Below are 961,933 nucleotides of genomic sequence, written 5' to 3'. Positions count from 1 at the left end.
ACTATCATCCTAATTCGGTAAAACAAATTTAAGATTTAATTAACATTTTGTTAACAACATATTACATTTCATTTGCCGTCGCAGTTCAGTTTTTTTACAGGTGAGTTGATTTCACCTGCTTATAAGAGAAAAAAAAAACGTTTTTAATATACTTAACCTAACTTAACCTAAACATATAACGCATTAATCGTGGCAATAGAAGATTGTAACGATTTTTGCCTGAAATTATTAATGATTGTATTTGACATTTGTTCCAATGTTTCAACATTGGATATTCTATGTAACTCATTGGTACTATACCAGGGAGGAAGCCTCAGAATCATTTTCAAAATTTTATTTTGAATTCTCTGCAGAGCTTTCTTCCTGGTATTACAACAGCTAGTCCATATTGGTACAGCATACAACATGGCTGGCCTGAAAATTTGTTTGAATATCAACAGCTTGTTCTTAAGACAAAGTTTTGATTTTCTATTAATAAGGGGATAGAGACATTTTACATATTTATTACATTTGGCTTGAATGCCCTCAATGTGATTTTTGAAAGTTAAATTCTTATCTAGCATGAGCCCTAGATACTTAACTTCATCTGACCAATTTATTGGAACCCCTCTCATCCTGACAACATGTCTACTTGAAGGTTTCAAATAAAGAGCTTTTGGTTTATGTGGGAATATTATTAGTTGAGTTTTGGAAGCATTAGGAGAAATCTTCCATTTCTGCAACTATGAAGACAAAATATCCAAACTTTTTTGCAATCGACTACAGATGACACGCAGGCTTCGTCCTTTGGCGGAGAGGCCTGTGTCATCCGCAAATAAAGATTTTTGACATCCCTGAGGTAACTCAGGTAAGTCAGATGTGAAAATATTGTATAATATTGGTCCCAAAATGCTGCCTTGAGGAACACCAGCTCTTACAGGAAGTCTTTCAGATCTGGAGTTTTGATAATTAACCTGAAGTGTACGATTTGACAGATAACTTTGAATTATTCTAACAATGTATGTTGGAAAATTAAAGTTTTTTAATTTTACAATCAAACCTTCATGCCAAACACTGTCGAATGCTTTTTCTATGTCTAGAAGAGCAAGACCAGTAGAATAGCCTTCAGATTTGTTGGAACGGATCAAATTTGATACACGTAAAAGTTGATGAGTGGTCGAATGTCCATGGCGGAATCCGAACTGTTCATTGGCAAAAATTGAATTTTCGTTGATGTGGGCCATCATTCTGTTCAAAATAACCTTTTCAAAAAGTTTACTGATGGAGGAAAGCAAACTGATTGGACGATAGCTAGAAGCTTCTGCAGGATTTTTGTCTGGTTTTAAAATTGGAACAACCTTAGCATTTTTCCATTTGTCAGGAAAATATGCTAATTGAAAACATTTGTTCAATATATCAACTAAAAATGATAAGCTACTTTCTGGAAGTTTCTTGATGAGGATGTAGAAAATTCCATCATCGCCAGGAGCTTTCATGTTTTTGAATTTTTTAATAATAGTTCTCACTTCTTCCAAATCAGTCTCCCAGGCATTTTCAAAAACGTTCTCTTGATTGAGAATATTTTCGAACTCCTGAGTAACTTCATTTTCAATTGGACTAGTAAGTCCTAAATTAAAATTGTGCGCATTTTCAAACTGCATAGCAAGTTTTTGAGCTTTTTCGCAATTAGTTAGTAATAATTTGTTTTCCTCTTTCAATGCCGGTATTGGCTTCTGAGGTTTTTTCAAGAATTTCGATAATTTCCAAAAGGGCTTAGAGCCAGGGTCCATTTGAGAAATTTTATTTTCAAAATTTTTGTTTCTTAATTGAGCAAAACGTTTCTTGATTTCTTTCTGCAAATCCTGCCATATAATTTTCATAACAGGATCGCGAGTGCGTTGAAATTGCCTTCTCCTCATGTTTTTAAGACGGATCAAGAGTTTAAGATCATCGTCTATAATCACGGATTCAAATTTTACTTCACATTTTGGAATTGCAATGCTCCGGGCTTCAACAATGGAATTTGTTAAAGTTTCAAGAGCATTGTCAATATCAAGTTTAGTTTCTAAAGAAATGTTAACATCAAGATTGGAGTCAACATACGTTTTGTATATATTCCAGTCAGCTCGTAAATAATTGAAAGTGGAGCTGATAGGATTGAGAATCGCTTCATGCGATATTTGAAATGTAACAGGGACATGATCAGAATCAAAATCAGCATGAGTAATCATTTGGCTACAAAGATGACTAGAGTCGGTTAAGACCAAATCAATCGTAGATGGATTTCTAGAAGAGGAGAAACATGTGGGGCTATCAGGGTATTGAATTGAGAAATATCCTGAAGAGCACTCATCAAATAAAATTCTGCCGTTGGAATTACTTTGAGAATTATTCCATGACCGATGTTTGGCATTAAAGTCACCAATGACAAAAAATTTTGACTTATTGCGAGTCAATTTACGCAAGTCAGTTTGGAGCAAATTAACTTGCTGCCCAGAGCATTGAAAAGGCAAATAGGCAGCTATGAAAGTATATTTACCAAACTGTGTTTCAACAGAAACACCTAAAGTTTCAAAAACTTTAGTTTCAAATGATGAAAACAGTTGATGTTTTATACGCCTATGAATGATGATTGCAACTCCCCCACATGCCCCATCAAGTCGATCATTACGATAAACAAAAAAGTTAGGATCTCTTTTGAGTTTAGATCCAGGTTTTAAATACGTTTCGGTAATAACTGCTATATGCACGTTATTAACCGTAAGAAAATTAAACAGCTCGTCCTCTTTACCATTCAGAGAACGAGCATTCCAATATAAAATATTTAAATTATTATTTGGATCCATTAGAAAAACGTAATCCAATAACAATTTGATTTGTAAATTTTACACCTACTTGGACTGCTTCAGTCATAGTGGTGGCTTTGAACATTGCATCAATCATTAGATTCAATTGTTCAGTTAGAAAATTAAAATCAGAGGCAGACATGTCATGTGATTTCCCATTGGAATTTCCGGTAGACGAAGAAGCGGAGTTACCTGTGGCGGTAGGATTTTTTCCATTTGATTTGAAACAAGTAGAATGGGTACCCATGGTTCGAAATGGGAGGAGTTCGAATTTCCTGCTACGATATCGGCAAAGGATTTACAGTGGGTAGATACATTCGAAATAGAAAGATTCGAACGGCTACCCGACGGAATAAAATTAGTTTGTGAATGAGCATGATTATGATCTTCCTGATGGGTATGATTCATGATCAAGCGATCGTTAACTGAAAAATGAGCATTGTTCGATACTCTACCAGGCAAATTCCGGAAACGACCGTTATCGTAACGGATATTATCTTTCATCTGCCTGGCACGAGCCTCAATGACCTTTTTGCGTGAAGGACAATTCCAAAAATTGGACTTATGGTTAGCCCCGCAATTACAACATATGAATTTGGTGGTATCTTCCTTCACTGGACAGACGTCTTTGGCGTGAGAAGAACCTCCGCAAATCATGCATTTAGCATCCATGCGACAATTTTTTGTACCATGACCCCACTTTTGGCACCGACGGCACTGAGTGGGGTTCTGGTAATTTCCTCCAGGTTTCTGGAAATGTTCCCATGTCACACGGACATCAAACAAAAGTTAAGCCCCTGGACTGTCGTCCCTGCTGCCCCTAAGGGATGATGGCATGGAAGTGCTGGAGTAATGCGCCAATTCGAAACGCGTTGGACTCAGTGTAAGTTTTGAGCTCTCGTACTTTCTGCGCCAAACGAGATTCGGACGATGATGAATCGGTACCAGAACCTAAACCGGTGCAATTCTCGAGTCAGCTTTACAGCCATTGTGATATTGGGCGGTATGAATAAAAAGCGTTGAACTTTACTACATGTAACATCTACTCAAAAACAAAATCCGAAAAGTTAAATACACTTTTGGTATGAATAGAAAACATGTAGAACCTACTACTTTCTACTACCTACCTACGGAAATGCATGGAATCTAATCGATTACGCGACAATTTGCACAAATTCATGAAGGTGCTGTAATTTGACAACATTTGTAGTGTAATTTTGCGATTAGTCTGGTATTCTCTTTATGTGTATGATTTTATGATGATTTTACATCAATGAATTTTCTGAATGTGTATCGGTCTTCACCAACGCCAGTATTTGACGAATTTTTTGAATTTTAACTTAAAATCTATGAAGAAATCTTGAGATTACAGCTATCAAACTAGGAACCACAAATTTCCTAGCACCAGTATTGAGATTCTGGTGATATTGCGGTAGAATTTTGAGGCTTCCCGTGTGTTTTCCAGCATGTTGAATTCCGATGATTCTAAGTGTTTCTGTGATACTCTCGTTATTTCGGTGGGCTTCCTTGGAATTTCTAGAATGTAGAGATTTTTCTGGGAATTGTAGTGACTCCGATGGTAGTCGTTAGAATTCAATGAGGATCTCCCCTAAAAGACCAGGGTTTTCTTTAAGATAACATATTAAAATTATTATCGATTTCACAAAAAAAAAACCCATTGGAATCTAGAAAATATTTACCGACATTCAAAAGGTTTATTTTGAAGCTTTTGCTTTGAAATTCCAACAGAACTAGAGATCAACGGTATCCTAAAGGTTTTCACAATAATTCCAAATATTGATTTTCAGAATTCCAAATATTCACACAATATTTTGCAGGAATCCCACCAAAATCTCAAGGACTCTTACAGAAATACCGTCTCAATGATACCCACAAAATTCCAAGAAATTATTAATCGGAATCCCATTTCCACCCGAATTCTCGAGTTTTTACCAGATTTCTAATATTTCCGCAATATTCCTCATGTAGAGTATGGTAAACTGTTGAGTTGGAAATAAGAGTGTAACTGGAGAGATATGTAGAAAAGCGGGGTAGAGAGATAGGAGAGTCGGAACCGGAGGGGACTTGGTGTTGTGTATTGTAAGCGGACGGTTGTGGAAAATAAACGAGTAGAAATCTAAAGTGTTTTGTGAATTGGTTTGGAGTGTTGGCGTTAATCCGAAAGGTAAGACTCTACATTTTGGCGCACCGTCGGTAGGATATGATTCCGCAAGCTATAAAATTATAATTACGATTATAATAAAAAAAAATTGCAGCAGCGAAAAAAAAAACATAACCAAAGAACAAATGTTTAATGCGAGTCCGGTTTTGTACCGAAGCGCACCAATACCAGTCTGTATGCTGTGAAATTAGCGAGTCCGGTCTTGCACCGAAGCGCACTAGCACCATTTGCAAATGTGATTTAAAAAAAGCGAGTCCGGCTCAGTACCGAAGCGCACCAATACTGTTCAGCGAGTCCGGGTTTTGTACCGAAGCGCAGAGACATATGGGCGCTGCCATAGTAAACGCGTCGAGCGACGCGTCCGCGTGTGCGAGCCCGCAAAGCAGAATATCAACAACAGGAAATCCTTTGATCGCATCGCGTTCGCGGACGCAGACGCGTTACTATGGCCTCACCGTATGACAATAGTATAGTCAGCGAGTCCGGCCTTGTACCGAAGCGCACCACTACAAATCAGCCCAGCCCATACACTGGGAGCAAATATGAGTCCGGTACACACACCCAAGCGCACCATTACAATCTTAGCTCACCAGCTTATCTTTGGCTTGCAAAAAAGAGAAAAAAAAAAAAAACACCAGAAAAAAAAGTTTTGAAATTCCATGTCTTGATTTGTTTTTTTTTTAATGTGTTTTATTACGTATTATTCTCAATGAGTTTTAAATATCTAACGGTATTGACGTCCTTCCTGATTGTTAAATCATCGGCATGTTAACGATTTCAATTTAATTCACGATTATTTCAAACTTCCTAGACCTCACGCTGAATATTAAAGTAATGATATATGTTCATAAACTAGGTCGATCGTTTCTTTCGGTGTACCTATCGAACTGTCATCTGTTTACAGAACGATGAACATAAACATTGAGTGTCGGTTTTGTTTTTATCTGCTGGTGTTAAGTTTGCTCATAACCGTCGTCTACGTGAAACTATTGAAGTAAATTGCAAAGAACTTAAGAAAATCAAGTGCTATAATTACATTCTTATGACCAACATTTACAGATGGTTTTCGAAGGAAAGCAGTTATCGTTTGAACCTTTCAATGATAAGGTCGACACCCACGATTTAAGGCGCGAGTGGGAGGAGTGGCACAGAGCTTTCGAGTTGACACTGGAGCTACGGAATCTCGAGTCGCAACATGAGAAACTCGTTCTGTTGCTAGCTAGCGGCGGAAGAGGTCTACAGCGTATATTTTATAACCTGAGGCCGTCGTCGGATGAAATCTACCCCGGACCTGTGAAAGTGCCATTGATGCCTGTTGAAGTTCCCGAGTACGATAACGCCATAAAGAGGCTAAATAAGTTCTTTATTGGCAAACGGAATGAACGGATTGAGTTGGAAGTGTTCCGTTCGATGAAACAGACAGGTGATGAAACTTTTAATCAATTTCTGTTGAGGCTTCGTGGACAAGCAGCGAGATGCGATTTTTCCGACCGAGAAGAAAAAGAGGTACTTCAACAAATCACCATGGGCGCACAGGATGAAAGAGTGCGCGACAAGGGGCTTGAGGATGTTATGGACCTCGACGAATTGATCAATTACGCCATCAATCGTGAAATCCTCATGAAGCAAAAAGGAAAATCGAAGCTACTTGGAGATGAGCAACCGGGATCATCAGTAGCTGCAGTGCATCAGAACTGGAATAAGCGGCAAAATTATAACGATGCGAACCAGGTCAAACATCGTAGAAATTTGGAGGTCGAGAACCGACAAACCGTTGGTAAACGGGATCAGTCCGAATGCGGCCGATGCGGATCATCAAACCACAAGACCGAATCTCCAACCTGTTACGCCCGGAATGCACGTTGCAATGGGTGCGGAAGACTTGGGCACTACATGAGGAAATGTCGGTACCTTGGTCGGAACGTGACCAGACAACGCGCTGGCTCCGATACTCGATACAGACGAGGTCGCCCGAATGCTGATCTGAATGCTGTTAACCGTTACGAAGAGTGGACGAAGGAAACAAAACCGCTAACTGATGAGGAGCCGAGACCAAAGGTAGTGTGTTATAAATAAATTAAAAAAAAAATGTGAATAATAATGATGGGTTGGATTTCTGATGAATAAATCAAACCGAATATTTTGAGAATTTTATTTAATAAGAACGTATATGTCCATATAGCTCACTGTTCTCTTATTTGTCCTAGGTTAAAACTCTAATTGAACCGGATGTTTGTAGTAATGGAATGGTAGAGTGTTCGATAGACAATTACCCGGTGACTTTCTTAGTTGATTCGGGATCAGCAATTAACGCTGTTACGGAGGAGGTATGGAACAGTCTCGTTAGAAATAATGCAACTGTATACAAAACAAAACTACAATGCAATCGAACATTTACGGCATACGCGAGCCAACAACCGTTACGAGTAAGAGCTATGTTCGAAGCATGGATTTCAGTTAATGATTCGAAACCCAGCTGTTACGCAGAGTTTTTTGTGATAGAAGGAGCAACCAAGTCACTCCTGAGCAAAACTACCGCCGAACTATTGAAAATACTCAACATTGGTCTCGATGTGAACAATGTTGATGTGTCGACCGAACATTTTCCCAAATTTCCCAACGTACTTGTAAAGCTGTCCATTGATAAGTCGATTGTTCCTCGGAAAATTGCTTACCTTAAAGTACCCGAAGCACTGAAAGAGAAAGTGGATATGAAGATTATGGATATGTTGCGTTCTGACGTGATTGAACCAGCCAACGGTCCAGCGGAATGGATTTCACCTATGGTCGTTGTGCCAAAAGGCAAGGACGACATCCGGCTCTGTATAAATATGAGACACCCCAACAAAGCGATTCAGCGCGAGCATTTTCCATTACCGATTATCGAAACATTTTTAAATAAATTGCGGGGTGCTACGTATTTTTCGAAGCTCGATATAACGTCAGCATATCATCACGTGGAGCTGCATCCAGAGTCACGAAGCATCACTACGTTTATGACGGATAGAGGTCTAATGCGGTTTAAAAGGCTGATGTTTGGCATAAACTGTGCCCCTGAGATCTTTCAGCGGATCATGACTCAGATGCTTGCAGGTACGTTTTTATGTTCCTTATGCTTTTAAGGGGTTGGGTTAAATTACATGATATACAATACTCTGTTTTAACTCAGGTGTTGAAGGGGTAATCGTTTACATTGACGACATTGTCGTATTTGGTAGAAATCAGCAGGAGCATGATGAACGACTGCGACAGGTCCTGGAGATTCTTGAGAAAAACAACGCTAAACTCAACAGAGACAAGTGTGTATTTGGCGTGGGTGAGCTCGAAATCCTTGGTTTCAAGGTGAGTGCTGCGGGTATCAGTCCAACGGAAGAGAAAATTGAAGCTATCAAGAACTTCAGAAAACCTGAAAGCAAGGAGGAAGTTAGAAGTTTTCTGGGGCTTGTAAACTTCGTAGGTCATTTTATCCCTCATCTTTCGACTAGAACAGAACCCTTACGTCAGTTTATTCGTGGTGATGCTACTGTCTTTGGCGAGGAGCAAACAAAGGCATTTGATGACCTGCGATGTGAACTGGCTAACAGCGTAAGAAAACTAGGCTACTTTGATTCGGCTGATGAGACCGAATTATACGTAGATGCGTCTCCCGTTGGCCTCGGGGCTGTGCTGGTACAGCGATATCGAGGTTCCCCCAGAATCATTTGCTTCGCGTCAAAGGGTTTAACTGCGGCCGAACGTGTGTATCCTCAAACACAACGTGAAGCGCTAGCAGTTGTATGGGCCGTCGAGAAATTTTACTTGTACCTCTTCGGTCTACGCTTCACCATATTCACGGACCATAAAACGCTTGAGTTCATTTACGGAAACAAGCACGTAGAAGGGAAAAGAGCTCTTTCGAGGGCCGAAGGCTGGGCTCTGCGCCTTCAACCGTTTGATTTTGAGGTTAAACACATTGCAGGGCTGATGAACATATCTGATCCGTTATCCAGATTGTGCTCCCAAATAGATGCTCCGTTTGACGATAACGCTGATCATTACCTATTCGCCGTCGGAGAAGGACCCACGGCAATATCGCTCGAGGAAATTAGAGACGAAACTAAACGGGACGAAATATTGATCGCAGTCAAACTGGCACTTGAATCTGGAAATTGGCACCCTGATTTATTCCGCTTCCAGGCATTTTCTAAGGAGTTGGGGATTTCCAATGGTATAATTATTCGGAATGAAAGAATTGTACTTCCGAAAAAACTTCGTTCCAGGGCTCTGGATATTGCTCATAGGGGCCATCCCGGAATAGTAGCCATGCGTAGAAATTTGAGGGAAAAGGTGTGGTGGCCGTGTATGGACCGTGACGTTATCGAGAAAATTGAGGAGTGTGCTGGCTGCGCAGCTGTCAGAAGTCAAATGCCACCCGAACCGATGTTCAGAAAGGAAATGCCGGATCGTGCTTGGCAGCAGATAGCTATCGACTTCTTTTCGGCGAAAGAATGTGCTACGTTTTTAGTAGTCATTGATTATTATAGCAGATTTTTGCAAGTCGTCGAAATGAAAAGTACAACGGCTACTAAAACAGTTGATGCATTGGAAGCAATTTTCTTGGATCACACGTACCCGGAGTGTATACGCAGCGACAACGGCCCGCCATTTTCGAGTGAAGAATTTGCTAATTACTGTTCGATTAAAAACATCAAGCTCGTTCGCACAATACCGTACTGGCCCCAAATGAACGGGCTCGTAGAAAGGGTGAATCAGGGTATTCTTCGTGCACTCAGGATCGCTAAAGCGACTAACACGGATTGGCGAAAAGCATTGAAGGAGCATGTGTACATCTATAATACGACTCCTCATTCGGTTACTGAGAAAGCACCGATGGAACTTCTAACAGGACGTCCGGTAAAAGATCTACTACCGTCCTTGCGAACGGACCCAGCTTGGAACCGCGACGAAAGCGTGCGTGATAAAGATGCCATTAGGAAAATGCAGGGTAAAATCTATGCTGATCAGCGTCGACATGCCAAAACCTCCAAGATAGAAGTAGGAGATGAAGTGATGATCAAAAACTTCAATAGCGGAAAACTGGAGCCTACTTTCAGACTGGAAAAATTTAAAGTCGTCAGTAAGTCTGGAAACGACACTACCGTTAAAGGCGAAGACGGGGTCACGTTGCGTCGCTCTGTTACCCATCTTAGGAAATGGCCCAAATCACCATCTGCATCATTTCAACAAACTTCATCAGAACTAACGCCGGCCTCTCCATCATCGCTCACATCATCTAATCAAGGAGTGGACGGAACATCTTTACACGGATGCTCAAATGAAGGAAAGCGGAAGAATGGTAATGCACATGGGGAACAAGCCACGCCTGCAAAACGTCCCATGAGGAACAAAAAAGTGCCTAAAAGATATGTACAAGTTATCAATACAGTCGAATGATTTTTTTTTTTTTTTTGAGTAGGAGAGGGATGTAGAGTATGGTAAACTGTTGAGTTGGAAATAAGAGTGTAACTGGAGAGATATGTAGAAAAGCGGGGTAGAGAGATAGGAGAGTCGGAACCGGAGGGGACTTGGTGTTGTGTATTGTAAGCGGACGGTTGTGGAAAATAAACGAGTAGAAATCTAAAGTGTTTTGTGAATTGGTTTGGAGTGTTGGCGTTAATCCGAAAGGTAAGACTCTACACCTCAAATGGCTTTTTTTCTCAGAACTATCATTAAAATCCGACATACCTATCGGAATCCCACAGTTCCTACAGGAATTCCAAGCGAAATCTGAGAACCTAAGATTTAAGAATTCACATGTAAAATTCAGAACAGAATCTGAATTCCCACCAAAAGTTCGAAAGTTGTAGAAAGGAAAATGACACAAACATGTTCCACTCGTGTTCCACACGTGCAAAAATGGTCAATTGGCAAAGAAAGCTCTTAGTTAATAACTATGGAAGAACCCATAAGAACACTTATTTGAGGAGCAGGCTTTGTCCCAGTTGGGACGTAACACCAGAAAGAAGAAGAAGAACTCGGCTATCTGGAACTGATTTGGAGGTATGTTACAGAACATATTCTTAAACAAGCCGATTTTTATTGAGGAGGCTAGAAGCAAAAGGGTGTAAGCGATAATACACTGATAAAAATCCACGCGCTCGATCTGTGTGTTTAAAATTATGGATCGATTCATGAACGTCCATATCGATTTGCTATGATTTTCTTGCAAACTTCGTGTGTGTTACACATTAAATTCCTTTGTTTTGCTTCATGGATTGATTCATCAACCGACAACAGGGATTCCATATTTTTTTCCACATAAGTTCCCGAAGCTTTCTTTTCAGATTCGTATGTGTCAACCTATGGACGCATAGATCATCACTCCAACACGGATTCAGTGTGTTTTGCTTATGGTTATCTTGTGTCATAATCATCATGTTCAAGTTGGTCGATTCATTGATATGCGCAACGAGATTGTTATGATGAAATCCATGAGCTATGCTATCGATTTCCATGTTCAAAGCTTCTAAATTGATTGTGATCAATCCATGGGATGCATAGTGAACTGAATTGCGGTTGGATCTCGTGTCGAACGACAGTCATCATCATGCTTCCAAAGAGAAGAAGCAAATTTTGAAGCTGAAAGTGTTAGATGAAAATTTGTGAATTCGATTTTTCTTTTATTAGTGAAGTTGACCGATATACGAGAAATCTACCTTTCTATAAGAAAACATTGATTATAATGTATAGTTTAGTAGAAAAATCGGATTCCACTAACAGATTTTCCTGGCTTTCAGTTTCGAAAAAAATGGAATATGCTTATCCCTGGCTTCCCAAATTATGGATTTGCGGCGCCACGCTTGTTGCTGACTCACGGGTTTGAAAAAAAATCAAGAGAGCTTGCGACAAGCAGCGGAGCCTGGAATCCATATTTTGGGGAGCAAAAGTTTTTCTACCAAATTTCTTCTTTCAGTCCCATGACATTTATGTTCTATCACACATTACTATCTAAAGCTACTACATTTCGAATTCAATAAGCAAATCAGTTGGTTTTCATGATTTAATATTTGGAAATTCATGTTTGTTTCACATGACAACCTAATGTTGATACGCATGTTATTATACCGTGAAATCAATGATGAAATTCATATGGCTACCACACTCAAATCATGTGGTTTTCCTCATTGCGCAAATCACACGACCTTGACGTGTAGATTTTTCTCAGTGTAACCTAATTTTGAGATAATCGACAATAAAGTTTTTTCAATTCATATACAAATTGTATGGGAGCCAAAAAAAGCCAATCTCCTACGATTTATGTTATGTTTTCCATTGAACGGAAAAGTCACCTAAAAATACCATCGGAATGCTTGCAAACTGTTGTTTTTTTTGCTGTGCTTAGCACGAAACCAAACAAAATATCACTTACACAACTTTGCATTTGTTCCCCTCAATTATAATAGAAAAAATATATCAGTCACCATCTTCGGGACATGGTTTGTAGTAGATCTATTTTAAGAGGCTTAGTCTATGTTTCAATGCAAGTCTATTTTTAACGGAAGGTCTTGAAAGTCTCTATTTTGAGCAAAATGATCTCTAAAGTCAAATTCTTCTTTATTCTGCTTGCAAGGAAATTCTGCTTAAAGAGGTTCTAGAGAGACCTTCAGAGAAGATTACGTGATTTTTTTATCAAGTTCATCAGGAATTTTTTTTCAGATTCTCCGAGGGAAAAATTCAGGAATTCTTCTAGAGATTTCTACAAATATCTCTTTAGGTACTCTTCTGGGATCTCCTTCAGCAATCTATCTATTGATTCCAGCACCAATCGGCTTACGCCTCCCGAAAAATCAATGGTGTTTTAAGGGATGTTTAGAGGAATGTCTACGTAATTCACTCCAGGAAATCCTGGAGCTAAAACGTTTTTCTTCTCTATTTGGATTTCCCCAGTTGTAACTATAAGAGGTCTTGCAAAGTTTCGTACAGGAGTTTGTTTAAGAATAAAAATAACATTCTACAGTTCATAAAGAAATTTATTTGGGAATTTTTCCTTTGAGATCTAAGAGAATTCCTAAGCCAGTTTCTCCGGTTTCTCTTTCAGGAGTATGCATCCATTAAAAATTGCTCCAAAAATTATCCAAGGATTATCCGAGGAAATATATTTAATGCTCTTCCAGGAATTCCTCTTCAAATTTGACCTGGGATTCCTCATGAAGCTCCTTCAGAAATTTCTCTAAAGATTTCTCCAACATTCAAGTAAAATCTCCATGGCTTCTGAGGTTCCACACCAGCTAATATTACAGTAAATATTCCAGTAATTCCAATCATCTAAGAAATTTATCTACCAAATCGAACAATACTTCAATAGCCTCTTTTCAAAGATTTCATCAGATGTTACTTTGGGATTTTCTTCTGAAATATGCAACAATTTTTTAAAAGTTTCATGAACAATTCTAATACATCATTTTGTAGAGATATTCCTGGAAAATGACAGCGGAAATTCTTTGGGAAATTTCTCTAAGAACTTCGAGAATAATTCCTAAAGTAATCTTAGGAACAATCTCTGGAGTAATTCCTGAATTAATTCTCTTGTTGAAATCTGAACGATAATTTTAAAGGAAATTCTAGAAAAACGTTTGAGAAAATACTGTTTGAAATCTAAAATATGTTGCAATTGAAATCTTGGTGAAAGATTTGAGAAAACGATGGTAAAAACGATACTTATGATTTTCTTTGAAAATTTCTGAAAGGATCTTTGAAGAAATTGATGCCGGAATCTCTGAGGTAACTTCTATGATTATTTTGAAACAATTCCACTTTGAACTTTTAAAGGTATCTTTTTGGAATCCTTTGGAACTTCGCGAAAATCACAAAATAAACTCCTTAAGAAATCTTTGGAACCCTACCGGAGTAAGTAATATTCATAGTTAATAAGTTTTATCTATATAAAAACCTGACTTAATCCACCGATGGTGAGACTGAACCCTTCTTACATTTCCATACAGGTATGAGATAATTATTATTCATCATTCATTTGGAACCTTGTACCAGTACAGTGGGGATTCGCTCGTTGGGGTTCCGCTACATGGAATGTCTCGATGGTTGGATGTTCGCTGGTTGGAAAATATTCCAACTAAAAGCACTCAAATGTCAACAGAAAATGTCAAACTGACTTTGACGTCTGAGTTTCGTCGCTTTGAAGTCTCCATATATAGAACAAATGCGTATGTATATGTGCGTTTTGTGGCGATTTGCTGTCCAGATGCGTTCGTGTGGAGCATTTTTACCAGCTGTCAGTCTTTCCTACTAACGGGTCGGATTCGCTAGATGGAAGGCAGTCGTGTTCCAACCAGCGAATCCCCGGTGTATAACAAAACTTTAGGATGTTGTGACTATGTTCTATCTGCCCTAATAGTTTAATGGTTTGCGAAAAAGTCCAGGAAACTGCACGTCAAAAGGCGGATATCGAACTTTATTAGTTTTCATACGCTTATTATCATAGTTTAAGAGGGTCTATAAACCCATGTTGCCATCCTGTAAAATAATATCGAGAAATGAAAAATTGATGTCCTAAAATGATTTTGCCAGCGATTTTTTTAAGATTTATGTGCAGGTTTAAATTAAAAAAAGGGGAATTTTAGAGATTTTTGAAAATAATGATTTTTATCTCTGTAATTTATAATTCGATTGCAATATGGTTGTGAATGGGCGCGGTAAATGGCTGGGCATGGCGTACCATTGGTACCTCGCGTACCTGCAGGAATAAAATAGACCCCTTTGTGCGGTCCTTAGCCTCTTGCCCAGCAACTCCTATCCCTACCTCCTCGTGGTACTGGCCGGGGTACGAGTAACCTTGGGGAAGATCGGGTAACCAACCCCCGGTGGGAACTTTGGTCGTATGCTGACAGGGAAGGGGGGGGTTTGCTTTTGCAAACCTGGAGCGTCTGTACTCCACGTTAGGAGCGGCTCACAACAGCGTCTGTTCCCCATGTCAGGGGCGGCTGATCATCGTCCGAGTGCCAGAGAAGGACTCTAAGCTAAACTGCGCACTATGGTCCTCCGAACATTTAGGGGGAATGGTCCTCCGGAAATCTAGGGGGTTGGTGTCAGGCCCTGCGAGCCAGCCGTAAAAACACATCAGCACAGGAACGTCAACGAGAGAATACAGACCGGAACAATCGGCAAAGACCACAGCGACGAAAATGGACTAGCGATTGGAAACTCGGTACGTGGAACTGCAAATCTCTCAACTTCATTGGAAGTACTCGCATACTCTCCGATGTACTGAAGACCCGCGGTTTCGACATCGTAGCGCTGCAGGAGGTATGCTGGACAGGAGCATTGGTGCGAACGTTTAGAGGTAATCATACCATCTACCAGAGCTGCGGCAACACACGCGAGCTGGGAACAGCTTTTATAGTGATGGGTGATATGCAAAGGCGCGTGATCGGGTGGTGGCCGATCAATGAACGAATGTGCAAGTTAAGAATCAAAGGCCGATTCTTTAACTTCAGCATAATCAACGTGCATAGCCCACACTCCGGAAGCACTGATGATGACAAGGACGCATTTTACGCGCAGCTCGAACGCGAGTACGACCGCTGCCCAAGCCACGACGTCAAGATCATCATAGGAGATTTGAATGCTCAGGTTGGCCAGGAGGAGGAGTTCAGACCGACGATTGGAAAGTTCAGCGCCCACCGGCTGACGAACGAGAACGGCCTACGACTGATAGATTTTGCCGCCTCCAAGAACATGGCCATTCGTAGCACCTATTTCCAGCACAGCCTCCCGTATCGGTACACCTGGAGATCACCTCAGCAGACAGAATCGCAAATCGACCACGTTTTGATCGATGGACGGCACTTCTCCGACATAACCGACGTCAGAACCTATCGTGGCGCCAACATTGACTCCGACCACTACCTGGTGATGGTGAAACTGCGCCCAAAACTATCCGTCATCAACAATGTACGGTAGCGACGCCCGCCCCGGTACAATCTCGAGCGGCTGAAACAACCGGATGTCGCCAATGCGTACGCGCAGCATCTTGAGGCAGCGTTGCCGGATGAGGGCGAGCTCGATAGGGCCCCTCTTGAGGACTGCTGGAGGACAGTCAAAGCAGCCATTAACGACGCTGCCGAAAGCGTTGTCGGATATGTGGAACGGAGCTCAAGAAACGATTGGTTCGACGAGGAGTGCCAAGAGGTTTTAGAGGAGAAGAATGCAGCGCGGGCTGCAATGCTGCAGCATGGTACGCGGCAAAACGTGGAACGATACAGACTGAAGCGGAAACAGCAAACCCGCCTATTCCGGGACAAAAAGCGCCGCCTGGAAGAGGTGGAGTGCCAAGAGATGGAGTTGCTGTACCGTTCTCAAGAAACGCGGAAGTTCTATCAGAAGCTCAACACATCCCGCAAAGGTTTCGTGCCGCGAGCTGAGATGTGCCGGGATAAGGATGGGAGCATCTTGACGGACGGACGCGTGGTGATCGAAAGGTGGAAGCAGCACTACGATGAACACCTGAATGGCGCAGAGAACACAGGCACAGAAGGTCAGGACAGCGAAGGCGATGGCTACGTCAGCACAGCGGATAGCGGAAATCAACCAGCTCCCACGATGGGGGAAGTTAAGGATGCCATTCAACAGCTCAAGAACAACAAAGCCGCTGGCAAGGATGGTATCGGAGCCGAACTTATCAAGATGGGCCCGGACAGGTTGGCCGCTTGTCTGCATCGGCTGATAGTCAGAATCTGGGAAACGGAACAGCTACCGGAGGAGTGGAAGCAAGGCGTTATATGCCCTATCTACAAAAAGGGCGACAAACTGGAGTGTGAAAATTATCGTGCAATCACCATCCTAAACGCCGCCTATAAAGTGCTATCCCAGATTCTCTTCCGTCGTCTATCACCTATAGCAAACGAGTTCGTGGGAAGTTATCAGGCAGGTTTCATCGACGGCCGCTCGACAACGGACCAGATCTTTTCCGTGCGGCAAATCCTCCAGAAATGCCGTGAGTACCAGGTCCCTACGCACCATTTGTTCATCGATTTCAAGGCGGCATACGATAGTATCGACCGCATAGAGCTATGGAAAATCATGGACGAGAACAGCTTTCCCGGGAAGCTCACAAGATTGATCAGAGCAACGATGGACGGTGTGCAAAACTGCGTGAAGATCTCGGGCGAACACTCCAGTTCGTTCGAGTCTCGGCGGGGACTACGACAGGGCGATGGACTTTCGTGCCTGTTGTTCAATATTGCGCTTGAAGGTGTCATGCGGAGAGCCGGACTTAACAGTCGAGGTACGATTTTCACGAGATCCGGACAATTTGTTTGCTTCGCGGACGACATGGATATTATTGGGAGAAAATTTGAAACGGTGGCAGATTTGTTCACCCGCCTGAAACGCGAATCAACAAGAGTCGGGCTAATGGTGAATGCGTCGAAAACAAAGTACATGCTGGTTGGCGGAACTGAGCGCGACAGGACCCGCCTAGGAAGCAGTGTTACGATAGACGGGGATACCTTCGAGGTGGTGGACGAGTTCGTCTACCTCGGATCCTTGTTGACGGCTGACAACAATGTTAGTCGGGAAATACGAAGGCGCATCATCAGCGGAAGTCGTGCCTACTATGGGCTCCAGAAGAAACTGCGGTCAAGAAAGATTCACCCCCGCACCAAATGCACGATGTACAAAACGCTCATAAGACCGGTAGTTCTCTATGGGCATGAGGCGTGGACTATGCTCGAGGAGGACTTGCAAGCTCTTGGGGTTTTCGAACGCCGAGTGCTAAGGACGATCTTCGGCGGCGTGCAGGAGAACGGCGTGTGGCGGCGAAGGATGAGCCACGAGCTCGCTCAACTCTACGGCGAACCCAGTATCGTGAAGGTAGCTAAAGCTGGAAGGATACGCTGGGCAGGGCATGTTGCAAGAATGCCGGACAACAACCCTGTAAAGATGGTGTTCGCCACGAATCCGGTCGGAACAAGAAGGCGTGGGGCGCAGCGAGCTAGGTGGATTGATCAGGTACACCAGGACCTGGAGAGCGTGGGTCACAGGCGAGGATGGAGAGAAGCGGCCATGAACCGAGGGAATTGGCGAAATATTGTTGGCGAGGCTTTATCAAGATAATTGATGTAAAGCCAAATAAGTAAAGTAAGTATGGTTGTGAATGATATCCGAGCTTTCAATTGACGAAAAAAGAGCCTAAATTGGATTAAAAATAGCTGAGAAATTGATCAAAATGTAAAAAAATGAATATTTCAGAGAAATTTTTTTTCCAGTACTTTAAAAAATTCTTCCAATGATATCTCTGAAACTAGTAATCCGATTTCAATGAAAATTTGAAGGCTTATGATTGAATGTCAGAGCTTTCATTAACCGATAAAAGAACTTAAATCGGTTCAAAAATGGCTGAGATATCGATCAAAATGCAGACAGTTGAAAATATTAGAATATGCTTTTTCTAGTACTTCACGATACTGTTTGAATCATAACTCTGTAACGAAATGTCCGATCGCAATGAAATTCAATAGCGTTCTATGGGAATGTTGTAGCTTTCTTTTAGAGCTAAAAGTGTTTAAATCGGCTGACAAACGGCTGAGATAATTGAGTGACATTTTTTGTAACACACACACACATACACACACACATACGCACACACATACACACACACATACACACACACGGACATGTGCTCAGTTTGTCGAGCTCTATCGATTGGTATATGAGACTTGGCCCTCCGGGCCTCGGATCAAAAGTCGGTTTTTCAAGCGATCTTTATACCCTTCTTATGGTTGTAAGAAGGGTAAAAAGAGGAATTTTAGAGATTTTTTGGATAAAATCGATTTTTATCTCTGTAACTTTACGTTCGATTGCAGCATGTTTATGAATGATGTCAAAGCTTTCAATCGATGGAAAAAGAGCTCAAATCGGATCAAAAATAGCTGAGAAATTGATCAAAATGTAAAAAATTGAATATTCTAAAATAAACTTATTTATTTCCAGTACTTTACAAAATTCTTCTATTGATATCTCTGTAACAAATAATCCGATTTCAATGAAAATTTGAAGGGTTATGAATGAATGTTAGAGCTTCCATAAGTCGATAAAAGAACTCGAATCGGTTCAAAAATGGCTGAGAAATTGATCAAAATGCAAACAGTTGAAAGTAATAAAATATGCTTTTTCTAGTACTTCACGATACTGTTTGAATCATAACTCTGTAACGAAATGTCCGATCGCAATGAAATTCAATAGCGTTCTATGGGAATGTTGTAGCTTTCATTTAGAGCAGTGATTCCCAAAGTGGGCGAATTCGCCCCCTGGGGGGCGATTTTTGGGACGAAGGGGGCGAAAATTTTAGAAACAGAATTTGGGGGGCGAAAAATCCAGTAAAGGGGGCGAAAAGTCTAGTATGGGAGAAATTGAAAAATGACTCATAACGTTCGGAGGACACACGATTTGATAGAAATTTATGCTAATGCTTCTGAAGGACAATCAATTTCATTCTAAATTATTTCTTGTTTTACCTTAGGTCGAATATACCTCTGATATAAGCATGGCCATTTTAATTTATTCTAGATAACACTTGATGATTGGCAAAAGAAAATATTTGTGTTATGCATTCAGATTTTTTTCATATCATATGAGTTTTAAGAATTTTAGGTTTTCGCAAGATCAGAATGATTTCAAGATACGGAGAGCATTGATAACACACATTTACACCGTCTCCATACATTTAGCTGCACAGACTGTAACTTAACACTAGACAACGGGCAAGCATGCTCCAGTGGCACAACCGCGAAACATTTTTGGCAAATAGTGTCAATGGCTGAAGCGGGAATCGAACCCACACCCCATGACACGATGCGATCACTGCTTGACGATACTATCCACTGGACACAAAGCCCACAATACTAAATCTGTATAAAAAAGTGAAAAAGTTTTGTATGCCATGAGTTGGCTTGAGAACGGATCAATGGATTCGAAACACATTCACTGTTGCATTTGTTCTGGACTTTAAAGTAATCGTCCGAAGAAAAAGTTTAATAAAATCTCTAGAATAGTCGGAAAACGTAAGAAAACTAAACTGTAAATTTGCTTAGGAAATTTTATGACTTGATGGCAAGACGAAGTTTTCCAGGATCACTAGTATTTAACATAAAGATTTTTTTAATATTTCTATTGTTAGCATCCAGTTTTTCACAGAGAAAAATATGTTGTACCCTTTTTTTGTTATTTAGGTTGCACTTTTTCTTACCATTCTTACTTCTTATGGTACAAATATTTTAATTAACAAATCTCTGAAAATTTGGTTGACAAAATCAGGTTCCAACGATGAATTAAAGCCATTTTGTGGAGTGTATATGTTTTCCACAGCAAATATGTTTGATATTTTTAACACTTTTGTAGTAATATACGAGTAAACTTGATAATTTGATCGACTTCCGTACGCCTTTTCTAAAATATTGATCAAATGTTTAGTACAGTGTATAGATTAATTCAAATATATGAACTTGTATATGAACCATTCATCAGGGGGGCGATTCCAAAAAATATTGGCCTCGAGGGGGCGAAAGTCGAAAAAGTTTGGGAAACACTGATTTAGAGCTAAAAGTGTTTAAATCGGTTGACAAACAGCTGAGATAATTGAGTGACATTTTTTGTAACACACACACACATACACACACACATACACACACACATACACGGCTTGTGATGCATCGATGCCGAGAAAGTTGGAGCCTAGGAACCGAAGGCGCCCAGCGTACTGGTGGAATGAGACGCTTAGTACCCTCCGTGCTGCATGCTTCCGAGCCAGAAGACGCGTCCAGAGAGCAAGAACCGAAGTAGAGAGGGAGGAACGGAGAATCGCTTTCCGTGAAGCTAGAGCTGCTTTCAAACAGAGATTAAGCGGAGCAAGTCCAGCTGTTACAAGGAGCTATGTCGAGAAGCCGAAGAAATCCCTTGGGGCAACGCCTACCGTATTGTGATGGCGAAGTTTAAGGGTCCGGCGACACCAGTCGAAACATGTCCAGACAAGTTGAGGATTATCGTGGAAGGTCTGTTTTCGCATCATGACCCAACAGTGTGGCCGCCTACGCCATACGAAGACGAGGAAGAAGAACCCGGAGGTGTGCGAATCTCTAATGAAGAGCTACTAGCAGTGGCGAAGGGCCTGAAGGTGAAGAAAGCTCCTGGTCCGGATGGAATCCCCAATGTAGCACTAAAAACCGCGATATTGGCGTTCCCGGATTTGTTCAGGACGACGCTGCAGAAACTCTTGAATGAAGGCTGTTTCCCAGACAGTTGGAAGGTTCAGAAGCTGGTGTTGGTGCCAAAACCAGGGAAGCCACCAGGGGACCCAGCATCGTATAGACCTATATGTTTGCTGGACACACTTGGTAAGCTCCTGGAAAGGATCATCCTTAACAGGCTGACACAATGCACAGAGAGCGAGAGTGGCTTATCGAAGAGACAATTCGGATTCCGGAAAGGGGTCTCGACGGTGGATGCAATCCGGACAGTTGTGCAGAATGCGGAGAAGGCATCCAAACAGAAGAGGAGAGGCAATCGGTTCTGCGCCGTAGTGACGATTGACGTCAAAAATGCTTTCAACAGCGCCAGCTGGGAGGCTATAGCCTTAGCACTGCATAGAATGCGAGTTCCTGGCTACTTGTGCAGTATGCTAAAAAGCTATTTCCAAAACAGAATCCTGGTATATGAAACGGAGTTGGGTCAAAAGTCGATCAGGATCACGGCAGGAGTGCCACAAGGCTCAATCCTTGGTCCAACGCTTTGGAACGCGATGTACGATGGAGTATTAATGCTGGAGCTACCTAACGGAGTGGAAATCGTTGGATTCGCAGATGATGTCGTTCTAACGGTGACTGGCGAGACGTTGGAAGAGGTCAAAATGCTGACGACGGAAGCGATTGACACGATTGAAGCGTGGATGACCGGAGCAAAACTGCAGCTGGCTCATCATAAGACGGAGCTAGTGCTGGTTAGCAACCTCAAAGCTGTTCAGAGGGTTGAAATCAACATCGGTAGACAAGACATTTCATCAAAACGTGCTTTGAAGCATCTGGGGGTGATGGTAGATGACCGTCTAAACTTCAACGCTCACGTGGACTACGCCTGCGAAAAGGCGTCGAAGGCGGTCAACACGATAGCGAGGATCATGCCGAACGTCGGAGGACCGAGAAGTAGTAAAAGGCGTCTCCTAGCGAGTGTAGCGGTGTCTATTCTCAGGTATGGAGTCCCAGTTTGGGCCGCAGCGGTAAAAACCAAGCGTAATCGGAGGATGTTGAACAGCACATTCCGACTCATGGCCATACGAGTAGCGAGCGCCTATAGGACGATTTCATCGGAGGCAGTATGCGTTATCGCTGGCATGATGCCCATCTGCATCACCCTGGCCGAGGACGTGGACTGTTATGAGCGAAGAGGCACCAGAAATGTGAGAAGGATCGTCAGAACGGACTCGTTGGCTAAGTGGCAGCAAGAGTGGAACAACGCGGAGAAGGGAAGGTGGACTTACCGTCTAATTCCAAATGTGTCACTGTGGGTTAATAGGAAGCATGGAGAAGTGAACTTCCATCTGACGCAGTTTCTGTCCGGACACGGCTGTTTCCGGAAGTATCTGCATCGGTTCGGACATGCTTCTTCACCTTGTTGCCCGGAGTGCGAGAATGTGGAGGAAACACCGGAGCACGTAGTCTTCGAATGTCCTAGGTTCGAAGAAGTGAGGAGGGACATGCGACGAGTCACTGTCGATAACGTTGTCGAAGAGATGTGCCGAGAAGAAAGCATTTGGAACGCTGTCGATAGCACGGTATCGAGAATTATGTCCGAGCTTCAGAGGAAGTGGCGTAGCGACCAACGATCTGCTAGCTAGAGTGAACGCACGAAAAGGAAGAATGGCTGCTCGGTTTCGGGAGACATTCCTTTGCCGGGGAACTCTCTGACGGAGTAGGCTAGATCCACCGTCGGGGACTAGCTGAGTAGACGCGGCGTTGCACCGGTCCCGGGTCGTAGGAGCACCAGTGTACCGGACGATAGGCTTCACCGGAATCGCTGGACTGACTTCGGCACCCTACCGGTCGTCCTGTAAAAAAGTGAAGATCATCAGTAGCAGCAGCAGCAGGAGAATCGGTCTCGGGAGAACTTCCATCGCCGGGGAATTCTTCGTCGGTGTAGGCTAGGTTCACTGCCGGGGACTAGTTGAGTAGACGTGTCATAGCGCCGGTTTTAGGGTCGTCGGGGCACCAGTGAACCGGAAGCTAGGCTCCACCGGAATCGCTGGACTGACTTCGGCACCCTTCCGGTTGGCTCGAAACGTAGAAAAAGAAGAATCGGTCTCGGGAGAATTTTCACCGCCGGGGAATTCTTCGTCGGTGTAGACTAGGTCCACCGTCGGGGACTAGTCGAGTAGAGTACGTCGGGACGCTGGTAATGGGTAGTCGAGGCGCCTACGAACCGGAAGTTATGCTCAACCGGAATCGTTGGACCGACCTCGGCATCCTACCAGCTGAACAAAGAAAAGGAGAAGGTCGTCGTAACTGTGTGAGTACGCGCCCTGAATGAGTGCAGAGTAGTGTACAAACTGGAGCCGAAGGGCTCAGAATGTTGCATGTAGGTATTAATAAATTGACGGGTCGCCAATGGGCGAAAATAGGTACTAATAAATTACTAACGTGAGGAGCCGAAGGGCTCAGGATGAGGCACAACGTTGAACGGTTTTAAAACTGCTAACAGGAGCCGAAGGGCTCAGGAGCCAAAGGGCTCAGGAGCCAAAGGGCTCAGGAGCCGAAGGGCTCAGGAGCCGAAGGGCTCAGCATGTAGAGTAACAAATTGAAGAGGTGCGCTCAGCACGTTAGCCTCCCCTCCGAAGTAATACTGGAAGGTGGTTCCGGAGGGTTATGGTACTAAACCTAGGAGAGTGTTTTTAGTGGGGAAGGCACTTTGTGGATCCCACACCGCGCCAAAAATTACACTGGCATGAGCATGAACATATACAGGCCAGTCTATGAAGATTTTTAAACTCCTAGTTGCATGAAAAAAAAAAAAAACACACATACACACACACATACACACACGGACATGTGCTCAGTTCGTCGAGCTCTATCGATTGGTATATGAGACTTGGCCCTCCGGGCCTCGGATCAAAAGTCGGTTTTTCAAGCGATCTTTATACCCTTCTTATGGTTGTAAGAAGGGTAAAAAGAGGAAATTTAGAGATTTTTTTGGATAAAATCGATTTTTATCTCTGTAACTTTACGTTCGATTGCAGCATGTTTATGAATGATGTCAAAGCTTTCAATCGATGGAAAAAGAGCTCAAATCGGATCAAAAATAGCTGAGAAATTGATCAAAATGTAAAAAATTGAATATTCTAAAATAAACTTATTTATTTCCAGTACTTTACAAAATTCTTCTATTGATATCTCTGTAACAAATAATCCGATTTCAATGAAAATTTGAAGGGTTATGAATGAATGTTAGAGCTTCCATAAGTCGATAAAAGAACTCGAATCGGTTCAAAAATGGCTGAGAAATTGATCAAAATGCAAACAGTTGAAAGTAATAAAATATGCTTTTTCTAGTACTTCACGATACTGTTTGAATCATAACTCTGTAACGAAATGTCCGATCGCAATGAAATTCAATAGCGTTCTATGGGAATGTTGTAGCTTTCATTTAGAGCTAAAAGTGTTTAAATCGGTTGACAAACAGCTGAGATAATTGAGTGACATTTTTTGTAACACACACACACACATACACACACACGGACATGTGCTCAGTTCGTCGAGCTCTATCGATTGGTATATGAGACTTGGCCCTCCGGGCCTCGGATCAAAAGTCGGTTTTTCAAGCGATCTTTATACCCTTCTTATGGTTGTAAGAAGGGTAATAAAAATGGAGTGGTGTTTGTATGTCACGAAATGGCTTGAGAACGGTCCAACGGATTGCCGCAAGATTTTCACTGTTGCACTCCTCAAGGGATGCGACGTGTTCGTGCGAAGAAAAAATTCAGGAAAGTCGCCGGATTAATCGGGAAAACGGGAGAAGACTAAGGTGTAATTTATAAGGGGGATTTCTTGACGTTTTCCAACAGCCTACTTGATGGCAAAACGAAGTTTGCCGGGACCACTAGTTTTTTATAAAAATTTAAACGCACAGAAGGCCTTAGAATTTTACCGCAATTTTAATGATCCTAAATACTGGTCTCAAAAATGCTAGGAATAATGCGGTTCCTGGTTTGATGCCAAAATTCGTTGAACACTGACGTTGGCGAAGACCGAAAACCGCCCAGAAAATTTTTTGATGTAAAATCATCAGTATCAGCACATTCATGAATTTGTACAAATTGTCGCGTAATCGGTTAGTTTCCATGCTCGAATAATAGCTATGCCGATAAATATGCGACAAATTTGGCTTTCCTTTTATGTGCATGGTTTCACGAGGATTCTATCAACATCAAACTGGCATCAACGATAAGCCCTGCTATAAGGCAATCCTAGAGTGCCTGTAAACAAGAGTGACGTCAACTTCCAGTTTTGACAGGTCTCCTGCTCGATTGGAACGCGGATTTGTATGAAAATGACAATTCGCCGCTGTTCCAATTTTGACATTGACGCCACTCTTATCTAGATCCACTCTGGGCAATCTGAGACAGCTGCGATCGACTGGTTTTTTGTTTATCATGAGCTTTTGACGTTTCGCGATCGGAGTGACCGTTCGATTACAAAGGAAAATTTTAAGCCCTGATAACACTCGCATGTTTTGTTTACCCTTCCGTTTCGGTTGCATGCACACTTTTAGCTGTCAGTCCTATCACGGAAAGTCCTCATGGATAGCCTTATCAAAATATGCCTCTATTCAACTCAGAAGTGAGAACGCTGAACAGATTGATCACAGAACATTATTTCTAACCATACTGGTCGAGTATCATGTGGATCAAATACCGAGAGGTACTGTGAAATATGCGATCAACTTAACACCTCTGAAAACATAATTCTTATTCAGAGTGGATTTAAATAAGAGTGGCGAAAATATCAAAGGCGAGTAATTGTAATTTGACTCTAATGGCGTTTTCGTTTATTGCTAGGGATGAACCTAGTTTCGCCCTGGACCGCACTAACAGCTGTCAAAACGTTTTTTTATTGGGTCGGGTCGAACCCGGATCCGCCCCAGGTTTGACCCAAACACTACGAGGTTCGTTCTGCCGATTTTTTGCGATCCAACCTGAGCGGGATTTAACTGTCAAAAATTGATGATTTACATTTTTATAATTATCAAAATTAACGACAAAAAATGTTTACGAAAACATTCAGCATTATTCATTGCATCCATATTAGGACTTTATATTGTAATTTTGCACTCAAAGAAGTGAAATTTCATGAAACCGTGTGGCTGATAGTTCGAATGTAGGTATGACATATTCGATTTGACTCGAACCTGGATCCGTTTTCGTTCGTTTATTGCGAGTCGGGTCAGCTCTGACCTCAGGTTCAAAACCGAAAACGCTAAAGTGTATCAGAATAGAGAAGAACTATAGAATGTCTCGATGATAAATACAACATAGAGACGACAACCACGCAGTAAATTTCCTGACCAATAAAAATGACATCTCGCTCGCTTAAGCGATATTTGATGTATACATCTGCACGACGATGTACGTGTCAAATGTACATCTCATTTATCCGAACGAAGTTTAAACTGCGTGTTTGGGAGTAAGCCCACCCACTCTAGCTACTTCATTGGTAAATTGATAAAACCTCTCCTAGGAATATTTCTCTCCTCCCATAGAGCAAGTGAAGTAATGACGTCATCATTATGATCGTCATCTAATTTGGATATTTTACTCCTCAGTAGGCTCTAACTCTTAAGGCAGGACGGTAGGAGAAGAGCCAAACGGATTTTAAAGTGTTTTATGTTATGTTAGCTGTAGAAAACTGTTTGTAAAATACTTGTAAATATATGTGGACTGTAGTTAGTAATAAATGTGAATGTTGTGAATAATATATATTAAGTATCGGACTATTTGTGTATTATTGTGGACAAAAGAGGAAGTTTTGGACCCCAAAAAGAAACGGAATGGCCTTAAACCCTGGTCAGCCAAGTCAATTTATGGAAGTGCAATAAATTACCCCCTATTCGATGTTGGGAAGGGTCCGGTAACCCAACACTGCGAAATGATGATCCCATGTGCTTTAAGGTAATCGAGTTCAGTTCACCTTCGAGCGTCGGGGTCCCTCAAGGGGCTCCGCAGCTTGTAGGTTGAAGCGCCCATCTAGCGAATAGGGAGGCGTGGGTTGGATCCCCACCGGAGCACGTGGTTTCTTTTCGCAGTTTCAATTTCAATTTGTACATTTGACATGTGTTTCGTCCTATAGATGTAAACTTCAAAACGTCAACCAACTCCGGTCAGGTCGGGTGGACTGCGTTTCGGATGAATGGAATAAACACAACTGATTCTACTAGTCACTTCTCTTTAACAAATATCAGAAAATTTGACTTAGACAAATCTTCATGCAAAATCGAGTAATGGAAGACTTAAGGTGAAGATGAGTCGAAGCCAAAGGCCATGGCCCCGGGCCCCCACATATTAGAGGCCCCCACAAATCTCGACAAAAATATTTAAAGTTAAACTTCCACGAATGATTAGAATCAGTGAATCAAATTGTCATCAAAACATATGAAAAACAAATAACAAAGCAAGCTTGCTCACAACCGTTTGTTCCAAATGTTGCGGATAAGGAAATAATCAAAAGCAAAATTGTCATGACAATCACAGAGCGCAAAATTGTTGCAAACTTTTCAACTCACGATTCATCAGTTATTTTAAACACAAAACCAAATTTGTTTTAAGGATGCTGATCGATAATGTGTCAAAGTTTACCAAAACAGAGAAAGTTCTCGAAAATTGCAATGCGAAACCCAGAAAATCGCTGCGCACATAGTGATCGATCATTGTCATATTCTGTTCAAGTTGTGATAAACTGATGTTGCGAATTAAGGGGTCTATTTTGTAATTCGAGCGAATACACGTGACTCGTCTGTAGTCATTGTCGATCAAAGTAAGCTTGCATATTTCAGATGTCATCCGTCGACTCACATAGTAATCCAGTCACATAGAGTGACAACTATCGATAAACTCGAGTGACAGAGCCAAGTCGAGCGAAATTTTCGGTCGACAATAACTCCAGTCGAGTCGTTTTTGATCGACTCGACTTATAAAATAAGGCCCTAAAACTGTTGCAACAAGAATAGGAGATGATTATGTCGTTGTTGCTGCGAGTTCGGTGACAATTGATTCATGATTAGAATCAATGCAATAGTGCATACTATTCGGAATCGCATTATATGATTTTAAAGATTCATGTTTTTTTTTTCAATTAATCCGGAACAATGGGCAGAATCTTTGGAAATGAATCTATTATGTAAAATTACTTGAAATAAATATTCAAGCATTCAGAATTTTTTCTTTACGAGAAACAAGAAAATCGAAAAAGATTCAAAAACGATTTGGATAAACAAGTGGAGTACCATCCTTTTGCTTAAATTCTTGACGATTTTCTAACATGACTTTTCCAACTATAACTAAAGCTTTCTCAACGATTTTCAAGACTATAATGCAATATCTGCAGATCAAGTAACAGGACTTAATTATTAAATTATTAATTTTTAAAATAACTCTATCGATCACATTGCAGACCTGGTAGTGTTTAAGTGCCTTGAATATAGGAACTTCAGAGAACTCTAGCTTGAAAAAATGGGCCACAAAGAGACCAGACAGGAGCCAAAAAGAAACCGAAATGGATCAAACAGGAACCAGAAAAACAAAATGTAACCTAAAATGAACTAGAAAAAACGGAATCAGGCAAGACATTTCTCTTTTTTCTTGTAATTCTTCATTACGACATTACGACAGTACTGCTCGTATTCCTGTATGTATTTTTGCATATTTTTTCTAGGAATTTCGTGAGAATTTAGGTATTTTTCAAGATATTTAATGATAATTCCGAAGATTAAGTTATTATTTCCTATGGAATTCCTCCAAGAATTTTTCTAAGGTAGCTCTGTAAGAATTTTGTTTCGGATACCTCAAGAACATTTGAACAAGGATAACTATAGAAATAACGCAGGAATTTATCCAAAGAAGAATTTTTGGGAGTATTGGTAGAGGAATCTCTAGCAAAAAAAAAAATTCTAGAGGGATCGCAGTATAATTCCTTGAAAGTATTTCAGATACTTCAGAATTTCTTGAAGTTTTGTTCACGAGACTTGTGAGAACCTACTGAAAAGCTGCTTGCCTTTGATTTTTCTCTGGAGCCCTTTGAATTTTGCATCAGGATTCATTGCAATCCTAATGAGGGAAAAAGAGATTCTAGAGAACATTTTGATTAAAATAGAGACCTTAGAGATTTTCCATTAGAAATAGAAACTATTAAGAGACTTCCATAAAAATAAAGACCCACTCATAAAATATTAGTAGATGAATAACAGTTTATTTAGCTGAAATATGTTTGAGAGTGGATGGTTCAACTCTTATTTCGTGTAAATGTTTGTTGGGAAGTCTTTAGAAAAAGACCTGCTACCAGCCCTACAGCAATTTATTCAACTCAAAACTGTTAAATACATCTGTTTGTTCAACAACATTAATAGAATAATCATAATTTGAATTAAAATCATCATCAAACGAAATTTGTTGATGACGAATAAGTCCCAAAAAACATTGAATTTAACCTGTAAACATAAAAATCTACTAAAATATAACCTACATTAATTTAAATTTCAAATTGATTTACCTTCATAGGGGATTTGATGCATTTTGTAACGTTATAAAATAGTTTGACTGGTAATGAAAATCTTTTAAAAACATTTCAAATATCTAGTGTATGCTAAGGCATCAAAATGTTTTTTTTTTTCTGGGAAAAGGGCCCCTGGACACCCACATTTGTAAATCCGGCCCTGACTGTGATATTGAATCATAACATCATTATTAATGTTAACAGCACGTTTAATATGAAATATTTTACCCACCTCAACCACACAGCAGTTCCGCCACTTGTTCCGGTGTTTTGGAGAACACCACTTCCGGTTGTTCGTACCCGCTGCTCGGATCATGAATCCGCTCGTATATCTGCTTGTAGATGGCAACGATCACGTTGAAGGAACGTTTCTGCACGGTTGCCCGATGGTTGCCACTCAGCAGCAGATTGACCTGTGGCAGCAGTAGTATTTCCGGCATCTCCAGAAAGCTGTCCAGCTTTGACTGTTTTGGAGAAAATGATAATTTAGAAGGTGGAAATGTCGTGAATGAGTGTAATTACCATAAACATTTGCAGATGGCGTTGCTCGATGTGGGCGGCACTGCTTTGAAGTACGGTATAAATCGGACCAAGATTCAGGTTGGCCACCAATGATGATGCTTGCTCCGATGTCAACGTGTCCAGTTGGGCATCGGATTGAGCATGAAGCCGTTCCAAACGATCTTCCATGTACTCGTAAATGGTGAGAACGCTTTCAATTTGGTACAATGAGTTTAGCAAGTAAACTGCCATGTCCGTGGTTGGGAGATGCGATGCGGATTCCTGAATCGATTGCAGCAGAGGATCGATCACGCAGGTTACAATTTTCAGGATGTCGGATTGACTACCCTCGACCATGCTGGCCACCGAGAGGATTTCTTTTAGCAAATTTAGGAGCTTGGCAACACTTGGGGATGGGACGAGATCAGTTTGAGGGGGCTCCAATCCTAGCTTGTGCTCATTCGGCCCTTGAAGCAGTTGCTTCACCTGGAAAGTTAGCGAACTTAGATATGAGCTCTCGGAATGTGACTGCAGATCAGCGATGCACTGTTCAAGTTGTCCACCTTTAACAACCTAAAATTTTCATATTTAAGTAATTAAACACCATAGTTGGGAATCTATCTTACATTGTTAATCATGTTTTGATAAAATCTTATCAAGTTGGAGATCGAGTACAGAACGATGGTGTCCTTCTCAGTATTCAGAATCATTTCAACGCGGACTCTCAAGGGATGGCACACCCCATCGGAAATGTTGGTCATCGCCAGCTGTGTCTGCTCGGTAATGTCCTTATCGCACATTTTGACCAACATCAGAAGGTTTTCCCTCTCTACAGGCAAAATTTGATGGATATAAGCGAACATATCGCCAACGTAACGTTTTGGGTCATGAGCTAGCATTTCAATGGGTTTGGCATTTGGGCTGCCGACCGTGAGCGCGTCGATGAAACTCCGAACTACGACCGACCTTCTTGCCGTGGAATATTCGTCGATCACGTATTTGAACAAAACGGGTCGTTCCTGTAGCCGTGCCATTGCCTGGATGACCAGCATTCCGATCTCGTTGGCATCGACATTGCGGCAGTGACTTTGGGTCCATCGATAGAGCCGCTCCAGGGCAGCTTCCTGGTGCAAGGTCATCTCCTCCATGATATCGAGGGCGGCCGTTTGGTATCCGCTTTGAAGCAAAGTTTTACAATCGGAATGGATCATCTGAACGTGATCGAGTACGTTGAAGAACTCGGCCGTTATGGGATCGTCACGTGTTACCCCGTACAGGGTTTGATGTTCGGCCACCGAAAGCTGGAAACGCGAAAGGAATCCGGAAGCGATCCGTTGCTGCAGTAGGAGTTTATTGTTCTCCTCCTGGAGCGTGTTGGCCTGTTGGATCAGCTCCTTCTGTTGCGCTTCGGTATTGCTCAGCTGTGCTTTCATGCCCTCGACTGATTGACCAATGGCAGCGATATCCGCACAGATGTCATCCAGGGCAAGCTTCACTTCCCGGAATGATGATAAGAAGTTCTGGATTGAGACAAAATTTGACGACATGTTATTTACATAACCTTTGAAAACCAGAATTATTATTTCCGAAAAGACCCTACTTAGTCGTAAGTCAAAAGTTACTACTTCAGGTAAAACTGCTTAAAACATTTGCGGTTCTGGTTTGGATTTATTCTGGTATTTCGCAGAAGTTCTGTTGATACAATTAACAATATTGATATTTTTGAAGCCACACTGATAAAAATCCACACGCTCGATCTGTGTGTTTAAAATTATGGATCGATTCATGAACGTCCATATCGATTTGCTATGATTTTCTTGCAAACTTCGTGTGTGTTACATATTAAATTCCTTTGTTTTGCTTCATGGATTGATTCATCAACCGACAACAGGGATTCCATATTTTTTCCACATAAGTTCCCGAAGCTTTCTCTTCAGATTCGTATGTGTCAACCTATGGACGCATAGATCATCACTCCAACACGGATTCAGTGTGTTTTGCTTATGGTTATCTTGTGTCATAATCATCATGTTCAAGTTGGTCGATTCATTGATATGCGCAATGAGATTGTTATGATGAAATCCATGAGCTATGCTATCGATTTCCATGTTCAAAGCTTCTAAATTGTTTGTGATCAACCCATGGGATGCATAGTGAACTGAATTGCGGTTGGACCTCGTGTCGAACGACAGTCATCATCATGCTTCCAAAGAGAAGAAGCAAATTTTGAAGCTGAAAGTGTTAGATGAAAATTTGTGAATTCGATTTTTCTTTTATTAGTGAAGTTGACCGATATACGAGAATTCTAACTTTCTATAAGAAAACATTGATTATAATGTATAGTTTAGTAGAAAAATCGGATTCCACTAACAGATTTTCCTGGCTTTCAGTTTCGAAAAAATGGAATATGCTTATCCCTGGCTTCTCAAATTATGGATTTGCGGCGCCCCGCTTGTTGCTGGCTCACGGGTTTTAAAAAAACTCAAGAGAGCTTGCGACAAGCAGAGGAGCCTCGGATCCATACTTTGGGGAGCAAAAGTTCTTCTACCAAATTTCTTCTTTCAGTCCCATGACATTTATGTTCTATCACACATGACTATCTAAAGCTACTACATTTCGAATTCAATTAGCAAATCAGTTGGTTTTCATGATTTAATATTAGGAAATTCATGTTTGTTTCGCATGACAACCTAATGTTGATACACATGTTATTATACCGTGAAATCGATGATGAAATCCATATGGCTACTACACTCAAATCATGTGGTTTTCCTCTTTGCGCAAATCTATAAGTAAAACACACGACCTTGACGTGTAGATTTTTCTCAGTGCAATATGTATATAATCAAGCATAATTCTTCAATCCGACGTATCTGCAAAAATAAACAAATCGAGATTTGCTTTGCATGGGCTTGACAAACGCGTAATCTACATATTGAGCCTACAAAACTACTCCTATGTACACTTTACTCAGTGTTTTAATTTGGCTACATACACCCTACGTGGGGCCCAGATAGCCGTAGCGGTAAACGCGCAGCTATTCAGCAAGACCAAGCTGAGGGTCGTGGGTTCGAATCCCACCAGTCGAGGATCTTTTCGGGTTGGAAATTTTCTCGACTTCCCAGGGCATAGAGTATCTTCGTACTTGCCACATGATATACGCATGCAAAAATGGTCACTGGCATAGTAAGCTCTCAGTTAATAACTGTGGAAGTGCTCATAAGAACACTAAACTGAGAAGCAGGCTCTGTCCCAGTAGGGACGTAACGCCAGAAAGAAGAAGAAGAAGAACCCTACGTTTCTAGAGCGACTCAACTGTCAACATTTTTCATTCTAGCACATACACCGTACATATGCTCATAGTAAAGCGACCTATATGCAAAATCAATACATAAAATTTTAATCAGCAGATACGTCACACTGTTTGGGAATCACTAAACATGTTGGAAATCGAGAAATTCGGATTTCCACAGCTGCAGCTTGCTGACGCGTCGGCAAACTGATGTGGAACACCATCAAGATTCGGTTCTAGACAATATTTCTTACCAAATTTCTCACGAGAACTGTTCTCCATCTACTTTTCTTATTCACGGCTCCATCAGGTGCTCATGTTAGTTAAGATGAAATTGGAAACATTCGGAAACCAATATTCGTTGTATAGTTGAACGTAAAAACCAGGCATTGCATTTCATCTCATCATTTGATCATCTGAGAAAGATATGGATCGAATAATGCAATATCATCTTAGAGCTCTTTGATCGATCTTTGATCAATATCTTTGACTCATTTGATGCTCGATGAAATCTTTCAAACACAGTAATCCATGCGGTTATGGAAAACTATTTTGACAATGCCACCGTTTGGCAATGGCTTTGAAGGGCAAACGGCAAACGAAAGTAAGTGGAAATAACACATTTTTAAGAAAAGCAGTTCTTTATTTATATTTCTTTTAGGTTTTCCAGCATGTTACAACATTGAACACAGGATACGGGTAGCACCAAAGTTGCGCGTTCTACTTAAAATTAAATGGAAGCCAGTTCCAGGGCCCCTCAGCTGGACATTCTATATATATATATATATATATATATATTTTTTAAACTTTATTCTTTTTGGTTCGTTTTTTTTAGATTGATTGAATCTATGTTCTAATAAAATATTATTAAAAAGTCCAAATCTGCAATATCATATTTGCTTATATCTCTTGCATACATGCCAATAAACTTGTAAGGCTCTGGAAAACTATTCCAGTATTTAGAGTAACGGAATGGAGGAGTATTTTAAGCACTGCTTGGCAAATTAATTCACTAAGTTTGTTTAAAAAATTCCGGTAAATTTTCACTGGAATCTCATCAGCTGAACACTTTGGTAGCCTAAATTACCAAAAATTAAAATTTCACAGATTCCGGTTTATTCCTTCATTTGCAATACTCATAAGACCCGACGTGGTCATAAATTACGCGGCTATAATTCGTACGTTAGCACAAACCCCATGAAGTAGAAGTCCTCATTTGACCCGTTTTACAGAAAGCACAATATAAGTGTTCACTTCTCTTTATAACGAAAACAGCCATCATAGAGAGGTTAACATCACAATTTAATTTAGCTGTATTCCAGTTCTTTATTTCACTATTTTAGGCTTTGAAATTCGTTAGCATTTACAAGGCATCATTTTATCTATGGCAAAGTTAGTCAGAAGAATAACACTTACAACAAATTACTGTATTGAATAATTATGCCTCAGTTAATTGATTTGCATAGTAAAGAGTTGTCAAGATAATCTCTAGATGTATATGATTGAAAGATGCAATCCTTCCAATGCGCTCTTGGATTGAAGATAATATCTTTCCACCATATAAAGATGATCTCTTCGATCAGATTAGATTGTAATGCCTGGTAAAAACTAACTTTATTAAGTTTTATGGGAATTTGCAAACCGGTGTATGTGCAACTACAAAACAATACTGGTGTATATGACGTGACGCATGTGAAAAACGAACTGTCAAACCGACGCATCAAGCAAGGTGTATGCATCAATCAAGGTATGATATCGACGAACCATCAAGGTGTATGTGAGCAGCATAAAGCAAAAGGGTTTATTCGATAATTTTACCAGTTTTTCAATCTAATTCAAAACAAATCCGAATTGTTTAATAGTGGTTAGAAACAGTGTTCTTTTTTTCAACTTATAGTAGATACAGTAATAGAAAAAATGCAAAACATTTTAAATAGGATTTAAAATGCTTTACAATATATTGCATTGCATTTTTCTCGAATCCTTCCGAATGAGAGTTACGCCTATTTGAAAAATCATGCTTGATATTATTACACTGAGAACAGCGTTGCGGTTGAAAATACTATATCAGAGGGTTAAATTAAATACACAACGCCACTTGATTTGTGCAGACTAAATTTGCATTTATTTAGAATATTTTGTGCATTCAATTTTACCATGGCACCATTTGTATAGTAAAAATTACTATATCATGGTTAAAAACTTGCAGCGGACCAGAATCGAACCGAGGATCTGGCGATTGTCAAGCGCGAACGCTAGCCGCTCGGCAATCGACGCGGTTGGATTGAGAGGGAAAAAAACGCAAATAAAAAGCGTTCATGATACCTCAATCGTGGTTGGAATAGTATATTTAAAAACACGTTCATGGTTCTCATTACTGCAACGCTTGTTTCAGTGTAAAAAGGGTCATCCTGAATTAGTAGCATGCTATCTAAATAATGCAATAAATGATATTCCGTACATATATTCCTCACGAACACCATTGAAAGTGAATATAGAACTCCTGGCCTGTCCAAATTGTACACGCAAAAAAATTGTGCGGTAAAAACTATCATTTTAGGGGGTTAACTTAAGCGCTCGCACCGGCAATTTTCAGCAGACCAGAAATGCGCTTGATTTTACCATGTCTGTAGTCGAAATCAGATTGTTGTAAATTATTTCTGTCAAATGTACCAGTAATGTGGTGGGATCAGTGTTGACCAGACTCATTTCCCCGAAATTCGAATTGTGAAGCCTTGAACTGTTATAACTGTGCGTTGTATTCCTGAGATGGAGGGGGAGGTGGTTGGGCTTGAGTGTTGCACATGGGATCCGACAGTTTCGATCTCGGTGGGCCGCAATTCAAGTTTCGGTGAAATGATTCGCACTCACTCACTCACTCATTTCATTTCACCGAAACTTGAATTGTGGCTCTCTGGGATCAAAATTGATCGATTTTGTGTGCAGTACTCAAGCGTAACCATCTGCTTTTCTATCTTAGGAGGATAGAGCATGGTTGTAGTAGTTCGTGGCTTCGTAGTTCGGAAAATGTTATTTTCGGGGAAATGAGTCTGAGCAACACTGGGTGGGATGTACCGTAATCATAGTGAATTGGTTATTGGTCTGAATTTCCATAGTAGTTTTAAGAATGGGCGTAGTCAGCTAAAATAGTTATTTTACCCACAGAAGTTTTTCCCGTGTATGCATAACCAAGCAACATACGTTACCCTATTGCATCTTGCTAAAAGTACCCAATAGAAGAGTGCATGGTGACGTCACGAAAAATTCTCCTTCTCTGTCCCTCTTTCATCACGCTCAATTGACTGTCCTGCTCTTTGACACTCACTGCTGGAATTGTTTAGATTTTTTTTATATGTAGTTGACATTCACTGCTGGAATTGTTGACATTTTTTTTATATGGAGTTTCGAGGTTAGGTCAAGCGTGCAACGATCTATCTATTTCACCCCACATTCTCCCACTGATGTTTACATTCATATTGGACCAAAAATTACAAACTTTCTACGACCGCTACACCCAGTGAATCGTCCTCGGCGATCCCCGACGAATCTCATACCTCATTGATGGCCAAACTTCTTCGCTCGATCTGGCTTCGCAGATTTCGCCTCGATTGCAGCGTATTTTCCGTATAAAACTGCGACAGATCCGCCAGAGCATCCAACGTTTCCCGGTCCGATTCGATTCGCGTTTCCAGAATCTTGTTCAGCCGTTTCTGGATGTAATCTTCCTTCTGCGCGTCCTCCATCATTATTGCACTTTCAATTAACTAAATTGGTGAATTTAATTTCAAAACTGTTCTCAAACTTACGAATCTTAAAAATTTTGTAGCATTTGCTGTCGTGTAATTTTACGAATAAAAACGTAAATAAAGGCATATCTCATTTTGACAGTCAGCTGATGCAGAGATGGATTCTGCAAATGAACATCACGCGACCGAAACCGAGGGGTACGCAAACATGTTTGTGCGCTTAAATCCAGTGCAGTCAAAGCGCGCCAAAGTTCGCAGTTCAAATTCAAATCGGAAATCTAACACCTTTAACGGCCTCTAGACGACCACGATATTGACAATATACTTATTGTCAACACTTTCCCTCAATATTTTCAGCTAGTTTGGTTCGCGTCAGCCACAAAACTAGTCATTTTTTTATGATGCCGATTCGAACACCCAACGAGAACAAAACAAGCCTCACTTCGGCTGCTATCGACTGCCGAGATCAAACTGAGACGGGAAACGAGGAGAAAAATTGAAACACAGATCAAACTTTCTTGATTTCACCTCAATATTTTCATATATATATTATTTATATATTTTTGTTTCTGGATGGTTCTTGTAGAAATTTTCTCCAAAACTGTTGTAGTTTATGATCCGTAAAACTTGGGAATATGATCCAAGCTGTATCAGTGATAAATAAGGGGTCATTTTTGTAAATCGAGCAGATTCATGTGTCTCGTCTGTAATCACTGTCGATCAAAGTAAGTATGCGTATTTCAGATGTCCCCTGTCGACTGCCATAGTAATCCAGTCACATAGAGTGACAACCGTCGAAAAACTCGAGTAACAGAGCCATGTCGAGCGTATTTTCTGATTAATTCTGAGTGACTCCAGTCGAGTCATTTTGGTCGAATCGACTTATAAAATGAGGCCCTAAATCATTTCTTCTCGCTTCAATGGTAAGATAAAAGTCACGGCATAATAATTAACAAAGCAGGCTCTTTACTGATGTAAATACCAAGTTTGATTGTAAATATGTGACGTCACTCCTATCGTACCATATACCTTCAGGACCACTAGAGAGTGATTCCAAGCAACAGCACCAAAATTTGGTAAATTTTTTAATTCATTTTTTTCTATTGAGCTGAAACTTTGCACAGTTTTCCAGTTCCATCTAAATCGTCATTTTCCGATATCAAATCTTCAAGTTGAGTCACGACTAACTTTTCAAAAGGGTGTACACCGGGGATTCGCTGGTTGGAACACGACTGCCTTCCATCTAGCGAATCCGACCCGTTAGTAGGAAAGACTGACAGCTGGTGAAAATGCTCCACACGAACGCATCTGGACAGCAAATCGCCACAAAACGCACATATACATACGCATTTGTTCTATATATGCAGACATCAAAGCGACGATACTCAGACGTCAAAGTCAGTTTGACATTTTCTGTTGACATTTGAGTGCTTTTAGTTGGAATATTTTCCAACCAGCGAACATCCAACCATCGAGTCATTCCATGTAGCGGAACCCCAACGAGCGAATCCCCACTGTATGTGAAAATGGTTCAAAAATATTCAAAAAGCTGCACAGCAAAAACGGTTCGTTCGATTGTTAGACAACTAAAGAAACAAAGTTAGACAACTAAATAAAGATTCCAAAAAAATACACACAGTAAAAAAAAAAAATTTGCATTAAAAAACATAATTTTTGACACAAAATCTCAAAACCCTATCGGAATACCAACGTAATTTTTTGAGGGAAAACGGTCCATTATATTAGCTATCTACCATAAAAATTTGGTGATGGTAAACCAATAAACAAAAAAGTTATAACATTTCAAACATGTCACAATTTTCACATTTTGTAGAAAAAAATTTTTTTTTCGGTGTAAATTATAACGGGAACCGCAGTTTGTTGCTGATTTTATTGTTAAGGGCCTTGCGTGAATTAAACAAGTCGTTTTCATGTATTCATTAGTATTATGTATATTATATGTATAAACATTATGTATATGTATAAATATTATATGTATATGTATATATGTATAAATTAAAATGAATTAACAGATTACACGAAAATAAAATTTTTTTTTACCAGGATATTTTTTTTAGAGTATGATCGATGAGTTTCTAAATGTTATACATAAACTTTAAAAGTTTTGGATTTGGGTATGCGTTATGAGATCATGAAAACATTTTATTAATACTTATTTATTTATTTATTGTTTTTCAATTTTTTTACAATATCGAACACTTTTGCATCATTATCAGTACAGTTCGAGTATAGTTTTGCTTTAATTTTATTTTCTGACAATGGAATGAAACAGTGAAATTTTTGGGTTCCTTGGATCGTTTTCGCGTTATTATATTGCTCGCTGAGCTCTGATGCCGTTAATTCGTACTCTTCAGTAGTAGTAAAACAAAATGATAATTTTGTTAAATCTTCTTCTTTTCTGCGATTCGCCCAATCAAATAGTTCTTTTGCAGTTTTAATTGGATGCTCACGTTCTTTGGCTAAACTTGCTCTTGTGGCCATGCGCTTTATGGTTCCTCCAATAGCATCACAAGGACCTTTGCCATGTGACGTAGCAAAGAAATGCCATTCGGCATCAATTCCGTACTTTGATTTAAATTGACATAGGCTCGAAAAATTCTTACGGTTTTTGTACTGCGATGCTGCTCCATCAGACATGAAATATATCTTTCTGATTTCTTTATCCTTATCAACGCGTAAAAAGTTAATCATTTTGGCAATGAACAAATTTACAGATACTGAGTCGTGTCTTAAATCTTCGGAAATTACAATAAAACTAAAATGTTCAATTTGCGTACTTCCATTGAAATAAATAACGAATGGATGAATTGTAGCTTGTTGTACGTTCCAGTGATGGGACTGCACTTCATCTTGCAATACAAAGCTATAGTTTTCAGAAAAATCGCAAATGACTAAAAATTCACCATCTTGTAATGTATTTTTCGTATTTTTTAAAAAGCGGGATTGCTCTGTTTTAATAAAGTCGTGAGGAATTAAACTTTCTAATTTCAAGCAAAAAAATGACACAAACTCATCTACAGGTTTTACAATAGTTTCTAGGTCACACCTATCCGTGGTCACCCATTGCTCAAATTATAACTGATCAATATAATTTTTTTCAAACTCAGCGAATAAAGTATTTTCCAATGATGAAGAATCTGGACAATCCGAACAAGATCGTAGATAGCAATTTGATGTTGTATTTTCACACGAAAGACTACCAGTTAACATTTTAATATCCTTTGATAAATTGATTCTTTTCAAACTATGTAAGATTAGGTTAATATTTTCGTGTGTTGTGCACACACAAACATTATGTGTTCCTGAATTGGATAGAAGCTTGCATTGCCTTGGACGAAGGTTTGCAAATGAGGAAAAACCTACCTTAATATTTTCGTTAATTTCCTTGAAGCGTGTATACGCTTCTTTTAAAATAGTCATCATTAATCGTTTTTGGATTGCTTGACGCTTTCCATCTTTTTTTACAGATACATAATCTTTTTGGCCAGGCATAGCTCTACTTACTTCATCGTCTTCAAAATATTGAATTATTTTTTCTTTTGTCTCATCTGTTAATGAAGTACTCGACCTAGCATTTTTGGTTGCAAGACAGTTATTTTTGAATTGTTTTGCCTCTTTTGCTGTATTTTTATTGGTTTTGAACTCATCAATGGCGTCTTGAATAGACCACGAGTTGGCAGCATCGACAAAATCAATAATTTTTCTTTCCTTGTCGTGGCTAGATTCGAGAACCTTTCCTTCATATTCATAATTACCTCATCGTAGTCTGTATTTTCCACATCCTCAGGTCCTAATTTGAAGAGGTTTCTTCGTACAGCTTCGTTGATTTCACGGTATTTTTTCTCGGGATAATTGACGTAACCCATCTTCGTCCATTTAATCGGAGTCACTTTTATTCCAGCTATCCCTTCGTTGAAGCGTTCGATGTTGACCTTCTGGATGCACTCATCTTCTGATTGATTTGTTGAAACAGATGTCGCTGATGGTACCGTGGCAAGACTATCTGCACTTGGTACTTCTGGTAACTCCTCAGTTGTTGTCGGTGCATCTAGTAATTCCTCAGTTGTTGTTGTTTTCGAACTTCCTGCAACCTGATCCACCGATGATGTACAGATTGCCCGTTTGTCAACGTTTAAACGGCAGGACGTACAAATGCGTAAATTTGTATTCAATGTAGACATTGGAGCATAACCAGCCGCTTTCAGTTTATCTATGGTGCTCTCGGTGAGATTTCGTAGCTCTTTCGAACACTTTTTTTCTGCAAACGGCCTGCAACAGTTGAGAAAGCGACTACTCATGTTGCTCGTTAGATTTTAATAAACAAAATCACTTTTAAGTTTTTACTGACTAGTTTGGTGTCGTTTGCTTGACTGAAGAAAAATTTTACAATTAAATCTTTTATAACCATAGTGGTAGTATATTTTTAGCTTTTTCGTGAGTATGTTCATGGTATGTACCTATAATGTTTTTGATGTTGTTGAAGTTACTCGCTTTCTCCCAAATATGATTAAAAAAGTCTATTCTCTACCAAGGCGGGTCTATACCCAGGTGTAATCAGATTTTAACTTTGTGGAGAAGACCAGCGCCGAGAAAACCGACCTGCTTTACGTATACTAGATCACCTGGGTATAGACCCGCCTTGTTCTCTACGAGGTAAACTTTTTGCAGGTAAACTAGTCGTATACCTGTATAGAAAACTTTTTTTGTTGCTTTTGTCTTCAATATTAGATTTCTTATAGGTTTCTTTTATCAAAAGGTTGTAACCTTACACATGACCGTCACTGTTGTGTCGCGTGAGTACCTATGGAACTCAAGGTCTACCACAATAAATGAGAGCAAAAATTATCTTACCATGTTCAAAACCTCATCACACTCACAACAGAACAACACAACACATCTTCCGATCAGCTATATTTGACCATAGTTGATCATGATCTCCGTCTCCTCTGGACTTCAACACCACTGACTGATCTGTGTAGAGGTAAGGGAGAGCACAGCATCCGAGCCCGATTCTTGTTTGGGTGTCACCACACAGCCAACAGATAACCGAACTATTGTCTAGCTACGCTCATATATGGTCTTGAACCGCAGTGTCTCGATCAGTAGCCAGTTAATCCCAAAGCAGGCAAGTCCTACACACCAAATTTTCGGTTTATCTTCCAGCAATTTCGTTTACTGAAACCGATTCAGCAATAAATCCTTTTGCTGATGTACAGCATTTTTGAAATTGTTTACTGGAATTCAGCAATCTGACTTGTCACACCATCAGATTTACTGAATTTCAGTAACTTATATGACAAATGATTGATAACCAGCAATAGGTTTAAAATTTTGCCGTAAATCAGTAAACATAATTACTGAACTCCAGTAAAAGTTGTACTTGTCACAGTCGATAGCAACCACAAAAACAACCGAAATTTTGTTGTCTCCTACTGGTTCCATTTGCCAATCTGCAGTTTGTTGGTTTATGGAAATCGTATAATCTATTAGCCGTACATCTCTCACAATATTTGAGTAAGTACTATATTGAGTAGAGAACTAAATATTGCAAATTAACGCAAGTGTTTATTTCTTTTCTAGGATGATAACAAAACCGGAACGGAAAATCAGTCTCTTCCTTTCGGTTGCAAAAGCAGGAAAATATTGTTTAATTTCTATGTGTAGAAATAAATGTGTTGGGCATGAAACAAAGTTGCATATTTATAATTTTAATAGTGAACTTTACCGAAACTATACATCAACCAGATCCTAGTGACTCAAAATTGCTAAAAAGCAGTAAAAATCCCACTAAAGCAACAAACAACCAAGTGCTGATTATTCAGCAAGTGAAAATGTGCTTTGCTGGATGATCAGTAAAACAGCTGTCATTTTTACGCGAATTCGCTTTGCTGAAAGATCCAGCAAATTTCATTTTGCTGGATCGATTGCTGAATTTACAGCACAAAAAAAATCAGCAAAAATTTGCTGGTTTACAGCAATAAAATTTTGGTGTGTAGGCAAAGTCTTACAATTACCATTGCGCCTGACTGGCATCTTGTGACCTTTAGTGAGTGCGTATTAAGTGATTCTGTGGTGAGAACATACCGAAAAACGGGCTGGAAGGTAAAACTCGCTGATGAAGTTCTGCAGTAGGATACATAAGTGCTTAATTTTTACAGCCGCCTAAATGCCCAGAACACCCAAGTTAGCTGCATGTCGATGCATGCCATGATGGAGTAGTTCGGATACGTTTTGAGATCGGTAAGCGTGGAAGAAATTAATTCTATGGCATATCCCGAATTGTGCTTCTAAGCCGAGACTTATGTGCTCCCCTCCTCAACTACCTCTATTCAGGCCTTTCTTTTCAACCCCTAAATCGATGGTGGTGGTGGCCATCAGCCTGGCTCAGTGCTTGGGCATCCCAGACGGTCATAGTGGGCTTTGTCGCGGAGTGGTTGCTGTCCTACCGGCAATACGGTTTGTCCGGACAAGCTCCTGGTTCTACGGTCGCCGAGGGATACACCGAATACTGACGCTCACTTCACCTAGGTTTAAGTACACATCCTAACCGTAAGTAATAAAACCATCACTAATTTTACTATGTTAAATTTATGCTTTGATTTTGCCATGGAATGACTCGTAATGATTTCAGCGGGTTTCCCTGTATTCGAACCCGGTAGTAAGGTTGATTGGTTCATGGGTTTAGGAACCAATGTCTCTGCTTCTCCTTTCTACCATCTTTGTCTCCGTCTCATGCGACCTTTCCCCTGGGGAGGTGACAAGGTTTCAACACTATTGAGAGAATTTTTCTTCAGTTACGTACAATAAAAAATATGACACTATCAAGACTTTAGATCACAACACTGGATCGCGTCTAACTTTCTAATAGATGCTATAATAGTTATGAATAATTAAATAAAATATCATGAAAACAACTTGTTAACCTCATGTGGTACCCTTAACAAAAAATTCAGCAACAAACTGCGGTCCTAAAAAAATTAACAATGAAAAAAAAAATTCACTAAGTGTCAAATTTGTGAAATATTTGAAATGTCATAACTTTTTTGTTTATTGGCTTACCATGGTAGATAGCTAATATAATGGACCGTTTTCCCTCAAAAAATTACGTTGGTATTCCGATAGGGTTTTGAGATATTTGAGTTTTTGTGACAAAAATAATGTTTTTTAATGCAAAAAAAAAAATTTTTACTGTGTGTATTTTTTTTTGGAATCTTTATTTAGTTGTCTAACAATCGAATGAACCGTTTTTGCTGTGCAGCTTTTTGAATATTTTTGAGTCGTGACTCAACTTGAAGATTTGATATCGGAAAATGACGATTTAGATGGAACTGAAAAACTGTGCAAAGTTTCAGATATTTTTGAAATGGTCGATCAGAATCGACTTGCATGCCTCCGTGGAATCCCTCTAGATAATTTTTTTTCGCAAATTTGTTTGAGGTGGATAGGAATGATGTCGTCAAGTAGCTGTCAGTTTTCGGAATATGTTACCTTCTAAATATCTACAGTATACATAATAGTGACAGATTTATGCATCTTTTATTTTCAGCCTATCCCACTGCCGTGAATCGCAAGTCAGTCCCATCTGCATTGTCGTCAAAATCGAGTTGAGCACTGATGAAATAATATGATTTGTTCGGGAAAAGTAGGAAAAAGCAGCAAGTCAAATTGTCCCATAATGAAAAGTAATCGCATATCAGTCCCACTATAGACTTTTGCACCATGGAACACAAAATTGTAACTTGTTTTGATCATCTTTATATTTTTCTCGGAAAGATATCATAGTGAAATGCAAGTTGTGAAAGTTTAATTAAGATTGGAACATGTTCCAATCCTCTGGAATTTTTTGAATATTTGTATGGAAAACTAGTTTGGAAACTTCACAGTATATTTTCTCAATGCCTACTTTTTACAGATGGGACTGACTTGCGATTCACGGCAGCCCAGTGATTTAAGATCTTTTGTAGCCTACTACATCTCTCCTGTGTTTTATAAAAAGATAAAGTGTATGCATAATTAAATATTGTTGTTTGGCAAAAATAATAATACAAATATTTGAGTTTTCTCTTCTCAAACTTTGAACGAGAATAATATCTACCTCAAAAATAAAACTTATTTTATATAGAAGACTTCTTGAACTTTCGTTCAAAACTTCTTAGCGGTTTTCAGAACTTTCAAAAGCATCAAGCATAGTGTCCTGGTATTCTACACTAATTGCAAATTAAATCCTGAGCGGTACACAACTTCCCAAGTAACCACAAGCATTATAACATTGCACGTATTCTACTGCATATCAACAACATTGATGTAACATTGCCTTTATTCGACATATTTCAAGAGCTGTCAAGCAATATAGCATTAACTCCACATTACAACTGTATCAATGCACTAATATCACTTTATAAATTGCACTGCTGCACTAACGTTAGTTTATAAATTGCTTCATTGCTTTATCGTCATTTTGCATTAGTGCAACTGTAAAAGGGCCCTTTTCCACTTTTAAACTACTTTAATGGTAGGCTTACGGCACTGAAGCTACATTATATATGCAATGATATAATGCTCCATGGTTACTTGGGTTGTTTTCACCGTAATTTCCAGCACACTTCTCTCTTTTTTACGATCGCAAACCTTAAGGGGGCAGGATCCGTCATTGATTTCGGAATTTTCAAAAGCAGTTTATTCGTTCAAAATCAAGAATGTTTACAGGAAAATGTGTTCACTGTATTCTATTCCCCAACCGAAACACAGTGAACACATTTTCATCGAATAATTTTCAGTTTTGAACAGAAAAACTGCTTTTGAAGATTCGATGATGACGATGATTACGATGACGGAGCGTTGATCGTTAAGTTTCACATCCAGGATAAATGCAGTGGAGGCAGCGGAGCGCACTTAGGGTTTATTCACAAATTTCATAACGCCAAAAATAGCCATTTTCGACACCCACCCACCCCTTCGTAACGCTTTTTGTATGAATATTTTACAGATTTTGTAACATATGAAATGAATATTTTACAAAATTTGTAACACCACGAGGACACACACCCACCCCTTTTAGCGTTATGAAATTTGTGAATGGACTCTTAGAGATTCACCGAAACACATCAGTGTTGCTAGACAAATCCCTATATATGGCTGCCGACTCATTTCAATGCCCCCACTGACTTCTCCAGTTTTGCCATCCCAACTAACATTCGCTCATTAAGCAAACACTATTATGGCAGTTTTCTTCAGAATCATGTTTAATAACATCTTAATAATTTTCATGCATAGCTAAATATATGTTGCAAATTTCAGTTTGTTCTCATGCACATATTTGAAACATCGAAATATGGTCGCTTCGATTTCGTGACTGTGCTACCAAGACATCGTCCAGCTTAGCACGCAGTTCAATATGTTGATGCCGCAAAGTCCAAAAATTTTCTCGCGTTGCAGCAATTTCACTGGATAATCTTAAAATTTCTACATTGTTCCTTATCAAACAATCAACCATAATATTATCAATGGAAGTGTAGTCGTGTGGAGCCTACTGGATACCATTTCCTATCCACTCAGTGTTTGCCGCATCCATGGGCGTAAATAGCCATCAGACTTGAGGGGGGCCACGGCCCCTTCTCATGAGAGACAAAAGTCGTAAAGGATCTATATAACTTAATAATGCTTGTTTCGATAATATTTGTGAACCGATTATAGTAGCGCAATTTCATACAGAGGCAGATCAAACCCTGAAAATCGTCCCAAACCGATTTATCAACTTTCTTAGTTACGAAATGTCACTTTTATGGAAAAATAGTAAACGTATTTAAAAATCTTTTTTTTTTCGTTTTATATTGCCAAGATGACGTATTCAACCCAATCTAATAGATCTTGAACAGAATACAAGGATTTAAAAGCAGACTATAATCAGGATTTACCTTTCCAATTCGATTTAAACTAGAATTTTTGGAAATTTATAAAACAAGATAAAGATTTATATGTATCAGTTCAATTAAGGTTCAAGATCAATGTGAAATTCTAACCTCTTGAAGCCGACAACTAAAAAAACCCAAGCCTTTGAAAAAAAAAACGCTTGCTAGTTTGAAAATATGGATTATTGTTGCTCAGTATTTTTGTAGCGAACGATTCATTTCTCTAAACCTCTCGAAACCAAAATTTGAGCATAGGATTGAATAATACCTTTTTTGTTAGAGTTAAAAACTTTAAATCCTAAAACTGCTTGGCTACCGTATCATATTGAAGAATTGAAGGTTTTTTTTGTATTCCAAAAAAAGCTGTCCTCAGCAAATTCGTACCATAACAGTTGTTTGAAGAAAGCAGGATGGAAGGTATTTTGCTCATGAATTTATTAATATCCAATCAGACTAAGGTAGGACAATAGTTCGACATTAGTGGTGTAATCAAAATTTTCATAAAAACAATAGCAGTTGAAAAGAAATTACTATACAGTAAGCCTTCAAAATATTTGCTATAATTTCGCTGATTGTCTTGAATGAAATTTTGCTTCACCTGTGGTGCAAAAGTTCGCTGGCCGAAACACAAAATACCGACACCTTTACGACAGACATACTTTATACCAGCCATATACTTATGTTTACAGATGTGAAATGTTGGTGACTTTTATCGCACGATCGGACCAATTTCGCTAATTTTGAAGATAATATATGAATTTGGGGTAATTTGTAAATTTCTCTGCGAGCTTACATGGGTCGAACTATTGCCCCGCTGATTAGAACTTTTGCCACACTATGGGCCAATAAATGATTCCAAGCAATTATGTAGTAACTAATACACCTCACAGTATCCTTATAATGCCTAATTTATTATTAATTTCCATGCAATAAAAGTTTGACCAAAAAATATATTTTTCCAAATCTCAATCGATTCTTATGATATTTGTAGTGAAAGTCTCTTACTCGACCACTGTGGCATTTATAAGCATTGATTTGAATTGAGCTAGAAATCTTAAAAAGAAAATCTGGTCCACTCTAACTTTTGTTCCACTCTCTTTAGTAATGTTCAATTTTGAGCTACTAAAAATCGAAAAATAAATCCGATCGGCCTTAAAACACAGAGAACAGACGTTCATCTTTGATCGTCAGCGTGTGTAAAGCTTTTTACTGGACATTTCAAAGTATGTCGTTATGCTCCTGTTACGCGGCGCTGTCATCAGAATATAGGAGTTTCAATTTTGCCGCTTTTTACACTTTGGCGTTAGTGTCACCATCAAAAATTGCCACTTGTCGCTAACGTTGCTTAGTGTGCCAATGTATGTTGACGTTCACTAGTGCCATCGTGTGGTCGAAACGAGTTTGTATGTCGCGCTGTCTGCGTTGGCGGCGCTGATGATTGACTTTAACCTTTACACATGATTTTAATGGAATTTTGTTCGAGCCTCCATGTCTGTTCTCAGTGCTTAAAACATGAATGTACGACTGCGAAATACATATTTTGCTGAAAAATAGATGAGCTCATGCTTGAAAACAATTAGTTTTTATACAGTAGATTGACAAAGATGTAAGTAAAGCACGGAATACTCAAGTAGACTTGTTTGATGCTTCAGAGATGCTGTATTTAGAAAAAAATAACACATCCTAATGAAAAAAGAGAACACCCGGCACCGTAAAATGTCAAAAAAGTGGACTTGGAATTTCATTAACTATCGTTCTTGCTTGACCCAATCTCACCCCAATTTTCAATGTTTTAGACATCGTACAGAAAAAAATGATTTTTTTATGGGAAAATCAAACAGATTCCGGAAAATACCTGTGATGTATAATGAAAAGACTTTCAACATTCTACTAATACAACGATAGAGGCTAGAGTACATGCGTGATACTTTGTACAGGAGAAATTTAATGTTGTAAATTTTATCTAGTTTCAACATGCAAGTTCATTGATGTAGTATACAAAAACTACTATTTCTAAAAATGTATAATGTTATGAATTATGTGTAATAATATGTTCCCTAACATATGAATTATTATTTTAGTAATATCAGCGTTATTAGCTGAAATATTTCACAAAACATATTTTTCCGTTTTGACCCAATCTCACCCCCTAGACCCATTGTCACCCCCATCGACGGTACTAATGTTTACCTTATACATCTTAGGTAGTAAAAAGAAGAGCACAAAAGGTGCACACAGTGAGAAATTAAAATAAGGGCTACTCACTGTCAGGGGTTGCAATTCTAACACCCCTGCTCAACCACTGAAGTTAGCCAGCCCAATGCTAGCACAATGCTTACGAAACACTGCAACAAGAAGACTCTTCGTCATCATGTCTGCCTGCTGATCTACTGTTGTTACAAACTGAAGTACGATCATCTTCTGCCGTACCAGGTGTCGGAGATAATGGAACTTAACGTCCACATGTTTAAGGCGTCCGAAATCTTTAGATTCTTCAGCAATGCGCATCGAAGACTGATTGTCCTCGAAAAATACGACTGGCTCTCCAGGATCATACCCAAAATCACGAATCAATCTCACTAGCCATTGCTCGTGACAAGCCGCTACACAAAGTGCCGCCAGTTCCGCTTCAGTTGATGAGAGAGACACAGTTTGTTGCTTTCGTGTAATCCACGCCGTAGTGCAACCAATTACTTTAAAAATAGCACCGCTTACAGAACGCCTGTCTGCAACATCATTGGCCCAGTCTGCATCACAAAACACTTCCATCGTTACAGCACTCTGGTTCCTACGGTAAATTAAGCCCACATCTAACGACCCCTTTACGTAGCGCAGTCACGGTGCTCCAATTACCGTTATTATCAAATAAAATATACCATTCAAACGGCAGTCAGCAGTTGATTCCTGACGTTGTTCTGCACCTCTGGGCCGATTTTTAAAAAAATCCTTAGGCAGAATTTTGAGTTACGCCCTTTTGAAGTTTATATGATAGAAATCACACGAAATATGCCACTTTAACTTGTTTAAACAAAGAAATTATAATAAAATTTTGTAGTTTTAATTTTTTATATGGTTTTAGATATTAAAAAATACATTTTTCTAAAAATTCTCGACCGACATTTGAAAAGGGCCAATGCTTTGTTTGCTAATAAGCCAATACACGAAAAATGATATCTACCAAATTAACGCCTGTTAGTGATTCTAGGAAATTGTCCAAAGCATTCAAATTTGTATGAAAAATTCTTGGACAGGATATGCAGATACGCCCTCTTGAAATGTATGGAAAGAATATGGAATATGGGATATGGTGGATTCTGCTCCATCTGTAATCAGCGATTAGCTAGGTGCATACATAATCATTACACTTTTGCGGTTGTTCTTATTTCATTCAATTTAGCAAGTTGTATAGAAGGAATGATTCAAATTGTATTCAAATGTAACGCAGAACCTCTCTCTTTCCTCTCCCACGTTACAGCTTTTGTATGGAAAATGTATGAACCGTAACACTACCGAACTTTCTCGTTACGTAACATTTGAACGATTCCAAATTTACACGTACACATGTTGTCTATACTGACATTGAAAAAGGACCAAAGTATAATTGAAATATACACATTTCAATATGTATTGAAAGGTCGCTGAACAATGACCCCAACTAACAATTTTAGCGCTATAAGCCAAGTTTATTTGCCTTGTGCTGTATAACAGTTGAATTGAAGCAGCGAACGCAGCAAAAAATGAAAGCTGTCAAAAATAGAACGATTAGCGTTAATACAGCTGTAACGCAAACGTTTTGCAGCTACAAATCTTAGCTGAATAAATTTCATCAGTTATCGCTTTTGCAGCTTTCACTAAGCTGTAACTCAATACCTTAAAGGATAGCAACCTAATGATATGGAATAAAACTAGCCATCATCAATCCGGCTGCTTCTATACAATATGATTTGTTATGCTGCTCAATATATATTTAAGAAGCGCTTTGTCGTTAGTTACACAGCAAGCATACAGCAGTATGCTGTAAAACAACAACTTGTGACGCATCTACTCAGCTTGTTGGATGTAAACATTGTGTTTGACGTTTCACACCCTTTTACAGCTTGATGAAGTGGTGTAAGCGTGGCTATGGCATCTTTTACGATCATTATAAAATATTGTGTGAACCGTTTTCGATGTAGAACAAAACGGTGTGTTTTCTTTGCCTTTCGATATAGACTGTGGTGGCAACAAGGACAGCGTCGAGACTTGTGGATGCAGAGATCGTGAGTTCGATTCCAAGCGGTGGCAGGTAACGTTGGGAACATTAAATTCAGATACTAATGATATGAATTCTGGAAGCTGTGAAACAGCTTGAAAATAATATTTAATCGATAATACAGCGAAGCTATATAATAATTATTCAACAGTTGCAAAATGGTTGAGAAAGCGCCTTCCGAAGATTTTACACAGCTACTTGTCGTGTAACTGTCGAGATAGAGCAATGATCGATATGAATAAGAGCTGCCAACACAGCTTAAAAGTAGCTGAGTAGATTCGCCAGATTTGTTGGTAAAAGGATCGCATAGAAGCTTTCGTTCGTATGTACAGCGCCTTTACTCAGCATAAAGCCGTATAAAGAAGGCCTAGAGAATGTTTACATTTGCACTAAATGTTAGTTGGGACTGTATCAAAGTTGACCGGAACACTCGAACATCACTTATCTTTATCTATATTATACATTCATACATACATACTTCTATTCTAATCTGTTCTATTCTATTCAATTATACTCTACTTAAATTTATTCTACTCTGATCAACCCTACTTGTTCTTATACATATTTTTACAAATAGACACTGTAAAAATTACCAACTGCGCGCAAAAGATTTGAACGGTACTCTTTCGATATTTGTACGGCTTTTTAGCGCTCCCAGCTCTGTAAAAAATGCTATGCACAGATTCTGACTCCTAATGCGTGCTTCTCAAATGATCCATAAAAATGAAGATTTGAATTATTATTTCACAGTAAGTCCAAATAAGGGTTTCAACTTATATATGATAGTTTTTATGTATTTTAAGGAACTCAAGCTTTTTGTATTAAATGCTTTTCATTTGAGCTGGATCCTCGTTTTTTAAGGTAATTTGAACAAGTTTGTCGAGAGCTGGGAAGAGCAGAGTCTGACAAAATCTTCGAAATATCATATTACCATGTTTAATGTAAAAGACTTCTGCAATGCAACTGGTCGAGGACTAGGCTGACATAATGAGCTGGCGTCGGATAACGCTGTGCATAACGCTGTTTCACAGACCTGTCTGCGCTATAAAGTCGAACAAACATCGAAAGTGTATCGTTCAATTCTTTTGCGCGCAGTTTTTGATTACAACATTGGCATTTGTAAAAATATGTATAAGAACAAGTAGGGTGGATCAGAATAGAATAAATTTAAGTAGAGTAAAATTGAATAGAATAGAACAGATTAGAATAGAAAATAATTAAATAGAATTGAATAGAATATAGAATATAGAATCATGTAGATACAGATATGTAATGTTCGAATGTTGCGATCAAGTTCAGCTATATTGATGTGTATATATTTCAATTATACTTTGGCCCTTTTATAATGTCAATCTAGACAATATGTGTACGTGTAAATTTTGTGCAACTTGCTAAATTGAATGAAATAAGAACAACCGCAGAGGTGTAATGATTATGTATACACCTAACCGTTGATTATAGATGAAACGGAATTCACCATGCAATATTCTTTCCATACACTTCAAAAGGGCGTATCTGTATATCCTGTCCAAGAATTATTCATTCATATTTGAATGCTTTGGACAATTTCCTAAAATCACTATCAGGCGTTAGATTGTTAGATATAATTGTTCGTGTATTGGTTGATAAGTAATAACTTAACATAGCATTGGCCCTTTCCAAACGTCGGTAGAATTTTTTTTATGAAAATGTTTTTCAATATATAAAACCAGATAAAAAATCAAAACTACATTTTTTGTATAATCTCTTTGTTTAAACAAGTAAAAATGGCATATTTTCAGTGATTTCCATCATATAAACTTCAAAAGGGCGTAACTCAAAATTCTGTCTAAGGATTTTTTTTAAAATCGGCCCAGAGGTGCAGAACAACGTTAGGAATCAACTGCTGACTGCCGTTTGAATGGTATATTTTATTTGATAATAACGGTAATTGGAGCATCGTGGCAGTACTCTCTTCAAGTAAGCCCAATGAAGATCCGTCGTGCAGCTTTGATACTGGCTAAAACAGTTGACAGATGCTGCTAAATCTGGCCTGGTTGTTGTCGCTGCGTAGGTTAAACATCCAATTAGCTCTCTGTATGGATGTGTGGTTCTGTCAATTTCTGCACCATACTGTAGCTTTAGCCGGTTTCCCATGGGTGTGGAAATCGGCTTACAATCGTCCATCTTGAACCGTTTCAGCATGTCTACAAGATATTGCTTCTGGCTTATACGCATCACACCACTCTTCACATCACGGTCAATGCGCAATCCGAGGAAACACCTGATTTCCCCACCGTCTGTCATCTCGAACTCACTAGCTAAACAGCGCTTCACAGTTTTCACAAGCTTCAAGGACGAACCAGCAATCACTATGTCATCGACATATATCAGCATAAAAACGATTCCTTTATCCGACTTCCACACGTATAAACACTGGTCATTCCGGCTTCTCTCAAACTTCAGTCGTGTTTCTACAAAGTTGTGGAACCGCTGGTTCCAAGCTCGTGAAGCCTGCTTTAGTCCGTAGAGGCACTTTTTCAGTTGACACACCAGATTCTCACCAGCTTCATACCCTTCCGGCTGCACCAAGAAGATTTCCTCTGTTAGCTCGCCATTCAGGAAGGCCGTATTCACGTCCATCTGATGAACAATCATATCAAGCGTGTGCTAGAATAAGGGCGTCAGTCACATGATCGATTTCTCTCCATCGATCCTCTCTTCTGTGATTAAAGGTGACAAGATGCGGGTTTGCAGGCATTTTTTCACTTCAGACCGCTTGACAGCGATGCAATCTTGCGTCCCGGGGTGGAAAAACCCGCGTCTTGTCACCTTTATTAACAGAAGAGAGGATCGATGAAGAGAAATCGATCATGCGACTTACGCCCTTATTCTACCACACGCTTGATATTCTCCTGATTGGCAATCGCTAATACTGTCCGCAATGTATCCAACTTAGCGACTGGTGAATAAGTTTCACCATAGTCGAAACCTCTTCGTTGACTGAAACCATGTGCAACCAGACGAGCCTTATAACGGTCAGGTTTCCCATCAACGTCTCGCTTGACCCGGAATACCCATTTACAGGTGACTGGAGTACGATTCTTGGGTAACTTTGTCAATACCCAAGTGTTGGTCTTCCGGAGCGATGCTATCTCATCCTCTTTAGCCAGTCCGGTCTTTCCCGTGCTTCCGCTAAGGAATTTGGAACCTCGTCGACGAACCCCATGGCATTCAAGGCATATGCAGCGTATTCCATTTCAAAATCGTCATGCCATTTCGGCGGGCATCGTTGACGCTGTTGTCTTGGCTCATCCAGACGTACTTCGCTTGCTTCATCCTGTGCTTCTAGTTCAACATCACTACTTGCTCGAAAACTGTCAAACTCGTCATCCGAATCGTCCAACATTTCATCGTCAGTAGCCAATCGTTCTTCCAATGACTTTTCAGGAACCGGGAATTGAAATACATCACTTGAACACAATCCTTTTTCTTCAGCACTACTTCCATCAACTTCAACGAAATCAACATCCCGTGCATGGACAATTCGTTGCGCTTTGGCATTCCACACACGATAGCCGTTATGAGCATAGCCTACGAAAATTCCCTTCCATGCTTTGGAATCCATCTTCTTCCGGAGATCTTTCGGTATATGCACATATGCACTGCAACCGAACGTCAGTGCTGTAAAACGGTGAACAGAGTCTGTTCATGCACACCAGAAAAATGCAACAGCATCGGTGGTTCATTTTGTGTGATTGCGTGCTTGCTTTCTTTGCTCACGATCGCCCGAACACATATACTGTAAAGGGCATCGCATCATTTTATTTTGACATGCAATCACGCGTCCGATTCCTTTTGATATTTCTACAATAACACCACATATCGGTCAATTTTCTCAATACTGTCGTATATTAGTTTGTAATCTATCTATTATAATCATAATCCATCCAATTATTCACAAAATTAGCTATCAAAAGAAAAAAGAACGGCTGTGAGCAGACTCTGCTCATCCCGCAATCACGCTCTTTTTACATTTGTTTTGTTCTGGTTCTCCGATGCAAGAATCTGTGACCAAATCGGTCGCTGTTGGTTCGTGAGCGTGTGAGCGTGGATCCAGCTTAATATTGGTTCATTTTGCGTAAACGGCATGATTCTTTCCACCACTGCCGAACGTACGTAAGTTCGAAATATTCGGCTTCTTGCTTTCCCACAACTCGAATGGAGTAATACCAGTATCAATCGCACTTGACGGGCTACGGTTCACGAGGTAAGCCGCCGTCTGAATAGCCTGACCCCTAAATCGCTTGCTGATTCCCGAAATTAACATCATTGCTCGAGCTTTCTCAACGAGTGTGCGGTTCATCCGCTCGGCCCCCCCGTTCTGCTCGGGAGTGTATGGTACAGTCCAATTCACTTCAATGCCTTTCTTCTTACAGAACCGCTCGAACTCTTTGCAACGGTATTCACCGCCGTTATCACAACGCAGCCGGCTTATCTTCTTTCCGAACTTAGCTGTCACTAATGCTTCGAAGTTTCGGAATTGTTCAAACACTTCAGCCTTTGATTCAATCAAGTAAACCATCGTAAAGTGCGACCAGTCGTCTATGAATGTCACAAAATATTTAACTCCGTTTAGACCGACTGGTGTTACTGGTCCACATACGTCCGAGTGGATTACTTCAATCACTCGCGACGACCTTTTCGATTCACGCACAGGGAACGGTTTTCGCGTTTGCTTCCCCCAAAACGCACGGCTCACACATGACAACTCTTGGCGTTCAAATGTCCGTATCGACGGTGCCACAGTTCCATGGTTTTCGGTACACGATCACACGTTAGCAATGATTCACTTTTGCCTCGATTAGTTTTCCAAAAATCTAGCTGGTATAACTTTCCAGCACGCATTCCAGATGCAACAACCTCAGATCGATGGTAAATTTTTACTTTTCCACCTTCGTACACAACACGCATACCTGCTTCGCCTATATGCATAACGGAAAATAGATTGCAACGAAGTTCTGACACAAACAAAACGTTTTGAACAGTGCATATACTATCTTTACCACCCACACGCGAAACAACTTTCACAGTGCCGGAATACTTGGCAGTAATCGATTCGCCATCCTTGGCAATAGCAATTTCTATCGGATCGCTCAACGGCCTCAGGTCTTCTAGAAGTGATTTATCGTTCACAAGGTGATCGGAACATCCAGAGTCAATATACCATCGTATTCGACTGGACTCATTCCGTCGCTCATCTCCCCTGCTCACGCCGACAAAACACACACCACTTTCACCAGCCATATGAGCTTTCGATTTGGTATCTCGCCAAATTTCTTCTTCTTCTTGAATGGACATTCTGATAGGATGTGACCTTCTTTCTTACACCCAAAACACTTAATCTTTGCCTTCCTCTGAGACTGCTTCGATCCGGCGAAAGCCGTTTCATCGTTCTTCAGAACACTCAAATCAGCACCTTTTCGCTTCGTCTCTTCATCAAGCAGCCTGCACTTAACAAATTCCAGAGATAATTTTTCCTCTGGCGTCGTTTCCAGCGCCGTTACCACTGTCGAGAACGATGATCCAAGCGTTAATAGAAGGTGGCAAACGACATCGAGTTCATCTAAATCAGCACCGGTCGAATGGTATTCCCGGACTAGTTTGTCAAACTGCAAGAAGTGCTCCTGCAAGGAACCACTTTCGAACCGCATAGTCAGCATCCTCCGCTTAAGGTGCATTCGACTGGCAATACTGCGTCGTTCGAAAACCCGCCGCAGTGCATCCCAAATATCTTTGGGATACAGCTTATCCTGGATATACTCGAGCTGTGAGTCATGGATTCGGGATACCAGGAGTGATTTACATTTCCGATCGAGTTTTGCTCGCTTCTCTCGCTCGACTTCCTTCTGTTTCTTCACATCCTGGCTATCACCCACCACCTCCTTCAAGGATTCCACCTCATTAGCTAGCGTTCTGACACACTCCTGAAGTTCGTGTTCCTCTAATAGGATTTCCATTCGGAATTTCCACGCGGAATAATTCGTGCCATCAAACAGTGGCAAAAACATCCTTTCCGACTTTTCTTCCATCGCGCAAACCACTTCGACCGATACTACGTGAAACGCACTGGGACCAAAACCTGAAATAGTTTCGGATGGACACAAGAACACGGAACAAATCACGGATTTACGGAACTCAATAAAACGTGTCGATATGTATTCAGGGTTATCTTATAATACTAATGTTTACCTTATACATCTTAGGTAGTAAAAAGAAGAGCACAAAAGGTGCACACTGTGAGAAATTAAAATAAGGGCTACTCACTGTCAGGGGTTGCAATTCTAACAGCCTTAATTGTATCTTGAAATTTTTATTATCTTCCAATGTTTCTCAACGTACAGATATTAAACGTTTCTTTGACCCGATGTAGAGTTCATCTAACAGGTTAACGTTTATAATAAAGTTCAAATTATAAATGTAACTTGAATATTTATTAACTTCTTATTTCAACACATTGCAAGCTTATCCAATTTTTTAGTTTCATGGTCAATAAAAAATGAATGTAAATGAAGATGGTACCGTTTTGATTCATATTACGGACAGCTTCAAATTCCGGACACTCTACTTTGTATGGGAAACATTTCACGCGAAATGTTTCAATTTTTGCTGTTCAAAAGTTCTCAATTTCAAGGCTCGTTTTAGTAAACTTTTTCCATAAATATATTTGAAAATTTATAATGCCCAACTACCTTAGATGTCTCTTTGGTGGTTTAACGATTTCGATTGATAATTTGAATAAGAATCATGAAAAGGCTACACATTTTGATTTATTTAGAATTATTGAAGTTGCGGAAGCGTATTCTTCACCGACCGTTCGAAAGTAAAGGACTTCCGACGCTCGATAGCGCTAAGGAATCATACAGAATGATTTATTTTGTATGCTCTATGCTGGGTTATATTTCCCCGAGTCCTTAAGTGTCCGTAATATGAACCAAAACGGTATGTACCTACACCAATGATAATATGGTCCCATAAGGATTGATGTTTTTTAACCCAATTATTAAAAAATCAAATAGAGGTACCCCTTCTTGCATAAAGAAGTCTTAGAAATTTGCATTACGAAAAGATGGGATCGAACTCAGATTTGATTTGATACGCTGCACTATGGAGACCGAAAATGAACAACCATGCGTCCCCACGGGCTTGTTTCAAAGCGTGCCACCCTAGTTCACCGCAATTTATTCGAGCCTTCACCTCCCACAGAGGGATGCAAATGCAAGAGGGCTGTAGAAATTATTCAATATTCTGCCACCCACTTTCCCATGTTCTAACATCGATAGACGGGAAACTTTCGGGAGATGAAAAGAATGTCACCCTCACCACGTTAGAATTCTCAGGTTAGAATGTAGAAGAACTTGCTAACTGCGAGAGCGGAAGATGTGTGCTTTGCTTTCGTTAGAAATTTCGTTGCGGATTTTTCCCTCGTTTTCTCACTCTCTTCGCTGCATGTGGAAATCTCGAGCGAGCACGTGCTCGGATTGTATCGTAACAAAGCTCCCCTGCGTTGTACTCAGCCGGTGTGAGTGTGAAAGAGACAATCGTATGAACGTTTTGATTCTGATCCAAGAAAGCTTTGGTTTCGGTAAAAAATGTCGTTCTTTACGGGAGAGTTGGAAAGCTTTGTGAGAGAGAGAGCCCGAGAGAGCGCAATTTGCCGAGTCAGCTGTTCACGATTGGGGCATCCCGCGGATGTTTGGAGCCGAGTGAGGATCTTTCATTTTTGGGGGCAAGCCAATGCGGTGTCGAATTTCGTGTCCTAGGTTCAGTTGGTGTCGCACTGGATGTCCGAAAGGTTCAAACGTTGTGTTCGCTGCCGTTCGGGACGTGGATCTCTCGTGACGTTTGTTTCGGTTGTTGGCGCGAATTGTTCCCTACCTATTGAAGCTTATAGGTAATGGTGCTCGGGCCGGTATCTCAAGTGTTGGCATTGCGTGTGGTTGTGGATGATCTAGTGGGATATAGCCAAGCCCTAGTTTGGTCGGATTTTGGAATTACCCCTTCGAGTGATAGCTTTGGACAACGCACGTGACTTGTCGGGGCTATTTTTACACATTCACTACCACGGCCACTAATGATGATTACTCTTGCATGACAATGGAACCGTACGTCACCACCAGCACCTAGAGTCTCGATTTCCTTCGGCATTTGGCGTCGTTTGTTTCGACCCAAGTGAAGATAACCACCCAGGATACTTGTCCACCGTAGAAGTGGTAGTGCCTACGGGAGGACACGCTTGCAAGGGGCAAAGAATCAGCAGCAGCAGCACAAAAAAAGGTGGTGGTTAATTTTAAGTGCTTCTCCGCGGAAGAAAACAGCATGGCGCACTTTGAGTGAAAACGAGTGTTTTTGTTGACAGTGACAACAACTATAAAACTATAGGTAGTGTCGTCGTGTTAGACCGGTTCATTTGTTTGGTTTTTGATTTCTGGCGCAATGTGAAGTGTCAGGCACATGGTGCCCTGTCAGACCGTTAGTGTGTTCAGTCGTTTTCCAATGCAGCCCACAGACGCTCAGACGGTTTGACCAACATTGACAACCGTTTGACCGACTGTCAAAGTTCGGTGCAACAACACTATATTTCTTCGCATGTTTTGAATGATCTGATTTTTCCGAATTCTGTGGTTGTGGGGGAATAATTCTACGATTTTTGAGCAATAATCGTAGTAAGAAAGAGCAGAACTTTCAAAATTTAAGTTCCGGAGGGAATGGATATTGATGAGGAATTCTATTAAAAACTCGAACGAAGTATTCCAGCAAATTCTGAAATTATAAGTGGTCTCTAGTAATGCTACTTTGGAGTCAGTCAGGAATCCATGGGTTATTCTAGGCATTCTTCCAGACATTGATTTTAAGATCCTCTACAAATTATTCAGAATATCATCCACTGATTCCTTCAACGATCAAACCAAAAAAATCCTCAAGTGATTTCTGCAGTAATTCTTCCGAGTTTACTCTTGGCTGGCTCCAAGAATTCCTCCAAAGATCACTACAAAAATTTCTCCAAAGGTTTCTTCAAGAATTCCTCTAGAAGCTGGTTCCAAGGAATCCATCACGTATTATTCAGCAATCACATCACGAATTCTTTTAGAAACTTCTCCAGGGATTCCTAAAGAAATGTATCACAAGAAATTCCCCCAGATATTTCACCAGGACTTTCGTCCTCCTAGGATTCCTCCTTAAATTCCACTAGACGTTACATCAGAAATTTCACCAGGAATTGCCTCAGCGATTCTTTCATGTAATTTTTCTACAGATTTCTTCGGGATTGCATTCAAAAACTCCCCTAGGAATTTCTTCAGTTCAAGAATTCCGCAAAAACATCCTCCAAAGATTGATTTAAGAATTCCTCCAACGAAACTTTGGGAATTCGCAAACTGATTCTATCGGGATTTTTTTCCTACGATTCCACCAGGAAGTCATCTAGAAATTCTTAAAAAGATTGCTCAAGAAATCCCATCCAAGGAATTACACAATTCTTCCACTAGTGATTCTTCTAGTAAATTTCCTGAAAATTCCTCCACAGATTCCTCCTGAAAATCCTTCAGAAGTTAATCCAAACATTCTTCCAGGGATTTCTACACGATTTTATCTAAAAATTCCTACAGAAATACATAAAAATTACTCCAGGAATTCTTATAGTGATTCTACGAAGAATTTCTCCAAGGATTCCACCCGGAACCCTCTAGGAATTTCACAAGAAAAAAGAACTTCCGCGTCCTCGGGAATCCACCAGAAATTAATTTAGATATTCCTCTTGCAATTTTTTTAAAGGTTCCTTCTGCTTATCCTCCGGGAATCTTCCTGGGGAATCTTCAAAATATTTTTTTTTATAAATTCCTTCAGTGTTTCCTTCAAAGATTCTTTCTGGTATCCCTGAAAACACCCTACGAGGTATTTGTTCACTTATTCCAGTATTTTTGCAGGTATTTTTCAAGGAATCGTTTAGGAACTTCTTCAGAGATATATTAAGGAATTTCACCTAAGAATTCTTTGAGAATTTCTCCAGTGATATCTTTGTAAATTTTTTAAGGATTTCTCAAGAAATTGCTCCATGGATTTAACCGAAAATTTAAAAAAATCTTATGAACTCTTTGGAAATTTTTTAGCTAATCCCCTGGAGGAATTTTTCATAACCCTGAATAAATTTCATGCATGGAGTAAACGGGTGGTATTCCCAGTGTTTACTCTCGAAATATTTTGGCGAAATTCCTTAAAAAACTCCTCACTCGAAAAATTACTGGTGAAATAAAAAGAGAAACTGGTGAAGTCTCTGGAGGAAATACTGGTGAAAGCTTTCTAGGAAATTGTAGTCGAATCCCTTGAGAAATTTTTACGGGATCTTTAGAGAACATCTTGGCGGAATGCTTGGACTTTTTTTCGAATGTTTTGGAACATCCTCTGGAGGACTTTTTGAATTCCCGGTAAAAAAAAAACTGGAAAAAATATTGGCGGAGTTTCTGAAAGAATTTCTAGTGATGACCAGCTAAAATCCTTGGAAGTTTTCTGTAGGGATTATGCCAGATGAAATCCATGGAAGAACCTCTGGTGGAATCCTCTGGGAAATCCCTGGAGGATTTATGTAAGAGATTTTTAGATTTTTAGTCCTCAGAGAAAATCCTAGCGTACTTCAGGAAGGAATTCCTGGTGGATTACCGAAATGAATTCTTGGAGGAATTCCTGAAAGATTTGGGTTTTCAATTCCGTTGAAAAATTCCGGAAGGAATCTCGGTGTTGAAATCGCCTAAGAAATTCCGGGAGGACTAGCTTGAAGAGTTCCCCAGAGAAACCCCTGGAAGAAAATTCTGGTAGAATCCCATGATAAATTCTTGGAATAATCCGTAGTAAACAGCCTGATAGAACCCATAGTAACTCTAGAGAAATTCACGAAGAATAGATAGAATCCCTGACAGAACTTTTGATGGAGTTCTAAAATGTGTTCATGATGGAATCACAGGACGATTTCATAATAAAATTTTAGAAATTTTAGTCCATGGAAGAACTTCTGATGGAATCCTTGCGGAAACTCCTAATAAATTCTACAGAAGAATCCCTGATGAAATCCCTAGAGAAACTTTTGGTGGAATCCTTGAAAGAACTTCTGATGTATCTCTGGACGAATTCCTTATGGAATCCCTACGAAAGTCTTGATAGAAATCCTGTGGTAATCCCAGGTAGAATCTCTGAAGGAACTTCTTATAAAAAAACCTGGAGGAACTTTTGGTAAAATCCATAGAAAAAATACTGATGTAATCCCTAGAGGAACTCCTGATGTAATACCTGGAGGAATCTCTGACGGGATCCCTAAAGGACCTTCTGATGAAATCTCTGGACTCCTGATGCCTGGCGGAATCCTTATGAATTCCTAGAAATTCCTTGTGGAACCCCTGATATAATCTCTAGAAGAATACCAGGTACAATCTTCGAAAGAACTCCTTTTGGAATCACTAGAAGAACTTCTGAAAGTATCCCTGATGGAATTCCTGGAGGAACTTCTGGTGTAATTCCCAGCAAAACCTCTGATGTAATCCCTTGAGGAACTCCTATTGGAGTCCTTGGGGGAACTCCTGATGGAATCCCTACACGAACTTCTGTGGAAAGACTTAGTGGTGAAATCCTTAGAAAAACTTTTGAAGGAACTCCTGATGTAATCTTTTGAGGAACGCCTGATATAATATCTGGAAGAATTCCAGGTAGAATCACTGAAGGAACTCCTGGTGGAATCTCTACAGAAACTTCTGATGGAATTGCTAGGGGAACTCCTGATGGAATCACTGGAGGAGTTCTAGTGAAATCCATGAAGGAACTTCTGATGGATCCCTGGAGGAATGCAAGATGGAATCCCTGAAGGAACTCCAGATGGAATTTCTGAAAGAACCTCTGTAAGAATTTTTCAGGTTTCAGGTAGAATCCCTAAAAGAACTCCTGATGAAATCATTGAAGGAACTCCAGATGGAATCCTTAGAGGAACTTCTTAAAGAACCCCTGTAAGAATTTCAGGTGGAATCTCTGAAGGAACATTTGATGGAATCCCTGGAGGAACTCTTGATGGAATCCCTTGAGGAACTTCTGTATAAATCCCTAGAAGAACTCCTGTGGAAAGGCTTATGGGAACTCTCAATGGAATCCCTAGAGACTTTTGATGAAATTGCAAGAGGAACTCCTGATGGAATCTCTAGAGAAGTTCCAGGTAGAATCCTTGAAGGTGCTTCTTATGGAATCCCCGGAAAATTTCTAGTTGGAATCCATGAAGGAAGTTCTGATGGAAACTCTAAAGGAACTTCTTAAAGAATCTCTACTAATGGGAGGGATTAGTTAGAGGGATTACTACAATAGATCAAATATTGGTCGCAGTGGTTTATGTTCCGAACAGAAAAAAAAATGGAAGGGATGAGGGATCTACTAATGTAATCCATACAAGGGATCTACTTATGCAATCCATAGAAGAACTTCTGATATAATCTCTGGAGGAACTCCTATTGGACTATCAGGAAGAACTTCCAATGGAATCCCTGCAGGAACTCCTGAAGGAATCCCTGAAGAAATTCCTAATTGAATCTCCTGATGAAATCCCTTAAGAAACTCCTGATGAAATCCCTAAAAGAATTCCTGAGGGCTATTCCTGATGGAATCCCTAGACAAACTTCTGGTAGAATTTATGGAGCAATTCCAGGTGGAATATCTAAAGGAACTGCTAATGAAATCCCTGGAGGAACTTTTGATGAAATCCCTAAAAGAACTCCTGATGTAATGTAATCCCCAGAATAACTCCTGATGTAATCCCTAGGAGAACTTCTGATATGATTCCTGGAGGAAGTTTAGGTGGAGTCTATGAAGGAATTTGTCACGTAATCTTTAGAGGAACTCGTGATGAAATCCCAATAGGAACTCTTAATGAAATTTCTGTAGGAATTCCTGATATGATGCAGGAATGTCTGATGGAATCTGTGGAGGAACTTTTTATGAAATCCCTAATAGAAATTCTGATGCTTTACCTTGAGGAAGTCCAGATACAATATCTAGAGAAAATCCTGGCGAAAGAAGAAACTTCTAATGCAATCTCTAGAGGAACTCTTGATGTAATCCCTTTGGGAACCCCTAAACCCCCCTCTAGAAGAAATCCTGATGGAATTCTTTGAGGAACTTCTGATGTAGTCTTTCGAGGAACTCCTGATATAAAATCTGGAGAAATTCCAGGTGGAATCTCTGAGGGAGCTATTGATGGAATCCCTGAAGGAACTACTGATTGAAGCCTTAGAGGAATTCCTTAAGATATTCTTGAAGAAATTCCTGGTGGAATCATTGGAGGAACTCCAAATGTAAACCCTAGGAGCTTTCCTAATGATCTCCCTAGAGGAACTCCTGATAGACTTCTTGGAGAAATTCCAGGAGGAAACTCTGATCGAATTGCTAGAGGAACTCCTGATGGAATTCCTGGAGGAGATCCATTTGGAATCTTTGAAGGAACTTCTGATGGAATCCCTGGAGGAATTCTAGATGAAACCCATGAAAGAACTCCTGAGAAAAACTTCTGATGAAATTCCCAGAAGAACTCTTGATGGAATCGCTTTCTGGTTCCTGGTGGAATCGCTGAAATCTTATAATTATTTCATCTGGAAACTTTTAAAGTTTTCTTGATGGAATCCATGGAAGAAATTTTAAAGGAATCCCTAGAGGATCTCCTGATGGAATTTCGTGAAGCATTCCAGGTGAACTTTGGAAGGAATCCTTACAGGAATCCCTAGTTAAATCACTAGACAGAATCTTGATTAAATTTCTGGAGGAACATCTGGACCGATGAGGGAATTTTGGTACAATTCCTAAAGAAATTCCTGCAACATTACCTGGAAAATTTTCTGGTGAATTATTTATTTAGTTATCAATCAATCTGATAAAACCTCGCTAACGATGTTATGCCAATTTACTCGGTCCATGGCTGTGTTTCTCCAACTTCGATTTTGGCCCACGTTCTCCAGATCTTGTTGCACCTGATCAAGCCACCTCGCTCGGAGCACACCCGCCTTCTTGTGCCAACCGGAATTTTCTGGTGAAGTTACTGATGGATTTTTTTGTAGGAATTCTTGGTACAACCCCTGGAGAAATTCGTTGATGAACTTTGATGGAAACACAAAACACAGTAACTGTTTTAGATACAATCTGAGGAGCACCGTGCGATACACTCAAATAAAACGTTCAAATAACCTTTATGCAACTAATCAACCAAAAGCGACAAATATCATCTCCACAAACCAGCCTACCGTTTTGACTCATATTCCGAACACTTAAGGCCAACAGTGACTTCAAATGCATCTGATTGGCGAAAATTGGCTGATATTTGTGTGAATTTTAATTTCTTCGCAAAGTCTAACTGTTAGCTGTTGGGTGTACTAATAATAATGTTGATTTATTTAGTTTTAGTATTGTTTTTACGTAAAAGAATGGAACAACAATTTGATTCAAATGCCGAACACTGTATTTATTCTGTCTCATATTCCGAACACCTTGATTCAAATTCCGAACAGCACGAATAAATCGTACTCAAATAAATAATTTCGCAAATAAATTTATCTGAGCTTGTTCTACTGGTCTCGAACTAGAGAATCATCACTACTCCCGCGGTAAAAATTGTATTGGAAACGTGAAAATTTAATTGCAATTGACTGCCATTTCCTTGTTTTTCGGTGACATATTTCAACGAAACATTTCAACCAAATCGCCATACAAAAACCGAGTGTTCGGAATATGAGTCTGTTCGGAATTTGAGACAAAACGGTACTTAAACACGCGTTGTTTTCAGCCTACTACATCTCATACTGAATGGGAATTGCTTTTGCCACCGCCGCCGTCTAGTACTAACTGCATAGAGTGCTCTTCAGAATCTTTCTGGATCAAGTGTCGTTCCCCTTTACTCAACATCAAGTCATGTAGATGAAGAAAAAACCTGCATCTGGCGAGTCCTCTTGCGTCACTGGAATAAATAACATCTCCTAGACCCAGTCGAGGAAGACGAAGAAAAAGAAGAAGAAAGTGCAAGTGCTGACCTCGGAACGGCATTTCCATTATCCCGAATGAAGTAACGGCGAAAGTGCAATGCAGGTCTCGGGAAAATTGCTTGGATTCGTTTCAGAACTGGCGGTGTGAAAAATTGAACCGTGACAGCTCCGGCTGTGTGTGTGAATGTTTTTTCTTCCGCCCGCGGGAGGTGTTTGTTTATTGTTCGAAAACTGTGTGGATTAACTGTTATTTCGGCTGCTAATGAAAACAACGATAAATCGGGAATCCAGCCGAGCGGGAGAGAGTGCAAATCTTCGAGTGGTCCATCCAAGCCATCCAGAAGGGGGCGCTGAAAGAGCAGATGTGAGTGTTTTCTGACGGTAGCCTAGATCGATGTCGGGTTTCATGTTCCCAAGGGTAGCCTGATAAAAATTTTATTGAAATATAGAAGTGGGAAGGCCATTAACATACATCTACTCCAAATCCGTGTTATTGGGGATCAGCTTATAACGTTTCAAGGTAAAAATGTTTAGAAAGTCTCTTCAACGTTAATAATGCAGAATAGACCTAAAAGAAATAAAAAAAGTAGAACTGAAAGCTGGATCCAAACTCAAGAGATCCAAACTTTTTTGTTTATCGTAATGATTGACTGGATGAAACATGTGGTGGAGTTGCTATCATCATTTATATGCGTATAAAATCATTTTTTTGTCATTTGAATCCAGTTTTTTGTTTCTGCAGCTTTGGATGTTTCTTTTGAAGCCTATGCCTTTTCAATGCACTGGGCAGCAAGTTAATTTGATTTAAAATGACTTGCGGTAATTGACTCGCAAAAAGTCTTTTTTTTTTGTCATTGGTGTCTTTCATGCAAAACATCGTTCATGGAATAATTCGGAAAGTAATTCCAATGGCAGAATTTTATTTGATGAGTGATATTTCTCAATTCAATACCCCGAAAGCCCAACTTGTTCTCCTCTTCTAGAAACCCTTCTACGATCGATTTGTCCCTGTTGCATTTCAAATATCCCATGAAGCGATCCTCAATCCTATCAGTTTCACTTTCATATATTTGCGAGCCGACTCAAAATACATATGAAACATACATCGATAGAATCTCGATGTTGACATTTCTTTGAAAACAAAACTTGATTATAACAATGATTTCGAAACTTCAACAAATTCTATATTTGAAGCAAGGGGCATTGCTATACCAAAATGTGAAGTGAAATTCTATACCGTGATTATAGACTCTGTTCCGTTTTTGAAAAGGTGAGGAAAAGGCAATTTCAACGCATTTGCATTCTGATATCAGGAAAATATATGGCAGGATCTTCAAAAAGAAATTAAAACACGGTTTGCTCAACTAAAAACCAAAAACTTAGAAAATAAAATTTTTCAATTAAAGCTCTTTTGAAAATTATTTAAAATTTTGAAAAATCTCAGTAGTCAATTCCGGTATTGGAAGAGGAAAACGAATTATTACTAACTTATTGCGATGCAGCTTGAACGGTTGTATGGTATTCGAAAAAGTTCAGCTATTAAATTAAACCCAAATTTCTATTCGGGTAGAGAGTGCTCTGTCAGGAGGCCGTATTGTTGTAAAAATATTAACGGACACGATTTGGAACTATATGGCAATATGGTGCTGCTGGGGATTTTCGCTTATGACTCGAATCAGTTTTATTACACGTGCGCATACCGACCGAGCAGATGGGGTAATTCCGTTTTGCCAATCTATTATTAGGCGGCGGGGTAATAACCGAGTTCATTGTCGAATCTGTACTAGATGGATTGGTGATCGCATTTCTCTCAGTATCACGCAGTTTTATTACACTGTCTTTATTTTATCTAAATTTTAATGCTATTTCATATATCAATATTTTTAAATTTTCATTACGTTATATCAAAGCGGTAATTTAAGGACGATATATGTAAATATGTGTGTAAAATCCTATAATAAAGGCCCAGATAGCCGTAACTGTAAACGCGCAGCTATTTAGCCTATGACCATGCTGAGGGTCGTGGGTTCGGTTCCCACTGGTCCAGGATCTTTTCGTAAAAGAAAATTTTCTCGATTCCCAGGGCATAGAGTATCTTCGTACCTGCCTCACGATATACGCATGCAAAAATCAATCGGTCAATCGGCAAAGAAAGCTCTCAGTTAATAACTGTGGAAGTGCTCATAAGAACACTAATCTGAGAAGCAGGCTTTGTCCCAGTTGTGACGTAACGCCAGAAAGAAGAAGAAGAAGAAGTTAGGTTAAGTTAATTGAAAATATTGTTTTTCCAGGAATTTCTTCAGGAATACCTACAATGCATGATGCTATCATGAGTTTCGCCAGAAATTCCGAGTTTCCCTGAAAAAATTTCTGAGAGGAATTTAACGTCCCGCCCTTTCATTTTAAGAATTTGTATAATAACTCGCCCAGATATGTTTCCAGGAATTTCTCCCATTATGGCTCAAGGCATCTTTTTCAGAAGTTGTTGCTTACATTGCTTCTGAGATTTTTAAAACTATTGTTCCGAAATTAAATAATGATTTTATGGATTTTTTTAAACTTTTTAGGTATCATACTCTATCGTTTCTGACAAGATCTGCTCCAGGAATAACTCCCAGTTTTTTTTTCCGGTTATTTCTCCCAGAATTTGACCACAATTTGCTTCATAAAAAATCCCTACCTGTGTTGATTCGAAGTGTATGCTTCGAAACCCGGATACCGGCCTTAAATCACCCAAAACATTTTTTATTCAGACAACTTTTATGAATGAAGAATGTAGAAGACATCTTAATTATGGATTTAAGGGAAAAAAATATCGGAATTTGGTCCAAAAACACCGTGCCAGTGTCCGGCTTTCGAAGCACTCGGCAATTCGATGCAGCACAGTATATTTTGTCAAGGTATGATTCCTTCACACTTTCTTTCATGAATTTGCAGCAGGATTTGTTGATAATATTTTTTCATGATTTCTCCAGGAGTTTCCCTCGAGATGTCTTGGAAGTGTATAAGATTGGTTTTGGGTTTTAATCCATTCAACGTCCAGGAATTTCTTACGGAATTTGTCCAAGTTTTCAGGTCGGAAATCCTCTGTAAGATTCTTCGAGGCTCTCGAAAAAAATAATCTTCTGGGCTTAACAGATTCTCCCAGGATTTGTTCTAGAGATCCTAGATTCCGTTTTCTCAAAAAAATACTCCAGAATATTTCCGAGGATTATTCCAGAGATGACTCCAGGGATTTTCTCAGACAATCCAAAATCAGAAAGGCAGATCTTACCAGGTATCTAGAGAAACAGAAAGTGAAGTCCATAGAACTAATTGATCAAGTTTTCAGTTCAATCGAAAACCAAATTGAAATTCACCATCTATGTACTCTTGAAAATTTACAGTGTGGCTTCGATTCATTTGATTGTAAAATGAGATCATAAATTTCATACTCGGTTTTCACGTTTAGTAACAAAACGACATAAGTAAGATTTCCAGCTTTCGCAACTTGGACCCTAGTTTACCACTTTGTTATATGGACAATGTGATAATAAGTCTTCGAGCTGTTTAGTGAAATACCTATAAATAAATGAAAACCGAATTTAACCATTTAATTCCTGTTTGTATCCTTTGACAGTATTCCGACCTCATATGTAAGGCCGTCTTCAGTGTCGTGTACCAGACTCAACTTTGAGACAAAGCGACTTAACCACGAATCAAAAGAAAACGCTACTTGTGTCGATTCTACACTGGTACAAAAACGTCGTAAGTAATTGAATAAAATAATAGGATAGAAGCACAATAGTCTTCTCCTGTTTTCCTGATTTTTCCAATGATTTTCCCGAACTTTTTACTCGCATCCCTTGTCGAATGCAACAGTGAAAAACTTACATCATTCCGTTAATCTGTTCTCAAGTTATTTCGTGGCATACAAGCACCACTTCATTTTTATTTCACCACTTCATTTAGATATAGTAACACCTTATGAAGAAGTATATTTTTTGGAATGCCATGCTCTAATAATTCGCCCCCTCCTTAACGGAGATAAAGGTTTCCGATAGTCCAATCAAGTTATTGTTCTCTTTCTGACTTTCCATCCCCACTGGCACTTTGCCTGCCTCTTTCCTCTATTATCATTAAAATTTCAATCGGTAGAAGAACGTTGTGGAATTCATACGAATAGTGTGAAATATGTTGTTATTTCGAGGAAGCTGATGTTGTTTTTCCAAGAAAGTCGAGAAATTTCTCGACATGAAAATATAATAGGCTTCAATATCTCAAAAGGTCTGCTTTTAGTGGTAATTAAGCAATAATTTATTGTAACTGCTTTTGTTAGCAACACCTTTTAAGATGAAACATCTCGGAATCCAAAGATGGCCGACACAATGGCTGAATTGTGACCCTACTCACGTTTTCAAAGGCACTCAACTAGAGGAATAGTTGGCAAACGTTTCTGATCTTCTTATTTTAAGCTTTCTGCTAGTGCACTAAGCCAATAAAAAGTGCACTGTTGTTGGATGCTTTCTTCGCGAGATTTGTGCCTTGCATTGATTTGTATTCAAGTCTTTCTATACGGTGGAAAGCACTCTCCTAAATCATCCTCTTCCCAATAGTAAGATTGCATTGTTTGGGAGAAGTCGAATGCGATGCTCAGTTTCGTAGAAATATGTAGTTTAGAAATACAGGTACGTCCTTTTGAAATGTGGTTGTTGTTATGTCGGAATCAATCACGATGACATCGTTTTCCTTTTCAATAATCAATAAAATAATGAACAACTAATCTCATAAAACAATTGTATTGTTTCACATCGATCGATTAACAACGTTGAGAAATATTTCCGTTTCTAATTACCAAGCGTTTGGATTTTTGTTTTCCTTTGAGAACTTTTCCAATTTTCTCCTTTTGCATTCTCTGTTTAGCTTTCAATAATTTCAGTTCTGCCTTCTCCTTGTTCTCTTGCTCAATAGCTTTACTTTCTTCTCTAGCAACCTTTCGTTTCAGTTTCTCTTCTTGAGGGTCTTCTGCTGATGATTCATGATGAAGATAGGGTCCTAAATTTTTTAATGAAATCTTGTTTTTATTTAATAAGACGAAAGAGTATGTTCTTGCAACCACTTTAGCAATTTTTCCTGTTTAAATAACGGTTAATAACATTTAAAATTATATTACAAAAATAGGTTCAAATTTGTACCTTGACACTTTAGATCATGTTTGACATTCACTGAGTCGGCAAAAACGCCACAGGGGCTCATCTTTTTAACATTGGGGTTGTTCCTATTTGACATTTCGGAAGGGACACGGAAAATAAAATACACCCAAAATTTGAGTTTAAACCAAAGGGTGTGACAAAATCCCAGAAATCCGAAAAAATGTTTTTTGGCCGTACACCAACGAACATCATACAAAAATTGAGTAAACATGTGATTCTGGCCTAAACTTAATCGTTTGGTACTAAAATTAGGACAGGACGATGTAGCAGCTTTATTTGAACAACAACAACAATGAGAGCTGTTTCATATGTCATTATGTTTTATTCACCTTAGACTTCATTGGCTTCAAGGCCTAATTCAGCTGTCGACCCGTAATCAAACTACAGAATACTTTGGCTTCATCAGTTGGTGACAATATAATATGTTTTAGAGAGTAAAGACCATATTTTTTCCACTTATTTTCCTTGATGGAGAATCGCGAATAACTAATTAAAATGGCCTATTTTAATATTTAAATAATACTGTTTTGGATTAAACTCGATATAATTCGGAAATGGCTACTTTTAGAGAAATTATCAATATACTCATTATGGTTCAGAATAATTTCAAGATTCTTATTTTATCATCAGAACGTATTAATTTTGACAAAAAAAAATCAAAATTTTGAAAATCGGCCAAAAGTTCTTAGAAAAACTTTTTTATTGAAAATGTCTCCATCATGAAACTTTGTCCCAAACATTTGTTTACGATCAAGATTCTAGGGTAAAAATTAAATAAAAAAAAAAAAAAATAAAAATGGGGTTTTTGTGTAATTTAAAATTAAAGTTTTGTTTTTGATTTTTTTTAAGAAAATAAATAAAATATTTTTTCAGTGCATATTTTTTTCTTATAGTCCAAACGGTTCTCTACAACTCCTTCATAGAACACTTTTCTCTAAAATCAACAGATTCGGAGTTAGAGTTTTTTTTAAATAAGTTGCATGCAAACATTGATAGGCCATTTTCAAAAGTTATTCTTGAGTCAAAATGATCAATTTTTCTATGGAAAACACTTATTCTATCATACGAAAAACATGTGCAAAATTTAATCCAAATCGAAGACTATCGAGCACGATTTTTATTTTTTTCGGCTCATTCTGGATGGAATTCGTTTTTTGCACTAGCGCTGATCATAAACTCTGGAGTCCGAAGAGCGATTTTCGGGCGAAATTGTTATAACCTTATTCGTCCTGAAAAGTATTAGATCATGAAATTAAAATAAACTGAAAAACGATGAGATCACCTACCAGGTATGTTGTTTGTCAAACGGTTCTAGCAGTGATTGGCATCCAGATATTCCTTCAAGCTGTCTAGTAGCCAAGTTTTCGCAATTGGATTCCCTCGGTTCTGCATATCGAAAATCCACTCCTTTATTTCGTTTTCCTCTTCAGGTAGTAACGTTGTGTCTGGACCAGCATGTATTTGATCCAGATTCTTCAGCAAATCAGCAATTGAGCAAATTTGTACTACAACCTCCTGTAAACAGTTTTAAAATCATTGAGTTTGTTTTGGTTTTTGCCAGTTTCTCGAGGAGGGGCGGAAATAACGTTATATGATGTTTCGTCAGGATCGGTAATTAGAATCGTTTGAAAACGTGCTTTAGTTTTCGCCACCCTATAAAAGTAGATTAAAACTGATTCATATAGGTAGTTGAAGAAATCTATTTGTGTCTTTTTCTGATGTATGTCTCATTAAAACTATTTAATATTTACAGATGAAATAATTAACTGAATATGTTTTCCTTGCCTTCTACAATTGAGGGTTTTGAACGGAAAAAGTCGGGTATAATTTTAACAACCTTTTTATATTCATTTATTTGGAGGTAGAGAACATTGATTTAATTAGTAGCTTTTGGGAACTTAGAATCTCTTATATTAGTTTAAAAAGATAGTAGTTTTATTGTATTACAATTCAGAATAAGAATTTGTTTAATCAGGGGGGTGAAAACTAGGAAGGGGTGAAGATTAATATTTTTGCCTAACATTAAATTTCAATCATTAAATTTTGAAGCTCTTAATGCTTTTTTCCTTGTTAATCTGCTTTCTGGACAATATTGCACAGATGTGCAGTTAAAGAGTTAAAGACATTGCAGAATCTAGTAACAACCTTGTGCTAATGAAATTTGCAGCAATAATGTTCGAAGTACTAGTTGGTGGAAAATTTCACACGTATCGATAAGGATAATTCTTCAATTTGCCAAAGCGTCCTTTCACACAACTCAATATTATCCTATCTGTAATAAATCTTCCTTATACGAACCGGAGCAGTAATTGAATATCTTCAATGTATGTATTCGAATAGTTATGAATGCCACAAAAGGTTCCATTTTCCCTCTTTGCTCTTTGAATGTGATTTGCTATCTAGATCTCATCAGTACATACCTACCCCATTCCAGTATAACTGAGCGCCATTCATCATAGGCAACCATTTATATGGCAATCGAAAGACTGCTTGAAAAATGGGCACTGTAAAAAAATTCTTCATTATGGTTTGAAGAATGAGTTTTCATTATGGGATGATAAGTTTGCACTTACATTCCAGTACTGGAACATTTATCAAAATTTCTCCATAGTAATTTCTATATAAACCTGTCAGTGTGCCACCTTCAAATCACCTCCTAGAAAGCTGAAAATTTCACAGAACACTATTTTTAAGGTTAGGATGGTAAGAATCATATGGGAGATTGGACTTTTAAACTTTTTTAAATTTTGAATCGCCCTATTGTTCCTATCTGACATTTAGGAAGGGACACGGAAAACAAAATATACCCAAAATTTGAGTTTAAACCAAATTTAAACCAAATCTCAAAAACCGTAAAACAATAATGTTTTTGGATTCAAACCAACGAAAATCATTTAAGAAATGAGTAAACATGGGTTTCTGGTCTAAACCTGAGCGTTTGGTACTAAAATTGGGACAGGGCTTTAGGACCCTATTGATTCCGTGATGGATATTATATGCTGCATAAACTATTTGTAAATTCCAAGAGATTTTCAAGTCAGGTACAACAGTCCAAAACCGTTCAACATCAATTAAGTTTTTTATACCGTGCAAAGATTTTGTTTTGATTTTGATATCCTGCTTGAATAATCCACATTTTCATAGCTTCGTTGTCGGACTTGAAAAAGCACCAAAAGAGCAAAAGTCAACATTCAGATAAATCCTGCTCGACAGAATTTCCCATCCAACTCTCGATAGAGCTCTCAGCTTTGCTCATTACCATCAATAAACGCAAATTCGACAAATTGATGTAGGGGGGATGGGGTTGAACTTTTCTAATCTGCCGGTATACACATTTAGATTTCGTGCCCGATTACTCGATTCAATTTATTTTCATCGGCACCTGGCGATCTAATTAGCATTATGGTGAGTGAGATTCCATACCGATGTTTGGCACTAATTTGGATTATTCGGGGATGGTTTTGCTTTTTTCCGATAAAATAAAACTTGATTGACCTTATCACGATTGTGTCTCTAGCAGGAGTTTTAATCGAAAAAAAATGAGAATATCTATCACTTTCGCTCCGTGTAACAATCACGATCCACAGCACATCATGTGAGTCTTTTTATCATCTACCGCTACAGCACTGATTATATCGGGGGGATAACAGTACATGATGCAACCTATCTAAAGCTCCAAACTTGGGTACACTATTGATATAGGATGTTCTGGAATTATTGAAAAACACCTACTCCAAATGGTAAATAAGCGATTGAAATGAGTTTCTCTTTGGGCTCTCGTTAGCTGCTCTTGTTTATCAAGCTTGTTACAACTTACGAATCATGGCCTATCATGGAATGATACAGATGGGATTTTTTTTCCTTCGCTTACTTAAATCGTACTTCAAAATCAAATGAGAACGGATTCTGCAATGCCGGGTCTGTAGGCAATCCATGAGAACTTTCCGCGACAGGACTGACAGCGAAAAATGGGCATGTAACCGAAACTGACGGGTAAACAAAACATGCGAGTGTTATCCAGGGCAAAATTAAGAAGGTGATGTATTCCGAAAACTGACAGCTACTTGACAACATCATTCCTATCCACCTCGAACAAATTTGCGAAAAAAATGGTCTAGTGATCCGGAAGATATATGGTACGATAGGAGTGACGTCACATGTTTACAATCAATATCAAACTTGATATTTACATCAGTAAAGAGCCTGCCTTGTTAATTTTTATGCCGTGATCCAGGGCTTATCATTTTCCTTTGTAATCGAACGTGCACTTTGATCGCGAAACGTCAAAAGCTCATGGTAAACAAAAAACCAACTGATCGCAGCTGTCTCATGGATTGCAAAGTCTCTAGTCGCGTTTGCTTTTTCATTATCATACAAATCCTTGTCATTGCTGATGTGCTGACTTCTGTTTAAAGCGAAGTATGCACTTCGACAGAAAAGTAATCGCCTATCTCGGTGCGTGGGAAATTTCTTGCAAGAAATGGTCAAGAAAAGCATTTTTCTTTGATCGCAGTACGCAGTTGAAAAGAAATATCAATTCAAATGGAGCTCACTGTAGAAAATTTCTTGACTATTTCTTGGGAAGAAATTTTTACTTTTGAGCGGAACAACATACCTAGCTTAAGTAGGTGCATACCATAAATTATCCTTTCATTTTTTCATAACGCAGAAGATGGACGTGACCGGCAATGGAAGTTTCCATGTATTTCTATGTATGCCTTTTTTAAAGCTATTCCTTCAAAAACAGTTTTCCTTAAGTATCTTGAAGCAACTGTTAGTCAAGATTTAGTGGAGCTGTATAAAATTGAAATGTGCACAAGATTGAGTCTTCCAATAATTTCTTGGAATTTTTGCATACGGCATCTATGCTTGGTATTTTAAACTTACACACTTCAATTATTTCATCAACCTCAGCAAAACGAATCGTAGAGAATTCCGGTACTAATTTTACAGAGATTTCAGCAATCCAATTTTTTTTACTAAGATCTCGGTGAATGTTGCCGAAATTCGATTAATAAATACCGATATATGAGATGATTTTCGGCAAACCCATTTACCGAGGTGGATTAATGAATTCAAGTGTGTTTTTGTTCTTATAACAGACACTTTCATAAGTTATAAAAAAATAGATTAAATAATTTATCAATTACTTATAGTACTACAATTTACTCGATACATCCATGAATTTCATGGAACACAGTCTTTCAGATCTTCAACTGATCAACTGGTGCATAAACTGCAACTAGGATGAATGCAGGACACCTCTGTACTCTTGGGGGCTTCGACTTCAATTTTCTCGACTTCCCAGGGTATAAGGGTTCTTGCCATATGATATTCAAATTCAAGAAAAAATAATTGGCAAAGAAATCTCTCAGTTTATTAAGTATCGTGTTGAATCTTCTGTTTGGTAATATATTTCAATGGAACAATGAAATGTATAATTTCTGAAACGTTGAACCCATTCGAAAAATATTAGAGTGTCACTAATTGCTTTAATAGCTTTTTATGAGCGTGTATGACATGCACGTCGAGCTGTCAACGAAGAACAAAAAAAACCTTCTAATTGAGTTTTTGTACCAATTTTATTTGTCGTCTGAGTTTCTGTGTGAAAAGAGTATTTCACGAAACATGATAATGGATAAAATAGACTGTTTTCAAGTCGTCCGTGAGAGAGCGCACCGTAAGTCATGAGAACAAAAGAATTAATGGCTCGTACAGAGGCTCACGCGTGCTATAAAACGTTGGACTTTTACTGTGCGCGCTGTTTTCAAGTTGCCCGTGAGAGAGGGAAGGCGAGACAACACCAACACATGGCGCACAGTAAGTCAACAAAAGAATGTATGGCACGTACAAAGGCTCACAGCATAGGCCAGGGGAAGTGGATGAACTTGTCATTCATTTTTCTGTCAAATCTCATACAAAATCTACTTTTTCTCTGACAGAAATTCACTCTAGGTGAACCACTTCCCCTGGCCTATTGTTTTACTTCTGCGCAATGTTTATATTTACATTCTAGTGCAGATGCTTGTTTATCCGAAAGGCAGACGTTCCGCAGGCGTTTATAATTGTAGGTCAAGGAGTTTTGCTAAGAATTTCAAGAAAGTGTTTCCTCAAGAAGTAAAATTTCCTTCAGATATTGTTTCGGAAATTCTTTTTACTAATGCCATTTCAACCCTTTTCTAGATGTGCTCCTGAAGTTCTCGCACGAATTCTCCTGGCGTTCCTGCGGAAATTCTTTAAGGAGAAGTTTTAAGGATTCCTCGGGAATTAGTCCAGAAGTTCATTCGAGAGCCCTACCATGGATGCTGCAGGTTCCTGAAGTTCTTTCAGGGATTATTACGGGAGTTCCCTCCAGAATTTTACTAGGACTTCATCTAGCGGTTCATTCAAGAGTTCCTTCGTGGATGCTCCTAGGAGTTTCTTCAGGGATTTAATTCATCAGTTCTTCCAAGGATTTTCCTACTAGTTCATCCAGGGATTTCTCGAGAAGTTTCTCCAGGAGCGCTTCCAGGAACTCCTATAGTAGTTCTTTCGTGGATTCCTTCAGGAATCTTGGGATTTCTTCAAGATATCTTCCAGAAGTTCTTCTAAGACTCAGGGAGTATCTTTAGGATTCTTTCAGAGATTACTCCAGATGTTTTCCACCAATCCCTACAGGGATTTTTCCAGGGATTCGTTCAGGGATTCCTCCAGGTCTCCAGGAGTTTGTTCCAGAGAAATGCCTGTACGGATTGCTCCAGTTCTTTTTTTTCAAGGAATTCCTTCAGAAGTTCCAGCCGAAATTCTTTCAGTAGGGCTGATAGCGACTTAAGCCTGATGGTTTGCTGCTTAAAAGTAATTTCCTGGCCTATCTTGATGCATGGGAAATTCTTTGACCTTGTAGTACTTGAGGACGGCGAGTTTGACCTTCATCCTCCTCCGTCCGCCACAAAATTCTTCATTAAACTGTGTTTTCGATCACGCAATAAGGCTCTCTCAGCCTTCTCCTCCCAGCAACTAAAAGCCCTAAAAGCCATTGGTAACCATGTGTGTAGCTCGTTGTTTCTGAGCATTTGAATGGATTTACACGTTATTTAACAACTCCATGGTGAAGAAAGGATCATTCTCTACCTGCCTGTGGTGTTGGTTTGGATGCTAATTCATTCGTTTGCTCAGAAACAACGAGCTACGCACGTGGTTACCAATGGCTTTTAAGGCGTTATTTCAGATTATGCGAGATTTATGAGAAATTCCAGTTATAATTCGTATGAAATATTACGGCAAAACTCTTCTCTTTCGGGAAATATTCTGAGCAGTCATTGATATGGGAATGGCTATTAGATTTGTTTTTCAAACATTCTATCCAGAATCTTTTAGTGGTTTCCTCTAGTTATTATGCTTTGAAGTTTTTCCTGGAATCCATAAGTTATACTATGGTTTCCACCACAAGTTTTTCCTGTGATTTTTATCAATAATTTCTCCAGAAATTTATCCGCAGATTCAACCAGAAATCACTCCGTGGAACATTCTTCAGGCATACATTCAGGTGGATTTTTTTCAAGGATTCCTCTAGAGCTTCCTCTTCAAATTTTTGTGAATTTCCTCCACTGATACCTTCAAAGATCTGTCAAAAAAAGCCTCAAGGAATTTCTTCAGTAATTCTTCAGAGCTAACTCCAAGGCTGCCTGCTAGAATTCCTCCAGAGATTGTTATAACAATTTTTTTCAAAAATTTCTTCAGAAATTCTCTAGAAGTTAGTCTTAAGGATTCCATTACGCGTTACCCAGGAATCAAATCACGAATTCTTTCAGATACTACTTCTCAAGGGATTTCTCAAGAAATTCTCCCAAGGATTTCACCAGGACTTTTTTAAGGGCTTGCTCCTAGGACTCCTCCTTAAATACCACAAAGAGTTACTTCAGAAAATCCACCAGGAATTTCTTCAGCGATTCTTTCTAGTAATTTTCCAAAAGATTTCTCCAGGGATCTATACAAATACTTCCCAAGAGATTTCTCCAGTGGTTCATCCAATGCTTTCTTCAAGAATTCCACCAAAGATTTATTTAAGAATTCCTCCAGGGAAACTTCAGGCATGTCTATTTCACAATTTATCCAAGGATTCATCAAGTTCCTCCAGGGATTCCACTAGTAAGCCTTCAAAGATTTCAAGAGAAATACAAAATAATACACAAGAATTCATCACAACTTCATATCAGAAGGAATTTTTTTAGAGATTCCACTTGCAATTTTTTTAGAGGATCCTCCAGGATCCTTCGATATTTCTCTAGGGAATAAATTCTTCTATAAATTCCACCAGTATTTCCTCCAAAGATTCTTCCTTGTATCTCTAAAAGAACCCTTCGAGACATTCGTCTTGGGATTTCTGCAGGAATTACTATAATTACTAGGATTCCGAAAGGAATATATCCATCAATTCCGTACAGTATTTCTTAGAGGATTTTTTTTCAAGGAATCTACCAGAATCTTTCAGAAACTCCTTCAGGGATTGCATTAAAAATTCTTCCAGAAATAAATTAAGGAATCTCTCTAGAAAATTCTCTAGAAATTTCTCCAATGATTTTTTTGGTGATACCTCCTAGGAATTCTAAAAAAAGTTCTCCATGGATTTTTTTTTCAGAAATTAAAAAACATATTTTAGGTCCACTTTATGGATTCATCCTGAAGGCATTCAGAGAAATGTGTTGTTTGATCCTCTGAGTAAATATCAGTTAACTCTCTGGAGGATTTTTTGATAATCCTGAAGCACAATCCTAGTAACACCTATGAAGTATTTTATGGTTGAACTTCTGGCGAAACTTTGGTAAATTTTTTTGGTGGTAATTCTAGCGAAACTCTGGTGATATTCCCAGTGTTAGCTCTAGAAGAACTCCTTGTGAAATTCCTTGAAAAACATCTCTCGTGAAAAAATTACGGGTGATATAATTAGGAAAAATACTGTTGAAGTACCTGAAGAAATTACTAGTGGAATCTTTATAGGAAATTGTGGTCAAATCGCATAGCGAATATCCTATTGGATCATTTGAGTTCATCTTGGCAGCATTCACGAAGAAACCTCTGGTGAAATTTCCAGTGGAATCCCTGAAGGAATTCCTGTTTTGAATCCCAAATTACACGTAAAACTATTATAATAAATTTCTGGTAAAATCGCTGGAGGATTTTCTGAAAACTCCCAAGAATCCCTGGAGTTATTCCACGAGAAATTCCTTGAAATATCCGGAGGAATCTTTTGAGGGTTTTCGGGATCGCTTCCTTAAGGAAATCCTGGAGGAATCCTTTGAGAAATTCCGGAAGGAATCTCTTGAGCAATTCCGGTAATGAAATCCTTACAAGAAATTTCTGATAAAATCCCGCGACGAATTCCTGATAGTCCTCTAGAATCGTTGGATATATTGCGGGAGAAGTTCCTTGAGGATTGATTCATTGAGAAATTTGGGGAGGTATCCCTTGATTTATTCCGGGAGGAATCCTTTCAGGAATTCCGGAAGGAATCCGTTAAGAAATTCCAGGTGGATTACCTTGAAGAGTTCTTGGATGAATCTCTTGAAGCATTTTCTAGAAGTTCGGGTAGAATCCCCTAATGAATTTCGAAAATAATTCATAATAAATTCCCTGACGGAACCCAGAATAACCCTAGAGGGATTCCTGAAGGAGCCTTTAGAAGAATTCCTGAAAGAATCCCTGACAGAACTTCTGATTGAATCCCAGGAGGATTTTATAATAAACTCTTAGAAGTATTTCTAATCGAATCCATGAAAGAACTTCCGATGGAATCTCTGCAGAAACTCCCAATGAAATATATTGAAGAACTCCTTCGGATGGAATCCTTGGAAAAACTTGAGTAATTCCTGATGGAATCATTAGAGAAACTCTTGATAGAATCCCAGAAGGAATCCCAGAAGGAATTCCAGGTGGAATGTCTAAAAAATGGTAATAAAACCCTAAATAAAATGCTAATAAATCCCTTGGGAACTCCAATTGAAAGACAATGTTGGTCAAACCGTTTGAGCGTCTATGAGGTGCATAAAATGAACCCGCCTTGGTTCAAACCGCTTTTCGCGATTAGTGTCTTTCGAACTGTCAAATAATATCACGCTCAAATTGAATACTATAGGTTAAATATAGAAGAGGTTAAATATAGAAGAGTGCATGATGACGTAACGAAAAATTCATCACGCTCAATTGAGGACAGCTCTTTGACATTCACTGCTGGAATTGTTGACATTTTTTTAAAGATTGGACTCGGAAAAAATGAGACACTTGTGACACTTTGGGTGTAACTTTTTTATCGCGTGGGCCAAAATAAATTAAATTTTGGATAATACTAGTTTAGCGTGTTATGTTTATGTGTGCAAAATTGCGATCTGTCAAGTAGATTTCAAGATGCGTTCGTAACAAGTAGAGCTACGCCAGCAAATCTTGGTTAGTCGCACAGATAGATCGGTAAAAGGCTTGGTATACACCATTCCACCGTGTCCTGCGTTGTGAAAATGTTCCAGGAGACGAAGACCATTGAGCGGTGCGCTGGAAGCGGCTGAAAACCGAAAACGAAATACCCAGAGAAGGCGTGGAAGATAAGGCAGAACTTTAAGAATAGCCCGAACCTTTCCACCCAAGACGTGGCCAAAAAGGTCAATTCGTCGAGGTGGTTCGTCCAGCAGACCATGAGGCGGGCTGGGCTACGCGTTTTGATGGCTAGGAAGGCTGGCGCCAGACTGACAAGCAAAACACGGTGGCCAAATTGTGTGTGCGGTACCAAGTCATATTCGACGAGGCGGACACCAAACAAATCCCCAGCCTTGAGTTTCTTATCGGTACGTCCCGCATGGAGGTTCCGGTAAAGTTCCGAAAGAGAAAGATGGACAAACTCGCGAAGAAGTGCCTCTTGTGGCAAGGCGATCTGCGAGTGCGGACGGTATAACAAGCCGTTCGTTACAACCGGCACCTTAAACGGGCAGATTTATCGAGAGGAATGCTTGCAGAAGGGCTTGCTGCCCTTCCTCCGCTCTCACCGTGGTCCCACGCTGTTCTGGCCGGATCACGCCAAGCCTGTAATGTTTTTTCCGAGTGCAGTCTTTATACGAAGCTTAGAGGTTATGTTAGGCGTGTAACGATCTATATGGTACACTGACAAACAAATCATGCATACTGAAAGAAATACGAAAAATAATAAAATTTCAGCATTTTTTTTTTCATGAGGGCCTATCTGCATTAATCGATATCTCTTGATCGTTGCTCTCTTTGCGTTATCGCAGAAAACTGATTATCTTTTCGTAAAATATGTTTGTGCTGTAAGACGAAGAATCACTTATCTTGCTCCATTAACAAGAAATATTACAGATTTATTTAATTAAGCGAAGTTTTTAGCGAGAGGATCGATGAAGAGAAATCGCTTTTGTCAGTTGGACCCTATTGAAGTAACAGTGCAGATTTTATCTTCACATTCATAAGTTATTCAACATATCAACTCTAGCTACCAGAAAACGTATTATTTTACAGTTTTTTTTTTGTTGAAGAAACTTGATAGAGCTGTAGTTTTGTGTTTATGTTTATCTTATTTTAACTACTTAACTTTACCTTTTACCTTCCATTGTAACTTTACTACTCAGTGCAAGCGTTCCAATGTTCGTCTCAACAAGCGAACGTCCAAAATAAAGTAAAATGGGATTCCACGTTTTAAATGATGTGCGTAGGTTGAGATGAAAATGAAGATGAAGAAAGCTTTATCTACACTATATTAATTTCCTTCTCGCCACAAATTTTCGACTGCTCGATTGAATTCATTCAAGTTTTACCTTTACTGAGTAAATTGACGTAAGAGAAGCTACGTTCGTTTCCTTTCATCGTGTCACTTCTTCTTCGTCCTATTTCTTCGTAGTTGATAATTCGAGTGCAACTTAATTTAGTCATCCATCCAGTTCAAGAATTCACCCACAACGTTTCCGTCCCGGGAGGGACTCACTCTTCCGGAGATGTGGCCCGCTTGCATCGATACTTCCTCAAAGTCCACAGACGAGAGGCACGGAATAACGTCTTGTGGAGAAAGTTTTGCCAGGTTCTCCATCTCATGGCATATTGATCGCTCTTGTCGCTTTGATTCTACGCTCCGATACCATTCTGAACACCTTTCGATTTCATCTGCATCGTTGGATTGTTTGTTCACTGTTGGAAAATCAATTTCGAGTTGTAAAGAAACTTGGGCCGTAAAAAAGGAAAATTTCAAGTACCCGCTAAGACCTGTTAAATGCTCACACCATCATTCTGTGTCAGCATTAACCGCTAACGAGTCTGAAAATTCCGTTATCCGTAATGACTTTATGATGCTAAAATTTTTGTAGGCGATACCGATTCCCGATCAGTGGATTACAACAGAAATGTTACAAGTTTACTTTTATGTTTCATAGCACGTATATTTTTTGAATATACAAAAAATCTTGTTGTATAAGATTTCCTCCACATCAAGCAAAGATCGAGTAAAATATGTTATACTTAAAAATATAATTTAAATCTACTAACGAGTCAAAGTTGTAACGTATTTTGCACAAAACGTATTAACCAAGTAACAAAATCTGTTACAATTCTGTTGAAATCCACTGCTCGGTTTACCTCAGAGCGTGCTGAAAACGTTCCTTTTGTCTCTCACGGGTTCTCCCTTAAGTCACCCTAACAATGGGCAGGCCACCCAACAGAGCAATAGCTGCGGAATATGACCCAATAAAAATCCCACAACATGGTTCTCTACAATTTTACGGCGAGGTCTGTTTGCCATTCGGTCGGTTCCGCCGAAGGCTGCACACAAAAGATTCTACGTTCCATGGTGCAAAATCCAACCGAGTCGGAACTGCACCGGAAAGAATGGAATAATGCTTGACCGACCGACAGAGACGACATTGAAATGAATTTTATATTTCCGTTGTATTGCATTTTGCATGTTCCTAAAATATTTTGAAAATTTTAGAACTTTAGATCACTATGCAAGCCAATATGTATTTTTGAATAAGATAGAAAATTGTTACATCGACTTGATGCAATATTTTATTGTGTTAATTTAAATAGTACACTTTTACAAACTCGAGTCGAAGTAAAAACAATGGCATAACCATGTTTACAGGTTCGTTTCTTTTTGAAGCTTGCATACAATTTTTCATGCAAAATAAAAAACAATTCAAAATCAAACGACACGATTAAAAAATTTATCCCTTCTTTAATTTACATCAGGTATACCCCCTCAGTGCACTATTCCCTAGTTCACTAGTTTTTTTTTTGCAAAGCTGATGAAAAACGATGACCGACGGCGGCAAATTTGTGGGTGGACGCTGTTGGCTGACATGCTCACGAATTCCGTTCGAGATCTCTTTGCTACTATTCGGTCATGGTCAGCCATGTGTGAGACTCCAGTATCATCGGTGATGGTAAAAGGCCTATTAATAGAGGAGAAGATTTCCACTTCGCTCCGACAGAATGATAGTTTAATTAATGGATCATGGAGGTGGTAGTTCAGCATTTTTTGCTGGGGAAGTTACCCGAATAGAACAAAAATTGTAAATAGACCATACATGCCAGTGTAAGAGCACTATTTCTTACAATATATTGCCATATATTACAATATATAGCATAGAAATCATGATTAGGCTGGCCGCACGTCCCGTATTTACCGGGACCGTAACCTTCACGGGTTGTGCCGTCATTTTGTTGAAAATGCTCCATTTGTCACGTAATTTTGGAAACGAAGAACTCTATCGACAATAGTACGGTCCCATTTACATTAGTGAGTTTTATGCTAACAATTCACGACATATTAATTGGCATAAAGAGGCCCCTATACGACATCGATATATTTAAGGATTTATGTTACTTTTCAATATATTAATATCGGCTGAGTAAATTCCATAGTTATCCGAAATTCTGCTTCAAAATTGAGACTGATTTTCCGAAAGTTGAGAAGACTAAAACACTTTTTGATGTCATTGTTAGAAAGCTTGGGATAAAAATTCTTCATTAATATCACTCAAATAATCATAACTGATAAGATTGGCATTTGATAAACCTCAAAGCCCCTAGATTGAGTTACGTTAAAAATCATCGTAAAATGAAATCATTTTTCTCTTAGTTTTTATAAAGTATGATGAAGCCAGCCCTAGGCCATAAGGCTTTCCCATTTTAAACATTTTTTATTTCGTTTCCGCTTCAAAGCCAACTTTAGGCCTTTTACTTGGCCTTTTAAAGCTGTAAAGCCGTTCTAAGTTTTAAGCCATTTTAAAGCCGTTTTAAGCCTCTGAGCCTGTTATAAGCGATTTCTTCATCATCGCGTTTTTAGCCATTCTTAGCCGTTTTAAGCATATTTAAGCGATTTTAAGCCATTCTAAGACGTTTGGGGGCCCAGATAGCCGTAGCGGTAAACGCGCAGCTATTCAGCAAGACCAAGCTGAGGGTCGTGGGTTCGAATCCCACCGGTCGAGGATCTTTTCGGGTTGGAAATTTTCTCGACTTCCCAGGGCATAGAGTATTTTCGTACCTGCCACACTAGACTGGCCCTTAAACAAAAAAGTTGTAAAACTTAACGGGGCACCCCCTAGATATGAGCCTTAGGGTAAGAAAAACGCTCTCTCAAAATTTCAATTCAATTGGTTGCTCCACCAGCTGGCGCAATCGTTATGAAGTTTGTATGGGATATTCGTCTCAAATATATTGAAAATTGACCCTATGTCATTGTTTCGTTCCGTATACTAATTGTTCGCGTTCAAATAAGCCCAGAATGACAAATACACTAGTTGATACCCTAATAAACATAATTGCAGAAGGTTGTATCTGGATTTAATCTCATTTTCATTACTTTTTCAGTTGTTGAAAGTTAGGCTTAGATCAGCACTCCCGTACAGTCACTTATATGCATGCGACATGTGCCCCAGCTCGCCCAGCGTCATAGGTGGCTATGATGCGCTTAGTGGTTACCTCCAAGCTATGTTGAAGAAATACAAGCAGTATTGCATGATTAGACTGGCCCACCTTAGTATGGGAGGAAAATAAAGTTGTATAATTCCACGGGGCACCAGCCAGGATTATTCTTTAGGGTTAGAGGAAGACTTCCTGAAAGTTTCAGCTCATTTGGTCGTTCCATGAGCTGGCGCAATTGAATTGAAGTTAATATGGGATTTTCAGCTCCAACATATAGGAAACAGCACATCATCTACTGTTTGAGTTAGGAAAATTGTTGATCGCGTTCAATTGAACCCAGAATGTCAAAAACACTACTTGATACTATAGCAAACAATATTGTAGAAGCTTGTATGATGATTAAAATTGATAAAGTTGGTGTTTTAACTATCTGAAGTAGATTTGCAATATTGCTTAGTATTCCTTCAACTTGGTGGTAGCCACTAAGCGCATCATAGCCACCTATGACGCTGGGCGAGCTGCGGCACAAGGTGCATGCACATGTGTGATTGTACGGGAGTGCTGATCTAAGCCTAACTTTCAACAACTGAAAGAGTAATGAAAATGAGCTTAAATCCAGATACAACCTTCGGCAACTATGTTCATTAGCGTATCAACTAGTGAATTTGTCATTCTGGGCTCAATTGAACGCGATTAACTAGTGTACGAGACGAAACAGTGACATAGGGTCAATTTTCAATATATTTGAGACGAATATTCCATACAAACTTTGAATTGAATGCGCCAGCTGGGAGAGCAACCAAATGAGTTGAAATTTTGAGAGAGCTTTTTTCTTACCCTAAGGCACATATCTAGGGGGTGCCCCGTTGAATTTTACAACTTTTTTGTTTAAGGGCCAGTCTATTGCATGATATACTTCAGATGGTTAAAACACCAACTTTATTCATTTTGATCGTGGTACAATCTTCTACAATATTCTTCGCTATTATATCAAGTAGTGTTTTTGACATTCTGGGTCCAATTGAACGCGATCATCAATTTTCCTGAACCAAACAGTAGATGATGTGCTGTTGCTCATATGTTTGAGCTGAAAATCCTATATTAACTTTAATTCAAATGCGCCAGCTCATGGAACGACCAAATGAGCTGAATTTTTCAGAAAGGCTTCCTCTAACCCCAAGAAATAATCCTGGGGGTGCCCCGTGGAATCATACAACTTTATTTTTCTCCCATACTAAGCTGGGCCAGTCTACTGCCACACGATATACGCATGCAAAAATGGTCATTGGCAAAGTAAGCTCTCAGTTAATAACTGTGGAAGTGCTCATAAGAACACTAAGCTGAGAAGCAGGCTCTGTCCCAGTGGGGACGTAACGCCATAAAGAAGAAGAAGAAGACGTTTTAAACACTGTTAAAGCTTTACAGTTTTAAACCATTTTGAGTCGTTTTAAGTCGTTGTAAGCCCTTTTAAGCCACTTTAAACATTTTATAGCTTCAAAGTCTTATGCCTTTTAAAGAAATTTTAAGCAGTTTCAAGCCATTTAAGTCATTCTAAGCTATTTTAAATTGTTTTAAGCCGTTTTAAGCCGTTTTTAGCCATTTAAGCCATTTTAATCCATTTTAAGCCGCTCTAAGACGTTTTAGGCAGTTTCAAGCCATTTAAGCGTTTAAGGGCCGATTTCTTCACCTTCGCTTAAGCCGTAAACCACGTTTACCCATACGACTAAACCAGGTTTAAGGCCTAAGCGGTGGTGAAGAAACCGCTTATAAGCTGTTTTCAGTCAGCCGTTCTAATTAATTTCAAGCCACTTATGGTGGTAAGCTCCATCGAAGTTACGACGCCAATCGCGTATTAACTTCGATGGAGCTTACCACTATTAGTAGCCTTTTGAAGCTTCAAAGTTCTAAGCCGTTTTAAGTCATTTAAGCCATTTTAAGCTGTTTTAAGATATTTTAAGCCATGTTAAGCCATTTTAAGTTGTTTTAAGCCATTTTACACACTTAAAATAAATTGCAGTATCCTGTGAAATAAACCACCGAATTCGAACTGTAAACAACAAACATACAGATTTTCCTGTGAAATCTATTATTTTACCGAAAAAATCCGTGAAATCGACTGTTTTACCGGAGAAAATCAGCGAGATCTACTATTTCACCGGAAAAATCCGTGGAACAAACAAAATTATTTTACTGTAACCCTGTGAAATACTATCGAACAGTTCGGTAACAGCATTATTTTCACCGAACTTCTGTGAAATTGTGTGACAGCCGCTCTGGCAGGCTTGAGCTTCCTTTTGTTTCAGTTTTCGAACACCTTTATCAAGCAGTGAAAGCTGGCTTAGTAGTAGCAAGCCTGCTTCCCGATCGGAAGGTCGGGAGTTCGATTCCCAGTCGAACCATTTTCTTGTTTTTCTTTATGATTTTGTTCACTCATTTTACAGATTGTTCGGTGATTTTTCACCGAAGCTTCAGCTGTTGGACTACAATGAAATTTCACCGTAATCCGTTATTTTTTAAGTGTGTAAGCCATTTTAAGCCGTTTTAAGTCATTTAAGGGCCGATTTCTACACCTTCGCTCAAGCCTTTAACCACGTTTACCCATACGATTAAACCAGGTTTAAGGCCTAAGCGGTGGTGAAGAAACCGCTTATAAGCCTTTTTAATCCGTTTTAACAAATTTTAAGCCATGTTAAGCCATTTGGCAGGGTTAAGCTATTTAAAGCCATTTAAAAGCCGTTTTAAGTCATTTTAAGCTATTTTAAGACGTTTTAGGCAGTTTTAAATCATTTTAAGCTATTTTCAGCCGTGTTAAACCGTTTCAAGATATTTTAGGCTATTCTTAGGCATCATAAGCTGTTTTAAGCCGTTCTTAGACGTATTTTGCGGTGTTCAGCCATTTATAAGCCGTTTTCAGTCTTTTGAAGTCGTTTTAGACAGCCATTTTAAGCCAATTTTAGACGTTTAAAGCCGATTCTAACTGTGAAAGAGTCATGAAAATCCGTCGTTCCGTGCCTGAGCCATTTAGTGACAACCAAACACCATTCCATTTTCAGTATATATATAATATAGATAAGAACGGAATCTAAAAGAGATGTTCTTAATTTTTGTGCTCGAAGCTGTTAAATTAGCGCTGCTGTTATAAAACAAGATTGTTGCGATTTATATCCACGTCTTTTATTTTTGGTATATTTCGTGGCCTTTCCTGGATTTACGCGATAATGTTTTTCCGCAAAATTCTTGGCTTAAGATTTGTTCCGTTTTTAACTTGTTAGCTTCTGGTCAGCCTATCATGATCAAATGCACTGATAGAAATACCATGAAATGGAACGTTTTGAACCATACAGCGGAAGGTAATTTAAGGTTTTACAATGGGTTGTATCGGTCTTTGAGTATACTAACAATTCAAAAGTGACTTTTTGATACCACTTTTTTTATAGAAATCGATACCTTCTTACACGGAGCCACAAATCAACCCAACTTTGACTTCTTTTGATGTAATGCGGCCCTTCCGTAGGGGTCCGATTGATTTTGCTGACGGATTCGCGCGTATTTTCGTTGCCGGAGAATTTTTTTCCCCTGTTTTGGAGCGCCTTGCTGGGTAGTGCTTTATGAAGCCCAAGCACCCGACCAACCAGTCTTCATAATTCTTTATAGATCTTTAACCAACGATGGCGATCGCTAACGGTTCAAAACGAATCTATTTCGATCGCTATCGAAAATCACTGACTGGTTGATCGGGCAGGACAGTTCGGTTTTGCGTCGTCCGATTGATTTTGCTGACGGATTCGCGCGTGTTTTCGTCGCCGGAGTTTTTTTTCCCTGTTTTGGAGCGTCTTGCTGGGTAGGTATTTGGGAAGGCCAGGGTTGCCAGTAGATTTTGGAAAATGTCTGGCGAGTTCAAAATAAAAAGTCTTGCAAAATCTGGTAGACATCATTCTGCAGATATGCTCATAGATCGGAATTTCGACGGTATCAAAAACTGTATACAACATAGGATAATTATATAAATTCACTTCAGCATTGAAACTTGAGCATAGCCTATTTTAAATGCATAAGGGTGTATTGGAAAACATTCTAGTATTACAGCTATGCTGCTTATCAAATAAGCCTTTAATGTTTGATGTCCTGGCACTAAGATTCTTATGAGTGTAAAAAAATAAAGCCAAACCAAAACGATGAATCCATTAGAAAGTTTCGCCATGCCATACGTCTGTTTTCAAAAATCTACATCAATTTTATAAATGAGAACTGCGCTCTAGTAGAGTTTAAAATACTACCGTAAATTCTTCAATGAAAAGGACTATTTAAGAAAAATCAGATTTAAATGCTGAAATAACATTCCAAAATAATCAAAGTCACTAGGACAACCCTTATACTAGCAGCAATTTTTTTTTACCACCAAACAATATTTGAATCGCGATTGCTTTTTTTGTTTTTCAAAGTTTTATGTCATTTTTTCGCCAGTTTTAAAAATATCTTCTTTTTTAAGAGTATTTGTTGATATTGATAATTGATTATTAATCGATTACTACTTTTGAACAAATCCAATATTACTTGGGTAACCGATGTTTTTCATATACATCTCCTTTGGCCATTTTGTTCTTACTCAATTTATCAAATAAACAAAATATGGCTGAACAATGTAAGGTATTAAGAAGTTTCTCTCAGGAAATCATAAACATCGGTTGAGTCATTTTGAAGAAAATTGAATATTATAAAATTATTTTTTTCGAAGTTTTTATGATCTTTATACGGCAATAGCGGAACCAAATACATGAATACTCATTACCTACTCAAAAATGTCTCCATTAATTTGCTTCATTTTTTCACAACGGGCTCTCATAAAACTATTGTTTTGAAAAGTAAGAAATCGAACATAAGAAAAATTCTAAAGCCTGCTATATTAACGTGGATTATGCCTACGTGTTTGTCTGTAAAGTCAGGCTGGATTTGAAAAAGTCTTGCAAAATGAGTAGTTTGTCTTTTTGTCTGTTCTTCAATTAAAAGTCTTGCAGTGCCAGATTAATTTGGCATAATGGCAACCCTGGGGAAGGCCCAAGCAAGACGGTTTGTTTTCGGGACGCCAAGAAGTTTTGCTGTCAGTGTCAGTTTTGTGTTCAGTCGAGAATGGATTACCAACTTGTGAGTTCGTTTCATGCTTATGATAACACATTTTTTCTTGAAAGCGTAACTTTTATGTAATATTAAAACAAACTTTGTATGGTTCGTCACTATAAGTGTCGGCATTATGCTTTTTTCTTATACAACTACAATATACATATATTTTTCTCATTTTGACATTATTAAAAATTATCTCTTGAATTGTACGACATTGTGAATATTGACTTCTACCATATCGAGACAAAATGCACAGTAATACTCATATGTAATTTTCAAACAAGCTATGTATGGTTCGTCACTACAAGTGTCGGCATTATTCCTGTTTCATTTAAGTTAAAATATATACATGCAATTTTCAGTTTTCGTCATTAATAAAAACGTCTTTTGAATTGTTCGACATTATAGATGTTGACGTATTTTTTTCCAAAAACTTCTCGAGACAAAAATACAAAACTAGCTTTAAATACAAGTCGTATAATTCCCCCTTGTCCATGGATCGCATCACCGGCCAGAGGTGACTCCCAGATCTTTTCCTCCCTCACTAATAAACACCCTTCCCGTGGTGATTGTGGAGATGCAGAGGTATTCTCGGTCTCTAGAAGCAACAATCATTACACCCTAACATTCCTTCCCCATCCCAACTGACTGTAAGGACTTGGCCGGCGCCGTTATTGATCAATAATATTAGATATGCTAAAATTGCACTTCGAGAGTAAGCGGAAACTCCCATCCCTTATTCATTTGGATCGTAGTGCAATTCTTACCAGTTCTTCTTCTTCTTCTTCTCCTCTGATGGCGAGACTTTTGTGAGTCTATACTGCCAAGTGTTGTCAAATCATGAAGCATATGATTAGGGCATCTCCATCGTCCCTTAAATTTACTTAATGCGATCGAAATCTCTATCAATCTTTTTTTCGGTTAATTAATAGATTGTACCGATCCAATTTAGTCGGTAAACTACTGTAGTTGTACTGTCAAAGAGAAAAATCGCTCTGTTTGGTGTTAGTTATTATATTGTTATGTTATTTTTTTGAACGAATTTTGAAATTTCTCGATAGTTATTAGCGCCGGCTTGGTCAAGTAATGTTTCTATGTTATCGTGTTCAGTTAGTATTTTGTATTGCATTCTTGATTGTGAATATTTTGTGCAGTGTAGTAAGACATGGCTGGAGTCCTCTTTAACCCCACAGATATCGCATTTGTCGTCTTGTGTTAATTTCCATAAATACAGTTTTTCTTTTGATAAGGTATGGAATGTTCTTAATCTCCCAATTGTAACTATTTGTATTGTATCCAGTTCAAGTTTATCAAACCACGGTTTGAAGGTAGGTTTTGGCATAAGATTGTAATGTTTAACTCCTTTTTCTGTCGAAGTTGTGATGTATTCTTGTGTCCATTCTTCTAGTGTTTCTATTTTCGCTAAATTAATTGTGTCCTTGAGTGGTATTCTTGTGTGAATCATCTGTTCGTTAGTACATCCTTCTTTAGAGAGGGTGTCTGCTATTTCATTTCCTATTATACCTTTATGAGCTGGTACCCATTGAAAGTTTATAGTTTTCTTAGTTTTGTTTATTTTATTTCTAATATCCGTTATAATGAAGTTATCATCAGTGTTTTTATTTTTTATACTTATCAGTGCAGATTTTGAATCTGAGCAAATCTTACCAGTTCCGATCAATCACGGAGTAGCAACCATTGACATGTACAGTCAGTCTATGCTATGCTATGCTATGTAATGCGGCCCTTCCGTAGGATAACCCAAATTTGGGTAAACTGACATATGGCTATCGTTAGGAAGTTCTCCTTTGACAGCAAAAAAAGCTACCCAGCGTTAGTCTCTGTAGTGGGTTAAAACAACTTAATATTAGATAAACTTGAAAGAACCCAAATTTGGCATATTCCATTGAACTTCGACGATGGGTCGGTGCGTCTCTCTCTCTATTTTTGACAACATTGCTGTTGCGAGAGAGGGAAAACAACCCAACCGTCGGTAGAAACTAAATGCAGTTTACCCAAATTTGAGTTTAATGAACTTATTTTTTGGGTAATTTGATTTCTCCGTGTATGTATATTGTTGGTGTCCATTTTTATATATAGTTTGGTTTGATTTGTTTTCATTCACAACACTTTTTTAAAATTTATGTAAGGGATTATTAGAGTATGTTTAAGAAAAAAACTATTAATTGAACTTTAACACTTCGCAAAAGAAAAAAAATAAATGAGCATAAGCATTGATGACCGTACGGTTCGTAGTTGCTACTCCGTGAATGACAAGAATCATCGAAATTGTACAGGTAACCAACAGATGTAGCTTGGGAGTAGCATACCATCTTCAATGTACATTTTCGAGAACTCTGAAATTAGTAATGTCAATAACGGTGCCGTTATAGGGGCCCAGATAGCCGTAGCAGTAAACTCGCAGCTATTCAGTATGACCATGCTGAGGGTCGTGGGTTCAAATTCCGCTGGTCGAGGATCTTTTCGTAAAGGAAATTTTCTCGATTCCCAGGGCATAGAGTATCTTCGTACCTGCCACACGATATACACATGCAAAAATGGTCAATCGGCAAAGAAAACTCTCAGTTAATAACTGTGGAAGTGCTCATAAGAACACTAATCTGAGAAGCAGGCTTTGTCCCAGTTGGGACGTTACGCCATAAAGAAGAAGAAGAATAACGGCACCGGCCACGTCCCTACGGTCATCGGGGAAGAGAAGGAATGTTAGTGTGACATCCATTGGTACTAAAGACCGAGTATACCTCTGCATCTTCATGGTTGCCACGGGAAGGAGTTTTGTTAGTGGGAAGGCTTCAAATCTACATGATCAGGATTCACCTTGGTAAGTGATGCGATTCATGTAACCTCTGTTTAAAAAGTCATCTATCAATGCGTCGACATCTTAAACATCGAACTATTCAAAGGTTTGAATCTCGAAATTTTATAAAACATGAATAAGTCAACACTTAAAGTGACGAAATATTCATAGTTTGTTCAACAAATTCATAAAAAAATACATGTTATGATACAAATGTGTTATTACAAGCATGAAACGAGCTCACCAATTGGTAATCCATCCTCGACTGAACAGTTATAATCGCAGCGTCAACACGTATAAGCAGGAATATAAAATAACTCCGATGGCGCGCGAATGAAGTGCTAACTGAAAAAAAAAACACTCCGAGCGCACTAAAATGAATCTAACTGCTTGGGTCTTCGTAAAGCACTCCTTTCGCAAAAAAAAAAAAAAAAATACTTAAAATCACAAGTAAGGCACACAAATACCGTTTTGAATCATATTACGGACACTTTGAAGCGTGAGCCACCTAAAAGCATATATATTAAATCAATGTTTACGATTCCTCAGCGTTATCATGCTATCAGGACACTTACCTTTCGAATTGTAGGTGAAGATTTAAACTTCAATAAATTTAAATAATTAGAAATGTGTGTCCTCTTCACGATTCTTATTACGGACACGACCTCACTTTTGCTCCTTATTCCGGACGCTTTGATTTAAATTCCGGACTGATCGTAAAAAGCTAAAATGGAAAATTCAAATCGTTGAATAAACACTACCAGCCATAAGAAAAACGTCAAAACTAGTTGAGCATTGTAAATTTTCATGGATGCTATGGACAAATCATATTAAAACGAGTCTCCAAATTGGGAACTTTTGAACGACAAATTTTGAAACATTTCAATTGAAACCTTTTCCATACAAAGTTGAGTGTCCGGAATTTGAAGGTGTCCGGAATTTGAATCAGAACGGTACCTTTAAATTATAATATGTTGCTTGTCTTGACAGATTGGTCTATTCTATTTCGTCTGCGACCAACAGACTTCTTCAGTGTCGAGTGCTCGACTTGAAGACGACATCCGTTTAACGATACATTAACTGTACAGTATACAGACTCTATTAAATTTTACACACGGCTGATTGAGATGAAATAGAACTATCGTCGTGCATTTGCACCTCAAGTTTTAGTTTTTTGAGGGGACATCAACCCGACCAGTGGATTATAATATTTTTGTAACAGATTTTGCCACTTAGCGCGTTTTTTTTCTATCAAAATATGTTATAATTTTGACTGATTAGTAGTAAAAATAACAAAAATTATATGTAACACAATTTCCTCTACAATAAACAACTCATTATGTTTCAAATCAAACAAAATTATAACTCATTTTGTTATTTTCCATAACTGAACTATAACAAAATTTGTTATAAGCAATAACCTCTAAATATTTATAGCGAATATTGTTATAATTATGTGATGGCCGATTTTGTTTAAGTTATGTTATAATTTCCTCCATCAACTCAAAGACTTCATACAAAAATTAAACTAAATTTGTTATTTGTAACTAATTTTGATATGATTGTGCTATAATTTTGTTGTAATCCAGTGGTCGGGAATTCATTACGTGACACTTACATTGACAAATTCTGAAACCTTTATACATTTTGTAACGTTATTTGTTTGGAATATCACAAATTTTCTTATGAGCCGAAAAAATTGTGCTTACCCCCACCCTCCCGTGCCTAAAATGTGAAGGCTTGGAAGTTGTAAAAATAAAGCAGACTCCACAGATGAAAAACAAAATCAAATCTTGCGTAACATATTGCATACAAGATCTATACTGAAGCCAACCTGTCATTTTCAAAACGAATGGGAAAATGTGGTGAAGTAACATTTTTTAACTATGAGTATTACAGTACATTAAAGCTATTTTAAATTATTTAATATACTCCGGATATTAGGCCCAACACTGATAAACATCATCATCACCGTTATCGGAAGAAGCAAAAACGTTTCGGGATCATCCAAGTGGAATCATTCAGAACTGGTGGTAAAAGTTTTCGATTTAATTGGCCACTCCATCGTTGAAACATACTTTTATCTGATTTCGTTGCTTCCTGCTTTGGATTCCCCACTGTTAGGTTGAAACAAAATCCTATCTTTATTGTACCAACAATTGACTACAAATTTGGTTTCATTGTAGAGAGAAGCACTTTAAGTTGGCGGAAGGAATTATTGAAACAAAATATGTTGTTTTAAATTAAAAAACAATTTGTTTTTAAGTAACTTTTGGAGCTTATGTGTTTTTTTTTCGAAATGTTAGAAAGCTAGAATCAGCTACAAGCACTTGGCAAACTTTTTGCTGTCTTGGTAGTGTCATTCTCAAAACAGACCCAAGCCGTTCCCATAGGGGACGTTAGCCACAAGGAAGGACGTTTTCAAGTAATACTGCTCCATATGGTATGCCCTCTTCAACATCTAATCCAATTTCTCTCGCCGTTCCCTTACGGTACCTATCCATCTAGTATTCATTGCTTTCTTCTCCATGCTCCCTCTTACTTCGAGCAAAATAGACCGATATGCCGATAAACAAACTCAAAATATAATTATCACGGTGTATACCTTTGTATGTAAAAAAAGGTATAATTATCTTGCATGTAAAAACGAACTTCAAAACATCAAACGCATATATAAGGTAATGTGACACCACAAAAATTGTGATAATTGAAAACGGATCATAGCTCTCTTGACAGTTTATACATGTGCGTACGGGAATGATCAACTTTTCCCCACTGATACATTACACCCCGAATTACGGTACTTTAGTATGTGTTTTTTTTTAGAATATCGTATCGAAATCCTCAAACAAATCGATGAAATTAAATAGCTTGATAAATATATGCAAAAAAAGTTGAAGAAATAGTGACAGGATTTCCCGAACCTATAATAAAATATAGATTGTACCCCGTTTGGCATAACGTCGTTTGGCATAATGATTTACTTAGAATGAATATCGGCATTTTTGAAAGTTTTACCGAGATCAACACCACCGAGCCCATAGCAAAAATTTTTGGCAGGTTCTCAATAAGCGTGGTGTTCGTTCAGATATTTTTCAAAAATGTTGTGGCATTAGAGAGCATTACTAAACAGAACTCGTGACGGGTCTGGTGGAAGATTTCTTCGAAATCATAATTTTCTCTATATCCCAGACAACTTTATGCCAAACGGCTTTATGTCAAACGACTTTATGCCAAATGACCTACCATGATTTTATTCAATGTCTATAACCATTCCTCTGTTTAAAATGTTCATAGGTAGAGGGTAAGCTAGTTGATTGGACGATCGCTTCGGCAGAATTTTTTCCCGGTTTCAAAATCGCGAACGCGGTGGCGGTAGTGAGCAAACGTCGAACTCGAACAAAAGCGACGCGAGCGCCACGAGTGGCCCGTCATCCAAATACCAAATATTATAGTTGGGCGCTACTCTGCTGAGCTATGAAAATAATCAGAGTGTTACGTTTGTTTGTCAGTGATATTACATTTCATTCATGGTACAAAACATTGCCGCATGTATGCTAAATGCATGATCCTCACTCTAAGGACATCTGTCCTGTGAAGGAAGATACCAAAAAGTTTGAATGTGCAAATTGCGGGGGCAGCCATAAGTTTAACTTTTGGGAATGCCCTTCCCGCAATCGTTGAGGCTCGTACCAGGTTGATGAGCAGTGACGTTTTTGGTAGCCTGAGTTCCCCAGGTAGAATTTACAACAATTTCCATTTTTATGTTAACGATCGCTTGCTTAATAATCATACTTCTTCTTCTTCTTGGCATTACGTCTTTACTAGGACAGAGTCGGCTTCTCAGCTTAGTGTTCTTACGAGCACTTCCACAGGTATTAACCGAGAGCTCTCTTTGTCAAAATTGCCATTTTCGCATTTGTATATCGTGTGGCAAGTACGATGATACTCTGTCCAGGGAAGTCAAGGAAATTTCCATTACGAAAAGATTCTGGTCCGACCGGGAATCAAACCCAGACACCAGAACAGCAATAATCGAATAAAATTCTTTAATGTTTAAAAAAATGGATCCATCACTTAATATGCGTTCATTTTTTATTCTCTCGACACTCTTTCCCGATGCGATAGTATTTTCTTTCCAACCATAATCCAATTCTCTTCGACGCGCACATGATCATTTCCCTCACGAGAAAGTCAATTATTCAGACGATAAATCTATCAGTTTTCCACCCGCCAACTGCTCCCACCGGTTTTCCACTGCCCCGCCGTCGAATATCGATTACATATCGCGACGCCGTATGATACACCCCAACCTCGTCCACGTGGGCCAGATGTATAATTTGTGTTTACTGCTTCGGGTTGTATATTTTTAGAGAATCCCCCCCATTGCGGTCCGGCGGTCAATGGTTCCCTGTGCCTTGCCCTCCCTGCTGTGGCCATCTGTAGTTCGCGGACACAATGATGACGACGTTGGCCATCAATGGCTGCTAGCTGGTCTGACCCGAATCCTTCCGTTAACCACCCCGAACAAACACACACGTTGGAGGCTTCAGGGTAACTCTGAACCGTGGAAAAGTGCTCAACAATCGACAACTATTTATCCAATATTCATAATATGGTACTACTTCGGTGGTTCTTCATCTTTCTACCGTGGCGTCCCAACCGGGTAAGAGTCTGTTTCTCAGCTTAGTGTTCTTGAGAGCACTTCCACAGTTGTTAATTGAGAGCTCTGTTTGCCGATGGACTATTTTTGCATGTGCATATCGTGTGGTTGGTACGAAGTCGAAAAATTTTCCATTACGAAAAGATCCTCGCCCGGTGTCTTGTCGAATAGCTGCGCGCTTACTGCTACGGCTATTTGGGGCCCCACTTCGGTGCCTTATCCCGGACTTCTTTCAGACCGACCCCTGATCTGGGTTGTGTCAATTTTACTTAGAAAACTTTTCCGTTGATTGTTGGTTGGTTGGTGGCTCGCCCCCTCCCCATCTTCCTCCCCTTTTTGATCAGAGGTCAGAAACTGGCGGTGGAAAATTGATTTTCAATTAGACAATGAGTGCAGTCTCGGGCCGAGAATCAATCGATTTGCTCACTAACTGCTCTAAGATTGCGTTGTATTGTCGGTCCACTGGTGCTGCAGTGTAGTCTGGCCGTAATTGGCAATTCGATCGATGGGTTGGTGTTCTCAGGCTTCGATTGTTTCAAGGGCGAGACATGGATCGAATGATAAGTTGACTTAGCGATTTAGACTGGCAGTTCGGGTAAAGGTCATGGCATCGCATTATAGAAAGCAAACGGTTTGTAAGTAATCAGTTCATCAAGCCTTTGTCAATCTTTTTCTTTTATCTTCTGAGAATATTTCATGCCATAAACTAGGTCTTCAAATTTACAAGCATATTTTCAATTTGTTTTGTCAGTTCCGTAAAATAATTTGTAATTGAAATCGAATAACTACAACTCTGTATTTCATGACTTAGTGCTGATTCGTAATATAAAGCCTTCTAAAATTATTACATATTTTGCAAAAGATGTTCGTTTCAATTCATCGTTCAAATATCGGATCATGTTGATTTTACTAAAATTATCTACTTATTTTCACAATGGTCTAATTATCTCTACTCTGCTCTGATCTATACTGCTGTACTCTGCTCTTCTTCGCTCTACTCTGTTCATATCTGCTACTGCTCTATAATACTGTAGAGCGGTTCCACAGAAAATGACGACTTTTTTCCCAAATTTCATTTTTATATTTTTTGATTTGGATGAAATTTTGCACATGCTTTCTTTATGCCCAAAAATGCCTTTTTGCATCGTCGGCTCGCCATTTTGACTCTAGCCTTACTTTTGAGAAGGGCCTAAGAAAAAAATCCTTAATAATTTTTAAAAAATTATAACTTAGAAACGGTTTGTCCGATCAGTTTGGTGCCTTCCGCAAAGTTTTAGGTTATTGTTGGGACTATCTGGAAAAAAATATACACTGTAAAAAAATGTTGTAAGTTTTTATATATCGAAAATAAAGCTTAAAAATCAATTTTCTCAAAAATTGTATTTTTGATTTTTTTTATTTTTTTATATGTTAAAGTAGACAAAAAATGAAGTCTTTTGCACAGTGGGTCAAGATGGAGAAATCATGGACAAAAAAGTTATGATTTTTTAAAAAAGGTTGATTTTTCAATATGGTCTAAATAAACTTTTTGAATGATTTTCGACCAGATTTTATTAAAGTACGCAATGTTCAACAAAAAAGGTACAGTGGGATTCCGTTTTTGGCATGCTCCGATTTTGGCACCCCCCGATTTTGACAACAAAATGGATCCGTTTTTGGCAACATTTTTCAATACCATTAAAATTTGTAAATTTTTGTAAATATTATCGTGTCTGTTGCTTTAGTCACTTGAATAGCATGTCAACTCCACACCGATTACATTCCAGATTTCCATTTTCGTCGATGTTTTTCCAAATCTCACCAACTACTAAGGACTCGCGTACGCGCTTATTTACTTCAGAATGGTCATTGGTCATACATGAGCAACGTTTCATGAGACCAATAATCTCCACCAGTATCTCAACTTAAGACCATTCTTTTTTCATAGGCATTCATATTGAATGACCAGCCCACTTGAGTCTGCCAGTAAGTGATACAATAAAAAAACACTGTTCTTTAGATTTGGAACAGCTTGCTCGAACAAAGCACCAGCACCGACATAAGAGCAACGAAAAATCTATGACTCACACAGAGTTACAATCATAAATTTTGTCTCGCTGTCTTTATTATTATGGATTTATATACATTGCGTATGTAAAAACACACCGCAATAACAAATACAAATATGTACAGCAAAATGTCGTGTATCATAACTTTTTTTTTTTTTTTGACTTACGGAGATGAACCAGCCTAGGGCTGAAAATCTCCTTAATAAAGCTATACAGTAATACCTCGATATAACGTAACTCGATTTTTATTTTCGTTACGTTATATCGAGGTTACGTTATATCGAATCAAAATTTTTTTTCTGAATTTCGTTCATCATGTATTGTTTGGTGAGAAAATGGGTCTCGCATTGATATTATTGAACTAGCAGGTAATTTCAGTTTATCTCACTTTTTTTTTAAATATTTTTCCGTATGACATTTTCTTATATTTTTCTTTTTGTTTTATTTTTTACTTTTACCTTTTTATTTCAGTATTCCCTAATGAAATGTATTCAGGAAAAACCTTTGGAGGAATCCTTGAACACTCGGAGAAACTATACAATAAATTCATAAATGAGATCTTTCAGAAATCTTTAAAAATATTAATGTTGAGCAATCCATGAACATTTCTAGCAAGCAGTTATGGAATTTCAAGAATTTTGTTATGAGGAACTCGTGGTAAAACTTTTAGAGCAAATCTTTTTGTAATTTCTGGACAGAATTTTGGAATGAATGTCCCAAGAATTCTTTGAAAAATGTTTTTTTTTAGAATTCATGAAGAAATCACTAGAAAACTGTCAAAAACAAGAACTATCTTCGAGTAATTTTTCATGCGAAAGTTTCTGAACGAATACGTTGTGAATTTTCAGTAGTATTTTAGGAGAGATTTCTGGAAGATCTCCGGAGGAGGATGCTCAGTTTTTGGAATCCCTGAATATATTTTTGTAATAAAAAAAAATCCATAGAAAAATTTCTAGACTTATCGTCTTCAAGAATTACTTGAAGAACCCAATGAAATCATTGGAATCTTTCTTTAGAAATTCGTGTTGGAGTCAATGAAAGATTTCATTTCACATAGAATCCTTAAAGAACCTAAAGTAGTATATAGAATGGTTTCTGCATAAATATTTGTAAAAAGTTCTGCAGAAAATCATAATTAAATTGGTGGAGAAATGCCAAAAAAATTGTTCTTCAGGTTTTTGGACGAATACCTGTACGTTTTTTTAAATAATTTGTAGAGCATTCCAAGAATTATAACTGGATTGTTCTTTTAAAAGGCCGCTGGAAGAATTCATGAAAAAATGCTGAAATAATTTATAAATTTCTAGACTCCGGAAAAGTATGAGGTATCATATGTGGAATTCTTTGTAGAATGCATAGTTGAATCCACTTTGTATCCTGGAGAAATAACACATTAATATCTGGAGGGTCAACTTGTAGAATTTCTGGAATATCCGTGTCGGAATTATTTTAAGAATTGGTTTTAAGTTTATACATGAATACCAGGACAGTTTAAGATAAGCCCATGAAGCAATTATTGTCGGAATATCTGGAGGCATCCTCAGAATCCGTCGAGAAATTTCGATATCGATTTATGACTGTATTCAGTGATAGTAAACGCTTGAATTGCTTTGATTTAGTATTGGTTGGTGTTTGAATCTTGAAAAATGTTTATAGCAGTTCATAAACCATGTTTTTGATAAAAATTGTAAAAATAAATGGGGTCAAAAAAAAAGTTACGTTATATCGAGGTAAAAATTACGTTATATCGAGTTACGTTATAAAGAGCTTACGTTATATCGAGGTTACGTTATATCGAGGTATTACTGTAATAATAATAACTTTTTTTTAAATTTCATTAAATAACATGAAAAATACAGTCCAAACTACAATTTATTTTCAATAACAGCATTGAAGCCTGCGATGAATACGACTGAGAGTGTTTTTACTTTTTGTCTGTGGTATTGGTGTGTATATTGATCTTTCTGCATCAACTATTTAAAGCTACGTTCTCTCTTTTCTATAGACTCTATAAGGCGTTAGATTTGTTAAGAGACGATCCAGAATTCTGTACAAGATTGTTAATCAAGGATACAAGTCTCAACATCATCAAAATGTTCCTTACGAGCTGAGTCTATGCGTTTCCTAACTGTACCCTGGAGAATCCTTAAGGGATTCGTCGTTCTTGTGGGACTTTTCAGAAATTTTAACGAATTCATGAGGATATCTGCAGATTCCATGTGGACACTGAGAGCTTCTTGAGGGATCGTTAGAGCGTATAACTGGTTATGGAGGATTATGTCCAAAATCTGGTGATTCCTAATAAACTCTAGGGCGTCTTGTAAATTTTAAGCGGGATAATGTGAATTTCTAGTAGTATTTCTAATATTTTCGGCGAACGCCTGAGGGTTTTGAAAAGGTTCCCAGAGCAATTTGAGGTGTGCTAGTGGTAGCCTAATAATAATAAAACTGCCGTTTTGCAATACCCAGCGCTTTTGATTTGCAAACAAGTCTTTAAAAGAAAACATTTTTGTTTTCGTTTTCTCTCATAGTTTAAAAAAAAAGGTACAGTACTTCAATAAAAGTCACTTATACGATTATTGGTTTTACAAGGCCCTCTTATACAAAAATTATGCGTTGAGGCGTAAAAACGCGACCAGAAAATCGTTTGCCAGATTTAATATTACGGAGTTATAGAAACAATCCTTCGGGAAAATTCTTCGTAGTGAACCTTTTCGAAGTCTCAACGCCTTATGATTCCATAAAAATGATGTTTTAACATTGTAATGATGCTTTCAAAACCAATAGTTGAAAAATAAAATTTGAAATATGGGTTCCGATTTTGGCACGGTTCCGTTTTTGGCAACTGAAAATTTCAACTTTGTTGCCAAAAACGGAATCCCACTGTATATGAGAAAATTTTGCTAATTGCTACCGAAACATTTGAAAAGTTTATTATGACCATTTTCAACAAATTCACCTTTTTTTTTTAAATCATAACTTTTTTGTCCATGATTTCTCCATCTTGACCCACTGTGCAAAAGACTTCATTTTTTGTCTACTTCAACATATAAAAAAATGAAAAAAATCAAAAACACGATTTTTGAGAAAATTGATTTTTAAGCTTCATTTTCGATATATAAAAAATTACAACATTTTTTTTACAGTGTATATTTTTTTCCAGATAGTCCCAACAATAACCTAAAACTTTGCGGAAGACACCAAACCGATCGGACAAACCGTTTTTAAGTTATATTATAATGAAAATTGAAAATTATATCATACTTTTGTATTAAAATCGCTGTATCTTTAAAACGGTAAAAGTTAGCCTGATTTTTCCGTATACCTTTTTTGTTGTAAATTTTGCGTACTTTCATAAAATCGAGTTGAAAAATATTTAAAAAGTTGATTATGACCATTTTCAAAAATTCACCTTTTTCAAAAAATCATAACTTTTTTGTCTATGATTTCTCCATCTTGACCCACTGTGCAAAAGACTCCATTTTTTTCTACTTTAAAATATAACAAAAATAAAAAAAATCAAGAAAACGATTTTTGTGAAAATGGATTTTTAAGCTTTATTTTCCAAATAAAAAAAAATTATAAATTTTTTTTTACTGTGTATATTTTTTCCAGATAGTTCCAACAATAACCTAAAACTTTGCGGAAGACACCAAACCGATCAGACAAATAGTATCTGAGTTTTAATTTTTTGAAAATTGTTAAGGCTTTTTTTCTTAGGCTCTTCTCAAAAGTAACGCTAGGGTAAAAATGGCGAGCCGATGATGCAAATAGGCATTTTTGGGTATAAAGAAAGCATATGCCAAATTTCAGCCAAATCAAAAAATACAAAAGTAAACCGACATTCGAATTCAAATGGAACCGCTCTGTATTATAAGCTACTTAGCATTTCCCTACTCTTTTCTACTCCTCTCTTCTCTTCTTCTTCTTCTTCTGGGCATTACGTCCTCACTGAGACAGTTATTTTATTCAATTTCAATTTCATATCCAAATGCACGAACTTTTCTCTTCACATTACTCATAAGGTCCTGTACACCACTTGGACCAACTTTGTTTTGCATGGCCGTCCTTTTTTTCTTCATACCTTCCTCCGATTTCACTTCCTTAGGATGCTTCTAAAATGCGTGCCTCATGATGGCCCAGTACTTTTCAATTGGCCACAGTTCCGGTACGTTCGGGAAATTGAGGTGCTTCGGCACGAAATTGACCTTCTTAGCCTTGTACCACTCACTCCAAAAGCTCTTTCGAGTAATGGCACACGGTCTGATCGGGCCTGAAAATCGTAGGACCATCGTGTGACCTCAGAAGAGGAAGTAGACGCTTTAAGAAGCATTCATTTAGGTACACCTGCCCAATAACCATTCCAGTTGCCATGAATGGGGTGCTCCGCTTTCCACACGATAATTTATTTTTTATTTTTGGCAAACTTTGACATTTTCTGTTTTTTAACGTTCTCAGAGACATGGAAGTGACGGTTAAAGTGCACCAACGACTCTCCGTTGTGAACAACATTCGGTACCGACGCCCGCCACGGTACAATCTGGAACGACTCAAGCTACCCGAAGTCGCAACTGAATACGCGCAAAGCCTTGAGGCAGCGTTGCCGGAAGAGGGAGAGCTCACCGAAGGCCCTCTTGGGGACTGCTGGAGTAGTCTCAAAGCAGCCATTAACAACGCAGCGGAAGGTGCCATTGGGTTCGTGTAAGGAAATCGACGGAACGGTTGGTTCGACGAGCAGTGTCAGACGGTTTTGGACGAGAAGAATGCAGCGCGGGCGATGATGCTGCAGCAAGGCACCCGTCAAAACGTGGAGCGATACAAACAGAAGCGAAGACAGCAAACCCATCTATTCTGGGATAAAAAGCGCCGCCTGGAAGAGTTGGAGTGCGAAGAGATGGAGCAGCTGTATCGTTCTCAAGAAACACGTGAGTTCTACAAAAAACTCAATGCATCCCGCAAAGGCTTTGTGCCGCGAGCCGAAATGTGCCGGGATAAGGATGGAAGTATCTTGACGGACGAACGTGAGGTGATCGAAAGGTGGAAGCAGCACTACGATGAACATCTAAATGGCGCAGAGGAGAAAGATCAGGACAGCAGGAGGAAGGGTTTCATCAGTACCGCGGATGAGGGAGACGTGCCAACTCCCACAATAGGCGAAGTTAAGGATGCTATCAAACAGCTCAAAAACAACAAAGCAGCTGGAAAGGATGGTATTGGACCGGAACTTATTAAAATGGGCCCGGACAGGTTGGCCACTTGTCTGCACCGACTGATAGCTAGGATCTGGGATACAGCTACCGGAGGAGTGGAACCCGAGGAGGAAAGCCCAATATACAAAAAGGGTGACAAGTTAGAATGTGAGAACTATCGAGCGATCACCATTCTTAACGCAGTCTAAAAAGTGCTTTCCCAGATCATCTTCCGCCGTCTAACGCCACTTGCAAGCAGACTTGTGGGAAGTTTTGTGGACGGGTGATCGACGACAGACCATATCTTTATGTTGCGGCAGATCTTCCAAAAGTGTCGCGAATATCAAGTCCCTACGCACCACCTATTCATCGATTTCAAAGCGGCCTATGATACCATCGACCGCGAAGAGCTATGGACGAGAATGGTCTTCCCGGGAAACTGACTAGACTGATCAAAGCAACGATGGATAGTGTACAGTGCTGTGTGAAGATATCGGGTGCATTACCGGACCCGTTTGAAACACGCAAAGGACTTCGACAAGGCGATGGTCTTTCCTGCCTCCTGTTCAATATTGCGCTAGAAGGTGTTATGAAACGGGCGGGCTTCAACATGCGGGGCACGATCTTCAATAAATCCAGCCAGTTCATCTGCTTTGCTGACGACGTGGACATTGTCGAAAGAACGTTCCAGGTAGTTTCTGAACAGTATACCAGGCTGAAACGTGAAGCAGATCGGGTTGGATTGAAGGTAAATACGTCGAAGACGAAATAACTGCTGGCTGGAGGAACCGAGCGCGATAGAGCTCGCATTGGCAGACACGTGATGATCGACGGGGATGAATTCGAGGTGGTGGACGAATTTGTCTACCTCGAATCATTGATAGCGTCGGATAATAACTGCAGCAGAGAAATTCGAAGACGCATCATTGCCGGAAGTCGTGCTTACTATGGACTCCACAAGACCTTGCGGTCTGGTAAACTTCACTTCCGTACTAAGTGTACCATGTACAAGACGCTGATAAGACCGGTAGTCCTCTACGGGCATGAGACGTGGACAACGCTCGAAGAGGACCTGCAAGCGCTAGGAGTTTTTGAACGACGTGTGCTTAGGACGATCTTCGGCGGAGTATGTGGGAACGGCGTGTGGAGGAGAAGAATGAACCACGAGCTTGCGCAACTCTACGGTGAACCCAGTATCCAGAAAGTCGCCAAAGCTGGAAGGGTACGATGGGCGGGACACGTTGTGAGAATGCCGGACAACAATCTCGCAAAAATGGTGTTCACCTCAAATCCGGCCGGTACAAGACGAAGGGGAGCGCAACGAGCTAGGTGGTTTGACCAAGTGGAGCAGGATCTTGGAAGTGTGGAGCGATCGAGGAATTGGAGGTTAACAGCCATGGACCGAGTTAGTTGGCGTAACATTGTGGCGTAGGTCATGTCTTGAAGGACGTAGAGCCAGCAAAAGTAAAGTAAAAGTAAGGGACATGGAATTTGTGATGACCATTGAAAAACGGAAGTCTGCATTTACATACGTCTCATCATCCATAACGAGGCAATGTGGTTTCGTCAACATCTGGGTTTAGAGTTGCCGTATATGTGTTTTACCTACCGTTCATTGCGATTAGGCGCCTTTTGAACTTTATACGTATGTAGTCCTTCACGTTTTTTCGCATCTTGCACGAAAGTTTTGGATAGATTCAGTTTCTTTACCACATCTCGAACTGAACTGTTGGGATTCCACTTGAAAGCTTGAACTACCCGTTTGTGATCCTTAACGCTTTACGGAGATCATTTTTTGATACTTTTTTCATTCCAATCGATGGTCAAACGTTCGTGGTACCGATTTAAAACACGAGATACCGTAGAATGTGCCATTCCCAGCTTTCTGCTGATGGCACGATGAGATAGATCTGGATTTTGAAGGTTCGTGCGCAAAATTTCTTTGTGCCACTGCTGTTCTTTCGACTCTATCTTCACAACGATTTTACATTTGCTAGTGATACTGAAACAGCGTAAACAAATACACATTGAACAAATTACACCCAAAATTGTACAGTCAACTCTCCCTAACTCGATATTAAAGGACCATCGAGTAATAGGTATCGAGTTACAGAACACAAAACCAGTGCAACTGCGATCCAAGGGATAATCGAGTTAGCCATGAAAACCGACTTTTACTATGGTTCTCTAACTCGATATCGAGTAAGGGAGAGTTAACTGTAATAGATAATACCCAACGGGCAAAAACTTATAGCCATTTGAAAGTGGTGCAATTTGGTTCCGTACACCCTTTAGTTCAATCCACTTTTCTGAATCCTACACTGAAAATAATCCTCACGTCAAATGGCAACGTGAATTAACGTGTAAAACTTGTAATGCTGTTAAGGTTTGATTTTGGTGCGACATACAATTTCTACATGTTTTACAATAGGGCGATATTCCAAACTGAAAAGGCAATAGATGGCTCTTTTTCAATGGTAGTAAAAACGAAATCATGAAGCAAAGAAAGCACCACGGAAGATGAACTAAACACAAAAAGTTATGTATTCACTTTACACTTGATTTCTAATCACTACTTTTTTGATTCAGTTTCCTAATAAGCCATTTTACGAGACGTTTCGGAACAGCTGATCGCCGCGACGGCGTCAATTGACAGGAGACCTGGGATTAAATTACAGCTTGAATTTTAACAATGCCTCATCTTACCAAACGGGGACATGGAGAAAATGACAGAAAAGAGATCCAAAAATGTTCGTTACTGCAACATTACACATAGTTATTGTATCAGCTACCTCTTTGTTACCTATATTGCACATAAAAAGGCACTTTTGTGATAAGAAATATTTTAATAATTTGTCTCCATTTATGTTTTCGCCTGGATGAAAAGCTACGCTAGAAATGCGTACAGTCATCAACCATCATCATCGCGAAAACTGACGGTGATGATTGAAAAATCCCAGGTCTCCTGTCATATGACCTGCTTCGTAAAATGGCTCATTGCAAGCAATTTACGATTTTAATTATTTTCCATACGTTTTGACAGTTCTCCGACTACCATTCTTCCATGCGCTTGTGTTGAAAGTTTGAGAAATTTGAGAATCCAGCGTAGCGCGATCACACGGTGCCCCGATAGACCGTTATTATGCAAAAAAAATGTCCATCAAATCTGAGCACAGGGCTCGATTTCTGAGGTCATTCTGCACCTCTGGGCCAATTTTTAAAAAAATCCCTAGGAGGAATCTCGAGAAATCTTGGTTTGAAGTTTTTGACTTAAAAATTCAATATAGGGTAGGTGTACCAGTTATGACCATAGTGGTTCCCTATTTCGCCATACGTGATTATTTGAGAATTTACACATTTCGAAATTTTTTATGTGTTTCAGCAGTGAGACTTAGGATATATCTTGATGTTAAAACATTCGAAAATATTAAAATCGTGAATATTACCAAAACTTTACATATGGCCAAAAAGGGAACCACTATGGTCATAACTGGTACACTTTCCCTAATCCTTAATAAAATTTTGCATTAGCACTGAAAAAACCTACAAAAACAATTAAAAAAGTTGGCCAAACTGTTCTCAACTAGCATATAACTGTTACCATTGTTATAATTAGAAATATTTACTGACTTAACATACCAGAGTGGCTTAAGTATGTTTTTACATGGCTTAATCCAGTTAGCTTAGTTCAATAGAATGAAATCTAAGCAATAAATTCTTATAGGGTAGGTGTACCAATTATGGATGCAATAGGTCAACTGTTTGAATACAAATCAGATTTTAACCACGTTTCTAAAACGTATGCATGACTTTTTGATGTTAATTACTAGTTTGAGGCCTTGCGAATCAGATGAATTGAGCCGTTTTGGCACTAAATTGGCTTAAAGCTTTTAAAAAATGGTTTTAAATAGCCTTGTCTTTGTACCAATTATGGCAATAGTGTTCCTAGCATTCGACATAAAAGTGTGCCAATTATGGACTATCGAATATTTGCACGAAAGGATCTCAAATGCCATCCAGAGCGAATGATAATGCAACGCTAATAAGTAATGAAGTGATTGCTTAGAAAATTTTCCAGAAATTTTGTCTAAAATAGATTTTAAATCAATTTATTGCAATGGGTTCATGGGAGAAAATTAATTTTCGAAAAGGAGTCGAAATGTAGTTTAAATGCAAATTATGATACAAAACAGCATTAATGATCTCACATTACCTCTCCAGTGCCTGATTTTAACGAAAATAAGAGGGAAAATTCAAAAATGGAGTGTCGCTGAAAACCCTTCTCTACCATGAAATTAGCATCTTCCGCTTGCGAACGTTTTCGAACGTGTGATTTAAAAATCTTAGTAATTGGGTACAAAACACGCAGATAATGCCTTACCAAACCGTCCCGTCGTGGAAGTAACCCGTGAAATATCTTTACTTCCTTTATTTCACTGATCAAAAAATGTAAACAAACCGCCTCCTGAGTATTGCCATAATTGGGCTCTCATACACTCTTTGTACCAGTTATCGACATAGTGGAAATAACACGATTTCTAACTTAAAACAGAAGATTTGATTGCATACCAGCTACATTTATTCATTTGTTCTCACTAGGCATCATACATTCAACGGTTGAAGCAGTTTTTCCGGATGAAAACATACATTTCGTAACGGGTGTCCCTTAGCAAACTGCTAAGAAGGTGACATAAATGTGAGGCAAAATTTTCAAATGTTCATTTTTCGAAGCTTATTGCACGAATGTTCTTTTCAAGGTTTAGTTGCCATCAAAAACAAATAGTTTTATCATTTCTGTGAATATTAGCCGTTATATTCTAGTGAAACAATAAGAAAAATCTCTTTTTGTTCCCACTATTGCCATAATTGGTGCTATAGCCATAATTGGTACCTCTACCCTATACAGTTGATATTACGTTCGATAAACGTGAAACATTCAATGCTGAGTATAAGTAATTTACAGCTTATTTTTAGACTTTCACACTAAGTGACTAGCCCACCAAAGTCTGCCGTATTTATTTTCCTTAAAAAAATTGTTTCTACTACTTACTACTTACTACTCTTGATGTTTACGTCTAGTTTTCCGCCGAGTTTTGCCCTCACCATTCTGTGTAAAAATATCCTTTTCAATACTCCAGCCACAACAGGATTATAACTACACGGGAAACATGATTGTCATATGTCACAAGTGTTCGAAAATTAACAAAGTCTTTAACAACTTCAGACAAATCCTCAATGAGTATTTAATACTTTAGATCAGCATCACCAGGAATTCCACTCTATACACCTGCAACAATCTTTGTTTTATTTTTTATTTTCGGAATTCATCGTCAATCTATATATTGTTTTCTAGATCACGATCGACTCAGTAACGAAATTCCAGCTGCTGCAGGTAATATCAAAGGCTTAAAACATAAAGCTGATAGGCCGGCAAATACAATGAAGTGTAAGAATTGTAGACGAGGAGCCTATTTTTTTTTTTTTTGAAAATTACATGGAATGGAAGGAGATGAGTTTCAGAATTTACTGTTCAATATTGCGTTTTGTCGCATATACTCCTCGATTTTGCAGACGATGACTTTATTGAAATCTCGCTAAACATTACTAAAGGACCTATGTACAAATGAGAGATTCTCTCCTCTCTCGCTCTCTTTCGATTATAACAGTGGAATACTAAAGCTTTAGGGAAGTTTTTCACTATAGATCGAAAGGCAGTATCCTTGACTAGCGGTTCATACAAAAAACGCAACAGAATAGGTTAATGTGACTCAGTTATTGATTAAAGAGAAAGTAAACAAAGAGAGCCTCTCAATGTTAGATAGGTCCTTTAGTAAAGTTTCGCGAGAAATCGTCCGCAGTGCAGTAAAGCAGAGTTTCACTATTTTAAAGGTGGACAACTAGGATAAGCTTGTCATATCATGTACTCTATCCAAACGTATATAATTGCATGTAGACAAAGAAGGATGTTCAGATTTGTTGGTGCTGAAGCAGTGCTTGATGGAGATGTACAGTTGTGTTCAGAATAATAGTAGTGTAAGCTGATTTCCATACAAAATGCTCAAATTTGGCATTCTGTTACTTTCTTTCCATAGGAGCAATCGGCATGAAATTTTGGCAGTAAACTACAAATATATATAATTTCATTACCACATAATTTGTTAATTTTCACAATACCGGTTAAAAAGTTAAGCACCAGGCGAAATCGTTCAAAATAATAGTAGTTTTCATTATTTATATATCTGCTGTATTTTGAGTTTTTGAATTTTTCTAAATTTAAAGTCGATTGCTCATAGGGAAACGAAATAACAGCATGCCAAAGTTGAGTATTTTGTATGAAAATCGGCTTTCACTACTATTATTCTGAATACACTTATGACGTATGATAATAATGATAACACACGTGTACTAGCTGTGAATATCTCCTCTTATGGATTATGTAAGCAGCTTAGGGACCAACTTGCAAGGGGAAATAACATTTCTACACTGTTGCTTGATAAAGGCTTATCTGATTTCATAGATCAATTATTTCGTTAACAACTTCGGCAAAACACCTCGCGACCCTTTATCGCAGAACACTGAAAAGTGTTTCGAAAACTAACTCATTTTTCAATAAAAATGCAAACAGAACAACGATGAATGCAAGCATGCCATTTTGAATCACCATAGTCAATTTGCCCTGTATAAAATGCTTATTATTGGCTTTAAAAGCACATTTATTTGAGAACAGGTGCGAAAACTATTGTGTGAATAAAATAGGCAAACTTCAGTGAGCTGGTCATTTAGTGAGAATGCCGGAAGAAAAAGTTACATCATTCAGGTGGAGGTCAGCGGCTCCGTGAAAGACATTCGTGTATGTTCATGTGTATTGTACCAAATCATTCCAGATTTGAAACAAATGATTGATACTAGTTCTAAATCGACTATACAAGTATAAAAACTATAGAAATCTGTGAAAAAAAAATCTTAAGCCACTCTGGTAAGTTTAGTTAGTTGTTAATGTCTAATTATAACAACGGTAACAATTTTATACTAGTTGAGAACAGTTTGGCCAACTTTTTGAGCGTTTTTGTAGTTTTTTTTCAGTGCTATTGCAAAATTTTAATGAGGATTATATTGAAATTTGGATCTAAAACTTCAAATCAAGAAGTCTCGAGATTCCTTCTAGGGATTTTTTTTAAAAATTAGTTCAGAGGTGCAAAATAACCTCAGAAATCGAGCCCTGTGCTCAGAATTGATGGACAATTTTTTTGCGTAATAACGGTCTGTCGGGGCACCGTGGATCAGTGAGCGAAATACAAACATCAGTGTCGCCGCTCGGAGGCCGGAAAGAGAAACTCAATGTTCGAAAGGTTGTTGTCTGTAATTTTTGCCGCTGGCGCCAACTGTTAGTGTTTGAGAACAAAATAAACAGTCGTTACCCTATTGTGATATCAATGACTAGTAGAACTAGTTTGCCTAACATGACATTTAAGTCCTACATATTCCATCCACGCGTGACATTTTATTAACATGTTATTTTTTAGGAAATCGTGCGCCCGTAGTATCAGAAAATCAAGAAATGGCTATTAAATTCTACAGGAAACTTTTCAAATATTTGTAAATAAACGTGTTTTACATTTGAATTCGTATTGCTGATAGCGACTGGTTTTACACCATCAATTTATGTGTTTTACAATTAGTGAAAATTCACGTGTGAAACACATTGTTCGAGCGTGTAGAATGTTTTCAGTGTATTTCAAAATCAATACCTAGTTTTAATATGGTCAGCCATTTTACGATTTGAAATTATAGGTCTACTTTATACTACTTAGCTGTATTGTGTTCATATTTGCTCTACTCTACTCTTCTCTATTCTGTTCAGCTCCAATGTATCGTACTCTACTCTATTCTACTATGCTGCAGTCTACACTGTCATAAATAATTGATTCGATTCTGCTCTTATCTGATGTTTGATTAGCTTAATTCTGACCTATTCGCTACTATGGTGTGTTTTATCCTACTTTACTTTGCTTTCCTCTGTTCTGCCTTGCTCTACTCTGTACTTCTTTGCACAGCTAATTTCTGCGCTATCCTGTTCTACTCTTTTGTATTCCACTCTGTTCTTCCTTACTCGTCTTTAATGTGCTCTAGTCTGCTTCGCTCCACACTATTCTGCTCTATCCCTCATTATTTGGCTTTTTATATTCTGCGCTACTCTGTTCTACTCTAATCGTGGTAATAGAAGAATGCGATTTTTGTCTAAAATCATTAATAATTTTATTCGACATTTGTTCTAATGTTTCAACTTTGGTTATTACTTGTAACTCATTAGCACCGTTTCGACTCATATTCCGAACAGTTAAGGCCAACAGTGATTTTAAATGCATCTAATAGTCATACGTTAGCTGATATTTGTGAAAATTTTAATTTCTTTTAAAAGTCTAACTGTTAGCTGTAGGATGTGAAAAAGTTCATTTGTTTAGTATTGTTTTTAGTTGAAAGTATGTCTGTCTGTCTCATATTCCAAACAGCATGAATAAATCGTATCAAATGAATAATTCTCAAACAAATTTATCTGCCAAACACTGTCGAATGCTTTTTCTATGTCTAGTAGAGTAGCCTTCAGATTTGAATGAATCAAATTTGTTACACGTAAAAGTTGATGAGTGGTCGAATGTCCGAACTGTTCATTGGCAAAAATTGAATTTTCGTTGATGTGGACCATAATTCTGTTAAAAATGACCTTTTCAAAAAGTTTACTGATGGAGCAAAGCAAACTGATTGGACGATAGCTAGAAGCTTCTGCATGATTGTTGTCTGGTTTTAAAATTGGTACTACCTTAGCGTTTTTCCATTTGTCAGGAAAATATGCCATTTGAAAACATTTGTTAATTATATCAACTAAGAATGATAAGCTACTTTCTGGAAGTTTCTTGATGAGGATGTAGAAAATTCCATCATCGCCAGGAGCTTTCATATTTTTGAATTTTTTAATAATAGTTCTCACTTCTTCCAAATCAGTCTCCCAGGCATTTTCGAAAACGTTCTCTTGATTGAGAATATTTTCGAACTCCTGAGTAACTTCATTTTCAATTGGACTAGTAAGTCCTAAATTAAAATTGTGCGCACTTTCAAACTGCATAGCAAGTTTTTGAGCTTTTTCGCAATTAGTTAGTAATAATTTGTTTTCCTCTTTCAATGCCGGTATAGGCTTCTGAGGTTTTTTCAAGATTTTAGATAATTTCCAAAAGGGCTTAGAGCCAGGGTCCAATTGAGAAATTTTATTTTCAAAATTTTTGTTTCTTAATTGAGCAAAACGCTTTTTGATTTCTTTCTGCAAATCCTGCCATATAATTTTCATAGCAGGATCGCGAGTGCGTTGAAATTGCCTTCTCCTCACGTTTTAAGACGGATCAAGAGTTTAAGATCATCGTCTATAATCACGGATTCAAATTTTACTTCACATTTTGGAATTGCAATGCTTCTGGCTTCAACAATGGAATTTGTTAAAGTTTCAAGAGCATTGTCAATATCAAGTTTAGTTTCTAAAGAAATGTTAACATCAAGATTAGAGTCAACATACGTTTTATATATATTCCAGTCGGCTCGTAAATAATTGAAAGTGGAGCTGATAGGATGGAGAATCGCTTCATGCGATATTTGAAATGTAACAGGGACATGATCAGAATCAAAATCAGCATGAGTAACTAATTGGCTACAAAGATGACTAGAATCGGTTAAGACCAAGTCAATCGTAGATGGGTTTCTAGAAGAGGAAAAACATGTAGGGCTATCAGGATATTGAATTGAGAAATATCCTGAAGAGCACTCATCAAATAAAATTCTGCCGTTGAAATTACTTTGAGATTTATTGCATGACCGATGTTGGAATTAAAGTCTCCAATGACAAAATTTTTTGACTTATCAGGCAGCTATGAAAGTATATTTACCAAGCTGTGTTTCAATTGAAATATCTAAAGTTTCAAAAACTTAAGTCTCAAATAAAGAAAACAGTTGATGTTTTATACGCCAATGAATGATGAATGATGGGGGAGCCACATGCCCCAAGTCGATCATTAAACAAAAATATTAGGATCTCTTTTGAGTTTAGATCCAGGTTTTAAATACGTTTCAGTAATATCTGCTATATGCACGTTATTAGCAGTTAGAAAATTGAATAGCTCGTCCTCTTTACCATTCAAAGAACCATTCAAAGAATTTAAATATTTAAAATTGGAATAAAATATATAAATTATTATTTATTAGATCCATTAGAAAAACGAAATCCAATAACAATTTGATTAGTAAATTTAACACCGACTTGGACTGCTTCAGTCATAGTGGCTTTGAACATTGCATCAATCATTAGATTCAATTGTTCAGTTGGAAAATTAAAATCAGAGGCAGACATATCAATTGAAGTGGGTACATTATCTGATGATTTTCCGTTAGAATTTTCGGTAGAGGAAAAGGAGGAGTAGAAGTTTCCTAATGGCGGCAGGGTTTTTTTTTCATTTGATTTGAAACAATAAGAACGGGTACTCATAGTATGAAAAGGGGAGGAGTTCAAATTACCTGCTACGATATCGGCAAAGGATTTTTCTTGGGTAGGTACATTCGAAATTAAAAGATTCGAACGGCTACCCGACGGATTAAAATTAGTTTGCGAATGAGCATGATTACAATCTTCCTGATGGGTATGATTCCTAATCAAGCGATCGTGAACTGAAAAATAAGCATTGTTAGATACTCTACCAGGGAAATTCCGGAAACGACCGTTATCGTAACGGGTATTATCTTTCATTTGCCTGACACGAGCCTCGACAGCTCTCTTGCGCGAAGGGAAAGCCCAAAATATGGACTTATGATTTCCCTTGCAATTGGCGCATATGAACTTATCGGTATCTTCCTTCACTGGACAGACGTCCTCAGCGTGAGAATGACCTCCGCAAATCATGCATTTTGCATCCATGTGGCAATGTTTTGTTCCATGACCCCACGTCTGGCACCGACGGCACTGAGTGGGGTTCTGGTAATTTCCTCCAGGTTTCTGGAAATGTTCCGACGTCACACGGACATCGAACATAAGTCTAGCTTTTTCTAAAGCTTTAATATTATTTAGATCTTTTTTGTTAAAGTGAACTTAATAATATTCTTGAGAAAGCCCTTTCCGAACAATGCCAGATTGGGTTCTCTTTTTCATAATGATTACTTGGACTGGGGAAAATCCAAGTAAATCATTTATTCTATTTTTGATTTCTTCAGGTGACTTACAGTCACTTGAAAGACCTTTCAAGATGACTTTGAACAAACAAAATCCACAGTTTTGTCGTCAAAAGTAAAAAAATTGTACTTCTTCTCTTCAAGATGTTTGAGAAGAAGTTCGCGATCTTTAAGAATTTCCGGCAAAACGTGACAGTCTCCTCTCTTTGCGATTTGGAAGGAAACCTTGATTCCCCTAATGAAGTTCAAGATCTCCTGCCTAAATCCCCCAAATTCGGAACAACTGACCACGATAGGTGGCACTCTTTGCTTCCTCACTTGAATCAAAGAGCCTGGGCTAGAGGCTGCTTCGATTTGGTGTTCGGAAAATTTGTCTAGATCACTGATTGCTCATTTCGATGCAATTATCAACATTATCCAATTCACCCTTGGAAGAAAGCGCGCATTTCGGAGACACGTCCTTTCTTCCATTTTTGCTACGTTTAGTGACAATTTTAAATCCTACTTTCTTTTAAGGATTGTATTTAGAGATGAAAAACGAAGTTTTTTTCCTTTTTTAATTTGTTGTGCCTTTAGTGCCTCTACCATTGGCGCAGACGCCCATATATAAAGCCCAATTAATGAAATCATTTTTTTTTCACATTTCTCCACAGATCGGTCGTTGCCCACCAGAAGTACCAGAAAAGGCGTAGTGTCGTGAATTTTGAGCTCGAGAAAAAGCTCACTAATTGAGCACATCGCTTTCACCCACCATCCACTAGCTAACCTTTTCATCGCTAGGAATCCTTGAAGTGTTGGTGCAAGGGCAATAATTATTCGAATAGATTTCGAAGCAAATAGTTCACCGGAAGTCCTATGCTATAAAGAGAGCCATTTCCCAAGTGGCTCATTACCGTGCTAGTGATTAAGTGTCGAATTGAGAAAATCGGGAAAATTTTTGTCTGGTAACCTTTCGATCGTCCTCTTGCTGCCAATTACGGCCCAGATCCAATTTGTGGCAGAGAAAAGGTCAGTGATTACTCGGAAAGCAATATCCTCAGTGAACCAGCAGCCAAGTGAGTTACTAAATTCCGAGTGTTGGTTTATTCGCCATGTGAAAATGGCCCTCGGCCATTTGGGGAAATTGAATCCTATCGGCGGTGGTGCTTTCAACGTAGTTCGCGGGCCCCTGCAGAAGTGAGAGTTGGAAGCATCTAGTGAAACAAAGTGTGGCTGCGGATTCGATCCCCCCGGCCACCTAGGGCCGCGGGTGGATTAGTAGGGGAAACGCGAATCGGCCCAACCACGCCGCCTTCCAGCAGCAATAGTAGTAGCAATAGTTGTAATAGTGTTAGAGATAGCAGTGGAAGTGGTGGTGGTGGTGGTGGTGCGGCAGGCGAAAAAGAGAAAGCGGCTGGTTCCGCAGAAATAGTGGAATGCGGTAGAAGTGTTGCCGGAAGTAGCTACGGACCTATTATGGAAGAGTCAACCATCTTTGAGGTGGTGGACCGGGATAGTTTGCAGGCGAGGATGGCGCTTCCGCCGCGGTATCGCTTCCGGGATCTGCTACTCGGCGATTTCGCGTTTAATGACGACGGCGAAAGGTAAGTGAGATTGGTTTGCTTTAAAATATGGACGGGAAGGGTGAGATCATGTTTTAATTACGGGAGTAGCCGATGGGGATTAGGGGAGTGTTTGCACAAGGGAAAGTAGTCAATCATGGGAGATTGGAGCTTATTGAAATCCGGCTTTTGAACATTGGCGTAGGAATCGGGAGGGCTAAGGGGGGCCATTATTATAAATAATCTATTATCTTTCGTTGTTCATCTATTGTTTCGATCTATTTCAACATTTGGTGTCTCTTTTTTCCTCCGCAAGACGCTTTCTTGAGGAACTTCGTACAAAAATGGTTTCATACTCTGAAAAGCAACACTTTATAGAATTTAAGAGAAGTTTTGAAAAAAAAAAATGTGAAATTCTTATACGTATGGTTCCTGATTTCTAAAAGTCCATAAGAAAGTCATCCATACATTTTTCTAAATAATTCAAAACTTTCCTCCAAAATGTGAATTCATTAAAATCTTTCATTACCATTACCCTATACCATTGGACGTCTTTGGTAATGTTCTTTAAAAACACCGCCAATATTTTCGCTTTGAACCTCGACAGCTCTACCACAACTACATAAACTAGTCCCTTTAAAAAAATGGAACTTCTGCAAGAAGGCAAAAAACGGTTTCTACATCAATCTGTTCGCTAAATTATCATGGACATTTGGAATTCTTTCAAAACATTTTCTAAGCTGTACAAATACAAATACTTTCAGTAAACATTTCGTCCGTTTTAACGCCAATCATGGGTCATTATAAAAGACGAAAAAAAAACAATATTTTTTGTTTTGAATCCTACACATCTTACTTAAGCTTTTCCAATAGGCACATCGTCAACAATATCGTCAAAAAGTTTGAGAAATTGTACGGTAAATTCTTGAATTTATCTACAGGAATCTAGTATTTTTTTTTGCAAATTCGGTTTAAGCTTAAATTATTTACAACAAATTTCTTTTATTAGTTCCCTCCATTTTTTATATGTGTAGGGATCTGATATAAATGGGATTTGATTGATAATTTGTAGAGTAATTTGTAAAGAAATCCTTAAAAAAATATTGAGTTATTCCTGGAGTAGGTTTTGAAACTAGAGAATTGGTAGGTTTGTAAATGTTGCAAGAATCTCGGAGCAATTTCTAGAACCTATATGAATACCTGATGGAGTTTATGGAGATTTTTTTTAAGAATTTCAAGATAGAATGGCTAGTGTTGTTAAAAGATAAGCTCTGGAAAATACTTGGACGAATTTCTGGAAATTTAAGGAAGAATCTCAATGGAAAAGTTGGAAAAACTTTGGTTAACTCTCCGAAAAAAAATGATAAATGAATCGTTTGCTTGGTGATAATTGAAGACAATTTTAGTGAGACTTCTAGAATTTCTTGTTACTATTTTTGGAGAATCCCTCAGTTATTCCGTAAAATTCCAGAAATTCCAATCCAAATCCAATCCCAAATCCAATCCAAATCCCATCCAATCCAAATCCAAATCCAATCCAATCATCCAATCCAATCCAAATCCAATCCAATCAAATCCAATCCAAATCCAATCCAAATCCAATCCAAATCCAATCCAAATCCACCAAATCCAATCAAATCCAATCCAAATCCAATCCAAATCCATCAAATCCAATCCAAATCCAATCCAAATCCAATCCAAATCCAATCCAAATCCCAATCCAAATCCCAATCCAAATCCAATCCAAATCCAACAAATCAATCCAAATCCAATCCAAATCCAATCCAAATCCAATCCAAATCCAATCCAAATCCAATCCAAATCCAATCCAAATCCAATCCAATCCAAATCCAATCCAATCCAATCCAAATCCAATCCAAATCCAATCCAAATCCAATCCAAATCCAATCCAAATCCAATCCAAATCCAATCCAATCCAATCCAATCCAAATCCAATCCAAATCCAATCCAAATCCAATCCCAAATCCAATCGAATCCAATCCAAATCCAATCCAAATCCAATCCAATCCAATCCAAATCCAATCCAAATCCAATCCAAATCCAATCCAAATCCAATCCAAATCCAATCCAAATCCAATCCAAATCCAATCCAAATCCAATCCAAATCCAATCCAAATCCAATCCAAATCCAATCCAAATCCAATCCAAATCCAATCCAAATCCAATCCAAATCCAATCCAAATCCAATCCAAATCCAATCCAAATCCAATCCAAATCCAATCCAAATCCAATCCAAATCCAATCCAAATCCAATCCAAATCCAATCCAAATCCAATCCAAATCCAATCCAAATCCAATCCAAATCCAATCCAAATCCAATCCAAATCCAATCCAATCCAATCCAAATCCAATCCAAATCCAATCCAAATCCAATCCAAATCCAATCCAAATCCAATCCAAATCCAATCCAAATCCAATCCAAAATCCAATCCCAAATCCAATCCAAATCCAATCCAAATCCAATCCAAATCCAATCCAAATCCAATCCAAATCCAATCCAATCCAAATCCAATCCAAATCCAATCAAATCCAATCCAAATCCAATCCAAATCCAATCCAAATCCAATCCAAATCCAATCCAAATCCAATCCAAATCAATCCAAATCCAATCCAAATCCAATCCAAATCCAATCCAAATTCCAATCCAAATCCAATCCAAATCCAATCCAAATCCAATCCAAATCCAATCCAAATCCAATCCAAATCCAAATCCAAATCCAATCCAAATCCCAATCCAATCCAAATCCAAATCAATCCAAATCCAATCCAAATCCAATCCAAATCCAATCCAAATCCAATCCAAATCCAATCCAAATCCAATCCAAATCCAATCCAAAATCCCAATCCAAATCCCAACCAATCCAATCCAAATCCAATCCAAATCCAATCCAAATCCAATCCAAATCCAATCCAAATCCAATCCAATCCATCCAAATCCAATCCAAATCCAATCCAAATCCACCAAATCCAATCCAAATCCAATCCAAATCCAATCCAAATCCAATCCAAATCCAATCCAAATCCAATCCAAATCCAATCCAAATCCAATCCAATCCAAATCCAATCCAAATCCAATCCAAATCCAATCCAAATCCAATCCAAATCCAATCCAAATCCAATCCAAATCCAATCCAAATCCAATCCAAATCCAATCAAATCCAATCCAAATCCAATCCAAATCCAATCCAAATCCAATCCAAATCCAATCCAAATCCAATCCAAATCCAATCCAAATCCAATCCAAATCCAATCCAATCCAAATCCAATCCAAATCCAATCCAAATCCAATCCAAATCCAATCCAAATCCAATCCAAATCCAATCCAAATCCAATCCAAATCCAATCCAAATCCAATCCAAATCCAATCCAAATCCAATCCAAATCCAATCCAAATCCAATCCAAATCCAATCCAAATCCAATCCAAATCCAATCCAAATCCAATCCAAAATCCAATCCAAAATCCAATCCAAATCCAATCCAAATCCAATCCAAATCCAATCCAAATCCAATCCAAATCCAATCCAAATCCAATCCAAATCCAATCCAAATCCAATCCAAATCCAATCCAAATCCAATCCAAATCCAATCCAAATCCAATCCAAATCCAATCCAAATCCAATCCAAATCCAATCCAAATCCAATTCCAAATCCAATCCAATCCAATCCAAATCCAATCCAAATCCAATCCAAATCCAATCCAAATCCAATCCAAATCCAATCCAAATCCAATCCAAATCCAATCCAAATCCAATCCAAATCCAATCCAAATCCAATCCAAATCCAATCCAAATCCAATCCAAATCCAATCCAAATCCAATCCAAATCCAATCCAAAATCCAATCCAAATCCAATCCAAATCCAATCCAAATCCAATCCAAATCCAATCCAAATCCAATCCAAATCCAATCCAAATCCAATCCAATCCAATCCAATCCAATCCAAATCCAATCCAAATCCAATCCAAATCCAATCCAAATCCAATCCAAATCCAATCCAAATCCAATCCAAATCCAATCCAAATCCAATCCAAATCCAATCCAAATCCAATCCAAATCCAATCCAAATCCAATCCAAATCCAATCCAAATCCAATCCAAATCCAATCCAAATCCAATCCAAATCCAATCCAAATCCAATCCAAATCCAATCCAAATCCAATCCAAATCCAATCCAAATCCAATCCAAATCCAATCCAAATCCAATCCAAATCCAATCCAAATCCAATCCAAATCCAATCCAAATCCAATCCAAATCCAATCCAAATCCAATCCAAATCCAATCCAAATCCAATCCAAACCATCCAATCCAATCCAAATCCAATCCAAATCCAATCCAAATCCAATCCAATCCAAATCCAATCCAAATCCAATCCAAATCCAATCCAAATCCAATCCAAATCCAATCCAAATCCAATCCAAATCCAATCCAAATCCAATCCAAATCCAATCCAAATCCAATCCAAATCCAATCCAAATCCAATCCAAATCCAATCCAAATCCAATCCAAATCCAATCCAAATCCAATCCAAATCCAATCCAAATCCAATCCAAATCCAATCCAAATCCAATCCAAATCCAATCCAAATCCAATCCAAATCCAATCCAAATCCAATCCAAATCCAATCCAAATCCAATCCAAATCCAATCCAAATCCAATTCCAAATCCAATCCAAATCCAATCCAAATCCAATCCAAATCCAATCCAAATCCAATCCAAATCCAATCCAAATCCAATCCAATCAATCCAAATCCATCCAATCCAATCCAAATCCAATCCAAATCCAATCCAAATCATCCAATCCAATCCAAATCCAATCCAAATCCAATCCAAATCCAATCCAAATCCAATCCAAATCCAATCCAAATCCAAATCCAAATCCAATCCAAATCCAAATCCAAATCCAATCCAAATCCAATCCAAATCCAATCCAAATCCAATCCAAATCCAATCCAAATCCAATCCAAATCCAATCCAAATCCAATCCAAATCCAATCCAAATCCAATCCAAATCCAATCCAAATCCAATCCAAATCCAATCCAAATCCAATCCAAATCCAATCCAAATCCAATCCAAATCCAATCCAAATCCAATCCAAATCCAATCCAAATCCAATCCAAATCCAATCCAAATCCAATCCAAATCCAATCCAAATCCAATCCAAATCCAATCCAAATCCAATCCAAATCCAATCCAAATCCAATCCAAATCCAATCCAAATCCAATCCAAATCCAATCCAAATCCAATCCAAATCCAATCCAAATCCAATCCAAATCCAATCCAAATCCAATCCAAATCCAATCCAAATCCAATCCAAATCCAATCCAAATCCAATCCAAATCCAATCCAAATCCAATCCAAATCCAATCCAAATCCAATCCAAATCCCAATCCAAATCCAATCCAAATCCAATCCAAATCCAATCCAAATCCAATCCAAATCCAATCCAAATCCAATCCAAATCCAATCCAAATCCAATCCAAATCCAATCCAAATCCAATCCAAATCCAATCCAAATCCAATCCAAATCCAATCCAAATCCAATCCAAATCCAATCCAAATCCAATCCAAATCCAATCCAAATCCAATCCAAATCCAATCCAAATCCAATCCAAATCCAATCCAAATCCAATCCAAATCCAATCCAAATCCAATCCAAATCCAATCCAAATCCAATCCAAATCCAATCCAAATCCAATCCAAATCCAATCCAAATCCAATCCAAATCCAATCCAAATCCAATCCAAATCCAATCCAAATCCAATCCAAATCCAATCCAAATCCAATCCAAATCCAATCCAAATCCAATCCAAATCCAATCCAAATCCAATCCAAATCCAATCCAAATCCAATCCAAATCCAATCCAAATCCAATCCAAATCCAATCCAAATCCAATCCAAATCCAATCCAAAATCCAATCCAAATCCCAATCCAAATCCAATCCAAATCCAATCCAAATCCAATCCAAATCCAATCCAAATCCAATCCAAATCCAATCCAAATCCAATCAAATCCAATCCAAATCCAATCCAAATCCAATCCAAATCCAATCCAAATCCAATCCAAATCCAATCCAAATCCAATCCAATCCAAATCCATCAAATCCAATCCAAATCCAATCCAAATCCAATCCAAATCCAATCCAAATCCAATCCAAATCCAATCCAAATCCAATCCAAATCCAATCCAAATCCAATCCAAATCCAATCCAAATCCAATCCAAATCCAATCCAAATCCAATCCAAATCCAATCCAAATCCAATCCAAATCCAATCCAAATCCAATCCAAATCCAATCCAAATCCAATCCAAATCCAATCCAAATCCAATCCAAATCCAATCCAAATCCAATCCAAATCCAATCCAAATCCAATCCAAATCCAATCCAAATCCAAATCCAATCCAAATCCAATCCAAATCCAATCCAAATCCAATCCAAATCCAATCCAAATCCAATCCAAATCCAATCCAAATCCAATCCAAATCCAATCCAAATCCAATCCAATCCAAATCCAAATCCAATCCAATCCAATCCAAATCAATGCCAAAAATCCAATCCAAATCCAATCCAAATTCCAATCCAAATCCAATCCAAATCCAATCCAAATCCAATCCAAATCCCAATCCAAATCCAATCCAAATCCAATCCAAATCCAATCCAAATCCAATCCAAATCCAATCCAAATCCAATCCAAAATCCAATCGCAAATCCAATCCAAATCCAATCCAAATCCAATCCAAATCCAATCCAAATCCAATCCAAATCCAATCCAAATCCAATCCAAATCCATCCAATCCAAATCCAAATCCAAATCCAAATCCAATCCAAATCCAAATCCAAATCAATCCAAATCCAATCCAAATCCAATCCAAATCCAATCCAAATCCAATCCAAATCCAATCCAAATCCAATCCAAATCCAATCTCAAATCCAATCCAAATCCAATCCAAATCCAATCCAAATCCAATCCAAATCCAATCCAATCCAATCCAAATCCAATCCAAATCCAATCCAAATCCAATCCAAATCCAATCCAAATCCAATCCAAATCCAATCCAAATCCAATCAAATCCAATCCAAATCCAATCCAAATCCAATCCAAATCCAATCCAAATCCAATCCAAATCCAATCCAAATCCAATCCAAATCCAATCCAAATCCAATCCAAATCCAATCCAAATCCAATCCAAATCCAATCCAAATCCAATCCAAATCCAATCCAAATCCAATCCAAATCCATCCAAATCCAATCCAAATCCAATCCAAATCCAATCCAAATCCAATCCAAATCCAATCCAAATCCAATCCAAATCCAATCCAAATCCAATCCAAATCCAATCCAAATCCAATCCAAATCCAATCCAAATCCAATCCAAATCCAATCCAAATCCAATCCAATCCAAATCCAATCCAAATCCAATCCAAATCCAATCCAAATCCAATCCAAATCCAATCCAAATCCCAATCCAAATCCAATCCAAATCCAATCCAAATCCAATCCAAATCCAATCCAAATCCAATCCAAATCCAATCCAAATCCAATCCAATCCAAATCCAATCCAAATCCAATCCAATCCAATCAAATCCAATCCAAATCCAATCCAAATCCAATCCAAATCCAATCCAAATCCAATCCAAAATCCAATCCAAATCCAATCCAAATCCAATCCAAATCCAATCCAAATCCAATCCAAATCCAATCCAAATCCAATCCAAATCCAATCCAAATCCAATCCAAATCCAATCCAAATCCAATCCAAATCCAATCCAAATCCAATCCAAATCCAATCCAAATCCAATCCAAATCCAATCCAAATCCAATCCAAATCCAATCCAAATCCAATCCAAATCCAATCCAAATCCAATCCAAATCCAATCCAAATCCAATCCAATCCAATCCAAATCCAATCCAAATCCAATCCAAATCCAATCCAAATCCAATCCAAATCCAATCCAAATCCAATCCAAATCCAATCCAAATCCAATCCAAATCCAATCCAAATCCAATCCAAATCCAATCCAAAATCCAATCCAAATCCAATCCAAATCCAATCCAAATCCAATCCAAAATCCAATCCAAATCCAATCCAAAATCCAATCCAAATCCAATCCAAATCCAATCCAATCCAAATCCAATCCAAATCCAATCCAAATCCAATCCAAATCCAATCCAAATCCAATCCAAATCCAATCCAAATCCAATCCAAATCCAAATCCAATCCAATCCAAATCCAATCCAAATCCAATCCAAATCCAATCCAAATCCAATCCAAATCCAAATCCAAATCCAATCCAAATCCAATCCAAATCCAATCCAAATCCAATCCAAATCCAATCCAAATCCAATCCAAATCCAATCCAAATCCAATCCAAATCCAATCCAAATCCAATCCAAATCCAATCCAAATCCAATCCAAATCCAATCCAAATCCAATCCAAATCCAATCCAAATCCAATCCAAATCCAATCCAAATCCAATCCAAATCCAATCCAAATCCAATCCAAATCCAATCCAAATCCAATCCCAAATCAATCCAAAATCCAATCCAAATCCAATCCAAATCCAATCCAAATCCAATCCAAAATCCAATCCAAATCATCCAAATCCAATCAAATCCAATCCAAATCCAATCCAAATCCAATCCAAATCCAATCCAAATCAATCCAAATCCCAAAATCCAATCCCAATCCAAATCCAATCCAAATCCAATCCAAATCCAATCAATCCATCCAAATCCAATCAATCCAATCCAAATCCAATCCAAATCCAATCCAAATCCAATCAAATCCAATCAAATCCAATCCAAAATCCAATCCAAATCCAATCCAAATCCAATCCAAATCCAATCCAAATCCAATCCAAATCCAATCCCAAATCCAATCACCAAATCCAAATCCAAATCCAATCCAAATCCAATCCAAAATCCAATTCCAAATCCAATCCAAATCCAATCCAAAATCCAATCCAAATCCAATCCAAATCCAATCCAAATCCAATCAAATCCAATCCAAATCCAATCCAAATCCAATCCAAATCCAAATCCAATCCAATCCACAATCCAATCCAAATCCAATCCAAATCCAATCCAAATCCAATCCAAATCCAATCCAAATCCAATCCAAAATCCAATCCAAATCCAATCCAAATCCAATCCAAATCCAATCCAAATCCAATCCAATAATCCATCCAAATTCCAATCCAAATCCAATCCAATCCAAAATCCAACCAAAATCCAATCCAAATCCAATCCAAATCCAATCCAAATCCAATCCAAATCCAATCCAAATCCAATCCAAATCCAATCCAAATCCAATCCAAATCCAATCCAAATCCAATCCAAATCCAATCCAAATCCAATCCAAATCCAATCCAAAATCCAATCCAAATCCAATCCAATTCCAAATCCAATCCAAATCCAATCCAAATCCAATCCAAATCCAATCCAAATCCAATCCAAATCCAATCCAAATCCAATCCAAATCCAATCCAAATCCATCCAAATCCAATCCAAATCCAATCCAAATCCAATCCAATCCAATCCAATCCAAATCCAATCCAAATCCAATCCAAATCCAATCCAAATCCAATCCAAATCCAATCCAAATCCAATCCAAATCCAATCCAAATCCAATCCAAATCCAATCCAAATCCAATCCAAATCCAATCCAAATCCAATCCAAATCCAATCCAAATCCAATCCAAATCCAATCCAAATCCAATCCAAATCCAATCCAAATCCAATCCAAATCCAATCCAAATCCAATCCAAATCCAATCCAAATCCAATCCAAATCCAATCCAAATCCAATCCAATCCAAATCCAATCCAAATCCAATCCAATCCAATCCAAATCCAATCCAAATCCAATCCAATCCAATCCAAAATCCAAATCCAAATCCAATCCAAATCCAATCCAAATCCAATCCAAATCCAATCCAAATCCAATCCAAATCCAATCCAAATCCAATCCAAATCCAATCCAATCCAAATCCAATCCAAATCCAATCCAAATCCAATCCAAATCCAATCCAAATCCAATCCAAATCCAATCCAAATCCAAATCCAATCCAAATCCAATCCAAATCCAATCCAAATCCAATCCAATCCAATCCAAATCCAATCCAAATCCAATCCAAATCCAATCCAAATCCAATCCAAATCCAATCCAATCCAAATCCAATCCAAATCCAATCCAAATCCAATCCAAATCCAATCCAATCCAATCCAATCCAAATCCAATCCAAATCCAATCCCAAATCCAATCCAAATCCAATCCAAATCCAATCCAAATCCAATCCAAATCCAATCCAAATCCAATCCAAATCCAATCCAAATCCAATCCAAATCCAATCCAAATCCAATCCAAATCCAATCCAAATCCAATCCCAATCCAATCCAAATCCAATCCAAATCCAATCCAAATCCAATCCAATCCAACCAAATCCAATCCAAATCCAATCCAAATCCCAATCCAATCCATCCAAATCCAATCCAATCCAATCCAAATCCAATCCAAATCCAATCCAAATCCAATCCAAATCCAATCCAAAATCCAATCCAAATCCAATCCAAATCCAATCCAAATCCAATCCAAATCCAATCCAAATCCAATCCAAATCCAATCCAAATCCAATCCAAATCCAATCCAAATCCAATTCAAATCCAATCCAAATCCAATCCAAATCCAATCCAAATCCAATCCAAATCCAATCCAAATCCAATCAAATTCCAATCCAAATCCAATCCAAATCCAATCCAAATCCAATCCAAATCCAATCCAAATCCAATCCAAATCCAATCCAAATCCAATCCAAATCCAATCAAATCCAATCCAAATCCAATCCAAATCCAATCCAAATCCAATCCAAATCCAATCCAAATCCAATCCAAATCCAATTCCAAATCCATCCAAATCAATCCAAATCCAATCCAAATCCAATCCAAATCCAATCCAAATCCAATCCAAATCCAATCCAAATCCAATCCAAATCCAATCCAAATCCAAATTCCAAATCCAATCCAATCCAAATTCCAAATCCATCCAGATCAATCCAAATCCAATCCAAATCCAATCCAAATCTCAATCCAAATCCAATCCAAATCCAATCCAATCCAATCCAAATCCAATCCAAATCCAATCCAATCCATCCAATCCATCCAAATCAATCCAAATCCAATCCAAATCCAATCCAAATCCAATCCAAATCCAATCCAAATCCAATCCAAATCCAATCCAAATCCAATCCAAATCCCAATCCAAATCCAATCCAAATCCAATCCAAATCCAATCCCAAATCCAATCCAAATCCAATCCAAATCCAATCCAATCCAATCCAAATCAATCCAATCCATCCAAATCCAATCCAAATCCAATCCAAATCCAATCCAAAATCCAATCCAAATCCAATCCAATCCAAATCCAAATTCCAATCCAAATCCAATCCAAATCCAAATCCAAATCCAATCCAAATCCAATCCAATCCAATCCAAATCCAATCCAAATCCAATCCAATCCAATTCCAATCCAATCCAAATCCAATCCAAATCCAATCCAAATCCAATCCAAATCCAATCCAAATCCAATCCAAATTCCAATCCAAATCCAATCCAAATCCAATCCAAATCCAATCCAAATCCAATCCAAATCCAATCCAAATCCAATCCAAATCAATCCAAATCCAATCAAATCCAATCAATCCAATCCAAATCCAATCCAAATCAATCCAAATCCAATCCAAATCCAATCCAAATCCCAATCCAAATCCAATCCAAATCCAATCCAAATCCAATCCAAATCCAATCCCAATCCAATCAAATCCAATCCAAATCCAATCCAAATCCAATCCAAATCCAATCCAAATCCAATCCCAAATCCAATCCAAATCCAATCCAAATCCAATCCAAATCCAATCCAAATCCAATCCAAATCCAATCCAAATTCCAATCCAAATCCATCCAAATCCAATCAAATCCAATCCAAATCCAATCCAAATCCAATCCAAATCCAATCCAAATCCAATCCAAATCCAATCCAATCCAATCCAATCCAAATCCAATCCAAATCCAATCCAAATCCAATCCAAATCCAATCCAAATCCAATCCCAAATCCAATCCAAATCCAATCCAAACAATCCAAATCCAATCCAATCCAATCCAAATCCAATCCAAATCCAATCCAAATCCAATCCAAAATCCAATCCAAATCCAATCCAAATCCAATCCAAATCCAATCCAAATCCAATCCAAATCCAATCCAAATCCAATCCAAATCCAATCCAAATCCAATCCAAATCCAATCCAAATCCAATCCAAATCCAATCCAAATCCAATCAAATCCAATCCAAATCCAATCCAAATCCAATCCAAATCCAATCCAAATCCAATCAAATCCAATCCAAATCCAATCCAAATCCATCAAATCCAACCAATCCAATCCAAATCCAATCCAAATCCAATCCAAATCCAATCCAAATCCAATCCAAATCCAATCCAAATCCCAATCCAAATCCAATCCAAATCCAATCCAATCAATCCAATCCAATCCAAATCCAATCCAAATCCAATCCAAATCCAATCCAAAATCCAATCCAAATCCAATCCAAATCAATCCAAATCCAAATCCAATCCAAATCCAATCCAAATCCAATCCAAATCCAATCCAAATCCAATCCAAATCCAAATTCCAAATCCAATCCAAATCCAATCCAAATCCCAATTCCAACCAAATCAAATCCAATCCAAATCCAATCCAAATCCAATCCAAATCCAAATCCAATCCAATCCAAATCCAATCCAAATCCAATCAAATCCATCCAAATCCAATCCAAATCCAATCCCAAATCCAATCCAAATCCAATCCAAATCCAATCCAAATCCAATCCAAATCCAATCCAAATCCAATCCAAATCCAATCAAACAATCCAAATCCAATTCCAATCCAATCCACCAAATCCAATCCAAATCCAAATCCAATCCAAATCCAATCCAAATCAATCAAATCCAATCCAAATCCAATCCAAATCCAATCAAATCCAATCAAATCAATCCAATCCAAATCCAATCCAAATCCAATCCAAATCCAATCCAAATCCAATCAAATCCAATCCAAATCCAATCCAAATCAATCCAAATCCAATCCAATCCAATCCAAATCCATCCAAATCCAATCCAAATCCAGTCTAAATCCACTTTTCAATTCTACATTTCCTTATGTATCTTTAAATCTTCTTTTAATGTAAGTTCCTTCACATTTGTTTTAAAGCAAGGATTTTCAAGACTCTCGTCCCACTCGAGGGCAGTGCAATCCACTCTTAAATGACCGCTCGTTTGCTCCTTCATTTGGAAGTTGTTGCTCGGAAAACGACTCCGTAAATCACGCTTCAATTTAAATCCTAATCAAGTTCATCCGATCTACACACCCGTTTCTTGCGAGGTAGAGCAGAGGTCTCTTAGAAATGCTGTTAATCACTTGCTAGCTTGCTACGAAAGAAATGTAACAAACTCTACATGAGACTACAGCTCCGCTATTCAGCAGGGATGCAGCTCTTGCAGTTCGATGCCGGGCGCTTTGATGCCATAACTTCTTCATCCGCCCAAGCATAGAAACTATACAATAACCACCCCCCATTTTTCCCTCTCTGTACCATCAATAGAAATTGCCGTTAAAAGCTAATGTTTACAAACGACTCTGGAAAACTCGTTGTAAGGCTGCTGTGCTATGTGTGAAATGTGCTCCCAACTCCCACACCTCTCGTAAGTGTGGTCTGCCTTCGGAGTATGCCGCGATGCACAGTGGGCAAAATCCGAACCATAGTCGTATTTATTTCATAGCGCTAAACTTGAAGGGTGCAAAGAATTTTTTTCATGCAAAATACTTCGAGAATTCAAATTGTGATTCATTTCAGGAAAAGTTTGAAGCATAGAGGAGGGCAAGCTGTTTGGGTGAAAGCTAGAAGCTTCTGCAAGATTTCTTAAAACAAAAATTGTCCAATTGAGAAATTTTATTTTCATAACTGTTGGTTCTTCATTTGAAAAAAAAAAACGGTTTTTATTTTCTTTCTGCAGATCTTGCCATATAAGTTTAATAGCAGGATCGCAAGGGCGTTGAAATTGCCTTCTCCTCTCGTTTTCAAGACGAATCATCAATTTAAGATCATCGTTTATTATCACGGATTCGAATTTTATGTAAATGAAACACAATCAGAATCAAAATCAGCATGAGTAACCAGTTGGCTGCAAAGGGGACTAGATAGACTGCTTCATGTATGTTATTAGCTGTTAGAAAATTCAACACCTCGTCCTCTTTAACAAGCAAAAAACGTGTGTTCCAATTCAAATTTTTCTTATACAATTTTTATTAATTGACATATTTTGAATCCAGTGTCCGATTTTGTGTTGCATTTTGTCCACGGTGCGGTGGTAGCTTGGCTTCAAAAGCTGTTTTTTTTCAGCCACATTGCATTTTCAGCGTTGAACATGTTTTTCCCAGGACTTTCCCGTTTTCTCTCAAATCCGCTCTACATGTATACCTATGCCGAGGCGGTAACTTGTCGTGTAGAGTAAAGTGGGGTAAAAGTGTTTTTGTTTTATTACTTCTAGCTCAATTCAACGCAAATATTATAAATGTCATGGTGGTTCCGTGCAAAATTATGGAAAACGATTGAGATTTGAAAAAGTTATGGCTATTTGTGAGTTTTGATAGCGAAAATTTTAATTTTTTAGTCGAGCTTCCATTACACGGAACAACATTTTTCGTTTTTGTTTTATGTAAGGGCGTTGCTAGACTCGTCATAAGGTTGTTTTGAGGTGTAGTAGTTTTTGAATAAAAGTATAAATTCGAATCCACAGTGTCATATTTTTCTGGAAGTATTCAATATTCATCTAAAGTCATAATTTTGCCCTACCTTACCCTATTCCATTTGTGCTTTTATTTGCGACAAATGTTATGCCACGAGTGAATATAAGTTGCTGTTGCTGCTGCTGCCCTTGCCCGGTACAAAGTGATCTCAGCTAATCTCAAGAGCCAACAGCAGCACATCAGTTTCGCTGAAAATTGCCTCCACCCGTCATCTGTTTCAAAACCAAAGTGACACGGATGGATGGAGTTCTTTTTGCCGACGGAGTCGGGCCGGGAGGCCATCAATCAGTTACTCATTCCGTTGCCGTTTAGATCTCAGGCAGGATTCGGAACCCGACCAGTGGATTACAACAAATTTGTATCATAATTAGATCATACATAAAACTTATCATCGCCAGGAGCTTACATATTTTGTAGTTTTACTAAAAGTTCACAATTTTTCCCAATCGGTCCCCTAGGAATTGTCGAAACTGTTCTCTTGATTGAGAATGCTTTTGAAATCCTGCGTGATTTGATTTTAAATTGGACTAGTGAGTCCGTAATTGAAATTATGCACGCTTTCAAACTGCATAGTGAGTTTTTAAGCTTTTTAACAATTAGTAATAATTTGTTTCCCTCTTTCAATGTCAGAATTGTATTTTGAGTTTTTTTTTGTTAATTTTAGATAATTTCCAAAAGTAAGATATAATGATGATAGACCTTGAGCTACTGAACAACTTTGCCGAAGACGTCATCTTTTCAAGTGGTAAGGATCCTGGGATATCCGCAAAACAAAAGTTTCATGCTCAATAGCACCGCCTAGTGGCAAAATCTCGAATCTCTTGGCTATAATAATGATAGACCTTGAGCTACTGAACAACTTTTCCGAAGACGTCATCTTCCTAAGTAGTCAGGATCCTGAGATATCCGCAAAACAAAAGTATCATGCTCACTAGCGCCGCCTAGTGGCAAAATCTCGAATCTCTTGGCTAGAACAATGATAGTCCTCCAGCAACTGAACAACTTTGCCGAAGATGCCATCTTCTTAAGTGGACAGGATCCTGAGATATCCGCAAAACAAAAGTATCATGCTCACTAGCACCGCCTAGTGCCAAAATCTCGAATCTCTTGGCTATAATAATGATAGCCCTTGAGCTACTGAACAACTTTTCCGAAGACGTCATCTTCCTAAGTAGTCAGGATCCTGAGATATCCGCAAATCAAAAGTATCATGCTCACTAGTGGCAAAATCTCGAATCTCTTGGCTAGGATAATGATAGTCCTCGAGCTACTGAACAACTTTTCCCAAGATGCCATCATTCTAAGTGGTCAGGATCCTGAGATATCCGCAGTTATTATTATTATTTTTATTATTATTTTTTTAGAAAATCTAGCCAGACATGAGTTAAACCAGCTTAGGACTGGAGAAGTCTACGATAAAGAAAAAAAAAAAAAACAATCAAGGAATTTCACTAGAATTGTTGATGTTTTTTTTTAAGATTTCAACTAAGCATTTCTCTAAGGATTCCTTAAGCAATTATTCCAGAGATTCCTGCTATGACTTCTTCACAAAGTCCTGCTTAATTTATTGGAGAAATTTTCCAAAGTTTTTCAACGGAAGTTCTTAAAGAATTTGCCAGTTTTACAGAGATGTCTCCAGGAAATTTTCAAGGATTTTTCAATACATTACTTGAAAATTCCTTTGAAAAGCCCGAAAAGTATTGCTAAAACAAATCTTAAAGTAATCTCTGATAGAAAACTCTTGATGGACTTTTGCGAGGATCTCTGAAAATCTTCCTAACATCAGAGAGGTTTTTCTGGATGAATTTATAAGATAAGTATTGAAAAAATCCAATGAATCCCTAGATCAAATCCTGTAGGGTTTCCTAAAAACATTCCATGAAAAACATTAAACAGAATCCTTATAGAAATATTTGTAGAAATAGCTGGAATAATTGCTGTAGAATTGTGTAACTCCTCAATTGATGAAGAATTTGAAATATATTTCCTGAAAACATCCATCGAATAATTTTGAGGATTTTTTTTTGTAGTAGAACCATTATCGAATTTCTTCGAAAACTCAAAAACAGAAACCCTTGAGGAGTTTTTTTAAGAACTCTTGTTGGAATCTTTCTGCTTCAGTGAAAAAAATCTGTAATGTAAATTAAATACTTGCATTTTAGGATATATTTAAATAATAACGGTGGAAATTCCTGATTAGGTTTATCGAATCAAAGAGAAGCAAAATAGTCACTTTAAAGACTTTGCATTAAAATAAAGACCAAGTCTCTAAAAAAAAAAACTTTCTGCCACAACTGCTGTATGCGTTTTCAAGACTTGTTTGCAAGGATTGCTTCAGAAACTAAAAAAGGAATTTGCTCAAAGTACAATACTACGGGAATTTCTTTTGGAATTCTTTGGTTTGACGATCTTTATGAATTTCGTTCGAGACACCTGAGAGTGGATCTGGATTTTTTTAGTTTGACTCCAGAAACAACCTCAGAGATTCCTGTATTCATTTTTCAGGAATACTCCCAAAGGTAATTCCACAAATTTTTCAAGAAAACCCAAGGAAACTCCAAATAAAATTCCGAAATAAATTCCAAAGAAAATTTTGAAGGAAAGGAAAGTCCGAAGGAATTCAAAGGATATTCAGAAAAAATCCAAAGAAAACTCCGAAGGAAATTCCAAAGAAAACTCTTAAGGAAATTACATATTAAATTCCGAAGGAAAGTCCAAAGTAAATTCCAAATGAAAATCCTAAGGAAAATTCGAAGAAAATTTAAAATGAAATTCCGAAGAAAATTACAAAACTTTCAAAGGCAATTCCAAAGGATACTCCACAGGAAATTCCGGAAGAAATTCCGAAGAAAATTCCAAATACAGTACCAAGCTCCTAAAAAAATCCAAAGGAAATTCCTAATGCTATTTCAAATAAAAATCTAGAAGAAATTTCAAAGAAAGATCCAAAGGTATTTCCAAAGGAAATTCCGAAAGATACTCAAGCTTAAATTTGCAGGGAAACTCCTAGGGAAATTTCGAAGGAAACTCCCAAGCATACTCCGAAAAACACACAAACAACTCCAAAGGAAGCACAAAAGAATCCAAAGGAAATTCCAAAGAAATTTCTCGAAGGAATTTTCCGAAGGAAATTTCGAATCAAATTCTGAAGTAAATCTCAAAGGAAATTCCAAAAGAAATTCCAAAGAAAATTACAAGTATTCCGAATGGAATTTCAAAGGAAACTCTACAGGAAATTCCGAAGAAAATTACAGAGAAAATTCTGAAGAAAATTCCAAAAATATTCCAAGCTACAAGAAATTCCAAAGAAAATTTCACAAATAATTACGAATTTAATTCCAAATAAAATTCTGTATATAATTCCAAAGGAAGTTCCAAAGTAAATTACGAAGCAAAACTTAAGAAAGAAAATTCAGAAAATAAAATTCCGAAGTAAGTTCCGAAGGAAACTTCTAACGATATACCGAAGGATACTCCAAAGGCAATTCCTAAAGAAAATTATAAAGGAAATCCCGAAAGAAATTCAAATAAAAAAAAAATCCAAATGAAATTGCGAAGGAAGCTCCAAGGTAAATTCCAAATGGATTTCAAAGGAAATTCCGAATGAAACTTTAGAGGAAAAGTTGAAGGAAATTTCAAAGGAAATTCCGAAGAAAATTACAAAAGAAACTCCGAAGAAAACTACAAAAAATCCAAACGGAATTCCAAAGGAAACCACAGAAAATTGCGGAAAAAATTCCAAAGAAAATTCTGAAGAAATTTCCAAGCTCCAAAAGAAATTCCGTAGAAAATTTCACAAGAAATACCGAATGTAATTCTAAATAAAATTCCAAAGGAAATTCCGAATGAAACTCCACAGTAAATTCCGAAGGAAACTCCAAAGGAAATTCCGAAAGAAACTAAGTAGATATAGAAAAAATCCAGTGGAGATTCCGAATGAATTCTTAAGGAATTTCCGAAGAAACTTCTCGAAGGAACTTACCGAAAGAGTTTCCCAAAGGAACTTCTTGAAACAACTTCCCGAAAAAAATTCCGCAGGAAATTCCATGACAACATACAAAAGAGATTCCGAAGAAAATTACAAAGAAAATTCCGAAGGAAACTTCAAAAGAAATTCCGAAGGAAATTCCAATGGAAATGCCGAATGAAACTCCAAGAAATTCCAAAGAAAATTTCAAAGGAAGTTCCGAAAAAAAATAAAAAAAATTCCAAATGAAATTCCGAAGGAAACTCCACGGAAAATTCTGCAGAAAATTCCAAGCTCCAAAAGAAACTCCAAAGAAAATTCCACAAAAAATTCTGAATGTTATTCTAAATAAAATTTTAAAGAAAGCTGCAAAGGTAATTCTGAAAGAATCTCCAAAGTAAATTCCGAAAGAAGCTTGTAAGGAAACTCCGAAGGAATTACAAAAAAATCCAAAGAAGACTACGAAGGAATTCCAAATGAATTTCCAAAGCAACTTATCAAAGGAATTTTCCGAATGAACGTCCTGAAACAATTTCCCGAAAAGAATTCCCGAAGGAAATTCCGAAGAAAATTGCAAAGGGAATCCTGAAGAAATTTTTAAATGAAATTCCGAATGAAACTTCAAAAGAAATTTCGAAGGAAATTCTGAAGAAAATTCCAAATGAAATTCCGAAGGAAACTCCATAGGAAATTCTGTAAAAAATTCTGAAAAAAATTGCAGAGGAAAATTCCAAGGTTCTGGAGAAATTCCCAAAAACATTCCGAATGTACTTCCAAAAGATATTCCGAGTAAAATTCCTAAGGAAGCTCCTGTGGTAATTCAAAGGAATGGCTTTGGGAAAATGAAAATGAGAACTTATATTCGTGGAAAATCGAGGGAAAATTTCTAAATGTCATTAAGTTACTGAACAACTTTGTGCAAGACACCAACCTTTCAAATCATCAGAATCTAGAAATATCGTATAAATAAGGTGACATTCTTATCCCTCAAAGTTTTTTTTTTTGCAAATCAGAAAAAGCGCCCCTACCAACCAAGCTCTCAACTGAAAGGATGATCCTCAACTCCTAAAGATAGATCGTAATGAGTATTTAAATTTCGCCGGAGACAGTACTGTGCCACTTAAGACATACGAGATATTCAACAACACCCCGAAATTGATGATATGCCATGGGTTTCCTATGAGCTAAGCGTTTCCTATAACGCAGATTACTATACCTTTAAGAACTTTTCATGAAATTCATTAATGAGATCTTATAAGATTTTTTCTGAACTTTCAAAATAGAACGAATATTTTGTTGAACACTCGTTGACGAATTTATCTAACAAATAAAATTGGGAGACCTTATTGTATATCAAAATTTATTATAGGTAATCTGAAAGCTTTTTTATCATTAAAATCGGTTGACCCGTTCGGAAGCCATTTCGTGACATACAAACAACACTCCATTTTTATTTATATAGAAGATTTTGTTAAAAAGTGCCTACTGAGTAACAAAATCGGTTAAATTTCTGTTCTAATCCACTGCTCGGGAAAGCGTGCGGTCTGAACTTTGCCCGTTGTTGACTTTTGCTGGTGTTGTTTGGTTCCGATTGTGTTTTCGTACCGGAGGTATCTTCCGGAATTTATCCTGGGATGATCCATTGTCGTAGTTGTCGGGGAACTCGAAGGCGATGATGATGACGATGTGATAAGCTGAGGAGGAAGCGTCGTTGGCTGGCATTTTAATGAGACCTCGGCGCTGGCTGAGACATTAATGTGCCAATTAATTTAAGCAAAACCATGCCGGCCGGGAGTAGGTGGAAGGCCGTGGAAATCGAGGCCCGGTGTGGATTCGACGATGATACGGCTATAAATCTCCGCGTAAGTAACTATCGAAACTGAAATCAAGCAGTTTTGTGCCTGTAATCATACTGCAGCTTAGCCACATCGTTAGATATATTTTTGGGCCGGAACTTTTGGCAAACATCATTAACTAATTGATGGACAGAAGTTTTGATAAAAGCTATTAAAAGGTGCTATAGAGTACCAGCAGGCTCTTCGATTCAAATAAATCAATCGATGGCAGTATTTCTGAATTTACTGGATTAAAGCTCCATTGGAATCAAGGTTGCTGACCGATTAAACGGTGGTGGACGTCTATCAAAGGAAGATACCAAAAAGTTTGTATGCGTGAATTGTGGGGGTAACCATAAGACTAACTTTTAGGATTGCCCTTCGCGCAAACGAATAATTGAAGCTGGTTCCAGGCAGATGAACGGCAACGTAGCTGGAATTCTCCAGGTAGAATATTCAACAATACTCATTTTTCAGTTAACGATCGCGTGCTTAATAATCATACACATCAGGTAAATTATAATCATGCTCATTCGCAAACTAATTTTAATCCGTCGGGTAGCCGTTCGAGTCTTTTCAATGTGAAGGGAAATTCCCGAGATAATTCCTATGTTAATGTTGTCACAGGTGATTTCAGTTCCTCTCCGTTTCTTAATACGGGTAACCGTTTGAATTGTTTCAAATCAAATGGAAGCCCTTATGCTGCTGCAGAACTTTTATTCCGTCTCTTCATGAACGGGAAATACCAACGGAAAATCATCAGAAATCGTATCTAGTAACATGTCACCCTCTGATTTTGATTTTCGATTTGAACAATTGAATCAAATGATTGATGCAATACTTAAATCCACCACTATGGCTGAAGCAGTCCAAGCTGATGTGCAATTTACTAGTAAAATTGCTTTTGGGCTCAATTGAACCCTGGCGCTAAGTTAAAAAAAAAACTCAGAAGCCATTCCTGGCATTTAAAGAAGGAACTAACTAATTTAGAAAAAGCTTGTTGATTTATACAATAAATCTAAAGTTTATTCTACTGGTTTTGCTCTTCAAGACATAGAAAAACTATTAGACAGTTTTTGGCATGAAAGCTTGATTGAAAAATTAAAAAAAAAACTCTTATTTTCCAACATACATTGTTAGAATAATCCAAAGTTATCTGTCAAATCGTACAGGTTAATTATCAGAACTCCAAGTCTGAAAGACTTCCTGTAAGAGCTGGTGTTGGTCAAGGCAGCATTTTGGGGCCAATATTATACAATATTTTTACATCTGATTTACCTGAGACACCTCAGGAATGTCAAAAATCTTAATTTGCAAATGACACAGGCCTTTCCGCTAAAAGACAAAGCATGCGTGTCATCTGAAGTAGATTGCAAAAAAGTTTGGATATGTTTTCTTCACACTTGCAAACTACCTAGTCGGAAGAAATGAATCTAATTAAATTAGTGCATTTGTTTCATCCCCATAATGCTTTGATCTGAGCTTTTCGCAAATCGCTCTTAAAGTCTTTTAGGATGGCTTGAAACTCAAACCCAACTATCTATTTCATCTTTTTCTCAACCATTGCAGTCGAACTTCCCATTCACGAAATTACCATGTTTCTGCTGGAGAGAAAACCATTCTATCAAAGATGGGTTGCGTTTCAAAGCAGGATCCTCTTCCAACACATCCAACACAACACATGTACCCGTATGCATCCAATCCTTCGCATTATGCTACGGCACGGATTCCAGCTAGATATATGCAGGGTACATCACTTTGCACTCTAATCCGTAATCCTTATCATCATCTTCCGCGCCCCGTACTATCATATCAAGCAATAATCAACAGTTCCGACTCTTGGCATCGAAGTATCAACAGGCGGCACATTTTCCTACAGCAATTCGCATTTGCCTTGCAAAAGTAGGTAAGACTGTGCAAGCAGTCGTGGTAAATCCACAGACAAACAAACCAAGACGGCGCTAGTATAACACAGTGTACTCTGTGCTTGTTTGCCTTTGGCGACTTTCAATGGATACCGATCTATTTTTTTCGTCGGTGGTCTTTTTCGTGCAGAAATTGCAAAAAGCTTAACCCTGCCTAGTTTGGGTAGTGGCCACGGTTAGGATAGCTCAGATCAATCCTCAGCACAAAATCAATCTTTGCAGACTCAAGCAAAGTGGCCTTCAAGAATTTTACATTCGTAAGGAAAACTTCTATCTAGGTTACCTTGTGGACCCAGTTTTTGCTACCTCCAGTAAATATGAAATGGCAAACTTGCGTGCATGAGTGCTCGATAATAAAGCAATGCTGCTACACTCATTTTTGAGTTAACACCGGGAACTATATATTGAATTGGTTGCGACCATATTTCATGGATACACTCCGTCCAGTTGACGCGATATGCGTCTGGTGTGAAACGTCAAACACAAAGGAAAAAGAAATTTCTTCAGTATTGCGTCGGTTTGTCTGTGATGGAACCGGCCACAGTTCAGACTAGAGGAGGTTCACTCCTGGCCTTGCCATCAACGTGCAGTAAGCGAACATAACGAATAATATCACCGAGGGGTAGAGATTACTCAAATGTAAATGTATGTTAATGTTTGCCGGGGAGTAGTTTGCCTTTGGTTTTCATGAGCTTGTAAGAAATTTATGCTAGAATTCAACGGTTGTCAAATTTGGGGTGAAGGTCAATGGTAATAATGTTTGGTTGAATCCAGGAGAAGAGCTCGACTCATGAAATTATTTCAGAATCTACTTTTAAGCTAAGCAGAATCATTTCAATTGCTATTAAAGTAAAATCGTTCTTGTTACATTGGATTATCACAATTATTATTATTTTGACATGAAGTATCTTACATAATGTATTTCGTGCTTTTCTGCCATTGGAATATTTCTTTAGATTCCTGGGCCTTCCGTAGCCGAGTGGTTAGAGTCCGCGGCTACAAAGCAATGCCATGCTGAAGGTGTCTGGGTTCGATACCGGGTCGGTCCAGAATCTTTTCGTAATGGAAATTTCCATGACATCCCTGGGCACAATCGTACCTGCCACACGATATACGAATGCGAAAATGGCAAAAAATATCTAATTGCTCTTCTAGAAATTTTACCAGGCATTTGGCCAAAGATTCCTTCAAGGATTCATTAAGAAATTCATCCATTTTTTGGGGATTCTTTTCAAGAATCTTTCCTGACGGAACAGGAAATCTTCCAAGAATTCCTCTAAAAAACTCCTTTGGGAATCATACAATGATTTCTCAAGGAATTCTTCAAGAGATTTCACCAGAAGCTTGTCCGAAGCTTTCTCGCGGACTTCTTCCGAAGATTGCTTCAATGATTCATCCCGGGAGTCCACCCAGAATTCTAACAAGAATTCTTCCAGACATTTAGAAAATCCTGCAGTGTTTCCTCCATGGGTGATTTCTCCAGGAAATGTTTCAGGAGTTCATCCAGAATTTCCTGTAGTAATTTCATCCAGAATTCTTTCCACAATTCCTCTTGAAATTCCTCCAGGAATTATTTCAGACATTCCTCTAGGATTTTCTCCTGGGATTGCTCCAGGAATTACTCCAGGGATTTGTTACCGTTGGGGCATGAAATCCGAAGTCATTATGCCGAATAAAAATAAGAACCTATTATATGTTTAATTTGTGAGTTAGATAAGAGTGTTAGTCACTTAAAACTATATTGAGCATGAGCATGAGCATAGATGACCGTACAATTTGTAGTTGTCCCTCCGTGATTGACCAGAGCAATCGAAGTTGCACAGAGATTTAATGAATGGGGCTTGGGATTAGTTTTCCATTCTTAAGGTGCATGTCCTTACGGTCATCGAGAAAGGGAAGGAATGTTAGTTAGACAACCATTGTTACTAGGGACCGACGAATCGTCTGCATCTGCACAGTTGTACGAATGAAAAAAAAATGTTAAAATTTCCCCTAGAAGAGCAATTAAACCAAACCAATTTCTATTTGTTAACTGAACTGCGATAGAAGGCTGTTGTTTTTGGTAAAGTTGTACGATTAATCTCACGATGCAAAAGAGCTATCAAGCCAATGTTCTTAGCAAAATTGTTCAGTAGGTTCAGGACTACAGTGATCCCTCCATGAGTCGATGTTCCATGACTCGATATCGACTCATGGAACCATACTGGAAACAAAATTTCATGGTTACTATGATGGTCCCTTCAAACAGCTTTCCAAAGGATTGCTGTTCCATGACTCGATATTTCTATGAGTCGATGGTCCCTTCAATATCGACTCATGGAGGTTTCACTGTATTTGTTATTACGATATTCTGTAATTCGGTTACATAGTCCTGAATCTAGCAAGCTCGTGGTGCTAGTGAGAATTGAAAATTGCAAACTTTTACATCTGCCAATGCAGAGCAGGCTTTGTCCCAATGAGGACGTAATGTCAAGAAGAAGAAGCAAAAAATTTAATTTAGTTCTAAATTACTATTTATTCTCAAATATGGTTTCCTACAATTAAGTTTATATTAAAAGCTACAGTTTGTCTCTTCACATTTTGATTTACAGGCAAATATCTGAAGAAAATAGGGTTTTGCCTAGCGTTTTTTTTGTTTCCTGTAAAAGAAATTTTGAGTGTTTGATCTTGGGCACTTTTGCATATCTCAAGAAAACCAAACTACCCTAAGAATATCTGCCCTGTTTATACACAACTTAGTAGAATCAGTTCCAGTGTAGGATGAAATATTAATTTTTGATCACACTCAAAATTTCTTTTACAGGAAAAAAAAAACGCTAGGCAAAACCCTATTTTCTTCAGATATTTGCCTGTAAATCAAAATTTGAAGACACAAACTGTAGCTTTCAATATAAACTTAATTGTAGGAAACCATGTTGAGATATCACTTCCAAGTGAGTTATTCACAATTTTAAATTATTTAATTTGCTAATTTTTGACGCCCTATATAAAAATCGTTCAAAACCGATTGATCAACTTACTTAAAAATCTATAATAAATAAACTTATTTAAAAATCTATTTTTTCGTTTCATATTGTCAAGATGACGTATTTAAGCCAATCTTCTAGATCTTGAATAGAATACAAGGATTTAAAAGCAGACTATAATCAGGATTTACTTTTCCAATTCCATTTGAACTAGATTTTTTGCAAAGTTTTTAACAAGATAAAGATTTATTTGTATCAGTTCAATTAAGGTTCAAGATCAATGTGAAATTCAAACCTATTAAAGCCGACAAGTCAAAAAAAAAAAACCCTAGCCTTTGAAAAAAAAATAAAAAAGAACGCTAGTTAGTTTGATAATATGGATTATTGTTGCTCAACATTTCTGTAGTGAACTTTGAATTTCTCTAAACCTCTCGAAACAAAATTTTGATCATTGTAGAATTGAATAATACTTTTTTTGTTAGAGTTAAAAACTTTTGATCCTGCTGCTTGACTTCCATCACATTGAAGGATTGAATGTTTTTTTTGTATTCAAATGAAGCTGTCGTCAGAAAATTCGTACGACAACAGTTGTTTGAAGAAAACAGGATGGAAGGTATTTTGCTCATGGATTTATTAATATACAATCAGAGTAAGGTAGGGCAAAATACCATATAGTCAACCTTCAACATATTTACAATAATTTCGCTGATTGTCTTAAACGAACTGTTTGCTGGATGAAACACAAAATACCGACACTTTAACGACAGACATACTTTATACCAGCCATAAACTTAACTTACAGATAAATACACACTAATTCTTCATTAAAAAAAATGTCCAAAGCCCAAAAAAGCAGTTTTTTGCAAAAACTAAGTGAAAATGTAAAAGAATGGTGACTTTTTTCGCACGATCAGGCAAATTAAGCTAAACTTGAAGATAATATGTAAATTTGGGATAATTTGTAAATTTATCTGCGAGCTTATATGGGTCGAACTTTTCCCCGCTGATTCGAACTTTTTCCACACTATGGAAAAAGTCATTAATCTAGAAACAAGTTTTATCTATTTCTCTTACAAATAGCGCAACGTCTTCTAATTACAGAAATTTTACATGAATGCATATATATTTAATACGAAAAAACATCTCTGAACCGATTTGATACGGGGACGGACCTGGTGTAGCGGCTAGAACACACGCCGAGTACCTGGGATCCAATGTCATCTCGGAGATAATCACTTATAACATAAAAAGTTATAGTGGCGACTTAATTTGGAAGTGAAGTAAAGCTGTCGGTCTGGAGATAAACTAGCCCAGGGTTAAAAATCTCGTTAACACAGACAAAAAAAAAAGAATTGATGTAATGTTCACATAACCTACGTAAGACGCCAAAAATGTTGCGTAAGAAAAATTAATAAAAAAAATCATATTACACTTATAAAAGAATTAAAAGCGTATCTAAAAACAATCTTCAGTATGAAAAATGTTTTACCTTTGTTCTTCAGAAACAAATAGTAACAGGGTCTTATTTTCATTCTAAAAACTTCAGAAAATTTGTGTCAATATAACATTGCAAAAAATTGTTGCGACATCTACGACTTTACACGGTTAGATGTTGTTTTTTGTACGAATCCGCCACTATTTTACTATACGTAAAAGAATTTCAATGTTCATAATTTTGCTGTCACATTTGAATGCAACTGCTTCACTGTCGTCTACTTACCAGCAGTTCATATCTGCTCCCGACGTCTCAGAGACAAATTTATCGAACGACTCACAAATTTGAATATGAAACATTTAAAAGTTCGCGAAAAAAGTATACAAACTAAACTTCACCTGCTGCACCATTGTTTGTTTTTGGATTTTTTTTTTTTGTTTGAACTTTACCATAACTCTTATACACAAACATTTCCCAGTAACAACGATTCGTTGTTTTAAAATAATCAAAGCTTTTGGTTTTCTTATTAGCAACACCACTACAAATGGATCAAGCCAGTTCTGCTAATTCTAAAACACGGGGGCAAACCCATGATTTGAGGGGGGCCAGGCCCCCCCCTGGCCCCTCCCTATTTACGCCAATGGGAATCCCTGGACAAATTTCTACATATTTCACTACAAAACTAATAGAGAAACCCTGAAAACCCCAGATGAAAAATGAAAAAAAAAAAAAAATGAAAGTGCTCCTGGGGGTATTCCAGGCGAAATTGCTAGACGAATTTCCCTTTACTCTTGGCGGATTGTTAAAGGAATTCCTTGAAATGTTATTGGAGGAATTTTAGAGGCTTTTCTGAGTTAAACCTAGAGGAATCTTTGAAGGCATTCCTGGGGGAACGTCTGGAAGACACCTTGGAAGAACTCTGGGCCAAAATTCGACCAAATGTCATTCGATGAAATGTCATAGCCTGGTAACGGATGCTTCTGGAAAAAATTATTGGTGCAAAGAGTTCTCAAAAATCACGAAAAAGAATACTATTCGTTAGGATTTTAGGACATTTAGTCGAAAGACATTTGGTTGAATGACATTTGGTCAAAAGTACATTTGGTCGAATGGAGGCTTGGTCAAATGACTTTAGAGCATTTCGTCGAAAGATTATTTAGTAATGGCTGACCGAAAAATAGATTGGTTCAACAATTATAAAACCAAACTAGAATTTTTATTCAATGGGTGATCTTTATTTGGGGCAACATATGTTTCATCAGAAGTGAATAAAGAATTACAACGTGGTTGGAGCATGTACTAGCGTCCATATATGATATCTAATTTAATCTAATCTAAGCGCTTGCACAGCCAATATTGAAGAACATCCTGGAAGTACTGGAATTTCTTCTAGTATTTTCTTGTCAACATTCATGTTTTCAGAATATCGGTGATATTACACAAATATTAAAATGGCAGACTTGGTCTTGAAGATAACTCAAAAGTTCACGGCGTTCAGATTATCCACTTATGAATAATATGGTACACGTAAATGTTTGAATTGTTTTGAGGAAGAAACGGGGACAACCGTACCAACCGTCTCATTTCAGGGGGAAAGTTCAAATCATTGGGAGTGGCGTTGCTAAGAATGTTAATGCACACTCCATTGTTGAGGGTGCTCTTCTTTCAGGGATGGGATACAGCAATTCCTCCCTTATGGCCTAGGCTAAAGCGCCGTTGCTCGCTCTCTGAAACGAGAAGAAAATATTAAGGTTGACTCCCCTGCCCCTCTTTTATTTGCAGAACGTTTCAAATCATATAAATATCAACAAATCGTTTATAGAATACAACCACTACGATAGCTTGAAAACTAAAATTTTGTTAGGTCAGGGCATTAAAGACCATAAATATTCAAATATGCATTCAGTCAGAGAGGACCAAGTAAAAATCTTGAGTACCGGCGAAAATATACTGGTCCAATGAGCGGGTTCCAGGATATTCCAAACAGACACCATATAACTACCAAAAACTTTCATCAGACTCTGAAATAGCCTAAAAAAATAAATAATCATTCATTTCGTTGCTTTTTGACATTCGATCCGCTCTGTCTGTACAGAAATCGTTGCAGTTTCTGATTAATTACCCAAATATGATAAATCGACAGAAATCAAAATCTAATGCATCGAACAATGTAAAATTTATAAATGGATGAGAAGAAAAATCATTCAATGCATAAAAAATCTGACAAATTACTTGGAATGTTTTGTATTTTCTCGTATGCCTCAGTTGTTTTCGCTGCCATGGTTAAAATCTGAAAGAGACTCGCGAAGAGTAAAAATTTCAACGTCATATGCAGCCCAGATTCAGCTGTCACGATACGTCAAATGCAGCCCATCGTTTTTATGGCTGAAAAAGTGAAAAGTATTGTATTCAAAATAAACTATTATTAAAAACCTCAGTCAGTGGAGCAGTTTTTTCTAAGATGCTGATAAATCTAAACACAAGACTTGTTATTTATAATGTCTGCTACGTTTGCTGGCATGAAATTTCACTCAAAATGCCGTTTATGCTCCAGTGTGATGCCAACGCAATAGTTTTTTGGTGAGATGGTCATGTGAGAGCTTGAACGGCTTGCGCAAGATTGATGTAAACACTGAGTGGAATAAGAAAAAAACTCAGCAATCGCAGAAAAAGAAGACCGTCTCCTCGAGTCTCGTCTCAGGTTAAAATTACTTTGGCATACTTCTCTCGATTTTTATTGATTTTCCAGAGTAAATTTGTTACATGTCAAACTGAAACGAAGCTAAAGTAATTTTGCATCTAATGACAGAATAAGTAGTTTTGTACATACTTGGTCCACTCTAACTTAATGCCGAACAATTGTAGAAATAACCATATCCACTTTTGTTGTCGATTTCACCAGAATCCTACCGCTTATTTCTGCACACCTGGCTACGTCCTTCCTGAGACGAGACTCGCGAAGACGGTCTTCTTTTTCTGTGATTGCTGAGTTTTTTTCTTATTCCACTTTGTGTTTATACTAATTATGCGCATGCTGTTCAAAACCTCACATGAACCTCTCAGCAAAAAATGATTGAGTTTGCATCACATCGAATCATAAATAGCCGTTTGAGTGAAATATCACGCCAGCAAACGTAGCAGACATTAGAAATAATTAATCTTCTGCTTAGATTTATCTGCAACTTTGGAAAAAACTGCTCCACCGACTGAGGTTTTTAATAACAGTTTACTTTGAACACAATACTTTTCACTTTTTCAGCCATAAAAACGGTGGGCTGCATTTGACGTTTTGTGAGAGGGGAATCTGGGCTGCATATCACGAGTCTCTCTCAGCGTCCTTCCAAGCGCATCATGCCTAATAATAGTTCATTCATTTACTTGAAAAAGCGCTCGGAACCAAAACAGCTTTCATAAATTAAGGAGGTTTTAAAAATTGGCGAAATAATAATGAACATAAAAATATCAAAACTTAGAATTTTAGTCAGAATCATTTCAATTTCAGAATATTCCAAAATTGCAATCCGAAAAATCTGACGGAAGCTTTGCAGCTGTAAAATTTTTCACACCCGTAAACAAACGCGGCACACTTCGATCTCTACTGAAATGATAGAGACAGTCTGTAAAGAGTTGAATTCGAGAAGGATTGTTTGGAAAGCATTTCCATTATAATTAGTTGATAGACGGTTTGAAACTTAGCGGATAGGAACACTGAAATTTGTTAGTAGATATGCAGTAATGTTAAGCTATAATATTCAAATAAATCTACACGGAGCCACAAATCAACCCAACTTTAACTTCTTTTGACGCAATTCAGCCCTTCCGTGGGATAACCCAAATTTGAGTTGGGTCGGTGCGTCTCTCTCTGTTTTTGACAACATTGCTGTTGCGAGAGAGGCAAAACAACCCAACCGTGGGTAAAAACTAAATGCAGTTTATCCAAATTTGAGTAAAAAGAACTTATTTTTGGGTAGTCTGATTTCTCCGTGTAATTAGTTTGAGCTGATTAACATAAAACGGCCTTTCGATCTGCTACAAGAAATCAGTGTCGTGATCTCAACAACTAGCGTCCATATATGATATGATAAATTATTCTTAAACTTAGACTTTTTATTTTATACAATTTTGTAGAAGTTTAAAAATAATTGTGTATATTTATTGCTCAACATTGGATCCTTATGTTGAATTTATTATTCATTCAAAATATCATCATTCTTTGTAAAAAATCCTCCTCAGTATGTTCGTCACTCATTTATTGGAATGTCAAACATGGTGGAATTTATTATTCCACCATTTTTGATATTCTTTTTACTTGTACACCGTGTCCAGTATATTCTCATACAAATTCGAGATAACATTACTTTGCGCTTGTTTAACTGACATCATTGGTGATAATATTTTTTGAAAGTGGTTATAATACTGATTCATTACAGGAAATATTTTGGAAATATTTCAATTATAAACTTATTTTATTAGCGTAAGAATTTACGAACAATATTTCCAGCGGCACGCTCATAGGCAGAGCCCTATTTCGATCTGCAGTTATCGCACATATATTTATCAAATTTTATCAATATTTATCTATTCAAAACGCAATATGATTAACTTAAAGTTTCTGAAACTTTTTTGTGAATTCTCTGATTTTCACTTTGTAAACCAGACCAATATGAACAAAAATTCATTTTAAGTGCAAAACACGATTTCAATGGACATTTCATCACTTATCATAGCAATTATTTTTTCTTATTCATAAAACAAGCTATTCTACGTTAGTATAATACTACCAGACTACAATGAAATACTACAACATTGGATTATTCTACATTCAGTAAAGTTAAACCAAAGAAAAGAAAAAGTATATGAGAATATATTGGACACGGTGTATGTAGGATAAAAGGGAAAACTTTGATATCCTTGGGCCCTTGGCTTTTACAAAACGATTTTGATGAAGTGCATTAAAAGTATTACCTGTAGGATACGTTTCCACACTATGGGTTATTAATTATTGTTATGGTTGTGACCAGTTGAATCATATTCCAAAGGTAAATATGTTGCTTTGATAACGGAGTCGCTGACTTCGATTGATAGTAATTGGATAATTGAACAAACAAAAATAGTCAAACAAGGGAATTATGTTTATCATGTATATCGCGTGATGTTAGACAAGTCAACTTAAATGGTAAAAATTGATGTGCTTCCATTTGAGATTAGTTCCTCACGATTCTCTGACCCGTGAAATAAGTCTGAATGAGAAGAATGACATCTGGTAACATCTGGGTGATCGATTGAAATCCAAAAACATCGCTCGTCACATATTGAAGCCTTGAAGTTTGTCCAAGAAATACCAGTACAATGCAATGCAAGTTTCTTGCACTCTGTCATGTTCTAGCATACCGTGCACCCCCGTTAATTTGAACGGTACCTCATGCAAACCATCGGGGTTCGTTTTCAATTTGAACATCTAGTTACCCTAGAATCGCGTTTCTGGTAACCTCTTTCACTGTTTTGTTTTGTTTTTGCGTTCCGTTCCACAGCGTTCCATTTCACATTACTCCGTTCCATGAGCTAAATGACGTTTGAACCATTTTTAATCTCTGAACGATGTGCAAATTAGCGGGGTACAAATTAGAAAGTGTTCAGATTAAATGCGGTCAAACCCCCCCGTTGGTATTCAACGTCCAGTAATAGTACCTACCATACATGTCATAATCTGTTCAATTTTTCAACTGGCACTCTGTTAAATAATCATAAAAAACCCTATTCGTCTAAATTTTCGACTAAAAATCGTTTCAACAAATTTCGTCTAATAGACATTTGATCGAAAAGAATTTAATTGCTCCAAGAAGCATATGATATTTGGTTGAAAGGATTTTTAATCGGAAATTAATTCGAATAGGGATTTTCAGATTATTTTACAGAGTGTCATTTTGACATTAATATACAGAGATTGAGTCGTTGAAAAGGGGAAACCATGTTTGGTAAGTGCTATTGCTGGATAAAATGTAAAAATCTGCATTGGTGTACTGGTATGTTATGATCAATCTTCAAGCCTTCAATATGCGACTGTCGATATTTTGATATTCCAGTTGATCATTCAAACTCTCCCAACCTTGCGTTGTTCACGTTATTTGAAGTCATTTTTATCGTTCAAGCTTCTCTGTAAGTCGAATGAATCGCAACGAGCTGTTCTCAAATGGAAGCAAGTCAACTTTTGTCGATCCACAGGATTAACACTATTCTCTTGTTTGATTAATTGCGATTGAATTAGTTATCAACCTATTATCAATTGTAGTCATCGACTCCATTATTAAAGCCACATTTTTGCCAAAGGAATGTAATTTAGCTGGAAGTAACAATCGCTTCCTCATGGCCATCAAAATTGATCCTTTTATTCTATGAATAAAAATGCATTATAGACAGACACTTTAAGATGACAACATTTTTCAATAGCCAACTGTATCAGGTCTGGTCCCCGCATTCCGAATTCTTACCCACGGTCGTACGCTGTAAAGGCTGGTTTGCTATTGTGGCGCTTATATTAAATCCACATCCAGCGGCGGCGGTAACGCGCAGAAGATATGCGCGCAATTCAAACGCAACGTCAAAATTCAAGTAGGCTTGGATTTTTTCGTCGTTCAAGGACACAAATGTTTCAAATTTGCTAAATCTAAAACATTTGGTGATTTTCATTACTACTGCGACCGTATATCGACATTTTCAGATAATCGCATTACGTGGATTTATCTTGCAGAGCACAATACTGACAAGGAAAGGAATAGCCTATATCGATGCGTGGAAAATTACTTTCCAGAAATGGTTCGGAAAATCACAATTTCTCATCGTAATTGGCTGTTTTTCATCACGCCAATCTTGTGGAGTTCGGAATCGAAGTGGGCAAACGGGAGCCCCACGAAGAACTTAAAATTTCACTCTGATGTTACTATAGGAGTGAGTCGTCGAAGTTGTTCCATGCCTACTAGATCGTTTGATGTGCGATTCAATGCTACATTATTCTAATAGGCTTTTGATTGTCGCCCATCATAACAGGTTTAGAAGCCAAGATCCATAACAATGTTTATTCAGTGCCACACATCCTCCCTCTTCTCCGAAATGAAAATGTTTGAAGTGATTGAAGACTCAACATTTTGTTTAATCCCACATGTTTAATAAAACTTGGTCTGGGATCTTAAAACATCTCTATTCTATTATTCAAAGGTTTCCATGCATGAAAACCGTCATGACTATATAAAAAAAGGCATTCAAAAATCAAATGTCCTACGTCATCGCGAATGCTTCTAAGAGTTTAGGATATATCTTCCACATAGCTAAAAACTTCACCTTTATATATTGTCTCAAGTCTCTCAAATGTTTACTTGTGCATGCGACTTAGGAATATTCTTCCGCTGTATGGTACCCACTAAATCAGAACGGCGTTCAAAATATTGATTGGCTGAATGACTTTTCCATTCATTAGATCCGGCAAGCGAATTCTACGCTACAACAGTATCTAAGACGAACTAATTTTGGACAAAATATTGCTGTCAATGAACTGCAATGCGTGTTCAACAGAGCAGCATCTGCGTTTGACTTTCATCTTGCTAAACATACAATCCGCAATACTCACTCAAAAATTTTGTTTGACTTTACTTGTTTAGTATATACCTTGTTCTATTTTATTCTATACTAGTGGTCCCGGCAAACTTTTGTCTTGCCATCAAGTAGGCTGTAGTAAAACACCATGCCATCCCCTATACAAAATGACACATCAGTCTTATCCTGATTTCCTGAGTTTTCCGGAGACTTTCTCTAACTTTCTCTTCGCATGAACATGTCACATCCCTTGTCAAATTCAACAGTAAAAAAGCAAGTCAATTCGTGATCCGTTCTCAAGTTATTTCATGACATATAAACACCACTCCATTTTTATTCATATTGCTGTAAAATACCATACATCATTGGGCTTACATTTTTTTTATCCTTACATTAACGACCGCCAGTCACGCACGCTTGTGAGTATCGCTTTTGCTAGGAACAAATATGCGACCACCAGTTGCCCTTGCAACATCAATAACACTTGCTAAGAACAAATTTGCGACCACCAGTCGTAATAGCAAGTGAACACCACCATTGCTTATAACACATATGCGACCACCAGTCGTGTTAGCAACACCAACAACACTTGCTAGAAACAAATTTGCGACCACCAGTCGTGATAGCAAGTGAACACCACCATTGCTTAGAACAAATATGTGACCACCAGTCACGCTAGCAACATCAATAATACTTGCTAAGAACAAATTTGTGACCACCAGTCAAGGTGGCAAGTGAACACCACCATTGCTTATAACACATATACGACCACCAGTCGTGCTAGCAGCATCAATAAAACTTGCTAAGAACAAATTAACGGCCACCAGCCACGTTAAGAACTTATTTTCGTTGCAACCACCAGTCGGGTTAAGGGCATATTTTTTATTGCAACCACCAGTCACTTAAGGACATATTTTTTAAATCGCTACCATCAGTCGCGTTAAGAACATTTATTCATAGCAACCTCCAAACTTAATTTATTTTTAAATAAAATTACTATTTTTTGAGGATTGTTGCATTTCAACAGCCAGTGTATAGTAGTATTATTAGTAGAAAAGTCTTTTATTTGCCTCAAAACAATAGTCATATGATACATGGTGCTAATTAGAAAAAGTACATTAGGTAATAGTCACCTCAATCGTACCGATAATCGATGCAACTTTTTTTTTTCACCGAATCAGACAGCTTTATATTCAAGCTGTTAGGTGAGATATTACTGTATACGCAATGTACTGAAGCAAGAGTTAAAGACAACAATCTTTCAGACTCACCAACATTCAATTTTCATTCGATTCATTTCAATTTTATAGAAATATAATCACAAAAAGTAAACAAATAATTTCCTTTGAAATAGTAAATACGAAGGGATTTGTAATTGTGCGGACCTTTCGGACATATTCCGTCCTGCGGTAACCGCATAGATCTATCGCAGCACACATGCTACAAAAGATTTTCAAAATGCTACGAAACATATCAAATTTATTTACAAATTCGGCACGGACATATCCAATCGACTCCTTTGGAAAAATAATTCTGCTCTAGAATTCTCTTTCCATTAAGCTTACCTTTTTTTTCAATAAACCAATGCTATAAAATAAGTTCCCGTTTTTGGCAGAATGTTTAATTTGTATCTGAGGTGAATTTGCCCTAGGGTTTTTAAAATGAATATCATTTTTAATTGATTAAATTGTTCTTAAATAGTGTATGTACTTTTGTCAAACATGTATATTCGACTGTTTCAATCAAATCAATCTGTTTGATTTTTTTTTCAAGCACAACAAAAGAAAACCCTTCGAAAGCACTCTTGCGCAACTGAAACTGTTGAAAAGATGCTGGTTTAAAGCAAGAAATACTGGTTCAACGTGTAGTGCAGCGGTTAAATAATTTTCTCACCTTGTCTCCTCAGTCAGCCGTAGTATTTTTTAACTGTTCTCAGAAAACAATAATTTTCCCTACTTACAGAAATTCTTTTTTTTCAAATCTTTCTCAGGCTGTAAATTCACTCCACAAACACTGACTTTCACACGCGGTGTCGGAACAAACACATTTTCCTGTGGACACTCCCGTTTGCTAACAAATCCAGGCTCTCGAGGAACACGAAAATTAGTTTTAAATTCTGGCAGGTTCGCCAAATGTGGAGTTCGGAATCGGAGTGGGCAAACGGGAGCCCCACGAAGAACTTGACATTTCACTCTGATGTTACTATAGGAGTGAGTCGTCGAAGTTGTTCCATGCCTACTAGATCGTTTGATGTGCGATTCAATGCTACATTATTCTAATAGGCTTTTGATTGTCGCCCATCAGAACAGGTTTAGAAGCCAAGATCCATAACAATGTTTATTCAGTGCCACACAAATCTGTCATGAAACGGCTTACTTTCCTGCACTGAAGTATGCAGTGCGGGAATAGACATTACGCAACTAAAATCAGTGCTGTAAACGCTTCTTCATTACGCAACTGTTTTGAGTTGCGTTATGAATCATTAATGCTCAGCAGTTTCGTTTTCAGCTTGACAAAAACGACATTAAGAGGATTGGATTTTTCCTATCTTTTATGATTATTAAGCTGTAAATAAAAGTTCCGAGCACTCGCTTTGGAAGTTTCCATTGGATAAAGATCAGCAGTTATATATAAAGAACGATGACATTTTGAAAAGATAATTAATTCAACAATGCTTAATATTACAATAACTGAGTGACGAGAATATTGGGCATGATATTTTTTTCTTCAAAGAATGATGATATTTTGAAATAATAATAAATTAATCAGACTATTGTGTTCCCAACGTTGAGCAATAAATATACACAATTATTTTTGAACTTTTGCAAATTTGGCTAGCATAAAGCGTTTCGTCTTCCAATTCAAAAATGGTTGAAGAATAATAACATTTTCAAGAATAGTTCATCCTATGTAGACAGTAGTAGATATACTATTAACGTTGTAAAGCGTAGGTAATAATTATAATGTAAATAGATTCGTTATTGACTTCTGATGAAAAGTATATTTACCAAAAGAAACTTAGGACCATCTATTGAGCAAAAACTCTAGTTCGGTTCCATATCTGTTGAATTGAACGAGTTTTCGTTGAACCGTTATTTGTCAACGAAAGTTCTAGTTATTCAACCAAACGTCCATTCGACCAAATGTCCCTTCGACAAAATGTACATTCGACCAAATGTCCTAAAGCCAATAATTATCATGTAGATAGGTTCGCTATTAACTTCTGATGAAAATTAGGTTTTCCTAAAATAAACTTGAATCATCCATTGTGCAATAAAGTGTAAAGTTCAGTTTTATAGCTGTTAAACCGAACGATTTTTCGATCAACATTTACTAAATAATCTTTCGATGAAATGTTGTAGTCATTCGACCAAATGTCAATTCGACCAAACGTCATTCATTTCGACCAAATGTCCTAAAGCGAAACTTGAGAAACTTTTCCTAAAAGAGCTATGACGGAAGGTCCCACTTACCCCGGACTCTCACCTGCCCCGGGGTACCTTCCATTGATTTGAATGAATTGATGATCTGGGAAATTTCTTTTGAGTAGAAAAAATGCACAGGAAAATTATTTTCAAATATTTATTTCAGATGATATATTTTACATAAAAAAACATTATAGTTTCCTACAGAACCCGATAGATTTTTCGTGTGCTTCATTTACCCTCTCGAGTTCCTGTCGCAGACGATCACTGTCCTCTTTCATGAGCCTATCCCTAGACTTCAACAGGAATGCGTAGTCGATCTGTTCCGCTCTGTCCAAAAGGCGCACCAGTCGAAGCACCAAGAGATGTGTGTGACAAAGTATCAACTCATAGCTTCCCCGATTATCCTTCCGAGCCGTGCGGCCCTTGATTTGTGTTTCTTCCTTTTCGTCAATCGAAAAGAATGTCTGAATGATATGAATTCCTCCGTTTTTCTCCACCGAAAGCGAAGATTTGTAGTCCACGCCGCGTCCCATTTCACGAGTCGCTAGGGTAACAGTTCGACTAAGACCCGCTTCCGCAATGCAGCGATCTCTGACTCTTGGCTCCGTATTGTTGGTGATTACGTTCAGTCGATCCAATTGCGATTTAAACTCATGCTTGAATTGAGTTATTTCCGTTTCAGTGTCGAAAAACACAATCACGGACCTATGGGCATTGATGATTGCGTTGACTCGAGTGAATATTGCTTTTCTCCAGTCGATCGGCTTCTGGTGACATTGGAAATTTTTCGAAGGATTGAACTTAAGATTGGAACAACCGAAGAACGAAGGCATTATGGAGCTTTGTGTAATTTGGTAATGGTTTTCGATGGCATCTTTTTCGAAGGCAGTCAATTCCTTCAGTGTGCCGCTGACACCTAAAATAAGCGGAAATTTTTCCGGAATCTTTGAGTATGAAAAAGAAGCAATACTCAAATTCAAATAACCAAAATTATTAACACCATTTACATATTGAACAAAGTTTTTTTCTCGCAATTTGAAGTACACGAATGTGTTATGGTATCCTAAGCAACAATTTGTTCGAAATATGCCATGATCATCTTTATGTGTAATGCAGCCGTTTCGATCTATGCGGAAACTTTGAATCCAGTCATCGTGTTTTGTTCGGTTCTTAATAAGAATGGCCGTTTCAATCATTTGTTGGAGGTGAGCTGACAGTAATGATTCATTCGTATGTAGAACTTCGGTAACGTCGGATGCAATGTTCAAAAACTTATAACGGTTCGGTCGCTGTTGCAGAGATCTGAACATTTTCACCTCGGGGTCGTCGGAAGCATTTATGAACGATTGGATGTCTTTTTCCACCTGCCAATCATTTCTGTGTACCAAATGCCAAATTTGTAGCTGAATCTTTCCTAGACCACGAACTGGTGCCACAAATAGGGGATTGAAACTGTTACCGTAGAATTTGTCCATGAAAAAGACGTCAACCTCGTCAATCAATAGCACAGTGTTGTTCAATTTCGAAGCAAAAGTTCTGAATGTTTGGGTTTCGTCTGGAATTCCAATGCTTTTGCTGACATATTTGGTTGCCTTTGCATACAGTTTATGCATTTCAGTCCATGCTACATCATCAAATGTTTGATAGTAAATTTTTGAATCGACTGAAAATGTTTTAAACAAATCTTCGAAATCGTTGTAATCACGATTGGCTAAATAGCGGCTGTAGCATACCACAACCACATCATGATCGAACAAGGCAAGCATGGCTGCGACTAGACCCAGGACCACTGATTTTCCCTGACCGGTCAATATCTGTGCCAAATGTTTTTGCACGCCGGTGATACCCTCATCAATACTCAAAAGCCTCAAAATGCTGAGTATTTGGATCGTGTGAGGCTTAAGATGTTTTCCTGAGTTTGCCACATCTTTGGAAATTTTGATCGACCACACTGCTCCCAATCCAGCGAGAACTTCCGGAAGAGTTGTCTGTTTGAATTCGGCAGTCCATTTGGTGTTAAGTAACGGTTTGGCTTTGCTCCGAACATCTCCAACAATTGTTCGTATTTTATCGGTTGTGCTCAACTTGTTGCAATCCACCATGTATTTCAGAAACTGGTCATTATATCGATCAAATGATGTTCTTAGAAGCTCCTCTTTGAAAACCATATTGTGTTGCTCAAACAATTCCACGGCTTTGTCAATTCCAATGGAGTTCTGATTGCGGATATACCAGAACGATTCCTTGATCAGTTCTACCCGTTTGGTGAAGTCCTCCAGAGTAGTGCTGTCGTTGATAACGCTAATAAACGGTTTCACAGATTCTTCGTAGTACTTCTCAAAGTCGACGTAGTCGGATTGTTCCTTGAGGTATAGGAGAGAGCTTCTGACGGCATTGATCAGAAGAACGGTGGCAATCAATTGATCTGTGGCAGACAGTTCACTTTCGTTGGCCCATGTTTGCTTTCGTCCTATCTTTTCGATGTTATTTAGCAGTGTCTTTACCACTTCGACTTGATAGTGATCTGGTACTTCATCATTTCCATATGTTGCTACGAACCTGTCATTTTGTCCTCCTTGAACCTGGTAGCACTCATTGTCAGTATTGCGGTATGCATTTTCAACTCTCTTGATTATTTTACTTTGTAGTAATTTATTTTTTCTACAGCGTGTTTGGATTCGTACGTACCATACAAATGGCATATCTTCCATGTCCGTAAACAGATCGTTATATGCTCGGAAGAATTTGATCACTTCTTCTGGGCTGACATCTTTGTCCAACACTTGAGAAACTATATTTGAAAGAAGATTTTTGATTTCGTCAACTTCAAGTTTCAGATGGTTGCCCTCCAGTTTGCGTGTCAACTTGGGCAGGACTTCGTTGAAACGTTCCCAGTAATGCTTGAACACATCCAACAGATCTCGATACCGAGACAATGACATTTTGACGCTGAGAAATTCTGGTCCAATGAACGATATCTGCTTCCGGAGTATTTCCATATCCATTGCGCTGTTTCCCAGTCCTGTTTGTTCGACCTGTGCCACGAACTCCAATGTATTGTGTGCAACCATGCGTACAGATTCCTGGGATTCGTGGCGTGATGCATTCGATGAAACATAGCTATGGAACACTTCCAACACGGCCGAGTACACTTCAATTCGTTGAGTATTTCCTTGGAACATGTGCATCATCGTTGCATCTACTAGGCAGAGCCAAATGCGTAGGTCGTCATGAACGAGTTGCGAAACATTGAAGATTTTGATCTGGCACTCGTAAAAGAACTCCCCTCTCACGGTGATCTTTCCCGGTTCGAAATGATTTGCCATTTTTACAAGCATTTGAAGCTGTTTAATAAAACATTTGGCAAATAATGACGCCACATTGGCGCTTTCTTGTAAGGGCGTAATCTTCCACATGTTTTCAAATGTTAATATTTTTTTAATGCTAAGCTCCGCTTCGACGCGATTGGCCATTTCTAGCATACTTTTGCACACATGGAAGTAGACGTTGTTCACCAACGGAAGAGATTGACAATAATCCTTGGGTTTGATTTCCATGAAGGATTTGAAGAAATTCATTTCAATTGTAGGTAACGCTTCTTTGAACTCACTTTCACTCAGAGCACATTCTAAATCACTGAACAACTTGACATCGTTTTTTGTTAGTAGTAAGCAGCTATGTGGTTCTAATTTGGCAATGTTCTGTTTGAGGTATGAAGTGCACGTTTCCATTATGATGGTCTTATGGTTCTTGATCACTGTTGTCAATGATTCACCGAAGAAGTTCTTTTTCATCAAGCCTTGAATCCAACTTTTGCCCCGTTCAACTAAGCTTCGTTCTTCTAGTTTATGGGTCTGCTTCGCATATTGCGTCAACACAGCCTTCAGTTGGGTATGCTGTATGATTTCATTGGAGTTAATTTCATCCGAAAATTTGATGCTTATTTTGAAATTATACTCGTCAGCAATTCTCCACAATTCCAACAAACATTTGGCACTGTTTGGATCCACTGCGCCTGCGACTGCCAGATCATGTAGCACTGATTTTATAGTTCCTACGGTGTCGGTTGTTTGTTTAACCAGCTGATCGAATAACACATTGTCGATTTTCAGGTTTGCTAGTAACAGTTCCTTCGAGGCTTCAAAATCACTCATATCATCCAACTCCGGGATGTGTTCGATGGACACCTGAGCTACGTAATCGGACCCAATGGTCACTAAACATCCGTCTCCGTGTAATTTCCAGTATGTGTCTCCGCATCGAAGCTTGGCGGAATACGGCAAACCACCGGCATCGGGGTTTCGCAGCTTGATATACTGGTCCTCAGTGGAATTGGTTAGTTTCTTGCACTGCTTCAAGGTCGGGTTCGCTGGCTGTTTTGAAACGCTTCCGCTCGGTTTTGAGTTGTTCCGTTCGCCGTACGGAAAGTGAATTGCACGATAGAACTTTGGAGGATTATCGCGAACCGTCATCATGGCTGTCTTGCTGGAAAAGAAAGAAAGTAAAACATTCAAACGTTATTTTTGGTTAGTTTTAAAAAATGTGCTGGATGATCAAGGATTTTCCTGCACACTAATGTGCAAAGGATGAAACCCGTTGAGCAATAAAGCCATCCGGATTTCAAAGAATATGCAACTTTTCCACTTCAAACTTTATAAATACCTTGATCACTGAATTGTTATTACCGCTGATAACTTATCTAGCCACTCAACTGCAAATCGGCAAACGTTTGTACTATTCTTGCTGCACTAGTTGTAAATTAACACATTACAATTATATGATGTCTTCCAACGACTGATTCTTTTATGCTGATTTACCACCTCTTTGTGCTATGCTTTGGTACAAATGATCCTTACCGTCGACGCATACACGTTGGGTACCAAATCGAACGCACACTGACCTGATCGTACCTACGGGTAGCTGTTTATGGATGGCAGTGAACGAAGGAAGACACAAAAGAGAGACTAGTAGGAAACAAAACAAAAATTTCCAGATGCGGCTTGCATCTGGCTCTCTCACAAACACACACGCAGACACTTAGGCTGATGGCATACTGCTGGAGTAGTTAAGGGATAACAGGAGAGAAAAGAGTCAAAGCTCTCTCAATGCAAACTCATATGTGAAAAACGCGCGTTGCTGGTATGCTGAGGGCGATACGTTTTGATTATTTCATTACTTTCTCCAGATGATCACTACTACAGAACATCCTTCACTGTTCTATAAATGTGGCGGAAGAACCCCTAACAGACTATCGTCGGTTGTCGCACTTATACAGTCGACTCTCTACAACTCGATATTCTATAACTCGATGGATTTTTCGGTCCCTTCAAATTTTCATACAAGTCGATATTTCTATAACTCGATATCTCCATTAGTCGATGTCACGTGAGAGGTAAATTTCTCTCCATAGCTCGATATCTATTTTAAAATCATTCTTATTTGGAGAAACTTGAGCTTGTTTAAAGGTGAATAAATAGGGTACAGAGCTACTTGGGCACTTCCATGATTCACTTTGGCATGGTTTTTTTTCGGCCGAATTGTCTGAAATTTTGCACTAAGAAGTACTTTGGTAAGACGCATATTGTGACCAAATATGAGCACAGTAGCTTTCAAAAAACCACATTGCCGAAGTAAATACAAAGTACCAAGAATAGAATCCGGCTCCCTACTTCAAAGTTGTAATAAAAGTTGAAAAATATGAAAATGAAGTCAGTAAAAACGAATTCCATGTCAAATCTGTCAGTCACGGAACTGGACCATGTTCGATTTGCAGTAAATTTTGCACATGTTTTTGGTATGGTACAATAAGTGTTTTCCATAGAAAAATCGATCATTCTGACTCAAGAATAACTTTTGAGAATGGCCTTTACATTTTTGCATGCATCTTATTTCAAAAATTCTAACTCCGCTACTGTTGATTTTAGAGAAAAATGTTCTATGAAGAAGTTGTAGTGAACCGTTTGGGTTACAAGAAAAAAATTTACCTGCACCAAAAAAATATTCTATGTTTTTTTCATGAAAAAATCAGAAATAAAACTTAAATTTTAAATTACACAAAAACACAATTTTAATATTTTTTAAATTTTCACCATAGAATTTTGATCGTAAACAGATGCTTGGTCCAAAGTTTCATGATGGAGAAATTTTTAATCAAAAAGTTACTCTAAGCACAACTTTTGGTCGATTTTCAAAATTTGTTTTTTTTTGTGGAAATAAATACGTTTTGATGATACAATAAGAATCTTGAAATTATTCTAAAACATAATGATTATCTGGATTACTTACTTCTAGCCATTTTTAAATTATATCAGGTTTAATGCAAAAAATAAAACTTAAATATTTAAATAGGCTATTTTTATTAGATATTCGCGATTCTTCATAAATAATAACACGTTTTCGAGAGTAAAGACCATATTTCTTTCCACTTTCTTATTTTTCTAGAATCGCGAATAACTAATTAAAATGGCCTATTCTATCATTTAGCTCATATTTTTTATTAAACTTTAGATAATTCGTAAATGGCTACTTCTAGAGAAGTGATCAAGATTATCATCATGGTTGAGAATAATTTCAAGATTCTTATAGTATCGTCAGAACGTAGAGATTTTTAAATAAAATCAAAATCGGCCAAAAGTTGTTTTTGAAAAACCTTTTTTCTTAATAGTTTCTTCATTATGAAACTTTGTCCCATGCATCGGTTTACTATCAAGATTCTGTGATGAAAGTTTGAAAAATATTAAAAAAGAGGTTTTTGTGTAATTTAAAATTTAAATTTTATTCTTGAATTTTTAATGGAAATAAATCAGATATTTTTTCAATGTATATTATTTTCTTATAGTCTTAACGGTTCAGTACAACTTCTCCATAGAACATTTTTCACTAGAATCAACATTTTCTGAGTTATGCATGTGAAAATGTATAAGCCATTTTCAAAAGTTTTCTTCTATTCAAAATAATCGATTTTTCTATGGAAACCACTTAGAAAAAACATGTGCAAAATTTAATCCAAATCAAAGATTATCGATCACTATTATTATATTTTTCGACTCATTTTGGATGGATTTCGTCTAAAATTAACGCGATTTTTCGAGCATTTCGAAAAAAGTTTTCAAATAATTGTAGTAAAATGCTATCAACAGAATCATATTGCTTTCTTACACAAGTTGGCATATATCTATTGGAAGTACATAAATTTGTTCCTTCGATTTTGTGATTTTTTGTGTCGATTTATTCTATAACTCGATAATAGAGTCCTAAAGCCATGTCCGAATTTTAGTACCAAAGGCTTTAGTTTACGTCAGAAACACATGTTTACTTAATTTTTGAATGCTCTTCGTTGGTTTGTGCCCAAAATAGGAATAACCCCAATGTTAAAAAAGTTGGGCCTCTGTTGCGTTTTTGTAGACTAAGTGAACGTCAAATGTGATCAGAAGTGTCAAGGTTAAAATTTGGCCCCATTTTTTAAATTAAAATTTAAATATGATGTAGCCGGTTTTTAGGCGGAAAAATTTGCCAAAGTAGTAGCAAGAACACGGTTTTTCGCGTTATTCAATAAAAACAAGTTTTTATCGAACATTTTTGGTCTCTATTCTATAAGTCGATGGTCCCTTGAATATTGAGTTATGGAGAGTCGACTGTAGCTTTAAATGAGATATTTTTTTCTTAAAACGCAGGTGATTTTTATTCGTCGATCCATCGCTCTATTCTATCCTACATGTTGTAAGAATCACCATCTTCTTGTTTGAGGTGGATTTAACTTTCGATCAAAACCTATTCGTTCGAAACCATGGCCCACTTTATTTTGCTGGCGAAAACGTGATTGCAAGAATGTTTTCGATCGAAACAGCATTCGATTATAAGCAACAATATGGGTGAATAATATTTTTCACGTTCACATCCGAGCTCTCTTTTAATTTTGCATTCTGATACTTACTGATCGCATTGCAAAGGTCTTTCAATATATTTAATAGAAGAATTATGAATGTTAATGATACGTCCACCGAATCTTCATTATCTCTATTTGATAGAACAAATTATGAGGTGTGTTCTCAAACAGTTCAGAGGCGCATCCACGTTCGAAACCATGGGTAGAACAAACGTTGGCAATGGATCATCAAAATAACCAAAACGACCGCTATTGAAAGCATAGATAGCGCCACCGTAGCCTTGTGTGTTTGACAGAACAGTAATGCTGTCACAAGGTTAAATCCCATATACAGTGGCGCCTTTGTTTTGATGCGGTGAGCACTGACAAAAACTACATTCAATAATCCATTGTGCACCGTGAAGCCAAGAAAAATTGTGTTCTGGACTGGAAATGAATCATTGAAGGTAGTTTTTGTTAGCGATCACCGCATCAAACCAAAGGCGCCACTGTATATGGGATTTAGTATTGTGACAACATTGCTGTTCTGTCATGCTTTCCATAGCAGCCGTTTTGGTTATTTTAATGATCCATTGAAAGGTAATATACTTAAGGTGCTCAAAAGCCGTTAGGGGACTTTTTGGTTGGATGAGTTGAGTTGAGGAAATTCTACTTTTTTCAAGCGTTCTAACGATGTTTTCAGGTGATTTTTCGCTCAAAAGAAAATAACATAATTCTTAGCAGACTGGCTTGTTTTTTGACTCCCACACAATTTGTTTATTTGTCTTCTCATTTTTATACCAGTTGTTACAACAAGACTAATAAAGCTTATTATCTTTACATGGCTGGTGGCGACTGAGTGTCTTCAAGATAAGAAATTGGAGACTTCTTTCCAGAAAATAAAACAGACAAAAAGGGACCAAACAGGAATCAAGAAAACAAAACGAAACCTAATAAGAGATAAGAACTCAATTCTTCATAGCATTAGAGCAGACATTTCTCTAAGATCTAAGGTTTGTTTTTTTGAGAATTCCGCTTTAGTAATACTTATCTACTGCATGTTTTTTTCATAATTTCTCTAGAAAATTAATCAGAAATTTATTCAGGAATCTACCTACATGTGCAGATATTACTCTGAAAATTTTTGAAGGAGTTTATTTAGATTCTTTTCCCTCAGAAAATTTCATGAATTCATCTAGGGAATTTGTCCACGAATTTTGTATAGGGTACTACAAGAACTCAACCTGGATTTTCTCAAAGAGAACCTCAGAAATGGAATTTATCCAAATATTATTTCATAAATCATCTGAATTCCTCCAAAAATTCATTGAGAAATTTCCCAAGAAAGTCCTAATTCCTCTAAGATTTTATCTAGTGATTCAGCCATCGAGTTGCCCTGGTGCATCCTTCAAGAGTCCCGGTCAAACGTCTTATTAACTGAGAGCCAAAGTTGCCATTTTCTCATTTGTATATCGTGTGGCAGGTACGATGATACACTATGCCCAGGGAAGTCAAGGAAATTTCCATTACGAAAAGATCCTGGACCGACCGGGAATCGAACCCAGGCACCTTCAGCATGGCTTTGCTTTCTAGCCGCGGACTCTAACCACTCGGCTAAGGAAGGCCTCCCAGCCTTAGGTACATTCACATGATAGGGCTTTCGAGTGAGAAGGATCATATTAAATTATCTTTTGAGCTATTCTTGTTATCGACCTTCAGGTAGAGGAAAAAAGCAAATATTAAATAAATTGGTACGATTTCATTCCATAGATACAAACATGATATTACACCATTTGATACTATCCAAACAAAGCTACGTGCCCAACCGTAAAAATGCTTATCTACAATACAATTAAATATTGTAATTATCTGCAACTACTGTCTGAGATTATTAATTATTATTTTCTGCCTTTCTTGAATTTACTTTTGAAAATTTGAATTTGCCAATACAGACTAATCTATATAAATAAAAATGGAATGGTGTTTGTATGTCACGCAATGGCTTACGAACGGGTCAACGGATTTAAATGATTCTTTCTCCGTTTCGTTCGCCAAGGTTTCCGACGTGTTTGTGTATATAAAAATCCCAAGATATTCACCAGGAAAATCAGAAAATCGAGAGTAAACGGAACTGTCATTTTGTATGGAACGATCTATAGCGTTTTTGAACAGCCTACTTGATGGCAAGACGAAGTTTGCCGGGACCACTATACTGAATAAAAGTGTATCAATGTACATCTAGATAAACGATCTAACGATCACATTGCCAGATGAACAGGAAATAGATGAGGGAGGACTCTCGTAGGTCCCAGTTACCAATACAAATGAATAAAATACCACAGACAAACAGACGTAACACTCTAATTATTTTCATCGCACAGCAGAATAGCGCCCACTTCTAATATTTGCTAGTTGGCCGACGGGCCTCTAGCGGCGCTCGCATCACTTTTGTTCGAGTTTGACGTTTGCTCACTACCGCCACCTAGTTCACGATTGGCCAAATAAAGTATTTTTAGCATTGGGCTAAAATTGGGCTAGCTGTTACGTCTGTTTGTCTGTGAGAATACTGTACCCAATAGCTTTGTAAGTTTGTTGAAATATAGCATTCGATCGGAAAGGAACACTTTCTCGCGTGGGCCAGTCGTGAGCCGAAACATCCGAAGTTCCCTTAAGTCCGGTCTTCCACAGTCGCGTTAAAATTCTCTATCGCTTCCGAGATCAGCGAGTTCAGGCAAGCGCCACCGTCCGCCGAATATCTTCCCGTGAACAACTACTGTAAAGTTGATGAATTTCAATCATTTTAAAATATTCGAAAGTTTTTTCGTTTAAAATTAACAAAGTTCAAATTATTGATGGGCATGATAGCCATTATAATTATGGGTCTTAGGACATTTGGTCGAAATTACATTTGGTCGAATGGACATTTGATCGAATGGACGTTTCGTCGAATTACTAGAACATTTCGTCGAAATATTATTTATTAATGGTGAATCGAAAAATCGTTCGGTTCAACATATATAAAATCGAACTAATGCACAATTGATGATCTTAAATATATCTTGGGAAAACACATCAGAAATCAATAACAACATGATAATTGTTTTCAACGCTTATATGACGTGGTTAGTATATGTGCTAGTGTCTATATAGGATAAACTTTTCTTCATTCGAAAATTTCATATCGCTGAAAATGGTCATTTTTGACACCCAACCGCCCCCTCGTAACGGGTTTTGAATGAACATTCAACCATTTTTTATGAGCCGTAACATCATGAGCGGGTGGGTGAGCTTCAGCATTATAAAATTTGTGCATGAGTCCTTATTGCGTCTATTTATTGCTCAACATATGGAACATAATGATCTGTTGAATTTATTATTCTTTTGAATTACCATCATTCTTTGAATAAAAAAATCCTCCTAAATATTCTCGTCGCTCAGTTATTCGAATTTTGAACATTGTTGAATTTATTATTCTTTCAAAATGCCATTGTTCTTTACATATAACCAAAGACGAAATCACAACTGCTGATCTTTTTCTTTATATTAATCAATTTGAGTGCTTGGAACCTTTCAATTTTTACAGCGTGATCGTGAGTAAGAAATTGGACCCAGACCTGATACAGTTGGCCATAGAATAATTTGGACATCATGAAGAGTCTGCATATAAAAGGGCCAATTTTGATGGCCGAAATACATAAAAATCCTGTAAATGAGAAGTTTTCCTACTCTTGGAGAATTATTAAACAAGAAAATTGTGTTATCCTATGTATAGCGTAAGGTGAGTAGAGTTGACTTTGGTGACGAAACTTGACTTACTTCCATTTGAGACGGGGTTGGTGGTCTAATAGCTACCGCTTCTGCCTCATAAGCAGAAGGTCATGGGTTCACGTTTCCTCGTACTTTGTAGTTGTATCTTTCACTTGGTTCTATCTACCACTCTTAATATATCAGTTGATGTATCTATCACAGTTCATAGCATTTGCTAGAACCCGAGACGGACAGAAATAAACCGTTTTCCTACGCTTCCATTCGTTCATCATTATAGCATGCCTTTCCTTACGCCTGATACATAGGCAGTCTGCTAACCAAACCAGCAAGCCTCTCTGCCATGAAAATTACCCCACCCTTTTACCCTTCCCGCATGAACTGGCGCTGACGCAGTGGTATATACGGTCAACCGTGGGAGCCAGTTGAATGCATCATCAATTCCTTCCCCTTCCCCTCATTGGTCTGCATTCTGACGTGGCAGGCCCCATTGTTGCCTAAAAATAGAAGATCACCAGCACTTATACACTGAGGGTGCCTGTTAATCCCAAGCAGTCATCTGGTTGGTTCCTTGTGTAAGTGCAGTTGATCTGGCGATACTGGAGTAGCAACCACGGGCGGCCAATTAAGCTCAAGCTCAAGTTCAAGTTCATATTCATATGATGCAGTGGAGTAGCCAGAAATTTCTAGGAACTTTAGGGGTCTTGAGAAGAAAAAATAAATATTTGACCGTCATACACAAAAAAAACCTTTTTCGAACCTTCCTTTTCTTACCTACGTCCAAAACTGCTAAACGATTAATATTGTATATTTCAATACTAAATTATATCGAAATTATTCATAAAAACTGAAAAACAAGAATATCAAAAAATATATTTCGGATAATCGAGTCTGAAATTCCGGATAATCGAATCACCTGATAATCGAGTCCGACCTGTAGTATTATTTTTCCGCTATTGGATGTTCTATGGTTTGGTTGATCGATGTACAAGTTTGTTTTAAAAGCAGCTCCACTTATTTTGCGACATTTTACCGTGTACAATAGTAGACAACATAACTTATTTAGTTAAAATTATGTGAAGTGATATTTAGTACATAAAAAAGGAGGAGAGCGTCTATGCTGGTTGTGAATTACGAAAAAATCTCAAAACTAAAAGCAATGCTCTTTGTTGGTTCATGTTCGGCTCAACGAATCTTATTTTAAATATAGAATAATAGAACATGCAATTAAACTAGCGTGTGACTACTAGTATTGATTACTCTAGAATTCTTTGGCCGTTTACCCTGGGATTCTTCCTTAAATCACTTATGAATCCTTCAAAACCTCTTTGGGATTGTTTTGCAAATCTTGAGATTATTTCTGATTCTTCTCTAAGTTCTTCTGGAAATCACAGAATCCTTCCAGATATCGCTTTTGGATTAATAAAAAAAAATCGTTGCCATTCCGGTACTACCTCTGAGATTCTTTCGGATATCCCTTTGTGATTCTTCTGGACATCTTTTTGAATTTTTTGCAGAAATCTGTATGTGATTTTGCGTCTATCTCCTTAAGGATTACTTTTGAAATCCTGGAAATTAAATTCTTCGAAATTCTTGAAGATTCTTTCAGATATACTATGGAAGATTCTACCAAAAATCCTGATGCAATGCTTCTGGACATTTTCAGAGGATTTAGCTAAAAAATGTACTACAACTCTGCTAGAAATTCTTCGGGAATAACTCCGAAAAGAACTCTGGATTTTTTTCCGGAAATACTTTTAGGATTCTTATGAGAATACCTCTGGTATTCTTCCGGTGATCACCTAAGATGCTTTCGGGAATTCTTTTAGACTACTTTCGAGGATGCTTCCGAAAATGTTTTTTATACTTTTCTAGAAATGCCACTGAGATTTTCACGTCAATCCTTGAACTTCTGGGACTCTTCCAAAAATCTTGTAGGAACATTTCCGGATATCTTTCTAAGAGACATTTGGAAGTTCCTTAACATAATTTTTGGAAGTATTCCAAAGAGATTTCTGGAAGAATTCCATTGGAATTTACAAAAGAATCCTAAAGGAAATTGCGAAAGAATCACAAGAATTTGAACGGAAAAAAAATGAAGTGGTTTTTTCAATTATAGTCTCAGGCGTTTGTCCGGTAGTATTCCAGTTGAATCGGAATAATCTAAGGCATGTTTCTGAAAGAATCTCAGGGGCTTATTCGAAGAAGTTTCGAGGAGATTAACGGAAGAACTACTGAAGGATTTCGGGTAAAATATCAGAAAGATTAAAATAATAATTTCGGATGGATTTCCAGAAGAAATCCCGAGGAATTCTGTAAGAATTCCTGAACCCAGAAGAAACCCAGATTTTTTAAATAGATTTCATTCCACTGGAAAGCAATCATAAAATGGTTTTCGGCCGAATTCCAGGGAAATTTTACGGAAGAACCCTAAAAGTATTTCCATAATAACCCAAGAGGGGTTTCCGGGGTAATCCAATAAGAAGTCCCTAGGAGGTTTTTGGAAGAATCACAAAGCGATCAGGGAAGTAACTACATATCATAATTTCAGAAGAGTTTCTGAAAGAATGTCAGTGGATTTTCAGGAAGTCATCTAGCACCACAATTAATATATTAACATATTTGTTACATATGACATATATACGTAACTTACATGAATGATGAGCAATGCCCAATACATAATTACAAATTGCGGCAAGCTGAGTGATTTGTACGCCATCCGGTTTGGGGGTGAATCGACGGTTTCGAAGTGGATTCAAAACAATTATAGGAGCGCGTGTGGAAAATAAGTATGAACTGCGCAGAATACATCAGACCGAATTACCATTGTTGCGCACTTCTAGGAGCATTTTTTTGTTAATAATATTTTTTGACATAATTTTCCACGCAACGTGTGATAGTAATAGAGCGACAATGATCATCAGTTGATTTTCCCCTACAGATTACTTTTCAATCGCAATTGTTATATCTCTCCGTGTACGCGTTCGGGAAATGAATCTGGTCATGGTGCAACAAACGCGCTACATTCGATGAATCTCATGCAACGAAAAATGTTGGCGCTAACCGTCATTCACTCATCAAAGCCATTTTGGTGAATATAACAACACAGCTGTTGGACGATCTTTTGCTTCCTCGTTCTTCGTACATTCTTTCCCAGAAATTCACGATTTGACCGGACACGAGCACGAGATTCGGCCAATTTCCCTACCCGAACCAAACAAAAGATGCAAAACTATGCGCTTGGCCGTTTAGGTGGGTACTTTTTCTCTTTATCTTTCGTTTGCCTGCAATGCAAGTGGACAGGGCACATTTTTCTGCCTGGCCCTAGCCTGAGAGCAATGATAGTGACGTGCTTATTTGCGCTGCATAAGCAAAGCAGGAGAGTAAAAGAGAGAACTAGTGGTACGTATCTATGATCTGCGCCGCCTGAGTCAATTCAGAACCTTGGGCTGAGAGCGCTGAGAACACGGAGCAGTAAACTGTGCTTGCTTGTGTGGCGCGGCGCGTAAAGGAAGACACGTACGTCAAGCGTTATAATAAAGCCGAGATACGAACGGAAGAGAATAGGAAAAAAAATACGGGTTCGGTCTCTTTTATCACAATTCTGCATCTCTTGACGGACTATGTTGTCAGGTTGGCCGACGACGCTGCAGAATCGTTCACCGTTCTGTGGCGTAGTTGGTTAACGCGCCCAGTCTAGCATATGGGGAGTCGTGGGATCGAAGCCGACCAGAACGATGCCATTTTTTCACAATTTTATACCTCAATTTGTTCAAATTAACTCTTGTGTCTACTCAGATTTTTTTTTTTCAACAGTTTTTGCTTCACGTGTCTTAACAAAATCAGAAGACAATCTTGCAAATACTTTTGGTCATACCTTTTTGGCAGAAAGTATGTGCAATACACGGATTACCAGCTTCTAACTCACGGCTTCAATCTTAAGACACCAAACAGCAAACACTTATCAGATGGCGACTAGATCTTGAGGAGTACGATTACAAAACCAAGTACAGACTGGACAAACAGAACTCTGTCGCAGATACTTTACGGATAATAGAGAATTCGTACCAATGACCATGAGGCCTATCAATGCTAATTCAAGCCAAATAATTCTTCAAATAAGTTCAAATGAAGAGGAAATAATTAGAAGATTAAGTTGCTGGTAAGGATGGTATCGGAGCTGATCTCATCAAGGTGGGCCCGGAGAGGCTGGCCATTTGTATGCACCAGGATAATCAGAATCTGGGAAACAGAACAGGTCCGGTGGAGTGAAACGAAGGGATAATACGCTCAATCTACAAGAAAGGCGACAAGTTAGATTGTGAGAGCTTTCGAGCGATCACCATTATAAAAGCGGCCTACAAAGTATTATCTGTCACCTGTAGTAAACAAGTTCGTGGGACGTTATCAAGCCGGCTTCGTTGACGGCCGATCGACAATGGACCAGATCTTTACTGTACGGTAAGTCCTCCAAAAATATCGTGAGTACCAGGTTCCAACGCATCACCTTTTCATCGATTTTAAGGCGGCATACGATAGTATCGACCGCGTGGAGCTATGGAAAATCATGGTCGAGAACAGCTTTCCCGGGAAACTCACGAGACTGATAAGAGCAACGAGGGAAGGGGTTCAAACTTGTGTGAACGTTTCTGGCGAACATTCCAGTTCGTTTGAATCTCGCCGAGGACTCTGACAAGGTGATGGATTTTCGTGCCTGTTGTACAATATCGCACTAGAAGGTTTTATGCGAAGAGCCGGGCTCAGCAGCTGGGATACGATTTTTACGAGATCCAGTCAATTTGTTTGCTTCGCGGATGATATGGACATTGTCGGCCGAACATTTGAAAAAGTGGCAGACCTGTACACCCACCTGAAACGCAACAACCAAAACGTGGTATTAATTTGATTGCCATAAGAGATCGAGACAGAATATAAAAAAAAAATACTACTGAAACTTCCTAACCATATCGAAATTATTTGTTTGCAGATTAATTATTAGATTTTATTCTTTTTTTATTCCAGGAGTAAATTTTAGATATCATTGTCAGAACTTTTATCTCTTATTTCTATCAAATGCACTGGTGGAAAACGTGGAAGCTTCCATAACAAAATTGAGATTCATATTGCCAACTATTTACCAGATGCATTGCTGGACGCGTCTGCTTGAATGGCGCATGCACTATTTTCCTGGAATTAAACGCTAAAGAGTGCCCAGCAAAACTTCGAGTCATTAGTTTATCAGAAAATCCATTTATTTCCAACCAACTGACCTATAGCTACTGACTGACAATGACGGCACTCTTGCTTCAGATCTTACGTCTCCTCCTTGGGAAAAAAAGCAATTAACTCATCGAGATTGAGCCATTTGTGTCCTGCTGCTGCCCGCTGGTGTAGATGGCTTGAAGACGACACAAGGGTTGCGCCAATAAATGACAGCAGCAGCAGCAGCAGCAGAATTTAAAGCTTTGCGTCCATTAAAATTTAATCCGAGCGGCTCCACATTCTGCCAGTGCACCATGGTCCCGATGGCAGATTTACGCGAAAAGATGAATTTAGAGCTTCAAGCATTAAAGAAAATGTAACAAATATGTAAAATGTCTTTATCTACTCATCAATAGAAAATCAAATCTTTGTTTTAAGAATAAGCTTTTAATCTTAAAACTAATTTTCTGGCCAGCCATGTTGTGTTCTGAAGCAATATGGACTAGCTGTTGTAATACCAGGAAGAAAGCTCTGCAGAGAATTCAAAATAAAATTTTGAAAATGGTTCTTAAGCTACCTCCTTGGTATAGTACCAATGAGTTCCAGAGAATATTCAATGCTAAAACATTGGATCAAATATCAAATAAAATAAATAATAACATTAGCGAGATGGATCAACTAGGTCCGAGCTCTAAAGACAGCAAAAAAAAAAAAAAAAAAATAATACCAATGCTACGGCAAATGAAATGTAATAAGTTGTTAACAAAATGTTAATAAAAGCTAATTTTTTTACCTATCATCCTAGATAGTGTTATCTAACACAGAACACCGAGATATAAGAAATGCATGTAATGTTTGTAATGATATTAATAAAGAATTAAGAAAATAAAAAAAACAACACAAATAACTTTGTAGAAGGCAGTTTTTGTCTAAAGTTTCATTCTAAATCTTCAAATGCATCTTTTCGCGTAAATATGCTTTTTGGACCACAGTGCAGAGGAAAGATTGCTTTTCCCTACAGAACGGAACAGCATCGGGGCTTCCGAGAGGTGTCGGTTACGCATCAATCGAACACTTCAAGTAAATGTTTGCTTCCGGTTGGCTGGTTAAACATGGTTTTTAATTAACTTCTGATAGCCTTCGGGTTGACGGGCTGTGGCGCAAAGACAGATGTTGTCCAGCTTTTGGTCACGACCCCTTTAAATGCGTTTGAGTTGATAAATTACTATTTCAAACATGACTTCTTTTTGCATTACGTCCTCACTGGGACAATGCTTGCTTCTCAGCTTAGTGTTCAATGAGCACTTCCACAGTTATTAGCTAAGAACTTTCTTTGCCAAAGTTGCCATTTTCGCTTTCGTATATCGTGAGGCAGGTACGATGATACTCTATGCCCAGGGAAATTGAGGAAATTTCCATTATGAAAAGATCCTTGATGGACCGGGAATCGAACCCAGACACCTTCAGCAGGGCTTTGCTTTATAGCCGTGGACTCTAACTACTCGGCTAAGGAAGGCCCTTCATGCATGACACAGGTAGGAAAAAATATTGCCTGGCAATGGCAAGCTTTTCCATTCAAATGGTATAACACGAGGGCATGCTTTGACATTGGTTTGTATGAAATAAGTGCCAAAAGGGGAAAAACTGACTTTGTTCGACAAAACAACTAAGTAATATATGAATATGGAATTTTACGAACAAACCAATGGCAGAAGTTCGGTAAAATAAGTATTGCACAATAAACAATTCTCATTGAAGATTGTAAACTTCTAAGCAATAATAAAATGAGTTGTAATAACGAAGTTTAACATTCAACAGAGTTTCAAGTGTTATTCAGAATCTATCTATATAAATAGAAATTGAATGGTGTTTGTATGTCACGAATTTGCTCAAGAACAGGCCAACGGATTTTCTTGGTTATTTCACGGTTGAAATTGTAAAGGGTAGCGACGTGACGTGGCGTTTTTAAACAGCCTACTTGATGGCTAGTCGAAGTTTGCCCGGACCACTAGTAGCAAATAAATAATAAATTTTATAGAATAGCACATTTTGTTTTCTCGTAAAAGTCTTGAAAATATCTAAGTTGATTCTGATTTGTTTCTGTTTTGTTTTTGATTCGACATTCTTCTTTACCCGGGAAATGAGAAGAAAAGAGAAGCCTTTTAGTGTGAGGACCTCCAGGAACATGTTTGCAAACCGCTGATTCAAGCACCCACCTATGTTGGTGTACAAATTGATGGATAATGTTTCAACCCCACTTTCTAGCAGGAAACAACCAGTTGGCAGTGAATAGAGGGAGTTCCGATTCCGGACCTGATTGCTGGACGTCTCACACGGACTGGTAGAGATAAGTTTCACACTCCACTTGGGGCAAAAGGATAAAATTAAACTTCAGATGAAGCACGATAAGATGGTCTCGCTCTCCGTTGAGCTTGAAAGAACTTTAAACTTGCAACAATGCTTTTGTTATATGAAGGAGATGTATGTAGGGTGCAGAACCACTTGGGCATTTCCATGATTCACTTTGACATGGGGGGTTTATCGCGGCAGAAGCTTTGCAATAAAGAGTGCTTCAGTACGACGCAAACTGTGGCCAAATTTGAGTTCTGCAGCTTTCAAAAAACCCCACTGCCGAAGTAAATCAAAAGTGCCAAGAATAGGATCCGGCTCCCTATTGGATCTCGATTTCAGGTTAAAAAATGGGAGTTAAATCGAAAGACAGGAATGTTCGTAGGGCATGAAGCTTCATCTAATACCTTTTTTTTTCCTTTTGAAAAAAAAAAATAAAAAAATATGGTCCACCAAAAAACTTACCATAATACTCTCAGGATCATGAATTTAGCAATCGTTTTGCTAAATTTGTAACTAGAACACTTCAATAGAATTATAGATTGTCATATGAATCCTAGTCCTTAAGAAAGCTTTGTCTTGATGAATGTTTTGCTGCGAAGTAATAAATAAAATAATGAAAATAATAAAGTGTAATGAGATAAAAGGTCGTTGTTGGCAGTATGAATGAAAAAGTGACAATATATTTTGGCAAACATATTAAAACGGTAATGTGACATGCGTACGAAACACACACACACACACATAGCCGTAGTAGTAGCATTTTCCTCTTTTATTTTACTCCAGGCTCGTTAGTATCAGATGTTTCAGAGGTAACAATGCACTGTGTTTTATTAACATAAAGTACACAAATTTGTATGAAAAAACTCGTTACAAATCATTTTTGTTTATAACTTTTTTCTTAAATTTTTAACATTTTTCATGTCTCTTACAAAGTTGTTAAACATCTTAAAACGCGTTTTTTTGCTGAACATTGTACCTCTCTATCTCTTAAAGTAAAAGAATTATCAGTCGAATTCGTTTTAATAAGGCTTATTTGTTTGATCGTAAAAACCCATGCAAAGACGCTAATAGACAAAAGTTTTTATCAACTGCCGAAAGGGGAGATATGGTACTTACATGATTTGTAAGAGTTGTCTGCGCCATTTTGCGCCTGAACTATCCCTTGAAAAAAGAGTAATTCACGAATAACTTTGTTACTTCAAAAGATAGGGTGATGATATGTTCAGCAAAAACGCGGCTTTTATTATGACAAATAACTTTGTAGAAAACACAAAAAATGTTAAAAATCTTGGAATAAAGTTATGATAAATAATATGATTTTTAGGGGCCATTCACATACAACGGCATATATCTCAAAAAGTATAAGAGATAGAAAAATCGTGTCTTCGACAAAGTTGTTTCAAATTGCCAATCCTACAACTTTGCCAAAGACACTATATGTCTATCTAAATGTTTTGAAAAAATAGTTTTTCTATCTCACTTCTAGGTGTATTGATCACAAAACGTTTTTCGTCAAAAGATGCGCTTTAATATACCAAGAAACTTCTCCGAACAAACTATATCGCTAAAATCAACGGTTTCGGCGCTATTCATGAAGCGTATGAAATCGAGACACAGTGCAATGGTAGCTGAATAGCAGCTATTTTGGCGTAAATTCTGGTTATTCAGCGTATTTCAAGTGAATAAACTGTTATTCAGCTTCCAGTGTTGGGTCTTACTAATATAATGTCCATGAATATGATAATATTTTGCCATAATAAAAACCACTGAGGGTTCAGAAGGATTCTCAAGGCATTTTCATATTATTCCCAGAGGACTGTTGAAGGTTTAACACAGAATTCCAATAGGAATCCAACTGGATTCCCTAAAGGATATCCAGAGGATTCCCATAGAATTTCGATTGAAATTTTCTCAAGATGTTCATACATAGAAACCACAAGGGATTCCCATAAGATCCTTGCGATTCCCGCAGCATTGCTAAACAACTCCCACAGAATTCCTAAGGGTTTCGCACAAAGCTCGCTGAAAATTCTTGCCTGATTCTTATGGGATTCTTACATGATTTCCAAAGTATGTCCACATCATTCTTTGAGGAATTATAATTGTTTGTCATTTAACCGGGATCGGACCCTCTCAAACATTAACAAAAGTTCCAGGATTCCTGGAAGATTTCCAATATATTTCTTATGTATTCCCGTATCTGCACAGTATTCCAACATAACTCTCATAACATTCTCACAGTATTGCCACTGAAAGCCCAGGATTCTCACAAGAATCCTAGAATTACCATTTAACCATTCCCACTGAAATTACAGAATCCTCACAGGAACACGAGAATCCTCACTGATCCACACTGAATTCTTTAAATCCACAATAGAAATCCAGGATCTATAACGTAATCCCTGGATCCATACTATAAACTCAAAATCCCCACTGATATCCCAATATTGAAACTGAAATCCTAGGATGCACACTGGAAATCCAGGACCAATACTGGAATTCCAGAATCCACACTGGAAACCGAGAATTCACGCCAGAGTCCTAGGGTTCAAACTTGAATACCATGGAAACCAAGGATCCATGTTCAAATCCCAGGATCCATACTGTAATCGCAAGATCCACACTGGAATTCCAAAATACACACTGAAATCTCAAGATCCTTACTGAAGTCACAGGTTTCACACTGCAATCTTAAGATCTTCACTAAAATCTCTGGTTCCACACCAGATTTCGCAACGACCCACGTTGCGATTCCAGGATCCAAACTAGAATACCAGGACTCACACTGTAATCCCAATATCCACATTAAAAGTCTAGGATCCACAATAAAGTAACACATTTTACACTAGAGTCCCGGGATCCACACTGAAACCCTTGGATCCATACTGAAACATCAGCATCCACATTGCACTTTAAGGATCTACATTGGGTTCCCAGCATCCACACTGGAATCTCAGAATCCATACTGGATTTCAATTTACCACATTGGAAATCCAGTATCCACATTAGAATACCAAAAACTAATAGATTTAATCTACACTGAAATTACAGGTCCACACTGAAATCCCAAAATCCACACTGGAATCGCAGTACCCAAACTTTAACAGCAGGAATTCGCTTTAGATACCCAGGATCCATGCAGGAATCCAAGGATCCACACTGGAATCCCATGATCTACGCTACAATCTGAAAATTCACACTGGAATCCCAGAATCAACATTGGAATCTCAACATCCACACTGGATTCCCAAGATCCATACTGAAATCTTAGAATCCATACTTGAATATAAGTATCCATACTGGAATCCAGAGATCTACACTGAAATCCAAGCATTCGCACTGGAATCTCAGGGTTTTGAAATCCCAGGATCCACACTGGAATACCAGATTTTACACTGGAATACTAGAAACCCAAAATTCACACTGGAATACCATACTGAAATACTGAAATCCCAATATCCACACTGAAATACCAAGAGTCACACTGTCACCCTACGATCCACATCATAGTCCCAGTATCCACTCTGAAATCCTACGATCTACACTACAATCCCTGGATTCTCGCTGAAATAGAGGGGTCCACACTGTATTACCAGAAGCATACTGAAGTTCTGGAAACCACACTGATAACGATCCATACTACAATTCCAGGATTAGTAATTAGTAAGGATCCACTGAAATACCAGGATATTCACTGGAGTTCCACGATTCACATTAGAATCCAAGTTTCACAAATAAATTCTGCAATCCCAGAATCCACACTGAAATTCTTTGATCTACACTACAATTTGAAGATTCAAACTGAAATACCGGAATCCACACTAATATGCTACGATCAATTACAATAATCCTAGAATCCACACTGAAATACCAGGATCCACATTTGAGCCTACACTGGAATTTTAGGATCTACACTGGAATCCTGTGAGCGACATCGAAATTCTGCGAAACACTACAATCCCAGGATCCCTTACCGAAATACAAGTATCCACACTGGAATCCTAGACTCCATTCAGAAACTTTCTGCAATCTCTCAGGATTCTCTGATTTGGAAACCACGCTTATTGCAGCAGAAGACAAGCGTGGTAATGCCGACAATAGCCGCTTGTGTCAGCTAAAAAAAATAAGAAATTTTTCATGCTTAAGCGAAGTATGCACTTCAACAGAAAAGTAATCGCCTATCTCGATGCGTGGGAAATTTCTTGCGCAGCCTAGTGGAAGAAATCTAAATTTAAAAAAAAAAATCTGTCAGACAGCTTTTTCATAACTTTATCGTATCTTCGTTTCCATCTGTAGCGATTTTCTTGCAATTTTGTCTAAACCATCAACTGTTATCATAAAAGTAACTGATCTCAAATGGTTACTGAGATTACAAACCATTAAGAATTACATAAAGACAAGAGGGCCATTTCGAGCCTACGGATTTATCAGCTGAACTTTCCATAGTATCAAGTTTTGCTGTTCCTAACACACGATTTCGAAACCAATTATGACAATGCTTGTGTAGTGTTCGGAACAGGCAGAAGCCAATCTAATGGCTGGATCAGCCGAATTGAACCAGGAGCAATTCCAGCACAATCTCATCGCTCAAAACACTTTACAAGACTGACTTGTCATTTCATCTTACTCCGCATTTCACATTTCCCATTTCTCATTCTACATTCCTCATTCCTCATACTCTCTCATATTCCCCGGAGAGGGTAAATCAACCTCTCCGGGGAATCGATTTATCCTCTCGGGGGAATTGCTTCCCCCTCTTGGGGGAGTTGCTTAACCCTCTCGGGAGAATTACTTTACCCTCTCGGGAGAATTGATTTACCCTCTCGGGGAACTGCTTTACACTATCTGGGGGGAATAACTGTACTCTCTCAGAGGAATTACTTTACCCACTTGGGGTAATTAATTTACCCTCTCGGGGGAATTACTTAACCCTCTCGAGAGAATTGCTTTACCCTATCGGGAAATTTACTTAACTCTCTCGGGGAACTGATTTACCCTCTCGGGGAAAATGCTTTAAATTCTCGGGGAAGTTACTTAACCCTCTCGAAGGAATTACTTCACCCGGTCGGGGGAATTGATTTACCCTCTCGGAGGAATTACTTAATCCTCTCGGAGGAATTACTTTACCCTTTTGGGGGAATTGATTTACCCTTTCGAAAAGTTTTCGGCCTGAGGCGGGAATCGAACCCACGCTCCTTAGCACGATGCGGCTAAATGCCTCGGTGACACTAACCGCACGGCTACGAAGCCATACGACTTTTCTTTCTCGGGAAACTGATTTACCCTCTTGGCTGAGTTGCTTTACCCTCTCAGGGGAATTATTTTACCCTCTCGAAGGAATAACTTCACCCTCTGGGAGGAATTGCTTTACCTTCACTCTGAGAGGAATTGATTTAATATCTCAGGAGAGTTCATGCATTGCCTTGGTGTATTTGGCCACATAACAATTCATAGCATAACATAACGAACATAAATTCACTTATTACAGCAACAAAACCAAATCTTAAAAATACGTACATCCTAACCTCATAACTCCATCAAAGCAATCCACAGAATATCAACAACCACTTCCAACACAGAATTTCATCCGTATAGCACCGAAAATATGACGTCACTATTTCTACTATTCCAATACTAACTCAAATGATTCCAATATCAACCTCTTTTTTCCATAAAGGCCGGTTTGCTACTGACAAGAAAAGGAATCGCCTATCTCGATGCGTGGAAAATTTCTCCCAAGAAATGGTCAAGAAAATCACTTTTTTCTGATCGCAGTACGCAGTTGAGAAGAAATGTCACTTCAAAGGGGGCTCTCTGTAGGAAATTTCTTGACCCTTTCAGTCAAGGAATTTCTTTACTTTTCTTGAGCGAAACAGACATGCCTATGTTTATAGTCTAAAATATCCAACTTTTTTTCTGTTGTATTAATTTTCAGTGCGAAAAGGATGTGTAAAGCATAAAAACTTGAAACTCATACGTTGTTTGTTTTTCGATTCTCTCAAATTACAGAAACCATCTCTACAAAGCATAAAATCACACCAAGTGTTTATCAATTTGCACCACCCAAAATAATTGAAAAGCTCCACAGTGCGATGCGTCGGGACGCGTCTATCGTGTGTGCACAATCATCGCGATCGTTGAGCGCAGTGATGTCAGAGTTGCTATCTGTAAAATCATAGCATTCAATGTGGATTGATCACAAAAATCATTAAAATTTTATTAAATCAGTGATCTTGTGATGGAAAACTATTTGCAAAATGATAAGTTTTTATAATATGCAGCAAATGTTCCGAAAACAAGCATATAACAATTGCAAGAAAAATCTGTCACCAATCACCGGGCAACACCGTCATCCCTTGCAAACATAAACCGTACCGATGCATAACATAAATATGCGATAAATCCAATAAAAAACAGAGAAATTCCGTTACCCTTCATTAAATTGTAATGTTTTGGTGTTGATATGTACGATTGAACAGTTGATTTTGGTTTCCAATACTCGTCAATCTACTAAATTTCCCATGTGTTTACATAAAAATATGCTTAACAAAAATGTTGTATTTTTTGTTTGTTTGTTTTGAAAATATACATGGAAAGGCGACACTACTACTATTACATCAATGATGATTCTAATGATTCTTTGAGTTACACGCCGCTTCACCTTAACACTGGAATGCCAAACACTACAGAAAACACTTCAATTCACACCGCTTGCGCACCTATAAATATTTGTTTTCCTTATCCAGCATCCGACTCAAATTAAACAAAAAAAAAATCAGCATCGATTGTCTTCTGTTTCTAGGCCGAGTCTTTAAATGTTTATGATCGGAACACATCCACCAACTATGCCATTGTAGTGTCCGGAGAGAAGAACCGGCTCAAGCCAATCAAATGGCTGGATCAGCCGAATTGCACCAGCAGCAATTCCAGCACAACTTCATCGCACGAAACACTTTACAAGACTGATGTGTCATTTGTCTCTTCCCGGTTGCTTAGTTTTTCATTGTTATTGGAATTATGCAGAGCTACTTGGACACTTCCATGATTCACTTTGGCATTGGGAGTTTTTCTCGGCCGAATTCTCTGAAACTCTGCAATAAGAAGCGTTTTAATACGACGCATATTGTGGTCAAATATGAGCTTTGTAGCTTTCATAAAACCTCACTGCCGAAGTGAATCAAAAGTGCCAAGAATAGGATCCGGCTCCTATATGCTTTGCTGCTTATTTGATATCTTCTTTAGTACCCCTCTCAATCCCTACAGTTTGCTGCCAGCTTTTAACTGTGGAAGTGGGTCGAAAGATATTTAGTCGAATGGCATTTTTGACCGAAAGACATTAGATCGTGTGGACAGCCGATTGGGAATCAACATCGATGCATGGGCAGATAATCAAATGGACAAACTGTTGACATATTGGTCTTTAGATAAGATAAAGTATGTAAAGTATGTTTTTCTCAGTGTCCACTTAATGGACAGGTAGGGAGTCGGATACTATTCTTGACACTTATGATTCACTTCGGCAGTGGGGTATATGCGTCGTATTGAAGTGTTTCTTATTGCAAAGTTTCAGGCAATTCGGCCGGGAAAAAATCCTCATACCAAAGTAGCTCTGCACCCTTCAAATAATCATAAAAAAAACTATTATTGCCTATCTTTCAATTCGGAAGTTCGACCATTTATTCATATGGAAATCTGTTCCTTCGGCCAAACATCATTATGACAAATTTATTTCGGTCATTTGTAACAAATTCGTTAGAATGCGTTTTGAACACTAAGCTCTAAGGTACGCTCTGTTCCTATGGGGATGATAATAAAACGAGAAGATAACGATGTTGGTGTGGTGTCAGAAGTAATTTCTCATATTCCTCAGTCTTGTATGCATTAAACATTTCCTTTGACATGTGTCGAAAGATGGACGAAATTTGCAACCGCAAATGTCAGTACATCAATTTATCTCAGTATATAAAAGACGGTTCATTGACAATTTTTTTTTCTCGCTAAGAAAGGAGATTGTTAACGAACAATGTCAGCATTCCGACAGTAATTTCCGTTTATCAATCTTTGATGAGACGGCAGTGTTTGCACTCCAAAATGATGAAAAATGACACCCGCATGGGAAACCTACTCCACATTCGCACTTCCGGTGCTGTCATGATGATTCATGGTGGTGCACTTTTGTTTTGCTCTAATCCTCACGACCATCGCAATCATTCGTATCCGTGTGTTCGTTTCAATTTGAAAGTGTCGAGGACCAGATTTGACGTCGAATTGACATTCTCAGGCAACGAACTCGAGACCTGAAATGGGTCTCGTATTCGCACATATACAGTGTCCCATCAATTATGAAACATTTTCGACGAATAGGAGCTTAAGCCACGGCGAAATTTCGTAGAAATCAAATGACCTGTAAGCAGGGTAAATATTGGCACATTTACAGAGAAACTAATGCTTGAGAGCGGTGAAACTATTGGGGGTAGTAGGTGCAAATGTCAGCTCTCCCTGTTATTTTTTATGTTTACCATAAAATAAAACATTGAGAATGACACAGTGAATTGTAACTCTAATTTCCAGCGCTGTTTAAGGATTGAATCCTGAAAAAATCGAGAGTATCTCTAACTTATCGCTCTCTCTAAAAATCATGATCAGCAACATATTATAAGAACCTGTTTATTATCTTCTTCTACGGCTCTGATTAAATCGGGGCGATAATAGTGCATGATAAACAAGCAGCAAGAAGATGCTTTATGACTCTTGAAGTCGAGAAAATTTGCGTCGCGAAAAGATCGTCGACCGGCGGGATTCGAACCCTCAGTGCTGAATAGTTGCGCGTTTACCGCTGCATCTATATGGCCTCCTCCTTATTGTTTGGTAATTCGTACAATACTCCGTGCGTTTTACACCACGTTCCCTGCTCTCGATACGAATGGTCCCAATCGCAACCAGAATGTAAAGTGCTGATGCTGATTTGGCATCGTTCCGTTACGGAAGCTCGTTTCAGAGTTGTTTGCAGAGTGCCAAGTTCATGACACACGCTAATGGATCACCCCCGTATAAAAATTGCGTTCGTTTCACACAAAATCGGGACCCCTACCGTGCACGATTATGACATTTGAGTAGAGATTGACATCATAAATTTAAAGTGATCTATTATTTTTGAAATGAACTTTCTCAGACCGATTTCAAGATTTTAAGATTCCGGAAGTTCTGTTATGGTGTGACACTGACACAACTTTTTTTGTGCACTGTATTAAGCGTGCCGGATTTAAAACTATGTGGTAGCTGAGCACTATTCTCGTCGCATCAGATTATCTGCAACTGCAATGGAATTGTCGGAAATGCAATTCACGTCATTGCCGAGAGCGCCTGAAAATACAAAATGCGATGGCCATTGACCGTGCCATTAGACGTGGGGCACAAATTACGTAACGTCAAACATTTCAGCCAAGTTAAAGAGCATTCAAAGAAGGCAAATAGAGTTTCGTTCTACTTCGTCGTAAGCGCTATTTTTCGTCGTATCAAACTTAAAATGTTGCACTACGGAGGATATTGCAACTTAACTGCAACATAAATTAATTTTCCAAGAGTAATTTTGTGAAAGTTGTTATGGTTCGTACACTTGTACACCAAAAATGCGATAAAACGAATGTATTTCGATAAATAACTTCACAACTTGTGTGACCTACTTCGCCGGACACAGGGGACGGACCTGGTGTAGTGGTTAGAACACTCGCCTCTCACGCCGAGGACCTGGGATCGAATCCCATCCCCGACATAGTCACTTATGACGTAAAAAGTTATAGTGACGACTTCCTTCGGAAGGGAAGTAAAGCCGTTGGTCCCGAGATGAACTAGCCCAGGGCTAAAAATCTCGTTAATAAAGTCAAATCAATCAATCAATCAATTCGCCGGACACTTACTTTCACTACGGAAAACCTTCGTACTTCTTCACTGAAGAATTTTGTTCCAATTGCACGCCGTAAAAGTTCTATAATTCATGATTTTTTATGATAATGTAAACAAAGTTCAATCCGTCGTACCTACTGAGAAAAAAAAGCTTGTGCGCATCAATGAGTGCGAGATTTCTTTGAATGTGTTGTTTTCGCTGAACTGTGAGCAAATGTCACGATTGGTCGGTCAAAAGGATTTGTGTTTATATGTTTGAGCTGAATTTTAATGGCGAACAATAATTTTTAAAGGAAATTAATATATTTCATCATGCTGCAGGAATGGAGGAAGATGGCCGTAGATGTATATATTCTAGTAAAGCATTTTATAATAGCCTTGAAATGTTGTATTTTGACCACTCACTATATCACAGTGAGCCGTAAGTTGTGAGACGAATTTGAAAACTGATTGCGACAGAATTGAAAACGATGCGACGAATTGAGAAAACGGCAAGATGCAATTTCATTGCATTATTTCCAAAAAGACGATCAAGATTTATCAAAATCTTATTGTACAATGCGAAAGCCGTTTTGGTAAATAATTGTTTGGCAACGGTTTGTATCAGCATCATTCACTGCAACGCCGGAAAATTGCAGGTTCTCATTGATCAAAGCTTCATACGATGGATACTAGCACATCACCTCTGTGTCTTGAGTTCAATTCTCACTAATCGGTAAATTGATAACAATAACCACTCCGTTTCCTTGAAGCATAGCGTAATTTGTGCACGATTTTTCCGCCAACGGTGCTATCTACATTTTCTGTGAATAGCTTTTGTATAGAACTGTTGGAGATCAATAGTTTCGCGAAAATAATCTCTATGACAATGAAGGACGTATTGTCGTCGCTCGGTTGCAACGGAAATGGAAATGGTCGCAAAATGATAAAGACTGAATCCCGTCAGATTAGGAAAATTGAAAAATCTGCATTTTCTACTGGTGGAGAGGTCACAAGTGGAGTGCGGTGCTTCTCAAAATTCGAATGTGTAATCGTTCTGTTTGGTTCTGCTATGACAGGTTTCTTCGTAGCACAGTATACGCTGTATTTGAATACGTTTTTCGTTGTGGTTATGGTATGGAGCATTATAAATATGTATAACAATGTTAAAAAGATAAACATACATTTTCGTCGTTGTCTCCTTTAGCTTAGACTATTTTCCATGTTCTAGCTGTCAGTGGAGCACCAGCAGTGTTCGTATTAGTTGTACAATTAGCAAAACGAAACTTTTAAAAATGATCAGAGGAGATTAATAGTCAGAAATGTATGGTGAGTAAAGCGAGATATTGAAAGCAGATGCATTTTTTGGTTATTTTGATGATTTCCTAATTTATTAATTCTTAAATAAACTTTTAGTAACATTTTGTTAACAACATATTGCATTTCATTTACCGTAGCAGTTCAGAATTCTTTTAAGTCCTCTGCAGAGCTTTCTTTCTGGTATTACAACAGCTAGCCTATATTGGTACAGCATACAACATAGCTGGCCTAAAAAATTGTGTGAAGATCAAAAGCTTGTTCTTAAGACGAAGTTTTAATTTTCTGTTAATGAGACATTTTACATACTTGTTCCATTAGGCTCAATGCCCTCAATGAGATTTTTAAAAGTTAAATTTTTATTCAGCATGAGCCCCAACTACTTAACTTTATCTGACAATTTTATTGGAACCCTTCTCATCGTGGCAACATGTCTACTTGAAGGATTCAAATGAACGGCTTTTGAATATGTGGGAATATTATTAGTTGAGTTTTGGAAGCATTAAGAGAAATCTTCCATGTTTGTAAGTATGAAGAAAAAATATCCTGTGTCATCGGCAAATTTCGATTTTTGACATCCCTAAGGTAACTCAGGTAAGTCAGATGTGAAAATATTGTATAATATTGGTTTCAAAATGCTGCCTTGAGGAACACCAGCTCTTACAGGAAGTCTTCCAGACCTGGAGTTCTGATGTACGATTTGACAGATAATTTTGGATTATTCTAACAATGTATGTTAGAAATTTAAAGTTTTCATTTTTACAATCAAGCCTGTCGAATGCTTTTTCTATATCTAGAAGAGTGAGACCAAATTTTTTGGAACGAGTCAAATTTGTTACACGTAAAAATTGATTGTGTCTCAGCTGTATTTTCAAAGAACCTCAAGACTTTGTTAGATCTTGCGTACGAATGTAATCCTAAATAAGCTTTCCTTCTCGTGTGCTTTGGAAAAACTCATCAAACCCATTTATAATCCACCAACCGCTCAAACAAATCAACGGCTAGCCCATAACAAGGCTTCCGGTGCCCAGGGCTCGCCCAAATAGGAACACAAACACGGAAACGATGCAATCGTCCCATTCGTTTGGCGAAATTGGCAAGACGACATGATGAGGATGATAATGATCCACCAAAATTGCGTTTATGACGGGGGAAATGGAGTAAAATGCGCCATTCGTGTATGTATGGGACATGCATGTCAGAAAAGTAAAGTATCGACATTTTGAAATATCAGTCTAATTTTGAATTTAACCATTGCTTTCACCTTTGCGTTTAAACTATATTCTTGTAATCACTTTCTTTAGTAGTTTTTTAGGTAGAATTTTCAGTATTTTCAATTTTGGCTAATAGTATGTATTTCTGGATAACTCTTGAACCTCAATAGAGCATTTTTTTTTTAATATTTGAAAATTGTTCATAAAACCTCTGGGAACGAACCGATTTTGTCCAGTCAAAAAAAAAAAAAAATATTTCCTTAAAATATATGGCAAGGCCTACTCGTACAATATTTATATTGACATATGTATGTCAAATGGAAGCCACAAATCGATATATGAGAAATGGTGGAACTGAGAAGAAATCTGTTTTTCTTATTGAAAATAACGTTGATCAATAAATGCAACCAGAACCAGTTTCGGCCACATTTCTCAATTCGATTTCTAAATAGGCCAATCACATTGCTTTCTAATACGAGTGGCCAAATGAGGAATACCCTTTCCAAATAATGTGTACAGCAGTAACATTTTAAGGAAAATATGTTGATTATGCAATAGCTTTTGAAAAAAACCAAGCGAATAAATGAATTTAACTCTGTCATGTAAGTATGTTCTACTAATCACAAAATACTTCTCGATGGTTTCTTTTGTTAAACAACCTTTAATCCTCTTGTGGAAAACAATGTACAACATAGTGGTTTCATTCTTGGCCATATGAAATGCGGAAAAATTTAAAATTTTACATAGCTTTGAATGCTTTGATATAAACATATAATTAATATCGTGCTACTTCAACATACAGAACGATTAAAAGTTTGAAATAATTCACGTTTTACGAACTAAGTTCCCTCGTTTTACGCACTGATACAATTTACGAACCAATTCGATTTACGAACCCCCGATCTAGTTCGTAAATTGAGGATACTTAATAATTAATTATTACTTATACAGACATCAGTGTATAAGTGCTGGTGTTCTTCTAGTTTTAGGCAAGAATGGTGCCTGCCACATCATAATGTAGGGTTTACAATGTAGACCAATGAGAGGAATGGAGAGAATTGATGATGCTTCAAGTTGGCTCCAACAGTAGACCGGATATACCCCTGCATCTGCGCCAGTTTATGCTGGAAGGTGTAGGGGTGGTTAATTTATGCCAGCGTGCTATAATGATGGAATAATTGAAGCGTAGGGAAACGGGTTTTTCCGTCTCTGGTTTAAGCAATTGTATCATATATCAACCGTGATAAATTAAAAGTGGACGATAGAAGCAAGTGAAAGATACAACTACAAAGTACGAGGAAAGGGATGGGCCTGGAATTGAATCCATGATCTTCTGCTTATGAAGCAGAAGCGGTAGCCATTGGACCACCAATCCCCTCCTCATTTGAAATGCAAGATTTTCATCAAAAACAACAAGTGGAGCATCATGAATTGTTAAATTATATGTAAACAATAACCACCCTATTCTGACACGAATGCACCCCTCTGGTGTAAAGTGTCTTAAATTATTAAAAAAAAGCGAACATGAAACTTTTGTTTTGCGGATATCTCAGGAGCCAGACCACTTAGAAAAATGGCGTCTTAGACAACACTATCATCCTAATTTGGTAAAACAAATTTAAGATTTAATTACCATTTTGCTAACAACATATTACATTTCATTTGCCGTAGCAGTTCAGTTTTTTTACAGGTGAGTTGATTTCACCTGCTTATAAGAGAAAAAAAAAAAACGTTTTTAATATACTTAACCTAACTTAACCTAAACATATAACGCATTAATTGTGGCAATAGAAGATTGTAACGATTTTTGCCTGAAATTATCAATGATTGTATTTGACATTTGTTCCAATGTTTCAACATTGGATATTCTATGTAACTCATTGGTACTATACCAGGGAGGAAGCCTCAGAACCATTTTCAAAATTTTATTTTGAATTCTCTGCAGAGCGTTCTTCCTGGTATTACAACAGCTAGTCCATATTGGTACAGCATACAACATGGCTGGCCTGAAAATTTGTTTGAATATCAAAGGCTTGTTCTTAAGACAAAGTTTTGATTTTCTATTAATAAGGGGATAGAGACATTTTACATATTTATTACATTTGGCTTGAATGCCCTCAATGTGATTTTTGAAAGTTAAATTCTTATCTAGCATGAGCCCTAGATACTTAACTTCATCTGACCAATTTATTGGAGCCCCTCTCATCGTGACAACATGTCTACTTGAAGGTTTCAAATAAAGAGCTTTTTGTTTATGTGGGAATATTATTAGTTGAGTTTTGGAAGCATTAGGAGAAATCTTCCATTTTTGCAAGTATGAAGAAAAAATATCCAAACTTTTTTGCAATCGACTACAGCTGACACGCAGGCTTCGTCCTTTGGCGGAGAGGCCTGTGTCATCCGCAAACAAAGATTTTTGACATCCCTGTGGTAACTCAGGTAAGTCAGATGTGAAGATATTGTATAATATTGGTCCCAAAATGCTGCCTTGAGGAACACCAGCTCTTACAGGAAGTCTTTCAGATCTGGAGTTCTGATAATTAACCTGAAGTGTACGATTTGACAGATAACTTTGAATTATTCTAACAATGTATGTTGGAAAATTAAAGTTTTTTAATTTTACAATCAAACCTTCATGCCAAACACTGTCGAATGCTTTTTCTATGTCTAGAAGAGCAAGACCAGTAGAATATCCTTCAGATTTGTTGGAACGGATCAAATTTGTTACACGTAAAAGTTGATGAGTGGTCGAATGTCCATGGCGGAATCCGAACTGTTCATTGGCAAAAATTGAATATTCGTTGATGTGGGTCATCATTCTGTTCAAAATAACCTTTTCAAAAAGTTAACTGGTGGAGGAAAGCAAACTGATTGGACGATAGCTAGAAGCTTCTGCAGGATTTTTGTCTGGTTTTAAAATTGGAACAACCTTAGCATTTTTCCATTTGTCAGGAAAATATGCTAATTGAAAACATTTGTTAAATATATCAACTAAAAATGATAAGCTACTTTCTGGAAGTTTCTTGATGAGGATGTAGAAAATTCCATCGTCGCCAGGAGCTTTCATGTTTTTGAATTTTTTAATAATAGTTCTCACTTCTTCCAAATCAGTCTCCCAGGCATTTTCGAAAACGTTCTCTTGATTGAGAATATTTTCGAACCCCTGAGTAACTTGATTTTCAATTGGACTAGTAAGTCCTAAATTAAAATTGTGCGCACTTTCAAACTGCATAGCAAGTTTTTGAGCTTTTTCGCAATTAGTTAGTAATAATTTGTTTTCCTCTTTCAATGCCGGTATTGGCTTCTGAGGTTTTTTCAAGATTTTAGATAATTTCCAATAAGGCTTAGAGCCAGGGTCCAATTGAGAAATTTTATTTTCAAAATTTTTGTTTCTTAATTGAGCAAAACGTTTCTTGATTTCTTTCTGCAAATCCTGCCATATGATTTTCATAGCAGGATCGCGAGTGCGTTGAAATTGCCTTCTCCTCACGTTTTTAAGACGGATCAAGAGTTTAAGATCATCGTCTATAATCACGGATTCAAATTTTACTTCACATTTTGGAATTGCAATGCTCCGGGCTTCAACAATAGAATTTGTTAAAGTTTCAAGAGCATTGTCAATATCAAGTTTAGTTTCTAAAGAAATATTGACATCAAGATTAGAGTCAACATACGTTTTATATATATTCCAGTCGGCTCGTAAATAATTGAAAGTGGAGCTGATAGGATTGAGAATCGCTTCTTGGGATATTTGAAATGTAACAGGGACATGATCAGAATCAAAATCAGCATGAGTAATCAGTTGGCTACAAAGATGACTAGAGTCGGTTAAGACCAAATCAATCGTAGATGGATTTCTAGAAGAGGAAAAACATGTGGGGCTATCAGGGTATTGAATTGAGAAATATCCTGAAGAGCACTCATCAAATAAAATTCTGCCGTTGGAATTACTTTGAGAATTATTCCATGACCGATGTTTGGCATTAAAGTCACCAATGACAAAAAATTTTGACTTATTGCGAGTCAATTTACGCAAGTCAGTTTGGAGCAAATTAACTTGCTGTCCAGAGCATTGAAAAGGCAAATAGGCAGCTATGAAAGTATATTTACCAAACTGTGTTTCAACAGAAACACCTAAAGTTTCAAAAACTTTAGTTTCAAATGATGAAAACAGTTGATGTTTTATACGCCTATGAATGATGATTGCAACTCCCCCACATGCCCCATCAAGTCGATCATTACGATAGACAAAAAAGTTAGGATCTCTTTTGAGTTTAGATCCAGGTTTTAAATACGTTTCGGTCTTCTTCTTTCTGGCGTTACGTCCCCACGGGACAGAGCCTGCTTCTCAGCTTAGTGTTCTTATGAGCACTTCCACAGTTATTAACTGAGAGCTTACTATGCCAATGACCATTTTTGCATGCGTATATCGTGTGGCAGGTACGATGATACTTTATGCCCTGGGAAGTCGAGAAAATTTCCAACCCGAAAAGATCCTCGACCGGTGGGATTCGAACCCACGACCCTCAGCATGGTCTTGCTGAATAGCTGCGCGTTTACCGCTACGGCTATCTGGGCCCCACACGTTTCGGTAATAACTGCTATATGCACGTTATTAACCGTAAGAAAATTAAACAGCTCGTCCTCTTTACCATTCAGAGAACGAGCATTCCAATTTAAAATATTTAAATTATTATTTGGATCCATTAGAAAAACGTAATCCAATAACAATTTGATTTGTAAATTTTACACCAACTTGGACTGCTTCAGTCATAGTGGTGGCTTTGAACATTGCATCAATCATTAGATTCAATTGTTCAGTTAGAAAATTAAAATCAGAGGCAGACATGTCATGTGATTTCCCATTGGAATTTCCGGTAGACGAAGATGCGGAGTTACCTGTGGCGGTAGGGTTTTTTCCATTTGATTTGAAACAAGTAGAATGGGTACCCATGGATCGAACAGGGGAGGAGTTCGAATTTCCTGCTACGATATCGGCAAAGGATTTACCGTGGGTAGATACATTCGAAGTTGAAAGATTCGAACGGCTACCCGACGGATTAAAATTAATTTGTGAATGAGCATGATTATGATCTTCCTGATGGGTATGATTCATGATCAAGCGATCGTTAACTGAAAAATGAGCATTCTTCGATACTCTACCAGGCAAATTCCGGAAACGACCGTTATCGTAACGGATATTATCTTTCATCTGCCTGGCACGAGCCTCAATGACCCTTTTGCGTGAAGGACAATTCCAAAAATTGGACTTATGGTTAGCCCCGCAATTACAGCATATGAATTTGGTGGTATCTTCCTTCATTGGACAGACGTCTTTGGCGTGAGAAGAACCTCCGCAAATCATGCATTTAGCATCCATGCGACAATTTTTTGTACCATGACCCCACTTTTGGCACCGACGGCACTGAGTGGGGTTCTGGTAATTTCCTCCAGGTTTCTGGAAATGTTCCCATGTCACACGGACATCAAACAAAAGTTTTGCTTTTTCTAAAGCTTTAATATTATTTAGTTCTTTTTTGTTAAAGTGAACTAAATTAAATTCTTGAGAAAGCCCTTTCCGAACAATGCCAGATTGGGTTCTCTTTTTCATAATGATTACTTGGACTGGGAAAAATCCAAGTATATCATTTATTCCATTTTTGATCTCTTCAGGTGATTTATAGTCACTTGAGAGACCTTTCAAGACAACTTTGAACAAACGTTCAGTTTTGTCGTCATAAGTAAAAAATTTGTGCTTCTTCTCTTCAAGATGTTTGACAAGAAGTTCACGATCTTTAAGAGTTTCCGGCAAAACGCGACTGTCTCCTTTCTTTGCGATTTGGAAGGAAACCATGATTCCCCTAATGGAGTTCAAGATCTCCTGCCTAAATCCCCCAAATTCGGAACAACTGACCACGATAGGCGGCACTCTTTGCTTCCTCACTTGAATCAAAGAGCCTGGGCTAGAGGCTGCTTCGATTTGGTGTTCGGAAAATTTGTCTAGAGCATCAAACTGATTGCTCATTTCGATACAATTATTCATTTCACCCTTGGAAGAAACTTCGCATTCCGGGGAAGCGTCCTTTCTTCCATTCTTGCCGCGTGTAGTGATAGTTTTAAAACCCACTTTTTTGGAAGGAAGTAGTGAATTCAGAGATTCACCCTTCCTTTTGTTAGTTGTTGATACCATGTTTAGTTAATAAACGAGAAAGACGTGACCTTCGAGAGGTTTTTTCCCTAGACGGTGTCCAAGAAGGATTACCACCGCTAGCTTTCGCCAACGGGTCCAACGAAAAATCGAAGGCACGGGTCCAAACAAGGATCGTAAAGGGATCAATAGTAGAAAAAATAGTACTGAAAAGTACTGTTTATGTAGCACTGAAAAGTACTGTTTTATTGCTTTAGGTAGTTTTTAAGAAAACGTCCAAGAGCAGAGAGAATTCGTGTACGCACAGCACGAAGGTACGATGCGCACTGAGCTACTGACTAATTAATTGCCGAAGATTCCATGTTTCTAAAGGCTGGTCTACAATGATGTGAGCGGCAACGCGGTGCGGCAGGATTTGACAGATAACTCATACATTTTCTGTCAAAACCTGCCGCGCCGCGTTGCCGCTCACATCATTGTAGCTCAGCCTTAAGTCTCAGGATCCTGAGATATCTGCAAGTTGCATGTTCACTAGCGCCGCCTAGTGGCAAAATTATGAATTAACTAGCTCGAACAATGATTGCCCTTGAGTTTATGCACATCTTTGCTGAAGACGCCATTTTTCTAAATGGACAGACTCCTGACGAATTCCATGTCAAATCGGTCAGCCATAGAAGTCGATCTTCGATTTGCAGGAAATTTTGCACATGTTTTTGGTATGATACAATAAGGGTTTACCATAGAAAAATAAATCATTTTGTCTCGGGAATAACTTATGAAAATGGCCTGTACATTTTTGCATGCAACTTATTTGAAAAATTATAACTCCGAAACTGTTGATTTTAGAGTAAAATGTTCTACGAAGAAGTTGTAGTGAACCGTTTGGCCCACAAGAAAAAAATGTACACTAAAAAAATATTTTATGTTTTTTCATGAAAAAAAAAAATCAAAAATATAGCTTAAATTTTAAATTACACAACACTCTATTTTATATATTTTTTTTTATTTTCGCCACAGAATCTTGATAGAAAACAGATGTTTGGAACAAAGTTTCATGATGGAAAAAATTTTAATAATTTTTTTTAAGAATATTTTTTGGTCGATTTTCAAAATAATGATTTTTTGTAAAAATTAATACGATCTGATGATACAATAAGAATCTTGAATTGATTCTTAACCATAATGATTATAAGAATAATTTCTCTAGAAGTAGCCATTATCGAATTATATCGAGTTAAAAACTATTATTTAAATATTAAGATAGGCCATTGTCATTGGTTATTCACGATTCTCCTTCAATAATTATACGTTTTCGATAGTAAAGACCTTATTCCTTTCCACTTATTTATTTTCCTTGGTGGACAATCGCGAATAACTAATGAAAATGGCCTATTTTAATATTCAAATAATATTTTTTTTTCATTGAACTCGATATAATTTGAAAATAACTACTTCTAGAGAAATCCTTATGATCGTTATGGTTCAAAATAATTTCAAGATTTTTATTGTTTCGTCAAAACGTATAAACTTTGACAAAAAATGTATGTTTTTTATATATATTTTTTTTCTTGTAGTCCAAACGGTTCACTACAACTTCTTCATAAAACATTTTTCTCTAAAATCAATAGCTTCGAAGTTAGAATTTTTCAAATTAGTTGCCTGCAAAAAAATATAGGCCATTGCCATATGTTATTATTGAGTCAAAATGATCATTTTTCATGGAAAACACTTATTCGATATCTGCAAAACAAAAGTAAAAGTTTCATGCTAGAGTGTCCATTTCACGGCCATTTTGCTTGTCCCGGATTCGATGATGCTTGACCCGGGAAATCCTGAAATCCCGAGATTTCAGAGATTTTCAAGAGAACTGGTATTTTTGTTTAAATGGAAGTCATTTAAAATTATTCAACTTTAAAAAGTTTTTACAATTGAATTTAAGAAGAAAGATATATTGTCGAGATAAACAGTTGACACATAATTTTATATCGATGGAATTGCTAAACAAAACTCAAAGCTTACCTTGATTAATCACGAAATTGTTGGAGAAGTTTACGAGAACTCGAATTATAATTTAAAGTTCATTTAAGGTGTAGATAAATCGAAGCCAAAGTTAAAATTTTCAAGAGCACGGATCTGGAGAACCAAACATCCGCTTAAGCTGAAAATTTAATCAATTGGTTACTAGCTGATGGTGACCAATCGATTAGGTTTTCAGCTCAAATGGATGTTTGGTTCTCCAGATCCGTGCTCTTGAAAATTTGAACTTTGGCTTCGATTCGTCTTCACCTTAAGTCAATTTGATCCAAAAGATTTGAAAAACGTTTTGGAAACATTGAAGGTACTGTAGTGGATGATGCTTAAAGTTAATTATTGAAAATTAGGAATTGTGGTCTAATTTCAGATCGGCTTTCTCAGTCTGAAACGGTCTATATTGTAAAGAAACGTGATAAAAGACCTTTGCAACTAGACTGATAAAAATATGTTTTACTCATTTGGTAATTTCGTTTTTTAATTAAAATAATTTTAATGGGTTCTATTCCTTCATACATTTTTTTCTATCGAATTATGTTTCAGTCTGAGAAAAAAAGTCATTGTTTTGCATTCAAATTTATAGGTTTCCATCAAATTTTTCCATTCACCCCGGGAATGCCGGTATTTCCAAGATGGCCAAGACGAGACGGCATAATTTATATCCCGGGAAACGGGAAATCCCGAAATTTATCAAATTCCGGGATTTTTTTGTCCCGGGATGGGCACTCTGTTACATGTTCAACAGAGCCACCTAGCGGTCAAATCTCATATTAAATGCGGCAGGGGAAAACGGGGTAAAACCGACACCCAAAGCTTTTTAATGAAATCTGTATACCTACTTTCGCTTGTTAAACTAGAAGATATTGAAATCGATATATTTCAAAATTCAAATAATTTCAAAACTTGGGGATTGCAGTGAAGTTGGAGCGATTGATTTTTTCATGTTTTAAGCATATATATATACAAAAATTTTCAAGATTGTCCACTGACAGTATTCGACCAGACCGCAAACTTGGTTTTACTGAATAGCTGCGTTTTATCTGTGGCGGTTTCCGAGGGTTAATAGAGAAGTTCATTAACACAATTAACACAATTTAAATTGGAAGATCCCAAAACTTAAATTCATAAAACTATGAATATGGGGCCTTCCTGACCCGAGTGGTTAGAGTCCGCGGCTACAAAGCAAATCCATGCTGAAGGTGTCTTGGTTCGATTCTCGATCCAGGGTTTTTTCGTTATGAAAATTTTCTTGGGTTTCTGGGCATAAAGATATCATCGTACTTGCCACACGATAAACGAATGCGAAAATGGCAAGTTTAGCAAAGAAAGCTCTCAGTTTATAACTGTGGAAGTGCTCATTGAACACTAAGCTAAGAAACAGACTCTGTCCCAATGAGGACGTAATGCCCGTAACGAGAACCTTCCTGCATGGTTTCGCTTTAAAGCTTAGCATTTTGTCATTCAGAATTTCTTATCTCGAGAATTGTGCATTATTTATCAAACTGCAAGCAATCTGACACATTTCAAATCCAATTCCTTAAAAGCATTCGTATGCTTTCACGACCGTTTTTATCAATCGGTGCATTCTACTCTACCCAGGCTCTTCCCCACAGATTTCTATCTTTCTTCCGAGAATTGAATTAATCCAGCACAGCGACAAATTTGATAACAATACAAGCGTCTTGGATGAGCATTGATTTCCTCGTTTCCGTCTTTCGATACATATCTGCTTGCTGGGTTTGTTCTTTGTAATTGAAGAATATAGATTTTGGGGATGAGTGATTGAGATTGTGTGATTGTATTCTTCAATAACGGGGGGCAAATGGCTCTGAGCGTACCAGTTAAGTGAGAATGCTAACGGAGTATGAGACCGATTTGGATTTTTTTGCACAAATAGCCCACTTTTGAAGTACTTACACAGAATATTCTTTTTTTAATACAGAAAAAGCTTCTGAGGAATATCCAAAAATGTTTGCAGTACAATTCTGAATCAAGATATTTTTAAATTATGAAATAGTGATCTTCTTTTTCTTAGCATTAAACGTCCTCACTGGAACAGAACCAGTTTCACAGCTTAGTGTTCTTATGAGCACTTTCACAGATATTAACTGAGAGCTTTCTTTGCAAAGTTGCCATTTTCGCATTCGTATATCGTGTGGCAAGTACGTTGCTACTCTATGCCCAGGGAAGTCAAGGAAATTTCCTTTTACGAAAAGATCCTGGGAACCGAACCCAGACACTTTCAGCATGGCTTTGCTTTGTAGCCGCGAACTAGTGATATTGTCTTCAAAACTGGTGTTCTCGAAATCTGTCAGATGCATTTTGCGCCTACTTCCCCTATGCTGCATAAGGATGGGTCAAAATGGAGCACAAGTGCCAATAGATATGAATGGATGAAACGGCTGGAATGTGTGTTATTCTTACGATGAAGAGTGAAACGACGATGTCGACGTCGTATTCTACCGAAGGATTGGCACAGAGAAGCATTTCCTTACGTTGACAATATATATCTTAACGAACGAGGTATGATTCAATAATGTTTGTCTTACGGGAAAACATTATCTACATCCAAAATCCACATTTGGTTCTCACGTGAAACTAAGGTATAGAATTTCGATACGAAACAGTTGAAATTTATTTTCTTTGCTCTCTGATAACAATTGAAGAAGCGAATAAAATATTGGAAGAACATTAACACAACGAAATACTCAAACATGGATTTTTCATTTTCCCCATTTATAAGTGCAGAAAGTATCGCTTATTGCATTACAAGTCAACTCAATTTCTCCCTATAGGGAGTAATTGAGATGACCTGTAATGCAAGAAGCGTTACTGACGATATCGATTATCTCATTTGAATGATTAGGCGGATCAAAAAGTCTCATTAGGACGCTTTGTTCTCAAATTTGGAATACGCTTTAAAAACTGCCCTATTGTCAATTCAAATTAATACGCTTACCTTCCACTGGCATTTCAATTAGTTGAAGTGCTTCGTCGTCATTATTAAATAATTAATTCATGAGCACGGAAGCGTTTACCAGCGTAGTGTTAAAGGTGGGTGTGAAGGTATGTCCTTTGTGGTTTTTAAATCCAATGGCACGACGCCCCACATGAATCAAACTCGTCCAGTTGATTTCCCCAAGCAGTTGAGGGTGAGGGAGTATTGTTCTATATTGCTGAATGAGCAAATGAAATGAAAATCTTTTGACAATTGACTCGTTACATGCTGACTGGCGCCTGCCTCATAAATATCGATATTATATAATTGTGGATAGTCATTATCAGGCGTCGTCCGACAGCCATCGATCTCAATGTTTGCTACCAATCGATTATCATTCGCTTTGTTCGCACCTCTCCGGTGGTAATTACACCGGGTAATAGATTACGGCACGTTCAAGCTGTTGTTACAGTAGGGTGGCTCAGATATTTCAAAAATACTGGAAATCTTACTTCCCTTAGTTTTTTTTATGCAATCTTAATGAAAAAAAATGTAGTTCTGTCTAGTTTTCATCTAATTCAGTGGTGAAAAAAACGATGAAGGGTTTTTAGAAATTCTATGGATCCGTAAGGAAAATGTTTTACATATGGTAGAACTTTTATGTAAGTACAAACTTATTATCTTACAATCGTATCTTACTCTTCAAGTCATAGGAAAACTTCTAACGAGTTCATCTGGAAACCCTTCAGGGATTTTTCTAGCTTTTCCTGAGATTATTTCAAACCCTCCTCTAAATCTCACTGAAATTCTTCCAGGAATCCCTCAGTGATTCTTTCGTATATTATGTATATCTTTGGAATCCACCTTAGATTCGTTCGGTACTCCTTTCGAAATCCTTTCGATTATATGTCTGAAATTGTTCCGGAAATCCTTCTGTCGTTCTTCCAGAAATTCATCTGGAATTGTTCCGATCGGAAATCCTACTGGGATTCATCTTGAAATTTCTGTGGGATTCTTAAAGTGATCCTTGTCCCGGGGAATTTCCGAAAATCCTCATGGTATACTTCGGAAAATTTACCTGGCTTTATTCCAAAAATCCTTCTGAGATTCTTCCGGAATTCCACTGACATTATTTTGGAAATTTTCCGGATAATTGTTTTATTTATACCTCTGATATTTTCCAGAAATCGTTCTGATTCTATAGTAAATCTCCCTGGAAGTCTTTCGGAAATCTTTTTCGAATTATTATGGAAATCCTTCCAGCATTCTCCAGTAGTTGTTTGCTGCATTTCTTCCGAAAATGTTTCAAGAATACGTTCGTAAATCTTTCTGGTATTCTATGATTTTTTTTTTGAGATTTTTCCGGAAATACTTCGGGGATTTTTTCAGAAATCCCTCGGAAATTCTTCCGAAAATCTTTTTTAAATTACTATATCAATCACTTTGATATTTTCATAGAAGTGCTTCTGTAATACTTCGGTAAATGCCAATGGTATTCTTCTGGAGATCCCCTTTAAATTCTAACGGAAATCACTCTGAAACTGTAACATTCAAAAATTTACTTTTCATTATTTGAGTATCTTTCGGAAATTCTTCTGAAATTCTTCCAGCAATTCGTTTGGAATACTTACGGAAATCCTGTTAGAATTCTTCAGAATCTCCCTGATGTTTTTCCAAAAACCCCTCTAGAATTGTTTGACGAGGTTGGTGGTCTAAGGGCTACCGCTTCTGCTTCATATGCAGAGGGTCATGGGTTCATTCCCAGGCCCATCCATTTCCTCGTACTTTTTTAGTTGATTATTTCAATTTCTTCTATATTCCACTCTCAATCTATCACACTCAAACCCTATTCGTTCATAGCAAACGCTAGAACCAGAGACGGGCAAGAAACCGTTTCCCTACGCTTCCACTCAATCATTATTATAGCACGCCTTTGCTTACGCCTGATACATAGGCAGTCTGCAAATCAAAGAGCAAACCTCTCTGCCTTTCTCCCAAACCATACACTCCCGCATTAACTGGCGTAGTAACAGTGGTATATACGGTCTACTGTGGGAGCCAGTTTAATGCATCATCACTTCCTCACCCTTTTCCCCATTGGTCTGCATTTTGACGTGACAGGCGCCATTGTTGCCTAAAAATAGAAGATCGACAGCACTTATACACTGAGGGTGTCTGTTAGTCCCAAGCGGTCATTCGATTGGTTCCTTGTGTAAGTGTAGCGGATCTGACAATACTGGAGTAGCAACCACGGGCTGCCAATCAAGCTCAAGCTCAAGCTCAAATCCCTCTAGAATTGTTTGGAAATCGGTTCTGGCACTCTTCTAAAAAGCCTCTTTTATTTTAATTCTTGCTAAAATCATTGCAGACATCTGTAATCTGTTATTGGCGTTGCAGTCAGTGTAAATCAAAAGCTGATTCGTTTCAATTGTCCGACGTTTCGATGTATTTAACACCTTTTTCAAGGATTCTAAAATATAAACATTTAGGTACATAAATATCAATTGGTCAAGGAATTTTACAAGTCTTACAGAAACAATAGCTTTTTCGGTGGCTCTAACTGTCGAGCAGTGGTCATTACACATTTAAACATTCAAACAAAACTTCCTACAAACATTACAGAAAACATTAATCATTTATACTAAGTCAAAATATTCTAAATAATATAATTACTGGCACAATAAACTCTTAGTTATAAAACACTGATTCTAATTTAGTTTTCTTTGTCGTAAATCTACTTGTCCAACTGTCGTTTCGTTCTTAATTGACTATACTATGTTGTATGCAAGCCGGCTTTGGATAAAATCATCGATAAGCAATTAAAGCTTAACCATTATCCAAGGTCACTGAGACAAAGGTTAATCAATCAAAAAAGTAGACGGGATCGAGATTTGCCTGAAATACCTACAACTGAAGTATTGTACAAACCTTTAGTTCATGTTGAACATTTAACCAGTCGTTTGAAAACGCTATTTAAGAAAGACTATCCAAACATCGTTTTGGCAACACGGAATGAACGGACCGTAGGATCTTTTTTCACCAATGCCAAGGACGTCATCCCACCTCTCATGAAAACAAATGTTATATAGGCCTTTTCATGTGACAGATCCGTCTATGCATTTGTTTACATCTGTGGAGGACCGGTGCTAACACGGGCCTGTCATTTTCATAGGAGAACTGTCAAAGAGCTTCCGGATCAGCTGATTTGAAATGTCATTTGAAAAGGCCTATACAGAGTTCTATGCAACAGCTGTGATGCGAGCTACGTTGGACTCACTACCACAACTCTAAAACAACGTCTTTCCAACCACCAATCAGACGTAAACAAATTGGAAAAGATGACAGAACGCAATCCTGAAAGTCCGACAACATCATATGATCTTGCTCACTTGAAGGAGAAAACTGCCTTACTCCAACATTGCATAGAGAAGGATCATAGGTTCGCATTCGACAAAGTCAAAATACTTGACCAACATCGTCGCTCCTCTGCATTACCCATATTGGAAGTTTGCCATATAGTCAACACTGATCATACGGTAAACAAACAATCAGATGTTGACTGTTTATCTTCACAGTATGCTGGTGTCATACACACAATTAAAACCCAAAGAAGAGAACACAACGACACAGAGAGAGATGAACGCCATTTGTTTGCAGAAGACCGAGAACAACCAACACACAACCAAACTTGAAAGCCGGCTTGCATACAACATAGTATAATTAATTTAGAACGAAACGACAGTTGGACAAGTAGATTTACGACAAAGAAACCTAAATTAGAATCAGTGTTTTACAACTAAGAGTTTATTGTGCCAGTAATTATATTATTTAGAATATTTTGACTCAGTATAAATGATTAATGTTTTCTGTAATGTTTGTAGGAAGTTTTGTTTGAATGTTTAAATGTGTAATGACCACTGCTCGACAGTTAGAGCCACCTAACGAAAAAGCTATTGTTTCTGTAAGACTTGTAAAATTCCTTGACCAATTGATATTTATGTACCTAAATGTTTATATTTTAGAATAGTTGAAAAAGGTGTTAAATACATCGAAACGTCGGACAATTGAAACGAATCAGCTTTTGATTTACACTGACTGCAACGCCAATAACAGATTACTGCCAGTTCCCTCAGTCGATAGCATTCCTCCGATTCCAGACATCTTCTTGATATTACTTCAAATATTGGCCTAGAGTACTTCCGGAAATACTACTGTGGTTCTTGAGAAAATTCATCTAAGACTGCTCCGAAAACTATTCGAGAAAGTTTTCGGAAATCTCTCTCGAATTCTTGAAACAATCCATATAGGATTCTTCCGAAAATTCTTCGGAAAGTTTTTTGGATTCCTTTTTTAATTGAAGGAATCCCTTAGGAAATCTTCCAGAAAGCCCTCTGGGCTTCTTAAAGAAATTCCTCATATATTCTCCCGTATATCCCCCTGAGATTCTTTCGGATTTTTTTCTAAGACTCTTCTTAGAATTTGCTGTGGAATATTTACGAATATTATTTTTGAAATTCACCGGAAATCGTTCTGGGATTCTGCCGGATATCTCTTCTGAATTCTACCGAAAATACTTTTGGGCTTACAATCTTACAGCAATTCATCCGGATATCTTCGAGAATTCTTCCAAAATGATTTCTGGAAGATTTCCAGCTAGTTTTACCGGAAAAAAATCGAGAAGGGTTTTAAAAAGAACCCTAGTGGCATTTTCAGAAAAATCTTAGACAAGCCTGATAATACCAACATAGTTTTTGAAAGAGTCCCAGAAGACGAATCCCTAAATGATACATATCGGGAAAATCTCAGAACGGTTTTCAGATGAATACCCGACGTTTCTCTAGAAGAACACCAGAAAAATTTCCGGAAGAATCTCCGATGTATTTCTTGCAGAATTCCAGAAGGATTTCCGGAAGAATCCTAACGAGATTTGTGGAAGTATTTCATCGAGATTTCCGGAAGAATTTTTGGAAGTATACGAAAGAGTCACAAAGGGATGTTCAGAAACATCTCAGAAAGGTTTCAGGAAGAAACCATGTAGTAGTTCCAGAAAGATTTTCGAAAGAATCATCGAAAAATAACCTGAAGAATTTTAGCCAGATTTCTGGGAGAATCCTACAGAGATTACCGGAAAAATCCCAGACGGTTGTACGGAAGAATCCTAAAAAAATATTCCGAACGATTTCAACATGATTCCAGAATAATTGAAGAAGAATTACAGAAGACTTTTCTTTAAAATCTCCGAGCTTCCCACAAGGATTTTTTTTTAAATACCGGAAAAATTTTCGAAAGAATCTTCGAAAGTCATCTTTCAGAATTCTAGCAGGATTTTCGGAAAAACTCCAGAGGATAATTTCTAGAAGGATATCAGCCAGAAGAATCTCAAAAGTAATTCCGGAAGATTTTTGACATTCCCACAAAGATTTTTTGGATTGTCTGAAGAATTCTCGAGAAATATCCGGAAGCATTCCAGCAGAATTTCTTAAAGGATCCTAGAAACATCATCGGAAGAATCCCAGAGGCATTTTCTTAAGAAACATTGGGGTACTTCCGTAAAAATTTTAGAAACATTTTCTGAAGAATCGCAGTTATTCGGAGGAATTTCAGAATTGTACATCAATAATTTCTGAAGGAAGAATAATAGGTTTCAATAGTAGTTTACGGAACATGTTGCAGTTTATTTCATCCTTATCCCTGAGTTTTCTAGGATATAGAAGGAGGATATAGATATTCAGCCATTTCATGAAAACCGATCTAGTGGGTCACCGAATTCCGTTCCTTATCCGAAATAAGGATACACGTGTTTTTGGATTTTTTATTAGGGTGACCATTTCCAATATAGGGTGACCAGAAAAATCACAATTTTGCCAAATTTTTATTAAAAAAAAAATCATAACTTTTGAAGCGCTTGATCGATTTTCAATTTTGACAAAAAAGCTATAGATTTTGACGTTTCGAGAAAAATTTTCACAAAAATTGTTTCTTTTTTCATGAAAAAAATCAATAATTTCCGTTTTTTTTTGTGTTTTGAAGGCCTTGGGATCAAAGGGCCTATTGCTGTTCTCACTTTTTCTTGAAAATTCAGCAAATTTTACGTTTACTGTCAAATTTTCAGCGATGCATGTTTTTTAGTTTTTGAGGTATACTTTTTTGAAAATAAAAAATCAGTAATTTTTCATCGGCACTACAGTGTGTGTGTCCCAGCGGAATAGATTTCTAATTTAACAAAAAAAAATCATAACTTTTGAACAGTTCAACCGATTTCCAATCTTTTTTCATGGAATGAAAGCTTAAGTTTTCAAGTTTTCAGGAAAAATATAAAACTCCGAAAAAACATTGAAAAATATTAAAAACTGTAGTTTTTTAGGAAACGTTTCATGTTAAAAATAAAATTCAGAGTTTTGTTTTTTTTTCTGAAAAGTTTAAATCTGAAGCTTTCATTCCATAAAAAAAGATTGGAAAACGGATGAGCTGTTCAAAAGTTATGATTTTTTTTAAATTAAATTTTTTTTCCGCTGAGACCTACAGTGTGTGCCAATTAAAAATTATTGATTTTTTATTTTCAAACAAATATATCTCACAAATATACATCGCTGAAAATTTGACAGTAAAATAACACAATCTGAACTTTCAAGAAAAAGTGAGAACAGCAATAGCCCTTTGGTTCCGAGGCCATCAGCACACGAAAAAACGGAAATTATTGTTTTTTTTATGTAAAAAAAACAAAGTTTGCGAAATTTCATATTCTTTTTCAAAGTCAAAATCTTTAGCTTTTATTTCGTCAAAGAAAATTGAAAATTGGTCAAGCGGTTCAAAGGTTATGATTTTTTTTTAAATAAAAATTATGCAAAATCACGATTTTTCTGGCAATCTTATTTTGGAAATGGTCATCCTAATAAAAAAAATACGAAAACAAGTGTATCTTTATTTCGGATAAGGAACAAAATAGCAAATTTTCACGGAATTCGGTGACCCACTAGATCGGTTTTTCATGTATGTATGTATGTATATATTTTTGATAGTTTATTACCTGCATAATATTGCATCCAATTTTCAAATTAGTTATATAAAAAAATATGTGGATCCGTAACAGTTCTCATTTCTTCTTACAATTAAACGACATTTTCAATAGAATGAGATCAATTTCTATTTGTTTATATACTACGAAGAATTCTAAATCAATTAGATTAAATTTGTTTTTTTAGTCAACATTTGTACACGGAAACCTGTTGCAAAAATGCAGGTGCTTCTTAAAAAAACTTTTACATCAACTGTTGGAGTTTAGAAATCAAAACATAAAACATTACCGAACCTCAAAAGAATAAAAATGATCATTTCAAATCGAGCGCCAGTTTTCCGTGCGCGCGCGCTTTCTGCGAAGCTGTCAAAACAGACTTTTGTGCCATCCTTCTTTCGGATCAAAACTCAACAACCCAGCACGATCCATCTCGGGATGGATTGGTGAGCTGTCTGGTTGTTGCAGATGATCACTTATCGTGTAGCGCGACATCATCATTGCCACCAAGATTGCAACTCACCAGAAAACGATAGGTTGAATTAACAACAGCCGTCAGCTCTTACAGGAAGCCTTTCAGACTTGGAGTTATGATAATTAACCTGAAGTGTACGATTTGTCAAATAATTTTTTTAACAATGCTCGAAAACTTATTCAAACAGACTCAAGTCAAAAAAGTATACAAACTTACTTTATCGATTCTACGTGTTTGACCAACTCGATTTTTCACTTTTAGAACGTTTACTTTCAGGATTTACAAAACGACGAAAGTAAGATTTTCAACTTTCGCTACCTAACCAGTACTTTCGCCGCTCCGCTGTATGGAGAGACAAAGTGGCTTAACCACGAATCGAAACAAAACACTACTTGAGTCGATTTTACACTGGTACAAAAACGTCGAAAGTAACTGAATAAATCGGCTAATCATTTTGTAATAAAAAAAATTGTGGGTAATAACAGGAACTCCCTAGTTTTTCAACGCGAGCTTATCGTATGCCAATTTTAAGCAATGTTCACGGCGAAATTTTTTTAAAAAGGTGATTCATTTTAAAACAATTGTAGAAGACAGGTTGTGACTCTTCTGAATTAATTTTCTCAAAACCGTATGGAAGTTATTTACGTCGATTTGAAAAAGTAATCGAGAATGTATGATGGAAAATTGAAGTTTTTAAATTTTACAATCAAGCTTTTATGCCAAACACTGCCAAATGCTTTATCTATGTCTGCAAAATCAAGACCTGTAGAATAGCCCTCAGATTTGTTGGAACAAATCAAATTTGTCTAATAATTTAACAGAACTCTATTTTCACCATAAAGGTTGTAAGGAAGATGTGAGAATTGCGATTTTCAATCTTTTTTGTTTCATGAATCACCCTACCGTACAGCCCAGGCACCTTAGTCTTAGATGTCTTAATCGCGCTCAGTCGAGTCGCGTTTCTCACGCGATAAGATAAATTATCGCGGTGGCATGGTTGTTATGAAGCTATCTCCGGTCAAACAGCTTTCCTCCGGGTACGTTATCTTCGCGCCTCAATTGCCCTCATAAAGAACTGACTGCGAGTTGTCAAATCTGGTTTGACGAATCGGTTAAAGTTTGATTATCGCGCGTGCGGTGGTCCATTCCATTGGAAGGTTATAAAAATATCCATGCAATAAAGTCAGTTGCTGGTCAAGTTTCGATCGAGTTTGAAGCGGTTCAATCGAAGTGTCTCTCGGTTGTGTTTTGTAGTGATATGATAGCAGCGGGAAAACGAGACTATGATGATCACCTGCATAGTCACGGCCATGATCACCATCATGACAGGTTAGTTGAGAATTGAGATCGATACTTACAGCTGTTTTCTTGGCTGACGTACTGACTGGGACAGAGCCTACTTCTCAGCTTAGTGTCCTTATGAGTACTGACATAGTTCTTGACTGGGAGCTTCCTTGACTGTTTGACCTTAACTTCAATTATTGTGAGAGTAGTTACGTCTCCTTTATCCGCACATCAGCATCATCATTACTCTTGCTGCTTTGATGTTACGCCTCTGCGCCATTCAGGTATTCATCGTAGTGTTGCTTCCACCTTTCAATCATCTTGCGTTCCTCCGTGCTTATCCTGGCACGCGGAGCAATGTCTTTGAGGGATGCGTTGAGTTTCATGTAAGACTTACGCGTTTGATGAGAACGATATAGCTGCTGCATCTCTTCGCACTCCAATTTTTCCACATTTTGACCGGTACCTTGCTGCAGCATCATTGTCCGCGCTGTTTTTCTTCTCGTTTGAACCCGTGAAGTCAGCTTCTGCGGCATTTCTAATGACTGCTTTAACACTATTCTAGCACAGCTTGAGGGGCTTCGATGAACTGAATTTGGGTAGCTTGAGTCGTTCCAGGTTGTACGCGTTGCTCGAGCTGTTTTTCTGTCGATGAATCGATGGCGAAGGACAGCTACAACAGAATTGGTCTTTTCAACTTATATTCTATTTTTGATGAAATCCAGTCACCACCGTTGAGTTTACCCGTTCAACCGTTTTGCAGCCTAATTTAATTTGTCGAACCTACTACCACCATCCTATCTCGCAGGAAGAATCAAATCGGAAAAGTCTCTGATTGACGGTTTTGCCGAGACGAAATCATCGTCCGCTTTCCCTCTAATTAATTGCATTTCTCAAAACCGAACAAAATTGGCAGTGGGTGCCCTTCGCGAAATTGGAACCTTTGGCTGCTTCACTAGAGCGCTAAGTGGATGTCGAGAGCGGCGGCAGGTTGGTATCGTTGTATGTAACTCAATAGGCGTGTTATTATACGACAATGGGATTCAATTAGGGGCGCCGCGCAGAGAGGTAGCAGCGAGTCAAGTGCCAATCTTGGGAACCTTTCTTTCTAGAGGCAGACTGCACAAGATGGTATAAACGGTTGACGGTGACTATGTTTATTCACATAATGTCATTTAATTTATTCTTCACTGTAATAACTTTCATGAACATTTAATGTCAACCCATTTTCTTTGAATGATCTGAATTCACAACTTCCTTCCAAAAAAGTGGGATTTAAAACTGTCACTAAACGTGGCAAGAATAGAAGAAAGGACGTTTCTCCGGAATGCGAACTTTCTTCGAATAATGTTGATAATTTCATCGAAATGAGGAATCAGTTCGATGCTCTAGACAAATTTTCCGGACGCCAAATCGAAGCAGACTCTAGCCCATAATCTTTGATTCAAGTGAGGAAACAAAGAGTGCCGCCTATCGTGATCAGTTGTTCCGAATTTGGGGGATTTAGGCAGGAGATCTTGAACTCCATTAGGGGAATCAAGGTTTCCCTTCCAAATCGCAAGGAAAGGAGACTGTCGCGTATTGCCGGAAACTCTTGAAGCTCGCGAACTTCTTCTCAAACTTCTTGAAGAGAAGAAGCACAATTATGAAATATTGCACCTAATCTGGCATTCGTAGGAAAGGGTTTTCTCAAGAATATTATTCAGTTCACTTTAACAAAAATGATATGAATAATATTGAAGCTTCAGAAAAAGAAAGAATAAGGTCGATGTCCGTCTGACATGGGAATATTTCCAGAAACCTGGAGGAAATTTTCAGAACCCCTATTAGTGCCGTCGGTGCGAAAATTGGGGTCATGGTACAAAACATAGCCTCATGGATGGTAAATGCATGATTTGCGGAGGTTCTTCTCACGCTAAGGACGTCTGTCCTGTGAAGGATGATACCGCAAAGTTTCTATGCGCGAATTGCGGAGGCCATCATAAATCAAACCTTTGGGATAGCCCTTCGAGTAGGCGAGTCGTCGAGGCTCGTGCCAGGCAGATGAACGGTCATGTTTTTCGTTTCCGGAATTCCCTTGGTAGAGTATTGAGCAATGCTCACTTTTCAGTTAACGATCGCTTGATTAACCTCTCTACCGACAATTTCATTTTTTACCGCAAAAAAAAAAATCAAATCACGTGTTTCTCAACATTTTCGCACTATTTTTTCACAAGTTCTCAACTCTTCTAGTTTATGAATCCGTGTCGATATTAATAATTGGTGATCTGGTTTTGAAAATATTCTTAGGGGGCCGACATTCTCAATATAAAATGTCTTTGGCGGCCATTTTGTTTTTGATCAATTTATCAATAAAATAAAATATGGGTTGTTCAAAGCTAGGGAACAAGGAGCTATTTTGAAAAAAAATCTAACAAATCGGTTAAGTATTCTTGGAGAAATCTGAAAATTGCGATATGATGTTTTATGAAGTTTTCAAAATTTTTGTTTGGTCAGCGTGGTACCACAAACCTAAATGGTCATTACTCAAAGACGGCTGCACTAAATTTCTTCATTTTTTTCAAAACATACTCTCATTAATGTATTGTTCCGAAGGTTTACTATCCAAATTTGCGTGAGTTATTTTTACGCGTCGGTCGTTCAAGGGATTTAAAAAATTTCTCCGGATCCAGATGAGCAATGACCAAAACCGATACAGAATCTATAAATAGAAGAGTTTTTTTTACAACTTGTGAAAAAATGGTGCATAAGTGTTGAGAAACAAAAAAATCATCGTGTTTAATATATTTTTGTACTTTAAAAAAATGAAGCTGCCGGTAGAGGGGTTAAGAATCATACCCATCAGAAAGATTATAATCATGCTCATTCACAAACTAATTTTATTCCGTCGGGTAGCCGTTCGAATATTTTAATTTTGAATGGATCTACCCAAGGAAAATTTTATGCCGATATCGTAGCAGGTAATTTTAACTCCTACCGTTTTTCATACTACTAATACTAATACTACTACTACTAATTGTTTCAAATCAAATGAAAAAACACTGCTACAACGGGATACTTCTGTTCCGCCCATGGGCGTAGCCAGGATTTCCGACAGGGAGGGGCAAGCGACGTTCAAACTTCATTTACGAATTTTACGCAAAAACGATTCCTGACCAGTGAACATCAGAGTTGCAACTAGCGATGGGCGATTTTGAATCGATGTTCCGAAAATCGATTTTTTTGTTCCGATTAATCGATTTTTTGAATCGATGTTTGGAGCACTCAAAATCGAGTGAATCGATTTGCTTCATTCGATTTTTTGTTTCGATTCAAAATAATGTAATTGATTCGAATTTTTAATTGAATTGACATAGTGTTGAACCAGCCTTGAAGTGTTTAATCATTAATTTTGAATTTCAAACGTCATTGAATCGGAGGAATTTAACAATATATGCAATTTCATTTGGTCTTATTTTGAAAGCTTGTTTTTGTAAATTTCCATATGAGTTTGACATTCGAATCGATTCAAAAACATCGATTCGAATTATTCGATTCAATCGGTGAATCGATTCGAAATGTTCAATTTGAATCGATTCAGTAACATCGATGTTCTGGTCAAATTTGCCCATCGCTAGTTGCAACAGATTCTGTTACTCAGTTTGCGAGTTTTTTCTAAGAATATATGTTATAATGTTGGCTAGTTAGTAGTAAAAAAAAGAAAAATTATAACACAATTTGCTCTATATTAAACAAAACTGAAACAAAATGTGTTATAATTTAAACAAAAGTGTTACTCATTATGTTTCAACTCAAACAAAAATATACAGTTAAACCTCCATGAGCCGATGTTCCATTATTCGATATCGACTCATGGAACCATACTAGAAACAAAATTTCATGGTTACTATGATGGTCCCTTGAAACAGCTTTCCAAAGGATTTCTTCTTCTTCTTCTTTCTGGCGTTACGTCCCAACTGGGACAAAGCCTGCTTCTCAGCTTAGTTTTCTTGTGAGCACTTCCACAGTTATTAACTGAGAGCTTTCTATGCCAATTGACCATTTTTGCATGTGTATATCGTGTGGCAGGTACGAAGATACTCTATGCCCTGGGATGTCGAGAAAATGTCCAACCCGAAAAGATCCTCGACCGGTGGGATTCGAACCCACGACCCTCAGCTTGGTCTAGCTGAATAGCTGCGCGTTTACCGCTACGGCTATCTGGGCCCCAAAAAAGGATTCCTGTTCCTTGAATCGATATTTCTATGAGTCGACGGTCCCTTCAATATCGACTCATGGAGGTTTCACTGTAACTCATTTTGTTATTTTTCATAACTTATTATAGCAAAACTTGTTATAAGCCTTTGCTCTCTTGTCGGGACGATACTCTTTTGCATGAAACGTTAAATGATAAAGGACAACCATATTCTTTTTCATTCACAGTTACAAAAGTGGAATTAAACTCGTCTTAGTTCGATTTGGTTTCTGAGTAACATGCGCATCATAAAATTGGAAAATTTGCTATCATACATCTCACCAACATTTGTTCCAAAACTAATTTAAGAATTTCTGCAGTCATCCCATATTAAATTTTCGAAGTATTTCTTTAACAAATACGTCTAAAATTTGCCAAGAAAATGTCTCGGAATCCCTGTAGAAATTTCTTCAGGATTTGATTTCAATTTTCCTCTGGTTCTATTGTCTGTAAAAAACAAAACTTCAAAAATACAAGTCCAGTCAATGTTTGTTTCAGGAATAAATTAAAGATTGCTCTAGCAATTTATTTGAAGTCTTACCAATTTTGGTTCCTTAGGATATTGTCAAGATATTTTAAAGGTACTACCCCTATTATTTTAACTGGGATTTTGCTATACATGTTGCACAATTCTATCAAGGATTCTTGTACCAAATTTTCTAAATGATATTTTTCAGAATTTTCAATGATTCCTCCAAAAGTTTTTTCATGTATATGTATCTCTAAAAAAACTGTAAAATTCCTGCATAGATACATATAAAAGCTACTATGTATGCAGCCATTCCATAAAAAAAACCGAACTAGTGGGTCATCGAATTCCGTGAAAATTTGCTATTTTGTTCCTTATCCGAAATAAGGACACACGAGTTTTTTGATTTTTTGATTAGGGTGACCATTTCCGAAATAGGGTGACCAGAAAAATCTCGACTTTTGAACCGCTTGACCGATTTTCAATTTTCTTGGACGAAATGAAAGCTAAAGGTTTTGACTTTTCAAGAAAAATATAAAATTTCACAAAAAATAGGTTTTTACATGACAAGAAAATCAAAAAAATCAGTTTTTTCGTGTTTTGAAGGCCTTGGGACATTTTTTCTAGAAAGTTCATAAAATTTTACGTTTACTGTCAAATTTTTGGCGATATATGTTTTTTGGTTTTTGAGACAGCGTATTAGATTTTTTTATTTAAAAAAACATAACCCTGAAAAAAAATTACATGGAAAAATATGAAAAAAAAACAAGAAATTTTTATATTGTTTCATGTAAACACCAATAGCCTCTCTTGTTTCGAGACCTTCAAAACACAAATAAACGAAAATCTTTGATTTTATTTAACTTTTCGTGAAGTTTTATATATTTTTTGAAAAAACTGAAAGACAATTGAAAATCGGTCTAGCGGAAGAAGAGTTACGATTTAAAAAAAAAAAATGCAAAGTCTCGATTTTTTATGGTCACCCTATTTCCGAAATGGTCACCCCAATCAAAAAATACAAAAATACGTGTATTCTTACTTCGGATAAGGAACATAAAAGCAAATTTTCACGGAATTCGGTGATCCACTAGATCGGTTTTTCATGGGATGGCTGTATGTGAATATTTTTTTAGAAACCACTAACAGTTATTTTCTCATGTGCTCTTCTCAACATTCCTGTAGGCATAATTAAAAAGATTCGTCCAGCATTTCATACGTAGATTTCAATATGACATTTCCCAAGAATTCCTGAAAAATTCACCCTAAAGTCTGGAATTTCTTCTAAAAAAAGTTCAGATATTCTCTCAGGAAGTTCTCCAAGGATTTATCCAGGATCTTTTCTAAAAATAACTTTTTCAGAAATTCCTGAAATTCAGAGAGTAATATCTTGAGAAATGCTTTTGCAGATTAATATTTGGTAGTGTTCTTAGAGATATGTATGAATAAATTATAATTATAAAAATAAAACCCGAAGGAAGCATTGAATGAAGTCCTGAAAAAAGCCTTTAGCTATATACTTTGAAGAAGTCCTGTGTCAATAGTTGGAGTAATTCTGAAACAAATATTATAGGGAAATCATTTGCAAAATCACTTGGAAGAATATACAGGGAAAATTTATAAACATTTTTCCAATTATCTGAAGAAATTTGCAAACTTCGTTGCGCAATTAGCATTTCTATAGAAAATGCTTGGAAATGTTCTAAGTGGAATTCCTGCTTCGGTGAGAATTCTTTATTGATTTCAGAAACATAAATGGAATTTCTGGAAGTGGTTCCAAAAAATTTCTTGAAGGAGATCTCAGAGATTAACAAAAACTAACTTTTTGTAGGACGCAGGTTAGAGAAGAACTTCATGGAGTCGTTGAAGGTAGAATCCAGAGAGAGATATAGTTATTATGATCAATTTCTATAAGAATATATGGAGGGATTACTACTGATAACTGACAAAAATGTTACAGAAATTCAAGTTACTTCCAAGAACATTTTTGGAAAAAAAAAATTCCTTGGAAATTCCTTGAACAGTCTTAAAAAAAGGAAATAGCAGATAGTTAAAAGGAATCCCATGATGATTTTCTGGCGAATATGATTTTATTTTATTTAATTATTTTCGAGTCTATCTATATCTAAATTTTTCAAGTAATTTCTAGTCTAATTCAATTCAATATTACTTCCATTGTGAACTGTTGATAAAGTGTTCTTATTATATCGGGTAAGATCTACGACAGAAGTCTGATTTTGAACCGAATTCCTAGAGTTATTCATAAAGTTTTTGGATTTTTTTTATTTTGATTTTTTTTTGTCAGCCAAGGGGAAGCCCTCCCCTGCCCCTCTCTGGCAACGCCCAAGACTCTTTGTCTACCGAGAATCCTAATGGAAAATCATCACATAATGAACCTACTCCAAGTAATATGTCTGCCTCTGATTTTAATTTTCTAACTGAACAATTGAATCTAATGATTGATGCAATGTTCAAGGCTACCACTATGACTGAATCAGTCTAAGTTGGTGTGAAATTTACTAATCAAATTGTTATTGGGTTACGTTTGTCTAATGGATCCAATAAATAATAATTTGAATATATTAAATTGGAATGCTCGTTCCTTGAATGGTAAAGAGGACGAGCTGTTTAATTTTCTTACAGCTAATTACGTGCATATAGCAGTTATTACTGAAACATATTTAAAACCTGGATCCAAACTTAAAAAAGATCCTAACTTTTTCGTCTATTGTAATGATCGGCTTGATTGGGCATCTGGGGGAGTTGCAATCATCATTCATTGGCGTATAAAATATCAGCTGTTTTCGTCATTTGAAACTAAAGTTTTTGAAACTTGAGGTGTTTCAGTTGAAACACAGCTTGGAAAATATACCTTCATAGCTGCCTATTTGCCTTTTCAATGCTCTGGACAGCAAGTGAATTTGCTCCAAACTGATTTCTCAATCCTATCAGCTCCACTTTCAATTATTTTCGAGCCGACTGGAATATATATGAAACGTATGTTGACTCTAATCTTGATGGTAACATTTCTTTAGAAACTAAACTTGATATTGACAATGCTCTTGAAACTTTAACAAATTCCATTGTTGAAGCCAGGAGCATTGCAATTCCAAAATGTGAAGTAAAATTTGAATCCGTGATTATAGACGATGATCTTAAACTCTTGATCCACCTTAAAAACGGTAGGAGAAGGCAATTTCAACGCACTAGCGATCCTGCTCTGAAAATTATATGGCAGGATTTGCAGAAAGAAATCAAGAAACGTTTTTCACATTTAAGAAACAAACATTTTGCAAATTAGATTTTTCAATTGGACCCTGGCTCTAAGCCCTTTTGGAAATTATCTAAAATTTTGAAAAAAAAACCTCAGAAGCCAATACCGGCATTGAAAGAGGAAAACAAATTATTACTAACAATTTGCGAAAAAGTTCAAAAACTTGCTATGCAATTTGAAAGCGCGCACAATTTTCATTTAGGACTTACTAGTCCAATTGAAAATCAAGTTACTGAGGACTTCGAAAATATTCTAAACCATGAGAATTCGAAAATTCCTGGGAGACTGATTTGGAAGAAGTGAGAACCATTATTCAAAAATTCCAAAATATGAAAGCTCCTGGCGGTGATGGAATTTTCTACATCCTCATCGAGAAACTTCAAGAAAGTAGCTTATCATTTTTAGTTGATATATTTAACAAATGTTTTCAGTTGGCTTATTTTCCTGACATATGGAAAAATGCTAAGGTTGTACTAATTTCAAAACCAGACAAAAATCCTGCAGAAGCTTCTAGCTATCGTCCAATCAGTTTGCTTTCCTCCATCAGTAAACTTTTTGAAAACGTAATTTTGAACAGAATTATGGCCCACATCAACGAAATTTCAATGTTTGCCAATGAACAGTTCGGATTCCGTAATGGTCATTCGACCTCTCATCAAATTTTACGTGAAACAAATTTGATCCGTTCCAACAAATCTGAAGACCATTCTACTGCTCTTTCTCTTCTAGACATAGAATAAGCATTCGACAGTGGCTTGATTGTAAAAAAAAAAAACTTTAATTTTCCAATGTACATTGTTAGAATAACCCAAAGTTATCTGTCAAATCGTACTCTTCAGATTAATTATCAGAAATACTGCATGTGAGAGCTGGTGTTCCCCAAGGCAGCATTTTGGGACCAATATTATACAATATTTTCACATCTGACTTACCTGTGTTACCTCAGGGATGTCAAAAATCTTTGTTTGCGAATGACACAGGCCTCTGAAACGCAATTGAAGGTTTTGTGAATTTACTTTTACGCGCCATTTAAAAACTAATGAAACAAATGTATACCTACAACACAAAATCCATTCACGGGTCGCAACCATCACATCATTTTAGGATGCAATTGCTCGTAAACCAGCACGCCATTCCCAATCATTTCACAAATCACTAAATTCCATTAAAATTCCTATTCAATTCACCAGCGGGAAACGAATGAGAACCTGAGTACGTATGAAGTACGAAATGGGTGATTCACGTATGATTGCATGTCGATGCACAACCATCATCATGCATCGTAGAGCCTGGTTGGATTCGGTAAAGCTCTACTGGATTTTGCTTCCACTTCACCGCACAACAGGCTTCCCATATATTGGGCACCGAACATTCCAATTAAGTTGTAAAAGATGTCATTTCGGTAGTGCTCTTTAAACTTACGGTGACATTCTGAACGATTCATGGTTTTCTACAATCTTCGGTACAAGTGACGTACTTTACATTGAATCTATGACATTTGGTCGAAAGACATTTGGTCGAATGACATTTAGTCGAATGACGTTTGGTCGAATGGACATTTGGTCGAAAAGGTTTAGTTGCAACAGAATGCATTTGATATTTGGTCGAACCGACATTTCGTGGAAAGGATAGTGGTCGAATCTAAATAGTGTTGAAACAAAGTTTTATGTTCAGTCTGGCTATCGTCGAGAGTAGCATTTTGTCACTAATAAAAGAGTGATTGAATAATCGAAACAGTATCAGCCATTTAACGAACAATCTCTATGCGATTAGTAAAATTTTATTTTTCGATTTGATGGACGCTCTTTCATCTTACGTTTTTAATGTTTCGTGCTGCATTTTAGTTCAGCGTTCAGCTTCAAGCTGATCCTAAATGGAAGCAATCCAAATTTGTCTCCTCAGACAATTCGTCTTTCCTTACCCGATACATAGAGTCAGCACAATTTTCATTTTTAATTATTCAAATCTTCTAATGCAAACTCTGTTATTCACCCGAGGTCATCAACACTGTCAGCAAAGCCATATATTTGCTTGAGGAATGTCACAATAAGACAATCGGCCATAAGTCGAGTTACCGACACCTGACATTCACTTCGTCATAAAGGTTTTTCTTGAAGAATTTTTTTAATTCTGATTTTCTCATTCAAAAATCTTACCCACGTCCGTAAGCTGCAAGACCAGGAATTCAAAGCAAGATCCCGAGCACTCTCTCTGAATTCTTCCATCAGATGAAGATCAGCAGTTCATTACGTAGAACGATGACATTTCAAATGAAGAATAAATAATGAACACATTATGTTCACATCGTTGAGTAATAAAATAAAAACTTGTTAAGCTGGTTTTCAAAGAATAGTGATATTTTCAAAGAATAATAAATTCACTAGAGCGAAATATTTTAGTCAATGTACAAAAAAATGACTTCCAAAATGTTCATTTGAATAATCATCGAAATCCTAGATTTTGGCATAACTTCAAATTACAAATCAAAAGATGTATGAAATGTGTATAACACTACATAAAATGTCCCATTTTTTTTATTCAATTACAGTTAATGATTCAGATTATTCAAAAGAATACGTTATCTTACCAACTTTGCGAAATCTAGAGAACAATAATCAATTTTATGAATCTATCTTTCAATAAACCATTTGAAAATAAGCTTTCAATCAAATTTCCATTCAGCCAAATGTCCATTCGACCAAATGTCCTTTCGACCAAATGTACTTTCGACCAAATGTACTTTCGACCAAATGTCATTCGACCAAACGTCATTCGACCAAATGTCATTCGACGAAATGTCCTAAAGCCCTTTACATTCCATCTTTTGGCTTATCTGTAGAAAATGATTGATTTCTTCTACATGGCTTGAAACTTTCATTAGATTCTTATGGGTTTGAAAAGATTAAAAAAAAATCAGACAACAATGTCTCTAGTCTTTTCATATCTTGGGAGAACATCGACCCTTTCGAATCAAGAAACGTCCTGCCGCTAAATCATGACCCATCGCAATCTTACTTTGGTTGGTGGTAAAATGGCACCGAGTGCTTTCTCAGTATGTCCCACAAATTGAAGGTTGTAAGATGGATGAATGGTGGTAGTAAAATTGTGATTTTTTTTTTTCTGAAGAACTCACTAAGAGGACAAAAAAGATGCACTGCATCCAAAATTCAGGACAAAGCCACCAACGGGACCGGGACAACCATCTGAAAGAAAACCGGTCGGTGGTAGTATGGAAGGACTGTATCGGAAAAAGTTTAAAAAACTAAAAGCTCTCGACCTCCAAGGTAAATGAATCTTTTTGTCCCGGGTTTTCTGGTAATTGTTTACAATTACAAATCGTTTGATAATGCAATAAAATTCCTGAAAAATAAGTTTAGCTCAGAATAAACCAAGATGTATCCACCCTCTAAAAATGAGATTTGATCAAAAAGAGATTCACTAAACATATTTTAGCGAATTAACATTTTATAACGTTGAAGTTTTTACGATGATTAAATATGTTTCCTACTTAACTTCCGTCACATTCCTCAGTAGATGGTACCAGCAGCACAAGGGAATAGAAACTGCACGGCCTGATGCCTCTGCACATAAATGTCATGTAAGCCGGAATTCCTTTGACATCGCCTGAAATTGCAGCACTTCGTTCGGAGCACCCGTGCTTGTAAGGACGATTCTGGTTTTATTTCGAACAACCGACATGGTGGGCTTCAACTACACAGGTCTTCCATTACGGCTGACTCGAACCTGTTAACTAGATTGACAATGACTTTTGGGCTGGAATCCTTAGAAAATTGTCTATTGAAAATAATATCTTAGATCAAGATCTATTGTTACACTTTTTTGTTCAACCGTCAAAAAAAAAAATAATTGAGCTGACCTCAACCCTTCTTCACGGTTAACCGAGCAATTCCCCAAAGATATTTGCTCTCGTTTCTCACAAGGTAAATCAATACTTACGTAAGCCAAAATTTCTTCGATCTCCCACTTCAACCGGTATCGATTTTCCTCCAACAGATACTCGATACACAAGCGAAGACAACGCCGATTTATGGGAGTGTTGGAAGAAACAATCCCTCATCGGCCAAATCATGGGCGGAGCAAGCTATTTTAAAAGTTCATTCACGAAATGTGCTCAAAACAATCACAACACACAACTTCTAAAGAAATCGATAGAGAAATTCTGTAAAAAAATGCTAAAAGAATGTTTAGAATTTTTCTCAGCAATAACGCTTAAAGCGATAACGCTTAATACATATCGACTCAAAGATGTTCTAGTACAAGCTTGAACTCAAAACTTGAAGAAACAAGTGTTCATTAGCCTATTTGTATGTAAATGTTGGCCATAAACCTTCGAGAAATCAATAGTTACGCTTGTAGATTTGAAAATCTGAACTCAAAGGAATTTTAGGATAACCTTAAATAGTCGTTGAGCTCAAAACTCGATAAACCTAACTATATGAGCCTATGTGGATATTATCCTAAATTGCAGGGTTCTTAAAGGTCACTCGTAGCGCTTCTAGATCCGATGACTTGCACACTCCGAAAAAATCATGCGATTTTACGTCTTTTGGATGCACATAAAAGAAGCGAGCCAAATGACGTGAATTTGTGTCTTATTTTTAATACGATGGTGTCTGATTCGGGAAATGTCAATCATAGCGGCATCGTTTTCATGTCCTTCATCATGTAAAGTTACATGTTTCTTTCAATACATCTTTCAGAACCCATTCTTACGTCATTTCATCGCTTACATCATGTGTCATTTAGTCATAATGTGAATTACGTCCGGAGTGTTTTTAATTATTTTTAAGAGTGCGAACTCAAGTAGTTCTTGAATAACATTGAAGAATTGTTGAACTTCAATGGTGGTAGAGATAAATTTTTTAAGCCCGTATAGATGTTAGCCGTATATCAGCCCGTATTGTTCCCCTGGCTACGCCCACATACCGAAAGGATGTCGAACAAAAAAAAAAAAATGGAGAAAGGTGCGTGCCATTGAGAGTAACGACTGGTAAATATTTGCCACCTTTTTCATTGTGCGGCTCATATTTCCATTGGCTAGAATCCCCATTCTGGTGTTTATGGTGGCACGTGGGGAAAGGGTGAAAAGCAAACCAATTAAGTAGAACCCATCAGAGAGGCAGAAAACAGAGCAGAGCATTAGTAGATCTTGGAATGTTTCTTCTAAACCTTTTCAGGAGATTTCCGAATCAATTGAAAGGCATTTGAAATTTTGACATGAAGCAAGTTGAGCAATGCAAATTCGAGTAATGGATGTAGCTTCATACGATAAATGAAACTGATGTTAAAAATACCCATAGTGTTTCCATGTCTAGTTTATAATCTTTGTATACCCAAGGTCTGTTGTTTTAGAGGATTTCGATCAGCTGTTGAAAACTCGTTTTCCATCCGATCCGGATTGTTTCAATTCCGGATTTGTTGAGATTAAAAGCTGATAATATACGATGTACCAATAGTATCTCGCATAACTTTTCAGTGAGAGATTCTCTCCTCTTTCGCTCTCTTTCGATTACAACAGTACAATACTAAAACTTGTGAGAAGTTTTCCACTATGTATCGAATAAAAAACGCAACAGAAGATGTTAATGCTGCTCAGCCATTGATTAAAATGAAAGCAGACAAAGAGAGCCTCTCGATGTTAGATCGGTCATTTAAAAAAGCTACACGAGAAGTTATTTTACTTTTTAACGGGTTGTATGCTTTTTGACCCGGCAAACTTCGTGGCAAGGAAGTAGGCTGTTGTAAATCGTCATGTAAACCCTCATACAAAATAACTCATTAGTATTTGCCCGATTATTCCGGAGACTTTTCCAAACTTTTCAATCGCACTATCACTTTGCACTTGTCGAGTGCAACTTTGACAAAATTACATCAATCCGTTCATCCGTTCTCAAGCCATTTTGTGACGATTGTACCCCGTTTGGCATAAGGTCGTTTGGCATAAGCCCGTTTGGCATAAAATCTTTTGGCATAATGTTCGTTTGGCATAATGGCCGTTTGGCATAATGATTGACTTAAAATAAATATCGGCATTTTTTAAACTTTTACCGAGATCAATACCACTGAGCCCATAGCAAAAAATTTTGGTAGGTTCTAAACAATCGTGGTGTTCGTTCAGAGATTATTCTAGCTAAGAATTTCAAAAATTGTAGTTACATTAGAGAGCATTACTAAATAAAACATGTGACGGGTCTCTACATCTCAGAACATAGAGTATCTTTGAGCTTGTTGCGATATACATATTTGAAAACAGTAAACTGGCAAAGAATGTTTGCAGTTATTCATCAAGGGAACGCTCATAGAATATTTCGCTGCAGATCAAGCTCTATCCCAGTTTGAACGTAACACTCAATAAAAATTACTTGATAAAAAAAATGGATTTTTTTTTGCAAAATATCAAAAGCTTTAATCCAAAATTTATGAATAACTTAATGCAAAAATAGCCTATAAACGAGAGCAGATTATTTTTCGCTTAAAATGTTTAAGGCTCTAACGCATAAAAATCTTTTCACAGCATATCTCAAACGAACAGCACATCTTTAAAAGAGAAAATTTGTGGCAAAACTTTTCAACGGTTCAATATAAATCCTAATTTTGGAAGTGTACATCAAAAACACCGTCTATTATCGAAAGAAGGGAAAATTTGTTATTGAAATAATATTTTTTTCCAGCATATCTCAGAAGGAGATCACGCTTTTTTCCTAAAAACGTATATGTTGAATAGTGGCAGGTTCTAAAATAATTATTATTATAACAACACATCTGGCAAGAATTGATAGAACAGCAAAATATAAAAATGGTTAAACATTTAGCTTTACCAAATGATAAAATTTAAAACAGTATAAATATAAGGAACAGCCTATTTTTAAAAGAAGGCAAAATTTACAATCAAACCAATAGAAGAATGGACGCCAAAAATTATTGCGGCAATGACTGGTTCCCCCCGAAAAGTGGTGACGCGAAAGAACGATAAACAGTCAAAAGAAGAAAGTATTCTGTCATTCTCGGCTATACACATGTTGGCAAAAATGCTGAGGACGGTAAAACTCGAAAGAACTGCCAATTAAATAAAGAAGGGTGCATACTAGATGGTCAGTTCGTTCACCACCCTGAAATGTATGAAGTTACGACAATTATGAGTGCTAAAAATTTTCCGGGGAAATGGGCTTGTCGGGGAAACGGGATATTCGGGGAAACGACACTCGGGGACCGACATTCGGGGAAAAGTATCACAACACATCGAAGTAACTGCGGTAATCGATTTCTCTTTTCGCTGATAATGTGAGAAGATCAATGTTATCGATTGCCGCCCTTTTGTCAGTTGGAACAAAATAATACTTAAAAAATATAGCTCCAAAGAACAGCCTATGCATAAAAGAAAGAGAAATTTATTGAAATTTTTAATCAACAGTTTTCATACCTTTAATTATAGTTACATCATATTAAAAAAATAGAACAATTAAAAGAAGGGTAAATTTGTGCTAAATATATAAAAATCTTCAGTGTAAAATTTGTTCCAATAGCAAAACTCAAAAAAAGGATGAATATTAGAAAGAAGGGTTATTTCTGGATAAATAATAAAATACTATGATGAATGAAATGTTGACTTTAAAGTTTTGAATTTTTTTTTTCAGTGTAGAAAATGTGTTTTTATTTTTTCAATATTTTTTTCTCAAACTTCAGGAAATTTCACGACAGTCCCCCATACAACACTTTTTTGTAGGTCTTACCGCTTTCGAGTTATACGGGTTTATAAAAAAAAAGTTATAAAAAACCTTGACCCTTTCCAAATGTTAGTCTAGATCTATTTTGAAAAAACAAAGCATGCAAAGTATCTTAGTTTCACATAGTTTTCACACCCAGAAAGTTTCATTGAATTCTGAAGGGGTGCTGCCAATCCCTTTGTCGAGTTGGCGTGAAATCCGTCAAGGGTAAAACACTGATAAATGTGTAAGCCTCTTAAAATATTAGTAAGAATTTGTCACCTTAAATAGTAAAATGTTATTTCGTCCTAATTCCCCTTTCTGCCTAACGACCCTTTCGGCCTAATGGTCTTCAGCCTTACGAAATTTGGCATAACGGCCTTCTCCCATTTATATGTAATAGCAATGGCTATCTACCAATTATCATAATTGAGCGCTAGTTTACTGTACGATTGAAATAACAGTCGGTGACCCCATTGTCGGAAAATTAACTCCAGGCTTCTGGATAAGCTCCCATTTCATTTCTTCAGATAACATAAATTTAGCTTTTTCCAACTTTGTAGTATTGTTTAGATATAAATGGCTAAAATTAACTCAATAAAGTTAATAAATCTTCGATTTAAGTTATTGAAAATGATCTATTCGACAATTACCATTACAATACTTTTCCATTGTAATTTCTTGGATAAGGGAAAATCCAAGCACTTAGATCGTTTTTCTCTTTGATCTCTTCAAGTACTTATAATGAATTGAGAAACCTTCCAGTTTAAGCACCGTAAATTAAAATAATGTGCCTCTTCTCTTCAAGATGTTTGAGAAGTAGTTTGTGAACTTTAAGTCTGCTTTCTTCAAAATTTGGAAGGATACCTTGATTTCTCTAATGGAGCCCGAGATCGCATGCGAATTCGAAAACTCTGACCACCATTGTTGGCGCCTTTTGCTTCCTCACTTAAATCGAAGACCCTGAACTAGAGGCTGTAAGGATTTTTTGCTCGATAAAAATGTCTTAAAAATAATGTGATATCTTTGAGGAGTTCAACAGAATTTTCAGTTTGTGCCAATCAATATAATTTAAGTTTGAGCTTGACTAGCCGTCTGTGGTTCTAATATTGCCACGTCAGCGGTACATACACATTGAAACAACAACCCTCAGTGTATAAGTGCTTATTGTCTTCTATTTTTAGGCAATAATAGCGTCTGTCACGTTAGAAAACAGACCATTCACCTTACTGAAGGGGTGGAGGAAACGATGTTGCATTAAACTTTGCCCACTGCAGATCACCCAGTCAACATTTTGGTTGATATAATTTTTGTTATACATCATTCTATATAAATCAATTGAATCGTATAGAATGCACGAAAAGGCTAAATACATACCAAAGTGGAGGCTTTATGCGTACTTCCCGAGCAGAAGAAAATAACTTTTTTTTTTCAATTTTTTTATTAGTATCATTCCAAACATTACATTCATTTCTTATATCTAGGTGTTCTGTGTTTTTAGACAACACTGAACACCTAGATATAAGAAATGAATGTAATGTTTGGAATGATACTAATAAAGAAATTGAAAAAAAAGTTATTTTGTTCTGCTCGGGAAGTACGCATAAAGCCTCCACTTTGGTATGTATTTAGCCTTTTCGTGCATTCTATACGATTCAATTGATTTATATAGAATGATGTATAACAAAAATTGAGAAGAAAATAACTACTGAATACCAAATTGAGGTATTCCATACCAGATAATTTCCAATACTACATACCTGAATAAGGTATGAATTAGCCCTGCATAAGAGGTAAAATACCTCAAATAATATCTCAAGCATATTCTACGAACACCAAACTGATAACTAGATCAGGTATTGTAATACCTCAATAATACTTGATGGATTTTCATATAAAAATGAAATTTTTCAATTGTAGTTCAATACCTCCAGCAGACCTCAATAGCTGTTTAATACCTCAATGAAGTATTTTTAATTGTTTTAAAGATTTTTTTCAATACCATTATAATACCAAATTGAGGTATTGATAACTGAACAATACCTAATTTTGGTATGATACCAAAAAATGGTATGCATAAGTTATTGGGGAGTTATTTGTTCCTCCTCGGGTTGGCACGACTTTTTCAGATTTTCTGCGATCCGAAATACGATGTCACAAAATTTGGATGAAAATTAAAAAAAAAAAAGTTTCGAACAAGCCTCGAACTCGGGACTTCTGGACTAGTAATCCGACGCCTTACCACTGTACCACTGAGGGTTACATAACATACAAGTGATTATTTGCCAATATTAATGCATGTTTCATGTTCAGGGACACTTGCTTTGTTGTTCTATGAAGCCCATCGTCAGCAGATAGCAAGTATTGGTGGCAATTTTTGCTAAGTTATTGCGACTGCATATGATGATTTCTGGATTGATATATGATCTGTCAGTTGATACAACTTAACGCGATTCTACGTTGCAGTATTTACGACATGTTTTGTTGTCAACACAGATTGTCGTTTATGAATCGTATTGGAGATTTATATACAACTTTTGTTGACATTGATAACGTTTAATCTGGTATGTTATGCGATTCTGATTTTGGACAAACGAATATGTGATTTCGGATGCACATTCTTATACGATACGTGGTTCACTGGACATTGAGTCCACTGCATTTGCGCAAGGTAATACGAATTACTAGGTTTTGAGAGAGTTCGATACAGGTTTGCCTTTTGGTGTAGCGGATTGTCAATGTATCATGCGTAAGGAAATAGAACAAAGCAATGGTGAAAAATCTAATGTGAGGGGAACGGCTTCTTTTATTCTATTTCTGGTTATTAACCCCTCTACCGGAAGCTTCATTTTTTACCGCAAAATTCAAATTCAAATCGTTATAACTTTTTTGTTTTTCAATATTTTTGCACCATTTTTTTCACAAGCTCTCAAAAAACTCTTCTAGTTTTAGGATCTGTGTCGATATTGATCTTTGGTCATCTGGTTTTGTAGATATTCCAAAATTCCTTGGGGGACCGACCCGTAACTAGAACCCCCCGTTGATTTCTCAGGCTACAGAATTTCAATCGTATTCGGATATTCACTTTTCGGAACAATACATTAATGAGAGTATGTTGTGAAAAAATGAAGCAATTTGGTGCAGCCGTCTTTAAGTAATGGCCATTTAGGTTTCTGGAACCACGCTGGCCAAATAAAGATCTTAAAAACTTCAAAAAACATCATATCGTAATTTTCATATATCTCCAAGAATACTGAACCGATTTGTATGATTTTTGCAGAGAAGCTCCTTATTACCTGGCATTATATAGCGCACATTTTATTTTTTTGATAAATTGATCAAAAACAAAATGGCCGCCAGAGACATTTTGTATGGAAAATGTCGGTCCCCCAAGCAACATCGGAATATCTTTAAAACCAGATGACCAATAATAAATATCGACACGGATTTCGAAACTGGAAGAGCTTTTTGAGAACTTGTGAAAAAATGGTGCAAAAATATTGAAAAATAAAAAAGTTATAACGATTTGAATTTGAATTTTGCGGTAAAAAATGAAGCTGCCGGTAGAGGGGTTAAGATTGCTATGAACTTTTTTGTAAAATAAATAGAGTGAAAAATAATAAGGTATACACATATTACAATGAAAAGATCGGGTCTGAAATAGAACCCATAATATTCTACTTACAACGCAAAAATGATCCGTTAGTTTTGATTAATATGATACAATACAAAAAATTGGGTGACAAAACGTCGAAATACAAAATGTCGAAAGGGCAAAAAGTCGGCAGGACAAAATTTCGAAAGAAAAGAAAAACAATATGAGTTACGTCAAACAAAACGTCGACTCATTCTTTTAATGAGGAGAACAAAGCAAATCTATAAAAATGTATCGTAAAATCCAAATACTAATCAATGTTTTGAGCAGTTAAAGCAGTGAAAAAACAGTACTGGACAGAATAAAAAAACATACAGACCACATTTTATGAAGAATGGGTGGAACTTGGCATTTTATGGTCTGATTGACCTTAAATTTTCACCATAGCTCAGAAATAACACGAATTTCACTTAGCTTGAAAATTGTGATAGTTGAAACACAAAATTTTGAATTTTTATATTTAAGAATTATTTTTAATTCAAAACTTTAGTTTTTGTCAAAATTGAAGAAATTGAAGAAAGATTTGCGATAATTAAAATTTTGTTCATGAAAAGCTCTGAATTTATATCATAGCAAGATTTGAAATAACTTTTAATCTACGGTTATTTTAGATTAATCTGATCACTAGAAGCTGAGATCTATGCCTTCAAAAGCAGCGTCCATTTATTACATAACGCTAATATTTAAAATTTCAACCTACTCCCCCTCCCCCTAGAGCGTTACGTAATTTGTGGACGGTGCTAAACTTGTCCATTTTATATGGATAAAATATAAACTTGTAACTACATCATTCTGTCCAGTGCTGCATATTCATTTTCAATGTTAGCATCGTGATATTGTAATTTTGACCTTGTGCGAAAGAGATGATTAAAAAAACAATTGAAAATAATCAAAACTTATCGACGGAGTGACCATAACTCGCTAATGATCAAAATTCTAGTTATTTTTTTATTGAGTTTAGTTTTAGAAATACAATGTTTGTGTAGGTTCTTAATCTATTTCTTTTTACATTTATCTCTTAGCAATTAGAGCAGTTGACAACTGTCATTTATGCATTTTTAAACTATATTCAAAAAACTACCGAAATGCTTTGCAAACACTTTTCCATTATTCCATCTCATTTCTCTTAACTCTTTTTTAAACACATACAAATTAGGTTCTGAAACTGCTAGATTGTGAAATACAACCCGAATTGTCAGCAAGAGCGCAGATTTTTCTTTTTTAGAGTTCAAACTTATATTGCATGATAACAGTTGTTCAATATCTCTACACTTTATACCTAGGCGACCTCGAACGATCTGGCTGCACCATTCCCAAACTTTTTTTTGAGGCTGGGCAATCTTTTAGCCTATGCTTATTGCTATCACGGTGACCACATCTTTTACAAATATCATCGCTACGAATGCCGTAGGCGCACAATTTACTGTTGTTTGGTATTAAGTCATATACAAAACAAAAAACTTTTGCACGATCCTGGGTAGGGATGAAACTGTAGTCAAAGTTTTTCCAAACTGTTGGCCAATCAACGTCTACCAAATTCTCAATTCTAGGCGTACAATTATTTCTATCCACCAAACAAGCATACAAAACTTTAGTGCTTGGTAGATCAAACCTCGTTTTTAGTTCATATGCTTCTTCTAACCAAAACCTAGCATTTTTCGTGAGCCTCTGGGGCATCGAAAAATTTAAAAGGTAGGATTCTTCATGATTGTCGCCTGCATTATCAAGATTATTTAATATGTTTCTAATAAAAAGTGCTTTAATTTTTGACTCTGGGTCCACTAACTGCAGCCCACCTTTTTCATATTCTAAATATAATTGATTTCTTTCTACCTTAAAAATATGCCCGGACCATAAAAATTTTCCACAAGCTGATTTCAATTGAGCTAAATGTCGATTTAAAGGAGGAAAAACTTGAGCAACATACCAAACTTTCGACAAAATAAAGTATTCACTACCCAACACCTTTCGTACAAATTCAGGTTTCTTACTGAGTGCCTTTGCTATGTCAGCTTTATATTATTAATCACGGTATCACAATTATTTACAATTGTTTTATACCAGCTTCTATGGAAATTTATTCCAAGAATTTTAAGTGCATCAACTTCTTTAACCAATTGAGATCCAAATCGAGCCTGATTAAATCTCATAAAGGCTGATTTGGAAAAATTTATTTTAATCCTAGCATATTTTGAGAAATTTTCAAATATCATTAAAACCAAATCAAAATCATCATCATTTCTCACAACAATGTTGAAGTCATCAGCATACACTATCACTTTAATAAATTTATCATAAATCCAGAATTCTGTCAAATTTGCAGATAATTGTCGAATAAGAGGTTCTACGTACAACCCAAACAAAATCATACAAAGAGGACATCCTTGTCGCACAAAAGTACTTATTTTTATTTCATCTGTCAAAAATCCATTGACTTGTACTCTAGATGAGTCCACTTCATAAATATGTTTAATGCACATTATCAGTTGTTGTGGAAAATTGAACTTTTCCAACACTCTCCACAAATAATTATGATCCATTCGATCAAAGGCTTTGTTCAGATCGATACTCAGAATACTCCCTTTAAACCTTTTTGTTTCACATGAACGCGTCAAGATTCTTCGTAAATCCTTCAAGTTATTTATGCATGATGAGTTATTTAAACAAGCTGTTTGTCCCGGTCCTAACAATTTATCAAGTATTTTCATGATTCTAGTGGCAATTATCTTCATTAAAAGCTTATAGTCACAATTAAGCAACGAAATCGGACGATAGTCATCCAACGTAGTCGATCGAGTTCCTTTTTTTGGTATTAAATTATTACCCCATCTGAGAAGCCTTTATGAGGCTAAGGGCTCCCGAAAGATAAGAATTGAAAAGTCTGATCATATCGTCTTTCACACAATTGAAATTCTTGGAGTAGAACTCGTATGAGAGGCCATCTGGGCCCGGTGTACGCTTTTTAGCACAATCTGCAAGTACTTTTTTCAATTCCTCTTCGGATATTTCTTCAACAAGGCTCTGACTATCTTCGGTAGATATTTTCTGTGTAATAAAATTAATCGGATCATTGGAGGCATAGGATGTTATGTTCAAATTAGTGTCGTTAAACCGCAAACTGAAATATTCAAAAGCAATATTTTTGAGCTTCATTGGATCGACAATCACCGTGTTATCTTGTTTCAATTTCAAAAATCTACTGGAATCATTATATTTAATTTGAGAGGCAATTTGAAAAACATTTATTATCTCTCCTTGTAAATAGGAAGTCTCATTCATACAATTTGACAAATGTTTAAGCCGATCATGTTCAATTTCAATAATTCTAGATTTAATTATCTTGATATCTAGCCAAGTTTCCTCACCCCTCTGTTTTTTATGCATCCATTCATACAGTTTACCGTTAAAATAATGCTTTTCCTCTCGAATTTTTGAATTTAGCTCCCAGCTTTTTGTTTTAAAGAACTGCTTAGTTTTACTTTTAAAAATTTCCTTCCACCATCGGTCGATGTCATCATTATGGATTTGCCGTAATTTCCACTCTGTACAAGCAACGGAATACTGCTCGGATGTATTTTCGTTGTTCAAAATCGAGCTATTTATCTTCCAAAAACCTCTTCCCTTAGGTATAACGTCGGTTTGGTTCACCCTAATTTTCATCAAAATTCCGCAGTGGTCAGAAAAAGCCACTGGAACCGTACGAAAATCGCTAATATTACTGATAAAAGAAGCATGGGTATAAAATCTGTCAATCCGCGAAGCTGAATTGTTTCTGTGAAACGTGAATTCGTTTTTTCTCAGCGATAGCGCAACATCTTTCCATCCACACATATCTACTAACTGCCTCAGGCCCGTGCAATAATTTTTTGTCTCACCCACACAATCGGGGGGCGGACCTGGTGTAGTGGTTAGAACACTCGCCTCTCACGCCGAGGACCTGGGATCGAATCCCATCCCCGACATAGTCACTTATGACGTAAAAAGTTATAGTGACGACTTCCTTCGGAAGGGAAGTAAAGCCGTTGGTCCCGAGATGAACTAGCCCAGGGCTAAAAATATCGTTAATAAAGTCAAACCAACCAACAATCGAATCCATTCAATATGCAGTTCAAATCTCCGCCCACAACATTCGTGGAGGCACCTGGTTTGTTAAGATGTACAGTCAGATCATTCAAAAATAAGGAGTCTCGTTCTTTCTTGCGATTTGTTCCCGAATATGCATAAACGTTTACATTATTAACATTATTAACTACTATTGATGTTATTCTATTACCGATATCAAGCAATGGCTGCGCTATATCGAAAGAAGCTCTCACAAGTATAGCAGTTCCGGAACCGTTTTCATCAACGTTAACAACCGCACGGGGGGGCCCAGATAGCCGTAGCGGTAAACGCGCAGCTATTCAGCAAGACCAAGCTGAGGGTCGTGGGTTCGAATCCCACCGGTCGAGGATCTTTTCGGGTTGGAAATTTTCTCGACTTCCCAGGGCATAGAGTATCATCGTACCTGCCACACGATATTACGCATGCAAAAATGGTCATTGGCATGGTAAGCTCTCAGTTAATAACTGTGGAAGTGCTCATAAGAACACTAAGCTGAGAAGCAGGCTCTGTCCCAGTAGGGACGTAACGCCAGAAAGAAGAAGAAGAAGAACAACCGCACGATGAGACGGAACAAAGGAAAAGTTCGCGTATCGCACTTCTTGTAGAAACAAGATATCGATATCATTGACATTAATAAAATCTCTCAGCAAAAACTTATTGACAGTTGTCGTACTGCTATTCAAATTAATGCTACCTACATTGAGAATAAAGTTTACGTTGTCTTTCAAATACTTTTATCACTCATTGATTCACTAGAAATTTCCCCAACTCTTCCTCATTCGTCCCTTCGACTGGATCCTCTTTACTTGCTTCCTCACCTGACAGAGAAAGTTTTATCTGCTTCGTTTTGCTCCGGGTAATGCGGTCGAGCGCATCGCTCACGTTACCGATCGTGTTGCTCGATTTGATCTGCTGCTCCAAGTCTGTGTTTGAGTTGTCCGAGTCAGACAACTGATTTGTATTCTGCCCTTTGTTTCTTGCTTTGTGCCCCCTTTTTGATGAACTCTTTCCGCTTCCCTTCGCTTGCTCTTTTACCACCGACCCGGCGTCTCCATCTCCATCGACGATCGCTTTTTCCCCTCTCGCTACTTGTGATGTACGGTTGCTCTCCTGCTCCACATCGGCACGCAAGTTCATTCGCTGACCTTGAACGACACCCATCTCGGTGCTTTTGAGTGTACCCAGGTTCTCTCCAGACTGCTCAGTTGAATGCGTGTTAGTGCCAGACGAAACTGGCTGCTGGTCCATTGTATCAGCACTACCGCCAACAACGTCAACGGCGTCAATAGCTGATTTAGTTGTCGTAGTGGGACTTGTAACAATAGTTACCCCTTTCTGCATAGTTGGCTTGCTCCAACGATTACCATTAGCCACGATCCCGCTGTATGATGGTTGACTGGCATTCGCCATTCTCTAGTTTACAGATCTCTTCTGTGGACACTCAGCTTTTAAGTGCTCTGCACTACCACACTGATAGCACTTGTTCACCAAACCTTCGTAGAATACACGTGCTTTCATATTCCGAACGTAAAGCAACGTAGGAATCTCGACTTTGTCCTTTAACTCTAGGTAGACATCTCGCACAGATGTCCAAATAGGATAACCTGTTTCTTCACCATATTTTTCTCTCACCATTCGAACAATTTTACCGTATTTTCCGAGAACGGCCGCGATTTCACGGTCTTCGATTTCCGGAGGAAGATTAAACAATCTCACATAACGCACAATGGCGTTTGCCGGGGAAAGTTTCACTGTTGCACTTTGATACTTGCTGTATGCGAATTCCATAGTATCCGAGAGATTCCTAAGCGTATTCCTCATATCCTCCTCGGTCTTGAATTTGATGATGACCGAGACGTCGCACACTATGTCTGAATCAGACGATTATAAAAATCGAATGTACATCGGGTTTTTTCTCGCTTGAGATCAGTATTTGGTCTATATTTTCATAATCGGAAGGTTTTAAAATATTCTATCGGGGATTTTTTTTTCCATACATTTTCTATGGGCTGAAATGCGTGAAAAAAACGGGATTTCCGTGGGTTTTAGTATGAAAAATAGCTAAAAAGTGAAAAAAATAAAAATTTCACCGATGGAATATTTTAAAACTTTCCGATTGTGAAAATATAACTCAAATGCTGAGCTCTAGCGAGAAAAAACCTGATGTACATTCGATTTTCATAATCGTCTGGTTCAGACATAGCGAGCGTCGTTCTTGTCCTTGTACATAAACAAAAGTTTTTCACTTTTCAGTCCCATTCTTGTCTTCATGAAACCGAAAATGTCAACATCCGATGGATCTGGACTACCTCTCTTGAAGCGCAACCGCAATGAGTTAGCTCTTAACTCAACATCAGCCATTTCTACAATTCTGTTTTCACTTATCCACTTCAAACCAGAAACCTATACAACAATTCAGCTGAGCTGAAAAACGTGCTCGCTGGAAGCGTGCTCGATATTTCTCACCGCGCGCTATTGATTTGCGTCCGTTCTATACCGAGTCACCGCACAAACTGAATTCGATGCATTTTTTTCATCAACTTGTTGAAAGAATGAGTGTATTTTGAAAGAATAAATAATACACTAATAATATCAACAGATACCCGACTATGGGTAAATAAAAAAATTATATCACATTATGTTATTATGATATAAAGATTTTATCGAACATAGGTTGTTACAATTTTTATGCAGGGTATTGTTAAAATAACTAAATTTATATCAAAAATGAATATGAATTGTATCATAAATATAACAAAATGTGTTCAAAATCTATCAAAAACATATCAAACCTAGTTATAATGTTTGATACAATGCATCAAAATTGTACTACTATGTTATATATGTTTTTTATCGGTTGTAGGACATTTCCCAGGAAGTCAAACCCCAGAACGACATTCCCCAGAGTGACGTTGCCCAGAAACCCATTCCCCAGAATGGGACATTTCCCAGAAATACATTCTTCAGAATGAAATGGCTGTATTTTTTCTAAAAAGTTGAGACCATAAGCTTTCATTCCATAAAAAAGATTGGAAATCGGTTGAGCTGTTCAAAAGTTATGATTTTTTTTAAACATTACAAATCTAATGCGCTGAGATCTACAGTGTGTGCCGATGAAAAATGACTGATTTTTTATTTTCAAAAAAATATATTTCAAAAACTATAAAACATACATCGCTAAAAATTTGACAGTTAACGTTAAATTTTCTGATTTTTTAAGAAAAAATGAGAGCAGCAAAGCCCCTTTGGTCCCGAGGCCTTCAAAACACCGAAAAACCGAAAATAGTGAGTTTTTTCATGTAAAAAACACAATTTTTGTGAAATTTTATATTTTTCCCGAAAAGTCAAAATCTTTAGCCTTCATTTCGTCCAAAAAGATTGAAAATCGGTCAAACGGTTCAAAAGTTATAATTTTTTAAAAAATTTTTAAAAATTTTGCAAAATCGCGATTTTTCTTGTCACCCTATTTCGGAAATGGTCACCCTAATCAAAAAATCAAAAAATACGTGTATCCTTATTTCGGATAAGGAACAAAATAGCAAATTTTCACGGAATTCGGAAACCCACTAGATCGGTTTTTCATGGAATGGCTGAATATATAAAAATTGTCCAAACGGTTCGAATCACAGTTCCGACCTGTATTTGATTAGTTTCTAGAATTTTCGTTTTGAAGATTATCCAGTCAATTAATGAAAGACTGCAACAAACCGAAAGTCCAGTCGTTAAAAAAACAATACGAAAATGTTTTACCAATGAAAACTACAATTAGGTTTTGCTCGAATTTTCCAGTTAAATACGTTCACTATTAACCATTTAACTGATTTCTAACACCCCAAAAATTACTATTTTTTTATCTGGGGAATGTCCCATTCTAGGGAATGGTTTTCTGGGGAATGTTCCATTCTGGGGAATAGCGTTCTAGGGAATGTCGTTCTGGGGAACGTCATTCTGGGAAATGTCTTTCAATCTTTTTTATCAATTATATAAACATTCTATTAGGACATGATATTCTAACAGTGTATAACAAAATTATATCATAATAAGATATGTATATCATTTTCTCATAAAATTTTATTATATTTTTGTTATATGCCTCTAGTCGGGTAGCTCAACCAGTAGCAAATTCAATTCACCTTTAAACAATTACTGCATTGAATTTTAAGAATATACTCAACTGGAACATATTCACAAAAATAATACAACACATTTTAGCTTATTGAGGTAGAACTATTCTTTTTTAATACAACAAATTGAGCTAAGGCATAATGCTTACGCTCTAAATATACAAACATTCTGTTGAATCTGGTGAAAAAGATTTTGTTTGCCCATGAAAACGAAAAGTGTGCACTGCTTTTGATATTCCATCCCTCTGCCATTAAGTGAGTCCAGAGGTGCGGCGAAATAAAACTCAGCGAGAATGAGATTTGTTTAAAACGAAATTCTGTAAACATATTTTTTGCAATTTTCCATCGTAATAGGCTGTTTTTCATCACGCCAATCTGTCATGAAACAACCTACTCTCCTGTACTGAAGAATGCAGCAGTGCGAGAATAGTCATTACGCAACTGAAACCAGTGCTGTAATGATTCATTACGAAACGCTTTCTCATTACGCAACTGTTTTGAGCTGCGTAATGAATCATAGCACAACAATTTTTCAGAAATTGTAAAATAATGGTGAATGCATTCCGATACAATTTCTGATACTAATCCTCAAGTGGTCTTCTACGAAATTGCAAAAAAAGGTTGTACGTAACTCGTTGCAAAACTCGATTTTTACAGCACTCGTCGCAATTATACTACTCGGGAAGCCTCCTAGGACAAATTTACGACTCGTGCTGTGAAAATCATCATTCTGCAACTTGTTCCGTAAACCACTATTATCATTTTACTTATATCTTCGGCTTCTTTTTTTAATCTCTTCTCTGCTTACTTTGATGAACATTGTAAATTTGGCTGTTTCCAACGTCGTTCGCATTGCAACCATTTTTGTCTTTGGCAACGTTATAGTCATCTTCGCTTGAAAAAATACTGCTTTCGACGTTTTGTCTCTTTCGATGTTTTGGGACTCGACGTTTTGGCATTCGACGTTTTGGGTTTCGACGTCTTGTCTTTCGACTTTTTGTCCCTAAGCCAATACAAAAACCGATTTGTTTCGTGAAATATGAATTTACGAACAACATGCTAAGTCAAAAGTAAATTTTCTAAAACATACTCCCCATGGAGTAGTTATCTTGCTTGTGAACAGCTCAGTGTACAAAAATACGACAAGAACTGACCTTTGATTGTCTCTTCTGCCTCTTTTTCAGGTAAGCAAATTGACATACACCGTGGAAATTTCACGCACCGGTAAGTTTTCCTCAGAGATCAAACACCAAAAAGTTTCGCAATTCAATTATTGCCGGACTTTGCTGTCCGTCCATCGCATCGCATCACCTTTCGTGTCTCGTGAATCTTCGCAACAAACTTAGCTATCTCTCAGCGCAATCGATAAAAGTTAAATCTTCCTGGTTCCTACCAGTGCACAGTGGGGAAAAATCGGACCCTAACAGGGACATGACCAGAATCAAAATCAGCGTGAGTAACCAGTTGGCTACAAAGGTGACTAGAGTCGGTTAAAAGCAAATCAATCGGAGAAGGGTTTCTAGAAGAGGAAAAACAAGTAGGGCTATCAGGGTATTGAATTTAGAAATATCCTTGAAGAGCACCCATCACATAAAATTCTGCCGTTTGATTTGCTTTGCGAATTATTCCATGAGCGATGTTTTGCATCAAAATCGCCGATGACAAAAAATTGGACTTATTGTCTGTTAATTTCCGCAAGTCAGTTAGAACCAAATTAACTTGCTACCCAGAGCATTGAAATGGCGAATAGGCAGCTATGAAAGTATATTTACCGAGCTGTGTTTCATTAGAAACACCTAAAGTTTCAAAACCTTTAGTTTTAAATGACAAAAATTTGATGTTCCATACACCTATGAATGATGATTGCAACAAAATTACGGCTTCTTAAAGTTGCAGTTTTGAGCCCGTTTTTGCCCACTATGCTGCGTGTCTTCATTGTGCGAACTCTCATTCAATGCAGAAATTACACTCCGCCCAGCCACGTTAATAAATGATGGCGTTTATATTGAATCGTTAAACGTGTTTTCGCTCGGGATGGAATATGGACCGTAAAGTTTATGAATGTCATATGAGAGGAAGATGAAAGCACGTTTGTTCCTATAGGATGTGGAATAATGCTTTTTAATATAAGAAGTTGAGGAATGTCTTCGGATTACGATCAGATTTAAATCGGGAATCCATTATTTGTCCATCGAATTGGTAGTCCATACCAAAATCGTCCATTCAAATCCCATCAAATTGCTTAAATGATAATCCGATAAAAGTCACGTTCCATCAATTTAGTGCTTTGCTTGATCAACCGAATATGTGCATGACATGGTTTCCGATTTTTCCTTTTCAGATTCGGTTCAATGTTTTTGAAGGTCGAGATTCTTGTAGCTGTATAAAGATGAAAATTTGTGGCGCACTGACTTCAATCCAATCCACTTGTTGTGCTTCTATGTGGTACAGGACAGTCATCATCATTTCAGACCGATGAGAGAACACGTTATGGATGAGTAGAAATGAAGGGAACGTGTTATCAAGCGTTACACTGGAAGCATTTTAAGGACAAATGAAGGAGTCGTGGTCGTTGAAGTCGCTGGGGACCGCATTTTTGTGTCTTTGTGTGTTTTTGAATTGTGGGAACGTGTTAAGTATGTTTGAAGTTTTGCACTTTTTGGAGCAAACAGAAGCAATTTTGCAATTTTCACAGTTTATGTTGCCACCTATTGAGAACATACATTTTTGATCGCAAACTGTTTGGAAGTTACGACCTTTAAACAAGTTTAAAACCATTTTTGAACCAGAAAAACTCCTATGTCAAAACGTTGAACTTAAAGTTTGAAAAAAAAACAAGAACATTTGATGAGATAATTTTTTTGGTAAACCCATTTCGCCTCTAAACGTTTCGCATATAGACGTTTGGTATAATGGACGTTTCGCATAAAACAGTTTCATACAAGAACAGGTAGCATTTCAAGGAAGGATTATAGTTCCTTTTTATGTCAAACGTTTGTTATGTGATACGTCCATCCATAAAATAATATGAAACATTTTTATGCGAACCTTCCTAACACCTCAATATTCGTTTCACGTCGCGTTGTTGGCCAATGTCCGGATAAGATACTAATTTAGAAAGCTAAAAACTATTCTAGTCTTTGTTTGATTGTGACTCGTCCATCAGGATGATATCTTCCACCGTTTGAGTAGCAGAAGAAAAAAGAAACCACAAATTCACCTCAGACACTTTGTTTCTATTTTTAGCCACCTTTATAGTCGGTCTCCGTTAATTAATGCCGCGTCACGCAATCAAGCTCACTGTTTCTTTTGGGCTTGGTATGCTCATCATTTAATATTGGAGTAATCCTGGAAAAAAGCGTTGAGCGTTGGTACAAGCCCATAACCATAAAGAGGTTCTTTATTGAAATGTCACAATTATTTCCATTTTTTGTTTGTAATGAATCAATCTAATTGAGCGCTTGTAACAAGCGAAGAAAATACTAAATGTGTTGTATCTTAACGTGATCATTAACCATTGCATGTATTTTCATGTAATGATCATACCGTTAATAGACTTCTTCTGAGTTAAAAAAATTGTGAATGGACGAATTAGTCATTTATGCTACGCTTCTATTTTATAATGGCCAAACTTAATTACACGGTTACTGACCACTATTTGTGCTTACTGCATTTTTGTAAGTAAAAACATCGTCAGAATCGTGAGATATACATAGTTATGAACAGAGTGTAATCAATAAGCTTGCATTTGGAATACCATCAGAGTAATATATATATACAGCTGAATGAAACATGATTGTGATTTTAGTTATGCTACTGGCCGAAGAGTGGCGCTTTTGTTCTATGAGTTGATTTATCCAAGAGGAGATGTTTGAATCTTAGATACAGTAAAAGCTCAGCCATGATTTATAGCAGGTGAAGAGAAACGGAAGTGGGCGTGAGAGATTTTCTGGAAAGTAGAAGAGCTACACTTTCAATTACGGTGCAAAATGTACATAAAATCATAAAAACATAAAATCATAAAATCATAAAATCATAAAATCATAAAATCATAAAATCATAAAATCATAAAATCATAAAATCATAAAATCATAAAATCATAAATAAAATCATAAAATCATAAAATCATAAAATCATAAAATCATAAAATCATAAATCATAAATCATAAAATCATAAATCATAAAATCATAAAATCATAAAATCATAAAATCATAAAATCATAAATCATAAAATCATAAAATCATAAATCATAAAATCATAAAATCATAAAATCATAAAATCATAAAATCATAAAATCATAAAATCATAAAATCATAAAATCATAAAATCATAAATCATAAAATCATAAATCATAAAATCATAAAATCATAAAATCATAAAATCATAAAATCATAAAATCATAAAATCATAAAATCATAAAATCATAAAATCATAAAATCATAAAATCATAAAATCATAAAATCATAAAATCATAAAATCATAAAATCATAAAATCATAAAATCATAAAATCATAAAATCATAAATCATAAATCATAAAATCATAAAATCATAAAATCATAAAATCATAAAATCATAAATCATAAAATCATAAAATTCATAAAATCATAAAATCATAAAATCATAAAATCATAAAATCATAAAATCATAAAATCATAAAATCGTAAAATCGTAAAATCATAAAATCATAAAATCATAAAATCATAAAATCATAAAATCATAAAATCATAAAATCGTAAAATCGTAAAATCGTAAAATCGTAAAATCGTAAAATCATAAAATCATAAAATCATAAAAACATAAAATCATAAAATCATAAAATCATAAACACATAAAAACATAAAATCATAAAAAAACATAAAATCATAAAAACATAAAATCATAAAAATCATATAATCATAAAATTCAGAATTCAGATAAAATTCAGAAATTCAGAAATTCAGAAATTCAGAAATTCAGAAATTCAGAAATTCAGAAATTCAGAAATTCAGAAATTCAGAAATTCAGAAATTCAGAAATTCAGAAATTCAGAAATTCAGAAATTCAGAAATTCAGAAATCAGAAATTCAGAAATTCAGAAATTCAGAAATTCAGAAATTCAGAAATTCAGAAATTCAGAAATTCAGAAATTCAGAAATTCAGAAATTCAGAAATTCAGAAATTCAGAAATTCAGAAATTCAGAAATTCAGAAATTCAGAAATTCAGAAATTCAGAAATTCAGAAATTCAGAAATTCAGAAATTCAGAAATTCAGAAATTCAGAAATTCAGAAATTCAGAAATTCAGAAATTCAGAAATTGGAAAATCGGCAATACGAAAAAAAATACTGCTTTTATTGATTGTCATCGTTATATGTAAAATTATGATGAGCACATATTATTTCTGGTAAGGGCTGCTAACCCCAATGATCTGTGTAACATAAAATCTCTTTTCTCTCCGCATTCGAAATGTATCATTTTTCAATCTCGAAAATTCTGCTATTCACTTCATATTTCACATCAAAACCAGATCTCTGCATCCAAGTATGGGATTGTTTGCAGTCTTGATTGATGGACTTAGTATCAGAGAAAGAGCGAAGTAAGTGTGCTAGACCATTGCCGGAGTCGTCGCATTTTTTATGAGCTTTAACCGAGGGCCATCCGTCGCCTGTCTGGGCCACAGGAATCGAATTCCATTTTCAATGATTTATTACGATGAAGATACATATGACAAGTTCAGACTCGGTGTCTGTTCGGTCCGACGTTTGGATCATATTGGCGGAAACATGTGGTCTCAGTTTTTGAGTGACTGTAGGAGCCTTAACGGTGAGTGCCTTGTGTGGAGATTGCGTTTTCTTTGTTGACGTACTGCTTGCCTTGTGTAATGGGAGAGATATCCTGGATGCGGGAGAACTACACTAGAAGCACGTGACTGAAAGTTTCTCGAGGATTGTTTATGAAACGATGACGCAAGGGGGTCAGAGTGGAGCTCCGCATGGAATGCAACAGCATTTGTTTACAGCCAATTATGAGAGAGGTTGTCTGATTGAGAGTAAGTTGAGTCATTCTCTGAGTTTTGAAGGTTCATTTTGATTTGAGTTGAAAATAGAAACCTTAGCCGATGATAGTTAAAAAAAAAATAATAATAAAATAAAAAATCATGATATTCGCTGAAGTAAACATAAGTTTGCCTTGGTAGCAGTGTTACGATAGACGGGGATACGTTCGAGGTGGTCGACGAGGTCATCTACCTCGGATCCTTGCTTGGATACGGAGGTGCATCATCAATGGAAAAAACTATCTTAAAGGACATTCCAGAATGTTGAAAAGAAATCAGTGAAGCTGTAGAGGAATAGTAAAACCAAATTAAAGAGCATGTAAAAATAAACGTTATCCAGTATAATAGAAGTAAATGTATGAAAATTTAAAGTTACCATGAAGAGTTAAAGAAAGTTAAAAAAATCAACAAAAAAATTGAAAATGGAAACATAAATATAAAAAACTAGATATAGAATAAGATTTGTAAAATTGTATCTTACCTAGCTCAAAAACAATTTCAGTGCTTATCATCCTTAAGTAATTGTAACCCAGGGATCTCAAATGAACTGTACTCTCCGAGTGCTCCTGCCGCATGAAGCACTCTGAGTGCTCCCAACAAATCCTTCGCCCTCTGCGTTGCGATGTTAGCCACATGATAGGATTGCCCTCCACCCAAAACTCCCTCTCGCCCCTCTTTTTAGACTAGGCAGCGCACCCTTCCCTTGGGCAGACTTCGCAGCCTGGGACTGCTGGATATATAGTGTTGCTGCTGCGCGGGCTTCAGAAAAACCAGTTGTTCCAAGTTGACCAAATCTGCCCCTTTGCCAAGTCAGTCAGTTTCGGTACGGCTTGGCGTTTGGCGGCGAGTTGCATTTCTTTGCGTGTGTTCTTTGGCGTTCCCGGTTCTTGGATTGCTGTTTTAGACTTCTGCTACTGGTGGGAGCGGCAGAAGTTGTGTGAAAAGTGCGTTCACAGCAAGAAATATATTCATATTGGTCGACGTAATTTGGGCGCTAAGTGTCAATATCGGACGTAAGGATATTTCGGTCAAATCGTAATTGGATTCGTCGACGAAAATCCCAAGAAACTCTTTTCAAGTAACAATTCAAAACTCGTAGCAAACTAAACTTACTTTCTGTAGAGTGTTGAGATGACCTAAAGGTATCGGGCCCGACTTTCACTCGCAAGATCAGAGTTCAAATCCCGGTCGAACGCTTACATCGTTTTTGTTAATTTTCAAACCGGTTCTATCGATTTTTGAACCCCGAATTTCAGCAGTCACTGGTTGCTTTCATACGTTCTAAAGATGTAATTGTACATCATATTTGCAACAGAACTGAGAAGCATCTAAAATTTCGCGAGATTATGATATTTTTTTTGCAGTGTTAGGCTGGAATCTTGGAAATTTCGGTTTGTGAAGGGTTTGACCAACGTCTAGCAGAATAGCAGTGATTGGGATTTGACAATCTGCCCGGGAGGTGGAGGTGGTGATAAGCAAATGGGATTACGCCTCCGCCAAGGGCAGGGCTGCTTCCGAAGAAAGTGATTGAAAAGAAGAAAGTGAAGGGAAAATTTCTCTTGTTTTGCGTGAGGGAAAATGGGTGGTACCGGCTGATGATGGAATGTGGCCAAAGTGAAAAAGTGGATAATTGAGAGTGATATAGTGATGGGGAAGTTTCCGGAGGATTGGGGATGAGTGAGCGATGGGTTATCAAGCTGAGGGTCACAACGAACGACGAAATAGATGCAGCTTCGGAGTGCGTAGAAAATAACAAAGAACCTGAGCAGCTGGAGTTCAGATGTGAGGGACGGGAACTAATTGGTGCTAAGCTGGAGTGGATTAATTTACCCTCTTCCCTGTAAGCGGATCATCGTGGGAGGAATTTCTCGGAAATCGTAAGGAAACAACATCTTTAATTAAAGCACCAATCAGCGGAGCGAAAATTCATACATATTCCTGGCGAAAAAAATGAGCTACGAATTGATTTCTACCGTGTCGTGAATCACCTCTTTTCTCGGAAGGTTAAACTCTTTCAGGTATTTTATTTCCTACAAATAGTGATTGCGGATTCGATTCAAGCATTCTTTGTGGAAAGGAAAGGAAAAACTCGTTAATGTTTATATAACCATCAGAAGAGAATTGTTTGGTGTGGGATGGAAGTTTCTCATCATCTCTTGGGACGTCGGGTCGATAGAGCTGGGCGATATCAACTTTAAGGCTTAAAATTTTAAGTTGATAAATGTAGATCCTCAAACATTACTCCACGTCATGTAAATGCTAAGTGAAATTGTTTTTGTTTGGTTATAAAGGTAAGAACGTCCACAATTTAAGTAAGGATAAATATCGCACAGCCCTAGGGTAACGGTAGCAACGAAGAATACTTGCAGCTGATTTTGCGCTACCAGTAGGGAACGGAGATAATAAGGGTATGCAATATGCAGTAGTACGAAAATTTGGTAGGATAAATAGAATAGCTGCTACGCACTGAAATATCTGAGCAAAACAGTCAAAGTGTCACCCCTACCATGATTTTATATAACCGAAGGTACCAAATTTTGACGAAATTCCAACTGAAATGTTGAACATAATGATTTGTACAATGTAATGTACCGTTTTGACTCATATTCCGAACACTTAAGGCCAACAGTGACTTCAAATGCATTTGATAGACTCAAATAACTTGATATTTGTAAATATTTTAATTTCTTCACAAAGTTGTTAGCTGTTGGGTTTGCTGATGAAATAGTTTATTTAAACTTGTTTGATATTGTTTTTACATAAAGATACCCCTCATTTCACGCGTTTTAGAGTTATTCAAGATTTACTGACGGCAGAAATGTGACTTTCGTGTTTTTTTTTGCAGATTATCATACAAATTTGATCAAATTTTCAATACCAATGAAAATCCAATGGCGCATCGTATTTCACATATTACTGTTGATAAGTTTCGTACAAGAGCTGACCGCTGTAAGAATATAACAGTTATCTATTTCGGTTCATGTTAAGCGTTCAACAAGTCAAATGTATTATGCTAAACGTTCGCATGTGAAATATATTTATTCGAAAAGGGTCACATTCGCCATTTTCGCATTATTCCTTATACTTTGGAACTAATTTTACAGCTTCTGTACAGCATAGAGGACAGAGGCTTAAGCAATATTTCTGCAAAACTTAAATTTGAAAAATTAAATTGAAATTAAATGTTATAAATGCGATTTATATGCGAAGCCAATCAAAAATTTCAACTGTTTTGGTTGACCTTTGATAATGTTATGAGGGATTATGCAGCATGTAGTGAGTGCAATGAAAAGAAATAATTATCTGAAGAGCTAAACACCGTCCACTAAATAATAAAACCAGTATTACGGAAATTATATGTGAAAAAAAGTGCACCACTCGGTTTCCTTAGATTTATGAAAACATTTGTTGAAAAATTGATAATATTTGTATGATATTCTGCAAAAAAAAAAATTGCATTTCTGCCCGCAGTAAATTATTAATAACTTCAAATCGCATTGAATTAGCTGTATGATGTCGTTGGCAAAGTTTTTCAATAAGTAAAGAATTATACCAGCGTAGAATTTGATTCCCACTTTTGAATATATAAAAAAAGGTAATAAAAATCATAGTTTTCCAACATTTAAAAAATCAGTGTGCAAAACATTTAGTGAATGTTTTTTTTTTCAGATTGTTTGGACCCCAGGAGATCTACGAAAAATATCAAAACTATGAGTTTTCCGAAATTTTGCTGAATTTGGACTGTTTGTTTGACATAGTAACTCATGATTTTTTTTTTCAAAAATTTCAACTAAGCAAGCTGAAAATGTCATTTCTCTAAGTTCTCCTCATATAAAAGTTTGATTGTAACATCCTTAGCTACCATTCTGAGGTTGAGCCCCCAGCGAAAATTTGGGACACCCTATTGAGAAAGTGAAGTGAAGTGAAGTAAAGTGAACTAACTTTCCAATATAAATTTCTTTTGTATGAATTTCTGTACTACTTCTATTCGCATAACGTTTCCCTGTATATAGAAAATCTAATGGAATATGTGACAAAGCTTCAGTGTTAATTTCAATTTTATTTTTATATCTGTAATGTTCAGTAAGAATTTTCTAAAAAAATATTCAAAAAATCCCTTAAAATCTTGTGATATGGTAATTTTTGATAAGATACGAAAAGCAAAAGAGTTTGTGATATAATCTTTGGAAAAATTTCAGAAAAGTTAGTTAGCAGCACCTTTAGTATTCCTGAAATAATTTTTATAAGGGGTTAACCTCTGTAGAAAACATAAAGTTATTCGTGTTCGATCTAAGAGATTTATTATCAAAATAAATTTTCAAAGTATAATTAATTCATGATAATATATCACATGATAATATATATGATTTACTCTTGGTAATAGTTGTTATTAAGCTTGAGCTTGAGCTTTCTTTTCACAGCAAGAGTATTCGTCCAATAACTCCTGTGGCAAAAAAACGTGGAAATAGCCAAGTCGCATACTAGTAAGTGATGAAATTCACTAATGTTTTGTTTATATTTTGAGAAAATTCACAAAAAAACTTACACTATAATTGGATTTAACTTTCAGCCTATCGGTATAATTTTGGTCTGAAATCTAACCTAGTCTTTATACTGAAAAAATATCTTTGTTTGACCATAACTTTATGAATAATAAACCGATTTAGAATCTTTTCACATTCTTTGAAGCTAATTTATTTGTTTTTAAACGGTGTAAACAGAATATTTAATATAACTTCTTCAATCAAATTTTCAATTTTCGATCTAAATATCATTCTTCGTTATCTAAAATCCTTCTGAACACGTTTTAGGCAATGATTCAGTTTCATTTGCGAATTTAGTTAATTTCTATTCATGAATATCCCTTTTCTTTTATTTTTTTCAAGCCTCTTCTGGTTACTAATTTTGGGCAACAACAAAAATTTGAGTTATCACAATACTTTTAAAAATGTTATTTTTACATATTTATTTTTTTTCAGCAACATTCTTTATTTTCGGTATTAATTTGGCGAATTTCGGTAAAACTTTCACTGAGATATCGGTATGCGTTTACCGAGTCTCGGTAACGTTCGCCGAGATCTCAGCAAAAAATATGGATTGCCGAAATCAAGGTAAAATAAGTACCGAGATTCGGCATTGAAAATTACCGAATTCTCAGCTATTGAGTTCTCGGCGAAATATTTTACTGAGGTTGGTGAAATAATTTAAGTGTGTACGATGTTTTTGATTGCACATAAAAGGAAAAATATTTAAAACATTTTTCAAAAATACAGAAAAGTTCCAAAAGCCATATTTTTTTTTCCTATATGCATATCATGGTCCAAGGCTTAAGCCAAAAATTATCATTTTTATATCCAAGCAATAAAAAATACACGAAATTTCAATGTGTACCCAGTTGATATTTGAAAACTTATCACAATATCTATTTTTACTATTCGTATGAAACTTGTCATAATATCTATTTTTACTATTCGTATGATATTCATTTAATATTTTAAGAGCAAACGTTTTTTTTAACAGAAAGCAAATAGTTTATTGTTCAATCATGATAAATTTTGATGTTAAAATCAAAGAATTAAAATTACCACTATTTTGATTTACTTATGAATAACTTATTTAGTTATTATTTTGCTATCAATATTTAAATAATAACATATTTCGTTATTCACAGTTGCCTATATTTTTGTTATTATTTTGTTATAACATTGGCAAAATATCATATTATTTAGTTTTTATTCCATACAATCTTAATTATTATTTTTGTTATCTAACTCTTTTTTCAAACAAACAAAGAACAAATTTTGCTATTCAAACATTCTATTTTAGTGGTAAATTTTGTTATTCATTTGCCATTTTCCTCTACCCGGGTTCTAAAGGCAAGGTTTGGTATTAGAGGGTTGAAAATTGTTTTGACATAGTTCTTCAACAAAAACTGCTCAAAACATGAACTTTTAATAAAAATTTGCCACATTTTCCCTATTGGCCCATAGTTTAAGTAAAAATGTAATTTCTGAATATCTAATAACCGGTTTCTTCACCACCGCTTAGGCCTTAAACCTGGTTTACGGCTTAAGCGAAGGTGAAGAAATCGGCGCTAAGTCAAAACATTTCTTTAAGTAAATATGTTGTATACAAAGTTTAAAAACAGCTAAATTAGCTTCAGAAGCATGTAAAAATATCTAAAATCGGTTGAGTATTCATGAAGTTATGGTCAAGCAAAGATGATTTTTTCAGTTTTATGAGAAAAAAATCTGTTAAAGAATACTTTCAACTCAGATTAGTTTTAATTGAAGACAAATTTTATGTACTGCAAAATTTTCATAAAATAAAATTTGAAGAAAATGATACTTGAAGCTTTGAAATTGGTTAAAATGTATAACAAAAATATGAAGACTTGACTGAAAGTCATAATCTTTTATTTACATATCCTATAACATATTGAAGTCGCTTGCGCCACTTCTAAGTCTAATATTTTTGACTCGTACTTTGAGGTTCTTTTTTTAAGTTATTTAAGTTCAAATGAGCTCAAGAATCTTCGGTTGTGAGAACTTTCGAAAAAAAAAAATAAGTCGAACCCTAGTAATGCCTAGGCGAGAGCGCATCAACGTTCATAAATCCGTCATCGTAATCATTGTCATCGACGGATTTCACGTCAACTCGACACGCGATTGGCAGCACCCCTTCAGAATTCAATGAAACATTCTGGATGTCAAAAGTATGTGAAACTAAGATACTTTGCATATTTTGTTTTTTTTTTTTCAAAATCGATCTGGACTAACATTTGGAAAGGGTCAAAGTTTTTTTTTACTTTTTTTTTATAAACCCGTATAACTCAAAAACGATAAGATCTACAAAAAGGTGTTGTATGGGCGACTGTCGTGAAATTTCCTGACGTTTTGAAGCTTAGCTTAGCTTAGCTTAGACTGACTACACATATCAATGGTTGCTATTCCGTGATTGACCGAAGTCAGTGAAAATGCACAAAGAATCAACTAGAAGTTCGGCTGGGATTGGCCATAATCTTCTTCAGTGTGCATAATTCAGTGCCTCTATTTATACAGGGTCAATAACGGCGCCGGCCACGTCCTTGCAGTCAGGTGGGATTGGGGGAAGGAATGTTAGTGTGTAACCTTTGCTTTTTGGAGACCGTGTTTGCCTCTGCATCTCCACAAAGGTTACTGGGAGGAATGTTTGTTAATGGGGAGGATCGTTGGGTCATAGGATTCACTTTGATAAGCGATTAGACCATGATAAACAATGATTTGTGAGATATATACATGCTTATACGTAAATATAATATTTTCATTTGATATGAACAATTTCTATGTAGAGGAAAATTATGCCGACACTTGAGGTGACGAACCATTCAAAGTTTGTTGAACAAATACCTAAATGTAACATTCCTACAGCTGTCAGGACGAAAGCATGTGTTATTATATTTTACTCATTTGAAAAGAAACAAAAAACTCGATTGGTTGGGACATCATAGAACACTCTTATTCTTATGCCGACACTTACAGTGGCGAACCATCCAAAGTTTGTTGAATAAAGTGAACCTTTCGCAAGTCTACACTTGTAGTGTCGAACCATTCAAAGTTTTTTTAATTACAAAAATAAAGGTATATAAGAGGTGTTCTGAAAAAAAATGTTAAACATAAATAAATCATGAATCAGAGTTTGTGTCGACACTCACAGTGACGAACCATCCATAGTTTGTTGAAAAATCATATTTACATCCCACCATTGTAACGATTGAATGTGCAGTCATACATATTTTATAGATTAGAAATAGTAGCATGAAACGAGCTCACCAATTGATCCGTTATCCTTGACTGAGCAGCCACAATCCACTTTCGGCTTCACTCGTTTGCTCGGCTATAAAAAAGCACTCAGGAAAAAAAATAAGCGCGCGACCCAAAAAGAATAAAAAAAAACTGTTCGGGCTTTCTTGACGCACTGCCCAGGAGCAAGCGTCAAGGTCGAAGGATCAAACAGAACTCATGAAATTTCCTGACGTTTTGAAAAACAAAAATTGAAAAATAAAAACACATTTTCTACACTGAAAAAAAAAATGATTCAAAACTTTAAAGTCGATTTAAAAAAAACGGCCAAATTTTGATCATCCTCAAGCAAAAAGTTTCGTAATTAAATTTACTAAAAGTCGTCCATACATTGCAAATTGGGCCTATTTTAGAGAAAAAAGTTTTTCTAACATCGATTTTTTTAAGTCCAAAATGATTTTTTTTAAAGTCCAAAAGGAATTTTTTATTTTATTTTTATTTCGCTTTAAATAGTGTAGTATGATCATATTTCCAAATGATAAATGAGTTTTTATCACAAAATAGATCATATTTGTTTTATTGGGAGTAGTTAAAAGAAATAAAACGGAATTATACAGAGTTTTTTTTTTAATTTAATTCAATTGATCTCGCACCAAACCGCTTATGAGAAAATCAACTCCGTCTAACAATCCGATTTATTTTTTTATGGTTGGAAAGATATCACAATAATATTTAATGGAGACGGACCTGGTGTAGTGGTCAGAACACTCGCCTCTCACGCCGAGGACCTGGGATCGAATCCCATCCTCGAAATAATCACTAAAAATTTCAGTGACGACTTCCTTCGGAAGGGAAGTAAAGCCGTTGGTCCCGAGATGAACTAGCCCAGGGCTAAAAATCTCGTTAATAAAGATAGAAAAAAAAAATAATATTTAATTTCTTATTTGATCAAAGCCAATCTTAACAGGCGTCTGGAAAGCGTCAATATTATGCTTATGAAAAAAGTCGTGGTTTGTTTTTATTTTTATTATTGCTATATATCCTAAAACGTAGTATCTACACATGAATACTTACATTATTTTTGGGCTTTACTGAATAAATTGAATATTTTTGGTTCATCCTCTGAATTGGTATACCGTTTGGCTGCAATTCGTGTATCACTAGTAGGCACAAAACAATGATATTTTTGGGTACCAGGGACAGTTTTAACCTTATCAAAAAATTCCACCAATTCCTCTGACATTTGTTCATTAGATATATAACAGAAATTTAATTTGGTGATACATGTTTCAGTTTGTTTCACTGCCCAGTCGAATAGTTCTCGCGGAGTTGCGATTGTGTTTCCATAGTATTTTGCAAAACTTGCTTTTTTTGCCATTCGCTTGAGAGTGCCATCAATAGCGTCACAGGGGCCTTTGCCGTGGGATGTGGCAAAAAAGTGCCACTCTGCTTCCAATCCATGTATTTTCTTGCAATTACATAAGCTGGCAATTTTTTTTCTATTTTTATAATGAGCTGCAGCTCCATCTGACTAAAAAATAACTTTTGATTAGTTTAACAAAATTTATCAATTTTGAAATAAATAGCTGAACTGCTACTGTGTCATGGGTCTGATATTATAATAAAACTAACACTTTCCAATTTATTATCTTTTCCATGGTAAATCTAGAATTGGTGTATCGTTGCTTGGGAATTATTCCAGTGATATCCTTGAGCAGCGTTATAATTTTCAGAAAAGTCGCTAATTACCAGTATTTAACCTTGTTTTAAGGAGTCTTTTTTGTTTCGTAGAAAAGCAGACTGTTATTTGCAAATAAAATCATGAGTTATGAGCTTATCAACTTTTTTTTAGGTAGATAACAATACAAACATATGCATTATTTCTTATTCATCTAGCGTTTAACGCAGGTAAGTTTAGTAAGTTTTTTTTTCACAAAACTTTTTCTAGAAGAGAATTTAATGGGGTATGGATAAGGTTGTTACTTTTCAATGTTTGCAATACTGCTGTGATACCTTTCAAACCATAAAAATCCGTCGGATTGTTAGACGGAGTTGATTTTCTCATAGACAGAGGCGAAGTCCATTGATTGCCTGCATTTAAAAAACATAATCACTGTATAATTCTGTTTTTTTAACAATTCTCAATAAAAAAACAATAAATTTTCTGATTCAAACACATTTATCACTTGAAAACACAATCAAAAAAATATAAAATAAAATCTTTGAAAAAATAAATTTCAGTTAAAAATTGAAAAATTTGAAGTTAGAAAAACTTTTTTCCCTAAAATATGCCCAATTTGCAATGTATGGACGACTTTTAGTAAATTTAATTACGAAACTTTTTGCTTAAGGATGATCAAAATTTGAAATGGCCGTTTTATTTAAATCGATTTTAATGTTTTGAATTTTTTCATTGTAGAAAACGTGTTTTTACTTTTTCAATATTTTTTTCTAAAACTTCAGAAAATTTCACGACAGTCCCCCATACAACACTTTTTTGTAGGTCTTACCGTTTTTGAGTTATACGGGTTTATAAAAAAAGCAAAAAAAAACTTTGGGTCTTAAAAAATTCGATGTTAGAAAAACTTTTTTCCCTAAAATATGCCCAATTTGCAATGTATGGACGAATCTTAGTAAATTTAATTACGAAACTTTTTGCTTAAGGATGATCAAAATCTGAAATAGCCGTTATTTTACATCAACTTTAAAGTTTTGAATATTTTTTTTCAGTGTAGAAAATGTTTTTTTTTAATATTTTTCTCTAAAACGTCAGGAAATTTCACGACAGTCCCCCATACAACACTTTTTTGTAGGTCTTATCGTTTTGTAGGTCTTATCGTCTTGACAACACATCGTTTTTTTTTTTCTCAATTTGCCGAAACGAAATAAAAATTAAATAGGGGAAGAGCACTAATTTTCGTCCTACTATAATTCTGTGCCGATTTTCGGGTTTTCCTCAAAGTAGGCCAAAATCGTAATGATAAGTCGAAAATTGGTGCTCTTTCTCTACATAAATTTCACCTTCTGGGATTTCAAGGAATTCTGCAGAATTTTGTTTCAAATATCATTTGACGAAACATTCTCGAAATATCGCATACCCTTACCCGTTGGAAGAACCGGGAGGAAAGACTCTGGTGGACCGTGGGAGTCGTCCAAGTTTTTGCCATATTTTAGACGGAGAAACAATGAGATGAACGACGACACATTTGGTTGCGAAAAAACCTGGGACCAGCGTAGATATCGTCCACCGTCAGCTTGTGTAAATACCTTCATTTGTATGTCCTGACGACGAGGACGAAATTTGGTCCATACTTTGTGCCGTCCCGAGTGGGTGAGAGTGGAAACTTTGTTTGTTTTGTCGATAGTCGGGGGAGATTGTTTGGGCAAGAGGAACGGCGGAACAGGTTGCCGTAGGTTCATTTGCTGGATGCGGCGATGCTGCTGTATTTTAGTAAGGCTCCCTGTGGTAGGTGTAAGTGCTGCTTGGAAATTGCCTTCGAGTTAAATTTCATCCAAAGTAGAATTTGAAATAATCTCGCTAAGTAGTATTCTAGTGATTTTGTGAAAAATGTCTGAGATTTTGTGATCAAGATTTTTAAATTTATTAATATTTCAAGAAGTGGTGTACGCACAGATATACAGCCAGATTCCCACTGATGAATAATTTCGCAACTTACCATGGCATTGAGTATCTTATCGTCCTTTCCTTGTACCTATCTCATATCTAAAAGAACATTTCAAGTCATGTTACGAACATTGTTCAATAATTTAAATTAAAATGAAATTGGACTAATGAAGAAATAAGAAAAAGATGAACATGCTCACCAGAATCAATATGTCCATCTGTTGATGCGAGTAACTGATACGGTATGAGACTGGAAGTGGTTGTCAAAATCCGTGTATCTATCAAAAGACAGGCAATAAGAGAGCAATTGAAAGACGGGGATGAACCAGCCTCGGGCTGAATTTCCCCATAATAAAGGTTCAATCAATCAGCAATTGAAAGGTAATTCTCTTAATTAGAGACTTCGGATTGACTCAGTAACATTCAGGAGTTGAACCCTGTCCATGATTCTAATAAATTCGTGTCAAGTTTGAGCGAAAAAAGCGAAAGCAATATTAATTAAACTTTCACTCAACTTTCTAACTAGATCATCACGTATAAAACTTAACTTCATCGTCAGCGAAACGCTATCAGAGCAAAATTAAATCTGTGCTCGTTAATCGCCTCAGCTTTAGGAAATCTTTAGGGATGGAACGCACTTCGCCTGGTAAACTTGTTCCTAGCAAAGACCGCAAACTGTCAATCTCGATGGAAACTGCCACTCTTAGCCACGATTCTAGCTTCTGAGTTTTCATAAACACTATCACAATCGTTCAAAGTGAGTGGGTTATTTAGAGCATCTTCTTCTAGACATCGCTACAGAGAGGATAGCCGCCCTCCTCAGCTTAGTGTTGTTACCGGTTTGATTATTTTATTAGTTATATCTCGTGCACAGTAAACTTAAATGAGAAACGTTCAATTTGTTTCATTTAAACAGCAGTACTTGTACGTTTTCTAGAGGAACACTTTGGAAGACCTGATTCATGAAGCAATTTCCGAATAGAATTGTTGAAAGATTTTCTTGAAATACTACTAGAAGGATATCTGTCTCAATTTCTGAGTGATTTGCATTGTAAGAAATACAGTTCAATTAAATTTTGCTTCATTTTTTACGTTCAGTTACAGTACAGTCTTCATTCAGATTGTATCATACAACGATAATTGTATGTTTATCGAACAACGTTGACATATAACTTTACTCAAATTAATTTTTCATTACCGTTTTAAACCTTATATTCATCAGATTACAGACACTTAAGGCCTCAGTAAACTTTAACTCATCAAATAAGTTATAAACAAATCTATACGATTCCTAAGCGTTATCAAGCACTTCCGCATATCTAAACGTTTATACAACCAATATTCAAAATCATTCCAGGAAAACTGGAATACCTTCTAGCATTTGAATTTATTTGAAATTTAATTGATTAGATCAATTATGGGAATAGTAAAATTAGATCGCAATGTATGTCGTTTAACGTAATTTTTGGAAGATCAGATCATGCCGCTTTCAAGGATTACGAAGAGTACAATAGAACAGATATTTTCCAAAGTCCTTATGATGTATTACATTACATTCTCTCCTTTGTACCACTTGCATATGTAAAGGATGCCTAATGGAATTTGCACTTCATAATAACACGAAATCCTATCCGCTGCTGGCTCGCAAGTATTATTTTCATCTCATAGAAAATTCCTCATTATTCAAGTATTCGCCCTGCACGTTGTATTGTTTGCGGTCATTGTCACTGTCATTGAAAGCGCGCCACATCGGCGGTGTCCACAATAATGACGCAGTGCCATCGGATACGCTAGGCGGGATGAGAAAAAGTGGGAGGAAAGAAACCATTCCATTTCACTAAATTTGCTCCCTTATGTTCGTGAAATATGGTAGTTCTTATTGTGCAATAAATTTGGTTCACGCACTATGGGCCAGAAATTAAAATTTCGGGACAAAAGTCCAAGAATCTATTTTTTATAAAAATAACTATAGCGATGAGTAAAATGAAAACCGCCCAAGTAGCACGCGAAACATTTTCCAACTTACCTGCTTCTAGCTCGGTTGCATATCAATATCAAGGCTCGTAAAGTTTCATTGCCGCTCCAATGAACATGCATTTCACTCCTTGTTTTTTGATTCATCATTTTTGAAACGACTAGATTTGCTTCAAATGCCATTTACAAATAGCAATAAAGTCATTTTTATCAAGATGTTTTAGCAACTTTTCATACAAACTCTTGAAACTTCTCCCAAAATGCCGGTTCTAATGTTATTTTTTTTTTTTTTTTTTTTTTTTTTTTTTTTTTTTTTTTTTTTTAAGGCACTCCGTGCTCGTGGCCACTACTGTGCCGGAATCAGTTGATCGGTAGCTTCTTTATCGATACAGATCTATTTTTAACCTATTTATATTTACATCAACTTTCACTCTCTCCTACTCTTTCACTCTCACACCGAGCAGGTAGAAGAGAGCTCTGCTGTTAGTGAGGCTAGCTGCCTGCGAAGAGGGTCAGTTTGTCTCAGTCACCATCTGATACTGACGGAGGATGAATGTGCTCCCCAAAGCACGCTCCTCCGTGCGGTGTCTTCTGGTGGCTGGACGGGTTTTATTGTGGAGGGGCTGGGAATTGAATCCATGACCTTCCGCTTATGAAGCGAAAGCGTAACCTCAAGGCTACGGACCCCCCTGTTCTAATGTTATGTTTCAAATTATTTTCATTCGATGCTTCGCAACTTGCATTCAATTTTCGTTCTCATACCCACAACTCAAGAAGATTCATCACAGTTACGACAAAGTTGCACTAAACTACGTGTATGACAGCTAGAAGTTTGTTTGTTTCAATCCAGTTGCAATATGGTCGAGTTGCACCTTACGTATCATCTAACAACGAAAGCATAGTCTAGCAACAGTTTGTTTGTTTAAAAGGCGTTTCTCTTGTGTTGCGCGGAAGTTTTTGCGAAAAGTTTAGATTATTTCAGGCATGGCTTAATTTTGCCAGCAATGAACTTGTATTCCGAAGGATGCATTAAAGTTATACGCAACAAGCTTTGATTGATGGGCCATGGGGTCGCTTTTATAGTGCATCAGCGAAGCAATTGTTCGAAGAGCTTGGTGGAGTAGTGAGTAGAGGAAAAGATTGGTGAACTTGAAATCGGAAGTTCAATTCTCGTTCTAAGTTTTGTTTTATTTTTTTTTAATTTTGGGTATTTTGCAACAAAAAAGCAATTTCGATATAACTTAAACATGTTGCAAACAGACTCTGCCTCTTGCGCTTTTTGCGTTGCTATTCAGTGCAATTGTAAGTCATATTTTCAATACTTGACAACTCTGATTAGTTTCAAGAGATAATTTTATTCTTGAGTTGAAACAAACTGTGCTGCTTGGGCGAATATATTTCCTACGATTTAAAACCAACTAGAGTTTGTATCCTTTGATAACTATTGATCTAAAAAAATATAAAAGAATTCTCGTAAACTTCAAAATTGCAGCCAGGAAAATTGGTGAGATTAGTATGTTGTTGTTAAAAGAACGTAAGTGGTTAAGATATATAAACTGTAAGACTCGGTACAAATAAATCACAGTCATTCAATTCGTTGAAATCAAATAAGGTATTAGAAATTCTGCTTGATTTATTTTGATTTAAATTCAAGCATATACAAAAATACGATTTGCAAATAAGAATTTCCTGCATACAATAAAACATTGCTGTCCAAAAGCTTATGTTTCACCACATCAAGTAAGACCTCTACTGTAGCTTAAGTATTGCTGACCATATTGTTTCGAGAGTGAATATGATCGAAACGTATTAAACAGTTTTGAATTGTAAGCCTTCTAAAAAACATTGTATCTACACGTATGTATTTCATATAATTTTTGTTCCATTTTCTTGACAATAATTAGTTGAAGATTATGTACAGCAAAAGCAATGTGTTATTAAATTTCAATCGTGGCAATAATGAATGAAATAGAAATATACTGTAAAATATTCTTTAAAAAAATATGATTTTACGTTCACATTTTTCAAGGATTTTGTTCTAAGAAGCTTCTTACTGTATCTTCAAAATACTTTGAATTGTTTTTTCTATCTTTAAAATTTGACTTTGTATGTTGAATTGTGAAACATAAGCGAATTTCAATGAAAATGCCTCATTTAACATAGAGTATGGTGGGGCAAAAGTTCGACCTTAGTGGTATAATCAAAGCTTCCATGAAAATAATAGCAGATGAAACAAAACATATTGGCTATAACTTTGCTGAACAAACTTGTGTCAAAATATTTACCCATTTTTAGTTATAACAGTTTCAAAATTGATTGTCTTAAAAAAAAATCTAGTGTGGGGCAAAAGTTCGTTGGCTAAAACACAAAATATCAATACTTCTATGACAGGCATACTTTATAGCAGCCGTAAACTTATGTTTGCCGAAAAATACACACTAAAATACAACTAAATGTAAAATTTTTGTGACATTTTTCGCACGATCAGGCAAATTTCACTAAATTTAAAGATAATATGTAGATTTCAGGAAATTTGAAAAATTTTCCGTGGGTTTGTACATGGGTCGAACTTTTGCCCCGCAGATTCGAACTTTTGCCCCGCTATGGGTTAAAAATTGATTCCAACTATTTATGGAAAAACTAATACACGTCAAAGCATCCTTATGATAGGCCTAGAAACGCCCTTACATAAAATATTGAAAAATATTTTATCTTCATTTGGTTCCATGTATCGAAAGTTTGACCAAATATTACAATATTTACGTCGAAAAACAACAAATAGCCATAACTTTTCCAAATCTCAATCAATTTTTATGATATTTGGAGTGAAAGTCTCTTACTTGAATAGCATTCGAACCACCATGACATTTCTAAGTTTTGATTTGATTTGAGCTAGAAATCTTAAAAAGAAACTCTTGCCCCACTCGAACTTTTGCCCCACTTTACTCTATTATACCTGAAATTTATAATCCTTTAAAATATTCTCAATCCAATTCAAAATGCTTCTTAGTCGTCCTATACAATACTTTTACACGTATAAGTTGATCTTACGCTAAGGATGATTTTTGTTCATTATAAAAGTTCTTGTTATTTCGTCGCCAAAATTTTGAATTCTGGCCCATAGTGCACAGCAAAGGCTAAAGAAAACGGCGTCGGAAGGTTGCGGAACCTTTCACTGGTAGGGTGCCGGTACCAATGGTTGTAATGTACCAGTAGATTGGACTATGGAATAAAACGTACATTTTTCGATAAAAACGAAATGTGCTAGTTTTGGTGGATAGATCGCATCTAGTTTAGTCGATTTGCCAAATTTCAGCTTTTTATCTTATCAAAAAGTCATATAAATAATTAAGTTTACGTAAAAAATTGGCTCCCTTCCACCAATAGTAGCCGTCGTGTTCCAGTATTGGATCAACGAATGGAAGCAATTTTTAAAATGGATGTATAAAAATGAAGAAAAGCCCTAGAGATGATCCTCATGCTTCATTCGAAAGATATTAATTGCTGTTCCGAGGGAATATTAAACCTTTGTAAAAATTTACCATTTTGTTTAAAATTCCTTGTATCATTCCCAAACGTCTACTACTGGAGCACTAGCGCAACTATTAGAACACGTGTACCAATAGTGGCTCAAGCGATTTTATGTTAAAATATTAGTTTTATCACTCTTTTTATATTTTTTCCATTTAGTATAGGTTGAAATCTTTCTGTTGACACCAAAATATCTCTGTTAGGACTTTTCGTTATTTTGTTATGATTTTTTATAGCTTAGGTAGGCTACTAATGGCATCGGCACCCCAAATGATTCGGTGATAGACTGTGCTGAGTGTTCTTGTGGATTAAAGACGTATCGTCGTGCGGGGTGACATTGGTTCATAAGGATGACTTTGGGCCAAGATTTTTACAGCAAACTAAAACCAGAATAATGAAAATAATGTGGCAAGCTTCAAGAATACGTTATGAATAGCCACTGGATGGTCAAGGATTAGTTTTTTGCCTCCCGTGCTAGTCAAGAGATGCATCGAAAAGGGCGGTCAAAGTCAAACCTAGGACCAATGTCACCCCGCACGGCGGTAGTTGATGACATACTAATTTCTTTATCCTTTGATCAGTGATGTGTCTTCGGTATAGAGCTATCTCATTGATGAGAGATTCACATTCAAGTGCCGTAATGTTGCACAACTTTGGAAAGCCAACATTTTAGAAATATTAAGGTCTTCGTTGTATTGTGAATTCATTCAACGAAACAATAAACCCAGCAGAATCCCATTCACAACACGTGCGACCCATTTCACAGAAATTTTGGATTAATTGCGAAAAGTTGATTTTCTGTACATGTACATTCGGTGATCCAGTGAAACGTGATGAGGATGATAAGTTCAGCTGTTCCATACCTTGATAATGCTTTTGCACCAGACTGGACAGCCAAGTGCACCGTTATGTATAACAATGACAATGTAACTGTTGTTGCATGTATACTGAATGCACCTACAGCTACTAGTACCGTCGTTGGGGGTGAGAATGGGTCAAAAGGGGGTTTGTACGATTTATTTATTGAATAACTGTTGCAATTTAACTTCATTAAACTTCAAATCTGGTGCATAACAACTGTTCAAAAAATCAAAGAAAAATATTTATTCACAGCGGCACCACAACTGAATGAAAAATGACTCAATCTCACCCCATAGAAGGGGTGACATTGGGTCACTGTAATTGAAATAACTTGTTTTTGAGAATATGATAGCAAAACCATTCACAGCTGAAAAATATTGATAGAGTACGATGCAAACAAGATGAAAAGATATCTAAGATGTTTCACAGGTATGATAAACCCACTTAAAAGAACGATTATACTAAAAAATTTAAGATCTATGAGAAAAAATATGTAAATCCAACATTTATCGTCAAATTCACATAAATTTTCTTGTTTTTTCCTTCAAATTGAACGTCTCATCGCCATTGCCATAAAGCCTATTCAGTTTCCCCATAGGTGTACTGAAACAGTGATTATTTTAAACTTCGCAAATAGTTAAATTTTGGTGCGACATTCCACGATCACTAAAATTCAGGCAGATGTTGACGTCATAATCCCAATATTTCAGCGATTTAACTTATTTGTACTTCCGTGAGATGTTTCTATAATATGAAAATACTGATAAATAATTATATTTAAAAAGAAAAAACTATAAGGGTACATCCCTATGGGGTTGTACAAACTGGTGACGTAGGACCACGACGGTTTATGTAACTGATTTTGATGTCGTTCTTGTTGCTCGTTTTGACTTCATACTGTTTTCAGTGCTCGAAACTTTCGTAAATATTTATGCATATAACGATTTGCAGTCAACTGTACGTTTAATCATGTCCCAAATATACTTTATATTTATCCGAAGAACGTGAGTTCGTTTTGTATGAACATTATAATTTGGACAATCATTCGTCATACTTATCTATGAGGATGTGAAATTCCACTTCAGGTTGTATGATCATTTTGATATTATATTATGAAATATATGATAGTATTTGAAAGAACAGTAGTTTCTCAATGTTCACTATGCTAAACTAAATAGCGAATATTTAATAGTAATGTGTCTTTAATGTGTAATGAGAAATTATTCAAGGATTGTAATGAAAGCTCCGGTCATCGCTTTGTTGGTCTTATGGTTTGAGAGAAATATTATTCATTGCTTGGCAATGTGAAAAATATAGTCGGAAATATTATTTTGTTAACTCTTTTACGCACATTTGGTGGCCCTGGTGGCTTTGTTAGCTCGGATGTTGTCATAGATGAATCGCACTGCAGGATGTTATCAGTTGATTGCCATGGTTAAACGGAGAATCCTCAACAAAAGTGTTTACATTTGAATAAATTCTGGATGGCATACATCAGCAACAGGTAGTGGATCACACGGCTGAAGTCGAAATCTGGAAATGTAGCTCAATTTTGAAATCTTGAGTCGAAATCTAGAAGCGCGGGTTAATCTAGGGCGATTTCACAAACCAGACGCTGATCAACAGCTCAGCAGGCTTCTGGCTGCGAGGTGCTACTCGCTAAGCAGGTTCAGATGAATTCTTACCAGCTCGAAAGCGAAAATGGAATGAAACCGAATCCGGCGAAGGAAGCATGTTTTAAACCCTTAGATTAGCAGATGATGCTCCTCCCTTTCGTGCTCTTCTCTTCTAGTCGACCAATCTGGGAAATGGGTATGTGCCAATAATTAGTTGGGCTTAGAATTACTTGAAAATTTCCGAAAATGATAATGCGTTCAAAATTGGTCGATCATGAATAGTTGACATTTACTAAATTTTCAATAGTTAGCTATAGATTATCAATAGTTTCTTTAGTATGAAGGTAAATTTATGATCCATGGATGTCAAAATGATGAAAATTGTTCAATGAGAATTTGTTTTCAAAAGCATTCTAAATATGTCGCAATTTTGTTACATGTGATCATTTTCATAATTTAAGTATTCCCATAAAATATGGAAAATTAAAGACGCTGTCCTAAATGCCACTCTATTTTGCAATCGTTGTGAAATGTTGAGCACTTACCCCGACGACACTGCAGCAGCATCCGCGAATTCAGTCACAAATTGTCGTGTCATCAATTATCATGACAAATTAAACTTTGTATGAAGCTGTGAGATTGGTTGAGGAATATAAGATGTAATAAAGTCGGAAATATTATTCTTGTAACTCTTTTCACACATTTGATGGCTCTGAAAAGGGCCGATGGTTTTCTTAGCTTCGATGCTGTCACAGATGAACAGCACGCACACAGGAACGGGTAGTGGATCACCGGGCATAAGTCGAAATCTGGAAACGATGCTCACTTTTGAAACCTTGAGCGATTTCACTAGTTCGACACTCTATCAGCAGCTCCTCGGATCAACAACTCAGGGGGCTTCTAGTATCTGGTTCCTAACGGGCGTGCTTCTTTACTGCTCTACCACCGACGCATGATCACGAGTCGAAATCTGGAAGCGCAGGCCAAACGCTCTGCCAGCGATGAAAATGGCGGCGGCGATGACGATGGCTGAGGCGCTTCTCCAAGCGGCATACTGCTTCTCTCGAAAGCGAAATTGGAATGAAATCGAATCCGGCGAAGGAAGCATGTTTTAAACCCTTAGATTAGCAGATGATGCTCCTTCCTTTCGTGCTCTTCTCTTTCTAGTCGACCACTCTGGGAAATGGGTATGTTCCAATAATGAGTTGGGCTTAGAATTACTTGAAAATTGCGGAAAATAATAATGCGTGAGAAATTGGTCGAACATAAATAGTTGGAAGGATTGATATTCACTGAATATTCAATAGTTAGATAATGACACTTAATAGTTTTCTTTATCATGACGGTAAATTTCTGATCCATGGGTATCAAAATGATGAAAATTGTTCAATGAGAAGTTCTTTTCAAAAGCATTCTAAATTTGATAGCCCTGACAAGGGCCGATGGCTTTCTTAGCCTCGATGCGGGCACAGATAAATAGCACTGCGGGATTGATCAGTTGATTGCCATGGTCCGTGGATGGCGCACAACAGCAACGGGTAGTGGATCACCGGGTACAAGGCGAAATCTGGAAACGATGCTCACTCTTGGAATCTTGAGCGATTTCATAAGTCCGACGCTTCATTCGCTGATCTTTTCGCTTCGGATCAGCAACTCTAGGGGCTTCTGGTATTTGGCTCCTAACGGGCTTGCTTCTTGACCACCGATGCTGAATTTATCACGTGTCGAAATCTGGGAGCGCGGATAAATTTGCGGCAGCGATGACGATGGCTTGGACGCAGTAGTCCGCCGCTCGGAGAAGCGCCCATGCCATCGTCATCGCCGCCGCAAATCAGTTTTGCGTCTTCCTCTTCCGACGACACAAATTGGACTGTGATGCGGGTGCAAAAGCAAAGCGATAATGACTCGCCCGATCGTGTTCACAGTCCGACCGCAAAAAGAAGACTGAGGGAAGAAACAGGGACCCTTTTGCTTTTATAGTGGGAAGCAATACCGTCGAAAAATGCTCGAACGTGATTGGTTGGATAAGAAAGGGGTCAACATTTATCAAATTTTCAATAGTTAAACAACAAAATTCACTTATCGGATATATTACTAACGATGCGTAGATACATTTCTGATCGAATGATACTAAAATCGTAATAATTGGTTCATAAACAACTAAGCTATTAACGTTCAAAATCTCCCCTAATTTCGTTACATGTCTCATTTTCCGTACTTTTAAAGTGCACCCCAATATAGAAAACAAAGACGTAGTCCTACGTCAAAAAAATACCAGAAGAACTTTTTTTCAACCGAAAGAGATCGTGAAATCTTGCTGAACTTTACTAAAGCACCTATGTAACAATAAGAGATTCTCACCTCTCTCGCTCTCTTTCGATTTTAATAGTGAAATACATTTCCCCAAATCAACGCTATTTTTTCAGCGACAGCGACAAATCGCCGCGATTTTGTTATGGAAGATTCAAATATGACGTCCCTTCCTCTTCTGTTACACTTTTTCCAATACCTAATACATGCACTGTCACCCTTTCATAGATCCCCCCTCCCTCGAATGATAAACGTCATATATGGCTAACCCCTTATTGTATCGCTGCAAGCACTCTTACATGGAACCACCTAGACTGACGTGACGAAAATCGCTGCGAAATCACGTTGCTGTTGTTTAGACACGCTCATAAAACTTCGCATGCATCGAATAATAGCAAAATCGCGTCTATTGTTTGTCGCTGACGTCGCCGTAAAAAATCGCTCTGAATTGGAGGAGCCTTGAAGCATTTGGGAAGCTTTTGACTATAGAACGGAAGACATTTTTTTGGCTAGCGCTTTACCCAAAAAAAAAAACGCAACGTCCTTTTGAAAAGTCACACGAGAAACCTTCTCATTCTGATTATATTGTGCAATTTCTATACGCAGCACTTCGTGGTAAACCAAAAAATACTTGTCACCATGTATTTTGTCTTACTGCCTTTAGGTATCTCCAATCAATCATTGTTAAGCTCGTGGGTATAACAGTTGACTGTGAGTATTTCTCGCTAAGACCGGCCCACTATTTATACTTCGTCTTTCAACGTGTTCAAACTTATGCTGGTTGCGAATACCATGAAAATTAAGTTTTTCCGACTAAATTTAATATGGCCGTCAAATATTGTTAATATTGCAAATGGAACTCCAATTCTCTTCCAAAACCATGGGCCGTATGAATAAAATGTAGTAAAGTTGAGTTTACTACATTCTCGGTAGTAAACGCTATATGTGGAACACGAGTGGAACATGTTTGTGTCATTTTCCTTTCTACACCTTTCGAACATACTACAAACAACGCATTGCTATGAATAAAGGTAGCATTTACTACAAAGCTACTGGTAGTTAGCTTCAGAGGTTGCTACACATGCTTTGAGATTGCGGAATTGAATGGAATAATTTACTTTTGAGTAAAAATCATGGGAAAACGATATGAGTTTTGATATTTCGGAAGGTATTTTGAGTTTTGCTTAGGAATTCTGAGGTTACGAAAACATTCGCCCCGCCAATGCTGAGATTCCGGAAAGATTACCGGCAGTAGCAATTTGTAATATCCGTGTGAATTCTGGCATTACGATAATTATGTTATTTTCTAGGAATTTTAGGATGTCGGTAGGAATTGAGATATTTATAATGTAATTTGGAATTTTACTTGTAAACTCTGACATCTCAGATTTCCTTTTGAATTCCGGAATTCCTGTAGGAACTTTGGGATTCCGATAGGGATGTCGGATTTTTTATGATAATTCTGGAAGTTTAAATACCATTCTAGGAATATTGCGGAAATATTAGGTATCTGGTAAAAATTCTAGAATTGGGTCTGGGAATGGGATTCCGAATATTAATCTCTTGGAATTCTGTGGGTATCTTTGAGACGGTATTTCTGTAAGAATCTATGAGATTGCGGTGGGATTCCTGCGAATTATTGTGTGAATATTTGTAATTCTGAAAATCAATCGTAATTATTGTAAAAACCTTTAAGATTCCGTTGATCTCCAGTTCCGTTGGAATTTCAAAGCAAAGCTTTAATATAAACGATTTGATTTTTGTGAAATCGACAAGAATTTTGATAATTTCAAAGGGAACCCTGGTGTTTTAGGGGAGATCCTCATTGAATTCTAACGACTACCAATGGAATCACTACAATTCCCATAAAAATCTCGACATTCTAAGTTCTAGACATTACAAGGATACTATCAGAAACCCCACCAAAATAACGAGAATATCGCAGAAACACTTAGAACTTCCGGAATTCAACATGCTGTTAAGAAAACACACGGGGAGCATCAAAATTCTACCGCAATTTCACCAGAATCTCAGTACTGGTGCTAGAACATATGTGGTTCCAAATTTGATAGCTGTTATCTCAAGATATCTTCATAGATGTTAAGCTAGTATTTAAAAAATCATCAATCACTGGCGTTGGCGAAGGCCGAAAACCACCCAGAAAATTCTTTGATGTACCATCATCATAAAATCATAGACATAAAGAGAATACCAGACTAATCGCAAAATTACACTACAAATTTTGTCAAATAACAGCACCTTCATGATTTGTGCAAATTGTCGCGTAATCGATTAGATTCCATGCATTTTCTTCATATGCATGATTGTATTAATTTTAGGCGTCACTCTGAATAGATTGTTCTTTACGTGCAGAATCACTCTGCACTCTGAATTTAAATTTCTTAACGTGCATCTTCAGTCACTGCTCATGTTCGAAAGTAGTAAGTACTACATGTTCGAAAAGTTTTTTATTCATACCAAAAGTGTAGTAAACTTTGTGGATTTTGTTTTTGAGTAGATGCTACATGTAGTAAAGTTCAAAGTTTTTTATTCATATCACCCCATGTTATTATGATGGAGTTGTCGAAGAAATTTCTGAGTTATGGCAGTTTGAGTGAGCTAAGAATTGTCAAAACTCATGGGCTCCACAAAAACTGTTTTAATTATAACTACCGAGGGGTCCATCAATTTGACCAATCGAATGCAGTTTCTTTACTTACTCGACAGGAGCTTTCGAATAACCATAAACTTGAACATTTTGAAAGACCAAGTATAAATAGTGGGCCGGTCTCAACGAGAATTACTCTGTATTAAATTTATCATCTTCTGCAATCCATTCTTAAGTACACCACACTTACGTTCACAGGAAAGTTCGGATCAAACTAAACGGTAACATTTTCTACTTTCATAAGTTACATCTTTATAGAGTTTACTGAGTTTCTTTCATCTTTCAACACTGACTAAATTTTTCAAAAAGGAGCTCATTATTTAGCAGCTATGAGCACTACCACAAGTACTTCCTGAGTTATTGTAGACAAACGGATCAGCAAGAAAAAAACGTTGTAGAGGAAGCAAAAAAACCTCAGCGATAATAAAGAGCTTCAGCTGATGGGCCTTCCACTGTCGACAGCTCGCAGTGCTTTCTGACGCAAAAGAACGGACGGCAATGTCGAAAGAAGCACAATTTAAAACACGAACTGAGTTTTCGCGTGCTTTGCGTGAGAAATCGCGATGCTTTGAAATAAATGGGAATACAGCCTGACTAGAATTGGATAACAAGATTAAAACACATATCTATCAATAGCAGTTGAAAATATCAGCTCTTGATATCAATGTGGCTATTAGTATAGGGTAATTTTTTGAATAGTCAAGGGTTATTTTTTACAAGCATCGAATTGTTGATTTTTATTGTTTAGATGAGTAAGGCCAGTAGAATAGCCTTCAGATTTGTTGGAACGAATCAAATTTGATACACGTTAAACTTGATGAGTGGTTGAATGTCCATGGCCGAATCCGAACTGTTCATTGGCAAAAAATGAATTTTCGTTGATGTGGAGCATCATTCTGTTCTAAATACCTTATCTTCCAAATCAGTCGCCCTGGAATTGTCGAAAACGTTTTCTTGTTTGATACAGCCTTCGAAATCCTTAGTAACTTGATTTTCAACTTTATCCATTATGATCTTGTTTCTTAGGTCTGGTCGGGAAAGAACCATCCGGTTTTCTCTTATTCTTCACCGACAAACTATTCTTCACAATCGAATTTACTGTTCCCAACAAACTGCAAACCGGAAATATGATTGCAAAGTTTTCCAAACTAAAAAGAAATCTGTTGTTCACAAGAAAGTAACTTCGGGCATACATTTTCAAACAAAAAGCAGATACTGAATCGAATAGTTCCACAGTGTCGATGTCCCCCGTGAGTGCTGTTCATTGGATTTCGTTCAGCAGGGAGATGTGATTGTCATAGCATTGAATGAATCAACCCGGCTTATCACGTCTGCTGAAATACTACCATCAAAAAAGTTTCCAGAACCACCCGCAGAGTAGTCATCCTGCACGTTTCGCCGAAAGAAAACTCAAGGAACAAACTTTTCCCATGATTTGGTTATTCGTTTGATCTATCAATGGGGGAGTTGTTTAGCCTGGTGGTTGAATTTGCGGCTACAAAGCCATAACGAAGGTGTCTGGGTTCGATTCCCGGTCAGTCCAGTATCTTTTCGTAATAGAAATTTCTTTAACTTCCCTGGGCGTATAAAGTATCTTCGTACCTGCCATTCGAATGCAAAAATGGCAACTTTGACTTCTTTCAGTTAATAATAGTGTTAAAGCTAATAGGAACACTAAGCTGAGAAGCAGATTCTATCCCAGTGGGGACGTAACGCCAAGAAGAAGAAGAATTTCTTGGCCAACGCTTATCAGGCGAGACTTCGAAAGTGAAAGTTAAAGAAAGAAAATTATTTTGATGTGGCAGAATTGATTACTTTGAAATTTCCCCAGTCAAACTTTGCCCTCCTAAATTTGGAACGAGAAAGTCAAAGGATTTGCTTCAATGAACGTGTTTGTCTTGAGGGGTATAAACTTTTTCGCAACTCGACTAACTACTGCTGGATGTTTAAGGTCTTAAACAAGCAGGCAAATTTCCCCCGCAAGGTCAAAGGAAACGTGTTGAGAAAATTTATTCCTATCTGATGAGTTTATGGCTACCGTGGGCTGAATTATGCGGGATAATATTTTCCACACGGAGTGCTGACTTCTGACATGTTATTAGATAACAACATAATATTCAGCTCTCTGTGCAGAACTCGTTGACAATATCTTCATGCTACGGTTTGCGGTGCTCGAGTGCAAAAGAGATGAATGGCGTCTATTAATCATTTTTTCTTTTCTGGCGCAGATGAAATATTGTCTGTTTTTACTTTTCAGTAGCACCGATAACCGAATGTGAGTGTAGAAAATCAGTAGTACTCAAGTAACTGAAAGCGTTGCATCAATCTTTCTGTTCAAAATAGGCTTGAACAAATCTCAAAACCAGGAGCGATGTGTTAGTGCGAGCAAATACTTGTTCATTCTTCTTCTTCTTGACATTGTGTCCTCACTGGGACAGAGCTTACTTCTCAGCTTAGTGTTCAATGAGCACTTCCACAATAGGGTCCTAAAATTTTGAATGAAATCTTGTTTTAATTTAATAAGACGAAAGAGCATGTTCTTGCAACCACTTTAGCAATTTTCCCTGTTCAAATAACGGTAATATCAAATTCAAAATTTAACTTTAAAAATAGGTTCAATTTTAAACCTCGACACTTTAGATCATGTTTGACATTCACTGAGTCGGCAAAAACGCCACATAGGCTCATTTTTTTAACACTGGGGTTGTTCTTATTTGACATTTCGGAAGGGATGCGGAAAACAAAATATACCCAAAATTTAAGTTTAAACCAAGGGGTGTCACAGAATCTCAAAAAATCATAAAAAAAGTTTTTTAACTGTAAACCAACGAAAAGCATTCGAAAATTGTGTAAACATGTGTTTTTGGCCTAAAATCAACCGTTTGGTACTAAAATTAGGACAGGGCTTTAGGACCCTATTATTAACTGGAGCTCTCTTTGTCAAACTTGCCATTTTCGCATTCGTATATTGTGTGGCAGGCACGATGATACTATATGCCCAGGGAAGTGAAGGAAATTTCCATTACGAAAAGATCCTAAACCGATCGGGCATCGAACCCAGACACCTTCAGGGTGGTTTTGTTTTGTAGCTGCGGACTCTAACTAGTAGGCTAAGGAAGTCCCCATGTCTCAACCCACCGGTCCCGAACTTTGTTCGACGTTAAAGTTAAAAAAATCTTCAACCCCTCTGGGAAGAACCCTGCTCTTCAGCATTTTCTATTTACGGCCAAAACAATTGAATTCCCAAATCAATAGAACAATGTGCCTTTACGCAACCAAATCGACGGATTCGACGTCGGCTGCCTTGCCGGCGTCGTCGTCTTTGTTCGTTGCCAAAACCTTTTCCGCAGTAGTACCGATGATGCCGGGGCCGAGGCGAGGCTTATAATAATTCCTTTCCTGCGAGAGAGATAAATTTGGACTACACAGCAAAAAATAAATTGTAATATCACGTCCATTTAACTGCACATCAGTTCCGTCGCAAACACGATGTATTTTTTCAATTAATAACTCCAGTAGGCGTCTGCTGAAAATTAGTTTCTAGAAATCGAATGAACAGAACAGTTACAAATGTTCAACCGGGATTTGAACTCTAGTCTAGCGAGTAAGAACTACATCTTATGTCTCTCGGTTAATTGACTACGCCGAGGAAAGTGAGTTCAATTTGCTACAAGTTTTGGGTTGCTTCGCGAAAAGATATCTGGGCATTTTTGTTGATCGATTCAGATAAAGTTTTTAGTGGAATTTTATTGTTAAATGGATGTTCGATTTTTGATTAACAGCTAAAAATGATGTTAACCAATATAAAATGATTTTTTGCTGTGTACAGATTTTTTTCCCTATCTGATCTCTTGGTGCTCCTTTTTGTTGGCAACGAGTCTGGAGATAACTTAGTTTTGGATTCTGCTCGTAATCTGTTCGAATGCTTCATGCGGATGTGTGCAATCTCTGGAGGGCCAAGGATACCGGCTGGAGCCACCAACTTTGGGGGTTGAGATCTTCCGATTAAAGCTTTTGCAAAAGCAAATGAAAAATGTCTTTAGGTTTGTAAGAGATCTGTTTTCGATTGAAAAGATATTATCGGGAATGTTTAAAAGAATCATTACTGTAATCGGCGTAATAAGCTTCGTATTACAGTCGGGTCTCCTATTAAACGCATTCCTATAACGTGCACTCCTATTACGCTCCCTCCTATAAGACACACCAGGACGTTATAGGAGACCCAGGGCTTATGGGATTTCATCACTTTGGGGGTGTCGTTGAATATCTCGTATGCCAAAAGAGATAGTACAGTACTGTCTTCGGCGAAGTTTCAGTACTAAGTACGATCTACCTTTAGGAGTTGAGGATCATCCTTTTAGTTGAGAACTTGGCCGGTAGGGGCGCTTTTTTTGATTTGCACTATATGAACCATGAGGGATAAGAATGCAAAATTTTGTAACATATGATATCTCTGAATCCTGATGTTTTTGAAGGTTGGTGTCTTCGGAAGAGTTGTTCAGTAGCTCAAGGGCTGACATGTGGTGGTCATTCTGATACGGAATTCCACCACCAGGCGGCGCTAGTGGGCATGGAATTTTTGTTTTGCGCATAGCTCAGTTGCCTGACCACTTAGAAAGATGGCGTCTTCGGCAAAGTTGCTCAGTATCACAAGGGCTAACATTATTTGAGCCGAAAGTTTCGAAATTTTGCCACTAGGTGGCGCTAGTGAGCCAAGAATTTTTGTTTTGCGCATAGCTCAGTAGCCCGACCACTTAGAAAGATGGCGTCTTCGGCAAAGTTGCTCAGTATCACAAGGGCTAACATTATTTGAGCCGAAAGTTTCGAAATTTTGCCACTAGGTGGCGCTAGTGAGCCAAGAATTTTTGTTTTGCGCATAGCTCAGTAGCCTGACCACTTAGAAAGATGGCGTCTTCGGCAAAGTTGCTCAGTATCACAAGGGCTAACATTATTCGAGCCGAAAGTTTCGAAATTTTGCCACTAGGCGGCGCTAGTGAGCCAAGAATTTTTGTTTTGCGCATAACTCAGTAGTCCGACCACTTAGAAAGATGGCGTCTTCGGCAAAGTTGCTCAGTAACACAAGGGCTAACATTATTTGAGCCGAAAGTTTCAAAATTTTGTCACTAGGCGGCGCTAGTGAGCCAAGAATTTTTGTTTTGCGCATAACTCAGTAGTCCGACCACTTAGAAAGATGGCGTCTTCGGCAAAGTTGCTCAGTATCACAAGGGCTAACATTATTTGAACCGAAAGTTTCAAAATTTTGCCACTAGACGGCGCTAGTGAGCAAGGATTTTGTTTTTGCGCATAGCTTAGTAGCCTGACCAAAGTTGTTCAGTATGACACTAGGCTATCGATTTTTCTCGCATTGTCACGTTTAAGTTAAGGTGCCTGGAGAAAAATATATACATTATTTACTCGGATAAAAGTATGGCTAGTATCCTAGTATTTTCGACGGATTGGGAGAATTTTTGATCAATAATTTGATATGAGAATGAGTGAGGATCCGTTTACTACTCAAATATGTGATCGTTCGCTTTTCATGTGAACCAGAGAAAAAAATATGTATGTTTATTTTTATTTCGTCATTGCATGAACTTCATTTCTTGAATATTTTCCAAGGTATGGATTGGATAGAAATGAAGTTAGGTTCGAATGTCAGTCATTACTAATACTCACTAGCGCCGCCTAGTGGCAAAATTTCGAAACTTTTGGCTCAAATAATGTTAGCCCTTGTGATACTGAACAACTTTGTCGAAGACGCCATCTTTCTAAGTGGTCAGACTACTGAGCTATCCACGAAATAAAAATTCCATGCTCACTAGCGCCACCTAGTGGAAAAATTTCGAAACTTTCGACTCTAATAATGTTAGCCCTTGTGATACTGAGCAACTTTGCCGAAGACGCCATCTTTCTAAGTGGTCGGGCTACTGAGCTATGTGCAAAACAAAAATTCCTTGTTCACTAGCGCCGCCTAGTGGCAAAATTTCGAAACATTCGGCTCAAGTTATGTTAGCCCTTGTGATACTAAGCAACTTTGCCGAAGACGCCATCTTTCTAAGTGGTCAGACTACTGAGCTATCCACGAAATAAAAATTCCTTGCTCACTAGCGCCACCTAGTGGCAAAATTTCGAATCTTTCGACTCAATTAATGTTAGCCCTTGTGATACTGAGCAACTTTGCCGAAGACGCCATCTTTCTAAGTGGTCAGACTACTGAGCTATGCGCAAAACAAAAATTCTTTGCTCACTAGCGCCGCCTAGTGGCAAAATTTTGAAACTTTCGACTCAAATAATGTTAGCCCTTGTGATACTGAGCAACTTTGCCGAAGACGCCATCTTTCTAAGTGGTCGGGCTACTGAGCTATGTGCAAAACAAAAATTCCTTGTTCACTAGCGCCGCCTAGTGGCAAAACTTCGAAACTTTCGGCTCAAATAATGTTAGCCCTTGTGATACTGAGCAACTTTGCCGAAGACGCCATCTTTCTAAGTGGTCAGACTACTGAGCTATCCACGAAATAAAAATTCCTTGCTCACTAGCGCCACCTAGTGGAAAAATTTCGAAACTTTCGACTCAAATAATGTTAGCCCTTGTGATACTGAGCAACTTTGCCGAAGACGCCATCTTTCTAAGTGGTCAGACTACTGAGCTATGCGCAAAACAAAAATTCCTTGTTCACTAGCGCCGCCTAGTGGCAAAATTTCGAAACTTTCGGCTCAAGTAATGTTAGCCCTTGTAATACAGAGCAACTTTGCCGAAGACGCCAACTTTCTAAGTGGTCAGACTACTGAGCTATCCACGAAATAAAAATTCCTTGCTCACTAGCGCCGCCTAGTGGCAAAATTTCGAAACTTTCGGCTCAAATAATATTAGCCTTTGTGATACTGAGCAACTTTGCCGATGACGCTATCTTTCTAAGTGGTCGGGCTACTGAGCTATGCGCAAAACAAAAATTCTTTGCTCACTAGCGCCGCCTAGTGGCAAAATTTCGAAACTTTCGGCTCAAATTATGTTAGTCCTTGTGATACTGAGCAACTTTGCCGAAGACGCCAACTTTCTAAGTGGTCAGACTACTGAGCTATCCACGAAATAAAAATTCCTTGCTCACTAGCGCCACCTAGTGGCAAAATTTCGAAACTTTCGACTCAAATAATGTTAGCCCTTGTGATACTGAGCAACTTTGCCGAAGACGCCATCTTTCTAAGTGGTCAGACTACTGAGCTATGCGCAAAACAAAAATTCCTTGTTCACTAGCGCCGCCTAGTGGCAAAATTTCGAAACTTTCGGCTCAAGTAATGTTAGCCCTTGTAATACAGAGCAACTTTGCCGAAGACGCCAACTTTCTAAGTGGTCAGACTACTGAGCTATCCACGAAATAAAAATTCCTTGCTCACTAGCGCCGCCTAGTGGCAAAATTTCGAAACTTTCGGCTCAAATAATATTAGCCTTTGTGATACTGAGCAACTTTGCCGATGACGCTATCTTTCTAAGTGGTCGGGCTACTGAGCTATGCGCAAAACAAAAATTCTTTGCTCACTAGCGCCGCCTAGTGGCAAAATTTCGAAACTTTCGGCTCAAATTATGTTAGTCCTTGTGATACTGAGCAACTTTGCCGAAGACGCCAACTTTCTAAGTGGTCAGACTACTGAGCTATCCACGAAATAAAAATTCCTTGCTCACTAGCGCCACCTAGTGGCAAAATTTCGAAACTTTCGACTCAAATAATGTTAGCCCTTGTGATACTGAGCAACTTTGCCGAAGACGCCATCTTTCTAAGTGGTCAGACTACTGAGCTATGCGCAAAACAAAAATTCCTTGCTCACTAGCGCCGCCTAGTGGCAAAATTTCGAAACTTTCGGCTCAAGTAATGTTAGCCCTTGTAATACAGAGCAACTTTGCCGAAGACGCCAACTTTCTAAGTGGTCAGACTACTGAGCTATCCACGAAATAAAAATTCCTTGCTCACTAGCGCCGCCTAGTGGCAAAATTTCGAAACTTTTGGCTCAAATAATGTTAGCCCTTGTGATACAGAGCAACTTTGCCGAAGACGCCATCTTTCTAAGTGGTCAGGCAACTGAGCTATGCGCAAAACAAAAATTCTATGCCCACTAACGCCGCCTGGTGGCGTAATTCCGTATCAGAATGACCACCACATGTTAGCCCTTGAGCTACTGAACAACTCTTCCGAAGACACCAACCTTCCAAAACATCAGGATTCAGAGATATCATATGTTACAAAATTTTGCATTCTTATCCCTCATGGTTCATATAGTGCATATCAGAAAAAGCGCCCCTACCGGCCAAGTTCTCAACTAAAAGGATGATCCTCAACTCCTAAAGGTAGATCGTACTTAGTACTGAAACTTCGCCGAAGACAGTACTGTACTATCTCTTTTGGCATACGAGATATTCAAAGACACCCCCAAAGTGATGAAATCCCATAAGCCCTGGGTCTCCTATAACGTAGATTCCTATTACGCCCCCCAACCATGTGTCTAATAGGAGACCTGACTGTACTTCTTCTTCTTCTTCTTCTTCTTCTTCTTCTTCTTCTTCTTCTTCTTCTTCTTCTTGGCATAACGACCTTTCCGGAACGAAGCCTGCTTCTCAGCTTAGTGCTAATATTAGCACTTTCACAGTTATTAACTGAGAGCTTTCTTTGTCAAAGTTGCCATTTTCGCATTCGTATATCATGTTGCAGGTATGATGATACTCTATGTCCAGAGAAGTTAAGGAAATTTCCATTACGAACAGATCCTGGACCGACCGGGATTCGAACCCAGGCACCTTCAACATAGCTTATTGCTTTGTAGCTGCGGACTCTAATCACTCGGCTAAGGAAGGCCCCAATACATCTATTATTTGTTTAAAATTTAAAGAAAGGTCATTGGGGTGAGCATATTGAGAAAAAAAAAATGCTCCAAGACTTGTCCCCCTATTAAATTAAATGTGAGATACAAAATTCAAACGATGAATGAATTATTTTGATTTGTTTTCCATTGTTCTTCGTACGCTTGCAAATCTACTGCACTGTGACCTCCATTTATGATTTTTAAAGTTATATTACGTGAATGAAATTTGTTTGCACCTGAGGCTATGCAGCGTTCTTTAAGCACGGCTCTTCAAGGTAACTATATCCTTCATGTTGATCTAATTAATGTTTTCTTATACTCACAAGCTTAATGTTAAGTTTTTCAGATTTATAGATATCACAGTGATCATGTGGACATTTATCATTGCAATTCATAGTCACGTGAGACTAAACATCTTTACTTACAACTATTATGTTTTGAGTCAAACGTCTATCTAAGATTATTCAAGATGTCATTTAGATAAAGGACTTCAGATTTACACGCGTAACTATTCTGACGTTGATAAATAAAGTTCACCTCCCAGTAAATGTCTCCCAGTTTCGAGCTCAACGGTTGTTTGCGGTTATCTAAAAACTTCTTTGACTAGAAGCCTTTGAATGTACGGGCAAAACCAGAGTTAAGAGGTTTATATGTGGAGTTCATACTCTGATGTTCTAATTTCAATCAAAGAGCTCAGTAAAGAACAGGCCTGTAACCAATAATTTCTTGAAGATAAATAAGTATTAGAGTGCTTCAAAAAATCGTTTTTGCTCCACACCGCCCATTCGATTCTAGATCAAATTCTGAGTATCCTCCCAAAATTTGAGCTCATTCGGATGAAAACTGAGACTGCACAAGCCCTTTAAAGTTTATATGGGAATTACTATGAGAAAAGCAAGCAATTCATTGATTCGGTCATAGTGTTTGCCCATTCACATTTATTTGGAGATTTGAGCTACGTTGATACTGTAAAATAAAATAATCAGCTACAACTTTGCCGAAGACCGTTTTTAAATCGGACGCCCCAGAAATTAGTTATTGACTTTTTTATGAGTAGTAAAACTTTGGTTATAATAATAGGGCTGTTCCGCAGGCATCACTGTATATATGAGGTAAAACATAATAGCCATGATTGGTGCGTGCTATCTTTCGCGCCACATGCAGCAATGTTTCCTGATCAGAAGTTAAATGAGCACTGTTGAAGAATTTGTGACTGGATGTAAATCAATAACTAATAACTGAGACGTCTGATTTGAAACCGGTCTTCGGCAAAATGGTAGCTTATTATTGTATCTCACAGTATCAACGTAGCTCAAATCTCCAAGAGTACATGGGCAAACACTATGACCGATTCAATGAATTGCTTGCTTTTCTCATAGTAATTCCCATATAAACTTTAAAGGGCTTGTCTCAGTTTTCATCCGAATGAGCTCAAATTTTGGAAGGACATTCAGAATTAGATCTAAAATCGAATGAGCGGTGTAGAGCAAAAACGATTTTTTGAACCACTCTAATAAATACAAATGATGTACAATCAGTGGGCTTAATTATGTGAAACTAAAATTTAGTTACCAGCATCGCTGTCAGGTTATCAATTGAACCCCTTTGTGTAACTTGCGATCGTATCACTACCACCGTAGATAAGTTCGCCGTCTCCAAGCCTCTAGTTTGCTCTATTCGTTGATTTTTTGCACACTTTTATGAGCCTTGTCGTATTGCTTCCGTAGGTTTCACATAGCTATCTAGTGTCTTCTTATAATTTATCCTGAAGTCTGCCTCATTGTTTTCATCATTTTGATATTAGTTTGCAGTAAAAATAGTGGCCCAAAGTTGTCCTCGCTTTTGGGTTTTTCAATTTGGAATTCACCTGGTTGTCCAATTTCATCCTCATACTTCTTCCTTAATTCCACCTTAATTCTTCCAAACTTTCAATTCTGCAAACATCACACGATTTTATCTCTTCAGGTACTTAAATATAACAGTCTTTTCAAATTCCGGTAGTTCTTTTCAGAGATCACCAGGCCAATGAAAATCTACAAGAAATCTGTGTCAGTTTTTGGACTTTCAAATATATCAGGCCAAAATCATAATAATGAGTTGAAAATTGGATGCTCTTCCCCTATTCATACTGGAATGGTTGCTATGCAGTAATCTATATAAATAAAAATGGAATGGTGTTTGTATGTCACGCAATGGCTTGAGAATGGGCTATCGGATTTTGAAAATTATTCCATAGTTATGTTCCTGACGTGTTCGGACGTGTTTGTGTATATAAAAAGCAAAGAATATTTAACGGGAAAGTTAAGAAAACAGGAGTGAACGGAACATCAATTTTGAACGGGGCGTTTCATGGCGTTTTTCAACAGCCTACTTGATGGCAAGATGAAGTTTGCCGGGACTACTAGTTTTACATAATTATTATAGCAACAGGGTAGCTAACTGTGCATTAAGCGGAGTTCAAATATTGTTGAGTTGCTTCGATTTCAACACCCCCTCCCAGTTGTTTCATTATAATCCTACTTCATACAGCTACAAATAGAGAAGCAAACAACGACTTCGTGAGGATGTTGCTTCTGGGTTGTAATGTAAATCAGCTTGAACTCACCATCGGCAATCGGCCTCGTTTCCTCTCGCTCTGCCATCGCAATTGCTCCTTGGTTGTCTTCATAGAGCGGTACTGGAAACAGTAGAGCATCTTGTTGAAGATCGGCCATCAATCCTGTGGTAACTCACTATTCTGGAACTTTGGAAGTCTAATACTCTTCTCTAGTCCCGGAAATCAAGTGAACAACTTCCATCAACCAACTCACTAATCGTCTACCCTCGTGCTTCATCGCCTTCTCTACCCAAAGTGTCACAGTACACTCTTAACGCAGTCAATATGCGTTCTATATTACCTTTATTATTAAGGTATTCCATCCAATCACCAAGGAGTATATATGATTGTAAGGTAGAACCACTTACATAGCCCGAGGGCACCACAAATCCGGTTGGCCAAATCGTTTCGTTCATGCAGGAACGCATGGCAACCTAGTCGGTTTCGGTATACGACATCGCCACAGTTGAATGTTTCTTCGATGACCAGGCGACAGTGTTTCCGTGCACCTGCAGTAGAAATCCAGAAACGCATTTCCGGTCGCATGTGCATGGACGCATGGAAGTCGAAGTCCACGTAAGCAGCAACCGTTGGTTCTTTCGGTTTTCTTCTGTAGGCTAATCCTAACTTCTTCATTGCTTGCAGTTAGCGTATGACTCGCTTCATATGCTTCCAATGTTCTTCACTGGCAGCATCCTGGAAACTCGCCAAATATCCAACGACGAATCACAAGTGTGCTCCAGATACTCTCATTTTCCGACTTCTCGCTTCAACTGCAGTCCGTTATCTTGAATTTCTGTATTAGTTTGGCCTTCACACGTCGATGTCGGCGATCGGCGTATACACAGTAGTATGGGACAAAATTTAGATTCTCGCTCCAGTCCACTTTTTGGTTTGCATTTTGGTCCTATATGCTATATTTTAGCGCCAGCCGTTCAAAGTTTGTATGGGATTTACTATGGAAAAAACTTACTTTTGCAATGAAATATCGCCAGAGGTCACCCATTGACCTCTATAAAAATTCCGAACACAGACCTCGATAGGTATTTTTACAATGAAGAGTATTGCCAAGGATCGCGAAACAATCTGACACTTGTGAAAAAAAGTTACTCAATGAAAACCTGTTGGCAAGGCGATGTTGATTAACACATAAAGAAATAACAATAATAACAAAATCGGGCAAAATTTCCGAATCGCCTATGTTCAATATCTTTTTTCGCAAGCATCGGATTGCTTTTCGGTCTTCGACAATGTTGTTCATCGTAGGAATACCTATTATCGAGATCTGTGTTCAGAATTTTTATAGAGGACAATGGGCGACCTCTGTCGGTTTTTCTTTGCAAAAGTAAGTTTTCCCATAGTAAATCCCATATAAAATTTGAAGGGCTGGCGCTAAAATATAGTTTCACTAATCGAGCTGAAATTTTGCACAATTGTTATGGGACCTAAATGCAATCCAAAATGTGGACTGGAGCGAGAATCTAAATTTTTCATATAACCGTGTCCCAGGATAATACACAGTGGTATATTCGTAGGCCCCAATGTATAAGCAATAATCGTGCTCCGATCGCACGAAACCCGTCAGGAATTCGTTGAAGAGGCTGTTCCAGCACTTGGGCGACTGCTTTAGACCATAAAGTGCACGATGCAGCTAGCACACTTCATTGAGCTTCCCGTTCAGAAATTTGGTCTTGACATCTAGCTACCTAGCCTTATAGCGTGCAGGACGCCCATCAGCAACAAAAAGGGCATTGTACATAAGAAAATCAGATAGCAAACTGGTCTCCTGCACGCCCGACTTCACCAGTAGTTTCGTTCCTTTCTGGTTGTGCTGGGAGTGCGGTTGCGCCTTCCTCGTCGTGGTCTTCCACTTCTGTAGCAGAATTTTCTACGAGGTCTTGAGCATCAACGTCCTCATCGTCGATGTCACGAGCATCATGTCGAGCTTCTCCAACTGTTTAATTCACCGACTGCTCTCTAATTCCCCTCTCTTGCTCGGGAACCGGAATTATTAATCGTTCGTTGCACTCTGTTGGTGTTTTGAAAGGAAAAGCTGTATCGTTGCAGCGGTCCACAAACTTTTTCCACTTTTCATGATCCCAGAGACACACACTTTCGTTTGGTTGGATCCAGCTTATCGCAATCATGACCAATTCTCCCCAAAGGTACTTCAGTACACCCGATTCGGTTGAACCGTTTTGCAATACCATTTCGCTGCGGGTGTACACGACCGTTGACTCCACTTGATTGCTTTATGTTTTCTAGTAGGCTAGCAGCTTTGTAATTTAACCATCGCCATCGCTTTGTCTAATTCGAAATAATCGAACATTCCTCTTCGGCAGGTACATGACTCCCAAGTGCGTATTCGCGACTACGAAACAAAAAGAGATTTACAAAGCACTCGCACTTATGGAAAACCTCCTAAGGAACTGTCACCGTGTGCGTGAAAAAAAAGCAAAAAATATATGTCTCCTTGTTTTTCTCACAGACAACCGAAGAAAACATCAGCAGCTTCGTAGTCCCGAATGGACCAATGCACGAGTTCACTAATTTGACGTTTGAGCGGTGCCGAATTCACTCGTTTCCATGGTCACGTAAAAACACGGCACCGCTCAAACGTCAAATAGTGAACTCGTGCATCGTTCATAGGGTAGGTGTTCCCTTAGTTGTGGGTTTTCCTATAGTTGCGATAGTGCCGTTTTCACTGATTTTATTATTGTACATCCACTTGAATATTGGATTATCCCGGCTATTTATAAGACTGCTCGAAACAGTCGTCGGGAATCAAGGGGCATCTCAATGTATGTCATCCATATCGAACAATGTGGCCGATGTTGTTGAAACACATAATTATGATAACTATACATACCTTACGCACGATAAACTATTGCCATTTATTGTATTGTTTCAATAAATGTGTATTTTGAGCGTTAGAAACACTTATCACAGGTTGACTTATGTTTAGTGAAAAATTCTTTTATAAATATTCCATCAGACCACCCCTCAACTTCCAAGAGTGAAACCAGTGAAACCGGCAGCTGAGTGTCAACAACAGCTTTTTTGGAAATCTGACTCGACGCCCACTCTGCTGTCCTTGTTGCTCTACTTGAAAGAGTAGGACTGCGCGCGAAAATCTTCTCGCTCGTTGTTGCTGCCAAATCTGACAGCGACTGTTTCACCGAGCGTTTGAAACGATGACTGTTTCAAACGGTCGTGAACAGTTAGGAACTGAACGGTCAATACATAAGCCACAGAACCGACACAGCCAATCGACGTATTAGCTGGTTGATACACGGAATAGTTGAAAAGAGCATTCAAACTGCTTTAAAACTGTTCTTGCTTGTACCAATAGTTGCGGTAAAGTGTTCCTATGGGGCTGTCCATTTATTACGTAAGACATTTTTCGGGGTTTTTCAACCCCCCCTCCCCCCATGGTAAAATTTTTTGTTTGAAAATTAAAAATAATTTGTATGGCACGTAAGAAATCTCAGACCCCCCCTCCCCCCATAAACCCTTACGTAATTAATGAACCGCCCCTATAGTGGAGGATCCCATAACAAAACCACGGATACCGCAACTATAGGAACACAAATTAAAAACCGGATTCTCTTCTGAAAAGCTTTTGTTCCTCCACTAGAAGGCGTGCTTTGACGGTCTCAAGCTTCAGTTGGTCATCCGAATTTCCGAAATGCCGTAGTATCCACATCGTAGCTAGTTGACAACGAAATACACAGCTTGCTCACCTGGTTGGGCTCCGTTCCGTAACCGTGGTACCAGCGTTCTTCTGCTGTCTTCCAAGGTCATCAAACCGACGGAAATGGTCCGCAAGGATGGTTCCTTCCTCGATTCGCAACAACGCCATCGACCACTGGATATAAGATTGGGCGGCAAAACCTTTTTTTGACGTAGGTATTTGCCTGCGACGTCCACAACTCTTTTGCAATTTGCTTGTGGTGATTATACTCCAGATGGCAGCTCATATAATTGATAGAAGACATCAAATAATGAGAGTTCAGAATCGCTTTAAAGATCATTGATTACACTTGTAGATCTGTATATTTTAAAATCAAAGATGCTGTTGAGTAACCTTAAACAGTTTTTGAACTGAAAATTTGACAATGTATTTCCATGAGCCTTCATGAGTTTGAATATTGATCAGTATTATTCATAACCGTTGAGGGAACATTGGTTACGCTTGTACATCTGAAAGCCTCTCCTGCACATCTAGAACTAGCGTAACTCCTTACGCATGCGAATCTCCAAACAGATGGATAGCCAAATTGATGGATAAGTCAGTGTACTCAAGTGTTGGTATAAAGTGACTCAATAAGCCCTTAATAGTATCATAAACCTCCGAAAGACCAACGGATAAACTTGTAGATCTGAAGGCCTATACTTCAAGCAACTCTTGTATAACCTTAAACAATCATTGTCTTGTTTAGTAAAATTTCATTTGGAAGTCTAACCTAAAAACACAATTTCTAAAAGAACTCAAAGCCTTTCAGTGTGACCAGTAATTCACAAAGAAGCCAAAAGCAACATGCAATCGGAAACATAAAAAGCAACAACTGTGAGCAGGAAAAAAGTCAGCTTCACAAAGCGGAAGCATTGTCCTCTTTACCGAGGCGAACGTTTACAACACCCACAGACAGACCACGACCACCGACTGAAGGGAGGAAATGCTTACTATTTTGCATCTCGACTGTGTCCTTTCCGAGTAAACGACTTCTAGTATTTTTTTACTTTCCGCCATAAACGGATATTTTCGTACCGTCCGAGCAATTGTTTCAGTATGGTCAGTTCATTTGTGTCCCGGTCCAAATGGCTCTTTGTTCTTATTGTGATAAGCGGGAGAGTAATGTCTCGAATTGGTTCAAAACCATCATATAGCTGTGGTGTACGCCGTCGAAAAAAGGTTAGAAAGCTTACACGCACAAAAGTGCCACTAGAGCAATACGCCGTAAAACCGTATGGTCGCCGCGAAGTGATTTTTGCCTTTTCGGTAGGTGAATGTTAGGGTGTTTCAAAATTTTACATTGTCGGAAAACTTGTTTTCTTTTTTATTAACGAGATTTTTAGCCCTGGACTAGTTCATCTCAGGACCGTCGACTTAACTTTTTCGAAGGAAGTCGCCACCATAGCATAAATGTCAAGTGACTATATTTACACATTTCATTACCATAAGAACAGTGTTTTCCCTAATTTCCATCATTTCATAGGTAAATAAATATATTAGCGTATGATACTCACTTTTGATGCTTTAAAACAAGAATGAACTGAAATAAGCATTGTTATATAGTAAATGATTTTTTGCAATTTCTCATCGTAATAGGCTGTTTTCCATCACGCCAATCTGTCATGAAACGGCCTACTTTCCTGCACTGAAGTATGCAGTGCAGGAGTAGTCATTACGCAACTGAAACCAGTGCTGTAATGTTTCATTACGCAACGCTTTCTCATTACGCAACTGTATTGAGTTGCGTAATGAATCATTGCACAACCATTTTTCGGAAATTATAAAATAGTGATGAATGCATTCCGATATAATTTCTGATACCCTCAAGTGGTCTTCTACAAAATTGCAAAAAATGTTGTACGTAACTCGTTGCAGAACTCGATTTTTACAACACTCATCGTTATTATCCTACTCGGCAAGCCTTGTAGGATATATTCACGACTCGTGCTGTAAAAACCATCATTCTGCAACTTGTTCCGTAAACTACTATTTCCGGATAGTTTGGACTTTAAGGAACACGCAAAATAACATCACTAAGGGCCGATTTCTTCACCTTCGCTCAAGCCGTAAACCACTTTTACCCATACGATTAAACCAGGTTTAAGGCCTAAGCGGTGGTGAAGAAACTGCTTATAAATTTTGCTAAACTACATTTTTTTTATACTGGTCATGTGAAAAACTACATTTTTCAGAAATCTCGACTAGGCATATTCCCCAAAGAACAATCATCTTGAATGGCATTGTCCCATGTTATTGGAATTCGGGGTAATGGGGTAGAATCTTGAACTTGTGCCCTCAAGTTTTCTGGGAGAGTGTAATTTCGGAACACCCTAGTATATATGCAACCTGAGTGTATCGAATTAGCCACGGAGCAAAGTCACGGTTGTTGGTTTGTTCTTGGTCATGGTGACCCTCTACAATCTTCTGTTACCTACGTGGATTCAGACATATACATACATATAACCCAAAATGGGTGCAGCCTTCCTTAGTCGAGTGGTTTGAGTCCGCGGCTACAAAGCAAAGCTATGATGAAGGTGTCTGTGTTCAATTTCCGATCGGTCTAGGATCAGTGGAAATTTCTTTGACTTCCCTAGGCATAGAGTATCATCGTATCTGTTGAAGTGCTCATAAGAACACTAAGCTGAGAAGCAGGCTCTGTCCCAGTGAAGACGAAATGCCAAGAAGAAGAGAAGAAGAATTGTGGGTGAAAAAGCACATTCCGACCCATGTGGTGTTTTAGATTGGCTCTCATGGATTCGATGCCTGCGAGGAGATGATTACAATTTTGGTTTGCAACAGTGCGTTGCGGTATGGTTTCCAGCAGAGTTTGAGTAATGAGAAAATGTACAGGGGTATGGGTAAGAAGTTGAACGTAATTTTCAGTTGACTGAGAATTTGATAAACCATCGATAACAGCAGTTGAAAAGCTGTTTGTTTGTCTTCTTTCTCTTGAAGTTAGCGATTTGCTACTGCTACTGACAATACATAATTCTAATGACTGGTTTTTTACCTTAATTACAACTTTTCCGTACTTTCTCTGTCAGTTAACATTCATCATCATAATATGCCCTCTTGTAACCGAGGTTAAATCCTCATTAGCATACGGTTACGCTATGCAATACCTCATCAAATTACCGTGCACGCCACGCTTTGATTGCGGCACTTTCTAGATTAACAGAAATGAGCATGCTCGACAAATGCTCGACAAAGGACAGCAGGAATATATTCCCCGGCACGAGTAGCAGGTACTCATTGGGCTAACCGGAAGAAGAGAATGATCATTATGATAAATTGCCTCACTGTAAATGAAGCTTTCGTAGCTACACAGACCTTCTTGAGCAATCTAATGTGGTGAATTTCAAGAAAATATCTTCAAAGGACTTCGACAGATTTGGTAAATAAGTGTAAAATAATTTTAAAAATGCATTATTTCAGCACTAAACCATTTAATTTCAACTACAAATTTCTATTTATTAGGAACTACTCGCTTTTCCACCTCAACTGTAAGGTAGTCTTCAGTGACGTTTATTAGACTATCCCTGTGTAGTTTTGATCAGTCCATGAAACAAGACTTCCATGAAATACCAGTTCATTTACGTTCAATGTGCAAAGCTTATTTTCCTTTTTTCGATTCTACTCCATTACCCCGAATTTGGTTACCCCGAATGTTGATTTTTCTTTTTGCGGTGGATTCTCTTTTCTTCGGCTCTCACTGCCCGGTACCGCTCTCTGCTCCGTCGGGTACCGGCCAAAAGCACACGGCTACTGGCGACATTCTTCACGGTTGTCACTATCTGGCACTCTTCATCGAACCAGTCGTTTCGTCGTTGACCAGTGCCAATCACTTCCCGCGCCGTTGTTGTCACAGCTTCGTGGATAGGGACCCACAGGCTGTTGACATCTCCAGATACGTTGATTCTTCCCAAATGCTCTAGCGGTACTGTGCAGCTACCCCATTAGTCGACAAGCGGATATTGAAGCGCAGCGTTTTGCTAGTTCTAGATCTCGTGACGGTGGATAATCGCGCTTAATTTTCAGCTTCAACGAGATAATGATCTGAGTCGATATAAGATCATCGAAAGCTCCTGACATACATGATATCTGAGAAATGTCGCCCATCAACCAGCACGTGGTTTTTTTGGGAGCATGTATCACCACTCGGGTTTCACCAGGTGTATATACGGATATTCTTGCGTGCGAAGTAAGTACTGCTGTGTGCCATCCTTCTAGCAGCAGCGAAGGTAACAAGCCACATTCCTTGGTTACGGAATGTAGGCTTTCCGTTCCAATGACGGGTCGAAAGAAGTCTTCTTTCACGATCTGCGCATGTGCGTCGGCGATGACCATCTTCACAACTAGTTTTGGGCTGAAACGAGACTCGCGGAGACGTGATTGCTGAGTTTTTTCTTATTCCACTCTGTGTTTTCATCAATCATGCGCCAGCCGTTCAAACCCTCACATGAACATCTCAGCAAAAAATCATTGTGTTTCTATCACACCGAAGCATAAATATCCTTTTGAGTGAAATTCTATGCCAGCAAACGTAGTAGACAATGAAAATAACTAGTCCTGTGTTTAGATTTATCAACATCTTTGGAAAAACTGCTCCGTCGTCTGAGGTTTTTTATCAACAGTTTCTTTTTAAGATTTCTGATATGTCCAGACCAGCTCATTGTTGAGTCGATTGTTAGTCCCAAAAATACATATTCTTGCACTTCTTCAACATTGACGCCATGCACTGTCAGAGGTAAGCGAGGAGGAGTTCTTCGCCTTTGGCGAATGAACTTGCATTTTTTTTTCTTCAGATTTAGAGACAGCTTATTAGCGCAGAAGTAATCATACAACAAATTACGATCATGATCCATTTGTTGTTGAATATTACGAATTGAACATCATTTTAGAAAAAATGAAGTGTCATTAGCAAATAAGCAGATTTTCCCTTTAAGCTTCAGCTCGCAGATATTGTTGATGAACAATAAGAACAACAATGGGCCGAGATTACTGCCTTGGAGAACCGCTGAGCTAATGGTACGAATCTCACTGATAGAATTTTCGATTGATACGAACTGCTGCCGATTGGTGAGATAGTTTTCCAAAGAAGCAGAGGCGATTGAGTTTTAAAATGTATTTCAGTAAAAACATTATCCACCTTATAATGTAATACCCAATACTGGACGCAATCTTCAAGTGTCTCGAAGTTATTATATTTGTTGCTCATTGAACATTTTTAGTTTCTTCGTTTTAATCCCTTGTTGTCAGTTTTAAACATTTTGAATCAACACAAAGTAAGTCAGAAATAAGTCCAACTTGAAACTTAACGATTATAACATTTCTAATAAAACCTCGACTTGTTTTGCGATGAAAGCCAAAATTCGTGAATTTCTTGGCTTCCGGGAAATTTCGAATTTCCATTGTGTCCAACGATGTTGTTCTTAATGATAGATCTTGTTTTTACAGATTTGTATCACGATATTTTAGTTTTTTAATGATGTCCAGAGCAGGGACAAAATCCGTTTACTTGTACACTATTTTTGATACATACATAAAGGCGTTTAAGTGAAATGGTGACTGACTGTTGAACGCTGAAACCCCCTATTACGCAATGAAAATATATATTCTCATTGCCCATTACGCCCACCGCAATATATTAGCTGGCAGTCCGTCGAGCAAAAAAAAAAGTGTGCCAGACCCTTTTCTGAAGACATACTGATGCGTAAAAATCAGACTAAAATGAGATGCATAGTTCATAATCCTACAAGCAAGCATCTTTTCCAGTATTTTGTCTAAAACTGATAAGCAGGAGATAGTTAGATAGTTTTTCAGTTCTGTAGGGTCCCCAGATATGAAGATTGGTATCACTTTCGCCACTTTTAAGAACTCATGAAAGTTACCAGTACCGTAATTTCGTGTGAAATTGATCATTTCTCACGGTTTTTCTGATCCGTTTTCTATTTTGTTGATAATTTCAAACATCTGAATGCAGTTAAACAAGTACGACATTGAACCTCATTGGCTCATATACAAATATTTTCTAACAAATGTGTTTTTAATGCTAAAAATCATCTCTGAAATTCAAAATCGACGAATTCAATTTTGGGGTGAAATCATGTCGGGACCCGGCGGTTTTTCTCTCTTTCAAATCATTTATCAGCGTGACTGTTTCATAAGGTGTTGAATAGAGAAATATTGATGACGGAGGGCTAGTTATTGTTTTGAAACGGTCAGAGTCTCTCGCACTGGGAATTGTTGTTGCTAACCGAGTTGCAATATTGCAGAAAAAACGCGTTGAATGCAGAACTAATCAACCCTTAATCGGGCAGTTAATCTCCGTCTTTCCAGATTCGATTAGGGGTATCATTATTGCGTTTGTTACCATCTACTTCATTGACTACTTTCCACGCATTACCTTGAGAAACCTTTTCAATGATAGTATAGTAGTAGTTATGTTTAGCAAATTTTATTTTCTACCAAAACTATTTTGAAACATGGTCTAATAGATCGAAAGTATGTTGATCATTAGAGTGAATTTTATGTCGCCTAAATAGACGATCTTTTATACTGATTAGTTTCCAAAGTTCTAATGGACAGTGCCCTTTCACATTTTGATAATAAACATAGTAATTTCACGGCCGCGGACAGACAAAACTGTAGAACGAATGACAGCTAATGTGATAACAAAGACTGCTCACAGGGCTGTTAAATGTCATGAATTTCACGTGATTTTGACATTTAAATAATGCTAATATCATCGCTCCTAGTGGAAAAAGTCATAGGAAAATGTTTTTCCCGGTGACCTTTTCCAAATTACTATCGGTTGCCAATATTTGCTGATGCGATATTTCGCATGCAAAAGTGCTATAGGCATTTTAATTTTTCCAAAAATTTTGGCATTCAATAGTACTGACTGCTCAACTAGGTGCGACAAATTGCTTGTGCAGCGTGGGGGGAGATCAGTGCGGGAAAAGTTCGCATCACGAAGCAGTTCACGAGTGTATTCCAACGCATAACAAACATCACAGACTCGGGAACTGGCTAGGTGTGAGTAAGTCCGCACCCGTCTGCTCGGGAGAACATGTCAAAAGAAGTAGCAACAAGCTCGGGAACGTTTACTCGCGAGTAACCGAGCAATGTGTGATTTATTAGGGTTTAGACAGTCAAACTAATTGTATAACCATCAAATCGACAGTAAACTACTAGTTTGCAGTCAGAAACCCTTGGAAATTATAAATCTCGAAGGGGAAGTAGCTTTTTTCCCAAAAGCACAATATGACTCTGAACAGCTCCGAACACGTTCGCGAATCACTTTTAGCTTCGGTTATTCAGGAGCACGACAGATGCGAGTGAACCAGCGCTCTGACGCTCGGGAGCGTTTGGTTTTGTTTTTGTTCCAGTTCAGAAGAAATGATCGTTACTTTCCATCACTGGGGGAGATAACACGTCCAGCCCAGGGCTGGAAAGTATCAATGTAAATAGAGAGTATCGTGCGAATTTTACTTAAATGCTTCCCTCACTGTCATCGGACGGTGGAAGAATGACAGAGATTTTTTTTTCAAATTCTCTTTCATTTTTCCGTCGCTATGGCTTGTGACGGAATCGTGAACTTGATAACTTGATTTATTAGGCATGATTGTTATTTATATCGCTGGAAGCATTGAAAGATATCCACTTAACTTATCAAACACATTTACTTCCTGTAATTCTCCAAAATGGGATAGAAATTTTAATAAGAAAACAACATTAAAATTACTCTCGTGAGAGCTTCATCATTGCAACGTGACAGTAAGAAGACTCGTTCCGTCAGTTTCGCAAGTCGGTCATGATATTTAACAGCCTTGGCCTTGATTTGATTAATGTAGAGATCACTGTTGGGTGGGAAATGACTGGAAAATGCGTACCATTGGTACTTCGCGTACCTGCAGGTATAAAATGGATCCCATTTGTGGTCCTTAGCCTCTTGTCCAGTAACTCCTATCCCTACCTCCCCGTGGTGCCGCCTGGGGTACGAGTAACCGATCTTCCGGGTATCCAACCCTGGTGGGACCTTGGTCGTATGCTGACAGGGAAGGGGGGCTCCTCTCTTCTGAGGGTGTAGCTTATCAGAGCGTCTGTTCTCCATGTTAGGGGCGGCTGTTCATCGTCCTAGTGCCAGCGTGGGACTCTAAACAGTGCTGTGCACGATGATCCTCCGGCGAGACAGGGGGTTGGTGCAGGCCTTACAAGCCAGCCGTCAAAATCATCAGTACAGGAAGCATACAATGTAAATTCGGACCGGAACAATCGGCATAGACCCAGGCATCGAAAACGGACTAATGATTGGAAACTCGGATCATGGAACTGTCAGTCTCTCAATTTCTTGGGAATTCTTTCCGAATTATTGAGGGTCCGCAAGTTCGACATCGTAGCGCTGCAGGAGGTTTGCTGGAAAGGGTCGACGGTACATACGTATAGGGATGGTTCTACCATCTACCAGAGCTGCGGCAATAGACATGAGCTGGGCACAGCTTTTATCGTGATGGGCGAAAAGCAGAGGCGCGTGATTGGGTGGTGGCCAATCGACAACAGAATGTGCAAGTTGAGGATCAAAGGCCGTTTCTTCAATATCAGCATAATCAACGTGCACATCCCTCATCTAGCAAGTGACGATAACGATAAGGACGCTTTCTACGCGCAGCTGGAACGTGAATACGACGGCTGCCCAAGCCATGATGTCAAAATATTTATCGGAGATCTCAACGCTCAGGTTGGCCAGGAGGAGGAATTTAGACCGATTATAGGGAAGTTCAGCGCTCACCAGCTTACGAACGAAAACGGCCTTAGACTGATTGATTTCGCCGCCTCCAAATCATGGCCAGTACCTACTTCCAGCACAGCCTCCCGTATCGTTACACCTGGAGATCACCCCAACAAACTGAATCGCAAATCGACCACGTTTTGATTGATGGAAGACACTTCTCGGACATTATCGACGTCAGAACTTATCGCGGCGCAAACATCGATTCGGGCCACTACCTAGTGACGGTTAAAGTGCGCCAACGACTCTCCGTTGTGAACAACATTCGGTACCGACGCCCGCCACGGTACAATCTGGAACGACTCAAGCTACCCGAAGTCGCAACTGATTACGCGCAAAGCCTTGAAGCAGCGTTGCTGGAAGAGGGAGAGCTCAGCGAAGCCTCTCTTGAGGACTGCTGGAGTAGTCTCAAAGCAGCCATAAACAACGCAGTGGAAGGTGCCATTGGGTTCGTGGAAACAAATCGACGGAACGGTTGGTTCGACGAAGAGTGTCAGACGATTTTGGACGAGAAAAATGCAGCGCGGGCGATGATGCTGCGCAAGGCACTCGTCAAAACGTGGAACGATACAAACAGAAGCGAAGACAGCAAACCCATCTATTCCGGGATAAAAAACGCCGCCTGGAAGCGTTGGAGTGCGAAGAGATGGAGCAGCTGTATCGATCTTAAGAAACACGAAAGTTCAACAAGAAACAAAATGCATCCCGCAAAGGCTTTGTGTGCCGTGAGCCGAAATGTGCCGGGATAAGTATGGAGGTATCTTGACGGACGAACGTGAGGTGATTGAAAGGTGGAAGCAGCACTACGATGAACACCTAAACGGCGCAGAGGAGGAAGATAAAGACAGCAGGAGGAATGGCTTCATCAGTACGGCGGATGAGGGAGACGTACCGTAAATTCGGGTGAAATTGATCAGTAGGGTGAAATTGATCACTGTGTCACTCGATTTTATTTCTTTCTAATGGAGCACAAATATCAATGTAACCCACAGTGAATGAACGTTGTTTGTCGTAAGTATGTCCAAATTGTGTGTTGTGAAGTTTTTTGCGTTCAAAAATGTTCATTTCTATGAAAATAATGTAAAATTTCAAAATCTTGTACGGTGCAGTATTGACAAACATCAATAAACTTCTAGTTCTAGACAAGGATTTGGACATGGTGTCATCCTGAAAGTTTGTTAGGATACTTAAGATATATCCCTAAACTAGATTTCATATTCAAAACTCGTACCAATTCATTGATTTGGTCAAAATAATGAAATTTCTGTTAGATATCAGGAAATTCCTTAGGAAATTGCATACATTTAGGCGTTTTCTGCGTTATTCTTGAAATTTAAACATGCATTATTCCTATAAAAATTGTATTGTTAACAATTTGGCAAGCATATTCGGATTCAGGGAGCTCAAATTCATTATGTAGAGTTGTTTTGAAAACTAACAATAATCGCATTGATAAGTGATCAATTTCACCCCGAAATGAGATTTCCCGATTTTTTATTTTAGACATATTTTTTGGCACTAAAATTACATTTGTTAGAAAATGTCGGTACTTGAGTCAATGAGGCTCACCTTCATACTTGTTTTTCTGCATTTAGTTTTTTGGCATTGTCAACATTATAGAAATCAGACAAGAAAAACCGTGAAAAGTGATCAATTTCACCCGAAATTACGGTACCAATTCCCACAATAGGTGAAGCTAAGGATGCTATCAAACAGCTCAAGAACAACAAAGCAGCTGGAAAGGATGGTATTGGAGCGGAACTTATTAAAATAGGCCCGGACAGGTTAGCCACTTGTCTGCACCGATTGATAGCCAGGATCTGGGATACAGAACAGCTACCAGAGGAGTGGAAGGAGGGAATAATATACCCAATATACAAAAAGGGTGACAAGTTAGAATGTGAGAACTATCGAGCGATCACCATTCTTAATGCAGCCTATAAAGTGCTTTCCCAGATCATCTTCCGCCGTCTATCGCCACTGGCAAGCAGATTTGTGGGAAGTTATCAAGCCGGTTTTGTGGACGGGCGATCGACGACAGACCAAATCTTTATGTTGCGGCAGATCCTCCAAAAGTGTCGCGAATATCAAGTCCCTACGCACCATCTATTCATCGATTTCAAAGCGGCCTATGATACCATCGACCGCGAAGAGCTATGGAAGATTATGGACGAGAATGGTTTTCCCGGGAAACTGACTACACTGATCAAAGCAACGATGGATAGTGTACAGTGCTGTGTGAAGATATCGGGTGCATTATCGGACCCGTTTGAAACACGCAAAGGACTTCGACAAGGCGATGGTCTTTCCTGCCTCCTGTTCAGGGCTGGAAAGCGTCAATGTAATTACAGGGTGTCGCACGACTTCTACGTAGTTGCTTACCTCACTGTCATCGAACGGCGAGACAATGACAGAGATTTTCTCTAAACTCTCTTTCATTTTTCCGTCACTACGGCCTGTGACGGAATCGTAAATTTGACTATTTCTAGTTAATTATCTGGTATAATTGTTGTTTATACCGTTGAAATCAAGGAAGGATATCCACTTAACGTTTCAAACACATTTACTTTCCGAAATTCTCCAAAATGAGGTACACATTTCAATAGCAAAACAAAATTAAAATTGCTCTCGTGAGAGCTCTGTCATTGCGACTTGATGAAGTGAACATATGAAATATAGTTTCGACTTGCGACAGTGAGAAGACTCGTTTCGTCAGTGTCGCAAGCCGGTCATGATACTTAACAGCCCTGCTCCTGTTCAATATTGCGCTAGAAGGTGTTATGAAACGGGCGGGCTTCAACATGCGGGGCACGATCTTCAATAAATCCAGCCAGTTCATTTGTTTCGCTGACGACGTGGATATTGTCGGAAGAACGATCCAGGTGGTTGCTGAACAGTATACCAAGCTGAAACGTGAAGCAGATCGAGTTTGATTGAAGGTAAATACGTCGAAGACGAAATATCTGCTGGCTGGAGGAACCGAGCGCGATAGAGCTCGCATTGGCAGACGCGTGACGATCGACGGGGATGAGTTCGAGGTGGTGGATGAATTTGTCTACCTCGGATCATTGATAACGTCGGATAACAACTGCAGCAGAGAAATTCGAAGTCGTGCTTACTATGGACTCCACAAGACCTTGCGGTCTGGTAAACTTCACTTTCGTACAAAATGTACCATGTACAAGACGCTAATAAGACTGGTAGTCCTCTACGGGCATGAAACGTGGACAATGCTCGAAGAGGACCTGCAAGCGCTAGGAGTTTTTGAACGACGTGTGCTTAGGACGATCTTCTGCGGAGTTTGTGAGAACGGCATATGGAGGTGAAGAATGAACCACGAGCTTGCGCAACTCTACGGTGAACCCAGTATCAAGAAAGTCGCCAAAGCTGGAAGGGTATGATGGGCGGGACACGTTGTGAGAACGTCGGACAACAATCCCGCAAAAATGGTGTTCAACTCAAATCCGGCCGGTACAAGACAAGAGAAACTGGAGGTCAGCAGCCATGGATCGAATTAGTTGGCGTAAAATTGTGGCGCAGGTCATGTCTTGAAGGACGTAGAGCCAGCAAAAGCAAAAGCAAAAGCAAGAGATCACTGTTGAATAAACGATTGATTCGTATTTCCAATTATTGCGAGAATTTTGTTTAGCTACGAATTGAGTAGTTCGGATGCACCAGTGTTGAATCCTTAAATGAAGTGTTGGCGATGGGATCCACCGCTCGGATTTCACGTTCACAGTTTTGAAACAGCATAATTTCAAGATAGCTGTCAAGTTCACGCCGTCATTTCGCAGCTCACGATCTAGGATCCCACGCTCGGGTTCTTTCAAAGTTCTCACGTCTCTAGACTTCCAAATCGTTGTACTTTATTCAAATCATGACCCTTGAAAAATATTTCATCGATAAAAGTAAGTTTTGTGCTCGCTGTACAATTGGAGCCAAAAAGTTTACATCAAAGTACCGTTTTGTCTCAAATTCCGAACAGAATACTCCGTTTTTGTATGGCAACTAGGTTGAAATATTTCGCTGAAATATGTCGTGAAATTACCAGGAAATGGCAGTCAATTGCAATTCAATTTTAACGTCTTCCAATATATTTTATACCTCAGGAATAGTGATGATTCTCTTGTTCGAGACCACTAGAACTACCCAGTAAACACAAACTCGTATACGATAGCGCATAAGAGTACAATTGTGGAGGCGATATACGTACATGCGCCATTAGACTGCATGCAAAATGTACGTATATCGCCTCCTCATTTGTACTCTTATATCGTATCATTTACGATCGTGTGTTTACTGGGTAGCTCAGATAAATTTGTTTGCGAAATTATTCATTTGAATACGATTTACTCGTGCTGTTCGGAATTTGAATCAAGGTGTTCGGAATAAGAGACAGAATGAACACAGTGTTCGGCATTTGAATCAAAATGTTGTTGCATACTTTTATGTAACAACAATACTAAACAAGTTTGAATAAACATTTTTATCGACACACCCAAAGGCTTTGTGAAAAAATTGGGGTAGGTAATGTCTGTTACATTACCGCGGGGTTCACGTAGAACTACTATGGACTCTCTTTTGTTCATGTTAAATAGTGTCTGAAAACCCTCCCCCTGTTGATTATCGACAATAAACTATTGAAAATATGCGTCAATCGAACGTCAAAACGGACGGAACGTTCAGACAGCGACAAAACACGCAATCGAAAATAGCGCGAAAGCATTAACCAATCGCGTGCGAGTATCATACGGAGCGACGAGGCAACAAAGCGAGAACCCCACCACTCGCCAGCGGTGAATGAAACTGGAGCAAATAAAACCAGTGGTTGTTTTGCTCCCAGCTCATTCACAAAACGAACGGCGTCACGGACAGATCATCTGGAGCAGCAAGGAAGAGCGCGTGAAAGCCACAGCAGTGTGCGAGTAGCGAACGGAGCGACAAAGCAACAAGGCGAGAACCCCACCACTCGCCATCGGTGAACGAAACTGGAGCAAACAAAACCAGTGGTTGTTCTGCTCCCAGCTCATTCATAAATCGAACGGCGTAACGAACGGATCTAGCAGCGGAGCAGCAAGGAAGAGCGCGTGAAAGCCACAGCAGTGTGCGAGTAGCGAACAAAGCAAAGAGTTGTTAAGAATGATTTCACTTAACAGAGTTGTTGATAAATATTCCTTTTAATAAGAGTTGTTTTGAAAAAGTTCACTTTTAGCAGAATTTTCTTCGGAAAATTACTGCTTTACCAAAGAGTTGTTAATGAAATTCCTGCAGCAAAGGGTCGAGTTTCTCCCCACGAATATTTCCGGCCAGGACCAGTCATGGAGGACAATCCATCCCGAGCACTACGGCTCCCGCGGCCACTACCGGCGACAATCGGACATTTCGACATAATCTGCAGAGTACTTGTTCAGATATACACTTTCGTTGGTGATTCTCCGTATCATGGGAACCAACTGATAACATCCCGTAGTGCTATTCATCTGTAACAGCATCCAAGCTCAATCGGCCCTTTTCAGCGCCAACATACGTTCATAAAAGAGTTTATTGAATAATATTTCCTGATTTATCTATAATGATCTAAATCTCCCGGTAAAATACCAAACCTGAATTGGTTCACATAATTTACCCCACATAATCACATGAATTTGAGAATTTACCGTGTACGCTGCTACAGCGCCTTCAGACCGTAATAACATCATAGTGCTTAGCATTGTATTTTATTTCCAATATCGTCGTTGATTTATCATAATGGAGGAACACTTCCTAAATTCTCAAGTACGGAAATTGGAAAATGTATTAAAATTGCGGCAGATTTTAAATACTGTTCAATAAACTGTTTCTTGACCATTTGTAATGAGCAACTATTGATCTGAATTGATTTTTCTACATGTTGTCTATTGCATTGATCTGGAAAATAGGCTATATGAAATTGATGTCTTGGCAAGGGATGTACAAGATGAGCATTATGCTGTTAGTGCATCCCGACGGCACTGCAGCAGCGTTCTCGGAGATTCTATGACACTACCCCGAACGCCACTACCCCGAATGCCACTACCCCGAACGCCACTACCCCGAAAGCCATTACCCCGAATGGGTCATTACCCCGAACGCCACTACCCCGAATGGGTCACTACCCCGAACGCCATTACCCCGAATGGATAAAATTTTGAGACATATTCTAGTTAGAGAGTGGGGAGATAATTGTACGATTCCTTTTGAGTATTTCACGAGTTTGGCTCAAAAATGTATTTTTCAAATATTAGAAGATAAAAAAGCAGCTAGTTGTTCAGCAAATAATTTTTACACACTAAGTTTTATCCTCTAATTTTGGGAAGATTCACACAGCCACATTGCAATGCTCTGAAGAACGGCCTGTTTCGAAAAGAAGGGTGAATTTATTATGAGAAGGATAGCTATAATATGTACAAAATTAGGTTGTAGTAAAGACTCTTATTGGACGTCGGTTGCCACTTCTTTTACTCATTTTATAGGTGTCGGGCATTAAGATTAAGATCTTCTTAAAGATTTTGTTTCGTATACGATGGTAATGGAAGTTCACCCTGAGATAGTCGCTGCAAAAGTTGTTCTATGGAACCCGCCTAAAAAACAACCTAATAGACGACCGTTCCGCTATCGCACTTGTACACTTGTACATGTTAGAAAAATCGGCGGCCTCTGATTGACGCTATAGTAAGAACTTTTGTTGATTTGTGGGATCATTAATTTGAATTTCTGTGAGATAACCACAAAAAAATATTTTTTTGATTCAAGATAATGAAGTGGTGGTAAATCCATAAGAGACCTGTCTGTTTTAATACAAGAAGAAAAAAGAAAGGGAAAATTTCTGATTAGAATTATAGCAGGAATCACTTTAGTGAGTGCCTTCAAGATATATTCCTTTATAAAAAGCTATTCTATATGGAAATATTAGTGACTAGCTTATCCAACAAAAACGTGAATGAACTGCCTATTTAAAAAAGAAGGGCAAATTTCTGGTGAAATGTTTGAAGCTATGACGTGAATGATCACTGTAACAACGTGATGCTATGACACAACCTATATTCATAAAAAAGAAAAATATTTGTTCAAAAACAAAATTGAAATATGAGCACCACCAACAAGTCCAAATATCGGTGATTACGCATCTGTTAAGCAACACCATATTGAGGGTTATGGATTCGAATTCCTTTCAGTCAATAAAAGGCTTATTTTAGTAAAGCCCATTCACAAATTTCGTAACGCTGAAGGGAGCAAAAAAGTGTGTGGGTGGTTGTCCTCAAAATGTTACAGCCCATTCACGATATGTAGAATTTCCATACAAAAAAAGTACGAGGGGGTGGGTAGGTGTTAAAAATGGCAATTGTTGGCGAAATGAAATTTGTGAATGAACCCTTGAATTGCGAAGGTGCCCACTGAGCTAATAAACAGGCACTGTCTCAGAAAGAATGAGAAGAATATAGTTGCCATCAAGATATTTCGAAAGAATATATATATGATGAACATTTTACCGACGAATTTTACGTGCCATTAATTACCAGCCTTCATTAGAGACGCATTTTTGCACGCAAAACAAGATACTGTACTGTATCTCATACTATTCGGGGTAATGGCTCATTCGGGGTAGTGGCGTTCGGGGTAATGACCCATTCGGGGTAATTGCTTTCGGGGTAGTGACCCATTCGGGGTAGTGGCGTTCGGGGTAGTGGCGTTCAGGGTAATGGCGTTCGGGGTAATGGGATGGAGCCTTCTCGGAACATCCTCAAATTGTCGTATTGTAGATTATTCGTGATCAGATATTGTATGACGCTACGATATGAATTAAGAGATATTAGCAAGTATGTGGTAAGCACATTAGGAAATATTACTAACTATACTGTGTTTATCACGAGAAGTTCTTACTAGCTCGAAAGTGTAAATGAAATGAACCGAACCCTGTTGTTGTTACGGAGGGATTTTAACCCGAAGGTCATTCGTCACTTAAATGAACCGAATCTGTCGAAGATAGTATGTTTTACATAATTTGAATTGCAGACGATGCTCCTCCCTTTCGTATTTTTAGCCTTCTTCTGATTGACCAATCTAGGATAAGGTACATGAAGTTGATGTCTTGGTTAGGGATTTACATATCTTGGAAAATTCACATGCACGTTCGTATGGACAGTAAAAATATCAACATTATTTAATAGCTTACAATAAATTAAAATCACGCATGTTTTGTTTTCGTGCAAATTTTAAATATTTCTGATCAATGTTCAATGTGCTCTGATTTATATACTATGACATTTGCAATAGACTAACATGTAGAAAAATTTCAGATCAATAGTTGCTCATTACAATTGGTCAAGAAACAGTTTATTGAACAGTATTTAAAATCTGTCACAATTTTAATACATTTTCCAATTCCCGTACTCGAGAATTTAGGAAGTGTTCCTCCATTATGATAAATCAACGACGCTGTTAAAAAAACCATACAATGCTAAGCACTATGATGTTATTACGGTCTGACGGCGCTGCAGCGGTAAATTCTCAAATTCATGTAATTATGTGGGGTAAATTATGTGAACCAAATCAAGTTTTGTAGAATACCGCGATATTTAGATCATTATAGATAAATCAGTAAATATCATCCAATAAACCCTTTTATGAACGTATGTTGGCGCTGAAAAGGGCCGATTGAGCTTGGATGCTGTCACAGATGAATAGCACTACGGGATGTTATCAGTTGGTTGCCATGATAAAACGAAGAATCACCAACGAAAGAGTATATCTGAACAAGTACTCTGCTTATACGACAAACCAGCTGAATATTTCATGGGTGCACAACAGCAACAGGGTAGCGGCTCACAGGGATTTGGTTGAAATCTGGAAACGTAGCTCAATCTTGAAATCTTGAGCGATTTCATAAGCCAGACGCTCGATAAGCAGCTCCTCGGATCAGCCACTCAGGGGGCTCTGGTATTGGTGCATAGCGGGCTTGTTTCTTGACTGCACTACCGATGCGGAGTTTACCGCGAGTCGAAATCTAGAAGCGCGGATCGGTCAACCTAGAAATCTTGAGCGATTTCTCAAACCAGATGCTGGATTGGCAGCTTGAAGATTAACAGCTCAGCAGGTTTCTAGCAGTGAAAAACTTCTCGCTAAGCAAGTTCGGAGGAGCTCTTACCAGCTCGAAAGCGGAATTGGAATGAAAATGAATCCAACGAAGGCAGCTTGTTTTATAACCTTGGAATAGCAGATGATGCTTCTCCCTTTTGTGCTGTTCGTTTTCTGATCGACCAATATGGGAAATGGGTATGTGCCAATAATGTGTTGGGCTTAGAATTACTTGAAAATTGCGGAGAATGCTAATGTGTGAGAAATTGGTCGAACATGAATTGCTGGAAGGGTAGACATTCCCTAAATATTCAATACGAGCTATTGATAATCAATAGTTTTCTTTATTTTGAAGGTAAATTTCTGATCCATAAGTGCCAAAATTATTACAATTGTTCAATGAGAATGTCTTTTCAAAAGCATTCTTAATATGTCGCAATTTTATTAGGGAGACTTACGGCTTCGGCACCATTCGACTATTATCGGCAACCAAATTTCAAACGCCGAATACACAGTATTTTTCTATCAAAACACATCAGTGGAAACATTCAGTCTGCCCGCTTCCCGCTGGCGAGATTTCCGAGACTAAATAAACGATATCGCCGGAGATGTCAAAAATTCAAATGAGCACGCCTCAAAATGCGACTGATTTGGAGCTGCCGAATAGATTCACCAGCAGTTGTTATGGGAAAGTTGCCGAAGAGAGTGGGGCTGCCGACAATAGTCACACCGACAAGGTATGTTCGCAGAGTTGTAATAACGTTTCCAAAAGCATTTTGACAAGTCTGTCGGTGTGAATCGATAGAGGATTGAGCAACGCATAAATGTAAATAGACAAACACGGAATTTGTCTGCTAATGTCCGAGAAAATTCCAAAAGAAGCACGGCATCTGCTTAAGTTGCCGAGAATACGTAAGTTCCCCTACATGTGATAATTTTGCTAATCAAAGTGTTCCCATAAAATATGGAACATCAAAGACGCTGTTGGAAATGCCACTCTATTTTACAATCGTTGTGAAATGTTGAGCACTCACCCCGACGGCACTGCAGCAGCGCCCGCGATTACAGTCTCAAATTGTTGAGTCATAAATTATTCATGACAAAGTGAAGCTGTGAAATTGATTTAGGAATATAAGAAGTCATAAATAAAGTCGGAAATGTTTCTCTTTCAACTCTTTTGCACTAGTTTGATGGCCCTGAAAAGGGCCGATGGCTTTGTTAGCTTTGATGCTTTTACAGATAAATAACACTGCGGGATGTTATCAGTTGATTGCCATGGTCAAACGGGGAATCCTCAACTCAAATGTATAAATTTGAGCAAGTTATTTGCTTATACGACGAACCGAAAGTTTCGTGGCGTGGATGGCGCACAACAGTAACACCGGGCTTAAGTCGAAATCTGAAGATGGCTGCGGTGATGATGGCTGGGTGAACGCAAACAAGCGGTGAACCACGAAGCGAGAATGTTTCGCCCGACCGTGTTCACAGTTCGACCGCCAATTCTCCTGTGGACTGCTTCCTCTTCTTCTTCTTCTTCTTCTTCTTCTTGGCGGCGGCAGCGGTGATGACTTTGGCTTTGGACGGCATCTTCTCTCGCTCGCTCGACAGTTTGATTTGAGCGAAGCAAGACAAACGGGGAGGTCCTTCGCTATCGATGTCTGTGCCTGAGAAGCACGCCCGGTCAGAGCAAGCCGACCTGCTGCCTACTGAGATGCGATCCAAGCGAAGAGTGAAAAGCATCTTTTCTCTAGCACCCCATATTTATAGATTTGGTTGAAATCAACGTTCTCTTTTAAAACAGTTATTAAACTATTTGAACATGTATGTGGGATTTAGTACGTAACCGAAATGAACCTTTGATGTTTTGTCTTTCGATTGAGGTGCTAATCAAGGTATTTCGTTGATCCAGCAAAAAGTTATAAACGTTCAAAATACTTCATGCCAATGTAACGCTCTTGGTTTTTTTTTTTTTTTTTTTATGCAAACTGACTAACTTTGATAAATTATATCTCAGTTATTTATGGACCGATTTGAATGAAGTTATCACAGAATATCAGACATAACTTTAATTTTAACATATATTTTTGAGTGATTTTTCGAATCACACGTTGAAAAGCAGTAACGGTTTGACTAAAATGAATTTTTTTACGATTTTTTTTATAATTGACATAACTAAACATATTTAAGGAATAGCTTCATGGTATCTTCAGCAAAGTTGTAGATTTTGACGAGATGAATAAGTTTGCTGAAGACAGTTTTTGTGTAGGGCTATCAGATTTTGAGATAAAAAGTTTTGAGTTTTTCGTCGAAAATTACACTTTAGTCAAACCGTTATTACTTATAAACTCGTGATTGGAAAAATTATTCAAAAATATATGTTAAAATTCAAGATTTATCTGATGCTCTGTGAAAGTTTCATTCGTATCGGTCCATAAATAACTGAGATCTAACTTACCAATGTTGGTCATTTTGTATGGAAAATCGAAAAAGTTGCAAATGCATGTGAATAAGTTGGGGCCTTCCTTAGCCGAATGGTTAGAGTCCGCGGCTACAAAGCAAAGCCATGCTGAAGGTGTCTGATTCCCGGTCGGTCCAGGATCTTTTCGTAATGGAAATTTTTTTGACTTCCCTGGGCATAGAGTATAATCGTACTTGCCATACGATATACGAATGCAAAAATGGAAACTTTGGCAAAGAAAGCTCTCAGTTAATAACTGTGGAAGTGTCATAAGAACACTAAGCTGAGAAGCAGGCTCTGTCCCAGTGAGCACGTCAATGCCAAGAAGAAAAAGAAGAAGAATAAGAAGATGTGAATAAGTTCTCTGTTTATTCGACAAACCAGCTGAATATTTCATGAGTGCACAACAGCAACAGGGTAGCGGATCACAGGGATTTAGTTGAAATCTGGAAACGTAGCTCAATCTTGAAATCTTGAGCGATTTCACAAACTAGATTCTGGATTAACAGCTCAGCAGGATTCTAGAAGCGAGGTACTTCTCGCTAAGCAAGTTCGGAGGAGCTCTTACCAGCTCGAAAGCGAAAATGGAATGAAACTGAATTCGACGAAGGCAGCATGTTTTATAACCTTAGAATAGCAGATGATGCTGCTCCCTTTTGTGCTCTTCGCTTTTTGATCGACCAATCTGGGAAATGGGTATGTGCCAATAATGTGTTGGGCTTGGAATTACTTAAAAATTGCGGAGAATGCTAATACGTGAGAATTTGGTCGAACATGAATTGTTGGAATGATTGACATTCCCTAAATATTCAATACGAGCTATTGATAATCAATAGTTTTCTTTATTATTAAGGTAAATTTCTGATCCATGGGTGCCAAAATTATTACAATTGTTCAATGAGAATGTCTTTTCAAAAGCATTCCAAATATGTCGCAATTTTGTTACATGTGATAATTTTCCTAATCAAAGTGTTCCCATAAAATATGGAACATAAAAGGCGCTGTTGGAAATGCCACTCTATTTTGCAATCGTTGTGAAATGTTGAGCACTCACCCCGACGGCACTGCAGCAGCGTCTGCGAGTACAATCTCAAATTGTTGAGTCATAAATTATTCATGACAAATGAAATTTTGTATGTAGCTGTGAAATTTATTTAGGAATATAAGAAGTCGTAAATATTTTTTTTTAAACTCTTTTCCACAAATTTGATGGCCCTGAAAAGGGCCGATGTCTTTGTTAGCTAAATTTGAGCAAGTAATTTGCTTATACGACGAACCAGCTGAATGTTTCGTTGCTGGAAACGTTGCTCACTCTTGAAATCTAGAGCGATCACATTAGTCCGACGCTCGATTAGCAGCTCCTCGGACCAGCAACTCAGGGGGCTTCTGGTATTTGTTCCTAACGGGATTGCTTCTTGACCACCAATGCTGATTTTATCACGAGTCGAAATCTTGAAGCGCGGGTCAACAGCTCCTTGGCCGATGAAATTTGCGGCGGCGATGACGATGGCTGGGTGAACGCAAACAAGCGGTGAACCACAAAGCGAGAATGGCTCGCCCGACCGTGTTCACAGTTCGACCGCAAGCGGACTGCTTCCTCTTCTTCTTCTTGGCGGTGGCAGCGGTGATGGCTTTAGCTTCGGACGGCATCTTCTCTCGCTCGCTCAACAGTTTGATTTGAGCGAAGCAAGACAAACGGGGGCGTCCTTCGCTATCGATGTCTGTGCCTGAGAAGCACGCCCGGTCAGCCGATCTGTCGCTTGCTGAGATGCGAGCCAATCGGAGAATGAAAAGCAAATGACGTCAAATTTTCTCTAGCCACCCCTATTTATAGATTTGCTTGAAATCAATGTTCTCTTTTAAAACAGTTATTAAACTATTTGAACAGGTATTTGGGATTCAGTAAGTAAACGACATGAAGCTTTGATGTCTTGTCTTTCGATTGAGGTGCTAATCAAGAAATTTCGTTAAGCCAGCGAAAAGTTATAAACGTTTAAAATATTTCATGCCAACGTAACGCTCTTGGTTTTGAAATTCCAATTTCACTCCTGTATAGAGAAGAAAGACGTAGTTCTACGTCAAAATTACCATTTTCACAAATATCATCTAATTTATGCCTATCAGATGCTTTTGAAGTCACTGTTGGCCTTAAATGTCCGGAATGTGAGTCAAAACGGACGTCTAATGTCTAATGTCTAGTGTCTTAGAATTATTTCAGTACAATTTGCGTGAATACATCGTTTCAGCTCTTTCATAATGGTATTATACATTAGCCAGTATCTCTTGCGGATCTCATCCTTCTTCCAAATCCAATATCGTTCAATTTCAATTATCCAAATGCGTACCTATGTCGTTTCCAAAATGCAAAATAGGTATTGAAATCTCTGGTGCTTTTTATTCCTTTCTCAGTCCATGTCAACGCTACTTATCAGGATACGAATGGTGGTATTATAGCTAGACATCTTTCAGTAGACTCGAGTGATTTAGACCGGTAGACCACATTAGTTGATGAAACGTGTTTCTATGAAATATTCAATCAGTACATATGAATATTGAAGCTCATGGAACCAGGCGAATTTGTTTTATCACAAATTCATAGAAGTTTGACATCAGCAAACTCTATCAAATGTCGACCTTTCCAACACACCAACCCGACGGTAGCAGTTGTCCGTTGTCACTTTGCGGAATTATGTGCCTATCGGGAATCACGATAGTAATCCCCATCGCGACTGTCTCCACCATGTTTTGGGTATGAATACAATACGAGCACATGGATGGGGTCGTACCACAGGCGACATTTGCATATTCGAAATTGAATTCAACACAAAGGGACGGATTCGGGAAGCGCCGGAATGTTACAGTGCCATGAGGATAAATCCATCAACCGTTCGGCCGGGATTGTAATTCATCAAGTGTTACACGTTGTTCGCCAAAAAGCTAATTGAATTCAGCGAACAAACTAAACTTTCATCATCATCGAAGTTTGTGCAGTGCCGCGTCGTGTACGACAAGGTGATAAGCTAACGCGGTAGATTTGTAGCGGTGAGGGGCGAACGGGAAACAGAAACTCAATTTAAAGTTGCTCAGCACCTTTCGCAGAAATTCCAACTAATCTTCGAAGTTTCTGGATCCAGATTCTCGAGCTCACAGGTCAGCTGATGCAATCTCTGCCTCAAATATTGATTTGGCAATGATTGACTGTGGACCATTGGCGTAGCTAGGATTTTTTTTCTGGAGGGGGCCTAGGGGGGCCTAGAAAATACTTGTTTCACAGAAGTAATGTCGGTCACAATAATCACGATTTTCCCAAATTTCGTAGTTTTACCAGAATTGTATTGATTTTATTTGTTTATTATTTTGTCTCATTTCACGGCACATCAGCGATATTTGTAAATTTCAATCTTCGCTACTGGATTCTTTTTGTAATCCAATCAAAAATTCTTCAAGCATTCTAGCAAAAAAAAAACTCACAACGATTGTCCTTTGTGGTACTTCCACGAACTATTCAGGTATTCAACCGTGTGCTTTGAAGAGATTCCTTCTTGGAGAAGAAATTCCTTCCTCAATTATTTTCGTACTTTTCAGTGCTTTTCCCAAGAATTCCTTTACCGGTTTCCACTGAGCTCATACTGGGATTCTCACGAAAAATCATTCCTAGACTTATTGATCATTACAAAATTTCTCTATCAAATAGCTAAAAAATAAAAAAAAAACACTTGAAGAATTTCACCACAGAATGCATTAAAAATTCTTTTAATAAATTCTCCTGGAAGGCCCTCTACATACTTATTACATATAAATTCCAATTGTTAGTCAAAAGTATCCTCCAGTTGTCCATTAAAAATTTGATTAGGATGTTCAGGAATAACTGAGAATTTCATCCAAAAAATAGTACAAAAAATTCTATGACTCTCACTAAAAATTTCTTCAAGATCAAAAAGCAAGGATTCATTCCACGAATTCTTCAGACAGTTCATCAACAGTTCTTCCCACTTTGCTTTCGTAGTTCTTCCTAAATGTCTCTGCAGGATTGTTAAAAAAAAACCGCAGTAAAAATTATCCGGACTTTCTGCAAAACAATCAAATGATTGTTCCAGGTGTTGCTCTAAGTATTCCTCGTAATATTTCACAGGAATTTCATGAGCAATTGTAAAAAAATACAATTGAGAAATTTTTATTCATGATTTGTCAGAGAAATTCTTCGCATTTATCTGCATTATTTTCGCATTTTTTTGAGTTTCCCTAAGATTCTTCTGAAAAAATTCACCAGAGATTCATCTGAATATTTTCCAGAGATTTTTTTTGTTTAAACCGCACTAACGATGCTTTTCGGAATTTTTGAAGAAATTTTTCATCAGATTTACTAATATTTTACAATTTATTCTTGAACTTTTTAAAAATTTCTCTACAAATTCCATCAAATATTCTTGCTCTTTTGAATAAACATTATTCGGAAAAAAAATACAGAATTTCGGTCGTAAAATTCAAGAATTGACAATGTACCCCATAGAAAAGTTAAGTGGTCCTTGTAGGATTTACTACAACAAACCTTGTTTTTTTTCCTTGTCTCCTATAATAGAAAATTATTGGTGTTTTTACTGAAAGCATCTGTAACTTAAACCTTAGATAAAATTTTGTATCAACTCCGAAGTTTTATGATACTCTGGTGAACATATTGATGTAGAATTTTTCCGACGTTCAGAGTTTCAAAACAAACTTTTTTTGAAGGGTCTATTATTCTGTAATACTGTAGGAGTTTAACGCGAAAACATTGCCAGTATGTTTTCAGATCATAACCGTACGTATAAAAATTCAAAACTCCTATAATTCACCATTTTTTAAATTCTTTAAAATATTGCATTTTTTGGAGTATGGACAGATTTTTGTACGAAGTTCCTCAAAGCGTCATGCGAAGGAAGGAGAAACAATAGCAGGTTGAAAGGTTGAACCATGTAGAGCAATAGATGGTTAATGGTAAAATGAAAGTCAAGTGATTATTTATCTTATTTCTAGAGGTAAATTACAGGATAGTTAAAACCTCTCTAATTAATTGACAAATAAAATAAATTTCTCAAGAAGTTGCATCAGAATCTTCTTTAGAAATTATTCTGGAAAATATCCTTCCTTGATTTCCGATTTTCTAGAATTCTGCCAGCGAGCCTATAGAAATTCCGCCCTAGTGGATTTTGCTAATAATTGATAACATTATTTCCGAAGAAGTGTTTTAAGGAAGATCAATAGAAATTTCTTTACTCTTCTGCTTCTCAGTTATTTTGCTACTTATTTCTCTACAGATTCCTGTACCGCTATGCCAATTTCGGAAGCAAAACTTTTTCTGGGGTTTTCAACAAATTTCCTTTGAAGAATTCGCAGGCAAGCGACATCTAAAAACCTTTTTTTTCAATTCTAGAAAAATCCGGGGATTTGAAGAGAAATTTCTCGAAAAAGAAAACCTAGAAGAGCGGTTCCACAGAAAATGACGACTTTTTTCCCAAATTTCATTTTTATATATTTTTATTTGGATGAAATTTTGCACATGCTTTCTTTATGCCCAAAAATGCCTTTTTGCATCATCGGCTCGCCATTTTGACTCTAGCCTTACTTTTGAGAAGGGCCTAAGAAAAAAATCCTTAATAATTTTCAAAAAATTATAACTTAGAAACGGTTTGTCCGATCAGTTTGGTGCCTTCCGCAAAGTTTTAGGTTATTGTTGGGACTATCTGGAAAAAAATATACACTGTAAAAAAAATGTTGTAATTTTTTATATATCGAAAATAAAGCTTAAAAATCAATTGTCTCAAAAATCGTATTTTTGATTTTTTTTTGATTTTTTTATATGTTAAAGTAGACAAAAAATGAAGTCTTTTGCAGGTCAAGATGGAGAAATCATGGACAAAAAAGTTATGATTTTTTGAAAAAATGAGAATTTTTGAAAATGGTCATAATAAACTTTTTAAATATTTTTAAACGCAATTTTATGAAAGTACGCAAAATTTACAACAAAAAAGGTATATGGAAAATCAGGCTAACTTTTACCGTTTTAAAGATACAGCGATTTTAATACAAAATTATGATATGATTTTCAATTTTCGGTCATTATAATATAACTTAGAAACGGTTTGTCCGATCAGTTTGGAGTCTTCCGCAAAGTTTTAGGTTGGGACTATCTGGAAAAAAAATATGCACTGTAAAAAAATATGTTGTAATTTTTTATACATCGAAAATAAAGCTTAAAAATTAGTTTTCTCAAAAATCGTATTTCTGATTTTTGTATTTTTTATATGTTAAAGTAGACAAAAAATGAAGTCTTTTGCACGGTGGGTCAAGATGGAGAAATCATGGACAAAAAAGTTATGATTTTTTTAAAATGGTTGATTTTTCAATATGGTCTAAATACACTTTTTGAATGCTTTTCGACCCGATTTTATGAAAGTACGACAATTTTCAACAAAAAAGGTATATGAGAAAATTTTGCTAATTGCTACCGAAACATTTGAAAAGTTTATTATGACCATTTTCATCAAATTCACCTTTTTTAAAAAAAAGTCATAACTTTTTTGTCCATTATTTCTCCATCTTGACCCACCGTGCAAAAGACTTCATTTTTTTGTCTACTTTAACATATAAAAAAATAAAAAAAAAATCAAAAATACGATTTTTGAGAAAATTGATTTTTAAGCTTTATTTTCGATTTATAAAAAAATACAACATTTATTTTACAGTGTATATTTTTTCCAGATAGTCCCAACAATAACCTAAAACTTTGCGGAAGACACCAAACTGATAGGACAAAACCGTTTCTAAGTTATATTATAATGACCGAAAATTGAAAATTATATCATAATTTTGTATTGAAATCGCTGTACCTTTAAAACGGTAAAAGTTAGCCTGATTTTTCTGAATACCTATTTTGTTGTAAATTATGCGTACTTTCATAAAATCGAGTTGAAAAATATTTAAAAATTTATTATGACCATTTTCAAAAATTCTCTTTTTTTCAAAAAATCATAAATTTTTTGTCCATGATTTCTCCATCTTGACCCACTGTGCAAAAGACTAAATTTTTTGTCTACTTTAAAATATAAAATATAAAAAAAAAAACAAGAAAACAATTTTTGTAAAAATGGTTTTTTAAACTTTATTTTCGAAATAAAAAAAATAACAATTTTTTTTTTACTGTGTATATTTTTTTCCAGATAGTTCCAACAATAACCTAAAACTTTGCGGAAGACACCAAACCGATCAGACAAATAGTTTCTGAGTTTTAATTTTTTGAAAATTGTTAAGGCTTTTTTTCTTAGGCCCTTCTCAAAAGTAACGCTAGGGTAAAAATGGCGAACCGATGATGCAAAAGGGCATTTTTGGGTATAAAGAAAGCATATGCCAAATTTCAGCCAAATCAAAAAATACAAAAGTAAACCGACATTCGAATTGGGTCCTAAAATTTTTAATAAAATCTTGTTTTTATTTAACAACCCAAAAGAGCATGTTACTTCAACTACTTTAGCATTTTTTCCCGCTCAAATAACGACTATATCATATATAAATTTTAATTTAAAAATTGGGTCCATAAATGAACCTTGACACTTGAGATCATGTTTGACGTTCGCTTAGTCGACAAAAACACCACAGGGGTTTTAGTTTCAACACTGGGGTTGTTCCTATCTGACATTTCGGAAGGGACACGGAAAACAAAATACACCCAAAATTTGAGTTTAAGCCAAGGGGTGTGACAAAATCTAAAAAAATGTTTTTTCGACTTGAACCAACGGAAAACATTAGAAAATTGAGTAAACATGTGTTTTTGGCTTAAACTTAAGCGTTTGGCACTAAAATCGGGACAGGGCTTTAGGACCCTATTCAAATTGAACCGCTCAGAAGAATGTTTGACGCATTTTTTTATGTATTTTGGAAATATTTGTTAAAGACTTTTATGAACTTTGCGGAAGAATTTGTAATAAAATTTTTGGAAAAAATATTTAAAGGGATTCGCAAAAGAATTTCTAGTAGAACAATCAGCAAAATATCTCAGTATTAGATTTGACAGAATCAACTTTTTGAGGAATTGCGAGAAAAAACTGAACTTGTGAAAGATTTAGTAACATTTTTTAGGTAAATCCGGGAACATATTCCGAAATCAATTTCCTAATGAAAAATAGACAAACAACCCGATGAGGAAAGAATATCTCGCAATAACTTATGCATTCCATATTTTGGTACCATACAATAATTAGGTATTGTTCAGTTTCCAATACCTCGTTTTGGTTTTATGAAGGTATTTAAAAACAAATGTTTCAAATAATTAAAAATACTTCATTTTGGTATTCGAAAGATATTGAGGACTGCTGGAGGTGACCTATTATTGAAAAAAAAATCACTTTTATATGAAAATCCATCAAGTATCATTTAGGTATTAGAATACCTGATCTAATTATCAGCTTGGCATTTGTAGAATATGAAGAGGGTATTATTTGAGGTATTTTATCTCTTATGCAGGGTTCATTCATACTCCATTCAGGTTGTAAGTATTGAAAATTATCTGATATGGAATACGTCAATTTGGTATTCAGTAGTTATTTTCTTCTGCTCGGTAAGGAATGAATGTCAACAAGGAGGAATTCACTATGAAAATATGAATAAGTCTTACAATATTATTTGACTTATTTACAAGACATTTTCAAAAGTTCTGAAGCCACCCTTCAATATTCCTTGAGGGATTTGATTATACTAAAATTCTGTAAAGAATATCGAAGTTATTTAAAAAATTCTACAAATCTGTTGGAAATTAATCAAATTAAAATTTATGAAGTAATAAGTTTTCTTGGAAAAACATAGTTTAAGAGATAATTGTGTTACATCTTTTCACATCATCTAAAGAAAACTTGGATACACCAAAATTCCATGAAAGTTATGTCTTAATTTTCAACAAGAATTTTCGCTATGTATTGTTTTAGAAATTCCTTTAGAAATTCTGTCTATATTTTTCAATTATTTTTTTCGGACACTTTACGAGTTGGAGTTAATGTATGGATTTCTTTAGAGAATTCTCATTACCGGATACCTCGAGCAGGGTATCCTCCAAAAACATAATAAATCAGAATGCAGGGAACATGCTGCTTTATGCTGAAACAGTATTGATTGGATTTGGAACAAATTTTGGGAATCGAATTTCCAGGATATTGACGCTTTTATTGTCGGAAAATTGCTCTTATCGCATACAACAAAAAGTTATTTCTAACAGTAACCATTCGTTCGACAGCAACGGACAGAACCACCACGCTGCTGTTATGTGAGACAAGCGAGGTGTCCTCACTTCAGTTGTTCAACATAAGAAAACGTAACTACTGAAGAGATTTTTGTCAATAATCATGACTCTTGTTATTGACAAAAATCTCTTCAGTAGTTACATTGATTCAGAAGATTCTGCTACGTGTTGATTTGTTGTGTTTTTTTTATTATTATCAAAAATTCTGGGGGGGGGGGGCCTGGATGATTCTGGAGGGGGCCAGGCCCCCCTGGCCCCCCTTGTTCCTACGCCAATGCTGTGGACCGAATAAGAGAGTTGATGAACTTTCTTGGTAAGAGAAAAGAAAAACCGAGTCCTTCTTCTTCTTTATTGCGTCCTCACTGGGACAGGGACTGCTTCTCAGCTTGGTGTTCTTATGAGCACTTTCATAGTTTTTAGCTGAGAGCTTTCTTTGCCTAAGTTGTCATTTCCACGAATTTCCATTGCGAAAAGATCCTGGACCGACCGAGATTCGAACCCAGACACCTTCAGCATGGCTTTGCTTTGTAGCCGCGGACTCAAACCGCTCGGCTATGGAAGGCCCCCGAGTGCTTCGTTCGTTTTTTTCACAACAGTACCTACAGGGATGATGGATTGCGAAAAATCGCCAATAGTTAGACGCTCTGATACGGTAAATGCACCAGTATACGCCACTCCAGATTGTATACGGTTTGACGAAGCAAACAGACATAAACCGTTTGGTGCTCTTAGAATCGCTTCACATGAAAAAAAGGAATAGTCAAACGGTAAAGAAATCCCTCAGTTAACATTGTGAAAGTGGTCATAAGTACACTCAACTGATAACTAGGCTATGTTCCAGTTGGGATATAACACCAGAAATAAGAACAAGAACAAGATGAATTCGAAGTTTTCGGTCAACATATTTACAGTGTTTTGAATGATCAAAAATATGTTTTTTCACGATAACGATTACTAGTATGCCTACCATAACATGAAAAATAAAATGAATTTACTACATTGCAATATTTGGGGTTATAATTCGCTCGTTAATCACAGCGAGTCTGGCACCCACAAAGATTTGCAATGCTAGGGCATATTCGAGGGCCACTTTCCTGCGAATATTATGGAAACGATTAGACCCTCCCAACTACTTTTTCGCGAATGAATTATTCATGAAGTGTTATGGGTTGTGGGTTTGCTTTGGAGTGGAAAAAGTTCTAGTTAGAGCTATAACCATAGCGAAACTCGATCTGATATGACCGAAATGAGTTCTACAGTTTATTGTCAAGCTTGGGTAGATGGCGAATGAAGCAAACTTAGCATAGACGTTTTAGGCTTTACAATAGCATGACAAGTGTCAATACAGCAACAAGTTAGAAAAGCAAAGAGAGTTAATAATATTAATGATATTAGGTAGGGCAAAGTGTATGAGAGCGTGTAATGGTTTTTGTTCGGATCGTAGAAAAAACTCCTTTGACATCAATATTTAAATTGAAAGAATGAAATGAATATTTGAATTTTTATATTCTATCTTTTAATACCGCCCTCAATGCTTATCCTTGGACAGATATTTGTTTTGCTCCAAAGTTTCAGCATTTGATATTCTATGTAATGTCATTAAGATCAAAAATTTGTTTTCAAGGCATAGTTTTCATGTCCTGTTTATAAGTACATAGATATAATTTAAATACTTGTTATATTTGGCTTCAGTACACTTCAATGTGACTTTTGATAGTTCATATACAGCCATTCCATGAAAAACCGATCTAGTGGATCTCCGAATTCCGTGAAAATTTGCTATTTTGTTCCTTATCCGAAATAAGGATACACGTATTTTTGGATTTTTTGATTAGGGTGACCATTTCCAAAATAGGGTGACCAGAAAAATCGCGATTTTGCAAAATTTTTATTTTTAAAAAATTTATAACTTTTGAACCGTTTGACCGATTTTCAATCTTTTTTGGCGAAATGAAGGCTAAAGATTTTGACGTATCAGGAAAAATATAAAATTTCACAAAAATTGTGTTTTTTTTACAAATTTTACGTTTACTGTCAAGTTTTCAGCGATGTATGTTTTTTAGTTTTTGAGATATATTTTTTTGAAAATAAAAAATCAGTATTTTTTATCGGCACACACTGTAGGTCTCAGCGCATTAGATTTGTAATGTTTAAAAAAAAATATAACTTTTGAACAGCTTAACCGATTTACAATCTTTTTGTATGGAATGAAAGCTTAAAATTTCAACTATTCAGACAAAATTGAAAAATCTGATAAAAATATGTTTAAACGTGAAAAAATTTAAAAATTTCTAGTTTTTTGTAGAAATTTTCATATATTTTTATGTAAAATTTTTTTTTTTCAAAGTTTTCTATTTTTTTTCTATTTTTTTCTGAAAAATTGAGACCTTAAGCTTTGATTCCATTAAAAAAGATTGGTTGAGGTGTTCAAAAGTTATGATATTTTTTAAACATTACAAATCTAATGCGCTGAGATCTACAGTGTGTGCCGATGAAAAATGACTGATTTTTTATTTTCAAAAAAATATATCTCAAAAACTAAAAAAAACATACATCGCTGAAAATTGGACAGTATACGTAAAATTTTCTGAACTTTCAAGAAAAAATGAGAACAGCGATAGCCCTTTTGGTCCCGAGGCCTTCAAAACACGAAAAAACGGAAACTATTGAGTTTTTTCATGTAAAAAAACACAATTTTTGTCAAATTTTATATTTTTCCTGAAAAGTAATAATCTTTAGCCTCCATTTCGTCCAAAAAGATTGAAAATCGGTCGAATGGTTCAAAAGTAATAATTATTTTAAAAATAAAAATTTTGCAAAATCGCGATTTTTCTGGTCACCCTATTTTGGAAATGGTCACCCTAATAAAAAAATCCAAAAATACGTGTATCATTATTTTTGATAAGGAACAAAATAGCAAGTTTTTACGGAATTCGGAGACCCACTAGATCGATTTTTCATGGAATGGCTATAAAGAGTTTAGGATGAGGGATCATTATAAGTTGAGTTTTGAATGCATTGGGCGAAATTATCCATTTTAGTATGCATAAAAAAGAATACATTGGTACATTTTGTGGCAATCTACCAACGAAGACACGCAAGCTTCGTCCTTTGGCTGAGAGCCGTGGATCATCCGCAAAAAATATTTTTGGCAGATGGGCCTCCCTTAGCCGAGTGGTTGGAGTCCGTGGCTATAAAGCAAAGCTATGCTGACGGTGTCTGTGTTCGATTCCCGGTCGGTCCAGGATCTTTTGGATTTGGAAATTTCCTTGACTTCCCTGGGCATAAAGTATCATCGTACCTGCCACACGATATACGAATGCAAAAATGGCAACTTTGGCAAAGAACGCTCTCAGTTAATAACTGTGGAGGTGCTCATAGGAACACTAAATAGAGAAGCAAGCTCTGTCCCAGTGCGGACGTAATGCCAAGAAGAAGAAAAACTCCACTCCTACCCGATCAGTGGATTACAACAAAATTGTTGCAAATAACAAATTTTGTTTCATTATTGTTAGAAGCACTTGGAGTTGATGGAGCAAATTATAACATTATTAAAACAAAATCAGTAATAATAACAAAAGCTGTTGCAAATTATGTAATTTGTTATAAACAATAAAATCAATCGCCTATAACAAATTTTGTTATAATTCAGTTATGGAAAATATTAAAATGAGTTATGTATTTGTTTGATTTGAACCAAAAAAAAGCTAAATTTTTGTTTAAATCATAACAAATTTTGCTTAGATTTTATTTAGTGTAGAGGAAATTGTGTTATAGTTTTTGTTATATTAACTACTAACAGCTAAAATTATAACATATTTTGTTATAAAAAAGTTCTAACTGAGTAACAAAATCTGTTACAACTCAGTTGTAATCCACTGGTCGGGTAAACTTCAAGAAATAATTTGAAAAAGATATGTTTAAACTTCTTTAAAGCCTTTTCTTTGGTTTTAGACTAGCTAATCCCAACCTCCTCAGAGACTCAGAAGTGCAACTTTAACGATGCATATCTTTCTAGTGTTCGAAGCGATTTTCAAACACTTCAAGACTGATATTCATCTTTGGGTTTTTGAAATAGATGCGTCTACCCAAAGTCATTAAGCAAAAGGCACTTCCTAGTTTTTTGAAAAACAAATTATTTCCACAAATTTTTCGACATGAAGTCAAACAAGCGACTATAGTAAATATGTTTGAGGAGAAATTAAAATCTTTGATTACACACAAAATTTCTTGAACCCAAAATATTACGAAAAATCCTATATTTTGGACCCGTTTGCCAGTAGCTCAAAATTTAATGTGATGACTTACAGTTTTTTCAATCAGAAATTTATTGTGAAGGACAAGTGAACATTTTTAAGTAAAAAACTTAATTTCCGATAACACTCAAAATTTACTTTACCCAGAAAACCACACAAAAAACGTATTTCTTGAGCTTTTTCGTCTGTAAATTAAAATTAAAGGCTATGATATGTAGTTTTTTCATCATAAATTTACTTGTAGATGTCAAGTGATTACTGAAGAGTAGAAAAAAAACATATTTGACTACACTGAAAATTGTTTTTATCCACAAAACAACATAAACAACTTATTTCCCGAGTTTGTTCGTCTGTAAATAAAAACTCAATTTTATGACATGTAGTTTTTTCGGCCTGAATTTAGTCAACTGAACATGTAGTTTTTTCGGCCTTTTGGAAGTCAACTGAACATTTTTAGCAGAAATTTAAATTTTTGATTACATTCAAAATTTCTTTTACCTAAAATACTACGAAAACTCCTATTTTTTGGACCCTTTTGCCTGTAACTCAATATTCAAAGCGATGACATATAGTTTTCTCGACGTTAAATTGATTGTTAAAGTCGAGTGAACATGTTTGAGTAAAAAATTAAATTTCCGATAACACTTGAAATTTATTTTACCTAGAAACCACACGAAACATGTATTCATTGAGCTTTTATGTCTGTACATTAATGTTGAGGGCTATGACATGTAATTTTTCGACACGAATCAGTTTGAAGAGGTCAAGTGAATATTGTAGAATAGAAAGATATATTTTTGATTACACTCAAAATTGTTTTTACTTACAAAACAACATAAATAACTTATTTCCAGAGTTTTTTCATCTGTAAATAAAAACTGAAGGATATGATATGTAGTTTTTTCGGCATGAATTTACTTGGAGAAATCAACTGAACATTTTTGAATGGAAATTAAAATTTTTGATTTCACTCAAAATTTCTAAAACATTACGAAAATCCCTATTTTTTGGACCCGTTTGCCTGTAACTCAAAATTCTAAGCGATGACATACAGTTTTTTCGACGTTAAATTGATTGTAAAAGTCAAGTGAACATGTTTTTTTTTTAATTTCGATAACACTCAAAACTTATTTTACCCATAGAGCAACGAAAAACGTATTTCTGAGCTTTTTTGTCTGTAAATTAAAATTGAAGGCTATGACATGTAGTTTTTTCGACACAAATTAACTTGTTTAGGTCAAGTAAAAACTGAAAAGTTGCAAAATAAATTTTTGACTACACTCAAAAATATTTTTACCTACAAAACAACATAAACAACTTATTTCCCGAGTTTGTTCGTCTGTAAATCGAAACTCAAGGCTATGACATGTAGTTTTTTTTTGGCATGAATTTACTTGTAGAAGTAAAGTGAACAAATTTGTGCAGAAATTGATTTTTTTCATTACTCTCAAAAAAAAAATTACCTAAAATATAAGGAAACTTCTATTTTAAAGACCCGTTTGCCTGTAACACAAAATTCAATGTTAAATTGATTGTGAGAGTCAAGTGAACATGTTTGATTAAAAAAAATATATTGGCTTTTCAGTCTTGACAAAATTAAAAACTGTTATTTTATTTTGTCCAACGGTTCGGTTCGTTTCCTGAGGAAGGTCCCAAACGGACCGAAACGTTGGACAACATTAAATAACAGTTTTTAATTTTGTCAAGACTGAAAATCCAATATATCATCAACAAGGAACTACAGTCGAACTACCAACGATAAAAAATATATATCCGACTACACTCAAAATTTATTTCACCCAACAACACAAAAACGGATTTTCCCTAGCATTTTTTTGCCTGTAAATTATTTGTGTAGAAAAAGAAAGTTTTGATTGCACTTTAAAATTTTACCTAGAAAACTAAATAAAAACGTATTCCCATAGCTAGATCGTTTGTAAATCAACATTGAAGGTAAATTTTGAGTGTCATCAAAAATTTCTATTTCTGCTCAAACATGTTCACGTGATTTCTCAAAGATATTGCTTGCCGAAAAAAACTTCACGTCAAGGCCTTGTGTTTTTAATTACAGACAAACGAAATCAGGACATAAGTTTTTTTGTGTTGTTTCTAGGTTAAAAACAATTTTGAGTGTAGTCATTTTTTTCTACTCAAACACATTCACTTGACTTCTACAAGTAGATTTATGCCGAGGAAACTACATATCATAGTCTTCAGTTTTGATTCACAGACATAAAAGCTCAGGAACGTTCTTGTGTGGTTGTCTGGGTAAAATATTTTTTTAGTGTTATCGGAAATTGATTTTTTATTTAAACATGTTAACTTGATTTTCACAATAAATTTCATGTCGAAAAAACTATATGTCATCGCTTTGAATTTTGTGTTACAGGCAAACGGGTCCAAAAAATAAGGTTTTTCGTAATATTCTAGTTGAAAGAAAAATGGTGTTTAATCTAAAATTTCAATTTCTGCTCAAACATGTTCACTACAGTCATTCAAACAAATAAATGTCGTAAAAACTACATGTTATCGCTTTAAATTTTGTTTTATTGTTGAATTTGTTGACAAAATGCGTTTTTCAAAAAACTAGGAAGTGCCTTTTGCTTAAAAACTTTGGGCAGACGCATCTATTTCAGAAATGCAAAATCAGAAATGCAAGTATCAATCTTGAATAGTGTCCGGATCCATTGCTGAAAAAATTTTGAAAATCGCTACGAAAGCGACATATACACTACCCACCATAAGTATGGAATCGCATAATTCAGTACTGCAACACCCCAGTTGAATATTGCAGCACCCCGAAAAGTTTAGCATCACCCGTAAACTATAACACTAATATCGCAATATCTTGGAAACCTTACTTTCTAGAAAGCTGCGGTCTTCAGCAAAGTTGTTCAGATGCCTTACGGCGTTCATCAGCTTAAATTTTTAATGCGCCATTTTGCCGCTACGTGGCGCTAGTGTGCATGTAATTTGGTCATATTCTAGCAGGCTCTAGCTCATGAACCTGACCAGTTAGAATGTTCGTATCTTCAGCAAAGTTGTTCAGAAGCTTAAAAGCAATTTCAGGCAGCACTGATTGGTTAGCAATTTTGCCGCTACGTGGCGCTAGTGTGTATGTCATTTGATCATATTCTAGCAGGATTTAGCTCATGAACCTGATTACTTAGAATGTTCGTGTCTTCAGCAAAGTTGTTCAGAAGCTTAAAAGAAATTTGAGGCAGCACTGATTGGTTAGCAATTTTGCAGCTACGTGGCGCTAGTGTGTATGTCATTTGATCATATTCTAGCAGGATTTAGCTCATGAACCTGATTACTTAGAATGTTCGTGTCTTCAGCAAAGTTGTTCAGAAGCTTAAAACAAATTTGAGGCAGCACTGATTGGTTAGTAATTTTGCCGCTATGTGGTGCTAGTGTACAGCTGAGAGAGGAGACAGCTCAACGACAGTTGGCATGTTTTCTTGCCTTCTTAGACTTCTTCCTTTAGTTCTTGGGTTGTGCACAACGGTCTAATGATCGTATGATGGTCAAAATCATTCACTTTTTGTTGTTCACTATGAAAAAGGTATGAATAAAAAAATCAATAGCAGTTTGCCAACACACGACTATATTTAAGTATTCATATGTTTAAAATGTGCAGTCATCGAAAAACACCTAGAAAGTTTAATTACCTATACCTAATTTTTGACGGTATTTTACGCTTTTCTCTTCAAATGTGTGGTTTTCCAGTCTCTCAGATGTGCAGGTAGATTTGGTTATATTTTCGCGGGCTCTAGCACATGATCTTGAACACCTAGAATGTTCGTATCTTCAGCAAATATTTAGAAGAAGGCATTTTCTACGAACCTGTTTACTTAGACAAAATTCAAAACATTATGGAATATAATACAGTGAGGACCCGATTTTGTCAGCCCCTCGATGAAATTTAGGCTGACAAAATGGGGAACCTGACAAAATCGGGTCATTTTATTATGTTCCTGTTTTACAAATTTCGACGTGTTAATGATTGCTTGTGAACCGCATCGAAAACTTGAATGGACTTTTAAGAGTTCATTTAAAAATTACGTAACGCAAAATTTATCAATTTTAGACCCCCTTTCACCTCTACGTAACAACTTTTGTATAGAAAATTTAAATTTTTGTATGACCCGTAACACTATGTAAGACCCCCTATTATACATTACACTCTTTTTGCATGAAACATAACACTATACAAGATACCCACCGTATTTTTCATAGTAAGCTAAGTAAAGTCCCTAACACGTCTTATTTCAGTGTTGAGTGACGCGTTCATTTAAAGTCTTGCAGATTTACCTATTGGAAAAATTCCAAAGATTCGATTCGTTGTGGTCCCTTTGATCGGCAATTTTGCTTTGTCCAGTAAGACAAAAGGAATCAACCTGAGTTCCTAGTTATACATGTTCGATGAATTATCTAAGAATTTCTCACAGAACACAGAAATTCCTAAAGAGGTTCATAATAAAATTCCTCTTGATTTAGAAACTCCTTCGAAATAGCATGAATAATTGCCTCGAAGCTCTTCTTGGAATTCATTTAAGTATAATTCAAAGAATGTTTCATACGGAGTTTTCACATAATTTTTCCTAAACATTGTTTTAAAACTCAATGTTTGGAAATGGAATGTATGTAAAAATATTTCTTACTGTATGAAAACCAAGAAATTTTCTTTAGTTTTCATGGATTTATTTTTGCTGGGTTTTTAGTGCAGAAGTATTCATAAATTACATAACATGAAGTTGTGAATAAATCTCATAAATTATTCCTATGCATAAGGGATGATTTAATGCTTCAAAATGATTTTGGTGTAATTCCTAGTCAAGTTCCTGAAAATCTCGAGAGCAAGTCTATCTCGAGACATACTGAAGATAAAAATGGAATGAATTCAACAAAGACTAAAAGAAGATAATTATTGAAGTAATTACTTGAAAAATAAAAATATTCTATTAGAATTTGAGTGAAGTTTGTGGTCGAGTTCAAGTTCAAGCAAAAATAAATTTGAATTTAGACGCAAAACTGTTTCGGTGTACCCACTATGTTTCTGGAACAATTTATGAAATTATTGCTTGGGAATTAAAACAACAGGAATCCATAGATTAATTTTTGAAATAGTATTGAGAGAAATTCTCGGAGGAATTCATGAATGAACCTACACACATGTTTTTTTTTGTCATAAACTCGGCTGTATGAATCCCGTTTTTTAATTTTAAGCATGATTTAACTAGCGAATTGCCAAGTTGCTTAGTAACGAAACACAGTTTTATGATACTTGAGATCGCTGTACATAACTCGTTTAATGTTTGGCATATTAAATTGAGTTTTTATGGAAGAATTTTTAGAATTACCTCCAGAAAACACCTTTAAATTTTGTTGAGGAATCTCTGGAGAAATTCGAGGTACAGCCAGGAACGATTTATAGAATAATTTCAGAAATAATTGGAGAAACACGTTGGAGAAATATCTGGAGGATTATGAATGATATCTCGAGTGGAATTTCTGTGGGAAATACGAGGAGTTTTATCCGATTACTTCAATGATAATATTCTGCTGAAAATAAATTTGGTGGAACCTTTTTGAGTTTCCCAACATATTTGATAAACCCTTCCAATAATTTATGGCAAGAAGTTTTTCAAAAGGCTGATTGTTTGGTATACTCCATAAGTTTTCCAATCTATCATCATGTAACAGTTATATAAATATGAGTGCTGGAGACAAGAAACAAACACATGATTAATTCCCATAATATTGTTTTTAGCATCGTCCAAAGGGGAGGATGCATTCCCATTGCCCCCTCTGGCTACGCCCATGCGTGCATGACATTAAACATCATCATCAATTTTAATGAAAATGTGGTAAAACATGGCGAAAACAATTTTTTGATCAATTTAAAACAAGCTGACAAAATCGGGTCAAAACGCTGACAAAATCGGGGGTAGACAAAATCGGGGGCAGACAAAATCGGGGGCTGACAAAATCGGGGGCTGACAAAATCGGGTCTGTACTGTATAATTGTTTACGATGTGTTAAAAAATTCAAAATTTGACATTTTTTGTTGAAATCGGCTATATTTAATGCCTTAAGGATCGTACACAGTTTAATTTAAAGTTATTTCCAACATTCAGTTCAAATTTCGGATCCATCATTTCGCTAAAAGCAGAGCCACCGTCGTCAAAATTGCTAACCAATCACTGCTGTTTCACATTGCTTTCAAGCTTCTGAACAACTTTGCTGAAGATACGAACATTCTAAGTGGTCATGTTCATGAGCTAGAGCCGTCTAAAATATGATCAAATGACACACACACTAGCGCCACGTAGCGGCAAAATTGCTAACCAATCAGTGCTGCCTCAGATTGCTTTTAAGCTTCTGAACAACTTTGCTGGATACACGAACATTCTAAGTGGTCAGGTTCATGAGGTAGAGCCGTCTAAAATATGACCAATTTACATGCACACTAGCGCCATGTAGCGGCAAAATGGCGCATTAAAAATTTCAGCTGATGAACGCCGTAAGGCATCTGAACAACTTTGCTGAAGACCGCAGCTTTCTAGAAAGTAAGGTTTCCAAGATATTGCGTCATTAGTGTAACGGCTTACGGGTGATGCTAAACTTTTTGGTGGGTGCTGCAATATTCAATTTAGGTGTTGCAATACTAGATGATGCGATTCCATACTTATGGCGGATAGTGTATATGCAAGATCAAAGTTGCACTTCCAACTGTTTTTGCACCCTTGGTAGAAGAAGAGTTAATACAGAATACAGAAAGACTACCCTGAATTATGCATTCGTTTGTTTTTTAGGGGGTGAACCCAAACTTATACACGGGAGTATATATTGAAACTCCTCTTACCGTGACAACATCTCTACTAACTAGGAGGATTACAATAATCAGTTTTTTATGCATGTGGTAATATCATAAATTTAGTTTTAAAAGCATGCAAATGTTTTTTTTCAATTAACTACAGATGAAACCTCAAATTTGTTTTGTAAAGGTATGTTAAAATCAAGATTGCCATCAATGTAAGCTTCTTGGAACTGTTAAGATTGATAATCGATTCGTGGGAAATTTGAACTTTAAAAGGGACATGATCTGAATCAACGTCAGCGTGAGTAACTAGTTCTTTACAAAGCAGACTAGAGTCGGTTGAGTTCAACTCCTATGCATTTAAGAGGAAAATCAAGTGAGGACATCAGGGTATTGAATTGAGAAATATCCTGAAAAGCACTCGTCAAACAGGATCCTGCCGGTAGAGTTTCAACTTTATTACGCATGTTACATATTATGTTTCACGAATTCCCCGATTCGTTAGATTTGATTATCATAAAAAAAAAACAAATACTACTACTAGTTACTGTTTCCACTATTTGGGCTCCATAGAAAGAATATATTTTCTACAGCACATAGCCACAAAAAGGGACATGACCTGATCTTATTACAGCCGGTCTCACGTGCCCTGGAACTGGAGCAGAAATAATTCTCACAGTTGCCCATCTTGTGCCGGTTCATCAAAGCTGAACGACGACCACCCGTGGGAGGAAGCAAGCCTCGGCAATGTACATAACCCATATAGTGGCACATATCATAGAGTGCACCCCACATCGTAATGATTGCTTTCATGCTGCTGCTGTGCGGTAGGTGTCCTCTTTTATCCATTTGTTGTTTCCAAGTTGATGACACTGTTAGTCTTCCTATAATGATGATGCTACAACTCTCGTTTGGCACTACTGGAACACTGACCGGGTCATGGAAGGTTCACCTTCACCATTTTGCTTCCGGATCGAAGACCGGAATGAAAAAAAAATGATGAATTGCGACCATTATTCTCCAGATATGATTACACTCGTCTCGATAAAATTAAAATCCAAACCCCTTGCTGGTTCAGAAACATTAATTCTTAACAATCGCAGTAGATCAAATTGTTCTCCCAAAATGTGCCAATTCAGAGCGAACGGGCACATTTTATGGCTATTTGGATCCCGCCGATGCTTACTATTCAGAATGATTTATTGCCTAGATTTTATATTCTGGGAACGACCGCGGCCCCAGTCAAACGCAGGATTTTCATCCCTCCTGGAGGGATCCACCAATTGGTATACAAATCAGGCAGCAAATTTTACCTCACCTTGTTTGTCAGCATGATATTTTACTGTAAACAAATAATCTTTGCGAGAGGGTGGAACCCACGAGTCACGTGAGATGACTTTGAAGTTTTGTATCACGTTGAAGGAGGTGGATTTCCACAACGTTGTGGGGATAAAGCGTGCATGAGTCATGTTCATGACAATGAAAAGTAAAGTAAGAGGTTTGTTTTTCCTCGTTATTACAAAGTTGTTGTTTTAACAAGTTAAAATAGTTGAAATATGATGGAAAACACTAACAATGTGTGCGTATAGTTAAATTAAGGTTTTATGACCGAATACTACTAGTAATATAAAAAAAAATCAACAGCTAACCGAGTTTCAGTGAAGGAGAGTGGCAGCATGACCTGATCTAGCTCTATCATTTCGGAAAACAATCCATAGTAATGGTAGGAGCAAGACTGTCGTGAATAATAATAATAAGAACACACCAAGCCGTTCCCATAGGGGACATTTGCCACAAGGAAGGACGTTTCAAGTACAGGTCGGACTCGATTATCCGGAGTATCGATTTTTTTTCACTCCGGATAATCGAATCACTAAGAGAACAATTGAAATCTTTGACAAAAGAACTTAATTATTATCTTTTTTCGTTATTTTATATATATGATGCCGTGGCGTAGCCAGAAATTTTTTCTAGGAACAGAAGTGGTCTTTACAAGAAAAACAAATTTTTGACCAGTATACACAAAAAATCACTTTTTCAAACCCCCATTTTCTTAAATACGTTCTAAACTGCAAAACCATTAATATTGTATATTGCAATACCAAATTATCTTAGGTTTATGCATAAAAATTGAAAAACAAGAACATCAATAAACAAATTCCGATTATCGAGTCTAAAATTCCGGATAATCGAATCCCGGATAATCGAGTATGCCCTTTTCAACATCTAATCCAATTTCTTTCGCCGTTCCCTTACGGTACCTATCGATCTAGTATTCATTGCTCTCTTCTCCATGCTCCCTCTTACTTCGAGCAAAATAGACCGATATGCCGGTAAACAAAATCAAAAGTGAATAATACAGTTGAGTCAAAATCGTGCAACTAAGAAGCATGGACCGATGCACAAGTTCACTAATCTGACGTTTGAGCGGTGCCAAATTTACTCGTTGCCATGGTCACGTAAATAACACGGCACCGCTCAAACGTCAACGGGTGAACTCGTACACTGGTCCATTGAGGGTGCTCGTCCAGTCTGAAACAGGCGAGATATCAAACGAATGTCAAGTTTTGAATGAGAATCTCAACATTAAACATTAAACTCATAAAAGATAATCCTGTTCCATAACTTACAAAACGTCATAAGGGCCTTCGACCTTTGTCCAAAAATATCAGTTCTGTAATAAGGCAATCCATGAGACAGCTGCGATCAGCTGTTTTTTTTGTTTACCTTGTGCCTTTGACGTTTCGCGATCGGAGTGACTTTCGATTACAAAGGAAAATGTAAAGCTCCGATAACACTCGCATGATTTGTTTACTCTTTCATTTCGGTTGCATTCACACTTTTAGCTGTCAGTCCTATCACGAAAAGTCCTCATGGATAGCCTTATAACGAATGTTTGGCCTTCAAGAACAAAACAACGATTTAGGTTGGATGATTCAGATGGATTTATTAGCCGTTGGTACGATAGAACAAAGTCCACCAAAAGAGAAAGAAAGCTTCGGAGGAGCTTCTCTAATGATCTGTGTTGGATTCAGCTGGGTAGAAAATGAAAAAAAAAACTCAGAATTGTATTGTCAGCTGGGTAGAAAAACCCAAGTAACCACAAGCATTAAGGTATTACCGTATTTTAACTTTAATTCAACGAGTGCAATGCATCATTGCTTTTATTCTGCAATATGCGTGCAGTAATGCTTTAATTCCATTTTATGAATGCAATGTAGCATTGTTTTATTGTAGCAATGAAATGTGCATTAATGGGTGATATACGGTCACCATTCAATGCTTCATTGCATCATCTTACTCAATGCTTCATCACAACAAAAATGGCAAGATTTCATTGCTCTATTTATCGTCAATCCTTCCCTCACTCAGGCAAATAGGATAAAGAAATACTTAAATATCCCTTATGAAAATTCGCCACAAGAAATCTTGTTGAAATTCGTAGATTTGTCTTACGAGAAACCAGAATTTGAAAACAAAAAAATAAGCAACAACCTGGAATTGAACCAAAAACCTTACGATTGATAGGGACGTACGTACACCACACGGCTATCGATGATTCAATATGCCGAGATGCTAAAACAATACATAAAACGTGAATATTTAGCCCCACACAATGAAAACAAAACAAAATCTCAACAGCAAAATAGCGACAGCCGTGGTAAACTTGGAAGTGCAACAGTCGTGTCCACTTACTTATTGCGCACTTCACCCCAAATTGGACTATCGCAAAAATTATAGAGTGCAAAAGAGTGTGATAAATAAGGGTGCACGCGTGCATCGGATCATCAAAACGTTCCTTGAACCACAAGGAATAAGTGCACTAAAAACACCATCATGATTTGACGTAACCCTGAGCTGCTTCCACACTTTCAAGGAGCTTACACACTTGGGACGGTCCAACTTGGAGTGAAATCGACAGTATTTATCACTGGCAACGAAAGGGCGCTACTTGAAGTTGCACAATTTTCCCGGCCAAGACATGCAGCATTCATGGTCCGGAGGATAGGCGCGGCGAGTCATCGAAAACATCACACAATCAATTTAGGTTCAAATCCCACCATAGGAAGTAAACAAAATACACATATGAATCATACCAAAAAAAGCAACACTGACCTGACATCCAACGAACAAAAAAAATTTTGTTTGTTTCTATTTTTGATCCTTTCCTTCATGCATTAAATACACTTTGGCTAAAGCTTTTATACGGTACAGGCCGTAACTATACTTTAGCAATTGCTAACATAGAGCTAGGAAATGTAGCCGTATTTACACTTTAATAGCGCCCTTTTCCACTTTAATACTGCATTAATGAGACATGTAATGCAGTATGACTTTATAAGCCATATTTTATAGAAGCATATAAAGTGATATTGATGCAACTATATACAGCTGTACGGTTACTTGGGAAAATACTCCGATTTGTTCCATTTCAACAAATAAAAAAAAACTCAGAATTGTATCGTCAATTGCTGAAAAATGTTTCCATATAACCTGCTTAGGAAGTTATGAGAGGAAATTTGATCTTCTGACATTCTTAAAAAACACACTGTTGGCCAGTTGAGAGGGCGTTCGAACTCGAGTGGTCTAAAATCATTCCAGCCCAAAAACAAGTAATATCATGATAAATTTAAAAAACATCAGCATTCAAATCCTATCATCATGACAACATTGTTTAGTGTAAACGTTATTTATTGTAACATGACGCTGTGAACATACCCATACCTGACCTGGACTTTGACGAACGATCATTTCCTCACATTTTTGATCATCGGAGTTGGAGACTAGTGTTGACCTGAACCGTGATACATAGGGTCGTCTAAAGTATGCGCTCGTTATTGACTTTATCGCTAAACTGTATAACTTTTTGACAGAATTATAAATAAATAAATTAATCATGCAAACTAATCGTTTCAACCGTAGCACATCCACCCATATGAATTAATCCTTCCACAACTCAGAATTTCAGCATTGAAAAATGAGTGAAAAATAGAGTGTCCTTATAATTATTTTCTTCAGTGCATTTGATGTGTATTGTGGTGTAAATATGTAGTAAGGAGCACCCCCATTGCTTTTTCCACTTCTAATATGAACAATTATAAATTTGACCCCGCTAATTTGTGCATCGTTCAAATGAAAATCTAAATGGTTCGAACGTCATTTAGCTCATGGAACGCAATAAAGTGAAATAGAACATTGAGAAAAGGGACGCAGAATCAAATCAAAACAGCCAATAAAGTGACCATAAACACGTTGTTAAGTTGTGCGTAGGGTAACTAGCAGTTCAAATGGATTGCATGTGATATCGTTCATATAAATAGTACATGGTATCCTAGAGCGCTTTTTGTACGTTTTAAAAATAAAACCAAGATGATCGACGTACCGTGATTGAGTGATATCAAATCTTGTTTAGTGCCATATCAAGCACTACACTTTTCATTTTAGAGGAATTATTAGAGAATGTAAAGAAAAAACTTGACAAATTTAAACGATTCACTTTTTGCAAAAGATAAAAGAATATACTAAAAATCACTTGTAAGGCGAGCAGATACCGTTAAACTCTAATATGTTCACTTGTTTTTTAATTATGAATCGTGGTTTACGGCCAACCAGCCGAGTGGATGTTTAACAACTACCGAAATGCTAAACATTTCATATAATTTGCAATTGGATTAGATGGACAAATTGATTTGACGATTTGTGAAAAAGTTACACGTCTTCTCAGTGAGAATCGAACTCACGACTCCCCGATCGCTAGTTGGGGCGCGTTACCACTACGCCATGAGAGGACTCATGAACGCAGAAGTTAACCTGAATTCGATTTCAGCTCAATAATCACGTGGTCCTTTTTCGCAAAGTGCACCTCTTTCGGAAGAATTAGATGCCCATCCAAACACAACGCTTTCTATATATATCCAATGCCTAGCCCGAGAGCGCATTGTTTTTTAGGTATAGGAATAGCACACTACACTAGCCAGCAACTGCGCTGGCTGAGGTTTCTATTGTGTGGGCTTCCAATGGGTCGCGACGTTCTCAAACGACCGGTTACGGAACATGAGTCCGTTGCTCGATAAATACTTGTTTTTTAATTATGAATCGTCCAGCCGAGTGGAAGTTTAACAACTACCGAAAAGCTAAACATTACATATAATTTGCAATTAGATTAATCTTCACATCATTTTGTCCATTTAATCCAATTGCAAATTATATGTAATGTTTAGCTTTTCGGTAGTTTCTAATATGTTGGTAATCTTGTGACATATAGCAGTATTGCATCTGCAACTTCTTTTGCTTGGCATTAACGTCCGTACTGAGACAGGGCCTGCTTCTCAACTTAGTGTTCTTATGACCACTTCCACAGTTATTAACTGAGACCTTTTTTGCCAAAGTTGCCATTTTCGCATTCGTATATCATGTGGCAGGCACGATGATACTCTATGCCCAGCGAAGCCAAAGACATTTCCATTACGAAAAGATCCTGGACCGACCGGGAATCGAACCCAGACACCTTCAGCATGGCTTTGCTTTGTAGCCGCGGACTCTAACCACTCGGCTAAGGAAGGAAACTTACAGACTTTTTCATGTGCCTTTTTGTCACAAGATAAGGAACATATTAGACTGTCTATGTTTGTATGGTCGACGTAGCCGCCAGCACTATTATTGCAGAGAAAATGCGTTTTCGTTCGAATAATCTGTGAATTTGCTGTAGATTGAAGTTCAAAAGTTGACTGTGGAAGACTTTTTGAATAATTTCTTACTTTTGTTATCTGCAAACGCATACGTCATTTTATCCGACCAATCAGTGAGTTTGATGAACGATTATATGGATCAATTGACGTAAACACCAGGTCACTTTAATAGCAACCTGGTTGGTTTTGGTCGTATTAGAGCTTACGTCGACTATGCATATATGGGCAATAGAGTTTTACGATATTTGCTCGCCTTACTAGTGATTTCTAGTATTTTCTTTTGCAAAAAGTGAAGTGAAGTGTCAAAATAAATTCTCGATTACTTTTTCAAATCGACGTAAGTATCTTCCATACGGTGTTGAGAAAATTAATGAAGAAGAATCACAACCTTTTAAAACCGTTTTAAAATGAATAACATTTTTAAAAAATTTTCGCCGTGTACATCGCTTAAATGTTGCATACAATCAGCTAGCGTTCAAAAACTAGATAGTTTCTATTATTTGACATAAAAATAATTATAACAAAATGATAAGCCGTTTCATTCAGTTACTTTCGACGTTTTCTACCAGTGTTAAATCGGGTCAAGTAGTGTTTTGTTTTGATTCGTGGTTAAGGCACTTTGTATCTCCATACTACGGAGCGGTAAAAGTAGCGGTTGGGTTGAGAAAGTTGAAATTCTTACCTACGCCGTTTTGTAATTCGGAATTAAATGTTCTAAAAGTGAAAAATCTAGTTGGGTAAGAGCGGAACGTGTGGAATTTCGTCTGCGAAACACGTAGGCATGAGCATGAGCATGAATATGATTGACCGCACGCAGTTGCTACTCCGTTATTGCAAGAACAGCTGTACTTACACAGGGAACCAACAGATGCTACTCAGGATCAATAGCATCTTCAATGTGTAAGTACTGGTGTCTCATTATTATAACAAACAATACCGGCGCCGGCTGCATCCGAATGCATGTCAATTTGGGAATGAGAGGTTGTTGTTGTTGTTTGAGAGGGACTTTAACCCGAAGGTCATTCGTCCCTTTGGGAATGAGAGGGAAATATTGACGTGTTACTTGCTTTATAGAAGCCGAGGAGTCCTCTGCACCTCCACAAGAAAACACTGGGAGTTTGGATATGGGAAAGGATTCGTTTTGGTAAACGATAAATATATAATTTTAAATGAATACGTGAACATATACATGGATGATCGATACCGATAGTGCGGTCTTTTTATTCACCCGCACACTTTGTTTTCGTTATTTTTATTTTTTTTTTTTTCGAAAAACGCGAACCGGACAAAATTGATCCGGATTCCGTCATTCCGTCGCTCGCCCTCAGAGGAGCATGCAACAGATTCAACGGATCAAACACTACTCTCGTCTGCGAAACACGTAGGATCGATAAAGTAAGTTTGTTCAATTTTCTGACTTGAGACTATTCGAATAAGTTTTCGAGAATTAGTGTTTTTTTCTATTACGTGGTTTGCATTACCCAGGTGCATGTGACTATCAGATGCTGACCTTACCCACCTGACAACTTAGGTATACGAACGTGGACGAGCCTATTTGCGCTCGTAAAATGCTGGATAGGTTTTTTTTTATTTAAAAAGTTCTGAACATTGTATAAATATCTTTATAAAATATTAAGATTATGCGGTATACTTCATTCAAAGTATACCATGAGTTTGCATTGAATTCTTTATTTTTTTTCAAAACTCTTACTTAGACATAATGAATCTATTAAACTACAAAGGATATTAGCCTGATATTCCAGGAATACTCTAATAGAAGTGTTTACTATTAAATGATGTACAACCTATCAGAAACGGTAAGTTTTTCGATTATTTAGGTGGTCAATCGCCCATAGTGTTTTGACTTGAGTTTATTTTGTGTAAATCATTCCTATTGCTTCGAATAAGTATATAATCTACGGAATCACCTAAGAAGTTTGTATCACTTCATTGGTTTGTTCTTCAAAATTCTATGTTATTTCATTTTTGGTATTTCGTGGAGGAACGGGGCTTACGTTAACGGAACTGTCGTAAATGCGACCCTGGTAGCTACTCTAAACCAGCCTCGTCAACCCTTTACCTCCCTTAATAGGTTTTGAGCATTGGTAAAACGACTCAAAAAAGCATACCCCATATACCGTTGTTTCTGAAGAGATTTTTAAATTTTTACCATTCATGGAACCGTTCACGTCTGTAGTTTTCATATGGTCGGCGTTAAGTCAGAGTGGACTAAGTACAAAACTTGGAAAATAGGATTATTCTTTTATTAGATGCGAAATTACCCTACTTCCATTTCACTTTGATTAGATTCATTAAATGTTGTAAACTGCGAGAGATATGTAACAAAGTTTTTTGGATGATCAATAAAAATCCATAAAAGTATGCAGTCAGAGCGGACCAAATGCTTATAACCATAACAGCGGAAATGATCAGCGCGCTGAGGAATGCGAGGAAATGAAATACATTTCGAGACATTTGTCAGATTTTCCGACACCGAATGATTCTTCTACTTATCCATCAATAGAAATTTATAAATATTACTTAATTCGATGCATTCGATTTTGATTTTTGACCATTTAATATATTTGGATGGGTGGTCAGAAATTGCAACAATTTCTGTGCAGATAGAGCGGACCAAGTGTCAAAAAGCAATAAACTGATTGAATATTGCATTTTTTGAGTCGTTTTCAGAGTTTGATAAAAGTTTTTGGTAGTTCTGTGGTGCCTGTATGGAATGTCCTAGAACCCGCGTATTGAACCAGTATATTTTGGCCGGTTCTCAAAATTTTCACTTGGTCCACTCTGACTGAACGCATATTTGAATATATCTGATCTTCAATGCCCTGACCCTGCAATACTATAATTTGAAAGCTTTCGTAATGCCACTGATTGTGGGAATAAAGGTATGGATTATTAAAGAATTAACGATACTGATGTCGAAGGATCTTGATCTTGATAATCTGTTTTTCTTATAGATATGCACCCAGTTTGCAAGCATTATATGATTGTAATTTTCCTAGAAATTGTTCAGTCAGAGTGAACCAAATCACTAAACGGTGGTCTTCAGTTCAGTCAGAGTGGACCAAGTACACATAGCCCATCAAAAAATCGTTCTATTAGAGGTTAGGATTATGTTTTTTCATGATTATCACTTCACAATATATTGTTTGAAAGCAACACAAAGATGTATAGAAATAATGAATCAAACCTTTAACAAGTGAAAAAATTACAAAGCGTTAAACTTTAAGCCCATTTTTCTCAAAATATTTAAAATTTCACTAAGTCAGAGTGGACGACTTAACGCCGACCATATGTCATACAGAATATGATATTGGCCACATGGCTTCGGAGTCATTCTGGAGTGTAGTCGGATAATGATCTACTGACAAAATGCTTTAGAAGCGTAGACTTGGAAATGTAATTCTCCATGACTGGCTTTGGAAAAATTTGTTGAAATATCAATTTCTGCACCGGTTTAATCTATATGCTGATAATGGACCACTATGGACAATAGATTGTATGCCAACCGGCTGGACAATAGTTTCGCTTTGCCGATCGTCTACTGTCCACACATGACATGCGTAAACGAAAGAGCGGGGATAGGTTTGGATTTTTTGACAATTTGTATATATTTATTTTTATCTATCGCTATCACTCCATGTATTGTAAATATGATACCGACCAAATTGAATTGAATAAATTGTCATTTGGATATCGATCCGAAGAATACGTTAATAAGGTATATTAAAATTGATGTCAGACCTCAACAAATTTAACGATCATTGACACACGAACTGGATTCCGATTAATCCGAGGTACATTCAATTTTCATAATCTGCTGGACATAGCGTGCTGTGTGTTAACGCTTGTAACATTCGCTGATACATTCTCAACCTGATCAAGAAACAGAGGGAATATTTTCCATTTTCTTTGCTATATGTGCAACCCAAGTGGTGTTCGATGATCCAATAGATTAGAATCAAGTTGTTTTGCATTACCAAAAAATATGAAAGTTATTACCAATTTAATGCAAAACATAAATCATCCAAATGGCTCGAAAACCGTTGTAGTCTGTGAAAGTTGCTACTCTTTAATGCTCTCTCGCCACATACCAATCAAGAGAGTGAATGGCAGCACTCATAGGGCTCTCCGATTGCGATGTATCAACCACAAACTGTAATGGTTCACGAACTGTTACACTCTCCGAATTTGATTCGATCAGCTTATTCGGATCGAAATCCAAACACTGTTTCATGATTTAACGAAGACATTTTTGGTCACTTTGGTCGCATTTTGGAAGTTTTCCGGACACCTGTTACTCTTGGGTAGAAAAAAAGGCTTGAGACATCAATTTCCAAGATTTTTCTAATCAAGAATGTTGGAGACCAATTCCATTTTGGCTGCATTGTCCACATTACGGGAGTTTTCCGGATACCTTTCCTAAGAAAAGTTGGATCGGTTATGAAAGAAGTCTTGCGACATATCAATCAGTCTTCCGGGCACCTGGTTCCGTCGGGAAAGTGTCCATTAACGGACCAGTTATAAAAATTTGCTTGAGACATATCACTCTGGTTAGGGGCTTTCCTTAGCCGAGTGGTTAGAGTCCGCGGCTACAAAGTAATGCCATGCTGAAGGTGTCTGGCTTCAAATCCCGGTCGGTCCAAGATCTTTTCGTAATGGAAATTTCCTTGACTTCCCTGGGCATAGAGTATCATCGTACATGTTACATGACATACGAATGCAAAAATGACAAAGAAAGCTCTCATTTAATAACTATGGAAGTGGTCATAAGAACACTTAGCTGAGAAGCAGGCTCTGTCCCAGTGAGGACGTAAATGTCAAGAAGAAGAATATCACTCTGGTTTCCTCAGGAAAGTGGCCATAAACGGAACAGCAATAAAAAACACGGCAATTTTGAAGAAAACAAAAATCGAGTGTGTTTGAGACTATTGCAAGTATTTTTAGTTTAGTTGCCACATTCCGAAGGTCTTCCGGTCTCCTGAGTTCCTCGGAAGAATAACCATATACAGATTAACTATGAATCAAGGCTCGCAACACATCAGTTTTCAAGGGGGGTGACCCATTTCGCATAAAAACGTTTCGCGTAAGAGTAATTCGCATAAAGCAGTTTCATATACGAACAGCATTTTAAAGAAGGCATATGATTCTGATTATGCCAAACATCCGTATGCAAAACGTCTTTAAGCGAAATGTCCCTTCCCCGTTTTCAAGATTTTATGGATTGAGTATACTGCTGGCTGTTTCAAACATTACAGATGTCTTTAAGGAAATCGGTTCTCTTGAAAAAGTAGCCACAAACGGAACAATGATGAAAGATGATCAACTATCTTGAAAAAAAAACAAAAAAAAAAAATGTTGAGCTTTTTTGGTCTTAATTGTTACGATCTATAAGTCCCACGGGCACCTCTGGATTGTGACTATAAGCGGATCAGTTATAACACTGTCTTAAAAATTTTATAAATCAAGTATGGTGAGACCTTTTTGGTAGCATTGACCGTATTCCGAATGTCTTGCAGCCAATTGATTTCCATCGAAGAATTGTCATGAAAATAGGAATGTTCTTGCAACATATATGTCTTCAGGTTTTTTTTGAATCAATACAATATCATTTGTTTTCGAATATATAAATTAAAGTGATTAAAACCGTAGTTTTTTGGCAAATTTCTAATCACTTTTTCGTGGCATGACTCATATGTTTCTATTTATTCGTACAATATCACTAGCTGTGCCACAGATCGCCCCATAGCATCCGTTCTAAAGGTAGAAGTTCACAGTAAGGTACATTTTTGTCAAATCCACTTCGACAAGTCGTTCAAAACAAGCGGAAGGAAATCAAACCAACATTCAAGCATCGGTTTCCGAATCGGAAGGCTCTGTTGAAAGCGACATTTAGGTTGACACCATTTCTCCTACCACAACAAAAATGAAACATACACCCAATAGGTACTCTTTCGAATCGCTTCGAATTTTTCCGAAACGGGATATGCTGTAGTGCAAGAAGGAGCCATTTCCGTCATGGTCTTATTTTTCGTTCAATGCACAGCAGTGCCATTTTGCAGCATTCTGTTCACTTCAGTTTCAGCGCTTTAAATTCACACCATAAATGGGTAATGTCAAGCTTGTTCGAATCGATTTAAGTAATCTTCAAACCATGCTTCAAGACGTAGTACCAAGTACCTTTTAGTTCGATTAGCTATTCATTAGACCCTGCTTAGCCCTACAGAGGGTTAGTAGTAGCAGCACGCTCCTTTTGGTCTTCCATTGCCCTCCATAGCAGGGTTGCCCAACCTTTTCCAATAGCGGGCCAAATATTAAAAACAATATTAAGTTGAAATAATTCGCTTCGGAATATTCGAACATCAAGTTGAAAGAACAGCAACATGGCCGGTTATAAAAACGGTATTCAAGATGTAAGTTGGAAATGCCTGCCCTATGACCAGGGACGAAAATTTCATATCGAAGAATGGCCATAAATTTTGGCTTCCTATCGCTCGTTTGCCCCATCATGGTCACAGCTGCTGCGTGCTATCGGGATGGACTGCATCGGCTGCAATACCCCGACCGGGCCAGAAAACGTGCACGTGAGTGTCTTTCTCAATTACGTCGCCGGGGGCGGTGCTACGCCACTTGGATGGCTTGGGGGGGGAGTGAAGTCTTTGTCATGAGACAGTTCGGAAAGTTGTTCCATGAGATGCACCGAAAGCTGACGGCGCTATAAATTAGGAACTTCTTGTTGCTCTCTGGACTTGTTCTTTTGTGTGGGTGATCGGGTGACAGTTGGGAGACTATTTATCGTTTTAAATGAAATCAAATGGCGAACATAAATTGGGATCTATGTTTGGCTTTTGTTAACATTCTTTGACACACTTTCTCGACACAGTTGATAATTTGTTTCATAAAGTTTTCCAAGCGTGTTCATATTTCTATCCCAACTGGCGAACAACATAGGTTTTACATTTTCTGAACAGCTTATATTTGCATTTCATCAAATGAGTTTCTTCTAGTCAAAGTATACCGCTTTCAGAGAGCGCATTGAAACCCAGCAAATCCAAAGCACATTCCGCCTTTTGAAAGGCTTTGCGGAAATTCCAACAAAACGAGCAAAAGTTCTTTGGCTGCTTGATTCTAGTTGGCAGCATTCCAAGAAGACGACGACAAATGACATCCAGCCAGCTTATGGTCTTTGCTGGAAAACAATGACGATGCTACCGCCGTCAATGACGATAGCGATGATGGCGAAGAAAATCCAATAGCTGGAGAAACTGGTGAAATCCAAATCTTCGTACTATGCGCAGCTAAACGAATAGGAGGAGAAGCAATGACAGTCATAATATTCACACTTATAATCATCGGATAACAAGTTGTGGAAATTGAGTTGGAAGATGCTTTGTGGGTGGTTCAATCAATTTGCTGGATTCTGTTGGGATGAAAATGGGAAATAGTGTTTGAACTGAGTTAAATGTGCTGCAATTCTTCATACTTCGGTTTATAGAAGTTTGCAGATGCTCTTTGGATTCAAACAAATATAGTGCTAATCCATTGTGTGTGAACGTGGATCGAAACAACAGCTTTCGTGATCATTAAATTATTATATGCAAACAGTTCAAGTTTCATCACTATGTATAAGAAAAATAAACATTAACGAAATTCTGATTATGTTGTCAATAATTTTCCTCAAACTTCCTTTTAAATATATATCTTTAAAAAGTTTCTTTAATTTGTTTTCCTCACTCAAGAGCACTCTGTGTTATCCCGCTTAAGAATTAATGCTTTTGAATTTTTCTCCTGTTGAACTTTTTCTCTATTCGGTTTTTAAGCTTCAAGAATTGTTTTTTGAAGTTCCTCGCAGATTGCTCAATTTCTTCTTCTTCTTTCTGGCGTTACGTCCCCACTGGGACAGAGCCTGCTTCTCAGCTTAGTGTTCTTATGAGCACTTCCACAGTTATTAACTGAGAGCTTACTATGCCAATGACCATTTTTGCATGTGTATATCGTGTGGCAGGTACGATGATACTTTATGCCCTGGGAAGTCGAGAAAATTTCCAACCCGAAAAGATCCTCAACCGGTGGGATTCGAACCCACGACCTTCAGCTTGGTCTTGCTGAATAGCTGCGCGTTTACCGCTACGGCTATCTGGGCCCCATTATTTGCATGTTATTTAATTTCCTATGACTTGTTTAAAGAGCTTCTCTGAAACATCTTTCCAGTTTTCTGCTAATGAAGTAAGAATATAACGAAGGTGTATAATTATGAACAAAATTCAATGAAGATTCGATTTTCAGGCAATTGATGTTTGCACTATTCCGTTGAAAAAATAAAATATTTGAAATAAATTTCCAAATTTCCTCTATTGGTAAATAAAAAACCGAATTTAGTACTATACCATTTAATTCTACTAGAGTTTGAACGAAATACTGAATTCATCCAGAACAAACACCTGGATGAATATTTGGAGGAATACCTGGAGTAATCTCTGGAGGAACTCTTGGAGGAATACCTGAAAAAATTGCTGGTGGAATTCCTTAAGGAAGTATTGGAGAAATTCCTGAAGGAACTCCTGGAAGAAAATCTGGAGGAGCTTCGGAAGTAATGTTTGGAGAAACTCCGAGACGAATTCCTGAAGGAACTTCTGTTTGAATTTCTGAACGAACTCCTGGAGAAATATTTAGAGCGATTCATGAAGAAATATTTGGAGGAATACCTGGAGGATTTTATGAAGGAACTCCTGGAGGAATTCATGAAAGAACACATGGAGAAATTCCCGGGAGAAATTGAAGGAACTCTTGGAGGAAATGCTGAAGAAACACCTGGAGCAATTTCTGCAGGAACTCTTGGATGAAATCCTAAAGTAACCCCCGGAGATATTCCTGAAGGAATTCCTCGAAGATCTCTTGAATGAATTCCTGGAGGAATATTTGGAGGAATTCCTGAAGGAATATTCGGAGGAATGCCTGGATGAACTCCTAGAGTAATCCCTGGACCAACTCCTAAAGTAATCTATGGAAAATCTCCTGGAGGAATTCCTTAAGGAAGTATTGGAGGTATTCCTGAAGCAACTCCTGGAAGAATATCTGGAGGAACTTCGAAAGTAATCCCTGGAGAAACTCCGGCGCCGTATAGCTACTTTAGTCAAAGGAATGCCTTGAGAAACTCCTGGAGGAATCTCTGAAAATAAATCCTGGAGAAATTCTTTAAAAAACTATTGGAGGAATTCCTGAAGGAGTTCCTGGAAGACTACATGGAGAAACTTCGGAAGTAATCCCTGGAGAAACTCCTGGACGAATTTCTGAAGGTTTTTCTGGAAGGATCCCATAAGGAACTCCTGGAGGAATTCCAGAAGGAACTCCTAGAGGAATTTCTGAAGGAGCACTTGGAGTTATTCAGGAAAAAACCCCTGGAAGAATTCCTGAACGACATCCTGGAGGAATTCCTGAACGATTACCTGGAGGAATATTTTGTGAAATTCCTGGAGGAATATTTGGAGGAATACCTGGAAGAATTCTTGAAGGATCTCCTGGAGAAATTCCTGGGGAAATTCTTGAAGGATCAATTCCCTGGAGCATCTCGTAAATTGCTACCAGGAAAAATTCCTGGAAGATCTCTTTAGAAATCTCTAGCGGAAGAACTCCTGGAGGAATTTCTGAAAAAGCTCCTGGAGGAATTCCTGAAGAAACTACTAGAAGAATTCTGAACGAAATCTTGGAGGAAATCCTGAATGAACACCTGGAGGAATATTTGGAAGAATTCTGGAGGAATGTTTGGAGGAGTTTCCGAAGGAGCTCCTGGGGGAATATTTGGAGTAATTCCTAAAGGAATATTTGAAGGAAGACCAAGAAGAATTCCCGAATGAATATTTAGAGATCCTGAAGGAATGCTAGAGAAAACTCCTGAAGGATCTCCTTGAGAAATTTCTGAAAGAACCACTGGAGGAATAATTTGAGGAATTCCTGGATGATTATTTGCAGGAACACCTGACCAAACCCCTGGAGTAATCGCTAAATAATTTCCTTGCAAAAGCTCGTATAGTAATCCCTGGAAAAACTCCTGGAGGAATTCCTGGAAAACTCTTGAAGAAATTCCTGGAGAAATATTCGGAGGAATACCTGGAAGAGGCCTTCCTTTGCCGAGTGGTTAGAGTCCGCGGCTACAAAGCATAGCCATGCTGAAGATGTCTGGGTTCGATTCCCGGTCGGTCCAGAATCTTTTTGTAATGGAAATTTCCTTGACTTCCCTGGGCATAGAGTATAATCGTACCTGCCACGCGATATACGAATGCGAAAATGGCAACTTTGGCAAAGAAAGCTCTCAGTTAATAATTGTGGAAGTATTCATTAGAACATTGAGCTGAGAAGAAGGCTCTGCCCCAGTGAGGACGTTAATGCCAAGAAGAAGAAGAAGAAGAAGAACCTGGAGGAATTCGTGGAGTAATCGCTTGAGAAACTCTTGAAAGAATCCCTGGAAAATTTCTTAGGGAACTCCTGGAGGAATATTCGGAGGAAATCTTGGAGAAATATTTGGAGGAATACCTGGAGGAACACCTTGAGGTATCCCTAGAGAAACTCCTGGAGTAATTATTTTAAGAACTACTTGAGAAATATATGGAGGAATTCCTAGAACATTACTTGTAGTAATCCCTTAACAAACTCCTTAAGGGAAATCTGGAGGAACTCCTGGAGTAATGTCAGGAGAAACTCCTGAAAAAATTCCAGGAGGGATTGTTTAAGGAACTCCTAAAAAATTCTGACGATACTCCTGAAGGAATCCTGAAGACACTACTGGGGGAATCCTTAATGGAACTCCTGGAGCAATTCCTGAACGAACTCCTGGGAAATATTTGGAAAAATTCCCGCATGAGCTTCTAGACAAATTCCTGAATGAACTCCTAGAGGAATTCTTTAAGGAACTTTTGGAAGAATTTCTGAAGAGCCTCCTGGATGAAATCCTGAAGGAATCTCTGAAATAGTACCTTCAGAAATTTTATGAAAAATCCTTCAAGAATCCCTGGAGGGATTCGACGAAGAACTTCTGGACGAATTCATAAATGAACTTCGGTAGGAATACCTAAAATAACACCTGGAGGAACTCCTGTGGGAGTTTTAAACTCTGTTAGCCTCAATCACATCACTGTTAGTCTCACATCAGCATTATCAGAGATCGAGACGATCGTGTTAGTTTGCGTGGGCGGGATAAAAAGGGCTTAACAGCAACGTTTCTGAAAAAAGGCTCAAGTCCTCTTGGGCCCTTTTCAAATGTTTGTCCAGAAATAAAAACAAATCTGACACCTTTGCTTCACATAGTCCAATCCAATTGCGTGCGTAGTAGTGCAATATTGACAACATTTTCTTTGTTTGCTGTGAGAACTGTCACAACATTGCTTTTGTTTGCTGTGAGAATGAAAATATAAACGGAATTGCTGCCGAGCATTCACTTCCTTGTTGGACTGACGTTAAACGAAAGTTCGAATGATATCAACCAAACATCGACAAGTTTTCATTCTGAGGAAATCGACTTGTGTAAGATTGATTGTGCGTTGGTATTCGTGGCAGTTTGCTTGTGGACCTCTATTGCTACCAAGGTAATGATGGTAATGCACAGAGATCTCTCAACTACATACACATGACAAAGAATATGGAGAGGGATTCGCGATAAGGGCCTATCTGACAAATCAAAAACAATGAGAAAATAACCAATGAAATTCTCATGTGCAATTTTGAATCCGAATTGGAGAAAATATACTCAAACTTTAACCTTTACACTTTAATACACATTTCATAAACCTAGTTTTAAAATCCTCATCAATACCACACACATCTCCTACAATTTCCCTAGCTATTTCGCACTTAAAAAAATATTATAAGGTTTCGCCTTAAACGCACTCAAGGATGCCAGTATCGCCCAATGTTATGAGCCTGTAATCGATATTATTTTCAGTGTCGCCTATTACTTTTGCACCGTGTTTACATTCTGGTTTCAATTAAGCCTGCCATGTACGCCTTGTTTATTTTTTGTTTGCAGTGTCGGCGTTAACTCTCGCCGTGTTTTGATTTAGATTTCAGATGCGCCCATCACTTTGATAAACAAAAACACAGGAGTAATCAATAAAGTGTGTGGTTTTGCATGAGGTGAAGTTTCGTCTTCTACAAATTTGCGTTTTTTGAAAAGTTCAAGTGCAGTGAATAGACAATCAAGCTACAATTTCACCGTTATAGTTTCTTAAATTGTGTACATTTTGTCAGTTTCGCCTAATTCGCGAATCTTTCTAGATATGCTGCTACCGGAGAGTCTCAAATAGGGTTTTGTTATACTCCGTCCTAAGCGCTATTATTCGTCGTACCAAACTTAAAATGTTCCACTACGGTGGATATTCCAACTTATTTGCAACATGGATTCATTTTCCAAGTGTATTTTTGTGAAAGCTGTCATGGTTTGTACACTTGTACACCATAAATGCAATAAAACTACTGTATTTCGATAAATAACTTCAGTTCAATTATCCACTTATGCACTTTTTCACCGATATCGCATGGACGAACACGATTTGAGAGAAATGATTAGCGATCGATTGAGTCACACCACTTACCAACACAAGTTTCTTCCCGCCCCCGTGGGTGACTTACTTCGCCGGGCACCTATTTTCACTTTGGAAAACTTTCGTACTTCTTCACTGAAAGATTTCATTCCAATCACACGCCGTAAAACATCAATAAATCACCAAATTTTATGAGATTTTCTCAACGACCGCGTATAATTGAGAATGTAAACAAAGTTAAATCAGAGAATGTAAACAAAGTTAAAGTCGTACTGAGAAAAAAAAGCTTGTGCGCATCAATGTGTGCGCGATGCTCGACGTAAAAATACGGTTCCTTTGATTGTGTTGTTTTCGCAGCACTGTGAGGAAATACCATAATTGAACGGTCAAAAGGAATTGTGTTCATATGTTTGGGCTGAATTTTGATGACCAACAATGAATTTTAAAGGAAAATAGTATATTCCAACATGCTGAAGGAATGGAGGGAAATGCCCGTAGATCTATATACTCTGGTAAAACATTTTATCATAGCGTTGATATGTTGTATTTTGACCACTGAATATATCACAGTAAGCCGTAAATTGTGAGAGGTGTTTGAAATTCAATAATAATTCAAAATATATGACTTGTCAGAGTTTTGCCTTCAGTTTCGGCTTCTGGGGCTATAAATTTAGTTGTTAACGTTATTTTCAATATTATCCACCCTTACCCCAAATAGAATTAAACAAAATATCTCTCAAAACATTTTTTCAATCATGCTTAAAACTTTCTGATAACAAAATACAGTATATCCAGCAGTTAGTGTCAGTACATGTTTTAAAAACATAAAACTTGCTACATTTCCATTACATATTAGATAAAAAATTATAGGCGATATCCAGAAATCTGATCAATGTGTTACGGTACATGACAGATCTTCCATATTAGTATCCTTAGACGATTTTCTGGAATAATTCTCAGGAGAATCATAGAAGGATGTTTTTACAACATTCTGCAATTACTTAAAAAACATTAAAGAGAAAAACATCTTAATTACTTGCAATTAATGATCATTTTTCTTTGCAAAAATATTTCCATGAAAATCCTGGGTACAATAAAACGTTTTTAATAAAATTTCTGGAGGATTTTCTATGATATACATTAAAGAATGTACAGCACTACTGACAAGTCGAAAAAATTTCCAACCCGAAAAAATCCGGGATTCGAATTCGGACCGACAACAATACATCAGACAAATCAAGTTTAATGCTGCATTGACACCCATTGACCCATATTAACTGGAGTGACACGTATCTGACTGTCTTGATTGCTCTGGAAATGACTAACTCCTCAAGTCAACCCAGGCAATTATGGTTAGTAGTGATGATCTATTCAAATACATATAATTCTATTCTGCTCCTGACGCTAATGATAACTTGAATTAACTATTGACACGCAGATCTCTATTGGCGTTTAAAGTAGAGCTGTGTTTGCAATGAGCATAATAAATTTGATATCCGATAGTATGGATTCCGAAGGCAGATAATACATATGATGCATTAAGATTCTGTGTCTTGAAATAACATGAGTAGAGTCTATCTAGTTTGTGAAACAGTTTTAAACGAGTGAGACGATAATTTGAAATTATTATAAAGGTTAAAGTGTTCGTTCGAATTCCCATACAAACTTTAAATGGCTTGTGCAGTCTCAGTATCTATACGAATGAGATTAAATTTTGGGTGTGCATTCAGAATATAAACGATAATCATAAACAGAACATATTCAATCGAAATCGAAAATTACGATTATTGCACTTGCACTTTATGAGAGCTGCATCTGACATGTTCGACAAACAACAAGCCATCCACTTTACCCCTTTTTAAAATACAAACCATAATAGAAAGACAAGGAATATTTATAGAGCTTTCCTCCATGTGCATATTAAATGAATAAAACTTTATTGATATACTATTTCGCTACATTGCACAATCGTTTATAAAGGGTCATACGTGACCATAAAACTCCATTGCCTTTATCAGACAACAATTTGCCTGCCATCCGTTGCATTATTACACTTAAAATGTAGCTTTCATCGCCTGTACAGCGCAAACAACATTCATCCGCTCCGTTGGACCCCAGCACTCAATTGGAATACATAAATAAAGAAGATACGCCAGGCAGCCGAAACAGCTTCAATATTTGGTCCTTCTACACCGCCGACGAAATCGAGAGGGATTCGCGATTAGGGCCTATCTGACAAATCAATAACAATGAGAAAATAACCAATGAAATTCTTATGAGCAATTTTTAATCCCAATTGGAGAAAATATTCTCAAACTTTAACCTTTCCACTTTAATACACATTTCATAAACCTAGTTTTAAAATCCTCATCAATACCACACACATCTCCTACAATTTCCCTAGCTATTTCGTACTAAAAAAATATTATAAGGTTTCGCTTTAAACGCACTCAAGGATGCCAGTATCGCCCAATGTTATGAGCCTGTAATCGATATTATTTTCAGTGTCGCCTATTACTTTGCGCCGTGTTTACATTCTGGTTTCAATTAAGCCCGCCATGTACTCCTTGTTTATTTTTTGTTTGCAGTGTCGCCGTTTACTCTCGCCGTGTTTTGATTTCGATTTCAGATGCGCCCATCACTTTGATAAACAAAAACACAGGCGTAATCAATAAAGTGTGTGGTTTGGCATCAGGTGAAGTTTCGTCTTCTACAAATTTGCGTTTTTTGAATAGTTAAATTATCGATAGGGGAAAAGTTCAAGTGCAGTGAATAGACAATCGAGCTACAATTTCAACGCTATATTTTCTTAAATTGTGTACATTTTGTCAGTTACGCCTGATTCGCGAATCTTTCTAGAAATATTCACCATCAACGAAAACCGAACGTCACAGGCAAAACCATATGCATACATATGTGCACTCATTGTTTGCCCGATTAGCTCCGTATTTCGCACCACGCACCGGTTCCAGTTTGGCACCATTAATTTTGCAGTGCTGTTTTCGAACGTGCGTAGGCCAACGTGTCTAGTGCCAAATTAGGGCGGTTCCAATTCAAAAACATCCAAAGCTGCGTTCTCATACCTCTGTTTTACGTTCTTTTTTATATAAATAGAGCTCCGTTAAATTTCCATCCATTCTGGTGAAGATTTAAAGGTGGCTCAGAGACGTTGAATGTTTATCTTCTTCTCCTTTTCGGCATTACGTCCTCACAGAGCCTGCTTCTCAGCTTAGTGTTCAATGAGCACTTGCACAGTTATTGACTAAGAGCTTCCTTTGCCAAAGATCCAATAGGCGACCCTGGCTGAGGGCAGGTTGTGCATTTTTAACGTGGTACTCAAATAGTGAAAAAATGTGGAAATATCAAAGTAAAATCGACGAAAAATACATATCCGAACGTAGAAAAGAGCAAAGTCGCGAGTGCAAGTTAAATTTCAGTTGGAAAATGGATTAAAAGGTAATAATTTAGAATTTAAAAAAGTGGAATTGATGTGAATAAAAATGATTGGCGACAGCATGCGCGGGGGAAGCGATTAGTGTATGAGTGAACGCGGTCTCAGTAGTAGTGGTAGTAAAAGGTAGGACGGGTGGATGTGGTGTGGTGAGAGAGGTGAACGTGTGGAGAATTTTTGCTTGCGAGTCTTACCCACACCAACTGATTAAAATGATCTTTCGGAAGCGGGAAAGAGAAGCGGGTATGAACAAGATGACGGTACGATTAGAAAACTGGGCATGTACAGTGGTGTTCAATTGGAGTGTTGCAAATTTAATACAGTGCCCGTTCGATTTTGGCAACTCTACCGTTCGATCTTCATTTGGAGAAGCCCAGCAAGCGGGTACAGTTTTCGCATAGCAGAAGTGTGTTTTTTTTTGTTTTTTTTTTGGCTTTCGGTTCGTCGGAATGGAAGTTTTTTTCGGTTTTCGGGCAGTGCAGTTTGAGAAGCCCAACAAGTGGATTTGATTTTCGTATCGCTTTGTCGGAGGAGTGGAAATTTTTTTTTCTCAGTTTTTGAACAGTTTCGCATGAATGATATTTTATAGCTAACGGTGAAACAGTTCGACGACATCGTTGCGACGACCAGCTTAAAAATACTACAAGGATAAAAAAAAACCGGTGAGATCTTTTCATGATGACTTGTATCACTTGATTATATTTCCAATGTTATATGCATTTTGGGTTGGGTAGGACCATCAGGGCACCCGATTGAAGCGAGATAGATAGGAAGAGTGAAACTGTCAACTTCCTATCGCTAACATTTCGTGGAAAAAGGGCGGGCTCTTCTTCCCATCTATTGGGTCTTTCTGACAAGCAAGGGCTTGATTGTACGACTGTTCGTGTGAACTTACTTTTGGAAGGAGATTCTTTTTCCTTGCGGGTTTCGCGTAAGTGTCTCTGCTTATGGGTCCGCCATTCGTTTTTGGCCCTTCAGACAGGAGTATGATTGAATACGAATAGTCATACAATCTTGAACAAATTGTTTTGTTAGAAAAGGCCATTGCTACCGGTGGATACCTTGCTACAATAGATGGCAGCCTATATCATCATCATCATCAAGAGCTTTTTTTGCCAAAGTTGTCATTTTCGCATTCGTTTATCGTGTGGCAAGTACGAATTTACCCTATGCCTTTGGAAGTCAAAGAAATTTTCATTACGAAGAGATCCTGGTTGGCCGGGAATTGGACCACCTTCAGCATGGCTTTGATTTGTAGCCGTGGACAATAACAGGCTAAGGAAGGCGTTGAATGTTTATATGAAAATTTAATGAAAAATAAACAAACCAAAATAATACTCTTAACACTGGTAGAACTGACATATCTATGATGATGGTAATATGAATTATATCAACATTTTTTAAGCCTTAATGAAGAATATTACAGAGGAAAAAAAACACTTCCGTTAAATTCAATTACCCTTCTCAGCCCTTTCGTTTTTTATGGTTTGGAGAATGAGTTTCCGCTTTGAGATGGTTAATTTTTACTTACACTTGTACTAACATTTGTATTTTCAATTTTCAAAATGTTCCATTGTAATGTTCATACAGTGAGGACCCGATTTTGTCAGCCCCTCGATGAATTTTAGGCTAACAAAATGGGGAACCTGACAAAATCGGGTCATTTTATTTTGTTCCTGTTTTTCAAATTTTGACGTGTTACATGGTTACATGGACTTTTAAGAGGGCGATGAACATGGGCGTAGCCAGTTTTTTTATCAGCGGCTCCCCCTCCCTTATATTGGCAATATCGATTTATAACACTTAATAAAAGGCATTGCCATTGCCCCCTTTGGCTACGCCCATGCGTGAATGACATCAAACATCATCATCAATTTTAATGTAAACATTACGATAACAATTTTTTGACAAATTAAAAATAGGCTGACAAAATCGGGTCAAAAAGCTGAAAAAATTGGGGGTAGACAAAATCGGGGGCAGACAAAATCAGGGGCTGACAAAATCGGATCAGTACTGTATTAATTTACTTTGCCTTTGAGCCACCTCTAAATCGCTTACTGTAAAAGAATTCACAACACACTATACTTATCATTAAGAATATAAAAAAGATATGAGAGTTTGAATTCTCAAACTTTTTTGAAATTTGAACCACCCTAGTGCCACATTTTTCAACGAAAACAATGCGGCATCCTCGGTTGGTAATTGTAATCGACGGCAGCGATGAGACCACCTTCATAGCCGCAATTTTGGCCCTTTGTGATGATGACGCCACGACGATGGAGCTCTCCGAGGGCTCGTAAATCTCATCGTATTCGGGAAATTTCTCCACTACCAAAATGGGTTTTCGGTGTTTTGTTCAAGATAAAATCAATACGCATAACAGCTTCTTTTTGGCGTTACCTCCCTACCGTTATGGAGTCTGTTTCTCAATTTGAAGTTCTATGAATACTACGGTGGTTCAAAATATCGTTTTTTCTCCACACTGCTTATCTGATTCTAATTCAGATTCTGAGTGTATAGGTCGGACTCGATTATCCGGAGTATCGATTTTTTGTTACTTCGGAAAATCGAATCACTAAGAAAAAAATTGAAATCTTCGATAAAAGAACTTAAGTATTATCTTTTTATTGTTTTTGTTCATTCATATGATGCGGTAGTGTAGCCAGAAATTATTTCTAGGAACAGTAGAGATCTTTACAAGAAAACAAAATTTCGACCAGCATACACAAAAAACCGCCTTTTCAAACCCCCCTTTTATTAAATACTTTCAAAACTGCAAAACCATTCATATTGTATATTGCAAGGAAATTTTCTCGATTCCCAGTGCATAGATTATCTTCGTACCTGCCACACGATATACACATGCAAAAATGGTCAATCGGCAGAGAAAGCTCTTAGTTAATAACTGTGAAAGTGCTCATAAGAACACTAATCTGAGAAGCAGGCTTTGTCCCAGTTGGGACGTAACGCAAGAAAAAAAAAAATCTCTTAAAAGTCGCCAAAGGCGAAGAGCACAACATACACTGTGGAAAACGCATAATGCGAAACCATAAAGGTGAATATTTAATTTAAATTACAACGTATTAATAATCCTACTCTTATTTAGCCTCAGGCTTGAGCATTGGCGTAGCTAAGATTTTTTTCTGGAGGGGGCCTAGCCAAGATTTGTTTCATGGAAGTAATCTACCAATAATCACAATTTTCACAAATTTCGTAGTTTCAACAAATTTTTACTTATTTTATTTGTTTGTTATTTTGTCTCATTTCGCTTTGAAGAGATTCCGCTGAGAATTACTACTGGAATTTCTTCATGAATTATTTTCGTACTTTTCAGTGCTTTCTCCAAGGACTCCTTTACCAGTTTTCACTGAGTTTGTCCTTCCCACGAAAAATCATATCCAGACTTTCTGATCTCTCCAGAAATTTTTTCGAAGAATCTCTATCGACTTGCTTAAAAACATTCTTGAGGAATTCCACCAGAAAAGTCTAGGAGTCTCACCAAAAATGTCTTCAAGATCATCAAGCAAACTTTTCAGAAACTTTATTAACAGTTTACTCCGACATTAATTTTGAAGTGCTTCCTAAAGTTTCTCTACATGATTGTTTGTAAAAAATCGTAGCAAAAATTATACAGACTTCCTGCGAAAAAATATATTGACTCTTCCAGGTGTTACTGTAAAGATTCCTCTCAATATTCCACAAAAAATAACATGAATTCAATTGGGAAAATGTTATTCATGATTTCTCAGACAAGTTCTCCGCAGATCTATCTGTATTTTTTCACAGATAATTATTTTTTAGATTTCTCTTAAGTCAGCGAGCAACATCTTGCCTTCCTTCAAAACGCTTTTGATTGTTTTTAATGCCTAATTATGAAATGTTTAAAAAATTCTAACATTCCTATAAAGTTTCTAGCGGAATACGTTCGACTGTTCCTTCAAAAACTCTTCCTCAAAAATACTCAAACATTTCTCGAGTAATTTTTTCAGGGATTTCTTAGAAAATTATATTATTGATTCCCTTAAATTCTTCCGAAAAATTTACCTAACATTCATCCTAGCATTTCCCAGATTTTTTTTTCTTTGAATCGCGATAACGAATCTTTTGGGATTTTTCAAAAAGAAATTTGTCGCTAGATTTTGTAATTCATTCTTGTACTTCTTAAAAAAATTCTCCAGAAGTTCCATCAAGTATTTTTTACGGTGTTATAAATAACTCCATTTTTTCGATTAATCTTCTCAGGATTCTTCCATAAATTACTTTTAAAAAATTATCCACTCTTTAGTTTTTGTTTAAAAAATTACTCCAGGAATACGTCAATATTTTTTGGGGATTACTTTATAAATTCCTCTACGAATCACTTTATATCAAATTTCTAAAGATACACATACAAAAGAAGGTTTAAAAGAACGTTGTTGGTATTTTTTTTAAATTCAGCTATATTCAAGCTATTCGGAAAAAAATTCTTATTTTCCTGTCATCTAATTCAAGAAATTAACCATAGAATTTTAGAAACTTGTTGATAATGTACCTCACAGAAAAGCTTAAGTGGTCCTTGTAGGATTAACTACAAAAAATCTTGTTCTTTTTTCTTCGTCTTTTATAACAGAAAATGATGGTTGTTAAAAAGGATGGAATTTTTACTGAAAGTATTTGTAGCTAAAATCTTAGGTAATATATTTTATGAACTCCGAAGTTTAATGATACTATGGTGAACATATTGATGTAGAACTCATTTTTTCCCACCTTTAGAAATTCCAAACAAACTTTTTTGAAGGGTCTATTGTCGATTATTTTGAAGTTCTGTAGAAGTTTAACACGAAAATAAAATACGATGTATTATGGTAAAATTTGTAATGTGAGATTTTGATGGGTTTTAATCTTAAAAAATTGTTAAGGAATTCCTGATGGACTTTCAGGAATCAGGAACCATACGTATAAGGATTCTGCAATTCTTTAATAACTCCTATAATTTGCCTTCCTTTAAATTCAGAAAGCAACACTTTTTGGGGTTTGGTAAGATTTTTGTACGATGTTTCGAAGCGTCAAAGGAGATACAACAAAATGTTAAAACAATTAGGGCAATGGCACAATAAAATATAATTCATAACCTTTTCATTAGAAGTAAATTACAGAATAGTTAAAACCTCTCCAATTAGTTTACAAATAATACAAATTTGATTATACTGAAATTCTATTAAGAACATCGAAAAGTTTTTTGCAAAGTTTTGTTCTAATTGTGTTGGAAATAAAGCAAATAGTTTATGAAATAATAATTTTCCTGGGAAAAATATTCAAGCAGTTTAAGCAATAAATTTATCCATGCAAAAATACAAAAAAAAAATACCGTAAAATGGGGTGTTAAGGGATGAAAATAAAATTCTACTTAAAATTCGAGCAACTTCTAGTATGCCAATAATTGAACAAAATACAGTCCTACCATTCTCCCGGTGTGTATATCAAAAGCCAATTACAATGAAGACGATCCTATGGCAGATTTCTGAGATAATCATAAAAATGTGTGATTTTTGACGAAAACGTAAAATGGGGTGTTAAGGAATTTGAGCTTTGTATATAAAACTATATTTTGCCAACAGCAAAAAAATATTATTTTGATCAACATCGTTGATGTGTCCCTTCAACTCTAAAGGTTTTGTTAAATCTAAAGATGATATTACTTCAATATAATTCAAGTTGGAACGCCTGAAAATGATCATCATTTTATTTTAACTGCTAAATCTCTCATACCTATTGATTCTATTTTCAAGCAAGCTATCAGTGCATCGCACAATTGTCTTGAAAAGATTTTTATACTTATATGCAGTATTTGTATACTAGAACAGTGCAGAGCAATCTTGTCATGACTTGTCAAAAGATGGATAATTTCAACAAGCTTTAAGTGTGAATAGGGTAAGTGTCCAATTTGCCTTTTAAATAAAGCACCAAACCAAATAACGGATTTGCATGTAACACACAGTGGCATGATCGGGAAAAATCCTAACGAAAAGTTTCCAATACAGAGCGGAATCGCTCACACTATACCGCACACTATATATTTTCCAAAAAAAAACTCGGAAATAACCTTATACTATAATTGTTTATCTAGGACCTAGGTAATACTTAAAAGAATTTGATGGAATATTGACCGTTTAGACTGATTTTGAGATTTATTGGCGTAATTTAGGTCAAACCTGTTTAGATGTGCTCGGGTGAAAGCTGTGTAAGTTTATGCTCCGTTCAAATTAAAATTATGTGAGTTAAGTTATTATGTCCAAAATTTATTTGTATTTGCAGTGTAAATAATGTTGTTAGCCGTTCAATCAATGTTTGTCCAAACCCACTTGACTTCAAAACAAATCAATGATGTAAGTAGTATTAATTAATGTTTCGGACTTGACAAGACAAATAGTATATATTTTTGTAAATTGTAGTTTGCCCTGAAGATGAGCAAATAAATGCTCGAAACGTCGGCTTTAATCAAAACGATTGTTTATTAATGTAACCCGTGGACCGAAATTACGCCAATAAAACTCAAAACTTAAAAGAATTAATAGCTCCAAAACCATTTCAAATAAAATAATCATTCCTATATGCAAACTTTTTTGCAATTTGATGGAAAAACTTATGAAAATATTATCATAAAAAACCATATTCACATTAATCAGTTTTTATTTAGATTCTCCTACCAATTTTACCAAATTGTAAATAAGTCATTTTTGGAGATATTTAGTGACTTACTAAATAGATCCTTTAACTTTACATTGTAGTTCAACTTGACGGAACAACTCAAAACTATATTGAAATATAATACGGCATAAATTTAATGAGTTTAGTTACTTAGAAAAGTTAGAATAGATAATTCCTTAACACCCCTCCTATTTTCAAAACGAGACTTTTTTCATAAAAGTTTCTGAAAATCGAAACCCAGACATAATTTTATGAAGTTTTTGTCTGTACTATGATCTCAATTAAAATTCCTTATCTTCTACCTCACTCGCGAATTTTTCTCAAATATATTTCATGGTTTTGTAGATAAATGTATATAGCCCATAACATTAGAACAAAAATATTTTGAAAGGTTTTTAAATTCTAGAAACCACAATACTTCATATTAACAGACAGCTCCTATTACAGAATGCAGTTCACAGTCCTCTGAACAAATCGAGCATTTCAGATGACTTATATATCGATTTTCAAGGTTTCTGTGATTTGTCGAACTTGATTGAGAAGTTCAATCCCTTAAAACCCCACGAGTCCTTAACACCCCATTTTACGGTAATCAAAATCAATGAGAGAGCTTATTGCTGGAATAAAACACTATGGTCGATTTTGTTACATTTTTTCACACAAGGTTAAACTTCTGACATTCATCTGACGAAAACTTGGCCATGTCGAAATTCCTTGAATATTAAGCTAACAAAAAATATCGCTATGTTTTGTCTGAGAAATTCCTTTAGTAATTTGGTAACTTTTTTCAACTGTTTTTTCGGACATTATGCGAGTTGAAGTTAATGTATTTGTGTGTGAATTCTCATAAGGGAAATCATCATCACCGGACAGCTCGAATAGGGTTTCCTCTAAAAACATGAGAAATCAGAATGAAGTGAATATTTAATTATTATTTATTACAATTCTTCAAACATTAGACATATAAAAATCAAATATGCTGCTGATGATTAAGCTTTCCGGTGTCGTGCTATTCACCAAAGTCAGAACCACCTCGCTGATGCTGTGTAAGACAAGCGAGGTTTTCTCACTATAGTTGAACAACATAAAATAACGTAACTACTAAAGCGATTTTTATCAATAACACGAGTCCTACGCCAATGGGCTTGAGACTGAAGAAAGGCAGCCGATTATGTCGGAGAAACGCAAGGTCACCTGCACCATTGCTCCGGGTAGCACAAGAAGGGCACAATACCGAAGAGGGCGGCCTGGTACTCCACAGGCTCCGTTTGCCCCCCAAACCATTCATTCATAGGCACGGTAAGCTTAAAGCCGTATGAATTAGGAGTCACCTGTGAGGTGGACTTTTACAACCGAAACAGGCAGTCCGTAGTGTTAATTCTTAGCCAATTGAAACAACCGCTTACGACACTACGCGGCTATCTAGGCTGATCGGGAAAAGGAAGTTAACATTGATGATTAACTCTTGACGTGCCCCAAACAGCCTACAAGTCGCCCCAAACAGTAATACCTAGTTGAACTTTCGGAAGAGTCGTCGAAAGGTTTCTGGAACAATTTATAGGAAAACATATGGTGTAAACGTTGGAAAAAAAATCCTCAAATTTAAGTAGCAACTTTTTCGCACAGGAAAAACAATTCTAGAATGCAATCATAAAAAAATGGATGAAGCTAGATGATGCTACTTTAAGAGAAATTGCGGTCCAAAAATAAAAAAAAAAAAATCAGGGAGATTCTTTAAAAAATGCTTGCTAAGAATTTAAAATACATTTCTGGAAGAAACTTCTAGGTATGTTCAAGAATTATTTCAATGATATTTAAGGGAAACTTTGAAATAAAATATAATAAAATAGCTAAGAGAAAACGCTACATGAGTTATTTGGAGAACTTCTTGCAGTAATGTCTGGAATAAATCCTGAACGAATTCATGAACAACTACCTGAAAAAAGGACGAATTTTAAAGCGGTAGCCAATAACCTCAGAAATTCTCGCAAGCTTCAAAGATAAATACTAGCGAAAAATTCTCACAGAAATCTCTGAAATAAACTTAACCTTAGTAAAAACCTTGGGTCTTTTTCGACCCATTTCAAAATTCAAATCAATGTAACTTTTGATTAAAATAACCTAGCAATTTGAAATTTTCTGACAATTTTTTTTGTAAGAATTTTTATTTATTCGGAAACAAAAGCTTTGAACGACACCTTTGGGAGCTTCCATAGAAAAAACTTACAAATTGTGACTTAGTCGTTTTCGACCCGAAAATTCAAACAGCTCGCCAAAATCAATGTGTTGAACGAATTGAGTTCTGTTGGGCTTAAATGAAAGGCACACATGTCTTGTTTCAGAAACCCTCCCGGAGATTCGGATTTGGTTTCTTTGGTCACCGGGAACCTGCTACTTCTGAAAAATGTCCCTTTAGAGGACCAGAATAACCATCCATTCATTCTTTTGGCAACACAAATCCAAACTTAAAATAACGTGAAGAATTGGGCACAATTCATTTGGTTTTGGGGCATAAATCTGAGTATATTCATCGAATTATCCAGATTGGCCAGCTTCCGGGACTCCAGGAATCGGTTCCCCATGGACCGTACTGGACAGAATTTTTCAGGGAATGTGCACCGGTAATTGGTTCCTTATTACGGAAAAATGTTATGCCAAAATATCCATCAACCGAATAGTGCCGATGTGAATCACATATACGAAACTGGGATGGAAACTTACTTTTCGGATGTTCGGGACCCGGGTATGAATAACTAAGCGATTTGAGAATCTCTAATCACAGTAAGGCTCTCAAAAGGGACTTTTTTCAGATGTAGCAGGTGGCCATAGTGACCAAATCCGGATCTCCGAGAGGGTTTATGTTACTAGACATGTATGTCTTTATTTAAGCCCAACTAAATTCGGTTCCGAGCTGTTTGAATTTTCGGGTCGAATACGACCCTAAGTCACAATTTGTAAGGTTAAAAAAATTAAAATAATTTGTGGAAAAATTCCTAGACTACTTCGAAAAACCTGTGAATTTCATTTCGGGGAAAAGGGTTGAAGGTCTCATCAGGGAAAAACCCCTTGGAATATTCCTCGATTGAAACCTGTTAGAATTTTTGAAGGTTTTCTGAAAAAAAAATCAAGAATTGTCCATCTATATAGTGAGCTTGAGCTTGAGCTTGAGCTAGATTGGCCGCCCGTGGATGCTACTCCAGTATCGCCAGATCAGCTGCACTTACACAAGGAACCAACCGAATGACTGCTTGAGACTAACAGACACCCTCAGTGTATAAGTGCTGGTGATCTTCTATTTTTTTAGGCTATAATGGCGCCTGCCACGTCAGAATGCAGACCAATGAGGGGAAGGGGGAGGAATTGATGATGCATTGAACTGGCTCCCACGTAGACCGTATATTCCACTGCATCTACGCCAGTTCATGCGGTAGTGTATGGATTGGGGGAAAGGCATGGCAGAGAGGTTTGCTTTTGTGGTTAGCAGACTGCCTATGTATCAGGCGTAAGAAAGGCGTGCGCGTGGAAGTAGGAAGCAGTGCTGTAAAAATTCAGCCGAATGATACCCGATCAGTGCGAAAACGAACAAAAACAAACTCCGCTAGCAAGAAGCCAATCTGACTTCGAGTGCGAATGCGACGAGAAAGAGAGTGGGTGCAACACACGCACACATTCAGTTTCACCCACTGTTGGTGTCATTTCAAAATTCAGTTTCACCTAGAGGCACTGAAATTGAAAATTGAATATAAAAAATTACAAATGAATTTTATATTACTGGTTTAAGAAAACGGCAATGTGATGCCTCCAGTTGATGAATTGAGATTGTCTTTTAATAAAAAAATACAACTTTTGCAATTTGCGGATGTTTTGTGGGGTATTCTGACGGAAATGATTTTTTTCACTAGTGAAATTGAATTTGAATGTCAGTAGTGGATGAGAATTAGTGTAGCAAAAGTAATTGAAAAACTGAATGCACGTTCTACCAGATTCGTGCATCTATTGTCAAACAAACATTCACACAAAGAAGAATTCAACGATGACGGAGCCTACTGAGGATCGGCGTTGTTGACTGTATATTGAAATATGCAGACACTGGTAGGAAGCATTAGGGAAACGGTTTCTTGTCCGTCTCTGGTTCTAGCGTTTGCTATGAACGAATAGTTTGAGTGTGATATATTTAGAATGGAAGATAGAAGCAAGTGAGAGATATACAACTACAAAGTACGAGGAAAGGGACGGGCCTGGGATTGAACCCATGACCTTCTGCATATGAAGCAGAAGCGGTAGCCATCAGACCACCAACCCCGTCTATCAAGAGTTGTCCATCTACAGTATCGGACATATAAAATGCACCAAAGCCGTTTTCCCATACAAAATGGTCAACTTCAGAGAGCTATATCTCCGCCTTTTCTAAACCGATTTTTCTCATTTTTTCTGTGACTAACTACAAATTTCCTCAACTTTCGAAAACTGTTTTAAAAGTTGTGCGAAAACTATTGATTCAAAAGTTACAGATAGATTGAATTTTGACATAAAAAATGCACCAAGACACAAAGTGATGTAGCAGAAAAACTACGTGTCGTAGCATCTTTGTGTCTTAAGCGCATTTGTTCATTGCGTGATAAGGATCAAATGCGCTGAAGACACCGAAAGGATACGAAGCATAGTTTGTCTGATACATTACTTTTCGTGTTGGTGCATTTTTTATGTCAAAATTCGACCTATCTGTAATTTTTAAACCAATAATTTTCACAAATTTTTTTCAGTAGTTATCAAAAATTGAGGTAATTTGTAGTTCGTCACAGAAAAAATGAGAAAAATCGGTTGAGAAACGGCAGAGATATAGCTCTCTGAAGTTGACCATTTTGTATGGAAAAACGGGTTTGGTGAATTTTATATGTCCGATACTGTATATAGTTACGTAAAACTGATTGAACAGCGTAGCAAAAATGACATTTTTGAGGATCAAGTTATGTGTCTATAGTAGATTTGGGGTTGGTGAATCTGATGCTGTTCTCAGAAATGCTGCAGGTCGCCAAAGTTGTATTTAACAATGGTTTCAGTAATGTTTACATGAAATTTAAGGTATGATTCATAAAACTTCTTAACGATCTAATCCACCAAGTATGCAAAATATGACTTTAACTTTCATTTCAGATATAATTTGTTTTAACTTTCACGATTAAATTTAGATTAAATCGACTTTTTAAACATGCTTGAAGTCTTCATACAAAATTCTTCGTTTCTCATATATGGCATAATACTTTTGTAAACCATCAGAAAACAACTTTTGGTCATCGATTTGATTGTTTAACATATGAAGTTTGAATTCAGTGACAAATTCTGCTATAAATTCCCATACAAGCAGACAAACTTGCATACAAGTCGCCTGTAATCGTCAAATTCGGCATGTTCAACAGAAAATCTCAAAAACTAGACTGGCTATGATATTTTTGAAAACGGCAATTGATTCAGCAACCCAAAATTGAGTTAATAGCGGTGTTTTGGTACTTGAGACAAAACATGTTCTGCAGTGTTATTACTAGCTCTACTGAATAGTTTTTTCGTCCAATTTAAGAAATTAATAGAAAATATTCTGGTGACATTGCTCAGAATAGTCTATGTAATTTATATATGGAAGCACTGGGAAAAGTTTCCTGTAGTTGCTAATTGAGGTTCTCAAAGAATTCCTGTAATAATTTCAAATTCTTGGAATCTCTTTCGTATTTTTGAACAAAATTTTAATTAAAGATTGATGGTGAAATCTATGACATAATATCAAATAAATTACAATTACATTCTTGATGAGTTATTGTTGTTCTTTTGATGATATACTTGGATGAATGGTGGTAAAAAAAACCAGAAACATTCATAGCTTTCAGATTTTTGGAGGTCAACAAACTTGGGTGAATTGATAGATCAGACTCAACATATTTAAAATAAGATCCTGAGGCTACATAAATATCTTTCCCAGGGTCACACCAAGCTATAATGAATCTTATCAACATCAGCAAACTCATTTTTATGTTGATCCCTAGACTGTGGGAGCAAAAAGCCATTGTCCCCCGGGGCCCTCGGCTCACTGTAGATTTAAAGTCTAATAAATTGTCAGTTTCCTACAATTTTTCATGCTACGAGAAATCTCTACAGGCCTCAACCTTAGGAACGTGGAAACGGGTCCGTACCGCACCTACCGCACCCCCCTAGCTCGGCTACTACATCCATTCCCCTACTTTGTGTTTTTTGCAGAGCTTCTAATACTTGTGGGAATCTCAAAAGCTTATTTTCTACATCTGATGTAATGATCAGCTTAATTACCAATATTACAAATAATGTAATAAAATCTCCATAGAAATTGAGGCGCTTGGCCCTGTTTTGGTTTATGTCCGTTGGAGTCTTTAGATTATATATTCACGTTATAACGTTTTGGGAAAGATGAAGAGGTTTTGTTCCTCTTCGAGAGAAATTTCTATAAAAATCATTCAAAGGGGTTTTCCCTTTTCCAAATTTTTGTTAAATAAAAAAATAAACAATTTCATGATATCTAAGTTTTCCTGCAGATTTCCAGAAGTTTTCTAGTTTATTAATAGAGCACCAATATCAATGTACATGCTAAATGCTTGTTGTTTGTATTAACTATTGTCCAATTTAGTGTTGTTATGTTTTTTGTGCTATAAAATGTTTATTCCTATAAAATTAATGTAAAATTGAGAATCATGTTCGGTGTGGTGTAAACAGACAATCGTAAACTTCTAGTTCAAAACAAAGATTTGAATTTCTGTTAGGTATTTTAACTGATATTTTTTTTTTTTGCTATTAAATAAGTTCTGATTACTAGGATACGCCCTGGGAAGAAAAGAGTTTCCAGATCATCGACCCTCAGGATTAGAACCCGTCACCCTCAGTATTGTCCTGCTATGTGTCTACCGCTGCGGCTACTTGAGCTCTGCATAACATACTTGTGGTAATTTTCCGCACCATTTAACCCCGAATGAATCATGACCGTATCTTTGGAATAGTCTTATGCCAATTCACCAACACAACGGCTCCCGTTTGTCTTCTCGGTTGGTCGCCCTCAATAAGATTTCCAAATTTCTACGAGCTTCCGAGAAGGTTCAGAACAATGAAAAGGGACATCACACAGTGACGAAGGGTCTTAACCTACAACATTCATTCTCAGCTTCCGTCATTCAGCTGCTCATTTGTAATTCGCTGTTCTGCTATCCGTCTTCACCACTTTCTGGTAGAATTGGATTGTCAGCTGGGGGTACTTTTTGGTGGACAGTTTTTGAAACTTGATGTATCACATCGTTAGCGCTAGTGGTGTGAAAAATCAGAGCGGTTCGCTAATTTATTGTCTTTTGTCAACTTTCTGCGGCTGTATTTTACCACTGGAATGAGGCGAAAAGACACTCATTCTGAAATGAGTATTCGCCACTTGAAGGCGAATAACGTTAAGCCGTTTAAAATCGTTGGAAAAAGGAACAACCTTACGTAGAACATAATCATTTGCGAACTCAAGCCTATTTCTGTAAATCCCTTTTCAAAAAACTTTACTCCAAAAAATTCTTTGAATTCTCGTGTGTTTGTAAACCCATAAGATATAGTATTTTCAAATCTCATAAACCAGAAAGTCTTTCTCTTGGGTTAATCTGCTTTCCTTCATTCGATCCATTTTTGTTTTGGTTGAAAACTTCTCGTCCAACTGTGTCAACTCGGTTAGAGCTTTAATCGATTGTAAACAGACAGATTATGTGTGTGTACCAGCACCAACCAGTACATGCCATTGGAATGAAATGGAATGGCGATGTGTCCTGAATAAGTTTTCTCATTTCGTTAGAAGTTTTCGAAATGGTTTCGGTTCAACGCGCACCATAACACCAACTCGGTGAACTCCGCCACTAGCTACCTCTGTGTGAAACTTGCCAGCACCAAGAGCAGAGTTGAGCACGGAATTATGAAAGTTCTTACCCGCCATGGTGCAATTGGTACAATACGCTTGGAATCGGGACAAGTGTGAAGTTAAAATCGTTTTCGAGGAAATGACACCGAAAGGAAGCGGATTAAGTGAGAACACACAACATGTTTCCGTGCTTTCGCTTTGTGGGACTGTAATCGATTTCAGATTCTGGAATGTTGCTTAACACTCCGGCGGCTGTGACCCAAAATCAGTAGGAACGGTATTTTCAACTCGCTATATCTCAGTGAGTTTTCATTCGATTTCTAATCTTTTTTCACGTATCAATTTTCCCAGGTATCAAGATTACTGCAAAATGTTGAGAACTCAAATTTGTACAGTATTATAATCTTGAGAACTGAAAAACCCGAGGCAAGTCTTAAAAAAATGCTGTTTTTTGCAAATAACTTTCTTTTTATCGCGAAGATCTACACATATTTTTTGCTTAAAATAAGCACAATCTTATAAGATATTAGAATTTGAAAACTTTTTGGTAATTTATCTTGAAAAGAACCACACAATCTTCACAAATTTACGTATAATACAGATAAAATGCTTATTTTGTTTGTAACTTGAAATTTATCGCGATGACCAATACATATTATCACCTGTAAATGTACATAAGTATATAAAGAACAACTTTGCTAAACGATGTTGTAAGTTTAACTTTCAATAAACTACAAAATTTTCACTAAAATACGTATAATACAAAGAAAATTCTCATATTTGTTTGTAACTTGAAATTTCTCGAGATGACCAATACATATTATCACCTTCAAGTGTACATATGTATTTAGTGAGCAACTTTCCAGAACAATGTTGTAAGTTTAATTTTCAAGAAACTACAAAATTTTCACTAAAATACGTATAAAACAGAGAAAATGCTCATTTTTGTTTGTAACTTGAAATTCCTCGTGATAACCAATACATATTATCACTTTCAAATGTACACATGTATATAATGAACTACTTTGCAGAACAATGTTGTAAGTTTAACTTTTAAGACACTACAAAATTTTCCTAAAAATACGTATAATACAAAGAAAATACACATTTTTGTTTGTAACTTGAAATTTCTCGAGATGACGAATACATGTTATCACCTTCAAATGTACATATGTATTTAATGAACAACTTTTCAGAACAAATTTCATGAAACTACCAAATTTTCCTAAAAATACGTGTACTAAAGAAAAAATATTATTTTTGTTCGTCACTTGAAGGTTTTAGCGATGACCAATACATATTATACATTTCTAATGTACATGTGTATTTAGTGAACAACTTTGCTGAAAAATATTGTAAATTTAACATTCAAGAAACTAAATGCGTTAAATACAGAAAAAAAAATCTTGTTTGTAATTTGAAATTTCTCGCGATTGGTTATTATCACCTTCAAATGTACATATGTATTTGATGAACAACATTCAAGAACAATGTTGTAAGTTAAGAACTCAAGAAACTACAAAAATACGTATTATACAAAAAAAAAATACATATTTTGTTTGTAACTTGAAATTTTCCGCGATGATAATATGGATTTTATCACTTTCAAATGTATATACAGTATTTAATGAACAACTTTCAAGAACAATGTTGTAAATTTAACATTCAAGAAACAGCAGATTTTTTCCAAAAATACGTATATACAGGAAAAATACTCATATATGTTTGTAACTTGAAATTTCACGCGATGACCAAATCATATTATCACTTTCAAATATACATATGTATTTAGTGAGCAACTTTCCGGAACAATGTTGTAAGTTTAACATTCAAAAGACTACAAAGTTTTCACTTAAGTGTTAAAGATACAGAAAAAATACTTATATTGGTTGTAACTTGAAATTTCTCGAGATGACCAATCCATATTATTACCTTCAAGTGTACATATGGTTTTGGTGAGCAATTTTCCAGAACAATCTTGTAATTTTAACATTCAAGATACTACATTTTTTTCCCAAAAAATTCGTATAATACAAAAAGCATACTCATTTTTGTTTGTAACATGAAATTTCTCGCAATGACCTCCACATATTATCAAATTTTAATGTACCGTCGGACGGGGCTACTTTTGATTCCAGGGGCTACTTTGGACACTCACCTTTTGTATTTATTAGCAGCGTAAATATTAATCTGAGCAATTTTGTGTCTTCAGCACTTTTATTAACCAATATATGCTCTACCACTAGGCATGATTTTTTCTTGGAACAACATCAACAATAACAGGATAAACAAGAAAACATTTCAAAAAAGCCCGAATAAATATTCACAAGGTATAAAACATTGGCTATACAAACATTGTTTGAATTTTACCCATGTCTTGGAAACTTATTGGGAGCATCACAAAACTATCGAATCGTCATGTTTCATTATAATCTTGTGATTTGTTTTGCTTAAAATTGTTGTTTTATTAAAATAATTGATCAAAGGTCTTATTTTTGCGACTTTTATTTTATTATAATGTTTTGGTTTGTGTATTTTACAACATCAAAAATATAAAATAAATGTTTGTAAAAGTGAATAAACATAAAACACATATATTTCAATACGTACCAATGCCAAATTCACAACATAATCTCTAAAAAACTATTTTTCGTCATATTTTACATGAATTTGTAGTACAGAACAGTTGCATCCTTCAAATGCCTAAATTAAACTAATCTTAAGCCAGCTCTTAACTGCTAAGAAGCTAAAACCATATTACAAAAGCATATTTACTTCTTTACGATCTTGCTGAACTTTACTTCATAGATTGCCTTTTTAATGAAAATTACTTACTGGTATTAAATTAGTTACCGGTATTAATGTGATCCTTCAACATATCGTTCATATAACAGAAGAGAATTGAAAAAAAAGAGTTTTTGTACATAACTCATTCATCATCGCAGTACCTAGTAGTTACGTCGTTCGTTTATGTCAACTTGAAAATCGAGCACTCGTAACTGATAGTTCCAATTTAAGAGGAAGTTGAAAATTTAAGTTTCATACTGCAAATTGAGAATAGTGAATGGCATGTTTCGTTGAAATTTGTTATATATGTGTAATTGATTCTAGCTTTGCAATTTTCTACATTAAATTTATCAATGAAAAATGTTCCATAACATCACAGTGGACGACAATCTATGAATCAGTTTGAAAGTTATAAGGAAAAATCATTTCATTAGCAAATTGTGAAAATGTCCAAAGTAGCCCCTTTTTTGTCATGAAGGACACACTTTTTTCGCTATTCAAGCATTTTTGTTTGTTCTTGATGGGTTTGCCTCATATTTTGCACATTTGTTACGTACATATACAACTTAAATATAGACAAAAATTATCAACATCTATCCATAATTCTAAGAGTTACAAATCCTCAAAGTTAAAGAATGTGGAAATAATGTCAAAAGAAGCCCCGTTTGACGGTACATATGTTTGAAGTGTATGTATTCAGCGATATCAAGATACGAAATATTGAGCAAGGGAGAAATGACTTGAACTTGTATTGGTCATCGCGAGAAATTATAAGTTATAAACACAACAAATTTTTTCTCTGTATTATACGTAGTCTTAAAAAAATATTGAATATTTTTGAAAGTTATTCACACAACATATGTATCGGCCTCCAAAAAAAAAAATGTTTCATTCCAGAATATTTTTTCTGTATTTCACGTATTTTTGGAAAAATATTGCAGTTTCTTGGAAGTTAAAATAACATCAATGTTATTGAAAGTCTTTTACGACATACCAATGTATTTTTGGAAAGTTTTTATCACACACCAATATATTTTTGAAGGTGATATTATGTGTTGATTATCGCAAGATATTTCAAATTAAAATTTAAAGTCACATTGAAGAAAAGTATATTTATATTATACGTAGATATTAAAGATAATATTTTAGTTTAATGAAAGGTAAATTGACAACATTGTTTGAACAATAGTTCACTAAATACATATGGAGTTAATTATATGTATTGGTTATCGCGATAAATTTCAAGTTACTGTAAAGAAGAGTATTTTTTCTGTTTCATACGTATTTATGGAAAAATATAGTAGTTTCTTAAGAATCAAACTAACAACATTGCTCTAGAAAGGTTTTCACTCAAAACATATGAAAATATAAAGTTGATGATATGTATTAGTTATTGTGAGAAATTTCAAGTTACAAGCCAGGGAGAGTATTTTTTCTGTATTATACGTATTTTTGGAAAAAAAATCATCAGGGTTTAACTTGCAGCATTATTCATAAAAGTTCACTAAATGCGTAAGTACATTTCTCTAAAAAATTCTTTATAAATTATGATCTCGCTTTAAAAGCCATTGGTAACCAAATGAGTAGCTTGTAATCACTAAGAAAACAAATGAATTTACACGCTATTCAATGTTCAATGTTACGATGAAGAGAAGATCATCCTCTATCTCTCAGTGATAATAGTTGCTCGTTCATTTGCTTAGAAACAAGGAGCTACACACTCGATTACCATTGGTTTTTTGGGCGAGATCACAAGTCTACGAGATTTTAAGGTTATAACATGCATTGGTCAAGAAATTGGGCTAGACATTTGAAGTTACAAATAAAGAGGGTATTGTTTTGATATTATAGTTTTTTTTTAAGGAAAAAAACTAAAAACATTGTTCTGAAGAGATGTTCACTAAATACATATACACATTTATATGTGTTTTTTATTGTGAAAAAATCCAAGTAATAAACAATATGAGTACCGTAAAACGAGGTATCTTTGATAATGCGGGTAACTTTGATAGTGCGTTACCCACTACATACTAAACCAAATATCATAATTAATTTTAATCGGTTAAGTAAAACGAATGCAAAACTAAAGAAAATTAGTATGACACTTCATGTAAGAGCTGTTTTTATTCGAATTGAGAATTTTAGAAATTGAAACGATTTTAGCATTTTCGAAACGCTCACAAACAATCACAATTTGATGTAGTTTTGAATAGTTGGTCACTTATCTTTGACAGCCTAGTTATCATAGAACTTGAATATGGTCTCAAATCTCTTAGCGAATATCATTTTCACAAACTGGGACCATTTTTGTAATCTTAGTCAGAAATTTCTATATATCGTTAAACGCCTAGAAGTTTGTAATGCCCTATAAATGTTACGTAATTCATTCAATTTTGTTCGATTATCAAGGTTACCCCAAAACAGAAATTTTGTAGTTTTTTGAAAGTTAAACTTACAAAATTGTTCTGGAAAGTTGCTCACTAAATACATATGTACATTTGAAGGTGATAATATGTATTGGTCATCGCGAGAAATTTTAAGTTACAAACAAAAATGTGTATTTTCTTTGTTTTATACGTATTTTTGAGAAAATTTTGTAGTGTCTTGAAAGTTAAACTTACAACATTGTTCCGCAAAGTTGCTCAGTAAATACATATGTACATTTGAAGGTGATAATATGTATTGATCATCTCGAGAAATTTCAAGTTACAAACAAAAATGTGTATTTTCTTTGTTTTTTTTTTTTTTTTTTTTAAATCTTTATTTGAGTGTATTTTAACGCACGAGGGCTAGTTCTACACTTATATTTTCTTTGTTTTATACGTAGTTTTGGGACAATTTTGTAGTTTCTTGAAAGTTAAACTTACAACATTGTTCTGCAAAGTTGTTCTTTATATACATATGTACATTTGAAAGTAATCATATGTATTGGTTATCACTAGAAATTTGAAGTTACAAACAAAAATGTGTATTTTCTTTGTATTGTACGTAGTTTTGGGAAAATTTTGTAGTTTTTTGAAAGTTTAAATTACAAAATTGTTCTGCAAAGTTGCTTACTAAATACATATGTACATTTGAAGGTGATAATATGTATTGGTCATCACGAGAAATTTTAAGTTACAAACAAAAATGTGTATTTTATTTGTATTATACGTAGTTTTGGAAAAATTTTGTAGTGTCTTGAAAGTTAAACTTACAACATTGTTCTGCAAAGTTGCTCTTTATATACATATGTACATTTGAAAGTAATAATATGTATTGGTTATCACGAGAAATTTCAAGTTACAAACAAAAATGTGCATTTTCTTTGAATTATACGTAGTTTTGGGAAAATTTTGTAGTCTTTTGAAAGTTTAAATAACAAAATTTTTCTGCAAAGTTGCTCACTAAATACATATGTACATTTGAAGGTGAGAATATGTATTGATCATCGCGAGAAATTTCAAGTTACAAACAAATATGAGCATTTTCTCTGTATTATACGTATTTTAGTGAAAATTTTGTAGTGTCTTGAAAGTTAAACTTACAACATTGTTCTGCAAAGTTGTTTATTATATACATATGTACATTTGAAAGTGATAATATGTATTGGTTATCACGAGAAATTTCAAGTTACAAACAAAAATGAGTATTTTCTCTGTTTTATACGTATTGTAGTGAAAATTTTGTAGTGTCTTGAAAGTTAAACTTACAAAAATGTTCTGGAAAGTTGCTCACTAAATACATATGTACATTTGAAGGTGATAATATGTGTTGGTCATCGCGAGAAATTTCAAGTTACAAACAAATATGAGTATTTTCTTTGTATTATACGTATTTTAGTGAACATTTTGTAGTTTCTTGAAAGTTAAACTTACAACATCGTTTAGCAAAGTTGTTCTTTATATACTTATGTACATTTACAGGTGATAATATGTATTGGTCATCGCGATAAATTTCAAGTTACAAACAAAATAAGCATTTTATCTGTATTATACGTAAATTTGTGAAGATTGTGTGGTTCTTTTCAAGATAAATTACCAAAAAGTTTTCACATTCTAATATCTTATAATATTGTGCTCATTTTAAGCAAAAAATATGTGTAGATATTCGCGATAAAAAGAAAGTTATTTGCAAAAAACAGCATTTTTTTAAGACTTGCCTCGGGTTTTTCAGTTCTCAAGATTATAATACTGTACAAATTTGAGTTCTCAACGTTTTGCAGTAATCTTGATACCTGGGAAAATTGATACGTGAAAAAAGATTAGAAATCGAATGAAAACTCACTGAGATATAGCGAGTTGAAAATACCGTTCCTACTAATTTTGGGTCACAGCACTTCGTGTAAGTGAAAGTAGTCATAGCTGCCGGAGTGTTAAGCAAGGCAAGCTTGTCGTTTGACACGTGTGCTTCCCACATTAACCCCTGAATGCCCAGGATGATCTTACTTTATTAGAAATGGTAAAACTTGTTTTAGTGTAGTGGTGTCGGGAATGGCCCATTTCGCATAAGGACATTTCACCTAACTCAAATCGATTCAAATAATCTATAAATCGAACGAAAAAAATATAATTTGGGAACATCTATTCCAAATCGTTCATGCACATTAATCCTCCTTAAGAAAATTATACCTAAACCTAGACGGTTAATACTAAGCTTTAGCATTTTTAGTATGATTAAATTGTTCTGGTTATTTTGGGGGTTAATTTTATGATACACAATCAACCGTTACGGTAGATGACAAACAGTTTAGAAATGGCTTTAAAATAGCTTTTTCATTCATCAATTTATTGCTAAATCGATGCGAAACGGTTGCGGCTACAGAAAAACACATCTATTTCAAACATTAATACTGTCCGCCGAACTCCGTCTACTTATAAACCGATCAAGCTCAATCGTGCAACAGACTCGCCGGAATATGTATGAATCACTCCGCCGCATCACAGTCGGCAGCAAACCGTAAAACCGATTTGAATATCACCATTTGCTTCCACTTCTTTTTTCTTCACATACACGCACTTGACACACAGGCGACGACCACTTTGTGCAGGTGCCCCGTCTGGAGGAGGACACCCCCGCACCCTCTTCGATTGAGGCAATCGACGACGGGTGAATTTAACCAGTGATGTTATGAAAGAAATGGCAAGAGGTTTTTGCGACGGTAAGAAAATGACAATGCTCCATAGAATTTCGGAAACTGCTCCACCATAAATGAAGTTAATAATTATTACAAATAGTATATGCTCCATAAATAACATCAGTATCGGTTTCTTTATTTGAGTGAAAAATTGTTTCTGGTTATGAGCGAAAAATTGTATCACTAAATAATTCCAAAATATACCATTAATGTGAAAGTTTGCTCCATAAAAAACAGAAAATGTACTTATAGTTTATGTTTTTAATAGTCGATACCATTTTTATCCATAATAATCAAAATGCATCATAAATTTGTTCAATTACTACAGTACTAACATACACATCAAACATACTTCATAAAAATATCATTTTTTATTTATAGCTATTAATTTGCAACTTTTTCATTAACTGCAAAACTAATGTACCTTCACACATAGAATTAATCGCAGATTTCTATGGAATTTGACTGAATTTTAAACAGCAGAACTTTCTGTGAACTGTTCGGTGAATTTGTATTTCATCAAACGGATCGCAAAGCTCATGTCACAATGTCAAAACTACCGAATAGTTTGATGACAACCGTTTGTGCTGAAAATTCAACTAACTGGTCACTCGCTGGTGGTGACCAATCGATCAAATTTGCAGCGCGAACGGTTTTCAGGTTCTCTAGATTTGTGCTCTTGAAAATTCGAGGTTTGTCTTCGATTCGTCTTCACCTTAAGGGATGCTTGATATCGTACGCCAACTAGATTGCAGTAAGCCGCGTGCGCGAGCGGTTGTGTTTTATTTCTTCTGTCACATTGTTTCGGCTAATAGAATCTCAAATCGGCTGATGTAAGTTAATATTTCAACGATTGATTATACCTACAATTTTTTGAAATGTTTTGAATTTCTGGAATTTGTGAAAATGAAAGAGACGTGAACATTTTTTTAACACGAAACTGTTTCTCTTCTACGTTTTTCCTATTGTTCGGTTTCACGTTTGAAATAATCAAATGTAGTTTGTGAACTTTTGAAAATTGTGTTTGTAAGTTCCTGGAGTCGCAGTATTTGGATCAGGAGTATACTGGACGTTGACCGACAGACAAGTACGGATTATGCAACTGACTGCAGGCGTTTGGTGAGTCCGTTCCTTTATAACGAAACCCGGATTTTTTCAGATTTGATCTTCGTGTTTTTCTTTTTTGTTTATTCGGATTTGGAGATTTACCCGTTTCAGCCGGTCGCTTGTCGCGGAATTGGTCATGCGTTGTAGGTGCTCAAAAGTTTATTTTTTACCTTCTTTTATTTTGCGCGTATCGGTCGGAATGTCCCAGTAAACACGAACTCGTATAAGATAGCGCATAAGAGTACAAATGTGGAGGCGATATACGTACATGCACCATAAGGATCCATGCAAGATGTATGTATATCGCCTCCACATTTGTACTCTTATATCCCATCATATACGATGGTGTGTTCACTGGGGTGTTTTTTATCTATCAATATTGTTTTTCTTTTTTTTTGTTTGTTCATGTTTGCAACAATTGGGATCAATTCTGCTTTTTAACTGATTAACAAGATTAACAGAAAATTACCACCTTTCAACAAGAAACAAAATTTTTCATAAAATAAATAAAAGTAAATAAAATATTTTATCTCTTTTGATTGCCGGCAATTAAAAGATTAAATACTTAAAACCCAATTGAACACCACATGTTCTGGGTCCAGCGCTAGCTTTTCAGGCGAATCCTGACATAATACTCCTCCCAATCCCCAACTCCATAGCACTTATGAGGGCGTCGCTGAGTGTTTTTGTAACTCCTTCTGCTGTTCTACACGGAGACGGGATTCTACTCAATTTTTAGTTTGATTCATCGCAATTCCATAGTTGAGCCCAATTACTTAATATTGGCTAAATTTCCAAGGTCCCCACTAGGTAGTATCCCAAGCAGCACACATTGTTACAAGTAAGTAACAGCAACGACTACTCAACATGTTCAATAGCTACAATAGGAAACATTGTAACATGGATAAATACTGCTATGTAACCGAAAAAGCGAAAAAAGTCGAGCCTTATGTAACTTGTTGGTCGTTACATAAGAAGTTTGCTGGCGACGGAAATGCAATTTGTTGGTTACGCATAAATTTTCCTGCGACAAAATAATAGAAAAGGCGTTGAGTTTATTGTTTCATTCTGACAGTTTTGAAACCGAACAACCATTTTAAAATTGAATGTCAACAAAAGTTGAACGTATGATCTTCGAACGCGTAATTATGCACAAGTGCATATTAAATTTAACATGCAGATTTAAATTTGTGGTGAAATCAATCATTTTACTTGCTCAAAATTGACGCGCTCATGAAATATCTTATAATTTTATATTGAATTATACATGATACCTGGATTGCTTACGTAATATGCCATTGTAATTGCCATACAAAATGGAAATAAACACTGTTCCTCAAATCAGCAGTGTTTCCCATTTGTATTTTATAGTTTGTGATTCTGAAATCGCGTTTTTTCGTGTCCCGCTGTTGGATTTTATTGATTGCCTATCATTAACCGCCATTTGTTTTTCTCTTGCTGCAGATACTCTTCCGAATATCTGTTTGAAGACAGCCAATCTAAAATGATGACGACTATTAAAAAGTTGTTAGGGCATGCTCACAAATTTCATAATGCTGAAAGGGGTGGGTGGGTTTCCTCGAAATATTACAGCTCATACACAATTCGTAGAATATTCATATAAAAAGCATTATATACAGGGGGTGGGTGGGTGTTAAAACTGGCCATTTTCGGCCTTATGAAATTTGTGAATGAACCCTTAGAGAGGCTGGATATTATGAATCCAACAATTTTAATTAATTACTGGAAAAATATCAATGAAAACAATACTTTTGTCATGTAGTGTTGACCACTGTCAGCAAGTTACTCGTTTGTTACACATAAGTTACCCAGAAATATTATGTTATTTTGAAACTGATGTGTAACTAATCTAATCTAATCTAATCTAATCTAAGCGCTTGCACAACCACTAAACACTTCAACATTTGTCAACAAATTTACGTAGCTAGTAAAATTAAATTCATTTCAGTACTCATTTCATTTCATTCAATCTATTTCGGAAGGATCTCACTCATTATACTGATGCTTCTAAATTCCTAATTCCTGTAAGGTACTTCAGCTGCCGTTCCTTCTAGCCGGTGCACACGTTGCGCTCGGCCTCTGCAATTTCACTCGCTCAACACTTGTTTCATTGCATAAAAAGCGTCAAAGAATATTGATCTTAGAGATTATGTATAACATCCACTATTGTCACTTCACTAACTTTATTCTTCAAATCATTAGCCGGGTGGCATAGCGCCATCAGCCGTTTCAGTGCCTCTCCGGACGAAAATCGCGAAACAGAGGTAAAAGCGACAGAAAATTTTAAACACACCTACTCGCGCGCACGGCTTGCAGCGATCTCCCCTGAAACTGATGTGTAACCACGGTAAAAAGAAGCAAGGTATTATACTCCGAAAAATGACATTTGGCAGTGACGTCATTCCTATCGCAAACTCGAACGAGTGCAAAAGAAAGCAAGGCCTGTTCTCCTTTACTATCCTCATGGCCTCATGCTTGACGATAGGAATGACGACACATGTTTTGATGAAAAATCGTTGTTTACAGGTGGGAATAGCCTACCTTGTTGTGTCTACCGTGATGTGTAACTATACTGAAACTTCCAATAAATTACACTGCCGTCAATAGGGGAAGGGGTATTAAAATGAACACCTAAAGGATATCGTCTTGCTTCTAATGGGAAAAACGATGAATTTGCGATAAATCATCAAATAATGTACAAAAATCCCCTATGTCAATTGACTGGAACATTACAAAAGTATGAAAATTAAATGCTCCATCCAAGAGAGGTTTGTGAAATGCTCAAATAGCTCGAAAGAAGGTAAATTCAAGCGCGTGCGTGAATGCAATGGACAATGGGAAACCACGTAGAAGCTCTTATATGGACTTTAGCAAGGCATTTGATCGCATAGACATAACAATGCTACTTTTTAAACTACAAAGAATTGAAATCGAGCCAGGACTGCTGAAATGGATTGAATCGTATCAAACTGACCGCCAACAAATAAAAAAAATTCAAAGGAAACACATCAAAACCAATTCAAGTCACTTCGGGTGTCCCTCAAGGCTCTCATTTGGGACCTCTTCTTTTTATTATGCATGTAAACAACATTTCCTTCATTTTCAATAAATTCAAAGTGTTAATTTATGCCAATGACATGAAGCTCTACCTGGAAATAAGAAATGAAGAAGACATCAATATATTCAGCAATGAAATAGGAAAATTCTACACATGATGGAAAAAAAGCATATTAGAACTGAATGTAAAAAAAACCAACCTAATATCATTTAGTAATAAAAGAACAACACCACGCATTTCAATTTCATAAGGAAATCAAAATGTGGAAAAATGTGAAAGAGTTAGGGACTTAGGAGTAATCTTAGACTCTAAGCTTACTTTCGTAGACCACTACAATACAATTCACAGGGCTAATACCATGCTTGGGTTCAAAATTAAAACCTTATATATTGCATATGTAAGATCAATCATGGAATACTGCAGCATTGTATGGTGTCCTTTCTCAATCACACACGAAGAAAGATTAGAATCTGTACAAAAACAATTTCTACTATATGCTCTTCGTAAATTAGGTTGGACATCATTTCCACTTCCATCCTACAAATCACGCTGCATACTTATTGACATACAAACTTTGAAAGAGCGTCGTAAAATCGCAAGCGTTTCATATGTAAATTATATCGTTTCGCAACGAATTAATACAGAAATCTTATCAAAATTAAATTTATACGTTCCTTCTAGGCAACTACGAAATCTTAACTTATTCTTGACAAATCATTATCGAACAAATTATGCCAAAAACGGGCCTCTAAATCAAATGATGGCCATTTACAATCAACATTGCGAAACTATTGACTTGATCATGTCTCGGCAAAATCTATTTTTTTCAAATCCATTAGAAATCGCAACACATAAAATAAAACAAAATGAAATTAACATTACTTGCACTACACTTTCTTTTTCAATATTTTTTATGAATTTCATAATTTTAGTATTAAGTATACGTCGGTTGACGAATATAAACAAATAAACAATAAGTTATAATTGACAGTCATTATTATTACTATGAATAAAAATGTGTCAATGCCTTCATTGCCGTGAATCGCAAGTCAGTCCCATCTGCATTTTTGCCAAAATTGAGTTGAGTTCAGTTTTCAATATATTTTCCAATCCCCTTTCAGCTGCACTAATGAGAAAAAAAAAAGATTTATTCGGAAAAAATGAGAAAAACAGCAAGTCAAATTGTCCCATAATGAAAAGTTATCGCATATCAGTCCCACTACAGATTTCCGTAAAACATAAAAATGAACCGTGTTTTGATCATCTTTATATTTTTCACGGAAGGATATCGTAGTAAAAAGCAACTTGTAAAAGTTTCAAAACGATTTGAACATGTTCCAATCCTCTGGAATTTTTTGAATATTGTAAATTTTGCACCCTATCGGACGCGACGATATTTAGCATCGCCGGTGAAACTGTCGCCAAAATCGTCGCCAGCCAAGCAACCGCTGTGAATTTGACGTTTCACCAGTCCTACCCACGGTGTACTAAAATTAATTTGTTAATTTGTTAATTTTTATGCCGTGAGTCATACCAATACAAAGACAAATCACCTCCTTTGATTTATTTTCTGTCATATGACGTTTCACCAGTCTTGCCAACACAAAGGCAAAGCACCTCCTTTGATTGGTTTGCTGGCGACGATTTTTTCAATCTGTTCGAAAGTTGACGGTGCGTTTTGTTGTGAATGAAACAGACAATATTTGCATGGAAAACGAGTTTGGAAACTTCACAGCCCATTTTCTCAATGCCTACTTTTTACAGATGGGACTGACTTGCAGTTCACATAATTATGAAAAAAAAAAAACTTTTCCTTGAGTTGTATTCATATAATTTATCGTAATTTATAATTAAGTACTAAACATCATTGAAAGAGATTCTCATTTGCTAGTAATACAAATCACAATTTTTAGCTAAGCTTTCATGGCAGTTTCATAAAAAAGCTCTCTTGGAAAAAATAGTTTAATTGTATGTAATGGAAATAGTTTCTCGTTGTTTTTTAAGCATATTTTGATTTAGAAGAAGAGGAAGTGATCTGCTAAAAGAATAAAGCACCAAAGAGTTCCAGGATACTAATCAAAACAAAGGTTCTCCAAATTCTTAAGTGAAAGTTATTATTTTTCACGAAAAATTGATGTTTCTCATAATGACACTAGTGATTATTTAGTTCCATTATAAGTTACAATAACTTCACTGTAAAGCAACCAGATTACATTTTATAAAAAAATGTGTTGAAAACTTTAAAAGTTTCAATTGTAAGTACCGTTTTGTCTCAAATTCCAAACAGACTCATATTCCGAACATTCGGGTTTTGTATGGTGATGATGTTAAAATGTTTTGCTGAAATATATCATCAAATTACCAAGAAATCGCAGTCAATTACAATTCAATTTAATCATCTTCCAATCTATTTTAAACATCAGGAGTAGTGATGAATCTCTAGTTCAAGACCAGTAAAACTAGCTCAGATAAATTTATTAGCGAAATTATTCACTTGATTTTGACTTATACGTGCTGGTCGGAATTTGAATCAAGGTGTTCGGAATATGAGACAGGATGAACACAGTGTTCGGCATTTGCATCAAAATGTTGTTCCGTACTTTCACGTAAAAATAATACTAAACAAATTTAAATAAATATTTTCATCGGTACACTCAACAGCTAACAGTAAGACATGCATAATGTATGTATGTATGCTCACCAGGTGCTTTTGAAGTAACTGTTGGCCTTAAGTGTTCGGAATATGAGTCAAAACGGTATTTATGCAACGGTCGACAAATCAAGTAGACGACTAGTCAAAATATTACGTGTAACAGAAATTTTTCTTTTTATGAGTTGGAATATAAGAGCGATTCTTTTTGAATTCGAATGTCGGTTTACTTTTGTATTTTTTTGATTTGGATGAAATTTTGCACATGCTATCTTTATGCCCAAAAATGCCTTTTTGCATCATTGGCTCGCCATTTTGACTCTAGCCTTACTTTTGAGAAGGGCCTAAGAAAAAAATCCTTAATAATTTTCAAAAAATTATAACTTAGAAACGGTTTGTCCGATCTGTTTGGTGCCTTCCGCAAAGTTTTAGGTTATTGTTGGGACTATCTGGAAAAAAATATACACTGTAAAAAAAAATGTTGTAATTTTTTATATATGGAAAATAAAGCTTAAAATCAATTTTCTCAAAAATCGTATTGTTGATTTTTTTATTTTTTTATATGTTAAAGTAGACAAAAAATGAAGTCTTTTGCACAGTGGGTCAAGATGGAGAAATCATGGACAAAAAAGTTATGATTTTTTGAAAATAGGTGAATTTTTGAAAATGGTCATAGTAAACTTTTTAAATATTTTTCAACTCGATTTTATTAAAGTACGCAAAATTTACAACAAAAAAGGTATACGGAAAAATCAGGCTAACTTTTACCGTTTTAAAGATACAGCGATTTTAATACAAATTTATGATATAATTTTCAATTTTCGGTCATTATAATATAACTTAGAAAAGGTTTGTCCGATCAGTTTGGAGTCTTCCGCAAAAATTTAGGTTATTGTTGGGACTATCTGGAAAAAAAATATACACTGTAAAAAAAAATGTTGTAATTTTTTATGTATCGAAAATAAAGCTTAAAAATCAATTTTCTCAAAAATCGTATTTTTGATTTTTTTTTTATGTTTTTATATGTCAAAGTAGACAAAAAATGAAGTCTTTTGCACAGTGGGTCAAGATGGAGAAATCATGGACAAAAAAGTTATGATTTTTTAAAAGAGGTGAATTTGTTGAAAATGGTCATAATAAACTTTTCAAATGTTTCGGTAGCAATTAGCAAAATTTTCTCATATACCTTTTTTGTTGAAAATTTTGCGTACTTTCATAAAATTGGGTCAAAAAGCATTCAAAAAGTTTATTTAGACCATATTGAAAAATCAACCTTTTTTAAAAAAATCATAACTTTTTTGTCCATGATTTCTCCATCTTGACCCACTGTGCAAAAGACTTCATTTTTTGTCTACTTTAACATATAAAAAAAAAATCAACAATACCATTTTTGAGAAAATTGATTTTTAAGCTTTATTGTCGATATATAAAAAATTACAACATTTTTTTTTAGAGTTTATATTTTCTTCCAGATAGTCCCAACAAAAACCTAAAACTTTGCGGAAGGCACCAAACTGATCGGACAAACCGTTTCTAAGTTATAATTTTTTGAAAATTATTAAGGATTTTTTTCTTACGCCCTTCTCAAAAGTAAGGCTAGAATCAAAATGGCGAGCCGATGATGCAAAAAGGCATTTTTGGGCATAAAGAAAGCATGTGCAAAATTTCATCCAAATCAAAAAATATAAAAATGAAATTTGGGAAAAAAATCATTTTCTGTGGAACCGCTCATAAGCTTCACTGTATGACTTACAATACGGCTTGAATTGAACAAAACCGGACCACGTGGTATATTGACAATACTGAATCATATTTTAAAGTAAGTATATGTTAAAATTATAATTATAAATCAGGGATAACTTTCATGTGTAGACTTTAGTCTAAACGAACCGTAACGTCGCGGTGTAGATAATCAGTTGGGAGAATGTGATCATTTCTGTACCCACAAGTATGGATCAATGCACGAGTTCATTATTTGACGTTTGAGCGGTGTCGTGTTATTTAAATATGTGGTCATGGTAACCAGTGAATTTGGCATCGCTCAAACGTCAAATTGATGAACTCGTGCATTGGTCCATAGTCTGTCAAAGAAGGTATGATTCGATTTTTATGATCTAAATTTCTGCAATGCCGCATTGTCTGATAGCGGCTCTTGATTTTACTATATTTGGTTCGACATTGAAAATATTTGTACAATGAAAAAGAAAACAGATTTTTAGGAAATGTTTGATGAACTGTTGAAGGTTTTATTTCCAAACATTTGACTTTTTCCAAGGCCATATAAAGACATTTTTTAAATAAATTGTTTTATTAATTTCAGATTTGCTTTCTGAGCTCAGTTTCAGTCTCTGTTCTTTTCGTAAACAGGTTGCCAATTTTAAAGAAAATTGCCTACACTGAGACGTTTAATGTGGTATATTCTTCGATTTGCAAAAATTAATTCAAAAATCATAACATACAGTAATCATAAAGAACGCGTAACAATTTCAATGACAATCTGCTTGACTTTAATATATTTTATGGAGCTTAATTCACAAACTTTGGGTACATTTGTGTTATGGTGCATTTGAAAACTATGTACTTGATCAATTTGATACATTAGGTCAGAACATTCGTTCTTATACAGCTACCACTAAACCACAGTATTGAACAACACATTTGCAACTTTTTAAAATTTCTGTATAAATCTATGAACATTTGTAGGTTAGATCTCAGTAAGTTATGAACTGATTTGAATGATTTTTTTTACAGTTCGTCAGATTTAACTGGAATTTCGAAATATATTTTCGAGTTGATTTTTTTTTTCAATCACGAGTTCAAGACAAATAACGTTTTGACCAATGTAAAATTTTTGACAAACAAATGTAAAGAAATTATCAAAAAAAATTAAAGGCCACAAACATTGTCATGAACAAACTTGTTATGTCGTCTAAATCTAAAACTTGCTCAAGATAGCAGGAAGCTATACTATAAGCTAATTTTTCAATTCTTAAAGCAATATCAATCATTGAAATTTGTTGAAAAAATACTTTAGTTTAACCATTATTGCTCTTGAGCTAGTTTTGTAGGATGTCTTGTGAAAAATTCATTCAAATCGGCCATAAAAAAATCAGATCAAACCCTTTGAATTCGCCATTTTGTATTTAAAATCGACAAAGTTGCAAATGTTTGTATGGAGTAATCTCATTTATGTATTGAAAATCTTATGTAAATTATAATGATGATTAACTACTTTTATCACGGAGCAGCTTTCGATTTCCCATGGAGCATTTTCATTTTCTTATTGTTGCATTACCTAGGCTGCCAGAAAAAATTCGCAATGCATACTGCCGTGCAACATCTGATGCTCGATCGTCATCGTTCCTCGTCGGGCGTCGCATTGGTCAGTGGGGGCGGTAAAGAGACCCGCCAATGTTGGAGCCATGCAATCGAACGACAATCATTAGTGCTGCTTCGTCGGGTTCAGATTCGTCGTCAACGTCGTCTCGTGCTAATTGGTGTGATAGGTGGCTTATAGAAGGTGTTTGGCTCACACAGAAAAAAATCGGTGCTGTGAAGTGATTACTAATTACGGGGGCTAAAATGGAAGAAAGTGTGGAAAGTGTGGCGACCACCGGGCTGGAGGAGAAGGAAGCCGTGGTGAGGGTCGTGGGCAAGTGGAAGGGCAAAATGAGCAAATTTCGCATCAGCTACAGTGCTTTGGGTATGTCTGAGGAAACGTCCAATTGTTCGCCGAACGGAAGTTGGAAGGCAATGCGTAATGTTAATTTTCCCCCAGAAACGTACGACGGAACGACACCGAGTGCGGGAGGCAACTGTGGCAGCAGTTATGGAGGAGGTCCCAACGGAGGTTCCCGGAGGGGGTCCAAGTTCTTCCAGAGGCCCCGCTCGATGTCCGCCTGGAGCGATATCAGCCGCAGCAGCATGCGTTTGGATGAGAGGTAATTGTTTTTTATATCACTAGAAAAAATTGGATGTTACACTTAAACGTTCTACGAAGTCCTATTTTTATTACCATAACCATTTTTTACGGAAGTTCGTAAATTGAGATAGAACGATTCAATGGAAAACTGAGTATCGGAATGATAATTTCGTGCAAATTATGCGATTTGTTTTGAGCTCTTGCTTTGTATTTACACTTCATATATTATGGTAATACATATTCATAGACATACCTGCCATAAACTCCAGGAAACTGAGGAATATAATTTTCAGATCCAAAAGCATAATATACGCTTTTGACAATCTTTACATATGAAAAATTGAGAATAATGAGTTGATCAGAGTATTAGAGTAGCTTTAGGTATTACTGGTCGGACACGATTAACCGGTGACTCGTTTATCCGGAATTTTAGACTCGATTAATCGGAGAATATATTTTGATAATCTTTTCCAGTTTTTATGCATACATTTTGAGATAATTTAGTACTGCAATATACAATGTGAATGGTTTAGCAGTTTTAGACGTACACTTCAGTGCAAAAAATTGGGTTAACCCCCTTAAAAAATATACAAAAGTGTTCTGTCCACATCTCTGCGATTATATATCCAATCGAAACTCTGTATGGTGTATTTGACCGGAAATGAGTTATTATTGCTTCGTTTGTATTCCTTCAAAAACATTGTTTGAATTTTGTACACCAGATTTTTCTTTAAGTTGTGACATTTAAAAAAACACACTGAAAAATCATATCTAATTTCCTCAGCATTGGATCATCCAAAATTTTAGATCAAAGTGTCATTAGGGTTTATTCACAAATTTCATAACGCTAAAAATGGCCATTTTCGATACCCACCCACCCCCTCGTAACACATTTTGTATGAATATTTTATAAATTTTATATGAGCCGTAACATCACGAGGACACCCACCCACCCCCTTTAGCGTTATGAAATTTGTGAATGGGCCCTTAGAATCGTAATCTTATATTCTTTGAAGACCACTCAATGAACAGACAGTCAATGAAACAGTCATTCAAGTCATCGTGCAAAAGTTTGGGTTCACCTGAACTTACTTAAAACACGAACATTTTGTGAAAGCTCAAACCAACCATGTATGCGCCACTATTGGCGTTCGAAAAATCTATAAACTATTCAAATTGGTTGAAAAATTGCCGAGATATTGACAAAATGGTTTACGTGTGGCTCAGATGAACCCAAACTTTTGCACTATGATTTGAATGACTGTTCCTGTTCGTGCATACCACGAAGCTAAGCTATACGCCACCTATATGTGAGCAACACCACCACATCAAGTCGGCACACCCCTGTTCATCGAGTGACATAAACGCCCAAAACGTAGGTGAAGCTCATCATGGCGAACAACCTTCTTCCGGGACACCTAATATAAAAGGGGAATAGCAAAGCGACATCGGTCTCTTTCTCGCCGTGAAGCACCATCTCGACGCCATCACCGCAAGTGGATCAGAACGCCATACAAGAAGCAAAGTTTTGTGCAATCTTAAACAAAAATGTGAAATTGAACTTGATGAATTTGAAACTATTAGTGAAGTAATCATAAGCGTAATAAATTAGTTATTAGCATTTGGACAGTAAATAAAATAGTGTTTAGCAAACCAAAAAGTGTGATCCTGAATTAAATCAGCTATTCTAAATCAAGAAACTACTGTGGCAATACTTTCTGGGAAGATCCGTTTCCGTTACTGCTCGCTGTGCTCTCGACAGTTCCATTGAAAAGTATTCAATTTTCAGATTTTTCCGCCAAAATTTCATTAGTGCTCTTCAAAGAATATAAGATTACGATTCTAATGACTCTTTGATTGAAATTTGTAGTCGATCTAATGCTGAGGAATTAGCGAAGTTCTACCAGTGTGTTTAAAAAAAAATTCGCAGCTTTAAGAAAAATTTAGCTTAGCTTAGCTTAGCTTAGACTGACTACACATATCAATGGTTGCTATTCCGTGATTGACCGAAGTCAGTGAAAATGCACAAAGAATCAACTAGAAGTTCGGCTGGGATTGGCCATTATCTTCTTCAGTGTGCATAATTCAGTACCTCTATTTATACAGGGTCAATAACGGCGCCGGCCACGTCCTTGCAGTCAGGTGGGATTGGGGGAAGGAATGTTAGTGTGTAACCTTTGCTTTTTGGAGACCGTGTTTGCCTCTGCATCTCCACAAAGGTTACTGGGAGGGATGTTTGTTAATGGGGAGGATCGTTGGGTCATAGGATTCACTTTGATAAGCGATTAGACCATGATAAACAATGATTTGTGAGATATATACATGCTTATACGTAAATATAATATTTTCTTTTGATATGAACAATTTCTATGTAGAGGAAAATTATGCCGACACTTGAGGTGACGAACCATTCAAAGTTTGTTGAACAAATACCTAAATGTAACATTCCTACAGCTGTCAGGACGAAAGCATGTGTTATTATATTTTACTCATTTGAAAAGAAACAAAAAACTCGATTGGTTGGGACATCATAGAACACTCTTATTCTTATGCCGACACTTACAGTGGCGAACCATCCAAAGTTTGTTGAATAAAGTGAACCTTTCGCAAGTCTACACTTGTAGTGTCGAACCATTCAATGTTTTTTTAATTACAAAAATAAAGGTATATAAGAGGTGTTCTGAAAGAAAATGTTAAACATAAATAAATCATAAATCAGAGTTTGTGTCGACACTCACATTGACGAACCATCCATAGTTTGTTGAAAAATCATACAGTGATCCCTCCATGAGTCGATGTTCCATGACTCGATATCGACTCATGGAACCATACTGGAAACAAAATTTCATGGTTACTATGATGGTCCCTTCAAACAGCTTTCCAAAGGATTGCTGTTCCATGACTCGATATTTCCATGAGTCGATGGTCCCTTCAATATCGACTCATGGAGGTTTCACTGTATTTACATCCCACCATTGTAACGATTGAATGTGCAGTCATACATATTTTATAGAATAGAAATAGTAACATGAAACGAGCTCACCAATTGATCCGTTATCCTTGACGGAGCAGCCACAATCCACTTTCGGCTTCACTCGTTTGATCGGCTATAAAAAAGCACTCAGGAAAAAAAAAAAAATAAGCGCGCGACCCAAAAAGAATATATATAAAAAAAAAAAAAACTGTTCGGGCTTTCTTGACGCACTGCCCAGGAGCAAGCGTCAAGGTCGAAGGATCAAACAGAACTAACCGATCGCGGCACTTTTTCAGTTACTCCAACCGAACTCACCGATCACGCCACTTTTTCACTTACTAGACCGACGCGCGACATGTTTGATCCTGCCCTCGTCGCTCGCCCCGGCAAAAGCCCGCAGCTTTAAGAAAAATTTAGCATGGAAAATTAAAAAAAAATGTTTTTGGAAAAATAGATACGTATGAATAACTCATTGCCTTTTGAATGTGCTATAGAGAGTTTCAATTGGATGAGTTATCACAGAGATATGGGCAAAACACTTTTGTATGTTTTTAAGGGGATGAACCCAAACTTTTGCACGGGAGTGTAGTTAATAAAGGTTTGAAAAAGCGGTATTTTGTGAATGCTGGCCAAAATTTTTTTTTTTCTTCTCAAGACCCCTAACGTTCAAAGAAATAATTTCTGGCTACGTCACTGCATCATATAAAGAAAATAACAAGATAATACTTAAGTTCTTTCATCGTAGATTATTATTTTTAAAACAGTTGTATGAGCTTAAAATTTCCTCGTTCATTTTCTCCATGCCTATTTTTTACCGATGAGACTGACTTGCAATTCACGACAGTATGTTGTTACTTCCGTAATATTAACAGAATTTCTTTTGCATCAAACAAATGTTTGAACTGCTGTCAGATCTTAGTCAAACAGTGTATTAAATACTTAATTGAAGTAGAGAAAGATTATTGATGTGTATGTAAAGTAATTAAAGTAATCCAAGCATAATATTTCTACCTTTAATAATTTATAAAATCGCAAAATTTCTTGTTTTTCAATATTTTTGCACAATTTTTACAAAATCCATTAGCACAATTTAAGGAAAGCAAAGTTTTTTAATAAGTTTTTTTGTACATATATTTCATTCACTGTAAAATATATCCCTAATAACAAAATAAAAATCGTATTTGTATGTATGTAGGTATGTAGGTAGCCACCAATCCTTGCTTGAGTCTTGCTCTGCATGCGGCTCCACTCAACAGTAAGGTCAAATTTTATTACCAATCTGCATTCAACATATCGCTGTATGAAGGGCCAAAAGGGGGGTGGCGGACCCGTAAGTAGAAACACTTACGCGAAACCCGCGGGAAATAGAGAATCTCCTTCCAGCCATATGATCCAACAGATTGAGTATTAGAATTTGCAATACTTGTCGAGCTTTCCACGGAAAGGTTTGTTTGAAGAAGGGCGCGTCAAATCTTTTACAACTGTTGGAGAGAAAAGTACTAGACGCGAACGTCTAACACTTTTCCTCCTGACTCCGATTGGCACTCCACTTCATTGTCCAGTTGTAAATTCAATGATGCCCTGATGCTCCCTCCCTCCCCAAAACATGATAAACTCAATTATAGTGATATGTTATATAGTAGATAAGATTATAATATATATAATAATATGATAATAAAATATGAAAATAAAATGGTAGTAACAATAAAATATGACGCAGTAAAACAGCATCTGAATGCATGCAGTATTATATCGGCCGACATATATTTTTCTGTTGAATATTTGTCCTACTGATGATATTAGGCTGTTCGAGGGAAGAATGATAAAAATAACCAAAACCTACTACATCGTCCATCTGTGACTTCTCTGATGCCCTAATGCACCCTCTCAATACCCAGCATATAATAAATGAAATAATTATAATAAAATATCTATATAAATAAAAATGGAGTGGTGTTTGTATGTCACGAAATAACTTGAGAACAGGACATCCGATTTGCACAATTCTTTCACTGTTGTCTTCTTGAAGGGCTCCGACGTGTTCGTGTGATGAAAACGTTTAGGAAAGTTATCGGAAAATTTGCTAAAACGGGGGAGTACTAATATATCATTTTGTATAGGAGATACCATGACATTTTTCAACAGCCTACTTGATGATTTGATGTCAAGACGAAGTTTGCCGGGACCACTAGTATATAATAGAATATATAGTTGTACATGATATGAATACAGATGTTTAAAAAATTCCATTCTTTTATTGTGATGAATTGAACCTCGTTAGGTAGTCTCCAAAATAAGGACGTATTACAATTTCCGGAATAGAACGACATGCTGAAATATTAATAGCAGTGATTATGTTAGTATCTCCGATGACTCCATGATGCTTCTGAAAATTATGCCAATATTGACTGCGATTGGCACTCCACTTCATTGTAAAACTGCAACTTCATTGATACCCTGATGCTCCCTCCCTTTCCCGTATATGTTATATCCGTAACAGTGAAATGTTGTATATGCTATAAAATATAATAATATTCAAAAAGCTGCACAGCAAAAACGGTTCGTTAGATTGTTAGACAACTAAAGAAACAAAGTTAGACAACTAAATAAAGATTCCAAAAAAAATACACACAGTAAAAAAAAATTTTTTTTTGCATTAAAAAACAATTTTTGACACAAAAACTCAAATATTTCAAAACCTTATCGGAATACCAACGTAATTTTTTGAGGGAAAACGGTCCATTATATTAGCTATCTACCATAAAAATTTGGTGATGGTAAGCCAATAAACAAAAAAGTTATGACATTTCAAACATGTCACAATTTTCACATTTAGTAGAAAAAAAAAAAAAAAAATTCGGTGTAAATTATTACGGGAACCGCAGTTTGTTGCTGATTTTATTGTTAAGGGCCTTGCGTGAATTAAACAAGTCGTTTTCATGTATTCATTAGTATTATGTATATTATATGTATAAATATTATGTATATGTATAAATATTATATGTATATGTATGTATGTATAAATTAAAATGAATTAACAGATTACAAGAAAATAATTTTTTTTTTACCAGGATATTTTTTTTAGAGTATGATCGATGAGTTACTAAATGTTATATATAAACTTTAAAAGTTTTGGATTTGGGTATGCGTTATGAGATCATGAAAACATTTTATTAATACTTATTTATTTATTTATTGTTATTCAATTTTTTTACAATATCGAACACTTTTGCATCATTATCAGTACAGTTCGAGTAAAGTTTTGCTTTAATTTTATTTTCTGACAATGGAATGAAACAGTGAAAGTTTTGGGTTCCTTGGATCGTTTTCGCGTTATTATATTGCTCGCTGAGCTCTGATGCCGTTAATTCGTACTCTTCAGTAGTAGTAAAACAAAATGATAATTTTGTTAAATCTTCTTCTTTTCTGCGATGCGCCCAATCAAATACAGTACTGACCCGATTTTGTCAGCCCCCGATTTTGTCTGCCCCCGATTTTGTGTACCCCCGATTTTGTCAGCTTTTTGACCCAATTTTGTCAGCCTATTTTAAATTTATCAAAAAATTGTAATCGTCGTGTTTTACCACGTTTACATTAAAGTTAATGATGATGTTTGATGTCATGCACGCATGGGCGTAGCCAGAGGAGGCAATGGCAATGCCTTTTATTAAAAGTGAATAAAATTGATATTATGAATATAATGGAGGGGGAGCCCCTGATAAAAAACTGGCTAAGCCCATGTCCATTGCCCTCTTAAAAGTCCATGTAACCATGTAACACGTCAAAATTTGAAAAACAGGAACAAAATAATATGACCCGATTTTGTCAGGTTCCCCATTTTGTCAGCCTAAAATTCATCGAGGGGCTGATAAAATCGGGTCCTTACTGTAGTTCTTTTGCAGTTTTAATTGGATGCTCACGTTCTTTGGCTAAACTTGCTCTTGTGGCCATGCGCTTTATGGTTCCTCCAATAGCATCACAAGGACCTTTGCCATGTGACGTAGCAAAGAAATGCCATTCTGCATCAATTCCGTACTTTGATTTAAATTGACATAGGCTCGAAAAATTCTTACGGTTTTTGTACTGCGATGCTGCTCCATCAGACATGAAATATATCTTTCCGATTTCTTTATCCTTATCAACGCGTAAAAAGTTAATCATTTTGGCAATGAACAAATTTACAGATACTGAGTCGTGTCTTAAATCTTCGGAAATTACAATAAAACTAAAATGTTCAATTTGCGTACTTCCATTGAAATAAATAACGAATGGATGAATTGTAGCTTGTTGTACGTTCCAGTGATGGGACTGCACTTCATCTTGCAATACAAAGCTATAGTTTTCAGAAAAATCGCAAATGACTAAAAATTCACCATCTTGTAATGTATTTTTCGTATTTTTTAAAAAGCGGGATTGCTCTGTTTTAATAAAGTCGTGAGGAATTAAACTTTCTAATTTCAAGCAAAAAAATGACACAAACTCATCTACAGGTTTTACAATAGTTTCTAGGTCACACCTATCCGTGGTCACCCATTGCTCAAATGATAACTGATCAATATAATTTTCTTCAAACTCAGCGAATAAAGTATTTTCCAATGATGAAGAATCTGGACAATCCGAACAAGATCGTAGATAGCAATTTGATGTTGTATTTTCACACAAAAGACTACCAGTTAACATTTTAATATCCTTTGATAAATTTTCTTTTTCTGCAAACGGCCTGCAACAGTTGAGAAAGCGACTACTTATGTTGCTCGTTAGATTTTAATAAACAAAATCACTTTTAAGTTTTACTGACTAGTTTGGTGTCGTTTGCTTGACTGAAGAAAAATTTTACAATTAAATCTTTTATAACCATAGTGGTAGTATATTTTTAGCTTTTTCGTGAGTATGTTCATGGTGTGTACCTATCATGTTTTTGATGTTGTTGAAGTTACTCGCTTTCTCCCAAATATGATTAACAAAGTCTATTCTCTACCAAGGCGGGTCTATACCCAGGTGTAATCAGATTTTAACTTTGTGGAGAAAACCAACGCCGAGAAAACCGACCTGCTTTACGTATACTAGATCACCTGGGTATAGACCCGCCTTGTTCTCTACGAGGTAAACTTTTTGCAGGTAAACTAGTCGTATACCTGTATAGAAAACTTTTTTTGTAGCTTTTGTCTTCAATATTAGATTTCTTATAGGTTTCTTTTATCAAAAGGTTTCAACACTATTGAGAGAATTTTTCTTCAGTTACGTACAATAAAAAATATGACACTATCCAGACTTTAGATCACAACACTGGATCGCGTCTAACTTTCTAATAGATGCTATAATAGTTATGAATAATTAAATAAAATATCATGAAAACAACTTGTTAACCTCATGTGATACCCTTAACAAAAAATTCAGCAACAAACTGCGGTCCTAAAAAAATTAACAATGAAAAAAAAGTGTCAAATTTGTGAAATATTTGAAATGTCTTAACTTTTTTGTTTATTGGCTTACCATCACCAAATTTTTATGGTAGACAGCTTATATAATGGATCGTTTTCCCTCAAAAAATTACGTTGGTATTCCGATAGGGTTTTGAGATATTTGAGTTTTTGTGACAAAAATGATGTTTTTTAATGCAAAAAAAATTTTTTTTTACTGTGTGTATTTTTTTTGGAATCTTTATATAGTTGTCTAACTTTGTTTCTTTAGTTGTCTAACAATCGAACGAACCTGTGCAGCTTTTTGAATATTTTTGAACCATTTTCACATACACCCTTTTGAAAAGTTAGTCGTGACTCAACTTGAAGATTTGATATCGGAAAATGACGATTTAGATGGAACAGAGAAACTGTGCAAAGTTTCAGATATTTTTGAAATGGTCGATCAAAATCGACTTGCATGCCTCCGTGGAATCCCTCTATAGTATTAAGATATGAAAACGATATATCTAACAAAATTCCATGATATACAGTAGAACACGACCCAATGAAATATAACAAAACATAAGTGTTGTATCGTCAATTGTCGTTGTGTAACGTTCTTTTTATCGCGCTGCCTTTAACTGCTGATTTATTCGTTACGACGCTAAAGAATTTCTATGTTTTGATATATGTTGTGAAGTTTCTGTGCGCTCATCTTCTGTACTGCATCATTTACTGATTTGGACGTTGGGAAGCTGGAAATCTTCAGAAAACCCGTGGGTATAATTGCTGGAGCCAAGGTGCACAACAATGGACGACAAGTGCAAGAAATGTTTCGCAGACATCGACACCATGGAGCATCTCTATACTGTGTGCGAAGGAAAATGTGCCGGGAAGTTTCATGCATCTTGCGTTGGTGTTAGTGAAGATCAGCTTTGTGCGCTATCCAAAAACATAATTTGGATATGCGACAGCTGCATGGTCGATTTTTGTAGAGCAAGAGATGATATGTCGGGATCGTGTAACACTCCTTCCCCCGCTGGAACCTCGATCAACGCTGAACTGGAAGAGATGAAATCGCAAATAGCAAGTTTGACCAGTGCGGTAGCCAAATTGAATCTTTCCATTGCGCCGTTTGAGTCTGCAAAACAACACTCAACTCCAATCACATCGCCGAAGCTAGTGAACAATGCAAGTGTGTGTATGAGCGACTGCACGACTGGACTCAATTCAAATGATTCTTTCTCGTTACTCCTAACAAACATCGATACACGCGTCACTGAGAATGATACTGTTTGTTTAGTGTCTGAATCTCTTTGCGTGCCTAGACCCGAATGCATGACGGTGACAAAATTGGTTCCTAGTTGGAAAAGATGCGAGGATTTAGATTTCATTTCCTTCAAAGTTGTTTTGCACGAAAAATGGAAGCAATCAGCTTTGAATGCAATCAGCTGGCCACGTGGATTGAAATTTCGGGAGTTCACTCGAAGAAGCAACTCGCCTTGGAAACCATCAGCGAGTATAAATGCAAGTGTATAGGCAATGTACCGAAAATATTTGCACTTTTGCAAAATAGTAAATTGTAGTTGTCTGTTAAGAGTCGTAAATTGTTTTGTAGAACTTCTGTTTTAGTATATTCGGTTTCTTTTTTTGTTTTTGGATGTAATTGAAGCCATTGATTGGAAACGTAAATTGAGATAGTTAAATTGTGAATAAAGTTATCTGCGTAATATGTGTTTGATTATGTATTGTAAAATGTGATATATTAATTTAAGCATATACAGTCTGTACAGTAAACTGAAGACGGTGAAATAAAAATAAAATAATAATATATTTATATATTGACACAGCCCACGTACGATCTCAATCAAGAATGGATTTGCTCGGCTCAATCTGTCTGTGTTGCACTACGAGATTCTCTGTAAAGAATGTTTATGAGGTAAGAACACGATCAAATTTGAAGCCAGGTTTGTTGAGTGAAAATTACAATCTATATACTCTGGAGACAAAGCCTGTAAATGTTAAAAGTTATTTTTCTCGAAATATCTGGTTTGATTTGATATGAGGACTGTGGCAAACTTAATTAAAACCAAAAAAAAATATTTAACCAATTTATATGCACACTCCAAGCAATGATCAAGAATAAGTCAAACGTGTAAAAAAAAAAACTTTTTAAACCTGTGCTACATCAATCAAAAAGAGCTTAAACAATTTGATTTCGTCAATTTAATAGAACCAAACTAGGGATAAAAAACTGAGCAATTGACAGACCGTTAATCTCAAATTAATTCATTTAACATAAAGGGATATCAGTCTACTGTTCTACATTTTCGGTGCATTGACACGGATTGGACCAAGCATAATTATCAAAAAGCTGGTAAATATTTAGGAGAAAATATTTTGTTCTTTTATGGATGTTGGAAATTGAGAGATACCATTAACGTGACATCAAAAAATCATGTGGCGAACCTTATGGAACAGGTTGGTGTATCTTTTGGTCAAACATGAAATAATAAATTGAAGTTACGTTAACTAATGATACACTTATTCTGCAGCATGTTCTACAATGACGTTTAAATGAAGGCAATTGCGCAGTTCGGAAAATTTACAGGGCATTTATTTGTCAGAATTTATTTTGCCACAGTCTTAAACAAAGTATAATGACAGACAAACAGACGTAATATTCATCTATGGTCAATGCTAAAATCCGTGTGTTTGGTCGATAGGCCAACATATGCTGGTAGTATGTAAATGTCAAATACAAACATAAACGATGCGGGTAATGCGAGTGGTGAACTAACCATCTGCCATAATTTGAATCTACCGTTGAAAATGTGCCCGATAGACAATGAGAGTGTGGCGTTGTGGTTTGTGTGTGGTAGAATTGAACATAAATTATTAAAATATATTATAACGGATAATATAATACAATACATAACACTACACTGTATAGCATAATATAACACTGTATAACACAAAATAATGTAATAAAATATAATTAAAAACAAGCAGACGTAACATCTAGAACAATTGTCAATTCAAAACCTAGTCACGAATATACTACTGCCCAATGCTAAAACAGAAATGTTGTTTGAGCGTCGCAGGCTTGCTTCCGAATGATTCTGTGAATCAAAACTATTATTTCTCTGTTGCATTTGCTTATGAATCTCAAGTGTTTCTGCGAGGATAAATTTCAGAAAATTACTGAACAATAGAGATAAAAATAATAATAAAAAAAATCATTTAATTGAATTTCAAATACATAAAAAAAATCTGGAAACCATGTAAAACTGAAAGTGTAACAACGTATGGTAAAATTAGCTACAAGCATACTTGCATACTAAATATAAACAATTTAATATAAGACCATATGAATTAGAAAAAAAAAACACAAAATTATATTTAATATACGAGTCAATTATGCACTCCCTCTCAATACATGTTACATAATATGAATTGATCAATATAGTTAAACATAATAATCTAATGAATTGTTACTATTGATAAACAAACTTGAAAAAAAAACTACTTCAGCAACTAAATGGGCTTGAAAACAGCAGAATTTGCAATCTCAATCATCGTCGTGAAAACGTATAGACGACTGCTGAAATCACGATGTTTGGCCAAAAGAGGGACCAGATTGCTATAGTGTGAAAACATGAATTGTGAATAAAAAAAATGTGACCGCAGTGGATTACTTAATTAGCTCCTAATATATATTTGAACTGATTGTCAATAGATGGTCCATGTTTTGCTGAAATGATGTGAGATACTGAGCTACTTTATCTAAAATAAAAAAATCCGTAACGTACATGTAAATAACAATTGAAATTACATTTAGGTTTTCACCAGTGACTAAATAACGAAAGCAAAAGTGATAAAATCATCGAAAGTTTTGGTTCGTTTGTTCCAAAGTGATAAAGTTGCCAAGATGTACATAATAATACAATATATCAATGTATTGGAAACTGTGAACGTGTATAACCCGATGTGGTGTATTTATATATGAATATATGATGTGGTGTATTTATATATGTTATATATATCATTGTGTATAACCATCTCTACGTAGTCTTAAAGGTTTTTTTTTAATTTATGCATAGAATTATGCAGTTACTAATACAACTGCGCGATGTTACGGCCCATACAAAAATTTAATAATATTCATACAAAAAGCGTTACTAGGGGGTGGGTGGGTGTTTAAAATGGCCAATTTCAGCGTTATGAAATAAATGAATGAGCTCAAACGTCAAAATCCTATATTAAATCAAAACGGTGCAGCACCCTATACCGTACCAACACTCTTCAATTACAGGATCGGCGCTCGGCACCCCTACACTGAACCAAGAAATATCATAGAAAATATTAAAAACGTCACATACTCTTACGACAATTGAAATCCGATTCACATTATATGTGTCCATTGACATTCATGTAAGAAACACATAAATCTCATCATGATACTCCATAATATTCAACTATCAACACTATGAAACGTATATGAACAAAAGTCATGTATTCAATCCAATGAATGCTATGGGATTGGCAGATGTGAAAATTAAGTCATTGTACTATAGCGATATCTTCGTAATGGCGAATTTGAATCTCAAAGAATCATCGTGGAGGGTTTGGAAGAAAATTTTAGTCCAACGCGACGTGAATCACAGAATTATGTTTGGGATAATCAAAGAGTAAGTAAAAAACGTTATTTAAATATTTATAAACGAAAATAATAAATGTGAATTTATTCTTTTGGACTTGAATTTACAGAAAACATCAACTTTATTCCTAGCTGATGTCAACGGAACAAGGTCGGAAAGAACAAACCAACCAGAAGAATTCAGAGCTAATAGAATCGGTTATCCAATATAATCCAATGTAACATCGCTTATTCACACAAATGCCAATAATGTATCAAATAAACAGATTTTTCAAAATTATAATAACATTGTTCATCAATTCTACTGAAAAAATCTGAAAAAGAATCATCTCAAACTCATTTTAATGTTTAATAAGAATCACTAACAAAACCAATAATTTTCATCTGAAATTCACATAAAACTCATTGACAAAATCCAATGGTTCGTATGATGAATTTGCATCAAATGTATGTGATTTATCAGATGAATTTAATTAAAAAGAAATCGTACATGTTTATGTGATAAATTGATGAGCGTTATGTGAAAAGCTAGATGGAAAAAAACTATATGTGTTTTCAGATAAATCTGATATGATTCCTTGGTTCAGTGTACTATGAACATTTACACTTCAATACTGTTACATGTTCAACAAACGTGCGCGTAAGAGTGAAACAACTTTTTCGTGTTATGTGTATTAGTAATTACGGTACGGCAGAAAGCCGGGCCGACCGCGAAACAACACTATGAATCCGGGCACTGAATTCAGCATACTTCGATATACACACACTTGGGTTTATTCTACGAGTGGCGTGAGGTGACAATTGTCGGTGTCGTATAGCGAGGTGACAATTCTCGACTCGAGTGAAGTGACTCTCCATTTGATTTGCACGGCGAGTCACTCTACTCGAGTCGAGAATTGTCACCTCGCTATACGACACCGACAATTGTCACCTCACGCCACTCGTAGAATTAACCCAACTGCCCCTCTAAGCCTACTTGTCCCATGTTGTATGTAATCCATATGAAGTGCGGGACAAATATGTGTAGAACGGTAGCACAGTACATCACACTGAAAAGACGCACAAATTGATCGCTCTCACATTCACAATGATCTGCCTGTCAGTTTTGCAACCCCCATCCCAAATTTCAATAACCACAATGAATCAACCTGAAACGCTACGAAGGATGGAAAAATTACTTGCGCACATCGGTGTAGATTGGAACAAACTCACCGGATTTTTCTGCAATCTGATCAGCATGTCCATCAGTCATCGTTCCGTTCCTCTCATATGGACAAAGAAGTACATAATTCTAATGGTGCGTCGTTCACTCTTTCACACACCCACACGTTTATACGCTTTCGGATGCCGTTCGGCAGTCTGCACTTCACACAAACAACGGGTACACAAAAATTGAAGCATTTTTTTCAACTATTCAGCCACGTTTTTAAAAATGCACGGATTCAATTACAACGAAAGCCCAGTCAAAGTATGCTAAAGAAGACACATAGTATTCCTCCCGAAAAATCACACATATTTCTGTCAATGCTTTGATTAAAACATGAGACGAATGCCTGCACTTGCGGAACCTAAAAAAAAGAAACGACTGCTCGCGACGGCGTTCCAAGCCGAACTGAACAAAATAAAAAAAATAAAAATCGTATTTGCTCAAAAATGTTTTCATCTAAAACGATTGTTTCCTATTTCTGATGATACTTATGAAAGTGAAAAATAATGTACATTTTTTTTTAAATTTCGACATCCAATTCAGTCATTGAAAGTTGTGTAAAACTACACTATATAAACCATATAAATACTCTCAGAAAGTTCTAGCTCATATAACAGCTTAGTCTTTACCGGCTATAAACTACAGTACCGTCAAACGGGGTAACTTGTAATAGGGGTGAAACTTGCAACACATCGACATGCATCCGAATTGACGTTTCCTGTAGCATTGATCAAATTTATTTTATTTTATTACACTACGCATTGACTTTAAGTACGAAACAAAAGATTTTTGCAAGGACTTGAGTATTGTTTTTATTATTGTTGGTTCGCTGTAAGCGAAAATTGTAATTCACGTTTTATCGTATGGAAACAAAACTAAAAATCGTTCCTAGTACCCCACAAACGGCAGCAATATGTAATTCGAGGTATTAGATATCAGTTACAGTATTTGTTAGTTTACAGACAGACTGGACGAAGGTTTAATTTTACGTCAATAAAATTATTAAAATCAAAAACGTTTCTGACTACCCATATTTGCAACAACAATGTTTATCTCAATTGCTTAATATTTCTTGCTGCTTGCCATGAATACAACATGAAACAAATGAAACTATTTGCACACGGATAAAATTGTACCTCAACCAATCAATTACACGTTAGATACTCAATATTAAAACAAAATACATGAACCGCATTATTGTTAGGATCATTTATTTTTGAATCGGGAAAAACGTGGATAATTAAATAAAATGCATCATAGGTCTGTCATTGTAAACTTTTTGCATGAAATATGATGTCAAGTTATGTCAAAATACCAACAGAGGATATTTCAAGACTTAGCACTTATTATATGGTACGGCGCATTAGTTAAAATATGTATTAAAACTTATTTTTGAAGCTTGACTACAAAATTTGTATTCAATTGTAGAACAACCTGCACTAAAACTTTTGATTGGCTTTTCACTAGCCAGTAAGACATGTGCTTTGCAAGATTTTTTTTCAATCGAATAGATTCATTGTTCATAATTGACGAGGTAGAGTACCGTTATCCCGGGGCAAACTAATCACTGGTTTGATCAGATCGGTATCAAAAGTTTGATCAGATCGGTACCAAAAAACAATTCCTCCCAAGGTTTCGTTGGCACCACAGACATTCCATGTAGGGGAAGTGGTGGTAAAATGAACAGGGGTGGTAAAATGAACACCGTTCCTTTTACCGAGAAAAAACAAATTTCGATGAATGTTTATCACGCACGGATGATTTAGCATAAGTCTGAGTGTTCGAGTTGATACGGAGGTCAATTGAAGTGAAAATATCAACAAAAACTAAGATTTTAGAAAACCACGTTTGAAAATTAGAACTGACGTAACTTTAAGCTCGGAAGGCTTCAGGTTTTTCAGTGAGGTGAATATCATTATATCAAATCTGATACCTTTATAATTCTATTTAAATAGGTTACAATCATTAGTGGATGTATTTTCGGTGGGGCAATGAAAATTTTCAGAAATATTTGTTTTGCTCACGTTTTTTGCGTGGTGTTCATTTTACCACCAACTGCTGTTCACTTTACCCACATAGTGCAGGTAAAATGAACATTTGCATCGCTTTTCGATAGCGATGAAAAAATGTGAAAATTTAGCTATTTTAGTCTGAATCCATGTCGCTGCTATAGATTACATCCCTATTTTCAATGTTATGCGATAGAACTACACAAATTTCTCGTTTTTCTATCAGAAATAAGATGATTTCCTTAAGGTGTTCATTTTACCACCCCTTTCCCTATTCTAGTTTAAAGGTGTCTTATGATGATTTTGAACTATTTCATTTTTATTAGGGTCAGTTTTGCATAGAAATATTCACACTTTTTGGAGGTGTAAACGTAAAGCAACACAGTTGGAAATGTCGGTGCTTAACAATCCACTGGTTCTATGCCTGCATGATCAATTTGAGTGGTTAAAATGATGTGTAAGCTTAAGTATAACTATCGAACTCATTTTTGATACCATACAGCATAGCAAATATAGTTTTTAACCCATAAAACCATTTATTCTCAAATAATGTGCTTATTTCAAGGGAAATTGCCTACATTTTTTTGTCCCATAGGAGTTTTAACTTCCGAACTCCTCATCCACCCCATACGCTTTTTGCAAAGGGGAGGCTTGGTTTATCAATTTGATATTTTATTCGTAGTGTCCTCATGTGCCATCGTCTTCTATCCGTTTTTTATTCGTCTGGCTCCCGCGTATGTCCATCGTCTTGTTTTCTTAAGTTTCCATCAGATTTTTTATTAATGGTTTACATTAACGCTTGAATCGATTCTCATTAGTCACGTATTTTACTTCATCTGGAAGTGCATTGAAAAGTCTAAATCCTTTGAAAAATAATAAATTTTGTGCTCCCGTCATTGTCAAATTTGATAGTCGAAAGTCATTTGCTCTTCGTGTCGCATATCGATGCACATCTGATCCGTATTGCATATTGCAATGATCAAAATAACACGGTATTAATTGTGTTATCGGCAAACAACTTTAGGTAGCACTGTGTGCTGTAAATTGCCCCACATCAGAGTAGCCTGAAATATGTATGTTTTTATTTTGCTCGGTTTTAAGTTGAGTATATTAAAAAATTCTACTGTTTGCAAGCCTTCAAACGGTATTTTCAGGTGATCCGCTCAACAAAAATATATAATTCATAGAAAAATGGCTTGTTCGTTTGACTCCCATACAATTAATAATGAATGGAATAAGTAGAATTTCTCGAAACTAGGTTTTTGACACCTGGTACCTCTTTGCTCCTAACCCTCTCATTTTCGTGCCAGTCGTTATCCCAAGACTAAGAAAGCTTTCCGTCATTCTTTGGATCACCTTTTTTATTAATCATATAAAAAGACATGAATATCTTTTGAATTTCTTCAGTTTCATTGAACAAATTAGACAAAAAAGACCAAACTTCTTGCCATTTAAACCAGGTAGGTTGATCTAATTTCCTCATTTATTACTAGAAAACAAACGGATGATTCGGGAGAAACTGAAGATTTTTGAAAATTTGCGCACAGATACCTTCAAATACTTTTCACTGAAATTTCTTCTACAACTAAAAATAACTCAAAAAATCTCCCTAAAATGCTCTGATTTTCTCTATTAATTGTACCACAAAATATCAGTGGAAATTTGATTAAATCATTTTTCAGAAATAAATAAAGAACTACTTCCCAAATTTCCTACGGCTATTCTGAATCATCTAAGAACTTTTGAAAAACCGAATTCAGTACTATACCATTTAATTCCACTAGAGTTTGTATTGAAAAAAACCATCGTATGCAAACATTATATATTAACACTAGGTATAAACGTATTTCCCTACCAATTATTTTTTTTTACTTAAAATTTATGAGCTTTTAGGTACATTCCATCCCTCTTTTGTTGAAACTTTAAATGCTGAAAGGTATATCACGGGAACGATTAGTAGGTACCAAGTTGAATAGCCATGTATTGCCGTTGCCGTTGTCTCTGTTGGGGGTTAGTGTCGTCAAAACATTCCGAATTTGCTGTCTTTTCTTTTTGTCGATGATGGCTTTTATCGTGCTTTCCTTGATCCGTTGATCCTTACCGTCTCGTAGATATATTCCAGTTCCTTGGTCTTTCCGTCTTCGCTGAGGGGTAGAGTCTGCATCCTGTGGATCATGTGGTGAAACGCTGCCATCTTATGCTGGAACGAATGATTCGATGTGTAAGGGATAACTCGTTGGGTGTTTGTAGGCTTCCTGTAGATTTCGAAGTTGTAAGTTGAACTTTCTTCCCTGGTGACAAGTAGATCCAAAAATGGTAGTTTTCCATCATTCTCCTCCTCGTGGGTAAATTCGTTTTTTTTCATCTACTTATAGGTATTCTACTAAACAGCTCGAAGATTTATTATCAGTAAAGTTGAGTTTACTACATTCTTGGTAGTAACGCTACATGTGGAACACGCATGGAACATAATTGTGTCTATGTTGCCGCGAAGCAAACAAATTGTCCGAATCTCGTGAAAATCGTGCCTCTACTGTTAAGTCCGGCTATCCGCATGACACCTTCTAGCGCAATATTGAATAACAGGCACTATAGTCCTTCGCCCTGTCGTAGTCTCCGCCGAGACTCAAACGACCTGGAGTGTTCGCCCAAGATGTTTTGCACACCGATACAGTTTTGCACACCGTCCATCGTTGCTCTAATCAATCTTGTGAGCTTCCCGGGAATGCTGTTCTCGTCCATGATCTTACATAGCTCTACACGGTCAATACTATCGTATGCTGCCTTGAAATCGATGAACAGATGGTGCGTAGGGACCTGGTACTCACGGCTTTTCTGGAGGATTTGCCGCATGGAGAAGATCTGGTCCGTTGTCGAGCGGCCGTCGATGAAATCTGCTTCTCACGAACTAGTTTGCTATAGGTGATGGACGAAGGAAGAGAATCTGGGATAGCACTTTGTAGGCGGCGTTTAGGATAGTGATTGCACGATAATTTTCACACTCCAGTTTGTCGCCCTTGTTGTAGATAGGGCATATAACGCCTTGCTTCAACTCCTCCGGTAGCAGTTCCGTTTCCCAGATTCTGACTATCAGCCGATGCAGACAAGCGGTCAACCTGCCCGGGCCCATCTTGATGAGTTCGGCTCCGATAACATCCTTGCCAGCGGCCTTGTTATTCTTCAGCTGTTTAAAGGCATCCTTAACATCCCCCATCGTGGGAGCTGGTTGGATTCCATTGTCCGCTGTGCTGACGTAGTCATCGCTTTCGCTCTCCTGACCTTCTGTGCCTGTGTTCTCTGCGTTTCGATCACCTCGCGTCCGTCCGTCAAGATGCTCCCATCCTTATCCCGGCACATTTCAGCTCACGACACCAAGCCTTTGCGGAATGTGTTGAGTTTCAGTACATAGGAGAGTATGCGTGTGCTTCCGATGAGGTTGAGAGATTTTCAGTTCCACGTACCGAGTTTCCAATCGCTAGTCCATTTTTGTCGCTGTGGTCTTTGCCGATTGTTCCGATCCGTATTCTCTCGTTGACGTTCCTGTGCTGATGTGTTTTTACGGTTGACTTGCAGGGCCTGACACCAACCCCCTAGATTTCCGGAGGACCATTCCCCCTAAATATTCGGATGACTATAGTGCGCAGTTTCGCTTAGAGTCTTTCTCTGGCACTCGGCCGATGATCAGCCGCCCCTGACATGGGGAGCAGATGCTGTTGTGAGCCGCTCCTAACATGGAGTACAGACGCTCCAGGTTTGCAGAAGCAAACTCCCCCTTTCCTGTCAGCATACGACCAAAATTCCCACCGCGATGAATTGGTTACTCGATCTTCCCTAAAGTTGCTCGTACCCCGGCCAGTACCACGAAGAGGTAGGCATAGGATTTGCTAGGCAAGAGGCTAAGGACCACACAAAGGAGTCTATTGTATTCCTGCAGGTACGCCATGCCCAGCCATTTACCGTGCCAACAACGGCCGTATCTCTTCGACCATAGATTTATCCATCGTAAGTCGTTGCTAGACGCTAGTCTATCGTGTTGGGAGTCTAGGGATCGAAGCCCACCAGAACGATTCTATTATTTTCTACAATTTTACATCTCAATTTGTGCAAATTGACTTTTGTGCCTACGACCTTCAGGTATTGTCAAAACACCGTCGGCTGGTTAAGCCGTAATAGACATGACAACCTTAGTTGAGTAAATTAATAGGATTTTATTGTCTCAGCGCCTTCACGAAAACTACTTATTAAATCAATATACAATGTTGCAAGTGCATTCATATCGAATTGAAGTATGCGTAGTGGAAATTTCATTAATATACAAACATTCCAGTGAGCCACAAATATAATGGTATGTAATAAATTCTATGAATATTCTTACCATTGCCTTTATTGGTTAAAACTTACAACTTTGAAGGCACGCTGCTAACTTATTTGCAAATATTTGCAGCTAGAACCTTCACAGGATCATTTACCTACTCAAAACCGTACTTTAAATAAAGTATGTAGTGACGAAGTCAGTTTATTTCTATCCTCAATACTCACATCAATACTGACTCCGAGATGTCAAATAACACTCTTAAATGTTTTGGAAGTGATAGATATACATCTGTACTAAGGTTCTGTAATGTGAACTGATTGAAAAATAAATTGATTCTGGTTTGCGAAGACAACAAACAAAGTGCTGAAATAGCATAATTTTTAACGTATTTTCAATACATGAAAAATGCACTTAATGATTCGAAGTCCTGCTATGAATATCATACAGGAACGTCTATAATGTTTATGTTTTTACATTCTTGAGATCATAATTGATACATGAAAAGGTAAAGGAGTGACAAACAAGACATTTTGTTTTTCGATTTATGGCCTATGGGCGGTACCACTGTGCAAGGTGTGCGTTCTTCTACTACTCACCTTTATTATCCCACATTCATCCTAGGTAAATGTAACTGAGAGGTTTAAGCGCAATTTTCTTTCGCTCTCATAATTGCATTTTCCACAAAATGTGAATATGCATGAAAAGAAGAAAGTTCAAGTAAAGGGTAGCACTAATCACTCGTATTTAAACAGGGTGAACATGGGAGCGTGAGATGAACGATGGCATCCTACGTTTCCGTTCTCGACTATACCAAAGAAGCATTCTTTTGAAGTAGGATGCAAGAAATTTGAAGTCTCGTCACCGTTGGAGATTTTCCTTTTCTTCTTTGAAGCAATCCGACAAAAAAAAAACTGTCGCGCGTCGTGTTTTTAAATGTCAGTTTTATATAAACTATAAAGGAAAAAAGTGCTTTCAGAAATTTTCAACTGGATAAAAGTGAATCGCTCACCAGAGGTATATATGAATATCATAGTGCACTAGAAGCGATTTTCGTGGAAATTCAAATGGGTTGATTGTCATATATTTTGCATTCGGAAATACACGACACATCATTATCGGTCATTCGTACTCGCATCAATCAATCATTTTCGGCAGTTACGCCTCATCGAAGCTAGTGCTTCACATTATTCAAATATGTCGCTAGAGCGTGACCGCCTCTTTTTATAAAGCAAATTGTTGCAACAAATCACCCGGCAATTCTCCGTTACGCACCAATCCCACAGCACTGGAGCTCCCTTTCACTGATGACGATAGCAATTCCATCCGGGGTCCATTCGATATGGCGTCGGTGAATTTCAATTGCAAATTTTTCCAATCGATCTTGCCGGATGGAAATACGGGGTGCGGTTTGTTGTTGGCGCCCATCGTCCACCCCCACCCTACATGGCAGATTCACATCCTCACTGTGAAGATGTGGCGTTAGGGTGAATTGTTAATCTAACTTTTTCTCTTATTCGTTCCGTTTTTTTTTCTCTCTTTCCAGGTAAGTCCGTTTCGCGTGTTTACGATTATGAAAAAGGCAAACAACACAATGCCGGAGGGTTTATCGGGTGGAAGTCACCTGCCAGCAGTGGGAAGCTGTTGTTGCAAATCAGGTAAGGAAGATTGTGGGGATGACGGGTGCCGGAGAGGAGATTGTGAGGGAAGATTATCGGAGAAAGAACACGCTTCGATGGCTACAAACAGCTGGTTGGGGGTTTCCTTTGCAATCAGGCTATGTGGATGAGAAAAATGGGGATAATTGTGTTAGGGGATGTGGACGTTTAGCGTTTGGAGTTCAGCTTTAAAACGTTCAACTAATAGCGAATGGTATTAGAAAATCACGTTCTTCGATAAGAGTAAAAAATAGAATAGAATCATAAGAACGACAACACTGTTCGACTGAAGAATCACGAATTTCAAGCTTCAAATTGGAGGAATTCTATACATAGATCTGACTGAAGCAGTCAAAATATATCTCTAAGAAAAACGTATTTCTTTATAGCATAAAAAAACAGTAGCGATCAATCTTTACATACTCAAGCAAAATAGTATAGCTCAAGTGGCGCTAGTTCAAGAACCTTACTTTTGTAAGTGAAAGCTCTAGCCATGTCACCTTGTGGACCCATTATTTGATACTTTCATCATGAAATGCCAAATCCGCGTGCCATGCTTCGTGTATGAAATCTTGGTTAGAATAGGATTGTTAAAATCTACGCAAAATAAGAACCCATATTTGGTATTGAAAATTATCGAGTTCTTGGCTGTTGGTTTCTCGGCAATCCATTTTTGCTGAAGTCGGTGAAAATATTGTAGTGTGCATAATTTGTTCATGTCTAATGTAAATTCTCCGAGAATGCTCACTGACCCGTCCGTCGCGACCGTATTCAAATTGTAATAAATTTGCTCAGCAAAACACGCACCAAATTGAAAACGGCAAGGTTCACGTGTAAGAGTCCCATTCATCAGTCACTGAAGTCCGAGCAAAAAGAACCTGACCGCTGCCTGCTAACTGTGGTGGCTACATTATGCATAGCGACACAGCAGCAAGTTGTCCAATCTGTTTGACCTAGTGCTAACCAGTTAGCCAAGTGTAGTGTGCAAGCAACGATAACGCGAAGTGAAAAACAAACTCCGACATGGGCGCAGCCAGGATTTCAATCAAGGGGTGGGGGACATGGTATCCTAAAAGTTACTTATTAACTTTTGATGGCGCTACGTCCTTCAAGACATGATCTGCGCCACCATGTTACTCCAACAATTTCGATCCATGGCTGCTTGCCCATAGCGTCTTGATCGTCCCACGTTTCCAAGATCCTGCTCTATTTGACCAAACCACCTAGAGCGTTGCACTCCTCTTTGCCTTTTACCGACTAGATTGGAGGTGAACAACATTTTTGTGGGATTGTTGTCTGGAATTCTCACAACGTGTCCCGCCCATCGTGCCCTTCTAGCTTTGGCGACTTTCTGGATACTGGGTTCACCGTAGAGTTGCGCAAGCTCTTGGATCATTTTTCTTCTCCATACGCCATTCTCACATACTCCGCCGAAGATCGTCCTAAGCACACGTCGTTTAAAAACTCCTACCGCTTGCAGGTCCTCTTCGAGCATTGTCCACGTCTCATGCCCGTAGAGGACTACCGGCCTTATCAGCGTCTTGTACATGGTACACTTAGTACTGAAGTGAAGTTTACCAGACCACAAGGTCTTGTGGAGTCCGTAGTAAGCACGACTTCCGGCAATGATACGTCTTCCGACACTGTCCACGTCGTCAGCAAAGCAGATGAACTGGCTGGATTTATTGAAGATCGTGCCCCGCGAAACTTTTGGTGTATAATATTATTGGCTTAAGAACGGTTAAACGGAGGGACGAAATTCTTTCACGGTTAACTTTGAAAAGAGTTGGCATGGCCTACTCCACAGCCTGATGCTTGGCAATACAACGTTTTTCGGGACAAATAGTTATAAATATTGCTGTTTGCGATTGATGTGCAAATCTCGTCTAACTGGGCTTCAAATGCGATAACACCAAGTAATCAAAGAATACTTAGCAACCATGATCCACAATAGCACAGCCAACCTAGCTTTTAAAATCAAACTTCAACTTCCTTGTGAAAAATCTAACCGAGTTTGGTCTTCCCGCATTTGATATTTGCATTTCAAACGCACACAGCAATAATAGGGTTTCAATGCTAGTAATGGACCCCTTAGTAGCTGAAATTCATTCTAGACGCTTTTCCGCAATGATATCTCAGACGCATATACGTTTTATGGAGTCTAACAACAAATTCAATGTCTTTACTTCATAGTACGTCTATGAAACATACAAAATCATTCGATTTTTCCAGCAAAATGTGCATTTGAAAAACTGTTGTCCGAATGCCTATTATGGACCCTCCCGGGGTCCATAATAGGATTGTTTACAAATTTGACGTTGCGTATTATGGACTCTCCATTTGATTCCCGTGTAATCCGGCTCGTTGCCGATGAGCCTATTATGGACCCACCTGGAAATGCGTATTATGGACCCTCTTGTGTGGTTTCATTTACAAAACTGTTCAAATATCTGTATTTATGCGTCTCAAACCAAATATTTTGCCTGAAACTGGTGACTAACAATGTAATCGAAGTTCTCCCGGTGGATTTTCATAGTAATAAAGTTGCTTTGAGTGTTAATTTTATGTTTTTCTGTAGGGGGTCCATAATACGCACAGGGTCCATAACCGGCATCGACTCCCTATTTTCAGAAAATAATATTCGATTAATAATGAGTCAACGTTTGGTGAATGCACCGGGTAAGATCAAATAGAATTAGGCAGATAAATTCATTTGAAAGTTGATGATTTGGCTAAAACATAATTGGGTTTTATCATTGGAGCAACAAAATTCACAAATTTACATTGAAAATTGTCTTTAGAATAGAATTTATTCATTAGTTCAACCACACAAAGATTCCGTAAAGTTGTGACCCGACTTAACCACCTACCATTACAGTCATGATGTCATAGAAATGTATTGCAGTCGAAGCTCGTTATAACGACCACTTTTATAGCGACAAAATCTTCAACTAAAACACAACGAAACCTAATAGGAGCCAGAAGATAAGAGTTTGATCTTTCCTAGCATAAGAGCAGACATTTCTCTAAGATTTGAAACTTTTGTTAACATTCCTCGTAACATTACTACAAGTATTACTGTTAGTGTTTTTTTTTTCAAGGTTTTCTCTAGGAATTTAATCAGAAATGTTTTCAGGTATTTGCCCAAATGGTCAGTTATTATTTCGGAATTTTCTAATGCATTTCATTTAGTTATTATTTCCCAAAGAATTTCTCCATGAATTTTTGTTAGGGTCGATTTAAATACAGTCGACTCTTCATAACTCGATATTCAAGGGACCATCGACTTATAGAATTATCGAGTTATAGAATATACCGAAAAAAAAATCCTAAAATCGAAGGAACAAATTCCTGTAGTTCCAATACATAGATCATATACTTCTGTAAGAAAGCAATCTTATTTTGTTCATAGTATTTTTCAAACTATTACTTGAAAACTTTTTTTTAAATGCTCGAAAAATCACGTTATTTTTATTGAAAATTTTTAATTTATTGTTATGTTTTTCAACTTTTATTACAACTTACAATTATTCATTCATCAAGAAACAAGAATTAGTCCAAGTTTCCCCGAATAAGAAGGTTTTAAAAATAGATATCGAGTAGAGAGAAATTTACCTACCACGTGACATCGACTAGCGGAGGAATCGAGTTATATAAATATCGACTTATGGAGAGCACGATGTATGGAAAAATGAGGGACCGAAAAATCAATCGAGTTATAGAGTATATCGAGTTGTAGAGAGTCGACTGAATGATGTCCATCGGTTTTCGGAATTCTAGACAATCATTTTACTGTCCTTCTTTTTCTTTCTGGCGTTACGTCCCCACTGGGACAGAGCGTGCTTCTCAGCACACTAACACTTTCACAGTTATTAACTGAGAGCTTACTATGCCAATGACCATTTTTGCATGCGTATATCGTGTGGCAGGTACGATGATACTTTATGTCCTGGGAAGTCGAGAAAATTTCCAACCCGAAGAGATCCTCGACCGGTGGGATTCGAACCCATTCAGTTATCCATTCCGCATGGTTGTTAAATTATATATCTCAATACGCGTGGTAAACATGGATAAAATATGGGTGAAATTATGAAAAAAAAAATCCATGTGCTCGGCTAGGATTCGAACCCAGGACTCTTGTAGGCTAAGCGAGCGCTTTACCAACTAAGCTACCGAGCCACTTGGTGACCCAATAACTTAGAAGTTTACAAGTTTCGAATTAATATCCCCACAGATCACGTAGACCCTTTTCATAACCCATACCCATTAGACTGGTCCAGCTCAGCATGGATGTAGAATAAAGTTTTATAATTGGGTCCTAAAGCCCTGTCCCAATTTTAGTATCAAACGCTCAAGTATAGGGCAAAAACACAAGTTTACTCAATTTTTAAATGATTTTCAGTCCAAAAAACATTTTCTTATGATTTTTGAGATTTTGTCCCACCCTTTGGTTTAAACTCAAATTTTGGGTATATTTTGTTTTCCGTGTCCCTGCTGAAATGTCAGATAGGAACAACCCCAGTGTTAAAACTATATGCCCTGTGGCATTTTTGTCGAAACTGTGAATGTCAAACATGATCACAAGTGTCAAGGTTCATATTTGGAATCATTTTTAAAATTGAAGTTTAAAAATGTTATAGTCGTTATTTGAGTTAGAAAAAATGCTAAAGTAGTTGCAAGAACATGCTCTTTCGTATTATTAAATAAAAACAAGAATTCATTAAACATTTTAGGACCCAATTCCACGGGGCACCTCTTCGAATTATTCCTTAGGGTTAGAGGAAGACTTCCTGAAAATTTCAGCTCATTTGGTCTTCCATCAGCTGGCGCATTTGAATTCCCAGCTCAAGCATATGGGAAACATTACATCATCTACTGTTTGGTTCAGGAAAACTGTTGATCGCGTTCAATTGAACCCAGAATGTCAAAAACAATACTTGATACCATAGCTAACAGTATTGTAGAAGGTTGTATCATTTAATCATGATAAAGTTGGTGTTTTAACTATCTGAAGTAGGGAAGGTGTACCAGTTATGACTATAGTGGTTCCTTATTTGGCCATATGCACAATTCGGATAACTTTCGCATTTTTAATATTTTCGAATGTTTTAACATCAAGATATATACTATATCTTACAGCTAAATAAAAAAAAAAAACTTTTTTAAATGTTGAGATATTCAAGTTATCACGTATGGCGAAATAGGGAACCACTATGGCCATAATTGGTACACCTACCCTAGATCTGCAATGCAGCTCTGTATTTCTTCAACAAAGCATGACGGTTACCACTAGGCGCATCATAGCCACCAATGACGCTTGGCGAGCTGCTGCGCAAGACGCATGCATATGTGACTGTACTGGAGCTCTGATTTAAGCCTAACTTTCAACAACTGAAATTTTAACGAAAATGAGATTAAATCCAGATACTACCTTCTGCAATTATGTTCATTAGGGTATCAGCTAGTGTATTTGCCATTCTGGGTCCAATTGAACACGATCAATTAGTATACAGAACGAAACAGTGACCAAGGGTCAATTTTCAATATATTTGAAACGAAAATTCCATACAAATGTCGAATTGAATGCGCCAGCTGAGTTGAAATTTTGAGAGACCTTTTTTCTAACCCTAAGACACATATCTAGGGGGTGCCCCGTTGAGTTTTTTTTTAAAGTTTTTTTGTTTAAGGGCCAGTCTAATACCCATCCATCTCATGTATACTACACACGCGCGCAGAGCGAGTGTAATTTATTTAGTGTTGAAACTGTTTGCCTATCATACCTATAACAACTGTATTGAGGAAGAGTAATGTTGCGGGAAGGATACATTTGTTAATAGATTAAAAATAATAACTCAGTTAAAAAGCTGAGGAATATTTTTTCTTATATTTTCATTTATAGCTTAATAAAAATGTAACAAAATGATGTACTGAGAATTTCTATACGTTATTTTTTTTAAGAAAAATCACTGCGGCTAAATTCTAAGTGGAACAGACTTTATGTGGATTCACTTCTGAGTGATAAATCATGAAATATTAGCTATCACAAGATAACGGCAGAAGAGGTTCCAGAATTGACCATTTGGAGGCCTAACAAAACGTGTCTTTGGGTGTCCGAAAATAGTCAGAATCGTATAGTTTTTGACATGAAATTTAATCACTTCTGTGTAAAAATCATGAATTTCGAGTATTCAAAAGACCATGTAACCGAAATTACCACAATAGTGTCAAAACTAAACTAGCGGATATATTTCATCCTATAAATCGATGGTCAGTGGTATATTTAAAGTTAATGATGAGTAACTTATTTCCCGTAATTATTATCATTAAAAACCTTAGGTACCCCAACAAATTTGAAACTAAATCTGGAATCATCTTCAAAAATTTTAATACAGGAATCAAAAATATAACTCATTTGTGATCAACAAAATTGATCGAACGATGATGAAGCTAGAGAATTTTGAAACTTTGATGTCGGCACCCAGTACTGTTAAGGTTGGCATATTACTGGAAAAATGGAGTTATTTCTTGAGGAATCCCAGTTGAGAGGCTTGGAGATATTCTCAGTAAAATACCTGGGTTCATGTAAATTTTGTATACATTTCACTAAACAAACTTATTGATTAATAGCAAGTTGCATTTCATCAAGGAGAGAAAAAAGATTTTAGAAGTGTCATTTGAAGGACTTTTTAGAGTTATTCGATGCAAAATCGGAAGAGTTATTAGGATTAATATGTGAAAAGAATATCTTGACGGCTTAGTGAAAAATTCTGGAGAAAAAAACTGGACGAATTTTATAAGAACGCATGAAGAAATTTCCTATAAACTATGCCCAGTGAACCACGCATCGTATAAGGATGTGCGCCGAAAATCTCATACTCATACGTCAAAAATCAGAATCACACAATGTGTCAAATCAAAACGAATAAATGTTAATACAAATTGTATATAATTCTCCACTACGATTCATTGTCGACAAACTTTGTTGACAACAAACCATGCCGTAAATAGTATAATCTAGAATCGCATCAAGTTGTATAAACTGACAGATCATATATCAAAGCAGATTAGCATCAAATGTAATCGCAACAACTTAGCAAAATTTGCCACCCGAGGTTGGTATCTTCTGGCGGTGGGCTTCAAAGAACAAAAAAGCGTGTGTGCTGTATAGCAAACTTACTTTCATGTTGGCAAATAATCACACCTTGTGTGTGTGTTGTTTGTGGTGTTGTGGTATGGTACCGGTTTAGGGATCCAAAAGTCTGGTGTTCGAGTCTCACTGGAAACTTTATTTTTTATTTTTATCGGAATTTTGTGGCATCGTATTGCTGACCATGGGAAGTCTGAAAAAGTCGTGAGAAGTGCGTATATGGCCTCTACTTTGGTGTGTATATAGCGTTTTCATGCATTTTATACGAGTGATATGATTCATATATAATAATGTATAGCAAAAATATGCAAACCGAAATGTTGAATGGGTGTAGAAGAGTCTCGAAGATGCCATCCTAGACAAATCTTGGACGTTGTGAAATTTCTGTAGAAATTTCCTAGACATTCTCGCACTGAACCAAGGACATACTTCACAAAAGTATCTTAAGAAATCATAGGATCAGGGTTGGAAAAAATCTTGAAATTCACTCTACAGTAGCCAAGCAAAGCAAATCACAGTCAGCGAAGCCAGTAAAACACAACACCATCGCTGTTGTAGCCGAAAAGCCTTTAAAATAGCAAAACATCCGTTGCTTAGGGCAACCCTAAATTAATGTAGAAAAATGTTCTTTTTCCCGCTGCATTTCCCTTATTCAAAGCCTTAAATGACACTAATGATACCGTGTTGGATGTGGGATCGAAATCACCTAAGAAATGAATCTAAATCCGTCCACTTTATACAAAACGCCTACTTTTTGTATGAAGTGTACGGATTTTGAGCCTGTACGGATTTCGGTCCCCCACTATATAGAAAATTCATGCATCTAACATAGGCTACTTGATGAGATTTATGTTTTTGAACTATGTACTGTACTGGGAAGAGCTACGTGAGTTTCTCGAAATTCAAGCCTACTACTATTACCATTCCTAGCACTGCATAGGATATTTCAGAGATTTCTATGGAGAATCTCGAAAAACTCCAAGGAATGATTTCTGAAATAAATAAATATATGAAAAACTTTATTTAGTTTTATTCTTTTTAATTCCACTATAGTTTGTATCCTTATAGGATTCATTCACAACTTTCAATACGCGGAAAATGGGCGTTTTTGACACCCAGCCACCCCCTTGTATTTTGTATGAATATTCTACAAATTTTGTAGGAGCTTTAACATTCTAAGGACACCAACCCACACCCTTCAGCGTTATGAAATTTGTGAATGGGCCCTTACAGATACGCGTATTTCAACCTCAAATGTATAGCCGTTTTCAGTGTCGTGTACTAGACTCGACTCTAGTACACGACACTGAAGACGGCCTTACAGTTGATGTCGAAATACGCGTATCTGTCAAAGGATACAAACTCTAGTGGAATTTAATGGTTTAGTACCAAATTCGATTTTTCTTTTATATATAGGTATTCCCTTAACAGCTCAAAGATTTATTATCAAGAATAAGGTCTGATGCTGACACTAACGAACCATCCATAGTTTGTTTAACGATTAAATAAATGCAATATTGCAACGATACAAGTTTCTGTTATCAAATGTATGCAACAAGCTTGCCAGTTCGTTCTCCATCCTCGGCTGAAGGTACTCCGGCGACCCAGAAAAAAAACATGAACCCACTTGCTTGCGTTTTACCAAGCGCACTCAATTTTAGTTTAGACTCCAAGAATAACACTGCGAGTCATTTTGTTTGTTTTATGCACCAAAATACCGCTATTTACTTAATTTTGGGTTGCTGAATTCATTATCGTTATCAGAAATGTCATGGCACATCAAGTTTTTGAGATATTAGCTGTTGAAAATGCAGAATTTTAATTGCGCGCTTCCATGATTCACATGGGCATGGGAGGTTTTCCTTGGTAGAATTTTAGAATTTCCTGAATCTGCGCAATAAGAAGCAATTCAGCATAACTTCAGTAGCTTTAAAATAACCCCACTGCCGAAGGGAATCAAAAGTGCCAAGAATAAGATCGGACTCCCTATGAGAAATTAAGGATTTCATATGGACACTGCGAACATGTTCGAAAAGTCGATTCAATCGTATCGTGAAAATTAAACCAAATTAAATCGTTAATGAAAGCTGAAGTCCTAGTGACTGGTATTCATGAACTTATTTGAGGTTTCGGCTTGCATACACAATCAAAAGTGTTGATAATTGTAGTTCATCGCCGATGTCCCGATCCTATGGTTTGGATCTTCTTCAGGGTTCCATAGGATTGGAACGTCGGCGAAATCCAAAAATAAGTTGAAGTCCTATTTTGCATGCTAGATGGATCACATCGCTAAAAATTTGATAAATCATACTTTAAATATAAAGAAACATATAATTAAAATCACTTTTTATATACAACTTTGTCACGTTGTACTGCCCTTCCACAACTACTTGTCCCATGTTCTATGTGAAACTGATTGACCGCGGGACAAATTTGCGTACAATGGCAGTGTTCTTCTTTTTCTTGGCATTAACGTCCTGACTAGGACAGAGCCTGCTTCTCAGCTTAGTGATCTTATGAGTTCATCAACAGTTATTAACTGAGAGCTTTCTTTGCCAAATTTGCCCTCTGTCGCATTTGTTTATCTTGAGCAGGAACGATGATACTTTATGCCCAGGGAAGTCAAGGAAATTTCCATTACGAAAGATCCTGGACCGATCGGGAATCGAACCCAGACACCTTCAGCATGGCTTTGCTTTGCTTGTGCTCTAACCAGTCGGCTAAGGAAGATCCCATGGCAATGTAGCAACCCCAAAACTACTAGAGACACATAATATGCTCCTTGAGAATCGCAAAAATCTTATTTTTTATACGATATTCCGAAAGTTCGTCATGATTTTACATAAACATAAATACCTACTGAGGATTATTTTTTAAAGACTCAATCAAAATATTGAGCTTTGTATTTGTTTCTGTGACCCCCACTGGCTACACCCAAGGCGTTGTGCCTTAACAGATTACACCCCGCAGTTTTCATGTAGAAAATAAAAAATCTCCCATCGAATCTCGACCTACAAGAACAGCTGACGGAGGTCGTCTCTCTTCATGCCACATGACATACTGCTGCAGATAACCAACCAGCCAGTCACGTGGTCAGTCCCCAACTGTTTTCACGAACTCTGCATCACGACAGAGCACACAAGTTCGTGCGATTGTGGGTGGCAATGAACTTTCTTGTTGCTCCTTGAGACTCACTTCAGACGCCACACGCCGGAGCTCGCAGTAACGAACAGGACATGCGCAGAAATCCAGATAACGGTGAGCGGGTGAGTGATTGTGAGTGACGTTTTATAGCAGAGCGAATATTGAAAAATTGTGCTGAGCTTTCTCGAAATGGATTTCTGGAAGCTTTCAAGTGAGAGCTTGAATTTTATGGTTGATAGCCAACCATAATTCCTTCCATCGGCTTTTCCTCATTTATCCAAAGTTCAAAAACCGGAAAAAGTTCCGCTATTGGCCACTGATGGCTCTTCATTCACAATCACACCTGTATATTATCATAGCTCCCATCCCCTTCAAGAATCGCCTCCGAAAGATTTATATCAATCAGTTGATTACATAATCAAACGTAATTCCCCGCGATAGGTCTCCACCAGCAGGTCGAATTAAACAAATGCCCCTAATTAGTGGCGTTGGCTTCCATTAGAAGAGTACTGGAAATATCACCAGGAATGGTTTTTCTCTCTGCGTCTACTAATGCTGATTGGCGATAATGATAGAAATGATTTACGTACACTGCTTTCAGTGAGGGGTCAAGTGCCGGTGCCAAGATGGTCAATTTAGGAAAGGAGAAGCGAGAGGAGCAGAATAAATAAACACTCGGAAAAACTGGTTGTTTTACTTAGGATGGTTAGACATGGAATGGTCATCGTCAGTTACCTAATTGGGTGTTTATTTTACGGCCTTCCACTTTCGTGGAGTGAGTCAGTGATTGTGCTACTTTGGAGTGAAAAGATTCTGGTATTTTTTTTTTGGTCTAGGTTTGTTGATGAGAGCAATTAGGCGAAAAACGATGGATGCTTCGGGTCAAGGGTAATAAAAAAGTTGTGTAATTTTCTCGGAATCGTCCGAACGTTTACCTTGGAATCTGATCTTCAATGGGTTTGTAATTGAATCATAGAGTTTTTTGTTTTGTTCAAGTTAAATTATCCAGATGAGCAGTGATAGCTCGAAAATCATTTTATGCTTAACTAAAATTCCTTTCTCAAATTCTAAGTTAAACAATTATAACAATGTTGTTAACAACATATTATATTTCCTTTGTAGTTGAAGATCATATTTTCAAAGATCCATTGAATTCACTTGCTTATAATTTAAGGTATCTGGGTTCGATGTCTGGTCGAGACAGGACCTTTTTTAATGGAAATTTCCTTGACCTCCCTAGGCATAGAGTATCATCGTACCTGCCACCTGCCAAAGGAAACGATTAATAACTGTGGACGTGCTCATTGAACAATAAGCTGCAAAAGCAGACTCTGTCCCAGTGAGGATGTAATGCCAAAAAGAAGAAGAGAAAGATTAATACAGGGTCAATAACGGAGCCGGCCACGTCCTTGCAATGCACAATTTTGTGACGACACGATCCCAAACTATTCCAATACTGCATGTGTTGAGTTGCCGCTCAACAATTTATCTGAAGCTCTGCACTTCGAAATTGGAATAGCTGGCTTAAGGCAAATAAAGTCATGAGATGCTCCATTGCCAGCTAGCTGATCAGCCAATTCATTTCCAGTAGTGGATGAATGACCAGGTCCCATACAAGGTTTACAGAGTTGACTAAATCCAGTTCCTCAATTTGAGTTCGACATGCGATAACAAGCCTCGAAATTGAGTTGACCGAAGCAAGAGCTCACAGCAGCCTGACTAACTGAACAGAAGTATATGACTTTAGCCATTACGCGCTGTTGAAGTGCTGATTGCGCTCCACACATAAGAGTAAATATTTCCGCCTGATAAACGGTGCAGTGTCTACCAAGTGAGTAAAACTGATTCAGCCTAAGCTCACGAGAGTATACACCAGCACCAGCTCTACCGTCAAGAAGGGAGCCATCAGTGTAACATACTATAGTGTTTCATAAAACTTCTCTCCAAATAGCTAGACGTGCACTCTTCCCGTGAAGGGAATTGTGTTGTAAATGTCTTGTAAGGAAAGTGACAAGCAATTGTGAGATCACTTGGAGCAAGGACAATTTTGTCCCAATTCACCAAAAATGAAAACAACGAAATATGTGTAGATCTACGATTCACTGGATTCTTCTCCAGTATATCCAGTACCCATAAACGGTAAGAGCAAGAAAGTGCTTCTTGTTCATGATGTATGTGTAGTGGCGCAACGTCGAAAAGGGCCTCGAGCGCTGCTGTGGGAGTTGTAGAGAATGCACCAGAAAGTTTGAAATCTAGAACGACTCCGACATAGTTTACCTGATCAGTTTCATTAATCTTAGTGCCAAAAAGACGTGAAGGTCGAATTTCATCGCGGTTTCGTCTTTCCGTAAAAAGAACAATAGATGTTTTATTCGGGTTAACCTAAAGGCCATATTGGTGACACCAACTCTCGACTACCTGAAGAGCACTTCGCATCAGGTCGAATAGGGTGCTTATGCACACACCAAATATCATAGCTAGATAGTCGTCGGCTAAGATAATCATGGTCTGTTCCAACTCCTTCTACATTATTTCCTGAGTCTAGTCTGATCGGAATTCCACCATGGGGTCCCTCTCGTAGTCTTCACAAACCGCAGAGGACATGCTTCTTCAAAAGCTTCCATAATGTAGGACGTTGTAGTATCAACGGCATCATCCTAATAACTTGGATTTTCAATGGACGGAGAATATCCATGAAATTTGGTCACAATCAATTCAATATAGAGTTCCCAGTTTGTTGAGCGGGGATTCCTTAAACGCAAAATTCTGCGCAGTTACATTTCAATGTTCAAAGAAGATGTAGCGATGATCAGATAATGATTCCTCATCTGATACATGCCAATTCGTCACTTCGTGACTACTTCTATTCGAGCATGAGCGTTATGTCTAAAACATCTTCTCTAGCAGATACCATGAAGGCGATTGCCTATGTTAAGTAATCCAAGATCTGTACTACTTAAGTATCAAATTGGAACCACTCAAATTGATATCTGAACTGCCCTAGATGATGTGATGAGCATTGGCATCACTGCCCACAATCAACGGAAAGTCTTTTGTTACACAGTGTATGACAACTCGTTTAAAATCATCCGTTGGAGATGGTTCATCGTGTGGTAAATATATCGAACAATAAACGCATTTCCTGTTGAGGTCACCAACAGAAACATCAATTGTGATAGCACATACATCTCTGGTAGTTAACTCAGAAATGTAGTGTAGCACGCATGTTCGCCATTTCATGTTTGCTGAAAGTGGTAAAAACTGGGTCCACAAGGTTACCCAGATAGAAGTTGCCCTGAAGAAAGTAAGGTTCTTGAACTAGCGTCAGTTGGGCAGTACAATTTTTCAAACCGTCTGCATACATGCATCTTTACTGTTTTTTTGTGCTGAAGCAATCTTCATATCCTCTGGTTTTGTAGCATCCATCAGCAGTACGAATTTGTGTACGCACAGTACGAGACTACAACGCGCGCTGTTTGGCTTAGTATATCTTGAACCTCAATAATGGTCATTCCTTATCTCCGTTTAAGCCTTTTGCAATTCGACACCTTCTTATTCCTGGCATTACGTCCGCACTGAGACAGAGACTGCATCTCAGCTTAGTGTTCTTATGAGCACTTCCACAGTTATGAACTGAGAGCTTACTTTGCCAAAGTTGCCATTTTCGCATTCGTATTGCGTGTGGCAGGTACGATGATCCTGGACCGATCGGGAATCGAACCCAGACACCTTCAGCATGACTTTGCTTTGTAGCTGCGGACTCTTATCACTCGGCTAAGGAAGGCCCCAATCCGACAATTCGACACCTTGTCCACTGTTGATACTGTTATTGTTTCTATATACAGTCAGTGACATAAGATAGTAACCAAATGCTGTTTTTCCATACAAAATGCCCAAGCTTGGGGTGCTGTATCTCAGCTTCTGGTAGTCCGAATTGGCTGAAATTTGGATGACGAACTACAAATAACTTGAAATTTTGCCTGTTAGTGAATTATTACAATGCAGTCATTTTTCATAGAGTTTCAGAAGTAAGTAACCGGAAGACTTTTTAATTTAATTCGAAAACTTATTCGGACTACCAGAGGCTGAGATACAGCACCCCAAACTTGAGCATTTTGTATGGAAAAACAGCATTTGGTTACTAACTTATGTCATTGACTGTATCTAGTAATGCAAATCCAAGCACTTGACTCCTTGATGGAAAGTCAAATCTGCCCTCTTCAATACTAATCTCCTAATCAAATAATCAATCTTGCGTGCTCTCCATCAGCTTCAATTAATTACCTTCCTGATCCCTGTCTGTTATTCCGTAATCAAATGATGATTATGATTACAAACGTTCGCCCGTTCTCTTCCTGGAAAAGCCCAAACGCGTACGTAGTAAGATGAAGGAACTCCCACAGCCGGGGCCCCAATCTATTGGCCTCGTTATTACCCCCCGGCAAAACATAACCATAATAATCAACACCCTGGTCCTTGGATTCCATGAAGCATGAAGCACACATCCGTGTGATGGGCGACGATGATAATGAAACCAATCTCGCCTCTCAACGAATAGGGCCAAACCGTCGATGGAAGGATGTGGCGTTGCACAGTGGTCCAGACTTGAACAATCCTGGCAAAAAAGACTCGTTCTTAACATTTCACTAATTTTGATCATAACATTTAACGAAATTGCTGTTTTTCGTACATTTTGAGGCCTTAAACTTTTTTAAACAACGAATGTTTCGGTAAATTAGGCTAGAGGATTCTTAACCAATGGGTTGTTTAGTCTTGAAAAAGCATTAACAAAATATATGAAACAATGAAAACCGAACCATTAAATTCCACTGGTATCCTTTGACAGATACGCGTATTAAGACCTCAACTGTAAGGCTGTCTTTAGTGTCGTGACCTTAACTCGACTCTAATCAGGTAGTACTAAATTCCGGTTTCATTTATTTGTAGGTATTCCACTTAGGGACGTTCCGATACTTCCGATATATCGGAATATCGATATTTTACTTTCGATATTCGATATTTTGGTATCGATATTTCCTATTCAATATATCGGTGATATCGATATTTCCTTCCGATATATCGTAAACGGAAACAATTGTAGGGTTTTCTCCACATATTTTTTTTTGTAATTCAAAAATCAGTTACCGATCAAATTGTACTACAGTGGGATTCCGTTTTTGGCATGGTCCGTTTTTGGCATGCTCCGTTTTTGGCAGCCCCCGATTTTGGCAACAAAATGGATCTTATTTTGGCAGCATTTTTCAATATCATTAAAATTTGTATTTTTTTTGTAAATAATATTGTGTCGTTTGCTTCAATCATTTGAAAAGCACGATTACCGCTTTCTAGAGTTTAATTTTCGCCGATATTCTTCCAAATCTCACCAACTTCTAGGAGTAACGTATGCGCTAATTTTATTCTAGATGACCGTGTGGTCGCCACGTTTCATGAAGTAATAAATCTCTATGAGTATCTCAACTAGAGTTCCAACATCTTTTCTCAGGCATTCAAGCTTTATGACCAGCCCACTTGAGTATGCCGAGTATGAGTAACTTTGATGAAACCTAGAGAAATAAATGACGCACCAGTTTCTTCTATATGCCATTTATAGCGCCACAATGACAAATGCGAACACAGTCTAAATTCCTCTTTATTCTCAATAAGTGGATTATAATTCTCTCTATATAACGTTTGACTTTTTAAGAAACGACCCAACACATTATATTCCAATGTCGCTTATGCTAGAGTAAACTGCGTGCCATATCAAGATTTTATTCAAGTATGTCGTCGTATGAAATTATCAAAATATTCCTTACGAAACCTGGTGATCCCAGGCTGGATCTAGGAGATCTCTAACTGTATTCTGGAGAATCCTTACGTGCTCCTATGTTTTTAAAATGAGCTTCTGAGAATGTTCAGCGAATACTTACAAAACCATGAGTGAAATTTGGGTATTCCTTTCGGATATTAGGGATTTATTGCGAGAATGTATATTGGGGATGCTGTGCGAAATCTGTCGATTCTTTGTAAACTCCTAAAATTTCTAAGGCAGCCTTATGAATTGCTAGCGGTATACTGCGGATTCTCAATTGTATTTTTTTTTGGCAAGATCTTGAGAGTTCTGAATAGGTTTCCACTGGAATGTAGAGATTAATAATGGCAGTCTGGAAAACATTTATGAACTCTTCGCATCCAAATCTTAAAATTTAAAGCGATATCCTCAAAATTCTAAGCAAGCTCTTGAGTAGATGTGAATTCATATCTGGCTGCTAAGCAAGATCTTAAGAATTTTAAGGAAGATTCAATTGATTCTAAGTGAGCTACTTTACAGCACTAACGGGTTTCTGTAGTTTCTTAATGGACACCTGGAGATTCTTATCGGGCTCTTGGGGTTTCCTAGCGTTCTTGCACAACTTTGAGGAATCGTACTGTTCTTTAATGAAGGTCACTTATGCGATTATTGTTTCTACGTGACCTAGGTATACAAATAGAATACGTAAAGCTTATAAAACAAAATTGAAGATATTTCAATAGTAAAAAGTGTGTAAAACGTCTGTCACAATAAATATGACGGATCTTCAGATTTATAACATACCGTCAAACCGGGTAACTTGCAACACTTTTTAACTTTAAATCTATATGGCTGAAAAATTTTAAGGACTGAGATAAACCAAATACAATCTGGTATCCTAATCGCCACGTAAAGCATACCATTTGGTGTATATTTTATTACAATTTGGTTTCCTGGGATCAGGAGAGGCTGAAATATGCATTTTTAATGCTACCCCTGATGTGGGGTAACATGCAACACACAATGCTGACAAAGGTATACTATCAAAAATTTTATCAATACCGTGTTCTTTATCATTAATAGTTAATTGCAGTAAAAGCATGACAATAAACAGAAACTAGGTACCATACTTTTTGAAAAGTCATTATTATTTATTGAATTATGAGTGTATTGACCCTATCCGATTAAAAAAATTATTGAATTTGTATTTTGATGTGGAATACAAGTGGAAATTATCATTGGCGTAAAAACGGGAGGGCTAGGGGGGGCTTAGACCCCCCTAGAAAAGTTCAAGCCTCCCCTAGAAAATTTTGACACTCATGCTAAGTATACACCTTACTTAAGGGATTTTTCCGATCAGAAGAGTCAAGCCCCCTCAAGATTAGAGTTCAAGTTACGCTAATGGAAATTATAGCAAATCACAAGTCTTGACGGCTAGTGAAAAGCCATTCAAAAGTTTTAGTGCAACTTTTTTATTCAAATGCATTGGTTTTTAGGTTTTGCTTCACATAACTTATTTTTTATTTATATATTAACCAAAGCAACAGATCATATATTGATAACATGTCTTGAAATGGCCTCTGTAAGCCATTGAAAATAGCTATCTCTATATTTCATGCAAAAAGATCACAATGGTAGATCTGCAAGTTAAATTTGAAACAGATTTTTCAAATTAATCATACTTTTCATGAAGAAAAAATAATAAATTCCAATAATAATGCAATTAATGGAACTTTTCTAGTATTTTATACCAATCGTGTAATAAGTTGGTTGAGGTACAAAAATTTTAATGTAATTCTACAAATAAATGGTCAATCTTGCTTTTTAATGTGTTTTTGATGACAAGCGACAGAAAACATCTTGCCATTGAGATTGAAAAAGCTGTTGTAAGTTACCCCATATGGGTAGTCAAAAACGTTTTTAGTAATATTCAGTGTTTAAACGCAAATTTAACAAAACTTTGTTATAGTCCTTTTGTACACTATTAAATACTGTAACGAATAGCAAATACCTAGAATATCATTTATATCCCGTTTGTGTGGTACTAGGAACGATTTTCAGCCTTGTTTTAATACGATCAAACGTGTGATATGATTTTCTCCTCTGGCAAACCAACCAAAGTAAAAATAATACCCAAAGCCTCACCAAAACCTCCCTTTTTATACCTAAGGCCATTAACTGGTGTAACAAATTAGAATAATTCTACTCAATGCTTTAGAAAACGTCAATTCAGTTACATGTCATAGTGTTGCAAGTTTCACCCCTGTTGCAAGTTACCCCGTTTGACGGTAGATCTAACCTATGGAAATCTACTTCGAAATGGACCGTTCGGAAGTCTGGCCATCATTTGGTTCCATAGAATAATAGAACAACATCCAAATGACATTTTTGAAATTAAAAAAATGGGTTCCGATTAAAAAAAATCGGAAAAAATTGTTCCAACAAGAATAGGAGATGACAATGTTCTTGTTGTTACGTGTAAGGTGACAATTGATTCACTGGTTAAAATACCAATAATCTTGAATATTCGAAGATTTTTTTTTGTCCTTGGGAAACTAAACAACAGGTCACTAAGCGATATACGAATTTTGCTCCATTCAAATATATCATATGATATTCCGATGTATCGATATTTTGATCCAATATATCGGTGGTATCGATACTTTGATTCGATAATCGTATCGAATCAAATATCGATACTTCGCAATATCGGAACGTCCCTAATTCCACTAAACAGCTCGAATATTTATTATCAAAATATCTGTTTTTGAACATGTGCAAATAGCTGTCAAAGTATCAACTCTAGAAGAGAAACATTTTTTTCTTGAAATTGTCGTGTGTGTTCTTGACTATCTGATACACAGCGTAACAAAAATGACATTTTAGCGTGTCTCAAGGATTAAATTATGTGTCTCTAGTAGATTTGGGGTAGCTAAACCTGATGCCGTTCTCAGAAATGTCCTTGCACGTCACAATTTTTAGATACAGGTCGCTTAAGTTGTATGAAATACTGGTTTAATTGATGTTTACATGAAATTTAAAGTATAATTCATCAAGCTTTTTTCTGATCTTATCCAGCAAGCATGCAAAACAGAACTTAAACTTTCATTTCAGATGTAATTTGGTTGAAAATGCACGATAAAATTTAATTTTAACAGATTTTTCCAACATGCTTGCAGTCTTCATACAACACTTTTCGTTTCTTATACATGGCAAAATACAACACTTTCCTAAATTAGCAAAAATAACTTTTGATTATCGAAAGTATTTTGAATTTTACTGATAAGCATTGTTATACACATATAGTTTAAGTACTGTGGCAAATTGAGCAAATAAATTTCCATACAAGCTGGGAAACTTGCATACACATTGGCTGATATAGTCAAATTTTGCATTTTCAACAGTCAATATCTCAAAACTAGACGTGCTATGATATTTTTGAGAACGGCAATGGACTCAGTAACCCTTAATTACGCAAATAGTGGTATTTTGATGCTTGAGACAAAAACGTGTTCCGCAGTGATACATCATCTACAAATGTTTGATTTTGTTTCTCAAAGTAGAAACAATGTTGAAAATTGGATATTTGTCAGCTCGTTAAAAATCTAGACCTCTGTGCCTTGGTACCGTTTACTGCCGGATTGAAATCTTCTCAACGGAACCGATAAGTTTTTCATCGTGGCAATGTTTTTGTTATGTTGTGTGGAAAAATTTAACGATCTTCCGCACCGAGCGTTGGAAGCAAAAATTAAGAGTGAATAATAGAGGACGACGGTCGTATCGATAGGTCGTTCCCAACATACAGGCTTTGGAAGTTTAGAAGCTGGGTTGCCTAGCTCCAGGAGCAGAGGATTCCCATTAGTGCGGGACAAAATTTAGATTTTTCGCTCGAGTTCACTTTTTGGATTGCATTTAGGTCCCATAACAGCTGTGCAAAATTTCAGCGCGATCGGTGAAGTTACATTTTAGCGCCAGCCGTTCAAAGTTTGTATGGGATTTACTATGGGAATATATTTTGCACAAGCATCGGATTGCTTTGTGGTCTTCGACAATTTTGTCCATCGTTGAAATACTTATCGAGATCTGTGTTCAGAATTTTTATAGAGGACAATGGGCGACCTCTGGCATTTTTTTTGCAAAAGTATGTTCTCCCGTAGTAAATCCCATACAAACTTTGAACTGCTGGTGCTAAAATATAGTTTCACCGATCACGCTGAAATTTTGCATAATTATTCTGGGGTCCAAATGCAATCCAAAAAGTGCACTGGAGAAAGAATTTATATATTTCATACAACAGTGTCCGAGGCTAATTTCCATACGTGTCCACTAAGGTGACCCATTTTTATATGAGAAAAAAATCAAAACTCAAAAATGTTGCAGTGTTAGTTTATTTGAAGCTCCAGAAGCTACTGTGAAAGTCCCAGCAAAATCCATCAAACCAAAGGGCCTTCTCAACGAGCTTGAAGTTTGTTAGGAGAAAATCAATCATATTTATGGGGAAGACTGGTACACTGTCGACCATATGTGGCTTTTTGTTTCATTATTCATTTGAAGACTCTGGAATCAATTGAAGAAAGGCTATGATAAACCAGGATACACATACGGAAAGTATGAGCAAAATTATTTCTATTTGTTTTTTGTTTATTCAACAATTTTTGCTGATACCAGGTCGCCCTCGACACATACCTTATGAATTCAATTTTTTTTGCACGCGTTTGTCTGGCCGATTATCATATTACTCATATATTTGTTAGAAATGGCAAACTTTTTCATCAATATCTCTATTTTCCGTTGGGATAAAATCATCGTTTTTTGTGTCAAAAGCAAGCTGTTTTTCATGTGCCAATATTGAGGTAAGGGATCACGGCACTAGTTATTTTGTATTACCCTTCGGGCTGTTGCGCTGTTAAACTTTGTACAACAGTTGTGATTTATATGCTATCATTTTGCAATATAGATATTTATCGACACCAAACCAAAATGTATTCCTCAAGAATCTTCTTAAAACAATGCTCAACAGTTTTTGTTTACAGTATGGCCTTTTATAATGCAGTAAAATCAACAAATGTACATGAAAGTCGTATAATAATGAACGGATTATATACGGTTCGACTAAAGCACAGTTTGAAATCGGTATATCCCAAAATCCAGATAATATAGAAATTTGGGGTTTTTAGTAAAGTTGTTCTGGAGATGAAGCACTATCTGATTGTACCTCATTTAATTCAGAATTTAACCACTTGGTGGCACTAGTGGGCATGGAAGTTTTACTTTTGTTTTGCAGATATTTCAGGATTCTGACCATTTAGAAGGATGGTGTCTGCGGCAAAGTTGTTTAGTAAATTAAGGACTATCATTATTCGAGCTTGTTGATTCAAAATTTTGCCACTAGGTGGCGCTTGTGAGCATGAAATTTTTGTTTGCAGATATCTCAGGAACCTGACCACTTAGAAAGATAGTGTCTTCGGCAAAGTAGTTCAGTAACTCAAGGGCTATCATTATTTGAGCCAAGAAATAGTATATTTTGCCACCAGGCGGCGCTAATTAGCACAAAAATTTTGTTTTGCGAATACAGAAGGACCTTCGGCAAAGTTGTTCAGAAGCTCAGGGACTATCATTATTTTTTACAAAACCTCGAACTTTAAGGATTTGACAAAGGAAAAATTAGAGTTACTTAACAATTCTGCCGAAGACACCATCTATCTAAGTGATCAGGCTCCTAAGATGTTCGCGAAACAAATGTCTTATGCTCACTAGCGCCGCCTGGTGGCAAAATTTTGAATCAAATAGCTCGAACAATGATAATCCTTGAGTTACCGAACAACTTTGCCGAAGACGTCATCTTTCTAAGTGGTCAGACTCCGGGGATATTGGAAAAATCAAGGGTGTTGTGCAAAGTACAACGCGCGACTACTCGCGTTACAAAAATTCGCGCGACGGCCCAAAGGTTAACTTTGTAAATGTATTCCACCTTGCATCGAAAAATACAGGCAAATGGGTGACATCAGCCAGAGTTTAGTAATATTTATTATCTATCAATATTTTTTAAAGATGTGATTTTTTATACCAATACCCTTGTCATTTTACTCTGATGAAGCATGCGAGTCTACACATCTCCGGTACAGAATGAAATAATATTGTCGCACCCTAACAAGGCGCAACGCACCGACTGATCTAATTCACTCAACAAACAGCTCCGACCCTGATCTTGATTTGCCAACGACTCATAGGTCTACGAATGACAGGCAAACTATCGCGAATAGGAAAACAAAACATACGTAAAAGGTGATAAGCAGCAAACGTGTAGGTGCAAAGCGAATTGTCTATTTGGTAAAATCTAATAATTTGAATAGTCTTTTCTACTTAAATCTAGTTTTTACGGCCAGGCCAAGTTTAAATTCATTATTCTACTTAAATTCTACTTGAACTTAAACATTCAGCAAAGGTAAACTAAGAATTAAAAACCATGCAAATCCTAACCCTAACTATGTACATTTTTACAGTGAGACATAAATTGTCATTAAACTAGAACTAATAGTACGGATATTGTAGCTAGTACGGACGAGAGTATTAGCAGAAGAACACTAAACGTAAGTAATTAATTATTGTATTGCAAGAAGAGAAAAACGAATTCCTACATATCCTAAACACAACATATAAAAAATCAATCATTGAAGCCACAGTGGGTTGAGGTCGCATAATTAATGCTGAAATTCAAAGTGATTTCTAAAATGTATCTATTTGCTTTTCTTTATTCCTCAAAGGGATTTTATAACGCTTCGTAAATAAAGTTGTAACGAAATCGGAAACTGTTCTGTTTGTCAATCCGTCCGTCTACTGGGGCAACAAATATGCATCATGAAAAGTTAGTCCAGAGGCAAATCTATTTAGCAAAGATCCAGAATTCAATCTCTGGCTTGCAACCTTAATCGCGAAAATGGATTATGAAATTGTTGGAAGTGATTTATAAGAATCTGATTTTGATGTTAATGCAATATTTGTATTGCATTTTTATTAACAATTAAAATGGTTTCATTGTATGCGAGTAACCGACAGTGAAAAATACTACAAGGTGTTCGAAAAATGCGTATATGTCAAAAGGTAAATATTGCGGGGAAATTTAAAAATTTGGATTGCCTCGAGGAAATAATGCGCAGTGAGCAATCTCCGCATAGAGCAAATGAACCACAGTAAGCATTGCAGTTTTAAACATGATTCAATTCGTTGACATTACTGATTTGCAATGTAACGATAGTTGAAATGCAGCACATTATTTAGGTCAATATATTCCCACAACGACGCAGTAATCAAAATTGCAACTACCCATAGAGACTAACCATTGCTCGAACTACTTAAATGCATGTATCTAGAATTTCTTAAGCAACAGGCCTCCACACATGTGGTTTGACACAATCATCCCACAAACACCTACCATTTCTATGTAAGGCTATCCCGAAAGTTTCCTGTAGCTTATGAGATAAGAATTAGTTGGTAGCTCCTTATCACAAATTGTGAACCTGCTGGCATCAACATCATTATTGTCATAAAGCATCATGTTGGAACCAAATAGTGCAACACGCTACAAGTATGCAGCACCTAGTTTTTATGTAGTTTCTAGATACTACAAGTCTCCATTATACTTTCTCGCATTTGTGATACTAATTATCTTCCCACATATAGGGATTGGCATAAACAAGATTCAGACTGAAGTTTATTTTAATACGATTCGCTCAGAACCCGTGAAGCCATACCATGCATTATGACAGCAGATGCCTCATAAGCACATTGTACGTTCCGTAGTCAGCGGTGACAATGATGATTTTGATGGAAAATTTATCAATCAATAATCCCGGATTTTCCCTGAATCAAAATTTTTCTTGCAATGCATAATAATGGTTAAAAGATCGACTTGTTTCCAGCGGTATCCAGAGATAATGATTTATAAATATATAATTTTTATTGAAAATAGAGTAAAATGACCTTCAATTGGCCAAAACCATACGAAAAAATCATGTGTCGTCAATATTCATTTCTGGTTTTATCCATGAAACAATATTACTTTTGTTATAAAAAGATCGATTCTATCCCAGCGGAAACCAGATATATTGATTTATGAATAAATCGTTTTCATTGAAAATCGGGAAAAATTACCTCTAGTTAGTCAAAACCTTTCGAAATATTAACGTGCTGTAAACACTTAACTCACTATCGTTTTATCCATGAAAAATCTTCCTGATTCAAAAAAAAAAGTGGTGTAATATGAACGATTTTTTTTTATAAAATTCAAGATTGTGGCAAATTTTGAAATAGCTAGCTCTTTAGCAACAAATGATAGTTTAATCCATTCTTCATACGATGCAAATATAGAGAAATAGCTACCTATATGTCTCAAGGCAAATATGAAACATCACGTGAAAAGACATTTTTCTACTCATGGACTTTCCGCAAACTTGATGGCTCATTAAGAATTCATTAAATTGAATTCTAGTCTATTCTAGCAAACAGCTAAAAACTGAATTGTTACTATATGTGCTGATGGTGGCCTGGTTTCAGCAAGAATACTCAATTGCTGTCTCTTCTCTATTGATTAGGAAATCTTAAACAAGTCACTACGACTACAACATCACTTATCACAGAAAATGTTGTTTTTACATAGGTACAGGGGTTAGACAACGGATTCCAAATCGGTGGTCCGCGCACCTCTAGGGGGCCGTGAAGGCATCGTGAAATGATTTTCATCAAAATTTGAGATTTATGTTGCAGAAATAAAGCGAAAGAAATGAAAAGCATGTAGGCGATGGGTCTGGTTCACGTTGTGCGTTTGTGAAAAGATTTGCGAGGTCAATCGAGGATGGATTATCAACTGGTGAGTTCGTTTCATGCTTATGATTACACGTTTTGGTATTTTTTTTCAAACAAACTATGAATGATTCGTCACTACAAGTGTCGCCATAAACCCTTATTCTGTTTTAAATAATTTTTATATACATAAACCTTTCTTTTTTCGTCATTACTAAGAATAACCTTCGAATAGTTCGACATTATGATTTACAGGATTACGTTTTTTAGAGATATTGTATAGTTTGTTTTAGTAAACATTCATGACTATTTCACTTATTTACATCGAACTGCATCAAATTATGAAGATTGATTAGTGTTTTGAACTTATTTTTTACAAATTTATATCATTATCCTTTTGTATTTCAAACAAACTATGGATGGTTCGTCACTTCAAGTGTCGGCAAAAACCCTTATTCTTATTGAATATAATTTTGTTATACTTAGTCTTGTTTTCTTGTCATTACCTTCGAATGGTTCAACATTTTAAATGCCTAAATATTTTCTTAATCTTCTATATTAGTATATTTTCCCTTCTTAACCATGGATCGCATCACCACCAAAGGTGACTCCCAGATCTTTTTCCTTCACCTCCCTTCCCGTGGTAATTGTGGAGATGCAGAGGTATTCTCGGTCTCTAGAAGCAACAATCGTTACACCCTAACATTACTTCCCTATTCCAAATGACTGTAGGGACTTGGCCTGTGCCGTTATTGATCAATAATATGAGATCTGCTAAAATTGCACTTCAAGAGTAAGCGGAAACTCCTGTCCCTTATTCATTTAGATTGAAGTGCACCCAACTAACAATTCACAGTCACAAACAAGCATGCATGTTTAATTATTGTTCAATAATGGTAATGACAGCTGAATAAAAATTTTGCTCTATAAAGAGCTGAGAAGGTGCTTTTTCAACACAAACTTAGGTCAGTGTTCAACGTTATGCATTAGAATGAACAAAAGTTGAATCGCCACTTATTAAACGTTTCCAAAGATTCTCATTCGACTGGTCAAGATTGTTTTACTAATGAGCTGAACAAGAAATGTTTCCCCCAATCAAAAAGCCAATATTCCACTAAACACAAGTATATTCAGAAGACGAACTAACGTTTTACTTGCGTCGCACTTCAGCTATTTCCACATGTTTAACATAAGCATGAATGAGAGCTGAAGAAGTATCTTATAAAATCCTAATTCAGCTCCAGTATATTATAAGAACAGTTGATCCAATAGAGGCCGAAATGACGATTAACAAACACATTGTGCAGCAATAAATAAGCCTTGTAAAAGCGATCACACTATAGCTAAATTTCATAAAATGGACAAAATATCCGAAATTCGTGTTGAGTTCCGAACGCATTTCAAAGCATATAACTTATGCTTTCTCAAAACTTTTTAAATAGCTGTTCAGAAAATAAATATGGCTGCTAAGCTTTTTTCACCTGCTCGGGATGTTGTTTCGTACAAGAAAAGTGGAAATTTCTGTGACAGAATTGATTAAATAGATTTCTATAGCTACATTTGAAATGACATTTCTTCACAACTGAATAGTGCGATCTAAGAAAAATGATTTATTTGGCCATTTCTGAAAAAAAATCCCACGCGTCAAGATATTCGAACATCTTCGACTTCAAATGATTTAAATATATTCATACAGGGAACTATTCCTTTAATGCATAATAGGTTTATGAAAAATACAAATCAATAATATAATTAATTAATACAAATATAGTTTATAAAATAAACGAATTTCAATTTCAGTTAATGAATACTTCAAATTAAAGTTTTGAACAAACTAAAACTTATTATGAAGTTAGCTTAAGGTGAAGATGCATCGAAGCTAAACCTCAAATTTTCAAGAACACAAATCTAAAGAACTGAATATCCGTTCAAGCTGAAAACTTAATCGATTGGTCACCACCAGCGTGTGACCAATCGTTCAGGTTTTCAGCTCGAACCGCTGCGCAGTCTGGTTCTCTAGATTTGTGCTCTTGAAAATTTGAGGTTTGGCTTCGATGCATATTCATCTTAATCATTTCAAACTGATTTCACTTTGTGTAAATAAACATTATTTTTGACCATCATTGACATACATTTTCTCACTGTGCGCTAAAAATAGCCGACTGAACTCAGCTTGGATCAGCACTGAACAGCAGCTGAATAATATGCCTGTTCAGTTGTTGATTAGCGTACCATGTGTTGATTAGACGACGTCGAATAGAAGCTCAAACATGATCAATATTCAGCTATGAGAGGTTTATATTTTGTACTGGACGATTTATTCATCAATTCTAGGATGGCGCAGATGGCAAGGCATACCGCTGACGATTGGAAGGTCTCGAGTTCTATTCCAGTATCTAGGCGATTTTTAAATATAATTGTTATATCATGATAATTGTGTACACTACATTTGAAGTTCCTAGAAAAATATTTTTTTTGTTTTTTATTTGTTTTTAAATTTTTTTGGACCAGTCGTATAAAAGCTGAACTAAATGCTTGTAAAACGTTTTAAAAGCTGAAAAATAAAGTTGAAATTCAACGACATGCTTTAAAGTTTCTCCAAATTTGTGTGAACAACGCCTGAACAAAGGTTGGCCATGAAAATTATTAAAATATTATTAAACATTATGCTTGATAAAACTGCCATAATGATGTTTGTTAAATGAGTGAATGTTAGTTGGGCAATTCTTACCATCTCCGATCAATCACGGAGTAGCAACCATTGACATATACAGTCAGTCTATGATATGCTTAAACTCGTAAATGTTCAAAAACGTATCCATCGGAAAGTCCAGACACATTTTCTGCATGATTCTTTGCAAATTTTGCTAGACTTCTGACGAATTCATAAAAAAATTCTTCTATATTCCTTAGTGAGCTATTGACGGAATTAAGTACATTCGAAACTCTTTATTGATCGGTAGTTGCTAAACTTTTCACTCGGCTGGTTAGCCGTAAACCACGATTCATAATTAAAAACAAGTATTTATCGAGCAACGGACTCATGTTCCGTAACCGGTCGTTTGAGAACCTCGCGACCCATTGGAAGCCCACACAATAGAAACCTCAGCCAGTGCAGTTGCTGGCTAGTGTAATATGCTATTTCAATACCTAAAAAACAATGCGCTCTCGGGCTAGGCATTGGATATATATAGAAAGCGTTGTGTTTGAATGGGCATCTAATTCTTCCGAAAGAGGTGCACTTTGCGAAAAAGGACCACGTGATTATTGAGCTGAAATCGAATTCCGGTTAACTTCTGCGTTCATGAGTCCTCTCATGACGTAGGGGTAACGCGCCCTAACTAGAGATCAGGGAGTTGTGAGTTCGATTCTCACTGAGAAGACGAGTAACTTTTTCGCAAATCTTCACATCAATTTGTCCATCTAATGCAATTGCAAATTATATGTAATGTTTAGCTTTTCGGTAGTTGTTAAACTTCCAATCAGCTGGTTAGCCGTAAACCACTATTCATAATTAAAAACAAGGACTCTTTAGTGATGATTTATAGATTTATAATGAAAGTTTCTGATTCTGATACATGAAAGATTTCAGCGAAGATTTTTGTCGGCTATATTAAAAAGTCTTTGAGTTACCCATTAGAGAGCCCTCCAAATTTAGCAGGCTTCTCCAGAGCTTCATACGGATGTGATGCTTAGTAGATAACTCACCTTTCGTTGAAAAATTATTTGGCGAGAATTTCACGGATTCTGTTTAAATCATTGGGAATACCCAAAGAAATAATTCAAAGAACCATCTCAAAAGATATTTCATATCTTTTGAGATGTGTTTTGAGAAAATATTGTTGTCGTAGTCTTCCGAACTAATTGATTTTTTGTCGGATTCTGACAACAGTATTTTGGAAGTTCCCTATTGGACACTTGGAAGGATGTTTTGTAGCATCTTGGTTAAATTCTTAGATGACTTAATTGATTTCAAAGGATCATTGCAAATATTGGACATTATCTGTGCTGTACACGGGTAGAAATCAGAATCCAAAAACAAGATTATGACTCATGATATCATGATTCCAGCGTGTTTTCGTCTTATGAAAATACACCATGATTTGGACTCATGATATCATGAGTCAGATTGCCGTAACGCAACACACGCGTTAGGTTTTTGTAGCTGATTGCTCGGAATCATGATTCAAATGCCAAAAATTCAGAGTCGCGCATTCGTTTACGATCGACGAAATAAAAAAAAAAAGTTAAAAACAGCATACATTGAGATTGTCCCAAGAACCTTCCGATTGTGAGCCACGTACTCTACCACTCAATCACTTCGTCATCTTGAATTTAGAGTGATCGATATGAATGAGATGAAGCAAAGTGCGCCGCTTAGTGTTTTCACACTGGATGTTACGCTTATGAGGAATCATGATTATGACTCCAGGAACCATGATTTGTGTTCCTGATATTATGACCTAACCAATTTATGAATTTCATGATTTGTAAATCATGGTATGGGGATCAAATTTTTATCCGTGTTGTTAATTATAGACGTGTTTTTTAGATGTAGGCCTGCCAATCTGTTGATTGATTATGAGATCTTCGGAAGGCTTCCCTAAGGCCCTTGTAAAATTGGAGCAAATGTCTAAACTGAAGAAGCAGTTCTCTCAGTAATAATCTCCAGAAAATACGAATATTTCAGGTTAATGACTACTGATTTCGGTGGTCAAACGAACCAAAGTGGTGATTCATCTATAATTGAACTAGAAGAGTCAAATATATTCAAAATTAACCACCTACCGGGACTCCAGGAACCGATAACGTGTGGACCATACCAGACCGACATTTACAGGGTCTCCGGTATTTTATCCTTTATCGCAGAGAATTTTCATGAAAAATTATCCATCAAGCGAATAGTACCGATGTGCATTAAATATAGACAACTTCGATGGAAACTTACTTTCCGGATGTTCCGGGTTTCCGGAACCGGGTATGATTGCGGACATGATATGGGTATCTCTATTCATAGTCCAACTGAATACCTATTCAACCATTCAGATTACTTGTTTGGTTACGAAATTACAGACCATCAATGTAAGGGTCTCTAAAGGAACTTTTTTCAGATATAGCAGGTTCCCGGTGGCCACAGGTCGAAAACGAGCCTAGGTCACAATTTGTAACTTTTCGTTAGGGATTGTGGATGTTCAAAGATAATGAGATTACGGGTCTTATGCCGTACTGCTTTGAAATTTTGGACATTCGAATGCTGAGAAAATAGGGCATGTGTTTCAGTGTAATTTAAGAAAAATATCACAGCTTTTACTTATTTTTATAAATAGAATAAAAAAAATCCTGCGAATTAGAATCAACTCATTGCCTTTCAAGTGAGCCGAGAGTTTCAATAAGACGTATCACCACAGAGATATGGACAAAACCTTGTTGTATGTTTTTAGTAGGCGACTCAACATTTAACACGGTCGTGTATTCTCTAAACTCTAAGCAAACATGAGAAACACTCACTCGGTTATTACGTTCCCCTCGCTCAATAGCACACGTGGTCAAGAGTGAGATTGCCGTTTTTCCAACTAAGCTGAGTGTTTCAATATCCAATGCGCTTTCTACTTGTTCGCCGACAAGTTAGACAAAAAACGGCAACAGAAAGATTTACTACCGACTCCGTGTGCCGAAGGCATCCGATTGCTGTAGCGAATGATTATTTACATTCCGATTCCACACGAGCGGCAATAGTGTTTGAGAGCTGATGAGCGCTCTCTGGCTAGAAATACACCCGGCGAAATGATTCAGTGAACGCGAAATTCGTACATTCCCCTGAATGCTTACATTGATAGAATGGTGAAAGCGTTCTTTCATGTCTCCCATTTTAGAGCTAATTGGTTCGCTATCCGCTCCGTGAGTCTTTTGATTTTCGGGTTGTCTCAATCGTTTGCGATTCGTCGGGATTGCGGTCACTCTAGTAGCGTTCGGCTGACACTGCACCTTGATTGGCAGCAGGTGTTTTGCTATTTTTTATCGATTCGTGATCAAACGTCAACATCCCACCGCAAAATCGCTAGTGTTTGGAGGTGATTTAACCCTCCAACTTGCCAAATAACCTCCAAATCATCACCTCCAAGTTAGTTCTAATAGCCTCCGTTGTATGAAATATGGTGGCGCGTCGATCGTCGGGAGTTTATCGTTAAACAGTCAATAGCATTCGGGTGTGTGAATGAACTTTACCATGCTTGACTTTAAGCTCCACTGGTGGTCCTGTGACAGATTCTGAGTGCATGGGGATGTGGCGAATACGGAACACTTCTACAACCATATCAATATGGGTATCAAACTTCATGATTTTTCTAAAAGAAACCTCCAAAAATATTTACAAGATATGCCATCCAAGAGCAAGCAGGTTTTGGGCAGAGAATATGATAATGCTAGAGAAACGCGGAGAGTATTTTGACTTTGTTTCTAAACAATATTTACAATGACTATCATTAATTGAGGTCATTCGAACATTATTTAAGTGTGCGTGTCTTCCTGACAGTCGCCAGAAGAAACCAAGCTTATCAATGACGTCACTTTCATATCGCTTTTAACTAACACACATCCATCGTCTCTTTTGTATAACATCTTTTTGAGTCTCATTGAATTTGCTCGAATGGAACCACGTTTGACGGTTCAATTGGTACCTTTGGTTTCAGAATTCCCGCTTCTCTATATAAACAAATTCTCTGGTTTTGGGTACCCCCGGAAGATGTGGACAATATAAAATAAGTACGGAACCACATCAACATGAATATAAAACACTATGGTTTATCGAGGAGGTGTCTTCCGGACTTTCCTTAGTCGAGTAATTAGAATTCGCGGCTACAAATCAAAGCCATGTTGAAGGTGTCTGGGTTTGATTCCCGGATAGTCCATGATTCTTTCGTAATTTCCTTGACTTCCCTGTGCATAGAGAATAATCGTACCTGTCACACGATACACGAATGCGAAAATGGCAACTTTGGCCAATAAAGCATTCAGGTTATAACTGTGGAACTGTGGACACTAAGCTGATGGGCAGGCTCTGTCCCAGTGAGAACGTAATACCAAGATGAATAAGTGGTGTCTCTAGTTATTACAAAGATAGAAAATTACACTAGCTTTCCTGTAGCAGATTTCAAGTGCCCCGAGGGTTGTAGAATCCTAATGAAATTTGGAATAAGCTACCCTAGATTTTGTCACGTTTGTGATCATGGGCCACCCTAGTGCCCACACTGAGAATGAATCTAATGTTTGCGTTGAAAATTAAAACCGATCCCAAGCGGTAAAAGTTGAATGGATTTCATCGTCTGCCCTGCAGGCATACTTTGCAACTCGGCAAGTTAGATGGCAACCGGCGCCGAAGGTGAGAGGATGAGTCTAATTAGGAGCAAAGGTGAATGCGGCGCAAAATGTTTATACACAGAGCGGTCTCCAACGCCAAGAAGCTACGGAATGACACCAGGCTTCAGACGTTTTCTGGTTAGGTGGGGAAGCACATCGTGGTAAAGAAATTAGCTTTTGTTGTTTATCAAGAACATATAAAGTTGCGTCCTTTGAAGTCAGTGACACGACTTCGTCTTCTTATTCCCTTCTTTATGGTATTACGTATCTACTGGGCAGAGTCTGCTTCTCAGCTTAGTGTTGTATGAGCACTTCCAGAGTTATTAACCGAGAGCTTTCTTTGCCAAAGTTGCCATTTTCGCATTCGCGTTCCGTGTGGCAGGTACGATGATCCTCTATACCCAGGGAAGTCAAGGAAAAGATCCTGGAACGACCGGGAGTTGATCCCAGACACCTTTAGCATGCCATTGCTTTGTAGTCGCGGACTCTAACCATTAGGCTAAAAAAGGCCCCGAAACAGCTTTGTATCTTGTTGTGAATTGTGCTCAATGGACTACGGTACACAACCGAAGAAAATCAATTGCAAAAAGTCAAACAAGCTTTTCCCGATGATGCATTAAAATTCCATTAAATCCGTATGACTTTTGTTTCACGCCATACCTATTACGGCTCTCATTTATCATCATCCATCTCTTGTAAGCCACGCTGGCGTAATTAATCAGCGCAATTAAATACCTGCTGCTGATGCACGAGAATGGGGAATTATTGTTACAAGAAGCCATTATAATGCTCGGCATAATTATGCGCTGAATCGCGACCGGGACAGATGGAACCAGCATTGTTAATAATGCTCTCTCTCTATATGTCAAGAGGGCATATCATATGCGGGACAATGCTCCGATCAATAGATATGCTTCTCGGGAAATGGTTAATTTGCCATTATGCATCAAATTGGGTCAGCGTTTGGGGGCAGGGATTTGTTGCATTGTGATTGACATTATTATGAATTACTTCATAATATATGATTATTTTGTTGTAGCCCTGGTTAAGCTTTACTTTCACATTTAGTTCGACCTATCCACAAAATTCCATTAGTAGCTACTTCATTTCAATTTCTGCAGACAATTTAACAGTTGAAAAGACAGGTTCAATACAGTTTACACTGAACTACTGATTTAACAAAGTACTTAAACTAAGTCCACAATACTTTGTCAAAGTTTCTTAGCCACTAGCATGTACATCCAGAGCATTGAAGGTTTTGGCTTGCGAATTCCACGAGACTACAAAAATATTCCTAGTTAGGGATGCTCCAAATATTTGTTACTCTCCACATGCATTATTTTTCTATGGTCAATCGGGTTTGCAAAAATTGAAATTATACCATTTGCGGTAAAATTTTACACGATTGCCATCTCTGTACACAAAAAAATTGTGTAGGTTTCACTGTTCTAGAGAAAATTTGAACAACCCTAGGAACATTGTTTCCTTACCGTACTTAGCTATGACCGGAAATGAGATACGTGAAAGAATTTTAAAAGTCGGTTGGGCCGTTGCTGAGATACTTATTGCTGATTGAAATTTAAGGTACAACTGATATTTGATCCCGGGGCTTCTAGTGTTAAGGATTTTTGCCATGAAATCTTCCAGGAATGCGGGATTTGTTTCAGAATACTAGGAATATTCCTTCCAAAGTTTCTCTGAGATTTCAACGAATATTTTCCTATTCTTGAAAGGATTTTCGTCGTTTTTAAAAGGGGTCCGTCTTGAAGTTTTTCCTTGTGTTTGTACAAACATTGATAAATGAATGTTCACAAGCGTTTGTTCTTTTAAAATCTATGTAATGCTTGTGAAATCTCTCAAACACTCTTTTCTGATACTCCTCTAAATTTTGATTTTGTGCGTACATAGATTAACCTATTATTATAATTAACCAGCTTGCAATATGTAATTTTTGGCAGATGTCTTAGTATAAATTACTTTACTCAGAATTTAAAAGTCCATGGTTTCAGATTTCATATTTTCTTTTTTGGTCGACCATTTTTTTCCATTTTAGACAACTTTAGAATATTAACGAAACATTTATACATCTTTTTACAGTAGTACTTAATAAAATTACTAACAGTCAACCACATGATGATACCAATCACACGTTATTCGACTCGCACCTCATCAACATTGTAAAACTCTTCTAAACCCTTAAATTGCACCATCCGCTTCGATTGCTCTGCAATCAAATTTCATATTTCCACATCTGGTGGTTGATGGCCGTGGCATTTGCCCTCCGGTCGAACCATATGCCGCTGCTGCTGCAGTGTAACGCTCGATAAGTGTGTGATGCACACGGTTCAATAGCGATCCCGTTATCTGTGCTTGTTTACCGGAATAACGCAATCTTCCCGTGCCATATGACCTAAAGCCCCCACCGAAGCCCACCCTCCCCGTTGGGAAAACGAATTCTCCGTTCGGTTGTGCACCAGGCGTAGGGTGGTTCAAATAACAAACAAAAGTTGAAAATGCAATCTCTCATAGCTTTCTTACAACTCTTAGAGATAAAAATAACTTATTGATATATTTATAGAGCCCTGAAGATGGTCCAATAGTCGGACCGAAACGTCAGCGATGATCAAAAATTAGTCAACGCAATTAATACGGATGAAAGCCGAAACTCCGAAGAAAATTTACCTTTTATCCAGTTCAAACATATGATTAGCCCAAAAAGAATTTGTTCTTCTTCTTATTCTTGGCATTACGCCCTCATTGGGACAGAGTCTGCTTCTCTGCTGAGTGTTCAATGAGTAATTCCACAGTAATTAACTCAGAACTTTCTTTGCCAAAGTAGCCATTTTCGGATTCGTATATCGTTTGGCAGGTACGATGGTACTCTACGCCCAGGGAAGTCAATGAAATTTTCATTACGAAATGATCCTGCCCCGACCGGGAATCGAACCCAGACACCTTCAGCGTGGCTTTGATTTGTAGCCGGATATGGGAGGTGCAAGTTTCTGTTTATTTATTTTTTTTTGCAATTTGAACCGCCCTAACCGGGCCAGCCGTTGTATGCACCAGCATCGGTGTGCCGTGTCGTGCCGTGCGAACAAAGACATATTTTAATTAAATTTTCAACGGCTCATTAGATGGAGGCCTTACGGAGCGATGATGATGCCTTTAGGGTTGGTCTCCCTTCCCTACATTAGCTTTCCGGTGCGGCGTTGTGATAAGTGTCGAGTTGTATCTATTTATTCGTGTGCTGTCGAGAGTAAAATCGATTGCTTGCAAGACGAAGAAAAGCTGCACAACTGTTTCTGCTGCTGCGGAGGAGGAGGAGGAAGAGAAGGAAGAGAAGGAAGTTTTTCAAACAATCAATTAGGGTGCAAATTCATTCCACTCCAATTCTGTTTAAACAGTCACACCTTGCTAATGGCATCCGCAGCCACTGTAGAACACTTTAACACACAGCACTCGGAAATGCTTTTGCCAGGTTTCTCGATTCCGACTACCGTGCGATTTTGATCTGCCGGCATGGGCGTAGAAAGATTTTTTTCTGGGAAGGTTTTGTCATCCGCGATGTTTCCGGTATTAATCCAAGATCAAGACAAATACGCGAAAAAACGCCCAGATAGGTTCAAATCCCACCGTTCGAGGATTTTTTTATAAAGGTAATTTTCTCGACTTCGCTGGGCATAAAGTAATTTCGTACCTGTCACACGATATACACATGCAAATAATGGTCAGTTTGCAAAGAAAGCTCTCAGCTAATAACTGTAGGATTTGTCATAAAGTCAACTTAGTGAGAAGCAGGCCCTGTCTTAGAAAAAGAAAAGGGATTGTTCATCAAATGACAAAAAATTCGGTTTTTGTGATAAAATACGCATCGAAAATCCTTAATGAAAAAAAAAGTTATCATGATTTGAATATTATTTTGAGGTAAAATATGAAGCTGTTGATTAACAAGAATTACATAGTGAACTTTTTTTATAACTTCAAGGAAAACCAGGCTCGTGTGACAGTGGTCGTTATATTTTCTAAACCTAGTATGTTTCAAAAATAACATAAAACTAAAAAAGATAGGCACTGGACTCGAATCAGCATCATCAGTGTGTAAACTACTCACTTTATAATCATAGCAAAAGTACATTGAGACGTTGGTTGGTTGGTTGTATGATTTAGAGAGCATCTGTGTTGTTTGCTAGCAACGTCATTAATTATATGCGTGTGAGTAAAATAATTTCATACACACATCGAAAAATTATTAGCCGTTAAGGAGTTCAGAATATCCGGTTAAAGTTCCAATTATTCAATATTTCTGTGCCAACTAATGTTGTTTCATCTGATGGGATTTGTGTGGTATATGATGTATAATGAGTAACCTATCTTTAATGTGTTTGTCGTACTGCTCCTTAGCATGACGATATACGGATGAACTCACATTCATCCATCGTGTAATGCTTGTGTCACTCGTGAGGGCCAATCGTCCACCAACGCGCAGTAGGCCACGACTCTACCTATTTTACTCATGGGACGGCACACGAGACGGACGCACTTGCATAGCGCGGCTCCGGGCAACTTATTGTGGAAAACCATAGTCCGCACAGGATTTTTCAAGGAATATGATGGGAATCATAAAAGAACATGTATAAATACCTCTAGGAATCGTGTTCCACCTAAAATGAGATAACACTAGGGTACCTCCAAAACTCACATCGCTATTATTTTTTTTCTTGTTCAAATTAACTTAAACTTTGCCAAAACAAACACTACTAAACGATGCATATTGTGGCCAAATATGAGCCCGATAGTTTTAGAAAACTTGCTGGTAAAGTGCTCGATTTTGAATCCAGAAGTCCCGCGTTCGAGACTTAATTGAACTTTTATTTTATGTCCATCAATATTTTGTGGCATCGTATTTATGCTCCCAGAAAGTCTGCGAAAGTCGTGCCAAGTGCGTATATAGCTTTCACCTTGGTATGTACAGGGTGTTCAATAAACTTGAACATACTTAAAAAATGTGGTAAAAAAATGAAAATACATGACATTCCTTGCTAAGTCAATTTCTATTGAAGCAATGTGTATTGAAAACCTTTAGGAAATATTAGCTGGGAGCATTTGTGTTTTATGACAAGCTTGAGACGTTTCTCAAAAGAATCGCACCTGAACCATTGGTATCTTGTCCCAGATCTTGGAAATGAGCTTCTTAAATTGGTCCATAGTACTCACTTGATGTTCGCTCTGCTAGGCCCGCATGGATTGTAAAGAATTTGCATGCTGGCCATAGAATTCATAAAAAATTAGTGTAAAACACTGGAAACTTGATTTTGGTAACGATTTAAATCTTCATCTTTTCTTTCACAACTTGAAAATTTCATATTTAATATGAATGTGAATATGAAATACAAAAACTAATATCACCTGAACTTTACACTGCTAAAAAATAACTTGAAATTTACTCAGTGCAAAATTTACAGTAATTCAAACCTCTACTTTTGAGTTATCGAAAATTTATATTTCGCAAAAAAATGAAAATTAATGAAATAATTTTATAAAAAAAAAAAATATATGCGTGAGTCGGACACAATTCTTGACATTTTTGATTCACTTTGGCAGTGTTTTTTTTTAAAGCTCATATTTGGCCACAATATGCCTCGTATAGATGTGTTTCAGACAATTCAGCCTAGAAAAGTCCCCCATGCATAAGTGAATCACAGAAATGTCCAGGTAGCTCTGCACCCTACTACATACTTGTTCGTCTTACCAAATTCAGTAGTTTCTCAAATGCTTTATTGACAATAAAATTCATATTTTAGCTTATGTTTATTTCTGGTTTTGCCATTTCTGTCAAATTGTGAAATTTATTTAAAAAAAGATGTAAAAAACAACGATTTTGCTACTTTACCCTGAATCTCGTTTCCCAGAATATCTGTTCCCCGAATGACCCTTTTCCTCGAAAGTGGTGCAGTTCAAATAAGTGCTATAATAGTTTTAGTGGCGAAATGATGAAGTAACAGGAACGATAAGCAATCAAAAGAAGGAAGTATTAGGTTATTCTCGACTGTACACATTTTGCGGTAATTTAAATTACCGAAACCGTCGGATAATGAAGCAATACTGTTCTTGCTCCTCTCTAAGACTGAAACGGCCGAAACCATATATTCATATATGTCTACTTTGTATTATCAAATTTATTCCGGAATATGTTCCCGGATTAACCTAAAAAATGTTAGAAGATAAAAAAACCGAATTTAGTAGTACTATACCTAGTACAATGCCTCCAAAAATTATAGATTCTTTCAAATCTCTGAGGTATTTCGCTGAAAGTTCTATTAGAAATTCATCTGTGAATTTCTTCAAATAGTTACCCTAATATTTTATTACAAATACTTCCACGAAGTTCAATAAAAGCCCATTAGAAATATTTCTGAAATACATAAAAAATTGCGGGAAAAATTCTTTTATGTATTCTTTTTCTAGAAATTTTGCTTCAAATCAACAACAACCTTGTCAACAAGTTTCAAAAATTCTACGATATTATACATGAATTTTACGACAAGAGTTTAGTGCTGCAATTATTAAAAAAAAAAAATACCAAAAAAGTTCTTTCAATTGTTTTTGTATGTGTATTTTTATAGAGTGATTCGTAGAGGAGTTTGCAAAGCAATGCCTAAAAAAATTTTCCTGGAGTTGTTTTTGAACCAAAAAATGGAGAGTGGATAAATGTTTTAATGTTATTTATGGAAGAATCTTGAGATTAAATTGGAACACATTTGAGCTATTTATAGAGCCCGAATGAGTACTTAATAGAATTGTAACTCTGAGGAATTTTTTTTTCAGAAAATTTCCAGCCGTTCAAGAAAATATAAAGAAAAAAAAAACTCTGAAATATACTTAGATGAATCTCTGGTAAATTTTTCGGCAGGATCTTAGGGAAAAAATAATATAATTCTATAACAAAACCCTGAACAAATCACTCGGGAAATGTATGAGTATTTTCATGGAAGAATGAAAGAACAGTTGAACGTATTCCGCTAGGAACTTCATAGGAATGATAGAGTTCTTTAAACATTTTTTAGTTGGGCATTATGAAGCAAAATATATATTTTTGAGAGGGTTTAGAACAGGCCTGCCCAACCTTTTTGAACCACGGGCCAAAACACAGAAATAATTTTGTGTTGCGGGCCACATTTTCAAACGCACAAATATTCGAATGAACTGTGACAAAAGTCAGCAAATGAAATTCATAAAATCTGACAAAAATCTGAGAATGAAGTAAATTTCATTTTGAGTAATCGAAAAACAGATAATTGATGCTGAGCATTCTGCAGGATATTGCGAGAGTTCCATTCAAAATTAAACAATATTCTAGTTCAGAATCTTTTGAAGAAAGTAAAATTTTGGATCTTGTTTTTCCACAGGATTTTATAAAAATTATACTTCGAATTCTATCAGAATCCGGCCTAGTATTATAAGCATGACCCTGAATATGCTAAAATCTTGATCAAGCTATAACGAAAATCTTCGATTCTTACTCAATAAGCATTTCGAATACTTGAGATCTTTGAGATTAGTTTAAAGCTGAGATGAGACTCGCGAAGACGGTCTTCTTTTTCTGTGATTGCTGTTTTTTTCTTATTCCACTCTGTGTTTACACCAATCATGCGCAAGCCGTTCATACCCTCACATGAACATCTCAGCAAAATAATATTGCGTTTGAATCACACCGAAGCATAAATAGCCTCTTAAGTGAAATTCAATGCCAGCAAACGTAGCAGACATTGGAAATAAGTAGTTTTATATTTAGATTTAACAGCACCTTCGAAAAAACTGCTCCTGCTGACTGAAGTTTTTAATAACAGTTTATTTTGAACACTATACTTTTCACATTTTCAGCCATAAAAACGATGGGCTGCATTTGACGTTTCGTGACAGCAGAATCTGGGCTGCATATAACGTTGATATTTTTCCTCTTCGCGAGTCTCTAACAGGTAAAAAGTTAAAAAAAAAATCCTGCTCAAAATTATCAAAATTATAAATTTGCTTAAATTTTTGACAAAAAGTTACAAAGCGTTATATTGTAATCTGGCACAGAATTTAAGAAAATTATGTATTGAATTCGTTGAAAATCCTGTCTAAAAGTCCTTGGAATTCTGGTGAAAATTGTGTGATAATCTTGACAATGTTTCCCATCAAAGTCGTGTCCTGAATTCAAGGTTTAGTAAACAGCCCGTATTGTTTGTAATACTGTCAAGGATTCTGCGTGAATTACGCCCAGGTATTGGTTAAATTTATTCACAGGATTCTGTGAGAATATTAGCCTTTGACTCAGTGAAATCCATAAGTTTTGTTCAGGCTACATATTTTTTATGTCAAAGAAAATCATGGTAAAACATTGTTGAAACACCCAGAACTTGAGATTTAGAATTTGAATCATGCATATAATTAAATATATAAAAAGGTTAAAAAAAAAAACAAAATAATTTAAATAAGTACCTAGATAAAATATTAGATTGAAACTCAATTGAAAATTAAATAGTCCTGGTATGTTCTAACTTTGGATTGGTAGAATAGTCAACGGGCCAAATATGAGGAGAATCTTCGAACCCTCCGCGGGCCGCACAAAATGAGGTTTCAGATATTCCAACATGTGCAATGAAGTGATTCCTCTGAGAATTCCTACGAAATTCCTTCATGAATTATTGTCGTAGTTCTCAGTGCTTTCTTCAGTAACATTTACCAGTTTTCACTAAGTTCGTCTTGGGATTCCCACGGAAAATCATTCCCAGATTTTCTGATCTCACCAGAAAATTACTCGAAGAATCCAATTGCTTAAAAAATCTCTTAAAGAATTAAAAAAGTTCGTGGAAGAATTTCTAAACATTCCTTGTGAGTTTGTTTTTCTAGTATTCTTGAAGGATTTTTTACTGGATTACAAAAAGAATGAATCTTTTGCGTAGCAAAAATTCAAATTGACAAAAATCACTGATGTGCCGTGGAATGAAACAAAATAAGAAATAAATAAAACCAATACAAATCTGTTAAAATTACGAAATTAGCGAAAATCGTGATGATTGCTATCGACATTACTTTTGTAGAACAAGTATTTGCTAGGCCCCCCTAGGCCCCCTCCAGAAAAAAAATCCTGGCTACGCCAATGCGGGTAATACACACTTTATAAAGAATATATTCTGCCTAGTGGGGGCCTTCCTTAGCCGAGTGGTTAGAGTCCGCGGCTACAAAGCAAAGCCATGCCTTGTGTATGGGTTCGATTCCCGGTCAGTCCAGGATCTTTTCGAAATGGAAATTTCCTTGACTTTCCTGGGCATAGAGTATAATCGTACTTGCCACACGATATACGAATGCGAAAATGGCAACTTAGGCAAAGAAAGCTCTCAGTTAATAACTGTGGAAATGCTCATAAGAACACTTAGTTGAGAAGCAGGCTCTGTCCCAGTGAGGACGTTAATACCATGAAGAAGAAGGAGAAGATTCTGCCTAGTACTGTTACTTGTAAACAACAGAAACTCAATTTTACTACGAACCACACTTTTTCAGAGTTTGTATGATTTCACCAGAACTTACTTAAAAAAAGAACCGAAAATCCTTCAAGGATCACAAAAAAAAAACTTCATCGATTCCTCCATACACCTTCACAATGATACTTGTGGAGATTCCCAAATAACCACTAGCCCGCTTGTTCACCTTTTTGTGCTTATAGGGCTATTATACGGCTAATATAGAGCATACCAACTCTATTGAAGCCTTTTATTAGCACGGAGGTCGAATAAAACTTAGGTTATTTAGATTTTTTCATGAAAATTATGCAATTTATAATAATTTTTGAGGTTCCAAAGGTATCAAAAATTTTTGCTGCACCTATTTGTTTAGAAACAGGGGATAGGGGAGAGCTCACTGCAAAATTTGTGAGGAGTCACTATCGATATATCTCTTGGAATTTATTTGGTAATTCTTTCTTTGACTTTCCAAGAGATTTTTCGATTGCAGAAATCGCTATTAAAAAATACCACTTGGCGTATGATTGACACCTTAATTGCGACACTTTTCTTTTATTCATAACTTTTTTTTTGGCGTTATGGTCTATTTGGTCTGCATAATGTTCTCATGAGTACTTCCGCAGTTAATAACTGAGAGCTATATTTGCCAATTAACTACTTTTGCATTCGTATACCGTGAAGCATGCACGAAGATACCATATGCCCTAAAAAGTCGAGAAAAATTCCATTACGAGACGCGTTTACCTCTACGGCTACATTCTACGAAAACTATTGAAGTACACGGGTAGAAATCAGAATCGAAAAACAAGATTATGACTCATGATATCATGATTCCAGCGTGTTTTCGTCTTATGAAAATACACCATGATTTGGACTCATGATATCATGAGTCAGATTGCCGTAACGCAACACACGCGTTAGGTTTTTGTAGCTGATTGCTCAGAATCATGATTAAAATGCCAAAAATGCTGAGTCGCGCATCCGTTTATGATCGACAAAATAAAAAAAAGTTAAAAATAGCATACTTTGAGATTCGAGCCAAGAACCTTCCGATTGTAAGCCACGTACTCTACCACTTAGCCGCTTCGTCATCTTGAATTAAGAGTGATCGATACGAATTAGATGAAGCAAAGTGCGCCGCTTAGTGTTTTCACACTGGATGTTACGCTTATGAGGAATCATGATTATGACTCCAGGAACCATGATTTGTGATCCTGATATTATGACCTAAGGGAGCGTCCATAAATGACGTAGCATTTTTTCACTGATTTTTTACATCCCCCCTCCCCCCACGTAGCATTTGGTCACAAATTCTGATACCCCCCCTTGTAAAATACGTAGCATATCAAGACACCCCCCCCCTTTTTAATTTTTTTATCATTGTCATGATTATCCGAATTCAAAATTCAAAATCGACTTTGAAATTTTTGCAGTTTATTTTATTCCACACAAATCATATGGGAGTCTAAGCACCAAGCCAATTTTCTACGAACTATGTTATTTTAACTGTTAGACCGGAAAATCACCCCTGAATATATCGTTGGAAAGCTTGAAAACAGTAGAGTAAGGTGGGGCAAAAGTTCGACCTTAGTGGTATAACCAAAGTTTCCAGGAAAACAATAGCAGTTAAAACAAAACAAATACCATACAGTGAACCTTCAACATATTGGCTATAATTTTGCTGAACAAACTTGTGTCAAAATATTTACCCATTTTCAGTTATAACAGTTTTAAAATTGATTGTCTTATTCGAACTTTTGCCCCATCGGTGGGGCAAGAGTTCGAATCTAGTGTGGGGCAAAAGTTCGCTGGCTAAAACCCAAAATATCGATCCTTTTATGACAGGCATACTCTACACCAGCCGTAAACTTAAGTTTGCCGAAAAATACACACTAAATTTTTATCAAAAAATTGCCCAAAACAGGGTTAATTGTAATATATTCAAAAATAGCAGTTTTTCGCAAAACTAAGTGGAAATGTAAAATTTTGGTGACAGTTTTCACACGATCAGACAAATATAACTAAATTTGAAGATAATATGTGGATTTTAGGCAATTTGCAAATTTTTCCATGATTTCATACATGGGTCGAACTTTTGCCCCGCTGATTCGAACTTTTGCCCCGCTATGGGCCAAAAATGGTTTTCAAGCATTTATGCAAAATCTAATACACTTCAAAGCAACCTTATGATAGGCCTAGAAACGCCCTTACATAAAATATTGAAAAAGATTTTATCTTCAATTGGTTCCATGCAACGAAAGTTTGACCAAAAATTACAATATTCACGTCGAAAAACAACAAATAGCCATAAATTTTACAAATCTCAATCGATTTTTATGATATTTGGAGTAAAAGTCTCTTACTTGAATAGCATTCGAACCACAATGACATTTATAAGATTTGTTTTGAATTGAGCTAGAAATCTTAAAAAGAAACTCTTACCCCACTCGAACTATTGCCCCACTTTACTCTAGAATATTTTAGTGTACTCAGCTCAAAATCGATCAAAATGTCACTCACATCCCTTTGCATTTGAGCCCCTTAATTGTAATATTTTGAAAATCTTAGCGATTACTATACAAATTATTTCAGGGTGTTCATTCAAAATTAGTTTTCCCATTCCCGGATTTTACTCGGTTGCCAAAACATTTGAAGAGGATGACAAAATAATCATGTGACTTTTTTTTCATACAAATTTTGAAGACTTGATCTAACTGATTTATGGATCATTATCATTTAAATTTAAAGTTTTACAAAAATATGTATGAACTATTTGTTGAAATATTTAGAAAACCGTCCACCCCTTAGAATTCATAAAAAGTTCTGAGAGAAATTGGAATGATACAAATAAATGACGGCTCTGTGTATCTAAATTTAGATTATATTTCCACGAAACGTAAAGTACAATAGACGGCCCATTTACTTCTGAAAAATGCCTTTGGAATTATAAGTTAGACTCTTGTCGATGGCTGGTTCCTGGAGAAATTCTTGATCTAGTGAAACTCATGTTTGGACGGAGAGATCTTTTTAACAGACACGATAATTCTAAAAATATTGTTTTGTTCTCCTATCAAGCTGTATATAAATTTCGACGTAAATGAAAAATTGCATTTTCCAAGCTCGTATCAAAGATTTGGCCAAGAATCTCGTCTAAATATAGCCAAAATATGGTCAAGAATACCTGAAGGACCTTGTCATTTAATCATGAATGATTTTACATAAAATTTGTTGAGAATGACTGGAAGAATTCGCTTTAAATTTGCAGAATTCCATGTAAAATATTATCACGGGTCTTATAAGAACTTTGTCATAGATTGAAGACTTGTCAAACTAGAAATTCAGACAAGGCTTTGCAAACATCAGTAACATCAACAAACGGAATTTTTAATTAATCTGTTCATGATTTGAGTAGATTTCCCAATAAATATGGCAAATATTTTTTGTTGGCTCAGCTTTTCGCCTTTCTCGAGTCTACTAATAATTTCAAGCAATATCAGCCAAGGACATTTTTTAACCTACCTTATCAGCAATCCACTAATATTTCTTCAGTTATCTCTAAGAAAAAACTTTAAAAAAATGATCAATTATTGATTTCAGCAAAAATCTTATTAAAGGTAAATCTAACAAGCATCTTATCAAGAACCTGGCCAGGAATCCCTTAGTACACTTCTGTGAATGATAGAGCCATTTCCATAACACTCAAATTTGATGGCCTTTTTATTATCCAGGCTATTCCATCAATAGCATTGATTATCAATACAAATAGATAAATTGATTAGGTAGGAATATTATGTCTTTTTAACAAATTGGAAACCAATGTTTACCAAGTCAATAAAGTGTAGATTTTTAATGAATTGTTTTAACTTTTAAATTGTTTGTATATAAATAAATTAATTTAAACTTTTTGAATCATCATTTTAAAATCCTATTAAACCCAAACAAAAAAAAAGTTCGATAAAAAATAACTGTATGTCAATTTTTATCAGCGCTACTCTTTTTAATGACATGATTCAAAATGCTACGTCCCAACTAGTCGACCCCTCCCTCCCCCTCGTCACACATCGTCACACATTCGTGAAGCCCCCCCTCCCCCCTAAAATGCTACGTCATTTATGGACGACCCCTAATCAATTTATGAATTTCATGATTTGTAAATCATGGTGTGGGGATCAGATTTTTATCCGTGTATAAGAGATTTAGGCCTAAATGAGCCTTGTAACAACAATTGCGTACGGTAGCTTAATTCAGTTTAAATTGACTTCAAGAAGGCGTTTTTATTTTTGGGTAATTCCTATATCGTTATCTGCATTCAACAGCGAGGCATAGAATTTATTTCTGGTTTTGTACAGTTTTTGTCCACTGCGCAAGGGAAAGTTTTGCATTAGATATTTCATTTAAATTGGATTTGTGCTTCGTATCAATACCTAAAATCATGACAAAATTTAGGTGGAGGCTATCACCTTGCCCCTCTTTTTCTACGCCAACGTCTTCCAGCGTTGTGAATAAATAGAACTCCTCTACAAAAGAAAAACATCCAATGTACGACACCACTGCCCAACTAAATGCTGCTTCTTTCCGGCAGGGTGTTGCAGGGAACTGGTGTGGCAAAGGATCCCCGCGGTTACTGCGCTTAATGGACAACGACCTGCTCCAAAGGGCTTCTGCTTGCGTCTTGCATGACTCTCGGAGTCAAGGTTACTTCGATTCTCCCTGGAACCGAAAGCTTTCTCTCTCTCACACACAAAACGAGGAAGCTTTTCCAACCGGAGAAAAACTCCATCCGTCTCGCTCTCTTAACAAAGTATTCCGTCTCGTTCCCCATTGCGTGCAAGAGCTTTCGCTTGCCGTCATCATCATCGGTTTACATCCGTCCATATGATTTGCCGCTTGACGTGTGGGTGGGTGAATCAGCTGTGCAGTTCTGTGTAGTGTTCGCTCTCTTCGTTCTCCGTTTCGGAGAGCTGCCGGAATTTCCCGCCATCGTCGGCTATCCCGATTTTCCACAACAAATTCCGGAGCACTTTTCCCGATTCTCACCGCTGCTACTAGCACTGGTGGTGGTGGTGGCAAGTAACAATGTGGATCAACCGACGACCAAAACAGGCCGGGAGGAAACTCTCCGGACTCAGTTGTAATCTTCACGCGGTCGCGGTTGCAAGTGTTGTCCTTGTTAACAAAGTGCTGTATTCATCACTACCCAAAATAGAGTTTAAGGCAACGGAAGGCGGCGGCAGCAAAGACGACAACGACGACACGTCTCCATCCCCTTCCTTACATCTCGTCACATCACAGGAAGGAGATCTCTTCCGAAGATTGTTGTTTGTGGATTACTTGAAGAAGAAGACCACTCAGGAAGAAGATCGCACATTTTCCTGGATACACAAGCGAAGTGGTTGTTTTTTGAGGCGAAGGGAGAGTTTCACAGTTCGGGAAATTCGGCGGATGTTAATTACGCCCCAATATTGATCCCCACACGCCAGGAATAGAAAGTGAAAGTCGGCCTGTTTGGATTTCTGGAAAGATTGTGTGTTTTGAAGAGGAGTGCACGCGAGTGAGAGCTACCAATATAGATGAAAATCAATGCTGTGTTTAATCTATAAGTTAGAGTTTAAGATAATGTGACCAATATCGTTAGCTTTAGAGAGGTTAAATGCTGTAACCGAACTGTAAATCTTCAGCGCATCGTGCTTTGGAAAGAAGCTTTAATCGTCGTTCGGAGCAGATGATAGTCGACCCCTACTTAATGGATTAGCAAGGTCCCTCCTCAACGTGTAACGGACACCACTAGTCGTTCTTACTCTCTTATGATAGATCAGGTGATTGAATTATACATTGATGTATTTTAATCCCGAGGGAAACGATCGTCAAATCCGTCGTAAATTGTAACAGAAGCTAGACGAATTTTGCACAGACCATCGCCACAATGAAATATGACGCCTTCGACAACAAACTGGAAACTCGCGATGTGAATCGCACCTCGGTAAACAAACGGAAGCCATCATGAATTAATTTGCAACTGGCATCGGCCCGAACCGACCTAACTTACCTACATCGACCATTTGGAATGTATGATAAACATTCCTGTTTGCTATCGGTGGCCATTTGCCCATTGGAATTTGACCGACCTTCGACCAGGGAATGGGGGCGTCCACGGGATACATAGACGTAACCGGAATTTCCATTAGAAGGGGCAAACGACCTCAAAGCCTTTATTCAGTTATTTCCTAATGACAATTTTGGACGCTTTCCGCAACACTCCAAAGGACGTAAACCCTTTTTATGTTTAATTACAGTTGGCTTGCGATTTTATTCAATTGTTGACTATGGGCTCAATTAACGGATTTGGAAAAGATCTGAAGATTTGATCAGTGACGAAAGACTATAAATCAGTCTAAGGAGATTTCCAAGAAAACTTGCTCCAGCGTTTCACTCAATGATAACTCCAAAATGTCTGCAGGCATCCTGCAAAGAGTTCTGAGGAAGGAGTTCACCAAGAATCTTTCTCTGAATTTTATCTGAAGTTTCCTGATGGGATTTCTCATAGATTCCTTCTCCCGAAACGTTCAACAACTTGCTACAAAGACCTTTTTTTAAGATACCAGTGGCTTTAGTTTTAAAAGTATAGGTAATTACCTACTAGTTCGTCTAGAAATTAACCCGTATCTGCCCAGCAAATGAGAAAAAAAAAACAAATTGCTGTCATTTCGGCAATTCTTGATGGATTGCCTTTGTTATAGTTCGAATGAAATCGTCTGAATGTCGATCATCCTTGATTTTTTTTTTAGAAAATATTCATTGATTCGGAGTTATTCCAGTGGGTCACTGGGTCAAGTCGGGTAAAACAATCCAATCCTTCCTTTTCAATCGACTTTTACACAACTAATTGATATAAATCTAACATTTTTCGATTTATTTTCATTGTTTCGACTGCGGACGTCATGTAATAACTAAACTAGTCAATGAGACTAGCTTTTGCTTTGGGATCTCCGTGGAAACAGCCCCAAATATGTAAGCTAATTTTAGTTTTCTTCTAAACTGACAAACTTGAGTATTAAACATTATCGTTTTGATAAAGCGCCTTAGACCCGATCGAACAAAACGATTTTGAGGGTATTGGCCACCTATAAATAAAAGTATAATTGCCAAATTTTCCTAAGCTCGATTTTTTCCTATTTTGTGAAAAACGTAGTTCACGGCTATGCTACTTACTGGACCTGACATTTATCCCTACGTCCATGTCTGAGTTAGTTTTTGCAAATGATGATGTTTAACACCCATATTTCAACAGTTTAAAAGAAGGCAGTGGCGTAGCTACGGTGCGGAGACAATTTTGGGGACCCTTCTAAATAGGGGTATGTGCCAATCGACTAGTCAATAAATTGAAAAAATAATATACTTTTAATCAACATTAATATTTAGGATTGAAAAAATGGACTTTGTTCATCTTTTGTTGAAATCGTTTTTAATTTTTATTTGGTAGTCAAAATGTCAATTAATGGAGAGTTCTTCTTCTTCTTGGCATTAACGTCCCCACTGGGACATAGCCGGCTACTCAGCGTAGTGTTCTTATGAGCACTTCCACAGTTATTAACTGAGAGCTTTCTTTGCCTAAGTTGCCATTTTCGCATTCGTATATCGTGTGGCAGGTACGATGATACTCTATGCCCAGGGAAGTCAAGGAAATTTCCATTACGAAAAGATCCTGGACCGACCGGGATTCGAACCCAGACACCTTCAGCATGGCTTTGCTTTGTAGCCGCGGACTCTAACCACTCGGCTAAGGAAGGCCCCTGGAGAGTTACAGTAACCAATATACTTTGACCCCTCATATATTTTGAACCCCCTGGGCCATTTTCCTGTACATTTACCAGTTTAAATCGAAAGACGAACTTAATTTGCATGCCATTTGGAAAGATAAGACTATTCCGCATTTGCATCAACCGTTTGTACATAGAAAATGTGTTTATTTTAACTGAAATTAATTAAATTTAATCGGTTCATCCATGCAACTGAAATAATTCCAGAAATCTTTGAAAGTAAACATTTTTCATGAAGAAATTAATGAAGAATTTATGAGAATTCTTGGAAGAATTGATGGTGGAAATTCAAGAATAACCAATGAGGTAATTATTGAAAAGATAGGTTCCGAAAGCGGCTGGAAGTATTTCTGAAAAACTTACATGAGAGACTTTCGAGGAATTCTTGTATGATTTTTCAAAATAATTTACACGAATTACATAAATTGTAGAACAAACCTTTGTTATTCTCGTGGGAAGAAATCTGTAGGAATAAGGTATCTCAGATTAATACCTGGAGAAATAGTTATAAGCATTTCTGAAAACAATTCGTTGTAATTCCGTTGTTGGACTGCTGAAGGATTTTCTGGAGCAAATTTTGAAAGAATTTCTCTAAGCATATCTTAAGAAATCATTTCAAATTCCTGGGAGAATTTTTAGAGGAATCTCCATAAAAATTATTGGAGGGTTCCCTGGAGAAGTCTTTGTACGTATACCTTAAGAAAGCGCTGAATTAATCTCTAGAAGAATTCTTGAAGATGAAAATTCAATTAACCTATGAATTTGTCGCGCAGTAATGCCTGGAACCTAAAAAATTTACATCAAAATTCATTACATTGCGAAAATGGAACAATATACTTTGGATAGATAAGATGTTTTGCTTCTCTACTCAGACTTTAGAGACCTTTACCTTTGTTCGCATTATCGAAATATGCTTTGGTACTTTTCAAGGCTGTGTACAAACATTCATTTCGGATTAGTTCAGAATATGGCTCATAATAAAATATTTCCAAACCAGTTCATGGCTTTCTCAGGCTCAAGTTATAGAGGCTCCCCAGATGTTCTATAATTAACAGAACAAACCACGATGTTCTGTTCAAAAGTGCTGTCCTTTAGTGTTGAAAGAAACGCTGCCCTTATCAATATACTAGATGATATAGGGGCGCTTACTTATTACCAATTCAGGGCCTCTCCAAACCTGATATTCCTTGCCACGATAAATTTTAATTTGTGAAATACTCCACATCTAATGCTATGAGAAATTTTCAACATGATCTCGGGGCCCCTAGGAACTCGAGACCCGGTGTGGACCGCACCCACCGCACCCCTCTAGGTACGCTACTGAAAGAAGGTTCTAAGGAGGTCCCATGAATAACCAAAAGAATACCCAAGGCCAAAGCTAGTTTCAGCGTCAAATTAAGTTCTCCCACGTCTGTAGTCGAAACTATAAAACTAAGTTGAATTGGAATCAGATTTATACTAATAAGTTGTGTAATAGATGGTTGGAAAGAAAGTTAGGGCCATTTTTATCCGACTTGCCTCAGTGACCCACCGGAATAATTCCGAACCGGTGGATCTTTTTAAATATTCTAATGATCCCTCGCAAAACTCAACATCCAGGCGATTCCATAAGAACTAAAACGAAGTCAAAATTTTCCGAGATAGTAACAATTTGAACTTTTTCCCATTTGCTGGGCGGATAAGGGTTAATTTCTAGAGAAACTTCCTTATGCTTTTAAAACCAAAGCAACTGATATCTGATATATGAACTTTTTACATTTTCTAGGCGGAAACGGATAAAAACCAATATTCCTTAAAACCTCCAGATATTTTTTATGCATTGAACAAAGTATTGAGCTATGAATTACACTGATAACTACTCTAGGAATTTCTCAACATATAGGAATCATATTACAATTAACTTAGCGCATAACGGGTGGCTACATATTGTTACAATAGAGGAGGGGCGGAGTGGTTCTGGTTGCTGTATTTTATCATTTTTATACGATTGAAAAGAATAAATGTCCATACCGGAGAAAACGTGTTTGCTTCCACTAGGTTCAGGAAGGCCCACAATATAAATTATTTGGAACATTCATTCATGTATTTCTCCATGGACAGTTTTAGAAACTTCTTAAAATTTATTAATAGTTATTTTCTCCGAAAAATGTCTGGTGGTATTTTCATGCATAGTTTCAGTATTTCCATAAAAAGTTCACTCATAGACGTCAACATGAACATCCAGATATTTTTCAGAGAAATATAATATGACTTCAGAATTCAGCACAGTAATTTATGAAGCAACATTTTTTTTAAATCTGAAAATATTTACTTTGAGGAATTTCTTGAGAGATTTGAGAAATTTCTGGGTCTCTCTAGTCCTTATGTGAGAGAAATTTCTGGCCGATATGTTTGTGAAATCTTATTAAAATGTAATAAAAAAATCCCTAGAAAATTGCTTGACTAATTCCTGTGGAAATATCCTTATTGATGTTTGATTATAGGAATAAATCTTGATAAAAAAATCAAGATAATAATCTTGATAAATGCCTATAAGGAATTTGTGAATACGACTCTTGGTATATAAAATAAAATAAATTTCTCTCGACTCTAGGTAAATAAATGTCTTGAGGATCTTCCTAATAACACTGTTCGACAAACAATTTTTTTGGATGGATCCGGGACGCGTTTATATGGGTCTTGAAGTGCAAAAAAAGTGTAGAAAGAGGCCGTTTTCAAATGATTTGTAGCACCCTTGGATTATTTTTTGACAAAGTTTGAAAATTTGGCATTTTTAATCACAACAAGTGTAATAAGCAAAATATCAATATCTTTTGAAATTAAATTATTCAACCATTGAATTTGCCAAATCAATATATTTTAGCACTGTATGACTTCAGGGAAACGTGCACCATATCAGGAGAATATTGGCGTCAATTTTATATATGAATTTGGAATGTTAACGATCATTAAACAAGCATATGAGGATGTGCACCATATAAATACTACTTTTTTTTAAACTATTATCCCGTTGATTTGACAAATTCAATGGTTGATTAATTTAATTTCAAAAGATAAGCAATATTATTACACTTATTGTGATTAAAAATGCCAAATTTTCAAACTTTGTCAAAAAATAATCCAAGGGTGCTACAAATCATTTGAAAACGGCCTCTTTCTACGCTTTTGTTGCACTTCAAGACCCATATTAACGCGTCCCTGATCCATCCAAAAAAAATTTTTTGTCGAACAGTGTAATTTCTCAGAAAACTTCAGAGAATATTCTTCGCTAGGATTTTTAAAAAAAGTCCTATGGTGGAACTCTATCCTGATGGAACCACAGTAGGAAAAATAAACCGTGATGCCTCAATTCAGTGTCGTAACCTGGAGGACGAGGCTGGGTTTAGGATCGAAACAGCCAAAAAATGTGAATCAAATTTCAAAAATTTTTGGCTGCGCCGCCGGTAACATCTTATTAAGGATTGTTCAGTCTTGTATATAGATGTCAACTGAGTTTCATTTTTCAAAGCTAAACACTTTGCTTTGTGTGTCTAGTTGATGAACATGAACCAAAGTTTGTTAAAACCAATCTTTTATATCTCATGGTTGAAATTTTTGGGTATTAGGTATGAGGATTCTAAAGTTTAATGCTTTCTTAAACGAAAATGATTTTGCATGAAAATTTGTAACGTGCATTGTCATTTCAGATTCCAAATTATTTTACTATCACTAGAGAGTTCACTTACTGCTATTTGGAAATACATGGATCTAGCAACAATTGACTTAATGACCAAAACATAACTACAGTTAGGAAAGAATTCTTCCTCAAACATATTATTATGAACATTTCTTCTAATTATTGTAAAACTTTTATTTGGAATTAACTGACGAACAATGAAAATGAAGATTCCTGAAAAACATTTCTTTGAAGATTGAAGTGACGTACACATTTTGTAAAGATTGGTTTGCCTCGAATTTTTTTAACACAGATCTGTTATTCTTATTCAGACCGCTTGGCAACGATGCAATCTTGCGTCCTGATGTGAGAAAATGGTGACAAAATTGCGTATTGTCATCTTTATTCACAGAAGAGAGGATCGATGAAAAGAAATCGATCATGCGACTTACGCCCTTATTCTAGCATAAGCTTGAAATTAAAAATGTTAAAATTTTTCCTATAGGAGAAACACTGAATATTTTTCTAAAACTACTAAAATATTTCTTAAATAAATAAAAACGTCGGAGTGTAATATTTTACAATGTTAAACACTTAAACATTAACATTCACATTGAAACTTTAACATCTTTTTTTTATTGGTATTGTAATGTTGTTCTTTTTATATTTTTTTATCAATATTCGGAAACTTCACAATTATTCCCATCATGTGACGTCTCTGATGATAGTTTAGGTTTCTTGTATCTTCTTAAGTAGACGTTGAACTAACATTCCTTCCCTTCTTTAGCGATTGTAAGGACGTTGTCAGGTGTACAATGTGATGTTTGTTTTCTTTATTTCTATGTAGAAAAAGACGCTCATTCCAAACGTTTTTTTTTGCGACACTACATATAGATTTATAGAAACCAATAGAGCTGAGTAATACACAGCACCCACGATTAGTACAGTCGTTATGCTCTATCAAGAATATTCGTAAATGTTAAGAATACCGTTACAAACAAATCGTCACTAATACGCATATGAATGTAAAATTCTTGAAACAAATGCGATTGATTGTAGGCATTATATTATTTTGCTTAATGAAAATTAAACCTATGATTTAACTGTTTTTAGCGATTTAAATTGTAGTAAATCATCTATTTCCTAGTTTTTATCGATCACAAAATTCATACGTGGCATATGTGTTTGTGCAGGAGGTTATTGAAGAGAGAAAAAAGGAGGTTATTAGAGGATTATTCAGTGTTACCTCACTGATCTTTGTTACTCCATTATATATAAGATATGCAATTAATTGTTTGGTTGTGCTGTTTGTAGAATTGCTAGATGAATACTTGTATTTTCTAGTACTAGTATTTTCGGTCGTCCAAAACCATATTAATATATTGGCTTTTGGAAGAATCTTCTTCTTCTTCTTCTTCTTGGCATTACGTCCTCGCTGGGACAGAACCTGCTTCTCAGCTTGTGTTTTTGTGAGCATTTCCACAGTTATTAACTGAGTGGTTTCTTTGTCATCGTATATCGTGTGGCAGGTACGATGATACTCTATGCCCAGGGAAGTCAAGGAAATTTCCTATACGAAAAGATCCTGGACCGACCAGGAGTCGAACTCAGATACTTTCAGCATGGCCTTGCTTTGCTGCGGACTCTTACCACTGTGCTGAGGAAGGTCCTGGAGGAATCTTAAGCTGGTTTTAAAATTGAAAGTTTTGTAAGTGCTTCAAAATAATTCTCGGAGAAATTCGAGATATGGAATATTTCTTTCGGAATCGGTGTTGAAATACATGGAAGAATTGATAAGGACTCTCTGGGTCAATTTGAAGTATCACTAGAAATAAATTCAGGCCAAAATGCTAGAGCAATTCAAGTATAAATTCTTTGAAAAAAGTTAAAAATTTGGAGGAATATCTAAAGGTAAACCTTATGAAATTACTTGAAAAAGTCATCGTCTATCCTTTCTGAATGGATCTACAAAAAAAATTGAATCTGCTAGCACCCTTTTTAGGGTTCTGGCGCATTTAAAAATTATAATGTTTGGAAGACCCGCAGTAAACAGTTGACGAAATCTTTTAATGATCATTGAACTCAGTGGATAAAAATTGCAAACAAAATATTATTTTCCAACTACCGAAAAGCTAAACATTACATATAATTTGCAATTGGATTAGATGGACAAATTGATGTGAAGATTTGCGAAAAAGTTACACGTCTTCTCAGTGAGAATCGAACTCACGACTCCCCGATCTCTAGTTGGGGCGCGTTAACCACTACGCTTTGAGAGGACTCATGAACGCAGAAGTTAACCTGAATTCGATTTCAGCTCAATAATCACGTGGTTCTTTTTCGCAAAGTGCACCTCTTTCGGAAGAATTAGATGCCCATCCAAACACAACGCTTTCTATATATATCCAATGCCTAGCCCGAGAGCGCATTGTTTTTTTAGGTATAGGAATAGCACACTACACTAGCCAGCAACTGCGCTGGCTGAGGTATCTATTGTGTGGGCTTCCAATGGGTCGCGACGTTCTCAATCGACCGGTTACGGAACATGAGTCCGTTGCTCGATAAATACTTGTTTTTAATTATGAATCGTGGTTTACGGCTAACCAGCCGAGTGGAAGTTTAACAACTACCGAAAAGCTAAACATTGCAAATTATATGTAATGTTTAGCTTTTCGGTAGTTGTTAAACTTCCACTCGGCTGGTTAGCCGTAAACCACGATCCATAATTAAAAACAAGTATTATTTTCCAGTTTATTCAAAATATTTTTTTTATCGGCCAGGAGGGAGTAACGATCACTCTAATCTTGATAATAAATTTTCGAGCTGCCAATTCTAGTACTATACCAATCAATATCACTAGAGTTTGTATTCTTTGACACAGACGCATATTTTGACCTCAACTGTAAGGCTGTCTTCGTTGTCATGTAGGGGCTCCTGGGGTAATATGCACTACCGGGGCAAAACGCACCTTGTCAATTTCTCTCAAATAAACGAGTTTTGAGAGAAAAACACTATGTGGATCGGTGAAACGTTGCAAATTGTTGACACCCTAAGAATTTGATACTTGATGGGCTACAATCCGCTACGTTGAATCTACGCCGAATGGATAATTCTTTTTCACTGGACTCGGTCCTGAGCCAATCGCTTCCAGTCGCCCTGAACGTTAAGTGCCCTTAAATGTTCTTCAACTACAAAAAGCCAATATGTGCGCGGCCTACCACGAAGCCGACGGCCTCGTCCGTATTATTTTTGCGTGTCGTTCTTCCGGCATTCATACCACGTGACCAGCCCAACGAAGCCTGCCGTGTTTTATGAGCTTGATAATATCCACTTCTTTATATACTTGGTACAACTTATGATTCATGCGACGCCACCAGATGCCATTTTCTTGTTTACCGCCGCAGCACTTTACGCTCAAAAACTCCAAACGCTTTCCGGTCGACCTCTTTTAACGTCCAAGATTCATGGCCGTTTAGAGCAACTGGAAGGATTACTGTTCTATATAGCGTGATTTTGATGCATATTGAAAAACTTGACAGGGAGATAGAACAATAAATTCGAAAAGCACGATTCTGATGTAACTTTCCCGATCATTTCCCTTATTGTTTTGAGAGCGATGAATTGGGAATATTTACAACCTTTAACCATAAAACAGATGATTAGAGACTGGGTAAGTTGTTGATGACATGATTTGGCGAAAAAACACAACGATTTCAATTTTCCATGTTCCATGTTCCAATTTTCCATGAGCGCCCGGTTGGGATAACATGCACTCCATTGGTCGGGGCAGAACGATCCATTCCAAAATGAACTACAATCATAAAAGGTCATTTAAAGTCTTCACTAACGTATTTATGCACACTTGTATACTCTTGTAGACAAAAATCATAAAACATTAAAAAATATTCAAAATGTGAAAGTTTTCGAGAAAACACATATGTCCAAATAGGGAACCACTATAGCCATAACTGGTACACTTTCCTTCCATGTTGTGTTGTTGTTCATGTTCATTTTGGCACATATTCCTTAAGTGGTGCATATTACCCCAGGAACATCCCCTGCCCTCTTCTAGCTACGCTCATGGCTAGACATCTATTTATAGTTGTGCCTCCGCCCCTTAACCCTCTTTCAGTTCCATTGATTCACTTTTCCGGATCCGGTGGATGTGCTTCAGGTGTTTTGTTGTGTGGTCCGGTTTTTGCGGTGTTTGATTTGAATTCGGAAGTCCATCCCGAACAGCTATTTACTGCTGGTCGCAGAGAAATGCGAAGCTGTAGCTGTGCGTGTGTGTCTGTTAATGTCCGGTGCCGTTTGATCCTTCTGTTCGGTGGAAGCGGAACACACATGGCAAAACGAATTGAATCCTTACTCCGTTTTGTGGTTTTTGAGGGTGGATAATTCGACGGGTTCGATGTGGATTCTACGGAAGGCTTTTTTTAAACGAAGTTGTTTACTGACAAATGTAGATGACGTCGTTTCTAAGAATTGACAGAACAAACGTAGAAAAAAATCAAGATATTTAGATAGGTCTTCACAGTAATCACTTTTGTGAAGAAAAATAGCTGTGATATTAGGAAAAATGTTGATTTATCCATCCATTTTATTGAAACAAGGTACTCAGTGCTTTTATTTGAATTTATTTCTGATGTTGTTGATAAAGACTGATAGTTTTACTTCTTAATTTTAGTGGGTGAGATAATTAAAGATTGTTTATGTAATCTGCTTTCGCTTTTACTGTTTTAGCATCATCATAACTCAAATCAAGCAACCTGTAACTCCCATACGAACAAGTTCAACTCAGCTGATTTACCTCTGTTGATAATTTAATTAGTGAATTTATGCCTCAACCTGCTGCATCATGGTACCGAAGTGAGCACATTTCATTGGAAGCCGAGAATCTCTTCGTCAGTCTACAGTCGTGTCAGATACAAATGATGTTGATAGTAAACAAATCGTAAAATGTGTTTTCCCAAACACCACTGCATTTGACCTGAGCTACTTTCCTCCTGAGCGTATGAGCCACTGACTGGCTGCTTACAGCCGGACAGGAAATTCATAAAATTCGAATTTATTTACCAGCTCGAAAAAAAAAAATTCAAATAACATATATTCAATTCAATCACGGACCCAAACATCAACCGTGAAGGCAGTAAACTTTCCCGTACTCGTGATGGATTTCTCTCTGTTTCATTCCAGCTAAGGGTGGCCTATCATGAACAACAATGTACGCACTAGAGTGGTTCAAGTAAAAAATATCATTGGAATTTTCATTACAGTCTTTATGATGAAAGTAAGGACTGTATTGGTACACATTGAAGGTGCTCGATTACCAAGCTGAATGAAAATTTGTGTTCCAGTTCATCCAATATTTCGTAGTAAAAAACCATTTTGTGTTTTAATTTTGAAACAATTATCACGCTTTTTATCATTTTGTTTTATTCATATGAATAAACATTAGATGTCTTTGAGTCACCTAACTGACAATTTGACAGATCTCCATTTAGATCATTATAATTATAGAAAAGATGTGAAAGATGAGATTTTCATTTTTTTTATTGTTCTCTGAATCACCCTAGTCCGCACCTTTCACTCGGGAGAAATTTCAATTCAATCTCGCTCGACCGTCCACGCGGTCACGGGGGTCCCATTCGGTAGCCACTGAAATATTCGCACAATTTTGGGGCCATAAAAGTTATTGCCACTGCCCAGCGCCACCATGGATTCGTACTGACTGACGGTAGAGCTTCTGTTCTGTTCTGACTGACGTTCGGTGTCCATCTCCGTCGACGAGTGACGACCTTCCGTAATCGCGTTTGGGGCACATGGCGTAGTTTATGTGGTCGGCCAGTAGTATGTGATATGCAACCTTGGGAATTGAAGCGAGAACTTTTTCATTAATATTTAGTCAACGGCCGGGACCGGTACGGGTCCCACTAGTCGTATAACTTACTTCCGGACATTGGAGGTCTGTTTTGTGAGTGAGTGAGCTGTGGAAAAAAGTTGCCGGGCGAAGTCTCCCGAGGTTGTTTAACTTTTTCGATATTGGTTATGTGGGTTTACTTTCGTTCAACTGCGTTAGTTTTTTATTCGAAAAATAAACATCTTCGTCGTGGGAAACATGAGTAAAATCGATGTTAAAAGTGATTGCTTTCATAGATGAGTGTCAGTTTACTCAAATTTCGCTGCAAGTATTATACATTGTTGAAAAAAGTTACAAAATTGATGATGATCTGCTTGCTTTTGGATGACATTTTCTCGACTAATTTTAATATTCATGGAGGCTATCTCTGTCTCCACCTCTTATTTTACTTATAGTAAGGTACAGAACAAGTTCAAAAGCCTGGCCTGTTGTGTGTTGGCACGGTGTGGGATTCATGTTAGGCGTGCTTTGCTTAACTACTAAAAAACTTTCCCTAATGGTCCTGTGTCTGGATCTCCCCAGGAACTACATCCTCCTCGTCCTTGATGGCTACAGCGTAGCGTCACGCCGTTGCCGGGCGTATTGTAGAGCTCCATCTTCGTCGGTCTTGGGCGAAACTTCTCCAGGTGCCCCGAACGATTAGGGTCGCCAGGTCCTCTTCCACTGCGTACAGCCAGCGTATTCGTGGTCTTCCCCGAAGCCGCCGACCTCTGCCTGGTTCCCTGCTGAATATTATTTTTGCAATTTCTTCCGACATTCGCACTAAGTGACCAGCCCACTGAAGTCTGCCGTATTTTACACGATTTGCATCTTTGTACACTTGATACAACTCGTGATTCATGCGACTGCGCCACTCACCATTTTCGAGTTTCCCACCGAGTATTGTCCACAGCACTTTACGCTCAAAAACACCGAGAGCTTTCCGGTCTGACTCTTTCAACGTCCATGCTTCGTGCCCGTAGAGAGCCACAATTGCTGAAAGTGCTCCTTCCACCTGGCAGCCACCGCCGTTTTATTGGTCAGCAAATTCCCTTCTCGATCATTGCACATGGCGGGCACTGGTACGGTATTGTGCCGCGCACCATTGACCGTTGCATAGAATCTCCGCATATCATTCCGGTTCATGCTTTCTTGAGCGTCAGCTACGACACTTTCTTCGTGGAACTACATCACGTTCTGCAATTTCGGTTGGAGGATGACTTCCGGTTTGCAGGCGCCCCGAAAACTTATTACCGATATGACGCTACGCCCGCTATAGTCTACTCCAATCATCGCCCAGAGCATCCATGACCTGACAAAAACTGGGTCAGGAAAAAATTAACTTATCCATGTTTCCTGGTCATCCACATCTATACGTTAGAAATATGTCTGTGGGTCCACCTTCCTTTCGCCGAGTTATTCCGCTCCTGCTGCCACTAGGCTATTGACCATTTTGATGGTATTCCTTACATTCCTTGTGTTCCTTTGATGGTAGCATGCGTTGTCCTCAGCCAGAGTGATATAGATGGAGATCATTCCAGCCATAACGCACATTACCTCCGACTATATAGTGCGGTAGGCACTCACCACCCGTGCGCTGAAACGTCCCTACCAGCTTCTTTCGGTTACGTTTGGTTCCCACCGCTGCAGCTCAAGCCGAGACTCCGTATCTCATTATGGACGATGATACGGTCACCAGAAGACGCTCCTTTCTGCTTCTTGGTCCTCCGATGTTGGACATGATCATAGCTACAGTGTTAGCTGCTTTCGCTGGGATTGTGTGTCCTCCTTATGTGCCTTGCAGTTGCTGACCAGCACCACCTCCATTTTGTGATAGCCCAACTGCAGCTTGACTCAATCATCCACGATTAAATTATGTCTAGCGATTCCGTCGGCAGCATCCCTACCTCCTCCGCAGTCTCGCCAGTTATCGCAAGAACAAAGTCTTCTGTGAAACCGGCGATCTCGACTCTATTCGGCAGTGTCAAAGTTAGCACTCCATCGTATATCATATTCCATAGTGATGGACCAAGTATGGATCCCTGTGGAATTCCCATCGATAGTTCGGTTGACATCCGTCCCTGGTTTGTGTCGTAAACCAGTACCCAGTTCTAAAAGTAGCTTTGCTGAACTTTACACAGATATTCGGGAACCCGCATTCTTTGTAGGACTGTGGCGATGGCCTCCCAACTAGAACTTTTGAACGCGTTCATTACGTCAATTGTTACCACTGCGCAGTATCGATTGCCTCTCTTCTTCTGCTAGCATTCACCGTCTTTTTGGCTTTTCGGCAATCCGTTCTCGCCTTCTGTGCAGATCGTCATCCTACCGAGGACGACCTTCTCCAGAAGTTTACCAAGAGTATCCAGCAAGCATATTGGTCTATATGAAGCAGAATCTCCTGGTAGTTTTCCCGATTTGGCAGCTACATCAGTTTCTGCTCCTTCCATCTGTCTGGGAAGCAGCCTTCCGCTAGACACTTCGGCAACGCTGTCCCAAATATATCTGGGAACGCCCAGATTGCTGCCTTACCATCTGGACCAGGAGCTTTTTCAGTTTCAATCCTTTCGCAACCATTATCACCCAAGCATGGGAAAATTCACTCACTCACCCGAACGCCACCGATAAAAAAAAGCAAATAATCGGCTGCTACCGCACATTCAGTGATAGCTGTATCGTACCTGATGGAGTGTAGCATGAAACCGTCAAAACCGATTGTGTAAAAGCAAGAATCGGAAGGAACACGAAGAGAAGTGAATACCAATACACTTGTATCTGCGAGGCACGAGTGAACGCATTAAGCATCCATTCGCCGAATGCATTGAACTGAGTGAGCGGAACTGAATCATTCCGTGGTGTGGATTGACAGTCAGTGAATACTCATCAGCACTCAAATCCGAATGCCACTCCAACGGAATCAGAATGTAAACAATCATTCGGCATGCATTCGGTTGCCTTCGGATTTTAGAATCGGTAGCGACTCAATCATTGCCGTTTTTTGTTTCGCTTGGCGCTCGCTGAAGAAGCAGAATGGGCACTGGAAATTGAAACGTTCGGCTTGGTTAAAGAAACGGCTTTCTCGCTCCCGACTGTGCGTGGAAGCGAGTGAGGGGAACACAAAAACTGAGTGAGTGTTTCCCATGCTTGTTATCACCCCGGCGTTAGAAACTCGGATATCGACGTTTTCATCACTTATGTCCGCATATAGTGTGAGCGGCCACGCGGTGGGAGCATGCGTAAGAAAGAGACCATTCACTATCAACTTCAGTTTGTCGGGGCACATTTTAGCTGGTGTTACTTGACCCTTCATCTTCGCCATCACTACTCGTTTAGCGGTACTCCAGGGATTTCCCAGACAACCAGAAGTCACATAAAAGTTCACGTAAAAACTCGTTTACTCATACAAATTACACCAAACACGCAAAACACGGTGGATGAAATCGTCAGTTTGTTGAGTTTCCTCGCATAAAACGCTTGTTTTCTGAGTTAGTTTGTACATTTTGTTTCGTCCCGTACACTCGTACAAAGTAAGTCGAATCAATCCGTAAAAGCTGTCAGTTCAACATTTGCTATCATACGTTAAGTCGCATAAGATCACAAGTTAGTTCGGTAGAAAATTTATACACTCGCATTGTATGCTATTATTCATCACATAATATATGCACGTATATCGCCTCCACTTTTGTACGTAGAAGGCCTTTCGCTACATTTTATGAGTGAAATTTTGCACATGCAAAGCCTCCAGGGGATTTCGTTATACGTACATTTTGGTTGTCTGGGTTGCGTCAGCTTCCCAGCACAACTCCTTGTAGCAGTTCGACTTACTCATCGCTGTCTCCCGTTTTAACGCGACTCTGACCAGTCGGTAGGTCACCTTACGCTCTTCCATGTTGGCTTCCGATCTAGCTCTCTGCCCGCGTGTTCTGGCTCTTCAGCAGGCTGCACCAAGTGTGGTGAGTCTGTCGTTCCACCAGTATGCAGGACGCCGCTTATTCCTTGGCTCCAATTTTCTCGGCATAGCTGCGTCACACGCTCTCGCCAACGCTTCTGTCAGCTCTCCTGCATCCATGTTTGGAGCGTCGCTTACGACTCGGAGTGTTTCGACGAAAGGTCGAAATGCTTCGTCTTCCACCTATGTTCTCAATTTCTCCTCTCCCGTACTGCACAGCTTCACTGGCCAACGCAGTAAAAGATCATTTGATGGTCACGGTGGTTGTATTCTTCTTCTAACAGCTACAAACGAAGATTCCGTTAATTTTGACGATCACAAAACCTTCGTGTGAGCGTTCGACTACTTCGTGGATGGGGAATCGGCCCGTTACATGGATTGCCGTCGTCTCTGCTCTGTCTGCTACCCAATTGCCGTTATCGAGAGGAACCCGATACGGTTCTGCAATTATTGCAACGTCGTACTTTGTTTCCGTTGTTGACTGCCACAATAGTTGTTGTGCGGCGTCATAATGATTGAGGTTCTCCTGCGTTATCTTCATCATCATTACTGACCTGAGTTCGTCCACATTCCTCTTTACTTTCGACAACTCCGAATTCTCATACTGCCGGTCGTCTTGAACAGTGCTACTCACCGACTTTGGTGTGAACCCTTGACTCAGGAAGCCTGCATCCAGCTGGTTTTCCGGCCGCGGTGGCTCACTCGATGTGCTACATCTGCTAGTGCTGGCTGCTACCGTCTGCAATATCACTGGCGATCTCTGCATCTTTCCGCTCCATGCGAATACTATCGCGTCTTCGTTTCCTCCACTAGATCCTCCATCTCAATTAATAATTTGCTCCCTTCGGGCCGCTATCTCTACTTGTTGTCTCTACTTTGTCCATGCAAGCAGGGAGCTCCCGGGAGGCCATGCTAGGGTTGACACAATCCTGGGGGTTGTGTTCAGAGCCGGATCGGCGTAAGTCAGGAGCCTACTTCTCACCGAGGTTGGTGGCGAGTTTCTAACGTACACCAAGGCCTGCCCAGTCTCCTCATAGTCCTATTCGCCGTTTCAAGTTGCCCCACTTCCTGTTTTCGTGACCATGAAGCCAACGTTCTTGACTATTCGTAGACAAAAAATGTTGTTGCCACTTCATGTCGGTTCATGAGTTATCCAAGTTATATTCTTACTCTTCTAAATCTGACAATTATGCCAGTTAATTATGTAAATTTACTCTTTATTGTTAAGCTTAAAAAATATGATGAAAACGAAGTTTTTAACATTTTTTGTTGTTGTACGGAAAATAATCAAAATCAATTTTTACCTGCTTCAATGAAGCATCATGCAGCGCTAACCATGCCAGTGATAGATCATAAGCAGTGCTGTTAACATTTCTCGCAACATTCGTTTCGCTTCCATGGTCAGAAACAGGCTTGATAGAACAGATCCTCAAGCGATACGAGTGAGAGTGCAAAAAAAAACGCATAAAGGAAGCACGTTGCTCTAGAGTATTTCACCGAACTCTAATGATGTTGAGGAGCATTATCAAACCTGGTCAGAAGTCAATTGATTTTCGTACACTCATCTGCTATCGTCATTTTCCAGACACGACACGAACGGTAGAATGAACATCAAGAAACACAGAAATTGTGGAATGAGTGTCGTCTTGCACGATGATATTTCTCATAAACCATTAATATTGCATATATTTCAGGAATGTTAGATCATAAACAACAAGATTAACATAATCTGTCTTGTTATTTCGAATGTGACAATACAATGAGAGCAGCACTTATTACAAAAAAAAATAGAAATAAGCAAAACCGTACTATTTGCTACGTACGTTCGTTTGAACACTCGAATTGTTGATACTGAATGCAAATCCTATTGAATGTCGACGATTCGGGTTGACTACCATGACAAAACATTTACAAGACTGATTATCGGTGTCTTCGGAAGGAATGTCAAAAATGCCTCAATGAACAACTTTATAGAAGAAATGTTTTTTGCTGGAATTCAATTAAATAAAGCAAAAAAAAATATGCTAAAACGCTCCAAAAGATAAAGCTGATCTAGATCAGTTTCAACTAATATAGTACAAATTATTCCAAAACATATTGTCGAAGAATCCGGGGATGCATATCCAGAGTACTAGAGGTTTTGGCCATCGAAAACGCAATTTGCCCAGTGTGATACGGACGCATGGTATAATGGACGCTAGGAATAATGAAAATTATATTCCTTCTTTGAAATGCCACTTCTTCTTGTAAGAAACTAATTTAGGTGAAACTTCTATATTACCAGAGAAAATTCGTAGTCGCTTTGAATGTGGTAAACAAATCTGAAAAAAGGCTATTATTATTTATAATTTTAGCGGTGGTTTGAAAGGACTAAAAAAATGTGGTGTCCTGGAGTCCATAACCAATATATATAAAACAATGTAGGGGAACATGGGCAATCCGGACCTAGTAGAAATTTTTGGTCAAAAGTTTTATGTTCTCGTGAAAGCCTGATTAAGCGCGCTCACTTTTTTTCTCAGAGAGTTTTGTGATATATCCTACTAGGACATGACTAGACATGTTTGAACAAAATTCTCCAGAAGGTTTGAATTGGACCATCCCTGTTCCAATTCGGACCCCAAGTTTCTAATTCGGACCACCCTATTTATATTACATATATCGTTTTTTGCTATGGATGTTATAAAATATAACTAAGATTTGTTTGGTATCAAAGCCTATTTAGCTACTTCTGTAAGCGCAAGCATAAAAGGTAAACTCTATGCGTGAAAAATTTCTATTTAAATTCAGTCAGAACTAGCCCAAGTAAAACGTAAATTTCATTAAAAAAAACCTTGGTGAAATCCAAAACTGGTTCAAAATTGAGTACAGATAACTTTCCCTAACTCGATTTCAAACAAACTATCCTGTCTCAATATTTTACCAAGATTACATGTATTTTTTAAATTTTGGAGCTTTTCATTTTATTATTTTTGTCTATTCAAAGAAGTAATTTTAGCTTTGAATGTAGCTAAATTTCAACACATTAAAACTTTGAATGAAAAATCGGGTTAAAAAAGTAAACCTGTAGGGGAAAGGGTGGTAAAATGATCACCTTAAGGATATTATCTTGTTTCTAATAAAAAAAAACGAGAAGTTTGTATAGTCCTATCACACAAAATCAAAAATAGATATCTTATCTAAAGCAGCGACATGAATTCGGACTTAAATAGCAAATTTTTCACATATTTTTATCGCTAGCAAAAAACGATCCAAATGTTCAATTTAAAATGAACAGCTGTTGGTGGTAAAATGAACATCATGCAAAAAACGTGAGCAAAACAAATATTTTTGAAAATTTTCATTGCATTTCCGAAAATATATCTATAAATAATTGTAACCCATTTAAAAAGAATTCTAAAGATACCAGGTTTTACATCATATCATACAAATATTCATCTCACTGAAAAACCTTAAGGTGATTATAAAACGAAGCCAAACTTTGAATTTTCAAGTGCACAAGACTGGAGCATCTGACAATAGTTCGCGTTGAAAATCAATCAAATTGGTTGCTTGCTGGTGGTGACCAATGGGATAAATTTTCAACGCGGAGCGCTGTTCGGTTCTCTCGTCTTGTGCTCTTTGGCTTCGAGCTAAAAGTTACGTCAATTCCAATTTTCAAACATGGTTTTCTAAACTCTTAGTTTTCGTTGAAAGTTTCACTTCAATTGACCTCCGTATCAAGCCGAACACTCTTATTTAAGCTCTAAATCGTCCGTGCGTCATAAAAATTCATTGAAATTTGTTTTTACTCGGTGAAAGGCATGGCGTTCATTTTACCACCCTTGTTCACTTTTCCACCACTTCCCCTACGGAAAATTGAAAGAGACAGCATCGAGTCTCGGAACATTGAGTAAGCTGGAGAAGTATCGACTTACATTTAAGGGCCAAAGTACGCTATATTGAAGTGATTATAAAACGGAGCTAAAGTTCAAATTTTTATGTTCAAAGCACATTATATCGGGTAAGAAAAAGTTGACTGTAGTGTTCTCAGCACTCGTAAACGTTATTTTTGTATCGTATGGCCAAACTATTTTGGAAAGCTGTATCCAAAATAGGCTGTGATGGAGTTTTTTTCCAAGTAGCTCAATTCTTAATTCTTTTATTTATGTTGTACCGTATATCAGATTTTTTCGAAGAATTTTTGCGACCGCAATAGAAACAAAGACATCATCGATCAACATTACAACTTCTGTGGTTTTCTATCTACTCGAAAAGACCTTCACGGGGTGGAGCTCTTGGAATGGACTGAGTACTCGCTAAAGCTAAGCTAAAGCTAAGCTAAAGCTAAGCTAAAGCTAAGCTAAAGCTAAGCTAAAGCTAAGCTAAAGCTAAGCTAAAGCTAAGCTAAAGCTAAGCTAAAGCTAAGCTAAGCTAAGCTAAGCTAAAGCTAAGCTAAAGCTAAGCTAAAGCTAAGCTAAAGCTAAGCTAAAGCTAAGCTAAAGCTAAGCTAAAGCTAAGCTAAAGCTAAGCTAAAGCTAAGCTAAAGCTAAGCTAAAGCTAAGCTAAAGCTAAGCTAAAGCTAAGCTAAAGCTAAGCTAAAGCTAAGCTAAAGCTAAGCTAAAGCTAAGCTAAAGCTAAGCTAAAGCTAAGCTAAAGCTAAGCTAAAGCTAAGCTAAAGCTAAGCTAAAGCTAAGCTAAAGCTAAGCTAAAGCTAAGCTAAGCTAAGCTAAAGCTAAGCTAAAGCTAAGCTAAAGCTAAGCTAAAGCTAAGCTAAAGCTAAGCTAAAGCTAAGCTAAAGCTAAGCTAAAGCTAAGCTAAAGCTAAGCTAAAGCTAAGCTAAAGCTAAGCTAAAGCTAAGCTAAAGCTAAGCTAAAGCTAAGCTAAAGCTAAGCTAAAGCTAAGCTAAAGCTAAGCTAAAGCTAAGCTAAAGCTAAGCTAAAGCTAAGCTAAAGCTAAGCTAAAGCTAAGCTAAAGCTAAGCTAAAGCTAAGCTAAAGCTAAGCTAAAGCTAAGCTAAAGCTAAGCTAAAGCTAAGCTAAAGCTAAGCTAAAGCTAAGCTAAAGCTAAGCTAAAGCTAAGCTAAAGCTAAGCTAAAGCTAAGCTAAAGCTAAGCTAAAGCTAAGCTAAAGCTAAGCTAAAGCTAAGCTAAAGCTAAGCTAAAGCTAAGCTAAAGCTAAGCTAAAGCTAAGCTAAAGCTAAGCTAAAAGCTAAGCTAAAGCTAAGCTAAAGCTAAGCTAAAGCTAAGCTAAAGCTAAGCTAAGCTAAGCTAAAGCTAAGCTAAAGCTAAGCTAAAGCTAAGCTAAAGCTAAGCTAAAGCTACGTCAAAGCTACGTCAAAGCTACGTCAAAGCTACGTCAAAGCTACGTCAAAGCTACGTCAAAGCTACGTCAAAGCTACGTCAAAGCTACGTCAAAGCTACGTCAAAGCTACGTCAAAGCTACGTCAAAGCTACGTCAAAGCTACGTCAAAGCTACGTCAAAGCTACGTCAAAGCTACGTCAAAGCTACGTCAAAGCTACGTCAAAGCTACGTCAAAGCTACGTCAAAGCTACGTCAAAGCTACGTCAAAGCTACGTACGTCAAAGCTACGTCAAAGCTACGTCAAAGCTACGTCAAAGCTACGTCAAAGCTACGTCAAAGCTACGTCAAAGCTACGTCAAAGCTACGTCACGTCAAAGCTACGTCAAAGCTACGTCAAAGCTACGTCAAAGCTACGTCAAAGCTACGTCAAAGCTACGTCAAAGCTACGTCAAAGCTACGTCAAAGCTACGTCAAAGCTACGTCAAAGCTACGTCAAAGCTACGTCAAAGCTACGTCAAAGCTACGTCAAAGCTACGTCAAAGCTACGTCAAAGCTACGTCAAAGCTACGTCAAAGCTACGTCAAAGCTACGTCAAAGCTACGTCAAAGCTACGTCAAAGCTACGTCAAAGCTACGTCAAAGCTACGTCAAAGCTACGTCAAAGCTACGTCAAAGCTACGTCAAAGCTACGTCAAAGCTACGTCAAAGCTACGTCAAAGCTACGTCAAAGCTACGTCAAAGCTACGTCAAAGCTACGTCAAAGCTACGTCAAAGCTACGTCAAAGCTACGTCAAAGCTACGTCAAAGCTACGTCAAAGCTACGTCAAAGCTACGTCAAAGCTACGTCAAAGCTACGTCAAAGCTACGTCAAAGCTACGTCAAAGCTACGTCAAAGCTACGTCAAAGCTACGTCAAAGCTACGTCAAAGCTACGTCAAAGCTACGTCAAAGCTACGTCAAAGCTACGTCAAAGCTACGTCAAAGCTACGTCAAAGCTACGTCAAAGCTACGTCAAAGCTACGTCAAAGCTACGTCAAAGCTACGTCAAAGCTACGTCAAAGCTACGTCAAAGCTACGTCAAAGCTACGTCAAAGCTACGTCAAAGCTACGTCAAAGTTACGGTAAAGTTAGCTTGGAAGCGATAGCCTCCATTTTTATTGTTTAAACCGCGTTTTTAGTTGGAGCTTGTTATCTGCTGTTATATTAGAATTCTATTTAATTCTGTTGTGCCAATAGTTTCCCACATCTGACAGAAACATCTCTTTAAGTCAGGAATAAGGAAGATATAGCAATATCTTATGGAACCAGTTTCTCGTTCTTCCAAACGAGCCAAATCGATACCAAAGACAGCTACTTGGTAATGAAGGATCTGCATCTCCTGGATGGAATTTTATTTATTAATGCGAAAAGGGAGCCACGTGGTGCTGTATGTGAACAGGAACCTGGTCTTCGTGCCCGATAGTGACATGTGTGCTATTTTCCCATTTATTGTATGGACTAGACGTGAGAGCAAGAGACTGGGAGGAACAGATTGGAAGGACACGTACGAATTATGAAATTGTGATACCGGTTAGAGAGCGGGGTTTTTGGGGCGACACTATGAATATTTAGATTGAAAGTTTGATTACGGTTGGAGGTTGGTCGGTTCGGAAGTCACGTTGATAATTAGTCGTTAATGTGATATAAATTTGAATATTTAAATGCGAGGATGTCGGTGGGAGCCAGTCAATGTGGATGTTTCTGATATGTAGATATTGATGGTGTCAATTCTGTTCGGATTGACGGTTCGTTGTTATTCAAATGCTATTCTTGTTGGTAATATGGTAAGCTGATAATCGCTAAGTCATTGTGTCGATGCCTCAGGATTCATTGGAATTCTTGCATGACAATTTATCAGAGATTTGCGTTGACGGATGAAATTGACAGCTCTAACGACGAACCAAGCCAAAGAAAAATGTGTCACTTTGCAACCCAAGCGTACTTCCAGAACTTATCAGGACCAAGGCGTTCATTATATCACCGACGAATTCCACTGCGACCGAACTGACAGGTGACACAGATAACTATCCATCGGCGACGACGGTGCAGTTTAGTATACAAGGCTTCCAATCAATTTTTAATGGCGCATTGTGACGATCGTTTCCCAGGATTTTATTTGTGCTATTTTCATTGGAATGACTATCCACCTCATCGAAATCCGTTGCTGCTGCTGCTGCTGCCATAGAACTCTCTAATCATTATTATCTGAATCCGAACGGGCGAAGGTGAAATCGGTGAAAATTAATTACTGCTGTGGTTTTCCGGAGTAAATGAAATTTTGCGGTTAACCTTCGGGCATTTGTCTTCATTGGTTGGATGGGATTTTTGTAATCGAACTCAGGTTGCTTTGAACTTGTACCATTTGCCATCGTTGGCTTGAAGCAATATATCTTCACTCGTGTGACACTCAATTCACTTGTTCTGCCACAACCTTACCACTGATCACCGAAACGATGAGAGGCACCGTAATAAATCTTCGGAAAAACAAAAAGGAAGAATGTCCTCCCCATCACCCTGTACCCGGAAGGAATTCCTCGACAGAAGCACAAACAAGAGTCGATAGCTATGGAGTGCTTCCGGCTGCAGCCACTCGTTCAGTAAGATGGTGCATAGCTTGTTAGTAGATTGTACAACTTCCTCAAGTGGTATCTACCAACCGGGAGAGGAAGACCGCCATCATCCAGTCGGTGGTGATGCATTTTTATACCTACCGCAGCGCAGCAATTCTTGTGCTTTTACATCTTTACATATACTGCACCACAGGGTGATAGGATGCTGCAATAAGGTGCCCCTTTTTGTAAGAAAAAAGATAAAACCGTAGAAATCTTTATTTCATTTCCCCAAATTTGTTCATTTAGATCTCCAGAAGCTACTGTGACAATTTGAACGGAATCGGTCAACCTTAGCAGAGGCTATACGAGCTCGAAGTGTATGGAGATATGTGGGAATTTATGGGAAAAACTGTTCCACCTAAATTTTAAGCCATAGGGTGATGAAGTCAATAGAGTCAGTAGAGAAGAGACTATTACAAACCGGAAGTCTTTTCGGAACTGAGGGTCGGTTTTCCCCAGGTTATAGTCGATATTCTCCATACAAACTTCAAGTTCTTTCATCCCTTCTTAGAGTTGACAGAGTCTGTTCAAACAGCTTCTAGAACAACTTGGGGTTGAATATAATATTTTTGTAGTTTGATTATTTTAGGTCACCCTAATGCTGCAACCTTTTGGGGCTGATGGCAAGATAGTGATGGCATCCTGTTTCAGTCCGGAATGTTTTTGCACACGGTGAAGATGTCGACTACGAAATGTGGTTGCACGGTCACGGTGTCGTCAGAGGGACAGAAATGCCCGCTTTTTCCAAACGAGAAGTGCTTTGGAAGGATTCGAGAGCACATTGTAGAAACTTTCAGACAAGACATTAACACCGCTGTGGTGGGTCTCTTCATTTGGGAAATGCAAAACTTTTGAAATAATAAACAAGATAGAGTTGGCAAATGAACGTGTGATGGTTTTGGTTTTATGACTTTAACCTTTGTGTTCCTGACCTATTTTTCACAACCAAATTCATTTGTGGCTTTGAATTCCACAATTTCCAGCCGATTTCAATAAATTTTTGATACTACACCACGACCAGTGAATAAATTGTCACCCAACACGCAGCAACAAAGACATTGTCACCTCCTATTCTTGTTGCAACAATTTTATTCCGCAACATGAGTTTGTCATTACCTGAACAGAATATGACAAAGATCGATCACCACATGCGCGGCGATTTTCTGGGCTTCGCATTGCAATTTTCGAGAACTTTCTCCGTGTTGGTAAACATTGACACATTATCAAACAGCATCCATAAAACAAATTTGGTTTGTGTTTAAAATTACTGATTAATCGCGAGTTGAAAAAGTTGCAACAATATTGCGCTCTGTGATTGTCATGACAATTCTGCTTTTAATTGTGTCCTTATCCGCAACAGTTGTGACAAACGGTTGTGAGCGAGCTTGCTTTGTTGTTTGTTTTTCGTCTATTTTGATGATAATTTGATTCACTGACCACGACACTATTCAAGTTTCATGTTCTGTACTGGGAAGGATTCCTGGTTGATGCCACAGGGGATCAAAATTTGATCAGCACAAACCATATCTTACGACACACCAATCTTTAAGATTTTACAACCGGAGTTTTAAACATCCATATTGAGTAATTGTGTGCAACAATATCCTACAATCGATTCAGGGACCCTGGAAAAAGATGTCAATCCGATGGTCGCGTTCCGTCAATATCAAAGTTTTTTTTAATCGAGAGTATAACATGAAGAATACTGGCTAATTTCTTGCAACACAGGGTCATCTACAAGTACTTCCAGGAATACACTAGAGCCGACTCTGGGACTCTAGAAAAGGACGCAAACTCGTTGATTGCAATCCATATAAAGTTCACGAAAACTTGATTGTGAAAAATAGGTCAGGGACGCAAAGGTTAAACATGTTTCGGGTTTTCATACATTTTAAGCAGGTTCTAGGTTAGAAGAGCGATATTGCGAAAAACAAAATTACAGCCTATCGATTTGGTGCCTTAACCGCACTTATGCAGCGTGAGATGAATAATAAATGCGGTGAAGACACTAAATCGATCGATTTTTATGACGTTTTCGCGCCTATCAATCAGGAATGTAATTTTATTACAATATTCAGACCACTCATTCAACATTTTTTTAAGTCCAACGGTTTCAACGATCACTATATAACGACCTGGGAAGGGTTACGTTTGGAATTCTGGAAAGGATTCTTCTTGGAATCCTGAAAATAATTCCGATTAAATCCTGGAAAGGATTTCGTTTGGTATCCGAGGAAGGATTAAGTTTAGAATCCTTGAAAATATTCGGTTTGGAATCCTGAAAAGGATTTCATTTGGAATACTGCATCCATTTGGAAAATGATACTGTTTGAAATTTTGGAAAGATTCGGGTTTGAATCCAGGGAAGGATTTCGTTTGGGATCCGGGAAAAGATTTCGTATGGAATCCTGTAAAGAATTCTGGAATTGATTTCGTTTGGAATCGTGGAGAAGATTCAGTTTGGAGTTTTGGGAAGTGTTCAGTTTGGAATCCTGGTAATGATTCCGTTTTGAATCCTGAAGGTGATTCTGTTTGGAATCCTGGAAAGGATTCCGGTTTACATCCTGGAAAGGTTTCCGTTTGGAATCCTGGAAAAGATTCGGTTTGGAATCCTGGAAGAGGTTTCGTTTGAAATCCTGGAAAAGATTCTGTTTGGAATCCTGGAAAAAAATCTGTTTAGAATCCTTGGAAAATTTTTCGTGTGGAATCCTGGAAAGAATTTCGAAAAATGATTCCGTTTGGAATTATGGAAAAGATTCCGTTCGGAGTCCTGGAAAAAAAAATCCTTTTGGAATCTTAGAAGGGGTTCTGTCTGGAATTCTGGCAAGGTTTGCGTTTGGAATGCTGGGAAGGATTCCATTTGGGGAGTCTGTTTAGAATTCTAGCAAGGATTCCGTTTGGAATCTTAAAAAAAATCCGTTTGAAATCCTGGAAACGATTCCGTTTGGAATCCTGGAAAAAAATCCATTCGGAATCCTAGAAGGAATTCTGTCTGGAATTCGTACAATGTTTCCGTTTGGAATGCTGGAAAGGATTCCATTTGGAATGCTGGAAAATTTCCCGTTTGAAATCCTGGAAAGGATTTCACTTGGAGTCCTGGAAAAGATTCCGATTGGAATTCTAGAAGGGAGTCTGTTTGGAATTCTGGCAAGGTTTCCGTTTGGAATACTGGGAGGGATTCCGTTTGGAATTATAGAATTGATTCCATTTAGAATTCTAGAAATATTTCCATTTGGAAACTTGAAAAGGATGCATTCGGAATCCTGGAAAATGTTCCGTTTGAAACCCTGCAAAATATTTCGTTTGGAATCCTTGAAAGGATTTTGTTTTGAATTCTGGACAGGATTCCTTTTGGAATGCTGGGAAGTATTCCATTTGGAATCCTAGAAAGCATTTCATTTGAAATCCCAACTAACAATTTCAGCGCTATAAGCCAAGATTATCTGCTTCCTGCTGGGGAACAGTTGAATTGAAGAAGCGAACGCTGCAAGATACGAAATCTGTCAAAAACAGCATGATGGATTGGTATGACCATGGTTATAACATCTTATAACATCATTATAAAATATTATATGAACCGTTTTGGATATAGAAGAAAATGGTGCTTTTTCTTTGCTTTCGATTTATACTGTGGTGGCAGCAAAGACAGCGTCGAGACTTGTGGATGCAGAGATCGTGAGTTCGATCCCAAGCGGTGACGGATACTCTAATTTGTGTAGCGTTTGGAACATTAAATTCAGATACTTATGAATTGAGTTCCGGAAGCTGCGAAAATGCTTGAAAATAATATTTAATCGATAGTACAGTGAAGCTGTATAGAAAATAATTCAACAGTTGCGAAATGGTTGAAAAAGCGCCTTCCGAACAATTATACAGCTACTTGTCCTATAAAAGTCGAAACAAAGCAATGATCGGTATGCATAACAGCTGCCAACACAGCCTAAAAATAGCCGAGTAGATTTGCCAAATTTGTTGGTATGAGCTCAAGTAGCAAAGTAAATTTTATGATATTCTTGAAGTATTCTATTACACCAATTCTATAAAACTAGAAATGAAACCAGTAATTCTACAAACCTACACTAATCCATTGATAAACCTCTCATAAGACTAAAGATGCTCATACTAGAGTCGATGCAAAGCATCGATAATTACAATCATGGCGGTAGTTCGAATCTTCGAACCATGATACATTTTGCTGAACTCGGGCAAGCGTAACAAATATCACTTGAGAGTTCTCAGGCTTGATGAGATCTTGATGAAGACAAACTGATCTTCTTGAAGATTCGTTCGTTTTATTAAAGAGAAGCACATTTTGACGTTTGTTTATTTGCACTTTTCGTTTTTGGAGAAAAGCGTTCATGTTACATTTTGTTACGGCAAGAAATTTAAAGCTACAAAACGACTGAAGGTAAGTATTTCCAGCTGTGGATAACTACATAATAAGGCTCAAATTTTGAGCAGGAAAAGCAATCGGACGTTTAACCACATCTAGAAGTCCACCTTGCAAGGAGGTGTCCAGTGGTCCAGTTCCGCTCCTATATCATGGCCAAGAGGAGGAAGACCACTGGAACTGGTTATTTGCGTTATTAGTACGTTGTGCGCCGCACTAAGGGCGGTTTCCATACAGACTGGCGGCCAAAAATATTTTTTCCATATCATGTCGTATTTATGAGTTTTATGATACAAATTTGATGTTTTATTTTCAAAAACAAGTTTTCGAGACTAACTTTTGAATAGGGCCTATAGCGAAATATTAAACTTTGTTATTTATAATTCATATAAGCCATTTATGCGATTATCGTTGTGCAAACCATTATCAATATTAAAACTTACATAGAAATGATGGAATGAATGATTTAGCGAAATTCAGTTATTTTCTGAATTAGTTTTTAGCTGTTTTCAATAGAAAATGGTTAAAAATATTGGAAAAATTCAAAAAGCCTTAAATTAAAAAAGTGCAAATTTGTGCAGCTAAATTCTTTACGATCCTTTAGTTTACATCTCAAAGTACCTTTGGAACTGAATTTAAGCCTGGGACAACTTGGGACAAAAAAGTACTCGATGTGTGAACTATAAGCTTATTCGATTTTTTTAACCGCCTTATAAAAAAACATCATAGAAGCCACTATTTTGAAGCTTTTTTTCATTATTTTATTGTTACTAGGAAGCCTTTTTGTAAGCTTTCAAATGGTGTAAAAACATTTTACGTAAGTATTATAGTAAAAAAGTTATATTCATTTGAGTAAACCATAGTTTTTGTTAATGAAAACAAGTTTTTCTCCATAGGCTCAACTTTGGCACCTCATATCTGAGTGTGCAATGCAAATCATGCCCTAATATTTTGGGGGTTTCTTAGCAGACATGTTAACAATGAAATGGTGAACAAGAATTGAAATTTGGGGCACATCACTTTTCTGATTATTGGCCACCTGATAAGCCATAGTGCGCCGTGAGCTCAACAACGACTTCCGTGAAGAACAGATCGAAAATCCGCGCAAAGCGCTCCGTAAACGATAATTACAATCACTATAATCAGTAATGTACATATTAGTGCGTTGATTGGTGGGGGAGAAATTTATGATGTTCTCGGCCAAGAGTTCTTACTCTCGCTCGAGCGCGTTCTTACAGATGAGTACGAGAGTTTTATAAAACTGTTGCCAAGGTCACTTGTTCCTATTGAAAATGAAGTTTTATGTGATGCATCCGAAGTGTTCTTGAAGAAGTATTTAAAACCTAAAACGGTTTAAGATCATTTCTACTGGGTGGAAATCACTATAAAAACTAGAAGCAAATCTACGATAAAACTATCATAAAAATAAATAAAGCTAGTTAGAATCTAAATTGTTACTTGGGTAGGATCGCATGAAAGCTTTTTTTCGTATGTACAGCGCATTTACTCGGCATTAAGCCGTATAAAGAAAGATCCGAGAATGTTTACACTCGTACAAAATGTTAGTTTGGATCCTGGAATCCTTTTAGCTTACAACTTTTTCTTAAAGTTTCGAATGACCTCTCATACATTTGGTAACAAGTTCGTCAAGCATCAACCCAGTAACTAAAATAATTATCATCAACTTATGTAGTGTTCAGTGCTAAATTATTTTTTCTAATATCACACACATACAAATACAACGTAGCTAGTAGGTAAATATTAGACTTTAAGATACAGTCAAACCTCCATGAGTCGATATCTGAAGGGACCATCGACTCATGGAAATAACGAGTCATGGAACAGAAATTACTTGGGAAGCTGTTTGAAGGGACCATCATAGCAACCATGAAATTTTGATTCTAGTATGGTTCCATGAGTCGATATCGAGTCATGGAACATCGACTCATGGAGGTTTCACTGTATATAATATTATGCAAACTATTTCTATAATTAAATAAATAAAAACCAAGTTATCAAAAAGCTAGATAGATGGATGGCATAACGTTCAAATTGAATAAACACCTAGGCATTTATATACAGTAGGTAACACTATACATAATGTCAGCACTGGTTGACAGTGTGAACGAGGCTGAAAGGTGTTGGCCAAATTTCGCCGTTTGGGAGATTCCGGGTGGATTACACCTATACAGTCTCAAAGGAACGCCTTCGAATGGGCGGTCTAAGGTTCTAGAGCCAGCGAATTGTAGTCGACTCGTTCACTTAGTTTTAGAACGCGAAGCCAACAAGAAGTGCCCGAAAAATATTATAGAAAACCCAAGTTCAATTAAAACGTGACAAATAATCTCAACCGTAGAACCGGTTGTAGAAGTATTTCCGGTGTTCTGTCACCATTCTGGATTACACCTTCATGGCTGAACATCTCGTGTACCGGGAAGGCGCCACACTACACCACGAACACGGTTGTGTAAGCCGAAGCAAGAAGACTGCGGTACCGAATTCTGTAACACGCACGAGTACAACCCAAGGTCGACGTCGCGTGCAAGCCCGTTTGGGAAAGGGTTCGATTAGATTAGATCGACCCCTAGTTCCGAGAAATCCCTGAAGCGATTGGCGATTCAGCCGGAATCCGAAGGCACGTAACATCTACATCCAAACAAGACTACATTCACACACACACACACACACACCTACACTACGTGAGTACCCTGTATCTGGTAGGTTATAGCTAGGGAATTGGGTCCTAAAATTTTTAATGAAATCTTGTTTTTATTTAATAACACGAAAAAGCATGTTACTGTAACTACTTTGGCAATTTTTCCGGCTCAAATAATGGCTATATCATGTTTTAACCTTAATTCAAAAATTTGGTCCATAAATGAACCTTGACACTTTTGATCATGTTTGACGTTCGCTTAGTCGACAAAAACACCACAGGGGTTTTAGTTCGACCACTGGAGTTGTTCCTATCTGACATTTCGTAAGGGGCACGGAAAACAAAATACACCCAAAATTTGAGTTTAAGCCAAAGGATGTGACAAAATCTAAAAAAATGTTTTTTGGGCTTAAACCAACGGAAAACATTAGAAAATTGAGTAAACATGTGGTTTTGGCCTAAACTTAAGCGTTTGGCACTAAAATTGGGACAGGGCTTTAGGACCCTATTAGGAGGTTAGGGCCGATAGGGCCATTATTCTATTAATCGTGCCATCACCTTAAATTCCTATGGTTTTTCCTCCGTTAGCCGGGTCAGCCGGTTGGTCTCGATTGGTGTGCTGCTTATATAGCCCAATGGAAGACTTCTGGAACCTTCGGCAGAATTCTCGTATGGGATATTCCAGAACATCTGGGTAAAATCCGCTCGTCTTGCTACACTGCCAGAGAGAGTCACTCACGAGTAACTCACTGCACTGTGTGATTCGGTAGAGTGCCATCTGGATGACATTCGTTGTCTGACAGCTGTCATTATCAGCTGGGTGAGTCGTCGGTCGGCATTCGTTGCTGCTGTTTTTTACGTTTGGTGTGTTGTAAATCGTGCTCAACGAAAAACCTGATGTCAACAGCTAAAAACCTAATCTCAACAGCTGAACAGTTCGGTGAAATAAAACACCGTAACTTCGTCGGAATTTAAGGGATTCCGGTGATTTTTTACCGAATACTGTAAAAATTTACCGTACGCCGTTAATTTATTTTACCGAACTGTTCAGCTGTTGAGATTTCACAGGAATCCGTAAAATAATTTAAGTGTGTGGAATAATAGTCATTTCGTCTTTGGTTCGAGCATAAACCTCTCACGCCGTGGATCTGGGATCGAATACTATCCTAGGAATAGCCACTTATGATGCAAAGACTACAGTGACTGCTTCTCTTTGAAGGGTAGTAAATCCGTTATTCCCCAGAACAAGAACTTTCGATATTAAAGATTCAAAAATCCTTATCGTAACTACTGGGAAAACTTTGGAAACACCTACAAAGTCCTTGGGTTTCGGTGTAAATCACTTTGGCTCTCTTTGAAAGCCTAGGAATCCGCTGAGACATACCTGATAATCTATTGATTAAAAACTACTGAGAATAATTTGGGAACTTCAATAAAATCTGAAAACCTGTAGGTAATCGAACCTTATTACTCTATGGGAACCTCTTAAAACCCTAACGGAGCTGCTTATATAAACCAAACACAGGAGTGGCGAAGTTTTTGAAAATTCCTCCCAAATCACATCGACGTCCTTTCAGAATCCATTTGAACTTTTGGAAGCTGCTGCGGACTTAATAAAACCTCTTACAATGTTTGGGGGTTCTTCAGAACCGTTGGAAAATCCTCACCAAATTTTGCGAAATGGTTTCCTGATTTTACTGAAGCTGATGGTTTGATTTGATTCTGAAGTTATGATTTGATGTACTGGCATGTCCGAAGTTTTTTATTCATCACAAGCCTTCTTGATGAGAAGATTTATGTCTGAATCAATACATCTGATTTTTTATCGCTATACATCAATAGTTGAGCTTCATTTTCATAATCAAAAGGTTCAATTGCAGAGCTCAACTTACTAGCTTAGCTTAGCTTAGCTTAGACTGACTACACATATCAATGGTTGCTATTCCGTGATTGACCGAAGTCAGTGAAAATGCACAAAGAATCAACTAGAAGTTCGGCTGGGATTGGCCATAATCTTCTTCAGTGTGCATAATTCAGTGACTCTATTTATACAGAGTCAATAACGGCGCCGGCCACGTCCTTGCAGTCAGGTGGGATTGGGGGAAGGAATGTTAGTGTGTAACCTTTGCTATTTGGAGACCGTGTTTACCTCTGCATCTCCACAAAGGTTACTGGGAGGGATGTTTGTTAATGGGAAGGATCGTTGGGTCACAGGATTCACTTTGATAAGCGATTAGACCATGATAAATAATTATTTGTGAGATATTAACATGCTTATATGTACAAATAATATTTTCATTTGATATGAACAATATCTATGTAGAGAAAAATTATGCCGACACTTGAGGTGACGAACCTTTCAAAGTTTGTTGAATAAAGTGAACCTTTCGCAAGTCTACACTTGTAGTGTCGAACCATTCAAAGTTTTTTTTAATTACAAAAATAAAGGTAAAAGGAAATTTAGACATAAATAATTTATGAATCAGCGTTTATGTCGACACTCACAGTGACGAACCTTTCAAAGTTTGTTGAAAAATCATATTTACGTCTCACCGTTGTAACGATTAAAGGTGTAGTCATACATATTTTATAGATTAGAAATAGTAGCATGAAACGAGCTCACCAATTGATCCGTCATCCTTGAGCAGCAACAATCCACTTTCAGCTTCACTCGTTTGCTCGGCTATATAAAAGCACTCAGAGAAAATAGGCGCGCGACCCGAGAGGGAAAACAACTGACGACTGCTCAGGCTTTCTTGACGCACTGCCCAGGAGCAAGCGTCAACGTCGAAAGAACAAAAAGAACTAATCGAACGCGGCACTTTTTCACTTTACTCGACCGATGTGCGACATGTTTGATCTTGTCCTCATCGCCGGCCCCCGTAAGAGCAAGCGTCAAGGTCGAAGGATCAAACACAACTCAACACTTTAGTTTTATTTTATTTTATTTTATTGATGTACAAGGGGGTCAGGGGCCAAGTCTCCAGCATAAGTTTGAAAACTCACACCGTCCATAATACACCGGGGGGTTTTGGAGTTTGGGAAGTAGGCAACGCAACATCTTTGACCAGAAGGTTCTTTAAGTTTTGCTTCTACTCTTGACTTCCAATACACGTATGAATGATGCAAGGTCAAAAGAACATGAATCAGTCATACATATAGCGGTAGTGAAGTGTTTTGCCTAAGGATATGGGAAAGGAGGGATGTTGATTTAATTAATCTGATTCACCTTGCAATCAGTAATAAGAATATTTACAAAAACATGATACTTAACTTTTCTCGGCCAATACGCTGCCATGTCTTTCCTCTCCAATGGATTTTTCCTCGTTGTAATGGCGGGTTAGATATGAAAACAAGGATAAAGAGAGAAGGAATGTTAGTGATTGTTACATGCTTTATTGCTGCATTTGGCCTACAATGAAATCATAGAAAATTCGCTCTTTGGATTCCCATGATAACAATCCCCATGCAGCTTACGAGAAACTCCATGGCAATGATCACTGTACGCCATGTGCGGCATAAGGCAATCCATGAGACAGCTGCGATCATCTGGTTTTTTGTTTATCATGAGGTTTTGACGTTTCGCGATCGGAGTGACCGTTCGATTACAAAGGAAAATGTAAAGCTCCGACAACACTCCCATGCTTTGTTTACCCTGCCGTTTCGGTTACTTGTACACTTTCTGCTGTCAGTCCTATCGCGGAAAGTCCTCATGGATAGCCTTATTCAGGACATCTCAACAATACTGAGGACGAACAACAAAAAATGAATCCAAAAGAGCGAAAACCTCAATGTTTCAATGTAGGACAATTCAGCTTTAATGCATGTGAGAAGTTCTTGGTGATATTCTCACAACGGCCATTCAGAATGGTTCGACGGATGTAGATAATGTAGATTTGGTGGCTGTTTGGGCACGTCAGGAGTTAATCATCAATGTTAACTTCCTTTTCCCGATCAGCCTAGATAGCCGCGTAGTGTCGGTAGCGGTTGTTTCAACTGGCTAAGAATTAACACTACGGACTGCCTGTTCCGGTGGTAAAAGTCCACCTCACAGGTGACCCCTAATTCATACGGCTTTAAGCTTACCGTGCCAAAGAATGAATGGTTAGGGGGGTCTAAATAAAACCTAGCCGCAAACGGAGCCTGTGGAGTTCCAGGGCGCCCTCTACAGTATTATGCCCTTCCTGTGCTACCCGGAGCAATGGTGCAGGTGACCTTGTGTTTCTCCGAGATAATCGGCTGCCCTTCTTCAGTCTCAAGCCTGAGGCTAAATAAGGGTGGGATTATTAAAACATTGTAATTTAGTTTAAATTTTCACCTCTATGGTTTCGCATTATGCGTTTTATGCAGTGTAATCTGTGCTTTTCGCCTTTGGCGACTTTTAAGAGCTACCGATCTGGTTTTTGTTCGCTGCTGATCTTTTTCGTTCTGAGATGGCGAAAAGCTTAATCCTGCCTAGTTTGGGTAGTGGCTACGGCTAGGATAGCTTAGTTAGATCAATCTCCAGCATAAAATGTCAGCAACGATCAATCTTTGTAGACTCATGCAAATGGTACAGCTCAAGTGGCGGTAGTTCAAAAACCTTACTTTTGTGAACTTTTATCTAGGTAACCTAGTGGACCCAGTTTTTGCTACTTTCAGAAACATGAAATGGCATACTCGCGTGCCATGCCTCGTGCATACGTGCTCGTGAATAGCGCTGACGTCGCTACACTCATTTCTGAGTTAACAACCAGAGATGTATGTGCTGTCACAGTTGATATTCCTATATGTGACCTCAATAGGAAATACGTCTTTCGTTTTGTGGTGTATTTACCACATGATGAACCATCCTCAATGGATGATTTCAAACGAGTTATCGTTCACTGTCTATGAAAAGGCCTTCTGCTGATTGTGGGCAGTGATGCTGATACTCATCACATCATCTGGAGCAGCTCAGATATCAATTTGAGAAGCTCCAGTCTGATGGAATGCTTAAGTAGTTCTAATCTTGGATTACTTATTGTAGGAAATCGCCTACATCTCTATATGAACATAAGAATGTAAATTCGCAGACTATGCATTTGTTATACTCCACAAACTGTGAATTGGTTGTGACCAAATTCCATGGATTTTCTCCGTCCATTGGAAATCCTAGTGATTTGGATGTTCCCACTTCCGGTGAATTGGGACACAATTGTCCTTGCTTTGAGTGATCTCAAAATTGCTTGTCACTTTGCTTATAGAAAATGTTCCCCACAACTCCCTTCGCGGGACGAGTGGATGTCTGTACATTACTGAGCCACTCCAAAGGTGGCTAAGTATTTCAATTGCAGAGCTCAACTTACTGTGGATAAACCTGCTCCAAAGAAGAGGATAAAAATTAGTCAAAAGCTAGGACGAGACTCGCGAAAGAAGGTCTTTTTTCCTTTATTTCTGAGTTTTTTTCTTAGGGCAAACGCTCCCTTAGTGGAGGTAGCTCCAATAATGGAGGTAATGTGTTTTGGCATGTTGCGCATTAATAAATGATAATGTGATATGTTTCTATGATGTACGATGCGAAAATAATACAAGCAATCTTATTTCTACGGAATTTAATCGTTAAGCTATTTAAAACAATTATTTTGCTTAAATATTAAGCTCATTTGTACCTATAGTGGTGCATCAGTACCCATAGTGGAGGGTCCCGTAAGAAATCAATGGTTTGCGCCACTAAAGGGACCATTCTTAAAGCATACCTACTAAAGGAACTGTGTTCCTATTATTGGTGTAAGGCTTTTGGCAGGGAGATTTCAAATGAATCGTGATTTCTATACATTTTGATGATAAAAGGATTTGAAATCTATCGACTGATACGTTAAAAATATATTTCTTGATTTAATCACCTTGTTTTAGAAGTTTTCCCTTAGGTGCACCACAAATGGTACGTTTGCCCTAGTCCACTCTGTGTTAGCATCTCGGTAATCGACACGTTTTCGTTGACATTCGACAGCCTTTGCTTTCAGCATTCATAACACGAGCGATCAAAAGAACTTACGAAAAAAGAAATGTCAATTGAGTGCAGCTGACCACGATTGCGACACCAGAAAACGGTACGCTTTTGTTAATTTCTATCATTTTCTATAATAAGAGCTGCTTTCATTGTATGTGTGTCACATACGACATAACTAGCAAGATTATTCTACACTCGTTGTTCATGATCGCACATTACTGAAATCTATGCAAAATTCTTGATTTATGAAAATATTATCGTGTCAGACGACATTCATTCCACAGTTTTTGTGTTTCTAGATGTTTATTCTACCGCTTGTGCTGTGTGTGAGAGATGACGTTAGTGGATGTGTGTAGTGAAATCATTTGACTGATTATCATTGAAGCGAAACGAACGTCGCGAAAAATGTCGAATGTTTACAACACTGAACTACATCAATCATGTTCTAGCCGTTCTGACCATCTCATCAAAAACAAATATATTGCGTTTGCATCACACCGAAGCATATACAGTCTTTTGAGTAAAATTTTAGGCTTCATTCCAGCAAACGTAGCAGACATTTGAAATAACTAGTATTGTGTTTAGATTTATCAGCAAAACTGCTCCGCTGACTGAGGTTTTTAATAACAAGTGGTTTCGAATACAATACTTTCCACTTTTTCAGCCATAAAATCGATTGGCTGCATTAGACGTTTCGTGACAGAGGAATCTGGGCTGCATATGACGTTGATATTTTTCTGTTCGCGAGTCTCTCTCAGGTCGAAAGTAAACATAGGATGTGTTTAAAGTTAGTTTAGATAGCAAAAGTAAATCATGTAAATATCGATAATTGGCGAGTATGGAATAATTCGAAATAGTAATGAGGTAGTTGGAAAGTGGAACAAGAGTTAACTTAAAGTGAGTAAGTAAGTTTAGAGTGATCAATTGAGGAAATCGGATTGAATTGAAATTGTGTCAAATATGTGCCGTCAGTGTATCAAATATACTACAAATATATAGATTTCTGATATTTTTTTAGCGTGATTTTTAGCCCTGGGCTAGTTTATGTTGCAACCAACGTCAAAAGTGACAGTCTCGAGGACGAGATTCAATCTCAGATCCTCGGCGTGGGAGGTATCTGCTCTCACCTCTACATCAGTCCCATGATATTCTTCATCAGAGCTGATTGGATTCATGGATTCGGACTTGATTTAAAGGTGACCCGAAGGTGAATTAAGGTGAAGATGAATCGAAGCCAAACATCAAATTTTCAAGAGCACGAATCTGAAGAACCAAACATCCGTTAAAGCTGAAAACTTAAATGATTGGTCACTAGCTGGTGATGACCAATCGATTAGGCTTTCAGCTCAAACGGGTGTTTTGTTCTCCAGATTCGTGCTCTTGAAAATTTGATGTTTGCCTTAGATTCATCTTCAACTGTAGAGTAGGTCTTCAGATAATCAAACGAAAAATAAAAGTAAGTCGAGAATGATCTGAGTGAAAATGAGTTCAAAACAAAAGAAAAGGATGTCTTTATTTCAGAACTGGAATTCGAGTATGTCCAGAGTATTAGATATTCATTAGACAGTAAATTAAAATTCAGTTGAGAGTGATTCGAGAGTAGAAGTGACAATCACATAAATAAAGATGAATCTGCAGCGTATTGAGAACGAGTCAATGATGATTCCAAGAGTTATTGTGTCTGATTTGAGAATAAAGCGGGGCTTTGCTCTATAGCTGTCATCTCATTTCAAGGATAGATCCGTTGAAATTGTAAAACCAATCATTTACCTCCTCTACTATATGCAGTGCTGGTAAAGTTCGCATCACGAAGCAGCTCACGAGTGTATACCAACGCATAACAAACATCACAGACTCGGGATCTGGCTAGGTGTGAGTAAGCCCGCACCCGTCTGCTCGGGAGAACATGTCAAAAGAAGTAGCAACAAGCTCGCGAGCGTTTACTCGCGAGTAACCGAGCTAGGTGTGATTTATTATGGTTTTGACAGACAAATCAATTGTATAACCATCATATCGACAGTAAACTACTAGTTTGTAGTCAAAAGCCCTTGAAAACCATAAATCTCGGAGGGTAAGCAGCTTTTTTCCCAAAAGCACAATATGACTCTGAGCAGCTCCGAACACGTTCGCGAATCACTTTTAGCTTCAGTTACTCGGGAGTCGACAGATGCGAGTAAGCCAGCGCTCTGACGCTCGGGAGCGTTTGGTTTTGTTTTTGTTCCAGTTCAGATGAAGCGTTTGCCACTTTCCATCACTGACTATATGTCCTTTTTCAATACAATGCATGAGTTCAACGTTCTTTCAAACAAATTCAATAGGTCCCCCTACCAGCCCAATTTGGGAGAGAACCCATCGAAGCTCTATTGAGCGATCCGGTTTGGTTTCCATATCATTTCCCCAACCCAACAAAAAAAACCCAAACCCTACCGCAAAGCTGTGCATAAAAATAGCTCCGTAGGGAAAGCAATCAACCGAAAAGATACCTTTACATTAACAGCTTTGTTGTGTTATTTCTGTCCCATACGACCACTTTCGTCCTCTTCGCCATCACAATTCCACACTGTCCAACTGTTCTGGAAACTCCCAGAATGGCTATTAGGGAAAAGCAGCTTTCGAGTGGTCGGTCCTCATCTCGGCTTTGGTGAATTACGCCATTAACAAAACGCCAAGTGGAAACAAATTGCAATCATCTCTCTCCGCTTTCTGGACGCGGGGAGTTGGATTTGTTTGCCGAAATTGACTCGCTCTTGAAATGAGCTGAAGCATTTCGGGCGGGGAGATAACGCAATTGTGAAATGTAAGACCTGCCTCAAGTTGCACCAATTAATTGGTTTTCATTCGAAGCCACCAGGCAATTGATGATGGCCATTTGAGGCCATTCTGAAATTACATTTCTCTGGTTTCTTCTAAGCGTTGGAGTTTCGTTGCTTTGTTGCCATGCCGCTGCCGGGGCACTGTGGGCCAGAAATGAAAATTTTGCGACAATATTACAAGCACATCCATAAAGAACAAAAATAAACCTTAAAGGAAAACTTACTCATATATGCATGAACAAGTTGTATTTGGTTCGTCACATCGATTTAACACTATGACAGCATTGCTATTCTGTTAAACACACACACATCTACGGTGACGCTATCTATTCATTTCATAGCGGACGTTTTGGTTATTTTAATGATCCATTGAGAATAATTGTGACGATTATGAGTTTTGAAGACTTAAAAATAAATCATCTCATACTATTATTTTTTTTAAAATTGTTTTAAGACTTTTGACGCGAAATTTTTATCTCATGCCCATAGTACGGTGAATTGAATGAGCGATGAATCCTCTTTATTCGGAAACCAATGCTCTTTTGGTCCTTTCGTAGCCTTGGTCCTATTTGAGGCACGTTCGCCGAAAACAACTTTACCCAAACAATTTCTGTCTAAACACAATTTCATTTGGTGGTGGCGGTGGCGGTAAACAGTAAAGTCAGGTCGCAGCGGGAGCTGAAAATTAACGATAAATAAATCAAGATAATCGGAGTTAGGTTCTTTCGAGGAAAAGTGTGAAAAGTGGCGAAGCCATTTGGGGCGTTGGGATCAGCAGCTCCTCTTCCCCACACTTTTCCGACAAAACGGCACCTGAAGGCAGATGAAATCAATCAAAGGCTGCCTCCCCCGAAGCCACTGTCTTGTGTAAGTGGGAAAAGTTTTCGGGTTCATTGGCAGGCCAACAGACAGGCTATGGAAAAAGTGTGGCAGCCGGTGAAAATCTAAATCTTATGCGTGACTGAATGGACGACTTTCGGGTATGTGTGGAAATGGTTCGGGGCCAGTTTCCAGCAATCATCCAAGTCGAAATAATAATCACTCATGTAGAACACGACGTTTGGAAGGCCGGTCATTGCCTGCGGCCTCTTCCAACGCTTTCTGAAGCTACTGAAAAATTGATTGGAATTGTTGCTTCCGGGTGAAGTTTTGTGCTGTGAGATGGAGGCATGATGAAAAGATGGATTTATTGTGTATGGTGCATTGTTGAGTTAAGAATAATGTCATTGTTTCATTACGAGTTTTTCTAATTGATTAGCATGTTTGATACTGAATATTAAGATTCTATGATACTACCCCGAGCGCCACTACCCCGAAAGCCATTACCCCGAATGGGTCATTACTCCGAACGCCACTACCCCGAATGGGTCACTACCCCGAACGCCATTACCCCGAATGGATAACATTTTAAGACATATTCTAGTTAGAGAGTGGGGAGATAATTGTACGATTCCTTTTGAGTATTTCACGAGTTTGGCTCAAAAATGTATTTTTCAAATATTAGAAGATAAAAAAGCAGCATATACGCAGCAGCAAATAGTTTTTACACACTAAGTTTTGTCCTCTAATTTTGGGAAGATTCACACAGCCACATTGCAATGCTCTGAAGAACAGCCTATTTCGAAAAGAAGGGTGAATTTATTATGAGAAGGATAGCTATAATATGCACAAAATTAGGATGTAGTAAAGTCTCTTATTGGATGTCGGTAGCCACTTCCTTTACTCATTTTTTAGGTGTCGGGCATTAAGATTAAGATCTTCTTAAAGATTTTGTTTCGTAAACGATGGTAATGGAAGTTCACCCTGAGATAGTCGCTGCAAAAGTTGTGGAACCCGCCTAAAAAACAACCTAATAGACGACCGTTCCGCTATCGCACTTGTACACTTGTACATGTTAGAAAAATCGTCGGCCTCTGATTGACGCTACAGTAAGAACTTTTGTTGATTTGTGGGATCATTAATTTAAACTATGAGATAACCACAAAAAAAATATATTTTTTTGATTCAAGATAATGAGGTGGTGGTAAATCTATAAGAGACCTGTCTATTTTAATACAAGAAGATAAAAGAAAGGGAAAATTTCCGATTAGAATTATAGCAGGAATCACTTTAGTGAATGCCTTCAAGATATATTCCTTTATAAAAAGCTGTTCTATATGGAAATATAAGTGACTAGCTTATCCAACTAAAACGTGAGAGAACAGCTTTTTCAAAAAAGAAGGGCAAATTTCTGGTGAAATGTTTTCAGCTATGACGCGAATGATCACTGTAACAACGTGATGCTATGCTATGACACAACCTATATTCATAAGAAAGAAAAATATTTGTTCAAAAACAAAATTGAAATATGAACACCACCAACAAGTCCAAATACCGGTGATTACGCATCTGTTAAGCAACACCATATTGAGGGTTATGAATTCAAATTCCTTTCAGTCAATAAAAGGCTTATTTTATTGAAGCCCATTCACAAATTTTGTAACGCTGAAAGGAGCACAAAAGTTTGTGGGTGGTTGTCCTCAAAATGTTACAGCCCATTCACAATATGTAGAATTTCCATACAAAAAAAGTACGAGGGGGTGGGTAGGTGTTAAAAATGGCAATTGTTGGCGAAATGCAATTTGTGAATGAACCCTTGAATTGCGAAGGTGCCCACTGAGCTGATAAACAGGCGAGAAGAATATAGTTGCCATCAAGATATTTCGAAAGAATAAATATATGATGAACATTTTACCGACAAATTTTATGTGCCATTAATTACCAGCCTTCATTAGAGACGCATTTTTGCACGCAAAACAAGATACTGTACTGTATCTCATACTATTCGGGGTAATGGCTCATTCGGGGTAGTGGCGTTCGGGGTAACGACCCATTCGGGGTAATGGCTTTCGGGGTAGTGACCCGTTCGGGGTAGTGGCGTTCGGGGTAATGGCGTTCGGGGTAATGGGATGGAGCCGAATATTTAACATGAGATAGTCGTTCGTTCTTGTAGCCACCGAAAGAGAATGGTTCCATCCCATTACCCCGAACGCCATTACCCCGAACGCCACTACCCCGAACGCCACTACCCCGAATGGGTCACTACCCCGAATGCCATTACCCCGAATGGGTCATTACCCCGAACGCCACTACCCCGAATGAGCCATTACCCCGAATAGTATGAGATACAGTACAGTATCTTGTTTTGCGTGCAAAAACGCGTCTCTAATGAAGGCTGGTAATTAATGGCACGTAAAATTTGTCGGTAAAATGTTCATCATATATTATCCCTTCTTTTATATGTCAGCTATTCTTTCGATATATCTTGATGGCAACTATATTCTTCTCATTCTTTCTGAGACAGTGCCTGTTTATCAGCTCAGTGGGCACCTTCGCAATTCAGGGGTTCATTCACAAATTTCATTTCGCCAACAATTGCCATTTTTAACACCTACCCACCCCCTCGTACTTTTTTTTGTATGGAAATTCTACATATTGTGAATGGGCTGTAACATTTTGAGGACAACCACCCACAAACTGTTTTGCTTCCTTCAGCGTTACGAAAATAAGCCTTTTATTGACTGAAAGGAATTCGAATCCATAACCATCAATATGGTGTTGCTTAACAGATGCGTAATCACCGGTATTTGGACTTGGTGGTGGTGTTCATATTTCAATTTTGTTTTTGATCAAATATTTTTCTTTCTTATGAATATAGGTTGTGTCATAGCATCACGTTGTTACAGTGATCATTCACGTCATAGCTGCAAACATTTCACCAGAAATTTGCCCTTCTTTTTTAAATAGGCTGTTCTCTCACGTTTTTGTTGGATAAGCTAGTCACTAATATTTCCATATAGAACAGCTTTTTATAAAGGAATATATCTTGAAGGCATTCACTAAAGTGATCCCTGCTATAATTCTAATCGGAAATTTTCCCTTTCTTTTATCTTCTTGTATTAAAATAGACAGGTCTCTTATGGATTTACTCACCACTTTTCTGCCATCATCATTTCTTCAATTTTTTTTGTGGTTATCTCACAGAAATTCAAATTACCCACAAATCAACAAAAGTTCTTACTGCAGCGTCAATCAGAGGCCGCCGATTTTTCTAACATGCCCGACACCTATAAAAATGAGTAAAGGAAGTGGCTACCGACGTCCAATAAGAGACTTTACTAAATCCTAATTTTGAACATATTATAGCTATTCTTCTCATAATAAATTCACCCTTCTTTTCGAAATAGGCTGTTCTTCAGAGCATTGCAATGTGGCTGTGTGAATCTTCCCAAAATTAGAGGACAAAATTTAGTGTGTAAAAATTATTTGCTGAACAACTAGCTGCTTTTTTATCTTCTAATATTTGAAAAATACATTTTTGAGCCAAACTCGTGAAATACTCAAAAGGAATCGTACAATTATCTCATCACTCTCTAACTAGAATATGTCTCAAAATGTTATCCATTCGGGGTAATGGCGTTCGGGGTAGTGACCTATTCGGGGTAGTGGCGTTCGGGGTAATGACCCATTCGGGGTAATGGCGTTCGGGGTAGTGGCATTCGGGGTAGTGGCGTTCGGGGTAGTGTCATAGAATCAAAGAGAATCATTACAACTGAGACTGATGTTGCATCTGTTCTATTACCACTTACACTAAGTTATCAGTGTACATAACTATGGATTGGTATGCCTATATTCGAGATGTTATGAACATAATATTAATGATGACAATGGAGCAGAATGCCGACATTGTGAGAAAATGTTTTACAAATGGTTCATGATTTGGTAAAGTCACCTACAAAATCCTTTCCTAACACAATTGAAAAGGCGTTTATTATTTGACTTCGAAACATGTAACCTTCAAAATTTTAAATATCAACTGGATATCTTTTTGCCGAGTAGTTTGAACAGTAAATGAAATATATCTCATTACTTAAACTTTCTTGAGTTTGATACCAATTCTGGTGACAATCAAAGATGTTTTAAAAGACACGAACACCGTTTTCAGCCATTTAGCTGCACAAACTGTAACTTAACACTAGACAACGGACAAGCATGCTCCAGTGACACAGCCGAGAAACATTTCTGACGAAAGGTTTCGATAGCTGCAGCGGGAATCGAACCCACACCCCATGACATGATGCGCTTTGATGCCCGACGACACTAACCGCACGGCCACGAGGTACTTTGAAATGCGTTGTTTAAAATTTTGAATGTAGAATATTTGATCGAAATTCATCATTTACCCCATCTTGTCCCCCAGGAGCTATTCTGAAATTTTGAGCGTATTTCGTCATCTCTAAGGGGTAGTAGTTTTCTTAACGAAAATCGACCGAAAATATGGATAAAACGTTTCCAATGAACTTACCTAATTCATTATTGATTTGAAGATTCTCCAATCAACAAAAAAAAAACACTACAGGTATGTTCCGTTTTTATCACGTTCCGATTTTGTCACGCTCCTACTTCGTCAACAAATTATTCCGTTTTTATCAACACACATTTTTTGTTGAATACTTAGAATATAAACTTAAAACTTATTTTGAAACAAATCAAATGTTTTCCAAAAGCCTCAGGTTTGAATTTTGGACATTATGTTAGTGTTGAGCACCTACGATGCATGGTAGGTGTCAAGACATATACGATTCAATCCTATCCGCTAATCAATTGGAGTTTTCAAACTAAGCATGGGCTGTTGGACAAAACTGACGCATGCTTCAATAGTCAAGAGTTGCTCTGGTCACGTCCTAACAACAACTGGAATTTGTGACTAGTTGAATATGTACTTGAGAGAGTTACAAAGACCTCTCCGTTTTTCTTATATCACTTGGCATCATATAATTTTTGATACGAATGTGGTAGACATGTATGTTAAGTTCTTTGTTTTAACTGATGCACCTGGGAATGAACTCAAGCATGTTAGGACAACGGCAAGGGACATGATCGAGTTTATTTTAATTTTTTATAAGACTGTCGACCCCAGAATAGTTTGGGCATTCACGCTCATTCTTGTTTATGGCAGATCCAACTTTCAATCGAATCCTATTCGTTGGAATCCATGGTTCACTCGATTTCACTGGCGTCAACGGGAAAGCAAAACGGTTTTCGATCCAAAGTACATTTGAATGTAAACAAGAATTGAAGTGATTATCTTTCATCTCTCAAACTCGATACCATTACACAGATTACAGCAAACAGTTGTTGATTAGGACCTATTTCAAGAAAAAGGGGAAGAGGTCCAGTAAAACTTAGCAATCTACTGAAAATATTGGAATCTCACATCACGCACGTTCCTTTCTTAAATTTCCTGGGTTCTTGATATTTGAGCAGACATGCACCCCTTCTTCCAAAAGACCAAAACGTTTATTAGGAGTATTATACCAACAGCCATACGCTTGTTCATGAAACATAACAAAAGATTCTGACCAAAAATTTCTAATTTGCTGATGCTTGTTCTGGAGATTGTACACTTTTATGATTTTGATGAACTTATTTAATATAAGTGTTACTCAACAAAGAACTAGAACTTTAGTTGCCATCCTATACGTGATCTAACGTAAAACTAAAAGGCGAAGGTGGCGTTGTTCTAGAATGGCGTTGGTGCAATTCCAGTCAAAGGTGCTAGTGATAACTGTAGAAGGTAAATTCCAACAATCATTCTACTGATTGGTTTTGACAATTCAAAGCACAGGAAACCGTAAATATTCATTGGAGTTTGCAAAACTGTCGCAACATAAACCCACATTTAAACGCCAATCGGGTGCGGCTAAAAATGCAAAAAAGTAGCTTAGCAAAAAAGCTCTCAGTTGCTAACAGTGGAAACGTTTATCAGACCACTAAGCTGAGAAGAAGGTGCTTTTTCAGCTGGGGTGTAATGCCATGAGAAAGAAGAAGAAACAGAAGGATGAGGATGAAGAGAAGAAAACAAAGTTTTTTCTTGTGCAATCTTTCTTAAAAAAAGAAAAGAAAACAATGATCAGCTTGACCCATTTCCTTGTACTTACTTTTAAAAATACGACCTATCTCTTGATGCAAAGCCCATTTATGAGAGAATTGTTTAAATATTCTTTATTCCATTTATTGAAATTCCGATGAAAAAAACGAAAACTATTATTGATTTATTGCAGAATCATATTGATTGTTTGGAGTCTGCAATCCACTTTCATTATAAACCTATACGAATGAACAATCTAAATGCTCTTCAAAGCTTCTAAACATCATTAATGTGCAGTTATATGATAAAAATGTGTGTTATTCTGACGAAACTGCAATTTTTTTTCTCTTCTATTTTGTGTACGACAATTATTGCGTTTTTGTCAACTGAAAATTACCTATCGTGTTGATAAAAACGGAACATACCTGTATGACTTACCATATACCTATGGAAACTTCCACAGAATCGAGAAAAAAATTAAAAAAAAAAAAACTCTTCATCGTTATTGTTGAGCACTTTTTGTTAAATTACTACGTTGAGCATGAATGCAGTAAAGCTCAAACAACGTTGTTTTTTGCACAGAATCTTTAATAAAGATAATCAAAAAAAAAAATTAGTGCTGCTTGCCTTTTAATTCTGCTCTTATCACTGATCTCTTGACAGATACAGATTCTTCGACTAACACTCGCAACAGTGGCGCAACTAATGGGGATTTTAGCAGTCAACCCTCCTCCTCCAGAGCAAAAAATAAGAATTATCAAACATATGTTTGAAATTCAACACGGCAACCCACAAACACTTATCAGTTAGTTGTGCTGACAGTAATTTTCTTTTAAGTAGTGGCCTTCTATTTTGAAGACCTCAGAAACGAAAATTTCTCGTTTACTCTGATAAATGAACGATAGATGATGTTTCTGGGAGATAAACGATAAATAAATTCTGATAAATTTCAGCGCGAAATTTGTTAAACATATATGTTAACATGTTTGCAAATTGAGACTTTTTTGTTACAGCGGATTGATGCAAAATCCGATAGTCCGATGTTTCAAAAATCTTTTTGTCGGCTCAGCATTGAGCCACATTTTATGGCCTTCAGAGAGTTCGTCAATTTCCGGAGAAACACTTCCTTAGACTCAATTATAAGGAATATCCTAGGAAAGATTAAGGGAGATGGGGGTTCCGTTTTGAGGCCGAAAAATCACAAATATTCGCTTACATCCTGGAAATTCTTGGATTCGATCAACTGCTAGTAATAATCGCCAAATGTCTTACTGTAGCGTTGAAAACTTTGAAACCTTGTTTAGGAAACAGCACAGACAAAGAGTGTTTGAAAGCTATCACGCTAATTTATGTGCCTCTAAACATAGCTTGGATGAAATTTTGAACAAGTTACGAAGGCTGTAGTTTCACTTGATATCAGAAAACATATTCTAATCTCGTTCAACCATTCATATTTAAAATGCAAAATCTCTGCTACTTTATGTAAAGAACGTTATAATCTTTGGAACCTGTTCTTTTTTCCCACACAAGCGTATTTAAGAAAACTTTTAGAAAATTTGACCAGATACAAAAGATTTCCGTTGACTATTTTATATTACATGTATGCTTAGGGTGGACGAGAGAAGCTCTGAACGAAGGAAAACGTTTTTTTTTACCAAGCCATGACAGATTCAAATAAATACTCTTAAATACTTCAATAATTGAAATAAGTTCTGTTTTGAAAAGTCCGTTTGTTATAAATTAAAACACTGTCAAATACAGCTGCAAATATATAGAGCTTAATTTTTCACCTTAATTTCATCATAATTGTGTATGAAAACTTTTCCAATATTTAGTTTTACGTTTCTGTAGGTCGATATGATAAATAACGTTTCGAACAAAAACATAAAAAAAACGAAGTCCTAAAGAAAACACACATTTTCGTTTTTTGAAGTTTCTTTCAAATGCTGGGTTATGTATTTTTCAATATATGTTTTTTACTATGTGATGACTCATCACATCACTGATGAGAATGCTTATATAAGCACAGAAATTTTTGTTTCGAAATTCGACATATTTTTGAACATTTTTATTTATTTAAAGGTGTGCAAGATATTCTTCGGTGCTTTTGAGAGTTGGCGTTTTTTTATGTTTTTCAAAAACATAGTTCGATGCATTTTTTTACATATTTCGAATTTATTCAATTTCAGTCGTTTTATTCTTATTTCAGGTACAGTCGAAGCTCGTTATAGCGACATCGCAAGGGACCGTCGGTATACGGAGATGTCGCTATAAAATCGTCGTTATAAAGAGGTTGGATGTCGTTATGGAGCATGGAGGAATAGAACGATCATAATATGTACTCTAAATAGCTAAACGAATATCGTTATATTGAGTGGCTATTGAATATAACACTAATGTCGTAATAGGGAACGGTCGAAACAGAGAAATGTCGCTATGAAATTTGAACTTAGTATGGGAATTTGAAGGGCCCATTGGAAATGTTGTTATAGAGAGATTTGTCGCAATAAAAGTTGTCGTTATAACGAGCTTCGACTGTATTTGCACATATAAAGTACCATATTTTCGGATGAAATTGATCATTTTTCTGTTTCAATAATGAACGATGCAATGAACAACATAACGGCCAATTTTTCCCATCAACAAAAACTGAGAAGTGCTACTTGTTAGCATTGTTTCATAACGGTGCTGAAAAGTAGTACTTTCCAGTTCTGTTTTGGGAGATCGCAAATTAATAGCTGAGTGCCTCCATCGATTTGCTATGGGCTTCTTAATGACTGAGTCAAGTAACTTCTAATCAGCTAAAAGATTCTGAGTAAGATAGGATCGATGTTCATTGAAATAATCCAACTACAAAAGTAATTTTCGTAACTGCAGAAAAATGTTCCGAAAGCCTTGTATGATAAATGTACGGCGCGTGTTGAAAAAATCTGCATTTTGCAACTTGTTGCTCAAATAACTATTTTGCGTGTTTTGTTTGATTCCATTATAATATGTGTTTCGTCTTTTCACTTCATTCCTTCATTGTTTTAATTTTTTGAGATTCCATATATTCTTAGTTGACCAATAAAATCAATATACAGGTCGGACTCGATTACCCGAAGACTCGTTTATCCGGGATTCGAGTATCCGGAATTTTGGTATTCTTAATCACAGTTTTTATGCATAATTTTGAGATAATATAGTATTGCAGTATACAATATGAATGGTTTAGCAGTTTTGGACGTTCAGAAGAAAACGGGGTTCGAAAAAGGTTTTTTTTTGTGTATGCCAGTCAAAAATTTATTTTTCTTTTCAGGACCCTAAAGTTCCTGTAAATTTCTGGCTACGCCACTGCATTATGTAATTAAAACAACAAAAAAAAAAGGAAATATTTAAGATCATCTATCGCAGGTTTGAATTTTTCTTTTAGTGATTCGATTATCCGGAGTGAAAAAAAAATTGATACTCCGGATAATCGAGTCCAAGAAGTATAAGAATTTCATAAATTTGAGCATGAGCACGAGCATTGATGACCGTAAAATTCGTAGTTACTACTCCTTGATTGACCGGAATAATCGAAATTGCACAAGAAACCATTGACACCCCTAGTGACCAACCATTTAAAGAGTTTGTTGCGCTTGCAATCCGATTCATGGAACATGCACCGAAATAATCTTCTGTCAGTTATGAAAAATATGTTGGCCCTTATTATGTCGAACGATGCAAAGTGTTTATGTAATTACAAGCAGAAGTAAAGGTATGTGTCCTTCAATATGTATTAGGTAAACTATGAATTATAGTACGCCGACACCACGTGTCGATCCAATCATTGTATGAAACATTCATACAGTTTCAAGATAAAGATATGTGTAAATTTATTTCACTCTTCCGAAGTAGAAGCATGAAACGAGCTCACCAATTGATGATCCATTGCTGACAGGGTTACTCCAAATCACTTCAATTCCGTCACCATAAAGCTTCAAGCATACGGGCAAGCTTAATTGGGCTTCACGAAGCACTGCTCAGCGAGACACGTGAAAACAGGAAAAAACTTCTCCGGCGACGCAAAAATGGACCGTCATGCTTGGGCTTCACTAGGCACTGCCTATATAAGAATGTTTTAATTTTCCACATAAACATTAGTTAAGATATATTCTTGTTTTTCATTCGTGTTTCTTATTTTTTTATTTCGTACATTAACTAAATGTTAGCAAAATATATAAACTGATAAACCATGAACATTAGAAACTTTCACCATGACATACGATTTTGTCCAGTATTTTAACACTTCAGTCGTCACTAGACAGTTTCACAAAAATTAAAATTTCTTGGATTCAACCAGTCACCCCAAAGTCCTAGTTGCAATACTAAAACAAACTACCAGACAAATTTTCATCCAATTTGGAGAATATTAGGAGGTGCCTCAAGTCGAATTTGTGTTTTTTGGCTATTTTTTACATTCAAAAAATTCTATCAAGAATTTGGAAAAATGAAAATCAGAATGAATACCACTAGTTGAACGTATTATTAGTACTTTACAACTTTTGAGAACACTGTATGCCGATTAGAGATGGTTTTAACCTCATAAAATTGATTTCTGTTCATTAAAGTACCTGTAAAACATACATTTCTCTACAGTTTTTGTTCTACGAGATTCTAAACCTCATGCCTGATCATGAAAGTTCAATCGTAGTATCATTCCTTTGTCATTTCTGAACATTATTGTAGTACATCATTTTTGTCTCCGAATTACAGATAAATTGTAAACAATCGTCGGAAATACGACATTCCTCATTCTCCTGCATTTAGAGCTGCTGCCAAATGGCGCAAATGCTGACATGTTACAAAATTGAACATAGTAGCTTTGCTTTTTCAATGATGGATGATGATTGAAGAAAACATCTAGCAAATGTCATCAACGCAGTCGTGGTTCAAACAACATTCTCATTTGATGCCAAGCAATTACATATGTGATATAGCCCCGAAGTCAAGCTTCTCGACTACCGATCTTGATAGAATTTTTTGAATGTAAAAAATAGCCAAAAAACACAAATTCGACTTGAGGCACCTCCTAATATTCTCCAAATTGGATGAAAATTTGTCTGGTAGTTTGTTTTAGTATTGCAACTAGGACTTAGGGGTGACTGGTTGAATCCAAGAAATTTTGATTTTTGTGAAACTGTCTAGTCGTCACGCTGCACACTGGTTCAAAGCCCGAAAAACGTGCGTTTTTTAGTTTTCGATGTCTACACGTGATTTTAGAAGGGTAATGTGTTCTGAAGACTTGGAGAATATTGTTTAAACTTTATTTTGATATAAAAATAATTGTTTTCTATTCACCTAGCAGTGCAGTGTGAAAATATTTTTTTCTATATTTGCTCAAATCGAGTAGCAGTCCTCAGCAAAGTTGTAGATAATGATAATTGAAAATTTGTCTTCAAAGACACCAATTTTGTACAAACGTTTGTTCAAGAGTTGCAGAGCATTTTGTTTAAAATACTCCTAAAACCAGATTTTTTAAATAACCTTTTCCATAACGGTTGTAGCAAAAATGTTTATTCTAGAGAGTTGTCAACAATCAAAAAATCATTGTTTTTCTCGAAGACACCAACTTTCTATCTCATCTTGTTTTGAAGTTATTAACAATTTTATTTAAAAAATAGACACTTTTTGTCTCAAAATAGCATGGAAAGCGGTAAAAAGCGGCAACCAAACAATTTTATTCTGAAAGATATTCTTTTAGGCTAACGGTCAGACATTGTTTCATTTTGTTCCGTCGTGTTCCAATGCTCATTAGGAACTATTGTTTATGGGCCCATTTGAAGCATTTTTATGAATAACTTCACAGAACAAATATTTTAACGCAAGCAGTTGTACTTGAAAATTATTTGAACATCTCTATTTTGCTCTTTAAACAACTGCCCTCACAAATTGAAACTGCCAAAGTAATAAAATCATGATAATTTTCACTTATATCATAACATTATGTCAATGGACGATCGTTTCAGTTCTCATTTTACTAGTTTTGTCATTTAATCAACACAAGTATATCGCTCATCATAGAACAACATTTTTATAACATGTTACTGTGTATGAGTGCGGGCGAGGAGGAGAATGACAGCTGATCAAGTGGGGCATGTTTTCATTTTATTTTATTTATTTTTTTTTAAATTGCTCTAAATGGGTCCACAAACAGTAGTTCCTGATGAGCATTGGAACACGACGGAACAAAACGAAACAATGGCTGATCGTGGTTTCAAGGGGTATTGTATACAAAATGCTCTGTAACTCGTGAACAAACGTTTGTACAAAATTGGTGTCTTAGAAGAAAAAATTTCAATTATCATTATCTACAACTTTGCTGAAGACTGCTACTCGATTTGAGCAAATTTAGAAAAAAATATTTTTACACTGAACTGCTAGGTGGATAGATCACAATTATTTTTATATCAAAATAAAGCTTAAGCAATATCCTCCAACTCTTCAAAATACACCATCCTTTTTAAATCACGTGTAGACATCGAAAACTAAAAAACGCATGTTTTTCGGTCTCTGAACCAGTGTGCGCTGTTGTATTTTGTACAACAGTGGTGAAAAAACCTCGCTTATCGTACACAGCATCAGCGTGGTGGTTTTGGCTGTAGCAAACCGCGCGACGACTGAAAGGTTAAAGGCACGGACACCGTCTTCAGTCATTTTGCTGTACAGACTGTAACTTAACACTAGACATCGGACTAGCGTGCTCCAGTGGCACAACCAACAAATATTTCTGACGAACAGTTTCAATGGCTGAAGCGGGAATCGAACCCACACTTATGAAGCGATGCACTTAAATGCCTGACGACACTAACCGCACGGTCATGAGGCCCACAATTTTGTTAGACATTGGCTTTAATTAGATAGAATTGGACCAGACTTTGATTAAGAATTAAGTCTTATTCAATCCATTTTATGAAAATGATTGTAAATGGACCGGTAGATTTTGTCAACATGAAATTTGTGTGTGAAAGTGTTTTCAAAGCCGATTGGACATTGCATTAAAATATTTCAAGGTAGCCATGTTTGTTTGAAATTCCAACTTTTCCCAATTTTCCTTGCATTTCTCAATTTTATCGCTTCTATGTGACTAAACGTGTCCTATACAGTCAACTCTTCATAACTCGATATTGAAGGGTCCATCGAATTTGAGAGATATCGAGTTACAAAACACAAATCCAAGAGATCATCGAGTTTGCCATGAAAATCAACTTTTACTGAGCTTGAGCTTGAGCTTGAGCTTGATTGGCCGCCCGTGGATGCACTCCAGTATCGCCAGATCAGCTGCACTTACACAAGGAACCAACCGAATGGCTGCTTGGGACTAACAGGCATCCTCAGTGTATAAGTGCTGGTGATCTTCTATTTTTAGGCAACAATGGCACCTGCCACGTCAGAATGCAGACCAATGAGGGGAAGGGGGAGGAATTGATGATGCATTGAACTGACTCCCACGTAGACCGTATATTCCACTGCATCCACGCCAGTTCATGCGGGAGTGTATGGATTGGGGGAAGGCATGGCAGAGAGGTTTGCTTTTGTGGTTAGCAGACTGCCTATGTATCAGGCGTAAGAAAGGCGTGCGCGTGGAAGTAGGAAGCGTTAGGGAAACGGTTTCTTGTCCGTCTCTGATTCTAGCGTTTGCTATGAACGAATAGTTTGAGTGTGATAGATTTTAGAATGGAAGATAGAAGCAAGTGAGAGATATACAACTACAAAGTACGAGGAAAGGGACGGGCCTGGGATTGAACCCATGACCTTCTGCATATGAAGCAGAAGCGGTAGCCATCAGACCACCAACCCCGTCTCCATGAAAATCAACTTTTACTAGAGTTCTCTAACTCGATACATATCGAGATACAGAGAATAATGGAAAATTGATTGTATGTTTAATTGTGTTTGTTTTCTTAATTGCTTTGCCTACCTATGTTGTGTAGATTTCCTGATATACCTGTTTTCTATTTGTCATCTTTCTCATTCTCATCTGTTCTTAGCTTTGTCTTTTCTTCGGTTTTCATGTTCTTTTATAAAATAAATACATTTCATTTCTTCCACGCCATAATTTTTATTTTTTTTTCATTCAACTGCTTTTTAAAAATTTTCTCACCGAAAAAAACATATTTGTAGAAAGTTACTACAACTGTCCATTATTAGTACTGCCTTTTGTCGTTCAGAGCCAACCCAACTAACCATAAGCACTAATAATAAGCCCTTAATCAGCATCATAGATGCGTACATGCATTATAATAGCACCACAAATGCTTATAGACCTTATAACAGCACTTCCGCTGCAAAGAAACCCTATTACAGCATCATTAATGCTTCTAAGCCTGATGCCTACAGGCATTAAATAAGCACTATATTGGCTTTATATTCGAATACATGTTTACATGGGCATGTTTAAATGCCATCCAGTGTTTTGACAGATATACCACGTGCTTTGTGTTTGCATATAGTGGTAAGAGGGAGTCAAACATAAATCTTCTCACTACTACAATTGCAGGTTTTATGACGGGGAAAAGTGATGGTTTAAATTGGCCACTTTTCTTTCCAATACTATTCATCTTATGTGGCCGTAGGAGCAAAGGAGCAGTACAACAATTCAACAATATGGGTGTCGCAGGTTCGAGACGCAAAATGAGGAATTTCATCATCATAAAACGAGGATCAAAATGTGGCAATTGCAAGTCCTCGCAAGGATGAAAACTACCAAAACGAATATGTATGATACGGAGAAGTACTATCTGTATCATTTTATTACATTTTTTGCATGCTATTAGAGGTTTCCGTTTTCATTCATTCATTTATTTACCTCGTGTACCAGTTGTTTGGCCGCGTACGCGAAAGCTCTCTGGCTGCGTACGCGAAAGCACAAAATATTCGCCCTAAAAACCTGGCGAAAACAACTGACGTTTCTCACGTGGTCTTATATCAGCATTAGTGGTGCAGAGAAGCACGGTTATATCTTGGCACTATAATGGCACGCTATTTCGCCTTTTCTGGCATTATATTAGCATAATATGCGTATATAAAACTGACATGCATCAAATGATTACCCTATATGTGCATATAATGCTGTTACCGTGCCGCATTATCGTGCTTACTGGTTACTTGGAAAATTGATTGATAGCTTTCAGTTTTAGCTTTATAGGTTGTCTATACTGTAAACTCTCCATATTTCGTAACTGGATATCGAGTCATAGAGCCACAGTAACCACAGTTGGTTTCAATGGCTACCTCGATACCTTGAAATTTAAATACACTGATTTTGTGTTCTATAACTCAGTATCCCTTTAACTCGGTGATCCTTGGAACATCGAGTTTTAGAGTGTTGACGTTATCAACTTAGTTTGTAAATATTAATCTAAATTTTATCTCCAAATTTAAGCTTTTCTGATTTTTGTTTAGTACTCTGTTATTTAATTTATCTATTTATATAACGAAATGTTTTCATCGTGTAGTTAATTATTTAATTTTTCCACATTTCCTGTTTGTATCAAATATTCCTCATTTACTTCTTAGTTATTCTACTTATGTAACTTTTTCTTGTTTTTTGTTCTTCAGATTTTTTATCATTTTTAAATTAATTTCAGATTATTATATGAGTCTATTTTTCTGTTTTTGCATCTTCATATTCATGATTTTATTTTTTGATTGTCTAACTTTAGGTCTGTTTAAGTTTTTTAAATATATTTTATTGTTGGTTTTATTCAATGGTTTTACCTTCATCTTTCACTTCAACTTAGATTGAAACTTCGATTTACTACTTTCAAGCTGATCGGTCTTTAACCAAGCGAATTGTCTTCTCTGACATCCTTATTGTAGTTTCAAAATCTAAAATGCTGCAAAACCCATCACTGCCTTCTATTCTGCCTACCTATTCTCTTAAATGTAGCTTCTACTCATGTATGTGCTGTTCAGCGTCGTGTTGGTTCATACCATTAAAGCCAACATAGAGATGTTGGTGGAAGTGGTGAAAAACATTTATTTTACTCCATTATAACGTGGAACGCTGCGGTTCTCGGAGTTCGTGCCGATGTCGGCTCGGTTATAAATATATGACGATACTGCGAAGTCTGGTCTGTTGGAGCAACGATAGAATCTAGTCAGCGTTGAGGTGGGACGTGTTAGTGAAAAGGTTGTGCGTTTTAGGAAATGTTAACTCTTCTGGGGACTTTCTTAGACTAAAGGTATCGTCCGGAACTTCAAAGCAAAGCTATGCTGATGGTGTCAGGGTTCGATTCCCGGTCGGCTTAGGATCTTTTCGTAATGGAAATGTCCTTGACTTCCCTAGGCATAGAGTATCATCGTACCTGCCACACGATATACGAATGCGAAAATGGCAACTTTGGCAAAGAAAACTCTCAGTTGATAACTGTGGAAGTGCTCTTAAGGTGAAGATGGATCAAGCCAAACTTCAAATTTTCAAAAGCATAAATCAGAAAAACCGAACACGCGTTTGAGCTGAAAACTTAATCGATTGGTCACCACCAGCTCGTGACCAATTGTTTAAGTTTTCAGCTTAAACCGATGTTTGGTTCTCCAGATTTGTGCTCTTGAAAATTTGAGGTTTGGCTTCGATTCATCTTCACCTTAAGGCCACTGAGTTGAGAAGCAGCCTCTGTCCCAGTGAAGACGTAATGCCTTGTAGGAGAAGAAGAACCCGGGTCATCCGGGTGTATGTGAGAAACGAAATGCCCTGAACCTGATGCGGTTTGATACGCGCACACGTGTCCCGCCATTAAATGAAATCGTTTGAGGCCAATGTGTGCCATGCACACCCAAATGTAAACAACTCACTTTGTCATTCAGAGAGAATTGACCGCCGGCTGAAACCTCGGTACTTTGCTGTCCACCACTCATTATGGGCCCCCCATAATTGCGCTTATTTTGTTTGCTAACTCGGAATCACGGTGCACAGGGGAGTAACTAGAGAAAATTTGTGGCCGTAATTTCAAACTTTGAAAAATATATTATTTTTATAGCAGGATCGTGAGCACGTTGAAATCGTTGGCGCGATCCCAAAAGTTAGACTTTTGATAGCCCTACGCAATTTGCGCATACAAACTTGTTGGTACCTCGCCTCACAGACACAGACACAAATAAATTTGGCCAATATTGACCTGGAATTACTCATGTGTACAGTGTTTGAAAGGCTACACTCATGGAGAGAGCTAACAGTTGCCTGAAATGACACCGATCCGATATCGTTCAACGCTCTGTTAAGTATCCACTCTCTGACGACGACGGCGAGGTGTTGTGGAAAATTGGGTGTCGTTTTTCAGACTGTTCCTATTCTGCCATCAACATGAAATAGTGAAATAGTGCAAAATGCCACTATAAGGATTTGAATGACAACATTTCCCAAAGAACAGAGAGAACAAAGAGTCAGCAACCAAGCTCCTCCATGAGTTTGCTTAGTAGCATGAAAACGCTAATTTGGATTAAAATTAACAGAAAATCCTACAACTTAGACATCAACATCTAATGTTGAAGTTCACCTGAAAATTTGGGGAAAATCTTTAAAATTATCTCCAAGGCTTCCAGCGTCAACTATTGGGTGACATGTTTTAACATCGTTTGGAAAATAATACAAATTGAAGAACGATTCAGTTGAGGAATGATTCAATGAGTGTCGTATTGGACCACGTTCCCCAAACCTACTAGTGAGTAATGCGAGAGCCGCGAGGAACTTCGCGCGCAAATATAATCATCAACTGCTCTTGTCAGCCGTGAATTTCCCGGCTCTCGGTGTTGAACATCGATTTCCACATAGCAATGTAGTGGGTGGTTTTTGCAGAGCACGCGCGCATAATAGCAATAATAGTGCCAATGGGGCGTGCGAATTTATTGCCAGCCAGTTTTTCATGCACTACTTTCCCGTTTTTTTTGTTCCATCACTTGTGAGAGAAGCCCGAAAGAAGAGTGCATCGTCAGCATAAAGAATCTGGAAATGAAGGAAACCACTTCCGGGGGGATTCCCGAACGAAGTGTGCATATTTTAGGGACGGTGAAAGTGCAGCTCAGGCGAAGCTCGGCTTGTGCGATGAATATTCGATTCGATGGATGCACAAATTTGGCCTCTGTGCCTGTGATGCCTGGAACTGCAGGCGAAATTTTCACACAGGAATTGTTTTTGCCTGGAAATGGAGGAAGCAGTCTTGCGTGGGATTGATTCGCAGGTGAAGTTGAGTTCCAGTGGTGGGTTGTACGTGGCTTCTCCGTGGGATGTACTCGTAGATGGAAAGCGATGGGGTCTGAGAACTTGATTATGTCAAAAAGTGTGCCTTTATGCCTATTCGTACAGTTTGGGTTAGCAAAAACCGATTAAGTAAAGATTGAATAATTTTGTCTGCTGAATACGATGAATCGATAATGTAAATTTTCCATAAGACCGCCTAAATATTTTTTCGAGAAATGATGAAAGTTGAAATATAATTCAAATCCGAAAATAAAATGTGCAGCTACATAGCTGGCTTTTGGCTAACTATATGATCCAACTTCTACCATCAGCAAGGCTCTGCTCAGAGCTTACCGAGGAAAAATAATTAAATAAAACGTGACAAATTTGTTGCCTGCCCGGGCGCTGACCACAACAAACACACATAAATACCAACTTTGGTGAGCCGTTTGCGTCCACAGTAATTATTCTCGGCGTGACGCATGGCATCAATTTCATTTGAGGTGGCCTGCCTGGCCTGAACCCCGTTGTTGTTGGTGCAATTTATTAAGCCTATGTCACATTCATTCATTAAAGCCTTGCGAGGGTTGTGACTTGTTCACCTACCGAAAGGAACAATAGAATGTTACATGTGTCACAGTTTTCGTAATTATTCGAAAAATTTAAGGTTCGTAATGGAAATCAAATGCCATTCCTGTTGTTACAATGTTTCAGATCCAAACCAGTGTTAAGTTTTCAGATAGATTTCAAAATTTGGATTAATTACTATCGGTGTAACCGGCAAATGATGCCTGATTGACATTTATCGATAAATGTATTTCCATTTGGTCGAATTATTAGCGGCCACATTTTAACTTTAATCCGCCTGACGTCCAGTGGCGAACTGCGGGCTTAAATGGTTGATTGCTCACTGCGGACCGAAATAGCCATCCGGGATAATTAGGGACGTCGATATAGTTTGAGTTAGGGATTATTGGAAAAATTTCTGCTAATATTTGCGGTATCGATAAGCGGTTTCGCTAGCTTATTAGCTGGTAGATGGCTTGATGAAATGCTATTCGGGTGGGAAATTTCATCAATCTGATGTTGACTTTTAGATTTTTTCGGTTTTCCTGCGGAGCTGGAAACGCCTGTGCGGAAATGTTGCTTTGTTTGAGTAAAGAAATTTTTAATATAAAGAATGAATTTGAAATTCAAAAATTAAACACTTCCTTCGACTTTAAAAGGTATTGCCAAAAAATTAGAATTATCATATTAGTTTGAAAAGGAGGGTTGTTATGTATCCTTTCAATAAAACATTGGAAAGTTTGCATACCCTCTTCTTCTTCTTTCTGGCGTTACGTCCCAACTGGGACAAAGCCTGCTTCTCTGATTAGTGTTCTTATGAGCACTTCCACGGTTATTAACTGAGAGCTTTCTTTTCCGATTGACCATTTTTGCATGTGTATATCGTGTGGCAGGTACGAAGATACTCCATGCCCTGGGAATCGAGAAAATTTCGAACCCACGACCCCCAGCATGGTCATGCTGAATAGCTGCGCGTTTACCGCTACGGCTATCTGGGCCCCTTGATACCTTATCCAGACGAAAACCGTAGAATATATCGTGTTTTTATTGAAAGGCATTTAAGGAATTTTTCGCACGAAACAATAAGACGTATTGTTCTTCTATAGTATTCTTATTAATTTTCGTATTGACATAGTAGTAGTCCCAGCAAACTTTGTCTTGACATCAAGTAGGATGTTGCCATGAAAACTCCCGTAAAAAATCATCGATTTGTTTTCTCCCGTTTTCTCCGACTATTACGGAAACTTTCCTCAACTGTTCCTCGCACGAACACTGCGAAGTCCAGGACGAATGCAACAGTGAATAAAGTATGCGAATCCGTTGTCCTGTTATCCCCACGGTGCTCCCCTGACCGTTATTATCAGAAAAAAATCTCCATCAAATCTGTGTTCACCAGTAGTTTTCTATAGCTAAGGTGCATGTCTGAGCCAAATTTTAAAAAAATCGTAGGGCCCGTTTTGAAGTTACGCCCTTTTGATTATTTAAGTCCACAAATTCAAAGTAAATCTGAAATATTTGAACGGGTTTTCATTAGCCGTGACTACCAGAAGAAATATACCATCAAAATTTGGTTATTAGTTGGTTAATATATTTATTTGTAACTTATGGGCGGAGTTTTGAATGAGAAAATCAACATAATTTGGAGTTGCGCCCTTTTGGAGGTGTAATAATAAAAAACACTAATTTTAAATGGAATAATTAGGCAATTCAATACCGTTAAGCATGCTCAAATGTTTTCAATGGCACATAGCACTTACATGCAGCCAAAGTGTTTTACCATTAACTGATTTTTCATAGGCTCAAGTGCTATAAGGTATTACGGAGCCAATTATGTACCACATACAAACAGACGTAACAACTAGAACAATTATCAATTTAAATCATAGTCACGTGAACATTTACGCCCAATGCTAAACTACTTCATTTGGCAAACCGCGAACTAGGTGGCAGTTGTGAGCAATCGTCAAACTCGAACAAAAGTGGTGCGAACGCCACGATTGGCACGTCGGTCAACTACAAAATATTAGAATTGGGCGCTATTCTGCTGTGCTATGAAAAAAATAGTGTTACGTCTGTTTGTCTGTGTTTGTATGAACTGCTGTAGCCCAACTAGCTATCCCCTCGGCTTTTCCGGCTAACTTTGTACTACCCCAGAACATAAACTTCAATTGCTGAGTAATGTAGTATTGACCAAACTATGTCACTCAAGACCACTGTCAATTCTTTTGTTATCATTTGTAACATTTTTCACAAATTCATTTAGATTTTTCACAAATCTAGAACTTTACATATATGTTCCCCGGTCTTTTAGATTACACAAACACGTAAGAGTCCTAGATAAATACAATAGTAAAAGCCTTATTTTACTTGTCTCCTTAACAATCAAAACTCTCTTGAGATGATTCTATAACTTAACCTTGAATTTCATTTCCCCGAATGTCATTAATCCAAGTGTCATCACACTGAACGCACTATTACGCTGAATGCTATTGACCAGAAAATATAAATACCTTGAAATGCCCCGTGATAATGGAATTCAAAGTGATACCATTCAATGAACTGGAACTTGGTATGATGGTCTTCAGGTTTATAGTATTTGGGGTAATGGAATTTAGAGTTAAGGGGTATATTTTAAAAAAAGATTTATAGCACATGGTAAAAACAGAGTTCTTCATGGATTCTGCGTAAATCCTAGTTTAGGTTACCGAAAAATCGTAAATTGTTCTGTGGCCCCGTTGGTTACTTGCTGGTCTACTAGTCATAACATGGTTTGAATCCTATACAAGTTCAAGATTTCTATGTAAAGACTCACCATCAGCTGCACCCTGTACAAACAAAAATGATACTTTGGGAGCGACACAAACTTTCCCAAGCTGACGAAGACAAAATAATTAAAATTAAGCTCTGTAAGTGCTGCGATTTAAAATTCCATTAAACAAAATGATAATGGATGTTCTAAACTATGCATTATTCTCTTTCAATTTCTATCCCTGCTTTCATCGTTGTAAGTTTTGTTCTACTACTGCTACCCATAACCGAAAACTCAAGTTCGAACGTATTTCTTGACGTATGCGTATACATGCGTTTCGTTACACAACACGTACCAAAGATTTGCATGAAAACTAATCTGAATCGTAAGTACATGGGTTCACCAAACAAGCCAGAATATTGTGCTACAAAAACTAATTTAGTTACATTGTGAAATTGGCTCCGTAACGCCTTATAGCACTTGATGCTAAGTGAAATCAGCTAATTGTGAAAGACTTTTGCGGCATATAAGCACAATGTGTCATTTAAAACATTTTAACATGAATAACAATACAAGAATTAATTATTATATTTCACACTAGTGTTTTTAATGATTACACCTCCAAAAGGGCGTAACTCCAAATTTTGTGGATTTTCTCATTTCAAACTTCGCCCATAAGTTACGAATAACTATATAAACCAACTTTGATTCAAATTATAGCATTATATTTCTTCTGATAATCACGGTGAATGAAACCCCATATAAATATTTCAGATTTCCTTTGAATTTTTGGACTTAAACAATCAATAGGGCGTAACTTCAAAACGGGCCCTACGATTTTTTTAAAATTTTGCCCAGACATGCAGCTTAGCTATAGAAAACGACTGGTGAGCACAGATTTGATGGAGATTTTTTCCTGATAATAACGGCCAGGGGAGCACCGTGATCCCGTTATCATGCCAACTCGTGACATACAATCACCAATTTTTATAGTTTATTATCTGGAAAACTTGGGAGCTTCGAGCTTAGACCTGTGCGCCGCCGCTCCACGCCGCCGCCGCCGATTCACTTTACGTCACGCCGACGCCGATTGACGAATCAGCGGCGCGCCATACGCCGGTCAGCGTCCTGCCGCCGATTTTGTATTTTCACGCCAATTAATATTTCAGCTCGAAAAATATAAATTTGAAAAATTGCCTAGGAAATATTTTTACAGCAATTCTTCTGATAATACCTTTTGGAGTTGCTTCAGAATTTCCTCAATAAATGTAAATTTGTTCAGAATTGTTTCCAGGATTTTTTTCTTCAGATTTTTTTGCAAATATAAAGTTAAATTATTTGTCAATAAACTTCTGTATAAGTTACACTAGTCATGTCCGAGTCTATATTCAGGAAATCAATTCTTGAATTCTCTTTAAAGATTTATCTGATATGTTTTTTATTGATTCCAGTGACTTCTTCATAAATTGCTTCAAAAATATGTCTTCCAGGTTCTACCAGGAGCTCGTGGATTTTGAAGGATTCCACTGTGAATTCTTTAAGAAACTCATCGTTGAATTGCTTCATATTTTTCTGGAATATTTCATCATCAATCAATCAATGATCAATCATTGCGGGGTAAAATTGATCGGAATGGCTCATCTCGGAAAAAGTTCGTATCATCATTTATTGATGAAACTTTTCCAAAGCATGAAATGCGCTTCTCGTTTTCATGTTCATGATCCAATGAAAATAAAGATTTTTGCGAAAATTGCGTTGACTATATGAGTAAAATTGTCAACTTTTCGGAACAACGATTTTCATGGTTAACGATGACGCTACCGAAGATTCATGTCCCTCATAAGTTCTGTAAGCGATATGAGCAAGGAAAATACGGTTCTAACTAAAAATGGCAACTCTTAAAACGATTCCGTGGTCAAAACTTTCATGAGAATGTTCAATTAGGCAACATTGACAAATTACTGTTCAGAATGTAGAGTTTCCTTAGGAAATCGCCTACCTTTGGGCGTATTCCGCTGTTCGAGGAGTTTTTAATTTTAAAATAACTCAAAAAGTAAAAGACTTGGAAGCGTTTGGCCTTCATATTCGGCTTCAGAAGCCATGATTTAAGTTAGACATTTTCTAAATTACCGATCATTGTTTACACAGGTGATCAATGTTACCCCATATCCGCTAAATCAAAAAACCATTTTTTTAAACATGCTTAAATCTTTCAAAAAACAAAATACAATATACAGTCACAAGCAATGGGTGGCAGTACTGGTTTCAAAAATATAAAGCTTGCAACATTTGCATTTCCAAATCAAATTTTTTTAAAAATATCCCAATCACGGTACTTGAATTTTTTATTCGGATCTTCTCCAAGGATTATTTTTCATATTTCTTCATGAATGATTTTGAAAGCGTTCCAAAAAATATTCCTGGAATTTGTCCATGCATTTCACAAAAAAATATCTAAGAATTCTTTCAAAAACTTTCCAAAGATTTGTTTAGACTTCATTGAGTTTTTCCAAGCATTCTAGCAAATATTTCTTCAGCGATTTTGAATTATATCTAGGATTCCTCCTCTGCCCTCATCATGTATTCACCTTTGTCTTTGTTAAGCCGTTCAAAGGTTGTTCCAGAATTAATTATCGGATTGATCTAGTGATTTTTTCGTAAATAGTCATAGAATTCCACTACTATTTTTTTCGAAGATTCTTTAAAGGAACTACCCGAATTTTCAAAGAATATTACTATAAATTATTGTAAGAGTTTTTTTAGAATTCTTTAAGAACTGTTTTTAAGATTCTTGCAGAAACTACTTCAATTATCCGTTTTGCCTACCAAATGCGTGAGAAAATATCGTTTGTGGGCACCTGCATGATTCGCTTTGGATTTGGATGGGTTTTTCTCGTACAAACTATTTGAATGCAATAATAAGCACTTTAATGCAACACATATTTTAGCGAGATGTGTACATAGAAGGTTTGAAAACACCTCTTGCCGATGTAAGTCAAAAGTGACAAGATCGTGTAAAATTGCCCAAAGAAGAACATTGAACCTGCAGGACTCTTAAATTACTAGGGGAGATGCTCCATTACCGGACAGCACCCAATAAAAATTGAGAAATCATGGTCCAATCAAGATGGTGTATTAGAAAAAAAAGAAGCTATTAAGTATAGAGAGGAATGGTTGCGAACAACACGTTTCATCATATATGAAAGAGGCTTTTGGAACCATTTACACACCAAGTAAAACTCATTGCTCTTGTGAATGTTGCAAATTCATTAAATTGGCAGTAAAATACTAATCCTAGAGTACATTTTACAGAATTCGGGGCATTTACACATCGTTTCCGGTATTGGGTACCTGCTTTTTAATATTGGTCGATTTGATACCGTAATCCGGAGTATCATTGATCAGTTGCAGGGCTGTGCATTTTCAAAAGCATTTTGTGAAACACGAAGGTTTGGTTGCGTCGTCTCGATGGTGACGAACAACTGCGTCGCTTCGTTCTTCTTTCACCACTCATTCGTTTCGTTACCTGATTGAAAGCAGCGAACAAGAGAGGTGAAATGAAAGAGTAAGAATTTCGTTTCATTCGATTTCATTGAAATCTATCAAAATGTCTCAAATTGGATTTTATTTATATTTTGCAATAGTAATGTATATAACTTGTTAGGTAATAAATTAATATAAAGAAAGTATGCGGGCCACCACGTCGTTCATTTGAATTAATCTGCTCCTAAAGTTAGAGACTACCAATTGAAAGACCAGCTCGCTGCGGTGAGGCTCTGATATATGACGCGCGACGCACAGGCAGCACGAAAGAAATGAAAGACTACGCTTGCTGCGATGAAAGGAAATGTTTGTCGGATTGAAACGAAACAGTAGAGTTTCAATAGAAAGGGTAGCTTGAGTCAGTCTGTTGGGGACTGAAAATGCTTTCAATGAATTGAAAATGGACGGCCCTGATCAGTTGGGTAACACTTATCGAAATGACACATCTCATAAAAAGTTTGTATCATAATTTATTGATAGAATATTTCCAAATCATGAATTGCGCTTTTTTTTTCATATATTCATAAGCTATTAAAAAAAAGATTTGTGAAAAAATTGCCTTAAATTTATGCGAAAATTTGTGAACTTTTCGAAACTACGATTTCAATGGTTTAGGATGACACTACCGAAGATTCATGTCTCACATAAGTTTTGCAAGCGATATGAGCAAGCGGTTCTCATTAAAATGACACTGCAGAAAACGATTCAGTTCTCAAAACTTTCATATGAATATTCAATTAGGCATCAATAACGAATTAATGTTGAGAATGTAAATTTTTTTGGGAAATTGCCTGCCTTTAGGCGTATTCCACGGTTTGAGGTGCATTTGATAATCAAATAACTCAAAAAGTTAATGACTTGTAAGCGCTTTACCTTCATATTCGGCTTCAGAAGCCATGATTTCAGTAAGTAATGACATTATCAATATGATTCTATGATTCTATGACACTACCCCGAACGCCACTACCCCGAATGCCACTACCCCGAACGCCATTACCCCGAACGCCACTACCCCGAATGGGTCACTACCCCGAACGCCATTACCCCGAATGCATGACATTCTTAGGTTTATTCTAGTTAGAGAGTGAGGAGACAATTGCACGATTCTTTATGAGTATTTACCGAGTTTGGCTCAACAATATATTTTTCAAAGATAAGAAGATAAAAAAGCAACTATATTTTCAGCAAATAATTTTTACATACTAAGTTTCGTTTGGATTTATCCTCTAATTTTGGTGAGATTCACACAGCCACATCGCAATACTCTGAAGAACAGCCTATTTCGAAAAGAAGGGTGAATTTATTATGATAAGGATAGCTATAATATGCAAAAAATAGGATGTAGTAAAGTCTCTTGTTGGACGTCAGTACCCACTTCCTTCACTCATTTTTGTAGGTGTCGGGCTACTAGCATTAGGTTCTTCCTAAAGATTTTGTTTCGTAAACAATGGTAATGGAAGATCACCCTGAGATAGTCGTCGCAAGTGTTGTCCTATGGAATCCGCTTGAAGACCAGCCTGTTAGACAACCGCTCCGCTATAGCAAGGAAACCTTAATACACTTGTACATATTAGAAAAACCAGCAGCCTCTGATTTTTGCTACAGTAAAAACTTTCGTTGGTTTGTGGGATAATTAATTTGGATTTCGTTGAGATAATCACTAAAAAAACTTTTTTATTTAATTCAAGACAATGAAAAAAATATTATGGCAGAAAGTGGTGAGCATATCCATAAGCTACCTGTCTGTTTAAATACAAGAAGATAAAAGCAAGGGAAAATTTCTGATTAGAATTATAGCAGTATTCCTTAAAAAAACTGTTCTATATGGAAATATTAGTGACTAGCTTTTCCAACGAAAACTTGAAAGAACAGCTTATTTAAGAAAGAAGGCCAAATTTCTGGTGAAATGTTTTCAGCTATGACGTGAATGATCACTGTTACAACGTGATGCTATAGCACAACGTACATTCATAAGAAAGGAAAATATTTGTTTAATCACAAAATTGAAATTTGAACACCACTAAGAAGTCCAAATATCGGTGATCACGCAGTTATTCAGCAAGACCATATTGAGGGTTATGGGTTCGAATTCCTCCGGTGGCTGATCTTATGCATTTAACATTTTATTGTAGTCCCTGGGCATAGAGACACATGTACAAGAATGGAAAGTTGACAAGGAAAGCTTTTAGTCAATAAAAGAGTAGGGCGTCTGTACCAGTCATAGTGGCAATAGTAACGGTTTGAGGAATAAAAAATCGCCAGAAAATAACGGATGCTCTTTTTTCATATCTGAATACGTTATATGAAAGCTTTTCTATTCTATTTTACGTAAAAAAATAATCTAAGAATAATAAAATCACCGAATCTTTCAAAAAAGCACTTCCTCCATTACTGGAACATGTTCCAGTAATAGCAGCATTTGCTAACGTCTGTTCCTATAATAGTGGTTTACATTGATTTTCCATTGAAACCCACTATTATAGGAACGTCCCACTATCACTGGTGCAAAGGAGCAAAAAAGTTAAGGCTTTTAATTGTTTTCTACTATTTCCTTACTAATTTTCAACCAAATTTATTACACATTCATATCAATTTAACATGGGCCATGTTAGAAAAATACACATAAAAATAAAAATTGACTATAACACGCTTGAAACCGCACTACCACTTTTATTGGTACACACACTACCACTGGATCAGCCACCCTAATTTTATTAAAAGCTCATTCACAAATTTCGTAACGCTGAAGGGGACAAACAAGTGTTGTGGGTGGTGGTCCTTAAATGTTACAGCCCATACACAATATGTAGAATTTCCATACAAAAAATGGTATGAAGGGGTGGGTAGGTGTCAAAAAAGGATATTTTAGCGATATGACATTTGGGAATGAACCCTAGAGCTGCGAAAGTATCTACTGAGCTGACAAACAGGCACTGTCTCAGAAAGAATGAGGAGAAGATAGTAACCAACAAGATATTTCGAAAGAATAGCTGACATAAAAATTAAGGGAAAATATGTGATGAGCATTTTACTGATGAATTTTACGTTCCATTTATTACCAGTTTTCATAAGAGATGCATTTTTGCCCGCCAAACAAGATATCGCTCTGTATCTCATACTATTCGGGGTAATGGCTCATTCGGGGTAGTGGCGTTCGGGGTAATGACCCATTCGGGGTAATGGCTTTCGGGGTAGTGACCCATTCGGGGTAGTGGCGTTCGGGGTAATGGCGTTCGGGGTAATGGGATGGAGCCGATTCTATGACACTACCCCGAACGCCACTACCCCGAATGCCACTACCCCGAAAGCCATTACCCCGAAAGCCATTACCCCGAAAGCCATTACCCCGAATGGGTCATTACCCCGAACGCCACTACCCCGAATGGGTCACTACCCCGAACGCCATTACCCCGAATGCAAAACATTTTGAGAATTATTCTAGTGAGAGAGTGTGGAGATAATTGTACGATTCCTTATGAGTATTTAACGAGTTTGGTTCAAAAATATGTTTTTCAAATATTTGAAGATAAAAAAGCAGCTAGTTTTTCAGCAAATAACTTTTACATGCTAAGTTTTGTTTGGATTTGTACTCTGATTTTGGTGAAATTCACACAGTCACAAAGCAAGAAGAAAAGCCTTTTATGAAAAGAAGGGTGAATTTATTATGAAAAGGATAGCTATAATATGAACAAAATTAGGATGTAGTAAAGTCTCTTATTGGACATCGATACCCACTTTTAATGTTTGTAGGTGTCGGGCTACTAGCATTAAGATCTTCTTAAAGATTTTGTTTCATAAACGATGGTAATGGAAGATCACCCTGAGATAGTCGCTGCAAGTGTTGTTCTATGGAACCCGCTTAAAGTCTAACCTGATAGACAACCATTCCGCTTTTGCAAGGAAACGTTAATACACTTGTACATGTTAGAAAATCGGTGGCCTCTGATTGCCGCTACAGTGAAAACTTTCGTTGGTTTGTGGGATCATTAATTTAAACTATGAGATAACCATAAAAGAAAAAAAATACGATTCAAGGTAATGAAAAAAATGATGATGGCCGAAAAATGGTGAGCAAATCCATAAGAGACCTATCTGTTTTAAGATAGAAGAACGGGAAAATTTTTGATTATAATTATAGCATGATTCAATTTAGTGAATGCCTTCAAGATATATTCCTTTAAAAAAAACTGTTCTACATGGAAAAATTAGTGACTAGCTTATCCAACGAAAACTTGAAAGAACAGCCTATTTAGGAAAGAAGGGCAAATTTCTGGTGAAACGTTTACCGCTATGACGTGAATGATCACTGTGACAACGTTGTGCTATGGCACTATTTATATTCATAAGAAAGGAAAATATTTATTTAAAAACAAAAAAGAGAAAAGAAAAAGAAACAAAATCGTAATATGAACACCACCTAGAAGTCAAAATACCGGTGATCACGCAGCTGTTCCGCAAGACCATAGTGAGGATTACGGATTTGAACTCCTTCGCTGGCGGATCTTATGCATTGAACATTTCCTTGACGTTCCTGGGCATAGAGGCACATGTACAAGAATGGTAAATTGACAAGGAAAGCTCTTAGTCAATAAAAGGCGTAATTCATTAAAATCCCATTCACAAATTTCGTAACGCTGAAGGGGGCAAAAAATGTTGTTGGTGGTTGTCCTCAGAATGTTACAGCCCATAAACACTACATAAAATTTCCATACAAAAAATGGTGCGAGGGGGTGGGTAGGTGTCAAAAAAGGCAATTTTTAACGTTGTGAAATTTGTGAATTAACCGTTGAGCTACGAAAGTGCCTACTGAGCTGATAAACAGACACTGTCTCAGAAAAAATGAGAAGAAGATAGTTGCCAACAAGATGTTTTGAAAGAATAGCTGACATATAATAGAAGGGAAAATATATGATAACAATTTTACCGACAAATTTTACGCGCCGTTAACTACCAGTTTTCATAAGAGATGCATTTTTGTCCGCTAAACAAGATACCGCACTGTATCTCATACTATTCGGGGTAATGGCTCATTCGGGGTAGTGGCGTTCGAGGTAATGACCCATTCGGGGTAATGGCTTTCGGGGTAGTGACCCATTCGGGGTAGTGGCGTTCGGGGTAGTGGCGTTCGGGGTAATGGCGTTCGGGGTAATGGGATGGAGCCTATCAATATTACTGAACGTTGTTTACATAGGTGATCAATTTTACCCCATATCATCTAAATTAAAAAATCGCTGAATACATTTTTTAAACATGCTTAAATCATTCAAAATACAAAATACAGTATATAATCACGAGCTATATATGCAAGTAAAGGTGGTAGTACTCGTTTTAAAAATACAAAACTTGCCTCATTTGCATTATCAAATGAAATTTTCAATCAATATTCAAAAAACTGATCAATGTTACCCCGGATGACGGTACTAAAATACATCATCAAAATGCAATGTCAAAATTCATATATATATTTTTAAATTTACTTCTGTACGCTACAGATAACATTTATCATAAATAGGCACCAAGACTGCATAAAACAAATAGTTTTTGAATTACGAACATAGCGGCTTAGGGTACTAAGGGATCTCCCCCAACTTATTGATTTTTTTTAAATTCTGTAAAATTTCCCCTAAATATATTCTTTAAATTCTAGGTCTCTAACATGTTTTTAGAGGAATGCTGCCAAAGATTATTTCTGGATTTTTTAAATAGATTTGTTCAAGCGCCACTTCAAGAATTCTTCATCAAATTTCCCTATGCGTTTTTCTAAGGATTTTTCAACACATTTCTTTAATTTCTCAGGAATTCCTCATATGACTTCTACACAAGTTCTTTCTTGGAAAACGTGTGGTTCGGGTGTTCCATGTGGATTTCATTTTTGAACATTTGTGTTCTTGTACCTTTGAGGATTCCTGCAAAAAATCCAAATTACCAATTATTTCCTATGAAATCTCTCTAGTAAATAATTCAGTAGTACATTACTCATATATTATTCCAACGATAATTTCTTCAGGTTCTTCTATGTATCTTTTTAGAAAATATTTCTAAACTTTATCCCAGATTTTATTCAAAGATTTATGTAATTACTACTGTTCTTTTTCCGACAGATAATCCTCCAGACTTATCTTTAGGCATCCTCCCAGAATAAAAAAAAACTGAATTTTATCAACAACTTCTCCGAGTATTTTTTCAAGACAGTTTTGAAATTTTATTAGTAAATCCCCTGAATTTTATCAGAGATTGTTACAGATAAACAAATTTAGGGCAACAATTTGATTTGCTCTATTATTTGACGAAAACACGCTACAATTATAAATAGCCCAAAAATATGGATCAATGTTTGAGGAAATACATAAATAATCATCATTTATTTTGAGGACTGGGCAAGATACATACATATTTACTCCATTATATTTCTTAAATAACGTTAAAAACATTTAAGTAGATGAAAAAACGAATTTAGTACTATACCATTTAATTCCACTAGAGTTTGTAATCATTTATTCTTTTTTTCATGCTGCTATTCTATTTTATCAAATAAGGCTTGATAGTGCGGAAAAATGTCATTATTTTCATTAAAATTCAGTATTTTTCATCAAATTTTACGTACATTTTGGGAATCACGGGATTCCCGGGATGTCAGAGCTAAAATCCCGGGAAACGGGAAGTCCCGAAATTTGTCAAATCCTGGGATTTTTTGTCCCGGGATGTCCCGGGATGGACACTCTAAATACAACGTAGGAGAAGACATCCTGGTCGCTCGAATCAAAGATATGGCGATTGATGCCATATAATGCCATCAATAAAAAACATGTAAAATTCTACCAAAACAAAAACCCCTAACATAATTTGCACGAAATAAAATTTTTAATTCAGCAGCTCTGCTTATACAAGCTTAATATTAAAGTTTGGTAATGTATCTTTTTCATATGAATTATTATTTAAATATAAAATACCTAGCAGAAGATTTATTATAAAGAACCCTTGAATGCTACCTTTGATTTCTTACCCAAATGGTCGAAAATTTGAAAAAAAACACTATTTCATAAAGATATGGGAATGGGGTTTCCAAAGATTTTTGTAGTTTGACCTAATCGTAAATTTTTATGTTTAAATTTCCTCCACGCCAATGTACGCCGCCGCCGCCGCCGAAAATGGTCAACGGCGTGACGCCGATGAGGCCGCCGCCTATTAAAAATATTTCGGCGCGCAGGTCACGAGCTTTGCTACCAACACAGGCAAAATACAGGAAGCTTCAATGTGCTTTTATACTGACGGCAATCAACCGAACAGTTCTATCGATCGATGACTGATATTGGGCATTAACACGCAGTTAGAGAATTTGTCTCTATCATGTGTGCTCTTCCCGCCGATCACCATGATCCAGTTAGAACTGCATTTTCTTATTAGCCAAATTTCATTATTCTATACCTCAACATTCTGATGAGCTAGAAGCTTATGGGAAGCTTAAGGTGTCTACGGCAATCTTGTACAAAACATCATGGGCTATCTCGGAGTAAAACATTCGGTTGAGTAACAATAATTCACCAATTTTCTATACATCGAGAAAGTTGATATTTTCGGCAAAGTTTTTCAGCAGAACAAGGTACAGTTGTGTTCGGAAAAGAAGAATTTTAAATCAATTTTCACACAAAAATCTCAACTTTGTCATGCTGTGACTTTGTTTCCCTGTGACCAATCAGTATTAAATTTTGACAGAGAACTAAAAAGTCTACAAGTGATATCTAACATTATTTTATTTGAACATAATTTTTTTACACAATTTAATTGAAGATAGTTACAAAACTTTAGCTTGTAACTAAAATTATGCCTTTATTCCTTTGCATTGAGTGGTAAATACTTCAAAGACCAAGAGGCACTCTTAAAGAGTAAAGATTTTTTTTTTTTTTTTTCCTCTGTGGGGACATGATACCACTGTGACCATTAAGTTGATCTATTGTGGTGTTATCCTCTTTGTTTTTGCCGTACTGTAGAAATATGTTTCTATATGAAGTAACTATCTCCACAGCTATTGGCGTGCATCCCAAAGAGTAAAGATAAGTAATAATCATAATTTAGTCCTTTCAATTATTTATTTCATTAAATTATTTTGAACTGTATTCTTTTGTATTCAACTACCTTCGTTGAACTTACTTCACGAAATTCAGGAAAAACCATCAATAATGAGCGAACCTTGAAAGTATTATTCCTAATTTGCTTTGTAAGATAAACTAGGCTGTATGTAGCTTGGATGAGTTCAACTATCGAATTAATTGTAAATTTTTATTCGGGCTGTCGGCCATCCCCGGGCCCGTACTCATTGTCGAGCTCATTTATATTTTGGGCTCTTACGTCACTTCATCGGTTGAGGGAAATTGTGCGACTGATAGGCGACTACTGCTAGCTTCATTGAGCCCTACCAGCAAAGACATCGACCAAAATTAACGAACCAGAACACTATTTCTCCACCGATGCTGAAAGCGATGCAGGATGGGGCACTCGGGGTCTATTTTTCGTTGGCATCTGACCGCATCCGAGAGTCTGTCACCTCTTGTCCGAAATGTTCAAACCATATCAACTCCCAGCAGGATGATTGACAGGAACTATTCCATCGTCCACCAAAGGTTGGTTGTAGTTGTTGATGATGCCGGTCGGTGGTCACCATCTCACTATCAACAAAATAGTTTTTCATCACCATCATCGTCATCATCCTTGGGGGCAGGAGGTGATAATTTTTACAGCATCTCATCGACTGTCAGTTCCACGAGGCTTCATTTAGTCAGTAGTGGTTGACGGTCACACAGATGACACCGACTGATCAGAGGTTTAGCACCGGGAGCTCTTAAGTGGAACGACAAATTCACTTTTAGGAATTAGGCCAACGGGATTATTTCGGCAGATTGGATGGGACACTCGAACGCGAACAGCAGTGCATTGATTTGAATTACATACAAACAGTATTGAATCGGTCACAAAAACTAACATGAAAATCAAATGGATTATAAAATTTTTAAAATAAACATTCACTGAGTGGAAGTAACTAACACCAAGGAAGATTCCTGATGATACTCTTAATAATCCAATATTTTTTTATTGTGAGCCTTTTCTCCATATCAGTTACTTCAAGTTTATTTGAACTTGTTTTCCTTCTTCTTTTTTTGAATTTTTTTCAATTTGTTTGACTCTCAGATTTTCATTTTTACTTAACATTTGAACAAATAACACTGAATCAACAATTTCACGCCACAATACTCGGTTTGTGGCCGCATCTCTCAATCCTCGGTTTTGTCCCACGCTTGCCAAATCGATACGAACTTGATCCGCCCACCTAGCTCGCTGCGCTCCACGCCTTCTTGTATCAACCGGATCCGAAGCGAACACCATCTTTGCAGGGTTGCTGTTCGGCATTCTTCCAACATGCCCTGTTCATCGTATCCTTCCAGCTTTGGCCACCTTCTGGATACTGGGTTCGCCGTAGAGTTTGGCGAGCTCGTGGTTCATCCTTCGCCGCCACACACCGTTCTCCTGCACACCGCCAAAGATCGTCCTAAGCACCCGACGTTCGAAGACTCCAAGTGCTTGCAGGTCCTCCTCGAACATCGTCCACGTTTCATGCCCGTAGAGGACTACCGGTCTTTTGAGCGTTTCGTACATGGTACATTTGGTGCGGGTGTGAATCTTCTTTGACCGCAGCTTCTTGTGGAGACCATAGTAGGCCCGACTTCCACTGATGATGCGCCTCCGTATCTCACGGCTAACGTTATTGTCAGCCGTCAGCAAGGATCCAAGGTAGACGAACTCGTCGACCACCTCGAACGTATCCCCGTCTATCGTAACACTGCTACCTAGGCGAGCCCTGTCACGCTCGGCCCCACCAGCTAGCATGTACTTTGTCTTGGCCGCATTCACCACCTTTCCTGCCTTGCGTTTCAGGCGGGTGTCCAGGTATGTCACCTTTTCAAATGTTCAGCCGACAATGTCCATATCATCCGCGAAGCAAACAAATAAACTGGATCTTGTGAAAATAGTACCCCGGCTGTTAAGCCCGGCTCTCCGCATAACACCTTCTAGCGCAATATTGAGCAACAGGCACGAAAGTCCATCACCTTATCGTAGTCCCCGGCGGGATCCAAACGAACTGGAGTGTTCGCCTGAAATCGTCACACAATTTTGCACACCTTCCATCGTCGCTCTTGTCAGTCTCGTGAGCTTCCCGAGAAAGCTGTTCTCGTCCATGATTTTCCACAGCTCTACGCGATCGATACTGTCGTATGCTGCCTTGAAATCGATAAAAGGTGACGCGATGAGACCTGGTATTCACGACATTTTTGGAGGATTTGCAGTACAGTAAAGACCCGGTCCGTTGTCGATCGGCCGGGTCAACTAAGCCGGCTTGATAACTCCGCTCACGACAGGTGACAGACGACGGAAGATGATCTGGGATATTACTTTGTAGGCCGCATTTAGAAAGGTGATTGCTCGAAAGTCCTCACAATCTAACTTGTAGCTCTTCTTGTAGATTGGACATTAACCTGAGACACGGTTATATGAAAAATTTAGATTCTCACTCCAGTCCACTTTTTGGATTGCATTTCGGTCCTATAACAACTGTGCAAAATTTCAGCTCGATCGGAGAAACTATATTTTAGCGCCAGCCGTTCAAAGTTTGTATGGGATTTACCATGGGAAAACTTACATTTGCAATTAAAAGTCGCCAGAGGTCGCCCATTGACCTCTATAAAAATTCTGAGCACAGATCTCGATAGGTATTTCTACGATGAACAACATTGCCCAAGACCCCAAAGCAAACCGATGCTTGTAAAAAAAGTTATTAAGCATAGACTATTCGGAAATTTTGCCCGATTTTGTTATTATTGTTATTCCTTTACGTGTTAATCAACGTCGCCTTGCCAATAGGTTTTCATTGAATAACTTTTTTCAAAAGTGTCAGATTGTTTCGCGGTCTTCGTCAATATTCTTCATCGTAAAAATACCTATCGAGGTCAGTGTTCAGAATTTTTATAGAGTTAAATGGGCGACCTCTGGCGTTTTTATTTGCAAAAGTAAGATTTCCTATAGTAAATCCCATACAAACTTTGAACGGCTGGCGCTAAAATATAGTTTCTTCTATCGAGTTCAAAATGTTGAACCCAAGGGAGCCGATTTCAGCCTGTGCAGACAAATGGCCAGCCTCTCCAGGCTCATCTTTATGAGCTCAGCTCCGATACCATCCTTACCAGCAGCTTTATTATTCTTGAGCTGGTAAATGGCATCCTCAACCTCCCCCAAAGTAGGGGCTGACTGGTCCTCCGCAGTACCGACGTCCCGATATTCATTGTCTGTGCTCTCAGCGCCATTCAAATGTTCGTCGAAGTGCTGCTTCCACCTTTCGATCACCTCACGCTCGTCCGTCAAAATGCTCCTATCCTTATCCCTGCACATCTCGGCTCGCGGCACGAAGCCGTTGCAGGATACGTTGAGCTTCTGATAGAACTTGCGTGTTTCTTGAGACCGGCATAGCTGATCCATCTCCTTACACTCCGTCTTCTCCAGGTGGGTTTTTTTTCTCCCAAAAGAGGCGGGTCTGCTGTTGTCGTTTCCGTTTATTACGCACCACGTTCTGCCGGGTCCCTTGCAGCAGCATGACCGCTCACACTGCATTCTTCTCCTCCAGAATCTGACGACATTCCTCGTCGAACCAATCATTTCGTCGACTCCGTCCCACGTACCCCACGTTGCTCTCAGCTGCATCGTTGATGGCTGCCTTCACTTTTCTCCAGCAGTCCTCAAGAGGGGTGATATCCAGCTCACCCTCTTCCGGTAATGCAGCCTCGGGTGCTGCGCGTATGCAGCTGCGATACCCGGTTTGTTCAGTCGCTCTAGGTCATACCGGGGCGGCCGTCGGTACCGTACGTTGTTAACGACGGAGAGTCTTGGGCGCAGTTCAATCTTTACCAGGTGATCAGAGTCGATGTTAGCGCCACGATAGATCCTGACGTCGATAATGTCAGAGAAGTGCCGTCCATCAATCGAATCGGCTTACGAAGGAAGTGAGCCCGGAGACGATGAGTGCGCACTGATGGAGAACGTTCCGTATCAGGAAGTTGTCGGGTGCCTCATGTATTGGCGCAGAGCACTCGACCGGAGATAATTTCCTCGATGAACACGCACAGCTGGTTGAACAACAAGCCGGGACTCAAATACGGTGAAGCATGTTCTGCGTTACCTACGTCGTACTTCCGGCTTCAAGCTGGTTTATAAGAAGGACGAAGATTCCAGCATTGTCGGCTATTGCGACGCCTATTGGGGATCCGATCCAGGCGAGCGAAAGTCGACCAGTTTCTGGACCAATCTCATTCATTTCATGGATGTGCAAGAAGCAACCGACGGTGGCACAATCTATCGGCAACGCGGAGTACATGTCTGTATCAGCCGCTGTACAGGAAGCTTCATGGTGGCGTGGACTTTCGGCACTACTGGACAACAACGACTATCCAATAGAAATCCGTTGCGACAACCAGAGAAGCATCGCAATTGCGAAGAATGGTGGGTATACCCAAGTAACCACTAGCCCGTTAATTCGCCTTTTTGGCCTTATAGGGCAATTATATGGTAAATATAGGGCTTGTTGGCTCTGTAATAGCACTATATTAGCATAGAGGGCGAATTACAGTGCTTTTTTGTTATTTGGGTAATCATCGCGCGAAGCATATACATATATACGCCACTTCTTCATCAAGGACGCACTGAGCCGTGGTGTGGTACAACTGGCGTTCGTTGGCACGGAGGAGCAGGTTGACGATGGCCTTACCAAAACACTGCAGAGCTTGAAGAGTGTCGTAAGATGATGGGAATCTCTGCGGTTTGAGGAGGAGTGTCGAAGCGGTATCTCAGCAAGTATTGACATTAATATCTGTAAAGCCTTGATTAAATCACGCGCGCAATGCACGAAAGTTTGTAAAAAAAATCGTTCACTATTCGCGTGAACCGTTCGAGGTTCTGTAAGAACAAACTGTTCGCTCATATACCTATTACACAGTTCGAACAAACACGTCTTTGGTACCATATTTGTTGCTACGTCGTAGATTGTTGGTCATAGATAGGTAGCTACGTGTGGTGTATTCATTGTTCGTCAAAATGTCACTGCTGTTTTTGCGCTTTTAGAATATATATATATTATAACCAACCAATTTCCCTCAACACATCCTTCTTCACTTCAAGATATTTATTTGAAACTCTTCTATGAATTCATTCAAAGACCCTTGCAAACATTAATGCAAGAATGTTAAGAATTGTCTTCAGGAATGACCCAATAACAATTTAGCTTAGCTTAGCTTAGCTTAGACTGACTACACATATCAATGGTTGCTATTCCGTGATTGACCGAAGTCAGTGAAAATGCACAAAGAATCAACTAGAAGTTCGGCTGGGATTGGCCATAATCTTCTTCAGTGTGCATAATTCAGTGCCTCTATTTACACAGGGTCAATAACGGCGCCGGCCACGTCCTTGCAGTCAGGTGGGATTGGGGGAAGGAATGTTAGTGTGTAACCTTTGCTTTTTGGAGACCGTGTTTGCCTCTGCATCTCCACAAAGGTTACTGGGAGGGATGTTTGTTAATGGGGAGGATCGTTGGGTCATAGGATTCACTTTGATAAGCGATTAGACCATGATAAACAATGATTTGTGAGATATATACATGCTTATACGTAAATATAATATTTTCATTTGATATGAACAATTTCTATGTAGAGGAAAATTATGCCGACACTTGAGGTGACGAACCATTCAAAGTTTGTTGAACAAATACCTAAATGTAACATTCCTACAGCTGTCAGGACGAAAGCATGTATTATTATATTTTACTTATTTGAAAAGAAACAAAAACTCGATTGGCTGGAACATCATAGAACACTCTTATTCTTATGCCGACACTTACAGTGGCGAACCATCCAAAGTTTGTTGAATAAAGTGAACCTTCCGCATGTCTACACTTGTAGTGTCGAACCATTCAAAGTTTTTTTTTATAATTACAAAAAAAAAGATAAAAAAAAGAGGTGTTTTGAAAACAAAAAAATGTTAAACATAAATAATTCATGAATTAGAGTTTATGTCGACACTCACAGTGACGAACCATTCATAGTTTGTTGAAAAATCATATTTACGTCCTACCCTTGTATCGATTAAATGTGCAGTCATACATATTTTATAAATTAGAAATAGTAGCATGAAACGAGCTCACCAATTGATCCGTCATCCTTGACCGAGCAGCAACAATCCACATTCAGCTTAACTCGTTTGCTCGGCTATATAAAAGCACTCAGAGAAAATAGGCGCACGACCCGAGAGGGAAAACAACTGACGACTGCTCGGGCTTTCTTGACGCGCTGCTAAGGAGCAATCGTCAAGGTCGAAGATCAAACAGAACTAACCGATCGCGGAACTTTTTCACTTCACTCGACCGACGCGCGACATGTTTGATCCTGCCATCGTCATCCGCTCCCGCAGAAGAAAGCGTCAAGGTCGAAAGATCAAACAGAACTCTGTCTTCAGGAATGACCCAATAACATTGTCGATGAAGTTTCCGAGTTCGTCGGAAACTCAAGAACTTCATGATTTTCAGAATTTCTTCCAGGGTATCGTTTCGTTCATTGAATGTTTTATGAATTCCTTCCGAAACCCATTCGATTCCTCCAGGAAGAACTTTTGTTCGGTGCCAGAATTTCAAGACCGGTTCCGATAAGGCTCTAGAAGTACCGCCAGCAACTCGTTCAGTAATTTTGCCAGGAGTTCCTCCTGGGATTCCTCAAAGCATTATTCCAGCATTTTTTGCAGGGATATTTCTGCCAGGAGTTTCTGCCGAAATGCTTCCAGCGATTCCATCATAGATCCAATAAAATCCTCATCGAATCAAAGGATTTCTCAGGAAACTTTTTCAGAAATTATTACTCTTTCAGAGATTTTTCCAAAGAACAATTTCTCCTTCCATTCCTGCAAAAATTGTTCCAGAAACACCAAAGAATTCTTATAGGAAAATCTCTATAGGGAATTTTTGCAGAGATATTTCCAAGGCTTTCTCCAGGTTACACTACGACAATTTCTTAATGTATTACTTCAGATATTTCTCCAGTATTCCTCATGATGTCCTCTCGATATTTTTCTATGAATTATTTCTGAGATTTTGTCCAGAGATCCCTCCATGATTTTTTCCGCAGATTGCACTGAAAATTAATCAAAGGATAATACAAAAACAAACTTTATTAATTCCTATAAAGATTCCTTCCAGAAAATTCACTACATGAATTATTCGTATGATTTTTCCAGATATTCGTTCAGGGATTTCCTTTAAAATTTCTCCAGAGGTTTCATCGGTGGATTCTTCAAAGAATTCCTCTATAAACTACTACAGGAATAAGTGTTGTAACCAATGAATCCCTCCAGGGAAATAACCCTAGAGAAATTCTTGCAGGAGCCTATAGAGGGTTTCCCCAGGAAATCTCCGGAGAAATTCCTGAAGGAATCCCTGGGACATAAAATATGCTTTTTAGCTGCGCATTCTTTATTTTTTCAACGATTTTTTTAAATAAAGACTGCGAAGACGAAAAACATATTTCATTCAAATATACAGTTCAAATATACAGCTAATCCATCGAACAATTTCTAGAGGAAACCAAACCAAAAAACTGGATAAATCTCTGCGGGAATCCTTGTAAGAGATTTCCCTAGAGTACACCATGGGGAATTCTCTGGATAAACTCTATGGTTTATCTAAGTTAATTACTGGAAGACTCCTGGAGGAATTCCTGGATAGTCCTTGGAGGTAGCCAGGAAGCATCACTTTAGAGATTTTGCTGGTGGAATCCCAAGTGATATCCCGGTAAAACCCCATGTAGAGATTTTTCTGAAGAAAACCCTGCAATTATCCTTAGAGGAATGCATTGAGATTTTTTTTGTAGAAATTTCAGGTGAAATCATCGGAGTGATCGATGAAGAAATTTTCTAGAAGGAATTGACTTAGAGATTCTAGTGGATGAAGTTTTGTATACATTTTCCTGATCAACTCCTGGAGTAATTGTTAGGGTAATTTCTGATGAAATTCCTGTATAAATTCATTGGAGAATGTCAGGAAGAATTCGCAGAAGAACTCTTAGAGAAATCCCTGGATGCTTCTTTTTTAAGGCCCAGAACAAATATCTCGAGAAATCCCAGGGGAATCCCTGTAGATACTTGGAGTAAGTCATGCAGCGATTTTCTTGGTAGTAACTCTAGTAGAATTCCTGAACGAAATTCTTGAAGAATCTATTGAGGAATTCGTGAGTTGTAGAACACCTGGAGGAATTCCTGGTAAAATTGCTGGAGCAAGTCATTTAATTCCTAGACGAATTTCGAGATGACTGCTCGGGGATATCTTTGTATGTATACGTGAAGAAGTCCTCAAAGGAAATTCTGCAGAAATCATTAGAGAAGGGGATTTTTTTTTATTTCCGTACAGGTTTGTTTTCCCGGAAAACTCAGTTGGAAATTTTTGTTTTCCCCTGACACTACTTACTTTGAAATATCACAACTCAAGAACAAAGCATCATAGAAACAAAGTTTTTTTTTATGAAAATGAAAGCAAATTTTCTCAGGAAATATTAACTGGAAAAAGTTTTCCACAAAATTTTCCACCGTTGAGAAAATTCGTAAAGAAAATCCGGAAAAACTATGCTCCAACTCGTGGAAAATTTTCAAAAAAATATTTTTGAGAAGATAATTTCATAAGCTTTAATCGCTGAAATTTTTGAAATGTACCCATATTTCAATCGAAGCATCAGAAAAACAAAGATTTTTTATCAAAGCAATTGCAAATTTTCTAGATCCTATATCTTAGGATTGGTTTTAATGAAGTATAAGTCAGAATGATGATATTTTTCATGAAAAATTACACATGGAATCGGTGGCAACATTAAGCGAATGGCTAGAGATGCTAGTGTTAGAAAGTCAGCGGAAATTAATAACGCCATACAATTTTTTGACTGGGCTGTGTCGCAAAAGGTGAAAGACCAATTTAAAAAAGATTTGGAATTTATCTATGCAACTGAAAATGACTATTCAGAGGCTGAAAAATTTCTTCAGGAAAGATTTTCTAACCTTGTTCCAATTCCTGGAACAAATAATATCATTCATTTATATCAAAAGACGAACGAAGCATTTTTGCTAGTGAATTCTCAGATGCACATGAAACCTATGAAAATACAGCATGCTTTGTACTTAATAATACAAAGAAACGAAAATCTTCTGGTGTTAGCAACCAAAGACAATCTTCCCGGTTGAAAAAAATAGATAGTATTAAGATGAAAATGTAAATTATATACTAGATAATTGAATGAATAAAATTAAAAAATATAATAATAATCTTATTTGTTCCATAAAAAAGAAAGAATCCCTTTTCAGTGTAATGAAAAATTGAGGCAGAAACAGTTTTTGAAATATGGGTTTTCAAAGAAAAGGCTTATATGGTCATTTTCCTCAAAATTGGCCATATCTCAAAACCGAAATAAAAGTACATTTCAAAAATTTCAGCGATTAAAGCTTATGAAATTATCTTCTCAAAAATATTTTTTTGCAAATTTTCCACGAGTTGGAGCATAGTTTTTCCGGCTTTTCTTTACGAATTTTCTCAACGGTGGAAAATTTTGTGGAAAACTTTATCCAGTTAATATTTTTTTTTATTCCTGAGAAAATTTGCTTTCATTTTCATAAAAAAAACTTTGTTTCTACGATGCTTCGTTCTTGAGTTATGATTTTTCAAAGTAAGTAGTGTCAGAGGAAAACAAAAAAAATACAACTGAGTTTTCCGGGAAATTGCGCGACCCAGATTTTTTCTCAATTTTTTTTATTCATATATTGATGAGCCCTGCCTGTGGAAAAAGTTTCATGAAAATCTGAGACCCTTCGGCCCACTCTGTACGGAAATAAAAAAAAATCCCCAGAAACATCTTGAGTAATGCTTGAAGATATTATCCTAGTGTTACTCTTGGAACAATTCCTGGAGTAGGCCTTGAAGATATTTTTGCAAGAATGTTTGTAGAGAAATCCTTGGAGATGTCTCTGAAAGATTTTCTAGAGAAACCTCTGAAGGATAAATCGCTTAGAAAACCCATGGAGAAATCTCCGTAAAAAATCCGGAGTATTCCTGAAACATATACACATAAATAGGAATCCTTGAAAAATTTCCTGGAAGAATCCCAGATAATATTTTACTGGGGGAATCTATAAAAGAATCGCTGGAAGCATTCCTGCAGGAACTCCTTGCGAAATCTCTAAATAAAGGATTCCCTGTAGAAATTTCCTTGCAAAAATTCCTGGAAAAATCGTTGGAAAAATTTCCTGAAGGAATTGCTGAAGGTAATCCTGGAGCCCTATCAGATACGGTTTGAAATGTCTCATGGCGAAATCTCTGGCAAAATCCCTGGAGAAATTCCCACAGAGATTACGGAAGAGATTATCTTAGAGGTTTTTCTGGTAAAATCCCTGGAGGAATCTCTGGATAAATTTCTGGAGACATCTTCCTGAAGGAATAACTGGAGCTCCATTTGAACTGGTCATTTTATCGCTGTGAAAAGTTATAATTTGTCAGTGATAAAATTTCATTTCACTTATAGATAAAAAATACATGAATTATGACTTGTCGAATGATACCGATTCCTTATATTTTTTTTCGAAGCTATGAAGATTTATAAAAATAAATTAGTTACTTTTCAACCACTGCTAAAGACAGACATCATTAGCTACTATCTACAAGAATCATCGTTCCAAATTTTCGTGAAACTATATTCTGGGGGTTCTTTGTTTATCTTCAAAAAAATCTTAGGAATTTTTTCAATTATGTTTGTTGACCTGTTCTGGAATCTACATTATAGGGTTACATACATTATGGAAATCATTCTTCACTACCAGTCTGAACTTGTGATGGTATCATTCTACAGTGGATAATTTATTAATCTTGGAGATAATCAATGTGGGGGGCCTTCCTTAGCCGAGCGGTTAGAGTCCGCGGCTACAAAGCAAAGCCATGCTGAAGGTGTCTGGGTTCAATTCCCGGTCGGTCCAGAATCTTTTCGTAAAGGAAATTTCCTTGACTTCCCTGGGCATAGAGTATAATCGTACCTGCCACACGATATACGAATGCGAAAATGGCAACTTTGGCATAGAAAGCTCTCAGTTAATAACTGTGGAAGTGCTCATAGAGAACACTACGCTGAGAAGCAGGCTTTGTCCCAGTGAGGACGTTAATGCCAAGAGAAAGAAGATAATCAATCTGGATCTGATTTTCTGTTATTATGATGTCCTCATGAGTGTTCAATGTCAAGAGCTTAAAGCTAGCGAAATTCAATGTAGATGATGTCCTCGTATGTAGTCAACTGCTCAACACGTGATTGTCACATGCGAGAGACATTCAATGTTAAACTAATCCATCACAATCCATCGGCACAGACATATTTACATACCAGTTGACCCGTTTCCATCGTCTTGGAGCTCAACAGCGAGAGAGAGAGATAGTCTGAACGTTGAAAGTGGAAAGCTTTGGACCGGGGTTTGTTTGCAAACGCCCACCTCTCATCATTAACTACTCCGCCGGCTATTCGTCTCTTTGAAAGCCGACCTGATCAAGGAGGCATAACAACATTAGAATACAATTATATCAACTGTTGATATCTATATCAATGTTTGTTCTATTCAAATGAAATATCATAACAACTTAATAGGGGCCTACCTTAGCCTAGCGTTAAAGTTCGCGACTACAAAGCAAAGCCATGCTGAAGGTTTCTGGGTTTGATTCCCAGTCGATCCTAGATCTTTTATTGATGGGAAATTTCTTGACATCCCTAGGCATATAGTACCATCGTACCTGCCACTCGATATACGAAAGTGGAAATTGCAGCTTTGTCAAAGAAAGCTCTCAATTAAGAATTGTGACTGTTGTAATATTGCCATATTTTTTGCAATTTCAACATCTTATCAGCTTATTTTATAACTCCCGTTGTTATGATCATGATTTATTCTACAGATCGGGGCGTAGGAAAACGATATCGGGTGTGATTTGTCCTCCGTCTGTCGACGTCCACTTCGACGCCATTTCACCCCGGCGGCATTTATTATCCCTGATGGCGATGGGTTCCGGGATATAATGATGTGGTTCATTAGTCTGATTTAGCATGACGCCCAGCTGTCCGATCTGAAGATTTTGCGTGCAGTGGACTGAAGCGGAATGGTGCGTATCTATTCGAGATTGAAATGTTTGTGCGATTAGAATCAGATGAGGAGATGTGTGCTTGGAGCCGATATCCGGAGGCAAAACTATTATGTGCAATGACTGGAGAAAGCATTTCCGATGAATGTGGTATCGCCTGAAAGCCTATTTGTGGGCAAGTGAATAAATTAGTTTGACAAATATTTGATTTATCACTTTTATTGCTGCCAGGGGACCATGATACTCTAATATTTTGTTTTACAGGAAAATCATTCTGGCACTAACATCCACTTGGACGTAAAGGGAAACTTTTCCTGAATTAGCAAGCCAATAAGCGGATTATAGTCACTTCAGCTTGTGTAACAGATGCTGAAAAAGTTTTCCAATTTCAACAAATTTCATCGAAAATTAATTGTTTGAAGGTATGGGTCCTTAAACTCACCAGGTTTCTGCTTCTGCACCTAAGTGGTGATGAAATTGAGCCCGAATCTCCGGTTCTGGAGTCGGAAGTGGCTGAAATTCATAGGTAAATGCATATTTATCGAACTTGGTAACTGCCTCCCTTCGGACTTTGCTGCGGTGGCCACAGAGTTATGAAACCGAAAACCTCTATTTAGAGCATCTGCTAGCTGCACTCGAAACCGACCACTCGAATTTGCCTTCGAGTGCCTTCCACCGAACCATTGAAGAGCGGAACCAAGCTCGGGATAGTTATGCATGCAAAGGTGATCGAGTTCAGAAAGTGGTCTTCCATTGGAAGCAAAGCGAAAGGAGTTAGTTTTCAATTTTCGATATTGTAAACTTTTCCTTTCCTTGATAGTTCTGCCTCTGTTTTGATGATTAAGAAGAACTAGTTTGACTATGGTTGTTGATGCAAATATAGCTTTATGATTCCACTCAAACATATTCTGGTGCAATCGATATCAATGTTTGGGTGGGCAAAAGTTTCATACATGGAACATTGACTTACCTGGAAGGAGATTTTATTGATATGGTTAAATTTAGAATCAGAGTTCTTTGTCGGTTTTTCTTTCTGCTATCAGAAGTTTTCAAAACTACCTAAAACAATTAGACAGTATTTTTCAGTTCTTCAAAAACACACATGTCCCATTAAGTCGATCATTAGGATAAACAAAAAAGTTTGGATCCAGGTTTCACACAAGTTTCAGTAATAACTGCTATTTGTATGTTATCATGTTAAAATTAAGCAGCTCGTTCTCATTACCTTCTTCTTCTTCTTTCTGGCGTTACGTCCCAACTCGGTTAAAGCCTGCTTCTCATATTAGGGTTCTTATGAGCACTTCCACAATTATTAACTGAGAGCTTTCTTTGCCGATTGACCATTTTTGCATGTGTATATCGTGTGGCAGGTACGATGATACTCTCCCAAGTAGCACTGGTAACAAATGCAATATTTTAGAAAAATAAAACAAATTACATTGCCGTTGCATTTCAGATAATTTGTAGCATACCTTATTGATGATTTTCAATTTTCGTTACTAAACTATTACATTGTAACTTACGCTTTGTTTACATTACATAGGTGTTGCATTTTTACTTGCATGTAACTTAACCTAGAGCTGTCAAAATGAATAAGTTACATTGAAATTGAATCTGAGGTTGCAAAGAAACAAAAAACACGCTAGGTTACATACAGATTACTAAGCCACATGTGTGTAACAGCATAAAGTTTGTTTACCATTTGTCATAGGGGAAGGGGTGAAAAAATGAACAGGATGGTAAAATGAACACCAAACTTGTTACGCATGAACAACAAATTTCAATAATTTTTATTACGCACGGATGATTTAGAGCATAAATAAGAGTGTTTTTGTTGAATTGAATAAATTGAAGTCAGAACCACGTCCAGAAATTAAAACTGATGTAATTTTAGGCACGGAGATGTTGAGGTTTTTCAATGAGGTGAATATCGTAATGATAATATTATGATGTCGAAGCAGAAACCTTAAGAACTGTTTTCGAAGGGGTTATAATCATTCATAGATGTTTTCTTAGGACTGTGATAAGAAAAACTCAAAAAATGTTTGTTTTTGCTCGTGTGTTTTACCACCGACATAAAATGAATATTTCCATAATATTTTAATGACGATGAAAGTATGTGAAAATTTAGCTGTCTTAGTCTTAATTCGTTTCGCTGCGTTAATTAACTTTTCTTTTTTGATGTTGTGCGATAGAACTAGTGTAATTAATAAACAAATTAATAAATGAAGGACAATTTGTGCGAAGACATCGAGTTACATTTGTAATGTTCTCTTTACTACTTTTGTGGGGAAGGCCAATCTTTGAGCCGATGACACGGAATGACGAGAATTCGTTTAAGGGGGCAGGATCCGTCATCAACTCGATAATTTTCAAAAGCAGTTTTTTTGTTCAAAATCATGAATATATTCATGTGTTCACTGTATTTTATTCTCCAACCGAAACACAGTGAACACATTTTCGACGAGTAAATTTCAGTTTTGAACAGAAAATGGCTGTTGAAGTTTCGATGATTACGAAGACGGATCCTTGAACGTTAAAGTGTTTGGGTCCTCTAGACAATTTGTAATCAAACGTCAACATTCCACCGCAAAATCGCTAGTGTTTGGAGGTGATGTTTACTTCAAAATTTCGAAATCAACATCTCCAACTTAGTTCTAATACCCTCCGTCCACGAATTATTGTGGCGCGTCGATCGTCGCAAGTTTCTCGTTAAACAGTCAATCCCGTAAATGATTGTGTTTTGTTAAGCTTAATTACTTTTAGAGGACAGCAGTCAGTGGCTGTCTTCTTTGTTGAATTTTGTTCCGGGATTAGAACTCCCAAAGGGTCCACTTATGCACTGTCATAGTTAGAATTACGTGCAATAAATATGTTACATTTGTCCTTGAAAAACTTATCGAAGGATCAAAACTTCAATCAACTCGTGGGGGCAAAACCCCCACCACCCTATTTCATAACACAGCTGTTGAATTCAAATTTTCCCAAACGTAATGCCACGCTGAGGTAACGCGCAAATTAGAACCTTACAAATGTAAATTTTTCGCATCAGCATTATTGAAGAATAACATCAGAACAAACGCCTGTAGGTATGCATTATATATACATAATCGATGAAGAGAAATAACTCATGTCTCGCGTTGAGTATCATACAGGCGTATCTGCAGTGATCGATTTCTCTTCGTCGATTTTCTCTTTGGCTTAGTATACAAAACTTAAACGATTTTCGGAACATTTTACGATACTGGATGACAGAGGACAATTACTATTTTCTATCAAGACATAAATAGCAGTCGAAAACATTGACCCGGCCGAGTAATTTGCAGAAGAGAAAATCGACGAAGATATATCGATCACTGCAGATACGCCCTTATGATACTAAACGCGAGATGTTAGTTAGGCCCTATTAAAGTGACAGCACAGAAATGCACAAGGGGCTACCATTCCCCCTAGTAGTCATTTGTCCATACACAAAATTTACAATTTGTATGGACCGTGGTCATTGGGCAGAATCTCTCCCCTCCCCCAATAAATGACTACGTGATTAATAACCATAAGCACGCATTTTTTTAATTGATTTATTAACCCTAGAAATACTCAAATGGATGGATGTTGTTTCTACTATTTGTTAAAGAACATAATTAGAGAGATTATAATAAAAAAGCATGTTTTTCAAATCTACACATTTAGATTAAATTACTGGGGTCGGTAAAATTCTACTGGGTTTTGGAACTACCGAAAAAGTCAGTAAAATGAAAACTGTCGCCACGCGTAATTGAAAAGCAAATTTCCCCATGTTTTATTTTTTATCAATATATGATATAAAAAGAAAGCTCTCTGCAAAATTTCAGTGAAATATCTCTGTTTTTCGATTTCTGACAATTTTTTAGTTTACTGACTTTTTCGGTAGTTCAAAAACCCACTTATTTTTACCAAACAGATTGAGTGTGTAAATCGCTATTTTCCTTATCATAGTCGCTATTTTCCTTATCATGGTATCCTCAGTCCCTAATATTGGCACAAATTGATCAATTTCTAAATTCAATTCGTTGTTTCACCTCAGGACGCAAGATTGCATTACTTCCTAGCGTCTTGTAGTGAAAAATTGTTAACAAACCCGCATCTTGTCACCTTTATTCACAGAAGAAAGAATCGATGAAAAGAAATCGATCATGCGACTTGCGCCCTTATTATAGCACACGCTTGAATTTACTTTCTTTTGAGCTTTTTGAGCCATTTGAGCACGTCACAAACCATGTGCTTTCTTGGACGGAGCATTTAATTTTCATACTTTTGTAATGTTCCAGTCAATTGACATAGGGGATTTTTGTACATTATTTGATGATTTATCGCAAATTCATCGTTTTTCCCATTAAGAGCAAGACGATATCGTTTAGGTGTTCATTTTAATACCCCTTCCCCTATTGACAGCAGTGTAATTTATTGGCAGTTTCAGTATAGTTACACATCAGTTTCAAAATAACATAAGATTTCCGGGTAACTAATGTGTAACAAACGAGTAACTTGCTGACAGTGGTCAACACTACATGTCAAAAATTTGTATACGTATTGTAAATTTTGATATAAGAACTTTACTATTTTATGACTAGTTCTTCTTCTTCTTTCTGGCGTTGCGTCCCAACTGGGACAAAGCCTGCCTCTCAGATTAGTGTTCTTATGAGCACTTCCACAGTTATTAACTGAGAGCTTTCTTTGCCGATTGACCATTTTTGCATGTGTATATCGTGTGGCAGGTACGAAGATACTCTATGCCCTGGGAAGTCGAGAAAATTTCCTTTACGAAAAGATCCTCGACCAGCGGGATTCGAACCCACGACCCTCAGCATGGTCATGCTGAATAGCTGCGCGTATACCGCTACGGTTATCTGGGCCCCATACCACCGTTCTCATTACCATTCCAGTTAAAAATATTTGGATCTTTGTGCAAATTCGATTGCTCTGATCAATCACGGAGTAACAAATACGAGTTAATATGGTATGCCTCATTTATAACCATTTTACGTTAATGAAAGTGTAATCAGAGCTCTGAGAAAAAAAAAACAGTTCTAAAAGCATAATACAAAACACAAAAACCCTTCCAGGAACAACTCGCAAAGCACCGGAGCAATTTAATCATTACACAGGTAATCTCCTCCACCCAAAAAAGAACGTAACGTGAGTCTTCATCTGCCGAATGTTTATCCCCTCGGATCACATCTCACGATTAAGTATCCCAAGAACAACGCTCCGGCCCGGGGCGCAGAAGTCACGATTATTTTCTGCTCCCAAAGCGTCCCATGACAACAGCAGCGGAAGTTATTCATCCTGCTTCCAGCTAAGCTTTCCTAAGTCACCATCCGCAGCACAGATCCAAAGATGGAGCAAGATTCCTGGGGTGCACGTGTGTTTTTTTTCTGCTCTGTTTGTGTGCCGCTTTATCACATTACCGATGAAAGGAAAATCGAGAATTTGGTTAAAAATAAATTTCATGGCTGAGAAATCGATTTTAAGCGCTGGTTCATCGGCAAGGATTTTTCTAAGCAAGCTACTTGTGGTTAAACCGGGCGTTACAATGTTATCGAAGTGGTATTGAATTACTTTTTGGGAGGTTTCATTATTGGTGTGAAATGAGATGGTAATTTTGCGTGATGAAGAATTCATATCCTTCACTGCTAATCTCCATTAAATCTGCGGCAATAGCAGATTGCCTAAAAATGTTGTAAGTTTTATAATATATTTTGCTCCAATATTTCAATATTGAATATTTCATGTAATTCACTAGTACTATAGATGAATTCCATGTCAAATCGGTCAGTCACAGAACTCGACCATCTTCGATTTGCATTAAATTTTGCACATGTTTTTGGTATGGTAGAATTATCGTTTTCCATAGAAAAATTGATTATTTTGACTCAAGTGTAAATTTTGAAAATGGCCTATACATTTTTCCATGCAACATATTTAAGAAATTCCAACTCGAAAACTGTTGGTTTTAGAGAAAAATGTTCTTTGAAAAAGTTGTAGTGAACCGATTGGACTATGAGAAAAAAATATACACTGTAAAAATATTTTATTAATTTTAGTATCATGTCCATCATGAAACTTTGTCCAAAATATCTGTTTTCTATCAAAATGCTATGGTGAAAATTTAAAAAAATATTAAAAATGGGGTTTTTGTGTAATTTTAAATTTAGGTTTTATTTTTGATTTTTTTATGAAAATTAATAACATATTTTTTCAGTGTATATTTTTTCTAATAGTCTAAACGGTTCACTACAACTTCTTCATACAACATTTTTCTCTAAAATCATCAGTTTCCGAGTTAGAATTTTTCAAATAAGTTGCATGCAAAAATTTATAGGTTATTTTCAATAGTTACGCTTGAGTCAAAATGATCAATTTTTCTATGGAAAACACTTATTCTACCATACCAAAAACATGTACAAAATTTAATCCACATCGAAGACTATCGAGCACAATTTTTATTTTTTTCGACTCATTCTAGATGGAATTCGTCTATACAAAAATTAAGCTTATTTTCAAATTTTCATTTGGAATCCTCTGTAGATTTTTCTTCCTAACACAGCTAGAGCATATTGGTACAGCAGACAACATTGAAAAAATGAAAATTTGTTTGATGATCAAAAACTTGTTCTTAAGACAAAGTTGATTTTCTGTTGATGAGTGGATAAAGACAGTTTATATACAGTGCTGTTCTGAATAATAGCATCGCATGTCGATTTTCATACAAAATGCTCAACTTTGACATGCTGTAGTTTTGTTCCCTTTCAAGCAATCGAGTTGAAATTTTCTCCACAGAACTACAAATATGCCCAATTTTGTAAACACAAAATTTCAAAATTTTCTAAGCCCCTGCCGGAAAGTGAGATACTAGGTGAAATTGTTCGAAAAAATAGCAGTTTTAAAAATTTGAATTTCGGCTTGACATTATAGTTTTAAATTGTATATCACTTACCATTGGAACAATCTCCTCCTACTTATCAAACCTACACCTAAACCGAAAATGTTTAAAATATTTGTAGAAGGAAAATTTTAAAATGAAAAACTGCTATTTTTTCGAAAAATTTCACCTAGTGTCTCACTTTTCGGCAGGGACTCAGAAAAAACTGAAATTTTGTAGTTACAAAATTGATCATATTTGTAGTTCTGTGGAGAAAATTTCAGCTCGATTGCTTGAAAGGGAACAAAACTACAGCATATCAAAGTTGAGCATTTTGTATGAAAATCGACATGCGCTGCTATTATTCAGAACAGCACTGTATATGTTACATTTGGTTGAATGCCCTTAATGTGATTTTTGATAGTTAAATTTTTATCTATCATGAGCCCTAGATACTTAACTTCATCTATCCAATTTACCTCAACGTGACAACATGTCTACTTGAATGTGTCAAATAAATAGCTTAAGGTTTATGTGGAGATATTATAAGGTGAGTTTTTGAAGCATTAAGAGAAATCTTCCAGTTTTGCAAGAGTGAAGGGAATATATCTAAACTTTTTTGCAATCTACAACAGATAACGCATCGGAGAAGCCAGTGTCATCTTAAAACAATGACTAACTCAGGTTAGTCAGTTCAACAGATAACTTTTTATTATTCGAACAATGTATGTTGGAAAATTAAAGTTTTTTGATTTTACAATAAAATTTGCAGTAAAGCTAAAGAAAACGACTGGTGGAGAATTTGATTTGATGAAGATTTTTCCACGGTCTGGGGAGTATCATGATTACATGTTTTATTATTCCTTCATGCATAGAGATTACAATCACATATTTACGCTCAATCAGAACGCTTCATCGTTCGCTAATGTGCGTGGCTAATAGATTTCCTAATGGGGTTGGCTTCGGATTGCCCTCTAATAATTGAACTTTACTCAACTGAAATGTATTCTATTTCGAAACACAATGCATTTCCGGTCAGCAAATAGTATGCATTAGTGATGATTGAAAATTATAGATATCGGTATCATCCGGATTGCTCTTATCCAATTACTGTCAGATGATGGTCAATGACCATAAAGTCTAATCCTTTAAATTACACACCACCCAACTCCAAATCATTTGAAAATTATACCACCATCTAGAGCACCTGAAACTCCCCAGCAGAAATTTAATAAACCCATCCTGTTTCCCACCATGTTTACTGCTCCGAAAAATGTAAACCACAGCTCAGAACAAAAAACGAACCAACGAAACCACCTTCTACAAAGTTTTCGCGATCAAAAAACGCTGAAGGGAGAAAACAACGATGGTGGTAGAGTGAAGATAATCCAGCGTCGATCCGTCGTCGCTTCTGTCTGCCGTTTGGATAGATGGATGGATGTTGTCCTTGACATTTATTTTGACTTCCGTTGACAGCCATCCATCGAGTCCTCGGTCGAGTTGAGAATTCTCAAGATATCATTATCATCGCCATTGACGTCGGCGGTATCGTTTGACCCAACGGGTTCTAGATGAAAAGGAATAAATTACTGGTTCTATTGCTTATTATTCCAGTTCGGTAACTTTGAATCCTATTGAATATTTGGATTTGATGAAATTTAATTGGCTGATAAGAAACAATATAGTAAACCGCAATTGAGAGGGTCAATTAGCATCGTACTTCAGAAATTGATATTAAATAGACAATAAACCGGAAAATATGCATGCAAATAATTAACCACCTCACATTTTGCCGAAATTTGGACGACTCATTCATTTGAGTACAATTTTTAAAGTTAAAACTTTTAGTATATTTAATAAATTTATTTCTGAGTAGATACCATTCTCTCAATGTTTTTGGAAAATTTTAGGAAAATGTTTTGATTTTTCTTAGGCTGATACAAATATTAATTTTCTTTTATGTCACCCCCCCCCCCCTTCAAAAATCCGAAAATTTTGAAGGGGAGAAAAAAAAGATTCATCATTTTTTTGACACCAGTTAGGTTTTTTTTTAATGTTTAGAGTAAACCCTAGGTAGAGTAATAATCCAGATGACGACTGGAAAAGGTTTAACAACTATTGTTAAAAATAAAAATTCAAAACAAATAACTTTTTTTTTTCATTTTTATTTTTTTGTTCCTTATTTATTTTTATCCCCCCCTCGTACCTTCCAAGTGGTCTCGGACATAAAAGAAAATTGATATTTGTATCAGCCTTATTTATTCCAATAAATTCTTCAAAACTAACAGATTTGAAACAAAAAAAAAAACAGATGAAAATGTTCATTGAATCCAGGAATTTCAAAAGAGACAAAGTTAATGAAATTTATATTCTTGTTGGAATTAAATAGTACAGAACCCAAAAACGAGGGCCTTCCTTAGCCAAGTGGTTAGAGTGCACGGCTTCAAAGCAAAGCCATGCTGAAGGTGTCAGGGTTCGATTCTCGGTCGGTCCAGGATCTTTTCGTAATGGAAATTTCCTTGACTTTCCTGGGCATAAAGTATCATCGTACCTGCCACACGATATACGAATGCGAAAATGGCAACTCTCAGCTAATAACTGTGGAAGTGCTCATAAGAACACTTGAGTTGAGAAGCAGGCTTTGTCTCAGTAAGGACGTAATGCCAAGAAGAACCCAAAAACGATTTTTTTATTATAAAAGAATTTCCAGAACAATATGTTTAAATTTTTGGAACAACTTTTGAGAGAATTCGTCCGATAACACTGTGGAACACATTTTTGTCTCAAACATAAAAATACCGCTGTTTACTTAATTTGGGATTGTGTTAATTCATTGCTGTTTTCAAAAATATCATAGCCCGTCTAGTTTTTGAGATATTGACTGTTGAGAATGCAGAATTTGACAATTTCAGACAACTTGCATGCAAGTTCACCAGCTTGTATGGCTGTTTATTTACTTAATTATCTAGAGAAATGAAACTTAATGTATTAAACATGTCAACAATACTATCGATGCTTATATGTTATTTCTTTGATGATTTTGAAAAGTATTGTATTTTGCTATATAGGAGAAACTAAGTATTTTGTATGGATACTGCAAGTATGTTGAAATAGTTGATTAAATTTGAATTTTATCGTGCAATTAAAACCCAATTTTAAAATGAAAGTTGAAGTCATAATTTACATGCTTGGCGGATTAGATCAGAGCGGTTCCATTTGAATTCGAATGTCGGTTTACTTTTGTATTTTTGGCCGCATATGATTTCTTTATACTCAAAAATGCCTATTTGCATCATCGGTTCGCCATTTTTACCCTAGCGTTACTTTTAAGAAGAGCCTAAGAAAAAAAGCCTTAACAATTTTCAAAAAATTAAAACTCAGAAACTATTTGTCTGATCGGTTTGATGTCTTCCGCAAAGTTTTAGGTTACTGTTGGAACTAACTGGAAAAAATATACACTGTTAAAAAAATTTTTTTTTTCGAAAATAAAGCTTAGAGATCCATTTTCTCAAAAATCGTTTTTATTTTTTTTAAATATTTTAAAGTAGACAAAAAATGGAGTCTTTTGCACAGTGGATCAAGATGGAGAAATCATGGACAAATAGTTATGATTTCGAAAAAAAGGTTGATTTTTCAATACGGTCTAAATAAACTTTTTGAATGCTTTTTGACCCGATTTTATGCAAGTACGCAAAATTTGCAACAAAAAAGGTCTATGAAAAAATTTTGCCAATTGCTACCGTTTCCGAGATACAGCGATTTTAAAATTAAATTTACTGACAATTCACAACTTTTGGTTGTTTTCAGATGTTTTTCGAGTTGATAAAATAAAGATTTTTTTTCAGAAAGCATTTTATTTCATGTTCTTATACAATGGTGGAGCGTCCTACTATGATACAGATTTCTTACTTTTTCATAATGTTTACAATTTTTTTACTATCATTACAGTTTGAAAATTGCCAGTCATCATCCAGTCCAGTGGTTGCCCTCGGACCAATAGTAGAATGCACGCCGCTTTTTTCAGTAATTGTTTTGCTTTCGTTGCCGTGTATAATGTTGTATAAAATGTGTTCTTAATTGTCTCGGCTGTCCATTATTTAGGCAATACAGTTAAGAGTTGAAATTGCTCTGCCCTTGTCGTCCGTTAACTTGTAAACTTTTCTTTGAGCTGTTCAATTATTTTATAGAATTCGTCGGTTCCAGTAGCGCAACCAGGATTTGGTTCTGGGGGGGTTTTGATATCTTGAAGGTAATAATTTTTGGGAAAGTAGGAAGCCAGACCCCATTCTTGGCTCACTTCGGCAGTGGGGGTTTTTAAAAGCTAGAGCGCTCATATTTGGCCACAATATGCATCGTACTGATGCGCTTCTTATAGCAAAATTTCAGACAATTCTACCGAGAAAAACCCCCCATGCCAAAGTGAATCAGGGAAGTGCCCAAATGGTTCTGCACCCTATATTTCAACAAAAAAATGGGTTGTAGAGTTTTGGTATATTTTGTTTTGAATGTGCATACTTGGTTAAACTCATTAAACAAGATTGAAATACATAACGCGTGATTATGCTCAATCAGCATTTACTTATCTGTGTTCGTTGAATATTTACCATAGCATTCGTTGGCGTCCCATGTTACAGTATTCAATATGCAGAAGGAGAAAACATTATCTGCGTATTTTTTTAAAACTGAAGAAACGATTCTCCGGAAATTCATATGCTCTGAAGGTCGGGAAAGTTTGCAATGTAATGAGCAAATTGAAAGATTATTTATGCTGCGGATGGGACCTTTTTCCCAATATATTTAAATGGATGACCAACTTCTGACACAAATGCTTCAGTTAAGTTTTTAGAAAAGGCAAAACAATATTATAGCCTTACAGCACTGTACAGAATAAATTGCCCACGGGTTGCTTTTCATATTAAAAGATCTTGGAGACCTGGGTCTTGGCTTCTAGTGGGCTTTTTGTAATTTGCACTGAAATTAATAAATAAGCTTTCACTCACTTCACATAATTTCACTCAGCAGAAAATTCATGATATTTCAAACACAAACTTCTTTGTCATCGTATGTTTTGCATCGTGTGAAAAATGTCTTAACTTTCACTTTGATATTATTTGAATACAAAATTTTTACTAAATAATATTGTTCTAAAAACAAGTTTGAATTATTGATCAATTTCGCAAAATAGTGGAATGAACAGTTTTATTTTTGTGTTTTTGTTAAATTTGAAGATTTATTACTACTCAAAAGATTGATTTTTTAAAGCTGCGAATTTCCGGCTAACCTATGTATTTCCAAGTTAGGATGTAAATTTTAAGTCATCCAAGTACTAGAAGCCGAGATCCAATCCTCCAAACTCGACCATTTTGTTTTGATAAAACGACCAACTTGTACTATATTTTGTTCAGTTCTATATTATAGTACAAGTTTGCAAATATTTTTGTTCTATTACTCTCTTCAGGGGTCTAAGAATTTGAAGAAACCATAGAATAAGAATGTTACTGTAAAAACCACTGAAACTCAGAGTGTTAATACGAGCTTAAATTACTGATCCATAATTGTGGAATGTTAATGAACTACAGAAGATAAGCCTTATATTTTTCGGCTCTGGGGGGGGGGGGGGTGTTTTGACCCCCAAAACCCCACCTTGGTTGCGCCACTGGTCGGTTCTATTTTCATCAAATTTAGCTTCCTTATTTAGCGCAAAGATGTTTTGTCTAATGCTGTTGACTATCTCGTGATATTTTTTCGTGACATATTTATTAGAACTAATTTTTGTCTTATCGATCGGCGCTACGAGTATACAGTGGATCCACAATTAAGAATCATCCACAATTTATGAATCAGCTGACTTTAAATGACAAAATAACAACAAATATCAACACAAAACATCACGTAAACAATTTTACTCAAAATAAATTATAAGCGAAAATGTTTCCGTGATGTTTTGTGCTATTTTTTACTGTTATTTTGTCTTTTAAAGGCAGCTGATTCATAAATTGTGGGTGATTCTTAATTGTGGATTCACTGTACTTGATATTGACTCATTGAAAATATCGATATTCACTTTTTGGATGTATTCATGGACGTTGAAATCCGTTGTCTCAATCGATGTTGCTGACGTTGCTTCTAATGTCTCCTTACTAGAAACATTCAAGTTGGAGTTCGTTGATTCTATTGAAGTTGCTGACGTTGCTTCCAATGACTCCTGACTAGGAATATTCATATTGGAATCCGTTGACTGTATTGAAATTGCTGTTGCTGATGCTTCTATTGTTTCCTCTTCCAAAAAATCATCTTCCTCTTCACTACTTGATAAGTCATCACTGCTTGATAATGCTGTTCTTTTGGCCAATTGTGAATGACACGAATTGCAAATTTTAAATTGTTTATTAAGCTGATTTTCATCTGCAAATCCTAGTTCAACTAATTTGGCAATATTATTTTCCGTGAGATTTCGGTATCTTTTTGAACACTTTTTTGAAAACACATTTACACAACCTTTGTTGATAGTGTTCATTTTATCCTTCATTGTTCTAAGCTATCTTTTACTTTTCACTTGATTATCACTTGCTTGTGTCTTTGCTGCATCAGCTCTTTTTTATACCAACATGGGTACTTGAATCAACTATTAGGTACGTTTCTGTCCGACCACAAAAATATACCAACGTGCTGTACTTTAAGAAAACATCAGGTATATTTGTGTGAGACAACTGGGCCCGTTACTCCTCTACTCATAAAGCTTTTGTTTTCGAATGGAAATATTTCATTATCTTAAATCGATATAAATGCATTTCACGTATTGATTGCTTTACATTCGTTATTTTGTTATTTTTTAACTTTGACATATTGTTCCATATTTTCTTGATACTCACATATCAAAATATCACAATGTTGAATGTTTAAGTTGTGTTTCGTTAAAAAAAAATACATAAATCATTTTTACAGGGCACATTTTTTTATTTCGCCTCATACCATGAAAAATTACCAAATCAATATTTTTTCCAACATTTTAGTCAAAAATTATCTGCTCTTTCAGACAATGAACAAATTTCTAGGCTGAGCCTCGAAAAAAATCGAAAATTGAAATTTATATCATAATTTTGTATTAAAATCGCTGTATCTTTAAAACGGTAAAAGTTAGCCTGATTTTTTGTCTACTCTAACAGGTATTAAAAAATCAAAAATACGATATGTGAGAAAATTGATTTTTAAGCTTTATTTTCGAAAAAAAAAGTTACAACATATTTTTTACAGTGTATATATTTTTTTCTAGATAGTCCCAACAATAACCTAAAAGTTTGCGGAAGACACTAAACTGATCGGACAAACCGTTTCTAAGTTATAATTTTTTGAAAATTATTAAGTATTGTTTTCTTAGGCCTTCTCAAAAGTAAGGCTAGAGTCAAAATGGCGAACCGATGATGCAAAAAGGCATTTTTGGGCATAAAGAAAGCATGTGCAAAATTTCATCCAAATCAAAACAATATAAAAATGAAATTTGAGAAAAAAGTCGTCATTTTCTGTGGAAATAAATCGTTGTTTAAATTTCATGTAAACATTAATAAACCTGCGTTTTATACAACTTTGGCGACTTGAACATATAATTGTGATGTGCTGGAACATTTCTGAGAACGGCCTGAATCTACTAAAGACACATAATTTGATTCTTGAGACACGCAAAAAGCCTATTTTCGTTACGCTGTGTTATGTCTAAGTTGAAATTAAAGTGAAATTTTTGAATGATTTTGAGTGCTTTACAAAAAAGTTAGAAACTTCGGGTTTCATGAACAACTCTTAAAATAATTTTTGGGACAGAGTTCTGTTTGATCCTTCGACCTTGACGCTTGCTCCTACGAGGGCGGGTGATGAGGGCAGGATCAATCGTGTTGCGCGCCGCTCGCGTGGCAAGGTGGAATAGTGTCGCGGGTCGCAGAACGCGTTAGTAGTGTTTGATCCTTTGATCTTGTCGCTTGCTCCTATGGGGCGAGCGACGAACACTTGATCGGCGTTCAATGCGTTTATCGAGTAATATCGCGAATCCGGTTGGGCGCATTCATTTCAAATTATATATTTATTGTTTACCAAAACGAATCCCTCCCTCATATCCAAACTCCCAGTGTTTACTTGTGGAAGTGCAGAGGGCTCCTCGGCTTCCATAAAGCAAGTAACACGTCAACATTTCCCTCCTATCCCTAAATTGACCTGCATTCGGACGCAGCTGGCGCTCTTTTTGTTTATTATGATGAGAGCACCAGTATATTGAGGATGCTACTGATCCCGAGTAGCGTCTGTTGGTTCCCTGTGTAAGTACAGCTGTTCTTGCAATAAGGGAGGAGCATCGTTTCACACTAGCGCCGTCTGCAGGCCTTGTTGCACATAATCGTATTTCGTGCAACCAGAACACCATATTTATTTCATTTTGAAGGTAAACTACAAAAGACTCATAAGAGAAGTTACAGAGGCCTTCACAGAAGTATGTGCTGTAGATGTCTGCACCACCATATGACTCTCACAGACGTATCCACTGAAGTATTCACAGATTATTTCAGCATCGTTTTCCTTCATTAACTGAGAGAAAACTAATTTTTCTTTACAAAAAGATCATCGACTGGGGGAAATCAAACCAACGACCCTCAGCTTGGTCTTGCTGAATAGCTGCGCGTTTACCGCTACGCTTATCTGATCCCCTAAGTTTGTAAAATATGCCTTTTATTACCGACCTTTTATTATCGACCTCACCTTTTTAATTTGTTCGAAAACATTAAATTTTCGGAAGAAAATTTCGGAAAAAAATCCAACAAAATACTGCAGTCAAAAAAAAAACACCCAAACGAGGCCGTAGCCCGGATTTCCGACAAGAACTATTTTTTGATGCTAGGTCTTATGGAATAGAAAATATATATAAAGCAATTGCTTTAGAAATAAGGATATTTCAAGTTAGTCTTGGATAATTTGCTGTGTGTTGTACGGTATTTAGTGGTATGCTTACAGTTATTCCTGGTTGAACTCTTTGAAGATTCGTGAAAAAAAACTTGGAACAATTCATAGGAAAATAACTGGTGATATTTCTGAACAAATTCCTAAGATTGAAGAATTGCGCACATTACTGCAAAATTCTTTATTGTGCTTTTTGATGCAGTTTCAGGAGGTCATCAAAATAAAATGTTTTATATTATAATTCATGTTATTTTATGAGGCATTTCCAGCGAAACTCATACGTATACTTAGTAAACATTGAACAAAAAAACATGCAGAGATTCTCCTCAAGTGTAAATATTTTCAAGGAACTTTCTCTATAATCATTTAATTCCAAAGTTTATTTGAAAAACGCCTTGTAAAAGAAAATTTAGATCTTGCACGAATACTAAAAAAAAACTCGCCGAAGTCCTTGTAGTAATCCAAAAAGATTTCCAATTATCTGAGGCATTCTCGAAAACTTTTAAGTAACCTGAAAGAGATCCCCATATAAATAGCAAGAGGTATATTTTATATAAGTAAAAAAAAATCGAGGGAAAATGGAGTTATTGGTAAAGGAATACTTGGAAAACCACTGGATTTCTCGGCCAAGGGTACGACGAGAAATCCCTGCAGAGGTTTCAAGCGTAAATTGCTCAGAGCACTCCTCAGTGGAATACTTGGTTGAAACCTTGATAAATTCTTGAAGAATCCTTGAAAAAATCCGGGTAGAAATTTTCGGAATCTTCTTGGCAATTTCTTTAAAAAACTTATAAATAATTGACGTCTATGTAGGAACGATTATATTTTCAATAGCTATTTTATAATGAATTTACTTCCGACTTTCACATATTAAATTCTTGGTTACATTGCTCAGAATATTATGTAGTTTCTGCATGATCGCGCAAAAAAGCTCCCTAGATTTATTGTAGCTGTTTATTCTGTATAAATCCAGTAAAAAATACTTAAAGGATTCCTAAACCAATTCTTGAACACTCTCGTTTTTTCAACGAAATTTGGAGGAATCTCTGGATACGTTTAATGAAAAAAGACAAATGTTGGTTAAATCTATACCATACTTCCATGTGAACTACCACGACATTCTTTAAGTATATATCCTGATGAATTATTAAGGGTCACCCGAGAATGTATTTTAATTATGTTTGGTAGGTTGTTTTTAATTAATTTGAAAAATAATACCTGAAGAAATTTCGATTTGCTATAAACTTCATGGAGTCATAGGGGATTGTTCTGTGAATTTTGTCAAAGAATCATAGAAACATTTCCTAAAGCAATTCCAACATTTCATTATGGTAGAAACGCTGGAGAAATAGCTGTAGTTATCTCAAAAAAGTTGATTTTAAGATAAGACTTAAACTTATATTATTTTTCTTTCATGTCCTCAAAGATTAAAAAGTTTTGAAGGGAAAGGTATCTGAGCCTACTTAAGTATCTATCTACATCAGGGCCGCGTTTAGCTATAAGAAAGCTCAGTTATCTCAGGCATGCAATCGATAAAACAAGGGAAATAACTTATAAAAAAAATCGATTTAATCTAAATTTAATCGTGCAGTTTCAACCAAATTATAACTGAAATGAAAGTAAAAGTCCTATTCTGCATGCTTAGTGAATTGGATCACAACAAAAAAAAAGATAAATCATACATTAAATTGTATGTTAACATCAATAAAACCAGTGTGTTATACAACTTTGGCGAGCTGTGACGTGCTAGAACATTTCTGATAACGGTATCAGATAAAGCCATCCCAAATCTACTAGAGACACATAATTTGATCCTTGAGACACGCAAAAATGTCATTTTTGTTACGTTGTACAATTTGTCCCTTATTGTTTAGTCGAATTCAAAAGCCCTTCACGAATGATACCTGATTGAATTCTCATGTTTTTTTTACCATTGTTGAATTTTCTGTATTTAAATTTGTGAATTCTGATATAAATGAAAAATATTCTGCCAGAAACTGTTGTGTGAGAATGATTATCTGAATTGCTAGTGAATTTTTCCATGATATCTTCAAATAACAGCATCAGAACTTGCTCCGTTAATTCATTCTAGAAGTTCTTTTCAGAACCCTGGCCGCCTGAAAAATAGTCCTGAAAAAACCACAATCCACGACCACAAGCAACCTTCGTTAAAAAGCCGGAATCTGATCGGAACTTTTACTTTCCAAGTAACCACCATTCATCACCTTCTGTTCCTTGGGCCACAACCTGAATTTCGAAAATAGCCCCGATTTCCTTGTGGAGAAAAACGAAGTCCATCTTATCGCATCGACTTTGATCTCCGCCGTCTCCAGAGCTACACCTGGGCAGTCACGAGGCAGCACCAGGCGAGAACTTCGTTAGCAAATTGTGTTGATTGTAAGATTGTGAAATATATTATGCGCCGCCTTTGCCTTCCCCCTTGATGGGTGGCTTTTTGCACCCATTTGGACTTTGGGGTGGAGAGGGAATGCTCACTTTTTCAGCGCTTGGAAGCGAAGAAGACACAGTGGTTCAGATATAATAAATCATGCCAAAAATTGGGTCCTAAAATTTTTAATGAAACCTTGTTTTTATTCAATAACACGAAAGAGCATCTTACTGCAACTACTTTAGCAATTTTTCCCGCTCAAATAACGGCTATATCTTGTTTAAACTTTAATTTAAAAATTGGGTCCATAAATGAACCATGACACTTAAGATCATGTTTGACGTTCGCTTAGTCGACAAAAACACCACAGGGGTTTTAGTTTTAACACTGGGGTTGTTCCTATCTGACATTTCGGAAGGGAGTTTGAGCCAAGGGGTGTGACAAAATCTAAAAAAATATTTTTTAGGTTCAAACCAAGGAAAACATTAGAAAATTGAGTAAACATGTGTTATTGGCCTAAACTTAAGCGTTTGGCACTAAAATTGGGACATGGCTTTAGGACCCTATTATGCATGTTTAATTTTTTACAAGTTTTGTGCATGAGAAGTTGTTACTCAACATCGAATTTGAGGAATGTGGATCCTATTTTAGGCAAAGTCACCATTTTTGGTATGCATGCAGAGATAGACATTCGTTTAGACGAACTTCTAAAACAGATCAAAATTTCCTAGAGAATGATTCCACCGGAATATTATTTGGTTGTAGTTATCTTTCAAGAGATGATGTAACAGTCATACACATACACTAGAAAAAATGAGAGACCAAACACAGATCATATTTTTCTAGAAAATATCATTTTATTTCTTACATCAAGCATGTTTTATAATTTTTGAGTCATAATGGCGAAAGTTTTCATAAAAAAACCTTTGTTTTGACCTGGGAGAGACAAGACAGCCCACTGTCAGCTGGTATGTTTTCTAGCCTTCTTTGACTTTTTTTTTCAATTTTTGGGTTGTGCACAACGGTCAGATAAACTTATTTTGGTCAAAATCATATTTACTTTATGTTATCCACTATGAAAAAGGGTATGAATACAAAAAAATCAAAAGTAGTTCGCCAACGCACAACTATATTTATGTATTCTACTTTTTAAAATGTGAAATCATCGAAAACACCTAGAAATTTAAATTACGTTTACTTCAATTTTGACGCTTTTCACGTTCTGCCCTCTGAATGTTTTGGTTTTCCAGTGACAGTTGGTGACAGGTTCCCTTCACTTTTAAGAGCTCGTAATCTAAACTAGCTGTCTCCTCTCTCTCAGATTTTGACATATCAACCGCGTTACTAAAGTATTTTCACTAATTACTCTAAAAACCTCAAAGAGAACAAATAAAATGTACAACTTATACTCGAAATCATTCAAACACTTTGAAGATTTTGAAATATTCTTAAGAAACACTCAAGTAAATGCATGAATTCGTGGGCAAATTAACTGCAATATTGGCTAAACGAATGTAATGGTAAAAAATGACATTTGTAGAGTTTTGGCTCCGTTTTTTCATTGTATGCGTAAATGTAGTATATCATATACTCATGTAAGAGAGAACTCGGCTAAACGAAACTGTTTAAGAATTTTAGAAAAATTTCCAATCGTTTAGAATTGGACCTCTCTGCACCGGTGCCGTGCAAGAAATGGGGAATCGGTAATTTGTTGAAACGATACCATCAACACGGAGCACCCGGCACGTTCCTAACCCGGTCTTCCATCAAGAAGCCGGACTGCAAACTGGAGCGGGAAGGAAGGGACTTCGTAGCGGTGTTTTGTTGACTTTAATGGGCTGCCAGGTCGTGAATTGTGGTTGTTTGTTTTCATGAGCGAAACGGCGAGCAATTTGCAGCTGTCAGCTTCGACGGTGTGTTCCGGCGGATGGATGGGTACCTGCGCTTGCACTTGTTGAGATGGCTGGAAATTTTCGGCGGAGGCCTCAAATTGTGGTGATTTGTTTTGGGAGTTGTCGAGGCGGAGATTCCGACACTGTGATCTGTTTTGCGTTGAGATGAAAAACGACCAGACGGGGAAAGCTTTCAGGGAATTACCGAAGATGATGAGTCTTGGAAAATAAGAATGATGACCAATTAGTATGATTATGTTTGGAACAGCTGAAACAATTTCAGAATCATTTTAAAATTCAATGTCGACGTCTCTGCAGAAGTTAGAAGAATCAAAAGAATAAAGAGTTCAAAATCATCGTCTATAATCACGCATTCAAAATTCACTACATATTTTGGTAATGCAAGGGGCATTGGAATTAGTTAAAATTTCGAGAGCACTGTAAATATCAAACGGGGTATTCGGGGAACTGACGTTCAGTGAAAAGATATTCGGTGAAAACTTGTACAACCCTAGAGTACCGGATGTGAGTTTGCTGAACATCGTTAACTGTCGACATGCTTTTAAAGACCTGACTTTTTACTCTAAACTGATAGAGCTATCACATGTATGTAACAAACCAAAAAGCAGTAGCAGCAACAGCAACTATAGATGAGGGTATTCCAATGAAATTAGTTCGTCCCATCCGAATCTGACAACTTTCCGACTAATGCAGACTCCGATCTTTGTGTGCCACACAAATGGCACCTCCTCCCCCGTACACTCCGTACATTCTCTTTGCAGGACCAAGTCGCAGGACAAAGCTCCAACACCAGGACAGGAACCGAAACCCTTTTAGAGTGCTCATCGTTTTACCGTGATTAGAGATATTTTACTCCGTTTGTCTAGCAACTAACTAGAGGAAAGTAGCAACTACCGTAATTGGTGCAGCTTTAACGTCATCTCCTGTTAACTGAAGTGTTGTGTCTGTATGTGTGTGTGTATGGGTGTACGTGTGATCTCCGTCATCCAGCCAGAGTACACACTGAACCAAATCTCCGTTTCGCCTTCTTAGTGAGTAGTGAGCCTTCGTATTACCGTCTAGAAACGTAATTCGTGCACCGTCAACGGAAAGTCAATTATCGAAAGTTCGTAAGGACTGATAGAGTGTTTCATATACCCTTTTAGTACGTAAATATACTACATGTAGAAGTGTGATAGAAACCCATTTTTACGAAGAAACTCTGCGTACAGTTTACCAAAAGTGCGAAGCCGGAAGACAATGCCAAGTGCTTTCCTCGAGTGGCGTCAGTTTGTGCGAAATTGGAAAAGTTTATCCCGTGCGTGAAGAGGCGCTTATCTCACGAAGTGAAGTGAACCAAATTTTGCCAGCTAAGCCGAACGCCATCAGGTATATTGAATGGATCGATGTTGGTTTGATGTTTGTGCAGTCCCTCGTCGTGTTTTAGTTGTTTGTTTTTGCGAGTGTTAGCATTGTGTGTAATCAATCAAACGGATAACGCGTTCCGGAACATTGTGAGTGTTCAGTTGATATGGAATCCTTTCTCCTTGGCTAGTACCTATCCCACAAAATACACACGCAAGCAACCTATCTGTGATTCTAGCGGCCCTTAGAACTTGATCTACACTTTCACCTACGACTACAAATGTACCATAAATGCTAAATGTGCTAAATGTATGTTCCCGGGTCAATGTTATGGAATATTGACTGAAACGCACCAATGTCCCTTGAACACGAATCACCAGTCGTAAGTGTTTCACATGTATGTTACATAATTCTTTTCAATATTTTTTCCAACCTTTGCTTGTTTTAACCTTGTATAAATTATTCTTTTTCCATCGCACAACATTTACTTATCAGTATTTAAAAGTATTATAACCAAAACAAACCAGATATAGTATGCATGGAACTTTTGAAATATTCAAAATCTTACATCTATCGCTCATGTTTAAAAGGTAAAGGTGAGAAATTCGCTTCACTTCAATAAAATGACCATATCAGCAAATGGAGAGGAAACTTCGGATCGAATTTTTTTATGTATTTCATGAAAAAAAAAAACACAAGTGAGGTTTTGTTATACTACTTCGTGAAGTTGGAGTAAGCAACTCTATATTGCTACTATAAGATTTGAAACCTTAAGGTGAAGATGAACCGAAGCCAAACCTCAAATTTTCAAGAGTACGAATCTGAAGAACCGAACATTCGTTTAAGATGAAAACCTAATCGGTGGTGGTGACCAATCGATTAGGTTTTCAGCTCAATGTTCGGTTCTCCAGATTTGTGCTCCTGAAAATTTAAAGTTTGGCTTCGATTCATCTTCACCTTAATATTACTTTTACAATTCAGTGTGATAGTAACTGGCTACAAATTCATTGAAATTTCTTTTTAATTTATAATATTTATGGAAGAATATTCGGGATTTAAAATATGTATTTCAAAACAATTTTTTTCGTTTAAGTCCTAGGAAAAATATTTCAAAACTTCTTTATGATTCTCAGAGAAATCCTTTTCATGTTTTTAAAGACGTTTTTCTCAAGACTCTTTCAATATTTTAAGGATTCAGTAAAATTATTATTTTGATTTTATGAACATGCTCCTAGGTAATTCTGAGAAACTTATACGAGATATAGAAGTATCTTCAAAGACTCCCCAACTACTTTCAAAGGGAGTATTAGGAAATTTCTTTAGAATTCCATGATCCCTTAAATTTCTAAGAACAAATTCCCCAAAACTCTGAGAACAATTTTCTTGGGTTAAGAAGACATTCTCGGAAACCCTGGAAGAATTCTCCTCGAAATCCTGAAGAGATGTTTTCTCAAGTACTAAGAAGGATCTCCTTGAAAATTTTAAAAGCATTTCCTTGAAATTCTGAAAAAAGATTGATGTAGATTTTTGGGAAGGATCCCAAAGAAAGTTTGAAATGGATTTTTTTAGATTCTTCCTTAGAAGAATTACTCCGATTTCTCTCCGAACTGTAAAAGAATTGCTCTGGAATTCTGCGAAGGTTTGTATTGATTTTTTCTGATATCGTTATAAATGTCCCCTGAAATCGCGATAAGGATCATACTGAAATCATGAAGAGCATATCTCTGAATTCCTGTGAAGATTTTATTTAAAATCTAGGAAAGGGTATTTTAATGAAACTCTGAAAAACCCTTTCTTAAAATTTCTGTTAAAGTTTTTCTCTTTAATCTTACTTTTCTAAGAATGAAGAATACATTTCTTGAAATTCATGAAACATGTTTTCCCGCAAACCTTAAGAGATTTTTCTGAAAACATTAGAAAAATTTGCACGAAATCCTTAGAACAACATATGTGTAGCCTTGGGAAAGATTTTATTTAAATTCTCAAAAGGACTCTTAAATCTTAGGCTGAGTAGGCTCTGAAATCCTGAAAAATTCTCTTATGTCTTCTACATCTTGAGAAGTATTCTCTGGCAATACGAGAAAGAACTTCATTTTAATTTTAATAAGGATTTCCGAGAAAAAAAATCTTTGAAATCCAATGAAGGACTTTCCTAAAACCCTGAAAGCAATTCCTCAAAATCCAGAGAAGCATTCACTCAAAATCTAAGTAGGATTTTTTTTCGAAACTCTTAAAACATTTTTGTCGAAATCCTAAGAAGTACTTTCTCAAAATTCTAAGAAGAATTTTTTCTAAATTCTGAGGAGAAATTTCTCAAAATCCTGAGGAGTAGCTTTCCACAATCCTTAGAAACAGCTACTCGAAATCCTGAGAAGGATTTTCTCAAAACTTTGAAAATGATTTCCACAAAATCCCGAGGTAATCAAAATTCCTGAGAAGGATTTCTAAGAATCCTGAGAAAGATTTTCTCAAAATCCTAATAAGCATTTTCTCAAAATTCCCGTGAAATATCACAGAATCCTGAGAAGGATTTTGTCAAAATCCTGAAAAGGATGTTCTCAAAATCCTGAGAAGGATTTTCTCAAAATCCTGAAAAGGATATTCATAAAATAATGAGACTCATTTTCTCAAAATCCTGAGAAGAATTTTCTCAAAATCCTGAGATGGACTTTCTTATAAGGCGGCATCCACAAATTACGTAACGCTCTAGGGGGAGGGGGGAAGTAGGCTCAAGCGTTATGGCTCATACAAAAATTTAAAAATTTTCATAGAAAAAGCGTTACGTAGGGGGGAGGGGGAGGTGGTCAAAAATGTCCAATATTAGCGTTACGTAATAAATGGACGCCGCCTAATCATGAAAAAAAATTTCTCAAAATCCTAAAAAACATTTTCTCAGAGTCCTGAGAAAGATTTTCTAAAAAACCTGAAAAGGATTTTTTCAAAATCCTTAGAAGGATTTTCTCAAAATAATTATCTCAAAATTCTCAGAAGAATTTTATCCAAAACCTGAGAAGGATTTTTTCAAAATCCTTAAAGAATATTCTCGAAATTCTGAGAAGGATTTTCTAAAATTATTGTTAAGGATTTCTCAGAATCCTGAGAAGGATTTTGTCAAAACCGTGAGAAAGATTTTTTCAAAATCCTGAGAAAGATATTCTCAGATTCCTGAGAAGGATTTTCTCAAAATCCTTAAAGGGATTTTCATAAAATAATGAAAAGAGTTTTCTCAAAATCCTTAGATAGATTTTCTCATAATCCTAAAAAAGATTTTCTCAATACTCAAAGAAGCATTTTCTCAGAATCCTGAGAAAGATTTTCTTCAAAGCCTTTTCCCAAAATCCTGAGGAAGATTTGCTCAGATTCCTAAGAAGAATCTTTGAAAAATCTTGAGAAGGATTTTCTCAAAATAATGAGAAGGATTATCTCAAAATCCTGAGAAGGATGATCTAAAAATTCTGAGAAGAATTTTATCAAAATCCCTAAAAGGATTTTCTCAAAATTCTTGCGAAGAATTTTTCAGAATCCTGAGAAAGCTTTTCTCAAAATTCTGAGAATAATTTTCTCAAAATTCTGAGAAGGATTTTGTCAAAATCCTGAGAAAGATTTTCTCAGAATCCTGAAAAATACTTTCTCAAAATCCTAAGAGGCATTTTCTCAGCAGAAAATCTCAAAATTCTGAGGAAGATTTTCTTAAAATCCTCAGAAGAATTTTCTCAAAACCCTGAAATGGACTTTCTCATAATCCTGAAAAAGATTTTCTCAAAATCCTGAGAAACATTTTCTCAGAATCCTGAGAAAGATTTTCTTAAAAGCCTGAGAATAATTTTCTCAAAATCCTGAGAAAGATTTTCTTAAAAGCCTGAGAAGGATTTTTTCAAAATTCAGAGAATGATTTTCTCAAAATAATGAGAATAATTATCTCAAAATCCTGAGAAGGATTATTTCAAAATTTTTCGAAGAATTTTATCCAAATCCTGAGAAAGATTTTCTCAAAATCCTGTGAAGGATTTTCTTAGATTCCTGGGAATGATTTTCTCAAAATCCTTAAAAGGATATTCATATAATAATGAGACTTATTTTCTCAAAATCCTGAGAAGAATTTTCTCAAAATCCTGAGATGGACTTTCTCATAATCTTGAAAAAGATTTTCTCAAAATCCTGAGAAACGTTTTCTTAGAATCCTGAGAAAGATTTTCTTAAAAGCCTGAGAATAATTTTCTCAAAATCCGGAGAAAGATTTTCTCAAAATCCTGAGAAGGATTTGCTCAAAATAATGAGAATAATTATTTCAGAATCCTGAGAAGGATTATCTCAAAATTCTTAGTAGAAATTTATTCCAAATCCTGAGAAGGATTTTCTAAAAATCCGGACAAGAATTTTCTCGAAATTCTGAGAAGGATTTTCTCAAAATTCCGAAAAGCATTTTCTCAGAATCCTGAGAAAGATTTTCTCAGAATCCTGAGAAAGATTTTCTTCAAAACCTGAGAAACATTTTCCCAAAATCCTGAGGAAGATTTCCTCAGATTCCTAGGAAGAATGTTTGCAAATCCTGAAAAGGATTTCCTCAAAATAATGAGCATAGCATAGCATAGCATAGACTGACTGTACATGTCAATGGTTGCTACTCCGTGATTGATCGGAACTGGTAAGAATTGCACTACGATCCAAATGAATAAGGGATGGGAGTTTCCGCTTACTCTCGAAGTGCAATTTTAGCAGATCTAATATTATTGATCAATAACGGCGCCGGCCAAGTCCTTACAGTCAGTTGGGATGGGGAAGGAATGTTAGGGTGTAATGATTGTTGCTTCTAGAGACCGAGAATACCTCTGCATCTCCACAATCACCACGGGAAGGGTGTTTATTAGTGAGGGAGGAAAAGATCTGGGAGTCACCTCTGGTCGGTGATGCGATCCATGGACAAGGGGGAAATATACGACTTGTATTTAAAGCTAGTTTTGTATTTTTGTCTCGAGAAGTTTTTGGAAAAATACGTCAACATCTATAATGTCGAACAATTCAAAAGACGTTTTTATTAATGACGAAAACTGAAAATTACATGTATATATTTTAACTTATATGAAACAGGAATAATGCCGACACTTGTAGTGACGAACCATACATAGTTTGTTTGAAAATTACATCTAAGTATTACTGTACATTTTGTCTCGATATGGTAGAAGTTTTAGAAAATACGTCAACATTCACAATGTCGAACAATTCAAAAGATTTTTTTTAATAAATAATTTTTAATAATGTCAAAAAGAGAAAAATATATGTATATTCAAATTGTATAAGAAAAAAGCATAATGCCGACACATATAGTGACGAACCATACAAAGTTTGTTTTAATATTACATAAAAGTTACGCTTTCAAGAAAATATGTGTTATCATAAGCATGAAACGAACTCACCAGTTGGTAATCCATTCTCGACTGAACACAAAACTGACACTGACAGCAAAACTTCTTGGCGTCCCGAAAATAAACCGTCTTGCTTGGGCCTTCCCAAATACGTACCCAGCAAGACGCTCCAAAACAGGGGGAAAAAAATTCTCCGGCGACAAAAACGCGCGAATCCGTCACCAAAATCAATCGGACGACGCAAAACCGAACTGTCCTGCTTGGGCTTCACGAAGCACTACCCAGCAAGACGCTCCAAAACAGGGGAAAAAAATTCTCCGGTAACAAAAACGCGCGAATCCGTCAGCAAAATCAATCGGACGACGCAAAACCGAACTGTCCTGCTTGGGCTTCACGAAGCCCCTGAAAAGGATTTCCTCAAAATAATGAGAAGGATTATCTCAAAATCCTGAGAAGGATGATCTGAGAAGAATTTTATCAAAATCCTTAGAAGGATTTTCTCAAAATTCTTGCGAAGGATTTCTCAGAATCCTGAGAATGATTTTCTCGAAATTCTGTGAATAATTTTCTCAAAATTCTGAGAAGGTTTTTGTCAAAATCTTGAGATAGATTTTCTCAGAATCCTGAAAAATACTTTCTCAAAATCCTCAGAAGCATTTTCTCAGCAGAGAATCTCAAAATTCTGAGAAAGATTTTCTCAAAATCCTGAGAAGAATTTTCTCAAAATCCTGAGATGGACTTACTCATAATCCTGAAAATGATTTTCTCAAAATCCTGAGAAACATTTTCTCGAACCTGAGAAAGATTTTCTTAAAAGCCTGAGAAGAATTTTCTCAAAATCCTGAGGAAGATTTTCTTAATAGTCTGAGAAGGATTTTTTCCAAATTCTGAGAAAGATTTTCTCAAAATAATGAGAATAATTATATTAAAATCCTGAGAAGGATTATCTCAAAATTCTTCGAAGAATTATATCCAAATCTTGAGAAGGATTTTCTCAAAATCCTGAGAAGAAATTTCTTGAAATTCTGCGAAGGATTTTCTCAAAATTCCTGTGAAGGATTTATCAGAATCCTGAGAAGGATTTTCTCAAAATCCTTAAAAGGATATTCTCAAAATCCTTAAAAGGATATTCATATAATAATGAGACTTATTTTCTCAAAATTCTGAGAAGAATTTTCTCAAAATCCTGGGATGGACCTTCTCATAATCTTGAAAAAGATTTTCTCAAAATCCTGAGAAACATTTACTCAGAATCCTGAGAAAATTTTTTTTTTTCAAAATCCTGAGAAGGATTTACTCAAAATAATGAGAATAATTATCTCAAAATCCTGAGAAGGATTATTTCAAAATTCTTAGTAGAATTTTATTCCAAATCATGAGAAGAAATTTTTTGAAATTCTGAGAAGGATTTACTCAAAACTCCTGTGAAGGATTTATCAGAATCCTGAGAAGGATTTTCTTAAAATCTTGAGAAAGGTTTTCTCAAAATCCTGAGAAGGCTTTTCTTAGATTCCTGGGACGGATTTTTTCAAAATCCTCAAAAGGATATTCATATAATAATGAGACTTATTTTTTCAAAATCCTGATAAGGATTTTCTCAAAATAATGAGAAAAATTATCTCAAAATCCTGAGAAGGATTATCTCAGAACTCTTAGTAGAATTTTATTCCAAATCATGAGAAAGATTTTCTCAAAATCCTGACAAGGATTTCCTCGAAATTCTGAGAAAGATTGTCTCAAATTTCCTGTGAAGGATTTCTCAGAATCTTGAAAAGGATTTTGTCAAAATCGAAGATTTTTTCGGATTCCTGACACAGATTCCCTCAGATTCCTGGGAAGGATTTTCTCTAAATCCTTAAAAGGATTTTCATAAAATAAAAAGAAGGATATTCTTAAAATCCCGAGAAGAATTTTCTCAAAATCCTGAATCCTGAAAAAGATTTTTTCAAAATCCTGGGAAACATTTTCTCAGAATCCTGAGAAAGATTTTTTTAAAAGCCTGAGAAGAATTTTCTCAAAATCCTGAGAAAGATTTTCTCAAAATAATGAGAACAATTATCTCAAAATCCTGAGAAGAATTATCTCAAAATTCTTCGAAGAATTTTATCCAAATCCTGAGAAGGATTTTCTCAAAATCCTGAGAAGAATTTTTTTGAAATTCTGAGAAGGATTTTCTCAAAATTCCTGTGAAGGATTTTTCAGAATCCTGAGAAGGATTTTCTTAGATTCCTGGGACGGATTTTTTCAAAATCCTCAAAAGGATATTCATATAATAATGAGACTTATTTTTTCAAAATCCTGATAAGGATTTTCTCAAAATAATGAGAAAAATTATCTCAAAATCCTGAGAAGGATTATCTCAGAACTCTTAGTAGAATTTTATTCCAAATCATGAGAAAGATTTTCTCAAAATCCTGACAAGGATTTCCTCGAAATTCTGAGAAAGATTGTCTCAAATTTCCTGTGAAGGATTTCTCAGAATCTTGAAAAGGATTTTGTCAAAATCGAAGATTTTTTCGGATTCCTGACACAGATTCCCTCAGATTCCTGGGAAGGATTTTCTCTAAATCCTTAAAAGGATTTTCATAAAATAAAAAGAAGGATATTCTTAAAATCCCGAGAAGAATTTTCTCAAAATCCTGAATCCTGAAAAAGATTTTTTCAAAATCCTGGGAAACATTTTCTCAGAATCCTGAGAAAGATTTTTTTAAAAGCCTGAGAAGAATTTTCTCAAAATCCTGAGAAAGATTTTCTCAAAATAATGAGAACAATTATCTCAAAATCCTGAGAAGAATTATCTCAAAATTCTTCGAAGAATTTTATCCAAATCCTGAGAAGGATTTTCTCAAAATCCTGAGAAGAATTTTTTTGAAATTCTGAGAAGGATTTTCTCAAAATTCCTGTGAAGGATTTTTCAGAATCCTGAGAAGGATTTTCTTAGATTCCTGGGAAGGATTTTCTCAAAATCCTTAAAAGGATATTCAAATAATAATGAGACTTATTTTCTCAAAATCCTGAGAAGAATTGTCTCAAAATCTTGAAAAAGATTTTTCTCAAAATCCAGAGAAACATTTTCTCAGAATCCTGAAAAAGATATTCTTAAAAGCTTGAGAAGAAAAAAAAAAAAAAAACTACAAATGAACTTTAACACTTCACTTTTTGCAAAAAAAAAAAATAAAATACTAAAATCACTAAGGTGAGCAAATACCTTTAAACTCTAATATGTGTTGCTTATCTTGACAGATAGGCCTATTTCGTCTGCGACTTACAGACTTCTTCAGTGTCGAGTGCTCGACACTGAAGAAGTCTGTAAGTCGCAGACGAAATAGGCCTATCTGTCAAGATAAGCAACACATATTAGAGTTTAAAGGTATTTGCTCACCTTAGTGATTTTAGTATTTTATTTTTTTTTTTTTTGCAAAAAGTGAAGTGTTAAAGTTCATTTGTAGTTTTTTAAACATACTCTAATAATCCCTCCCAAAGTTTAATATAAAAAAGTGTAGCTTGAGAAGAATTTTCTCAAAATCCTAAGAAAGATTTTCTTAAAAGCCTGAGAAGGATTTTTTCAGAATCCTGGGAAAGATTTTCTCAAAATAATGAGAATAATTATCTCAAAATCCTGAGAAGGATTATCTCAAAATTCTTCGAAGAATTTTATCCAAATCCTGAGAAGGATTTTCTCAAAATCCTGAGAAGAATTTTTTTGAAATTCTAAGAAGGATTTTCTCAAAATTCCTGTGAAGGATTTCTCAGAATCCTGAAAAGGATTTTGTCGAAATTGTGAGAAAGATTTTTCAAATTCCTGAGACAGATTTCCTCAGATTCCTGAAAAGAATTTTCTCGAAATCCTTAAAAGGATTTTCATAAAATAATGAGAAGAATATTCTTAAAATCCTGACAAGAATTTTCTCAAAATCATGAAATGGATTTTCTCATAATCCAGTAAAAAAATTTCTCATACTCGTGAAAAAGATTTTCTTAAAACCTTGAGAAAGATTTTCTTGAAAGCCTGAGTATAATTTTCTCAAAATCCTGAGAAAGATTTTCTCAGATTCATGAGGATTTTTTCAAAATCCTGAGAAGGATTTTCTCAAATAAATGAGAATAATTATCTCAAAGTCCTGAGAAGGATTTTCTCAAAATCTTTCTTGAAATTCTGAGAAGGAATTCTAAAATGTCTGTAAAGGATTTTTCAGAATCCTGAGAAGAAGTTTGTCGAAATCCTGAAAAGGATTTTCTCAAAATCGTGAGAAAGGTTTTTTCAAAATCCTGAGTTCATTTCCTCAGAATCCTGAAAAGAATTTCTCTAAATCCTGAGAAGGATTATCTCAAAATCCTTTGAAAGGTTCTATCAAAATTCCTGAGAAGCATTTTTCAGAATCCTGAGAAAGATTTTCTCAAAATCAAAATCTTGAGAAGTATTGTTTTTAAATCCTGAGAATTTTTTTTTCAAAATCCTGAGAAAGATTTTCTCAGATTCTTGTGAAGGATTTTCTCAAAATCCTGAAAAGGATATTCAAAAACTAATGAAAAGGATTTTATCAAAATCCTGAGACTATTTTTCTCAAAATTCTGAGATAGATTTTCTTAAAAGCCTAAGAATAATTTTTCAAAATCCTGAGAATGATTTTCTCAGATTCCTGAGAAGGATTTTTTCAAAATCCTGAAGGAATTTTCTCAAAATAATGAGAATAATTATCTCAAAATCCTGAGAAGGATTATCCTAAAATTTTTAGAAGAATTTTAACCAAATCCTGAGAAGGATTTTCTCAAAATCATGAGAAGAATTTTCTCGAAATTCCGAGAAGGATTTTCTCAAAATTTCTGTGAAGGATTTCTCAGAATCCTGAGAAAGATTTCGTCAAAATACTGAGAAAGATTTTTTCAAAATCGTGAGAAAGATTTTCTTGAAATCCAGAGAAGGATTTTCTCAGATTATAGGGAAGGATTTTCTCAAAATCCTTAAAAGGATTTTCATAAAATAATTAGAAGGATTTTCTCAAAATATTGAGAACAATTTTCTTAAAATGATGAGATGGATTTTCTCATAATCCTGAAAAAGATTTTCTCAAAATCCTGAGAGGGATTTCCTCAGAATCCTGAAAAAAAAACTTCTCAAAATCCTGAGAAGGATTATCTCAAAATGCTTAGAAGGATTTTTTCAAAATTCCTGAGAAGGATTTCTAAAAATCCTGAAAAAGATTTTCTCAAAATCCTGAGAAGGATTTTCTCAGATTTCTGGGAAGAATTTTCTCAAAATCCTAAAAAGGATATTCATAAAATAATGAGAAGGCTTATTTTCTCAAAATCCTGAGAAAGATTTTCTCAGATTCCTGAGAAAGATTTTCTTAAAAGCCTGAGAATATTTTTTTCAAAATCTTGAGAAAAATTTTCTCAGATTCCTGAGAAGGATTTTTTTCAAAATCCTGAGAAGGATTTTCTCAAAATAATGAGAAAAAAATAATCAAAATCTTTAGAAGGGTTTTGTCAAAATCCTGAAAAGGATTTTCTCAAAATCGTGGGAAATATTTTTTCAAAATCCTTAAAAGTATGTTTTTAGATTCCTGATAAGGTTTTTCTTAAAATCCTGAAAATGATCAAAATCCTGGGATGGATTTTCTCAGAATCCTCAAAAAGATTTTCTCAAAATCCTGAGAAGCATTTCCTCAGAATCGTGAGAAAGATTTTCTTAAAATCCTGAGAACAATTTTCTCAAAATCCTTAGAAAGATGTTCTCAAAGTAATGAATAGGGTTATCTCAAAATCCTGAGAAGGATGATCTCAAAATTCTGAAAAGAATTTTATCAAAATCCTTAGAAGAATTTTCTCAAAATTACTGTGAACGATTTCTCAGAATGCTGAAAAAGATTTTCTCAAAACTCCGAGAAGGATTTTCTCAAAACCCTGAGAAAGATTTTCTCAGAATCCTGAAAAATACTTTTTTAAAACCCTGAGAAGGATTTTCTCAGCAGAAAATCTCAAAATTCTGAGAAGGATTTTCTCAGCAGAAAATCTCAAAATTCTGAGAAGGATTTTCTCAGCAGAAAATCTCAAAATTCTGAGAAGGATTTTCTCAAAATCCTGAGAAGGATTTTCTCAAAATCCTGAGAAGAATTTTATCGAATTTATGAGATGGATTTTCTTGAAATTATGAGAAGGATTTTCTTAAAATCGTGAGAAGGATTTTCTTAAAATCCTGAGAAGGATTTTTTCATAATCCAGGAAAGGATTTTCTCAAAATCCTGAGAAGATTTTTGTCAAAACCCTGAGAAGGATTTTTTAAAAATTCCTGAGAAGGATTTTTAAAAATAATGCGAAGGTTTTTCTCAAAATCCTGAGAAGGATTTTTTCAAATTTCTGTGAAGGATTTTCTCAGAATTATGAGAAGGATTTTCTCAAAATCATGAAAAGATTTTTCTAAGACCCCTGAGAAGATTTTTTTCAAAATCCTGAGAAAGATTTTTTCAGATTTCTGGGAAGAATTTTCTCAAAATCCTGAGATAGATTTTCTACGATTCCTGAAAAGAATTTTCTCGATATCCCGATAACGGTTAAAATAAAGAGTAGGTTTTTCTCAAAATCCTGGGAAGAATTTTCTCAAAATAATGAGAGAAATTATGTCAAAATTCTGTGAAGGATTTTGTCAGTATTATGAGAAAAAAAACCAATAACATCGTTCATGAGCCCCGTTGATTTTTCTATTCAATCTTTTTTCTATTTGGAAGTTCTGCTTTTTCAATAAGGCTTACGCAACGTAAGGCCTCGAATAAGAAAACGACGAATCGTCGGAAAAAATCCTTCACGAATGTCTCAAGGTTTCTGGAGAAGGAAAAAACAAACAAATTTGTTTAATGAACGAAACGTCTGGACAATTGTGATGGATGAAAAATTATGATCGATTAATTGGCCTTTGGGAAAGGGAACTGACCTTCTACTGCTCCTTTTCCCCGTTCAAAGATTCTATCTTGGGAGCAGAAAGCACTTGGCTGCACGCCATTTGCATAAATCACACCGCGACGACGGTTTCTGTCGTAAAAAAGCCTTCTCCGGTTCTGCAAGGCTTAATGAATGAGTGGCTCTCGCAGGAGTTCTGGTCTGGGGAGCAAGGCTAAAAATATCCCCGGTTTTCCTTTCTCCAGTCGGGCAGTCGAGCCAAGAGACAGGTTGAGGTTGATATTCCACGGCAGCGTGCGGTCTTCCAGCGATGATGATGGTCGGCATCCACACTAATGAGGGAGGAAAGGTAACGTTCCGAACAGACGCCGGAAATTTGCATAAAGACCAACAAATTGAATGCCTAATGAAGTGAGTCTGTGCGTGATTCTGTGTTTCTTTCATTTTTCCCTTGTTTTTTTTAGGGATCGATAAGATCTCTAAGGGACTTCTTGGTGGGAGACTCTTGGAAAGTGGATTGTCGCCATTCTTTCTATTGTTTTTGTAATGAAATAAAAAGACTTTTTTGGCATCTAGCTGTGGATGGAAAATTGGATTCAAGGTAATTTAATTCAGATGAAAAGGAAAGATTATGAAGGAGCTCAGTGAGACTCGCTCTGTAAACATCTACTTCAAATGAGTAAGTGCACTGCTTAATAATGATTTCAGAAACATTTCCATCTTGCACTAAAAAAATCATCCTTTACGATGGAGTAGCGTCGAGTCATTCAATTGTTGCTCTTGCACGCCGTTTTCCTTTCGAGGAGGTGACTCATCATGAAATTCAAATTTCTAAAGAACGATGAGTTGTTGGCACTAGACCACTAGCTTGGCCAAGGCTCAACAATTGAATGTGAATGTGTTGCAGCTGGTGATAAATTATTCCAAGCTCTCCCCCTTCTACAGGTGATAGTTCAGAGGAAAACGTTTTTACAGCTCGTAAAGGTAAGCCCTTTGTAGTGGAGGCACATTTTGCGACAGCACGGTCAATGGCGACCTCCGTATCTTAATCCATCCCCGACAGGTGTAAATGAAGATAAATGATGGCAATAATTGCTGCATAACTCCATGGGTCGACTTTTTGCACGCCTATTTTCCAGCTAAGAGAGCGAAATGGATGTCGCAGGTGTTGCAGAAATGTGATCGATAAAAATGGTTGCACGTAACTGGGTGATCAACGAACGAGATTTGCTTTGTTATCTACTGCACCTGTGGAAGAATGATGCATCGAACATTTTTCAACTATAACAAGCGGGGAAAAGGATTGAATTTCTCACCCATATGATTCCAGATTCATTGTAGAATTGAGAAATGGATACTATGAAAGGTAATAATTATATCAAATCTTTCGAAAAAGCATAAAGATTTTTATTAAGTGACGTTTTTTTTTTCATATGCTCTGAGTAATATAATTCTGAAAAAATCTGCCGCAGGACAAATTATTTCCACGAATTTCGACTGATATTTTCTTAGATTTTACAGACATATTTTTATAGAATCTGAAAAGGATTGCCACGAAATATGACAATGGATTCCGTCCAAATTGTGAAATACGATTTCTTGGAATTAAAAAGAAAAGTCCTTCAAAACCCTTACAAGTATTGTCTTGAGATCTTGAAAGGTTTTGCTTTAGAGAGTCTGTCATACAATTTTGATCAGGATTTCCTCGATATACTGAGTAAACTGTTTTCAAAGTACTATGCATAATTTCATCAAAATTCTGAAAAGGAATTCCTAAAACTCTTTGAAAAGATTTCATATAAATTATGGGTAGAATTTTTCTAAAATCTTCCGTAGGATATCCCCTTAAACCCTGAAAAGGATTTCACTAATATTCCTATACATACCTGAGACCCTGACCCTTCCATGAATTATCCAAATCCAAATTATAAGAAGGATTTCCTTTAAATCCTTGAAATGATTTCCTCGAAATCCTTAGAAAAATATTCTTCAAATCCAGAGAATTATTTCCTCAAAATCCTGAGATCTTCCCTGAAATCTTGAGAAGCATTTTTTTTTTTGAATCGTCGAAAGGATTTCTCTGGAAATTGGAAACATAGTTTACTGAAATCCTCAGAAAAATTTCCCTGAAAATCTGAAAATTCTGGCTTTTTTGAAATTCTAAGAGGAATTTGCTGGAATCCTATGTGGATTTTGGCCTAAAATCTGAAAAGGATTTTCCTGGAATCTGAAGTAGAATTTCCTTGACATCGTGAAAAGGATTTGTCTGAATCCTGAACAGGGTTTCTCTAGATCTCTGAGAAGAACAGCATAGGAATTTTTTAAGAGATAACTTCTAAAATCTTAGAATAAAGGATTTCTCTGATATCCTGAAGACAATTCAACTGGTTGTTATGGAAGGATTCCTTAAAATCCTAAGCAGGATTTTTTTTTTGCAAACCTAAGATGAACTTCTTAAAAATTCTAATAAGGAATTGCAATATAAATTCTTCTAAAGCTAAACCTAAAATCCTGGAATCCTATGAATTACCTGAAATTTTGAAAAGGATTTCCTTGAAATCTTTTGAAGGATTCCGCTGGAAGTTTGAGACGGTTTTCGTCAAAAACCTGAACGAGATATTGCTAAAATCCTGAAAGCAGTTTTTCTGATATCCTGCATGATAAAATCCTGAGAATGATTTCGCTGAAAGCCTAAGAAGTATTTTGTTGGAATTCTCAGAAAAGTTTCTCTGAATTTTCAAAATAATCTTCCTGAAATGCTGAGATGGTTTCTCGTGAAACCCTGAAATGATCTCAGAAATTCGTAAAAGTGTTTTTTTGAAATCTTTAGAAGGATTATCAGGAATCTCGTGATGGGTTTCCCTGACATTCAGTGAAAAAAAATCGTAGAATATTCAAGTTTTGTAACTAGTTTCACTGAAATCCTTTGAAAGAATCCCTTGGTTTTATAATGGATTTTCCTGAAATTTAAGAATTTTGAGATGATTTTTCCTGATAATCCTGACTTTCTGAAATTCTGAGAAGGAATTTCTTGAAGTCTTGCAAAATTTTTCCTTCATATTACGATTTCTCTGAAATCCTGAGAATTTTGTGAGGCATTTTCCTGAAATTCTGATTGAGATTGTGTATAATTCCTGAGAAGAATTTTGAAGTTTTCCAAAAAAAGATTTTCTAAAAACTCGAAAAGAATTTCCTTATAATTTTAGGAAGAATTTCTTTAAAATCATGTGAAGAATTTCCTCTCAAATTGTGTGAGAAAAATCTACAATTTGTCCTAAACCCTGTAAAGAATTTTCCTGAAACCCTGTAGAGAATTTCCCAGACAGAAATTCTATGGATGATTTCCCTGAAATCCTGTGGAGGATTTCTCTTAAATCCTGTCGAAGATTTCCATGAAATGTGAATGAAATGTCTTGTTAAGGATTTCCCTGAAATCCTGTCGAGGATTTCCCTGAATTCCTGTGAAGGATTCTCTGATGAGAGTTTCTCAGAAATCCTATGGAGGATTTCCCTGAAACCCTATGGAGGATTTCCCAGAAGTTCTGTGGAGGATTTCCCAGAAATCCTGTGGAGAATTTCCCAGAAATCCTGTGGAGTATTTCCTAGAAATCCTGTGAATATTTTCCCTGAAATCCTGTGAAGGATTTCCCAGAGATCCTGTGTAGGATTTCTCTGAAATCCTATAGAGGATATTCCTGAAGTTCTGTGAAGGATTTCCCTGAATGCCTGTGAAGCATTTTCCTGGAATCCTGTGTAGGATTTCCCTGAAATTAACCTGAATTATTGTGGAGGATTCTCCTGAAATCCTGTGAAGGATTTTCCTGCAATCCTGTGGAGGATTTCCCTGAAGTCCTGTGGGGATTTCTCAGAAATAAATTCTTGTGGAGGATTCCCCTGAAACCCTTTTAAGATTTTCCCTGAATTCCTGTGAAGGATTTCCCAGAAATCCTGTGGAGGATTTCCCAGAAATCCTGTGGAGGATTTCCCAGAAATCCTGTGGAGGATTTCCCAGAAATCCTGTGGAGGATTTCCCAGAAATCCTGTGGAGGATTTCCCAGAAATCCTGTGAAGGATTTCCCAGAAATCCTGTGAAGGATTTCCCAGAAATCATGTGGAGGATTTCCCAGAAATCCTGAGGAGGATTTCCCAGAAATCCTGAGGAGGATTTCCCAGAAATCCTGAGGAGGATTTCCCAGAAATCCTGAGGAGGATTTCCCAGAAATCCTGAGGAGGATTTCCCAGAAATCCTGTGGAGGATTTCCCAGAAATCCTGAGGAGGATTTCCCAGAAATCCTGAGGAGGATTTCCCAGAAATCCTGAGGAGGATTTCCCAGAAATCCTGAGGAGGATTTCCCAGAAATCCTGAGGAGGATTTCCCAGAAATCCTGAGGAGGATTTCCCAGAAATCCTGAGGAGGATTTCCCAGAAATCCTGAGGAGGATTTCCCAGAAATCCTGAGGAGGATTTCCCAGAAATCCTGAGGAGGATTTCCCAGAATCCTGAGGAGGATTTCCCAGAAATCCTGAGGAGGATTTCCCAGAAATCCTGAGGAGGATTTCCCAGAAATCCTGTGGAAGTTTTTCCAGAAATCCTGTGGATGATTTCCCTGAAATCCTGTTGAGGAATTTCCTGAAGTCCTGTAGAAGATGTTCTGGGAAGGATTCTCCTGAAATCCTGTTGAGGATTTTCCTGAAATCTGGTAGAAGATTTGTCTGAAATTCTATGGAGGATTTCCCAGAAATCCTGTGGAGGATTTCCCAGAAATACTGTGTAGGATTTCCCAGAAATCCCGTGGAGGATTTCCCAGAAATCCTGTGGAGGATTTCCCAGAAATCCTGTTGTGGATTTCCTAGAAATCCTGTGGAGGATTTCCCAGAAATCCTGTGGAGGATTTCCCAGAAATCCTGTGGAGGATTTCCCAGAAATCCTGTGGAGGATTTCCCAGAAATCCTGTGGAGGATTTCCCAGAAATCCTGTGGAGGATTTCCCAGAAATCCTGTGGAGGATTTCCCAGAAATCCTGTGGAGGATTTCCCAGAAATCCTGTGGAGGATTTCCCAGAAATCCTGTGGAGGATTTCCCAGAAATCCTGTGGAGGATTTCCCAGAAATCCTGTGGAGGATTTCCCAGAAATCCTGTGGAGGATTTCCCAGAAATCCTGTGGAGGATTTCCCAGAAATCCTGTGGAGGATTTCCCAGAAATCCTGTGGAGGATTTCCCAGAAATCCTGTGGAGGATTTCCCAGAAATCCTGTGGAGGATTTCCCAGAAATCCTGTGGAGGATTTCCCAGAAATCCTGTGGAGGATTTCTCAGAAATCCTGTGGAGGATTTCCCAGAAATCCTGTGGAGGATTTCCCAGAAATCCTGTGGAGGATTTCCCAGAAATCCTGTGGAGGATTTCCCAGAAATCCTGTGGAGGATTTCCCAGAAATCCTGTGGAGGATTTCCCAGAAATCCTGTGGAGGATTTCCCAGAAATCCTGTGGAGGATTTCCCAGAAATCCTGTGGAGGATTTCCCAGAAATCCTGTGGAGGATTTCCCAGAAATCCTGTGGAGGATTTCCCAGAAATCCTGTGGAGGATTTCCCAGAAATCCTGTGGAGGATTTCCCAGAAATCCTGTGGAGGATTTCCCAGAAATCCTGTGGAGGATTTCCCAGAAATCCTGTGGAGGATTTCCCAGAAATCCTGTGGAGGATTTCCCAGAAATCCTGTGGAGGATTTCCCAGAAATCCTGTGGAGGATTTCCCAGAAATCCTGTGGAGGATTTCCCAGAAATCCTGTGGAGGATTTCCCAGAAATCCTGTGGAGGATTTCCCAGAAATCCTGTGGAGGATTTCCCAGAAATCCTGTGGAGGATTTCCCAGAAATCCTGTGGAGGATTTCCCCGAAATCCTGTGGAGGATTTCCCCGAAATCCTGTGGAGGATTTCCCCGAAATCCTGTGGAGGATTTCCCAGAAATCCTGTGGAGGATTTCTCAGAAATTTTGTGGAGGATTTCCCAGAAATCTTGTGGAGGATTTCCCAGAAATCTTGTGGAGGATTTCCCAGAAATCCTGTGGAGGATTTCCCAGAAATCCTGTGGAGGATTGCCCAGAAATCCTGTGGAGGATTTCCCAGAAATCCTGTGGAGGATTTCCCAGAAATCCTGTGGAGGATTTCCCAGAAATCCTGAAAAACTTTGTGCATCAACTATGAGAGTTGGGTAACTGGCGAGTCCTGCCTCATTGCAGCTAATTAGTGTCAGTCAAGTGGCGAATGAAAATAAAATCATTGTCGAGTGAAGAACAGCATCAGTTAAAATTATCCCACGAATCATGAATGGCAGAAATATTGTTTGCGATTTTCTTCTGGTAGAAAAGTTACGCTCGCTGTCCCTCGGAAACTTTCTAGGTCAACCATTTTCCGTGCCCATTCGGGTAAGCCTTTTGGGGGGAAATGTGTATTTTTCAGCTTTTTCCTGTGGAGGATTTCCCAGAAATCCTGTGGAGGATTGCCCAGAAATCCTGTGGAGGATTTCCCAGAAATCCTGTGGAGGATTTCCCAGAAATCCTGTGGAGGATTTCCCAGAAATCCTGTGGAGGATTTCCCAGAAATCCTGTGGAGGATTTCCCAGAAATCCTGTGGAGGATTTCCCAGAAATCCTGTGGAGGATTTCCCAGAAATCCTGTGGAGGATTTCCCAGAAATCCTGTGGAGGATTTCCCAGAAATCCTGTGGAGGATTTCCCAGAAATCCTGTGGAGGATTTCCCAGAAATCCTGTGGAGGATTTCCCAGAAATCCTGTGGAGGATTTCCCAGAAATCCTGTGGAGGATTTCCCCGAAATCCTGTGGAGGATTTCCCCGAAATCCTGTGGAGGATTTCCCAGAAATCCTGTGGAGGATTTCTCAGAAATTTTGTGGAGGATTTCCCAGAAATCTTGTGGAGGATTTCCCTGAAATCCTGTGGAGGATTTCCCAGAAATCCTGTGGAGGATTTCCCAGAAATCCTGTGGAGGATTTCCCAGAAATCCTGTGGAGGATTTTCTAGAAATCCTGTGGAGGATTTTCTAGAAATTCTGTGGAGGATTTTCTAGAATTCCTCTGGAGAATTTTCAGAAATCCTGTGGAGCATTTCCCAGAAATCTTATGGAGCATTTTCCAGAAATCCTGTGGTGGATTTCCCAGAAATCCTGTGGATCATCTGAAATCCTGTAATGGATTTCTCTGAAATCCTGTGGAGAATTTCCCAGAAATCCTGTGGAGCATTTCCGTGAAAACCTAAGGAGGATTTCCCTGAAATCCTGTGGAGGATTATCCTGAAATCCTGTCAAGGATTTCCCTGAAATCCTGACAAGTATTTCCCTGAAATCCTGACAAGTATTTCCCTGAAATCCTGTCAATGCTGTCAAAGATTTCCCTGGAATTCTATGTAGGATTTCCCTGAAATCCTGATAAGGCTATCCCTGGAATCCTGTCAATGATCGCTCTAATATCTCTCAAGGATTTCCCTGATATCCTTTCAAAGAGTTCCCAGAAATCCTTTCAAGGATTTTCCTGCAATATTGTCGAGGATTTCCCTGAAATCTGCGAAGGATTTCCCTGAAATTCCGTGGAGAATTTCTCTGAAATCCTGTCAAGGATTTCCTTGAAATCTTGTGAAGGATTTCCTTGAAATCCTGTGATGAATTTTCCTGAAACCCTGTGAAGGATTTCCCTGAAATCCTCTGAAGGATTTTCCTAAATTCCTGCAAAGGATTGCGTGAAATGCCGTAAAGGTTGACTTCCGTGAAATCCTGTATAGCGTTTCTCAGAAATCGATTGTCTTGAAATCCTGGTAAGGATTGTTTTGGTAGAACTTTATTGAATTACAAGGAACGATTCTTAAAATCTAGAGAAGGTTTTCCTCGGGACATTGATATGGATTGCTTTGCAATCCTTAGCAGATTTTTAATGAACTTCATAGAACGATTTTCTTGAAAGTCTAAGAAGGAGTTTCTTTGATATCCTGAAGATTTCCTTGAAAACGCTTAGATTGTCTAAGAAATGCCGTGAAATTCTAGGAAGCATTTCCTTAAAATCCTGTTAAAGATATTTTTTGGACCTGAGTAGGATTTTCTTGTAATCCTCAAAAGCAATCCTGTGAAATATTTCCCTCATGTCCTGTGCAGAATTCATCAGAAATCCTGAGGGGGTCTTTATAGAAACCTTTAGTTAGATTCCGTTGCAATTCTGAAAAGGAAGGTTTACTCGATAATTAGAAAACGTATCTTTTTGGAATCATGGAACGAATTTCTGCCAAAATCAAAGATGGATTTTTGACGAAATCCAGAGAAGTGTTTCTTTAAATTCTTTTGAAAAATTCCTGACAAATCCTTCAAAAATTTTCTTAGAAATTTAATTATTGATTACTTCGTTATACTCACAAAATTTTCTCAAATTTCTTACGATGGAATGGTTTCGAAACCCGTCTATGATGTTTCCATAATTCTTACAAGGATCTTTTTGGATTCCAGTTTAAAATTTCTCGATATCCTATGATGAATGTAATTAAAATCTGAGATATTTTTAGGTTGATTCCTTTTGGAGTGAACCCAGGGTTCTGATTTTGAAAAGTATTTGCCTAAATATTTTTATTTTACTCTAGAAAACGTCCTCCCAAAACCAGGATATCAATTGCCCTGGAAGCTTCATAACGAATTTCTCATGAGTTTCAAATATGAATTCCTCATAGAAATGAAAAAAAGTAATTAAAAATCTAGATAGATCCTTCTTGCAAACCTGAGGATGAATCTCTTAACATTTTGACGAATATTTGCGTTGAATGGTGACCTATGTTTCATTTAACAATACAAGTTTCAAGCGACGTCTTTTCTGCGCTGAAAATCGATTCATTTCCGTCAGTCTCTCTCAGCGAATGTTTATCGTAGGAAAACTTTGTGCATCAACTATGAGAGTTGGGTAACTGGCGAGTCCTGCCTCATTGCAGCTAATTAGTGTCAGTCAAGTGGCGAATGAAAATAAAATCATTGTCGAGTGAAGAACAGCATCAGTTAAAATTATCCCACGAATCATGAATGGCGGAAATATTGTTTGCGATTTTCTTCTGGTAGAAAAGTTACGCTCGCTGTCCCTCGGAAACTTTCTAGGTCAACCATTTTCCGTGCCCATTCGGGTAAGCCTTTTGGGGGGAAATGTGTATTTTTCAGCTTTTTCCGCCCTGTTTATAGACGGCAAACAACCGTCGGATTAGCTTCGCTGGTAGATTCGACTTTTCATCTAGCCGGCGCTCTTTTTTTTTTTTTGAACTAGCTCGAATGGAAGGGATTTCGTCTTTAATCATCCCTATTGAACGAATCCATCGAGAGGAGGTAGCTTTGAGCCGAGCGCCTTTTGGCAATCAATCGCAATGAGCTTCTGAGCGCCGGAAAGCTGGCGAAATCCGATTGATGACCGGATTTTCCGCTGGCTTCCTCCAGCTTACGATTCTGGTTTTGCTACATGGCGACCTCCGCCTCACCAGAACAGGAGGGCGAATATTCGTAACAGCCAGCAGCCGTGACATTTTTAAAAGATGAAATATTCACACGAGTGCGCTTCTCTCTCTGTGCCTCGTGGCTCTTCGGTTGAAATCCTCGCTCTGTCGTCGGTGTGAGGCTGAAAGTGTAGTAAAAAGTGCTATTTTTAGATCACAAACTTGGAAAACACGGTCGCAGCCACTAGAATTCCATGTTTTAAAAGTTCAACATTCCCGAGGTGATAACGTGTCTAGGGGGAGTGACGTTCTGCCAGGTTGGAAGTTTGCTGCAAAAACTTCTTCTCCTTTGTTCAGGTGGAATTCCTCGGAATGTAAAACACACAAAGAAGTTTCCCTCCACTCCCTGATGAGTTCAGTTGCAAGCGCTAATTTATATAAGCTCTCGTCCCGCTTGGCAGCAAATCCGATTTCAATCAGGAGGAAATCTTTCGCATCGCAAATCCGTCAGCAAATCCTCCATTAGCTACTTAAGCCCCCTTCGGAAGCACTGAACCGTTCGTCCCCTTTTGCAGTCCATTACCGTCGTTGTCGTCGTCTTTGGCACCTTATTATCGATTCTCCACTCGATGGCGCATTCTTCCGTCGACAGAATCCAGACGGCGAATGATTGATATCCTTATCCTTTTTCCCATTCCATTTGTCGTCGCACAGTGTGACGAGTCACAGTATAGGCGGTCAAAATCTGTTAGGTCTTTGAGTTGAAGTCTCTAACTATAGGTTTATTTGGGATTTTTTCTTTCAAAAGAGGGATCCCAAAATATTTTTTAGTATGAAGCAGACTACTTTTTTGGAACAGACTAAACGCCAGGTCCATTTTTGGTCGGTTTTGGACCAAGATTTTAGCTGTTCGAAATCTTGTTTGACGCATGTTTGTATATCAGTTGGGATTTTTCTCCCTTAAAGAGCCAAGCTTGGGGGACGCTCCTTCGATTTCCTCCAGGAATTCCTCTGGAAATTTCTTGCAGACATTCGTCCGGGGATTTGCTGCAAGAATTACGCCGGGGATTTGATTCAGGAAATCCTTCGGGTATGTATTTCAGAAATTTCTCCGTGGATTTCCACCAGGAATTTCCTCTGGTAATTTTGTACAAGAATTAGTTCGGAGATTTCAGTCATTTTCTCCCGAAATTCCTTCGAGGATTTTTTTTATAGAGAATTCATCCGGAAATTTCCTCTAAGAATAGGGATTTGCAGCAGGTATTTCTCAGGGAATTTCATCTGGGAGTTCCCCCGGGGATTTTAATATGAATTTTCTCCAGACATTTTATCCAAAAACTCTTTCGGGATTTATTACGAGAATATTTAGGGGATTTCCACCAGGAGTCGAATTTCCATCAGGAATTTCTCCATGGAATGTCCTCCAGCAATTCCTCCAGAAATTTGTTCCAGGCATTTCTCCGGTTTTCAGCAAAAACTCCGGATTTCCTCAATGAATTCCACAGAAGAGGATTTCCAATAGCAATTGCTCCGGTAATTTCGTCCAGAAATTCCTCTAGGGATTTTGGAATTCATTTAAAAATTACTCCGAAGATTTTTCCCACAAATTCCTTTGGGGTTGTTTTTAGAATTTTTCTGTACATTTCCTCCAGAATTTCTCTGAGCATTTTCAACAAGAATTTCTCCAGGGATTGCTCCGGGTATATCGCTCAAGTACTTCTCCGAAGATTTTCTCTATGAATTCCTCATGGGATTTTCAATAGCATTTCCTCAGGGGATTATATTCAAATATTTTTACGAAGATTTCCTCCGGAGATTTTATCAAGAAATTTAACTGATGAATTTTTGTTAAAATTCACACGGAGATTTCCAGGAATCCAGTCATTTCTCTGGGGATTTGCATCAGAAATTTCTGCAGGGATTTCCTCCAGGAATTCCTCTGAGGATTTCTCGCGGAACATTACTAAAGGACCTATGTACAAATGAGAGATTCTCTCCTCTCTCGTTCTCTTTCGATTATAACAGTGGAATACTAGAGATTTTGGGAAGTTTTTCACTATAGATCGAGAGTCAATTTCCTTGACTAGTGTTTCATACAAAAAACGCAACAGAAGAGGTTAATGTGACTCAGTTATTAATGAAAGAGAAAGTAAACAAAGAGAGCCTCTCAATGTTAGATAGGTCCTTTAGTAATGTTCCGCGAGATTTCATTATGGAATTCTTTTAGGCATTTTCTCCAGAAACTAATGGAAGAGCGAATCCATCCGGGGGTTTCCTCCGGGAATTTCTCCGGAGGGCTTACCCCAGCGATTCCCTCGAAATTCTTCCAAAGTCATTTTTCAAGAAATTTTCCGGCGATTTTCCCCAAGAATTCCCCGGGGATTTCGTCTTGGAATTCCAATGGGGTTTTCTATACAAATTCTTCCGGGAATTTCATTGAATAAATCCTCCGGGGTTTTTCTCCAGGAATTCGTTCTGGGATTTTTCCAGAGAATTTATCGGGGGATTTACACCAGATATTTCTTCCAGGAATTTCTTCGGAAATTTGCTGGATTTTGTACAAGAAATTCTTCCAGGCATTTCTTCCAGGAATTTCTCTGGGGATTTTCTCCACCAATTCCTCTAGCGTTTTTCTCCAGAAACCCTTCCAGGGTTTTGTGCTAGGGAATTACTACAGGAATTCCACTTAAGATTTCAACGAGTAATTCCTCTGTGGATTTGCTCCAGGAATTCCTCCGGGGAGTTCTCCCAAGAAAGTTTAAGATTTGCACCACGATTTATTCCAAAAAATCCTCTAGGAAATTTCGCCAGGAATTCGTCATGGGATTTCTTCCAGAAATTTATGCGGGGATTCCTCACAGCAATTCCCACGGGATTCCCTCCAGGAATTTATCCGGGGATTTACCCCAGGAACTCCTCTTGAGATTTCCACCAGGCATTTCTCCAGAAATTCCTCCGGGGATTTCGCTCTGGAATTTTTCATGGGATTTCCATCAGGAATTCCTGCAAGGACTTCTTTCAAAAATTCTCTTGGATTCCCACCAGGAATTCCACCAGAAATTTGTGCCATAAGTTCATGAGATACCAGGATTGCCTCCAGAAATTTTTGCAGGGATTTCTTACAGCAATTCCTTCTGGACCCCCTCCAATAAATTCCTCCGCAGATTTTCTGCTGAAATTCCTCCGGGGATTTCCTCATAGAATTCATCCGTGCATTCGCTCCAGGAATTCATCCGGAGATTTCCTTCAGAAATTCCTCCGGTGATTTTTTCTGAAAATTCCTCCAGGGATTTCCTCCACGGCGGACGGGCCTGGCGAAGTGGTTAGAACTCACGCCAAGGACCTGGGATCGAATCCCATCCCTGAGATAGTCACTTATGACGAAAAGGTGGCGACTTCTTTCGCCAGAGTCCAGTCTCTCCAGAAATTCCTCCGCAGTTCCTTCACGAGTTCTTTTAGATTTTTTGCCGGGAGTTCCTTCTGAGCCCACCGGGAATTTCGTCAGAGTTCCTCTGAGAATTCCGCTGTTGTTTCTACGGGAATCCATTCGGAGTTACACCGGGAGTTCCTTTGGATTCTCCAGGAAATCTTTCAGAGTTCCTTCAGCAATTCCTCGAATTTCCTCCAGAAATTTCTCCGAGCTCCTTCAGGAATATCTTTGGAGAATTTCCTTCAAGGTTCCTTCCGGATTCGCTCCATGGTTCCATCAGGAATTTCTCCGGAGTTTCTCTAAATATTATTCCTCGGCAATTTCTTCGAAGTCCTTACAGTAATTTCTTTGAAAGTCCTACAAGAATTTATTCCGAGTTTCTCGTGTAATTCCTCCGGAGTACCTCTAGGATTTTTCGAAAGTTCTTCCAGGAATTCCTCAGGGGATTTCTAACAGTAATTTTGACCAGGAATTCCTCAGAGAATTCCATTTAAAAATTTCTCCTCCAGAGTTCCTCCAGAAATTTCACCGGAGATTTCCTCCGTGTATTTCGAGTATTCATCAGAAGATAAGAACTCCTCAAAAACTCCTCCTGGCATTTTCTCCAGGGGAATTCCAATAGCAATACCTCCTGGGATTTCGTTCAAGACTACCTCTACCTTTTTTCAAAGCGTTTCTCTGGAGATTTCCTCCATGAATTCCTCAAAAGATTTCTTCCAGGAATTTGCCGGGAGTTCCACCTGAGCCCACCGAGAATTTCGTCAGAGTTCCTCCGAGAATTCTGCTGTTGTTACTACGGGAATCCCTTCGGAGTTACACCGGGAGTTCCTTTGGATTTCTTTCATGGATTCTCCAGGAAATCTTTCAGAGTTCCTTCAGCGATTCCTCGGATATCCTCCAGAAACTTCTCAGAGCTCCTCCAGGAATATCTTTGGAGAATTTCCTTCAAGGTTCCTCCGGGATTCCCTTCATGATTCCATCAGGAATTTCTCCGGAGTTCCTCTAAATATTATTCTTCGGCAATTCCTTCGAAGTCCCTACAGGAATTTCTTTGAAAGTCCTGCAAAAATTTATTCAGAGTTTCTCGTGTCATTATTCCGGAGTTTCTCTAGGATTTCTCTAAACTTCTTCCAGAAATTCTTCCCGATTTCATCCAGCAATTTCTCGGAACTTCTTCTGATTTTCCACCAGGAATTTTTATAGAGTTCTTCCAGAAATTTTTTCCCCAAGTGTTTGCCCTAGATTTTATCCAGTAATTCCTGGAAAATTGTTCCGCAGATCCATCGGGAATTCTAACGAATATGCTCCATAGTTTCTCCAGGAATTTTTCCGGTGTTCGTCAAGCAATAACCACAGAGTTCCACCAGAAACGTCTCCGGAGTTCTTTCAGCAACGCATCTGGGAAATCCTTAAGGATGAGATACGGGGATTTTCGCGAGCAATTTTTCAGGGTACTTCTTATAGTAATTCCTCCGGAGATTTCGTCCAGGAATTCCTCAGGGGATTTCCAACAGTAATTGTTTCGAAGATTTTGTCCAGGAATTCCTCCGAGAATTCCATTTAGAAATTCCTCCTCCAGAGTTCCTCCAGGAATTCCTCCGGGGGTTTCCTCCGGGAATTTCAAGGATTCGTCCGGAGATAAGAACTCCTCAAAAACTCCTCCGGGCATTATATCCAGGGGAATTCCAATAGCAATACCTCCTGGGATTTCGTTCAGGACTACCTCTGGGGATTTAGAGCAGAATTATACCGGGGTTTTCGTTCAGCAAATCATCCGGGCATTTCGTTAGGAAATTCCTCCGGGAATTTCCCCAGAAATACCTTAGAGGGCTTTTTTCAGAGCGTTTATCCGAAGATTACCTCCAAGAATTCCTCCAAAGATTTTTTCCAGGAATTCCTCCAGGAATCAATCCAGGGATTTCCTCCGAGAATTTTCTACAGGAATTCCTTCGTGGATTTACTCCAGGTATTCCTCCGAGGATTTTCTCCAGAAATTCCTGCGAGGATTTTTTTTCTGAGAATTCTACCAGGAATTTCTGAGGGGATTTCCTCCATGGATTCCTCCGGGGATAACCCCCGAAAAATCCTCTGGGGATTTTCTCCTGGAACTCCTCTGGATAACTCCAAAAGCAATTCTTCCAGGGATTTCGTCCAAGAATTCCTCTGGGATATCGTACAGAAACTTTTCCGGGGATTTCGTCTAGGCATTTCCCGGGAATTTGCACCAGAAATTAATCCGGGGATTTCCTCCAGAAATGCCTCCTCGGGTTTCTCCAGAAATTCCTCCAGAATCTCCTCTTTCTCCAGAAATTCCTCTGGAGATTTTTTCCAGGGATTTCGTCCAGTAATTCTTCCTGGGACTTCCTACAGGTTTTTCCTGCTGAGATTTCATCCAGGAATCCCTCCGAGAATTATCTCCACTGATTGCTCTGGAGATTCTTTCCGAATACTTACCAGGAATTCCCTCGGAGCTCCATCTGGAATTTCTTCAAAATTTGTCCGAAAAATCTATAGTATTTACTACGGGAATTCCTTCGGAGCTCCACAGAGAACTCCTAAGGGTTTTTTTTTTCATGGATTCTCAAGAAATTATATCATTGTTCCTTCAGAATTTCTCCGGAGATTTGCACCAAGAATTTTTCCAGTGATTTTTTTGCAGAATTTCCTACGGATTGTTTTCCAAGATAAGGAAATTTCCACCAAGAACTGTCCCGGAGATTTTATCCGGGAATTCTTCAGGAGATTTCCAATAGCAATTCCTTTGGGGATTTTGTCCAGGAATTCATTAATAAATTCGAAGATTATCTCCAAAAATTCCTTTGGAGATTTCTTCAGAAGATTTATCCTGAGATTTCCTCTGGGGATTTTCCCCAGGAGATCTCCCCCAGGGATTTCTTCGAAGATATCCCCCTGGTGCTCCTCAGTGGGTTTTCAACAGCATTTTCACCGAGGATTTCATCCAATATTTCCTCTTCGGATATTTTCATGATTTTATTCGGAGTTTTCCCCCAAGAACTCCTTCGGGGATTTCCTCTAGGTATTCCTCCGGGATGTTCTCCAGAAATTCATTCAGGGGTGTTTTCCGAGAATTCATCCGGAGTTTTGGTCCAGGAATTTTGCTGGGGATATACACCAGGAATTTCTCCGAAAATTTCTTCCAATAATTCCTCCGGAAATTATCAAGCTTTTCTCTGGGGATTTTCGCCAGGAATTCCTCCGGGGATTTCATGCAGAAATTCATCCAAAGATTTCAAGGATTTCTCCGAAGATATCCTCAAGAACTCCTCCGGTGATTTTCCTCAAGAACTCCTCAGGGAATTTCCAACAGTAATTCTTTCGAGGATTTCGTCCAGGAATTCCTCAGTGGATTTCCAATAGCAATTTATCTGGAGATTTTGTCCAGGAATTCGTTAATAAATTCCTTCGAAGAGTATCTCCAAAACTTCCTTCGGAGAATTTTTCGGAAGAATTATCCGGAAATTTCCTCCGGGGATTTTCCCCAGGGACTTCCTCAGGAGATCTCCTGCAGGTATTTCTTCGTGGTTATTCCCCTTGAGCTCCTCAGTGGATTTTCAACAGGATTTCCTCCGAGGATTTCGTCCAATATTTCCTCTGAGTATTTTTTCATGAATTTCTTCGGGGTTTTCCCCCAAGAATTCTTCCAGGAATTCTTTCGGGAATTTTCATTTCCAATTTGGAGATTCTCTCCAAGAATTTTTCTGGGGATTTTGTTCGGACATTCTTTCGGGGATTTCGTCCGGGGATTTCATTGAGAAATTTCTCCGGGATTATCTCCAGAAATTCCCTCAGGGATGTTTTCTACGAATTTATCCGGAGTTTTCGTACAGGAATTTCGCTGGTCATTTACACCAGGAATTTCGCTGAAGATTTCTTCCAAGAATTGCTCCGGAGTTTTCGACGATTCCGCCGGGGAAATCCTCAAGCACTTCTCTGGGGATTTTCGCCAGGAATTCCAATAGAAATTCCTCCGGGGATTTTATCCAGGAATTCTTCCGATGATTTCAAGGATATCTCCAAAGATTTCCCCAAGAATTCTTCCGGTGATTTTCTCCAGGAATTCCTCAGGGGATTTCCAACAGTAGTTCTTTCGAGGATTTCGTCCGGGAATTCCTCAGGAAATTTATTAAGAAATTCCTTCGGTATATCCTCCAGGAATTCCTTCAGGAATTTCAAGAAATCCTCCGGACATTTTCTCAAGAAATTCTCCTGGAATTCCGTTCAGGACTCTTCCTGGAACTCTTTCGGAACTCCACCGAGAATTCCTAAAAATTTCTCCATTCGGGAATAAGTAGGAGCTCCACTGGAAACATCCGGAATTTTTACGCAGTTCCTTCATGAATTCCACCGTACTTACTTCAGGAATTTCACTGCGAGTTGCTCCAAGAATCCCGCTGGCAATTTTTTACCGCATTCTACTCAGGAGTTTCACAAAAAAAATTATCGGGAGTTCTATCAATAATTCCTTAGTCCGTCTCCTAGTTTATAGTTCCCCCGGAAATTATGCGATAAGTTCCACCAGGAGTTCCAATGCGCAGAGATGAATACGCAAAACGCCTAGAATTCCTAAGTCCGCCAGAAATCCCAGGATGGATGAACACTGCCTGGAACTCCTTTGTAAATTTCGCGGTATGTTTAATGCGTGTTTCTAACGTGAATTTCTACAGAGATCCCTCCAGGGATTCAGCTGGAACTTCACTTTTTTCAAGCATCACCAACATGTTTGTTTTTTTGATCACGTTCGAAAAGGATCGAAAAAAATACAACACCGGTGCCTGCTCGTGCGGTTTGGTCTATTTCTACTGGTCTAAAAAATTTTGGCAGGTCCATTTTTGGAATAAATTTGGACCAAAAAATTGATCTCTGGTAAAGTTGCCCTTATAACTTTACTGTACCGTTTTGATTCATATTACGGACAGCTTCAAATTCCGGACACACTACTTTGTATGGGAAACATTTCACACGAAATATTTCAATTTTTGCCGTTCAAAAGTTCGCAATTTGGAAGCTGGTTTCAATTAGCATTTTTCATAAATATCTATGAGAATTCATTATGCTCAACTGCCTTAGACGTCTCTTTAGGGGTACGACGATTTCAATTGATGATTTGTGTTTTCTATTAATTATTTTCTTGAGCTGTCCGGAATTCGAATCAAAGAATCCGGAATATGAGGCAAAAGTAAGCAAGCGTCCGGAATAAGAATCCTGAAAAATCCACACGTTTCTATTTATTTAAAGTTATTCATGTTGCAGAATGAAAATCTTCACCCACCATTAGAAAGTTAAGTGTTTTGAAGATTTGATAACGCGGAGGAATCATAAAGATTGATTTATTTTATATGCCTTTTGATGAATTTTACTTCACTGAGACCTGAGGTGTCCGTAATATGAATTAAAACGGTACATACTTGAAAGTTTTGACCTCGTTTTCACTATTTAATTTTTATCTTTAACTTGTTTTATCCTTAAAACTGTTTTTTATTTCTACTTTTTTCATGGTCACAATGCAAAGTTGTTCAGAATAAAAAATCCCAAAACTTCTAAAATAATCATCTTCCTAAAAATGTGTTTTTGAGAATATTTTCGCTTGGTTGCTTGTTACGTTACCTGAAAATCATGTTTTATGATTACTCGGGATGATATTTAAAAACAAAATGTCACAAATACATCTGCATGGTCTGCTGCCAAGAGATTTTGACCGTCTATTCTTAGATTCGTCCCACCGTGCGTCGTCGCATGGCCATCTGATCGAAGTGCTCATCCAGTTTCCCACGTGTTCAGCCATCATATCGATAATGATGATTTATTTCGATTCTGCTCTTCCGGTTCTGCCACAACCGCCACCACCTGCAGGAGCTTCCACCGATCGGTATTTGGTCCTCTTTGATTGAATTCTCCGCAAAGCACCGAGACAGATGAACGGTTGGATGGACAAGTGAGCTCACGGAAGCAGATGACTACATTTGGAAGATGATAGTGCCTTTATCAGGATGGATCCGGAAGTGTGTGTGGGCCAAGATGTGTGTAGGGATAGGAATTCAATGGAATGGAATTCGGTTATAGAAGGATGACATTATATTAATCAAATCCAGAAGAGAACATGGACATGATCTTAGATATAAAACATTCACCTGTGCTGGATGGACGCTGCTGAACTAAGATAATGCATTATGTTGGCGTAATATGATTGAATAATACGATTCCATAATCATAATGTATTTGTAAAGTAAAATTCAACTTAATACATGTAGAAAGGAAAGATTTCCTCTAATGCTTCCAACACTCAACTTAAAGTGTTCCCATGTACACTAAAAGCTCTTTATTTTAAATCTTTACGTGGACATTTTCTACGATGAGAGGCATTATGATAAACTGAATAGATGAAGTTAGGTATCTCGGACTAATGCTTGATAAAAATTTAATTTTAAAAAATCACTTTGAGGCCGTTCAAGTGAAATGTAACAAATTTATAAAATGTCTGTATTTACTGAAAAGGTAGTTGCAATTTTACCAAATTGAAATTTTGCCTTACACAATGCTCCTAAATATATGAAAGTAATACTTCTAATGATATTCATAATAAATTCAAAAAGACAATGAATCAAGTAAGATAGAGTATCTTTGAAACCACGGAAGCTCAAAATAAATTGATAATGTCAGCCTGTCTATTTGATAGTGAGATGGATGCTAGTTGAATAATTGCTTCAATTAGAAAACCTCTTCGTTTGACGAAGCTGTTCCATACGAAGGGTTTCATTTCTCTGGTGATTGAAAGGTTTTAGACCGTAAGATTATGGGAAGCGGCATGGTCTTTATTTAAAGACTAAATACGCTGTTGTTTTCAGTGTTCGTAAAATACTGCCAAACCACAAACATATTATTCAAATCGAGCAAATGGTGTGAAAGCATTTGCGTCAATCACTGGGACCATGAGAAGCTCGCCACCTTTAAGACACGATCATAACTAGCGCTTAACCCATTCTAAAACCCTCCATGAGCTAGGGAGTGCTTCCTCTGTAACCTAAAATTTTCAAACATTCCAAGAAATCCTATCGCAAGGGTACAACTGACTTCCGTTTCAGCAAAACCAACAGAAGATACCGCACTTCATTAACGTTTAACCGCCTCATCCCGGAGCACAGCTTGCCCAAAAAGCAGCTAGCAGTCCCTTGGTCGTAAACATCATTTTCGGATTGTTTATCTGCTCAGTGAGTCGTCGCCGCCAAGGACACAGTAACTATTGCGTTTCGCAGCACATAATTTTGGATGTTGGGAGACGCATATTTTCCGATGCCAACGTTTCCCTCGGTGTCAACGAGAAATGTCGCACTCCGCTGCTGGCGATGGTAATGAAGTGATATAGTCGGACCCCTGAAGTAGGTTATCTCAGCTCAACAACCATCCCTTTCCATCCTTGAATTCGCAAACCGACTGAAAATAATTACATTTCAAAGGATGTTAGGGAGCATTATGTTGGCGTTGGTTGTTTTGCGAGTTTTGAATGAGAACAAAATGGTGCAGAAACGTAGTTTCTCTGCAGTGGTCTGTTTGCACAATCGGAAGCCGGTTTAGGGACAATATGTGGAAGACACCAAAAAATCGAAACGACAAATGAATTAAGGAACAAAACGTCGAAAGAATTGTCAGGATACGAATTTCTTGGAAGAATGCTGCATTTCCAAAGGAATAATTATTTCACTATGTTTTTCCAGTTGGGACGTAACGTCCCAACTGAGACAGAGTCTGCTTCTCAACATTTCAACAGCTATTAACTGAGAGCTTTCTCCAATTGGACCATTTTTGCATTCGTATATCGTGTGGCAGGAACGGATATACTCCCTGCCCTAGGAAGTCGAGAAAATTTCCTTTTTACCAATAAATTCTCGACCTGTGGGGTTCGAACCCACGGTCTTCAGCTTGGTCTTACTGAACAGCTGTGCGTTTACCGCTACGGCTATCTGGGACCCACTATTGCCTAACGTTATTCATGACATATTTAATCGAACACGATGTTAACAAAAAAGTCTAAAACACAAATCCAAGCACTGTTGAAAATTATCTGCTCCCAACATTTTTTCTTTCAAAGCCTTTGCGACGATCTGGCATTCGATATTTTGTCTTTCGACATGTTGTCTGTAAACCTCAAGATTCGACGGAACACTGAACCTCTAGCACAGTTTGAAAAAGCGTGCACATTTTTGTGACAGTCCATCTCAGGATGTAATCAGCAATATTAACCTTCCTTGTGTATGTTATGCTTGCATGGTCAAACTAGGTGCATATCTCTAAGATAAACAGATTATCTTTCGATAAAGGATAAAAATCCTTCGACACCAGAATCGTAAATTCTTCAATAATCCACAAAGTCAATACCGAAATCAGTGGCATAACGATAGCATAAAAATTAAGGTTTTGCAGGGTCAGGGCATTGAAGACCAGAAATATTCAAATTTGCGTTCAGTCAGAGTATCTCTCGCAGTTTGCAGCATCCATCAAATCTGATCAAAGTGAAAAGGATGTAAGGTAATTTCACATCTGATGAGAGAATAATTCAAATTTCCCAAGTTTTGTACTTGGTCCCCTGTGACTTATCGCCGACCATAGGGGGAGATCCCCCAGTACCGGACACTTAAGCCACTAAATTCATAATTCGAAAAATATTGGTTTTATGTGCTCGTGTTACTCGTTTATGATAAATATTATAATTTTTATAGTGTACAAAAATAAATTTGAAAAAATAAATATGAATTTTGACATTGCATTTTGATTATGTATTTTAGTACCAAATTGATCGATCTTGAAAGGTGGCACCCAATACCGGACACGATCTGGAAATGCCTCGAATTCTGTAAATTTGAACATCATTGAATGTGTTTACTATAGGAATAGTATATAATTGCCAATTCAATGCATTTGCAACATTTACAAGAACAATTTAAGTATTTCTTAGTTAGCAAGATGTACATAAAAAACCTCTTTCTTATATGATGAAAAATAGCACATTTTACAATGTTGTTCTGAATGTTCATTTTCCTTATTTTTATTGCTTCTTCGATACCATGATCGACGGAATCCATGAAAAATGAATGTATTTTGAAAACACTGGTGTAATAATTACAAAGATATCATATAACAAATCAGGCTGTCCGAAACTGGGGGGCAGGAGGTGCTTAACCAAAATTGTAATTTGTCCATATTTAGTCCAATTATGGTACAAAATACATTCATACTATCAAAATAGGATTAAGTTCGAATATACTTGCGTGATCCAAAGTATTTTTTCATATTCAAAATAATTACTAAATAGGCTCAAAATTAAGGCAACACGTATTTTTTTTTTGAAATTTTCAAACTTTTGTACTATTTTAAGAAGGCATGCATATTTCAAGGATGTATTATTCTACGCAAACATTAGTCTCCATAATAGCTTCCTTTACTACTAATACACCATTTTGATTGGATCATGATTTCTCAATGTTTCGACTCTGTCCGGTATTGGGTGCTGTCCGGTACTGGGGGATCTCCCCCTATAGTTACATAATGCGACAGCTCAAAGTTCATGATTTTTCATCCAGATCTGAATAGACATCATGCAAAATACCAAACATTAAATTCTTCTCCTTGTTTCTGGCGTTGCGTCCCAACCGGGACAGACCCGCTTCTTAGCTTAGTGTTCTTATGAGCACTTCTACTGAGAGTTTTCTTTGATTGACCATTTTTGCTTATGATTATCGTGTGGCAGGTACGAAGTTACTTAATGCTCTGGGAAATTGAAATCATCTCCAAACCGAAAAGATCCTTGACCGTTAGGATTTGAACCCATGACCCTCAGCTTTCTGAAAAGCTGCGCATTAATCGCTATAACTACCTGTGCATCCCAAAAATAAAATAAATATATCCAAATACTTGGTAACATTTCCGTTACAGTCAAATAAGGAAAAAATCCCCTGAAATATCTTCAGAAACTACTCAAGGATTTAACCAGGAATTTGTCCAAGATAATCTCTACTGTAATATTTATAGCAATTTTTCCAGGGGCTTTACTAGGGATTTCACCATATGTTCTTACAGCAACTCCTCCAGCGATTTTTGCACGAAGTATCGCTACCATATATTTTAGACTATTTTCAACAGGGTTGCATAAAAACTCTCAGCAATTCTTTCAAAAACTCTGTCAGGAGTTCCTCCAGGGCATCCACCAAGGATACTTACAGTAATTCTTCTTGGAATTCTGCCAAGAGTTCCTGCAGGGCTGCTAAAAGGGATTTATCTAAGGAATTCGTGACAATTTTGTTAAGCCTTCAGTGATTCCTTCATAGATTCCTCCTGAATTGAATACTCAATTGAGACTTTTTATTCGATATTTGTCCAAGGATTCCTTCAGGAAATTTTCCTGGAATTCTTTCAGGGATTACACCAAGAAATTTCAAACGATTTCTCCTGATATTCCTTCAAAGATTCCTCCAAAAATTCTTATAGAGACTCCCCAAAGGAAACCCCCAGAAAATTTCTACAGGGATTCATGCACATATGTCATCAAGGCTTTTGTTATGGACCTCCAAAAATTCAACCACGATTTCCTGCCTGAGAAATCCTCCAGAGATTCTCCCATGAATGCCTCGAGGTATGTAATCAGAAATTCCCCTTAACAAGAGTTTTTCCTGAAATTTCTTCCAGGAACTGTTTTTTAGGCGGTTTTTTTTTTAGAAATCCCTGAATAAATACCTTGAAGAACCTGTCGAAAAATTGATGGAATAACCCCTGTTGGATTTCATGAAGGAATCCTTGGTTGAATATCTGGAGAGAGTCTTGCACGAATCCCTGAAGGACATCCGCGGAAATCTTTGGAGGAATCCCTGGAATATTCTTTAGAGAAACTCATCTTCTTCTTCTTTTCTGGCGTTAAGTCCCCACTGGGACAGAGCCTGCTTCTCAGCTTAGTGTTGTTATGAGCACTTCCACAGTTATTAACTGAGAGCTTACTATGCCAATGACCATTTTTGCATGCGTATATCGTGTGGCAGGTACGAAGATACTCTATGCCCTGGGAAGTCGAGAAAATTTCCAACCCGAAAAGATCCTCGACCGGTGGGATTCGAACCCACGACCCTTAGCTTGGTCTTGCTGAATAGCTGCGCGTTTACCGCTACGGCTATCTGGGCCCCTCAGGAACTCATGTAGACTTTTAATATCCTTAGAAATAGCTAGAGAAATCTCTGGATGAATCTCTGGAAAAGTCTCTGGAAAAATTCCTGTCTCTGAAAAAATCAATGAAGCACCCTTTATCGCTTTGAAGAATTACCTGGGTAACTTTTTGCTTCCAGTGAACAAGTTACCATTTGAAGGAGTGGTGCAACTAGACAATGGACTAGCATGCGACGCCTAGTGGCACAGTCGACATACTTTCCTGGCAAAAAGCTTTTCGGGTTGAAGCGGATCGGAACTCCTTGGATCGATGCAGTTGAATACTTGATAACACTAACTGTATGAAGCCCGTAAACTCGCTGAATAAATCCCAGGATACATCTCTATCCTTGAGGGATTCGCTGAATAATGAATACCGCGCTGACATGTTGATCAAATACATTCATATCGTGAGAGCCGTCTGGAGGAATGTAAAGGGCACAAATGAACAACGTGTTAGTTTGAAAGCAACCCATAATTGTTCGATAGCTTCTGAATTCGGAACTGATAACTGGCTAGCTTTAAAGCTGGCTCGTACTGCTAATAATACACCTCCATAGTTTTTCAAACTATTTTGAGGATTGCGATTCAAACAAAAAACGCTGTAAGTATCGCTGAAAATCTAAGTATCACTACTTACGGCTTATGGCTGTTTGAATAGGTTTTAAAGATTTTTGAAATGTTTTTAAACGAATCTCAGAGGCTGTCAGGCAGTTAGGCTGAAACAGAGTCTATAAATGGAGAGTTGCGCAAAGAGTGAATCCAAATCTACCTAACCGAAACAGATAGGCGCTATTTTCGAAAGCGAAGAAATACAAATATTTAAAGAAGTCTTTTCGCAAAACTCTGTGATTATATACTCTTAGCTGAAGAACGTGGAGCCAACGTACCTTAGGCCAAAGTTTGATAGGCCAAATGAGTTATTGGGCCGATGTTCGTTATGTCAAAAAGATCAATAGGCCGAAATTTTCCAAACTTAACCGGAACCGAACATTTTTCCTTCTTTTGTGTTAGGCTATTATTTCTTCGTTTTAACTGAATCAGCCAAATGAAACGTCGGCCTAATGATCATTTCGACCTAACGTACTTCAGCCTAACGAACTTCGACCTAATGGCCCAGCATCTCGGCTAGAACTACATGTTGGAAATAAGATGTTTCTAAAAAACATTGTAGAGGAATCCTTAGAGAAATTTATATTGGAGTTCTTAGAGGAGTTTTGGGCGAAAAATTCTAGAAGAAAACTGTTTAATTTCTTCGATATATATTTACTAAGAGCTTCCTTCAGAAATTTCTGTACAAAAATCTGGAGGAATTCCTGAACAAATCCCTAGACGTGCATATGAAGTAATATCTAGAGGAACCTTTAGGAAATTTTCTTGGTTGAAAGTCACTGGATGAAAAACTGAAAAATTCTTCGGAGTAATACCTGAACAAAGCCTTGGATCTAATCTTTGGTAATTTTTAGAACTAATGTCTTATGAACAACCAAAAGAAAATAATAAAAAGTACTTGGAGTGAATCCTGGAATTACTAAAAACTGCTGGGAATGATGAGATTCTGATCGATCTTCTTGAGCACGGATGTAAGCAGTTGTCCCAATCGATCTTTCGAGTACTTCTGAAAACATGGGAGGACGTATAAATGCCTGGATAGTATAACGCCATCAACTCTCAATCTACAATAAAGGGCACATACTGGAGTGTGTTATGGGGACACGGGAGACCGTGTTATTTTCCCTATCGTTTGTCTCACTCTAACAATTATCATCAAAACTTTGCCGAAGCAAATCTCGAGTTTTAGTAAACCGATGAAGCTGAAAATTTAATCGATTGTGCACCACATATATAGAATATAGTGATAAATTTTTCACATCCATATATGGAGTGGTACTTGAGATCTGCTTCTTCAAAAGGATAGGATGATTATAATGACGTCCCGTGCGGCCTTAATCGCAGGAAAATTATCCCGCTAGCATACAAAATACTGTCTAACACATTGAGGTCGCTCAAGGAGTCCTTTGCCGACAAATACCGGGATGATTTTCCTGAACGCCAATCTACAAGGACCAGATGTTTATCTTGCGATAGATCTTAGATGAAGTCCTGGAGTGTAACTTACAAACTCACCTGTTTTTGTTTTTATCCACCGTACTTTTCGGTGAGCTGTGACAGATAATGCCTAAACATGATTTTCCGACGAAACTAATTAGGCTGATACGTGTATCGATGGATAGTTTAAAATCAAGTATTCAGATTGTAGACCAGGTGTCAACCTCGTTTGTGACATTAGACTGATAATGGCTTTCTCATTCTGATAAATTAAAACAACTAGTTTAGCTAAACCCAACGTTTAGACGTTTGTCCCGTGTATTGGACTTTTTTTTAAGGGATAAGCATAAGGTGTCTCTCGTCACCTAATGTTGAAATCTTTTGGAGAGGTGTATATATATTCAAATCTACACGCAACCCGAGCCTGTAAGATTTCATTACAATTCTGCATGATTCTAATACAGAAACTGTATAAGAACGTTGCATATACAGAAATAATTTATTGTAAACAATCATTGTAATGGTCGACAATACAAGGCATTGTATAACAAAGAACATGGAAAGAAGCGAAAGAAATCCGAAAAATACGTTTGTGTTCGCGCCGAGTTCGAGATGCATGAGAAACAGGTTGGCAGCGTCATTACGCAGCCATGAGGCGTAATGAGTTTAAATTATTACAAAAAGATTTTGCCGTCGCGGTCGGGATTCGAACCAGGAATCTTAGTATAATCATCCATCAAATGCCGCGCCATCCATCACGACTATATCAGTCTCTTAACAAGAGCATGCTTGAAGACAATTAAAAAACAACACTCGGCTGCTGTTGGCGAAGCCGAAGAGTGGAAGTAACTACAGTCTCAAATTAGACACACGGTTGAGGAGCGTAATAAATATCAGCGTTATATATGGGATTTCATCTTCGACAGTATTCCCAAAATATCTGATATGTATTAGAAGATAGTTCAGTACTGTCTAAGGCGATGTTTTAGTACACGATACGACCTACCTTGAAGAGTTGAGGATTATCCTTTAAGCTGAGAACTTGGCCAGTAAGAGTGCTGCTTCTGAGCTCCCACAAATATGTAACATATGATTTCCTTTGGGGTTGTCCATTAATTATGTAATACATTTCCGAATTTCAAACAATAAGAAATCAAAAGGCGGAAATACCAAAATGCGGAAATTACCTAGGCCGAAAATACCATAATAGGTAGGAAAAAAATGGCAAAAATTTCAAATAAACAGGAACCCCTACAAGGCAGAAAGTACCACAAGGCAGAACACCATGGGGGTGTAGAAGGGTTACAGAAAAGTGAGTAATCAATTCTGACTCCACTGACACTCCTACTAGAATCTTACATGCCTCTCGAAGGGGGTAGAGGGATTACTGAAAAGTGTGTTATCAGTTCTAACCACATTGGATGCTCAGACTAGAATACAGCGTGTTTCTCTGAAAAACACCGAACACAGGATTGAAACTAAATTCGACGAGATCTTAAAATGCGTGGTGTTTGTATGCTGATGTACAGAAAATATTTTACTGAAAGCCAGCTGACAAACGTCATTTATTGCTGAAATTCAGTTTTAAAAATTGCCGAGGGGACGGAATTCCATAGCCATTAGTGAGTATAGATATGTAATATAATACATGTCCCATAAGGTTTATATAAAATCATATATAAGGCCAAGTTCTCAACTTAAAGAATGGTCTTCATTATTAAAGTTAAAACGTTCTGCTTATTGAAACTGTTATATTTTATCACATACGAGTTATTGGATAATGAAAGCTCTGAAAACCTCCGAAACGATGAAATCCCATATTCACTGGTTTTCAAGTTCGCGTTTTAAGAATGCGTTCAATAGGAGACGCGACTGATTCGGAAAGCGGAGCTAATTTATTTTTAGATATGGATTCGTGCTTTACACCCTGTAAGGGAATGGTTGTATTGAAAAAATAAATGGTATTAAACGTTCAAATACGAGCTACCGGCGGACCCAATACAATTCTTGTACAGTTCTTATGTAGGGATTATAGTAGGTATTACCTTGCATCTTTTGTGAGGAATCGTGGGGTAAGTGGGACAAATGAAAATAATATGAATATTTTAATGAATATGTGAATTAAAGTTTTAAAATCATGAGTAGACCTTTGAGGCCATTCATATCATTACGATGGGTAAGTGATTCCTGAGGTTGTTCAACCGTTATTGCATAATAGACCGAAAGATTGTCAACCTGTCAACAATTATTCTGTAACAAGTTGGCATCATGCAATCTTATTTTTATATATTCAGTGGAAAAAGTTGCAGAAAATATTTTTTTTTGTACCATTTTAAGTTGTTCTCTCTGAAAGTTTAAAACTGAAATAAGAAATAGTTTTAGAATTAATTTGACGTTGAACTTGTGTTTGCTCTTTAGGTAGCTAAAAGTAAACAAAATTTGCAATTATCGTAGAAAAAAAGGACGTGCTTATTAAAGAAACACTTTACACAAAGCCTTAAATGCTTTAAGAAATCATGGAATTTCTCTAAAAGAGATTGCCAAACATCACGATAATAATGTGTCTACTTCGGACAGTCAAATGAAAGGAAGACGTTGATTGAATGATCGAATATAAAAGAACACATGGAAATCCCGTAAAGCCATTTCAAAACATAAAAATGGAGTATAGGTCTATCAACATAGAAAAAGGTTCTAAGTACTTTATTTAATGATTCCGTTTTAAGAAACGAAGAAACGATTTCTTCCAAAAAGTTATCTGACGTTATCTCCAACTTTCGTTAAAACAAATAACTGATAAATAATAAATCTACAGAGCAAGAAGGCAATTGCTGTCTCATGATGTAAGATTTAAATTTGAAATTGATGTAGTTATATTGTTGTAGAATCATTTAAACGAACATAATTAAACATAAGAAAACATAACTGACCAGAATAACATTGCTTAACATTTTTATTTACATATTATCAATGTTATTGTTCATTTGGGACTCCCTAACAAATGCTAAAGTTGATAGAAATCGTAAATATAATTGTTAGTATTTTAATTTATTGTTCGAAACGGTAAACTTTTAAATTGCTTCATTTGTGAGGCAAGTGAAAAGGAGAGATACTTTTATTATTATTATTACCTTTATATATGAGATTTTCAGCCCTAGGCTGGTTCATCTCAAGAAAAAGGAAGAGATATATTTTTCAAAACTTTGGCTGTATTTTTTTTCAATTTTACATGAAAATCAATTGAGCATACCACTCATATTTGGCGGTAGTCAAGTTAAAAACTATACACGACCTCATTTATTTCAATTTAAAGTCTTTAGAATTTGAAGAACCTCAACTATACATTTTCCATTACCCACTTGCGTGTACATGTTCCTTTCTTTCTTTATTTGCTGACATTACGTCCCCATTGCAACATAACCAACTTCTCAGCATAGCATTCGTATGAGCACTTTCACAGTTATTAGGTGAGAGCTTTTTTGCCAAAGTTGCTCTTTTCGCATTCGGGAAGTCGAGGAAAAAACACTGGCCAAGTTCTCAATTAAAAGGATGATTATTAACTCTTTAAGGTAGATTTAAAGAGTACTGAAACTCCGTTGAAAACAGCATTGAACTATCTTTTAGCACATATGAGATATTCAATAATACCTTCAAAAATGAATTCTCATAAGTTCTAATGTTCGCGTAGTAGTGGTGTGCCTAATTGGAGACCCGACTGTATTCGAATGTCAACTGGACACGAAAGAAGGAAAGCATACTGTAGAGCTGATGTATCACATACTGCTATCCCACTTCGTCCAAAAGAGAATCGAGTTTATTTTTAGACATGGCTGCGTGCGTTTAAGTTTAAAGAGGGATGTTTGCATGTGTTGGATAAAATAAAGTAAAAAGTTATAATACCATGAGCTGCCGGTAGGCACATTACAATTATTGTATTGTTCTTAGGCAGAGATTGTATTAGGCGGGACCAGTTTATAATCATTAGTTTGTTAATTGTTTTATCGTTAGTAGTGTGTAGTGTATTCAGTCCCCTTTTATGATTACCAGCCCAATGTTAAATGGCATTACAAGAAGCTCCACTTCACCTCTCCAAAAGAATTCAACATTAGATGAAGAAAGACGGTTGACTGCTTAAAAGGTCCAATACACGGGACCGAAAGTTCGGACACAGCCAAACTAGCCGTTTTAGTTTATAAGACTGAGAAAGACATAAAATTACGTCTATCCTCCCAGTCACAACATCATTACTAATTAGACGGATTGAAGCAAGGAGACACACTTTCGAATTTATTGTTCAACATTTCACTCGATCGAAAGTCACTGAAAAGGAAGACAGCGAGGATAGGCCTGACCATTGATTCTACCAGAACGGAAAACATGGTTGCAGGTAGAGTTAGAAGTAGGTGTTGGTGCTGAAGTAGTATTTGATGGGCATGTGTACAAATTTGTTGAAGAATTTGTTTATTTTGGAATACTTGTGACATATGACAATTGATTCAAAAGTTACAGATAGCCTGAATTAGCTCATTATTTCGTAAAGACAAAAAGTTATGTAGCAGAAAAATTATGGTGTATTTAAAATGTCAAAACTCAACGTTAGCCAAATTTAGTCTGATTATTTGAAAACAGTATTTTAAAACCTTAGCATGTTTTTACAAAACTATTTTGATTATTGGTAGTTTTCTATTGAAAAATGCGATGAATAGGTTGAGAATCATCTGAGATCTGAAGTTTTGGACAAAAAATGTGTGGAAAATGGTTTTGGTGTATTTTATATGTTCGCTACCACCTAAAGTACCTATTGGTTAGATACTTAGTCATTTTCATCCCTACAATAATTCAGGCATAACAAAGTTTGTTTGGCCCGTCAAAGATTGTCCGTTCTGGGTTGTGTGCTATTTAAGGATCAAAATTCGTCATTCAATTATCAAAAATTAAAAACAAGTTTTTTCGATCAAGTTTCAAGAAATCCTCATGAAAGTCTTAAATTGCATTACTTTACTCTTAAAGTAAGATAAGCTTCGACGTAACGAGAGACGTCCCAAAGCGCAAACCAAACAACTGAGTTTTAACATGTTTAAAATTTATGTTATAAACGAAAAATAACAATAACTTTTCGAAAATACCTCTCTATAAAATTGTAACAAATCAATATGTGAACCATACTTGCACGACTCGCAACCTTCCGGAAGGCAAATGCCAGAACGTCACGTCTGACCTCCATATTCAGCATTCGTTTCCACAGCCACCGTAGGAGTTTGTCAGTTTATTCTCTCGTTCCGCCTAGCTATGGGCACGAGGATATGTAATGTATCTATATATCTATGTACGTGGAACAAATATGACAGTTCAGGACATCGCCTTGCTCGGATGAACGATTCTCGATTCACTATATCTACTGGTCCGCTCCAGCAAAAACCTCGCCATGCAGGCTGAGCTCCGAGGGGAGGCTCAAAAGCACGTAGGTATTGTCTGAGTCTACGTCCGTTCCGTCGTGGTCCATTCCGTCAACACTCTTCCATCTGGTCTCCACTCTCCAGTCGGTCGGACGGAATGTTGTCAGGAGTGACAAAAAACGACATGTTTGACGTTCTACGTCATTCCTCGGAAAACCATTTCCTCGAAATGCAATTCACTAGAACACTATTTACCGAAAAACCATTTCTCGGAAGAATCATTCACCATTTATTTAGTTTTCTACAATGTTCTGTAAAACGATAATTACGACGATTATTTTTTTTTTGCAAAAGCTGATTGTTTTTGCTTATACTGAAGAGCTAGTTCTGTGTTTATCACAGGCCACTTGGTTGAATTACATTTGGTCAACTGGAGTTTTGGTCGGAAATCTATAGAACAATTCGTCGAATGACATTTGTATGAATGACGTTTGGTCGAACGGAAATTTTGTTGAAAGATTAGTTTGAAACGTTTAATAGAAGTTTGAACTTAACCACATTCAATCAAAATGATATTTTATGTGAACATATATTTCATCACAGTTCAACAATGAATCGCCATATACCTACATTAATGCAACCAAGTGTTCTAATGTTAAAACCGAGTTCCATTTTTCTGCGAGTACATTCCGGTTAAAGATTTTTCGGTAAACAGTCTTCCGATTAATTTCATTCCGGGTAATGTGATAGAATTCATATTTAGAGTGGACAAAAAAGACAAACTCTTTCACATGACCGTGATGATCCATACCTATCTCTATGTGACATTGATCAGCTCTGTAAAGTGACCGTAGGTACGTGGCAAACGAGTACACACACATCCCGATGCAGCACACAGAAAGACTTAAAAGTTTTGCATGAAAATTCAATTACTCAGAACTGTATGGGCACTTCGTTGTAGTTGTTGTCGTTTTTGCTTGCATCGTTTTCAGATCTCCTTCTTGCTTTATCGTCTCGATTTCGGGTCCGTGAATATTCCCCCTCTTGGCAGGCGTCCTACCGTCCACTCTGACATATGCTGCAAATACTGTAGACAGTGTTGGGAAACTCGTGAGTACTCACTGAAAACTGCAAACTCGCTCGCGAGTATGAGTTGTACAGCTTGAACTCTCGCGTGAGTATACTCAGGCGTGAGTTTCAGCTGTACAACTCATACTCGTGAGTGAGTTTTTGACTATCACTAACTCACTCGTGAGTTATTTTACTCACTTGGAGTATTGTAAATGTTCTAAAAGCTTGCGAATGATCCAAATATACAACAAGTAATAAGTAAGTTTGTTCTAGGAGCGGCATTATTTATATTATGAGATGGAAATTTCAATCTGAAGACTTTTTGATTCACGGAAAACGTCTTTGTAATATGATTTTTGAACACAAGCTTTAATTTATTTTGGGCATTTTGTTCCGTATGTTGCATCGTACCTTTTCTTTTTTTCTTCTAGCGTTACGCCTCTACTGGGTCAGATCCTGCTGTTCAGCCTAATGTACTTGTAGCATTTCCACATTTAACAACTATGAGCTATGTATGCTTTATCTGCGACACTAACAAAAATATAAAAATCAAATTTTGACCAGCTCAGAAAAAAAACCTATAAATAAACGGTGGGAAGAGGGCTAATCTACAATTCTTGCATACACGCAAACAAATTTTGTTGTATAATTTACCGAATCCATGGTAGAATTAAGAACTGCACCAACGATTTTCAACCGACTACAAAAATCTGTTAAGTTTACTATAGTCTGGTTAAAATCACTGAGCAGTTAATGTATCTGTTGCGCTAGCAACTGAAGAAAACTATGTTCCGAAATTTTAAACAGGTTTATTGAGGCCAACGTTAAAGTTTCCTGGAAATATCGATTTCAGTGAGGTTAGTTCACAAATTGTTACTTATAAATTGGCTTACGTTTTGTAAATTTCTTGCGTTTTTATCCCGGGTGATAAATTCAACTTCGCTCTGTTGGCTGTATCTAAGGTTACATAATTCATACATTATTTTGAGAGTTTTATACCAATATGATCTTCAATTACCGTTATAACATGTTCTAATTCATAAATTAACTTGAAACCAGCGGCTGATCTTTAGGAAGATTTATAACTTTTACTGAAAAGTGAATTTAATGTTAATGCATGATCTGTAGCACATAATATCAAATTTTACCGTAGTTCGTAAGTAGGATATCAAATTTTCAATTCTAATTTAAGGGAAATTTATCGCAAATTATCAATAATTCAGCACTTTATATGCACAATGTTGCTTTTTAGCTCGCAATGATAAACGAATCGCACATGTCTTTCCAAAACACGGTTCTGTCCCCGTCACTCTGCTCCTGTCTAGTCGACGTCAATGTACATCGGGTCGGTGAATTGGAGGTGCGCTCATTTACGAGGGGCGTTCGCAACAGTATCTATACAGTTAATGTATCTATGTCCGTAGTAACTTCGACTACAATGCATTGTATTTCAATCCATGACACCCACCGTACAACATAATGTGGTCAAAAGTATAATGCAAAACTTGTCAAATGTAGTATGTTTCTAGTCATAAATACTACAACACTGGTTAAATAAACATAATCAATTTTCTTGTGCAGTGATGTTGACTATGTTTTAGAAGAGTTAACAGATTAATGTAGTCGGTTGAAAATCGTTGGTGCAGTTCTCAATTTTACCATGGATTCAGTATTCTCTACAATAAAATTCATTTCAGTGTAACTTAAGATCTCGTCCTAAAAGCCATTGGTAACCATGTGTGTAGCTCGTTGTTTCTGAGCATTTGAAAGCATTTGAATGAATTTACAGTTTGCCATAGTGTAGGTTTGAATCGTTTGAATGCTTATTAATTATTTTGCTCAAAAACAACGAGCTGCACACATGATTACCAAATGGTTTTTAGGGCGATTAAGCGAGAATTGTGATTTGATAATGGACAGACATACTGATAAAACATATTCATTTATCAAAGTATTGGCAATACTTAAATAATCTGCATTTTAACTAAATAACTAAATAAATATTCAATTAAATTCTGAAATAAATCAATTTTATCTGCGCAGTCTAAGATAAACGAAAACGATTAATCTTGCTTGATTGATGCTGAAAACAAAACAAAACAAAGCAAGAGAGTGCCTGACAGCGCTGACAGCTAACCACCATACATTTAATGGTAAAAAGGCGCATTGCCTGTTACACCAATGAACCGATTGTGATCGAGTATGAAAATGGTGCACTACCTGTGTAATAATAAAAAAACGATTTGTTTTGCTACTCATATGGTAAAACGATACAGACTGAAAAAATAATGAGAAATTACATTCGGTTTTAATGATGAACACCAACGTGTTTCGAAAACCTAATTTTATTAAATTGGAAATTCCAATTTGGAATGCATACTTTAATGTGGTGATTTGTATTGAAAAAGTTCAAGTTCTTCTAGAAATTTGTACTGTAAAATGATTTCCTGATGAATTAAACTCATCAAAACAACTAAGCTGTAGTAATTTTTCTGCAATTTGGTTTAAAAAGAATTCCGTAGTTTAGCCCAATTACTCTACAGTGATACCTCCATGAGTCGATGTTCCATGACTCGATATCGACTCATGGAACCATACTAGAAACAAAATTTAATGGTTACTTTGATGGTCCCTAGAAACAGCTTTCCAAAGGATTGCTTTTCCATGACTCGATATTTCCATGAGTCGATGGTCCCTTCAATATCGACTCATGGAGGTTTCACTGTATTTTGGTTAAATTTCCAAGGTTCCTCTTTAGAAATTGTGGCAAAGTACCCCCCTTGGGTAAATGCAGCTCTCTCTCTATTGTTGACAGGCATACTGTAAGATTTTGCATTTATGAAATAATCGATTTACTTAAATTTTGATAAACTTAAAATTTAGGTTTTTTTTTTCTCTATGTAGAGAAAATAATTACTGTTAATAAACATACTGTTTAACGTACAAGTATACTTCAATAGGATCATAGCACTACCTCTGTTTGCGCACATAAGAGCGTCTGTGTGGTAGTCGGAATCTTGTCGGACACCTTTCATTCATGGTCGCGGTGATAATCGGAACTGTAGCAGAATTAACACACGAAATTGCTGAACTACAACACAACGTTCATTTGACGGAGAACTGGTACACAAAGTCTTCTGTATTAATGCGGCTATTTATTGCAAACTTAGCTTCAACTACGGTTTATTCTGTCTGGATTTCTATTTAACCACTGTTCTGTACTGTAAACTGTTCACATAAACTTTGAACATTCACTGTATTTCTGGACGATTACAAACTGGACGCGCACGGACTAACTACATTAACTATTGATCGGTTATTAACTGTAATGTACTCAACTTTGGTCTTTTATATGATCATGCTGTACAGACTAATTGTTCTGAACTATTTCTAAAAGCAGTTCTGCTGAGTTCAGTGACCTATTACTGGAAGTTTGTTGCACATAATGCTAAGTTTTGGCGGTAACAGTACTGAGTGACTGAGTGCATAACAGTTCCATGAGATTTAGTTACGGTTACACTACAGTCTGACTATTCCAATCTAAATTCATTGATTCCATCTGAACTTGCGTAAACAACCTCAATAACAGAAACCTTAGACAAAGACTCGACAATACGTATCAGACTTTCGTGCCAGAACAAATCACCAGCCTCTGATTGTTCACCAAATAGCGTTGCCAGCAATGATTTGTACGGTAACTTCAGCATCTTCTGTGCTCAGATTTTTCCACTCTCCTTTTCAATTTTCATTCATGTGCACCATTTTTCTGACAACACAATGTATGATTAAGAGGAGAAAAAAACTAACAATAAGCCAGGTGTCACATCTTTTCTAAGATTAAAACGAACAAAAGAAGCGAACATTATTTCAGGAAATATTGTTTTATACTTTTTTAACCACTTTGGACAATTATGAGAATAAATAATGCATGAATCATTCTTATAATGATACTTACTTACGATAGGTACTTCACATTTCTGTATGTCTGTTCCTAAAACAGCTGTACAACAAATTCTATATTTGAAAGCTATGCAAGTTTGCTATTACCGCATAACAGTCAAATTTGCCAAATAAATAGTCATAGGCCCGTAGATGTGGTTTAATGAGGATAAAATTATCAATCAGAATCATTTAGTTTCTAGGTTTATTCATACATCTCATAACGCAAAAATGATTATTTTTGGTACCCACCCACCCTCTTGTAACGATTTTTGTATGAATATTCCACATTATTTGTGTATATTGTAACATTCTGAAGACACCTACCTACACCTTTGTGAATGAGCCCTCTCCTAATAGTCTACTTTTTCGCAACCTCCTTTATTTCTTGTTAGCATACTGCCGTGAATCGCAATTCAATCCAATCTGCATTTTGGCTAAAATTGAGTTGATATCAGTTTTCAACAAATCTTCCTATGGTCTTTCAGCTGCACTAACTAGACACCACATTTTGTTCCGTAAAATGAGGAAAACCACCAAGTCGGATTGTCCCATAATAAAAAGTAACCACAAAGCAGTCCCACTACAGATTCCCGCACAGCGTAACTCAAAAATGAATCATATTTTGGTCATTTTCAATTTTTTTTCGGAAAAGTATCGGAGAGAAAGACAAATTGCAAAACTTTTATTGAGATTCAAACATGTTTGAATCTTCTAGATTTTTTTGAATGTTCGTCTGGAGAACGAGTCTATAAACTTCACATGTCATTTTATCATGGCATACTTTTTACATATAGGACTGACTTGCAATTCACGACAGTATAGAAGTCAAGCAAAATATATGAAATTTTATTATAAATTCCATGTTTAAAAAATGACTCTTAATTCAGTAATGTTTAAATATCCATACTAAAAAAATGCATATCTCAATACAGAAGTCGACAGTAGCTGTTAACACTATTAATAATTTATATTTCACTCTGCCAGCTAGTAAACATAAACTACAATTTTATTTTGCTTTGGGATTTGGTTACTCACCATACTCACAAAGAGTAACTTGCTCACTCACCGAGAGTAATGACGTCATACTCACAGCGAGTATTACTCTTTACGTGAGTAATACTCGCAGTGAGTTATGACGTCATACTCTCGCGTGAGTAAGAGTAAGGAATGAGTAACTCACAGTGTGAGTATTACTCGCAAACGAGTACGAGAGTGAGTATTTTTTTACTCGCGAGCACGAGTTTCCCAACACTGACTGTAGATGACCGAAATTGTGAGGTTATATTTTCAACGGGATTTCTCCATCCAAATGAAACTGCATTGTGTGGTGCGCAGTTTGTGATTCCTGCACAAATGTGTCCCCTCAGGTGGGGTTGGGTTTGAATGAATGAATGTAAGAGTTGTTCATTGTGCAGATGCTCAATTTCAAGATAAGAACTGAATTCAATGCCGTTTTAACAGTAAAAGATAAATTTGATGGCTGGTTGCATCATTAAAGAATCTTTGGCTCAGACAGGATTTGCTTTGGATTGTTTTGCAGATTGGGAAGGGGAAAAGGATGTGTGGAAGTGAATTGGGTACTCCCAAAGAAAACTGTTTTAAGAATAGAGGAGTGATTTGCATGCTCAAATTTTTATGTTTTTGAATCATAATTTGAACTGAAGGGTTAGCATTTACCCCATCAGAAATTTGTGATCTAATATCTAAATTATTCAAAAAATAAAACAAATTCCACAGACTATGTCCCTTAAAATCAAAATTTCTTTGAAGAAAGGTGCGTAACTCAATCCGGCTCCATCAGAGTTCCCGAAAAATCATACAGAGCATCGAATTGAATTTGCCGGAATGACTTTCATCTCAAATTAACCTGCCAATCAGCTACGCACATGTAACACGCAACAAGCCTGTCCCGTTCCAGGGTTGACAGAAGCCATGCCACAGTTACAGTTGCCGAATTCGAGAGCCCTGTTCGTCAGCTGCTTTTGTTCCGTCGACGACGATGGGTAATTGAATTTTTGATTCCATTTGGCGGAAAATTTAAGCACTCTCGCGTTCTTATCGGCAAGGGTACCCGATCGAAAAGGAATATCAGAATAATAATTACAGTTGATATTATTTTAGTATAAAGAAAAATGTTCAATTTGATGGAGAGACCTGTGTCATCCTCAAACGAAGATTTTTCACATCCCTGAGGTAACTCAGGTAAGACAGATGTGAAAATATTGTATAATATTGGACTCAAAATGCTGCTCTGAGGAACACCAGCTCTTTAGTAAGTCTTCCGGGTCTTGGAGTTCTGATAATAACCCTGAAATGTACGATTTGACAGATAACATTGCCTTATTCTAACAATGTATGTTGGAAAATTGAAGTTTTTTAATTTTACGATCAAGCCTTCATGCCGAACAGTGCCGAATGCTTTTTCTATGTCTAGAGCAGAGAGCAAGATCAGTGGAATAGCCTTCAGATTTGTTGGAACGAATCAAATTTGAAACACGTAAAAATTTATGAGTGGTCAAATGTCCATGGCGGAATCCGAACTGCTCATTGGCAAAAATTGAATTTTCGATCATGTGGACCATCATTCTGTTCAAAATGACCTATTCAAAAAGTTTACTGATGGAAGAAAGTAAACTGATTGGACGATAGCTAGAAGCTTCTGCATGATTTTTGTCCGATTTTAAAATTCGTGCAACCCGACTTTAAAAACAACGTGGTGGATCGCAGCAAGCCGTGCGCGCGAGCGGCTGCGTTTTGGAACTTGTGACACGTTTACCTTGTCCCGCGTTTTTTTCTCGTTTCGGCTGGTGAAAATAAGATTCGGCAGATGGTGCTATGTCACGTGCAAATGGTCTGCAGAAACATGTTTTTCAAAATGAAAAAAAGTGTTTTTTTTTTTCTTGTTAAAGGTTATATATGAAGACGATTTATGTTTTTTTTTTTACTTTTTTTCACTTCGTTCCACGCGACTCGTTTTTTATCTCCGGTATGTGTTAAGCGTATTGATTTAAAACTTGAATGGTTCGTGGATGGTCGGTTAGAGATGGAAGTTTTTTTTATCGATTTTTCAGTTACGGCTTAAGCAAACGTGCAGAGGAGTTTCGAAAAAGGAATGTGGTGAGCTTGTTCTGATCAGCAGCGCATGATTACAATGCGTAAATATTAAATATTGGTCGGCCAGAACGTCTACCAAACGTATTCTATGGCACTACTCTTTTTATCAACATTCCACAATATCCCGTAACATCTATGAGAGGTCGTAGAGTTCTCTGCATCTTTCTTAAGTAGGTGTTCAATCAATCATCCTTTCCCATACCCCAGCTTTCGCAAGGACGTGGCCAGGACAGCTCTTGACTGTTGGAGGATGCGTCAATCTTGTCTAAGAGTTAGAGGTTAGTCCCAAATCTCTGACTTTGGTAACGGACGGGACTGTACCACCTACGAATTTGTGCGAAATGCTTAATGCCAATGCTAAAGCTAAAGCTAATTTTAAAATTCGTGCAACTTTGGCGTTTTCCACTTGTCAGGAAAGGTGTATATATTTATGCCAACTGAAAACATTTGTTAAATATATCATATGCCTTCTCCTCACGTTTTTATCACGGATTAAGAACCTGCAAAACCTGGAATTATCAAGGAATTTTGCCCGCAATCAGGGAAATTATTTTGAATTAGTAAAGGTAATTAGTAAATTAGTAAAGGTACCGTTATTTCGGGTGAAATTGATCATTTTCACGGTTTTTCTAGTCTGTTTTCTATAATGTTAACAATGCCAAACAACTTAATGCAGGAAAACAAGTACGAAGGTGAACCTCATCGACTTATATACCGAAATTTTCAAACAAATGTCATTTTAGTGTTAAAAAATATCTCTAAAATATAAAATCAGGGGATCTCATTTCGGGGTGAAATTGATCACTTGTCAATGCCATTATTGTTAGTTTTCAAAACAACTCTACATGATAAATTTGTGCTCCCTGAATCCGAATATGCTTGTCAAATTCTTAACAATGCAATATTTATATAAATAACGATAGAAGAGAATTACGCGGAAAACGCCTAAATGTATGCAATTTCCTAAGGAATTCAATGATATCTAACAGAAATTCAATTATTTCTACCATATGAGCTAATTGGTACGAGTTTTGGTGATGCAATCTGGTTTGGGGATATATCTCAAGCATTCTCACAAACTTTCAGGTTTATACCATGTTCAAATCCTTGTTTTGAAATAGAATTTCATAGGTGACAAACAATACTGCAACGTGCATGATTTTGAAATTTTACATTATTTTCATAGTAATAAACATTCTTTAACGCAAAAAAAAACTTCACAACACACAATGCGACAATAGTTACGACAAACAACGTTCATTTACTACAGCTTACATTGATATTTGTGCTCCATTACGCATAAATAAAAACGTTTGACACGATTATCAATTTCACCCTTCTGATCAATTACACCCGATTTTACGGTAAACGTAAAGGTTAAAACGATGTTCTGTACTTTGATGTTATAGTCATTTTTATTTATTCGACATAAAACTTCTTTAAACAGTTAAGTAGAACTTAAGATTTCCATGTTGGTCAATGCAAGTACAGTTCCTAGTTCCAGTTAGTTGTTGTTCATGTGCTTTTTAAACATGGTTAAGAACACACTTTACAAAAATGTTTTCGCTTATTCTACAAACATAAAAAACATTGTAGAAAAGACCAAAAATTTCAACAGGTATTGCATATAGTACAAGGTAAGTAGGAGGTCACCTTTTCAAGTCTTGGTCACTTTTTTTAAAACAAGTTTTTTTTTTCTATCTTTATTAACGAGATTTTTAGCCCTGGGCAAGTTCATCTCGGGACCGACGGCTTTACTTCCCTTCCGAAGGAAGTCGTCACTGAAATTTTTAGTGACTATCTTGGGGATGGGATTCGATCCCAGGTCCTCGGCGTGAGAGGCGTGGGTTCTAACCACTACACCAGGTCCGTCCCCAAAAAACAAGTGTTTAAAAAGTTTATATTTTCGATGTAAGGTCTGTAATGTTTCTATTTTAATTAAAATGTTCTTTAAAGTCGTTTTTTGCTTTAACCTGCTTGCAGTAAATCCTATCCTGGTGCGAAATTAAAGAGACTCAAACAATCCTTCAGAGACTATTACGCCATTATTCCAAAAGTTCTTAATGATATTTTTTTCAGATCCCAAGGAATACTTAAGGAATTCTAGTGATTTCTCCAGAGATTGCTTCTCAAATTCTTTCAGGAATTGCTACCAGCGATTTCTCAAGGGATGCTAAGAGGAATTTCTTTAAAAGTCGGTCAAGAAAATCCTTCAAACGCAACAACACTGAGGCAGATCGCTGTTTTCGACGGCCAAAACCTCTAGTACTCTAGATATGCACCCTAGAGGTTTGATGTCTTCGAGAAAGTGTTTTAGAATAACTTGTACAATATTTTGACACATTCAGATTTGATCTAGATAAGTGAAAACTGATCAATTTGAGTTTTATCTTTTGATAGGAGCGTTGTAGTGAAAAAACTTTCTTTTGCTAAGTTGTTCATTGAGGCATTTTTGACATTTCTTCGGAAGACACTTACACTCTATCACTGACGTGGATTGCGATATATGACAATTTAGTTAAAACAGTCAAAAAATCGATTTTGGCCATTTTTTCATACAAAAAAAATGTTAAAAAATATTTTGTCATCAAGTATGAGAATCATAACTATAACAAAGTAAATATACATCATTTACTAGGTAAATTTTCAGATTTAATTATATTTTTGGTAAAAACGGATTAAAAATAGTGTTTTCTAAATCCAGGATAACTCATGAAGCGGCAAATGGCGGCAGCTAATTTTTTGTATACGACTAGTCAAGAACATAGGTTTCATTGTCCCGAAGAACGAAAAGTGGGGCCACGTGGGACTTTTTTGCTGCGGTGGTTTGAAAATTTGATGAAAATATGTTAAAAAATTATTGGATTTGAAGAAATTTTCATGAATTTATATTTTTTGAAATGTATTTCTAAAACGTATTCCATGTTGACGAAGTGTTTTAAAAAAGTCATCACCAAACTGGTATCGTATAATATGGCTTTTATTAAACACAATACTATTACTCTAATAAAAATCAAAGAATAGATATACATATGGGACAAATTATCTTGAATTCCGTTAAAAAGTTTATTGGAACACCAGTTTAAAGATGACTTCTTCAAAACACTTCGTCAACACGCAATATGTTTGAGATATACATTTGAAAAATATAAATTCATGAAAATGTTCTCAATAATAATCATTTTTTAACATATTCTCATCAAATTTCCCATCCACCACAACAAAAAAGCCCCGCGTGGCCCCACTTTTCTTTCTTCGGGACAATGAAACTTATGTTCTTGACAAGTCGTATACAAAAAATTAGCTGCCGCCACTTGCCGCTTCATGAGTTATCCTGGATTTAGAAAACACTATTTTTAGACTGTTTTTACCAAAAATATAAATAAATCTGAAAATTTTGCTAGTAAATGATGTATATTTACTTTGTTATAGCTAAGCTTCTCATACTTGATGACAAAATATTTTTTAACATTTTTTTGTATGAAAAAATGGTCAAAATCGATTTTTTGACTGTTTTTACTAAATTGTCATATATCGTAATCCACGTCAGTGATAGAGTATTAAAGTCTTCCGAAGAAATGTCAAAAATACCTCAATGAACAACTTTGCAGAGGAAAGTTTTTTGCTAGGACGCTCCTATCAAAAGATAAAACTGATCTAGATCAGTTTTCACTTATCTAGATCAAATCTGAATTTGTCAAAGTTATTCCAAAACACTTTCTCGAAGACACCAAACCTCTAGGGTGCATATCCAGAGTACTAGAGGTTTTGGCTGTCGAAAACAGCGATCTGCCCCAGTGTGCAACGCTACGACCTCTAGTATTTTTTACGAAGATTACTCTGAAAAAAATCCTAGTGATTATCCCACGATTTCCTGCAGATGTTTTTTCACCGATTTCTCCAGTTGTTACTTCTAGGGGATTTCCCCCAATTCCTGTAGGAGTTCTTACACAAAATCGTTTCGATATTTTTACTAAAAACGTTAGAATTCCTACGTTTTTTTGCTTTTGTGCAAGGTATTTTCATGAGGACGATGTTGAAAATTTAAAGGAATGGCTTTAAATCTCGACATGTCTCCAGCAATGCATTGAAATATTATTGCTGCGAACATTTTTCAAATAATTTTTCGAATAAAATTTTCAAATCTCATTGGATACTTAAAAGCTTAATTTAAGGTTTCACAACAGTTAATACATCGTCATTTTTTACAGTTATTGCTCCGATCATTGGTATGTACATTTCTTCAGGGATTCTGTCAGTATTTCTTAAAGAAATATTTGAAAAAAAAAAAAAAAAATTGTGCGGCATTGAATTATTTTTATTTTAGGTCATCTTAGTAATTTATCAAGAAAATCCCGGAAAAAATGTCATCAAGAATCCAGGAGTTCAGAGATCATCGTAGAAATTCACCAAGACATACTTAAAACTTACATAAGCTTAACCCCTCTGCCTGCAGCTTCATTTTTTACCGCAAGAAAAACATTAAAAATCGCGAAAACTGTTTTGTTTCTTGGTATGTACTTTTACACCATTTTTTCACAAGTTCTCAATAAACTCTTCTAGTCTTAGAATCTGTGTCAACACTGATCATTGGTCATCTGGATCCAGAGATATTCCGAAATTCCTTTGGGGACCGACGCGTAGCCGTAACCTACGTATATATCTCAGGCTACAGATTTTTTATCGTATTCAGATATTCACTCTTCAGAACAATACAATTATGGAAGTATGTTGTAAAAAAATTAAGCAATTTGGTACAACCGTCTTTGAATAATGAGCATTTATGTTGTCGGTACCTCATTGGCTAAATGAAGATCTTGAAAACTTCAAAAAACCTTCTATCGTAATTTTCGGATATCTCTAAAAATACTTAACCAATTTGTATGATTTTTTCAAAGTAGCTCCTTATTACATGGCATTGTATAGCCCACATTTTTTTTTCGATATATTGACGTAAAACGAAAGGGCCGCCTAAGACATTTTATATGGAAAATATCGGTCCCCCAAGGAACATTGGAATATCTTTAAAACCTGATCACCAATCATTTATATCGACACGAATTCTTAAACAAGAAAAGTTTTCTAAGAACTTGCGAAAAAATGGTGCAAAAATATCGAGAAACAAAAAAGTTATAGAGATAGAGAGGTTAATCAGTGATTATTCTAGAATTTTCCTTAGCAATTCCCCGCGTATTTTTTAATTTTTTCCCAAAAAAAACTGAAAAAATGCTTGGCATTTCTTTGGAAACATACCTTGATGAATGATTGGAAAATTATTTGAAGACTTCCTTATAAAAAATAAAAAAAAATGGAGGAACTCCTGTAGGAAGAATTACTTAGAAATATCGTGAAATATTACCAATCACACTTTTCAAGCGATCATTGGAGTAATATGTGAATGAAATCTACAGCAAAACGTGCAGTTATACTTGTCGACATGTCACGAGGAGTCTTATGAGGAATCAAACTTTTATGTCGTGGTTCCTGTTAGGTTTCTTTTTGTTTGTTTTTTTTTTCAGCAAAGAGGTATCTAAGGTTTTTTTTCCCAAGACGAACAGTCACTACCAGCCCTGGTTACTCCAAGATATCATCTATGCAAAAATACAAAACGGCCTCCAGACGATCCAGAAAGGTCCATAAATATGAATCCCTTTTTAAGGGAAAGGCTATTTTATTTTCTGAATTTCGAATTGACTATGTACTTCAACCTGACTTTGATTATTAAAAGCACTTTCAGATCATTTGATGAGGTTCTTAGGTTTTCGGGGAAATTAAAAGAAAATTGCCATATTTTTTAGTGCAAACAGATAATTTTTTTTATTGCAGTGAAAAATTAGTGTTCCAAAGCCAAAATCCTCAAAAAATAATTTTTAGCCATCTAAAAATAAAAAAAATGTCAATACTTTAGGTATTTTGGAGAATTTTCTGAACCTGGAATTATTATTTTAAAAACCTGGAAATATCAGGGAATTTCATTTCTGTAAGTGTTCGAATTTTCCTTTACATTTTAAAATTGCAATGCCCCTCTCCTCAATGGAATTTGATAAAGTTTATGTATGTTTCATATGCATTACAGTCGGCTCGTGAATACCGTTTTGATTCATATTACGGACAGCTTCAAATTCCGGACACTCTCGTTTGTATGGGAAACATTTCACACGAAATGTTTCAATTTTCGCCGTCCAAAAGTTCTCATTTTTGAGGCTCGTTTTATTAGGTTTTTTCCATAAATATCATTGCAAATTTATAATGCCCAACTACCTTAGACGTCTCTTAAGTGGTTGAACGATTTCAATTGATGATTTGACTGTTCCATTAATGATTATCATGAGCTGTCCGTAATTCGAATCAAAGCGTCCGGAATATGAGGCAAAAGTGAGGGAGCGTCCGGAATAAGAATCATGAAAAGGTCACACGTTTTGATTTATTTAAAATTATTCAAGTTGCGGACGAGTATTCTTTACCCACCATCCGAAAGTTAAGGGCTTCCGACGCTCGATAACGCTAAAAAATCATACAGAATGATTTATTTTGTATGGTCCAAGCTGGGTTATACTTCACTGAGGCCTTAAGTGTCCGTAATATTAATCAAAACGGTAATTGAAAGTGGAGCTGATAGGATTGAGAAACGTTTCATTGAATATTTGAAATATAACAGGGACATGGTCAGAATCAAAATCAGCATGAGTAACTAATTGGCTACAAAGATGATTAGAGTCAGTTAAGATCAATCCATCATAGATGGATTTCTAGATGAGAAAAAACATGTAGGGCTAGCAGGGTATTGAATTGAGAAATATCCTGAAGAGCACTCATCAAATAAAATTCTGCCGTTGGAATTACTTTGAGAATTATTCCATGACCGATGTTTGGCATTAAAGTCACCAATGACAAAATTTTTTGACTTATTGCGAGTCAATTTTCGCAAGTCAGATTGAAGCATATTAACTTGCTGTCCAGAGCATTGAAACGGCAAATAGGTAGTTATGAAAGTATATTTACCAAGTTGTGTTTCAACTGAAACACCTAAAGTTTCCAAAACTTTAGTTCCAAATGACGAAAACAGTTAAGGTTTATACGCCATGAATGATGATTGCAACTCCCCTCATGTCCCATCGAGTGGATCATTACGAAAAACAAAAACATTAGGATATCTTTTGAGTTTAGATCCAGGTTTTAAATACATTTCGGTAATAACTGCTATATGCACGTTATTAGCTGTAAGAAAATTAAACAGCTCGTCCCCTTTTCCATTCAAAGAACAATCATTCCAATTTAAAATATTTAAATTATTATTTGGATCCATTAGAAAAACGTAATCCAATAACAATTTGATTTGTAAATTTCACACCTACCTGCTTCAGTGGTAGCTTTGAACATTGCATCAAACATTAGATTAAATTGTTCAGTTAGATAAATAAAATCAGAGGGAGACATATCACTGCAAATGGGTACATTATCTGATGTTTTTCCGTTAGAATTTTCGGTAGACGAAGAGGCGGAGTAGATGTTTCCGGTTGCGGCAGGGTTTTTTTTCCATTTGATTTGAAACAATTAGAATGGTGACTCGTTGTATGAAAAGGAAAGGAGTTCAAATTACCTGCTACGACATTGGCAAAGGATTTTCTTCGGGTAGATACATTCGAAATTAAAATATTCGACGGATTAAAATTAGTATGAGTATGATTCTTGATGTCGATCGCTTGTTAACTGAATTCCGGAAGCGACCGTTATCGCAACGAACATTATCTTTCATCTGCCTGGCACGAGCCTCAACGACTAGCCTACGCGAAGGGCAAGCCAAAATGATTGACTCATGATTGTTCCCGCAATTGGCGCATAAGAACTTATCGGTATCTTCCTTCACTGGACAGACGTCCTTGGCGTGAATAGAACCTCCGCAAATCATGCATTTAGGATCCATGTTACAATTTTTTGTACCATGACCCCACTTTTGGCACCGACGGCACTGAGTGGGGTTCTGGTAATTTCCCCCAGGTTTTTGGAAATGTTCCCACGTCACACGGACATCGAACATAAGTCTTGCTTTTTCTAAAGCTTCAATATTATTTAGATCTTATTTGTTAAAGTGAACTAAATAATATTCTTGAGAAAGCCCTTTCCAAACAATGCCAGAATGGGTTCTCTTCTTCGTAATGATTACTTGGACTGGGGAAACTCCAAGTAAATCATTTATTCCATTTTTGATCTCTTTTGGCGACTCATAGTCACTTGAGAGACTTTTCAAGACGACTTTGAACAAACGTTTAGTTCGTCATAATTAAAAATAAGTGAATCGAAGACCCTGGGCTAGAGACTGCTTCAATTTGATGTTAGGAAAAATTGCCTAGAGCACCGAACTGATTGCTCATTTCGATGCAGTTATCATCATTACCCATTTCACCCATGCAAGAAAGCTCGTTTTCCGGAGAAACGTCTTTTTCCATTTTTTGCCACTTTCAGTGACAGTTTTAAAGTTGTGTTTCTCTTATTCTGTTCCGATCGGGCAAGTACCTGTACGGCCACCACACGAGATGAAAGTGTTCTTGAATTACCATTCATATGGACCTTGGTGCTTGTGCTTTCATATCCACATGGTACGGTTGTTGACTTTGTTGCATCGCATTTTTCTGCCGGAGTAATATTTTACGGTGTGCTCATTAATGATTAACGATTCGTGCCTAATGGTTGGGAGTCCTTGGAGCAAAAAATGGCAAGCCCCCATGAAAGCTGCCGCAGGATGAATGGTGCGGTAATAAAACCAGATGAAATGGACTGTCGAAAGCCTGGTACTTTATTTTATTATTGGGTCTTCCTGGTCCGAAAGGCGAGATGCTCGAATGCAGGTGAGAGTAAAATGGCTCACGTTTTCGTTGAGGTTTGCTGTTGGTTTTTCGGTAGTAAAACACATTTTACAGTTTCCCGTTCTTCTAGCAGTGAAGTTGTGTACATTTTGTTCCCAATGGTTCCCCTGTGAATGAGTGTATTATGGTGGTTTCAAAGTCTCTTATAAACTTCCCTATAAATACCCTCCCGGAACATCCTTTTATTTCCCAAGCATAAATCTCTTACTAGCATTCTTCAGATTCAAGTGACTGGATGGAACATGAATTCACAGTCATGCACTGGAAGCTATTTCTAGCATTCAAATCCAATATTACCTCTTTGGAAGTCTCAGCCGGTTTTTTTTTTTTTTGCTCCTTTATCCCGAACACTTTGGATCGAATGGAAAATTCCTCGAACAGCATCAAACATCTAGCATATCATTCACCATCCTTCCATAAACTGTTTTCGCTGCAAAGAGGAAAACGATGCTTAGGATGATCAGCGTTTCCACTTGCGTCTCTCTCGAGGAAGGGAAAGATGAGAGGTACCTACATATCGATGTGCGGAAGGTGATGATTGGAATCACATTCGTGATTCGGATTCGAACGAATAGGTCAGTGTGAGGTGCGACCAATGTTGCCAGATACAGACATTGTAGAATTCGTTGTCAATCAAAGCAAACGAAGACAAACATCATATCTACACCGGCCCATGATCAGCAATGTTTCGTTAGTTGTAAAACGCTTGATTGTTATTTATCAGCGAACGAGAGCCCCGAAGAGAGAGCGATGATAAAACTTATTTCTCTCGCTTATTTGCTGATGGGGGTAGGTGTTTTATTTTACTAGCATGATAAACAATCCCCTAACATCTTATAGAAATAGGGCCGCTAGGCTTGGAGCTTCTTAGAAGGGTTTTATCATACACTTTTATCATTCTGATCAAATCAGATCTATAGCAGAAGATGATAAACATACTCGCATGATGTGCTACGGATCATGATTGTTACAGAGACTGATAAGTGAGAGATTTTCTCTGGTCAGATATAATAGTTTCAGTAAGATTCTAACAATTAAAAAAATTTTCTTATACATACTCCAACAATCCCTCCCCTAAATGTAATAAAAGTGTATTTAAAAAATCAGTAGAGAGTAGTATGGGGCATGTTACAGTAGGACCCCCTAAATTTTTACATCAATGAATAATTGTTTTTTCTCTATGTGTTGAACATCAAAGAAGTTTTTTTTGCTCTTGCAGGACAGTTAAGGTTTTTTTTTTGACGCCGAAGTAGAAGTTTTTTCGTTTTCGCTTGGCAGTGCTTCGTAAAGCGCAAGCAAAACGGTTCATTATTTCTTTAACTCGTATGCGTTAGGCGTGCTGGTGACGAAATTTAAAATGATTTGGTTCTGCCCTGTTGACGCTGGATTATTTAATGGTGAGCTCATTTCATACTTCTATTTCAAATAAATGAAATATTATAACACATCTCTATCGTTTAAAGGGCTTCTGCGTGTATGTATTATTTTTTAACAATGATTAGTTCGACACTTCAAGTGTCGGAGTACTAAAGTTCATATTTTACGGTCATTATTGTGCATGCTCTTTGTATTTAACACAATGTTCTCTTATAAGTCTAAATATAGGTTTTCTCGCGCATTCCCGACTATTCCGAAGAGTTTCCTTAACATTAAATTCACACGAACTTGTCAAAGCCCATCACGAATACAATTGTGAAAGAATGGTGTCCAAATATATGGCCAATTGCCGTTTGGCCGAACGCTATTTGGCCGATTGCCGCTTGGTCGAATCGTGAACTAAAAATCACACGCTGATGAGTTGGATTTCAAAATGCGGCTCAATGATTGATCAACTATATAGTTTATACATTTTTATGATGTTATCGGACGTCATGTGTATCAGGATATAGAGCACCTAGGAAATGATAAAAATGTTTGTTAATTTAGCACGAAGCTGTGAACTCTGCACCTTGTGTCAAAATTCTTGGCTGAAGTTGGCCTTAGTGATTTCATCAGAAATATTCCTTTTTTTCAACTTTCAGCACCGTTTTTTAACTTATTCTGAAGAGATAGTTATTGATATAGCAATGATAAATTATCCTTCTCTGAGGGGCCCAAAAAATTTGAATTTTTGTGTATTCTAAATCGAACAAATTTGTTTTTCTGTGGTTCTGTGGTTCAGCTCGGTTGCTTGAAAAGGACCAAAAAGAGCATGCCAAAGTTTTGCATGAAAACCGTCATGCACTGCTACTATTCAAAACGCTATTTTCATTTTATTATTTCTGTCAAACGGCATTCGGCCAAATGGCGTTCAGCCAAACGGTATTCGGTCAAATGACCCGGAACCCGTTTTCATGCCAATTCGTGACATACAAACATCATTCCATATTTATTTATAGGTATACAGTAATACCTCTATATAACGTAACTCCATTTTTATTTTCATAACGTTAACGAAACACAATATTTTTTTCTAAATTTCGTACAACATGTATTGTTCAATAGAAAAATGGATCTAAAATTGATGTTATTGACATATCATGCATTTTCAATTTCTTTTACATATATTTTCGATATGTTTCCATGTTTTTTTTTTATTTTCATTACCATTTTATTTTTACCTCTTTATTTCAGCAATCCTTAAAGAATTGTATTCCGGAAAAATCTTTGGAGGAATCCTTGAACACTTAGAAACCCAAAATGAAATTCGTGAATGAGGTCTTTCTGAAATCTAAAAAAAAACAAATATCGAGCGGTCCATAAACATTTCTAGAAGGCAATTATGAAACTTCAAAAATGTTGTTATGAGGAACTCGAGGTAAATTTATTTAAACAAATCCTTCAATAATTTCTTGACAGAATTTTAGAATACATTTCCTAATATCTTCTTTTATAAACGTATAAGAGATTTAATGAATAAATCACTAGAAAACTCTATTGAAAACAAGAATTTTTCTTGAGGGATTTTCCATGAAAAGTTTCTGAATCAATACGTGGTGAGATTATCGGCAGTATTCTAGGAGAATTTTTTGGGGATCTGGGGAACTTGTCCAGTTTTTGGACGAATTCCTTAATATATTTTTCAAATTAAAAAATCCGTAGAAAAATTTCTAAACGAATACTTCAAGAATTGCTTGGAGAACCAACTAAGAAAAACCGAGAACTTTGTTAAAAAACTCCTGATAGAATCTATTAAGGATTTCGTACCACATAGAATCCTTGAAGAAGCGTAAGTGATACATGGACTGGTTCTTTCATACATATTTGGAGAAAAATCTGCAGAAACTCATAATGAAATTGCTGGAGATATTTAGAGAAGATTGTTTTTCAGGTTTTTAAACGAATACCTATACGATTTTTTGGCGTAATTTCAAGCATTCCAAGAAATATTATTGAATTGTTCTTTAAAAGAGCCGCTGGAAGAATTGATGAAAAATTGCTGGAATAATTTGTGAATCTCTAAACCTACTCGAATCCACTTTATATCTTGGAGGAATAACTTGGTGAAATTCTTGATCATAGACACAGTAGATTTTATGAATATATATATATAAAAAACTATTGCAGAAATTCATAATCCTTGAATTTAAAATTTCTAGAATCCACATTTCCTTGGAAAAAGTTGTTGGACATATTATGGAGAAATTCCTGGAGGAATCATTAAACCATTTATTGTTGGAATTCAATGAGATTTTTCTGATGAAATACTAATCAAATGTTCCTAAAAACTCTTGGAGAAATCCCTGAGATCGCGTTTAAAAAACACTTGGAATCATTTCTGAAAAAATCACAGAATGTATTTATACATGAATATCAGGAGGGTTAACTAGTGGAATTTCTGGGAAATCCTTGTCGAAAATATTAAAAAAAGTGTTTTAAGTTTGATACATGACTGACTATCAGGAGGGTTTACGATGAGTCCATGGAGAAATTATAGGCATCCTCGAAATGATTGTAGTTAAAATTCGTGACGAAATTTCAGGAGAAACATCAAACTTTTTGAGAAATCATTAAAAGAATATCTGTAGAAACTTCTAAAGCACTAACTAAAGGCATTTTAAGAAAAAAATTATTATCAAATATACGTTAAATGGATTGGCGATGGCAGCGTCACCCGTCAATACACAATTCCAATCTAAGTTTGATCTAGTTTTTTTGAATGCAAGGTCAAAATCAATAATTTTCAAAGTTTTAATGGAAAATAATAATGAGTAGCAGGCAAGAATATATAGAAAATATAAGATTGGGTTGGTGGTCTAATGGCTACCATTTCTGCTTCATAAGCAGGAGGTAATGGGTTCAATCCCTGTCCCGTCCCTTTCCTCGTACTTTGTTTCTGTATCCTTCACTTATTTTCCACTCTTTATCTAACATAGTTGATCTATCACAGTTAATAGCATTTGCTAGAAGCAGAAACGGGAAAAACAACCGTTTCCCGATGCTTCCATTCTTCCATCATTATAGCACGCCTGACACATAAGCAGCCTGCAAACCAAACAGCAAGCCTCTTTGCCAAAAAAAATTTCCCCTACACCTACCCGCATGAACTGGCGTAGATACAGGGGTATATACGGTGTACTGTGGGCCAATTTAAAATGCATAATCAATTCCTCCCCCTTCCATTCATTGGTCTGCATTCTGACGTGGCAGGTGCCATTGCTACATAAAAATAGAAGATCACCAGCCCTTATACACTGAGGTTATGCTGGTTGGTTTCTTGTGTAAGTACAGCTGATCTGCACGGGTGGCTAATCAAGCTCAAGCTTTTGATAGAAGGTACTAGATAGAAGCTAGAAGCTAAAAGCTAGAAGCTAGAAGATAGAAGCTCAAAGCTAGAAGCTAGAATAGAAGCTAGAAGACAGAAGATAGAATATAGAAGATAGATGATAGAATCTAGAAGCTAGAAGCAAGAAGCAAGAAACTAGAAGCTAGAAGGTGAAAACTAGAATTTAGAAGCTAGAAGCTAGAAGCTAAAAGCAAGAAACTAGAAACTAGAATCTAGAAGCTAGTAACAAGAAGCTAGAAGCTAGAAACTAGGAGCTAGAAGCTAGAAGCCAGAAGCTAGAAACTAGAATTTAGAAGCTAGAAGCTATAAACAAGTATCTAGAAGCTAGTAGCAAGAAGCTAGAAGCATAAAGCTAGAAGCTACAAGATATAAGATAGAAGATAGAATCTAGAAGCTAGAAGCCAGAAGCTAGAAGCTAGAAACTAGAATCTAGAAGCTAGAAACTAGAAGCCAGAAGCTAGAAGCAAGTAGCTAGAAGCTAGAAGCTACAAGATAGAAGGTAGAAGATAGAATCTAGACGCTTAAAGCTAGTAGCTAGAAACAAGAAACTAGAAGCTAGAAGCTAGAAACTAGAATCTAGAAGCTAGAAGATAGAAACAAGAATCTAGAAGCTAGAAGCTATAAACTAGAAGCTAGAAGCTATAATCTAGAATGTAGAATCTAGAAGCAGGGTAGCAAGAAGCTAGAAGCTAGAAGCTAGGAGCTAGAAACTAGAAGCTAGAAGCTAGAAACTAGAATCTAGAATCTAGAATATAGAAGTTAGTAGCAAGATGCTAGAAGCTAGAAGCTAGGAGCTAAAAACTAGAAGCTAGAAGCTAGAAACTAGAAGCTAGAAACTAGGAGCTGAAGCTGGAAGCTAGAAGAAGCTATTTGGCCAAAAAAGGCACAAAATATTTGTTTTAAATTTCTTCATACATCTGGCAACACTGGAAATAAATTCTGTTTTCGTCCTACCATCCAAGGCTAATGGCCGACCCGACGAGTATTGAATGTGACTCTCTGGATGTCTGGGCTTGTGCACTAGCCCCGGCGCTCTTGTTTTGTTTGAAAGACGATACCGATATTTGTCAACATGGAGTTAGGTGAGATTTATAGACAAGAAGATGGAAAAGGTACAATTTCTGGAAACGAATCTCCTAGAATTGTACACTTTTGTGTTCCTGATATTGAGCCGTAAAAGCTTGAATGGAAAATCGCATCTACAGTAATGTTTTGCTGATGCATGGAATTGTTTTGCGTTTTGTTGTGTCTTAAATTATCGTATATTGTTGCAATAATTTTGAATAATTCCAAAAAGATTGGTGTCTGATTGCAGATCCGATAAGAAATCTCAAGAAATATCAAGTTTCATGCAAATAATATTATTTAAATATTCTAATAGGCAATTTTTATTAGTTATTCGTGATATAACAAGAACAATAATATTTCTAGAGTAAAGACCACATTTTTTCCACTTACTAATATTCCTTGATGGAGAATCGCGAATAACGAATGAAAATGGCCTATTTTATTATTTAATTTATAATTTTTGAATAAACTTCAAATAATTCGGAAATGGCTACTTTTAGAGGAGTGATCAAGATAATTATTACGGTTCATAATAATTTCAAGATTCATGTTGTATTTATTTTGACAAAAAAAAACAATATTTTGAAAATCGACCAAAAGTTGTGCTTAGAAAAAAAAAATAATTGAAATTTCTCCATCATGAAACTTTGTCCTAAAAATCTATTTACTATTAAATTTTATGGTGAAAATTTAAAAAAATATTAAAAATATGGTTTGTGTTATTTGAAATTGAAGTTTTTTTTTTGAATTTTAAATGAAAAAAGCAATAAATATTTTTTCAGTGTATATTTTTTCTTATAGTCAAAATAGTTCACTACAACTTCTTTAAAGAACATTTTTCTCTAAAATCAACAGTTTCAGAATAAAATTTTTTAAAAAAGGTTCATTTAAAAAAAATTATAGGCCATTTCCAAAAGTTATTCTTGAGTCAAAATGATCAATTTTTCTTTGGAAAACATATATTCTATCAAACCAAAAACATGGCCAAAATTAAACACAAATCGAAGATTATCAATCACGTTTTTTTTTCGACTCATTCTAGCTGGAATTTGTTTTTAGTGATAGCAGTTTCGACAACACTCGAAGTTCGGAAACAGACAGGATTGAAAATCGAAGAGTTATGCTTCTTTATTTCACTCTCCAATGTTTCATATACGATTGACTTCATTTCATGAACAAACTTTTAGGTTGTTTGATTTTCTATTAAAGTAGTTCACTTAGTAGAGGCCTCGCAAAAAAAACGATCTGAAGTGTCTTACAGAATAAAATGAAAGTATAAGGCTCTGCAATTCGGTTGTAATCTGCCATTAACGCAAAACTTTCGTTCTACCCAAACTCATCTCGATAATGGTGTAAACTTGCTCTAAAGTTTAATTTGTTGCTAGAAGCACGAAGAAAGCAGCAAACTTCATTGTCGAACTCTCTTCTAGAAAAAAAAAACTTTTCTGTTTTCCCACACGTAGCTACCATTCTGAGTCAGGTGTGTCCCGAAGTGGACGCAGCAAAACTTTATCGCTTCACACGTTGCATTTCCCACTCTTCACGACACCGTCGTGACAGGTAAAGAGCGCTTCCAGCTCCGAACGCAAATCGCTTAGACGCTACCTATTATTACTCAAACACGATGTATTCGATTTGATGGTGCATGGTGCCTTTAAAAAAGTTTGAATAAATAACAAGAACTATTCTGAAACATGCATAAAGTTTCAATCATTTTGAAAAAAAAAAGTCTTTATTTTCGTTTTGAGCTGGAAGTATTCTGAGGAAAAAAAACTGGTCCCCAAGGAATATTCCCCCCAAGAGTCAACTTTTCAAGGACAGTCAGCCAACCGCGGCAGTAAAAATCAATAGACCCCGGTTGGGAGTCTATTCTTTGTCGTCGAAGAGGCGGCGGTCACCAACTTGGACTCAATTGCAATCAAACCCACCGAGGTGGGGTGAAAAGATCGGAAAATCAATTAACTGATACGCGGATGGTTGGAAATTAGCCAGAATCGATAAAGCATTGGCTGGGACCAGCCAAGGAAGAAAGAACGGATCGGTGGTCAGGTTTACCTGGCTGATAAGGGCCCCTTATTAGGACAGAGAAACTTTTTCCATTAGCCCTGGTGTGAAAGTGCGAAGCGAAGGTCAGAGTGTGCATAAATTATTCGATGGCAAAACTTTTGCCTCAAGTGTTCACAAATTGATTGACGTTTTAATAGGATTAAACGTGCTTAATTCGATTCGAATCTTGATTGGTTTAACCTTTCCGATAATTTCAACATTTCCGGAATTTAACCGACAATTCTCGACGACGTTAAACCCTCGTTATCGCCACTATCCCATCTGGAAGTAGCATCGATCTCCATAATCCGATTGATAGCGTAATCAATGGCTTTAATCTCTGTACATTGTCGACCCTTATCTGGCGTAAAATAAGCAAAGCCAGAGTCAACCACCCCAAGGGGGGAACCATGAAACCGGAGACACTGTTTTCCGGTGATCCCCGGAATTCCCGGAGGCACAGCCGGAGTTTCTGTTTTGGCAGTCAAATTAAAGTCAACAGCTTCGGTTCTGATGGTGGGTTGGCTGCCAGTCGGAAATCTGAGCTGTTTCCCCTGCAATCAACGATGGGTTGTTATTAATGTAATGATGGAAATTGTTAAAAGGCATGGGAGACAGGAAAACGAGGGGTCATTTTCGTCAATTTTATGTCAATTCATGGAAGGCCTATGGAATATTTTAAAAGCGGTAACTTTTGATGAATGGTTTCGAGTTCTAACCCGGTGACGGTTGAATAAAAAAAAAACACGAAAAAACAACGAGTTGGACGGATGTTTGCAGGCGAAGCTGACAACTCGCAGTTAAACATGCACTGAGAAGGATCCCCCTTTTCCGTGTATTCGTGGGGGACTTTTTTTTCTGAGGAAATTGTTTTGATGAAGCCCGGAGTTTCACACGGATTGACGGAATCATAGAGCGCGGGTTAATTGACTGAGCCAACTTTTGCTAATCAATGGCTAACTGGCACGAAACTTGTCCGATTGCTGATTGGGTCCTTTGGGTCCTAGCATTAGGATGGCATGATTGTGTTTCATGCTTACTCGTTACGCATCAGATATATAGTTTGTATATATAGTAGTTTTAATCAGTGTAAGGAAAATTCGAAAAAGGAGCCTACGGCAGTTTGAGTAATCTGATATTTTTTTTTTATAATTCGTAGTACGTTATATGTTTGAATAAAATAACTTTGCAGATTGTTTCTCAACCAACTCCCAACTTTTTTCAGTGCCAGCTCATTCGAATCATCGACGTATGTAAGAATCTTTCCGACTTTTGACCCAATATTTTTTTTCTTTATCTCTTCCAAATATATAACAAATACATATTCAATTCAATTCAATTCATTTTATTTCACATAGATTCAAACTTAGTCTATTATACACAATCCATAGTTCTTTTAAAGGGTCGTTTATGATTGTCTTGCGAACTAGCTGTGGAATTATAACTACTAGCGTATTATAAAGTTATTTATTTTATTTTTAATATGAATTCTTAAACATTTCCTAAACATATTAACTGAATGAGAATTTTTTATACTTTCTGGTAATTGATTATATATTCTTGGCCCCATATTCTTAAATCTCCTCCTCCCTATCTCAGTTCTAAATCCACTTCTTTGTAATAGATGAGCCTGTCTGGTCCTATTATTGGTGAGCAGTGGTATTGAAAATCCAGTTGTGGTGCAAGTTTATGTTATGAACTATCTTGAACATTGTTATTCCTTCCCTCATTGTGTAAAATCCTGCTATCGGAAGAATATTGTGCTCCATTTCAGTGTACAGAGTGTTTGTAGGCTGCAGATATGAGAATCTGTAAAAGGCTTTAATACATCGATTCTGCTGTATCTGTATTTCCTTCAAGTACGTATTGTACGTTGAACCCCAAGCCCGGTATATCGTACTGCTATCGGCTGTGGATGAAGGCGTAGTACATCTTCAAGAGAACCTGTTGTGGTACAAACGATGATAACCTTCGAAGAATCCCACATAATGATGAACACTTTGCAACTACTTCACGTATATGGGCGTCCCACTTCAACTGGCTATCAATTAGCACACCCTGGTATTGGAATTGATCTACTTCTTCAATAACGACTCCATTAATAGTCAAAACTGGATGCCCCTGAGTATCTTTAGCTCCTAATAGCATCGTTTTGGTTTTTTGTAAGTTTAGCGCTAATAGGTTGTTTTCCAGATAACTGGTAACTATATGTAGATCAGTTGACATATCCTCGCTCAACTCGTATACATTAGTTGCTTCGTAAGATATCGCTGTGTCGTCCGCAAACAGTCTTAGTTTTCCTTTTAATTCCAGCTTTGCTATATCATTGACGTATATCAAGAACAACAATGGCCCAAGATTGCTGCCTTGTGGGACACCGCAACTAATGGTACAGGTAGTGCTTCTTATTCCAGATACTACAACTTGTTGTTGGCGGTTAGTCAAATAGCTGCGAAGATAATTATTTGCGGCTCCTCGAATACCATACGCATCTAGCTTCTGGAGAAGAATGTGATGATTTATCGTATCGAAAGCCTTTGAAAGATCTAAAAAGACGACTCCGGCAGACAGTTTACGATCTATTGAACTAGCAATATCATCAGCCAATTCCAATACTGCTACTTCCGTTGACAATCCTTGACAAAAACCAAACTGGCGCTGATAGAGCAATCCTGTGGCATCCATGAAGCTATTTAAACGCATCGATAACAGCTTCTCGAAAACTTTGTTGATGGACGGTAGAACAGAAATTGGTCGATAGTTTGTAGGATTTTTTGCATTTCCTCCTTTGAACACTGGAAATACAAGCGCCTTTTTTAGACAATCTGGATAGATGCCCATAGAAATACTGTCGATGAAGCAATTGCATATTATAGTGGACAACGCTACGCCATTTTGTTTCAATGCCATAACCGAGAAACCGTCTATTCCAGTAGCTTTTGACACATCTAGCCCAGAAATTATGGTAGAAACTTCCACTTGCGATGTTGGTCGAAGGAACATTGTTCTGTTAGATATTGTCACCGTGTTGAACTTATTGATGTTTCCATCTGAAACCAGGCTGCTAGCGAGACTTTCCCCGATGGAAGAAAAGAAGTTGTTGAAGATGCGTCCAATGTCATTTGGGTTGGTGGTTTCGACGCCCTGAGTTTCTAAAACGGGTTCTTTTTCTTTGCTTGAAGTATTTCCGATAAGTTCGTTTCTTTACTCCATAGTTGCTTAGGGTTGCTAGAGGAAAAGATTCGTTGGTAATAAACTGATTTCGTTCGATGTTTGGCTTTAGCTAACATTTTGTTTGCGTGATCTAAAAGGCTTCGTAGTTGTTGATTCAACCTATCTCTTTTCCATCTTTGAAACAAATTGTTCGAGTTTTTGCTTAGTTTCCATATGTCAAAGTTGTACCAAGGACAGGTAGTGGTTTTAACTTTTACATTAACTGATACTGTAGACGAGAAACGATTTACCAGATGCGCATAGTGATCAGTAATAAGCGATATACGATCATTGGGATTTAATGAGTTGAAATCGAATGATTGGAGAAACATTTGAAAGTTTGAGTTGACTAATCGATGATTCACCATTCTTTTGTTCAGCGTTTTGCTAGTCTTGTGTATTTTGGTACTAAACTGAGTCAGAATGTAGCAGTGGTCGCTCAGATTACAGCCAATTGTGAAGTTTTTAACACATTCAGAGTGGTTGGCTTGAGTAATAACATGATCGAACAGGTTATTGCTGGCAGGACGAGTCATGTGCGTGTTTCTAACGATCATATTATAAGATGATAATAGTTGTAGGTATCTCTGTGTCCCTAGAGACTCCACATCATTGACTGCTACGTTCATATCCCCCAGTATGAAGCAGGGACATTTGGAATCCACCGAAGATAGAATATTTTCCAAATTACTAACAAAGTGATAAACATCATAGCCAGGAGGACGATAGATGCCATGTACGATAATACGTACACTAGACAGTAATTCAACTGGTATATGATGATACCCGTTATCCGTACAGTTATTCTTAACATGGAAGTTTAAACCATCTCGAACAAATATAGCTAGGCCACCGGATGAGTTGTTGCGACAAGAATAAGTACTGTTATAACCAGGAATGTTATAAAAATTTGATCTGCCTTGTTTGATCCACGTTTCTCCTATTACCAATACGTCGATTGTTGAATTTAAGTTTCGTAGAAAAATACATAGCGAGTCTAACTTTTTGTAGCTGTTGAAACCACGTATATTAATTTGTAACACAGTGATTCCTACGAAGGAGGCAATCGGTATGGATGCGTTGTCTAACTGTTGATTTATGGCAAGATTGATTTGCTCCATCTTGTTGTATTAGTCTATGTCCAACTGGAGCGTTGAAGGAATTACAGCTTGTTGGTCAGAAGCTTATTCAAATCAGCTCGAGATTGAATTTTGATAGGCTTTGAAGTTTTTGTTTGTTTAACAAGTATGGTACAATTTCTACTTGGCCAAACATAGGGGGATTAGGGGCATAATGAACATACGGGGCGAAATGGACACCCTCTCAATATCTGATAATACGCATATTTCATCAAAAGTTCATTCACTGCATGAAATCTGTAATGCATTTGAAATGTTTGACGGTATAAAAGTTTAATTTTTGCTTCAATTGTTCTTCAAAACTTGACTTCAAATTTTTCTCAGTTTGAAATTGGCATATAAGCAAGACCGTGGAAGAATCTAATTTTTGAGCAAAGTAACGAACCCAGAAAGGTTCTTTTTAGCTATTATGATTGAGGGAGAGCCCTTTTGCATATCGGAACGATTGACAGTCATTGAATATATTGGAATAACTAAATTTCATGCAGGTGTTCATTTCGCCCCGATACCTTTTTACCAGCCTTGTTTTCGACCCAATTTTCAATCTCGCTTTTTTGACATATGATATGATTTTTATCACTATGAATGAATGTGGCACGTCGTACTAACATCAAATTTGAAAACTAGCCGGGGGTAAATTAAAAACATTGCCATTTAATGGTCTTAAAACGAACATTCGCTTAACGTGTCCATTATGCCCCTAATTCCCCTACTGGAGTTTCAACGAAGTTTGATGCTTCTTCGGTTCTCGGAAGATGTCCATTGATAGTGGAGACAAATCATCCCTAATATGAACTTTGTTAGTCCAACCGTGGGGCCAACGTACGCCTATGATCATAGTTACGGTTAGCAGACCAAACTGTTTTTTCTTCGTGATCAGTGCCTCTTTATCACGGATATTATTGAAAGTGATTTTGATCGGTTGATTTTCACCTTTGGCAGCTGATACCCTAGCACATGAAACTATTGAGTTGTTGCTGAATTCAAGACCCAATGTACGGCAAGTTTCATAGTAGAGAGATTTTGTGTTTTCATTCGGAACACGTGGAATGCCTACTACAATTGCATTTGCTGTTAATTTTTCTCGTTGGTGTATATCCAAATAAACTTCATTCTTGTAAACTGCATCAGAAACTGCAGCTGTCTCATTTGAAACCAACGCTAAGGTTTTTTTCAATTGCACATTTTCAATTTTAAGTTTACTTATTTCCTCTCTTAAACACAGTAGCTGATCAACGAAGTCGTCAAGTTTGTTGGATAAAAACTGTTGACTTCGTTCGATATTAGCGAGTGCCTTGTCAGCATGATTCGATAAGTATTCAGAAATCAAATCTGGCAACTCTTCTATGCTACGAGAAGACATTGTGCTTGCAGTTCAAATGCTCGTCAAAAGATGGCGCTTTTGAAAAACCAAACAATGGTGTAGTGGTTCCCTGATGTGGCCAAACGTCAACGTAATCCGATCGAGTTGTGTGATGCTTACCTACACACTTACACGGATAGTGATGCAACTTTTTCAGATGTGTCGAAGTAGGACGATGATGGGTACGCAGGTGTATTCAGCAGATGATTACAGCAGAGCAATAGAACGGTGGTTTGACGGTAGCGGTGGAGCAGTTGGCAGTGGTGGCAGGGCGGCGGTGGGCAAATAAAAACAACCAGCAAAATACTCCGTTTATTTCAGCATATTCGGCAGTACAAAATAATCGTCATTATCAAGATTCTTCGATTTACAGCAGCAGGACCATTGAGCGTTCTCTAAGAGTGGCGCAAAGCTTAATTAGAGCCTTCAACTTGGTAACAACAGCATATCAACAACAGCAGCAGCAGAATTCACAAAGCGGGTTTGTGTTTACATACGAACACTAGTATGGCCGATGGTTTCTAGCAGCAGCACAGCAACCTTACGGAGGAATTCACCAGGAGTTTTTACTCACGTATGTGCTAATCTTTGTGATGGCAGGACAGCAGCGATTTTGGAGCGATTTTTATGCAGCACAGAGATTTTTTATCTGATATTTCAATCAAAATTTTCTCGATTTAGGCGGAGCACAGAACACAACAGCTAGTTTACAGCAGGGTTGCCAGCAGGGAAAAAAATAAATATTGTAACGATGGAGTAATTGAATGGTTGATGTACTTGTTTCTAAACACTTTAAAACTAAATACACTTAAAACTAAAAGCATAATACACATAACAATATATTATTTGGGAGCCTAGATAGCCGTAGCAGTAAACGCGCAGCTATTAAGCATGACCATGCTGAGGGTCGTGGGTTCGAATCCCGCTGGTCGAGGATCTTTTCGTAAACGAAATTTTCTCGATTTCCAGGGCATAGAGTATCTTCGTACCTACCACACGATATACACATGCAAAAATGGTCACTCTGCAAAGAAAACTCTCACTTAATAACTGTGGAAGTGCTCATAAGAACACTAATCTGAGAAGCAGGCTTTGTCCCAGTTGGGACGTAACACCAGAAAGAAGAAGAATATATTATTTGCAATGTGATTTAACCACATAGTAATCAATATACCACAATAAGTGTTACATCTTTTAACTCAGCATTTTTTCTGTCGCAAAAATGGTGCTCAACTACATCTATTCGAACAGTAGAATTTCAATTCAACCATATGTTACAGTTAAAGATATGTTGGGCACCCGCCATTTTATTTATGTGCATAGTGGGCGATTATTGATGCAGTATGCTGCAGTATACTATTACTAATTCAATGAAGTAGTATAATTAAATCTCAATAGAGCCCCTTAAAAAATTTTTTTGTAGACATCCTAGAGCATCCTGAAATATATGTAGTTCTTCAAATAAACAAGCATAATTTGTTACATATTGCTGAATTTTGTATCTGATACAGTCAGGTTTCCTATTGGACACATGATTGGGGGGCGTTATAGAAATTCGCGTTATAAGAGGCCGTAATAGGTAATGGGATTTTATCTACTTGGGGGGGTTGTTGAATATTTTATATACCTACGTTAAGAGATAGCACACTACTTTCTTGGGCAAAGTTTCAGTGCTCAGAACAATCTACCTTTCGGAGTTGAGGATCAGTTATATAGTTATATTCTATCCAGCAAATCGATCGCACGTTTTTCTTTGCGCGTCCGAAACCCAACACAGTGCGAAACTATTAGCGCATTTATTCAAAATGACACGCGGCGTTCCCAGGAGGAAAGGAAGAACCGCGTTTTTGCTCCCGTTTTACTTCAATATTATAGGAGATAACATTGCGGTGTTTCAACAAACGCGGCTGTTTCTTTCCTGAACCATTCGCCGCGTGGAATTTTGGGCAAATGCGCAATTTTGGAAACATTACAACAGCAGCGCGGTTTATCACGTCCAGTGGACCAGCCAATAATATCGGAGTGATTTGCCAAGTGGCAAACTAGTCCCGAATAGTATACGGCGTACTCACATGAATGGTTAGAGGCCTTTAGAGTCATTGAAAACTAACCTTAAATAACTTATTACAGTCGTAGATCCATCCAATATCCGTACAAACCAAAAAAATATTCCGATGACTTAAATGAATGTACCATATTAAAAAAAATATAGATGGACCATTGATCACGCTTGTAGATCCTTAAGTCTATATTCGATGAAGTCCTTGGAAGACTTAGGGCATCGATACAAATTATAACAATAAATACTTATTTTACTGCTATGAATTTGATAAGGGTCTGTGCCATACAGAGATGCCAGGTTGAAAGACATAACTTCCATTGGAAGACATTTAAGTAGTGTGCAAGAGATTTGGAAGACGGAAGATTTTAGAAAGACTTTTCAGAATTTGTGAAGACATTTGAAAGACAATTTTAAATTAATGGCATTTTTTGATTCATAAATTTGAGAAAAAAACATGTCGGTTGTAAATTACAGAAACCCTTCTAAAAGACTTTTGCTTGTTCCAATCAATCTATAGCCATCCCTCTCCGAATTCGATTGAAAATACTCCATGGATTACTTCAGACATTGAACTGAAAATTCTATCAAGGATTATTCCAAAGTTTCTTCTACAGCAGTGGTGGAAAAGTTCGCATCACGAAGCAGCTCACGAGTGTATACCAACGCATAACAATTATGACAGACTCGCGAACTGGCTAGGTGTGAGTAAGTCCAAATCCAAAGTGTGATTTATTATGGATTTGACAGACGAATTTATTGTATAACCATCAAATCGACAATAAACTACCAGCTATACCGTTGGAATCCATAAATCTCGGAGGGGAGAGCTTTTTTTTTCAATTACACAATTGACTCTGAGCAGCTCCGAACACGTTCACGAATCAATTTAGCTTCGGTTACACGGGAGGACGACCGATGCGAGTAAATCAGCGCTCGGAAGCATTTGTTATTTTATTTGTTCCAGTTCAGCTGAAATGTTCGCCACTTTTCATCACTGTTTCAGAGTTTCTTCTAGGAACTCTTGTAGAGATTCGTAGATACATTCTAGTAATGTATTAACGTATTATTCCAGAGATTCATAAAAGTTTGTCAGGGATTCCTACAAGGATTTTTTTTTCTGAAATCTGATTTTGTGAATCTGGTATATTTTTTAACGAATTAAAAAAAAAACAAACAGATTCTAATATGATTTTTTTTGGGATCGCTACAATCGTTGCTATTGAAATTATCCAAGAGAGTTTCGGGATATCCGTTAAGATAGTTTCCACCGGTCCCTCCAGAATTTCTTCAATAATAATTATTTGACAATATTTAGAACGATATCTTCAAAAATATCCTTAATAAATTTTCATGATATTAATTCAGATTTGTTTAAGAATACTCTAAAGTACGATTCAAAGGAATCTGTGGAGTATTCTAGATACTTTTAAATGAATCTAATTGAAGTAATCCTAGTGAAAATCCTGTAGAAATTGTTTTGAAAGTTCTTGAAACTATTTAAAAAAAAAGTCCCTGGAGAAATACTGAACAGCCAAAAGTTAAGGTGCAATAAAAATGCATTGATATTGACATTGAGTTCCATGAAGCTTACCGCTGATTTAAATACACACATCATGGGCAATGCAAAAAAAACAAGTCTGTTAATTAGAAGTGTCTTAATTTTTCCAACATTTTCATCAAAGTGTCTGGATTAAATAATTGGACTGTGGAAAAGTTCTTGAAGATTTCTTGTAGTTTACCAAAATAATATTCATACACCAAAGATTTCTCTTAGAATAATTATTACAAAAAATGGACAAGAAAAGTGTAAAAAACACATTTCTCTAAAAGTTTCAAAATACTATCATCAGTTATTAATTCTAGAATTCCACTAGTCGTTACTTTGAGCATTTCTCTAGAAATTCCTAAAAAAAAATCTTGTACCATTCTGTCCTGGAATATCATTCAAAATTCCTCTATGGAATGTTTAGAATTACTGCCAAAGATTTTACAAAATAAAAAAGTATACCGTGTTAGAATTGGACTTGCACTGCGAGAATTTTCAGTAAAATATAGACAAGTATTCGTTCACAAATCCGTCCATAGTTACCACTTGCTAAACCTTCACAAATTCTTATAAAAGTTCTTTAAGAAATATCTGCTAGAATTCTTTCAATTTCCAACAAATTATTCCAGCAGTTTATAGAGCTTTCATGCGTTTCTCAGAGAATTTCTACTAAAACCATTTCCAGAATTTTTATTTAGTTTTTTTTTGTAGAGGCAAAAAAAATCTCAAATACTGCTATTCTTTTTAGCATTGGTCTTGAAACTTTCCATGCAATGCCCTCTTATTAGTTACTAGGAAATTTCAGAGGAATTATTCAAGTAGTCCGTAGAAAAACGTCTGGTGTAATTCTTTGAGAATCGTTAACAAACTCCTTGTAAAACGCATAGAAGATTTTTTATGGAGATTTAAAAAAAATCGATAAGTATTTCATATGAATATAAAAATAGTTACCTGGAATTTTTTGGGATGAATTTCATGCATTCCAAATAAAGCACAAATTATCCAAGGAAAAACTTGAGAAAAAAAACAATGAGAAATATCAAGAAGAATGGAAACCTTAAAAAAGATGCAGAAATTCCTAGGGTAATTCATGAAGTTAAATAGCGCAAGAAACAGTTGAGTTCTTTTGTTAGGCATTGAGAGTTGCTGAAGAGATACCCTAAAAATTGTGAAAAAAAAAACATTAAAAGAATTCTCGGGGGTATTCCGTATGTTATCTGTGGACAAATGTTTCCATGCTTCTCATTAGGAACCTTCAGAAAATTCTCTAGCTTGGTGGAATCTACGACAGGAAACGCAGAGAGGAATCCCTTAAGTATTAATGGAGATAGTTTCTAAATAACGCTAAAAGGAGTTCTAGGATAACTTGCTTGAAAACTGTTCAGGAAATTTTTAAGATTATGGGAAGAGTTCATAAAGAAGCACATGGGTTACTTATTATAAAATCGATTGAGTAATTTGTTAAAGTGTCTGAAGAAAACCATGAAAAATTATTATATTATTGCTACAATTTCTGAAGATTGCTGGAGTAAGAAATGGGAATGTTTTGAAAATCTGTATTGAAATTTCAATAGAAATTTCTGGAGAATATTTTGTGGAATTGCGGGATACATTGGTGCTGAAATCTTTGATAAAAAAATGAAGAAATTCTTGGACGAAGAACAAAATATTGTTAGAATAACGCAAAGAGCCATAGAAAATTTGTGAAGGAACTCGTAAAGAGGTATTCTGCTAGAAATTTTATCTATTGAGTCGTTCATTAAACTTATCCTTTTTATAATGCTTAGCCGAATACATTTATATTATCTTGGAAGAGTCCTTCGATATTCTTCTAAAAAAATCATGACACGCCACTGGAGAATTCCGTGGATAAATAAATGTAGATATATTTCTAGGGATTCAGGAAGCAATCTGTGAAGATATTATTATAAGAATTTCTGGTTGAACACCTAATGAATTCTCAAGAATTCGGATTAAATTGAAATCTGGTTGAAAAAAAAAACACATGCAAAGGTCAGCTACAGGATTTCTTTGAAGAAATTCCTCAACAATGATGTCAAACATGATAAAGGAGACGCTGATTTTCTGAGTAATTATGCTTAACTAAGGGGCCCACATAGCCGTAGCGGTAAACGCGCAACTATTCAGCATGACCATGCTGAGGGTCGTGGGTTCGAATCCCGCTGGTCGAGGATCTTTTCGTAAAGGAAATTTTCTCGATTCCCAGGGCATAGAGTATCTTCGTCCCTGCCACACGATATACACATGCAAAAATGGTCAATCGGCAAAGAAAGCTCTCAGTTAATAACTGTGGAAGTGCTCATAAGAACACTAATCTGAGAAGCAGGCTTTGTCCCAGTTGGGACGTAACACCAGATAGAAGAAGAAGGCTTAACTAAAAACGGAGCAAATGTCAAAACTGAAAAAGCAGTTCTCTGTGTTAAAATCAACAAATCAAAATAAATCAATTAAAACACAGTAGTTTGTTATTTGAAAGTAAAACTGTCTTTTTTTTCAGAATTGGAGATTTTGAAGCTGAAAACTGATTTTTCAGTTTTCAGCTCCATTTTTACTTGGGCCTTAACTCGTAAATGTGGACTTAATAAAGTTACCATGATAATTAAAATGTTTGAAGTGGAAAACTTTGGAAGACATTTTTCCGTGCAATTGGAAGACATTGGAAATCAAAAACATCAAAGGATCGCTAAATACGCCAGTACATTGCAGGTATATATTCCAGGAAGTTTTAGGATAAGCTTAAATACCTGCTGTACTACCACAACTCGGATCTGAACAACAAACGATTCTTCAAAATTTAAATCTTACAGGGTCCAGTATTGTGAGATATTCTTCTAATAGTTATCATCCTTAGTCGCAATTTTGCTTCTTGTTCGCTATGTTTGAGTCCAAATGACGTAAGATATTAAAACCTTCTTTAACGGTTGATCAACTTTGTCATAGATGTCGACTATCTATGTCGTGAGGTCTTCTTGTCTTCTTGTCTCTTGTCTTCTTGTCTTCTTGTCTTCTTGTTCTTGTCTTTGTCTTCTTGTCTTCTTGTCTTCTTGTCTTCTGTCTTCTTGTCTTCTTGTCTTCTTGTCTTCTTGTCTTCTTGTCTTCTTGTCTTCTTGTCTTCTTGTCTTCTTGTCTTCTTGTCTTCTTGTCTTCTTGTCTTCTGTCTTCTTGTCTTCTTGTCTTCTGTCTTCTTGTCTTGTCTTCTTGTCTTCTTGTCTTCTTGTCTTCTTGTCTTCTTGTCTTCTTGTCTTCTTGTCTTCTTGTCTTCTTGTCTTCTTGTCTTCTTGTCTTCTTGTCTTCTTGTCTTCTTGTCTTCTTGTCTTCTTGTCTTCTTGTCTTCTTGTCTTCTTGTCTTCTTGTCTTCTTGTCTTCTTGTCTTCTTGTCTTCTTGTCTTCTTGTCTTCTTGTCTTCTTGTCTTCTTGTCTTCTTGTCTTCTTGTCTTCTTGTCTTCTTGTCTTCTTGTCTTCTTGTCTTCTTGTCTTCTTGTCTTCTTGTCTTCTTGTCTTCTTGTCTTCTTGTCTTCTTGTCTTCTTGTCTTCTTGTCTTCTTGTCTTCTTGTCTTCTTGTCTTCTTGTCTTCTTGTCTTCTTGTCTTCTTGTCTTCTTGTCTTCTTGTCTTCTTGTCTTCTTGTCTTCTTGTCTTCTTGTCTTCTTGTCTTCTTGTCTTCTTGTCTTCTTGTCTTCTTGTCTTCTTGTCTTCCTGTCTTCTTGTCTTCGTGGCAATAACATTTTGGCACAGTGAGTGATTTTCGATGATTTCAAATGATCGTTAGTTTCTTAATTTTTTAAAAGTACTAAGTTTGAGACATCAGACATGCACGGAGTTAAGCTTACCGGAACCATCATTAAGCTTTACACTGATCCAACTTTAACGGCTGCGACGACTTCAATTCAGAGATCTCACCGTCCAACACAGCTGACGGCAGGCGTACCGTATTGAGACAGTCAATTAAAATCGACATCGTTAGCGTTGACCAGATACCGGATAGTGTTCCAAGTTTGTCCCAGCAAAACTGAAACCGGTCATCATCTCCTCGTCGGTTAATATCCTTCCCTGTTCGGCGAAGGGATATTCTCCGGATGCTGTGTGAGCCAAGCGTGGCATTTGTTCCATTGGCCGGTATCATGCCAGTACCACTAATTAAAAATCAATAATCAATAAGCTGTCATAATGAAAGCCGTAATTGTTGAGACGCCTTGTTCGGTCTCGTTGTTGCTCCGGTGGTTGTGCTACCGTGTAGCTACCGTAGTGTGCCGCACCGATGCCCGTGTAGAAAAATTGGCAAGTGGCAAATGAAGGGGAAATATTGTAGCTGACAGCTGTTCTTACCAGTCTTATCTGTGTGATTTTATTTTTTTTTAAGATGTACCCGAAACACGTCAGTTGCTAATTGTTGCTCGTTTGAAAAATGCCTCAAGCGATTCAATCATTCATCTTCTATTAAAACTTTTTTTCTATTTATCGCCTTTACCTTAAGTGACTTTGCAGGCTCTAGTAATAGGAGATTTTTTCACATTTCCAATAATAATGATTCTGCTTTCATTTAAAATTTAACTCTATTGTTTGATATCGATCCCTGAAGATGATCCGATCCAAGGGACAAAACGTCGACAAAGATCAAATAAAATTTAAAGCATTTCAAAGGGATTAACAACAAGACAAGCTATTGATAAAAAAAAAGTAAAATCCAAATGCTTTTCTTAGAACTTAAAAAAAAACATATTTTCCAACTTTACAAAACCTGAAAAATGATAAAAAATCTGAGTTTTTATTCGGAGAAGCATATTGTACCGATTTACCTTAAACAAGACAAAGAAAAGATGTTCGAAATGGTGCCGTTGGCTTTTCGCTCTTTGAAGAAGACCCATCTCAGTCGGTATCAATAGCTAGGCCCTGCCTCAGTAATTAACTGACAGATGTGATGTTTGCGGAGGTATAAAAAATATCAGAACCGTATTCCTGTTTCAGCGATGTTGTTATTACAACCCGTTCCCTATAGAGACCGCTGATGTTGAGCCATCGCATCATCATCATAACCATCAGGATCGGGTGGCAGTCGGTTGTGACGAGGGAAAAGGATGTGAAATTAAATTAAATTATGCCTCGACAAATGGAGCAGCGAATTACTAGTTGGTTGCCATGTGCGCCGCCGACGAAAGTCGTGAGTGCAAAAAATGTTTTAAATTATATATGAGGTTGGCAGAGACAGCTTTTAAGGGAACGATCGGCTTAAAAAAATTGCAATTTTTCTTTCTAAGTCGATGTGGCTACACTTACAGTAAATTCATATTTCAGTGATTGTTTGGACATTTTCAATGCCACACACTTAAATTATTTCACCGACCTCAGTAAAGTTTTTCGCCGAGAACCCAACAGCTGAGAATTCGGTAATTTTTAACGCCGAATCTCAATACTTATTTTACCGAGATTTCGGCAATCCGAATTTTTTGCCGAGATCTCGGCAAACGTTACCGAGATTCGGTAAACGTTTACCGAGATCTCGGTAAAAGTTTTACCGAGAATCGTCAAATTATTACCGAGATATCAGCTGTTGGGTTCTCGGCGAAACCGTTTAAGTGTGCAGCTAACGGCAGAAAACTGAAACAACGGTATTTGTCAAAAATTCGCTTCCATACAAACTAGCACACTTTCTGTAAATGCCAAAATTTATCCGATTCCACTAAAGTTTTGCCTTAAACCTACAAACCTATTTATGGAGCATTAATAAAGTGTGACATAATTAAAAGTGTTACTGAAATAAGAATTTTTTTTTTTCAATTAAATTATTTCTTATTAGACAGTGATGGCAAAAAATCCAATCCAAATCCAAGCCATGTTTAGAATGAGAAAAATCATACTGAACAAATAATCGCAAAAGCTTCCAAACCCATTATGCTTTTGTAGGTGACATTTTCCTAAAAACACCCAATGATCAGGAGGATAATGCCAAATAACGGTTCTAAGGTGACAAATGTGTCGTATTACTTTGCTTTTGTTGAAGATAGGTTCAAATGTAGCAAAAAATTAAAAAAGTTTCCAGTTTTTCTGCAAAAAAAATTGTTTGTATACGATGGTCAAGAATAAGTTAGAACATTACACTCTTAAAAATAGTTAAAATCACTCCGGACGTGATTCACATTATGACTGAATGACACATGGAGTAAGTGGTGAAATGACGTAAAAATGTGCCCTGAAAGATGTATTGAACGAAAAATGTAATTTTACAAGATGAAGGACATGAAAATGATGCCACTATGATTGACATTTCCCGAATCAGACACCATCGTATTTAAAATGTGATACAAATTCACATCATTTGGCTCGCTTCTTTTATGTGCATCCAAAAGACGTAAAATCACATGATTTTTTCGGAGTGTGTACGTTTCTATAAAGCATCTAATGAATGACACCACACAATATCACTTTCCTGTAAATACCATACAACTTTCAACCCTTCGCTTAGTCCTTTGTACATAAGATAAGTTGTTTGTATGCATGTACCACACTGGATCGTTGTTTCCTGTAGCACCCGCAAAATCTGCTTATTCTGCTAGAAAAAAAAGAAGCTCTACCCTCAAATCCCGTAAAAGTCAAACGTCCATAAAACATAGAAAACAAAAAACCCACAACCAACTGTCCGCTGTTTTTGCTTCCATGGCCCAGCAGCACCAGACCAGCAACAACAGCAGCAGCAGCAGCAGCAGAATGTCGCTCTTCTTCTTCCGGCTGCACAACCTCCAGCGCGAGGAGGCCAACAAAAAGCGCAAGAAGCAACAACAGCAACAGCAGCAGCGGCAACGGCAACGAAGGGGCGCCAAAGTCTTCCGCGGGGTGTCCTGCAATTCCGGTTTCAGCCACCTGACCCTGGGACCGTCCCGACTTTTCGAGAAGACCCCGATGAGCCCGTCGGACAGTCTGGACGAGATCGCACTGCAGATTCCCAGGTAATTTTAAGGATTTTGCAGGGAATGGGAGGGAAATTGGTCCAATTTGTAGGTTGCACAGTGGGCAAAATCGGACCCGTAATCGGATTTATTTACTCACTGAATTAAAATCTTGAAAACATTCAATTGAATTTCAATTAATTCATATTTAAAAACTTCCTTATGATTGGCCTAGTATCGCCTTGCATTAAAAATCGAAAAGAATTTTATTTAATGCTGTTTCATGCAAAGAAAGTCGATTGTAAATTAAAACTTACACTTCTAAAATCAACAAAAAGCAATAATTTTTAAAAATCTTTTTCAAGAACGGAAAGTCTTTTGCGTGTATAGTATTCCGTCTAAATTACGTTTATAACATTTGTTTTGGATTGAGCATAACGTTCTTAAAAGAAGCACTTGCTTCATTCGACTTTTTGCTGCACTTTACTCTAAATTTTAAATGATTTTACCCAATATCTAAGTTTTTAAGCATTTTGGCACACGAGAATCATATAATTTTTAAGGTTAAAAAGGAATGTACTCGTTGAACCATGAAGACATTACGTATATTAATGAATTTTATCCGTATTATGCAGTTCTGGGTTGAAAAAAATATCCGTTTTGTCGAAATACCTCATTCTGGTATTTGAACGTTTTTTTTTCGTTGCATGTTCAATTATCGTTGAATAGAATCTGATAAGAATCTAAAACTTTCTGACCTTCAGCTAAAGTTCTTTTTGAAAACGAACACATTTGTGCTCTAAGAAACGACCTCTAAGAGCGGCGCTACAAAAACAAAGTGACTCATTATTCATTAAGGGTCAAAAATGACCCATGACATTGAACTGCTCGTCAAAATCAATTTTCAAACCCATTTACGTTTAGACGAAACCCAAGAAGGAAACCCTGGATTTTCTGTATGTATTGCCATTCTAGATCTGGAACATATGTCAGAAGAAACTGGTACCTATCATTTTCAGAAGTTTATACGCATGTATGGCACGACGGCTTAAATTAAATGATTTTGCATTCCGATTCACAAGACCATCAAGAGGACAAATAATTAGATTTGGTCGGAACATTCTGAAATGCGATACCTAGCTTAAAAGTCATGATTTTTCATACAGATTCAAAAAGACACCATAAATACCAAACTTATTTATTTTTACTTCTTTCCGGCGTTACGTCCCAACCGCGACAGAGCCTGATTTTTAGCTTAGTAGTAAATATCGTGGGGCAGGTACGAAAATATTCAAGAAGAAAAGAAGTCAAGCGAATTTCCAACCCGAAAAGATTCTCAACCGGTGGGATTCGAACCCACAACCCTCAGCTTGGTATTGATAAAAAGATATACGTTTACCGCTCTGGCTATCTGGGTCTTCTAAAAATAAAATTATTATATCCGAACACTCGCAACCATTTCCGTTTCGATCAACTTACGAAAAATTTCTTTTCCAGGAATTTCTTGAAAGATTTCTAATCAAAATTCCTTCAAGATAATATCCACCGTGGACCATACAGTGATTCTCCCAGGGATCTCTCCAGAAAGAATGATTGATCACTACCAGATTTTTTATCTAGCAATAATAGGGCTCCAGGAATAAGTTCAGCAATTCCTCCAATAATTTTGCTAAGAGTTCCCGACCAGATGGAAGAAACAAGATTATTACAGAATGTGTTCCCCTGATATGATTTTTTTTATAACACCAGTTGTTATAAAACATGCACCGTTAGTAGTTAAAATAACAAAAATTCTAACAAAATTTGCACCAAATTAAACTAAAATATAGCAAACCCTGTTATAATTATAACAACATTATTACAGAATGTGTTGCAAGGATGTTACAAATTAACAAAATTATTGCTAACTATGTTACTGTTTATGACACCGGATTTTATTTACAACAAACTTATAAATGCGATGTCAAAAATATAACAAATGTTGTTATAAATGTGTTACTAAAAATATAACAAGTTGAGAACAAAGCCATCTTGATAACAAAATTATATCAATTTCTGTTATTTATAACTGCTGCTGTTAGGAATGTGTTATAACCTTGTTATGTGGTTCTGGTCGGGTTCCTACAGCGCATACCAGGAATTCCACCAAAGATTATTCCAGGGATCTGCAGGAAAATATCTACATGAATTCCTCTACAGATTTCGTGAGGAGATTCTAAAAATGTTCATGCAGCATTGCATCCAGTGGTTCTTCCATAGATTTCTGAACTAAAATAATTGCTGGGATTTCTTTGGAAATTTCTCCAGGGAGTACTTAAGGAATTCTTCCAGAGATTGCTCCAGGGATTCCTTCGGATATTCATCCAAAGATTCTTCAAGCGATTTCTCCTGGTATTCCATCATAAATTCCTTTATAAACTCTCCAGAGACTCTTACAAGGATTCCTTCAAATAAGGTACCGCGGGGCAAGTGGGAACGAAAAAAACGATAGTTCCAACAAATTGTTCAATTAAATTTTCAATTGTCAATATTTTTCAAATCAAACAACACAATCACATTTTGGCAACAAATTTGCTGGTGTGTGCATGAAACTGATCGAATAATTTCGAAATTGTGAAAACCTTGGAAGAAAGCTTTAGAATGAGCCATTGGACGCAGTTACCTCGCTAAACGGGGCAAGTGGGACACATCCAGTTTCATGCGCCAATCCTCATCAGTAAGTCAACCATTACAATAATATGATTGATAAATCATAAATTTTTAATTTAAAGTACATATTTGATGTACATAAGGGATCAATCATAAAATACGTAACGTTTTAGGAAGAAAACCTTTATTTAATAGTATGTCACCTCACATTTAATATTAACTGAAAATTCCTCAATAAAAGCTCAAAGAGGAATTAAACATGTACGAGATATATAATTTAAAAGTTGTTTATTAAAATGTAGCACATAAACAATCAATAATTGACGAAATTATTAATATGTTTTGTTATTATTTATATGCATGGCAAAAAACCACTTAATGGGGTAGAATTGTTTTCCATCACTACTTAATTTGGTAGAAATAACAAATTAAGTTCAAATAAAATAGAAAAGTAATCGTTCTCATGATGCATTTCAAATTTCAGCTTCGTGTTTGTTTAATTTTGAAGTCGTTTTTCATAAATAAAAAATAAAGAATAATTACACTTTTCTTCTCCCTTTTATGCAATTACGTAATTTGAGATTGATCTTTTTTTTTTATAAAAATCATTTGTTTGAATGTTTTAGTGCTACTCTCTAGGAAAATGTATGAAACGTATATGAAAAGTATTGTTTCTGGTTTTTGTTTTGATAGGTCCCACTTACCCCGGGTACAAACATATTTTGGGGTAAGATAGACCATCAAAACGTTCATATGAAATGAAAACAAAACACTGTTTTATCGTTAGCAGCTTGTAATAATACTTAAAATTGTAGCTTACTGATGGAAATTCGATTTATAACACATTTATGCGAGTCAATGCAAGACGTGAAACGTGTCACAAATTATCATGCAAGTTGAAAATGGCGCTGAACTGACAACTGTTACATGAACCACATGGTAATAAAAATAACAATATGTTTAGTACTAAATACATTCCTTGTCATTGTATCTTCAACTTTATAGAAGAATACCCCCATGAAAAACTTTTCCTAAGTGAGCTGTGACGAAACGCCCCACTTACCCCGTATTCTCACTTGCCCCGAGGTACCTTAATCATTACAGAGATTCATGCAAAAATGTCTTCAAGGCTTGCTCCAGGAATTCCTCCAGGGGTTGAATAAGGATAATCTCTTCAAGCATTACTCCAGATATTCCTCCAGTAACTTTTTCAAAATTTCCTCCTAGGATACTAGCAGAGATTCCTCCAGAAATTATTCCGGAAATTTCTTCAGCGATACTACCAGAAATTTCTCAAAGGGTTTCACCAGAAAATTATGTTTTTGCTCATTTATTTTTCCTGCAACGGATTTCCTTCAGGGAAATTATTTCACGAATTTCTCAAATGATTTATCAAGAGTTTCCCACAAGAATTCTTCCAGATATACCTCCAGGAAAATCGCTACAAAGGTTACTCCAAGGATTTTTCCTGGTTATCCTCCAGGGATTCTCCCAGAAACTCTCCAGAGATTTGTTATAAGCCTCCAAAAATTCCTTCAGTGTTTTCTCCTATATTTCCCTTAGAAATAACTCCAGAGATTCCTACAGGAATCTCTCTAGGAACTACTCCAGCTATTCATCCATAAGTTTTACAGAAATTCCTTCAGGAACTTTTTTTTTCCTGAAGAAATTATTGTAATATTTCTGGATAAATTTCTGGAGGAATCCCTGGTAAAACCTCTCAATAAATTTGCAAAGAAATCCCTGTTGGATTTATTGAAGGAGTCCCTGTTTAAATACCTCGAGAAATTATTGCATGACTCTTTGGAGGGATAGCCGAAGAAAGCTTTGGATAAATTCATGAACAAATCTCTGAAACATTTTTTATAGTAACCCATGAACAGATATTTGTGGAACAATCCTAGTAGAAATTGCTGAAGAAATCTCTGGAGGAATCCCTGTAAAGATTTTCCTGGAACAATCCCTAAAGGAGTTTCTGAAGTATTTCCTGTATGAGTCTCTTCAGGATTAGCTGGGTAAATTTCTGAAGGAATCACCTGGGTATATTGCTGAAGAGATCTCAGAAGAACAACCTGAGTAACTTGCTGAAGGAATTCTAGAGATATTTTTCTGGTGAAATTCCTGAAATATTCCTTGGAGCAGTCCATGGAGGAATTTCTGTAGGAATTCCTGGAGGAATTCATGAAAAGATTTTCCTAGAGAAATCCAAGTAGAGATTTTTTTGGAGGAATCCATTTAAAGATTTTCCAAATGTCTATGGATAAATTCTAAGAATTATTTTGGTAATGGGAGATTTTTTTGGAAAAATTTCAAACAAAATTCTTAAAGAAATCCTCAAAAGAATGTTTGAAGGCCCAAAACGAAACTTTGGGGAAATTTCTGGGAGAATCCCTGAAGGATAACCTGGAAAAATCGTTGCAGAAAGAGTAAATCGCCGTATCATGTGAAAAAAATCTCCAAATTTGAACTGCAAACAATAGAAATACGGTTGAATCTACTATTTTACCAACAAAATGCTTGAAAATAAATGCAATAACTTAATAAAAAGTAAACTAACGGACAGTCCGGTGACAACACTATTTAAATCGAGCTTCTGTTAAACCATATGACAGCCGCTTTGATTGGCATGAGTTCCTTTAGTTCGGTTTTGGCACACCACATTCACACAATGAAAGCTGGCTTTCAGAGATAAACCAGCCTTGGACTGCAAATCTCGTTAATAAAGACAATAATAATAATAAAATAAAAGTAAAGTTTCACCGTAAACTGAACTTTTCTCAAGTGTTTGGAGTAATTCAAGTAGCGGTTTCTTGAAAGTATCCCTGAGAGAAATCATGTAATTCGTGAAGTAATTATTTTAAATTTTCGCAATACACCCAATTCTGTTTTTACACGGGGGATGCGAACCGTGCAAAACAAGTTTTCAGTTCAAAATTTCAAAAAACCGTGCAAAAGAGTAACCTTATTTCCCGACGTTTTATGCAAAAATAAGGTTATGGCGGAAAAATAATGTATGGTTTTTTTTTGCACAGCCGTGTAAAAAAAATCCGTACAAAAACAGAATCGGGTGTAATTTTGGAGACAGAAGAACAATGAAGCACTGGAAAAATATCTGGAAGAACTCTTAAACAGATTGACATGTGTAAATTCTGGAGGAATTCCTGGAGAAAGCCTTGGAGAAGAAATAACAGGAAATATCGCTTGAAAAATCTCTGGAAGAATCTCTGGAATAGTCCCTGGAAAAGTTCCCTGAGAAATCTTTGGAGAAATTCCCGGCGGAATCCTGGGAGCAATTGCTAGAGGAATCTCAGTAAACATTTTACTGGAGGTATCCATGAGGAAATCACTCAAGACAGTCCTGCCAGAACTCCTGGCGAAATCTATAAAATCTGTAAAGTAATCCCTGTGAAGATTTCACTCTAGGAATTCCTCGAATAATCCTTGGACCCAAATAGCACACATATTTTAATAGAGGCAGATTAAACTGTTATATGACCATATCTAGCCTTATATCAGTTGATATGGCTTAATTGAAACATGTGTGTTACTCGGATAGGAATCCCTGAAGGAACTGGAACCGATAAAAGAATCTGGTAGCATTTCAAAGTTTTCCCTGGAGAAAGCTCTGCTAAAATCCATGGAAGAATCCCCTGAGAAATCGCTGAGATTACTGTGTGATTATCTTGGAAGAATTTTAAGTAAAACCACTGGAGGAACCTTTGAAAGAATTCCTGGAGAAACCTCTTGAAGAGTCTCTGGTAGGGAACTCTGATTAACTAAAGGAATTCGCGTTGATTTTTTTGGAGCCCTATTCGAAATCAGCAATAAAACTTATTTTTAGGTAAAAATATGAATTATGATTGATTCCAACTCGTTATAGAGTTTCATTCTACTTAGTCGTAAGCGCTATTATCTTCTATATAAATAAAAACGGAATGATGTTTGTATGTCACGAAATGGCTCACGAACGGGGCAACGGATTTGAATGATTCTTTCTCCGTTTTGTTCGTCAAGGGTTCCGACGTGTTTGTGTGTATAAAAGTTCCAGATTGTTCACCGGGAAAGTAGGAAAAACGGTACTGAACGGAACTGTCATTTTTTTTTTTACTTGTCTCGTTTATTTGGCAGGCTCAGGCGCCGTAGGGCATAACAGAGCCGAAATCTTTTCTTTTTTTTTACATTATTTACATTTTGAAATTTGAACTTATTTTAAAAACTATGTTAGTTTGCGGAAGTTTTAAGGTTAGTGGATACATTTGAAATAGGGAAGGAAAGGATTTTTTGGAATTACTTAAGCTACTTAGACTACTAAGCTGATGAAGCTTGAAGGGACAGGATGTCCAGATCTGTAATGAAACTAAACAGAAACGGTTTGTGGGAGACACGACGAGAAGAGGACAATTTGAATGGGAAAAAGAAAGACAGGGAACGAACACAATCAAACCCGGATATTGATACGCTTCAAAAACAGATGGATTAAATTCATATATTCTAAATCAAGGCCCGCCAACACTTCCCTGACAGGTTTCTGCTGTTTTCCTCGGATCCGGAGAGTTTCAGTCAGCTCAGATCTGACGCCACGATGCTCAACGCATCCCCACACAACATGTTCGATATCCTGGTAAGCCACGCCGCAAACACAGAGATTGCTTTCTGAGAGCCCAATACGGTGGGTATGCGCGCTTAACGAATAGTGATTGGACATAAGCCGACACATGACACGAATGAAATCACGGCTCATGCCCAACCCCTTAAACCATGGCTTTTTCGACACCTGTGGAAATATGGAATGCAGCCATCTACCCATTTCTCCGTCTCTCCATTTCTGTTGCCAGCTGATCAAGGTCTCCCGACGGGCCAATGCAAAAAATTCTTCGAAGGCGATTTGACGCTCGTAAACATCGCCTTCTTTAGCGCCTACCTTAGCCAGAGAGTCCGCTTTCTCATTGCCAGGAATGGAGCAATGCGAAGGGACCCAAGCTAGGGTAATAGTGTAAGAGCGAATTGACAAAGCACTCAATGCCTGGCGTATTCTATTCAGGAAGTACGCTGAGTGCTTCACCGGCTTCATTGACCGAACAGCCTCCAGAGAACTTAAACTGTCGGAAAAAATGAAGAAGTGCTCGGGTGGGAGAGAACTGATGTACTCTAAAGTGTAATGTATAGCTGCTAGTTCAGCAACATATACAGAACATGGTTTTTGAAGCATGAAGGAGGCGCTATGAGAAACGTTGTAAACACCGAAACCAGTGATATCATCCATTTTTGACCCATCAGTGAAGAACTGTCGGCTCTCGCTGACATGCCCGAATTTACTTGCAAACATGGGAGGGATAAACTTTGAACGAAAGTGATCTGGATGGGCTAACCTCCAGCGTCATGTACCAGCAGTACACACTCATGAAACGAGTTTGAGGGTTATGTTCAAGCAGCTTTTCGTAGTTTTCAATAACCAATGGATTGAGAACCTCACAACGGATGAGGAACCTGAGTGTTAACTCCGCGAAACGATCTGTCAGGGGCTGTACTCCTGCAAGTACCTCTAAACTCATTGTGTGAGTCGAGTTCATGCAGCCTAGCGCGATGCGAAGACAGCGGTACTGAATCCGCTGTATCTTCAGCATATGTGTTTTCGCCGCGGATTGAAAGCAAAAGCTACCGTACTCTAAGACCGACAAGATGGTTGTTTGGTACAGCTTGATCAGATCTTCCGGATGGGCTCCCCACCATGTTCCGGTTATAGTTCGCATGAAGTAGATTCGTTTTTGGCATTTCTGTGTCAGATACACAATGTGTTTCCCCCAGGTGCATTTGGCGTCGAACCAGACCCCGAGATATTTAGAAGACAAGCTATGAGTGATTGTCTTACCCATGAGTGTAAGCGGAAACTTGGCAGGTTTGTGTTTCTTTGAAAAGACAACCATCTCAGTTTTCTCCGCAGAGAATTCGATACCCAGCTTTAAGGCCCAAGTAGACAAATTGTCCAGAGTATCTTGTAAGGGTCCTTGTAGTTCGGCTGCTGTTGGTCCTGTGACAGAAACAACACAGTCGTCTGCAAGCTGTCTTAACGAGCAATTTTCCATGAGACAGTCATCAATGTCTCTCACATAAAAATTATAAAGAAGGGGACTCAGACATGATCCCTGGGGGAGACCCATGTAGCTAATTCGTGAAACTGACAAGTTGCCATGAGTAAAACTCATATGCTTCTCGGACAACAAATTGTACAAAAAATTGTTCAAAACTGATGAAAGGCCACTTGCGTGGAGTTTGTCTGAAAGGACATCAACACAAACTGAGTCAAAAGCACCCTTAATATCCAAAAACACTGAACCCATCTGTTCCTTTTGGGCAAAGGCAAGTTGAATTTCTGAAGAAAGCAGCGCAAGACAGTCGTTCGTTCCTTTGGCTCTGCGAAAACCAAACTGTGTATCTGACAGCATGCCATTCGATTCAACCCATTTATCCAGCCGAAAGAGAATCATCTTCTCTAACAACTTGCGAATACACGACAACATCGCAATTGGGCGGTACGAATTATAGTTCGACGCGGGTTTCCCGGGTTTTTGGATGGCTATTACTCTCACCTGCCTCCAGTCATCCGGAACAATGTTACACTCCAGAAAGTGATTAAACAAGTTCAATAGGCGCCTCTTTGCGACGTCAGGTAGGCCCTTAAGCAAATTGAACTTGATTCGATCCATTCCTGGAGCGGAATTGTTACATGAAAGGAGAGCAAGTGAGAATTCAACCATCGAAAAAGGTCTATCCATGGCGTCCCTATCCACCGGAATATCTCGTCGCACGCGATCAACAGGAACGGAATCCGGACAAACTTTCTTAGCGAAATCGATAATCCACCGAGGAGAGCTCTCTCGATCTTCATTAACCGACGATGTATTACGCATTCTTCTTCCGACGGTCCAAAGCGTTCTCAACGAGGTCTCACGTGATAATCCTTCCACAAAATGACGCCAATAACCGCTTTTCTTCACTTTGACCAAGCTTTTAAACTTGCGTTCAAGGGAAGAATAGCGCTCATAGTTGTCAATTGAACCACGTTTCCGGAAGTCTTTAAACGCGGCGGATTTCTCGCGATAGAGTGCCTTACACTCTTCATCCCACCACGGATTGGGAGGCTTCTTGCGAACCGACGGACCAGGCACAGGACGGCGTTGGGCTTGAAGAGCGCTGTTGAGAATCAACTCGGATAAAAAGCGATACTCTTCCAACGGAGGAAGTACTTCTACCGCTTGTTCTCCATCAATGATCGTTTTCGCGTACTTTCCCCAGTCTATGTGCTTTGTGAGGTCGTAGGCGAGATCGATGGATGAAGACTGTTGTGTTCCATTGGAAATTGAAACTACAATCGGCAAGTGATCGCTACCATGGGGATCCTGGATTACCCTCCATGAACAATCCAGCGATAACGAGCTTGAACATATTGAGAGGTCTAAACGGCTATCCCTAGGACTTCCATCTTGAGCTGGAGGTGCCACTCGTGTAACTTCCCCAGTGTTGAGAATTGTCATATTGAAGTCGTCGCAGAGGTCATATATCAACGTTGATCGGTGGTCGTCATACAGTTCCCCCCAGCCTGTTCCGTGGGAGTTGAAATCCCCAATGAACAACCGTGGTTCAGGCATAACAGAGCAGATGTGAGAGAGATCTCTGCGAGATATCGCCGATCTCGGAGGAAGATATATGGAGGCGACACTGAGGCTTTTGCCTCGGATAGTCACCTGACATGCAACGACTTCAATGCCTGACATCGGCGGCAGATCGACTCTGTAGAACGAGTGATGCTTTTTGATCCCCAAAAGCACTCCTCCATATGAGTCGGATCGATCCAGGCGAATAATATTAAAATCATGGAAAGGAAGGGTCACATCAGGTGTTAGCCATGTTTCTGATAACGCAAAAACATCGCACTGTAAATTACTAACTAAAAATTTAAAACTATCTAATTTAGGCATAATACTACGACAGTTCCAGTGTAGAACAGAAATCATATCTTCGACCTCTGTGGATAAATTATCCATCAAAAGATATGATCGTTGCAAGGAGGGGCATTCTAGAAGCCAGTTGCTTCAAAAGAGGAGTCACACATGGAAGCAATCCTTTGACAATGTTCTTCACTGGGTCAGAAGCATTGAAGAAATTAAGGATGATATCTACAATGCCAGAAAGCGTAAACATTGGAACGCCCTGAGGTTGCCCTAGGGGCTCCGAATGCGAACTTTCTTTTGGCTGAGCAGTTTGAAATTTTGGAATATTTGGGATTTTAGATTTTCCCGGTAGTGGCGGAAAGTCTCTTTCCTCTTGGAGTTTGAATCCAGGAAGTGAAAGCTTTGAGACTTTCGCGACAGGCTTAGTATTTTTCATGGCTGGTGGGTCATCACTGCTAGACAGATTCCGAGGCTTTTTTGTGGGTCTCTGGAGTCTCACACGCTTCCTCGATGAACCCTTGAAAACGAAGGAAATTCCTTCACCAACCTCAGAGTCGGAGCCCTGATCATCAAGAGACAGAGAAGAGTAGATATTTTGGGATTCAGCAGACGGAGCAGCCTTTTTCAACATCTCGGCAAAACTACGCCGAGAGCGCTGCTCTAATGATCGTCACTGATGTTGCTGCCGGCGTACGTACGTCGGGCAGTTTTCGAGGGCATGTGGTGGACTTTCGTTGCAATAAACGCATTTTGGCGGTATACTACATGCACCATCCACATGTCTCTCCCCGCAAGAAGCACATCGAGGTTTGTTGCAGCAATACTGGGCAGTATGGCCCAGCTGCTTGCAATTTGTGCAATTCATTACCTTCGGTACGTACAGCCGCACAGGTAAACGAAGTTTGCCGATTACAAGAAAATTCGGCAAAGCAGATCCGGAAAAGGTCACACAGAAGGATTCAGAATGTGAATAGATCTTCTTTTCTCCCACCAGGGATACGGAATGCAATTGCTTGCATTCCAGTATGGGGACAGATGGGAGAGAAGGGTTTTTGAAGCGACCACAACCCTGCATCAATTCTTCGCAGGTCATACTGCCTTCGGTGACCACTCCCGCAATCTCAACCCGATGGCTTGGCAGATAAGTTTGATACTCCCGAGTAAAGAGCTCACAGGCCACAATCTCATTGGCCTGTTTACGGTCACTGACGGTGACGCGCAGCTTACCAGAACCCACTGTGTCAATGGCGACAACGAAAGAGAATCGCTTAGTCAGATCCTTACTGATCTGAATAGTGTTCAACCGTTTGCCTTTGGATCGAAAGAAAACAACAAAAGGCCCACCAGAGTCGGGCGGGTAGGCCTTGAGGCGAGGGGACGTCGGAGATGGTAGAATATTGGTGTCCATTTGAGACACATCAGATTGAGGGGACACACATGGATTGGGCATAGAGGTGTTTGTGTTTTGTTGGTTCAACACATTCGAAGACTCAGTGAGGGGATACGACGTTCCCCCGCCATCATCATCTACACCCATTGCGGTAGCTTAACACCGCAAAGGGCGCACGAATAACTCAAACTAACACTATTCGAAGAAATGGAAATTGAATCAAACTGAAAAAAAAACACATACAAAGGGGAAAGGGAAGAGGGAAAACTTTCACACGCAGTAAAAACTAATCAAAAAAGACGTGAAGAGGAGAAGAACAACGAGAGGTACTTATCTTTTACTCTATCCACGCTGGCGTCGTCGATGCTGTAACCGATGGGCGTCTACGCTTGGGGAGAGGTAGCAAGTAACGTACGACCATTCGCTGGGACGCGTAGATGTGTGGTTGATCTCCGCTGACCACGCTATACGCACACCACAGACGATGATCGCACTGATGAATTCTGCACTGCACACAGGTAGCACACGGGACGGGGTGCGAGCTGCCTTCGATGATACACGTGATCAAAAAAGGACGGTCTGGTTCCTGGTTCGCTGGTACGGTGTATGTGTGGTTGGTCTCTCACTGCCTGCCACCAACCAACACAGGCGTCGATAACGATGGTGACCACTGTCGGCATGGAGAGCGCACCGCTGTGCACGCTATATACACACCACAAACGATGATCACTCAGGTAGCACACGGGACGAGGTGCAAGCTGTCTTCTACGATACACGTGATCGGAAAATAACCACGCAATGGCGAAAACGTTCAATACTTTTGCGCAAAACTCGATTAAACGGCAACACAATGGCTTCGCCAAAAGTGTTCCGCTTCCAAGCCGAACTGAGGCTCTTCACTGCACTAAAAACACTTTGCAATAGGCGTCGAAATACCAAAGATTTGGAAAAACGGGGGTGAACCCGGACACACGAGAACTATCGACTGTCTCGCACGGTAGCTCAACAAGGAATGAACTGTCATTTTGTATGGGACGATTCATAGCGGTTTTCAACAGCCTACTTGATGGCGAGACGAAGTTTGCCGGGACCACTAGTTCGTGAATAAAACTTAAAATGTTCCACTACGGCGGATATTCAAACTTACCTGCAAGGGTTCATGCACAAATTATGTCACGTTCCAAAGGGGGGGGGGGGGGGGGTCAACCCAAGCTTGACAAGCCTTTCAAAAATTTTGGGGGACTCATACAAAAAGCGCGACATGGGGGGGGGGGGTTGGTCGAAAAGTTGATATTTAGCGTGACATAATTTGTGTACCATCCCAAAGATTAATTTTCCAAGTGTGATTCTGTGAAAGCACTTATGGTTCGTACATTTGTTTACCAAAAAATGCAATAAATCTACTGTATTTTGAAAAACAACTTCCACTTTGCACTTTTTCCCCGAAATCGCATGGACGAACATGATCCGAGCGAATACGATACAAGTTTCTTCCCGCCCTCTGTGTCACTTACTTCACTATGGAAAACCTTCGTACTTCACTGAAGGATTTCATTCCAAACACACACCGTAAAACTTCTGTAATTCACGAAAATTTATGAAGTTTCCTCAACGACCGCGTATAATTGAGAATGTAAACAAAGTTCAATCCGTCGTACTGAGAAAAAAAAGCTCGTGTGCGATGCTCGGCGTAGTAAACGGTTGCTTTGATTGTTTTGTTCTCGCTGCACGGATAAAAATCTGATCCCCACACCATGATTTACAAATCATGAAATTCATAAATCGGTTAGGTCATGATATCAGGATCACAAATCATGGTTCCTGGAGTCATAATCATGATTCCTCATAAGCGTAACATCCAGTGTGAAAACACTAAGCGGCGCACTTTGCCTCATCACATTCGTATCGATTACCCATAATTCAAGATGACAAAGCGGTTGAGTGGTAGAGTACGTGACTCACAATCGGAAGGTTCTTGGATCGAATCTCAATATATGCTATTTTTAACTTTTTTTTATTTTTCTCGATCATAAACGGATGCGCGACTCAGCATTTTTGGAATTTGAATCATGATTCCGAGCAATCAGCTACAAAAACCTAACGCGTGTGTTGCGTTACGGCAATCTGACTCATGATATCATGAGTCCAAATCATGGTGTATTTTCATAAGACGAAAACACGCTGGAATCATGATATCATGAGTCATAATCTTGTTTTTGGATTCTGATTTCTACCCGTGTGCATTGTGAGCAACTGACATGATTGTTCGGTCAAAAGGAATTGGGTTATGTTCATGGCAAACAATGAATTTTAAAATAAAATGAATGTATTTCAACATGCTGAAGGAATGGAGGGAGATGCCCGTAGATCTATATATTCTGATATAACCTTTCATTATAGCGTTGATATATTGTATTTTGATCACTCACTATATCACAGTGAGCCGTTAGTTGTGAGATGACTCTGAAAACTGATTGCAACAGAAATGAAATAGACGAATAGAGAAAACGGCAAGTAATAATTTCATTGCATTATTTCCAATAAACGATCAAGATGTTAATAAATTATATGAAGATCTGAGCATGTCCGCACCACACTCTACCAGAACAGGTTCCAGAATGTTCCGACCGAATCATATTCTCTTGTAAATTGAAATAACACTGAAAATTATATGTTTAATCAACATCCCACGAATAAAATATAGAAGGCCAGATGTGAGGCTAAATGGCTAAAGGCCACTTCTCCGACTCAGCAGTATAAGGCGCTATTGGTATTACAGGAACTACCATTTTTAACCTTGAAAATGTAAAAATCTGAAAATATAGATTCTAAGTAAAATTGTAAAAACATACCCCTATTTGAAACAGATGTGGCCTAAAACCAATATTGTAACCAATATTTTAGACATTGTTACGCCCAACTTTGACAGAAAAAAAACAGCCATTTTGTGAAATAATACGCCCAAAGCAACTGAAAAGGCACAAATTTAGGGGGAAATGTGAAAAATGGACCACCTCCTGAGCACAGGATGGAACTTGCACCAATTGATTTATAGAGCATTTTTTTCATCTGAATTATGCATTTCAAGATTCTAATTCAGCGACTTCTTAATAATTCCGACTACGAGTCCGATATCGCCCACTATGGCGTCGGTTTCATTTAACTTGGAGCGGCTCCTCCGGTGTCGTTCACTTTGGATTGTTGCACGAAATGAAATTTTCCCATTAAAAGTTGGTCGTGTGTTACGCCGCTGAAATGGGGAAGGAGGCCTCTGTTTTTGGTTGGGACAGCACTCGGGTCTGATTTGGAGTTGATTAGAGCCGGAGTCCTGTTTTTACCGGCGCGGCGTTAACGGAGCCATGTTGGTTAGTCGGTTCAAGGGAAATAGAATGAATCTTGGAAGCAGTGAGACACTTGCGAATTCGCGATGGTTTGAAATGAGCTCTATCTAGGATTATTTTGTGCTGAACTGTTGTTGAAATTAAGTGAGTATTCTATTTGTTGATGACATGCTGAAACTAATCTAGCATAATTATTATTTCAGAAAATACTTTTGACTTTCGCTCTGCTTGTGTTGGCAATTCAAAAATTGATACATATTTCGGAGGTTATTTCGGAGTTCGACTGTGTTTGACTGATTGTTCAAAACTAAATTGCTGCAATCTTAACACACTTGTGCCTCCCACCCAACTAGGCTCCCATCGTGTTGAACACCGGAAGACAAACTTTTCCATTCGAATGATTGCAAAGATACAACTTTTAATTGTTGCAGTTAGCCCCCATACCGAATGCCCACGTACAGGTAAGGACATTCAACTTCTGGACCCTTTCTTAATTAATTTGATTCCAAGATTATCACACGATACCAATCGATTGTCGTTTCTCGATTTCAGTGGCTGATTGAAAGAATGTGACATATGGCACACCTCAATTGATACTTATTCTTGACCAGCATGGAGCATCGACGAAGTTTATCCCTATATCTTGTTTTACATCTTAATTGAACATCGTTAGCCAAACAAAGATTGGAGCATGGTTGGCACAGCTTTAATCTCTTTTTATTGTTCCCCTTAAACATTATGTCCTAGACAAAGCTTCTCACAGTTGGGTAGTAAATGCAATTTGCGTCGTTGCACAGAAGTCGGTTTTTGGCGACCACACTGAAAATGGGAGACATCATATGGTGAAAATCAGGAGGAAGGAAATTAACCTTTAAATAGCGCAGTAGAAGTTTTGTGAGGTTTAAATGCTCCAGATGGCAGCTTTTTTCTTACTTGAAGTATAAAGAGTGCAAAATATTTAAGTATAGAATAAACAATCTAATCAACATGACAGACGCTAAAAGCTTCCATAATGCCATCTACAAATTATGTAGTGAAGAGATAATTGAATAATTTAGGGGAATGTCCACCGTGTTGTGTTTGCCAAAGTATAATTGGTTTTGGTGAGTACTTTGGTTCTAGATGACATGCATTATGGGCGAAAACGACCGTTTAGGGAAAAGAAGGAACACAAATGACATGACAATTTGAGTAGGGAATGTAAATCTGTTATGGTCAAAGCGAGAGTGGGGCTTTTTTAGATTTCTAGATGGATTCAAAACAAATGATATAAAATTATGTTAGTTAGAATGCTGCTCAAGAAACAATTTCAAAAGTTTTAGAAATCTATAGTGAATTGCAAAAGTTATGGCTATTTTTTATTTCTTTTTGTTGCAAGAATTGAAATTTTTGATCTTATGTTCATCGCATGGAATAAAATAAACATAAAAGCTTATGAAGAGACCCAGATAGCCGTAACGATAAACGCGCAGCTATTCAGCTAAACAAAACTGAGGGTCGTGGATTCCAATTCCGCCGGCCAAGGATCTTTTCCTTAAGCATTAGCTTGATTGGTAACGCACAGTTACTACTCCAGTATCACCAGATCAGCTGCACACAAAAGGAACCAACTAGTTGACTGCCTGGGCCTATCAGACACTCTCAGTGTATAAGTGCTGATAATCTTTTATTTTTAGGCGACAATGGCGCCTAACACGTCAGAATGCAGACTTATAAGGGCAAGGGGGAGCAATTTATGTGGCATTCAAAACTGGCCCACAGTAGATCAAATATACCCCTGCATCTACGCCACTTCATGTGGAAAGGTAAAGAAGTACGGGTAATTTTATGGCAGAGAGGCTTGCTATTGGTCAGAAGACTGACAATGTATCAGGCGTAAGAAAAGGCGTGCTATAATGATTGAAAAATGAAAGCGTAGGGAAACGATTTCGTGTCCGTCTCTGTATCTAACGATTGCTATGAAAGAAATATTTAAGTATTTAAGTAATAGATTAAGAGTGGAAAATAGAAACAAGTGAAAGATGCAGCTATAAAATACGAGGGAAGGTACGGGCTTAGGGTTGAAACCGTAACCTGTTAGGATCTTTTCGTAAAGGAATTTTTTTCAACTTTCTTGGGCATAGAAAATCTTTGCAATGATCGATTTCTCTTCAGCGTTTCTCTCTTTGCATTGATTCAGAAAAGAAAAATGCTTCACTTTTTGAAATATTTTTTAATGTTGTGCGATAAAGGATCGTTGTATCTTAGCTGACAAATTTTGGCGAAGTTGCTAGCGAAAGGAAACAGTTAAAAAGAGGAAACGATGAAGGCTATGCATACTTTTTGAAGTAAAGACATAAACACTGAATAATGAAATTGAAAAAAAAGAAGTTTTTTAAACCATCATTTGACCCTGATGGTCATCCTTTTAGAAATATCTGTCATGTACTTATCCACTGGACTCGGTCATGGGTCAATCGCTTGTAGTCACTCTGATTGTTAAGAACCCTTAAGTCCTCCTTTACTGCAAAAAGCGTGGCCTTGGTACACTTGGTACAACTCGTGATTCATGCGACGCCGCCATATGCCGTTTTCTAATTTATCGCCGAGTATTTTTCGTAGCACTTTACGTTCATAAACCCCGAAAGTCATCCGGTCGACTTCCTGCAATGTCCATGATATATAGGACAACCGGAAGGATCAGTGACTTGTATAACGCGAGCTTTACTGCCCGATCCTCGCTGTCTCCCTCTTGAAAGGCACGAACGCCTTCTTCACTGCCGATGATCAATCCCGATGATGTCGATATCGTCCGCACCTTCGAGCGCTATGTTAAACAGCAAGTTAGAAAGAGCTTCACTCTATTTCAATCCATCTAAGGTTACGAACGATGACGAAATCTCGTCCACCACCCGCACACTTGATTTCGATGCGAAGGCGACCAAAGGTGCAACTGTACGAAAAATGACGACTCGAGCTGCAGCGACAAAAGGTGCACAGAAGGCGACTTCTAGGACAACGAAGAAAAAGAACGTTGAAGATTCCATCAAGAAGGATGTCGTGGAGGCTGAAGGGCGCGTAAAAGATGCAAAGTCAACGGTGGGCGCAAAGTTTAGCAAGGCCGCTTCCGTAACATCGGGAGCGTCGCGAAAGTCTACGAAGGCACGATTGGACGTTGAGCTACAGCAGATCGAGGCTGAAGAGGCATTAATGCGCGAAGAAATGCAACGAAAGAGAGAACTAGCGAAGAAGAAGTTTGAGGTTCTTAAAGAGATGGCCGACTTGGAAGGTAGTGGAGAATCAGCCGTCGATCAACCGAATGCTGTTCATAAAGTGGAACATTAGTTGAAGCACCATGGCGAAGATCACTCAAAGAGCAAGCGATTGCCGAATAAGGAAGCAAGTTCTTCCGACTCCGACGACGATGTAGACATGGAAACGTCGAGCGAAGGGACCGGAAGCGAATTGGATAGCGAAGAAAAAACATCATCCGATAGTGAAGTTCACTGCGACAGAGTGGAAGAGCGATCCGTCGGAGAGCTTGAAGCGCGCAGACATTATGGGATGAAGAAGACCACGACCAGTAAAAATGCGAAGTATGGAAGCGGCAACAGTCTTTCCGGAGCGATAAGAGACTTTCTAAGGATGAGTTAGCAGCACGTCAGGTCGTCCCTCGCGAGATGCCGAAGTTCAGCGGCAATCCAGAGGAATGGCCCATGTTCCTGTCGACGTATGAATACACCTCGACTGGTTGTAGGACAAAAGGTCGAAGGACAGAAGGTCGAATGACAAAAGGTCGAAGGACAAAAGGTCGAATGGACAGAAGGTCGAAGGGACAAAAGGTCGAAGGGACAAAAGGTCGAATGGACAAAAGGTCGAATGGACAAAAGGTCGAATGGAAAAAAAAGGTCGAATGGACAAAAGGTCGAATGGACAAAAGGTCGAATGGACAAAAGGTCGAATGAACGAAAGGTCCAAATTGTACCGTTGAAAGGATTATCGTACATTCAGTTGCTCACATTTTAATCACAAATTCCTCCCTTCTCATCTGAAGTTTTTCCTTCTTTTAGATGATAGCTGTTCTTCAAAACTATCGTTTAGAGCAACAATTTGTATTAATGCTATTATTTGCCAAACAAAAGCTTAATTTTCTGAATGTCGGATGTTATTAGTTTGATACTCCAAAGCATTATTTATTTATCATTAGCTTTTTATTTGATACATGATTTGTCCTTCTTTGAAACATTGGCTGTTCTTTTAGAGTTATACATTATAGTGGTTTTATACTGTTGTAGACACTTGTATCGACGGTTATTCCTTATTTTATAATCGACCGTTCTTCCTAGATTTCACTTCTACATCTTGCCTGTATTTTTTTTTAAGTACAGGCTGTTCTTCATGCTTTACAGAGTTTATAAGCATTTCAATTGCATTTCTAACAAAAGATTTTCCTTCTTTTGAAGTTTTGCTGTTTTAGGGCTAAGCATTAGAGTTTTATCTGACTGTTGGTTTCGACTGATTTAAATTAGCATCAGGGAAAAATAATCATTCTCTTTCTGGAATTAGATCCCAACTAGGGTAGTGCCTGCTTCTCTGCTACACTAGCATTTACTGAGAGCTTTTCTGATAATTTGATCATTTTTGCATTTGTGCATCATACTTTTGATTAGGAGATGATCTGCAACCCGAACCGATGCAACACTTTATCATAAGCAGAAGAAAAAGCCAAGGCAAACCTCTTAGCCGTCTTGAACATTGTAACAGGGAACCAGCCTCCGCAGAGCAAACCCTCTGCTCTGCAGTCAACTCATGGCGGCAAGCCATAGGTGCTATAATTCCAGTATAATCTGAATGACAGCCGCAGTTACTGCATTCCAGCACTCGGCACCCCAACACATAGCACATCGAATGCCATGCACCTCGATGCACTTAGAGTTACATAATTACCAGGAGAACAAAAATCACTAACGAGTCTCCAACCAAACCGCCTTTCAACGCATCAGAATCGTAGTGTGCTGCGCTAGGTTCATAAAAATTCTGAAAGCGCGCGCTAGGATAGATTCAACACATGCGCTGCTCGGTGCTACGCTCGCCATCGGTATCCAAGTTGTAAAACAACTGCTCAGTAACGAAGAGTCTCTACAGCTATTTTTACCTTATTATACAGGTGTCTAGATGGTCTACATGTACGCTCGAAGACGCGCGATCCGGAAGCTACAATTTCGATTCTCGTTTTAAAATTTTGTCTTCACATCAATTATTGTGCTGTTTTTGAACAACGTATGTGACGAACCGCATGAGACGCATTTAGAAATTATCCTAAAAAGCAAGGAACACCAACATAGGTCTCAAAATGTACAGTGCACGGGTGAGCATGAAAGGAATGTTGCTCTTGCACACAAGGCTACAGCACGTACACAGTAACTCTGGATGCACTACGACCTGAAAAGTCTAACAAAATTTCACCCGAAAAGATCGTTGACCAGCTGAAATTTAACCTCTCTCAGTATAGTCTTTCTGCAAATATGCGCGTTTTCTTCGCGTCTATTTTAGCTGTAGCACTTGTGATAACTTCCTTTTTTTTCTGAAGAGTATAGGCTTTTGTTCTTCCTAAATTGTTGTCCATTCGACCTTTTTCGTCATTCGACCTTTTGTCCATTCGACCTTTCGTCCATTCGACCTTTGTTGTCATTCGACCTTTTGTCCATTCGACCTTTTGTCCATTCGACCTTTTGTTCATTCGACCTTTTGTCCCTTCGACCTTTTGTCCATTCGACCTTCTGTCATTCGACCTTTTGTCATTCGACCTTTTGTCCTTCGACCTTTTGTCATAGATTCACCTCGACTATGTGTGGATACACCGACGCCGAAAACATGATTCGGCTGAGAAATTGTTTGAAGGGAAATGCGTTCAATGCTGTTCGGAGTTTCTTAATGCGGCCTGAAACCGTAGGAAGGGTAATTCGTGCTTTGAAACTGAGGTTTGGCAGACCGGAGACCATCATCGAGTATTTGAAGGAGAAAATCATAGCGATGCCAGTCATTAGACCAGACGCAATGGACATGCTGGTTGACTTTGCCCTGGAAGTGCAAAACCTTTGTGCCACCATAGAAGATTGTGGTCAAAAACAGTATATGTGCGATACGACACTACTGAAGGAGTTTGAGAAGAAGTTGCCGCCACAAATCAGGCTTGACTGGGCGCGATACAAAAGGAAGTTGTCTAAAGTTGTCTACCTTTATTCGGTGGATATACAATCTAGCAGAGGATGTGAACGAGCCGCAGAACCGTGGAAGTAAGGTCCAGGAATTTCAAGGACTTCGGAAGGAGAAATATGTGAACACTCACGCAGAAGTTGCCGTCAAGGATAGAAATGAGCAAGTTTACCCAGCTCAAAAAAGTCTGTCGATGACTGTAACGAGTGGAGAGAGCAAGCCATGTCCGGCCTGCAAAGGTGATTGCAAATTTCTGGGAAAATGCAAGCGATTTCTAGATTTGTAGTATGAAGTGAGACAGTTCGAGGCTTCACTTTTTGCCGTAAGTGCCTTCGGCAGCACAGAGGTGGCTGTAGTTCAGGAGAATGCGGAAAGAACGGGTGCACATTCAAGCATCATCCCGGATAAAAACGTACCATTCAGTGAATGGAATAAACCATTAATGTACAATATAACGTAATGGATACAATACATCGTATTGTAATTGAATGTCTAAGCAACATTATTTTTTTGTGAATATACAACTCAAAAACAATATAATATATTGTAACAGAACACTGTATTGTTTTTTATTGGTTTTATACCTTATAATTTTGGTCAAATTCCTATTTTCGCGTAAAACAACTGTTGCTTTTTTCTGTATAGCTTGACTGAAAGAAGTAAACAAAACAAGTTCAGAAAGCAAGAATGTTGGGTGAAAAATATTCAAAAAGTAAAAATAAGTAGTTCTGTAGAAGTCACTTGACATTAGCTGTGACGACGAATGCAACCATGATAAATATCTTTACTTTTTTTGCTACTGTTGGCACGAATATCCTGTAAGTTGCGGGACAATCCATACAAAATACAAATTCTATACTTTTTGTATTTCGTATGGATACAGTTTGTTCAATTGTTTTGTATTGTACAACAATACACAAATGGTTAATCAATACAATACATGAACTATATATCGCATTGTATTTTCAAAATGTATGTATGAAACAATATCTATATTTGTATTGTTACGATACTTAACCACCCATACATTATATTGGAAAAATCTCATATACCATACAGTAAACTGTTCAAAACAATATATTGTACTGTAATTGTATTGTCATTTTGCAATATACTGTATTGTATTTCCAATATTTTTAATGGTTCTGTTACAATACGTTGTATTGTATTTTTAATCCGGGATGCGCTGCTCCACAAAGATATGGCTGCACCAACTGCTTCCAGCAGTGGCGTGTCCAACAAAGGAGGATTTCTGAAGCAGAATGAGGAACGCACCGTTAATACTCACCAATCTGCAACGGGTCCGGGTTCGTTTCGCTATCTGCCTGTAACGTTGTTCGGCGATGGAATACGAGTAAATTGTCACGCCTTATTAGACGACGGATCAGAGCTAACACTCATCGATAAGCAGCTTGCGGAAGACCTGAAGCTTTCTGGAACGGTTCTCCCGCTTTGTTTAAAGTGGACGGGAGGGACCCATCGCTACGAATCTGACTCACAGAGCATCAACGTCAAAATATCCGGACAGGATGGGAAACGGACTTTGCTTCAGGATGTAAGAACAGTTGAAGAGCTACAATTACCCAGTCACTGGATATGGACCATACTGGTTCGCAAAAGACGCGAAGGAAAGATGGGCTAACCGATCGCCGTTAAAACCAATCTCGGCAGGACTGTATACGGCGGCTGGACATCACAAACCTTTTCAAGTACAGCCAGTCACACGTATCACATTTGTTCATGCAATGAAAAGGATTCTGTTCATCTGAACCAGATGGTAAAAGCCTACTTTTCTATCGATAGTTTAGTGATTCAGTCAAACCAGATCGAAAAGCTTTCTAAGGATGATGAACGAGCAATGTCTTTACTGGAATCTCAAACATACTTTGACGGAGAGCGGTATGCAACAGAACTATTGTGGCGGTCTGATAAAATCCGTCTACCGGACAACCAAGTACAGTCGAAGCTTGTTATAACGACATCGCAAGGGACCGTCGTAATAGAGAAAAGTCGCTATAAAGAATAGTTATAACATTGAAATGTTTTTGAAGAGATCGAAAAATGTCGCTATAGAGAGCTTTTGTCACTATAAAAGTTGTCGCTATAACGAGCTTCGACTGTAGTTGCAGTTCGTCGTAGGATATGCTATGAGAAGCGCATGGGGAAAGATCCTGAGTTGTCAAGGACTTTGAACGATAAGATCGCGCAATACAGGCCAAAAAACTACATCCGTATCGTTTATTCTTGCTTGTCTACCATTAGGAGTAGGTTTTTTATTTTACTGGAACGATAAAGAACCCCCGAACACTCGATAGCATTAGTATTCTCCAGTTTTGAAGCTTGTTTAGAAGGGTTTTATCATGCACTGTTATTCCCCCCATCTAATCAGAACTGTAGCAGTATATAATAAACAGGCTCTCATGTTGTGCTGCAAATAATGATTGTTATGGAGAGAAGAGCGATAAATGAGAGATTCTCTCAATTTTCTCAGGCTTCAATCCCTTACACGTAGTCGACATTTCAACACATCAAAAATCAAATCGTACAAAATCAATTTGTACATTGCTTCTGAACGGATCACATATTACATATCATTAGAAATGCAATGCAATTTGGTTGAAATCACATTTTTTGTACTTGATCTGGTTTAATAAAAAAATGTATGTAGAGTGCATAATTATGTTTGAAATGAGCTTAGTTTGAAAAATATCGTCATTATTTAAAAATATTGAATTATTAGAATAAATCTAACTTGTAAACCAACAAACTTCTGCAAATTTTTTATCGTTTTTTGTAAGATCTAAGGATGTTTTTGATATGCACTATTTGACATGGAGGGGACATGACGTGACAAAAAATGTTTTTATGTTAAAAAACATCATAATTACTCAAGAGTAACATTGAATAGCATTTAAACTTAAACCCAATATGTTTTCCACCTTCGTTGAGCCATTGGCTTTCAGATTGTGTATAACATTAGGGAAATTGTGCATTTCCAAAATATGAATTTTGTATATTAATTTATCATCAAATTTTACAATTTCGTGACTTCAGTCAATTTAACTGCATAAACATCAAAGAAATTTGAATTTTAGTTTAGTTTCAATCAAGGATCATAATAATATGATACATCAGGTGTATTGTAAAATGTCAAAACACTTAAAAATCTCAAAACAATGTTGGTAGTTTTGGTCGCCTCCGTATAAGGGGCCTAACCATTGTGCACTGTAGTATGTATTCAAAACGAGTGTAGGAATACTCGAAGAAAAGATCTCAAACTTTAGGCAAATAGCATTACATAAAACTGATTCCACCAATGTCACGAAACCACATATTGCACTAACTGCTTTTTCTCAAATGGCTTCACAGTAATATGAGAACATTACCAGCCATGATTGTAAAGTGGATGCCAACTGTGCATTGCTAATGGAACCGCTCTCCCGAAAATCAGAAAATTGTGCCACATGAAAATCTTGCTCTTGCTGTATGGTGATTGTTATGTCTGATTGTGTAAAATCGGGTTCAATTTAGATTGTGCCACGTGACTCTACCGCAAAATGGTAAGAAGAATCAACGTCACAGAAATAATATCTACTGCATAAACAATGGATTCATAGATTTGTAGAAATTAAAATTACTTTTTGTTTGTGAAATTTTTAGCTCTTATTATAATCAACGCATCCAACTCACCTTAGAGTCAGAAATATTCACTTATATTTGAACAATATCGATTTTACGTCCAATTTTTCGACCACCTTTAAACGCCACAGTCACGCGGTTGGGGCATCTAAACATTGATAATGTCCTTAACAAGACCCATTTCAAAACATGTATCCCTCGGATCGGTCACCTACTCACGAAGGCATATGCCCAGGAATCCGTCAGACCCAGACTGAAATAATTGTTTGATTGACAGCGACAACAAACTCCGCTTCGTTCTTCCGACCATTTCTCCGACCCAAGGTCATCCACTCCTGCCCTTGTTTGGTGGACTTACATTGTAGCCTCTCCAGGATAACATCCCGACCGGGAAATTGAGACCTTTTACGGTGGTCGGGGCCAAAGGAAAAAAAAAAAGTTGAAAACGAAAGTGCTTCCCTGTATGTATGTATGGTCGCCATCGAGTCGTGAGAGTCGAACCTGTGGCCTGACATACTTTGTCCTTTCTCAAGTTAAATATTTACGAACTGGCAAACGAGTTACCAAACAGACTGTCCGGGCTGTTTTGTGTGTTTTATGGGAAGGAAATACCGCATGACGGCTTTCAACCGTTCCACAGTGGGACGAATGGTTAAAAATCGTGATTTTTGTTTCAGAATCTACGACAAAATGTCGAAAGACAAAATGTTGAAAGAACGACTAACTTTTTTCAAAAGAGGAAACGTTTCGCCCCAAGCAAATCAAGCTTGATCTTTTGTCCTTTCGATCTTTTATCTCGTTACTTTTTATTTTTCAGAGGAGAGTTAAAACATCTTTATATTGGTTACTATTCGAATGAAAATGAAAAAAAGGATACGTCACGTCGGGTGATCAGTAAGTTCGGAATTTTGTAACAGTTGATGCTATTCATTTTAACTTTTTATTTGACGACTTTCAAATATGGAGTAAAGTTCTAAATTACTGAATTTGAAGCATTTCGGTAGAGTGACCAGACAACGAATCAGTGCTTTGAGCAAACTTGTTTTAATTTCATCAATCAACTCTGTCGAATAAATATAGTCAACAGGTTGAAACATACAGAGCCACATGTGGTCGAATTCAGTACTGAATATTCTGGTCACCCGATATGAAGACACCAGGAAAAAAGTTCACAACTCTAAGCATTCGTCCCACTATGCATTCCGTCCAACCGGCGGCTGCTGGCAATAATGGTCGTGTTACATATTTTCGGTTTTGTAAGGCAAACGTAAATAATGGGAATAACCGAACGCGCCTTCAGAAGAACAGTGGCTCTCGCCAAAGCGATTCATATTTGCTGTGCTTCAGGGCGGAATAACTTCAGAACCTGGCGATCGCCTTTGACTAGACTCGGTGGAATGAATGAACGGAATTGCTTCATCGGTCTTCATAAATTGCGTTGGTCACAAAGGCAGGAATGTCTCTGCGATGATTGCAATCAAATTCGGAGCCCACCGTTTTGGCACCGTTGATAAATGTTTTATGCCGATGGGGTGGTGGAAGAAGGTGGATCACGTCTGTCACGTTTGACGATGATGATGTGGTTGCCGTACGTGAAAGTGGTGTTTAAATATTTTAGCACAAATACGAGAGCTTTTGCTCAAAAGGTCACAAACTCGATTGGTCTGCGATAGAAGTCGATGTTAGTTAAGATAATTCAGCAGTAGTCTAGGTCAGCTTTTGAATCCTTTTACGAATTGTATTGCCATGTGAATTGAGACCATGGGTTGAATTTAGAGGAAATTGAGAGTATCTCTCACTTATCGTTCTCTTCTCTGTAATAATCATGACCTGCAGCATATCATGAAAGTTCATGTCTACTGCTACAGCTCTGATTATATCGGGAGGATAACAGTGCATGATGCTTATCTTGCCAGTAGAGTAAAACACCTACGCCCAATAGTAAATAAGCGAGAAAAATGGGATTTATCATTGCTCTCTCTTTGGGCTCTCCTTCGCAATTATCAACCTTGTTACAACTTGCCGAACATTGCCGATGATGGACCGATACAGATGCGATCTTTTTCTCAATAGTGAATACAAAACATTTTCAGATACTCATGTCCACCACTGATTAAGACAGTACGACGTGTGGTGGCGCTAGTGTTATTGATTTTTGTTCTAGAATAGATGTTCATTACCTGAGACTGCATGATGTACTCAATCAAATGGATGATCAGGGTCGTCCTTTAACTTTCTGATTCATAGGTCTTCATTTGAAAAACTCTGGTGGGACATTTATGCTTTTATGGACAGTATAGTATCAAAAAAATCCATCCGGATTTTTTTTAGTGGCACTTGTTTAAAAAGTATACTTTTGTAGGAATCTCTGTGGAGACTTCTAAACAGACCTCTATAGAGACTCATGTGGAGATCTTTGTGGGAACTTCTGAGCTGTTGGGACCTTTTTGGCGGCAAACAAGAAGCCTTCTGTGGAATCTTTTATGGTGACTTTGATAGAAGCTTCAGTGAAGACTTTCATGGTGAGCTTCTGTAAGGAAATTATTGTGGAGAAATTTTGAAAAAAGTTTCAAACACATTAGTACTGGAATGTGAATGAAAGCTCATCGACCCATAGTGAAAACTCACTCTTGGAACCTTAATAAAGGATGTTGCTAAACAGCAAATCTCTTTTAAGCTTATTTTGTTTGGGATTTTTGTATATGTTTTCAGGGCTATAATCCTATATGAAGTAAAATGATAGCAAAAAAGCATATGAATATCGCTTCTCATATTCGTCGGATTGAATTGCTCTATACAGAATTTTTTTTATGGTTTGAAGAATTAGTTTTTACTATGGGAGCTTGTACTAACATTACAGAACCAAAGTGTTTGGAACATTTTTCAAACTTTCGCCATATTGATTTCCATATAAACTAACATCGTCCTTCGGCCATTTTTAAATCACCAGCTAGAAAACTGAAAATGTCACAGAACGCTATTTTTATGATAAAGATGGCATAGAAGATATGGATTTTCAAGCTTTTTTAAAATTGTGAACCGTAAGAGTCTTCTGTGAAGATTTGTTAATTCATACGCTTTTCGAAATAGTTTTGGAATAATATAAAAAGTGAGCAGTTCCATTTTAAAAAAATAAAAACTTTGTATTCTTTCTATGGACTTCCAACTTCCGTAACAACAATACCATTAACTTAATTAGAACTTACACAAAGATTTCAGAATTCCTGTTTCCCAGGAGTGCAAAAGCTGAAAACAAAAATCAGGGACCTTTTGGGAATTAGATTGTTTAAAGTTTTTCCACGGATTCTTCCGCAATACACGCAGATTTTTTTCAACCCAAGACCGGTCGCATTCATGTACTGATACACGCGCCTTGAAAAAAGCTCGCTTCTCATACACAGCTCGAGCGAGGTGGTGTTGGCGATGGCTGAATGCGCGACCGCTCTTGAGTTATTTTTTTTGTGATTTCTTTGACGATTAAGCGGTTCTATCCCGTTAGGCCGAATGTTGTTAGGCTGAATATCGTTAGGCCCAATGTCGTTAGGCCTACCCAACTAACATTCACTCATTTAACAAACACCATTATGGCAGTTTTATCCAGCATCATGTTTTATAACATTTTAATAACTTCCATGGCCAACCTTTATTAAAGCATTGTTCACACAAATTTGGAGAAACTTTAAAGCATGTCGTTGAATACCAACTTTATTTTTTAGCTTTAAAAACGTTTTACAAGCATTTAGTTCAGCTTTTATACGGCTGGTCTAAAAATAATGAAAGACTAATAAAAACAAAAAAATATTTTTCTAGGCACTTTATAAATGTAGTGTGCACTATTATTATGATAGTATAACAATCTTATTTAAAAATCGCCTGTATATTGGATTCGAGCTCGAGACCTTCCAATCGTCAGCGGTATGCCTTGCCATCTGCGCCATCCTAGAATTGTTGTTTATACCGTCCAGTGCAAAATATAAACTTCTCATAGCTGAATATTGACCATGTTCAAGCTTCTATTCGACAACGTCTAATCAACACATGGTACGCTAATCTACAACTGAACAAGCATATTATTCAGCTGCTGTTTAGTGCTGATCCAAGCTGAGTTCAGTCGGCTATTTTTAGCGCACAGTGAGAAAATTTATGTCGATGTTGGTCAAAATAATGTTTATTTACACAAAGTAAAAACAGTCTGAAATGATTAATCTAATTTCATAATAAGTTTAAGTTTGTTCAAAAATGATTAATTAACTTAAATAATTTTATAAATTATAGTTTGATTATTTTTTTATTTGTATTTTTCATAAACCTATTACATATGCATTGAAGTAAAAGTTCTCTGTATGAATATATTTGAATCATTTGAAGGGTTAGTCCTCAGAACCCACCTGAATAGAAAAATATTCGAATATCTCCATGCGATTTTTATTTTCGGAAATGGCCAAGTAAATCATTTTTCTTAGAGCGCAGTATTTATTCAGTTGTGAAGAAATGTCATTTCAAATGTAGCTGGCTATAGAAATTTATTTAATCAAAGAAATTTCCATTTTTCATGTACGGAAAAACATCCCGAGCAGGCGAAAAAAGCTTAGCAATAGGAAATATAATATGGATAGCTAAAAGTGATATTAACTTGATAGATATATGATATAAAATATCTGGAAATGATATCTAAAATAAACTACTAGAACAAAATTGGCATGTCATATTCAGATTCTGCAAGATTTTACCAATAGCTGCGAGCTATTCATTAGATCTGCGTACATCAAATTTTTCATAGGTTTAGAAGTTCCAGGATCAAAATTACTTTGCTCCTACTCGGAATACTTAGCTTAAATGTTTATTTTTGTTTTTCACAATAATTCTGCATTTCTGGAGACTGACCATGTTTATTTTCTGAACAGCTATTTCAAAAGTTTTAAGAAAGCATAATTTATGAGCTTTGAAATGCATTCGGAACTCAACACGAATTTCGGATATTTTGTCCATTTTATGAAATTTAGCTATAGTGTGATCGTTTTTACAAGGCTTATTTATTGCTGAACAATGTGTTTGTTAATCGTCATTTTGGCCTCTATTGGATCAACTGTTCTTATAATATACTGAAGCTGAATTAGGATTTTATAAGATACTTATTCAGCTCTTATTCATGCTTATGTTAAACATGTGGGAATAGCTGAAGTGCGACGCAAGTAAAACGTTAGTTCGTCTTCTGAATATCCTTTTATACATGTACATTTGTTTAGTGGGATATTGGCTTTTTAATTGGGGGAAACATGTCTTGTTCAGCTCATTTGTAGAACAATCTTGACTAGTCGAATGAGAATCTTTGGAAACGTTTAATAAGTGACGATTCAACTTTTGTTCATTCTAATGCATAACGTTGAACATTGATCTAAGTTTGTGTTAAAAAAGCACCTTCTCAGCTCTTTATAGAGCAATTTTTTTATTCAGCTGCCATTACCATTATTGAACAATAATTAAACATGCATGCTTGTTTGTGGCTCTGAATTGTTAGTTGGGTAATGCCGTCAGGCCAAAAAGGTTACTAGACCGAAAATGGCCATACTGTCGAAAGGGTAAAGGGTCTTGATGATTTGCAATACCTAGAAGCTACCGAATGAATTTTGAGGTCAAATGGATTGTTAGTTGCTATATCAGGATTACATGGAAGCTCACAATATCCACTGTAAAATAAAACTAGAAAGAACAGTCCTTGATAAAAAGAAGGAAAAAACATTGATGGATGTGTTAGCCATTTGAAACAATAATACTAACGACCCTTTTGACCTAACGGCATTCGGCCTATAGAAATTCGGCTTAACAGCATTTGGCCAAACAGCATTCGGCCTAACAACCTGCACCCCGATTTAGCTTCTTATAATGGTGTTAAAAGCTTAATTTCTATTTTTTCAAATTTTTCTTCTAAATTTACCCTGTATTCATTGGAAGCTTTTGGTGGAAATTTATTCGGGTATTACTCAGGCTACTTTAAAAATTTCCGAAGAAATCAGTGAGGTAAGTATAGAAATTCTCAGACGAATTCTATAAAGAATCCCTGGACAAGCAATGATTTTTGAATGAATCACTAGAGATATGGATCACTAGATGAATTCCTGAAGGGATATATGTAATAATTTATAGAGGAATCGCTTATGGAACCCCAGAAAGAATTCCTTGAAGAACTCCTAAGGAATCTGCAGAATTTTTAGCGAAATACATGTAAAAACAACTTGAAAAATCCCTGGAACTACTTGAAGAATCTCTGGATGAATTCCAAGAAGAATCCGAATGATACGAAATTTCCCTCCTGTAATGCCTGACACAAACCCAAGGAGAAATTTGTCAAAAGCAGTTATTACCGGCATTTCTGACGGTATCCTTGAAGTAATTTCTGATGAATTCCCTGTAAGAACCTTTCGAGAAATAATTGTAAGAATCAGGTATTTATTTATGAATAGCGCAACAGATTCCATCAGCAAAACCGCCAGAGTTTTTTCAGGAATACCTTCAAAAGTTCAATCAGAAATACCAACAGGAGTTATATCAGAAATATCACCAAGGATGATTTTGGAATACTGTCAGGTATTTTCTCTGGTATACCGTGAGGGAATCGTTTAGCAATAATACAAGGGATTTCGGGTGCAGGTCGTTAGGCCGAATGCCATTAGGCCAAATGCCTGAAAACCAAAACAACATTTGATCATTTACTACTATTTCAAATGGCTAACACTTTCATCAGTGTTTTCCTTCTTTTAAACAAAGGCTGTTCTTACTAGTTATATTTCACAGCGGCTATTGTGGGCTTCTAGGTAATGCAAATTATCCTGACCTATCCCTGTTAATTACCCATTCGATTTTATTTTCGGCCTAATGACCCTTTCGGCCTAACGACCCTTCTGGCCTAACGGCATTCGGCCTAACGGGATAGAACCGGATTCATTTTGGAATACTGTCAGGGATTTTCACAGGTATACCGTGAGGGAATCGATTAGGAGTAGTAGAAGGGATTTCTTCAAACATTGAATTCCTTCAGGAACGGCGCGGAAGATTTTTTGCGGAATATCAACTGGGATTCCTCCAGAAATACCACGATTTTTTTTAAATGCCATTTGAGACTCTTTCAGGGATATTTCCAGGGATTCCTTCTAGAAAACCGATAGGAATTTCTACGAAAAAAAAAAATGCTTCAGGAAATCTTTTCACAATTCCTCCAGAGATTCCGTCAAATATTCATTCCGTGATTCCATCGGAAATTTGCTCAATGATTCTTTTTGGAATTTTTCCAGAGATTCCTAAGTAACAGTTCAGCTGAAATATGTTTGATAGTGATTTGTTCAACTCTTTTTCCGCTAAAATGAATGTTGGGTTCCTTCATGATTTTTGCCGAAAATTCTTTCAGAAGTTCCCCCCAGGGATACCTTAAGAATTTTCTTCAGCGATATATTCAGAAATTTCACCAGAGATTAACTTAGGGATTTATTCCTCCAGGGATATCTTCTTGAAAACTCCAGGGATTCCTTCAGTAATATTATAGGGATTCTGCCAAAAACTTTTCCAGCGATTCCTTTACGAATTCGTGAAAAACTTTCTGTAGAAATATTTTATGTCTGTTTGTCTGTGCAAGAACATTTTTTTTAAAGAATTTTTCTGGAGATTCCACCAGGAATTTTTGCAGAGGTTCCGCAAGGAATTCTTCCTGGGCTAAAAAGAAATGATTCTCCAACTACTCCAGATTTTTTATCGGAAACTCTCTGAAGGAATTACTAGAGGGGGAATAAAAAGACACCTGCACATAAATGCTTTCAGTGGACGATTATGTCATTTGAAGGAAGCACCACACTAGACAACGAATTAGCATGCAACGCCCAGTGGCACAGTCGATATACGCTCCTGTCGAAAAGTTTACCGGACTGAAGCGGGAATAGAACCCACTTTTTTTGACTCGATGCGGCTAAATGCTTGGCAACACTAACCGCAGGGCCACAAATTCTAGAAAGAAAGAATATATCGACCTTACAAAGATGAGCCGTTGACTTCACCAATTACAATTTTTTCGATGCTATTTTCTTACAAATGTTTCATCACATTGACAAGTTCTCATATTGCAGACAAAAGTACAAATGTTTTGTTATTTAGAATGGTTGTAGCACGTTTTTCTGAAACCTCTAAAGTCACTATGTTTAGTCTGATTTGAGACCGACCAATCCACGAAAGAAATCTCAGGAATTGCTCCAAGAAATCCTTCAGGAATTCTCCAGGGATTACTTAAGAAACTCTAGCAGAGACTTTATCAGGAATGCGCGAAGCATTTTCTTAATGAATCTTTGGAGAACTTCCTGTAAGGTTTTCTTGTAGAAATAAGAATATCTCTACAGGAACCTTTGGGAATTTCTCTAGGAATTTCTTCAAGAATTCCGCAAAGGACTACTCCAGTAATTCATATCAAATACATTCTCCATGGATGCCTTTAGGTATTTCTTCAGAAATGCCTTCAAGGTTCCCAAAATTTTGCAGCTATTCTTCTAGAGATTCTCTCAGAATAATTTAGGAATTCCTGAAGGATAACCCGTAATATTTTTGAAGGTATCTTTGATGATATTCCTGAAATAATCCTAATTATCCCCAGAAGAATTCTCGAAGTAAACCTTGGCAAAATTCTTGAAAGAATACTTCTTAAGGAGGCATCCCTTAAGGAACTCCTGGAGAAATCTCTGTAGGAAATTTTGATGGAATCTCTGGAAGAATTTCTGATGGAATCTCCAGGGGATTTTTTGAAGAGTGAATTGTGAAGAAATTCCTGAAACACAAACACTAAAGAAATTCCAGAAGGAAATTTTGAAGGAACTTCTTGGATAATCTGTGGAGGAATTTTTTGAAGAAATCTTTGATGGAATCTCTGTAGAAGTTTCTGAAAGAATCTCTGGAGAAAGTTCAGAAACAATTTTTGGAGTAATAACGAAAGAAATCCTTGAAGGGCAAATTCTTGATGAAATATTCGGAGCAATTACGTATGGTATCTCTGCATTTCTAAAAATATTCATAAAGGAATCCTTGGAGAAATTTCCAAAGAAATCTCCGGAGGCTTTTCTGAGTAAATTTCAAGAAGGAATCATTGTAGAGTTCCCGGAATACCTGGAAAATATCTGAAGATGTACCCGGAGGAACTCGTGAAGGATTTTTTGGAGGAATTCCTAAAGAATTTTTTGGATGAATTCTTGAAGAAAATTGAAATTTTTGCACGAATTTCTCTTGAGATGTGTTGGAAAATTCATCCAGGGATTTCTTTAGTGGTCCTCGAAGTACTTTTTGGATTCCTCCAGGAATTTCTTCAGATAGTTTTTGGAGGAAGCCCTTTAGTAGATATCGAATCACCTCCTGAAGGAATTCATCTAAGAATTCTTTCAAAAATTCTTTACGGATTCCTTTTGAAAATCCTTCAGAAATTCCTTCAAATATTTGGAATCCCTGATAAAATGCCTCAAGCTACTCCTGAATGACACGCTGTAAAAAAATCTTTTGTGATTCACGTTTTTGAAAATACAGTATCTCCTGATGTATGGAACCACTTCAACAAGTTGCAATACTTGTCCAATCCATTGTCAATATTGAAAAAAGTGTAGAATCACTGGAGATTATAAAATGCTGGTAAAGGGTGAACACGAAATTATTGCGACACCGAAAATGTTATGCCAATTTTCTTATAATGTTTAGAATCAAACCAAAATGTTAGGGTAGTTTTGTATATATGTAAAAATTGAAAGAAAAGTTAATCGATGGAGCCTTGAGTGTAAAATTGAAGGCATTTTCGCTTGATGCCCTCCAAGTCTTTACAGTGTCATCCGGTATCAGTATCTCAGTTTTTTTTTTTTTTTTCATTTTCTTAACATGTCTTTCTCGTCTTAGACTGTCTTCTTGCTCTTCCGGAGTTCCCGCTTCATTATTTCCCAGTACCGCTCCACCGGGCGCAGCTCCGGACAGTTTTGCAGATTCATATCCTTTGGAACAATAGGTACAGAATTGACCTCATACCCATTCAGCACACTTTTAGAATAATGGCTTGATGCCAAATCTGGCCTAAATAGCGGAGCTTCGTCGTGCTGCTGCAAGAACGGCAAAAGGCGCTTCTCGAGGCACACAGATTTGTAGATCTCGCCATTTACTGTGCCCTTTGTCGCGAAAGGCTCACTCCTCAGTCCGCAAGAGCAGATCGCCTGCCAAATGAGATATTTGGAGGCGAACTTCGAAATTTTCTTCTATTTAAATTTGTCGTCCACATCGAACTTACTCTTCCCGGTGAACTCCAACTCCAGAATTTGCTCAAAATCGGCTTTTATATACGTTTCGTCGTCCATCACACAGCAGCCATATTTTGTCAGCATCTTCTTGTAGAGCTTCCGTGACCGAGTCTTAGCCGTCGATTTTTCCGCTCATCGCGGTTTGGGAAGTTCTGTATACTTATTGTATGTATGTAGTCCAGCTCTATTCTTTGCATTCTGGACGTAGCTCTGCGACATGCCGATCTTTTTAGCCAAATTACGGCTTGAGACGTTGGGATTTGCTTTAATCATCCGCTTCACCTTTCCCTCCGTTTTTTATTTCTCCGGTCCTGGTTTTCGTCCAGTTCCTCTGCCGTGGTCCAACGTCAACCGCTCCTGGAACCGCTTCAACACTCTGGAGACGGTTGAATGTTGAATGTTCAGGAAACGACAGGTCAGGAAATTCCAGGTGTTTGGAAAGAATTTGTGCTCTCGACTCGCGTTGGTTCACCTCCATTTTCGTTGAATCGAAAAACACGACTTACGGTTTGACAGCATGTAAACAATACACATCAATGAGAAAGTATGCAAAATTTGGTTGATTTTTACCCAATGGTAGAAAAGTTATGCCCTGTTGAATGTGTCGCAATAATTTCGTGTTCGCCCTTTATAGTGGTTCTAAAATTAAAATTTTCAGTTGGTGTAGCAATTATCAAAACGGGTGTTGCAATACATGCATAATCTGAAATAACGCCCTAAAGCTATTGGGAACCAGTTGTGTAGCTCGTTGTTTCTGATAATTTGAATTTAACAACGCTATGTTGAAGAAAGGATCATTCTCTACCTGCCAGTAGTGTTGATTTCGAACACGAAATAATTGCTTTTAAAAAATGTGAAAAGTTAGAGGTGCTCATCTTGCCCCACCTTACACCTTACATTTATGGAAAGATCACAGACACAGTATGTAGTAAGCTCATGCTATTACAAAAAATCTCATATTTTGTTTCAAACTAAAGTCACTCCAGTATTGGAAAAGAATGAGACATCTAGCGGAGACTTCTGAGAAACATTTTCTGGAAACTTTTGTGAACATTTCTAGACATCTGACGAGACTTTTTTTAAGACCCTGTGAAGAGGTTTCTGTGAAGATTTTTTTGAAGTCTAGAATAATAAATAAAGGTGAAGTAAAATATTTATTTTAAACTGAAGAGCTTATAAAATTGCACTTTTCGCAAAACAAAAAATGATAATGTATGCTACGAAACAGTCGGTGTGGATGAGGATTTGGTTCCTGCAAAAGCACTCCAAAACAATATACTCGTGAATAAATCTAACATGCCAAGAATGTTATGTTGTCTAAATAATTAACAAATCATTTCACATCAGCAACACTCATACATTATCAGTCAACCTAACGAATGCCAGTCTGGAAATCCTTCTCATCATCCCTCGGGAAACGCGAAAATTATTCATCTCAAAGTGCTAACACGTGTCCAAAACAAAGCCTTTCAACATCAACTCCCATCACCACCGCCAGCCAGTTTCAAAAAGAGTAACTCAATGGTGCTGCTGGTTTCTTGTCTACACTACTTGACATCTTTTACCCTTCGCTTTTTCTTCTTGGCATTACGTCCTCACTGGGACAGAGCCTGCTTCTCAGCTTAGTGTTCTTATGAGCATCTCCACAGTTATTAACTTTCTTTACCAAAGTAGCCATTTTCGCATTCGTATATCGTTTGGCAGGTCAAGGAAACTTTCATTACGAAAAGATCCTGGACCGACTGGGATTCGAACCCAGACACCTTTAGCATGGCTGTGCTTTGTAGCCGCGACCTCTAACCACTCGGCTGAGGATGGCCCCTTCTCCTCCTTTTAAATAATACCACATCCAAATACCCATCATCAGTGGGCTTTGCGTGTAGCTAGCAGTACCCTGTGCTTTAAAGAGAAGAAAAGTCGTGGAAGACCGGGTAAACCGGGAAAACAACACAGTCAGTGTATAATTTACAAATAGACAAACAGACGAAAAGCAAATTATGCCCGGTTGGTGGCTGCTACTGTCGGGGTGGAGCAAGCCTAACAGGGGGCCGGTTTCCCGAGTTGGATTGAATAACTGAATACAATTGGTAGTAAACTTTCTTCTTCTTTCTTTACTGTTTCTCGGACAAAAATGTCACATTTTGCGACAAATTGGCGTCGTACTATTCGAGCGGTTCCACGCCGTTTCGCAAACCCGATTATTTTTGTATTTTTGAATCGCCTGAAAATTTGCATACAGATTCTTTATGACCAAAAATGCCATTACGCACTTTCAGAACGCCATTTTGAACCTCGCCTTATTTTTGAGAAGGGCGTATTGGAAAATGCATGGCAAATCTTTAAAAAACTGTAACTCGAAAACGGTTTGTCCGATCGATTTGAGATCTTCTAAAAAGTTGTAGGTATTGCTTAGGACTATATGGAGAAAAATATGCACGGTAAAAAAAGTTACAGATTATTTTTTATTTCAAAAACAAAATTTTAAAATCGATTTTCTCCAGAAACGCAGTTTTGATTTTTTTTATTTTTGGATAAATTTTAGGGGACAACTTATGTGATTTATTGCACAATGTTTCAAAATGGAAGAATGATGGACAAAAAAGTTATGATATTTTAAAAAATTACAGATTTTGAAAAAAAATCGAAATAGAGGAAAACAATAATTTTTTATGTGATTATTTGAAAGTACAGAAAAATTGCAATCGAAAAGTACTCAAGTAATTTTTTTTCTAGATTGCATCAATTTCGAGATATACTCATATTTATATAAAATTTTCAAATAAAAAAAGAAAAATAGGCCCTTTTCAAGCATATTTCGTGTTTCTCCATTCCAGAAAAAAATTAATTTGTTTGAGCGAATCGTAGCTAAATCGTTTATCGTTTGATCAAAACATTTATGCTAAAGTATTGAAAAAAGAGTGCACGGTAAAAAATATAAACCATATTTTCAAATGAAAATTTGAAGCTAATAGTTCTTAAAATCCGCAACATTGATGTTTTTAATTTTTGGATATATTTTGCGGTTGTTGTAGGTATTGTTTAGAACTATTTGGAAAAAAAATATGCACGGTAAAAAATAATGACTATTTTTTTATTAAAAAAAATTAAAATCAATTTTCTATGAAAATGCATCTGTGATTTTTATTAATTTTGGGCATGTTTTAGGGGACAACTTATGTGATAAAACATTACAAATTTTGAAAAAAATCTAAATATAGGAAAACAATTTTTTTATGTGTTTATTTGATAGTACAGAAAATGCATTGGAAGAATACTTAAGTAAAAATTTTCTAGGTTGCATCAATTTCCAGATATACTCATACTTATATAAAATTTTCAAATAAAAAAAGAAAAATAGGCCCTTTTCAAGCATATTTCGTGTTTCTCCATTTCGGAAAATTTAATTTTGATTTCAACAACACAAACCAAGTCAAGTCAAGTACACAACACTGAAGACGGCTTTACACTTGAGGTTGAAATACGCGTATCTGTCGAAGAATACAATATTCATTTGGACATGGCAAATGAATAAAAGAAAAACGATAATTTTTTTAAACGTACTTCATGGGTACAAAAATAATGCGCTATGTTGTCAAGTTTTATCACTGTAGCAATCATCATTGAAAAAAATGCGGTACAAAAACTTCGTGGTGTGAAGTACCTATGTAGTATTAGTGGATTAAGGAGGCGTTTTACAGAGGTATTTATTTTTGTTGTGCGTGAAGCTGTACAAATATATTTTTTTCGCAATGAGTTATATCAGTTCAAGATGTATTAAAGTGTTCCCGCATAGAAAAATACAGTTTGTCTTTCATTCCAAACAGTATGTTTCTTTTAACTGTAAATGTTAATGTATCACAAGCAGTTGCTCTTATGTTGGACAATATAGAACCAAAAGCTTTTGACTGTATAAAATGATTTTTATAACGTATTCCAAACAGTAATCCTTTGTTGCAATGTCCACTTATTGTTGGATAATATGGAGCTTAACATTCGCGAAGTATAGTTGAAATGTAAGATCACAGTTTGTCTAACGGTTTGGGCTTGATTTTTCGTTACATACTAATTCAGGGACACTTAACTATATGTTACTTTTTTGCAACAGTTTGGCAAACTGTTACACACATTATTGCGTTCAATGTAACGCTTAAAAATTTTCACCAACAAATTATCATTATTATTACGACTATGACATGCATATTGGCTGTGTAAATTTCAGAACATTTGCTTTAATTAATAATATGCGTTGTTCTTCTTTCTTTAAAAAATCGTTCTATGCAATAAAAATTTCATGCATTTAATGAATATGAAACTGTGTCAATTGTTTTGCGGGTGTATGTTTTCGACAGCCTGTAAAAAAAAACAAAACATCAACCGCTTGAACGTTTTTGCGGTCGATTTTACAAGTCCTAGTAGAATTATGGAATAAATAAGTTTAAAGTTATCTGAATACATCCTTGTGGACGATTACGTACAGTATTTTGCTGAATTCCTCATCTCAAATGCAACGCAGGTACCACCGTTGGAAGCAAACAAATTGCTGCAAAACCAGCCTGCAAAATGACTTGTGTTGTCGTCTGCATGAGCTCTGTCAGCAACAAAATCGATCGTTGATAGGAAAAATGGAATTGGACCAACTAAAACCAGTGGCAGGTAATCACTTTGGTAACTTAGATTTTTGTAACAACTGACCATCAGTCAAATCCGCAGGACTGGTCCAGCTGGAAACCTTTTTGTGATGTATTCTGCCGGATGTCGTTCAAAGCTCATCTCGCTACACGGCTCAGCTGGAAGTTTTATGCGCGCATCGACCTGAGATGTATGGCAAGAGTTTTACATGTCAGCCCGGCCCGGCGGAAGGTTTTCTCTCGAACGAAGAGCTACAGTGATGGTGCATCTGGTGCATGATAAATTTAGGATTATGTGATGAATAATAAATTTAGGATTATGTGATGAATAAATTTATGATGTTTTTATCACTATAGAGTGGTGAAAATAGTGTAATATAAATTAAAATAGTGACAGTGTCGGTCAGTTAATTACTGCTACTTTTATATATTGCTACGTTCGGAACGTGTGACAGAACCTAATAAAATGCAGTTATATACTTAATATGATCAGATAATTAAATTGTGATAGATATTTTTTCGACCTATATGTATGTTTTATTGATTTAGTTCGAAATATTCGCGTAGGAAAATGGATTAATCAAAGTGTGAAAATTTATGTTTGATTGATTTTTTTAATGTTTGCAATAGTACTGTAAAAAGCGCTGCAATGTATGCAAAGTAGTTTAAAATTGACTTTCTGCACTTTGATTTATCCATTTTTTATGCGAATCTGTATCCACCATTTATTTTCATATGATATAACCACAACAGAACAGTACAGCATATGTTAAAAATACCATACCATACCATACATCAACAACATAACGTATAGTGTACATTTCTAATTAAACTTTATTGTTCAACTTTATCACGACTGTTTTGATAACAGTAAATTGGCCAATAAATGGATAGTATTTCAACATCTTGGCAAACAGTAAATGAAAAATTTTGTTCGAGAAAATCGTCGTTTTCAAATGGTTACATAACTTAACCGCCTATTTCCCACATTGTTATTTTCCCAAATACCATTTCCCGAACTGTAAAAATTGTTCATGGTACGGTTAGTTTATTGTTATTTTGGACGTTATATAGAACTGTTCATAAATTGTCGCAAATAGTTGTGGATAGTTTCGGAAACTGTGGCTGTATTGTTCCGGTTTATGCGGGTTCAAACAAAGTTGTTCTAAACATTGTCGAAATCTTACGGATATTCAGAAATTGGTTTTGTTGGGATTTGCTGAGCAGAATAAATTAAATAGTAAGATTAAAATTTGTGATTCTTGTCGTTTAAAACTGTCTAATTGTACTCAACTATCTAGTAGCGATGACTCATCGAGCAGTGATGAACATGTAACTTCTGATACTGAAATGAATGTTCCAAGTCAGGAGTGTTTGGTAACTGTACCGTCAATGACCTCGGTCAATACGACTGATTCTGAAATAGGTGAATGTTCAGAAAGTGTAAATATTGAAATTTTTAATAAATCAATTTCCAGTTTTTTAACATCTCCAAATGATCGTAAAAAAAAATGAATTCAATAAATTATGTAATTTTCGCTTTAAGAAGTTAAGAAAAAAATAAGAAGAAAAATATTCAAGTTAAATACAATTGACGAAATTGACAGAGATAAAATTAACGAGTTTGATGAAATGATTGCACAAATTAAAGATAAATTTTCTAAAGACGGTATCACCAGGAACGAAAAACTCCAACTTCTTTCAATATTGCCGAGGTCATGGACGGTTCAGAAAATAATGGATACATTTAATACATCCAGGTATTTGGCAACACAAGCTAAACAGTCATTAGAAGGAACAAGTAAATCTCGTACATCTTTCGGGCTAAGTAATGTAGCAAAAGAAATTGTAGTAAACTTTTACGAAGATGATGAAACTAGCCGAGTGATGCCTGGCCAACGTAATTATGTTTCTGTAATGAGAGACGGAAAGAGGCTGGCAATTCAAAAAAGGTTAATGATGACAGTATAGAAAGAGTCGTTTAATCGATTTACTGAATTACATAGTGGTGTTCAAATAGGATTTTCATCTTTTGTAAAATTGAGACCGAAGAATTGTAAATTGTTAACTAGCTCTGGAACACATAATGTGTGCGTATGTACTATTCACGAAAATGTTAATTTGATAATTCATAGTTTAAAGAAATATAATTTACTGCATGATTTAAATTTTTTTACTGATAGTTTATTATGTGAAACAAAAACAGTGGATTGCACCTTACGTTGTTGTGAAAAATATTCAGATTCTACTACCTTTGAACGAAGCTTGTTATCAGAAATCGAAGAGAATGGCATTGACGAATTACAATTTGAACAGTGGGTCACAACCGACAGGTGTGATATTGAAACTGTTTTCTCCATGGTTGTACGATCTTGCCGCGATGAGAGGGCTTTACCCATTAGCCGGGCTTAGCCCTGGGGACCAAAGGTACACCGTTGTGATAGAATCACATTTTTAATGCCACGTTTAGATTTTCCGTGTATATCTCGGAAGTGATGCAACTCAGCTAGATTCTACTCGAGTATTTTTTGAAAGAAATTTTCCATATTTAAAAACATATAGTTATTTCCTTACTCAAAAAAACGCACCAAAAATATCGTTTTAGATAAATTCGTTTTATTTATTTAAAAAAAAAATCTATTTTGTACTCAAAAATTTTCCGTTTTGAAGCATTGTGCAAGAAATTACACACAATATGCTGCAAAACGTATCCAAAAATTGAAAACATCAATTTTGTGGTTTTTAAGAACTATGAACTTCTAATTTTCATTTGAAAATTTCGTTTATATTATTTTTGCCGTGTATACTTTTTTAAATACTTTAGTATATAGGTTTTAATCAAACAATAAACAATTCAGCTACGATTCACTCAATCAATATAAAATATTTCTGGAATGGAGAACACGAAATATGTTTGAAAAGGGCCTATTTTACTTTTTTTTTTGAAAATTTTATATAAATATGAGTATATCTCGAAATTGATGCAACCTAGAAAAAATTTACTTAAGTACTTTTCGATTGCAATTTTTCTGTACTTTCAAATAATCACATAAAAAATTATTGTTTTCCTCTATTTCGATTTTTTTTCAAAATCTGTAATTTTTTAAAATATCATAACTTTTTTGTTCATAATTTTTCCATTTTGAAACACTGTGCAATAAATCACATAAGTTGTCCCCTAAAACATATCCAAAAATAAAACAAATCAAAACTGCGTTTCTGGAGAATATCGATTTTAAAATTTTGTTTTTGAAATAAAAAATAATCTGTAACTTTTTTTTTACCGTGCATATTTTTCTCCATATAGTCCTAAGCAATACCTACAACTTTGTAGAAGATCTCAAATCGATCGAACAAACCGTTTTCGAGTTACAGTTTTTTAAAGATTTGCTATGCATTTTCCGATACGCCCTTCTCAAAAATAAGGCGAGGTTCAAAATGGCGGTCTGAAGGTGCAAAATGGAATTGTTGGTCATATAGAATCTGTATGCAAATTTTCAGGCGATTCAAAAAATATAAAAATTATATTTAAAAAAAAAATTCGTCATGTTCGGTGGAATTGCTCATTCGTACCATCAAAAAAATTATTCCTCTTCTGTCAATACGAAAATGACCAAGTAAGTTTTTAGCTTACGGTACAATGATGTTGTTATAATTTATCAGAAACGATCACAGTTTAAAAAATTTACATCGAGTTGCAGGTAACAAAATGTCCTCCCTATTATTCGCCACATTTTTTTCATTCGATATTAAAATTACATGTTTACCTCAATATACAGCTGGTATTCAATATTTCTTGCAAGAAATTATTTCTTATAAAATTATATTAAATGCAATACAAACTTTCACGTTCAAAACAGTTGCGTAATGAGAAAGCGTTGCGTAATGAATCATTACAGCACTGGTTTCAGTTGCGTAATGACTATTCCCGCACTGCATACTTCAGTGCAGGAAAGTAGGCCGTTTCGTGACAGATTGGCGTGATGAAAAACAGCCTATTACGATGAGAAAATGCAAAAAAAAATTCCAGCATCGAATATTGTATACAATCTTCTTTTCAAATTTGTGCATCCATATTTTAGTTCCTTACAGTTATTTCCCCCTGTTCGGAAATAAACAAGTTAACGAAGAAAATAACATTCGGTTCACGGTTGGGTGTGCTTTGAAGATGCAAATGTAGTACGACAATTATCACAACTTTGTTGTTTTCCATACAGTAGAGGTAGAAGGAAGCGTTCAATTGGGTCATTGAATAAATTTGTTTGCTTTTTGCCGATGTTTTTTAATGTTTTTAGATCAAAAAGAACCTTTGCAAACGTATTTCGGCTGTTCTTGGCATGTCAACATTTTTTAATTTAAGATTATTCTTCTAGATGTAAAATAAAGATGTGTAATTGTATTTAAAATATTAAAATACTTATGTTTTTGAGAAAAACAAATCATAGAATTTCTGATTTTAATCATCCAAAACCATGTCCTGCACTCGTGAAATATCTAAAATCTAAAAAATATAACTCAAAAATCTGTGCTCTGTGATCACAGATATCTGTAGGCAAGAACAGGAAAAAATCGGTGGCATCACTGACTTTGACGTTTCGCGTTGAAGCCGGTGTGATGAGAGTGCGTGTATGTGTGTGTATCTGTGATCTTTTGTATCGTTGCGTCAGGACGGTACATAAAAGAGATTGAATGAAACACGAAGTAGAAAAAAAGAGAAAGCGATATTCGATTGAACGCGGATTCGGTTCGGGCTCTCGACTTTGAACGCAACTCTGCGCTTTCAGTCTTGTGATTAATTTCGGAACGATAGGTTCAGTTTGCGTGATACGTGAGAATAAGAGATTGTCGGATTCATTTACGACAAGGTCTTTGGAATATGCTCCGAATTGAGATCGTTGAATAAAAAAACATGTCGACAATCTGGATCTTCCCAAACTTCCTGAAGTCGACCAGCATAATTTGTAAATTATTAAAGAAAAGTAAATTTAATACATATCCAATAGTGTTTCAAAACTTTAAATGTGATTCTCGGTTCTAAACCATTCATGAACGTCCGGAAAGTTAAGCCATAAGATCTATAAGATCTATCAGCATGATAACTGATTGCTTGATAAGCAAAACATGTTTAGTAGACTAATGATATTAAGCTGGATGAATTATTGAGTTCAATGTAAGCTTTTCTTCATCCAATGAATTCCTAGAATATAATTCAAGACCCCGGTTCGCAGAATGTGAATGACCCCGGTACCCACTCCTAGAATGTGGCGTTCCAATAGTATTACATAATTTTTGTCTGCTCCTCGGTTGCCATGTTTAACTTCTGCACAATGTTTATATATACGTTCTAGTGTACTCTTGAAGATGTTTCTTTATCCGAAGGCCAGACGTTCCGCTGCGTTTATAAGTGTACTTGATCAGACTAGTTTTGCCGGCTGAGGCGGGAGCTTCCACCAGGTATTCTTTCGGAGTTTACTAATGCCATTTCAATCTTTTTGAAAAATTCCTCCTGAAGTTCTCACAGAGATTCTCCTGGCGTTCCTGCGAAAATTCTTTAAATAGAAGTTTAGGGGATTGATGCAGCAGATTCCTGGAGTTCTTTCAGGGATTATTCCAGGAATACCTTCCAGAATTCTTCCAGGACTTCATCTAGGGCCACGTTTCTCAACAGGGGGTCCGCGGACCCCCGACTATGTAAAAAGCACGCTGCAACGAACACCTCACAGCGAGCCGTTTTTTCACCGTTACCAAGGTTGAGAAACAGTAGGGGTTCATTCAAGAGTTTCTTCGGGGATTCCGCTAGGAGTTACTTCAGGCACTTCGTTCAGGAGTTCTTACAAGCATACTCTCACGAGTTCATCCAGGGATTTCTCCAGCAGTTTCTACAGGAGTGCTTCCAGGATTTCCTCTAGTAGATCTTTCGTGGATTCCTCCTGCAGCTCATCCAGCGATTTCTCAAGGAGGTCAACCTGGGATTTATCTAAGTGATCCTCCAGAAATTCGTCTAAGACTCAGGGAATACCTCTGGGATTCTTTCATAGATTCCTCGAGGAGCTTCTTCAGAGATTCTTTCAGAGAAGTGCCTGTTGGGAATTCTCCATTTTATTTCAAGGGATTCCTTCAGAAGTTCTAGCTGAAATTCCTTCAACAAGGCTGGTAGCGACTCAGTGTCGTGAAAATTGGAACTTTGCACTATAGGAATTTATCATGCAAATTCTCCAAAGACTGAGAAATTTTTCAAGTAAGTTTTAGCAGCTTACTTCGTAAATCGAACAGATTCATGTGACACGTCTGTGGTCGAGCAATGTAGTAAGTAATGTAGTGCGTTTGAAACGCAAATATCAAATGCGGGCACACCAAACGCGGTAAGATTTTTAACAAGGAAGGCGAAGTCAAAATTTGGTTTTCTTTGCTGGGTTGGCGGTGATATGGATCATGATTGCTAAGTATCCTTTGGTTACTTAGTATTACCGCATTCACGGTGCCCCGACAGACCGTTATTATGTAAAAAAATTGTCCATCAAATCTGAGCACAGGGCTCGATTCCTGAGGTCATTCTGCACCTCCGGGCCAATTTTTAAAAAAATCCCTAAGAGGAATCTCGAGAAATCTTGATTTGAAGTTTTTTACTTAAAAAATCCATATTATGCATATTAAAATTTTGCAATAGCACTGAAAAACTTACAAAAACGCTCAAAAAGTTGGCCAAACTGTTCTCAACTAGTATAAAAATTGTTACCGTTCTTACAATGAGAAATATTTACAACTGGCTTAACTAACCAGAGTGGCTTAAGTATATTTTTACGTGGCTTAAACCAGTAAGCTTAGTTTAATAGAATGAAATCTAAATAAATGTCAATATACAATTGATGTTACGGTCGATAAACGTGAAACATTCAATGCAGAATATTATTAATTAACAGCCTATTTTACGACTTTCATACTAAGTGACCAGCCCACCAAAGTCTGTCGTATTTATTTTGCCTAATAAAAATTGCTTTTTGTACATCTGGTACTACTCTTGATGTTTACATAAAGTTTCCCTCCGAGTATTGCCCTCAGCACTTTACATAAAAATGTTTTGTTCAACATTCTTAGCCGATTGTACCCCGTTTGGCATAAAGTCGTTTGGCATAAAGTCGTTTGGCATAATGGCCGTTTGGCATAATGGTCATTTGGCATAATGGCCGTTTGGCATAATGATTGACTGAAAATAAATATCGGCATTTTTTAAGCTTTTACCAAGATCAACACCACCGAGCCCATAGCAAAAAATGGTAGGTTCTAAACAAGCGTGGTATTCGTACAGAGATTATCCAAGATAAGAATTTCAAAAATTGTTGTGACATTATAGAGCATTACTAAATAAAACTCGTGACGGGTCTCTTCATCTCAGAACATAGAGTATCCTTGAGTTTGTTGCATTATACATATTTGAAAACAGTAAATTGGCAAGGAAAGTTCGCAGCTATTCATCAACGAACACTCATATAATATTTCGCTGCAGATCAAGCTCTATCCCAGTTTGGACGTAACACTCGATGAAAATTACTTGATAACAGAATGTTTTTTTTTTTTTGCAAAATATCAAAAGCTCTCATCCAAGGATCTATCAATGCGACTTAATGAAAAAATAATCTTTATACGAGAGCAGATTATTTTTCGTTTAAAATGTTTCAGACAGACAAAAAAATCTTTTCACAGCATAGCTCAAATAAACAACACATCTTTGAAACAAAATATTTGTGGCAAAACTTTTCAACAGTTCAATATAAATTCTAATTTTGGAAGTGTACATCAGAAACACCGTCTATTATCGAGGGAAAATTTGTGATTGAAATAATATTTTTCCAGCATATCTCGGAGGAAGATCACGCGTTTATCCCAAAAAAGTTTATGTTGAATATTGGCAGGTTCTAAAATAATTATCATTCTAACAACACATCTGGCAAGAATTGATAAAACAGCAAAATATAAAAATGGTTAACAATCAGCTTTACTAAATAATAAAATTAAAAACGGTATAAATATAAAGAACAGCCTATTTTGTAAAAGAAGGCAAAATTTACAATTAAATCAATAGAAGAATGGACGCCAAAAATTATTGCGGCAATGACTGGTTCCCCTGAAAAGTGGTGACGAGAAAGTACGATAAACAGTCAAAAGAAGGAAGTATTCTTTAATTCTCGGCTATACACATGTTGGCAAAAATGCTGAGGACGGGAAAACTCGAAAGAACCGCCGATTAAATAAAAAAGGGTGCATATTAGATAGTCAGTTCGTTCATCACCCTAAAATGTATAAAGTTACGACAATTATGAGTGCTAAACACTTTTCGGGGAAGTGGGCTAGTCGAGGAAACGGGATGTTCGAGGAACTGACGTTCGGGGAAACGACATTCGGGGACCGACATTCGAGGAAAGGTAGCACAGCTCATCAAAGTAACTGCAGTAATCGATTTCTCTTTTCGCTGATAATTTGAGCAGTTCAAGTTTATCGATTGCCGCCCTTTTGTCAGTTGTTAACAAAAATACTTGAAAAATATAGCTCCAAAGAACAGCCTATTGATAAAAGAAGGAGAAATTTATTGAAATTTTAAATCAACAGTTTTCATACATATGATTATGGTTACATCATATGTAGGAAAAAAATAGAACAATTAGAAAAAGGGTAGATTTGCACTAAATACATAAAAATCTTCAGTGCAAAAATTTATTCCAATAGCGAAACTCAAAAGAAGAATTAATATTTGAAAGAAGGGTAATATCTGGATAAATAAAAAAATACTTTTGGCAATAACTTTCCTAATATGCTTAAATTTATTCAAGAGTGAATGATTGTTGAATAGAGTGCCATTATGTATCAATTGACTCCAAAACAAGCCTGGTGTCATCAGAAAGATTCAATAGAAACGTAAAAATGAATATTGAGAAATTCTTGGTTCCTGACTCATTATGCCAAACGACTATTATGCCAAACGACCATTATGCCAAACGATCATTATGCCAAATGACCATTATGCCAAACGACTTTATGCCAAACGGCTTTATGCCAAACGACTTTATGCCAAATGACCTACCACCTTCTTAGCCACAACAGGATTATAACACGAGAAACATGATTGTCATATGGTCGGTGTTCAGACAGACAGGACCAAGTGTTTTTTAATGGTTTCAGGAAAACGTACCCCAAGCATTCGGTAAAAGTATAATAAAATATGTACATTATTTGCTGTAAGAATGGAACTTATCTATTTGAAGAAACATTTGTTTTAAAAAAGAATTGAAAATATTGTAATTGATGGAGTCGTTGACTTATCATTGACTTTGATTTATTTTTTTCGGGATTCATCGTCAATCTGTTTATTGACTTCTAAGTCGCGTTCGACTCGGTAACAAAAAATAGCTGTTGCAGGTAATATCAAAGACTTACAAATAAGACTTCAAGCTGATTAAGCAAATACAATCAAGAGTAAGAATTATAGACGAGGAGTTTGTTTTTTTGTTAAATTGCATGGAATATGAAGAGATGAGTTTCTAAATTTATTGTTCAATATTGCATTTTGTCGCATATACTTCTTGATTTTGCAGACCATGATTTTATTGGAATCGATCGCAGTTCAGTAAAGAGGGGTTTCTTTATTTCAAAGATATACATACAACTAGGATAAGCTAGTAATGCCATTCTCTACCCAAACGTATATGGTTGCATGTGGAGAAAGAAGCAGGTTCAGATGTGTTGGTGCTGAAGCAGTGCTTGATTGAGATGTGGATGAATTTGTTGAAGAGTCATATAACACTTGTGACCTATTATAAAAATGTTTCTTTTGTAGTAAAAACACGTGTTCTGGCTGCGAATATACTTTTTTACGGATAACGTAACCAGCTTAGGGACCCGCAACTTGCAAAGGGAAACGACATTTCACTGTTGCTTGATAAAGGTTTATTTGACTTCATGGATCCATTATTTCTTTAACAACTTCGCCAAAACGCCTCGTGATTCTTTATCGTACAACACTGAAAATTGTTTCGAAAACCAAATCAGTTTTCAATAATAATGCAAACAGAGCAACGCTGAATGCTTTCATGCCTACATCACTGTTAATTTCCCATGTATAAAACGCTTATTCTTGGCTCCCTTAGCACATTTATTTGAGAACAGGAGCGAAAACTATTGAGCGAATAAAATATGCAAACTTTAATGAGCTTGTCATTTAGTGCGAATGCCGGAAGAAAAAGTTGCATCAATCAAGTGAAGCTCAGCGACCCCGTGACGTGAGCGTACCAGAGTAACCAAATCATTCAAAATTTGAAACAACCTGTAATACTATCTCTAATTGACTATGAAAGTATTCACATGACTTATCTGCTAACTATTATTGTGCTACATTTATTCTCAGATATTTTTTTTAAATAACCACTTTGATAATTATTCATTTATTTAGTTTACTTTTCAATCGGTTTTACATAATCAATGAAAAAAAGTTAAATCGAAGCGAAACATAAAATTTTTAAGATCACGAATCTAGAAAACCAAACATCCGTTTGAGCTGAAAACCTAATCGACTGGTCACTAGCTATTTTCAGCTCAAACGGGTTTTTGGTTCTCCAGATTTGTGCTCTTGATAATTTGAAGTTTGGCTTCGATATAATTTATTTTTTCATTCATCTTCGCCATAAAAACTGGCTTAAGTTAAGCCAGTTGTAAGTATTTTTAATTGTAACAACGGTAACGATTGTATACTAATTGAGAACAGTTTGGCCAACTTTTTGAGCGTTTTTGTAGGTTTCTTCAGGGTTTTTGTAAAATTTTTATATAGATTATATTGAGTTTTTAAGTAAAAAACTTCAAATCAAGATTTGTCGAGGGATTTTTTTTTTAAATTGGCCCAGAGGTGCAGAATGACATCAGGAATCGAGCCCTGTGCTCAGATTTGATGAACTTTTTTTTTTACATAATAACGGTCTGTCGGGGTACCGCATGTCGGGGGCGCATTTGAAGCTCAGTTATGTAGACTGGATTTGCACGTCAAACGCAAACAGCAATCATTCAGTCACAAATAGTTGTCGAAAGCTCGAGTGGCAGAGCCGTATTGAATTATTTTTTTGGTCGACAGCCACTCCAGTCGAGTCATTTTGATCAACTCGACTTGTGAAATAGATCCCTTAAGTCCTCCAGGAATTCATCCATCGATACTTTCATATTTTTTTCTAGGATTTCAACCAAAATAAAGGGATTTATTTTGTAAATCGAGCATATTCATGTGACTGTCGATCAAAGCAAGCATGTATATTCCAGATGTCACCCGTCGACTCACATAGTAGTCCAGTCACATAGAATGACAGTCGTCGAAAAACTCGAGTGACAGAGCCGTGTCGAGCAACTTTATTGGTCGACAGTGATACCAGTCGAGTCATTTTGATCGACTCGACTTATGGACAAATGCACGAGTTCACTATCTGACGTTTGACCATGGCAACGAGTGAATTCGGCACCGCTCAAACGTCAAATTAGTGAACTCGTGCATTGGTCCATAAGATACTTCCACGAATTTTATGGAAACTCCTAGAAAGATTTCAGCTCGATTTTTTTTTGTGATACCTTCAGGAGTTACCTCAGAGTTTTCCCCTAAGATTTTTCCGAAGAATTTATCCAGGATCTCTTGCAAATTGTCAATTTTTTTTTAGGAATGACTGGTGAAATTTCTGGAAAAAAACCTGGAAATATTTCTTCATAAATACATAAACTAATTTCCTAGAAAATTTTGAAATGAGTTTGTGTTGATTTTCTAGAAAGAACTCCTGTTTGAATCTTTTGAAGATCTCCTCTAATATTAACTGTTGAAATCAGTGGAAGAATCATTTTGAAAATATCTGAAGAAAATCCTGGGACAGTCTCTGTGAAGCTACTGGAGGTAGAAGCGTTGAAGTGCTCAAAGATTTCCTGGAGCAAATGCCAGGAGTATGCCAGGAGAAATCTAACGAAACCACAGAATTCCTGAGACTTGCTTTCGAAATGAAAAGCCTGTGGAAAAGTCGCGTAATAGTCTTTGAGAGTTTTTCTGGAACCTCCAAAGTTTGGCATCAGGATTCAATACAAGCAGAATAAGAAAAAAATAAAAGGCATTTAGAGACCATTTTAGTTAAAATAGAGACCTTAGAGACACTTTTTAGAGTCATGCATTGAAATAATGACCAAGCCTTTGGAAATAGACTTGCTACCAGCCCTGCTACAGGCCTCCAGGAGACTTTTCAGCAACTTTTCGAAGAGATTGTTCAGACTTTTCTTCAGGGGTTCTCTAAAGGCTCTTGGAGTTTCTCCATGAGTTTCGCCAGGTGTTTGTCCAGGAGTTTTTTCAATGATTTATCCAAGGCTTCCTCTAGGAGTTAATCCAAGGATTTCTCCATAAGTTCCTTGAGGAGTATTTCCGGGGATTTCTTCAGGGCTTAATGAATTTCTACAAGGATTCCCCTTGAAGTTTCTCCTGTGATAACTTCGGGCGTTTCAAGAATTTTCTTCAAGAATTCATACAAAACTACATGAGTTTTTTCCAGTGATTCTTTTAGGAGTTTATCCAGATATTACTTCTGGTGATCCTCCATAGATTCCTCTGAGATTTTTCCCAGGAACTCCTCCAGCGATAACTACCTCCAGGGATTTCTCAAAGATTTCCTCGAGGGACTTCTAGAGTTCCTTCGGTGATTTCATCTGGAACCACCAGGCCTCCAAGAGTTTTAACGGAGTTCCTCGAGGAGTTATTATAGAGAGCATAGGCTTGCCATCCTTTACTTTCCCTCCTGCTTGGAATAGACCAGGATCAGGTGGACAGCCATTAAGACTCCGGCACCGCAGATCTCACTGGTGCACTCACGACACAGACGGTGGATTGTGCCGTTTTCGTCGACCGCGAAGACGCAGCACCAAGTGGAGGATGGACTCCGTCTGGATGTTGTAGTCGGACAGGGTTCGGCCATTTTCCAGCTTTTTGCTGGCGAAGATCAAACGCCGCTGATTTGGCGGAATTCCCTGCTTGTCCTGGATTTTGGCCTTGACAATCTCGAACGTGCTGGATGGTTCGACCTCAAGGGGTATGGTCTTGCCCGCCAGAATTATAACGATCCCGGATGACTAACTCTGACGAGGAAAGGAACAATAAAATCGAACAAAAATTTCTACAACGAATTGTTAAAAAAATAAACGTAAATCAAAAAATGCGAATAGGCGGCATCCATTTATTACGTAACGCTAAAATTGGAAATTTTTGACCCCCTCCCCCCTTAGTAACGCTTTTTGTATGAAAAATTTCGAGTTTTTGTATGAGCCGTAACGCTTGAGCCTATCCCCCCCACCCCCTAGAGCGTTACGTAATTTGTGGATGCCGCCATACGAAAATGGCAATACGGCAGTATTGACCATTTGGAGCTAGAAAAGATCATGGGTTGGAACAACATTCCTGGGAAAGGGTGATGAATTTTCGTACCTGTTGTTCAATATTGTGCTTAAAGATGTAATGCAATGAGCTCGACTCACAGTCCAAAATAAGATTTTCACGAGATCCGGTCAGTATGTGTGCTTCGCGGACGACCTTGGAAAACATTGGACTTGGAGTCTTCGAATGATGACTGGTTGGAACCATGTTAGACGCTGTGCTCGAGAATCGTTTAATTCTACGTTCTCGAGATCGTTTAATTGTACGGCAAAACGTGTATTATGAAGGTGGCTAAAGCTGGTCAGGGTATGATGTAAAAACGTTTCATGCAAAACGTATTGTGCACCGTTCATATAGCGTCGATGTATTAAGTGCCATGCGCCCCCTTTAATCCGTTTCTCCGCTTTAGAGAACGATGGGGCTCATCATACCTGATTTAAGCCGCAAAATGAAAATTGGTAGAGATCAATTTGACTAACACTCAAAGACGTTTGGTCTCCTAGAGTTTCCAGGCATAAATTAATATTGCCCGTCTCTTTTCCATGTTCCGACAATATGTTGCCATTCATAAAAGAGAGCACAAGTAAAATAGCTAAAGGCAGTTCTCCTGAATGCAATATCTCGGGCGTGATCTTTAAATCATAACATTATTTCACCGCTCTCCAAAGAGTGCATTAGCCGGAAACAGAAAACGCTTGTTCCCATCATACCGCATCCGAAAATAAACTCCCTGACACACAATTTGTCCTGTTCTGTTCCCGTATCCCATATTCGCTCCCTCGAGGGGGCAATCAGACAGCTGGACAAGGCGAAGGATGGATGGGGAGGGAAGACAGAGAACAGCAAACAAAGCACTTAAGAAAGTGCACACTTGCCCGAAGAACGTCACACACATCGCTCCCCATCGGATCGTCTTGAATTTTCCCGCTGCTCTCCTGAACCGTCACTTGGAACCAACACATCACACTGGTCAGACTCCATGTTTGTATGGCCAAAATTATCACAATGATTTCGATCCGATTTGAAAGAAATATTCACAGCACGATAGACATAACTTGACTTTCAACATACATTTCTGAGCAACGCCTTTCGAAAAATATAATTACCAATGATATTAGTGATACAAGCACGAAGTAATGTTACCTCGAATTTGTATGAGAATATACTGATCACGGTGTAAAAATAAATCAAAGGGTTTAAATTTAAAACTAATCTAAACCTTAAAATTCACAAAAAAAACAGAAAATTCAATGTTTTTGGTAGGGAGAACAATACCTATAGAAAAATTCAAAATGGATGCATGGAACGAAAAATACTGGATTAAGGCGATAAAACCAGTTTTAACCAAACTTCTTTTTTCCGACCATTGTGCACACGACCGAGCAGCGAACCAACAATTTGCTGACACCAGTTTCAGTTCACAGTGTTGGCACTTTACTCGAGGTGCTTTTGTTTTTGCGACCATCCAACCACCCTGTGGAAAAAGAGGGGTTGGGAGTGCTATGGGTGTCAGAAGGGATCTTGCCGATAGTCATCATTAAAATGTGTTCGCTCGATTGGAAGTTGGAAAAGTGCACTGCAAGCATGGTCGAAATCGTTGGTCGTTGGTATACCTGTGGCTGTGTGTTGCGGTAGGTTGGTATGAACTGGTTTCTAAACATTGGGTTTTCCGACGAGCTTTTTGGGTGTTTGGCGAGATTGAGAGTAAAATGTGCGTGGAAAATACAAGTGAGAGCGATGTAGAGATGTAGGAGAGGATGCACACTACAGGAGAAACAGTTTGACTTCGCGAGAGAGCGTTTCGAAACTTTGGAGGGATGTGTGGAAAGTAAAGGTGATTTAGGTCTTGGCTATGTGTCTTGGATGCTTGCGTTGGTAGCCGCAATGAAGAGCTTTTATATAATGGCAAAATTGCCAGTCTATAATTTTTTTATTAACTTAATGCTAATTTTCTTTTCTATTTATATCTTTTCAGGTAAGCGATGCTATTACATTATTCTATAGTGTAATCCAGGTGAGTTACTCTGATTAATAAGTGGATGATTATTTTACCTTGCTGAGAAATGCGCATGGATCCTTGTTTGGAACCGTGCCATCGATTTTACATGGGATCCGTAAGCGAAAACTAGAACGGTGGTAATTCTTCTTGGTCACCGGCTTGAGAGAAAAAACCTCTTAAAAGGTCACTTCTTTTTTCGATTTTTCACTAAACATGATTGCAACTACAAACAAAAGGAAGGATAAATCTCTAAATTCACATTTTTCTTCAAAAAAAAAAAAAAATTGGTTTAGAACCGTCACTAAACGCAGTAAAATGGAAGAATGGATGTTTATTCGGAATGCGCGCTTTCTTCCAAGGATAAAATGGTTAATAATGATAATTGCATCGAAATGTTCAATCAGTTCGAAGCTTTAGGCAAATTTTCCAAATATCAAATCAAGGCAGCTCATAGCCCAGGCTCTTTGATTCAAGTGAGGAAACAAAGAGTGCCACGTATCATGGTTAGTTGTTCCGAATTTGAAAGATTTAGGCAGGAGATATTGATATCCATTAGGGGAATCAAGGTTTCCCACTAAATCGCAAAGAAAAGAGACCGCCGCGTGTTGCCAGAAACTCTTAAAGATTGTGAACATCTTCTCAAACATCTTGAAGAGAAGAAGCACGACTTATGTCGACATAACAGGAAGTTTGTTCAAGGTCTCTCAAGTGAGTGTAAGTCACATGAAGAGATCAAAAATAGAATAAATGATTTACTTGGATTTTCTCCAGTCCAAGTCATCATTTTGAAAAAGCGGACTCAATCTGGCATTCGTCGGAAAGGGCTTTCTCCAAAATATTATTAAGTTCACTTCAACAAAAGTGATTTAAATAATATTGAAGCTTTAGAAATAGCAAGACTTATGTTCGATGTCCGTGTGACATGGGAACAATTTCAGAAACCTGGAGGAAATTCCAGAACCCCACTCAGTGCCGTCGGTGCCAAAAGTGAGGTCATAGTGCCAAACATTGCCACATGGATGCTAAATGCATGATTTGTGGAGGTTCTTCTCACGCTAAGGACATCTGACCTGTGAAGGAAGATACCAAAAAGTATGCGCGAATTGCAGGGACAACCATAAATCTAACTTTTGGGATTGCCCTTCGCGCAAACGAATCATTGAGGCTCGTACCAGGCAGATGAACGGCAACGTTTTTCGTAGCCGGAATTCCCCAGGCAGAATCACCGACATTCCTCATTTGTCAGTTAACGATCGCAAGCTTAATAATCATACCTTGAGCGTAGCCAGGATTTCCGGCAGGGTAGGACAAGCGGCCTTTAATGTTGATTCACGAATTTCACGCAAAAATTCAACCTTCTTCTTCTTCTTGGCATTCATCTTCACTGGGGCAGAGCCTGCTTCTCAGCGTAGTGTTCTTATGAGCATTCCACAGTTATTAACTGAGAGCTTTCTTTGACAAACTTGCCATTTTCGAATTTGTAAATCGTGTGACAGGTAAGATGATACTCTACGCCCAGGCAAGTCAACCTTTGCACCCTTTTTGCATGGACCGTTGAACTATGGAGGACATCTATCCCCCTTTTTCATCCACAGTTAGAAAACTGTAGTCAAAAACACGTATCAGTTCAATTTGTTTTCTTTGTAACATGTTCCTTAACGGCTCAAGAAATGTCCTTAAATAGATTCCAGAAACATTTCAGGTAACCAATTCTAACTTCGGACTTTTTGCAGACATCCGAAAATTAGTGTTTTCGAAGTATGTCACTAAGCAATCCGCCAGAAATTTGTCCAAAAAATGTCTTTGGATTCCTGTAGCGATTTCTTCAAGATTTGATTTCAGTTTTTCCTATGGTTATATGGTCAATCAAATGGAAAAAATCAAAAACACAAGGCACATTTGATATATGAATTCTAACTTATATTGCAAAGACTCCTCTGATCGGTTCCACAGAAAACGACGACTTTTTTCCCAAATTTCATTTTTATATATTTTGATTTGGATGAAATTTTGCACAGGCTTTTTTTATATGTTAAAGTAGACAACAAATGAAGTCTTTTGCACAGTGGGTCAAGATGGAGAAGTCATGGACAAAAAAGTTATGATGTTTTGAAAATAGGTGAATTTTTAAAATGGTCGTAATAAACTTTTTAAATATTTTTAAACTTGATTTTATGAAAGAACGCAAAATTTACAACAAAAAAGGTACACGGAAAAATCAGGCTAACTTTTACCGTTTTAAAAATACAGCGATTTTAATACAAAATTATGATATAATTTTCAATTTTCGGTCATTATAATATAACTTAGAAACGGTTTGTCCGATCAGTTTGGAGTCTTCCGCAAAGTTTTAGGTTATTGTTGGGACTATCTGGAAAAAAATATTCACTGTAAAAAATAATGTTGTAATATTTTATAAATCGAAAATAAAGCTTAAAAATCAATTTTCTCAAAAATCGTATTTGTGTTTTTTTTTTATTTTTTATATGTTAAAGTAGACAAAAAATGAAGTCTTTTGTATAGTGGGTCAAGATGGAGAAATCATGGACAAAAAAGTTATGATTTTTAAAAAAAAGGTTGATTTTTCAATATGGTCTAAATAAACTTTTTGAATGCTTTTCGACCCGATTTTATGAAAGTACGCAAAATTTTCAACAAAAAAGGTATATGAGAAAATTTTGCTAATTGCTACCGAAACATTTGAAAAGTTTATTATGACCATTTTCAACAAATTCACCTTTTTTTAAAAAAAAATCGTAACTTTTTTGTCCATGATTTCTCCATCTTGACCCACTGTGCAAAAGACTTCATTTTTTGTCTACTTTAACATATAAAAAAATAAAAAAAATCAAAAATACGATTTTTGAGAAAATTGATTTTTAAGCTTTATTTTCGATATATAAAAAATTACAACATTTTTTTTACAGTGTATATTTTTTTCCAAATAGTCCCAACAATAACCTAAACTTTGCGGAAGGCATCAAACTGATCGGACAAACCGTTTCTATTTTATAATTTTTTGAAAATTATTAAGGATTTTTTTCTTAAGCCCTTCTCAAAAGTAAGGCTAGAGTCAAAATGGCGAGCCGATGATGCAAAAAGGCATTTTTGGGCATAAAAAAAGCATGTGCAAAATTTCATCCAATTCAAAAAATACAAAGGTAAACCGACATTCGAATTCAAATGGAACCGCTCCTCTGTAAACTGCTCCAAAGATTTATTAAGTAATATATACCGGATTCCAATAAGTATTTTTCTAAGAGTTCCACATATGGTACATTCAATTTCTCAACAGATTCCATCCAATATTTCGTTTTAAATTTCTACAGGAATAACAATCATAATTCTTTAAAGGATTCTTTCAAGGATACTGTCAATGTTTATTTCAGGATTCAATTCAAAATTGCTTAAAAAACAATCTTTAATTTATTAATATATGTTTTTTTTCTGGGATCATCAATTACTTCAAGTATTTTTAATTGGACCCTGCCATACATGTTCCACAATTCTTTCACAAATTCTGCTATCGAACTCTTTGAATACCTTTAGAGATTTTTGGTGAAAAACTTCTGAACTCTTTCAAAAATATCGTATATTTTTTTTATATATTTTGAAAAATTCTATTTAGAATTTTTTAAGAATTAACCCCAACAACTTTTCCAAGAACCAAGAATTATTTCTAGATCACCAAAATTTCTACAGAGATTCATACAAGAGCTACTCTGTGAATTCTTTCAGATATTCCTAACAGTTACTTTATCATGAGCTCTTTTCGACATTTCTTAAAACGTAATTCAAAAGACCCCTCCAGAATTTTATAAATCTTTTTGACACAATTCTCCACAAGAATTCATAAAAAAAATCCGTCCAAAAACGTTTTTAGGAATTCCTTTTAAAAATATTTCAGAATTTTTTTTCCAGGAATTGCTTTTAGGACATATTCAGGAGTTTCTCTGAGCACATCTCTTGTAGAAATTTATGGAATCCAGAAAGTAATATGGGGCCTTCCCCAGCCGAGTTGTTAGAGTTCGCGGCTACAGAGCAAAACCATGCTGAAAGTGTCTGGGTTCAATTTTCGGTCGGTCCAGGATCTTTTCGTAATTAAAATTTCCTTGACTTCCCTGGGTATATAATATAATCGTACCTGCCACATGATATACGAATGCAAAAATGGCAAATTTGGCAAAGCTCTCAGTTAATAACTGTAGAAGTGCTCATAAGAACACTAAGCTGAGAAGCAGGCTCTGTCCCAGTGAGGACGTTAATGCCAAGAAGAAGAAGAAAGTAATATTTTGAGAATTATCCTTTGGATCTGTAGATTAATTTTTGGTGCTGATCTTAGATACTTTCACATATATGTAAATTATATTTTCCAGGAATACCTTCAGAAATTCCTCCTGCTCCAAAGATAGTTTCAGGGATCTATCCAGAAATTCTTCTACAATTCTTCCAGATATTTTGCGAAGACTTTCTTTAGTGATTCCTCCATAGGTTCCTCCAGTACAATCCATACTGGGATTCTCCACGGATTTCTTCGGGAACTTTTCAAGCGATTATTCCAGGGGTTTCTTTAAGGATTTTCTAAACGTTTCCTCCTGATGCTGCTATAGAGCATCCTCCAGGAACATTTCCAGAGACTCCTCCAAGGATTACACTAAGAAAATCTCTACAACAATCTTGGTTTTATCCAGGAATTCTTCCAAGGATCTTAAAAAATAGTCCTGTTTTTTGTTCATAGATTTCTGCAGAAATTCTTCTAAGCATACTTTCATAATTTCACCCATAATTTGTCCATCTTTACCACGCGTAATGAGTTAATTAATTAATAATTTCAGAATTTTTCCTAGGCAGACATCTCAAAATTCCTTCAGCAATTATTCCGGAGATTTCATCAGGGATTCATCATGGGATTCTAGATATTTGTTTTTGACCTCCAAAAATTCATTTACAAATCCCTCTAGAGATTCCCTCATGAATTCCTCCAAAGATTTAATCAGGAAATACAAATCGCTCAAGGAACTTCTTATTGAAGAAGTTTTTGAAAAAAAAACCCTGGATAAATTCCTGGAGAGATAGCTGAAGAAATTCTTTAAGTAATTCCTATGGAATTTCTAAAACATTTCGTTTCCTTAGCGTATCGTTTCCCAAACTTGGTTTTCGTGATCCCTTCCCTTTTTTGTAGGAACTTTAAATTTAACCTTCGGGCTGTCGTGCTGTTGTACTTTATACAACAATAATTAACAATAAGCGTGTGCTAGAATAAGGGCGTAAGTCGCATGGTCGATTTATCTTCATCGATCCTCTCTTCTGTGAATAAAGACGACAAGAAGCAAGTTTGTCAGCATTTTTTCACCTCAGAACGCAAGATTGCATCGCTGTCTAGCGTCCTGGAGTAAAAAATGCTAACAAACTCGCATCTTGTCATCTTTATTCACAGAAGATAGGATTGATGAAGAGAAATCGATCATGCGACTTACGCCCTTATTCTAGCACACGCTTGAGTTGTGATTTATATGCTTTTATTTTGTAACAAAGATATCTAACGACACAAACTTAAAGCGTATTCCTCGAGATTCTTCTTAAGAATAATACTCAACAGTTTTTTTTTTTTGGCTTTTTATAATACGGTAAAATAAACAAATGTACATAGAAGTCGCATAATAGTAAGTGGACCGCAATTTTAAATCGGTTTATCTCAAAATCCAGATAATTTCGAAACGTGGGGTCTTCAGTAAAGTTGCTCTGGAAGTGGAACGCTATCTGATGGTACCTCATTTATTTCGGAATTTGTCCGCTAGGTGGCACTAGTGGGCATGGAAATTTTACTATTGTTCTGCAGAACAAAGTTGTTCGGCAAAGTTGTTCAGTAAGTTTAGGACTATCATTGTTCGAACTATATGATTCAAAATTTTGCCACCAGACGGCGCTAGTGTGCATGAAATTTTTGTTTTGCGGATACTTCAGAATCCTGACCTTTTAGAAAGATGGCATCTTCGACAAAGTTGATGCGTAGCTCAAGGACCATCGTTATTTTAGCTAATATTGTACTTCAAGGTTTGAACAAAGAAAGCATTTGAGCTACTGAAAAACTTTGCCGGAGATGCCATCTTTCTAAGTGGTCGAGAGCCTGAGATCTGCAAAACAAATGTTTCATGCTTACTAGCGTCACCTGTTGGGGCAAAATTAAGAATCAATTAACCTGATCAATGATAGCCCTTGAGTCACTGAACAACTTTGCCGAAGACGCCATCTTTCTAAGTAGTTAGGCTCCTGGGCTATTCGCAAAACCAAGCGTGTTGTACAAAGTACAACGCGCGATTACTCGCGTTACAAAAATTAACGCGACGATCGAAAGGTTAAGAGCTGTTAGGTACATCACGGGAACGATTAGTAGGTATGAAGTTGAAAAGCCATGTATTACCGTTGCATTGGTCTCTGTTGAGTAGCGTCGTAGGTTCCATTTCATTAAAAAATTCTATGAGTCTATGTATCTCTGGAGGACTGCCTGAAGAAATCTCTGGAATAATTTTCAGAAGAAACCATGTAGAAATGTTTCCTTGGGTAATTCTGGGAAAAACTCTTGAAGAAACTGCTGGGTTAATCTCTGGAGGGATTTCTGTAGAGATTTTTTTTCGGAAGAATCTCTGGAGGAGTTTCTGGATAATATCTTGTAGAAATCTCTGAAGGGTTACCTGTAATCGTTGGGGAAACATCTGGAGGAATCCATGAAGAGGTTTTCCTAGAGTAATCTTGGTAGAGATTTTCTCAGTAGAAATTCTTAGAGTATTTACTGCTAAAATTCCTCGATCATGGTTCCATAGGTAATCTTTGGAGGAATTTCTACAAGAATACTTTGAGGAATATCCGAGGGAATTTTGAAAAATAAGATGAAATTTCTGAGGGAAGATAAGCTGTAAAATTCATTGGAGTAATTAACCTACAAATTTTCCAGGTGGCATTCCATAGGGAATTCCTTGACGAAACTCAAACAAAAATCGCAAAATATTTTTTTGTTCCTGGAGGAATTCGGGGTGGAATCCCAGTTAAAATTTTACTTGGAGAATCTTTTTATAATCCTTGAAGTGATACCTAGATGAATCCAAGGGCCCTGAAGAGTAATAAATGGGGATATTCTTGCATGTATCCATGAAGAACTTCATGGAGGAATTTCTGATGACATATCTGCAGTAATGCTTGAAGAAATTGTTCTGGTATAACCACTAGAGAAAGACTTGGAGACATCTTTGCAAGAATCCCTATAAAGCTTTTTTTCTTGATGAATCCTTGAAGGAGTCACTGGAATAATCTCTGAGAGAATATCAAGATAAATTTACTAATAAAATTGTTATTGGATAACATTTATCTAATGGATTCAAACATTTTTTTTTATATTTTGAATTGGAATGCTCGTTCGTTAAATAGTAAAATGGACGAGCTGTTTAAAGTTCTAAAAGTTAATAACATAGAGTAAAGTGGGGCAAAAGTTCGAGTGGGGTAAGAGTTTCGTTTTAAGATTTCTAGCTCAATTCAAAACAAATCTTATAAATGTCATGGTTGTTCGAATTCTATTTAAGTAAGAGACTTTCACTACAAATATAATAAAAATCGATTGAGATTTGGAAAAGTTATGGCCATTTGTTGTTTTTCGACGTGAATATTGTAATTTTAGGTCGAACTTTCGTTGCATGGAACCAATTGAAGATAAAATCTTTTTCAATATTTTATGTAAGGGCGTTTCTAGGCCTATCATAAGATTGCTTTGAGGTGTATTAGTTTTTGCTTAAATGCTTGGTATCATAGTGGGGCAAAAGTTCGAATCAGCGGGGCAAAAGATCGACCCATGTATAAAATCACGGAAAAATTTGCAAATTGCCTAAAATCCACAGATTATCTTCAATTTAGTTAAATTTGTTTGATCGTGTGAAAATTGTTACCAAAACTTTATATTTCCGCTTAGTTTTGCGAACAACTGCTATTTTTGAGTATATTACAATTAACTCGGTTTTGGGCAATTTTTTGATGAAAATTTAGTGTGTATTTCTCGTTAAACTTAAGTTTACGGCTGGTGTAAGGCATGCCTGTCATAAAAGGATCGATATTTTGTGTTTTAGCCAGCGAACTTTTGCCCCAAACTCGATTCGAACTCTTGCCCCACCGGTGGGGCAAAAGTTCGAATAAGAAAATCAATTTTGAAACTGTTATAACTAAAAATGAGTAAATACTTTGACACAAGTTTGTTCAGCAAAATTATAGCCAATATATTGAAGGTTCACTGTATGGTATTTGTTTTGTTTTAACTGCTATTGTTTTCCTGGAAACTATGATTATACCACTAAGGTCGAACTTTTGCCCCACCTTACTCTACATATATTAGATCAGGGGTTCCGTGGACCCCTAGGGAGCCGTGGAAAGCTTTCAGGGGGTCCGCGAAACAAGTGCCGTTTCTCCTGATTGGTGAATACATGTGAGGAATCTTAAATCCGATTTGTTTTAAAGAAAACATAATTGAGTTTCTAATTTTTGATCTGTGATGTATTTTCAAAGTTTAACCTATTTTTTTTCTCATCTGTTAAAGTGTTGGGCAATACCTTCAATGTGATCTTGTCAGTTAAGGATTGCACGTCAACTATAATTACTCAACATCCATTCAAATTCAATCCAAAATCAAATGAATTCCTGGAAACATCCTTAGGAAATTTCCGGAATATTTGTGGCATAATCTGTGGTAGATTTTGCCAGCTCACTGACGAGATCTAAGGTTTTCGGGGATTTCCTGAAAAAAATTTTTTTTTGTTAATTCCTCCAACGAAAGATAGTTGGCAACGAAATCTGCAGTGAACTCCTGGGAGTATTTTTGACGATTTATTAGTGGAAGTAATGCTTGCATGGTATTTTATTTTTTCACTTCTGACTCACTTCGAGGTTTCTTTTAAATTGCTGAGCGCATATTTGGCCACAAAATTCGTTGTTTTCAAGCGCTTCTTATTGCCAAGTTTCAGACGATTCGGCCGAGAAAATTCCTCCTGTCAAAGTCATGCCAAAGTTCTTTAAGTTGTTCTAAACCGTACATAAATGCGGCTTTCTGTTGTTCCTATTTGTCCTGCATGAATTGTTAAATTTTGTCAGGAACCTTTATTCCTGAATTCTTAATGGACTCCTCCGAAGGATCACAGCAGGGTTCTTGCATTGACGATTTCTTAAGATCTGTTGTGGATTACAGGCATGATTTGTAGGAGTGCCTGCCCAGTACATCAGATAACACTTCAATATTCGTATTGTGTATGTTGTACAACACAGTTGGAAAAACCTCTCTTTTCGTTCTCAGCAACAACGTGGTGCTTCTGGCGATGGTCAACCACGTGGCGACCTGGAATATAAATCATTTTGAGAGATTCGATTTTTCCGTAAACATTGATTTTAAGAACATCCATCTTTAGGGGTCCTCTAGATGTTTGTAAAGGTTCAAAGGGGGTCGCGGCTTCGAAAAGGTTGAGAACCACTGTATTGAATATTACTGAAACTTATTTGAAACCTGGATCCAAACTCAAAAAAGATCTAAACTTTTTGCTTATCGTAATAATAAACTTGATGGGGCTTGTGGAGGAGTTGCTATTATCATTCATAGGCGTATAAGCATCAACTTTTTTCGTCATTTGAAACCCCTGTTACATTTCAAATATCCCATGAAGCGATTCTCAATCATATCAGCTTCACTTTCAATTATTTTCGAGCAGACTGGAATACATATTAAGCATATATCGATAGTAACCTTTAGGTTAACATTACTTTACAAATAAAACTTGATACTGACAATGCTTGAACTTGACCAAATTCCATTGTTGAAGCTATCGGTGGTTCCGTGATCCGTGATTATAGACGTGGATCTTAAATTCTTGATCCGTCTTGAAAACGTGAGGAGAAGGCGATTTCAACGCACTCGCGATCCTGCTATAAAAATTGTATGACACGATCTGCAAAAAGAAATAAAGGTGATTACAAAACGAAGCCAAACTTTGAAATTTCAAGTGCACAAGACTGGAGAATCTGACAACAGTTCGCGTTGAAAATCAGTCATATTGCTTGCTTGCTGGTGGTGACCAATGGGATAAATTTTCAACGCGGAGCGCTGTTTGGTTCTCTAGTCTTGTGGTCTTGAAAATTTGAGGTGTGGCTTCGTTCTTTAATCACCTTAAAAACGATTTTCTCAATTGAGAAACAAATTATTCTTAGTAGATATATTTAACAAATGTTTTCCTGACAAATGGAATAAGGTCAAGGTTGTACCAATTTTAAAACCAGACAAAAATCCTGCAGTAACTTCTAGCTATCGTCCAATCAGTTTGCCTGGCCCCATCAATAAACTTTTTGAAAATGTCATTTTGAACAGAATGATGATCCACATCAATGAACATTCAATATTTGCCAATGAACAGTTCGGATTCCGCCATGGGTAATCGACCACTCATCAACTTTTACGTGTAACAAATTTGATTCGTTCCAACAAATCTAAAGGCTTTTATACTGGTCTTGCTGTTCTAGACGTAGAAAAAGCATTCGACAGTGTTTGGCATGAAGGCTTGATTGTAAAATAAAAAAAAAAACTTTTATTTTCTAACATACATCGTGAGAATAATTCGAAGCTATCTGTTAAATCGTATATTTCAGGTTAATTATCAGAACTCCAGGTCTAAAAGACTTCTTTGAAGAGCTGGTGTACCTCAAGGCAGCATTTTAGAACCAATAACATACAATATTTTCACATCTGACTTACCTGAGTTACCACAGGGATGTCAAAAATCCTTATTTGCGGATGACACAGGCCTCTCCGCCAAAGGACGAAGTCTGCGTGTCATCTGTAGTCGATTGCAAAAAAGTTTGGATATTTTTTCTTCATACTTGCAAAAATGGAAGATTTCTCCTAATGCTTCCAAAACTCAACTAATAATATTCCTACATGAAGCAAAAGCTGTTTATTGGAAACCTTCAAGTAGACATGTTGTCACGTTGAGAGGGATTTAGTATCTAGGGCTCATGCTAGATACAAATTTATCTTTCAAAAACACATTGAGGGCATTCAAGCCAAATGTAATAAATATGTAAAAGTAGTTTACGGAACAAGTTGCAGAATGATGATTTTTACAGCACAAGTGGTATATTTATCCTACGAGGGTTGCCTAGTAGGATAATTGTGACGAGTGCTGTAAAAATCGAGTTCTGTAACGAGTTACGTACAACATTTTTTGCAATTTCGTCGAAGACCACTTGAGAGCATGAGAAATTATATCGGAATGCACTCACCATTATTTTACAATTTCTGAAATTTTTTTGTGTAATGATTCATTACGCAACTCAAAACAGTTGCGTAATGAGAAAGCGTTGCGTAATGAATCATTACAACACTGATTTCAGTTGCGTAATGACTATTCCCGCTCTGCATACTTCAGTGCAGGAAAGTAGGTCGTTTTATGACAGATTGGCGTGATGAAAAACAGCCTATTACGATGACAAATTGCAAAAAATGTCTTTTGCAATTCCTCATCGTAATAGGCTGTTTTTCATCAAGCTAATCTGTCATGAAATGGCCTACTTTTCTGCACTGAAGTATTCAGTGCTGGAATAATCATTACGCAACTGAAACCAGTGCTGTCATGATTAATTACGCAACGCTCCCTCATTACGCAACTGTTTTGAGTTGCAGAATTGATCATTACACAACATTTTTGTTCAGAAATTGTAAAATGATGGTGAATGCATTTCGATATATTTTCTGATACCCTCAAGTGGTCTTCTACGAAATTGCTAAAAATGTTGTACGTAACTCGTTGCAGAACTAGATTTTTACAGAACTCGTCGTAATTATCCTACTCGGCAATCCTCGTAGGATAATTCTACAACTTGTTTCGTAAACTACTATTATTCACTCATTAACAGAAAACCGAAACTTTCTCTTAAGAACAAGCTTTCGATCTTCAAACAAATTTTCAGGCCAGCCATGTTGTATGCTGTACCAATATGGACTAGCTGTTGTAATATCGGTAAATTATCTCCATTGTGTCTCTTTGGCATCACTGACGAAAAAAGCTCTTCAAAAAGTCCAATCCGCCTCTCACGTTACCAACCTCCAAAGCTTTGCTACCATTCGAAAGCACTCCACTCTCTCACTCTCCCTCGCTTCGCCATGCGGTGAGAGAACCACAACAACATCGCTCTCTCCAACTCACGTGCTTATGCACTTCCGAAAAGGATATGTTTATCTCGAATCCCGAATAGAACTTTCCGCCACCCTTTCGCCCCAACCCCTCCCCACCACTTGTAATCATTAACGGTGAATCAATTTTTTTTTTGGTGTACAGCGCGCGCGTTCTTCTCTTCGGGGAGATGGTGAAGTTCCTCAGTCAACTCGAGACCGTTACCGTGTCAGGACCAAAAAATCCTTACCAGCTTGCTTGCCGTGCGCTATGGATTTGATTGAAAGGGAGCAAAGCAACAAAAAAAAAAGCCGGGTGCGTGACGAAGCGTGACACGTGTGTGTATGTGTGCGGTTAGTGTGACGACCATTCACAGTTAGCCTAGTGAACCTTTCTCTGGTGACCAATGCAAGTGCCCTCGAAGTCAGTGTTTTGTTTTTTGGTGGAATTGTCTACGTTGGATTTAGAATTCGTTTAATCTGAGCCGTGCAATCTCAAATGTGATCTCCGACGCAATCTGAAAGCAATAGATTCCATCCTGTGGCGCTTTAGTAATTATTCGGGTGCGCGGTGGTTAAGCAAAATTACTATCGATCGGTGTTTGAGAAATGAAATGGTGAAACAGTTTTCGGTAATGGATTAGTGGCGGATGCAAAACGAAAAATTTGTGCATTTGGGTGGCCCATAAAGATCAAACTGCACAAATCGTAGGTTACACTGCTCAAAATTGTTTGTTTGAAGCCCAAAAGGTGAATGTGGAAATTTGAGCGGAATCCGTCAAGTGGGGTCTAAACGTGCTTGGAGTTTATATGAAGGATATCGACCGAATATTTGAAAAAAGAAAAATGGTTCCAATTGCACATTCGATCATAGGTAACGCTGCAGTCTATGAATTTCTTTCAAAATCGATTTAACCCCTCTACTGACAGCTTCATTTTTTACCGCGAGAAAAAAAATTCAAATCGCGATAACTTGTTTGTTTCTCGGTACGGACGAAACATTAATTTGAAAATTCGACAACAAAAATTCAAAACTTACTTACTTCTCCAGTCCTCATCGAGGAGGTTCGAAAAAAAATGATGGTTCAATCTCCCATATATTTTACCATCCTTACGATAAAAATAGTATAGTGAGAAGTTTTTATCTTTTTCGACGTTGATTTAAAGGTGGCCCAACGGCGATGTAAGTTTATGTGGAAATAACCATAGCAAAATTTTGAAAAATGTCTCAAACACGTTCATACGGTAGTGTAAGTGCTCATTTTTTAAACCATAATAAATAAAGCTGGACTCCTTATGTATCAAGTCTCGTCTATCCATTAGACTTTTGTATTCTTTCAAAATTATTAGCAAAATGGGATTTTTTGATGAACATAGAAAACTGTTAGATCCTACCTTTAACTAGAGATCTAACATCAGAGATTTTCCTGATGTTTTTTTGAAGAGTTTTTTTTTTTTTGAAATTCGTCCTGAAGCACTTCAAGCAATTCTTCCAGTGCGTTTGCAGAAATTTATTTAAGATTTATCCAATTGGTTCCAAGTGTAAAGATTGAAGGAATATTATGATACTCTGAAATGCTCAATGAATTATTGGCGACTTGAAGCAGAATATTTGAGACTGCTTTAAGGGAATAATCTTGTATTATTTCAAAAATTTTGGTGGAAGCTTATGGAGGATTGTTAAAATTTTGAAATTGTTTCTATACTGTAAGCGAATAGCTGGAAAAATTAAACATTTTTAATAAAATATGTTTAAGTTAATAATTAGGCCAAATGGAACAGTGCGAAGCAGTGCTCGGATCTTTCTTTTTTTTTGTGGATATCAATCACTTTCGAAGGAATATATGGGTCATTCCATAACAAGTGCCCACAAACATGTATTAACGTGTAATCCACCATCACAGATTTCAATCAAATTTCAGTTAAAAGTTGATTCACTTAAAACATGCATGAAGCCAAATTTTTATGCTACTCGAACACATTTCAGTCCATGGAACCACTCCCCTTGATAGAAAAAGTAATAAAAACCCATGATTTTGCCTACATTCTTCAATTTTTATCTTCAAAACTATTAGGCATACAGAAAAATGACGTTCGGTATTTTTGAGGCAAATTTTCAGAGTTTTGGTTCAATACAGTGTTGCCAAAAAAACTTATTTTCATATATAAAATTCCACATCGATTTTTCATTTAATAATCTTAAAATTTTGATTTCATCGTGTTTTCAGATGTTTTACTAAACTGTTATGAGTCAAACTTGAGAAATTGCATTCTTAAGCAATTCCACCGAACACAACGATTTTTTTTTTAAATTTAATTTTTGTATATTTTGAATCGCCTGAAAATTTGCATACAGATACTTAATGACCAAAAATGCCATTTTACACCTTCAGACCCCTATTTTGAACCTCGCCTTATTTTTGAGAAGGGCGTATCGGAAAATGCATAGCAAATCTTTAAAAAATTGTAACTCGAAAACGGTTTGTCCGATCGATTTGAGATCATCTACAAAGTTGTAGGTATTGCTTAGGACTATATGGAGAAAAATATGCACGGTAAAAAAAGTTACAGATTATTTTTTATTCCAAAAATAAAATTTTCAAATCGATTTTCTCCAGAAACGCAGTTTTGATTTTTTTTTATTTTTGGATATGTTTTAGGGGACAACTTATCTGATTTATTGCACAATTTTTTTTTTTGAAAATGGAAGAATTATGGACAAAAAAGTTATGATTTTTTAAAAACTTACAGATTTAGAAAAAAATCGAAATAGAGGAAAACAATATTTTTTTATGTGATTATTTGAAAGTACAGAAAAATTGCAATCGAAAAGTACTTAAGTAATTTTTTTCTAGGTTGCATCAATTTCGTGATATACTCATATTTATATAAAATTTTCAAATAAAAAAAGTAAAATAGGCCCTTTTCAAACATATTTCGTATTTCTCCATTCCAGAAATACTTTATTTTGATTGAGTGATTCGTAGCTGAATTGTTTATTGTTTGATCAAAACCTATATACTAGAGTATTTAAAAAAGTATGCACGGTAAAAAATATATAAACGAAATTTTCAAATGAAAATTTTAAGTTCATTGTTTTTAAAAACCGCAAAATTGATGTTTTATTTTTTGGATATGTTTCAATTTCAGATTTCAACGAAAAATTTATTGCTTAGCACAAATTTCAGGTATTTTGGGCTGGTTAAGAACTGAAAAAACAAGAGCCTTATAAAAAGGTTCACAACAGTACAAATTGTTCCCGAAGCCATATATAGGAAAACAAAAAATGAAACCGTTAATTTAAGAAACATGTGTCTAGGTCAAAGTTTCTCCATATTTCAAGACATTTTTTTGAGTGATGTGAAATTAGGGTGGCCCCCATGGTTTACGAGATCAGAATATAAACTTTTGTGCTGCTACAATCAGGCCTATATAACGTTCTACAATGTTAAAAAAAAAACAAATTTATACAACTTTGCTGAAAACCCTAAAATTTTATCTGTTATGGCTCACGAGTTATATATTTTTTAACAAATAATTCAGGGTGGTCCTAAAATATCAGGTTTTTCTTGATACGATAATTTCTCACAAAAGCTTTGTTCCGTGCTTTTGAATTTAGAACTTTTGATTGAACAACTTTTTGCCGAAGAAACTGCTTCAGCAAATAATTTTTCTTCTATCTACTCCTTTGATTCCGCTTACTGTGATCGATCTAATATTAACACATGTATATTCAAATTTGAATGACTTTCGGCTGTTCGAGCAAATATTCATTTTTTCACCTTAAATATATCGGTTGTTGAAGCCACTAAACAGACAAATTCCGCATGTTCGGCAATATTACAACTTAATTCTTGATTTGATACAATCATATATATTTCGAAATTACAAGAGCTTTAAATTTATTACAAACTTGTTTGGTTCAATAATATTTTCAATATATTTTTTTTTCTTTGCTGTCTTTAGAGCTCGGACCTAGTTGATCCATCTCGCTCATTTTCAATAATTCAACTAAAAAAGGTAATCTGACAACACTATCAAGATATTTGTTTAGTGTTTTTTGTATGTTTAACTCATAATTGTGAGATATATAATCCATTGCGTTGGAAGGGGGCAATAGAACTAATCACAGCAAGCTGGTAGGCATCTCTGAATGAATCACTACTGTCACTCTAGGACAGGACGTGACAGCTCAACTAAGACTGCCCCATTGTTTTTCAGTCGATAACCTTGACGATGCAAAAGCCAGTGCTACCAGAATCCTTTTTAGGCAAATCTTGTGAACAAATTCAAAAATCAAGGCTCATAATTTGATTGTTATCTTTTAAGAAATCAGGTTTATTTTCAAAACCGACGTTATTTTTGGAGAAAATGTACGCATTTTCCATTATTTTGCTCTTAATTAAGTATTTTGTATTTATTTTAGCATTGTAGGAGCACATGCGGTAAACTTGACATCGAATTTTATTAGATTTGAAACAAAAGGGTTTCATGAAAAAATTTTAAACTTTTAGTAAAAACATTAATATATGAACTAGCAACACGGCCTGGCTAACAACAAAGTGCCCTGTTGCAATTCAACTCAACGGTGTGAAAGTAGGCCTTTGCCAAATCGACCAATGAGAAATGGTATTTTTGACAGGCAATTGGTTTCGTTTTTGTACTTCTACCTGACACGTGTCTTGTCTTAGCTGTCACTTGCCCACAAAATGCATTCATTCTGCCTCACTTGCGAACTGACACTTGCCTGGGTAAGTTGATTAAGCATCGCGTGGAGGGTGATTCCTTTCCCGGTGATTATCCTAACTTCATAGTAATCAGCCCAGAATACATTAATTTTGCACTGAGCAAGTATTTCGTCGTAATCTAAGACTGCTTGGGATTTTAAATGGAAAATTTGTGCTTTTTAACTTTAAAACGCAATTTCTCAAAATTCGCTCAACCCACCTCAGAGAGTCAAATGTTTTTGACTGTAAAGTATCTGATAAACCTCAATGGAATCAAACATCCGACGAAAATTGATTTAAAGGTTGAAAATTGAAAATAAGTATATTTGGTAACACTGTACTATGGGCCAGGGACGCAATATAGCGAAACAAAATTATAACTCTGTAACGAAGCATTTTCGACATTTGGTGTCTTCGGCAAAGTTTTTTGTAACAACGGTGTGTGGTGCCACACCATGCGGACGGTTTAGCACCTGTCCGATTGTGTCAGTAGATGCTCCTCGTGGTTTCAAAAAACTTGGCCGAAGACACCAAGTTGTCGTATTTCTTCAAAAATAAAACTATTTTTGTTAATTTTCGCGTATAGGCCACATTTGATACTTTTTCTATTCAAAACAAACCTGATAACAAACCGTCCGCGTTAAAATTCGTCAATTGACTGCGTCAATTGCGCACCGACAGATTTCAATGCGTGTGCGATGCCGAAAACTTTCCGTCTCCTTTCTTCACTCGTTCTTCTGTTTCTCTCCACCCCCAGTGGTGAATCTATCGACGTATTTCTATACCGCGTCTATTCGGCTCACTCGCTCTGCATCCTCGTTTTCATCTTTTATTGCTTATACTTGGACCGGACGTAGAAACTGTCGTGTAATGCTTAAAATTACACTGGGCGGAATTTACTATCGATTATTATTTGTAAAGTAATATAATGACAAATAGAATTTTTTTGTTCCATTAGATCTACAATATTACACAAGTGTCGGAAATGCTTCGTGGACGAGTTATTAATTTTGTCCCGCCAGATGGCGTCTTTGACCCATAGTGCAGTGTTGTCAAATAAACTGCTCTTCAAATTTTAAATTTTAAATCGGTTTTTCGTCAAATACAGTCACACTTCATTGAGTCGATATCTCAAAGAACCATCGAATCATAGAAATATCGAGCCGTGGGAACAAATGTCTTGGAAAGCTGCAATCAAAGTAATCATGAATTTTGTTTTATGGTTCCATGAGTCGATATAGAGTCATGGAACATCGACTCATGGAGGTTTTACTAAATATTGATTGACAAATTTTCAATTCATCATGTGTATCAGATGTTTAACAGTCGAAACACTTAATTTATCACCCCCTGTGTTATAGGGGAATAGTACCATTTTCGACCCATTCATACGATTTTGACCTACTTTGTATGGAAATCCAAAAATTGGCGAAATTGGCAAGGTTTAAAATTAGTGCTTTTCCCCAATGCTGTTTGTCATTATTTTACAATGTCACAGTAAATGCTTGTTTCGTGGATTTTTTTTTCCGGTAAAATAATAGATTCCACAGGAAAATCTGTAATTTTGTTGTTTACAGATCAAATTCGGTGATCTATTTCTCAGGATACAGCGATTTATTCTTAGTGTGTACCAAACATGAGATAGCAGTGTTGCCAAATTTGCTTTTTTAACATAATATACTGACGTTTCATCTCTAAAATTATGATGAAATTTGATTTTCATGACATATTTGGCAACACTACAACTTAATACCTGACTTGATACATTCGAATACAATATGAAATAGCAAAAGCTTTAAGTTTATTTCATGTTCTCTTGGTTCGGCATTATTTTTAACAATTCAATTGAAAAAAAGTAATCTGGCAATACTGTTGAGAATTTTTGTGTTATCTCTTATTTATTTTATTCCCTGTCAGCCAAGAATATCTTAATTTTGCACTAAGCAACATGTTTTTCGATGAAATCCAAGATTGCTTGTTATATTACATGGAAAATTCGGACTTTTATCTTTTAAACGCAATTTCTCACGATTGGCCTCAGCGAGTTGTTTTCGCCAGAAAAATGACTAATTAATACGGTGGAATCAATGTTTTAAAAATCAACTTAAGTACTCTTTACAATACTGTACCCATCCAGAATATTTTTTCCTAGGCTCGATTTCCTTCAAAAGTACTATAGTAGGCATTGATTTAGTAAAGAATTCAAAGTAGGTCATTCAAGGTAAACTGATCAATCTTTTCCTAGCTGTCAACTATAATTGAAGCATTTTCACAGGCTGCTACAATGGCGACGAAGTGAAACCGGATACGTAGATTAGTTAAAGTAATTAATCGAATCCTAGAACAAGTATCAAAACAACTTGAAGCTTCAAGCAAAAAAATGGCCAAGAGATAATTATTGAAAACAATCATAATTGGAAGCTTAAATCTGGATTGGCATGTGATGTTTGTATAAGATGTTCGACCATTTAGGGTAACTAACAGTCAGTACAGTTTTCTTGGGCAAATAATCATAAAGACTGAAACCCACTGAAAATGGGTGCTCCTGAATTTTGCATGAAAAAGAACCTAAATGAAGGGATGTTAAAATCAAATACGAAATACAAATATCAGCCGTTTACATCAATCAATTAGAATAATTTATGATAAATATAAAAAATAACGGCGTACAAGGGATTTGTAATATGAGTGATACCAAAAAATCTAATCTATAGTTGACAAAAATATTGATTAATAAATCAATTTTCTAATAAATAAGTTATTTAAACATTCAGGATTTTTTCTATATTCTAGGAACGCAGCAGAGGATTTTCCGAGAACTGCAGATTATTTCTAATAACATTATTTCTCAGACTGTTTCAAATGTGCAGTGAAAGCACAATACTATGAAGCTATGAAGAGATAAATAAAATGGAAGTCCTATCACTGAATGTGTATGAATTTTATGATAGAGAAGTGAACAAAGTAGTGGCAAATGTTTGATTTCCAACTCAAAAATTGAAATCAATGTCTTCTTCATGAATGAAACATGAATCTACTTGGGGGCCCAGATAGCCGTAGCGGTAAACACGCAGCTATTCAGCAAGACCAAGCTGAGGGTCGTGGGTTCGAATCCCACCGGTCGAGGATCTTTTCGGGTTGGAAATGTTCTTCGACTTCCCAGGGCATAGAGTATCTTCGTACCTACCACACGATATACACATGCAAAAATGGTCATAAGCATAGTAAGCTCTCAGTTAATAACTGTGGAAGTGATCATTAGAACACTAAGCTGAGAAGCAGGCTCTGTCCCAGTGGGGACGTAACGCCAGAAAGAAGAAGAAGATGAATCTACTATAGAAAAAAATAAGAAGAAGGAGGAGAGGTTTAGAAGGCATTGATTTGGTATAGATATCAAAGCAGGTCATTCAAGGTAAACTGTCCTGAAAACTATTCCTAGCTGTTAACTACAATAGAAGCTTTTCCACAGGCTGCTGGAATGATCGATATGTATTAAGAAAAAAATCCGACTGATATGAGAAATTTATGGATAACTTTCTGATAATTGAAAATGACTGAAGATTTTGGGATTTATAAATTTTTTACGATAATTTCAGAATAAAATATGAATGATTAGGGTGCCGGTACCAATGGTTGTAATGTACCAGTAGATTGGACTATGGAATAAAACGTACATTTTTCGATAAAAACGACATGCGCTATTTTTGGTGGATAGATTGCCTCTAGTTTAGTTGATTTGCCAAATTTAAGCTTTTTATTTTATCAAAAAGTCATATAAATAATAAAGTTTACGAAAAAAAATTGGCTCCCTTGCACCAATAGTTGCCGTCCTGTTCCAGTAATGGATCGATGGTTGGAGTCAGTTTTTAAAATGGATGTATAAAAATGAAGAAAAGTCCCAGAGATGATCTTTATGGTTCATTCGAAAGATATTAGTTGTTGTTCCGAGGGAAAAATGTTAAACCTATGTAAAAATTTACCAATTTTTTTTAAATTCCTTGTATCGTTCCCGAACGTCTACTACTGGAGCACTAGCGCAACTACTGGAACACGTGTACCAATAGTGGCTCAAGCGATTTTATGTTGAAAAAATAGTGTTATCACTCTTTTTATATTTTTCCCATATAGTAGAACTTGAAATCTTTCTGTTAACGCCAAAAGATCTCTGTTATGGCTTTTCGTTATTTTGTTATGATTTTTTATAGCTTAGGTAGTCCACTAATGGCACCGGCACCCTAATTGATTGCCCAATAGATATTTTCAAAAATGCCTACAAAAAATTAACAAAATTTTCCTCTATAATTTTATACGCAAATTTTCAGTGATTTATTCACGAAAATCCACCATAATTCTTGTGGAGATTTTTCGGGGTATACTAATTTTTTTTTTCAAAATTTTTTCTCTGTTGCGAGGGTTTGAGGCAAAGTTTAAGGCTCAAGAATCCATCATGCAATCATTAGCAATCATCATGAAGTAGAACCAGTTTTTTCGTTCAAATTTAAAGTTATTCTAAGGAAAAACTATCATCGACTTACGAATAGCAAATGCAATGATATATTTTCTAAAACATTGAGCTAATAACTAAAAATTTGTAAAATTATGATGGTTATTTTTATTCTTAAGGTGAAGTAAACCGTTATTGAAATTTGCGACATCGAATCTACTGAAAACCAATTGGTTTTAAAATGACGAGGCAGAAAAAGTATCAGCATACTTCCTGCATGTGAACATATACAGTGATACTGTCCCAAATCAATATTTACCATGAGGCATTAGTTTCATCACATTAAAGTTGTGAGCTGCAACGTGAACATGGCTGTCAAAACGAATGACGAACTATTTTGTCTTAATGAAGGCAAAATATAGCTTTGCTTTAGAGCTACCTACCAAAATTCCCTTAAAAAAGGGGAGACAAATGTAAGGACACCTTTCTACAAGTTTTATGATAAACTCTTGAAATCATACTAGAGAAACGCATCCTCAAATCCCTTCAATGTTTCTATTAGTTCCTCAGTAAAATATCTGATTTTTCAAAATAAACCCAAGTTTTAATTTGAAAAATCAGATATTTTTCTGAGGACCTATGATAAGGGGTGCTCCATCAAACACGTGTTCATTTTTTTTTGGATCTAAGAACCTCCCACCTCCCCCTTCGTGGTCATTTGAACATACAAAAAATTGAAAAAATGTATGTAGCGTGGTCATTGGCCAGACCCCCCTCCCCCATAAATGACCACGTGTTTTATGGACGACTCCTCACCGAAATAGGACAATTGGCATTGAAAATTATCACAAATCTCGGATTCCATCGGGCATCGATTTCCGTCATCTACTCGTCGGTCCCGTTTCAAAAATACCAATATTGCATGGGTTCCGAGTTATTTTTACAGTCCGGAAGACGCCATCTTGGATTCAAAAATGGCGTCATCAACTCGTCAAGAAATATTTATATGCCTTGGGTTGCGTGAAGAACCAGAAATTTCGCTTTAGTTTTGTTGGAATTGTGTATGATTTTCTACAAGATTTTTTAAGATGATAAATAATTTAACTTCTTAAATTTACACCGAGAGCTACATTGTCACTTCCATAGTTTGTATTTTATGTGAATAGAGACAGAATTAATCTCTAATCATATTGAATTTAAAGATACAGTACTGACCCGATTTTGTCAGCCCCGAATTGTTCAGCTTTTTGACCCAATTTTGTCAACCTATTTAAATTTGTCAAAAAAAGTGTTATCGCCATGTTTTACCACGTTTACATTAAAATTGATGATGATGTTTGATGTCATGCACGCATGGGCGTAGCCAGAGGGCGCAATGGCAATGCCTTTTATTAAGTGTTAAAATTCAATATTACCAATATAAGGGAGGGGGAGCCCCTGATCAAAATAACTGACGACTCCCATGTCCATCGCCCTCTTAAAAGTCCATGTAACCATGTAACACGTCAAAATTTGAAAAATAAGAACAAAATAAAATGACCCGATTTTGTCAGGTTCCCTATTTTGTCAGCCTAAAATTCATCGAGGGGTTGACAAAATCGGGTCCTTACTGTATTTGATCAATTCATTATGTATGGTTAAGATTTCTTGAAGAATATTTGAAGAAAATGGACAGGTGAAGGATCACAACTCATAAATACTCAATCCAAAACACGTTTTCAAGTCCATCGGATGTAAACAAAGTTCTGTCATCAGATCATGAGAGTAAAGACCTATACCAGCATAACCCTATCTGGATTTCAAAATATTAGTTCGAAATTTAAAGTTACACCATTTTCAATTTGTCAGCTTGGTTTTTCCTTAGTACGGCTATTGGGAATTTATTAATGTAACCATCGGATGAAATGTTCCTTACAAACAAAAAAACCCATCTTTTATTAACACATCATTGTGGTTTTCTCATTTTTGGGTAGTGTTTTATAGAGATGGGCAAAACGACTCATTGCAATGAACGGATCCGATTCGAATCACTCATTTTAGTGAACCGGATCATATGAACGGTTCAGTAGCTAAACGGCTCGCAAAAGAAGAGCGAACTGAACCGAACGTGAAAAGAGCGGTTCACTCCCTGTTGCGCGACATGCGTCGTTCCTTTCGTTTTTTTTTTCTCTCTCATTCTTTGTGTATTTTTCCCCAGAAACTCACGATACACTCGGCCAATTACCCCTACCCGAACCAAAAGGAAGAAGCAAAACATGTGCTTGCCATTCAAGATGTCATTTTCTCTCTATCTTACATCTTCTTTTTTGCAAGTGACCGGAGCTAATTTGTTTTGTCTATGCTGAGAGCACAGAAAGCACGGTTCAGCAGAAAACGTTGCTTGCAAGTGTCGCGTGGCGCCGTGGCGCGCAAATCAAGACACGTGTCAAGCGTTGTAATAAAGCCGAGAAACGAACAAATAAATAAAGAATAGGGGACAAAATCGGTTCGTTCTTTTTCCGAATCACTTTTTATCTGATCCGTGCTGATCAAATGAATCGACTCTCGCCAAAAAAGAGCCACGGATCACTCGTTCTTTTGAGTGAACCGGATCTTTTGAACGGCACCGATTCTTTTTGCCCATCTTTAGTGTTTAAGAACAAAAGCTTCGAAAAAAATGGCAATTTTTCACATATTTTGGTCATGATATATAAACCGTTAGCATGACTGTCTTTCACAAAAATATCCTCTTAACCAACTTTGCTGGGTTGGGTGACAAAACGTCGAAAGGACAAAACGTCGAAAGGACAATACGTCGAAAGGACAAAACGTCGAAAAGAATGCTAAAATTTCTAAGGGACAAAACGTCGAATACCAAAATGTCGAATTCCAAAACGTCTATCGTCAAACGTAGTGTTCTCTTCGTTTCAAATTTTAGATTTTACTCCCACTAAAAAGAGCCATCAGTTGCCATTTTAATTTTGACTGCCATCCTTTTGTCATAATAATGGTTAACATCACTTCTGCATACCTCAGGATTCAATTTCAGTATGCTTTAAGTGCTGCATTGCTTCTTTTCCCGTCACAATTGGATGATTGTTTGACATTTTTTGAAAATTGCTTTCATGCTTACTGTGATGAAAATTGCAAATTTTGCTGTTTCCACCGCTGTTCGCATTGCAACCATTTTTTTCCATAACAACGCTAGTTATCCAAGAATCTTCGCTAGAAAAATGATAGCTTTCGACATTTTGTCCCTTCGGCGTTTTGTCCCTTTCGAAGTTTTGGGATTCGACGTTTTGGCATTCAACGTTTTGTCTTTCGACGTTTTGTCCCTAAACCACTTTGCCGATCGTTTAGGAAAATAAAAACATATTATAAATCAGGTTTTTGGTTTAAACTTTTGCTTCTGAAAAGCAAGCTTTAGTGTGAATTGAGCCCATTCCTTGTTATTGTATTTAATAGAAAAACTTTTACCGGAAGAGGACTGAGAATGAACGCTTTTAAGAATACCAGGTGGTGGAATTCGCATTGGAAACATTTCTACAACGTTGTGATTTTTTTTTGCTAGGGAGGGGCATATTGCACGGGTTGTTTCGAGACGTAAACATTTGGACCGTTTTCAAAAAAACATCTTATACACTTTTTTGAAGCAACCTGGAAAATGAATGTTGTGTGCAGAGCATGGCCAACTAAATAAGCAACACATTGACATGAAAAAATTTAAAAGTGATGCATCTGCTACTGCAAAAGGGCAGTTTTTTTTTCTTTAAGGGGGGCGTATTACACCTTTTTACCTTACACAAACATGGGAAAACCCTCGCCCTCCGTACACAGCACCAGCATTGTGCTAGAGTGTCACGTGACAAATTGATGGTTAACTAATTTTGCATCCAAAAAATGTACTTCAATGCAACATTTCAGCTTCAGATTTGACAGCGTTCATTTATTACGTACCGTAAAATTGACAATTCACTATTCTCTTTTCTCTTAAATGGCAAGTATGGGGCATTAATGAGTATTGAAGCCTCAGAACCTCCATGCTATTCCTCGCCTGATACTGAAAGATAGACATGTTTTTTTATATGATTCAGGTTCAGACAGACAGCAGTTGGACTTAATTACATTAAAAATTTCATGAATTTCGTTTGTTCAAGTTCGAGTTCAAAAATTTGAAAAACCATCAAGATAAAGTTTATGTTGCTTGGCCAACGAAATTTTGTAGAAAATCCTTGCTTTTTAATTTACTTTACTATTTTAATTTAATTTAATCTTCAAATCAACAATGAAAGAGTTTCATCCACTACTGCGCCAACTATGGTGGATAAGGTAATAGGAACCGTTGTTTTTATCGATTTTATACATGCAAACTTGGAGCTCGTTTAGATCCCTTAGAGTTGTCAAATTCTGTTAAAATTTTCACAGTAGCTTCTAGGGGTCCAATTGAACAAATTTAAAGGGCGTACCTTACGACTGTTTTAATATCATTTTTCATTTCATACACAAATGGGCCACCTTACTGTGAATATTCCAATAACCGCTAATGATGGTAATAGCGAAGCTGCTGCTGTTTGCCAATGGGTCAAAGTGGTTACAAGTGCAACTTCCGCAGCAAAAACGTGTGGAATAGGTGGCGTTAACCGATAGGCGCGCCTCCCCCCGATAATGGCAATCGAAAAAGTATCGCAAACACAGTATCTAGTAGCTGTCCATTCAAGTGAACCAGCATTCGTTGGGAATTTAAGTAGTGAAGTGAAGTGGAAAGCCACCGTCGAGTGAGGCTGTGAACGAGAGAAAACCAGCGAGAGAGCATTACTGGAAAGGGAGGGTACTAAGCTCGCTTCGCGCAGGAGGATTATGGCCGCAACCAGTCGTTACTCATCCTACAATTGCTTGACCTCATGGGATTCATACGACAAAATACCAAGGTGAGGTAAATTAGAAAGATGTAACGCAACAGAAGCTTTATATTGAAATAGCTGACAATATTATATTTTTCTTGTAAATTAAGCGTTATTTATTTATTTTTTTCGTTGAAATCGCTGCAACCACCTGTTTTGTTATAAACCTTTCCAACTAACTTTCTCGTCCGTGTGACCTTTTCGCGAGTTCGTATATCGTTCAACCTATTGTCTCTATTGACACCATTCACCCGAATAACATAGAACCCATTCAATAGGCGACAAATTATGCCACATACCTCCAAAGAAACACACATACACCTTCACGTGGACCACAACACCATTGTCTCGTATTTGGAGGCGCAGTTCATCAAATTTGGCCCATATCCGATAGCGTCAAAGAATTCCGCTCGGCCCGAACCAACAACCTCCGGTCGGTGAAGTTGACGAAGGCCGAAGGACGACACCTCTACTTAGCTAATACGTTCCCCCACTCGAACGGAGCTTTACGGCTCGCACAGATAGGCCAAGGTTCAACACGGGGTTTTCCCGGGAAATTACTATCAATAAATAATTGATTGATGCCGGGTCGTAACGCGACAAAACAGACGTAACGATATCAATATTGCTAACGATGATGACGACGCCAACGGCGACGAAATATTTGAATGTGTGCGTTTGTGGAATACTAGGTGTTCCAAATTTCGAGGAAATGAAGGCGAACTGCGTATTGATTCGTGGGAGGCTCATTTTTGGAGGGAAACCAGGTCTTCCCTCTCGTGGACGTGGGCATCCTGCAACGTAAACGCTAATTGCGACCTTGAAGCGTTTCGACATTAATCGAGAGTTGCTTCACACAACAAGAGTAAAACTCCTTGTACCTAGCATAGAACGCTGCAAGACAGGATACGTACTCCCTAGTGCACATAAATTGGACTTTGTAGAAGAACGCACCCTGGGGCCTCGTAACGGATATTTACGATTGGATGTGAATCAAGATGATTTTCTTGTTGTCTGAAGTACGTGTCCAAACGAGTCAGGCGTTAAATGTGTGCGATGCTATTTGACCACGTGCTCACCTTGTGTGGGCAGTGGGAGCTTATAGTGGTGCCAATGTTCTCGAGAAAAACAAAATTTAAAGGTCACACTGTGCTGAAAATAAAACACATCGATGTGACACCGAATTCTTTGGCTGTGGGGGGAAAGTTTCTACGATTTTTTGGGGTAATTATTGAAGCAAGGAGTCTCTGTCGGGGATAATTCTGAGCAGTCATCGATATGAGAATTTCTCCAAGCATTCTATTCAGAATATTTTAGAAGTTTCCTCTAGTTACTCTACTTTTATTTTTTCAGAAATAAATGGGTCATACTAGAGATTTCGCCAGAAATTCCGCCTGGGATTCTACCAAAAATATTATCAATATTTTTTTCCAAAAAAAATATCTACAGATTCTATGAGGAGTAGTAGAGTATTCTGTGAGGAGTATCCTTCAGGAATTCATTCTGGCTTTCATTCATAGATCTTTTCAAAGATTTTCTACAAAATATTCAGGATTTCCGCTACTGATTGCTTCAACGATAACTTCAAAACAATCCTCAACATAACAATTTCTTCAGGTCTTCTATCTTCAATTATTCTTCAGTTCTATCAGAAATTCCACCAGAAATTTATTTAACGATTCTTACTTGTAATTTTTTTACACATTCCTCCGGAGCTTTATCCAACAACATTCCAAGGGATTTCTTCATTGATTCATCCAATACTTCCTTCAATTTCACCAAAAAAAAAACCCCCGAAGATTTAGCAAAGAGAATTGCTCCAGTGATATTTTGGTTTTTCCTAAACAGATTCTTTCAAGAATATTTTCCTGCGATTCCAACAAGAATTTCTCTAGATATTCTCAAAGAGATTGCTCAAGGAATCTCTCCCTAGAAATTACTACAGGTAATCTAGCAAAAATTCTACCAGGAATTCCTTCCATCAAAAATGTTCCAGTGATTATTCTATTTTTTTTCCTAAGAATTCCTCCACAGTTTCCTCCAGAATATCCCTCAACGAATAATCCAAACTTTCTTCCATTATTTGCTTAAGGAATTCCAACACGATTTTCTCTAGAAATTTGTTCTAAAATTCCTACAGAAATACATGCAGCAGTGGCGCAACCAAGGGGGGGTTTTGGGGGTCGAAACCCCCCCCATAGCCGAAAAATTATAAGGTTTCCAAGTATATTTTTGAAATTCAACACTACACATCATACAACTACAGAGCAGTAACTTAGTTTGGTTCGTATGAACACTGTTATTGTCAGTAGTTTTTACAGATTTATTCTTCAAAGTTGTTGTTTTTTTCTTAAACTCTTCATGGAGTTTGATAAAAATAAAATTATCTGGTAATTACTGCTATAAAAAGCTAATGAATAACAAAAAATTCAGGCCTTTTTTAATCAAACTGAAAGCGTTGAGTCAGCAGTTTGAACAACCTTCAGATATATTGGAATCTTTTCATTGATGCAGTATCTTAAATATCAAAATTCTTACAGTTGCCTCCGCATTTTGCCAAAGTTTGCGATCTCCAGAGCATATGAATTCCTTGATTTTAAAAGATTAGAGAGAAAAACAAATCAGCGAATGCTATTGAATTTAGCTCCCGGTTGAAGCATTCGCCACCAATAGGAATTTCAACAATGTTGTGATTTTGTAGGTATGAATCAATAATTACATTCTATTTTTTAAGTAAATCGTAAAAAATACATAGGGTGTTAATTTAAAATTTTTGGATTTGTCCATTAAAAATATGAATGCATTGGCGTCCCACTAAACTAGTAAAACAATCGTATTATGTACTAAGTCTTCCAAAAACAAAATTTAATTGTAGCATTGAAAATTTTAGGGTGTTATCACACATTTGCAAATAAAATATTCACAATGAAAGCAGAACTCATTTTTGACTTTTTTACTCGATTTTCTAGATTTCCATTTATGTAAGATGTGACAATTCGTCTTCTTCTGGCAGTTTAGTTTTGCAATCTTGATTAACTTTTCACCTTCTACAACAATAGGGGCAATGATTTGTATTGCAAATTGCTGCACTTAATAATCGAAGTCATTTACATTGTTGAAAAATTTCAAAATATAAGGGGTGAATAGCATCACGTGCATGTATTGCAATTGCCTAATTTATTTTACTATGCAAAAAAAAACTTACTTAAATTCATCAATTCGATTTTTGTCAGAAAATATCTTCTCAGAGTATTTTGAAATTCACAAAACCCCCCCTAGAGCCAAATCCTGGCTGCGCTACTGACATGCAGAGATTATCTTCTATCTTCTATGGAATCGTCAGTAAATTATTTTAAGAATTTCTCCAATGTTTTAATGATGGCATCTCTGAAGGGACCTTACGACTCATTCGTCCTAAGATTTATTCAGGAACTACTTCATTAACTGTCAGAAAACGGTGCGGAAATTAGCGTTACACAGATTTTAGAACATCTGTTACTCTTAAACTGGTCATTCGATTTCAAATCTTTTTTCACCGTCATAAAGCTTGACTCTTCAGCTGGTAAATAAGAATATTCTACATAGTCGTAGCAAGGAACAAAGAGTTTCAAGGAGGGTGTGGAAATATGTCTTCCTAAAAAAGAGCATTAAAATGGTTCAGAGCTCATATCTCAGCCATCAGACAAAAATGTTATAATTTTATTTTACCGTTGGAAAGATTCATGACCAGTATTGCAGGGAAAATATCAAACAGAGTCGTAGCAAAGTAAATGAAGAATGGGGGGCTTCCATTTGGAATGTTTACCAAACCTATAAAAAATATTTCGGTGCCGCTATGCAACCAATACTTGATTTTGTTTCACGATTCGACACTTCTTCTGTAGATCATTCATATAAAAATACTAAACATGGTCGTAGCTAGGAAAAACAGTATTAAGGGTCTTTTATTAAAAAATGCTCCAAATCTTTAAAAAATCATAATTTTACAATGAACAAACCGATTTTTGATTTTCTTTAACCATTTGAGTGCTTAACGTTATGTCTTTAAAAAAAAATAATATTGCACATAGTCGTAGTGAGAAATATGGTTTTTAAGGGGTATGCCCTATATCTTGAACTTATTTACCTGTACATCAAAACTCAAAGCGATGCCATTTGGTTTTTGTTCTCCATTAAATTGATAGCAGAAGTCAAGTTATTAAATTTGAAAATAGACGTACATTTTTGAAAACACTCCATATGTATTTTACCTGAAACTAAGGAAAACCCTTTTTTCACTTCACACTACAAATTTGTTTAACCTTAGAAACTACAAGAAACCCTATCTCATAAGCATGTTTACCTGAAAATCGAAATACAAAGCAATGGCATGTACACTCCCGTGCATAAGTTTGGGTTCACCCCCTAAAAAACATGCAAAAGTGTTCTGTCCATATCTCTGTGATTACACGTCCAATTGAAACTCTCTAAGTCGCATTCGAAAGGCAAAGAGTTTTTCTTACTTCGTATGTATTTTTCCAAAAACATTATTTGAATTTTGTATACTAAATTTTTACTTAAAGTTGTGACATTTTTCTAAAAACACACTGAAAAATCATATTTAATTTGCTCAGCATTGGGTCGACCAAAATTTTTATTCAAAGTGTCATTAGAATCGTAATCTTATATTCTGTGAAGAGACCCCACGAAATTTTGGCGGAAAAATCTGAAAAGTATTCAAAATCAATGAAACAGTCAGTCAAGTCATCGTGCAAAAGTTTGGGTTCACCCCTCAGTGTGGTGTATCGTGCAAAAGTTTGGGTTCACCTGAATTTACTTAAATCTGTGAAATCTCAAACCAATCATGTACGTGCCATTATTTGTGCTCAAAAAAACTTTAAACTATTAAAATCGGTTGAAAAATGGCAGAGATATTGACAAAAATGATGTGCGTGCTTCTCAGGTGAACCCAAACTTTTGCACGATTTGCATCATACTGAGGGGTGAACCCAAACTTTTGCACGATGACTTGAATGACTGTTTCATTGATTTTGAACACTTTCCAGATTTTTCTGCCAAAATTTCGTGGGGTCTCTTCAAAGAATATAAGATTACGATTCTAATGATAATTTGATTAAAAATTTTGGTCGACTCAACGCTGAGGAAATTAAATATGATTTTTCAATGTGTTTTGAAAAATGTCACAACTTTAAGTAAAAATTTAGTATACAAAATTCAAAAAATGTTTTTAGAAAAATACATACGAAGTAAGATAAACTCTTTGCCTTTCGAATGCGGCTTAAAGAGTTTCAATTGGACGTGTAATCACAGAGATATGTACAAAACACTTTTGTATGTTTTTGAGGGGGTGAACCCAAACTTTTGCACGGGAGTGTAGATTTTTCGGAATAAATTTGCTTTTAGACGTTAGATGAACATGTTTAAGTAGAACAAAAAATTTATGATTACACTCCAAATTTATTTCACCCAAGAAACTACGTAAATCCATGTTACGGTGAAATAAAATTATAATAGTTTTGATTGATGGTTGAGTTATGAGCTGTGAACCATTGTAACGCTATTTTTTTCGTCACCGTCGTCTATGGTATTTTTTTTTCTCACAGTAGCGTGACAGTTAATCAACCAGAAATTCCTCTAAGGATTCCTAGAGATACTTAGTTATGTACGAATCCTTGTAACTTCCTAGCAAAATCAATTCCCGATACCGGTATGCGCATACGTCAGCAATCCCAGTAAGCGCATACCCAACCAACCAACACGTGGAGACAGTGAGCATCGAGTTACCAGCAGACGCCAAGGTGTGCAGACATAGCAACTTACATTCGGCCATCATAATTGCATCAGCCAGGAGCAAACCGAAGAGTCAGTAGTAGATCGCCCAGCAACGGAAGCCAACGGCCAACACTTCGACACGAAGTACCCGGATTAGCTGAGGTAGCAGTTTCTATGTCAGTCAGTTAGGACCTAGGAAGTTTTTAGTCAGGGAACAGTCAGGCAGTTCTAGTTTCGATTTAAGTGAAGAAGGTTCTTCTTGCAGTGCAGTGAATAAGTGAATAAAGGGTTAAAAACCCAAGAACAATCTTTTTTTAAACTCAGTGATGATAACCCATCTATAAGTATTTATCCATCAACTCCTTCCAATATTTCTTGCGGGATTTTTTTCCAAGAAAAATCGCGAAAATACTTTAGAGAACCCATTTGGATCTCCTTCAGGGATTGCTTTAAAAGGAAATTCTCTGGACAATTCTCCAATGATTTCTTTGGTGATTCCTGCAAAGATTGTTCAAATTGCTCCAAGGATATTCCCAGACATTTTTGATAAAAAATGTACAAGGTTACAGTCAACCTAGAAGAATTCAGAGATATGCTTTCTTCAATCATCGGGGTAAATATCAGTGCAATCCCTGGATGAATAATATTTATTCGGAGAATTCCTGGTAGATTCTCTCGCGGAAATGCTGGTTGTTTTTCAGAAAAAAAATCTAGTGGACTCTTTGGAAATTTTTTGGTTAATTCCATGGAGGAATTTCTGATAACCCTGAATGAACTCTAAAAAGAGAAATCCCAGTAAAACCATTGAAGTATTTTCTGGTAGACACTAAAACGAAACTCCGGAAGATTTTTCTAGTGGAAGTTCTGATGAAACTTTGGTGAAGGAATTCTTGGTGGAATAACTGAACGAATTATTATTTGTAATCCCTGGAGGAACTCTTGATAGATTCGCTGTAAGATATACTGGTCGATTCCCCAATTTCTGATATTATCGTGATGAGAAATTTCAGGTAAAATCCTTGGAGGGATTCCTGATGATTCTCAAAAATCCCTTAAGATAGTTCGCGACATTTTTTTTTCAAAAATTCCTTGAGGAATCCCTTGGGCAATGCCGAAATGAATTCCTTAAGAAATTTCTAGAGAAATTCCTTGAAAAATTGCGCGAGGAATCCCTTGAAATGTCCGGTGTGAAATCCTAATGAGAAATTGTTAGTAAAACCCCTGGGAGGATTCTCTGGAGGAATCATTGGAGATGTTGCTGAAGGAATTCCGAGAGATATCCCTTAAGTATTCTGGAAGTACTCTCTGGAAGAATTCTTGGAGGAATCTCCTGATTGTTCCTCAGAGAAGACCTTCTGATGAAATCCCAGAAAGTACCTATTCATTATGGAATCACAGGAAAATTTCATAATGAAATCTTTGACGAATTCCTAATGGATGCTTAGAAGTATTACTCTGGAAAAACTTCTAATGGAATCCCTGTAGAAACAACTAATGAAATCTATAGCAGAACTGCTTATGAAATCCCTAGAGAAGCTTCTGATTCCCTGGTGGAATTCCTGATGGAATCCATACGAAATCTCTTGATCAAATTCATGTAGTTATTCCAAGTAAAATCTCTGAAGAAACTTCTGATGGAATCTCTAGAAGAACTCCTGATGGAATCATTCTGTTTCTGTTCGGGATGAACCACTGCGACCAGATTTCTTTGATCTTTTGTGGTATATCCGTGCCCTTTGTTTAGTGCATGTCATTCTACTCCACTACTATTGAGAAATAATGAAGTAGTCGTTTTTAATACAATTATCATTCTTTACCATTTTGCATAGAGTCTCTTTAGAAAAAGATACCGCTATTTATACCTTTTGAAGTAAATTGTTTGTCACCATTAAACTCACAAAAGCGCGTCCCTCAATCCCTGTCCCTCAAGGTTCGGCCAGATATCGAAATATAAGCACTTGAGCTCGGAATGAATTTGTCTAATGAATTAAACCCAGCCTCAGTTCCTGATTGAGTCATTTTTCCACTTCGACCTCCTCATCATCTAGGACAAATAGGTGAGTCTTAGTGGCTGTTACTCTTACTGATCTAACCTCGTAACGCACCTCGAAAAGGTGATGAAATCGCTGTAAGAATTCCTGATAAGATTTCTAATGGAAATCCTGATAGAATCCGTAGAGGAACTCCTTATGATCTCCCTAGAAAAAAATCCTGATGGAATTACTTGAGGAACTCCTGATGTGCTCTCTTGAGCATCTCCTGATATAATCTCTGGAGGAATTGCAGGTAGAATCTTTGAAAGAACTTCTGATGGAACCCTTGAGAAACTTCTGATGGAATTGCTAGAGAAGTTCTAGGTAGAATCCCTCAACGAACTTCTGGTTAAACCATCAGAAGAAGTCTTGATGGAATCCATAGAAAACTTCCGATGGAATCACTAGAGGAACTTCCGATTTTGGTGAAGCAGATTTCGATGAAGTTCGTGGTGGAATCTCTGAAGAATTTCCTGGTGGCATCCTAACAATTGTTTCTGATGGAAACTTTTCAAGTTCTCCTGATTAAATCCCTGGAAAAACTTCAGATAGATACCCATGAGGAATTCCAGGTGAACATTCGAAAGGAATTATTACAGAAATTCCTAGTTATATTACTGAACAAAATTTTGATTAAATTTCTAAAGAACACCCGGTGGAATCATGAAATAATTACCAATGAAATCCATTAGAGAATTTTGGAAGAATTCCTGCTGGTGAAATTCCCGATGGAATTCTATATATAAACCCTGGAGGAATCCCTTGTTGAACTGCTAGTAGATTTGCTAATGAAATAGAATAAGGATTGTGGTAAAACACAAGTGAAATATATAGAAACGACTCAAGTGTTTACATTTGCTTTAACCCCATGGCGTCGACGCTGCGTAAACTCATGCATTTTCACTGGCCGCCGTTAAACGTCGATGTTCGTGCAACATCCCTACAGACAGTATGATCAGTTCGTCAAACATTTGGCTCCACCCACCGGTGGTTTGAGCAAAATCAAACTCGTTTGATTATGGTCGACCGACTTGCCAATCGTCAATTCGGTTTCACACGGTCCAACATAGCACCAACATGGGCATCAACGGAATTAATGTTGTTCAAACGGTCTGCGCGTCTGTGGGCTGCATAATGCAAGAACTTCTCGATGGAGTTCTACACCCTGTTATGTATTTTTATAAAAGCACTTGTGTTTAAAATCAAAGTTACATTCTTTCTAGTTTTGGGACTCTTACAATGATTCATAGTATTGAAAGGTTCCATATTAGAGTGAGGCTTATATTTCAATAGTTCCTTAAACCAAAAATTCGTGTGCTCTTATGATTTCAAATTACAATAAAAAAAGAGAAACCTCAAAGTTTTAAAAATATTAAGATTTAGAAGTAATGCTGAATTATCAAGTTTTTGAAAATGGCCTTCAGTGAGATCACCAAAACTTCGTTATTTCCTAACTTTTAGTACTTTTAGCAACTTTTTTTTTATTTTGAAACTTTTAGCACTATTATCTTCAAAGTAAAATTTACGAAAACCTTGTAGAACATAAAATTTGTCTAAAATCGAAACTAGTCTTAGTTAAAAACAGTTTTCTTCAACTTTTTTTCTCATTTTCCTTAAAAAAATCATCGTTGTTTGACCATAACTTCATAAAAACAGCCGATTTAAAATATTTTCCAGGGTTTGGAAGCAAATCTAGTTTTTTTTTTCATATTAGTACCCAGAAGGTAGCTAAAGGCGGAAGGATGCAATGGGCAGGTAACAAGAATGCCGGACAGCAAATCTGCAAAGAAGGTGTTAGTTTTAAATCCGGTTGGTACAGGAAGGCGTGGAGCGCAGTGAGCTAAGTGGATGGATGCAGTGCAAACATGGAGCAGAACCGAGGATGAAGAAATGGCGGCCGCTAGTTGCGACCCAGGTGAATCAGTTTAATGCAGAATACCGGAGTATATGGATCCAACGGACCAACTTGACGAGGCGTTCGTTCCTTCAGCTGTCCGGAACGAACGGGATTCCATTTTCGATCAACCGTTCATTACCGAGAAATCGGTTGAGGCAGGTGCAGGTGGTCCAATCGAAAGCGCGAAGTCCGAAGCGCCAAACTGCTTAAGCTAACACAGCTAATTGACGAATCTGAGGTGGAAGTAGAGTTCCTAGTACCGACCCCTTTTTACCAGTACTGGTTCTACGGTACAGTAACTCTCAGTACCGGTAGTACCGGTAAAATACCGGTACTGGAACAAAGGTTTGTGATATATATAAAGAATTATTCCGAATAATTGCTATCAAATTTTGTGCTTTAAGGGCATTTTTAGGCAGTCTAGAAAAATGCCATTGAACAATATAACCAGTCAAACCACGTTGTGCCTTAATTGAAGCACCTTTGAATGCTTTAGTATCCTGAATGCTTTCGTTATATTTGATCCTAGTTGTCTAGAAAACTTGATATTCATCATAAGCTGCTTCATTTGTATTCAACAATCGATAATTCGTGCTTCTAACGTTTTTATGCGCGGAGATAAAACATCTTCAGTGCTGAAAAGATGCTGGTTAGAATGAGCCTTTATGTAATACGTTCGTTGATCGACCTAAGAAGTTTGCCATCAACGAATTCTACATAACTTACGTTCCATTTATTGTGAAAAAATTAATATTGATTCAAATGATTAGTGAATTTTTCATCAGTACCGAAAATACCGGTACTCAATGCTTTCCAGTACCGGTATTTCGATACCAAAAATTGGTCTGTAATACCGGTACTTTCGGTACCAAAACCCTAGGTGGAAGTTATCCCTCATCTGAATTTGAATGTCAGTTTGTGCGTCATTTCCTGCATTGATCTGCTTCAAATGGAGGAGAAGGACATCCTACATCAGCGTACCATGTTCAACGGATCACGAAGGGGGCAGAAGCTATAGATAGTCCGTGGTCTACGAGTCAATATCAGCGAGCTAAAGCTGCTCATCTCCGACCTCCAACCTTGCGTCGTAGCTTTGCATGAGACAAAGGTTTACCAGATTGTTGTTCCACAAGACTTCTTTGGCGTTGCTGCTACAGTCGACGAATTGCAGCTACGGTGCTAGGCCTTGCCATCCGTTCGAACACCTCTCGAAACCTCTCTACATCTCGTTGATCTTCGCCTTCACGCATCGATCCAGGCAACCGTAGTGTCAGTGTATATTCCGCCGAGTTCAACTCATTGTCAGCCCACACTGTGGGAACTATTCGATCAGTTAGAAGGTCCGAATTTGTTACTGGGAGATTTCAACGCTCACCACATCGCATGGGGATCACACCAATTAAACGCGCTTGGGTGATTTATAGCTGAAGCAACGTTGACAAAGCAAGTGGTTATCTTCAATGACGGCTAAGCAATTCGCATCGACCCTGCTCCGTGCAACACTTCAGAGAGTCTGGCTCGGATGTTCACCTGGCGGACCTTACCAGACACACACAGCAGCGATCACTTCCCGAGTGCGGTCATGCCAGCAAACAACGTGGTGAAAATGGCTCTTCGACCAAGCTGACTGGCAGATACATGAACGGATTACAGCGGATACTATCCCCCTAGCGATCGAATGGGATTAAGAAGCTTCACCGAGAAAATAACTGCAGCAGCGACTAAGACCATCCCGCGGACAAGTGGCCGAATCGGACCGAAAGTGGTGGTGCCCGAGATAAAGGCGGCGACAAAAGTGTCTTCGGTCGCTCCGACGTTTACTTCAGGTCAACTCAGATCAACCCATAGCGATGGCGGAATTCCTAGCAGCAAAAGCAGAGGCGTGGAAGGCGATTGAAGAAGTGAAGGGACACAACACGTCGATAGAACTGTTGCGCACAGTTATCACACTTCGTGGAAATCGGCAGATACGCTCAGTTATCCTCAAACGGCCTAACGGTTTCACGAACAACCCCGAAGAAGTAGCGGAAGAACTGGTGACGTACTACGGCAAAAGATAGGCGATATCTAGCTACCCTCCATCGTTTCAGATGGCGAAAATGGCAGCTGAGAGAGGGTCCATAGATGTTTCGTCTAATACCGGCAACGCGTACAACGTTGACATTACCCTTGCCGAACTTCTGTGGGCTCTTGACAAATGGCGAGATGCCTCGACAGGTACTGACATGGAAGGGTACTCTCTGCATCAACGCCTTCCCGTGTCCGTGAAATTTTTACTGCTGAACAAAATCAGGCGCAGCGGCGAGTCTCCCACCAGCTGGCGGAATGCCCTCGTTGTTCCGATTCCGAAACCGAACTGCCAAGATTCCGGTCCTGATGCCTTCCGTCCTACCTCGCTCACTAGCTGCATGATGAAGCTACTCGAACGAATTGTCAACCATCTTCTAATCACGGAGTCGAATGGACGTGTAGGACGCGGTACCGACAACTACTTCGCCGAGCTGGAGAGGTTGATACCAAACGCCGACCAGCACTGATATATCGGGAATGTTCAGTCTACCAAGAGAATGCAACGTTTTCTCTGCAGAGGCGTATGCGATAAAAATGGCGGATTCTATCCCCATCATCCGGAACGAAATGGTAAAACTCACGGACTCGGCTAGTTGCCTGCAGTCCCTGGAGGCAGGATCTTCCAAGCACTCGTGGATTCAAGAGATCGAGCACATCGTGAGAAACAAAAATGTTCAGTTCTGTTGAATCCCGGGACATGCCGACATTACCGACAATTACGAGGCTGATCGCTTGGCCAACGTAACAAGACCGGCTATCGACATTCCCATCCCCGGCGATTATGCTCTGAGAGCGATAAAGCAAGCCATTCGGCACCAATGGGATAGCCAATGATTTGGAATAAGAGCTGTAACCGTTGGTTCCAAATTTTAAAGTCTGTAGGTTCCTCCTCAGAGGCACAGAAGGTCAGGACAGTGAAGGCGATGGCTACGTCAGCACAGCGGACAGCGGAAATCAACCAGCTCCCACGATGGGGGAAGTTAAGGATGCCATTCAACAGCTCAAGAACAACAAAGCCGCTGGCAAGGATGGTATCGGAGCCGAACTCATCAAGATGGGCCCGGGCAGGTTGGCCGCTTGTCTGCATCGGCTGATAGTCAGAATCTGGGAAACGGAACAGCTACCGGAGGAGTGGAAGCAAGGCGTTATATGCCCTATCTACAAAAAGGGCGACAAACTGGAGTGTGAAAATTATCGTGCAATCACCATCCTAAACGCCGCCTATAAAGTGCTATCCCAGATTCTCTTCCGTCGTCTATCACCTATAGCAAACGAGTTCGTGGGAAGTTATCAAGCAGGTTTCATCAACGGCCGCTCGACAACGGACCAGATCTTTTCCGTGCGGCAAATCCTCCAGAAATGCCGTGAGTACCAGGTCCCTACGCACCATTTGTTCCTCGATTTCAAGGCGGCATACGATAGTATAGACCGCATAGAGCTATGGAAAATCATGGACGAGAACAGCTTTCCCGGGAAGCTCACAAGATTGATCAGAGCAACGATGGACGGTGTGCAAAACTGCGTGAAGATCTCGGGCGAACACTCCAGTTCGTTCGAGTCTCGGCGGGGACTACGACAGGGCGACGGACTTTCGTGCCTGTTGTTCAATATTGCGCTTGAAGGTGTCATGCGGAGAGCCGGACTTAACAGTCGAGGCACGATTTTCACGTGATCCGAACAATTTGTTTGCTTCGCGGACGACATGGATATTATTGGGAGAAAATTTGAAACGGTGGCAGATTTGTTCACCCGCCTGAAACGCGAAGCAGCAAGAGTCGGGCTAATGGTGAATGCGTCGAAAACAAAGTACATGCTGGTTGGCGGAACTGAGCGCGACAGGGCCCGCCTAGGAAGCAGTGTTACGATAGACGGGGATACCTTCGAGGTGGTGGACGAGTTCGTCTACCTCGGATCCTTGTTGACGGCTGACAACAATATTAGTCGGGAAATACGAAGGCGCATCATCAGCGGAAGTCGTGCCTACTATGGGCTTCAGAAGAAACTGCGGTCAAGAAAGATTTACCCCCGCACCAAATGCACGATGTACAAAACGCTCATAAGACCGGTAGTCCTCTATGGGCATGAGGCGTGGACTATGCTCGAGGAGGACTTGCAAGCTCTTGGGGTTTTCGAACGCCGAGTGCTAAGGACGATCTTCGGCGGCGTGCAGGAGAACGGCGTGTGGCGGCGAAGGATGAACCACGAGCTCGCTCAACTCTACGGCGAACCCAGTATCGTGAAGGTAGCTAAAGCTGGAAGGATACGCTGGGCAGGGCATGTTGCAAGAATGCCGGACAACAACCCTGTAAAGATGGTGTTCGCCACGAATCCGGTCGGAACAAGAAGGCGTGGGGCGCAGCGAGCTAGGTGGATGGACCAGGTACACCAGGACCTGGAGAGCGTGGGTCACAGTCGAGGATGGAGAGAAGCGGCCATGAACCGAGGGAATTGGCGAAATATTGTTGGCGAGGCTTTATCAAGATAATTGATGTAAAGCCAAATAAGTATGTAAGTAAGGTTCCTCCTCAAACATCCCACTACATTGATCCCGCCTGCTAGTGGATTCCCAATTCCCAATCCAAATCATAGATTCAAAAATTGAAATGACAGCCTCACTGGCGGCACCTTTTGCTGTCATTGCAGCTTTGGCGTTATTATAGTAACACACGTTACATTTTCTCGAAACTTACGTCATTGATTGGCAGGGGTTTGAGTTACCTAAAGCTAGTCGGCCAACTCGTACTACCCCGTACAATCCAATACTCACGAATACGCGCAACTAATCCATTGAAACACAACCACCAATAAATCTCGACCCACCGTAATATTCCCTTCTGCCACTGTGGAACATCCGTGCCCGAGACGTATGTACAGACCTGGCAATTACCCATTATGACCAGAGAGGGTACCACATTTTTTAATAAACAAACCACTAACCCGACATACTTCCGAGTAAAAGCTACGGTGTTTTTTAGTTAATTGGTTAACTTTGAGTGAGTAATTTTGTCAAATTTTATCAATGTTAGGATAGACCGAAATGTAATTGTATGTTGTTTGTTTCGTGAAATATTTGAATAAATACAGGCCCTGAAGAAGATCCAAACCATAGGATCGAAACGTCAGCGATGAACTAAAATTATCAACGCTTTTGATTGTGACTGTGAGCCGCAAAATAAGTACTTCGACAATTTCAGATAGAAATTGATCTCAAAACATAAATCACAGTTATTTGATGTGTGAGTATGAATTGTAATAATAAAACTCCTGATGGTCATTAGTTACCTCTATGAATCTGAATACTTACACCGAAGAGCTCGTGAGTTTAAGAAGACATACTTCAGATCATTTGGGGAATAGTGGCCTTCAATGTTTCGAATTTACAAAACATTCATAACTAAGCGAATGCTGCGTAGCCTCAAATACACACATATTCCATAACCAGTATATTATGTTAATAAAATATACGTTAATACAAGTAACTTAAATGGAGAAGAAGGATGAACAGCGTCAAAAAGATTCTTCAATCAACTTAAAATTGTTTTAGTCCAGCGTTTGCCGAAAACCCGAGGAAAGCTCTAGCATAGCTGCACGTCCTCCTTCAATCGATAAATCATTCCGGTGACACTTTCTGTCAAACACACATTCACTATGCTGCTCTGCGCGCCCCGAAGGAAGGAACATAGATGTTAGCTTTTACAGTCACTTTAACCTAACTTGTTATCGCAGTCGTCGGTGACGCTCGTTAACTTCTTTGTCCACGTCGAACAGTACATGTCTGCTGGGGAAGCGCGCTCTGGGTGGTGGATGAAGCCTTGAACTCTCTTTGCTTTACGAAAAATACCCTAAGAGCAAAGTGTCATGGATGGCGACGGGGTTGGCAACTAAGATCGAGGAAAGACATCAAAGTTTTCCTTTTTTTTCTTTGAGCTTTAGGCGACATGGTAGAGGAAGAGGGTTTTCTTCGCCATTTTCGATAGTTTCGGTTTGGAGAATTTCAGACGCTGCAGTGCGGAAAAGTAAGTGCACACATTCTTTCGCCGGCAGCTGCTGCAGACTCTGGGGGTATTTAGAAGTTGACGTGATACTGAGATGGGACAATGAAACTGCCAAGCGGTGGGAGCCAACATGTGCCATTTTCCCGCAAGGTAATTGTGACAATCTTATATGCAGCAGTTTGGTCTCGATTTATTTCATAACATAACAATTGTGAGAAACAGAAGTTTAACTTGGGGGATTTGAGTGATATAAGGTACACCGGGGCAAGTGGGACTAAGAAATAAAAAAAACGATAGTTCAATCAAATGGTTCAACATAATTTTCAAACATCATTTTTTTGCAAATCCAACAACAAGGTCACATTTCGGCAACATATTTGCTGGTGTGTGCATGAATTTGATCGAATAATTTCGAAATTTTGGAAACCTTAGAAGAAAGTTGTGGAATAAGCATTTATTTAAACGCAGTGATGATTCGAAGTGTCCGAATGCTTCGAATATCGGACACCAGCCTTAAAATACCCAAATATTCTTTTTCTTCAACTTATGAAGATTAATGCGCATTGTTGAATTTCGAATTGAATATAAACCAATAACTAATTATTGAGACGTCCAATTAGAATAGGACTTCTGCAAAGTTGTAGCTGACAAATATATTTATCAGTATCTGCATTGTGCAGTCTCAGTTTTCATTCAAATGAGCTTAAATTTTAGGAAGATACTCAGAATTTGATCTAGAATCGAATCAATGATGTAGAGTGAAAACGATTTTTTGAACCATTCTATTAGGCATACTTTGTCATACAAGTCAGCTGAAAGTATTTTATATCAATCTAATAATTTTCATATGCACTTGATTTTGTGGACCTAGAACGTAAACGGAGGTTTCATTGTAATATCATTACAATTTGCTAAGCCGAAATTTGTAACACAAAACGCCGAAATTTTCGCAATCATTAAAATAATTATTCCATTTGTCACGTGCTCGTTGACCCGATTCCAACGCACAATTTGCGAAGCAGAAGTCTGCATTTTTCCAACGCCATTTTCGGACGATTCGTATTTCAAGGGAAACAAATGCGAAGCCATCATCAGGGTCCAGCCAGTCCAGTCAGTCTTGTCAGTGTCCGGTTGTTGGGTTGGGGCTTGTCCTTGTTTGGGTGTGTTGTGTTTCATGACTACTTTTAGGCGCAGCAGTGGGTATCCATTTCGCATTGCCTCGTGCGCGCCGTATAATTAGACTTGATTGCGACGAACGGACAACTGCGCTGGCTGTCCTCGAGGACAGCGATATGGTTATTGGGGTGGACCAAAAAACGTCCTTTGGTGGAAAGGCGCAAACAAAGAATTTTGACATCCCTGAGCTAAATTAGGTAAGTCAGATGTGAAAATATTGTATAATATTGGACTCAAAATGCGGAACACCAGCTCTTACAGGAAGACTTTCAGACCTGGAATTCTGACAATTAACCGGAAGTGTACGATTTGACAGATAACTTTGAAGGATTCTATCAATGTATGTTGGAAAATTAAAGTTCTGTAATTTTACCATCAAGCCTTCATGCCAAACACTGTCGAATGCTTTTTCTATGTCTAAACTAGTGAGACCAGTAGCTTTGATGCAACGAATCAAATATGTTACACTTAAAATTTGATAAGTGGTCGAATGTTCATTAGAGTGGTTCAAAAAATCGTTTTTGCTCCACACCGTTAATTCGATTCAGGATCAAATTTTGAGTGTCCTCCCAAAATTTGAGCTCATTCGGATGAAAATTGAGACTGCACAAGCCCTTCAATGTTTATATGGGAATTACTATGGGAAAAGCAAGCAAATCATTCAGTCGGTCATAGTCTTTGCCCATGTGCTCTTGGGGATTAGAACTACATTGCTAATGTAAGATACATTTATCAGCTACAACTTTGCCGAAGACCGTTTTCAAATCGGACGACTTAGTAATTAGTTATTGATTTATATCCAATCGCAAATTCTTCTACAGTGCTCATTTATCTTCTAAACAGGCAACATTGCTGCATCTGGCGAGAAAGATAGCACACATAAATCATGGCTACTATGTTTAACTGCATTTATCCAGTGATGCCTGTAGATCAGACCAAAATCTATAGCCAAAGTTCTACAACTTATATAAAAATCAATAACTAATTACTAAGCCATCCGATATGAAAACGGTCTTCGGCAAAGTTGTAGCTGATAAATGTATCTTACATTAGCAATGTAGTTCTAATCCCCAAGAGCACATGGGCAAAGACTATGACCGATTGAATGATTAAATAGGCAATACTGTAGATAATGTATTGGACAAAACATTTGCATTTTTTTCGGTTTTCCATACAAAATGATCAACTTTGCTAAGCTAGATCTCAGTAATTTATGAACCTATTCGAATGAAATTTTCACAGAACATCAGATTTAGTTTGGATTTTAATATTTATTTTTGAATATTTTTTTCAATTACGAATTTATAAGTGAAAACCGTTTAACTAAAGTGTAATTTTCGACGAAAAATTAAAAACTATTTATCTCAAAATCTAAAAGCCTCTCAAAAACTGTCTTCAGCAAACTTGTTTACCTCGTGCAACTTTGCTGAAGATACCATGAAGTTATTGCTTCAATATGTTTAGTTACGTCGTTTATAAAAAATCTTCAAAAAATTCACTTAAGTCAAACCGTAACTGCTTTTGAACTTGTAATTGGAAAATTCATTCAACAATCTATGTTGAAATTCAAGTTATATCTGATGTTCTGCCAAAATTTCATTCAAATCGGTCCATAAATAACTGAGATATAGCTTACCAAAGTTGGTCATTTTGTATGAAAAATCGAAAAAGTTGCAAATGTTTTATTACTGTACGTAGCTCCAACCCCTAAAAGCATATGGGCAAATACTATGACCGATTGAATGATTTGCTTGCGTTTCCCGTAGTAATTTCCATATAAACTTTGAAGGGCTTGTGCAGTCTCAATTTTCATCCGAATGTGCTCAAATTTTGAGAGGATACTCAGAATTTGATCTAGAATCGAATGAGCAGTGTATGTGTTCATGTCTGTTCAAAAGGACCTTTTCAAAAAGTTTATGGATGGAGGAAAGCAAGCTGATGGGACGATAGCTGGAATCTCCTGCAGGATTTTTTTTCTGGCTTCAGAATTCGTACAACTTTAGCATTTTTTTCAATTGTCAGGAAAATATGCCGATCAAAAATGTTTGTTGTATATTCTAACCAATAAGCACTCTCTGGAAGTTTCTTGAAGAGTATGTAGAACATTTCATCATCGCAGGGAATTTTAAGCCATTTTAAGCCATTTCAATCCATTTTAATCATGTGTTAGCCATTTTAATCTATTTTAAGCCATTTAAAGCCTATTTAAGCTATGTTGTGCCATTTTAAGCCATTTAAATCCCCTCGGGCTGCAAATCTCTTAAATATCTCTATCTATCTAACCATTTAAATCCATCTAAAACCATTTAAGCCTATTTTAGCAATTTTAAGCCATTTAAATCAACTTTAGGCCATTTAAAGCCATTTTGAGCCATTTATGCCATTTTAAGCAATTTGAAATTGTTCGCGCTGGGGCGAACGGTTGGCGGCGGTGGCGGCGGTGGTTGGAATTGAGCGGAGGAGGCAAGCGTCGATTGTGAAAATTCTAACAACTCTTTGGAGCTCTAAAAAGAGCTGGGGTTTGACGCTGCTCCTGGCCTCAGAGGGAATGGTGGCTGGAATGAAGAATTCCGACGGCTACACTAAAAAACACTGTTTATTTCTCTGCTTTCCTCTTTTTTACAAGGTTTGCTTTCACTGCTGCTGCTGCTTCGATGTGCACTCGCGCGCGGATGGGACTTGAAAGAACAGGGCACGGCAGCGACCGCTCTTTTATACATGTCACCGATCGCTGCTCGTCGCTGATTGGTGGGGAGTTTTCGTTGGCTTGTTTGGCAGGACGCTTAACATGTTCGGACGTGTTTTCGGCGGGAGACGGAACATCCTCCCCCCGGTTGAGGAATCTCAACAGTCCAAAGTTGGTGGGTCTCGATGGGGATCGTTATCCACGATGGGCAGAACGGACACCTTGTTTATCGGTCGTCGATAGGTGGCTCCATTAGCGAAGACATCTACTGCTCGTACCAGGCCGTCCTCTCCAGGGTACACGGCTGTGATTCGTCCTAACTTCCAGTTGAGTGGTGGCTGATTCCTGTCTTGAAGGAGTACGATCATATCCACACGGATGTTCGGCATCTCTCGCTGGTTTTTCTACCGAGGCTGCAGGGTGTTCAAATAATCCCGGCTCCAGGCACGCCAGAATTGCTCACGCAGAAGCTGGAGGTGTTGCCATCGTGTCAAACGAGATGCCTTCACGTTTTCCAGGGATGGTTCAGCCGGGGCGATAAGCAGACGTCCAATTAAGTAGTGTGCCGGAGTTATGACCAGCGGGTCCGCCGAGTCGTTGGAAATGGTGAACAGAGGCCGGGAGTTCAAGACAGCCTCGATTTCGGCCAGGAGCGTACACATTTCCTCGAACGTCAGGCTCATATTCCCAGCGACACGTTTCAGGTGGGTCTTCGCCGACTTTACGGCCGCCTCCCATAATCCACCGAATTCAGGAGCGTCCGGCGGGATGAAATGCCACTCGATCTCGTGGTTGTGGCAGAAGGATTCGATGATCTTCACGGTTTGTTGGTCGTGGAATTGTTGGTGCAGCTTTTTCAATTCGTGATCAGCACCACGAAAGTTTGTTGCGTTGTCCGAATGAATTTCATGGACCATTCCACGGCGGGCAATGAAACGTCAAAGGGACGCCAGGAAGGCATCGGTGCTTAAATCGGAGACGCCCTCCAAGTGGACGGCCTTGGTTGCCATGCACACATACACGGCCACGTAGGACTTTACCAGAGTCGGACGATGAGTTCCTTGCTTGGTCCAGAAAGGCCCGGCGTAGTCCACGCCGGTGACGGCGAAGGGCGGTGACAGCACGACTCTCGATGCTGGCAGGTTTCCCATCAATTGGTTAGGGGTCGTCGGATTGGTTCGGAAGCATCTAACGCACCGACGTGTGATCAACCGGATGGTCGATCGTGGGTTCAGTATCCAATACCGTTGCCTCAAAGCGTTCATCAGGCCCGTTTGCCCAACGTGGAGGAGCTCGACGTGCATTTGCTGGATCAGAAGCCGTACCACCGGATCCTTATCCGGTAGGATGATAGGATGACGGCTTTCGAATGGTAGATGTGAGCGATCCAACCGACCACCTACTCGAAGCAGTCCTTCGTGGAAGATGGGTCGTAGACTTCCAAGCCTCTTGCAGGACTCGTTTGCCATAACTCGCTTAATTTCATCGGCGAAATGTGCCTGCTGTACAACGTGTAGGATAGCCTCCGTTGAGCGACGCAGCTCACGGACGGTTAGAAGGGGTCTTCGCTCACGTTCGGTTGGGATCTTTTTCCGGCAATTGGCAGCGAAACGCATTACGTATCCCATAACGCGTTGGAGTTTGCGGAAGCTGCTGTACATGGGGAGAAATGATGCAAGGTCCATACTCACGTCTGGCGCTGCCACCAGCGCTTTTAGTTCCGGCAGCTCCTCATCTGGGATGTCTTCAGGGGGATTTACGATGTACTCGATTCTCTGGAGGAATTCCGGTCCATTCCACCAAAGGCTGTTATTCTTCAGGGACTCGGCTAGTTGACCATGCGATACGACGTCGGCTGGGTTCTGCTGGGACCGGACATATTCCCAGCGGTACTCACCGGTGTGTTCCTGGATGACAGCGATTCGATTCCTTACGAATATTTGTAGTTGGTGGAGAGGTTTCCTAATCCAGGCTAGGACCACCGTACTGTCACACCACAGCACAATGTCCCGGAACGACATATCCAGGGCTGGTAACACTTTTTGCACCAACCGGGTCAACAGGAGGGCGGCGCACAATTCCTTTCGAGGGATGGATATTTCTTTGATGGGGGCCAACTTCGACTTGCTGGTGAGTAGACGTAGCTTCGCTGAGCCATCGGCAAAGATGCTTCGCAAGTAGATGCAGGCTCCGTACGCCTTGTTGGAGGCATCAGAGAAGCCGTGCAGCTCATGGGCCACCGCGTTATCGAATGTGACACGTCGTGGTATTTTGATTTCATAGAGATGTGTCAAGGAATCTTGGAGTTCCTGCCACTGCTGTGCTGTATCATCGTCCACTGGGTCGTCCCACTCGGTTTTGAGCTGCCACAGTTTTTGCGCCAGGAGCTTTGCCAAAACGATGACCGGTGAAACCAGTCCCAAGGGGTCGAAAAATTTGGCAATCTCCGAATACATCGTCCGTTTCGTGGGCCGTTGCGGATGCAACGTCGATGGATTCGGTCGGTATGCTATAAGCATCAAGTCTGCAGATGGATCCCAGTGTAAACCAAGAACCTTGATAGCTTCGTTCACTCCATGTTCCTCTAACACGGTCTTCTTTTCTTGTTCTTCCACAGGAATGTGCTCCAGGAATTCTTGAGAATTGGAGCACCACTTGTGTATGGGAAACCCTCCGCGTCCAAGGAGTTGCTTAAGTTGTTGTTGAGCCTCGATGGCGTCCTCCAACGAGTCTGCGCCGGAGAGTACATCGTCCATGTACGTATCTTCTTTCACGATACGAGCGGCGATGGGAAAGTCCTCGCCGTCTTCTTCGACGAGTTGCACCAGGTTGCTTGGTACGGTGCTGACGCCGTACCGTAAGTCACGGTACAAAGTTCCAGGACTCGCATGGGCATCGTCGGATGTTCCCTCCAAAAGATTCGGAGGAATCGGCGATCGCATAGGGCTTGAAGTACTTGACGGTACATTTTTGCGATGTCTCCGGTGAAGGCAACCTTGAACTTCCGGAAGCGTAACGCGATGTGGTGTAGGTCGTTCTGCACCACCGGACCAACTTGTAGTACATCGTTCAGGGAGAGATCTGATGGCGACGACTTAGCACTTGCGTCGAACACGACTCGGCATTTCGTGCTTGAGCTGGACGGCCGTAGCACCGCGTGATGCGGCAAATAATACGCTTGCTGGTTCGGTGGATCGTCGGCTTCGTTGGTCTCGTGGCAGTGTCCAAGAGCTTCGTACTCCCGGAGGAACTCCACATACTGCGCCTGCAGTTGCGGGTTGTGGGACAGTCACTTCTCCAGCATCAGAAACCTCTTGAGTGCTAGAGCACGGCAGTCGTCAAGCCGGGTGGAGTTTTCCTTGAAGGGCAGCTTAACGATGAATCTTCCGGTTTCGTCACGCTGATATGTGGACAGAAAGTGTGCTTCACAGGTAGCTTCCTCGGTTGACAACTTGGAAACTTCCGACACCTCCTCTATTTGCCAGAATTGCTGCATTCCTTCTTCGATGTCTCTCACGGATGCGAGCGAATAAAGGAGCGACACGATCGACACAAGCGGGTCGTCGATGACACCAGCCACGATCCACCCCAGGTGAGTGTCTCGTAGCTGTGGAAAGCCTTCATCTAGGTTTAGCTTACCTGGTTTCAACAAGTCGAAAAATAGCTCCCCACCGATTAGCAAGTCCACTTTATCAGGCGTATGGAACTTGGGATCAGCGAGGGCCATTCCTTCCGGGAACTTCCAGTTGGAGATGTCGATCTTGGATGCTGGAATCGAACGGGTCACTCTTGGGGTAACCAGACACTCGAGGTTCGCTTGGAAGCTGGATACACAGGAACGGATCTTGATCGTCACCTTGTCACGGGCCAGGGACCGTAGGGCGTTGATGCCAACGATTGGAACGTTGGCTGGGTTCTTTTTGAGGCCAAGGCGGTTGGCCATCTCCTCCGTGACGAAGTTGACTTGGGATCCGCTGTCCAACAGGACCCGGCACGGGTGTGGCTGGCCCTTCCTGTCGTAGGCTTGCACCACTGCGGTTAGCAACAGTACCGTCTTGGTGGATTGGACCAAGTTCGATGAACATGTTGTGGACACAGGCGGGTCCACGGGGCTCGGTTGACTCGGCACGGCTGGAACTACTGGCGGATCTGCCACCGTCTCTGTTGGGAGCGAAACGTTGGATGTAGTCGGTCGATTTGGGGCCCCATCGTCATGGAGCAACGTGTGGTGTTGGTATTGACATTTGCGGCACGTCTTGTCGGAAAGACAGTCCTTGGATCGGTGCCCTTTCCGCAGGCAATTGAAGCAGATTCCAGCAGCTCGGATCTTCTCGTTTCTCTGGGCAGGAGTGAGACTGGACAAGGCCGAACACTGGAAGTTGAGATGAGAACCACCACAAATTTCACACGCTTTCGTTGGTTGGGATGAAGTGGTCGATGCTGCATGGCTCTTTTGCGGATGAACCTTGGATGGCGAATGGATCAGCTTCTGCTTGGCGCTGGATTTCGTTGTCTCAAATGCCGTTTCACAATTCTCGAGGATTTGGCACCTGGACTTCAGGAAGGCGATGGTTGGATCGTATTTTGGAAGCTCGCCTCTCTTTTGGGTCCCTTCCCAGGCCTTGCGGGTGGATTTATCGAGCGCCGAAACCACCAGGTAGACAATCATGGGCTCCGAGATGCCAGTGATTTGTTGTCTGAGAAACTTCAGGCCCTCGACGTGGTGGGTGACGGTGGATAAGTGGGCCCTCAACTCCTTGTGGGATTCCGATGCCATCTCTCTTAGTGAAAACAAGCCACGGATGTGGGTTTCTACGAGAACGCGCTTGTTCTCATAACGATCCTCCAAAACGGACCAGGCTTGCTTGTAGTCACCTTCGCTCAAGATCTTCGCATCCAATAAGCCAGCTGTTTCTCCGATGAGCGCCTTATCGAGGTGATACAGTTTTATGGCGTCTGTATCCCCCGAATGGGCCATCAGATCCTGAAAGATGGATTTGAATTTTGGCCACCCGGAGTAGCTGCCATCGAACGACGGGATCGGCACACTAAGTGGCTGCTGTTGGATGACTACCTTCGGCGTAATGCTTTGGCCAGGCGGGGGCACTGTGTTCCTCTTTGCCGGTAACAGCAACTCCTCCAGTTCTTCCGAAACGGCGTAGTGGAGATCCTCGAAGCTAGCGTATTCGTTCTCCTGCTCCTCGATACCTTCGTCTGGCACCAGTGCTAGCACTTTGCTGTGGAAGCCACTATACTCGGCGTATATGGCGGACAGGCTCTTGGAGAAGACGTTCAGTTGGGCCAATCCGAAGGACTCGTTGTCGATGAGAGTTCGCTGAATCCGAATCACTTTCTTCTTGGCTTGGTTTCGCTGACGATACAGCCCTTGCAACTCCTTGGCAGTGGCGGCATCCATTGCGACTTCCCACTCAGGAAATCCGTGGAAAGGTGGAGAATTTTCGGGAGGCAGCGTTCTGGAAGGATATCCGTGCTGCTCGCTTGCAGCGTCCTTTGGTGGGTCGCCTTTCGGTGGCGAATGCTCCAATGGCATTTTTACGTCACTTTTTTCACTACTTTTTTAAACTCGAACGCGATACTTCAATTTGAGTTTGTATGCGAACGCGGAACTTATTTTTCTTTCACTCACTCGAATCACAATCGTAGCAGCGGAAGCAGTTGTTTTGTTTGGGCACAGCACTTTTTTAGCGTAGCGCGTCGTTTTTCTCTTCGGCGGGAATGGCTTCTGTCGCTCAGTTGAACGGCACTGGGGGAACTTTCTCGGCGAAAGTCTTTTCGGATGGCCACCGTGATCCGGTTCGGTATGGACCAAAAAAATGTTTGCGCTGGGACGAACGGTTGGCGGCGGTGGACTGTACTTGAGGTTGGAATTGAGCGGAGGAGGCAAGCGTCGATTGTGAAAATTCTAACAACTCTTTGGAGCTCTAAAAAGAGCTGGGGTTTGACGCTGCTCCTGGCCTCAGAGGGAATGGTGGCTGGAATGAAGAATTCCGACGGCTACACTAAAAAACACTGTTTATTTCTCTGCTTTCCTCTTTTTTACAAGGTTTGCTTTCACTGCTGCTGCTGCTTCGATGTGCACTCGCGCGCGGATGGGACTTGAATGAACAGGGCACGGCAGCGACCGCTCTTTTATACATGTCACCGATCGCTGCTCGTCGCTGATTGGTGGGGAGTTTTCGTTGGCTTGTTTGGCAGGACGCTTAACATGTTCGGACGTGTTTTCGGCGGGAGACGGAACAGAAATCATTTCAAGCCATTTTAGGCCTATTTTAGCAATTTTAAGCCATTCAAATCAATTTTAAGGCATTTTTAGTCATTTAAAGCCATGTAAGCCACTTAAAGCCATTTTATTCCATACAAGCCATTTTGAGCCATGTCAAGCAATGTTCATTTTAAGCCTATTTTAAGCCATTTAAAGCCATTTTAAGCTATTTTAAGCCATTTTGAGACAAAATAAGGCTTTTTTTAAAGCCATTTTGGGCCATTTTAAGCTACTTAAAGTGATGATTTTTGTTTGTTGATTTAGGATTTTGGATTTTGGATTTTGGATTTTGGATTTTGGATTTTGGATTTTGGATTTTGGATTTTGGATTTTGGATTTTGGATTTTGGATTTTGGATTTTGGATTTTGGATTTTGGATTTTGGATTTTGGATTTTGGATTTTGGATTATAACAACAGTTTGAAATAATGATAGTTTCCTAACCCAAAGTAGTTTCTACCGGATGAAAATACCACCCTTTGTATGAGTAGCACGCATGTTTTTTTCGCTACGGGTAAAAACCTCAAAATCACCTCCGAAAATGCTAAAAATTTGACAGATCTCTATGTTTATCATAGGGATATAATAGAAGAAATGAATCATGCGACTTTCAAACTTCGTTTTAATCCGAACCGCCCTAACGATGGTACGACGAGGCAGGCAGGCAACAATGATGGTGATTCACGGCAGACGACAACTCAGTTAGAATGTTGATAGTTGCCCAACCAGTTGGTACGGCTATCTTGTGGAAGAACATCATTTTGGAAGATGGATTTTAATGCGATTCATTTCGGCGTCGGAAATGGGAAATTTCATTTCGCGTCAGTGAAGTTACGATGATTGTCGTGGAATTGTGTTGGCAATGGGGAACAAGTACGGCAGATGCAATTTTGAAGTCCAAATTGCGGAAATAAAGTGAAAGCGATGATGCTTCCAGATGGAAGACCGAAATGAGTGGAATTTAGTACTGTTATGCATATTGTTAGGTACGCATTTATATGATATGAATCTAATGGAAAATTTTACTTTTTTATCTTTGCAGGTACGGTTTGATGGCTGTTTTTGTCTAATGTTAACTAACATGGTATGTTCTTCAAAACTGTTGTTTAGATAGCTTATATTAAGATGTGTCAACTGAATAAAAAAAGTCGAAAATTTTATGCTTCGTAGACAATTATGTTTCCTTAAAATTTAAGTTTCATCCTTTTGACCCCCAAGATTAACATTCGACATTGTGTCATAATTTTTTGTCAAATATATCGACCAGCGGTTAATGTACTCAGCTGATCACGTAAATCGTACACGTCTCTTAAATTAGAAGCTCTTCATCACTAGGACTGCCTCAGTTTCTACCTGCAATCATATACTAAGTTGCTTCAATGCAAACTGTGACTATATGAGTTTCAGTTCTAAGGTAACCTCGATACTTAATAATTAAATCCTCTTTGGGAAATCCTAAGAATCTCTTCTGAACCTGAAAAAGGCAACTTGTGGCAAATGCAAGCTAATCGTAATATTTGTCCGATCCATGCCATAAAACAATCGCAATTTTCGTAATGCGCAATCATAACTAATCCAAAATTGTTTTCTGCATATTCGCCATTTTCCCCTAACCTCAACCCACAACCACAGCCAACACGTATCCCATCGGGTGTCTGCCAGCATTTTCCTCCGAGAATTCGTTTCGCTTCTGCTGCTTCGGTAGCTGTTGCTCACGTCCATTTGTCACGTCGTTTGTAGTTCTTTTTATGGCATCGCTCCCACCGCCTCTGCCAAGTATTCTCCGACAATTGCACACCAGTTGTCGGCGGGTATTGTTGGGGACAAAGAGCCTAGATAGAAACAGTGTAAATTGCCCTCTACACCATCGCCACGTACTTCCCAACCGAGCCGAACCGTGCCGTGCCGGGAGTTGTCTGAAGCCAATTCAGCAGATTTGACCGGAGGAAAATCTGGGACGACTTTGGGATCACGCTGGGGTGGAAGCAACCATTGTTTCTATCTTTGATCGGCCCATTGAGTTTAGAGCCTATCCAAGCAAAAAGGTTACAATTGCGAGGCACAGTGGCGCGTCTTCAATCAAAAGATGGGCAAAACATTAAATGTTCTCTAAATAATTCTCAAACTTTACTTGATGTTCAAAGTGACCGTCATGTAAATAAACAACCATATAAAATTTCGTTTTTTTAGTTTCTTTTTATTCAAATAACAGATTTTACAAATTTAGATAACAAGGATGGCTCCAAAATAAAATTTAAATGAAATACACTTCAACTTCACAATGGTAGTTTAACTAAATTATAAGCAGAATTGTGCAACAGAATGCAATCCTATATGTAAGATTGGCGCATGAATGTGAAATTTACACATATGATTTAACCTTAGTTTGATACTGGGGTCATTATGACCCAAAATCGGATTTCAACCTGCAATATCTCTGTTGTTATCAAACGGATCTTTCTGAAATTTCCTGACTTTTAATATTTTGTGGAAACGAAGCGCAAGACCAAAAAAATTTTTTCTTAAGGTGATTCTAAGATGGCGCCACAAAAAAACAACTTAATAAGATACTGGGGTCATTATGACCCAGAAATGTATACCCCTATAAATCAGCGAAATATCAACCGAATAATGAAATTTATGCCGCATTCAAAAGATATACTCCTCAAGATTCTGATCAGTACCTGGAATACCGGTTCTGGTTCCAGTGGCCACCGGGAATCGGCTACGAAGGGGACCATGTTGGCCACGTGGAATTTCAGTACACCCAGTCCAGAAATCTGCAGTCATCACCAAATTGTATGAGATGCAGGCCATATAGGAACGTACTGCCTTCAGCAAACTTGCTTCAGGGACCAAGAACTTCCACATGGGATACAATTTAGTTCAGAACTCGACCACCGCGTGGCGCTAGCGTCGATATGAACTTCCGGTATGGACTATTTATGCGATAAGTCAAGATTGCGAGTACATAGAAGGTTGCTGTCTTCGGCAAAGTTGCTCAGGAGGATAAGGACTTCTACATAGGATACAATTCAGTTCAGAACTCGACCACCGCGTGGCGCTAGCGTCGACATGAACTTCCGGTAGGGACTAATTATGCGATAACTCGAGATTGGGAGCATATAGAAGAATGCTGTCTTCGGCAAAGATCCTCAGGAGGACAAGGGCTTCCACATAAGGTACAATTTAGTTCAGAACTCGACCACCGCGTGGCGCTAGCGTCGGTATGAACTTCCGGTATGGACTAATTATGCGATAACTCGAGATTGCGAGCACATAGGAGGTTGCTGTCTTCGGCAAAGTTGCTCAGGAGGATTAGGACTTCCACATAGGATACAATTCAGTTCAGAACTCGACCACCGCGTGGCGCTAGCGTCGATACGAACTTCCGGTAGGGGCTAATTATGCGATAACTCGAGATTGCGAGCACATAGGAGGTTGCTGTCTTCGGCAAAGTTGCTCAGGAGGATAAGGACTTCCACATAGGATACAATTCAGTTCAGAACCCGACCACCGCGTGGCGCTAGCGTCGATATGAACTTCCGGTAGGGACTAATAATGCGATAACTCGAGATTGCGAGCACATAGAAGGTTGCTGTCTTCGGCAAAGTTGGTCAGGAGGACAAGGGCTTCCACATAAGGTACAATTTAGTTCAGAACTCGACCACCTCGTGGCGCTAGCGTCGACATGAACTTCCGGTAGGGGCTAATTATGCGATAACTCGAGATTGCGAGCACATAGAAGGTTGCTGTCTTCGGCAAAGTTGCTCAGGAGGATAAAGACTTCCACATAGGATACAATTCAGTCCAGAACTCGTTGACGTTGGCGTCGGTTTGGACTTTCGGCTAATTATGCGATAATTCAAGATTGTGAGCATATAGAAGGATGATGTGTTCGGCAAAATTGCTCAGGAGGATAAGTTACATGATAAGTCACATGAGATACAATTTAGCTCGGAATTTGACCACCGCAGTGTGCTGGCGTTTTATGAACTTACAATAGGAGCTAGTTATGCGATATTTAGAAATTGCATACACATAGAAGGATGCTCGTTTTTCAGACAATTTTCAGATTTACCATGCATTTTTGAGGAAGAAATATTTTACCAAGTACGAACATTTTAGTGTTCTAATATTTATCAAAAGCGACATTTTCTTAACCCTCCTAGAGGAACTTGAAAAAATTACTGGAAAAATATCAAGAGAAAATCATGAAAGTATCACAAAAAGCGGGACCCATTAACTACATCCAACGAAACCTCTTATTAAAAAAATTAGCAATAGTTGCAAACTATTTCTTGCAAAAGTGAAGAAACAATTTCTGGAGAGATTGTGGAAGGAACTGCATAGGTAGATAATTTGTGCAAGGAACTTTCAAACAATTTTCTATGAAAACAGAAAAACAAATTGCTGAAAGAAATCCGTGAGAAACTCCAAAATGACCTAAACAGTTAGGAGTAATTTTTAAAATCATTGGAAAAATAAATAGATTGATAAACTTACGCCTTGAGGAGTATTAGGGGCGTCTCTCCTAGGAGATAATTTATAAGGATGTCCTCAAAAAATATTCTGGGGCGTATCCCTAGAAGAAGTTAAAGATAGAATTCCGAAAGAAACTCTTGAGCTTGTTTTTTTTCTTAAGAAATTTCTTACCTTTTCTTACCTTTACTTAAAAAAGTGCACGTCGTAAACTTTAATTTGAACGTATTCCTCTGCGTGAATGGTGATTATCTTATCACCTAAACTATTCTTCGCAAGTTAGAAGTAAGAAGATTTGCTAGCATGACTTGAAGTACAAAGATGTGAATGTTTTCGGATAGTGATAATCATCAATGTTATTATAGGTTGGACTCGATTATCCGGAGTTTGTTTTTGGTATTCTTGTTTTCAGTTTTTATGCATAAATTTGAGATAGTTTAGTATTGTTATATACAATATAAATGGTTAAGCAGTTTTGGGCGTAGGTAAGAAAACGATAGTTTGAGAAAAGTTTTTTTCTTGTGTATACTAGTCAAATTTTTTTTCTTCTCAAGCCCCAATGTACCTAGAAATAATTTATGGCTACGCCACTGCATCATATAAATAAAAACAACGAAAAACGATAATATTTAAGTAATTTTATCGCAAATTTAAATTTTTCTTTTAGCGATTCGATTATCCGGAGGATGAAATAAAAATCGATACTCCGGATTATCGAGTCCGACCTGTATTGAGATAAATACAAGTTTATAGTAAAATGAAAAGGTACGTGAATTTGATTTAACGTTAAATTTAGTGCTGAAGTAGTTGATTTGTTTCAGAATAAATTATTTTTGCGTAAGTAAAAATAATTAACAGGATAGTAATGTCAACATAAAAAAATTCTTCTTCGTTAACTTCTGCAAATTTCAACATATATTGCGTACAAGATTTAGTGTAAAAATTTTGTATTATAACAATATTACCATGAAGAACTTAGAGAAATTTCATCACATTATCTTGAAAAAAGATTTGTACAAAAAATCAATTTTCTCGTAAAATTGCATAATAAATTATTAGAAGAATCAAATTCAACTCATGTAGAACTTCAACGAGACTTTCAGTAGACTTACAGAGCAATTCCAAGAATGACCGTGGAGGAATTCATACATTAACTTGAACGAATGTTGCAAACATCTTTTGGACTAAAACTAGAAAAAGCAGCTGGAGGAATTCCAGAAATAGCTTCAATGGGACGCATTATTAAACTGTACCCGGAAGTGTTTTCAAGAAAACCCTCTTGAGAAAATTCAAATCGTCAAATCGAAAAATAATAACTTGAGAAATACCGAAAACAATTTAAAATCAGATCGTAGAAGAATTCAATAAAAAAGACCTGTGAGGGATTTACAAAAACTCTGAAGAATTCGCTCCAGATAAAAATTTTGGAAAATTTCAAAAGGTACTCTTTTGAGGGAGTTTATAGATTTATAAAATTTCTCCGGGAATTAATCCATCCTCATGGAACTTTTCCAGGCATTATTGCAGAGATTACTTCAAGGACTTCTACAGCGATTATTCCAAAGATTCTTCAAGCTATCTCTCCTGACATTCCTCCAATAAAAATTACAGATTCCCCTAAGGATTCCTCCAAGAAGATTACTTAAGATATTTCTCCAGACATTCCGTAGGTAGTCCTCTCAAGATTCGTCTAGGAATTAGTCCTTAAATTGCCTCCAGGAATTCTATAACGAATTATTCCAGAGATTCCACCATTCAATTGGGGATTTTGCAAGAAATTATTTTATGAGTTCTTATAGGGATCGCTGAAGAAATTCTTGCAGGAGCCTAAGAAGGGATTCTCGAGGAAAACTCTGGAGGAATTCCTTACAAAAATTCCCGGAACATCAAATATGCTTTTCAGTTACGCAGTCTTTATTTTTTTCAACATTCTATTTATAATAAAGACTACGTAGACGAAACTCATATTTCATTTATATAAACAGTCAAATCTCTACCAGTTCATTCCTGAAACGATATCTACAGTAAACTGTAAAGATTTGCATAGAGAAATCCCTGGAGGAGCCTTAGGATAAACTCCTGTAAGAATCCATGAAGGATTCTATAAGTCAATTACTGAAGGACTCCTGGAGACATATCTGGAGGAACCACTGGAGAATCCTTGGAGGTATCCCAGGAAGAATCGTTATGGAGATTTTGATGGTGGAATCGTTAGAGAAATCCCTGGAAAATCCCCTGTAGATTTTTTTCTGGAAAAATCTCTGGAAGAATCTTTATAGAAATATTTAAATGGAAAAACATTCTGGAAAAATCTAAGGAGAAATATTCGAAGGAATCCATGAAGAGATTTAAAAAAAATGTAGAGATTTAACTGGAGGATTATATGTAGAGATTTTCTTAATGTAATCCATAGAGAAATATTTAGCATAAGTTCTGATAATATTCCAGCAGGAATTTATGGGAGAATTTCTGAAGAAATTTCAAGAAGAAGTCTTGGGGGAATTCATGGAGTATTATTGGACCCAGAACGAATCCCTGAAGAAATTCTTGAGGAATTCTGAAAGATTATCTTGGGAAATCCTTGAGGCAATTCATGTAATTTCCTTGAGGAATTTGTGAGTTTTAGAACGGCTGCAGAAATTCCTTGTGAAATCCTTGTAGAATTTCCTCGAAGAATCATCCCTGGAGCGATCCGTGGAGGAATCCTGGAAAAAATCTCCGGTATAATTTCTGGACGAATCTCGAGAGAACTGCTTGGGGATATCTTTGTATGTATCCGTAGAGGAATCCTCGGAATAAATTCTGGAGAAATCACTAGAGAAACATCTTTAGTAATCCTTGAAGAGATTGTTTTAGTGTAACTCCTGGAGAAAGCCTTGAAGATATCTGTGCAAGAATCCTTGTAGACACATTTTTTGGAGCAATCCTTGCAAAAGTCTGTGGAAAGTTTTGTAAAGGAATGCCAGAAGAAATTACTTAAAAAATCCCTGGATTTCTCGGAGAAATTTCGAAGCATTCCTGAAACGAATCCTGGAGGAATCATTGGGGAAATTCCTGAAATAATCCCAGTAAAGATTTTTCTGGAGGAATCAATGGAGGAATCACTAAAGACATTTCTGCTGGAAATCTTTGCGAAATCGCTAAAGTACATATTTTCTTGTAGGAATCCTTGTGAAAATTTCTTGTCAACTCCCTGGCCTGGAGAAATATGAGTATGGAAACCAAGAATCAAATATACTGTCAGTTAGTTATAATCTTAGCTCGAAAAACTGCTTTGAGGAAAACGTCTTCAAATAACTACAATTTCATGCATGGTGAACAAAAGTTCTTCCTGGTAGAATCTCTGGCAAAAGTCCTAGTGGATCTCCAGGAGAAATCACTGTAAGGATTAAGGTAAAGATCAGCTTGGATTATTTTCTGGTAAAATCCCAGGAGGAATCTTCGAAAGATTTCCTGGAGAAATCTCTGGAAGAGTCTCTGAAGATATTTGTAGAAGATGATGAGCAGAAGGGCTTGAGTTTGTATACCATCGGATGAGCTCTCGGTAAAAAACTGTAGAATTCATCATACAAATCATTTAAGGTTACTGTACTATCTCCTTTGAATAACTCTGATGTGAACTACGTCTTGAGATCCAGATGATTTTTTGAAGGAATTCCAGAAGGAAATACTGGTGTAAAGTCATAAGATTCCTCCGGATCCAATTAAAAAAAAAAGTGCACAGGTAGTGCAAAAACTTCTAAAGAAATTTAGAAGTATTTTTTTCCGCAACTTTATGACATTATCTGTATCTAACTCTTGTTGGAATTTTAGAAGTGACTACATATAGTTCATATCATATCATAGAGCTCATTTCATATTATATAGTTTATATCGTACCATATACTTCATTTCAGATCGTGTAGTTCATAACATATAGGAGCAATATAATGACGAGCGTCACGCGGAATTTACTACGCAGAATAAAAAAAAACTTAACAAGTTTGCCGAAGATAAAACCTTCAAAAGAGAGCTCCTTCGGGAAATGCATATAGACGCCAGCACCACATGCCGGTCAAATTTTGAACGTATGTTCATGCCGAATTCATTATTCTCTCGAACAATTTTGCCGCAGACAGCATCCTTCTATAAGTTCACAATCTAGATATATCGCATAATCAGTAGAGATGGTCGGGTCTCGGGTTTTCAAACCCAAACTCGACCGGTTCGGGTCGGATTTGCAGGCTAGAAATTTTTTTTCGATTAAGTCGGAATCGGGCTTGTAAAAAATCGGGTTTAGGTGGAGTTTAGTAAAAGTTATGGAAAGATTAACAACCAGAAAGCTTCCTTATGCATCAGAAACGATGAATTTATCTATTTTTAAAACTCTGTTTTTTCTTACAAAAATTTCTTGGGTTTCGAGTCGAGTACGGATTTGAACAGAGGATTTTTTCAGGTTCGGGTCGGTTCCGGGTTTGAAGAAATAAAGTAAGTAGAGTACGGGTTGGGTTTTGGCTCGAAAAATGTGAAACCCCCCTCTAATAATTAACCTCTACCGGAAATAGAAAACGACGTCAAATTCACCGGGTGGTCGAGTTCTAAACTGAACTGTAGCCCATGTGGAATACCTTATTCTTTTGTGAGACTGACTCTAATATTGTGGTTGGTCCACAAACCCCTCACGCTGAAAACCTGGGATCAAATCACATAACCTGATGGTCACTTTGGAGCCGTTGGTCTCGAGATAAACTTGCTATGGGTTAAAAACCTCATTATAAGAGACAAAAAAATATCCTCTTGGGCAACTTTACCAAACACATCCTTCTATATGCACATAATCTTGAGTTATCGCATAACTAGCCCTTACCGGAAGTTGATACCGACGCAAGCGCTACGCGGTAGCCAAGTTCTGATCTAAATTGTAACCAATGTGGAAGTCTTTATCCTCCTGAGCAGTTTTGCGGAAGACAGCATCCTTCTAAATGACCCATAAAGCGGGTACATTAACTTTTCGTGGTGCGTTATAGGGAAAAGATAAGTGAACTAGTGAACCCTAGTTCTGACTGCTACAAACAAAGAGAACAGGATGTTCTAGTAATGAAAGGAACACTTATTAGTCCTTGTAACATTCGAAACCTTGTTAAAAGTGACAAGTCTCGGTTTTCCCAGTTGCCGAGAAAAATCTGACAATGATCGAGACACGGAAAAAAATGGAGTCTAATTCAACAATTTGTTTTCTAATCCTTTATTCATTTAGTTCTCTAGTTTGAAAAAGTATGGACAAGGATTCTGATGCATGGACAATATCTGTGTAATTTCTTAGCTTTATCAAAGGATCCGATTTTGACTGACAAAGGTGCACTCATCACACTCTTCGAAGGGAATAAAAAGCGAAACCTTCCAATTAGAATCCTTTCCAGCGATCGAGTTACGAATTACAACTGTAAGAAAACCGAATACTTTATCTCTTCTCAATACTGACAGAGTAAAACGATATGAACTAAACAAAACACACGAGATACACTACAATAGATCAAATGTTGGTCGCAGTGGTTATGTTCCAGACAGAAAAAAAATCCTTCTATATGGTCGCAATCTCAAGTAATCGCATAATTATCTCCAACCGAAAGTCCATATCGACGCTAGCGCCACGCGGTGGTCGAGTTCTGAACTGAATTGTATCCTATGTATAAGTCCTTATCCTCCTGAGCAACTTTGCCGAAGACAGCAACCTTCTATGTACTCGCAATCTCGATTTATCGCATAATTAGCCCATACCGGAAGTTCATGTCGACGCTAGCGCCACGCGGAGGTCGAGTTCTGAACTGAATTGTATCCTATGTGGAAGTCCTTATCCTCCTGAGCAACTTTGCCGAAGACAGCAACCTTCTATGTGCTCGCAATCTCGAGTTATCGCATAAATAGTCCATACCGGAAGTTCATATCGTAGCTAGCGCCACGCAGTGGTCGAGTTCTGAACTAAATTGTACCTTATGTGGAAGCCCTTGTCCTTCTGAGCAACTTTGCCGAAGACAGCATTCTTCTATATGCTCCCAATCTCGAGTTATCGCATAATTAGCCCCTACCGGAAGTTCATATCGACGCTAGCGCCACGCGGTGGTCGAGTTCTGAACTAAATTGTACCTTATGTGGAAGCCCTTGTCCTTCTGAGCAACTTTGCCGAAGACAGCATTCTTCTATATGCTCCCAATCTCGAGTTATCGCATAATTAGCCCCTACCGGAAGTTCATGTCGACGCTAGCGCCACGCGGTGGTCGAGTTTTGAACTAAATTGTATCCCATGTGGAAGTTCTTGGTCCCTGAAGCAAGTTTGCTGAAGGCAGTACGTTCCTATATGGCCTGCATCTCATACAATTTGGTGATGACTGCAGATTTCTGGACTGGGTGTACTGAAATTCCACGTGGCCAACATGGTCCCCTTCGTAGCCGATTCCCGGTGGCCACTGGAACCGGAACCGGTATTCCAGGTACTGATCAGAATCTTGAGGAGTATATCTTTCGAATGCGGCATAAATTTCATTATTCGGTTGATATTTCGTTGATTTTTAGGGGTATACATTTCTGGGTCATAATGACCCCAGTATCTTATTAAGTTGTTTTTCTTAACATCCGCGGAAGGTTAACTTTCCTTCAATATTACTTGCAAGTACCACTTCACTACCAACATCACGATTGGAATCACGCTGTCTACCGGCGAACATGATTTGCTAGTATTCACGGTAAGTCCAATCCTCGCTGTCTCCTGTTTAAAAGGCACAAATGCCTATCCTACGGATCGACGATCAATTCCGATTATTTTGATATCGTCCGCAAAATCTAGGGACATATGTGAACGGGTAACGACGGTGCCACTCTTCTGCACACCTGGTCTCCTAATTGTTCCTTCGAGGACATTGTTGAACAAAGGTTCGAAAGCGCATCTCCTTGCTTCAATCCATCTCCTCCTTAGTAGGTCGAAATCTCATCCACGACCCGCACACTTGATTTCAATCCATCTAACGTTGCACGAGTAAGTCTAATAAGTTTTGTCGGAAAACCATGTTCTATCTTTAGCTGCCATAATTCATTACTCTCTACTGAATTGTATGCCACCTTAAAATCAATGAACAGATGGTGAGCCTGTCAGTTGTATTTCCGGAACTTATTACGGATTTGTAACTAAGTATACTAACCAACTTGCTATTCGCCGACGAAGGGCTCCTCCGGCGGTCTTAATCTTTTGAACAGAACACGCGACATTTTTTTTGCGCAGAATTAAGGAGCATTATTCTTCGGTAATTGGCGCACTCCAGGCTGTGTTCTTTCTTATACAGAGGGCAGATGAGACCCTCCAGATAGCTAGCAGGCAATTCTTCTTCTTCTTTATCCTTTACAGAGTACGGCGCAGTATTTCGTACAGCTGCTTACTAGCATGCTTCAAAAGTTCAGCCGGGAGCCAGCAGCTAAAGTTATTCAATTCCTTGATCGCTCTTCTAATCTCATCTAGCGTCGGGGATCCACAGCTTGTCCATCGTTGCGTTCATGTTCTCTCCGTTCAACCAATGCTCAAAGTGCTCTTTCCACCTGGCAACCACTATGAGTTTGTCTGTCAGCAAGTTACCTTCGCGGTCATTGCACAGGACGGAAGATGGCGCTGTTTTTCTCCATAAGCCATTGGCAGTTTCGTAAAATCTCCACATATCATTTTGTTCCATGTTCCGCTCTCTAAACTGCCGGTTGCCAGTCGCAAACATCCGGCGTCTGGCAACATTCTTGTCATCCGTCACATTCTGCCACTCCTCATCAAAGCAATCATTTCTGGGTCGTCTCTGAGCGGTACCTATCATCTCATGCGCAGCTGTGCTCATTGCACCGTGGATAGATTCCCACAGATTGTTGAGGTTGACGCCAACGTTGGTTCTGCTCATCATACTTCCGTCGGTATTCGACTGCTACACCTTCTGGTGATAAGCGCTGGTTATTGAAACGCAAATAGTACTAGGTGATAAATAAACAATTTCTCTTTTTTAGTCGCATGAATTACTAGTTACACTAAGTCTATAAATATATGGATATTGTTAAGCGTATTATTATATTGTAATAAAACATAGCAGGTCGGTTGGGCATGTGGCTCGTATGTCGAAGAAACTTCAAACTATGCAAATATTCACAGAACCAGGTAGTGAGCACCACCTAGGAAGCAGACCATGCACCAGATGACTTTTCGCATTGAGGATGATGATATGAAGTCGTTTAACGTTCAGGGCGATTGTAGGCGATCGCAGGACCAGGTCCAATCGAACAGGCATCTACATTCGGCGAGGATTCAACCCAGCAGCAAGAAATTGTTAACAATGGGCAATCTTCCATTAAATATCTAGTATCAAGTTTACTTGAACTGCGTTAAATAAATTCAAGTTACGTTACTTTTTTTACGAAGTTCGTAGACCAGCGAGAGAAGAATTCAGAGAAAATTGAGAGTATCTCTCACTTATCGCTCTGTGTAACAATCATGATCCGCAGCACATCATGAGAACTGTTTATCGTTAAACATTGCTGATCATGATATGCTCTTTTTGGCAAATATTACATTAAAACAAGATATTTATTCCGTGAATTATTCATTCGATGTTGCAGGAGATCTCGTCCCGATCAACTCATCGATTTGATTTGAGCATTGATATCTCTTGATGGAATAGCCTGAATATTAATGAGAACAACATATTCGAGTGCTATTAAAATTACCCTATCATTCAATTTTCTTAATAACTCGGTAATTTAAAGAATTTTTATTATTTAACTGTTACTGTCGGATTGTTCGGAAGAAAGTGCGCTTACTTCTAAGCACTTCTTACTTGGCACGGGTCCCAAGTAACCACTAGTCCACTAATTCGCCTCTTTGGGCTTATAGGGCTACTATACGATTAGCATGCAAGGCGAATTAAATTGCTATATGAGTACTTGGGTCAAGGTTCTCAATACATATCTAGTTGGAATATATTCCAACTTTAAATCAACGAACAAAATGGTACACCGTCCGGTAGAGACCGGTGAGCATTGGTAGCAGAACGTACAAGCAGATGTCCATATTTCTAAAGATGTTTTAAGGCGAGGGATTGCTAATCTGGCTATTACGGAAGTTCGTGATGGTAAATCCGGAACATCGGAACAGTATCGGAGCTACGGGTAGAGGATGTATCAACACTACTGGTATGGCGAGAAAGCGCTGCACATTGGGGAAATCCAAACCCAAACGTGGAAAAAATTGATAACTTTCACAATAGAAAGATAAAAAAATAAGTTTTATAGCTCATTCGAAAGGAAATTTTCTCAGGAATCGATTGGTGATGGTTTCATGAATGTGGGGCCACTCTGAGGTAAGCTATGGTGCCCGTTTTGCCCCGATTCCTTGAAAATTTTAGATTTTTATGTTGTTTTGAGTAAAACTGTTTCATTGTGGAGATCATTTCCCATGAAATCCATTATTTCTAGTCCATTCAACAATGTTTCACAGAAAAAGTTATAAAAAGATGGAAGTTTAGGGTATTATGGGGCCAAATGTACAATGAAATATTTTTGAAGAGGATTTTTTGTTTTAAATTTTTTCAAAGTGTTTTTTTATTGAAATAAATTCTAAAATAGTCTAATAATCATGAATATATCTTGCAGAAATAAGTTGTATTAAATTTTTTAGAATATGTATGATAATTATGTATGCTCTATGCAACATATTGTGAATAATTTACCTTCTTATATCACAAATTCCAAACATTTCCAAACGATGTGCGATAGTTGGGGTAAACGATATTGATCTAAATGATCATTTGCCGTTAGCCTCATTGATAGGAGATGGTGGGAGCATATAGTTGTTTGGCTATTTTTGCCCCAATTCCCCTAAAAACGATTTCTTTCATAATTAATTTAACAGATATCTCCGAATTAAATTTATTATGTACTAAATTGTTTATTCAGTAGTTGATACAGTATTTAAACCCTAAAACATAGGAGATTATGGGGATCGTTTACACATAAATTAAAAAAAAAAAACAAATAAAAACACTCAAAAATGGATCCATTAAGTAACCATCTGCAGTTTTTTTTCTGATTGAAACAAATCACTCAGAATTAAATTAGTTACACAATCATACCTGAAGAAATTTCATGAGCATAAAATTGCATTTTGAGAATAAAATTGCGTGGAAGTGCCCAAGTAGCTCTGCCTGCACCCTACTACTGAAAAAGTGATCATAAACAAACAAAGTCTTCCATATATTTCAATATGGCACATTTTGATTGAAGATGTAGTAGTTAATAATGCTTAATTCAAAATAAATTGACGCTTATATTGAGCTGTTCGGTAATCCAATCCACATGGTTATTAAATTAATTAACTCATTACGCGTGGTAAAGATGGACAAATCATGGGTGAAATTATGAAAAAAATCCACGTGCTCGGCTGGAATTTGAACCCAAGACTATTGTATGCTAGACGAGTGCTTTACCAACTAAGCTACCGAGCCCGTAAAGCGCTCGTCTAGCATACAAGAGCCCTGGGTTCAAATTCCAGCCGAGCTCGTGGATTTTTTTCATATTTTCACCCATAATTTGTCCATCTTTACCACGCGTAATGAGTTAATTAATTTAAATTTCTTCATGTTATGCATTTTAGAATGCTCTTGCTAGAAATTCAGTCAAACAGATGTAACCATAATTACTGTTTACAATATTAACAAACTATGGTTCACCATGAGGAACATTGATGTCAACCAACAAGCAATCTGTTAACAGCAAATGTAGAGGCAACATAACAAACATAGTAACTATAAATTAAACTAATGAAATAAATGATCGATTTTGGAAAAATCTAGAATTGAGCATTATTAACAACTGTATTATCATTTTTATGATAACTATTTCTGTAGTGTATGATGGCAATTGGAATATTGAATACCAAATATCCATAAAAAGACAAAATTATTTCCCGAATAATTTCTTGTAAAATGCAATTTGACTCTTACGAAATTGCTACAGTAATGATTGAGAAACTAACCTGATTCTGAGTAATTTGTTGCAATCAGAAAAAAACGGCTGATGATTTCTTGATAGATTCATTTTTGATTTTTTATTTGGTTTTTTTTGTTTATGTGTAAAAGATCCCCAAAATCTCCTATGTTTTATGATTTAAATATTGTATCAGATACAGAATGAACAATTCAGTACCCTCAAACGGGGTGACTTGCAACACTTTTCAACTTAAATCAACCAAAACCATGATCTAAACATCATCTTAAAATCTTAATTCCTTTTTGTGCTTTTAATGGCCGGCCCGTCTACAGAATGTGATGACAGAAGATTGAATCCTAATATTTTATCATATCAAAAATAATAAAAAAGATGAATTTTTGTGAATGTCCTCGTGCGACACTCAAAGCTAATTTAGATTTTGCTAACAAAATGCTGATATTTTTTTAGTCGGACTTATTAACTATTGTTATTCATGTATTTTAAACATTCGAACCAGTTCAAGAGTATTTTGATTACTTATTGGTAAGAAAATAATTGGAATATTTATGTATGGGCAAATGAGGTGTTAAATTATCAAGATCCAATATCATAACCAAACAATATTTTAGTTGATTGATGAATTATTACTCGTTTGATTATAAAGTAGACCTAACACAAAACTTTTCCACTTTTATAAAACTTTGAATTACTTGAAAATTAGGTGTTGCAAGTCACCCCGCATAGGTTTATTCTTTTAAAAAGTATTTTTATTAAAAAGTTGTTGCTACAATTTCGTAAAATAAAATGTGTCGTATTATCACTTATTGATTATAGAAACATCATGTAGAGTATTAGTTATGTAAATTAAATCTACCTTAATTTTTCAGGTCACGATTTGGACCTTCCATCAAGTATCAGTTTTTAAGACATTTAAAACAATAATGTCTAATGTGTAAACATATTTCTAATAACTGCTTTAATTGTGGCCACTACTTGAATTGTGAGCCACACGTATTGTAGCACCGATTTATAACGAATATTCTTTTGATATTTGGGTTTAATGGTTAAATTTTGTTGTAAATTGCAATGTGTTGCAAGTCACCCCGTTTGACGGTACACAATAAATTTGATTTGGGAGAAAAAATTGAATTAATTACGAAAGAAATCGTGTTTAGGGAAATTGGGGCAAAAATAGCCAAAAAACTCTATGCTCGCACTATCTCCTATCAATGAGGCTAACGGCAATTGATCATTTAGATCAATATCGTTTACCCAAACTATCGCACATCGTTTGGAAATGTTTGGAATTTGTGATATAAGAAGGTAAATTATTCACAATATGTTGCATAGATCATACATAATTATCATACATATTCTACAAATTTTACTACAACTTATTTCTGCAAGCTATATTCCTTCCCAAAAACGAAAACAGCCAAGGGAAATTCGATGACCGAATTTATTCTGGGCCGTCTAAGAACTCGAACCATTTTGGGCTCCAAGTGGATGTACAATGCCCTGGGCTCGCGAAGGACCAGCAGTGCTCCACAATACTGATGGACCAAAAATCTTCAGAGCGTTCAAAGGACCGGAATACTTTTGGGCTTCCGAAAGACCAATCTGGCTATCAAAAAGATCAAAATTATTCTGGGCGACTAAAAGACCAGAATGCTGCTGGGCCTTCGAAGGACCGGAACTGTTCTGGGTCTCAGAGGGACCGGAACACATCTGGGCTTCCAAAGGCCCGAAGTCGTTCTGGACATACAAAAGACCGGAATTCATCCGAACCTTCGAAGGAACAAATGCCTTCTGGGCCTGAAAAGGACCAGCACAGCAGAAAATATAAATAACAATCGAAACATGAAGAGTGAATTACTAGTCCTCTAATGAACATTTATAAAAATGAATACTGATATTAAATTTATTCAAATAAATCTTCACCATGCCAAAGGTGCAACAGGAATACTTTGTCGAAGATTTTTGAAAGAAAATTTTAGTGTCGCGTTTATTCAAGAACCTTGGGTTAACAAAAACCGAGTTCTTGGAATCGCTGGGCAAATAGGAAAACTAGTTTATGACGAAGGAAACTCAAATCCTCGGACAGCAATTTTAATAAAAGGGGGAATTAAATTCGTACCTATTACACAGTTTATTGCAAAAGATATAGTCGTGATTCGCATGGAAATACCCACAACTAGGGGCAAAACTGAAGCTTATGTAGTTTCAGCTTATTTCCCTGGAGATATGGAGGCGGTACCTCCACCCTTTCATTAATTATTGTAAAACTAATAATAAACACTTTATCATTGGTTGCGATGCAAATTCCCATCATACAATCTGGGGAAGCACCAACATCAATAAAAGAGGGGAAGACCTTTTTGAATACATATCTTCGAACAACATCGATTTATGTAACAAAGGAAATCAACCTACATTTATAACTAAAGCTAGGGAAGAAGTATTGGACATAACCATGTGTAGTCCTTTATTTTTAACGCGTATAAAAAACTAGCATGTTTCAGATGAACAATCTTTATCTGATCACAAGCACATAGTGTTTCAATACAATGCTGGGGAAATAGTTAAAATAGCGTATAAAAATCCCAGGAATACTAACTGGGAGAGATATGCTTCAACAATGCAATCTGAATGTTTATTGCTAAATACTACAATTCAATCAACTATGCAATTGGATAGAGTTGCAAAAAATATTACTGAAAAAATAATTCAAGCATACAATGTTAATTGTCCTGTCATGGAAGAAATCTCAAATCGAGAGGTTCCTTGGTGGAATAAAACATTAAATAATTTAAGGAAAAAATCACGAAAACTTTTCAATAAAGCGAAAATATCTGGGCAATGGGACCAATATAAAAAGGCTCTTACAATGTACAACAAAGAAATTAGAAAATCAAAACGACGAACCTGGAGATCCTATTGTGAAAACATAGAGAAAACTCCAGATATAGCTAAACTGCAAAAAGTGCTTTCCAAAGACCATTCAGATGGTCTGGGAAATTTAAAGAAAACAAATGGTGATTTTACTGTAAACACACAAGAAACCCTTGAAATGTTGAAGGAGACTCATTTCCCAGGATCAAACTTAGTGTTAAGTGATAATGAAGAAAGTATAAACGTTGAAGATAATTATGGGCCGGCCGGGACTATAAGATATAATTCGCTTATACCTGATACCATTTTCACAAAATCTAAAGTTGAATGGGCGATGAACTCTTTCGAACCATTTAAATCTCCGGGAATGGACGGTATATTTCCTGCACTGCTTCAGAAGGGTGGGGAAATACTGCTGGATTATATAACAAATATTTTCAAAGCAAGTTTAATGTTAGGCCATGTACCAAAAATATGGACCCAAGTACGAGTTGTCTTCATTCCTAAAGTAGGAAAAAGAGACAAAACAAATCCAAAATCTTTTAGGCCAATAAGTCTAACATCTACTATGCTTAAAAACATGGAAAAGATAATAGATGAATATATCAAAACAGAAAACCTACAAAAGATTCCTCTTAACAGGTATCAGTATGCATATCAAACTAACAAATCTACAGTCACTGCTCTACATAATTTGGTTACAAAAATAGAAAGTACCCAAGCAACCAACAGTTCGAAATTCACTTGAACTGTGAACTCAGAAGTTCAATTCAAGTTGAAATTTGGTTTTATGGAACTTTACTGCTGATTAGAACGATAAGTATTTACAATCAGAACTTGATTCTTAAAATGGTACGGTTATCATTTATTGGAAACTTGAAAGTACAAATGAAGTTGCTTTTATTATTTCAAATCAGCACAAAAGTTCACAACTAGTCTTTGAACAACTCGTTTTGAACTTCGATACAAAGTTCAGTGAAAGCTTAAACCGTACTTAAAACAAACTTTTCTCAGACTTGAAAGTAGGAATATAGTTCGAATGTAGACTTCATAGCCACTTGCAATGGTTTGATATGAACTTGTTTTGAACTTCAAACACAACGTTCACTTTAACTGCTAACCGTACTTAGTATAAACTTCTTGAAAAACATAATTAGAGTAATTAGGAAGCTCGCTTACAATAAATCTCTAAGAGATCTGTTTATTCAGCTACCGAGTATTTGCGCAGGGTGAGCTTCCAATAGTTCTCGTTGACCAATGAACACAGAAAAGAAAACACGCACTAAGATTAACACCAGCGATATGGAATGGGGAGCATAAGTTCGGGACACAATGTTATCTCGTACGACGGAGATATTAATCAATCACTTCACAATCCAATATTTTATTTGACCTACCTGCACCGTTTTTAGATAGAATATACTTGTATTTGATTATTTCATGTGGAATCCTTTGCACCGCGATGCACCGTCCAGTCCACTATCAGAGTCTATTCCCGTCGTTCTCAGGCGAAATCCATGCGTGATCAGTTCACAGAACACTTCAGCAGCAATACTAGTGTTCTTAAACTGTGTTGAACACTGTGTAGCGTTAAGATTCATGTTTTTAATTTATCATTTTTGATCGAATCACTTGTATTTCGGTTAAAAAAAAGGTTGACTAGAACATAGAAATGTCAAATGACTCAAGTTCAGATAAAGTTCCGTGTGAACTTTTTCGAACTTTCTAGTCCATATTGAGTTCCAAGCTAACTTCGAAGAGAATTTAAAGTTCAAAACAAGTTTAAAAATAGGAATGCCGAAGCCCAAAACTAAGAAATCAGCACATCAAGTAAATTCCTTAGCAATTGCACAACACGTATATGGAGCACGGGTATGAACTACGGTTTCAACGAGGTGAGCTCGAGTTCGAGTCTTGCAGCAAACGTATTTATAGAACAATGTCATTAATAAAAATTGTAGGAAAATTAGTTCTCAACACCATTAAGAGTTAAAAAAGTGCATGTAAAATATGGGCTTACAAAAAGCATTTTTTTTGTTCGCCTTATTAAAGTTTATTTTTGAGCTGAATTGCATTCCCTACAGCACCTCAAGGGAACTTTTTGTGAACTGAAGTTCGGATAATTACTTAAAAAGTGAGCTGCATAGCATGCTATTCATTACATTTCGTTAAGCTGATTAAGCCTAAATTTGCTCTTTTATCTGAACTTTTGGTTGCTTGGGTACTCTCGATAGAAAAGAAATTGCTCTTGTAGCATTTCTTGATGTAGAAGGTGCTTTTGATAATGCGTCTTTCAGTTCAACAAAAAAGTCAATGGAAAACAGGCATTTCGATCTTGGCATTCTAGCTTGAATTATGGAAATGCTGAAAAATAGAGAAGTATCTGCTGAATTGGGAGTAACATCTATAACAATAAAGACCACTAAGGGATGTCCTCAAGGAGGCGTATTGTCGCCTTTATTATGGTCGCTTGTTGTTGATGATATTCTTAATAAATTGACAGAACAAGGCTTCGAAGTTATCGGTATATATAAACCCATCGAAAACCGTTTTGGTACCGTTCACTCGCAGACGGAAAGTAACTTTTAAAAATATAACAATTGAGGGATGTATTGTCCAATATGCATCCAGTGTAAAATATCTAGGAGTTATTCTAGATGATAAACTTAATTGGAACTTGCAGAGCAGGTAATAAGCAAAGCCACTATTGCCCTGTGGGTGAGTAAGAATACTTTTGGTAAAAAATGGGGTCTCAAACCTAAAATGATTCATTGGATCTATATGGTTATTGTAAGACCCAGGGTAGTTTATGCCGCACTAGTATGGTGGCCTAAAACAAAGCAAAGCACAGCCCAAAAAAGCTAGAAAAATTGCAACGTTTGCCCTGCATGGCTATGACAGGAGCAATGCGAAGTGCGCCATCAAAGGCCTTAGAGGCAGTTCTGTATAAGCTTCCACTACATCAACACGTGCAAATGGAAGCTGAAAAGAATGCACTAAGACTGCGAAGAACGAATATCTTTCTTGAAGGAAATCTTTCCGGACATCTAAGTATACTTAAAGATTTTCAAATTAATCCATTAGTAGTCATGAACGAAGACTGGATGGAAAAAACCCTAAACCTAGATATACCATATAAGGTGGTAGAAACAGACCGCCAAATATGGGAATCGGGTGGGCCTAGTATTTCACCAGGATCGATTATGTTCTACACCGATGGTTCTAAAATGAGTGATAATACAGGGGCTGGAATAACAGGCCCAGGAGTTAATGTTTCAATACCAATGGGACGATGGACAACTGTTTTCCTTGCAGAAATATACGCCATTTTAGAGTGTGCTTCTATATGTCTTAGAAGAAAGTTTAGACATGCAAGGATTTGCGTATTTTCAGACAGCCAGGCGGCTCTGAACGCATTAAAATCCTATACATGCCAATCAAAACTGGTTTGGGAATGCATACAAGTATTGAAGCAACTGGCTATGAAAAACCAGGTCTCCCTGTACTGGGTACCAGGCCATTGTGGAATCGAAAAAAAATGAGAAAGCTGATTTTCTGGCTAGACGAGGATCGAATACTCAGTTTTTAGGACCAGAACCCTTTTGTGGAGTTTCAAAATGTGTAATACAAATGGAAATAAAAAAATGGAAGCGTAATATGATACAGTCGAACTGGATTGGTACAAATATATCAAGACAGTCTAAACTGTTTATAACTCCAAATAAACACATTACAGAAAAACTTCTAAATTTAAATAAAAAATCATTCTGTGTAGTTATTGGACTATTTACAGGACATTGTCCAGCTAGATATCATTTAAAGAAGATGGGTCGAAGTCCAACTGATATCTGTCGGTTTTGCGACTGTGAGATAGAGACCTCTCAACACTTGCTTTGTGAATGCTCAGCACTATTTGCGCAAAGAAGACAGTATTTCAACAAGGGCATATTGAGACCTTTTGAAATTTGGCAAGGAAATCCCAATAAGGTAGTTGAATTCATTTTAAAAATCATTCCAGATTGGGGTACGTCGCACTATCAGTCAACGGCAGTTACTTTTAATAGTAACTTGTCGTCCTGAAAATATGCGAAAAAATAAACAGGGGTATACCACAATAGATCAACTTAATGGTCGCAGTGGTTCAAATCCCAACAACCGAAAAAAAAGCTATATTCATGATTATTTGACTATTTTAGAAGTTATTTCAATAAAAAAAACACGTTGAAAAAAATTAAAACAAAAATTCCTCTTCAAATATATTTCATTGTACATTTGGCCCCATAATACCCAAAATTTCCATATTTTTATAAAGTTCTCTGTGAAACATTGTTGAATGGACTAGAAATAATGGATTTCATGGGAAATAATCTCCACAATGAAACAGTTTTACTCAAAACAACATGAAAATCTAAAATTTTCAAGGAATTGGGGCAAAACGGGCACCATAGCTTATCCCAGAGTGACCCACATTCATGAAACCTTCACCAATCGATTTCTGAGGAAATTTCCTTTCGAATGAGCTATAAAACTTATTTTTATCTTTCTATTGTGAAATTTATCAATTTTTTCCACCTTTGGGTTCGGAATTCCCCAATGTGCGCTGGTCTACAAATCGAATTGGAGATAAGATAATGGGGAAGGAGAAGTTATAATATAAACACTCAAATGACGGTTTTGCGCTTTTGTGAACTACGGCGTGCCACTGGTCGTTGAATGCTAGTCCGTTGTCTAGTGTGGTGCCTCCTTCAAAGGTTATAATCGTCCACTGGAAGTATTAACGTGTCTATTTAAAATTGTTCCACAAGGCTAGCAGTGAAATTAAATTTGTAAGTCAGATAAAAAGTTATGTTACTTCGTATGACAAATGTAATAAATCGATTAGAGCCACTCTTTATGAAGGACTAGAAAGTACTTTTCGAAGAAAAAAACCTGCTATAATTAAATTGGTGTAGCTGGTTGGTATACAGCTGATTGAAGATAGCTAGATTGAAGTTAGCTAGATTTTGTCGGTAAAATTAAAATAATCTAATTTTATTGACTTGTAATCAATTGAAATAACACCAAAAATCGACAACAAGCCCGAACAAATTCAAATTTTGGTGAAGAATAATTCAATACTATGGGCATCTACATAAAATGCAAACAGACAATTTCAAGAACATCAATTTTTAAGGTTTTGCCCAATCATGCACCACTGTGCTAGAGCCAAAGCGAGAAGAAAGTGATTTCGTACGACACGCTAGGGAAATTTTCCTATTGCAAAAGACAATCGCAATCTTTCCGATGTCTTTACGGGACTTACAACTGTGAATGAGCTTCGTGGCGGCACGACGGGTGTTGCTTTGTGCTTTTTTGCGTCCTCTGGGAAACCAAAGGTCGGGCGAAAAGTTTTCAAATTAGTTCTCCATGGCAGAGGTGCTCGTCCTTCTCAAATATTCGTGTTGATTCGCGTGCTTATGATTCTGTTCATCGTCCGTTTTATTCGCCGGTCATACGTGACAAAGCCCTTCTTGACCAAGTGGTTAAGTCTGCGGTTATAAAGCAAAGCCTTTTGCTGAAGGTGTCTGGGTTCGATTCTCAATCATTCCAGGACATTTTCATTTTAAAAATTGTCTTGACTTCCCTCGACATCAAGTTCTATCGTGCTTGCCACACGATTTACGAATGCGAAAATGGCAACTTTGGCACAGAAAACTTTCAGATAAAAACTGTGGAAGTGCTCTTAGAACACTAAGCTGAGAATCAGGCTCTGTCCCAGTGGAGAAGTTATGCCAAGAAGAAGAAGAATGTGCGACAAAGTTCTTATTGATTCGGAACGTCTGCCCAACAAAACACTTTGCGAAACAACGAACAGGCAAAAAACGTCACCAAACTTGATTCCGGATGAAGGTGGGTGGACAAATGAGAATGAATTCCAAGCACACCAGTCATTCACAAAAAAATAATGGGATATTTTCTTGTTTCTTCAAAGTAGGAAAACAGCGTATAAAAGTGCAAAAGTGGGGCGGCAGCCGTGGGGATTGTTCCCGGTTTGTATTTGTGTTTCGCTTACTGTGCAGAAGGGGTTTCCCCATGTTTTGGGTCGTTGGGTGTTTCTTCTAGAAAAGTTTCGCGTCAAACTTGGAGCAGGAGCAACTCTGACGGCGGATGCGGTTCTGAGGTCTTATTTATGAAACAAACCGGAACACAAAGTAAGTCATCAAGGGTTGGCGTGAGAGGAAGGAGGTGGTTGTGCCAATTTGTCAGCTTGGGTACATGTTTAAACAAGAGCGGGCGAGTTTAAATTGAAATTGATATCTTTTGGGCATGGGTTGGGGCTGGAAACATGTAGGGGCACTCACGTGTGAGTAGAATGTTGTTTCAAGGCAGCCAAGTGAAAGACAGAAGCTAAACAAGACTTTGAATAAATTATCCCCGGCAGTCTAATGGCATTAAGCATATGTGTTACGTTGGGTGGAACAAAATCTGTCAAAACACAGGTTTGAGAATCAGTAGCAGGTTCTTAATGCGTCCCAAATGAAATATGGGATGAAAAATGAAGTCAGAGGGCTGAAATAAAAAATAATAAATCAGAAGTCAGCAGTCAGAATTCAGAAAAGTAAAAAAAAAAACAAAGAAGTCAAAGAAGTCAGAAAAGTCAGAGAAGTCTGAGAAGTCTGAGAAGTCTGGAATGGTGTGTGCGAGTTTGTCGATTCTTGAACTGCTGATCGTCTCGTATTTCACCGCATAATATCGCGAGTTTTGAAACATCAAAAATTTTTAATTGCTGATACTTATCGTCATAACCACCGTCTCGATTCGAGTTCATCGAACGAATCAACTAATTCGTCGTATCTACGGTGATAATCCCACAAAACGGTACCGTCTGAATCTCAGTATCAAAGCCATCATTGCAAAATGGATCGTTGTTGCGGAAAGTGTTCTGTTATGATCGACATCAATGCTGATCTATACACGGTGTGCGAAGGGATGTGCGCAAAGTCATTTCACGCAGAATGCGTTAGTGTGACCGAAACGGATTTGTGCGCTTTATCGAGCAATATAATATGGATCTGCAGCCCCTGTATGACAGTATTTCGCCGAATGAGGGAAAGAGTATCAACCGACGTAGCGACCAACACTGATACGCCTAAATCCATGTTGGATGACATCAGCGAACTGAAGACCACCGTTGCAGATATTGTTTGTACGCTCTCGAAAATCACCCAAACAAACTCTGATCTTAACACACCGCATCATTGTTCAACGCCTATCTCATTGCTGAAGGTTTTCGATGGTACGAATGAAGTGGTTTGCAGCAGCACAACGCAGGATGAAATCTTGGACTTGTCCACCGAAGCACCCGACAATGACGTGTTTGCGTTATATCTAACCAATATAGATAAATGTGCTACCGTAAATGACATCAGTTTGATGGTATCGCAGCAACTTGGTGTTCCGTTGTCTGATTGCGGAGACGTCGTCAAACTAATACCGAAGTGGAGAAACACTAAGACGTTTGACTATGTGTCATTCAAGATCACGTTGAAAAAGCATTTGAAAACATCTGCGTTGGATGCATCTACCTGGCCGAGAGGTGTTAAGTTTCGAGAATTCGTAAATCGACCATATGATGCGTGGAAACCGATATAAAATGTTCCCTCTTCGTTGTACTGTTGATTCAAGCTTTGTTATGTGACTGATTAGTTTTGATTGATTTATGTGATGTTAATGATTCAAATTTTATGTAAATGTGGCTTTAGTTTGATGTTTTTGAATTTTGTTGTTTGTAATGAAATAAGTCTAATGAAATTCTTATGTTTATGTCTAGAGTTAAGTTCAACAGTCTGTACGGCTTAAAGCCGAAGACGGTGTGTATAAATAAATTCAGAGAAATGAGAGAAGTCAAAGAAATCAGAGAAGTCAAAGAAGTCAAAGAAGTCTGAGAAGTCATAAGTCAGAAGTTAGAAGTCAGAAGACAGAAGTCAGAATTCAGAGAAGTCTGAGAAGTTTGAGAAGTCTGAGAGTTTGAGAATTCAGAGAAGTAAGAGAAATCAAAGAAGTCAAAGAAGTCAGAGAAGTCAGATGTCAGAAGCCAGAGGTCAAAAGTTAGAAGTTAGAAGTCAGAAGTCAGAAGACAGAAGTCAGAAATCAGAAGTCAGAGGAGTCAGAGAAGTCAGAGAAGTTAAAGAAGTCAGAGAAGTCAGAGAAGGCAGAGAAGTCAGAGAAGTCAGAGAAGTCAGAGAAGTCAGAGAAGTCAGAGAAGTCAAAGAAGTCAAAAAAGTCAGAGAAGTCAAATAAGTCAGAGAAGTCAGAAAAGTCAGAGAAGTCAGAGAAGTCAGAAGTCAAAAGTTAGAAGTTAGAAGTCAGAAGTCAGAAGTCAAAAATCAGAAGTTAAAAGTCAGAAGTCAGAATTCAGAAGTCAGAAGTCAGAAGATAGAAGTCAGAAGACAGAAGTCAAAAGACAGTTCTCTAGTCTGAAAAGTCTGAGAAGTCTGAGAAGTCAGAGAAGTCAAAGAAGTCAGAGAAGTTAGAGAAGCCAGAGAAGTCAGAAGTCAAATGTTAGAAGTTAGAAGTCAAAAGTCAAAAGTCAGAAGTTAAAAGTCAGAAGTCAGAATTCAGAAGTCAGAAGTCAGAAGACAGAAGTCAGAAGACAGAAGTCAGAAGACAGTTCTCTAGTCTGAAAAGTCTGAGAAGTCTGAGAAGTCAGGGAGTCAGAGAAGTCAAGGAAGTCAGAAGTCAAATGTTAGAAGTTTGAAGTTAGAAGTCAGAAGTCAGAAGACAGAAGTTAGAAGTCCGAAGTCAAAAGTTAGAAATAAGAAGTCAGAAGACAGAAATCAGAGAAGTCAAAAAAGTCAGAAAAATCAGAGAAGTCAGGGAAGTCAGGGGAGTCAGAGGAGTCAGAGAAGTCAGAGAAATCAGAAAAGTCAGAAATCACAAGTCAAAAGCCAGAAAATCAAAACAAAAACTTGCCATCATGTTTGCTACCTCATAAGCGAAAAGTCGAAGCGAATTGAAAATATCTCATAAGCGAAAATTGGAAAATTGGAAAATTGGAAAATTGGAAAATTTGGAAAATTGGAAAAAATAATTGGAAAATGAAAAAAATTGGAAAATTGGAAAATTGGAAAATTGGAAAATTGGAAAATTGGGGAAAATTGTTGGAAAATTGGAAAATTGGAAAATTGGAAATTGAAAATTGGAAAATTGGAAAAAAAAAAATAAAATAAAATTAAAAAAAAAAAAAAAAAAAAAAATTAAAATTAAAATTAAAAAAAAAAATTAAAATTGGAAAATTGGAAAATTGAAAATTGGAAAATTGGAAAATTGGAAAATTGGAAAATTGGAAAATTGGAAAATTGGGAAAATTGGAAAATTGGAAAATTGGAAAATTGGAAAATTGGAAAATTGGAAATTGGAAAATTGGAAAATTGGAAAATTGGAAAATGGAAATTGGAAAAATTGGAAAATTGGAAAATTGGAAAATTGAAAATTGGAAAATTGGAAATTGGAAAATTGGAAAAATTGGAAAATTGGAAAATTGGAAAATTGGAAAATTGGAAAATTGGAAAATTGGAAAATTGGAAAATTGGAAAATTGGAAAATTGGAAAATTGGAAAATTGAAAATTGGAAAATTGGAAAATTGGAAAATTGGAAAATTGGAAAAATTGGAAAATTGGAAAATTGGAAAATTGGAAAATTGGAAAATTGGAAAATTGGAAAATTGGAAAATTGGAAAATTGGAAAATTGGAAAATTGGAAAATTGGAAAATTGGAAAATTGGAAAATTGGAAAATTGGAAAATTGGAAAATTGGAAATTGGAAAATTGGAAAATTGGAAAATTGGAAAATTGGAAAATTGGAAAATTGGAAAATTGGAAAATTGGAAAATTGGAAAATTGGAAAATTGGAAAATTGGAAAATTGGAAAATTGGAAAATTGGAAAATTGGAAAATTGGAAAATTGGAAAATTGGAAAATTGGAAAATTGGAAAATTGGAAAATTGGAAAATTGGAAAATTGGAAAATTGGAAAATTGGAAAATTGGAAAATTGGAAAATTGGAAAATTGGAAAATTGGAAAATTGGAAAATTGGAAAATTGGAAAATTGGAAAATTGGAAAATTGGAAAATTGGAAAATTGGAAAATTGGAAAATTGGAAAATTGGAAAATTGGAAAATTGGAAAATTGGAAAATTGGAAAATTGGAAAATTGGAAAATTGGAAAATTGGAAAAATTGGAAAATTGGAAAATTGGAAATTGGAAAATTGGAAAATTGGAAAATTGGAAAATTGGAAAATTGGAAAATTGGAAAATTGGAAAATTGGAAAATTGGAAAATTGGAAAATTGGAAATTGGAAAATTGGAAAATTGGAAAATTGGAAAATTGGAAAATTGGAAAATTGGAAAATTGGAAAATTGGAAAATTGGAAAATTGGAAAATTGGAAATTGGAAAATTGGAAAATTGGAAAATTGGAAAATTGGGAAAATTGGAAAATTGGGAAAATTGGAAAATTGGAAAATTGGAAAATTGGAAAATTGGAAAATTGGAAAATTGGAAAATTGGAAAATTGGAAAATTGGAAAAATTGGAAAATTGGAAAATTGGAAAATTGGAAAATTGGAAAATTGGAAATTGGAAAATTGGAAAATTGGAAATTGGAAAATTGGAAAATTGGAAAATTGGAAAATTGGAAAATTGGAAAATTGGAAAATTGGAAAATTGGAAAATTGGAAATTGGAAATTGGAAAATTGGAAAATTGGAAAATTGGAAAATTGGAAAATTGGAAAATTGGAAAATTGGAAAATTGGAAATTGGAAAATTGGAAAATTGGAAAATTGGAAAATTGGAAAATTGGAAAATTGGAAAATTGGAAATTGGAAAATTGGAAAATTGGAAAATTGGAAAATTGGAAAATTGGAAAATTGGAAAATTGGAAAATTGGAAAATTGGAAAATTGGAAAATTGGAAAATTGGAAAAATTGGAAAATTGGAAAATTGGAAAATTGGAAAATTGGAAAATTGGAAAATTGGAAAATTGGAAATTGGAAAATTGGAAAATTGGAAAATTGGAAAATTGGAAAATTGGAAAATTGGAAAATTGGAAATTGGAAAATTGGAAAATTGGAAAATTGGAAAATTGGAAAATTGGAAAATTGGAAAATTGGAAAATTGGAAAATTGGAAAATTGGAAAATTGGAAAATTGGAAAATTGGAAAATTGGAAAATTGGAAATTGGGAAAATTGGAAAATTGGAAAATTGGAAAATTGGAAAATTGGAAATTGGAAAATTGGAAAATTGGAAAATTGGAAAATTGGAAAATTGGAAAATTGGAAATTGGAAAATTGGAAATTGGAAAATTGGAAAATTGGAAAATTGGAAAATTGGAAAATTGGAAAATTGGAAAATTGGAAAATTGGAAAATTGGAAAATTGGAAAATTGGAAAATTGGAAAATTGGAAAAATTGGAAAATTGGAAAATTGGAAAATTGGAAAATTGGAAAATTGGAAAATTGGAAAATTGGAAAATTGGAAAATTGGAAAATTGGAAAATTGGAAAATTGGAAAATTGGAAAATTGGAAAATTGGAAAATTGGAAAATTGGAAAATTGGAAAATTGGAAAATTGGAAAATTGGAAAATTGGAAAATTGGAAATTGGAAAATTGGAAAATTGGAAATTGGAAAATTGGGAAAATTGGAAAATTTGGAAATTGGAAATTGGAAAATTTGGAAAATTGGAAAATTGGAAAATTGGAAATTGGAAAATTGGAAAATTGGAAAATTGGAAAATTGGAAAATTGGAAAAATTGGAAATTGGAAAATTGGAAATTGGAAAATTGGAAAATTGGAAAATTTGGAAAATTGGGAAAATTGGAAAATTGGAAAATTGGAAAATTGGAAAATTGGAAAATTGGAAAATTGAAAATTGGAAAAATTGGGAAAATTGGGAAAATTGGAAAATTGGAAATTTGGAAAATGGAAAATTGGAAAATTGGAAAATTGGAAAATTGGAAAATTGGAAAATGGGAAATTGGAAAATTGGAAAATTGGAAAATTGGAAAATTGGAAAATTGGAAATTGGAAAATTGGAAAATTGGAAATGAAATTGGAAAATTGGAAAATTGGAAAATTGAAAATTGGAAAATTGGAAAATTTGGAAAATTGGGAAAATTGGAAAATTGGAAAAAATTGGAAAATTGGAAAATTGGAAAATTGGAAAATTGGAAAATTGGGAAAATTGGAAAATTGGAAAAATTGGAAAATTGGAAAAATTGGGAAAATTGGAAAATTGGAAAATTGGAAAATTGGAAAATTGGAAAATTGGAAAATTGGAAAATTGGAAAATTGGAAAATTGGAAAATTGGAAAATTGGAAAATTGGAAAATTGGAAAATTGGAAAATTGGAAAATTGGAAAATTGGAAAATTGGAAAATTGGAAAATTGGAAAAATTGGAAATTGGAAAAAAATTGGAAAATTGGAAAATTGGAAAATTGGAAAACTTGGGAAAACTTGGAAAATTGGAAAATTGGAAAACTTGGAAAACTGGAAAACTTGGAAAACTGGAAAACTTGGAAACTGATGCATGATGCATGATGAATGATGAATGATGAATGATGAATGATGAATGATGAATGATGAATGATGAATGATGAATGATGAATGATGAATGATGATGAATGATGAATGATGAATGATGAAATGATGAATGATGAATGATTGATGATGAATGATGATGATGAATGATGAATGATGAATTGATGAATGATGAATGATGAATGATGAATGATGATGATGGAATGATGAATGATGAATGATGAATGATGAATGATGAATGATGAATGATGAATGATGAATGATGAAATGATGAAATGATGAAATGAATGAGATGATGAATGATGATGATGATTGAATGAGACTGATGAATGATGATGAATGATAATGATGAATGATGAATGATGAATGATGAATGATGAATGATGAATGATTGATGAATGATGAATGATGAATGATGAATGATGAATGATGAATGATGAATGATGAATGATGAATGATGAATGAGAATGATGAATGATGAATGATTGAATGATGAATGATGAATATGAATGATGAATGATGATGATGAATGATGAATGATGAATGATGAATGATGAATGATGAATGATGAATATGAATGATGAATGATGAATGATGAATGGATGAATGATGAATGATGAATGATGAATGATGGAATGATGAATGATGAATGATGAATGATGAATGATGAATGATGATTGAATGATGAATGATGAATGATGAATGATGAATGATGATGATGAATGATTGAATGATGAATGATGAATGATGAATGATGAATGATGAATGATGAATGATGAATGATGAATGATGAATGATGAATGATGAATGATGAATGATGAATGATGAATGATGGAATGATGAATGAATGAATGATGAATGATGAATGAATGAATGATGAATGATGAATGATGAATGATGAATGATGAATGATGAATGATGAATGATGAATGATGAATGATGAATGATGAATGATGAATGATGAATGATGAATGATGAATGATGAATGATGAATGATGAATGATGAATGATGAATGATGAATGATGTATGATGAATGATGAATGATGAATGATGAATGATGAATGATGAATGATGAATGTTGAATGATGAATGATGAATGATGAATGATGAATGATGAATGATGAATGATGAATGATGAATGATGAATGATGAATGATGAATGATGAATGATGAATGATGAATGATGAATGATGAATGATGAATGATGAATGATGAATGATGAATGATGAATAATGAATGATGAAAGATGAGAGTGCACACATCACTGTACAAAACTAATTCCCGCTCATGTCACTCAAATCATCGTAAAATCAGGGATTACCGAGAAGCGCACTCAGATTGCCAATGTTATAATGAATTGAATAAATTATGTCTGAGCTTAAAATCGGTCAAATGGATGAGTTCATACGGTTGTCGCGATGACACAGACCGGCTGTAAAACTCGCTTGCTTGCCTCGCAACAACCGAGAAGATTCCACGCTTGGCGACGACGGTATGCTTCTTTCCGGGGCGCCTTGTCTGACACGCGAATGGGATTTGTCCGGAAGATTTAGCAGGATAAACACCTGCTGATGGGAAAGAGCTTTACGTTTATTAGCTTTTTGATGGATGGATGGGTTAAACGAGTGCAGGGTTAAAGTGGATTCCTGGAAGTGCCACGGCCAGCCAAACCGAAATGGGTTATTCATTGCTTAGCTGGATTCTTGAAGCTGACAGATCCAGACAAACGGATGCAGCTAGAAAGGACAGACAGATAGACACATCTCGGAAGTACGGCAAAGGAGGGCAAACGGTGAATTTGACATGAATGGCATCTACTCGGAGCTGTGACAGACGTCTAAATGAAGCAAGGATTTGTTGGTTCCGAGTTGCTTCCAAAGTGTGGAACGGAACGAAAAGGTTACGGTCTATGGAAGCATGGGATGTCCTCTCTCGTTTAAAGTAAGTCATCTTCTGCTCATTTCGGGTCGTCACGTTTGAATGTAATCGATCCGTTCTGTTCCATTCGAAGTTATCTTTATTAACCTTTTCCTGCTATTTCTAACCCCGTTCCAGACTCGAACGACAAATGCATGGTTTCAATCAGATGAAAATTCCAACAACGGATGAATCCAATCTGCATTTCAATCCTGCTACTCAATTAACATTTAGATCAAAGTACAACCTGACTGACGACTGTCCTGGCACACAAAAGCTTGACTCGGATCATCATGCAACCGAGCACATGCATGGGCGTAGTTAGGAATTGTACCAGAAAAGGGAAAGGACCTAAAAAGGTCATTTGCGAATTTCACGTATAACTTTCAGAATAAATATTTCCAGTACGAATGTTTATGTATATGACATTTCCCATCAAAATGTTTCTATATTTTATAGCCTACGTTTCGAAAGGGCGTATCATATTAAAGGATTTTCATGATTTAACTCAAGAACGAATCATTAGATTTTAAAATGGTGTCTTCAAAGAAGACCCCCATGGGCACACACCGATACAATTGAGCGGAAACTTCCCTTTCGTCCGTTGAGCTCTCCGGAGGACAAAGTAATCCCCTGGGATCCCGCTTCTTTCTCGTTCTCGGGCCACACTACTCGCTTTGGCCTGCATTGGTTGGTCCATGGTCGATGCAAATTCATGGCATAACCATAAATGAAATTTATTATTCATTCTGCTAGCTCGCTCGATAGAGTGCCGGCAGTCGGTACACTATAGTCTAATGGCGAAGACGACGGTGATAAGACTGGCAAACTCCAGTATTGTTTTTCAGGAAGATTCACTGTATTGTTTCTAAACAATAGTCATATAACGTAAAAAAAACAATAAAGTTTTGTCTTAAAACATATTGGCAACACTGTCCAGCGATGCCAGTTGTCTTAATATGCTATCTTCAATAGATATAACCAGACCACGTGCTCCGGCAGATGGTCCAATCGACGATTTTCAATTCTTAATGCATTTGACGCAAAACAGAAGGCTTTTGCTCCATTGAACGTTAGCTACCGGGACCTACAGATCGCAGATTGCGCGTGAAAGCCAGTATGAGTAATTAATTATTTTTCATTTTCAATTACGATTACGAAAATTTATGTCAGCAAACACAGAAAGAGGAAACCACGCTAGTAGAGCAAAGGACATGAACGAATCCATGTTGGCAATCCTCGCCAAGGGCACTTACATCCAACCAACCGAAGCAATGGTGATAAAGGTCAACCGAAATACAAACTTTTCACCTTTTTCACGGTGAGTGAATCACGTTGAATAAACAGCCCTGGAGAAATATCTGGCACTCAGAATAAACATAGATTAATTCACCTGCCACCAGATATATTTCTGTTTGGACATAAAAAGCTTTTTTGAGTATACTCATATTGACACAGATGTATAAATATCATGATAAATTATGAATACAATTAAAAAAACTGTTCTTAGGTAGGATTTGAACCAACGACTCGTGCCACAAACACTTGAACGCGAGTAACACGTTCGTTTTTGAAGCGATGTGGGTACGATAGGCAATCGTTCAAACACTAGCTTAGTGGGTAAAGCGTCTGTCCAGTATATAAGAGTCGTTGGTTCGCGTCCCATCCGAGATCATGGATTTTTTTTTCGCAATTTTTTCATTATTTATCCACATTTATACATGCACAATGAATGAATTTTTCCTTCCTTAGTTACTTTGCATCATAAGCTTATTTTCAGACTGAAATTTCACCCTTTCAGTGCAACTCCCTAAACTTTAAAGCGTAACAACATAAGAACGACGAGTCTACACCAAACCACTTTAGGAAAAAACAGATGCGATACAGCTCGGCGGTTACGATGGACAGTGGGCAAAGTGCCCAACTAAAAAATAAAAACTATCCAGCTGGAAGGCCTACAGCAGTCAGCAGGCATCGGAGTACGTACCCCCAAGCAAAGGGTAAAGTGATAAATTAAACATGCGAATAATGTTTGCACTTTGTACGCCAACGGATAGCCATGCGATCCTAACGACAACGACGACACTAAGGCGTGACAGGTTTTCAGCGTTCTCATGGGTGAGTTTTGGTCCCCTATGACTGGTACAATGCTGATTCCTTGGCGTTGGAAATAGAAATAAAACATTGTCTGGAGTGTGGTTTTGGGAAAATGTGTTCATAATATGTATTTCAATAAAGTTGGTTACAACCTTATGATAAATTATTCTTAGTTGTAACATAATGTGAGCCATTTTAGGATACAAGACTATAGTATTGTATTATTTCTATAGATAGTTGATTGTGTTTATTCCTATAAATAGTTGATTGTGATTATGTAACTGTTCGTCTTAAAATTCTCTAAGAGAACCATAAAAGAAATGTCTTCAATTATGTTTGAAAGTTCAAGTATTCATTTTAAAATTCCTTCTTGGACAAGTTTACAAATTCTTCTAGCAAATCTTCGAAGCAGTTTACAAGTTCTTCTAGCAAATCTTCGAATTCTCTCTATACACTACACCAATAATTTGTACGGGAATTTTGCATCAAGAATTTGACAAATAATACTAAGTATAGCACTTGTATGAAATAATGAGGAGTATTGTTCGAAGAAATTATTCTAGGTATTCCGTTATTCCAATTCGTCAAGAAATCACAACCGAATCCTCTGTAGAGATATTCCCTGATTTTTTTTTCCAGGAATCAATTCAAGGCATTTTTATGTATCGTTTCTTTAAATCATAGAGCTCTATTCCTTAGATATCCTGAGTATCTTTCGTTTATTAGACATTACTTCTGGTAATTTCTGTTATGAATCATTTCATTTCCTGAAGTAGGCTCATGAACTTTGAATTGTCGTATATCAGTATTTGCTCACTTTCAAAGATTTATCTTGGAATCCATTCCAAGTCCCATTTGAGCTACGTAATTGCTCATTGAAAAAATACTTGTTTTGATTCCGAAATAACTCATTCTTGTAATTCTGAACAAGCTCTTAAACTTGAAACCATGCCTTTGGTTGACAAAAATGTATTATTTTTTAACTCTCTTTTGATAAAAATGTTTAAAGAGATATTGATGATCCGCATCCACAAATTTCTCAAAAAATCCTTTTTAAAATTATAGGTCTAGGGAGTTTTTTTTATCTAGAAATTGTTTAAAGCATACCATCCAATATTTTTTATTTCTTAATTAAAAATAGCACCATTATCGTACATTTACATATCTTCTGAAGAAAATCCGCTTGTATTTTTTTCAAGCAAAGAGTAGTTAAGTAAATTACTTTAGTGATTCGTGATTTTTTCGTAGCGATTTCTCCAGAAGTTGGTTCTGGAATAACTCCACGAATTTCAATACGAATTATTCCAAGTATGTGTCCTAGAATCCATCTAAAAATAATATCTCAAGACAATTATATAGGGTATTGCAAATTCATCGAAAAAAAAAATATTGCTGAGTGCGTTTGACATGCAAGTATCAAATGCGGGAACATCAAACGCGGTGAGATTTTTCACAAGAAATGCGATGTCAAAGATAGATTTTTCTTGCTAGGGCGGCGGTGATTCATACTATAGTTGCTAGGTGTCCTTTGTCTGTTTTGTGTTACCGCATTTGGACGTTTAGTCAAGATTTGCATCTCAAATGCAAACAGCAATATAACTAAACTAAAACCTCAAACCCTTCAGTTTACGTAACTATTTTTAACCTTCGGGCTGTCGCGCTGTTGTACTTTGTACAACAGTTGTGATTTATATGCTATCATTTTGCAACAAAGATATCTTTCGACACCAAACCAAAATGTATTCCTCAAGAAACTTCTTAAGAACAATACTCGATAATTTTTATTTACAGTATGACCCTTTATAATACGGTAAAATCAACAAATGTACATGGAAGTCGCATAATAATGAACGCAATATGTACGGTTCAAGGAAACCACACCATATCTCGAAATCCAGATAATATAGAAACTTGGGGACTTTAGTAAAGCTGTTCTGGAGGTGAAGCGCTATCTGATGGTACCTCATTTAATTCGGAATTTAACCGCTAGGTGGCACTAGTTGGCATGGAGGTTTACTTTTGTTTTGCAGATTTTTCAGGATCCTGACCATTTAGAAGGATGTCGTCTTCGGCAAAGTTGTTTGGTAAGTTAAGGACTTTCATTTTTGGAGCTAGTTGATTCAAAATTTTGCCACTAGGTGGCGCTAGTGAGCATGAAACTTTTGTTTGCAGATATCTCAGGAGCCTGACTACTTAGAAAGATGGTGTCTTCGGCAAAGTAGTTTGGTAGCTCAAGGGCTATCATTATTTGAGCCAAGAAATACGATATTTTGCCATCAGGCGGCGCTAGTGAGCATGAAATTTTTGTTTTGCGGATACTGCAGGATCTTGACATTTTAGACAGGCACCTTTGGCAAAGTTGTTCAGAAGCTTAGGGACTATCATTATTTTAATAAATCTCTAACTTTAAGGATCAAATAAAGAAAGAATTTGAGCTGCTGAACAACTCTGCCGAAGGCACCATCTTTCTTAGTGATTAGTCTCCAGAGATATTTGCGAAACAAATGTGTTATGCTCACTAGCGCCGCCTAGTGGCAACATTTTGAATCAACTAGCTCAAACAATGACAGTCCTTGAGTTACCGAACAGCTTTGCCGAAGACGCCATCTTTCTAAGTGGTCAGGATCATGAGATCTGGGAAACAAAAGATTAATGCTCACTAGCGCCGCCTAGTGGCAAAATCCCGAATTTCTTGGCTATAATAATGATAGCCCATAAGCTACTGATCAATTTTGCCCAAGACGTCATCTATCTAAGTGGCCAGACTCCTGAGATATTCGCAAAACCAAGGGTGTTGTACAAAGTACAACGCGCGACTACTCACGTTACAAAAATTCGCGCGACGACCGAAAGGTTAAAAAGATCGTAAATTTAGTTGAGACGAATAAACGAGAAATTATGTATTTAATTGATAAGTTTCTCAGAAATAATCTGATATGCCAAACGGGTGCTAGAATAAGGGCATGGCGATTTGCATGATCAATTTCTCTTCGTCGATCCTCTCTTCTATAAATAAAGGTGACAAGATGCAGGTTTGTCATCATTTTTTCACTTCAGGACGCAAGATTGCATCGTTGCCTAGCGTCCTGAAGTGAAAAAATGCAAATGAAATGAAGCAACAAAATCGCTTCTTGTCACCTTTATTCACAGAAGAAGGGATCGATGAAGAGAAATTGATCATGCCAAGCACGCCCTTATTCTAGCACACGCTTGATATTTTCAACTTACGCTTTGTTGTTTAATACAGACTTGTTTAACCTATGAAACATTATATAATACTATTGGTCATACCTACCATTAACTTCAGAATACTCAGGAATATAATTTCGAGATTTAAAATGGTGACTCGTGAACTTTCGAAATCTTTGCATATGAAAAGAATTTCAAAGCAAAATGGCGAGAGCCGGTTCATTCGATCAGCAGTCACACAACGGATCAGATAAAGAGTGGCCTGTAAGAAGAACGAACTGATTCTCTTTCGTTTATATCTCGACTTGACACGTATCTTGCTTTGCGCGCCACACCATACAAGCAAGCACTTTTTGCTATTGCTCCGGGCTCTCAGCGTTTTCAGCACAGCCAGACAAATTTGCTCCGGCCACTTGGATTACAGGCAAACGAAAGGTAAAGAGGGAAAGTTCCCACCCAAACAAAGTTTTGCATCTTTCGTTCGATTCGGGTAGGGGAAATGGGCCGAATACCGTGTTCGTGTCCAGTCGAATCGTGTGTTTCTGGACGAGAATCTACTCTCAGGAATGTACGAAGCAAAAGATCGTGCAACACATGGCGCTCAGGACGCGCCACACAAAACGTATCGTTGGTTCCGTTCGCTCGTTTCAGTTTTCTTCTTGTTAACGAGCCACTAAACCTTTCAAAAGATTCAATTTAATAAAGTTATTTAATCGGATCGGATCCGTTCGCTAAAAAGAGCCATTTTGACCATCTCTAATCAAAACCATCGGTACAAAATAGCACAAAAATGTACTTTTAGTAATGGCTAGGGGCATTTGCAATATTTCACCAAAGCTATCAATATATCACTAGTTGCTTAAGCCTCCATTAGTCAGAATTCTTGAAAGACCAAGTACACACAGAAAAAAATATTTAATTGTCAATGTGATGTAAACTGAAACCTACTGTAAAAATAAATCAAAATCGTGTGTTATTACAGCATCATGTAAGCTTAAATGAATAAACATTCAATTTTCAACCGAAAATGGTTGAATATTACATGATCATGTAAATTTAAAGTGAACTCGCTTGAAAAATAATGGATTGGTCGTTGTAATTTAAGTTTATTTTGATGCTCCAAATATGTGCATCAAAATAAACTTAAATTTACAACTTTTTTTTACATAACAATATGCCGTTAACTCAGAAGAAGGGCCTAGATACTTTGTCATAACAAAAATAACATCAATTTTCAACTGGATACGCTATTAGACCCTACGCACAATACTCCATTGAGTTTTTGAAGGATCGAGAACATCCAAGCATTTCAATATACAGTCAAACCTCCATGAGTCGATATCTGAAAAAACCATAGAAATAACCATGGAACCATGGAAATATGGAATCGTGGAACAGAAATGCTTAAGCCTTGATTACACTACGCGCGCAATGCACGAACGTTCGTTCAAAAAAAAAAATCTTTCAATAGTTGCGTGAACTTTTCGAGGTTCTGTATGTACGAACTGTTCGCCCATATACATGTATACATGTATTACACAGTTCGAACAAACACATATTTGGTTCCATAATTGTTGGTCGTAGCAATGGAACAATGACGTCAAAAAGTCACTGCTGCTGTTGATGTTATCAAAGTATATTACTAACCTACGATTTCCCTCAACTAATCCTTGTTTACTTCCAGATATTAATTTAAAATTCTCCTATGAATTCCTTCGAAGACTTTGCAAACATCAATGTTAAGAATTGTGTTCAGGATTGAACCAATAAAAATGTCGAGGAAGTCTTTTGGAAATTTAGTCGGAAACTCAACAACTTCATGATTATTAGAATTTCCTCCTGGATATCGTTCATTAAAAGTTTCATCGATTCCTTCCGAGACCCATTAGACTCCTCCAGGAAGAACTTTTGTTCTGTACCAGAATTTCTACACCGGTTCCGACAGAGCTCCAGAAATACTTCCGGCAACTCTTTCAAGAATTTCGCCAGGAGTTCCTCCTGGGATTCCTCCAAGGATTATTCCAGGATTTTTTGCAGAGATATTTCTACAGGGATTCCTATAGCGATTTTGAAAAGCTTTTCTGCTGAAATGTCTCCTGCGATTCCACCATAGATTCATCCAATAAAATCTCCATCAAATCAATGATTTACTCAGGTATATTTTCCAGGAATCATTAAATACCCGTTCAGAGATTCTTCCAAAGATTCAAGCGATTTTTCCATATATTCCTCCTGAAATTCTTCCAGAAACCTAAGAATTTTTCTAGAAAAAGCTTTATAGGGATTTTTGCAGAGATGTTCTCAAGGCTTTCTCCACGACAATTTCTCGAAGGATTACTTCAGGTATTTCTCCAGTGTTTTTTCCAGAACTTACTCAAGTAGGTCTCTTGATATTTTTCTAGGAATTATTTCTGAGATATTCTTCAGAGATCGATTCAGGAATACTTTCGGAGATTCCACCGATAATTTATCTGAGGATTCTACAAGAAATAACTTTATAGATCCTATAGAGATTCCTTAAGAGTTTCCTTCAAGAATTCTCCTAGGAAATTCATCACATGAATTATTCTCTTAATTTGGCAGGTAATCCTTCATGTATTCCCTTTGAAATTTCTCCAAAGATTCGACCTCCAAAAAATCTAATAATTTCTCTTAAAAATCCTACAGAGCTTCACCAATCAATTCCTCCAAGGATTTCATTAAATAGAATAAGAAGTTCTCCAGGTTTCCACCCGATTTTTTTTAATGCTCTCCTGCAACTCCTTTCTTGAAGAATTTTTTTTAGAAATCTCTGCATAAGTTTTGGCGGGATTCCTGGAGGAATCTCTTTAAAAAATCTAGAGTAATCTCTAGAGGAATCCTCACTGAAGTTTTTGAAAAAAAAAATCCTGGAAAAATTCTTGCATGAGCCTGAGGAGGGATTCCCTAGGAAATCTTCGGAGGAATTCCTTATGAAATCCCTGGAACATGAAACATGCTTTTCGACTACGCGGTCATCATTTTTTCAACGTATTTTTATAATAAAGACTGCGTAGACGAAAAGCATATTTCATTCAAATAAACAGTCGATTCTCTACCAGCTTACCCAAGGAACAACTTTAAGAGGGAACCATTAGAGATTTTCTGGAGCCTTGGAGGAATTCCTGAAAAAAAACTAGAGAAATCTATGCGGGAATACCTGTAGCGATTTTCCTAGACTAGAGTAATCCCTGGAGAAGTCATTGGAGAAACTCCAGTAGGAAGGATTATCTAAGTTAATTACTGAAGACTCCTGGAGGCATCTTTGAAGGAATCTCCGGAGAATCCTTGGAGGTATCCTAGAAAGCGTCACTGTAGAGATTTTGTATTCCTGCAGAGAAAACTCCATGTAGAAATTTTTCTGAAGAAAGCCCGGGAATTATCCTTAGAAAAATCGTTTGGGATTTTTTTTTGTATAAATCCCAGGTGAAATCTTCAAAGGGATCCATGAAGAGATTTCTCTAAAGGAATTGACGTTGAGTTTTTATTGGAGGATTTGTTGGATACATTTTCCCAATGAAGAGAATGAGAATAATTTCAGATAAAATTTCTGCAGGAATTCATGGGAGAATCTCTGGAAGAATTTCAAGAATGCTGTTTTGGAGGCCCAGAACGAATCTCTTGAAAAATCTCTGGGGAATCCCTGTATAATCTGGAGAGATCCTTGGAGTTAGTCTTGCAGCGATTTTCCTGGATGTTACAGGAGTTGGAGTTGCAAAACACCTGGAACAATTCCTGATGGAATCCCTGGGGGAATTCCTAGTAAAATCTATGAAGCAAATCGTGAAAGAATCCCAGAATCTTCGAAATAATTCCTGAAAGAATCTCGAGTTGACTATTTGGGGATATCTATGTATTTATCCACGGAGGAAAATCTGTAGAAATAACTATCAAAATTTCTTGAGTAAAGCTTGAAGAGATTATCCTAGTGTATCTTTTGGAACAATTCCTGGAGAATACCTTGAAGATATCTTTGCAAGAATATTTGAATAGATTTTCCTAGAGCAATTCATGGAGAAGTCTCTGAAAGATTTTATAGAGAAACCTCTAAAGGAACAAGGATTAATTGCTTGAAAAATCCCTAGAGAAATCTCCGTAAAACATCTGGAGTAGTCCTGAAACAAATCCTAGAGGAATCCTTGGAAAATTCATGGAAGAATCCCAGAAAAAATATTGCTGGGGAATTTTTAAAGGAATCACTAGAGACATTCCAGCAGGAACTCCTTGCAAAATCTCTAAATAAGAGAATCCCTGTAGAAATATTCCTGTAAAAAATCGTAATAATTCATGGAGGAATTGCTGAAGATAATCCTGGAGCAATATCAGATCGAAAATGTCTCATGGTGAAATCTCTGGCAAAGCCCTGGTGGAATCCCTGGAGAAATCCCTATAGAAATTACGAGAGAGATTATCTTGGAAGATTTTCTGGTAAAATCCACAGAAGGAGTTTCTGAAAAATAATCTTGAAGGAATCCCTAAAAGAATTCTTGGGATTATTTCTGATGAAATTCCTGGAGGAATAAATGATAGAACCTCTAGAAGAATATCTAGAGGAATTCTTGGAAAGATTCCCGTAGGCCCAGAACAATTCTCTAGATAAATTTCTAGGTGGTAAATCCAGGATTTGTTAAAATAGTTTTGTAGTTGTAAAAACCCATAAATTACTTCTTCTAGCGATTTGGCTAAAGCTATCTCTAGAAAAAAATCAGATCAAAACCATTTTTCAATATTCTTTAGGAATTCATGAAGTAATTACTTGTAGAATTCCAGCAGAAATTCCTGATGGAATTCCTACATAAATTCCTGGTAGAATCTCTAGAGCAATCCGTTGAGAATCCCTGAAGAAAACTTCGGATTGATTCCTAGAGGAAATTCGGGGGCAACCTGTGGAATACACTGAATGCTTCCTCGAAGGAATTTCTAGAGTAATATCTAATAAGTTGTCCTAGTGTAACCGCTGGAGGAATCCCTGGAGAAATCCTTGGAGACATCTCTGCAATTTCTGGAGAAATCTCTGAAGTAACATTTGGAGGAATAGCTGAAGGTGCTCCTGAAGCTCTGTTTGATCCGGTCTCAAAAAAAATCTGGCTACGACCAAAACTTCTGTCGATATCGTTGTATTAACCACTGTAGAGATTATCTTGAATAAATTTGTGGTTGAATCCCTGAAGGAATCTTCATAAAAAAAAATCCTGGAGAAATCTCTGGGAGAGCCTTTGGAGAAATTTTCTTCCAACACCTATGTTTTCATTATCAATCTGACTAGAACGAATGAATGATTTCGTCTCCTTTCCTAATACACAACTTTCAGCGGTTGCTACAAAACGCAAGTTCGACGAACCAACATGTTTGAATGTACGAACATGTTCCTACTAAATGTTTGCTCGTGCACATATTACATAGTTGTGACCCTAAACATATGTACAGTCACCTCACAGTTATGGATCATTTTTCACAACAAAATGTGATTAAGAATCATGGTGACGATGTACAAAACCGGATTACCTCCCTGGCACTGCGATTAAGAATATAGTTGTTTCAAGGAATACACCACAACATTTGCTTTCATTTACGAAAAAGTGTCGATTTAGATAAAAGTTTCAATCGTTGTCCATCCCACAGATGTGGATCAGTAAATGGAATAACGTATCTGAGGTTTAGGTTAAAAGGGGAATTAGGTACTAAATGCAAAAAGATTGTTATCACCAAATAATAACAGCGTATGGTCGTCTCAATCCAACGTCATATATAGGCTGGAGTTTGCATGAGTCAACTTCAAATGGATTTGTACATATTATCAATATCCATCGAGTTACCTGTTCTGAATAAAAACGTTTAAACACAATCTATTAGGTCACAAATTTTCCCCAACTCACAATCCCGGAGCTATTTTCGCCTCACACAAAAGAACATCTGTTCGCCAGAATTCCTCACGGCAGTAAACCACACTCTTTCGGGTGTGGATCAGCCAGCTAGATTGACTTGGCAACCACGCCATATCGGGACGCTTTCAATCCCAGAAGCTTTCCATCCATCCGTTTCAATTGTTCCATCAAAGCAAAGGAGATTATGACACATTCGAAAGCCCCACCACAGCTTCACTGGGACTGGCTGGCTCTATTTTTAACCGGAAGCGAGATTTCACTCTCATCTCTAGAACAAACTTCTGGCGAGAGATATTTTTAGCACCGTGTATGTAACGAAAATAAATCGAAAATAAAGTTAGGTAAGGGCAGGAATATCAACCAAAAGTATAAAGGGGAAAAAAGAACAAAAAACGAGGGAAGTACGTCATATCCCGGTTTGCACCAGGACTAACTGACACATGGCTTTGTTCCGTTGAGTGATAAATTGAAGCATAACGCCAATGACGTTGGAACGGAATGCAATGGATGGATGACGTCACATTTGAGCGTGATACGGAAGAGCTTTGGTGGGAACGGATTCCGGAACTCAATCGATAGAGTCATGGTCATGGAAATAGATTTCGCCTGAAGCTGATAATAACAAATTTATTATTAGAAAAAAGTGGACAAGTGAAGAATTCAGACATATGCTCTTTTGTTAATCGTTAAGATTTTTTTGGGGATGTTTTATGTCATGGATAACCTATAGCAGGAATTCTTCTGGAAATCCTTTGAACATTTCTCCAGAAACTTATTTGATAATTAATCGACGAATTCAATCAAGGATTTTTCTGGGGACTATTTTTCAGAAACACTTGCTGCAAGATTTTTTAAGATATTTTCGAAGAAGTTTTTCTTGGAATTATAAATCAAATTTCTTCAGGAAGACATCAAGGAGTTCCTACAAGAATTCCTTAAGGAAGTTCTATAAGAATTCTTCAACAAGCTCTTAGAAGGAATTTCCTTTTTTTTTTTTTCTTCTTCTTCTTCTTCTTCTTCTTCTTCTTCTTCTTCTTCTTCTTCTTGGAATGACGTTTGCATTTGGACAGAGCCTGCTTATCTGCTTAGTGTTCAATGAGCACTTCCACTAAGAGCTTTTTTGCCAAAGTTGCCATTTTCGCATTCGAATGTCGTGTGGCTGGGAAGTCAAGGAAATTTTCATTACGAAAAGATCCTGGATTGACCAGGAATCAAACCCAAACACCTTTAGCATGGCTTTGCTTTGTAGCCGTGGACCAGTTGGCTAAGAATTTCCTTTTGAATTCATAGAAGAACTTGTAAAGGAATTCTTGGAAAACACTACTGGAAAAGTTTCCATAGAAACTAAGAATTACTCTAGTACTTTTTCCAAGAACTCCTCCTCTAGTTCCTCTAGGATTTTCATTAGAAATTCTTTTAAAAATCTTCCATAAATTCATCCATGAACTTCCAACCCATTGGAACTCTTTAAAAAGATCTTCCAGGAGTGCCAGTGCGTTTCCTCTATGGATTATTCCATTAATTTCTTCAGTGATTTTACCAGTTACATCTCGAAGAGTTTTCTATGTATTCTTCGAAGGTTACCAGGAGAAATTTCTAAATTAATCCTTTTGCGAGTCCTATAAAAAGAGATCCAGGAGCAAATCTAGAAAATCCTCAAAGAATTTTTCAAATGATTTTTTGGGAAATACTTTGATAAATTCCTGCAGAACATCGTTCTGGAGTTTATGAAAGAACTTCTCAAGGGAATCCTTCAGATGATTCTCATGACGTACTTACAGTAGTGTATTAAAAAGTTGCCTCAAGAAGCTTTTCTTTGAATGCCTTAAAAGGAACTTACATGAAAGTATTTGAAAGTCCCTCTAGGAATAATTCTAGGATTAAATTGACCACATGTAAATCTGTCAGTAGTTCATTCTGAAAAACTTTTAAGGAACTTTTTCCTAAATAATTGCATGACCACTGATATAGAATTTTTCAAAAAAAACCAAGAAAACCTTCAGTAGTTTTCCAGCATTCTTTTAGGAGCCTTCAGGAGAATTCTTTCATTCTTCTAAACTTTCATGACGGCTTTTTCTACACGCATTTTACACGTGGATTAAGCTCTTTTACGCAGAGGGTTTGATCTGAGCGGAATTTCAATAAAGAGAATCAAGTCTGCAGATTTCTGCATTGCACCATTTGATTCTGTCTCAATTCCTTATCTTGCAGTAGCACGACCACTTTCGGTATTTTCCAGGGTCAGTTACTTGTATACACTGGATGATTTTTCTCAGGGATTTCTTTATGAATTTAGTCTGGGATTTATCCAGGAATAACTCTGAAAACTGCTCCTGAAATTCCGTTTGATTGATTTTCCAGACATTCCTATAGGAATTGCTAAAATGATTCCATCTCAAATGCATCCAGTAGAACCTTCTGAATATCTTCAGGGATACATTCAAAAATTCCTTCAATTACTTGATTTCTCCAGACAATATTCGACGGTTCCCTCTGAGGATGGTTTAAGAATTGCCTTTATGAAGTGATACCTTCAAAATATTTCTCAAGTTATTCTTCCAAATATTCCTGGGATTTCTTCCGGAATCCTCAGAGATTGCTCCGGACAACCTTTCAGGATTTATTTCAAAGGTACCTATATAAATTCAGGCAGCAATTTCAAAGCTATTTCTTCTGTAAAATTATTTTTGGGGTTTCTCCAATAACTCTTCAGAAAATTTCTCAAGGGCTTCATTCTGAAGTTCCGCCTGGCGTGGCTACAGTATTCGTTAAGGTTTTTTTTTTTCAGGGATGCTAAAAAACATTTTGAAAATCGCACATGGATTACTTCAACAAGAAAAATCCCATTTTAATTCTTTAAAACCACTCCTGAGATGCTTTCGAAAGTATCCCCAAAGTTTGTTTCGGGAATTTTCCAGGTTTTTCTTTGAAAATTCTTCAAAAGATTCCTATAATTATCCCTTCTGGTATTTCCAAAGAAAGTCTTTCAGAAATTTCACCAGGATTGTATTCATTCCTCCTGGGGTTCTTTCAGGAACTTTTTTCAAAAATCCTTTAAAACCTCCCGGGGACTACTAAAAAAACTTTTTCCAGACATTCCTCCACTCATTTTTCCACGATTTATTTCAGAGATTATTCAAATTCTATCAGAAATTCTTTAGGTAAAAACTCTGAGAGTCCTCCTGAGTTTTCACCCACTTATCGTTCCAAAGATTCCTCCTGGGAATTCCCTTCGATAGTTCCTGGAAAAACTTCATAAAACTTACTGGAGATGTTTCTCGGAATCGAAAGTGGATTTTTTGCCGAGGATTCGAGGCAAATCATCGGAAAAATTTCAAAAAACTCATCGGCAGGGTTTCAAAAAAAAAATGCTCGGTAGAATTTCTGGGAAATCCTTGACAAAATTTCAGCAAAATTCTCGTCAAGATTTAAGAGCAATTGACGGCATGGGTCCTCGGCAGCATTTCAAAGGAATCCTTGTTAAGATTTCAGTAAAAAGTTCATCAGAATTTAAGGGAAATCCTTGTCAGAATTCCTGAGAAACCCTCGTCAGGATTTCAGGGAATTCCTCGTCAGGATTTCAGGAAAATCCTGGTCGTGATTTCAGGGGAATCCTCGTCAGGAATTCAGGGGAATCTTCGTCAAGATTTCAGAGAATTCCTCGTCAGGATTTCAGGTAAATGTTCCTTCAGGATTTCAGGGAAATCCTCGTGAAGTTTTCAGGGAACTCCTCGACAGGATTTCAGGGAAACCCTCATCAGGACTTCAGGGAAATCTTCGTCAAGGTTTCAGGGAAATCATGCTCAGAATTTCAGGGAAATCCTCGTCTGGATTTCAGGGAAATCCTCGTCAGGAGTTCAGGGAAAATTCCTTAGGAATTCAGGAAAATCCTCGTCAGGACTTCAGGAAAATCCTTGTCAGAATTTCTATGAAATCCTCATCAGGATTTCTCGTCAGGATCCTTGTCAAAATATAAGGTAAATCTTCGTCAGTATTTCAACGAAATTTTCGCGCGGCTTTCTGAAAAATCTTCGTCAGGGCTTCAGGGAAATCCTCGTCAGGATTTCAGAGAAATTCTCTTCAGGATTTCAGGGACATTCAAGTCAGGATTTCAGCGAAATCCTCGTCAGGATTTTAGGGAAATTCTCGTCAGAATTTCAAAGAAATCCTCGTCAGGATTCCAGGGAAATTCTCGTCATAAATTCAGGGAAATCCTCGTCAGGATTTCATGGAAATCCTCGGCTAGATTTCAGGGAAATCCTCATCAGAATTCAAGGGAAATCTTCGGCAGGATTTCAGGAAAATACTCGGCAGGATTTCAGGGACATCCTCGTCAGGATTTCAAGGAAATCCTCGGCAGGATTTCAGGGAAATCCTCGGCAGGATTTCAGGGAAATTCTCGTCAGGATTTCAGGGAAATCCTCAGCAGGATTTCAGGGAAATCCTCGGCAGGATTTCAGGGAAATCCTCGGCAGGATTTCAGGGAAATCCTCAGCAAGATTTCAGGAAAATCCTCGGCAAAATATAAGGGAAATCTTCGGCAGGATTTCAGGGAAATCTTCAGCAGGATTTCAGGGAAATCCTTGGAAGGATTTCATGAAAATCCTCGGCAGTATTTCAGGAAATTTTTTAAAATTATTTCAGGAAAATCCTCGACAAGATTTCAGCGAAACTTTCAGCAGGCTTTCAGAGAATTTCTCAGCAGGATAAATCAGGTAAATCCTTTGCAGGATTTTGGGGAAATCCTAGGCAGGATATCTGTGAAATCCTTCGCTGGATCTTGGGGAGAGAGATTCTTGGATGAATATCAGGGAAATCTTCGTCAGGATTTCAGGGAAATCCTTGTCATGATTTTAGGGAATTTCTTGTCATGATTTAATGGAAATTCTTGACAAGATTTCAAGAAAATTATTGTCAGAATTTCAGGGTAATCCTCTTCAGGATTTCAGGGAAAACTTCGTCAGAATTTAAGGGAAATCCACGTCAGGATTTCAGGAGAATCGTCGGCCAGATTTCAGGGAAATCCTTGTCAGAATTTAAGGGAAATTCTCGGCATGATTTCAGCAAATCCTTGGCAGGATTTCATTAAAATCTTCGGCAGGATTTCAGGGATATTTTTGCTCAGATTTAAGAGAAACCTTTAGCAGGATTTTAAGGAAATCTTCGTCGGGATTTCAGGGAAATACTTGCTCGGATTTCAGGTAAATCCTCGTCAGGCTTTCAGGGAAATCCTCTTCAGGATGTCATGGAGATCCTCCTCAGGATTTTAGGGAAATCTTCGTCAGAATTTCATTGAAATCCTCGTCAGAGATTCGAGGAAATCTTCATCAGGATTTAGAGGAAATCCTCATCAGGATTTCAACGAAATCTTCATCAGGATTTCAAGGAAATCCTCATCAGGATTTCTCGTCAGGATTTCAGGGAAATCCTTGTCAGAACATCAGGCAAATCCTATTATAACTTCCTCGTCAAGTATTCAGGGAACTCCTCGTCAGGATTTCAAGGAAATCCTCGTCAGGATTTCAGAAAAATGCTTGTCAGGGCTTCAGGGAAATGTTCGTCAGGATTTCAGGGAAATCCTCATCAGAACTTCAGTGAAATGCTCGTCAAGATATCATAGAAATCCTCTTCAGAGCTTCAGAGAAATGCTCGTCAGAATTTTTAAGACATCCTCGTCACGATTTCTTGTCAGGATTTCAGAAGAATCTTCGGCAGAATATCAGGTAAATCCTAGTTTCTCATCAGGATTTCAGAAAGATTTTTGTTAGGATTTAAGAGAAATGTTAGTTAGAATTTCAGGGAAACCCGTCAGGATTTCAGTGAAACTTTTGAAGCAATCCGATGAGAAATTACTTGAGAAAGACCCAGAAGGAATTCTTGGGAACTTATTTTACTGATTCGTGGTACAAATATTGGAGGTGCATATGGACGTATCAATGCAAGAAATTTTGAGGATTTCTTATAAAGTTCGTTGGTAAATTCTAGGAGGCATTGACAGAGATATTGTTGAAAAAAAATCTTGGGCAATAAAAGCCATAAAGAAATCTCTAGCGATTTTTTTTTATTATTTAAAAAAAAATATTTAGACAACAACAGCAGGAATGATTGGGCTGTTAAATGGAATACATATCCACTGCCGTACAAAAGTTTTGGTTCACCCGCTAAAAACATACAAACATTAATTGTGCATATCCTTGTGTTGTTGCGTCTGAATGAAACTCTATAGCACATTCGAAAGGCAATGGGTTAATCTTACTTCTAAATTTTCTAAATTTTAGAGTTGAGACATTTTGCAAGAAATCACTTAAAAAATACATGGCTTTGAGGTAGAGTGAATGTTATTTTTTCGGTGGGCAGTGCTGGGAACGAAAAAGAAAATGATTGGCAACTGCCCTTTCAACGATGAATTATTAATTGGTGAGCTCGTTCCATGGTTTTATTTCAAATAAATTATATACGTAATCACAGATCTTTTTGTGGTTCTAATGTTACCTTCAGGAAAATTCTCGTCAAGGCTTCAGGGAAATGGTGCTCAGGATTTCAGGGAAATCCTCGTCAGAGTTTAATTGAAATCCTCGACAGAATTTCGAGGATGCTCTCATCAGGATTTCTCTTCAGGATTTCAGACAAATCCTTGTCAGTATTTCAGGGAAATCCTCGTCAAGATTTCAGGGAAATCCTCGTCAAGATTTCAGGGAAAACCTTGTCAGATTTTCAGGGAAATCCTCGTCAGGATTTCAGAAAAATCCTTGTCAGGGCTTCAGGGAAATCCTGCTCAGGATTTCAGAGAAATCCTCGTCATAATTTTATTGAGATCCTTGTCAGAATTTCGAGGAAACCCTCATCACGGTTTCGCATTAGGATTTCAGGCAAATCCTTGTCAATATTTCAGGGAAAACTTCGTCAAGATTTCATGGAAATCCTCGTCAAGATTTCAGGGAAATCCTCGTCAGGATTTCCGAAAAATCTTCGTCGGGATTTCAGAAAAATCCTCGTCTGGGCATCAGAGAAATGCTCGTCAGAATTTTTAGGAAATCCACATCACGATTTCTTGTCAGGATTTCAGTAGAATCCTCGGCAAGATTGCAACGTCAGAAAGAAGAGAAAAATAAGCAAAAAGGATAAGGATTCATGCTTTTTATTCGTGTGCGAAGGAGAATGTATCATTGAAAATTACTGAGATAGAGCTGTTCAAGTTTGGACAAAATTTAAAACATAATATTTTTTATTAACTCAGTAAGCAATAATTTCGGATACTACGCACTTAAATTATTTCACCGACCTCAGTAAAATGTTTCGCCGAGAACCCAACAGCTGAGAGCTCGGTAAATTTTAACGCCGAATCTCGGTACTTATTTTACCGAGATTTCGGCAATCCGAATTTTTTGCCGAGATCTCGGCGAACGTTACCGAGATTCGGTAAACGTTTACCGAGATCTCGGTAAAAGTTTTACCGAGAATCGTCAAATTATTACCGAGATATCAGCTGTTGGGTTCTCGGCGAAACCGTTTAAGTGTGTATGTTCTTGAGGACATTCGTTTTGTTCCTAGATGTTTAACCTTCCCTTAAACTGAAAAAGATTGATGGTTTACTTTTATTTATTTTGGCAAAAACATATGAAACTAGAATTGGTAATTACAAAAATAGATTTGCTGTTGCATATCATCTCTGAAATATTGATGTTGACATGTACAGCATTGAACAGAATGTAAAACTGGAACTGTAGCACTAGTGCAGGTGATTATCGATTGATTAGTCACCCCATTCCATCTGTTATGCTAAACCCGACTTGAATAAACATTAGCGTTATCGTAAATAACTATCACAGTGGAATATCATTTGATCGCTCCACCTCCGGTCATGTGTTGAGAGGGCCTGGGTGCTGGTGTCCCAAACTAAACAGACAAAAAGATGCTACAATTTCATGTTGAATTTGCTTTAAAATTATTATGTCATAATGATTTTGCGAGCTGTTTAGTGGAATACTGCCCATACTCGCATAACAGTCCCATATTATATGGGATTCCGCATATAAATGGGACTGTTATTCGAGTATGGGCAGAATACCTGTCAGTAAATAAAAATAAAATTCATTCCATTTAATTCCACTAGAGTTTGTATCCTTCAACAAGTACGAGTTTTTCATCGCAACGTCCGTTTGTCTATTCCAGGGTAATAAACGTACTGTATACACACAATCCATCTAAATCACGCGATTAAGCCGTGTCACCACAAGTATGCATCGCGGCACAAAACAAATACGCTCTGCCTAATCCCTGTCACAAACAACAATCGCTTTGGCGTCACGCAAGGATCTTTATTATCTCTGGCATGTTGATGCCAACAAAAAAAACTGATACCCATGTACATGTACAGTCCCTTCTGTATGCGTAACGGTACGTGCAGAACCAGAGTGACTTTGAACGTGGCTCACGTGTTCGCGGGGAAAAGGTCAGTTTGTGAGGATTCTGTCGATAATCATTAAGGGGAACATCCGCACGTAACACTTTCGTTGTTGAATGGCCAGGCTTGGTATCGTACTCGTTATTTTGCTATACTCTGGTAGGTTTTTGGTATTGCAGAACTTTCATGCAACGTCAAAGAGAGAATCAACTTAGGCATAAAGCTTCGCGGATTTGAAAGATGAAATGGGATAGAAGGAATTCACTCTAGAAAATGCTTGTCCGGATTTCGGGAAAATCCTTGTCAGAAATTCAGGGAAGTCCTTGTCAGGAATTCTGGGAAATCCTTTTCAGGATTTCAATGAGCTCATAGTCAGGATTTCAGGAAAATATTTGCTGCTATTTCAGGAAAACTCTTGATTTGTCATAGAAAACTATGCCGGGATTTAAGAGATATTTTTATTTCTTTATTTCAGTGAAATCCTTCTCAGAATTTTATAAATATCCTTGTCGGGAACTCAGGGTATCCTGCTTTATTTTATGCGAACTTCAAAATTGAACCAAATGGAATGAGCTTTAATTATTTGATCTAATAAATCCCTAATCGTAACAGTTTTTGATCACATCATAAATATATTTGACGTATATTTTACACAATCCGTATCCTAATAATAATGACATCCCTTCAACAGCAACCCGCCATCGAACGTGTATTCCAATGTTAGCCTTTACCTCACCATTGTAATAAACACAGAAATATCCTCGTAAACTCGGCTCAAACAGCACCCCCCGGTTTTTGGTGTTTGTTTATGAACAATACCTTCCTAAAAACACAAAAGAATGTCAAACTTCGTCGTCGTTTTGGTTCGAATTTATGGAGGTGGTGCAACGTATTGAAAGCACTGAACCAACTCGAATTGGACCACCCTCCCACACTCTGCAGTTTATCAATTTACTACGCTTGGATGGGGCGGAGCTGGGGCCGGCCGATACGATGTTGGACCGAGCGGGGTAGGGTAGATGTTGCCTTGGATTATATAGCCTTTTACTACACAAAAGGCATAAATTGTGCTCAATAAGATAGTATTCAAAAATCGTTTGACTTATTTATAAAGAAATATTTTCCTCAGGGTGACGAATACTGGTACATCTACCCTACAACAAGGACGGAGTCCGAGTGCAGTATTTACATAATCCCATTCTGCCGGCGCGCGAGGGGTTACTCTCTGGAGAACAAGAAGCAAGCAAAGGAAAATAAGAATGCGTGCTGTGCTGCAATGCTCAGATAGCGTAGCATTGCTGGCTGCAAATCCACTTCCGATCTCGCTTAACCCACTTTATGCTCAATGGAATGTGCTGGGATTTCCTCGAGTTCAACTGTTTTTTTTTTTTTTTTGTGCTAGAGAAGTTTGGGACAAGAGTGCCATAGGGGCAAGTAGAAAACAACGATTTGTTTTTCTCTTTGAGTATAACAAAATTTTCCTCCATAGCTCAGAGTACAACGTACAAAATATTATGAAAACTGTTCTATTCTTCCACTTATTTTATTGATTTTTGTATAAGCAATCAAATATCAGTGTACGTTTAAAATTTTTGATAAACACACGCTCAAAAAAGAATTCTGGAAAACGTGAACTGTCAAAAATACATCGTGAACTACCATCATGTTTACTTGAACGTTATCGGAACTAGGCGTTCATATAAACATGATCGAGTTCACGGTGTATTTTTGCTTGTTGACGAGTTCATGACAGCTGTTCACGGATACGATCCAAGGAACCAACGATATAGCCATGAAAACCAAGTTTTACTAGAACCATAACTCAATACCGAGATTCTAAATATCGAGTAAGGGAGAGTATGTACAGTCACTTCTGATGTGTTTTTGTGACATTTGAAGGATTTCAAGGATAGCTGCATTAAAATCTATGTGTTTTCTTGGTATATCTGTATTACTGTATCCTGGAGCAAAATATCTGAATTTTGAATCTTCTTCTTATTCTTTTTCTTTTTGGCATTAACGTCTTCATGGGGACAGAGCCTGCTTCTCAGCTTAGTGTTCTTAAGCCAACTGCCACAGTTATTAACTGAGGGCTTTCTTTGCCAAAGTTGCCATTTCCGCATTCGTATATCGTGTGGCAGGTACGATGATACTCTATGCCCAGGGAAGTTAAGTAAATTTTCATCACGAAAAGATCCTGGACCGCCCGGGATTCGAACCCAGACACCTTCAGCATGGCTTTGCTTTGTAGCCGCGGACTCTAACAACTCGGCTAAGGAAGGAATTTTGAATCTGTATCCCAATAAAATGGAATCGAAATTAAAGTTGGACTAGAAATTCAAGGAAATGCCAATAATTTGTAACTACAATGCAAAATTTACACATCTAAGTTTAAATTTTGCGGTGCAAAAATGTTTGTTTTCATATTTGCTCAAAACCATGTATCAATCTGCTTAATTTTGGCAGAATTCTTTATAAAGAATCTGTATATCTGAAACAAAAACATCTACCCCCAACGGTAAACAAGCGAGAAAAATGGATTTTATCATCGCTCTCTCTTTGGGGCTCTTGTCCGCTGCTTCTATTTATCAGACTTCTTACAACTTGCGATACATTGACAATCGTGGACCGCAACAGATAGGATGTTTTTCTTTGCTTGCTTTGATCGTGCTTCATTCTCAAATGAGAGCGACTTCTGCAATGCTTGCATTTGACTCAAAGAAGCTTAAATTTGCTTTCCGGATTAACATTGATCAGCGGGTTAAGATTGATCGGTATGATTCTTCTCGTTAAAAGTTCGAATCATCCTTCATCGATGGAACATTTTCAAAGCACGAAGGATGCGCTCTTTCTTACATTCATGAGATAATAAAAATTGAGGTTTTTGCGAAAAGTGCGTTTAGTTCATGCGTATATATGTCGACCTTTTGAATTAATTATTTTATAATTATGGATGACACTATCATGTCTCACATGAGTTTTGCAAATAGTATGAGCCAATGAAAATGCGGTTGTTACTAAAAATGACTTCGTCAAAAACGATTCGTCGTCAAATCTTTCATAATTTTGTTCAATGGACCGATGCACGAGTTAACTAATTTTACGTTTGAGCGGTGCTGAATTCACTGGTTTCCATAGTCACATAAATAACACGGCACCGCTAAAACGTCAAATAGTGAACCCATGCATAGGTCCATAGAGCAACGTCATCAAATTACTATTAAGAATGCAAAATTTCCATAGGAAATTGCTTACCTCTAAGCGTATTCCGTGGTTCGAAGTGTTTTTAAATAACTCTAAAAGTAAATTACTTGTAAGAGTTTGGTCTTCATATTCGGATTCAGGGGCCATGATATCAGTAAATAATGACATTTTCATTTTTATTGAGCGTTGTTTGCATGTGTAATCATTTTAACCTCATATCCACTAATTCAAAAAATCACTTAAATATTAAAACCAATATGCAGTATTTGGTCACGAGCGTTACTTGATTTAAAAATATAAAATTTGCGATATTTGCATCTTCAAATGAAAACTTTAAGAAATATTACAAAAACTGATCAATGATTACGGTATAGATACAGTCAACTATCCCTTACTCGATATTGAAGGGACCATCAAGTTAGGGAGATATCGAGTTACAGAACACAAAACCAGTGCAACTGCGATCCAAGGGACAATCGAGTTAGCCATGAAAACAAACTTTTACTATGGTTCTCTAACTCGATATCGAGATATGGAATATCGGGTAAGGGAGAGTTAATAATCACTAATTAAATAGACAAAAATGCTGATTTAAAAAATCTTAATTAAGAGTAGATTGAAAACATTGAAAATAAGGACCAAAATATTAGAATCTGAAGTATTCGTTCTTAAAATGACTTTTGAAATAATAGCATATAATTACCAAAAAAAAAACAGATTTAAGTTTCAGTAGCTCTATTATTTTTTATCGATATATTTATCTACAAAGAAGAACCTTCTTATAAAGAAGGGGATATTTCTGATAAAATCAGTCACAGCTGCAAACCAGAACAATATTAACACATCAAAGCTTCAAAAAACTGTTTACGATGATAAGGAGGCGAGACAATCTTCAAAATTATCAACTGTTTTGATGTCAATGAATATGAGATCAGTAATAAAAGGAAGAACAACCTATGTTCAAATGAACGGCTATTTATAAAATTGGAAACAAGCCTTTTTTACGTTATCAATCGTAGTTCAACAAATAAAATAACCATCTGCTTAAGCTTATGTTTTAAGAAACATGAACTACTAACGCCAAAATAATAATCGAATTATAGCTTGGACACGATGTGCTGAACTGTCAGATGCACCCCAAATCAACTTCATGACTCATAAGGCAATCTGACGTTTGATTACCTATCTCTATCCAGCACAGGTACGTATATGGGAAATCGTTTCCGTATGAAAACAACAAACAAAAAATCCCATTTGATCTTGTTGCTGGAAAGAGAAGGGTGCGAGAGCCTTATTTATTCTTTCTGAGTTGTCATGTAAGGAATATCTCATTTGGGTCACGTGTACCAGTTATGGACATAATGGTTCCTTATTTGGCCATACGTGTTAATTTAAAAGTTTTCAAATTTTTGATTATTTTATGTGTTTTAGTAGTAAGATATTAATTATGTCTTCACGTTGAACTATTCAAAAAGATTCTAAATGTGAATATTTTCGAAATTTCACAAATGGCCAAATAGGGGACCACTATGGCCATAACTGGTACACTTTCTCCAGTTAAACTTATTAATTCTGCCGTTTCCCGTTCAGCCAGATGTCATTGAAATAAGTTATGTACGTACAAACGACATTAGGATTCAGACTTGAATAGTTTTTAAATTTTTTAACATGTTTTTAAAAGCAGACCTGCCAGTTTAAACTGTAATCGATTTCCATTCTAAAAATCACATCCTTCGTTCTTTGATTCAAAACATTCATAAGAAAATCATTCGTTTTAAGCGAATCAACTTGCTGAATATAGTATATTAAACCGATTATTAAAAAAAAAAAAAAAAAAAATGTCTTTGCAAGAAGCTTTCGTGGAAACAGTTCATTCGGGGGATTGGGTTTCGGTAGAAAATCCTTCGGGAAAAAATCATTCGGGGAAATGTCGGACAATCCACACGGACACCATTCGTTCATTTAGCTGCACAGACTGTAACTCAACATAAGACAACAGGCAATCATGCTTCAGTGGCACAGGCGATAAATTCCTGAAGAAAAGTTTCAATTGGCTGAAGCGGGAATCGAAGCCATACCCCATGACACGATGTAGTTAACTGCCTGCCGACAATAACCTCACGGCCATGCCGAGTGATAACTTCCTTGGAAAGCCGTTGGTCCCAAGATGAACTAGCCATGGTCTAAAAGTTTCATTAAAAAGACACAAAAAAAACAAAATCATAAACCATATTCTCCCAACATATTGATCAACCCCTTGTGTTTTGACGTTCCATGCTGCTTTTTCATTCAAGTTTGATCTGTGAATAGCAAGTTGATCTCAAATAGAAGGAAGGCGATATTATACATTATGAACAGAATTTTATAGTTTAATTATTTTACATCAAATTATTTCTTGGTGCTCTCATCGTAACAATTTAAAGCTTCCACCGTAAACTCTGTTATTCACCCGAAGTATTCAAAACCATATATTTGCTATAAAATGTTATTAAGCTGGAAGTCACACTAAGTTAATTAACTATAATAGAGAATGGTATCCTGTTTTAAGCCGTTTTAAGGCGGTAAAGTAAAAAACAATCAATAACATCGATATCAGGGTAGACCAGTGTTTCCCAAACTTTTTTGGCTTTCGCCCCCTTGAGTCCAAACTATTTTAGAATCGCCCCCCTAATCATTCTTCTTCTTCTTCTTCTTCTTCTTCTTCTTCTTCTTCTTCTTCTTCTTGGCATAACGTCTTTACTGGGACAGAGTCTGCTTCTCATCTAAGTGTTCAATAAGCACTTCCACAGTTATTAACTGAGAGCTTTCTTTGCTAAAATTGCCATTTTCGCATTCGTATATCGTGTGGCAGGCGCCCACTGATTCGTAGTTTGAATATTTAGCATTTATAATGCTATGTTGAAGTTTTGATCAATATCTTAGCATAAGTGTACCGTAAATTGGTCAAAATTTAAAGTTGACTGGTGTAGTACTTAGAACTCACATATCTATAAATTATTATTATTATTATAATTTACTCATTAATATCAACCATATCTGTCCGAAGGTTTGAAGACTTTTCACTAAACTGCGATAATCGATACAATGTTGCTTCACTTCCAACTTTTCAATCTCAGGAAATACAAGCCGAGTATCAGTGAATCATCCTTCGTTACCTTCGTAATGAAGGTGTTTTGCTAGCTGAATCTCTGATGAAATTAAAGAACCGATATTTGCATAGCCAATCTTGTGAAAAAAACTAAGTGTGACGATTATGATGAACTCTCACATATTTCACTTCAAAAATGCTTCTAATCTGTAACCAAAAATTATTGAGATCAACGTTATCTTTCGAGAAAAATCTTAGATGCACATTCATGTTTTTGAAGTAGAAAAAAAATGAATGGATAATACTAACGTTTTGTGTGCGGGTTTTTTTTAAAGACATTAACACGTTAATGCTTCCAGTGGACGGTAAAGTCCTTTGAAGGAAACACCACACTACACAACGAACTAGCATGCAACGCCCAGTGACTCAGTCGGAGACCTTCCTTACGAAAAATATTCCGGACTGAAGCTGGAATCGAACCCACACTACTTGACACGATGCGGCCAAATGCCTGACGGCACTAACCGCACGGCCACGAAGCCCACATTTTGTCTATGATGAGTAAATCCAAATTCCCTTACATTAAATTTTTCGCCCCCTTTTCTACTGTTTTCGCCCCCCAAAATCAGAATTACAAATTATCGCCCCCTTGGACCTGAAAATCGCCCCCTAGGGGGTGAATTCGCCCACTTTGGGAATCACTGGGGTAGACAATCGTCATCGTTGAGCTTGAGCTTGAGCTTGATTGGCCGCCCGTGGATGCACTCCAGTATCGCCAGATCAGCTGCACTTACACAAGGAACCAACCAAATGACTGCTTGGGACTAACAGGCATCCTCAGTGTATAAGTGCTGGTGATCTTCTATTTTTAGGCAACAATGGCACCTGCCACGTCAGAATGCAGACCAATGAGGGGAAGGGGGAGGAACTGATGATGCATTGAACTGACTCCCACGTAGACCGTATATTCCACTGCATCCACGTCAGTTCATGCGGGAGTGTATGGATTGGGGGAAAGGCATGGCAGAAAGGTTTGCTTTTGTGGTTAGCAGACTGCCTATATATCAGACGTAAGAAAGGCGTGCGCGTGGAAGTAGGAAGCGTTAGGGAAACGGTTTCTTGTCCGTCTCTGGTTCTAGCGTTTGCTATGAACGAATAGTTAGAGTGTGATATATTTAGAACGGAATATAGAAGCAAGTGAGAGATATACAACTACAAAGTACGAGGAAAGGGACGGGCCTGGGATTGAACCCATGACCTTCTGCATATGAAGCAGAAGCGGTAGCCATCAGACCACCAACCCCGTCTTGGGTAGACAATCGTCATCGTTAAATGGAAAAAGTCGGCGACAAAACTAAAAGAAGCATCGTCATCGTCACTCTACCATCGTCCGATGACGATTTGCCGCAGAGATCCGGTCACATAGGCTCGGCTCCATGCCGAACAAATACGATTCCTTCGTTATGGGCGAATCTTCGTTCGGGAGCACTGAGCCGACTAAAAATGTGAATCGTGTCTTCGATAGATTATAAGTATTATTTGGAAAAAATAAAACAAAACAAGTCTGGAATCGAACAAACGATCTGTGATTGGTCAACCCCACGCCACAAAAAACTAAATAGTACAATCAATATGCCAGCAAACTTTACAAAAGTTCATTTAAGTATTTGCATGACGCCGAATGTCATTCGGCGAAACATTTTACAGATTTTCGAATAAATGTCCTTCAGACTTAATGCACTTTCAACCAAATGTCATTCGACTGAACGAGTTTAAACGATGAGTAAACAAAAATGTTAAAACTTAAATTACAACATAAGTTTGAGTTATTGAAATTTTTAGCGCTTTCACATGGTGTTTGAATTTTTCACGAGTGAATCGATTTTTAAGTTCTGTGATAATGAAATTTGTATTTCTCTGTTAAAGTTAATCTATGATAAAAGATCTCAAAACAAAAAATAAATAAACAAAAGGTCGAATCATTTTCAACATTTTGTTTATTCGACCTTTTGTACTTTCGACCCTTTGTCCTTTCAACGATTTGTGTTTCGATTTTTCTCATGCTCATTACTCATATACAAAACAATGAAGTATACCAAAGGTGAGCATTTTGTACAAAAATCGACTTTCACTATCATTACTCTGAACACAATTATGGTAGGCCATGATGGTCAAACTACATGCTTCATGATGAACTACATCCATTTCAGTAACGGTCGAATTTTGGACCCTTTACGCAAGTAATTTCGGGGTTTTATCCCAATTTATTATTAGCAAAGCGTACACAAGCCAATGAACAATATTCATGTTGAATGCCAGAATGTAGAGATAAACTTTCTCTATGAAAGAAGAATGCTCACATGGTCATGAATAATCCAAAATACGTTGAAAATAATTCAAATGTAAAACAATGTTGCCATTATTTTGGATTTATAAAGTATATATTGTGGACTCCGGAACTTGGAGGCAAAGCCTAAGATACTGTTTGTTAAACATGCTAGCGCAAAGTGTAATCAATCGATTAATAATGGATAATCGAAGATAAAATGTTTGTATTAAATAATGTGTCCCATTTTTTACGGATTGAGATACAATCGCAAGAAAAATTGTCGTGACTAGCATAGGGGGCAACATTGCTGCAACTTTGCAACCTTTTCAACTTGATCACGAGTTTTTATTTCAAAACACAATATTAAATTTGTTTTATGACTATTATTCGATAATGTGAAAATGTTTACGACATAACGGCATTGCTGGTCTAATGGCTACCGTTTCTGCTTCATGTGCAAAAGGTCACGGGTTCATTCTCAGGTCTGACCTTGCCTCGTACTTTGTAGTGGTATCTTTCACATGCTTCTCTTCCACTTGTAATCTATCACACTCAATCGATTCGGTCATAACCAGTGCTGTAAACATTCGACACTTAGCGCGATGTTTGTTTCGTTGCCATGGTCAGCAGTCACAGCACGAGCCTTAGAATGAACGTCGACAAACACAAAAAAGTGTCAATTCAATGTCGTCTGACACGATGACATTTGCATAAATCATATATTTTGCATACAATTTAGACATCGGATCATAAACAACATGAATAGTTTGATCTTGCCTGTCGAATGTCGAATGTGACATACATACAGTGAAAGCAAAACCGTATTGTTTCCTAGCGAAGCTATCGTGGTCAGTGGCATTCAATTGACATTTTTCTTTTCGACATTCGTTTGATCGCTCGTGCTGTGCATGTAAAAGGGAACCGCTGTCGAATATCAGCGGAAACGTGTTGACTACCGTGATTGCTTACAACACTGTTCATAACAAACGCTAGAATCAGAGACGGACAAGAACCGTTGCCCTACGTTTCTATTCTTTTATCATTATTATAGCACGCCTTTCCTTGCGCCTGACATATAGGCAGTCTGACAACCAAATAGAAAACAAATAGCAAAAAGTAAATACTTGGCTTCTTGTGTAAGTGCAGCTGATCTGGAGATACCGGAGTAGCAACCACGCAAGGTATTTTAACAGCTACTACAGCTATCTACAGCTGTCAATATACATAGGCAACCACGGCGGTTAATCAAGCTCAAACTCAAAGCAATGTGATAATTTCTACCAACAAAGAGAGAGTTTCTGAAAATTGCAATGCAAAGCCTAGAAAATTGCTAAACACGGGGTTGAGTTATCATTGTCATATTCTGATTAAGTTGTGTTAAACGCTATTCGTGGAATAAGATTGTTGCAACAAAAACAGGAGAGAACTATGTTTTTGCTGCAACGTGTTGGTTGACAATTAATTCACTGATTTCAGCAAATGAAACAAAAGGGGTTTTGTTCAGTGGCCCCGGTATTTGATTTTAGTATTTTAATTCAAATTCTTAATAAAATAAGAATTGGCACATAAATGAAGACTTGAGGAAAAGTCTCATCACGCAAAATATAAAATCCAACTCTTTCGTGAAGGTAAAGCTTCTTCTTCTTCTTCTTCTTCTTCCTGGCGTTACGTCCCAACTGGGACAGAGCCTGCTTCTCAGCTCAGTGAGCACTTCCACAGTTATTAACTGAGAGCTTACTATGCCAATGACCATTTTTGCATGTGTATATCGTGTGGCAAGTACGAAGATACTCTATGCCCTGGGAAGTGGAGAAAATTTCCAACCCGAAAAGATCCTCGATCTGTGGGATTCGAACCCACTACCCTCAACTTGGACTTGCTGAATAGCTGCGCGTTTACCGCTACGGCTATCTGGGCCCCATGAAGGTAAAGCTATTGGAAGCTAAATTTCATTATTGGAAAGTATTCGATCATTGTACTGAAACTCAGGTTTAGGAAGTATGAGAATTCTATAAAGCTTCTGATGAATCCTCTCAGCGACCTCTCAGAATCCTCACACAATTCTCATCAATATCCTCTCGAGATTCGCTGTGGTTCTCATCAAAATCTATTCATGATTCTAATCAGGATTCTTATAGGATTCTCATCAGCTTAATCACAAGGTTCACATAAAATTATTTGCAGGGTCACTGCAGCTTCCTTGCAGGATTCTCATCAACATTCTCTCAGTATTTTCTTCAGATTTTTTTCAGGATTTACACCAGAATTCTCTCAGATGTCTCATTAGATTCGTCTAAAGATTTACCTACGGAATCTCACCAGAATGCACTTAGGATGCTCATCAGAATCTCATCAGAAAGGACTCACGTCAGACTCGCCTCAAGTTTTTCATTGGAGCTCTTTTTGGATTCGATAGACAAATGGGAGAATTATAATCAGAATCTTCTTGAGCTTGTTACCAGAATACTCTCATTATTCTCCTCAGAATTCTCTCTTGTGTGCTTCTAGGATTTTCTGCCGAATCCTTTCAGGATTCTCAATAGAGTCCTTCCAGAATTCTCCACCGAATCGTTCCAAAATACTGATCAGAATTCAAAAAGGATTCTCACCGGAATTCTTCGAAACTTCGCAACAGAATCCTTCTAGGATAGACATCAGAATCCTTCGAGGGTTCTAATCAAAATCCTTCCAGTATTCCTGTCGAAATCCTTTCATTATTTTAATTAGAATGATTCCTCGATTCTCATCAGAATTCTTCTTATATTTTTTATCAGATTTCTTCCTGCATTTACAACTGAATCCATTCTGGATGCACATTATATTTTTCCACGACGCTTAGATAAACTTTCTAGAATCCTCTTCGAAAACATTGCAATAATATCATCTGAAACCAGGAAAAAAGTTTTCTTAATTTTTTTTATATTGTTTATGTAATCCCACAAGGACCCACCCAGTATAAAAGATATTTTAAGAATGGAGTATTAAACTTCATGAATGTTTCTATTTTTCGATTACGTTGATTAGAAAAATCATTTAGTTTGTGCTCATTGCATGATTATCTCTATTGTTTTACATTTTGGGCTTATCGACATATATGGGTAAAGAACAACCATCAAGAAGCTGGCGAATGTTTGAAAGATTATTTTTTCAATGGGTCACAAAATTATGAAGCAACTTTTGTTCATGGTACAATAATTCTGAAGCACAATCTGTAGTTCGAGATTAAATAACGTTTGAAGGATGGCAATGGAATAATTTGAAGAGATACAGGACTGCAATACGGATATACACCACAGCCTTCAAATACGAAAAAAAGTTTTTGGTTAATGTATTTGCAATTGCTGATCAATTATTTGAAATTGATTATCATTTGTACGCAATAAAATAAAAGTCAAATTTCATGTGATTAACAATCATGCAAGATTTTCAAAATGCATAATTTACCTAAAAGTGAGATTTTCTTAGGAAACCTTCACTAAATCAAAGGCTTTATTTTCAAGTGTTTCAAGTTTGTATAAAAAATAAGCTACTACTACTAAAGATGAAAATGACAATAAATTTTCGAGCTGTTTAGTGGAATGCCTATAAATAAATAAAAACCGAATTCAGTACTATACCATTTAATTTCACTAGAGCTTGTATATTTTGACAGATACGCGTATTTCTTGTTCCCCTCAACGACGGTATGCTAACGTTTGAGAAAAAATATTCACGCAAACTCTAGAATACAACATCCAAAGGTCATTATTTATTTGACTTTACTACCCATTTGCTCTGCACATTTAAAACGCAGTGTAGCTCGATTTGAGCAAAAGAAAGAAAAAAAACTTTAATGAGTGTGCTAATTTGCGTTTCTTCTTCTCCTTTCTTTCTCTTTCCAGAGTACGGGTAGAATATTATGTAAATGAAAATACATTCAAAGAAAGACTGCAACTATATTTTATAAAGAATCAAAGATCAAGTAAGTATGAATCGTTTGCTTCCCGTTCACTAATTGGGTCATTTTCGAGTTGTGCCTTCCATTCCTGATGTATTTAACGAGATGCCTAAAAATAGGGGGCTTTTCTATTTTTATATCAGTTTTTGTCCATTTTGGGTCACCATAAATATTTAAGCACCATATTCAAGGCCAGCTCTTTTCATTCAAACCACCTCTTCAGCGCAATCGGTAATTATTTTGACGTCTAACTACTCCCACTAACCTGGCGATGGTGAGTCTCATGCAGTTTGATAAATACCCAACCCTTTTCTCGTGACATTCTTCATTTTGTATCCCCACTCTCTACATACATTGCGTGCCGAACGTCCATTTGAGTTCCAACGTTCTGCGAAGTGAAGCGATCCATTTTTCATTTCGAACCATTCCTTTCGGTTTCGTGACCATCTATTAGAACCAACCGGAACAACAGGTTGAAGCTGTTCTTTTTTTATTTCACCTGTTAGAATTAAATCGTTCCACTCGAGTATGGTGCAACTCGGAAATGTTCTCGATTGTTGTTTGGCACACATTCTGGATTATTAATTGAATGTATCGTTTTTCTTTTCCTTTTTCGTGAACAGGTTTAAGGATACGAATTGCTAATTTACTGTTTAAGTTACTAACTTGCATTTTGTACATAATACGAGTAGTATCGGACCTAGATCCAACGTTTGCAACTTGGTGAGTATATATTTCTATATGAGTAAATTTGTGTAACGTTTGTAAGCGTGCTTTTTGTTTGGATTGCCTATAACTTACAAGTTCTATGATTTTTTCGTTCACATTGAATAGGAGGCCACCATGATGAAAAGGCAACGTCAAGATACATCTAGTTTTTTTTTGCACTACGTTTTCTTGTACCAAGCGTATTCGAAGCGAACACCGTTTTAGCAGGATTTCTGTCCGATATTCCTATATCCTGTAGCATCCTGCCTGTTACATTTTACTATGTATATAGTAACATTTGCCTCAAAGCTATACATTGCATCCTATGATGGAGTAACGGTTAACTTTTGAACCTTTCACAGAAACGATTTTGTTGTTAAGAATAATTAATGTACATGCCAAAACACAAAACGAAATACTCGCATCTGTCATGCTTGCGAGTAAACGAAGCTAAAGTGATTCGCAAACGTGTTTTGAGATGTTCAGAGTTAATTGCGCTCTTGATATAAAAAAATGCTATTTCCCCTCCGATATTTCTGGTTTTTAAGGGTTTTTGACAACAAACTGATAGCGGACTTGCATTTTTCAATGTATTCGAATCCTCTGAGTAGAATCTCAAAAGAGAAACTTAAAAGTAGATTGGAGTACCTTGTACCTTTTAATTCCGCCCGAAATGCTTATCTTTGACAGATACGCGTATTTCGACTACCACTTGCAATCTTCTTTAGTGTCAGTTACTCGTATACATCCCCCCCCCCCCCTTCGCTTAGGGGCTCCAGGGGGTCGTGCTCTCCAAATAATTGAAAAGATACTGAATACTTGTAGGGGGCCTTCCTTAGCCGAGTGGTTAGAGTCCGAGGCTGTAATGCAAACCCATGCTGAAGGTGTCTGGGTTCGATTCCCGGTCTGGACCGACCTAATCTTTTCCTAATGGAAATTTCCTTGACTTCCCTGGGCATAGAGTATCATCGTATCTGCCACACGATATACGAATGCAAAACTGGCAACTTTGACAAAGAAAGTTAATATACTGTGGAAGTACTCATAAGAACACTAAGCTCAGTAACCGGCTCTTTCCCAGTGGGGACATTTCCTTTTCGTCCTATTCGTGGAAAAATACATCGGCGCGTCAGAAGCATTTAAAGAAAACCAGGGAGTCTTCTACGTTTTGAAGGTACGATGCAACTCACATTTCAACCAGCTACTCCGAATGCAAAAGTTGAATGACGGGACCGAAATCTCAATCACCGAGCACCCCCAACTGAATCAACGAAAGTGTGTTGTGTCTAACGTCGACTCAACGGACATAACTGACCAGTATCTGAAAGAATAGCACGTCAGTCAAGGTGTGAAGGACATCCGCCGAATTTGAAGTCGACAACCGGATGGCTCTTTCATAAATACACCGTCCATAATCCTTCCCATCAGTTGTACCGTCATCCCGGACCACACAGACTTTGGATGGTCCCGTTGCTGAACCCGCAATTACTATCCTACGCCAATGCAGTGCGACCGCTGTTAGCGTTTCGGTCATGCCAACTCCACCAACAAGTGCCCTAAACCGTTCCGCATTTGCGGGAAATGCTACAAGGTTCATCCACACAGAGCTGACTCAGTTATGAGTTATTCCGCTACCACTGCACTGCCACTGATAATGGAACTCCGCGAGAACCTGCTACTACCGGCTTCATTCAAAAGCGTTCGGAATGCGTCGACCCAATATTTTGTTGGAATTGCAACACCAATGATCCCAACCACCAGCAAAAAGTGCCCGACTTATGTGAAGGAACTGGCTATTCAGCATATTCGTGTAGACCACAACCTATCATACCCGTCACGAGTATGAAGCACAGGACGGATGGGCAATGGTACCGACACTTTCGCTAGAGCAGTCAACCTGAGAAAGGACGTTGAAGTTGAAGGACTCAAGACCACTGTCAAACAACGCCTTGAGGACTATGAGAAGAAAGGCGGAAGAATTGCTGAGACGAAGCGCGCTCTGCACAACCGTAGCAACATTAACGACAATCCGTGGACATGGCACAAGGGGATTTTTTTTTATTATCGGACAATTTGGGCCGTAGGTTCTCCGATTTGCATGAAATTTTCACCAGAGGTAGAGGTCGTGGATAAATGACCAAAAGTTAAATTCAAAAAAAATTATAGTGGCCTATTTTCCCGGAAAACTCTAGATGAATTTTCACGATTTCTCTATAAACCTCAAACTTTGAAAATTCATATCTCCTGAACTATGCATCGTAAAACAAAAGTTTTTTAGTGAAATCGAAAGAAAATTTTCTCAGCAATCTATTAAAAATATTAAAAGAAAAACATTTCTCGGAAAATTTTTCACCATGGAGAAAATTGTCGGAAAAATAGCGAAAAAACTATCGTCTGTACCATGAAAAATTTTCAAAAAAATATTTTTTGTTTCATCAATCCATACTCTAACTTTCGTCCAACGACGCCAAAGTGGTATCTTTTACCGTTTAGGCGCTAGAATTGAAAAACCGATGATCACCCCCACGCTTCCCATAGAAAAATTTGTTCTATTGTGGGCCTCATAACCGTGCGCTAACGGCGGCAGTAATTTACACGCATTGTAAGTGTAACGCAGTAAACCATCCTTTCCTTTCCAGTCAGAAGAAGCTTTTCGTCAATCAGACCACTCTCCTTTGGTCTGTTGGGTGTTTTGTATGTCCTTTATTCGTAACCTTTACTATTGAGACCAACAGTCTTTAATTGAAAACGATCCTAGCATTTAATAATATAGGTAATAGGAACTGACCCTCAGCAAGCATGGGAAAATTCACTCACTCACCCGAATGCCACCGATGAAAAATAGCAAAAAATCTGCTGCTATCGAACATTCAGTGATAGTTGAACCGTCCTAGGTGGAGTGTAGCATGAAAGCGTCGAAACCGATTGTGTAAAAGCGACAATCGGAAGGAACGCTAAGAAAAGTGAATACCAATACACTTGTATCTGCGAGGCACGAGTTAATGCACTTAGCATCTATTCGCCGAATGCATTGAACTGACTGAGAGGATTCCTACTCACTGAATCATTCCGTGGTGTGGACTGCCAGTCAGTGAACGCTCATTAGCACTCAAACCCTAATGCCATTCGAACGGAATCAGAATGTAAACAATTATTCCTGGACAAACATTTCAAAAGGGCACATCGGCATTGGTAAACATTGGCTTTGCAAGCCGCTGTTGAACCCAATTCAACTCGATCACGCTCACCAATACCACTATCAGGAAGAGCTAACACCAATCTTTCTGATAGTGGGGTTAGTTTGCGTGGGCGGGCTAAAAAGGGCTCAACAGCAACGTTTCTGAGAAAAAAGGCTCAAGACCTCTTGGGCCCTTTTCAAATGTTTGTCCTTTGTCCGAATTTGGGTATTGCATTCGACTGATCAGATGCCGTTTTTTGTTTCGCTTAGTGCTCGCCGAAGTAGCAGAATGGGCACTGGAAATTGAAACGTTCGGCTTGGTTAAAAAAACGGCTTTCTTGCTCCCGACTGTGCGTGGAAGCGAGTGAGGGAAACACAATAACTGAGTAAGTGTTTCACATGCTTGACCATCAGTATCATATAGTTGCCAAGCAAAAAGGATATTTATGCAAGCGCGCGAATAAATTTTCAGTTTTGTTTTCTATACAATGTGATATTTGATATAAATTCTGATTGTTCCTTGGAAGAATATAGTATAGTATTTACATGTGTATAATATCAATCAACTGTATAACACTCAGGGACGCTATCTATTGTTCCATTGATGGCTGCTGTGGAATATTCCACTGCCAGTCAGCAAGCAGCCTCTGCAGTTGGCGCAAACCCAACAGCGCGCCAAACTGTATTGAGAAGCGTACGAGCGTAATGAATGATTATTGTATGTTTTGTCTGGCCGTATCGTGCGCCTTTATAAGGCGCACCCATTGAATTTGTAAGAATGTAGTTTCTTTCGTTTCTCCACCGAGTAGGCATGCTGCCTCTCAGTGGTAATAAATTTGTTGAAGTGAAGCCGTTCGCTTGATTTGCCGTCCGTTGTATCGTAAAAGACACAACGTAGGAAAGACGTCCTGGCCGAAACAACATATCTATATAAATAAAAATGGAATGGTGTTTGTATGTCACGAAATGGGTAGAGAACGGTCCAACGGATTGTCACAACTCTTTCACTGTTGCATTTGCCAAGGGTTCCGACGTGTTCGTACGTAGAAAAAGTTTAGGTAAGTCTTCGAAATAGTAGTAAAAACGGGTTTTCTTTCGTGTTTCATTTTGTATGAGAGTTTGCATGTCATTTTTCAACAGCCTACTTGATGGCAAGACGAAGTTTGCCGGGACCACTAGTTAACAATATATTCATAAGTTTTCAAAGAAAGTGGATCTTGAGATTTGATCCTTCAAACGTTACCATAATAATTGATTGTAACAAGAACTTCCCGTGTGGCTTTCATAGAGGCTGTTAGCTTTAATACTACATAACGTTGCTGATGAAGGGCACACAAAACACCCAACTGACCAATGGAGAGTGGTCCGATTGACGAAAAGCTTCTTCTGACTGGAAAGGAAAGGATGGTTTACTGTGTTACACTCACAATGCGTGTAAATTACTGCCGCCGTTAGCGCACGGTTATGAGGCCCACAATAGAACACATTTTCCTATGGGAAGCGTGCGGGTGGTCATCGGTTTTTCAGTTCTGTCGCCTAAACGGTAAAAGATACCACTTTGGCGTCTATGGACGAAAGTTAGAGTATGGATTGATGAAACAAAAAATATTTTTTTGAAAATTTTTCATGATACAGACGATAGTTTTTTCGCTATTTTTCCGACAATTTTCTCCATGGTGAAAAATTTTCCGAGAAATGTTTTTCTTTTAATATTTTTAATAGATTTTCTTTCGTTTTTACTAAAAAACTTTTGTTCTACGATGCATAGTTCAGGAGATATGAATTTTCAAAGTTTGAGGTATATAGAGAAATCGTGAAAATTGATCTAGAGTTTTCCGGGAAAATAGGCCACTATAATTTTTTTGAATTTCACTTTTGGTCATGTATCCACAAGCTCTACCTCTGGTGAAAATTTCATGCAAATCGGAAAACCTCCGGCCCAAACCTGTCCGATAATTTGAAAAAATGCCCACAATCGAAGAACTCTTCGCCAATTTGTCAAGAAGAAGTTCGCCAAGTTGCTGCACTCACTGCTACGGTTGAGAAACTCCAGAAGGAGGAGAAAAAAGATGCAACCATCAAAAAGCTTCGAGATGGAAAGGAAACCAAAACCATACCCGCTCCCTTGGTGATGTCTATCGCCGAATTCGAGAAGAAGAGCGCTTTCACTCTTTCTTCTAACGAAGATACTACATTGAAAGAGTCTATCACCCAGAAAGTGTCCATATGGATCGAAGAAATGAAAAGTGATATCCAGAATTGATATCGAATCCATTAGTCGTTGAACCTTAAACTGCCACTACCGGCACCCGTTCTCACGAAAAGGAGGATCATGTCGTACATAGCGCAAATTTTCGATCCACTTGGCCTGGTGGGACCGGTCATAGTCGTCGCCAAGTTGTTCATGCAGCGTTTGTGGGCGTTGAAGACCGAGAAAGGAGATCCATACGAGTGGGACCGTCCGCTCCCAGCACATCTGCAAAAAGAGTGGAAGACGTTCCACGGGATGCTCGACGCCATCGCCACCCTCGGAATTCCACGCTGCGTATGCTTGGCCAATCCAACCTCGTTCCAGTTCCACTTTTTCTGCGACGCCTCTCAGAAGGCGTATGGAGTTGTGTGGTGCTGTTCTGGCGTCCAATCTTTACAAAAAGGTAATCCAATCCATCCCGAAGTCGGCTCAAGTGTACCTGTGGACTGATTCGGCCATTGTCCAGCACTGGTTGGACTCGTCGCCTGCCCGATGGAAGACTTTCGTGGCCAATCGGGTAGCTCACATCCAAGAAGCTACCGCATCCTGTCATTGGAACCATGTTTCCGGGACTTGCAATCCAGCTGATCCCCTTTCCCGTGGCGTTGATCCGGTCAATATCCAGCAACATTAGCTGTGGTGGAACGGACCAGAATGGTTATCCCTGCCACCATCTGAGTGGCCCATAAGTGAACTGCCATCACGGATGTCGGAATCTAGAATACATGTGGCTATGGTAGTACCAACTGTTCAGCCGATACTCCAACTTCAGCATGCTTCGTCGTTCCATCGCATACTGGATGCGATATTTTCGTGTCCTGAAGGCAGCCTCTAAGAAGTCCACGATCGAACCGTACGAGACCCTAACAACAACCGACTTCCACGAAGCAGACATTACCCTTTGCCGCCTAGCTCAGCGTGCATCGTTCCCGGACGAAATGTCCAGCCTACTTTCCGGAGAACGCTTCCCTATATCGTCGCCGCTGAAGTGGCTGAAGCCGAAGCTCGGCAAAGAAGGTGTTATCCGTGTCAGTGGAAAACTCGGCAGTGCTGTCCTATCCGATGATATTAAACACCCAATTATCCTCTCATCCAAGCATCCGTTGTCCTCTCTGCTGGCCACGAAATGCTGCTCCACGCTGGTCCCCAGCTCATGCTCGCCACGATTCGCCAGAAATTCTGGATCATCGATGGCCGAAACTTCGTCCGCCGTACGTACCATCAATGCCACAAGTGATTCCGCAGCAAACCCGTCTTGGTGCAGCAGAGCATCGCCGATTTGCCACGATCAAGGGTCATGCCGACCAGAGCGTTCACCGTGTGCGGGGTCGATTACTGCGGTCCCATCTACATCAAGTCTCCGGTGCGCAACCGGGCTTCAACTAAAGCATACATCGTCATATTTGTGTGCTTCGTAACCCGTGCCGTCCACATCGAGCTTGTTTCCGACTTATCCACGCCGGCTTTCCTAGCCGCCCTCCGCCGTTTCGTCGCATGATACACATCGACGAATATTCGATCAAACTGAATTTTTAGTTTCTAATACACGTCGGAGCGAACAAGGCGCAAGTATCGGTCGCGTGCGGGATTATAGAAGTACAGTGAAGTTCTAAGAAGATCCGATTAATTCCGTTAGAAAAGGTGCATTAAACAGTGCTTGGATTAGCAAACAGTTAAGCAGTGAAGTGTGTGGCCCATTTTTAAATGCTGCTATCAGTTTGAGCCACAAATAATTCGGTGCAAGACAGTCGAACAGCCAGCGAAATAATTATTCATCTCCGGTAGAACTCTCGTACGCAGATCTTCTGGGCCGTCTACAGCGTAGACGGTGGAAAATCCTTCGAAAAGGAATTGGTATGCCCCATCACCAGGTACACTCCCGTGCAAAAGTTTGGGTTCACCCCCTCAAAAACATGCAAAAGTGTTCTGTCCATATCTCTGTGATTACACGTCCAATTAAAACTCTTTAAGTCGCATTCGAAAGGCAAAGAGTTTCAAAACGGTACTTGCTAAGATATTTCAGATTATGTTTTGGCCCAATGACACCCCCGGTGACGGTACTAGATAACGTTATTATGGGTCCTAAAATGCACGACGTATTTTTTATAAATATAAAATTGTTGTCAGCGTTTCAATGATGTGTACCACTTGTTTGATTTTAACTTGTCCAAAAATGTGTTAAGATTAAGGATTAGCTTTTAACAATAGTCTGTACGATACTATTTTAATGTCGAAGACTGTATACAATACAATAAAAAATTGAGAGCCAGATCAAACCTTCTTTACATGGGGTAACATAAATATTGCAGATGGCGAGAATTTTCAAAAGCCATGAAAAACAAGCCCAGAAGTTGGCTTAAGTCAAAAAGCATGATTTATATGCGGTCCTGTGTTTCAACTTTTGATCTCATTTCAATGCAGCAGACACCTAATCCCACTAAAGTCAAATACTAGGTATGTGAGCTGCTGAGCTTTCCAAATCGTTTTAACAGGACGAGTAAACATGGCGTCTATTATTCATCACGTTTTCCAGTCAACTGCCAGAACCGTCTCGGCTGCTTTTATGGGTTTGCTTCTCAGTTTGTGTGACCCTTGTCTTCCTCCAAAAGCCCGGATGAATAATTGAGCCTGGTCGGATACATATTTTATGGCACCAGAGTCGACCTCTCTCTCAGGACGACACCAGCCGCTCGACGTTTGATGAGGTGAAGACATCAAGAACGACCCGTAACGGCGGTGCAAGGCCGAATCGATTTCAGTAGGATTAACTTTGTTGTCTCGGGTTTTTCGAGTAAACTTTTCAATTTCGGTCCATTTACGGTGCTGCCTAAAGAGGCATCACCATCATCGACGCCGCACTATGGGCCGAAGATCAACATTTTGCGACAACATTCCAAGCACGTCCTTAGAGAACTAAAAGTAACCTAGGATTTATACAAAATCTAGTATATGTACGTGAAAAAATCGTGTTTGCAGTGATGCATTTTGAATGAAATTAAAGATAATGCCGTGTTTTGCCGGAAACTCTTAAAGATCGCAAATTTACCTGTACAAATTCTGAACATAACAGTTCAGAATTTGTACAGGTAAGTTGTAAAATGTAGTATTTTGTTAACAAAATGTTAATGCAAGCTTAAATTAGTTTTATCACATTAGGATGATAGCACAGAACACCTAAATATAAGAATGTATGTTTGGAATAATGAAAATAAAGGAGTTTTGAAATTTGATCTCGAAATTCTCAACTCTAGCCCATAATGCACCGAACGGAAGCATCAAATTAACGGAAATGGAGCAGCGTGCGCTTGTCTATTTCCCCAAACCCCAGTAAATAAGCTCTGTTCATGAAAACTTGAAGAAGACTGATCATCTCCTCCATCTGCTACTAGAGCAACGCCTTAATGTGGCTCACAAACGCGACTGTAATCAATTTACGCCGATGGTGGCCCCCTTGTTCGAATTAATATTTTATGCGATTCTTCTTCTCTCCGGGCTGCCTGTTTCATCGAAAGTAAATTAATTATCCGCTTCCGTTTTTTTCCATCCTCGAAAATCCAAGCTACGGCTGCAAGGTTGCCAACAAGACGGAGTTCCTGGACTCGGCCAAACTGACGGAGGAGGAGTTCCAGGAGAATCCCATCATCAACTGGGACGCGATCCTCTGGGTGAACCGCTCGACCGAGCTTTGGGCCGTGCAGCTGGTTCTGGCGCTCATTTCGCTCACCGAGTCGCTGCTGATTGCCTACCTCGGATATAAGGTGAGTTACCTACTTTTTTTTCTATTTCATTTCATGAGATTGAAGTTGAATAGGGGCGTATATGTATCATTGTATCACGTACTGTTTGAAGGCAAAAGTTAATTCCTAGCCCTTGAGCTGAATCGTGGGGGCAGTAAAACTTTCAGTAAATGTTGATTCGGTAGGAAGTTTAAATTGTACCTAGAAGCTTGGGCTTGTGGGGTGGTTTCACAGTTAATTAAGTTTAGTCTTACCGATGGAGTGTTTTGAGTTAATAGCAACTTTGATTTTAATCAAAGAACATGTTTCTAGGAGCAACCTAGTGGTACTGACGGGCAAATTAATTTCAGGATACTTATTCAATGGCCTGATGTCTTGCACAAAACAATAAAATTGTTCTTCATGATTCGGACACATTGCTTCCTAGAATCCGAAAAATAAAACGCAAAAACTTAGAACAGACACGATAATATTTATAATCACAGTTCATTTAAGGTTAAAAATAATGTTAGACAGATTTCTAGTGCTTTAACATTCATTGAAAGTAGAATTCAAAGAATTCATCATTGCTGCACTTATTGCAATTATTTGTCGAGTTTTCAAATCATTCACTGATTGACGATTTAACGTAGGTAATAATTTACCAACTATAGTGATAAAAACTTCAATGAAAAGTGTCAACGATTCTAGGCTTTGAGGTTTGAAGTGCTAATTTCAGAATATTCCAGGCAGTTCTATGGTGTTCCAGAATGGACAAGAACATTGTTTTAATGTCAGTTCAAACAATTTTGTTGATTCTATGCGGTTTACTTCATTGAATAGTTATGAGCATATTGAAGAGCTTCATCTTCGTTGGTCTTGGGCGATACTTCTTCAGTTGTACGGAACGTCTTAAGTCCTTAGGTTTCCAGGTCGTTCTCTATAACATACAGCTCTCATATTCGTGGCCTTCCACAAATGTGTTGACCTGTATCGGGTTTCTTGCTTGTTTTTGCAATGTGACTCACCCACAGAAGTCTGCCGTATGTTTTATGGCACTATGAGCACTGCCGTTCTACGCATATTTGCCCCGCGGTTCATAACGTTTACACAGACAATGGGTCAAGTAGGCGTAGAAGTACAGAGCATGTATTACACTGAGACGATACTCGCAAAGAAGGTCTTCTTTTTCTGTGATTGCTGAGTTTTTTCTTATTCCAATTTGTGTTTATACCAATCATGCGCAAGCCGTTCAAACGCTCACATGGACTTCTCAGCAAAAAATGATTGCGTTTGCATCACACCGCATCATAAATGGTCTTTTGAGTGAAATTTCATACCAGCAAACGTAGCAGACTTTAGAGATAACTAATCTTGTGTCTATATTTATCAAATACTTTGGAAAAAACTGCTTCGCCGACTAAGGTTTTTAATAACAATTTATTTTGAATACAATACTTTTCACTATTGCAGCCAGAAAAACGGTGGGCTGTATTTGACGTTTCGTGACAGCGGAATCTGAGCTGCATATGACGTTGATATTTTTCCTCTTCGCGAGTCTCTCTCAGTTATTACATACATAAATAAGCGTTCAATACTTTACTTTTTTACACAAAGATCTGAAGACCTATATAACAGGTCGTTGGATGATGAAGATTATTGAACTCAACTGTACCGTCAAACGGGGCTTCTTTTGACATTATTTCCACATTCTTCAACTTTGAGGATTTGTAGCTCTGTGAATAATGGATAGATGTCGATGATTCTTGCGCATATTTAAGTTGTATTTGTAAGTAACCAATGTACAAAATATGAGGCAAATCCATCAATAAATAAAAAAGTTGCTTGAATAGTAAACAAAAAATGTGTCCTTCAAGACAAAAAAGGGGCTACTTTGGACACTTTTAGAAATTAATACGTTTCGATAGTATAGTCATCATAAATTTCAAACTGATTCTATTGATTATCGTTCATTGTGATGTTTTCGAATGTTTTTCAATTATATACATAATATAGAAAATTGTAAGGCTTGAAAAAACTACACATACCTATACAATACTTTTCACAAAAACATGCTATTCATAATTTTTAGTTTGCATGATATGTTTACTTCCTTTTAAATGTCAGCTAATAAATAGCGACTTATGCTTGATTGTTCAAGTTGATGCAAACGAATTGTGTAACTACCAAGTACTGCGATGAATAATTAGCTTTGCACAGAAATATTCGTTCTGATTCTTAATGTTATATGAACGATATGTAGAAGAATCTAATTAATTCCTGTAACTAAAAGTAATGTTTATTCCAAATACAATGCATGAAGTATAAGAATAATGATTCACAAGATCATAAACAATAATAGTTTGCTTTTGTTTGATGCATTTTGGCTCTTAATAGTTATGGGATGGCGTAAGAGTAGTTTATTTTAGCAGTTGAAGGATGCCATTGCTTTGTATAACAGATTCATGTAAAATATGACTGAACAATATTTTTTAAGGATTATGTTGTGAGTTTACTGTTTATACGAGTTGAAATATATATGTTTTACAATTATTTACTTTTCTTAATCCTTTGTTTATTGTTTATTGTGTTGTAAAATATAGGAACCAACACTTGATAATTAAATATGAGTCGTAAAATTAAGACATTTGATCATTTATTTTTCTAAAAAAACAATTTTCAACATAAATTTATCACAAATTTCTTTGCATCTTGACGATTCGATAGTTTTGTGATGTTCCCAACAACTTTCCACGTTATGTGAAAAATTCATACAATGTTTACATAGCAAATGTTTTGTAGCTTGTGAATATTTGTTTGGACTTTTTTGATATATTTTCTTGTTGATCCTGTTATTGTTGATGTTGTTCCAAAAAATATTCATGCCTGATTGTTGAACATAAATTGATTAATAAAAGTGCTGAAGACACAAAATAGCTCAGATTAATATTTATGCTGGAAATAAATCCAAAACGTGAGTGTCCAAAGTAGCCCCCGGAATCAAAAGTAGCCCCGTCTGACGGTATATACAGAATAATTTCATAATTTTACTGGCAATGATCTACTTATACTAAAACATTTAAACTAACGAATGATTACGCTAGTAGATCTATTAATCTGTTGACCTTTAGAAAAGTAAGATATGCGTTATTGTTTGGTTTCATTGAAAGCTTAAGTTTACTTGCCTCTTTTCAAAATCAATACTCACATCAAAACTCTCTTAAGAAGATTCTACTCCATAACCCAGAATTTCCCATAATCGAAAACTCAAGCCCGAAAATATTCTTCAATATGGTCGGCGTTAAGTCAGAATGGACCAAGAACAAAACATCGGAAAATTGGATTATTCTTCCATTAGATGCGAAATTGACTTACCTATATTTCAATTTGATCAGGTTTGATGGATGCTGTAATTTGCGAAATATATGTAACAAATTTACTTTGGATGATTACAAAAGTATGCAGTCAGAGTGGATCAAGTGCATATTTGGTAATAACAGCGAAAATAATCTGCGCGCTGATGAATGCAAGGAAATGAAAGACATTTCAAAAGATTTGTCAGATTTTTCGACATAAAATGATTCTTCTTCTCATCCATCAATAGAAATTCATAAGTATTCTTAATTCAATGCATTTGATTTTGATTTTTGACCATTTACCATCTTTGGATAGGTGGTCAAAAATTGAAACAATTTCTGTGCAAACAGAGTGAACCAAGTGTTGAAAAGCAATTAACTGAATGATTATCGCATTTTTTGATTCGATTTCAAAGTCCGATAGAAGTTCTTGGTAGTTTTACATAGAATGTCTTAAAACCCGCATATTGGACCAGTATATTTTGGCTGGTACTCAAGGTTTTCACATTGTCCACTCTGACTGAACACATATTTGAATATATCTGGTCTGACCCTACAAAACATCAATTTTCTAGTCACTGATTTCAAGATTGAAGATATGGGTTATTGATACAGATGTCGAAGGATGTTGAATATCTATTAATCTTAGAGATATGCACACAGTTTGACCAAGCAAGCATTAAATGATTGTCATTTTCATGGAAATAGTTCAGTCAGCGTGAACCCAATCACTGAACGGTGGTCTTTAGTTAAGTCAGAATGGACTAAGTGCACATAGTCCACCAAAAATTCGTTTTATTAGAGGTTTGAATTGTATTTTTCATTATTATCACTTCACATTGTATTTTTTGAAAGTAACACAAAGATAAGTAGAAATATTGAACCAAAATTTTTACGAGTGCAAAAATTACAAAATTGTTAGACTTTGAAGACATTATAAAAGGAAGCCATATAGACTACTTCATAAGTATTTGTTAAACAACCAATTTTATCAAACAGTGATAGTTTTTGTGAGAGAGAAAACATATCATTAATCCAATTGTAAATCCAAACTGTCGCAACTAAGACGCAAGCAGTTGCCGTCGCGAATATTTGTAGGAGTGAAATTGGAAGTGAAAATGTTTAAGCACATTCTCGCGGTTTAAAAGTGCGGGAAAAATTATTTTATTAAACTGATAGAAATGCACGAATGTATTGTTTCTAATGAAATCATGTGAAAAACGGAGGTTCAGCAGATACAATGTATATGCACGAGCCAGCTGTAGTAATTTCACGCCATATCCAAGTAGGTAAGGAGAATTTAATTCGCATAATATGTTTGCATTCGATTGCCGAGCCAGTTGCATGGAAAAGGGGTAAAAGTCGGAAGAGGTGCGGCAGGTGCGTCATATTTGGCTTCGCTTCATAATGTCCTTAAGCCCTTTTTTCTCAAAATATGAAAAATGTCACTTGATTCACCCTGATTTAACGCCGACCACATATACTTGCATTTCGATGTACCAATGAGTTGCATGTAAGGTAATTTGAATCGGGATCGCCAAACTATATAGAATATTGTGCTACAAAAACTAATTTGGTTATATGATGAAATTGGCTCCGCAATGCCTTAAAGCACTTGAGCCTGTGAAAAATAAGTGTCAAGTGAAAATAATTGTAAAACATTTGAACATGCTTAATAGTATTAGAATTTATATCTTATCAATCAAAAAAAAAAAGATTATGTTTCTACGGTGAAGTAGGCTTTGGTGAATAAATCCTAATTTAAGTAGGCATCGACTTAGCTTAATGACTTACAGTTTCCATGACGCAATAAACCATTGAAAAAAGAACAACTCAATCTTATTATTTCCTACAAATGGTTCAACCTCTAAAAGGGTGAAACTCAAACTTTTGTTGATTTTGGCATTCAAAACAACGACCGGAAGATAACTTGGTTAGCCATTTTTGAATAAATTTGAAATATTATATATCTTCTGATAATCACGACCAATAAAAACCCAAACCAATGATTCGGAGCTATCTTACGGGAAGAAGTCAGTTCACTCACGTAAATGGATCAAGCAGCTGTAAAAGGGCATTGACGGTTGGCGTTCCACAAGGTAGCAACCTCGGACCTTTATTGTTTCTCCTATATGTGAACGATTTACCAAAACTTAACTTGCATGGAAAGCCTCGGTTATTTGCGGACGACACCTCGTTGTCATACGAAGCATCGGACCCAAATAATATAGTGGATCAAATGGAGCAAGATCTCGTAAAGCTCCAAGATTACTTTAACGAAAATTTGCTGTCTTTGAACTTGTCTAAGACCAAATATATGATGCTACATTCACCTCGTCGCAATATCTCACCACACAGAGATTTGATAGTTCAAGCTATCCCTATAGATAAAGTTCAATGTTTTAAGCATCTTGGTTTGATGATTGACTCAAAGCTCACATGGAGTGATCACATAAATTCACTCCAGAAAACCATCAGTTCAACGTGTGGCATGCTATGGAAACTTTCCAAGTTTTTACCAAGGAACGCATTGTTGACGATGTATCACGCATTCGTTCAATCAAAACTGCAATATCTTGTTTCGCTTTGGAGAGCTGCAGCTAAGTCCCGGTTGAAACCACTACAAACCATTCAAAATCGTTGTCTGAAAGCTGTGTTTAACTTACCACGGCTATACTCCACGGCAAATTTGTACGAAAACAGTCCTGCTTCAATATTGCCTGTGTCTGCTTTGCGAGAACTGCAGTGTTTGCTTCAAATTCACAATCAAATGTACAACCAGGAAATGCACCATAACCAGGATATAGAACGAGCTTCACATAGATACTCACTACGAAATGCAGCATTCCTACTAATATCGCGTACCAACACCGAGATGGCTAAGAAATCGGTTTCATACTTCAGTAAAAAATGTTTTAATTCTTTACCAGAAGTGGTGAAGCTTGAACAAAACACGAATAAATTCAAGCAAGTTGTGAAATCCATGATAAAAGCTAGAGTACACCGGTACATATTATGATTCGTAATGTACACTTTGCCTGGATAAACACGAAATCGACAATTCCTGCTCCTCCGCTGCTACCTCATTGGTGTACCGTGAACAAACATCGTTCGTGGCATCTTCATTCGCTATCGGCCGGGAAGAAATTTCAGTTCTTCCAGGTAAGAGCTGGTATATGTCTGGCCGAAGTCAGTGATGCTGCGCGCCTAGTAATGTTGAAAAACCGTTCCAGTTCTTGCTTCTCTGCTGTTTCTCTACAACATCTTCAATGCCGCACCGTGAGCAACCGTTCATGGCATCTCATCCGCTATCGGCCAGGAGGAAACCCCAGTTCTATCAGGTAAGAGCTGGTATATCTCTGGCCGAAGTCAGTGAGGCTGCGCGCCTAGTAAAGTTGATAAACCGTTCCAGTTCTTGCTTCTCTATAATCGCTTCAATGCCGCACCGTGAGCAACCGTTCGTGTCATCTCATCCGCTATCGGCCTGGAGGAAACCCCAGTTCTATCAGTTCTTGTTTCTCTGCTGCTTCTCTACAACCTCTTCAATGCCGCACCGTGAGCAATCGTTCGTGGAATCTAATCCGCTATCGGCCGAGAGGAAGCCCCAGTTCTGCCAGTCACTGCCACCAACCACCTCTGCCCTCCATCAGCCCACCATCGTAACACATCGCCATACGTTAAATTCCTAATTAAGATAAGAAGCTTTTAACATAAGTTGAAATACTACACTTCCTTAAAAGAGCAACTATGCTCACTGGAATGTGTATTGCAATGTATAAAACAAAATAATGAAAAGATGAGGAGGTTTTATGCCTGTTGGAGGAAGATTCTTGAAAAAAGATCACCTCCAATGGGCTTTCGCCTGCTCCATAAGAGAAGAAATAAATTAAAAAAAAAAAACCATCTGAATGTTTTATATGGGTACAGATTAGTTCTCACTAAAATCTTCAAACTCGCATTACATGCTATTTATCATCATATAGAATATGAACGTGAATGCTCCTCTTTTGTACGTATAAGGCCTTTCCACGACATCTTATACAGTCGACTCCATATCTCGATGTTCTACATCTCGATATCTCTCCCTATGTCGATAATTTCTTCGGTCCCTTCAATCTGCATACGATTTCTCTCTCCATATCTCGATATCCTCCTTTTGGGCTTTTCCGTGCAATCAGGGGATCGCACGCTTTTTAATTTTTTTCTTGGCGAACGTACACAGGGATTTTTCCGTCATAAAAAATGCAGGCAACATTTGGGTTATCGCCTTTTTGTTTCTCACATTTCTTGGCTTGGGCGCCATGACGATAGTGGAACCAACAAATCCATCGTCGATTCTTCGGCTGCGATGGCGTCGATGATCTATGGCGTCCAGAGGATCGGCTGTGTGAGCGATTTCGGTTTCGCTGACGATGTTGGAAGTTTCCAGAAAGGACTTGTTCCAAGCGTTGGGATAATGCTTCGATGCGCTGCTCCAGGTCGGCACGTTGCGGGGTAGTAGATGACTGGACTGCCGAAATTTCATTCCTCGGGGCTTCCATGATTTTGTCGGCAACCTTCGCTTGTTCGTCCAGGGTGGCGGTTGGCATGGCGGCGATGATAGAACGCACTGTTGTAGGCAAAGCACGTAACCACAAATTCATCAGCACGCTATCAGTGCATCCTTTCCCGCCAAGTCGACGCATTTCGGACAAAAGGATGCTGGGCTTTTGATCACCGAGTGTGATTCCAGATAGCAAGCTGGTTAACCTTTGTGCTTCCGATGGTTGGAAGTGAGCGATCACCGCGGCTTTTAATGTTTCATAGCGATCGTTGTTGTTGGCGTCATTACACTGCGCTATTGTGCTATACACAAACTTGGCGCGCGGACCGAGTGCAACAATGACGGCGTTGAATTTTTGTTTGTCCACTTTCACTTGGTTGACGCTGAAGGCCGCTTCTAAGCACATGAACCAGGTGTCGATGTCATCGGCGTCGAATTCCGGATATCCGATTTTTGCGATTATAGTGGGTTCACTCACTTTGGTCGCGATCGACGACGAACCGGGAAGGCTTTGTTTATCGTCTTCAGACATTGTTCGACGACGGCAAAAAGTTCACACACTAGTGGATTTTGGTTCACAAAAGTGGCTCTGAATTTTCGCAAACGCGGCGGATTTTACGAACTTTCTGCTACGGGGCAGAAGAAACTCGCGACTTTATGGTACCGATCACGTCGGGGTCACCAAAATTTGGGGTATTCCTTAGCTTTCCGATTGAAAGGGATGCGTGTGGTCGGTACTATGGTCAATTTATTACTAAAATATAATTTACATTGGATCGATCATATGCTCTTTAATGAGCCTCTAAAAGAGATGAGTGTAGCTACTGTGTATTACATATTGTGAGAATGAGTGGAATGATTTGGAGTGTGTGTGGTATGATTGAGTGATTGAGGAGCATAGCTGTGTTACGCCACATCTCCATATCTCGATGTGTTCCTGATGATTTTACTTTCCCAATTTTCTCTCCATATGTCGATATGAATATTATCAAAGGTTACTAGACCAGATTGAAGTGATTCAGAACAGTTTGTAAACTCGCAATGAAGTTTATTTGGTTATTATTTTCATAGTAACGGAGTTATTTTCAATCTAGTTTTCATTAAATTAATGTTCTTTGTCTCGATCTCTCCCTATCTCGATGGTCCCTTCGATATCGAGATGTGGAGAGGCGACTGTACGTAAAATTCTGCACATATAAGAATCGCATAACGCAAAAGATAATTTCGATATACGTACGTTCTTCTTCTTCTTCTTCCTCCTCTTCTTCTTCTTCTTCTTCTTCTTCTTCTTCTTCTTCTTCTTCTTCTTCTTCTTCTTAGCATTACGTCCTCATGTAAAACAGAAAAGAGAGCCTGCTTCTCAGCTTAGTGTCTTATGAGCACTTCAGCACTTCAGCACAGTTATTAACTGAGAGCTTTCTTTGCCAGATTTGCCATTTTCGCATTCGTATATCGTGATGCACGTACGATGATACTTTATGCCCAGGGAAGTAAAGGAAATTTCCATTACGAAAAGATCCTGGACCGACCGGGAATCGAACCCAGACATCTTCAGCATGGCTTTGCTTTGTAGCCGCGGACTCTAACCACTCGGCTAAGAAAGGCCCGTACTTTCTTATTGTCTGCGTAAATAACATGTTCTGAAGGTCTTAATCAATCAATATGGCAGAAGAGCATGAAGAGGCCGTAAATAGTCGTTGCATTAATGCGAAGCTTTCTAATAAGGGTGAGTAGAGTAGGGTATCTGGTAGGTTCGAATCTCTTCAGCCAAGAATCTTTTTTCATTGGAAATTTGCTAACTTTCTCAAGGCATAGGATATTTTCGAAGTAAACTTTATATTATTTTTTTCAAAAACGTTAAAACATCTACAGAATTCGATTTTTTTTTATTAATTGTGTTCTTAGTAAGTAGCTTCAGAGAAACAGTGTAATTTCTGTCTATGCATGTTCAAAGTTTAACACAGTATACAGATAATGCTATGTGTCCATTTTCTTCAAAGCCTATTTTTTGCCTTGGGGATAAACCCTCGGAGCATCATCAAAAAAAAAAATTCTGAAAAAAATTGAAAGAATGTTTTGAGCTCAAATGAAATTAAATGGTATAAAGATTATAGTGCAGAGATTTTCAGCCTTTATGGCTGGCGGAGCACTTTTTGAAATAAAATTGTTTCGCGGAACACCTGTTCTTCATTGTCACTCTGTTCGGAATCTGTATTTTTTCACACAGTTTAATTGACCAAAGTTTAATTGAGATTTGATTTATTTGATTATTGATTTTATTTCAACGTTGAACTACGACAATTAGATATAAGTGAAACTTTAATTGTTTTTGTTGAATCTTTCAAAGTTCATGGCTTAAAAATGGCAGAATTGCTTTGGTTAAGAAATGTTCAGGCTTTCGTTGTAAGTTCGAACAACTGAGTGAGTGTTAGTAGCGAAGTATTTCTTTTTAAGGCCTCTGTCTGAACGGGTTAGACATAAGCTCAGTTCTCTTGAAAATATTCATAATATTGATGAAACTCGACAAATATTTCTTATTTTGTATCACTTCGTCGAAATATTCGATTATTATTAAAGTTACATGCACCTCAATTTTTTATACGAGCATAAGCATTCCAACAAAAGTTTCACATCCTGAAAGTGTCATAATATTCTGTCGGAGAAAATATTAAATTTCTTCAACTTCAAGGATGTTTTTCAAATTAAATAGAGAAAACTCATTTTTCAGCTGGCACTGTCACACACAAAATGTAAGGGCAAACTGTAGTTCACCATTGTTTTGAATTTCGGCCAAACGGTATTCGTCCAAATGGCGTTCGGCCAAATGACCCTTTCGGCCAAATGGCGTTCGGCTAAACAGCGTTCGGCCAAACAGCATTCGGCAAAATGACCCGAAACCAGTTAGTAGTTAGGCTCAATAAGCCATATTAGGGTAAACGTAATTTTTCTTATGTTTGGATTAAATTAAATGAACTCAATTTTGCGTAAAACTTATCCAAAATGGGAACCTTAGAAATGTAGCAATTTTGGGTTATTGAACTCATGTCTGGTTTTGTGTGAAACCGGCTCAGGTTTGAGTAATCGAGCGTTTTCGATGATACAAAGTATTTCCGGATTGATCCGTCTACTAGATGTCGGGTTAATGTCCACTTAAATTGTATCCGATGTTGGGTCAATATTGGATTGACATTGGTTTCAAATCTGCTTGATGTCAAGAAAAAATACACAAAATTCCTAAAGGTATTCCGTCCAAAGGCAGGGTTGTGTATTAGAGGGTTAACGTAATAACGAACTTGCTCTAAGGTGAAGATGAATCGAAGCCAAACTTCAAATTTTCAAGAGCACGGATCTGAAGAACCAAACATCCGTTTAAGCTGAAAACTTAATCGATTGGTCCCTAGCTTCAAAAACAAAATTTAAAAATCGATTTTCTCCAGAAACGCAATTTCGATTTTTTTTATTTTTGGATATGTTTTAGGGGACTACTTATGTGATTTATTGCACAATGTTTCAAAATGGAAGAATCATGGACAAAAGAGTTATGTATTTTTAAAAAATTACAGATTTTGAAAAAAAATCGAAATAGAGGAAAACAATAATTTTTTATGTGATTATTTGAAAGTACAGAAAAATTGCAATCGAAAAGTATCTAAGTAAATTTTTTCTAGGTTGCATCAATTTCGAGATATACTCATATTTATATAAAATTTTCAAATAAAAAAGTGAAATAGGCCGTTTTCAAACATATTTCGTGGTTCTCCATTCCAGAAATATTTTATTTTGATTGAGTGAATCGCAGCTGAATTGTTTATTGTTTGATCAAAACCTATATACTAAAGTATTTTAAAAAATATGCACGGTAAAAAACATATAAACGAAATTTTCAAATGAAAATTTGAAGTTCATTGTTCTTAAAAACCGCAAAATTGATGTATTTAATTTTTGGGTATGTTTTGCAGCATATTGTTTGTAATTTCTTGCACAATGCCTCAAAACGGAAAATTTTTGGATGAAAAATAAATTATTTAAAAAATAAATAAAACGAATTTGTGTTAAACGATATTTTTGTTGCGTTTTTTTTTTTTTGAGTACAGAAAAATAACTATATATTTTTAAATATGAAAAAATTTCTATCGAAAAATACTCAAGTAAAATTTAGCTGAGATGCATCACTTCCGAGATATACACGGTAAATCTAAACGTGGCATTAAAAATGTGATTCTATCACAACGGTGTACCTTTGGTCCCCAGGGCTAAGCCCGGCTAATGGGTAAAGCCTTCTCATCGCGGCAAGATCGTACAACCATGGAGAAGGAGTTTGTTTTTTTTTTTGTTCTTTTTCTTTTATTCTGTAAAGCCGTCTTCAGGGTTGTGTACTTGACTTGACTTGGTTTGTGTTGTTGAAATCAAAACAAAATTTTCCGGAATGGAGAAACACGAAATATGCTTAAAAAGGGCCTATTTTACTTTTTTTATTTGAAAATTTTATATAAATATGAGTACAGTCATCTCTCCCTTACTCGATATTGAAGGGACCATCGAGTTAGGGAGGTATCGAGTTACAAAACACAAAAGCAGTGTAACTGCGTTTCAAGGGACCATCGAGTTAGCCATGAAAACCAACTTTTACTATGGTGCTTTAACTCGATATCGAGATACGGAATATCGAGTAAGGGAGAGTTAACTGTATATCTCGAAATTGATGCAACCTAGAAAAAATTTACTTAAGTACTTTTCGATTGCAATTTTTCTGTACTTTCAAATAAACACATAAAAAATTATTGTTTTCCTCTATTTCGATTTTTTTTTCAAAATCTGTAATTTTTTTTAAAAATCATAACTTTTTTGTCCATACTTCTTCCATTTTGAAACATTGTGCAATAAATCACATAAGTTGTCCCTTAAAACATATACAAAAATAAAAAAAATCAAAACTGCGTTTCTGGAGAAAATCGATTTGAAAATTTTGTTTTTGAAATAAAAAATAATCTGTAACTTTTTTTTACCGTGCATATTTTTCTCCATATAGTCCTAAGCAATACCTACAACTTTGTAGAAAATCTCAAATCGATCGGACAAACCGTTTTCGAGTTACAGTTTTTTAAAGATTTGTCATGCATTTTCCGATACGCCCTTCTCAAAAATAAGGCGAGGTTCAAAATGGCGGACTGAAAGTGCATAATGGCATTTTTGGTCATAAAGAATCTGTATGCAAATTTTCAGGCGATTCAAAAAATACAAAAATAATCGGGTTTGCGAAACGGCGTGGAACCGCTCTATGGGTATTCCACTTTTAACAGCTTGAATATTTATTATTGTTCTAGCACGTTGAAGAAAATTTCACGGTTTTTCAGACCCACGTTGTGAAAAGTCGCAAATTAGTAACATTGTGAGTTGCAGATGATTTGAAGCTATTAATGGTTATGCATATTTTTGATCCATTTATCAATGCTTCCAAAGATTTCAACATAAAAAACCATTATGATATTTATGAAAAGTGTTTGAAATTTAACACGGTGAGCATTATTTTGAGTAGTATGTGGTCTTTTGATTCTGTTGCATGCTCCTGTAGGTTGAGCAGCAGAATAAAGATCGAAGATGGATTACCAACTGGTGAGCTCGTTTCATGCTTATGATAATACATTTTTATAATGGATTGTATCACCGACCAAAAATGATTCCCAGATATTTTTCCTCCTTCACTCATAAACACTTTTCCCGTGGTGCAGAGGTATTCTCGGTCTCTAGAACCACAATCACTCAACACTCACTTTCCTTCACCTTCTCAACTGACTGTAAGGACTTATCCGGCGCAGTAATTTATCAATAATATGAGATCTGCCAAAATGTGGAAAACCCAATCCCTTATATATTTGGATTGACGTACAATTCTTATCAGTTCCGATCAATCACGTAGTATCAACCATTGGCATGTACAGTAGAGTGATGCAAATTTCCCTATGTTTAAACGATTTTAATTATGGTAAATAGCATCCTCCCAAAGTTTGAAGTAATTCGGGAGAAATTTGACTGTGCACACGCCATTTGAAATTTGTATGGAGATAACTATGGAAAACGCCAATCTTTTGTGTTCAACCTACTATCTCTACGTCACACTATTTTAGGGAAAAGTGAACAAATTCTTCTAATGTGAAATACTCCCAGCTACAACTTTGCCGAAGACCACTCTTTGATTGGACCTCAGGATAAATTGTTATTCATCATCATAAAGTTGGTTTGCTTGTATCATGCTTCACCAACTGTTCTGCAGGCAACAGTGTGCTCCTGGCGGGCATAATAGATCAAAGTACTCCAGGCTACTATGTTCTACAGCAAGAAAGCAGTGTTGCTCTGAAAGTAATTGGATGATCATCTCAGCATGATTTAGACTTTGTTATCAATAATATCAAATTATTCTTACGTCCCATCGAAATGTGGTCTTCGGCAAAGTTGGAGCTGGGAAATTTTAACATGAGATGAGTGTGTTCACTGAGTGAGGACTGAATACAAAAGGTTTGCCTTTTCCATAGTAATTTCCATATTAATTTCAAATAGCGTGTGCACAACCAAATTTCTTCCAATCACTTAAAATTATGGGAGCATGATATTTATCACAATTGACATCGTTTAAGCATAGGGGAGCAAAAACTTCAAAAATTGCATCAGTCTAATGTACAGTCAGTCTATGCTATGCTAATTTCTCCAATGCCTCTTTTACCTGTGGGACTCATATATATTTATGAGCAGATGAAAATCTGGAGCACTTCTTGGACGAATTCTTGGAGAAATTTTTGGAAGAATTCTAGTAGAAAACACTAAATTATTATCTGAAAGAATGTCTCAATTGATTTGAAGGGAAAATCCTAGAATAATGACCGAAATAATGTTTTCATGGGTTCACAAAGCAGTCCCTGGAGGAGTTCTCCCTTGAATTCCTTAGAATGAATTCATGAATATTTTTAAATTGATTATTGATCACTGTATAGATTCATTTTTTATAAAAATTCCGGAAATGATTCCTCGAAGATGCCCTATAGGAATGTCCAGATAAATTACAGTATAAGCATCTGTAAGCAACTGTTGAGCAAGTGCTGGAGGAATCTATGTGGTAATCCTAGTACGCATAACAGGAAAAAATCTTGGTGAATTTCAAAACAAGTTCTGAAAGAATACTAGCAGAAGTCTTCGGAAGTGGGTCTGAAGAAATCTTAAAAAAAAATATATCTTGTAAATATCTTGGAGAATTGAATGGAGGTTGTATTGGTGAGTTTCTAAAGCAGTCTCTAGGAAAATTGAAGCAAAAAAAAAAAATGCAGAAATACCTACAGGATATCTTTGAATATGTTTATTTAAATATCTCTTTTTACCATTATTGAAAATCGTCTTTCTGGCGTAACAGCCTGATTCTCAGCTTAGGGTTCTGATTACTTCCACAGATGTTGACTGAGAGCTTTCTTTTGACAATTTTTGCAATTGTATACAGAGTGGCAAGCACAAAGGTACTCTGTGCCCTGAGAAGTCCAGAAATCATGGGGTTCTGTCTTGAATTTACCCTGCCAATTTTCTCAAATTACACTGCGAAACACGGTTTTGTCTCAAGCATCAAAATACCGCCCTTAACTTAATTAAGGATTGCTGTATCCATTGCCATTTTCAAAAATATCGTAGCACGTCTAGTTTATGAGATATTAGCTGTTGAAAATGCTAAATTTGACTATTTCAGCCAACTTGCATGCAAGTTTGCCAGCTTGTATGGAAATTTATTTGCTTAATTTGCCTCAGAACTCAAACTTCAAGTGTTTAAGAATACTTATAAACAAAGTTCATAACATTTCCGATGCTCAAAACTTATGTTTTGTTGGTTGAGAAAAGTATTGTATTTTGCCTTATAAGAGAAACGAAGAATTTTGTATGGAGACTGTAAGCATGTTGAAAAAATCGATTTAACCTATATTTAACCGTTCAAATTCAACCGAAATATATCTGAAATGAAAGCTAAAGTCCTGTTTTGCATGCTTGTTGGATTAGATCTCAAAAGTTTTTGGTAAATCTTTGTTTAATTTTTATGTAAACGTCAATAAAACCAGTGTTTTCTGCAACTTTGGCGACCTGTAGCTAAAAATTGTGACGTGCTGGAACATTTCTGAGAAGGACATCAGATTCAGCAGCCCTAAAACTACTAGAGACACACAATTTGATCCTTGAGACATGCAAAAATGTCATTTTTGTTACGCTGTGCTATCATACTTGAGAAATTCAGATTCCATCATTTATAAAATACGTTCACCCAATCCAACAGTACATTCCAAATTCTTCATTCAAAATTACTAATAATCACTCTCTTTTCCTTCCAGGGCAATATATGGCAGCAAATTTTATCATTTCATTTTATATTGGAACTTGTTACAACGATACCATTTACAATTACGGTAAGCATCTAACTTTCACGCTGGATCGCCACAAAACCATCCATGTAATCCCCCTTCTAATGCCACGCATCCCCAAAGATCCACCTTTTCTCGACCTAGTCCATTCAATCCTCAAAATCCAGACTGCACCGACGATGAAGACGATTACGACTTCTACAATGACAACGACGCCCGAAGGCCAGAACGACATCGTTTGTCTCCGAATAAAATGTTTATATTCATGGACAAACAGAGTGGCGTGCCTTGCCACAACCACACAGAAGGCACAAATCGGAAATCCCTACCCCAAATAAAACCACTGAACGGTAGAGAATGGCTTGGAGAGCAAAAAATCATGCCGAAGAGCATGACTTGGCCCCATAAAATCCCCAAACTCAAGACGGACTCTTCGTTTTGGACCATCACCAGTCGTCCTAATCGTCGTCGTCGTCGTCGTTGTCGTTCAGTCTGTACTTTTGTCACCACACCCCCTACGGAAACAATGAATCTGCAAGATGGGGGTTAGGGTGTCCCAAAATTACACTTTGTCAGAACAAACTCTTGTGTAGGGAAATTCTGGGAAATGTATATTGAAGTATTTTGAAAATTTGCTAACCAAAAAAAAGTATTTTTTTGGTTAGAAAATTTTTGTAATTTCAATTAATAACTATTGAAAGTTGAGCCTCAAATTTCCCCGACAAAGTGAAATTCTGGGACACCCTTACTGGGATGATGATGTTACACAAAATTTCCCTCCAGCTTCCGAGCTTCATACGTTTCTAGCCATCAGCACTATCGACTGACTGTTGATTGTTCAATTATGAATTACGGATTAATGAAGTGTGTGCATTGCTCTTTCTCTTCTCTCTCTCCCATCCAACAGATTTTATGGCCTCCATTCAGGAACCTGTTCATACCGGTGTTTCTCAACTGCTGGCTAGCTAAGCGTTCCTTGGAAAATATGTTTGTAAGTATTCTCGTCACTTTTGAAGCCATCGTCATCGAATGAAGTTTTACCCTAGAGCATTTTCAACCGAATCAAGCAGAGTGCAACCCAATCGAATGGTACTCATATTTGCGGTGCCATTGTTTTGCTCCCGATCATGGGTCATTTGATTTTATTCGACCATTCGGAATATGTGAGATTTTTATGGCACCAAGTGGTCCCTGACTAGGTTTCTTTGTTCGAATCGGTTCTCGAGTGACTGCAGTCTAATCAATCATCATAAACACACAAAAAAGGGACGATAATCGGAATAATCGGAAAATGGCTGGGATATTTGGGGGACATTTGACTTTGAGATCGGTGCTCAGTTTGACAATGTCAGTCGGGAGTCGATAAAAGCGGTTGAATAGTTTTATGGAGCGATTCAGAAGGATAATGTGTTTTGTGATCACACAAATTATTTGACTATGATAAAACTGAATGCCTTTGAATTTGCAAACGACATAGAAAATTATGTACTTGAGCATAGCATATTCAGTATATTAGTGTCTGTTGATTGTAACAGTAAGTTAGGAAGTTTTTTTATTGAATATCATCATGACACGAATAAATCTTATTCCTGCATCTAACATAACATCCCAGGGGTCCTTCGGATACGTTCGGTAGACGTTCTGGCCGAAAAATGTTTAATATTTTCGCATTGTGATCATGCGCTGCTGATCAGAACAAACTCACCAATTTTTTTATTCGAAACTCCTCTGCAATCCGTGGCTCTTCTAATAATGAACAATAGCATGAGCCGTAGCATAGCACTGCCCATCAAAATTCACGCGCCGAAGGAAAAATCGGCAAAAACTGCAGCTCATTATCCATCCCGAGCCGAACATCCACGAACCAATTTTTTAAGCGGCACGCTCAACACACACACACAGGAGCTAATAAAAACGAGTCGCGCGAAACGAATTCAATTGCTGGAGCCATCACGGAGCACTCTCGAGCAAATCGAATATAATCTCCGAAAAAAAAAAACACTTTTTTCACTTTGAAAACCATGTTTCCACAGAACATTTGCACGTGGCATATCACCATCCGCCGAATCTAATTTTCACCAGCCGAATTGAAAAAAAAAATCGCTGAACGAGGTAAACGTGACACTAAATTCGAAACGCAGCCGCCCACGCGCACGGCTTGCTTCGATCTCCCCATTAACATTCACTGTTATGTCAGGGGTGTAATGATCTGTAGACGATTGATCGTTTTTTGGTATTTTTTTCCTCATCTGAGCCTTTCAAGCACTGCTTCCACTATTTAGGAATATTGTGACTCATATTTTATTTGGTCCTCATCAAATATCCTTTCACAATACGGCGATATTCAAAACAGAAAAGGCAGTAGTGTCTCTTTTTCAGTGGTAGTAAAATCGAAATCCTGAAGCAAAGAAAGCGCCATGGCAGATGAGCTAAACACAAAAAGTTATCTATTCACATTACGCTTGATTTCTAATCACTATTTTTTCCATAAGTTTCGACAGCTCTGAACTACCATTCTTCCATGCACTTGTGTTGGAAGTTTGAGAATTTTGAGAATCCAGCGTAGCGCGATCAGTGAGTGGAATACAACCATCAGTGTCGCTGCTTGGCGGCCAGTGAGAGAAACTGAATGTTCGAAAGGTTGTTGTCAGTAATTTTTGCCGCTGGCGCCAACTGCTAGCGTTTAAGAACGAAATAAACAGTCGTTACCCTATTGAGATATGATAGACGTTGGTTGATGTGTCATACTGTCCCAACTCGTTTTATAAAGTCTATTACCCTATAAGGACTACCTTGCAAAATGTTAACATTCTTTGATTGAGCAATGCTCAGCAGTTTCGTTTTCAGCTTGACAAAAACTTGGGCAGTGACCATAAGATTTCCTTTATTAAGATTCAGTATAGCCCGGGCTTTTGCCAGACTGGGTTTTATGAATCTTTTCGCTTGCTTGGATACATCCGTGGCGTTTCAATTGGATTCTGCCATGGACATTTCCCAATTTTTTAGTTTCATCGTGAGAGTGCACTCCACAGAACGGTTCAGAGCCGACAAAGCTCAAAACTGCGCCCTGTCTTGTCGGCGATTTCATTCCCCTCTATTCCACAATGGTCGGGCACCAAGTACAATGTAACTTGGTTCCTACTGGCCAGTTGCTTCAGAGTACGAATACATTCCCACACTAACTTTGATCTATGTGTACATGTGAATGCCTTTAGAGCATTCAAAGTGTAGTAGGCTGGTAAAGGGTCGCTAGGCGGATAAGAAAATAAACGTCATTTGTAGTCTGAACAGCACTGAAGTAATACTTGTCTACAATGGCGACGAGAGATAAATAGGATTTTGAAAGAGAAGTCATCAAAGTCATAGAATCAGGATTGGCGAAAGTGGAACTTGTTAAAAAATGTGGACTTTCTTCAGTCTCCATGGAGCGAATTCAATCCCGGTACAGTATATCAGAAAGGATCTTGACTGAATGACAAGATTTGGAACTAATGGTAATTATGGAAATACCTTGTAAGTATGTTGTAAATAATGTTGAGATCTGAATGAGATTCTACAAATAAAGCTGCTGTCAAAGGTACTCAATTTGAAAAGCGATTCATAACAAATCATTCACAGTATACTTCAGAACGAGGAAAAAGTGTAGGTTTTCCAAACAACAACCGTTCTTTGTGACTAAAATTATGGTAAAGGTAATTTATTTCGTGACGAATTATGAGCGAATGTGGATAATGTTTTCCAATTTAAATGCATGGTTTATCAGCATACGGTGAATGTTTTTATACTTTTATCGCTCTGTTCAGTGTGTAGAACTATTTCTAAAATATCAACACAGCTTAAAATATGTTGTAAATTTCAGTTTATTTTCATGCACATATTTGGAGCATCAAAATAAACTGAAATGTCAACGACAAATCGCTTATTTTTCAATCGAATGCACTTTAAATTTACACGATCATGTAACATTCAAGCATCTTTAGTTGAAAATTAAACGTGATGCTGTAACAATAGATTTGATTTACTTTTATTATACTCTTCTGTTTACGCTACCTTGAAATTTAAATATTTTATCTGTGAAGTTTGCGCAAAAATCCAGGGTTTTTTATTTCGTTGGTCTGAGTAGAGCATTCTATACGATTACATTAAAAACAATCTTCTTGGAGAATTCATTACAATGCAACTTTCTTGATGCCGCAATATCTTGAATTACCAGCTGCTGTTTAAATTGTACAAAAGATGAGTTATCGCCGAAACATGTGCGACCAAAATCAGATTGTCATTGTTTCTTGATAATTCTTCATAACGTTAGTTTACAATTTTAAAGTTCAAACTGTGATTATCTTCGTTTAATACTCTGTTTTGCAATTTCAATTTGAAGTACTCACTAAAACAGTGAATTAAATAAGAAAAAAAAATGCATAAATCGCAAATGTTACATAAACGCAGTTATTGAAAATTTTCTTCAAATATACTCATAAGCTGTTTGTTCGGAAGATTGAACTTTTATATGCATATTGGCGTTAGACATTTTTTAATATCGAGCTGAAGAAGCAAGTAATTATTGATTAGATAACATAGATATGTTCACCGTAATGATAAAAATTATATAAAAGTAATTCCCTAATTGCAATGTAGAAGTCAATCAAAATTATATGTGAGTATTGACAAAACTCAATGTAAGAAAAATTTACGAATATTTCTGATGTATAGAAGCGTTGAAAATAAGACTTGCAGATAAACAAAAATTTGGTCCACGCCAGTTCCAGTGCTTTAACAATCAGTAGAGAGTAAATGGAATACCTAAAATAATTCCGGTCTACTTCTCCTTAAGAAACGAAGAGGGCAGAAACCCTGGTCCGTTTCTGTAAAACGAACGTAGGGAGATTCTGGAAATTTTGCCCATTTCCAAACGAAATGAAAGGATAACACATATCGTCCGGTCCGCTCTTAGTTAAAAAGTAGAGAGTATAGAGAACATCTTGAATGATTCTGGTCTACTTCTCCATAAGAAATGTAGAGGAGGAAATAATTCTGGTCCATTTTTGAAAAAAGCACGTAGGGAGTTCGGGGAAATTCGGTCCTGTTCAAAAGAGATCAGTAGGAATAACACGTATCATCCAACCCGTTTCTTGAAAAAAAAAAAGAAGATAGATAACGCTTTTAAGAGGACTTCATATGACATGAAGAGGATTAAAATCAAAAAGCTCATAAGGCCGGTACTCCTCTACGGGCATGAAAAGTGGACGATGCTCTAGAAGGAATTGCAAGCACTCGGAGTTTTCGAACGTCGGGTGCTTAGGACGATCCTTGGCGGTGTGCAGGAAAACGGTCGTGCTTATTCTGCGCGGCGTGTGAGGTGACACGAGTCGAATGAGGTGACAATTGTCGACTCGCTCCCATTTGATTAACATTAGTCGTCTCACGTCACTCGCGGTGAGAGCGAGTCGTCTCGACTCACACGCCGTGCAGAATAAACACGGGTGTGTGGCGGCGACGGATGAACCACGAGATCGCCCAGCTCTACGGTGAACCTTCTGGATACTGGAGAAGGTGGCCAAAGCTGGAAGGATACGATGAGCAGAGCATGTTACAAGAATGCCGAACAGCAACCCTGCAAAAAATGTGTTTGCGTCGGATCCGGTTGGTACAAGAAGGCGTGGAGCGCAGCGAGTGGTTCATACTTGAGCTCACACAAAAATATAAATACTCAAAGTTTGAATTTAGGCTGACTATGAGCGGGTTGTTTAGTATTGACTTTTTAAACAGTTTTGCTTCCGCCTTCAAAAACTATAAATGGATTATCTGCGTGCCAATTAAACTTTTAACATTCTTGGAAGAAAATGCTATTTAGTATGACCTGACCAAATTTGCGCCAGTGATCTGTATGACCCCGGATTACGGTACCTCAAATTGAAGACTTTTTCCTTGAGCTACTGAACAACTCTGCCGAAGACGCTATCTTTCTAAGTGGTCAGGATCCGGAGCTATCCGCAAAACAAATAATCTATGCTCACTAGCGCCGCCTGGTGGCAAAATTTTGAATCTCATAGCTTTTATAATGAGAGTCCTTGAGCTACTGAACAACTCTGCCGAAGGCGACATCTTTCTAAGTGGCTAGAATCCTAAGATAACCCAAAACAAAAGTTTCATGCTCACTAGCGCCGTCTGGTGGCAAAATTTTGAATCTCATAGCTTTGATAATGATAGCCCTTGAGCTAATGAACAACTTTACCGAAGACGCCATCTCTAAGTGGTCAGGATCCTGAGGTATCCACAAAACAAAAGTTTTATGCTCACTAGCGCCGTCTGGTGGAAAAATTCTGAATCTCATGGCTTTTATAATGATAGTCCTTGAGCTACTGAATAACTTTGCCGCAGACGCTATCTTTCTAAGTGGCCAGGATCCTGAGCTATCTGGAAAACAAAAAATCTATGTTCACTAGCGCCGCCTGGTGGCAAAATCTCGATTCTCTTTCGGCTATAATAATGATAGTCCTTGAGCTACTGAACAACTTTGCCGAAGACGCCACCTTTCTAAGTGGCCAGGATCCTGAGATATCCGCAAAACAAAAGTTTCATGCCTACTAGCGCCGCCTGGTGGCAAAATTTTGAACTCCATAGCGTTTATAATGATAGTCCTTGAGCTACTGAACAACTTTGTCGAAGACGACATCTCTCTAAGTGGTCAGGATCCTGAGGTATCCACAAAACAAAAGTTTTATGCTCACTAGCGCCGTCTGGTGGCAAAATTCTGAATCTCATAGCTTTTATAATGATAGTCCTTGAGCTACTGAACAACTTTGCCGAAGACGCCATCTCTCTAAGTGGTCAGGATCCTGAGCTATCCGGAAAACAAAAGTTCTATGCTCACTAGCGCCGCCTAGTGGCAGAACACCGCAATTGAATGACCACCATATGTTAGTTCTTGAACTACTGAACAATTTTGCTGAACATCATGATCCTCTATTTTGAATACTTTTTAAGATAATGATCATTTATAAAAACGGTCTTTAATCTGAATTTCGGTCGTAAAAAAGTGGTCGGAAAAAGAACCGTCGGTAAAAAACGGTCGTAAAAAGAGGTTGGAGTGTATATTTTATCAAAAATATGAATTATTTTATATCTGAGAAATATGTATTCCGTATATCGACAATTTTTCGGCTCTCGAACTCACATATGATCCGTATTCTGACAGGCTGGACAGGCAAGTTCCAAGTACAACAAATAGCTAGTATGTTGATATTCTAAATACTTGGAGTACGTTTTCTTGAAACCATGAAAAAATACTTGATCCCATCTGTCTGAACACCGACCATATGTCGAACAATTGCGTTACATTTTGGGGGTATTACACAAGTAAACTTAATAATTTAATAGGTTTGGTTACATTAATCATAAATTGTTTGTCAAAGCTGATCATAGTATACTGTTTTAAACACAGAAGTAAAATTAATATCACAGAGGGGCGAATTAAAATAAAATGTCAGTGTCAAGGAGGCAAAAGTCTAAAAAAGTTTGGGAAACACTGTTCTAAAAACTCGTGATGATCTGCCAAACATTTCGTTAAAAATAGATCCAAAGAGCTCGAAAAAGTTGAAGAAAAATTTGATTTTGCAAAGGTAGCTACAAAATGTTCTACAGGATTATTGTGGTCATTTTATCAGTCAATCATTGATCAGAAATTCACTAAACATTCTATCACGGCACCGAATTTTTAGTTCAAACTACATATGCCCTGATGAAGATAGATTTGGGAACCTGTGGGAACGATTATGGAGCTGTACAAGCAGTTACATATTATGTTTTTGAGTTATCTATTATTAGTATCGGCACCCTATTTCATACTTTAAAAGGAGTAACATCGATTTTTCCGGCTATTGAAATACGTTTGAAATGAGTTTTTTTACTATACAGTTAACTCTCCCTTACTCGATATTGAAGGGATCATCGAGTTAGAGAGGTATCGAGTTATAGAAAACAAAACCAGTGCAACTGTGATCTAAGGGACCATCGAGTTAGCCATGAAAACCAAATTTTACTATGGTTCTCTAACTCCATATAGAGGTACGGAATATCGAGTAAGGGAGTGTTAACTGTACATGTAAGAGAAAAATATTAACTTATTACAATCACTAATTTTCATAAGCACAGCAGAAAATAATTTTGTGTGAAGAAAAGCCAAATGATACCATTTCACATAAGAAACTGTACATATAATGAGAAGCTACATCGAAAACAGCAATACAGCATAGAACATTCGATGGAGACGCTTGGTTATTTGTCCACTAACAGCGTTCATTAACCTACTAATGTCAACCTCACTTGCCTTTCCTCTCTTCCAGAATGATCTTCATCGAGCGATGCAGAAATCACAATCAGCTCTCTCCCAGCAGCTGACAATCCTGTCGGCGACCTTGCTGTGCCTAGTATTCACCAGGTAAGAACAACGAAATGCGATAAACTTCATCGTCAAGCAGCCGACTTCCGTTCCCGACGACACCTTTGCCTACTTCATCCCTCTCTCCCACCTCCTCGAGCACACTTCCGGTGAAAGCTTTTTCATTATGAAAGTTTTTGTCTTTCTTGTACCCGTACCGCCTGAACTCATGTTCTCAATTTCATACTCGAAATGTTACCTTACTTCCACTGGTTGTTCAACGTGGCCACCACCAGGAAGGGGCTACATGCAACCCGAACAGTCAATTACAACAGAATGGTTACAGATTTTGATACTAAGTTTGAACAATTTGTACTAACTAAATGTGTCATTATTTTTACTGGTTTATGCAACAGTGTGATGTTAATATTGTAAAATAATAGCAGGTTCTGTTATTCTTTATAATTAAATTATGACAAAATTTCGTTATTTTTTTAACAAAATAAAAACGTTTGCGAAAATGTGTCTTTAGAAGTTATTGAAATTGTGTGCGTAAATTTGTAAATCTTGTAAATTTGGGGTTGTTGAATCCGATGCCACTTCAAGAAATGTTCCAGCATGCCCCAAATTTGAGCAATAGTTTGCCAAGGTTTCATAAAATACTGATATATATGAGAAACAATTTTCTTATAATTCCCTGGTCGGAAAATCGACAAGAAAAGCAGAAAGAAAATCTCATCTACCCACCAGCCCGAAACTCGAAGCAAGCCTGTCAAAACAGTTAGTTAGTTGGTTTATGCAAGACCGCAAGACAAAGAACGGAAAAGCGTTCTCCGGATGTCGACTTGGCTCCGGTTCCGCCTCCACCATTTCCACTGCTTTAAGCCTAACATCTCTCGGTTAACTTGTCTCTCGCTGGGATATGTACTTTTCGCTTTGTGCTGAAAACCGAAGTGATGTTCCGAAGTCATTCCATGTCAGCGATTGTCCCCATATCGTTTCGCAGAAATTAACATAAGCGATTTCCCCTCCTCGCCGGTACATACACAGGACAGCCTCCTCGAGAGCACAGACGCAAAAATCGATACTTCGGTTTGCGGAAACATGAATTCCAAAGTCTCGTGCGACACGGGATCAGTCGGTGTTCGTGTAAATCAAGCTTCCCACCCCTCCAACCATTACGTCCCGCTGCATTGTTTCAGATTTCACATCAATATCATTTAAATGCATGAGTGTAGCCAGGATTTCCATCAGGGGATAGATATACTCTGAAGTACATTTTTAGAGGAATTAAATAAACAAAAGGTTTTGTTTATTAATTGCTGGAAAAATCCGATGTAAAGTTCATCAACAATTCTACCTGGACAAAATTGTTCTCTAAATATTAGTTCTGGAGACAATCTTTGAAAAAGTAAAATACATGATTAATTTACGTACAGTCAACCAACAGCTTCAAGGTTCTAATACAATTCTGCATCAAAACGTTACAAGTATTGTATAATATCATGAAAACTTCAGAAAATTTAGGGTTTAAAATCGTACATTTTCTGTAAGAGAACTTTCAATTTTTGTATTAGGTCTTATTTTGGATGTATATTTTTTTAAATCGACAAGGGGTACAAAATCAACTGTTCTCCTTTGGCTGCATCCATGTTTAAACTCACTCCTTCAGCCAACAGTCGCTTATGCAAATTAACTGAGCTGTGATGCCTGTTGCATCGATCCAACAACAAAAAAAGCGGACATGGTTCCGAACCAGGCAGCGGAGAATTATAATGTAAATCAACTTCCTCTCAACTCAAGCAGCCATCCTTTTGTATCCTCAAAGGAAGGATTTGCATCCACATCAGCGTTTAATCGTATCAATTCAAAGGGGGCAATGGCACGGAAGCCTGGCGAAAAGGGGGCAAATCGTTTCAGAACATCCATGGCATGTCGCAGAACCACGCTCCAGTGAACTGATTATGCTTGGACGTCCCACACTATGTCGAATGAGGGTTATTATGCAACTTTCATTTACCTCAGAATTTCTTTCACAGGAAGTTGCACTTGAAATGAATGAGGAATTTGCGTCATACCCACAGCAAAGCATTTTAGCCTTTAATGTTCAGAATATGGCTCAAAACGGTACACGAAAATTGCATAATAACCCCCTTTGGACATACCGTGACATCCATCAGTCAGTCACGTGACGATTAAGATAGGAAATGTACCTAATGGCAGTATTTTTTTTATCACTTCTCGTTGCAGCGTATGTGGGATCCAGCACTTCCAGCGGGCGGGTCATCGGCACCTGAATCTGTTCCAGAGCACCTACTACGTGGTGGTGACCTTCTCGACCGTGGGCTACGGAGACTTTGTGCCGGACATTTGGCCCTCGCAGCTCTACATGGTTATCATGATCTGCGTGGCACTGATCGTGCTCCCGACGCAGGTACGTTGTGTTGCTTTGCGTGTGCTGTGATTGTAATCTCGTTTGGTTTGAACGTTCTTATTTTTCTTCGAGGCTGTGATAGTGTTATTTTTTGATAAACAGGTGCAATCTAACAGAAAAAACAAATGCTTAACTTGATATTATAAAAAAACTGTAGTAGTTGTTGTATGAATCCATGAGGGATTAATAAAGGTTTCAGCGACACTTTAATCAAATGTTCGAATGTTGTAACGAAAAATATTGCTACGAATCGACCACTTAGTAGGGAAAATGTACCAGTTATGGCTATAGTGATTCCCTATTTGGTTATATGTGTTTTCTCGAAAACTTTCACATTTTGAATATTTTTCAATGTTTCAACATGAAGATATATTTGATGTCAAACTACTTAAGCACACTTCTTCTTCTTCTTTCTGGCATTACGTCCCCACTGGGACAGAGCCTGCATCTCAGCTTAGTGTTCTTATGAGCACTTCCACAGTTATTAACTGAGAGCTTACTGTGCCAATGACCATTTTTGCATGCGTATATCGTGTGGCAGGTACGAAGATACTCTATGCCCTGGGAAGTCGAGAAAATTTAAAACCCGAAAAGATCCTCGACCGGTGGGATTCGAACCCACGACCCTCAGCTTGGTCTTGCTGAATAGCTGCGCGTTTACCGCTACGGTTATCTGGGGTACTTAAGCACACAGAATGATTAAAAATTTGAAGATAATCAAATTATCCCGTATGGCGAAATAGGGAACCATTATGTCCATAACTGGTACACCTACCCTATTTGAGATTCATTATCGACGTTTTTATGCAATTCTATCTTAGATGGATATACCTTTTGTGAAACCTATCCACGAGTTGCTTGTCTTTAGCAGCGCTAGTGAAAAAAAAATACTATACAGTTTAGTGCCAGAGCGACTAGATATACACTACCGGTCATAAATACGGACTCACTAAAATAAGTATTGCAACACTCAGCTGAGTATTGAATCACCCTGAAAAGTTTAGCATCTCCTCAAAACAGGTAAATTCACATTGCTATATCTCGAGATCCTTACGACTTGCAAAGAAGCGATCTTCAGCAAAGTTGTTCAGGGGATCAAGGACATCCGGAAGGCAAATAGTTAAGTTCGCGATTTTGCCACTAGGTGGCTGTAGTGAGCATGTAAAATTGAGCATTTCAAACTAGTTCTAGCATATGATCCACAAGAGATAGAAAGTTCGAGTCTTCGGCAAAGTTGTTCAGAAGGCCAAGGACATCCGGAAGACAAACGGTTTGGTTCGAGATTTTGCCGCTAGGTGGCGCTAGTGAGCATGCAAAATTAAGTATTTCAAACTAGTTCTAGCTTTTAATCCACAAGAGATAGAAAATTCGAGTCTTCCAGTTCAAACCAGATTTAATCGAAATTTTGCGTCTTCAGCAAAGTTGTTCAGAAAGTAAAAGGGCATGAAGTGAATCTCACCTGGAACACTTGAATATGAATTGAATTGGACATGAGTCACTGGGATATGGAGCTAATCAAATCTGAAACACTTGAATATAAAGTGAATGAGACCTGAATGCCTTAAATTTACTTCAAAAATCAAACAACAATCACTTGGATATTGAACTGATCAAACTTGAAACACGTACATAAAGTAATTCAAGCATGAATCACTTGAAAATGAAGTAAATCAGCCCTAACCAGCATGAGCATGGAGTCATATCTGAAAAAGTGGAAAATGCACCTATATTTTAGATGAATCAAACCTGCACAACTTGAATATCAAGTAATTCGTACTTTAAATAGGTGAATATGAAGTGGTTCAGACCTGCAGCACTTGAATATAAAGCGAATCAAACCTGAATCACTTGAATATGGAGCGAGTCTGACATGAATCACTTGGATATGAAGCGAATCATACATAAATCACTGTAATAATCCTAAATCTCTTTAATGTGAAATAAATCCGACCTGGAACTCTTGTACATAAAGTGAATCAAACTTGAACCATTTGAAAATGAAGTGAATCAAGCATGAATCACTTAAAATCATTTTAACATTAAGTGAATCAAACATGAAACAGTCGTATATGAGTGAATCAGGTAATAATCACTTGGATATAAGCGAACTGAATCACTTGAATATGAAGTGAATCAATTCTGAATCACTAAATTATAAAGTGAATCTGATGTAAAACACTTGCGGGTATGGAGCGAACAAAACTTGAATCTTTTGAATATAAAACGAATCTATCCTGAGTCACTTGAACATGGAGTGACATGATTTTTTTGGCTCCATATTCAAGTCAAACTTGAATAAAGAGCGAATTAAACTCGAAGGACATGAATATAGAGAGAATCAGACATCAATCACTTGGATATGAAGTCAATCAAACTTGAACCACTTGTATATGAAGAGATTCTGACTTAAATAATTTGAATATGATGAATATGAGTCCTGACTAAATCGCTCGCACATGTAGTAAGTCATACCAGAATCACTAGAATATGAATCAGATCTGATACACTTGAATATAGAATTGATCAGACCTGAATCACATTAATTTAATATGATTCCGTCCCTAATCACTTCAACTTCCAAATACCAAGGGCTTTCTGAACAGCATGGATCACAAGCTAGAACTAGTTTAAAATGCTCAATTTTACATGCTCACTACCGCCACCTAGCGGCAAAATCGCGAACCAAACTGCTTGTCTTCCGGATGTCCATGACCTTCTGAACAACTTTGCCGAAGATCCGAACATTCTATCTCTTGTGGATCACAAGCTAGAACTTATTTGAAATACTCAATTTTACATGCTCACTACCGCCACCTAGCGGCAAAATTTCGAACTAAACTATTTGTCTTCCGGATGTCCATGACCTTCTGAACAACTTTGCCGAAGACCCGAACTTTCTACCTCTTGTGAATCACAAGCTAGAACTAGTTTAAAATGCTCAATTTTACATGCTCACTACCGCCACCTAGCGGCAAAATCGCGAACCAAACTGCTTGTCTTCCGGATGTCCATGACCTTCTGAATAACTTTGCCCAAGACCCGAACTTTCTATCTCTTGTGGATCACAAGCTAGAACTTATTTGAAATACTCAATTTTCCGTGCTCACTACCGCCACCTAGCGGCAAAATTTCGAACTAAACTATTTGTCTTCCGGATGTCCATGACCTTCTGAACAACTTTGCCGAAGACCCGAACTTTCTATCTCTTGTGAATCACAAGCTAGAACTAGTTTAAAATGCTCAATTTTACATGCTCACTACCGCCACCTAGCGGCAAAGTCGCGAACTAAACTATTTGCCTTCCGGATGTCATTGATCTCCTGAACAACTTTGCTGGAGATCGCTTCTTTGCAAGTCATAAGGATCTCGTGATATAGCAATGTGAATTTACCTGTTTTGAGGTGATGCTAAACTTTTTGGGGGTGATTCAATATTTAGCTGAGTGTTGCAATACTTATTTTAGTGAGTCCGTATTTATGACGGGTAGTGTACAAAGGCATTGACGGGTGCAGATATTTTATTGCCGATGAGAGCCTTGGAGGGAAGACAGCGATCAGATATTGCTTGATTTATAGTTTTTTGTAGTAGTTTTGAGTCAAACTCACAGAGAAGCAATAGAAAAATTCTGGATTGCTTGAGGAATTTGTTGAGAATTTGTTAACAGAATTTATAGCCAGAACACGTAAAAAAATGTTCAAGCTATCTCTGATGGGACTGTCTCAACCTCATGGAGACTTTTGTGAAGAGTACTGTGAAGAACAATGTAGAAGCCTCTAAGAAGACTTTTGTGGTACATTAAAAATCCGCTTTGTGGATACGAGCAACTGACACTGAAGAAGACTACCTGTACATATTTGCATAGTCGACGTGACCACCAGCACTATCTTTGCTGTGAAAATGCGTTTTTGTGGTCCTAGCTTCATTCTAGAAAGTTTAAACAATTTCGGTCAGAAAATCTGTGCATTTTCAAAGATTGAAATTCAAAAGTTGACGTGGTGAGATTTTTTGAATAATATTTTACTTTTGTCACCTGTAAACGCATACGTCGTTCATTCGTCCAATCAGTGAGTTTGATAAACGATTATATGGATGAATTGACTTAAACACCATGTCGCTGTTCAGTGAGTCAATTGTTACCCAACACGCAACAACCAAGACATTGTCATCTCCAGTTAATCACCACTTGAACAGAATATGACAACGATTTTCTGGGCTCCGCATTGCAATTTTCGAGAACTTTCTCCGTGTTAGTAAATATTGACACATTACACTGCGGAACACGGTTTTGTCTCAAGAACCAAAATACCGCTATTTACTAAATTAAGGGTTGCTGAGTCCATTGCCGTTTTCAGAAATATCATGGCACGTCTAGTTTTTGAGATATTGACGGTTGAAAATGCTAAATTTGACTGTTTCAGCCAACTTGCATGCAAGTTTTCCAACTTGTACGGCAATTTGTTTGCTCAATTTGTCACAGTATTCAAATTTTATGTATAGAACAATAATTATCAACGAAAGTCATAATATTTACGATGGTAAAATGTTATTTTTTGGTGGTTAAGAAAATTATTGTATTATGCCATATAAAAGAAACGAAGAATTTTATATGAAGACTGCAAACATGCTGAAAAAATCGATTTAACCTAAATTTTACCGTAAAATTTCAACTGATTTGTATCTAAATTGAAAGTTCAAGTACTATTTAGCATGTTTGGTAGATTATATCACAAAAAAGTTTAATAAATCATACTTTAAATTTCATGTAAACATCAATAAAACCAGTGTTTTATACAACTTTGGCGACCTGTAGCTAAAAATTGTGACGGGCTGGAACATTTCTGAGAACGGCATCAGATTCAGCGACCCAAAATCTACTAGAAACACATAATTTGATCCTTGAGACACGTGAAAGTGTCATTTTTGTTACGCTGTGTTATGTAACTGTATACATAATACAAATTCGGTTTTGTGTTTAAAATTACTGATTAATCGCGAGTCGAAAAAGTTGCAACAATATTGCGCCCTGTGATTGTCATGACAATATTGCTTCTGATTGTATCCTTATCCGCAAAAGTTAGGATAAACGGTTGTGAGCGAGCCTGCTTTGCTGTTTGTTTTTCTTCTGTTTTGATGACAATTTGATTCACTGTCGCTGTCATAGCAACCTGGTCTATACGCTAAACTATTCGAATAAGCACTACGCAAACCGGGTGTTTCTTCGGATAAGTTGATGTATGTGCTCATGCTAATCCGTTTCCCTCTTATAAAAAAAAATCAAATATTTCAGAACAAATAAGCGTTGTTCGCTTGTCTAACCAGTGTATTTTTAGATACAGAATGCATATCAATGAAAAAAAGCATTTTGGTCATATTGGCGCTTATGTTGACTATGCAAATATGGGCAGTACAAGTGGTGGTTGAAATACGCATATCTGCCATAAGATAAGCAATTAGGGCGGAATCAAAAGGTATAATACTCAAAACCGCTTTTGCAGTACCTCTCAGTGCTTTCTCATACCTATTGATTCTTTTTTGATTATTGTTAGGACTCATGCAGAAAATTTTAAACTGATTCGACAAAAAGAGTTCTTTTGCTCTTAAATTATTCATTTAAGAGCATTTCCCGCTAACTGATGTTGGGCGGACTATCTATAACAGGTTTTAGTGTTTTATTATATTTTTATTCCAAGTTTCTCGGAAAAGTTGTATTCTCATCACCTTAAGAGATAATTGAAACGCATATTTCAATGCGTGTTGAGACGCAAGCTCTATCCTAGTGAACACGTAACTCCAAGAAGAAAAAAATGATTGAAGATTGATACATTTTTCAGATGAAGAGCTACAGACATTTTGAGGCAAATAAAAAGATTTTGAATAGTTTGTCAATTATATAACCGTATCAGAGGTTGAAAATGTATTTTTTACTTCAAGGTCGAACTTCCTGACATGGCTTCTTCTGAATTGCAGTCTTAACAATCAAAAGAACCATACTTGATCAGATAATATACATACACTCTTAAAAATAATGGAAATTACTCTGGACGTAATTCTGGTTATGACTGAATGACACATGATGTAAGTGATGGAATGACACAAAAACGTGTCCTTGAAGATGTCTTGAACAAAAAATGTAATTTTACATGTTAAAGGACACGAAAACGATGGAACTGTGATCGACATTTCCCGAATCAGACACTAACGTATTTGAAATTGGACTCAAATTTACGTCATTTGGCTCGCTTCTTTTATGTGCATCCCAAAAGACGTAAATCACATTATTTTTTGGTACTGTGTAGTTATTTTCAGAAAGCATACTTTGAAAACACTGCGAACATTTTCAGTCTCAAGTACTAAAATACTATTATTTTAATTAATTTAGGGTTGCTAAATCCATTTTCGTTTTCAAAATATCATAGGATGTATGGATTTTGAAATATTTACTACTAAAAACGCATTGTATATTAAACTTGCATGCAAGTTCAAAAGCTGGTATAGTGATTTATTTGCTAAATTTATCACAATATTCAAACTTTATGTATAAAAAAATAGTTATCAATAAACTTCATAATACTTTCCATTCTCAAAAGATATTTTTCGAAGCTTTAGAAATGTTTTATATCTAGCTCTATGTTTCATTAGAAGCGAAGAATGGCAGGGAAGTTGAAAAACAGATTCAACAAAAATTCAGTCGTGCAACTTAAAGAAAATTATATCCTGCTAGCATTCCACTTTCAATAAGTTTTTTGAAAAAGTTTGTTGACCAGAACGACAGTTTACACGAAGGAAAGTTTATTTTTTGAAAATGAGCAGTTCAGGTTCTGCCATGGACATTCGACTAATCATCAACTTTTACCGTGTAATGAATATGATTTGACAAGCCCTCTGACGGTATCATTTTGTGTCCCTTTTCAGCACCAACAGTTAAACAACAAAAATTTGGAGAAAGCAAGTTCCCTTCTACTTTTATCAATTGTTAAAAAATTTTCCGCTACATAAAGCCGCTTTGAAAATTATTCAGTCAAAAATTGAAATTGCTTCATAAATAATATTGATACCTAAGTAATTTTGAATTTTTTTTTTATCTTTTTTCATTACGTGATACTTATGATGAGCGTTTCAAACCAAATTCTTAAAGCTTGTTTTCTGCATCAGGTTTCAGCTGCATGATAGTTCAACAACTTAAATCTATCAATGTTGTAATTGTTGTTAGATTTCTATACTGTTAATTTTTGACTCTCGATATTTATTGAGAAATATTGCGTTTTTGTAAATTCCCTATATTATTTTATTATAATTATCTGAGTATTTTACACAATTTAAAACGTGTTTTGAATGAGCTTAATTGCAATACACGGATGCTATTGCACTAAATATAATGATTATGAGCAATTTTATGTTATCATGATGCGTTACGGATATTTTAATATCAAATGAAATTAATCTTTTCCTCGAATTTTCTTGCCTGCCCATTATAATCGTTTCTATTTATGTTATTTGCTTTGAAATAGTGGTTTTTCTCCCTTCACCACTATAATGCTATCAATTTCATCAAATTATGTGCTATCAGAGTTGATTTTATTATTCAATATAAAGAATGAATAGATTTTATTTCGGGGTGAAATTGACTATCTGAAAAGTAATGATCGTTCGTTTCAAAAATAACTCAAAAAACTAGTCTTCAGTATTGCGTACCCTGGATGTCGATATAGCGTCATTTGATATAAGGTATTCTCGCATCCTCTTTTGAGTCGCTAAGTCTTACTTTTTGTCCTAAAATGACCTGACTGAAATTTAAAATGTATATTGTATCGAAGTTCCCCGTATGCCAGTTACCCGAATAACCCGTTTCCCCGAAAAGCTCAATTTACCGACAAGTTTTTAGCACTCATAACTGTCATAAATTTTTGCATTTTCAAGGTAGTGAACGAACTGGTCAACTGATCTGCACCCTTGTTGTTTTAATTAACGATTCTTCGAGTTTTACCGTCCTCAGCATTTATGGCCATATGTGTTTAGTCGAGAATGATTGTTGGCTTCGTTGTGGGCTTCTTGGCGTATTGTGGCACGGAGTGTGGGTTCGATTCCCGCTCCGGTCGGTGAAAACTTTTCGTCAAACGAAAAATTAATCACTGGGCTACTGGGTGTTCCATGTTGTCCGTTGCCTAATGTTAGTGTTCGTTCAGTCTGTGCAGCCTTTGGCTGAAGACGGTGTAAACAGTCTTTTTAAATTGTCTTTTTATAATATCCTCTTCTTCTGATTGCTTATCGTTCTTTCTAGTTCAGCATTTTGTTACTAAAGACAATCATTGCAACTTTTTGAACTTCATCACTATTCGGGGAAACGGGTCATTCGAGGAACTGGCATTCGGGGAAATGTAGCACAATCCGAGTATGGAAACGAAATTAAAACATTCGTAGAACTTTTGACGACAAAATCTGCTTCGGGATTATTTTAAGACATGTGCTAATCTGCCCATAAAAACATAACTGTCCCATATTGATTTTCTCAACAACACCTATTTTCATCGCAACATTCATGTTTTAATTTATACTTTACTATACTCATAAAAATTAACACTTTGTTTGAAAATATTGTGGAAAAATTTGAAGTTGGAGTGGTTTCATATTGAAAAATAAAGGCACAACAGTCTCTATATGAACTTTCTACACAGTTGCTGCGAAACTTGATTGATGATCAAGTTAATATGTTTTGCTGATCAATAGAAGCAAAATGAGAAAAGCTTTAAATCAAGGTGTCGACAGGCGCGAGGTGAACGTACGAATCTATCGATCGCAAGGTTTTGTCTTGGTTCGATTCGCGGTTGCCGCTAAAAATTTTGGTTTCAAAATTTTAATTTCTCAACTTTTAACTCAACCTGACTCCTCCCCCTTTTCTAGATAACGAAAAAAGCGTGGGCCTCAAACGGATATCTCAACATACAAATGAGCAAGAAGGTTGGTGCCTTCGACAATGTTTTTTTTTTCTATCTTTATTAACGAGATTTTTAGCCCTGGGCTAGTTCATCTCGGGACCAACGGCTTTACTTCCCTTCACTGAAATTTTTAGTGACTATCTCGGGGATGGGATTCGATCCCAGGTCCTCGGCGTGAGAGGCGTGTGTTCTAACCACTACACCAGGTCCGTCCCCCCTTCGACAATGTTGTTCGGCAGATCAAGGGTACCCGAGCAGAAGAAAATAACTACTGAATACCAAATTGAGGTATTCCATACCAGATAATTTCCAATACTTACAACCTGAATGAGGTATGAATGAGCTCTGCATAAGAGGTAAAATACCTCAAATAATGCCTTCTGCATATTCTACAAATACCAAGCTGATAATTAGATCAGGTATTGTAATACCTAAATAATACATGATGGATTTTCATATAAAAGTGTTTTTTTTTTTCAATCATAGTTCAATACCTCCAGCAGTCCTCAATACCTATCGAATACCAAAATGAAGTAATTTAAATTGTTTTAAACATTTTTTTTCCCATACCATTATAATACCCAAATGAGGTATTGACGACTGAACAATACCTAATTATGGTATGATACCAAGATATGGTATGCATAAGTTATTATGAGTTATTCTTTACTCCTCGGGCGATAGAAAACTGATTGCGATTTTTTCCGCTAGGTGGCGCTAGTAAATTTGTTTTTCAATTGTCTAAATATCAAGATCCTTCTTAGCTAGAAACTTGGTGTTTTCGGCAAAGGTGTCCAACAGATCAAGGGCTATATGGTGTTGGAGAGCTAATTGGGAATTTATCCACTAGGTGGCGCTAGTAAAAAAATATATTAACATATCTCAAGATCCAGATCAGCTGTTCAATAGCTATCTGATCATGAAAGATCTGATTGCGAATCTCCAGTTTCTCGATACACTGCGAAAAATGGGTTCGTGTCTAACGGTAGAATCTAATTTAGGATCAAACTGATGGATAGCGCTACAGTCATCTCTCCATAAGTTTATATTCGGAATCTTTATATTGAGTTAAAGAACCATAACCATATTGAAAGTCTGTTAAAGCGCAGTTGCATTTTTTTTAATTTCTTTATTAGTATCATTCCAAACATAACATTCATTTCTTATATCTAGGTGTTCTGTGTTATTAGACAACACTATCATCCTAATTTGGTAAAACAAATTTAAGCGCAGTTGCATTGATTTTATGATTTTTTCGACATCTCCGTTATTAAATTTCTTCAAAATTGAGTCATAAATAGTTGACTGTAGTTTAATTTTTGTTCAAACTTCTGTATAGTAAGACAATCTAGATGGAGTCTTAACAACTTTTAGTTCATGTGAACAATATCTATCTGATCATGAATAGATTGGATATTTTTCTAGATGTAGCTAGCGACATTTTTACGGAAGTAATCTATTTCAAGATCGTGGTAAAGCCTGTCCACGATAAATTTCGGACACGGATGGCGGGTGTACCACAGAAAGTTCGAGAATTTTACAGAAAGAAGGATTAACACCCGTTCAACTGTTTATTTTGTAGATATAACTCTTTTATTCTGAAATAAACAATTGTTTTTGTTGAATTATGAGTAACTTTTTTTTGCTGCTATTATTTGGGTGTCCGAAATTTAACGTGGACAGGCTTTAGTATCAATAGGGTCCTAAAATGTTTAATAAATTCTTGTTTTTATTTAATAATGCGAAAGAGCATGTTCTTGCAACTACTTTAGCATTTTTTCTAACTCAAATAAGGGCTATAAAATTTTTAAACTTCAATTTTAAAAATGATTCCAAATATGAACCTAGACACTTGTGATCATGTTTGACATTCACAGTTTCGACAAAAATGCCACAGGGCATATAGTTTTAACACTGGGGTTGTTCCTATCTGACATTTCAGCAGGATCACGGAAAACAAAATATACCCAAAATTTGAGTTTAAACCAAAAGGTGGGACAAAATCTCAAAAATCATAAAAAAATGTTTTTTGGACTTAAACAAATGAAAATCATTTAAAAATTGAGTAAACATGTGTTTTTGCCCTAAACTTAAGCGTTTCATACTGAAATTGGGACAGGGCTTTAGGACCCAATTATGGGCTTCTTGGCCATGCGGTCAGTATCGTCTGACATTAAAACCCATCGTGTCATGGTTCAATTCCCGCTTTAGCTTTTGAGGGTTGTTTCTCGGCTGTGCCATTGGAGAATGCTTGTCTGTTGTCTAATGCTCAGTTACAGTCTGTGCAGCTGAATTGCTGAAGATGATGTCCGTGTATATTTTGTTGGAATATTTGTAGTTTCGCCCCTGAGGTACAAAAGTCGTCGGTAAGCGAAACATGCGTCGTCATCGGTAGATGTGTGGATTCATTGAAAGAAGTATGATGTTTTATGGAGCGAAAATGTACATATACTTTGTTTGAATATAAGAGTTGCAGCTGCTGATCAACATATTTCACTGTTATAAAACCCTTGATTTGTGCTAAATAACTTTGCCGACGACAATAATTGTCTAGCCTGTCAAATCCTTGGGATAAAGAATGTTGGAAAATGTTACCAGGATCACCTAGCTGATGAATTCCCAGTAACATTTCTTTCGGTCAGATAGTCCTTGTTCTGTTTAACAATTTTACAAAAGACACCAACTTTTTAACTCATAAAAATGTGTTTCATCTTCAGATAGCTCTCAATCTACTGAATGTCTGCCAAAGACATCAAACATCTTCCTTATAAGAATCTTGATCTAGAGAAGAATGAAGATTTTTTATTAGCGCCACCTAGCGGATAAATTCCCAACCACACTTTTCACTGCCAAATAGCCCTCAATCTGCTGAACACCTTTGCCGAAAACACCAATCTTCTAGCTAAGAAGGATCTTGAGATAAGACAATTGAAAAAAAATGTCACTAGTGCCACCTAGCGGGGAAATTCTCAATCAGATTTTCGCTAGATTACCTTTGATCTGCTGAACCACTGTGTCTAAGACACCAACCTTCAAGCTCATTAGGATGTTGAGATATCCGTTTGAGGCCAATTTTGGACCCATGTTTTTTCCGTTACCTATAAAAGGGGAAGGGGCCAGGGGGATGTCTCGTCCAAGCACTATACAGCCATTCCATGAAAAACCGATCTAGTGGATCTCCGAATTCCGTGCAAATTTGCTATTTTGTTCCTTATCCGAAATAAGGACACACATATTTTTGGATGTTTTGATTAGGGTGACCATTTCCGAAATAGGGTGACCAGAAAAATCGCGATTTTGCAAAATTTTTATTTTTAAAATTATTATAATTTTTGAACCGTTTGACCGATTTTCAATGTTTTAGGACGAAATGAAGGCTAAAGATTTTGACTTTTCAGGAAATATATAAAATTTCACAAAAATTGTGTTTTTTACATGAAAAAACTCAATAGTTTCCGTTTTTTCGTGTTTTGAAGGCCTCGGGACCAAAGGGGCTATTGCTGCTCTCATTTTTTCTTAAAAGTTCAGAAAATTTTTCGTAAACTGTCAAATTTTCAGTGATTTATAATTTTTAGTTTTTGAGATATATTTTTTTGAAAATAAAAAATCAGTCATTTTTCATCGGCACACACTGTAGATCTCAGCGTATTAGATTTGTAATGTTTAAAAACAATCATAACTTTTGAACAGCTCAACCGATTTCCAATCTTTTTTTATGGAATGAAAGCTTAAGGTCTCAATTTCAGAAAAAATAGAAGAAATAGAAAACTTTGAAAAAAAAAGAAATTTTTATATTTTTTCTCGTTTAAACATGTTTTTATCAGATTTTTCAATTTTGTCTGAATAGTTGAAATTTTAAGCTTTCATTCCATACAAAAAGATTGGAAATCGGTTAAGCTGTTCAAAAGTTATAATTATTTTTAAACATTACAAATCTAATGCGCTGAGACCTACAGTGCACATTGGGGAATTCCGAACCCAAAGGTGGAAAAAATTGATAAATTTCACATTAGAGAGATAAAAAATATGTTTCATAGCTCATTCGAAAGGAAATTTTCTCAGGAATCGATTGGTGATGGTTTCATGAATGTGGGACCACTCTGGGATAAGCTATGGTGCCCGTTTTGCCCCGATTCCTTGAAAATTTTAGATTTTCATGATGTTTTGAGTAAAACTATTTTATTGTGGAGATTATTTCCCATGAAATCCAACATTTCTAGTCCATTCAACAATGTTTCACAGAGAACGTTATAAAAAGATGGAAATTTAATTCTGAGTGATTTGTTTCAATCAGAAAAAAAACTGCAGATGGTTACTTAATGGATCCATTTTTGAGTGTTTTTATTTGTTATTTTTATTTATGTGTAATAGATCCCCATAATCTCCTATGTTTTAAGATTTAAATACTGTATCAACTACTGAATAAACAATTTAGTACATAATATATTTAATTCGGAGATATCTGTTCAATTAATTATGAAATAAATCGTTTTTAGGGGAATTGGGGCAAACATAGCCAAAAAACTATATGCTCCTACCATCTCCTATCAATGAGGCTAACGGCAATCGATCATTTAGATCAATATCGTTTACCCCAAATATCGCACATCGTTTAGAAATGTTTGGAATTTGTTATATAAGAAGGTAAATTATTCCCAATATGTTGCATAGAGCATAAATAATGATCATACATATTCTAAAAAAATTAATACAACATATTTCTGCAAGCTATACTCATGATTATTAGACTATTTTAAAATTTATTTCAATATGAAAACACTTTGAAAAAATTTAAAACAAAAATTCCTCTTCAAATATATTTCATTGTACATTTGGCCCCATAATCCCCTAAATTTCCATCTTTTTATAACGTTCTCTGTGAAACATTGTTGAATGGACTAGAAATGATGGATTTCATGGGAAATAATCTCCACAATAAAACAGTTTTACTCAAAACAACATGAAAATCTACAATTTTCAAGGAATCGGGGCAGAACGGGCACCATAGCTTATCCCAGAGTGGCCCCACATTCATGAAACAATCACCAATCGATTCCTGAGAAAATTTCCTTTCGAATGAGCTATAAAACTTATTTTTTATCTTTCTATTGTGAAAGTTATCAATTTTTTCCACCTTTGGGTTCGGATTTCCCCAATGTGCAGTGTGTGCCGATAAAAAATGACTGATTTTTTATTTTCAAATAAATATATCTCAAAAACTAAAAAACATACATCACTGAAAATTTGACAGTATACGTAAAATTTTCTGAAAAAATGAGAACAGCGATAGCCCCTTTGGTCCCGAGGCCTTCAAAACACGAAAAAACGGAAACTATTGAGTTTTTTCATGTAAAAAACACAATTTTTGTGAAATTTTACATTTTTCCTGAAAAGTCAAAATCTTTAGCCTTCATTTCGTCCAAAAAGATTGAAAATCGGTCAAACGGTTCAAGAGTTATAATTTTTTAAAAATAAAAATTTTGCAAAATCGCGATTTTTCTGGTCACCCTATTTTGGAAATGGTCACCCTAATCGAAAAATCCAAAAATACGTGTATCCTTATTTCGGATAAGGAACAAAATAGCAAATTTTCACGGAATTCGGAGACCCACTAGATCGGTTTTTCATGGAATGGCTGATAAAGCCAACTAATCGCATTCACTTCAAAATTATTTTCAAGATAATTGATCTACTGGTTTCCGAATTGGGTTTCGGGTCATTTGGCCGAACGCTATTTGGCCGAATGCCGTTTCGCCGAACGCCAATCGGCCGAAACGGTCATTTGGCCGAATGCCATTTGGCCGAAAATTAAAACAATAGGAAACTGGTACAGTTAAAACGAAGAACAGCTTATTTTTGAAAAATAATAAATCATCATAATGAGCTCTTCAGTTGTAGAAACATTCAGAACAGAATATCCTCAATGTAAACAACTATTCACTTTTCTACTAGCAGCTGGCAGTAGAGGTTTTTGTCATTGCGATTGTAATCAACTTTTGACAGTGACTGAAACGGTTTACAACTTACTCGTCCTTCTGAAGGATTGGTTTGCTTAAATTCCTCAAGAATCGAACGTATCAAATTATTTCATAGTTCTAGAAATCAAATTATCATGCTGCATTTGCAAACACGAAATATTGGCTTATTTTTTTGACAACGGTAAAGGCCAGAGTAAAGGCCGAGTCATTTGATTTACGGCTTCACGCAAGCAACGGTGCAGAGTTCAGTTCACAAGTTGCGATCTTAATTTTGGAAGAGAATTACATCTCTAACAACCTTTGTGCTGTTTTGAATAAGACTCTATGAACGTTTATAATACGTTCTTAACGCCTTAATTCCAATAATTATGAAAGAACAGCCTTTGGTAAAAAGAAGGAAAAATCTCATATGGAAATATAAGCAAGGGTAATGCAAATAATTGTTATATTAGTATAACTACGAAGAACTGCCAATGATTTAAAGAAGGTAAAATCCCCAATTAAAATAAAAGCGAAATTTTGCCAATAATTATGAGCAATACGTTTCTCTTGAAAGAACAGCCTTTTGTCAAAAGAATAAAAAATCTTCTTTGAAAACATAAGCAAATTTAATGCAAATAATCGTTGAATCATTATAACCACAAAGAACTGCCCGTGATTTAAAGGAGGTATAATTCCCATTTAAAATGTAAGCTAATTTATTGCCAATTGTAATGAAACCAATAGAACTTGAAAAAATAGCGTAAATTTAAAACAAGAAAAAATTTCGGATGAGATAATTGGAAATCGTCTCAAACTTTAGCACACCATTGATAACCCAGGAACGAATCAATCATCAGTTCAGAGTCTTGAAACGGTGGGAAGTTCACAACTTTTTCCTGAATTAACAAGTCGATTTTTTTGTTCTCAACAAACATGACGTTCCATCACATCACAGTTTTTGGGCCACTCTTCCGAATCCTACACATCAGTGTTGTAGCAATTGGATTGTTTTTGGTTTTTAATTCAGCCAAATGGCATTCGGCCAAATTACCCGTTCGGCCAGATGGCATTCGGTCAAATGGCGTTCAGCCAAACGGCATTCGGCCAAACGGCTTTCGGCCAAATTACTATTTAAAAATTCAAAGTTCGTATCGGACTTTTAAGTGTTAAGGCAAATTTATGAGAACCCATTTCTTGTAGCATATTTACGTGAGGCGTTGCTATGCATTTCGATAGTCTTTCTGATTTCTGATTTAAATGAGAATGGTAAAAAGTACAATACTCAATATACCCGTCGATTCCCTTTGAATAGAATTCTAAAACTTCAGATATCTTAACACACAGTTCAAAATTTCAAAAAGATTTGGGTGGGCTTGATTCCTAGCCAAAAACATAACCCTAACGTATAGAAAAGTATCTGTGCTTGACCAAATTGGTTCAGTATGGACCGAAAACTCTAGTGTGTTTAGTAAATCCTCTTCGAAACCGAAATACTTCCACGATGATGGAATATCATCGGAAGAAACTTTAAACCTTAGAAAGCTAATTTTTTAATACCCGTTAGTGGTGAGTGTCAAAAATGAAATAACTACCCGTTCCTCAATTGCAATGCACCGCAAATCGCTTATTCAATTTATTGCCTCCGACCAGAACCCATTGCGTTTGCCATAAGCTTTCGAATCAAATGATATGAAATTCTATCGTTCACTGCGAGCATGCACTTAAGCGTCCTCATTCCGTTGACTCGAAAATGCTATCGGTCGTTTCGAAATATCTTGCATCTATGGAAAATAAAATGCAAACAATGAATCTGCAATTGCATCGCTTCGCAAAATCTGGTCACCAAGGGGAGTCGTGGCCATTTGCCATGCATCCCTGCCATTTAACAATTCGTTCTAGCCATGCTTCAAACTTTAGAAGCTCGTTCCGAATGACGTTCCATTATCAAATTTTGCTTTGACAATTCTGCAGTTTAGAACCCGGGCGAATCAAATTTCGCTTCTACGTCGTCCGAGTTACCGCCATATAATTCTTCTGTCTTGGGAAGAGAAGCTCCCCACCCTCGCGCCTTGAAAAGAAAGATCCTCACCGATATACGTAGGTACCTACAGACAATAATTAAATATAAACCTCCATCATCCCTGCCTTAACGATACATGCAGCGTACTCTTTTGTATGACAGCAGCACGCAGAGAAACGACTCGATGGTTTCATAACGCATTTTACCCCTTTTCCATTTGTGCACAGTTCGAACAGCTTGCCTTCACGTGGATGGAGCGACAGAAGCTGGGTGGGAGCTATTCGTCCCACAGGGCCCAAAGCGAGAAGCACGTGGTCGTCTGCTCCACTACGCTGCACGCCGACACCATCATGGACTTCCTGAACGAGTTCTACGCCCATCCCCTGCTGCAGGACTACTACGTGGTGCTGCTCAGCCCGATGGAGCTCGACACGACAATGCGGATGATACTGCAGGTGCCCATCTGGGCCCAGCGAGTCATTTACATTCAGGTGAGATTTGCCATCGCAGTGCAGTCGTTGTGTTATATTGGTGGGCATAGATGGTGGAATAAAGTGTGGAAACTTCAAATTAAATCAGCTCAAATTTGCACAAGGCAATTGAAACACTCGAAATTGTCGCATAATCCCTATTATAGAATTCTGTTAAATCCTCATCCATTTTGGTAAGGATACATCTTCAAGCTGTTTAAAGGAATACCTATAAGTAAACGAAAACCGAATTCAGTACTACATATACCATTTAATTTCACTATAGTTTGTATCCTTTAACAGATACACGTATTTCGACCTCAACTGTAAGAACGTCTTCAGTGTCGTGTACTAAACTCGGAAGTCGAGTCTAGGACACGACACTCTAGATGGCCTTACAGTTGAAGTCGAAAAACGCATATCTGTCAAAGAATACAAACATTTAGACAGCGTCTATTTATAACGTAATGCAAAAATTTGCAGCAAATAACTTTGCTCCACTTTACTCTAAGGCGTTTCCACAGCATTCAAATATGGGCAACTTTTTCAACGACCGCTTTCGACATCCCACCTAATCACCATTCTTCTATCAATTTCCCAATCCAATCCTCTAGGGATCCTGTCTGAAGGATGGCGACCTGGCGAGGGCCCGGATGGCAGAGGCGGAAGCGTGCTTCATCCTAGCGGCACGCAACTACGCAGACAAGACGGCCGCCGACGAGCACACGATACTGCGTTCCTGGGCGGTCAAGGACTTTGCCCCCAATGTGCCACAGTATGTGCAGATCTTCCGGTAAGTGGAAAATGGCTCTACTTCAATTGGGTTCAAGCGTTATTATGAGTCATTACAACTGTAATGGAATGTAAAAAATTTAAATCTGCCGCGAGATTAGCATTGCTTTACAATTGGGCTTATTCTACAAGTGGAGTCAGGTAAAAATTATCGATCTCTCACACTGCCTTGAATCGCAAGTCAGTCCCATCTGTAAAAAGTAGGCTTTGGGAAAATGAGCTGTGAAGTTTCCAAACTCGTTTTCCATACGAATATTCAAAAATTTCCAGAGGATTGGAACATGTTTCAATCCTTATGAAACTTTCACAACTTGCTTTTCACTACGATATCTTTCCGAGAAAAATATAAAGATCATCAAAACAAGTTACATATTTGTGTTCCATGGTGCAAAAGTCTGTAGTGCGACTGATATGCGGTTACTTTTCATTAAGGGACAATTTGACTTGCTGTTTTTTCAGAATTTTTCCGAACAAATCATATTGTTTCATATGTGCAGCTAAAAGAGCATTGGAACAGATGTTGAAAACTGAACTCAACTCAATTTTGACGAAAATGCAGATGGGACTGACTTGCGATTCACGGCAGCATAGGTGACAATTCTCGACTCGAGTGAAGTGACTCTCATTTTGGTTTACACGGTGGTAGGTCATTTGACATAAAGTCGTTTGGCATAGAGCCGTTTGGCATAAAGTCGTTTGGCATAAAGGTTATTTGTCATAAAATCGTTTGGCATAATAGTCGTTTGGCATTATGGTCGTTTGGCATGATGAGTCTGAATCAAAACATTTCTTAAGATGACATTCATTTTCACGTTTCTATTGAATCTTTCTGATGACATCAGGCTTGGTTTGGAGTCAAATGATACAAAATGACACTTGATTCAGCAATTATATGCTCTTGAATATATATTAATTATATAAGAAAAGTTATTGCCAATATTATTTTATTATTTATCCAGAAATTACCATTCTTTCAAATATTAATTCTTCTTTTGAGTTTCGCTATTGGAATAAATTTTTGCACTGAACATTTTGATATATTTAACACAAATTTACCTTCTTTTAATCATTCTATGTTTTATTCTAGATACGATGTAACCATAATTATAAGTTTAAAAATTGTTGATTGAAAATTTAAATAAATTTCACCTTCTTTTATACATAGGCTGTTCTTTGGAGCTATATTTTTTAGACATATTTTTGTTTCCAACAGACAAAAGGGTGGCAACGGTAACATTGATTTGCTCAAGGTATCAGCGAAAAAAAAATGATTATTGCAGTTACTTCGATGAGTTGTGCTAATTTTCCCCGAATGTCGTTTCACTGGACGCCAGTTCCTTGAATGCAAGTTCCCAGAATATCCCGTTTCCTCGAATAGCCCACTTCCCCGAAAAATTTTTGGCACTCATTATTGTCGTAACTTTTTACATTTCAGGGTGGTGAACGAACTGGCCATCTAATGTGAACCCTTCTTTATTTAATTAGCGGTTCCTTCGCGTTTTACCGTCCTCAGCATTTTTGCCAGCATGTGTATAGCCGATAATGACAGAACACCTCCTTCTTTTGATTGCTTATCGTTCTTTCTCGTTCACCATTCAGCCTCTGAAGACTATTATTGCACCTATTTAGACAGCACCATTTTTCGGGGAAACGGTTCATTCAGGGAAATGGCTCTCGGGGAACAGACATTCGGAGAAACGACATTCGGGGATAAGTACTACAATAACTTCGATGATTCTGAACGCAACTTTTTAAGTCTTTTCCTTTTATTATGCCGCAATGATATTTGGCGTCCAATCTTCTATTGGTTTAATCATAAATTTTGCCTTCTTTTAAAAATAGCATGTTCTTTATATTTATACTGTTTTAAATTCTATTATTTAGTAAAGCTAAATGTTATTCATTTTTAGATTTTGCTGTTTTATCATTTCTTGCAAGGCGTGCTGTTATAATGATAATTACTTTAGAACCAGCCAACGTTCAACATATTTTTTTTTTTTGCAAAAACATGGTCTCTTTTTGAGATATGCTGGAAAAAAAATATTATTTCAATCACGAACTTTCCCTTCTTTCGATAATAGATGGTGTTTTTGATGTAAAGTTCCATAATTAAAATTCACGTTGAACCCTTCAAAAGTTTAGCCACAAATATTTTCTTTTAAAAATGTGTTGTGTATTTGAGTTATGCTGTGAGAAGATTTTTTTTTTGCGTTAGTCTTAAACATTTTACACGAAAAATAATCTGCTCTCGTTTTTAGGCTATTTTGCATTATACTGCAATAATAGCTCTTTGGATTAAAGCTTTTAATATTTTTCAAATAAATTTTCCCTTCTTTTACCAATTCATTTTCATCAAGTGTTTCGTCCAAACTGAAACAGAGCCTGATCTGCAGCGAAATATTCTATGAGCGTTCCCTTTATTAATAACTGCAAACATTCTTTGCGAATTTGCTATTTTCAAATATGTAAATCGCAACAAGCTCAGAGATACTCTATGTTCTTAGATGTGGAAAAAATGATAATTCCGAAAGGGTCTTCAACCAGACCCGTAACGGGTTTTATTTAGCTATGCTCTCTAATGTCACAACAATTTTTGTTATTCATAGCTTGGAAAATCTCTGACCGTCATCACGCTTGTTGAGAACCTGAAAACCGAACCGAAAATGTCGATATTCATTCTAAGTCAATAATTATGCCAAAGTGCCTTTATGCCAAACGGCCGTTATGCCAAACGACCATTATGCCAATCGACTTTATGCCAAACGGCTTTATGCCAAACGACCTTATGCCAAACGACTTTATGCCGAACGGGGTATAATCAGAACGGTGGTAGGTCATTTGGTATAAAGCCGTTTGGCATAAAGCCGTTTGGTATAAAGTCGTTTGGCATAATGGTCATCTGGCATAAAGTCGTTTGGCATAATAGTCGTTTGGCATAATGAGTCTGAAACCAAGAATTTATTAGAATTTTTTTACGTTTCTATTGAATCTTTCTGATGACATCAGGCTTGTTTTGAAGTCAATTGATACAAAAAGATACTTTATTCAACAATCATATGCTCTTGAATAGACTAAAGCATGTAAGGAAAGTTATTGCCAATAGTATTTTATTATTTATCCAGAAATTACCCTTCATTCAAATATTAATTCTTCTTTTGAGTTTCGCTATTGAAATATTTTTTTTCCGCTGGAGATTTGATATATTTAGCACAAATTAACCCTTCTTTCAAACATTCTACTTTTTTCTAAATATGATATAACCATAATTATAAGTATAAGGACTGTTGATTGAAAATTTAAATAAATTTCTCCTTCTTTTATACAAAGGTTGTTCTTTGGGGCAATATTTTTTTAGATATGTTTTTGTTTCCATCTGACAAAGAGGTGGCAATCGGTAACATTGATCTACTTAAACAACTGGCGAAAAGAGAAATCGATTACTGCAGTTACTTCGATGGATTGTGCTACTTTTCCCCGAATGTCGTTTCCCTGAACTCCAGTTCCCCGATTGCCAGTTCCCTGATTAACCCGTTTCCCCGATTAGCCAACTTCCCCGAAAAGTTTTTGGAATGCATAATTGTCGTAATTTTATACATTTCAGGATGGTGAACGAACTGGCCATCTGTTATGCACCCTTCTTTAATCAATTGGCGGTTCTTCGAGTTTTACCGTCCTCAGCATTTTTGACAACATGCGTATAGCCGAGAATGTCAGAGTACCTCCTTCTTTTGATTGCTTATCATTCTTTCTCGTTCACTAATCTTGTCACTGAAAACTAATATAACTCCTATTTAATCTGCACCACTTTTCGGGGAAACCGGTCATTCGGGGAACTGGCATGCGGAAACCGACATTCGGAGAAACAACATTCGGGAAAAGTAGCACAATCACTTCGATGATTCTGAATGCAATTTTTTATGTCTTTTTGTTTTATTATGCCGCAATAGTTTTTGGCGTCCAATCTTCTATTGGTTTAATCATAAATTTTGCCTTCTTTTAATAATAGGCTGTTCTTTATTTTTTATCTTTATATATTAAATTTTATTATTAAGTAAATCTAAATGTCAACCATTTTTATATTTTACTGTTTTAGCAATTCTGGCAATACGTGCTGTTAGAATGATAATTACTTTAGAACCTGCCAATAATCAACATATTTTTTTGCAAACACATGGTCTCCTTTCGAAATATGCTGGAAAAAAATATTTCAATCACAAATTTTCCCTTCATTCGATAATAGACGGCTTGTTTTTGACGTACACTTCCAAAATCAAAATTTATATTGAATCGTCCAAAAGTTTTGCCACACATATTTTCTTTTAAACATGTGTTGTTGTGGGAAGATTTTTTTTGCATTAGAGCTTTAAACATTTTGAACGAAAACAAAATCTGCCCTATTTTTGCATTATGCAACAATAAAAGATCTTTGGATTAGAGCTTTTAATTTTTGCAAATAAATTTTCCCTTTATTTATCAAGTAATTTTCATGAAGTGTTACGTCCATACTGGGACAGAGCTTGATCTGCAACGAAATATTCAATGAGCGTTCCTTTTATTAATAACTGCGAATTTTTTTTTTTGCCAATTTACTGTTTTCAAGTATGTATATTGCAACAAGCTCAAAGATACTCTATGTTCTGGGATGTAGAGAAAATTATTATTCCGGAAAGATCTTCCAGACCCGTCACGAGTTTTATTCAGTTATGCTTTCTAATGTCACAACAATATTTGACATTCATAGCTTGGAAAACCTCTAAACGAACATCACGCTTATTGAGAACCTACCAAAAATTGTTGGTGGTGTTGATCTCGGTAAAAACTTCAAAAATGCCGATATTCATTCTAAGTCAATCATTATGCCAAACGACCATTGTGCCAAACGACTTTATGCCAAACGGGGTACAATCCTACAGAACCGTTCATGGCCCAATGTAAAAAGAGCTTTCGTCAAATTTCAGTATACAGTTTCCTCCGCTTAACTAATAAGCAAAATAATATTTTTAATAATAAAATAATTAATGTTAATTTATCTTAAGGCTTTTTGGATACCCCATTGGTGCTCTTGAGAGGACTCTGTTGGATTTTTTTTGGAATTTCTTCCTTACCCTAAAGAACATTTAGGATCTCTAAAGAATATCTTGGAAACTCCTTAGATCTTCTGATAAACACTCGGTACATGAGTAGATGAAAAAACCGAATTTAGTACTATACCATTTAATTCCACTAGATGGCACAATAATCAAATGTTGAAAAATCAGATTTTCATCCACACTAGTCTTGAAATGGCAGTATGGTAAAGTTGTGCACATACTTTCTGGGACAGCCTTTAGCAACTTTAATCAACAAAATTCTCATTTCAATCTAAAATCATACCAAGCAGACGAAGATAAATTTCATCTTATCGTATACTGTATATGAAGCAATATAGATTATACTAACGGAAACATCACAATCTTCATCTTCACATTCCAGACCGGAGAACAAACTGCACGTCAAGTTCGCCGAGCATGTCGTTTGCGAGGACGAGTTTAAATACGCCTTATTAGCAAACAACTGCACCTGCCCTGGGGCGAGTACGCTGGTGACACTCCTGTTGCATACGTCGAGGGGACAGTAAGTTTTGCTATTTTTGTACCACTATCGAAAGACTCGACGTCAATTGCACGAATGAAATTCCAACCTCTTAGGTATATCGTTGCCAAGCTTTAAAATTTAATACATATTCTCCATCTCATCAACAGGGAAGGCCAGCAGTCGGCGGAAGAGTGGCACCGACTGTACGGGAAGTGTTCCGGAAATGAAATTTACCATATCGTGCTCGGCGACAGCCGGTTCTTCGGCGAGTACGAAGGGAAGAGCTTCACCTACGCTAGTTTTCATTCGCATAGGAAGTGAGCTTTTTCTGTGGTGCAGTCGTGCTTAATAACTTACCGAGGACTTTATTTTTTTCAGATACGGCGTTGCCTTAGTTGGTGTTAGACCTGCCGAGTTACCTGAGTTCTACGAGGACACGATACTGCTGAATCCCGGTCCCCGACATATCATGAAGAAGGATGACACCTGCTACTACATGAGCATCACCAAGGAGGAAAATTCTGCCTTCGTGGTCAACCAGAACCAAACCCAAAGCCCCGACCAGCCTCCGAAAGAGGGTAAGTCTTTGGATGCTTGTTGCTCTTGGTTTTAGTAGGTAGTGCCCCTCTGAGTTGAACGTATAAGTTGACGTCCCGATTACCCCTCCAACTTGGTCGTCGTCTTCGTTTAGTCTCACTCTCTAGCGAATAACACCTTGAATTTTCAACACCACTCCGCTCCTCTAGGATGTGAAAGTACATATTGGAAAAACCTAATTGTTAGAAGTTTTGGTTCAGTAAAAACAATGTGCTCCGCTATTGACGTCCCTCTTCTTGTCACGAGAACCATGTTTTACCACAATCCAGAGCATAAACTTTGATACACGACTAGAAAAAACCACCACAAACAGCCACACCCCGCCTATCGACTACTCAACACGTTGCTAGGTTTGCTTCTTGTGTCTGGACCAGCTGTTCACCTCTCTAGAAAACTTTTAACAACAAAAATATGGTTAAACCTCTATCATCATCACCTTCAGATCAGGAAAAAACACACAAAATACCTGTACCATGGTGTATTTCCAGTCGTCTCCATGCTCCTAATTGTATTACAAGCTATTGCTTTCAATGTGTTTCTCAATCAGATTAGGAAACGAGTAGGAGATCCACTCAACCGTGAAGGGCGCGTTTATCACCCCACAACTATGCTGCTTTCGGTCTGTGTTAGCTGTACACATATGCGATGCAGGAGATGCTGTGGAGCTTTCTAAATCATCATTTTTTATTTGTCATTTGTCCTGTATCAAAAATCTCTTGTTTATGATTTAATCAATCGGTTTATTCCCCACCGCATGGTCTCAAAATTCTCCAGTTTATTACTTTTACGCAACTACACGAACATCCCCCGTAATCGTAAAAATTCTTTCCCGTTGGTTCCGCAACAGTGCCGTCAATCAACAACAATAACAACAACAACGACAATCACCAACACCATCAGCACCAAGAGAACCTGGGCGCGACCTCTTGTAGCAATCCGGCCATGGCCCCAGTGCCCTCGGTTTGCGTGCGTGTGCCTCACAGTCCGAGCTTGAACTCGGTCAACTCGGACAGCCCCGGGTCGCCACCTCGCTACACTAGCAATCCCCCCATCGTGCTCGACAGTGACGTCTTGACACTGGCCGTGCGTGAGTGTGACACCCGACAGAAGCTGCATGGTTTCTGGAAGATTTATCCAGTCTCTCCTCCGTTTACGATCTCTCTATATCTCTCCCCTACTATCTTATCTCTGGCATCTCTATTTCTCCTTTATCTGAGTACCGGATAGCCCTGCTGTTTGAACTCTTTTCACCCTTTTGAGGTTTGCTTATGCAGATTTATATTCTTAAATTTGAACGCTCTAGACGAATTCCATGTTGAGCTTGAAGTAATGCTTAAAAAAAAACTCATTTCCGTTTAGTTACCGTAGAAAACATAAATGAGAAGTTCATATTTTACATTAACTTTCAACAATTGTACGCAATCAATGTTGTCTTGATGATGTTTTCTTGGATATTTTTAGGATTTCAAAACTAGTTAAGCAATAACTAGATAATTCGTAAAAATCATCACAACTTGAACTACATCAGCCATTATTTGGATTATGATAATTGCATAATTGTTTTGATGAGTCATAAAAATTGAAAAAAGTCTGCTGAAGTAAGCACATATCGGGGATTTTCCGTTAGTGATGAGGTGGAATTGAAATTGGGTGTACCCATAAGAGTAGCACAATTGGAATTTACCAAATTCAAACAGTCACCTACCTAAATAGCAATAGGAACTGTTGTGGAGTCGAAAGGTTTTAGAGCAGAAACACTTCTGTTAGCAGTCCTTTACAGAAGCTCCGAAGCTGTAATTTTTTGAAGATTTCGTTAGGTTATTTTAATGCAAATAGAATTCATATACTTACAATCAGTGTTCTACTGCAGCGGTTTTCATATCGAGCTCTGCGGAGCACATTATTGATTATTATTATCATTGATCAAACTTATGGTAACATTTCATAATGAAATATTGAACCTTCCACAACCTTTTATGATCTGCGAAGCTCTAAGAACCTTGAAAATCCTATGATGGCCTACTTATTCCCACCGGAATTCGTAGTAACGCTTCAGGAACACCAAAAAAAACTCTGTGAATACCCGTGAGGGCTCCAGATAGCTGTAGCGGTAAACGCGCAGCTATTCAGCAAAACCAAGCTGAGGGTTGTGGGTTCGAGTCCCACCGGTCGAGGATCTTTTCGGGTTGGAAATGTTCTCGACTTCCTAGGGCATAGAGCAATGATCCTCAGCCCTTTTTTTTTCAACCATTTCTATTTTTGATTGCGGACTTTGGGAGTAGAACAGCTTCCCGAAGAAAAAAATTGCGTAACTTATCAGACTTAAGAGATACAGCCATCACGTGCGGCCCGCGGGAACAAATTTCATAATGCGTAGTGTCGATACAATTGTGCGTAAATTGCGAAGAAGAAATTTATCGAAACATTTCTTTAAGGATTTGAAATATGTGTTTTTATTTCGCATACTCTAAGCCAGTGTTGATAGACTCACACTCAAAATCTCAATCAATACGCTCTCCCGTGAGAGTAAACTCATTAGAGATCTGAGGGATTCCACGGAGGCATGCAAGTCGATTCTGATCGACCATTTCAAAAATATCTGAAACTTTGCACAGTTTTTCAGTTCCATCTAAATCGTCATTTTCCGATATCAAATCTTCAAGTTGAGTCACGACTAACTTTTCAAAAGGGTGTATGTGAAAATGGTTCAAAAATATTCAAAAAGCTGCACAGCAAAAACGGTTCGTTCGACAACTAAAGAAACAAAGTTAGACAACTAAATAAAGATTCCAAAAAAAAAAATACACACAGTAAAAAAATTTTTTTTTTGCATTAAAAAACATCATTTTTGTCACAAAAACTCAATATCTCAAAACCCTATCGGAATACCAACGTAATTTTTTGAGGGAAAACGGTCCATTATATTAGCTATCAACCATAAAAATTTGGTGATGGTAAGCCAATAAACAAAAAAGTTATGACATTTCAAATATTTCGCAAATTTGACACTTAGTGAAAATTTTTTTTTTTCATTGTTTATTTTTTTTAGGACCGCAGTTTATTGCTGAATTTTTTGTTAAGGGTACCGCATGAGGTTAACAAGTTGTTTTCATGATATTTTATTTAATTATTCATAACTATTATAGCAGCTATTAGAAAGTTAGACGCGATCCAGTGTTATGATCTAAAGTCTTGATAGTGTCATATTTTTTATTGTACGTAACTGAAGAAAAATTCTCTCAATAGTGTTGAAACCTTTTGATAAAAGAAACCTATAAGAAATCTAATATTGAAGACAAAAGCTACAAAAAAAGTTTTCTATACAGGTATACGACTAGTTTACCTGCAAAAAGTTTACCTCGTAGAGAACAAGGCGGGTCTATACCCAGGTGATCTAGTATACGTAAAGCAGGTCGATTTTCTCGGCGCTGGTTTTCTCCACAAAGTTAAAATCTGATTACACCTGGGTATAGACCCGCCTTGGTAGAGAATAGACTTTGTTAATCATATTTGGGAGAAAGCGAGTAACTTCAACAACATCAAAAACATGATAGGTACATACCATGAACATACTCACGAAAAAGCTAAAAATATACTACCACTATGGTTATAAAAGATTTAATTGTAAAATTTTTCTTCAGTCAAGCAAACGACACCAAACTAGTCAGTAAAAACTTAAAAGTGATTTTGTTTATTAAAATCTAACGAGCAACATGAGTAGTCGCTTTCTCAACTGTTGCAGGCCGTTTGCAGAAAAAAAGTGTTCGAAAGAGCTACGAAATCTCACCGAAAGCACCATAGATAAACTGAAAGCGGCTGGTTATGCTCCAATGTCTACATTGAATACAAATTTACGCATTTGTACGTCCTGCCGTTTAAACGTTGACAAACGGGCAATCTGTACATCATCGGTGGATCAGGTTGCAGGAAGTTCGAAAACAACAACAACTGAGGAATTACTAGATGCACCGACAACAACTGAGGAGTTACCAGAAGTACCAAGTGCAGATAGTCTTGCCACGGTACCATCAGCGACATCTGTTTCAACAAATCAATCAGAAGATGAGTGCATCCAGAAGGTCAACATCGAACGCTTCAACGAAGGGATAGCTGGAATAAAAGTGACTCCGATTAAATGGACGAAGATGGGTTACGTCAATTATCCCGAGAAAAAATACCGTGAAATCAACGAAGCTGTACGAAGAAACCTCTTCAAATTAGGACCTGAGGATGTGGAAAATACAGACTACGATGAGGTAATTATGAATATGAAGGAAAGGTTCTCGAATCTAGCCACGACAAGGAAAGAAAAATTATTGATTTTGTCGATGCTGCCAAGCTCGTGGTCTATTCAAGACGCCTTTGATGAGTTCAAAACCAACAGAAATACAGCAGAAGACGCAAAACAATTCAAAAATAACTGTCTTGCAACCAAAAATGCTAGGTCGAGTACTTCATTAACAGATGAGACAAAAGAAAACATAATTCAATATTTTGAAGACGATGAAGTAAGTAGAGCTATGCCTGGCCAAAAAGATTATGTATCTGTAAAAAAAGATGGAAAGCGTCAAGCAATCCAAAAACGATTAATGATGACTACTTTGAAAGAAGCGTATACACGCTTCAAGGAAATTAACGAAAATATTAAGGTAGGTTTTTCCTCATTTGCAAGCCTTCGTCTAAGGCAATGCAACCTTCTATCCAATTCAGGAACACATAATGTTTGTGTGTGCACAACACACGAAAATATTAACCTAATCTTACATAGTTTGAAAAGAATCAATTTATCAAAGGATATTAAAATGTTAACTGATAGTCTTTTGTGTGAAAATACAACATCAAATTGCTATCTACTATCTTGTTCGGATTGTCCAGATTCTTCATCATTGGAAAATACTTTATTCGCTGAGTTTGAAGAAAATTATATTGATCAGTTATCATTTGAGCAATGGGTGACCACGGAAAGGTGTGACCTAGAAACTATTGTAAAACCTGTAGATGAGTTTGTGTAATTTTTTTGCTTGAAATTAGAAAGTTTAATTCCTCACGACTTTATTAAAACAGAGCAATCCCGCTTTTTAAAATATACAAAAAATACATTACAAGATGGTGAATTTTAAGTCATTTGTGATTTTTCTGAAAACTATAGCTTTGTATTGCAAGATGAAGTGCAGTCCCATCACTGGAACGTACAACAAGCTACAATTCATCCATTCGTTATTTATTTCAATGGAAGTACGCAAATTGAACATTTTAGTTTTATTGTAATTTTCGAAGATTTAAGACACGACTCAGTATCTGTAAATTTGTTCATTGCCAAAATGATTAACTTTTTACGCGTTGATAAGGATAAAGAAATCAGAAAGATATATTTCATGTCTGATGGAGCAGCATCGCAGTACAAAAACCGTAAGAATTTTTCGAGCCTATGTCAATTTAAATCAAAGTACGGAATTGATGCAGAATGGCATTTCTTTGCTACGTCACATGGCAAAGGTCCTTGTGACGCTATTGGAGGAACCATAAAGCGCATGGCCACAAGAGCAAGTTTAGCCAAAGAACGTGAGCATCCAATTGAAACTGCAAAAGAACTATTTGATTGGGTGAATCGCAGAAAAGAAGAAGATTTAACAAAATTATCATTTTGTTTTACTACTACTGAAGAGTACGAATTAACGGCATCAGAGCTCAGCGAGCAATATAATAACGCGAAAACGATCCAAGGAACCCAAAAATTTCACTGTTTAATTCCATTGTCAGAAAATAAAATTAAAGCAAAACTATACTCGAACTGTACTGATAATGATGCAAAAGTGTTCGATATTGTAAAAAAATTGAATAACAATAAATAAATAAATAAGTATTAATAAAATGTTTTCATGATCTCATAACGCATACCCAAATCCAAAACTTTTAAAGTTTATATATAACATTTAGAAACTCATCGATCATACTCTAAAAAAAATATCCTGGTAAAAAAAAAATATTTTCGTGTAATCTGTTAATTCATTTTAATTTATACATATATACATATACATATAATATTTATACATATACATGATATTTATACATATAATATACATAATACTAATGAATACATGAAAACGACTTGTTTAATTCACGCAAGGCCCTTAACAATAAAATCAGCAACAAACTGCGGTTCCCGTAATAATTTACACCGAAAAAAAAAATTTTTTTTTTACTAAATGTGAAAATTGTGACATGTTTGAAATGTCATAACTTTTTTGTTTATTGGTTTACCATCACCAAATTTTTATGGTAGATAGCTAATATAATGGACCGTTTTCCCTCAAAAAATTACGTTGGTATTCCGATAGGGTTTTGAGATATTTGAGTTTTTGTGTCAAAAATTATGTTTTTTAATGCAAAAAAATAATAATTTTTTACTGTGTGTATTTTTTTTGGAATCTTTATTTAGTTGTCTAACTTTGTTTCTTTAGTTGTCTAACAATCGAACGAACCGTTTTTGCTGTGCAGCTTTTTGAATATTTTTGAACCATTTTCACATACACCCTTTTGAAAAGTTAGTCGTGACTCAACTTGAAGATTTGATATCGGAAAATGACGATTTAGATGGAACTGGAAAACTGTGCAAAGTTTCAGCTCAATAGAAAAAAATGAATTAAAAAATTTACCAAATGTTGGTGCTGTTGCTTGGAATCACTCATCTGCTTCGCAAATCTCACGCTTGAAATTTTGATGCAAAATCAACTCAATCAACTCAAACCGTAAAAAATTATTCAGTCGCAATACCCGGCAAAAACTCATGAAACCCGAATGTTGTTGTTTACGTTTGAAAGGATTAACATAATTTTACCAGACTAACAAGAAATTATTGCCGTGTGTGAGTAAACTGTGGAAATACGAGACAATGGGTTCTGGGTCATTTGGCCGAACGCCATTTGGCCGAATGCCGTTTGGCCGAACGGCATTTGGCCGAAAGGGTCATTTGGCCGAATGCCGTTTGGCCGAAATTGAAAATAATTGATGATAGATGATAGTTAGCATGAATTTTTAATGAATTAAAAAGAACAATTTATTCTTAAAGAAGGATAAATCAGCTCTTTAGAATTAGTTCAAGAAATAGTCAATGCTGAAAGAAGAACATCATAAATGAAAAAAATTATTAACTTCCCTGCTAGCGGTAATAGTAGTCAGGAGAGGTTTTCTCATTGCGTTTGTAGTCAGCTTTTGACAGCAACTAAAAAACAGTTTAAGACTTTTTCGTCCTTCTGTAGCATCGGTTCGCTTCAATGCTTCGAATCGTATTAGGCGATTTTATTCATAGTTATAGCAAACACGAGTTTTGGCTTCTTCCTTAGTTAACCCTTGCGCTAAAAAATATGTTTTTAATTTGTATCTTTATGAGCGCCATAATAATAAGCCATAATTCCAATAAACTATGAAAAATATTCAAATATGAAAGAACAGCCTATTATCAAAAGAAGGAAAAATTTCTTATAAGAACTAAAACAAGTGTTATGCAAAAAAATATTATATCAATTATTAATTCTGATGAAAATCAATCAGGAGTAAACCTAGCACACCATTGGTAATCCGGAAACAAACCAACCCATCAGCTTAGAGTCTTGACGCGAGTTCAAAACTTCATCCTGAATTAACGGATCGTTTTAATTATTCTCTTGGAGAACTAATATAGCGACAAATATGACGTTCGGCCACATTATCAAAATCAACAAATTAATCACCTGATTAGTTATTGGGCCACACTTATGACTCCTACTTATCAGCGTTAAAGCAATTTTTTTTCGTGGTTCGGCCAAACGGCATTCGGCCAAATGACCCGTTCGGCCAAATGACATTCGGCCAAATGGCGTTCGGCCAAACGGCATTCGGCCAAATGGCCGGTCACCCATGCAAAAATGGTCATTCGGCAAAGAAAGCTCTCAGTTAATAACTGTGGAAGTGCTCATAAGAACACTAAACTGAGAAGCCGGCTCTGTCCCAGTTGGGACGTAACGCCAGGAAGAAGAAGAATGGATATTTAGTTTATTCTTCTTTTATCGACATGTTCTTTCGAATTCAAGAAAATTGAGACGTCGCACGGTATGTTTTGGACATAAAACGGTAATGTCTCCAAAGAGGCCCTCGTGGAACCTGTGCCAGGAGATCTAGAGTGGCTACATCAGTTTGTACCGGGATTTTTCTTCTTTTATTGACATGTGCTCCAGAATTTATGAAGGTTGATACGTCTCACGATATGTTTCCGACAAAAAACGGAAATGTCTGCCTGAACCGGCTATGATGTTCCGGAATGGTCCACTTATTCAAATTATGTTGAAATGATGACAAGTGACCATTATCTCACGTTTTACATAAAAACTTCAGTGTTGTAGCTGAAAAATATAAAAAAAATAATCACATTTCCCGAATTTGGCACCCTTGTGACCCCAGTGCAACCCGAAATATCTCCGGCATGGTTCCGAATACAGAATGGTCCATTAATGACTAACAACTGAAACCTTTTTAAAGTACACTGAGGGTAGTTTCAAATAAATCGAATGTAAATTGACGAAATGGCAGCTGTTTGAAAACGCCTCGTCGGAAGTCGGTATCGTAAAGGTTAATGATTCGTTTCAAAATGCATGGGGTTAGCTTATCCATATTGAACAATCTTATGTGTTGTACTAGGTTTATGAACACTAGGTCGAAAGACTTAATGTCTAAAGGACAAAAGGTCGAAAGGGCAAAAGGTCGAAAGAACTAAAGATCGAAAACTCTGCTTGGTGGGATTTTTTTCCTTCTTTGAATTAAGATTTTCGACCTTTTATCCCTTAACTTTTGTTCTTCGACCCTTTGTCCTTTCGACCTTTTGTCCTTCTGACCTTTTGTCTTTCGACCTGGCTCTATCCCGTTAACGACCTGTACCCCTTTCGATCTTTTTAGTATGAAATTTCATGGATATGCTATTCTACTCAAAGAAAATTTGTTTTTATAAAGCAGCATTTTTACAAAGTTCTCATAATTATACTATACTAGTGGGCCCGGCAAACTTCGTCTTGCCATCAAGTAGGCTGTTGAAAAACGCTATGGATCGTCCCATACAAAATGACAGTTCCGTTCACGCTCGTTTTTTCGACTTTCCCGGTGAATATCCTGGGATTTTTATACACACAAACACGTCGGAACACTTGATGAACAAAACGGAAAAAAGATCATTCAAATCGGTTGACCTGTTCTGAAGCCATTTCGTGACATACAAACACCACTCCATTTTTATTTATATAGACTAGTGGTCCCGGCAAACTTCGTCTTGCCATCAAGTAGGCTGTTGGAAGATCTCAATGGTACCTCCCATACAAAATGGCATATTAGTACTCTCCCGTTTTACCAAATTTCCCGAAAACTTTTTTTAAACTTTTTCGTCGCACGAACACGTCGGAACCCTTCAAGAAAACAACAGTGAAAGAATTGTGTAAATCGGTTGTCCCGTTCTCAAGCCATTTCGTGACATACAAACACCACTCCATTTTTATTTATATAGATAGATATGTATTGGCAGGGGTTTTCCTTAGCTGTGTGGTTAGAGTCCGCGGCTACAAAGCAAAGCCATGCTGAAGGTGTCTGGGTTCGATTCCCGGTCGGTCGAGGATCTTTTCGTAAAGGAAATTTCCTTGACTTCCCTGGGCATAGAGTATCATCGTACCTGCCACACGATATACGAATGCGAAAATGGCAACTTTGGCAAAGAAAGCTCTCAGTTAATAACTGTGGAAGTGCTCATAAGAACACTAAGCTGAGAAGCAGGCTCTGCCCCAGTGGGGACGTCATGCCAAATAGAAGAAGATGTATTGTCAATTTCCCCAAGAGTTTGTCGAAAACAAATATTAAATTTCAACAAGTAATTCGTCCAGGAGATCAACAGTTCCTGTCACTAATTCCATACTTTTGTGCCGGTTTTGTTTTTTTTTCAGAAATGTTCATGAACTCCAAAAAAGTTTACTGAGATTCTTATAAGAAATTACTCTTCGTATTACTTCTAATAATTTTCATTAATTCCACAAGAAATTCCTGCATTAATTTCATCAAATGTTCACCACAAATTAAGTCGCAAAATCTTGAATCTATCACTCATTGTTCCATAAACATGTTTCTGAAATTTTTTCTCAAGATTCATACATTGAATGTTGAACAAACGGTCTGCTCCTAATTCTCGACGAGTTTTCGAAATTATAATTCCTACGCGCCGTCCGCCATATCTAGGCACTTTTCGTGTTAATGGCTCCTCTACCGGAAGCTTAATTTTTTTTTATTACAAAAGAAATTTTCAAATGGCGATAAGTTTCTGTTTCTCAATTTTGTTTCTTTTGCACATTTTTTACAGGTTCTCAATAAACTCAATAAACTCTTCTATTTTTGAATTCTGTGTCGGTATGGAACATTGGTCATCTGGTTTTGAAAATATTCTGGTATTTCTTGGGAGACCGACACTTCCCATATAAAATCTCTCTGGTCGAAGTTTTGGTTTTAGTCATTTTATCAAAGAAAATAAAATATGGGCAATACAATGTCAGGTAGCAAGGAGCTGCTCTAAAAAAAAAAACATCAAAATAGGTTGAATTGTCTCCGAGAAAATAAAATACAATAGGGATGGTACACAAATTATGTCACGCCAAATTTCAAATTTTTTCGACCCCCTCCCCCCTTGAACACACTTTTTGTATGAGTCCTCCGAAAATTTTGTAAGGCTTGTCACACTTGGCTTGACCCCCTCCCCCGCCTTGGAGCGTGACGTAATTTGTGCATGACCCCATATGATGTTTTTTGAACTTAGCAATAACTTGTCACGGTCAGAGAGGCACCAAAAACATAAAAGCTTGTTACTCAAAATCGATTTTACCGATTTGTTTAATTCTTTATTCAAAGTATTTACTCCAATTTTACTTATTTCGATAAGCCAATAACCGAACATGGGAAAACAACTGTAGCTTGAGATATTCACGTGGGTTATGGTTTCGCGTCGGTTCCCCAAAGATTTTTGAATTATCTCCGTATTCAGATAACCAAATATCAAAACCAATACAAAACCTTTGAACAGAATTTTTTTGAGAATTTGTGAAAAAATGGTACAATAAGATTCAACAAGGAAAAAGTTATAGAGATTTAAACATTTTTAGAATAAGCCAGTTTTAAAGTGAGTGCTTGATAATGTGATCAAAAAATTCATCCGAAATTTTTAAAAACATATCCTTGGCAATGCAGCAAGGATGTGCTTCAAGATAACACCACAAAATTTGGCAGAGGTCAAATATACCCTTGAGTTGTTTTGACAGTGGCATTATGAAATTCCATTAAAACACATCGAAAATTTTTCGTTAGATCTTCCAGGGGTTCTTCAAATTCTTCCCGAAGAAATCTTAAGAAATTCTTTTAGAATGATTCAAACGGATTTCGTTGGAAAGTCTACAAAAAAATCCTTTTTTAAATTTGATTTTTGATTTTGTTAATAGTTTCGTCAAAATTGAAGAATGTTTGACCCTTGAACATAAATTCCTTCAAAAATATGGAAAATACGTCTCAGCGGATGTTTTTTGATTGGTAATTTAGCTGTTTATTTCACTGAGCGATAAAAATTGGATTTGTTTTGATTTCTACAATTTTTTTATATTAATGAAATCCAAGAAATTTTTTCCATAAGTGCGCTAGAATTTTATTCTGAAAAGATTTTCTTCTTTTATGTTGACATTTGTTCAAATCAATAATAAAAAGCAAGGATTTTCTTCAGTTGTATCACCATTTATTCTCTAAAAATCCATGAAAGCATTTGATTATTCCAACAAGAAAATTCTCCACCAGAAATTGGGCAAGAAATTAAAAAAAAATCTAAAATGATTGCTTATTGATTTTGCTCTCGCAATACTTTAAGAGGTTATAAAACCAGTGAGAAATTTAGATCGAACATTGGAAGACATGTTTCAAACAGGATTTTTGGAGTTACTTAGAAATATATGAAAGCATGCCTGGAGTGATTCTTCGAAAAGGGATGGATTAAGAAAAAGTATAATGCCATTGAAATTTCAAAATATTTTTTTTTACATTACAAAATCCTTGAAAAATTCTTGTACATACAATGGTATTTCTAGAAAAAAAAAATACTGGAACTGAATCTTAAAGAAAACATTCGACAAATTTCCGAAGAATTTTTTATATGTCTGGAACATGACATAGATTAATCTCTGTAGAAATGTATTGATTTATCCTTCGAGATAATTTTAGAGAAATGCAATGGAACATCCTGTGCAGTCTGAATCTCATGCAATGTTTCATAAATAAAATCCTGTAAGATCTCTTAAAGAATATCCCAGAGAAATATCATTCAAAATTCCTAGGTAATTAAACTTTTAGAAGATTATTACAATGAACATGAAGTAATACAATCTGTGGAGAAAGTTCTGAAAGCATAGTAAAGCAGAAGTCATTCTTGGACGGATTCAAATATTAATAATTTTCTGCATTGAAATTAAATACTTATGTTTATGAAAACTTCTTATGAATTGCAATTTGAGACAAATGAATGCGAATGAACCACAAAACGTGGAATGACACAAAATTTACAGAAACTATGATTTCATAATAATTGTAATTATTGCGACGTAATTACATCCCTCCCTAGCTACGCCAATGCCAAAGATATTTTGTAAAAACGGACTAGCTTTATTTTTGTGATAACCACTGGAAAATTTGTTCAATTACCTCTTGAAGCATTTTTCAAACTATGAACAAAAATATGAAGTAAATACTGAACAGATGCTAAAAAAGCTCATGAACAAATTTCTAGAGAATCCTCGAAGAAAACTTCTTAAATTAATTTTACAGGTATCCTACGACTCCTACGAACATAAAGGAATATTCTCTTTTTCCACGAAAAAAAAAAATGGGCCTAATGCGAGTCAATTTCCGCAAGTAATTTTGGAGTAAATTAACTTGGTTCCCAGCAAATAGGCATATATGAAAGTGTATTTACCAAGCTTTGTTTTAAAAGCTATGGTTTCAAATGACGAAAAAAGTTGATTTTTTATACGCCAGTGCACGACGATTACAATTCCACCACATGCTCCATGCAGTTGATCATTACGTTAAATAAAAAGTTTGGATCTCTATTGAGTTTTGATCCAGCTTTTAAATGAGTTTCAGTAATAACTGCTATATGTATGCTTTTAGCTGTTAGAAAATTAACCAGCTTGTCCTCTTTACCATCAAAAGAGCATTATTATATTTTTTGGAAAAAATGTTGTCATTTAAAAGGCATTAAAGGAAACTGGTTAGTGGAAGTCATGGAAAAATATTATCTTTATTTTCGAGAAATTCAGCCAATGGGTGGTGCAATTCCAATACAGTCATGGTGCCAATAGGTAATCTATTACCAAAATCCTTCCTTAATCATGTGAGAGCGGTTGTGACTATAAAAAGAAGCCATTTGGAATGAGTGAATGGAATGGAATGAATCAATTGTCAATTATGATCAATTTTGTACTTCTGTTTTTTTGTTTTTACGGATGGATTGAGAACAAAATCCCTCCGGTAACATGGAATTCGTCTAGCGTTTCTTCCCTTCCTAGCTCAAACTACTATAAACCAAACCCAGCTTTCAACATTTTGAAAATTTATATTCACCCGAACTAGAACAGAATACAGCCTAGACTGATTTTGAGCCTGACATGCCCTCCAGCGATCACACAATCGAGCACAGAAGCTTTGCCGATCGAATGTTCCGGCTTTCGTCTCTGATCTTTCTTATCATTCCACATTAAAAAAAATTCCATGTTTCCACCATTCCCGCTTGATTCCGGGTAACTCTCGAACCACAAAAAAACTAAATCACACAATTTTTTCCCCATCTTGCATGGTTAGCAGTAGACGAAACCAAAATTTATCACTCCAGTGTATTAGCCTTTGTGTTCAGTAGTGCGTAGTTGAGTCCTCCCCCAAACACTCACTTCCGGTCGTCCGAATGAATGCAACTCCTCTCAACAACATCACAAACACTCACAATTTCTACTCTGCTCAACAAACACTCAAAACCGAACAAAACCACTTCCGCTCGTGGTCCAATCCGTTGCACCATCACCATCACCTTCCCTGAACGCCTTGACCCTCTTGGCTGGTAGATAGAGTTAGATAGAACAATACAATGTTGCAGTTTCATGGTAGAGATTGACGGAACCCTCCCGACAGCTACCCTACCGTCTGTCGTCTTCATCGTCTCTGTTCAGAATCAATTGGTCGATTCTGATGGATGCCATTTGGGCGGGTTCGTGGTGGAAATCAGAATACGTACGGTGCTTCTTAATGGACCAGCCTAAAACACAAATGCGTGCTGGCAACGAAAAAAGAAAACTATCCAAAATGATGTTTGCCATACAGAGCAGTCAATTTTGAACTTCTCGCTGAGATTTTTTTTTGTTCGGTCGTTTTTCTCGACTGTTTGACAAGCCTATGGACCTAAATCGACTGACAAGCGATCTTCTCGAATGCTAGAGAAAATTGAAACCGAGAATGGCAAAAGTGGACTGCTGACAATTGCAACGGGGGTGCATCGGAATCAATCGAATGGAAATTCAATCAATTTCAACTGGTCTGATAGGGAAAAATTCCCGCTTGATTGATACGATGAATGGAGGAAGGACAATCAATTTAGTTAAATATTTGAATTTGATACTGTGTTTTTTTCCTTTGGAATACAAAAGTTTGAAAAAAAAAATAGTCCTGGATCAGAAGAGGAATGCTTTAATAGAAAGTTAAAGATGGCAAAAAAAACACTCCACTTCATATCCACTTATCTTGTTTTACCTATCAGACCACATGAAGAAAGCAGACCGAAGATAGAGATAGTTAAAGAGAATCTGAAATTAGAAAAACAAAAGACATAGAGGACACAGAAATGATAAAGATGACAGGAAGAAAACAGACTGTAAACATGCGGAAGGATAGCAGACAGATTGCACAAAGAGAATAGACATAAAACATACAGGAGTGAAAAGTATATGGAGAGACAGGAATCATAAGACATGTAAAGACAGAGGTCAGGCAGAAAATTATATATACGAAAGAAAAAAAAACATTCAGAAAAGAGCTCTTAAGTGGACTCGAAGTAGGACGAAAATATATAGAAAAACACACAGTAAACAGACAGAGCACAGACAAGAAACATGAAAAAAAAGACCGAAGATAATTAGAAAACAAATATAAATAAGATAGAAAGAAGACGAACAGTAAGCAAGCCAAAAGGCTGAAAGAAAGCAGAGAACAATTTAAAAAAAAATAAATAAAAGAAATATAGAAAGCAGTCAAAACACGTACACTACAAAGACAGAAGAGAGACGAAAGCAATAAAAAATAAAGATGCAAATCAGACAAACAAAAATCATACAGAGGACTTACAAAAATTATCCAGAAGACAGACAGAAGATAGGCATCAAAGAGATAAAAATCAGTTAGAAAACAGTTAGAAGACAGAAAGAAAACTTTCAGAATGCAGACAGGCAGAAGAAAGACAGAAAATGGACATAAAAATGCGTATAATACAGACAGAAGATAAGCAGAAGACAAGCAAAAGACAAACAGAAGACAGACAGAAGACAGTCAGAAAATGGATATAAACAGACAAAAAATGGACAGAAAACAGACAAGAACCGGACAGAAAAGAGACAAAAAACAGACAGAAGACAGACAGACAGACTAACAGAAGACAGACAGACTAACAGAAGACAGACAGACAGACTATCAGAAGACAGACAGAAAAAGGCTAGAAAACAGACAGGAAAAAGACAGAAAACGGACAATAAGCGGACAGAAAACAAGCAGAAAACTGGCAGACAGACAAACAGAAGACAGACAAACAGAAGACAGACAAACAGAAGACAGACAAACAGAAGACAGACAGAAGACAGACAGAAAAAGGATATAAACAGACAAAAAATGGACAGAAAACAGACAAGAACCGGACAGAATACAGACACAAAACAGACAGAAGACAGACAGACAGACTAACAGAAGACAAAGAGAAGACAGACAGAAAAAAAGCAAGAAAACAGACAGGAAATGAACAGAAAATGGACAAAAAGCGGACAGAAAACAAGCAGAAGACTGGCAGACAGACAGAAGAATGACATAAGACAAACGGACAAAAGACAGAGAGAAGACAGACAGAATACAGATAGAAGGCAGACAGAAAAAAATAAACAGAAGAGAGACAGAAAACAAACAGATTAACAGAAGACAGACAGACAGAAGACAGACAGACAGAAGACAGAAAGCAAACAGACAGAAGACAGACAGAAGACATACAAAAGACAGACAAAGACAGACAGAAGACAGACAGAAGACAGACAGAAGACCGACACAAGACAGACAGAAGACAGACAGAAGACAGACAGAAAAAGGATATAAACAGACAAAAAATGGACAGAAAACAGACAAGAACCGGACAGAAAAGAGACAGAAAACAGACAGAATACAGATAGAAGACAGACAGACAGAATAACAGAAGACAGACAGAAAAAAGCTAGAAAACAGACACCAAAAGACAGAAAACGGACAAAAAGCGGACAGAAAACAAGCAGAAGACTAGCAGACAGGCAAACAGAAGACAGACAAACAGAAGACAGACAAACAGAAGACAGACGGAAGACAGACAGAAGATAGACAGAAGATAGAGAGAAGACAGACAAAAAACAGCGGAAAAAGGATATAAACAGACAAAAAATGGACAGAAAACAGACAAGAACCGGACAGAATACAGACAGAAAACAGACAGAAGACAGACAGACAGACTATCAGAAGACAGACAGAAAAAAAGCAAGAAAACAGACAGGAAATGAACAGAAAGCAGACAGGAAATGAACAGAAAACGGACAAAAAGCGGACAGAAGACTGGCAGACAGACAAACAGAAGACAGACAGAAGAATGACAGAAGACAGACGGACAAAAGACAGAAAGAAGACAGACAGAAGACAGATAGAAGGCAGACAGACAAAATAAACAGAAGAGAGACAGAAAACAGACAGATTAACAGAAGATTGACAGACAGAAGACAGAAAGAACAAAGACAGAAGACATACAGAAGACAGACAGAAGACAGACAGAAGACAGACAGAAGACAGACAGAAGACATACAAAAGATAGACAGAAGATAGACAGAAGACAGACAGAAGACAGTCAGAAAAAGGATATAAACAGACAAAAAATGGACAGAAAACAGACAAGAACCGGACAGAAAAGAGACAGAAAACAGACAGAAGACAGACAGACAGACTAACAGAAGACAGACAGACTAACAGAAGACAGACAGACAGACTAACAGAAGACAGACAGACTAACAGAAGACAGACAGACAGACTAACAGAAGACAGACAGAAAAAGGCTAGAAAACAGACAGGAAAAAGACAGAAAACGGACAATAAGCGGACAGAAAACAAGCAGAAAACTGGCAGACAGACAAACAGAAGACAGACAAACAGAAGACAGACAGAAGACAGACAGAAAAAGGATATAAACAGACAAAAAATGGACAGAAAACAGACAAGAACCGGACAGAATACAGACACAAAACAGACAGAAGACAGACAGACAGACTAACAGAAGACAAAGAGAAGACAGACAGAAAAAAAGCAAGAAAACAGACAGGAAATGAACAGAAAACGGACAAAAAGCGGACAGAAAACAAGCAGAAGACTGGCAGACAGACAGAAGAATGACATAAGACAAACGGACAAAAGACAGAGAGAAGACAGACAGAATACAGATAGAAGGCAGACAGAAAAAAATAAACAGAAGAGAGACAGAAAACAAACAGATTAACAGAAGACAGACAGACAGAAGACAGACAGACAGAAGACAGACAGACAGAAGACAGAAAGCAAACAGACAGAAGACAGACAGAAGACATACAAAAGACAGACAAAGACAGACAAAAGACAGACAGAAGACAGACAGAAGACAGACACAAGACAGACAGAAGACAGACAGAAGACAGACAGAAAAAGGATATAAACAGACAAAAAATGGACAGAAAACAGACAAGAACCGGACAGAAAAGAGACAGAAAACAGACAGAATACAGATAGAAGACAGACAGACAGAATAACAGAAGACAGACAGAAAAAAGCTAGAAAACAGACACCAAAAGACAGAAAACGGACAAAAAGCGGACAGAAAACAAGCAGAAGACTAGCAGACAGGCAAACAGAAGACAGACAAACAGAAGACAGACAAACAGAAGACAGACGGAAGACAGACAGAAGATAGACAGAAGATAGAGAGAAGACAGACAAAAAACAGCGGAAAAAGGATATAAACAGACAAAAAATGGACAGAAAACAGACAAGAACCGGACAGAATACAGACAGAAAACAGACAGAAGACAGACAGACAGACTATCAGAAGACAGACAGAAAAAAAGCAAGAAAACAGACAGGAAATGAACAGAAAACAGACAGGAAATGAACAGAAAACGGACAAAAAGCGGACAGAAGACTGGCAGACAGACAAACAGAAGACAGACAGAAGAATGACAGAAGACAGACGGACAAAAGACAGAAAGAAGACAGACAGAAGACAGATACAAGGCAGACAGACAAAATAAACAGAAGAGAGACAGAAAACAGACAGATTAACAGAAGATTGACAGACAGAAGACAGACAGAAGACAGAAAGAACAAAGACAGAAGACATACAGAAGACAGACAGAAGACAGACAGAAGACAGACAGAAGACAGACAGAAGACAGACAGAAGACAGACAGAAGACATACAAAAGATAGACAGAAGATAGACAGAAGACAGACAGAAGACAGACAGAAGACAGACAGAAGACAAACAGAAGACAGACAAAAGACAGACAGAATACAGACAGAAGACACACATAAGACAGACAGACAGAAACCAAGCAGAAAACAGAAATAACATAGACAAACTAAAAATAATATCTACAAAATATAGACATGAGAGAGACAGAATAAGAAACCACAGAAAGACAGGACAGACTGTAGGTTCAGATATAGAACACATAGAAACAGACAGAAGTACAAGGCAGGCATGAGAAAAAATGCAAATAGGCAAATCGGAAACCGGTGCCGTGAAAATTTTAATCTACTCGGTCTACAAAAAACTCAAGTGTTTACCGGTTTGTTTGGAAAATCGTAAGAAGTGGTAAATGTATTGTCCAATACTGTATACACAATTTGTTGTCAGATAACTATTATAGTTCACATTATTTAATTTATATGTTTATAAACTTTCAAATTCAAGCAATCGTTTGTTTCTCAACTATTCGTTAATTTCTAGTTTAATTTTCACATTTTTCAATTCCATTTATATGGTAAGTGTTCCCTTAGTTGTGGGTGTTCCTATAGTTGCGGTAGTGCCGTTTTCACTGATTTAATCACTTGAACTACAGCACCGACACTGCCAATCGACGTATTGGCTTGTTGATATATGGAATAGCTGAAAAGAGCGTTCATATTGCTTTAGAACTGATGAAATATCACTAAATTTGCTAAAACTTTTCTTACTTGTACCAATAGTTGCGGTAAAGTGTTCCTATAGTGGAGGATCCCGTAAGAAAACAACGGATACCGCAACTATAGGAACAGAAATTAAAAATATACCGCAACTAAAGGAACAGTGTACCAATAGTGGAGGTATTATTTTTCACTGACATGCCGTGGATTACTGCGATTAATTCATTTCTCTCATCAAGTCAATGGTCGTTACTTCCCGTTACAACAATAACATGTACATTAATTGCGCTTCTTGAATGTAGGCGGTTAAATGAAGTTCAATAGTGCTTAGTACCTCCACTATTGGTACATCTACCCTACTCGATTCGACAACCCTTCCACTTTGGCATCCGAATATGTACATTCATAATGAGCAAACATTTATCTTTCCCTCACACCGCTTCAAATAAAAAATGAGTCGCAAATAAGCACTTACGAATCGATGATTCCTTCAACACCGAGTCCAAAGGGGCGCACGGATAAAATACCAATAATTGATTAACAGAACTGCACAAACAAATATGAAAAGCTGTCACGTATGATTAAGCTTTCCATTCTCGTTATTAACGCATTTCATGGTTCGGCCCTTTATCAGCAATCACTCCTCGCAATCTACCCCCGCAAACTCACGGTAGATCCCACCTTTCCCTCCAATTGCCACGGAATTAATAATAAATTTTAAAAATAATAAACACGGAGCACGCTTGTCAGCAGATTTTTAATCTTTTTTGCCACCCTCATTCTCTGACGTTTTTCACAATCAGCACCCACCCACCATGGCTCGTCGATTTTTGATTTATCGGAATCGATCAATTTTAATCTGAAAACAATTATTGCGAATATTAACAGCCGCCCAACAGCAACTGTCTAACCTACATTTATGACTCCATTCGTGTGTCCCTCCCATGCAGCCACCTACACCGAGACTGCAACGCCCAATTCGGGTTCCAACGCCAACGCCATCACGGTGTCGGACTCGAAGACGAACCTCAAGGAGGCCGCAACGCCGGCCACGGCCAACACCCAGTCGACGCAGCTGGGACCGCCGGCCATCACGACGGCCAACCACCTGGAGATCCCCAGCAACAACAACCCCAACCTGCTCAGCCCGGACATCCTCAACCAGAGGCGAGGTAAGACCATGGCAATAATACTGGCAGCAACTTTTTTACCACAAATAAATATTCAAGTAACGATGCCTTATTTGTTTTTGGATATTTTTTATCATTTTTTCACAAGTTATCAAAAACCTTCCTAATTTTTGAATCAATGATTTGTCGATTTTGATCATTGATAAACTGATACCGAAGATATCCCGAGATTCCTTGGAGAACCGACGAATAATCATAACCCAAGTAAATGTAGTAAATCAGGCTACTGAATTCTCATCATGCTTGCTCATTCGCTTTAGAAAACAATATTTTTATGAGTTGTTAAGCATTGAAGCTTATTTAAGTAATGGCTATTCACATTTCTGGTTCCACTCTAGTCGTATTAACCTTTCGGTCATCGCGCGAATTTTTGTAACGTGAGTAGTCGCGCGTTGTACTTTGTACAACACCCTTGGTTTTGCGAATATTTCAGGAGTCTGACCACTTAGATAGATGACATCTTCGCAAAATTGATCATTAGCTTATGGGCTATCATTATCATAGCCAAGAAATTTGGGATTTTGCCACTAGGCAGCGCTAGTGAGCATTAAGCTTCTGTTTTCCAAATCTCATGATCCTGACCACTTAGAAAGATGGCGTCTTCGGCAAAGTTGTTCGGTAACTCAAGGACTATCATTTTTTGAGCTAGTTGATTCAAAATGTTGCCACTAGGCGGCGATTGTGAGCATAAAACATTTGTTTCGCAAATATCTCAGGAGCCTGATAACTTAGAAAGATGGTGTCTTCGGCAGAGTTGTTCAGTAGCTCAATTCTTTCTTTGTTTAATCCTTAAAGCTAGAGATTTATTAAGGTGAAGGTGAATCGAAGCCAAAGCTCAAATTTTCAAGAGCACGGATCTGGAGAACCAAACATCCGTTTGAGCTGAAAACCTAATCGATTGGTCACCACCAGCTAGTGACCAATCGATTAAGTTTTCAGCTTAAACGGATGTTTGGTTCTCCGGATCCGTGCTCTTGAAAATTTGAACTTTGGCTTCGATTCATCTTCACCTTAAAATAATGATAGTCCCTGAGCTTCTGAACAACTTTGCAGAAGGTGCCTGTCTGAAATGTCAAGATCATGCAGTATCCGTAAACGAAAAATTCATGCTCACTCGCCGCCTGATGGCAAAATATCGTATTTCTTAGCTCAAATAATGATAAGGACTATTCATTTTATAAAGTGGACACTTTGTTTATGCTATATCTTTTTTATTAATTGATAAAATCGTAATCGGTTTTCTGTGTATCGTTGACCTATTATTCTAAAATGCTATGAAAATATAAAATCTTTGAAAATGCTTTTGGTTGACTGCCCATACTCGCAATACAGTCCCATTAGGAAAATCATCATGTCGAGAAAAACGCGTCTAAACATACAGTGCTGTTCTGAATAATAGCAGCGCATGTCGATTTTCATACAAAATGCTCAACTTTGACATGCTGTAGTTTTGTTCCCTTTCAAGCAATCGAGCTGAAATTTTCTCCATAGAACTACAAATATGATCAATTTTGTAACTACAAAATTTCAGTTTTTTCTGAATCCCTGCCGAAAAGTGGGACACTAGGTGAAATTTTTCGAAAAAATAGCAGTTTTTCATTTTAAAATTTTTCTTCTACAAATATTTTAAACATTTTCGGTTTAGGTGAAGGTTTGATAAGTATGAGGAGATTGTTCCAATGGTAAGTGATATACAATTTAAAACTATAATGTCAAGCCGAAATTCAAATTTTTAAAACTGCTATTTTTTCGAACAATTTCACCTAGTATCTCACTTTCCGGCAGGGGCTTAGAAAATTTTGAAATTTTGTGTTTACAAAATTGAGCATATTTGTAGTTCTGTAAAGAAAATTTCAACTCGATTGCTTGAAAGGGAACAAAACTACAGCATGTCAAAGTTGAGCATTTTGTATGAAAATCGACATGCGCTGCTATTATTCAGAACAGCACTGTAATTGTAAAATTTTTCGTTTCGCCACTGCTGGTAGTAGTCAATCCTGGTAGAATTACTCAACACATTATGATCGAAGTATGCACAAATCTTTAACTACTGAAATAAAGTTGAAGCGGTAGTTTTGATTGATTTTGATAACCTCAAAAAATCGACCGATTTAATCGTTGTTCCATATTCGTGTGAAATTTAATTATTTTGGAGAATTTTTATAATCACAACATTGTACAATACTAGTCGAACGATGCGCAAAAAACCGATTGAAATTTCATTGATTAATAAGAAAGATACAGCATGCACAATAGAGTGATGCAAATTTTGAAATGTTTGCTCCCCTATGCTTAAACGATTTTAATTATAGTAAATAGCATCCTCCCAAAGTTTGAGGTGATTCGGAAGAAATTTGACTGTGCACACGCCATTTGAAGTTTATATGGAGATTACTATGGAAAACGCCAATCTTTTGTGTTCAGCTCTCTATCTCTCCGTCATAATATATTATGGAAAAGTGAACAAATTGTTCTAATGTGAAATCCTCCCAGCTACAACTTTGCCGAAGACCACTTTTTGATTGAACGTCAGGATAAATTGTTGTTTATCATCATAAAGTTGGTTTGCATGTAACATGCTTCACCAACTGTTCGGCAGGCAACAGTGGTGCTCCTGGCGGGAAGAATAGATCAAAGTAATCCAGGCTACTATGTTCTATAGCAAAAAAGCAGTGTTGCTCTGAGTGTAATTGAATGATCATCTCAGCATGATTTAGACTTTGTTATCAATAATAACAAATTATCCTTACGTCCCATCGAAATGTGGTCTTCAGCAAAGTTGTAGCTGGGAAATTTTCACATGAGATGAGTGTGTTCACTTTTCCATAGATTATTATGACGAGCAGTTAGAGGACTGAACACAAAAGGTTTGCCTTTCCCATAGTAATTTCCATATTAACTTCAAATAACGTGTGCACAACCAAATTTCTTCCGAATCACTTCAAATTTTGGGAGGACCATTTTCACCATAATAACCATCTTTTAAGCATAGGGGAGCAAAAACTTCAAAATTTGCATCAGTCTAATGCACAAGGTGTCCACTTTATAAAATGAACAATCCTTAGCCCTTGTGCTACCAAACTACTTTGCCGAAGACACCATCTTTCTAAGTGGTCAGGCTCCTGAGATATCTGCTAACAAAAGTTTCATGCTCACTAGCGCCACATAGTGGCAAAATTTTGAATCAACTGGCTCGAAAAATGATAGTCCTTAACTTACTAAACAACTTTGCAGAAGACGACATCCTTCTAAATGGTCAGGATCCTGATAAATCTGCAAAACAAAAGTAAAACTTCCATGCCCACTAGTGCCACCTAGCGGTCAAATTCTGAATTAAATGAGGTATCATCAGATAGCGCTTTACCTCCAGAACAACTTTACTAAAGACCCCAAGTTTCTATATTATCTGGATTTCGAGATATGACGATTTCAAACTGTGGTTTCTTCGAACCGTACATAGTGCGTTCATTATTATGCGACTTCCATGTACATTTATTGATTTTACCGTATTATAAAGGGTCATACTGTAAATAAAAACTGTTGAGTATTGTTCTTAAGAAGATTCTTGAGGAATACATTTTGGTTTGGTGTCGATAGATATCTTCGTTGCAAAATGATACCATATAAATCACAACTGTTGTACAAAGAACAACAGCGCGACAGCCCGAAGGTTAAGACCCTTTAGAAAATAAGGAGTCGATGCCGGTTATGGATCCTTTGCGTATTATGGACCCTCTACAGAAAAGCATAAAATTAACACTCAAAGCAACCTTATTACTATGAAAATCCATTGGGGGAACTTCGATTGCATTGTTAGTCAGCAGTTTGAAGCAAAATATTTGGTTTGAGACGCATAAGTACAGATATTTGAACAGTTTTGTAAATGAAATCACACGAGAGCGTTTAGGCACGGATTCCTTCAGTAGCTTCTTCAAAATAGCAACAAAATATTACTTGTTTTAATTATGAATCGTGGTTTACGGCCAACCAGCCGAGTGGAAGTTTAACAACTACCGAAAAGCTAAACATTACATATAATTTGCAATTGGATTAGATGGACAAATTGATGTGAAGATTTGCGAAAAAATTACACGTCTTCTCAGTGAGAATCGAACTCACGACTCCCCGATCTATAGTTGGGGCGCGTTAACCACTACGCCATGAGAGGACTCATGAACGCAGAAGTTAACCTGAATTCGATTTCAGCTCAATAATCACGTGGTCCTCTTTCGCAAAGTGCACCTCTTTCGGAAGAATTAGATGCCCATCCAAACACAACGCTTTCTATATATATCCAATGCCTAGCCCGAGAGCGCATTGTTTTTTAGATATAGGAATAGCACACTACACTAGCCAGCAACTGCGCTGGCTGAGGTTTCTATTGTGTGGGCTTCCAATGGGTCGCGACGTTCTCAAACGACCGGTTACGGAACATGAGTCCGTTGCTCGATAAATACTTGTTTTAATTATGAATCGTGGTTTACGGCCAACCAGCCGAGTGGAAGTTTAACAACTACCGAAAAGCGTTCATGAGTCCTCTCATGGCGTAGTGGTTAACGCGCCCCAACTAGAGATCGGGGAGTCGTGAGTTCGATTCTCACTGAGAAGACGTGTAACTTTTTCGCAAATCTTCACATCAATTTGTCCATCTAATCCAATTGCAAATTATATGTAATGTTTAGCTTTTCGGTAGTTGTTAAACTTCCACTCGGCTGGTTGGCCGTAAACCACGATTCATAATTAAAACAAGTATTTATCGAGCAACGGACTCATGTTCCGTAACCGGTCGTTTGAGAACGTCGCGACCCATTGGAAGCCCACACAATAGAAACCTCAGCCAGCGCAGTTGCTGGCTAGTGTAGTGTGCTATTCCTATATCTAAAAAACAATGCGCTCTCGGGCTAGGCATTGGATATATATAGAAAGCGTTGTGTTTGGATGGGCATCTAATTCTTCCGAAAGAGGTGCACTTTGCGAAAGAGGACCACGTGATTATTGAGCTGAAATCGAATTCAGGTTAACTTCTGCGTTCATGAGTCCTCTCATGGCGTAGTGGTTAACGCGCCCCAACTAGAGATCGGGGAGTCGTGAGTTCGATTCTCACTGAGAAGACGTGTAACTTTTTCGCAAATCTTCACATCAATTTGTCCATCTAATCCAATTGCAAATTATATGTAATGTTTAGCTTTTCGGTAGTTGTTTAACAAAATATTTCTTATATGCTTCTGTTACAATTGCATCAAGCATAATTTTAAGAATTCTTACACTATTTAATAGTAATATGTACAAAAAATGTCACTAAAATGCCTCGATGGTCAAGAGCTCATTAAAAAGAATTGCAGAAAATTATGGAATCTAAGAAGAAATAGTGGCCCAGATAGCCGTAGCGGTAAACGCGCAGCTATTCAGCATGACCAAGCTGAGGGTCGTGGGTTCGAATCCCACCGGTCGAGGATCTTTTCGGATTGGAAATTTGCTCGACTTCCCAGGGCATAGAGTATCTTCGTACTTGCCACACGATATACACATGCAAAAATGGTCATTGGCATAGTAAGCTCTCAGTTAATAACTGTGGAAGTGCTCATAAGAACACTAAGCTGAGAAGCAGGCTCTGTCCCAGTGGGGACGTAACGCCAGAAAGAAGAAGAAGAACAAGAAATAAATAAAGAAATTTCTGTTTAATTCTGGTTGGATGAATTTTGGTGGTTTTCTTAGATATTCATGAACAGTTGTAAACCTAGAGGAAGCATTAGATAGTGGTGTGAAAAAACAGTAAATAATTGTTAAAGAATTTCTGGTTGATTTTTTGGAGAAATCCTGAGAAAAAATATAGAAATACTTCCGAACGAAATAGCGTAAAACATGCTAACATTGATCTGCGGGGTAATATTGATCGGAATGTCCCTCTTAGTAAAAAGTACGAATTAACATTTATACATAGAATATGTTCAATGCATGTGCTTCTCTTTCTTATATTCAAAAACTAACAAAACATAAAGTTTTTGTGAAAATTTAGCTTTGTTCTTGTGTATTTTTTTTTCAACTTTTCGAAACAATATTTTTTGAGTATGAATGTGATTACTCAAATTCATATGTCACAAAAGTTCTGCAAATGATATAGAGAAATGCGCTTTTTACTAAAAATTGCATCGCCGAGGGGGCTCAGATAGCCGTAGCGGTAAACGCGCAGCTATTAAGCATGACCAAGTTGAGGGTCGTGGGTTCGAATCCCGCTGGTCGAGGATCTTTTCGTAATGGAAATTTTCTCGATTTCCAGGGCATAGAGTATCTTCGTACCTGCCACACGATATACACATGCAAAAAATGGTCAATCGGCAAAAAAGCGCTCAGTTAATAACTGTGGAAGTGAATGTATGAATGCTAAAGACAACTATTGAACAATTTATAAAAATATCTACCTTTAAGAGAAATCAAACACAAATTCTGACAATCGAAGAGTTTGATATCTTGTGGAAATATCGTGCAAAAGTATCAAGAAACAAAAAAGTTATCGCAATTCATTTTTATTTTGTGGTAAAAAAAATAAACTGCCGAAAGAGGAGATAATACAGCTACGCCCACGAATATCTCTTCCGCAGGGAGTCGGAGGCCTTCGATTCTGCCGGTGCCGGACATGTTCACGTCGTCCTCGTTCAGCATATCGGGCGAAGACGGCATCGACGGCGAGGATGGCGAAAGCGACGACGAACTGGACGATGACGTTCCGTGGCGGTCGCCCTCGGAGAAGATCGCGTAAGTATTACACGCTTATCATTTCGTAGCTGGGGATTCATTAGAGGGTGGTGGGTTTATCGAAGTTTTTTGTTGTTGTTTGCATAGGGAGGGTAGAGGGTCCATAAAATTATCATCGGTGCTGGTCTAGATCTAGATTTGAATCAATACCTAACAGTGTCTTAGATTCTAAGTCCGTTATAACCCAACCATAAAGTCAAAAATCAATTAGTGCTACGCAGCATTGTGGTTTACTCATTATCAAGGTAAAGGGTAATTATACACATCTTTAGTTACGCAAAGCATTTTCATTCATCGTATAACCATCCATATATACAAACAACTCTACCAGATAGAAAAACGCTTTTTTTACTTGTTAACATACGGTTGAGTGAATGTATAAGTCTTTATTTTGTAATAAGTATACAGTTTTGTCTAGTTTGCTACGCTGGCTGAGTATAATTTGAAATTTCAGTTTCTCGCCTTTCTGCCTTTCGAGTACACCATGAGTGTACACTGTATCTGAGATTCGACAATTGGCTTCTCGTTGCATCCCGCATTTCTTACTAGATTCCACCAAAGTGGTGGAAAGACTCCCTTATGGGAGCATTCGCAAATAATCCTTGCAATCAGGTGGTATTGGGGGAAGGAATTTTGGTGTGTTATCTTTGAAATGAAGACACCGTTTACCCATGCATCACTACAAAGCTTACTGGAAGAGATGTTGGTTAATGGGGAGGTTCGTTGGTGCACATGATTCTCTTTGATAAGTGATTGAACCATGACAAACAATCATTTGTGAGTAATTTTTTTTTTGTCAATTTTATGGAAATAATGCCGACACTTGGAGTGACGAACCATTTGATGAACAACTACATAAACGCAATATGCTTTTCGTTGTCAAACCGATTTTTTTAAAGAAAAGAAAGAAAAAAACATGAAACTGGCTCACCAATTGCTAATTCATGCTTGAACAAGGAGCCATAGATTAATTTCAACTCCGCAAAGCTAATGTACATATTAAATTACTTCGAAGACACGCGTTACACGAACTAGATTGCTTGGACCTCCGCAGAATACTCTCTGTAGTGAGTCGTCAGGCATTGCTACTACTAGTTCAACAAAGTGGTATCCATCCACAAGCAGAAAATAGTTATGTATTTCAAAATTCATATGTATAAATCAATTCAACATTTCTCATAGTGCATGACATGGTTTGGAAAGCCATCCGTCCTACGTCTCACAGCATGAGAGAAAGCACCATCGATCCATTTTCGGCACCCGCATTAACAATTGGCTAATCAAATTCGAAACGAACCATCCCAACAGGTACTTCTTACTGGGCAGAAATGCCATGTTGAAAATAACGGTTGATGTGAAATACGCACTTCCCCGGCAAGGGCACCGTCTTCACACCAAGTAAGTGCTTCTTCCCACAGATGGCGCAGATCCTGCCATGAACAAATTCCATTTCATGTGTCACCGAGTGGACCCTTGTACGTACCCTGGAAATTGAAATGCGCCATTCAGGGACCAACGGGAACACATCGGGCGGGAAAAGTGAAATCTCGTGTTCCGCTCGCAAATTGGGCAATTACCATATCCAAAACCAAACCGGTAATAGGTTTCCCGGCTTTTATGGGTTTTAACGATTCTAACAACAAATACATACGCATATGTCTGAGCGCTACTAGTGGAATGCTAAATGGCAACCGTAAAAAGTTCAGTAACATAAATTTGACATGACAATAGAAATTGGCGATTTCCTGGCTAATTATTATGGAGTGCAACGTTTTAGGTTCTATGTCGATTGGGATCAATTCTTAGTAGAAAGTAAAGAGGGTTCTCTATGTTTGACGAGAATTCAAAATATCAAACACAATTTCACGCCGACTGAAACTATTTGTCCAACATAATTTAATAGTCATTTTCCTATAATCATCCTATAAAGAAGAACATTCCGCTCTGCTTGGCCTTTATACACTACGATGTGATCCCATGGGCGCAGCCAGGGCCCCCATCCCCTGGCCAAAAGACCGTCCCGTATTTTCCGAAAATGTGAAATGTTATAAATTCGTAATTGTAAAGTGCTCGTCCGGACGTGGGAGCTAAGTAGTCCCCCAACGGCCCTGAATGCATCTGGTGTAGATGACATCACAAAATCGAGCTCGCTGCTCTAGTGCACGCAACATGAGTACGAAAAACCACTACCAACAAATTCTCCTGCGTGCGTTGATAGTAAGCACAGTATTTTATTGTCTGCACTTGAGCAGCGCGCTCGATTTTGCGCACGGGATCACCTACACCTGACACCTTCAGGTCCGTTGAGGGACCACTTAGCGTCCACGTGTGGACTTCAAATTTTTACCTGATTTATGTTTTACCAAAACGAGCACTTTTCAATTGCGAACTTATAACATTTCACATTTTCGAAAAATAAGGAACAGCCTATTAACCAATGAGAAGAAATACTGATATACGAAGACAATTTAAATTTTCTCATCACCATGAACTAATTGTGTCATGAGAAACGTCTTTAATATGTAATGCTTGGTGTCCACAATCACCCCTTAAGCCCTACAATTCTTACTATGATTTTTTCTGATTAATTCACAAAAAGTATTCTGATGATTCTCCGATGGGTTTCACTGAATAATGCCATTTTTTTTTTTTTCAACTATATTTTGAAGATTTTTCAGGAATTCATTTCAGTTCTTTCAACAATTAGAATCGAAAAAATTACACAAATACCTCATTTTTAGGATTTTCTAATTTTCAACATATAATCTTGATAGAATCATCTATATTGGTACGAAATTTCATGATTTTATTTCTTTAAATTAAAAAGTTAAAGTTAATGTTCAAAATTTGTTTTTTTTTTTTTTTGATGTTATTAAAATACAAATATTTTAAGGAATTATTATTAATCTTGAGCTTATTCTGAATCATAATGATCGTTTCTCAAGAAGAAGCAATTTTCGAGTTATTTCAAGGTCTATGCAAAAAATATGAATTAAATAATAAAATAGGAGATTTAATTACTCATTTCAAGCGTGTACTAGAATTAGGGCGAATGTAACATGATTGATTTCTTTTCATTGGTCATCTCTATAGACAAGATGAAATTACATCACTACCGAGTGCCCTGAAAAACCTGCTAACAAACTTGCATCGTCTCAACTTTATTCAGTAAAAAGAGGTTCGATGCAGAGAAATCGATCATGTTACGTTCACCTTGATTCCAGCATACGCTCGATTTGTGATTCTCCGTCAAGAACAATAAGTCAGAACAGGTAAACATGACCTACACTCTCGAAAACTTATTGCTCTTGCTGAAGAATCGCGAATCACTAATGAAAATGGCCAATTATGTCAAATTTAAGAGAACTGATCATACAAGATGTGATAATTATGTGTCGGAAAAGTTTCAAAAATCTTGTTTCACCATCAACATATATAAATACAAAAAACTAAAGTTTTAAAACTAGATCAAAAATAGTTCTTGAAAAAACATTTTAAAAACAAAATCGGCATCATGAAATTTTCGCGCGTATTTTTTTTATTCTGCTACTTTTTCCCGAATGTCATTTCCCCGAATGAGCCGTTTCCGTGAAAAAGCTGAAGGAATTCTCTTCAGTGTTAGGGTGCTGAATTAAAAAGAACGATAAGCAAAAAAATGGAGGTATTTGGTCATTCTCGTTGAAACATGTATTGCCAAATATATCAAGGACAGAAAAACTTTAAAGAATCACCAATGAAATAAAGATGGGTTCGCGGAATTGGCTTTCGGTATACTGGTGTTTGGAGAAACAACATTCGGGGAGAAAGTGTCACAACCATTTTTTTCTTGTAGTCCATACAGTTCAAAACAACTCCTCCATAGAACGTGTTCTTTTGAAATTACCAGTTTCTAGAGTTTTTAGGCTCAATTCTAATTGTTTGTTTTTTTTTCTGGATGGAATAAGTGTACTGGAATTCTTTCCAAACCTATACAAGTCACTATTTCTGGCAGATTCGAATCTGTACAGAATTTCATGTGCAATAGCATCACAATTTTGCTGGTAATTCTTGAAGTATCTTTTTACTGTAATTATCAGTGATACCCACAAAAAATGCGTTCAGGAGTTTTTTTTTATCTAAACGTTGCTTTATAAATAACTCCAGGGGTGTCTCTTGAATATCAACTTAACCATTAGAATATTTTCAATGGCACAAAATCAAAACAATATTTTTGCGATTCCGTTGCTAATCAATCAACTTTTCATTGATACGATGTACAACATAATGGCCTACTTTTCCTACCAAAAAACAATACTGAAAGTGCTTCTTTTTAGTTATGTTTGGGAGGCGTCAGCCAAATATCCCATTCTATTCTGCCATAGCATCTGATACAATATCTCATTTGCAATCAAGATGCAAGACTGGTAATATTGTCGTCGCGTTGGACTTTTCTCAGATTCTATTCGAGATACCGTAAATTCGGGTAAAATTGATCAGTAGGGTGAAATTGATCACTGTGTCACACGATTTTATATCCCTCTAATAGAGCACAGAAATCAATGCAGCCTATGTAAATGAACGTTGTATGTCTTAACTATTGTCGAATTGCATGTTGTGAAGCTTTTTGTGTTAAGGAATGTTTATTTCTATGAAAATAATAGAAAATTCCACTATCATGTTTTGTGTGGTATTGGCAGACATCAATAAACTTATAGTTTTTAACAAGGATTTGGACATGGTGTCAACCTGAAAATTTGTAAGGATGCTTGAAATATATCCCCAAAACGAATTTTATCGTAAAAATTCGTACCAATTTGTTAATTTTGTTGTGAGAATTGAATATATCATAGATATCAGAAGATTCCTTCGGAAATTGCCTACATTTAGGCGTTTTCTGCGGCATTGTTGAAAATTATTTGTTTATTATTTCCATACATTTTGCATTGTTAAGAATTTGGCAAGCATGTTTGGATTCAGGAAGCCCAAATTAAATCAGTAAAGTTGTTTTCAAAACTAACAATAATTGTTTTGACATGTGATCAATTTCACCCCGAAATGAAATTCCTTGATTTTTTATTTTAGAGACGATTTTCTACACTAAAATCACAACTGTATGAAAATTTGAGTACATAAACCAATGAGGCTCACCGTCGTACTTGTTTTCATGCATTCAGTTGTTTGGAATCGGCAACATCATAGACAACAGACATGGAAAACAGTGAAAAGTGATCAATTTCACCCGAAATTACGGTACCTTACTTCGAAAGCGGTGCATTCGATTCGCATCCGGATGCGCTCAAATGTACCCTACTTTCGAAACAGGGTTTTTTGCATGGATACCGAGAAAACTCCATTTTCGGCAAACTTCCTTTAAATATTTTTGAACAAGTTTTTCTACGAGCATTAATAGGAGACTCTTCTAAATAAAAAAAAGAATCCCTAAAACATATGGTTTTTTCTCTACAAGTTTCATTTCAAGAATTCCTCAAGAAGGAATATGGGTAGGTACCATGATGGGGTCCTCAGAGAAATTTCTCTAAAAACATCTCAATGAGTTTCGCTGGGCATTTTTCAATTACAAGAAATATTCCAATAAGCTTTTCATCCTGATTGCATCTTTGAATTACACCAACAACAAAAAGATTTGTTCAATAGTTTTCACATATTAATATATATTTTTACTTATGATGTTGGCTTTTCAGTCTTTGAGGATCAAAAACAATTATATTTTTCTTTATTCGACGTTTTGGTCCTTTTGGATCTTTTTCTAGGAGTCAAAAATGTTTGTTGATTTGTCGATAGTGTCGAAATAGCTTTTTAAATTTGTTTTCTGGAAGTTAGAAACACGGAGAAAACCAAACACATATGACGCTAGAACGTTCAAAAACAACACAATAAAGAGAAAACAACAAAGCTTTTTGACTCCTAAAAAAATGTCCAACAAGCAGTGTTGATAGACTCACACTCAAAATCTCAATCAATACGCTCTCCCGTGAGAGCAAACTCATTAGAGATCTGCTTCGCAAATCTCACGCTTGAGATTTTGATGCAAAATCAACTCAATCAACTCAAACCGTAAAAAATGATTCAGTCGCAAAACCCGGCAAAAATTCGTGAAACCCGAATAGTGTTATTTACGTTAGAAAGGATTAACATAAATTTACCAGACTAACAAGAAATTATTGCCGTGTGTGAGTAAACTGTGGAAATATGAGACAATGAGTTGAAAAGGTGAGCCAACTCATCCATGATTTTCTGACTGCTGAGTTGCATGATTGACAACTCACACATGAAAAATCTCAAGCGTGAGTTGTGAGAAATTGAGTTTTTCACAACACTGCCAACAAGGACCGAAACATCGAACAAAGACAAAATATAGATGTTTTTTTTATTCTCAAAGACTGCAAAGCCATCATCATAATCAAAAATGATACTAGCAGTTGACACATTAGTGAAACATATTTATATATAAATTTCTAAAGAAATCTCTATGCTTATTTTTTGTTGGATTCAAACAAGAAGTTGCTCCAGAGTTTACTACATGGTTTAATAAAATTTCTTTTCAAAAGTCCGTATATAAATACTTGTTTCAGAATTTCAGCTAGATTTGACACAACAACTTCTCAAAATATATTTCCAGTAATTCCTAAAGAAATGTCTAAAGGGATTACTCACGATACATCTTTCCGTTTGCGTGTTCTCTCAGAACTTGTGCTAGAAAATTACTGTAGAAATTTCTCTGAAACCTCCAGGGATCACTTAAAATTTCATGTACTTATCGAAGTTTGTTTTCAAGAATTACACACAACAGTTTCTGCAGGTTTTTTATTAAAATTATTCCAAGGATTTTCCCAAAACTACTTTTAGGTATTTCACTAGGAATTCGCCCAAGAATAGACTTTCGTAGAGGTCCTGGGTGAATTTCTTTGCAGGAATTCGTGGAAGAATCGGAGTGCTATTTTTTGTAAAATGAAGACAAACCGGCATAGGGTTGAAAATCTCTTTATTAAGCACAATATTTTGTAGGAATACTTAAACTAATAAAATCGAAAATCGTTCGATTTTTTTAGTACCGTTTTGATTCATAATGCGAATATTTAAATATAAGTTAAATATAGCTTATTTAAAGGTGAATATTAAATCATTAGGGCAGGCTGGGCAAGATGTGCACCGTTTGTTTGTAACGTTCTTATCAATGTTTTTCAATCAATTCTTTTAAAATCGGATTCCCAGATTTATAAAGATGAATGGATTTGACGGCCAAAAATTGTCATAAGTATATTGCAGTTCATTAATTTACTTTTTCATAAAAGATTTGACAGTTGTTAAGTAATTTTTGAAGTGTAAACAAATTCATTCCTACTTTTTCGGTCCCTTCAATCGGCATACAATTTCTTTCCATATCTCGAAATCTCCAAATCTAAAAAAAAAGGTTTGATCGATGAGATTCTCCGCACAAAATGGTTTTTTATGAGTTCATATGCATATTACGTTTCGTTCCGTATAACCGTGTAAAGTCGGTTTAATCCATAGCAACTGTCAAATCAACTTTGTTATAATGTATTAAGTCGCATAGTGCAGATTGGTTCACAGTTTAGAGGGCCTGCTTATGGAAAAAAAATCGTTTAATGAAAAAAGTAATAAAAAAGTGCGCAATAAAATCTACGCACTCGCTTCTTCTTCTTGACATTACGTCCACACTGGGACAGAGCCAGCTTCACAGCTAAGGATACAATGAGCACTTCGACAGTTATCAACTGAGAGCTTACTTTGTTTAAGTTACCATTTTCGTATTCATGTGTTGGCCCACGGAGGTCAGGGTAATTTCCGTTATGAAAAAATCCTGCACCGAACGGGAATCGAACCCATACACATTCAGCATATCTTTGCTATGTAGCCGCGGACTCTAACACCTCGGCTAGGGAAAACATCTAATGTGTCACATTTTGTATTAAATTTTTGAGTAACCTTATAAAGAGGAAGCAGAGATAAAAAAATATATATTTTGGCGTAAATTATCTTTGTTTCCCTCGATGAAAATATTGGCTACGCCCATGTGCAACCCTTGTCTATTATGCCTTCATCCGAGTCAATAAATCATCCCCCATATAGAAAGGATCACTGCGTCCGTTTCTGAGACACGGGACAAAGTTCACTTCAATAATTCAATTATAATCCTACTGCATGATTAGCTTTTAAGCACAAAAGCCGGAGAAGGCTCGCCGCCCCAGATCGTATCAGTCGGTGCGTCCCCAAGTACCTACTCCGGGAGATAAATTATCACCATCCCTACTACTATGCTAATAAACCCGACCGATAGTAGGACAACCGTTCTTCACGTCTTCCGGCTTTCGATCCACTTTGAACACGGTGTACCGGAAATCGTAAATAACGAAAAAAAACAGACCACCCACAATTCAAATTATGTAGTAGCCCTCTTGAACCAAGTGGTTGGAGTCCGCGGCTACAAAGCAAAGCCATGCTGAAGGCATCTGGGTTCGATTCCCGATCGGTCCAGGATCTTTTCGTAATGGAAATTTCCTTGACTTTCCTGGGCATAGAGTAATACGATGATGCCACACGATGAAAGAATGCGAAAATGGCAAATTTGGCAAAGAAAGCTCTCAGTTAACAACTGTGGAAGTGCTCATAAGAACACTAAGCTGAGAAGCCGGCTCTGTCTCAGTGAGGACGTTAATGCTAAGAAGAAGAAGAAGAAGAACCAGATTTGATATTATACTACACATTATCACTACAAACACTTTCTGGTGTAATTTCTGAAGTGTTCCTTAGAGGAATACTCGGGATAAGCCTGATTTGCTACTGAAAACGAATCGTTAAAGAAATTTCTCGCCGATTCCTTGCATAAATTTTCCATGCATCAAGATAGGCCGAGAAATTACTTGTCAGCAGCGAATCAGGCTATAAACTATTTTAGGGATGCTCACAGAAATTTGAAAGTTACTTGTTGGTATCCATCAATTCTCTAACCGTTTATGGACTTATTGCTCAGAAAACAAATTGTAGGAAGACGCACTTTGGACTTCACTTTGTACACTGTAAATGAAAAAAGGACGGTAACCTTCAACATTTAACGTTTCATGCAAAACGGATGCAGAAGTTGTGTCTCATAAAGTATGGGAACGACTTCAACATACCGCCATTTCTAGACTAGTACAGATAAAAATCTGATTTTCAAACATTTAATTCTTTCTTTTTAATGTATTCGAATCCTCTGAGCAGAATCTCAAAAGAGAAACATAAAAGTAGATTGGAGTACCTTGTACCTTTTAATTACGCCCTAAACGCCCCTTTAGGGCGGAATTATATGGTACAAGGTACTCCAATCTGCTCTTAAGGACATATAGGAAGGAATCCCTGTCATGGCAGTGAAGATGGCTTCCTCACATATACAAACACAATTCTGGAAGTCCACATTATTTCTCAAAATATTTCACTTACCTGTACTAAATCCACTCCCAAATTTCTAACGAGACATCAGAACACTATTACCTTACAATTTCCGTAGTTTAAACACTAGTAGCTGGTGGGAATTTCACGAACCGTGCTAAGTTTCAACACGGACGTTTAACTTTGCTACAATTGTTTACACTTACCCGCCTGCGAACGAAGAATACTTCTCGCCGAATTTTACCACTTTCGCTAAACGTAGAACCTCCAACACAGTTTACTTTCACTACTTGATAATTAAAGATCAATTACTAGTTGATTTCTTATGGAAACAACTTAAAATTTCACCAAACCGTGCAAAAACAATCACTCGATCACAGCATTTCGCTTTTTTTTATTTTTCTTATTTTGTACCGATTGCTCGCTTGCAGGGCTGTCATATAGGTTGATGGTTAAGGTAAAAAGGTGTAATACGCCCCTTAAGGAAAAACTGCTTTATTGCAGTAGCAAAAGCATCACTTGTAAAGTTTTTTATGTCAATGTGTTGCTTATTTAGTTGGCCATGCTCTGCATGCAACCTTCTCTTTCCAGGTTGCTTTGGTGTACTAGCTGTTTTTTTTGTAAACCGTCCCAATGTTTACATTTCAAAACAACCCAGGCAATATGCCCCTCCCATAGAAAAAAGGTCCACAGCGTTTTAGAAATGTTTCCAAGGAGAATTCCACCACTTGCTAAGCCTAAAGGGGTCCATTAGCAGTCGTCTTCCGGTAAAAGTTTTTGTAATAAGTACAATAGTACAGAAGGGGCTTCATTAACGGCAAGGCTTGCTTATCGGACGCATAATGTTATGCCAAAAACCTGATTTTCGATATTTCTAGAATTTCTATTGATTGTTTATACTTCTCAAAGAACATATATGCGCACCATAATATATTCGCGAATAGTTAAGAAATGTAATCATATTTACGTGTAAAAGAAGCCTCAATCCCGTGAAACTTCAGAGGGGCGTATTGCCCCGGTGGGGCGTATTACACCAAGTTACCCTACGTATGACATCAAGCAATCTTATTTAGTCGAAAGGGAAAAGACTCAAATTGAAGAAGCGATTGCTGGCAACAACGTCTTATCAATTATAATTTCACTATTACTAACAAATAGGATAATATTTTTTGTGTACCACTACTTTTATACAGTTATTGGTGGATTCAAAGGAGTTTCACCTTAAGTTTCTCTATTTGTTAAAATTCACAATTGGTGGACATTAGAAGTGTTTTTTTCGTACATACCGGTTCCAGGCACACCATGGCGGGGATCTCGAGAGATTTGCTCTATAAATAAACACGCTCGCTCTCATGGCCGCTGCTAGTGCTGAACCTTTAAGGCGTCCCCAGCCATCAGAACACTACGATCCGGCCCCAACCGCAGTTAGTCGTCATTTCTCGATGAGGTGGTTTCCCTTGTCGGTGACGGGTGAAAGTGCAATACGTTCTGACTGGTCTCTGTACTCACACTTGACTGCCTTCCTCGTTGTACGAAACAGACCGGGCAACTTATGCCGTACGTAGCAAAGTGCAATTCCGCACTTTCGTCCCCATGATGCCACCACCGGGGCCTAGGGATGGAAACTGCGTCTCGGTCTGTGCTATGATTGCCTTTTGTTTAATTTTATCAATTAAGTGGAAGACCCATGATAATAGCGAACTATTTCCGTTTGAGATATCGAGTCGCTCTGTCCTGGAGCGTAAGAGAAGTGGTGAAAAGGTGGCCGCCTGGTGTTTTTTTCTGGAAAGATGAAATTTTAACCTTTCATTCCATAATAAAAAAGATTGGAAATCGGTTATAATTTAAAAATAAAAAATCCAATGCTCTGAGGCCTACAGTGTAGGCCAATAAAAAATGACTGATTTTTTATTTTTAAAAAATATATCTGAAAAACTACAAACATACTTCGCTGAAAATTTGACAGTAAACGTAAAATTTTCTGAACTTTCAAAAAAAATAAGAATGGCAATAGCCCCTTTGGTCCCAAGGCCTTCAAAACACGGATTTATTTTTTCATGTAAAAAAAAAACAATTTTTATGAAATTTTATATTTTTCTTGAAAAGTCAAAATTTTAGCTTTCAATTCGTCCAAGTAAATTGATAATCGGTTGAACGGTTCAAAAGGTACGATTTTTTTTAAAATAAAAATTTTGCCAAGTCGCAATTTTTTTGGTCACCCTATTTTAAAAATGGACACCCTAATCAAAAAATCCAAAATCACGTGTATCCATGTTTCGGATAAGGAACAAAATAGCAAATTTTCACGGAATTCGGTGACCCACTAGATCGGATTTTCATAGATTGGCTGCATAATAGGTAAAGTTATATCTTGCCTTTATTAATACCACTATAATTATCGCAATTCAACGTAGTTCTCAGAGGAGTTTCTGAAAAAAGTGAGTAAACGTCGAGAAATCTCCACTGAATTCTTGAGGGATTTTAGTGGATGAATCATTGAAAATTTGTGTGTAAAGAATTGTGGAGGAAATTTAGATGATTCTTCGTAGATCTTTTAAGTATTCGAATCCTTTGAGCAGCATCTCAATGAAGTTTTTCTAAAAAAAAAATAATATTCAAATTCGTATAAGTTTAAAACGTTTTCAGCCATCGCCAATTATTAAAATATTATGCATAGATATCTCATGTCAGACAGATTTTTTTTTCTGATAAAAATTGAAAGTGATTGACATTCACAAAATATCCGAGTATTTCCAGTCATCTAAACACTTTTCCATTTGTCCTCATTATTCTGTTTCCAAATTGGCTGGCGTGCTTATTCTGCGTGGCGTGTGAGATGAGACGAGTCGAATAAGGTGACAAGCATTTCAATACGACACATATTGTGGCCAAAAATTAGCTCAGTAGCTTTGAAACAACTCGAATAACGAAGTGAATTAAAAGTGCCAACAATAGGATCCGGCTCCCTATCAGTTGATAATGCTCAATTATAACATGTGTGCTACTCGAGGTATAAATCCAGAACCGATTATCCTACTTGGGTTATCAGTACAGGTCATGAAACATGAATAGATTTGTGGTGTTGTGTCGAACTTTCATTGAAACAGGCTGAAAATTGTGGAGATTAGACCCAAAAGATCACAAAAATTTGATTGACAAAAATAGGTCAGAGACGTAAAGGTTAAATTTTCAAGTTGTTTGAAAAACATGAAAAAAAAAACAAAAACTTGAATTAAATCTACGAAAAATATAATATATATCACTTCTTAGTGAGAATCGAAACTCATGACTTCTAATTCGCTAGACAGGGCACGTTACCGCTATGCCACGTCAGCACACCCATGAACGCACAAGGAAACCTGAACTCGATTTAAACTCAATAAAGAAAAGAAATAAACTTTGTTCAAGCATGAGCAGAACCTAAACTTCTATGGGTGCGAATGAGTGATTGTGATTTACCTATACATATCTTTTTACCAATCAATTTGTTTGTTTTCCAAATCTATTGGCTGATACTGACTAGCTATTTTGAAATATTCATATACTAATTAGCACGATTTTTTTCCATCATTATCGCACACTTAGTATCTGAACAACTGTTGTATAATGAAGAAAATGTTCACAATATTTCCCGTATTCTTTGAAGAGACCTGACATTATCAGCAATACCACCATGTGAAATGCGAATTGATAACGCGTGTAGATTGGTGACCAATCAACCAAATTATCAAATGAAAGTAGAGTGCTGTTTGGTTGTCTAGGGGAAAAGCACCAATTTTTCGACTTATAAGAATACTGTGCCAATTTTCGGGTTTTCACACAAAGCAGGCCCAAATTGTATGAATGGGTCCACAATTAGTGCTAATAATCAATCGAAAATCGGTGCTTTTCCCCTTAAATTTTGAAAATTTTAACTGTTACTTCGACTCAGCGGTATCAATACCATGGAGACGCATGGTGTTTCGCAGACAACCAATCAGATGGGATTTCCATCTACACGATGCTATCTAGAAACACAGAAACTGTCGAACTCAACGTACATTGATGGTAAAAGTGCAGATGAAATGCATATCACAAGGGGATATTGCTGTTTATGAAATGCACATAACTGATTGATGTTTGTAACCCAGCACCTTACTTCCCCTCTAGATTCACCCCGACCGATCGGACAGCCAACCTTTGGGTTAACTAACGAAACATTTGCTTTCATTTAGATTCCCATTAGTAAATCGTAACCTCAAACTCACCTCAAAGCCGGAAGGCACAACAGCCCATCTCCGTAGTGCTAGTAGAACTTTCAACTAATCTCCACCTCCCGAGAGGTTCTTATTCTCACACAAATCGACTATTTGTTTTTTTTCTTTTCATTTCCCAAAACCCCGTCCCAATCATCTCGTGTTCTATTTTTCTCCACCCACTCAAGTAGCATGGGCAGTGCCGATCTGTCCCTCCTGCAGACGGTTTCCCTCAGCTCTACCGGCGAGTCAAAGTGTTGTAGTTCGACATCCGATAGCAAAGATTCGACCCACACTCCCACTGCATGGCATACCGATTGTTCCCGGTAAGTGTGTATGTATGTTCCGTTTCCGTTCCGGTTCGGGTCCCGTGTTTTTTTGGTAGCTGGCTGTGGACACCCCCCGCTTGTAGTGGAAAAAATAGTAGAAACTAGTTAATGCTTCCGTTGTTGAGGGGTACAGTAATCCTTCTGTGTAGGATGTTAATTGGTATCGATTGGACACAACCAGCGTAGCGGATTGGAACTTAGCAAATTGCAAGCATTGGAATTTACTTATAGGTTTCCAGGACAGTTCATCGCAACCAAAATTATGGAGACGCATGGCAGCCTATTGATACACCTAAAAAGAATTTCAAAATCCGGGTATTCTACATCTACGAGATTCAATAACTGTTCATCAACCTGTAATCTAAACCGCTCAGATGAAAACCATTCTAGGAGGATGACTGTATTTTAGTTAGTATTCTAGCAGTAGCAACATGTTTGTTCCTTACAGCTTGGTTTGTTTCGTTACTTCTGCAATAATTGGAATGGAGAAAGAAAATTCTTTGTGCATGTAATGCTATAAATTTTAGTGTCTGTTTCCGCTAGTTTTTGGATATTTCTCCTACTTACTTAAAACACATATAGTCGCAACTGTCACTTTCACCGAACTTCACAAGAGTTTATGTAATAAAGCTGTTCCAAGAAATTTTTTGATTTGAGTTTGTGATCACATAACACAGCGTAACAAAAATGACATTTTTGCGTGTCTCAAGGATCGTATTATTAGTCTGCTGAATCTGATGCCATTCTCAGAAATTTTCCAGTACGTCACAAATTTAAGCTACAGTTCGCCAAAGTTGTATAAAACATTGGTTTTATTGATGTTTACATAAAATTCAAAGTATAATTTATCAAACTTTTTTGTGAACTTATCAACCAAACTTGCAAAATAGGACTTAAACTCACATTTTAGAGATAATTTGTCAACAATTGCACAATCAAATTTAGTGCAAACCGATTTTTTAACATGCTTGCTGTCACCATACAAAATTCTTCGTTTCTCTTAAATGGGAAAATACAATACTTTGTTAGACCATCGAAAAATAACTTATCCGCATCGAAAATATTATAAACTCTGTTGATAAGTATTGTTATACATATAAAGTTTGAATTCTGTGGCAAATGTAGCAAATAAATTGCCATACAAGCTGGCAAACTTGCATGCAAGTTGGCTATAATAGTCAATTTTTGCATGGTCTGGGGATGTTTTTCATGGAGTGGAGTAGGAAGCCTCGTGAAAACCGACGGAATAATGACGGCAGATTCCTACATCAACATCTTGCGGGAAAATCTGGAGGTTTCGCTGATCCAGACGGGCCTTGAAGAGAAATTCATATTTCTCTAGAACAACAACCCGAAGCATACTGCCAAGAAGACCAAGTTTTTGGTCCGGTCTTGTCGGATTAAACCGCTGGAATGGCCTCCACAAAGCCCAGACCTCAACCCCATCGAGAATTTGTGGGTGATTCTCGATGCCACGGTTGACAAAACTGGTGTTAACAACAAAAATAATTATTGTGAGGCATTGGAGCGCGCCAGGGATGAACTAGAACCACAACACCTACAAAACCTGATGAAAAGCATGCCTCCAGCAAGTCCTAAAGGCCAAAGGAGGACACATTAACTATTAAATTGCTTTTTGTTTTTCTTAAATCATCTTTTCTGGGGTCAAGAAGGAAGTGGGCACTTTATTTTGTCACTATTTTTTCAATACAAATTGATTTTCTTTTTCTTTGAGTTAAATTCTTTTTTAATCAAAATTTCGTAAGTGCAACTTTAAAAGAATACCAAAAATAAAATATCAAAAAAGATTTAAGTGTGTTAACTTTAATTTGAACCAAATCAATGAGAGAAATTCGAAAACTGGTGAGGTGGGCACTTTATTTTGCCTATCAGTGTAGTAGTTCCTCCAAAGATTCCAGTGAGTGGAATCCTCTGGATGTTCTCGTATGAGTTTTTCTGGAAGGTTTTTGAGACAGTATAATTCGTCCGGAAGCTCATACTGAAGTTCCTGTAGGAATTCCTCCGGAAGTAACTGTGGATGTTCCCCCAGGAGTTCCTATTGAATTTCATTTGATAGTTCCTCTATAAGAGTTCTCCCAAAAGAGTTTTTTTCAGGTAAATTTACTAGGAGTTCTTCGGCAGGGTTCTTTTTGAAATTGCGGTGAAGTTTATATACGGTTATATACAGGATCTTCTGGAAGTTCCTGTTGAAGTTCTTCCGGAAAGTTTTCTCAAAGTTCTTTCGGAAGTACCTGCTACATTTATTTTGAAAGTTCCTCTCAAAGCTTCTGTAAGAATTCCTTCACAAGTTTCTCAGGAAACTCCTTTAGGAGATGATTTAGATACTCCTTTGAAAATATTTCCAAAAGTATTTCCAGGATTTTCTATGAAACTTCCTCTAGGAAGTTCTCCTGAAGTTCTTATAGAAGTTCCTAGGGAAATCTCTTTGAATTCCGCATCGGATTCACCTGGAAGTTCCCCTGAAAGTTGCATTAAAAGTTCATGAAGAAGCTTCTGCAGAAGTATTTCCAATGCTGGAATTCTTCCGGAAGTTTCTTCCAGTTTTCTTTTGAAAGTTCTTCTAAAAGTTCTTCCAAAAGTTTTTTCAGAGATCCACCGTTTTTTCCCCAGGATTTACTTCAGAAGCTTAGCTTAGCTGGGAATTCGGAAGTTATCTTAAGAGTTCCTCTATAAATTCTTCTGAGTTCCACACGAATACCTCCAGATGATCATTCAGGAGTTACTCCAGATAATAATAAATCTTCGAGCTGTTTATTGGAATACTTATGAATAAATAATAAAAATAATTTAGTACTATACCGTCAAATTTTATAGTACTGAATCCGTTGCCTGGATGTTCCGCTAGTGTTTCCTCCGGAAGTTCAAACAGAAGTTCCTCCGCAAGATTTTCCAGGAGTTCCTGTGGAAGTTTACTCATGAGTTTTTTCGGCAATCTCACTAAGAGGTAGGAGTTCCTCCAGATGTTCCCAAGAAAGTTTCGCTAGGAGCTGCTCCGCAAGATTTCCCAGGATTTCCTCTGGAAGTTGAGTTATAAATTTCTTTGGCGGTTTCGCTAAGTGTTCCTCCGTTCCTGTAGAAGTTTCTTTAGGTGTTTCTAGTATTTCCTACAGAAGTTGTTCTCGGAATTCTTTTGTGAATTCGTCAATAAATTCCTCCGAAACTTCTTGTGATTTCTTCTGGGAATTACGCTTGAAGAGAATCACAGGTGAATTCTTGTACGAAATTCTAAAGGATTTTTGGATTGAAATCAAAACGAAATTATTGAAGAAGTTCCCTATAGAAGTTAATGCAGGATATTCCCAACTATTTCCTAACAATCCTTCAGAATTCCTGGATGAATTTTGTGAATAATTCCTCGAAGACCTTTGGGAGTTATTCTTTAGAGGCCTGGAATGCACTAAATTGATTCGCTGAAAAGAATCTAAAAGGAAACGCTGAAGGAGTGTTCAGGCGAGTTTCTGAAGGAATGCTCCCAAAAAATCATGGAAATTGCTAAGAACTTTAAAAATTGTTGCTCGAGTTTTTTTTTAATAACTCGCAATAGATTCAGGTACAGAAGTTATATAGAATTCCTTATACAATTTCCGATGAAGTTTTTGAAAAAATTCTTAGATGAGATCTTGAGGAATATTTGGAAGAATTCTCGGAATTATAGTTTATAGAATCTCTGGAGGAATTTTAAAATAACCATTTCCGTAGTAATCCTTGGAATAATTTAGAAATAGTAGTTCCTTCCTCTACAAGTAACTCCGAAATATCTTGTGATTTCCTTTGAGATTTGCACCTGAAGCTAGTCGCAGGCGAATCTTTGATCAAAACTCCAGAGGAAATCTGAACGAGGGCAGGGAATTCTGGAATGAACTCACATGAACATTCATGGTGGAATTCCCTGAGAAGATCACAAAATAATTTCCTGTATGATGACTCCTATTCGTTTCTGAAAAAACGCTAAATTAACCCCCCCTGAAGATCCTTTGGAGTTTTTCTTTATAGGAATCCCTTAAGTATTTACCTTACGAACTTCTTACGTTATTCCCTGAAATGCCCTTAAAATGATTTACCGAACAAATTTAAAAGGAAACGCTGAAAGAATTCCCAGGGAAGCTTCTAGGGGGTTTTAAAGAAAAAAAAATCCCAACAGATTTACTACAGAAATAACTGAGGGAATTCCTAAGATTCTACCTCATTACCCCGAATGCTATCACCCCGAACTTACCATTACCACGAATTCCAGCACCCCGAACGCAATTTCTCCGAATTTACAATTATCTTGACATGATGATATTGATGACATTATCCCATGATATAGAAATTCGGGGTAATGTCATTCGGGGTGATGGGTCGTTCCGGGGTTTGGAATTCGGGGTAATGGCGTCCGGGTTAATGGCATTCGGGGTAATGGGGTCCTCGGAGCAATATTCAAAGAATATCTGAATGAGTTTTGATAAAAATTTAAAGATAAATTACCGAAGTAGTTCCTTGAAGCATTTCCATAGCAATCCCTGAAAGAATTTCCGAAGTGTTTACTAAAGGAATTCATGGAGTAATTCCCTGAATTGTTTCTGAAATATTTCCCGGAATTTTTAATGAAAATGATTAATAATCACGGAGGAATTTACAGATGAGTTCCTACAGGAAGCCTGGAGTAGTTTCTGGACAAATTCCCGGAAAAGTTCCGGGATAGATTGTCTGACAAATATATAGAAGAAATCTGGGACAAGTTGAAATGAATTCCCGGAATTATTCCCAGAGAAATTTTCCGATGGTCTTATGGAGGAATCATTGTTATAATTCCTGGATAGTAAGAAAGATTATGTGTCTTTAGTAGATTTGAGGTACAAGTCATCAAAGTTGATTAAAACACTGGTTTTTGACAAAGCAAAGTTCATCGATTTCATCATAACAAAATCATTGCGCAAATCAATGAATCGACCAACTTGAACATGATAATTATGTCACAAGATAGCCATAAGCAAAACACACTGAATCCGTGTTGGATGATCATCTATGCGTCCATAGGTTGACGCATACGAATCTGAAGGGAAAGCTTCGGGAATTTATGTAGAAAAATAATGGAATCCCTGATGTCGGTTGATGAATCAATCCATAAATCAAAGGAATTCAATTTGCAACACACACGCAGTTTGCAAGGAAATCTCAGCAAATCGATATGGACGTTCATGAATCGATCCATAACTCTAAACACACGGATCGGGCGTGTGGATTTATATCAGTGTAGCATTATACTCCTTCCCTACTGCGTGCTCTCTTTGAGTTCGTGTTTTCACAGTTGACGCACTCTTTGTGCTGTGATCAAATTATGCTCTTTGCGCGCATTGTGCGAGTTGATGCGCCAGTCCAGATTTCTTCGAACGTAAATTCGACAATAGGCCTTTTCACGAGACGTTTCTAATCAGCGGATCTCGAAGTACTTTGACAGTTCTACTATGGAGATGACAGATCCGTGTTTGCACCGGTCCTCCACCAATGTAAACGAATGCATAGACGGACCTGTCACATGAAAAGGCCTATAGTCCATTTTACGAGACGTTTTTGAACAGCTGATCGCTTATTTTATGAATAAAATTTTGACAGGAGGCGGTGTCGAAACGTGTGAGAGTAACATCAATATCATCAGTGTCGCCCTTCCGTAAAATGGACTATTTAAGCGTTTCACCCCCTTTCCTTCACCATTAATTCAGGATTTTCGAGCGTTTGAAGATATCTAAACAAACTTTTGAAAAGGGCACATCCACATTGGTAAACAATGACTTTTCAGGACGCTGTTGAGCCTAATTCTACTCGGTCACGCTCACCAATATCATTACTAGGACACTAATATTTCTGATAGTAGTGTTAGTTTGCGTGAGCGGGGTAAAAGCGGGGTGTTCATCCAGATATGATGATTACATCTCGGGCAACTTCTCAAAAGGACCTATGTAACATTGAGAGATTCTCTTCTCTCTCGCTCTCTTTCGATTATAACAGAGTCATACTGAAGCTTTGGGGAATTTTTATATTCCCAGTCGGTCCAGGATCTTTTCTTAATGGGAGTTTCCTTGACTTCACTGGGCAGTATCATCGTACTTGCCACACGATACACGAATGTGAAAATGGCAATTTTGGCAAATAAAGCTCTCAGTTAATAACTGTGGAAGTGCACATTGAACACTGAGCTGGGATGCAAGCTTTGTTCTAGTCAGGACGTAATGTCAAGAAGAAGAAGAAACAAAGAAAGCCTTCCAATTTGAGAAAGGTCCTTTTGAAAAGTTACGCGAGATACATTCAAAAATTTCTCGTAGAAATAGACTTTTCATGGAAACAGGATACACGGAGAACTGAGGTTTGAAGACACAACATGTGGGATAAAGTAGCAAAACTTAAGGGCGGGCCATTAATTACGTAAGACAATTTTGGCTTTCCCCCCATAGTGAGATATTTTGTATGAGATATAAAAATATTGTGTATGGCTAGTGAGAAATCCACCCATCTGTGAAACTTACTTTACCGGGAACCTCTTTACACTATGGACAACCTTCGTAACCTTCAAATTTCATTCGAGTCACACTCCGTACAACTTTTATAATTCACAAAATTTATTTTTTATAAGTTTTCCCTCAACGACCGCATATAATTTAGAACGTAAACATAGTTTTCCATCGTTCGAACTGAGAAAAGAAACTTATGTGCATCAATGTGTGCGTGATGTTCGGCGAAGCATACGGCTCCTTTGATCGTGGTATGAAAGATTATTTCGTTAGGCCGAAAATATTCAAACCCAGTCAGAGCAGTTCTTTCAATGATTTTTTTCTATCTATATTTTTTTAAATTTTTTTTAATGGTTTATTTGAAAACAGGTGGTCTTCAATTACTCCAGCAAAGATATTCTCTTCAAAATGGCTAAGTGCAAAGATAGAACAGCTGAAGAACTAGCGTGCGTTCTGAGACGAATCAAAACTGTTTACAACCTAAATAAGAATGGATACGACGGATATAGGCGACAGAAGACGTTTGCTACTTCCAATAAACGATTAAAGATTATCAAAATAAAATTTCACAATGCAAAAGCCGTCATGGGAAAGCCGGTCAATATTAGCATACATCACTGCAAAACTAGAAAACTTACAGATTCTTACTGATAAAAATTTAATGCGATGGAAACCAGCACATCACCTTAATTACAAAAGATATACCAACCAAAATATTGAATTGAATAATTCGTAACAAATAAAAACTATGAAACAAATTATATTGAATCGAAGTCTTATGAAATACAAAAAAAAATAGCTGAATACACTGTTCACATAGATATAAGCTTATCGCAATTCGATTTGAATTCACCGAAGAATGGCGAATTTATATGTTAAAGACACTGTTGGAAAGTGGCGAGTATGTCTACTGATCCGGAACAAAAACGAACAAAGAAAATGCTCGCGAGAACCAGAGTGCTGATTTACTAACGTCTGTCAGATTCACGAGTATATAATGCTCATGGAATTTGTGAACATGTTTGGAGTTGTAAGGAGAAAATTGCACTTTTGGGATAAAAAACAAAAGTTTACCCTTCAAAATTTCTGGTTTTCAAGGGTTTATGACTACCAGTTTGAAGTTTTCTGTCGATTTGATGGATATACAACTGTTTTGTACATTAAAACAGTAATAATTCACACCTTGTTCGGTGACTCGCGAGAAAATGTTCGCGAACTTTTTTCTATTTCTTTTTGTATGTTCTCCTGAGCAGGCGGGTGCGAACTTACTCACACCAAGCATGCTCGCGAGTCTGTTATGTATCTTTTGCGTTGGTTTACACTTTTGAGATGCTTCACCACTGGTTAAAGAAGGTTGAATGAAACGTTTTGCCAAATCCATCAAAAATATGTTTTATGGTTGCCCCAGAGATGAGAGATATTCACTATCGAAGTAAGTAGCCGAGCTCTTGAAAGAAAAACATAAAAAAAGCAAACAAAAGAGATAGCAAGTTTTGTATGGAACAATCTATAGCTGTTTTCAACAGCCATCGAGTAGGCAAGACGAAGTTTGCCGGGACCACTAGTTTTCTATAAATAATAAAGTTGTTTAATTTCAATGGAAATGATGACCACCCTAATATTCAATAACATCAGAAGAAGGACCTTATTAATACAACCAACAGGAGGACAGTTTTCGTCTAATGTTTTATTTGAAAGCACTCAAAATGCATTTTTCCACGTAAATCTGCTTGCTGGATCTCTATGCAATGGTCAACTTGTGTCCCTGGTCACGTTTTCAAAGACGCTATTTAAATTGAAGGAACTTGCTCTTCTTATTTAAGGCTGGTTTGCTACTGACAAGAAAAGGAATCGCCTATCTCGATGCGTGGACAATTTCTCCCAAGAAATGGTCAAGAAAATCACTTTTTTCCGATCGCAGTACGCAGTTGGGAAGAAATGTCACTTCAAAGGGGGCTCTCTGTAAGAAATTTCTTGACCCTTTCAGTCAAGAAATTTCTTTACTTTTCTTGAGCGAAACAGCATAATTAGCTTTAGACTAAAATTAAAATTGCATTGTTGTTTGTTACTTTCTTAATAGGGTGCCTTTGAAGATTAAAACTAACCTAAATTCGTCCTCATACATTGAACATCAGCTAACGAAAGCAAACCTATTGTATAATTTGCCTTACCCTGAAAACCAATTCAATTCACAGTGTAAAATATTCACTGCATAAGCTAAGTATGCTGCTCCGCTCAAGAAAAGTAAAAATTTCTGCGGAAGAAATGGTCAAGAAATTTTCTACAGTGAGCTGCATTTGAACTGACATTTCTTTTCAACTGCGTACTGCAATCGAAGAAAAATGCTTTTCTTGACCTGAGACGAGACTCGCGAAGACGGTCTTCTTTTTCTGTGATTGCTGAGTTTTTTTCTTATTCCACTTTGTGTTTATACCAATTATGCGCAAGCCGCTCAAACCCTCACATGAACCTCTCAGCAAAAAATGATTGAGTTTGCATCACATCGAATCATAAATAGCCGTTTGAGTGAAATTGCATGCCAGCAAACGTAGTAGACATTAGAAATAATAAATCTTCTGCTTAGATTTATCAGCAACTGTGGAAAAAACTGCTCCGCTGACTGAGGTTTTCAATAACAGTTTGACAGTCGTGAGAGGGGAATCCGTTATTTTTCCTCCTCTGATACTTTTCCACTCTTCCGTGAGTCTCTCTCAGTTCTTGACCATTTCTTGCAAGAAATTTTCCACGCATCGAAATAGGCGATACTTCGCTATACCTAATAAAAATTTTCCGAAATAAACCAGAAAAAGTTTACGGGTATACTACAAATCTACATAAAATATGTGAACCTGGGGATGCGAAGTAGAAATCAACAAGCAGTCAGGCTGCTGTCAATCTTGAATTTTCGTAAAAATGATTTGAGTGTGCCTAGAAATGCACGGTCATGATTTCGTCACGCTAAAAATATGTTTTATAATTTATGTAACACAAAGACAACGAAATGTTAAGAAAAGTTAATAAATTATGCATGAGTATTTTCCAACTTTTCTAAAATATGTTTTAACTAACATACGGTTGACAACTTTCTGATTAAGTATATTTATTGAATTAATAGCCTAAGCGAAATGTTGAAGATTTGTGTGAAGTATTTTAAGGGTGCCCTTTTACTGTGGTTTCCTGCGCGACAACCAAACAAACAAAGGTTAGCACTCGTGGAAAAGTTTGTGTTCAATTTGAGCAACCAAAATGTTCTTGTTCGCACCCTCTAGATGTGAACTATTTAGACTAGCTTCAAAATTAATTATTGCTGATCAGATTCGTGTTCAGTGAAAATTATCCCTCTTATTTATTTTAATAAAACGACTACCAATCTGAGATGAAACGTATAGATGCAAAGTAAGAGTAGACGGTCTATGACAGTTTTCTCAAGTTACTAATATGATAGACAAGTAAGGTATACAACACAAATTTTCGTCCGTTATCAGCATAACAACTCGTAAAAAATCCGTTTTGTACTAAACAATTTGCAAGCTAATATTAGACTCGTTTAGTGCATTGGAGTTCCACACTGTTTAGATTAGAAAAGTGTCCGTTCGTGTTGAAGCTGAAGTTCCTAAATGTTTGTTCGAGTTGCGCGCCTACAGTTTAGTAAAGTTTCGATAGTTGCCCGCAGTTCTGCTTTATGAACAACGATCTAGATGGCGTTAACGATTATTTGGGGTTAAAACCAGCCGCGTTCTTCTAAGTGGGTTGTTCAGTAAAGATGATCGAACTCTGAACGATTTCGTTCAGAGTTCACCGATGTTGTACCGAACGATAATCCTAACTAGCTAACTTTTACATTCCACAGGATCGTCAAAGGTTTCCCTCCCGTTTCACCGTTCATTGGAGTCAGTCCAACTCTTTGCTTCCTATTGAAAGAAAAGAAACCCCTCTGTTGCTTACAACTTGCTCAAGTAAGTATTGCCCATTCTGTTATAAGACGCAAGAACCTGAATTCATCTATTACATCTTATCCAGGTTTGCGAACACTGTAGCTATCGTAACGCCAAAGAATACCAGTGGCAGAACAAGACCATCATCTTGGCCGCTGATTACGCCTCCAACGGTATCTACAACTTTATCATCCCACTGCGGGCACACTTCCGCTCGAAAACGTCTCTCAATCCGATCATACTGCTGCTGGAACGGCGACCGGACATTGCCTTCTTGGATGCCATTTCGTACTTTCCATTGGTGAGAGCAGGATTCCATCTGGTTTGCTTTGATCACTTATCTACATTTTCCATATTTCCCCAAGGTCTACTGGATGCTTGGTTCGATCGACTGCTTGGACGATTTGCTGCGAGCTGGCATCACGTTGGCCGAGAATGTGGTGGTGGTGAACAAAGAACTGTCCAACTCGGCCGAAGAAGACACGCTGGCGGACTGTAATACGATCGTTGCCGTGCAAACCATGTTCAAGTATGACCAGCAGAAGGGGTTTTGGGATCGGGGCCTTACCGTAACTGATATCTGTGGTTGTATTTCTTAGATTCTTCCCAAGCATTCGTAGCATTACCGAACTGTCACAGAGTTCCAACATGAGGTTCATGCAATTCCGTGCTCACGATAAGTACGCCCTACACCTGAGCAAAATGGAAAAGGTAATTAGATCGCTAGATGCACAACTAACCGGTTCCGATCGAACCAACTCTGTTGACACTTTTGCTGATCTCCAACAGCGTGAGAAAGAGCGTGGTTCGCACATTTCGTACATGTTCCGATTGCCGTTCGCCGCCGGAAACGTCTTCAGTGCTTCGATGTTGGACACCCTGTTGTATCAGGCCTTCGTTAAGGACTACGTTATCACCTTCGTGCGACTGTTGCTCGGCATCGACCAAGCGCCGGGAAGTGGATTCCTGACCTCGGTAAGGATAGGACCGCATATCGGGATGAAGTTACTCATTTCCCTTCATTTCAGATGAAAATAACCAAAGATGACATGTGGATCCGAACCTATGGGCGACTGTATCAGAAGCTCTGCTCCACGACATGTGAGATCCCGATCGGAATTTATCGCACGCAAGAGACCAGCGGCGCAGAAGCTTCACATGTGAGTAGCTCACCCATCGCCGAAAAATGGCGTCCGTTTGGATCTTTCGGCATTAAACATTGTGTGCGATTGCGACCAACGGTGAGTCCCAACTCTGTCTTCAACCATGAAAAAAAGACTTGACCAAAAGGCTGCCTACATTTACCACTTTTCGAGCCTTTACTTTACTATTTTCAAGTTTTTTCTGCAGATTTCAATACTTCCACATTTTCTTTGGATCTTCTTCCGTTTTATTATTTTACTTACTTCTACATTCAAATCTGTTTCTAGTTTTCCATCTCTTCCTCCAAATCTTAATTCTGTTTGCCTCTCTAGCTTGTTTTATATCTTCTGTCTCAATTTCTATTAGTTTGATTTGTTTGTATGAATTAAGTTGAATCTGTTGGCTTTTTCGTTCCACCTGTAATCAACCTCGATCTGTCATCACGTACGCTTTCCATCATCCAAGCAAGCGCTCTCAATCGACAAACTCCGAAACCGCTTTCGCGCCTACAACAATCGAACATCGGTAACGAGAAAGTCACGCTCATTCACATCCAGCAGAAGCAAAACACTGACAGCCACACCGGCGGTAAAACGTCGGTTCATTTCAAGCGTAACGTTTGTACATACTCGCCAATCGAAACTCAACCGCTTTTGAACTGATTTTGTTAACGATATGGAAACCCACCTATTTTGCTGTAGATCCTTTCGGAACTTTTTAACTCTTTTAAGTAGTGCTAGCCGAAGAAAGCCAATTCAAACTTTTTGTTCGCTGTTTTGTCTATGATCGATCAAAGTAGTGGATAGTCCTTTTTGCGAATTGGTTTGCTTGCTTCCTCGAGTTTGAATTCCATTTCATTGCTGATTGAACATTTCAATACAGAACATATATCTATCAAAATTCAGTAGAATATAGTCAGCTAAAATTATTCTGTTTCCAAACAAACACCCAACCGAATATTCAATACTTAAACAAATCTCAACAAGTGACATTTTCAGCAAATTAGCAATTCAATCTGACATTAAATGGGTGTGTACTAGAGGCAACAAGAGGAAAAACTCACCATAAATTAGCGTCAGTTTCATATCGTATATAGCGCGCCCTAGCCGTTAACTCCGGAATCTATTCAATGGATGTTTCTTTGCGGTTATGTAGTCGGTTTGAACGAATGTTCTGGCTGGTATTATGCAAACTCAGTTCTTAAAGGTTCAATTAGGACAACTATCAAAGGCTTCCTTTATCTAACATTTATATAGAAACATATAAATATATTCGATAGGTATACATATAAATTTCAATAAAAACAATAGAACAAAAGTCTCAGTAACATGCCCTATACCTGGTGCGTGTCATCTTTACAGGTCAAGCATTCAACGCCCACTGTATCCTTCAAGCTTTTGCCCCTTTCTGAATTTCAATGAAGACTCTAGGATAACTCGTTTCAATTGTCGGAATACCGGCAGAGACACAAACACAAACGTAGTGTTTGCAGTCAGTATAACGATCAACTTGTGAAAAGGGTGTATTCGCGCATCAGTCTCCTCACAGGGCTGTGCGGCCAACACTCCTCCTCGCGAAATCAGCCTTTAACTCCTACATCCGGTCCTCCGACCAGACCCCACTCCGTGACAAATCTCTTAATCTTGGTAGCACCCAGTGGCTTTGTCAAGACATTCGCCACCATCTCCTCAGACGGACAGTACCTCAGCTCGATTACTCCAGATGACGAAAGTTCACGAGTGTGGTGGTACCGTGTATCTACACTCTTAAAAATAATTAGATTTACAGGTGACGTAAAACATATTGCAATTAATTATCATATGACATAAACTCAAATATAACTAAATTTTACGTTTCAATTGATGTACTAGAAAATTTTAGCGTCTTATAACCTCTTGGTCCTCTTCTTGTATTGATCAAGGACCACAAAGTCGAGGCAGCTCTTGTTGTCCTCGAACACTACAGTTAGCTTGATTTGTTCAGCATTCGGCTCCTTCAAAAGATAACGCAACCACACGACTTCATGAGCAGCTTCCGAGAGCGCTACGTATTCCGCCTCCATTGTCGACGTAGCAACGCAACTCTGCTTCCTGCTGGCCCAACTGACTGCAGGTCCTCCGATACGGAAGACATATCCGTTACATGATCTTCTATCACTGGTGTCTCCTGCCCAGTCAGCGTCTCAGTGGCCGACTAGCTCAAAGTTTTCCTTCGCATTACCCAACTTCAGTCTGTAATCCTCTGTATTAAAGCCAGAGATATTCCGAAATTTCTTGGGGGACCGACGCGTAGCTATAACCCACGTAAATATCTCAGGCTACAGAATTTTTATCGTTTTCGTATATTCACTCTTCGAAACAATATATCAATAAGAGTATGTTGTGAAAAAATTAAGCAGTTTAGTTCAGCCGTTTTTATGTTAAGAGCATTCATGTGTCTGGTACCACGCTGGCCAAATAAAGATCTTAAAAACTTCAAAAAACATCATATCGTATTTTTTTTAGATATATCCTTGATTACTTAACCGATTCGTGTGATTTTTTCAGAGTAGCTCCTTATCACCTAGCTTTGCAGAGCCCAAATTTTATTTTTTTGATAAATTGACGTAAAACAAAATGGCCACCAAAGACATTTTATTTGGAGAAAGTCGGTCCCCCAAGGAACATCGCAATATCTTTAAAACCAGATCACCAATGACAGATATCGACATAGATTCCTAAACTAGAAGAGTTTTTTGAGAACTTGTGAAAAAGTGGTGCAAAAATGTGGAGAAACAAAAAAATTATTAAGGTTTGAATATTTTTATTGCGGTAAAATATGAAGCTGCCGGTAGAGGGGTTAAAGCTCACTTGCTTCGCTTTCGCTTCATGGGGTTTCTTCGCTTGACTTGGTCTATCCTGCTTCTTCAGGCTTCAGGTCTATCCTGCTTGCAGTAAAAACAGGAACGGGTTTCCTTGTCATCACTCGAACCACCGCGATGCTTAAGAATATCCGTACTCAAAGCTTTTACTGCACATCCGCCCTCCGCTTCTCAGACTCCGCGAGAAGTTTTGACTTGAGTAAATCTAAAGTCAACTCATCGCTTGGCCGCTGCTCGAGTGCTGTCACTAGTGGGTCGTAAGAATCAGGGAGCGAACACAGTAGCTTCCCCGGCATCTGCAATAAGCTGAACCAAATCGGTGAATTTCTGCATATGTTGCTCCATATCGCCGTCTTCTCCTAGCTCCAATCGTGTCAGCTTTTTGAGAAGGTACACTTCCGAGCCTTTGTCATGGTAATCCTTTAGAGCTTTCCATGCATCCTTTGCACTGGTGCAGTTTCGAACGATGCTGGTCTGGCTATCCTCGATGCACAAGCAAATCGTGGCTCGAGCTTTCAAATCGGCCTTGGACCATTCTTCCGTCACAGGCTCAGGTTTAGGGTCGGCGATCACACTCTATAGCGCTCATCTCTGATATCTGATCGCTGATCTCGATCTTGAACTTCCAGGATTGATAATTCTGGTTGTTCAGTCTCGGAAGCGAAAATCGTGGCTGCTCCGCCATCTTGAGGAAAAAGTTCTTTCGCTACCGGGATCACACCGACCATGCACTTTTTAATTCGTTCTTTAAATACTTTCCGCCACAACCGAAACCGAATCTTTCTTCGCACTTATCACACTGGGCCCATAGCCTGTTGGCGGAATACCGGCAGAGACACAAACAATGCCAAGGAAACGGATAAAATCGCGAAAAGTAAACCGCACCGGAGAATCACGTTTTAATTGTTTTATTTGGAACAGAAATACAAAGAAGAATTAAATCTGTCACTCGTAGTGTTTGCAGTCAGTATGACGATCAACTTGTGAAAATGGTGTATTCGCGCATCTGTCTCCTCACAGGGCTGTGCGGCCAACAGTTTCACCCATTGGCAGCTTGGGTATTGCACAGTTTCAATGAAGCAACGCTTTCTGCGGTTAGGACCGACCGTGCTCTACACAACTTTTACTGGTTGTATCAAGTTGTTATAAGTTCACAGCTTCTCAAATTTTCCAGGTGGACCAGTTGAATGTCCAAGTCAGTTCAGCGATTCCGGTTGGAGGGTGAGTTTCGGTTCACTGACGCACACAACTGCAAACAGATACCCTGAAGGGGTAACTCAGGGAATGCGGGGATGACGCACCAACGACGACCCGCTAAAACCAGTCTATGCACTGTGTTTGAGCAATTCTTTTAGAATTGCACCAGCACAACCAGCAACCATGTCCTGACAGAAACTGCGTCAGGTGGAAGTTCACTTCCCCATGGTTTCTTCCATACCAATCTAACACATTTGGTATTAGCCGATGGGTCCATCTACCCTTAGTGGAGTTATCCCATTCCTGCTGCCAGCTTCTAAGCGTTTCCTCTTTACACGTGTCGCGGACTCCTCTGGTACTCCTTTGGTTGAAGCATTGAACATCTTCCTGGACGTCATCCCGGCTATGATGCACACGGCCTCTTTAGATACCGTTCGGTATGCACTTGCTGCTCTTAAGCACATTATCCAGTACGTGCTTTCCAACCGCTTAGGTTTCTGTTCGTTCTAAGCGCGTTTGACCAGATGGGTCCTTCATACCTTTGTATGGATAGCGCCACGCTTGCCAGTAGCTTGAGTTTACTGGCAATTATAGCAGAGCTGTTAGACATCATTCTCGAAAGCGCCGCTATAGCCGTAGATGCTCTTTTACAGGCATATACAACGTGGCTAGCAAAGCTGAGCTTGTCATCGATCATTACCCCAAGATGCCTAAGGGATCGCTTGGACTCTATGGTGCAATCACCTACCGAGATAAGCGCCCGTTGCTCGGACTTGCGGTTGTTGACCACCACCACCTCAGTTTTGTGACGGGCCAGTCCTAGTTTCCTAGACTTCATCCATTCCTCAACTATGGAAATAGAGTGCGCTGCTGTCAACTCTACTTCCTTCATCGATTCACCATAGCGAAGCCAACAATCTTAACACCCATCGGAAGAGGCAGCCTCAGTAAGTCATCGTACATCGCATTCCATAACAGCGGACCCAGGATTGAACCTTGAGGTACTCCCGCGGTAATTCGAACGCTTTTCTGCCCCTCCTCTGTGTCGTACAGTAGAATCCTACCATCAAAATAGCTCTCTAGAAGCTTAAACAACTGCACCGGTACCTTGAAGCGGTGAAGCGCGTGTGCTATTGTTTCCCAGCTTGCGCTGATGAACGCATTCTTCACATTCAGAGTGACAACCACGCAGTAACGGATGCCGCTCCTTTTATGCTCGATTGCCACCTCAGCTGTCTGAACGACCGACTGGATAGCGTCCAGAGTAGATTTACCTTTCCTGAATTCAAACTGGTTGTTGGACAGGCCATCCACACCTTCTGTATACGGTAACCTGTTGAGAATCAACCTCTCCAATAACTTGCACGTCGTATCTTGTAGACTATACGCCGACGGGTCACTTGGTGGTTTGACGCGAATGTTTTTACGACTTCTGCCAGCTTTTCGTTCGTCACTCTCGCCACTTCTTCTCCTTCATCTGCCGCATACGGCCATGGGGCCATGGGCTTATGAGATGGTGCGGGAAGAGTACATCGATTATCGATCGCAGCAACTCGGGCGACTTCTCTTGGGGCTTTGTTGTTGTTGTTTGGGAGGGACTTTAACCCGAACACGCTAAACTTGCTTCGCTCAAAAATGAGTGCCGAGTACACAGAATCGGGCTCTCTTCATGCAGCACAGATTCTGCACTATTTCTGCGGAAGGTGCTCACTGTGCCAACATTTTCCAGCTCTACATTTAATGCGGACAGGGATTTCAAAGTCACCAGCTATCACTTTTGGCTGGCGATTAGCCAATTCGGCTATCATCTATTTCCACCACTTATAGCCCTTCCAGAAACACTTGAAGCACACTTGCTCACTCGGCAAACCGACCAACCTACATTGAGTATGCCCAAGTTCTTCGCTTTGTTGGTCTCTGCAACCACCTGTGTAGCCACCTGGGTGCCTCGCAGGCCCTTTCTTAGGTGGATGACCTTACTTGCTACGTCGATATCACACTGCTCTTTAAAGGCAGCCGAGACCACCGCTGCATTGGAGATTTCAACCACATTTTTACATCCGGAGTCACTTCTGCAGTCAGGGATCTCACATCAACCTCATCGCCAAGTACTTCTTGTGCTAGTTGCTTATAAGACTAGGATCATTTCACCACTTCTAGTCCTCCCTATGCTCCGCTCATCTACGCTCAGTGGCGATAACTTCTCCGTTCTTCGCATCGCCGTCAAAACCTTGGCGTATTTCGCCTTTTCCGTTTTGTTCACGAGGGCCTCGCCTAAGTTCTTACGCTTCACTGTATTCTGTTTCTGATTCTCCTTGGTCGCCGTTACCGGTTTTCTCCTTACTTTTTTCTTTTCAACTCGTATCTACAGGTTGCTATTGCCGTGCGCCCGTAATTCCTGTGGAAGCACTGCCTGGTTCGGGCTATTCCGTGGATCTTTTTTCTTGGCTTTCTTGGCCTTAGACGTGGTATTGGCCTCTCCACTGTTGCCATGTCCTCTTAATCGCGAAGCTTGATTCGTATCAGCTTTTCCGCTCTGCCACTGGACATCCACGTAGATTACTTTTCCCTTAAAAACCATGTGTCTTTTCGCCATGTATTCGTCCTCGGAAGGTTCCCTCTATCACATCACGTATTGAATAATATCATCGGATATATTCGCGTTGCCTGTTGAGGAAAACATTTCAGTCTGGTCCGACTTAGTGTCTATTTGCTAGAAAGCATGGCACTTTGCCATGTTGTGCCTTGGCTTTCTCATAGTCCTGCTTTGCAGCTAGGACTGACTGTCGCAATTATAGCATACTTGTTTTCAAGGCCTTGCTGATTTTGCTTTTAACAAACTGTATGAAGACATCGAGTTGCTCAGCAGCTACCTGCATTTTCAGGAGGTACCCAAGTAGCACGCGAAACATCTTCCAAAGAAATGCTTTTCAAAAATGGTTTCAATCGCGTATCAATAAAAGCATCTGTAACTTATCTGGTTCTAGTTCGGTTCCATATCAATATCAAGGCTCATAAAGTTTCATTGCCGTTCCAATGAACATGCATTTCACTCCTTGTTTGACGTTCAACATATTTGAAATGACAAGATTTGCTGCAAATGTCCCTTGCAAATAGCAATAAAGTCAAATTTATCAAGATGTTTTCAGCAACATTTCAAACAAACTCTTGAAACTTCTCCCAAAATGCCGGTTTTAATGTTATGTTTCACATTACTTTCATTTAAAGCATCCGCAACTTGCATCCAATTTTCGTTCCCATAGCAGATTCATCTCAGTTTGAGAAAGTTGCACTAAACTTCGTATATGACAGTTAGAAGTTTGTTTGTTTCAATCCAGTTGCAATATGGTTGAGTTGCACCTTACGTATCATCCAACAAAGAAAACATGGTCTAGCAACAGTTTGTTTGTTTAAAAGGTGTTTTTCAAGTGTTGCGCGGAAGTTTTTGCGAAAAGTTTAGATTATTGCAGGCGTGGCCTAATTTCGCCAGTAATGAACTTGTATTCCGAAGGGTGCACTCAAGTTATAAGCAACAAGCTTTGATCAATGGGCCATGTGGTTGCTTTTATAGTGCATTAGCGAAGCAATTGTTCGAAGAGCTGGTGGAGTAATGAGTAGAGGTGAAGATTGGTGATCTTGAGATCGGAAGTTCGATTCTCGTTCATGGTTTTGTTTTCATTTTTTTCTTTTAAGTATTTTGCAACAAATAAGCAATTTCGATATAACTTAAATATGTTGCAAACAGACTCTGCCTCTTGCGCTTTTTGCGTTGCTATTCAGTGCAATCGTAAGTCATATTTTCACCAATTGACAACTCTGATTAGTTTCAAGAGAGAATTTTATTCTTGAGTTGCAACAAACTGTGCTGCTTGGGTACTTTCTACTGTGATCCATGGCCTCGATTAGTCCCGGGCCATCAATCACCATCGATCAGAATTTTACTGGAATAAATCCTGATGTGCTGATTGGCACTCCTTTTAGTTTGAGCTAGAGTACTTTGGAACTTTAAGCAGCACCGTCGCATTCGGATTTTTGTAGTTTCTATGAAGGTTTATCAGAATTCACTGTGAACTCCACTGCTGCCCCGGTAGATCTTACCTCGTAACGCATCACGTATAGGTAATCTACCTGCGTTACGAGAAAGGAACTCTTAACTTCCCATTTTTCATACTCTCAATTATCTTGACATAGTGTTTTCAGCACATCGAAGTATTGCTTACATTTTTCAATCACTTCACGTTCGTCCGTCAATATGCTCCCTTCTTTATGCCAGGCTTTATCTTGGCTCGCGGTCGAAGCCATTGCGAGTCATTCCATTTTTCTTGAGACCAATATCGGATAGATGCGGGTCTACTATTTGCTCACTTTCTTCCGGCTATGGAGCCGTATATATTATTGCTGACTGAAAATTTAAGGTGGCGTTTCATCATCACCAGCTACGATAGATCTGTAAGTCTTAACCTCGTAATGTACTACGAAGAGGGGATCCACAGGCAGTTAGTTTTACGTTGATTTTATCTTTCAACATAACATTTTAATCCTCGAACTTGAAATGTTTGGTTTTAGTTCTCTACAAGTTGTTATATCTGATATTTTTTTAAAATTTTGCTCATTAGCATACCATGTGGCCTAATCAGAATTAGTGCAGCATAACCAGCCAAAGCTGAACATCTTCGTTATTCCGAGATAACCAACAAAGAATATTCACAGATATTCAGTATTTCACACTCCAACCGCTAGCTTCGTTGCAACCCAAAGGCCCAACAATGCCCTTCAATGCCCCCAACCCAAACCGCCTGCCGCCGCCTCCCTCCCGCTCCAGAGTGCTTCCAAGTTCTTTTTACTTTCCCCAAAAAACAATAAACAAACTTTTCTTCAGTTGTTCTAGTTGTTCATGTTTATCGATCAGTTCGGTTCTCATTTTACGTTTCTTGGTTCGAGCGAAGAAGGTTCGCCCCCATAGAGCAACAGCCTAGGCGCGTTCTCAGCCTTTTTCTCTATCAAAGCTAAATACAGGGCTCATCAAGGACGCATTATTTGATCGCACACGCACACAGTGAGTCATTTCTTTTCGGTTTTCGATTACCAACAGTTTGAAAGTAACGCTCTTAACAGTTTAGAAATTCCCCATTATCCCCGTCCAATCCCTGTATACCTCTGTCGGAATCAAGTTTGGTGATAAATTTCCCTGTAGTTTCTGTTTCGTGCTAGTCTCGTAGAGATTCCTCACCTACCCTACCTCACGTGTTGGTGAAAGATAAGACGTTTTTGTTTGAGTTTAGTTTTTAACCAGTTTCCACAGCGGGGTAGCTCAACTTCACAGACGAACCGCACGGGTATTGTTTGATGAGCTGAAGCCAAACCTGCTTTGTAAAACTTCCTTCCTAGAATAATCTCCTTTTGCATGACCGTGTTAACTTTTTCTCATTCCCCGAAAAAAGTCACCGTTTCCTTGTGATAGAACTGTGGAATAAATTAAAGAAATAGCAAGCCTTAGCAATATGTAGCTTTAGGTCTTAGAACTTTTCAAGCAGTTATGCGAAGCTCAAAAACAAATAAAAAATCTGTTGCTTTGGCTTCAAGTGGTCGATACAACTCATGGTTTCAAGGTGATCTTTTACTCCAGTGCACGAGTCAGTTTGAGTTTCGAATTATTTCGCATTCCACATAGTTTCACAATAACGGCCATAGTAGAACATGCATTTTCATTGCTTCCTAGATTCAAGTTACTCACGGAAAATCAACCACCAAAATCTTTTACTTTTCTTTATGTTTTTTTTTTCTGTTAACGATTCTTCATCGGTTTCACACACTGAAACAAATTAACCTGTTGATTATCTTTGGTACGGATACTAATAACTGATTCATCTTCACATCATTGATAACGCTCGCTTGAACTCGCATGTCCGTTTGTTCATTCCGTTACATAACCGGCTAAATTACTGAAAAATACCAAACCAAAAACCCGTAAAACACATCCAACCAACAACAACAAAAAACATGAATCGACTAAAAAACCAACACCCACTCCACCATCATCGAATCGGCAACGAACCTCTATGAATCTAACCAGTACGAAGAGGAAGTGGTGACCACGACGGCGACCGCCAGCAGCACTTCGGCCTCCGGCGTACCGATCAAGGGCGTCGCGGAAGCGAACCTACGTGGCGTCACCTACCGGCCGCCACCGACATCAATGCGCAAGTCGTCGTCCTGTCTCGGGGGATGTACAGCCCGCCGGGGATCGAGCGTAAGTGTGACACCTATGTCTACGTCTATGGTATCTCCCTAGTTGCACTATGCAAAAAATGAATCAAGTCTGATCACGCCCCCTCCCCCTTCAAAGTGACCTTTCCCTCACCAAGCACCCACATCCCACTAAACTCACACCCTATAGGATACACAGCTCCACGCTGCCACTTTGATCCACTATTGCCCCCAAACACGATCGTAAATATTGAGGATCCCTAACACCTGTCACTCTCAAACGTCAACTCTAGTCTAACATTTCAAAACGCTCCATGTCGTAAATGCAAACAAAACTCGTTTTTCGACAAGAACGGAAGCAATATGATAAAGACTTTGCATAGATTTTTTCACGAGACGTCTCAAATTAGCTGATTTGCAAGCTTCAATTCTTCAATGGGAAATACAGTCGGGTCTCCTATTAAACGCATTCCTATAACGTGCACTCCTATTACGCTCACTCCTATAAGACACACCAGGACGTTATAGGAGACCCAGGGCTTATGGGATTTCATCACTTTGGGGGTGTCGTTGAATATCTCGTATGCCAAAAGAGATAGTACAGTACTGTCTTCGGCGAAGTTTCAGTACTAAGTACGATCTACCTTTAGGAGTTGAGGATCATCCTTTTAGTTGAGAACTTGGCCGGTAGGGGCGCTTTTTCTGATTTGCACTATATGAACCATGAGGGATAAGAATGCAAAATTTTGTAACATATGATATCTCTGAATCCTGATGTTTTGGAAGGTTGGTGTCTTCGGAAGAGTTGTTCAGTAGCTCAAGGGCTGACATGTGGTGGTCATTCTGATACGGAATTACGCCACCAGGCGGCGCTAGTGGGCATGGAATTTTTGTTTTGCGCATAGCTCAGTTGCCTGACTACTTAGAAAGATGGCGTCTTCGGCAAAGTTGCTCAGTATCACAAGGGCTAACATTATTTGAGCCGAAAGATTAAAAATTTTGCCACTAGGCGGCGCTAGTGAGCAAGTAATTTTTGTTTTGCGCATAGCTCAGTTGCCTGACCACTTAGAAAGATGGCGTCTTCGGCAAAGTTGCTCAGTATCACAAGGGCTATCATTATTTGAGCCAAAAGTTTCGAAATTTTGCCACTAGGCGCCGCTAGTGAGCAAACAATTTTTGTTTCGTGGATAGCTCAGTAGCCTGACCACTTAGAAAGATGGCGTCTTCGACAAAGTGGATCAGTATCACAAGGGCTAACATTATTTGAGCCAAAAGTTTCAAAATTTTGCCACTAGGCGGCGCTAGTGAGCAAGTAATTTTTGTTTTGCGCATAGCTCAGTTGCCTGACTACTTAGAAAGATGGCGTCTTCGGCAAAGTTGCTCAGTATCACAAGGGCTAACATTATTTGAGCCGAAAGTTTAAAAATTTTGCCACTAGGCGGCGTTAGTGAGCAAGTAATTTTTGTTTTGCGCATAGCTCAGTTGCCTGACTACTTAGAAAGATGGCGTCTTCGGCAAAGTTGCTCAGTATCACAAGGGCTAACATTATTTGAGCCGAAAGTTTAAAAATTTTGCCACTAGGCGGCGCTAGTGAGCAAGTAATTTTTGTTTTGCGCATAGCTCAGTAGTCTGACCACTTAGAAAGATGGCGTCTTCGGCAAAGTTGCTCAGTATCACAAGGGCTAACATTATTTGAGCCAAAAGTTTCGAAATTTTGCCACTAGGCGCCACTAGTGAGCAAACAATTTTTGTTTCGTGGATAGCTCAGTAGCCTGACCACTTAGAAAGATGGCGTCTTCGGCAAAGTTGCTCAGTATCACAAGGGCTAACATTATTTGAGCCGAAAGTTTCGAAATTTTGCCACTAGGCGGCGCTAGTGAGCATGGAATTTTTGTTTTGCGGATAGCTCAGTAGTCTGACCACTTAGAAAGATGGCGTCTTCGGCAAAGTTGCTCAGTATCACAAGGGCTAACATTATTTGAGCCGAAAGTTTCGAAATTTTGCCACTAGGCGGCGCTAGTGAGCAAAGAATTTTTGTTTTGCGCATAGCTCAGTAGCCTGACCACTTAGAAAGATGGCGTCTTGGGCAAAGTTGTTCAGTATCACAAGGGCTAACATTATTTGAGCCAAAAGTTTCGCAATTTTGCCACTAGGCGCCGCTAGTGAGCAAACAATTTTTGTTTCGTGGATAGCTCAGTAGCCTGACCACTTAGAAAAATGGCGTCTTCGGCAAAGTTGCTCAGTATCACAAGGGCTAACATTATTTGAGCTGAAAGTTTCAAAATTTTGCCACTAGGCGGCGCTTGTGAGCCAAGAATTTTTGTTTTGCGCATAGCTCAGTAGCCTGACCACTTAGAAAGATGGCGTCTTCGACAAAGTTGATCAGTATCACAAGGGCTAACATTATTTGAGCCGAAAGTTTCGAAATTTTGCCACTAGACGGCGCTAGTGAGCATGGAATTTTTGTTTTGCGGATAGCTCAGTAGTCTGACCACTTAGAAAGATGGCGTCTTGGGCAAAGTTGCTCAGTATCACAAGGGCTAACATTATTTGAGCCAAAAGTTGCGCAATTTTGCCACTAGGCGCCGCTAGTGAGCAAACAATTTTTGTTTCGTGGATAGCTCAGTAGCCTGACCACTTAGAAAAATGGCGTCTTCGACAAAGTTGCTCAGTATCACAAGGGCTAACATTATTTGAGCCGAAAGTTTCGAGATTTTATATATACGTAGAAATCGGGAGAAAAAGTTTTTTTTCATGAGATTGAATTATCGTTATGAAAAAGAAGGTTTATATTTTAAAAATATTCAAACAAGAGTGTCATGTAACTAAAGAGATAAAGCCAGTCGTAGTTATCTCATTAAGCTTGTTAGCGGATGGATTTCCCAATTTATTAGTAATGACTGACATTCCAACCTTACTTCATTTCTTTCAAATCCATACCTTGGAAAATGTTTAAGAAATGAAGTTCATGCAATGACGAAATAAAAATAAACATACATATATTTTTCTCTGGTTCATATGAAAAGCTAACGATCACATATTTAAGTAGTTAACGGATCCTCACTCATTGTCATATCAAATTATTGATCAAAAATTATCCCAATCTGTCGAAAATACTAGGATACTAGCCATACTTTTATCCGATTGTAAAATTTATTGTATATATTTTTCTCCAGGCACTTTTACTTAAACGTGACAATGCGAGGATAATCGATAGCCTAGTGTCATATTGAACAACTTTGGTCAGGCTACTGAGCTATCCGCAAAACAAAAATTCTTCACTCACTAGCGCCGCCTAGTGGCAAAATTTCGAAACTTTCGGCTCAAATAATGTTAACCCTTGTGATACTGAGCAACTTTGCCGAAGACGCCATCTTTCTAAGTGGTCAGGCTACTGAGCTATGCGCAAAACAAAAATTACTTGCTCACTAGCGCCGCCTAGTGGCAAAATTTTTAAACTTTCGGCTCAAATAATGTTAGCCCTTGTGATACTGATCCACTTTGTCGAAGACGCCATCTTTCTAAGTGGTCAGGCTACTGAGCTATCCACGAAACAAAAATTGTTTGCTCACTAGCGGCGCCTAGTGGCAAAATTTCGAAACTTTTGGCTCAAATAATGTTAGCCCTTGTGATACTGAGAAACTTTGCCGAAGACGCCATCTTTCTAAGTGGTCAGGCAACTGAGCTATGCGCAAAACAAAAATTACTTGCTCACTAGCGCCGCCTAGTGGCAAAATTTTTAAACTTTCGGCTCAAATAATGTTAGCCCTTGTGATACTGAGCAACTTTGCCGAAGACGCCATCTTTCTAAGTAGTCAGGCAACTGAGCTATGCGCAAAACAAAAATTCCATGCCCACTAGCGCCGCCTGGTGGCGTAATTCCGTATCAGAATGACCACCACATGTCAGCCCTTGAGCTACTGAACAACTCTTCCGAAGACACCAACCTTCCAAAACATCAGGATTCAGAGATATCATATGTTACAAAATTTTGCATTCTTATCCCTCATGGTTCATATAGTGCAAATCAGAAAAAGCGCCCCTACCGGCCAAGTTCTCAACTAAAAGGATGATCCTCAACTCCTAAAGGTAGATCGTACTTAGTACTGAAACTTCGCCGAAGACAGTACTGTATTATCTCTTTTGGCATACGAGATATTCAACGACACCCCCAAAGTGCTGAAATCCCATAAGCCCTGGGTCTCCTATAACGTAGATTCCTATTACGCCCCCCAACCATGTGTCTAATAGGAGACCTGACTGTACACTCCCGGATATGAACTACAGTCACTCTATTCTAGGGAATAGAAAACCCCAAACGTTGCCAGTGATAATCTCACCCAAAACGCTGGCAACTGAATAAAATGTTTGAGCCATCAAGTGATCTTCTTGTTTAAAAAAGGAAAAAAAAACTCGTTCAACTTATGAGTTTCTTTGAGGACAAATTTCGTCGTATATTTTTGAGCTGCACATTGTTTATACAACCATAAAAGTTTTGTGAATACTTCTTGCAATGATTTTTTTTTCCTTTTTTTTGTTGATTCAAATAACGCAATGGCCACAATACTGCCCACAGAATCAACTAACGGGTGTTCAGTAAAAAATGAGAACGGTTTCAATGCCTTTCTGTAAATAAAGTAAAGAGCGTAATGTTTTTTCTCTCCAGAGAATTACCACTCCTTAAAATGGGTGGCATGTTTTTTTGCATCCGAGATGCTGTCCAGTTCAATCAAAGATGGCGTTGAAATAGCTTTTTTCTGTTGGGTTTTTTGTACCAATCGCCCTTCTACGTGTACTTATCCCATGTTCTATGTAAACCTCATGGACCACGGAACAAATATGCGTAAAATGGCAACATAGAAAATGTACTGTGTTACCTTACGATCTATAGTGAAAAACTACTCCACCTCATTACCCCGAATACCATTACCCGAAAGCTACAGTGGGAATTCGCTCGTTGGAGCTCTGCTACATTGAATGACTCGATGTTTGGATGCTCGCTGGTTGAAAAAAATCCAACTAAAAATCACTCGAATGTCAAGAGTAGATGTCAAACTGACTGATGTTTGAGAACTGTCGCATTGAAGCCTCAATATATAGAACAAATATGCATAAACATTTCCATTTATTACGTAACGCTAACGTGGAAATTTTTGACCCCCTCCTCCACTCCGTAACGCTTTTTTGTATGAGAAGTTTCAATTTTTTGTTTGAGCCGTAACGCTTGACCAGGTCCGTCACACTCGGGCTCAGATTGGGTACCACTTCTAGTACTGCATTTGGTCCCTCGGTAGTGCAAAAGGTACCCAAGTTTGACAGATCGCAGTACACTTTTCACGGCATTCTAGATTGCCTCATGAGCCATAAAATTTTGGGCAACTGCAAGGGACATGGAGGTCTTTAATTTGTCTTTGGCTTGACCATATTCGCCCCTCCCCCTAGAGTAGAATAGATCAAAGTAATCCAGGCTACTATGTTCTACAGCAAAACAACAGTGTTGCTCTGAAGGTAATTGAACGATCATCTCAGCATGATTTAGACTTTGTTATCACTAATAACGAATTATCCTTACGTCCCATCAACATGTGGTCTTCGGCAAAGTTGTAACTGGGAAGATTTCAAATGAGTAGAGTTTTTTCACTTTTACATAAATTATTATTACGAGCAGTTAAAGGACTGAACACAAAAGGTTTGTCTTTTACATATGTCGTTTTCGTTTTTAGGAACTGGGTCGGTGATCAACACATAAACAAACAAACGTCAAACGTTGGGGTTGAAACTGTGATTCAGAACGGGTTGCGCCAGTTCCAACCTGGGTTCAAAAACGAATTCGACAATAGTAATTTCCATAGAAACTTCAAATAGCCTGTGCACAACCAAATTTATTCCAAAGTTTGGAATCCAAACCACTTCAAACTTTGGGAGAAAGATTTTCATCATAATTGACACCGCAAAAACTTCGAAATTTGCATCAGTCTATTGATCAGTGAAACTATATTTTAGCACCAGCCGTTCAAATTTTGTATGGAATTTACTATGGGAAAGCTTACTTTTGCAAGGAAAAATCACCAGAAGTCACCCATTGACCTCTATAAAAATTCTGAGCACAGACCTCGATAGGTATTTTAACGATGAAGAATATTGCTGAAGACCGCGAAACAATCCGACCCTTGTGAAAAGTAAGTTATTCAATGACAACCTATTGGCAAGGCAAAACGGGGCCCAGATAGCCGTAGCGGTAAACGCGCAGCTATTCAGCATGACCATGCTGAGGGTTGTGGGTTCGAATCCCGCTGGTCGAGGACCTTACGTAAAGGAAATTTTCTCGATTCCCAGGGCATAGAGTATCTTCGCACCTGCCACACGGTATACACATGCAAAAATGGTCAATCGGCAAAAAAAGCTCTCAGTTATTGCAGGGCGACGTTGATTAACACGTAAAGGAATAACAACAATAACAAAATCGAGCAAAATTTCCAAATATTTGCTTAATAATTTTTTTTACAAGAATCGGATTGCTTTGCGGTCTTCGGCAATGTTGTATATCATAGAAATACCTATCGAGATCTGTGTTTGGAATTTTTATAGAGGACAATGGGCGATCTCTGGCGATTTTTCTTTGTAAAAGTAAGTTTTCCCATAGTAAATCCCATACAAAATTTTAACGGCTGGCACTAAAATATAGTTTCACCGATTAAGTTTTTTATCAGAGTCCGTTTCTTGAATGATTATAAAAGTGATTATTGACGTCATAGATGTGAGCATTTCACCATAAACTTTCCCTTCTTATCCAGGCTGTTCTTTTAATATATTGCTTGAAAAATTATCCTCTAAGATTTTGTGTCAGTGTTTATTGGTTAGTTGAGCTGCTTTTCTGTGTTAAGTTTTGATTGTCCAAGTAGCACGCAAAATATCTCAATGAGGTGCTTTACAAAAATGGTTTCAGAGATGCATCAATAATAGTATCTGTAACTTTCTTAGTTCTAGTTCCTTTGTATATTAATAGCAAAAGCTCAAAAAGTTCCATTTCAGTTCCAATGCACTTGTATTTCACCCTGCGTTTGACGTAAAATAGTATTAAAACGACGAGATTTGCTGCAAATGTTCTCTGCAAACAGCATTGAAGTCAAGTGTATCAAGATGTATTCAGTAACTTTTCAAACACACTCTTGCAACTTCTCTCAAATTCCCAATTTTAATGATGTGTTTCAAATTACTTTCATTTAAATCATCCTCAACATAATTTCATTACATGCAAGTTGTGTTTGAATGCCCACAACCCAAGAAGATTCATCCCAGTTGCGCGAAAGTTGCGCTTAACTACATGTTTGACAGCCAAAAGTTTGTTTGTTTTAATTAAGTTGCAATAAAGAGTTGCACCTTACGTACCATGTAACAACGAAAACATGTTCTGACAACAGTTTGTTTGTTTAAATGATGTTACTCATATTGAACTTGTATTCCGAAGAGTGCAGTTGAGTAATAAGCAACAATATTTTATTTAGTGTAGCTTTTATAGTGCATTTGCCATAATAGTTTAAAGAGCAACTGGAGTAGCGAGTAGAAGATTCATGATCTTAAGATCGGTTTCCTCGTATATATTTTTGTTTTCTTTTTTTCTCTTATGCATTTTGCACCTAATGAGCAATTTCACAATAACATACATATGTTGCAAACAGGCTCCACCTCTTGCACTTCTGCGTTGCCTTTCAGTGTAATTGTCATATTTTCAACAATTGACTACTGTGATTAGTTTCAAAAGGTGTTTGACCGTTTGATCGAACGCCATTTGACCGATTGCAATCTTGCCGATTCCCGAATATGGCGAATTACGTACAAAAAAATAATCAAATTGCTTCAACGCTGATGGGTAGGATTCTTAAGTGTGGGTCAATATTGTTTCTATAATGTGACGGGACGTCATGTTTGTCCCTTATAAAAGTGTTCCAAGAGAATGATTAAAACGATTCCTTAATTCAGGACGAAATTGAGACCTCCACACACCGCGTCAAGACTCTAAGCAAATATTTGTCTCTGTGCTAAGGTTCTAATTCAATTTCGTTTCCCTCCTTTAAGGTGAAACAGTTTGGAATCCACTTAAAACGTTGCACTTAAACTTCAAAGACACAAATCTCGCGAAGAAAACAAAAGTATCAACAGTGCGCTGATTATTTTAGCTTTGTGCACTTGCAAAAAGCTTAAAATAAGAAGGTCAGATACGTTTGCCAACTATTTCTCCTGTTTAGTGGATTCCGAGATGTTTCACCTTAAACATAGGCTATTCTTTCGAGTTAAACTGGTTTCGTTACTATTTGCAATAATTTAACTTATATTTTGATTGGGAATTTTACCTTCTTCAAATCATCGGTCGTTCTTTGTAGTTATACTGCTGTAACGATTATTTGCATTTCACTTGCTTTAATTTTTATAAGAGATTTTTCCATCTTTTGATCATAGGCTGTTCTTTCACAAGAAAGTGTACCTTTGCTTCCGTATAGCAGTAAACCGAATGACTCGATTAGGAGTAAATAAACTCACTGTTGTGAAAACTTGTGGTTTCTAAAATTATGAAATAATTTACTTAGAAGGATTCGAAAGGATCGAAGGGATCGAAGCAAACCGATCCTGCAGAAGGACACATAAGTCGTAACCCGATTTAGTTACTGTCAAAAAGCGACTGCAAACGCAATGCGAAAAATTCTGCTGGTAGCTATTACCGCTAGCAGAGAAATGAATAATTGCTGACATTTAGGATGTTCTTCGTTCAGCACTGTCTGTATCTTGAATCAATTATTTGTATATCAGTGATGATTTATCCTTCTTTCAGAACAAGCTGTTTTTTTGATATTCATTACAAATGCATGCTAACTGTAGTTCACTGTTATTTTCAATTCCGTCCAAACGATATCCAGCCAAATAACATTCGGCCAAATGGCGTTCGGCCAAACGGTATTCGACCAAATGACCCAGAACCTTTTAAGAATAAGCTGAATAAGTTCTATGAACTCAATAAAAATGAATGCTAACTATGAGTCACAATTGTTTTCAATTTCGGGCATTCGGCCAAATGGCGTTCGGCCAAACGGCATTCCTCCAAATGGCGTTCGGCCAAACGGCATTCGGTCAAATGATCCAGAACCCTGGGTAGTGACCCATTTAGGGTAATGATATTCGAGGTAATGACCCATTCGGGTTAATGGCGTTCGGGGTAGTGTCATAGAGTCGTGAAAAACATGTCAAAATCTGTATTGCACGTCAAAAACAAAGAAGATCCAGAGAAGAGAGAGTCTCGCCTAGTAATTTTCATGAAAGTTATGTCCCTAAATAAATTTTAGACATTGAAGGTTGCAATGGTTCTTTAGTTCGAGGTCAGTAAAACCAGCTCAGATGATTTTTTTTCAAAATAAATGACTACGTGGCTCAAAAATCTCTCACCGGCGACTTTTGGAAAGATGCTTGTAGCACGTCTCTGTCTGAGAAATGCGAACAGAAAATCAACAAGCAGCCAGGCTGCTGACATCTAAAATTTTCATAAATTGATCAGAGTACGCCTTGAAATGTACGGTCGTGATTTCGACACGCTAAAAATTGTTATACAATTTATGTAACATAAAGACAGCCAACTGTTGAAGAATTGTGGTGCTTGGTCCAAATTATGCATAAGTCTTGTACAACTGCTCAAAATATGTTTCTTACTAACATACGGCCAGAAACTTTCTGAATAAGTCTATTCATTGGGTTAATTTCCTGCATTGAACTGATGGAGCTTTGTATGTAGTATTTTAAGTGTGCATTTTGAATGTGGTTTCCTACGAGACAAGCAAACACACAACGGTTAGCACTCGTGGAAAACATTACCGTGGTAAATCGAAATCCGGACGGTACCAATATCCGGACACTCTGATAATATTGAGTAAATGAACGAAAAGTTATATGTTAATATGTTAAATTTTGTGCTTCACTTTTACCTTTAACATTGTTTATCATTTTCATGAAACATGTGATCTAGTAATCATTGCCAAACAATTGATAAAAATAAAAACAGAAAAGTTGTTCCAGGCAGACACTTTTTCTTCGCAGTGCAAGTTCTTTTCGGTTAAGCGTCGATGGAAGCTCCATCAAGTTCGGATTGAAAATATTGTGATCAATTTCAATTATTTGAATGGAGTTTTTAGTATAAGTGCAAACGGGACTATACATTAACAATACAGTGACATAAAAATGGATAATTATGGTGAAAATACTACTTTATAAGTGTTGGAATAGACTGTCCGGGATTGAAGACCAGTGGCTCGAAATCCGAACGACAGGAAATGTTCCTCAATTTGCATATGTAAAGAACATTTTTAAAGTGATATTGCAGAGAAAACTTGAAGCTATTTCAATACAAGTGTTTTGTTATGTGTTAACTTCGTTTTAATTCAAAATAAAATGTGCGATTTATGTATTGCTGCAGCTTAAAGACACAAGCGTCTAACCGGATATCTATGACTTCGATTGAGGTAATGAAAACACTAATTTACATACATTTCACATTTTGTGAGCAACGTAGAGTAAATGAGTGTATCATAAGCGTAACAATGTGGAGTTTAATTGGATTAAGGTAAGCCTATTATCTATTTTACACAAATATTTCATGATGTAATTCTGCTGTCCGGATTTTGATTCACAAGTGTCCGGATTTCAAGACAAGGCTTGTTCCAAGTGTCCGGATTTAAGGACAAGACAAGCATCATTAATTTGACTATTTAAACGATAAAATCTTCATTTTCAATCAAACACTCATTATCGTCACTTAGACAAGATGTGAATGATGTGTAGCAGCACAGAACATTGTATATTTCTAGAAAAAATCTATTCAAAATAGAATTTGAAGATTGGTCCCAGCTTAAGCGTCCGGGTATTGATGCAGCACGGTATGTTCAATTTGCAAAACCTAAATTTTCGAGTCCGCACCTCTTAGGTTTCAGGTACTTCAAACCATTTCGGTATTTTCTGCTAGATCTTCTATGGGACAGAAATCATTATTTCGCGAAAAAATTCCAAACACCTTCAAAATGAACTTAGATCAATCTAAATGTAATACAAACTTAAGAAAGTATGAAAAGTCATGTGAGACGACTAAGTTTCGTTTTGAATTGAATTTAGAATGCTTGTAAGGACTATGAATGTGTGGAAAAATGTGTTAAATAAGGAGTTTATTATTTGAAATTCACTTATATTTCTTATTGCAATATACATTCAACATTTTCAAAGATATCAATCATACATTTCAAATTATTCTGAGGATACACTCTAAAGATTCTAAGAATAATTTTAACATGCCTGAAAAATGTAACCATGAAGTCATAGTTTTTTGAAATGCATTGAAAACTATTTATTGAACATATCCATCGATATTTCACGGTGTATTTGCATTTCATTCATCATTTCCACTATAAATATAATATATAGTGTATATTTGAAAATGCTTTGTTTCCACTGAACTTAACCTATGACAAAGCATTGTTATCAGTATAGAGTCATAAGCACTGTCCAAAACGGAACAAGTTAATATGAATTACATATTTGTAGATGTAATGTTATTTTAAAAGTTAACAATTCACATTCGAAACATTATGGTCAGAAATATTAGGCCTTACTTAATGTGATGAAACATCAAGCTATCCGGTTTACATTAGAATTTGGATTCCATTATATTCCATATATTCTGACGTAAGAATACGTAGATAGTTCAGGAGATTGATTATTTCATTTATAATCTATTAGGAAATATTAATTCACTATTAGTGACCATCACATTTTAAACCAAGCAGGTTTTCTTTGCTTCTACTTGATTTTCAAAACTTTTAAATCAATGATTCAGTACTGATTGAAAAACTAATCAGCAGTGTTGGTATGACATTTTTTTAGAAAATGTTTATTGAATGCCGATTTTGAACTGAAATCATTGCGTTTTGTATAAAAACATAGACATACAACGATTCCCGCCGCATCATATTTCTTCAAAAGTGGAGGAGACACCACTAATCAACCGTTATATTGGGAGTCTCAAACAGATTCCTCACATCCTTTTAATCACTATATAACTTGGCCTCATAAAAAATTGGAAAAAAAATAAAGTTTTATGAAATTTTTCAACCGATCAAACCTAGATTTATGAATTCACCCAGCTCATGAACGGACCTGGTTGCAATCCGAATACGGTGGAATGCTTAAACCTTGAAATTGAAATATATAAACATGTGACGAAAATCATGAGTATATAAAAAAATCAATGCTTAAATTAGAAATTAACGCCATACCTGCGTCGATCTCTCGGGATAAATAATGAAACTGTTTTTTTTTTTATAATAAATTCATCTCCAGAATTCAATGGTTGTTGGACTTTTGTCGCGATATTTTGATTTCTGGTCCATAGTGCGATCACGTGGACAACCAGGAATAATCGTTGCGAAAGAACAATCACAAACACAACAATCGGGTTGTTTAGCAATGAAAATGTTACATTTTTAGTAGCTTGATCGAAAGAGCACATTTTCTAAAGCATAACACAATTTCATTGCGCTTCAATATCTTAGTTTTGGCATTACAAACGATAAATGAAGATTTCAATATGTAAACTCAATGACATTGTCAAACGAATCATTTACAAAACAGATTTCATACAGTGTATGAAATTCTGATAAAATATTCGTAGATATATAGAATATTCGTAGATAACGAGAAGGTGTGTTAATTAAGCTTCTAGCCCCCTTATGTATCTATAACTTCTAACAACAATTCATCATGAGCATGGAGAGCTTCAACAGTTTTTTTACGATAAGTGCTATGCATTCTTATCCAACTTTAACCAACATTTCCACTAAAGATTTTTCAACTCAAACACAAATTAGCGATTTATTTAAATTGATGTTCATTTTTGAGAATTAATTGATCAATACTAAGATAATCTTCATGATTATAACAAGTGCAACTAAGCAATGTTTTAAAGATAAAAAAAAAGTTTTACGTCACGGTCGCCATATTGAAAGCCGAACATTCGAATAAATCCTAAAAAGCCGAGTGAAAGTGCCAACAGAAAGATGGGTGTAATTTCATCAATATTGAATGCAAATTTTGTCCGCTCATTTGTCGTCTCATTGAATGCATAATAAATCAAACAAAAGCCCTTTCAAAGCTATTGGGGATTTTTTTTTATTTCCGTACGGGTTTGTGCCGAAAAGTCTCAGATTTTCATGAAAAATTCAGGGTCGCCTATTTTCCCGGAAAACTCAGTTGGATTTTTTTTTGTTTTCCCCTGACACTACTTACTTTGAAAAATCATAACTCAAGAACGAAGCATCATAGAAACATTTTTTTTTATGAAAATGAAAGCAAATTTTCTCAGGAATAAAAAAAATATTAACTGGAAAAAAATTTCCACCGTTGAGAAAATTCGTAAAGAAAAGCCGGAAAAACTATTGCAAAATTTTCAAAAAAATATTTTTGAGAAGATAATTTCATGAGCTTTAATCTCTGAAATTTTTGAAATGTACTTCTTTTTCGTTTTTGAGTTATGGCCAATTTTGTAAAAAATGTGCAAATGTGTCATTTTGAGCCTTTTCTTTGAAAAATCATAACTCAAGAAATAAGCATCGTAGAAGCAAAGTTTTTTTTTAAGAAAATGAAAGCAAATTTTCTCAGTAATAAAAAAAATATTAACTGGAAACAGTTTTCCACAAAATTTTCCACAAAATTTTCCACCGTTGAGAAAATTTGTAAAGAAAAGCCTGAAAAACTATGTTCCAATAAGTGGAAAACTTTCAAAAATATATGTTTGAGAAGGTAATTTCATAAGCTTTAAACGCTGAAATTTTTGAAATGAACTTTTTTTTCGTTTTTGAGTTATGGTCAATTTTGTGGAAAATGACCATATAAGCCTTTTCTTTGAAAACCCATATTTCAATCGAAGCATCGGAAAAACAAAGATTTTTTATCAAAGCAATTGCAAATTTTCTAAAACATCTGAAAAAAAATATACGATTTGGTTTTAATGAAGTATAAGTCGGAATGGATGATATTTTTCATGAAAAATTACACCGCTAAGAAAAACTGAAAAAAACTGTTTCTGCCTAAATTTTTCATTACACTGAAAAGGGATTCTTTCTTTGCTATGGAACAAATAAGATTATTATTATTTTTTTTAAATTTTATTTATTCAATTATTTAGTACATAACTTACATTTTCATCCTAATACTATCTATTTTTTCAACCAGGAAGATTGTCCTTGGTTGCTAACACCAGAAGATTTTCGTTTCATTGTATTATTAAGAACAAAGCATGCTGTATTTTTTTGATTTTCATGTGCATCTGAGAATTCACTAGCAAAAATGCTTCATTCGTCTTTTGGTATAAATGAATGATATTTTTTGTTCCAGGAATTGGAACAAGGTTAGAAAATCTTTCCTGAAGAAAGTAATGGCAATTTCGACTGGAACTAGACTACTACTTTCGGATGGCTTTCTCAGTCTGGAAGTCGAAAAACGATGTTTTTTACATTCCCGACGTTTCGGCCGTTGGGTTTTGGCCTTTTTCAAGGGGTGTAAGGTCTATCGTCTCCCGTTATAGATAGATTGTCGTCTAATTGGCGACGGAGAGCGCTCTATCATGCCTGCGTTTCGATTTTTAGGTGTGACAACGGATTTTATAATACAACACAACACAACACTGCAACGACTTTTTCATTTTGAAAAAGTCGTTGCAGTGTTGTGTTGTGTTGTATTATAAAATCCGTTGTCACACCTAAAAATCGAAACGCAGGCATGATAGAGCGCTCTCCGTCGCCAATTAGACGACAATCTATCTATAACGGGAGACGATAGACCTTACACCCCTTGAAAAAGGCCAAAACCCAACGGCCAAAACGTCGGGAATGTAAAAAACATCGTTTTTCGACTTCCAGACTGAGAAAGCCATCCGAAAGTATTTCCTGAAGAAATTTTTCAGCCTCTGAAAAGTCATTTTCAGTTGCATAGATAAATTCCCAATCTTTTTATGAAAGTTTTCCACTAATTGGAACATAGATTTTCCGGCTTTTCTTTACGAGTTTTCTCAACGGTGGAAAATTTTGTGGAAAACTGTTTCCAGTTAATATATTTTTTTATTCCTGAGAAAATTTGCTTTCATTTTCATAAAAAAAAAAACTTTGTTTCTATGATGCTTATTTCTTGAGTTATGATTTTTCACAGAAAAGGCTCAAAATGGCACATTTGCACATTTATTACAAAATTAGCCATAACTCAAAAACGAAAGAAAAGTACATTTCAAAAATTTCAACGTTTAAAGCTTATGAAATTATCCTCCCAAATATATTTTTTTCGAAAATTTTCCACAAGTTGGAGCATAGTTTTTCCGGCTTTTCTTTCCGAATTTTCTCAACGGTGGAAAATTTTGTGGAAAACTTTTTCCAGTCAATATTTTTTTTTATTCCTGAGAAAATTTGCTTTCATTTTCATAAAAAAAAACTTTGTTTCTACGATGCTTCGTTCTTGAGTTATGATTTTTCAAAGTAAGTAGTGTTAGAGGAAAACAAAAAAATTCCAACTGAGTTTTCCGGGAAAATAGGCGACCCTGAATTTTTCTCAATTTTTTTTTTATTTATATATTGATGAGCCCTGTTTGTGGAAAAAGTTTCATGAAAATCTGAGACCCTTCGGCCCACTTTGTACGGAAATAAAAAAAAATCCACAATAGGGCTTGTTTTCTTCAGCTTAGTAAACTTTATGAAGAAGTTTTTTTGAACAGCATTACGGTTAGAATTCTATTTAGAACAGCCCTTTGCATCTATCAGCATACCAGTACCTGCTGTTGTTGATTTTCGAGCATGCCAAAACAAATATGGTATATGAAGATTTGAGTGTAATTATTGTTTTCATTTTTCCAAAAACAACATTGAGAACAGGTTTTCAGATCATCAAGTATAGCCAGTAATGTCTTGAATGCGAATAAACAATATAGACTTTAAAAACTTAGTACTTCACCTAATAGATTATATTGGCTTGTCAGTTGTAGAAATCAACAAACGATCATATTTTCATTAGCCTGTTCATCTATTACGTTAATTCCAAACCTCGTATTCGGAAAGAAGGAGTTGGATTTTTTTCATTTTCAAACATTAGTTAAACGCATAATATAGTTGGATATAATAAAATGAGTTTTGTGGGTTCATCAATAGGGGCCTTCCTTAGCCGTGTAGTTTGAGTCCGCGGCTACAAAGCAAAGCCATGCTGAAGGTGTCTGAGTTCGATTCCCGGTCGGTCCAGGATCTTTTCGCAATGGAAATTTCCTTAACTTCCCTGGGCCTAGAGTGTAATCGTACCTGCCACACAATAAACGAATGCGAAAATGGCCACTTTGACAAAAAAGAAAGAACACTAATCTGAGAAGTAGTATCTGTCCCAGTGAGGACGTTAATGCACAATCCTGCAAAAGATCATTGATTTTGCTGTAGATCTGAAAGAATGCACTGAAAAGAGATGTTAAATAACCTGAAATTTAAAGCTTAAAATTATACACAACATATGTTTTTGAGCCTTTTTAAATACAATTGTTGCTCATGAAACATCAAGAGATCACTGGTAACCCTCGTAGACCTGCGCAGATTTGTTTTCCACGGAGTTTGTGGTTGGTCTAAAAAACCAAACAGTTGATTGAGTCTGAAAGAAGATACCGTTTTGATTCATATTACGGACAGCATCAAATTCCGGACACTCAACTTTGTATGGGAAATATTTCACACGAAATGTTTCAATTTTTGCCGCTAAAATGTTCTTACTTTCGAGGCTCGTTTTAATAAACATTTTCCATAAATATCTATGTAAATTTATAATGCCAAACTTCCTGATACGTCTGATGATTTGACTTTTTTATTTATGATTTTCACGAGCTGTCCGGAATTCGAATCGAAGTGTCCGGAATATGAGGCAAAAGTAAGGAAGCGTCCGGAATAAGAATCATGAAAAGTCCACTAATTTCTATTTATTTAAAATTATTCATGTTGCGGAATCAAAATCTTCACCCGCCATTCGAAAGTTAAGCGCTTTGAAGGCTCAATTACGTGAAGGAATCATACAGAATGATTTATTTTATATGCTTTCTGATCAGTTATACTTCACTGAGGCCTTAAGTGTCCGTAATATGAATCAAAACGGTACACTTACGTGACTTTCACGAAAATAAACAAGAAGCTTCCTCCAGAACACTTCACACCCACCAACTAGGGGTTCACATTCGTCTTAACTCATTCCAATCTCCCACTGCAAATTCAACACACCAGGCAACGCATGTGCACCGTTGCATGAACTGGCAATACGATTTTCAAATGTCCTTTGCAATTTCTACGATCAAACTCACACTGGTACCAACCGAACAGAACAGAACCACCACTCACTCTTACACTTGCTACTACACTACCCGCACTCGATCCTCGAACTCTACACACTCGATCGCCGGTTCCAATGGGAGCCATCCCACAGACAAAACCCAGATATTACAAGTCACTTCCAGGGTAAGTATCACCTCAGTCTCTACTAGCATTGTAACTCGCTAACACTACTACTGCTACTACAGAACTGTTACTACTTCCGTATAGAGCTAGCTTAGGCATTAGGCAGCAGCTATAGTTGAGTGTGTTTCAATCTCATTCCACAGTTTGGCAGAAAGATCTCTCGCTTTCTATCTCTTCGCACGAAAAACTAGGTAATTCTCTAAAATCATTCATCATCAAACCCGAATGCCGAAAAACGAAAAAGCCAAATTAGAACCAACAGTTGTTGAACGCTTCAGTTATGCCGTCGAAGTTACTGTTAGATAGATTTTAGTATGGTGGTGTTTCCGTCAGCAACGCGGAGAACCATTGATCTATATTTGTATTGCTGCATCCTTGACATTTCTCTTTACTAGTTTTGCATTAAGGGCATGGGCTAACGCTTAGAATGAAACACGGTTTTGCATTTATTATCTTCATTAACAGGATTTCAATCAACCGAGAGCTAGTGATATTGTAGGACCTGTCATTAGAATAAACTATGCACACATACACATCCAAAAATGACACAACTTTGCAATCTCCCTCTAGTCGGGTTACGCCTACTCACACACTACACTGAACAAAATCTGCACCATGCAATCAGTTACTGTTCCGTTCGTTATTGTGTTGTTGATGTATGTCTGCCGTTACAGTTTTTGCATCCTTGTTTTGTAAGCGTTTTTGTGTCGGCAACGTTGACTGATATCGAACACGATTGCTCGAGTAAATAACAGGGAATTTGTGTATTGTGCACTGCCAGCAACCAGTATCTAACCAGCAACAACACTGTCACAGGTGCACTGTGCTGTTCCGAACATTCCCAGTATATGTGAACTTTTGATTGTTCCAAACGTCCTCCCGACCGCCGCTGAGATGCACCCTCCGTCTGCCAACCAAGATCCGTCAGATTATACTAATCGATTTTTTTTTTCTCTTCTTCTTTTTCTCTCCTTCCTCTACTGTGTTCGTTGTGCGTTCTGTACTGTCCTACTTACGCATTCCCTGGATTGTCTATCAAATGTGTATCATTCCTATTTCCAAACAAAAATGCTTGTCTGTGTATGTATATTTGTCTATCGGTATGTGTGACTACTGTGTGTGTCAAAAACTTTGAACATTTGAACGCACAGTACTCAATCAATATGGCCGACGAAGCGCGTGACAATCATATGCAGCAAATCGAACGGGCGGAGATTGCCAACCTGGTCCGAAGTCGCATGGAATCGCTCAACCTGCCCAGTATCGACTACGATGACGTAAGCGAGAAGCGGAACCACCTTTCGTATGTGATCATCAACCCTTCCTGCGACTTGAAACTGGAAGAGGGCGACATTATGTGAGTTGAACAACTGTTTTGTTCAAGTGTTAGTTGATCAATTGGTTTCTTTTGTTCCGCAGATACCTAGTCCGACCCTCGCCATTCTCCGCCCAGAAAACGTTCGAAAGGCACAACTCGCGCCGCAAGTCCAACATATCATTCTGCTCCAATATCAATCTGGCAGCGGCGGCGGCCGGTTCCCGGCGTGGATCGGGCATCGGACTGAACACCATTGGTGGGCCTCAGCCGATGTCAGGTTACGTAACGCCACGTGCTCCCCCGCTGGTCACAACAAAATCGAATTCTTTGTCTCTTCCAGATAGTCCTAATGCAATGGGACAGATGAGGGGACGTAGCAATTCCCTCAGGGTAAGCACCGCTAGGCGCAGTAGAACGACCGCTTTGGATGTGACGCTAGCAAAAGCCGCTCAATCCATTCAGTTTCTGTCTCCACAGATCGACAGTGATATTCTGCTGCGGCGGTCCAACTCCCTGCGGCAGGGACTCCCGAACATCGGCAACACCGGTCGGCGGAAATCATCGCTGGAGGAGATCGGCATAAGCCACTTTGCGACGCTGATGCAGGCCACGAACCACAGCAACCCGATCAAGATCGCACTGAATGGAAGCATAGGACTGGAGGTAGTGATCGCAGCAGGTTTTGGCTGTCTTTTTTCGTCTTATAGAGCTCTACTAAAAATAACTCTCTTTCGGGTCAGTCAGGTCAGGCAAATCAGTTAGGTTAGCCATGTCAGTCAGGTCAGTCAGGCCAATCAGGACTGTCAGGTCAGCCAGGACAGTCAAGACAGTAAGATCAGTCAGGTCAATCAGGTCAGTCAGGACAGTAAGATCAATCAGGACATGCAGGTCAGCCAGTTCAGCCTCAGGTTCAGTTAGGTCAGTCAGGTTAGCCAGGTCAGTAGGTCAGTCAGGTCGATCAGGTCAACCAGAACCGTCAAGTCAGCCAGATTACCCAAGTCTGTCAGGTCAGCCAGTTCAGCCAGTTCAGCGAGATCATTCAGGCCAGTCAAGTCAATCAGGCAAGCCAGGTCAGGCAGGTCAGACAGATCAAGCCGGTTAGTCAGGTCAGCCAGGTCCGTTAGATCAGCGAAATCAATCAGACCAACCAGGTCAGGCAGGTGGTTAGTTGGGTCAGCAAGGTCAGCCAGGTCAGTTAGGTCAGTCAGGTCAATCGGTCAGCCAGAACAGTCAGGGCAGCCAGGCCAGTCAGGTCAGCCGGGTCAGTCCAGTTAGTCAGGTCAGCCAGGTTAACCAGGTCAGTCAAGTGCCAGATCAATCAGGACAGCCAGGTCAGACAGATCAAGCAGGTCAGACAAGTCAGTCAGGCTAGTCAGGTCAGTCGGGTCAGTGAAATTAGTCAAGACAGTCAGGTCAGTCAAGTCCATCGGTCAGCCAGGTCAGTCAGGACAGTCAGGTCAGCCAGGTCAGCCGGTTAGCCAGAACAGTCAGGACAGTCAGATCAGTCAGGTCACTTAGTCAGTCAATTACAATGACTTTGAACAGTGCTTGAACCTCACCATACTTATTTAATTCCTTCTAAATTCTATCACTTACACATTTCTACCTCTCTTCCTAACAGGTGACTCCACCGGAAGAGCCACTTCCGGTCATAGGCGTCCCGGTACCAACGGGTAGCGGCGGTGGCATAAATCCGTCAAGCCTTGGGGCATCCGGTACCATGGGCGGTTCGACACTCGGTCTAAGCACCATTCCGGACTCAAGCAATGGCAGTGGTGGCGGCGGTGGAATGGGTGGCTCTGGCAGCTGCGGCGGTGGCAACGGAAGCGGAGGAAACATCGGTGGTTCAAGCTCTAATCTGTCCAGCATGCAAAACGAATCATCCCCCAGCAGCCAGCAACAGCAGCAACCGCACCATCTGCATGGAACGATAGTATGATATAACTTAATGTGGGGCCGTAGGCTCCGCTCAGCGGTGCGGAACAATAAGTGGATATAGAAGTAGCCTCAAACCCGTAGCAGCAGCAGCCGTAGATACTAGCAGGATCCATCAACGAACTGACCATCTCTCCAATCAAGTAGACAACACCTTCCAACGGCACAACGGGCTGACTGCTATAGGCAACGAAACAAATCACGCTCCACCACTAGCAAAAGCACCCCCCACGAAGCATTTAGGATGACACAGTAGACCAGGAATCAAGAGGAGAAAATCGACGAAAGACGGTTTGCAACTGGTGACATTCAATGAATGTGATTAACATTAGAACAAACAAAAAAAACTACAAGTGATAATAAGTAGATAAATTGAAGGCACAGCCCATGGGAACAATCAAGCAGTTGACGGCCAACCGAAGGACGAACAAGAAAAGATAAGACAAACGAAGCGGAATCGAAACCGTGAAAATGTTGTTTGTACATATTGGTAGCGAACCAAGCCATGAACGCTGACGGATGAAGAGAGAACAATGCTAAGTTAGGAAAACCTTCAACAAAAGGAAGTCCATGGGTGGAGGAATGGAGAATGGAAAAATGGAGGTAAATCGCAAAATTTGGTTGGGTTGTTTAGTTTTTGTTAAAGTTGTCTTCCGAAGAGATCGAACCGTTCTCGTAATAAGGTGCGGTTCTTTGTGTGAACAAATACAATTTTTTTGTAAATGTTTTCTTTCCGGACTCGTAGTCCAAATAAATTGTAGATAATTTCGTGAATCTATTCATTGAATGAATTTTTATAAGAGCAGCGTTTGCAAAGTTTGGAACCTAAAATGGCCTCAACGAACTTTGCACGATAATTCACATTGACCTCAGAAACAAAAGGCCTTATGCAACCCACAGACGCTCAAACGGTTTGACCAACATTGACTCCGCCCCCCATTATGCTTATGTTGGTAATATATTTGACCGTGTGTGATGCTGCTTGACGCACCAATTTGACAGTTCGTGAAACATGTTTGACGGTTGACGAAAATCGGTCGGACAAAATCAAATGAGTTTGATTTTACTTAAACCGCTGGTGGGCGTAGTGAAGTGTTTGACGAACTGATTGTACTGTCTGTGGGGCAGTTGAATAAAGTTGGCGTCTCATCAACTACCGATGCCTATGTATATTCAGAACTACTACAAGAATTCCAAACTGTCCAGTATTTCCTCCGGAGATTCTTACAGATTCCCCCGACGATTTTTTGTTTTTTTAGCATTGAAATGAATGCTTCGAAAGACTTCAGAAGGAATTTCACTAGGAATTATTCTTGGGATTCAACCAGGACTTTCGCTAGACATTGCACCATGAAAACTCCGATTATTTCCCCCAGAAAATGTTTACTCGTTCCCACCAGGAGTTCATCAAGCTATTTGACAGGAAAACAGTTTTTCAGGTATTTCACACCCAGACAACCTGGAATCGCATGATAGTTCACGTTACAACTCGTTTATTCATATTTATTACATCAAACCCGCAAAACACCGTGGATAAACTCGTCAGATTGTTGAGTTTCCTCGCATAAAACACTTCTTTTCTGAGTTCATTTGTACATTTTGTTTCGTCCCGTACACTCGTACAGAGTAAGTCGAATCAATCCGTAGCATCAACATTTTTTATCATAAGTTAAGTCGCATAAGATCACAGGTTTGTCCGGTAGGATATTTCTTTACTCGCATTGTATGTTATTATTCATCACATAATATATGCACGCATATCGCCTCCACTTTTGTACGTAGAAGGCCTTTTCGCGACATCTTATAAGTGTAATTTTGCACATACAAAGCCTCCAGGTGATTTCGTTATACGTACATTTTGGTTGTCTGGGTATGGAATTCCACCAGAAATTTTCGCCAGGAATTTCGGAAAGATTACATGTGAAATTTCACCACGAATTTTTCCAAGGGTTCCTTTAATGTTCCTTCTACGAACTGTTACTGAAATTTCTCCAGATTTTTCGCTAAGAATAATCTCAGGGATTTCATTTGGAAATCTTTCAACGATTCCACCGGATTTTTTTTCATATAATCTAACAGTATTCTAAAATTTTACCAAGAATTCTACCAGAATTCAGGAATTTCTCCTGAAATTCCACCATAAATTTCATCAGGGATTGGGAATTTCCTCCGGTGATTTCATCAGGAAATTTTTCTAGCGGAATCTTTTAAGGAATAGATAATATTTCCCTTCGAGTCTGTTATTAAAATGCATGGTGGAATCTCTGAAGTAATTCCTTGTAGAACTCCTGAAAAAAAAAATCGATAAAATCTTTTTAATAATTCCGGAAGAAATCCCTAGAGCAAATACTTTAGAGAAGATTTGGAGGAAATGCTGAAAGAATACCTAGTGGAATCCCAGAAAGTATTCCTACATGAATCTATTAAGTAATTCCTGGTGGAATTCGAATAAAAACAATACTAAGAGAATCCCCGAAAGAGATATTTCTGAAATTCCTGGTAGAATTTCTGATAGAAAATATGGGAAAATTTCTGAAAGAATTCGTATTGGAATGACTGGAGCATTTCCTGGTGTAATCTCTGGAAATATTTCTGATAAAATGCTAGTCGCAATTCCTGATGGAAACACAAGTGGAAGCATGAGAAAAAATTCTGGTAGAACCCATGGGTTAATTCCTATTCGAAACCCTGGGAGAACTTTCGGTTGAATCCCTGGAGGAATTTCTGGTTAAGTCCTTGAAGATTTATTAGTTGGAATCCTTGGGAGTATTTAAGTTAAAAGTTAAGTTAAAACTCTGATGTAATTCTTGATTCAATCCATAGAGTATACTGGTGGAACCCCTGGAAGCTTTTTCGAGGATATTCTGGTGGAATCGCTAGTCGAATGTCATGAAAAAATACTGGTAGAATCTCATGAGGAAGAACTGGTGAAAACCCTGAAATAAAACTTGAACCAAAGAACGAATTCCTGGTATAATTTTCAGGTGAAATCACTCTGGTAGAATCCTTTGGGGAATGAAAGTTCGTAATGGAACCCCTGAAAAAAATCCTGGTGCAATCCCTGGAGGTCTTCCCTGTACAATCTTTGTAGAAATGCCAAGTGGTTTCCTTGGTGGAAAAAAAAAGTGTAACACCTGGTGGAACTGCTGAAATCTCTGGTAGAATTCTTTGTGGAAATTCTAGTCGAAACGCTCAAAGGTGAAAAAAAAGATGTGCATACCCAATTTTTCGTAAAAATACTCTGATAAAATTTGCTTATTGAATCCCATGAGGCAAACCTAGTGGAATTTCTGAAATAATTTCTAGAGTAATCCTCGGAGGAGTCTCTGAAAGATTTCCTGGTGGAATCTTTTGAAAAACACTTGGAGGTGGAATAATGGTGGAGGGATTTCACTGGCAGAATCTCTGGAGGAATTCCCGAGACAGTATCCCTGGAAGAATGAATTATCTGGAGAAGTTCCTGGTGAATGCGAAAATGTTTGATGTAATCCCATCCGGAATTCCTGGTAGAATCTCCGCTTAAATCTCTGAAGAAAATAGTGGTGTGATCCTGGAAACATTCCCGGTAGAATCTCTCAAAGAGTTCCTAGTGGAGTTTTTCATAACTTTCCGGGTTCAATCGTTGGGAGTATTCCAAGTTAAATCTCAAAAATATTTTCTGATGTAATCCTCAATTAAAATACTTGTGAAATCCTTGGCAAAATTCCTTATGGAATTCCTGTCAGACTTCATGGTGAGATCACCGGTGGATTCTCTGGTAGGATCCTTAAAGAAAATACTAGTGGAACCCCTGAAGAAACTCCTGAT

The 961,933-nt window shown here is 37.4% G+C and overlaps 3 protein-coding genes, 1 long non-coding RNA gene and 1 other non-coding gene across 27 annotated transcripts; 2 read left to right on the top strand and 3 right to left on the bottom strand.

Moving 5' to 3' along the window:
• Positions 1–29,998: 29,998 nt before the first annotated feature.
• Positions 29,999–37,464, bottom strand: LOC5571299 (conserved oligomeric Golgi complex subunit 6). 3 transcript variants are annotated; one of them, XM_001653553.2, is made up of 4 exons: positions 37,155–37,464; positions 30,935–31,828; positions 30,330–30,881; positions 29,999–30,271 (listed from the first exon to the last, which is right to left on the bottom strand). In XM_001653553.2, exons 1-4 carry the CDS (start codon positions 37,344–37,346, stop codon positions 30,041–30,043), a joined length of 1,869 nt encoding a protein of 622 aa, XP_001653603.2. In that variant the 5' UTR covers positions 37,347–37,464; the 3' UTR covers positions 29,999–30,040. The 3 variants fall into 3 exon arrangements, with proteins under 3 accessions (XP_001653603.2, XP_021695821.1, XP_021695822.1); XM_021840129.1 differs by lacking the exon at positions 37,155–37,464 and adding an exon at positions 35,214–35,463; XM_021840130.1 differs by lacking the exon at positions 37,155–37,464 and adding an exon at positions 31,909–32,027.
• Positions 37,465–59,308: 21,844 nt separating this feature from the next.
• Positions 59,309–118,494, top strand: LOC110675368. Of its 2 annotated transcripts, none has more exons than XR_002499417.1 (3): positions 59,309–59,843; positions 66,364–66,923; positions 118,335–118,494. It is a non-coding gene; the product is annotated as an uncharacterized LOC110675368 (long non-coding RNA). The 2 variants fall into 2 exon arrangements; XR_002499418.1 differs by having other exon boundaries at positions 59,310–59,460.
• A 38,890-nt stretch (positions 118,495–157,384) lies between these two features.
• Positions 157,385–162,177, bottom strand: LOC5571300. 4 transcript variants are annotated; one of them, XM_021840126.1, is made up of 2 exons: positions 162,101–162,177; positions 157,385–161,729 (listed from the first exon to the last, which is right to left on the bottom strand). In XM_021840126.1, the coding sequence occupies exons 1-2, from the start codon at positions 162,109–162,111 to the stop codon at positions 157,433–157,435; spliced, it is 4,308 nt and encodes a 1,435-aa protein (XP_021695818.1). In that variant the 5' UTR covers positions 162,112–162,177; the 3' UTR covers positions 157,385–157,432. The 4 variants fall into 4 exon arrangements, with proteins under 4 accessions (XP_021695818.1, XP_001653604.2, XP_021695819.1 ...); XM_001653554.2 differs by lacking the exon at positions 162,101–162,177 and adding an exon at positions 161,907–162,094; XM_021840127.1 differs by lacking the exon at positions 162,101–162,177 and adding an exon at positions 161,930–162,094.
• An 80,980-nt stretch (positions 162,178–243,157) lies between these two features.
• Positions 243,158–959,302, top strand: LOC5571223 (potassium channel subfamily T member 2). Of its 17 annotated transcripts, XM_021840115.1 has the most exons (32): positions 243,158–243,288; positions 243,709–244,221; positions 367,653–367,783; positions 377,895–378,298; positions 378,374–378,536; positions 812,726–812,805; positions 813,405–813,504; positions 822,478–822,676; positions 838,888–838,962; positions 839,825–839,908; positions 847,260–847,354; positions 849,545–849,728; positions 866,869–867,132; positions 867,726–867,904; positions 873,376–873,516; positions 873,645–873,794; positions 873,856–874,055; positions 874,922–875,161; positions 894,527–894,748; positions 901,366–901,519; positions 915,333–915,470; positions 925,833–925,938; positions 926,003–926,218; positions 926,283–926,446; positions 926,517–926,628; positions 926,707–926,892; positions 926,946–927,158; positions 937,191–937,367; positions 956,025–956,230; positions 956,293–956,581; positions 956,654–956,854; positions 957,813–959,302. In XM_021840115.1, exons 4-32 carry the CDS (start codon positions 378,178–378,180, stop codon positions 958,128–958,130), a joined length of 4,977 nt encoding a protein of 1,658 aa, XP_021695807.1. In that variant the 5' UTR covers positions 243,158–243,288; positions 243,709–244,221; positions 367,653–367,783; positions 377,895–378,177; the 3' UTR covers positions 958,131–959,302. The 17 variants fall into 17 exon arrangements, with proteins under 17 accessions (XP_021695807.1, XP_021695804.1, XP_021695803.1 ...); XM_021840112.1 differs by lacking the exons at positions 243,158–243,288; positions 243,709–244,221; positions 367,653–367,783; positions 377,895–378,298; positions 378,374–378,536 and adding an exon at positions 639,870–640,174 and having other exon boundaries at positions 956,293–956,468; positions 956,532–956,581; positions 956,669–956,854; XM_021840111.1 differs by lacking the exons at positions 243,158–243,288; positions 243,709–244,221; positions 367,653–367,783; positions 377,895–378,298; positions 378,374–378,536 and adding an exon at positions 639,870–640,174 and having other exon boundaries at positions 956,293–956,468; positions 956,532–956,581.
• Trnay-aua lies at positions 898,861–898,934 on the bottom strand. The gene has a single exon. It is a non-coding gene; the product is annotated as a tRNA-Tyr (tRNA).
• Positions 959,303–961,933: the final 2,631 nt, after the last annotated feature.

This window comes from Aedes aegypti, chromosome 2 (assembly GCF_002204515.2).
Source record: "Aedes aegypti strain LVP_AGWG chromosome 2, AaegL5.0 Primary Assembly, whole genome shotgun sequence".
Lineage (NCBI taxonomy): Eukaryota > Metazoa > Arthropoda > Insecta > Diptera > Culicidae > Aedes > Aedes aegypti.
This window is presented reverse-complemented; position numbering and strand designations above follow the sequence as displayed.

What these genes read in the sequence shown, in the direction of transcription:
- LOC5571299 (XM_001653553.2), bottom strand. Translation starts at nt 37,346, where the DNA reads ATGATGGAGGACGCGCAGAAGGAAGATTACATCCAGAAACGGCTGAAC. An exon ending in GAAGTTTGGCCATCAATGAG is followed by an intron (nt 31,829 to 37,154) that starts GTATGAGATTCG and finishes GTCTCAATCCAG; the next exon opens with AACTTCTTATCATCATTCCG. An exon ending in GCCATCTGCAAATGTTTATG is followed by an intron (nt 30,272 to 30,329) that starts GTAATTACACTC and finishes TCTCCAAAACAG; the next exon opens with TCAAAGCTGGACAGCTTTCT.
- LOC5571223 (XM_021840108.1), top strand. Translation starts at nt 639,885, where the DNA reads ATGGCCCAGCAGCACCAGACCAGCAACAACAGCAGCAGCAGCAGCAGC. An exon ending in GAAGTGGATTCCTGACCTCG is followed by an intron (nt 926,893 to 926,945) that starts GTAAGGATAGGA and finishes CCTTCATTTCAG; the next exon opens with ATGAAAATAACCAAAGATGA. An exon ending in GTGTGCGATTGCGACCAACG is followed by an intron (nt 927,159 to 937,190) that starts GTGAGTCCCAAC and finishes GAATCTAACCAG; the next exon opens with TACGAAGAGGAAGTGGTGAC.